This window comes from Colletes latitarsis, chromosome 7 (assembly GCF_051014445.1).
Source record: "Colletes latitarsis isolate SP2378_abdomen chromosome 7, iyColLati1, whole genome shotgun sequence".
Classification (NCBI taxonomy): Eukaryota; Metazoa; Arthropoda; class Insecta; order Hymenoptera; family Colletidae; genus Colletes; species Colletes latitarsis.
The window spans coordinates 20,994,274-22,147,706 of NC_135140.1; the positions used below are offsets into that span (position 1 = coordinate 20,994,274).

At 42.4% G+C, this 1,153,433-nt stretch overlaps 40 protein-coding genes, 1 long non-coding RNA gene and 6 other non-coding genes across 123 annotated transcripts; 26 read left to right on the plus strand and 21 right to left on the minus strand.

Annotated features, from left to right (window-relative positions):
* Positions 1-32,150: 32,150 nt before the first annotated feature.
* Positions 32,151-38,326, minus strand: Rab27 (RAS oncogene family member Rab27). The gene is made up of 5 exons (XM_076767929.1): positions 37,716-38,326; positions 36,828-36,898; positions 36,419-36,533; positions 35,639-35,751; positions 32,151-35,295 (listed from the first exon to the last, which is right to left on the minus strand). Exons 1-5 carry the CDS (start codon positions 37,857-37,859, stop codon positions 35,112-35,114), a joined length of 627 nt encoding a protein of 208 aa, XP_076624044.1. The 5' UTR covers positions 37,860-38,326; the 3' UTR covers positions 32,151-35,111.
* Positions 38,327-38,382: 56 nt separating this feature from the next.
* Mal (molybdenum cofactor sulfurase) lies at positions 38,383-42,302 on the minus strand. The gene is made up of 8 exons (XM_076767926.1): positions 41,989-42,302; positions 41,776-41,893; positions 41,464-41,620; positions 40,730-41,386; positions 39,685-40,658; positions 39,424-39,621; positions 39,145-39,359; positions 38,383-39,075 (listed from the first exon to the last, which is right to left on the minus strand). Exons 1-8 carry the CDS (start codon positions 42,046-42,048, stop codon positions 38,890-38,892), a joined length of 2,565 nt encoding a protein of 854 aa, XP_076624041.1. The 5' UTR covers positions 42,049-42,302; the 3' UTR covers positions 38,383-38,889.
* A 204-nt stretch (positions 42,303-42,506) lies between these two features.
* Trnas-gcu (transfer RNA serine (anticodon GCU)) lies at positions 42,507-42,588 on the plus strand. The gene has a single exon. It is a non-coding gene; the product is annotated as a tRNA-Ser (tRNA).
* Positions 42,546-44,578, plus strand: LOC143343247 (uncharacterized). Its single transcript, XM_076767928.1, has 2 exons — positions 42,546-43,121; positions 43,421-44,578. The coding sequence occupies exons 1-2, from the start codon at positions 42,989-42,991 to the stop codon at positions 44,071-44,073; spliced, it is 786 nt and encodes a 261-aa protein (XP_076624043.1). The 5' UTR covers positions 42,546-42,988; the 3' UTR covers positions 44,074-44,578.
* Positions 44,579-44,703: 125 nt separating this feature from the next.
* Positions 44,704-46,675, plus strand: LOC143343246 (uncharacterized). The gene is made up of 2 exons (XM_076767927.1): positions 44,704-45,228; positions 45,380-46,675. Exons 1-2 carry the CDS (start codon positions 45,217-45,219, stop codon positions 46,178-46,180), a joined length of 813 nt encoding a protein of 270 aa, XP_076624042.1. The 5' UTR covers positions 44,704-45,216; the 3' UTR covers positions 46,181-46,675.
* Positions 46,676-65,430: 18,755 nt separating this feature from the next.
* Ss (aryl hydrocarbon receptor spineless) lies at positions 65,431-196,908 on the plus strand. Its single transcript, XM_076769364.1, has 11 exons — positions 65,431-65,552; positions 115,552-115,742; positions 166,662-166,780; positions 178,267-178,356; positions 189,904-190,113; positions 193,436-193,730; positions 193,801-193,942; positions 194,045-194,512; positions 194,596-195,549; positions 196,039-196,316; positions 196,435-196,908. The coding sequence occupies exons 1-10, from the start codon at positions 65,431-65,433 to the stop codon at positions 196,250-196,252; spliced, it is 2,805 nt and encodes a 934-aa protein (XP_076625479.1). The 3' UTR covers positions 196,253-196,316; positions 196,435-196,908.
* Positions 84,051-84,122, minus strand: Trnad-guc (transfer RNA aspartic acid (anticodon GUC)). Its single transcript has one exon. It is a non-coding gene; the product is annotated as a tRNA-Asp (tRNA).
* On the minus strand, positions 188,254-188,325 carry Trnam-cau (transfer RNA methionine (anticodon CAU)). Its single transcript has one exon. It is a non-coding gene; the product is annotated as a tRNA-Met (tRNA).
* Trnam-cau (transfer RNA methionine (anticodon CAU)) lies at positions 188,901-188,972 on the plus strand. The gene has a single exon. It is a non-coding gene; the product is annotated as a tRNA-Met (tRNA).
* On the minus strand, positions 189,451-189,522 carry Trnam-cau (transfer RNA methionine (anticodon CAU)). The gene has a single exon. It is a non-coding gene; the product is annotated as a tRNA-Met (tRNA).
* A 4,835-nt stretch (positions 196,909-201,743) lies between the features above and the next one.
* Positions 201,744-209,229, minus strand: LOC143343939 (uncharacterized). Of its 2 annotated transcripts, none has more exons than XM_076769366.1 (11): positions 208,674-209,229; positions 208,379-208,567; positions 207,350-207,606; positions 206,967-207,138; positions 206,586-206,767; positions 206,157-206,393; positions 205,735-205,837; positions 204,707-204,769; positions 204,344-204,438; positions 204,098-204,254; positions 201,744-204,019 (listed from the first exon to the last, which is right to left on the minus strand). In XM_076769366.1, the coding sequence occupies exons 1-11, from the start codon at positions 208,765-208,767 to the stop codon at positions 203,235-203,237; spliced, it is 2,334 nt and encodes a 777-aa protein (XP_076625481.1). In that variant the 5' UTR covers positions 208,768-209,229; the 3' UTR covers positions 201,744-203,234. The 2 variants fall into 2 exon arrangements, with proteins under 2 accessions (XP_076625481.1, XP_076625480.1); XM_076769365.1 differs by having other exon boundaries at positions 204,707-204,778.
* Positions 209,230-209,297: 68 nt separating this feature from the next.
* Positions 209,298-304,887, plus strand: LOC143343937 (pleckstrin homology domain-containing family G member 5). Of its 11 annotated transcripts, none has more exons than XM_076769352.1 (21): positions 215,622-216,205; positions 219,419-219,828; positions 220,066-220,454; positions 222,205-222,292; positions 223,107-223,194; positions 226,848-226,953; positions 284,843-285,088; positions 291,488-291,591; positions 293,126-293,262; positions 297,462-297,541; positions 299,098-299,374; positions 300,160-300,305; positions 300,457-300,768; positions 300,841-300,990; positions 301,129-301,389; positions 301,456-301,707; positions 301,778-301,992; positions 302,077-302,265; positions 302,349-302,578; positions 303,025-303,848; positions 304,140-304,887. In XM_076769352.1, the coding sequence occupies exons 2-20, from the start codon at positions 219,693-219,695 to the stop codon at positions 303,267-303,269; spliced, it is 3,651 nt and encodes a 1,216-aa protein (XP_076625467.1). In that variant the 5' UTR covers positions 215,622-216,205; positions 219,419-219,692; the 3' UTR covers positions 303,270-303,848; positions 304,140-304,887. The 11 variants fall into 11 exon arrangements, with proteins under 11 accessions (XP_076625476.1, XP_076625477.1, XP_076625474.1 ...); XM_076769353.1 differs by having other exon boundaries at positions 219,480-219,828; XM_076769354.1 differs by having other exon boundaries at positions 215,622-215,945; positions 219,480-219,828.
* Lztr1 (Leucine zipper like transcription regulator 1) lies at positions 299,676-309,598 on the minus strand. 4 transcript variants are annotated; one of them, XM_076769368.1, is made up of 10 exons: positions 308,687-309,598; positions 307,935-308,243; positions 307,726-307,840; positions 307,495-307,661; positions 306,877-307,438; positions 306,371-306,821; positions 306,123-306,301; positions 305,758-306,042; positions 305,464-305,646; positions 299,676-300,065 (listed from the first exon to the last, which is right to left on the minus strand). In XM_076769368.1, exons 1-9 carry the CDS (start codon positions 308,791-308,793, stop codon positions 305,527-305,529), a joined length of 2,295 nt encoding a protein of 764 aa, XP_076625483.1. In that variant the 5' UTR covers positions 308,794-309,598; the 3' UTR covers positions 299,676-300,065; positions 305,464-305,526. The 4 variants fall into 4 exon arrangements, with proteins under 4 accessions (XP_076625483.1, XP_076625486.1, XP_076625485.1 ...); XM_076769370.1 differs by having other exon boundaries at positions 299,677-300,065; positions 307,935-308,574; positions 308,687-309,597; XM_076769371.1 differs by lacking the exon at positions 307,935-308,243 and having other exon boundaries at positions 308,687-309,597.
* A 3,067-nt stretch (positions 309,599-312,665) lies between these two features.
* LOC143343200 (uncharacterized) lies at positions 312,666-314,678 on the plus strand. Its single transcript, XM_076767839.1, has 4 exons — positions 312,666-313,306; positions 313,548-313,734; positions 313,809-313,990; positions 314,062-314,678. The coding sequence occupies exons 1-4, from the start codon at positions 313,169-313,171 to the stop codon at positions 314,260-314,262; spliced, it is 708 nt and encodes a 235-aa protein (XP_076623954.1). The 5' UTR covers positions 312,666-313,168; the 3' UTR covers positions 314,263-314,678.
* On the minus strand, positions 314,607-317,525 carry LOC143343201 (nucleolar protein 16). The gene is made up of 4 exons (XM_076767840.1): positions 317,352-317,525; positions 315,537-315,698; positions 315,117-315,441; positions 314,607-315,045 (listed from the first exon to the last, which is right to left on the minus strand). Exons 2-4 carry the CDS (start codon positions 315,635-315,637, stop codon positions 314,920-314,922), a joined length of 552 nt encoding a protein of 183 aa, XP_076623955.1. The 5' UTR covers positions 315,638-315,698; positions 317,352-317,525; the 3' UTR covers positions 314,607-314,919.
* Positions 317,526-317,700: 175 nt separating this feature from the next.
* On the plus strand, positions 317,701-321,856 carry LOC143343481 (transmembrane protein 164). 4 transcript variants are annotated; one of them, XR_013079970.1, is made up of 6 exons: positions 317,701-318,229; positions 318,304-318,420; positions 318,493-318,571; positions 318,840-318,940; positions 319,007-319,347; positions 319,451-321,856. XR_013079970.1 is itself a non-coding variant. In XM_076768426.1 (5 exons), the coding sequence occupies exons 1-5, from the start codon at positions 317,912-317,914 to the stop codon at positions 319,289-319,291; spliced, it is 900 nt and encodes a 299-aa protein (XP_076624541.1). In that variant the 5' UTR covers positions 317,701-317,911; the 3' UTR covers positions 319,292-321,853. The 4 variants fall into 4 exon arrangements, 1 of the variants encoding a protein (XP_076624541.1); XR_013079971.1 differs by having other exon boundaries at positions 319,464-321,856; XR_013079969.1 differs by having other exon boundaries at positions 319,007-319,571; positions 320,995-321,853.
* An 85-nt stretch (positions 321,857-321,941) lies between these two features.
* Positions 321,942-326,383, minus strand: Fsn (F-box synaptic protein). Of its 2 annotated transcripts, XM_076768427.1 has the most exons (4): positions 325,855-326,379; positions 325,382-325,655; positions 325,212-325,302; positions 321,942-324,962 (listed from the first exon to the last, which is right to left on the minus strand). In XM_076768427.1, exons 1-4 carry the CDS (start codon positions 326,247-326,249, stop codon positions 324,868-324,870), a joined length of 855 nt encoding a protein of 284 aa, XP_076624542.1. In that variant the 5' UTR covers positions 326,250-326,379; the 3' UTR covers positions 321,942-324,867. The 2 variants fall into 2 exon arrangements, with proteins under 2 accessions (XP_076624542.1, XP_076624543.1); XM_076768428.1 differs by lacking the exon at positions 325,212-325,302 and having other exon boundaries at positions 325,855-326,383.
* A 547-nt stretch (positions 326,384-326,930) lies between these two features.
* On the plus strand, positions 326,931-327,721 carry Rpi12 (RNA polymerase I subunit RpI12). The gene is made up of 3 exons (XM_076768424.1): positions 326,931-327,192; positions 327,278-327,494; positions 327,581-327,721. The coding sequence occupies exons 1-3, from the start codon at positions 327,060-327,062 to the stop codon at positions 327,603-327,605; spliced, it is 375 nt and encodes a 124-aa protein (XP_076624539.1). The 5' UTR covers positions 326,931-327,059; the 3' UTR covers positions 327,606-327,721.
* Positions 327,548-527,359, minus strand: LOC143343479 (venom dipeptidyl peptidase 4). Of its 5 annotated transcripts, XM_076768422.1 has the most exons (17): positions 526,725-527,359; positions 526,134-526,309; positions 524,153-524,352; positions 496,773-496,992; positions 472,931-473,025; positions 472,623-472,697; positions 421,878-421,930; positions 412,947-413,146; positions 387,699-387,868; positions 380,630-380,869; positions 378,914-379,149; positions 351,242-351,464; positions 345,013-345,200; positions 342,847-343,041; positions 333,363-333,523; positions 330,655-330,866; positions 327,548-329,673 (listed from the first exon to the last, which is right to left on the minus strand). In XM_076768422.1, exons 3-17 carry the CDS (start codon positions 524,177-524,179, stop codon positions 329,578-329,580), a joined length of 2,391 nt encoding a protein of 796 aa, XP_076624537.1. In that variant the 5' UTR covers positions 524,180-524,352; positions 526,134-526,309; positions 526,725-527,359; the 3' UTR covers positions 327,548-329,577. The 5 variants fall into 5 exon arrangements, with proteins under 5 accessions (XP_076624537.1, XP_076624536.1, XP_076624534.1 ...); XM_076768421.1 differs by lacking the exon at positions 526,134-526,309; XM_076768419.1 differs by lacking the exons at positions 524,153-524,352; positions 526,134-526,309; positions 526,725-527,359 and adding exons at positions 511,191-511,229; positions 511,528-511,709.
* Positions 527,360-534,225: 6,866 nt separating this feature from the next.
* On the minus strand, positions 534,226-547,482 carry LOC143343810 (serine/threonine-protein phosphatase 2A 56 kDa regulatory subunit gamma isoform). 3 transcript variants are annotated; one of them, XM_076769069.1, is made up of 9 exons: positions 547,145-547,482; positions 546,584-546,646; positions 543,155-543,329; positions 539,718-539,920; positions 538,800-539,194; positions 538,387-538,720; positions 538,084-538,302; positions 537,776-538,009; positions 534,226-537,186 (listed from the first exon to the last, which is right to left on the minus strand). In XM_076769069.1, the coding sequence occupies exons 1-9, from the start codon at positions 547,172-547,174 to the stop codon at positions 537,037-537,039; spliced, it is 1,803 nt and encodes a 600-aa protein (XP_076625184.1). In that variant the 5' UTR covers positions 547,175-547,482; the 3' UTR covers positions 534,226-537,036. The 3 variants fall into 3 exon arrangements, with proteins under 3 accessions (XP_076625184.1, XP_076625185.1, XP_076625186.1); XM_076769070.1 differs by lacking the exon at positions 547,145-547,482 and adding an exon at positions 546,800-547,053; XM_076769071.1 differs by lacking the exons at positions 543,155-543,329; positions 546,584-546,646; positions 547,145-547,482 and adding an exon at positions 540,894-541,962.
* Positions 547,483-547,856: 374 nt separating this feature from the next.
* Positions 547,857-551,513, minus strand: LOC143343559 (dynein axonemal light chain 1). Its single transcript, XM_076768545.1, has 4 exons — positions 551,484-551,513; positions 550,802-550,950; positions 550,274-550,663; positions 547,857-547,974 (listed from the first exon to the last, which is right to left on the minus strand). Exons 1-4 carry the CDS (start codon positions 551,511-551,513, stop codon positions 547,857-547,859), a joined length of 687 nt encoding a protein of 228 aa, XP_076624660.1.
* On the plus strand, positions 548,101-550,169 carry Zpr1 (zinc finger protein Zpr1). The gene is made up of 4 exons (XM_076769072.1): positions 548,101-548,398; positions 548,478-548,647; positions 548,714-549,386; positions 549,498-550,169. The coding sequence occupies exons 2-4, from the start codon at positions 548,522-548,524 to the stop codon at positions 550,031-550,033; spliced, it is 1,335 nt and encodes a 444-aa protein (XP_076625187.1). The 5' UTR covers positions 548,101-548,398; positions 548,478-548,521; the 3' UTR covers positions 550,034-550,169.
* Tfb4 (transcription factor B4) lies at positions 550,586-553,561 on the minus strand. 2 transcript variants are annotated; one of them, XM_076769076.1, is made up of 7 exons: positions 553,104-553,561; positions 552,490-552,986; positions 552,292-552,414; positions 552,077-552,212; positions 551,960-551,996; positions 551,765-551,867; positions 550,586-550,663 (listed from the first exon to the last, which is right to left on the minus strand). In XM_076769076.1, the coding sequence occupies exons 1-6, from the start codon at positions 553,111-553,113 to the stop codon at positions 551,792-551,794; spliced, it is 879 nt and encodes a 292-aa protein (XP_076625191.1). In that variant the 5' UTR covers positions 553,114-553,561; the 3' UTR covers positions 550,586-550,663; positions 551,765-551,791. The 2 variants fall into 2 exon arrangements, with proteins under 2 accessions (XP_076625191.1, XP_076625190.1); XM_076769075.1 differs by lacking the exon at positions 550,586-550,663 and having other exon boundaries at positions 551,731-551,867.
* A 117-nt stretch (positions 553,562-553,678) lies between these two features.
* On the plus strand, positions 553,679-555,878 carry Mdh2 (malate dehydrogenase 2). Its single transcript, XM_076769073.1, has 5 exons — positions 553,679-553,888; positions 554,334-554,549; positions 554,625-554,897; positions 554,973-555,302; positions 555,377-555,878. Exons 1-5 carry the CDS (start codon positions 553,814-553,816, stop codon positions 555,503-555,505), a joined length of 1,023 nt encoding a protein of 340 aa, XP_076625188.1. The 5' UTR covers positions 553,679-553,813; the 3' UTR covers positions 555,506-555,878.
* A 432-nt stretch (positions 555,879-556,310) lies between these two features.
* LOC143343809 (uncharacterized) lies at positions 556,311-559,727 on the plus strand. Its single transcript, XM_076769068.1, has 5 exons — positions 556,311-557,564; positions 557,638-557,793; positions 557,855-558,019; positions 558,163-558,582; positions 559,263-559,727. The coding sequence occupies exons 1-5, from the start codon at positions 556,311-556,313 to the stop codon at positions 559,614-559,616; spliced, it is 2,349 nt and encodes a 782-aa protein (XP_076625183.1). The 3' UTR covers positions 559,617-559,727.
* Positions 559,728-560,468: 741 nt separating this feature from the next.
* On the minus strand, positions 560,469-570,290 carry 14-3-3epsilon (tyrosine 3-monooxygenase/tryptophan 5-monooxygenase activation protein epsilon). Its single transcript, XM_076769077.1, has 5 exons — positions 570,046-570,290; positions 566,220-566,526; positions 564,278-564,621; positions 563,546-563,612; positions 560,469-563,459 (listed from the first exon to the last, which is right to left on the minus strand). The coding sequence occupies exons 1-4, from the start codon at positions 570,107-570,109 to the stop codon at positions 563,557-563,559; spliced, it is 771 nt and encodes a 256-aa protein (XP_076625192.1). The 5' UTR covers positions 570,110-570,290; the 3' UTR covers positions 560,469-563,459; positions 563,546-563,556.
* Positions 570,291-571,404: 1,114 nt separating this feature from the next.
* Osbp (oxysterol binding protein) lies at positions 571,405-586,329 on the minus strand. Of its 8 annotated transcripts, none has more exons than XM_076769382.1 (13): positions 586,077-586,329; positions 584,670-584,831; positions 582,805-582,870; positions 580,098-580,303; positions 578,256-578,509; positions 577,581-577,773; positions 575,481-575,758; positions 575,088-575,323; positions 574,723-574,999; positions 574,225-574,604; positions 573,900-574,120; positions 573,668-573,778; positions 571,405-573,583 (listed from the first exon to the last, which is right to left on the minus strand). In XM_076769382.1, exons 1-13 carry the CDS (start codon positions 586,118-586,120, stop codon positions 573,564-573,566), a joined length of 2,448 nt encoding a protein of 815 aa, XP_076625497.1. In that variant the 5' UTR covers positions 586,121-586,329; the 3' UTR covers positions 571,405-573,563. The 8 variants fall into 8 exon arrangements, with proteins under 8 accessions (XP_076625497.1, XP_076625502.1, XP_076625496.1 ...); XM_076769387.1 differs by adding an exon at positions 584,954-585,130 and having other exon boundaries at positions 571,405-573,778; positions 586,077-586,217; XM_076769381.1 differs by having other exon boundaries at positions 571,405-573,778; positions 578,256-578,506; positions 586,077-586,328.
* A 2,895-nt stretch (positions 586,330-589,224) lies between these two features.
* Positions 589,225-595,142, plus strand: Sppl (signal peptide peptidase-like protein). 7 transcript variants are annotated; one of them, XR_013080036.1, is made up of 8 exons: positions 589,225-589,656; positions 590,271-590,335; positions 590,405-590,548; positions 590,622-590,935; positions 591,041-591,384; positions 591,749-592,174; positions 592,253-592,426; positions 595,017-595,142. XR_013080036.1 is itself a non-coding variant. In XM_076769390.1 (7 exons), exons 3-7 carry the CDS (start codon positions 590,520-590,522, stop codon positions 592,319-592,321), a joined length of 1,182 nt encoding a protein of 393 aa, XP_076625505.1. In that variant the 5' UTR covers positions 589,225-589,656; positions 590,271-590,335; positions 590,405-590,519; the 3' UTR covers positions 592,322-594,912. The 7 variants fall into 7 exon arrangements, 6 of the variants coding, with proteins under 6 accessions (XP_076625505.1, XP_076625510.1, XP_076625507.1 ...); XM_076769390.1 differs by lacking the exon at positions 595,017-595,142 and having other exon boundaries at positions 592,253-594,912; XM_076769395.1 differs by lacking the exon at positions 595,017-595,142 and having other exon boundaries at positions 589,225-589,404; positions 592,253-594,912.
* LOC143343947 (calcium release-activated calcium channel protein 1) lies at positions 595,061-597,666 on the minus strand. The gene is made up of 2 exons (XM_076769397.1): positions 597,067-597,666; positions 595,061-596,169 (listed from the first exon to the last, which is right to left on the minus strand). Exons 1-2 carry the CDS (start codon positions 597,664-597,666, stop codon positions 595,678-595,680), a joined length of 1,092 nt encoding a protein of 363 aa, XP_076625512.1. The 3' UTR covers positions 595,061-595,677.
* A 4,169-nt stretch (positions 597,667-601,835) lies between these two features.
* Positions 601,836-609,464, plus strand: LOC143343904 (uncharacterized). 8 transcript variants are annotated; one of them, XM_076769273.1, is made up of 4 exons: positions 601,854-603,212; positions 603,302-603,583; positions 603,717-603,920; positions 609,337-609,464. In XM_076769273.1, the coding sequence occupies exons 1-3, from the start codon at positions 602,923-602,925 to the stop codon at positions 603,916-603,918; spliced, it is 774 nt and encodes a 257-aa protein (XP_076625388.1). In that variant the 5' UTR covers positions 601,854-602,922; the 3' UTR covers positions 603,919-603,920; positions 609,337-609,464. The 8 variants fall into 8 exon arrangements, with proteins under 8 accessions (XP_076625394.1, XP_076625388.1, XP_076625387.1 ...); XM_076769272.1 differs by lacking the exon at positions 609,337-609,464 and adding an exon at positions 606,544-606,689; XM_076769274.1 differs by lacking the exon at positions 609,337-609,464 and having other exon boundaries at positions 601,856-602,693; positions 602,866-603,212; positions 603,717-604,743.
* LOC143343905 (fatty acid synthase) lies at positions 604,904-615,602 on the minus strand. The gene is made up of 19 exons (XM_076769280.1): positions 615,204-615,602; positions 614,401-614,651; positions 614,094-614,325; positions 613,520-613,938; positions 613,137-613,430; positions 612,814-613,021; positions 612,572-612,732; positions 612,140-612,457; positions 611,573-612,078; positions 611,183-611,487; positions 610,709-611,104; positions 608,926-609,959; positions 608,290-608,531; positions 607,528-608,224; positions 606,568-607,399; positions 605,932-606,404; positions 605,567-605,821; positions 605,241-605,495; positions 604,904-605,171 (listed from the first exon to the last, which is right to left on the minus strand). The coding sequence occupies exons 1-19, from the start codon at positions 615,373-615,375 to the stop codon at positions 604,995-604,997; spliced, it is 7,227 nt and encodes a 2,408-aa protein (XP_076625395.1). The 5' UTR covers positions 615,376-615,602; the 3' UTR covers positions 604,904-604,994.
* A 2,642-nt stretch (positions 615,603-618,244) lies between these two features.
* Positions 618,245-626,264, minus strand: LOC143343900 (uncharacterized). 2 transcript variants are annotated; one of them, XM_076769266.1, is made up of 13 exons: positions 625,059-626,264; positions 624,632-624,985; positions 624,066-624,310; positions 623,450-623,896; positions 623,225-623,357; positions 622,638-623,155; positions 621,036-622,502; positions 620,365-620,808; positions 619,939-620,291; positions 619,703-619,863; positions 619,414-619,626; positions 619,098-619,353; positions 618,245-619,015 (listed from the first exon to the last, which is right to left on the minus strand). In XM_076769266.1, the coding sequence occupies exons 1-13, from the start codon at positions 625,255-625,257 to the stop codon at positions 618,907-618,909; spliced, it is 4,899 nt and encodes a 1,632-aa protein (XP_076625381.1). In that variant the 5' UTR covers positions 625,258-626,264; the 3' UTR covers positions 618,245-618,906. The 2 variants fall into 2 exon arrangements, with proteins under 2 accessions (XP_076625381.1, XP_076625380.1); XM_076769265.1 differs by having other exon boundaries at positions 619,098-619,626.
* Positions 626,265-626,341: 77 nt separating this feature from the next.
* Positions 626,342-631,972, plus strand: LOC143343901 (condensin-2 complex subunit G2). Of its 3 annotated transcripts, none has more exons than XM_076769268.1 (17): positions 626,342-627,158; positions 627,257-627,421; positions 627,616-627,750; positions 627,826-627,972; positions 628,050-628,166; positions 628,231-628,398; positions 628,471-628,773; positions 628,834-629,007; positions 629,108-629,434; positions 629,498-629,804; positions 629,869-630,053; positions 630,118-630,357; positions 630,425-630,756; positions 630,830-631,184; positions 631,258-631,551; positions 631,625-631,764; positions 631,832-631,972. In XM_076769268.1, exons 2-17 carry the CDS (start codon positions 627,329-627,331, stop codon positions 631,881-631,883), a joined length of 3,369 nt encoding a protein of 1,122 aa, XP_076625383.1. In that variant the 5' UTR covers positions 626,342-627,158; positions 627,257-627,328; the 3' UTR covers positions 631,884-631,972. The 3 variants fall into 3 exon arrangements, with proteins under 3 accessions (XP_076625383.1, XP_076625384.1, XP_076625382.1); XM_076769269.1 differs by having other exon boundaries at positions 626,342-626,985; positions 629,498-629,819; positions 629,887-630,053; XM_076769267.1 differs by having other exon boundaries at positions 626,343-626,985.
* On the minus strand, positions 630,282-636,375 carry Cog7 (conserved oligomeric Golgi complex subunit 7). The gene is made up of 11 exons (XM_076769270.1): positions 635,681-636,375; positions 635,400-635,489; positions 634,864-635,049; positions 634,654-634,785; positions 634,404-634,587; positions 634,131-634,324; positions 633,555-634,046; positions 633,357-633,477; positions 633,110-633,283; positions 632,581-633,039; positions 630,282-632,496 (listed from the first exon to the last, which is right to left on the minus strand). The coding sequence occupies exons 1-11, from the start codon at positions 635,681-635,683 to the stop codon at positions 632,324-632,326; spliced, it is 2,208 nt and encodes a 735-aa protein (XP_076625385.1). The 5' UTR covers positions 635,684-636,375; the 3' UTR covers positions 630,282-632,323.
* On the plus strand, positions 635,302-636,995 carry LOC143343906 (uncharacterized). Its single transcript, XR_013080031.1, has 2 exons — positions 635,302-635,508; positions 636,300-636,995. It is a non-coding gene; the product is annotated as an uncharacterized LOC143343906 (long non-coding RNA).
* A 6,992-nt stretch (positions 636,996-643,987) lies between these two features.
* On the plus strand, positions 643,988-743,488 carry LOC143344207 (uncharacterized). Of its 9 annotated transcripts, none has more exons than XM_076770049.1 (10): positions 643,988-645,142; positions 682,960-682,994; positions 710,732-710,913; positions 712,104-712,378; positions 735,412-735,561; positions 739,876-740,148; positions 740,815-740,898; positions 741,465-741,513; positions 741,601-741,859; positions 742,249-743,488. In XM_076770049.1, exons 4-10 carry the CDS (start codon positions 712,184-712,186, stop codon positions 742,847-742,849), a joined length of 1,611 nt encoding a protein of 536 aa, XP_076626164.1. In that variant the 5' UTR covers positions 643,988-645,142; positions 682,960-682,994; positions 710,732-710,913; positions 712,104-712,183; the 3' UTR covers positions 742,850-743,488. The 9 variants fall into 9 exon arrangements, with proteins under 9 accessions (XP_076626164.1, XP_076626163.1, XP_076626157.1 ...); XM_076770048.1 differs by having other exon boundaries at positions 643,989-645,142; positions 710,732-710,858; positions 740,815-740,901; XM_076770042.1 differs by having other exon boundaries at positions 643,990-645,146; positions 740,815-740,901.
* Positions 743,489-743,491: 3 nt separating this feature from the next.
* On the plus strand, positions 743,492-756,563 carry Nanos (RNA-binding protein nanos). Of its 2 annotated transcripts, XR_013080081.1 has the most exons (4): positions 743,492-750,272; positions 751,875-752,097; positions 752,388-755,508; positions 755,539-756,563. XR_013080081.1 is itself a non-coding variant. In XM_076770050.1 (3 exons), the coding sequence occupies exons 1-3, from the start codon at positions 750,131-750,133 to the stop codon at positions 752,536-752,538; spliced, it is 516 nt and encodes a 171-aa protein (XP_076626165.1). In that variant the 5' UTR covers positions 743,492-750,130; the 3' UTR covers positions 752,539-756,563. The 2 variants fall into 2 exon arrangements, 1 of the variants encoding a protein (XP_076626165.1); XM_076770050.1 differs by having other exon boundaries at positions 752,388-756,563.
* A 1,116-nt stretch (positions 756,564-757,679) lies between these two features.
* On the plus strand, positions 757,680-761,766 carry LOC143343238 (inactive CLIP domain-containing serine protease A28). Its single transcript, XM_076767918.1, has 7 exons — positions 757,680-757,948; positions 758,253-758,912; positions 759,896-760,059; positions 760,315-760,474; positions 760,548-760,825; positions 760,927-761,138; positions 761,411-761,766. Exons 1-7 carry the CDS (start codon positions 757,710-757,712, stop codon positions 761,525-761,527), a joined length of 1,830 nt encoding a protein of 609 aa, XP_076624033.1. The 5' UTR covers positions 757,680-757,709; the 3' UTR covers positions 761,528-761,766.
* A 399-nt stretch (positions 761,767-762,165) lies between these two features.
* Trnah-gug (transfer RNA histidin (anticodon GUG)) lies at positions 762,166-762,237 on the plus strand. Its single transcript has one exon. It is a non-coding gene; the product is annotated as a tRNA-His (tRNA).
* Positions 762,238-763,726: 1,489 nt separating this feature from the next.
* On the plus strand, positions 763,727-769,518 carry LOC143343239 (phenoloxidase-activating factor 2). 2 transcript variants are annotated; one of them, XM_076767920.1, is made up of 6 exons: positions 763,727-763,979; positions 766,635-767,051; positions 767,474-767,776; positions 767,887-768,155; positions 768,303-768,466; positions 769,184-769,518. In XM_076767920.1, the coding sequence occupies exons 2-6, from the start codon at positions 766,648-766,650 to the stop codon at positions 769,379-769,381; spliced, it is 1,338 nt and encodes a 445-aa protein (XP_076624035.1). In that variant the 5' UTR covers positions 763,727-763,979; positions 766,635-766,647; the 3' UTR covers positions 769,382-769,518. The 2 variants fall into 2 exon arrangements, with proteins under 2 accessions (XP_076624035.1, XP_076624034.1); XM_076767919.1 differs by having other exon boundaries at positions 763,838-763,979; positions 766,635-767,009.
* Positions 769,519-770,886: 1,368 nt separating this feature from the next.
* LOC143343955 (uncharacterized) lies at positions 770,887-780,900 on the plus strand. Of its 8 annotated transcripts, none has more exons than XM_076769416.1 (12): positions 770,887-771,206; positions 773,055-775,683; positions 775,723-776,040; positions 776,171-777,152; positions 777,315-777,849; positions 778,030-778,780; positions 778,882-779,115; positions 779,417-779,653; positions 779,789-779,971; positions 780,044-780,261; positions 780,427-780,582; positions 780,680-780,900. In XM_076769416.1, the coding sequence occupies exons 2-12, from the start codon at positions 775,500-775,502 to the stop codon at positions 780,893-780,895; spliced, it is 4,014 nt and encodes a 1,337-aa protein (XP_076625531.1). In that variant the 5' UTR covers positions 770,887-771,206; positions 773,055-775,499; the 3' UTR covers positions 780,896-780,900. The 8 variants fall into 8 exon arrangements, with proteins under 8 accessions (XP_076625531.1, XP_076625530.1, XP_076625526.1 ...); XM_076769415.1 differs by having other exon boundaries at positions 773,055-774,996; positions 775,496-776,040; XM_076769411.1 differs by having other exon boundaries at positions 773,055-774,168; positions 774,554-776,040.
* A 437-nt stretch (positions 780,901-781,337) lies between these two features.
* On the minus strand, positions 781,338-788,362 carry LOC143343958 (transmembrane protein 230). Of its 2 annotated transcripts, none has more exons than XM_076769425.1 (4): positions 788,138-788,362; positions 782,230-782,342; positions 781,998-782,120; positions 781,338-781,920 (listed from the first exon to the last, which is right to left on the minus strand). In XM_076769425.1, the coding sequence occupies exons 2-4, from the start codon at positions 782,320-782,322 to the stop codon at positions 781,783-781,785; spliced, it is 354 nt and encodes a 117-aa protein (XP_076625540.1). In that variant the 5' UTR covers positions 782,323-782,342; positions 788,138-788,362; the 3' UTR covers positions 781,338-781,782. The 2 variants fall into 2 exon arrangements, with proteins under 2 accessions (XP_076625540.1, XP_076625539.1); XM_076769424.1 differs by lacking the exon at positions 788,138-788,362 and adding an exon at positions 782,607-782,797.
* Positions 788,363-789,185: 823 nt separating this feature from the next.
* LOC143343957 (uncharacterized) lies at positions 789,186-807,004 on the plus strand. Of its 2 annotated transcripts, none has more exons than XM_076769422.1 (5): positions 789,186-789,411; positions 791,991-792,108; positions 798,935-799,051; positions 799,953-800,455; positions 800,666-807,004. In XM_076769422.1, the coding sequence occupies exons 2-5, from the start codon at positions 791,998-792,000 to the stop codon at positions 801,150-801,152; spliced, it is 1,218 nt and encodes a 405-aa protein (XP_076625537.1). In that variant the 5' UTR covers positions 789,186-789,411; positions 791,991-791,997; the 3' UTR covers positions 801,153-807,004. The 2 variants fall into 2 exon arrangements, with proteins under 2 accessions (XP_076625537.1, XP_076625538.1); XM_076769423.1 differs by lacking the exon at positions 789,186-789,411 and adding an exon at positions 789,604-789,808.
* A 915-nt stretch (positions 807,005-807,919) lies between these two features.
* Positions 807,920-990,456, plus strand: LOC143343956 (uncharacterized). 3 transcript variants are annotated; one of them, XM_076769421.1, is made up of 7 exons: positions 807,920-808,235; positions 855,545-855,814; positions 981,577-982,054; positions 984,095-984,340; positions 984,811-984,961; positions 985,040-985,247; positions 985,330-990,456. In XM_076769421.1, the coding sequence occupies exons 1-7, from the start codon at positions 808,221-808,223 to the stop codon at positions 987,499-987,501; spliced, it is 3,540 nt and encodes a 1,179-aa protein (XP_076625536.1). In that variant the 5' UTR covers positions 807,920-808,220; the 3' UTR covers positions 987,502-990,456. The 3 variants fall into 3 exon arrangements, with proteins under 3 accessions (XP_076625536.1, XP_076625533.1, XP_076625535.1); XM_076769418.1 differs by having other exon boundaries at positions 807,921-808,235; positions 984,095-984,382; XM_076769420.1 differs by having other exon boundaries at positions 807,922-808,235; positions 855,563-855,814; positions 984,095-984,382.
* A 10,474-nt stretch (positions 990,457-1,000,930) lies between these two features.
* Positions 1,000,931-1,124,701, plus strand: Chi (LIM domain-binding protein 2 Chi). 8 transcript variants are annotated; one of them, XM_076769671.1, is made up of 11 exons: positions 1,000,931-1,002,892; positions 1,003,194-1,003,312; positions 1,004,615-1,005,305; positions 1,101,300-1,101,393; positions 1,118,563-1,118,665; positions 1,119,260-1,119,432; positions 1,119,814-1,120,017; positions 1,121,786-1,121,918; positions 1,122,909-1,123,033; positions 1,123,512-1,123,754; positions 1,124,562-1,124,701. In XM_076769671.1, exons 2-11 carry the CDS (start codon positions 1,003,288-1,003,290, stop codon positions 1,124,661-1,124,663), a joined length of 1,893 nt encoding a protein of 630 aa, XP_076625786.1. In that variant the 5' UTR covers positions 1,000,931-1,002,892; positions 1,003,194-1,003,287; the 3' UTR covers positions 1,124,664-1,124,701. The 8 variants fall into 8 exon arrangements, 7 of the variants coding, with proteins under 7 accessions (XP_076625786.1, XP_076625785.1, XP_076625787.1 ...); XM_076769670.1 differs by having other exon boundaries at positions 1,000,931-1,003,312; XM_076769672.1 differs by having other exon boundaries at positions 1,000,931-1,003,312; positions 1,101,318-1,101,393.
* Positions 1,124,702-1,124,867: 166 nt separating this feature from the next.
* On the plus strand, positions 1,124,868-1,128,398 carry LOC143344074 (uncharacterized). The gene has a single exon (XM_076769696.1). The coding sequence runs from the start codon at positions 1,124,937-1,124,939 to the stop codon at positions 1,125,201-1,125,203; it is 267 nt and encodes an 88-aa protein (XP_076625811.1). The 5' UTR covers positions 1,124,868-1,124,936; the 3' UTR covers positions 1,125,204-1,128,398.
* A 7,535-nt stretch (positions 1,128,399-1,135,933) lies between these two features.
* On the minus strand, positions 1,135,934-1,149,846 carry LOC143343135 (uncharacterized). Its single transcript, XM_076767674.1, has 10 exons — positions 1,148,856-1,149,846; positions 1,148,357-1,148,785; positions 1,147,926-1,148,005; positions 1,146,671-1,146,905; positions 1,142,834-1,142,951; positions 1,142,120-1,142,267; positions 1,141,892-1,142,048; positions 1,140,950-1,141,492; positions 1,139,963-1,140,880; positions 1,135,934-1,139,542 (listed from the first exon to the last, which is right to left on the minus strand). The coding sequence occupies exons 2-9, from the start codon at positions 1,148,666-1,148,668 to the stop codon at positions 1,140,137-1,140,139; spliced, it is 2,337 nt and encodes a 778-aa protein (XP_076623789.1). The 5' UTR covers positions 1,148,669-1,148,785; positions 1,148,856-1,149,846; the 3' UTR covers positions 1,135,934-1,139,542; positions 1,139,963-1,140,136.
* Positions 1,149,847-1,153,433: the final 3,587 nt, after the last annotated feature.

Here is a 1,153,433-nt window from a genome sequence, read left to right on the forward strand (position 1 = left end):
ACTTCGAGACAGCCACGATAAAACTCGATGATACCGTAATGGCCGATATCGTAATTCTCGTCCCGCGCAAGTAACTCATTCCGTACTTCGTACAATCTGATACCAGCCCTTTGTACTTTCCCCTCTGACCCTCGTTTCTATTCCGTGCTTCTCCTTCTCTCGTTCGGCGTTAGATTTTTTTTAACAATTCTAAAATTCCTTATTATTATCATGAAAAGTCTTCGTTGAAGCAACCGCGAAGTAAATACGTGTATATACGAAGTGCTCGGCAACAGGTGTCAGGAACTTTAAGGGGTGATTCTACGTGCCAAAATAAGACAAAAGTTAAGACTGACGAAATTACGTTTGAGGCTTTGTCACCGAGTTACTAAAGGTTACAATCTACTTTGTAGCGTTGAAAAAATTGAATTTCGTTTGTGCAATTTAGGAGCCCCGAGCGTGTAGAATATTGCGTTAAAGTTGCGAAGCGTAATTCAGAAAATTGGTGCAGTTACAAGAGATTAAAGTTAACGACGTACAGGACAGTAACACTCGAGCTCCGAACTTTAAACAAGTTTTTCTCTAAACTTCGCTTTCTTGCCACTGCAGACACGATTGGAACAAATTGCAACGATATCGGATATTAATTTTATATAGAAAAATTCTTAAAACAGTTGTCCACTCTGATACTAGCACCACAGACGAAGTATACGAGTAGACCCTTCACCCAATGTATTTTTTCGGTCCATTTTTCTGGGGCTCTAGAGCCCCATTACCATTTTCATGTCACCCGCAACATTACCAACAAATTTATAAATGAAGTAAAGAATAGACCTATCGTTAGTGGGATAAACGCTATCGCTGTACCACGAGTGTCTTATAACATGAGATACACTCTTCCAAAGTGGAACAAAATGTTAAAAAGATCATGCATCAAATTGTAAGGTGATCCTCGTAAGAAGGCTTTAATCTTCCTAATGGTTTTAATGGGTCGATGATCAACAATGACTAACTTATGGTCACTGGTGGTCAACAGTGAGGTGGACATCAAGGTCAGCGGCCCAGTGAAGATTCAGAAATGGTCAAGAGGTGGGACCAATCGAAATAGCATTGTTCTCTAGACCAAGCGGTTCTTAACTCTTCACGTTGACACTGTCTCCCCACTCTTCGACTTCCCCACTCGAAGACTACCGCTGGACAAATTCTTCAGTACCCCTGGAGCATCCAGGGGGGTCGGGTCTCGCGGGCCGAAGTCAGGCCATTCGTGGAGCGGTGACCACTGGGGGGACCAGGAGTGACCAGGACTGACCAGGGCTGACCAGGACTGACCAGAACTGACCACTACTGACCAGTGCTGACCAGTGGAGATCCGACGACTGACCACTACTGACCACTACTGACCAGTGCCGGACCGTGATGACCATTGGTAAGAACTATTTAAAATTGCTCTCCCCACTTCTATTTTGTCATTTGATACCAATTGAACGTTATGGAACTGTTCATCGCTTTTGTTAAATTACGAATCGTTTCTTATGTTACAGCTGGACCTTTGGTGCTGCTTCCTTGGTAATGGTAACTAATGCTCAACAAGTAGTAAGCCCACTTTACTTATTTATATTATTGTCACAAAATTGACCGGTTTATTTTATTTGTTTGGTCATAATTCGGTGTTGTTTTACTGTCCGGTTTTATTTGGTTATTATGTTTTCCTCCTCTATTTCTACTTCTGACTTATTTTTTGAATTGACATAATTGTGTTGGATCATGTATCATTTTTGTTTCCATATTATTTTATGTATTTTGTTTGTATATTATTTCATGAATTTCGATGTCACTAATTAGAATAAGATTTGTATTCTTATTCTATTTCGCTAAGATATTTTGTTTGATTCTTGGGTATTTTCATTCTTTGATTTCATCGTTGGATTTTCAATTCTGCGTTGGATTTTCAATCTTTGTTTCTGTTCGTCTTTGAAGTTTGTATGGTTCTTCGGACAATTTTTGTAATCATTCGCTATTTTACTTCGACTTTATACTCTCGTTACGCAAGTAGAGGTAGAATACTTTGTTCCTAACATGTATAAATTTTGCACATTTCCTTAGGTAGGTCTAGCATCGAGAATCTTATAGATTCTCACTTTTAGGTACATCAGCACGACTAATTATTTCATCGCTTCGTCTAGTTTGCATGGTGTTTATTAAATTTCCTTTCGTATGTCACTAATATGGGTATCAATTTTAGTTTCAGATTATTCGCAGGGACATCGAGGGAGTACGCCACATCCGCCGAGGGACATTTAATTCTAAGTCGATTAGATTTAAGCTTCGTCGCGAATCTTAAAATTAACGTCGAAGATTTCTTTATTATATGTATCTTCGCGTCTGTACCAAGCAATTATTCAATAAGTAGCTTCTCTCGACTCGTTCCCTCGTTTCTAGCTTCGGTCACCGCTGTTTCATCGATTGAAACATGTGATCGGCCGTGTATCTGGTCCGAAAGATCTAATCGCCTTCCCTTGGTAAGCTTGATTGAGGGAAAACGGCACTTCGCTGGAAGGTGTGAAGTTTCCGTATTCTGCGGAAACGCATACCTTCCAGCGGAAGTCGACCCCGTTTCAGGTACTCTCTCTTTGTCAGACAGCCTAAGTCGGGTCCTTCGGGCTCCCGGCGGGTTGCGTTGGAGAAATGGAGACCTCGACTCGGGGTTGCAGTTCTCTGTTTTCTTGTTGAGATCGAGTTAGCAAGGGCAGTAGGTTCGATCCTCGGATCCGCTGCACGGTTCAGCATCGCGTCGCGTCGCGTATCCCACGATTTAGCTTCATCCCTCTTTTTAACTACATAATTGCTTGGTAAATCAGTATGTCCAAGGAACTTTGTTTCCTTCTATCGTCCGAATTTTAGATTCAACTTGACTAGACTTGAGCTTCGACGTTAATTTTAAGTCTCTAGTGTATCTGCGTATGCCAAGTAATTATTTAACAAGTAGCTTCTCTCGACTCGTTCTTTCGTTTCTTGCTTCGGTCACCACTGTTTCGTCGAACGAAACATGTGATCGACCGTCCAGTTTGTCCGAAAGATCTAGTCGCCTGCCAATGATAGATCGATTTCTAGAAATAGAAATCAATCTACCAAGGGTAGTGTCGATTCGATCCGAAGATCTGCTGCACGGTTCAGCATCGCGTCGCGTCGCGTCTCCAACAATTTAGCTTCATCCCTTTTTAAACAAAATAATTACTTGGTATTTAGACTTAAGCCCCTAGTGTAGCCGCGTGTCCTGCCAAGTAATTATGTAACAAGTAGCTTCCCTTTCACTCGTCTCCCGTCACCTCCGATCACCACTGCTTCCATGTAGAAAGCAAGTGATCGGCCGATTAGCTGGTCCGAAGGGTCAGTTGCCGTCCTCTAGTAAGACGATCCAAGGGAAAGGGTATTTCGGCCGTAGAGGGGATCAGGGACTGTTCCTGTCTACGGTAGCCCCGACTCAGGATCCCTCTCTCTGTCAGACATCCCGAGTTGGGTCCATTTGGCTCCCAACAGGCTGCTTGGGGGAAATGGGGAACCCGTGTCGGGTGCGTCGATTCCCTTCCCCTTCGATCGGACTTGCCAAGAGGCAACGAGCTGACCCTTTTGACCTCGCTATTCGGTTCGCGTCTCTCGTTCCTTGCACTATTGCATGGTGCATCGCGTCGTATCGAGTCGCGTCACCCACGATTTAGCTTCGTCCCTCTTTTAAACAAAATAATTACTTGGCACGACTAATCTAGTTTCTAAGGATGTAAAAGGGAGATCGATGGAACTTGGATTCCATCTATCTCCTTTCGGGTCTCCACTCGCAGCAACCTCCTCGTGGTGAGACCTGGTAATCGGTGTCACCCACGATAGAAAAGTTATTCTTCGTGGGTGACACCGAGCTAATGGCTGCGAATTTAAAATTGTTTCTTGATATAATAAACGAATTTAGATTTATAGTTAGGCAGGTGTTTGGTTAATCATTATGTTAGCACTTTTTATTTGAAGACAAATTCTTTTGAAAATTCTTTCAACTCTCTTCGTTGGTTGTGCATCTTCAATTAATGCGTAAAAGCCTTTGCACACCGACGTTATTCTGTTACGATCGACGCAGTGCTGTGGTGTTTTGAATAATTTCCCGATAATTTTGTACCGTTAACCATCAGATGTGCACATTGAACTAATAGGATATTGATAAATCCTCCGTTTACCGCTGATTGTAAATATTTATGTACCTTCTGGGCTTGCGCGGGTTGGTAGAGGCGAACTATTAATTTCAGCCTCTCGTTACAACCTATACATCGAACAAGAACGAGCGCAAAGCGTCAAAGTGTAACTCTCCCTGTATGGAGGAGGTGGGTCGCAGAACTTTCGACGACAAAACAGAAAGAGAAGAAGTTGCCAGGGACATTGCAGTCCGTTCGGGTTCGTTGCGTCTAAGAGGGTGCAATAAACGACAAGATTTTCAGTAGAACGACCGACGACTAACGAACCGAGGGGCAGTTTTCCACTAGCAAGCTATCAGCCTCGGTTTTTTCGTACGACGTGATAACTCGAGATACGATTGAGGAAAGAAACACTAGTCCACGGGACCGTAATTATTAACACGTTGTTTGTCTGCTATGTTGAACGTGATTTAATCTTAAATAAATACTCCCCTAATCAACTGTAATAAATAATCGCAAACTTCATTAAACCGCTGCAAACAATAACAACTAAACTGATTTTAAACAGTTCCATAGAATAAGTGAAATTACAACTTTCATACGAAACACAAGCCTGATCTCTGAAACATCACGAATCAACCACAACCCTCATGAGATATTCTTCTGATCAACCGTAACAAATAATCTTCTACAAACAGCTCTCAGCAGTGGCAAACAAAATCCTTTCAAGTGCCTCGTACTGCAAACATTTCTGTCGCGCAAGTTGCACGTTTAAACCACCTATTCACCGATGTACGTGTGTATGCCGCCCTCCAGCAGTTGGTTCGTTCCGTGCTATCCCCTTTAATCGATCATAATCCGCCCCCGTTTCATATAATCGGAAATCCGCCGCGTACCACGAAAGGATTCCGTGGAGAATGAATTTATGCAAACTCTTTCAACCGTCGTTCGTTTCTTTTCTGCCTCCACCCCTTCCCCACGGTCCCTCCACCCCTGGGGCGGGACTTTCTTCGATGTTCCTTGCAAATGACAGACGGCGATCGAGCGCAAAAAGGTTGGGGGGGAGGGAAGCAACGCCGTTCTTTCGGGACGACAATTAATCCTAACTCCGCTTGCCTTGGAAATTTAATTTCTCTTCCGCGCGTTTGGCTACGTTCGTTTCGCGAAAATTAATCGTTCCATTCGGAAATAATCGTTCGACGAGGCGGATCATAAATGTTTTACCATCCCTCCGACATCGAAGACGCGAAAATAGTGGCACGACGCGCCGGTATAATTTATCTTTGCAACTTGTATGTTATTAGAGAATATTTTCACCGTATACGGAATATTGCAAATTTTCAAACTCTTCAAAATTCGAGCGAACAAAAGAAAGATACATGGGGGCTAGGGGCGAGAGAAAAGGTTATTTATGTCTTACGCAAAAATGTTTGCTTAGAAGCAGAAATTTCTGAATATTTTTCCAATATAGATATCGGAGGAAGCATCTACTGGACATACTGGAATGTATCTAAACGTAAAAATTATTAAAATTTAACAAAATGTGTGTTGTCGTAACCATAAAATAACCTTGAAGTGACCTTGAAAAGCGGAGTGTCGTCAGATTCTACAGAACAATTCAGTGATTATTGACATCGCACTTATCTCGAGACACCTTGTGCTTACTCATCGAGGGTTCGATCGCGGGTCGAGGCCATTGCTGCCCCCCTCCCTCCCTCCCACGTCATTTTAGCCAGCCCATTTCACGTCCATGCATTGACCAGACACGCGCACACACGCGTTAACATAAGAATTCGAGGACACAAAACCTGACCCGATCGCACAATGGGATCGTCGTCTCGCCTCCCCTCGGGGCTACATCCACTCCTTTGGGGCGACACGTTGTACAGTGGCGAGGCTCTTATCTTGACCGGTTTAAATGACACCGGCATTGTCCGCGTAATCGAACTTTTTCTTTCGCGAGCGCCCATGAAACGGAGATAGCGAGCGAGTCACCACGATGAACTTTCGCTTCAGTCGTCGACGGGTCAATTTTCGGCGTGTATCAACCTGCATTTGTACACAGTTTCGTATTTAGTTCCCAAAAAGTGCTCTTACGATTATCATTTCGGTCGCGTTTCGAATAACCTATTAAAAGAACCATTACGGATAGAATTGCGCATATCAAACGCCCATAGTCAATGATTATGTTTATGTTACTCCAGTTCTTTGCCTCTATTATTGATGAAGTCAACGTCGTCAGGGATTGAAAGTTTCGCCCTTTGCATGAATTTTTCGACGATCTAGAGTGACGAACTCTATCGGCGATCAAGTTTGAACGACGCGAAGATACTTGGAAGCCCTTCTCGCGTAATTACGTCACGAGATTCGCGTGGAGCTCATAAGTTCGCTAAAGGATGGCTCGCGTTTCGCCGCTCCGCCTGGAAGTCAGAAATTCGAGTGGCCCTCGAAAGGGGGCACGCGGAACCAGTTTACGGTCCCGAAGAGGGTCAGGGGGGAAATGCGATAGAAAAGGGAGCCGCGTAAGAAAAAGAGGTCCAAGGAGACGGCACGAAGAGCCGGAACAAGCTCTCGCTAATTTTAATAACTGAGATTTCCAGCGAGTCATTAATGAATTCGTTGAGCACCTCTAGTTGGAGCTTTGGGGAAAGCGGAGGGGGGTCCCGTACTCTGTAAGGGGGATGAATAAAGTACGAAGAACGCGGAAAGTATACAGAATGATTCAGTTTGCCCCGCTGACGATGTTCGTTAATTAATTGTCAAAGGCTGTTACTGTATTTCAGATACAGAAATATTTGTTACGCTGAGAACAAAAATTTGTAATTGTTTAATTGTTTAAATATTTGTTGAACATTCTCCAACGTAAATATTGATACAACGATGAGCAAGTGTCAATGTACAATAAAAGAATGTAATTCTCAGCGCAACATTCTCAAGAGCGCATTCGACGGGATATTGCAAGTAGTAATGTCCACGATTAGTCAGACGGAGCACGAGTTCGACGAAAAACGTAGGTATAGGTGCCTTGTATTGCGGAGCGCCGCATTATGGGCACGTAGAATCCGATCGTTGCGCACCGCAATTAGGTGATACAGCTCATTGAACTCCGATACTGACAAACTCCCCAAAACTTCGAACCGTAACAACAGTACGTTTCCCAAAGTTGCACGCAGTAACCATTGTACGGCTGCGACGTCGACATCGACGCCATTAAGCGCCATATCGGAACCTTCTTGTCAGCGGCCAAATTCCAACAATTGAACGCGACTTTCCGTGCCCGTATCGATATTCTGGCGCGTTCGGCTCATCGGTTCGTCGGTTCTCGCAATGCGTCGCGGCCATTTTACGTCCCTACTACTGAAAACACCGGAACCTGATTGTTTTCCGTTCTAAACTTTGCATCGCGTCTATTTTTAGCACCAAAGCTGTACGAATCTATCATTTATTTTATTTCTGCTTTTAAAACACGCAATGGCGCAGGCGTTTGAAAAATGTTTGCTATATTAATACACAACACCGCTATTGAAATATTGTGCCGCGACATTTCCTGCTCTAAATTTTTCATTGCGTTCAGAGAATTCTAGTATTAAAGCCATCGGGTAGTTTCCTATTTTACGATATAGTCATATTTTTTTTAAAGCACGAACATGAGCAATTTTGACGAGTGTGGAGTATGGCACATAGTGATATTACTAAAATATCGAAACGTGACATTTTGTACTATAACTTTTTCATCCGTTTCGAAACATTCTCGTTGCACCGATATTATTTAAATTAAAACTTATCCTGGATCGGTCTCGTTGAATATTTGTTTCGTTTTCTTTAAGTCCATCAATTCCCAACACTGTTTAACCTAGGACACTTTATATTGGCATCCTAGTCTAGTAGGCTAAGTTGGTCCTAATCTCGTAGGATGTTCAATGATTCCCTAAACATTCCACTGTCAAATTCACTGATACAGATCTCGAAAGCGTCTAGCAGTGACGTGCAATCGTGTCGATTATTTTCAACGTTAAGCGGTTCCCGTTCAGCCAAACGTTTCCTATCAACACGAATGAATCGCACGGGCGCGTACCGTTTGTTCGCGAGATCATGCCGGCGGACGCGTAACCCGCGCCGTCGCCAGAAACGAGGGTCAGCGACGTTTTATTGCGTCGACGGGGGTTTTTCTCGCGAACGGGGCGAAGCCTCGATCGGCCCGTTTCTCCGAGTCAATAATTCACCGGCCACTTTATCAAAACCGCCCCCCTTTGTACCGAAATCGGTCGCGATAACCGCTGGGTCGGTTCTCAACGGGGGTCGTCGGTGAACTTTCAATCGCTACCAGCCCATTCGGTCGGTATCGATCTAATGTATTAACTACCTCGCGGGAGGCGGACTATGGGGGCGGGAAGTTGTGTGGATTCCTACCACGACAATTAGGAGACTGAGCCTTCTGACGTCGTTTGATCGTACGTCAGGAAGGCTACCTTACAAAGAACGAAGACGGGCTTATTTGGAACTTATTCTTGTACAAACTGGAGAACAATCGAGCACTTGTAAGAAAATCTTGAGAGGTTTTAGATTGAAGGAGCTACGGCAGCTACCTTCGAATCTCCCGAGTCAAACATGGTCCGTCTGCGTCCTGAACACACTGGTAGTTTCTCTGAGAGAAAACGGCAACCCAGTCTGATTCGTGGCTGCGAGTAAATCGCAGATGACGCGTCTGTGTATGAGATGTACATACGCGAACGGGGCGGCTGAGGGTGAGTCTGGCAATAACGGGACGGGGCGAATGTCCGCACAATAGACTGGTCGAACGTGGGGTCTCTCCTCGATATATCTGGGGAGCGCGGGAATGGGCGCTACGGGGGTGGATATATTTCGAATATATATTTGACCCACTGCTATCGACGCTCCGGTAACTGATAGCCAGCCGATTTTGGGGGTAGAGGGTGGGTAGATCCAGCCTTTGTCCCTGGTCTGAATTAAGCCGCCATTAAAATAATAATCGCGGCCGCGTTTTCACGTTGTCACGATTCCGCGACGTCTGCTCCACCCCTCGGCGATAGGAAACCCGATCCATGGGGATGATTTATCGGCAGCGGTGGACCGGGCGCGATTACAGACGCCGTGTCGGTGATGGTAAGGATGGAGAGAGGTATAGTAATGGGCCACATTATGACTCGACGAATGCGAAGTCGATGCGGACCCATAGGTATTTATGGATAGGTTTCGACTGGACTGGATTTAGAACGATGTTGCTTCTGATGGCCTTTATGCGGACGCCAACGCCGCCGCCGGCGGCCTCGTTCGACGAAAGCACCCTTTGTCGATGTTTCGAGAAGTCGATGCTGTTTATCCGCGTTCGAGGGGCCTTCAGTTGAAGCAGCGACGGGTGGAAGCGAAATGTTTGGATCGAGAAGGCTGGGCGGTGATTCAAAGAGCTCGGGTTTTTGATAAGCTGAGTGCCGTTGAAAGGTGACTGGGTGACCCTGACACGCAGGAAGGAGTTTATATATTCCGGTGGAACGGCGCGCAGTGCTGTCGGTATCTAGGACGAATTTTCACGACTCGTCCAGGTCGATTTATAATTCCAAGGAAGAACACTGAACTATCATAAAGTAAATAATCAAACTCAAACTGTAGCACAAAGTGTAGTGGCGTCTTCTATGAAACAAAACGGTGCACACCAATGGATGAGACTTGCTGTAGATCTCGCCTGGCACATTCCTGCCAGGACTAAACATCCGAGCTCCAGGGCTTAGAATAGTGACAAACTTTGACTCGAGTTTCCCAAATCTACTAGGACGCTTCTACTTTACACTTTGTGTGCTTCGGGGATCGGAGTATTGTTTGAAAGCACCGTTTCAACATTGTCCTGTTCTGCGTTGGAGACTTCACAAGTTGGGAGTGTAGAGATCGTTAGTGATTGAAGGATTAAAGTCCAGTGGATAGTTCCCAATAACTCTTCGTTTGTAGGGGAAGTTTGCTGATCGATACAGATGCTGGGTGTCAGTATTCCTTGGTTGAGTTTTTGCTTGATCGAGTGTACTGTTGAACAACTACATCTAGACAACTCCTGTGCCTAGTGAGTCTAGGCTAGGTCTGAATCGAGCACGCAGCCATATGTGGCCATACATGGATGGGTATTGTGCTTAAGAGGTTTAGGTTAGATCTGTGTTAAGTGATGAAGGCAGTGTTACCACGTATGGTTAGGAGATCTAGGTTAAGTTGTCATACATTGCTTCTAATTCCCTTCTGACCCGAATCTCTGCTTCAAGAAAAGAACATGAGTGCCAAAGCAGAAGCCCCAGACGACTGCCTATTCGTTCAACCGAGAAAACGCCGGGGAGATAATTTCTGGCGGAAATGAGCGAGCCTTTGCCTTTCCGAAATTCTGTATCCTTCGAAAATAGCGTGTATACGTTCAAACGATGATGTTCCGCGGAGATCCATGAATGAAGGGTTCAAAGCGCGAGCTGCGAGCATTTCTATCCCGCCGCCGTGTGTCTATGGCATCGACATAAATCCTCGCGTCGAATGGTAGCGGGAAATTTTCCTCTCTTGCGCGTTTCGAAATTGTACCGGCGAACGACCTCTTAGGCTTGGTTTACGCTGCCAGCCCAGTTACGGCACGGTGAACGTTCAAATGTTATTCAAAGCCCCGAAGCGTGACTGGAGCGCAAACGTTACGGAATGTGACGGCGCTGCGGCTAAATCGTTGCTGCAAATCAAGCTAAAATCAAGTCTGAGCTATGGTAAGATCGTGACCCGGTTAAATATTGTTCGATGCGATTCAGAAATCTATAATTCGCTGACCCCTGATACTGCCTCGACTTGGGCAGTAGTACGGATCAAGTATCAATGAAACTTACGGTATTGTAAACGTTCTGTCCGGCGAAATACCAATCGATACCCTCCAAAATACAAATAGACACGTTTCAGATTACTGGGCATGTTTGAACAGTATGCAATTGTTAAATAACCGACTAGACATGCAGTGAATTACGGCGTGTAATGGAAAAATTACTAAGTAGTATCGATCAAGCATAAACGAAACTTAAGGCAGTAGACATTCTTTTCTGCTGAAAATTAGCATTTTATGATACGAAAAATATTCTTTTATGCCGAGTGAATTAATACTGGGTCATACTGAAAAGTTCTACGGAATCGTACCACTGTAAATTCGTATAAACATTTCAGATCGATCAGAAATATTTTAAAGCACAGTGTGCATGCTGTAGTTAGGTTAGTAGTAGGGATCAAATATAAATCAGCCTGGTAGCAGGGGATGGTAAACTTACAGTCAGTTTAAATCCTATTTAATACGCCTTAAAAGGATTATAATTCACACTAGGGTTCGCGCTTAAGACGATTAAGTGGCATTAAAACGGACAGTATTGCTACACCAGTAGTATAAGTCAAGCTTTAATGAAAACAAAATCAATTTGAAGGTAGGATGGTATCTCGACCGGGTTGAATATTGTTCGGGGCATTTCAAATGAATTATAATGCACAGCAGTGTTCATTCCGCGTCGTTGAATAATCTTTGAATGGGCCGTAACCATAATTTCACTGAAACAGTGGAATAAATCACACATAAATGAACCCTAGAACACACTAGTTCCAAAAACTAGTTATTTATCGTTTCATTGCGTTTCAAATATATCCAGATGTGCACTTCCTGCCATTAAATGGTACCCGAACCACTTATCGTCGCTCTTCCGGTAGTATACATAAATTTTTAATCAATCCTATCGCATAATAGCGTGAAAAGCCATTTAATTATCATTCCCTGTGCCGCAAATAAATTATGGCAAGCAACAGAGACTTCGATTCGGCTTATAAAACGAGATTTAAAAGAACGGTGGCTGTGCCAGAATTGGACAAATATTTATTCTTGATTAACGAATAAAAATGTTAAATTTATTCGTAAATTAACTTAATCTGTATTTAATTTGGTAATTGGTGTCTTTAAACCGACATTCAAGCGAATCTAAAATTTGTACTCGTCGCTAATAGAATTCTTTGGACCGTGCTAGTAGTATGAGTCAAGCATAAGGCAGACGGTCGCGAAATAAACGTAGCACCGTACAGTTTCGGGTTACTAATTCCTTCGTTACACATCCGACACGACGTTTGGATTAAAAAACCAGTCTTGATGCATTCGTTCGTGCCTCGGAAGACCGGCAAGGCGGACGCTGAGTTATCCAACGGTTAAACCGCGAGGGTCCACCTTTAAATATTAATCCCCACGAGCCGCGCAAATATTTCCTCAAAACGTTGCAATGTAACGTTATATAATTCAGAAGGCAACAGGGAGTAGAATGTCGGGCCGTGGAAATTCGTTCGCGCGACGCGTCGCGCTGCAAAATATTTTCGGTAATTGACGGATGTTTTTCGAGAAAATTGACGTCGAGCGAGACGCCCGGAAATCTCAGCCCTTCCATTAAACAATTTCCCCGCGCACGAGCGAACCGTTACCCGAGGGTGTACCTCCGAGAACACTTTACGCATATTTTCCGCGCATAACTTTAGCATTTTCGCGCAACCCTTCTATCTTTCCAACCCTCTGGTTCGATCCGAGAATTCTTGAAATTCGCAGTATGCCTCTGTCAACGGCACACGCACATCCAGTCTACGTATTGATTTTCTATCGACTCTTAAAAATATCGTTTTTTTCCTCCCTCCACAAAAAAAAGAAGGGACGATTGCAGCCGAGAAAAGATGGTCCTTTTACTAGGAAACGAATTATCGGGCTCGCGAAGATTCAGCGGTTGCGGCGGGCTTGTTTAATTAAGGTTGAATTTACAAGAAAGGAATTGCCCCTTTTTCTGCCACCGCGCGCGCCTGCTAACGTTAACAATAGCAACGCTTGCGTTTGTAATGCATTCGACCCCGCTTTGCCGCGCAATTTATATCTGCCGCATTTCACGACTGCAATCTCCAGCGTGTTCATAAGTGTCGGGCAAAAGTTGCGAGCAATGAGTGTCGCGCATAATCCTCGCCTAACATTTTTAATGCGATGTTTTCGGCTACGACATGGAACTCGACCAAAATATGACTAAAACTTTGTTTCGATGAAACACAAAAAAGAAGCAATACCTTAAGTGCAGAGAAACAGATTGTACTAGTAAAATAGAGAAATTGTGTTTGGTGGGTTTAGAGACCGTGAATAATTTGACTATTCAACCACTCTTTCGTCGGAAGTAGTTCGTCGAGAATACTTGGCCCAGTATTTGAGAGAAAGAGTTCGAACGTCTCGACGGGATCCATCGCGACGACTCGCGGATAATCTCGACGATTCAGAAACACTCATTGAAACAGGGGAGCAGGTTTTCTAAAGACGGAAGAGCACTCCGGGGCTTGGGTATAACGAGGCGTTCAAAATCGATACTTTTGATCCTACGATACCGCTCGGTTCTCGTTCGCGGCCCGTAATTAATGCCTGCATATTTATGAATGGGCACGGTTAATGTTTCTCTTCCCCCGCCGCGGTTTGTCCTCGTCGAACAAATTTGCATATTGTTTACAAGCAAATATGAGTTTGATTGTTGGAATCATTAGCATCGTCGGATATTCCAGGCTGGACAAACCGACGTGTCATACGATCTGTAATGAAAACGGACACGAATGCGCCGCGCTATAGTCTGACGTTCGAAAAATCAATAAATCGAACAGAACGTAAAAATATACTATATTATTTAAAGTTTCTTCCAAGCGGACCGTCGTTTTTAAAATACTTTAATTTAAACTGTTAACATACCTCGTAACTCGATTGTATAAATGTGTACTCCAGAATATCCAACGAATAAAAATTTTCGAGTAACTCGTAAACTGATATCAAAATTCGATGTTGAAAATTAACGATAGTTAATTTTAGATGGTAAAGTTGAACGACTCGGCGTGTATAGAGCAAAAAATTACTGCCATCGAGTAAACTAATATAATATCGATCGACCACCTTCCGCCGCGATTGCATCAATAATGAAATTTTCCTGGCTTCCCGAGCCGCGCAAAAAAATCATCCCCTTCTTAATTGCGAGCTTAAATCACGACTCGAAACGCGAAACAGCTCCGGATCGCTCGAGATTCGTGGCGCGAATTGAAAAAAGAAAAACGACAGAGGAAGAGACGAGGGTTGGAGGGTTAATTGCACCCCCTTCGTCCGTCCCTCGATTCACCGCCATGGCGAGAAAGGATATTCCCTCCCCCACCCCAAACCGTTCCGTTCGCCGTCAGCACGAGAACTGCACATTTGTTCGAAAAGGATTTTCCTGCATCGGTGGGGGATCGAGGTACTTGCTCGCGTGAATCGTGGCTCACTGAAAACTCTTCGTCCCTGCTGGATAGCTCGAGATGGTCCGAAGAATTACGAGATCCGCGGAGCCAGGTCGGTAAGTAGTCGCGAATGATATATTCGAAGTTGAACACGTGGCCTCCGGGCGATATTTCACAGGTTTCTCCCACACCAGGCTGAGCCAGCCCTCCTCTGCCAAGAGCCTTTGACATTATCGGGATTCCAGAGGCACCTGGAAGCGTTGTAATTTCATTCTCCCAATCTGCCACCTTCGTCGTCGCTACACACCCCTTTTGTACACGCGCGTGGTTTCCTAGCGTGAATTATTTAGCAGAGTGACCTAAACACCTCCATCGGTCTCCTCGAAACTTGCAAAACTCTCATAAATTCTCTCGTGACTCTTTTACCTAGTTGTAAGATCGAAAATACGATGTATCGAATTGTAAACTAAGTTTCAGCGCTATTTTGAGCGTGTGACAAATTCGACTGCCTTTCTTCAGCGTTCGTTGAGTTCACAGAACTACGGTAGTCCTTTATACACGGTCAACGATACCTTTACCTTCGCCGCAACTCGAAGGTAACGTAAAACAGTCGTGTGGACTAAACAGTGTCTACAAATTTTGAACCCTATCCCTCTATCTTGAATACCCGTATACGAGTTCCTCCGGTTTGCCATCCCTCTTTCTATCTAACTATCTGACTACCCTTGTCCTTTGATCTGTTATCCTCCGTTTCGCGAGAGTTCGGGACGCCCCGATGAGGGAACAGGGAGTCGTTCCTGGTCTGGATAATTTAACAGTGGCCGGAGGAGATAAGGTATCGTGGTGGTCGCTGGGTCGGCGGTTTTGCGGTACGCCTTACAGCTCGGCCGTGGCGCCAGGCGTCCCGATTTCCTCGTGTAAACACGTTCTGCGATGCAACGTTTGCCTGCATTTGGTTCCCGAAGGAAATTTCTGGACGCTGGTCAGGGCTTCGACCGTGTAAAGGGGGATACCCTCTGACGACCAATACGAAGACGCATGGACGGCAACCGTTCCGCCAACGGGGACGTTTCATTTACGGTTATTTCACTCGTGGTCGATCCATTCGTGGTCATTCCGTTACTGGTAGCTCTAGCGCGAGGAAAGTTTTATGGCCCGATGCGCTTAATGACACGGAAATATTGCGAAAAAAACTCTCGCGGATCAAATTTCCAGAGTAGAAGAAATTCTCGGACGCGTCTAATGGAGCCAACCGGTGTGAAAACCAAGCTTTGTCAGAAACCTCTAATGGGGATGAAAAATTGCGATCCCGTAGCTTCGAAGCTATGAAAACTCGCTGTTTCAAAAGCTCTAGCGCCAAGAAACATTGAAATTGCTCTAATAAAGCTCTTATGAGAATAACAACAACTGTGGGTCTATATTTTTTAAGTAGAGAAAAGATATCCAAGATCCGATGCTCTACTAAGAATGAATAACTGTAATCCAAGAACTCTAAAGCAATGAAAACTGCCAAGAGACACAATATGAGAAAAGTTACGGAAGCTCTAACGTAATAGAAACTCTGTGCCCTTAATAAGCATCACTATACAATAGTTCTCCTAGCTGCAAATTAAACTAAATGTCCCCGGTTTGCATGTTTCCTTCTAACACGTTTACAACTTTGCCATTTTTCTTGGGCAATGTTTGATACAGTTTCTCCAGTATGTCGTAAACTTCCTTCGGTATGCAGCTGAAGTGCGAAATTACAAAACGGAGAATAAGACAGCCAACGATCGAATAATAAATCTTTTACACCCCCGGAGAATATGGAATTAGCGCTCATACATTTTCAGACTCCGTTGGCAACTTCGTTCGGGCTCCAAGTATGGCTTATCAAAGTTGATTTGGAAGTTTCCCAGCAAACACAGACTGTTGGCATTTTAACGAGTGCCTCCCAGGTCGTACGTCACAGCTCCCAACCGGCGCTGACCGGTTCAAACGTAGCCAAATAGCGCATTCGTCGTTATTCCGACGGGGACCCCAAGTGCTCCTTTGTACAAAATTTAAATACTGAACGAGAAATTTATGGTGCATCTCGATGACTAAATGGAAGTGAAATTAACCGAGTGAATAAAAGACAGAAAACGTAAAAGGTGCCGCGTTTCGTCAAGAATGCATGGATTCGCGAAAGCAAGAACGTCGCGAGGAATTCTGCCTGACATCTCCACTCGAGCTCGGCGTCTTTCGCGCGTTCGAGCGAAGAGACAGTAACAAATCGAAACGAAATTCACAATCGAAGAAGATACCATTGACAATTTCGAAATTCTTTCTTTACTACGACCGCATTGCAATGCAAATTGCCTTTTCCATTTTAATTTTCAGCCCCTGAAACCGTCGTTGCATCTAAAAGTGTTTCAATAATTTATTAGAAAATAAACGCGTTCCAAACATTTTTAACGATGCGACCATTATAAATATGATACCATGTACGTTGGACAAATTAAATGATTTTTGGTTGTGTGTTTGAAAAAAACATAAATATTATAGTACTTACAACACAGGTAAAAATAATAATAGTCAAACACGTTCGTCAAATTGCATTTAATCGTACGCGTGCCCCATGAAATTCTAAAATCAATTTCCTCGTAAACAAAGTACCGTTTGACAAAACTTCATTCCATATTTTCAATCCACTTTTTCACGTAGAATGGCAATATTGCCATTTTCACCATCGGTTATCGATCACTCTATACTTCCCTCACATTTTATTAATCGTAAAAATGTTGTTCTTTTAACTTAATTGCACATTATACAGGGTATTCGGCTACCCCTAGGAAAAATTTTAATGGGAGATTCTAGAGACCAAAATAAGACGAAAATCAGGAATATTAATTTATTGATTGAGGCCAAACACCCTGTATATGGATTCCGAAATAAAATGGTCGAAACGTTAAAAATGCTAGTAATAATTTTACCTTCTAATAACTTATACGCGGAAAGCAATAACTCGAATTTTTATTCAAGTAATGGTGTTTTGATGCAATGATGCAAAATGGTCTTGTCAACAAACACAAAATGATGGACGGTATTCGATAAAAAAAAAGAAAAAATAATTGAAAACACGTCTGTTTACACGGAATTTGTTTTTAAAGCCGGTCATGCTATGCCGCTAAAAAGCTGCGTGCAACCGCGTGAATCAACGTTGCGTGAAGCCACGCGAATGAGGCCGAACAAATTGCAAATTTACAGTCGTTGGACAGTCGAAAATGTTTACAAGTTTCGATTACCCGCCCACTCGACGTAATTGCTATCGACGCGAAACTGTCCATGCACGGCGAAACGTTAAACAAAAACGGCGCATTTCGCGAATTTCGCTCGAAAAACGCAACTCTTCGAAAAAGAAAATGGCACTCGATCGCTATCGTTCCCTTCCCGTTGCTGTCGAACAAAGGAAACTAATTAAAATCAGTTTTCACCAAGTCGACGAATTAAGGTTAACAAAATCGCGACGGTGGTTAACAAACTGTCCATTAAGAATTGTCATTCAATGCTCGATCGTTAGCTGTCTCGCTAAAGGGACGGAAACTAACGCGTACAATTAAGCTGGTCCAGATAAGTGAATTACGCCGGTGGCCAGGTAACGAAACGTGTTTCCAGCGGCGCGTATTCACCGAATGATGTTTCGGAATTGCATACAATCAAACGGAAAGTTATATCCCTGTAACAAAGTTAGCGGTGGAGTAACGAGCCGCTGGAATTCTGGGAAGTTCTCGCATTTCGACAAAATTTCCGACACCGTTGAGGATCCCAATAACGATCAAGTTCGTAGAACACCTAACCTTTACAATAGAGCTCTCCTTTAGAGCTCCTACAAACTCGGAAAAGTTACGAAAAAAGAGCTACCGTTTCTGAACTCCATTGATCACCCTAAAGTCACGGAAACTTAACACTAGACAGATGGCTCTTGGTAGCGAACAACTCGAAGATCCTAACCTCCACCACAGGATTCTACTTTAAACTTTCGTTAAATTAGTCTAAAGTTAAGGGAATTAGTCTCTGAACTTAATTATTCGGTGAAATGTAACATTACGGAAGACGAGACTCGAGTCCCTAGTTGGGAAGGATAGAAACGTTCAACTTACGAATCACGTAGAGTTCATTTTAAGAATCATTACTGAAAAGAGGAAATGAATTTTCGCCGTTGCATTGCTCGACCAAAGAAGAACATTAGTCGAAGAAAACTTACTCAACGTAAACAGAATTTGGCATTAATTCGCCGCTGAGCGTGCTCGATAGGTGGAGCATCGAGCGCTGGCCGAACGGCTCTGGCGTGAATCCCGCATATAATTTCCGCGTACCGAATTCAGGAGCGGCTTCAGGAAGAACGATGGTACGCGACTCGCGAAATAAGTTGTATCGGTGAAATATGGTCCCGGCGGAAGCGTTTTTACCGGTGCACTTTATGCGCTCCGGAGACTGCCAAAATTTCCCCGTTTCTCCACATGGCTGCGCATCAAGCGACGAGCTGAGGACCATGGAACCGCGGAGACCTCGTATACTTATCAACCAGACTTGGACCGGCGGTGCATGCCGACGTGCACGAAAAAAGAAAATCATTTCGGGACTAGTTCGCTCGTAAAGACGCTCGATTGACATAACCTTCCACTTTCTCTTGCAAGTTATGTTTCACCGGCAACGAAAGTCTTCGATAGTTAAGCTTGCAGACTGAGTTATGCCAAATACGAGACGCGATTCGTGACTAGGATATTGGCGCGATTGGGCTACTAGGACGAAATTTCCTGTACTCGCCACCAGAGGGCTATCCAACCGATTCGTTTCTCGCAAGTTCTCAATTCTCTACCGACGCCCTCATACACGGAGATTCTAATCGCCATATTGTTATACCTTAGTTAATCCCCAAGTGCCGTTCATAGTTAATAGTACAAATCCACCTCGTGTTTCCTAACCTAATTGATGCTTTGGTTCCAAGTACGAATATTGGAGCAAGATTCTCTGCACATCGGTTAACACAATGAGCTAAATTCACGAGATGAGGAACAATCGGAAACACTTAACATCGACGTGCTCCCTGGCTGAAACGGGGTAGACTCGGACCCGGCGTACAGACGACTCAATCATTATCAAAGCTCGCTTATTGTCCTTCCAGGAAACTTCAAATCTGAATGTAACGAGACTTGTAACTTGTTCGCCGCGGCTACAATCTGCTGCCACGAACGTGTACTCGAGATCCGTTCCGGAAACGAGCCATCCGTTTAATCGATGTTTAACGATTCTAGCCCAAGAGACTTGGAAGGCTTGCGAACTTGCCGCATGTTCGCCTCCTCGGGACATCGCTCTTGGACTTTTTCAGGTAGTTAAGATTTCAGACGCGCGCCAACGATTCGTTTCCGGAACTGTTCGCCCTTGCGACTATCGGGAATTCAGAGTTGGTGCGCGGCCACGCGATTGAATACGATTATGGAACCGCCCGGTGATTTATGACCGCACCTGGAAACGTTCTTTCTGTCTTTAAAACGTTCTGACTTACGTGCGCCGTGGATCGTCGAAGCAGTGGACATTTCACGAAGTTATCTTTGAGGTCTTCTTTGGTCTTTCAAATTCTAGTCACTAAATTGACCGAAGAGTGTGATTTAATATTAATAATTTATATATCCCCAATCTCAGTGTGATTAGTTCATCAAGATGGACTAAATTCGGTTCAACACAGCGATAGGCATTGCACAACAATCAAAGATGGTAGCTATATGTTGTGTAACCCCAAATATCACCCCACAAGACGGTCTTTGAGAATGTAATGTTACAAACTTTTTGCAGAATACTATCTACCCATACTGCACTTCTTCGTGACTAGATTATCCCAAAGTTTGACGTATTTTAGCATGCTGTATTACACGAGCAGAATAGCGCAATTTATTGTGAAACGGTTTCAAGTTCGTACTAAAAGGGAGTTTACCTTAATATGAATCCCAGTCGCAAAGGGTTGGGGGAATAGTTTCCCGGCTACAAAGGGAACACTTGTCGGTCGCGCCACTAATTCGAGATAAAGCATACACTCCACGGCGAATGGTTCGACAATACACACACGTACGAGTATCAGATCTGAAGCGAGCTAACACGGTCCGTGGGGTTATTTTCCGTTGGAGAATAGCCGGATAGACGGCCGAGAAAATTAGGTTCAGATCGCAAAGGGGAGGAAAGATAAGAAACCACGATTTTGGACGGAATGAATAGCGCTGTGCGCGCAAACAATCGATACGTAATCAATGCCCATCGCTGGCTCGCCGTTTGTTGCTCGTCCCATCCGGTTTTGTATTTTCTTCCTTTCTGTTCCGGTGCGGTTTTAAGGTGGAAAATGGCTAGAGGTTTGCGGTGTCGATAACTGCTTCCTCGCGAAGCAAATAGCCCACGTTTTTGCTGAAATCTCGTTGGAAATAAATTGACCGTACGCAAGAAACAGTGGAAGCAACGAAGCTATTATAGTAGCGCTGCAAACATATAATTTCGATGTCCGACAAATTAATTCACATCGGTTCTCGTATTTGTTAGTGACTAGGAAAAAGTCGAAGCTAATAGGTCCCTAATTGTCCAAGACATCATCATCCGCCACGTTGTATGGCGTTCAATGTTTGTCAAACGAAACGCGTCAATTGCATAATCGGGTTATAATTTCGCGCCTCTGTGAACGAGAACGCCAATATCTGGAAGGGACGTTTGCTTTTGCTTTGACTCGACAATGTCGACGTCGGAAGAATGAAAACAAAGTGGACCCAGAGACGGAAGCTTAATAAGGTATGTTAATTAATGTCACGGCGTTCGGTAACGTCGATTGGCGCACGTTTTGTAAAATAATAACCTCTGGAAACATCGCGGGTCATTAACAAAGCACGGAGTGTCAGTTCTCGCACGAGAGTAGGTGATGTTCCAGTCTGACGTTTCCGGATTGCGGTTGGCCCTCGACAACTCGAGCTTTTTGCGAGCTTCGCCGCTTTTAGTAGAGTTCTCATGCGAGATAGACGGGAACAGTTGAATTTGCACTTCGCCCTAGCGGACGCGAGACGTTTACTGTTTTAACAGCGACGGAAGTGGCGCGAACGGAAGCCCCGAGTTGAAATAAGGGCAACCGCAACGAGTCCACTTTGCGATGGATTATAATGACTGTCCAACGAACTGCTAGACCTGCTCCTTTCGGGATATTTTATTAGCGTAATCTCGGCCCCGTGCATACCGAAATTAGATTCAAACAAGAATTAATGAAACACGTTCCGATTTCAATCTAGCACCCGATTAAAATATTTGATGAAATTATCAAGGCATACGTCCAGTCTATAAATATCCTCGAGTGCGGTAGGACACTATTGCTTAAAAAGTTGAAGAAACACGACAAAACAACACTCGCGAGGGCGTGCAAGCAAAACGACGCGACGAGTTTACCCCGAGGAACTTCCAGTAAATCGAAGATTCCGCGAAACTCCGGAAGTTCTCAAGTTCCAAAGAATTTAGAAGTTCGCAAAAACTCCAAGACCTTAACAGCTCTACAAGCACCCGTACCTGACACGCAACACTGCAACCACTTACACGTGACGTCGAACATAAATCTATCGTCGTTTTGTCCCCGGATATTCTCACGTTTTACGAGTGAATTAAGCATGCTATTCGAACCAACGTTTAGTCTAGGAATCCCACCATCTAACCTCAAACTCAACCTCGGTTCAGGTAGCTTTCTATCAGTCCCAGCGATAAGGATGAAAGGGTCGTACAATAACTCCGTTGTAAGGCAGCGTTGGTGGGAAAATTGTGACAACGTGTGTGACTCTGTAACGAACGAGGTCGCGTTGTTAAGATCCGGGAAAGAATATGCGATCTGAAATCGAATTACCGTGCCAGGGGATCCAGACAGGCCGTGCTGGGAGATTTCCATATCCCGCAGCCATCTTCGGCCGAGAATAACCCCTCTTGTGACTTTAGGCGGTCGTGAAGTACCGGGACCGGGCGGTCCGGGGACGTTTTATTTCGACATTATAAGCTATTTCACTTTGAAATGGGACAAATGGAATTGCGGCACCCATCTAACGGCGGTCTGGCATGCCGCTTGCTGGTTCGCCCAGTGAAGCTGGGCTTGCCAGAACTAGTTCCGATCCAACTCGTGAATATGATTCTCGCGAAATTAAAATGTTCGCCTCATCGATCCTACCCCTCTGCTTCTTAAGGAGCTATTGGAATCCCGAATCGTTCGGGACTTCAGCCTCTGAATGACGTCTTGATCTGGTCGAGAGATACGACCGCGACCTCGTTAAGTCCCGATCGATCGCCAGCGACATTTAGTTTCCTCTTTTTGTTGCCTTCGCTTTGCAGACGTATCTTGAGGAATGGATTTATTGCTCGAGAAAGAAGATGTCAGCAGATCGCGTTTGAAACGTTCCTCGAGGAGGGCCGAAAGCTGTTTCGGGTTAGGATGCTTAGGATGCTTCGGGTTTGGATCCTTTATTCGTCGAATAGCCAGTGTCCCTTCTTGATATTCATGGAGAATGAAACCGTAAATTGAACGTCCCTCTTCTAAGCGGAAGTTTGAAAAAAATATAGATGTTTCAGTGGACGAATCGCGTAGGCCACCTCAGTGTTTTGTACTCTTCGCCTATTTTTCCTTTAATCTTCGTATCAACGAACACTCTTTCCCCAGCAATTCATCGTGTTCGAGACAATTGAGAAGAGGGATCGATACATACGTATATACATGGCAGAACAGACGTTGCCTTCGAAAAGAAAAATTTCCTCCTTCATAGGTTCCAGAGCTCGTACACTTCTGCTCGGTTGATGCTCATTCCCCTCTGTCTCCAGGGACAATGCTATGCACTCGATTGTTTCACCGGAGATTGTGAAACATGAGAAACTGGCTCAGAGTGAGAAGCTGAAGTCGCGACGAGGAAGGATTCCGCAGGCAAGTTGGACAAGAGGATGACGCTAAAAGAATTCCGTAAAATCCGTCTGACCAGAGATGACAACCCAATTCTTTCATTTTTGCTTTCTTGAACGGGAGTCAAACAGCATCTTGCAATCCTGGCTGTTCTAGTTGCTTTCTAATAGTATCGTATAAATATTTTCAGAATCGAAATCCCAGCTTATCTTATACGAACAATTAACTCGTTTAATCATCTAGTATTTTGTCCAATGGTTTCTAACATAGAAAGAAGGTGGTCTGACCACTTCCAATTCCAAGCTATATTTATTAGCCAACGGGTTCAGAATATACGCTTTGATCAATATCTGTTTATAGAGTAACTGTAAAGGCTTAATTGCTTGAAAACCTATTAACCGATCGATTTCTGAATCAAAGCTAAATTGTTGAAGTTTAATTGCTTCAAGAACTGTTGACTGATCGATTTCTACCCGAACGCGGACTGCTGAAGCCTAATTGCTTCGAGAGTTGTTGTCTGATCGATCTCTGACTACAGACTGACCACCAAAGCTGATTTGTTTCGAGAGCTGCTAATTGGCTGTCCTCTTAGTAGATTACTAAAGAGGCTAATTTTTCACTACAAAGCTAAGTCCACGCTTAGAAAACTGTCTTTAAAAAGTAGCAGTGTCTTCCATTCTTTAACATAGACGAGGACTTGTGAGGAAGCAATCGATTTGGTAGCCATCTGACGGCGAATACGAGAATCTGATTTTGAACGTACAGCTGTTCTCTTTGATACTGAATTTTCGCGTTCTACAACGTTCGCCAAATATCTCGACGTGAATGGATCAAGAACACTTTTGTACAGCAATGAATGATCACGCATTGAAGTATGTGATTGAACGCGGCAGCTTTCAAACAGGCCTCGCGCTTTCTGATCATTCACAGGCGAAACTCGGAAACGAAAAATGTCGTTTTTCGAACATTGCCAAACGGGAATAACATTTTCGCGCGTTAATTAAAATCTTGCTTTTAATACCCTTTCACGGCTCTTGAATCCGGCTGAAATTGATAATATGCAATTGACGAGCTGCGCCCCATGAAAGTGGATTAAAAAACATGAATCAGCCGGTGCTCGTGATTCATCGACAAATTCGCGGCCCGATTTATTTTGTCCGTCGCGAATCCGTTGTGTTCTACGGTCGCTCGTAGAAAGTTCCGCGCAGTTTTTCTCTAACAAAGCGGCAATTTAAACGCCTCTCGCGCGGAAAACGCTATCAAGGAAGATTAAATCAGAGGGCGAACGAAGTGGCCGTTTATTCTTCGCAGAATGAAACGCGAGAACGCGTTAAAATCATCGCACAGGGAGAATTAAATCCCGCCGCGGATTCTGATCGCGCGGCGTTGATTGAAACTTTAAGTAGTTATCGAAAAATCCGCGCGCCGTTCGCGAAATTTGATTTCGATTTATTTACTTACACCGACGGGTCTCCGAGGGATTTCCATTTATGGATTTTTGATGGTACAGTGCTTCGGAACACTTGTTCCTGGCGTGGTTCCGTCATTCCAATTGTCCCATCCATCGCTAATCGATAGATATTTATGAATTGAAATCACAGAAACCGCGAAACAATCGCAAACATTTTTTATTTCCAATGAACGTTTAATTAAGTTTCCGTTTATTTATTAAATATTGACGATCGGGAGTCTGAGACAAGTCGCGACGAACCAGATTTATCTGGAGATTAACGTAGCGGTTCCAAACCGTCGTCCAGCAAAAGTTCGAAGTTTACTGTTTGCTTATGAAATTGAGTTTATGTTCTCGTACCTACACGGAGTTTATTTAACACCGTTATGCGTTGGAAGTCGTGGAAACGACTTCTTCCAAAATTCAGTCCCTGCTGCCATTCGATGAAAAGTTCTTAGTTATTCGAAAAGGAAAAGATGGTCTCAAATTTCCTACGAGCATTCGAAGTCGATTTCCAAGGTGAAATCCGTCGTAGCGTTCGAATCGCCGTCGATTTCTATCGCTTTCGTTTTGTCGCGGTGAAAAAATATGTTTTCCCATCGAGATGCTAAACGATTTCCTATCCATGGCGATATGCAAATAGCAGGATTTTTATACGCGCACCGGTCATTTTTCATTCGTACGGACAAAAGCTCCGTGCACACTCACTTTTTTTTTTTGTCTGACCAAAACGACGAAACTTCCGGTAGCTGTCGAACACGGAGATTTAAATATCGAGTCGTCATCGGCCGATCGAACTATTCCTCGATCGGAAAATTTCGAGAGCACGTCGCCATTGTTCGGTAATGCAAATGAAATGTAAACCAGAGACGGAATTATTATTTTACCCGAATAGAACAGCACACCTTTGTTTTCGCGAAAAGGAATGTCGCAAATATTAATTGACGTATCGTCAATTTGTAACAGTGGCGTGTCGCGAAACTCGATTGTTACTCCACAGAGCTGAATAAATCAGTTTTGCGTTAAGATCAAATTCCTTCCAGGACTGATCTTTCGTTCTCCGAACAATACGTACGGTTCGAACTTGAAAAGAATAGTCCTGAGGTTACCACGAACCAAAGGAAGAGTTTCACGTTAACTGTTAAACGAACTTCCCGATTTCAGAAGGCACACCTAACCTCGGGTTCCCCTCGAAAGACCCTTCATCCCAGACTCGACAGACTGTTCACGACGATCGCAATCAGTATTAATCTTCAAGAATGCATCGGACCAAGGTACGGACGTAACGAGGAAAGCGAAAGGGGGGTGGAAATTATTCTTGTCTCGTAGAAACCAATTAAAGATTCCCCGTTTCGTTGGAACCAGGTGGCTGGGTCCAGGTTCAGAGAGGCCGAGAAGCGGCTACGGATCCATCTATAGAGGCGAGCCTCTTCCAATTAACGTCACGTTTCCGTCGGGATCGTTATCCTTATCGGTGGGTCTTTCAGAGCCGCGAAACGATCTAGAAAAAGTCTCACGATCCGCGAGCGAAGGACTGCGAGAAAACTTGGGAGCCCCGACGTGGGGCGCCATTCCGTGCGCCGGCGGCTACTTCTTATTCCACTTCCGCTTTGTTTTAGGGCAACCCGGGGAATCGTAAACGGCGGAACTCGAGGCTGCTACCGGATGCGGCTGGCCACCTCTCTCTTCCGGTGAATCCGTGCCAGGATCCCCGGGACAATGGGAGGATAGCAAAGTTCTCGAGGACTGCTCGCGCTTACAGCTGCGATCGCAGTCCCCCTTGCGAAAGGACGATAAAAAAGTGTAGTAAAGAGTGCTCTGCTCAGGGGGAATTCAAATTATGGCTACGCGTGGGCGTTCCTAAGAGTGCATCGTTGAGATTCATCTCGAAGGAACTCATCGTTAGACGTAAACAGACTGAATTGGCGCGACGTGACCAAACCCGTAACGAAGCAGGTGCAAAATAGTGCACGTGCAGGTTAGGGTGGTGCTGAAGTTATAGTTTCTTCGAGCAATATTCGCAAAAATACATAACAATGTTATCAAAATATAGGTTTAAAATTTCAAATCAATTCATCGATTATAGATATCGTGTACAACATTTAGAAAAACATCGTTCAAAGTTTTAAGGCTAGTTTTCTCAGTACAATCATTAAATTTACCTGACTCATCCTTAATTCCTGAATAAGTATCATGACAACAACGATGCGTCTATTTATTTCGTAGGTATTCTTAGTGAGTTGATTTATCATAGTCCACTCGTAGAGTATTCATCAATTTATCTTGACTCCAAATTAACTTCCTGTAAGGATCTTCCGCTTGTGTCTTCTTTAATTCTGGTCGAGTCTGACTGCAACAACCACTCACTCTTTCGCACCCTGCATCGAACAAGTCAATACAGGGTTCCAGGGGCCCCGCGTGGAGGTGAGGTGAGTGGATTTGACCAGAGTGAGCCCACCAACTTCGTCGAAATTCACCGCACCGTGATGGCTATTGGTGAACATCAACTAAATCGGGGTTTTCGACCTGTGTAAAGACAGGAAGACTCACCCCAGCCGCATGCCCCCTTCAGCGTAAAACGAAATTTAGAACAATTCTTACTATTTTTGTTCTTTTTAGTTAGGCATTTTTACGGTAAAAAAAGAAAAACTATACACCAACGCAACCAAACACCGTAGCCGGGAACAAAAGCGACTCTACTCCCCCCCCCCCCCCCGATTAAAAAAACTAAAAGAGCTGCGAGTCCCTGAAAAGAATTTACAATATGCAATAAACAACAACTCTGTCTCGCGTGTGCCTAAAATTTATAATGGAATCTACTCGGTGGTATTGTGAACCGTAACGAATAAAATACTTCTATGCAAAAAACATTGACTCTGTCCACCGCATTGCACGCGGTTACTAAATTGTCTGGAAAATAAAACGAAATACGGAAGATACACAATATTCAAGGAAGCACACACGTGTCTTTTTATTTTTTCTTTTTTCTGTTTTCACGTTGCAGTTTTTCTCCCAGAAATACCAATTTTCCCCGGAAACGTTGTCTCGTGTTATAGAAAACACGAGGTCAGTGTCACGAGGTAGGAAACGAATTGTTTATTTCGGATATTCTGACACGAGAGCATTACAATAAATTTCGCTTGTAAACAATTTATTGAATATTTTGTAGAAGTCTTGTAGGATAAGACGATCGACGAAGTTGCTCTTGTATTTGCGTCAGCAAGAATGGATAGTACCGAATGTACTGAATGTAAACATAAAAGTAATTTCAATTTTTCATGAACACCTATCGACGACATTTTTATTTTATCGAGTAGGTCGAAATAAATGAAAAATTTAATTTCATATGTCCTATTTTTATTTTGATGCTGTCCAGACAATTCAATAAAAAATGTCAATAAAAAAATATATGTGTGTCAGCTCTTTGATCTAATAAATTAAAAGGTGTTGCCAATATTCGATAAAATTCCGTTCGAATTGAACGTTTGGTATGGCGCTCCCAACCGTGACACTGACGCACCGATTTTAATCAGTGACCTGTGACGAAAACATTGAAAATACAAACGCAGATTTATTGAGATTAATATAGCCGTATTAATAATAACTGGACGTCAACCGATCTCGAAATATTTTGCAAAAAACTATAATTTAATTTAGAAAAGCTGAATCACCATACAGAGAATTGGAAAATACCTTTTTAACATATTGCTCCACTTTAGAAGAATGTATTTTATGTTATGAGAAACATATGATTTGGAAGTTTCTTTAGGCGAGTAACATATGCCTTTGAAGTCTATTGCTAAATGTTTTAACGATCCATCAGCTGCAGAACAGTGAAGTATGGAAACGCTTAATATCTAAAATTGATATCATTTCTCGATGTAATATTGGCTGTAAAAAACAGCGAGTGGTTCGTGAAGAGTAACTTCCGATGAGCAATTTCTAATTTTTCAAGCTTCCCGTGCACGCAGCAATTTCCGGGGCAGTCTGATACGCGGTACAGGCAATTTGTCAATGGGTTTATCTGACCCACTTCGAGCGGAGAATTTAGAGTCTTTTCCTTGAAAACCAAAATTTTGATACCGCAAAATTCATGATGTCTTCTAAGTTCTTTAAAGACAGAGTAAATAATGATCATCTTACGTAGAGATTAAATGTTTCGAAACACAATTCTGTAGCTTCCTAACAATATTTCCTAACAAATATTTATTTGCCAATACGATCGTTAAAATTTCATTTCACTCTCCCTATACAGGGTGTTCGGCCACCCCTGGGAAAAATTTTAATGGGGGATTCTAGAGGCCAAAATAAGACGAAAATCAAGACTACCAATTTGTTGATGAAGGCTTCGTTAAACAGTTATTAACGTTTAAAGTTCCGACCGTACTGAATTTTTTTCTCGAAACTACGCAAGATTTCGGGGGTATATCTATTGATCAAAAATGCTTGCAATTGACCCCTGCAACTAAAAATAATTTTTCCAGAACGATTTGAAATTTTTGAATTTAATTGTTAATAACTTTTTAACGAAGCCTCCATCAGCAAATTGGTATTCTTGATTTTCGTCTTATTTTGGCCTCTAGAATCCTCTATTAAAATTCTTCCCAGGCGTGGCCGAACACCCTGTATATCTCTTTCAAATAAATCAACGCAATGTACACAAAAACTGAAATCAAATTGCAATATACTAGAATCCCTCCTCACGATTGTAAACAATAACGTTGTTAAAATATCGACAATTGTCGGCAATATTTGAATTTCATGTTATTCGATTGCTATGTGAAATTACGAAATTTGTTTCACTCCGAAAAGTTATTGAAATAATAAAAATCTTGATCACATTCTGCGCTAACTTTAGCTTTAATTACTTTAATAGAGATTATGGCGCTTGATGAACGAAAAGGGCATAAACAAAGATAAAAAAACAGTAGCTAACTTCAATTATGTTTGCCTATTACATTTACTGCCGGCCATGTTCGCAGGAAGATCGAGTGAAGGGAATAAATAGGGGAATAGTCAGACTGATATCTATTTAGATTGAGAGTAAACCATTACAATCTGGAAGAGTCATTAGAAGAAAGGATATGATCCCGAATGGAACCTGCGACTGCGGGTTCCAGGAGAAAACAATAGACCACGTAATGTTTAAATGCACGTTGTACAATAGAGAAAGGGCAGAGCTTAAGAAGAGATTAGAAAAGGAAATAAAAGATAAGGGAGGATATCACATTCCTGATTGACTTGAATAAACTACGAATATTTAAAATAATAAAACCCCTTTGTAAATCGATTAATAAAGATAAATAGATAAAGCAAAGAAACTAGTAGTTGCGTGTCTATTTTAATTCTAATTTTTATTTTCACAAATTTTATTTTTAAAATGCTACATTTTTTATGCTTTGTTTTTTGTTTGTACGTACAAGATTTTGTCTGCTTTAAGTAGATTATCAGAGTTATGTAGGATTTTACTGTTTTTTATAGTTAATAAGGACTCTAGAAAGATGTAAACATATAGGGTAGCTATAAAGATGTAAAAATAAAATCTGAAAACTTGAACAGAAATACAAATGCAAAAACATACACATCTACATTCTTTGGGTATGCTAACTCATTCCTTGCATTCGGACGTTAATAGGAATACAGAATGATACTGGAGGCTTTAAACAAAGAACAGAAATCGAAGAACAGAGACACAGTTATGTACGTTTGGTTATGTTCCTGTGTTATTTTAGCTCTGGTGGTACCAGGAGCACAGAATAACCATGGAGGTCATGAACAAAAAATACAACACAACCGCAGAAATACCTCTGCTAGCGTTGCTTTGTATCTTTCCTTGTTACTTCGACTCTTCCATTACCAGGAGCCCAATATGGTAGTAGAGCTCTTCTTAGATAAAAATGGGAAGCATTGAAGAAGCAAGGCCGGCATACAAAGTGTTACTTTCCATTGAGTTACTTCACTGCACGCAGCTCACGTAACAGAATAGCAGAATATAACAAGAGATCATAGCACGTCCTACGAACCCGTCTTTGTAAGGAATTGCAACGACGACGGAAAGTTAATTAATCAAGTTTTATCTTTACTCCATAGCGGTTTCAAAGTCACATTTTAAAGTGCAATGTCGTGAGAATCTACCGCGACGATTTTTACAAAGATTGGGTTCGAAGACCGTATCCCTTCGTTTCTGTCCTCCCCGTACACGGTTCCCTTTGGCGGCGAAGTATCAACCGGAAGTGATAAATCAGCGGGTAGCACCACTGACCCAGAAAACCAAGCGATTTCGCTGTCCGGCGAGGTCGCCACGTAATTTCGTTTTATCTACCGGGCCAATATCTGACTGAAATTGTTCCCCTTTCCATGTCTGACAAGTCGAACGGAGAGACGCGAGACTCTACGTACGGACATCTAGATCTGCCGCGCGAGCAGGATTCCGTCTTTGGCCCACATAACCGGAAGTCTGATCCTGCGCGCCTATCAAGATCAAAGGAATAAAGGTAATACTTTAAAACGCTAAAAAATCTGCGAACGCTTCTTCATTGATAAAAAATTCCTGCCCCCTCCTCCCCCTGAACTCTTCTAGAGATTACATTTTCGTAACAATCGTGATTACTAATTTTACGAAACACAGTAAATTCCGTTCTCGCCGCCCAAGAGAAGTAGACCGAGGCCCCAAAGACCGTTTCGCCACGATAGCTCCAAGGAACTTCCGGTCAGAAGTTCTCGACGCAGCGACTTCGTGGAAACTTAGCCCCACCTTGGAGCGAAATTTCGAACGCGTCGGGAGGATGAGAGGAGGAAACAGGCGCGTGCTACGAAACCGGTGGAAAGAGGCGCCTCTGTCTGGCCGGTGAACCCTTCCACGGTTCGATAAATAGCATCCTTTTGATAGGTCCAGGATCGTACGCTTTGAACGTTTCAATCGCTTTGTCTAGCCGCTATCAAATGAACTTGAGGGGACCGCGTAATAATTACTCCGTACAGAGGCAGGACCTAACTGGTAGTCTCAAAGTGGTCGTTACTGGTATCAACGGCACGTTGCCGCCGAGACAAAGCTGGGAAAGCCTAATCGCTCGATTGTCGGCGAGCTTTCACGGAAGCCAAAGCGAGGCCTAAATATCGACTGTACGGCCCAGGATGCTCGTTGCGTAGCGCTCTCATTTCCACCTTGATCGTCTACAATGTAGGTACTAAGTAGCAAACGTGCACGATAGGAATATTTAGTCGGAAGCGTGTTCAAGCATATAATTAAGAGAAAAGAGAAGAAAATCTCGATTCTCCATCTTACTAGGCGTCGCAGGTTGGCAGAGACTTAAAATAAAATGGCAGACTTTGAAATCGGACATGCGTTTGCGATAGTCTAGATATCTCCGTCTCGTTTTTACAATTTTCTTCTTTATTTGTCGACAAATTCATCTTACGTAGATACATAGAAACGTTCACCGTACGTGTAGCACTTTATAAAAGCTCTTCGGTGATAAACGGAGGGTAATTCCGTCGTACAATGATCGTGGCACATACACGATTCGTAAAAGCGGCGATTCTCAAGAATCCAGGCGAACTTTCGCCGTAAAAATAAGTTTCGTTGCGGGAACGCGAAGCTGGCGAGCTTAAAAGCAGACGTGCTCGTAAACAATAACACCGGTGTGTATAAATAGCCTGGCTAATAACCGACGGGGGTTGGTCAAAAACTACAATCGAACTTCCATAAAGGAAATTTCTCGCTGAACTTAAGTGCAACCCGCTGCACCTTTCGCCGCCTTGCGTTACCGATGAAACCAACTTTCATCACCCCATGGCTCAAGATATTTTCTTGACCCCCGTCCCACTCGGTCGTTCAGTCAGTTTGCATTTGACTTCAACCCCACCGAGAAGTAATAATTGAAACTGCGAAAGGAACACCTGCCGTCTACAGTTCTAATCCCTGAGGGGGAGCCATTATTTCTTATGTTTCTGACGAAACGGTGGGGCAGAGTTCATAGCAATGCTGAAAAATCTGAGCTTTCTTAAACCTTGACCGATAGGAAGACGCCAAAATGGCTTACAACTATATCTAATTATCAACTTGAAACGTGTACTTTATCTTCAGTTCGATAAACCTTGGACGAATTACAAACGAATACTGTAAAATTTAATATTAAATTATCTATGCATGTAACAAGTATTGCACCCTATCAGTTGAGGTTTAACAAAGAAATAATGCACGTAACAAGAGCTCAGTTCAGCAAAACATGGAACATTTACTTGCTCGCAGGAATGTTCAAGTACAATTGTCGAGGTAAAATGTCACGCTTATGAGTTACAAAATAGATGAATAAATACGTGACCACATTTTGCAATGATGATTTCTGAAAAACACGATCACACATGGACACCAACACTGCCACGTTAGGTTACGTTTTCACGTACCTATCGTAGCTTAATCTACTAAGATCTATTTCATAAGGTTTTATATAAATTAAAACATATAAATATATCACTCACTCCAAGTAATCAGAAGACTTATGTTAGGAAATTCTCTGAATACGAATGATAAGTTAGTTAAAAAATCAATTACCCTGATTTATGATTGTACTGCTTTACGCCCCGAAATCTTTACATTTGCACCTCCATCTTAAATGCAACTATTTTCATCCTACGCCATCTTCTTTAATGCCAAACCACTAGCTGATTACTACCTCACTCTGTATACGCACGTTCAACAATTATAAATTTTTATATATATTCGGAACATATCTCGATAAACCGTTTACTCGCAGAAACTGTGTAAAAATTGGAAGAAATAACACATTGTCTTCGCGATACGAGGGGCTCGGATGGTGTAAGTCCACGAGACTTAATGGAGGATTCCATTTTTGTCAGACACGAGCGACTGTTACCCCTAAAACTATTTCTCTAACAGTCACGCAATTTATAATCCAAAAGGCTATTATTCTCAAAATTCAATAGGGTAGACCAATACCTTTCATCATTTGCACATCTCATACAAACGTCTTTTGGCTCTCCTTAACTTAAACACACGCGATATGTATAAAAGTCAGGAGAAATAACACGTACTCGTATAACTATACCGATCGTACTCGCAGTAAACGTATATATGTAACGTCTATCGCGTTAGAACTTGGCAAGAAGGTATGAACGATCATCGGTATTCGGTACGACGACAATAGAAACAGGTGTCGCACGAACGGGTAAAAGATGTCGCGCGCGACAAATAACGCTTTGATTGTATTTTCAGTACACGATACTTTTGACTAGGTGTACGAATTTTTGATTAGACACAATAACAGCATCAAAAATACATTAGATATAGTCGAAAATCACTGAACTCTAATACCCCAGTGTTTCCCTAAGTCATAGCCATTGTATCACAATCTTTGGCGAGTGAAGAGAGATTGATATACATGTGTGTACATATATACTGAACACCTTGTGCGTACAACATTAACAGATAAATCGCATTATCGCGGAAAGTGAAAGGCAACACGTATGCATCGAGAATAGTCTTGTACCAAGGGAAATGGTAATGGAAGACGACCGTATGTGCGTGGATGCGTGAAACATCGTAAATCGGTTTCGGTGTATAGTGATGCACGGATGTGTAATTTACGAGATAGGTCTCTGCACCGTTTGCGAACGATACCGATACCCACTTTTCTAGAAATACGGTAGAACATTGACTATCCGTAAAAATCAATCACAACCATTACAACCCTATTTAAATTCAATTAAATTTTGCACGATTTGCTTTCTGGCCAATAAATGTGGTTACTATTGAGATTTATCTAGATGCTAAGTTTGATCTAAAGACTTTATATACAGAAAACTGATACCAATTTGTAGACGCATGTAAAAAAGAATGTATTTGAGTAATCTTACCGAAGAGTCCACTAGTAGATCCAATACGAAACGCCGTAATTTTCTGTTCTTGTCCAATAGTTCCCTTTTCTGCTAAGTGCTCGTTTTACAAGATAATTGACTCGTACATGCGCCCAGAACCGTTTCTTTCGCACCGTATTTCTTGATGGACGTACAAAAGTACTTCTACAGGCGTCTTAACACCTTACAAGGTGTGTCTAAGAAGATAAAACTGTAACTAAAAATTGAAACAAATAATCGAATAAATATAATGATTCGTCAAGGTGTCCCTCAACTGTTCAGGATAATCAACGTTCCACGCGCATGTGTCAAAGTAACATTCGAACTGGTTCAAACGGTAAGAGATTCAAATACAACATTCGCTATTGCCCTGTTGTTAGCTGAATAAAATGCGAGTTATCCAATTTCGTTCGAATTCTGGACGAGGCAATTTATTCAGCTACGTGTAGGGACAATGTCAGCAATAGCAAGAAGTGCTCGGAGGTGGAGTGTCGCGCTCGTGACATCGCAAAACTCGCTGATGTGGCAGCAATGACTTGTCCACGGTGGTGTCCATTCTACTCATCACTCGATCTAGAAGTATATCCACGGCACGCATCACGTTTTGGCCCGTGGCTGCGCTCGTTTCCAGGTACACCAGCCTGAAGAATACAATTCATTAAGATCTTCGAGCCTCCCCACCATCTCGTTTTTGCAGCTTATACTACCCGAAGCTTCAGTGTCCTTATTGAGGAAGCATTCTCTCTTTTAAAAACATTCCCTGAACTGCACACTTTTCATTTTACAATAATTTTGGACCTCTGGATGAGATTATTTAATCTCGCTCTTATTTAATCGCCTGTCTTTTAAAGCGATAGTATACCGATATAGTAGCCATAGTTTGTAGTTCTGAACGATTAATTGATTCTGTTCAAACTGTAGCTAAAGTCGAAACACTTTCCCAAAAGGACAAACCTTAGGAATATTGTGTACCCTATTATTTACCCGTGCTTCTCTGCTAATTCTCGGGCCTTGTCTTCGCTAACAACCCGTTTGTCTTCGAGATCGGACTTGTTTCCACAGAGAATTATGTCCGGATCTTCGCAATATGCGTGAGTCTACACGTACACAGATACAAATCACAATCAAACTTGTGATAGTCGTTTTACACTTATTAGATCGAACGACAGTTTAAGTTCGCAAGTATAGGTATATTTTATAATATAGGTATTATAATATTTATTAAGTTCGTAAGCAAAAATAATGTGAAGAATCAGTAACACAGTAAATGTGTTTAAACAGAAAGATATCAAAACAATTCTATAATAAAATAATCAATAATAAATAATACATTTAAAAACACAATAATTAAAAACATAAATACATACATATCACAGTTATTTATGCAGTTTTCAAGAAATCACAAAAATGCAATACTACACACATTTAATATCAATAAAATGAATATCATTTGGTCATGGAAATTCACAGTTGTGGGCATTTTTTAAATCGGTAATTAGTTTATGAAATACAAGCAAAATAAAATATATATGATTATCACAAACCTGTTTAAAGCTCTGGTAGACCTAACCCCAAACTTTCTATGCTACAATTCCAATCTACATCATGCTACATGCATAAATATGAAAATCATAATATGTGAGTGTCATTACTATTCGAATGGGAATACAATTCTAATGAATGTGTTAACTCAAATTATCGTTCGATCAGGTTACTCTATAATCTTCCAAAACATTTATAATAATAATGTTAAATAATGAATACCCTAAGTTGTTCCAACCAATTTCTGACTTCAAGGAATGATATCTCATTGGTCAGATCAAAAATAAGAAGGAATCCCATAGAATCCCGGTAAAAGGCTGTTGTTAGACTTCTGAACCTGAATATCAATGGCATTAGAGTGCTTATGTGAAAAAGTCATGATTAGTTCTATTCTTATTTTTGTTAAGGGAAGTACTAGTGATAAAAAGCATTTAAGTATGCGCAATAATCTGCATATATTACTTCACTCACTACTATTAGTCCCACTACCACTATGCAATACCACCTATCAGTTTTTTATTTTTTACTAACTAAATATATCAAAAACTTATAGTCAACAGGAAAATTGTTATTAAAGGTCATTTACTTCTATAATATATGATTTCCAGAGGCTAATTATAAAGATTGTTACCGCTCTTGACCAGCTGTGTCCCACAGCTGCAAGTGCACCCGTTGAGTCCTACCATTAGCTGTCTGGTATATCTGCAATAATTAATGACTATAGTTTGTATGTAGTAACATATGTTTAAAGTCATTTGCATATATACAGGTTTTCCCATTTTAAAAACTATTTATGTAATTATCACCCCAATGATTCATTATTTCAAAACTGTTTAAATAGAACTTACTTTATTTCAAGAATAATGATTAAAAAGATCATTAAAAAATTTCAAGATGACTTTTGTTGTTTTAAACAACATGTATTTTTGTTTCACTAGGTATGTAGATCGATACATAGCTAAATATGTAGCTAGATATGTAGATACATTGTATTCATTAACATACAATAAATATCATTAAAAAAGTAAGGATCTACTAAATAGCCATCTTGAATGTCACACCAAACACTTAACAATCACTGATGCTGACATATTCTTGTGCTTTAAAACATAAATACCCATAATCTTGACAACCAACATATCGCAGGTTAATGAATTGGTCTACAAATGGCTTACAAGCCTAGTAAAATGAAAATATATAATTGCACTTAAGAAACAAGAATCACTTTCAAATATCTGCAATCCTTCTACCTAGATAAGACTTGTGCCTGTCCTAAAATACCCTCTCCATACAGACTAAGCTTTGTTTAAAACATTGTTTCGAATAATGATAAATTCGGAAGTTAGTTGTGTGTATAAATTTAAATGCGATATTCTGTATATGACGTACAGATATGCACATTACTGACTATTTATACATTCGCTAGAAACTTTGTATTCTTCAATGCGAATAGGATTATTCCACAATTAATGACGAATATTGGTCTAGAACTTAGAAATAATAAATAAATTATACTTACTACACGTTTTTCCTTAAAATCGATACCAACTGTGGACATGAAACGGGAATCGAATGTGCCATCGGTATACTGGTACAAAAAACTCGTCTTGCCGACCCCGGAGTTTCCAAGGGCCAAAAACTTGATAAGATAATCGTATTGCATTTTTGTAGATTGATAATTAAAACAGAACACAATTCCTATCGCGCTATTAGCAGAGAACTTTATCGAAAGAAATACTCGGTCTGAAAATTCCGGCGTTACTTCCAAGCATGATTCGAACACACGCCTCTGTTAGAAACGGTTAACGGTTCGTCTACTACGCAAGTCGCGTGAGTGTTTCAATTGTTTAACGACGAGACGAGAAACATGTGCTACATTAGACACCTGTTGCCTATGTGTACGATTTTCAAAAGATTCGTGGATATTAAAACGAAATACTTAATATATGGCTCTATTCGTCTTTTCTTTACACGACCGAAAATGCAACAAAATGACGCGTAAAAAGCAACACTCCCCACGAAATTCACAACGTACAATGAACTGAACCACGTTCACACTGACGAGCGAGGGGCGAGAGGTGTGCAAAGAAGAACGCCACGATCACCACGGAACGATGCCATTACACAATACTACCAATCTAACGAAGAAAACTCTAGCAAAATTTATTTGTAAGTAGAAACAAAACTAAGTTTAAATAATTATATTTTTCACATAGAAATCATATTATTTCCTTGTATTATCAAACAATTATACAATTTGGAAACATATTTCATATTATTTTTGCTACAAATTTATATTTACTTTCGTAATATTCATCAAACTTTATTATTATTATAAAATATTCTTTTTTTGCAAGACATTGGTTTTGTTTTAAATATAAAACACAAATTAGGATGATGTTGACGAAAATGTTAGTAACTTTGAGTTGTCACTTTCGCATTAATAAGAAACCATTAATTTTTAATGTAAATACTGAAAAATATTTAAATTTGTAATTTGTAATATTAATATTATAATTTAATAATTTGAATCTGTAATATTTTCAATATACCGAATGAATTACTTATCTTATAAGTATCCAGATAGACATTAATTCTTCAGTTCACCATTTTTAATGGTTGACATGAGTTGTTTGACAACACAGTTTACCTTGTGGATGATGTGTTATAATGATAGTAATTTTAACCTCAAATTATGAAATACAAACAGTATCCCCTATAGTAATGATTCCATCTTCTCTGGTTTCTTTGGTTAAATAAATACCAAATCTCAGTTTTCCATGAAATTGTTCAGCAAGTGTACGTAATGGTTCTATTGTTTTTAAACCAGTGGTTTGATCAATGCATATCATTTGACATCTGGTGCATGGTCCAGTTACCTAAAGAGGACAATTTTTCAGTAAAAAAAGAATTACATAATTATTTCTTTAATTTATTTAAATGCATACCATAAAGTTGTTGTTTCCAATTCTAACACATTTCCATTGTGTTTCTTCAAAAGCTTCACAGCCACTTAGTATAATATTTCCTCTAAATCTATGTATAATTGTGTCTTTTTGGACTTCTGTGTCAGATACTTTGTCACTAAGCCACAACACACTTGCTTTATTTATTAATAGATACTGAGCTTGACTAGAAAATGATAGCTCTGGTTTATTGCTTTCTATAAAAGAAAAATTCAATTAGGTAATGACAGAGAAGTTTTGTCTTTGGCTTAATGATTATACCTTTCTTTTTAATATCACAGTTGTTTTGTTGTATTAGTCTTAAATTTGGTAGGCCCAATGATAAACTTAACCATTCAGAGACATCTGCACCACAATCAGTACCTTCTACTTTGTGACCACAAATTCGACTTTGGCATAATGTTCCCTCTACAGTATTTACATTGTTATTATCTAAAGGAACACTGATTGTAGGCATCCCTAAAATATTTTACAATTATCAAAATATCATATGATAACATGTGTAATAAATAGGTTTTGTACCTGGATAATTTAATTGCATAATTCCTCTTTCCTTAAATATAACTGGTCTCAGCAAACAAAGATTAATATGTTGTTTTTGTGTTAAACAAGTACCAGAAGATGTAATAATCATCCATTCTCTGTCATATTGCAAACCCCTAGAATTTAAGCTCCAGGAATTTGTTATTTCATAAGCACCACATGATTTTATTGGATATATATATAATTTTTCTAGAATGCATTTCTTCCCAGTGTCATTAATGTTTGTTATTAGCTTTAAGAATTGGTTGTCACTGATTGAACAACTAATTAATTCTTTCATGCTTTGTAATTTATTTATAATCCCATTAGTATTGTTATTTGTTATTTTGGATGCATTTTGCATGATTATATTTTGTTGATAATATTTTCTGTGTAAGATTATTTTATAATCTGACCACCAGTCTGGAAGTTTATTTATTTGTAGTCCATCTACAAAACACTTATTGATCATGTGCAGTAAAGTCTGAACATCATTAACTGTAGACATGTATCCAAATGAAACTCTTATAGCTCCTGTTGGTTTATCATTTATTAAATCTGCATCACCTCCACAAACATATCCTGCATCATAGTTTTGAAGAACTTCTTTATTTGATAAAGCTAAATGCCTTTGACATGCACCAGGATTACAGAAACAACCAGTTCTAAGATGTATTTTAAATAGAGCTGCCATATTCAAGACTTCCATGTACCCTATATATTCACCATTAGAGCGCATGAGATTGAAAGAAACAATACCTCCTTGTAAATCAGGATTGTCATAAGCTGTATCAGAATATAGTTCTACAACAGGATTTCCATTACTGTGATGAAGCATTAGCAAAGAATTGTGTAAAAATTTGGCAAGTGAAAAAATATGTTTTGAAATTTGTTTCATTGTTATGGATGACAATATGTCAAAACCATATTTTAATGATATTATAGAAAGAAATGGTACAGTACCATCTTCAAACCTGTAAGAAGATAAAAACTAATAAAAAATCCAATTTCTTAATTTTTTTAATCAGATTATGAATTTGTGTACCTTTGATGCAGACTTTTGCGTTTTACATGAAACATTTCAGAGCTCAAAGAAACATCTACAGTACCACCACCATAATAAACTTTGTGTAATACATCTACACTAGAATTTTTTACTAATAGTGCACCAATTCCAGTGGGATATCCAAACATTTTATAAAATGATATACACACAAAATCTGGTTTGTAAATAGACAAGTCCAAGTCATTTGTTGATACAAAAGCAGAAGCATCCAATAAGACATACCATTTAGTGGATGCATTAGAAATGATATCAGAGAGAATTCCATTATGCACATCTTCAATCCATTTTAGGGGATATTTTAATCCCGAAAAATTACACTGTGCAGGATATACAAAAAGGGAATTGCTGTCTTGTTGTGAAGAAGTCAAGGGATGTAAAGGAGAATAAAACACTTTAAAAGCATTATTATGAGTCAAGCAAGTTATTTTTGCTCCATGTTGTGCTACAACTTCTCTCATACCAAGAACTGATGTATGATTATCTTGTGTATAAACAAAATGTCCTGATTGTAAAGTACTGTTTGTTCCCTCTTTGTTAAACAGAAAAGTATCAGCTATTAGCTTCAAAGATGCAGTTGCACTTGATGTGAATATAACAGTATATTCATCAGAAGATGTGTGAAAATGATCTAAAATTCTGAAAGAGTGAGAACATGTTAATACACATATATGTTAACAATGTCTACACACATATTCTTTTATTAGACTTCTTACATATATCTCATATGATCTATGATATCTTGAGTTACATTGCTTGCAGTTCCAATAGAGTGGGGATTAGCATAGAGTGTGCTACACAAATCAGTAGTCACACTCTTTATTTGTGAATCTGAATACAAAGTTGCCCCTGCATGATCTAGGTAACATTCCTCTGAAAAATGAAAAATAACTATGGTTTTGTCTTTTTCTTACATTCATTAAACAGGAGATACTTTCATCACTTTATCTTTTGCGACGTATATTTCAGTCGCCTTTATGAATTATAAGAATACAATGGAATTACAACATAAATCACTTATTACTTACCTTTAATTCTTGAAAAATCATTTTCCAACATTTTTTTAATCGCGTCATCGTATACCGGTGTATACGATACTTTTGTCTCTTTGGTATCTTCCATACTGATAAGCCTGAGTCGCGTAGACTTATTAATGCGGCTATGGTTTTATATCATCATAGTATATCAAATGAGTTCTCGAGAATTGACGGAATGACGTAGTATTATTACCTAATAGAAACGATTACAGTTATTGTCGTTTCCTTGGCTTCTAAGTAGTATGGTGAAGAATGTAATTTCATTCAATCACATCAACGGTATGGAGTATTTTTAGAAGTACAAGTAGCTTGTTACACCTTTGAAATATACATTGTTTAATGGACGTAATAAATAAATTGTATGATAAGATTTCCTGGAATTAAAAATCGGGAATAAAGAATAATCATGCTCAGTATGACACATTGTATTTTATTAAACATTAAATCGAAAAATAATATTTATCGGAAAAATATAAATTATCAATTGATAATAGAGTTGTTTGCAAACGTATGTTACTCGATTACATAATGCGCACACGTATGGAAAACATTAAAATACGCTCAACGTATGGAGCAAATGCACGAGTATACTTCAAGATCAATTTAAGTACGTAATAGCAAGTAAAAATGTTTATGAAGAAACAGAAAGTGAAAGGTGTTTTAATGTTAAAATTTAAAAACTTTTCGAGCATAATAAACATTTAAAAAGTACTTCCTCATGTGACGAGGTGGCCGAGTGGTTAAGGCGTTGGACTGCTAATCCAATGTGCTCTGCACGCGTGGGTTCGAATCCCATCCTCGTCGGTTTTCTATTTTGACTTTTTTTTTTTACTTTATATTCCATCCATTACGTTTATATAATTTGTTATAAAATGACTATAAAGTTACTATTAACAGCACACGATCTGCAGTTTATTTCATGGTGTTTAAAGATGGGTAACAGAAAATCTCTCGATTAGAAAAATTATTTATTTGCAATAAGCATTGTAACAACTTTGTAAGAATTTTCTTTCAATTGTCGCTATTGAAACCTTAAGAAAATTATCACTGAGAGGAAAGAAGAATGGTTATAAAGAAAATAAACAATGTACGTGACTGCATCGATAAAAGTATGCCCTTGACATTGCGCAAAGAATGCATGAAGGAAACTGCTAAAAATATAAAACGACTTGGTTAAGAAGAGACACAGATTTGTGGAATAACAATGCATAATAACTTTAAAACAGTCAGACCTCCGATACCACAGACGTGGGGAAGCGAAAATGCATCACCTACGCGATCTTATGAATTATTGAGCGAAGGACAGTCCATTATTTTTCAACCTGAACATTGTACAGGTAAACTAAAATGGAAAGTGAATCTAGAGTAACAATAAATTTTTCCAACCATTTATTTTTGCATCTGATATCAGTGACACGAATCATCTGCGATCTTCACATGATCTTGAAATTAAATTATACCTGAAACATTCTTTTGCGCCGCCAAAAATAAAGATGGCATGTAGCTGTCCTTGATTGGTCAGAACAACTTGTACACCAGATAAAATTCTACTTACAAAACGAACATTTCTTTAGTGCCATTTATGTATTTATCATCTTGTTTCATATCTAAATGATGTAACGCTAATAAATTGCAGCCTCTGATAGTACGGTAGGCCTGTCCCCAACAGAAGAGTACCTCCAGATGACGAAACGCCTCATCGAAATCAATGCATTGCCACCTCGCGTTATTACGATACTCAAACACCTTTACGATAGGTATAAGTCCATTCAAGGTTACGGTCCAGCGACTTGGGACACGGAAACGGACTCGTTATTGTTGATTTTTGCCGAGACACGGGAAGAAAAGCCATCAACATCTGACAAACCGGATCAAAGCAAGAAAGGCAGAGCCATTAGGATATCTGAATTAGAAGTTGAACAGCGTTATTTCGAGTTGCAGACAGTTCAGGATTTAAGTCTCGAGCATCATTGCGATTCGGAAGTCTTCGCGATCAATAATGTCTTCTCTAATTTCTCGTTGCGCGAAGCAGGTTACGAGAAAACGCTAAAGAAGCGTCTCACTCGTCGGATAACGAAGCAAACGGATGAGTTTTCTGGAAGCAACCCGAACGGGAGTGGACAAAATACCACGTCTGTCGATGTTAACCAAGAAACCGAGGCAACAGCAAACGGACGACTGCGAAAAGTGCGTTACAATCAGGGACTCCATCTGTTCATTAGGAAGCAGATCTGTGTTGGACGACGATTCATTTCCTCGTCTCTGGTTTTAGATACTGAAGAACATTAAGATGGACAAATGAATCAAAATGGCAAAACAATAAAAAATCTTTTAGTTTATTTTTTTTGTAATAGACAAGATGACACGTACACGCGATTCAAGTCGATACTAGATGTTACACCATTGCGTGTCGTTTCAGGGTCGTCAGGGTCATACATATTAGTTTCTGTGCCCGCTACCGACCGGTTACTTTATGTCTAATATTGTAATCAGATCACCAATACACCTTCAGATATTACGTGGAACCGGTATAAAACATATATGGCTTTATATGTCAGTGCCACAATTCGGAGAAAGTGCGTCCTTGACGAGTTTTACAATAGTACGACCCAGTATTGGTATATGTGTATCACACGTTGCAAAAATGAAGGGAAGGCCATGGTATAAGGAAAAAAAGATCGCTACATGTGACGTAGCAATATTCTCTTTTATAAATTGACAATTCGTTAATTTGATGCGTAGCTGGGTGGCATGCAATTATACTCCAGGCGGAAATTTATTTGATACAATATTTACAAATGATGGTCATTGAATAAATGTATAAAATATATTTATTTTCATCATGTACTTACATTAATTATTCGTTACTCAGACACGAATAATTTTAAAGTTAATTTGGTGCTTACATGACATACGGTCGTATAATGGGAGCCGCAATGATTTATAAAATGTTCACGAACAGCATTATCCCGCGGTAACTATATACTGGAAAGAAAGTATGAAGGCCAGATCATTTATACCCAAATGTATTGTAATAGCCATACCGTTATTATAAACGTACATGGTTCTATACGTAAATGATTAACTTGTTACATATTGAAGTCTTACCGAAATTGGAGTGACTATTTGTTACGTATACTTACGGAACTGGTGATCTTATTTGCGTCGGGACCACGCCTCGAATTCGTCCGTGTCCCCTTTTGCCCAGCTATCCTTCTCCACCTTCACACTTTCTATCTTCCTTTCTTAATAATTCCGCCGAAAAAAAGTGCCATGGTACAGTTTCCCCCACCTCCGTTTGACGTATCCAATAGCATCGGGAGCAGTGGCACCCAAAATTCGATTGATCCCCCTGCAATCTTAGCTGCATATAAATAGTGGCACGGTCTCCGATTTTGCCAGAGCCGAACAACTCTTCGAAGCAATAGCAAAATGGCACTAAAGGTAAGCATCCACCAGAATGCATACGTTGTCGGGATGAGTATATACCTCATGGATACGAACCTTGTATTTCCAACTTGGTTTCTCTGTTCATGTAATTATATATATCCTCCTTATTATGGTGAATAAATTAAATTACATATATTTTTTCTAGTTCGTAGCATTCGTAGCTTGTTTGGGATTAGTCCGCGCTAGCGGTCCAGCGGCATACGAAATCGCCACTGCGTCCGGAGACCTGGGCAGCATTGGTTACAGCCAGGAGTCCACGCAGAAGGGCTACGCGGGCCAGAACGTGATCACGGCTTACTCGAGAGGCGAGGACAGCGCACATTCCTCCGTTCGCGTGAGCAGTCACAGCATCAGCAACGATGGCCTGTTGAACTACAACATCGCTCATGCTCCCCTCATCGCCAAGAGCTACGCTGCCCCTTACAGCTACGCTGCATCGGCACCTTTACTGGCAAAGACCTACGCCGCCCCGCTCAGCTATGCCGCCCCAGCACCTCTTCTAGCCAAGAGCTACGCCGCGCCTTACAGCTATGCCGCTTCAGCGCCTCTTCTGACCAAGGGCTATGCCGCCCCGCTCAGCTACGCTGCTCCAGCATCCCTTCTGACCAAGACCTACGCTACTCCGGCTACTTCTTTCCTAGCTAAGTCCTACCTCCAACCATCTGCTCCTCTTCTGGCCAAGTCCTACCTCGCACCTTCTGCATCCCTTGCATATCCTGCCCAGTTGCCACTGATCGCTAAGAGCGGTTTGATCGCCCACGGTGACGCATATTCCGCGTCCATTGCTTCGGCTCCTCTTCTGACTAAGGCTTACACCCCATCGATCATCGCCAAATCCGCATCCCTCTACGACTACGCTCCCCAAGTCATCTCGAAGACTCTCTTACCCTCCGGCACCATCAGCCACACCGTCTTCAACGGCATTGGAGCCAACTATGCTTGGTAAAGACACTCGACACACTCGTTAGTCCTCTAAGTTTCTGGAACCCTGTACTCGTGAAATCGGGTACAAAGAGTTCGGCCAATTCGACTCGGACACTGCTTAAGTGTTACCTGAATGGGTGCATTTTTTAAATTGAGTCGAGTATGCTCTTTCGGCGTAGTTCGTATTTCGTAGCGAACTTCGACGATGACCTTGTTAAAAAGCTCAGCATCCGCTGCAAACACGGATCCGTCGAAACGAAAGATTAATGGAACAAACTGGATCTGTCTGTGTAGATGAAACTCTCAGTGATTTCACCGACACCATTCACCTCTCAATCAGAACAGTCAAATTTCATTGTACGTATATCAATTGCGCCTACATGTAGATATACATACATGGAAACTGTATAAATAACTATATATGATTGTATTTATGTTCGCTGTTCGTATTTCCCTTCGGAACATTTTCCCAAATAAAGCATTCCCCGTGGAGACATTGGCACGTGTACCCGAAACATTGGAAAATAAATTTTTATTTTGTACCTAACTACATCATAATTTTGTCTTTCCCTTTCTTCTACGTAAAGTGTGATTCATGTTCGTATTTCGAACTTCACGTTCGTATTTACGGCAAAAGGCCCAAGTTTGCGTGGCATAGTTCGTTATTTTCAATGATAGATGGCGCTCATTTTTCGACCTAAAACCCTCTGGTGTTAAAACGCCCAAGTTTGTCGTGGAATAGTTCGTTACCTTCAACGTTAGATGACGCTTATTTATGGACCTCAAACCCTCTGGTGCTAAAACGCCCAAGTTTGTCGTGGAATAATCCACTCTTTACAGACTAGATGGCGATTTGAACAGATTAATGAATTTTAATGTTTTAAAATACAAGCAACGCGTATTTTGGTAAAGATTATTTTGAAATTCTATGAACATTAGAAAAGTTTTTCCTTAACCCCGTAAAGTGGTTACTTACATTTTCTTTAGTTGGTAATTCCTGCAGTTCGGTTAGTTTGTGCTAGATGGCTGTAGCAATTCATTTCTTTATAAATGGATTATCAATCAAAGCATCATATTATTATTTGTCGACTAAGGTTATACATTGCTAGTGAAATGAGCATTATTTAATCGATTCGCACAATCGTTTCATTCTAAATATATTCAGAACGTTTTCATATTTCATTTTTTTTGGTTACCTTCAGTGGTATGATAATTATTTTAGAGAAAGAATAAGTGAATCAGTTTGAAAGAGATTGATTCTTAATAGAACAAATTATATTATTAACTGATGAATATTAAGAACACGTGGCCATACCGAGTCAGTATATTCCTTTATGTACATGCGACAATAACTCAGAGAATCACTACTAGAGGTTTGCAAATAGTAATTGTAGGACTACGGATTTAAGAAAAAAAGTAGTGTTTATGGAATGTTATACGTTTGATAAAGAAAAGCAGTACTATTTCTATTAATAAATACAAACATTTACATTTATAATCGGGCACGGATTAAAAGATAGGTTGAGGGGTGCTATACTCTCGAGTTGCAAAGTGGTGATTACTTACGTCGTATGCTCGCCTGTGCTTTTAGTAAAGAAGCCACTCGACGTTTTTAATGACTGGCAAATCACTTGGTTGATAAACACGTTAGCTCGTAGATGTCGTGTAGCTACCTGGAATGTTAGTGGAGTATCCTCGAGGGAGAAAGATCGCGCAACCGATAAAGCTTGCGCTTACAGTTACTATTAATTAGATTCATGAGTCAGTAGAAAACTATCCGACTAAGAATAAATCACTGATAATATCTGAAGAATTAATCGATAGGGTTCAGATATAACAATGCGCGGTAATGCTTAATTAAATTGAGATAATGATCCTGCTCTAGGAGTACTACACTTTTTAAAAGCTAACTTTTAAAAAGCAATTACGTTGAAAGAGGGGCAATACCATGAAATTGATCAATGTATAAGGGTTGACCAGATTTTCCAGCAAACCCTTGATCGCCGATCAAGCAAATGCACGCGCGTCGATGCAAAGGCGGAGCACGGAACGTCGATGTATTGAGGTATTCGCGTCACCAGTGGTCGAACGTGTCATGTGTGGGCGCCGTAAAGTGAGCAGCTTGGCACTTGCAGTTGCAGCCTTTAGGTTTGAATAAGGGGAGGAGCCTTGCTGCATTTCCAACGCAATTATCCCCATTCTCCCGCGGCTTCCATTCCTGTTTCGTGCTCCCGTCCCTGTCTATCTAGAGTGCACACAATGCGGCGCCATCTTGGTTGCGTGCATTCCTCCGTTTTCTCGATTTTTTCCCCCATGTTTCTGGCCTTTTTTTCCATTCAAACCAGTCCCGATCCGTCGGGAACCACCATTCACCAGCCGCAACCATCCACTAACTGCACCCGCTTCTCCGCGATTTTCTCCTTCCTGGAGGTGTTGTCCCAACCTGCTCGCATCGAAGCATGGGGTTCGTTGCCAATCAGGTTGCTTCTGGTTGTTTCGTCTTCGACGATCGACGATCGGTGGGATTTTACTGCAACCGCCGTATCGTGACTAAATTCGTTCTTAGCCGATTATTTCTCGCGGAGTTAACGAACGAATTGAATTAACGCTTTACGCAACCACTTATTTGTCGATGAGAACCGGGACAATGAGTGGTACCTTGGAAGCGTCGTCTCTTTGCCAATGGTGGCAAAGTTTGATATTAATTGGTCATCTAACCGCAAGATGGACGACAATATTAGCTGAACCTTCTTGTCAGATAATTATTTGTTCGAGGTTTCTAGGAGACCGAATCGGGATACTTGTTCGCTAATGCCTTCGTCGAACGCCTATAAATGTCGTACGGATTCTTCTCGAAGACGGAAGAGACGTCAGTGGTAGTTAGCGGAACCCGAGGCATTGGAAGGCTCGATCGTTAGACAGATTTCCCGTTACGAGGCTGTATTTCAGTACTATGGCGGGCAATAAACAGCAGCCGGTGTCTCGTTACCGCCGCGAACTACGTGCGTGCAATTTCCGTGCAACGGCGGACAGGCGAGGAGAGGACAGGACACGGACAGAACAGGACACGTGACGACCGAGTGTGATAAAATTCTTTTTTTGCAGCGTTTGTTCGTGTTCGTGGGAATACGCAGTTGTTACGTTATCGATACCTTCAAAGTGGCATTAACTGGGCTGACGGTTATCGATAGCGAGGGATCACAGCGAGGCCGCGTATATTATTAAGCGGTGTTAACTTTATACACTTGCGACATACGTGCCGGCCTCATTATCACGATTTAAGCACGTCCGCTATCGCGTTACGTTCCCGTTAAATTGCACCAGGTGAAATCGTTTCGCTAAAGCCGCGGTTTAGACAGTGGCTAATCTTGATCCGTGGAAATGGGTATAGATAGTTTGCTTGGATAACGCGAACAGAGGAAGAAAAGGGTAGGAAAACGCGGTTGCGTGAAAGCGGAACCCGATGGATCACGCGCTGGACAACGAGGAAGACTGCTCGTTTAGATGGCTCGCGCGTTTCACGGGGAAATATGAATAAATGGATTACCGGCTGGTTATAATTGTTGTTTCATGAAAGTTCTTGATGCCCCCATAGGCTCGAACGTAACATGGAAACTTTCGAAATCCACGAGAATTTCTATTTTCCTGACTATCGGTTTCAATCTTGCAACGACTGCTAGTCCCAGGAAGATCGTTTAGCGAACAAAATAAGTAAATGAATAAAGAAGCGAATACCATCGTTGTCCGATCGGTTATCAGGGGTTGCCCGGTGGTGAGCGATGATGGGGCTCGCGTGTAGAATAACTTTCGTTTCGAAACAAATCCCAAGAAAGTGGATAGGCTCGAGTAATTTTCGAATAATTGCCTGTCCAGGACGGGTCTAGGAGGCCCGATCCCCCAGCCGTCCGACGATGGGGAATAAACGTATTCCTTCTGGCTAGCGTGATGGCCTCCGCGGCTACCGGCATTCTTGAAGGAATAATTTTCGATGGCGGTCGATGATTTTCGACCGTCCAACCGAACCGCTTCGATCCACGATCTTTTATTCATTAGAGATCGGAGGGGAAAATTGCGTGGAAAAAAAATTCGGAAGCGGACGGTAAGTCCCGGGGCCTCTGGCCCGCGCCACTATGGCGTCGTTGGACGAAGATTAAACGGAACTCGTACGACGACTAAAATCTTTTAACATTACGTTTTATATTTATTCTTAAATCATTTCAAAGGTGTTTGTAAATAAGCCACTAACTATCATCGTAATTGCTAAACTTTATGTATGCATTGTAATGATTAATTCAATTATATTTACCGAGCGCCAAATAACTCGAAGCACGTGAAGAATATATTTTTGTTGCTCGAGGAAAGAAACTCGGGACCGAGGAGATTGACACGTCGTGAATGGCAAAGTCTTTTTTCTCGTTTTGATGCACCGAAGGAATACGAAATTGGAAGAATTATAAAAAGGAACCGGAACTGTCAATCAGGCAACCGTTCGGCGAAACATTTTTCAAAGGTGTCATTACAACGAGCTGCAATTGGATAGTGTGAATTGCTCTTCACCATCGCTCCGACCATTTTATTTTGTACCAAGGTTGATATTTTTCAGAAACCTCGTCAAACAAAGATCCCCAAGAGTATTAAAGTCATTGTCATTTTGCCAAGAATATCGTTTAATTCTTTTTTTCTTTGTACTCGATGAATTAGTTTAGATTTGTAGTCCGGCAGCTATGGTTAAAAGAAAGCTATATGTATAACAATTGCGGAGTTAGCGAATTGTTTGAGAACTAGGGCAGCGTGACATCCGTGACAGTAGTCATTAAACGTTGCAACGTTTTCCAGGCTATTAAAAGAACTCGCTGTTAATTAACGGATTAATCGTAATTATTAACGCGTGCACTTATGCGGAGAAACTTGTGTAATATTTTCGTCTTTTTTTCGCTTTATTTCGTTTCCTAGACAATGAATAACTTTCTCGTTGCGTCAAGACTGAAGAGCACGACAACAAGTCGTTTCCACGTTGATATTGTACTACGTATTCAGCATAACAATTTTTTTGTAAGGAATGTTGAATATAGAACATCCTTTGAACGGTATAAATTTCAAATTTTCAAATTGTGTGATAGTTTTATTCAAGATGGAAGATTACTTGTAACGCTGATGAAATATTGAATGACTTGAATATTCAATGCAAATTTCTATGGTACAGTATGCGGAGAGTTTTGTAAATTTATAGTAGATTTTAAGGAATATCCTAGTGAAAATTCACCAAGAATGTTAGGTTTGCTGCTGTCGGCGTCAATGAGGCGTAATATTTCGAGGGCGTAACTCGGTGGCCGTCGGGAACTTGTCTAACAACATCCGAAACGCAGCAAACACGAACGTCTATATTCTAGAACAGTGCTTCTAAACTCGTAAATATTTATTTTCGTTCCACGCAATATGTCTAAAACCATCAACTTTATCTTTTGTTAAAGATGAATTTGTAGTTTTATAATTCCTTATAACGATATTCTTCGTATCCTTTCATTTCAAATTGATACGTCTTTAAAAACAGTTGTTAGTTCACCGGTTAATCGCAAGTTAACGATAAAGCTATGCAAATATTTTAATATTCGGGCTATCTAAGTGTTAATAAACCAAATCATGGTTCGTTTTTTGCAAAAATTCCACCCAAGTTTGTTTGGTAAACGCCCACTTGGAAGTCGAGAAAACGTTCGAACCAGAGGAACCGCAGAGAGAACCTCTCGAATGGAGCGGCAATTAGACACGCCGCCATGATGGATTTCCACGTGCAATTTGAACTGATGATCTCTCACAGGAAGCGAGATAACGCGAATAAGCCGTGTTCCTATCTGGTCGGTTCCGAGAATACAGAAAATCGGCATAGAATCGTGCAAACGCTACCGAAGTGGCCTTGAGACCACTTTACTCTCAGATCCTTTCATCCCGGGCATAACTCGACGTACTCGAGAGCAATTTACTCATTATCGCACCTCCGCTCTGCAATTCCTCCGGTTCGCCGCCGCCTCGGTCCGTCCGGCTCGCGGCGGCCATTACTGTTCCCCGAGACCCGCTGGCGCGCGTATCCGCACATTCGCGCGGCATCGTCTACCAGTAGGAGCACACCGCGTCAAAGAAACCACTGGAACGATCATCCTCCATGTCCTCGACAGGGATGGACACATTCGAGTCATTTTCCAATTTAAATTCGAGGCTCGATAAATAATTCAAGTTTCCAGCAACGCCATTGTCGAGTAACGTGGGTCAGAGGTATGCAAGAACTCGATGGTCAGGATTCCAGAAAGAATTGTTTAGTTGCTAAATTGAAATCTTAAACATTGTCGAGAATCCTTACAACACTTTTTAAAGGGGTTGCTCTAAACCTTGCCGTCGCACATATTCTAGTAAAGCAATAGTGTTTTCATAAAGAATTCGATTCTCTGATTTATGACTATGGTCCATATGGACTGCATAAAGATGACGTACTATATTCCAAACACCGTAGGTTTGATATATTTTGAAGGATTCGGCAGAAATTGCCCAAGACTCCGCGCGGATGGACGGTGGATCCCGGCATAGCAAGCGTTGCCGCGATTATAGCATCCCGTACGAGAGAAATTTGTATCGGGCCCGATCGATGGTTGGTAAATTAGCCCGGACGTTGAAAGTGATTTCCTTGTCAGGGATGAAACGACGGGTCAGACGAAAATCCCGAGGCCCCTAATAAACGCCGTAGGCCGCGTGGAGCAAACCGAGCGGCGCTGGTCGCTTCGTTGGCCTCAGGAAGATCAGAAACCGACCAAGTTCCCTGGAAGGAAGCAAAGGCGGCATTACACCAGCGTCTCCGGCTTTATATCGTGAAATTGGCCTGTTAAAGCGTTACTACGAATCCATGGTCCCATGTACCATTCCGTGGAAGCTTGAGTTAATCGGCCAGGTCAGCTTCGTTTCTGGACCCGGCCGAAATTTAATTGAACCCGGCCATCGATCGGGTCTTCAGTTAACCTCTTTGCTCCCGACGACTGCAAGACGCTAGAATATACAATTTGAACCGGACAGGTTAAGAGGGACGAAGGATTCGGTCTAATTTCTGTGGAGTCGGCCTTTGTGTCACTATAAGTGTCTAACAAGACCGGGTAGAGCAAGAAACGTGGAAATTTTAGGCTCCTAACTCAAATTACAAGCGACTTGGAAGGAGTACAGAGTACAGAGTACATAGAAGGATTCGTGACTGGAAACACTGCCCCAAAGTGCACAGGTTACGAAAGAACGTGGCGCAACTGTTATACCCAATTGCTTCTGAGAAATACCAACTATTCGAGTCACCGATGAAAAATAAATTACGAACGTTCGTCGATCGGCATGTTGGGAAAAGGAAAAGAAACGAGGCGGACGAGAACTATTGCGTCAAGAGCGAATGCTTTAATTATTGCAACCAGCGAAGCGCGTTGCAGACCGCCGGCCATCTTGTCCGTGCCTCGACGCCATGGCAAAATCTGCTAATTTTTTGCACATCTTGTTTATGAATCTCTTAATCCTTGCTCCGAAGGTCTAATTCTGACATCTGCAATTGCGTTTCGCGATATGTTTCGAATGCAGTTCGACTTACATAAGTAACATGATACATAAGTAACTTATTTGCGCTATATCATATACGAAATATTGCTTAACGGAATTATAAATCGCAGAAACTAAATTATGAAATAGGAAATTCTCCATCTTATATAGAGAATTGACTCTTTATATAAAACCTGTTTCCTGCGTCCAGAGTGGAAATGGACGCTGGAAGGAATAATATGCAGCAAACACGAACCCAGTAGGAAAAGAAAATGACGAAATTAAGAGAGGCGTTCCAATGGAACCGCATCGGCTTGCATTTCGCGAATTAATGCAAACAGGCCGACACCAGAAGCATTGAAGTCCCTGTATCGCCGTGAAATCTCGTGCCAGAATAATAAACAACAATTAAAGGCACGATGTGTATGAAATAAAGTCCTGATTATCGAAATTATGCGCATCGCGTGCACGATCGTTGAGCTTCTTTTCGTTCGGTCTCTTCCGCGCTCGTGTAACACAGCAGCGGACTATGGAAAAAAATGATTGAGGGAATAGGGAGGAAAGAGTCGCCGCGTCGGCGTTTTCAGCGAATCGATTAGCCGCATTAAAATTTCTTTCGCACTTAATACCCGTGTCCATTCGTTGCAAACGTTGGATTCTTCGGCTGCAAGAATTCCTGGACCACTATTTTAGTTCCACTATTAAACGACACCGTCTTGATTTTAACTGCTGTTAGTCTCGATACCGAAAGACAACAACCATCGCCTCTCCACAATGCATTCCCATAATTTTAACGTTGGCAATACGCCAAAGAAGATAAAGAAGATTAGTAACGGTTTTTGGGGCTGTAATTCTGTGCACGATTACCAAGCCGCAATCGAATTTCCACGGCATTGGAACGAGCAGCTAGGAAAAAGGACGAAGTGGAGGATAAAATAAGAAATGCCGCTCCAAGTGAGGGGTGGGGGGGTTCGCGATCATAGAGGATGATCGGCACGTCTCGAGGGACAATCGGGAAAGATGTCTGCGTAGTACCGGTGCCATGAAAGGTAGAATACGAGGAAGAGGAGCAGGGTGAAACGGCAGGGGGGAGGGGTTGGAGAGTTGCCCGGCAGACCGGCTGTCAATCAACCGCGGGCTAGACTACCAATTTCTTCGCTCATAATTTCTGATAATTTCTTCGGGGCCGAGCGAACTGGCGCGGCTGCCGCCGCTGCCCCCGGTCCCCCTCCGCGCCCCTTCTCCGGTTCCACCGCCACGAAAATCATCATAAGAAGGTAATTGCACCGATCACGTGTACCGGCGGCTTGTATTTATCCTTGTTTCATTATAATAACAATGTAACGCGCGCTGCGGCCCTCTGGAAGCTGGGATAATCATCGGTTCGACACACCGCTCTCTTGCGCTGGGCTTGGATACAGTTTTGCGGCCGGGTATTTACTCCGGGCGCAATTAGATAAACGTAATACGGCCAGGTTGAAGGGTTCCACTATCGGTTACCAGCTTCCAAGACGAACGGACTCGAGAAACCACCACGTGGTGTTCTGATCCTTTGTGCAAAATGTCTGCGGCTAGGCTGCTTTCTCGTCTAATACCCCTTTTGGGGAGTCCAATTGCTCGCGAACGAAGTTAATTTCGACGACTTATTCTTGTCAAGAGTACGACTGGTATTTGTAGGCGATGTTTCTGACCATTGGTCTTCGGTAAATTCACGTTTCATTCGTTGATCTCAATACTCTTGTCCTCGATGATTCATTGTCCCTAATATTCCTGAGTAGACGGTGATTCCTTGAATCTAAAATTGTTCCTTGCGACCGTTTCGAGGTTCAACGTACCCCGACCGCGTAGTACTTGTCCCAATGATCGCATGTCCACAACGAGACCTACCGGCGAGCATTGCCGCTAATTTGAGGGGGGTCCGCGGTGGCATGGTTCAATGTTTCGTTTGACATGCCGCTTGCCTTTGACTTATGCGCGGCTCTAGCGACCAAGATCAAAACAATATCGTCCCGCTTCACCCGCCCGTCCCGTCCGGTTTGATAAGAATAACTACGTCGCGCTAATAACCGATCTTATCGGCGTAATTATTTTAATTAAAATGGAGAAATACAATTGTAGAATTTGAAGAACGACGGTAATTACTCGTTGCGCCACAGGAGAGGGAGTCTCAATGACGGTTGTTCTCATTGGTTAACGTTGTCTCGTGAAGTAGTTATGGTTTATTTTCGATTCCGAAGTTCAGTTTACAAAATGGGGAACCTGTCCATTTGCAATCGTGCAAAAGGCGATACGGAGTTTGTTGTTGACGTCGAGAAAACGCGGCGATGCCGCGAGCGAAACTTTGTTGCGCAGGTGCCTTTTTCCACGGAAAATGCTAAGACTTATAAAATACCGCACGTCCTCGATGCACGAATGCACGTTTATGGAAAATCGCTGAAACAACTAGTTTCACTTTCCAAGAACTTAATATCGACAAATGGAACCCGCAAAGAGAAAATTGACGTTGTTGCGAAGCTATTACCCGCAACTTCTTGAAGTTCTTAATCTACACGTACTATTCGTAGAATTGCACAGATGTATGCAGGTATACAGGGTGGTCCAAAATGCACAATACAACTTGGAATCGTGGTACAGACTATGATAACAACCCCCTTCAAAGTGTTTCATTCATTTTTCTGAGTGTGCACCTACATAAATGTGTAAAAGGGGGTTCAAAGATATATTTACAGATTTCATCTCTCTCCTTGCAGGCCTTAGAATCTCCATAAAGCAAAAACCTTGTGCATTCATTCCCTTCTAAGCCACCTATTAAGAAATCTATTAGGAGGAATTCGAATCGTGATACCTCCGCGAGGGAGAAAAAATCGCTGAAAAACGTTACTTCCATTTGACAGGAGAGCGAATCGTGTGCATCGCGATTCATTAACGCGCATGCGCGCCGGTCTCTGGAGAGGGCAAGATGATAATCTGTCTCGCGGGGCGCGGCCTCGTGATAAGCTTTCGCTCTCTTTGTATCAAATACGGCCTCACGACGGTGGTTGACTACCCCTGGTCGTCCGTTGCAGAAGTAATTATTCATAGCACGCAATTACGAACGGTGCGCGGCGTGTCGTTGGTATCGCGGCATCAATTGCGCTGCCGCTCGCGGCCCTGATTGCGGGTTTACGTCTCAAAACAATGATTTATCTAATTAAGCCTCGGTTTTGCATTGTTAGACCAGGCTTTTGTTGTACGCGGCGCCCATTATCCCGCCGTCCATTATTCCCGTGGCACGGAATAGCGACAGATCGGCTTTCGTGACGTGGAACTGTTCGAGACGCGAGATTCGCGGAGACTTGAGCGGTAAAGACGAAACGAGCGTCGTTCGCGAGAACATAATCTATGAAAATTTTCACCCACGGCACATTCGTTGGATTCGTTTTTTTCCCGCGCAGCGGTCGTTGTAATTCTTGTCGCCGGACACGATTATTTCCGCTGATAGCCCATATCGACGAATTATAAAAGTCTGCAGTTGCAACGGCGGTGTTTTGTCGGTATTACTGTAATTATCGAGAGAGAGATTGGTGACGCGAGTATACGAAAGGTGGCGCCAGAGCATACCTTCCGACATGCGGCTGGCGTTGCTGCGTAGATGTTCTTTTACGGATGCCGTTGGCCGTGCTAGGAGGCACGTGGACGTCGAGTCTAGAAATAGCTAAATAGAGGTATGTATACTATGATTTGAGATGATTAGAATTATGTTAAGTTAGCGTTAAGTAGCGTTAAGTAGCATTAAGTAAGTTTTGCGATGTATCGGGAAATGTCATTTGAAAATTAAGAATAGAAGTTTGGTTATCATTTCTCGTTTTGTAAAGAAATGGACGACACGTAATATCAATGAATAGATAGAAAGCAGAAAGTATCGCTTGAACGTTTGTGTCATTTCGAAAACACGTAGTGCAGAATATTTCAAATTATTAGTAACTTCGTGAATCAATTAAGGTTATATCGCACGTGGTTGACGCATATTTTAAAACAGAAGACAGTTCGGTTGTTTCCTTGCGACAATGAACTTGGCTGAATGTAAATTACGAATAAACGTTTTGTCTTGTCGTTAATCTAGCTTAGATTTTCGTAATTGCATAATTATGAATCACCAACGTGACGACTCTCTGATTTTGTCTTTTTTCATTAAAAATATCGTTACGTTTTCTTTATTCTCATTTAAATTTAATATCAAATTTCCAATTTCGCGATACGGGAGTTAATAGCAACGAAATTAATTCTTGATCAATATCGATTACGATCGTTCACTCGTCACGTAAATAGAGAATTATCGTAACGGCTACAAATAAGGTTAACGATCGATTCCATAAAATCCCGTGATCGAGAGTTAATGGTCGTTCTTGTGGTAATTTTAACGAGAAACAAAAGTAAAAGTTATTACAATTCGATTTTAAGAAACAAGATTCGCGTCCAAAATCGTGAGATTCAAAATTGTGAGAAGAAAAGATATCGATAACAGAAGAAAGGGGAGAACGAGTGTACGACTAGCGATGGATTCGAGAAGTTTTAAAAGTAAGATGAACTATTATACAGAATTATAATACTATAATATAATAATTCTTTATTAAGAAAATTTCATTTAAATCTCATTAATTCGGTGAATACAAAATAGTTATTTTTTAAAATTAATGTTTATCATCTCTCAAAGTCACATGTTCAAACATTTTTCCTAATGTTCTATAAATAAGAGCATTTTTAAAGATTTGAAACTGAATAGATTGAAAACTTGAATGCCATAAAAGTCTTAAATGCAGTTAAGGTTGTACAGGTCTTAAGTCTTTGATATTTTAATTATTTTGAAAGATTTTGGGGCATGAATTCATTGAAGGATTTAAGACTTTCCTTAAAAAATCTGCCAACAATCTTGAAAGGCTTGAATGTATTGAAACTTTGATGTATCTTAAAAGCCTTTAATTTCACTGTCTTGGATGCATTGATAGTCTTGAAGTTTTGAGGTCTTGAAGTCTTGAAGTCTTTCAAGATTGTATTCTAGATTGTATTGAAAGTTCTGAAGACTTTAAATGTTTTGAATATTATGAATACATACATTGGTAATCTTACAAGTCTTTAAATTCTCTTAATGTCTTGATTATATTGAAAATCTAGAATTGATAATTTTGTATGTATGCATTGACAGACTTGGAAGCTTTAGAAATATTTAATTTTAAATATATTGCAAGTATTAAATGCATTTTATGTCTTGAAGCTCCTGCCAGTTATTCAAGTCTTAAAATTTATTAAACTTCTAAAAGTTCTTTATGAAGAATATTTATTATATCTCAATAGTTATTTTTGTTAAGAACTTTCATATATCTCTAAAACCCTGAATGGTTTTAAACATCTGGAAGTTATAAATGTTTTAAATGCAAGTCTTAAAACTCCTGCTAGTTGTAAAGATCCTAAAATTGTTTAATCATTTGAAGATTTTGAACATTTTGAGAGCCCCCAATATTTTGAATGTCCTATAAGTCTTGAAAATCTTTAATGTCCTTAAAATTATAAAATTATGTCTTGAAACTTTTGATAGACTTCAAAGTTGTGTACAGGCCAGCGTTTTTCAAAATGGCTGGTCACCTTAGAAGGGAGGAGGGTGTCATAATCCAAGAAAGACATGAAAAAATATTTTAATGTAGAATAATGTGGACATTTTTCTACACTTACTTGTCTGTTTTATTAACAAATGATAGTTGGAATTTAACAACCGTAGGAGTATTTTTCTTGAATCTTTTTAAACCTGTCACTTATCTTGAGCGCAAAATTATTTTTTTTTTTTAAATCACTGGCACAGGCTGTCAAGTCCTTCAAGATATCCAAACAATTTTAAGTTCGAGTAACGTTCGAAACGGTTCGAGAGTTCACGAGTAAATTGGTTCGGGTGGTCGTAAGAGAAAGAGAATCGAATGGCCATGGCTAAGTACGAGAGAATTAAAGATAGTCAGCTGCGGGAGCCGGTGCTTTAGTTGCGTGTAAAGGAGCTCCTCCAACGGTAGCGTCCATGTCTGAAATGCATGCGTGAAATGAGTTCTTAACGCGAATGAGATTTTTCGTAAGAAGGTGTGTAACGTGTTATTAAAACAAGACCGAGACTGCCACACTTATCGTCCGCCAGTAAATAAATAAAAAGGCACATCGTTTCGCCCGTACAATTACCGCCGACGGAAAAACAAAATCCCATATCCCTTGAATTAACTTTTTTCTCGCATTTATAGTAACCAGATGTATCCCATTGCTTCGTGTCTTTTACGAAATAACGTTCTCGCGATCCTGTTTGCTGCATTTTGATACCGCTTGCGCGGAAAATCGCATTAAAGTCACTGTCAACCATTCCTATCATTTTGCGTTCGAACGTATCGACGATAGACGCAGGGACAAAAATATGAAAACGGCGATTATTACGAAAGAATAATTCATAAATTTGCAACAAAAAAAAAAGACATGTTAAAATAATTACGGGCGAAAAAAGCGATTACAAAAAAACCTTGGGAAGTTATAATTAGCTCTATACGCATTAGAGATAATTGCAGCCGTGCATTATAGAATTAGCGACGTTGTAAAAAGCCATTCGACATGGACATCGGAGAAGTTTAAAAAGCGACGTACGTTTTTTACGTAATGTCACTGACAACAATATTGATTATTTCATTCCGCTAACGTTCGATTTTATCCGCACAATAATAAAATATTATTTCCATCTCTGAGCGTTCTCCCGGATTTATTTTTACCTCGGGTTTCATTATCTAAAGGAAATTTGATATTACACTGCCGGTATAATGCAATTTGTAACATAAATAATTTCTGTTATTAACATTAAAGGGTTTGGTAATCAAATCTGACCAACGCAAATCGTTCATTCGTAAATTTTAGGTAATATATTTTGACCAACTCTCACAGGTAGTACTTAACCCTTAAATAGTATCGAGGGGTAGTTTGATACCCCAGCGACTATATTTAGTTTGTTCATAATTAATATTGTGATCCATTACCTTGTGCATCCAACTGTATAAAACACAGACGACGAGGAAGTCGCTGATTTTTATTTTCTAGTATTATATTTTGTGAATTTGAAATGCCCCACGGATACTACTTAGTTATGAATACCAATTAAGGGTTACAAGGGTTACTGTGGTTGATAATACTCGTTAGCTTGGTAACTGGAATTTATCAAATCCATATTTGTCAGTACTTAAATATTTGAGAAGTATGTTTTGGCGTCCAAGGTATCGATACATTCATTAACACAGCAATCAAAGTTGTTTCTTGTTACGAGTAGAATCATTTCTGTTTTTACTGAGCAGAGACATCGAGATACAAATAATAATTTTATTTATTATTAAGTATTTTAAGTATTTTACAGTTTTAATAGATAAAATTCATAACTTATGTGTATATAATATAATAATTCGTAGACCTTAGATGAATACTCCATTTGTAGGGAATAAAACAAAATGGTGGGCATTCGATGAGTTTTGCTCAAAGTCTGGTTGATTTTATGTGGAATAGAAGATTTCTGATTGTTTTGTTAACGGCAATGAAATGGGGCTATTAATGCTTTCGTGATTTTAGTACGTTTTATGATAATTTGCACGTGAGATGCAGCTGTGCGAAAGGTCCCTGGTTTATGGTAGCAATCCTCCAGGCGTGAGGGTTACTATTGACGGACCCAAGACGCGACGGTCACTGTAACCTTTTTTTACCTGCGTTTACGAGCGACTAGGGGTTAGATTAACATGTTTGTGATTTCTGGATCATAGTAGTATAAGCACAATAGAGTCTTGGAACACCAATACGTCGAAATGCGAAGCAACATTCACCGTTCATTCTATTAGGGATGCAACGAGACCAAAGTGTAGTGTAGTGACCATAGTATCTGTGAAATTGTGAAATGATTAAAATGTTAGTGATCAAGAATCATGCATATGAAGTTGAAAATCACAAGGTAAGCATTAGAATTTCTTAGTTATAAACGAATCAATACCTGTGTAACACATTTCAAGGGGTAAAACGCTACATATGTACATAGATTGTACAGCATCGAAAGAGAAATCATAACGTATAAGGGCTGTTTTAGAACCACGGTTCATAAATATTTCATTTGCTTCGAATGACACTTCAAAGATAACTAAGTAAGAGTTGTGACAAGGTGGTCATGCGACATTGTACATTTCCCACAACGATACTCGATCGTTTTAAAGTATTTATCAGTACTTGTACTTTCAGTTCCTACGACACGATTACAACCGAAACATGTAAACGCTTTTACTGTGGTCGGCATGAACGAAAAATAACGAATTGTACATTTTTTATCCATTGATATTTTACTCGACGACTCATTTCGATATCCGTTTGATGTCGTAACACGATGGTTGGAAATTAATACGTATTGAGTGTACGTCATTGAATCATGGTTACTAGGAACTAAAACTGATCGTTCAGTTATTCGCAAAGTTTACCGTTTCCCTCTCAAAACACAGTCACACAAGCACGTTAGACGTGCCTCAAAAGGGAGGATTCAGCCCCCCGACAGTCATCGGGACATTCCCGTATGTGTCTTTCGCGTGCAACCTCGGTTTCGCGCACGATGGAACGGTGCAAACGGTTCTGTAACGCTTTCCGCGTATATCTCCGATCGAACTTCGCTCTTCCTATAACGACAACCACGTGGAACAACAGAAACTACTTACTTTGTGACGGGGAGTATCGTAGCGATCTAAAACGGCGGAGATAAAACAACCGTCGAATTGCATGTCACCGAGACGTTTCGATCAGTCGCGATCCGTTTCCGGTGAATTCGAGGCGATATCAGCCTCGGTGATTTTCGAGGGAAAGAGTGTGCAACGTTAGACATCGCTCTCGATCGAGTTCGAGCTATATTGTCGCCTTTGATGTCCATGGCATGTCGTAGGTTGGCATTCTGCGCCCTGGAATGGGAGATGTCGGCCGTGTTTCGTGATCTGATACCGCTCGCCAAGAGAAGTCTCTTTAGATAAGAGAAACACGTATGATCGATTTCTGAACGCGTCGTTTCGGGCACGTTTGTGGCGTCAACCGATCGTCTGTGGAATACAATATGGATTTTGCATTCCGTCGGACGTTACTAATCGCCAAAATATTTCAACGATTCGGTTCTCTCTATAATTGTTATATGTAAATGTATATGATTGAATATTTACATATTATGTACCGAATCTCTGATCTACGACTACAAGAAGAGGACAAATGTTATTGAGAACTGAAGGAAGTCAAGTCCAAAGTATTTACAGAAAAGAATATTCCGTAAAATACTTGATAGAGATTACCGCAACCCCATTGGCTATCCAAAAATTGTTTGGTCGCCATAAGGTTCGACCACCACACCGACGTATCTACAATTTTTATCTCGTCGTTTAGAACGCACTTGAAGATCTCTAGTTCAAATCGACTTGAAAATCCATAGTGACCAAATATATATCGTTGATATACATTGGAAACTGTCCACCGATAAATCGACACCATTGTTGGAGCTAGCCAACAGTGTACAGCCATCGCAAACTCAACGGAGATCCGCGGATAAACCAGGACGATCATCGAACTTAACAAGCAGTTCTCGTCGGGACACTGCAAACGACATCGAATCTATTCAGAACCAACGAAAATTCCGGTCTCCGTCCGTGTGCGTCCCCGAGATAGAGGGACAAAGAGGATCCTGCCGGTGCGTAGGAGTGGTATGAGCGCTAGACGAGGACGGGAGGCCGCCGTTGGAATAGGTGTAATCGTTTAACGCGCACGATGGTATCTCCGCGAGCGTCGCGGGTTGGGCTTGTTAGCGCCATGCTGCCTCGGCGATTGGCCGGTTGGCTCTCGTCGTAGGCGTGGCCAACGAGGCGGAAGGGGATCGCGGGAGCCCCAAGGGTTAGAACAGCGTTGTCCACGGGTGGAGCCCCTTACGCGGTTTCGTTCCCCCTCTCAACGTGTTGTATTGTATTTGTATCGGGTCTACACGCACAACGCCGGGCATTGCGAACCCATCGTTGGTGTGTTGTGTCGTAACGGAGACAGAGTGGGAGAAGCTGCCTCGCTCCCAGGAGCAATTCCGGACAGGACTGGGGTAGAAGGTGGCGGCCGGCCCGACGATCGCGTCGAGGTTACTCCTCTGACGAGGAGGTAAGTCCACCACCACCACCTCCACCACCACCGGCCCATTCCAATCTATGCCACGGTCTCCTGACTTATGCTACGCCCGGCGGGGCCGCCAGTGCACGACACGCTTCTACCAGGCGAGCACCGGGTTCTCCGTGCTCGCTCTCACTTCCGCGTCTGTCTCTGCCTCTCGGGTTTCGGCTCGCGAATCCGCGTTTTTCTCGCGCGACGCGTCACCGCGGAGAAAAAAAAAGTGTCCGACAGGAGAGGGAAACTGAGCTCAGAGGAGGGGGGCGGCGCCGAGGACGAAGGGGGGGAGCGAGCGACGGTGGGCTCAGTTTCCGCGCGCACGTGACGCGATCCGATCGAGAAGCGCGTTCTGACGGTCTCGCGTACCCTCGCGGTTCTTTGACGTTAGAATTGCGCAGCCCGTGTCACGTGATATCGTGAATGTGAAACCCCCGGGATCGCAATACCAAGTGACCCGAAAGAAAGAGAAGGATACCAGTGTGAGAGTGTGTGTCAAAGTTGAGTGAGAAGATAATAGATCCCGGTGAACCTGTCGAACCTTTCGATGGAAGGTGACACTGCACAGGCTTCGGTTCCCGAAAACGATCGACGCAGGATCGCGATCGGTGGTGCAGTGACATTGGTCAGTGTCGACGAGTACGTCGAACAAGAGAAGTGATCGACTATTCGGTGACAGTGAACTCGAGTTATTTGTGGGTTGCAAGAGCGCACGGAGGAGCTTTCGTCAGGCTGGAAGATGAGTTTCTGTCACGGTGGGGTCTACCATGATCCTAAAATGTCGGTGTATCAGAAACGGTGGTACGATAGCCGGTGATCGGTTCCAATGAATTGCCCGTAACAACCCTGTCGAATCGTGACGCAAGTGAGTGAGATACGACCGGTAACTGTCATCGAGTGTGACCAATGGTGGAATGAAATCTCCATTCGACCCAGACGCGTTTGTTAGCAGTGATACGTCGCCGTCGTTGGACCGTAACTTGCGGCGAGTGTGATCGACGGTGAACCAATCGACACTATCGGTTTCCGTTTCGTCCAGCCTGTTTTCGAAACGAATTCTCCGGTTTCCCGCGATCCGGCGCGAAAGGAGGCGCAGAGGTGTACGTTTTCAAAGAACAGCTGTCGCAGCTGCATTGTCCCGACGCTCAGCACCGGAATCGGGAGTCGAGTACTCGACGCAGGCAGCTGGTCGACCCGTCAGCGACAGACGACGATGACGTAGCGTCGGCGGAAACGAAGGGCGTCACGGTCTGCACGGTGTACGCGCTGGACAGGACCGCCTCGGCGGGGCTGGGGGTGGTTGGGGGTGTCGTCGGTGTCGCTGGCGGTGGAGGAGGCGGAGGGGGAAGTGGCGGCGGTAGCGGGAACAGCGTCGGGGTTGGAGTGCCGGGGGTGGTCGCTGGGATTTGTGGACCAGCGAGCGCGTCCCTCGCGGCGGCGACGGATTACGTGACGGCGGCATGCTATCCCCCGGGATCTCAGCTCGCCCTGACCGCCTCTCACCCTCAGCCCCACGTCGTTGATCCTGCGATGACGCCCACCTCGGCGCCGGTGCCGACACCGACCACGGCGTCGGGACCCAACAACCCGGTCGCCATGAGCCAGCTGGGAACCGTTTACGCCACCAAGAGGCGACGTCGGAATGGGAAAAGGTTGGTAACGTTCTATTGGACTGATGCATGTAAACAGGGTCTTTCTCTGAATTTATGCGGCGTGCAGACACGAACCTATGTCGTGCAAATAGTGTTGCCAAAGTGAAGCTCTAAGGAGCTCGACTATTGCTTACTACTTTGTTTTGGAAGTCTTCGTAAGATATCGGAATAAGTACACGTTATTACACGTACTAGAAATTACTAAAAGCTGAGGTCAAGCATGATCCTCTTGCCAGAGGGTACTTCATCTAACTCTTTGAGGCAATGCAACGTCTGGTTGCTTGCCTCTCAATACATTCAGCCATACTTGAAACAATGAATGGGATGGCATTCGATACCTCCACCACTTTGAGACATCAGCCATAGCCGGGCGACCGCCCGCGAGGGTGCATGGCTTTCGTCAAAGACTCATTCAGTCCTCGACCCAGCCATAAATTTTACCTGTCTTCGAAACATTTCTAAAATACGTCAACGCTGACACACATGACTATGTCGCCAAGAGGCGACGTCGGAATAGGGAAAGGTTAGCAGCTGTCTAATTCCCTTTCTGAAAAAGATGGCGGTTATATCGAAAGAAATCGAGCAGAAGGCGCCCCCAGACGTCGTGACGCGAGCTTCTATCCCCCGATTACACGTTGTCTCCCGTTCAGTTGGAAAATTGACGAAGGAAAACAGGGGTTGTAGAGCGCTAATTTGTTGGCCATTGAGAAGAACGATAGCCACGAAGTATCGTGTCCCGGCGCATATACAATTCATGTGTCTACTAAAGCCGGCGCTAATGGGATCGGAGGAGGGTGTTCACGCGTGAAGCGCGTCCGATTGTGGACTTAACGCTGCTCGCCGTTTCAGAGACATACTATTTCATCCGATTCACCTTTCGAACAACCTATAGACGAACGATTCTTGCATGAATTCTATCGATTACGCGCTAACACGACACTGTGTCCGTCTATAGATCGTAAATTACAGTGCTTGTCTAAAGATTCGTCATTATTGCACTAAGGCGGAACACCACTAGGGGAAACTTTGATTTTAAATGTTCGACGACTTTGCAATTACGGCCGGACAATTGTTCCGTTTGAAATTTTCTTACTGCCTCGTTCTGCGTTGCAATGTTTATTTGAATTTTTGCTAACAGTCGCTACTAATAAGTGAGCATATGATTCTTCCGTTCAGTGGTTCGTCTAAAAAATGTAGACGCGAAACGTTGATTATTTCCGTCCGAAAATGAATCTTTAATCGTAGCACATTGTTCAGCGGGGAACAGAATAAAAGCATTAAAACACCCGGTACAATTAAAAACAATTTGCTACTCACAGTGACTTTGCAATCTGCACGTCAGTGGCTGAACGTTGAAGCAAAGTTTCGGGCTTAACTTTAGGCGAGGTAAGAAACCCATCAGATTACGAGCAATTAAAACTCTTGCTTCGGTGTTGAATGTTCGTTGCCAGGGATATCGTTCGCGGACACTTGAAAAATTAAGGCAATCTCTGCCGCTTGGTCCCTTCGTGACGATCTCGCACGCTCCGGGAACTTTGCTTTTTCTTTTGCTCCTCCGCGAGTAAATGCGCGCTTACACAAGGTTCCGTCCGTGCATTTTCAAGCTTATGTACGAGTCGGGAGAGTCGATATTGCACGCTCGTATCTCCGCGTTGTTAACAAAGGAGGATGGAATGTAAAAGCTTGGGGGTAAATTGTGTTTTAAATATTTATTTCGAACGGCTGAATTTGACGCGATATTCTTTCCCGGGTAAATTGTTATTTTTCCCCTTGGAAAGGCGTCCGAGAAAAAGGTCCATGGTAGCGTGCGCGCGTGCGCGAATCTACGGATTTTTAATTTGCCCGCCGCGGCCGTACACGGAAATGCACGGCGAATACACGCGCGCTTGAACGCGACGCTCAGACGCGCATAAATATGGGCGCTAGTGCGCGGGACATACGATACATATACACGTGTGTAATGTTCGATACATCAAGAGAAAGATAGACCGGGGATAACCGGTGCTAAGCTGACAGAGATGGAGTGCGGCACTGATTGCGAGGAGAGGGGGGAGGGCAGAACCTCTGGCGGAGGAATATCCGTCTGAACTTTACTTGAATTGTTTGCATACGATGCTCGTAATTAGCTGGGATATACTCCGAATCGGAGTCAACTTCTTTATTTTCCATTGCATTCCGTGGCTACTTTACCTCGTGAATACGAATTGCGAACAATGTGACTCGTTCAAGAATAAGCAGTTAAAGATAAATGCAAAACTGTTGGTTCGAAACGAGGATTAATGAAGCCGCTTTCTAGATAAATTGAGAAACAGATGCGAAGGAATACGTAGCTGTGTAATATAATTTCCATCTGATCAATTGTTTCGCGGAGCGACAAAGACGATGTCGAGCACGGGATTGTTAAGGGGGGTGAAGTTGTCGTACCGAGTTTTACAATTATAATTATGATTGTTTATCGATAAACGGGCATGCATATTCATGACGAGAGAATAAGTAAGGTGCATAAAAAAGACGCGTGACATAATCAACCGATAGGGTAATTTAAACCAACAGCGTTGCTTTATTATAACGACTCACGTTTCTCGAATATATTTTCCATTCGTCGATATTTGCGTTGCGCCTTATTATGTACATTTTTCTGCGGATAAGTCGTGCACTCGCGGCGCGTAGGGTGAAACACGGTTTTCCTTTCTTTCCTTCTGCAAAAAAAAAAACTCGTAGCGCGGTATAGTTTTTTTAAGTCCAAGAAACTTCCACCCGAGACTAGAAGCTATTACGTTACGTAGATTACTCAATAGAGCAGAATCGTGGAATTTCTGAAAAGAAAAAATGCCAAACGATCAAAGTCCAGTCGACTATGCGTCGTTAGAAGGAGGAAACAAAGGAACCCGCGTTGGGGGTTGATCTTCCTGAACGTTCCTCGATCGGCCGCGATCGTCCATGGATCTCAGGATCGTGTCACGTCCGACGATCGACGGGTCCGTTTGCTGTTCGAACGCGAAGCCTCCACGCAGACGTACGTACGCCGTGATCACGAGGATCACGAACGGGCGTAATGGAGTTTTAAACGGTGTTTCGAGGCGTACGGCCGACGATTCTCTTCTCATTCCTTCCCGGCAGCTTCCCTTTGATACGATAAAGAAGAGGGGAAAGAATGAGACGGACTGGCAGAGCGTGGCCTGGGGCGATCCGTCTGGTTCATTCTTCGCTTCTTCTTTAGCTCCTATGGATCCAAGGAGTCCTTCCCTCGGGCATTGCTGGTCCTAGGCGAATGTACGTTTAAGGACGCGGATCTTCTCCGCGTTTTCTTTTGCTCCACATTAAGTTTTGACTTCCATCACGGGGGCTCGAACCTAGAAACCCCTTTTGAAGCAGTTGTTCTTTGATAGTAGCTGGTACTGGTACCGTTTAATTCCTTGAGATTGATATTAGTAGGATTCTAGCTATGCCATCATCAAGTATCATCGAGTGCAATTGTGTTAATTGAATGGTTCTTTTATTAAAATCCTGGAGGAAATGTCGTTTTCTGACGGTCTGCGCGGCACTCGATCGCTAACGATTCGAGGAGTCGAGTTTCCCAAAAATTCTCGAGGGTTCGGGGAAGAAGGTGGCCCCGCGATACACGATGCCCGCCACGGCCTAATGACAGCAGCTTCTATAATTTGGAGTTTTTGAGCGAACGGCCAAATTACCGGCGAAGGAAGGGATTACTGTTATTACACACGGCCGCGGACTCAGTCGAAACCTGATTATACTTTAGTCAGTCTCTCTCTCGGTCTTGACTCGTTCGACTGTCAGCTTCGCTCTCGTTCGGCGGGCCCCGATCTCTTCGGGCCCCGCGATTCCCCAAACGACCCTTCAACTACGCTCTGTCGAATCCACCGACACTCGCGTTCCTCTTCGTTAGGCGACGCCTCGCTCTAGAATGCGAACGTTCTGGCGTAACAGGTTAGTTCTGGTTGCAGGGCATGATCAGATCAATAAACATTTCCAACGCTAATATTTCTAGTGTTGAATTTAAGGGATGAAATCACCCTCCAATCTCTTTCAATCTCCAGTCTCTTCTCCTAGCTTTCAGCGAGCATTAAGATTTTAAAAAGTGCCGGTGCTTTCGTGGGAAAGCGAGCGACGATTTCGATGCATTTAGAGCGTAGCCGCGATTCAAATTCAAAAGGTAGAGCAGGCTCCAAGTTTCGTGTTTGGTAACATGCGATCTTTTAATTACGCGGTCCAACCGGGAGAGTCCATGAACGGCCCGCGCCTTCTGAAATTGCTACGAGAGCAACTAAAGAACCATTCGCGAGGAGGTCGATGATTTCTTGATGGACAGCAGCCGTCGTGCCGGGTTTCGGCTGATTAGTTCTTAAGTAATTGCCGCGCGTCCTTATGGTCTTCTAACGTGCGTTTATAGCCTTGTAATGAACCTGCTTCTGAGACCTTTGCTCCATTCAGGCTGCCAGAGATCTTAGGACCGATCCCCAATGCCCTCTCCTCGGTTGTCCATTAAAGGGTCGAACTTTCTTTCTTCTAAGCGTGCAGTAAAAGATTTCAGCCGGTAGTATTTCCTGTATCACTCCTGTTCCTTAGGATTGGTATCCTTAGATTTTAGCAATGCTGAAATACCGGGGTTACACGTGTAACCTGTACATATAGGGATTAGGGAAAGTCTTCTGGCGTTGTAGCACTAACCCTAACCGATTGTCTGGTGGAATCTACTTAATTAAACTGGGACGGATCAACATACTCCTTTCGGTGTGAACATTCATCTTGGAAGAGGTATACAGAACGATTTCCTCCATCAAAGCTAACGAACTCGGACTTCGCCGGAGTCAACGGAGCGCCGGCGGAGAACGACGGTTAAATATCGTACGATCGAGGTAAGATTTAATTCCGTGGCCGAAGGAGGATATCGTTTACCTACTTTCTACGTCGCAGCGAGCACAAGCTGTAATTTAATAGACTCCCCTCGCGTTAGCCGGCGCCGTGATGCGTTTCGCTCGTGCGAGAGATATGTATAGCCCCAGCCGCGACAAGACCATTATTGCTGGAACACTCATAACTCCCGTAACCAGCCACACCCAACAGATTTAACACCTCGTATCCAATTATAACGATGCCCCGTGTCACGCGTATAATTGGTGCCCCATTACATATTGCCGTGTCGCTTCCGACCCCGGCCCCGGTCTCGTCTCCATCCGGAGATTTTGGACCTTTCTACACCGCGTCTATCCGGAGAATAACGTTCCTCTGATAAAGAGGACTCCGTTTTCCTACGATAGTAGGTGTTGGGGTATCGAAGATAACGTGATGGCAATCGTTCTTGAAATATTCAAGATTAAAATTTCTCCTATGGTCAGTTAAGCTGACCAACTTCAGAGTCTGAGGATTTTCGAAGTCGATTTCACGCACTTCCTTATCCATTGCACCGGTTCTCCGGGCGATCATGGATTCCGTCACGAATACCGTCCCGTTCACGAGAAACAAAGTTTCCACGAAAGGATCGATGGATGGGGGGGGGGGGGGCAGAGAGAACGAGCCGATTAAACAATCGGCAGGACGCGCAGTGCATCTTCCACCCGCGATCAGGGCTGTTGGCCCGTTCGGGGCCCCGGCCAATGGTGAATGGGCCGCACAGCAAGGAATATCCGTCCTCGCGGTTACGGCACTGTGAATAGAGCCATAACGAAGTGAAACGTGCAGGTGAATTTATGCCGCAGGAACGGACGAGCGCCGGTCTCGTTCCGAGCCTTGCCTTTCCTGGCAGCCTGAAAACCGACCAATGCGGACCGAGGGGGCGCAAAAAGAAGCGCGGAATTAATTGAAGGTCGAACACGGACCAGTCAAAGTTGGTCATTAAAACGTCGTTGATGAGACTGGACAAAGAACAGGAAAAGACAACTCGTGAAAACGAGTCGATTTTTTCAATAGCTAGTCGTGTCCTGATTTTTCGAATGGGAGTTGTTTTTCTATTCATCTTAATCGGAATCTAGCAAACGCTACGCGTGAAATCCGTGGAATACGAGCGGTTGACAGAGCACGAGATGGAATTTGAGATTCCGCGGTGAAACAAGCGGCCCTGGGCCCGAACGATGCGCCGATTCGGCTTTGGGTCCGGGCTCGAGGCGAGCTGGCCTGGTACGGCGCTGTGTGTTTAACTATTCAATAATTCATCCCGCCATTCATCACCAGCCAAGTGTAAAATTTATCTTATTTTTATGTATTGGCCCCCTCCAGCTCGCCACCATGTATCAACTTCTTATTAGCCACGATTTGTTTGGCGCGAGCGGCATCCTGCACCCTTCCCCTCACCCCACTACCGATTCTGGACCGCGTTCATGCAACCACGATGGCCACATCTTTGTCGTTAAATTCACCGGATCGATCATCGGTGGTCGATTCGAATTTTTCGCTTTCTAACATTCGAGTGAACAAATCACCGAACAAACTAGTCTTACGCAACTATTCATTAATCATCGAACCAAGTGCACGTAAACTGTGCTGTAATGTTTTTCGAACGACCATTCTTCGCTTAACCGCGTGTTGCAAGGCGCCGATTTATTAAGCCTTGCCAACGAAAGCGTGGAAAGCCATTTTTTAAGCGAATGCACGCCCCCTGTGCACAGGCTCTTAATTATTTCTTGTATCTACTTTTACTGACTGCTGCTTCATAAGTATCTTTGGCCGAAGAAACTTGAAGAATTTATGCGAGGAATATATGGTAGCCGTATTACTCAAATCAAATTGTTAGTTTCGCTTTCTTTGCCACTGTCCATCACGGTATCGTTTTGCAGATATCTAACGTCGAGACTCGGACCTAGACATTATCTTTCTTGCTCGAAATAACGTCTGGAATCAATAGCAACTTTGCTCCAAAGATACTTTGCACGATCGATAGCTCATAAATTTGAGAATATACCTCCACAAAGGGTTCTAGGTGCATCTCAAAATGGTAGAGTCACCCTAAGAGACAGTTTGTTCTAACCCTTGCCACACTTTTAGAGCTGCTGTTTATCAGAGTTGCTCTATCATTCTTAGACGAGAGCGTGCGCTATATTATCATGAAATACGTCAAGGCGGGTATTGCTAAGTCGACCTCGATGGACTGTCAAAGAACAGGGCTAACTGTTGAACAATTTGGTTCACGTATTCAGATCCTCGAGGCGAGCTGTACACGCACGCGCATCTCCGTTAAAACCGTCCTTCTTTGAAGCGGCCCCGGTGTAATTACGATCATCAAGCCCTCTATCCCCGCGGTGAGAAAAACGGATGCTTGAAAAACCAAATGACAGCCTCTGGTGACGTAATGACAATGAGGTGGACGCCTCCTGGCACCGGAAGTACCTGCTATGCGAGGACCGAGCACCACCGGTCGATGTCATGCGCCATCGTCTTCTCCTCTCTCTGCCCCCCTCTCTCCGTGACGAATAAATGACTAAATTGCCGTGGAAGGGGGCTAATTATCGACCTTCGGCAAAAAGAAGCATCTCCACGGTGTACGTTACGAGAGGATCGTTGAGGCCAACTTTAGAAGTTCGACTAGCGTGATTGCCGGTTTTCGAGATAGAATGTCTGACGATTTCCTCCGAGCTGTCAGGAGGAGACGTTTCGGCAGGGATACGGGTAGTCGTATTTAGGGGTACGGTGCCCCAGCTTTGCTCTTCGTCCTTTAAACTCCGTCCTGGACGAGAGGAGAACATTGTGAAAACAATCAAACCCCTTTAGTAATCTCGCATTAGCGCCAGGTTCGAAAGAGTTTGTAGTCATCTGGTGGTGTTTCTTGGAAGTTCCCAGGATTCCCATAGTCCTCTTTTAGTCTCCAAGATACCATAACTAGCGAAAAATTGTGCCTTATATGTTACACGAAAATTTACGTTATTGAGTCGAATAAAAAAGACCGTGCGTTGGTTCGCGGAAGCTCGAGGATGCAGTCCCGTGGAGCACGTCGAATAATTATCGAAACAGCGCGATACGAGAGCCGGCGTTCCGCTATTTCGTGTAATTAGTTTGTCGACGGTATCATTAGTTCGAGTATCGTTGTTGCTCTTCCTTCGTGGTCCTCCATTCGATTCCGCGCATTGTACTTCGTGTTCGCTGGTCGGTACATCCTGACCTCTTTCTCGCCGGGCAAGGTGTGGCTGGGTTTTTAGCGCGGTGAAACGCGGCCCGTTGTAATTGACACGGGGTTCAATTTCGTGAAGCGCCTTTTTCCTCTTCGAACAAAAAGACTGTCCCCCCTTTTGACAATCCACGAACGGGCGCTTTTTTTCTTCGCTTCGTTTCTCGTTCCTGCGGTTATCAGTCCTTTTTGATAGGTTTTAAGAAATAAACAAATTTATTTTATACTTAGCTAGTCAGAAAACCGCATATTCTGCGCATCTACCTTGCGCAGATGCGGTGCTTGAGCGACGATCGTTTCTCCGCTGGTGGCGCTAGTGTTTTGTGACTTGCAACGCGAACGTACGTGTAATGGATATTCAATTTAAAGTTGAATCTATTCAGTATGAATTCGTAAGAATGGAAAGAAGATTCTGGCAATATATTCACCTTCTAAAAGGGGGGTGAACGTTGCTGGACGTCCGCGACGGGAGGCAATTGGTTGGCTGGGCATGCACCGCTCGTTTCTCAAAGAAAGAGGGAGGAAAGTCAAAACGGCGCTCGCAATTTTGCAGTTTCTTGATCCTGCAATTCCCGTGGCCGTCGATCCGCCGTCCGAGAGTGAAAACTCGAACGCAGAAGCGTACACAGGCGAAGATAATGAAGCCAGAAAGGCATCATCGGCTACCCTGTGTTTACACGGTACGGTGGTCCGCCTCGCAAGCATTAGCTCTATCTTTGCACCGCCCAATTTCGCGTTCCCTCGAATGCAAATTCTACCGAAACGAGTGGATAGCAGAAATGACTGGGAGTTGCAAGGACGACGACGATGGATTGATCGACGCGCTGCTTTGGACACGTCCTAGGATGTTCAGAGACATATTTTACGACAAGGATGACTGATTTAACTTTGGAGAATTTTTATTTTTATACGATGACATCATCAGATAAATTTTTCACAGTAGAGAGATTGCAAGCGTTACGAAATTGAGATCCTGCCAGACTATGCATCGAAATCACCAAAACATTGCGTCATAAGAAATTGATATAGTGCGCCCTATAAATGGTGCATGATACAGTATCTACACGATAATTGTTTTATAATTTCCCGAGGCCGTGCATCGAGGTCGAAACGTCAAAAGTATCATTAAATATTTTCCTCGCTGCTGCATCATTATTGCTCTTAGTACCGAATTACAAACACGGATATTTATTATTTTATCGGGCTCAACAATTTTGCAAGACGGGGCTAAGTGAATAATAATCCTTTCACCGAATTTCTCGAAAATTACGAAGCTTCGACGACGACGCGCGCCTTCGCGTGACGCCGCCATGGCCGATATCCGACGAATTAAATGTTAAAATCGAAATGACAGTGTATTAAAGCGTTTTACGATAAACATTCGCCGTTGGGGAAGGCGGAATCTACGCACGCATGAATTAATTAATGAAAATCGACGCGTTACAGATTGGCGTGAAATTGCCGGTTCGCTGGGGCGAATTCGCGGTAAATACCAATATTCTGTTGCGTCTGGAATTTCCAATAAATATGGACGCGTCGATCAACGGTATCATTTCTATGCTAATGGCCGTCGATACGCGGCTACTTTGGCATTGCCTGCTTAAAGATTGATTTACACGTACTTGGGCGTACGTCGCTGCGCCATTCCGTAATTACGCGCTGCGTTATAAACACCAAACAATCCAAAAATGGAGATTCTGAACGAATCGCTGGAAGACGCAACGAGTATCATCTAACGAGCAAAAGTGTTACGGTATATTCGAGTTAACTCCATGTGTATTTCGTTCTTTACACTGGGTGTCTCATAATTCAGTGGAGGACCTACAGTAGAGAGCTCGAGGGATTTATGTATGGTCAAGAGGACAAAAACTCTTCCTCGAAAGTAATATAACACTTTTTTGGAAGTTCAAACATGCATCTATCGAAAGAAACCCGAAATGGGGTAGTTGGTGATGCATCAGCGATGGTGGGGGAGCGACCTTGAGCGGCCAGTGAATTTGGCGGCTGTAACGGGCGCGTGTAACACGGCGCGCCAATCAGTCATCAAAAATGAAGACTTCTCTCCCGCGCAGACTTGTCTCCTGGTGATATGCAAATCCGGAGCGCAATCGCCGTTACAAATTCGAAGCAGACTGGATCAGCTCGAGCCCCGACCGACCCGCAGACGTGTAATCTTCGGAGCTAGCCACTAGGCGGGGTAATAACACGCTCGCGATCGCCGCACCGGGGTATCAAGATGCTAGCCAGCGGAGCGGCCGTGCACGTAGCGCGAAATCGGTAGCAAGTACCTAACAGGTGAGGCCACGGTTCCGAGGAAGAGTGATTTTCTGGTATCGTGTAACCCCGTCCAGGGGTGTTAGCGGCGTTTATTTTAACCGGCCGTGGCGGAGGAGCCTCGCGATACCGATTATTACAGCATTACCGTAGGTGTGTCGCGAAGACTGGCGAATTGAATGTCGGCTCGATCGACGCGAAGCTTCGTGGGAGAGATTCGAGGTTGCCCCGAGACGCTATGTTAAGCAGGAGTGTCCTACGAGTAGCATCAAATTGGTGCTCGGTGGCGAAGTAACCGATGCATTAAGATTCAGTGATGGGGAATACCAAAATTATATGCCCTTTGTTTGTGTGGCCTGTTACTTCGATGGCAAAACAGGAATTAAACATTTCTAGAATCGATTCACCTCGAAATAAGTATAGAAATGGGTGTTCAGTAATGGACTAACAGAATATCAGAATCGTAGATCGTTTTTTCCTTTATTTGGCCTGTTGGTTTGATTAAATAAAGATGGCTGTGCTTGGTAGGAGCGCCCTCTGGGCATCAACAAAATGGCGATGTAGATTAACCCCCGCATGGACAATTTAACTCTCGAGGTTAGGTTTAAAAGCATTGGGAATGCCTCACTGTTGCGTTGTTCATGATTTTTGGGAAAATAACTATTATAATGATAATTTGCACGTTAGGTGCAGCTATGCGGACGGAGCCCAAAACGCGACCTTTTTTCTACCTACATTCTCAGCACTTAGCTTCGCGACATAATGCTTGTTTCGATCCATCTTACGCATCTTTCGTCTTGCGTGATCAAGACGTTATCGTTTAATTAATTAACCAACTTTAGCGTCGTTTAAGTCTGTTGATATTTTACAATAGCGTTGTTTAGTCGCAAGTAGAGTCACGAAACTACTCTCCAAACGCCCAAGACGATCATTATAGTTAAAAATGGACAGAGTTGTAATATATCTTAGGCTATAAATTTAGAATGTCCCTAACAATAATGAAAACAATATGGCAGCGAGGTCTTTTCGTCGAGGCCGTCGCTAACGTGGCTGGAATTATTTTTCGAGGGACGAAGGACACAGAGGGGAAGGGAAGTGGTGGGGCATCGCGAAATACAGTTTTCAACGATCCCATAATTTCGGAATTCTTCTAAGTGTAAACGCCCACTTGATGTTTCGTGAGTATCGTGTAATCGTAAAGAGCTGCCTACGGGACAATATTATGTGTCGCAGCGTTCATATAAATTCTCTGCAGGGTTAACTGGCGCGTTCCATCCTCTTTTTTTTTTTTTGTTTCTTTCCGTCGCTTTTCTTTTTTGTTGTTGTTGCTTCGATCCGTATTAATTAGCATAATTTCAGGCGCGCCGTCGGAAGGCAGGTGGGGCAGAAGAGCAAGCGCGTTTCCGGCAGCCGCGCCGTCACTGGCGACTTGTGATTTATTTAACAAAATTACAGACGGAAGAAGAAACCGGCCCGATACGCGAGATCAAGGATCGATATTTTTTTTTTAAAGCAAATAACGGTAATGAAAATAAATTGAATGACCGCGGCTAAACGGAGCCCGCGGTAATGAGAGTGTATTAAGCGCCGGCTAAACGGAAGCGATAATTGATTATGTGGCGCGTGGTATTGGTACATAATTGCCAGCACTATGGAAAAAAATTCATTATGCAACGGCGCAGCAACGCGATAATTGATTGGGAAAAAGGGAAATAATGCGATAATGAGTCGTGTGCGATTAGATCTGTTGATTCACCGTGGCTTTTCCATTTTTCCATGTCGAACGGTCCTTCGAGAGATTTGTTACTATTATAGAAAGAGCGACGGTGAAATTAGTCTCGAATTACCAATAAATACTGATCATTAAAATTGACTGTATTTACGGTAATTAATTTGGAAAAATCTGTTTAAAAAATGGGGGAAAGGGGAATCTGTGGTGGTGTGAATCGACAAGGAAAATCGCCGGTGTTTATTCCGATCCTTTTTGCCACCTGGTAGTCATCGACCACCTGAAAAATCGGTCGTTTTTAAGAATAATCGGTAGACGCGGTTGCAACATGATAGTCGCGCCGCGGCGTGCGCACTAGTTACGCGACCGATCTGGTGTCGCCATTTTAGTGATTTTTCCGTCAGGCGTCCTTCTTTTTCGTTTCGTTGCTATTCTTAACGAGGGACGAAACAATGTTTCAACAATCGTCGACTTTAACAAGTTGATTCTTGTCATAGACATAGAGCCTAAACTGACTTTGTGCCTGGAGACTTCAATGCCGTTGATTTTGACCATTGACCTCAGCTTGGAATTGCATGGACTGTTTCTTAAGAGTTCTTGTTAGTATTAAAATTAGAAAATAACAAAGTAACAAGATTCCAGGAATGTTATTACAAGTTAAATAGACAGTGATTGAAAAGGTAAACTCACGTATACGTGACAGCAGCCGCCAAAGTGTTGAGACAGTTGTAGCAATTTGATAAGATGTTGGACGTATATTACACACGTTGGATTTTACTAGACTTCTTTTATGTCGGTGTCTTAAGGTTAACTCGGTTACTGAAAAGTACAACGATAGAAACAAACGGAACACCTTATATGTCAGAGTTGAGCGTGCAACGATCTGGTCTAACGCAGAGTGCCAACGCGTTCAGGTTCAGCGAACGGACCGATCAGAGACTCGAGTCGAGTTCCAACGGGAAAGAGTCGCATTTCGCGAATCGGAGGAGTACCTTTACCTGGTCGGGGCTGTTGCAGGTACTGCAATGACTGCTATACGATCTACATACCAGCTAATAGGTGTAGCTAACCGGAAAAAGAGAGTCACTCGACCATTCGATGTCCGTTTGTTTACATAGACGTGAGTGGCGTGTGCATTTTTATAGGGAGGATCGGATGTCGGGGCGTCGAGTTAAGTTACCGTCGGCCTTTTCTCTCCTTTCTATCGACTCCCCCACCTCCGCCTGCTCCTTCCACTCTGTTTCCCTTTTCTATCGCATTCACACATTCGTTTTATCATTTTCGTGCCATTTCGTGGCGATCGATCGGCAATCTGCTTTTCCCCAACGATCGAAATTTTTCGAAAGTTCCAGATTAAATATCTACTGTCATGAATATTGATTTACATTTATCAATTTAGTGGAGTGTCCCATGGAGTTCAATGGACCAAAAACTAGTTGGCTACCACTAGCGCCGCCAGCGGGGCAGATCGTAGTTGTGACGTATAGCATCAGGGGAGACAACCGCTTTTAAACCCATCGTTCATAAATAAATTATGCTTTGAACTAATAATTGCACGCATTCAGGGCTGAATTAAGGTTTTATAGGTCAATAAAGGGGTTAAGAACCACTACAATACATGGTTAACTTGCCTTCTAAATAATTCAAAGCCCCATCAATGTCAGTTTTCCAACGAAAATCGAAATGGAGTCGTGTTGGGAACCGGGTTCTTTGATTCCATTGAATGCTCAATGAATTTCCAACGAGCGGCTCGAGAACATATGACTTACAAGCAAATTGTTCAGTCTGGACATAAGTAGTTTAAATTACATCCTCGATTACGAAGTCTAGGGACGCGTGGGACGGCGAAAGTCTGTCGCTCTAATCGTGCCTATAGTCGCGAACTTTCCAGCCTTTGAGATTTCTTTCCCTCACTGTCTCCTCCCCTCCATCCTCTATTCTCCACTTCCTCGTCCCTATCTTGACTCGAAATTGCAGTTGTTTCGCAAAGTGATCACGGGAATCGCCGTGTCAACTTGCCATCGATTATCATGCTACGGAAACTCTTGGTGGTAGCTCGAAGACGTCCACGAGGGGTGGCTATAGTCGGGAAAGTGTGAAAAATTAATGGTCGCGTTTCTGCGTCGCATTCTATCTTTTTTGTGTGGGAATGTGTCTGATCTTTATTGTCAGAAGAATATAGGGTTCTTAGTTTGGCTAGAGATCGTTGAATTTATAAGTTCACAGCCATTACACGGGATTGTCAAATTTGTTTACCTAAACTCAAAGAATTTAATGTGTTTAATAATGAAAATAATCGATTTGTTATTAATGTGAAAGTATTAAAATTGGTTTAGGTGAAGTACAGTTTATTTCTGGTAGTGCTATTTTATAAGTTTTGTTTGTTATACTGATTTATTACAATTTTTAAGAACAAATTTGTTTCCATTTATTATGAATTATGGTTTAATTCTTTGTAATGCATTATGTGAAACGACACTTATGCTTTATGCGTTCGATACACGGTGCTTTTCATTAAATCGATATGCTGCATTGCGCACGTTGTTACACGATTCTGTGCTCTTTATACTATACACAATTATTATACGCTGTTGTATCACTAAAACGCGCGGTTACGTATGTTTGCAGTTCTTATGGTGCATTGTCACGTAACATCCAGCGCGTTTATTACTTTGTTCTTTTTAACACAAAAATTCCAAATTTGGACCATTGTGTCCACAGTTTTAAAATGGAGTGCCCAAGATTTAGTAAGGCAAATGTGGACACAAGCCTTTTTATTACTCTCCATCTAGTTTTTTTCCATGTATAATACTGCTTTAAAACTTCCAAACGTTAATGTCCATACAAACAAAATAAGTTCACCCGTCATCGAATTAAAAAAAAGTTAAATATCACGTGCCACCAAGTCTTGTATTTGTCTACACTTTGCTAAACTTTCCCCGTTTAGATTCCAGTCCTACTCGACTTATTTCCCTGCGTTCTTTCGCTTGTCTCTCAATCTGTGTAATAACTTTAAGGCTCTAGTAAACGCGAATATAAATTCCCCAATCGCCTCTCGATGAAGATACGCGCGTCACGCGTACGTGATTTTGGCAGCGAACGTATTAAGCTGAAAACGACACGTAGTTCGAAAAATGGCCGCGTAAAGCGCCCTCTATCTGGCGCTACATACCTCGTTGTAATTGAACTTAATTTATCCGTAGTTAACGTCTCGGTCGGCAAGCCGCGAACGGTCCACTCACGTGCGCTCACGTACGAGCGCACTTGCCCCGCGGTTTGTCGCCTTACGGTTGGTGGAACAGTTTTGGAATTAACCCATTAGCGCTAATGAGGGAATCTGAAGTCAATTAAGCACGCTGTGATAATATGGGCCCGATAAGCGAGAAACCGATGAATATGCAAACTATCGCACAGCCACCTGCCACATGCCTTTGCCAGGAGACCGCCGCGGAACAGGCCTGCACACACGCATAGGCGTCGAATTTTCACTGAAATCGGCATAACGACTGGTTAAATATGACCGACAACCAGCACAGTGGACGTGTTACGCGGCCACGTTGTTTCGTACATCGCATTTCAGTGCTCTTGTGGGTTTGCGCGTTCTCCCTGATACGAGTGCAATTAACATGCTGATGATACCGATGACAAGGCGGGCAGATCTTTTAGCTCTTTTGCGATATGGATGATTTATAAGTGGTCCTGCTCGTTAGGAGCGGGGTCAGGAACATCGCCGGCTATATTAGTACCTGGCGAAATGTATTTCCGTCTCGTTTGAGCACTTTCGGAAACATTTGCTACATCTCGACTCCGGTACCAGTCCGGGTTAAGGTAAATTGCAGCTCGGTTCACACCGTTTGCGATACAGGTGATTAATAAGTCCTGTTAATTATTAACGGGCCCGAGAGTATAATCGTAGTTGGCGAAATATATTTCTGTCCGGTGGCAGCAGTTTTGAAAATATTCCCTACATCCGAAACAGGTCTAACATTTTGATCAAGATCGGTTCAGGTTTTTTTGCGATACGGGTGATTAATAAGCAGCCTTGTTTGTCATGGGTGGAATTGAGGGCACCTGATGAAACATATACATCTGTCTTGTGCTTTTCGCAATAATTGCAACGTCTGAATAAAGACTACGTCTTGATTAAGGGTATTTCCAGTTGGCGTAGGCCCCCTTGTTTTTGTGATTTTGGGAAAAACATCGTTTGGTCGAAATAATTATTGATAGTTATGGGGATAATTTGCACATAAAGTGCAGCTGTATGGAAAGTCACCCCGGGTTATGGTAGCGATTCGCGAGGCATGGGGGTAATTATTGACGGGCCCAAAACGCGACGGTCGTTGCGACCTTTTTTTACCTGCATCGGGCCACAATGAAAATAAAACGTACCACCTAGGTGGATATAAATTTACATAGAACTTGAACACATTATTATTCATAATATATCGCATATCGTTACATTGTTATTTACATTATTTTATTTTCCATTTCAGGTAAATGCAAGTTCTTACGATTTCGATTAGACTCACATCGAGGATCAGGTAAACTTAAAACATACTATATTTCCTAACACCGTTGTTTCACGCAAGCGTATAAGAAATTGGAGCGGATTCGAAGGGAACGATATAGCGTGTGAAAAAAGTTGATTTATGGTCGTCTAAGACGGCTTGTCAAAAAAGTCCTTAAACTAAATATCAATTTCTCTGGACTCGATCATTTATCTACGATGGGGTTGAAAGGTGTATTAATATTTATGCTCGGAGATAAGAGGATTACATTTCACGTAGAAATGGAATTGAAATATCAAATTAAGATTGAGATAATCGTAGAATTTACATTAACCTGTCTAACAGGGAGATACGGGCTCTTTCGGCGCCATACTTTACGAACTGTGCGCGGGAACTCCGTAGTAATTACTACTTATTATTACTTTACGTTTCTCAAGTCCGCTGTATTCGTAAGTAGTCATTTCTACCGAGTAGTGGAAACCTGCAAACTCGGGAAAAATATCATTTCTAACGACAAAATTCGACTTTACGATCTTCTGGTCGCAGACTCTCGGCAGCCATCTTGGATCATAAAACCTCAGTTCACTAACGATATAAAAATTAATCTAGAATAACATGAAAACACGTAGCCGAATATACTAAATTTGCCTTACAATGATAGCAATGATTCTAATCTAAAATGGAAAACTATGTGCATGAACGGGTTGCACGAAAATATGGAAGGAACACGGTACGATAATTGCAAAGAATTCTAATGATCCAGCATTTCTCGACGTTCGTTTAATGCCGGTTGGCGAAATTTTCATAAATACCGTCCGCTTGTTTTTTCGCCACGAAACAGAAACATTTCGCGGTGATATGGAAATCCAGCGCCGTCCCGTGAATTTATTTCCGGCCGTTTAGACGACCGCCATCGCGTTTTTACCGCCGAAATTCGCCCGCCTCTCGTGGAAAGCTTCGCTCGTTTTTCACGGCGTCGCCATTAGCGACACGTAAAACCGAGACGACTTTTTTTTTATTTCGAGGCCACGATTTTTCGTGACGATCGCCGCAGACGGTTGTGAGGAATCGTTTCGTGGCGTTCGCCGATTTGTCTGCGGACTATTAGCGCCGCGTCGGAATTTCTCTGATTGTTTGGGTAATTAGTGGAACACCAGGGGGCACGAGAACGATGCTGGCGTATCACGGTGTGTAACAGCATAAACGTGATTTGTTTATCTTTATCTTTTTATTTCATTAAGGCGGTGTATTGCAAAGTGGGGGGCGTCTCAAAAGGCTAGGCAACACAATTTATAACGTGGAAAAATGTGTGTTTTATTCGAATAAAGTGTTGGCTATCTGCATTCAGGGCAGAGCGATCGTTTACGTTCACGTTTGACTCGGTGCCTTGCGAGACGACAAAGAGAAAGTTTTTGGAAGCGCACGTGGTGTTTTGGACGCTTGACGATGCGACGCGACGCATCATTGTATCGTTTGGGTGTGGGAGAACAAAAGTGCAGAGCGTAGGGCACTTGAGACGTGGGTCAGTCAGTCAGTGAATCCCAAACCGTTTAGTCAAACTCAGAACTAAAGGAATAGAATTTACTCGCGAGTTGTGTGAATGCAGTAAAAGTTTTATATAGTTTAAAGTGAACTAAGAAAGTATAGTATAGTGATACTAACAAATTTAGCAGATGGTATATTCGGCTAGTTTTAAAGTTTTATAGATTATTGTTTTCACGGACGGTGGGCCTGAGTCTGGGCCTGGGTCTTAGCAGGTCAAAGAAGCGGGCATCCTTGCCTGATCAAACAATAATATTTCGTGAAAGCCCCAAGTAGTAATAAATAATTTATATATGAATAATGAAAATGCGAAGAAAAAAAATAGATATCTCCCCGACGGGGAATCGAACCCCGGTCTCCCGCGTGACAGGCGGGGATACTGACCACTATACTATCGAGGATTTCTTGCAAGAAACATCAAAATAAGTGCTGCACTAGTTTTTATAAATATTTATAAATTTACATGACTTCAAACAATCTTGTAAGGGCATCTGGTCATCCTATTTTTGCTTATGTGAAAGGACTTCATCTTAGGCGAAAGTCCTAACCACTATACTATCGAGGATTTCTTTTTTCAGCAGCATCCATACAAATGTTACACCAGTTATCATAAATATTTATAAATTTATATTTTTTCAAAAGTTCTTTTAAGGACATTTGGTAGTCCTATTTTTACTGGTGTAAAAGGATCTCATGGAATATTTTCAGGCAAAAATACTGACCACTATACTATCGAGGATTTCTTTTTTCAGCAACATCCATACAAATGTTACACCAGTTATCATAAATATTTATGAATTTATATTTTTTCAAAAGTACTTTTAAGGGCATCTGGTAGTCCTATTTTTACTGGTGTAAAAGGATCTCATGGAATATTTTCAGGCAAAAGTACTGACCACTATACTATCGAGGAATTTATAAGATATAATTTCGATTAGATCGACTATTAATTTAAACTATTCCTGCATCTCGAGTTCAAACTGTTTTCGTAGATAATATTATCGAATGAATAGGCCACGAAGAATAATATATCAGTTACAATATGGTTCATTTTATTGCGAAAAACAAATAGAAACGGTCGAGTTTTTCTCACGACGGATCGCAGAGAAAGCAAAAGAAGACACGCCTGGAGGAACGCAAATAGTGGAACGCGATTACTGTAGAGTCATTCACGGTCCCTCCACGAGACGTCTGTGAATCACTCGTCAAGGGTCATGTCGTAAATTACATCACCTCGTGGCCTGAGGTCGGGTGTGCGCTGCACGTGTCTCCGTTGGGACATTAAAGGACAAACCTTTCCTAGAGAGATGGTCACTGGGTTCTCAATATTTTTTTGGAGCTCGAGCCACGGTCCTAATTAGGACAAATTAGAGGTGAAGTTTTTACCGAAACGGTGTCGAAAAGAATAACGCGGCACCCATTACAAATTATTGCCAGAGTCTTGACAGAAGAGAAACGCACCTTGTCGTTATAAATTCTATTAGACAGATGCCGAAACGATTCGAATTTCAAACTAAGGTGGAGAAAAACGACCAGGTTTAATCTAATCGCGCGTGATGAGGAATAATTTAAAATTCTATTCAAAAAACTTCAACGTTAGCACTCGCTACGTAATCAAAAAATGTGTCTGTCAAACATTTTTACACAAACTCGGTCGTTTTTTAGGACGTTGACCCTCACAACAAGTCTCAAGGTCATAGAATATATACTTTTCTTCTTATAAATTAAAAAATTACTCAACCAAGGTAAACCTGAGATTCATGCAACAAAATATTCATCACCAGTCACCCCTGTTATAACCGTTTGTTTCAAACTGTCTAAGCATTAGCATAAAACGGTGCCTCGAAAATGACGCTTCGTTTACCGTTCCCTCGTCCCGTGGAGAAATTACGCGTGCGTTTTAACGAACGTGTCTACGTTCACACGTATTATAATAATACTTAACCAATGGGAAATTAATTTACGACGGCCGAGCGTCGCAATTAACGTCAGCTCCGCGGTTCTTCTCTTCCGTTTTGTGTCGCACCTTTAACCGCATTTTTGTCGTTTTCGGACGGAATCGGGGCTCGTACGACGCAGAAGGATCGCCGGTCAACAAAAAAACCGTATTCCTTATTAATCGTCGTGATGTTTATCGCTGTTTAACGAAGGGGTCCCCGAGTAATTAGGCCGCGCTGTTTCCAGGAGGGAACAGGAACCAACGCGGCACCTGCGTGTTTCCAGGTTCGCGTTAAAACGTCAACGGCGAAATAAATTGGCAGATTAATAGTAAACGATATTTCATTACTTTCGGGTGATTCTTCGACTCGAGGACCCGCTCGTACGCGTCAAGATGTCCCGAAGACGGGAGCCCAGTATCGCCGATCAACGTATGCTCGATGATAATGTGTCTTGTCTAGAGGACACTTCGAATCGCGTTAACGCTGTAATAGCGACAACAGACAAGACTGATTTAATCTTCTTGTTAAGTACAAAGATTGGACACAAATATCATGGAGATCCGTATCCGCAGATGTTCTCGTCAGGTGTGTACAAGATACATGGCGGGGCACAACAGTGCTTTCATGAGAGTGTTAATAATCTCAGTAGGCATCTATAAAGAATTTTCTTCAGACTCTTTCATTCTACGCCTATGCGTACGGTCAAATATTTTGTGTACCTGGTACCAGTTATACTACCGAGCATCAATCATAAAAGAAGAAGATAACACGGGCTTTTCTCGAAGAACCAAGCCCACAATTGCTCTCGTCAGGTGCGTGCAAATCAGGGTGCAACAGAGATTCCATGAAACTTGCTTGCATCAGCCGTACTCGAACGAATACACCTAGGATAAATTTGTAAGGGTGACACAGAGTTCAGTGGTTATGATTGAAAAGCAACACACCGATTAGGCGGGTACACTGTATCTCAATACAGTGAATACGCCTCAGCGCAACCGTGGACTTCTCAGATCGTAGATAATCTTAATAGGCGTCTGTCAGGAATGTTCCGCAGACCTATCCAAACTACGAACATCTACGATGAAGATGCATACATCATTGATAGGATCTCGGATCTATCGTAGTATCGCATCTTGCATCAACCATGTTCCAGCAGGTAATCGAACGAGACAAATTACTTTTGCAAGGAATCCCATCTTCAACTATGCATGAAATAACCAGCGTTGCCCTAGATGGTCCAAGAATGTTCTACACACCTTCTATAACTGTGTATAGGGAAGAATGTATACACCATCGATATGGATCTTATACAAACCATAGTGCCTTGCATGTTGCATCAACCATGATCGTGCTTGTTATGCCAATTAGGACAAGCGAAAGTATTATATTTACCAATACTTCATGTTCATGGAAAAACATCCTTACTTCGATTACAAGCGACCCACCGGAAAGACCAGACACTGTTATGGGCACGACGGCAACGATCGTTGACAAATGTTTCGCGGGTCTAGCTAGGCTACAGCAAACGCGATTGTTTGCAGACTTGTGTAAACGCGTTTGCGAAAATGCAAGTACCGCCCAATGGGCGGAGAAAAGAGCAAGTTCCGTGGGTAGACTGCACGAGAACTTGTTCAGTTTTGTTTCGAAAGATCACGCTAGGCCACGCCATATGCGCGCCTAACTGTTAGCTTTGCTTTTAACGGCGCGTCAAGTCGCGTCATCTGTTGAAGCTCGCGAAACGTTCAGCGACCCGTTTCCACGAAGAAACTGACGCCATTTTTCACGATAGGAATCGTTTAAAAAGGCAATCCCAGGAAACGAACAATGTTCCATGGATTTCGAATGTCCCAAATCCAAGCCAATTTTAAATCTCCAAGTTTTATCGTTTGTTGCTAGTTTGAAACTGTTTGTTCAGGTTCGAACCTACTTGAAATGTGTAATTATACTCCCATCTCCAATGGTCACACACTCTTCGCTTCCTTGAGTTTTTTTGCCCGACTTTTCCGCCAAGTTGAACGCGATGGTTTTAAGTTTCGATATTGCTGGGTCGACAGCGACATTTTCCTTGTTTTTTCTCTTTTTTTTTTAAATAAAAATTTATGCGACCGCGCTTTTCGTTCGACTGAACACACGCAAGGCAAGGGGGACTGCTTATTACTCGAGTTAAAATGTGCCGGCCGCTGATAAAGCGTTTTAAATGCGATCATTAATTTTGCGTCGCTGTTACCGCAATTAGAATTTGCATTTTATAAATATGTAGTCGGCCACCGTCTTTTTCCACGTTTACGAGCGGCTCGCCGTATCCTGTTCCAATTGGTGGGGAGTTCTTTCTTCGTTGATTACGCGAAAACTTGGGTAGATTTTGCGCCGTTGGGGTCTACCGAGGGTAGATGTGAGGGAGTGTTATACTCCCCCATTTCAAGCTCCGAGCTTTTACTAGTCGCCATCAGCGACAAATCGAAGAATTGCTGGAGCCGATAAAAGCAACAACAGTCATTGTTTTCAAGAAACATTGTCATGTTTCCTCTGGATCCTCCTTTGATATTCGTTTGATCTTTGAAACACATCACCATCTGTATGAAAATGAGACTCGGAAGCAGAGTGTTTACTTCTTACGTCTATACGTTTTAACATTTTTTAAAATAAACACCGAGCGACAGCATCGTTAGATTTATCCTTGCATACGTCTTTTATCGATGACGAGGCAATTTTACTAAATACTAAATAATAAAACACCTGATACGTATCTATAGTAATTATGCATATTGTAACTAATTGGCATCTTCGGTTAATACGACCTCGCGAATAACTTTAAAACAGTCTACAATGTAACAAAGGCAGGAACGCCGTTACAATTTTACAGTCACCTGCAGTGTGAAGAAGAAACATTTAGTTACAGTCTCGTAAATGAAGTTACTATGATTCGAGCAAACCAACCGAGCCAAGGCAAATTTTTGCCAGATAGCTCCAAGTCTAATCACTTGGAGGGGTTCACGGTCCAGCCACTAGCACAAGTCTCTGATTACACTTGTCGAGTTATATCAGCATAATGAAACAAAGAAATAGAAGAGGCTAGATGTCAAGGAACATCATTAACCCGTTGCCTGACGAAACTCCTTCTAATTTACGGTTACAGCCCGAACAGATTCCTCGACGAGGATCAGCGTTGGCCACTAAATCCTCCGATGGCAACGGCAGCCGAGACCAAAGCGGCCGGTACAACTGTGGGATTCGCGCTAAGGATCCTCGTTCGCTCGAAGGACCTGCCCTCTGCACCCTCTTGACTGCCGTTCTCTTCAATCTTCCCTTAATAATTGTTTTTTGCGCTCGTGTTTACGAAGACCGTCCAATGATACGCATTACGCGTGGCGCTGATTGCTCGGCCCAGCATCAGCTCCCTTTTGCTTTCGATCTTCCCCCCTTTACTTTTTTCTTTCTTCTCGAGCCGTTCTGCCGGTTATTCTTTTACGATGGAAAATTGAAAAATTTCATTAGTTTCGAACGAAATCTTATAACACGGCGGATGACATTTTGTCACGAATAGACGTAATCGACATTACATGGAGATCCAAGGTTTGGATACGTTGAATGCAAGAGGAAAGGAGGCGAGGGCAGGTGAAAAACAGCCAACAGAAAATCACTGGTTATTAACAGAACGCAGAACCAAATTAAAATCCCTTCGCCACCCTGGTGCAAACGAGGGTTCCACGACAGTGAAACGAACAGAGCGTGCGAAACCTTCGAGGAGTGCGGCTCTTAACACTCGTCAACCGTCCCGGTTCGCCTTGGCCGTCGAAAGAAAAACTGGGAATGAATTCCTCCTCGTCCGGAAATCAATTTAGCCAACGAAGATGCCGTTTCCTCGTGGGGTCAGAAAAACTCAGCTACAGCGTGGTTCGCGTAAAAGAAGCATCAATTATGCCGTTATAAGGAGCAGTAACCCGTTTCCACGAAGCCACGAAATCGGTCCAACGAGCTCGTAACCGTCGAATCCGAGTCGAATCGGGTCGTCGACAGCGGAAAGGTAAACACGGCAAAACCCCGCATAAGAAGCAAGCCTTTGCTCTCGTTGGGTCCCTTCATGTACCCCCTTCTCCACTCACCGTAAAACTAATTGTTGCTCGTTTACCGATTATCTCTTATTCCTTCAGTTTCGCGTAACTGCGAACTGACCCGGTCATTTCGACGGTAACTGCGACCGGGTGGCTGTCCGAACCTTCTATGAAGCTGTTAAGTTCACCGCAAATGACCGCGTTACTGGTGCGAACTGGACCGTAGTGTTTGCGCCATCTTCTTGCTGACCAATCCGCAGAATTGAACACGTTTCTGGCCGAAGAATGGCATGGCCCGCCGTTCAAATTGAGGTCTGAGAATCTTTTATGAACTGTTGGATCTTAGACCCTATTACGTTGCCTTTGGAAAGGGATGGTCCATCTTTCATGAACAGTTAGAACCTACTAGCCTAGCTCTAACATTAGCAATTGCCAGCAACAATTGTTACTAGTAATTCTGAGGAATCGAGAGAGATCTTTAAGACTAGTGCCATGCATTCATTTTGGATTCATCGATCATGCCCCCATACGGTGACGTCGCAAACTGTGCCCATGAGAATTGTCACCCAGATTAGTTTACGAAATGTATCTTCAAAGGAATAACGCGGCTGCTCTCCCGAGCTAATTACCCCATCAAATCACAAAGGAACGCGTGCGCAGCGCGTCGACAATTACTCGCTCTATATCACGCGTTCTATTTGCACGCGAGTAATTGATCGTACGCGAGGCTACGATCGAAAAAGAACGCAGCAACGGGCAGCTTCCTGTCGGCGTCGGCGGCACGCACGGAAATGTTTAACGCAAACGAGTATAATGGGATCTTTCGAGGAACAGAACGAAATAAAAAGTCACGGTAGCTTCTTGGAGCACCGCGAGCTTAATGGGGTTAACCCAGAGGCTAACCTACGTATAATTAAAAACAGAAAATGATCTGGGACGAATCGGAATTATTGATCCGGGCGAAGTTTACGTCGACGTTTAAGGCCCATGGTAAACGTCGATCTATCAATTCGCCCTGAACGCTTCGCTAGCACAGAATCCTCGTCTGGCAAGAATGGAACTCGATGGAGGCAAGTTTATCTATGGAATAGGCAGTCGTTTAGTTTATACAGCCTAGTCGATTTTAATAAATGCGCTGAGATAGTGTGTACTAAACGCTTAATACGACTATGTTTACACCTAATGATTGTATTGTCTGTACCGTGCAAAGTTTGCAGAATGTACGGATAGGGTATAGACAAAGTACGCTTTTATAGCCTACCGATCATTGAATTTGGTGAACTATATAAACATATCTACCGTCGTTACGAGGTACAAAGGAACAAAAGAAACCTAACCTCGATTTAGCTATTCTTAAAGTACACGAGTGTTTACAGCGCTGCAGAGGCGTTTAATACGCGTACTATTTTTATTCGACACGCCTTCTTTAGGCGTATCGTACCAACTTGACACGCCATCATTTATACTACAATTTTGTTACGAACCAAGTACTTGGTACGCATATGGAACGCTCGATGTAAACTAGCTCTTTATTCCGTTCACGCCTTGGCGATGATAATTTCCTTGGCACGTGACGTCAGAATCGGTTGCAGTAGAACCCCGATTATTGCAGGAAATCGGAACGGAAAATTTTGCAATAATCGAGGTCTACGTAATAATGAAGGAAAGGTGATTTAATGATCAACCCTATGAAAAGTTGCAGTACGCAGGGTACTTCCACTGCTTATGGCTCGTGTGTAGCTTCTCTAACCTTACTTGTACCTTATCGACCATTCTCTTTACTTGTCGACACCGCGCAATGAACGAGGCTGTCATGCAATAATTGAAATTCTATGTATTCCTTGCTTCAGCGAGTCCTAGTAAACTTGATAAGCTTGTTGGGTTGGTGGTATTTGCAATTTATCTGACATAAGTCTGTTGGATAACCATGTAAACTTAGTCAGCTGTGTTGTGTGGTACAACAGAACAAAGGAAACCTCCATTTGGTTGTATTCATTTCTTAGTTTCGGGTCAAATGGGAACATTTACAAGGGTTAAAGTACGTAGGCGCTTGTAGCGCTGCAAACGCGTTTAATACGCGTACTATTTTAATTCGATACGCCTTCTTCGGGCGTATCGTACTAATTTGACACGCCATCATTTACTCAACAATTTTGTTACGAGTTAAGTACTTGGTACGCATATCGAGCGCTCGGTGTAAAGTACCTTTTTATTCCGTTTACGCTTTAACGATGACAGTTTCCTTGACACGTGACGTCATTTAAGCAGGTCTCGATACGTTTGCCCAAGCTGTTTTGGTTGATGATAATTGCAATTACTTTATTCGATCAGACTGTCGATCCAATCGTTTCCAAGAGACAATTTTCTTGGCGAGTGGTGATACGTTTAGTTAAACATGCCCTAATAAATTTTCCAAGCTAACTGGGTCGATAATAGTCCTAACTGACATCCGATAGTCAGATAATCGCAACCCCCTGTTAGCCAAGCTCTGATCATAGCAGATTTTCAGAACGCTTATCGTAGCAAAATGACAGCAAGTCCAATGTGGAAGACTGTTATGTCAGATTAAGTTCGCGAATTGATAGCATATCAGCATGGCGTAATGACAACAGATCATGTGCTGATAGGTTGCAAAAATCTGTTATCATCTATCATGGCGTCGTGGTAACAGGTTTACCACTGACTTGCCAGCAAGTCAAGGTTTCAGTGACAGAACTAGAATCAAATGTACAGACAATTGCTGTTTAGTTAAGCAAGTCGAAATAAATTTGTCATGCTATTATTGTTGATGACTGTCACTGGCAGGTTTGTAACGCCACGGTGAGACTGTCATCCATATAGGTGTCTTTAAGTCGGCGTCTGGAAATTTGATATTCCCCGAACTCAGAAGCGTAGCGACTGTGGTCGAGAAAGGGAGCGTAAGAAGGAGAGAAACCGTTTCGGGCTCCCAAGGAATCGGAGGCAGGGTAGCCGGTATTCAGATAATATGCTAATTCCTTGACAGGTAAGTAAAGCACGTAGCAGATTAGCCCCATACTAACCTCACAATTCAGTCGAATCGGTAATGGTTATGGCCGTTAATGGCTACGTATTTCAAGTCGAACGACGATCGTTTTACTATACCACCGCTGGCCTCCTCTTTGTTTGTACTCAGTCCTCGATAGGTAATGCCCCCTTGGTAGATACTCCATCCTACTAATTCAGTATGCAGCTTCGTCTGCTATCTGCGCTTCACCGAAATCTCATTTTCAAAGGGAGGCGAGAGAGTCCTCGGCGAAGTTTCGAAGAAACCGAGCGTCGAGCCGCGCGGTTTACCTCAAAACGAACAAAGTTTATTCGTGCGAACGGTGCCAACAATAAATACAGTCATCTTCCAGCACGAGAAAAGTTGCTAATTCGGATCTCTACGCACTTAAATTCGATGGGAACGTTTTCTAAGATCGGACTCTTACTCTTTCGTTACGAGTTGAACTCATTTTTCCCACCGTGCACGGTCATCTAAAATGAATAATTGATAATCGCACAATTATCGTCTCCATCTAGCGAGGAGACGAAACGAATTTCCGGTAGAAGTAACGGAGTTGAAGATAGGTCGGACTCGCGACAATGACCCGCCGCGAAGCGTTCAGATATTAATTAAACGACGGCCAAACGAAAAAGCTCGTTCGGAAGAAGCATGAAACGAAGCGAGGAAATTAAACGGGGGCCCCGTTCTGCGCACTGGGCTCTCGTCCCGGCAACGGCTCGGTTTCCGACCAGTGGACGACGACTTTCTACCAATGAAGCCGCGAGATTTGTGGCTGCGGGGCGCGCAACAATTATTATTATATCATCCGAATGTCAAGAGGGTCAAGCGTGCCGCGACTACGTATAGGCATAATATCGGAGCCTATACAACGCCACGTTCTCCGCCCCCTACACGCCCCGATACGTAATTATCCGGCTGAGTGGCTCGGCCAGATATTTATGGGATCGAGAGCGAGAGATCGAAATCGATTCACGGTTGGGGTAGCACCATCTGCCCGTTGATCTGTCTCCCTGGGATCGGACTACCTTCAGAGAAAATCGTCCTAGTGCAATTTGATAACTATTACGAGTGAACTCATCAGACTCAACGTGTCTGATAAATGGGAAAAGTGAAGGTTGATGGCGTCGTGGAGGAGTAGAACCGGGATTCTCTGTTTTTATCGACTGTCCTACCGCACTGTGCCATCGATTCTTCTATAATCGCGAAAGGGACCTGGCCAAAGTTCCCCGTGCCAACAAACTCGGCAAAGTTTCGCGCAATTTCACCTGGCCTCTCTGTATACACAGATTGGCAACACGATACGGGTAAAGTAATCCCGTGGAGGAGTAATCGCTGCGTTCCTGACGGTATCGATCAACCACCGGATATCCACGGCACGTCCTGCAAGGTGCGCGCACATGCAACGACGACGCGAGAAAAAGGGATACAGGGCTCGTGACGAGAGCCGCGTTGCGTGCCTTCGACGCGATGGATTTACGGCGAGCTTCAATATTAGGTCGACACTTGGATATTAGTTCATTCGGTAGTTGCGTGCGAGCGGTAATCGCCCAGCCGCTGTCATTTTATCGAGCCGGATCGGCGATAATGCCGGTTGATCCGACCGATCGATTTTACGCCACTTGAAATCTTTATTCCCCTCAATGCAAAACTCGCTTCATTACCTACGTATCTCGACTGGGACGACAATTTGTTGATAGAGCTTTATAGACTGCGTTATTTAGTCCTCAGACATTGTCCTCGGGCCCTATCGCACAATGGGACTTACAACATGCTCCAACTCTATTGGGAATCCTGGAAACTGCTACTCAATTAGTTCCTTATTCGTGATCCTTACACGTGAAGCTATTCGTCGAACAGTCCTCAATTACTTGATAGTTTATTAGTACATAATTAGTTTAATAGGCCGTTCGGAGTAATATTAGCATCCATGGCATGATCTGCTAGATAAGATCTAGGGCGAAACGCATTAATATTCAATTTCTCGAACGATTAATAGCATGGCGACTATGGCAGGATCTGCTAGATAGAAACGCAATAATGTCGCTCTTTCTACCGAAAATATTTATCGTGTAAACAAAACAGAATTTCCTTCTACATGGTCTCTAAGAATATCTCTAGAATATCCCTAGAATGGAGTACTTCCTTCGATGTCTGAGGTCCTGAGATCCACGTTCTTCGAAGCTTAGAACCGGCAAGTACTGTTAGTAGTTTTTGTCGATACGCCAACGCATTGCGAGGTTCTTGTTATTGTAACACCTAGCGGCGTCGAGGAACACGGGGAGCGTCGTGCAGCTCGCGCAGAGGGAACTGTGCGCCAGCCATTTGTCCAGAGACAATCGCCGAGTCAGGAGTAACGCGCGAGCGTCTCACTTCCGAGGCAACGAGTACGACACGCAAAGACGCGCGTGCATCGGAGACCTTGAACCGATACACGAAAGAAGCGCGCACACCGCTGATAGGAAGGACAACGGACCGCTGGATCGCATGTCCTTTTGGCGGATGGATTTACGAGGGCCGCCGATATAGCGAGTTTATGCCCGGACATCGGGGCTCATTCAGTAGCGATGGACGCACGGATAATGGCGTGCCGGCAGTGATGTCGGTTAGGTCAGGTTTTTAACGGTCACGTGATCACGTCATCGTGCGTGCTCCGCCGGACAGAATGGACCACGCGAACCCACGGCCTGGAACGTCACGAACGGGAGAGATCATCTCCGTTGCGCGCGTTTTATTGCTGCTCGACGAACCCAGCGCTCGCTTAACGGTCACCAGCGCGAATTAACGAGCGAAAAACTCATGAACGCCGGTTAGCTTGGATATTGAGAATCCGTCCACGGGCTGGATAGTTTCGGTCGCGCTAGGTGACCTCCTCGAGAAACCACCCTCCACGAATCTTGGTTATTGTAGTCTTTTTTGCGTATGGTCTTTGTTATCCTCGTCCATCAGTCGGAACGGTGTTAGAAATTTGTCACCAGTGCCTCTTAGACCAGACTGTGGGAGAATGTTAGATGACTTGACGTTGGGTTGCTAAAGAATCTGGTCATGAAGTGGGGGAGGCAGGGATGCCTTTAACCCGAGGCATTCAAATCGAATCGTGCGTATCAACCCTCGTGGGGATGAGTGGTGCAAAGTGGACATGAGTCCCACTCGCATGCATGGAATTGGCTTCGCTATTTAATTTTCATGTTATCGTCACCTTTCGATGAGGATCGAAGCGCTTGGTTGACATTTTTCATTTCGAATCTCCTCTTAGGTTTCATTCGGATTTAATTTTTAAACCGTTTCTCGTTTTTGGCGAATCCTTAAAAGGATGTTTCGACGATCGCAAAGTTTTATTTGCATTGCAATAAACGTCGAGAACCAGGCGGCGAAGTCAGCCTGCCTCGTACTCGTGTCAACGCTACGGGTAAATAGACACCCCGCAGCGACGAGCTCTCTAAAATCTCGTGTGCCTCTAACTGTTCGCAAATTCATCAAGAAATTTGACGCAGTTGTCATCCGCACAGTTCGTAATATCTTTCTAGCGGATAAAAATTTTGAAAAACGGACTTAATCGTGTCCTAGTTACCGCGAGAAATCTATCAAACCGGACAAAGTTTCTCCTGGTACAAACGATGATCTAGACGCATTCAGACGGTAGCCACTCGGCAAATGAAAGCCTAAACCTTCGAATCTAAGTCTGTCGTATCGAATCGAACGTTTTGTCCGCTACATTTCTCCGATATAATTGAAATAAAGGGAATTGTACGTGGCTGTGCGCCCTATCATCCGATCGTTGCGACGCGTCAAACTCGACTGGTTTGCAACTGTGTTATTTGGCAAGTATGATCAGTATCGACTTGGCAAGCCAGTGAAATCCGTCATCCGATGCTATTTGAATCGTTAATCTTTATCTAATCTTCCCAGCAACGGTGTCATCTTATGAGGCTAATCCTGCCTCGAAAAACGAGCGGATTGTGGCCTACCGAGGGCAAAACCCACCCTAGAGTCAACTAATCAGATCATACGCCTCAGCTAACATCAGGGGTGTCCAACATTCTGCAAACATTCGTTCAAATATTCGCTCAAAGAAAAGCGTGGATTCAGGCGCGTCAAAAGGGTTGTAACCTGATGAAATGTGTTGTATGGTTCCATCGCGTTGAGTACCGTGATTTTTGGCGCAAATCGAGCCCAGAGAAGCGACGGGACCATCGTTTCGCCGCTGGCAGGGTCGTTCCAGGGGCAGCCTGTCGAGCCCATCTCGCGTGTTTCATCGAACTTGAAACGTAGAGTATGATCGCAGAACGAACACCGCTTTCGAACAATTTTGTTTGCGTTTTTGAAAAGGCCCCGCAGGCCAACGGTGCACAGCGATGATAGGGCGTGGTTTGCCCACCCCTGGTCACCGGGGATAGGCTGATCGGGGGGATGGCAAACGAGATTACTTTGATCCCGAATCCAACAAACTCAGTCTGATGCCTGCTAACCGCAACTCTTCCACTCGTACGCCTCGAATAATCCAATAGTTTACCGTGCCGCGACTGACACAGCTAGCTGCCTTACGAACCGATGCATCCTGAATTTTCCTCGCGGATACGCGGATCCGGCCGGGTTTAATGCGCATCGCCACGATGGAAGACCGAGAAATGTCGGCTTTCAGTCGGCGTGACCTTTCCCGGACGAACCTCCGCGTTGGATTATTCTGTTGTCAGATTTTAAGTCGCTTAATCGGCTGTCGTACAGGTTGCCCCGATTTTGGTTCTATCCTCGCCTGGTCTAGCTGGCTTCGAACTCGTCGAAGTGTTTCCCAATCCTTCGGCTTTGCTTGGAATCTGCTTGATGCGCTCTGCTTTCCACTTTGGTTCTGCTGTGCAAATTAGCTTTTGGTCAGGGGATGTTAATGTTGTTTTTTTTATGGACAATTATGTCTACAATCCGGGATATTCTCAAGTAATTAAATCTTTCTGGTATAAGAGGGTCATCTTTATTCATTAGTGATCAACTGTTGGTCATCAGGAAAACCTAAACTTTAATATTGAATTCATTCTTCTCAACATACACAAAAACCTTATTGACCAAGTGAGATTCCAGTGTTTAATCTCTACATCGACGCGTCCAATTACTATTATCTAGATAAACCACCCACCGAATGATCTTTTTCATTTAAAAAACTCACAGGAGTCGCTGCTAAAAGTAGTTAACATCGAAATCTCCATTCACGAGTCGCGTATGTACGTTTTCTAGATTCTGTCCAGAAATGTACGTTTTCAGCAGTGGCTCGAGAGTCGAAGTGCGTTAGCTGAGAACCCAGCCGTGCTAATGCGAAACATTGTCCTCTTTAGTCGATGGAAAACGACACCGAATCCTGCTGGAGGGATTACATGCACTGCAGAATGTCCCGTTAGTTTTCCTTGTCCCAAGATTAGGTTGCACCCTTAATTGGTTTGCATTTCAATCAATGCACCTACCCGAGTACAAAAGCACCTTTCTAACGCCACGCATCGACAGTTCGTTCGCGTCCTTGCCACGGGTCTGTCGTTGTCCGTCCACGAAGCAAAGCAACTCCTTTTTTCTCATATGGAATCCCTTTCTCATAGAAGTTCCAAGTTTATCTATTCGAAAATGAAAGTGTTGAAGTGGGTGGCTCTGCTAGAAGCGTTGTCTGTTGAAGTCCTCGATGTTCAGGTTAGTACGTGGTTGTTCATCGATAGATACGGTAAAAATTAGGATTCTGATCAGTGATGTTAACGATTAAAAGGGTGTCCTACTACACACTAGCCTTATCTCAAACATATCCAAATGATATAAGGATGAATGCTTGGTTCAAACATCTTCAAACATCTTCAAACCTTCTCTTCGCCAAGTCGTGCATATTCGGTTGCACGTGTTTTTCCAGACCCCATCGAGTATACAACTGTCCTGACAATGGAACAGAGAACATATCCGGTCTCCCGTGTCCAGCACGAGTAACTTGGCGCGAAAACTACAGAATCGATCATACGTGGCGGAGGAGCCTGAATAAACAGCGGGTCGCTCGAGATTTCAACGAATCGTGAGCAAGCAATCGCGCGGAGAACGATGCAGCCAAGAGGTGTACAGCAGGTAGAGGTCATGCCTCTCGGTATCTTCGTCACCCTGCGAACACCTTCTAAGAAGAGGAAAAGATAACCGTGGTCAGTGACAAGTGCGAAGCCATTTCAAGCGCTTTACCGAGCACGGGACGTGTTTCTTAACCCGTTCACGTCCGCTGCCCGTAATTAAGTAACACGCTGGAATCGCTGGGATTTTTCTCTGTCGTTGATACGGACTGAATTGGAAAAGATACGCTCCGCTAACGGGGTGCAGTCAACCCAATAAAGCTCGCCCGAAACTTCTGCTCGGGTTTGGCGAGACCAGGACTTCTCGATCGACGAAAATGTTCGTTGCATCGCGTGTTCAGGCGGATTTTCGAAATATGCAGTTTTTAATACGAAAACTACGACGTGGCATATTGCCCTAGATTTCGACGCAGATAGTGTCATACTTGTCATATCGCGACGATTCCTGGAATCCACTGCATATAATTCTAAGAATCTGCGACTCGATGCCCCGTAAACACGAATGTTGCAAAACTTAATCAGAAAGTAACACGAACATTCCATTGCCAACTAGAATTTGCCTTGCGTGGAATCTATTTGGTCTAACTAATAATGTGTCCTTTCGAGACTAAAGTACATCAAAGTACTTGTGCATATTGTTCAAGGTACCTTCCAACACGTGTACTACATTAAATTGTAGAGTGCGTGCAAAAATAGTGTACTGCAGTCGCATACGAAACGTGTTAATTGAGTGGGCGGTCCTTACAATGCGTGAGGTAGATGCGCACACGCGGTTGCGTGTGCCTGTAGCGATGCAACGACGTATTTGCATTCAGTGTGGCGAAAACAGTGTCGAGGAATACTCGATATCTTCTTAACCTAATCTCGAAACATAGTGTGCCTTTAGAATTGACCTTATACCGTTGGTACTCGAACATTCTAAAAGTAAGTGTCGATCAGGACCGAGAAGGAATCGTTCCCATTGAGAAAGCGATTGTCAACCCCCTCCCTCTGTCCAGTTTAGGGCCCATTGGTGCGCACAAGGGTGTCTAGCGAACACGGTCGCGGGACTCAAGTGTGAACGTGATTTTCAAGGCTGAGTGAATTCTACGGCGTGGCGGAAGGGGAAGGGAGAGAGATGCGTAGGGAGATAGGTGGGAGAAAAAGGGAAGAAAGGGAGGGCGGAGGATCGCTGGTGCTCCGTCGCTTCGGACAAGACTTGGAAGGATACAAGGTCCTGGTATGCGGTGATATCAACTCATTACCATGCCCGGTGCAGACAGCAGGGTGTGACTTTGCATCCATTAGGATAATTGCTCCTCTAAGGGTGCGTCCAGACTTGAACCGAGCCGCGAGCTGACCCACCTAAAGCCACGTTCTTGCTTTTTTGTTCATCGAAGGAGGACAATTTTTGAGGTTACCTAACTAATAGCAGATTTTGCTGGAGTAGACTAATAGGTACACATCTATGTTGTATCCTCAAAAAACAGGTTGAATTTTTTAAAATTCAATTTATACTTCCTTGCTTTGAGGTGTGATATCAGTAAACCCATATTGATATTTCATACGATGGCAATACCCCAGTCAATGAACTATAATTTTAATAGTTCAACTGGCCCGAAATAGTGCCCCCAATCGATTCAGTCTCGAAATGGTTGAGAACCCGTTTACACCGACGAAGATCCGCAGAGATGCTTGAAATGTGCATGTCCAGTGGTGGCTTTAGGTGGCTGGACGTTCGAGCCAAGTCTGGATCCACCCTAAGTCTCCCGGTGATTTCTTAGCTCGCGCTGATTGCTTTACGTGCGCGTTCAACGCTGCGCGCGATAATTCATCGATTGGCGCCACCTTTTAAGCGCTGCTGTCCTCCTTTATCGTTCCGGTTGAAACGGTGGCTTCTACCGGATTCCGGGATTCTGGTTTTGGGGGTCCTGGCGAATTTCGGGAGGGCCTTATATTGGCGTGCTTCGTTGAGGGGGGATTTAACGATTGGAGATTGATGGGGAGTCTCGGGATGAGGATGAAGAAGAGACGATTTCGAACGAGAATTTATTGCCGAATCGACGTACTGAATAATTAGTGCAGATAGAGATTAACCAGTTGGAGATAGATCCATTGTCTGCAAACACTTTGACACGGATATTCCCATATACCTCAAGTTAATTACAATCAGCAGCAACTTTGCTACGTCGTGTCTACTGTGAGATCTTAAATATCAGATTGCACGCACCCAGTGTCTTCCGTAACTCGATTACTCTGTAAATCTTAAACGGATACGCACAGCCCAATTGGTTAAAGTTATTACTCGTATCCAAGCATCGACTTGGTCTGCTTAGAAAGCCTACCAGAGCAGAAGCGCCCAGGCTAGGTAGAATCTGCTTAGACCACGACTCGGTTCGACTTTTCCGTGTCCCTCGGTCGCGAGTCTCCGTTCCAGCCTTAGACCCGTGGAACACGAGAAACGATTCCATTGGATAATTAATTTCATCCTTAATGAGCCTGCGGGGACGTATGTTAATGCGAAGAGCGTAGGATATTTACATTTACGGTAGCCAGCACGAGCGTGGCCGTCGCTTTCGGACACTCGTAACCTACACTCCTACCTACACGGGCCGAGAAACGGAACAGATAACTCGTCCGCGCAGCTCTCTCTTCTTCTCTCCTCTCCCGGCCGTAGGAAGAGAGGTCAGAGACGTGTCTTTCCACCGTGGGGATTTCCTGCGGAACGGAGGAGCCACGGGAATTAGGATCACTAATCTTTCCTGCTGGCCAGAGAGCGACGAGAACCGGGCCAACAGCCGACAAATGCGTCTGCCAGGCCGTTTCCACCTTCCTTCTTCCTCCTGTGGGCCTGGTCCTTTTGCTCGTCTCGATGGAGTTCCTTGTACCTTGTCACGGGAATTCGGTAGCACGGCCCGTCGACTCTGTTCGCGGCCCTTTTCTGGCCGGAGCCTTCACCGACCGAGCTGGATGGAGTGATTAAAGACGCCGTTAGGAACCGTTTAGAAGGACTGCGTAGACTCGCGGGCTGGGCTACGTTTGTCAGCCTGAACGCTTGATCTTTCTTGGCATTTCGAGGTCTGGGTCAAGCGCCCTCCACTAGACGTCCACCAAAGATCGAATTTGACCTAAGCATCTTTCGTACTAAACACCTGGACGCTCTTTGCTACGAGTCCAAGATTGTACTCCTAATTCTAATCCAGCCTTACTCTCGTTGTAAGATAGTAATGTCTTCATCGGGGAGATTACAGCACTAAAACACAATTAAGAACCCATCTGGAGGTAGCATATGCTTAAACATGCATCAATCATACTTTTAAATTTGTAAGCTGATCGGTGAGACGGATTCAGAAGACTGGAATTAAACGCATGCCGTACAGTATCAATGCATTCGCAGACTCAGAATGAAGCTGCAGCGCGGATGAAATGTTGATTTACAACCCGTAACCTCGAACGACGATAATTGTTCCGTTTCATTTATTTATTTCGATCCAATTAAAATCCAGTCAATCAGAATTACTAGGTTCAGGATAAACACGCGGCGCCGAATGGAACTCTTCTGGAAAGTTATTTCCGCGCGAGCACACTGTAAATCTATTACTTAATCGACGACTCATAAAATCGGTGTAATCTCCGAGCTTATGAGGAATCCGCGAAGCTGTGAGAAGCGAGCAATTGATCGCACGAACGTTCTGCACGGGCAAGGTGCTTCCCGTAGATTATTAATGTGCCCACTATCTAGCTTTAAAGTGATAATTACTGAGAGGAAATTGCTATCTGTATGAAACAAGACGAAAGCTTGAAGATCGCCTTGCCGAGGAAATCAGACCGGTTTATGGGGATTCGACTAATCTAGCGCCATCGACGAGACAATAAATTTTATTATCGATTACATCGGACGCAATTTACGCGTCACTTTAACGGCATTTTAATGCAAGCAACTTAATCCAGACAGTAATTCTTCGCAGACTAATTTCCTCGTTAACAAGAATTTATCTGAGCCATTGAAGTTTATCGATTAATCGAGAATTTTATTTCTACGGTCAAGTCCCGGTAGAATAGTGCGAGCAGTCGTTGGACTAAAATTGCTGATAGGCGGCAAATAATCCTAGTAAACATTTTACGACTTATTGGAACTTACTATCGCGAAAGAAATCTCATCGATCGCCATCTAGCGACGAATATTTAAAGCGCCTCCCAGTCACAGCCTACGCTTTACGTTAGTATATTTATTTCGACAAGGACTGTTAATTACGTCGATTGTTTAAAGTTCTCCGGCGTTATCTTTAGGCAATGATTTATTGCCAAACGATCGATCAACCGAGATAACCTCTCAACCTTAAATACTGGGAAACAGCTGCTTCGAGGAAGTAATAAAATTAAAAAGAAATTATAGTTATTACTACAATTCCTGGAATTATGCTATTAAAGTTTACATTAATCCACTAAATCTTTAGGATGTAATGGTGGAACGTTCGAACAGTTGCTGTAATAAAGTACGACTGCACGCCACACTCTGCGTCGTTGCACCCTGGAAGAAACATCATATTACGGGAAGATGGTCCTCATTATAAATATTTCTCGAGCCATTCAACATTCCCCTCTATCAATTTTCTTTATCGTCACCTGCAGGAGACCTATAGCTCGTCCCAGTTTCTAGAGTAGCCCGGCATACACAGAGAAACACCGACGCTCACCGTGCCCTACACACTGGCATCCTGTTGTACACGCTCGGGAGACACACGTCCGTGACACACGCGCGGCATGCGTGTCCCATGCGAGAGCGGCATGCCGCCGCTTCGCTCTCGCACCTGTTGACTTCTAACTCGGCCGCTTGATTAACGACTCTCCTTCCTAAATCACGCGGTCTCGCGATTTCTTACTCCGTCACGTGACCACCGACACCGCGACACGCTTTTTCGTCTCGCCATCGATGGACGAGACCAACCGAGCCGAGCGGCGATCGAACGCCAGAACAGGAAATCCTTGTCTGACCCAACAAAGATACAGACGGACAGATTCTGCTCCAAAGGCTCCCATACTCTGGAAGATCAAAAGCTAACATAGACAGGGAATGTTATCAACAGGAGGTCTTTGATAAATTGTACTAGGCTACGAAGTCTAGATGACATTAATCATTCCCAAAACCTGTAATCTACATCAACAAGGCTGTCTGCCAGCTCCTAGTAGACGGTAATGGAACCAACGATGAAGAGTCCTAATAGACGTGGAATATTTCCGATCGAAAAGGTCAATGATGACACTGGGGAGGAAGGTTTCTCAGGGAACGGGATGAGCAACTTCAGTTAAGGTCATACGTCTTGACGGAGAACCTTTGACTGACCTAGTGACGGAGCGAACACGTTCTAATCCTGAGGTCCGTACATGTTAGGGGCTCAGAAGCTAACATAGGCAGGGAATATAATCAACAGAGGCTTTGATAAATTACTCCGAGCTAGCGGAATCTGTGCCAGGTTAATTATTCCTAGTAACCAACCCACAGCTAAAGTATTTAGTCTAGTTAATTGCCTGCCGCCTCACGAGATGTGCTAGTGGGACTTTCAATGGAGGCACACCAAGAATTTTCGTTGTTAGAGTAATCTGTACGAAGAAGCCAGACGTGGAGCCTGAGACAGAGTGTTCAGATTATGGCAAAGTACTCTAACATCCCTCGACTGATCTGGTCAATAAGTTCTGGTCCGGAGATCTCTATCTTGGGACGTCAAGAGCTAACGCAGATTGGGAATACGATCAACAGTTGCTTTGATAAATTATTCTGTGCCAGAATCTAGTAGGATTACTTTGTATTTGATATTAGTGGTACAAAGTAATCTATTTGAAGAAGTCAGTGGTCAAACGTGGATTTTTATCGGTTGTGTGGTCTCTCGAACCTTATTTCGAAGCACACGGAAATCGTGTCACGGTTCGAACAATGATCGGAGGACATCGAATCGGTTTGTCCAAGTTTGATATCCCCGACACTGACGGATGCCCTGGTATCAGGAAACATCGGGCGGTATTTCAGACAAAGAAATATTTTCTCTGGACAAATTCCCCACGTCGGATGAGTCATTAGATAATGGACGATAATTAGCATTTTCGGAGGCATCGGACACGTATTTCGTTTTAGTCGGCTCGGAACCCCTTGCATCTCATTAAAATGGACGCCATTGTGTACGTCGATATGCATAAGTACAAGATATACATAGTAAGACGGGTAAGTGGATGCATTTGCATGCTCGCATACGCGGCCCACATCGCGCGCCGTCTAATAAGCCTTTGGCGCAATTAGGAGCACCGGAAGTTCCGGGCGAGGCTCCTGTCGAAGATCGTGCGTCTCGTTCTTCCGAGTCTGGAGCTCGCTTCGAAATTAATTACGATAGATTAAACCGCGAGCGAGCGATTTAGAAACTTACTTGTTATCTGAATTTATCTAACGAGTCGCTTTTATATTTTAAATTTAGAAAGCGCCCCGATCCTCGACGTTTCTTTCTCCGCTTCTCTGTGATTTACTTCCGTGACCAGATTTCTAAAGATGCACAGAAGAATATTTCCAAATTGGAGAATTTTCGCTGCACCTTTCCCATTTGGGTAGAAGTTTGCTGAATTCTAGAGGCAGATTCGCGTACGAGCGAATTCTGCGAACCGTCCGTCGCGAATTTATGTTGTCGGGGCCGAGCTAGGCAGCCGGTTATTGCAGAAAATCGAAGATATCACGGCGAGGGGATCGCCGCTCAATCCGCACAATTAACGAAGATCCGTGAGGCTTTCCGTTCGACGTCCCACGCCTTCAGGCTTTGTTTACGGTGGCTGCAGGCGACGTTATTCCCTCCTTCTGATCCCTATCGAGCATCTCGCCGCGCCGCGGCGCGCAGACCAACACGGATTCGCAGCGATAGCAACCCTACGCCCTTCGACCGCGTAACGCGTACACGGGGTGTTAATAAATGAGCAGTCGGATGGTACATGTCCGCGGAAACGAACGTCCAACACTCGAGATTTTTGCGAATCGCGAATTATCCCTGGAAATTGATGATGGGAGTCTAGCCACTGTTTATACGACTCGAAGCCAATTTTTCTGGAAACTCTGAAGGCGTAACCTTCGATCCATCTTTGTCTTAGGGGCACTACTGTTCCTGGTACGATTAAACTGTGACATCCACTTACTAGTCACTTGATTACTCAGCTAGAGATATTCTTGACCCAACTCTACACCTAATGGGAATAGGAGGATGTCTGACTGTTGTCGGTGTTTCCCGCGTTCCCGTCTGAATTCAAGAATCCCATAACAAGCTCCGAGCATGCCCGCGCAATTTTAATTCCAGAAAAGCCCGATCGACACGACGACTATAAACAATTTAATTAACCACGGAGCGTCGAAGGCGTTCGTAGCGTACGCGCGGCGGGCAGTGCATAAATCAAAGCTCCTTTATTTGTCTGGTTCGACTATTAATGAACCACGGGGCCACGACTCGGGTTCAACCGACGAAGACGACTAAATTAAATGAACATCTAAATCGTCGAATCCCGGGGACCACAAATCTCCCGGCTGCCGAAAACGCAACGGGTGCAAAACTCGAGGGCTCGGACAACTACCAGGGGCCTAACTCCGGCCCGTGCCGCCATAAATTCTCCAGTGAATTCGAAATTCGCTGCACCGGCCGGCGCGATCACGCGAGAGGAGGTAATGTCGATGTCCGACTGATCGCTCGAGGATCTCGCGTCTGCGTGGGACGCTCGGAGATTTCGATGCGTGGAGATTTCTAAACGGAATCGCGATCTGATCTGGCCACCTTCGAACCTGCAGGAACGCAACAGAGTCTCCGTGTGGAATCCCTTACGTCCTACGATCCTACACAGAAGCGGATTTTGGTTCTCCAGACTGATGTTCGCGACGTCTAGGTCTAGAAAATCCAATATCGGGTCCACCACGGACATAGATCAGACCTAAAGCCTCCCACGTGTACTACGCACGATATGCAACACGCTTCAAGTGCGTGTGAGAATGTGGCTTTAGGTGTGGCGCCTGTTTGACGGAGGTTTCAAGTAGACCCTACCCTACATTCTTTAGACCTAGTTTGAGAAAATAAATCCCACTCCTTAAAAAGACTGATTACTGATTTGAGGTAAGTTTGAGGAAGACCCAATAGCAAGTTGATGCAACACCCACTCGTAAAGTGAAATCAGTTGGATAAAACTTCGAGTCATAAATCAAGTAGCTGAAATTATGGTGGATTAACACGTAGGCACGCGTGGCCCAAGGCAGGTTCTGCTTCTATTCGTGTAAGAGCAGCTTCTCGAACATAGCACCCACAGACGAGGCGTCTAAAGAGCGTTCCCCTTCGCACGGAAATGTACTTTAGTAGAAATATTATGTTTAAGATTTTTCAGGCTTGTAATGTAAGCGATTGCGGCATTAGAACGATCCATCTTCTCCGTGACTTCTATGGTGTCCAATGTCTGTAAACAATTGATGCACCGGGAAATTCCGCGAAATCCAATTTCACGGGACCCAGTTCTCGCGATCAGAGACGGAATAATCCCTCGAGCTACTCGAAAAACTGTCTCAGTTCGTACACTCAATTAGTTCCGGCAGTCGTAGAGCATCCCGACGAGGTGTTCGTCCTCGCATAATAATTCCGTTTGTCACGCTAGTTACGCGCTCTACATAGCCACGCACGGAATTGGTAGCGCGTTGGAAACGCGTCTACGATGGCTAACCTAAAATGGTGATATAAACATATCGGAACTCGATTTCTTTTTGTTTTTCTAAACGAAGTTTGCACGGGGTCTTGAACTCCTTGGTCATGGTAATACTGTTGGAACGCTCGTGCAAAGCAAATTCAAGGCGTAATAGTCGGACAATCTTTAAAAGAAATATAAGCGAATAATGAAGCAGACTTTCTACGTATACTGAAGTATGCGAAAACTGCTCACGATGCTAATTGGCTTACTCATAAATAAATCACTAACGGGTTCCTTAAACAAAACCCCGAATAGATAAAGCCTGGAAGTGCATATAAGCCGATGGATTACTCCTTAGTAGGACAGTTCACAGATGCAAACAGATTCTCTCAGGTGTAGTCCAGGTCCCCAAGTGTTTTTATCCAAAATAAAATCATTACGGAAGTATCGGTTCCATTGCGTCCAACAAAAGGTGGACAGCTGCTAGGACGGATCGTCTTGCTAGACTGATCAGCCGGTGGCGGTGCTATTTAGACGGCAAATCGCGTGCGCGAGAAAAAGCTCATCCTCGCGCGTTTGCCCGATACATGGCCGTAATTAATCCGGGAACGATCGCGATAATTAATTCGCGACGGCGATGAAGGAAATGGCGTTCGCGACGCTCTGGTTGAACGCCGGCTCGCGCCCGTGTAATGTTAACCGACAGTGACTGGGCCGTTTGTTAATGCGCTTAATGCACGCGCGAGAACGATCCTTTCTGCTCCCGTTAGCATCGTAACGCCGATTCGGGACCGTTAGCGGCGCGAGCGAGCACCGATTTCGCGGTGAAAAATGCCGCGTGAAGCGAGCACACGCGATGAAATGCTGTGAATGCGTTCAGGATAGATGAGCTACCGCTTGGCCGATGAAAGAATCACGCAACCGATTTCAATGAGACAGATGGAATCGAGAATGAGGCTTCTACTGGAATCTACAGTCTAGATCAGTCCGGTCAAAGCTGGGAATATGATCCCTTATCATCCCAAGGAGATGAGGACAGTAGTCTAGATCCATATTCAGCTAAGACTCCAGCGCTAATCATCTATTGAGGCTTCAATAGTCGACCTACTCTGGTTCTAGAACCTCCACTCTAAGTGCCCTAGGCCCTCATGGTTCTAGGGACGATTAAAGTACCTTCTAGGCCTAGAACACATTTTGGTTGCTTGGCTACCTGTTTCCTCTTTTGTTTTCCAATCTGAGTACACCTCCATGAACAGTCTGAGGTGTTACCAAACCCCCAGAGGCGCAGTTCAGGAAGATTAGATTCCTGATTTAGCAGGACTACAAAACCCCCACTACTTTAGGTTGCCTTTCACGTGCATGATCCTGGGCAACTGATTGTTTGTAACAGTTCCGGAGAAATGTGTGCCAGGAAGAAAGGTAAATAGGGCTTGCAGACATCCTGGATTTCCAGCAAACGGCAGAGGAAGAAGCAAGAGGACTCAGCTTACCAGCTGCATTTTTGTTGTTGAGAAGCTCTTTGACGGAGACCACTAATTCTAGCATCGGCCGACATATGGTCGATTATTCGCCACAGGATGTCGAAAGTCGCTCCGGCCGCCATCAGTGCGCTCTTTCTGGTCGCCACTTACGAAATTCGACGTTGACAGGCGAATGCACTTCCGCTCGTTTCGAGCCGAGGCGAATTTGTTGCGTGCCGAGGCGCTCGAGCCGCGCGGAAATTTCTGTATATCGTTGAAAAGAATCTCCCGAAGAGCAAATAGAGGGAAAGCTGAACGAGCCCGGAGGATAAAGGGACGTCGTATCAACACGCTCTCTCTGCTACCCGAAATTAGATCAATAGAAAGAAATTGTGTACCGCGGGCCGAGATAATAGCTGAGAAGTGTGTATCAAACTTAGAAAGCGAACCAATGTAACAGAATTTATGAAAAACTTGTCTTCATCTTGGAGACCGTAACCTCATAATAACTTTAGATGGAGTATCCATAGTGTCAAGTGATCAGAACCTTAGATTTTGGATCTCTAAATGTGTATGTAAGCTTTGATGAAAATAGAATATCAAAGAATCGGGGAATCCCAATGAGAGAGGAAGTACACTTGAATGAAAAGGGAGGCCAAGTCGAGGGTACTGTTTGCCTTTCTTCGTTAGATCACGCAATCGAATAAGCCCGCTCGACGGACTTTTTTTTACGAAATTGTAGATCTCTACCCTTATAATTAACGAAAAAGGTCTGCATTCGAGTGGCAAGTTTCCGGCGGACGTGAAACGAAATTTTCACTTTTCCATTAAAATGCAATTATCAGGGACAGCTACCGCCCAGCTGAATCATTACCCACGGAGCGGCGAGTCGTAATTCCTTGGCCACGTGACCGATACCTATTTATCGCTCCGCGAGATCTGATCCGATAAAATCAGTCTTCGGTGTCTTTGCCGTCGACTGGACAGCGAATGGAAAACCGACAACGCGATACGTAATTAATAAACGACGTTGAAATGTTGCTTGCAACCGGCCGACGACAACACCCGATGAATTATTAGAGACAGGTAATTTTACATTTTCTGATTTATTGGACGTACAGGAGAAAGGCTGATGAATTTATATCCCTCTCTTTCAAAGAGGAATAATGATTCATATGAAATTAGTTGTTTACTGACGGATACTGTTTTAGTAATAATCACCATTATTAGTAAGGAGTAACAGGATCAAAAGTGTCACCTTATTATTATTATGTGTTTCTTGCCCGTCTTCTTCAAATGATTAACTGTTTCCGAAGTAGTCATTCAGGAGAATATTCAGGAAGTCTATAGAAGGCTTAGCAAAATAGTGGAATTATAATTTTATTGCTTTAGGGGAACTACGACTAGAGCATACTCCATCCACTAAGGATGCGTGAGTCTTCAATGATAGAAAATGACTGCTTTAGATACTTGGCGACCGGGGTACCAATCGTTAATCCCCTCTAGTAACGATTCCATGAGTTTCCATGAGTTTGGGTCGCAACCCTCGACGAATCGAGCCTCTTTCCGTGAATCAACTCCCATAAAAAGTCCAACCCCTTTGTCCTCTGCCAACCCCGAAAGGAAGCAACCATCCTCGGAGGCTTGGGCTACGGTTCAAGGTCGATCGTAGACATTCCGAGGCAGCGCTGCTCTCCCCCTCGCTGACTAGGTGTGTATATCACCCCCTGCCTACCCCCTCCCCCCCAGGAAGCGGTCTAGCATCCCTTCTGCGGTGGGAGCTTCCATTGCTACCCCATGCTGTCTGCCACCCCGGAACTCCACTGGTAGAGTGTATCTACCCTCGAAAATCCATAGTGGACCCACCCTTCGTGGCGCCTGCGCGTCTCTCTGTTCCGCTCCCAACCCTGCTCGCCCTTCTCCTCTCGCGCGGAAGGACGTCAACAGAGCTACGAGCTTGACGCGTTGAGCCATTAAAGGGCACTGGAAGGGACGAAACGGATACGCAGACGCTTCTGTTACGATGTACATGTCCTCTCCAGGGGTTGGAGGGACTCGGGGATGCCGGAGTCTCGTGGAAGCCTAAAGCAAAATGGCGAGCCAACGAGGAAAATGGTTCCTTACCTCTTTTTAATACTTGACTCGCTATAAACCCATGATGCTAGCATATTTATGGATTTCAAAGTTTCAAATCTTCGTGTTAGATTGGAATGGTCTTCTGTATCGATTTCGAAGGGACATCTTAGTCGTTTTGCTTTCGCCATGGAGGCATGGTAGGGGGTTAACGCGAACCCGAGCAACCTTGACTGGGATTTAGAGGGCTGATGGATTCGAGGATGGCGTGCTGAGAGAGCTTCCGACCGTGCGATCGCGCCACCTTTGACTCGTGTTATTTAATTCCAATCAGGTCTGAAGCTTGTGTTTGTTCCTCGTAAATTATTAATGTTCTCTATCCGGGAATTTGGAATCGATGGACTTCTGAGAAGTCAGTAGTCTCCGCTTTCAAGACCTAATTTTTACCCCGGATTAAAGCAACAGAACAATCTCCCTCTTTAAATGGTGGTACATTGGATCCTAACTAGAATTCATTCAAAATGTAAATAATACAAATAAATGCAGCGTAAGTGAGTAGTATTGCCCCGCGAAGCAATTGTTGGGCACCGTAAGTGACTCGTGTTTCGAAGGATATTGATCTTAACCCTTGAGCTCGAGCCTGAGAAGTCGTCTTCGCTAAATCGCTGCCTTTATCTAGGAAAATGAGATCGAAAACAGGATTTGCGTTGCCAGCCGGGGTCGGAAAATTGCCGCGGGAGCCTTGGGGTAACGATCGCGATAACGTGACCGACCATTAAACAGCGGCTGAAGTATGCGCGCACATTTCGAGTGCGTAACCGTGTTATGGTTCGCGGGACCGACACGCATCTACGCAACTGGTCTAATATTAGCAGGCTGATGTAGACCGTTCGGAGGGGTCGAACAACTTGACACGTTATCACCTGGCCGCTCAGGAATCGTGGGCTCCTGCGATTCATTTATACAATTAAAACCTACTCGAATCTACCCTTTCAAGCACAGACTTTTATTTCGATTCAGCTCTTTTCCGAGACGTCGCAATCTTGGGGCCTACGTTAGACGTAAGTTAGGCCTAAAGCCTTCTTATTTAGCGTACAGTATCTAGGCATAGGGCATGTTCGCAATGAATTTGAGCATGTGGCTTCGATTGGGGTCTACCACACGAACATATTACGTTCGTAAAATTAACTTCTGAACGCTCAGAAAATGCAATTATTCGAATAATCCTAGTTTCAAGCCGAACGATTGAAACGTATGGCTTAGGAAACTCCGTGTGCGGTGCAATGGAACAAAAACAATTGCATTACATGTAATTACGACGTTGTCGCATTGGTTTCATTCTCCAACGATTCCCGGGCGAACTTGCAGTTTCAGAGTGCATTGAAATGCTGTTTTCTGCCGCGCAAAGTGCACGGTGCGCGTTGCTTTCTTCCCACGATGGGAGAGAACAAAAGTCAGTTACGTAAACGCGTGTCTCATTCATTGGTTCTCTGGGACATTGTTCAGCGAAATCTATAATTTTTTTTATCCGTCCGTCATCGTGGTACAGTCATCGCGATACAGTCATCCAATAATTCGCGATAGCTGGCCCGTTGGAAATACAATGAAATAAAAAGCCAGCCAGAAAAATCGTAGGTGTTTCCTATTTCTGACGGTGTAAAGTTATGCACAGACCATTATCTAGGTGGGAACGATTCGAAAGAAGGATGGATCTTGAAGAAACCGGGGTTGTAGAAGTCAGAGGGTGACGTACCCTAACCGAGACTTGACGCTTGGCGAATTTAAAAACTAGAGCCATAACAGCGGCCTGGCACGGCCCACGTGGCACACCTTTCTCTCGTCCTCGTCCCAATAATTAACTGTGTTTTGCACGCTGCCATACGAGGAACGCGCGACGAGGTGGAAGAACAAAAGGTCGGACCGAGGTCCTAATGGTATCTGAATGAGACTATTCCTCGAGGACGTTCGTCGTTCCTCGTCCCCGGATAATGGATTTGGTGTCATCCAATAATTAATAGAGTTCTTCTCGGTGCTGCCGCGCAGTCGTACTGGCTGGACGTGCACGGCCAGCAATCTCATTCATCACGCTTTCTAACCCCTAAGCATTTTAATTAAGGCCAGGCGTCGTTTTTCTCTTTTTCCGTCTTTTTTCGCCGCGTATCCCTTTTTTCCAGGCCTTTCCAACGCGTTTTGTCAGGAATTCCGCGCCCGAGCTGCTGGCGTTGTTTCGTCGTAAGGATAAAGCGAAGCGAATTGCTTCCTGGATGGACTGCATTAATCCTGATCACCGTCCATTTCTGGATTCGTTGATTAATCTAATGAATTTAGTGGAAACTTATCGCTCCGGCGAGTCATACCTTAATCAACTAAATTTATTGCTTTTGACAGTGGGTAATGAAAATTACACCTAAAGAACCACCCAAGATCTCCAACTATAAAGGAAGTCTATCCATTAGTTAACAATCTAACCAGGTATAAATGATCGTACCTTGCATTCGTCAAATACCTCGACCACCTAACGACTCAAGTAAGAAGTAACAGATATATTGCGTGGCTCTACTAACCATCTAATGCGCTAATCACGAGCACTATAATTGTCTATCACTTGATGATTAGTCTAGACTTAGTCCAGATTTAGTTATATCTAACTACTGTCATTTAACCGCCTAATCACCTGGAACATCTATTGCGTTTATTAGAGTATCGTCTTGTTTACATTTTAAGTTAATAATCTAGTCGTTTTACAGACTGAACACCAAGCTAATCTATCCATTACCGAGTAATCTCACCAGATATAAATGACTATATCCTTTATTCATCAGACACTTAAACCACTTAATAAGCAGAACTAACTCAGATCTGATGCTTGACCAGCTAAACACATTGATCATCTATCATACCAATCACTAATCTATCACACAGCCAAACTAAATCCAATCAAACCAGCACAAACTTAACCAAACAACTCCTTTGACGACGATGGATGTCCCGATATTGTATTTTTGGTTCGGAGTCTCTTTCCCACTCTAGTTTGCACTCCATTCGTACAATTTACTACAGCGATTAGGCTAACTACTCTGTGTTTCGGAGTGGTATGCTTCGAACCACGATTAACAAACGCTTAGTCCCATTCGTTTGGTCCTACAACATTTCTCCGAGATAAGAACTGGTCCTGGGTCGTTCTGACGCGTCCATCTCCTTGCGGAAGATTGCCAGCGTAGCAGGCTACAGTTGTTAAATATATACGTATGTATACGCGTAAGAATAATAATTATTGCTAAGTATAGGGCTGCGAGTGGCCGCGGCGCGGTGTCTTTGACGGGGAGTTCCGTACTGGTCTGGTATGGGGTCCCATTCCCACGGCGAGCGCTTCAATTAAACAAACAGTTCGAGGCCGATCCGTAACGTTTGATTTTGCATATTTATTTTGCGAGCCATTGGCGTCGCGCCCTTAATTCTCCCTCCTAACTATTATGGTGTCTTGCAGAAAAAATGTTTACACCGGAGAAACGACATCAAATTTACAAAATGTAATGATACGCCATATCCCTGCTATTTATGACTCATCCGCAGAGTCCCTAACCGTACTTGTTGCTTAGCGACTATCCACTAATCGGCGCCATGCAATAATCGAGGGACTACTATAGTAATAATATAGAGAAACAAAAGTTAATCATACTTCTGGGAAATGGGTTTGCGAGTCAATATTTGGGCGTTTGTTTGCTTCTACCAGTTCCCGCTTTCAAGTGACAAAAGGAGCACCGAGTAGGTAACAAAACGTTAGGTAAACTTTATTGTTAGAAGCATTATCTTAAATGTTTCTGTAATTGCTGTGCCTACGCCAATGGCAGCTCGTCAGACCACCACATGGTACCCGCAGTTGTCAGTTCCTGCTTGTCATAATTGCCAAACAACTTGTACACTCTATGTCCTCTCGATAAAAAGCGACAACCTGGATAAAGTGGAAACGAAACAAAACGAGAAGTTAACAGTTAACGGAAGAACACTGAGGGAGAAATGAAAAAAGCGGAGGGAAGAAATACTTTGTAATAACTATACTTATCCCGAGGAATCCCGGCTGTTGAGTGGGCATATCGGTCCGTTGGGTTCCTCCGCGTGTCAATCAACCCCCCGACAGTGGTCACCTTTAATTATCGAGATCGTTCGATCGCAGGCCGCCTGTTGTTCGAGCCTCGAAGGTGGCCGACGATGCTCCGCCGAGGAATTCCTGAAACCAGTCGAACGCGAACACCGCAGGCTGAAACGATTACCTTGTTTCGGCTAATTAGGGCCCAGTGGCACGCATTGTTGCTTCAACACTGTACCCGGACCTTGAAATGCATTTCACCACGTCCAGTTGTGGTAAATTCGACAGTGTCACATTCGCGACGAACTCTAAGAAACTAACAGTGGCTGTTGTCTCTATTTCTAATCTTAAAAAAGAAAAATAACTGGGCCAGAACACCCTTTAAACTCTTCTGGTCGTCGGTTTTTGAAGCTCCTTCCACTTTGATGGTTCGTTTGTTTCTGTTGCAGTTTGAAACCACCCCAAAAGGATGGCGTGACGAAGTCGAACCCCAGCAAGCGACATCGAGAACGATTGAACGCCGAACTGGACACGCTGGCGTCGTTATTACCGTTCGAGCAGAACATCCTGAGCAAGCTGGACCGGCTCAGTATCCTCAGACTCAGTGTGAGCTACCTCCGAACAAAAAGCTACTTTCAAGGTAAGCGTGCGTGTCGATTAATGGGCTTCGAAGCACCAGTTAAATTCAAGGGATTGATTAACCCGTTAAGTACCAATTGGCTTTTTTCAATTTTTACTAGAGATCAAAACTTTACAGTCTCTTGGACAGGCATTAATTTAAAATTATCTTTCGTTCTTGGTCTTTTAAAGTTGAAAAGAATATTCTTCTAAATTTCTTCCGAATGGGAACTCGATGCTCGATGGGTTAATTCCGGGTTCGCAGGATTATTTTTTTATCCGACTAGCTGTAATAAAACGAAGCTGTGGAGCGCTAGAGCCATTCGCTTAGTTATCAATTGCGAAAGGAGCGTCCATCATCAACGCGGCGCGAAGATTCAGAAATTTCTTGCGTCACGTCTTTGTATCCAAACACCGTTGTACATCCAGAAGCATTAGCATCCGCAACATCTTCCTGGACACGCGAAGCTCTCGTTACTCTCACTATCTTTCTCTATCCAACGAAACAATAAGATTCAAAAACAATAGCCGGCCATCTTCCGCGATTCGTCTCCTCGACGTCGAACTTGCAGGTACTTTTGACGACTATTGTTGCACCATATCGTACAGGGCATTGCAGAAATAGTTTCAAAGAACATGTAGACTCGCCTGAGAGGGCGCAAATATTTTTGGATACCTCAGAACGTTCTAGGAGCAGGATTCTCGAATCCTCGAAATTTGGATTCTTCGTTTCATTTGCCACGGACGTAGTTTGACGTTGCAAAACAGAAATAAAATTGCAAGACTTTACAATCCCTTCGTGTCGCGTAATCGTAACACTGCTTTCAACCTATTTGCATTGCTTATTCATAATTAGTCAAGATATCTGAGCGGCTATGACATTTTTAAATTTTAGGTCAGCCCAGATATCAGCGGCCCGTCGTACTACGGCGAGATACGTTCTTCAGATCGAACTTGGATAATTTTGCTCGTACGCTGCTCAACATCGATACATGCACACGGTGTCAAACTTATCGCGTACACCTCGAAACCGTCCGGAACAATTTATTTCGTATATTGAATCCAGATATTGGCCCTCTTTGGCAATTAATTGTATATATTTATAGTCTACGGCGCGTAAAAGATACAATTACGAGCCATGGACGACGGTTATCGTGGCAAATATTGCACCCTGGCTCATCCTGAAAGCTCTCGTTTCGACCGTTTGCTCGCGAGAATTGGAATCGTACATAGTTTACTCGTGGAAACCACGATTGTCGGTAATTGCCAGACCACGGTTCCGATCAAACAGAAAACTTGGATCGAAGGGAGGACGCGAAAAAGAGACCAGGCCGGAATTATGCAACCGCGCCAGCAGCGCGGCTTCCTGCGCCGCGGGTGTGCAATCTCATCCGCAATCGCAATCAGGTGGGGCCAATCGAAGAATCGCCGCGGAATAATGGGCAGACGTTCTTCTTTCTCTCGTCCATTATCTTCCTCCCCGGGTCTGGAGTTGCCTTCTGCAACTCCAATCTCACGGCGAACGTGCGCGGCCTCTAAGTGTGCCCACACGAAACCCTCGTAATGCGGCTTCTACACTTTTATCGATTTAACGCCGCTAAGTACTGCGAACCTGGCCACGAACGATCGTCTTCCCCTACTACCGCGGAAACTCTGATAATACCCCTGTCCTGAATGCTTCTCTTCTGGTCGTTTGAGCATCCTGGTGATCTGAATCTGGTGATCCGTTCGTTGGATACCCTGATTTTTCGTGGGACTAGATTCCTTTTCTATCCTCGATGTTGCTCAGAGTCGGAGCACAGTCGCATTAGTAAGCCCACACTTAGTCGTCTTTCCTCTTACGGATGGAACTCTGACTTTAGGAGTGTCTCGATTCCTGTATCAGTGGTTCGAATACCAGTCGTGTCAGGTCCAGGCCTTGGGTGCAACATTCGTTGTGCTTCGATGAATCAATAACTTCGGGCTAGTATGCATCAGTTGGCGATGAATGGGTTAGCTAGCTTACATGAGCATAACCTCTGGGCAATGGACGAGATAAGTGTTATCCGAGTCACTGGGCAGGCTAGGCAGATAGAAGACCATCCAACAGAAAATTTATCGCGTATACACTAATAATTTAACACTTCTAGTAGTCTACGACCTAAGATGTAGCTTAAGACGGACTCGTACAGCCTAGTTTGGATCCTATGAGATGACCCAGTTATAGCAATAGAGTCTAGAACGAATAACTCTACTGATCAAATGCTTGCGAGCCAATCCAAAGGAGCACAACAACTCTAATTGATAGCAGCGATGCCAGGTAGCAATAAGGACCAGCAACAAGGTAGATAGTGGCTTTCAAGACGCAGCAGCTAGATACTTCCAGAAATAGCAGTCCCATCGGTTAACGTAACCTCGGTTCCATTTAAAGTCCTGAACCCTGTTTGGCAAAGATCGAATCCTGCTCCCGTACGAGCATCGGCCCCAAACGGCCGATGAACGACCAGCGGGTCGTGGCGTATGCAAGGTAATGGACACGAATCCGGATCGTAGTCTCGGGTGCGAACGGGAATGCGAATGCGAACGGGAACAGGAATGCGAACGCGAGAGACAGCGGAGGAGCACGGAGAGCGTTGTCCAGTTCTGGGGCCTGCGAGCCACGTCCCGATATCGCGGATCTCGCAGTATATCACCTGCGGGGCACAAGAGGTTGCCCGGGCCTCTACTTAGCGCTCTTGTTGCTACCGGCGCGATCCTGAGAGCGGACCACGGGCCAGCCCCAGGCATTGTTCACACCGTTTTAATAGGTATTCATTGTCGGACCTCAGATCTTTTCCGAAGACTCCCGGGAGAGTGTCGTCCGATGCCCCGATACCTGGGAGTTCTTGTGCATTACCAGCTTGTCGCCTTTGCTTCTTCCCTCTACGGTCTCGAGCACCTCTCCGTCGGTCCACGTTTATCCCTGCCTGCTGTGAACCTCGCTAATTGCGAAAAACGCCGCGTGGCTCTCGGGATGAAAATAGAGGAGACTCCTCTGTGTCTTGAGGGAGATTGATCGAGTGGGGACACCCTTTAGCGCCATGTATTTCTTCGAGGTAGACCTTCGTTCGTGTGTATGAGTTTGTTTTAATTGCAGAGGACTCGGATCGAGCAATTCATTCTCATTGGAGTGATGGTCAGAGCAAATTTGAGACTTTGGGCTAGCTAATATGGGATACCTTTAGACGTAGCAAGTGTTAGGACCTGGGTCTAGCTAGAAGTAGAAGGCCTTCTCAGTTGTAGGATATTTTAAACGGGCAGGCACACGAGGAAGCTTCGATTCCAGAATGGTGAAGAATGTGGCGAGACCTCAATGTAGCTGGGGCAAGAAGCCTTTTTGGTCATTGCCAGGGCTCGGTGCAGTTTTTTTTCGGAGACTTCCATAGCGGGCAAGGCGGAGCAATTTTGTCACGAACACGTGATTCCGTTAGTTTGAACAATGTGGAGGAAGCGATTACCTCGTGGCGAGAAAGTGGTTATATTTAGGAAGAGGGCAAAAGCTGTACAAAGAAGACAAACGTGCGACCTGTAGGGTAGAAACCCGGGCATCTCGATAATTGTTAAAAATATTTATCGTACACGTCATTGTGCAATATCCTGCCATTACTGAGCATGCTCCTTTCGTAGTCGTGTAACATTAGGAACAGTACTCGCAAAACACTTCACGCTAGACGCTGATTACAATTCTCGGGAGACCCCGCCATATCGTCTATTTCCCAGCAGGACGCCCTCGACTTTGCAAACTGCAGCAAGCAAAAGAGTAAAAAAAGTGCCCCGCGTCGCTCCGCTATGTAAATTAATTAGCCTCTCGGTAAACGCGCTGATTTTTCAAGCAGGCACGTGGTGCGTCCTCGCCTCCGGTTACCCAGCAGAAAGAAGACGAAGAATAGAAGGTAGAGAAGGAGGAAGCAGAGGCGAGGGAGGAGAAGGAAGGTGGCGAACGTTGCAGGAGATTCAGATAGCGGATCGTGGGGGTTGCACCTCTTTCGCTTTTTTATTGACGCTTACCGTTCCTCTCTCGCGCTTTGCCATTCCCCGTAGACCCCATAAAAGGTCCAAAGCGACGAGTCCCGGTAATTAACCTTCTCCGCGTCGATCTTATTGCCGGCAACCTCGTATTCGCTCGCTTTTTACCCGACGGTTTCGACGCAACTTTTTGATGGTCCAATCTTAACCTACAAAATTTCGCTAGATAACTAATTTTTAGTGACAACTTTTTCAAAATTAATCCTCTCTATTTGTGCAAGACGTTCTTCCAGCTGTGGCTGTTTGAAGAAGCTTGAAATTAGGTTGAGCTAGAGACTAGTGATTGAGGTTAAGAAAATCGAGGTTATGGTAAAAGAGTCTTCTTTCGATAGTTTCCTTCTTTGAACTCCAGAATAGGTCCTAATAGTTAACCTGCCCATTAATTACAAATAACTTCATTACTATAACAAAATGCGTGCTAATTTACCAAGCTGATCCACCTGATAAGTTCGCATTAAACATTCAAATTTTACGCGGGAAATAATTGTACCTCGAACCTGTCCGGGACAAACAAACGAAGAGGAAAGACGGAACCGTGTTAGAGCTGAATAAGGTCTCTGATGAAATTGTTAGTTCAAGACATTAATAATCCCCGCGGACTAATTGCTTGCCGCGCGAGGGCATCAAATCCTCATTACACAATTCGTCACCCTCCGACACCTTAATCAAAACCCGCTGCACGTAGAATAATGACGCAACGTCAGAAACTTTGCGAGAAAGTCGTGAATTCTTAATGCCGTTGAATGCGGCCCTTAACGATCCTTTTTAGAAATTTCGCTTGGGAATTTGTTCAGCGAGCTTTCTACTATGAATGCATTTTAAGATAACAGCATGGCTGTCGTCTGTGCGGCGCAAAAAAATAAGAAGAATGGGGTTCCATCCAAAATCTGACGCGTAGAAGATTCGTGAATAAAGTGTATTTACCAAACCTTTAAATAAGACATTTATAAGCGTCCAGGGGTTATTTTTCTAGAACCTAACCTCAAAATTAATCTACGGGCGAGAAAATAGGATGAGTTTGACCCGGAGGAAGTTAGGTTAGGTCGCCTTATGGACAAACTTGGCAGTGGCGTTCGAATTAGGCGATTAGATTACGGAATAGAATAAAATTGTGGTCTGTAACGATATCGAAAGAGGGGTTTGTGACGTCACTGGTAGTTGGGGAAGTGGCCTTGAGCGACTGTTGGTTCGGCGCCAAGAATAGCGAGCAGTACTCATCCGTGTTCCCTCGTGAAACACCTTGTACGTTTGTCTGGCCGCGTCAGCGTGCCTTGCGAACGCGTACCACGGACGTTGATGAAGAGATACACATCGATACAGTTACCTTCTCATCATTACGACTCATTTGCATTTTTCATTTCGATCTGACACCTGGCGGGGAGGGACACCAAGAGTACCATTGCGTGACGAGAGGAGGACGAGAGGGGATTCGGGGAAGAAAATGAGAGGCAGTGGAGAAGGGCGAGAGGCGAAGTCGAAGGCACATAGAAAGAAGACAACGAACGGAGCCAAAGGAGGGGGGATGTAAACTGGTATAACGAAGGGGTCAGAGCGAGAAAATAGGTTGGGGTGGTTGGGGAGAGGAACGAACAGACATTTCCGTAAAGGAGCGAGAGTCAGAAAGAGAGATGCGAGATTAAACTGATGCCAGCGAGAGAAAAAAAAAGAAACTATGAAGCGTTTAACGCAAGGAACGGTGGGATAACCAATACCAGGAATAAAGATTCCAACGATAACTACGCCATGAGGATTTTGAGGAGTCGAATATGTGGTAGTTAAGGTCTACCACTGACTTGGAAAGAAGATTGAAGGCAGAGTTTCCTTATCTGGAACTTAACATCAATCGCTATACTTAACCTAGACCTAACCTTTACATTATACTAACCCGCTATTGTTGGACATAGAGTCATTATTCATTCTTTAGTTATCATGTTAGTACAATGTGCTCTAATTCCTGTAGTCGGTTTTTCTTTATTGCTATGCCTACTAAAAGAATTTGGAGGCTATTGCTCCCAAACTTAACCTCAAAGTTAGGTTAGGTTTCAATAGTAACAACATGGCAACAAGTTCCTAATCTGTCGTCGAGGGGCACGCATTCCTCAGAACTTAGTTGCCATGGTAACGAAATGTGAACCAATTCCCCTAATAGGGCTTTCTGATCAGCTATCACCGCGAAGTAACGTTGGAATGAAGATGGCGTGCATAGCGCAGGAACGAAGGGAATTGGAGCAGGTAGTAAAGAAAGATTGACAGAACGGAACACAGGCTGCGACCAGGAGGGAGAAGGAAGGAGAAATCAACGAAACGGATCTCGAGGTGGTAGCGATGACCGGAAGCCAACAGTGGATTATGGAAGATCGTAAATCGATTAAATTCGTCGGCACGACTCGCGCTACCGACCAGTGCAATTATTTAATTTCGCCGATTATCTCCGGTCGAGTTCATTTTTCATGTCATTATCGCGATGCGGCTTGCCTTTATGATTTCCCTCCGCGCAGCGAGGCGGCGAGGCACCCGCGTCATTGCTATGAAGTCATCAGCCTCGGGGCGACGATTGAGCCGAGCTGCATGGCTTTGAAAAGTGATTTCCTTTCCGCTTGTCTCGTGACACGACAGACCGACGCGTTTGTCCGTTTTATTTTTATCGGCACGCGACAGAACTCCTTGGCGATGGCGCCTGGAACGTAGAGGGGGTTTTCCCCCATCATATTCCTTAGGACAATAAGATATTACGAGCCGGTGGATCTTGGCAAAGTTTGTTTTTCCACCCGATGTATAGCGAACGATCGAAAGGAATTGCTCCAAGCTTTTCAGACTTTTAAACTTCTCGTGAACGTTAAAGATACGGTTCGGATACGAGCAAGCTTGATGTACAGGTTACTTGTGAGATGGCCTTCGCGATAATCGAGCAGTACGTCTAATAAACATCGTGGTTAACGAAAAAGAATAAATGAAACTACCATTGTTAGAGCAGTTTAATCACCGTAATCAAGTGAAAATTATTGGTTCTATCTGTTTTATCAGTGATTCTTTTCGACCCTTTACAGGTCCTTATCAGGCGATCTGATACATATTTTATTCCCCCGCATAATTCTCTGAGAAAAAATACAAGAATAAATATATATTTATGCACAACACTGTATAAATATACATAACATGAAATAGTTCAGATCTCTACATAAAGTTAAAGAGTTTGTGATGTATGTGGTTTATTCATGACTATCAGAATAAATGAAAACTTAAGTTCTTCATAGACGGTGTCCAGTTTAAAACTACTTCGGTTAAACGCAGATAAATAGCGTGTATTTTAAGTCGAGTTTACATCTAGATTGAGCCAAGTATAAGTGACTTTCAAGTCGAGATTCATTCAAGCTCAATTCAAGTCCAAGTTCAAGTCAAGTTTAAACTACCACCGAACGCAACTTAAGTTAAACTTGATTCGAGTTTATACCGAGATCAATAAAATTTCATAAAACACACATAAAATTTGAATCAAGGAGCATAATTTGATTGCAAAGTACGCGTTCCTGACTTACTTGATCAGCCATCGAACCAGAATACTGCCTCGAACGGCCGAAAGTATAATTCCAGGGAAACTTTTTGCCCCAAAAACTACTCGAACGAGTCCGTGTCCCGCAGTAATCCCGAAGACCAGTAGCGACCATTTACCGTGAACGTCCGATCCTCCTTAAGCAGGCCTCTCTCGTCCAGTTACGAAGATCGTTCGCGATCAGTCGCGATCGGCGGCTGGAACGTCGATCGAGATACCGTAAAAGTTCGTTGGGACATCTGCCGCGAGCCATCAAGCCCTTCCGATGAAATGACGCGGCCGCTGCATTTTTCTGATAGGGCCGCTGGTTCACGGAAGGCAATGGCACGCGTGCGATCGGTATCGCCGGTGTACGAACCGTCAGTCGGTCCTCCTTTCGGACGGGCAACATCCGATTTGCCTTTAATCGGTTCGACACCGAACGGCCGACTGGAGACGGCGACCGGACACGCGATAACTATCGCTCATTAACGTCATTATTAAAAATGCGGCAATTAGACCGCGGCGAATATCGACTTATATGGCCGAGGGCCGCGGGAACCGTGCCTCGCTTTTTCGATCGGTCGAACACCTTTTTCGATTCTCGTTGCCACAGATCACCACTATCTGAATTAAAACCCACTAAGGAATATTTTATGCATTGCTCCCGATATTTGCTGCATTTGGACACTATTAACTTAAGAGTATATCGAACACTCGAATAATAAGAATCTCTTACAACCGACGAGTAATGGAACGAGTAATCGAACCTAATTCAAACGAGCATATGGAAATGGATAAGTAGCAAGTAGTTGCAAACAGAGACTGCCTATAATTGAACGATATTAAACGCCTCATGTCTCGGTGTATTAACAATTTTGCGTCTCGTGCAGTCTACCTTTTGCAGCGTTTAGTACGCAACTTGATAATTGCTTGTATAAAAGTGGTCGGCTCGCATCGTCTCGCTGTATCACATTCATGTTTTCCCGCTCGATGTTGTAACAACATTATCATCAATGATGGTCACGCGAAAGGAAACACACACGGTGTAACGTGTCCGTTCATTCGACAGGAGATACTTCACGCAACGGATACGCAACGATTAATCGTTCGGATAATCGAACGCAAGAATAATCACTGTTCTGGCTTCTGTCCCGCATCGTAAAGATCCGTATCTTCCATACAAAGTGTTTAGACGCGTTCACGCTAATGAAATATGATGCAAATCGCCGGGGCAGATAATTGCCACGGGACTATGAATAAATAACGTAGCCACAGAGTGACTATTGGATGTCGAAAGGTAATTAACGGGGGATCGAAAAAAGTATACGATTGTAGATCGAATTGAGATAGAAATTGTCTTCGTGCGTCAAGAACGTGGGGAAAAGATGATGAAGCGAGGTCGAGAGCGAAGACTTTTCGCAGATCGCCTTGAATAAAATAGTAGAGACAGATTTAATTGCTTCCGTAGTCGAGTCTAGGTCAAGATAGATTCTGAAACCCAAATCTGAGCTAATATTACACGATACTTGAGCTAGACTTGAGTCAAGTTCAGCTCGAACCCCGGCTTAAACACGAGTCAACCCCAAATTCCGCTCAAACTTAAGTCAAGTTCGAGTCAAGCTCGATCCGCGCTAAAATGAAATTGAAATTCATTATAAATGTGAAGACCAGGATTTCCTTATGTCAAATTAGATCGACAGAAAATGATTTTGACACGTACCTAAAGTCATGGAAATGGATTTAAATTGACATTCACCTGCCCGAGTCGCTCATACGTATTAAGTTCGTTCATACGTCGGTGTTTATGAAGCCGCAGATGGCTGGCCGTCCGAACGGGCGCGAATACAAGCGAAACGAAACGGTCTGTGGACAGGTTACGGGCTTAAAGGCTGTATACATCACTGCGGGCGGCTGAACGTCAGCGGCAATCGGACGGGATCATCAAACGTGGTAGGAAAATCGATTGCCATGTAAACCGGCGTAGCCACTTTTCGCGCACAGACTAGCACCTGTCCGCTTAACTACAATCACGTTGGACCGATCGATCGCGTTAAGAACGCCTTGATCGGCGGACTGATTAAAAATTAATAAGTAACTTCGCGTTAGCCGATGCCTCGAGTAGAAACGCCGGGAAAACAGGTCCGACCGTATGACGCAGATATCTGTAGTTGTCGCAAATAATCGTTACTTACTGAGAATTATTGGGTAATTAATAAGAAATTATGGTTACCGGTGGATCTCCTAGGACGTGTAAGTTTTCAATCGGTTCCGTTACTTGGGCTTTTTAACGAGGCTGTTTGTGTAGTGGCTTGTAACGTACAACAAATTTCAGTTATACGTTCGTTGCAAGTAATACTTGATTTTTGTTACTAATGGTAAGTGGCAACGCGAATCGCTTGAGTTCTTTGCTGACCTGTTACTCCGAGCCTTTTCCCATTTGCCAACACCATAATAGCCTCTTAGATCAACTCTTCTTCAAAGCCCATTAGATACTTAAAGACGTCAAGGTTGCCAACTTTCTAACCCGTGAGGAGCCTTGAGGCTCTCAACGATCTAACAACCAAAATAATTCGAAAGTCGTCAATCACGATGTAAAGTGTTCTAGAACAAACACTTTCAAACTTGTTCATACTTCAGGGGTACTGGATGCTCTAACTTCAAAAACAGTACCAACAACCCAATGCTTTAATTTGAGGAACAGTTCCAGCACTCGGAAGATCCTAGCCTCCAAACAGTTTCAAACCACACCGACTCCAAGTCATTCCCAACAAACTGGCGAAGTTACAACTGGCAAGAAGCCAATTTCCAGTAACAAACTTCCCCGAAAGCTGATCACGTGACACCACATTGCCGCCGAAACGGAGAACCCATGGAAATTAGCGTCCGATGCTGGTTGCACTGGCCTTGCCGTTGTGCACGATGATAAACCTCGATAAGACCGGCGTAAGGCTGTTATTAACTAAAAATACGTGGAACACCAGCAGGAATCGGGCAACACTTTTAGAAGAGAAAGGGAATCATAATTGCGAGAGTTTAGCCGTAATGTCGGCAATCATTTTAATTAAGAATAACTCCGCCACACCATCGTCAACGTCGCGCTTCCAGACCGTTCCTAATTGGTGTATTTTGTATTTTACCGCGTCGTCTTACGTAATTACTCTATCTTCGTGTTCTCGTCCGCCTATGGACCGTCAGGTGTTTCGAATCGTTCATCCTAAGGAGCTGAAATGCTCTGATGGATCAGTGGTTTTGCACTTTCTGTAGATCTAACAGTAGATTTGACTCAACCTAGGTGTTGCACAGGCGCCATTAAAAGTTCTGACGAATAGAGGCAAACATCTGCCTATATCGGGATTTACGTGGCCCAACGGTGATTCTCTGGAACTATTCTCTGGAACGTTTCGTTACCTTACCTGACAGCCCACGGCAGTGTCCTTTGGCCATACATCGATAACGTTATCGTCAGGCCTGAACGGCGCGTACGAACGTTGTAACTCGGACGAACTGACGTCGGGACTCGATATGCCGAGTAAATTACGCCATGTCAAACTTATCTCTACGGGATCCAAGCGTATCGACGAAAAGCCAGCGCGCACGCGCTAAAATGAAGGACTCACGTGGCTCCTCCGATTGCGGGTCGCGTAGTCGCGTTTTTGCCCGCGGATTTTTCAGTTTTCAAGCCGGAGGGTTCAACGGGGCCACGGTGTTCCGACTTTTTCTCGTGTTCCATCTTTCATCGCGATCATAACGCGCGCCTGACACACACAGATCGATAGGGATCGGTCAGCTCGGCTCAGCGGCGGCGTACATGAGTCTCCTTTAGCCGTGTCCCGTTCCCCGTCACGTGAACGCGTGCGTGTTCGGAAAAATTTCGTCGGTAGTCCGTTCTAACTAGCTTCGCGGCTGGATTTTCATATAAAAATATATTCAGAACTCTCATGGTCGGTGAACGCGTGCCCGAGAAGATCACTATCCTGCCCGACGCTGGTTCTTGGCGCATGCTAACGTCTAACGGGCAACGGGTTCGTTAAAAAAAAAATACGCCAGTCGATTTCTACCTCGCACCGAGACTGTTCCGGACAACGTTTTCGTTCCTCGGCGGACGCGTCAGGGACGCTTCACGGTCCGCGATCCCGAGATTCGCGCTTTGTTGTGCTACAGTTCCACTTCCGCCAGGTTGTTACCTCGTCTCCTCGATGGGGTTGGGATTCCAAGTGTCGCTGGTAGCGTTTGACGACTGTTTGACTTCGTTTGTTTCAGTTTCACGGCTGTTGTCGAGCGCAACAGGGAGAAAAATCATCCCACACTTTGAAATTCTGGATGTTTCGAGTCCAGAAATGCAAAAAATTTGAGCACAAACTCGTGTGTGTGCGTATGTATGAACGTTGGCTTCTGTTTGACGCAATACGCTTCACGGTTTGTTCGTCAGATGGAGCGTGTGCATGTTTGGAGGTATGTTGGCGTTTGTTTGGTCTTGTAATAAGAGAGCTCCGATTTCCTGGAACGATCGAGCTTCTCATTGAAGTCCTTTGCTCCCCAGGAATTACCAGTGTTCGCTGATCATCGCGGGCAACCACCCTGCCAGTGGTAATTAAACAATTAAACGTCAAAGTATCGCTTTTGTATCGTGTTGTTCGCATCTTTACTCGAACAGATTTGCTCGTAAGAATCTGAGCCGAGCGTAGCATGCGCGGAACACATTTTCATTAACATATGCAGGAAAAAGAGGCTAGTTGCACGTAATTATAGAGAGCAATGGGAGAAAAACGAGCAAGACTCGGCTGGGGAATCCCTTTAACAAGAAGAACCTGCCATCCGTAGCACCGTGAGCTCGCCTCTCTCTCTCTCTGTGTCTGAGTATGGAAACTATCTACAAAGAGGGAGACAGTAAGAGAGAGAGAGCGTCCTTAATGACGAGCGAAGGAAGTGGTCCAAATAAAGACCGGGGTTGTAATATGGACCATCGCAATGTTTCCGCTGTGCAGCGGTGTGCAATGATTATCGGTGTAACGAACTTACAACTCTATTGATACACAAAGTGATTAATAATGAAACATTCCCTCAATTTTACTGTCGTTGATTATATGGCACAACCTGGACACATACAACTATATAACATACATACATATCAAACATACAGCTATATACGCACAAAGTCTAGTTTATAGTGGCAATACTTGACACAATAGCCTCTAGATGGCGCAATATGTAACACATAAGTTCTAACAAATACTGCAGGTGTTTCAGAGATACATAGTATCATCTTTAATTGCAGCAAGGTTCGAAACCTGAAACTGTTTTAATTTGCATTATTATATTTATAGTTTCGTATCCAGCGGAGCAAAAAAATATTCACTTTTTCTTTTTCTTCCTTTATTTTTAACGAAAACTTGGATACTTTTTCTCCTTATCATCTTCATTACGGAAGTCTAGGAACACGGATTCATGAATATAAAGGAAATAACACGAGCAGCGCGTTAGTTTGCGAGCGGGGAGGTGCAGCTTGTTATTAAACCATAACCTCTAAAATTGTTTGCGATACGTGTTTACTTCTTCCGCCTGCAAAGTATCATTTTGAGGCAGCTTGTATTAATCAACTTTATGCTGCCACGGTTGAGATCGCCGCTACGTTCGAGGGTTTCCCCTTTCTCATTCGACAACTCTTTTAGTCCGGAAAAGTTTCGTTCATGCTTCAGGGGGCCGGCGCGTGGTTTGTTTCGTAAAAGTAGAAACAATTGCGTTCGTGTAACTAAACGACTGTTATCTGTTTTTACGATTTGCGATAGAACGCTTGCTCCAATTAACGTGTAATATATTTTAACTTCGTTTATTTAATATATTGCCCCTGCTTTTCAGCTCAAAGCGTACAACCGGTGCAACCGCGGCACGTTAATTCGCCATATTGGAAATGATTGATCGACGAAACGTAAGACTTTAATAAGTATTGCGTGTTTAATTCTCGTTAAAGTAACGGATGGATTGGTTATAAATTAAACGGGTCACTTGCCGATATGTTATGAAATTGACCTCCATGTTTTAATACGTATTTACACGTGCAAATCTCAATTCAATCGTGTTAATCACCGTGTGCCATCACTTTGATTGACTAATGGGTACTACTTTATGAATTCCAAGTTCGAATACTTCGTTGGTCTAATCTAACACAATTGGTTGCTCTTTATGAATTGGGAACCATCGTATACTCGATATATGAACATGAAAAATAGACCGATTGTAAATTTTCGTTCTCCTTTCCATTAATTTCTCATTTTAATATTCATTTCCACTTCTAGACCTCAATTCCGACATGTAGATTACCGCTAACGTCATTTTAATTAATTAATTATCTCTACATTATTAATCCTAACCTCGAATTCTCCATTGTTCTACCCTGAATCTCGTAATCCTAACCTATATGTACGATCAACAGTACGCGGCTTGTTTCGAAATTCGGTGGAGATATTTTTTATAATTTATGCCCCTCCTTTATGTTCGACGCGTCTATAATTGGTCGATCTGTATGAACCGAACCCCTGAAGTGTTGTACTTAACACGTCACCGAGAAAAATGGACTGGTTGTAAATTAAACGAGTCTCTTTATCCTGCCATTCCTTATGTTTTAGCTTCGAGATTCGTAAATTTTTATGGAATCAACGCAGTGAGACGAAACGATTCTGCCGTTGCTTTAACTAATTACTTCTAACTTACGAGTCCTAAGCTTCGTTGTCCTAATCTAAATCTTGTAATCCTAACCTATATGCAGTAGCAGCAACACGTGATTGCTCGAAATCAAATGCAAAGAAAACTCTATAAAGTGGATCGAACGACTGAAATTTCTACGAAATACGGAAGCATGTATTTGAAAACCGTATTCTTAATTTAATCCGGACCTCCGTCGGAGACGATACGTCTCAGCGTTTAGAAACCCGCGATAATTAAGCTTCTATGCATATGCAAAAACCGCAAATTGCCTCTAATAACAGACGTTCGAACTTTCATCGAGCTCTATTTATCCGAACAAAAATCTCGGCGTCCTGTTCGCCCGCGTTGAGGAATTATCATCATCAGCCCGATATAATGCGCGTTGCTGATAATAATTACTAGTTGTTATTACAGTCCAATTCGCTGTTGGGTTACGGATACGCGTCCATTCTAATTACCGGCGCAACGGCTGATTCATATTCATACGCCGGTGAAATTTTATGCGCATGACGCTGACGTTATAGTCTGCTATCTACTTTATTAGTTGGCGCACACTTCCCGTCGATGCTAATTCACCTATATCAATCCGAGAATTTTGCGGGGTTATGGTGCAAACCGAGGCATAACGACGAACCAACGCCGCCAGTCGGAGCCTTCTGCGAAATGAACATCATGCTGACAGCTAAATGCTTGAAACACGCGTTCGTTCAACTTTTTATGGTAAAAACCACGACCATAAATTGCGCAGAGTTTGTATAATTGCCGTGGAAGGGCTCGGAAAGTTCTATGGCGTACACAGTGCGATACGACTTGGTTTATTTGAGGTTACGGTGCACGGTCTACGTTATCGACGGTTTAAGGATTCGAATAGTTTGAGGTTAGGGTGCATCGAAGTCGCGCGGGAAGTTCAGTGGCGACCTCCGTCTCGCTGTTAGGTGTTCCATAAGTAACCAGCACCGTTGGCCAGACAAACGAAAGCGAACGAAGCTTAGCGAGAAGTTTGGTAGACGTGGCGCAGCAGCCTTAACTCCGCCCGTAACCCGAGACAGTATCATCGCGATATAAATATGGCCGAGATGCTATCGCCGTAACATAGTGTACGTGACGACCTTCTAATTCCTCGCGAAGTATGCGCGCACGTGCACACGCATCTACCTGGCCACAGATATCGAGTGTAACGGTGGTATATTAGCCGAGAATTAACGACCGCGGTAATCAGCACTCGCCTCATAGCGTTCGCCGCGTTACACGGCCAAGGTTATTAACACTTCGCTGTCGGCCACCCTGGATTTACGTTGTTCCCCGCGCCACGGCTCGACGATGGATCGCCAGGATCCTCGTTTCCAGCTGGTCGAGTCGATTACCCTGGAAAAACGCACCGCCGTTCGAGGCTCTTGATAACTCACCGAGGGAAAACGACCTGACTCTTGCGGCTGGAAGGGACGCGAGGATACTTTATCCTGGGAGGCGTCTTCTGGAGCCATTAATCAATTATCGAGTCTTTCCAATTGACCTTGAGATTCTCCCTCCGTTAAAGTCGCCGCCAAAAGCCAATGATCGATTCGAAAAGTGAGCTAGGACGACCGACTGCGATCCAAAAGCGTCGAGCGGGTCTCTTCACTCATTTACAGAGTCCCCGATACTTTCTCGATCTTGCTCGCCCGTTCATACGTGAACTTCTCACGCGAGCAAAGGGCGAGCGAATTGAACGCACGCACGGAACGGCACGGCATGGCACGGAGCTCGATCCAACGGGCGGAGGATCCATCGGGATCCACGATACCAGAGGCCACGGCCTCCAGAAGCTCCGCGTTCCGTGCGGGTACAGCACGCATCACGCCAACACGCCATGCCGCGATCAGCTGGATGCCCGGAAGGCTTCTTGCCACTCCTGACCTACTGAACGAGACACCTTTGCATGTGCTTGCTCGTTTAACTTCACCCTGCATTCGCAGGCGACGTCGCGCGTCGGGTTCACGCCTGGGACACGCGCTTTGTTGTCATTCACGCGGATTGATTCATCCTTTCGAGAGGATCGTACGTTTGGCGCCGACGCTTCGAGGACGTGGCTCACTTTCGGTTCTCAGTGCTAGTGACAAATGGTGATGGACCTGCAGCGGACCAAGATGGAGGAAACAGGATTTCTGAAGTTAGTACTGGGACTTGCAATCTCTGAATGTACTGCGCAGACCGTCAGAGTATCAAGTTTCAAGATTTGGTAGCCTAGACTGAAGGACATCTGGACTTTAGACTCATTACCTCTACCTAAGGACATGATATCTGGACTCTAGGCTCATTCTCTTGACCTAAGATCATGATATCTGAGCTTTAGACTCATTACTTAGCCCTAGAACCAGGGCATCTGGATTCTAGACTTACTGTTTGGGATCAGGAAGTCTGGACTCTAGGTTTTGTGTCCATAGTTGAGACTAGGGCCTGGTACCAGACCTATTGTTCAGGTGTAATAATCTGGAAGCTGCAGTCTACATCCAAAATCAGAGCATAGATACTGTAGAATTGTAGTCTAGACTATTGAGATTTCACATTTACTACCTAATCTTCAGGCCAAGATATCTACAGGACAGACTTCGTACCTGGGCAACTGGGCTCTAGACCTGCTATACAGGGTGTTCGGCCACCGCTGGGAAAAATTTTAATGAGGGATTCTATAGGCCAAAATAAGACGAAAATCAAGAATACCAATTTGTTGATGGAGGCCTCCTTAAAAAGTTATTAACGTTTAAAGTTCCGCATCTCCTGAATTGTTTTCTCGAAACTGAGTAGGATTTCGGGGGCATGTCTGTTGACCAAAAATGCTTGCAATTGACCCCTGCAACTAAAAATAATTTTTCCAAAACGATTTGAAATTTTTTTTTTTCGTCGAAAAATTTCACACCTTCTCGAATTTTTTTCTAGAAAGTGGGTAGGATTTCGGGGGTATGTGTATTCACCAAAAATGATTGTAAGTGACTCCTGTAGTCAGAAATATTTTTTTTAGAACGATTTGAAATTTTTGAATTTAATTTTTAATAACTTTTTAACGAAGCCTCCATCGTCAAATTGGTAGTCTTGATTTTCGTCTTATTTTGGCCTCTAGAATCCCCCATTAAAATTTTTCCCAGGGGTGGCCGAACACCCTGTATAATCCTGGAATTAGACTAGCTTCAAGGAGTAACTACATGCACATCTAAACTCTAGACCTAGGGCAAGATGTCCAAGCTCCAGAGTACATACTCAAGTGCCTCCAAACTATAGACCCAAGATATCAAATTCGCAACTTTCACTAAAGAGACTAGCGAATCGGTGTCCTATTGTGTAAGAAACGAAGGCGTAGTCCCAAAGGAAGATCGACAATTAGGGAACTCATTGAAATTACATCGTCGAGAAACTAGCTCCTCCGTAACAACGCGTAATCTACTATGTATGTCGAGCCTATCTCGGTGGTGATGGTTAGACCTGCAAAGCGGCTGTTTGCACGCGTGCTCGTCCGATAGCGATCAATTACAGTGCGTAACGCAACTGTTTTTACACGCTTCTCTGTTATTGTTCCACGTTGTAGAAACGCGGTTAAGAAAAACATCGAGCCTGCCGACAATCTTCTGCACCGAAGGTGCAACGTAATATAAAGTAGAATTAAAATTGTCGCTCGAGCGGTATATGACTTAGCTGAAACAGTGTAACGATCCCACGATTTGCTACTGTGAAGTTTTATTTCCGATACTCGTACTTCATCGAGAATCGATCCCACCCGTGGAATTTCCAACGCGAAGAAAAACGTTTCGGTACGGAACAATTCTTCGTTCTTACTTTAATTATGTTAGAAGTCACGATAGAAGATTCATCAAATTCTCAATTACTGGTACCGTTAGCGCCGTTTGCTGTAAAGTCTGAAAAAAAACGAAACTAATTAGAATGAACGACTAAATTATAATAATTTCTTTGAAATTATAATTTCTGTGAAATTACAATAATTTTCAAGCAGTGAACACGGGTAATCATTTCCTTTGATAAGCGAACGATATCGGTGCCTTGTGCGGCGCCGTAACGAGAAACGTTGATAAAACAAAGACGTTTTGCTTACACATCTGGATATCTAGATCGGGAAAATTACGCCATACCGACTGACCGCGATGATTCAGTTAATTACCGGTTTATGCAATTAATGTTTTTAATCGGTACGAACTGCGTGTGCCACTGCATTTCATAATGATAATAACCGGTGAAAGCGCGGCGTGCTTTATGCGCAACTTCCGAGATGTTGGGTTTCGACATGCTCGTATAGACCTGCCCAACGCGGTCAATTTTTCGGCGAGCGATACTTTAATTTAGAAAATTTCATTTAATTTGGAAACTGTCTAGTTTCAAAGTTTCTCGAGTCACCAAAAATGTTCAAGACTCCTAACTTCAAGAGTCCCCCAATTAGAAATTCTCTAACGTCCAAAGTGACCCGATCGAGTTTTATAATTAGGTATTTTCGCAAGTCACCTGTTCCAAGGCGCTCTCTGAACCTCGTCGCTTAAGATATACCGTTACCTAGGTAATTTTAATTCGATTATGAGCAACGCCGTGGACGTTCCCGTGGATAGGATCCATAAAAATCGTTACGAGAATTATTTATTACGGCAGTGCGCCAATGGAAAGCAGGGTCGTGCAGATATTTATGAGCAACGCCGTACGAAGGGTGAGGCATTTAAATGGGGTCACCCATACATCTCCGTTACCTTCGAAGACACGAGGATATACATCGTAACAGAAGTAATACCAGGAACCATCTTCGATTGCGAAGCTAGAGTTTCGTTCGGTATAATCGCGGAATAAATTTTCTCGTGGCACTCGAAACTCGCAAACGATCCTCCGGGTCGTTTGAGGCGAGTCCTTCCCAGCGGAGGACCCCGACGCGTCTTCCAGCAGGATGCAATATTTCTGATTCTTCTCGCAGCCCGTAGAGACGCGCATCAATCTCCGCTTGGCGGCAGCGGCGATGAGACAGAACCTTTAATCGCTCGTCAAGAGTCGCCCGATTATTTAAAGGCAGAGCCCTTTTGTAACGTCCGGCCGGTCCACTGACTAATAATCGTCATCGATCAACCGGTGACTTCACACGGCGCATTTAATGCGCCGTGATGCCGTCATGATACGCGTACTTTGGATTAGTTCCACTATCAAAGGTCACGGTCGTGCGGTGTTTCGTTCGCGCTCGTTCCTCGTAGACTCCGCAACGATGTTTCTGCGCTGTACAGTCCTGGCCACAAAACGCTGGACATCGATCGAAAAAGTAAATGCTCGCGAATCGTCTTCGGGAAGGTTTTATCGATCCCGTATGCCCGGAACTCGGTACCCAAACGCAGCCACGGACAGAGATGCCAGATTCAGCACCCGGTGCCCTACTACCACATGCCAGGCCACGCGTACGTGAGCTCGTGGAGTTTCGGAAAGTCGACAAAGGCAAACTGACACATGCCCTCTTTCTCGATTATTCCGAAACTGCTCGAAGTAATTTCGGACCTCCTCGTGGGAGTCGAGAGAGAAAGGCTCACATTTGCCTTCTCGCTCTTGAACAACTAAAATCCGACCTCACGTCAACTGCATACGATTCGGAATCTCGACTGCCCAGGTATTTTTACTTGCCTTTCCTACAGTTCATTACTGCACTCTGCAAATTACTCCTGGTTTCTATTTGCCTCTGATGACCTCTGATGACCAGTGCTGACAAAAGTACAAAACTCCCGACAACTTTTGACATCATACAGCGACTGTTACTGACTGCTCCTGAGTACTGCTTGCCTCTGCTGGACTCTGCTGACCATCGCTTATATTTCTAACAACCCATAACGACTACTACTGACTTCTGCTAACCACTGTTGGTCTTTGCTGATCTCTGTCAGCGTGTGCTTGCCTCTGCCGAACGCTACTGACCACTGCAGGTATTTCTGATAATGTATAACGATTAATACTTACTAGTGCATGCCCCTACAAGTCTCTGCTTGCCTTTGCAGGTTTCTGCTTGCCTGTGCATGCCTTTGCTGGCCTCTGCTGAACACTGCTGACCACCCCCGATGCTTCTGACATCGTATAACAATTACTACATGCTACTGTTCGCCCCTGCTGATCTCTGCTTGCCACTGCATGCCTCTGTTCGTCTCTGCTGACCGCTGCTGACCACCTCTGATGCTTCTAACAACATATTACGCTTACTACTTGCTACTATTCGCCCCTGGTGATCTCTGCTTGCCACTGCTGGCCTCTGCTGACCACCGCTTATATATCTGGCTACGTACAACGATTACTACGACTCCTGACTTCCTCTGTTAACCTCTGCTGACCGCTGCTGACCACTGCTGACCACCGTTTATATTTCTGGCAACGTACAACGATTACTACTGGCTACTGCCACTCTCTGCTGATCTCTGTCAACATCTGCCGACGTCAGCTGACCATCGCTGACCAACGCTGACCATCGCTGACCATCGCTGACCATCGCCGACCACTGCTCACCGTTGCTGACAAATTGTGACACGATGTAATATAATATAATATGTTTATATGTATTAAAGTGTTGTATAATGTAAATCTATGGCAATAAATGATATAATTTCAAAGAATTCTATCTGTTTTCATCATTTTTACCCTTCTTTTCCTATCGAAATCATTCCCTTAGTTATAAGACACTCCGAATCTTTTAAAATTTTCTGTTCCCCGGAAAGATTTCAAATTTCCCGCCGCCAGGAATTTTTGCGAATTCCTGAAACTTACCAGCGTCCCTGAAACTTCTCGGAATCCCTGAAATTTCCAAGAAGTTTCAGGCCACGGCAAAAATTCCGGCCTGAATTTTTCGGCAAAAATTTTAAAGAGCTATTACGTAATATTACGTAATTTTTGCCGAAAAATTCCGGCCGCGAGAAATTTTGAAGAGCTATTACGTAATACTACGTAATACCATATCATGTTACGTAGTACTACGTAACAGTACGTAATATCATATCATGTTACGTAGTACTACGTAATTTCTGTTTTGCCGAAAAATTCAGGCCGGAATTTTAGCCGCTGCCTGAAACTTCTTGGAAATTTCAGGGATCCCGAGAAGTTTCAGGGACGCCGGTAAGTTTCAGGGATCCGAGAATTTTCAGGAATTCTTAGAAATAACGTCATTTTTAATTTAGGAAATTTGGAGAGGGAAAGAGGGGTAAAAAATGATGAGAATACATAGAATTCTTTGAAATTATATCATTTATTGTCATAGATTTACATTATACAAAACTTTAATACATATAAACATATTATATTATATTACATCATGTGACAAGTTGTCAGCAACGGTCAGCAGTGGTCAGCGATGGTCAACTGACGTCGGGAGATGTTGGCAGAGGCCAGCTTGGGTCGGGAGATGCTGACAGGTCAGCAGAGGCTGGCAGTAGCCAGTAGTAATCGTTGTACGTTGCCAGAAATATAAGCGGTGGTCAGCAGTGGTCAGCAGCGGTCAGCAGCGGTCAGCAGAGGCCATCGGAGGCCAGCAGAGGCATGCAGAGGCAAGCAGAGTCCAGCAGGGGCAGGCAGTAGCAAGTTGTAATCGTTATACGTTGTCAGAAGTATCAGGAGTGGTCAGTAGCGGTCAGCAGAGTCCAGCGGAGGCAGGCAGAAGTCAGTAGTAATCGTTATACGTTGTCAGAAATATAAGCGGTGGTCAGCAGAGGCCAGCAGAGGCTGGGAGAGGCTAACAGTAGCCAGTCGTAATCGTTATACGTTGTCAGAAGTAACAGGAGTGGTCAGCAGCGGTCAGCAGAGGCCAGCGGAGGCTGGCAGACGTCAGTAGTAATCGTTATACGTTGTCAGAAATTCCAGGAGTGGTCAGCAGCGGTCAGCAGAGGCTGGGAGAGACTAACAGTAGCCAGTCGTAATCGTTATATGTTGTCAGAAATTCCAGGAGTGGTCAGCAGCGGTCAGCAGAGGCCAGTGGAGACCTGTTGACGGGAAGTCGGATATTAGTTGTTCAAGAGCGAGAAGGGAAGTGTGAGCCTTTCTCTCTCGACTCCCACGAGACGGTCCGAACTTACTTTGATGACTTACGTCATTTTGACTTTGTCGGGTTTCCGAAACTCCATGAGCTCACGTACGCGTGATCTGACATAGTGTGAGAGAGCACCTTCGGGTGCCTTTCTGGCATCTCTGGCCACGGATTAGTCGAGTCAACAAATGAAACGGCTCCGTTGCAGCGAAGTGATTAGCGTCTTTAATGGCGGGCATCGGGGCGCACGTACACCGGGTCAAACGATGAACGTATAGAAATATAAATACATCGTTTCCTGGAGCCAACCAAGAGGGGGGCGGCAAGGGGCTAGCAGGTAACCGCAGGGGTAGCTGAACGAAACCCGGACTGCAGTGCCAGCCCGTGTAACCGACACCAGTCATTCGCCTCCCCTATTTCACCACCATGTTGTGCCACTTGTGCCCCCCGCCACTTGGTCCTCAGACACAACCCCTGTCCGTGTTTCTGCTTGTTCCCTTCGAGCCCTGTCCTCCTCGTTCGCGAGCACTGAAAACGATACGCTTGCCGTTCCTCTTTCGCCCGTCGATGGACGTTTAATTGGCCCACGTGAGAGTCAATGGCCCGTGACTGCTCGGCTAATCCTTCGGTTTGTGGGATTCGATCTCACTGGTCACAGGTTCCGGCTACCTCTTTCGCGAGTCAGGTCTTCGCCATAATATTTTGGCTTCTGATAGCTTTACTCCACACTTAGGAAGGGTTCAGCTAGGACATCCAATTCGTTGAGTCACTTTTTGGATGTAACACTAGGATATCTAGGCTTCAAGCATGCTGTTTTCAACCTATCTAATGTGTTTACTTGTTATTTACCTGTTGCACCAGATGACTCAGGATTTAGGCATATTGTTCAGACCTAGGAACATGACATCCACTTAGTAGACAGGCTGTTTAGGCTTAATGACAGGACATCTACTTCGTTACATCGGAATATCTGGGCTCTGGACATAGTGCCTAGACCTAGGAACAAGACATCTAGATCTCTACACGATAGTTAGATCCACCTCTAGGACATTCATCTTAGTGCTCTGTTACCTAGACTTCAGACTTAAGACAAAAGCACATAAGCCTTCCTTTAGGTACAAGTATGCACAATCTACCAGTTTAAACTATACTCAGAACACTCTATACCCATACTCTATCTATAATTCCCATATTGTGAACGTGTGCACGATGACACGGAGGTTCATCTTGTCCCCCAATCAACTTTGAAATTACTAAGTAAACGGAGACAGTGACCGCAACAAGACGACACAGGAATCAATCAGCATGAAGGGAAACGATACCCCGAAGTCCAAACAGAAGGAAGACCAAGCCAATTCATTCGAACGACCAGCTAGCATGTTCTCCTCTTCACGGGTCATGAACGGAGAGTTGGAGGAGGGTTGACCAGCAACCCCTGTCGACTCGGTGGTAGTCTTTTTGTCTGACCGTTGGTTTGTCCATCCAGGCAACAACATTTCGGCCCCCCTTCGGACAGAAAAGCGAAAGCAGAGAGGCGAAAGGGAGGGCCAGGTGGCGATGCGATGATGCGATCGCGCCATATGCTGCGCCCTCTAGGGGACTCGCCATATACGCGCCTACTAATTAATTCCCAGGCCTTTGTTCTAACAGACAGCACCGACGAAATTACACCCGGAACCTTAGCTTTCAGACGACGCCGGGAACGCTACGAATTACTGGATACATTACTCGTTCTTTGCGATAACGCTTTTGTCCGACGCCCAAAGCGGGTTGGGAATTTTTAATTAAACCAGTGGAGCCGATTTTATCAACAATTTCGCGGATTAACGTTGCCATTTCTGTTGGAGATTTTTCGACGCTTCGGAGGTTTACGTTTCATGATTTGACCCTCGATTGGCGCCATTGCATATTTTTAACCCCATTTGTCCTCCATCTTGAAGGTCAATAATTTAGTAAAATTGAGTATAACATTCTGATAGGCGTACAGTGGCTATGAAAACAATTACTCTGCGTAACTGTTCGATATATTTCCACGGATGGAGGGGGAGTGCCCTGCTTGAGGACATTGTTGGCGTAGCATGAGAAAGATGAAATCTCGCGCGATATAAGTTTCTTGCCGCGGGTAAAGTGGCCGAGATCGAATCTCGTGGATCGTGTGGCGTGGATTGCTTACTTCGGATACTTTACTCGGCTTAATTCGGGTACTTTACGCGACGATAAGGTCGCCCGGGGCATTTTGCGTAATTTAAAGCGACCGCTTTGTTCGACCGAGGTACGTGTTCATTGAAAACGCGCAGCGCCAATCGAAATGAAATTCCTCGCGATTAGACGCGGCAATTAGAGGACCCTGTCCCCAAAAATTAACTGTTTTAATTAATTGAATCATACAACCTACAATTCGACTGGGCGCTTCAACGAGCTATATAAATAAAACTCGTTCGCGTTTATTATACTGGCATTCGTTAAAAAATTATTTGCTCGTTTTATATCGATTGGCCACGTCTGCGGTGATGTTATTGGGAAATTCAGCTGGTTCGGTGTAAAAATGGGGCGCTCGTATCGAGAACGATGACGGGTAGGTCCGCATAAATCGTCGGAGACCTCGATGCGTGGATGTCAGGTGCCAATTAGAATCCCGTGCAGCTGGGGACCGACGAACCACGTTAAATCGAAGATTTTTTTTCCCCCCTCGAGGCACGCATATTTCTGGAATATCTTTTGCACTTTCTTCGACGCGGACGGAACACAGCGGACCGAACCGCGGCCGTCGAGAAAACGCGTTGTATCGATTACCATCTCGCGGCATGGCGTCAAGGCAAATCACCGGATATCAAGCTAACATATGATGATCGTTGCTGATGATCGCCGCGAAACGCAACGAGCTCGCTAATACTCCATCAGTCGCGCGGCTACTGGCTCGAAAACGGGGAATAGAACGAGGCGAGGACGACGGTGGCCACGAGTCGAAACGATTCTCGACTAGGATCGACCATGGCAAAAAGCCCGGAGCAAATCGCGGGACGGATCAGCCGCGACCGCGAGGCCGATTTCGCGGGATTTGAAGCTCGAAGGGAGTCAGAGTTTGATTTACGACTGTCGCTCCGCTTCGATGGAAGAATCCTTGACGCGGAATTTCTTTGGATTGAAAACTACATACACGGTGTTCCCGTAGAAACGAATTTCTTACGAGCGAATGGTACCATCCACGCGTTTCAACTTCTCACCATTTATTCAGCATGCTTTTCAAGGGCAAAACATATTTCTTTTGTATCGATAAACTGAATAATAGTTGTGAAATGCGTGGAAAATCTCTGGAATAGTTGTGAAACGTGCGTGGAACGTGGAACAATTATAGATTCTATTTTAACGATGCTTCCGTTCAGATGGTAAATAGTAATAATAGTTGCCAAAGAAAGTGAAAAATCGAATCCGTGGGAAACGATGAATTATTGTAACGTATAGCCACGGGCACAGATGTCTGAAGTCGCGTGCAATCGACGCCAAACAGCTGAACGACACGATGCGTTCGATTACTGTGAATTTCACCGGCCATAATTAATCGGAAAGCCATTTGCGAGGTTCTTAAGAGAATGACATATGTTTATCTGCAGTTTCACAGGTCCTTTCAATTTCCATTAACGAGGACAAACCGTTTAAACGTTCGAGTGTTTGCTTACGACGACCTACATCTTGTCGTCAGCTGTACGCTTCAATTTTAAAAACGTACATAATCATTAAGATATACGATTCGAAAGGAAAGGGGAGCACACACGAACGGCGTGAAATAAAATTGTTGGCAAACTTTTTAAGGACTATACTGGTACTGCTCTACCGGCCAAGGAAATTACCCACTTTATTTGTTGATTATTTGCAACTTGTACGTAGAAAGAAATATTCAACACTTAATAACTGTCTATTTATAAATGGCTATAATTTGTTACGCCCGCGGTAACAAGGATTACCCACTTTCTGTGTTAATTACATGGCAAACTATATCGTTTGAGGTGTTCTGTGTGGAAACTTGTTAATAAATATTAAAAAAGTAATAACCCCCTATCGGTAATCGTTGGTTTCGCTGCCGGACACCGCACTTTCGTCAGAAACTTGGATCCTCGATTCCGGAACGGTCATTTTACGATCTCCTCTCTTTCTCCGCGTCACTAGAAACGTTCCTGGAAGGTGCAAACATCGGTTCCTTATTCACTTACCGGGTGCCCACCGGTCGGCTCCAAAAAGACCAGGGGAAAGCGGTTGGTCCAGCCACCGCCGCCGCCGCCGCCGCCGCCGCCGCGGTCGTTTTTCGAGGCTCGTGGTCGGCGCATGAAAGCTGAGCCGCCGAAACGCGGCTGCCGGGTTACGCTCAAAATCCCCTGTCTGCTCTTCAATACCCCGGCCAAAGATCCCCCGAAAACGTCCGCGCGCGTATGTATGCACACGTCGCGCCGCCACGTCGCGTCGCTTTTCGGTGGCCGGGTTCCACCTCCGAGCCGACACTCGAGACACGCGTTCCCCCCATTTTGTTTTGCTTTTTTATTTTACTCTCCTCGGTCCACACCGAACAGCCAGAATTTCTGGAATCCGTCCAGAAGCCCCCTCCTACCGCAATAGGCCCCTCGCCTCACCCTCTTTCTTCCACAACGTTCTCATCCGCCCCACCCTCCCACTGGGCCCGAAGATCTCGATCGACTTCGTGGGAAAGCGGCCCGTCGATCGGCCTCGACCCCGTAGATCGATCGCGGTGCTCGCGGCCCGCGATCACGCTCGATCGTCCGGAAGACTCGGCTGTCAAATCGTTCGAACGTCGCCTACGCTTCTGCCCCGGCAACAGGACGCTCGAAAGATCGATCTTGGAACAGACGCAATCAGAAATCGAACCCATCAAAATCGATCTTTCGAAAATCAAGAAGCTTCCAAGTGCCAAGTTCCGCAACTTTTAAGGCATGCACGGAGCTTAAAAGGTCCTTCTCTCAACTTTCGTTAACGTAGCATTAAGCTATGGAACCTGACCTTTAATTCTACTGCTCCTTAACGAAATTACGATTTTTCCTGGCCTGGTTATCGCGAGTTAAAGCGAAACCTGCATTTTGGCATTCGATATGAAATCTGATTTATGCCGCCTGCATTAGCGGTGCCCAAGGTGTACTACGAGATGATTATACACTCCAACTCACACCTTGCAGAGACTGTTGAATATGTGTCGAATGTAGGAATAGTCTGGAATAGTTGTGGAATGCGCGGAAAAGTCTAAGAATAGTTGTGGAATGCGCGGAAAATCTCTAGAATAGTTGTGGAATGCGTGGAAAATTTCTGTAATAGTTGTGGAATGCGTGGAAAATTTCTGTAATAGTTGTGGAATGAGTGGAAAATTGTGCAATTGGACGTCGCATTAACGTCATTTTACAATGTTTTCTACGTACGAAACGAGGACACGTGTTTGGCGATAGTAAGTCTGACAAGAAGGTTCCACAAATAGGAACTATAAAGGTTCCCCTTAGTCAACTTAAAAGGAAAGTAGTACTGTACTTAGCACTCAGCAGATCTTACCTTAGACGTGATTAATTGATCCCGCCACGAGGTAGCGATTAATAACATTTGCTTCGCGTTAGTAAATTTAACCGGAAAGTTCACAAATACGAATTACAGAAGTTTCTTAGTCAACTTGGAACGAAACTAGCATTACACTTTCCAGTAGATCTTACCTTGGACATGATTAATTGTTGCCACCACAATGTAACAATTGTTTCGCGATAGTATTCCACAAATAAGAATTATAAAACTGATGTAATCAATTCGCAAAGAACATCACCCAATTAACAGTTAACATTTTTAGTCGATCGTTTAAAAAGTTACAATGGGATCTAAGCTTAGTCTGTGGGGGCCAAAATAGTCATAATGTGATGCAGATGTGGGAGTTTCCTTCTTGTCTATGGCCTGTAGGGTACCGATGGGATTTTTATAACCTCTGTGATAAACGAATCCGTGGCCGCGGAATTCGCGACGAACCGCCATTGGTCCAGCGGGAGGAAAGCCTGAAAAACGAGTCGAGGCGACACGATATCGCGTTTCAGCGTCCCGTTTCCCCGGCGTCGTTTTTCGAGAGTTAACGTCGATAATATTTCTTCGCGCGCTGGATCCTGGCAATAGCCGTGTAAAATGATTCGCTGTAAATCTATCATCTACCCGGTCGCCGCCTCCATAAGAAGCACCTGGCGTGTCTCACAGTATCTGGCCCTAAGTAGCAGGAGGGCGGAATTATGTTCTTTTCACTATACTCGAAAGAGCACAGCTGTGAACGCGGCTCCACGTGTCCGCGTGCTCCGCTAGAAAACGTTCACGATTACTTATTATTCCCCTAGCCCCGCCCACTGGTTAATTGCGAGCAATTGAACGATCCAACAGACGATTAGCTTGGGATCTGTTTGACGATGATGCATGGATAACGATCCCTCTTCCACACGCTGGTTTATTTGTTTGTTACCTGCAAACTATGGACCGTTTCTTGTAACGACTTTCATATCTGCCTAGATCCCCTTTCCCTTCTAGATGTCATGTGTCCCGTTTCGAAAAATATTGTTTTACCCATTCATGTGGAGAATGGAGTTCAGAGTTCAGATATTTAGTTCTTGGAAGAAATGGGAGTTCTATTCGTCAGAACTTTTCAAAGTGTCATCTATTGGTTGGAATACCGTCTGACAGACACGCAACCAAGGCGTACAGAAACGTCATTAGAGACGCTGGCACCTCGTGGTACCCCTTCAGAACTATAATACACTTTCCCTTCTATTCGTTTTATATTTGTGTTTCTATGCCCTTCGATTTGCGTAACAAAACTGACGAATTCTATTTCTTTTAATTCTTAAACGTTTTAAAATTGTCGATTATCAACATTTTACAATCGATCGAAATTGCGGAACGTTTGTATCTCGAAACGGAGATAAATGATTTCGCGCCACTTTCATAATGAACGGCTCAATTAGCGTAAGTCCATGAGGAAACGCGTCCACTGCGAGTGGCGCCCAGGAAACGGAGCATCAACGTTTCTTCGGAGGAGAAGGGGAGGGCAGAGCCGCGAGAAAGAAAGGACGAGAAAGGAATCGACTGGTGTACTCTGCTCCTCCGCCACCTCCTTTCTCCGTTCTGCCGTAAGAACCCTTTCATTAAAGACTGCGCCTGAAGTGAAACGGCCGTGGAATCACGACGAAGGAGACGAGCGAACGAGACTGGCCCTCGATCTGCCAAATGAAAGAGGGCACCGACGGGATTACGTGATTCGTAGCGGCGATTCGCCATCAGTGTCAGTCTAATGAAGGCCTCTAGGTAACACGAGGGCCCGACACGGCGGGACGCCTGGCGACCGTGATCGTCTTTCAGGCCACGCACCCCTCGGACCGGGGACCGGAATCACCGTGAAACGACCTGTATAGCTGGCTCTCGCGGCGAGAAGAATCGCGGCGTCAAAGGGGGTCGCGATTAGAAATCTGGCGAAACGCGCGAATTCAACGGGTAACCGGTAAACAGCGCCACGATCGGCCATTTAACACTTAGAACCGTTAATTTTGGCGGCAAAAAGGCCCCCAAATTTCACAGAAATTTTATTTCAACCTTCATAAGAGACGGGATAGAGATACACCAAACACATTTTTTGCGAAGTTAAATTAATCGAACAACAAAACTAGGTTTAATTGGAAGTTTAAGAAAAGCGAGGTGTTTAAGAAAAGCGAGGTTAGGTACAGCGAGTCCGAACGAAAATATCGTGCGTTTTGAACCAACAAACTTCACGATCGTTTTTTTTACATCACCTGGTCAATTTCACTCTTGCCTGTGTCAATTCCAGTTCGATTAGTGCTCCGCAGGGTTGCCAACGCAGCTGCAGGAATAAAAGCGGCGCTAATCGCGCCTCGCCCTGTCGTGATAACCAGCTTACCGTGTCATTTTTCGTTCGTCACACCTTGTGTCCGACTTCGTTCGAGGCTTTCTTGCTGAATCATTTCAAAGTGTTTTGATTTCCCCCGCCTACACCGTACGGAACGTCTTATTCCCTGCATCTGCCGGCCCATGAATTCGTGATCAAAGGGGTTGCCGGAAAATACTTTGTAACCATGGAAAAACCATCATGGACTCGAAATAATCGTTGCTTCGGATGTTCGGGTATCTAAGTTGCTGTTGAAAAAGACATTGGTCGAAACGAATCCTGTGGAGGCAACGGACGTCGACTCGTTGAGCGGTTATAGCGTATCGACGGACCGCCATACGTAGAAACATTCGCGAGGAGCCTACACCTCCGAACGACTCAATTATTCAGCGAGCCGGCAGAAAGGATCTCGCAAGTATCGACCGAGGGAATGGATGGAAGAACCGGGCTCATAAATATGCATCGGCGCGCGGAATTGATTCGGGCGACGCCGCGAACGAGATCCCAGGAATCGCCGGAGAAGCGCTGAAAAACGAGGAACAGCCGGAGGCGACGAAATGCGTCACGCTATGAAAATGTTAATTGTTCTCTGGCGGCGGCACGAACCAACCTGGCGGACGCAACGAGGGAGAGGGACGATGGGATCGCCGAGCGTGCATGCCGCATCGTCGAGCTTTTTTCGAAGAGAAGTCGAAAATAGCGACGATAAAGCTGCCTCTGAAATTTTATCGCTCGTACCGGGAACGCGGCGACCCTTCCTGGTAACAGAGGGGGTCGAGGTACCTTCGAATCGAATGCAACTCTCCGATCGCCACTTTCGGACCTGATCGTTCGGTTTACTGGGATTCGAAGTTATCGCTGACAGGTTTCGGCTACTGGGTCTTCGTCGCAATCTATAGACCCTACAATAAACGTCTAGGCTGTAGATGTACTGGCTTGGCAGTAGGCCAGGACGTCTAGACTCTTGACTCATTACATAAGTGTAAGATCAAGATATCTAGGCTCTGGACATATTGTTATGACCTAAGACTCTGGATCCTGGCCTGGGGCCAGGACATCTAGTTTGTTGAGTTACTCCATAAACGCAAGATCAAGATATGTAGGCTCTGGGCATATTGTTTAGACCTAACATGAGGACGCCTACCTTGTTAACTCACTGTTAAGTCGTCTCATCGATATATCCAGGCTACGGACGTATTGTTTAGACCTCGCAGTAAGACATCGAAACTTCAAACGGGTCTTGGGAATACGGTAGCCCTTCCCAGGAGCGTGGGGTGGCCCCGTTTGGGCTTGAAATCGAATGCAACGTTCTAACCGCCACTTTGGGGCCAGATATCGAGCCGCGGAGTGCCGAAAATGCCGCAGAAGGACGCGCCCACTGGCTCGGCCGAGGATTTTTACGAAGGCCGACGAAAATACGAAGAAGGATCGCCGGCGGAATGAGAGGAACAAGGACGGAGAAGAGGGTGAACCGACGGTGGAACACGCGGTTCGCGTATATGCTAATAGCGGCGCCCTGATTGGGGACGATAAACAAAGCAATTATACGAAAAGGGCGGTATCCCGTAGGTACGGCAGCCGTGGGGGACGCTGTTACGATTCCAGAAAGGCACACGTGCCAGGTACGCGGAGACGGACAAGGACAAAGTGGCTGGAATAAAAGCATTTCGAATTAATCGGAACGGGTGACTCTTGGCTAATGACTCTGCTGGGATGACAGTCTTGATGATCGCCTTTATAGGTACAGAACGTTTCCCGACTCTCCGAAAGCCTATTACTACGTCTGTATTGCTAACGATAGAAGTCACGTACGTAGTGCTCTGTCATTCCTAAACAAACTTGGACGCTAACTGTAAAGGCTGCGAACACGTTTGACATTATGCTTGGAGTATCCCTTGGATCGGTCTCCATTATAAAGATGCTCCCATTGTCTTCAACCACTGGTCACAATATTATCCAGGTACCAACACCGCGTGGCCATTGCGAGGCCCAATGGCCCCTGCGTCTGACACCTCAAGTGACTTGGGGGGAGCCTAGTACCAAAATATTTTCGCGTTGCGCGGTTACCGTAATGGCCAGGCCTGTGGTCCGAGTGAACCGGCGCCGTCAAAGCGCATATATAATTAACAGATTAACAATATCCGGCCGGTGGCGTGCGCCGCGCTAGGAGAAAACGAAGGAAGAACGACTTGACATCGCGCGGCGCCATTAGAAATTCGCAACATGTGTTTCAATGTAGCGACAGCGAGGCGGCATGCATCACCTCGCGCTGCCCGCTCGGACCTCTCATGCAATATGAATGACTCCCGGCACACACTGTAATTACCAGCGCATTTCATTAGGGCCATTAAATGATTCGTGGCATGAATACATTTCTGTTAATGTTGATTGGCGTGCCGTCCCGTCCCGGTCAATCTTACGCCGGCCGAATTTCTGCTCGGTTTCGAAGGTCCATTTGGCCTCCAGCTGGGGCGAAGAAGTGCTTGGGGGCTGAAAAATGCGAAGATGAAAGCGCGGAGTGCGTTTCATCTTGGGTCTACCGAATAGTACAACTTGGTGTGGGTATCTGGCAAACCTGGCCTCGAACACTGGCCCATTTGGGGACCTTTTCTTATTTTATTCACCGCCAAAATTCCTGGCAGTGTCTTGGGAACACCCCTTATTACTTGCATGGAACGTTGATTAGGCTACGTAGCGATAGACGCTAATCCCGTTTAGCGTTGTTGACTTTATCAGAATCGAATCCTACGAGTCGAATATCAAGATTTATGTCGAGTCGTTCGTTCGTCGACTGTTTGATATTTGTTGGGAGCTCGGTAGCCAAGCAAGGGGTTAAAAGGTGTCATTAATATCAATCGAGGGCCGCGATTGATCCCTGGGCAAGGCAGCTCGCCTTGATCCCGCGGAAGGATTTATAGATCTCATCGTGCGGCGAGCCGGAACGGGAACCGCTGGTTAAAAATGGCGCTGACCCCTGTCGTTGGGTCTATATTTCTTGGGAATTCCCCTTTCCGTAGATGCCTGGCACGTGGCACTGCATGCTCAGCTGATTTCATCGTTCTGCTTTCCTGTAATTCACTGGTTACTAGAAACTTGGCCGTTCCTGTCGAGCTTGATCGCTTGGGAAAATATCGAAGGTTTTCCGTTGCCTGACGTCCGGTTCTCCCTCTGTAATTCTTATCGTTTCTTTGTCGGTGAAAACCAGTGGGGGCTGTGAAATTCGTAGAAATTCAAACACATTATTAAGCACACTAAAATGTATACGAGTTTTATGATCCCTACTACTCAAAAGTTAAGTGCTTTTTATCCGTTTCTCGAGTAGTCATTTGACCCAGAAATGCAATAGCAGGTAGAAACACCTCTCGAGATAGCCGATCTTCGCCATTGCAAGTAAAAATAACTTCCTCCGAATCGTGGGCTGTTTCAACGGTGCTTTCGAGCGAAGAAAAGTCCGATTGTGCCCGAAAAAATGATAACGTCGACTGTTTTACATCGGCAGGGCAAACAGGATCGATTTTTAGGAACGAAAGCCATTTCAGGAGTTTACGATTAGAGAGCAATTGACTGGCAGAGTTAACCTACGAGGAGGGTTGCGGTGAACCTTCTCGGTGGCAGACTTTATCGATCTTGTGTGGCCTGAAACGACCACCCTGGTGCCTTCTTCTTCCTTCTACGCTGACGATAAACTAACCCCGGACATGTTCATTGTATCTTTCTTCTTATTGTTACCTTCGATCCTCCCTGAATCTACGGTTCGAGGCCTCCGCGACCCCATCGTAATGCTCTCACCGGTCATTTTTAATGATTAATCGGTGCTGCTGATCGGGAATCATAGCCAAACACAGTTTCTGGCGATCATCGCGTGATCTTACGACACGAAATACGACGAAGCGAATTTGTCTCGTTGTTGGAAATTGTCATTCGAAGAGCATCGAGGAATACTTGTTGGAAAGAGTCGAGGCAGGAAACGCGATTGAGCTGCCCTCAAAAGACGAGCCGATTCGGGCCGAAAGAAAATGAAAAGTCTTGGAATGAATCAACAGTCCTCGCACACGCGTCTCGGTGTGCAATTACACCGCGCCGAAATTACACGATAGGATCGGTTCGCGAACAAGTGGATCGACTGAGATTTCACGAAATTTCTGATAAGCAAGTTCTGCATCCTCGATATCACGAACTTTTTTAAGCTGGCTCAACTCATCTTTCCAATTAGAACCATCATGGCCTCGGTTAAGTGTGATTTAGGTTCAGGTTGCGTCCCAATTAGACACTATTATAGGGTGGACCAGGTGAATTCCTTGGCCCTGACTTCATGTTTACACAAAGATAATCTGCTAGACATACCTTAGATCAAGTTAACACGTTCGTGACGACATGCAATAATATTGCTCTTCCTGCCAAACGCTTTAATAGTACCAAGTCATGAACTGATTATGAGTATTATATTTATTTTTGTAAATATCAGTAGCGATGCAGGCTATTGCTCTTTGATTCCGAGAGCATCAAAGTGGATTAATTATTTTTTTATGTGAACTTGAGGTTCCTTACAAGTTTGAGCCCCAAGTCTGATCCCTCAATAAAGCTTATTTAGCAAACTCTGCCTCAGAGGTAACGCTATTAAATATGGAGGTCTTCGAAAACTGGTCCTGTTTCTTGCGATCTCTGCTAGGTCTTGGTTACTCGAAAGCGTTACTCGCGGTTTCCAGGATCGTTCGAAATTTTACGACAAGGGAAGTCCGATCGACCATCGGGGTAGACCGGAGTTTCCGCGCAGACGTCGATTCTCCCGGCGGGAAATAAGCACGAGCGAAAGAGTCGAGATAAAGGAGAAGTCGGCCGAAGCAAGCCTCGCAGAAGCGTCCAGGAAAATCGATACATCGGGAGGAGGTACGATTACGCGAGTGACTCAGGCGGTTTCCGGTGGACGCCATGATGGATTTAAGTACTTCCGGCCGGAGGCGCGTGCGCCAGCCTGTCCTAGCTGGAATTATCGAAGCTGCTCTCTACAAGCGAAGATCGAGCCCGATGTTGATGTCGATGTGCAGGCCTGGGCCTAGATATTTTGGCTCCCGGTGTAACAACGACACACAGTGTCCTTTGTCCTTTCGCTCTGAACCAGATACACACATACAAGGCTGTGTCTAGGTGTTTTAACATCTAGGATAACGATAGGAACACGATACTCTTTACTGAAAAAAATGTTGGTCTCTAATATTTAGAGAAAGTCCTATCGATCGTACAGACTTCTCCGTGATATCTTTTTCCTTGTTGTATAGTATAGTTTAAGGGATAGTTTGACGAAGCAATTTATAAAAATACGACAATACGATTTTCATACTTTTTAATCCAACTTTGAAACGCCACATCTCTGGTCTTGTTTATTATAAAGACTTCAGTATGGTTTTAATGGGTAGATTTATTTCGACAACCGAAAAAATTCAGACGACCCAGCAGCGATCGATTTTCCGTCTATTCGCAAGCGGTTCGACGAAAATGGCCGGCGCGAATACGGTTCTCGGAAGACGCCCGGAAAGTCCGCAATCTGGCGCGTAATTAAAGAAACATCGCGTAACCCCAGCGCCTGGCGATCGATAACGATCGATATCGGATCGCGAAGGGATCAATCAGTCGACTCGTAAAATACTCCCGAACTGTTCCTCCAAATGCACGGGCATCGTTCGAAATAAATGGAGGCTCAGCGTTCTGTTGGGGCTGGTCATTATGCAGATGATCTCTCCTCTCTGACCGTACCCTGCGTTCCACCCCTGCGAACGCTCCAACTTTGTACATTCGTTTTCTAATGCCAGTGTTTTCAGGGGCTCCAGGAATCCGTACAATCGAACGCATCGCAATTTAGGGCAGAGTTTCTCAAACTCTGGGCCACGGACCCCTAAGAGTCTGCGTCCGGTATGGGACTAGATGGACTAATTTTTCGGCGAAAAAAAAATTTTCAAATCGTTCTAGAAAAAATATTCTTAGTTGCAGGGGTCAATTACGATCATTTTTGGTCAATAGACATACCCCCGAAATCCTACCCACTTTCGAGAAAAAAATTCATTACCGAAAATTTAATTTCTGGCCAGAAATCGTTCCTCGAAATTTCACGCGTATCTTTAAAACATCATAACTTTTGGACGAATTGGAGGATTTTAATGTTTCAAACGGCGAGCTACGCGTATTTTGGCGAAGAACATATATAAATTCTAAGAATATTCAGAGTTGTTCCTTAACCCCGTAATGTGTTGTTACTTTAAAATTATTTTGACGAAGTCGAGGGGTCCTCTATGTGACGCGTGCCCTTTAGCAGGACATCTGGGCACTGGCAACCCAATGAGTTCCTCAAAATATTCTCGGTTCGCGTTATCGCGCGGCGTCACCGCGGGCCTCGTGAATCCCAAGCGGATTCCAGCGGGCGGACCGCTCATTAGCATCATAATAACGAGCCCCTATGTCTTTGGGCCTGTATTTACGACGGCGACTCGCGCAGTTGATGCGTATTGGTGGCGCGTATATATCCGACGCGGCGTGGCGCGTCGCGCGGTCGAGGTGTAAGGTAACAACATCGCGTTCCTCGATTTCGGACCACCCCGACGCCTCCAGGTGACGCAGTCGTTGGATTCCCCACCCCTCGATCCGTAAGTACTTTCAAACGCGTTTCATTTATTTCATAAAGATGTTACCTGCCTTTTAATCCATTAACCACAGCCGGATCCCAGAAGCCTTGCTTCCATTGGAGGGTATGACGCGTGTGAAAGTATATTTCAAACGAAACTACATCATCAGTGATACCTTAAGTAGCCAAACTGACCCAGGAATGTATGATTTTCTTTGATAATTGAGGTATTCTAGACTCTCGGGACTTCCCAGACCTGGAAATCTTCTTTTGAACGTGTTTGCATCATCGGTGATACCCCAAGTAGCCAGGTTAACTTAGAGACACGATTTGTGACATTGGTACATCTATGAAACGACATCCATGTTGTTAACTTTGGCTTTTTAACCTCTAAAATCCTCTTTCTAACGAGATTGCATCATCAGTGCTACTCCAAGAAGTCAAGTTGAGCTGGAGATCTGCGAATATCTTTCACAGTTTTGAATGGCTATTTTCTCGGGGCGTTGGCAAGTTGGCGAAACGAAACCATGTTGCGAGTGATGGACACGACCTGTGTATGGTCGTCTAGTGGTAATCCGCGAACGAGCCCCTAAAAGTTCATCCTGCGACGCTGTGCGCCTCTATCGCGAGCAGCGGATCATGCCTTTCACATCGGATTTCGCGCTTTGAGAAGATTTGCGAATTAGCCGGCTCGTCTCGTTATTTACGGTGAAACCGAACACCGGACAGTGTATTCGACATCGGATACCATAAGTGGATTAGCTGTAGATCCGCGTCCGTGCTGCGATCCACCGCGAAAGGTTTCCAGTGTCTTAGAACCCTGAAACATGTTTCTTACCTGCGACCGCCACGATTCTTCAAAACGATCGGCTTTTTTCTTCCACCTCGGATCCGTCGAGTGCAATTGAAATCCGCGCCCGCGCCGCGAGGATGTATTCCTTCAAAATGGCTGCTAAGTATCAGTGCTCTACTGAGAAATGTTGAAGAAAATATGTTTTTCATCCCCTAGAAAGGTACTATTGCAGATAAAAAATAAGTGTTAAATATTCTTGTAAGAACTAAATAAACGTGTTACAAAAAAGTCCTGTAAAAGTTCATGGTTGACTGTAGCACGTACAGACGTCTCTATTAATATTATTAATTTCAGTTTCTGTATTGCGGAGCCGTATCTCGGTATACTGTTGGCAATAAAACTCCGCATGTTAATATTATTAGGAAGTAAATTAACGTGAAACGCACGAAATGCGAATAAAAGGAGTGACACACCGAACGACCCGTAATAAGAATATCGTAAACGTTGCAAAGAGGCGTGTTCCGCGTCCAAGGGGCATGCGTCGAGGGTGGACGACGGAGAACTCGAGCGAATAAAAAAATAGGGAGAAACATTATTCGTCCGGAGCACATTAATTAATGAAATTTTGAATTTGAGTGGTATCACGGTTTGCCTGCTTCCGGCTTCGCTCGCTAATTGCGGGCTGATTTAGCCCAGCGATAACTCTCAACTTCCGAGCTCGAACCACCCCCGACGAACTACGAATAACCACGGTCGACGGTCGCTGGAACAACGATATCTCGAACGACACGATACTTTTAGTCAAAGATGGACGAAATTTTAGTCTAGCAATTTATTCGATCGAATCTTTAAACAAAGCATTTTTGCTGTTGCAATTTTAATAAAAAGTGTAGAATATCAAATATTTAATTGTGTTAAGAAATTCTGTTTCCTATTTAAAGATGTTGCCGTTCGAACGGGTGATTTGAATGCCCGCATGCGTGAGGTTGTTTCTGTATCAGATTTTCTCCCATATACCTTTCGCAAGACCAAACGTAAAACTGTTTTGCACGTCCGGATAGAATCATTTTGGAATGTATACTTTTTAATTAAATTTCGTAGAATTCGGTAAGATCGCTGTCACATTTTAGAACACAACGTCTGCTTAGAACCGCGCCCACGTTTCCGTTCCATACGCAAGACATTAGCAAGCGTTCGTCCTGCTTCTCGCAGGCCAGTTCTCTCCGGTGCACTAACGAGCCCGCAGATATTATCGTAATCAGTCGCAAAAACGGTAATTTAGAAGTTCGTTAGAAACTGTGTCTCGCGGGACAAGTTCAGAGTAAATAAGCAGCTGCTCGATAGACCGGCCTTAAGCGTTTACGCGCGATCAAGGAGCCGTACATCTGCCTAGGTGTGAGTTTTAAAACCCCCCGATAGTAGCCATTACACTTAACTACGATTGTTTGCGCCATGGGAAACGGAATTCCGTTATATTTAAATTCACGCTTCAGCAGGTATTCTTTCGAGACTCGATATAGAATAAAATTTCTTGAAAGAAACGTCAAGTATCAATTTTTGGGGCTCCAAAATGGATCCTTTGGGAATGTGGGATCCGGAAGAAACGATCAATCTTCACGAAAGTTTCTTCCTCTTCAATTTCGGTGACCCCAGGGGTTGATACTCCCCTGTCGAGATCAACGTCGTCTGTGACACGCAAATTCTGTCGAATTTCAGCCGAAAAAGCCTAGGGTAAGGTCTTCGGGCGGCCTTTCATTACGATACGCAGGGGGAGCGGCCCGTTTCCTGATTAATACGGCTAATTCTGTTATCTCTTCATTCTCCTTTGGCCGCGGGCTGCTCGAGATCCCGCGCGCGTTCGAGCATAATGCACGGTTTATCAGGAATGACAGAGTGGGAAAAGAAAATTGCCGCTACGAGCTGGCCTGAGGGTTAATTTGAATTCGGCAGGCCGACGGCGGCTCACGTGTATGAACGAGCACGCGAGCTCCGAAAGAAGGCAAAAAGTCTCGCCTCGATGGTACTACGAAACTAATTAAATTACAAATTTCATTTGAACTGTGTAATCGAATCATGCTGCACGCGGTTCGCTCGCCCGTGAAGACTTTGCTCCCAGACGAAACCGTTTTCTTCCTCCCTTTTCTTTTGGTCCTCGAACGATGATCGACCCTCGTCCACCCGATGGATGTTTCTTCGAATCGATCGGTCGTAATGTGTTTACGGTTTTCTGAAATTGACGGTTTGTCGTCGTTTCATTTCGAACGATCACTATACTTGACTATCGAGAAGGACGGCTCCGAATAAAATTCAAATTCACCGATCAAAATTTTTTTTAAAAGGTCGATTAAGCATTCTACTGGGTGACAACAAAATAGGTGGTCTCGATCCGATAGTCTGCTCTTTGCGTGAATGGGAAATAGTCGTGAGAACGTAGGTTCAGGAACTCTTCGTTTACGAGATATGATCAATGATCGTGAAATCCAGTATCGATTTCGAATATTTGCGTTGTGAAAAAAATGGCGTTGTTTTGTAGGACACCCAGTATGACAGGATTGTCGCGCACGAATGGCATATACGTGTCAGACGCTAATAAACGAGCGAGCCGATCGGTTTAATTTTCTCAGTTCAAATAACGACGCTTCCGTTTATTATTGCGAGCCGCGCGGTGTATTATTTCCGAGCGAGAAAGCGCGCGGTAAGCAAAGGAAGATGCGCCGTCGATAAAATCTGTAATTGCGAGCCGCTATTAGCCGATGCTCCCGCTCCGCGCTGGATCGCGTATTAAAGTCTGCAAACCGTGATCGCGCGAGCGCAGCTTTTTGCCGTCGAGCCGCGTACGCGTGCTCGCGCACGATAAAGACACGACATTACATACTCTATCATTAGACGGCAGCGTCGAATTTTGCGTAATGCACGCGCTATGTTCGGGGACTAATTAATTGCGACCAATTACCTCTTCAGAATCCGGAATCTGACAGTTTTCGTCGAAACCTGACCAACGAGCGTTTCGACGCTGCTTGGACAAGGAATTACAGTAGTCCCTCGTTAACGTTCGCTACTTTTTCCCTCCATATTGTTCGCGAAGCCATCCCCACCGATTCCTGGAACTCCATCGACGAGGCGAACGTTGCGAGCCTGGTCATTAAATTAATCAAACTTCCTCGAGAGCGTGTAAATTGCCTTTACTATTTAGCTACCATGCAATTTGTAAAAAAAACTACATATATAGTTCTCTCTATTTCATTCATCAGGTACAAATTAATAGTATCGCGTCCAGGCCCGAGCCAACGAACGTTAACAAGGGATGACTGTATCGGTAACGTAAGATCAAGAACAGAAATAAATAATAATTTTCTAACACGCGAATGGTAAAGAAGAAAACAAAAGTCAACCTCTGATAGTAATTTAAACTCTTGAAATTGATCAAGTAGTTCGGAATGGAACATTCCCAAGGAGCCTGAGCGAATCGCTGAGAAAGTATACCGCGAAGCGTAATGCCCTGAGCCTTATCCTGCCTCGAAACTCGGTGGATCCTCTCCCGACGGGACAAAATAATTACACACGAGGGAAGAGCAAGACGGATTAATCGAAATTTAATGGCCGCCGGTCGGCCGTTCAAGTAAGCGAGTCATGGTCATTGGCTGGGCCCGGTTCGTTTGCTAATTAAATTCGATAAAATCAGAAGGATGACGCGTAGGTACTGTTCGATCGCGAAACGGTCCGGATGATCGGGGACAGACGGCTCGAAACGAGGGTTGAAGCCGGGAGACGAGCTCGCACAGGAAACAGCTTGCGTAGGTCGTCCAGCAATTATTATAATACGGCCAGTTAGCGGACTCTTCGCCAACGAAATGTCTCCCTTGAGGGACTCTTTGTTCCAGGAGGTTTGTTTATTCATTTAGGGAATCGATCAGGATTCTTGTGGAGCCAAAAGCTGAACCAAACCTTGAACCGAGGGATCTTTTAACTATCCTAGACCTAGAGTCTTAGATAAAGTCGATCCAACTATCTTACGCCTAATGATTCGACCGTATCCCCCTTGGATGCGCAACAAATGGAACAGTAACGAATGGTGACAGAAACTGACCAAGTGGTTCGGGGCCCATGAAGATTATTATGCTTGCGCATTTGTGATTCCCATGAGTTGCGTTTATAGTTAGCTGGCGCTTCGCCGAGTTCAGATTCCCGACGGCGGGGCAGTTTTTTCGTTTGTTTGCGGAACGACAAGCACAAACGCCGGACCATCAACGCGTTCATGAAGCCGCGGAGCACGGAACATGGAAACTCGGGGACCGGTACAAATGGCCGAGATAATGTATTCCCACCTTCCGTATTTTGTCAGGCTCGTTTGCGGACCGGGACGTTTCGGTTGGCTGAAAAATTATGGCGATCCATTCTAGTTAGACGCGGCGGTAAAACCGCGTGCAGGGGGACGCTGTTTCCTCGGATTCCCGCAGGCTCGCGGCCCATCAATGATCCATGACTCCCCTCGGTTGCACAGTCTAAATGATTTTACGCGGGAATAGTCGTTGTTGCTTCGTTACCGTACGACCCTCGACCGAATCGGACATTGGAAAATTGAACGCGCTGGAAAAAGCCCAGATACGGACTCCATTGAAATTTTATCAGTACCCTTTAGGAGAGAATACGTGGACAATAGATTGGAATTCCTCCGCGAGGCAGCAAACATATAATCTTCATCAAAAGTAGTATAACATTATAAAAGACGCGGTGAGAAGCTTTCGAAATCGTGTGGGTTGGATTTAGTACGAAGATTACGACCGTTGGCTACCTTAAGAGCACACTAAAAAGAACTGGAACTTTTTTATCGACCGAGTACATAACATAAATGGCGGCCTACTGAAAGGCACGAAGAAGAATAGCGGAAGACGATCGATTTCGCACGAAAGTTCGACAGCCGTGAGTGGAACCGCAAGCGAAACGGAATACGAGTGGTCCGAACAAGCAAAGTACATTACCCCTGGCTCAATTGAACCGCCACGGCCGACCAATCGGCGAGTGTTTGCTCAGTTTGTCGAGTGTTAGCGCGCTGCTTCCGAATGGACCACTCCGAATAATGTTATCGCCGCGCACGGCCGTCGCAAATTCATTTTCTCAGGCATCTCCCAGAGGTCATCCTCCACTTTCACCCGAGAACACGGCTCTGTCAAATTCAACAACCTTTAGGTTTAACAATACGCACTGGTTTCTGTAAGTCAAGACTTTCATCTGTCGCTTGTTACTTGTAATACTGGTCTCGATAATAGGAGGTAGTCTACCATGTTTATAGGGCCTGTGTTCCTCTCGGGACATCTCTTCAGTTCTCAATAGTAAAAGGACAGACTATGCTGAAGATGGTAGTCTGTGGTATGGGGTAATAAGGATCCCTGATTCCATTCTTCCTAGTCCTCAATCCTAAGCGTTACAAAGAGGGTCAAGATTCTAACCAGTAGGTCTCGTATCCATCTGAGAAGCTTACTCTTGATGGTGACTGTTGAGAGCAAAACTGTTTGGTGTTTTCGACGATATGTTACGAATCCGCGGATCTGTAAGGATCTGTAAAGCCGATGCATTGCAGGACAAGGACCGTGTCCAGGCTAATGGCGGCACAGATTAATCCTGGCAAGTTTAATGCCGTTGGCTCGCTAACGATGCCCAGCCCGTTTCACCCCGGGACGGGCCGAAAAATTTAATTCGGTTATGAAACTCATTAGGTAATGTAGCAAAACCTACGCGAGGAGCCGGCGCCCGGTGATAAATGACGATGTCGTGTCGCGGGGCAGTATAGTCGCCAGCCGACAGCTGGGCCCTCCGCTACAGGGACACCATACCGGCCGCTTAGATAGAGCCCTACAACGGAATGCATTAATACAATTCGCCCTCCTATCTACAGCTGTGCGCACTAATTATAATGTGATTTGCCTCTCGAGCGACCGCGTCGCCTTTGAGACCGAGCGCGACTCCGCCTCCCTACGAATTTCGTCTTCATCGCGGCGCGCTGTCTGTGCTCTTTGATCGCGATCTGGACTTTAATGCTAGGACAAAGAGAGAGGACGCCTTGGCTCGATTTATAGTTTAGCCGGAAGATAGCCATCGGTTTCGTTAATTTGCGTACCGAGTAGCTGGGAGTAACGCGGACGGAACGGCCATCGCCTTCCCTAATTTCAGAGTTGGTTCACTGAAGTATACAGGATGGAAGATGGGGAAAGACGCAAGGCAAATGATTGTATGTATAGTCTGCGTTTGGGATGCTTCTGACTGTTCATCTTCCTTGAACCTAGTCTCGATGTGAGCGCAAGAAGCGAGGTGGTACTGTATTTAGCCTGTTCAAGGGCTCGTGCTTCATTTCTTATGACAAAGTATTGGGGTGCTCGTGCAAAGGAAACTATTACATCAGTTTTTTTTGTAAAATCTAATGTCCTTGCAGCATGGAGTAGCGATTGCTGTTAATTCGTACGTCGGGGCAGTCGGTGTTCGAGTACACCTTTCATAACCGAACGATCCACTTAAGACACGATATCTCGGCGGTCCCATCGCACCCCTTTTCCCGCACAATCAGCCTTTTAGAAAGCAATTCGTGTCACGTCGCCTTATTACCATGAAGCCTGCCCACATGAATTTAGATCCGCGGCGTTCTAAAATATTTTTTAAAAAAACATCCCGACACACCGTGTTATTTATCGCGATTCTGTGACGCGTGAGTTGCGCGCCGGCCTACTTTGGCCGCACATTTATCACCGCAGCTTCTAAAACCTGACTGCTGCGCCTTCGGTGGAAAAAAAGTGTCTCGCTACCGAGCGATCCACGTTTAGCGCAGAAGCTTTTAAAGACAAGGAATCCCATCAGCGGGGCCCGCGCGACGCAACGCAACACGAAAGAAATGTGCATTGTAGGCCACGCGATAACCGATGATGACGACGATGATGATAGACGGTGCGTTTGTGTGCGGGACGTTTCCGGCCCGAGATTGCAGCCGAAGTCACCTTGACACGAGTCCGTCGGCATTAAGAATTACTTTCCTGGGATTCCGTGTTCGTGTGTCCTCCACCACGGGAGTCCTCTCAATGTAAAAACTTTCACCAAACGTACTTCGCGGTTAGTACACAAAGTAGCTGTAATTATGACATAAACGCAAGAGAAACTCTATTCTATTGCAAAAACTGGATCGAAATCGTGGGATGAATTTTTTTCGTACGACGCTTCATTTATAAGAAACTGGCTTCCAAAGTCAATTTGGCGCGCGCCTCGTTTCAGTCGAACGCGCGCCCCATTCAACTTCCAAAGTCGTTCCCTCGAAAACGGAGCCTCCGATCGAAAAAAGACATTCCACGTTTTCGACTCGTTTTGTTTCGAACGATCAGGCGATGTCAAAATTTGTTTGATTCTCGAAGATGCTGGGTGCCCAACGAAACGGGCCGTTTTGTCGAAACGTGCACGATAAAAGAGAAATAATGACTAAGGTAACGCAATTTACGCTCGGCGGATAATTCGCTGTTAGCGAGCTAATTAACAATAGATACAAATTGGCACGTTAGTCGCGTTTATGACACATGCGCATGCCGTGCCGCGCGCGCATTTCCTCTCGCGACGTGTAATCATTGGTAATTGCGGTTTGGTACATGGTTCTGTTGCCGGCTGTCCGCGGCATTACGACGACGAATATCAATCTAGTGTGTCATCGGAAGGAACTTTTGTCCATAAACGAGCGGTTTGGTGTTCAAACGTACGGAAAACTATACTATCCGGGAAACAATGGTCTCCTAGATCCAACGATTTTCGCACAGTCGAATCGTCGTGGAACGATTTATCGTTCGCGATGACTAGTTTCGCTGAAATATAGCAGGATTCTTTGACAGTGTTACTGTACATGGAAACAAGACATCGGGATCGTCACGCGGTCTAGATTAGATCTAGGTTATGTCACTCAAATGCGAACCCTTACGCTGCCAGTTACGACTCTGGTTCTAATCTAGCCTATAACGACGCATACTGCACAACGTTTCACATTTTAGCCGCTAGGTGTCCGTTGCTTCGATCTCTTTCTCGCGACTGGCCCTTCATAAATCGTTTTACAGAGTTTATTAACGTTTGGCACCCGCGTTAGCGATTTATTCATTGATAGATCTAGGAATGTATCCAGTACATTCTTCGCAACTCGGTTGTAAATTACATTAGTAATAAAAAACGTGGACCTGGGAGCCTATCTAGCGTCAAGGTAGCCAAGAGGGTGTGCCAACGTGAGCAATGGCTGATGTACTATATCAGAGCACTATACTGTCCAACAGCAAACGCCTTTCCATAAGGAAGCGTACGCTGTCAAGTCCTAAAGTCAGGAATAGCATCGCGTACTCGTTCAAAAATTGCACCCCTCTGCGAGGAGGAAGAAATGGGGTGAGAAGAATGGAAGGGCAGCGAGGTTCGATCGTAGCCGCGACACCGAGCTCCGAAACGAAATATAAATTTCCACATACGTATGCTTTATTAGAGTTCCTGTCTAAGGATAACAGTCTAGCGGGCAGAGGGTCCGTTTCGTTGCGTAATGAGAGATTTTATCGCAGTTACAGGGATAGGGCGGGGCAACCGCACTCATGCATTATCACCCCACTTCTGTCTGACGGATTACTTTATACGGTCACTGTACATGCATATACATACAGACCAGGGTCGCGCTTGTGTATCTTGGCGTCGAGCACTAAAGAGCGCTTGCGAAACTACTCTCTTCCTCGCTGCTCGTCGCCTCGATAAAAACTGTCGGCGTCTGGGCTCTGGCTGCGATATCAGATCGGCCGCGGGAATACGCGGCCACGATTTCTCCGAGTTGCTCGTCGATTTGTCGTTCACGGTTCAAGCTGCCCGGTTCAAGCTTACGGCGATGCCAGGTAACAGCAAATTGCTAAGAAAAAGAACCACATTATGAACAATGGAGGGTTATTTCAGACCGGGCGGCCCGAGTCTGATGTGGCTTCCACTCCACCTTTGATCAAAATAATTGGCTCCTCGGTATTAGGCGAAGGATTCTAAACTCAGAGGTGCCCTAAGATACAATTGCTAAAAGCTAGGGTAGCTGAGTGTTCGATGATAAAGATTCGTCTTCGTATTTGTTAGGTTATTGCATTTTGAGGTTATCGGGCGACAGCAGCGCCAACGTTTTGTATATCGTCGCTGAAAATCTCCCCGAGGCCTCGCAAAGCCTGCATTTTGGATGTTTAGCGTTAAAAAGTGTGGAACAAATAAGTGTCCATCAATTACGTTGAGTCTACGAACATTAAATTCACTGGGAAGCCCACGTGATCGATCACCCGGCCGCTTTTTTCGATGCTCGGCCGACTTCGCGTCGCTTCGCCGGCGACACAAGGGGCTAATCGCACGCCAACGAGGAGAACAGTCGGTTCACCCCGAGATTCCTGCCGAGTCAAACGAATATGAAAGATTAAGCACCAGGCACGCGCACTAATATACTTGTTCCTTGGCGAGCCGATTGTGTCGCGGAAACGAATGGCTTCCACGATAAGCGAGACGAAGTGCTTTTCGTCAGGTCAGTCTGCAGCATTTTTCGATCCCGGGCGCTTTCTGAAAAACCGACGATCCGCGCCCTGTGGAATCTCGTAATCCCTTATCCCAGCCAATTATCGCCGTACTCTTCCTCCCCACGCGAACCAATTACCTGCACCGGCGTTCTCTTGTGACGTGACCTCTTGCTGCCGTTCCTCCGCCATATTCACCGGGCATTATTTATCCTTGCCGCGGATCTGAGGGTCGAACCTTTTAATTGCTCGTTGGAAACCTCCTGATCCGTTCCACGAAGGCTAGCGTCTAGTCAGAGTCACTGGATCTGGACACTCTAGCCTCGGAACATCGCTTGACTTGGTTAATTTCTGATATCCGTTCACGAAATTGGCATACATCGTGTAGCCCAAGTGTTTAAAGTAAATTTGGCGGCTGATGGTCGAAATTAAAAATCGACTCACCGCGCCCACTGTCCAGGGCCACGTGGATCGAAACAATCAAGCGGCGGCACGCGTATCGTCCCGTTGATCGACGAGGACGGTTCCTAATTGGGACCGCAACCGACAACGCCGATCCCATTAATCATCGATCGATTATACGCTCAAGGAGATAATCATTTACTTAACCATTCACTTAGCCCGGCCCGGACCAGTCAGGATGCGTAAAACGCAAAGTCATCCCGAGGAGGGAACGCGGTGGAACAGGGTGTCCGACGGAGTCGTTATTTGGACTCTGGGGACGTCTAAATATGACGGGCCTGTTAGAAACGGGGTAATTGAGCGGAAGTTCTCGGTAGTTTCCATTCCTCTTGGCATCGATCTCTATCTCTTCGACTAATTAACAATGCATACAGCGTACGAAAGGCGGCATGGAAGAGTCAATGTGTTCGGAGAGCGTATTTCGCGAGGCTGCGAGATTTGAGCGTTTACGGAACCTCATTATTAACAGCGAGTGTACTCGAACACCGAAAGGATTAATGGTTCGAAAGGGTTAATTAGTTAGTCTAGATTCTATCTGGACTTCGGAACGTGCGTTGCATCTGAAAACAGCGAATCGTTAACTGAAGCACGAGTCCCGGACGCCAATTTATTCATTTTTACGCGCATAGATTTACACGTTTACGGTGCTCGGCGTTCGCCATTACTCTCGTTCACGCATTCCTATTGGCCCCCGCCCGCTTTTCATTCCGTCGCTTCCGGTCTGTCCCTACGGCTGACCTTGCGGGAGGAAACGCAATTATTATTGCCGATCTCACGGGTGCATCGCGATAGCTGAACTACGTGTTCACGGTGTTCCGGATAGGCGGTAAGGTCCGATCTCTATCACCGGCCACTTTGCTTCTCTTTGTTGTTATTTACGAGTTACTCTCCTCGGTGTAACTAAAGTTTGCGCAACTCTGGGAAGAATTGAAACAAAAACGGTCGTAAACGCGCCGCTACCCTCTTTTACCGATTAGTCAGGCCAACCCCCTTTGGCTCGCGATCGGTTCCACTCGTTCCGTTCACCTTGAATCGTAAGATCGTTCGTAAACGTTTTGGCCGGCCACTCGGTTGATCAGATAGACAACGATCCCCCGGAAGCAAGAAGTCATCGATTGGGGAAGCATTAGCCACGGTCGTTAGCCGCTGCCACGAGGGGGGAGGCCCGTCGAAGGGCATTGGAAATCGAATTGTCGTGACGGTAAATAAAGCACATGCAGCCCGGAGGTTCGCATCCTGCGGTACGCCGTTATCCCGACGGCCATCCTAATGGGATCCTGTCCCAGAGGGTCGCGTGGCAGAACGCGGCCGCTCCACGACATTGCGTGCGACTATTTACGAGTGAACAACCTCCGTCTTGCTCATCCTTCTTGCACGCGTCGTCGGGCCTCGTTCCTCCTTCGAAACGTTTCTCGCTGGGCTTTCGAATCGACCAGCGATCTTCTTCCCCGTTCGATGCAACCTGTTACTACGCCTGTGCAAAGCGGGAACGTTTCACACGGGGACGACAATCGGAGGCCGGCCACCTTCTGTTTACAGGTCTATTTAGAGACCCGGAGACTCCAGATTCGGAACGATACTCGGTCTCGCTCAACTATTCATGGAAATGCACCTTAGAACCGTGGTTGACATAAGGATTCCTTGATCAGGCTAGAATCTAGTTGGGCTCTAGAGGCACTGCTTGGTAGTTTCGCTTAACCACTCGTGGATGTGCAAGCTGGAAAGTTATCTATTTCACATGATACGTATCCAGGTGAACGTTCAAGAATAGCTTTTGTAATGGCTGGTTAGGTGTCTAGGATCTAGAGTACCGAGACTATCGGTACAAGTATCGACGCATCTTTTTCTGGAGCAGACGTAGGAAGATAGGTCATGGTGATTTCAGTGGTATCGAGACTTCTTTGGTGCACTGACCTTCGACAGACAAAAATACGTCTCACTGACTGAATGGCTAAGGTAAAAATGGTACCGGAGTGTCTTGGAATGTGCTTTAAAGCGACTTAATAGATCCTCTTAAGGACACGAAGGAGGATAACTGCGTTCCTCTGATGACTTTGCCGATGAAAACTGGCCCGGAGGGTCGCGTGGCGCACGCGTGCTTGACAGAGAGTATTGCGTGCAGCTTTTTATGACCGGCCGTCGGCGAAGTCGCACATCTTTCATGCACGCATCGATGCCCTTCGACGCTAAATGCTCCTCGAGAGGTTGTTCACTTTCGAAACGCATCGTCGGCTCCTTCCATCGTCTCTGCTCGAAACTCGCAGGTGGTCTTGTTCTTATTCGTACGGTCTGCCACTCGGTGATACCGTGCTTTCACTTCACCTCGGTCTGAAACTCCTGAAATATCGTATTTTATCCGGCCGCGATCGGTTTCTTCGTGTAAATGATACGAAAATCGTGTACCCCGATCCTGCATGCGCAAGCTGGGATGTCTTTCACTCGGATCCGTGTATCAACAACGATGCGTTATTTGTGCTTGATCTTGAGTCGAACGAGAACACTACAATCTAAATTTGACTAATTTCCAGCCGAGTATTTTGTTAAAATTTGTTACTCTGTTTCACGGGGCCCACCCTGTATACTCCTCCATCGCGTTCGACGTCATTGACGTTAAGCACAATCTTAAACAGCCTTCGAAGAATCGAGTTTGAATGAAATAAATACACCTGAACTCGGTACAGGGCCCAAACGCCTTCGCGCCCTTCTTTATCACCTCAAATCGAATTCTTCCACATGAGAGGAATGGAAGGTTTCCACCGTCAAAGCGTCGTCCTTATCGCGGCCCCTGTAATCCCATCGTCGTATCCCTGCCGGACGAAAAAAAGGCGTCATCCGAACGGCGAAAGTATCAAACGACGGAAAGAGATTAATGGAGAACGTTCGAGGAGATCCGGCAATACGTGACAGGATGTGAGCGACACTTCCTCTTAAGCCCTACAATAATCCGTCGATCTGGTGCCGTTACACCTGCCCTCCTTCTGCTTAATATGCCCGACATAATTGCAAAACGTACGGGACCAAATCGCGTCATTAAATAATAATACACTCGCGGAGAGTCAGATTCCATCTACTGAAACAAACTACGAAGAATGTCCCTCGGTTCGGATCGTAATAAGAATCATTTCGTCCATAAATCGTGTCTCCGTAATAGCAGTGCAATTAATCGTTAATCCTGATGACCCAAAACACTGACAAATAATATAACAGGGATTAGTGGTTTACAAAGGCTTTTAAAGGTGCCCTCTTAATATTTGGGCCTTACTTTGAGAACCACTGGTCCAAGCTCAACGTCAAAGTCCGTTTCCACGGCAATGATTTGCCACTCGGTGCAATTTATCTCGTAACTTTATGTTGCAGTGGTGATGCACAAAGACAAGGAAGAAAATTCACACCACGATTCGCACTATAGAGCGAGGGAGTTGGCTGCGTTCGCTGCGTACGACCATCATCATCTCGACGGCGAAATGTTCCTGCAGGTGAGTGACTAAAAGATTACCAATCGTCGGGGTTCTCGACGAAACGCGTAATCGAGCCCGCTGGGACCCACGGGGACCCTGTATTTAAAAACCGTGCCAGAAAATTCGTAAATTGCCGCGCGGCAGATAGGTTTTTAATGGGAGGCGCGAGCATATCATTACCTCGTTATCAACGTCTCATTCATCATGTAAGATCTGCAATACAGTTGTTCGAGCGATGGTCAGTTACACATCACACGCTCGTGGGGCAACGCAGAATTGGAGCACCTTTTTATCAACGTCTGTTCATTTACCGATGTACGCTTGCCCATGTTCCATGATGGATCGATGGTCGTACGAGTGGGTGGTTGGACAGATGGGAGATGAATGAACAGGGAAAAGGGAAACGGACGTTCTACCAAATGACAATTTACGATTGAACGGAATTGCAACCGGGAGTCGTTCAATCTACAATTACCTCCAACGATTCCCCTGCATTTGGGGTTCGATCCTAAAACAGGTGACATCCAGTTGGACTCCATGTCCAAAGGAATGCTTCAAAGCTACTCAGAGTCTTGTCAAATCTTGGTAAAATCTTGGGGAAACAAAAGTGACTCGGGTGGATGTCCAACGTTCACATAGACGCCAACAACCACCATCGTCTAGGAAGCCCAAGCAACAACCCCTAGACCCCTAACCCTGAAGCTATCCTCGTTCGTTTGGGGAATCGTGAGAGGCTGGAACCGAAAGGAGGCGAAAGCATCGAAGGGAACCAGGCGAAATTAAATCATCGCGAGTGAGAGGAAAAGACAGGAAGAGCCGAAGGAGAGCGAGCGGGGAGAGATATCCGGCTGATGAACCGGCTATGAAACCGAGGCGTACGAGGTGTCTATTCCTCCAAAGTATGGAAGGGTATATACACGGATTAATGGCGGTGTATCATGCGAGGCTATTACGTTCCCTTTCCTGCGTTTTAGCTGCACACACCGGAGAAACAGTGCGAGGGTGAGACCGACCCATGGAGGGGAGGGTTCGAAGGGTAGGGAGTGGGGGGGGAACCATGGAACAGAGTGGGGGCAAACGATACGCTCTCGCGTACGAAGCGGTGCCCGCGATTCCATGCGATCGAACGATTCCTGCCAGCATCTATAACCGCCGGTTATTAATTGCTGGCTCGTTAATTGTGTTACGTAGCTCGTGCCACGAGCTGATTCCCGGACGGGACGTTACGACGGCTTCGACGGCGACGTCGTTTTCGGGGCGTCCGGAGATCGATGGTGAATGTTGATGGCGGATGACAGCGAACTTGATGAACCTCCTTCGTCGGTGACTCTTCGAGTGCCTTTTCTTTGAGGATAATAAGAGGTGGACGTCACTGGGTTAGGTCTGGAACTCATACATCAGCCTCAGACGTCTTTCACGCGGTGATGGCTCCGGTCCAGTTAGGCCGACTCGTCAAACGTTTTTCTGTTGTGTAATGAGAATTTGTCTTTCCTGGGTCAGGTCTTCTCGCTGTTTGCGCATATGGGACTCTCCGGACTAGTTGCTAGTGTCGGATCGAGGGTTTTTTCCGAAGGATAATGAGATTTAGACTTCGCTTAGTTAGACTTGGGACTTGTAATTAGACTTAGGGATCAGCTAGACTGATTTCTAAGAATGTTCATCTTTATATCGCATCTGTCCAGATTCTCCAAGCTCCAACAAACCAAAGTCGATTCGCTTGCGAACGTATTACCAAGAACGCATTATGATTATGAAAACGAGTATCCGGAGTCGGGTTTTATTCCATCGGTAACTCGTTCTTCCAATTAACCGCGGGCCTTCCTCGCAGTTTGCTTAAATAATACCGGGAGTACAACGGAATAACGATAATGCATTCGATGAGACGTCCGGGGGGAAGATGTCGCGCGCGCCCCGCGCACGAAACAGAATCCGATAAAAGTTTCGCCGGGCACTTTCAATAACTCCGCGTGGCCAGAAGTCGCACAGGGGTAGCAGAAATTAACCGTTTAGCAGGGCCTCGTATTTTCTATAATTTGCGGAGTTCCTTGAACCTGTCCTTCCGAGGAGACTTCCCTCGGCCTCCTACGCCTGCCTTCCAACCACTCGCCTCACCCCCTCGACCGCCCCTTTCCACCGCGATGCCCACGTTATACGGCGTTTTGCCGATCCTCATAAAGTTTACGAAGCCCGACAGTAAATCCGGTTTATGACAAGCCGACCGCCACCACCAGGCACTCTCAAAATTACGGCTGAGCGATCGAATTTTTATACCCCCTCCTTTGACCACAATTATACCGAGATCGAAACGAAAATAGTACCGAGATCGGTTTCGAATCGTCGTTGAAACGCCAACGAACGTGTGTTCAATTAAATGTACAAAATCAATTATGTAAAGATGAAGAATTACACAAACATTTGTATTCTATTATAGCTTTTTGCTTGTAAATCTTTGCATAATTAATTTTGTAAATTTAATTATCACGTTTATAGGTGTACCGAAGACGACTCAAAGCCGAGGGTCGAAACGTCAATTGAAGTACTTGTTTGAGACTCTAGACGCGATACTGCGTGGTCGATGACGTAACCAACAAAGCCAATGAAGAGCACGTAAGTACGATAGCAATTCACTTCCATACCGATCGCTTCTCCGTACTTGCTTAACTGTATCTTTTTTTGCGTGCTCTATAGGCGCGAGTAATCCATTACAGCCAATCGTACGCGCGTTCTGTCTACTCGACTACTTTCGAGCCTTGCACAGTAGCGGCGTTTCCTCGTCCCATTGTTCGTTTAAATGGTTACCGACGAGGATTCCGTCGTTTACGCGTGTACGGATGTGACAATACGAAATATCGTTGCATAATTTACGGAAACGAAACCGAGTCCCCTCGGTCGTTTTCGCCGGAATATTTAAGGCAATTTCGCAGATAGCGATCGCGGTGCTCGCGAATAGGATAGCGTGCAAAGAGATACTTTCCCGCTTAATACTTACGATTTTCTCGACGGTGCCACGGATGCATTACTCCTGCAAAGGTTTCCTCGCGCGAGACAGTTACCGCGCGTTTTCCAACACTCCAGGGCGCGTTTCTGCGGCCAGAAAATTGCATTCGTTTCGCCGACGGTGAAACTGTAAATCTGTCGGCGGGCACCAGCGTACATTAGACTCGCTCTTCCTTTTCGTACCGCGTACTTCTTTCGATGAATCAGGCGACCCGTATCCGAAGGAGTAAATCTCGACGTACGATTGCTTATTAATACTTGTAATTAAAGGATCACGCCAAGATTTAATCTTTCGTCGCTTTTCGTTTGCAAGTGTTTTCTGCCCTCGTGAGCTTTTTCTTGCATCGAAGAGTCCCCCGTTGTTCAAAACGGGACACCCGGTGGACGAAAACGTAACACTTTGACCGTTTCAGCGAAGTTTAGGTGTTTGCCTATCGTCGGGCGGCGTCATATTTTCCAAAGGAACCGGGTACCCTGACGTTGATTTCGTCGGGCCCGCCATTCATCCTCGTTCGTTAACAATAATATTGGGCAGCGGGTTTCTCGGGTTTCTCGTTTTTATCGTCGCGAGCACGACCGTATCAGCATTAATCAGCCGGGGCCCCGTCCTGGAACAGGTTGAAATCGCTGAGTTAAACCAATAAAACACCGCCGTTCGGCCGGCCACGCGGCGGAAGGGAGATGGGAGGGGGAGGATAGAGGGATTTTTCAATCGGCGAGAAGAACATACTTCGCCAATCCATTTCTGCCATCTCTTGCAAATTATCACCCCGAGCAAACGCACGATACGCGCCCCCCGTCGCGAGAGCGCGCCTCTCAGCTTTCCTTTATGAAACTCGAACATACTTTTCTTGACACCGCGACCGGTGAATGATGCGCCACGGGGAAAAAAGAACACCGGTCCCCATTTTGTCCCTTTTCTTTTTTCATTAGCGGACCATCAGGCTCGTCTGATTAATGGAATCAATGAGTCTACGGACGATATCGGTTGTTCGTTGTTTACCATCCGCTCGATGAAGCAAATCCTTATTACCATTCGTTTTGGTAGCCCGGTACTCCCGGAGGAGCAGGAATTATTGCCTGATTAGAGCCATTTATTCTATTTCAAATAACATAACAAATAACTCGAGTCTACAATTTGAAAAGATTGTCACCCTTCAGTGGCTCAGGATAACGTTGGTTCTAGGAGTCTACCGGTTGCTCGATTTCACAGCTTAAGATTTCCTTGCCCGAAGGTTGATCTTAGAGGCGTTGCAAATGGATATCGAGAACCCTTCGGTGACTCGAAACTGACGGAAGGATTGGCGCTAAGAGTCTACCAGTTGCCCAGTTTCAGAGCACAGGGTTTCTTTGCCCCAAGGTTGATTTCATCGCTTAGCCTGAACACGGAGTAGCTCTTTAACCTCCCCATCCTCTTTCCTAAAGTTTTCCCTCCCCTGCCCGAGGAGTCGATCAGGTCCCGTTGGAACCTGATTCGACGAAACAGTTCACACGATCTTCTATCGTTAAACTCATCCCAGACAATGATCGACAACCCTACCTGTTCATTAGCCGCGATGTCGATAGGATACCGCGGGCTAAATTCATCGAGCGCCTCCCGGCGGTTTGCACCAGTGGTGGCGGAATCGAGAGATTTTTAGCCGCGGTTTGGTACAAATCACGCCTCTCGGTGACGTATCGCCGCGAAAGCAGCCATTTTGCTCTCATATTTTTTATTTAATAGCCAGCAGGCTATCGTGTATCGCATTAATACACCAGCCACACCGCAGTAGCGGTAAAAGAGGGTTGTGGTCAGGAACAACCCCCCGCCACCGGTAACCCGTAATCATAACCGAGCTATTTTTCTTCCTGCTGCCTCTTACTATACTCCACTATGCACTTATACGCCAACGGTTCCAGCGAACTTCCAATTGCCGCCTACATCTCCGGGATCCTTTGGACAAACGCGCTCGCTGATCGATCCCATTTTCTCTTGGTTTCCCTTATCTAAACTCACCAACAGCTTTACTCCTTTTTAGTCCCTCCCAAACAGTTGCAATATTTTTATCCAAAATGGCAATCATTTCAAATGCGTTTCACTGATTCTAAACTTATTCCAAATCGTTAATGCGTTGCATAAGACTTCCACAGCGATGTTTTACGTAACTCTTCAACTAAATAAATAAAATACACTTGTGCATCCACCGGCGTTACGTGATCGACTCCTACAAGGTTGAACTTGTGGTAAGGATTTGCAACATGGCGGGACAATCAGTGTTCAATTTAAAATAATCCCTTCCTGGATTGCCCCCGAGCTCGTGTCCATTCTGAAGACTTGACTCCGATCGTCGACTAACCGGAGAAGAATATTCCTCGAGCAGTCGAATAAGACGCGAACCGAAACTCGAGTGCAGGCTCGTCGAAGGCACCTAGAGTTTTAGGTTCGAATGCACCTCGTCGGTTCAACGACAGGAAACCCAGCCAGGACGAAGTGGAGCAATCAGCCAGGAGGCAAAAGGGGCAGACATGCAAGCATCAGCAACAAGTAAGAGCTTGAAGCGCGGTGATCTGCTGCACGAGTCGACGATGGACTGCTTGCGTGGAGCAAGCTTAAACGTTCCAAAGACGGAGAGTCTCGTCCATTTTTAGGCTACCTACCTGTTACGGGCATCGAATACAAGCCCCACTGGTGGACCAAAGAAAGGAAAAAACATAGATAATCAACAAAATTAATTTAATTGCGCATCTCAAAAATAAAACGAAAGAACAGACTTCGTGGATGATCGAGGAGATCTTCAAATATTTTAACACCCAAGGCACATGTGCAGGGAGAAATAATGACAAATAGCACCTTCGGTGGAGGAAAATTGTTCACGGTACAGAAGGGAGGATCATATAATTATAAGAATAATGTCACGTCTTTATTACGCTACAATTGTAAACGTTTTTTCGAATAAGGGGACTCGGGGACCTTTCCGTGTTCATCATCGGAAACAGTGGGATATCGGATCGAGATTAATCAAAGAAGATAACGGGCAATCTGTGTTCGCGATCGAAAACCGTCGCACGAGATGAAGCAAGTGATTCGAGCGGCAGGTGTCAAAGCTCGCTGAAGAAAGGAGGCAAGCGCCAAGTGGCAGCTTGTCGGTTAAACGGACTTCTATTTCGGTACCGAGAGTGTTCTTTGAACGGTCACGAAAGGATCCACGTAGCGGTGTCGATTACAAATTCAAATGCACCATTGATCATTTTGTACACGACGAACTGTGTAGCGCGTCGATGATAGTGCGCCAAAAATAATATAAACAACAAAAGGTGTTGTTCAAATATGGCGGGAAGCACCTGACGGTCGTATTCTAAAGCTCGAAACTAACCAGAAATGGAGTTTCAGATGGAAAATTGTAAGTTAGAGGCCTTACAAACGCTGAGCGAAACGTCTAAGCCATTAGAACTCGTAACTCCTTCGAGAACTAATCTTTCTTGCTCCCTACGCTACATTTGGTACGCGTTTTTAGATTCAAAGTTAATTAAACTTAAACGGATACGTACAGGTGTAATTTAAGACCACATATCTGGAGTATTCTCGATTTATTATTTGAATTATAGATGATAAAATTGCGGATTTATTTCCCCGCGTATTGATTGTGATTATCGAACGAGCGAATTCCTGTAAAAGCAACGCTCGTCCTGAACCGTGGTTTGAAATAACAGTTTCTGGCTGGTGATTGCGTTCCTTCATACCCGTAATGGCGGTTAAGACTGATAACCGGAAGTCGGGCGCAAGGGAAAACGAGGCGATCGGCAGAGTGTAGTGAGTCAGTGAGACACGGGCTGAGTCAAAGGTAACTGTAGGTTAGGTGGGTGCATGGGATGGGATGATATGAGGTTAGGTTGGCGGTCGACGGGGCTCGCCTTGGTCTGGCACCGCTAGTCCTTCCCGTATTGATCGCGTGCTCCTTTCCTCCCTTAGATACCACCCCCTTTTGCGCCTTACGTATCGCCAGCTTTCCTCTTACCTTGGCGTCGGCACTGCCGAGACACTTGCCATGGATCCTTGAATCAGTGACGTTCGTTCTTCCTTGAAATCATTCATCGAATTACGTTCACTTACTCTGATCTTTCATGTGCTCAGCTTTGACGTGTAACGAATAAACAGTTGCTCAAAATGAGACACCTCAGAAAAACAGATCCTTCGTGTTGGGCTTTCCTAACTCTGATAATAAAGATGTTAACGAAACTAGTCGTTAAAAACATGAATAATACTCGACAAAACTACAATTGTTATAATTTAAATTCCTAACGATATCCAATCTATGATTTGCAACGCACAAGTCTGAAGAGGTTAGAATGCGCAGTCGATACTGGCGCCGCCACGCGTCTCGCGCAGAATTGGGCAAATGACAATTTCGAATAATTCTCAATTCGCTCGTAAACTAGCCCCAAACTAGAATTTCTTGATAAATTTTTCTGAACCAACGTCCACGTTATTCGTAAATAAAATTCGTCCGACTCTGGTGTGGAGGAAGCAAAGTCCAGTTAGGACAGCTCAATCCTCGCGGTAAATTAAAATTGAATGGTTGGCGCAGGACGGGGCAAGAAACCAGCCCGAGTGTGTCGCCGTTGCGGAGAGATGCAGATGCGATTAATCATTCGCGGCTATAAAACACTTTCGAGCAACTTTTCCCGGCTCGACGTTTTCCGGAAGCGCGCCGTCCAGCCATCCGAACCGACTCAGACGTTAACAAAATGGCGCAGGGATTTTTTCGTACTAGCTTTACAACTATGCGCCCACCCCAGCCCCTAACAGTGTCCATAATTAATTATGCCCGAGCATGGAACCTTTCACGAAGGCCATTATCGTGGTTATTATTATTTTATCGTTCGAGTGTTTACGTTGGACGGTTATTTTATTTTTATTATTTCTTTCGGATCACGTTAGATGATTTAGGCCGATGGTAATGATTTATGGTACTTGGTAACCGTTCTAATAGACTAGAACTTTCGTAATTTCTAATTTATACACGTTGAATCTATACAGTTTATATGAACGATATAAAAATTCGAATAAAATTTTACCCGTTTTTGCTTGCAGCCAATAAGTCTTGTTCGAGTCGTTACGTTCGTACCTCGAGGCAAATTGCGCGAAAAAAGAATATGGAAACGCATGTAGTATCGCCTAGCTCTCATTAATGAGAGGACCATTTGCGACACGATAGTTACGGAGTTCTCATTAACATGTATGCACATGTAATTAAGAGGCCTGCTGAAAGACGTCGTTTGTCGTACCACCTTGTGGTACACGATGCTCAAGCGCTTAATTAGCAAATATTCCAAACGGCGATCCGTCGGAGGAATGGCCTCCGGGATACAACCAAAAGGCAGTAAATTTATAGAATGATTGCCCCGTCGTGTATGCACTGTGACTTAAAAAACCCTTATCAGCGGTGTACGCACGAACGACAAAGTTGCAGCTGGTGAAGCTGTCCGTTGTCGATGAGCCACTCACCCCTCTCAAACGCACGCAAATCGAGAGAAAACGAACAATCTTGTAGCCCTAATGAACGAGGACTTCGTTATGAATTTATTGCGTAACCAAATTTACCTTGTCCAATCGAATCTTCCCGAACGAAACGCTTTCAAAGTGTATGCAAAGGAATCGAGCGCTCACCGATCGGATACATTCGAGTTTATTTATTTATTCGAAATTGAATAACATTCGACTAAGAAGAAATCAACTGTACGGTACTCAATGCGGGATGATTCGATTTAACGGTACTCAATTCGAGTCTCGAAACTTTTTGCTCGGGTATTGTGCGTAGCCACCATGAATCAACGAATGCGGACAAATTGTAAAGTGAAAAACGTTTTCCTAGATTCATCTGTAAGTGCGTTGCGTGTGCTAGGCGTTATTTATAAAAAATGTGAGAAGTTTATGTACGTACTTATACGGTGATCTCTACATAGTAATGTCTAGAAGGACGTTAATTGCCGACGTGTAATGAATTATGTGTTGATTAAATTACTTCGTAATTGCATTTAGTGTCCATAAACGCGATCTCCGCGGAATAAAGGTCTCTTTCTATTTGTATTAATGAAATTCCAGACACACTGGAAAATCTACGTCGATTATCTGATTTATGTGCGAATCTGATGCACGGAACATAGAGTCAAGAAGTTCTAGAAGACCTAACAAGGATAACCGTAATTAATAGTAACTTTTATCTCGCCATCTAATTTATTACGGCTTGTCTTCCGATAGGCATCTGTAACACCTATGATATAGAGAAATTACAAAGAATACAAATTGGCGTTTAATATTAAATAGATGTTTAACGTCTCCTATATTATATTTCCATTATACTTTCTTTAAAAGATTTTCCTTGCGAAGGATTTTCATTGGAAATCGTTCCACGTTAGAGCGTTACTTGTAAGAAAATGATGGCAATTTTAAACGTTGTTTCTAAATTTTTTGGATCCACCTGCCCCTTGAAAAAAAGATCTTTCTATAGTTTATATTTAGATCCTGTTTATCGTGTCCTTTTAAATGGTACGAAAGATTGTAGCAGAGCTAACTAGGCCTGTGCGATTGGGATAAATAGGATCGTTTCCACGCGGGGAAACGTGCAAAGTGTTAACGATGCGCACGTTCGAGGAACGAATTAGAAAGAAAATTGCACGTAGGAAAGCCCAGCCAGCGGTATCGAGAGCTATAATTTCGATCCTAGTTATTTCTAAGATCTGCATACTGGCCCGTGTCCGTGCCCGTGACTTCTAGTTGCATGAGCGAAGAAAATGGAAAGATTTCGTGCGTGAAGTATTATTGGCGACCCGCTAATACACGAGAGTCAAGGTGAGGATGAAGGGGTATTAGAAGTTCACGCTTGGACGGAACACGCGAGTACTCGCAACCGGCACGCGACTGATTTGCTGGTCGCTCACGTGAGAAATAAAAATCCGTCGATTTTTCTTCTCGTTTCGTCTTCCAGTATTCTTTCCGGAACCCAGACACCGTCTGGACTCATTTTCCGATTAACCCCTTCCTCCGATCCACCAGCGACTCGAGCACACTTTCGTACGAAACGGATCTTTGGGTCCATTCGCGTCATTTTTATCCATCTTGCAAATTGAATTTTCCTCCTCCGCGTTGCGTGGCGACTGGATCGCCGCAGGAAAGCGATTTTCCAGCGATTCGAACCCGTTTCGAAGTCTAAACGCAATCGAGTCGATTACGGATGGTCCCGAGGGTATGGCGCGCTTTACAGAAATGGCCATGTCGGCCATTTCGAGGGGACGTAGCGGGGGCAGGCGGCGAGAAAATCCTATTACAGCTTATATTCGTGGTACAGGGGCTCGATTGAAGCTCGGGGGAAGCTCACCTTCCACGCGGATCCGTATTGACGTGACCACCGAGAGAAACCCACCCTCCGGATTAACCAATCAAATCGCAGCATCCGTCGCGCATGCGATCGCTTCGATATCCATCCCCCAGGTCAATCGGTTATGGTGTCTGGGAAGCAAGGGATGGCTTTCGAGGCGGTTCCTTTTTGCGGAGGGATGGTTTTCAGGAGCTTGCGCGAAATTAGAGGGGTTGGAGCTATGGAGTATCTTCGTGTTTTAATTTCATCGAATTGTGGAAGCAATCGATTTAAATCCTTTGCAATCGGTACTATTCAGCTAATAATATACTATAGCATCCAATGTTTTCAGATACATTTGAATTGACATTACTGTTAAATTGTGAAATAGTCAATTCTGAAGTATTGAATTCAAGCGCACTCAACTCGAAAGTATTCGACTTGAATTCAATTCAAGTACAGTCGATTCTGAAGCTTTGAATTCAAACGCACTCAACTCGAAAGTATTCGACTTGAATTCAATTCAGGTACATTCAATTCGAGAGTATTATTCGTATGTATCTAACTCGCGGTGAATTCGAAAACACCCAAGTATTCGAACGAGTATAATTGAAAAGCATTCGAGTGGACACCATACGTTTGATAACAGAGAATTCACATTTAATTCCGTAGACATTTCACGATCGACCAATTATCCCCCATGAAACATCTCGGTAAAAGGAAAATCGGTCGAAGGTCACGAGAACCGAAGGATATCGATGCAGAAGCGGATCTCTTCATATTTCAGAACAATAACGTCTGTCTGGCGTGCCAGGCACGGGCACCTACGGCAACGGGTCGAAATAAAACAAAACAATACACATTTACCTCGAAACAAAGCGAGTAGACTAGACTTAAACGACTCCCGTGTCGGAGATATAGCTCGACCGTTTAAACTAGGACGGATATTTCGGGCTTCGATACGAACGTTCGAGTTTCGAGCTCGTTTTGGTATTTGAAAGCCCCCGGTATATCGGGACGTCGATAAATGGGAAAACTTTCTTGGACGTTTTCAGTCAGTTTTCGAACTCTCGTTTTCAGAAAGGAAACGATCTTTCTACGATTCTTTTTCCCCACGATGCAGTCTGCTAAAAGCATGAACCCTAATTGATCATAAACTATCGTTTGTTACAGGCGCTGAACGGGTTCCTGCTCATACTCACTTGCGACGGGGAAGTGTTCTTCGCCACTCACAGCATAGAAAGTTACCTTGGCTTCCATCAGGTATAAATCTTTCACAGAATTGTCAACCTAAACCGACCACCTGCCAGTAAATACACCGTGCAGAAATACGCATATCGTTGGAAATCGTCAAGAAACGAACGATGTGCGTGTCTCGGCTCGTGTGCGCGTCACCTAACGAATACCCTCGATATTACAGTACTGCCTCGCTTCTTGCAATCAAATCGGATCCGCCGGACTTCACGTGGAGAGGTTTCAGTATACACAATTACCACTCGAGTCAACGCTTGATCGCGGCGACGGTTCCGTCGCATGTATCCCTAACGCAGATTGATGCAAGAAGCGAAGCAGCGCTCTAAATAAAACAATCATCGTCACCAGCGGAATACAGTGAATCCTTTCATTCTGTCGCAACTTTCACCTTCCACCTTGATGCGTACAAAAACAAAAACGAGCTTCGTGTCGAGGAGCAATTGAATTTCTCTACGTATCCTTTCATTTTGTCACCGTACGGTACCGAGCCAGCGACACTATGAAAGGATTTACCAATAGCCTGCGACCGTCTGGATGATCAGACATCGTCGGACGTTTGAGTATCGATCGCGTGTCTCCCTAACTCGAGAAAACAATGTATTTATTCGATACGAACGGTAATATTCCTCCCACCACGTGCTCTCATTACAGCGTAATTCTAGGCACAGTACCTGCACCCTCGGCGTTCGTTTATCTTCAGTCGACTTGTGTCCACACCCAGCACTCGCCGGTCACGCCAGGCCCGTCAGCTTCGTCGTACGTGTCACGTTTACGCAAGCATCCCCCATATGCTCGCGGCAACGCACCCTTTTCCCTCGACCGACCGACGGCCGTACATTTTTCAAAAGACGCGGCCTCCTCCGTGTCGCGGACCACTTTGTTGCCAACCCCTTCGACCCTCTGCGATCCACGTCCAATTTCGAGGCGACGTTTCGTGTGCTTTCGCGCTTTCCGTTGACAGCGAGTCGAGGGAAATTGGGCGACGCCTAGTCGACCGAGCAAGTGACACAAAAGGACCTTTGGAAGGGCAACGATAAACATTTGAGGTCGTAAGCTCGAGCTTATGCTCTTACAGGGTCGTTCGAAGGTCGTATTGCTACCGAATTCCGGAAAATTTGTGCAGATATCGAGGATCGTGCGATTATCGGGGTAACCAAGTCGATAAGTCGACGTTTAAAGATTCCTGCAGTCTTCGAGACTCGTGCAATTGTCGGGGTATTATCAATAAGTGGTTAGATTTCTGTTGGATCTATGTTAGATTTTAGTTAAGCTGTAATGGTTCCGGGGAAACGAGTTTGAAGATGCTTGCGAGTATCGAGATTCGTGTGACGATGGGGGTAAGCAATTGAATAATAAATTGAGGAAATTCTCAGCCTACTTACAGACGCAGGAACGAGTAATCGCGAGTGGGAACGATAAACAAAGTCCATGAAATCAGGGAAGAGGCGGATTAAACGAAGAAAAAGCCATTCGCCTTCCTACCCGGAACAGAACGATATCGTTCAACCCCCGGTGAACACACCGAAATGCGATCTGCACGCACGCAACCACGCACGCGACGGGCGACATACTGGGAGAAGAAATACGGAGAGAAAAATGGAAGAGAAGCGCAGAAAAAAATGACGGATGATGATTTCCCGACGCACGATGACTGTACACCAGAAACGCACGCGAGCGCTTTTGTGCGCAAAGTGTAATTGCAGGAAACGGCGAATGATGATTTTCCGATTCGATGATCCCGCGCACCGCGGACAAAGGAAAACGCGTTACAATCTCGCGTTTCTTGTAAACAAATTTCGCGGGGCGATCGCTCGGAACCACGTGCTCTCCCCCCACCTCTCCGTCGTGGTTTCCTCGGCGATGGTCGTTCAACTGTCCCACGAATTGAGGTTAGATTTAAGAGCAACCTTCGTCCGCATCTCACCTTCGCCAAAATTACGTAATTTCTCTGATACGGTTTACACATTTTATTCTAATTTGCATAATAGATACGTTATAATAATTAAGGTCAGGCTGGCGAAACATCGATACGTTGAACTTGGCCCTTTTACCTTCGCCGCGTCAACTTTTTGTACGCCTTAATTTGTATATATTTTTTTCGTACTATAAGCGACAGTCGTTAAACAACATTTAAAAAATAATAAAATTCGAAAGTCGCTCGCGATCAATTTATGGGGACTGTCGAGAAATCGGGGCTGGCTATCGGAGGCCGGGGAATTTATTTTATAAAAGAAAAAGTGGCGTTTGAGATACGTTAAGTGTCGTTAAATCTTATTCGAGATATCGCGGCTATCTTGATTTACCCTCCTTTTTTTCTTCGCGCTTCGCCTCTCGAACGCATTTAACGGGTAATTTGTTTATATAAGGTAAGGAAAAGCAGCCGGTCGACCGGCAGGAATAATTCTTTCGGTCGACTTTGCGCCAGCATTCATTGAGATGTAACCAGGCACGCAAACGGTTCGCACACACGTCACGATACCCAGGGAACGATGATTTTTCGTACCGATTAGGGGATATTTAAGAGGAACGAAGTGTGTATCGCCGCTAATAAGCGACGCAGCGATTTCTACGAGCGTGTATTTTCGTTTAACTTTAATCCCTCTTTCTACCCTCTTTATTGTAATATTACCGATCGAGGAAAGTATAGTCGAAACTAAATACACACAATCAGGGTTAGAAACGATAAAGGACTCTATCAAACACCGTCAAACGCTTGTAAAGTCCCTGGGTGTAGACCCGTATCTAAGGATTTTACTCGTCGCGTTGGCAGCGACCTCTTTTGGTTACTAGAACTAACCAGCAGGGGGCTACGAGTTGAAATCGGTGGTTCCCACGAGTTTTTGACGGTCAATTCGCATACGTTGGGAGACGCAAGGTCGAAGAAGTCTAACCGCGTAAAACAGAAACGTACGAAACAATTGCAGATGCTGACGCGAGGGATGTAAGCCGATCAAGCACGTAGTCGGATTTCAATGACAAGAAGCCAAGAGCAGAATGATTATTCGCAATAACCTAAGATTATCTTGTAATGATGGAACTTGGTCGTTAGAATTCAGTCGCCCCAAGACCAGACATTAACTTCCATCGAAGTGCTTGGACGCCTGGCGTCCGTTGGTCAAATAACCAACACCGAGCGAGAATCATCTCTGCTAACTCAACTTCTTTGAACTCAACCATGTCTTCAGGTTTCCGACATCCTGCGAATGACGAATGGCGAGTGCAGGGTGACACTTGACGAGTTCCTAGAACGAGAACAGGGCACGCAAATCGCAAACCGGTGGCGTACATTGTAAAGAAACGGTATGGCCGATGATTTCCCGACTCGATGACCGTGTATCCGAGCCGACGTAATCGCGGGGCGTTTCGGATGACGCGATTACACGGCCCTGTAACTCCGCAGAAAGCGTACCTCTGCCTCCCCGATCCTGGCCGCCACTCGATCCCCTACAACTCGGGGAAAAACCGCGTAATGACAGCGTCGGGCCGCAATGTTCCTCGCGGTAATTCACGAGCCGGGACTCCGTACTCTTTAGTTCCGTATCTCACGCGAGGAACACCGAGGCGAAGGCTGAGGGGAGGGAGGGAAGAAAAAACCAAGGGAAAGTGGGGTTAGAGACGGGGGTGGCTGGCTCGCGATTGTTCACGGAGTTGGCACGCGGCTTAATTGGCCTGATAGAGTCGATTCAATGCTCAACGAGCCTTTATGCGGCCCGTGACCCGCGTCGGATAAAAGTAATAACTTAACTGAAAGGTCAAAGGGTGCTTATCGTTCGCGGGACCGACCGTCGCGGACTCGGAAAAATCTGATTTGCGGAAAAAACGGACGAATGTTACGGGGAGGGAGGGATTCTTGAAGGGGTTGTGAGTCGAGACGGTTTCGAGAACGATAAGTCCAACTGGAGCACGTCTCTGGGCGAGTTGTTTCATTAAAAGTGAACTTTATTCGGAAAGATAGGCTGGAAAGAAAAATTTGAATATTTTAAAGCCCCTGATGTGAACTCTAAGCCCCGTAAGATAAAAGACCCAATACTTGGTCAGGCCCCAATACTTGGACACTAATGCGGCGTTGATTTATATACTCGAAACGTTTTATACTCGTTAGGATATACCCAGAGAAAATTTTTCGTCGGCATCACCAAAATGGGCCCATTTTTATCGCCCTCTTTCGCAGACCTAATAATTCGCGCGCGAATGCAACATGTTACGACAATAGACAGCCACCTTGGCGTCGCTGAGCCAGGCGAGCATAGGACTGGGCAAAGGGGCCCGACTCCGGGCCCCAGAGGCATCCATTAGAAATCAATTGGTCGCGTTAACTTTAAATACAGCCTAGCCGGGGCAACTAGCGATCGGGTTCGCACGCGCTGAATAATGTGGCACATTTTGACAATTAATAGCCGCTAATGAAGACGCGATCCTGCTTAGCCCGGAGCGGTCCCGCCATCCCCCACTACGAACCGGGCCCGTTGGGTGGATACAAAGAGATCGAAGGGGGTGGATGGGCGCGTCCATAACTCTCGAGCGTAATTGAGAGCTCAACTTTCGGTATCGCCAGCGTTCCGCCTCGCATTATCGCGCACGCCGGCCCTCGTATCGCGCAAAAAACGCGCGCGTGTTCGTGCTCAGGCCCCGTAAGGAGGTTTCATGCGCCGGCGTGCTTCGAGGGAACCCCGTCCAGGGGGCGGGTGGTCGTCTGGTCGGCTTTCGATAATTAATGCGGCCCGCGGATTAATTATTATTAGCCGGCTGATTTGTTTCAATTTGTAGTGGGTCCTTTGATCGCGCCGAATCGTGTTTCCGTCGATTTCACCCGGCGTCCCCGTTGATTTATCACCGTGGCTCGCGGACGCGCGTCGGGATTTACGTGAACGCGATCGAAGCGCAATAACGTTCGACCGTTTGTCGTTGCCCTTTTCGTTCCTCTGACGACGTAGGCGGCTGCATTACGAGTAACCACGTGTCCAATTTGTTTGTTTGTTCATTCATTATCAAACGATAATGCATATATTGAGGCTCGTGATAAGTCTGAGATTCTTTAGAATTTTTATACAAACGTGTTACACACTTATTAGACATTGTTGAGACACGTTTCTAGAGTAACGCACATCTAATTTTAAGAGAACCTCTCTGTCCCCTAAGATCTGAACAGCAGCTGACATCGTAAAAGAGGAATCGTTAAATTGGGATCCCCCGGTACCAGGACCTCTCGAGGTTCCCAAAATGGCCGGCCAGGTTCACCCACAGGTCCCTTAGGTCCCCAAGAAGTCGAATCATCGAGAGAAATCTCGCAGTTGGAAGCATCAGTCTTGGTCGTCATCGTTCCTCCGTATCGTGGAACAGAGTAAACGCGAGGGGGGGGGGCGGGAAGTTGGCGAGGTGAAGGAACAGGACGAGCAGACAGGACAGAGACGAAGGGGCGGACGGGTGGTTGGTGAAAAAAAAAGAAAATAGAGCAAAGGAAGGCGAGGCCTTTCGCATTCTTCGCAGGAATGTAAATCAAGTCTGCCAAGGGAGCGGGACCGCTTCGATGCCGGCGGGGGTGCGCTAGCGTCTCCACTAAATAATTACAAGCTCTTAATTAACGACGAGGGCCGATCGTAAAGCCATCCACGGACTCGGCCGCTCCGTCCCGCGGATGCATGTTTCGAGATTATTTAAACGAGCAATGGTAACAAACGTTACCGGACCTTACCGGCAAACCGCCCGTCGCTGGTAACTGGCCGCGGAGGTTCCCGGGGAAAAATAAACGCGAACAAACTACGGGGGGAAAATAAAAGAGACGGGGGGCAGGGGGGACGCGTAGGGTGGGGTCAACGAATTTTGTTGGGCGCTCGATCTTCCAGCGCAGCGGCCGACACCTTGCCCCAACGTTCGCTAATCGCCACGATAGACTAAAATATTGCTAGGCGATCGGGGAAACGTCCATAGTTGTGCCAAACATGCGCAAACGCACGGTGTTTGTTCAAACATGCGCAAACACGAATTCGGAAACGATCGATGCGTTATTATTTCATTCTTTTCGAGTACAAAATTTGGAAAATTAATGAAATTGTAGAGGTTTGAACGCGTTTGACATAGTTTTCGTATTGATATCTCGAGATCTAGTGGACCGATTGGCTCCAAATTTGGAGGGAATCTTCAGCAAACGTGTCTTTATCGCTTGAATTAGAAATGAGAGGGAAATATTGGTCTGTACTATTTTGTTTAATATGCTAAAGACGAAGGAAAAGTATCAGGGACGCAACCGATGGCTCGAGGAACTGAATCCAAGGTTCGAAACGTCACCAGGAGACGACGGTCCTTGCAAACGCCTGGTACGTCACCGGCGACGAGAGGAGGCGTCGATATAATTCCATAAATCACAGGAGGCCGGAATAAATCACGTATTAATGAAAATTACACGTACGCCAGTACGTGGCCGAGGCTTGATATACGCGGGACCGACCCGCGGGACGGGAATAAAATTGGCCGAGCCATGTTGGCGGGGCAGAATAAAGGGCGACGCGGAGCAATTACACGTCCACTGTGTCCCGATGAAGTATGGGGCCAGCCCCGCGCAGCTCGATTACCACGGAAATCGTGTGTATAACCCTTTAATTAAAATTAGAGCAAACGGAATGCGCAGCGGGGTTGCGACTAGACCGGCCGGGGAAACCCGGTGCCCGCTTGAATTCATCGGACCCCATGGAGCAAGAGGGCTTCAGCCAGGACACAGAGCCTTCCCCCGATACGCCAAGCGACTCGCTGCGTTCGTATATTTATTGAGAGATCGAGTTTTATGGCCGTCGAGTATTCCACACCCGGCGGGGCCAAGGAGGTACCTGTGTTCCTCGGTGTCGTTGTGTTCTCTCGTTCATTGGTCGCCTTTGCTCAACTCGGTTCCAGACGTCGCTGTTCTTAGCTAGGCTCCGTGGATCAGTCGCCTAATAAAGAACGAACTCTGCTCAGAAAGATAAACCCACGAGAAAAGGGCCTTAAATCAAGGTGAGAGCCACGAACAGTCAAGAAAAGATGAGAACCCCTGGCACGGTGGACGCTAGAGTACTCATCAAAGTACATCGAGTGTAGCCGAAGAAAAATGACTACAGTCTAACCTAAGAGAGTCTGGGTTAATTTGATTTCTCGAGGAAACTGAAAGAATATTGTTTGTCGAGTTGTGGTATATACTCATTATTAATTTTTGTATTATCTATACACTACGCAATAATTACCATAACGCGTTTCAAACATTACCGCCATACGAACGTCATATTTACACGTCAACGAAAATGGCTGCATAAAGACTTCCTCCCACTAACCACTTACGCTTCCGACATGCAGTAACCTGATATATCCTCGTGCTATGTTAATATATTTCATAAGTAAGCATACCATCAATCTTGTACGTATCCACTCCTGCATTCCATACTAATCTTGGCCTGTTTTAATTCGATGAGAATTTTTCTTCGTGCAATTTAAACGGTAATGTGAACAATCCATAACGACATGGATCCATCACGAGAAAATCAATATAGTTAACAATACAATTACCATGTTAACCTCAAAGTAATATCACAATACACTCTATAATCTGACGTCTTTCGAGCTTAACATTGCACCTAACCACTGGGACCTTTTCTTCCAAAGGAATAATTCGAAGGTTCTCTGGCAATTCCCTCAAAAATTCGAAGGTTTCAAAGGAAAATGGAAAAATGCCCGCAAACTCAGACACAGCGAGCATCCCATTATCGACAGCCGACAGTAATATCGTAACACAGGGATGGTGTGAGTAACATGGAAGTCGTGAGATCCGTGCTCCGCCGACACGAACGTTACTGTACGAGACACGGCTCGAGCTACGCTGTTCCGCCTATCGGAAATGCAACAGTACCTCGAAAGCTACCGTTCCCTTCTATCGCGTGATTTATTATATTATTCCCGGTTAACCGAGCCCCGGACAACTATGACCAGCTAATGGTCTATCGCGACAATTCGAGCTGTTCCTCCGCGAGCTCCTCGGGACGCGTGCATCGCGAGAATTATGCAATCGAGCCGAGCTGCTTTGAAGTATCCAACCGTGGGTTCTTTATGCCCTCGCGGGCGGATATTTTTACGTTTTAATCGCACACATTCAACCTCCCTTGTTGAATAGAAACTCGACTTCTTCGCTGAAGTTAAGCCATGTTAGAGGCCGGGACAAGCAGTATTTAAATGTACTATTGTAGATTGTATAATTATCGTAGATTGTTTAAATAAATATCACAAACTATCCTGAGGAAAAAGGAGTTCGACGTCCATGGAACCTTACCCTTCATGCAACTGATTTCACCAAACTATTTGTACACACTGTTTTGTAACAGATTTTTTCTATCGAGGGTTGTCAACTACCCCAACTATAAATAGTATATCTCACTAATACTTGCTCGTACATCAAAACCACTTACGACCCAATTTGTTGGAAACTAGATTTACCAACCCTTTTGTCCTACGCAAATTTTCGATACACAGACGCAACTAATTTTTATTTGCATATAGACCGACTTCGACATGGGCAAACTCGCGGGTAACGATTCGAGAAGCGCAGGAGTCTATCGTGAGGTATTTGTCTGTGTAAATTTTTCGTTGCACCCCCTTGGTGGATATCTGGTCTCACCACTGTGGCTCGGAACATCGTAAAGCCCCCAACGGTCTTCCTATTTCTACGGCCGTATAGTACGTACACGTTCGAAGGCGAGCGTCCGTATCATTTCCACCCGGCTGATTTATTGCATTATTCCGGGCGTAAGAAGACCGGACAACCGTGGCCACGGAGCAACCTGGCCTGTGTTAATTCGATCTATTTTCTAAGCCCGGCTCGTGAGAGTCGACGGGGTTGCGGGGTGCGTTGCGCGGACTCGATCATCCGATTGGGAGTCATACGCGTACCCGGGTATTCGCCAAACACAGAGAAAGAGAGGGAACAGCTGAGGATAGCTCCTCTGTTCCTTTTTCTTTAATCGTGGAACGAGGAAACTATGGGTTTCTCGTGCACACGGGGCTCATCGTCCGTCGCTGCTAGGGCCGGCGGATTAATTATGCGCGATAAAGTGCGTCGGACACGTGTAGCTACACGGTGCCGTATGCGCGCCTATGTCGCCGTCGCGACGTCACGACCGATCAGATATTTCCTGAAATAATGCCGCGCGCTGCCTCACGCCCCAGCCCCCCTTGGCCCCCTCTTTTTCCCTCTGCCCCTGCCAGTTCGACACCGTCCGACGCTCTGCATTTGGGGGTGCAGGTAACTCGGGGCTCGTTCCACGCAAAATCGATCACCTTTTTACCCGGTGTCAGGGATTTTGCTCGGTCTCCAGGTTAACTTAGCCACCCCAAATATTCTACTTGTTTCGATCACTCGAAATTATTTATAAATACTTGTCCATAATGTTGTGTCGTCGTTTCCACCTTAAGTACATGCTAACATCTTTCGAACGATCGAATTTTGTAGTCTAGAATAATATTTTTTGTACGTTGACAGCTTTTTTAAATACATTGCAAATCTAGGAATCTAGTTTTTTTTATCACCATTGCTAAAATTGTGTACCGCGTAAGTTTAACGGATCGATAGAAGCTCGAGACGAGCCCGATAAGCTATTACCATCGGAGGTGCAATAATATCGTGCAAATTTATACACAAATTAGAATTATTATTCAAGCATTTTTACTGTGCATTAAATAATAAATCAACAACAAAATTTTAATACGATATACCTGGATAAATAAATAGGATACAGGCAATTTCTACGTAATAAGTCTTAAAGTTCAGTTTTTATGTAAATCAAGAGATAAATAAATTTTAAAAAATCTATTTGTGGTCAGAATGTCTTGATAAACGTTATTGGTATGGAATTTTGAGAAAAAAAAGCCAAAAAAATGAACTTGAATTGTTCTTAGCAGAGCGTGGTTTCGATCCACGGACCTCTGGGTTATGGGCCCAGCACGCTTCCACTGCGCCACTCTGCTGTTGTGAAAGATACTTTTTTAAACTCTTTTATAGGAAGCCAGAGACAGACGCAGAGTAGATCAATAAGTCCTAGTTGTGAAAATTAATGTACATGGCACGCTCAGGAATGTTTTGCTGTACAACCACATTTATTAACATTTTTCAAAATATTTACTACTACATTTTATAATTTTACCAATAGTCAAAAGCAATCATCATAGTTTATGTACTATGTAAACACATAAACTTATAGAAATTATAGGTAGACATTTGCGTAACTATCTTTGTCCTATTATCGCACAACAAAACTTGTTTAGCGAGTTTAAAATAATTTATGAAGTTTAATAACATGATAGCGCATAGAAAAATAAAATAAAAATAACATCTAATCGCTTAATATATCCGTATACATTCCTCTGCAACTATTTGTACCTAATTTTTGCATTATATTTCATCATTAAACACTAGGCGCAAGAAATCTAATACCCTTTTATTAACATGTTTAATATATTTTTTTTATGAGTTACTCGTACTTTAAAATAAATTATACGAAATCTAATCAGCTGGAAAATAATTTACGTGTAGTTTTCATCGAAGCAGAGTGGCGCAGTGGAAGCGTGCTGGGCCCATAACCCAGAGGTCCGTGGATCGAAACCACGCTCTGCTAAAATGGTTTTCCATTAATTACTTTTTTGTCTTTCCTTCACCTTTTTACTCCAACCCTCTCTACGTAAATATCTGAACAATTTGTTCAATATTTCGACAATATTTAATTATTTTTAGAGGCCAAGACAGCTCTAGTACATTCTGTTCCTCTTCAGTAGAGTAAAAGGGGTAGTTTTATTTTGTTTTTGATGCAGTACAAATTTTCCTAATAACCAGCAACACACCGAGATAGTTACAAGCAACAAAGACATATTTTTATTATAATTCTAGGGTGTAATTTATTGTCACGTGCCATTAAGTGTCAGAAACCACCCCTTTCATTCCACCAGGAAGTAGCAGATCATTCTGAAGCTGCTTTGATCGTTAAAAATAGTTAAATATTGTCGAAATGTTGAACAAATCATTTCGATATTTATGTAGAAAGGGTTGCAGTAAAAAGGTGATGAAAAGACAAAAAAATATTTGATGGAAAACCATTTTAGCAGAGCGTGGTTTCGATCCACGGACCTCTGGGTTATGGGCCCAGCACGCTTCCACTGCGCCACTCTGCTTCTTGTTATCCGTTGCAAAAAAATACGTCACGTTTCGAAAAATTTAGTTCCATAAACAAACTACCTAATATCGATGTTATTTCGATAATTCGAAGCAGCGTTGCTTGCAAATATTATGGAGCTATACAGTCTGTTCGGCCATCTCTGGGCAAAATTTTATTGGGAGATTCTAGAGGCCAAAATAAGACGAAAATCAAGAATATAAATTTGTTGATTGAAGCTATAGCAGACATTCACGTATAGCAGACATTGTTTAATTCGGAACTATACGATCAATTATTGATTGACCGAAGAAAAAGGCGACTGGGGTGGTGGTTACTGACCTAAAAAATTGTTACAAATCACCACTTATTCAGAAAAATTCGTTCTTTTCTGTTGCAGTCCGACATCGTCCACCAAAGTGTTTACGAATTGGTACACAGCGAAGATCGAGAAGAATTACAAAGGCAGTTGATGTGGAATTCTTTTCTGCCAGCGGAAAGTGCGAGCCTCCCCCTTCACGACGCCCTCTCGCCCCAACACAGTCATCTTTTGGAACGTAGTTTCACCGTCCGTTTCCGGTGTCTTTTAGACAATACATCCGGCTTTCTGGTCAGTACAATCCTTCGTCAGAGAAAAACTCTTAAACGAAGATCAATCGTGGGTATCTGACACTTTTCTATTAAAAAATAATCATCGAGTCCACGATACGTAACATTATAAATGTTACTTAGCCACATCGTCAACAGGTGGCGGTACCCTACAAGTAACGCGTTTGTTTCCAGGAATAAAGATGGCGAGAATTACCCTAGGCCCCTCCTACTGCGACAATTTTTAGGTTATGTAGTTTTCAATTTTCTAGAAATACTATTTAGGCCTCGCAGAAGATTTTCGCAGACAATTAACCGTATAATGATGATAATAAACACGAGCTCGTAATCAAATTTGTAAATAAAAATATAAACACTGCTCCTACCATCGATAAGTTTCGCCAATCACATTCGTTTCCGATGTACACGAAGGTATAATACTTTCTCGTTCGAATGAACACCATCCTCCATGAAATAAGCAGTAATTTCGGTCCAATTCACCGTGTCGATGGTACAGGCTCGCCACTGTACGTCTCGATCCTTGCGATCAATTAAATTCCGAAACACGGCAGCAAACGAAGGTGTATGCAAATGCGTCTGACGGATACTCGAGTTAAATAATCGCGGTACAAGGTCTATCGGCTGTTTAGCAACGCACCGTGCGACAGAACGCGCTAAAAATGTAACTTACGTCGCTGAAGAAAATTAAAATCGTAAAATGAAATTATTAATTATTCGAGTAAAATGTTACCCATCTTGGGTATTCGGACATCAACAACATTACGGGAATTCTTTCCGTATCGTGCTGATGATTAGGGTACAAGATGGAACATGAAGGTAGCTTCTTCACGCTCGGCATACAAAACAGTAATTAATAATTTCACTGTCGTAAAGGGAAAGAGTGAGGTTAGGGACCGCCTCCGCTTCTGTTTCCTTTTCTCCCGAGTAATTGCTTTTTTCCAGTCGCGCCTTGAATCTTCCTCTTTTTCTTTTGTCCCTCCCGCGCGGACCTCTTCGACCTGTCCTAGCGCTCGCAAAAAGGAAGAAGTTATTTGCCAGCGTTCCGTGTAGAAGTCGCGAACTTACAGGGTGTTGCAAATAAAAGGGCTTCGATATATCTCGAGCTTTGGTAAAAAGAGTACTACTTTTTAAATAAAACACTGGCCTCGACAATTCTAGTACTGTAAAACCTACAATCTATTTAAAACAAATGGTCCACACTGTGGTAATCCACACTGTGCTTGGCCTCAACAATCCTAACGTTTTAAGAGGGGTTAATAATGATTTTCATGCCTTTGTGTGCCCCGTTTGTTTCCCGCCAAAAATGGAATCGATATGGAGTCTCGAGCAGCGCGTATCTCGCATGCCCCATCGCAATTCCGTGCACATTCTACGAGTACGCAACGTGGCTTTCCTTCATTCATTGAAACACACACGGTCACGCAACCGAGGATGATACTTTGACCCGCAAAAGAAATTTCGACTAGCTGTCTTCCGCAAGTTTCGCGTCTCGCGATACCAACCCCTAAGCTCGAGCCAAGAACAGAAGGAGCACCTGCGTGTCATGTTATAAATAAACTATACAAAATTATAATTAAACCAAAGACGAATATTCGAAGATTATTTTTTCGAGAAACAAAAATGGATATTTGTTAAAAGATCTCCGGAATTTTCGAGCGCTATCTCCGGTCGAGAATTATCGATCGGATTTTTACAACATCAAATTTTCATAATTGCCACTGAGAACCCCATTTAACCCCGCGACTCGCGATAATGGAACTTAATTGTATAGGAAAGGGGGTGGTTTCGCCCCGTCCGACTATAATTACCGCGTTTTTTCTCTCTGGCATCCTGGTAGATGGAATTACGAGACTTTTTCTCGACGGAAGTATACTTTTTTTTCCAGAAATTAATACCACTTTCTGTAGATTCTCTCGCTCGTAATTATCGTGCGCTACGAAATAGAGTTCTCGCCATTTTTACTTAAGAAGGAGCAAAGTACTGTACCTAATCGTGAAACGTTTCGAAAATGCTTTTGGTGTCTCGGAATTCGTAAATATCTGGTATTTTTCAATTAATTTGATAGGAAATCCTCGAATGAGGCGTGAAATAGGATCCAGAGAGTTAGGCGCGGAAGACGATCTCGCGTGGATTTTGGTAAAAACGAAGGACGTCGGCACGAGGGAAAGACAACCGTGGTCCGGTGTCGTTCTCGCCGCAAAGCTTTTACGATTACAGTTTCATTTTCATAAACGTCAGAGGAGCCATCTTTTTGCGCGTTGCCCGTGGGTTAGGTAGGATTGCGAGCCCCCCGTGCCCCTCCTGTGCCCCTTTATAGTCCCTCGGCCGTCTTTGTCCCGTGTACCTCTGTATTTGCTGGCTGTTTGCCGTAAGATAATTAGTGTTTTGCCGCGTCGCGGCTCGCTGCTCCAAAGGCTGGATCTGCTTTTGCTCAGGCTTTGATTTATGCCTGTTTTCGTGGACGTCGGAAGATGTCGCGACAACTACCGTCGTGGGACAGGTTCGGGGATTTCTGGAAATACATTCTGCCAAGCTTTCTCCTTCGTATCGCGTTTGCAATGACTGACATTAATATTCGGGCAGTATTTCGTACAAAATCTTAACACGAACTTAATAAATCTCTATCGAGACGGTTAACTCCGGATGACGGAAGCGTATAATTTATCCCATTTTTTGGGGCTATTCTTTTGATTACTAACCTGTTTCAGTCGTTCGGGTATTATTTTCTCTGTTCGTTTTTCCTTTGTTTTTATAACTATTTTAGGTGATCTTGACTCCAAGTTGCCTCTAAGGATTTCACTCTTGCGTCTTCTTTAATTCTTGGTCCGCTTGATCCATTTACCACTCGCTCTTTCGCACCCTGTACTAACATAAGTCAATACAGGGCCCCAGGGGTCCCACGTGGAGGTGAGGCGAGTGGATTTGACCGAAGTGGGCCCAACAACTTCGTCGAAATTCTCTGCACCAGACTGCTACCAAAGGCAGCAGCCCAGATATAGGAGAACATCAACTAAATCGCAGTTTTCGACCTGACTAAAGTCAGGAAGACCCACCCCAGCCTTGTACCCCCAATAACAAACTGAAAGTGACCCACGACAAACCGCAAATGAGCCACGATAAATTGCGAACCGTGCTCGTTGCACCGTTTCAATTTATTCAAAATTGTATACTGTTATTATCGAACGGACCTACGTCCATAAGTGCAATCATACTTATGAACGGTAGCGTGATCAAAATGATTTATGAGTCACAAATGGCCCAGGGGCCGCGCATTGCGTATGCTTAACGCAAGTATTCATCCGTCGAACCTTTCATTATTTTAGCGTTTGGACATCAGAGGACGGGTGAAGATACTTCATGGCCAAAACAGGAAAACGGAGGAGCCTCCGTTGGCTTTGTTCGCCCTGTGCACGCCGTTTGGACCACCGTCCCTCCTGGAAGTACCCCAAAAGGACGTGATGTTCAAAAGCAAACACAAACTGGATCTCGCGCTCGTGTCGATGGACCAACGAGGGAAGATGCTGCTTGGTTACTCGGACGCCGAGCTCGCGAACCTCGGCGGCTACGATCTAGTCCATTACGACGACTTGGCTTACGTAGCCAGTGCACACCAAGAATGTAAGAATATTAACCGACGTATCGCTACGAATACGCAAAGTTGTGGCATTACGTTTATACGTGATTTCAGTGCTGAAAACTGGGGCCTCTGGTATGATAGCGTACAGATTCCAGAAGAAGGATGGTGGGTGGCAGTGGTTGCAGACCAGTTCCAGATTAGTCTACAAAAACTCGAAGCCCGACTTCGTCATCAGCACACATAGACCTCTCATGTGAGTGCTCTGGGAGTCATTAATCATCGTGTCGATCGCCTAACTGTTCACAAGGGTTAAAGGAAGGTTCGCCACATTCCCTAAAATATTCTTACTTGATAGGGAGGAGGAGGGCAGGGATCTCTTAGGAAAGCGGACGATGGACTTCAAAGTGAGCTACCTGGACGCTGGACTGACCAACAGCTACTTCTCGGACAGCGACAGTCTCACGGGTTCCGTGATGACACCGACGCTGCCGACGCAACCGACGTCCCAGCGAGTGAACAGGCGGTACAAGACGCAGCTGAGGGACTTCCTGTCGACCTGTCGGAACAAACGTACCAAGCTTTCCGCCCAATCGTCGGTTTCTCCGCCCGTGACGCCCACAGTTGCATCCGTGGACTACCTCGCGGCAGACACAAGCGCCGCGGCCGCGGTTGCAGCGGCGTATAGCAATCTAAATACAATGTACCCGACACCCTATGCGCCTACAGCAGTCGCGGCGAGCACGGATCCTTCGTTGACCACCTACATTGGTCATACGGGCAACTACCACCAAACACTCTACCCGGCGACTGCGTTGGACAATAGGTGAGCCTCCATCTACTTCCTATCAAGTCTACGAAAAACAATCGATTGATTAATTATATCCAACCCATTCCTCGAACCCCCAGGTACCTTACCGCGGCAACGGAGAATCTGTTCCAGTATAGGCCTCTGGGTTCCTACTATCCAGAGTACCACACGAGTACCCCGTACAACGGCTTCATAGACGTCTCCTTACCGACCTACGAGACGCACCAGCTGACAAGCAAAGCCGAGGAGAAGCTGTATTGCCAGCAATTGGGCGAGTCTCCGAAGTACAGCTACGTGGAGACGAGACATCCCAGCAGCGTCAGTGGCTCCCCCTACGCGGCTAGTCCCGTCGCGAGTGCATCGACGATGCACACGGCGACCGCCGACATTAATATCGTCCGTGCTGGCAGCAGACATTCCCTGGAGGGTGGTGCGTCGTCCAGCAATTCGGCCGGTAGCTCTCCTGTAACCGGACCGACGAACGGCGTCCTCACTCCGAAAATAGAGGACGTGAAACCGGAGGTTTACGGAAATGAGGCGCCACGACAGACTGTTCTAATGTGGGGGGCTCCACCGTCGCGGACTCCCCCGAGAAACAACGGGAGTTACAGCCCGCCAACGCCGCACTCTACCCACTCGTCCACGCACTCCACCAACGCCACAACCGGGGATCCCCTGAAATCCCTGGCGGAGATGAACTCAATGAACGGGGAGTGCAAGTGGAGACAGACGTCCCCCGGCGAGCAACAAACGACCGCGCCCAGCTCGCCGAGAACCAAGCAGCAGTCGCAGCAACAGCATCAGCACCATCAACAGCAGCAACAGCAACAGCAACAGCAGTACCCAGTGACTACGTCACAGTATTCCGCGGCGGCGGCGGCCGCGGCCGCAGCTGCAGCCGCAGCGGCCAGCACTATCGGATACGCGCACTCTCATCCGGGCCATGGCCACGGGGAAGCGGGCTCCGAGGTATGGCAAGGAGTGCAACACCACCACTACCAGTACTATCCCTACCACCATCACCACCCCGCACCACCAAGGCACGCGCCCCAGTGAGTGTCACTGCCGCCTCACAGATTTTATGACATTTGGCGAATCGAACCGAGTATAGTTTGGGAAACGATTCGCGCAATAGAGACTTTTACGGGAACAATACGATCGAACCTCGTTTGTAGGTATTCCTCTATCGGGCATGCATGTTACGAATTACGCACTGAATATTTTTTGCAATCAAGTAACACGATCGTTCGATCATACATACATTTTGCATGTTCGCATTTTTTATTTTCCTACGTGACGATTTCGCCCATAGGAATACGAAATAGAAAATATCTAGAGCAATTGCCTCTGGCACGATGTGTTTTTAACCGCAGACAAAGCCTTTTGACGTCGACGGGTATATATCAATTATGCAAAATGAGTCGAGTAGTTTATCGAATCAAATACCTACAGAGGCGAAACAATGAAATATTGCAATGACAGGTTCGAACGACAAGTTGAAAGGGGTTGCAAATAACGGGTGAACGCACTGTCGGTTGCAGCACGCCCCCGTCAGCTGTGGGAACGGGGACGGGAGTCGGCATGGGCATCGGCCAGGACAGCAACACCAACAACAACAACGTCTTGTACCACCCACCGCACCACCACCCTCAGCACCAACACGTGGTGGGATCATCGGCGGGGGGAATGGGCCCAACTGTCCCACAGATTCCAAACCGGACGCCGGGAGTCCTTTGCTGTCCATCTCTGAGGTGACTAACACCCTGCTCAACCAATAGTCTCATCGTGACCTCAGCATCGCTCCGTTTTAGTGACCAAGGTGACTTTACTTATCATTCGGTCGTGTAACAATTACAAGTTGTAAAAGAGGTTCAGAGCGTAAAATTAACCCTTTTATAGAAATAGACGTTCACTAGTTTCTTTTGAAATGTTCGCAGATATCTCGCAGGAAATGGTTTCACCGAAACGGATCGCAAATCGCGCAACTGTACCATACAGATAATATTGGTTAAACTGTTAAGAGTATTCTCGTATAGTGCTGTAACATAACATACTCATTACAGTTAATGATATCCGACGTTGCTACGACGTACGTGTATGTATGCCTGATTACGTTAGCTCATCTGTATTGTTAAGTTCCACGCAAAAGTTCTCCGGGGGACGTGCAGTTCCAAGTTTCTAGCTCGTCGAACGTGAGCAGGTGTGAAAGGTGATGATTACTCTTTTCGACGGATCGCTTAACGAGCACGAGAAGATCGCGAGAAAAAACGTTTCAAGTTAACGTAACGCGATCTTCCGGGGCTCGTGATTAATTCCTGAATTGAAAGAAAACAGAACGCAATTCTTAATTCTATCGAGGAGCACAAACAAAATCGCCTCGATCGAGCTACGAGAAACCAGACCTGGGCAGAGGTTATTTCATATCGCGATCTTGTTGTAAAAATAATTTAAGTAACGTAACGTTGTTTTATTATATTTTTTTATTTAGTCTATATGGAAATTTTTATTTGTTCTATTTGGAAATTTAAATACATTACGCCAACAAATAGTTGCATTCTCTATTATGAACGCCGCCAACGGAGGAACGATGAAACAATTACTACACGCACGAAAAATAGTAGTAGTGTTTCATCGTTTTTCCACTGGCGGCGCTAATAGTAAGGGGGAACCCCTATTTTCTGGCTCAGTGTACCCAACTTAAAAAATGAACTGCTCGTACAATGCTAGGGAGAGCAAGATGAAAGTTCAGCAACTTAACTCTAAATAGAAACAATGCTCAGGTCTGCAAGAAACGCAACATACACACGGAATTCAGTTTTAATTAGGCCTACGTATATATTGTGTGATCGTGCTGTACGTACTATCTTTGCTTTGTTTCTTAATTGCTTAACCCCGTGCGGTTCGAATTATTGTTAACGGGAAACACTAAAGTTCCCAGCGTCTGCAATCTATCTCCCGATGTCGTGAATTATTTTTATCGCTCGGAGATAATTCCTTGGAAATTTGAATTTAAATTAAAGAAACGAGCACGAGTCGGTATCGATAGAGAAACGGCGAAGGGTTAATCGTGTCGTTGCGTTCGCGTGTGTAATAATTTTTTAAAGGTGTACACATGGATTCTGTGATATGCGTTAGGTAATTAAACGTGCGGTACTTTATTGCATTATCAACAATGAGTGTTAGTGTTTTATTTCGTTAAATGACAGGTATTTCGCACGCCCTCGACGAAAAACTATTTCGCGTAAGTTAGGGCTGGGACTGGTCGTCGAATTTTTCTGTATATTACAATTGATGAACTAAAAAATTGTTCTTTTTCTTGTTGAAATGCCACTAATCAAGTATTTCTACTGCTAGCGCAGACAGTGGAAAAACGATGAAACGTAACTGCAAGAAGAGGGGAAATACTGCATTTGTGGTATCTACATAATGTTGACTATAAATTAAGTGGTTCTACTTGATTAACGAGAATCTATACAACATTTCTGTTTTCATAAAACAAAAACTAATGTTTCTCTCCATATATTTTTAAAGAAAAGACTCCTTAGATGGAGGAAGGAGTAAAAATATGCAAATGGACACCCAGCCCTAGCGTAGATCACACATTTTACGTTTTCCTATTTAAAAAAAAAAATAAATAAATAAACGGGAAAGAGAAAAACATAAAACGAACGGGCCAAGACGGAAAACAAACGGGGAAAACAGTGAAAATCACGAAACTCTCGATTCGGCTGAACTCCTCAGTCTCGCCAATATGTGTTTTTTTGTTAATAAGTTTGTAATTTTTGTACTTAATTAATTTATACGCTATTTATGTACATGTGTAATCGACGTTTAGCAAAGCTAGACGGGCCTTCCATAATTTTAATAGACGTACTATCATTTCGCGAACATGCGTTGACGTCTGCCGCTCGGGGAAGTGAAAACCGCTGGAAAAGGAACCAGAAAATGGGGGAAGGAGAAGAAAATCTTAACGAGGAACGAACCGATCGACTTACTCGTTGTATTGCTCGCAGACAAGTGTGATTTTGACTCTTCGAATCTCCAGAGAGAAAGGTAAAGGAAAGGGGGGTGAAGAGAAACGTGATTTTACTTTGCGATACGTTGCAGTATACATATCAGAATGGAAAATTGGAAGGAAACGACGCGTTGTCGCCCTTCTTTCTATTGCGATCTTGATATATATAAAAAGATTATATATATTACATATAAAAATATATACAAGGCGAAGTACCCAAAGTTATCGTACCAAAAAATTTCAATTTCTTTTGACGACACGAAATAATTTAATTAGGAAGGGACAGAGTTATTTAGTCGTTTTTTTTCGTGTAGTCAAAAGAAACTGAGATTGTTTGAATGATAACGTTAGGTGTCTCGCAATGTGCATTGTATTATTTACTACTAGGAATGTTTACATCTTACGGATAGTATGGTAATGATTTCTAAGGCTACCAGCGACGTCTTTTTCCTTCGAATCCACGCGTCTTTTGACCTTTGAGCTACGATTATTCTGTACTTTACCTACTTCGTGTCGTTGTAGTGTTATACAATATACGAAACTATTTTGCTATGATTATTTGTAAACATCCAGTCCGCTGATCGGTTTTGCGATAGGTTTGTCGACACGTGTTACTGGCGTGGTTCTTTCCAGAGTGAGTTAGCTATTCTCGTACTTTATATGGAATTTTTGAAAGTATTCCTCTTGTAAAATATCGACAATTAAAAACGAACACTGAAAAATTGACACTGTAACAGTGACAATAAACGATTATTACAAATATTTCTTATGAAACTACTATACATATCAAACTCTATAATTAATTAAAGCTCTTGCTATTAAGTCTCTCATCCGTATCAATGCAGTGAACAAACCACAATCATTATAAAAATAGTAGAACAGGGATTTATTGGATACGAGACGAAGATAGTGTCAGTAACATGTGTTGACAATCTACATTGTAAATTCACATCTTCGATCGTAACAGCTTGAAACTACATTTCTTTGCAATATCGTATGAAGATCTACTATTATAAGTAATTGAGTCTAGTCCATACATAAAGCGAATTAACGATATCCACTATGCTTAAATTGTAACAATGTTCTCACTAGCAATTCACCCCTGCCGACAATCTTGCTTGGTAAACTGATTACCTCTCCATTGTACACATTTATCTATAAATATGTCCGCGCGAGTAATCGCGACCCTTGAATCGTTTGTCGACCCTTAAATCACATGAGCTTCCATTCAAGTTACTTTCCGAAATTCAAAGATGGGGCAATGGAATCATAAAAAAAAGTTTTCTTCGAAGGTTATTTTCATTTGATTTTCTTTTTATAATAGATTACAACAATATTTACAGAGAAACTGACGGTCGAAAAACCGAATCCTATGGTTTAAGGGTTGACATTAACTGTTCCCTGCTTGATCACATTGGTGAGAATATTTTGACAGTTTAAACATACATGTATATTTACTGTATATTTAAAGTAAGGTATCTCTTAACGAGCATAGATAAGATTAGTCGATATAGACTCCCCATAGCTACCCACATAGATCAAAATACGTACCTTATTTTATATTATCTGGTATCTGCAGACGATATGTAATTTAATCGTGACCCCGTCAGACTAGATCATTAAAACGAGACTTTTATCATTAACTATTTTCTGTCCTACATTGGAGACAATGAGCATTTATCAATAACAAACATCACCGAGTGCCTGCTTCGATACAAAGGACTATCAGACCCAAGACCAATCTTTATTGAGTTCTTACAAATGTAACTACAAACGTGAGGATACTATTGCACGTATCTAGCATAGGCGAAAATTGAAATAAACGTGAGACAAAAATATATCGAATAGTGATATTTTCTTTGCTTGATGGATTTTGAGAAAAATTGTATTCAAAGGCAAATTGAATCTTTTACAAAATTTGGTCCACAATTATTGGTTTTAAAAGATTCTTAATTCTTTCACTGACAAGTTATATAGTTCGTGGAAAATAGAACATCAAATTGATGACACAATTGTAATTTTTCTTAATGCATGTAACATATAAATTAACGTTATTCGGAACTGGTTATACTGTTGATAACTCGAACTATTAGCAATGATTCTGGAATAGATCCCTGCCACACCTTAAACTATATTTCGGGGATACCTTGCAGAGTCATTAACAAAAATTGCTGATAACTCAAGTAGCTGAAATTAAAAAAAGGGCACAATTCCATTACATTTAAAAATGTTTTATTAGAGGTTTATTTTTTTTACAAGCATATATTTAGGCACTAAGAAGTTGTTCTAACTTGTAAGTATTTTCGTAGAGAATTATTAGGTAGAAATAGAAATTTTTATTTATTTTAATTTATTAACTATTACAAAGTTAATACAAAACTAGTCAGATTTGCTTCTGAATAACTTATATTTATTTAAAAAAAAAAAGAAGAAGAAACAATCTTAACCAGAAATCAAAACAGCTTTGGTCAGTGAAAGAAGATTAAGAATAAACGTAATAAAAACATCAAAAAATAAAAAAAATAGGTATCTACTAAAAAGAAGAATGTTTATACAGAGAAAATATGTTGCTACAAAGTTAATATTATAAGAAAAATATTGCTAAAATGATATATCTACTGCTAGGGATTGACACACTCCTCAAGTAAAGTTTAAACAAATATTTCAACCCAACAAACGTTGCTCAAGTTAAGAAACAAAATCTACAACAATTTTGCAGATACCTGTACCCATTGTTTGTAAACTTAATTCAATATTCGCGTTATTTTTCTCGAAATCACGTCCTCTCACTCCGCACGAGAAGAATAAACGCGTTGCATTCCGTTCTGTAAATGTTCTTTTATATATCCAAATGTATGAAAGTGAACGTTAACGATATCATGCCAAACCAAACTTTGACTCTCGATCACTCCATCCACTTATCTCCGATATATTCTATAGAATCTAATTACTATTAACACTACTACTAAAGCTTAAGCTCTACAAAGAAAATTTTAAAACTGTATCAAATGTTTATATGAAATAAATTATGATAATGCAATAGAACGGACGTATTGTGTCGTCTAATTCCCAATATATATTACAAAAGAAAGACAAAATAATACGACTCGGAAAAACATGAAAATCCTGTTGTTTTCGTCACGTGCAACTTTCGAACAAATCAAAAGCTTACCTTCGCAAAATACGATCGTACAAGGTAGATATGTTTCGCTCTATTATGTTTAAATATGCTTCGTTTTTCATTCCTTTTATTTATTTCAATTAAAAATGACTCATTACACTTATCATAGCAGTATGTATGTAAGGTCCGTACTTACAACACATTGAAATTATCGGTTTTACGTATGCGAACGTACTTCAATCGTGTAACCGGAACCAATAAATCTCTGTGTGTATGTGCAACGGATGGTGTCGCGATTTTATGCATCTTGGTTGTAACAGTATCGTTTCTATTCATTTGATATGGCGAAAATCATAACGTAAGGGACGGACAAAAAATAATTTTAAATAATAAAACAAATTGTTGCGATCCCTATGCATTCGAGTCGGGCATCCTCGAATCTCTAATATAAAACTCATTTGTACCTAATCAGTTTCGTCTAATTAACACTTTAATTGTTACATCGTGCACCTTTCCTCACGCGCGGTACATCGATTAATCGATAATCGACATGTCTACGGAATTCGACCACCACGATAGCTCTACAAACACTAAAAATTAAAAAATTTCTTTGAAGGAATCATTCGTCGAACATCGTGAAAATGTTAAGTCGAATCCCGTTGGTACCTCGCCTAATTTTTAATGCTAAGAAAACTTATAAATAGGATACAAGGTATGAAACTTACAAGTCTGTCTCAAGCTAAATCAATAACTATTCAAGTATAGCTAAAGTGGAAGCGACACTGACTTCCAGCGACCTTCGTAAGTCTTCCCTCTAAACAATTTCTTGATTGTTTAAATCTGGCTCCCGTATAATTACCCAGCAGCAGCGACTTTTAATGCGTAGTAAAAAGTACGTCCGTGTACCTATGATCTTACTTGTATGAAAAAAGATACGCGATGCAACAACGATCAAGTTTTCGAAAGGTTAACGACTTAATGATAGTCAGTATTTATCGCCACAAGTAGATTGGTGTCCGACCCGAGTCACTATACCGCGAAATGTAGGAAAATAACCTTTCGTATAAAACGAATACATCGTTATAAAATAATGGCGTCGGAGAAGAAGATCAATCGGAATAAGTAGCCAACAGAGAGTTCGGCGATGCGCGTAAATACGTGTTCCTGATTGTTCTTAAAAAAAAAAAAGAAAGAAAAAAAGGAATAGAGGTTAGGTTTACACGAGTTAGCACTACAGAGGTAAAAATCTGATGTTCTCATGATATAATTACAAAACTGGCTGGACATTATTATTACAAGTTAACGAGCCTGATGAATCGGACAGAAGTGACCTAATCGATTCGACATCGTTAACGTGCGCGCGCGCGCACATGGAAAAATTTCAATGGACAATCACAATGAAAACCTTTGCTTCCGACGTCTATGTATACATATATATACATGTACGATTACGTATACATATATATATATACATATATCTATGGAGAACAAAAAGTATTTCTCGTTACTTCTCTCTCTCACTTTTTCTGTCTGTACGAATATTTCGAAAAAGTTATTAATATGAATATGTATATACAACCTTGGCTAGAAGTTGGTCAGGTTCAATTCCTGTACCGATGCGACGACGATTTCTTACCATCCCGATGATTCGGCTGCCTTGATCTCGATCGTGACTTTCTATGATCCCTAGATCTAGATCTACTCCTCCTCTTGCTCCTGGAAACGTAAGATTCGGAACGCTTGCGGTCCTTGGAGCGGGATCGGGTTCTGTCTCTGCCCCTGGATCGTGATCGTGTCCTTCGTTTGTCCCTGGCACGTGATTTACTGCGTCTGACAGAATAGGACCGGCTACGTCTTCTGCCTCTCGAATGAGAACGGGACTTCCTCTTTCCCCTGGAACGCGATCGCGACCATTTCCTCGCGGTCGAGACGGATCTAGATCTACGGCAGCTTCTCGAACGGGATCTGCGACGTTTTCGATTTCTTGATCGCGATCTGTGCTTCTTCCCCGACCTATAATTGCTCGAAGACCTTGAACGATACTCTTTACGTGAAGACTTTATCGATCTGGACCTGGACTTCCGCCTGCGACCACGCTCGGAGGAACGGGACCGGGACTTCCTGCCTCTAGATTTACTCCTACTCTTCGACTTCCTCTTTCGATAATCACGGTCACGAACTTTGCTCGATCTTTTCTTCTTCAACGAGTTACGACTCGAGTCAGAGCTCGTCGACTCGGAACTGCTAGATTCGGAATCGGCTGACCCCGACGGAGTATCGGTCTTTGCCGTATCAGGCGGCACGATTTGTTGCTGTGGACTTTGTCCGCCGCTCGATAAAGTTTCAGACGCTTCTCTTTGATTATTTACCGTTTCTTTTTCATCAACTAAAGTAGTGATGTTACGGAGTTACGCTTAATGATGCAATACAACGTCCTTAGGTATTATTTCATTTCGAAACATACCTGTATCCTTGCAGCTTGTATTACCAGTATGATTTTCCTGTTGCTTATTATAATGCTCCTCGTAACGTTGCTCATCCCTCTCATCCTCCTCCGCAAGACGCGCCTCGATTTCCTCCTCCGTCTTTTTGAACGCTTGTTGCCGCCGTCTCAAAGTTTCCTGCAACAACAAGTTGTTGCAAATTTTATTTTTATCATATGCATGAGAATTAAGTTGCCAAACGACGATTCTCGAGTTAAGAAACTCACAATCAGCTCCTCGTCGCTGTCGTTGTTTTGAGCCTGGACGTGTTCGCTCTGCTCCTCCTCAGACTCGCTGTTGCTGTCACCATAGATGCCCAGACCTATACGAAACGAGTAGTTTATTATGCACGTCCACGACACGACGTTCGTTTTGTCGTTCAAAGTAAAGACATACGCTCGAGCACTAAATATGCTGCTGCTATGATCGAAAAATGTCCTGAAAGACATCTTCGTTTCACGATAGACTTATAAGCGAGCATGGCTACAAAGAGCGGTAATGCACGGATGCATTTTACAAGTGACTGGCATGTACACGACCGGTTCCTAGGATGACCGTGCGTTGAAGATTGTAAAGACATAGGGACTTACCAAGCTTACGAGTGATCTGAGCAAGAGGGGCCATGTTGTTGAAGGATGCGACGGGGGTCTCTCCTGCAGGGACTTACAATACACACGCATTTAGTACCCAATGGCTAAGAGCTATCCTCAGGATACCCCCCAAAATTAAATGGTACTGATCATCATCATCATCATCATCATCGATACACACAAGGAGAGTCGAGATCCTGCATCATTCCTCATACACCTTAAGAAATCTTTAACGAATCACTTTAGAAATACAAAACTGAAACTGCTTTAGAGGTGACGTTAGTAATACATTTCAATGACAAGTTATGCACGACCATAAGGTAGCTCGACATCAGTGAAAATAAATACAGATACTTTGTGTAAAAAAAAGTTAGGGACATAACATTCTGACAACTACAACGCGTGCCGCGAAATATAAAGAAATTGGAAACTGAAAAAAAAACAGTTCTCTTTATATAATCCGAACGTGCGATATCTGTTTCCTCGAGATCGTTTCTTATCGAGCCAATCGATAGATATATTAGAGTAATTCGTAGAAAATGTTTTTCGCGTATTACTTATTTTATGCGACGTCTGCACAGTGTTCGAATTCTTTTATTACACTAGTTACATCGAGTACATATCACGTAATTCTTCACCACTCATTTTTTTCACCGAACTACAAATCTAATACAAAATTTTAATCTTTTAGACCGTATCGGGACGCGAGGTTCGTCTCTACTAAAAAAAGAAAGAAAACTTTCGATCGGAATTATTTCTGCAATATCTATTGAAAAAGAAAATACGAGTATCGCTTATAGTACGTGTATAAATCCTGGAAAATAAAGTAGGATATCCTGAAATTATCGAATAAGTAACTCTATGAATTGAAAAATCTCTGTTTAATATTTGAAGGCTTATATTACAGAAATGGGCAAATAAAATTCACCGCAACACTGCACGAGACTCGTGTGAATCAGATTCTGTGCACTGATGAGCGAAAGTATGAAATATCAATTTGTTAGTTGTATCGTGTGTATCTGGGGTACCTTTGGCACGTGCGCGGCTCCAAACCTCTCTGCATATAGAACCGATTTCTTCGTTGGTTACCTCCAGAAGAATTTCCGTTAGGGATCTCCGTACCTTCAACATCTGATGCACACAAATTGCATCCAATGTTATTACTGGCACTGATACACCCATTAATATTATTTCATTACCAAGAAAGTGTTGCGACACTTGTGTAACAACAGTATTGAAATTTGATCTTTATTGAATTCAGATTATTCCAATAATCCGACGAAAAAATCATTTCAACAAAAGTTGATCAATTTGTAGTCGACTACAGATTGTAACATAAAAATTTTTACTCGCACTTCTATGTTCGTGAAAAATTCCACGAAGAGATATTCAAAATCTTACAAGACTTTCTTTGTAAATAATACTATCGACGGATAGTTGTAAAACGTACCGCATCTTGCAGAATTTCTTCTCTAGTTCGCTTGGGTATACTTAGAGTCGTGTTGGAAGGAGTGGTCGGACTTCTATCGGTATGAATATGAGCATCAGGTGAATCTGCGTCTCGAAATCGCGATTTCCGCGGTCGGAGAAGAATATCTTGGCTACGTTCGAAATTTTTCTCAGCTACTTGCTGATTTCGTACCCCTTCGTCAGGTTCTTGTTCTGTTTCCTTCTCGGAATCAGAATCCTGCATTTTTTAAGACCAACCGTGTAAATGACGCTACCTCATTTACGCTCTAAGGGGTTACGCCACTATAGGGGGATGATAAAATCGAGTTTTTCATATTGCAAAAATTTTCAACAGTATTTTACGCTTAGTTCTATACAAGAACTTCGACCTCCATAGCGACGTAACCCCATAACTGTCCAAGATACCCACAAATTTGCTTTTAGAAGGGTTCAGAACTGCCCGGGCTTCGTCTTCCGCTTGTTTTCGAGCTTCCAACTCTTGTTTCCTCAGAATTTCCTGTCTTTCCCTTTCCACAGCTTTCTGTTTCTCTTTTTCCATCTTTTCTAAACCCTCCCTAATCCACGCTGGTAATTGCCTACGTTTTGCCGCGTCTGGAGGAAACATATTCTCACCATACGAACAATTATCGCGACAATTTTGTTATTTGGCGAATACCATAAAATTATCCCTACTATTTCTTAGAACTCGGAAATATGGCGAGTACCGATTTAATGAAGACAATGAATTTTGCTAGTATAATTGATATATTTCGCCTACACACCTGACGAAAGTAACGTTTCGTGAACGTACCTATTGTCGTGGTAGTGTCTTCTTCTGGTGTTTTTTCCCTGTCTTCCCGACACCGTACATTATCTATGGGCCTCATATGCGGCGCTCTATTCGCGTGTCTCACCCCTTTCATGAAAGGAGGTGGTTGAGGGGGTATTGTAGCCGGAGGTTCCCCAGACCAGAAACTACTGACCTAAATATGAGACACTCGTTATCTGTAAATTTCAAATCTCCTCCGCGTTTCATTTTCTAATCTCGATACTACGGAAATTAAACATTCTCGACTGCAATTACACACGCAACATTGTCACACGATATGTGGTTCATTCTTTCTTTACCGAGCCTAAGTGAATCGGGAATCGTGGGACTCTAGGTGTCTATTATATTAGAAATACAATTTTAACCTGACTGTAAGGTTGTGTCGGAGGTACTGAGTTATAAGAATATAATGACGGTGCTGCTGGAGGTGGAACACTAAATTCTGCGGTAGTCGATATAGTCGGAGCAGGTGGAATTACTGGTACTGTAGGAATTCCCATAGGTTTCCCATCAGAACCTATAGAAACACCAGGTGGAGGAACACCAGTCCACTCCCAAGTACCTGCTCCAGAACCTGAGCTGTTCCAATGACCCCATTGATTCCATTGGTTCCATGCTTCGGCTGGCATTAAAGAACACATTTTGTAAAGTAGTTCCATAAATATAAATCAAAAGTCGTTCGAAATTTATGAATTAGATATATCTGCGAATGTTAGGTTACAAACAAAACAGAAAATCAAACGAACAATTACAGGGTGTCCCTCTATTTGCGGTATAATCTAAGAGGGATATTTCCTTGTCCAAAAATTAAGTTTTAATATTTAATAATTGATATTACCCTTCTATTAAAACATTTATAGACTTTTATATTCTATTATCACAATTATGTCATTCTATAATTTTAATTTGCAAAAAAAAAATTTCTATTCCTTGCGAGATTTGAACCCGGAATTTTCTGGTACGAACCTACAACCATTCGCTTCAGCCATTGCAACTCTTAATACTTCAAGAAATAATACATACAAGAGATTAAAAAATTAAACGTTGAATATCTTCATAAATAATAATTATTGGCAAAAAGAAAAAAAAGAACACGAATATGCGCTTATTTTCGATGCAGAATCGCCAGAAAAAAAATTGGTATCCTCACAGGTGCTAGTACTAGCTTGGTCTAGGTTATGTCTGTGCTAATACTAATCTAGTTTATGGATTATTATTTACTTCTTCAAATTAAAAGAGCTATATATTACACTAGCTGCTGTGAATTGTTAACATTTACACAGGGGTAGACATAGTACAAAATTATTTTCATTATATGTGAATATTGTATACAAATATCTTTAATTATTTAGCATATTCCAATGAACTATAGAAATTCAATTTTTATTCATTACCTGATCCACTAATTGTAGGTGCAGGAGGTGCTGGTGGTATATCATCGTCTTTTGTGTCCATATCCATGGGAGCTTCTCCACTACCATCGTTCCCAGAACACACAGGATTAATATTAGGCGGAGGTGGTGCCGGTGGTACTACAGTCTCTTTCATTTTGATCCATTGCTGAGCTAATGCTGCCCAGTCAACTGAATAGCGATCAAGAGTTTTGCACATTGATTAGAAGTTGTACAATGGTGGAAGCAAATGAATCGCATACGCATCTCATACTGAAATACTTCTTACTCCATTTACCTTGATCGTTACTCATATTCTGATAAGCAGAAGGATTTAGGGCCCATTGGGTAGGGTAATCCTTTCCCTCAAACATATCCCCACTCATTTTCATTTATTAATGCCCTGGTCAGAAGCAATAACTGTGAATCAGAGCGCTTTAACCTTGTACGTGAATAACGCGAGAATTGATATGCGACACAAGTTTAAAGGCCTGTTGAGAAAGATTTGTCAACTACATGGTGAAAAAACACTTGATTTTCGTCGGTTTTTATCACTTTCACTTCATCGATCGATGTTTTAATACGGTTCCGAGCGCCCTATCGCGATGATGGTACTATATCTAATGTGCACAGCGATTAAGGACACGACTCACGAGAGTTTATCGCACTCGGGGCAGCGACGCGAGCCATAAATTAACGTAATCGATTCGCGTTGGAGGCAATACGATATTACATTTTTCCCATACTTTTTCCATGCACGACGTACCGAAAAACTGCCAAAACTACTTTACCGGAAAATATTGCATTTCTGTTAACGTTGGCCGCGAGGTGTCACATCTTATGTGAAAGGCAGATTTTCATTGCGACGTTGGTAAACGTAGCGCCACCATGCGACGGGATATATAGAGCGTATCGAGATATGTCGCACATCTTGAGGGGTGCATTCGATTTGAATGCTTACGCGAGCTAAGTGTTAACGGTTACAAGTATTTACAAGCAGCCGTTCCGTTTGACTTTCAATTTCCCATGCTTGCTGGCACCTGTCGTTTGGTTTGGACTTGTAAGCACTCACGAGCTCGTCAAAATGAAGACTAAACGATGAAAAATAAAACACGTCATGCTAAACGAGACACGGTATGTAAACAGCTTTACGATATTATTCAATATACGTTTCATTGCTCTGCCTTAGGGCAACAAACTTGTCTTCGACTAAGTGTATAAAGATATTTGAAACTTATGTGCGTTAATTTTTTAACCATATGTACACACATTGTTCATTATATAACGTTTGTACCTGAACAACTTTCATTTAATTTCATAAATGTCTCCAGTATGTTTACTGGTGTGAACAACTGTGCCAGGACAAATTCGATTGCTCAGAATATTATGATTCGTGTTTTTTGGCTCTCGAGGTCAGTTTTTTCCGAGTTTCGTACGTCATTGCCATTTCTTTGTGCATTAACATGTATTTTTTATAATGCAGCATTGTAGAGCATGTTGAAACGAACTCAACGACTCATAGTAATAACCTCGAATAAAAAAATTCGAAATTTTTTGTTTTCTGTAAGTAATAACTTTATAGTAAATGCTTCAATAGAATTTATAATATATTTGAATAAAAGAGAAGTGTCGTATGGACACTTGTATTGTTGTTTCTAAAAATTATTTAATTGTTAGGAAAATATATATGTACAGACACATATTTTGTTTATTTATAAAACAATTTTATTCATTGTAATGAAGTAAAACTACCGATACCGTTACTGGAGCTTCTATTATGATTAGCATTTTAATACAATAAAGTTACAACAATGTGACAGGCAGAAATCCGTTTAATACTACAAAGATTTCTAATTGTCATTTTGCATAGTTCGCATAAATGCATATGTGACGCGTATGAGATGAGATACGTGACGTAACAATACAAGCATAGACAGGGTATGTAAGTAGACTTTACACCTCATGAACTTTCATGGCCCAATCTGACTGCCATAACTTCTCGTACCTCTTTCGAGGTTATCCTTCGTAGATAAACATAATTTTATCACGCTATCTAGCGGCAAAAATAGAAACTATATCGTTACAAATATGGACACTTTGCCATCGATGGCGCTGCCTGTACTATAAACATGACTTTGAGAATACATAGTTTGATCCATTGTAAGTAGATTATCAACCCAAAGATTAAACTAGCATTTATTAAATATGTATCATTGCACGTCGAGAATGAATTTCCGTTCGCGTAATCTAGCCATGACTAATGCTTCGAAACAAGAAATGTCAACTCCACATACTTTCAAACTAAACAAAAATAGGCAATATTCTCTAACAAAATAGACAGGAATTTAGAAGAAAATTTACAGTATCTCACAAGCAATAGTTTTTCTATTTATATTTATAGGTTCTCACCACATTATTAGTAGAGGAACATAATTTGACAACTTGACATTCTTTTAAATCTGTTATCCATTTTTGGGCGTATTATATACTATGGTATCAACCCCTAATTATTTAGGTAGTAGTATAATAGGAAAGGGGGCGATTTTATATGACGAAACAAGTTGAATCGTTAAAAGAATTCTGTACTTTCTTTTATTTAGAATGACGTAAGATAACAACATCGTTTTTTTTTGCTCTTTGGTTCGGCTTTCTCCGCAAATACGCCGTCTAATTACATAGGCGAAACTTAACGAATTAAAATGGCGAAAGTCTAATTCGAGGTTGAATCGTGTTGCCGAGGGCGGTGAGGGTGGATCGGAGTATTCAGCTGGTGGGGATAAACGTACCACCCTGTGTCAGGTGTTGCGCCACGCGGTCGGCTACATTCTGCTCAAAAACACCGCGGGTTCACGGGCTTTCGGGGTACTTCGCTCGACAAGGTGCTCGCTCGAGGAGTATCGACAAAAAGTCGATTAATCGATTGGAAAATTGTGATTTAATGATCGTTATTGTAACAATCAGTGTCCTCTTTAACAACGACAAAAGAACGTTTCATTTTATAATTTCTCGATGAAAAATTGTCGAGGTTGAAAGTGTCTTCTTCTGTGGTACCAGTGAATCACGATCGTTCCTTGAATGAAAACTTTGACTTTGGTACGAGACATTTATCCCATTACCTCAGTCATGAATTTGAAATGTACTTCCGTGATCTACGCGATCTGTGACGAAAGTTTCCGTGTTTATTTCGAAGCACGAATCGTTCCTCGGGTTTATTCAAATCTTCCTATTTAAAGTTTCGAAACGAATCGCCATCGAATCGTCGAGAACGTCGATGGAACATCGGGGAATCCCACGGGGGCATCTTCTATCGTTCGACGACGCTGCTTGGCTCTCTGGTGTAACGATGCAATACTGAGCATCGCGAATAAAAAACTAGAAACCATTGTCCATCGGACGCGGTAAGTGCTCGTCGTGCATTGTTTATTCAATTGTCCCGTTAATTACCGAATACTTTCGGCGCAATGGCGATTCCGTGCCAATTAACGTTCCGCCGTCCTTGTTCCACGGCCATGCTGAATATTTCGCTCTGAATTTAATTCTGCCCCGCTGAAATGCGACGGATTTCTAAAAGCAGGTTGTTGACTTAATAAAGGCGTCGCTGAATTGCGTTACCCGTTCATGCTCCAGCATTCAGGCGACCGTTCACAATGCCGCCAATTTGTGCCCTTTACCCCTTAAATGGGACTTCGGGCGATGGGGTGGCGCAACATTTAAAAGTCGAACGGAAGGTCGCGATTTAATTCGATCGCTGATGTAGCGGCTAGCAGAGATCCGGGATGGGAGAAACATTTTTCAACAAATATTCTCCATTATCCGACCTAATTTGGTTCAAGGAAATTTAAAAAAACATTGATTTTCACATTTGTCGGTGTATTTGAATTATAAAGAGCCATGGTTCGCCTACTTCCATTTTATCCTACTTAGTAATTGAGTTATTAATTCGTTGCTTTAGTTCTTCGCGTGGAGCTCTCTATTGTGAACATTTCAATTTAGGGGTGCGAGATCTCGTAGTTTGGAAGACCAAAGAACTGGTCTCCAGCGACCAATTTACCTTTGCGCATAATTCTCGTTCAACCAGTTTCTAACTTGTTTTGCGTAGTGTTATGGACAACCATCGAACTGTGACTAGTTCGCACATTGTCTTGTGTAGTTATATTAATAATAGATAATAGTGTACCAGTACTTTTATATCTTAGTTATTTGTTAATATTTGTCGCTACCAATATTTTTAGTAAACCCCATTTATCCTTTTGAACGATGTTAGCATGTTTGAAGCACTGTATTTTTTATTTATGTGGAAAATCGATTTTTTGGAACCGTTACTATTAGAATCCCTCCCTTGGGCGTCTAGACGCGCCAGGGGGAATCCGTCGAGCAAAGACATTTGTATCAATTTAGGAGTCCTAGGTCTGGGAGGTGGTGTATACTCGGTGGGAAGAAGTATCACGAGGTCGTAAAGTCAGCAAGGGGTGAAGACAGATAGGACACTTAATGTTGGGAGTCAAAATCCCAGGGAGCAACATCTTATATTTTTTGGACACAATATAGCACGTTAAGAGCTTGGACACTGCGGTGAGGAAGGCATTTAGCGATGTGTACCCTTAAGGGTATCTCTATCCGTAGCACTTGAGCGTGCCTCGAGTACCCCACTATATTCCTTTCGCCAAGTATACCTACTTCCCAACTGAAAATCAATGCATGACGTAACTCTTGACCAATTCTAGACCCCTATCAATAAAAAGCTACTATAGAGTCCACGTTGCCTGCTAAGGACACTCTAAATGCCCAAATTATCCCTCTGTAATTCCATACGTCTATTATTTATTTACTCTATGGGGCCTGTCCTTTGATACAAAAGTTAGAAAGAAACGCATATTAACGTAGTCCATATACATTTGTTTAGTGAAAATTATTAGTATTAAATTATTATTTCATTTGAACTGAATTCCGAGAGATGCGTTGGAATTCGCGTTTCAAAGATCAGTCCCCCGAACGTTGAAAATTGTTATTCCACAGACGGACGAGGTTCACATGTCTGCAAACATCAGGTGTGTGAGCATCGTTAAACGCGAGTAAGCAAACGAAATAGATTTGGGTTAAACGTCTATCGATTCGCGAGAACGCTTCAGAGTATGGCAATTCATGCGCTTGGATTCTCTGGGGGGACACCTGAGCGAGTCCTTAACTGGCTATGGATGTCAAGGAAACGACAAAACTTGCCTATAGCAAACAACTCGACTCATTGGATCGTTGCAAACCGAAACAAACACTTTTTGATATTTTGGATTTGGTACTAGTCAAAACCTTAGGTGGCTAAGTCGGTTTCAAGCGTTAACCACAATAAAGAACATGGACACCGTCCAATAATTTAGTACGTGTCCAAATTTCAATCGTATTGAAACTATTAAGCCAGAAAGCGTTCGATTCGGTTATGGGATGGCCCTGTCGAGTGGGAAAGCGCCTCGAGGCAGAAATTCCCCCAGTTTCGGTGGGGTTGAACGCCGGAAATCGACGGTCCCGGAGGAGCCACGCGCGAATTTTTCGCTCGCGTGGACTTCCCGACAAAGGTCGTACGCGAGTTCACCAGTCTTCCTTACGCCGAGCACCGCTATCGATCCGCTTACTTTCGCGACCTAGAAATAGACAATTCGTATCGACATTTTCGCACGTTGTGCTCGGGGGATGCGTTCGGTGGGTTCGCGTAAACTTTGCCCCGTTTCGCGATTATGCGCGCGTGGCTGTACAGCCCCTTCCGGCGGTCGTAAACAGCCGGGATTTTTCCAACGAAAGGAAGCCACGAACACAGTCTTGAAACCGGTGATTTAGTTCGCGGTAAGTGGATCGTACGTCGGACGTCGTTATCGAACCCTTGATCCAAATTAATGATGTCGGACTTCTCTGTTCAATCAACGTTTCGACAGTTGTACCCGGAATAAGTTAAATTGGTATACTATTTCACTGTGCAGATGTGTTGTATCATAATATAATATAAATAGAAGCAGTTGGACATAATTATGACGACGTAAATTAAATAAATCGTATGTACGAGCACTTACCCGGATAACTGTTCTCGAATACACGAGTACAGGTTTGAACGTCCGTGAAACAGAGACGCTTACTTCGAGACACGGGTGGTTCGTCGCGGAGGCGATGATTAAAACTTCGTTAGCGTGGAAATAACTTTATCCCCCGTGTCGTTAGCTTTTTCACCATTTCGCGAGAGCGAAACGACGCTTCACTTTCGATTAACGTCTTTTACGCAACGCCACGTGTTCCTAAAACATTAATCCGCGTATCTGGTCGTAAAACAGCCGTTACAAAATTCGCCTCTTATTTCGCGGCTTCTGAATGTCGCACGTGTCGGCGAGTTTCTCGGTCGACATTAATAAAACGGTGCCGATTTACAGCCGTTTCGTGGCTACATTAGTGCTATAACTTTTTACACCGCGTTACAGACACCCGCGAACGTCCTTCGCGGGACGTTAAAGCGACGCGGGTCATTGATACTCTCGTAAACACTATAATACGTGCAGGGTATTTCACGATGCGAATTCCAGAAGGCGATTCTCCATAAAAAATCGAATAAAAAATGTCCAATAAATGGTTTTCGGACGAAGCTTTGTTCACGAGGAAATCGAGTTTGAAAATTTATGAAGCACGCGGTGCAGTCTGTCAACGCCAAACAACTTCGGAGTCGATTTTCTCGAAAACGAAGCCTCGTACAAAAAAATTCCACTGCTCGTTTTCGACTCAGTTTCTCTGAGAGAAACGACTTCGTTAAGCATGAGTGGGAAAGGACAAAATCCACATACCAGCGTTCGGTAGGTGGTAAAAAGGCTAGAATATAATTGAAGGGAAAGCGTGGAAGCGAAATCATTACCATACGCTTGATTATCTAAGTAGAAACGCTTACCAGATTATTAAACACCGAAAGAAAAGTTACGTTACGTACAGACAAATTATTTCGGAAACATCCTGTATATAAAAATGTTCGATACAGATCCGCGCGTATCGAATGGAAAATCACTCGAAATCGGGAATCCTTCGGCGAGCAGCTATTGAGAACCGCTGCAACACCACGTTTTTCCTCCGCCGATCGCGACGGTTTCTTTTCTCCGATCGAGCGTTTCGCTTCGTCGAACGATCGTCCGTCTCTTTCCATCCCGGTCTCCCCTCCAACGTCGCCCACAGCGAAACGCTTACCTCGTCTCACCTGTCTTCTTAATTTCCTGGCTAAGCGCGTCGGCGATTTTCGCGCTCGCGTTACGCGTCTAGGCGGCGCGGAATCGATAGAAGTCGCCGGCCCGTGGTCGAGAAGACGCCGCGATAAAACACGTTATCTCGATCGTCACGCTCGAATCTTCTCCTCTTATTCCCCTCCTGGTCCCTTCCTCTCTCCACCTCTTCACCATTTGTGTCGCGCGCGCGGAAATCGCGCTGAATTCGTACGGAATCGTCGCGACAATACACGTACGCGCTCCGCGGAGTTTCGTCGTGATTCGGGAGCGAATTCCGTGAGGCGAACGGAGGCCTTATCGCCGCTGATAAGCCTGCGTGCAAGTGTGTGCGGGTGTGTTGAATACAAGTGAACCCTGTCGGGACGATTTGTCCTTTTTTTTTGTTTTCCTTTCGTCGTTCGTCCGTTCACCGCGACCGATTCACCGGGGTTATCGACGATGACCGGTTAAATCCGCTCGTCCTGATGGTGGGTTCGTTCGAACGAAGAAAGGACGCAAGATCGGCTGCACGGCTCGGGTAGCACGAATCTCTGAAACGAGGACGATAGGTTGTTAAGCGTTTTAGCGCCGCACGCGCCGACGCTGACTCACAGTAGGTTTCCTCGCGCTGGTAAACGAGCCACCCGGTGGATCTCAAGGTTGACACCCGAGACGGGAAACGTTTTGTTCGAACAGTAGGCAACAAAAGCAACCGTTTAGCGATTTATTACTTGGGACGTTCGTTCGATCGAGATACTCGATTTTTATTGAATTTTTTGCAGTATTTATTTTTCTGTTCGTTTATCTCAGATATCGATGGGAGACGTTCAAAACAATTTTGTGGTAAACATTCATCGCCAATCGACGATGTGTTCTCCAAACATTCTTTGAAAACATTTGTGATTAGGTTGGACACGTGCTTGAGATAGTCTACTCTATTATTTATTCTACTGTATAATTTCGAAGAAAGCACGTGGAAAGTCCAACGTCCAGCGTTTATCGCGTTTTCCACAAAACTATATTTTTTTATATTATTGTAGTGTTCCAAACATCGATTACTTTATAGTAGGCTTGTTTCTATGAATTCGGGAACATGATTATTCTCGTAACATACCTACAGATAAACAGTAAATCGTATCGCGTGTAATGAGGCGCAAAGATCATTTCGAAATCGTATTATCGTCCAAGTAATTGCTGGAAATATCCAAGCGCTTCTCTCGAGACCTTGGGGATTCCCATTAAGAACATTAACAATATCGATGTTACTTCTGTCACATTTTTTAAAAGTGAATTGTACAAAATTATTTGACGAATTACCAAAATTATAGTGCTTTAAATTGCTCTTGAATATTAAATATGAATGCAACAAACTGATACAGTAAACCTTAAATTGCATCGATGACTGTGATATCGAAAGAATTCCACTTTTAGAGACAGTATTAGAAGATAAGAGAGGTTATTATATTTTTAGGTTAGAGTAGAGTTATAGGTGGGCCCAGGTACTAGAATCGCCCTGTATTTTCTATATTTAATTGGCGATAGTGTTCAAGATGTCTTCCCGCTCTGATCGAGCGAACTTCGCGCCACCTTTGGTAACCTTATCGGCGCATTCACGAACGTGGCAACGTGTTACGTGGTTCACGGTGCATCGATCTAACTAGCGCGAGTTTCGAGGCCAGAATCGGGAGCACCGGTCTACTGTTTTCATAGCTGGAAGCTACGCGAACCTTCCTTTTGATCGGCTTTTGCTAGTGCCAGTCGCAGATATGTAAATTTTTATTCAAACGATAGATAAACAATGAGACCAACTTACATCAATCTATTCGCGACATTTCGATAAAGCAGCTAAATTTATTCCTTCTAAAATATTCCATTCCACGATTGAAATTTTTATTTCATTACATTTTTAATCGGGGTATCAACGGGACAGTTTCGAACCTACTGTGCTTCGAGGAATTAAATCTGTTTGCTTGTCGAACTTTTAAAGCGCTATCAAGGTGCAAACACATTATGGCTCCTTGCGTTTCCCGTCAAACGACGATAATGCTACGATATGCTCTCACCTTTACGATAGCGTTAATTGCCGATGACGGAATGCTACTATAAATACGTTCGAGTGTCGCATTAGCTCGAATTTTCCACCGAAAACAACGCGAAATATTCAGTTTCACGGTAAAAATCGCATAACGCGAGCGTGGTCGCGCCATCGAGGGATCGATTCAGTTCCGTCGATCGCGAAGCGGAGGTCCGCGGTCGTAGAATAAGTGGCGCGAATTTTGTCGACTTCTCGGGAAAAGAAAACACGCGCGATTCCGTTTGATAACTCAGATACGGTTAATTTGTGTCGTAACGATAAGAAAGAAAACATGATAAGGAAAGAATTACACTGATTATGTGCGACTCTAGTTGCAACGCGTGATCGAAAGCGTTCCTTTGATTAAATGCAAAACAAGTGCAACGCAATATCAGATATGAAAATTTCAATGATTAATTGATACGTAATATTAGCTTCTCTGCCCGCTGTTCGTTCGCGAATTATATTTTGCATTCGAGAAAAATAAATATAGTGACTAGTTCGATGATGACAAAAGTAAACCTATTCTAGACCCTGATCCTTACTTCTGACTTTTGTCACGTACCAAAATTTTTATTCCAGAGTCTCGAGTAAAAGATAAACTTTTCGTTACGTGTTAAATAAAAATGTCGATCGTGGAATCAAATATTCCGCAACGGGAAAGATAAATATTTAACTGTTCGATCGAGTGAACGTCTGGAACAGATTGCTATACGTTGGTATTATTGGTTTTACACTATTCGAATAAGGGTTTACTCCCCACTGTAGGGTCTGTAAGTAAATTTATTAGCCCAATATTAACGTAAATAAAACACTCAGGATGCAAATTAGCACAGTCGCTTCAAACTTACATTCCGTTTAATTTCGAACAATTTATTTTAAAAACTGCTGATTGAAAAGGAAATACAAACTTGGTTTACATTTTCGTTCGCTGTTCTAGCTCTAGTTATGGTAGAATAATACTACTAGCCTGTGTTTAAACTGGAGGAATAAGCTATCTAACAGTGAAAGTTTTATCTAAATCGGTCCAGTGGTTCTCCAGTTTATCGCGTGCAAACATACACATCGTCTAAACGAACTAATTTATATAGTAGCACAGATGACACGCTTCGAATCTGTAAAATAGCAGAAAATTCATATCATTTTAAACATAATGTTTCCAAGATATTGACTCGTTCCTCGACTTCCTTTAAAATTTTACGTCGACGATACTGCTCGTATAAAATTTACAAAAATGTTCGTAAGATACTGAATACTCGTTAAGTTCTCGAAACTTGCCGAAACTCTCGAGGCTCCAAAGCCAATCAAGACTTCGGTAACTTGTAAAACAATCGAGACTTCCGAGAGTTTTAGGCTTGGAATCATGCTGGGATCGATTTGAATTTACACCTATTCGTACAGTACGGGCTCGAAGCGTTTCAGATCCGATCGGGGGGCGCAACCGATGCCCTATAAACGCATCTGGACTTCCAATCGAATTTACGTTTACATTTTCCCGCGCTTGTAGCAATCATAGGATTCCAGGGCAACTCATAATGCGATCCAAACCGATCGGTTCAGTTTGGCGCGACGGACAATCGCGGTGATTGGCGAAACGTTACGGTCCGCCGCGGCGAATACCGGGTCCAAAGATATTTACAATAACCGTGTATCGCGCGAAAACGGTTTAATTGTTCGCTCAGAACTCGTTATCCGCGTAACTCGGCCCCCCCGCGGCCTCGGCGCCGGTGTTTATTGACGGTTCATCTGCAGCGCTTTAAATGCTTCGCGTGATTGGAGTTACACGTGAATCGCTCGTTTATCTCCGCGATAGCTGACCTCGGCGAAATGTTGCGGCCAATTCCTACGGTTCTGCTAGGCGGAGTGCAGTGAATTTTTCGAGGACACCGAAAACGTGGCCAATTCGTCCGGGCCGGGAGATGCGGTGAATCCATTTTTTTCCTCTCTTCTCTGACTCGGGGAACAACGGAGATAGAAAAAAAAAACTTTGGACGTATGCATTTGCGCGAGCATCGAGCTTGGCACGATGACAACGCTGAAGAAGGACGAGAAGAGGGCTTCGAAAAAGTCGAAGAAGACGAGCCAGAAAGGCCCCGATCGCAACGCGAGGGAAGCGAAAACGCCGGTAGAACCCCGGAAGAACAAATCGAAGATCAAATCAGGTACTGCGCGTCACTGTTCGAGTCCCGTGGCCAAAGGACCGCGCGATATTTCGTAAACGATCGTAATTTGTCTCGTAATTGGGTGAACGTACGCGTAATCGACGTATTGAAACCCAGTGAAACCATCATTTTTAACTCATTTGTTACTTTGTTAGTGAACAAAATTAGAGTACCGTGTTTAGTTAGTGCTCGAATCATTAATATTTGAAAAAACCGCGGAGAATTTACTCCTTTCAGGGGATTCGAACAGTCGACCGGCAAACTCGAACGACGACGCAGAACTGACGGAGAACGCGGGTAAATCTGGCGGGGAATTCGAACGGAACCATTCGTTCCGTCGGAAGATCGGCTCGTTGATAAGAAGCGGCGCGGAGTTACCGGCGGCGATAAACCGCGGCCTGCTGCCGATTAGGCGCAGTTTAAGCTTCAGCAAGGACTTGAACCGCGTCCACGAATTCTCGAAGCCAACCAGAACCAGCAGCGCGCAATGGTATAACAGTCTGGTCTCTCTGGTGGAAGACGAATGCCTCGACGAACCGAACGTATCCCGTCCGAAGAACAGCGCGTCCGAGGAATTGCTTTCTCCCAAGGCTCAAGTCACCAGGACGCAGAGCTTCACTGAAACGGTAAACGGTAAACTTATGGCGACTTAGAATTAAGTCTAGTTGTTAGCAGATGTTTTCCAAATTACTTTGTAACGCGTGATGGCTAATATAGTAATTTCTCCCACATTGCCCCTGACAGTCCTCTATCCGCGTTGTCCCTGTGCTATTTCTACGCCAATGCACGCGTTATTCCTACGTCTCTGGTTCGTTCGGAGTAGTTACAGCATTTGGTAAAGGGATAGTAGTGACAGGAACCTTAAATTTTATTTTTCCTTGCACTCCATGGAGATATAAATGCGCCACTGGCTAGGGTGATACAATATGGCGGCAACAGGCCATCTGGAGGTTAACTTTTAGAATGCCTAGGGCTTTTTGCGATAGAATTCTATAGAGAAATTTTTAGAATGAAATGACCAAGACGTGGTTAATTCTGAAACTGATAGAATACTTGTTTGTATCATTAAAAATGGCGCAGATATTAATGTGGCCTGGTTCTAGCGGGACACCCCGGAGCGCACAGCGCTGGTAAATGGCTACGGTCTGCATTTTGATGAATTTCTTCCTCCCATGATGGACGAACGCCGTGCAGCGTTTAGTTATGTCACGGTGTTCGTTGATGTTACTTTAGTATAGTGGTTGGGATTTGCTTTATCGATTCGTAGAATCCGTCGATTCGACCGTACTAGTTACGCAACGTTCAACCCAGCAATTAAGACTTAATGAGCGTTCCCATCGAATTTGAATAGGATTTTAAATGAATTTGAAATGGAAATCGTGTCGATGGAGAGTACCGCCGACGAAGGCGGATCTGCATTTGTATTTTATATAAAATCCAACGAAGCAAACTAGCGAAACTATATAGCCAAGGGAATGCAATTACCAGCGGCCTGATTTTTTTAATAGGTTTGTTTGGACAACCCACGAAAATTCAATTCTTTTTTTGTTATGATCTTCATGCATTATTAATGCTTGAAAAAACCGCCTTGGAATTTGAGAGATAACCATGCGTTCAACGGTTGCAATTACATGTGGAATATAATCTCGTTTCATTATTTATCGTCGCCAACACATATTATTATGCACTTTTACTGTAGTCATCGTTACTGTCAACTATACAGGGTGTTCGGCCATCTCTCGAAAAAATTTTAATGGGAGATTCTAGAGGCCAAAATAAGACGAAAATTTCGGGGGTATGTGTATTCATAAAAAATGATTGTAATTGACACTTGCAACCAAAAATAATTTCTCTAAAACGATAGCGCTTAGTTGTCGACAAAACAACAAACGTTTCCTCTTGCTCGGTTCGAAAGCAAGTTTCTGAGTCTGAAAATTTTCATTCTACTTTTTATTTTTACTTACGAGCATTGAAAAGCTCAGAGATACATTTAAACAAAATCATGATATTCCTGCTTCGGTGCGGGTTTTTCCTTTTCGTAAACCGCGCTCGAACGTAGGAAGGATGCATTAAGGGGATAAGAATATCGAGCATCGGCGCAACGCGGCACGGACGGGAGAGATAACTGCTTCTGCCACGCTAGAAAAAGGTCGATTAGCCAGGTCGATTCTAAACAGAGGCGTTCCAGGAGACGGTAAATCCTCGTTGACTTCGTTCCAGCACGAAACAAGGATCCTTCGTCTTGTCTGGCGTGCATCTTTTATAGAGACCAAGATGAACTCGCGCCGAACCCATCCCGTACATCTCCCTAGCCTTAATTTTCATGTGCATTCGGGCGTCACTATCGATTGTAAAAGAAATTGCATTCTCCAACAGGCCAGGAGTCCAAGGCGACGGGTGAGCGCGCTGTTGAACAGAACCGCCCCTTTCGGACGACACAGCGACCATTATGATTCCACTATAGGTAATTGCAACGTGTAATTCGTTCTTCTATCACACCAGTATATGCAAAACGCTTAGCTTAATCTCAATCTGCCGTTACATTGAAATGTTCGGTCGAATGTATAGCAGGAAGCAAGAAAGATTAGACCTGGAGTCTTGAATCGCATATGGGTCAACGGACAGTCAACGCGTAGTCTATTTGTTATTTTATTCGAATAAATCGACTTTCACTTTGACCACAATAAATTAAACTTGGAATCCAGGAATTTTTAGCTGTTTGAGAAGTTTATAAAATGTATTTCCAGGTCTAATCTTTGTTTCTTTCTGCAATACATTCGATGACAATGATTCGTGCTATTTGAGGAGCACGTGGCATAGTTCACGCTACCCGTTTTCGTTCATGGTGCGATTCTGATTTATTGGATGATAAAATAAGTTTCAGGAAGAGTAAAGTTTCGAAGCGCGTACGAAAAATTTCAATTTTTGCGTCACGTCGAACGCGGGTTAATTTTGTTTGGAAGGTTGGGGTCGTTAGTCACGTGGTCGGTATTGTAATGTTTCGGCGCACAAGCGTCTGAAGGAGAGGGAGAAGCGTGAGCCAGTCGCTCGTTCGTACGATAATTCCTTGTCATTGTTTGTTATCCTCTACGGCAGGACGGCTAACATTATTCTCTGATTCGTTAAGGTTACTCTCGTTTACCTTCGCTAGCAACTGATTTTGGTTTGCAGAGTCAATGCTCTGGCATTAGTACAGAGTTATTAACATTGCAAACCACAGTGAACATTGCAAAATAGAATAGCTTTTTTGTGTACAATTTGTTTTACGTTGTTTCCAGATTTAAGTAATCCGCCCAGCGAGGCGAGCAGCCTTCCAGCTCTCACGTACACCACCACGGACAATTATGACAACGAACTCAAATCACTGTAAGTAACAGTCAAGTTTTTCCTACGAGTCCAGTCGGAATTATTGCTTTTTCTTTCGTCTAAAATGTATCCACTGTTTTGTATCAGGCACGATCAGTTAAAGTATGACTCTTGGTACAAATAGTTGAGAGAAAATAAAGGACCAGACTATAGTTATCTTCCTCGTTACGACGTAGTTCTCGACAGAAGTAGTTTTTGTTATCAACAAGTTCCAGTTAATTAAAGTCTCTTTCTTAACGCGGCTAGCACCGGTGTTCCTTTTGTTTAAAGGAAACCGAGCAAATTGCGCCTTCGAACGGGTTGATTTACGGGACTGCGAACTACGAGACCCGTAACTCGTGTTTCGACGTTGCACAGGGTTGCACATGCATCAGTGGTAAAATACGGAAGGGCACAGTCTTACCGAAACCATTAATTCCCGAGGAGACGCCTTTACTCGACGAAAAAGGGGACGGCTTTCCGTCGACCTCGCGTTGATCGATACTCGACTCGAAAAAGATACTTCAATTAACCACACTTTCGGCGACATTTTGATCTCTCGAGACTACGATTCGGGTGAAGAGCCTCTCGAAAGGGACGAAAATTGTAGGAGCCAATAAATGCAAACGAACTGTTGAATACTAGCCGCGTATGATCAGCCATTTCGATAAAAAATTATTCTTCCCTTTGGACACCTAATTAACTTTATTTTGGACACAATTCGAGCTCGCTTTTTGTCTTTTTCACGTGGCATTGTGACTTTAGAAAAGACGGAAACAATTGGTTACGGTCACTCAAGGTCATTTCGTCAATTACCATGCAGCATCTGAAGAAGTGCGCCTTTAGAATCACACCTAGTCCTCATATATTAACCCGATACAATTCTATTCTGTCTTCTGTAAAATATACACGTTTCGATTGCCACGACTAAGTATCGATTAATGAAATACCCTAAAAATGATGGGCAAGCAGGCGATCTAGAAACGGAGAGGGTATCTAATTAAAAAGATGTTGCTCTTCGATGAATAGGGAGCAATTGTTTCAGCGTAGGAATATTAAAAACATGGAAGTCTTAGTGAAACAACCCTAACAAGCATCTGATGCATCTTCCTGGATGCGTCCGTTGTACTCTTTGCGCCTTTTCTTTCGAGTTTAGTTCCAGGATGCATGGTCGCCCTTCGCCCCGCGGCCGCCAACGAAGAAGTCGTTCGTTACCACTTTGAATCACCTTGTACTACAAAAGCGTAAGTTTACGTGCCGCGTACGTAATTGGTTCGACCCAGTTGCTAACAATCCCGAGAAGTACCCCTAGCCCGCGCTAGCCCTGAGCAATTCCGGTTATTCTTTCTCGTGGATGGAAACGAAAGGAACGCTAGCCGCGCACGTTGAGATCCCTTTCTTCGTTTAAACCGGGCCTGGCGGTAAATATAAGCCTTGGACAGTGATACAACCGATTGGACTTCTTCGTAATGAACGTCGAAGGAGGCCAAAGAGCGAACAGGGACGACACCCGGGCCATTGTTCGTCGATATAAGTCACAGGAGAATTTCAATTACCAGCCGATTCGACGCGTGGGTCTCCGGCTAATTCTCACGTGGGAGAAGTCGGGGAATACTTCGATAAGACATTTCGAGTAACAGAATCTAGACGAAGCATTGGTCTTCGTCTGGTGATGTGCAGCCTAATCTTAATTTTGAAAGTACATCGAAAGCAGGAGTAGGGTCGGTATAAAGTTATTAATTCCTGTCCAAGTATTTTTAAAGAGGCGACACGGTTCTAGTCAGACGATTCTTATTAAAATCGAGGAGCAGCTTTCAATTCCCTTGCGTTCTATTTTAATAAACCCAGCAACGACACGAGTCCGACTGTAACTACAGCCGGCATACGTAAGATCAGTCTATAGTTAATTTTCCTTGAAAGGATTCAGAAGGATGAGCAAACGGAAGGAACCGTTTCCTCCCACCCAATCTCGGTAATGCCTACGCAGGCCAGCGCGCAGAGAAACACACGTACAGACACACACATTCACGCGGCTGAAGGTCTACGACGAATACAGAAAAGCTAGCAAAAGAGGTTTTAATCAGCGAGGGACCGTTACGTCGAAACGAGAGGAATACGTGCGCGATTCTTAACATGTTCCTTCCATACTCGCCTAACGCATCGACGAGCGAACAGAGAGGACAAAAGAAGCGAAAACCAATGGGGACGAACTGTTTTCTTAAAATCCTTTTCTCGCTGGCTCCTACGCTCGTCCCAGCGGTATTTATCTCGCGGCGAGATTAAAACTCTCAGGAAAGGTTAAATACGAGGTATCCTCAGATTATTTCCTCAGAGTTCCGAACAGGGTGTAGCAAAAGTCAGTTCACCGAATCGTAAACTTTACACGCAAACCTGGAGGAAATATTAAAATCGATAGCGTTGGATAAATACCATTTTTATGTCTGCGTATTAATTTTAATTGTGTAACGATATAAGAGAAATTGAATTTAAAAAATGGTAGAGTTTAATCGAACAAACAGAGGCGTCGGAAATACTGAATTCGCTTGCTCAAAATTCTGGTAATGGTATCAGGATTGATTTGGTTAGTTCCATTCCAAATTTCTTTCGGACCGTGTAATTTACTCGTCGGCAATTAATCATCTAGGAAGTTGATCAACGCCCGCGCGACGATATCGAAAAGCATTTCATTTTCAATTTATCCGCCATCATCCGTTATATTTATATCGCGGCGAACGATTCTCAAAATGATGAAGCTTTCCCGATCATCGCGATAATAAATTACCGGCGTTTCACGAATGATAAATCGTCGAAGAAATTTTTAACGCGGAATCAAAAAAATTCTTTCGCGCGCTTAATTAATACGTTCGAAGGAACATCGTTTCACGTAAATGATGGCCATTTGGGAAATTGGACTTTTTTGTTGCGTTTTATTTGATTTTTTCCCCACTTTCCGCGCGCAGCTTCGTGGAAAAAATTCGTACGTTCAGATTTAAAGTCTAAAATGGGAGCCTTTTCGTTCGTTAGACGAGAGATGGAAAAGCATATTTCGGATCCTCGGCGTAACGGTGAAATAATTCTGAAATGTTTTCCAGGTTTTAAATATCGAAGGTTCGTACACTAGGTGATCGAGAAGAGACAAAGAATTTTTATGCAAATATGCAATTATGATACAGTTTAATACTACTTAAGATAATAATTATTTAAAGCACTATTATTAATACAGATATAACATTGGTCCACGAATTCACTCTGTAGGAATAGTATGTAATTCTGTGCTCTAGTAACGTAAACGTAAAGTCAATTGGCTGCTCAAGGCCATCAGCCCCATCCCTCGCTGCGAACCACGTCACGAATCACTTTTACGCTACGTCAGCTTACCGTTCACAGATCTTTTCTCCAGGGAAATTAAACGATACAGAATTTTAATATTCTGTTTTTTCTTAGACTTGGATAGCTTAAAGTTCTATATTCGTAATCTCGATGAAAGAACAGATCAAATCGATCCAGATAATTTCAGTTATAAAAACTGTGCTTCCCAGAATGTTGGAACGGACGGTGGAAAAACGAATGTGAATTAATTGCCAGCAACAGAGTTCACGTTAACTTTTCTCCTGTATTTATCGGGCGGCTGTCGGGGAGTTTATATTTAACCGGACGACTTTTTTTTGTTTCAGCCGTGAAAGGGAGCAACAGGTCAGAAACGAATGGAGGAACCTGAAAGCCGCTGTCCGAAATTTGTCTCTTCTGCATGTCGGACAATCCTCCACGAAGCATCACTCGGTAAGTGTCTAACAAACAGTTTAATTAGTTCGTCGTTTTCGCCAGCGTTGCCTCATTTCAGTCAGTTATTTTCGACGTACATCCGAAAACGACGAACTATGTGGCTGCAAACTACAGCTTCCAACTATGCGCGAGCATAGTTGATACCTGTTTTTTGTTTCGAAAGTAAGAACAACTTGGAAACACGTTTATTTTATTTAATAGGATCTATCGCTTTGAAGACAATTAAATAAATATGAATTCGTTTCTACGCTGTACTGACTTCCAAAACAAACAAAGGGTAATTACTGTTACATTTTTATGTAACATCCATTTAGTTGAATTTGTTCCAACGATGTTTCGTTTCTCCAGAGAGATTTCATTTAGCCTGTTACAATATCTATTGCTTGAAGATCAGAAGTTGTCGACTGGATATCGGTAGTGTCCCTTCTTTTCTAGGCCAGGCGCTTAATGAACTCAGTGCAATTGAATGTTGTTCAAGATGCCAGTTCAAACTTTTACAATCGAAATAAATCACTGTTCGTATTTTATCCTGGTTTAAAGTATATACGGGCTTGCACGTAATGTCTGCATCCCCTGCAACGCAATGTTAAATCGCTACACTTTGCCCAGAATGATCAATTAAAGTCACGTAGCTGACAGTCAATGAAGCTTCCAGTAACGAAGCAAACAGGTGTACGAGCCTTGCGTCTTCATTAGGGCTCGTTTTCATAGGGTATGGATAGACATGATCGGTGAACCGAACCGGTTAAAGCCACACTTCCACGAATCGAACACGCACATTCGTTTCTACGAATTGTTAAAAATGTACCGTCAGACACGTGGAATTTGTCACGGTCGCGTGTTTATTCAGTTTCTCGCGCGAACGTGAAACAAATAACAAATATATTATAAACGAGGAATACCGTTTCGTACCGTCGATCCTGCCGCACGTATTATGTTTCTGCGCTTCTGTTTAATATTCAGAGGCTTCCTCTGTGATATTTTCCGCGTTGACGGACGACCTTCTGCGATGGTGTGGAGGTACGATGTTAAGAGGGCGGCTTATAACGTTTGTGGAAACGTGAAAAATCGGGGTGTTCTGAATTCTTTGACTGTCGGAGCACGCTCTCGCGGCGAACAATCCGCGTTTTTGTGCGAACTGGCTGCAAAAAAGAGCCCGCCACGGGCATCGACTACGTTCACCCTTTGAGCCCGAGCCAAAGACACGTCTTTTTCGTATGCCCACCCTTTATTAAGCGATCCCGAATCGTCGCTGGCTGTTTATTGTTCCCGGTAATTGTGTCCTGGCGTGGGAGTCTCCCCGCTCCCTGTAACCGAAAAAGAGAAAAAGCGGAACTTCGTAGAAAGAACGTCTTTTGCATCGGGGTCGCCTCGAATTCCCTTTGAGGTTCTCGCACATCGAATCACCGTAAAACATTTTTAAAGGCGCGAGACCGTCGAGTTTTTCCACCGACGTTCCTTTGCTTATTTATTTCTATAAAATTGAAAGGATTTCCTTGGCAACACTCTTCGTACGTTCGGTGTTGCAATAATTGTGAAAGCTTCGAGGGTAGGGGGGATGATACTGTTTTCTGAAAGGAATCATCTTTTGAGAATACGAGCGAACGTGTCACGAAACTAGATAGTAATTCGTCAAAAGTTTGAAAAAGTCTCAGATAGTTTCAGTGCAACCAAAGACTTCAAGGTGTTCAAGTTTCATAAAAAATCCGAAAACACGACTCTAAAACGTATCGAGTTTCGCGCGGAATGTCCCGGTCGCGGATTTCACCCGCAGGATTAATTCGCGAGTCTGTGTTAACCGGACGCGTTTCGTCTCGTTCTACCATTACACCCTCTCCCCCAAAATCTTTTTCCCCGTTCAAAACACACCATTTTTTTTCGAACGCCATCGTGTACACGAACAGGTTGGGAGTAACCCGCAAAGCTCTTAACGTGGAGCTCGGAGAAATACAGATTTATTGTTTCGAACTCGTTGCCCTTTCCCACCCCGCAGCCTCGTCGAGTCTACAAATCCGCTAGAAATCATGTCGATTTTTCTGCACGCCGAATGACACTTGACAGAGTAAATACACCCCGATGGCGGATCATTATCAATCCGTCGAACAGGAAACACGGTCGCGCGGAAAGAGCTTGCATTGCAAAGAGGTATTCGAGCGTCGATTTCCCTCCTTTTTTTCGGGAACGAGTCTGCTCGCTGGACAATGGAAACACGATGGATCGATGAAGAAATTAATGGGTGTTCTTCTTTAAGGGGGCATTCTCAGCTCGACGGGTCACTGAGATCGATTTTCCTTAACGACATTTCCTTCAAGATCCGCCGTTTGGAAATAGGTTAAAACGAAATTAAATAATATCATGTATTTTAGAGACGATTCTACGGATCAAAATAAGACTAAAATCAAGCTTCGTGTCGGAGTTCTTAATTATTGAAAGTAGAGTAAAAAGCGTTTGGAGCGAGTGATTTGTAGTACCGCTAACTTACGGTGGGGGCGGCGCAGTAGCCATCCACGAAACCAACATGGCGTCTCTTTGCCCCAAACGATATTTGAATTGCTCTCATGCAGAAATTACCCCTCGAATTTTCACGAAAAAATTAGGGTACATGCTTAAAACATTACGGAACGCTACCGCATAATGATAACGTACGAAATAAAACGGCAAATTAGTAGAAAAAAATAACCAAAGCGTTAAACTCCCCACAGACTCCCACGCCACTCAGAACATTACCGCCCACGTTGAAAAATACTGCGCCAGGACTGTACTTTTATTTGAAACATTAAAAAATGTCAAAGTGCAGGAAACATGCTCTGCAATTTCGTATTAAAATCAGAAATTATTCGCCCTTGTAATTTTCGTGGAAAAAATTCCACTTGCCGATGGGAACGAACCCTTAATGCGAAACTGTTTCGTCTCCGTTTCACTTGGCACCTCTTGCTCTTCAGTTTCTGACAACAGCTCTCCACGGTTGCATCGGGTCCCGGCTATATCGCCCTGGCGATTTCTCCCTTTTGTTCTCCGTCCTCCTCATCTTCCTCCTCGTTCCTCCGTGCTTCGTGTTTTTTTTTTTCGGCTCTCCTGGTCTGTTTCGTTCCGACGATTTTTATTTTCCGACGCGATTCAATCTGTGCACCGTACCGTGTTGCTTATCGCGCGCTCCCGTTCGACGGGATCGAACGCGACGCCGGGTATCGGCAAACGCCACCGGTCGATGTAGCGTTTTGTGAACGGCTAACTGTCCGCGAACGACGAAACACCGATTTCTACCACCGAGGCGAATCTGCACGGCACGGGAAATTTTCGATCCTCGCGCGAATACCTCCGCGAAAAGCCTATTCAAGAATGCAACATTCGATTCACGCTTGCTTCTCAACAAGACCGACGCATTGTGCCGAGTCCGCAAAAGAAAATTTTATCAAGTTACTTTTCTCTCTCGAAAACTTATTCTTACAAATTTTTTGTCGATTCGGAACATATTCACGACCGAAGAAGATTTACAAATTTTTATACAACGAAGGAATTAGTATTTGAAAAGCTACAAAGTGGAACGTAAGTTGAGTTGTGACACAGCACCCACGCTTTTAGTCTGAAATGAATAATAATTCAGAATTATTTTTAATTCGTATAGTTGTCCTTGTAGGCCCACAATGGTTAGAAGAAAATGAGACGACAAAATGGCGGTGTACAACGTGAGAAACATCGATTTTTCGAGAAGCTTTTCTACTTTAATCTATTATCGTAAAAAAACTATGACAGTTATTTTTATAATCATGGATAGGTCTATAAAGGGATGTTTACATAACGTGTGTATTAATTTTCAAGTCAATTGGCTGAGAAAAATGCGTTTGAAGTTCGTTTCTGTTCCACCTACGCTTCGAATTAGTTGGAAAATTATTAAAATCTTGAACTTTAAGAATATGTATGTGCAAAAATCGATGTTTCTGGTTAATCCAATTGGTTTTAGTTTTAAAAGTGCCCCGTTTTTCCCCTGACTTGCCACGATCCTGCATCGAGCAAGCGTTGGATCGTAAGATGGCTCTCCACCCTCTACAGGTTGTGCCACTTTGGAAAATACTGGCTTAGATCGATATCCGACACGTACACGCGTAAGTTTGATAAGATAGGGTAAATAACAACGCAGCACGATCGCTGAAGTCGCGCAGAACTTTCGGAGCGAACAACTTGGACGGAATCGCAATCGTGCATCATGCGAAAATATCGTCGGGCGACTTATCGTGTTTTCAGTCGCACATCCAATTCGAACTGGCGAGATATATCGCAGGTTTCGCAACAGTTCGGAAAAAAGTCGTTTATTTAAACTCCAGGCATATTATTCTCTTCAATGGCGCACGGATACTTTCGTTTCGGAACTTATTTCATTAAAGTATAAATAACAACATAGTTCAAGTTCGACTAGACATTGGATCGAGCTCGCGATAACCACAAAATTTTTAATTAAAAAGTTGCGTGGTTCGAAAAGGAAAGGAAACTGATCCTACGGCGATTAACCGTGCGTTCGGAACTTTTAAACGAAGGGCCAGTGAAATTGACGTTTCGTTCTCTTCTTTTATACCCTTTTCGAAAAATTTCCTTTCGATCCTCGTACATTCAGTGACTTGGTTAATTATAAATTTTTAAATAGGAAGGATTGCATAAAATGGCATGTTTTTTTTAAATTTTAAATCTAGTTAATCGAACAAATTTTAGAGGCTACCCATTTTTCGATCCAAGATGGGGGAATCCCCTGAAAACGAGCCGAGCTACGCGACGTCTTGCCCCATTCCTCTGTGTCTGGAAACCGCGTGGCTTGCCAGCAAGCACAGTTTAAGCGAGAAAGACGAGGGGGGAGGGTAGAAAAGTAGGATTCACAGTAAAAGGAAAGTACGATCGCTAGGGAGAGCCTGAGTGGTCGCTGGAATGAGATGTCACGCGAGAAGGGGGTAGAACGCGTTGTTTATTTCCTGCACAGTTCGGTGTTATTTCCACGGTTCATTTCTACCATTGCCCTGGGACGTGATGTCGAACACTGCTATGCACTTACATTTTCCTCCGTTTTTATTTCGCTACTTTTACATAAACCTTTCGAAATTGACGGTAACCTACGTACAATGTGATATTTCAAAGTTAATGCCTTTCTGTGTATGTTAAACAAAATATTCACAAATCAATAGCATGAACTCGAAATGAGGCGAATCTACGCGAGAAAATGACTGGCAAACATAGAGTGTCATTTTCTCCTGCGAATAAATCGATGTTACACTCGACTATGGCGGACTCTACTATTTTTTGTTGCGTTTTTATTCATAAATATTTCCAACATGTTGCATCGCAGGTTTCATTTTATTTTGCAAGTAGCACGTATTTTCGTTACAATTTATAGGATGCCTGCATAATTTCTCCTACTTTATTTCCTTTCAAAATTCATGGAACAGCACTTCCCATATTTCTCTAACCACGGAATGCTTTACATCCAACAGTACTTTCGCATTACGGTTTATTTTGTCAATATAAAATGAAAATCAAAATACACGCGTTGAAATAAACCTGTTCCCACCCTTTAACAATGTTGTACAAAGTTTTCCTTTTTCACGAAATTTAGTGGTTTCGTTACGTCCGCCCCGAATGTTTATAAATTTACTGCAACGATTGTCCGTAATACTATAAACGAATGTCGAAAATAAGTTTAAAGCTCGCGCGTGACGTTGATCGCAAATGGAATGTCATGAAATATTCGCCGTCCGCTCTATGTTTCGCGCGGGCAGTGTTTTCGTTGAAAATTTTTCACTATTCAATCCTTTGAAGAATGCGCAGTGGAAATATTATTCGTTCTATGCTGAAATGTTATACGTTTAAAGTATTTTGGTAGTCGAGGGAGAAATAGTTTCAGCGGCGCAATCCGATCGAGGAAGAAACTTTGGGAGGGGAAATTATTAGTTGCCTTCACTCGAGCACGGGGCAACGAGTTTTCCCCGACGAAGAACTTTCTTCGACCTTGACGTTTAATGAGTGAAATATGAAAACCCCTCAGATCGTTAATTTGCATTGTAGATTTAGATATCGATTTCGGGACCAGAGGGAGAGCTTCAATCTCGCCTCGCTCCGCAAGGTCGCGAGCTTAAAGGCTTACCGTCCAGGCGGCTGAATTTTTACCTAAATTTTGCAAAATCGCGCTAACCACAGGCTGTCGCCCCTGAAAGATTAATCCCACAGTACTCGAGCGGTCCAAGGTCAGGCTTTCAGACTTTGGGTTACGTACAGAATATTTTAAGAAATTTTTAAATAAAATACCTGGAGGCCTATTTGAAAATTATTCGAAAAAAGGTGGTGATTTTCGGTTCTCCATGTATAAAATTACTTCTAACATATACACACAGAATATTGTAACCTATTTCTTTTCTCTCAAGAACACAATGGCGACGATACTCCACGTATATTCTATAAGTTGCACCTAGAATACAAATGGAAACAAAGGACAGTATTCAAACGCGCGCGCACGGATCCATACAAATAAAATTCTGCAACCAATTTTCTTTTTCTCTGTAATTCTGCGCTCCGAGCTAAAAGGATTGTTCATATTTTTGCCGGTAACAATGCTCGCCACCCGACGCATTCGGCAACAGCCGGGAAAATAGAAAAACGTCCCCGTGACCGATAGGTTAAAAATTTTGCAACGGTGTCGGCGTGGCCGCTACCCTGCCGCACGGAGGGTGGAATAAAAGTGGGTGGAAAAGTGTAGAAAGGTAGTAGACGAGAAAGAAGAAGCCGCCAAGGCTCGAGATAGCGATGGTAGGGAGGAATAAGAGCGCGTGCTGCTGGAGAGGGATGGCGCGTTCGGTGTCCACGCAGTTTCAAGCCACCCCACGTCCGTGGGTGAATCGGCACCGGTAGAAGGGAGGGGGGAGGGGTTGAGTCGAGTTCGAAACGACAGAGGAAGGATATTACCTCCAGTAGGACGCGCGACCTCAGCCCGGTAAGATCGACGCCGCCCTCGCCCCCGAGAGAAAGACGAAAACGCGGCGAAACAGCCGACGGACGAGCACGACCACGATTCCGCAACGGGCTGAAACACCCTAACCAACAAGCACGGAGGTGTCGAAACGACCAAAGATATAAACAATCCGAAAGGAGGGAGCAGAGGTAGGGTAGAAACGCCTGAAAGACGTCGCATTGTTAACAGACGACGAGAAAAGAAGTTTCACGCTCGAGGAAGATTGTTTTCATTGTAAATACAAGGCAGACATTTTTCTGTTTATTGGAAATGAATTCGATCGTTTCTCGCGCGACGACCGACGGCGGTTGATTCTTGATCCAGCTAGATCCGAGACAGTCGATGTGTACCGAGATGAGAAGGAGACGAACGAAAGGGAGCGACGCGACGCGCTTCCAGGATGCTTAGGACCGAGGACTGCTGACGACACAGGACGAACCAAGGTGGGAAACAGTGCGGGAGTTTCGAGGAAAGGGCCGTACGCTCGGAAGTCTCGATTCTGAAACGGGCACACGGTCGAGTTTTATGTAGGAGGACCTAGAGCGATAGCAGCGTTCGCGATGGCGTCGTCGATGAAAGTCGAAGGTAACGTTTGACTTGATTTCGTTCGAGTAGGAACCCGCCACGGAAAATCGAGTCTCTTTCGAGCCGGACCCCCGGCCTTTGTCCGACCGTGATATTGTATCGCAGTGCATTACGCGATTCGATGCATCGATGCACTCTAAACGTAGCTTTTGAAGCTTACAGCGACTTCGAATCCCGATAACAATGGAACGGGCGTCCCAGAAAATATTACTTTTAGTTTTTCTTACACGCGTTTGAAATTTCTCGCGATACGTATCTTTTTCACCGCGTCGAAATTCGCGAATCCTCCGCAGATTTGTTTTCTTCAAGGGGTTCGTATTCAGTGACAATCGAATGTGTTGACGTTTTGTTTATATTTGTCGAAGTAATAGCAAAGTTGTTAAAAGTTCAGTAAAATTTCTAAGTGATCGACAGGATAGATCTCGAGAGCTTCCGTACGCTGTCCTGAGAAAAATCTTAATGTACAGTTTTATTGCTTGTCTACTATTCTACGTAAAAAAATAAGTCGTAAATGTAAAATACAATTTTTTCCTGGGAGGCTTTGTTTTCGAGAAAATGGATTTCGAAATTCTTGGTGTACGCGTGAAGTAGAGTGCTATTTGAAACGCAGCGCAAGTGAAATAGTGAATAATGGTCAGACGCGCAAGCCGAATTTTACTCGATCGTACGCGTGACTCACAGAAATTGAAATACAATTATCTTGAAACCGAGCCATTGTACAAACAAATTTCGTTCTATGTTTTCGACTTATTTTTCCACGTAGAATTAATAAAAAAATTAATGTAATAGTAATTTTCTGGGACACCCTAACAAAAATTAATTCTTCTTTGGTATTTATAGTACGATAAAAGAATTAAATTACTTATGAAATACTATCGAGGAAACAAAATTTGTTCGTTCCATTGGAGCAGGATATAAAATCAAAAAATTGACTTGCAGAATGGAACAATGTAGTAAAATGTTAAGCCATTCCCCAGCACAATCGGAACAAAACAATAAAATTCCTTTTTGCGTAGTGCAATGGAGAAAAAATTGTGTAATATCTCCTAAAGTGGAAAAGATCGTGTTGTAGGATAGTATAGGCTGTTCAAACATATAAAATTTTTCTCCAGGATTTTTTTTCTATCTGCGGTTAGAACAAAGCTTATAGCCTGGCCCAGTTACTAGAATTACTCTGTATACATACTACGGCACTCAGCAATCATATCGGTCTCGTTTTCAATTCTGCTCCGGAAGATATTGCAGTTCGTATCGCTCGACATCTATGAAAAAGTGCTGTTGGTAACGTTCGATTATTTACACTTTGGAAATGAGAACCCCAAAAACCAAGCAACTTAACACAATTGTCAATAAAATAAAACGTAATTACAGTGTATTGAAGTATCGTAAAAACAATGTTAGAAGTTTGAGTCGTGTATCATAATAATTTTTTCAAGGGACAATGATTCCATTTTCTAAGCCTCGATACGCGTTCTTGCTGGCGCAGCGATGTTCAATGGGTGGAATCGTATTTTCCGCGGCGCAATCGAATCTCATTTTTATCGTGCCGTTAAATATAGCTATCACACTTTCCGACTCATGGCGGAGTCGATCTTTTTTTCATCGCGGAGGCAAGCACGATCTACGAAGCAACAAAAATCTTTCCTCCTTTTTGCGCAGAAACTGCCTGCAGGTCGGAAATCAAAGTTTCATATCCGCTAGTCGACTATGGCGATAGAAATTCTCTCTTGTAACGCGAGAATATCGTTCGTGTGCGTGCATGAATACACACGAGAAATCCATCGATTCGAAAAATTTTCGACGCTTCGAAAGAGTACGTACTCGTACGATAACTTTTATGCTTCCTACTTAAAGATCCGAGAATCAATTTTTTTTTATTCGCGTTAGGTGAACTAATAGAAATAGTTTACCGTAGTTTGCATTCCCCTTCCCACGGGCTGAACGTATCAACGTCAAGTTTGCAGAAATCGGCACTGGTTCCATCTTATTATTTTTTTCTGATTGTTATATTTGCCCGTCAAGCATGAACAAATATCCTCGTACTTCTATTTATTTATTAGAGCTTCAGAGCACATAGGGATGAACAATAGAGCCTTATAAAATTGGATTGAACAGAAATAGTAGGAGTTTTGAATTTTATATCGGTAATAATATGGGGTAGTATTGTGATTGGTCAAAATTCGATTCATTCTCCCCAGTTTTTTTGCATTTTTCAAGAGTTTTGCAAAAATGTGTGCGTAGCATTAGAATTTAAAGCGAAGACTGTGACAATCGAAATTTTTGTAGAGATTTTGTCTGCTAAAACAGAGAGGAGGGCCGTGAAATCTACAAGTGAAAAACACTTTACGCGTCGATCCAACGTTTGGCTAGGATTACAGGATTCGGCGGGCAAATATTTGTCTTGCAAATCGGCTCGTTGCTGATTCAAATTCAATTCATAAGTTCCAGCTCGTCTCGTTTCGCCGACTCGCGAACTTGCATGTTTCAGAATACTTATACATGTTTGTACACGTTGTCAAAATCGCTCGAAAATCAACACGACTATCTATGAAGGATCAAAGGTCCTTCGTCTAGACAGCCAACCCCGTAGAATTCCGAAACGGGAGCAATACCCAGATTAGATTTTCTCAAATCTTTCCGTTACTAATTCAATATGTCCAAAGTCAGTGATTTGAATCATTGTAACTTTTCAGTTTCATAATTTCGTTTATCTAATAATACTAGTATAGTCTCTGAAGCATGGCAAATAGAGGTTTGCACTGAGGCATTGTCTTAGACAAATTAGAACTTTCAATCGAAATTACTTTGTCATAGATGAAATAAAGTTAAACTGTGCGTGGATTACTTAGATTCTAAATCTTAGATTAGAGTTTTAGTCTACGTAGGATTCACAGCACAGATGTTAATTAATGAAAGAACATCGTAGCCTGCTTTATAGCTAGTGTTTGTGCAAATTAAGTAGCCTACACTTTCCGTTGGAACAAAAGGATCAATTATAGAAAATTTCATTTGGCTTGTGAAGTTGATCAAAAATGTTCGCGTTGAGGGTAAATATAGGATTAATTTAAAGATTTTATATTTATGAAAATAAAAAAAGGTTGCTCCATATTTTTTCGCGGCAGTCTATGAATGGATAAAAGCGAACAAATGAGCATTGTTTTGGGCAAACAAAAAGAGCATATGTGCGTTCTCCGAGCAATTAACTCGACACGTACGAAACAACGGATACTTTATCGCGCGTATCGTTTCGTGTCACGGCGACGACGATGTTTTCACAGGAATCTGCATGACTCGTGCATAAATTAGTTGTTTTCGCGGCGAAAGACAGCCCTCGATCGAACTCTTCATCGATCCATTTCCGTGCGCGCGAAATGTCAACTATAATAATGGGATTTACAAGAAACATCCGCTAACTGTCCCCCATTTTGTAGATTTATAAGTCAGCCAAATCGTAAAATAATTGTATATCTGTTACATGGTAGAAAAAAAGTTTCACCCCTTAATGCTATTTTAAAATCTGTTGTAGACCAAGAAATAGTAATGTTGTCATTGTTGCTACTAAATTTTTATAGCGATTCGTTTTTACTATTATTGAAAAGTGCCTCGATAAGAAAGGGGACGTTCGAAATATATTCTCCTCGAATAATAAAATGTTCGAACAGCAGAACCATCGAATGGCTGAACATTCTGATAAGAAGTTCGTATAACGGAGGTTCTATTCTGCAGTTTTGAAGATAGTATCGGTATACCGTAACCGCATAGGGTTATTTCATCCCTTAAACTCGAGTTACCTCCGCTAAAAATAGATACACATCCCCTATTTTTGGCATGCATAATTTCATCAAAATTGAGGAGGGACACTTCACGGATGTTCCTGAAATGATATATTTTCATACTATCGGTATCTACATGTTACCTTTGGGGTTAGGTTTTACAACGTTTCTTTAATAAAATTACTTTTATACCCGCGCCCTAACAGTTATAAAATTTAAAGAAATACATATTTGTCATTTCACATTACGTACTGTAAATGTTCTTGAGTATGCACTTGTATAAATAAAAAAAGGGTTCAAAAAAATACTTTGATTTTCTCAAAATAATATAAATTGGTATTCATCTTTGTTGAAATAGAATTTGCCTAGCCTTGGATGGGTCCCGTCGCGGCCGGTTGGTCCTGGTTTGGCAAACGTTTCCATTCTTGTTCGAGGGTTTCACTATCAATTTCGCGGCGATTCGCTCGCGGCATTACATACCCCTTGTAAACCACCATTTTGGAGCGAATCGCGGCCCTGCGGCCTTCTGGGTAATCAATAACCGTGACGCTCGTGATATTCTCATTTTCCCTAATCTGCCCCCGCTTTTCCCCTCTTGTTTCTCCTTTTTTTCCTTTCTTCATATTTTTGGTCTTGCTCGTCGAAAGGAGAAACCGGTAGCAGCAGATGTTGCGCGTTTCTGGTCACGATGGAGCCCCGATGGTCAATTTGTTCGGCTTTCGTTCGTTGAACGTGCAACATTGATCAGTGGTGGAAATTGGTTTGATTAAATAGAATAAAAGTTAAAACGCGCACGTGGAATTATTGTACCGACGGGCTTTCGCGCATTGAATAGGAAGTTCGGTTAATCGATTTTCTCAGGTAATCCGACTTCGTTTTGAACCAGAGGAAAACTATTTATTATATGATACTCTACGAACGGAACAAGATATAGATTACAATAATAATTTAAAGGGTGCACTTCTTCCTCCTCCCATTCTACAATATTTTTCCAGCTTTTCCGTGTTTTCCGTGCACGGAGCTTGTTTTCACGCAGCGCATGCCTCAGAATGTCTGCAGATGTTATTTCTAGGAACACGTCCTTCTTCCTTGTCCTTTTCTTCGAAAAATTCATTTTCGTTGGACTACAGATGGATGAATTTAATAGTACGTGTGTCGTATGCTGTGTACATACTCCGAAATGTACTTTGAGTAAACCGATGTACGCGTGGAATGTTTACTCGTGTTTCATAGGGGCACAGTTTGGATAATCGAAGGTTCCATTAAACTGTGTTTGGACAGCGGAACACCTATCGTATCTAACTTTGTTTAGAGACGTAGACATTAAGGAAATGTTGTACAAATAAACTTGACCAATTATCGAGTAAACGGGATAGTAGACAAATTTTTCGACGAAACTAAAAAATTTCAAATCGTTCTAAAAAAATTATTTTCGGTTGCAGGGGTCGATTACGATCATTTTTGGTTATTAGACATACTCTCGAATTCCTACGCCCTTTCGAGAAGAAAATTCCTTACCGAAAATATAATTTCTAGCCAGAAATGTCTGCCCGACTTTTCATGCGAATCTTTAAAACGTCATAACTTCTGAACGGATTGGACGATTTTAATGTTTAAAAAAGCAAACTACGCGTATTTTGATGGAGCAAAAATACTCGAACGAAGTTGGTCCTTGACCTCGCAAAATGACAAAAACCCCATAAAAATGGTCCAATTTTCAAACAGCCATAACTCCGACAATTGTGAATATATTTCAATGAAACTTTTTTCTGAAGTAGAGCTCATGGGTACCTACAAAAAAGTATTAGACAACTTTCCTGTAGGGCGTCAAACAAAATTACTAAACATGAAAAAGGAATTTTTACGAAAAATCGACAGGGGGTAGGTGCTTAAATTTTTCGACGAAAAAAAAAATTTTTAATTAATTCTAAAAAAATTATTTTCTATAAAATTATAAAGTAGACTTTTCACCTTATGGACTTTCGCGGCCGAATCTGACTGCCATACCGACCTGAAAATTCGGAGCTGATTTTAGCTCATCTTCTCATGGATGGCGGTCAGTTGAAAAACTATTCACTGAATTAGCATTGATAGGTAGACAGCTGTAGTGTGTGCGCAAATATATGTGAATTGACTATGGAAGGGATTAAAATTTATTTTTAAATCTGAGGGTAACGTTGCGAATGACACAAAAATGAAAATGGGGTTTCGAGACCCTATAAAAATGGGCCGAAAAAATACATTGAATGAAAGATCTACTCGCATACCTCGTCTGTGACAATACTCTAGAATCTTTGATGAATGAATGAGAATCAAAACTAATCTAGTGAAGAAACTCTATATTTATGATGACTTATGCAAGGCGGAGCGCAGCCAATTTGCTAATATTATTTAGTTTTTAATTAATAATTCTATTACCCGGCTAAGAGTGATATGATTATTAATTAAACGCTAAATAATATTACCCAGGTCTCACCACGTGGAGGTTGCTGCGAATGGAGACCCAAAGGGAGATAGATGGAATCCAAGTTCCATCGATCTCCCTTTCGCAATTTTACAATCTGAATGACTAAACTAAGAAGATAGAAGGAACCCAAGTCCCTCCGATCTTCTGGTTTAGTCATGCCAAGTAATTATTTGGTTTAATATGGGGACGAAGCTAAATAGTGAGAGACGCGACGCGACGCGATGCTGAACCGTACAGCTGATCTTTGGACCGAATCTACTGCCCCTGCTAACTCGATCTCTATAGGAAGATGGATGCTGCAACCTTGAATCGAGGTCTCCATTTCTCCAACGCAACCCGCCGGGAGCCCGAAGGACCCGACTTAGGCTGTCTGACAAAGAGAGAGTACCTGAGACAAGATCGACTTCCGCTGGAAGGTATGCGCTTCCGCAGGATACGGAAGCTCCACACCTTCCAGCAAAGAACCATGTTCCCTCGACCGAGCTACCAAAGGAAGGCGATCAGATCTTTCGGACCAACTGGACGGCCGATCACATGTTTCCTTCAATGAAACAATGATGATCGAAGCAGGGAACGAGGGAGCGAAAGGAGAAGAAGCTACTTGTTTATTAATTACTTGGCATGTAACGAAGACGCGTACAATGAAGTCGGCGAAGCTTAAATCTAGATATTCATACCAAGTAATTATTTGGTTTAATATGGGGACGAAGCTAAATAGTGAGAGACGCGACGCGACGCGATGCTGAACCGTACAGCTGATCTTTGGACCGAATCTACTGCCCTTGCTAACTCGATCTCTATAGGAAGATGGATGCTGCAACCTTGAATCGAGGTCTCCATTTCTCCAACGCAACCCGCCGGGAGCCCGAAGGACCCGACTTAGGCTGTCTGACAAAGAGAGAGTACCTGAGACAAGATCGACTTCCGCTGGAAGGTATGCGCTTCCGCGGGATACGGAAGCTCCACACCTTCCAGCGAAGAACCATGTTCCCTCGACCGAGCTACCAAAGGAAGGCGATTAGATCTTTCGGACCAACTGGACGGCCGATCACATGTTTCCTTCAATGAAACAATGATGATCGAAGCAGGGAACGAGGGAGCGAAAGGAGAAGAAGCTACTTGTTTATTAATTACTTGGCATGTAACGAAGACGCGTACAATGAAGTCGGCGAAGCTTAAATCTAGATAATCATACCAAGTAATTATTTGGTTTAATATGGGGACGAAGCTAAATAGTGAGAGACGCGACGCGACGCGATGCTGAACCGTACAGCGGATCTTTGGACCGAATCTACTGCCCTTGCTAACTCGATCTCTATAGGAAGATGGATGCTGCAACCTTGAATCGAGGTCTCCATTTCTCCAACGCAACCCGCCGGGAGCCCGAAGGACCCGACTTAGGCTGTCTGACAAAGAGAGAGTACCTGAGACAAGATCGACTTCCGCTGGAAGGTATGCGCTTCCGCGGGATACGGAAGCTCCACACCTTCCAGCGAAGAACCATGTTCCCTCGACCGAGCTACCAAAGGAAGGCGATTAGATCTTTCGGACCAACTGGACGGCCGATCACATGTTTCCTTCAATGAAACAATGATGATCGAAGCAGGGAACGAGGGAGCGAAAGGAGAAGAAGCTACTTGTTTATTAATTACTTGGCATGTAACGAAGACGCGTACAATGAAGTCGGCGAAGCTTAAATCTAGATAATCATACCAAGTAATTATTTGGTTTAATATGGGGACGAAGCTAAATAGTGAGAGACGCGACGCGACGCGATGCTGAACCGTACAGCGGATCTTTGGACCGAATCTACTGCCCTTGCTAACTCGATCTCTATAGGAAGATGGATGCTGCAACCTTGAATCGAGGTCTCCATTTCTCCAACGCAACCCGCCGGGAGCCCGAAGGACCCGACTTAGGCTGTCTGACAAAGAGAGAGTACCTGAGACAAGATCGACTTCCGCTGGAAGGTATGCGTTTCCGCAGAATACGGAAACTCCACACCTTCCAGCGAAGAACCATGTTCCCTCGACCGAGCTACCAAAGGAAGGCGATTAGATCTTTCGGACCAACTGGACGGCCGATCACATGTTTCCTTCAATGAAACAATGATGATCGAAGCAGAGAACGAGGGAACGAAAGGAGAAGAAGCTACTTGTTAAATAATTACTTGGCATACGGAGACGCGTACAATGGTCGTCGAAGCTTAAGTCTAGTTTAATTGTACCAAGCAATTGTTTTGTTTAAAAAGAGGGGTGAAGCTAAATTCTGGGAGACGCGACGCGACGCGATGCTGAACCGTGCAGCAGATCTTCGGATCGAATCAACACTACCCTTGGTAGATTGATTTCTATTTCTAGAAATCAATCTGTCATTGGCAGGCGAATAGATCTTTCGGACAAACTGGACGGCCGATCACATGTTTCGTTCGACGAAACAGTGGTGACCGAAGCAAGAAACGAGATAACGAGTCGGGAGAAGCTAGTTGGTAAACAATTGCGTGGCACATACGCGGATACACTAGAGACTTAAAATTAACGTCGAAATTTGAGCTAGCAGATTCGGAACTAAAATTCTGAAGATAGGAGAAAACGAGACTCCTATTTTCTAAATTAGTGGTACCAAGCAATTATCTCTTTTAAGAAGGAATGAAGCTAAATCGTGGGATACGCGACGCGACGCGATGCTAAACCATGCAGCGGATCTTAGGATCGAATCTACTGCCCTTGATATCTCGAGCTACCAAGGGAAGGCGATTATATCCTTTGGACCAACTACACGGCCGATCACTTGCTTTCTACATTAAAGCAGTGGTAATCGAAACGGGAAACGAGAGGACGAGAGAAAGTGAAGCTACTTGGTCAATAATTACTTGGTAGGGCGCGGCAACACGGATAATAGAGAAATCTTCGACGTTAATTTTAATATTCGCGACGAAGCTTAAAACTAATGTACTTGGAATTAAAGGTCCCTCGGCGGATGAATCCCTTGGTAGTTGAATCCCTCGATGATTGAATCCTTTGATGGTTGAATCCCTCGGCGGATGAATCCCTCGGCGGATGAATCCCTCTGTGGTTGAATCCCTTGGTAGGTGAATCCCTTGATGGTTGAATCCCTCGGCGGATGAGTCCCTCTGTGGTTGAATCCCTTGGTAGGTGAATCCCTTGATGGTTGAATCCCTCTGTGGTTGAATCCCTTGGTAGTTGAATCCCTCGATGATTGAATTCCTTCATGGTTGAATCCCTTGATGGTTGAATCCGTCGGCGGATGAATCCCTCTGTGGTTGAATCCCTTGGTAGTTGAATCCCTCGATGATTGAATCCCTCGGCGGTTGAATCCCTCGGCGGTTGTAGCGTCCTCCCTCGATGTCCTTGGAATTGATCTACAATAGATCTGACCTGAAACAGAAACTGCTACTTGTGTTAGTATCATTAAAGAACACTTAATAAAGACCAATGTAGAGAAGTAATTTGTTGCGATGATGTATCGGTGAATTTAATGAAGCAGATGAAAATCTATAAGTTGGACAACCTACGAAATTTAGAGACACTCATACCTAAAGAATTAAATGATGTATGTTAGTATGGGTCTTATTCTATTAGTAGTGTACTTAGCAAAATGTCCTAAGAATATTACAAATAAAGACAAAATAAAAATTGTAATTAATTAATAAACGATGCTGATATACCTAGCTGGAGTTAATGAATTGTACGAATTGAGAATATTTTTATCGAGTCAGAATCGGAAGAAAATGAACGAAACGTCGAAACCCCATCACAAATAACATCAAAGTAAAAATTATAATTAATCAACTGACGATACTGATAATCGGAAGAAAATGAACGAAACGTCGAAACCCCATCACAAATAACATCAAAGTAAAAATTATAATTAATCAACTGACGATACTGATGTACGCAGGAAAGAGTCAAACGATTGTACGAAATAACAAGAAGTGAAAGCAGTATTTTATCATACATCGTCTTTCAACATCAGTTAGAGACAGACATGAATTCCAGAAACAATCGAAAGATAGAAACAGTAAATGACCACATATATTTAAGATACCACTAGGATTGTCAAAATTAATAATGGAAGAACAAAAATGACCAACAATTCAAGAGAATATCGATAAGGGGAAACATCCATAGAAACGAAACAGAAACCAGTAAATCAAACAAAATCAATATTTCCATCAAACGGTACTCAGAAACATACAAGTAAATTTGGCATCAATAAAATAAGAGAGGGGGAAAATTTGAACAGAGCTCACCACTGACCAGCAAGTAGTCGCCATTGGTCATCGCAAGCTCACCATTGGTCAAGTGGTCAGTATCGGTCAACTGGTCAGCACTGGTCAGTAGTGGTCAGCCCTGGTCAGCCCTGGTCAGCCCTGGTCAGCCCTGGTCCCCCTGGTCCCCCTGGTCAGCCCTGGTCCCCCTGGTCCCCCTGGTCCTCTAGGATGATCCCGGGATACCCACCGAGCCAGGAGTTCCGCCACCCTTGGACCCCCCCGCGAGAATGAGACACGTAAGTCTCCGCATGAGCCTTTAATATAGTGGCGGAGGAGTGGGGAGAGCACAGCGTGCGTCAGCCATCTTTACGCGTCCGATGGACAAATTATTTCGCGAAATATTATTATTTACGCATACTGATGGGCCCTTTCATTATTCATATACCACATATTGTTAAGAATTGTTTAAACTGTTGCGTTGGAATGTTAAACAATGCTAAGTTTTATTTATAATTGTTTAATTCACACCATCGTCGAGTACGCACTCTGTATGGAGTTTACATGCAGCGATTGGTATTCTTGTAAAAAATTATTTTAATATTTGTTAAGATTTAGTATCGCACGAATCAATGATTAATACCATTACCTCAAAATACATTTTCATTTCGAAACATTACTGCATTAGTACATTTAACAAATTATCGTGGAAATATGATCGTGAAATATGATTTTAATTTTATTTTATATCATTGTTCGTAAAATATTTTATATGTTCGTTCAGGATATTGTATTTTATATGCTTTCAGTGGCCTTCATCAAATTACTGCAGCAATAGATTTTAGAAACCTCTATACGAGAGATTTCAATTTTACTCTGTATTGTATTTGGTAAAATACTTTTAACTAAAACTCCTTATTTTTGTTAAAATATTTCATGTATAATTCCAAGATATTGGACTTTACTTGGTTGGGAAATATGCCCTGGTTCTCAAGAAAATTCTGTAATAACCAAGTTGGTAAAACATTGTATAAACGATATCGGGGTTTGCAATTTATAATATACAGGGTGTTCGACCACCCTTAGGAAAAATTTTAATGGGAGAAATTCCGTTCAAGAGTTATGTTTTGAACATACGCATGAAATTTCAGGGAAACATGTCAACGTATGGTCAGACATTACATTTTAGGTAAGGAATTTTTTTCTCGAAACTGCGTAGGATTTCGGGGGTATGTCTATTCATAAAAAATGACTGTAATTGACCTCTGAAATCAAAAATAATTTTTTCAGAATAATTTGAAATTTTTTAATTTAATTTTTTAATAAATTTTTAACGAAGCCTCAATCAATGATTTTCTTCTTATTTTGATCTTCAGAATCTTCCATTAAGATTTTCCCACGGGTGGCTGAACACCCTGTATACAATGTGTAATAATGTGTAAAACAACAGTTGGTAGGAATTCGTGTAACGTAAGTTTTCTTACGTTATTAAACTATCGGGAAATTTCAATGAAATGAGAATAAAAGTGTCGGCGCCGTGGTTAAATTATTATCCTGCGCATACTTCGGTTGCATTAATTTACATTAATCGGAAATATTTCCAAATTTTACGTATAAATACTGCGGTAATTGATTCGATGAATTATGGGAGAAGCATTGCGTAAAATTAATAATACCGTGCAGAGAATAATTAATTATTGACACGCAGTCCGATTACATGTTGACCTGGCACATAAACTTTCCGATATGTAAACTTCACTAATTACTAGAGTTGAGCAATTGTGAGAGCAAATTGATATTAAAAACTTCGATTACCGAGAATTACTACAAAATACCGCGTTCTCGTAGGATCTGCAACGAATAATCGAGCTTATGAAGTTTACTTCCATGAACGGATTTTTAAAAGCTGCATCCAAACCAGCGAAACTCTTTGACAAAAATTAATTCACGAATGCATCTAAAATTTTTAATTATTTTTTTATTTATTTTAATAATTTTTAAAATTTCAAAAATACTTTTGTTTTCATCAGCACATCATATGCGTCGTATTATACGATGGCAAACAAGTACGTCGAATATAATTTAATGTTTAATTCGATAATCATATTCGGGGCGTGGCAATTTCGTTAATTAGAGAAACAAAGATATCCATCATAATGAGAACCGTTGTAAGTGACTTCGTTAACCGACACAATAGCACAATACAGGCAATACTCTGCTCGTTAATAAAACGAAAGTGAGACGATCTTCTTCGTCAACGTGTTTCCGCCATCTTTGTTTCCCGATTGTATGTTAGATATCTCTTAAAACTATCGCGAATTGCATCTCGAATTCTACAAGCCATCAAAGTTGCGCGACTTTCGCGTATCAGGTCATTGCAACTTCCCCGTATTATGAAATTATGAAATTCTGGCATTTCCGAGGCCCTCGAGCGATTTAATAACGCTAGTCTCTCTGCATACAGAATAATGGTAATTTCAATCCGTCAAATTTCAGCCAAACGGCTGCGTTACATTATTGCCCCGTGGAACTTCCGGCCAGAAGTTGCTACTCCAAAGTTACTTCAGTATTTTACTATTTAAATAAAATCATAGAGGTTCGAGGTTCTCGCATCTCTCATTCATTTTTAAACAAAACAGTCAAATAAGTCAATATACTTTCCAACGCGGTATTTTCATATTATTTTAAATGAAAACAATGTTTTAAAAATTGATGAAAGTGTATCCTGTATACAGAGTAAGCTGAAAGGGTGGTTCAACTAGGGATAAGGTAATTCTACATGCAAAAACAAGTCAAAAATGTAAAATAAAATTCGTTTGTACGATGCTTCGTTTTCGAGATAATTGAATTTGAATATTTGTGAGGCACGCGCTGCGATTTGGCTGGCATGTCCGTCCATTACTTCTGTTGATGTTCAACTCTATCGCACGCGTGCTCCATAAATTTTCGAATTCAATTATCTCGCAAGCAAAACACTATTGGAAAAAATTTTATTCTACGTTTTTGACTCATTTTTGCACGTACAATCGCCCATATTTTCTATTTTTCACAATCTGACAAGGACCTAGTCGATATAGAGGTCGAAACAGAATTAAGTTTCAGATATATTTGACATATAAATATTAAAATGCTCTTCTAGAATTTTTATCTCGTTTTATTTCAAGCTGTATGGCAACTGGAGAAATATAAAAATGTGCAACTGGATGCAGTTGAAATACTGCTGTCAAAAACCTAGCTTCAATTGCTACAGCTGTCGCGATAGAACGTTTTATGGTCAGTATTTTATGGCTTCCGGTCGCAGTTAGAGGAATAATTTTCGCGGTACACATGGGCGTGGAGGAATTCTGTTTTTAAAAAGTTGCTTACGATTTCATCGCAATTTTGTGCTACCGCGACGTTTGTAGTAGGAGTCGGGGAAGATGAGCGTGGAAAAGTTTTATTAATACTAAGTTTATCCTCGAGGAGAAACTGATAGACTGAAATTTTTCTTGTCGGCAAGGGTGAAGCGAAGCTTTCGAGAAAATATTGCGAGCCAGCGTCTAGATGAGTAGAACGTATCTTAAAATTAATACGAAATTTATACAGTTATTTTGTTCATGTATCTATTTAAATAATATTTTTATTAAATCACTGCAATTTAAATTACTCGTGATGGTATATCGATATAAAAAGCACAGTTTTTTTAAAGAACAGGCAACGATAAATGTTTCTAAATGGACAATTCCAGAGGGGGAAGTAATCAAGACAATGGCAGGCGTTTTTGAAAACTTTTTGCGTCGTTTTCGTTCGCCCATTCAGAGAGTTCTCGATTTCATCGCAAAAACCGCAAACCTCGCGCTAATTAGAGTATTTTTTGTTACCAAAGCGGCAGTGGAACGTTGAAAATCGAGCAGAAAACGATGTCCATGTTTTTAGAGTCGTCGAAACGGGAAGCTGAATATTATTTTGCAGACTTTTATCTCCCTTGCGCCCCGATTATTTCCTATTTAATTTATGCGAGTATTATGAGCGCGGAGGCAAGAAATTGAGTGTTCTTGCCGGTATCTTGAACAATTAACCGGTAAACGTATTTCGTTGTAATGCCAAGTTATCTTATTCTTCTTTGAGAAATATTTTTCTCGAGCTTTCCTAAGACAATTTGCGTCTAAAGCTGCTTCCAAGAGACTCGATGGATTCAGGATAAAAGCTGTAGCACCGTTTAAGAAGATGCAAAAGTTGATGAAACAGTTCTCGTAATTGCACACAAACGTTACGAAATAACGAATTTATTTCTACACGAAGGAATTTAACGAGAGGGATCTGAAAAAATGCCGAGGCTGTTTCCGTTTAAGATAGAAGAAAACGCGATAGTGAGCCGGTAATGAGTTTCTCCTCGATTCGGGGTGGAAACAGCTTCTTTTTTTTTTATTGCTGGAACGAGTTACAGGACCGTGCAATTTTTTAATCAAAAATTTTCTCGTCTACCTTATATTTCTGACTTTTTAATCTATTTTTGGAGTTTAAAAATCCCGAACAGAATTGCAATGAAAATTTCGTGGGTTTGTTTTTAGCGGGACACTCTGTATGTGCGGACAACGAGTTCATTTAAAGCGCAATACACGTCGCCGCGGGTAGTTTAGATTTCGTCGGATAAATCAGGAAATTCCCTGCGCGAACGCGACGACGGGGTTTCCCCGTGTAACCGATTCGACGAAACGAACCGCTTCTCTGTCCTCGTGCATTATTCCGTCGTCCCGTGAAAACTCTCCGACATTGTAATCCCCCTTCGGTGCATTAAAGCAATCCTTTTCCCGATCCCCCAGTCAGAAACTCCGTTTCCATTCGACGCAACCCCGCGAAATCGCTCCAACATCTTCGCCCCTTCCGAGGGAAACTGAATTCCGGGCTCAACGAGCAGTTTACGAATTATTATTCGGAGCAACAAACTCATTATGTTGCAAAATGAAACAATTGTAGAACTTGGAAGACTCGACTGTAGAATTTCAACGAATAGAATTATTAACTAACCTCACTTTTCTCTGCACAGTAATTTGGGAACAAAGAAAAATCATATGGATACAGAAGAGGTTAGAAACTACCCTTAAAATTGTGTGTAAAACATCCATAGATGTGATTTCTCACGTATAATGTGATCTAAATATTTCACTAGATCGTAGATGGCACCATTGTAGCCAGTCTGGTCAAACTAAAACTTTCCTAGTGATATTTTATTGTTTCGCTATCATTCTCCCGCGACGAGGATTGATAATTTCGTAGAGGAGAGTAGGTAAAAAAAAAAAAAAAAACAGAAAATAAAAATGTATCACGCTCCGTGTTTGAAACAAGATAACTTTGCGGGCACCGAGCTTTTATATTAACGAAGCCGATGAAAATTACGGGAATCGTGTTTTACAAACAGATACGCAATTTTTTAAACGATATGCACACGGTTCGTTGAACAAGCGACGGGCGCGGAATTGAATCGTGAAATATTCGTGAATGATATTTCACAATTGATCGAGGTCAGCACTTAAATATGCACGCGATTCGAAATAAAACAGAAACGTGGAAACTTAAATAATTTTAATCGCCCTCGAAATATTCGTTTTTTTTTTTAAACGATCTCGCTTTGGCCGAAACTACTTAATTTTTTCATCCCTTTGAAGTTCATTTTTATCGCTCGATGTGGAATTTAAAACTCTTTTGGTGCGCTGCTTTTACCTTTTCATCGATACGGAACGTTTTGCTTTTTCATTGTGCCCGTCAATGTTCGAACCATCTGCCATCAAACACCACTCGAAATATTAATTATTTACAAACATCGTATTTTGCATATAAACGACGCGTTTCTGCGTGCTGGATATTTCGCCATTTCTCTTTTTGCGACCAGCCAGAGGTACTTTAAATATTCTGTTATACTTCCTTTTGGGTTTGTCACTGAAATTACCTCTTGTTGATGGAAAATATGAAAAAGGGGGACACAATCGGTTAAAGTTTATTCCTTGATGCAGCACTATATTTGTTTTTTATTATTGCGATGTTTAGTTCACTTTTTTTGACTCTGGGGATTAGTTTATTTTCGACACACGTGATCGTCGCGAGAAAAGGAGTGGATCTCGAGGAAACGAGTAAAATTTGGCTGGCAATAAAAAAGTTAATCGAGAAATCTTTCACCCTCGGAGGAAACTTCCGTCTGGGGTGGAATTAGATTTGGAAGGCGATGATCGTTGGGAATGACTCGCCCACGGGGCACAGAGGCGAGACACTTCGCGTTAATCGTCGCCGGAAGCACGTGGAATCGAAATGCTTTCGTGGAACGTGGAAATCGAAGCTTATCACGCCATTATTACGCAAATGAAAAAGTCGTGTATTAAATAGGGTAGTAGAATTTTCAAATTTTTATATCGAGCTTCATCCTTTAATTAATTCTCGAGAAAGTAAAAAATAATAAATAAACAATAACGATAACGAAGGCAATCCTCAGGGTCTTCCGATCGATAGGTTTCTCAGAGGGTAGTACTTCCGATGTTTATGGGAAGCCGCTTCTCCGGAATTTCAGCGATGAAAAACTTCCTCCGCGTGAACGAGCAACTTATGAAATTTGCTTACTGAAAATATCAAGGGATAAGGGCAAAGCGGGAGGAGGGAGAGACGAGTAATGAAAGTCGAGGGCGCGAATGTAGCGGGAGAGCCGGTTCGCAGGGGTTTTGTAAACTGAATTCTGGAGAAGTAACGCGACCCCGATGCGAGGAGCTGTTAGTCAAGATCTTTCGTGGGATGACTTAGAGTGCGGCATTATGCTGGATATGAAAGATTTTTCAGCATCGTATTTGGGGCGTGGCGAATAAAACTCAAAGATCTCCTTTCATACCGAATGTCGTAGCCACTTATTTCTATTAACGTCTATGCCCTATCATAAAAGAGTCGTCCCAAAATTCCTTAAAATTGACACTTAAAATTACTTCAGATAATACAAAAAGATGTGCTCCTTTTGGAATTTTCTAGTCTTCGAGATAATTTTAAATACTATTTGTGTTTACCACAAGTCGAATCGTTAATATTTCATCGAGAATTGAAATGCTTTTAAATTTTAACAATGTTAATATTGTAGTATTTTTATAACAGGCCTGATTGACCAAAAAGGTAGATAAAACGTAACACAATAGTCGAAGCCGCGAAAATCTACTCAGCAACCAACGGAAAGTTTGCACAAAAGTTAGTTAAACTTTTAACACACAGCGGACAGGTGCTGTCGCTGGACCGAGTGAATTAAGCAAACAGTATCCAGCAACGAGTTTTTTTTCATGGACACAAACATTTCTATAAAAAAAAAGACTGTTGCAAAAGTTTGAAAAGAGTTTTATTGAAAAATTGGATTTTATCGCCATCTATGGCCCACAGAAGTTTAACGACAGCTTTATAATATTGGCGAACTGCAATTTTATTAGCGCAACGTTCTCGGTTGGACTTCTGGTTTAAAGAAAATCAATATGCCCATCCATTCGTGTAGAGGCAACCGTTGAAAAAAAAACAGATGCATAAATCTGATTAAAATATTTTTTTTTACGCGAAGTTTCGCAAAAATTGCAGGCCTACAGACTGTCAAACACGACGCGATACCATTCCAATAATTAATTCACGTATCCACTGAAATTTCGCGTGTGTTAGGATTGTTTCATTACGTTGATTGCGTTACATTGCTCGTATCGTTTAGATCTAGAGCACTTTCATTTTGATCGCTCCGTGATTCAAACACGGATATGATAAACTCTTGACAATGGTATCTAAATCAACAATAAATTGACCACGGATTGCATCGTTCAAACAGTATCATACATGCGAGTACCAACAGATTCGCTCTCACGAAAACGCCCAGCTTTCGCGCGATTTTCGATCGACGCGAGAAGCCAGAAATTCCGCAGAGATTAGTTTTCTCCGCAAGGTTAAAAAGTGGATTAAGAAGAAGTGGTGGGTCCCTCGATTTAATGACTCCAACCCCGGAAAAGCAACTCCAATCAAGGCATCCAACGGACCGATTAGGTTTGCTTGCTTATTTGCCAACGGAGAGCCACGCTGCATCTTGAGGATGTATCCCACGATCTTCTCCCGTTTGGAGAAACGAAAAAAAGAAAAAAGAAACTGCCTTTCAACCTTCCGAGTGTTCAGACTTTTAATCGATCAACGTCGTGCCCTTAATGGTTTTCGAGAATGTGTTTGCGGCATGCATGCAATACATACTCATCGACTAGCCAATTTTTGCTAGAATCCAGACTCGGTGCGTTTTGCTCGATCGTGTTAATATTCATGGTATGCCTCCTCCCCCTCCCCATTCCCGTTCGTTTGTCCGAGAAAGCACGATTGGAAGTGCTGGTTAGGCCTCTGCCCGATTAATTACTTTAGTTTCTGCTCGCCTGGCACTGGATCACTGTCTTTCTAAAGAATAATTGATGCTCCTTTGAACGCGTAGTTCCTCCGGTGGAACACAGATTTTCCGCAGGATCAGCGGGTGAAGAATGATTCTTTAATGGCGGACGGGTGGAGACCCGGTCACTGTTGAGCCTTCTTCTGGAAAGCAAACCAGGCCAGATCTGGCATGAAAGAGACTTTTTACTTTGTCTTGATTCCGGAGAAACTGAAAGTAATACATTTTCTCGCTGTATTCCCAAGGCACGTTTTATATAAAAGTGTTAGAGACATGGAATATTAAGAAAATTTAAAAATTTTCCAGCAGTTAACAGTAGTCATTCACTTTTCTTTCTGTCAGACTTTGATTTCAATTCGATAAATAATAGTCCACAGTGGTCGTTTTCTATGAGTCGTTTAAATTCGCTGTCGTAGGATTCTTCGATCGACGAGGCTACGTGGACTGTTAATAGCACGAGAGAAAAAGAGAACCAATCGTTTAACGGGCTGACAGAAATGGGCCGTGTCAATCCGTTAAAAGGGCCTAAAAAGAAGGAATTACGTTCCACATGGCGGCCGATCATATTTTCGTTTAACGGGGATCCCCCCCTCCCTCTTTCCTTTCTCGCGATAAAACGATCCTGGGCGGTAGTGTCCCGACTCGGACAAAATTGACTTTAAAATTTCTCCCTCGGTCGCTTATTAACTCTGGCTAGATACACCCCATAAGCGGATTACGGTCTCGTTTCGAGGGATGCTTCGAGAGATCAGGAGGAATCGGTTTAAAGCTGCGGGCGTTCGCGAACGGATCATTCTGGACGTAAATTGGAAGTGTTACGGGCTCGAGGAATATTCTTCGTCCTCTGCATTCATTATAAACTGCTCCGAATTCTTCTTTGATTCCATCCAGGACCCATCTTTCGTGATTCTACCTATACATCTAATCGAATTGCTATCAGAATTTGCCCTAGTAATTCCATTCTTACTCGCCGTTCTTCCATATTTGAACGCGGCAAGGGCATTTTCACGGTCGCTAGGCTTCTTCTCGGGCTCGTAGTAATTATCGCCGCGGGAAATTAATTTCTTTCCCCCCCCTCGTTCTTGGTAATTAATTCTGCGTCTGCGTTTGGAGATGACACCGGCGCGATAACAATAACGTCTCGGAGACCCTTGAAGTTACATTCACTCCGAGATAGAACATCGCTCGATCTCCTTTCGAAAACGACACGCTGGAAGGCGCTCGGGGAGTCTAATTAATCGAGCAAATGATTCAATTCGGGTCAGGATTCGGACGCTGCGCGCCATTATAATCTGTCTTCGGTCGACAGTCCCCCCAATTAGGATTTCATTAGTAGACAAAAGCCGTGGATGAAGCGACGATCGGGATCCTGGAATCCTTCAGGATTTTTTTTTAGACGAAGAATCGTCCAAGGATGAGCTTGGATTCAACGACTCGGCGAAAACTGTTCGAAGAATCGTCCCTTGATTATCCCAGCGATTAGCAATTTGAATACCTCGTTCGTTTTTAATCCCTTGCGGGCATCGGTGTTTCCCTAATTGTGTCGACGAAAAAAAAAAGATTCAAGGAACAGTTTTAACAAACGCGGAAATGAAAATCGCTGTTGGCGGGGGCGGAATTAATTCAGAAAGGAAATTGGCATTGACTCGCGTCGCTTTGTTACTATGTTAACTGAAAATAAACGGTATCCTTCCTATCGAAAACAAATAAATTAACTGCAATTGTTTCGGTGACAATGATTAATGTACATCAGGTTTTGGTCTGGTTTTGGTCTGGTTTTGTGATAATGAAATACATATAGGGAAGTGCTTTTTGGCAGATAAATTGCGTGCAAGAAATTCTGACACATTTTGTGCCACGGCTGTCACGCACAAGGCAGACGCGTCGTTTCCTGGCCGTATTTTCCGACGAAGTCCATTAAAACTTCATTAAAATTCTGTTCCGCGACTGCTAATAAAACCATTCTTTCTTGAAAGTTCGCGTACTTCTTGGGTACATACGTCACTTCCAGTTGTAACTCGGTAGTTTTCAGGCCGCTCACGGAGCCTCTAACTTTCCAGTGGAACAAGACAAAATATGTCCGACATTCGTAACCGTTTTCTTTTACAAATGTTCAACAAATTTCTATTCTTTTTAAATTACCAGACTTTCGGTTGGGAACGTTCCTTGGGTTTCGATTAAAATAATAGTTACAATTGGTCTTCAAAATAAAAGGATATGAATATCAGCCACGGCCAAGTAGAATAGAACGCAACAAGCCAGACGCGACAAAATAATTTTATTGGGAATAGTTCGTGTACTGCTGGAAATTTTTCGGAATTTATAGACAATTCCTGGCAGTTACGCGAGCCATTGCACCCCGAAGTTTAGTGCCACTTGTAGGAAACGAAGAATTGACCAATCGCGAAGTAGAATAAGATGAAATATGAACGGCACGACCAAAGTACATCTTCGAATGCTTTTCTGGAATTAACAGTAAAACAGTTTTTATATCTCCGTGATGCAGTTTATGGCGGTTTTAGGGCCATGCGAGTTACAATATTCCGAGATTTTCCAGACTTTATAGGCAACGCAGAAGTTCATTGCGAAGTGGAACGGGTCGACGATAAATGCGACACTGCTGGCTGCCAGAGTCAACAGAAAGAAACAATTTTATTTCTTCCGCGACGTACGACATTATTTAAAAGCTCGACAATCCAATATTTGTTTGCTTTAATAAGAAGCTCCTGGGTTCCAAAGAAATTACATACACGCGCAATTCTCCTCTATACAAGATTCATTTATGGGATTCTGATTTAGAACTCTGAAAAGTGACCCTTCTTCATGAATTTTTTTCTCAAACACTGTTAACAGTAGCTTTTCCAAACTTTGCACATTGATTTATACATATTTCAAGATAGCATATATTATTTTTTTACAAAGAAATTTTAGCTTATCAAGAAACTATGCGGAGTAAAGTGAAAGCTGACTCTGACGTCCTGTTTCACATTCGATATCAGCAAAATAATGACTTAAACTCCCCCTGCAGCATATCGCAAAATCTCTAACATCGTGATGGAAAAGCGATCGATTTCCCAACACTTTTCAGTATGGAACCGGTCTCTGCCCATTCTCCAACTCGTTAGCCTGGACTTCCCAAGCGACCACGAGCCCAAATAAGTAAAAATACCGGGGCGGCAGGAATGGAAATTCTTTTTGAAGAGAAGCCCATTTCCACCGACAGGATCGTACGTATCGGGAATTCCCCGTGAAATTGATAAACGAGCCGTAACGGCTGCATCGAATTCGGAATTCGTGGTTTGCGTGGATCCGCGGCCGAGCTGTGTGTTTATGGACGGTACGCGTTCGGCCAGTTCTCTGGTCGACTTTTCCAAATATTGAAATTTCTCTGATATTGCTCCTAGCGTACACAACGAGGCTCACACTCAGCCCGTTCTCGCAGTAAGCCTGCACGATCAACAAGTTACAGCGATCGTTATACAGAGATCACTCGGGGCACCCGATTCCAGTTTACGCATCCGCTTCCGATCGAGAAACATCCTCTGTAGAACCACAGGAACACTGTTCACGCCATATTGTATCTTCTTCGAAGCCACGAAACTTATTTTGACAATATTTGCTTCTAATTACAAAGCGGTGAATATTCTGAGTCGGGGATTCTTCGAATATTTTTAATCGAGGAATGTCTTTTGTCTCGCAAAGAATTTAGACGGTAAATTCGGAGGAAAGTTAAATACAATTTTCCGCGAAGGAGAATGCTAGGCGTAGTATCGAAGTGGTTCTTGAGGATCCCGTATAGACTGCAGGAATTCTGGCTGCATAGAGCACGGAGCATCGGATAATGGAACGTTGATGAATGACTCTCCGCGAATAGCCGGGGAAGTCCGGAAAATTTCAACGAGAAAAAGCAGATTACGAGAGAGAGAGGGAATTTGGAAGGCAAACGGAAATGGAAAAAAAAGAATAGACTTGAAAAGCAAACGGTACGTGTCGATTGCAGGAAAAGGGGCAGCGTTCGTTTAACGTTAAACAAGGGAACAGTGAGCTGGGAGAAATTGACGAAAATTTCGCGCTGTTTCTTTTCACTTAAAATATTCTCGAACGCCAACGTTATCTGCACTTTTAAAGCGACGTAGTCCGAGCAGTGTCTATGATTGATCGATGATATACAGAATGCCCTACAGCGGAGTTTAAATAATAATGTATAGAATAATTTATTTTACGTGTAAAAATGAATCGAAAATTCAGAATGAATATTTCCATAGAATGCTCCGTTTTCGAAATACTTGGATTTAAAAATTTCTGGAGCATCGAATATTATTTGGCTGACGCGTCCGACCATTAGTCACTGTTTCTACTTGTGCTCTGTGGCATGCGTGCCCCATGAATTTTTAAAATCGATTCCCTCGGAAACGAAGCGTTACGCGAAGAAATTTCATTCTACACTTTCGATTTAGTTTTGCATATAGAATCACCATTATACACAAAAATTGTATTTTGTCTTCTAACGTAGGGGTTGCATCGATTCCCTTCATAAGATGCTGCACTTTTAGATATAAATAATTCATTCTCCTTTGTTGTGGATTAGAAAACTTTTTCATATAATGTTTATTTACTGACACAATTTATTTATAATATCTAGGCATTTTCGTTGTAGATTTCATTTAATTTTCAAATCGAATACCTTGGCGAAGTAGATACTTGGCGCCTTTTCAATACCACGGTCACATAAACTCGTACATTTAGCGTCGAAGTATGTATTTTATAAGCGCGCGTACGTAGCTTGAAATGTTGGGTAAAATTGTTTGCTCCATTCGTTCTTCCGCGCGGATTCGCTTCAATCGGTCCCACGAGCCACAGAAATTGCTGAATCGAACTCTTTTAACCAATACCAGGAAGAACCGAAGTTATCATCCGACGAAATTTATTCTCAGCGGTTACGGTTAAAAAATCACTCGTTCCTCGAGCCCGGGAAACCAACTGCATACAGAGTACTCAATAACGCAAGGAGTACTTGCGGAGGGTGCTTGAATTTTAATTCAAAGCCCGAAGTTCAAGAATATTTTGTTTGAATTTGTACCGGCGAACCAAATCCTTTAAAAGGTTCGGTCCAGTTCCGACTAGAAATGGGAAAAATTTTCTTCGAGTAAATAGATAACCAATAAAACGTACAACACTTGGTTCGTGACGTTTGATTCGATCGAGCAACTCTTATTTATTCATTATGAAGCATCTCATACTGTGAAAGAACTCACACCCTAAAATATTTACCAGCACCAGTAGGTAAATACCATTGTATAAATAGTTGTTTGCTCTTTCCTGAAGGGAAGCCCAAGAGTCCCGGAAAAATTAAAAGCATCGAAATAATTAAAAAGGCCCGAAAAGGTTATCCCGAGAGGAATTTTATTTTCGCGTACGGCTCGTCGATCATCTGAGACTCGATTTTCCCGGCGCGGGCTCGTAGATCGAGCCTCGTCGATCAGAGTACCCACGCACAGGTTTCACTCATTCAATTCGTTGATCACGCAGATGCCAGACAACGCAAACTGCCGCTCGTCGACCGTGGAAACTAAAAGGCGACGCATCCTCGACGGATTAGAGGCGCGCCGTAACATCGACTCGCTTCAGAGCAACCGAACGCTTTGAGCACAAAGAAAATCAAGGATCACTGTAAACGAGCAATATTGTACAAAACCACAGGACTCTCGGACCGTTCGTAGAAGCTAATTAGATATTTCCTCCGTGGCGTTCGAAGGGAAAGCAGAAACTCGTCGCTAATAGCTACCCGCAAGGACGACCATCGATGCTCGATTGAGAACTTAATTAACGACGTTTTATCCGAGTTGAACGGCTTCGTGGAAACAATCGACCTTCGATTTGCCGCAGCTTAAGGGCGCACGAGAGATCGCGAAGTTTTCAAGTCGTTTCGAATCCATTCACGGGAGAGGCTTTCGCTCGTTCTCAGTCATTTGGCTGCAGCTTTCCGGGAGACCCGTCATCGAGGCTGCCCAAACTTTCGGTCGTTCTTGGCCGAGAAACTTACCAAGCGTTCGTCGGGTTTCACGGGACATCACGGACGAGAACGAAAATCTCAACAAGTTCGATAGAAGCCTTAATCTCGCGTTCCGATGGGTTCCAGGTTCTGAAATCACGTTTCCATGCTTTCGTCCACCTGGAGCCGCGTTTTGACGACTTTGGCGCTTCGAAATCATTAGGAGAAATTTCGAAATTTCAAATGGTAGACATCGTCGATTCCAGTCTGCCGCAAACACTTCACGCAACGTGTTCCGCTGGTATCGAAACGTCTCGCGAAATCAACTTGCGAGCAAAGCTACGTGGCCGGAGTATCAACGGAGGCGGCTCGTAACTGTCGCGAGACGGATAAGTCTGAGGGAGAACCCTGGCAGACGGCAATAAAAGTCCGGATCCGGCGCGGAGAATTTACGGAGGTTCATTAGTGGACGCGGGGAAGAGTTTACGAGGGTCGCAGGCATCCCCCGCGACGTCGGTACGCGACGATTCAAAGTTCCCAAAGACAATAAGAGATCGGATTTCCAGAGCGAGAGTCGTAACCTAGAAAGGCATCGAATGTCGTAGGTCAAGGAGTCCGATAGGTTCCGACAGCTGCGCCGCTGGTCACGTGGCCGGATACATCGATCATTCCCCGGGCACCATAGAGACGCAAGGAACCGGCGATTCCGAAAGAGCCATTCTTCGAATACTCTCAGACGGTTGAAAGTTTCCAAGCTGATCGTCGAAACGGACCGACGTAAAGTAGCCTACCGAGGGTAACGAGGTACCTAAGGGCAAACATCGTTCATCCCTGGCTCATTCTTCCCCCCAAGGGAGGAATCGGCGCTACGGCAACTGCAAACAATTGCGTTTGCCAGATACACAGAGCTGGACTCCCTGATCCCTCAGATTGGTCAGCGTAGCTCCGTCACGCTTGGAGTCTGTTGCGTTATCGATCGTCCGGCTCGTGAATCTCGCCCGTCGGTCGTTAACATCCGTTGGAGGATCGAGGAACCGCGCCAGAGAAACCAGCACGCGAGAGCCTCGATAGACGAGGAGACGGAAGGGTCCAGGAAGCGGAGGGACGGTCCGCAAGGGTTGGCGCGCAGCTTGAGCATCGAAAGCGGAATCGGACGCTACGCGATTGGTTCGTTCGGTCACGGTGGGGCAACCGGGCCCAGCGGTGGCGGGCCTGCGGAGGGGTTCACCGGCGCTGAGGGCACGGACCCCGTCAACGGTTGCCTAGGTGGGCAGCAGCCGGTGGTGGGGGCTAGCCGCGGTGTCCTAAGTCGGCGACACAGTCGCGACTTAAGCCCCTCGAAGTCGTCGGAGGGCCAGGATGCGCCCACCCACGGGGGCGGGGGTGGTGGCGGTGTCGGTACCGCATCCGGTGCTGGCGCAACCGGTTCCGGACAGGATTGGCGAAGGCTAGTAGGCAGCATCAGGCGCAAGGTGCGCCGAAAAACTACCCACAGCAGCGCCAGCATCTCCGAGGCCGGTCTCCAAGAGACCAACCGCAATCAAGATGACTTTCTCAAGGCCACTATGAGAATCTTCCTGGTGGTGTCACCACCGATGGGCCGCGTTCAGGTATCGTATCCAATTTCGAGGAATGTTAATGACATTATCATCCCCGTTAACGATAAACGAGCGGAGAATTTCATTATATTTCGATATTTGTACACTCGTGAAAACAAAGTAGAAATATAACACGTTTTAAGCGATTAAAGATTCCGACAAGTCGCCTGACGTATGGTAACCGCTACACCATCGGTGCGTGCAACATTTATAACTTTAAAACGCAGCCTCTGCCGTAATTTACTCGCTCTTTATTTTCGCCTTGCTTTAGCCCGTAGAATTAGACTCTAAAGGGATGCCGATCTGTAATTAAACACCCCGTAAATAAAAACAAAAACACAGCAGAAAGTAATTACGACGGAACATAATACTTCTTTGAATAATATCAAAGATAATCTAGGAAAAAATAGGGAAAAAATTGTATGGAAGGGGCTTACCTGTCCTGGTAGTATATCCTTGCATGAGGAGATATTAAATATGAACGGGTACCAGTGGCGTAGCCAGCAAAACCTGGAATTTATAGTAGGTTGTACACAGATATTCAAGGTTCATTAATTTTTTATGAACGATGCAGTATATTTTTTCGTTTACTTTCTGGTAGAGGGTATGATACCGTACATTTCAAGATCATACGGAATCACTAAAGAGCAATTACGAAAGTAAATATTTTAGTTCGAGGGAATGAAATATATTATATGATATTGCCCGCTACGCCACTGGTGTCTATTCATATTTAATGTCTTCCCATGCAAGCTAATACTACGGGATAGGTAAACGTCAAAAAATCGATTCAGAATTCGGAGTTATCGCAGAAGCTCGTCATAGAAAAGAGTAGCTAAAGGACAACGAAATTGGCACGAGTCGTTGCCAAGAATTGCAGGTGTACGTTCGGATCCCTGCGGGTCGTATTACTCACGACACGAGGCGAGGCTGAAACGTGGAATTTAATAATTCCCGCGGGTATTAATTCGTTACGTTGCAAGCTATTGCTAGATAAAGTGTTACTGGCTGGCACACGTGTTTCGACCCGAAATAGGCGGCGTAAAGCCTAAGGATCCTCGAAACTTTCCGCGCAGTCATCCAATGCCGACCTAGTTCCTCCCAAACGGCACGAAAGTCTGGTACCCCGAGCTTGATCGGAGCTATGTATCGAGCCATTTGCTTATAACCGACGCGAAAGTCGATTTTCTACTTTTGTCGGTGACTGTGACGCGCCTAGGTGAGCTGCAAGGAAGTAGTCCTGCATATATCCATTTTCAACCGTTAAATATTTAAATTGCTACTCAGCCTTCCTTCTCTGTGGATATGGGGGATCCCCAATTTCAGATTAAAGATCCCATAGACCGAACACCAAGAAAATAGAAAGGTGCGATTTCTTTGCAGGAATCCGTAACGCAGATCGGTGCAACAAGCGAGGCAGTACTCTCTTACTAGCATTGCACGATCGTTATTCCCCGCGGGCAGGTTTAGTCTCTTTCCCGCGATTTAAAGAACCATTTTCTCCGACGTATCCTTGCGGTTGTAAGTCCATCGATCTTTATCGGCGCAATTTACGAGTACTCACCGCACGAAAACGATTATCTTTACGGGTGCAATTAAAAGGTTATCGAAGCGTTTCGTTGAAAAGCGTGCGCGCCAGTTAAGTAAACGGTCGGATCGAGCTAGGCAGGTGCAGTGCTGACTGACGACCTGAAAAGCGATCATCCATTAGTCGGATCGATCGACCCGTCAGCCTGGATAGCCGGGTACTCGGCAACAAAGATTATTGTCGTTGCTCATTATTCTTCGCGCATGCAGAAAAACATGCAGACTGGAATTCGTCTGAACGAGGGCAGATCTCGCGGATTATTTGTCCTTCGAAGCAGCACGCGCGTCCCTCGGGAATAGATTCACCGTTAATCTGGTTTCCTAATTCAATTTCAGAAATTATCGTCCCGACGTCACGGAGGATCGGTTCCATTAGCCCATCGGGACCTCGTCCTTTTGTCCTGCGGAGAAGTATCGGACTCTAAAAATCGAAATATTCTTTTTCGACCCTTAGATTGATCGCACATACGAATTCTGTGACTTTGAGTACAGTAAATGAGGTTAGGTTCGAACCTGTTTATTCGAGGGGAAAGCACTTCCCCTTTAACTACTTATGTTTGTGTTACTCTAGGTAATAACCTTGTTAATATATGTCGAGTGCTTTTTAAAGGATCAATTACGATAGTAGAAAATTTTTTATAAAATTTCCTTTAGTTTTTAATATCCACCAGGTTATAGACAGCCACGTATCTACTTTGAAAAGAGGGGAAAAAATCTTTTCCCTTCGATATTCCTGACGTTAGCATGAGCCTATTATTTATTCGCGTCAAACACTCTTTTATTTATTGACATTATACTATGGCCTGCATCGTATTATTCGGAGGGACTTTGCTGGAAACCCCAGAAAATATATTAAAAGTCTCGATATAGTCAAAAAGTCATACCTGTTCCATTTTAAGTTGAAAACGTGTGCACGTAGTATCGCTACAAATTGATTTTTCAGATGCCATTAACAGCAGCCTGGTTTTTCAAGGCGGGGCCATGGCGTACCAGGGACAATTTATGGCAACAATGCGTGCTGCAAATATTTAAACAGACCGCGGTGTGCGCGTGTACACACACGTCGCATTATGACTTATCGAAGCTTCGATTCGTGCATTCCTTATCGATTCGGTGAAAAATGAATTAGGCTGAGAAACGTCGCGTCCGCCTTTCACGAGACACGGTAATCGTTTATCGATTCTGCCGGTCAGGTTGACTGAAATCTTTTTTTTTCAACGGTAATATATTATTTTTTTGCGGAAGACCTATAAAAGGCTCGAGCACCGAACGATAAATCATTGCAAGCACATGATCTATACATACGTTATTCACGATACTATAGCGTTATTTCCATGCTTTGAATTTTTAATGCGAAACGTATCACGAATCAGACGATATCTCGATTATTTGCCTACATATAGTGTCCTGTTGCTATAAAAATACTAATCAGAGTAGAGTATCCAACGTTGGTACTACAGTAGTGTCTCGTTGTATGAGCAAATTTCACCCCGGAGAAATGAAAAAGTGTCTTATCCACCTCTGTTTATGTTTCTTTAGTGAAAAGAGTACTTTTTGGCTGTAGTTGAGGAGGGATTCCAATATAACAGATCAAAAAAATAGTATTTTTGAGAATTTTTATCTAGGAAACTAATCAATCTATTTTTAAATCTCTAATATGGTCTTATCGCTACAATAGATAATAAATTTGGACGTCTCCAGGTCGTGTATCATTTTGATGAACGAAGCAACCGAATGGGTTGAATTATGGTCGTCGTTTTTGCTGGCAACGTCACCGATGCGCGAATTAAATTCCGTATTGCATAACTAGAGGAGGTTGTCTTGAAAGCAGGAAGGAAATTTATGTCGCTGGCCGATTTGCGTCGCGGAAGAAACAACGTTTTACAGCCTCTCGCGGCAGCTGCGCCGAATGCACGCTGAAGTTGGCTAATTCCTATTATCTTTGGCTCTCCCGTTTTCCATGTTTCCAGAGGTTCGGCCATAATCCAACCTAGGCTTATATTATACACACACAAACCGTCCATTTTCCCTGAAATTTTACGAGCACGGCTTCCATCTTCCGCGTTTTCTCTGATTTACCTTCAATTAGTTGCAACTTTTCAAAAATTGCTTCGAAAAATATTCTATTTCCGAGGCTGTCATGGTACAATAATTTCTTTCAGTATTCTTCCAAGGATCGAAAGTAGCCCGGGCCACTTATCTCGCAGGAACTATTAATCATTTGAACGGTCTCAGATTAATCGGTGCTTTATTAGTAGATAATTAGATTTAGCAGATTTTTCATCTGATTAATAGCTTTGTAAGACAGGATTTCCAAGATAATAAGAAGGATCAAATGAATCCTAGAGCTTGCTTTTAAGATGTCACTGGACCTGGACTATTGCAACTTGAGAGACAGGTAAAGAGTGGAATAATACCTTCCATAATGTAACAATCGTATAGGCATAAATACAATTAGTAGCTTTGACATAAGGGATGGTTTCTTCCTGAAAGTTTGAAAATAGCTGCAATTAAATATAGCAAAGTCTGACAGTTCGTGATATTCCTTTGTTAGATGTGAACGATATTAATGATCCAGAGTACACGTCTACGAAATTATCGTTGAACTTCGCGGAAATAATGACTCGTGTAATCGGATCGTAGGAACTGTAACTTGATATATGTAGGTCTCGCGTTAGAAGACATAGGCGTAACCTCAAGTGATTTGTACGGCATACGAAGTTTAATTAATGAAAAAATATCGACGCTCGTGGGGCTTAAAATTCGATCGATTATAGTAGTGGAGGAAAGTCTTTAAAATTTCGACAGGGGTTATTCTGAAATATGGAACAGGAAGTGAGGATGATGTCGCTGCACTGGTGGGTTGAGTAATTTTCGGTTGAATACATCTGGGAACATGATACCACGAGGTGAATTATAGTGTGAGAGGCTGAATCTCTACTTGTATTCATGATACGCAATGCTGCTGGTTTAGATATTAAATTCAGCTAATTCCTCTGTAAATGAAGTTAATTTTATTAATGAATTATTTCACTTTGTTGTTGTAAACATAGATGTATTTCCATTTTATTCTGGAATTAGTATTCCAATAATTTTTCTACAATTGTCAGCAAATGGGTGGAACAGAAAAAACAGAGGACACCGAAAAATAATTTCTAATTCGTTATAACTCTCGCGTTTTCAACTTAAATGAAAACGAATTTAAGAGTTCGGTAACTTCTTTCGTCGGTATTCCGATTTTGTTCGTAATGGGAGATCAATAATATTTCGAGCTGCTTTTACCGAACTCATCGATCATATTATGCCCGAACAAGTTTCCGTAATTATCGTATTACGTCAATCCAATGGACATAACATTGTACTCGACCTTCTTCTCTGAGATTCGAGCACCGAATAGTGGCAATGAAATGATGCACTCGACCAAACTTCCGTTTAATTTATTTAGAAAATTTAATTATTACTGACCGAGATAGAGAATGGTGATATATACAGGATGTCTTCATTAAAACATCGGTCTCTGATCATTCTTATCGAATAATAACCTATCTATTTTTGGTAATTTAACAAAAATAGCGAATTTTAGAGTTAGGTTGAATTTTTCAATATATTCTGGGGCAGCCAATGCGGCAAAATTGTCACGAAAAATCACATCGAGGTTGGGTGTCAATAACAGAATTTTAGCTGCATTCGAGAGTTAGCTGATCAAATAATTTTATTATAGAATCTCCCAGAAAATACTGCGCAATTTCAGTCGCTTTGCTTCCAGTTATATATCATTTAAAAACTGTATGAAGTTATTTATAGATATCAGAAAACCATAAACCATCAAATTTAAATTATTTTTTATTTTTTAAACGGGAAATATTTTCTGGGACTCTGATGTTTGTATTTCTCTTCGTATGTTCATGATTCTAACTGCATAAGGATGTACAAAATGTGATATTGAATATGGTCTTCTTATGCTTTCGTGCTCTGGTGCAGTTTACACGGTTTGCAACTTAATCCTTGTAAATCCTCATTGTTGGTTGTCGGATCTTCCATCTCTTCTACGTAACATGTTTTCCTTCGCTATCACGAATGATTACAGTAACTAAATATTTTTATAACAACAAAGAAATTAAAAGAAACACTCTTGAATTTTTGTATTTTTCACGCGAATGTTCTTTCAATTTTAATTCCTGGGACACTCTAATATTTTATTTCTATTCTTTGTTGTCTTTTCGAATTTCTATTAAATCAAGAAATTATTTCAAAATAATATAGTGTTTAAAAGAGAATTCACTTAGGAAAAGTACTTTCAACCTTTTATATCCTACATTCTATTTGACTTCTGACAGAAATTATTTCATAAAATCATTGGTAAACAATGAAACAAATAAAATCCAGCATCATTTGATACATCCATTAAGAGTGCCAGTCTCACCAAAGGGTGGAAAATGCAGGAGAAAAGTTTGAAATAGGATAAAAATCCAGAGACTTTGCCGCTGCAATTAAACTCCAACTCGGTATATGTACAAGAGTTAATATAAACTCACTATCGGGGTGTTGCACGCAATTTAAATCTCCCAAATAAATCTTTTATTTTGAAATAATTAAAAAAGTTTTCGACAATCCAAATAGACACTATTGCAATTAATATTTTGTTCGAGTAACTCTTCCGTTCTACTTCATACGCCAGTAGCGACAATATTTTCTACCTTTAACGCGTATGTACGCAAATAATTCTTAGCGATGGTCGCGTCGATTCGTTCGATCGAACATTTTTCACCCCAGAGTGTAATATCGAACCATTTGTTTTTAGCAAAAACAATTTCCTACGCGATGGTCGTATCGTGCATGTGTTTTAATTACTTGTGATTCAACTATTATTCTTTCTTTATCGAAAAAATAGGTAAAATAGGGGGTAGTGGTGCTTTTCCTAAAATAAGAAATAAAAGAATCGCAGAAAGAACACAGCAGTTAACGTAAAAGAGTAGCAAAACAGTAATACACAGTAGAACCTCGATGATTGCAAGAAGCCGGGGCCGAGCGCATGCAATAATCGAGACACTACAGTTTGCAGAAGTTTCGTTACGAAATACTTGCTATTTATTTCATGTTTTTCTATCGTAACGCAAACTGAACGAGCAAACTAAGAGAATAAATCCATTATTGCGGGGAATAGACCGCTTTTATAAATATCTCCAGAACAAAGGTCCATTTTGACGATCGAAACGAGACTCTTATCGCGCCGTTGGTTGAAATTACACCCGGTCTTCTACTGAAAGGGATTTCCACATCCGTGGACTCTCCTTGTCAGCCCCGGCTGGTGACAACCAATTGCACATTTTTATTGGAGCGTGTGCACGTTCCCGCGGAAAGCGTTCTTATTCTCAAAAAATAAGGTCACGGCCCGAAAGTTATTCGCGCGAAGTCGCGGGGACGAGCAGTGACCGCAGAGGACAGATTGAAATTTCAACAGGGTGTGCGCATGCATCATTCATTTCGTTCGCCGCTGGAGCGAGTAGGCGTCGGTATTTATCCCGAGATCGATGAGATCGAGTAGATGGGGGGGGGGGGGGGGAGGCCGCGAGCAGAGAGGATCGAATGGGTTTCAATACCCGCCGCCGCGTACGCTCATTTCAGTTATGAAGTCTCGGAAGGGAACGATGCCTCGGATAATCTTTGGCTCGACGCCAGCCGTCTTGAGCGTCGGGGAAAAGCTCTGCCAGCTTCTCGTCGAACCTCTCCGCCGCCTTGCCTACCGCCCCCGCATACTCATTGTACCTTATCGGTCGTGCCAGCACACGTTTTTCGCCCCGGGGAGGAAATACTTTGCCGCTGTCGAATCGCTTCGGATAGATGTATCCATCAGCCACGAGTTTCGAGGGTTGAAAAAGAAAGTATCCACCGACTACTGTTTTTAACAGGCTGGTCTACCCTCTGGATCCTTGAAAACGCTGACATATTTAGGTGTAAGCCAAGATTAAAATCACGACGATTCCGTAATTATATTGCTTGCATTTTTACTCGTCGGGGTTGTGCCTTTGATTAAACTAGACTCGCTTGTCCTGCGACCCTCGTGCATTTCAAATGTGTTAGGGTCAACCTCGCGGCGTGTCCGCCAGAAAACTAACTTGTAACGGAAGTTACAATTAACCGACGCACGTGCTTGACTATAAAAGGAATGTCCGCATAAATACGCCGACACGTAAATATTTAATGTTCCCCGGGCAACCGCGGAGTCTGCCGCCGCTGCTTATTTTATAAGGTTGTTTTCGCGTTAGCAGGCAAATTGTTCCTGAACTTTTACGTGGGAATCGTATTCGCCTGCACAAAGCGGCAGTTTTGTAGGAAACTATCGTCGCGATTCGGGACAACAATTATCAATCGAGGGAGTCGTACCGCGCAACGTTTTAATACGATTTCACGCTGGTTACACAGCGCGGCGTAAACGAATCTGGATCGCCATTCGTCATTAATTAGCTCCCCTCGAAATAATTTGCCGCTAGCGGATTGCGTCGAATCGATTCCAGCGCGGTCAGCTCTGAAGAAGTCATTCGACCCTCCCATTGGCAGAATAATGAGCCGGGTAACAATAGAGAAACATGTTCACCAACAACGCCTGTGATCGATGAATTATCGATCTTGATAGAGTCGAAGGCCCGTTTTCATTTCACTTGAATTTCATTTCACGCGTTCGATTGATTAATTAGACGCGGAGCTTGCATAAATCTGGCCTTCGCGTTAGTCCTTAACGTATCTAACGGAACACAGTCAACGCTAAAGTCGCAAGAATCCCCGCAACAACCCAATAAATAACGCTGGCTTGGATGCCATTAAGCGATATCAACGCAGATACTCCTATGAATATTTACCGCGTTTATTATCCGCCCTTGTATCGCGATAGCGATTCAGCAATTCTCTAGACCAAGCTGTCCCTCCCTCTTCCTCCCGGGGGAAACGGTGCGCGGCAAAAGTTTTGGATTCTTTCTCGAATCGATAATCCTTAAGCGACCTGTAGGTTCACCGCTTACAAGGTGTTACGAGGCGTTCCCTGGCCGTGCTGTCGCGACGCAACGGAGGATCATTAATCAGGGATGTCAGCTACTTGGTTATTCCCTAGAACATGGTACAGATAAGGGTGCCAATGAAAGTTCAGCGACTGATAATCCATCAAGTTGCAAGTCCGAAAGAAACGTTGCCTGATCGCACGATCAATTATTACGCGATTCATACTGTGGAGCTGTTGAATCGGATAGCTAGACTGCTACCACGATCTCTTGGCAAGGGTAGCCCTTTAAAAAGCAGGGAATGCATCGAGCGTAAAGTCAAAAGAGTTCCGATCGAACCGCGATGAAAAGTGTCCGCCTTGCTGCGACGCACAACGCAGAGATCAATTTGTTATGATGACAGTGCAGGGAGAACTAGACGGGGAAGAATAAATTCGGTCAAGGGTGACTTTATTGCTGCGCCGCGGAGGAGAATAACCGTGAGGGGAAGCACCTTTGAAGAAACATCGATATGAATCGCTTTTGCGGAACGACCTGGCCACTCGAGAGGAGGACACGGAACCGAAGGACTTCCAATATTCAAGAATGCTAGACGTGGACAATAAAGAAATACAAAAGTGGACAATTGTGTGTCTCGTTGAGCGCAGGATTCCCCGACTATGCTATAGAATCGAAATACACTCTCGTGACTTCGAGGATTACGTTGTTGAATCAGAATCCGAAGCGAGAATCCCCAATTTCGCTGTGTCTCCCTCGCTGAGATCGGGGATTTCCCTGGCTCTCCCGGACTTTACGCTACTCGTCCTGCTGCTTAATATTTTTTCACATTGTTCCGTGGATTTGCTTATCTTTTCCTGTTACTTCCCGCCTCCGCAGCGTTCCTGGATCGCTCTATCTCTCGCTGGCTCTCTCTGATACTCCACAGTTCTCAATGCCTTCGAATCTCTTTACGTGTTCTTCCGTAGCGCAGCTTATCTTTTCTTATCACCCTCTGAGGCTCCTGACCCTCCGTCTCACCCAGGCTCTCCCTGGATCTCCCGGGCTCTCCCTGGCTCTCCCTCTTTCTCCGCGATTACTACTGTATATTAATCTGTTTTCCCGGCTGTTTATAGCTCTGCCTAACGTTTGTAACTGATTTTTGCTTTTTCCTACATCTTGTCTCTCCCTGGATCTCCGCGGCTCTCCCTGGCTCTCCCTGGCTCTTCCCCTTTTTCCGCGATTACTACCGTATATTAATCTGTTTTCCTGGGTGTTTATAGCTCTGTCTACTGTTTGCAACCGATTTTTGCTTTTTCCAAATTCTCGGCTCTCCCTGTTATTCCGTAGCTACACGAGCCTTTTACTCTCTTTTGATTACTCTCCGCAGTTCTACCTACAATCTGCTGTCGCTTCCTGCTCCTCCTAACTCTCCTAGTTTACTCCAACTTTCCCCACTGCACCAGTGATCTGCTTATCTTTTCAGTTGCAGCAGCATCACTGCTGAGGGCACTAAGTTTAGAAAACGGAATAGTATACCTTGAAGTCAACCAAGCTGATAAATAAATCATTAAGTTATTTTATTATTCTATTATTACCCCCCAATTTTGGAGCAGTAGCATAAATAACAATAGGACTTTTTTCTGCCGTGGCTAAATGTTTACTTTCTAACGACAATCGGTTTTCATGTTTGTAACTGGTCAATTTCCACAGTTCCGTGATATCGATTCTCATACGCCTTCTTTAAGCACCGATGCTTTCGTTGCTGAATCTCAGCTTCGAGTATCGATGAAAAGCATCTACCGTTCGCGGGGGAGAATCTGTTGACGCCCCTGATCAGAATATTCGTTCATAAACGAAGTATGTGCTCCTCGAGAAATTCTCGGGCAAACATCCGAGATACGGAACGGCGTTCGTTATCGGTCGAATTCAGGGCAACTTTACGTCGAGGGTGGAAAAAATTCTATATAATGAAGAATCTTCGAATGAATAATTAAACGATATTCCGAGCAAGACTTTTCCATTTCTTAAAAGAATGAATATCATAACGAAAAGTTCGTGGAAAAAGGAAAATTGCGAAGCCTCGGAAGGAATAGCCCGTAAATTTGAAACTTTTCCTTGCAACAACCTTTGCACTCAGTGCTTCCCTTATACTCTTGTTATTATCGCGATCCCTATTCTTGTACGTTCAACGTCCGTTCACAAGTATGTTTAGATCAGCCTGGTATCGACCAAGTAATGAATAAATTAATAGGTCACCTATTTTCCAACTTATTTTTTCATCGTATCGCTAGATTCATTCATATTTGTTAACCAAACAAGCAAATAATATCTTACTCTGACATTTATCTTACCGTCTTAGCATCTTCTTACTGTACAGTCCTTCTCGATAGAGGACTCAGGAAGAGAAAGTCAGGAATGCGGTCAGTGTTTACAGAAAAATAATACCAACTTCTGGTCAAGGAGGACGAATTCCTCAACGATGGCCACTTTACCTAACACCGCGCAGACACCATAAGATGTAATCGAATAAAGTATGCGCAAACATTGACTCGACAGACGGGATTCCTTTTTCCGGAGAGAGGAATGCGAGGAAGTTTCGATTTTTCCCGCCGAGAGAACAAGCCCTTGTCTCAGACGCAGGTCTCCTACCTATCCAGACGAGGCAGTGTTTGCGTAGACACAGTCAAGATTGATTCGTCATCTGGAAGGCTTCTCATACCTTCCAATCTTGGTCGTAGCCCCGCGTGAAGCTATATCGGGGACAAAATGGAAGGAGCGAGACGGGGAAAGTAAAAGGGACGAAGCCTTCGTCATTGTCATCCTCGTCATCCAGCCTGACGTATCCTTCGGTGCCAATCCCAGCTGATTGGAGTGCGCGGAAGATGAACGAGGGTCCGTTAGACGGGGAACGATGAAAAATATTTTCTTCCACCCTCCTACGGTCAGCAGGCGTTCGGCCTTGCGTTAACTAATCCCCTCTTGTACCGCCCGCCATTATCGAGCTGTAACATTGACAGGTTACCATACCATGTCCGGCGTTTTCTGGAATTCCGTGAATTAGAGATAATTCCGGCTTAAAAGATAATTCTGAGAAAAAAATTCCTTACCGAAAATGTAACGTCTGACCATACGTTGACATGTTTCCCTGAAATTCCCAGTGCTCATGGGTACCTACAAAAAAGTCTTAGACAACATTTCTGTAGAGCATCGAACAAAATGATTAAAAATCAAAAACGAATTCTTAAGAAAAATCGACAGGGGGTGCTGAAATTTTTCGGCAAAATTGAAAAGTTTCAAGTCGTACTGGAAAAATTATTTTCGGTTGCAGGGGTCAATTGCAATCATTTTTGGCGAATAAACATACCCTCGAAACCCTACGCATTTTCGAGAAAAAAATTCCTTTTCGATCGACTCTCCGTGCTGGATTGTTTATGAAGTCTTTCTTTAATTGGGAGTGGGAAGGTCCAGCCTGCCGTGACTTTATTTCCAGCAATTTCACGCAACGACGATAATCCTAGGGACGAGTACTTTGGGAAATATTTCCATTCGGAACGGCGACAGAAATAACTCTAACAAAGGACAAGGGAAACTGGCGCTGGGAACTCTAACCGAGATAAGGCGAAATTCTGCGACAAGTCGAGAAAAGTTTCGCGAGTGTCAAATTTCCTGAGAAGCTAATGAAAATTCTGGCCTTTTCCGCGTGGGAGGGGGAAAGGAGTAAGAACTGTATGGAACTCCAACGCAGCAGAGTTCGTCTTCCTGTGTCATCCCACTAGTGTCTCCTTCGCGCTGCCCCAATGAAAGCTTTCCACGGGTCAACGAGTGATAGCGACTGAGCAGAAGGCGGAAAAAGAGCGCTGGTACAAGAAACAGCAGAACTGCCACGGTCCACCGGCGAGTATTTAATACTAACCACTGTCGTCGTGACCTGCAAAACACTAATGGTTTGCCTCCCAATCTTGAGTTCTTAAACGCACAGCCACAATGACGGAAGAGTCGACGATGGAACGCAGGAAGCTGTACCAAACCGAGATAGGGCAAGCACAGAAGGTGGAAAGCGAAGTTTCCGACAGTGCAAGGTGAACGATATCTCCGATAACGTATCTTACGATTCTAGATCAAAGTTCAACGAAGTATAAAAAGCAGTAGTCCAACCAATCTGGTAGATAAGCACAAGAGGTGGAAAAAATCTAGGTCAGTCTGCGTCGTCTTTTTTATAAATATTTTAAAGTCAGTGTGGTATTTGTATCCACTAAAACCTCCATGGTTTTGAACTTCAAGTTCATTTCTGGAGATGTCAATTTATCTCAATGGAAAGTCTTAATGTTGGGAAGAAACAACTCCGGGAACTTTAATAAGCCATCCAACATGAGTGATGGTAACAATTGTGGAATGGTCACCATCGCTACGTTCCTATTCTTTCGCTTCCTTTGTGTATTTTGGACACAAGGGATCCCCCATCTCTCACTCGGCTCTCCTGAACCGAGACATTCACCCTTAAATGGCCGTCCAGCTTCTCGATGCTCCACTTCTCAACGTTTTTAGGCCGCCATTTTGAACCGACGAAGCTTGGACTTTTTCCCCGAAGTGTACGAACGATCGCCATCTATCGTTCGTCGTCGCCTTGTGTGGTCCTTGATCCCCTCCCTCTATCCTGCTTCCAACACCAAGGATACAAGATTCTAACCTACGATCTTCGATGTTGTTATCACCACGATTATGGCAGATTTATGAGTGACACCTAAGACGGATCTAGTAAAATCCAAAGCTTGAAATGCACATTTGGGCAGTTTGTTGCAATGAACGATCCCAGCCCAGGGATGTTGGGGAAAGTAACATAACCCGAAACTTTCACATGCGACCCGACGTGAGCGATGGTAACAATTATGGCAGATCTATGAACTGGTTGCACCGTTACTCACCACGTCGGTAGTTACCACGTTGCACCGACAGTAGTATAAATCAACGTGCGGTTACATAGTAAGGAGAGACTGTCAGGCGTTTCACCCCTTTGCAATGGGGTGGAAGCAGAACGCGCGTGTAGAGGGCTCTAAGCTACGGAGTACTCGACGTTCCCACAGACTTAACCGTAATTAAACGACGTGGTTCCACTACAGACATTCCTTTGCCCGTTTCAAACTGCCTCGTATACATCGGCTAATAATTCGGCACTTGTTCGATAATCAGTCGGGCGGCAATGTTATCAAGAAATCACGGAGTCATCGAACGGAAGAACATTCGTGAGATCGCTCGGTTGTATTTTCTACTGCAAATTGACTTTGGCCATTTATTTAACAATTTCAAAAATAAACAGAGGCAAGGTACACATCCATTTCAAACGCGAACCTAAAGAGGAATAACGGTTTTACGTAGCATCTATCGGGAAAGCAAATATGCTTCCAGGAATCTTCCACGAACTTCGGAAACGTAAATACGCTCATCTTCCTTTCGCTAACCATCTAACGAGGCGATATTCGAAGCTTTTCTTTCGACCCAGCTATGTAAACTAAAAATTAAACGATAAATCAACGAGAAATCCCTTGTTCCTAGAGAATAGTAGTTGAGAAGATGCTTACGCGCCGGTAAATAGCTTTCAATATTCGACGACAGGTGGCTTATTAATAGATACGATCTGTTTGACGCTGATAAGGCTCGACTCGAGATCTCTGGAGCGAGTAGCTAATCAATCTGTTAATCATGTATACAACAATCTCTTCTACCGATAAGTCCTACAGGATGGAACGATCTCAGGAAGCATAGTTAGGTATCCAATAAATGCTTCATTAAAAATGCTCGTTAGTTTTTTGGAGCAATTGAAACCGTTTTCCAGAAATTAGAAACGCCCCGTGATCGATGGTATCGGTAGAGGTTCGGGAGAAAAATTTTTCTATTCATGCAATGAGCAAAAAAAAAAATCACCCGCGAACACATCGTTATCGTTTGGCTCGTCGTTAGCTGTCAAATAAAGCGTATCGCGGAGCAAACTTCTCGCAACCGAATCGGCAAAAGCGTTAATGACCGCCGCGCGGCCCTGGCCACGGGAGAATTTACTTCATTGCAGATCATTAGCGCGAGAACCGTTTCGCTGGTCGCTCGCTTCGCCAAATTCTGTCGCGATAAAGTCTGCTTAAGCGTTCGTTTATCGGCTCGGCCTCCACTGCGATCCTATCGCGACGTTATATTGGAGACGTTATCGTAAATACGTTATACGCGGTAACACAGTGACGTCGTTCGCCATTATCTGGGGGCTTTTAATTTTCACTTTTCGCAGGAGGATCAACAACTCGCTCGTCGGGACAGCCTGACAACGCACGTGCTTATTCCACTGTTCTGTCACGCGCGTATCCAATACTGTGACCCACGTCACACTCTGGGGACTTAGCTCCCTAATCCACATCAGGCCTGTGACGGTTCGTCGACGATGACCCATATCATCCTCCGACGCACTTAGAACATGACCCATGGCCTCCTATAAGGCCTGAGTACTGCGAACTAGTTGATTACTATGACTGAATACCGTGAGTCATGTCGACGCAACAACTGAGTACAGCGAGTCATGCGAACGAAACAATCGAATACTGTGACTCCTACTGCACTACTGTCTTTCTGACATGTGAATACCGTGAGTCATGTCGAAACAAGAAATGAATACCGTGAATCATGTGAACACAACACCTGAGTACCGTGGTGCACATCTCCCGATACCACCCGAATACTATGACTCGCGTTGTCCAATAACAAGTGAATATTCAGTCCCTTGACGTCGAATACAAATTTATACCGCCCTGTCGCATAGCACTAGCCACCCGAGGAATTCATAGAAATAGAATACGAATGTTTAAATAAAGTTTTATTCCTCCCGTGTGGAGCATGACATGTTTACATTAGTAGCGAGTATAGCTCCGTGGATAGGATTATTCTCACGACAGTACGTGTTCAGCGTGGCAATTATTAAATTTCTGACGCGAAGCGTCCTTAATCATTTTTATTGTTTGTCGTTACAATATTTACGCACGGTATCCCCCGCGTTTTTGCACGTTCCGTGAAATAAACGTCGTTCGTTAACGGTGTGTCAGAAGTAATATAACCGTTCGTTCGGTCCATTGCCGTAACGACGTTCATTATAGCCACGAAAAGCAGCTTCCGGGGCGTAAATAACGTTAACACTGTTATATAGTTAAGGATAATTTCCACTGGGACGGACCTTTGTTCCGTAATCGTACGTAATTAACGCGGGATGCGCGTGTAATAAATTACCCGGAGTGTCGTACGCTATGCATTCCTGTGCAATGCGACAGATCTTAATCTCTCATTGTGACCAAGGTATTTTTGAAAAGAATTGCAATTCAACGTCATTGCGTAAATATATTAGCTTCTTTGCATTTCCAATACAATAGTAGTTGTGTAACGAGCCAAGGCATTTAAATTCGAATCACATTTCAAGCAGGATTCTAACGCGAACAAACGTTGCCAATTACCTACTCCATCGTGAAACAGATTTATTGTTGCAAATATATTTACTATGCAAGAATCGAGGTAGAAAAATGGTAACTGAAATTCTATCGTTAAAACCTATCCTCAGCTTAATAATTCTTCTTTTAAATTTTGTTTTAATAATTTGTATTGTTATCATTACGTGGTCGGAGACGATCGTCGTGAAACAATTAGTCGACAGAGCAAACGGGAGGAACGAGATTAAGTAAATTCGTGGCAGGGTCGTTGAAACGACGAATTCAAAATTTTATGGCATCGATGGAGCGCTAGTTTCGCTCAGTTTTCACAATCTAATTAGCGCTGATGACCTGGTTGAAGGTCTGAACTGACATGGAACGTTGGCGAATAGTATTACGACTGCAAACAATAGTTTTCATTGCTTGACACACACACAGAGGTTAATTTAGCACGCGTCCGTGCTGTTGTTACCACGCTATTTACCGTATAATTACCAATTCAGCTTTTCGTGTTTAGTGAAATAATTATCACTCGATCCCTCGATCGATGATAAATCAAAGTAGAACAAGTTTCATATTTAATAACCAGGGATCAATTTTCTCTAGAATATTTAGAATTATTCCTAGGATCGAGACGATTATTTAATACAACAGCACGGTTGCATTAACTTCTCATTCGTTTTCGAATCTTACTCGTTAAAAGCTTCGCTAGGCTGCACATATTTACCGAGAATTCCCACGCAGAAAGTATCTTTCTTGAAAACGCCACCAGCGTTGCCTTGCATCCAATCAAGGGCACAAAAAAGACTTTTAATAATTAACGCAACGCCCACGTCACCCAACTATAACCGGCGACGTTTCAGTGGCAACATTTCCAATTACAAAGTTCCTTGAAACAGAACCGTTTGGTCCTCGAGTCTCACGCAGAAAATTTTGTCTCGAAACCGATCTGAAATTGAGAAAACCTCGTTCTTTAAACTTAAAACAACGTTTAATTTTGGAAATCGTGTGCTTAAATTTTCGTAGTTACGCGATTCGATTCCTGTCTATTTTTATTTTCTCTGTCTCCGATAAGATCATCTTTTTAAGATTGTTAACGGGTCTAAAACTATTTAGACTTGGAATTTTCCTCGCCGTATAACAGCGAAGGTTGCTCGAAACACCTTCGGGAGAAGCTCATGAAACGCAAATCACCTCGTAAGACCTCGAATTTCTTGGCATCGATCAATGCAGAACCTCCACAACACAATGCCTGATAATTAATTTGCATACGCGAGATATTTAGCAAACATACTACTTTGGAAACGGTATCCTCGAGTTTAATTCAATTAGGGATTGTTGCTCTAATTATTTGGCCAAACAAAACCAAGGCTGAGCACAATTGACAATTTAATCTCGACTTCCTCAGCACTGGGTTTATTTCTATTCCGAGTCTGACTGATTATTTTATTTCTTGACGTTTCGACCTAGAACTTTCAACTCACACTTGATTTTAAACGATGGGTTCGGGGAACCTGATTAACCTGCCTTTTGAAACAGAATCTTGCGGTCGTCGAATCCGTCTTCCTTCAAACTCCGAACGTAACTCTTTCTCCAGCAAAAAGAGGAAACCTCGTTTCCATTCGGAATCACAAAAGCAGTTCAGCCCTCGGTTCTTGGAAAGGCTGAGTGGCCCGTAATATTTCGGTCCTGGGGCACTCGACCGTTTGCTGGGACCTTCATCCGACGTTGTAACAAGTTCCTCTTTGGCAACCCCTTCCGGTGAACCACGACACTGACTATATTTGCAGATTTATCAAGGCGTGCTCCAAAGAACGACCTCCGGGTTCTGGGAAATTTTATTTGCCCGTGGAAATCGAACCAGCGACACGAGTGTCGGGGTCTAAATGCAGCGCGTTGAATTTAACACTAGAAGGACTAGGCAGGTCGAAGCGACCCCATTTGCAACCTACTAAATGTACATTTTCGACACTACAGACCCTCCATTATCCACATTAATCCTGGCATTCTACAGGCTGACTCATGCAAAGCGTTACAAATCGTTTCCTCGGAAACTGATCAAGATATCCACCACATTTTCTTTTAATTAAATATTTCTAGAGACTCGAAGTGGCTTTCAGAGGGCTAGACTTTCTTAAGTGGAAGGTGGAACGAACTTTAACCATTTATTTTCTTTTATCGTACATAGTTAAAGAATTATATTACTTACGTTGTTAAAACTGACCATGGCTCTGTAGCTGACATTGACAGCTCAGGGGTAAATTTGCCTCCAGTGGGGATAAACGAGTTCTCGCTCAGCCCCGGGGATTGCGTCGCGACGGAAAGCATTGTCGAAGGACTCGGGATTCCTGACATTCGCGGCCAGCAATTTTCCAATTAGACCACCGCGATTGCAGACCGCATTAAGGATCGCGATTAAATCGAGATTAATTGTTGAGCTGCAATCCGACTGTCTCGAGATGCGCGGAGAAATTCGATGCGAAAGTGGATCGTCTGGACGAGTCCGATCGAGTCATGAAACGTTTTGACACCGTTCTTTACTAAAAATCGTGGTGCGTCGATGAAATTTTTACCAGAACGAGAAAAGTTGGACGTTTCTCTGTGAGAAGAATATCATTTCCGCCACTTTTCAATCTATTCGCTAGCGCAGTCGCGTTCAAAAATATTCCAGAAATCGGCCGACGTGTCCCGCGAAAAATCGAAAAATCACGCACCCTAATACATCATGCTTCGATCGAGCATATATTCGAGCTGTCCCCGTGTCACGTCGTGAATCGTCGTCGAAACTCGCGCTCCTGTTACGTGATAAATGGCCGGCGCCACCCCGTTCACGTCGAATAAAATAAATAAATAAAAAAAAAAGGCTGGCCAGATAGTCGTGGCTACTCCACAGAGGATCGACTATTCCGCTCGTATCTCACCCCCTCCATTCGCCCTAGAAATTACCCATTAATCGAGTTAAACGTCTCAATGTCACCCCCGGCACGATTCCACCCCTTCGTGCAACGTTTTTATTCGTCCAGTTTTATTTCGCGCTCTCGGAGTCACGCGAGTCTGCTGGCGTCTATCCGTCAGAGTATCAAAGACCAATCCCTCAAAGGGTGCACGCTTATTCAGTGGTGGATACAGTGGACTTAAGCATAGATATCGCACCCCTGATATCTACGAGTCGGGGTTCTCGTATTTTCGTGCGATACGGCGAATTTGTCGAGTGTACGTGGCCATTTTACTCGACTGACTTCCACCCTCGCGGGACTCCACGTTTTCGACGTTGTCCGGAGGCGAACGAATCCACCCCCCCGAGCAGAAGGTCTCGTAATGAAATTCCCCTGGCCTGTCATTTATTACTCGCTAATGACCGGCGCGTTTCATTCGTTACGCTCACAAAATGCCCACGTTAATTGTATCATGGTACTTGGAGCAGGTGGAAAATGGCACGCGATGAATGATGCGTACCGAACGTTTCGCAAGAGGATGTAATATTCCCTACGGAGGTTGCGTTCCTGATTAATGGTTCCAGTGTTTTGTAACGCTTACGTCCCCGAGGTTTCTCCTGCCTCTGATTCTGAATTCGAAGGAACGGAAGTGTGGTAATTCATGGTATGGGGGGGGGAAAGTATCAATTTATGGATGTCTGGCCAGTTATAGATTATTATCCCTTTGGAAATACTAGAGTACATGATAACTAGGTAGAAAATTGCCTCCTGCAACCGAATACCGTGAGTCATGTCGATGCAACAACTGAATACCGCGAGTCATGTCGGTACTACGACCCAGTACTACGAGTAATGTAAATGCAATTTTTTGGCGATCTTCAAAATTTAAAGTAGAAGAAAGTAGAAAATGTAGGCGTTTGAAATTTGGTGAACTCTAAATTTGCAGAAAATTGATTTTTTCGCCCGAAACATGAGAAACCCCCCTTAGCAACGAACGAGATATTCTATACCGAACCGCGCCGGAGGGGGACGCGTGAAAATAATGTTTTGCCATTCCTTTGATATATAGGACTCGTATATTTTCCCCCCTGTGTCGCCCAATATGCAGAAACCGGGTCGGCGCTCAATGTGCGGGTGCGTAAACCATGAAAAAAGCATAACTACATAAAGAACCAGCCCCGTGCAATAAGCTGGCTCTGCAGGTACGGTTTTCATTTTTCCTTTTTTAATGCCTACGCCAGCCCTCCAACAGCGTATAACACCAGGAGGGGGAGGGAAGTGGCGTCCGTGTGGTCCATGAAAGTGTCCCGAGGCTGTGATATTCTTTAAACAAATGTGAGCTTTTTAAAAGGATAATGGTAAAGAAGGGTTTTCGATGTGAAAAAATGAACCGAATTCACGCTCTTATTTATACTCACAGAAAAGCTGCCCTCAATTTATTTCGTTCTACATAAATATACGTGCTCGGTGCTTCGGGAAATGGTCTTATTTCTCACCAGGGACTGGCTCGCTACGGAATTACCGCGAATGTTATAAAACACTTTACGGAATATACTGGGTGATTCCAGGAAACCGGAGTCGGGCTATATTTTTCCTAGAGATACAAAAAATTATAGGGAACAATTTTATTCGTCTAATATATTTCTACCGATAGCAACCTGTCGTTCTTTCTCGCTGTTTTTACGAATTCAAATATTTAATGGTCTTGCTTAAAATACAGCGTAAGGCGCCTAACATGCTCGCCCCGAGTGTAAATTATGCATTATGTGAAGAATCGTTTTGTACAAATGACCCAGTTGCATGATTCCGAAGGCATTTTGAGGCTTACGTATTTCTTTTTGTCAGACACGGTATAGTGCTACCCACGAAGAAACTAATGCCATTAAATGGTCTTCCTTGGAACTGTATATCTTTTGTTGGAAACACGTCATCCTATTACTGCGAATAGCAAAGATATTAAGGCGTCTTGCCCGGCGTGGGGGACCTCGAATTGCCAGGCATCGATCAATGCAGTATTTCCGAACACAGTACTTGAAATTAATTTGCATACACAGGGGTATCTAGGAAATGTACTACTTTGAAAGTGGAATATTCCGATACTGATCAGACCTCGGCGGAAAATTTTGAACGATGTTTCGATGGAAAGCTTGATTAACCTACCCTTTGAAGCCACTCAACCTACTTCGGTATTACTTGTAAAGTGCAAAATGTCATTCTGATTAATTATCCAACCCTCGATGGTCAGAACGAATTAGAGGACTTTGCGGTTAGGAGATTTATAATTAAATTTACGATTTATACTAGAACTTCGTTTCAATTAAAATTTTCTTAAATATAATAAGCAATACACCGCTAAAAAAAAATATTTTCTCACTCTAAGTAATGCAAATAAACACGGTGTGACAGGAGAAGTCTAGACAGACACTCGACCCTTGGGAATTAGTTCTAAAAGCGGAGTTTATTTTGGAGGGATTCTTCTGAACGGTTATCCAAGTTCTCTAAGAATTTCTCGAATATACCCGGGATCATAAATCGGACGTCGTCGATGTCTTCGTATTTTTTGATACGGGGGATATTTTATACTCGGGGACACGTTTCGAAGAAGTACGGTTGTAACGCGAACACGACGGTGTGAAATATAGGGGTGGCTCAGCGAAAATTTCTCACCGTGAAAACGTTGCGTTGGTCGAACTGCATGATTTATCAGGAAGCGGCCAACTGCGGACAGTAACTAACGCGGTCCTGGTCCCGCGATCGTGGACGAATTTATTGCAAATCTGACGTCCTACCGCCCGGAGGGCATTTCTCTTGTTTGTGAAAAATCGTCGCGTCGTTTAACAACACTCTGCCCGACGAGTGCTGTGAATTACCAACGCTTTGTTTTGAATCAATAACCGTGAACAGCCACTTGAATTCCCCTCTGGGAAAAATATTTTTTTAATCCTTGCGCTCCCTATTCATTCGTGACTTAATTCTCATAACGAAGATAATCCGGTTTGCGGGAAACCCGGGGCAATTTCATTTCGAAACGAAAATAATAAATAACTGCTCGAAGCAATAATTACCTGAAATTTCGTCTCGTTATTTGAAATAATAGAGACTCTAAATACTATGGAGCTGCTTCGTTGTTTTCCCGTTTACCTCCGTTTCATTTTAATATCGTTCTCCCAGGACTCAGTATTTTATGATCTACTCCCTCGAACTCCTCACTTTGTATATTTGATCGTCGATACATTCCTTCTCTTTATAGATGGAAATATCTTTTATTGCTATTCATATTCGAGCCGTCTGACCACACACTGTCCCATCCTTCCTGCCCGATTGCGTACTTGCATATTCTGCTTTAGCTACGTCCGACCAGACACGTCATATTCCACTGGCAGTCGGTTCGCCGCTATATCATAGAATCGCATCCGCGATGAATTCGGAGTATTCCAATTTATAGCGCGTGCATTCAATTTCGATGATAAATAACGGAGAGGCAGGATAGTCGCGTCCATATTTCGCGAGAAAAAAATTTTGATCGTCGAGCAGGCGGTAAAATTAAAAATTCTAGTTAATTAACCTCTCAATTAATTCCGGAACTAATTCGCGATCCTCGTCCTAATTAAATAAGTTTTTCGAACAATTTTCACGTGGTACAGGTACGTCGTACGGAACTAAAAAAAATTAATTCTCAGGTTGAGGCGTCGAAGGAAATGAATTTTTCCGCGCGTTAAAAATTCCCCGAATCGCGGCGTTGGAAAAATTCCGACGCGTCGACGATATTTTCTATCGTTCCCCGGGATTCGAAACTATCCATTTCCGCCGCGTTGCACAATGGTCCGACGCAATACTCGTTCTCGAAGAGCAGAAGGAAGCGTTCTCAGAACCGCGAAACGCTGAGCGCTCCTTATCAGTTAAAGCATTTCCCAAGTATTGAATTCCACGATTCCTGAGCGAGCGTCGATAGCACTTAGCCGGCGTCGTTATAGCGCCCGTTTCCAAGTTGGAAACGATACGTGCGACGCCAAGTACCGGGAGCCTTCCGTTCCTAACGAAATCGATGTCGTTTCGTTACTGCGCGGAACCATTAGCATCTTCTCCCCGGTTTTTATCTCTCGTCGGCTACAGGTGGGGGACCGAAGAAATAGGTTATTATTTTTGCGCGACGCCCACGCCAATTGCCTGGCAACAGGCCGGCAAAAACGTGGGATTTTGCAACCGATTGCGTCGGGGAACTCGCGGGCCGGACAAACGTACCGAAGGTTTCGATGAAAAGCACATAGTCGAGGGAATATTTCAGCTGGATCGAGATAGCGAAAAAGGGTCTCGAGAGGGATGATCGATAGGGGTAAACTGGTCGATCGGCAGTGACCCAGTTACGTCCGACACAAAATTTCACGACGTCGAATATATTTTTCGCCGTGCACTCGGCCACGGTTACACGAAATTCCGTAGCACCCTCTAATTACAAAACAGTTTGCCAGCTGACCGAATGCACGCGCGTCTCCGTGTTAGTGGCCTGGTCCACGAGTTAGTGGCTTCACCCGATTTTCGTTGCCCGTAGTCCGAAATCTCTGTTTTGCGTTTTAATTTTCCAGAAAGGTATCGGTCCGATCGTCTAATATACGTTCTACTTATACGATCATACGAGATATCCTTTATTTGTCTGACCATGTGTTTGGATTTTCTACTTGCCAGGCCATACATTTGAAATTTCTACTTGTCTGACCATACGTACTCTCTTCTACTTACCTAAAACGGAGTCTGCAACGATTGTACTTCCTTCCAAATGTAGATACAGAGGCACGTTTTTAATTGTCTAATCATTTTCGTGTGTTGCTTCACGGAAATATATTTTTACGTGGTCGTTATGGAGATTTGTTGACCGATCTGACCGTCGTATGCAATAACGTATTGGTTCCAGGTGCGTTCGAGGTCGTTGACCCAGCTGGACGCTCTGGGCAACAGCATGCTGGACACGGGGGAACACCATCTGGGGGGTGGACCCTCGCAACAGCAACCCCATCATCTTCACCACCATTACCAACCTCAACAAATACAGCACCACCCCCAAAGCGTCGAGAGTAATCCTCGGTTTCTTGTACCTAGTGCAGCGTCTACCGAGGGTACACACCAGAACCGCACCAGACACAAGCTGTCTCGGTCTCAGGTTAGTAGAGGACCCGGTTAATTAACGGAATAAATAATCGAGAAATTTTTAATTCCACGGTTTTAGGGAATGGAAGGAGACGCGTTCCATGTTTGAGTTACGAAGTTTGACTCGAGGAATAATGTTTTCTGGTACAATAGCGTCGAAAGTAAGGAAAGAACGGTCGTTCTAATTCGCGGGTAACAATTAAAAGCTGCCCCAATTTTGGTGGTGCCGTCGGCTTATGTAACCTTTACGTTCCCGCCAGTGTTGTTCTCCCGTCGGATCAATAATAGCAAACAATCCCGTGCACGCCAGACAAGAAATTAATCTCAATGTCCGACGGTAAGAGTATTTGCACTACTGACAGTAAAAGTAGACCGTCTAAATGAAACAACGGCCGAAATCGATTCGCGCTAAGTGAACTAATTAACCCAAATTGTTTCGTCTCCTCTTGTCGAACGAAATCGATTCGGAACATTGAACTAACATGGCGTACAAACGTGCCGACTAAATTCCAGCGTAGCAAACCTTCCTTTTGTATCGATGGGACAGTGAAAGATCATACTCAGACACTTTAGTCAGTTAATATTAGGCCTCAAGACTTGTTCACAATTACTAGACACTATTCGACTTGGAATTCGTAGTACTACATGCTTCAGGGATTACCTCCCCATCCACAATTATGCATTGTATATATATTTTCCCATGTATTCCTAGCAGACTTCGAAATCTATAAGTTTAATGGAAAATTATTCGTCGCTGTTTACGTTTGTCTTTCTGATAGTACCACATTGTTCTTAGCTGGGGTCTAGTCTTTCCTCCCTTCCGCAATACATTGTACTGTATATATGTACACAATTTGATTTACTCTGGAAGCTCCCAGACCGCGTAATTCTAGAATCCCATGTAGTACGTCAAGTATAATAGAATGTACGTTTTATTTGTTCCATCGTACGTAGACGTTTATCCCTGGCTGACCATACGTAGATATATACTACTTTGAATTTCCTTGACCGATCGTACACGGATGTTTCTACTTGCGTGATCTTATACCGAGGCATTTCAAGACTGATCTTTCGTTCTCCGTGCAATACAAATTAGTTCACCGGTTTGTGAAATCCACTTATCGTCGAATTCTTCGACTTTCCGAGTTAGAAACTCGATACCAACCATGTTTGACGAAGTTTGAACTGACTTTTCAACGACAAAGCAGAGTTCAACGAAGGCCGGGGTGCTGGTTCCGTCCATAGCCGAACGAATTCTCGTCCCAGGAGTTACACCGTGCTGAACTGACCCGACAACTCACGGAGTGGCCAGGTGTTTGTAGACGATTGGCCGTTTAGCAATTCAAATCGCAGTTTCCAGGGATGCGTCCGCGGAACGGCGGACACGTTGCCCAGCCGTTTCCGGACGTGATGTAAATGAGACAATAAAATGTCCGTCAAGGCATTCGTCGTGGCGCACGTAATACCGGCGATTACGAGCCATTTACGTCCACGTCGGGTTTCGTTTTATTCCATCGGAATTAATTGTCCGGACTAACAGCCCCGCCCAGGAACACTGGCTCCTTAATTTTTTTTCGTGTTCCTCGGGGATGGGGGGTTGGGGCGTGACTTGAGTTCATTTATTGCCATGGAAACTACCCTCGTTGCTCTCAATTTTCGCCTCCCTTCTCGGTCGAGTTTCTGTCCTTGTTTTTACGAAACCTCGACTTTTGGAAGATTGTTTCCAAGTATTCCTCGAGTTCACTAATCTCTGTCGGGTTATACGAAGTGACCTGCTTAAAGGAGAACGCTCTCACACCTCTGTTATTTTGAATAATTCAAAGAAGCAAGACAACAGACTCCACTAAGAATTAATACAGTATATTAAAAAAATATTTCTCGTATTGGAACAGCTTGTTAAACAAATGGCAAAGAACTCGGGTATATCGATCGTGCTTGCTTTTCGAAGACGACGACCCCCTTGGAAGTGAATAAAAATTTGGTGTTTCTCTTTGAAGAAGTCATGGAAATTTCTTTTATCGTAACTTTCCGGCGCTTGGTGTCGCAGGAGAATGGAAAACTTCATTTCTACGAACTTTTGGTGCGCCCCCACGACGGCCCCGACGCCTCGACTTGATTCGAATAATACGAACACGCTGTCCTCGAATTGGCAACAATATGCCCGTCGCAAAACACGTTACCCGGGATAAAGAGATCTTTCATTTCGCCGTGCGCGGGAAAGAAATCCGGGCGAAATGTTTTTCCACGCCTCGATAAAGCCTTGGAGGGATCGGGGCGCGAGTCCTCACGGCTTTGCGCGACGCCGATGGCTTTCTTTCGTTTCTCGTTTTCCGTGCAGACAGGAAAATCCTTCTACCTTTCCATTTTCTCGTCTCTTGATCGTAACAAATCCTCAAACCGTTTCAAATTGTCACGGGTATCTTATTTTCGATTACCATTCTGCGCTTCGAACGAATCAGACGCTTGGCTCTGCACACTCAAGGTCACTCGAAGGTCACGAAGCTTTAATTCGTCTCAACGCCAAATAATATACTTGCTCCAGTTTATGCGAACGAAGAAACTTTAATTTTCAAAAAGTAACGATCTGGAAATCATAATATTTAAAGTAGAATTATTAAAAAAAAAAAAAAGGCAACGAGTCCCTTCGCGTTAAAGTAAAATTCCGGCTAATCGAATCAGTCCGTAGCAATTTTTTTCTTCTACCAAGGAAATCTGCCAGCTGCTAAATGCAGCAGATTCACTTCCTCCCCCCTCGCGCTCGAAATTGGAAATACAATTACAAGACGATGTTCTCTGCTTCTTAGATATTATGGTGCGCGACAGCCGAGAGCATGGTCCATCCACTTCCTCGTTATTAAGTATCGCGAAATCTCATCAAAGAAAGTGCCCGGAGTTGTCGCGCGAGCGAACACAAGGGTCGCAAGATATTATGCGAATGCTAATGCCGGTGCCCGTTTATGGATAGTCCTTTTCGAAAGTCGGTTAACTCTACGGGAATTGAAACGTTTAAGTCGCTCGTTCGACGTCGTTTCGCTTGATAGTTTCGAAAGACTTTGCTGCCGAAGAGATATCGACGTCGTAAAGATCTCCATTCTGATTCCTTTCTCTAAATTATGGATGTATTAAAGTCCTTAGCGTGTAAAAGATACAGTAAATCATTTCTAGATTTAAGATTCGTCCATTGGGAAAAGCTTAAATATATTTTAGTTGAAATTTTATTTTATCGTGGTGTTCGCGTTGAAACGTTTCGCCCGTTATACGAGCGTCGCGTACGTTTCGTAGATGGGAATAAAATGGAGTACAGAGCAACGAGACAGGCATTTCGACTCCATCGACTGACAATTTCCTATTATTGGCGCCATTATCGTTCACCCTTCAAGTGCCGATATCATCGCCTCGCATCGATCGCGCCATTAGCTGTAGAATTTCGACGGAAACTTTGATTGGGAATAACAGGCGCGTTTGTAGCTTCGTCACGGACGCGTATTTATTTTTATGGGCGAGGTCGAATCCGACGGGGGACCCCCCTTGGGAAACGACGAAACGTCCCTTAGTCCTGGACAAATCGATATCGCGCAAACGGTTCGCTTGTCAGCTCGCGATTATCGATTCGTTGAATTTAAGTTTCGAATGTGTCCTAGGACACGCCATTACTCGTGCCAGGTTTCATTAACGACGCGTCCACCGCGTCAAGTTGGCCGGACATCCACAAACAATTACAGAAATTACTCGCAAGAATTTTCTACGATTCGATTAGCAACAAACATGGACGTTATCGAATCGTGTATCATTTATTTCTTGCCATTAAACGTGATTATATGCTTTGTCCACCGCTAATAAATTTATGAGCTTGAACAACAAACAAGTTCGTTTTGTTCGTATACGGAAAGATCTAATAACAAATATAGAACAATTATTGCCGACGTTTTATCTCCGCGAGTCAGTTTGGCCAACTGGTCGAGCGTACTGAATGCAATCCCGTCTTAAGGTATATTGGAAAACGGTAGGGGGGTTAAAAAAGAAAAGGTTTTGGATTGAGTGTATGTTAGACCAACTTCCCGATCCGTTCCTGAAAGAGAAAAGATATTCGTACATATGGTAAAAGGATTCTTGATAAGGATCACCTGATAAGATGAAAACGAACCCGACAATCTCGAGCTGAAAACCTTCAAGGGATGAGGGTATGTAACCCTTTGGTCCTTCTTAGTCTGAAACTACTCCTCAGACTACGACCATTGCTATAGCACGGATAATGAAAGAATAGCCCCATGTTAAGGTGAATATGGTTCTGACTATAATATCCCACTACTAGTCTCATTTTTAATATTAAATTAAATCTGATATAGTCATCTATATTCTACTTATTCCCAGTACCACGTTTCCCTTCACCTGGAACTTTTCTTTATTGCACTCTGCAATACTAAATCAAGATATTTGTAAATACATACAAAAGGTAAACGAATATTATTTACGTAAATAAATAAATTTATTTTCAAGTTTTAATCAAGCATACATATATTAGATCTGGGTTAGGTACGTAGATCCATACAATATTCAACGAACAATTAAGAGAATTCCAGCTCGCGAAAAATTCTCTGCTCTGAATGGGATTATTAACTGCAGAAACAATTGCTGAAATCCTACCGGGGTGCAATTAAAGTGAATATTGAACGTTTCGTCGTGTACTCCATCGTTACTCGTTAGAAAACAGTTGCTGGAATGTTGGAAACGATGTATAAAAAAAAGAAGAAAAAACGGTTTATCGCCATTCCGCAAGTACTGTTCATTCGAGAAGTAGTGAAAGATATTGAAAATGAATATTTATATAACTGTGTCTGCCCCAGTAAATTTATTCGAATAAATTGCGTGAAATTCCATCACCCACCGTATATTCTATAGTAACGAGTTGACAGTGAATGGAACGACTTTATTAAATTAATTTGGTTACGCAAGCGGCGTCACATTTTATCCGATAAACCAGTTCATCGTTTCGTAAATATAGTAAATTTAAATTCCCATCACTAAATAAAATTAATTTCCATAGTAACGCTGATTTTTTTTATTCCAATATTTTCTTAATACTTTTCGTGGTTATATGGTTCCCGTTGAGAACCACTGCATTACAATAAAAGAATTATTTTTGTGTTCACTGGTCCATGCATTTCTAACCGTCACGATTGTTTGAAGTTGTGCGCGAATTAATTACGCGAGCAGAAATGGTGTCGTTCGCAAGCTGACTTTGTATGGCGCCGTTCTACTTGCTTGGCTACAGCCAGGTCTATTCTACTTGGCTGGACACTCGCACCCTTATTCTACTTGTCGTACCATCTACGGTAGATTTCACTGGTTAATAGGGAGAGATATTCGCCACGATTGTTCCCGTGAGCGCAATAATTGAATAATAAGTGTGTTTCGGTCGTTTTACTTTCTTCGAAAACTGGCTCCAATTTCCTATTATTTTTTTTATTAGCATATTTATAACTGTGCTTACTAAATTGCATCATAACCTCGATTGTACGAGTTTATCGTAGGTAAAAATATTCGTTTGTTTATTTTAGATGTAATTGAAAAATCAAAGCCACTGTTTTTCCAACGTAAGTATTCATTCTTATAGTAATATTCGTAATAGTTTCGCTTTGTGGCTGAGAGTTAAAAAAGGAAATACCATTTAAAGACGATGGAAAAATACGAGCGGTAATAAAAAGAGGGGACTGTAAAAATGAAGTGACAGTCAAAAGGTCGTTACGAACGAACGCGATCCATTCTTCTCGCGCTACGTGACCGGTCCGCAAATAAAAGTTCTTTCGTATTTTACTGCCTGCCACTGTCAGTGACTGTAGAAACCTCGTTTGACACTCGGTGTTCTCGCAAAATGTGGCATTTTCGTGGTAATTATGCGCCCGACCCTTTATCGAACGCGAACCACTCTTTATACTTGGCACCAACCGACATAAAAGAAGTCGGCGATAAGTTATTCTTCTCATCGGAAATGGAAATACGAGAGAACTTTTTATTTGTGTACTTATCATAATACATCCTTAGAAAATAGGGTATACTTCAAAAGGAGGCACTGTATATTGAATAAATTAAGGAAATCCCTTTGACTTAGGGCCCCAAACATTTGTGCAAACATGCAGTCCAGTACTACTATTATAATCACAAATTGGGCCCTATATCTCATACTACTGTAATCCAAAATTTGACATTACAATGCTCCCATAGAGGGCCTCAAATCTCAGACTGTCGTAGCTCCATATTGGGACCCACAAGCCACTCTGCTATATTCCAAATCCCCATTATTATGGACATGCGTGCGATCAGAATTTGGGCCTTAATTCTCCACTGTCCTGCGTGTAGCGGTTCCAGTGGTTCGAAGTTGAACTTTTGCTAATTGCTGCAAACTGTGTTGCAGGTTTCCAGTAGCGAGTATTTCAGCATCAGCTTCGACCTGACCGACGACGCCGGATCCTTGGACAGGGACGAATTTCTGCCAGCTGCAAAAGGGACTTGCCTGGCGTAAGTGTACCTAATTTCCTCGTAATTTCCCCGAACTTCTCGCGTTTATTTCCGACGAAACTCGGCTTCCTCCGCCGTTGTCCTTTCGGAACAGTTGTCACGGGGAGCCAAACTGTCGCACTCGACGCGTGTCACGGGTCGAAATGAAATTTCGAACGATTTACGCTCATGTAAATAGCAGCCGCGGGCGGCAATTTGGCGGAATTCCGCCGCAAGGGAGATTAAAGGCGCGAATTTACCATCGGCCTTGAGACGCGAACACGCTCGAGCGAACCCTTTGAGAACCAGTCCCACTGGCGTTGCCTAATAATTGCTGATAAATAACGAGCAATACACGCCGGGATCAAGCAGAGTTCCCAACGTAATCTTATCAAACTTACTCGCACTTTACGAGTCCCTGTAAAGAGACTGTACGTGTATAGTCGCGTCAGATGCAGACTCGTGTATTTTCGCGCCAGGGATTCGTAGTTTCTGCGCGTGGCTTGTACAAGATACTTCGCGCTAAATCTGTTCCCTTTATACCTCTCTAACCTTGTGGTACAAAATCAGGGGTGCATCTGAGTCGTCGCTTTTTTTGTTTTTACATAGGCAAAAGAAACACGAACCGTCCAAGTTAGCAATTCCTCTTAATTGTTTGTGCGCGGAGTTGCGTACGAAAGGCAACAACTCTTCGATCGTTAATGCCACAGGCAGTGACATAGAATTATAGAATATTATCTAGTCGCAACAGTAAGCTTTCACTGGATGGGAAACGCGTGCTTTATTCCCAGTAGTTTAGCTCAATAATTCACATGTGCAGGTAATCAATCTGTCGCGGTGCGTTATAAACTTGCACGAGGGATTACCGATACTATACAGGGTGTTTGGTCACCCCTGGGAAAAATTTTAATGAAAGATTCTGGAGGCCAAAATAAGACGCAAATCAAGGATACTGATTTGTTGATTGAGGCTTCGTTAAAAAGTTATAGAAACAATTCCAGCCACACAGTATATTTTTGGTAAAGAATTTTTTTCTCGAAGGTGCATAGGATTTCGGGGATATGTGTATGATTGTAATGATTGTAATTAGTCCTTCCAACCAAATATAATTTTTTTAAAACGATTTGAAATTTTTTAATTTAATTTTTTAATAACTTTTTAACGAAGCCTCAATCAATATTATTTTGGTCCCTAGAATCACCCATTAACGATTCTTTTGTTAAATGTAACTCCTACGTCGATGTCCATCGAATCGTTCCATTATTGATAGTAAACACAAACAACAAAAATAGTAACAATAGTGTTAAGACTCTGTCATAGTGCTTGGTTGGAACTTAAATCCTACCCTCTGGTAATCCTAAATTAAGTCCTCAGTTTCTCACTGTGACAATCCTATATTGGGCCCAAGATTCCATCCCTATCATAGCCACGTCACAAAGTTTTAGTCCCATGTTGGCTTCAAATATTCACTGCTGTAAGTCCCCATCTCGTAATGGCGTAAAGTGTACTATTGAAGATTCGTGTTCCAAATTTGTATAGAGATTGTTTGTTACAGGGAGGCACTGAACACAGCTTGTGAAAGACGCGGCATAGATCTGTCGCGCATCGAAGTGCACGATGGTTTGTCGACGCCATTACCGATTCTGACAACAGACACAGCGAGCCTTGGTGGAAAACATCTGAGAATAACAGGTACCCTCGTTAATAATTCAAATCACTTTATCTCTCCGCAAGACCTATCGAGCCGTATTCTTAAATAACTACTAACAGCAATTTAGGCCGGAAATTGGGTCGTTTTGGTGAACATCGGACAACTCCAAACAACTTGAAACAACCCCAAAAACGTGGGCACGCCGCGTGAGACTTATATCAGACTCGTTATCGTAAAAGTTCGCTCATTAACTCGCGAAACATTTGCATTCTCGCCTTCGGGAACTACGGATCTCGGCGAGTATGGAACCATCGAAACTCGGAGGCAACATTTAACCGGGGAACAGCACGAACTGGCCATAATTCATGCAAAACTGATAATAGATATGATCACGGCAGCCGTTTAGAGCAAAACTAGCGTAATCGACTGCCGTTGTGCACGCAATAATCATCCGAAACCGAAATTGATGAATTAAACGATCCGAACGAGGCACCGTTTAATCGTGCCACCCAGTACCGACGCTTGTACACGGCTCGTGTAATTATGTTAGCTTGTAAACGCTGGACTTCACGGTCCGGTTGGAGATTAACGGCCGCGAAAGGAAATTGAACTCGATACGACATCAACGGGGACGCGCGTCCGACGCCTTTTGATCGATCCTGTTGCCAGCCGTAAGTACACCGACCGCGTCTAACTGTGGACGAGTAATAAATGTACACACGGGTCGTTACGGCAATAAACGGATTGCTCGAGGGAGCGTGGCTTTGATCGAACCCGCTCTGTCGCGACGGCTGACTATAATCGACTCGTACTACTTTAAGTACATCTCGCCAAACGGGACCTACGTACGTCTATGCAGATTGCAAACGAGCCATTGATAGAAATCTCAAGCCCATGCTGATCAAACTCGATACCAACGCGCACCAAAGCAACCTCAAACCAGTCCAAACTTGACCCAATCCCTATCAGATCTAACTTCGTACGGAATTGAGCTCGTCTCGATCAAACTTAATCAAACCAAATCAAACGCACACCTAATAAACGCAAATCCATTTTAGACGAATGATTCTTACTAGAGAATAGAAATTAAGTCAAACCTGATCCGATCTAGTCGCTAAATCTAGTTGCTAAATGTACAAGCTACTTTGAATCTTGAACGTCGAACTCATGGCGTTGTTGCGGCTGACCACGCCAACGTCATACTACTTGAAATTCACTGCAAATTCATTAGAAGTCGTGTTTTCGGCTTCTATTGGCGAAATTCGGTTCAAACGGCGAGCTTACTCCTTGTTTATCTTCCCAAAGCTGTTGACGATTTCGGGGCTGATTTACGATAGCGAATATTGGTAGTATCGAACTGTTTGAATAGGGGCGATTTGTACTGTTTGAAATGTGCGACATTAACGCGGAGACAAATCAGACTTGTCGGATACCAGGCTAATATTTTATAGATGTACGTGATGGAGAAAACGGGGTCATGTAAATGCGATACTTACGATGTTACATAAAACACGTGACTTATCGAGGAAAGTAATGCTTCCTTAGTAAAAGCATAAAACACCGATACGAATCTTCAAGCGCGAACTCTCGCGTTATCACTACGTCCAACTTTATAACCTGCATAACTACTTAAAGGATCTACCTTGTTTGGAGTCTCGGAAATTATAAATAATCTCTCATCAATTTTTAAGAAAATTTAATTACGGTACGAGTCTTAGTCAATTTACATTTAGCTTGGAGCTTTATTAGTCTCGCGAAATTTGTTATATCGACCTTTTCGACGAATTCTCGAAGCTCCATAGATCTTTATCAACAACTATAAAAAGCTCTATATTTCATCCAGCGAAAGGATTACGGTCGAATAAAAAAGAATGGTCGACCGCGAGCTGCAGCGGCACGCGAAGAGTCGCAATCCTCTGTAGCAGTGTTTCTCGACTTTTCTTGGCATGTGTATCCCTTTCTCAATTTATTTATAACCTCTTACAGTTCGTCATTCTCATTAATCAGTAAAAGTAATAGCACACTATTCATTCGTAACGTGTAATATTGTGGATAAATATGCAAAAAAATGCATCGAGGGTCGACGTGGCTGTACGTTGAGAATCCCTGATCTATAAAATCGCGAAAAGCTGCGACTTGGGCCGTTCGTTAATTCGAATCGTGGCCTTGGAAAACAGGAATAAAAAGTAAAAACAAAGTGGTAGGATGTCACGGTGGCTCGCCTACGCGTACCCTTTTCGTTCCAACGTCACAGATACGATCTTATTAAATATCTAAAAGGTAAACAGATGCTTGTCATCGAGTAACAAGGTACAGTTAACCTGATTAATAAAAGGGCGCCTATACAAGAAAATTGGCCCTTCGAATAACGTAATTATCGATGGAAACTCGTCGCGAGTTTGCATACCTATACATGGCTGGATAATAATAGATGGATGCTCTTAGGTGGCATTAGAAAAATTATAACATTTAAGTTTAAATTCGCAGAAACTTGAAATTCAAAAAACAGCAACGTTGCTCGCCAGATAAGGCTAATTGAAAGTTAATTAAAAGTGTTTGTACGTTTTGGAAATACCAACCAACGACGGATCTTGTACAGTCTATGGACAAAGACTGCGAATTAAGGCCAACGGTGGATCAAAGAAGTATCAAAAGCATCCTCTGTTCCTCGCAATCAAGTCCCGCCACAATTCCGTCGTTTGTGCAATCCGTAATTGCGTTGGATGCTGGATATGATTGAAACTACCACGAAACAAAATTAACCCGTGGTCCACATGCAGCCCAGAAGATGTCCGTGTAACTGGAAACCCATGATTTTCCGTATCGTTTCCCGAATCGACCGTTTTCAATGGAGTTTCGTCGCAGTAAGGTTGCTACGTTGCAGAAACCACGAATGGAATAACACGTTCCAATCGAATTCTGAGTGCCCAACTACTATATCGAACCCTGCTCTCAATTTATCAGAATTCGAGGAAGGTTTCAGTAGTGCCTTGCGTACGTTTAAATAGGCCTCCTTATATTATTACTGAGAATCTCGTAGTCTGCACTTTTTATAAGAACATAAAGAGTAACTGCACAAAATTTTATCCGGATTAGACAAAAACTGTAAGATTTATAGGGCAATCACAAACACACAGATTTTGAATGCAATAGTAAGTTTGAAAAATGTTTCGGTTTTATTCGAGTCAGATAGTGATAATTAATGGCGTAGAGATACTATAGATCCTCCAGATAAATTTAGGTCGATAAACCTGGCGAAATTAGTCACTTCTATAATACTACAAGATCGTAGATAAAAATCTGTGATAAGTTCCACGCTAAAATTGACACTGTTCGTGGAATTCTAAATATAAAAACGTTTTGGACACCGTTGACCTTGAGCTATGGCGTCAAAGGTACGATGCGTGAACGAAAACTCACGCAACAATTTAGCGACAATATTTCAGATGGTTATCGTCCTTAATGGCTTTCATTCGTGTCTCGTAAAAACGGTCTCTGTTTCATCTCGCCGTCAAAACAAAGAGAACTCATCAAATACTGGGAAACCTAAGGGGTCATTCACATTCGATGGATCAAAAAAGTCCATTTCTCTATACGAAGATTTTTTACAGTCCATATAAGACACTGAAAATATTCTCTAAAAATTACTGAAATTGCATATAAAAATATTCTTCAAATTGGTAACTACGTATTGTCCGTACAATAATTTATCTTTAACGACTTGTTTTATACTTTCTACGTTATTAAATTTGAGCGAGAAACGAAGATTGCAAATGAGAACACACCCTTAAGTGCGCGAAGTGAAATATGCCCATTCGTGTTCAGACCTCCGCGCGAAACTGTCACGAACATCGATAACGCTGTCTGTTTCGACGGGAATAAACCCCGTCGCCGTCGTAAAATGTGATTCCTGAAACTCCGGGCTTGTTTATCAATCACAAATATCAATCGCAACGTTTAACCGCTCAGTTCGCTGCCGTCTGTCAGTTCTCGTTCGCTGAACTTTACGGGACATTTTGCGAGTGTAGCGAAATATGTCCAAAGTTTCTCCATTACATCGTGATGGGACGAAAATAAATACGAAAAGTAACAAAAATGGGGCGAGAAGTGATTATCGGTTCTCCATTTCGTAATAATTCACGATTCGTTTCTTCCGTCTCGCCAGTGGAAGTACTTCGAAATAGAGGAGACGTTTGAGTACGAAAAATTTCTTATACGGCGTGGTTTTTATGTGTTTCAGTCAAGGACAATGAGAAACCGAACTCCAGATCAACTAGTCAGAGGGTTGGTCAAATCATATCGTTGAGGAAAGCGAGTGGGGTAAGTTTTACAACGTTGCTTAGTCGCTTGTACTCTCCCCGACGCATCGGTTTGAAGTAAAAACACTCGCTTTGATTGAAATTTCAACATTAATCCACTCCAAAGGTGAATCCAACGTCACATTATACTGAAAACCATCTCCTGGAACATATGTGGTAGGAAAGGATCAATTTTTCCAAGTCCAGCAACGTATTATTTCCCAGCAGCATCGGTCTCCAAATAAAATTTGCTCGAATCGTAAATCATATTTTCTTGAAAATTAAGCGACATCGTTCAGTCGTATCGGTTCGGTGTAACTTACAGAGAAATTACGCGGGTCACTAGCGAGCCATTAACTTTGAATTATATTAATTTAACGCATCAATAAATCCTGTCTCGATTCTCAGGGAGATTCTACTCAAGAAAGGAAACAGAAAGCATTTCTTAAAGCAGTCGATCTTCATTTTCGACGCATTCCGATCTTTCATGTTTCCATCCTTCAGAGTCACGTTCCTTTTTATTCCTTTTCAATTTCCACGGATTTTTCTCTGGCACTTTAATTAGCGCAGATGCTCACAGATATGGCACGAGCAACTTAAACGAATCGTTCACCGCGTCTTCGACTGCAATCTCCATTGAAACCGATTTTCTGAGAGACTTGATATCAGCCACACATCCCCATCCCCTTCCCCTATCCGTGGCTCATTGTGCTCCGACAAGCTGACACACATCGTGACCGTCATCCTCCCCTAATCTTCGATCGAACTTCAATAATCGCGAACAATACGTCGCTGCCGGGCCTCGTCGAACCTTGACCCTTCCGCCATCGTCGAAGACAAATTGCGAAACGATCCGTCAGGTGCAAACAATGCCGCGGAGAAACTACGATCGATACTAATCCTCCTATTAGACTGGCATCCGGATTCTAATGAGTTGCCAGGGTACGCGACGGAAACGATAAACGCGATTCCGTCGCCAATTTTCCGACAAGTACCATTTCGCTGATCTGCTAATCTCCTCCTGTGCCAGATTCCTGGCTGAAGCACTCGTTCAAGACACCTTTTATCCCAGAAGTGGTGAAGTTCTGTGTTTGAGTATACATTGGATTCAGCCGATGATTCTTTTCAATTTCAGACGACTAAAGCTAGCTTTATGTAGGGACACTTTTCATTTTACAAGTGCCAGAGCTCGACGTCTGAGCGAAATCCTTTTAATTTCTGATAACTAAAGCCTGGGTCTACGTAGAAACACCTGGAAGCAGTCCAACAGACCTTGGACTTGGCTCGGATCCTCTTCTACTTTTCACAATTATTGCCGAGTGATTAATTAGGATTTCATTTTAAAGCTATAGGCAGGAGCATAATAATACAAAGAGGAACTTCGTTGCTTTAACGAAATCCGACTTCGCGGGTGTTCTTATCTCATTCGAACGTCCTTATTTCATTTTTGGTCTTATTATTCTGCGTTGGGTTCTTCCTGGCAAGAGCGCCTTATCAAAGGATCTTTTAAAGATCCCTTTGAAGCCAACTGCCCATTGCTCGCGGATCCAGGCAGTTTATTAAACTTTTAATCCGCAGAGTTATCGGGGTCGGAGCGGTCGCTTCTTCAGCGTCTCGACAGAAGACTCGAGCGTCGATTCGGAAGTCAGTGGCAGCACGACGCTCACTTCTGGTCGGAGTTCCGCTGGGGCTGCGGGACTCAAGACCAGCAAACAGCGCTGGAGCGGCTTCTTCATGAACACGAAGGGCAATAAGCTGGACCTCCTCACTGCACAACTCGACGACTACAATAAACACGGTGTACCGAAGCTCGCGGACATTCAACTGCCCTACGAACTCGCTGTCAACGAAGATGGTAGGCACTCGTTACATATCTTCCCTCTAGATCAAGGTTGGAGGATCCCTTTTCAGCCTGAAGGTCCACTAATCGGGTTGAGCCATCTACCACTGTCATAGGGCAATTTGCTAGATGACCAAACAAGTAGAAAACGCAACCTGTTCGATGAAACCTCGTAGCAATATCAAAAACTGATCACAGACTATCGCCGCAAAGCAAATATCGATCAATTTCCCAATTTGGAAATGAAATAAATACCACACTATGGCCTAACTTGAATCATGGGCAATCAAGGGGAAGCCCTTGGAATCACCAGTGTCTTGCATACAAAATCGCCCTCTGTGCTCAAATTGAGCTGGCCCCAGAGAGAACAGTGGCGATAGCCATAATAATAGACACACAAAGAGTCCAAAGACTTTTCCCCTCGATCTAGAGGAATTAAAGGAACCCATCGCTTAACAATTATAATAAAAACACCGGTAGCTTCTGTACAACAAATTTATATTAATATCCAATAAATTATTTTACTTTATAAAACTTTTAAATATACATATTTATAACATCGATAATCGCCGGTGCAAAGTTGCTTCTCTGCTATAAAAATAGTTTACGGTCTTTTGAGTAGAGTTCAAGAGCCGTTTGTGAACACATAGTTGCGGTTTTGTGTTAACCTGGCCGTCGTTGGTTCGTTGTCCTGGCTCGTTTCGAGCTGGAAATGAAAGCAGAAATTTTCATTAATAATCTAAATTGCCTCCATCGCTTCGCGGACGGATCACGCTATTGTAAACTTCATTTCGTTGCAGCCTTGTACAACTTAGAAGACGACTGGCGCGATATTGTCTACAACTCGGACCAACTTTCGGAGAGGCAGCAGCAGCAACAGACTGCTTTGTGGGAGTTAGCTCAAACAGAAGTAGCGTACATTAAGACACTGAAGGTCGTCACAGACGTAAGAACTTCCCCCAAATATTTGCCTGCAAACGCTGGGCATTCGTTTCATCAACTTTAATTGGACCTTTCTTCCTTAAAAAAAAAATAAAATAAAATAGTAACGTTCAGAAACTAGTACGGGTGTGTCACTGCTTTTTCATGGATTCTAGCTCTTCATGGCGTGCCTCTGCAGCCTGCAGGCCTCGAATATCCTGACCGAGGTCGACAGGACCAAGCTGTTCAGCAACATCCCTGAAATCTACGCCGCCAATCGCTACTTCTTGACCGAGCATGTCCTGGCGATGGTGAACACATCGAGGTCCACTGGACAGCCGCTCGATCCTGGTCACCTTCTGCAGGGTTTCGAGACGTTCGAGCAAACGTTCGCGCCCTACACCAGATACTGTGCCGAGCAAAGCAGGTGTCAGCAGTACTGCAGGGACCGGCTGAACGATAATCAATTGTTCACGGTCTATCTGGTGGTAAGTGGGTTAAAAAGTCACCAGGAAAGGAACGATCCAATTCAGAGTTTAACCAGAACACTTGTTCACCAGTGGTGCGAGACTCAAAAGGACTGCAATCGACTGAAACTGCTCGACATATTGGTGAAGCCTATGCAGAGACTGACTAAGTACTCCCTCCTCCTGAAAGCTGTTCACAAGAACACGGAGAACGAGGAACAACGGGCAGAGTTGACGCACATGGTGAGAATCTCTTCGTTGCAAGTATCCCTAACGCATATTGTCGCAAGAAGCGAGGCTATACAGTAGAACTTCGATCATTGACCAGCCCTATCCAATGTTCGCCAACGTTTAAAGCCTTGGTACACCTAAATGTTGCAGATCAAATCTGTAGACGACTTCGTGGCGTCCGTGAACGCCGCTTTAAGGAGGAGCGAGGAGACAGCGCGGTTGGCCAGTGCAGCGTGTCGCATAGAGAGCTACGACGTGGTCGAGTCCCGGGACGAAGAATTAGAGAAACTAATTAAGAATCACAGCACGTTCGACATTACTACGGTGCCGATGCCAGGTTGCCCGAAAGACACGCTCAGAGTGCTTCTCCGCGACGGAGACTTGAAACTGAGGGACGCAGCTAGCAGCAAGGTGATTCGCGAACTAGTAAAAAACAACTATGGAGCAACTGGGCTCGAGACTTGATTTATTTCTCAGATGGAGGTGCACGTGCTGCTGCTGACGGACATGCTATTGATCTGCAAACCATCTACCAAGAAAACCTCGTCCAGCGGGCTGACTGGAACCGTCGGGGGTGGTTTGAAGATTATTAGACAGCCGTACGTGATCGATCGCATCCGCATCCACGAGCTCAAGGAACCGACCAGCTTAGGATTGATCTATCTGAATGAGTACGGGGCGGCGTCGGCTGCTCTGGTTCTCAGCGCTGGGGAATCGAAATTGGCCAAGGTCTTAGTCTTAAATTTCGAGCCGATTCCGTGGCTAGTTCTCGAGGAAACGTTAACGTGTCCTTTTGTAGTCGTGGATGGAATCCATAAGAAAGGCTCAACAACAGTTCGCGCTGATGAAGGTACCGCCGCTCGGTAATCCCTTGCATCTGGCAACGGTCAGTCGACAGCCTAGCACTTTACTAGGGGATGTTGATTTCGAGGGCGAGGAATGCGAGACGATTCTAAAAACGCCGCGAGGAAGTAGCAGGGCGTCGCGTGTCAGCAGCCTCGCCCACAGTCACAGGTGTGTCGCGATCGCTTGTATCAGTTAGTCTAGTGTCTAGAGAGGCCAGTAGTGAAAGAACACTAGAACTATCTCTAATAAAAGTCGCGAAACAACTTCCAGCGGAAGTATCGAGATGGAGGGCATGTCACCGGGAAGCAGCAGCTTCCTGCCCAGTTACAATCAAAGCAGAAACGTTAGCGTAGAGACCAGCGAACTGCCGCGCGCCTCGAGCGTCTCGTCCGAGGAAGGCGGTGAGAGTTCTGGACACAATCACAGACCCCTACAAATAAGGTAACCGCGGCACGAACATCGAACATCGAACCGGAAACACGTTGTAAATATCAATCTGACCAAACGTTTGTACATTATTCTAGTTCTAACAAATTTGATAATAGACGATATCTGCTGAGTAAGTCGCCGACGCCCAACACACTGAGCGTCCAAGTGCCGGCATATTCTAGCTTGGGCCAATCGCTACCAAACTTGACTCTAGCTACTTCGCCACAAACGTCAACCGTATCACCGACACCGCCAAACTCACTTCTAATCGTACCCCAAATAACAAAGAGCAAGGACACTTTGCTTTCACCAGGGCACCGAGGTAGCAATTACCCACGCGGGACTATATCTTCTTCCACTGTTACCCTCTAGAGGCTTGTTATGACAATAAACCACCAGCAAAAACGGCACTGTGCATGCTTGACAGAGTTGCTAGATAGGTTGAGCGCCGCGGCCGCCAAACAGAAGCGTACCACTGGTACCGATAAACGTCGATCGCCAGCAAAAGCTTCCTCTTGTCGCTGCACTCAACCTGTTAATAAATGTAGCCCCACCAATCCCAATCCTCCAAAAAAAATATTCGATGGAAACTCTACCAAGACACCTAAGATCGATAGAGATACTTTCGATAACTTTTAGCTTAAGATACCATACCTTGATATAGTAAATGATATTTAAAATGCTGTTGTGAACAAAATTGCACGGCTTCATGTTAGCAAGATGCAATTACAGTAACACGTTGGTGTTTGCTGACCTAAAATATACCATTAGGTATCTCCTATCCGCCGCCGTCACCCCCGAGAGGGGCTCTAAGAAGAGCGTTCGCGATCCCGCAATCGCGAAATCCACCTCTCGTTAAAACAAGACACATAAGCACGTCTGTGACGCAGACAATGCAGCCCACGATGAACCTGGACGCAGATGCCATCGAGGAAAGAAGAAGGAGGCTGGAACCTTCGCACAGGATGCCATCGACGAGCAGCATCGCCGAAGAAAAGGTTAACGATTTCATCTGAGATTTCAATCTTCTATTTCCGACGTTAATCTGGTAACAGGCGAGAGCTACGCCCAAACATTGAGACGCTCCAGCGACAAACGCGATAGGACGATTCAGATGCGGAGTGTTTTGTGAGACATTCTAATAGTAACCTTCCAAGCAGACCTCTGGATAAAGTTTCCTTTGCCACTGGTTCTCCGTAAAACCAGTAAAGACGAGAAATCTTTCTAATCTCTCATGGAACACCCTGCATTGCTTTTTCCTACGAGTCAATTAACTTGGTGTTGTGTTACGTCGAACCAAGACGCCGGTTTTCTATCGTTTGGTACATTTTTTTAGAAATGACAAGAGTTGGCACACAAGAGTAACCTACCGAAAAGGTAAATTGCTACGGACCACTCGCATTTGATAAGGGTGTACGTGACACACGTTGGGTTTAGAAACAAGATATTGCTTTCTGTTGTCTATATGCAAGTGCTGCACACACTTTCATGCAGGATCAGAAACGGTTACAAACGATACGAAAGGATTCAACTTGAGTAGGTGAACGTCTCGTACTCCCTGTGCCTACAATATGAATCGAGCAATTTTACAATCGGTGAGCCAAGAACGTCCTATTCACCCTGCCAATAGCGGTGAATCCTAAGATTGGAAGGAAACTCTTTACAGAAGTACTTAAATAATCTCATAAGTTCGTCAATAAGTGACAATACAGAGCTATTAAATACTCTTTCGAGCAAACCTATACCAAAGAACAAGAAGACAAAGATTAATAGTTCAATAACCCTTTGGCATCAGAAATTGCGTTGACTAAAACGAATGAATTCTGTAAGGGCTTTCTTGCCAATTTTATAGATCGTACGCCATCTTACGCACGACTCTGTTTCAGATTGGGGCCATTCGAAATCAACGTGAAGTTTGTACCATGACCGTATCATTGTAACTTATTTACTTAGCCGTGTAACTTCTAGATCTCATTTTGTAATTAATTACGTGTCTGTTGGGACAGTCGCGTTCAATATTACCCTAGTTCATTTAGAATTGTAAGCGATGAACAAAAGAAAAAACAGGCCTACATAGTGTAATTACAATTATGACTATTTATCGTGATTTAAGTTTAGATGACTATAATAGTTGGAGTTAAGATGCCTCTAGTGAAAATTTTAAACTAAAAAGCGAGTTCGTGATTTAATGATAACGCCAGAGCGCGATCGTTTAGGCGGATGGACGCACGTTAGGGAGTCACAATTTTTCGTAGAAGAAACAGTTTCGCTAATCCCTCGTACAACAAGCTTCGATAAAATGAGATTCCAAGCGTGGGTGGATACGAGAAGCGTTTTAAGCGGGAGAGAAACGTTTACTTTAAGTACAAATTCGATTTCGCAATATTTTGTTCGAGAGACTGAACTGAAGAATCGGGCCGTCGATGAACGTCACCCAACTAGAGACAACAATACGTAGAAAGAAAACAAGAGCAATGATTTTATACGAGCTCCTCATGTAAGATTTCTTTCGACCCTAAAATTTGCGCAGCTTGCATTAAGCTTAAACGTGTTAACTATCATAAAAGATATCGATTGTACGTATATGTACGATCATTCGCGATCAAGGTCAAAATATAGTACATAATTTATTAACGATTTGTATTTCTCTCCTTAATCGTACTTCTCGTTTTGACTAAAGGTAAGTACTATCTTCTAAACAATAGTACACATTCGTATAGTAAAAGTTAACAATTCTTCTATACAACATTTTATTAATAATTTTATAACACGAATAATTTTTTTTTTTTATATTATACAGGATCTCTAGCATCGACAAGATAATATTATACGTAGAAAAATTTCAAACAAAAAAGAACTCATTCAATGCTTATTCTAACTAGTTTAACCTCTAAACACTGGTTCGCTAGTTCGTATCGTAATATCAAATTCACAGTTTAAATATATGCTTAATATCAAATGATAAACTATACAAATTTTCGACAGTTCACGAATACATTTACCTATTTAAATCTACTAGACCATTCAACAATGAAGACTTTAGGACAGCGTTACCAAACCCATCATAGAAGACGGACGTTACAAGTTCTTTTAACATATTTACATACGCGGCCGATGCTTCAAATTTTTCAGACATTCGTCTACCATGTACCCTTGCCCCGTGAGGTAGAAAATATTAAAAGTTGTTAGGATACTGTACTGCACACTTACTTGACAGCTGGAGGGCGATGGGGAATCCCATATAATGGGACAACGGTGCGAGGCAAAAATCCGTCAGCAATCGTTCGCCATGTCCTGACACGTTCGAGCTTCACTGCGTTCGTCGGCTAGGGCCTCGATGATGTCCAACAAAAGCTCTCGACTCAGTTGCTTTAACCTCGGAAGTCTCGCGACCTGTACGCAGATGAGGTTATGTTCGCGATAGAAGAAACGTCTTTGATTCGGTGATAAAGCATTCCTAACGCCTGAACCTGTTGCGACATAAAATGTTAGTGTAATATGTACCTCTGTAAAATGGTGCACGATGAGATCCAACGCATACTTCTTTATATCGGCAGCTTGCATTCTATCCGCAGCTTCCAAAATTTGTATAACGTTCTCAAAGGTTACGTTCATTTCGAGATTCTGTTTGCAAAAGGTTTGCAATCGATTGTTCGTGAAACCGTAAAAAACCGGGGCAGTAAATAAATACAAAGAGTCTTCGGGTGGCATGGAGACATCTGCGTGGTAAATGTACCTCAACAAGGAGTCGAATGATTCCGAAGACGGTATCATTTCGCCTATTTGTATCTGTCAGAAATAACAAGCGTTGCATTGCAGTGTGCTCGATTACCAGGAACGGATAATACCTTAATAAATAAATTGCTTACGTTCACTGTATTGTTTTCTGGCATAAAGGAACGGAACATTCCCTCGAAGTAGCTACATCGAGCCGCAAGTATCGCTTTATGGGCCGGAATCGGCACCCCATCTAACATCAACGTTATATCGCAGAATTCTCTGCCGACGCTTTTCAAAAACGCCTCCATATCTTGCTCGAGCGTCGTTCCTGAAGTCACCGAACGAAAAATTAACCAGATATTGATTGTTTATTCGACACAACGTTCAGGAAACGCACCTGTACCGAAGTCGTACTGCTTCGAAAAGTTTCTCGCCTGTGGCATCTGACGCCTCCTAATAATTTTTACCATCAGAGGTTGGTCCAGAGTTTCGAACTCTTGGCTCATTACAATTTGATTGTAGTTGCTCCCTTTCACGACGAAACTCAAACAGAACTCCTTTATGAAGTCCAGTTTCAACTGAGCGGCGTTGTGCAATGCCTCGAGAACATTTGCGTGGCTAATGGTTGCCTTCAGATAATGGACGCAGAGTTGCTCCAAGCGTTTCATATTGAATTGCACCGCCAAACGATACACGTCCATCATAAGAAGAACGATTCGATTGCTCAGAGGATCTTCGACGCGACTGCTCGATCCATCTTCGCTCCTCTTTGTTGGATCGATGCGATCGGTGTAGATATAGTTTAAAACCATTTCGAAAGCTTCTGGCACCGCGTCCGTCAGCCTCACCTTTAAAGGTGCAACTTGATAATTCGGGTCAAAAAGCTCTCGTTAATTTATTTACCTCTAACAACGGTTGATCTTTTATCGGTACGTCGACAGTCCCAAACGTGTCTTCCAAGTGTTTGTCTCGCTTCTCTCGTGCCTGTATAATTCGAGCTCTGAGAAATTGCGATCTAGCCGCTACCATAGCTATGTGAGCGGGTATTTTCGTTTCCATGTCCCCTACTATGAACTCTACGTCGCAGAAAAGACGACCCCTCAACAATCTCCCAAAATCATCGTGCAACGTACACTTTGGGTAAGATGAGAATTGAAACCGATACGTTTCGCCTGATCGTACGTTATTATCGACCGTTCCACCGAAAATAAACATCGCCTCACCAATAACCGCCGCCGCGTGGAACAAACGACCGGATGGAACCTGACTATTCGCCGACGGCAATATAATATTCCACGTTTGCGTATCAAGATCGTAACAATGGAGATCATTGGGTAACGTGGAATCGGCCGCGCCGCCAAAGACATAAAGATGCCTGTCGAAGCTGACCATTGTGTGACCGTATCGACGTGCAGGCGGTGGCGGAGCACCGTGAAGTATGTGCTCCGTTGAAATACGCGTCCATCTAACGAGATTTACTTTGTACAACTGCGATATAACGTTAATGGTTGAAGCACTAACCTTTTTTCTCGAAAATGAAATTGAAAAAGGCTATTGGTGATCTTCGCTCCGCTCTGACCGCTGAATACGAACATGGATTCGCGGGCTACCGCGACAGGAAAATTGCAACACGTCGGCGGGCAATCCCCGGACTGAACAACTTCCTCCCAGACCCTTGGCTCCCCAGGCTGGAAGCGATTAGAAAGAAATTTATAATCTGTACTTCGTTTCAACGACGATATATCGACTTACCAACAATGATATTGTCCACATATCGTTTAATCTTACATTTCCATCATAACCTGCGAATATCCATAACTTATTGTCATATACAGCGGCTCCATGCGCGGACCTAGCTACAGGTGTTCTGCAAAGAGATATAAAATATATATTGTGTACTTGGCAACCAAAAGAACAAATGGTTAAAGGCAAATTAAGGAAATCAAGTAAATCAAACATACTTCCCAATAAATTTCCACTCTGTCCATTGGCAAGTTTGGAACCGGTACTCGATCAAGTCATTCTTATTGGTGAGGTTCGAATTGGAATGTATATCACCGGTATAACCACCAAATACAAACATAGAAGAATCATGCACAACTGCAGAATGATGATAACGTGGAGCAGGAGGAGCTCCAGCTACCAATGCACGTCCCCAGGATTTCTCTTTCACATCAAATCTCAACAAATCATTCAACATTCTTCTACCATTATCACCGCCAAAAACATATATTGCATCTTCATATGCTACAACAGTGTGTTTGCTACGCCTGTGTATAATACAATGTATGGTAAAATTTGGAGTAATACACTTACAAAACACTTTCTAATATCACATTAAATGCAAGAGGAAACAAAAGGATAAAAAGAGGATAACTTTAATTACTCATGAATGTAACTACTGTTTATAACTTAATATACAAGAATAATATTGGTGACAATGAAAAATTCTACAGGTTACTTATTATCATTTATTTACAACTTTCAATTCACAATCACAAATCAACTGTCTTCAAAACACAAAGTTACAAAATAAATAAAGAAACTGGAATATGCTGGTCACAACCAAAACACTGATGCACGTTTATTGGAATTAAAATGCTGTAACAAAATTATCGTTTGCACAAATGACATTATGAAGAATCAGGGAAAAATTGAATCTATGAGAATAGATATTATATTCTACATTGCAGAATTAATCGATCCTTATTACCTTGCACCGACGAATTCATCGCATTCTGGCATACGTTGCCAACGATGAACGGTTTCAAAAGGGCCAAAATCAAGGGTCAAACATTCTGCAGTTGCAACGTTGTCCATTTTCAATTATTTTAATGGAAACTAGTTACTTTACGAAGATCATGATTAACCTACAAGCTCGTGACTCGATCACTCCTCGGCATTTACGAATTTGTAAAACTCGTTATGCGAAAGAAAGTATTCAAAGGTCTCAAATTGTCAATTTGATACCGAAATATCAAAAAATTGATTTTCACGGTAATCAAAAACCAGGTAAACCAGTCACCGACCACAGAACTGATCAAAAACATGTGTGGTCCCATCGATCGGGTGGGGTACGATGGACTATAAAAGTAACTTCATGGAATTAAATAAAATTGTTTATTTAATGGTTTGCACACAATTATCATAGTCAATTTGCACTGACATTGTTTCTTCAATTATAATTAATACTGTACACGTACACGCATACACCGGACATAATTTACTTCTGCCATTTCAGAGGAATATGTCACGCCAACGCAATTCTTTCTTAACAATTTTCAAGTTTCGTGCAAATGAAACACTAAATAACATTATTTAAACTTTTAAGCCGACGATATAACGAACAGATTGTTATTTATTAATTAGATATCGCCCATTAGGCCCACAATGGTTTAATTCTTAAATTGATCATTTAATTACAAAGGTTTCTTTTGATAAAGACTGATAAAGACTGGCTTAAAATTAATCTTGGGTAACGATATCACAGTTGTATTCATACATAGAGTTAAGAATTAAATCCTGAGATCATGTGTTCTAAGAAAATACATATTCGTTGAAAGTTTGGTTTAAATAAAGCGCTAAAAACTTGATACGCTCCCCACTATTTTCGAGTCACTCTTACCTTGCGAAGGTCTAAGCGAAATGGAGGAGAATCTAGTTAGAGGGACTAAAAATGAAAAACAGTACACTCTAGGGAGAAAAACATAGCCTCACTTATTTTAAGACAAGTGTATATGGAACTACTGTATTTCATTTATGTAAAAAAAAGTGTGTGACACCTCGATCCAGCTAAGAGGTCCTTCCTAAAATTCCTTCCCTAAAAATAGTGGATTTTTGCATATTCTTTTTGTTGTCAGATATATCAGAAGTGGACAGCAGTGATTTTGGTTTTGAAAAATCGTATTAATAATATACATATGTACGCTCATACATAGGAATAACAAAAAAGAGATATGATCAGGGAGTCTTAAAACGTGTATTTCCTTAAAAAAATTTTACAAAACTTGAGGTCAGATTTCAGGTGTTCAAGAGCGAGAAGGCAAATGTGAGCCTTCCTCTCTCGATTCCCACGAGATGGTCTGAAATTACTTCGGACAGCTTCGGAGAATCGAGAAAGAGGACACGTGTCAGTTTTCCTTTGTTGATTCTCCGAAACTCGACGAGCTCACGTACATACGTGTGATCTGGCATAATGTGAGAAAGTGGAATCAGGTGTCCCCGATGCACCCGGGGCATGCTATCCTTCGCATGCTAGACATCATTTGTTCTGTCCAGAAAATGCTTTTGCAAATTTGCAATCGTTACTTGAACGAACCAGGCCTCTTGTTCCGCGTACTTAGTCAAAACATTAAAGGCTGCCTTCAATTCTTTTCTTTGCGCGTCTTCCTGCAGATCTTCTCGTCCCTCCTCCATTGCGTTCACGCATTGTTCTACATAAAATTCTTCTTTAATGTCGATGTTTTCGCCCACTTTCGGTTCGTGGATCTCTTGTTCTTCTTCTTCTTCGTTAACTTCCTCCGACTCTTCTTCGGAAAAGTTGTTCTCTGCTTCCTCGCAGTTGGATAAGAATTCTCTAATCCTTTCATTGGAGAGTTCTTCGCCAAGTATAGTACCGATCACGTCTTCCAATTGTGGTTCCAATGGATCGGTAGTCTCTTCTGTGATTGGCTTAACCCATGGGATACACCGAACAATTCCTCTCCAGGCGTTAAATATGCTTATGGCGCTCGTGTCTGTCCACGCCTCGTAGAGGAATTTAATGCAATCCTCGATACTGTATTTTTGATAGAACTCCTGTATCCCGCCAGGATAAGAAAGAACTTGTTGCAGTAGTTTATGACGAAAAGACATTTTAGTCTTTGCAACAACTCCTTGATTTATAGGCTGCAAAATCGAAGTGGTGTTAGGAGGTAAGAACATGATTTTGAAATAGTCATCATCTAGTTGTTCGGACGGATCTATCTTATACCACCAACAACTGTCCAGCAAGAGAACAACTTTTCTACTTGTACCGCTCTCAGACTGTCGTTTTCTTACGACAGGCTTGAAGTGATTCTCGTACCAGTCTTTAAATATCGACTGGTTCATACAAATGCTTTTCCGCGTATTATATAACACTACCAACGGATTCTCCGCATTGTGCAGCGCACTTAGATCTTCGAATTTATGTATTAACAATGGTCTCAGCTTGTGTGTACCTGTTGCGTTTGCGCATAAACCTATAGTTACACGGTCTTTCTTCAATTTTTCGCCTTCGATGTTTATTTCATTGTCATGGACCAAAATTTCGGTGGGTATTGCCTTCCACATCAAACTAGTTTCGGCCATGTTGTATAGGTCGTCGCATTGTATATCCCCCTCTACTATTTTGCGAGTAAACGATGACGCAAAGTCATCAATAACCGTTGGTTTTTCGTCACGAATCTCGTCTACGTGGATGTAGTAGCGATTCTTGAATTTCGCCAGCCACTCAGTAGAGGCTTCAAATTCGTTTCCTTCTATAAATTGACCCGCCACGTGTCGCGCCTGTTCTTGCAGTAACAGGTCAGTGATCGGTTTTCCCGATGCATTTCGTTCCACGAGCCACGCGTGAAGATATATTTCTAATTCTTCGATCGATTCTCGCAGCTTCTTCTTTTGGATTTGATCGCTCTCGCCGCCGGGACCGTGAACAGTCAATCCGTTTCGCCGAATACGACGAACGGTGGTGGGGTGAAGGCAATATTCACCAGCTACTTTAACTACAGATTCACCACTGTTCAATTTACGCAAGATATCTAGTTTCTGCTGTATGGAAATCGCAGGTTTTTTAAGTATAAAGTTATCGTTCATTTTTTTTCGCTACCAAATACGATGTTTAAATCGTGAAAAAAACAAAATAGTTCGTCCCGATCACCGTCTGAATGCCGTAAAGTTCGGTAAACGTTCTTCCTCTGTCGTTCTTCGAAGAAAGCAACGTTATTGCAGACGCGATATTAATTAAGGCTGAGCTTTGAACGTAGAGACATGCTCCCGAGCGATCATGTTTCACTTCTTTGCAAGTGAAGGCGAGAACGAGTCGAAGCAACTGTTAGCCAAGTTACTAGAAATGGAGACGAAAGATTCGTACTTCGTCTCGCTCTAACTTTCGGACGTTAGATGTTCCCTCTTTTGTATGCGCGTCCAGCGTGCGCGATAAACAACGTAGTCGCTTAGCGTAGAGAGGTTACGTTGCCATTTTGGCCCACAATTATAGAATTCAGCGCCTTTTGCCTATTTCGTTTACGATAACAGAGATACTTTTGTTTATCTTTACTGGATAAAGTATCAATGCCTTGTAAATATCATTTCACGCTTATCTTCGGTTCCAACGGCGCATTTTCCGTCTCGTTCTTGCCTTAGGCATGTGAAACGCGAAAACGTCACATGTAAACCGCGGCTTCTCTATGCCAAGCGCTCGTATTCATTGCACACGCGAGGGTGTCCGAAAGACAGAGCGAGACAAAAAATCAATGAAAGAAACGAGATACACCGGTTGGAAATACGTATCACGTGTCTTCTTCGCATTAGGCCACGTTCAAATGTATGCAACGCGGCGTAAAACAGTGCCTAAGGCCCAACAAATAAGGAATACACCGAAATCGTAGTTCCTATAAACCAAAACAGAGCAAAATCCACAGTATTTAATGTGTTTAGTTAATAATACCATTCCACTAATAAAGATGAAGAGGCTGTCATTTTCATTCTGGCCTGTTTACGGTATGCTGCTAAAAAGCCCACAATAACGTACACAAAGTATAAAATATGTAGTAGACGTGTATTTTGTCGTCGTTCATGTTTCCAAAAAAGCAATATACCATAACTTATATTAAGTATCCTGCATATTAGATAAATTAAATGGGCGCTGTGGGAAATCGATTTTCTTACCAAATTTTATCTTATCAGTAGTACCAAATTAACACACAAAAGAAATGTTGGTGTTTTGAAAAGAGATTTTACTATAAACTGTTGCAATTTTCTGAGTATGCAAATATTTCCTTGATTGAACCCTACGAACCTTGTATTTACATATATACGTATCTCTATAATGATGTAAGGTGTATGTCACACGGTGAAGTGTTTACGCGTGCTATAACGTGCTACACGCGGAATCGAAGGCGAGAAAGCGGTCCACTTTCAGTGTTTTCTTAAGCAGGACGATTTATGAGTAGCAATGGTACGAAATGTATTTCGAAACAGTCCAAAGATCCTTTGGATCGGCAGTGCCTGTATCGGTACTTACATCGCGTATCGATATTGGAAAAAGCGAGAACTTCTGACAATAGACGAGGGTTTTGAAGAAGTATCCAAGGTTAGAATTTCAATCTTGTTCAAAACAATTTTAAGCGATTTCTCTCGTATAGCGGTTAGAAATTTCTCCGTACATTTTTATTCTATTAGTGATCAATTTTAAATAGTCAACAACTTCGATTCATTGATGTTCAGATTGATATGAAATTTCTCTTAATTATTCTTCAAAAATAAGAAAAGATTTTAATAACATGTAATAGAACACAAATTTTCTATGGGTCACTGTCACTGTACCTTTATAGGTTGATAACAGCCATGAAAAAAGAGTGCTTCTATTGGGTTTAGAAGGAGCTGGAAAAACTTCAATTATAAATCAGATATGTGTTGCAAATGGAGATGAAAAGTCTTACACTGTTCCTCCAAAGTCAACACAGGGTTCTTCTGTATATAGAATAAAACATGGGTCATATTCATATAATGTCTGGGATAGTATGTATATTCTTTGGTTATTGGTTCATCAAAAACTAACATGGATATAAAGATGAATACAATTTTTTTGCTAGTTGGGGGTGCAGATGCCAGTAGAAAATATTGGACTGCTTTTCTACAAGACACAGACCTTTTGTTGTTTGTAGTAGATGCATCAGATGCAGATAAATTATCTTTGGCTGCTTCTGTTCTTAAAGAGTTGGTAGGAGATGCAAGAATGGATAATGTACCAATTTTAGTAATTGCCAATAAACAGGTAAATGTCATTGAGTAGAGGGGTCACACAATCATCAATGTGATATTTAACTTTTTTGTATATGAAATTAGGATTGCCCTAATGCTCTGAGGCCAGAAGAAGTTAAGAAAGCTTTAGATTTGTTAAGTATCTCTCCTCATAAGCACAAAGTAGAACTAATTGGATGTCAAACAAGACCTCTGCCAGAGGAGCCAGCAGAAACAACTGAATGTACCTGGCACCATGCATCTGTAGATGCAGTTAGGAAAAAAATATTCTCTATGGCAACTTAAAGATAATTTCTTAATTGTTTATTTAATTTGTTGAAAAATACTTTATATGTAAAAAAAAGGAAATAGATGGGTAAGAGAATGAAGTATGAAAAACAGTATGTCTAATGCAACACACTGTTCTCAATTTTTCGATAAATTGAAATGATTATAAACAATTTGTCCAATATGAACTTTTTAAGAAAATAATTCAAGCATTAAAAAAAAAACTATAAATAAACATGTACAATTTTTTAAGTATTGCTCAGTATAGTATATTTGCAATCCTCTTTGTTGTACTTTTATACTGGTTTCTTTAACGTATATATTTATTTAATAAATTATTTATTTCACTTACAAGGCTATAGTAAATACTGTCATATTTTTTATTTTAATTATGCATAATATAAAATACATTATACTACACTGGTTTTTGTAATTGGTATACAAAATGGTAAATGTTCAGAAGTTATACATATGGAAGTATATATTTTGATGATTATCAATGTATAGTAATGTAAAAATGTCTTGTTTTACTTTAAAAAAAATAGTGTTTCAATCTTTTTTTTCTACTGTTCTTGTATTTACTTAAATAACAACACTTGTATATTCTATATTTTAATGTTTTATATACAATCAAATACTTGAAATATATCTTAATTAAATATGGGAAAATAATTATTATTGCATACTTTTGTTCTGAAGATACTCATTATATTGCTCAGGAATACCCTTAAATATTTTAATCTTAGCACGTATTTGTTTCCATGTTAATTGGTTATAATTCTTCTTGTCTCGTGCCATAGCCTACATAATTGATGTAGCAGTAAGAGATGTTGTCAATTATACAATAAATTAATTTAAAGTGAAAACACTACCTTATAATCTTCCTCATACTTGTCCATTAAATAGGTTAGAAATTGTACTTGACTATTTGGTAGCCTGAACATCCTTCTTCTTGGAGCTTTTGCCTCTGCTTCAAGTTCTTTAACTATATGATTTTTCACACATGTTATGTCCATGTTTTCCTCTTCATCATCTGACACATCTTCAAGGTCTGCTATTTTTTGTTTTGCCTCTTTAATGAGCTCCTTTTTAATATTTGGAATTTTCAATGCCTCATTTGGATCATATACCAAACCCATTTGTTTTAAATTTGTACGAGTGGACAATGATATCTCCCATGATTGTTCTATTTGAGGACTGCAGATAAATCAGTTTCATTTTCAGTTTTCCATTTATGGAAAGTATTAACAAAAATCAAAGCATGATAATTGCTTTCTGTTTATAATATTTACCATTGTACTGTTGGTAATTTTCTTAATTTATTTCGTAATCGCTTGCGATTTACGCTCATGCGAAACTTCTTCTTGCGTTTCACTTTTCTGACTTTCGTCATTTTGATAGTTCTAAATTACCACGTGTTTTTCGAATACAGTTGTCTTATTCCTACATTCAAACTGACAGAGGTAGGTATTAACATGAATATACTATGCAATGGACGGGTAAGATGGGGTTATAAATTAAGTACCAACTTAATAGTGTTTCCCTATATCGAAACAAATCCCTAGATTGATATAATCTCAGGCTACAAATGCAATATTATGGCAAATAAGATATACATAACGTTACATTTATTTGAACATTTATTTGAACTCTAATTTAATTCTTTTACATTAATTTACTTCAATTTGATTTTATAAACACTGTACTAACATGTATAATATATTTTTCATTCAAACCGAACTGATACTTAATAAATCACGTAAAATGTATCAGATGAAACCAGGTATTGAATTTATTTACGATTTCGTGTGTATCAATTTCAAATATTCATCGTCCATTGTCTCGTGGGAGTCGAGAGAGGAAGGCTCACATTTGCCTTCTCGCTCTTAACAACTGAAATCCGACCTCCCGTCTACGGCATACGATTTGGAATCTCGAGGGTGTCAAAATTTCCAACAGGCTATAACTTTGCTATTTTTACGAATTTTAATGAGGTGGACTTTACCGACGAAATTAAAAAATTTCAAATCATTCTGAAAAAAATATTTTTAGTTGTGGGGATCGATTACAATCATTTTTGGTGAATAAACATACCCTGAAATCCTACGCATTTTCGAGAAAAAAATTCTTTTTCCAAAACTACGATGTAAAAAAACCTGGTGGGAAAACGTCCAAGTTTGTCGTGAAATAGTTCGCTATCTTTGACGTTAGATGGCGCCTATTTCTCTACCTCGAACCCTCTGGTGGAAAAACGTCCAAGTTTGTCGGGAAATAGTACGTTTTCTCCAACGCAAGATGGCACCACAACTATTTCTCGAGATAGAGAAATAGGCGCCATCTAGCGTCGAAGAAAACGAACTATTTCACGACAAACTTGGGCGTTTTAGCACCAGGGGGCTTGAGGTCGATAAATAAGCGCCATCTAGCGTTGAAGGTAACAAACTATTCCACGACAAACTTGGGCGTTTTAGCACCAGGGGGTTTGAGGTCGAAAAATGAGCGCCATCTATCGTTGAAAATAACGAACTATTCCACGCAAACTTGAGCGTTATAATGGGTCATCAATGGGTCACACTTCTTTAACTTATGCTTAGGAAGTATCATGGATAAAATAAACGGACGTTTCAGTGGACAAGAATGCAGTTACTATGTAGACCCTACTGTAGTTATAATAATAAGCTTTAGACACTGTTTATTAATTAGACTGAAGTACATATAATTTTAAGTTAATGTGTATTATGCTTGACGCGATGTTAAACCATGTACTTGTCGAAGGAAACGTGCAAATTACAAATATGTCTTTCTTTGTAAGCCTAAGATCTCTATTCGTTTAATAAATACAATGCAATATATTGCCTCGATATCTAATTATTTGAATCAACAAAACAGCATCAAAATATTATAATCTAGCTGAGCCACTGGCCATTGTTAAAATCATATGGGATTCCTCGTGCAACGTGTAGAAGTCCTGTTCAATTCTCATAATCCCAAAGGGACTAGCTAACGTACGATTGTCTCGTGATTACTTTGTATTCTAAGGGATCTAATGACTCTTTCTAGCAACAAGACTGTCTTGTCTAGAAAGAAACTATTTCGATTGGACCCACCTCTTGACCATTTCTGGATCTTCACTGGACCGTTGACTTTGATGTCCACCTCACTGTTGGTCACCAGTGACCATAAGCTAGTCATTCTTGATCATCGACCCATTAAAACCATTATGAAGATTAAAGCCTTCTTACGAGGATCCCCTTACAATTTGATGCATGATCTTTTTAACATTTTGTTCCACTTTATCTATTCCTTACCTTGTTAAAAATAAATTTAGGTGAAACTAGGTTTACCAGCTAATAATCTTAAAACTAACTATCCTATAACTAGAAACTATACTTAACCTAAATACCCTAGAACGCATAGGGGGTTTTTCTTCGCAAGTGGCCTGGCGCCACACTCGGCTCACTTTCGTTGTAAATAGATTATCGGTCCAAACATTAAATTTTTATTTAATAAATATATATCATTACTGTTTGAGAATAAATTCAGAGGAGTCGTAGAAGTTTAAAAGTTCCAAATTAATCGTTATAAGTAGTGTGAATGTTAAACGGAGTCTAAACCAAAGATTATAATAGTTTTCTTCGTTGTAATTGTACAAGCATAACTGTCAACGATGTTCGAATGGGCATACGACGGTGTCAATGCCTCCATACCGCGTAACTCAGGGCCAGAATGTGCATACTACTTGAGCCCAAAACGAAGGATAATCGAAACATCGCTGGTATCTATATTCATAATAAGTCTTCTTGTTTGGGGTTACAAACGAATTAGACTACCACCTCGGGTATCGTACGTAGATCATGATCGTGTTGGCAGAAGAGTATTGTTGATTATTATGTCACTAGTATTGGGAATGGAATTAGGTTTTAAACTTACCAGCAGAACATTTGTATATATTTGTAATCCCTGTCACATAATAACAGCAGTGCAGGTACATTTGTTAGATACAAGTTCTCTAACAGACATACCCAATTATTTATCATTGCTGCTTTTTCTGTAACACAGCTGTACTTATTGGCTGCTGAACCCAGCCCAACAGTAACAGCAATCTTTAGGATACATTTAAATTTCATGAATGGACCAGTTTTAGCATACTTATTCCCAGAGATTCAGTCTAGAAATGTAAGTCAATGTCGTTTGTTGATAAGAAACTGTTTCAATGGTCTGCATTCACATTTGGATAAATTGTTCCAGATATTTGCTGACAAAGCTCTATACTACATTCAGCATGGCTTGATGGTAGTAATCCCATATTATTTACTGAGACTTGGAGGTAGTTATAATCATCTTTAAATGACATTTTGATTTCCTCTAAGTTATTTTAATTCAGCCCAATCCATTAGACTTTGCAGCCTGCATGACCTTTCCACAATTCATTCACTTTTTTGTTATATGTATTGGGTTAAAACATAACCTCTTCGTCATTAGCGTTACCCGATGTGCACCACGAGAAGTTCACCCCCTACCCCTTGTTCTGTTCGATCATTTTTTTCATATCGTTCGAATTTTTCGAAATATTTCTGTCGTGTTTGTACATATAGGTGTTTATAATATCGAGCCTCTATCGGACATGAGCTGGTGCATTTTCAGTTATGGACTGAATTTAGTGTATCATTTCTGGATTCTTCAAGCTATTGCTTGGGTATGTTGCATCTCATCGCCCCACCATCCGTTACATTTAATCGTAACACGATATTTTATCTTGTAGCCCATACAAGTGAATCTCAGTCACATGTTGTGCGCGGCTGTTTTGGATCCATTCGCAGGACAAAATTATCGACTGTGGACGATAGTCCATCAAGGACTACTCTGCCCGATATTATGCAAGTCACTGTGCTATGCGTCCGATTTCTTTCTAACAAGGTTCCTACCGACCAAAGTAAAACCCTCGCTCGAGTGTATACTTCCGAAAAAGAAAAGTAAATACGAATGTAACGAGAAATTACGCGAAGATACAAACGTCTCAGGGAATGGACATACGCGCGTGAACTAAGTCCAATGTACTTCGTAATACAATGCTAATCTCTATGAACACTTTGCTGCAATTAAGTAAGTACTTAACAGTTAAGGGAAAAAACAAACGTGTTTAGATGCTAATAACCGTACGAACGCAAGACGTTTTGCGTTTGTATTTGCATCTGTAATTGAACAGATGCCACCTCTAGGGCAAGGCTGTTGAACTAACTCCCCGCCATCGCAGTACTACTCCCACTACCGGTCTAACGGGCCACGAGTTTGGCAGCCCTGCTGTAAGAAATGCAGGTTTCTTTCAGGTGAATGATATTCGTCATTTATTTTTTACACTGTATCCTCGGGTATAGTGGACAAGAACCGTGTAGGGCAAATTGTCGTAATAAGTAGGGATTTATAAATTGCAAACGAATCGTAATAAGTACCTAACACGAGCATTAGCTCGATGGTACTTTCGCGGCGTAGCATATTTTTCCAATTACCCAGCAAGTCTCAATCGTTGCCTTGTTGGACGTTTTACACTACGAGACATTGGTAATCTCGTGAAACAAATTCCTAACGCGTTTATTACTAGATATACACGGGACAGTCTCTTACTTAAAAGCAACACTTTTTATCACTGTTTCTATCAAAGGTGTAAAAAAACCGCGGTAGAAATAGTGTTAACGGTACAGCACCAGAACAGATGAAATTATTTTTTGTTATTATCTTATTTTAATCGTTACTTCCTCAGTTCTTATTGAAACACTATATCTTCATTCCAATTCAGGTGTGTTTACTTAGCTAGTTTAGGTGGGCGGGAATACTTATTTCGTTTAAGTATAATTAAAAGTTGTGCTAATTTCCATTGCACGTGTGTAAGAATCTCCTACAAACGTGATCTTGTTCCTACAGATAATATTTTTTGTTTTTTAAGTAATACTCATTACGTATAAGTACGTCGTGTGTACATCTATGTAAATGCTTCTCACGCTTGGATGTGCATATACAATTATCGCGAAGCTTAGTTTGTCCGAATACAATAACAGTATATATTTTCGACAAATTTTTTAATTATTAGCAAGTAGCGTTGAATGTGATACGTAAAGATCAACTGTATTTGAATGTGATATAGATTAAACTACGAATAAGTTGATAAGGAGAAGGTCGAAGTCGCGAAATCACGTCACTTTATTCGTTTTGGAATTATGTAAGATTGTGTCAACAGTGTGCACATAACGAGATACTTATCCTCGCGGTTACGTAATAAATTCTACGTAGTTAATGGTTGAAAAACAATTAAAATAATTCATGAAATTACGCCGATGGGTTTTAACACTGACTGCCAGAAATTTAATTCGATGAAATATATATTTTTTTACATCGAGAAAATAATGAAAGTAAGACAAATTAATGTGCTGCTCGTCAAGCTAAAAAACGGGTTTCAAACGCGTGTTTCCTATTCTAAAAATTATACAAATATAGTGTTTCTATAGAATAATGCAAAACGTAAAGAGAAATCAAGAAATTTTTGCTTTACAATTTCTGGTTTAATCTCAACTCACTCGCATTTTAAGTAACGTGAATTTTACTTGTATTTGAAAGAAGATTTATATTTTTATAACTATTCTTGCATTCGAGGATGTTCCAGAAATATTTCATTCAAATTTTCGAGCTGTAATTGTGCGCACTTTTTACACAACAATGTTTCCTATCGATAAACTAACATTCAAGACCTTATTGCAGTACAATCGATGAGAGTAATCGATGAGAGTGCAAAAAGACGTAAAGAAGAGATCGACATTGTTCGCGTCGAGTACGGAATTGTAAAGGCCTCAAAAAAAGTTTTACTTAGAACCTCGATAGAACGCAATAGTAAATTCTTTTCTACCACTGATTGTTTTCCATAGCACATAGAATAACAGATATGCAAACAAAACTATGTAAGAGGATATTCTCGATTCATGTACTCGGATGATATTAAAAGTATACTCAAATTTGAACGAATTGTATAGCGGACGTTGTGCTATCATGTATTATAAGTGTTTCAGACCACTGTCTTATGGCAGACTTAGCAAATTAACACACATTATACGTACTGTGTACAAAAAGGATTGTGTGCGTTTGTGTATACATATACTTGACTTTTTAGAATTGTAGTAGCGTTATCTTGCCAGAGATATCCAAAGAGATTTGCAATAATGAAACCAAACTCCAGACTTATTTAATTTTATGAAAATCGAATTCAAAATCAAATTTATATGTTCCTATCTCTTTACTGATCGTTTACTATCATATAGGGAAAGTTATTTTCGTAGTGTCCAGTTGATATGTTCGATTTCGAATCTAAGATCTGATAATGAAATATTCGTCAGATCATCGTGATTTCGAATCGTTCCTGATTTAGAATTTGCATGATAATGGAGGGATTGTTGACGAGGCGTATAACAGATCGCGATTGTTATATTTTTCTAAGCTGCAAGGGGTACTGTTTCCATAGTGGTAGCGGTCGAGTACAACTTTGGAAGCATAAAATGTGAATTGTATGTCAAACGCGAATGCAAGACGGGAAAATATTTGTAACTTAATATTCACGTGTAAATAAACAGTCGATGAAAATCCCTTGTTATCTTGTCCCTTATCCAGATACAAACCAATGGAACAAACGCCAGTGGTATGCAACGATACAAACATTAAAGCATTAAAATAAAATAATTTATTTACAGAGCGATGTACACTTCTTTCTTTAAAACAGTCGTAGTTCTGATATACGTGCAAGTATACCGGTGTTCCATGCTTAATCGTATCCCGACTAACTCGACGTTCCCCTAAACGTTTTGTACAGAATGGTTTCGCAGGTGGTAGCATGATCACCTATATGCGCGTTCAAATAACGTGTATTTACAAAATGATGCGTTTACCCACCGATGGTTCGAATTGTTTTGCATGTACGTCTACGTTTCCATAGACGAGGGGTCGACGTTGATTACATTGTAATACTTAATTGCTATATCATCGTGTATCGTAGCTGCATATCGAGATTACATCGAAAGAATCGTAATAAAGCACCACTACACTCCACGAGCAATCATTGCTAGTTCGTAATAAGTCCACGGCACGAACGTTTGTTTATGAGCGTATCCGCGCCTAAGTTTTCCACAGAGACCTGGCTCGTTTTCGTGGTCAATCGAAAAAGGTAAAAATTCTAAATCAGTCCGCGACCCGTAATATTTTCTATTTATGCAGATGATTCGTCATTCGACACGCATGCAACAAGGTTTTATTTATTTTACTCATCGTGACGTTCTTGATCGCTATGTACACGATTCTGTACAAAAGTTTGTGGAAGGACGCCAACGCGCGAAGGCTACACTTAACGAACACAACGACGATGATGAATATGTACATTATAAACGATTGTATTTATCCGTATCCACTGTCCGTTCATCGGAGTCGATGCACCAGATATAAACAGGAAACAAAGGACGGCAATAAAGATCGAACAGAAACAATCGATGTCTGTCAGCCAATAGCAGCATTACTTCCGTTTACATCTGATGAACGGACAATGGATCTTTCATTGTTCACCTTACCGATAACATCGTTATCTATAGGTACAGACTTCGCGGGATATGATGTACAATTTTAAAGATTTCCTTACGATACGAAACGCGTTTAATGAATTAAAAAGTTGTTCGCGTTAAATATGATCGGTTGTGCAGGTACCACAATAGTGGCCGCCCATACTTTGCACCACGATATTAAATACTTAATTATTCTTGTAAACAAAATCTAACCCCTTACACTCGGAGACTCTGTTCGCCTACCAACATTTATTTGCCTAAATCGAGTAATACGTCGAGTAAAAATATCGTGTAATATGTGTTCCTATCTATAAAACCCTAGGTGATCTTCGTATCAATTTTTGTTGTAAACTTTATTTGTTAGATGGCTGTAAAGAGGTGAAAAATCGTGCAATAGTAATTTGTTCTTAAATTTGGGACAGCCGAGTGCAAAGGGTTGACAGAGAAAGCTATATTACACGATAATGCAACTAAAACAAGAAGAAACTCTTGACATCGTGTAGATGACGTTTCACAGGTACTAGTTTCACTCTACCATCATCTACTTGCTCTTTCGATACGCTTCGAAAAATAATGCGAGCAAAATCAATTCTATCTGAAAAGAAACACGAACAGTCGTAATAATCATTATACGAATTGATTCGAGTTTTCGTCGCAATTTACAATTGGAGAAGTTCCTTTATACAATTGGGAAAAACGAAACACAGCTATGAACACTTTAAGTGGAACACCCTGTATACTGTTTAATGAAATGTTACTCTTCATTCGTTCAACGATTTCGCTACTTAGAAATAGGATTTAATCTAGGACGTGTATAAATACCTATAATAAATTAAAGAAAAAAAAAGCGTAATTGGTTTTTGTAAAAATGGGGTTCAGTCCTCTTTTCTCAGAGATTCCTTCTTCAACAGATCTGACAAAGATAAAAATAAGCAAACACCTACACAGATATTGTACACAAAGTGAGCACACTAGTAAAATACGACGAATCACAGATACTCCCTTTATAATTACCACGAAATTATGCGAACTAAATGAGAATAAGAAAAATGAGTTTAATATTAATGGCAGACTCGTTGATGTTCGTCAAAGTAATCTATGTGCCACGTGTGACTATCTTGTAAACAAGTTGGAATCGCCACATCTTTGGCAGAAGATTTACACATAGAAAGCATGTATTTATACAAGGACTCGACTATCAATACTGTATGGAAGAGTAAAGAATCGGACAATCCTTATTTCTATGTACATGCACGTTAACTTAAAGTAAATCTACATGACTCGGAGAAGCGTCGAAATGAAAGTAATCTGACACGCGTTCGTACGGACGCGGAGGAACTTTATCGTAAAAATTATCTAACCGAAAACTTTTTACACGATTATCCTGAAATCAGTAATACGCCACTCAACTCTTTTGTACAAAGGTACTTTCGATCGTGAAATACAAATGGGAAAAATGGTAATTATGCACTTTACCGACGCTATTTTCGATTTCAACGGCCTTGCAGCGCGTCGGAAGGAAAAGAAAATAGTCGAATGCAATTTATTTTGAATCGTTCGATCGTCACCGTTCAAAATGGCGATAGATATTGTTTGTTTCATCGCATTCAACGACCATTCTCCTCCGAAATGCATCGAGGCTGCTGAAATCGATCGCGGCGTCGGTGAAGTTCGTAATAACCGAAAAAATTTAGTATCAAACATACAGTTCTTTCTCGATGCTAGCTATTAGAAGATGCACAATTTTAAGTGAAATTTATTCGTGTTCTGCTAGTTGAGTAACTTACAACTGTTCACACTGTATAAAGCCCTATTACGGATTTATCAGTTTAAATGGAATGCTAATACTATTTACAATGTATTGACTGAATGAACAGGCACACATCCTTTGTAAAGAGTATCATACAGTTCATTAGTGCGCGCTAGTTCTACTTCATAGTAGACATTCTGGTACAATGCAGAGAATCTGCATTGAGATTTCATTGTACATTCCTGAACAAGCCTTCAAAAACACGTCTCTACTGGAAGTAAAGTGTTAGCCATCTAGAGGAGGTCCTAAGTACACCATAGATACCTCTGTGTTTCCATATACAGCGGATACGGATGGATATAATCTTTTGTCTGGCAACCCTATGTGTTCAATTTTGTCATTAACATCGTCGAAATATTAACTTTACGTTTACAAAGAAAAAAATAAAGCTGAAGTTTTAAAGTCTGTTACTTTGTAGGTTTTGTACATTTAAACAAATACTTTAAATTATCATAACGTATACTGATGCTAAAATTTCAATTAAAAATTCATAGCTACCATTTAACTTAAAGCTTTACTATAGCTGAATTATTTAAAACTAAAATGTACCAAATATTGAAATACAATACCTCTAAATGCCACTCCCAAAAATTCGTAATTTTTTTCAAAAGATAATGTGTTATCATCACAATCTAATATTACCCTAATTCTTTCCCCAACCTGTTAATTATAAAATTTTTACACCTTAAGGTACATTTACCACAATATTCTGTGCATTCCTTTTGAGAATATAACATACCTGGTACTTGGGGGCATTATTAAGTAATGGATAATTCCCTTGCACATCCCCATTGTGTAATAGGTGATTGTCCACTAGATTCCATCCCCACGAATGCTCATTAGAACCCAGCAACGCTACATACCCATGGCATAACAATGGTGCTTCCTTGGTTGCTATTCCTATAACTGCTACTGTACCCAGAGGTCCTTCCCAAATGACTTCCCAGGCATGACGACCGTGTCGGAAACCAATTTTACCTCTACAAGCGTCTGTACTTTGTGCAACAGGATTTCTGTAACATAGTCACCAGATATGGAAGTATTAATTCATCAGTTATCAATATAGAGAAATTATTTCGTTCATCTCTCGCTATTCGATCATAATACCGTCGTAACTGAGTAATAATCACGCGCAGTATTAGATTTATTTACATCGCTTGACAAAAGTACGCAATAATCGACGCTCGTTAAAAATTGTATTTGGAAATCTACCTGTGCAGGGTGAATCCGTTCGGTTTAATGTAAATGTTTCGGGAACGATCACGAGGGTTCCATGCGTGATAAAACGCACGAAGCTTAGATTTGTAGGTGGGCACCGATGACAATAAATCGGAACTAAGGGCCTCCTGGGCCAACTTTCGTATGCAGTGCATCCTCCACGCCCCATTATTCTCGTAGTTCAAGAATTTGTTCCATCGTTTGCACACCATCGAGCAGTTTCTCAACGTGTTTAGATCTAAATAAGAAAAAATCACTTCTAAAACTAGATCAGATGCTCGGAGTGCTATATCGCCCATTTTGCCGGTTCTGACCCAGTAAACGAGCAAAACATACACACACACACACACAAAAACACACACACACTGCACGGTGTCAATGAGCGACATGAATTCGTTCCATTTGAGGGGAGTACGGCATTGTAAACGCTTCCCCTTCTGGTTGTACCAACAACTTCTAGTTACCGCGCGAAAGTGCTAGATAATGTTATTATTTAAGTTAATGTCGTCTATTATCCCTCATGTTTATTCAAATGACAGTGTAAACAATAGAAATATTCGACAATTCAATTAATTGTATAATTGTTTGACAAAATGTAAAGATAGGAAGTAAAGGGGAATACAAAATGGCTAACTGCTTAGTGAGTTTTATAGTGTAATACTTGTAACTCGGAATAGGAACTTTTTGTGCTTTGTCCAGAATTAAAATGGCGAGGCAGTATGACTCAAATAAGTCCAGATTCGATACACAAGTTATTATGTATAACAATTACAGTTCTGCAGTTAAAGAATCTATAATAAAAAATATACAATGATATTGAACAAAGAAATATACTGGAAATGTTACTAGCCTAACCCAGACCTAACCCTGACCAATGAACTTTCTGTCGTAAAATAGTTTTGTACAAGGATGATTCTAGTTAGATGTTAATTTCGTCATTATTAAGTTCGAATGTTGTTAATTTAAACATGTTATATACAAAACTTTGTTCTTATACTATTATTAATCAAAACTCATGCAGAAACTTAAACCATATCTCGTAGGGAGACGATTGCATGATGTTATACTAGGTGTCCAATTTTGTATCTCATTGTTTCATGGTCGTAGAGGGATTGTCTTATTTCAATCACACGTGGGTTTCAATTTTTGATCGCGTTATTCTGTCAGAAACGTTACGCTGCGTTTGTTCCGAATTCTGAATGGAGGGGAACAATGATACTTCATTTATAAGTACACCGGGCTTTTGTTCCGATTGTGGGTCAATTTTGCCGCTCTTGGGTAACTCAGGAGACGTTAAATGTTACGCTTGCAAACGAACTTGGGGTCCCGAAGGTATCCGTAATATTTTTACCATTGCAACACATGTTTACTATCCTTTTATGCTGGGTTTCGATGCTACGTATGATTTTAACTTTAGCTTTCGGGGACATGGCTATGTCATACACCATTAATTTTAACGACAAAAATGTTTATGGGCCTTCGAAACAACAGGACGATAACAAAGACGACGCAGACGGTCCGATAGTGGAACGAAAATGTCCACAGTGTCAAAATGATAAAATGTCATACGCTACCTTGCAGTTGAGATCTGCTGATGAAGGACAGACTGTGTTTTATACATGCACAAAGTGCAAGTATGTTCTTCCTAGTGAGATTAAAATACACGTACAGATTATGGCAATAGCAATAGATTATATATAAACATTTAATATTTTTTCAGATACAAAGAGACAGAGAACTCTTAACATAAATTTACATCATACATTCGAATATATAAGGGTACTAACAATGTTGTTAAATTGATCATTCCAGGACAATTATTGAAACATGAACACTCTCTGTTAATAAAACATAGAGCTTTATTCATGATACACTCAACAAATATCAATGAAGGGACAATTAATAATTTCATAATACCGCTGGATTATCATTATATTTTTGTTCTAGTTACTTGTTGGGTACTTTTAATTATGTATTCTTAATTGTATATACTCGATTAAATATTTTGTACAATATGTTGGAATGAAAGTTAACAATTAGATTAAGAAATGTCTGTTGATTCATTATTGAAACCATTACAGTGGTCCTTTCATTATAAAATCGTCGTATTTAAAGAGTTTGTTAGTACATCGCTTATGCTACAGATAGACTTAAATATTACTAGTAGTCGCGGTATCATATTTTTTTTTTATTAGTAAAGAGAAATAGATGCACTATATTACGTCCAGGAATTTTTAACGAACAGTCCATTAACTTAATTATATACACAACGAGAAAAGTCTTAAACTACGATAGTTGAAGGCTCCGTTATCCTAATGTTAATAAATCAACAAGAAGAAATTTATTTTTAGATTTAAACAATGCTCTTCAACGATTATATTAGTTTACACAATCTATCGTTATGCAATTATACTCATAACCTAAAAACAACATGGCTGGCGCTTGCAGCTTGTATTACGTGAACGATAATAAAATAATAAAAGCTCCGTTAACGACAGCATTAACTATTAATAAGAACTTACGAATTGTGCACCATCACCCTCAGTGTTTAAACTAAATAAAAAACATTAAATATCGTCAACGATATCGTTGCACATATTTCTTCAGCTTTCTTTCAGAAACGTTATCCGAGCTGTGTATTTCTTATAAACATCCCTCAGAGTTACTATTAACCATTTGCTTCGCATCCAAATCTCACTTGCCTCGCATAATTGTAAAACAACGCTTGAAACGTAAGAGGAACATGTTATATGATTCGTTATATAAAAAACCGATCTCCATTATCGTCACCACGTGTGGCACAACATTCAATAATGTTTCTCCTTTAACAACAAAGTATTTGACAACATTCATTTCTTTCGAAGTTGTAAAATCTCCATTGAATTCGTTCAACTTTGCGCGCCTTTAATTTCTGTGAAAGTTACTCGTACGGGGGTTTCCATAAGACGCAGTGTTTCTCCGTCATTGTTACTTTATTATATATAGAGATTTATGTTGGATCCGTTAGGCCTTCGATGAACAGGTGAACTGATCATCTCGAAAAAATATATTAAAAAAATTCTACAGACCAGTCCGGTACTTCTCAACAACTTCTAAGTATATTCGACTCAAACAAATCGCGAATGCTAAGCGTATCTTCTTCTATCTTCTCCTCATGAGTTAAGCGGCAGATATAGTGTTTTTCTAAGTTAATATTATGGTAGGGATGGTTGGTCAGTGATCTTGAGATAACAAAGTACGTAAAACAATTACCAGTAAAATTTTAGGTACCAACGTCTGCTAGGAACATGTGGAACGAATGAACACAATTTAAACGTTGGCAGTCTTATGCGACGTTGGTTTTTGATACTTTTTGTTGTACACTTGCCATTTCAAAGACCGGCTAAAATATTATAGTAATACAATTAGACCTACCAGTCATATCAGCAGAAAATAATTCCAATCAACTTTCGACCCTCGGATCCTGGGGAACTTTTTCTTCAAATAAGGTACTTTTCCACACCTATCAGGAAGCACAAAGACGTGAGGAGGTGGTGCTCAGCGCTCGAGATTGTTCGAGTCGAGCGTACCTATTTAATTTCTCTCTCGATTATATACACTAATGCTTCATATTACATATTGTACATCGAGTATGTACAAATGACAAGGTATTTACAGGTGGAATGTGAGGCAGGTGACGGAAAGGTTCTAGATTGTCGGTTCAAATCGACGCTGCGATCATGAGGCTTCGTAGCACTCGTCCAAAAAGTTCTCCAATGAGTGATAGAGATGAGCCCTCGATTGAGCAATTCCGTGATCCTCGTCCGTATACGTCTGCGCAGAAAATGACAATCTTCAACTACTAGTAACAATAAAGGTGTACACGCATGGGGGCCCGAAGCAAAATATAACTAGGGAAGCTAAATAAACAGTGTTTTTAAATACAGAGTATACTGTCGTTGATCATATTTAGGCTAATTATTCCTTCTTATGAACAGAAAATTCATAAAGGCAATTATTGGTCGGAGGACAGAGCTGCCCCCTTAAGTCAAATGTGTAACAGGGAGCTACATTACCAATAGGTCACCTGGCGGCAAATATTTGAAATAGGAAACACATTGAAACTCATGAACTCATCACTAATAAATTAATTCATCGATAAATAAGCACACAAGTTAGTTTATCGATCGATCGATTCACCAACTCGTTAATCCGCCAATGTCCCGAATCGTTGAGATTTATTTAACGACGACGCGTCCTTTATGTATGCTAAAAATTAGAGACATAGCGCGTGCAACGAAACAACGAAGTCTCGGAGAAAGAGGTAGACGCTTTGTTATTTTCGAAAAGAAAACAGAAAACCCGCGGCGAACGATTGCAGCGGAAATATGCCCGGTCTCGCCCGAGGCTGCGATTATTATTTAAATGAAAAGCCTCCGTGCGAAAGTTGAATGCGCGGCAGAATTTGTTTACGAGTATGCAGTTTCCTGCCGGCTCTGTAGATTTTAATCGTCAATGTAAAACATTTCGAAACGCCAAGGAAGCACGTAAGCGAACGCAAACGGGAATAATTTCGCGGCTTTTCCTGTACGACCTTTTAAATCGTTTACTCTTTCAAATTATTTTCTATTAAGTAAAAAATTGTTTCACTATTTTTATATTCGTAACGTCTTTAGAGGATGCTTCTTTTGCAACGTATTAGCTTGGTCAAGTTTCTATATTATTTATTATTTCAATAGAAATTTAGCTAACTCTGCACGTTCTAAAGGCCCCGCTGCGTGAAATAAATAAATGCTTGCAGGGTTAATAAAATACCTGTTGTCGGAACAGTATATCCTTCTGCTCGAGAACCTTGGCAAGTAACAGAGATTGTTGATAGTGCACGTTATCGTCCAGAGTTCCATGGATCAAGTAGTACATCTTCGTTTTAATATTGTCTACTTTGTTGAGGAGTTGGCTTTCCTCGTAACCGTGAAGATTGTCGTCGACCTTCGGCAAACCCATGAACCTCTCCGTGTAAATTGAATCTGCAATTTACGGTAATTGTAAGGTTATTCTACGCGGATAACTTTTTTCACTAGACCTCCATTTTTCGTTTTTACTGTTTTTTTTTCAAGTTCCTAACACTTTCAAATTTTTATTCTCTGGTTGTTCGCCATTTTACTCGTTTCTTTTTATTTTCTAATTTTTATTTTCTAATTTTATCCCCTCAAATCACCCTTTCTCAATTACACGGTCCCAACTTTTTGTTTTTTAATTTTTCAGTAACTCAAGCATACATTTCTCAATTCCACTCGCCACTATTTTTATGTGCCACTAAACAACAGAACTACTGTTTCATCAGAAATGTTACCACTACACTAACTCCATCCTCTATCGAAAAGTTTTCTTCTCAAAGTTGTTATTCCCCTCGTTAATTCGTTTTACTGCTAGCTGCAATTAGTTTGATCGTTATATCTTGTTACCTTACTCTCCAATTCCCTCAACTCGAAATTTTTCAGTACATCTAGTTAATTAATTTCTCAGTTTCTCCCACTACGATCGTATTCTCTTTATTTTCCAGTACCTCGAGTTTACTTCATTCTCCATTTTCTAATATCTCGAGTTAACTAATTCCCCGAATCTACACACCTCCATTCTAACACACCACTTGACAGCAGTACTAGAGTTAGTCTCACCAGAAATGCGTGCCTCGCTATAACTCCGCTCTCAACCGTATTCAAACGCTTACTGGCCTCCATCGTTATTTCTCCCGTTAATTCGTCTTACCGGGAACTGCAATTAATCCGATCGTTAAACGCTCGCAAACACGACAATCCCGACCGTTTAACGATGTCTTCGAAAGATTTAATTAAACACCCCCGACCAGACGGTCATCCGTTTCAGTCGTTCCCAGGCGATCGCCTCGCCAACGAAGGAAACGCAACGAATGAAAAACGCCACGCTTCGCGCGTAATTGTGCCCCGTGAATTACACCCAGCGTGCTACTTAATTAATCCGCGGAGGCCTGCGAGGAAATTGCTTCGCGCCTATAATACGTCCGCGTTCACAGCGAGTGCTGGGGATATTAAGCTTTTCCACCGTTCGTACGCAACAATGGGAACCGCGGCGGAGAAAAAGGCTGCGGCGGAAAGGCGATGAAATTTTGCCGCGTTCCATGGGGGCATCCCCGTAACCGGAAGCGCCGCGTCCGGGCCGAACACGACGTGAAAAATGGCCGAATCATTTCACATCACGTTGCAAACAAACATTTTTAACGAAATGTTTGCGCTCGATGATTCACAACCGACAGATTTAACGCATTTTTCGCGTTTCAGACGAAAATAAGCAGGGAAACAATAGCGCGTGCTGTTGGCCAGCTTGGTAGAATCATCGATTCTATCGTAGTTAAGCGCTCGAATAGTCAAGTATCTGGCAATTTTGCGCCTCGAGTCCACTCTGTTGCAATGCCGTGTTGCAAGGTAATTAATTATTAATTGCACTCGGTATAACCGAACTATGTATGTGGCGATTTGAGGGTAGGTTATGAAGCCACCTCGTTGAGCCGCTTGGTTTCATCGTGGTCGAACCAGTCTATATATTTTATTGTATTTGTATTCTGTTAACGGTGCGGTGAACTGGTTACAATAAATAAAGTAAGCTCACGAGCGAGTAAAGGAATTAAATTTTGTTGTATCGATATCGACGTAGAAGAAAGTTATAAATAATCTAACGGTGACTCGAGTTGACCCTGTTACAATGTTGCAAGGGGTGAAGTGGAAAAAAAATATCATCCACGATCAATATCTAGGGGATGGAGATGGGACTTGGAGGGTTCTCGACAGAGAAAAGGAAAAAGCTGTGGCGTTAAAAATGTGCATCGACGACGACGACGACGATAGAACGTCTGCATGCTCGACTCGATTCCGAGCGATGACTCCTTATCGGGCAAATAAATCTGATATCTCGATGCGCGAGCACAGTCGATTGCGACCAGCTTCCGGCGATGATTGAATCGGACGAAGTCGAATCGAACCGGCGACGCCTCGTACTCCTTATCGTTCTTCTTCTTCGTTCGATTTGCTTCGATATTTAAACCGCCTGCGTTGTAAGTCAATGGCTCTCAAACTTTTTAAATCTCCCGCCTCCCCCTTAAGAACTAGGGAAGTTACGAAGCATTCTGTGGTGATCTTAACGAAGTTACATAGTAATTTAGTGGCTAAATGACGATAAACCATAAACCATGGCAAACCCATAGACACATCGGCCAATTGTGCAATAATGTAGATAATAATGTGCTGTTATAATGACAAGTCTAGATGCTATCGACGCCGATTACGTAACAACGGAGGGTGCATAAACTTGGTATCCCTGATAAGGACCCGAACACAGTGATCGAACGTTCATTTGATTTAAACTATAATCTTTTAGTGGTTTGAGGAGTTTAATAAACGGGTATCGGCACCAGCAGTTCTCATGAATGAAAAGATATTTAACTGACACGGTTTCAGCATGAATGAAAATATTGTCCCTTGTATACGCACCGTAAAGAGCCCAATCTGTTACAGGTGCCACGGACATGCCGCACTTGAAGACACCGTGACAATCCTTAGCGAGCGTCATGCCTGTCGCGTAGCCGCCATAACTCCAGCCCCATATCGCTGTCTTGGTACGGTCGATGAACGGGAGTGTCTCTTGTAAATATCTGCAACCAGAGGGAGAATCGTTGACGCGCGAAATTGGTCGTTAATAAAACGGAACCTCGAGATACGTCGTGATTTCACAGGAGCCATCCTCTGCTCTCGGTCCGATCTTTTGCTTTAGTTACCTAATGGTAGGTTGTGTCGGGGGATCAACAGGCTGATGGATTCGAGAGGGGAACAAGTCGACGAAAAAGTGTAGAGATTCCAAGGGAAATGGGAATTCGATGAACGATAACAGTCGACGAGAGTCTAAATACTGGGTATTTAATCGTTAATAGCTGTAACAATCTTTCTTTAACGAGGAATAATAGTACTAAGTATGTCCTCGAGGATCTGACATTAAAGGCTGAAGTGGCACGAGGATCGAGGCTTATTTAACAGATCCTGCTTGAGATGCGAGGATTTTCGAGAATAAAAGAATTACCCTAGATATCGATAAGCCACTAATAATCGATTATAGATCGTAGCCCCCTGATGGCGATATTTTCAAACGCAAGTGGTGTGTCATTTGGCAAGGCTAGTAGTAAGACAGTTTGAGATTAGATGTAACAAATAATATGTTAAACACTTGGCAACCTCCACAGATTACATTCTGTTTTGCAAAGCAAAGTCTTTTGTCTTAAACAAAGGGCTTAAAAAGTCTTTAGTCACTTTGTATCTCGTTCTTTATCGAAGCATAAAGATTGACTGCTTGTTTTATGAGTTTCCCGGGCAGGAGGAGCATCAGATTCGCTGTCACTATATCTCACTGTTCACGTTGTTCCTTGTGAAATCTATCTTCATCGCACGAATGCAAAAAGCTCAGACTCGAATGCATTATGCATCCGGGCGGACGAGCACTTAGGACAGCGAATGACATTCATTTTAGTGGGCGATCCTTTAAGAACGATTTTTATGAGCTCCTCCGCGGTAGGATCACACTGGCAGCTTTCAAATTTAAGATCTCTCTGTTACCTTCTGGTAAACCGAACTCCGCGTTCATGGCACGTGGCTTAATGGCCATTTAGACATTTTTTTTCACCCCCACCACCCAAACCTCCATTTTCCGCTGTCGTGCTTTCTCGATGCCAGGAACATATAAATGTGGCTTTTTGTGGAAACAAGCTTCTAACCGGGACGTCGCGTGAATAGTCTTCTATGTATGTCTCTCAGAAGTTTTGAGATTATTCCAAGAATAATGAGCAATCAATATGGACAGTTTCTTGGAATAAATCGGATAGGATTCTAGTCTAGGGATTATATGATAAATGTTAAAGCCGTGTTTGTGATTCTAAGTTCTGGACAAGCTTGGTGGGCATACGTTTGGACTAAGTCGATTGTAGGTTAAACTAGGATTAGCCTCTTCCGTGCACAGGTTAAACAGAGGTTATACTAGGGTGAATCTGAGTTTTAGCATAAATCGATTGACTATAATTCCTATCCCTTTGTAAGAGACTAGTCTGAACCTCGCATATAAGACGGCAGCGATAATTATCTTTCCCCTGGGTCTTGTGGGGTCCTGGTTGCAAGCCTTCGGTGATTCCCAGATCCCCCTAGATGGCGCAGAAGTAGACTCATGTGGTTTTTAGTTGGTAACAGTTCGACACTAGGGGTAACACCCATCCTTTATAGAGAAAGTAGCCTTTCAATGATCAGATTTCACGGAGACTAATTGTGCTACTGTATCTGGTCCTTCCATCAGTTAGGCCAGGTAGATGTTAAATTATGATAGGTCCGAGTTTGACTATAGTTATCCAAATTTAATGCCGCAGCCTCAACCCTCATCCTTGCTAGGTCTGAGTTAGGTTAATAAATTCTGCTTAGCTTCGGGTTACGTCTATATTTCTGAGTCTCGTTTGGATAGGACATAGGTTACACCGTCATAGTACCTGGTTTTCTACAAACATCCAAATATCGATCGGAAGGCCAGGACCCCGTGCCAAGTCTTCCGAGAATGCGAAGTGCTGCATCGAAGTATTGTTGCGTGTTTTCATCGCAGTTATTCGAAAATAACAACGTTCTCGTGTTAATCAAAGCAACTATCGCGATAAAATTGAGGAAAACAATGGAACGGGAAAGACGGATACGCAGCGATGCTTGTCGAATTCAAAGAGCGGTCAATATAACGGTCAATTCCGCATCGAACGATCGACAATGGCCCGTCGCATCAGCAGGAAACTTTTCCAAACACTCTTCTATGGTGCATTCGATTTCCCCCACTCGAGACAATACGTGATTTCCGATCGGAAAGGGTAAAAGAGCTTACACTCCTTTCTTCCAATCTTTTCTAGCTATTGTCTCCCGTATCTCGCGTGTCCAATAATAATGGTTCCACGGGGAACCGTGGCGGCGACCACGCGGTTGCCCATAGAAATAGTAGCGGCTCTCTCAACTGTGTTCCTTTTTTACCTAAAATTTATTTAGCTCGTAAATCGACCAGCCCGCCCGTTGAATTCTATTCCTCCAACAACGACCCTGTTTCCGCACGAGCAACGATTTTCAGATAGAATTTCATTTTTCGATGGCCGAGATACGGCTGTTCGCGTTGCATTGTCTTCGATTGGATCCTTTAACGGATTACGGCTGGCAACTTGCGGCTTTTTAGATAAATTAGGTTGACTTTTGGATCAAACCAAATTATTTATATTATATTTTTATTATGTTATGTTGCATTATGTGTCGTGGGAAATGAAAGCAAACAATGGTTTGCCTTTGGCGCGCTTCCATAATCATGTACGATGTAGTTCCCTATTAAAAGTTGGTAGTACTATTGTTCGGAAATCCAATATATAAATCGATGTTGTTCGTTCATTTTTCTAGATAATACATCCATTATTATCGAGCACATCTTAAACCTTGTATTATTAAAATATTAATACCTGCACTTTACATAAATGTTTAAGTTGATATACAGATATTTTCCAAAGAAAATCAAAGGTCCTCTAAGCAAAATTATATCTCTGGTACATAAATTCAATCGCGTGCTGTTGAAATTAAACACCACGCCGTGAATGTTAACTGTAATTGTCTGTTTTTTACTTTTTTATTTTTAATTATGGCTCGCTACGGTTCAGAGTGTTCCCGCGATATGCGACACCACGTGGCGAACACGATAAATTGAAATCCGAGGCTCTCGAAAATAATCGAGTCGTTATTTTGTTTCGACGAACGCGTCCACTCTATCTCCCGCAGCATGGTCAGTTTTTTTTTACGATTTCATAACGCAAATTAATGAAAAACGTATCGTTTCATATCAGAGTAATTATATAATTGCATGGTGCAGCTCCAAACCTAATCTCTATGTAATTTGTTCACATTAAATTCGATGTTTCTCCTCCATCCTTAGAACTTTCAAACCTTATCCTAATAATTTTTATCTTTCGTCTTTCTAGAGATAACTAATTGTTTTATTAGAGACACCACAACGTTTGCTGAGTCGGTTGTTTTCGCCACCACTTGCTGGTTCTCTGTTTAATTAACTTCGACCTCACGTTGTTGGTGTCCAGGGTGGGTTTAGATCAAAGGAATGACAAGCACGATAATATAGATAACAGCAAAATTGCATCACGGTAACGCGTTTCAATTTAACAATAATAAATTTAATGTGTATTTAATAAATGTACCAATGCAATGCATTCGATCGATATGGACATATTATATATTTATTTTTGGAAAGAAAAATATGTTATTATTTTTATATTATTACTGCTGTTAACAGTACAATGTTTGTTTCACACACCGACCACTCATATATACAACTACGTTGGGTAAAAACGTTTTCTATAATTGAATTCATTTTTCTGTAAAGATACTAGTCTTGAACAGGACTCAAACACAATAGATGGAACCATTGAAATTTAAAAATGTTTAAAGTCTTTTCTCGTTACTAGCCGTAATTCTTTAACCTATTTCCGTTCTCGTCTATCGCTCATTTCTCGCTCTTCATCCTTCTTCATCGATTATCGTTTTGGTCCCGCTGTTCTCAATCTCTATTACCTCTTCAAGCACCCCTTTAACTCAGTATCCTCCAGTCCTTCCTGTAACGCGCGCCACTCGTTCTTCACCCTCCATTTTGTTTTCATGTTTCATATCTCGCTTTGTACTACTTTGTTCGTTGCTTTGAATTCTTCGACTTTCGTTTCTTTTCCACCCTCTGCTCATTAACCGGTATTCTTTTTATTCTCCACTTCGTTTCGATTTTTACCCTTCCACTCCTTTTACATAACACTTATTGTTCACTTTTTCCTCGCTCTTTACCCTTGTTGCGATGTTCTTTGTTTCACACTCCACTTGCGGTAGGCAATCCGTTCTGATGGCTTGCACTTACAACTGTTCGACTATTTATTGGGTTCAATCATAACTACAGGATGCAATACATTGCAAGTGACCCATGGTAAGTTTAAAATGACCCACGACAAGTTTGAAGCTACCCACTATAAGTTTGAAGTGGTCCACAGTGAGTTTAAAGTGGCCCACGATAAAGTTTCGAGCAATTCACGGTAAGTAAAGGCTACTAAATTAAATTCAACGTAAGTAAATACAAGTACAATAATGTTTTAGTCGTGTACTAGTTTTGTAAATGTTTTCCAAAGGCAATAGAGTCCACGCAAGAGGAAACAGGAATTATTTATTCCTCGGTTCAATGGATATTCGGCCCCGGATGCGTGTAACACTCGTTGGAAAAATAACAAAAATTATTTTCAGTTTTGTATGTGATGGGGAAACACTGTTTGTGTCCTGATGACGACGCTATATGCATCTCTGTAGGCTCATATCACCACTAAATGGATCATAGGTCCGCCCCACCATTCTGGGAAAAAGAATTTATCTTTCGGTCAGGGTGTCGGTTATTCACCGATGAAGCGATCGCAGGGGACGAGACAGCAACATTGCTGGCTCGATGACGGAAAAAAGTTCGGCAAAAAAGTGGCGAAAAAACCAGCGGTGAGTGTACAAACCCAAGGGATGAACAAGAGGGAGGTAGAGAGAGAGCACGTTAACGCGAGTGGGTCGAGATACCAACGTGGCTAATTCAATGAACGTTCGAAAATTTTTAATGGAAGCAAGCACTGGCGATTCTTCGACGAATAAACATTTACCAAACAATATTAATTTAGTTAAAAACCTTTTCACGAAGAATCAGGAAGAATAATCAGGTGGATCCCTAAATTGTGATCGCCAAAGGTTAGGGTTGGATTTGTCAAGGCTAGAATGAACGGTAAAGGTACCAAAATCTTTCGTAATTGTCTACTTCAGTGTTTCTCAAAGTGGGGGTATAGAAAAACTTGAAAGTGTATTTAAAGCTCATCGCAATTCCGAAACGTTCGGGAACCACTGATCTACGTCGATGGGAAAAGTATATTTCCAAAGCTGAGCTTTCGCCGCAAGCGCTATCAGAGCGTTCCACCAAGAATCGAACGATTTATCTTATTTGTGCTAGCATCAATCGGAAAACCGAGCTCTTTCCTCCGACGAATACGAAAACGATTCACTGGGCGGCATCGGTGCCGCTCGCGAGGACATCATTCCCATCGCTGGACCGAGAGATTGATAGCGATCGGGGGATGAGAGGAGCAAAAAGGTGGGGAAACGAGAGAAACAACGACGATGTGGGTGGAGGACGAAACTAGCGAGGCTGCAGGACGCGGGAACGGTAGGGGTAAAAAGTGAACGAGAAAAAGGGAGAATGGCAACACGGGGAGAGCAAAAGGACTGGGAAGAGACAGAGGAAAATCAGAGAGAAAGAGTGGCGAGCACGGAGAAACGAGGGAGAGAAGTGGGTGAGAAACGGTGACAGGGACGCAGGCCCGACAACACCCCGCGCAATAGGGCAAAGGTTAAAGAGAGTTGGCCGATTCCGCAATCGCTTGGCCGGCTTCCAATTTCACGACTCGGTTTTTACGGGCCGGACGCGGTGCGACGCGCCAGCAAAACATTGCAACGTGGATCCAGGGACGGGCAGCGCCACCGACGCCCGGACGGGATGCTGGGGCTCGCTGCGAGAGGAGGAAATGTCGGTTAAAATAGACCGCCTCCGTTCGCGTCGTTCCATCCGCCGCGCCGTTTCGCCTCCGATGCTGCGTGAAGATACCCGAACGGAATCGATTGCTCGCGGAAGATAAGCGCTCGTCAGAGTGTCGGCGCGATAAAGGACCGCTTTTCGTAATCCGAGTCACCCGTTCCCCTACCCCTCCCAGTTTCTTGGTCTTGCTATTCTTGTTCCTCTTTGCTCTTTGGTTATCGGAACCTTCCATTAAACGCGGAATGCCAAGGATCGACGCGTGCGTTTCCTTCGTGTACGTTCGGCAATCCTGTTTGAAATCGAAGCGTTTCGTGAAATTCGATGCTCAGGTTGCGTTGGCAAAGCGTAGTTAGCTTCATGTTTCGAGTTATTCCCGATAGCAGACTGTTCAAACTAGCAATAACAATCGTAGAAATTATCCGAGGACGATCGGATCTTGTTACGTGTTAGGCAATGCTTTTGGCGATTCCAAATCACTTGGACAACTTGACTTAAGGGTCCAATAGCTGAGCCTGCTAGTGAATTCATCGATAAAGCAACCTGTCTTAAACGCTAGGGCATTCTATGGTCGGTCGAGAACTTGCGAGAGAGGTGAAGGTTGGGTGTCCCTCTGTTGGCGAGTACCGCAGGCGTCGCTGCACGACTGTAGCGCGAGATAGCAAATAGGAAACAGATAATCTGACAATATATGGTGATCTTGGAACAATGGCTAAGATGGAAGTAGACACTCTATTTTAAGAGTACAATTTCCGTCACGTTACGGAAAGTTGATCCCAAATAAACTTGTCGTCGTTTCGATGCTCGCGTATAATCCCAAAGGACCAAGAATCTGACACGCTAAGCTTCGTGTCGATTACTTATCCCGTTTCAGACGTCCCGTCGACGGGACCAGGAGAAAATACGAGGCGACAAAGCGATGGCGACCCGTCCAGGGATCAGTCTATAAATTTAGACAGGGCAGAAGGTAATTCTAGCCCCGGTCCCCCAAGCCGATAACCGGGGAAAGAAGTTCATTTAAAAGGGGCGCGTATTCGTCCGGCGGGCGGAACAAGGGTTGGACGTTCCGAGTTTGTTAGCCGGATTAGTGGATTACCGCGTCGTCCGCCAGATAAGTCAGCCTCCGGTCTGGGGTGCCACGACGTCGGAAAGGCTCTCCCTATAATTAGATTTCCTGTAAAGTTGTTCGGGGAATTTCAAGAAACGCGGTCCGTGCCGCGACTCCGGGAGCCAAGTCGCGAATGTCCTCGAGTTTTACCTGCTAGCCAGAGAACAAGGGTTCTCGGTCGATGGGAACAAGCAGAGAAGAAAAAGGAAACAGGGACATTTGAATTTCGAGGCTCGACAATGTGGGAAACGGGACGAAAAATGGGGCTGTCGTTTCTGCGTCGTTAATTTTACACGCGTCGTGGTTCCGTTTCACGCGGAAAAGCTTCAAAAGGGTTTTGGCTCTTTTGTCCAGCGATTGTTATCCATTGGAGTTCTCGTACAGAGTACTACAAATGATGAGTTTAGGGTAGGAAAAAATCTATGGACACTTGGGAGATCTCATCTAGGGTTGGTCCAAGTCGTAGATGGGATTTAGGGATTCTGGATTACGAGGATAATACTACTTCAAGTTAGTGGTTTCGTTTGGAATTATTACTACCAGTTGTAACTGAGCTGGAAACAGATTTAGGAGTCTCCCTCAGGTCAAACTTAGAACACCGTTTGTCGAGGATGATAGTTTGCAGCATGCTTGATTTTGAACCTTGCACATAAGCGCTTAAACGGATTGAAGGCGAGTGCTGGGGTTAGGAAGCAATAGCTTGATAGATACGAGATCGGATAGGTTGGTCCTGAGGTCCAAATTTCCAACCAATATTTCAATAACGGCACTCGGACACTTCCATTTAGAGATTCAGCGATCCGCATACAAGTCATTTAACAGTTGCACACTACTTAATCGCTTCAACTCGAGCAGTCTAAACAATCTTCGTTTCGAAATACCCAAGTCCCGTTCCTTATCGTAGAGATCTCCCGTTACGAATCACCAAAGTTTCGTTGCTAACCCGCTCTCCCTATCGCGGACGATTTAACCTATTTTTCTCCCGCTGGAAGTCCCCCTATTCTGGAGAATTCGCCTATTTGTCTGCTCTCAGGGCTTCAGGTTCTCGTGTCCCGTCTAATTGGAAGCTATTTTCTGATCATTCTACGTGAATTTGTTCGAAAGCAGCGTCGCATTAGGTTGGCCAAACTCGTTGTGTCTGCCCGCAACAATCGAACGAGTCAAATAAAAAGTTTGAATAAAAAAAAAAGGGAGAAACGAGTTACTGGAACGTCATAAATTTGAGTTATCTCGACGTCAGCCGAAATGTCGGTTCGGTTTGTTGCGGATCGCGAAAGGCAGCAGCCATAAATATAAATCGGTCGCGATGTCGGATCTTTTGTTGACGTACGACATTAAAAATTCATAGAATAACAAGGGTCGTCGCGTCTTTTTGCATTTGAAACGGGGTTGGAGCGACATTCGACAAATTGCGCGGGGGCGGTTTTACATGTAAATAGGCAGAAGGAAGGAATTAGGACTGCCATCGTGAGACTATAAAATTCTGATCGATCTGCATTTTAATCGCTGAATCATCGGAATTGGGTCACCGTTCTCCACTGAAAAACAAAATGGCAGGACGAGCATTCGATTCGATAAATTATTGTAGCGTAGAACGAGGCGTACGAGATCAGTGTGATTGGACAAAATTTTATTTGAATAATAAATGACCAATCAGACCAACGTGTAGCAGTACCCGAACAGTTCAATTTTGATTTGTTCGTTCCGAAATTTGTGTTTTTATTTGATGATTAATCGTATCCATACTTCTAGTTAAGAAAGAAATTAATCTTTTTGAGATTGGTACTCCTTAAAACTCTAGAACTTCGTTTAATATCACCAATATTTTCGAGGTTATGGTCTCGCCGCGTTGTAAGCGCTTTGCCCCGATGTTTCTCGACTACGAATCGAAACTCGACTTACTTTCGTAGCTTGCGACGAAAATAATATAAATGGCAAACCTAGACCGGGTCTTACGAAGTTAGAACTTGTTTGCATCTTGTCGCCCGGCGAATAACAAAGTTACAACCCGTGCTCAACGATCAAAATACTCGGGGAGTGAACTTATAGCCCGAGGGACATACTAAATTGGGACAAAATTTGCATCTTGGGGTACACAGAACGATACAATTACAATTCTATTCGTACTTGAGACAAGCGAAAGAACGAAACAATTGCACTGACCGTAACGGAATATGCAAAACCAACGAAAGTTCCTTTCGTTTTGCTCGAGACCTCACCTGGTAACGTTAATCTGATCAGCGATTTCGACGGTTCCCAATTTACGATAGCCAGCGAATAGCATAGCGTTGTCCATTAAACCCGAACCTCTACCGTCGATGGTCGCATAGATGATGCTCTTGTTCGTCACCAAATACGTGCCCCAATCGACGCTGAACTTCTCCGTGACCTCGTAGGAGTCAGGACCACCGTATCTACAACAAGAAAGAAGGAATCCGTCAAAATTAAAGGACTCATGATACTTATAGATAGTTATTATTCTCTGCAAGCCAGAAACCTGAGTTTGCAGTTGCAATTAAAATTGTACTATAGTCGAACATAATAAGTAACTTTTTGAGATTAGAATCTGTCGACGAATAGTCGAGCTTACTGAATTTTTTAAATTTAAAGAGAGGAAATAGATAGTAATAATTTTACTGGAATAACAATTCGAATAATTTGATAATTAATTACTATGGTAGGCTTCCATCTGTATTATATAGATTAAAAAGACATGAACGCAAAGCATTAGGGAAAATTCGATTCGTTAATTTTCATTTTCAAAGCGAATTAATCTCGTACGCTTCCATAAAAATTCACGAGGCGCGTTTACATAGAGGCGAATGAATTTCGCGGCGATATTTCCGGCGTTTCGCGACACCCTTTAATAGAATAGAAGGTCGCAAAAAGTTTTTGATAAATGATATGCTGCGCCTGACGCGCGACGCCGCCGTTCTTCGTTTTTCTTTTTTTTTCCCAGAGAATAATTCGTATCCGTTCCCGAAGACATTAAAGCGTATTCATACGGCTGTGTCTGTGTTTGCATATGAAAAATAACGCCTAACGAAACAAAGGACGCCCGCGGAGAGATCGGGCTCAATTAAATCGCTCATCGTTCCTAAATAGTTCTTTATTCGTGGAACCGGCAAGAATTTCGTACAAATGCAATGGATATTATAAATTAGCAACCAGCAGCTAAGATTATATTGCAAAATTTTTTTATAAACTACAGTGTCTATACAAATTTTATATATTAAATTAACCTCTTTTTCCTTTAACATCGAAGTGTTATCAGATCCATAATAAAAATAATTCCCTGAGCGGTCGAGGAAAGGGTGTAAAAGAGAATTTGAAAGACGAATCAATCTTCGTACAGTGTGTCGACAGGAGCGCATAAATATTTATAATTTGTTATAAATAGAAGAACGTTTTACGATCCATTGTGTACATTGACGGAAGTAACGGGGGGCTGAAATGAGGAATCGTGCAAGTCATTAGACTCGAAGGCGGCGGTTCCGTTTTTGTTGTCGGTGTCTGACAAGTGACGATCGTTCATTTGCATTGCAATCGTTTAAATTATGATTCGTGACCGCTGGAATAAATTTCCATTAGTTCTATATTTTCCGCGATGACGAGAGATAAATTTTACACGATTATTGTAACGCGACTGTTGCGATAACGACTTATGCGATATTTACAATAATATCAGAGAGTAGGCGGAAATAATTTTGCACGGATAGCAGCAGTGCCGAGTGTATAGAATAATAATCGAAAAACTATGTTGCAAGATACGCCGGTATATGTAAATAAACTTCCATTTAATTATTCATTAATCACACGATACGACTATAATGCGAGATTAATTACAAACAATGAATAATTTATATACCGCGGAACGGTAGTTAATAACTCCGCTGTATTTGCGATTAATTATCCGATGTTATTAATCACCCGAAACGAGCGAGATTTCCAATTAAAAGTTCACGCTGACGCCGCTGTACAGTGTCTTCGTGGCCACTTAACGACAAAAATTAAACTTCCGCGTGTTAACTTTCGATATTGAACGAAAATCGTATGCAAACAATATTAATAAGCTTCCCTTGTACGCGATATAAATTTTGTAATAATTGTGGATTATCGTTTTCGTTGAACAATCGATACTGGCGAACAAGAAACTTGGGTAACATTATTATGCACTTCGGTATTAATTTACGATCAAAACTGGTAAAAACTTCTCACCAAACATTTTGAAACGTCAAGTCACATTTCAAAGTTAAAGACCCCACAATTGGTTTTCTCTTTGCAACTCAAAGCATCGAGAAAAGCAAAAATCCATTAGGGGAGGGGTCAAATTTAGAGTGACATTAATAACCACGCTTTCTTATGTTGAGTAAGAAGGTTCTTACACGAAAATCAGCATTGGATACTTCGTGGCGCCGGTCAAATCAGCGTTGGGTGGAATCAGTAGTCTAACTCGAGCTTTGAACCCACCAGGAATCGGTACATTGTAACGATGTACCACTGGCTGCGATTTCTCCGCGATAATCTCCGAGACTGCTTCGTTGCTTTCCCATGTGACCAACTTCGAAGATGTCTAGAACAAAACAAGAAAGTCTCATTATATATATCCATGAAATTTCGAGGAACGATTTCTGGCCAGAAATGAAATTTTCCGTAAGGAATTTTTTTCTCGAAAATGAGTAGTATTTCGAGGGTACGTCTATTGACTAACAATGATTATAATTTACCTCTGCTGATCGATGACCTTCTGATGTTTAATAAATTTGTTTAACGCTCTACGGATGTGTTGTTTAAGAACTTCTGCCTCTTAAATACTGAATACTTCAGTAAAAGCTCGGTACCGTAACGAATGTGGTTCAGAGATTTGTATCTAAACAGTGGAAAAAAGTCGCTCCAAACGTCCAATCGATACTCGAAAGCTTCTTTTCTCCCTCCCGTGGGATCTCTGCGACTTCCAACCCTTAATTTAGCCCCATTTCACTATTTCTCCCAATGAGTGTCTGACCAAACTATCCTCAAGGGAATAATCAAGCGGGTGATTAATCAATATTTTAGGATTTCTTTTTGCACAAACTCCATCGTTTCATTACCCCGGAGTATCTGTTTTGTTTAAAAATGGCAGATCAAAGGGCCAAGTCTTCTCAAAGCGCTGTACAACGCGAGTCACACAACTGGGATAAATCCTACTTAACCCCATAAAATTACACAGAAAACAGTCTTCAATTTGATCAGAATCCAGCTAGAATTGTGCAAGTATAAATAATACTTCACAAACTATAGTCTTCATCTATATGTATACATGTACATATCCCTGTCGCGTAAGCCCGTCCTATTCTCCCCCTTTTCTTTATCGTTTCAAGCCTCGAAGTTCTATCCTGACAAAGAGTAACAAGATTGAATCGAACCTTCGCGGGTTTTCTCACTGTCAATAAAATTTATCCGAGTGTCGATAGCTTTGAACGACAGAAATAGTCGAAAACGACTATACTCCGTATCGTACGGCATATAGTCGCGAGTCTGTTTCGCGACGTAGACTTTTCAAATCAGCGATACGCGTTTCCTCGCCCTCGATTTCTTCGCGAGCCGCGTGAAGGATGACACAACCTCCCCTTTTCTTTCTGACGCGCGATCGAAGGCTTTGCGCTCTGGTCGCGCGATCTTAGAAACAGATGGCCCAAGTTTTAAGCCACAATGCATCAACGTCGAACACCTAGCAGCGCGTTTTCTTACTGAATGGCGAGACACCATCGAGTTTAATGTATTATTCCGTGCGTTTAATCTTCCGCCCAGTCGACGGATTTAGTAAGTCCCCGCGGGATCCACGTGGCTGCTGGAATTTATAAATCGTCATAGCGAGCGTTAATCCCTCCGAGGATCGATTACTGGCTCCGTGGATCCTGATGGGACGCTTAAAATTCTTTCCTTGCGTGCCAGGAATCACCATATTAATAATATGATGGGCTCCATAACCTGATAAGGTGACGTTGCTAGGGTCACCAGGTACTCCTCCAATTGCTATTACCAGCTGCATCACTATTAGGAACCTTATGACTTGCTCCACCACTTCACCAGGTGTCTTACATGATCCCTCATGCTGTTGCAGAACTATGCAAGCGTTTTTTCAGGATCCTTACGTCCCTGTAGGAGTCGTAACCTACCTCCCAGGTGGTGTATAGAGATCTACCCCCTTGGTTAGGTACCTACGATCCACTATTAGCGTCGTATGAAGTCACGATACAGTAGTAGTTGTTTCAATCCACCAACAGATCTCTCCAGGTCTCAAAGTTTCGTGGAAATAATTAAAACATCCAGCATCTGCGCGGAAGAAGTCTGAACGCGAAGGAGAAGTCTAATTTCCTGAAGGATTCCATCTCTGCCAGACGTTCTTCGTACCCCATTAAAGATTCGACATCTAAAATCAGCGAGCAGAGTATTTCCACTTCGATATTACGGGTGGGCATCGTTGGGCGCAGCCTGGAGACAGAGGTTCGGTGATGCAAGAACAAGACACTTTCCATTCATCGTTTTCCTCTTAGGAGAAGGAAATTAGTTCTTCCGACGTCGGTCTGGATGGGGAAGGTGCTTGTCCGCGAGAAAAGCCGATTACCAGCTGTAATCGTCCAGCATTGAACGGTTGATAAAGAAGCTGAACAGTCGAATCTTTGCTTCCCACCTTTCTCTCTTCCCTTCGTTTTCGTAAATCGCGATAGGCGACGCTCTGTGACGCCTCGGTTCCTTTCAATTCCCGTTCATCGTGTTCCGCCTTTTTTCGGATAATCTAATTACGCGCTGGATAATCGAACGCCCTTTCCCCCCCATTCACCCTCTAACGAAACTGCCGACGTGCTATTGCTTTCCCGTTGACCGTGTCGTTCCCCTTTTTACTCTTTACACCGGCTGTTCTCAGCATCCTCTCGATGAATTTGAATCGAGCGCTAAGTTGATCCGAGGGGGGAACGAGTGGTCTTGTAAGGGGGCATAGCACTTCTGTTTATTGAAACTGCGACTTCGAGGATGGGGGAGAGGACAAAGGCGCGAAATTGAACGCCTTTGCTTGACTCCTCATTCGATGAAATTGATACTGTTAGGACTGGGATCAGTAGAAACCGATGACATGTCTCTGGATCCACTTAGAATGCTCTACAAAACGACGGTATTATTTTTATGAACGAGGCTCAAAGGACGCATGTGTGCCTGAATACCGTACTAGCATTTTGAGTAGCTTGTATTTAAGGTTCAAGTACTTTCGAGTACTTTGGAACAGTACTATCGATACTCAAATACTTGAGTCGTCTTATTTAAGCAGTAGTATTCTAGTACTTGAGTTCGAGATATTCAGGGACTTGAAATGTGCTATTATACAAGTTTTTCAGTACGTAATTCATGTTATCCAAGAACTAGGGCTAGTACTCAAGTTCTTGAGTCCTGCTACTCGAGTACCAGTACTCGAATACTTGAGTCGTGCCATTTAGATCAAGTTTTGTTGCTAGTACTCGAGTATTTGAGTTTTACTATCGAGTCATCAGTACTCGAGTACTGGTATTCGATCACGTAAGTCTGTATTAGCTCTTTGTTGCGTAGAATTGTTATATCGAGCCTGAATGGTTACGAACGATACGTTTGATTCCGATTCGAGAGAATCGCGATTACAAATGCACTTTATTTGTCGTTTAATCGTTGTCAGACATCGAAGCTCGTATACATTTTCGTGTAGGCCGCGTAAAATGGCCGACCCGGCCGGATCGTGTTTGTTTGTTAAGCGGTGGTAAAATTTATTTAATTCGACTCGCTGATAACAGTTTCATGTTGCGTGTACTCGTCTCTGATAAACGCGATTTTACCGCGACAAATTGTTGTCCGCGTGGCCCCGCAACGATTTGTTAAACGATTATAAAACGTGCCATTTCGCTGTATAAATAGCTTGTTTAATTATAATGGCGTCAGTGGTGTATGAAAAACGGGCAACCGACAATTCATGAAGTGGCGGATAGTTTTGCGTCTGATTAATATTCAAGAGCATCGCGAACAATGAAATCGTAATATTTTCAAAACAAATTTTCACGCTTCGGGTACACCGAAATGAAACGAACCGAGGGGGGAACAAAGATTTAATCCTTTGTAGAGATTCGAGACGGATAAGAAAATTACTTAATTAAATTAAAATTCAATTAGGAAGTTAGATGAAAGTTATGGGGACGGAGGATTCTTACAGCGCGTACCTTCAATTTTCATTTGAATATATTCAAATGGAAATATAATAAGAGATAGGAAATGGCGAAACAACCGAGGGGCTGCGTTTAAATTAAATGTTATAGAATATAAAACAAAATGTTTTGCAGAGCGAGTTCTTAAATTTGCATTTCAGAATACCGTTAAAGAAAGTTTCTACCCTTTTGGAGCACCACAGTCAAGTGAAACAGACTCGTGAAATACGACTACGGCACAAACGAGGGAAACACTCAGAAGAGTACGAAAAGGGAAGCAGATTGTGGTAAGTGAATTAAGAAATTAGATTAAAATTAAATCACGAAAGCGAAACATTGCATTATGCAGCCCTTCACTTTATGTTCCAAAATACTTTCGAATATATATGGGTGTAAATGAGAGTTTTATTAGTATAATGGATCACTCATTTTCAGCACAGTATTTATCAACACTGAGTTTCAATCATGTGCTGATTCTCTTCAGAAATTATGACTAAAATAACATTATCCAGATGCTGTTAGTGCTCGTATTTTACATACTTACATTACGTTTTCCCATTAAAGAAACAAAATTGTCATCGAATGTATAGCACGTAATTATGTATAGTTCGGCCAAGCGAAAGTAAGGTGTGGGAAACATGCTACACGAATGGACGTGCGAAATTTATGCAGTGAGAAGTTTTGTGCATGAATATTGCATGTCCTTTGACACGTAACGTACGTGCAGACAGAATAATAAAATCGGGAACATACAGTAAACAAAGAATATTCGTTACAACAGATTTATACGGTACACAAAGGACATACACGTAAATTAAACGAAAACCAGACATGCGATACGCGACATCAATTTATTCCACTCGAAGGAAAAAATTCAGGATCGAGTAGTGCAAGGGTTAACGTATGGAATAATTCCGAAGAGGGTCAAGCATATGGCCGAAACGTAAAATTACTTTTTCCAGGGTAAAAGGTGCCCTTTGTCGCGATGAAATTCACACCCTACATCAAAATTGTCGCCCATTTAGGAACTATGAAATCTCACGCGTTACATCTCGATAAACTTTTCACGTTTTCCGGGGCGGGGAGGCCGCGGCGAGATCGACCGACGGAATAAAACCCGCCGCAACGGGAATGGAGAAACTCTCGAGGGTGTAAGAAAACTGTTGAGGGGTGGGTGAGAGATCGACGGGCGGCGAAAGAAGTTCGAATATCGAGGACTCGAAGCTCCCTCCCGGCTCGTGATTCGCTAGCGTGCCTAAAACTGTCGCGACGATTTGTTACTTTTCCGCGGACGTTTCTAACAATAAGCGTGGGCATAAAACATAGATCCGAAACGTGAGGTCGGTGGAGTGCCGGCGCTTCCGGGACACTGACAAATAACTGTGGTACACGTACAAGAGATCGACGATTTATCGGACAGGGTTTGCTTATGTAGCGACTTCCCGCGATCAAGCTGGGTTTTTCCCGTCTATGGTCCACGAGTTCGTGCATGGGAATAAATCTTGACGATGTGCATTCGTCCGTGCACGCGCGAATTAAGCTTTAAACATTGCTGCGACTCGCGAACGTTATAAATAAAATTAAACCCTCGATGTTTTATTAACGTTCGAACTCCGTATTCCAGCCATATTTATTTTTGTTAAGTTCAAGAATATTGAATTGGCTCGTTGAAGACTGTTAAAATATTTATTGTTTGTACGAAACAAGCATTAAATATTATTCTGACTGATTAGAATATAGTAAGACCGAAGGAAACTAGGTACTATTGCTCTGTATTAACGTTGAGGATGAAGGACGTAATTTTAAGTAGAAATATCGAGTTATGGCCAGACAGGGTACGAAAATCGTGTTTCTAAAGGTTATCGTCCACTTGGCGACCTTCGATTCTTATGAAATTTGGCACGCAGGTAGAAGAATGAACAATATTACAAACGTATTTTTTTAATAGCCTGATACTTATATTTTAGGGGTGAAAACTACCCTAGAGGTTGTAAACGTATTTAGTCAAGATACCTCAAAAAATAATGGAGATAGAAATAAATGTCCAATATAAAAATACTTGAGCTTCTCACGAACAATCGAAAGGAATCGATAAAAATATGATTAAGTTATAGATGGCGCTACTGTTTCCCCCCAAACGAAGCCTCATATCGAAAAATTTTATTGCACATTTTCAGTCAAGCTTTTCGCAAAGAACTCTACCTGTTGCAACCCAGTCTATGGAATTTCAGGAGTAAGAGTAAATTAAAATTGGAACGACTGGTACAATACGACTCGTAATTCTTTCTAGAAATAATCCTTCTTTATCTCGTTCATAGTGTGTGTTTTCTGGACCGTGCATAATGCTTGGCACACTCTGTACCCTAGCGCGAACCGCGTTCAACACCAACGACCAACAACGGCCACTCACCCTGTTGTAAATGGCGATGTCAGGCACTCCAGGGCCGGCGCAAGTGAGCACGTAATGCGAATGATCGGTGGAAAACTTGGCCGTGTTGTACAGACACCGACTTCTGTCCGTTTCACGGACGATGCTGCAGCTCAAGCACTTCGGTTTGCGGTCCGCGCCACGCATGGATATTCTGTACAGATGCTGCACCGCGGACTCCTTCTCCGTCGTGGCCAGGTAGTATCTACAGAACAGGTAAAAAAAATGTTAAGCGTTCGTTTGCATAGCTCGTACTGCCTTTAATGGCTTTGTAATCGCCCAGCAGGGGCTGGAATTTGCATTTCAACGAGCTTGCTCTGCTTAAGGTATTAACTAACACGCCGCTGCTCACCACCGAAAAAAAGAACACCTTGATACACTCGTTTCCGCTTCCGAGCACCCTACGAGTCCCTTCGAATCGGAGACTGACGAATTCCAAAATCATTTTAGTTTATTTGGGTGCCTTCCCACTGTTTAAAAAGGTTCTTTGTATAGAAAAATACGTTCTGAGATCCCTGTAATTGTATTTCGATTATTAAGAAAAGAGCTTGCGTTGAATGTGAGTATGTATAGTTCGTCTCAGCGAAAATGAGATTTGGAACTTCTTTTTCGATTAGCCGAACAATACATGAGTCGAGATTGTACACGCAGAGATCACGATGAATGTTTTCAAGGTGAGGGTTAAGTTTGGCAAGTCTTACGTCAGAGGTGCCGTTTCGAACCTGTAAAGTCTGATTTATACGTTCCGCTACCACTGCGAGTAGTCGAGCCAGCGGCGCGATCGTACCGCCGGCTCCATTTGCATTAATGCGGATCGATTGCTCGCACTTAATCAACGCGTGATTAACCCGAATAACGGGGCTTCTTTCTCGCGCTAAATTCGGATCAGTTTCGAAGCGCTGATAAATTATCGACAACAGCGAAAACGTTTTTGAAGAGAACGATCGAAAGCAGGGGGTAGAGGGGGCACTTGGCGCGGGAGATTAATCGAACCGACGTTAAAAATTGATTCAATGCTCGGCTCTCTTAGACGTTGGGAGAGTAGGTTGAAAAATTTCGAAACGGTCAATCTTTTGGAGTACTCCGGTTATACGGCTCGATCTCGTCTGACTTCCACCGAAAATTCTACCCTCGTTCATTCTTCACGCGCACAGACACGCGTTTCCATAAAATTGAACAGATCCTCTTAAGGCCAACTATGGAGCCACTTTAGGCCGAAGGAAACTCTAAACTGAACTCATTTCACCGGAATGAGTCAGCACTTCGAATCCCCTTCTTTTTACGTCTACGTTCTCCGCCGCCTAGTCACGTACCACAAAATTTCACGACGCTACACAATTTTCCTTGATGCCGATATAATGCCTATATAATGCCACGATTCTATTTACACTCATTGAACCACGATCTCTCCAGGGAGGCTGTTTCCATTCCGTCTACCTAGTTTGCTTAAGCTGATACCACTTCAGGCTGCAGGCCATCTCAGAGTAAACTTTTTCCCTTAAAAGGGCACACAGTTTTTGTACCTCTGACAGCTAAACTGAATCCATTTTTTCAGCTTGGTTTCGAGTCTGATTCAACGTAAGACATCCAATTCTGACGTTATGGCGTTTAAGTAGCTTCCACCCTTTCGCACTCGATAGTCTTTCTACCCATCTTGACGCAGACAACTGGTCCAGTATGCCATGCTACCTAATTATTAGCAAAGTGGGGATTTGGAATGTCGGGTCAAACACTCGTCGAAGACATAAAGAGCACTTGGACCTTCATCGATTGTAGATAGCCTCCCTAGTCGTACCTATTGAAACCTACATCTGTGTGTATGTGTGTGGTTACTCCAGAACTAACCTCTCTACGTCCAATGGTGCTCACTGCAAAAGCTAAGATCTAATCCTGAATTTAAGTAGTACAGTGAACTCGAAATCGTTTGCCCAACTTTTCAACTTGAACAGACTTCGATGCTACCTTAAGTTCCATGAAGAATAACACTGTAGAATTTTGGCTATTTCAAAGTACTGAAATTATATTCACATTATTTGTTTGAAACTCAACATAAAAAAAAATATTCTCTGAATAGCCATAGCGTGACAAATAAATGGTGAAAATTTCAAATGAATCGATCGAACGGTTTGCTTGGAATAAATTCCTAAAGAGCCCTTAGTGCTCTTCCGAGGATACTACGTTCGCCTAAAAATTGACTCGCATCACTTCCCTTGCTTCCCTGTCATATATAATTGTTTCTTAACACTTTAGGTTCTATTACACGTTCTACCCTCTTGTAGAAACTTGATTTATTTAATTATATAAATAATTTTTGCCCAGATCTAAAGTGGAAGACGTCGTTCATCTTTGGAAGACTCATAGAATACAAGTTACTTTTTTTGTTACTTTGTCGACGTTGTTGGCAAGTCGGAGGAAGGGCAGGGGATGGTCGAACGACGTCTGAGCAATTTCCGTGGCGCGGTTCGACGTATCCGCAGCCGGATATCGGAGGGCCAAACTGGAACCTGGGTCCCAACAGCCAGTTTTGCCCCGACTAATCCGTGTCTAATCTAAATCTGCGTCTGTCGACTCACTCCGCCGCACAGGGCCGCTTACGTCGCAATTCCTATGCGCATAGATCAGACGTAGCCAGCCGGTTGGACAAACACGCTGCCATCCGGCTGGCTTCGAGCAGCGATTGTGCTCCAGAATCCAGTCTCGAGGATTCTAGACATTTTTTAATAAACGTCCATCCCTGTATCTCCGGATAACAATTTTCGAGCGTCTCGGAATATCGATTTCCTGACAATATCTTTCTCCAGAATTTTAAAAAATATTATAACAATTATTTATTTATTATCGTTTAAAAAACCTTGAAATTTTTCTTTCTATCATCGGGAAGAATAGAAACGTTTGACGTATTGGAGTTAAGTGGAACACTCTGCGAAGGAAAACCGAAGGGATCCTGCGTACAATGGGGAACGGTATAATGGACATTTTGTTGAAGAGTCTGACGTTCGAAAACAAATGCATTCTTGCTAAAAAACAGCAATGAATGTCAGGGTCTTAGTAGGAATCTCGCGACATGCCAGCGAAGGGCAATTAAGCGTCCTTATGTCAGACGTTCGGATCCGAGGCTGCTAGGTCTGATTTATAACGTTCCGCTACTACTGTACGCAGGCCGGTCTGTAACGCGATCAAACTACTGGGCTCCATTTGCATTAATTCGGATCGATCGCTGGCAGTTAACGCTCGATCAATCCGTATTATTTCAGGTTCTTTTAATGCCAAATTCGCGCGCCGTCTGTCGATATTTCAACCTGCCAATAGATGCGATTATCGCGCTCTTTAAAATATCGATTTCCCCCGCGACCATCGACTAATTTACTCATTCCTTCGCGAGACTTTTCCCAATGTCTCTGAAAACTTTTCCCTGACTTTCCAGCGAAAGATCTCGCTCGTTCTTTCGCTCGATCGGCGTATTAAAACGACGTTACGTATTGGCGAAATATAAGGCGATCTTAAATATTATACGACCCCTAAAATTGGGAATTATTATGGAAATATGTACTTTCAGCCTTTTTGCTTTCATCTATGCTGTTAAAGTTGTAATTATTAGAGATAGGACAAAATTTTATTTGGCTAATTTAATTAATATAATATGTTCTACATTTCTGTATCATTTTTAAGAATTGGTGAAATTTATTCTGCGCATGAGAGTATTAGAATTAAATTCTAGAATTTCGATGTATGCAATATAAATTTTTTGAATAAGAGAATTTTCTCGTTTGGTATCAATTACTTTCATCCGTATCTCTGTTGCTCGATGAAGTCTGATTCAACGGAATTTAAAATCAGCACCGGTCCACGGTAACGTGCAATATTTTTACGGCTCGAATATAACGCGAGTGCAGTTCTTTGAAATTTATTTTAGGTAAAAAATCCATTTCGTTATATTTGATCCAGCGGTGTAATTATTTTTGCCCTTAATTTATAAAATAATATAAAAATTCTTTGTCACGTTGTCAAAAGAAAACAATATTCGAGCTCCCAGAGATTGTAATTTCTTTAGGTTCTGTCGGGGTATATTCGTCAAAAGCCAAAACTACGTGTCATAAATTATATAAGCGACACAGAGAATAATTTTAATTTTAAAATTTATATACCCGCTAATAAGAAAATTTTTTATTAGTAGTTCCATAAATTATGAATTTAATATCGAGCGAACCTATAAAATTTGTTTATACAGCGAACATGATTTATTCAAAGCACTTTTGTGCGGTGATTATCGTTCGCGTCTCAATTATTTCGGTTGCTCGATCGCGTGCATTTTAATCCAAACTTTATACTTCGAAGTTTGATCGTTTTAGCGGCACTTTCAGTCTCGTGTTTTATGCTTCCGTAGTTTTACAACCTTGTTCGTGCGAGTTCTTCTAACGTGGAGGAAAGAAGTTCAGGATTTAATGTTGTCGACGTAATCACCGTCACCGATTGGTCGAATCACTTTGCGAAGTTATAAATTAATACGAATAAAAATGTTCGGTACTTGCAACGAAGTACAAAAATAATGGCTCAATTTTAAATTCTATCCAGAGCCTTCAGATTCTGAAATATGAAATATGCACAGAAATGCCTAACGAAGACTTTCTAGTTAACGGATTAAAAAATGTAGAAATATTAAAATAATGCGCGCTGAATGCAAATGGCGCGTTATTAGTAGCGCGTTTAAAAATGATTTTAAAAAAATTGGAAACAAATCCGTTGTGTTTTCTGGGAATGTAAATATTTTATGCGTGTCGATATCATGCAACATCTGGCACACATAAAAGGGTAAACATGTGGGCGCAGTGAAATCCGAGTCGTCCAAGGGATGACAGTATGTACGCTTCGTCGAATGGTCATCGTGCTCGAATGCAACAGCAAGCTGGGGGAGAAAAGAAACTCGATGTTGTTCGACACATAAATTCCTTTCCCGATATTTTTGCAAAAATGTCAGTCAGAAGCTATTTATATTTCTCCTCAGAACAGAGACAATACGTTCTTCGGCTCGAAGTTTGCGCGAAACTTGTTTATCGTGCCAGCGGCTAGAACTCGATACCGACTCGTCCTCGTTCAAAGCATTTTCCCGTTCGAATAGACTGAAACCAGGTCGTCTGAACTATGAAATGACGAAACTCGAGTGTTTGTACTTCACTTGTTGCGGACATTTATTCGTATTAACAATTAGAATCGTTCGTGGCTTAAAATATAAAGCGAATGTAAACAGGAAAATAATTCCATGCTTTGCTCGATTGCGGTAGACCAGAGACAAATTTTATTTTTATTCCGTCCATTCAAAATCTGTTTTTGCCAGGTTTAATGCATTTTTTAAAACAATTGTCGCTGCAACAATGTCACAATTGAAGTTAGTTTGTGACATCGAATGTTGTGTACAATCGAAATTGAATTTTCGTATCGTCCGCGTCCAAACTTCGGATTACAAATTGTCAAGCATCAAATTCTAAATTGCCAATCGAAAAAGGTTCGTAACGTCCCTTTCGAGTTTCACCACCCACTCGTACAATTCACTCCATATCGTAGTCGAAAACTATCGAACATACTCGTTTTGTCTGTAGCAAACACTTGTCGAATTGCAACAGTATTCGACAGAATACTGAAAAGAATTTTTAATATACAATTCAAAATCTGTGTGTTTGTAATGTCCATATGATCCAACAGAAACTGTAGTCTACTCGTTGGGGGGAAATAATAATTATTACGTTATATAATCTCAACATAGAAATATATTATGTGGCGGAAAGTCCACAAATTAAACTAGCCCCAATCAATTTTATCAAGATTCTCAAGATAAAGAGAGAATTTATTAGAAACTTTCACGACGAACAGGCCCGATATTGGCGATTAATAACGAACGAGGGGAGAATTTGGAACCCGTGTTTGCTTCGTTGTCCACGAGTCACGACTTTGTACCTCAACTCTAACAGGTAGAAGCGAGTAATTCAATATCTTACGGAGGAGGGAGGGAGGAGGTAATGTCCTAAGGGTTTGACACCCATAGCCCCAAGATCAGCGTAAACTCTCTGCTACCGAGGGTAAAATCGACGGTGGTGACGCGAAGGGGCGAAGAGTAGAGCTTGGGGGTTGGGGGTATAGTTTCGTTGGCAAGATGGATGAGCCTCGGGTCATTCAGAACGGATTAATTTCAATATCCTGTTAATTTGACCTCTCGCGTCGACCTTAAACGAGCCCAGCCCTTCGGTACGCCACGTCCCTTCGAGGTAAATTCGTCCAAGGGTGGATGACGTTGATGCTCACCCTACCCTCCCTGTTCACAAATCAGACACGATCCGGTTTTAATAGACGGAAAATGTTTCACGGGTGGGAGAATTTTCTCGCCGGAAGGGTAACCTTAAATCATCCTTGGGAAAGAAAATTGCACCGACCTTGAAATTGAATGTTCATTGAATAATCCGTTCGCTTGAACGATTCAAATTCATGTTTTCCAGAGGTTAAATTTATCTTGAATTAAAATTGAACACGCCTGGATACACAGACAAATGAAATAGAAATAAAATAATCATCGTTCTGTTCTAATTTTAAGACTGTTCGGCAGTTTTGCGTATTAAAAAGTAACGAAAAGGTTTTGCAACTGCATAGATCATGAAAATGTGGCGTATAATCTCAGCAGATTACTCATTTTCAGCACGCGAACGACGAAAACCTATAAATCGGCAACGTCGAATCCGTAAAGCTCGATGCCGTTCGATCATTAAATTATGACGGTTTTTATTGAATCCTATGCACCTGTGAAAACTCGACACCGTTGATTCAGCCGTGAGTTATTTTCCTGTTCATCATTCATGCCTTTGCTCTCGGATCGCGGCACCGAATAATTTCTGATACATTAAACGTTTAGCCGTTCAATCGATTTATAGTCTCCGTTTCGCGAGGCAGCGTCCGTTTTTTAATACCAATTCAAATCTTTCGAATTTCCATTCATTAAAAATTTCCACTCTACGAGATTTATTGAGAATTTTCCACCTCTGACAGCTCTACTTATTGGAAACTTCTGAGCATCGTTATTCTCGGCAAGTTAAAGTCCTCAGCGGTACGAATTTTCCACCTACAGAGACTTTCCACCCTCGCTTTTCTACCTTTCGATTTTTCTGTCTATTAAAGAGTATCTTCCATTGAATTTCTTAACTAAGCATTGCCTGTTCCCTCATTTTCCACCTAGAAACAATTTTCTTCTCGAATTTTTCACCTTTGTTGAGTTACCGTGCACTTTCCACCTACTAAATATTTTCCGCCTTCCAGGAATGTTTACGCTACGAATGTTTCGTCTATTAAAGTATACCTATGAAGTTTTCCACCTACAGAATATTTGGCCTACCAGAAATTTCCATCCTCCGAGTTTTCCCGACTTTTACGCTTACCGAACGTTGCCTCGCGCACAATTTCTCTCCAGTTAAAAGTTTCCAACCTCCGAATTTTCCGCCTACTAAAAATTCCCCCTTGTCAAATCTTCCGAAGTGCAATTACTCTTCTGCTACAACTCTCCCATCGTCGGCTTCCACCTTGGCTGAACAAACAGAAACCTACAAAATGGTTCTTGTATTAAGTGCGGCGTGATGGCACCGCGTTAGACGGTAATTTCAGCGAGATCATCGCCAGTGAGAGCACACATAAACCCCGGCCAAAGAGTACTTTCTAAGTTATGTATCTTATGAAAGCCGATGAAAGTTTAAGAGGAGCAATTTAAAGTTAGCCTACCATGTGAAGCTTAACCCGTCACGGCAGAAATCCGACCTTCCACGTTCGTCGAAAGGCAAGCTTTTGTTCCATCGTTCAATAGCTATTTTAAGATGATCCATTCTTTAGAACGGTGTAATACAAAAGTGAAACTGCATTGTGCCTGCGTATGATTCATCGATCGTCCGGCCAACTATTTTTCCCCCGTTTAATTGATCGCGTACATCCAATATTGACTCTTTCCTTTTTCACGTTACACACCGGGCGCGTGGTCAGTGACGGGGGATGAAAAATTGAATCCCGAAGTTTCGGAAAGCGGTGGAGGAGGGGTAAGGGTGGGGGGGGGGGGGAGGAGAGAACTGCAGCCGAGTTTCATTAATTTCGTTCCTGTTAATTCGAATTTCCCTTTAATTCCGCGAATTTATAGCCGAAAATCCTAGGGAAATTGAATCTGCAGAATCTAACTCGATTTCATTTTCGCAGCAGGTGGTTGTATACCGATGCTCTATACGAACGTCCGAGTATTTATACAAATTCTGACAATTAATTTCCAATTATACCGACTATGTAATTTACTAATAACTTTAGTTGTCTGAGTAGAAACTAATAATCGAGGTCAATTGTACTCTTTCAGAATTACGCGTTCGTGCCAACTGCACAATGTCGAATTAAATAATAACGTTGCAAATTATTTTAATATACAAATAATAACATCGCAAATGATAATAAATGAAACGTAATCAGTACCAAACGACGGCTATTAACGTCGACGAAACTTATGACAATTTATAAACTGGTCCTCGTGGAACAATTAATTCTTGCATTCGGTAAAATAAATTACTCGATAAGATAACGTAATATTAATCGTAATTACGCTTAAACTCCGTAAAAAGTAAATGATTTTTCTCAATTTTCTTTTTAGATTTCCAAAATACAGCAATTATTCCATACTATACATCGTTTGATCATCGGCATATGTTCGAACAGTGGATCTTTAGAATAGATCGATTCCATTTAGCGGCGTGAACACATCGCGAGTGTTTCGATCGAAACGTCCAGACCACTCTTCGGGAGAGAAAACAGCAATTCTCGGTATCTTGTCAGCCAGGCGAAGTCACGTGTTCTTTGACACCGCGCGAGCAAAACACAGACGCTCAAAGCATACAATTTTTGTCGCGCGAGACGTTCGACGCTATTATCTTGAAAGCTTGCGAGGGGATGCATTCTGCTCGCCTACTTCGCGGAACAATGGCGGCGAGCTTTAAAACCGCCTTTAGCAGGGGGTAGAGGGGCCTCGCGAGCGCGCGTTTTAGCCTGTTAAATGCGCGGGAATTGTCACGTAGTGCTCGTAATTCCTGAAAGACCCGGGTTTGTTTGCACGTGCGAGCCAGCACGCACGGCTTAAGGCTTTTTCTCCCCCGTGGGGATTATTTTCGCCGCGGCTCCGCGAAACAAATCGCCCTGATAACGACCAAGTTTTTGAAACTGGTCCGTGTAATCCACCGCGAAGGATTGTCCCGTTTGCTTGACGCTGAAACTTTTCTGTCCGCGGGCAAATTTCTATTCACTTACGACGAACGTACACGAAACGCCCCCCCCCACACTCGATTTTTTGTCAAATTTTCCACCTCTGCAGAATTCTTATGCTTTGATTTTTCCACCTACTAAACACTTTTCACTTGGTAGAATTTTCCACCTAACAGTACTTTCCTGCAGAATTTTCTACCCAGACTTTTCCTTCGAATTTCCCACCTACTAAATATTGTTTTCATCAAATTTTCCAGTAAGAAATCCGAAACAACTGTAGTATTAGATATTAAAATTCTGTTCAGGAAACGATCTCTCTAGACGGTTCTCTCTATCCAAGTCCCTAATTTGGGTTAATCTGAGAGCTCTGCAAAGTTTTCCAACTACCTTTCGCCACAGTTGGTCGATTGAGGGATCGAAATGGCTGCAAGATCAAACGGGAGACTGTGTTTGGAGGGTGGAACGGTGTTTGTCTTTACGACGTTGGAGAACTTCTGACTCTACGGCGTAAGCAACGTTCTTAGTACGCATAAACGAATGGTAGGGGTATGAAATAAATACGAAGATTCGTTGATTGAGTGCGTTCATTCCCGGAGATTACGATTTAGCGTATCGCGATTGCAGTCAGCATCTATTCGGCACGCAGTCGTGCAGGAAATGGCGATGTTTGAACCAAACTGCGGAAACGGCGAGAATAATCTCGAGGATAGAATTTATGAACGAGGACAGAGCTAACGTCGAATTTCATCGAAACTTGCTCGCGATTGAAACACGAAAGTTTCGTTGTATCAATCTGGCATAACTAGACGCTTTTCTATGAACCGTTGGAGGACTTGACGGCGAGAAATGTGTCGGATTCTATCTAATTAATTACGGAACTACGTCTGACTCGTATAAGTTTTGTTCAACCAGCTTCCGTACACCTAGTTGCGTCTTCTATGAACCTACAGACTTCCTATCAAAAGCACGAAGTAGCAAAATTTTATTTCGCAAGTTCAGTGGCTCTTTGCTCGACGGCACGTTGCAATTGTTCCTTGCATCTTTGTTTAAAGATCGCGCAAACGAACGCTATATAATTATTTCTCCCTGTTGGATAAAATTTCTCGCGATAGAATTTAATTAGCAATTAATATCGAAGCTCCGCGTAGCTCGATGAAAATTAAAATACAGATATTATATTAAATTTCATTTAGTCGTGTTCGATTCTTTAACAAATTCGATTCTGCAGCGCGGTTGATTAAAATTTTTCTGTAAATCCCAATTGCTCGACAGGCGCAAAGGGAGAGTTTATTAAGACCATAATACCGCTGAGTTAGTAGACCAGAGGATCATTAAATTTGATTTACGGGATTCCAGTTTGTAGTTCAAAACAGATTGTTCGATGCAAATATATAGTAAAGCGATACTCGGAAGAATCAATAGCACCCGCGACCGGCAGATATTGGACGTTCGCTGTATGTACCGGGTGTTTTTGGAAACACGGCGACCCGAAAAGCTAGCAAATACTTTACTATTTCGCTTTTCAAAATATAATATCTCAGAAATCTCCTGGCGAGAACAGCGCATAAAAATTCGCGAAAGATTAGAAAACACGTACGTTTGAAATATCAACGGAAATGAACGGAGTATTGACAACGTATTCGGTGACCAGAAAACGAAATTCCGAATAAAAAACGTTGACACGAGGTAGCTGTATTTCATTGTTTTATCGCTGGCGCGAAACAAAGCATTTCGTACAATAAAACGCTCGTGATCGCAAACACGGATAAACCAATTCGCCATTTGGTACCCAATACGATTCGAAAACTCCTCAAGCTTCCCCAAACCTTTTTTTATTCGCTCGTGCAGCCCGAGTCTACTTACTCTGTTTTTGATTGAATATACAGAATATGGATAGTCTGTCGTCAGACAAGCAAGGCATAGATAGTCCCGTGTCAGACAAGTAGACTGGGGACGGTCTCGTGTCAGACAAGTTAGCGCGGGGGCGGGCCTGTGTTAGACGGATAGGATGGGGCCGGTCCCTTGTCAGACAAGCACAAAATGGATGGCCCTGTGTCAGACAACCAGATCTGGGATAGCCTGTTGTTGGACAGCTATAGTTTTTGACCAGACAAGTAGAATATTCTCGATCAGACAAATATGAGATTCCTCGTCTATGATAGTTCTCATATTTATAAGTAGAATATTTGCACAGACAAGCGGAAATTGGGTACGTTAGGTCGTTTACATTTTATTTTTATGGACGACCAATGCTGCTTTAGTTAACCGACCATGAACGACAAATATTCAATTCACCGCGCTACTTGTCCGATCATCAACGGTTACATACTACTGGCCTGGGCCAGAATGATCGCGTTTCCCGTGGCTACGTATGCGTAGCCTCCACTCCAGTTGTCTGAGCGCCGACGGCCCTATTCCACTTGTACGATCTGTTCATAAAACAGCCAGTTTCGAGCAGAAAAATTGCTATCGGCGATGAACCGATCGCTCTGTATCCCCGCGCGTTTCAAACGTATATTTTTTTGTTAGTATTTTGCGTGGAAACTAAACACTCGAGGCTTACCGCCGGCTTCCTATTGCATCTCCGGGCCCCCAGCCGTGGCTCTCGAAACTTTTCGAGTTTCCCTATTATTTTCCGCGACCACGACGCACGTATCGACCTGACTTCGATGCATCGGGCGAGCGGCAACACATGGCCGGAACCGACGAGATATTCGAAAAGCATTTTCATGAATTTTTCCTACGGCATCATTTCGATAAACTGGTTTTCCTGGCCGATGCATTCAATGTTACCTGTTCACTGTTTCGTGGCGGAGGGAGGAAAAAATTGTAAAACACCGAAGCCGACGGATTATTTCGCTCTTTTATAGAGAGTCAGGCCGGCTGAATATTTATTTATCAGCGTCGAACGCATGTCATGCGTTATGAAACTCATTGTTTATTTATTCCGCGAATATTGAGTTACTAATTTATTCGCTGTAGTCACACGCTGCGTAGGGGAACGTACAAATTTTACCAATTGAGAAATCGTGATATTTGAAAAGCATTTTCGTGGATTCTTCCTGCGTCATCGTTTCGATAAATCGGATGGTAAAAATTCTTTGGAAAAATTCGCGAGCAGATTACTGTACCGGAGGTAAAAAGGATAACGTTGTGAAAAGTGCGTTGCGGGTTATTGATGCGTGGGAGGTTGTCGCTTTCTGAGAGAATCCACTGTTCTATGCCGCGGCTACGTGACCAGAGTGGAGACGAGTGCGATGAAATGCAGACTTCGCCGGCCCGTATAGTTCCTTTTTCGTGTCACACGGTGGACAAAGGTTGACAGGAGCTGGCCAGAATATTGCCAACTTTATACAGTTAGGCGGAGAAAAAGCCAAGCCCGGAATTCCGGGCGCGGAGTAAAACGATGTTCCAGATATGCCACTTAAACGAAATTGTCAGCTTCGCGCGACTCAAGGAAAGCTAGATGTTCCGAGCCATTGTAAACATCAGAAAAGTCAGGGAGATTTGGGGAAATAAATTTCACGTTCGCGAAGCTGCAGCGTTCATGATTCTATCTACCCGGAGTCGTTGAATTTTCACAGCAAGAACAGCAATAGAATGGATGAAATTCATTCCCAAATTAAGGGAAAGTATATTATTGGTATCAATCTATACCTAGATTGTATAGAAATTTAATTGTAAACATGAAAGCGTGGCGTATTGGAAGGACGTCTGACCAATTTTACGGATCTCTACTTATTGGATACTGATTACTCGACAGTATTCTAATTCTCTGCTTTATATTGTAACAATTGTGTACCGTTTACACATTTTTACACTCAAAAATGCAATGCAATACTGGAAACACTATTTTAATGCATGTATATGAGTTTGTCTGACTAATCGTGCGACTGTACTACTTGAATCCTATGTTATATTCTTATTGCAATGCATTCAATCGTATCAAGTGGATATTAAGATTCTTGTGCCTAGTTTGATACTGTTAGCACCTCCAGAAATAATCTTGCAAGTTCAATGGAATCACGTCTGACCATATAAAAAGAAAACTACTTAGCTATTTAATAGAATTCTAGTAATCCATTTAACTTGGTACGTTTATCTAATGTTATATATTTCCAAACATCTAAATATGTAATTTACCAGTTTCTAAGACACTGTAAGTACACATATATCTGTCTGACTAATCGTACGACTCACTACTTGCACCCTGAATCTTATATTCTTATTTCAGTCCATTCAATCGTATCGAGTGGATATTGAGATTCTTGTTCCCAGCTTGATACTGTTAACACCTCCAAAAAAATAATCTTGCAAGTTCGGTGGAAGCACGCCCGACCATTCGTAGAGAAAACTACTTGGTTTAGTAGTCCAGGGGGTCCTGTCGGTCGTAACCGCCGCGGTGTCCCCGGAAACGCACTCTTCGAGAATGTGTCAGGGTCGTCCGTGGATATCCACGTCACGTGCATCCGAGGTCTCCGAGCGTATATCCATCGCGGACATCCCGGTGAATGCCGCGAGCGCCGACGTGTCGGATGTATTCTCGTCACGTTCGCGCGGCGTCTTTGAATATACATTCATTGTGGATGGCCGGTCGTACGCCGAGGATTCTCATACTGTGTTGCAAGACATGTATTATCGCGTGTACGCTGCCCCACGAATTCGCTCCACGACGTCGCGATTGAGCCCCCCGTAATCCCACGGCCTGCAGCCGCTTCGCAGTTCGATCACGCGCAACTTTTGCAATTAAATCTTCGTTCGATCGGATTTTATGATAGATGTGTGAGAATTTCGTTTCTGGCGACCGACAAGCGTCGCCGTTCTCAACTATTTCCGGTGTCGTACGACATACAAATGTCCATGGGATATTTAATTGGATACATTAGAACCTTTATTTTAAATTGTAAAGATAGACTGCTCTGTGCGTATCAATTTTTCGAAATATTTATCGGACTTCGAGTTACAAGTAAATTCACATCGATCGACGTTGCATGTTGTTCAATTATGCGCTATAGTGCATCCTGCGACGACACGGCCACGCTATTACGAATTAATGTAATCGAGCCCCGCGTTCACATAGCTCGGTAAACGTCATTGATGAAAGAAGAGCGAACTGTGGTGGACTGATTTATTCCACACAGGCTATGGAGAAACGCGATTAACTGACGTGCAACGTAACTATGGGGAAACTAATCGCGAATATCCACGAAAGCGTCCAGGTGTCGATATCGATGAAAGCTTCGAGATTCGCGGAACTGACCAAAATATGGGTCGTGAATTATTCTTGTTGTTCGCCCGTGGTAATTTCACCTCGAAAGTTATCGCGCAACGTAAAAATCCTAGAATAAAAATTACAAAATTATTATTCAGCATATACTCTTGATACGATAAAGAGGAATTTGTGTTACTGTTATCGCAGTTGTTGTTGTTAAGTAGAACGAAAAAGCGGGGGAAAAATTACCCGCAGATTCCGAGCCCGAAAAAGTGCATGCAAATAAAAATTCCTTCAAGAGCAGCGATAAAATGACGTTGATTAAGTGGGCGGGGTGTAGTTTTTCCGCGAGTGTTAGTTTCAAAAGAGCTTTCGTGAGGACGTTTTTACAAGCGACATAGTTTTCTCTCATTAGCTTAACGAAGTTCCTTTGCGCAATTAAAATCTTAATTATTATTATCATTACGACGGCCGGCAACGTTTTCACGCTGCGGTTCGTTGTAATTAATCCTTGGAAGTGCGAATTGGCCACTCCTAGGATTGCTAAATACTCGACAAGCGTCGTTAAACAATTTACGGAAAAACGAAATTGCAAAACGGTCGCTGTGGCTGTTCGTTGAAAACTAATTTCGCATCCACTCTCGAACGATACGATAGAAGACTTTCTATGTAAATTCGCTTACGAAATTACCTTTTTCTTTTTTTTTCAACGTCCAATTGTTTGCTAAATTGCAGTATATGCACTGCTCCCCTTTTTATTCGAAATTTCGTACTTTTCCGGATACGGTGGACTATTAACAAAAATTACTTTTCATAATCAGACTTTTGCGTTCTAGCTGGAAAATAAACGGGGCTCGAAGGGACTAATAAATAACGAAAATAAAAACTTACTACGTTCAATCTGTTAAAAGGTAACCTTTTGCAGGAGTCCATTTAACAGACACAAATAACTGTTTAACGTTTACTCGTTCGAAAAATAATGTTCTCCCGTTCACGATTCAGAGAATGCTAAATCAATTAGAATGTTGGCAATTAAGTTCGAAAAACATTACGAACGGCTAACGTTCGCGTATTAACGGAAACAGTTAACGAAGTTTCGATTATATCGGCATAAACCGACCTCACGGTTAATAGGAAAATCAAATACAGCTTTCTTTACTTTCCGACGCAGCCAACAGAACGGAACAGGGATTCCTGCTCTTTGAGTGTGAAAGCACGAATTAAAGAAGTTGAAAATATGGCGTAGACTGATTCTACGTGTAAAAATAAGTTGAAAATGTAGAATAAATTTTTGTTATATAGTGCTTCATCTTCGAGATAATTGTACTTGAATATTTATAGGGCACGCGATCATTCAAATGGCGCGCCAAACCACGCGTGCCCCAAGAATTTCCAGAATTGATTTTCTCGAAAACGAAGCATCCTACGAACAAACTTTATTCCACATTTTCGACTCATTTTTGCGTGTAGAGTCGTTTTGAGTGCGCAGTAGAATCTTTTTTTTCAAATTTCAGATTCCTGAGCCTTGCTGGCAAACGTTAACGTCGCCAGCATATAAATCAGGCGTCTTCTTCCGTCGACAAACTTCTCGAGGCTGGGAATTTCAATTCCTGCTATTTCCATGTTCGCTTCAGAACGAAGCGTCGCTTTCACGGCACAAATGGCATTATTAAATATTGTTAAACGCTACCAGTCGCGAACTCGCGTTCCGATGAACTCGCTTATCTGCGGTATTTCCCGCGAATGGCATCGAAAAACGCTCGTCGCAACGTCTAGCAACGTCTGAGATGTTATTGCTGGGAGAGATGGTATTTCCCGAGCACTTCACCACCCCAGATGCTTCTTTTCGGTCGTTGCAACGGCGCGAATTCAGTTTTTAGTCAGTATTCCTGCTTCATAGAAGTGGGCTATCTCTCTTCAATGGCCCTGGTGATGAAAGTTCCACGGACTCTTTCCGAACCATTACTGGATGCTCGTGCTCGACAAGAACCGCGGTGAATTCGCGTTGATGCCAGCTGGTCCGACGACGCTGATCACCTACCATCGACGAGTAATCGAGTCTTCTCGTGTACACGGGCCAATCTTCGGTCGTTGTACGCTCAATTTGCACGGTAACAATCTCTATTCGTCGTGTTTACATTAAACGTTATGGCTGATGCAGCCATCGATAATAATAAGCCCTTCCTGCACCAGAATACATCCCGTCTCCATCTAATTTTATTACGTTAGGTAAATGTCAGGGTCCCACTGGGATATTATTGTTTTAAGTTAAGTTATTCAGTCATTAACCTAACCTCAAATGCGTAGCAAGATCAGTTGGTGAGATTCTTTCACTCTTAGTTAAAGAACTTCTTAATAAAACTTGTTCAGTTTCTTTAAATAGTTTTAATTCCTTGCTGTAATCTTTTATACGAAACGTATACGCCAGAGGACGCCACGATCGGTTGTCAATATTAGGTTATGTCTACCAGTAATTTCCACAGCTTTAACGCGGAGAGGAACTCTATGCTGCCAAAATGGCGTAACTATTTCTGTACTGATCGAATTTGACAGATCCACCTCTTCCAACTTTCCATAAAAGATCATGACTCGTGGTTCCGGAGTTGCAGAATCTACCACGATGATGGCAATTTCATGACGGCTGTGTCGTTAGCGAAGCTTTCGAAGTGTCAGCGACAGCGCATGCAGCTTATTTGCTAAGATCGCCGTCCGTTCAGCGAGAATTCCATTTAACTTGCGCAACTAGGACAATTGGATTCGAACGGGCGGAATGGTCGGCGAAAAGGTGAAAACGCGAGGTCTAAGACGATAGAACGAAAGAAACGAGCCACATGCTTTCCAATTGCCAGTCGTAATCAAAGAATAAAAGCCGGGAACATATTGCGAGTTATTGGTCCCCCGGGGCTGCGAGATAGCCAACCGATAAAAGAAATAATTAACCAGTTGTATTACTTTGAGAAAAGAGCCATTTGTAACGTTCAGCCGAATAAACAGCGCCGTTCGATTTCCTTTTCCCCCGAGCAATATTTTATAATAAAATTTTTAACGCGATCTACGATAAGTTTCCCGATGCTGTAGCACACATCTGGCTTACGAAGTCGTTCAAATTGCAAACTAAATAATTAAATTTGTCGAGCACGCGTGTATAGTCGAGCTCTTGGAACTCATGGAAATTTGTAATACCTGAAAATTCGACTGATTCGTCGAGCGCAAGCCGCCTACAACTTCACAACGTTCGCTGGCGCGACAAGCTTCTCGATTTTTTATCGAATTTTCAAAGTCCACCGGCAACGAAACTTCGCTAAGTGCATTAAACGCGCGTTGAAGTTCATCAAATGTGCCAAACCTATTAGGTTCGATAAGTTTTCCCGACTACCTATCGACGGAAGTTCACTTTTACCAAAATATCTCCCGACTCCTATCAAACGCGATACATGCATTAAATCCTCGAACTTTGACGCGTTCATCGATCATGCGCAAAAAACCTATCCGACCCGGCCGGGAAACGTATTTGAATTTTCCGAACGACCACACCCGCAAACGGAAGTTCCCTAGATTCGTCAAACTTACTTACACTCGTCGAGTGTGCCTAAAACGCGGCAACTTTGCCGGGATCCGGCCAAATTTCCAAATTACACAAACTCCCCAAGTTCCTCGAATTTACTCGAATCCGCCAAGTGTACCGAATTAACCGAGTCCATGAAATTCCTCAAACTTCTCGAATACGTTCACACTTCTTTCTAACCGCGAAACAGAATCCGCTAATTATCCTCAAAGGCTGCAGATTCACCACCGGAAGCTTTCCACTTTCGTTTACTCTCTCCCTTTTAGTCCCTCCTTGCCCGATCGTAGCCAATAACCGATGCAAATATGCTTATGAAATCGACGGATAAAATATCGGGGATTACGATCTCTTTTCATCGACTGTTCTTCGTTTCTTCCCATTCGCGCCTGGCAACTTCAATCACGATTTAATCCAGGTATCTGTGATCCAAAACTCACTGTGGCGAGGCCAATTACATTTAGCAAATAAGGTTACCGTGCTTAAAAAATTGTCAGCTAAATCCTGGGTAGAGCAGGTCTCAAAGTTTCGTGTCCCGTTATAATAGATTTCATCCCTCTATTGGCACTCCTCCAATTCTTTCTATTCTCTTTAGTTTCTTCCAACGACAGCCCCGTTAATCAAACTATCCGTGACCTAAAACTCTATCTAGCGAGTCCCTGCTAACTCTAAATCATAGTGTAGCTCTAATTGCGCTCAACAAATCTTCTTTCACACCCTAAATCTCGGATGCTCCAGGACTGAGATACCAAGATTCCGTCATTGGTTCTCCAATTACAGCTATGAAACTCAGTTAGACGAGTCTTCTCGATCTTCGAATCCTAGAAACACGAGGTTACAAAAGCCCATGCTACAGACTTCGACCTTCTATTTACTCTCTGCTCCCTTCCGCGCAGTTTTCCCCTATTCTCTCTTTCTTCCCTCAATCACAGCCAATTAACCGAAGCATCCGTTGGCCCCAAAAAGCTTCAGTTTCGCAGTCGTTTGCCGGAAACACGAGGTCTCAAAGGCCACCACTTCACCCGTGCAGACCCAACCCTTCAATTCCTAACGCTTCTCCGTTCCACTCATTGTTGCAACTTCTCCACTGGAAACCTCAGCTTTTGTTTGCTCTTCTCTCGCCGCCGGGTTCCCCACTTTCCCCCTCGCCATCAAAGTAACCGATGCATCGGTAATGCAACAATCCCCAACTTCGGACAACGTGTTCTTTTTACGAACGGTGTTTTAGTTGTCGCACGCTCTTCCTGTATAACATTCCAAACATGGTCTAACTCTTCGTAACAGCCACGACGTAACACGGTGCGTAGACGATAGGGATTTGCTGGAAATTCGGTATTCTATTGGTAATTGATACTCTTCGGGGACGCGTTTCGTGTACCTCCCACGAAGATCGCAGCGTCATCTAGGCAGGAAGTTGAGAATGCAAAGAGGAAATGTCCTGGGATTTTCACAAATCAACCCGCGACATTAAATGCTATCTGTTCTCAGGTGTGGTCTGAACCAACATATAACCTCTCTTGGGTATCAGAATTACGATATGCCTAATCAGCTCGTCTGAACATCGTAATTATGCATTGCCTCCATAATACTTGGACGTAAGTCGAATCTATCTGCGCTGGTTGGTACAAAGCTCTTGAAAACCTTTACTGTATCCACAGAACAAAGAGTTACATCCTTGGGGGAGTTGCCCATAGACTCTGTCAGTAAAAGGGATCCAAGCGCAAACTTCTCTCCGTCATTGCACGCTAAGGTCAAGTGGATCTCTCAAACCCTATCCCCTTTGACTCGGATAACGACGTAGGGGCTAGTTTAATTTTATGCCGAGTAGCGGTGCGCAAGGCGATAGGTCAAATTCACGATCCTTGACCACGAGATTATACAGCCATCAGAGTCTCCAATTTACCTGTTTAGTTTATTACATTCTAATCTGTCCTCGCAATTCGATAATGGCGTAATCATCAGGCGCTGTCTAGACCTCTAGAATCCTCTCACCACGCTATGAAAGTTCAAAGCTCATTTGCGTATGTGTCCCGACTACTGTACCTCGAAAGCAATAGACGTGGTAGGTAGCGATTTTTATCTCGGACTAAGGTTGCGTTGGACTGTTTGCAGTACTTGAACATGAAAACGAACCCCATAACTCGAATCGTGGATCAAAATTGTCACTTGAAAGCGGGATTTAGAGTGACTGGACTTCGATACGCTCCAGGGAGAGGAGACTACAGCTGTTCGATCCCAGTGTTGATGGAGTTGTTCGGGTTGGAGTAGTTTCTGGAGCGTCACGGTCTTCGCGGTCTTCGGCCGCGAACTTTGCGCGACAGAAATAGGAAATCGGCGGGGTCTTGAAGCGTCGCGCGAATTATTGACGGGCCATTAGCACTAGCTGAGAGGGATTTCCTTAATGGAGGAGCCCGGCAGGGCCAACATAGACGTTCAAGCAGCGTAAACACATCACTAACTAGCTACGTTTGAACCGGCTGTTCTGTTTACAACGTCCTAATGATTAATTCATGCGAGCGTCAGCGAGACGGCTGGCTCCTTCGTCTCAGCTTCTAGAATAACGCGTAACGAGGTTACTTCGTTAAGTTCATTAACTATGTGCGAATAACGACAGGAAGCGCGGCTGAGTCGAGCCGTTGTTCGAATCGTGCGCGCAGGGGAGACAAGGGCCTCGGTTCGCCGCGATGCGAATCAACAAGACGTCGTCTTGGAACCGGAAAACTCGAAACAGTCGACGAAACGTTTCGAGTTTCTACGGTCGTCGGAGAGTGGAGGGGGAGGGGATGGAGTTTTCTTTGATACAAGGGATGGAACGGGAACACCTGGCAAGGGACCTCGCGAATGCTAACGACGCGTGAGATTTTGGTCGGGGGATGAAATAGTTTCGGGGGCGCATACGTCGATATTTCCATGTCAACGTTCGACGCCCACCACCGCCTCAAGAGGAAATTATTTTCCCCGCTGCCTTCTGCCTGTTTTTCTTTCAACATTGAACGTTTTCTACAACTGGCGCACGGTTTCTTGACAGCCCGAAGAATAGCGCTTTCTCTTTGCTCTTCACCAAAAGTCGAGAATACTTTATCGTACGTGGCAGACCGAGATTGAATTTGTTGCAAAGTTATTATTACAACGGTAGGTGGTTTCCAGACGTTACGCGCAGTGGATGATCGTCTTCTGGGACGGTCAGTCTGCCTTTGACAAAATATTTTCAAACTTGCTCGCGGAACTCGGTTTTGTCTACTTCAAGTTACTTTCTGAGAAAATCTTTCGCGTCTATAGGATCTTGTACGAAAGGGAGTATGTACAGGCGTTTTGTTCAATCGAGTCTTAAATCCTCCGACGGTTCACGGACTCAAATTATGCAGGAACCTTTGACAGGGAACCATTCCAGACGCGATTTAATCAGTTTAATGAAGGTGTTCACCTGTACAGCTTACATCGGACGAGTAATATACTACGTGCACTCGAAACGCGCGTCGTTCTTGTGTTACGTCACTTGCTAGATTAACGATCCCATACAGAGGCATATACGGGTGACCATAAATGGCGCGCTTGTAAGTGGCTGAGGTGCTTCGTTACTTTGTCATACGAGCAGACAGACCCGGTTTACGGGCGCACCTATAACTCCGTGCCATTTTCTAACTAAAATGTTGCGAACCTTGTTCGACGGAACTACGGTAACTTCGCGAATTCGAATATAAACTCTGACCGCTTTCTCATTTCACACTATTGTAATAGTCTAACTAACCCGGGACAATTCTGCGATCTATTAATGACTATCGACTATAAACGATTCCGTACAGACGACGAACTCCTAACTACCGCCGCGCTGCATTCTGAAACCGCAAGACATGCACATTACCTAAACGTATTGGACAGAAAACCTCGCAGACCGCCCGGGCTCCGAATCTGGATCCTGGACAGTGATCAAATATTCGTACATTGATGAATAATTTATGTAAAAATGATTTACGAATGGATTTAAAGGAACGAAACGATGTCCTTTCCAAAATTGGAAAGAAATACATGTTCAAAAGTTTGCATACAAAAGGTGGAGGGTGTATCTAGCAACTGGGACAGGTTGTAATTCTATTGCAAGCGAAGTCAGAAAAAAAATACCGGACAATTTGGAGCAAGTTGGACGCGGAAGAGGATAAAAAGATAGCCGGAAACAAATCGCGGTAATCATCTAGTAGTTCTCAGCACGAAATTCACTTCCCGTTGCTTCACAACCGCCGCATTCACTCAATCTATCACCGACTGGCTTCTTCCTTTTTCCCCCGTTTCAAGTGGGCGTTGGCAGGGCGATTTTTCCCTACGCGAGAGATAACAATCGCGAAATTCAGGGTGAAACTATAGCTTTGATTCCAGTATCTGTTTGTGGCGATGATTTTTGAGACTAGAACGCAAGAAATAAGACGATAGGCCCACTATAAGTTTAAAGTGAACCACATTAAGATTCAAATGACCCACCGTAAGTTTTAAGTGACCCACAGCAGGTTTGAAGCGACCCATCGTAAGTTTGAAATGACCCACGCCAAGTTTCGAGTGCCCCATGTTAAGTTTCAAGTGACCCACGATAAGTTTCGAGCCACCCACGATAAATTTAGAATACCGCGTACTAGGAATAGAGTTTCGAAGTAGTTCGAAGGGATCTACACGAACGACTCGCCATATATAAAGTAAGTTTTAGGTGAAATCAAGCTAATGTTTGGTACGGTTTGTCTATCGAGGGACCAGAAGCGTCTGAGAAAATGGCGAATCTACCCGTGTAAAATGGCCACAAAGTGGAAGCTGGCCTCGGTCTCGGCGGTGCAATAGAACCAGCGCAGTTTGTGATGGAGTAGGCTCGAGTTGAAGTCCCAAAGCACTTCCCCGAGACCCTCTCCGTTCTCCAGGATTCTACGACTTAGCCATTCGCAGACCAAGACGATTAATCCTTAACTTTCTTTATCGAAGCTTTCCGCGTGATTTGAAACTGATCCGGAACGCCGATTACTTTTCCCCGCGTTGGTTATGAGCACATATTGGGTAATCGATTGTTAAAGTTCTCGTAGCCCAATTGTCTGGCACGTCGTGCAATCAATTTTTTTCCGGAAAAGACCTGCTTCTCAACCCAGTTTCATCGCCGTAAAAAGTGTACACCCGCCATACCGACGGAATGCTAAAATTCGCGCTTCAGTTCCCTCAGAAAACAAATTTCGAGCTCGAACTTGCTCCCTTCGTTCGGTCCGTAGCAAACAAGCGAGCCCAATTTTCAGTCTCGCGATATTCCCTGCTACGATCCTACCGAAACGCAAATACAAGCTTGTTTATTCCCGCTAATTTCTTTCTAAGAAACAAAGAAACTCAATCTTCGGTTTCGCGAGAGGCCAAGCTCTGGTTTTAATTAGTCCATGAGTTCTAGGAGTCATCAAAATGAGTCAACCTCGATTGAGTTGGGTTGAGTATGTTGTTTTAGGTATGGGGGAAGTATATGATCTAGAGCTGGGCTAGATATTGCTCTCAAGTAATAACTATACTTTTTGTGAGTGTCCAACTTTTGTTCCAGGATCCTTGCTTTAATGTCTCTCAATGATATCAGAATTTGGCTTCCATTAGACCAATTGGACCTTCAAAACAAGTTTCCATAAAACTCCAGCTTTTACAGGAGGTTGAGTTACCACCTTAGGGGATGGCGACGACGCGGAAGCGCCATAGCCGTGAAATCTCCGGTCAGAGTCGCGTCGTCGACGGTGCCGTAAGTCGTCGTTGCTGTGAGTATACGATAACTATGCGAAACGGCCGACAAAGACGTTGCTAGAATCGGCGGAATGCAAACGGTGGGTTATCCTCGCGATGTTCGGAAAGATAGTGGGCGCACGAAATGGCTCGGAAGTAATTTGCAAAGTAAAAGCCAAACTTGCACCACTTCGCCGCTGGGAAGTAGCTCGGGGCTGGTTCTCACTTGGCAAGAAGTCGCGTATTTAATTGCGCGTTTATAAATTAGATGAGAACCTTCGCAAAAGGAATGCCTCCTCGGGCAAACCGGTGATGGAGAAGCGATCAAGGGAACCTGATAATTGAACAGTGGACAGATTGCAAGGGAAAGTATTTAAACATTGAAGTTGGGAATTAGAAACCTCTTTTCCTGTTATAAATTAATTCTGTCAGGGTAAGACTTCGAGTTAAGTTAGTGGCAGTCACTGGAAAGTGATCAACCTATGCTGGAGGACGATATTTATGCAGTTGATCGGTTATAGGATTAAGTATCTGAAGATTGATGATGTTTGCTAGGGTTGGTTCAGTTGGGGTACGAGGATACAGTGATGTTTGAGTCAAAAGTTGGTTGAGGAGATTCCAATATCTATGGAAAATAGGTATGGTTGAGGTTTGAGAGTGTTTGATGATGATTGATTGCGTTTAATAATGGACTCAGACCTTAGAAATGTTTGATAGACTTCCAATGCACGTGACAAACAATGTATACTATGATTTGGTTTATGTTTGACAATGTTTGATAGTGTATTTCATGTCCAATTGTTGTCATGGATAGATCTAACGATCTTCCTTGCATCTCAAATAAAAGGATAGCGTAACACACGCATCAGTCCTAGATACACCGAATAATATCATCGGTTGGCGTTTTCATCATCGCGAAAAAGAGCACCGATCGTTATTTAGAGTAACGAGGTTCGCGTCACGGTTCCTACACGGCGTTGTGCGTTGCAGGAACCTCTGAATGCAGAGTCAATCGTAATTAAGGTAAGTGAACTTGGACGTGCGCTTTCATCGGTGTACAGACTTTCGGAAATGTCAATTCGTAGCCCGAGGGATTAAGCATCGATCGAATTAGACTCCCGGTAGAAATTTCCCTGATTCGCGGAGGCGACGATTGACCCTCGCTTAGAAACGTCACAAGGCGATCAATTTACCATCAGTAAATTTGATAGAAATTGTATTGTAAATTGTAGATTGCAATCGAGGTAAGCGACAATCATTAACATCGTCGGAAGAATTCATATTTCAAACGTTCGCAATACTTTTTGCGCGCGTCAACGACGAAGAAATCATTTCCCATGTAAAAAAATATAAAAAAAAATCTATTGAAACCGTCAATCCAACAGAATTCTCTCTGTACACTCGTCGGTTATTGAAAATTCGTTTCATTGTAAAGCGTATTTCGAGCGATCGCCAAAGGGGAAATTTTCCAACCCCTATCTCGACCTCGTATGAAAACGATCTGCGATCGATCGATTACGATTTTTATTTTAAACACGATTTCGAACCGTATTTTCGAAATTCCACGAGATTGGCTTCGGTTCAGCATAGATATAAGAGTTCTTGTCGAAAAGAATTGTTTTTGGAAATTCACCGCGTTACAATTTTTGCTCAACTAAAAACTGATTAACTTTTGTCTGTCAAACTATCGGAAGTGGTTAGAAACTCGTGGCTACTGTCGCCTGCCACACCCTGAATATTACATAACATGGATTTCCCCTTTCTTTCACCCCCACCCTTTCTTCCTTTTACACGTAAAATAAAACTTTGTAAGTTTGTTCTAAAAAAAAAGAAAATTTGAGCAAATGAGTTTAACGCGTCGGTATTTTAATTTTAATTATGTGTCACGGTACTATAAAATGGCTCGTAATTCCGTAATAAGAACGTTGTAATGGTAATAATAATTAACATGTTAATTAAAACGTCATTATAATATGCGGAAAAGTATCGCAAAGGGTGAACAGAAATGGTATTCGCACTTTTGTGAAACCAAGCCGCGTTAGTCGCAAACGGTCGACCCCGTTATTTGCATCGCTGCTTATTAACTTTTTCCTTTGAAAAGCCGAGGAACGATTTTCCCCCCGTATTTTTGTTGCAGCTTTGTCGAAGAGGATGGCGTAGGGGGGATAGAGGGGGTTAGGGAAGAATCCCTAAGGCGATTTCCAGTGTTTTCACGAACAGATATCAAGCACAAAGGCGGTAAGAGGAAAGGTCTTGCAGAAAATCAACTCTCGTTCGACTAGCCAGCGGAAATATTGGCTCGTTTAAGTACAACTTTCGATGGAATTACGGAGTGAGCTGCGGGCTTTGAGAAAAGAGAATTCCAATAATCATTCATCTTTCGTTGACAGAATCACCTTTGTCGGCCCGCCCTTTGACAATTAATCGCTGATTAATGATACCTCGAGGCAGCGTCAGGAAATATTCAAATATTGTTTATGAGCGTTAAACTACGAAGTCAAATGGATTTTACAGCGTAACAATGTTCTCATTACAAGGTAACGTTAAAGATGGTAGAAGGTTGACAGGGTAAACGGAAAGAAAAATTCGTCCCGAAAATAAAAATAAAAAGTAGATAGGGGATTGAATGGGGTAGGAAAATGAATTTTATCAGTAATTTCCGCATCAACCCCCAAAGATACAATGGTAGGGAGCGGGGATATTTCATCGAGCAATTTAATCGATATGATGAATGTCATTTTAACTTCTTTAACGGCGCAGAGATTGAATTAGGTGGGTCGAGCACAGTATCAATGCCTAACGGTGCGTTTACGTGATAAATGATAACGTTCTTTAGGCGGGCGTCGTTCCCTTAGCGACGGTTGCCCCGTGACTTTACGAGGATCTCCAATATCGTGTCCCCCTGGCGTAATATCGTTCCTTATGAGCCATATTTTATCGGGAAATAATGGAAAGTACGTAGGTAAGTCCGTGTACTTAATGTCGATATTTGAACGCCTCGGTTCCTCGATTGCCGCCAAGATTTAAGACTCGCCCTTCCTTGCGTGAGAAATTCCTTCCCCAGACTGTCGATACGAGTCTTTATTATGTACACGGTGCTCCAGAAACAAATGCCTAATTCTCCAACGTATAAGAAATTTTTTAATTATTTTTACAGACCACCGATTTATTTCTAGAAAGAGAGACAGTGACAATAGTCTTTGGACTTCCACCATTGTGGGCAACAGTCGCACGATTTAGGATGTTCTAAGGGCGCTAAGCCCGAAGTAGGGTTCGAATGTTCGAAATTCCCTCTGAAATGCTAATTTGGAGAGCCATAATTAATGGCAGATTCATAATGCTTCCAGGTACGTTGGCCACGGTTGGGCGCGGCCATTCGTTAAAGCATAAGAGATTGCATTATGCGGTGACTTATGATCTAACAACCATTTCTCATTCTTGTAAAACCTCAAAGTACTCTTAAATAATACATAACAAATTCAAGACTCTTCCTGAAAAAGGTCCCTAAGGTTAAACCTCTGTACCATTAAAAAATCTGATTTGTAATAGTTAAAAACAAGACGATAGAGTGAATTCTTGGCAAGTCAGTCAAGATACACCTGGAGCGTCTACCTATGAACATCAAACGCTAATCTCTGATTCAGATCCAAAGACCAGCTGTCCCCCAGCTACGTTGTCCGAAGGGATTTCGAGCGTACCGAAAGGGCGAACAGTAAAGTTTCTCGATCACAGACCGCGTTAACAGCTCCCCAGTTTGTCCGGGTCACCGTCCACGTACAGAATCCCCTCCCATCTTATCGTAATGTGACTTCCGAGCATCGCCCGGCAGCTTAGAGTGAACTTACAAGAGGCGTAACGGTCCGGCTGTTTGCAGCCGTCGAGGATTTTCGATTGTACTTACAGGTACGAATTCTCTTGATCCCAAGAAACTATCTCCGTTACGACGAAGTGGCCGGAAGTGAGCGCGGAGGTGGTCGCCCTGCCGGAGGATACATTCGTAATAGCGACAACATGCCTCCAGTGGCTGTCGTTCTCCTGCCTTTGCGGCAGAATCGTCAGGAACGAATTCCCGTCGTCGCTGAACAACGGCGGCTCGAACTGCTCGACCCATCCGTGTTCCTCGAAGTAAGGCGGTGCCTGGAAAAGATGAATATTTCATTTCCTACCCCCTCGGGAACGTAATCCTTCCTCAGCGAAAAATTGTACGCCGCGGCGCGAAACCGACTCTACGAATCCTCCGTCTATGAGGCATTACGTCCGCGTTTGATAAAGTACTTTCTATTTTTACTTCGATACCGCTCGCCCAATTCGACCAAAAACCACCCTCTTTCATTTCTGGGACTAATTCGGACAGCGGGAAAGCGAAATTTTTGATTATATTACGAGTATAGTAGCTTGGAACTGTAATCAGACTGATTGGTGGAAGATTACGGTAGATGATTCGTAAATTGAACGTTCCTATTCCTCCCAACTGAGGGGGGAGGGGTAACAAAAATGATTGTGATTCTCAGCCAAGAAATTGATACTCTTGATTTTCGTCTTATTTTAGCCTTTAGAATCTCCCATTAAAATTATTTTCTTCTGGCCGAACACCCTGTATATCGCATCTAGAATTTTTGTTTCATTTATTTCGATCGTTATAATCTTTTAAATGTCAGATTAATTTTAAATGTGCGAGTGTGAGATTAAAATATTTTCATTCGGGAATAATAATTGTCCTCCTCGTCGTGAAGAGAGCACTCGCGTAATCGGACTATCGCGCGTCGAGCTGAAGTATTTTGTGTTTGGGCATCATACTGTGGCAATCCACGCGACATAGAAACCGGAATCCGTCAAATTAAAAAATTTTTAACCTCGGTCCTTGAGTCCTCGAACTATTTACGCCCACTTCAGTATCAACTTGGGAACGCGAACGCTTTGATAGAGGCCTCCAGCTCGATTTAAAAACAAGTTTTTTTTAATCGGAATCCCCCGCTGAAAGTTTTCACCCCAAAATACTCGTGCCAATTAAAACTATTGAAAAAGCTCTATTAACTCTAGAAAAACCACAAGTCGTCGCGTTAAACACCGAGAATAACTTCTGCACGAGCTATCCAAATTAACACGCTGCACGAAATAATTAATATCGTTGCAGAGGCACGCCAAGTTTCAAATCTCTAGCTATCCCGCTGTCTTTTATATTACATTCGAAACTCTATTCGAGAAATAATATTAATAATCCCAAATTTAAAATTCCACTATCACTTCGCGGTATCCTTTGCGTGAAACTCTGAAAATTGCCGGAAAAGCGACGGTCTCAAATAAGTATTATCCCCATAATCCGCGTCACTCTGGCAGAAAATAACTCGTGAAAAGATATCCACGGTTGGAAGACACTAAACACCCCGCAAAATTCCCAGCGACTCGGCGTCTAATTAAAGAAGAATCCCGTGTTTTACGGGACGATAAAGGGGTTCTTAAATTTTAACGAAAACCGTTCTCGTTCGTCGTCGGGGCAAAAAATCTGCCAGGCTCGCCAAAATCTCCTTGGCTTGAGACTTATCGGGCCATCTTGTCAAAGCTAGGAATTAGTTGGTTCTTTGGAAAGAGTTCTCAGAGGTGGGGGTGGTATACGTACGGAGGTGCAATTCGGTACAGGACCGTCGACGTAACAGAAATGGAAGTACGCCTTGTTCTGCACACGGTTCATCCAGGTCGCGTAGACGAGATTGTCCGTCGGAAAAGCGACGGCAGATAAAATCCGCTCCGTGGAGGATAACTCGACTGGATGTTCGATTTCAGTTAAGCTCGTGTTACCTTGGACCACCTTGTTTAAGTCGACGTAGAACAGCTTCACCGTGGGATTGGTTGTCCCGCTCTGAAACAGAATACACGTACGGCCGCGTTAGTCGCGATCGATGTCGTTACCTTGATTAATAACGTCGATCCGTTCGTATTTCGCGCCTACGTTCGCGCGACGCCATTAGACGAATTCGCAAATGGCGCCCGGCGTGGCATTCAGCCGCTACTCTCTGCGGAAAACGTCTCACCGCTCGTCTATAACTCGGAACATTCGGTAAAGGCGCCCGGTTCTCCTTTGACAATATTTTTCGAGCGGGAAAAAGTTTCGTGGAAACGCAAATACGCGGAAGGATTCTCGACCGTGGATTTACGTCTCCGAGAAATTCGAAAAATTCGACGTTGCTCGCGTTTTCGTAAAGTTTCACCCATAAAAAAATGTTCACCGCGTCTCGTGGCGGACGATAAAATTCAAAAACGAATCGACGACTGATCGTCGATCGACCAGGAACGCGTTAAATTTCAACTCCACGCTCATTATCCCCAAGTAATTCGCAAATTCGAATTTAGTTTTCTATCCGCGAAGTTAGTCGAAATTTTCAGGTTGATCTTGTAGCTTCTCGCATTAATTCGGAGCTAGTTCCATGAAATGCTAATTAGTTGTTCCGTCAACGTTTTGCACATGTTTGAGATACTTCGATGAACTCTGGGTTCCAAGATTCTCAAAATAACTTCGTATCGCTCCGTGTGGAAAGACCGAAACAAATATCTCCTGCTCGATCGCGCGGAACTATTCGATAGAAAAATCGCTTAGTTTGTCGGGGGGAAGGCCCGCTTTGGTGCCCACTCCACCCCATCCTCTTTAAACTCGAGTCGCGGATAGATTTCCGGCGGAGACCGGAACTAATTACCATGGTAGTAATTAAATTTTGATATGACGTTCTGATTAAATTCTCGTCCGCGTTCGCTGAACGCAGTTGAATTGTGGAATGCAGAATTTATGTTCTTCGTCCTTTAATATCGCTACGACAGAACAAACGTTTCACTTACCAGTGACATAATCGCGATTTGTACTAGGTGTCCAGTTAGGAATCAACCGTTTACCTTTTCGAAAACCAAAAAACCACAAGAGGTAACCATCGGTATCCATGGAGCGATTCTGCTCAAAATTTAATTAGATCTCGAGACAAGAATGTGGAACTCATATTCAAAGTTTCATTGAAATTCATTCGGTTGTTCAGACGTATTAAGAGTCCAACGAATGTATAGTTCGGTCGAGCGAAAGTAAGACTCGGTGGTCCGTCGGTGGGTTAGGTCTATACACGACAGAAGTTGAGCTATATGGTATCGTTAATCTAAGAAAGTACAGTACTTTTGTAGTACTATCTAATCTAAAACCTGAAGTCTGTATTTATTTAAAGAAGACTGATTTGTATTGGTTACAAGATTTGAATTTCGTCATTTTTTTCGTGGATAACAAAGAAATTCGTTCCATTGAGATTTTAAGAGAGCAATATTTCCCCTCCAGAGGACCATATTGTGGTTTACCGCAAATCAACAGGACTACGCACTGGAGAGTTGAAAAATGTATAGGGAACGACGGCGGAATAAAAGCTGGAAGAAAAATGGTTCTGAAACTTTTCGCAAAAAGAGGATACTTTACATCGGATAGCGCGCAAAAAAAGAAATAAAAAAAAACGAAAAAATGCACATCGCTACTGGAAAAAAGCAGCGGCACGTAAAAAAATCGAACCTCGTGTAGAACGTTCGGGGTGGAACGACTCGATGCGTTCAGAATTTATTATGGGGGAAGATCTCGAACGAGACCGACGTTTTTGAAATATTTAAAGCGCGAAACCGTGGAATCGTGAACGCTTCAGACGGTGACTTTTGAGAACATAAAATGCTCAGACAGAATGGAGATTTAAAAATTTACGATCAAAACGTTGAATCCCGGAAATATAAAATTTCCCTAAATTATTACAATTCGTGGTTCACCCTGGCACGAAATTTTTACAACCACGATCTTCCGTAAGCGATTTAAATCGTGGTATTGTAATCTGTGAATGTTGAATGGCACTTTATAACGAACGAGACATTTGTAATTAATTTTCATACAATTTCGAAATTCAAAATGTACACAAGTTTGGTGATATTATTAATGTTACCATCGTTGTAAGGGCGGGTATATATAATTGAATAATTTGTAAATATAATATCAGATATACCTAACAATGATTTCACATATGTTTATAATTTGATCTCACAGTATAGAAATTCTAAAATAATTTCGACTACCGAAGATATAATTAATTTGTAATTATATATGTCGTTTCCATTAATTATCCTAAACGAAACTAGCAGATTGGAATATTATATTGAAAAATAATGTCAAGCATTTGCAAAGCAACAATGAACAAACGAGCAGAGAGAATAATATTTCCCGAATCATATTCGACCGTTCTAATGTGACGTAACGTTCGCCAATGCAGAGATGGCGGAAGTATTGACGAGAAACTGTGTCCTCGCTATTGTATTGGGAAAACCGGAAATTCTGTCGCCCCTGATACCGTCCAGGACCTCGGATCGTTCGTTGCGTGTTCGTCAGACCGGTCCTTCGCCACCTCGCCTCGATTCCCTTTTTCTCTCTGTCCCTTTCACGGTGATACCTCTGTGATCTTTAAATGGAACCTTTGCTCCATAGATCTCGAATTCGTGACGAGTATCAAAGCGAGCCACTTTGACCATAGGAAAATGAGTTTTCGCGAGCACGCGTTGATGAAGGACTAAAAAGATGAGTGAAGGATGTCCGGCGAACAAATCATCATTCTGCAACGTGACTATCACACGTTTTTAATTTATATGCTATCGTTAAAAAATATACAGTTAATGAAAATTTAAATTTCAATCTCTGTCGAATCGAAGCATCTTCTAAGGTCGACGTCAAATATTTTGGCTGCTCGAGATCACTTCAATAGTAATAATATTTAGTTCTTGCTTTAAATTACTAAATTTGTAAGGAAATCTCCACAGCAGAAGATTCTATTTAGATAGTTGAGGTAGATTGACAGAGTAACTGGATAGTATAGTGAGATCTCTTAGGTATTCCTCACACTTGAATCGCGGGTTCTGCGCACATTTTAGTTTCTTATCTGTTAGAGAATTCCTAACGTGAATTCTATTTAGATAATTAGGGTAGATAGGGCAGAGTAGCTCGATGTTATAGTGGAATCTGTGCTATCGTCTTGATCGCCGAAAATATTTGACAGGCAACGCAGTTTCTAATATTAAAATACACGATCCTGTTTAAATACATAAATCTAGCTGGAGAGAATAACAACGTCTACTACTGAATTATCTTGAGCGGCCAAAATAGTTTGCGCTCGCTTCACTTTCGATACTAAATATCTACTGGAAAACAGATACATTTCTTTCGTCCAAGAAATCGTCTTCCTTTCGCGACGCAATTTTCTATAAAAGCCAAAAGGTTCTCTATTCCGGGGGATACATCCATCAAACAATATTTTATTCAGAGTAGATGCAACTCGGAACATATTCCGAGATTGGCAGAATAAATAAGACTCGGTGCATTTCTTGAGAATGGAAATAATTTAGCATATTCGTGTAATATTTCTTCAAACCATATCGTTAATATCGTTCTTGTCATTCTTCTATCATCTATCCACTCTTTGAATACCAGTTATATTCTTCCCTAGTATAATCTGCTCTTCGATATCACAAACAATCCTCATCGTCACCACAATCATCGAACAACAGGGTTGAAATTCACACGTCGAACCAATTTTTATAAAAGAGGGATGAGAGCGCGTGCTGTCCTTTCCAATGGCAAAGAGTCCTCGACTTCAGCTCGCAGCTCTACTGAACGCGAAAGGAAAATATTAACCGCGATGTCCACGTCACCCCATTAAAGGGGAACAACCAAAAATGTACATGGTCGAGATCCACTTAATCAATTTCAATTCAGTTTTCGTCAAATAAATTCTGAGCCCCAGAACTCCGGGTTCATTTTGACCCGTGCAAACTATTTCTTTCAGAGTTCTGAAGTTTTGATTTTTAGTAAATAACTTTACCAACAAATTCGATCAGAATTAAATGAATGAATGGATCGTGTAGCAACACCGGAAAATTTGATATTGAAAAGATTATTCACTATTACGTTCTGGGTGTAAGCAATTAATAATTAATCTATCGATTCGATTAACGTTAGTTTATTAATACCATAATATCGATACCATTAATGCATAGTAACACTAATACCATGGTAATGCGAAATTAAACCATGCATATTCAGTTTCGTACACTAACTACCCGAAGATCAATATATTGACATTAACACGGGACTGCCAATGCGACGACAACTAATGAAGTGCTACTAATAACGTACAATCAATACTATTCGTGGCAATATTTAAATTATCGCTTTCCTTATTCCCAAACCGACCGTGGACGCCAATCAACTGCGGCAATATTATTTGCGGTCAAGCTGCGATAATTATCATAATTTTATGAAGTCCCTACCATCCAACGCACTCGCGATATCACCTAAAACGTCAAATATTCACCGTCATAGCAACGCTGAAGAGCGGTCAGGCTAATTTCAAACGTTTTAAAATTTTATATTGTAACATAAAAATAAAAAACCTTCGAATCTTTTTGCAAACTGTATTACAGAGTGAACCAGAAATTGAAATTCACGAGTCACGGTTTTGCAACGAAAAGCAATGAAGCATTTGACAATATTTCATCGTGTTTTTCGAAATCCGAATAATTTACTGCCCATTCAATCGCACGGTGAAATTTATATTTACTCGTCACGAAATATATATCATTTGATTAGCAAAATGTTTGCTATTGTATAACGAGCGACAAGTAAACAAATTTACTCTTTATTTCTATCCGGGGAGGAATTTTACTCATCCCCAGATGTTCGTCGACTCGGAAATTCCTCTCATTCGCGGACGAATTTCCTCGGTCGAAAGCGAAGAAATTGGACAAAGTACAAACTGTCCAGGACGTTGTCGTCGTCCTGGCCCTGCGGCCTCCGTGCTAGCAATTTGCGTTGATTCTTCTTTTTTTCGCGTGCCCACCGGCTCGCCCAGCCGGGATAAACGCCCGCGACACGCTAGATTTACTTAGCCCCATCGCATTAAATTCTTTCCGCAGCCATACTCGAACCTCCGATGCACTTTCCATTTACCCTCCTGTCAGCCACGTTAACTCCGAGAACCGGCCGCGTTCATTTTCCGCGTCGACTTTGGCTTCCTTTGACGCCGCTCGTCCAGCCTTTTTCCTAACTTCGTACCCCGCATTAGGAAACGCGAGTTTCGTCTACAAAGGAGGCCACCGAGAGAAGGTTTCGTGGACTTTCGGTTAACAATGGAACTTGAAAATGCTTCTACGTTACGTACCAAAACGGAATTCCTGTCAAATTCCGCCGCGTTATTAGTAGCGGACCATGGCGGGGGCGTTGGAGCGACGTGGGTGGGGATAACCACGCCCAACGACCTTCGGCAATTAATACAATCTACGGTGCATCCAGAGTAGAAGGCCTGAACAGGATTTAGGAGACGATTTTCACACGACAGGGGGTGATTAATTTATTTTGACAAGATTAGTGTGTAGTAATATTCAACGGATCATTAAAAGTGAATGTGACAGGCGTAACAACCATCCTCTATGCATAATACGAGTTTTCAAAATGTCGCCTAATGACCATAGTAGCCAGCTATAAAAAGCGTTGGTTCCAGCGACGGTGTACAGGTCAAAGAGTTTTAATAACGGAATGAGGCGCTTAACACACGACTGGACGATTGTGTAAGTTAAATTGTGTAAGTTAAACCGCGGGGTGGGGGAATTGTTGAAGTTGTAATGAAAAGTTCTCGCTGGCGGGATTAAATAACTTCTAAGTGGCGCCGGCGTAATTTTTGTTCGAGTACCCAAAGCTTGTCACGTATTTCGCCTACAGGCCCCTATTTAAATTACGCGTCCCGAAAACCGGCTCTCGAAACTTTGTTACGAAAAGCACGAAACGGCGGCGTTTCAAAGCGTCAAATGGACCGACTGTTTCCAGTTATCCCGACAGCTTCGCGTGCAGACCGCGGAGGAGATAGGGAAGCGTTTCTGGCCAGCGTGAAACATATGGGTAACACGAGTGGGCGATATTAATTTTTTTCTCTTCCCACGAAATAGCTTCGCGAAAGTGGCCGCGGGACGCTTGCCGAAGGCAAACGACTCCGCCAGCCAGACGTTTGCCAAATTTGAAGTTTTTACGTGCAATTTCGCACCGTGACACGTGTCGACGGAGAGAATATTAATCTCTTTTTGCGGTCATTGTTTCGCGAACACCAGTGTCCAGCGATTTGCCACATAGTTTCTTTTGGCAGGCGAAGGGGGATCGATTTTTTGTCGTAGCTGGCGATGGAACAAGTTGGATCTTGCGTCAAATAAATTACGACTATACGGCGACAGTATCGATAGAAATTTTTTTTATAGTATTGTTAAGTATTTATTACGTCAGTTTCAACTTACCACAGCAACGAAACGATGAATACCGCCCCAAGACGCGGTGAAGCGCGCAGCAACCGCGCGACTGGGACCCGCAGCGCACCGACTACGAAATTTAAAGCGAAAGAACGCCGCGCAGATCGTACGCGCCACTAACGCATGCGTAAACGTCACGCCCGCGATACACGACACTCTTGGCACGATTGCGTCTGAACGGTTGAATGGATTCCAACCAAACTTAATATTTAAGTTTCATATTCCCATCTGAAGACTTCTATAGAGTTTGAGAAAGATCGGTCCATGGATAACGATGGTTTCCTCTTGCAGTTTTCAGGTTTTTCTGATATATATTCTACTATTTCATCGATTTCAAGGAAGCTTACCTTGGGATAATGGATCGAGATCGCGGACGTGTATTGGAACGTCAGACTTCCAGGATAGCCATAAAACGGTATCGTTATGATCGGTGTGTGGGTGTCGTCGAAGTAACCGAAGGCCAGCTTAGTGCCGCTTGGCGAGAACCATAATGCCTTGTTCGAGCCGAACACCTCCTCTGAAACAGAAACAAAGGGCCGTTATCGTGGAACAGCTACAGGTACCTCGTTGTCAACGTTTCGCGTGTGCAGCGAATATAGGAAACTTTGATACTAGCCAGAAACCGTATGTCGATTTCTACGAAACTTCTCAGCTTCTCAGCAAGGTACAACCAACTCTTTCTAACGTAAAAACTTGAATGGATAAGTATTACAATATCGATAATAATGTTCGTTGAAAAGAAATTCCATGGAAGAGGAAATCTTCATCTGAAATTGAGCATCTGATCATTATTATAACAAATTCCGTAAAAAATTCGCACAATACCTTCGTAAGTATATTAATTAGCGCAACAATTTTCAGTTAAAAGTGTTGCATATTTTCCTCCAAAAGGAAAACCAAATATTGCCTATTCTTTCCCAGAGACTCGAGGAAATCTCCTTAAGTATGGTTGAAAATAATTCCGTCGCGGAATACTTTCATCGTTGAATGTCTCCGTCGGAATACTTAATTAGACGGCACTAAAGCAATTTAAATATGGAACCTGCCGCGTATTTCTTTCTCTTATTCCAAACTTCCCTTTTTATCCGCGAACTTCGAGGCGATCGATGGACAATATTTTCTCGCGCTTTCGCAGATTTAAAACGCGGCGATTTATTACAAATATACGACCCGTTACGTACACCTTTTCCACCTGCTATGCAAATGATTTCTTTTCACAAATTTTTCACGATTTATGCCATTCATATACACGTACTGCAACTTGTGAAATTTGGCGAGAAAACGGATAAATAAGAGCCTTAAATATTCGTCGATTTAGTTCCGAATTTAAATGCATATAATGGATTGCATGCTGAATAAATATATTACGAAAATCCTTATTAAAGATTAACTTTTGCTCTGGCATAGAAATTTTTCTTTCCATCGAGGAGTGACCGTCGTATTATTCACAGTTCTAATTATGGTCGTGGGATTTAATTATAAGAGGACATTTCAAATGGACGGATGCAAATAAACGACATATATAAATATTTGAGAATCAACATAAATACCGATAAAAGTAGTCCGTATTCGCACTTTTACGAGCCACTTTATTTCTTATAAACACTTTACGACAACGCGTTCATAAAATTCATACAGTACATTCGAGGGTCAATAAACGTGTCTAGAAAATTTCAAGCGCGTACTTCATACACTTTCCGAGAAAAAAAAAGTCAAAGTTAGCTAAACAATATACTTAATGGGGAATCCCCTTTTAGTTCTTCAAGCGGAAAAGGCGCGAAGGTTTTTAGAAGCCCGTCGCTTAAATTCCAGGGAATCGACATCCGCCAGCCTCCGGCGTGCGTTTCGGCTAAGTGCTTCGCGTCGAACTTTAAACACACTGTTTACGACGCCCAGGAGCGTCCACCGGGCTCTTCTTTCTCGGTTCTTTCCAAGTAAACACTACCCCTTTTGCGAGACAAACCGAGTTCGACGCAACTCCCGCTGGAAACGTGGAAAACGAGAGGTCTTAATCTGAATTACGAACGTCCGTCGCTGCCTCTCTAATTTCGTTACGCCGTTTAATTGAACTTGAACGTCGGAAGTAGCTACAGAAGAGCGAGATAAACTGCGTTTCAACGACGTTGTTACGACCACCATCTTTAGAGGATGATTTTCGAAAACGATACGTGTCTTTGGAATTAGTTTTCCACAGACTGGCTCAATGAACGTCTCTATTGCTGACGAAGATAAGGAGCAATTGCTAGCAGATGTCTGAAAACAAATATTGCTTCCAAAGTCGTTTTTTTAATCGAATAAATGACAATTTAGCTAATGTCTGAGTGTTTCTTCAGATAACTAATATAGCGATTGAATAGCGATCGGTTGAATGCCCTGATTAAACGAAAACAAAGCTGATGCTCGATAGCTTGAAATATTGATTAACCAATTCACTGGTTTAGAACTGATCGGTTTATCTCCGAGTCTCTCAGCTTTCAGTTGATTATCGATAATAAAATAGCCAGAGACTAAATTTTCCAGATCCTAATAAACTTCGATCTATCGAGTCACAAATCCTTCAGATGTTGATCCCGTTGAGCAAATAATTACCAACGCACCAGCTAAACCGGGATTCCTTTCATCGCATCTGGCTGGACAGAAACTGAATCGTCTGATGTATAAATTATTCAAATATAGATGTCGATGAATAAACAAAATTAGTAGCGATTAGATATATTCGAACCATATACGATGTGAAAATCAGCGAATCCTGATATCGCTACGCGATCCGATCTCTGACTAAATAAATTCAGCCAGAAGCGCCTTGTAGTCTTAGCTTTAAGAGGATCAGTACCGTGTTATAGGAACATGAGCCCTTAGGCAGGATGTATAGCTGCGAGCAGACACGCTTCGAACCACCTTTTAAATCACGTAACACGTGTCCTCTGTCTTTCCCATGCTTCGCAGAAATATATGGCTGTTTGCTTTGCATAGAACGTAAGTTTCTTTAAAACAGATTTTTCTTCGCGAAACGAAAATTCAGTAAACATTGTTTCTAAAATGATTTGAGGAAACGAACGAGTTATTAGTTATTCGATTTTCTCGTGTTTTTATTATTTCGCAAAAATTCGAACACTCGGACAACACCCACTTGGTTATAATAGTAAACTAAACACATAAAATGGGGAAATAAAGACGCGAATTTATATGTTTTCTTTGGGTACGTGCAAAGAGAAAATCCTGTAGACTTTTTTAGTGGACGTTCTCTCCCCCTTTCTTTCAAGATATTACACGGTTTATCTTCAGATCCCAATAAAGCTTGGAAAAACGGTGCTCATGGGGTAGTATTTTACAAACCTTTCGAGTTATGAAATTTTTTCAGATCCCAGCTCTTAAGATTCTACTCTTTATTTGCTTTAGATTCTTTCTTGGTTTTCTGATCGCCTAGATTCATTGCTTTCTAACTTTCTAATTTCTGAGCTTTCCATTTTCCTAATTTTCTAAATTACTAATTATCAAATTTCCCCAATTTTCCAGGTATCTAACTTTCTAATATTCTAATCTCTTAATCTTCCAGTCCCTTAACAATCGAATTTTCCAGTTTCCCAATTTTCTAGATGTCTCAGTTCTATAATTTTCTAATCGCTGGTTTCAAGAAGCCAAACGGAGTCTTCGCGATACGTTTTGGCGCGAAACAGGAAGACTCCAATTGCGGCTGCTCTTCTTCGAGACGTTTCATCGACAAGCATCCCGCGAGCAAGGTAATTCCCGCCACGAAAATCCAAAGCGCTCGCGACTTATTTACCCTCCGATAAATAGACTGCGAAAGGAGAGCAATTTCCTTTGCGACTACGTTATCGTTTTGTACTGCATTTTAACGTCAAAGAAACTCGCTTTCCTGCAGAGCTGCAGACGTGTGTAATAACCGTTGCTGACGCCGTGGGGAGGGGCTGAATCCAACCAGCGTTTCCTATTCTGCATCGCACTGTACTTGAAATTTTTATATCCCTACAAACTTTGTAGAATTTAAAATCTTATCTTATTTCCTTCGCTCTTTAGGGGATTATTTCCTATAAAATATTTTAATTTAAAGAGAATTTCAATTCCTCGCTCAACATCCACAGTGCCCCGTTTTAAACGATTTATTTATTTCGTTCGTTTATTAAAGCACACAAGTAAAACTGAGAATGCTCTGGAACAGTGTCTTTTGTAAAACACTGGTCAGCGTTATTTCCAAGCCTGTTTCAAATAATTCCCACCGGGATTCGTTACACGAAGAATGCACGAGAGGGAGACTTTCCTTTCATTCCAGCGTCCCTGGAAAAGAAGATGGCCCGCGGCGCAGCAGGACGTAAATACCGGGCGTTCGAAGAGGGCGCCACTAGAAGAAGGGTTGCACAGGAGGGTGGAGGGGGGAGGGGTGGCTTGGCATATTTCGCGAACGCCAGGCCCTGGGCGGACCATGCAGAGGGTAAATTTTCCTTCGACCTCGGGAACCTCGCGAGGAGAACCGGAAGAGGAAAAGTCGCCAACGAGAGACGGGGATGAAGAGGGTACGAGGAGAGGATGCAGGACGAGAACGAGTCCGGAGGTCTGCAAACACAAAAAAAAAAGGGACGAAAAAGAACGGGTGGACTGGTCGGGGAGGGGGGGATGAAATGGCGAGGTGCACAAAGACACGACACTGCGTTGCGCAGCTTGCTGGACGTGACGAGGGAGAGAAATATCCCGAGGGTGAAATTCACCGTGGGACAGGTCCGAGGGAGGGCGAAGGTGAGGGTGGCGTCGCCAAGGAGAAGAAAATCTCGAGAACGACGAATTCCCTTTACGTTCGGCTAATTATTTATCCGGGAGATCGTCGATGTCGCTCCGGAATTATTTATACCAGAAGTCGACCCGCCCCCCCGACCGGCGGGCTGCGGTTAAGGGGGTGGTTTCAGGAGGAATCGGAACATCGATGAGTACTCTGGCGCGTACAACCCTTCCGTCCCTTCCCCCAACGGGCTGAACGGATTTTTGGAGTGCGCGGAAGACAAAGGATCCCTGCCTTTGTAGGTGTACACAGACGCTCTGCTACGCCTGTTAGACACTTCGAGTCACGGAAACACACTTTTAACTCCCAAGCGTGTCTTCTTGCGCGCTCAAACACACCGTTTCGATGCGGAGACACGACTCGAACGTCTGAACATTTTCCTCTACCTAACCGGATACTACGGCTACTGTAAACCAACCTCGACAACGCTGCTGTTTCGGATGTTTCAACTCAAATCTGAGTTGCCAAATGGGGTCAGTAAAATGTTATGGCATTTTACGTGTTTTCTAACTCGATGATAAATTTTATTTTATTTTTTAATGGTACATAAATTGTTGCTAGTATAGAGATTTTCCGTTAATTCTTGGAAACACTTTTCGAGTAACGAATAGCTCTGGAGGTGGCTGCATTTGTAGATTAAAATGGGTCACCCTGTATATGCACTCAGACTTGACCTACTGCACAGAGCCATAAAGATTGCACCTGAGTGATGTTTACGATCTGGGAGAAATATATCTTGTCGCCTCCAAAATGCATTTTTCTGATAGTAACGTTACAAATCATTATTTTACGCGATATGAAATACCGTCTACCATCACCTTCCGAATATTCAAAGATATTCGGTTAAAATTCTAAACTCTAGAGGCACGTTTTGAAGTTCTAATGATCTAATGAAGTTTTGACGCCGTAGAATAATCTCTAACGATCTAACAATGTCGGCCTCGGAGATAGTTAGACTATTCCAAGCTGATACTTGCAGCGAAACTTGGTACATTCATCAGAGGCTGTGTCGATTAATTGCGGAAGATTGGAAATTACATGCTTGGGTCTCGCGATGTACTGTCAACATTCATCTATATATCTAGGCACTTCAAGACTTCCGTTTGGTACTTCAAGTTCCGAAGACACGTTTTCAACTCCAAGACATGCTTTCTTGGCACTCGAAGGTGTCTTTCTGATACTCCAACTGACGCAGAACCATTTTGAAAATTCCAAAGATATCGCTTCGAATCTCAAGAACTTTTCCCTTACTTGAAACGAGATTCTATTTAGTTTGTTCTTTTATCGGAATAAATAGGGACTCTCCAACATTTATTTCAAGAATATTTTCTAGAATTTTTTCGGATAACGAATAATCAAAAATCTATAATAGATCATCTATATACATGAACAGATTTTACTAAAAATCTTCGTATTCGCATTCAAAAAATTGTGTAAAAAGAGATCCAAGCGTATATAGTTTAAAATTACATTTTAAAGTAAACGTTGCTATATACCTGCGAATGGAGGGACTGGCGGAAGCATTAAACGTGCTCAAACTTCAAAGTACAGATCGCAATCTTGGCAAACGGGCGGTGTTCCGAGCGTCCTGTTCGATTTCCCGTGGACAATTGTAAATCTGTTTCGCAAAATTCCAGCCGCCGCGCGGAAATTATTCCCGTTGCAAATCGTTAGCCCAGAAATCGCATAATAATTCGCGCCGCGGTGCGACGTTCCCGCCGGAACCGCGCTTCCGGGGCTGCCGTATTTCCGGGTCACGATTCCGGGACGGCAGAGCATCGTCGATCGTCGACGAAAGTGTTCGAAATACTCGCCCTGTCGCTCGCAAGTTTCGCCTCGTTTGTTAATGAGATGCAAACTTCGAAATTCCATGGCCATAAAAGTAACGCTTCTTTTTTGCGCGATAACTTTTCGCAACGACGCGCAAACACGTCACTTTCAACCTGGTTCAAACGCGACGCGAATACACCAAAACGAATCGTTCGTTCCTTTTTACTCGAACCCAAACGCTTTCTACCGAAGTAAACGCCAAATTAATTGGCCGCTCAAGACAACTGGCGCGCTGTCCCCTCTCTAGCGCCACTCCCCACTCTTGTCTCTTCGCGCGAACCAATAGGCGTACGGGGGGAGGCGATCCGTCGAGTCTGTCGCGACTGACTCACCACTGAACCTCTGTACGATTAGAAAATCTAATGCTTTTATGATTTAGAGTGTTCATTCCACCCTTTATGGAAATACTTCCTCGTGTAGTCATTGTTATATTGACTTCGAACACACATAAGCTAGAACTTTTAGTCGAACATAATCTACAGAGTGGTGGGTTGGAGCGACCAGTTGATTCTGTGTCACTTGACAATTGAACGCAGATTGGCTGGAAAGTCTATTACTTTTTGGGTCGAGGCTCATTATAATTTAATAGTTTGAACGATCGTAAGAACTGTGACCGCGTAATCGGTGCAGAGCGTTTCGAATTAATGGTAATTGAACTTTGACACGCTGGAAAGTCTATTACTGTCAGGACCTTTATTAAAATTTAACATCTTCGGCGCTCATGATTGGATGCACCAACTTAACAAGTGAACTCTGATCGACTAAAAGTGTTATTGCTAATAAGACCAAGCCTTATGAGAAGTCTTGCTTTTAGATTCCTACCAATTAAATGACTCAGTACTCTTCCGTTATTAACGTTTCAGCTACTCCTGCACCACCACTCTCTCATCTCTTCGTGAATACCTTTCTGCACTCTAGCTTAACTCTGCGTGAGACTGACAGGGTGTTCTAGGTATATGAAAGCTTTGAGAATCCTCGCTAATAAACTAGTGACTCGTTGACTTTTAGCAGTGCAATAACCAAGATGATCAGAGAGACCCGGGTCAAAACGTTTTCGTCACAATTTACGAGATCATTCCTTACAACATTCCTTAACAAATTCGTTCCGTTGCAAGATCCTCGGCCGGGCGCGGGGGCGGGTGACTTCTTCCCGGGAGGAAGGAACGAATTCCCCTCTTTTAAGAGCCTAATGCTAGCAGCACGTGCCGGAATCCACGCCACGTTACTTTATCGAGCCGGATGCGCGCGACTGTTGCGAAAATCTACGGCGGATCGTGCAGGAATGCACGCGAATCCGTCAGGAACGCCTCCCTCGTGGCCTGGATTCCTCCGGATTTTAAAAGTTTGCTTAAACTGAATTACGGGAACGAAAAGGCAACGAGTTCTCCGTTCTTTTTCCCCTCCTTACCCCCGATCTCCTTGTCTCGCCGAGCTATCGCTTTTGTAGCGCGGGAAACCGTTTCGCCCTCTGACTCCGTTGCACTTCTCGATTGTTAACGTCACTATTCTTGTTTCCATACTCGCTGGCTCTATTCGATGGCCGGACTGGACTTCTTTTCTCCCGGAACAAAGGAACCCCGCCGGCGGAAAACCTTAAAGAGACTCGAGTGTAATTTTTTTAACGTCGAAGAATGGCAACGTTCCTAGAAACTCTGACCTGGTGCGTGACCCGTTTCGTCGGAAGTTCTCGCGAACCAAGCGTTTCTGGAAACAACGACGAACCCGATTGATTAACCGGAGCGCAACTTGAAACGATAACGTTTCCGCAAAGAGCTGACCAAAGAACGGGAATCAATCGACGAAGAATCAAAGGATCGATGTCTATTCTAATCTATTGAAAATTTATTCGTTCGGAGGGAACGCTATCGAGCCATCAAAGAGCGATTATTAAACAGGGACGTCTCGCGCGTCACAAAGGATGTTTAAATGAAATTCCCGCGGGTCGAGTAAAAGCTGTTTTACTCGAGCATTACGTCTCCATTACGGTTCGACCCAGTTCGCCCCGTGGGGCTAACGACGGAATTTCTCGAAAGGAAAAAGTTTTGTGGTCGGTGTCGAGGACACTGGGCTTCCGTGCCCTCCATCTCCAATCCCCCCTTGCTCCTTGTCTCTTTGCGTATTTTATGATGTCACAACGCGGAAAGTCTTCAGCACTTTCGGCCACCATTCTTAATTAAAAACTCCACGCTTGGACGCGACTCTCGCGCCGTCGTTATTAAACTTAAAGCGATTCAGCCGCCGCGACGTCGTTGTTCGCGTCGGTTTCACGGCTTCCACCTCGTGTTCCCGCCGAGTTTCGTGTAATTCCTGGTTTTCGCCGAGGAGCACGAAGCCACTTCGTTTTACATTTTAATGCCCCCCCTCCTCCGCCGCCTGTGTCCCTTGATTCGTCGGACCATGATGCTCCTTCGTCAGGCGAATCCTTTCCGAACGAATTTCCTGAGATATTAGCCTGCCGTTTCGCTGTTGGTCGACGTTCATTTGTCATCTCTCTCGGGGATCGTTTAGGGTTGATTTGCACGACCTAAAGCCGCGATCGCACTTGCTCGTATCGCTCTCACTGATCGAAAGGGGCAGACAGATACTGGGAATGTAAAATGTGATATTGTACGGACTTGAGTGCAGCGTAAAGCCACTTTCTCACTTATTCGATTCTTAGAAAGGATGGCCTTAAGCCGCATTCTCACTTCTGACTGCTATTCCAAGCGAACCAAAGAGTTATACCCTTACAATACAAGATACAATATCACTGGCGATGAATAATCACATAAAGCCCCATTCCCACTTATTTGTAGAATTTTAAGCGAACAATCGAGCCGAAAAGTCGTGCAACTTTGACAAGAATTGATATGCCAAAATGTAACAGTACCAACCACTTAGAGAGCGCTTAGACTTCAAATCCGCGCCACATAAAGCCGCATTTCCACTTATAAAACTATAAAACTATATGATATTTCTACCAATTTGCAAACGTGAAGTGGGTCAAGGCTGTAAAATAGTGCTTCGAAAGCAGGAATGTCTCGTCCATCCGGATTTTTATTTAATTCGGATCACTTCACTTTGGAATGCCACGTAAACGCAAAACGCCGTGTCACTCTTTTTGATGCGCTCACACGTAAATTAAAAAAAACTGCAGAGTCGCGATTTCCACGTAGAACGTGGAAATAAATTTCGATCGTCGCTCCGATTCACGGTGTAGTGAATATTCTCGCAATGGAAGCGTTAATAATCTAGGAAAATATTTTAAAAGCACCGGTTTCAAACTGCGACACATGGTTCTTCCGTTGGCAACAATATTTAAACATTGTTCCCCGTAAGTTGAAGCTTCAAAATTAATGTAATCGGCCGAAAATAAAACAATATCCTTACATTTATGCGTCACGGATTCATTTATTGGAAAATAATATCGAACAAAGGGGGACTATTAACATTGAAACAAAGCTTATTATTCGTTGGACAGATTTTCTTTGACCGAAAGACAGATTATTTTAGAACCGACGAGTACTCCCAATTAATAATAATCGCACTGATTCAACTAATGCCTCGCACGGTGCTTGAATGATTGATGATACATGAATGATTATCAATTGTCTCATAATTCGATCGTTAATACATCGCCAGGCCAATACGCGGCAGAAATCCAATTATCTGATTTCCGTTTTTGCGCTGCGATAATTAATGGTCATTCTGATTGACCGACAGTTCTGTTATCCGGCATCGTAATAATGCCTTCGTCGAATGATTTCGTTGACCATTCGCATGTAACGCGTCGATTCGTAATAAACTTTCCTCCCGCAAGATTAAATTTCACAATATGGTAAATTCCCTCGCGGTTCATAATTCTTCTTTTAACGAAATCATTCCACGTATTAAAATTTTTCTTTCAAAGTAATGTCAATTGTCACGATGAAATACAATTTTACCATTTTCTGCTCTTAACTGACGCGATTCCGTATTTAATCGGTTGAAACATTAATAATTTTTCCAATTATTATATTTTTTATGCATATTTCCTTAATCATTCCCCGATTCTCTCATTTTTTAAGGGATAACGCAATACAGATATATCGATTAATATATTTACAAAAAAATTCTGTAAAATATTGTCGCTCGCTCGACTCAGTTGAATATTAAAAAGTTTCCTTCGGCGCGAGAATAAATAATTCGACGATAAAACGTATGTTTCAAGTTTTCCCGCCAAATCCGACACGACCACGTATTTTACGAGTTGAAACGTTATTGATTTTTTAAATTATTCATTTCTCGCGACTCCCGTAATTCTTCGTGCTCCGCCGCACGTAATAATTTCATAACTTCAAAAGTGCCGCTATTTCTGGCTAAATGCGTTGGAAAATGGCGTAAAAGTCGAGGGGGGCTCCTCGTCGTCGGGAGTCGCGTCACAATGGAAGGACTTACGATCGCTGGCAGTCAAAATGGGTAACAGATACGCATCACGGAATATTCATGTTTCAAACTATCGCCGGAGCAAGGGTCGCCGCCGGGGTGAAACTATCACGCGTTGAAGTGAGCTTAGCTGCAACGTTACAACTGTATCGGTTGAATGAACTTGGTCGAACAATACAACATCGCACTGACGTTGACGCTGACTCGGGGTACAAGACATTCGAGCATCGAACGAGTCTGCGAGACACTATGGAAGTTTCGAACGCTTTAATGGTGGCGAAGACTGTAGATTCCGCGAAGTTTCTCGCGATTGCAATTAATTCCACCTGCCGAGATGCCTCGAATCTCTGTTCATCAAGAGTACACGTTGGGGGTACCTGTTACGATGATGGTCGCTAACCCTAGGACCGGATAAGTTATCGGAAAACAAATTTCGGATTTGCATCGAACTCCTATGATTAAATTTAAATGCGACCCAACTAGATGGCGATCAATTCTCTAGGATAGGGCTTGCTTCTGTTAGGCTACTCTATTTGATCGATAATCGATTAACGTTATAATATACTCTTTCTTTTGAGCAATCGCCCCTTCAACGTAGAAACAAGCAGTATTTACTAAAACAAGGCTCGTGTTTGTCCATCTACGGCAGTGAATCTCTGAACTATCGATTCGGCTCCATTATGTGATAACAATAAATATTTATTCTAGATTCTAGTTCGATTCATCGACAACCCATTTGCCAGAACACGAGTCGGATAACAACCTATTTGCTAAGATATGACTCCGGTGTTCGCCGGCGACCCTATTCGCTATGACACGATTTGTTTCCGCTGGATGACGTTCTATTTGCTACACTCCGACTTGTATCCGCTGCGTAACGATCTATTTGCTAAAATACGACTCGCCCCGGGTGCGTGACGACCCATTTCCTAACGTACGACTTACTTCCGTTCCATCACGAGCTGTTTATTAATAATCGATGCGCTTCCATGGTGCCTCTCTACCTGTTCCCTGAACCGAGCTGGATCAACCTCGTTTTAGAGCATACGGGAGATAAGGAAGATCCTGCAGCGCCGGAAATTAATCGAAACATAGTACATAGGTAAACAAATCCACAACAGTACATGTCTACACATCAGTCTCGGCACATCCATCTTCTCTAGAAGGCACATCTCCACTGAGCAAGTAATATATTTACATATTGAGACTGTCGTTTGATAGGTTCGCTGATGCAATGGATCAAGAAGATCACACATGTCCATAGAAACTTCAACAAAGAGGACTCCACATTTGGCCGAGTGGTTTAAATCCTCGCTTAAACAATTTCAATCGTAGCCTTTTAGCAAGGTTAATAGAGGCCTACGTTTGCTGCTTAGGAATGACATTTGTCCACCGAGTCTTCATCCTAGAATCCTCAATGATTTGAGGACATCTCTCAGGACATCCACTTGACAGAGTCAACTAGCAACTTCGAAACGAGAATGATTTTAATTCCAGGCTCCGAGTAGTATAAATAGACGTTTCTTGGGATCGCAAGGAGGTCAACCGACCAAACTCCAGCGTATTCAGTGAACCGGAAGCTCCACCTTCGGAACCGATACACACCCACGGCATTCGCAAATACCCGATCTGACAAATCCAACTCGGTGGTCGATCAGAAGCTATTGGCTAGATCTCCTGCATATATCGGCGAGGTTCGACACCGCGTCCATACGTCGCCGGACCAGATAACGTTTCCGGCGTACACTGCATGCAGGTTAAGTTTCGCGCACGAAAAGTGGCTATTGTGCGGCCGGCCATTCAGTATGCATGCAACGTTTGCGCTGGATATCCAGTGGACGCCGGCCGATAGCGACCCTAGGCATTGCATAAATGTCCGGAAGATGTTATTGACTGCGGGGATATTGCATACGAGGGGAGTGGCAGGCCGGAGTATGACGTCCCTCCGCGGAATCAATGGCGGCGTTCTTTCCTGAACCGATATTTCAACGGGCGAGTTGTATATTCAGTCATTGACCCGTTTGCATTTGTTATTCCTAATTAGTCTCTTCCGGTGCACCCTTTTTCGACTCCGTTCGGTGACTGGTCACCGAGTGGTTGGCCACCGAGCTGATTGCAATCGGTTGCTTTCTCTACATTGGATATTCCCTGAACGTTCCGAGAGTCTCATTATGTTTTGTTGAAAATACGCTGAATCCGGGTTACTGTATGCGCGAGCATTCTTGGTGGCTGGAAGATGGAGCACTGCCACGCTTCTTGCATCAATCTGCGGCGGGGACGAAATCACTGCTGTTTATGTTTCTTCGGTTCGAGCAACTGTCGGCTCCAGTGGGTAGCAGCTGTGCAATTAAAACCTCGTTTACACGGCACTGCTGAGGTCTACCAGTTAATATCCTTTATAAACAACTTTGGAAACGTAGAAGGTTTAGAGTCTTGAGGATTTGATAGAAACAATGCTTAGTTAACCCTGTCGTAGAGATCGAAGGGACCTACGATGAAAGAATCTCACTGACCCTTTAGTTACGAAAGTAGCAAGCGCTGCTGGAGACTCTCTGAGAATCCCAACATTTTTATAGGCTAACTTACAGAAGTAGTCTGGGAGGTGAAGGAACCTCGGTCAACGTTTCTGGTTTATATTAAGGCTTTTAGGAGTCGCTAAGTCAACAGCAATAAAGTTTTTGCTACAGTAATATTGACTTCAGTACAGTTGACCCTCCTTTCCGGACTTGTCGGCTCATCGGCAGAGAAATGGACCATCCTGTCGGGGTAATATTTACCTCCAGAAGTTGGTTTAGGCTTGCAAGATCTTTGTTGCGAAGATCAACAAATCTTTATCTTAGAAGATTGGCAAGCGCTTAGCGGGCTTACGATAGAAAAAAACAGAGTACAAGCTGATGAGTCTCGGAGCAAATGCAATTGAAACAAAGGAAAGAGGAGCAAGACAGTATATAAACAGCACTTTGAGGGGAAAGGAGAGCCCGGGAAGGTGTGAGGATGACAGGAGTAGCACGAGACGTATCGACAACGGACGATGAATACATTTCGTTTTAACGAAAGAGGAGAAACGACACGACGAATTTATAGGAAAAATATCCATAATGGTTTTCCACTCGAGGAAAATGTTTTTCCGTCATTTTCTTGCAATCAAATCGAGTTCAACAGATTCTATTTGACTCGAATGGCGTTTCAGTTACACAGCTGACGGCAACCGGAACCGAGTTGCACGTATCCGTAACGCGAATCGATGCAAATAACGAGGTAATAGTGTGTGCACTATAAGCATTTCACTCGGAGAGTAAGAAGACGTCTTCGATCGTCTCTTTTCTCTCGATTCTCTGTTCCCGGCGCACATTTATAGCAGAGAGGGACGCGTCATCGTTCAGAGGACTCTCGAGGCCGTAGAAGTGATTCGATGAATTGCTGCAAGTGCAGGAGGATCTCTCGAAACGTGAGTTATGTATTTCGAGCGTTGAATCGCGGCTGATAGATATCTTTCTGAACAGAGTGTACTCTCACGCGTGGGAGGAAGACGGGGAAGTGAGGGAACTCGATCAGAAATCGGAATCTCGTGGAAAGGAGGTTCCATTAGCGAGAACGGATTTGGAGAAAAGAATTTCTCTGAATCCTCGTCGTTCTATTAATGTCACATCCATCGCCGTCGGGGACGAGAAGGAAAAGAGAAAGGGAAAAGAGAACGCTGAAAGCTCGGATTTTCGTCTTACATAGCTTGTATCGATACCATGAAAACTCCCTCGCTCCGTCCCCTCAATTATACGCGCTCTGGCGACGTTTTGTGGAGATCAGAACGTTCTGTAATTACAAGAACACGATGATCGAGTGTACGGGAGATTGAACTACGCTCCCGAGCTCCTTTGCTTTTGACTCGTTCACGGCTGGATGATATAATTGGTATACTTTGGTGACTGATTTCCTGTTTGCCTGAACGCGACCGTCGTTTACGCGATGATGAACTATTTACCAACATACGACCAGAGTTGGAGGGTGGTTTGTTTGCCCGGTAAGACCAGCTTCTGTCGAGTAACTTAACAGAAGCATCGGTCGAGACACATTTGAAAATGTTTGAAAATGTTTGGAAATGTTTCATGTCTGCCTTGGATATCAGAAGCGATAGTTCAGTGTTTTGGCCGCAATTTAAAACCTAAAATGCCTTGGTGACCCCATTAAACGCACAGAAGAAGTTTACGAGGATGTAAATCTGGCTTGAGACACGTTGCGGTCCTTCTTTATCAGTCCAGCAACGTTTTTACCAAGGAACGTCGTGTGGAATCCATTTATCATCCCCAGTTATTAAAAACTTTACGAAAGGTTCGTTTCTATCAACGATTCGTGAATTATCGATGCCGGTATGTTTACAATTTTGGATATACCACGGAACCGATAAATTTCGTTTGCCTCGTATTACGTTACTAATTCTTGTCAGTATTATTAAACCGGATTATGAATTGCCCACGCCCAAGGTATCGCCCAAGATACCGCCAAACAAGATATTTCTCGTCCACTCCTCCCCCCCGTCGCGTTCGCCAAGCCGTTCGTCTGCGACGCTGCTTAAATTACCAGTATAATAAACGTATTAGCACTCATCTCCATATTATTATCATAATGTCCACGTATCGCGTAGCGCAGACCGTCGTAGCGACTTCTCTTCATCAGCGTTGCATCAGACCCCGGACTACCCAACCTCCCGAAACAACCACGGTTCCTTCGGGTTATCGCGAGTGAAAAAAACTTTTTTCCCAACCGGTGGCGTAATCCTGTCGTCGACCACCGACGGTAATTTCCCCCCGTTGGAGAATCGGGAAACCGGGGACATTAGCATTTTCCGTTAAATAACCGGCAACCGGTTGCTAGGTGTTAGCTGACAATCGATAAAGCGTCAGCTCGCATCTCCTATAATCGAATCAGTTTTATCGGTTTAAAGCGGCGTACCGCAATTGGCTGGAACCGATTGGCAGGATATTTGCTGTCCGCCGGAATTCCCGATAAGCAGTAAATGAAAAATAACGGGGGGACGAATATTTGTTTACCCCGAGCCAGGGAATCGTATTTCACGAATTACGTCCGGTACCGTTGCCTTTCTTCCCTCCGACGCAGTATATCTCTCCTTTGTTCTCCGTCGCGCCCGACGACACGATGCCACCCAACACATACACGTCACCAGCCGTATTTTGAATAATTTCTCGACCGTTTAGGACGACCGGGGTGCAAGCTGACGTGACAATTATTGCTGGCGCGCAACTACGCCAGCTTTCCGGGCACCTGCATGCGTGACAGAGTCATTTCGCTGGGATTTAGCGTCGGTTTCTTTCCAAATTCTACGATTATGCTCGTCAAGCGCCCGTTTTATCTGATTCAGGCTAAAAGGGCCGAGAACAAAACAAATTTTTTTTACGAGCTTTCGCACGATTGTACAGCTTGACAGACTGAAGCTAATGATACCCGGTTTCGGTTGCAGACGGTTATTAGTTTATGAGATATTTTATGTTAAAGTTACGGTCTCCCTTATCTTCGTGATTAATGATATGGTGTCTCTTTTGTCACGGGAAATGGAAAGATTATATCTGAAAAATGTCTCCAGCTGGATTCAAACCCGTGACAGGAGAAAACCATAAGTCTAACGCTTTAAGAGAGGTGGAAGGGAGGAAATCGTAAGTTTAACAGAAAATATTTTAGAAACTATTATTAATAGTCTCGTCGAAAAGTAAAAAGGTTCTAGCAAGTAGGACTGATTGTGGTAACTATCAAGGATTTAGGAGAAGCTAGAACTTAATTAACAAACTTAATAAACAAATAAAACGATTGGTTTCGGTGTGAACATTAGAGCTTTCCCCGACATGGTTCTGGTTCAGAATTATTACAATTTAGACTTGTGTCCACCGCCCCCAAACCTAGTTGGACTCTCTTTAGTATTATCGAACTGCTAGAGCTGAGAGTTTCTTACATATTCATATACGTTTGGTTGATGAATTCATACTGGTAAACTCGTTGACTCTCAATGAGGAAGCCTGGCTTAGCGCTAGAACTACTCAGGAGTTAGAAAGAGCTAAGTCTTAAAGGACTTTCGTGAACCCCAGAACTGATTGGAGCAGGTTTGAGCATGATTTACCTTTAGAGGAAATGCCAAGAGGAAGGTCTAAGAATTTCTAAATATTCTTCACTAAAATACGCGTTGTTTGCCTTTCGAAACATTAAAATCCTCCAATCCGTTCAGAAGTTATGATTTTCGGAACGTACGCATGAAATTTCAGGAGAAACATCAATGTACGGTCAGACATTGTATTTTCGGTAATGAATTTTTTTCTCGAAAGTGCGTAGAATTTCAGGGGTATGTCTATCGACCAAAAATGATTGTAATCGAACCTCGCAACTGAAAATAATTTTTTTAGAACGATCTGAAATTTTTTGTTTTCGCCGAAAAATTTAGGCATCCAATCTTCGAGTTTCCAAGTCTTGTCAGTAAATTTGAACATCATCCTACCCCATAGAATCCTCTTTAACCTCAGTCAAAAAGTGTCCAAACTTACTGACACTCGTCAGACGTAGGGACGAACCACGTCCAGCAAAAAATAATCGTAGAGAAATTGCGAATCGATGAAAGTCCGTTCCCGTTCCGGGTCGAATATACGATAAGAAGAAGGGAGGAAGCAACCAGGAACGGTTGACGACGTTACACGTTAGCAAACATCGTCTCCTGTCTCCGATATTCGAGACTCGAGGAACGAATTTCCGCGGGAGCGCGGATGGAAGGAGATATTCCGCGCGCATTATACGGCGGACCGGTCGAACGTTGTCAAGGAGGAAGATATATTGAGTCGTAGAGAGGATCGCGATACTTCTCCGTTTCCCTGAAGAAAAACAATGAGGGATCGAAGTTCCAACGAAGACGGCGAATTGCTATCGCGTTCCTACGTACTTCGACGGGGACAGAAATTGCGTTGACGTTTATAACGCTTCTACCGGATATCCTCGCGAAACCGTACGCGCCATCGCTCCACGCTTCCTTGCAATTTATTGCCAAAATTTGTGAGAATGTCGCTCCTTAACCAGCCGCCGCCGGAAGAACGCTATCCGTTCTCGAGCACGAATCGGATCGCTGCTCCGCGCGACGTGCACTTCGATTTAGCGAACGGTGTCGTATTTCGAACTTAATATCGGGTTGTCTGTTTTAACTAACGGATATGTTAAACACGAGGGCGGAAAATCCGGTCTTGTTGATCGCGAACGATATTTTCTGTATGCAAGAATAGAACGAGCCACGGGCTGCGGCTTTCGGGAGGGCTACTTAAATCATCGGACTCACTTCTGCATCTGCTACCTCTGATTAATTATAGCGCCGGTGGAAAACCAGGACAGCCTGAAATTTGCAAGCAACGAACGTGCAGGGAAGAATGTTTGCACTTTGAATTTCAAAACAGACGTCAGGGTATTTTACAACATTCGTTCCGGAGGGCCGGTCGACCTTTTTAAGCTATTCGATTAATTAAAGATAAACCGCGACCAAATATCCGCTGTCCTATCCACCGGTTCGAAGCAACTTTTGATAACAGTATATTCGAACAGGAAGGCACGGTTGCTTAATTTTTATTAGAGAAGTTACTCGACAAACGCTGGCAAAATCTCGCAAACCAGTCCCCGTAATATTTCCATTGAGCACGTAGATGAGAGTAAACCTCGAGAAATGACGAATCCTCGTAACTTCTCTCGTGTGTTTTGTTAAGTAACTTAATTTAACGGTCTCCCAGTACTCTGGTAATTAACTAAGTTTTATTTCCCTAGCTGTCGACCGGACGTTTTGATGTTCCGTGTCTTTTCCATTCCTTGTTTCATCGTCGTCGCGTCCGCTGCGTACGGGGACCCAATCTGCCGTCACATCGCTACAAAGATCACGAATAGCCTAATCAACGCTGCAGTATAATTCCTATTTCATACGTGCCTTGCATTTCGTTCGCGTGTGCCGTGTGCGAAGGAAGCATGGAAATGAAAATGATAGTCGCAACCAACAGTCCCTGTTCGCTATTTGACGATCAACCAGTACAATCGCAGCAACCAACAACCTGCATTCAACATTCAACAGACGACACCCTAGGTTTATTATTTAACAGTCAGTGTACAATATTTAACACTCAATTTTCCGGAAACCAGCACGGTACATTCAACATTCATCAACCAACGAGCAACGTCCAACACATCCTAATTTTCCGTCCTAGGTTAGTTACAGCTTCCAGAGCTTCTTGACATTATAATCGTAACAAAGGAACAGAAGGCACTTTACTTGCCACAATTTTGTCCGCGTTCCCCGACAGTCACGGTCATTTTCAAGCTTCTAATGCCGCTAATGAAATACTGTTAACCCTCGTCAAAACTCGTGGCACTCGCGCTCCTTGTACACGGCCGCGTTATATAAATCCGGTTCGTACAAATTTAATACCAGCTGGGATTAAAGGGATGCGTGGACGCAGCCGTGGGATCTCCAAGTTAATGCCTTGATGCATATGTTACTTTGGCGCGCAAACAAAGTGACAAATATTAGTACCGCTAGTGGGGAATGTTTAACCAGAATCCGCATTCTCGTAGTGCATTATGAAGATGACTAAACATTTCGAGCACAGGGTAACCTTCAGCTCTGCAAAGGAGCCTTTCTTTCCGTGATTTGAAAAATTGGAGCTCGAGGAAACGAGGAGGTTAGAGTTGAAAGAGGTTCAAAAGATACGACGGATTTTTCAAAACGAGGTCAAAAACCCTAAAAAAAAGTCGTACGGAAATCACGACGAAGACTGAAAGGAGCCTCAAAAGGATTCAAACGAAGACCTAAAAGGCGAGGACCAAACATAGACTTCAAGAGAGTTCTAAAGTAGATTCTAAACAGGCCTAAAAGAACCCCGAAAAGATCCAAGAAACGTCTGAAGGAATCCTCAAAGCAAGCCGGAAGTAGGCCTAGTATACTAGACGCCATTTTGTATCCTTGGACCCAACGTGGGCGTAAAAAATATTTCCCGAAGGCGTATCGTATGTTTTATTCATGGAAACAAAAGTTATCCGAATCGAACGCGTGGTAGAGTCAGAAAAAATTCGTCAACGCAACCCTCTTGGACGTCACCAGGGTGACCAGCCCTTAATTTGACCCTGGCATAATAAAAATTTGTGGATACGCGATCCTTTGGAAAAGCTTGATCCGATCCTGGCTCACAATTAATCCCTGACAAGCCTTTTTCACGATAGCAGCTTCTTTGCCGGGCAAAAAATAACCCGATATCCTTCGCCGGTAAACATTTGTCCCCGCGTAACGTCGATATTTACACTGTCGGTTCACACACGTGCGGCGAACGGACGACCATTTTTTAGCGTTCCCCGGATCGTACACGGCCCGAAAACAATATTTTACTGTCACTTTGCATATGCATTACTCGCGATGAATCCCATCCGGTCGTTGGCAGATTGAGTTTATAGAGGCGGCGCTCTAAAACAGATACATACGTTTCACGGAAGGTGGAAATCGATGGGCGCGGGACGGTCGGTCGGGGCACCAGGACGCCCGCGGCGTGTGTAAATCAGCCTTTATCCTAAATTCTTGCCGACGAAATCCTTGGAGCCGCGCTCCAGGGGAACTGGATAAAGTATGTCGTCAGCAAGAAAGTCCTCCGGCTGACGCGGAACAAAATACAGGCTGTTGAAAAGTTCCTGGCACGCCTCTCGTCGACGCTTTGACACTTTATCGACGTCCCCGTCGGAACGCGTCGCAATCCACCCCGTATAAAAATCATTCGAGCACAGAGGCGCGTGGAAACGTCCTAGAACGGCTGTTTGAGGGGAAATGTCTCGTGCAACGCGCGACCCGGACAATGCGTCTGACGGTGACAATCATGAAGCCACTTCCAACGACGGGATGACGATGAATGGGGAGATTCCGTCTCGCATATCCTCCGATCTACGCCTTGCTTTAGGAATTTTTAGGCAATCCGATAATTAAGTTACGTCAAAGACAATGCAAGTTCTCATCAAAGCCCGTCAAACTCCGTCAAATTGCTTGTACGTTACGTTGGTGTAGCGAACTGAGTAAGAACATGGATGCTCAGATGCTCTGTTCAAGCGTACATCTATTTGTCTAGGGTGACGTCCACGTTGTATTCACTGTGACTGTTTATCGAACACCACAGGACGTCTAGACTTCGTCGATAGTTGGCCAACCCTCCGTGTCCTGATGGGAACTGACTGCATCCTGATTTCTCCGATGCCTCATTGATTGCGTTAGCTACCGTGTTAATTGATGCACGAACGAATTGTAGATTACCGAAGCCTGAATATCGCAAGAGTTAGCAGCTGACATATCTCTGATCAAACGTTGCTCGCTGATGGCTGAACCCATCGCACTGAGTGACTAATGAATTGACTATCGACTTCTACAAACGCGAGTAGCATAGGATCTCAAATACCCTGATCAAACGTCTACCTATTTTTCTAGTATGAAGTCTAACGGAGGAGGAGGATTGAAAGTACCGTCGTACTTGTTTGGTTCTACTTTGATAGTTTAAGGGTCGATCCAATTGTGCAAAGTTCCATCAAAATTGGCATGTGTCGCTTAACGAACATTATAAGTTTAATTTACCGAAAGTTTCTATCGAACGGGATGCCTAGACTTTGTCGGTAGTTTCCAAACTGTCAGTATCCTAAAGGGATGCGATTGGGTCCTGATTTCTCTGACGCCTGGCTAATTGCGTTAGCAACTGTGTTAATTGACGAATGAACCGAGGATTACCGAAACTTGGTTACCTCGAGACTTAGTAACTGCCACACCTCTGATTAAACGGTCTGATACCCGGATGCATTACACCGATGGATCGATCAAACCCAGGTCCCACTTAAAAATCTAGCAAAGAACGTAGGATGACACCTAAACTAAACACGGTAGATCCATCTCCCTAAGTCCACAGGACGCTTATTTGGTTTCTAGTTTGTTGGCTGTCCTGGTACCAAGGTGTTTCTACCTTCCGTTAAAGCGATACATTCGTAAGTCTGGCAACGATACGTAAGGGCTAGGTTAGTTGGCGAGCAAACAAACGAGCAACTCCTCCCACTCCTGATTCAATCTTGGTGACAATCGAACAATCCTTGTCTAAGATCGATCGCAGTTCGTCTGAATAGGGGACAATCGGCGCGCAATTAATACAAAACGAGGTTTGCCCGGGTCCATCCAGCGTCTGATTGAATCGTAGGTAGGATGTCAGGTTGCGGAAACCGTCCGAAAGGAGTACCGGCAACCGGATTCGAGGCAACATTAATACCGTAGCGTGTTTAAATATTTACAGAGCCGAGGAGACTCCATTGAACGCGCGGCGACGAATCAGGCCAGCCCCAGAAAGGGGTGAAAAAGTCTCCTCTGGTTCCTTTCTCCGCGGCTGGCTGCTCTGATGAATTTTTATGCTTCATCCGCGTTAGCTCGTCGCCGGGCGGCCGCGCGATTTAGCGAAACACGAGGCGAAGAACGACACGGGGAAAGGGAGACGCGGCTGATGAAGGCTCAGGAATATGCAAACGCGTGCAACGTCCCCCCGAGCATCAGCTGTGTGAATTACGGCCGCGGCACATATTATTGTTCCCGGTTCCGGGGTGAAAACTCATCCGGCACACGTACAAAGCGCGCCGACGTGTCGCTAAAGGGCCGACGAAAAAATATTGCGGCGCGTTCTCGACTCGTCAGAGGGATCGTGTTAGCCCGCTCGCGATAACAGCGATTCGACCGGGGATTTCTTTGCCCCCTCGGAGCCCGTGGCCTGTTAATTGCTTCTGGGGTCGATGCGTCGAGTGGCGTTACCGCACAGAGGACGACTAGATTCGCGAGACCCGACAGTGTTCAGACTTGGACGAGATACCACTTTAAGAGATGCTCCAAGGACCGGCCGAAAAAATGCCGAATTCGAACGGTTTATCGAGCCACTTCGGCAACATTTACTCATCGATTGATTGGGAAGCACGACTGATTGCACCCTGATCCCTTTCATCCCTTCCCGATCGCATCTACGACTGCCAACCGATGTCTGATCGATCTGAAGCCTAATTGGTACGAGACGAAGCGACTGATATATGTCTGAGTAAACGTTGCTCGATCAGGCTTAAATGTATTACACCATTTGCCTAATACGCGATTGATTACAGCGATTCACTCGTTCCGATACGACGATGATAAACGATTCACTTGAGAATCTTTACACTCGAGCAGGACATACGCGACAAGAAACCACGGATGCTCAGTTTAAACGTCTACCGCCGAGTTAGGGAAGATGTCTAAAAGTCGAGCCGGCTAGATTGATCTAGTAAAGGCTGCAGGAGTTCCAGAAACTTTGTTAGTAGTTTCCTAGCTATCTTTGATCCGATATGAACTGGTGAGATCCTCTTCTCTTTGAACCCTCTGCTTCGACGACTGTTAACTGATGCTTGATTGATCTACAGCTTCCTGAAATTTAATTATCACGGAAGCTGACATGTATCTTAGTCAATTTGCGGCAATTACAAATACGATGACGATGAATCAAGTCTCCAGAAGTGAACATCAATTTAAGAATCTTTCATAGTCGAGGCTCTTATATCGAATTGAGCATCAGAGTTTACTAGCGTCTACAGGACGTCTAGACCATGTTGATAGTTTGCTATATCAATTCTGATCTGATCCTTCCTGCTGACGTCTAATTGTCGCAAAAGATCTTGGATGATATGCTTGTGACGAAGGGTAGCCTAGATACATCGTATTGACTGACCACTGAAGTGATCGTTGACTAGAATTCTGACCATTGCGTTTGTCTCTCTGCTGTTAAAGGATATCAGAATAAATCGTAGAGTCCCTGGACCCCAACTACCACTCGATGTTCGTAGGTCACACGTTACTGGTTAAACATTACCTGTCGAGGCTCGAACGCATCGCACTGATTGACTAATACTATTGACTGCAGCTGATTCAATCCTGATCTCCCTGATGCTCCCCCAGCCCTAATAGCGTTAGCAGGTGTTAACCGATGCCTGAATGAACAGTACAACGCTGAAACCTAATTACCACAGGAGTTGTCCGCCGACAGATCTGTGATGCAACGCTAATAGCTTCCTAACTGAAAACTGACTGCCCGACAAAACGAATTGCCGTCACCGGCAATTAATCCTAGCAATTTGGAGCCACATCGAGGAACGACCGGATAGGATACCTCCACTTTAGACGACGCTAGTCAAAAACCAACCGTTCGTAGTTATAATACTGCGGATGGGGATCCGGATCTGCTACTTTGATCTCGTCGATGTAGGAAAAAAAATGGAAACGCGAAATATGTTTACCGTAATACCTGTAATCGCGTTTGACGCGGGTTCGAAACCGAGGAGGGGAAAAAGCGACACGGCAGAACGGCCAATTAAAAATTTCGAGGAGCCGTGGCCCCGTTAAAAATAATTACGCGGCAAATTGAACGCTCGTTGCGCGCGAAACTGCTAGCTCGCGGTTCGGAAACCGCGCCCACGCCCTTTCATTCGACTCGTTCGAACAAACCCCCTCCCCCTTCCACCCCCTTTCGCCGACCGGTTGTTACAGGCGGTCCAGTTTATTTTGAAGTATGCGCTTCATGGCGAGCGTGCACAACTAGCTCGTCGCGATAACGCCGCTTCCGCTTCGAACTACGTGAATTCAACCGTGTGATGCTTGTTTATTCCAGAAGAACTGGTAGACAGCGGGACCGCTGTTATTACTGAAACCGCGCAGTTTAATGCGCTCGGTGGTATTCGCGGAACTGTGTCCCTCCCCGACGTCAGACACAAATCTAGCAAGGCTATCTAGCGACGCTACGAAAAATTAGGGAACGTGTTCGCGGGCCCAAACATCGTGATCCAACTTTCTGACGTACGGTAACGATCTTTTAAACTGCTGGATATCTTGTTACCGAAGGAAGAAGTCGTTTAACTGGCTTGATCCCCCTAACTTGGAGCGGAAGGAATCTTTCAGAGTCGGATTTACTTCACCGATTCCTTATAATATATTAATGGTACCGCTTTAGGGACTCGTCGATTGGCGGTATTTCAAATAAATTTACGCCTACCAGTTTTTATAAAAGACAAATAGGCGGTCTAGTTGGGTGGATCGTAACGAAATATGCAAGAAGACCATGGCGATTATATCGGGAGGCTACACGCGCGGTCATTAAGCCACAGGTTTCCCATCTCCACTGTAATCACTTCGAGGAACGTACTTATCGATAATTTAGGAGTGATAGTAGCGTTAGTTTCAAGTTAAGTTCAATCCCTGTTCAGCAAGACGTGCTTTGTCGCCTAAATAGGTAATAGATGCCCCTAAAGTTTCACGGTATATTTCGAAACATCGATTGCTTTCCTCCGTGCCTGCCGCGAACGATTGAATCTCGTCGCGAAAACCGAATTAAGTATAACTCGTTCGAGCTTTTTAACATAATTGACACGTCTCGCTAAACACGTTACACAAACTGTCAGCTAAGACGATTAGACGCTCATAGAATGGCTCATGAATAATAAAATGGATTCAGCGACGATTTCCAGGAAAGAAGCTTACCTTCGTACACCCAGTCTGGCACTCCATTATAAATGGTCCCGAACACACCGGTGTTCGTGATTTGAAAGTCGACGGGCTTTTCCGCTTCTGGTCTGTAATAAATGTTGTTCTGGTACACATAGACCAGTGCGTTGCCGCGGGGTGCCCAGGTCGCCAGTTGCAGGGAAATGGAGTCGTTCGCCGTCAATGATGTTTCGTCCCTGAAAAGAAAACGTTCAAAAATTTGTAGCGTCATTTTGGGAATCCACTTTGCATAGATATTGTACGGTGAACCAAACGGCGAGACCCCAAGTTTCAATATTTTCTTCCCGTCTCGAGAGAAGATTCGGGAGTTTTAGGTGGACGTTACTGGACGTTTAAGTTTTACTTTGTTTGGCTTGGTTTCTCTTAGATTGATTTCGTCGAGTTTAGATTTCACTTGGATCTAATTAAGCTTCGACTTGACTAGGTTATATCCTAGTTTAGACTAACGTTTGACATGGTTTGACGCAGCTTGACCAAGTCTAGATCGGCTTCAGACTCGTTACGATCGTTCGTATTTAGATTTGCTTTGGTTTGATTAGATTCTGCTTAGTTGGGAGCGAGTCGAGTCTAGGTTTGCCACGGGTTTGATCCAAGTACACGAATCCGTGGTTGTTTCCATGACGCACAACTGTAACGAAACTGGTTCCCGGCGCGATTGGTGGACTGGAGGAATGGCGGAAAGTGGATAGACCAAAGGAAGATGAGGGAAGAAGAAACGTTTGTCGGTATCGTTTGGAATTCTGTAACCTCTGTCGATAAAACGCCGCGATATAAATGGACGAGGATACCGGTTCGTGCAGTAACAAGCAGCTATTCGATCCATTCTATCAGAATTGCTCGAAGAAACTGCCGGTGCCGCGATACGAACAAAGCCAAAGGCGCGTAAACCCAAGCCACAAGCGTGCTCTCAATGCCACGATTACCACGAATGCATATATGCTTTCGCCAGGATCCTGAGGATCCTTATTTTAGGAGCAGTAAAAGCAGCTCGGACGTAAACCAAAGTACTATGTCCGTTGAGATTGCCGCGTTACAGGAAACGATCCCCACGGAAGGGACCGGGGGATTCCTTCTTTCCGATCTCCTGGCTCCGTGCTTGATTAATATTTATTTCGATCGAAGAAATCGATAACCGATTCAACTCCGTACGCCTCTATTCTGCTACTTCCTGTGGCTTTGCCCGTCTAATTGAACGATAGACGTCCGCGTGGCTTTTGTTGGGGAGTTATACACGTTTCGAGAAAAAATGTAGATGGATTCAATTCCGTTTTATGACGGAGGAGCGGTTTACGAGATGCTGTTAAAGGATTCGTTCGAGCTTTTCAAGGTTTTGCATCGTGCGGTCCTCGAACTGAAGTTTGAATATGGAAAGTTCAATCTACCGCTCTGGACTTGAAGCATAGTCGAAAGATTACTAACAAGGGAAGTTCGCTGGTTGAGGTTTCGCAGTAACAAAGTGCATGTGAATCTTAATCACGTTGCTATTTTTATATTTTCTTTTACGCGAAATAAAATTCCAAGTATGCGCGTTTCTGATTTCCGTTTAATTTCTAAATTTTTCTTTCTGTGCTATTCGGATGGGAAACTTTGTTGAGTTGCTTTTCATGTTTTGACGGAAAGCACGGGCTACTTAATTTGCAAAAATATTAGCTATAAAACTGGGGGATCGAACAAGAAAGGGTATAAACTTATATGTAACGAAGTTCCGATCCAATATAAAATTTTTAAAATATATTTTAGCGCGCGCTAGTTGGACGAAAATTCGCCCAGAGAAGAAGAATACGTTGAAACGAACGAACAAATTTTCAAGCCCGCTTGCTCGGCCTAGCAATTGAATTGATCGAAACCCTTTTATATTTATGAGGGTCGTAAAGGTATCGTCGGAATTTGCTAATGGCCTTTAAAAGTGACTATACATAGAAAGCGATAGCGAGTAGCACAGGCTGGCTGAAACCGTATCCAGTTGGCACGGTTGAAAAGATAAGTAATAAAGAACGGTGTGTGCGTTACATTATTTCCCTTTTAGAATTGAATCCGCATGCCAAGCAGATATACGCATGTAGCGCTGTTAAATTCCCTAGAAACTAAATGGCGGCTTAAGGAATTTACGAGAGAAGGTCGAGAACTTAAGGAGCCACGCTTGATTTTCCTCCTACGGTCTAGAGAAGATAACCTCAAAGTAATGCTCGCATATTTTTACCAGTAACTCTGTGTTGTACCAAAATAAATTACTGAAATGTACTGTCATAGATACTGTTCAAAATTACATTACATTTTCACTAAATCCTGAAATGCATACACGATGTAGATTAGGCACATTACGATTGTAGAGTACTATTTCGATGGATATTAAGTTATCGGGTTTGAATAGGTTTGTGTCAAGTTGTAGGTGTTAAAGATAATAAGGTGTCAAATTACTAGTGTTGAGATAGTAGGGGTATTCATATTAATTAGAGCATAGCTGTTATAGGTATTATTGTAGGGTTTAGATGTTAGGCTATTGCTATTATTGATGCTATAATGGACTGTCAGGTTATTAGTGTAACAGTTGTCAAGTCGTGTTTAGATTATTATTGTTATCGACGACGTGCCTAGGTTAGGGTAGCGGATTATTGATGTTATTAGTGCTAGGTCTGGGTTACTACATCTCGTCAGGGATAAGTACATGATGTAGATTAGGTATGTTGTGTTATTAGAGATTAGGGTATTATTACAATGGGTGTTACGGCATCAAGTTTGCGATAGATTTCGAATTAGTATTAATTGTTAGAGCGTCGAAGTTGAGTCGAGTTTGGGCAATTTACCCAATTGCCCGAACTATAGTTTGCCTCATGCGAGGTACTCGTGAAAACTGTACCTGAAGAGCTGTCGAAGCTAAATTAATGAAAATATCGACAGGTGATCAATACCCTGCAGACGTAGTAAGCCGGTAATCCTTTATACTTCGCAGACATTAACAAAGAAAGGGTAACGCCATCGTAGCAACATTTTCATAACGAAACACTATTCTCCGTTGCCCTGCGTTTAATGTCGAATAAAAATCCAAAAAGCAATCGCAAAAATAGCGTCGATTAATGCCGATCACTGGTCGAACAAGTTGTGCTGGTCACGTAGCCCTGGATGCGAAGGAAAAATAATTTTCTAACGATCTTGGTGTACCGTCTGCACCGGAATTCCTCGTAACGAGCCTTAACCTGTATCAACAGAAAAGGAAAAAGTCCCACTAAAAAGGAGGATCACGGGAAGAGGAAACGTGGGGGGATAAAAGGAGCGGCGAGTATCGCGCGACCGAGGGGATTTTATAGAATTTATAAAATGTACCATGCCAACCACGCCGAAGAAAAATCGATGGAAAGTTCCGCGGCTCCGGCTGTCGTGATGCCAGAGCTCCTCCGGCCAGCTCCTCCACTCAAAGGGAACTTCTTCGCGAAAACCCATAAATAAAGACGCGGGTATTCATGTAGCGTACAAACCGGGTTTATGGTCGGGACTCGTCCGTTTCACTACAAAGTGCACGGGCACACGTTCGACTGGCTGAATCGCCCGTATCGATCCTAGATTCCAGCTGCGAAGAGACTCTAAAGCGGTGCGATTTATACCCCCATAATTGATAAGACGACACGTGTCCTAAGCAAGACAATTTCGACCGTGGAATCCGAAGAAAGCTATTGAATCGAATCTTTAAGTTATCGTATCTAAATCTATAATGCAGCGTCCAATTGTACATCGAGGTGTCGATTTTTAAGTCCACGTATCGCATTTCGGGTGCAGGGATCACGTTACATCGTGTGGTGTCAAGTTACATGCTATAGAGTATCAAATTTCATAGCTATCATATTACTTCGTGTGGTGTCAAGTTACAATCTAGAGTATCAAATGGAATCAAATTTCACGCACTGGTATCAAATTACATGCCGCGATATCACATTTCATAGCGTGGTGTCAAATTTCATATGGTATTGAAATCCATAGTGGATTATTAAATTCCGCGTCGCGTCATTAAATGTTAACAACTTGTCCTCTTTAGTCGGCGAAATAGCACACGTTTTAGGCAGAAATTAATGCCTGGTGATTTCATGTAATGCTAAAGGGAATATCATGAAACAAATCAGTGTCACAGAATCTGCAACAGATGTCCCAAAACTAGGCCCTTAATACGTTTCATTCTATTGTGCGTTGAACACGAATGGACAAATATAAAATCTCTCGTGCGAATAAATCTGACACGCATTTTTAACCTTAATTGGACGATTCTGGGGCGTCCAATTCACTTTAGAATCTGTCGCCAGAATGTCTGGACCACGTACAAAGAAAGCGTTCCAATTTAAGAAAAGAACTATCGTTAGAGTTCGACTTGGGGTAAAGGTTGACCTACCATCATCTCGTCTAACAATTGAAATAAGTAATTGCTGAGAACCTCATCCGTACAGCGAACAAGACGATCATGTTTTCCGATAAGGAGGCTGCGAAAGACATCGCTCGTTCCAGAATCTCTGCGACGAGAGCGGTTCTCGCTTTTAAACCGGCGAAATTTCTCCAACAGATTCATTTTTTTTTTTCTTCTACGGAGATAACAGTATTAATGTCAGCGAAGATTTTAATCCCAAAGCGCCTCTTCCGGTGCAGAATCTCGTATATTTAACCGCCGCAGCGTTATTCCGCAGCGCAGGAGGACTTTTCAGTCTGAAATTCCCGACCGTCCAGAAACGGGAATTTGAAAAAAAAAGAACGACCAACTCGATCGTGCGGAATAAAAATTGATAGAATTCCATGCGTACGCGAAAAGTATCGGTCGTAATCAAATTCGTTTAAATAACTTGATCCGCACTCGGGACTGGGACCGTGATTGAACAAACAGGGTAGCCAGAAGCGGACGAATTCTTTTCAGTCACGGCAAATCTAATGGAATTTTTCGGTCGAGCTTGGAAAAGCTCGCGATGCGTTTGGATCCCGGTAGATCCTGACGAGCAACAAACGACTCGATCGGTTCCGTTAATCGCGAATGACAAATAATCGCTGCGGTTCGACGGCCAGCGAGCAACTACGTTCGACCCATTTCACGCCAAATCGATCACTTTTGTATCTCGATTCTGGAATTTTTATGATATTCGAATACGTTTGCAGTCCACGTGAAATTAGGGAAAAGTCATCATTCTTCTATCCTTGCAATTGATTACGTTTGAATTACCCTGTAAGTCGTCTATAATAATTCCGAAGTTAAAATTTGTTTGTGTAGTCAATTTCCAAAAAATTAGGATACGTTCCGTATTTGATTATTATTTGGGAATAACCGTGCTTTATGAAATTGCTGTCCCACTGTAAGCCAATTATATGAATAGTTAATATAGTTCAAGAAGTTAATCGTCGTGTCGACAAAGAAATTATGGCGGATAATGTTTAAATAATAATCGGTCGCATTGTTTCGGGTAAATTCAACTACATTAAATAAGGATTAGGTAAATCTGCTTCTATGCAGAATATTTTAATTGCATTTCACGGGTTTACTTGGTACATTGTTGCTCGTGGTTTATTTTGCATTTGTGTTTCATTTCCAGGTTCCCTGGATTAACTCAGATTGCCTTCCGCGAAACATTCGAAACATTTTGGTTTCTCCGAGGTAAATGCAATTGACTGGCTTCCCGAAAATTTGATAGGAATATCGCATTAACGCCGATAGAATACGTGCCTCGGGAAACCAGACTGATTTACTCCACGTAATCAAATATGGAAGAGACTAACTACGCCCAGTATTGTTTAGTGAAATTCAAGCGAAATGAATCAACTTTCGTAAAACTAGAGTCGATAAATTTTGCTTCAGGGAAAAGCCAATGCGCCATTATACCGTAAAATTAATTCCGATTCCATTGTGATGCCTTACAAAACAAAACGAATACTCGGAATTTTTCAAAGCTACCGCGACTTTGATACAAGATGTTACACGACTCTGGAAACATTATTCCTAATTACGAAATAATTAAAACACCATACATATTCCTTATCGCGCGAAATTAATTAAACCGTCTAGAAAATTGCCTCGATCTTATCGGCGAAGCCATTCCCGTCGTCTCCTAGTTTATTTTCTAATTTCCATCAAACATTCCCAACGCAAATTTCATTTTCGACGCCTTGTCGAAAATTTCCTTCGTTGTTAGCAGTCCGCGCGTCTCCGAGGGTCAAGAAAAATGTCACCAGCAGAAATGGTAACATTTCACCCCTTCCCCCTTCGGACCAACACGGTTCTTTGCACGCCACTTCATTCGCTGTGCCAGTCACGTTTTCGGAGTCATTCATGCGCGTTGCCCTGCCCACGAGTTTTTGTTCTTAACTTATCAGGTAATTTCACGACTCCGTTATTCGTCGCGAGTAACTCTCAGCGCCATTTTGTTTATTTTAACGTCACCCTACAAACAAAGTGATCTTTCGAACAATCAACGGACTCATAAATCACTCCAGAAAGGAAACATTCTTAAATGTACGATACTCGTACGTGAGCTATACCATTTGTGACATTTTTGAGTAATAGGTTTTTAATAGACGCAATTGTGATTATACTTCCAGATAGAATAGGTAAGATAAGTCTGGAATAACTCTGTGTATGTAAAGTATGAGGTAGGTCTTGATCAATTGGAGAAGTAAGTATGGGATATTTGTAATCTAGCTCTAGAATAGGCCTGGAACAACTATAACTCCAGCTCTAGAATAGATCTAGAGCTACTATGGCAGCAGGTGTGTATTAGATCTGCAACAGTTGTGATGTTAGGTACATATTAAGTCTCGATAGATCCAGAACAACTTAAAGAGTAGGTCCAGATAGACCTGGGACAACTGTAGCGTTACGTATACCTTAGGTCTGAGTTACTTTTAGGTCAGCAAGTGTAGGTTAAGTTGGGAACTACAGCTCCAGGTGCATATTACGCCTCGAACAGTGGCAGTGTTAGGAGTACGTTAAGTCTGGAATAATTCTAGGTACCGTGGGAGCAGTGGAGAGCACACAAAGAATTGTGAAATGACCTGATATGTTGAAAAAGGTCTGCCGCAAATGAGCTGACACCATTCTTTAACCAGCAACGCGTCGAGAGCTGGCCTCGCAATTACAACTCGATAATTCTGAAGCTTGACATTCTTTCTGCCCTGTAATTCTGGCCACTTTCGTGGCAGCAATTTCGCTGCAATTGCGCCAGACGTCAAAGCAACGAAGACGGTCCCTCTCTTCTTTGTTCCCGATCGCTAATTGGGATCGCTTGTTACGCCCGCAGGAGTATATGATAAAGAATCTCGCAGGGTAACGAATCGTTCTCAGTTTCTTCCCCCGGACGAAAATGTTCTCGCAAGTTTTTTTCAGACCGTGCACGGAGGAAGCTTTCACGGCTTTAAAGCTCCTCGGGTCGTCGAGGGGCAGAAAAGTTGCGAAAAAATGCTGGCCACGTAACATTTTTCTTAACGTCGACCGCGCCAGTTTAAGAAGGGGCCAGCAACTTTCGAGCACGCAAAGTAATATAAATAATACCGATTCGTATAAAGAGGCGTAGTTTCTTTGGCACTGAGAGCAAAGTTAACGGGGTTCGACCAGAATCTGATAGTGGACCGACTTTGAAAACATATTTTACGTATAAATATCTTTTAAAAAAGTACATTTCTCAGTGGGGTCTTTGAACGAACCGAGTATTTTTTTTGAATGCATCAGCGTAAATATTGCAGGACAACGATAAAGTAATAAATTAGAGGCTGGTTCTGGCTGTATCCGTGGCAGTCGTGGCCGTAATGATGTCTGCAGTTAGCCGGGAGTTATGGCCAAAAAGCGGGCGAGGACTATATTCAGAAACTATGTCTCTCCAAAGAACCCAAAGTTATGATTACGTAGTTAGCCAGGACTGTATTTAGAGACTCTGTGCGCTCAAATAATTGAAGTCTCTCGTGTTCACGGTGCCGTGACAAATTTAAATATTCCCCGGAAGTCATTAAAGAATAACTCAGGGAGCATCACGCGTTCCCGCGCCGGGCGGCGCTTCCCTGCGAGCGCGGTATTCTCTCCGAGTTTGAAAGACGGCTTTCATCCACCGTCATCGTATAACTTCAAGTTGAAGGGCTGAAGTTTAAAATACTCTCGTAAAGAGCGAACAAGTCCCCCCCTCTCCTGGAAACTATTTTCGAACTCTTCGAACAATATTGGTTGTTCCATTTTTTTTCCAAAAAAAGACACCGTTCCCCCTCCGCTTCGAAACTTTATATAAAGCTTCCGCAAATTCTCCTCGACTTCCGACCGGAAGAATTCACCACGCGCACCGGTATCCTCTTCCAAGGATAAGGTAATAATTCGCTGCTATATAGACTCTACCCTTCGTTGCTATTTACGATACGAAAGTAATTTTATTTATTTCACGGGTTTGGATGAAATAAAAAATTTTTGCCTCGCGTACACTTGGGAAAAGCTTTTTGTATCGTCGACAGTTTTGAAGATATTCGAGAGGGTGGATTTAAATTTGCCTCTCGCACGCGGTGTCCTGTTAAAAATGGAGTATCTTAGATTTAAATAATAGAAAGCGGAACTCTGGCAAAGTTTGCTCCTTCGGGGCGAGGGGAAAATTGGGAAAGGGGGTTAAACCAGTGGCAAAGAGGGTGGAAAGGAATCTTGGTCGAGCAGTGGGCCAGGCTAATCGTGATATAAGCACTCTTAAACGGCGAATTAACGTCCAGAATGCCGCGGGGGCGAAGTTCGCCGATGGCGGAGACCTCGGGACCCCCGTTCGCGTTTAAGAAGGCCTGAAATTCGCGGGCTGGCCGTAATTTGCAAGCCGCCAGCCGCCGGTAGCGCGAAGATTAAAATGCAAATCTAAACTCAGCCGCGGAATAAGTTTGAGATACGATTATCTTAAATGGCCCGAGGCCGTGCGCGGCTCGTTTACTTACAAGGTTGTCAGGTTCACGATCCTGTAGTGGGCCAGGTACGTGTGCCGATAGAGCTGCAACAGAAAGAAGAGGAACGGTGAATATTTATTAGCCGTGTTTGCGAAAGCAACTCAATGGGAAGTGGAAAGCTCGTCGCGTTTTTTAAAGGGTACGTCTTGTTCGAAGCCTCTTAAAAATTGGGGGATGTTCGAGAATTTTTTCCGATGAAACCGTTTGACGCACGAACTTCAAACTTCGTGCACCTGCATGTTTCCGTTTCGCCGAACGATAGGAATTTTTTCAAGTACGAATCATCGATTTTGTTCATGTAGGACAAGGTTGCACGCGGGGTGTACGAAAATACTAATGCCCACGTTTGGCACGATAACTTCCGTCCTGGTCACGTTAACTAGAAAAAGTAGGAAGATTCTGTATCAGAATAAATGTGACTATCGCGTGAATTAAGAGAAATTAACAAATTTCGAAAATTTAAGACATGACAGCATGTTAAAGTTGGAATTCGATTCTTTAATAAAGATTGTTTACTTCTTTGAGCTGTGGGGAAAAAACTTTTGCAGATATTTGGTTTCTTTTTATTCGAGCGGTAGAGGGACACCTATTTTATGTGTGTAGCAAATTTCAAGACGATCGGTCTATTAGTTCACAAGATACAGAGCTGTATGTCTATAGTTGCCCCAATTCGGATACTTGCAACTAAATCAACCACACCTCTCTTTATGTATTTTCAGCTCGAATAACCATCAAATAAATAATTAAAAACCTATTTATGTAAAACGATTACTATCGACAATAATTCCAGCAAACAAAATGATACCAATTATTCAAAATTTTTGAAAACTGTTATCGGTTATAAGGGGACATATTTATTACGAAAAGTATTGATTCAACGCTTGTATATTTTAACTAGTATAATTAATATCTGTATATATTTGCTAATGAGTGCATAAACTAATTAAAACTGCGCTTGTATTGTAATATGTATAATACGATGAATTTGAATTGGAAGCGTGATTTCCGTTTTATTATGATCAAAATAGTGTATCGTGTGTGTTATAACATACTGAACCGTACGGAGACATATATTTTATACATACACAAATGATAAAATCAAATTTATCGAAGGAATATCATACTGTTATTCGGTGTATCTGAAATCCAATAAAATTTATCGGCATATCAGGAAGGAACCGAAACGACAAATTTTATTTTCGAATGAAAAATAGAGCAATGCTTTTTCGCTCGTTACAATACACAGTAAAATAAAATCACGTTGACATTAAACATTTTTATCTCACCGTGAAATAATACATTATGCTCTTCACCAGGCTTCATAATATACATTTCTCATAATATCCTTCCACTCGAAAGATAAATCTACTGAGAATAAAACATGAAAACGTCAGAATTTTTATTCCAAGATCAAGATAAAAATGGGTATGGAATAGAGTTACGCCGAGATTATAATTCCCACGATGAGAAATCGTTGGCAAGATACTATGATCTTGTTCATCGCGATACATTTTAAACCGTACGCAAATTTCTTCTGAAATTATTCGGCAAGAGAAAATACATGACTGGTATAAAAATGGTCTTTTAAGGTGGTCTTCTCTATTCATAAATTAGAATAAAAATATTCACATATTAAAGTACTGACAAATGAGTGACCCAAAAATTATTATACATTTGAAAACCTAATGAAAAATAATTTTAAGCAGCATGATCTTCTTTAAAAAAAAAAGATCAGAGACTATGGAATATTTGAATAGTATTTTCTATATGCTACCCATACCAGTAGAAAATATATCCCAAGTGGAAATTTCCAAGCCAGGTCGCGAACAAGCGATCTACGGAACGATCATTCTTTTTGAGAAGCTGAGAAAACGAGCTCTCATACACTTTTTCTTCCTTCATCGTTTCGTCTATGTTTATTTAACGAAAGCACATTTTTAAATTCCTTTGCTTTACGTTTACTTATTCTTATTCTTACTGTATTTCCAGTCTTTTCACATTTATTTAATATGCATTAGTTTCTTGCGTTTTTTTAAAAGCGTTGTTTTCTTTAAAAGGGTCACGTTACTTTATTCTTCCACCTTGCTTTCCTTTTTCCTTTCTGTGCTTTTGTACATTTTGTTGAAAGTTTTTTAATTACCGCAATGAGTTCTAAAAAGTGGGATGGACTTTCGAGCACTTAGAGAGATTGTAAGAATGCATGTGCAGGGCAAATAAATTTAAAAAACAAAAATTACTCAACTAAGACAACCAAGGAATAATCGATGGAGTATTTAGCCATTGATTCGACCTCGTAGTTGACCTATTTGGTGAAATTGACGGTGAGAGTAACATTTGGACCTCCAAGTGCCAAAAAGTACCCCCGTCCCTCGTGTAATAAAAATAAATTCAAATGTACAAAGCTTGGATTTCAACGTTCAAGCGTTCTTTTCTCTTTAACAAGTACTGTCGTACTTTTGCAGTCAGAGGAAATGCTCTAGTATGTTCCGCGCCGTTTGAGAAAGAACATAAGTGCCACGTAGTCGCAACGAGTATTGAGATCACCCTAGCGGTCCTTATCCTTCGGAATGTAAGTGGTTATAGCACTTCAGAGTTCGTCCCTTATGCTCCATAGATCCAACCCGAAGCCTTTATCGAGGGCGTTGTAATTTTTCTTCCGCGGAAAATTCGAATGCTACTTTCCCATCGACCTCCACCGGCGAGGCAATAATGGCTCTCGCGTTTCCTTTCATATTTCGATATTGCGCGAAGTCCGATACTCGAAGAGTACATATATTTTTCATGACTGAATAGAACGCAAAATTTCTATTTCTGTCCCATAATATCTGACGACCTCTTTTCCATCAATTCCTGCATCCCAGCGACAAAAATATCATAACTTGTGCTCGAAAAGTATCGCAGATATAAAATGTTCCACGAAATTGGGCCGAGCTATAGCGTCGAAATAGTGGAGGCTAAAACGAACATTTTTAATCCTAGAATATTCTCGGGGCTGAGGAATCCCAAATACTCCAGCGAATTCCAAGTATTCTGAGAAATCCTAAATACTCCGAGGAATTCCAAATACTCTGGGGAAACCCCAATTATTCTGAGGAATTCCAAATACACTGGGGAATCTGAAATATTCTGGGAGCCACGGTTGTATCGTCCCGGTGATTGGTTATAGAATCAAAAAACCAGGCTCTTGCTATCTTTCGTGTAACACACAAAATTCTGCAGCGATCGATTAACGAAAAAACAGCCGGATTTCGGTAATAAATAACAAACTGGGATGGGGGATCATGGGTGGCGATAGCATCGAACACGCCATCGACACCGTGCTACGATACGAAAGGATTCACGACGCTCGCGTTCTCTCTCGCCCCACGCAGTTCTGCCACCATTAACTCTTTCAGGACGCAGTCCCGTACATCATGTCGGCCCGATAAGAGTGGTATAATGCCACTTTAACGTGTTGCACGAGCGCTGATTATCGACCACGAACTCATTTCTGTCGGACAATTCGCACTTTCTGCTCCCCTTAACTCCCATCGTGTCACGCGCCAGTTGATCAAACTGCTAACCACCGCCATTAGATTTGCGCGGGTGGTCGCCATTTGTCTTTACTTCGTTCCATCTGTGTTTGGATCCTGCCACACTTCAAGAATTGAGTAATAGGCCTCGCAAAGTGTACAGTACTAGGTAAATGCTTTCGAACAGTTTTAAAATTGACCACGTACATATGTATGCATATTTGTCTTTCCTTCTTTTATTTATTATTATGTGAAGTTACGTTTTTAATTATTACCGAAGAGAGAACCAAAACAAAATGAAATCGATACTTTAAAAATATACACATATTTGTGCCTCGATGGACGTATCGAAGATGAAACGTAATTGGAAACCGACGTTGGTAAATTATTTATTTATTCATCTATGCGGTACATATGCATAGAACTATGTACATAGAGTGCGATTGAAGTCTGACAAGAGTTCGATAGCTTTGATGGGAACGATGACAGCTCCAATAAATTCAATATTTATGTCCAGAACATTGGCTAAACTTCTCATCCTGGCGATGGACTCTATGCAATTTCACAAGGATCAAGTTTTAAAACCGAAATATCACCGGGATTTTTATTCGGAATATTTTAATCTAGGTCAGGCTGATTCTCCACAAAAAAATGAATCCAAAACTAGTATAACATTTTTTCCTACGTGGCTTTGTTACCAAGAAAATCGACTTCGAAGATCCAATATCTTTGGTGCACGCCAATACTATCTTAGCACGCCTCACGCACATTCAAAGTCAATTTTCTCGAGAACAAACCCCTGTACAACAAAATTGTATTCCACAAATTCGATAAACTTTTTCACGAAGTATCAGCTAATGTATTCGATTTCACTGTAGAAGCCATAGTAATTTCGTGACTAGAGAAAATAGACGCACAGAGCCGTCCTTCGTCGACTAACGTCCCTTCTAATATTCGCCTACGTCGAAGAAAATCGCGAGCTTAAAATAATTTCCATTAGCGTCAAATAACAAATCGCGTCGCTGCCGCACCGAAATTCTCCGACGCGGAAAAACTGTGCAGATGGGGAGGGGAGGGGGGAAAAAACGAACGATTTATCGAACAGCCGGACGAAAGTTAATTAATTACATTTCAGCGTCATGAATGGCGCAGTAACGATCAATCGAACGGGATTTTACGGCGGCAGGCTGGAAAGGGAGATACGATTCTCGCAAATATTTTCGCGGCGGATTTTTCGGTCGAGCGGGCGGCAACGAAAATTGATTTACAGGTCAAAGATAATGGCCGCGTGGAAGCGACAGCCAAGCTAAATCTTGATATCGCGGGGAATTTGTTTTTTAATTTCGCGGGCCCCCGAAGCGGATATCCCGGGCCGATTTCGGCGGGGCTTACAGCCGCGATTTTATGACGCGATTCGTGGATTCTTGCACGGTCGATTTTGCGGGATCGCGCGACTGGGATTTCGCGGTCGAATTTCGGGATTGCACCCGGCTTCGAATTTGCGGTTCGATTCCGAACTTGCTACGCTTCGTTTTGATATCGTACGCGAAACAGGACCACCACGATTTTGTAATTAAATTTCAAACTACGTAGACTTCAATACTATGGGACAACCTTGGGTCTTGCGGCTGCAACTTGCGCGACTCAATTTGGGACTCGAAACTACTCCGATCGCTCGCGCTATCGGACTGAGAGTTCTCTGTACCATTAATCCCGGGTCAAACTGTGATTTTATTGCGCCGGAGACTTGTCACCAAGTTTTGTGGCAAAGCATACGGCCCTGACTACGGATTTACTATTTTCTGTATTTTTGCTCCAATTTTGAAGTATACAGGGCAGCCAGGAACACCGAATCGACCAAAAGATCAGCTTCGCTACTTATTCGTTATTACAATTACACATAAAAAGAATTATTCTACTGTGGATCGACAAGAGAGGTGGTATTAAAGTGTCAAAAAAATTTATTTTTAATATTTCAAAACGTGTTTCACCAGGTCGATGATAATATATAACAGTCGATATTTCCGGAGAATCTCATTATTTAAATTTTAATATACGGTACGTTCAAGTAATAGAAGACCGTTTGATGGAATTACGTAACCTCTTGAAAAAAAATTTCCAAATACTACCTTATTTTTCATCTCATTACCCTCATCGTAACCCCTTGAACTCGGTATCCTGCAGCTTCCATCCGAGGTCAAATTATAATTTTACAGTATCACAAAGTTGCGACCCAGTTTCGCGCGACTTCTTCTCGCCTGATTTCGAATTAATTTAGGATTGTAATGTTCTCTATATTTGCGGTCTAATATTCCGCGGACATTATCTGGGATCAAATTACAATTTTACACCTGCGTAAACTGATGACCTAATTACCTTCTGATTCTGTTAATATAACGGGTCAAGCCGGAATTTTACAGTTTCTATATTCGTGGTCTTATTGTGGATTAAATTTGAAATCCTGGTGTTATGATCTGAGATCGGCTAATGGGATTTCACAGCTTCCTGGACTCGTTGCGTAATTCTAGGCTTCTCCACCGCAATTTTGTAATTAAATCTCCAGCTCGCCTAATACAATCTCGGCTCAATTTGAAATTTTATGGTTCTTTCGTTCAATACTGCGTCTCTTCGCCCGGATTCCGATCTCGCGAGCTCTAATCTGCTGCCAATTTAGATTTGTGGTTAAATTAATCGATTCTAAACTAATTTCCCATCTACAGGCCAAGTGAACTTGTCATTCATTTCCACCGAATCTAAAATTTTATTGTTCATCCGTAACACCGTTGACATTATTAAAAACAACATCTCGGACGACACAAATCTTTCAACGCCACGAGACAAGAATGAATTCAGACGTTTCTTGGTTTTACTCGACGCGTGCAATCTTTCAAATGATCGTGCAAGTCGCTGTATCCGTGCATGCGGAATTGTGGAACAGATTGGATACCAAGATAATCATCAATTCCACGAGAAGCATTTGTATCCTCGCTATTATCACGTTTAAGGTTCAGCCACAAAAGGCAAAGGAGAAGCAACCAAGAAACTGGCTCCTGTCGCTTCCATTTATTTACGTTACAGGGTAAATACGGTCATTTAAGTTGCGTTAAGATCCACGAATAATGGATCCGTCATTAAAATATGCACGCCGCTCGCGCCCGACCAATGGAATATACCCTTTATCCGTGGTAAGCATCAAACAAACAAACAACCCCGGAATATTTCATAAGGATGAAGCTTAAACCCGCCCAACTGTAAATTCTTCATAATCGCGCGCACAACACGAACGCAATTTGCAATGCAACGGCGCCTCACCGTGCCCTTGCTTGTAACGATGAAATTCGTGAAATTCAAAATGGGCGCACGTGACGAAGAAAATACCAGGCATCCCGAAACACTGTGTTCGTTATCAGAACCGAAATTCCAAGAGTGACTCGAGGACATTCGTCGTTTGTACATTTCGACGCAATCACGCGGAGTGGTGGGCATATTTGTTTCCTATTGTGTATAGATGTCACCGTTACTCGACGAATCCATTTGATGTCTGTTACAAAGAATCAGAGTGCGATAGGACGAGCAAAATCATGGCTTTTCCATCGTCACAGAGTCCCTTTGAAATGCAACGTGAATTTTGTTCGTACGACGCATTGTTTTTGAGAAAATCGACCTCAAAAATAGCAAGTGGACGCGCGATTCTTCACGCCATTTTTTTAGCAGATGGCGTTGTCAGATTCACGCATACAAAGGGTTTTAAATTAGTTATAAGTAGAAAAGAAAATCACTTTTGTTTAAGATTCGGGGTAAAGCCTTTGGTAAACTGATTTTTGTGGTAATTATTAAACAAAGTTTTGTTTACGCAACGAATCTACACGAGAAAATTCTACAAGACGGAATTTTTTTGCTGCTCACGTGCCGAGGAAAATGTTTCGTAAAAGTTCGAAACACCGTTTCAAGGAATTTCGATAATTGGATAGGAGGAATGCTTCGAATTAGAATGATACGATTAAACGCGCTATTCTCAGGTACGTAACAGTATTTCGTTGAACTTCAATCGATAGAATAATGGTTACGTAATGAAGGATATCCTACAAACCGGCGGAGCATAAGAACCTCGTTAAACGAAACATCGACAAAGTAAAGGGAGTGCCTTATATCCTGGAAACTAATTACGTTTGTGTAACACATTACTGCAGGTATAATAACGCCAAGGGAGATACGTGACACCAAGACACTTTTAACAATTTTATACGATTATCTGTTTCGTATGAACAATTTTATAAAATAATATCTGCGATGGCAAAACGTGACCACAACACGAACCATTAATTTACACTATCTTTGGAACTATCTCATAACAACAACAACCCTTGAAATTTGTTTAGATATAAACGTTCACAAACATCTGTGCGTTTGTGCCATTCTATGTACGTTCCACGTGACAAAATGTAAAATAGAATTAAAATTCCGTAAATTACAATATTTCACGATGCGATTTTTAATAATCTCAGCTTCGACATGGGATTTTAGGAAAATTGTTTCTATCGCCAGGCATTCGTAAACGAGCATTATCAATGAATAAACGACGCTGCGCGTTCGTTGTAGTCAAGTGATTTATGGCGTTAAAAACAATGCAGCGCACGATGCAATCTTTTCCCCGAAACGATCTCCTCTCCAATAATCCGTAAAAACGGGTCGTAAACAAAACGATAACAAAAATTATTCTCCTTGTCGATCATACGTCGAAACGAAATCGAGTAACACAATTTAATTTTCCGCCAAACATTCTCGTCACCAGCGACCCGTTAAAACGCAATCAGAAAGAAAAATCAGAGATTGAACGAAGAATGTTCCCCGTCATTTTACGCGCTAGTGTCGAGAAAATTAGTTGGTCGTCCCCTTCCTCCCCCTTACCCGCCACTTAAAAGGAATCTTGTCATTAAAAATCCATTAGAACAAAACAAACCAAAAGAAACAGAAACGAGGAAAGATCAATCGTCGTAATCGATTTCGCCCTCGAAACGAATTCACGTCGTCAACAACGAAGCTGGACGAGACGAAAGACTTTAAAACTTAAAAATTAAATTTCTTAAAAAAAAATTCATTTATTCGACACAATGTTCCATTGCTGGAATACGAAAACTCGCCAAACTTTGAAAACTCAAGTAGAAAATCTAGTTGAAATGTCCCTAATTCTCAACAGCTTGATGATCCACCCCTAATGATAATTCAAGTAAATTGCATCGTTGGCGGACAGTTGGTCGAGAAAATAGATCGAGAGAAGGGATCTAAGAATGAATAAATCGAGGTGGACGATATTTCGCTAAATTTTAATTGAAAATTTTCATAAATCGATCCCGTGGAATTCCTGTAGAGCTAATTAATCGTTGGCGACCGGCAAAGCGGGCTTTTGTATAAACAAAACGTCCACGGGAATGATAATACGTCGACGGTGTACGTAGAGGAACAGCGCGAGGGTGGAATGGAAGGGGGAGGGCGGGAAATACGCAGAAGATCAATACTGTCCTAGTGAACGCACAAGACGCAACCACCGCTGCGGTTATTTTCCCGTAATTACGTTTGCAGCTTCGATTACGCGTTCGAAACTTCGTTTCCGTCGTGTGTACGCATCGCGTGCCGCGCGTTCCATGCCGTTCGAACGTCACCCTAAACGCTCATGTCACCAACCCCCCTAAACCCTCCTCCTCATCGACCGTTTTTAACTTTAATACTTTCCGTATCCAATAATCGAAATATCAAATCCTTCCACAAAAAGAGATTCACCAAAAACTTAGTATGGTGACTTCTCTAATGCCTCTACATTTGGGAAGACAAAATTTAATTTTTAATATCATTAACGAGAATTATTATTATGGAAAATGAATTGCTGTGTATTAAAAAATGATCATTATGTTAATGGCGCGCTCTAGAACATTCTTAATCATTTTTGCCCATAATTTCGAGAAAAAAAATCTTTCCCGCGCTTCTTAATCGCGAATAATTATAGTAAAAATGTTGGAATGCGTAAAAAATAAAACCTCGAGAGATTATTAGATACGATGAAGTGCAGCCGGCTTCGAGACACTTAATGCACCGCGGTAGAGTGGTTTAATGATCGCTGGTTATGGTTTCAGAACTTAGAACTGAAAGATTTTCGTACGATATGGTACCAAACTAAAAGTTAAAAATTACGCTATTAAGTAACTCGCATTTTTATGTTCGCGATCGAACGAAAGGAACGATCTTAACTTCAAATGTGGAGTTAAAAATATTACATCGTTTCTCTCGCGCGAATAAATCTCGGCCATTGGAAAAATATGAATGCTATAAAATTGCGAATTTATGATAGTTGTAAAAAAAGAGCCAGCGCTATACTGTACACGGTGGTGCCATACGGAGGTAGAAATGTATGCTTTCTTTCATTGATTTATTATACTCGCGCTGCTTGATTAACATAGCTCGATTGTTTTCGTAACTCCTAAACGACTGTTCTTGAACTTGAGGTGAAATTAAAGTTTTAACATTTTTAATAATGACCTGTACATCGTAGAAAAATTTTCAAAGGCACCAAAATAGATATTTTTACAATGTTATGTACATATGTACCTTTATCCAAAACTATGCTATAATTTCAAAGAAATACGATCGAAAACGATAAACAGAAATAACAATTTGGTACGAGAGCATACGGTATCGCCAGTAATAATTTCGTATTTATTTCAATCTTCCATTTATATAATGTATAATTAACGAAATGTATTGTCGAGAAATTCGATTCAGAAATTGTGTTCGTAAATATTATGAAAACATCGAGTATATTGATATATATTTTCCTTTAATCTAGATTTTAAAGAGAAACAACAAATGGCTCCCACGTTATTAATTTGAACGCAAGCGTTGTGCGTCAAATTGTTTTGCAAAATATTAGAATAATAACGTACGAACGGAAGCACCGTGGCATAAACGTTTCGAAAATCGATAGAACGATGTACCAAAAGAGTAACAAAATTTTGTTGAAAAATAGAGCGGCACTTTTTTAAGGTCAATCTCCATTGGATGAATCCGCGTCTATTCTTTTATTTTTTTTTATCGAAATAATCTGCATAGCACGGGGGAAAAAATTGCGAAACAGGATCCTTTCTCTGGTTGTAGAGAAAATGCTGTGTCAACAGTACAACGGTGGAAATGCAAAAAAGATCTTCGTTCAACGTTCGCTGGTTCGCGACGCGTTGTTATTTACCAAAACCAACGACGACGCTTCGTGATTCGTGTTCCATTTCCTTGTTCTCGTTTTTACTCCGCCAAGCTTTTGTAATTCGCACGACGAGAAAAAAGTCAGAGTGCTATGTTATCAATGATTCAAATAACTAAATAAGGAAAAAAATATTAACGAATCGGGCCTACGATAATTATTTTAATACAAAAACGTTCCAAAGTTTTTAAGAAACCAGTTTCGCTTATTTTTTAAATTACACGTTACTCTCGGTCTTTATGTAAATAACAAGGTAGTCGATATTCTACCTAACAATCGTTTATACTACCTAACAAACTAAATACTCTGTTATGCGTGTACCTAATCTATAAGCGATACCATAACTTCGGAATAACATTTCCTCGCGGCTGTATCCATTACAATAATATTGTAAATCATACCATTTTGGAAATAGTTTCGCTGCAAATTTACTTTCCACTAGAGTAGATAGGCGAGTAAAGTTTCAAGCACACAAAAGTTAAAGAACAATACTCTGGCAGTTAAGGACGTAGCTAAGCGTGGATAACTAAAATACAGCAATAGTTATAATATTATACCACCTATTATAATTTTCTAAAGTATAAATCCTTTAGATACTTTTTTAGGGAATTTCTAAACATATCTGATGGAGACAGTAATAGATTAAAAGTGTTACTGAAAACTGAATAATGAAAAAGGTGTGTACAGACCAACTTTTACAATTCAAGAATATCCAAGCTGAGACTACGTTATTTTTAAAAACACTGTGAATAATAGAGAAGATACCAGCTGGATAAGAATAATAAATTCTGTTCTATAATGAACATTTTATTCGAAATAATTAAATTACCTATTTACGATTGAAGTCGCCTCGTCCCAAAGCTTCCGACGTTATAGCGAAACGTGTGTAGTTTGCTTTGCAAATATCACGCTCCTAACCACGATCGACGATCGACGACGTCCGCCCAAAGACTACAAATTTTCCGCGACGATCCTACCTGAGGTTCAGGCGTGTCGAACGTGATTGGCGCGTCGAAATTCTGGAAGAGACTGGTAAACATTTCCTCGAGGACAAAGCGAACGCGGAACATTTTCGCTAATTAAAAGGGTCGATTTTATCCGAGCCTACGTATCAAGGTGACGCTTTATGACTGTACTGTTCCACGAGCTAGAAAGGTACACTTGGTGGAACTATATGTATAGCGGCTCTCGTAAACACAGCGGGGAACTAATACGATATGGCCATAAATCATCGTTCCAGAACCCTGCGAAGCAAACCTTTCCCTGCCTGCGAAAATGTTGCTCAGACACTTGAAAATATGTCGTTCCAAAAAGACACGTCCTACAATATTCTCTGCAAATTAATTCTGGAAGAGAAGGTGGTCCAGATTTAATCAGTACAGTAAAACTTCCGTTATACGAACTAATTGGGGGACACAAGTGTACGTATGAATATTCGGAGTGGTGGGAATATTTGTTTCCTACTGTGCATAGATGTCACCGTTACTCGACGAATCCATTTGATGTTTGTTACCAAGAATTAGAGTGCTATAGGATGATCAAAATCACGGTTTTTTCATCGTCACACAGCGCCTTTGAAATGCAGGGTGAATTTTGTTCGTACGGCACATGGTTTTTGAGAAAATCGACCTCAAAAACAGCAAGTGGACGCGCGATACATTGACGCCATCTTCTTTAAAAGATTCTTTATGGACGGTACTCTTATTCTCGGTCAAATTCACGCATGTAAAGATAGATTTCGTCCTACAACGACGAATAATATGTCTATATACAGTACTGTAGTAGGAGTTCTGTTCATATAATGGAAGTTCTACTGTGTATTTTACAAATACAAACATGCGAGGAAATCTGTTATACAAATATGAACCGTTTAAGGTTGCATTAAAGTTTACGATAAGTAAGAATGAAACGTTATTATTTATTTGTTAAATAGAACCGTGTAGGGCCAGGGGAAAAGTTTCTCGACGTCAATACCGAACGTCACTCTATGAATTCATGAGAACGCTTCAGCCATTAACAAAAGAACTTCCATACCCTATTTGGCCAGGGTTCTCCAAACTCTGGAGGTCCTCTCGACTCCAACTCCGTGGAGAATATCGCAACAACAAGCGGGGCCAGGTACTGGCGGCTGAGACTTCGCGGCATAAAGGAACGAAAGGCAATAAATCTCACCGCGATATCGAGTAGACCGTTTCGATTCCGCGGTCATATTTATGCACTCACGGCGACAAAAACGACTACCTTAAACGCCGCCGCGATTCAATTGCCTAATGCACCAACGCCAGCGCGTGTTTTTCCGCGAATTTCGTTTCGATCCGACGCACGGTGAGCCGAAACCGAGAAAAACTGACCGAAATCTACCGCTTTACACGACACAGTACTTTACAAACAGTAAAACACAATTTATTTTCAATGTTTAAAGAGACTAATCAGAGTGTTGCTCATGGCTTGATAAATTATTTGGAAAAAAGAGCAAAGGATGCACATGGTTTGGAATTTTTTGGATTTCTTTGTTATGTTGTCAAACTGTGTAGCACATTAAACGATACGATGCTTTGGATAACGTTGGGAAAACTAGGTCCCGAGGAACGGACTGTGGAACTGATCGCAAGATACATCCGTATATTCAAACCTGATAGATTTAAGACCGCCGTTGACGTTTCTGCTGAAATATTGCCAGATCTTGATGCAAAATTAAACGTCAGACCTGTCCCTCGATTAAACGAATTCGGAAAAATCGACGGGCGAAAATTGCTTTTCGTCGTCCACCTTGAAACGACCTTCACTGTTTTCCATACTTCGGGTCATTCTATGGCCGTAATACATTTTTCCCCCAATTGAAAACTAAGATTAGACCTAGATGTAGTTATTCTGATACTTTTAAGCACACTGTAGACACAAGCAAGTATCTCGTCTGACGTTTATGAGCCAGACAGATAAAAAGGATGATCAAAAATAATATTTGGTGAATTTTCATTTTGTGGTCCCGGGCTTGGTCCGTTCCAGGTCATAGTGCAACGACGCAGAATAAAGTGATTGTACGCGCGAACGAAGGTACGCGATCGACGGACGAACGTTTAATGGTCGACTTCGTCAAGAACCACCGATACCACACATTGCCCGGAGAGATACATAGAGAAAGAGCACGGTGGAAAACTTCGAACGCGATTGACTATGAGATGGAAGATCGGACAGAGCACGGAAGGGCACGGGTAAAATCCCTCTGGGCAACTAGAATCGAGAGGTTGTTGGGAATGGATTGCTGGACGCGCATTGTTGGATGATTTTTAGATTGGTTCGAGTCTGTTCAACGATATTGCAAGACCCAGTGTCACCGATGTTTGGGGAAAATAACGTGTCTCTACTTTGAAGCCGAAGTCTCTTCGGAGTATAAAAGATTCGATTGCCCGGGGTACTAGTTCAGATATTGCTACACAGTCTTTAGGATCTATTGGATCGTAGGAGCGATGGATGGAGACAATAGGTTCCAAATAATCTATTTAGAATCAAAAGTTATGGTGCACCCAATTTGTAATGCTTGACTATGCCCACCTCAGACCAAACTCCATCAAATGTTTATAATACACATTGTTCGAACAAAGACTCAATAGACTATTGTATGACCTCTTCAGGATCTATTGAATCGTAGGAGCGATGGATAGAGACAATAGGATCCTAATAATGAATTTAGCATCGAAAGACAGAATTCCTTAAAGGTATAAAGAGACGTCTGCATTAAAATGTTTGCTGTGTTGCCACACATCGTACGCGAATTGGCGCACTTAATTAATTTGTGATTGTTGACTGTGCCAACTTTGGAGCAAACTCCATCAAATGTATATAATACACGTCTTTCAAACGAGGTCTCAATAGACTATTGTTCGATCTCCAACAAATTGAAAATCCCCTTCATACGGATCATTGAAAGGCGCCATAACGTTATTAAACAATCGCTCGGGCAGTTAGGAGCAACAATCGTCGCACGCTTCGATGTTCTATCAACAAAGTCAAACTAGGAATTGATTCGATGGTCCTGGAACAAGGTCTCGTCGAATCCCTGACCAGTTTCCACTACCTCCGATGTTATTGAAAAGTTTTCAAGCCCCGAACCGATCGCCTGGTCGTCTAAAAATAATTGTATCGGTGAACGGGACAAAGAGCTTACATCGAACAACTGCCACGATTGCCACGAGCACCACTCTGGTAAATCACCGTGTGTACGATTTCCAAGCCGTTTCGACGCTGTCGAGCACCATTATCGAAACACACTCGCACGCGTACACAGTCATGCATAATAACCTTCATGTGCAAAGATAATAATTACGTTACATGCTCCTGTCTAAACGGTTCGCGCGCGAGACACGAGAATTCTCGTGATTCCCTCGTCGTCCATTATGCACAGGTCACGAGAACGCTAGTGTACCCGAGTTTTAGATTTAATTGTCTCGACAAGGGAACGCGTGCCGTGCATAATTGTACGCGACAGAAGGGGGGAAAAAATATCGAGCATCGCTTGTTAAAGCGTGCGCCCTTTCCGTGCGCCATAATCCGCGATTGCGTGACTTGAACGGCTACACACCGTGCAGAGGGTAACTTCTTGCATTCGTTGCTCGAAACACAATAAATAAAAGTTCGTTACTCGGAATCGGGAAGGTAATTGCTGTTTCCCTCGTTGTTATCTACGAGCGATCAAATTTCTCGGGGAAGCATGTGAACGAGAGTTATATTCTTTACTGGCTGTTATCCGCCAGTTTCGCCACCGTTCGTGTCCTTTATACTCCGCTTACAGTTTGCAAACGTGTGCAGTGAGATTGAAATGAGCGCGTTGTGTACGTGAAACACGTGGAAATGTCCGGAGTAAGCGATATCGAAGAATTCCATGACTCGTCTTATGTTCTCGATTTTATATTTGTAACGCGAGGAAGCACGTTACTGGTTTCTGATAGTGCATTATTCATGAAATAATGAACTATCAGCGATCTATAGACTGCGTGATTCTAAGACGGTTATTCCCTCGGTTCCACCGAATCGTTATTCCATGCAGCGTTTCGCATAGATAACATTGAACTTAGATTTCAATGTGCAGAACTGCATTGTCGTGTACTGTAATAATCTTGAGAATGGGTTCTGATATAATACAGACAATATACAACCACTAAGAGAACAAAATTATCGATCTTGCATGCTCTATCTCAATATTCACACTGAGCACAATGAGGAAGATTGCTCTAACTCTTGGAATTCCCTCTAGGTCCTAACGTATAGAGCAGAGATACCTCGAGTAACACCTACACCATTATTTTCCCAGGATATATACATATAGCAAAGCTTTTTCAACGTCGATAGAGCATTGCAATAAATTTGACGGTTTGACGAGGAACTCTTGACATGTTAATTACTATTCAATTCGGTGGGACGCTCGCAGCGCTAGATTCGCTCGTACCCCATGAAGACCGTGAGGAAAGAGCCATTAAAGGTGATCGTTGGAGGTGCTCGAGTCGCTGGGAAATTCGGTCGGTTCATTTCGCGTGATCGTTTCAACAAACGCTCTCTATTCGATGGCAGCCTTGCGAGCCAATCTTCCTCCGGGTTATTCGCATGCCCGCATACCGCATAACCACAACTCACGTGTTCCGCGTACCAGCATTCTGCTCCATTCTATTGTAATACAGACGTCTGTGCGTTCCAACTTTCGTTGCTTCTAATTTCAGATTAGATGGACTGCTGAAGACTTGACGACTGATAACGTCTTCGAGAATTCAACGTAGACATTTCCAAGTAATTACTTATTGAAAGGAGATTTTCTTCAAACGTGTCGTCATGTGACATTTTCACTTGTTTATCGTAGAATATATTATAACACGAGTTATAATTTTTATCCGACAATCGATAAGAAGTTCTTTATCTTTTATTCGTTGTTCGAAATTTTCATCCAGATAAGAGCTTATCTCCGACTCCAAGGACACCTAAAAAGAGTCCTAATTGAAGAGGCACTTCGTAAAACGAAAAACCTCCAAAGAATTCTTAAGAGATCTAACGAATCCACGGAACATCCAGAGAACTCTAAGCGATCTGAAGAACACGGGAGGCTTCGGGGGAGATTTTCGAGGATCTCCGCGAGATTCAAGAACTCTTAGGCCTCTTAAGAGATCCAAGAAAGACCAAAATCTCCAAAAGATTCAAGCAGCCTCGAAAGATCGAAGGGAAACGATAGGACCCCGAGGAATTTCGCGTGATCCAAGGAATGTCAAGAGTTCCACAAAGCTCGAAGGATTCGTGATTCCTCAAAGAGTCTAAAGAATATCTAGGATATCTAGCAACCACATAGCCATTTTCGAAACGACGGAAGATTCGAAGACACGCGGGATCCTGTTCCTGAATCCTTGGAAATTGGCAAGAGAGCCCAGAAAAACCTGCAAGCCCATCCAAACGACGTTAAGAAATCGATGGATCTTTTACTAATCGCTTTCTAAAGTCTACTAAGACAGATTCACAGGCTTTTCGAATCCTTAAATGGACGAATAAGTGAGCCAATAATCCTCGACACCGTCTACTACTATCCTGCCAATTTAACTCCAGATCTTATATAGCCTAAATCCGAAAAAGAATGCACTGTAGTGCAATGGCCACGAAAGGGAACTATATTCCAGTTTCTCCGTTTTCAACAAAATACACTGTAATTTCAAACTTTCGGACACCTGATATTCGCTTTACTCGTAAAACTAAATAAACACATAAGCTAGTTGAAATTAACGAGTTTATTCGGTGCACCGGTTGGTTGCTCGTCGAGTTTCTCCCACGATATTTTTGTGAAACAAAATTCTTCACGAGAACTCGGAATGTCGAAAAGCTTCGACATTTTAGAACAATCGAGCGCCGACTGTTTAACGTCGCGGTTATCGTATCGCAAATGCGTTCCACTTTTCGGTTTCCGGTCTTGCGAAATCGATGGCAGCGCGTTAAAAACATCTCGAGAAGTTTCTGCTTCGATGGAAACCGCAGGAAACGTTGCCACCTCGTCTCCTGGTCTCCGACGTGCGTTCAAAATATTCCGGAAACTATTTTAAGCATTTCACCACATTATTTTGCCACGCCTGACAAAATACTGCAATTTCGAAAATTGGACGTAGACTATATTACAGTACAGTACAGTTTACTTTTTCAAAAAGCTTTTGTTTATTTGTTTAATATGTAACAATACGTAAATTCTGAAAAATTATTAGTCAGATAGGGACCTGCTTTCTGTACAGTTAATCTACACAACGAAATATTCCCGTTTGTGAACGAATAATAACACCATATTTAACACCGTATTTAATTTCTTTCAAATATCACACTTTGTGCCGCAAAAATTTAGTTTCCCGGCGAAGTTCAAAGACTACCGAAAAAGTAATTTAACGATGTTTGAGCTTCGAATAATTTGCGATTTTCCCGATTAAATTAAACGCGTACGAGAATTTGGCAATTAAATATTTTCTATCGCCCGCTTTGAGAAAGCGCCGACGCTAAACGGTTTCGCAATATTGAAAACCGAATTTGATTTGCGAGAGATTGTTCGGTAGGATGATGAAAAAAATTTACCGAGCGATTAAAAGTTCGCGATTAAATTTTGTCGTGAATTTAACAATAATGGAACGCTGCGGATAAAATTTTCTACGCGGGCATGCCGCCTGAAAAATTTCGAACGCGCCGCTTCGACACGACGCAGGAGGGGTGGGGGGGGGGAGTGGAAAAATCTGTCGAATATTAAAGTGACGAGACTCGGCAATAATCGTGGTTGGAAAATTCCAAACCTGGAAAAAGTTTCGACCCCCGCGAGAGGGATGTGCGTGTCCCATCCATCACAGGGGAAAGTTTAAATTCGAAAATTTCATTCGACAGCGCAGCTAGTGACAAATAATTATTTCGTACAAGGCAATCGATGCTCGTCCCGACCAGCAATTGCGACTAAACGATTAAATTTATTCAACGTTTCGCTCATTTTGAGCGGCTGTCGCGCGACGATTAAACGATAAAATTTGTTTACCGTCGTTTCGGGGTACCGCGGAACGACGCGAAAATCGCGGACGGAATTTTTGTTCGCGGAAAATGCAGATTTTTATCAGAACGACAAGCGAATCCCCGTGGCAATTCCCGAACGAATACACTGGGTGTCAGAGAAATGTATGACTATATTCCGGGTCGCGGGATTCAGACGGAAATGCCGGTGAAGAAACGTGAAACTTTTAGAAATATAATTCGTTGATATTTTGCGAAATGATGAAAATTCATATTCAACGAAATCGATGAAAATATTTGATAGAGTTGTTCCTGGGAGTAGAAAACGTCTACGAGTTCTGTCATGCTAATTTATAATCGCCCTGATTAATTCGGTAGTAGGTACGATGACAATTGGATTTGAAAAATTTCATAATTTTCCAAAAAGCAGAACACGCCCATAAATTTTGCTACGTTATCTCTTAATCCCTCTGTAGATTAATTTTCAATATTTTATATAATCCACTGTAAAATTACATGTAGAGTTTCGTTTGTAATTGAATCTCGAACTTAGCATTTCAGGGATTTGTGTTTCCACAGCTGCCCAGACATTAATTTATAAAATACCGTGTAATTTTCCATAAAATGACACGCATGGTTTCGATTAAAATCGAATTTAGAGCTTTGTTCCATTATTTCGTGGCCACAAATTTCGTCACATCACTTGTTTAATCGCCTTCTAAATTAAATTTGCTAGAAGCAATTTTCCACAAATTGACGCTGGTTTTGTGAATTTTATGAGGTACGACACGCCTATAAATTGAGCTACGTGGTATTTGAATCGCCCTGTAGCCGAGGAACACACCCATGTTTATTTGTAAGTAATTCTCCATTAATTGGCACACGTATCTTCAATGAGACTCGAATCTAGGATTCGTTTCGTGAATTTTATGGGATAGAACACGCCCATAAACTGCACTGCGCATTTTTTGAATCGTCCTGTAGCCCAGGAACTCTCTCGCGTTTAATTTGAAGCCGGGGCTTTCCCTGCTCGGCCCGGTGTCTTCGTTTCGCGCGTTTTCATTTCCAACTTGACGGGGCGAATTGCATTTTCACGTGCTGCCAGCTTCGTTTAATGAGTAATGTCGCGGGAATACCGATTTAGATCGAGTCCGCCGGCCCGTGTCGTTTAATAACGCCAATTGCTCCGGCAGCGAACGGATGCAAATTGCGCTCTGCATTGATAATAACAGTTGATCCGCGGGCGGAAAAAGGGAGAACAGAAGCGCCGCCGAATACCCGTGCTCTTCGGTCCGCGATGCGACGATAAACGAATCTGCGGAATGATCAAACTCCGCTTCCCTGTTTTGCATTCCACGCTTACCAAACTTTTTGCGAAACCCACCATCCACCTCTCTCCCTCTACGAATTATACTGCTTCCGAGGTTTCAGGTTCAAAGGCTACACGCTCGTTCGTTTCTCGAATAAAAAAATATTATTTTAGTATTAAATGTAATTGCAAGCAGCTTTTCGAATCGATCAAGGCATTTATATTTCTGTGACGTGGAGTCATTTGGTATTTAATATTTTTAATACCATGCCAAAAGCAGATATTTTCGAACGAAACAAAAGTGATATAGATAGAGGAGACAGTCCAAGCAAAGTGAGAGGACGAGATTAAATGAATAATGCTGTTTTACAACATAATCGAATTATACAGGGTGTTCGGTCACCCCTGGGAAAAATTTTAATGGGAGATTCTAGAGGCCAAAATAAGACGAAAATCAAGAATATCAATTTCTTGACTGACGCTTTATTAAAAAGTTATTAACGTTTAAAGTTCCGCCAATACTGAATTTTTTTCTCGAAAATGCGTAGGATTTCGGGGATATGTGTAATGACCAAAAATGATTGTAATCGACTCTTGCAACCGAAAATAATTTTTTTAGAACAATATGAAAAATTTTTTTTTCACCAAAAAATTTCAGCACATACTCGATTTTTTTTCTCGAAAGTGGGTAGGATTTCAGGGATATGTCCATTCACCAAAAATGCTTATAATTGATCCCTGCAACCAAAAATAATTTTTCCAGAACTATTTGAAATTTTTTAATTTAATTTCTTAATAACTTTTTAATAAAGCGTCAGTCAAGAAATTGATATTCTTGATTTTCGTCTTATTTTGGCCTCTAGAATCTCCCATTAAAATTTTTCCCAGGGGTGGCTGAACACGCTGTATAGTGTGGATTAGATGTACATTACATGGCACGGACGCTACGAAGACTATGTAAGTTCGTTAGAGTCGGTAGGTGTTTGTGTGCGTTTGTGGTAGATATGTTGAGTCTGGGTTAGACACGGTAACTATGTTAAGCCTGCATTAAGGATGTCAGACACGTATGATACTACAAAGAATATTTATTAAGTAATATTCTTTAGGCGTGTACAAATGTGTGACATGTGTTAAGACTGAGCTGGTCGTATTAGATACGTTTGGTTTGGATATGCCAATTACGTTAGGTTAGATAAGTTCTGGGTCATCGATACGATCGTTTTGACGTTTTAGGTCACTGAATTCGTCCAGATGTCAGCTAGAGCAACGTGCTCGTAGAGATAAATAGCTCCATTAAGCGAACGTCGATAGTCTTATGGCTCCGGCATTGTAAATGAAATGCTTCTTTCTTAGTAATATTTATATCATCGAACCATAAGCGATCGTCGTTCTGGGTCACTGAATTCATCTAGATGTCAACTATAGCACCCCATTTACGGAGATAAATAGTTCCATTAAAATGGACGTCGATAGTGTTCGACCTTCAGGTGAAATAATTCTTCCATCGCCATATTTCGTAACGTCGAACCATAAGTGACTGTATGCTTGGCGTCCAAACGCACAGCAACCTACTTTCGGTACAAAAAACCGGCACGGTGAAAAAGTTAATTACATCCTGGTTCCTTTCGTCAGAAAAACTTTCATAACAATTAACAAGTTTATGCAAAAAACACCTTTGACCTGAAACCAGTCTGTGGACCCATTAACGAGGTAATATAGTTGGATAAGGCGGCTACAAAACCCTTAAATTGGATCCAATTAGTTCGCTGCATGAAACGTTCGAAGTTTTCGAATTTGTTGACGTTTATGCACATAATTTTATTTGTTGGACTCCGATGTAATTTATACCGCGAATATTCGTTATTTTCATGACAACGAAGAAGAAAATAGAAATCGGAACAGAGGACGATATTAATATAAATATAGGAGCGACGAAATGTTCGAAGCGTTCGAACGTTGGGGGAACAGTGGCGGCTCTAGAAATTGGACAATTCGGGATCTATTAAATTGTTTCTAGAGGGATTCCAAGTGGACTGGTCGGTGGTGTAGGCGCGGCGTTTTTGGTTTCGCACGTTTTTCCGTGTACACACTTAATTTCCCAGAGGCGAGCCGCCACCTATTCAGTTCAGCTGGCAGCATTCCAACAGAAGTGGCTCATACAGTGCCGTAGTTCTTGAAATAAATCAGAGCGCCGATAAAAACCATAGAACTTTCAGCGTTCCTGTCGACGAGATCGATACACACACCGCCGATGATAAATAAAATGTTTAAAATCCGGCGAAACCAGTCCGACAGCGTTTCGCTGCTTCAATAAACGATTTATTTTTCTTTTTTTTGGGGGGAATAAATTAATGGACGGTCTCGTCGCGATTATATGCAACTTTCATACGTACCAATCTTCCTGCACAGGCGATAATATCGATGAAAATCGGTAGTTTAACAGCTGAACGGAAGCTGATACGGTATTGCATCGCTGTATCGAAACGAGCTGATTGCAGTGGCTATGGCGGGATAATAAAAACGCGATTTAAAACACAAAGTAATCCGTGCACTTTGGCTGCACTCCAAATGCGTGCTCTAAATGCGAGTGTACGCGCGAACCACGTACTTTTCCATACTTTTCCATCTAATTTACATTTCCCGAGCAAGTTTATCTCTGCTCTTAAAGGGGTAGTTGAAGGAGAGGGAGAGTGAGCTGAAAAGACCACCCACGCAGCGTCGTGCTCTTAAACCCGTCTCATCCCTTATCCCCCTCCCCCCCCCCCCAATCCCGCCATCCTCGATTTTCCTAAACAAAAATACGGCGTCTGGAAGTTTCAAGCGATGCGACTCGGTATGAAAATAAAAGTTGCACGATTGTTGCGCTTCCCAATTAGACGTATTATGCATGCATCTTGTTTTAATTAATGCGAGACCGGAAACACGTGCGCTAACATTCGCGACGGTTTTTGTCTTCAAAATTGTTCGCCCTTGCATGGCGACTTCTTTGACAACCGTTTCTGGTTTCGATTTTCTGCTCAGCGATGGGATCGAGCGCCACTCGAGCAAGTTCAAATTTTCGATCAAAAAATTCCACCCTTTCTTGTACACCGAGTAAACGAGGAAGTGGTTAAAATCATAATCATCGTTAATATTATTTTCCGTAATTATTTATAATAGAGTGCTCCCTAACGATTTCGATGATTTCCAAACACGTTATGGAACTTGACATTCCGAACAAGTATTTCTTGCAAGATACTTTTACTACTATTACACTGAATGTAATTTCGTTATTTCGACGCAAAAGCCCCCCTTAAAAGATTGTCCACCTGTGGATAGCGATTATAAACTCTGCAGAACAAGAAAATTGGAAAGGTCGTTAATGTTGGAAGGAGCCACGTAGAAATTAGAGAAGTTCCAGAGCAGCCGAAGGGCTGTAAAATTTTTCAAATTTCGCCAGAGGGAGGACGCAATTTCCTTAAAGGCCCGACGCCGCTCGTTTCTTACGTGGCTAATTTTCTTACGTTCCACCGTAAAGACAATGGAATCCTCTTAAAATTCCACGTGGCGCTGTTTTTCCTTCGCTTGTTCCGCAGCCGCCTCCACGACTACCTTCGACACGAGGCGTTAGCATTTTACTAAGGGCAGCCACTCGATTACCATCGCATCTGCCTGCGACTGTGAATGGCCTTAATCGACTCGATACGTTCGACTCGATACGACTGAAAGCCGTGCATCTAAATGGAAAACGAACCTCATCCCATTCAAGCCGGCTTCAAAACATATACCGCGCTGACTTCAATAAAATAAACTCGTAAAACGCAGTCTTTCGATTTCTGTTCTCTACGCCCGAAATTAACCAGAATTTCCCGAGGAGTGTAAACAATGCTCCATTAGCTAGCTTTATAATAAAATAAGCTCCCGATGAACTTTTTACGATGCACAGAACCGAAGATACAGCGCTTCAAAGTTGGACTAACAAAAGTGCAAAAATCACGTATGTACAAATTCCTAGTTCTTCTATGTTGCCTCGTCAAATTTTCCCCATGCTTCGGATCGAGGAAATACATAGGACATGCCTTAAAGTACACTGTATAGCGAGTAAAATGAGATCTCGGAGAGCTCTGTACGATCAATAGAACCGAAGATATGAACTCGCTACTCTATATACAAATAAATAAGGAATGGCTATAGCAGGGAGCATGAAAGAAAAGCCCTGGATGGAATTTCGAATCGTACAGAATTAAAACGTTCGAATCAGCCTTTGCGAGGCCTACGACTAACAAAAACGAAAGACGCTGAACATATTTCGCTCGTGTATGAAGCATATTCACTTTAGTTCAGGACTTTTCTTCCAGATTCTATCTATACTTTTACCCAAGGCTTACGATAAGCATAGCTGATATTGGTTAAACGTTTCGCACCATTGCAAATGTCGAGGATATTTTTGCGAAAAGGTTAGCTCTTCTATTCAGATCCTCTTGAACTAGAGAAGGTCTCCGAGCATTTTTGCATCAGATTGCGACCGAAGACAAACGGTGGACACTATGTTATAGAGTTAAGCATAAGCGACAATGACCGAGTTTGGGAGAATCTTCAACTGTACACTCCCGAAGAAGATCCCGCTACCTGTCCAATGCGATAGGCGAAGAACTATATACTCTAAGCCACTAGAATCTAACTGAACGATTGCTGCGCGAGGTTATTGTGAACAACTGGACCGATTGAAATCGGGATTGGAAAGAAAATAGCTATCTTCGCGAACCGGATGGAGATATTCTCCTGGCCAGTCTACGTAGGCTATATATTCATACGGTGTGCGACGAAAATACAACTTCTGATATTTTCTAGCATAATTATGGTTGAGTGATCTTTACGTTTCCACGAAAAGTATAAGAGGGTTGTTACTGCATTCGTTCCTAGAGATTCACCCCTCACATTATGCGTTAGGGGGTACCTAGTGCAGTCATTCTCGAGAGGACACCCGCCGCATTCGTTCCTAGAGCTTGGCCCAATCAGTTTGGTGTTAGCGGGGCACCTAGCGCAGCCATTCGTGAGGGGGCTGTCACTGCATTCGTTCCCAGAGATTCGTCGCCCGCAGTGCACCAACAAACTGTACCAGGATCCCGAAAGTCAATAGTATTAGGATTATTGAAGCGAGACGAACGTGGATCCATTTATCCGCTATAATTTTCTGGAGATCCGGGAAAGAGGATTGGCCCGGAACGGCGACGATCGGGACTGGGATTTTCAAGAATGGCGCATCGGGGAAGAAAGTTCGCGCCGTTGCATTCAATCGACGTTTCCCGCGCGATAGTTCGCGACAAAACAAGGCTTCGACCTTCTTCGGGAGCGGGGGGGAAAAAATGAAACGCGAGCAACGCGTGTCGTTACACGAACGGCGATGTTTTATTCAAGGCGACGCGTTAAATCGCGATAAATGCGGGCAATTCTGTTCGGCGAGTTTACAGATTCCCCAGGATACATAATGCATGGCGTATTCTGCGTGTGGAATTCATAGCTCGCGACGATGAAATTGGGGTTACGCGATAAATACGCCTCCCATCAACTAACGGGGGCTTATTGTGTGTTTTTCCCCATTTGCGTTTTGCCGCCTCCAATTTTCCCGCGCTTTCACAAAGCAAAACATACTGATTGCCAGAGACCAATTCATGCCACCGCTAATTGTTCCGCCGTCAGAGGAAACGGAATTATTGTGCAACTGCTGTTCGTGGGAATCGTTCAATTTTTGATGTGCGTGGGTGGATTTAACCTTGGAATACTATAGTCGGATACACTCCGTTCCTCGCTTATATTCTACCATTTAAATTCTATTTTTACTCATTTTTATACAGTATTGATACGTTGGATAGATAAAACATTGCATTGCGTTTTTGCATATAAATGATGTCCGCCAATTCGAGTGACATTTGCAAAATGTGTTTGCCAAGAAAACAAAATACTGATAAACGTCACTTACGATAAGCTTTGAAACTAACTCGTTAAACTAATTTATTCATGTAGGAACATGTTGATTCGAGTTACGCCAACAACGTGGTCGACAATATTGAACGATCAATTGTGCGCTGTTTGTCACTGTAGGGTTGAATAATTTCTAGGAATAAATGATTATATGATAATTACTACATAGCTCTTCTTTCCAAAAAAAATACCTTGCTCGTGCATTTAATCTTTCATTCTATATTTTAATTAAAAAATACTACGACCCTTTTATTATGTTTTTATTCTCTCTTTTTAATTCAAGACTACTAATTTTAAAATAAAGAAGAAAAGTAATTGTACGGTGTTCTGCAGGTGACTTCTAAACAGGGAACCGAGAACATTGGATAATTAATTATCAAAGCCTCGTGCAACGATAGAAATATTCTATAAATATATAAAAGCAATTACTTGAACAATTATGAACGACATTACGGGTCGTTGTCGACTGTTATTTTATAGAAATTCCTTTGAATACTCGCAGGATCGATAATGAATTTTATTCGTGTCACTGTTCGACGATAATTTATTTACCCAGCCGCTATACGTCGAGAACGAAGTTGGTATGCTGAATCGATCGAAAACGAAGATCAATGTGCCGTGGAACGTTCGTAATTTATTTATTTGTTGCTGCCGTGCGGCGAACACAATTTCTCTGTCGTATCAATGAAAGTTTGAAAATTAATGTATCGACGATCGCTAATTATTCGTTTACAATAACTTACCCCTCGACGATCGAATAAACTTCTTCGGTGGTGTCGTTTGCAACGCCCATTCGTTCCTTTTTTTCTATCATCGTCCAAGTTGAAAATTAATTACCAATAACAGTTCGTTTATTCGTATTTAATCGAGGAAGATTTATTAGCCCACCTCTAAAATTTATGTTCGACGGGAATCGGATTTACACACCGCAGAGACTAAATTTGGAGCTCAGCTGTTCATTATGTTAGGCGTCGATTTGTATTCCCAGATCAGCGGACATTATTTTGAATTTAATAAATAATGTGTTCCAGAAATTTTTTTTATCGAATTCCCGTTGCATTTTACGCGCATAAAAAGACTCGAAGGGAGCAGTTTCTGTACAACAAACTACAGTAATTAATGACTATTGTTATTAAAGTTATAATTGAAACGAATGACCAGTGTTTTAAACATATCCGTGACTGAATTCAGTATACTCGTGATCGTAACTTCCACTCAGACTGATATTCTCTGATTGAAAATTAACAGTGTATGGAACTTTTTTGTAAATTCTCAACTAAAACGACGTTGCAAATTAAATATTTATTAAAAATAACAAGGACCAAACTATCGACGATGTAAATTACTATAAAAAGGCTCTAGTGGCAGAGCTATAGAGAAAATTGAGGTCGGTAGAATTTCATCGATGACTCATAGAAACGAAAGTTCCGCGAAAAATTGAAGAGTCTAAAAAATATCCGAGTCGCGCAAAAAGACGTCGAAGCCGCTAAAAATTTTGCAAAGTGCTCCGCGAAAATTTTAAGGATCCGTAGAATTGAACAGTGATCGGGATCGGTTCGAATTCCGACAAGGGTTCTTCGAGATTGGATTCCCAACAAGAAGATTTAAGAATCCCACGGATTTTCTAAAAATCGATGACGGTCGAATGGAGGTCCGCGACGATTCGACGCGAAATGACCCAGGCATCTGTCGTTGGACCACATTCTATGGCTCCGTTTTCATAGACAAAGCGAGGATTCGAGCGGTACGCGATAACCGTGGCCGCTACGAAACGATCAATTCAGCAATTCGAACGAAACTGCAGCAATCGAGGTTAACGCTTTACACGTAAACCACCGACGATAGACCCGAGTCCAATCGTTCTGTCTTCTGCTCTCGTTTTATTCCTTTCCTTTGTCTTGGCTAGGTGTGTTGCAAATTGTTTCCCTTTGTCGGATGCTACTGTGCGATATCATCGTCGAGTTTGTCAACCGGTTGGCGGATACGGAGCAGAGAGCGTTACGCGGCGCTTCATCGGCTTTTCCAATTGGAAAAAGTGATTTCCGGCTGAACAATTCCAAGGACAAATGTAATCAATTCAATTTCGACAACATAGCAGCCTTAGACTCGGAAAAACAGGCCAACGGGACATTTATCTCGGAAACTATCGCTATCTAAAGTTCCACAAATTCTCTAAATCGATGGTTACCGAACTTTTTACAAGCTCCTTTACACGAGTCTTTGATTATGAGACACCTTTGAACGTTCAATCGAGTACGTTTCTCTGAGGCGTCTGACCAGTGGTCGATATTTCTACTTGCGTTGGGCAGATATCGACGCTGATAGAGCGTAATTTATTGTAACCGATATTAACTAATTGAGAGCCGATAAATTCAACGAAAAATAGATAATAAAATAGTACGATCTACGTTAAAACACCGAATCTAGTAGAAATAACGAAACATAGTCAGACGCGTTTGCCAGATATTCGGATTCAATTTTCTCGAAAATGGAGCGTCGAATAAAGAAATGTTATTCCACGTTTTCATTCCGCTTTTTTATATAGAATCACCATAAAAATCTAAATTGAGAAAGAAACGTCATCTAAATAAAAAAAAGAAAACATAGAGTTAAACAGATTGGTAGGAGATATAGGAAATTCCCAGCCCTTGACAGACTAATTATCTAGTTACAAGAAAGACGTAGTTCAAACAACTGTAGCACGAAGAGGGAGGCAGACGTCTGCTTGATTGATCATCAAAGTTGAGCCAGCATAGCCGACGCGGTTCGTGTTTAAGATTGCATCGCAGTTACGGACATCTTCAACCCTATCGACGTCTGGATAGACGCGATTCGTGGAACTCCGTGTAATAATTTCCATTGGGATATATTTTAAAGAAAAGCTCGAGGACATTACCGGGAGCCATTTTAAGTCGTTGCAAATCCTTTCTGTTCCTACAAAGAATAATACCCTTATTTGCGGAGGGAAAAAGGCAACGAATAACGCTAGAAACAACGCGAGTGCTCTAGTTGTAATGGAGGTCCGGTAGCAAAAAGAATATACGTTCCCTCAACTTTGAAATCCCTGCCTCTGGGTTTCGATGTGTACAGAACACAGTTGTTAGCAAAAAATGTACGCCCGAGACACAGGCAACTTTCAACCTTTGAAATCCTTGGGCTTTCAAGGTACACGGATACATCCTCTAGTTATAACGGGAAGAAAAAAAATAATCACTGGCAACGGTGCACCGCAAAGTTCGAGGTCCTTGACCTTTCTGGGACACTACAGGAGACTCGTTCCACGAATCTTCCGTCCGCAAACAGTCCATAGGGAACGCTACGAGCAAGCAAACGAGTAAATTTCAAACGGCTGGCCTGGCAGTATCGATTCCAATACGTTAAGAATTAATCCTAATGCAGTTGGAATTACCGCGGATTAGGGACGATACACGAGGGTCACGAGGGTCTCTGGCCCGAGCACTTATAGTTCGACATGATTTGGGGGCGGGCGGTCAGAAATTCAGTCGAAGCGGGCCAATGTAAATCAAAGAAGTGCCCGGCGCACGAACCCTTATCAGTTCCACGAAGGTACCGGGCGGCGTTTTTCAGCCAGAAATTCGACGTGCTTCTTGGAAATTTGCATCGCCGGCAATTATTTTAGAATTATTCGACGCAGAGTCCGGAGCAACTAGCCGCCAGCGAACGGAGCAACGGTAAATCGAGAAACTGAGGAGCTTCGAGCTATTCGAGTTTTCTTTCTTAGGCTATCTCGCGAGTTCTGGAGCATCGAAGGGAGGGCAAACGACGATCCGACAGAAAAATAACGAGAACACGAGCCGTAAAGTTATTTCTTCTCTTTTGTAACTTGGATCTGCCCTGATTCGTTCCCCTAACTTAGACTCGAATAAAACAATAATTTCTTAAATATATTAATTGCAACCTCTTAGTGTACTATAAAATGGAACGAGTGGAATATAACGTGGTCAAAGACGCCACTAGATTTTAATTGTATTTACTGAAAAACACGTTTTTAAATCCCGGAAACACAGGTTGAGTATTGAAAGAAACGCTGTATCTAATGTATAGTTCGACCAAGCGAGAATGGAGTTCCATTCGGAACCTCACACTCGCTTGGCCGAACAATATATACGGCTGACAAGATTTCTACGAAACTTTATATTTAAGTTCTCTGTTCCCATCTCGTGATCACCCTAAACTTTTAGCAAAATCGACCCACAGATAATGATGGCTACCCCTTACCCACATTCTTCGGATAGAAAATAACCTGAATTTCATATTTTATTTAAGTGAAACTGAGTCGGTGGAATAAATCAGGTCAGGTGCAAGTAGTAAAAGGGGGGGAAAAATATGAAAGATAGCAGGTTCGGGATTTTTAAATTTGACGATTTCAGCGGATCGTGCAACGGCCGGATGGAATGCGAATTTTATCAGGCCGTGCCGCGGCGAGCGCGATTATTTCAAAATTTAACGCGATCGATCGACTCTCGGTTTCAAACACGTGCCCCGAACGGCGCGGCGCATCGGAACGAGCGCATCGCTTTAATTGCAGACGTGCGGAATATCACGAAAGTTTCGGCGGTTTTCGTGGAATGTTAGAAGGGGGGAGCGAGTTATTGGGACACGGGAACTCTTGATCGAATAAAAAGGAACGTGAGAATAATTTAACTTGGTTGATCAAACGGGGACCTGACCGACTAAAGACTTAACACACATTTCATCCGACCATTCGGCGAATTAAAAAAATCTCCCTGGAGATTTCTTATCGGGAATTACGAGCAAGTTGAACGCGAGGAGACAATGAAATTAATCCACGACCATAAAATCCGAGTAAATAAGCAAGATAAATACCTTAGCTACCGTTATTTAGCGAGGCAATCAACGAGATTTGCGAGCCAATAACGCAGGAGTAAAAATCCATACCGTAGAAGTATATAGCCGCGACTTTTATGTCGCGATTCAGCGAGGACGATCTTAACTTCGCTGCGTTTATTTCACTTTTAGAGAAACGCGTTGACTTAGCTGATTCCTTTATTGTCCTCCAAGTTTCGTGGAACTTGTTCGATCAATTGTTTAATCAAACTACTTCAAATCGCAGTCAATTTTTGACCAAACTATTAATTGCGACTTGATTGACCGCGTTGTAAATTTGGACAAACTCAGTACGATGAAAATATTTGACCAAACTGCTTCGAACCGTGCTCGAATCTCGAATCTCGAGCGACAATACGAGTCCCCATCGTAACCATCGCCGTTCGATAGCTAACGAAGCATCTGTCTGGAGATCGAGATCGTGAACTGGAAATTGCCCGGAGCAATTCATTATCATAATCAACAGCGTACATGTTAATGGTCCCCAAGCCGCATCCGAGATTAATAGAAGCAGCATCGGTAGTGTTTGAAGGGAAACGGCTGACGTTACTTCTGTCACTCGGTACTAGCAACCCTCTACCCCTTATGATTGCAGTCGGAAGTCGTAAAGTTTGTACACTGGGTGCGCCCGGGATGGCAGACACAGAATTTGATGGGTCGCGGTGCTTCAAGGAAAATGAGTTTTGGTAAACATGGGAATCCAGAAACCCGGTTACCGCCGAACTTCCCCGACGAAACTTCCGACTGGATGCAGTTTACCGAGTTATATCTAATTGGCAAGTTTCGTTTTTCCACTTTTGCTCATATTTCAACTCGTCGGATTCGAAACTGACGTCTCCTTGTCACGCCGCGATCATCTCTCGCGCGTGTCCGGACTGCGAGATGATTTGGAAAGTCGACGTTTTGCGTCAGAAGGATTTTAAGCCCGGAATTAAAATTGTAACTCTGTGTTTGTATATTCCAGATTAGCTCACCAGGCCAGATGCAACTTCGAAAATAGATCCCAGTCTTCGAGCACGAGATCAGTGAAAGAAATTAACATTTTACAATGCTCTGCCCGTGTGGAAAGTTTTGTTAACATTGATGAGTTGGAATTGAACGACACTGTTTGTTAGTCAGAATGCACAGATATTCGAAACTAAAACAGAAGGTCTATTTCACCCTCTGCTGACTCCAAACACTCATCGTTCACACCTAATATACTGCACTGTTCGTTCATTAATTTCTCTGACTCTCACGGTTGAGAACAACAGAGATCCGAACAGAAAGGAATCGCATGAGGAAAGTAATTAGCTTCAAGCAAGCCGCTATTGGGCATATTTCAAAGAATGCTGTTGGAACTGTACAATAAAAGGTCGCATGACGGAGGTAATTGGCTTCGCGTGTACCGCGGCTCCTACTGAGAACTTTCGATTAGACTAATATTTCTTCGTTAGGCGGAAAGCATGCGGCTGAATAATTGAAATTTTAATAAGGTTCGCAATCGCGCCGCGATCAAATTTTCTGCGTTTCTGAGTGACAAATTGGAGCAATTTCATCCAGAAATCATTCGACCATCGGTCTTATTTCATTACCCCCTTATTAATTTTCATCGCGTTCCCGATCTGCCTTTATTTTTTAACGATTGCTCGGATACAACACTTGTAACAGAAACAGTTTTAAATTGTTAAAATGTTTCCTCTTACGAGATCTACGTTCTTCGCGATTTAACTACGTTCGAGCTGAAACGAGATCATCAACATATTGCATTCTACTGTAATAGTGTAAACTATCGTTCAGAAGTCTAGGATCAGTCGCCGGTATCGAGCAAATTGGAGAATTTCTCACTCGCGTTGGGACGGCAGCGCATCTAGGTCTCATACATTTTTGATAGATGTAGATACACGAAAATGTCGGGCTTTTATTTATTATTTACTACGCGCCATCGCTTTCCTCGAACCATCCTTTTTCTTTAACGCCAATGGTACAACGTGCAGACATCGTATCTACAACGTTTTTCACATCCTGTGTGTCGTTGGTTGTTGCACGTTGCGTGGAATATCGTCATGAAATTGGAAGGAGTCTGATGGATTGTTAGGTGTCTAAGTGTTCAGATGTCTGCATGTTTAGGTATGAAGATGTGTATAGTAACAGAATTATTTTAATTCTGATAACAGTTAGAACCAAGCATAAATGTCTGTATGTTTGAATATGTGTGAAGATGCCTAAGTGTCTTTAGTAAAACTCGAAGAAATATTGAAATCGTTTCACCGTCAGCAAATAGTCGGAAAGGAATCGTTTTCACGGTCGGAATTTTCGAAATGAAGTTTGAAATTAGAACGTCGATCGCTGCTCGAGGAAAATGGAGGGTGACCGAACAGTTGCCCAAACTGGAGACTTCCCAATCGAATTCGAAGATAGTCTATCAGGTTTCTGAAGTGCATCGGTAGCTGAAAGAACACGTACTCGACGGTAGCGATTTCAAATAGGACACGAAGTCGAACGGTTCGGTCAGAGTTTCGGGATCGAATTTCGAATTATTCCGAAGTCTCGCGTGATCGTGCGTCCCCAAAACTAATTTACTCTTGCGTTCGCGAATAATTCGTAAAATTGCTTGTAAAACCCCCTGGTCCGCGAATTATGATCGGGTCACCGTACCCATCGAACGAATCGTTTCGTACAACACACTATTGCACCAAAACCCTTTATTACGATCATCCTACTCGCGTTTCACGCCTCGTTCCGCGCACAACAAATTCACGAACATATTCCTCGTCGACAAAAGCGAGCACCATCGAAATTTGAAGCGCGTATCCGTGCTACATCGCGCGCTGAAATGAAGGATTTATTCCTGTTTTCACGGTATTCTCAATTTATTCATACTTTTTAATCGCAACTGAAACACGCCCGTCAAATGTGACGTTAAAAATAACGGAAACAGTGATCGGCTTTTTGGGTAATGCTCAGCCATTTTGAGAAATTTATTGGGTAATTGTCTGTGGTCTTCTAATACGAGAAGGAGAAATCGAGTTTATCAGAATATTAACTGCAGTTAAATCGGGGGTGGATTTTAGTTTTACATTGAGAATATTCTTTCTGGAATCACTTTAAAAAAAAAAAAATTAGATACTATTGGTAACTCCAAAGCCATTCTTGGCAAAGATCGACATTCCAACGATAGCCATTAGCCGTCTAGGTTAAGAACAATTCCAGGAAATGGGTACTACTATTATGATTTCTGGGACCAGCTTTTCCCAGCGCCGCCATTGCAAAGAAATACCTAATAGTTGCTTCGATTATCCAACAATCATCGGTGGTCGTTTCGATGAAATTTCAACGACGACACTAGAATTCGTCCCGAAAGAGGAAAAAGAAAGGAATTTCGGTGAGGAAATTTTTCCGAGTATTTTTCGTGAGCTCCACCGCAGTGTGGGTGCGTCGCGAAAAGCACCGTGCGATTAATTTAGCCAACCTTTTTGCGGGGACACTCGATTCCTCAATGTTTTTACGGCCGGTCTTCTGCAACAACGTTTCACGAGCACGGGGACGATGTTGATTATCGTGGAACATTTTTACGCTCTTCTGCCCTGGAATACCGTTCCTGTCGCGAAACGACTATGTTTTCCCCCGTTTGATCGGATACCGAACGATTCTCATTTGCCCCGAAACTGTAATTCCGGTCGATGAACCTTGAAATGATTTTCAGGAATTGAGATTGTCGTTCCGACAGTTTGTTACCGGCGAACTGATTGGTCCACGCGAAAATCTGTTTACCAACTATTGGCCGATGATGGGCTATTCCTTTCCTAACTTTTGTTCATTTCCCTGCGACATTTTTCTATCTACTCCTATTATTAATGGCTAACCATCTAAATTTTATCAATTACGCTAAGAGGTGTGAAAGATTATAAGTTTAGTAAACTAAAATTTTAACGAGAGATTGCAGTAGAGTCGTCACACCGTGTAATTCTTTCCTCTGAGCAGGAAATATTGGCCGCTCGAGGCCACCGAGCGTCTACCCCCCACCACAGCGTTTGGCGACCGTTCCCCCACTCTAACCAAAGCCTCTATGCCCCACCCACTACTGAGGGAGCGTAAACTTGCAACCACACAACCTTTACCCTTCAAAAAATGGTGTAAACTGTTACGGTACAAAGGTGGAAGCCTAATTCAAATGATCTTGAGTTTCATCAAGCTGTAGTTTATTAATATTACCAGTGTTGAAGCATCAAAAATGAATTGTCCTCTAGAATCGTGTCCATCATCTACGAAACACCCGGTGAATGTAAAACAAACAAAGTCTGGCTCACTGGCGCGAATAAACATTGGTACCAATCAACTTTCGGACTGTTGGCACAACTTAAAAGTATTTGTCGAAACAACTATTAACGACAACGCGTACACGCTAGCGCGAACTTGTTTCTTTAATTAAGACTCATGTTTCTCGCCGGTATACGCGTTCGTCGAGTATTTTTTGCAGAACCGTTTCCATACGCCGAAACAACCAACGGAATTTTACATGGGCTTTTATTGATACAACAAAACCCAGTGAACTGCGTTACTCTTCAAGCGTTTTATTTTTCGAAAATTCTAACCGTTCTTCTATCCCTGTCGTTGAGTTAATTATTACATTGTTTAAATTGACCTCGTCATTAGAATCGATGCCTAAGGCCTTCATGGAACAGAATGTTAACGAATCTTTGGATTCAAAAAGTGAACCAGCCGTTTTCCTGGTCAATTGTACAAACTACTCGAACAAATAAAAAGTAAAAATTTATTCAACACCGAGCAACGAAATCGCGGGCCTCGTATTTCTCGCTCGCGTTGCCCCCAATGGCCGAATTAACTAATTAACGCAATATTCCGAGTTCTGCGTGTCTGGCTTTTCACAAAACGCTCGCGAGTTCCGCAAAATGGCAGCAATTCGTGGCTCGGACGCCGCGGGATCTTAATCCCCCCGCAACCGAGAATTCCTGTTAACACCAGTTCCATTGTTAGTCGATAATAGGAAGAACAAAGAGAAAATTACTCGCACGGAAGGACTGGCGCCGACAGATCGAATAAGTCTTCCGATCAGGGGCATTTCCATGAACCGTCGCAGCCTATCGTCAAATCCGATCGAACTGCTTCCAGCGAGAGGGATTCGTTCAGCCTCCCCCACCCCGTGCTTGACGAGCTGATTATTTTAGCAACGCCTGCTGGCACAAATTCCACGACAATAGAACAATAGGATTCCGCGCGGGGAACTTGAGTTCCAGTGTTGAGAAGTTCCCAGCCTAATGCACAAGTTTCTACGCTCAACAAAGCCTGAGAATATCTCCAACCTGTTTAATTCAACTACAATAATTGGGTCTTCGTTGAGTCTATGTCAGATTCCTACTAGGTCCATGATAGGTTTACGTCGGGATCATTAGGGGATCCCATGTGAACCGGAACCTATGCTCCGACAGGGGTTAACCGGATGCTGTAATACCTAATGGCAGCTCCTTAAGATTATGACGAGGATTGGGAATACCTAAAAGTAGATTTTCCAAAGTGTAGGTGTCTAGGTTAAGCTTCGTTGCAGATAGTCTGCGTTCAATTTCAAGGAAATACCTTTTGTTAAATGTAAGAGGAGTACTAATCGCAACGTTGATACAAGAATTAGGTCGCAATTAATCTCGCCTAATGACATGACCGAGATCCAAATGAGCCAGTGTGATCTATCGCAGTTTCCTAGAATTTCATATCAACGATGCAGGTCTATCGAGCAGTTCCGTCAGTAATGGTCCTCGGGGATCATGATCAGAAGGATATAGGGTGCAACGGACGTTCAAGCTCGAGCCACGGACACCGGTGATCGCATAGAAAAGGACCCTCCGCGCCAATGCCCTCCCCCGTCGAAACCTTGTACACGGTGGTTGCAATTTGCACGTCGAGTGCCGCAATGCATCACGAAAATTGGCCATCCGGCGTGCATCGGGGCTCGTGACGCGTGCTCAAGTTCTGGATTAATTTCTTCGTGCCGACGCGACGCCCGGAATCATCGGTAATTTTTCAAACGCTCCTCGCACCTGTCGACGCCGACACGTGTGCGCCACCCACAAAATTATCAGCCGCATGCATATATTCTCCCCCATCCCCCGACGTTGTTCGACGATAAGTTCAAGGTTAACCAAGAAATCGGTCAAATTCCTCGTTTATATATTTCAAATCAAAATGGCGAATGCCCTGATTTTCTTTGTTCAACCTACGTGATTCTTTAATCGCAGCTTCAACCCTAACCTCGAACGCACGGTGGATTTTACGAGAGAATAAAAAATTCATAACGTGGAATTATTCTCGTCGCTTACGGTATACTTCTTATCGGGAACGTAACGTATTTATTATGCCCATTAAGGGAAAACGCTCGTGTGGGAGTAATTACTTAATGGCGTCGGGATAAGGCCTCGGAACCTAACCTCACGCGTACAGTGGCGTCGCCACAGTCGTGCGAACGAGCCCTCAATTAAGTAATAATAATACCGGTCTCCGGTCGAGTTTAATCACAGGATAAATAAATTTCACGCTCGATTCGACGGTCTGACGGTTATGATAAGGGATCTTTAAAGCGAGGGTTCGCGTGCCCGTTGACGAATCGTTCAACGACAGCGTGCGCGAAACGCCACCGAGCTCCTGGGTTGATTTAAACGTTTTAACGTTCGACTCGGCCGGCGATTCGGTTAATCGCGAATGAAAGCAAGAACTTTCGGATCGCGTTCCCAACGTTTCCCGCCTTCGAGTTTAATCCTTTCGGTTTTGGTACCGGGGGCCCGCCACTACCGAGCAACTTCTTTAATTCCATAAACTTTCCTTTCAGTGACTCCCGAATACATTAACGGACAAAGTAAGCCCGCTAAAACTACAATTTATCTTGTGACCAGCGCGCGATACGCCGCTCGACGTCGCGGCTGTTTCTTGCACGCCTACGAACTAAATGTTCTCCAGTGGCGCAACGTGTGCCCATAGTATCCTCTCTTTGTGCCAGTTTCGTTTAATTTATGTTGTAAATTAATTCTGGCCGTGATTCAGAAATTTCGGACGAAGCGGAACGCCGAGTTATAATTTTAATTTCGGTTCAGCTTCCAGCTTGATTAAAAATTTTTTAAAAGAGATAAGCACCAATCGTGATACTAGCCTGGACTGTAATTAATCATTGATTGAACGTAAAATTTAAAGGAAATAGTGTATAGTATGTGAATCTACTTGCAAAATGAATTCAATAAAAAATGAATATGCAAAGGTTTTTTTCCTCTTCCGATTGTCAATGGTTTGCTGTTCGATGCTAAAGAATAAGTCATTTCACAATATACAGTCGTCGATCACAGAGTTTCGATCGAACAATACAAGGAAAAAAGTACGAAAAATATTAGTCCGAAACTCGATTTCCTTGACTTTTATTCGATATCCACATCCCTTGCACGAGCACGAACGCGAGTAACTGCATTTCTATTTCGTCTCGATCAAAATCGACCAACACGCCGTCCCTTTTCAAACCTCCAGAAAAAAGCAAGCTCTAAGCAACGCGTCAACTATAAATCTCGTCCCGCGTCACAATAACTCGTTCTGCCCCAAATGTAAATGTCGCGGTCCACGGAAAGCAAACAAACAAACTTAGAAAAGACCGGGAGCATCGTTACGCCATTCACCGAACCGTCTGTGATTATTCAAAGGACCATACGTGGCGAGAAATGCAATATTTATTGCAAACCGTATTCAACGAATTACGCTATTCAACTCCCGCGACGTGCGTTCATATTTAACAAATATTGTTCGCGCCTTTCATACATCTGAATCGGTGGTATAATCGAAATAAAATTATTATTTGACTTTGTACGTATTCCCCTCGACAAAAGGATAAAAAATTTAAAAGGAACCACGTGCCACAGACGCACCGTTTTCTCGCAAAAGGGTGATGAAGTTTGGACCAATTATATCGCGTGCAGATCCCCCACTTTGTCTTCCACCGGTGTGCGCACCTATGCTGCCCTCTGGCGAGTATCTTACACAGCTTAAACGCACTGTGTGCACCAGTTGGTATGCACATAAAGTATATGACAGCGTAAAGTTAAATTCTACCGGAGTTAGATGAACTTTATTCTCGAATATCCACTTCATATATGGAATGTCACACCTTAACTTGACTACCGTAAATATTTCGAGTATTTTTCATGCAAAATAAAAGAAACATCGACCTGGTATACAAAATGACGCTAAAATCGACAAATAAGTGGAAAAATATTTTAAAAAACTTCAAAAATTGTAGTCCCAGCGAATTGGTATTCTAAAATCGCGTATTCCCAGCACGAATACTTACGGGAACGAACCACACAGCTTACAGGATAACCTGCCGCTATACATTCATAGCCACAGCTGGTAATCGCATTACAGAATCCCGGTTAAGTTACGTAATCTCAACATTTTGTAGAGCAGTGTGCTTTCTTGGACGCGTAGGGGAACTTGAAAGTTTGGAGTTCATGTTTCTTTCCTCGAGCACGAGCCGTATCCAATCCCCTTAGCGGTCTAAAGGGCTCCATGAGCCAAAAGCGTCGAACCATCGGTGTATTTTCAAAAACCAATTAGTTGTTTCGCGCGCTAATCGCCGAACTTCGGGCGCGACAGGTGAATTGTACGTATATAAGAGTCAGAGCGGGGGAAAGGGTTGAGGTGAACTCTAAGGATCGAAGTTCGGTATTGGTTAAAACTGGTTAGACTTGGGAAACTTCTCTGTGCTCGATTCGGTGAATCGGACTAGTCGTCGAGCTTGCTTTTCGCTGGTTCACTGTTTAATACAGAGAACGATGGCCCCTGAGAACTGCGAAAGACGAATTACGACGCTGGACAATACCTGCTTCGTTCGTAAGACACTAGTGTCTCGCTATATGCGTTAATCTGCGTTTCGATTGTTGCAACGGAGTCTCTAAACGGACTCTAAATCCCACTGGACGTTCTTATTTCATCTGGATCAAGATTATTATTATTATTCCTACCATCAAATAAACTTTAGATTAGAGTATTTATATATTATCAAGACTTTAGATTCGAATGATTAAGAGAATGCCCAGAATGATGAAATAGCAGCTACATAAATTATGTTAATTATTTGAAGTTTCACAACTATTTTCCAGATACACGTTTTACTAAAGCAAATGCCCTAATGCTCGAGACGTAGCTATTTAGAGTGAACATGAGCGTTCCAACTCCGAAGAAGTAGCTAGAAAGTTAAGACAGAAGATATTCGACCGTGGCAAATGTACCAAGCAACATAACCATTACCGAACTAATTAAAAAGTAATCTGGAAGTTTTGTTAAACGTGTCTACGTTTACCTAGTCTGATTTTAATTATAGCCTCGATCGATTGACTTTAACAGGATAATAATTGACTTCAAGTGGAGATCAACCGGCGTCTAGTAATCTACCATGCAAGGTTTCGGGTGCCCGATTGACTGGCGTGATTGGAATGCCTACGCGATGGTTCAGGTATGCTGACAAAGACGGAATGGAGCAGAACAGGGAGAGTAAACAAGAGCAGGAAGATTATTAGCGAGAACGCGTAAGACAGCATCAGCGAAATAGACCAAACGCAAATCAAGACTTTACGCCTCTGCCAGAGTTTCGAGTCTACAGACATTTTGGAACGTTAGGAATGCTATAATAAAAACTAAAGTTCTCGAAGTTAAGATAGATTTTCATGTCAGCGATGATTTAAGCTGGTTGGCTGATTTAAATCGTGAACAAACGCGGTTAAATTCTAACAGCTTTCATTTCTAAGAAGGACAGACGTTTACAGACTTATTATCAGTGATCATCGTAAGCTACGTGACCCAATGGACAGGACTTTAGTGTTTGCTTAAGGATTGGGCGAGATAAGCCTCTTAACTGCAAGGCATCATTGCCTTTCCACTCTATGGATTGGCCCTAGTTAGGTCTCCACCGCTCAAATTTAACTTTACCAACATTCCCTTCTGCCCACAAGAGCGTCTGTATACTTTGGATCTCACAAATTCACTTTGGAGCATTATTACTTTCCCCGCCACTATGTGGCCTGCTGGTCCGCGCAAATTAATGATCGTTGCCTTTCTACAGAAACTATATTCCGGAGATCTGATAGGAACGTAATAATTTCTACACAAAGCCTTCTTTGTACAGTACTGCTCCTTTTTTAGCAATCAAATCGAGATTAAATAGGTTTCCTATTACACAATAGTCGGCTATTCGAACTGGAGAAACGTAGACAGAAGCGGGAGCAATATAATTGCAAGAATCCGAGTCGCGGATTACGGCAATAAGCGAGGGAATACTGTAATTACTTTTTTCGCTCGTTTGAAAGAAGATGAAATGGACAAACTAGCAACTTTGGGAGGGTCTGTATTTCATAAACGATCTCGAAACCGGCAAAATGACTATTTTAAGTTTGCAAAGGTGGGAAATTCGAATTGCGAAAAATGGAATAATCTAAAGGTACGGTCTCGATTGATCTTGCAACGTATCGAAGTTACTAATTGCCAGCTCGCACCGTGCATGAAATTGTAGTAACGAACGAGCTGCTTCGCGTTCCTCAACGTAAATGCCGATCGAATCGAAACCCATCGACGCAGCTCGCGAATCAAAGCACGCCTGAAATTATAGGAAACCTCGATGGTTCCATGCATAATTCACCAGCAAGCGATTATTGAAAATCGGTTTCTGGAGAAAGCAGCGAATCATAAATAACCCAGGATCAAATAATTCCAATATCAGTAGTCGAGGGTGGAGGGGGAAAAAAATAAAAGAAAGGAGAAGCTGGGCATCTGCGTGGCTTCTATCGTTTATTGCTTGCAGTCGGTAGACGGACGGAGCGTTCGAGATCGTCAAGGAATCGATACAACCATAGACTCGATCGCGTTGGCATTTTAAAACGAGGGTTCTCCGCGGGGGAATTTTGTCGCAGGATACTTTGTCGGGAACTGAGTTCTACAAGCTCGCGCGCGTCCGTTGTTCTTTGTGACCATCGTCAAAGGCTTTCCATGGTAATTGATCGGTCATCCGTTTTCCATAGTTCATTGTTATCGGGCGCCTGCGCGCGTTTTCAATCTCTACGAACCATTCACCTGACGTCCCGGCGAGCATAATGATTAATTAATGAGCCTGCTCTTCGGCGAATTAATGCCACGGTTTTTCCCGCGCCCAGCTTCCGACGAAATCATCGCGTCGCTCGGACCCGAGTAAAAACCAGTTTGTTCGAACTGTTTGCTCTCCCGACTCGCGCCCTGTTTTTCCCATCTTGAGAATTTGCGATCTTCCAAAATCCCTTCTAATACAGGGTGTCGAAGAAAGTTGCAGCCAACTTCAGGGAGGCACGTAACCTCGACGGCCATGGGAACGAGAAGGTGGAAGAAATAGGGGAATCAAAGGATTAGAGAAGTTTGCTTTTTTGTCTATGCAGGGCGAGTTTAGGAACTGGGGCGCGTTGCAGCTCCTGTTTAAACGGGGCAGAAATTTCATACAGGAAAAAAGTCGAATCGTCAAAGAAAATAGACGTCCGTTTTAATTAAAAGGCATCGAAGTCGTCAAAATTAAATTGCTTGCTCCAATTGCACCCCCGTCCAGTCTCTATCGGGCCATCGTCCAAGAACAAATACCGCCGCGTAAACTTTCGGAATCGTAAAACGCAAATAAAGCTCCTTACGCGACCGCGGGGGATCGAAATGTTTATCTTTCGACCGCAATCGCTCCAATCCTTTTACTCCGCGACGCGAAAAACAACGCAGTGATTACCGGGCGTCATTTGCGACCGATTCTGAGTATTCAGGGTTACGACACGGGAGCATCGTATCGAATGGCGCCGGCAGTTTTATCGGCCGGCGAATGATGAATAAATAACGCCTCGACGCGCCATCGTGCCATTCGCGATGACCGCCGGTATTAAATCTTCATGGTTGTCGCTCGGAACCGAGGAACACGACTATTTTATGACCACTGTCCCTCGTTAACCGGTTCTTCCATTCCCGATGAAGATCTTTATAAACCACGGCAATGGAGATCCTCTTTAGAACCAGTTGATTAGTAAATAATACTACTTCAAATCCTGGACAGTGATTCAATAGTTAAAAAAAAATAGAAAAGTTGAGAAATATGATAGTTAAGCAACTCTAAACTCAGGAATAACATAGTAATACTTGACAGATAGTTGAACAGTTAAATATAGCAAGACCCAATGTAAAATAGACCTTTATAGCAACATTTGAACGACTGTACAGGATTTAAAGCACAACCCAAGTACAATCGTTAATAAAATTTGACGTTGCTTTATGAGGGAACAACGCGATTCAGTCTTCGCGTAGTACAATATACCTCTAGCTGTAAACACATCATCGTTGCTGTATTATCTGGCTCCACCCACTGTAAAATCCTACAAAGACCAATATCGTTCGATCACTCCCGTTTTATCTTTTACATTTACAGCAGCTTGATCGCCGCTGTGATTAATATTTTACGCGCCAACGTTTATTGGACGCGTAAAAAGCACGATGCATTGTATAAATATCGTATCGGGGAAGCGAGCGCAGATAACCACCAGACTGCATTATCGCGACATCCGACGTTTATCATCCCGTTTATTTAAACTAACGCGGAACACAACAATTGCATCGGACCATTATACAAACAAAAATGAAAAATAACTTTTGACGAACGCTTGACTGTTATCTGAAAGGGATTATAATGCACGCTGCTGTGGCAGTTTATTTTAGGCTCGAGGCAATGTTCTCCAAAATGGTGGAGAACTCCCAACGTTTATAGAGTTGCAATCATAGATATAAAAACTGAATTCCCAGACACTATCCGACCGATTATAAAAGACTTGGAACACTCGATGGGATCTAAAGACGACGTTTAGGACATCATCGTACCTATGATTTCCTGATGAACCTAGGTCACATCGTGGAATGTGGAATACCGTATGGTGAAATTATCACCGATAGGAATATTTCTCTGTGAGCGATAAGAATGAAAAGGAAGGTAAAATAGCAGAAAAGAGTCGTCGGTAGGTGAAAGTAGCGAGTGTGGCGTTAATGAGCGAAGTTCGCGGCGAGGCCGATTTTCCGCGTTGAATGTTTGAGCTGTGCCGCGTGACTTCATTGAACGTACGGGGTGCAGTGACGTTCGTCGAAAGATAAAACTCGACGCAGAAGGTACACATTATGCGGCGTGCAACGTGACATGGTGTATCGTACAAGCGCGGGACGTCCCCTAATGATGCAAAGACCGGATGGTGGCACAGCAATATTCTCTTTCGTTTCGCTCCTTTTTGGCCCCTCGTTGCCAACGTTCCTCTGACGCCAGATGGAAAATTCCAATAATCAGCAAACTCGCCTACGTGTGTACACTCGCGACCGGAAATTCGTTAGACGGCTATTGTGCATGTTGCTGGCGCCAATTAGTATTATTTCTCGTCCACGCTCGCTTCGACCACCGCGTTATATTTATTTTACAGAATCGAAACGACGCTTCCGTGTCGCGGTCCCTGATTGCTCCGTTCCTTCTGTGTTTTGTTAATTTCCGATCGCTTAAATATCTTGCGGTTTATTTAGCATTTACAGCGATAATTCGACGATTTTATTCGTTGAATCCCTCCGCCCTTCGTCGCGTTCTCTAATCACCGAGTCACCCGTCGCTCGGTTGTCGGCTTTGTTGCATCGCAATTGTATCTAAATGGATCTGATTTATTATCTTAATCATTGCTGTAACTCACTTCAACCCCCGTTTTACTTATTCCCGCCAAGTAACCCGCCGGTAATAATAACATTTGTCATTAATTACAAGCATTAATTACAGCACGAGACGACGTTAATCATTATGATTAATCGCGCGGTGGTAATGCCGCGCCGCGCGCGTTGCACGAGTTCCACGTTTTGTTTTAATACATACCTAAAAAATAGAGAGAACGATGTTCGTATTTTAAAAATAAAAAATTACGAACAACCCCCATCGACCGTGTAAATATTTTTACAGCAGACTATTTTCGTTTCATTTAAAATTAAACATTTTTCTCTGTTCCGTATTTACATTTTTACAACGGTGTATTTTCATTCCATTTAAAATCAAAAAACCTATATAATTTACGAAAATATTTTTGCAACTGTTATCGTAACGTTTAAAAAAAAAACAAAAATTTCTCTGTACAGTTTTTTAATCAGTGTAAATAATTTTACAGCTTTTATTCGCTCCATCTAAAATTTAAACATCCTTTTTTATATCGCGTTAAGTCCACGTCACTGACCGCGAAACAAATTTTTTTTAAAACTCCGTGATTCGCCTCAAGGTTGAAGAATTTTAAACGATTTGACGCGATCGGCTTTGAAGTGGTGCCGCTGCTTGGAAATGCATCGTCAGCGTCGCTCGAAAGTATTTGGAAGGTTTGCTTCAAAGTTCAAAGTGCTTTCTTTTATATCGTTGCACGGCCGGTTTTCACAAAATTAGAGAATCTCGAATGTTTGGTAGCCTTTAGGTGACCTTACTTTAATTTTATATATATCTGATAATTAAATATATTTAACTTTGTTAAAAAATGGGTATCGTTTCGTGTTCTGTGTCTAATAATTAATGAGTTTTCAGGGAACAATGATCGATGGTAACAAATTCTTGTGGCTACAGTAGTGCCCGGATATATGACAACGAATCTATCCGCTTATATGATCGCGATCAATCCCCACCAATTCCTGATGCCAGTAATTAAAGTTCCCTCGCTTCTTCTTACTTTGTGTCGATTTCTTTTTGGTACTAATCATAATAAACGAACTGCATAGGCGTGGAATTTGTTAATTGCTCTCACAATTATACGTTAAAGTACTTCTACGTGTAACTTTGTAAGATGTATTTGGTGTCTTGAATGAAACAGTTTAGTATGATGTTAACTGGATGACAGAAAATAGATAGTAGAGTGTTCCAATGGCGTAGCACGTAGGATAACGGGAGTACGGACAGATTCCATTGTATTTGTAATACAGACTATCCTCGGACAAGTGATCTCTGATATCATGAGTTCGATCGGTCGGATATTCGAAAAAAAGTCACTTTCCCGTTCGAGCTGGCTCATGCATAGAAAGTGACGTCGTTTGTTCGTCGAGGGCATTAGCATTCGCGCGTTTCAACGGCTGAGAACCGCTGTTTCGTCCCGTGCATATCAACGGCAGCTGCTTGGTATTGGAGCTCTACCCCCGACCAACAGCTTCCGACGATAGCTGCTTCTCACGATCATGCGCCAATATCGTAAATACAGCCCTTAAAATTCCTTTAACTAATATTGCCCTCCGCCGCAACTGCAACGCCGCTCGCCGACGCCCGGCGTCCTACCCGATGCACTCGTCGCGCTTCTTTTAATTTGGAAACTTCGCCGGCGCGGCCGATATCGTAAATACGAAAGTTGAAAATACCTGGAAATTATTCCCTCTACCGACAAATAAAACGCCACGGCGAAAGAAGAGAGAAGAAAGTGGCCAAGATATTCCGCTCGGAGGAGCATGAAGGGAAGATTCGTTCGCGTTGGGAAAGGTTGGGACTGTCGAGAATAACTGCTCTTGGTTGTATCGAGAACATGCCTAAGATATTGCGTCACAGATACAAAACCTCCTTGGGAACTCAACTATTACAAGGACGATATTGCAATCTTTTCATCGTCCATTGCACCTCTGATCGAAAGACACCTTTAAGGAGATCGAGACAAATACTGAACGTCAACAAAGACCGGACCGGTACTTCTAAGCGTTTAATTACCTATAATGTACGAAAAAATAAACGTATAAAGAGAAACGAGTAACTGGAATTGATTCGGTAGTGCTGGAAATGATTAAGGTAATCGAGTTACGTTAATTCGACCAGTGCAGCAGTAGCCTACACGGAACTATTCAGAATGGTACACGCATTTGAGCTCGTTAGAATTGTACACATATTTGAACTCGTTAGAATTGTACACACATTTGGATTTATTAGCACCGCACACACATTTCGGATTGTTAGAAATTATAGCATAGATAAGCTTCTGTTTACATACTTATCAGATAGAAAATCACGAACACACAAATGGGAATTTTCGATTTGTACATTCCAGGCTCTCTAGTTTTGCACGTTAACTCGAAAAACGAATAGAAAGAAATATTAATAAACATAGCGATAACGCAAAAGGTAATTCCAGATATAAAAATCCTGATTGCAACCAAAAACACATTCGCAAAATAAATAAATAAATAAATAAAAAAAAACAGAAACAAAACTCCAGTTTCCGATTACCCATAGCAGTGGATTTTACCAAAAAAAATCCGTTTTAATGAAAGGTAGATTTTTCTACGATTCGTACCGGTATTAAATTTCGAGTTTCGTGTCAAAAAATAGTTTCCCTCGGTAAAAATAAATCGAAGCTAGCAGATTTGACTACATTAATTAATATAATCCTTCCGTGGACGAGTTTTGAGTTCTCGGTTTATCACCTAGACGTGTCCCCATTGTTCGTGCAATTCCTAAGTCTAGAGAGCCGGGGGTCGAAGAAATCTGAAAGTCCACTCTGTGACAGGTAGTTAAGGATCGTGACAGTTGCTCTGGAAGTTGTCGGGGTTGGATCCTCCCTTTGGAAATCCAGCTGGCCAAGTTGGGCATACACAATTCAGGATTTTACGTGTAGCGGTAACAGGGTAGTCCGCGGTTCGTTGACGCTACACGCACCATGGGACGGCTAGCTGGGAAGAGGTGGGGGATGGATGGTGCATGTACAAATGTAGCAGACCAGAGGAGGAAGACTGGGGCGCCGGCGAAATGCGGGCAAATAGGGAAAGAAGAGCGCCAGCCTGGATGAAGGGTGGCTGACAGAGAACGGAGCCGGCGACAGAACGACGAGGAGAGGACAGGGTGGGATGAAAAGGGGCGTGGGTGGAACAAGGACACGTTGCAACGAGATTCTAAAATAAATCTATTGGATTTCGAATTTGAATACGGGATCCGACCGTGGTGAATGCTGTATTACAAATGGAACGGAATAGAGCTGGTCTAAGCACGCCAGTCGCGAGAATCTGGCTCGCTGGGACGTACAGGGTGTTTCTGAAGTAAGCGAAACACCGCCAGGTTTCTCCTAGGATCTCCCAAGACGCGATTAAAATCTACATTTTAGGAGTCCGACCAGATCGGGGTCTTAAAAGTTGGGTGACGTTTCAGAAAATCGTGTAGGTACCTCGTGATTGCTAGTATGTATACGTAAAATCTGTCAAATCTATCGTAATGCGACCAAATTAACCTACCATGGATTTAAAGTGACTCATTGTGGGTTTGAAACGGCCCACGATGGGTTGCACTGCTCGTAAGGAACAAGGCTTATGATAAGAATCTTACAACAGTATTTAATTGCACTTGGATTATTGTGGGACTGTAATAGAGGAGATACAGTGAACATTCCACGTATTGATTTAGCTTCTAAAGATGGAAATTTGCCATTTGTATTAAAACGTCAACAGTGCACCATTATTCCAGCTTTTGCTGTGACTATTAATAAATCTCAGAGACAGGTGTACAATCAGGTAGTAATTTTTCTTAACTAACCGGTATTTTCTCATGGTCAGCTCCCTGTGGCCTTATTCCGTGCAAGAAAATGAAACAATATTAGGGTTTCTATTACTCGGACAAAGTGGCAAAAGAATACCTTTTAAAAGGTGGTAGAATTTTCGCATAAAATACAGTTTATAAGGAAATTTTGCTCCAACATAAATTGACTAGTGGCTTTTATTGCAAGTAATACCGCCGGATTGAATTTCCCATCTTTTGCCAGGTCTGAGGATCTACTAAACCAAAGATCGAACCACTCACAGATCCAGAACAAAATGAAGTTCCGAGTGGTCTTAAAGTCAAATGGCCCGTAAATTCTGCGTCAAGAGCTACGAATTAATATTAAACTCTTCGATTTTGGGAAGGAAAAGGATTCGAGCGGCTGAACAGAGGCGGGAAATTTAAAAGGTAGCTACCGACCGATGAAAAAGTAGGAGGTACTGCGAGGAACAGATAAGAGGATAGGCCTATTGCGAGACGAGGGCGAAGGGTGGAAGAGATTCGGGATACAGTGGGCATAATATATGCAATTGGGGCGAGCAACGTGTAGGGTGGTGGCCTGCTGGTCGATTATGCGTGGTGGTGAATGGTGAGGAGTCGTGGAAGCCGTGCACAGAGGCCGGCAATACCGTCAACCTACGCAGATGCTATGCATGTCAGGTATTATATGGTATTTAGCGTGTGTCTGCTGCCACTACATACCCCGTTGCTTAACATTCTGCACCTGGAACTCCGTCGTAACGCGTGTCCCTGGGGATCTAGTCGACTCCTTCGCTAGTTTTCTTTTCGCAGACCGTCCGAGCACTCGAACGTTAAACCAAGCGAGCCAAAATGTTCGAACCTCGCAATTTCTGCCACTTTTTCTCGCGACCGGTGTCTCGAACTAGGCCACCCGGATACGGTTCGATACGCCCTCAAAATCTACTCCCACGGAAGTGCTTCTTCTGTGCGTATATTTGCCGCGATACGCCCAGCGTGACCAACTTTTCAGCTTGGATATACGGGGTGTCCAGCGACGCGGCCGATAACCTTTGATCACCGAGCCGTTCCGAACGGATCTACATCTATCTCTACATCTATGCGCCAGATGAGGATCAAATAATATTTTTTATAATCTATTCGACGCGAGAATAAAGTTCTACGGATACTTCGTCGGACTCCCTGTACGATTTCGAAACTTGTTAGTCCACGGTCGTGCAAAAACATGATTATAATTACTTTGCAATTAACCTTAAAATGGTCTCCTACAACCGGAACGTCGTATGAAATATTTTTTAATTATTAATAGAAAGCGTACGAGCAAATATTGGTCCCCATTAGAGTTGATAAAGGTTTGCTGCTGGAATAATTGGAACCAAATTGCTAGTGAAAATATAAAGTCACGAATGTAATAATTAATATGAGTTTCCTTTTTTTCATTATTACATTCGTTTCTATTCCGGGATTCAATTAAAACTTTGCAACGTATCGATATCGACAAAGAGATACCAACACTGGAGGAACAAAATATGAGGTTTCAAATCACATACCAGCAAGAACGACGATGTATCACATATTTCTCTTCTTTTCCTTTCATTTTTCTTTCTGCCTTTTCTTTCTTTGTTGAATCTTACGGATGAGTTTCAACAACGAAAGGAATTAAATTGCTTTCCTTTTACCGTGGTTTTATCGCGGCTACCTATACCATAGTTAGCTCGTAAAATCCATCTATCATAACCGAATCACGTTTACAATAGATGAGACATGTTATTAAAAAGGAAACTTTGTTTCTTACGTTCTTAAACCTAACCTTCGAGGGGTCTCGACGCAGCAAAGAAATCTTATCAATTAATAATTATTCTGTGTACTATAGCTGCTTTATAATAGTAGCGTTTTTGCGATTGATCGGGACGGGATGGCGCCTCGAAAAACTTTTAAACGCCGAAAGTACCGGTGATTTGACAATTTCCTACGAGCTTCCATTGCTCTTTAATCGTCAGCTAGTCACGCGTCACGGTATCGCGCAATTTGTATTCGTTTCGTTTATCGGCGTCATCAGCTTCCTTTTATGACCGAATGTAAATGGCCTGCAGGTGCGACTATTGATCGAAACTTATCGCCGCGCGGTAATTTCGTGGCCGGGGCCGGTCAAAATTTATTCGCAATTCTACGTGACAGCGAGATTTTCGTTTCCAGTCCGATTCTAGATTCCGGGGGACAGAGGCAATTCTATTCACGGCGTCTGAAGTTACGGCGGAGGATCGTAAACGAGCACCGCGACGTGTAAATGCTACGTTACCTTCTGGTAATCGATGGCCAGTAGAAGATACTTCCGGTCAGCCGAGAGTTGATGGTCGAAACTCGATAACAGCGCCTGGAACCGGGGAAAGGAAGAGCAACAATAGTTAATTGCTTTTCTTGTTGTTTATGCGGCTGAATCGATCGAGCAACATTTATTTCCACGCCGTTACGATGGGATCGCGAAATGTCTCGATCTTATCTCAATTTATTCGAGTCGTGCGCCCCGGCGGGGAAGACACTCGCAATAAAACGTTCCTTTGCAATCGCGTAATGTCAAGAAAAATATTCCTAACACGTTCCACTCACCGCGTTAGTGGAGTTCAGGATTATCTTTGGCTCCCTCGACGTGACTTTATAGATCACGAGATTTCCGGCTTCGTCGCGATAGAGTATCTCGTTTCCTGGAACAGAAAGATGACATAGATTTTTCTACGCGGAAAAATACACGATGCGAAAAAATCACTCGATAAATACGCCACTCGGGCGTAAATGACATTTATTACTACGCTTCCATAACGAAATCGCTCCTATAGACCTTGAATCGATGTTAGAATTTTACGGTCGTTCTCCGATTTTTCTACGGTATACCCTTGGCTATTCTCACCTTGTTTATTTCACGATTTTGTTTCAATTCAGACGGGACGACTAGTGGAGGGTTGTTGATTCTTTCATTGTTGCACTCAAAGTGTGGCTAATCACGAGCCTCTGTTGAAAATTAGAATCTAGTTTGGTCGAACGAATGCTAACTCGCGTCTGTTCTCACGTTCGCTCGGTACGATTGCTGTTGCCAACTGGTGGGCCCCACGATGGGTCCATCGACCGTGCAAGGCATACAGCCAATCAGAGAGCTTGAACGCGGTCCTCGATTGGAAGGAATTGTTGTCTCAGCGAGCACGTAGCGACCGTACTATGTCCTTTGTTGAGAATACTCAGGTCGAACTAACGACAACAATCAATAGGAGAACAGTATATATCTTTCTCTTTCTCATATTACAAGGATCTTACAGTTGTATAATGCTGATCAACAGCGTTTCAAAGACATCTGTCTCCAAGAAATCTACGCATCAAGCGATCTACGTATAAGAGACTATTACAGTAAAATTCCGATTATTTTTTTTCTTGAAAATGCGTTGGATTTCGAGGGTACGTCTATTCACCAAAAATGATTGCAATTGACCCCCGAAACCGAAAATAATTTTTCCAGAACGATTTGAAATTTTTTTTTTCGTCGAAAAATTTAAGCACCTACCCCCTGTCGATTTTTCTTAAAACTTTGTTTTTTATTTTGCTTGTACGTACTCTAGGTTAGGTTTTACCGAGGTAAGTCGATCTAAGTAAGTCTGGGTTAGGTCTTTTTATAATGGCACACCTCCACGGCTTCACCACTTGTTCGAAATTGCGCGAACCATTACGCGGGAGAAATAGTCGACACTAGACTGTAATTTCCACGCGGGTTTGTACTAGGTTTATATAGTAATTAACAAATGAAACAATATTGCGGCGTAAGACGAGGTAATTTTGAGGTATAGTTCGTGATTAACATGACGATTCTATGACGTTAGGAAGCATTATTGCAGGAAACAATGCTTATAACTCGTAATGACGCCAAGTTGCTTGCTTCGCCTTCGGGCAAATAGAAGCTTTCAGAGTTTGGTTAGCCGCGTTAGGAACACCCACAACTCCAAGATTTCATCTGTTATGACAAGCTTAATCACGAATGGAACTTATCAAGCGCACCTAATTGCACAGCAATAAAACATGATACCCTTGAATTTCCAATCTTTCCTTGTTGATCTATGTATATTTTACTAGCATGTTTAGATAATTTTCACGTATCCAAAGTAAACTATAAATTACTCTCAAGAAAAAGAATTCTTCCGTTATTATGAATACTATAAACACGTACGCAGAGTATTTCTATTTATACAATAATTTGAATAAACATCGAGGACATCTCCAGACGAGGAAAATCGGCATGACGCATGGATATAAAAATAGTATAGCCATGTCCCATAATTTTATCGCGGTAATGTATCCGTCCTTACTCTTCCACTCGGCCATCCATCCCGATCTATCCCAATTAATCCTTCTAATCCGAACGTCTAGCCTCAATTAAGCAGCATTGGCGAAGTTTTGCCGCAACGAAATCAAACCTCAATAATCCTCCTTTAACCATTAATTACTTCTATTACCAATTAGCCCGAATTAACAAGGTTTCACCGTCGCCCATAATCCCGCGGCAAAGTACACCTGTAACCGATATCCGGTTTCCATCCCCGACATCCAACGAATAAACATCGATCGACGGCGATCGCCCGCGGGCATTTTTCCGAAACGCTTCCTTGTCGCGTTATTGCTTCATGCGACGTGACATAAACTACGACCCGTCGCTCTGGCGAATCACGGCAGCTTTTAATATCCGGCTTGACCCCGGTATAGGCGGACCACTGCGGTAATTCACGCACAGGGTTGCACGGTGGCCACCGTTTCAAACTATAGGACCTACATATTTGTTCTGCACGAGAGTTGCACGATGCAACAACGCCATTTTCATTAAACCACCTTTGGATCGCTATGATCGGACATCGATCACTTTTTTAGGTGGATGTTCACGGATGTTCTTTAAAGAACCGTTCTGATCTCGTTGAAATTATCATTGTACAGTACCGATTCGTAAAATGAACCCCAGATGTGATTCGTAAGTTGAACATTCCTATCCCTCCCAACCCCTTAAACTGGAACATCAACCAATGAAAAGTACGCGTGTGATATTTCCCAAAGCTCCATACGATTGATAGAATCGAGTGAGAGGATATTCCGATTGAAGGAGTACGTCGATTTCGATGGTACTCGAGGATAAGAACTTTAATGAACCACCATATATATCAGGTTACAGGTGAACGAACCTGTTTCGCTCATTTACATAGTGATCCACTCGATCGCTTCATATTTCACAGGCCGGCGAGTCTATCGACGCGCCCACACACGCACCGTTACAAAGCATAATTTTGGAGCGTGTAGAGGATAGGGCACGTCGACGCACACGGCATCATGTTGCACCCCGTTTCGCGTGCACCGCTGCCTGTAAAACCCACGTCGACGCGGGATTCGCTTGGATAATGCGCCAGCCTTTACTCGTTCCAGCTGACATGCGGTTTTCGTGCAATTTCTTATGAGGTAATGAAACCGCCGCGGATGTACACGGTGCTTTTTGCGAAACGCACTCAAACATTTCATTCTGGATGTCTGACGAAGAGAGGTCGCGACCGAGGGAGCCTCTTTTTCAACCGGACCGCACGAGAAAACCCTTTCGAAGGTAAAATACCGCTCAATGTTTGAACCAACCATAAAGGATGGTTCTAGGAACAGATGATCGCTAAGTCGAGTAAATTTAAGCGCCCAAGGATGTTACGCGTGTTGTTTATGAGTCCATTTTTTAGATAGACGAGTTTAGATTGCTTGAAAGTGTTTGAGAGTGTTTAACAAATGGTAGGACTCTTCACCTTGGTTTGAATTTAGGATAGACGTGTGTATCGAGGGTGTTATGTTCGTTGCTGTTGAGTATGGTTTCGGGATAAACGAATTTAGATTGTTTGAAAGTGTTTGACAAACGGTAGAGCTCTTGACTAGAGTTTGGGTCTAGAGTTGAGATGTACCAAAGTACGGAACCTGAACTTAGATTAGGAATATACATGTCCAGGTTGATAAATCCAAGTGTCCAGTATTTAAACTTGAGATGAACATGTCTGGGTCGACCACGTCAAACATCCAAGTGCTTATATCGTATTTTACGTCACTGTCTGTGGGTCTAGGCTCGGAGAAGACCTGTCCAGGTCACCAAATTCGAATACCCAAGGGCTTAGCCAAGTTAAGGAAACTGTAGCCAGATTCAGGTTTGGGATATAGACATCTAGGCCGCCCAATTCAAGCATCCGGGTCTTTATGAAGTGTTGCAGTGCCTCCCGTGAATCTAGGCTTGCGACGGATTAGTCTAAGTCACGCGATTCAACTGTCCAGGCTACGCTATCCTAGTATTTCGTTCGGACTAGACCGTGCAAACACGTTTCGATCGGGGAATCGTCGAAGGATGAATGCCTAAATAATGATTCCCGAGGAGGGTAGCTACTTTTTAACATCCCCAAAAGTCATCCAGCGCGCTTATCTCGATTTTAACGAACCTCTACACCCGTGGTACGCATAATAGCGGAATAGTTCAAAAAACGCTGACATACCGATAGCCGTGTTAGCGTCTAATTTGCGTCATCGCGTCAGAGTGCTTGCACCTATACCACTTTCGACCCCAACGAATGCACGCTTCTCTCGCCCCCTGGCCTATCGTTCTGCCAGCGTCGCGTATTAATCGAGTTCGTTCGTACGGGAATAACGCTGGCACCGCACAGAGTGTTTTATAAGTGGCAAGCCACGTAGGCGCTCCGCACGTGAATAATTACACTCAACAGAGCCTTTTCCTCGCATAATTTCTCTGTAAATAAATCGACGTCTGTGTACGCGGTAGCCTGACTCGGCGATTGTTTCGTGGATCCTGGATGAAAGAGAGAAAAAAAATACGCCTATACAAATCGACCGTGCTCACCGAAGATTAATTAACGAGCCTCGTCGATGCCGCGGAAAATATACAAGCGTCGTGGAAACGGTCTGAAAATGGGCGCGATTTTTCAAGGGAAACGTTCGAACGGAATTATTTCGCGACCACCGATGCAAATCCGCGAGCCCTGAAAGCCTGAAAATCAGAAATTCCATTTCCATACCATTAACGGTACTTTCGCGGAACCGTATATTTTATTTTCATCTCTATCGCTTGGGGAATACTATGAATCGAAGCCTGCGGTTACGAAGGTTCCGTCGATTTTTATCTCTTTTTTTTTTATAACACCTTTAAAAAATTGTATTTATTATCGAGCACGAGAGCTGTCCGAATTTTTAAATTCGTCAAACGCTGGGGCAATCTTTTTTCGAGCGCGATTCGTTAGGGAAAAAATTGACAACCGATGTCCGTATGATGGTATGAAAAATTGCCTGTTCCAGTCTGCGACAGAATTGATAGCCCATAGCCGCGGAAAGAAAGACAAACGAGTTACGAAACAAAGGGAAATTAATAATGTTTCCCGCCGCAAGTGCTTCCGTGTCGTGTCAGGTTTAACAAATTCCCCCCCAAAAAAATCCACGACGAAACCAACAATAATCAGGGAAAATGTATAAATTACGTTTGGCGACGATTTACGAAGCGTCGATTAATTTGTATTCGACGGGGCGCGCGAATGCAATTCCAAACAAACGCTTAACTCGTCGGTTGATGTATTCCGCGACGCGTTGGCAACCATATAACGCGAAATGGAGCTTAGCAAGCAAGAAAAGTCGCGGGACGACCGAGTCCAGCTTATGGGCTGAGTGTTTAAAGTGAATGATGCCATTTAGAAAGAGGAACGATCTCTCACAGTCGTTGCTGCTTGCGCATGCTTTTATAAGAAACTCTCAACGACGTGTTGTAAACTGAAGAAAACGCTTAACGTACTGCTGCTGGCAGCTATCTTGGAAACGAGGAAACGTTTGACCTTCCGGAAGTACCCGGTAAAAGATAACTGAGCACAAATTCTCGAGGATCAGACAGCTTAAATTTCGCGTGATCTAGTTTTGAGGATTAGAACTTGTCATCTTGAAAATGCAGATACCTTGTCAGGGGACTCGAAACATTTGATAACGGGTTCACTGAGCTTTTAATTTTTAACGTTTCAACGCATTAATCTTGCAAACACGAAAGCTCTAGGCTCAGGAAATCGTGAAAGTTTTAATATATAATATTGAGCGTTGAATCATTCAATTTATAGAGCTCCAATTATTTAATAGCTATGTTTTTTAATTTCCATAAGCTTTAATATTGAGGCCTGAAAATATCTGAGAGCTTAATTGCTTAAATTTTGAAATCTTAAGGTAGTCAGAGCTCAAAAGCTCTAATCTTGACTGCTCTAAAGTAATACATCCCGACTTTAGAGATCAAATAATCCAATTTGGCGAGCTCAAAAGCTGCACCTCTATAAGTTAAGGGCTCTAATTTCTTGAAGGTTCGAAAGCTCCAATTTTAAAGCTCGAAAGAGCTAATTTCGAGACTCCAAGATCGAAGACTTAAGCGCTTTATGTTTAGTTTGAGCTTAAACTTTGAGCACTTGTTAATCCTTGGGACACAAAAATCCTCCGGATGTTCATAAACCAACCCCCGGTCGGAAATTCGTTCTTGGCCGCCATGAAACCCATGTGCCCGTAATTGTATTTACCTGTAAGTACCCGAGCAGCCCATCCCCGGGACGAAAGCTCGTTTTCTACAAATGGAAGTCTCTTGTATCCAGCCGGCCGTTACGCGTATATCATCATCCGCACCGGAACGGAGGTAACCAACAAACGAGGACTACCGAATACTTGACGCGATCCTCGGAGGTAGCACGACGGTCGCGACAAAAAGACGGACCGTGTCAGCTCGTAACGATGGAGTGGCAAACATCAGAGAATAAAAAGTATTACGGACACAACCAGACGACGAGCAGAGACGAGATCCGCCCTGTGGGACCTGTTACCGAAAGATAACGACGGATCCCTGTACAACGAGCGGTCGTTTCAAATGACGTGCTGTTCCTCGCCATTACGGGCATCTGGACGAATCGCGGCCCTCTATGGGAAACGTCGAAACGTCCCATGAGCGTGCTACAACCCCCCTCAGCGCGGCGTATTAGCCCCCTGAATACAGCCGGTAGCCTGGAAATAATGGTCGCGCTTTATGCCGACCGTAAAATCTATGCGTTCGATATTTATGTATTCATCTCTCGATCACGTTCCACCGGGGATCTGCGTGTCACGAATATACGTATTAATTCAGGAAAGATGAGGGGTGAATACATTTCGTCGGCGCCACCCCTTTCGGCGACCGGGGATCTATTTCAGATTTATTTCTTTGACGACGAATCTACCCTTCTGATTGATTTGTTTTCCACTCCTGCGCGGGGGGATCGCGAGATATTTGCAAGACTGATGGAATTTATGATGGGGCAAGGCGATTCAAATGCAGGCGTGCTGACGTCTCCCGCGCTCACCGTCAGAGGGGCATCCAGCCTTCGCCTCTCTCACAAGTACTCATCATCGAATGTTTAAGGCAAGGCCTGTCAGGGTTGCTTTACCGATGTGTCCCACTATCAGGCCCAGAAGACGTTTAAACTTAGTGAAATAAACAATTATATTGAAATTAGAGCTTAATTCGAGATAGATAAAAAGGTAGGTGAAGTTTGACCAGAAAGATAAGTGAAAGAATATGTGTAAGGGGAAACAATCGTCGGCAGAAATTTCAGCACGATCAAAGTATAACTATCAGCGGACGATGTTTCATCCTGTCCAGACGAGTATAATGAAATTACTATCGAAACGCGGTTCCGTGGCGTCCCTTGAAACTCGGCCGGCCAATTACGACGCTTATGGAGGGGCCACTTTATCATCGCGAAGATTATAAAGGATTTTAAGGCCTCCGTGGCTCAACGGGCGATAACAATTTTTATCGGCGTAACTGCCTGAACGCGAAATTCCCAGCCACGGCTAACCGCTAAATCATCTTAATCTTTAATATCTCAGATACCGCGGAAAGCATTTAAGGAATCCCGTTCTCGGCCAATAAAAAAGCCACTCCGGAGTCTAATCTCGTTCGTATACCTTTAACGAGCACCCTGGAATTCGGAATTTCGTTCCGTTGATCGATGCTAATTGCAATCTCGTCGCTGGCCGTTTGATCTTCGATATATCGCGCGGAATCGAAACGCGAACTTTCATTAATTTTCTCTTGTTTTTTTTTTACCGATTTCTTGTCCGCCTTTGAAGCCACAGAAGGCATTGAGGCTTCCGTCGCGAGTTATTAATTTACGAATATCGTATCAAATACGGTTTCCGAGGTATTTAAAGTATCCTCTCTCCGATATTCAATCACGCGTTATCTGCCAATTTTCCTTTATAAAAGCATCGAAAACGTTCGCATTCGAATAGAGATATGGGCTCGTAAAATATCTAAAAAATTTTGCAATTTAAATAATTCTTTCTCGTGGCAAAGAGCACCCGCCTCCACGCGGAATTCAATTTATTCGACCCCCGGTTTGCTTAATACTATGAATATGAAAATATTCATATTTCATGTACGAAATAAGAAACTCTGTATCCAATTGTCAATAAAATATAAGGAAACTACCTAGTGACGGAAAAACAAATGAAAAACTGTAAATAACTTGGTAATTAAGTTATATTACACGAAAAACATTCTTTTTAAACAAACAGAACTTGTAAAAGCTACCATAATATTTGACAGGATATTCGACGAGGGAACAGATTACTTTGTTTCTCCATGAAAAATATTTACTCTAGTGTAAACTACATATGTACGTGATATGAAAGAATGGACAAGGAGCATTGCAAACATTTATTCAAACTTCGAAAACGAAATTTGAAGAATTGTAATTAGTGTATGTTATGATTACAATTATTTCATAACTATACCGTATATGAAAATTAGGGAATATCATTTTCGATGGACCCTAAATGCGAACTGTAATATGGATTCTATGATTGGAAATGAACTAGAATCATATTCGCATGGTTTGTAAAGGATATTCCATTACAAGAACGATCAATTAACGGATGATCCGCAGTTGATCGCACACTCGTAATGACGCTATTGTTAATTTAACCTTCTATAGCTGGTTCGCGTGACAATTGGGATCAATATTTATTGGTGATTATTTTTCTCCAAAACTTAACAATTCATACTTGCAAAGGCAATCCGGAATGACGACTTTCGAGCTTATCCGAAGCTTAGCGAAATTAAAATAAATAGATTTCAAACAAATAACAATGATATTTCACCCCCAAAACTGGTTAACAAATTATTATTTTACTGTAGATTTTTACCAGCGAAAACCGATTCAAACAACAAAGTATATTTTCCTTTGAAAACGTCCTACATCAAATCCTTTGTGCTCCACGATAAAAAACCTAATAAAAGTCAGTCTTTTTCAAACTGCCGGTCGAAACAACTCTGAAAAAAAAACCACCTCTGTCATTTCGTTGCAAGTGGCTTGCTGTAAAATTCATCAAGCTCCGGCAGGTTTCTTCGATTCTCTAAAATTCATTTACGACTGGCAGAACACGATCGTGCCCCGTAAAAGTAACAGGGAATCGAATCGGTCCTTTGTCTCTCTCCTGATAGTCGTATCTCGTTATCGTCGTACCTTTGCGATATTAAACACTTCCCTTGATTATTCAAACTGCTCGACGACTGTAACCGGTATCATTTCGTCATTAATTGAGCTTATTTTCGATCGTTTGTTCCCTTTAAAACCGGCCACCGGCGAGCCCTTTCGATCCTAGCTGAATTAAATGAAGCCATTTTATTACGCATCCAATCCCATCGATAAAGGGACTTTCAATTAATAAGACTTCGTTACGTTTCTCATCGTAGCACCTACAGTCACCCTGCATGAGATCATTCGATACAATTGCTTGTCCACCGAACGAACCGTCGCTTTTTCCAGCCGGTAATAATGAGGCAGGCGAAGAACATTTCTCTCTGAAATTAAATACGCGTAACACTCGTACGATTTTAATTATTTTCTGAATATAATTTTTAGCAATTCCGTAGTAGAGACACGCAATTAATTAATCATGGAAAAATATATGTAATGGTAAGAAGAATACTCATTTGTTGTGGTCTGTTCAAATTGTGTAAATAATAAGGACTTCTTGTGTAAATTTATTATTGCAATTAAATTGCCAGAATGAAATTTCAAATATTATGTAAACTATTTGTTTTTAATGGGACTATTGTCTACCATTACTCGGCAAATTTTTGCAAGGAAAATATACAAATTTTTTTTGGAAAAATTTAATTAAATTCGGTCCAATATCAAAATTAACGAACGCGTTGGAAGCATGCCGAACACGGTTTCCGTGAAACATAATATCGTACACGCTGTAGAAAAATTACCAGTTCTCACGTACGCGAAAATAAACAACGAAGCTCGCAAGGGTCTGACCAACGACGGCTGGATTCCCTGGCGTCGGACTAATTCGAGTTCGTATCCCTGAACTCCCTCGCGTCGGAGAAAAATCAGATGTAACTACTAAATTCAAATTCCAACGTGTGCTCATACCTGTCCAAACAAATAAAAGTGTGTGCTCAACGAGTAAACAAAAGTATGTAACCCGATGTTACTGGGACACGAAATTCGTAAACTGTTGTTTCCAGCAGAGGTGATTTACAGACCAACGTTTGTCGGACACTTATCCGCCGAAATGACTTATTCCCCTCGGTCCCGGATAATTTCTGTAGGGTAAAATATATCCATTTATTCTTTTCTAATTTTTCTGTTCCTATTCAAACACGTAAAATAATTGTTTGTAATTAAGTGAAGTGAAACGAGCCAGTGACGCGTACGCCAAAATGACGAACTACCACAGAAATTCCTTTATTAGTACGTACGGTCTCTCCGACGGTAACTGAGAACAAACACGAGTCAGCCGGAACGTCAATCGAGTCAATAATCGTCGGGTGGCCATTTTGCCCGCGACAACCAAAGTAGTCTGGCCGCTATCGTAAACGCAAAATGGACAAAGTTTATCGTAAACCGTGTCCCCGGTGCGAATAGTTTGGATGTGCGCGCAATAATTGGTCGGGAACCGAGGCGCCTGGGACAACGGGCGCCCCGAACCGAACCAAAGTAGACCGGGTCAGCGGCGCGAGCGCCAAAGGGGCAAAGTTGCTCGCGCGGCAGGCAAAACATCGTCGGGCAATTCGCGTCCCGCGGAACGTTTCTGATTTGTTGGCCGTTCGGTGTGAACCTCGTTAAGTTCTTCAGCCCTTTCGTGGCTTGCCTCCAACCCTGGGAGGTAGTGGAGGGTCCAAGTTTGGTCGGCGAGTTCCGAATACGACGCTTTCTTGCCCGGGGACCGGTCATAATGGCGGCTGATAAGTGCGCGGGCGCGGGTAGCTGGAGAAAAAAGCAAAAGGCACGGAACGGAAAACAACCAGCGCGAGGAATTAGGGGTTTCGTTGGCCAAACGGGAAAGGCCAGACGCGGAAAAGCGAAACAGGAAGGTAGAATCGTGGGGGGAAGGAGTGGGGTGGAAAAGTTTCAGCGATCGGGCGGTGGGCAAGAGCCCCGGGACGAGGAGAAGAGATGGGGGCGAACCAGGGAAAAAGAAAAGCTTCACGCTATTTTAATCCGAGTGGGTGTCCCGGCAGACGCGGATTTAATCAACGGCCATTATGCGCGCTCTCGCTGGAATGATACAGTTTTGTTCGAGTTTCTTCGGGACTTTTCGCGCCGACGGCTCTGAAAGAAGAGCTATCTCTGCTCCAGGTTACCAATTACCACCTGGAAACTTCTTCCCCTCGTTCCGGGCCCCTTTTTTCGTCTCCTTCCCTCCTCCCGCGCCTCTTCTATCTTTCTATCGCGTCTTAATTAACGACACCGCCCGAAGAGGCTCGCCGCCCGGCCTAGGCGGCGATCATTTCACTTTCGTCGCCGTTCAGAGAACCTCCCTCTCTATGATTTTCCTGTCCCCCGGCCGTTCCGTCGACCCGGTGTTATTGAATTCCGCCCCGACTCTGTTTCGCCCGCCTCTGGAGCACAGAGCTCGCTGCTGAATAGGTTTTGTTACGTATCCAGACCAAGGAGAACACAGTTGCTGTATCTAGGAAAGTTGTTCAGGTGCACGCTTCGCTCGGCTAACGACTTGCTCTCACGGATTCAATCGGCATGATTAGGGCCGGGTTAGGATGCTTTTTCGCGATGTTTGCTACGTCAACAGGTTCGCAAACCGCGAATATTAGCTGCGGTTAGCGCAAACGCTTTCCCTTTCTGCTGGATTCCATGGCAATGCCTCTTCTCTTGCGCAGACAAATTGGAATCGTCAAATTTCAGATGGAAAATTTTGGGCAAAGCCTTTAGAACTGATTTGAGTCTCAGCCTTGGAGGAATAACTGTTATTTTTGGGATAAATGTCTACAAACCCCTCGTGCATTTGGATTCAGTGACCAATCTTTTCATTTATCTTTGTAGATTCCTGTCCAAGAGTACCAGCACTATACTCGAAAGCTTTCAGAACGATGCTTTCATTTTCGTGCTTGGTCCCAGCTAGTGCAAGCTTGAGAATAGCTAAGAAAGGAGCGTAATCTCGTTATCTACTTTAAGCTTTCAGAAAATATTTCACGCGACGAGGCTTAGGCCACTCTCCGCAGGAAATTGTTAAAGCCTACTTTGCGGCAGATTATGCTCGCGGATAGCCTTTGAACGTGCCTGAAGCACATAAGAGCTGTAGATGGAATCGAGAATTAGACACATATTCTTGACAAAGCTAAAGCAGGGATCGTTGTGAACCGCCTGAAAGGGAGAGACGTTATAATTTTGCCCAGAACTTAATTGGCTTTCCTCCTGAAAGCTCGCGATTGAATGTTAATGCAATAACCAATACTTTTAGCAGATAAATCCTGCACGAGGCTGGAGACAGGCTCGACGGTGTGTCAGCTGATGCTGAAAGATGAAGAGCAAAGCTCCTGGAGCCTAGAAGCCGGGGAGCGTGCTGCTCAAACTTAAATCCTTTTCTGAAGTCTACCCGTTTGGCCCGTCTCAACGGTTAATGACACTTCCCTCAAATACTAAACCAACGGCTTTCGGGAAAAATTAAAATGGATGACTTATCTTCTAAGTAAGGATTAAATAACAACAAGGATCAACTTTAACGAATGGTCCGTTTAATTTCTCGGGACCGGGTTTAGTAATCCTCCGGAGGCGTCGGGGGTTCTAGGGCATCGAGTTCCGACAATACGAACGGAATACACGCGATTGGAATTATTTTCCCGCGGAAATTAACCGCCGTCGACTGGCGCGTCCTGCAAAGCTCTCAGATTGACCAGAGGGAAGTATTTACCGCATTCGATCGATACAGACTAATTGTAGGATTATCCCTTAATCAGGCAGTAACGTCCGATTGGTCGGGAATAGGAATCGCGTGATGTTTACTTAATTAGGGACCGCACTATCATACAATTACATTGCAAATGGAGTAGCGCCGCGAATCAATATTTCACGACTTCGTTGCACGAAAGCTTCAGAGATCGTTTTTTACAAAAGGGAAACCTATTTTCCGGGGGGGAATTTCTGCCAAAGATTTAGACCACACGAACGATCAATGTCGAAGCTCTTGACAGTGAAAAATCGAGAAACATATGTTGCATCAGCTTCCACGAGCATTCGAACGAGGAAAATAAAGGGGATTTTGCGGTCGACTCAATGTCTAATACTGGCTCCAAGTATAAGGACGCTTGAAACACTAAGGGTTCTCATTAAGAAGGAATACGAGGTTGTAAAACGACTTGATAAAAATGTATAGCTATCGGAGCATCGTTTCACCTTTTCAATAGTGTTCTTCTTCGTTTAAAACGAGTATACCAGCACACGAGAGTGCTCGTAAATAAAGTGGCTGCTCTTCACGGGGTCGAAACAGCGAAAAAACGTTCCATCTTTCCGTTCTAATCGACTATTTTGTGACACTTCATCGGAACGAGGAAAAAAGCGGTAGCGAAATTTTTCGGCCCGTCGAAAACGGTTAAAAATATCACGCAATCTTCGAATGAAATAAAACTGGACACATATGCCGAGATACACTCGTATATACAATGTGTAGCGCATCGTGTCGTGAATTGGAAGCACACGGACATTGAAAAATAATTCGTACGCTCCATTAGGATACAATACGACTCGCAATTCCTCCCAGGGTTATTCTTTCACGATCCAAACGCTACATTGTCACGTGTTCTCTGGCAATTTTGAACGTTATGTGTGTAGAGAACGTTCTCGGTGGCCTTGAACGTCAAATTGATTTTCTCTCGACACGGTCCAGCGCTCGCGTAAACGACAAATTTTCAAAGTCAGTTCCCTCAAAGACCAAGCCCCGTACGAGAAGTTTGTGCCACGGTTTCGTGTTATTTTTGTACGACAAGTCGCCACATACGTGTCCAGACTTAACAGGCGTGTTCTATATTTGGAAACTACGGAAAAAGTCCTGGTAAATATGGTCCGTAAACCCGCCATTTCCGAGATACGAGAACGATAAGAGACAGAGGGGTAGGGGAAATGCTCTCGGTGGCCTTGAGCGGCCAATTGATTTTCTCTTAACGCAGTTGAGTGCTCGCGCAAGCGACGAAATTTCGAAGCCTGTTCCCTCGAAGACCGAACCTCGCACGACAAAAATTATTCCACAATTTTTACTTATTTCCACGCGTTTGGACTTTCTAATCATTCTGAGCATTTGAAATAAATGACTCGATCGTACGACCGCCTTTAATATCTATTAATACACGCAGTTGAAAGGAACAGAAGAGCAGGGAGCAACCGACATTCACGATTCCGCTAACAATGAAAAATGGTTGGATCCAATCGAGCTATCTTTCGCTTTATATATATATATATATATATATATATATATATCGTCGTACAAGGGCAGAAGGAACGCCGTCGGTAGATGCAATTACAGAGAGAACGGACGCAAAATTAATGCCAATCGATTTCGTGGAAACAGTGGATTCTTTGCGCGGCAGACCGGGCTGGCAACTCTCAAAAATTAACGACGACAAGTCCATTCGCGTTAGGTTTTCTTAAGACTTTCGAGATGCGGAGATACGCAGCGGAATAAAAAAATAATAAAAGGCGAGGTCTGGGTTATGTGGAAACGGGGTTGCAACGCGGGGGCGATTTGCGGGTGGAAGGGAGCGAGAAAGGTGTGCTCTATGGCGGTAATTATGGTGGTTGATGAGAGTTTCACGCTAGGCCGAACCGCAACCCACCATCGACCCACTGCGGAATCGAGGGACGCCCGTGTGTATTTAGTTCTGTCTGCGTTCGCCGATAAACCGTCAACGATGCATCGCCCGGCGGTTCCAAACGTCCAAAAAGTAATTAAAAATCGCAATTACGTCATGTAAGCTTGAAAACGTGTAAAATACTGTTTACGACGATGACAGAGTTGGGTTACTTTATTCTGGTTGGCGTTAAAATGCAATGGCGTAGAAATGAAACCTGTACGTTGTAAACTGAGGTCTTAGAGATCGTCGATACGTCGAAACTCGGATTTTGTTAATAATGGAAAAGTAATTTTTTATTAACTTTCGTACGTTCGAGGCGAGAGGGAGAGAGAATATTTTGGAAAAACCGCTCCGGACGTCGATCGAACGTCGACGCGCGAGTTCTGTTGCGGGCGGGGGCGTGAAAGCCATAAAACCAACGGATGTAGCGATTTATCTTTTTTGGAAATCTGTTTCTCGTTTGCAGATCCCGTTGTACCCGTTAAGAGGCTTTATTCGGTCGACAGGATTCAAACATTTGCTTGCGTTCCAGGGTCCACTGCCGGTAGCAGACGAAACTATTTGCACACCTACTTTTCTTTTAATAGCTTCGAGTTACGGAGCAACGTATTCTGCTCAAAGTGGCGGGAGTTTTTCGCAAATATTTGATGTATACAGAATAAACCGCATAACGTGATCATGTATATCATTTTTTCTTTCGATAAACGAATTGAAATTAATGTGAAATTAATGATTTTTATAAAACTCACTGAAAACATCGCACTTGATTCCTACATTATTTAATTAGTACTAAATATTTCTATATATTCTTAAAACACTTACTAATGTGCACAACTTTTGTAGAAACTAATTTTTAAAATAATACTCGTATCAAAAGTTACAAGTAATTAAAGACCTATCAGGGTGGATGTCTGACCATATATCGTCTAGTATCACTAGTGTGGAGATATATGTTCCCATAACTTTCCAAGTATGCGTTATTTCCAAAAATAGTTCAAACGAAAGTTACTCGGTTTAGCACGCCCTTAAAAACTACGAAAAGAAAAAATTGAAATTCCAAATAAAATTGTAAAATGGCGCCCGTATTAACCGTTTAAAGTGACTTTTTAATATGTCGCCGTTGTGTAAGTGCTCGAACCTTTTCTGGGTCAACTTTGTCCACTAAAACAATCGAAAATCTGATATTTATGGTCGAACGAGTCTATTATTTACTAATAATAAACCAGTACATCGCGATTACTGGTTCAAATACTGAAGGTATTATTATTGCTTCGTGCTTCCCATAACCCTGGCGTCATACTGGGCTGAATGGCACGCGATCCACTGTGCTTGTATCCGCATTTTTCCCCCGGTCCTCTAGATCGCCATCTAATATCGGCTATGACGTGGCCGGTGACGGCGTACGAGAACGCATTTCCGGCGGAGCTCATTTTTGCTCGATTATCGCGCTTCCCTCCGAGGACATCGAGCCTCCACGACCCGGTTTTTGTTGCCGCGAAAAGCCGCGGAGATGTACCCGTACATCGTTTTAACCCGTCGCTCCGCAGAATTTCTTCTCTAATTTTTCTCCGGCCGATGCTTTCCTTTTGTTTCGCGAGAATCGTTGAGCGCTCACTGGGAACGAATGTAAATACCGAGAACGAGAACGTTGCTCGGGTGGGAATGCTCTGACTGTGCGGTTTCCCTTTTTTTTCTCTTTCCCTCTCTCTCTCTCTTACACACACACACTCTGTCCCGCTGTTTTTATTTCGCGAGCATCGTTGATTCAGAAAGGATAGCGAAAAGAGGCAGAAATAATTACAGGCTTGTGTTCTCCCTTCTTCCGAAAAATTTACGTCCTTGGACCTTTTTTTCATACTTTCAACCAGTCCTTTTAACAAATTCCGCGAGACAGATATAATTGCTTGCATTATTTACGGTCGACGTGCGCTGTTGTGACTCCCGTGGCTGTGCTTCAGTTACGGAGTTCGTAGGGAAACCGCTGAAAGAGTACGAATGATACTAAATTCCTCTAAACGTTCGCGCATTTTTTGGATAAAACCACGAACAACAGAGAGCCTCCTCGTACAAAAATATGTTGGGCAATACATTTTTCTTGCTAGGAATCTGCGTCGAATATTGTTACACTGCTAATGGACGGTGTCACTATGTTTTCATTTACGTGTGTAGAGTTGCTTGCAAAAGCAGCGTCAAACATTTTTACACGATAATTTAATTTATCCCGTTCACAAAGTAAAATACACTGGACTACAAATTGTGAACAATGGTTTGTATACTTTACGATTAATTACACTGCGTTTGTGTACGTTTAAGTCTGTCTGGAATTGTTTGCGTTTAGTTTCTAACCATAATCTGCTAAAATTGCAGAGCAGATGAAAGACTGTCGGATGTAGAATGTAAAAACCAGCAAATATTAGCCCTTTTTGAGTTTTACAAAATTTCCACTTCTAATTTGCACTTTAGAAAAGCGAATATTGTAATTTACTTTTCATTTTCGTAGTTACAATGGTAGTATGGATCCAGAATTAATCGCTTAAACGAAGAATACATATTTGAGCGTAAAACCATTGGAGCTGCAGAACGTTTCGAACTATTTTCCGAAAGTCATTCTCGTGGAAAACTAGGACTAGAGTGGGAAAATTCCACTTCACGGTTTAGATACATTTCTTCACGAGAAATCTATTCTCTTTGTTGCGACCTTAAAGACGCGAACGCTTGGTCGCGTAAATTCTGCAGGCAACGAGAGTATACTTTCCGTGAGAAATCTTTCCGCGCGTCGTAAATTCCATATTTTACGGATTAAGGGGTTGCTATAGAGTGACGGGTTGAAAAATAGACCAGCATTTGAGAATTCTTCTCTGAAGCCGGCTATATACTATCAAATCCTCGTACATTGTTTAAGAGTGCACTGATCAAATTACGAATCCACGAATTTTCATGTAAATATTTTGTACGTAAATATAAATTATTCACGCATGAAATAAAGTTTCCTTTTACTAAAAGAGTACATACGAATGTATTTAACATCAATTCGCATCTATAACTACGAATAGATGACGAATGTAGAGTAGGGAGAACGAAAGATGAGACTTGCAGTAGTATGAGCCATATTGGGTCAGACGGATTGAAATTTTCAAACGTAATTATTCGGAGAATAAAGCCACGAACGAAAAAATATTATACTTTATTTTCGACGTGTTTTCACACATAGAATTATCCTTTGTTGCGCAACTTTTTATCGAACAAGCAAGATGACCTTTTGTTGCCTGATTTCACTCGCATTCTCCCTGTAAACGATAACCGTGGACCTCGGCGTCAAGGGATGATTGATTCGTCCATTAAATGGTTGGGGTGTGGGGTTGTAGGGTTCATCTTATTCGCGAGAAAGAAGCCAGGAATGCACACGCATGCAAGTAAGGTGCATCATAAGTTAAGAGAGACGGGACGGCCAAGTTTCCAAGACTGGTGCTGGCGACGGCTACGCAAAAACATAAAACAAGGAAGTTCGTAAACAGCTCGGAAGCAGTTCGCGAACTGTTCGTCATAGCGTGTGCATGCTACCCCGGCAGCCTCTTGGCCCGCACAAAGAAGACATTTGCGAGCAATTTCTTTGATCTTATCGCGGGGCTGAAGGGCTCGTAAAAACGTGCTGCCGGGCAGGGACGAAAGCCAAGTTAGTTTCAAGCTGCTCGCGAAACTTGTCGCGCTGAACGTCTCTGGCGATAAGTGTGTCACACGATCCCCGTTAAGCTTTCACGCGACGATTAAAAAACGACCAGCCGAGGGACACTGATAGCAGAATTTAGAGGCCGAAAAAGGGCAGTGCTTCCGACTATTTCGAACGGGAACTGAACCTTGGACAGAATCTCAATTTAATTAATAAAATATATGGAAATATTCTGCTTGGAAATACCTCAGATCGACAAATCATTTAAGTTTAATGAGGATTATTTACACTTTTCTAAATGTGGATCCTATTGGCAAATAAATTTGAAAATATAATACTCTGTGTATTGAGACAAAACGATGTATATCGAGGAAACGACAAATTATACGTGGATGCGAAATAGACATGTGTGCCAGTTAGCTGGATGGGTATACATATATGATACATAACCTCAACTGTAGATACTGGATGCGTATACATAACCTCAATTACTCTGCTCGCGTACGAAATATTTATCGTTCGAGTAAGCAACGAATCTTCTCCGTAACGAATGTACACGTTCAGCAATAAAATACACGATTTTGTAAACATCTTCCTTAATAATTGGAAGATGTTTAATGAATTTCAGCGAGATGCGGAAGGATCTTAGTTAGGAAGTACCTATAATACAAAAGATTTTAAGACATTAAGCTTCAAAGGCTCAGGTTCCTTAATTAACTGATAATCTGCTACACGAGGGAATATAACACAGAATTATTATGGGAGGAATTCTCTAACAACGCAATTATTCGCGAATGGATGAGCAAAATTAATCGATTATATTTTATGGGTTCAAATTTCGAATTGTAACAAAATTCTCCTGGCTAGTAGTTAATTTGGTAGTGGAAGCAGATGGAAGAAAATATATTTTCGCGAAATCCGCTCGAAATTTTGTAAAATCTTCGCCGACCTCTCGCGAAACCGTCTTCGAAAATCCCTCAACGTGGTACCGTTCAACAAAATGAAATATGGAAAATGCACCGCGACATATTGCATAAATCTTGCTGCAGGGGAAATGCGATCGAAATTACGTCGATCGTGCTCCACTTGTAAATTTATCCCACAGCAAACGCGTACGAAAACAACAACTCTCTGACAACGTTGACCCGACCACTGCCAAACCAAAACTGTACAATTTTCTACCAAAACAAAACTTGGATTTCACGTAAACTAATCAAACTAGAGATTGTAAATTTAATTCGAGGTGTTTCTACAGTACAGTATCCGTAATTTTTATAAGTTAACAGATCCCTTCACACACTGTCAAACACGTTAACGTCTTGGAATTCGTTTTTCAAGTTCCACGATGAAAAATTCTGTCTTTATATGAGTGACGTGGACAGTCGAAGAAAAGGAGAAAGATAAACAATTAAAGCATCGAATCTTGTCAAGTATGGCGTCAATTAACTGATCTAATCGAGTCACCCGAAGGTAGGAGGGCCTAGACAGTCTGAAGGTAATCCGATAAGGGAATTCTCAAGGAAAAAAGAAAGCTAGGAAATATCTTCGGCTGACACTTAACTTTCACGAAGAAGTCCCTGCTCTCTAAAATGATCAGTCCTCCCTTTGGCCAATAGCTGATGGCCTCAGTGCCTCGTCATGATTCCCTCTCGAGCCTCAGGCAACTTGCCAAGACCCGGTCCTCTGCGCTCGTCTCCTTTCGAGGCAGAAAATTCTGTCCAGAACGATTCGTATCACTTGTTACGTGGTGGCATGCGGACCACACCACGTGACAGTCGCAACTGCATCTCTCTGTGGGGTTGCACCAACCTTTGCAGACCGATTATGCAACGCCCAACACAACCAAACTCCTGCAAGCTTCGTGCAACTCCTGTGTAGATCGTTACGATCGCGGTTTGATTCGTTCTAGCGATTTAAAAATGATCTGCCTTTATTCTCCTGCCATGTTTGAAGACTATTGGATTATGTTTGTCATAATATGACCAATTTAATTGGACTGGAAAAGACTGAAACGAGTATCTAAGTTCCTAAATCAACGAAATTATTGGTAAATTAAGATTAATGGCTTGCTATGTTCGAAAATAAAACTATAGATCATACTGGGTATAGAATGTAATTCCAGAAAGTGAGACAAGCTATAGGTAGATTCTAAACGAAGATAGAAAAAATTCATAGAGGAAAACGTTGAATTCCCCGTGCGGGACCATCTTTTGATGACATAATTTTTTTTTCGTTTGGCGCAACGGTGCAATATGCGCTCGCATTTCTTTTTTAAATTGAACTATGCATTTTTTTACATAAATCGATGCCTCTCATTATTAAACCACGACCATTACAAGTAAAAAACTTTGCTAGATACTTCGTATTTCCTGTCAGGATATTACTCTATCCGTTTGAAGCCATCATTAACGTTAAAAACAGAGGCTTCGGAAGATTCTCTCGTGAAATAATAATTACGGGATTGCAACCGCACTGTCACTCTTCGACTACGACCAATGACACAAATTTCTAGACTTTTGCCACTCATCGACCAAATCGTACAAGCCTCTGAAAGAGGAATGACAGCCGCTTTTATTCCCCGGTTCGACGTTGCGTTTATATTTCGTTCGCTCGTACGACCACTTACGTAAATCCACGTTCCGCAAAGTGTGCTTCTCCGAGCTTCCATATTTTATATTTTCGGGTAAGTCTGCGGGTAAACAGTTTAGAAATTGATGCCACTCTCGTATCTCCGACTACAATCGTTCTTGAAATTCTAAGGGAAAAGCTAACAAAAATATTATGTACAAAGAAAGGTAACTAATTCCGTTTCGGTTGATACCTCCGAGATAACAAAACGCAGAAACACAAGCGTAGTAGATTTAATAATAAGACGTTCAGGTTAACCTCGCTTCTTATTCGTCTTATCTCGAAATATTGGAGCAGAATTTCGTTAGCGTAATCGTATTTCAAGCATAAAATACTCCTATAGCCGTTGCTTCCTTAATATTGATTTATCATTAAGGAGCACAACGTGGTTTCTGATGGCACATTATTCATTTGAATAATGAACTGTCAGTGACCTATATATTCCATCAATCGGAGGAATTTATGATCCCCTTCGAGCTTATGATATAAATCTGTCTACGGATAACCGTAAAATTGCAGAATAATAAATAAATGTTAAACTTTAATACTTTATTTACATATTTCTAAAACTAGATATTGATTTATATCTATTTTGCTCCTGGTTACGAATGAGAAGGGACTTGTTACCCTCGTCAGTGCGTATTATTTTTAATTTAGAAAAGACAATCAACGTTCAGTTAGTTATTGGAAAAGCTTCCAAGTCCGCAACGCTGCGCGAAATTAATTCAGCAAATGGCATCTTTGTTTTCACGAACAAACGCGGCCATAGAAACCGTAGAAAGTGAAGTTTCTGGAAATGTTCGAATAGTTCGGACAGTTTCTGTGAGTGTTCAAGGACTGAACTCCTTTCACGGATCTCCTGCTCGCGGTCGAAACGAATGGCGCGGCGATAAATCAAAATTACTAATCCCAAAGTAAATTGGAACGAAGGAATTGAAAAATTTATGATATGCCCCGTAAAACCTCGAGAAAAAACTGCTTTCCCTACGTAAATCGACTTTTAACCTCAAACGTTGTGGTCCACCAGAAACCATAACTTTTTCTAAATGAAAGAAGCGTCATTCAAACTTAATTCCAAATTAATTTTGCAAGTTGAATAATTTTAATCATGTTAGACAGTAATAATTCCATTTATAATTTTCTTTCGAGATTAAATTTCGATATAGAAGATTGAATATCGGTACGAATCGTCGGATACGAGATAATTACATAGAATATTGCTATACTCGAACGGCAAATAATACAGTTAATCGACATTCTTCCATTAGATACATTGAACAAAGGAGGAGTATTATTATTCCTGTTTACTTAGTATTCTACAGCCCGACAGAAAGTCTGATGAAATTATTTTCTCATCAGTAGATTAAATATCGATTTTTATCTGCTTGAATATTCAATGCAGCTCTTTGCGAATTGCATTTCGTAAATGCGATTCTCGAAGCTTGTCACGAGATTTCCGACATCTTCAGCGCTATTTCCTGCGTGCTATAAATATAATCATTGCAACCGTAAAAAATCACGCGTATATTTAATTGAAATTTCTAAAAAAAGCGTTTGAAATAGAGGATTCGAGTGTTGACCGATAGAAATATTTAATAAATAACGACCGGGAAATGAAAATGGTTAGAAACTAGGAGGCAAAAATCCCTGCAACTCGACAAGGTTTCCGCCGCGCTAAGCAGAGCCCTCGCGTTCCGGAAAATGTTCCAGGCGCGAGTGGAAAATCGTGCTGTGGTAGGCGCGCGAAAAAGAAAAATATGACGATAATTGAGCAATCTCTGTGGCCCATTTGGAAAGCGTGTTTCGACCCACAATTCGAACTCCCTGATCCAGAATATGACTGCTACCCATCAAAGGAAACTTAATTTCCGTTAAAAGCAACGAGTCCACCGCAACAAAACAGCTATTCTCAGTTTTCGCCGTTGAAAAATTGCGTTTCATTGTGCTGTCTATTTTTCATCAACGAACCGTCATCCTTTGTTCGCAACAAACAATACAACGGTAACAATGTTTCCCGCGCGACTTGAAAAATCTCGAAACTTGAACTCTCCTCCCTTTTCCATTTTTTCCCCTCCCCCGGTAGACGCATCGAGGCCGTTTAATTCGCGATCGCGACACGGCGTCGACTGAAAAACACGGAATTAATTCCGTGGCTGCGACCGCGGCGCTCATCAAGGCGTAATTCAATGATTGTTGAAAATGATGTTTGCCGTACGTAATGGCGCAAATCGATAGCTCGTATAAGCAGAGGGAAATTAACGTCGTGCCATCCGGTACACAGGACGTGTACCCGCTAGATACAGCCGGCATCGAAACCCTCAATTTGCGGGAATAGCCTGGACCTCTCGCAGCAAGGGACGATCCGCGCTGATCCATGATCCCTCGCTCGCTAATTACTGCCTACGTCAAATTCCCTCGATTGCAAACCGCTGCGTCGGACAACCGCAATAAAGATTTCGTCCCGATTAATCGGGATTTCAGGGTCGGGGAACCTTCGCTGGCCAGACCGCCTCTGTTCGAGATGGACGATGCAACTGTTAAGGCCTGCAACATGCACTGCTGGCCTCCGATACCGGACCTGGCATCCTCCATGTTTCACAGATTTCAAATTTCTGCACGCTGCTTCGCCTTAGAACTCGAGTGACATCGAGTACTTAACGGGTGATGCTATTTAAGGATTCTGAGTGCAGAGTCTATCCGAAGAATTGCTCCCAATTACTAGCAATTTACTATCAGATAAAAAGTAGATAATTCCACTCTTTTGAAAACGATTTCTACGTTAGCATATTGCGTTACAGTTTTTCTAATCTTGACGAGCACGAATTTTCATTGAGAACGTTAATCGGTCGAAGCAAATTCTCTGGTTTATCGATGAAGGAACGATCTATTTTCCAGCGTGGCCCGTTGAAGGCCAATTTTCTATCTCGGTGAGAAAAATATCAGATATTTACCGCTGATCCACGTGCCGTTGAAGCTCTTAGGGGATAACGAGCCTGCGAGCCATTCTTCGAGGGAAATACCAGGTGCGCTTGGCGCTCTCGAGCCGGAGGAATCCGGGCTTCCGGTTAAAAGAACCGCCGCTGCGACGACCAAGCCGAGCACGACGACGACGACCAAGCCACCGGCCAGCAAACGCCGCCAATTCCTCTGCTTGCTCTTCGTCATCAGGTCCTGCAACAATCGAATCAAATCGCGTTAAACACCGTCCGCTCTGGCCAAACGAAGCCACGGAATTAACACTTTAATGGCCACTTTCCTGCTGGAAGCCACCATTTTATAAATATTCAAGTTTCAGCTCCGCGTAGCTTCATTCTTAAGCAAACATGCGAATACCAATTTTATTAAACCACCCTACCTCAAAGACAGTATCTTCGTAAGTTCGAATCGAAGTTTTAATGTTTGTCGACACGCATGAATTTGTAATCGAAGGATTAAGTATTTGGAAATTTAAGAATTCGTTTTCCGCATTACAGGGGAGAATTTTGAACATGCTACGTTTCGAGATAACTCAGAACAACGAATGTTCCCTTTGGCTCGGAGATCACAAGCTTGTTCTACCCCCTGGCGTGCCGCTTCCAGAGGGTTTTTGGACTCGGAATAACTGGCCCTCTCTTCGTTATCCAAGTCATAAAGGAACGAGCACGGGAGACCCGCCAGATTCTACTTGGCGTAAGGAAGTTTTCCCTTGAAGCCCTTTTGCTGCCAGAGTCTAATACAACTCCCACAGGGGTCGGTCGCTACGACCTAATTTTCTCGAAACTTTAATTATTAATCTCTCGAAATAAATAATTCGTTGCTTAATAATTCCGATGAAAATAATTTCTACGAAGAACAACGCCAAATTAGAGAGGTATTCTTACTCGGATGTTAAACATATATTAACACTAAACCTACCGAGTCGATACCGTAGTTAGTTCTAGAGAAAACAACTATTTAAAAAAAAGTGCTGGCTAGTAATTACGCAAACATCCTGTATTTAAATTCATTTTCAATTAAATAAACAATTTATAATAAAGTTTTATCCCACATCAGTCGTATGATCAATAGGAATTTCTTAAACTTCTTTAAACATATAAAGTCAAAGTAAAAGTCAAAATAAACATGGAAGACAGCATAAATTATAGTTGTTAATACGGTCATCAGATAGAGGATGAAATGCCCTTTAAAATGAGCGTTTGTACGAGTCGATAGCTTTATTAGTTCCAGAGATATAGCGTTTTTAGTTTCAAGTCGATGCGGTGGCTAGTTACGGAGATACAAGGGTTCGAAGTTTGTTTACGTTTCGTTGCTGCGCTCGCGAGTTCATTGATAACAGTGCGTAGTAAATTCTTGGAAATACTACGCCCCGAACTAGGTCACGACAGTCACGTACGCGGGGTAGGTCAGCGCTACGCACGTGCGACAAGGAGGTCCGACTCCGATAGACGAAGACAGCGATAGTCGAATTAAAAAAATTACCATTTACATAAATTGCGATATCTCGAAAACGGAAAGTCGGATCGACAAAAACCAAAAACCATTTTAAAGGGGAGGCTTTGCCGCTTCTAACAATGCCTCAATAATTAATAAAATACTAATAGTTTCGGAACTGCACGCGTCTAAACTTTTAGTATCTTTAATACGCATTAATAGCGAGAGACAGCGGAATTAAAAAAATTACCTTTTACATAAATTACGATATCTCGAAAACGGAAAGTCGGATCGACAAAAACCAAAAACCATTTTAAAGGGGAGGCTTTGCCGCTTCTAACAATGCCTCGATAATTAATAAAACACTAATAGTTTCGGAACTGCATGCGCCTAAAGTTTAACTATTTTTAACACGCATTAATAGCGAGAGACAGCGGAATTTAAAAAATTACCTTTTACATAAATTACAATATCTCGACAACGGAAAGTCGGATCGACAAAAACCAAAAGCCATTTTAAAGGGGAGGCTTTGCCGCTTTTAACAATGCCTTAATAATTAATAAAACACTAATAGTTTTGGAACTGCATGCGCCTAAAGTTTAACTATTTTTAATACACATTGGTAGTCTGTTCTAAGACAGTGACTGAAACTGATACATCGGAAGTTAACCAGAATTTGGTACCAAATTTTGTACTGTTCAAATATAAATCGACCGGTCGTGGTAGGTTTAGTGTTAAAAATAAATCTAAGAAACGCTTACGACAGCACAACCTCCGATATTTTAATTTATTCTTTCCACGGTTCGAAGCCTAAAACGGGGAGACGAAGAAGATACAAACGCCCTTCGTTCGTCAATTAGGGGTGGATTCCTCCTTCGGTAGCAGATTTTGACTACGGCACACATTGTGCGAAGGGAAAGTTTGGACTTGGATTCATTCTACTCGGGAATTAATTCCCAACGGAGACTTTATCTTAAAGCAATTTGATTTTCCAGTAAAAACTTCGTAAGTCTTTCACCCCCTGTAAATCAAAACTTCAGCGGCGATCTTATCAACTACCATTCGCTGGCGGATATAGGAAACGGAAGAATCTACCCAACTTTATAACATAAAGATACTGAAACATCTGCTAGTTCATTACTTTATCGTTGATCTAATGGTGCCTTTTTTGTATTAAATATATCGACTAAATTATTCTTCGTCGCGTTTATCTTGAACAACGAAAAGCTTTAGGTAGAAGGTAAAAGAGGTCTTTATGGACGAAAACAGAGATAAGTAGAGGTAATGAGGTAAATTGAGATTTTCTCGCCGACTGTACAATTTGTCGACGTTACGTTGTTTATCATTTACGCGGGTGTGTCGATTTCTGCTTTGAAACCGACTTGGTCGACCGCTTCTATCAGAGACCCAACAATTCTCCCTCCTCCTCTTTCGTGTTTACTTTCGGAACCTTTTTAACGCGACGTTTAACTTCCCTGATGAGAACTTCATTCATGCATTTTCCAGGTTGTGGAAAGCGGTTGCCGGAATACAAAGGAGGCATTAAGCTCCGTTCATACGTACCAAACGACCGGTGACTTGCACGAGATTCAAAGGAAACCTGAACACTATCTGACTGCTAAGGTTAACCAATGGTGGACGCCATTACGGCTTTTGTACCCGTAAAAAACTACATCGTTGCGTCAATCCACCATTCACCCTACAGACGGGCATGTTTTTGTTCCGTCTTTCTTCTCTTCTTATATTTTCTGAACTCAATTATTACTGGTACGTGTTTGGTAACTGGTGAAGATAAAAATATTACCCTAGTTCTTCGTGAATTTATTCAAATACTAGCAATTTCTATGGACTTGGAACTGTCAATTTATGAATCTAGAATCTATCGAAGAATTTTAAACGGACCTGGGGTTGGTGCTTCGTCAAATTCCCTCAGTCGCAGCAACATGGAAAAGTCGCGAAAAAATTCGGGTGTTAGATCAACGATGCTCGATTTTCTTATACTAAGGGACGGGACGCGTAGTTTTTCAACGAGAAATGCTAATGCATTTAAAGAGTCAAGAGTCTCCGGCGGTGCACGTCGAAAGCAAAACTTCGTTTTAAAAACGGCACGGCGCGGAAGACAAAGGGGCTAGACACATTTCACTACAATGGATGGTTATCCCGCGAAAGAGCAATTCTGGAATTCCAACAGCGATCTAACCGTACGTCAATGCAAATGCACGGAGTCTACAGACAATGTTTCGCTGCTCGCGATTGCAAGTTCGCCCCGGTTGCGTCGCAAATCGTTAATCGGATCCCAGCATCTGTTAGAACTTAACTCTTCGCGATACTAGACTTATGTAAAACAGTTTCGAGACAAAACTTGGAGCGGAGAATTTGTTCGCTAAATTATTCGAAGAAGCACCGTAAAATCGCGTTTCCAAACGCGTATTACTTTATACAAAATCAGAAATCAAACGCGAACAGAAAATACGAGAACGAAATTGGAGTCAATTGTAGTAAATAAAAAAATTTACGTAAAATCAATCCTAAAACTCTTAAAAAATGCTATTTTATTTACTTTCCCGAGGTCGACTGCTGATGGTCCACGCACAGACGAATATATTTTCTTGCAAGTTTTTAATAATTTTCAAACGAGAAGATCGTGTATGAAATACGACTGCGTACCGGGCTTCGGATTGGACAGTTCCCTTATGGCATTCATCGGGTCACGGTATCGAAAAGTTAGGAGACTGCCTTCGAGCACCCTGAAAAGCTTGCCTTCCTTCGGATACTTTCATCCCTTCTCGTGATTTCTCACTTGCATTTTCCTTTCCTTTGCCTGGCTCGCGTGCACATCCAATTTTGATCCCATAAGCCTCTACTGCAGCTTCTCTGAATAACCAATCCCCCGACTGACCACGCCCCTTTCCCATTCCGCACCATTCGATCAACAGGGGAAAAAGGTAAACTTAGAATCCCGGAATTTCCTCCATTAAAAGGGAACAAATTTGATAGGTTTTGCAAGCTCGTTTTCGTTGGCGTCTCGCACCTTTCTTTAGAAAATAAACCGATATAAACTGCGCCTCGCGTGGCAGACTCATTATCCCGCTGGTCGTTATCCAGGATCGCGCGTTGTGTAGGCAGCTTTAAGGCCGCCACGCGCGATCAACTTTGAATGCGACGACGGCTCAAAGAGACTCGGCAGGCATAATCGCCCCGTTTAAAATCGTTCCGTTCGCGGAGCGTGGAAACTTAAACAAATATCGATTAGAACTCCGCGACGATGGTATCCGAAATGGTCGTCAAACAAAGAGGCAGCAGCCCGTGGAAAGTTTTCAATTATCAGAGGAAACCGTCGAGAACCGATAAAACCTTGGGGCGTGTCGTCAGTAGAGGACACGTATCTCCCCGACGATTACATTATATTCGAGCGGAATCGGGAAATTTTTCCGAGACGAACACATCCCGAATAACTGGGTAGAAAGAGCTACGCGGCCACGAGATTTCTGAAGATCGCGCCGTTTTATTGTACCTTTTATTACAACGTGGTTTCCGACCCGGCGAGCACACCTAAGCGTCCGGCACAATTTCATTTTCGTTCGGTACTCGTAAATTCTCCTATGATCTTGAGGCTTTCTTCTGACCGAACCGCGACCTAAAAACTACTATCGTCCAACCGTCCGTATGATTCGTCGTATCGGATGAATCGTACGTCGACGGCCATGCTCCAGAGGATGATTTCGAACACTATTCTTTAGTAGAGATAAATGTGCTCTTAGGTACTCGAAGGATTAGACGGATTTCAGACACTTGGATACTCTGATCCTCTCAGGTACCAAGACATCACGGTATTCAAATACCAAAATTATCCAAGGGGCAAGAATAGGACTTCGTGGGCTCGAGTACCAGGATTCTGCAGTATTTAAGTACTACAATTATCCTAGTACTCGTATACTAAGGTTCTCTAGTACTTAAGTAGCAGAACTGTCTCAGTACTCAAATACCAAGGTGCTCCAGTACCCGAATACCATGCTCCTTCAATATTTGAGTTACAGAATTCCCTAGTATTCAAGTATCAGGAATCTCCGGTACTCGAGTGCTAGGATACTGTGCTCCTTTAGAACTTTAAATTTAGTTTTTTAGAATGTTTTCGACAGTATTAAAGCTTGTTCAAGGTACTCTACGCGATATTAACTCTATGAAAATTGTTATTAGCCAGTAAAGGTTCCTTAAAAGGATTTTTAAGTGTTATGTTAAGGTCATTAGGAAAGTAACGGATAACGTGAGACGACTAAAAGGATTAAAAGATTCTGCGACGCCGACTGTCTTGAACAATAGTCGCTTCCGTTCGATTCAGGGCAGTTCGTGCGTGACAGTCGCGACTGGAGGTGCAGTTTCCTCGCAAGATAAAGTTGTTCAATCTCCCACTGACCTTAATAGTCTGCGGTGGAAGACGTAATAAACATAAAATGTCACGTTCGGCGACTGGGTACATACTTTTGAACGACTGTGAGCATTTCACAGGAGATTCAGGGATTGCGGTGAACGGAAACGCTGCATTAGGGAAACGCGATCTCAGGAATAATCCGTTGTTAAGAAAAGAGCTACCGACGACTATCTTTTTAAAGCCTGGCGAATGGATAACCACGCATGAACCTTGTGGACCTATCCTTACAGCCGCAATTGAGGATTCGCAAGGTACTCCGTGGAAGCGATAAGAAATATATGGGCGAGACGTGAGGTAATATCATGGCGAGTCTTATCGCGACCCTTGGATTCCATATTCTCGGCAAAGTAACAGCCCTGTGTGTCCTCAACGGGGCAAGTTAAACGGTCTCCCGGCCGTTCCGAGTCTCTTTTATCAAAATTAAATTTGCCTCCCTATAGACACATCCGTTCCACGGCGAAGGAGCAGGCTCGTCGCGGAATTTCATTTAACGAAATAATTATTTTCTGAAGGGAACTTCGTGCTCGACCGATATTCTCTGCTCGTTGGAAAACTCGATCGGCCAGTATTTTACCCGGTGTACAACTCGCAAATATTTGAGAAGAAGTTCGGAGCTATCGGCCCCGAAACATCTCCGATAGTTTCAATTTATTCCGACAAGTTGAATTAATGGATTTTGATCACATTATCGTATTCAATTTTTTAACACTCCCAACAACTTTTCCGTGCCCTTCGGTGGAAAACTGACGTGAGATCAAAGCGTATTATGATAATTTAATAAACTCAGTCTCACCTGTTGCTCGAATAAATTTTCATTTAGAAATATTCATCGAAATGGTTTGATTTATTTCTTTAAAAAAAAATGTTTCTACCTTCGGTTTGATAGTACTTGTACACTTTATTAAGTCCACAAAATGTCTGCTGCGATGGAACTAATAATTCAACGAGTTTCGTATAATTATCGCGTCGATCTCGAAACGAGATAAATAAAATTCTCTTTGGCTATATTGAATGTCGCGCCAATAAGACCAAGTGATCCTATTAGCGTTTCTTATAACGCTCTCGACCATTCCGGGTATTATAACTTCGCGACACTAATACGGCCTCTCTGTTTTAATACTCCGAAAGGTTCGTCGAGGACAAAACAGCCACAAGAAGCATAGGTGGGCGTAATTTCATTTATCTAAATTGGCGAAACTACAGTCTCTTCTACCCTTCGAGAAAATCGACCGTTAACCGGTCGATACGAGCGTCGACGGACGTCTTCTCCTTCGCGCCGCCTTTAAAGTGGTTCCAACCATTTTTTCTGATTTACGCGAATGCTCGACGTCGAGATTTATCGGCCCCGTCGCGTAAAACCGTAACGGGATTCGAATACGGCAGGAAGGAGGCATAACTTCTCGGGTCGAACAATTACTTTGTTACTCGAGCCGTTGGAAATAAAAGAAAAATATACGGTGCAAGTTTAGAGAATGCACAAACGTTCCCTGGGATAACAAATGCAACGACCAGCCATTTCTCTTTCTTTTTTTAATTACACAGAAAGGCTTGGCGACCCAGTAACTTCTGAACTTCAAAACTGTAACTGTGGGGCTTGATCTGAGAAAATTTGGGAAAATCCTTCGTAAACAACGTGTGAAAATAATTTTTGCAGACACAGTGGTGGTCCAAATAGTAACTGTGAGACTTAGAGATAAGAAAATTTGAAGGGAATCCTGTAAAAATAATTTTTGAAGACACCAGTGCTGGTTTAATTGGTGTTTTTTCCTAGGCAACACGACTGCTTCCCATAATTGGCTCTTATTAGTTATGTTTTCCTTGACGATAGTAGTCTTCAGCTCTTTCTACAAGTTCCCTATTGAATTAAACCGGGCGATTGCGACGTCCAAGGTAAAACAGAAACTCGATTTCTCTCGAATCACTCTGTCTCTAGACGAAGTAAACTTGGAACGAGTGTTTCGGGTCATCGCTGATTGGATCCTGATATGTCCACATTAATGGCGTATTTTCCTCGGCTTATGGGAGCCCAATTTTCTACAGAGGACCTGAATTTCCTTCGTCATGGTATTTTATATCCAAAAAGACAAAAAGCTGATCATATTCCATGGCACGAACAAACTATAATGCTTCCACCACGGTGCTTTATGGCCTTTTTTCGTGTAACGAAAATCGAATTCTCATCCTCGTGGGCGTCCAACGTACGACTACTCGCCATCGGAACTAAATAAGTTTATTTTAGCTCACCAGGGGACAAAATCTATCAATAAAGCAATCCATTCGATCGAACAATTGTTATCTGTTCCTTGCAAAGTATTTTATTTTGCAATTTTAATTTTTGTTTATCCTTTAACTTGAAATTTGGTCAGTGAAAAGTCTTATTATTAAACAGATTTGAGTGACTCCAAAACGTTTGACTTTAGGACCCGCATTACTGAAGCATTTTGTACCCCTCTAACTGAGTACCGCGTGTCTCTAGAGTTAAAAGCTCTATTTTTCAACGCCCTGTACGGTAATACTGGTAGAAATTCGAAATAAAATTCCGTCGAGGAGAAATCGGTGCGTAACAATTTGCAACTTTCGAAAACGTATCGAATTGTCCCCGGTACCAAGTTCCCTTTAAATACAAAGCGTAACGCGATCACCGAGCTATCAACTCGCATCGATTTGCAATTTTTCTTCTTATTTGCAAAGAGTATGGTCATTTTTCTCCGTTGCATGTACACGTACACGCCGCACGGACGGTATTCCATTCGAACAATTTATAACCCGAAGAATAACCCGATTCGAACAATGCCTCTGGGCGAGAAGTAAAAAATATTGGCATTAATGGTGTATATATATATATATATACTCCAGCGCAGCGTCGAAGAAATAAAAAAGAAAATCTCGAGTCCCCAGGAGCTTGAAAGAGAGAAAGTAAGTAGTAACCCGTGCGATACGCGGGCACATCATTATGAATGAACGCTGAGTTACCGTAATTACAGAATTTTAATTGGACCCTCGCAGCGGGCGAAGTTATGGCACGAGAGGCTGCAACTCCAGCTGCAAATCAATTTCATTAAAATATTCCCAATTACGTTCGAAACGTTAGTGGCATAACTCGGCGGTTTCGCGCGCGCGAACCAAGAATAATACACACCGTGACCCCCGACAGATTTAATAACTTAACGCTTAACAATTAACCGGGACAAAGGATGCGTGATAATTCCGGGAAAACTGTTTCTATCGACCGCGACAAAATTTAAATGCAACGACCTCCCGAACGGGCGCAAGTTCGCGCCGATGAACTTCCGCTCGAATTAACGGATTTTATGTCCCCGAGACTTAACTGCCACGGCGTATAATTACTCGGACGCTGTCTGATACTTTGACTGCTCGAATACCGTGCACGGATCACGATCTTAAAGTACTCTGGATTCTTTAACACTTGAGAGATCTGTGGTACTTGAATACCAGAATTCTTTGGATTCGAGTACCTCGATACCGTGCTTCTTCAATATTCAGATATCAGAATTAACTCGGTATTCAGGCACCAGGGTCCACCAGTACTCGAGTGTCAGGATTTTGTGGACTCAAGTACCAAGTATCCAGGACATTTAGTACCTGGATACCGTGTTCGTACGACGTTTGGCACTGCCAAAGACAGAATGCTTGAATTGTCTGTATCATCGGTATTCTAATAACGAATACCGTTCCGAAGTAGATTTTTTAATAGAATAAAATGTTTCCTAACGTTCCTCTAACTGTTCCATCGCGAATTCTGAGTAATCCCTGTGGCAGAATAGGCTACGGCGGAGTATCCGTGACTAGGACGTATTCGAAACCAATTACCAATCGTGCGGCGCGAACACTCGCGATGAAACTTGCACAATGCGGCAGTTGAGTGACCTGGTTCGCCACGGTATGAAAGGGGCATTAATCTCCGAAGGGTGAGCAGATCTCTCCGCATCTTCATTCGCTTCGCTGGCTTTCACTGGAAGATAGGCATAGGTACTTAATTGCATCCTTTCTCTTCCCGATGGTGAATACCGAAGCACCTACTTATCTGTTCTTAATACACCGGTTTCGAGACAGTACGTGCGTTCGAGTCGCTCGGCTGCAAACACTCCGGGCACAGTTGGACGAAATCCATTAAATTTTAAACATTCGAACGTCCGGAAAGCGAATGGCCCAGGAGAGTTATAATAAATGAAGCGTACAAAATTTTGTTTCAGTGTAAAATCAATGTTTACTATTGATTTTTGTTCCACCGTTGAAATTGCAAAGACTCATAACCGCGTTTTCTAGCCATTAAATTTTTAATTCTTGAAGGAATACCCCATGTTTGTGTATTCAAAGTATCGTATTGGAACGAGGTTTTAAAAAAAACTGGAAAAGAATCGGTAGAGCGGAATGAAAACGGTCGTTCGATCGTCATTTCAACGATTCGAACGCAGCCGGACGTATCGAGAAAGCAGGTACATATTTGGCTTCGCATGAACGACACGAGCACACATAATCACATCTATAGTAACTTTTAAACTATGATTACGTTGTTCCCGATTACCGTGGCTCGCCATAATATTAATTAATCATCGTTTGCAATTAGTAATTTCAAAGTTTATGGTAATTAGAACTCGAGGCGTCTCTGCCATTCATACAATAATTACCCGATTTGTCGTTATGAATGCCACATCGATTCCCATTTATTCGAAATGATAATTCTCACATCAACATTCGTCGTGAAAAATTGCTAACGATGCCTATCGAACGAGAGATTGTTAATTCAGGCGCGCACAAGTGTTTGCATGCGGTGGCAGCGAAATTTTCCATTGTTTTCCTGTAATGATAGTCCGGAGGAACAATAACCACGATATGCAACGAACTGATCGACGCAAGACGCCATTCGCGTCTAAACCTTGGCGACTTTCACGTACACGCATTGCCCAATCCGCGAATCCGACCCTGAGCAACGACCGGTTCATGAAACGAGCATTAAACTCGTTTCCCCAATGTCATTACGAACCGTATAATGAGCACAATCGAATCACGACACGACCTACGCAATGATACTTTACCAATTTGTTGGATCAAAATTATTGCAACAAAGAGATACTACGTTTTTTTAGGTTTTATGGGTGTTTTTAACAGTGGAAAATAATATTCTTCTTTGTAATTGCGTATATAATTCTGGATCGAAGGGATCAAAGATATGTGGAAGTATTCTGGAACCTGAACCTGGTATCTGATTACTATGCTATCTATGCTACATTTATTCAGTTTGTTTGCTTGTAAAATATTGTTACGCGTCAGGTTCGCATCTAAAATTCACTTTTATACCGATAGATCGCCGAGACATCACACCGTGCGATATTTTAATCTTGCAGGAGGAAAACAACGAGGAAAGACTGTGGATCAAAGGTCCTCCTGTTTAAAATAGCATCTTCGGTCGCTGCAGAAAAGTCTTCTCGTGAAAGTAGCGACGATCCACGACGCTACTTTCTCCAATCTAAGCGATCCGGGGTTAATATTCATGGGAAACATAAATGGATTCGGCGGCGTAGTCTTTGAGCAACGGCTACCAAGACCTTCGAGCCCGTTAATTCTTAAAGCTTCCGCAGTTGTAGCTCTATCGTTCTAGCGATACGATATCGTTTGTAAAAGTTTCATCTAAATTCGTAATTCGCCATTAGGGCTACCGACGCGGAACGAACCAATTTGGAATCAAACACGCCGTCGGAATATCGCGATTTTTCGCTGGCAGCCGGCTTTGTGTAAACGCGCGGTGGGATGTTTTTGCGCGATTGTAAATCGAAACGTCAATAACGCGAAAGCCCGTCTCCCAGACACGTTTCGAGCAACGTCATTATTAATTGAGTTTACGCGTGGGAGGATCGGGCTACGCCGGTCTCGCAGGAATGCGATGATTCCCGTGGCACGTATTTTCCCTATTCGCGTTTACCGGTTTGTTGCCATGTAATCGTTTTATCGGATTCGTGTCAAGGGTATGAAAAGCGCTCATCCGCCTGCGGTCATTTATTAACGAAACGTAAGCACCGCTAAAAAAAACGCGTTCGCGTTTCCGCCACTTGAGCCAATTAGTATTGTTTAATCAATCAGACGGACGAAATATGTTTATAGCGAACAAGAGGAGCCTCGTTTCGAGTTATCGTCGCCGTTTACGCATTTTCCATTGAAATATCGAATTTCCTGCAAATTACGTCCGTCAAACTTCGACAAATCCGCAAGTTTCGCTCGAAAAGCTCGATTGTTCGGCTACGTGCTGGTCAAGTTTTATTAACAAAGCTAACTTAACAATTTATTACTAATTTTGGGCTTCCAAAGATGACCCAAGCGACGATCGAAATTCATAAAGTAATAGAATAATTGTCAAATATTTATTTCGTAAAATGATTAATGAGTAACTTGGCTGAATAGCTATACAAATATAATTTAACATTCATCTATATAATTTTGGTATGAATGAAATTTAATATGTATAGATCCATCAGTATGTTTGCCATAACGTTTCTCGATACACCGATAGTTCATTTTGCGTCGTGCTATACGAATATCAATTCCAATAGTAAAATGAATATCTCGTTAACTAGTTCAATACCATCCTCAATAAACAATAAAAGTTAATTAACTAGTAATATTATATTCCGACGCAACCACTGTAATTAACGCGCCTCGAATATCAACTAAATTTTATGCATATAATACGTAACAATAAATGAATAAATATTAATTGCCATATTTCGAAACAGACATGCAAGGAAGATTCGCTTATTTAGAAGGGAACACGAAAGATGCTTTAACCTTTATCGACCAAGTCCATTAGAAGAACCCGCCTCATTATTTCGATAATAACTCATTACTTAATTGAATTTATACTTGAGACTTTAGATAATCCACCCTGTTAACCTTTTCGATCCGAGCTCGCACAGGTTAAATGTTTCTACGTAATCTTAAATTGCCTGAAATTAAACAATTAAGGGGTCGGTTAGAGATCCGCGGAAATTCAGATTCAAATCAGGCGATCGAGGAGGCCATTCTACTGGAAAGATTCGATTTAATGATTTAATGTTATGTTATAATGTAAAACATCGTTATGCTGAAACCACATATCTACTTTTTCCACACACGGTAATTATTCTAGACTTCGAATAAATCATTCGTTATGCTCGATAATAAAATTGGTCCTGGGAATCGATATCCTAGAATTCTCATCCATGGATTCAAAGAAAATATTTCACGATGTCCTGATTAAATAATTATCTGTGGATTTCCACCTGAAAGGACTATAATATAAATCTAGATCGAAGCTCGACTACAAAGTTACAATCCGAGCGATGATTGGAACATTTACTTCCCACGGGGAAAAAATGAAAAGTGTTCAACGAATAAAGGTCGTTGTAACCGCAACGAACTAAAAAAGTAATATCAGAAATATATATATACATATATATACTTTTTTTTTAACGCACAAAGGAAAACCAGAAACGTTGGTAATAAAGCTCGTGATAAAAACTTAAATTGCGATTCATTGCAAGGGATTTCAGGGAATGCTCGGCAATTTTGTTCCGAGATTTTCACCTTTCAAATAACTCGCGCAGATTAAACGGGATCCAAAGTGGGATGAAAAATTAAGCTTCCAAATTAGTCAAAAGAGGTTTAGTGCTCTCGCCGTTTCGGAGATAGACCGGAGACGGAGTCTTATGGTTTTTGATTTCAATTTAAATGCGGACGGTATGAGGGCAATTTAAGTTCGAGATGGCTGCTGCCGGTGAAATCCAAATGAATATGTCTCCGCGCGAAAAAACGAAAATAAACTATGTATTGCTTAATTCAAAAAGCTCGACCAGCAATTAGCCAGAAAGTATTGCCTGGTTTGTCCATAAATAATACTTTAAATAGCAGGTACATCGTCGAATCGTTAAATATTTCGACGCTATAACATAAACGAATGAAGCGGGGACGTCTCTTGTGAAACTGTCATGGCGGATGTCGTAATGGAAAATCGCGATTCATTGTTTCAACGGTGACCAGAACCGCGTGTAAAAAGAAAGAAAACGCAGTTCGAAAACACAATAACGATCTTTGGCGTTCGGAGAAGGCACGACGGAACTATGGCGGACACAATTCATGTGGAAATACGCGCTCGACCTCAAATAGTGCCCTTACGAGCCGAGATCAAAGCGTTTTTTGTCCCTGTCTGCGTTGAATGTCGCGAATGTCTTCGCGAACGAACAATTTCCTGCACGCCGAAATAAAACTCGACGAGCACGCGCACGACGCCGACCTATTTTCGATCGCGATTCAGCCAGCCAGAGGTTAACAATTCCGACGCAAATTAATTGTTTGCACGGCGATAAGAATAGTCTGTTCGTTTGCCGTCGTAATTTCGAATTCCTCACAATTATCGAGCACGATAATGCTTTAACAAACGACAGGGCAAAGGGAGGGGATCGGTCGCGCACGCGCGACGACCCTGGCGAGCAACACGTACGGAAACGAAATTCAAATTTTGTGCAAAATTAGAACCTACCTTCCGTGTTCTGATTAACCTGTCACTGCTCCACCGACCCTGTATCAAAGGAGAATTTCGTTTTCAGTGACTCGTGGTACGCGTTGCTCCGGATAACGCTCACTTGCCCCGAATACGCCGCGATGAAACTCGATCGAATCGATTAAAACGATTTGCGAATCCGAACAACGATCGAACATGGAGATAAAATGAGAGTCGAGCGAAGCTAAATAAATATGGCCTCGTACTTTTTAATAAAGAGAAAGAGAGTTCCAATAGCGCGATCCGAACGCGAAGGTAAACTCACAAGAGGCCAAGCGAGCCGCGTTTGTAGAAAGTAACAAAAGTGAACGCTCACGTGTCGGAAATATCTGGATGGGAACGGCATCCGCGGGGCTCGGTGTGTTCTCGCGGTTATCCAGCCACGCAGGCCACGTTTTTCGTCGCGAAAACCGGATCCTGAGGATGCTTCGATCGGGATTAATACTCCACAGCTGGGGACAAGTCCAACGATCGAGCACACGGGTACGATCGTTTCTACGTGCGTCGCGCGACTCCTTCCATCTCAGTCTTTCCCACACGATTTACTATTCGGGAATCTTCGGTCGTCGTCGACTCCAGTCGCTATACCGACGCGCCACGCTTGAATTCCGCAGAACGAGACATTTTCTCAACACGTTTCCAACCGGTTATTTGTTTAAATTAACTTGAAATTAAACTTTTTAGTTTTGATACAAGTAACGCTAACAGGATCGATAATATTCGTAAGCAAATCGGCTTACTAGTGCTTACTAGCGAACGAAATTAGTTTTGCAAATGTCCCAGAACACGTAAAATAACCAATTATTAATATTTCGCGTTGATAGAAATTTCGTAAATATCGGAGAATAGGTGGAAAAGCGGGAACGAAATTGAAATTTGTTTCATCGTTTAGGGAGCTTAAAAATATGTTTTTTATCGTCCATGTTCCATATAATGTACGTTTTTTATATAATTCGGTTAAACAGTGTGCGAAGGAATATAATATGAAAATAATTTCTTCGTTAGCCGAATTCTTACACTATCAAATAGCAAAACTAGCAGCTACGTGCTAGCATGCATCGTTTCATGGGGCATCGCGTAACAATAAAAACACTAGCGTGGAAATAAATGTCGGTTAAAGGAGTAATTAAAAATGTATAATGAAACATTAAATTCTGTGAAAATTGCGCTTTCTAAATGGGGCACACCGCGTTGGAAGTGGAATTTTCATTTTAAGCATCGGTCGAGGAAACGCGTGAACCCAGACAGCTTGAAAAAAGACAAGATTCTTTTTGAAGAAATCCTCTTAAGAAACCAAGTATAATAGCTTATGGTTACGCAACCGAAATTATGTATGTACATGTATTGGCACATCTGATACGTTACCACCTTCAATTTTACGATGTTATCGCGACACAAGTGTCAACGAAAACAAAGTATTTAACTTAATAACTATTCTTGAGACCTCGACAGTTGCATCACTCATCCTTGTCAAGTAAACATTTTTAAAACAATGGCGAACTCGTAACTAACTTTTAGTCGACAACGGAAGTTGGGTATATTTTTATTTAAACAACGAGTCTCTAAATTTTCCCCTCTCTATTCGGTTTCGTTTAAATCTTGTAATAATAAGTAATTTCTCGCACAGATAATCGTTTAAACAAAAGTTCATTGAGATAATGGGCAACTCTGGCTGCGAGGCCGTGACGTAAAAGTGCAATTTATGAAGCAACTTCATGCATCTTCCTTTGTTCCGCACTTCACGCTACGTATTTCATTTGCAAAGTTAAAATGTTCGTGCAAGTATTTTTCGCAATGTTTCGCCGTTGCGTCGTCCCTTTATTCGAATTACAGACGACCGTACGACAAAAAACTTTTCGAAAACTTCCCGAAATATTTCACCGGTATAAACAGTCGTATTGTTGCCGCCTTTCGGCCCTTTCAACGAGAATAAATGTTTGAACAGAGAATGGCGTAGTTTTCGATACCGTTCCAGTACCCCGACAATTCGAAATCATTGCATATTTACTGCCGCTGACAGATTCGAACGTTCCTCGAACGACGCTTTTCCTCTCGACGATAACTCTATCGACCGTTATCCGAAATATTTTTTTCATTCCGAGTCCCACCATATTTATTAAATCGTACGAAACGCGTCAACGTTTTTAATTCTCATATTCAAAAGGAAATTTCGATTATCAATAGGATATCAGTAACAAAGACATTTGCAAAAATTTAATAAAATTTTACGTGGAAAACCAACGATGATCGATAATTTAAAATTTTCAACGAATGGTTCGCTTCGATTGTCCCTCCGGCGTAATTTATTCAAACTGAAATAATTAATCCCAGCGTATTCAGCGAACTTTTTGCACCGCACGACTTTTTGCATCGTGTTTATTATACGCACGTGATAATTGTGTTATTTTTCGCGTGTTTACGTTCCTTTCATTTGCTTTCCCAATGGAAACCGACATACGGCGGATAGAATAATGAAAGAATATTGTACCGTTGCACGATAGTTACGGTAGCCTCGTTAGAGTTAACTACGTTACTTTTGTTTTTAAACAAACGTTAATTCTTAATTATTCATCGCGATTTTTCACGAATTTTTTGCCTTAATTTTGATTAATATTGACACGTATCAATTCTCAAAGCATAAAAATACATTTTGTATCGTACTAATTAATTTTCGAAGCATCAAATTGCAATCCCTATCTCGAATTTAAAAAATTCAACGCATGTAGATCGCTCATTATTCAGCGGAATCCATTATTTGCTCCATCATTATTTAATTATAAGCTTACTTGATATTTCGAGCCATGGAACTGATTCTCATCGAAAGATCAGTAATAAATAATATTAGTAATAATAATGGTAAAATAGGTACAAGCTTTATCAGAAATTTATTCTTTTCCTCGACGAATTTTCCATCCGAACATCAAGAGGTTATGGCGCCAAAAATTGAAAGCCTCCAGAGGGTAATGGCGATATAGTTTCTGCAGCTACCTGCCGCGCACTTTTATCGCTATTTAGTATTATTTTCTTGCGCGCCGAAGGAATCGAACGTTTCCGCCAGAGATCCTTGTTAACGGAATTCGAATCGAATGGAACCGAAGCCGAGGGGAAAATGATTTTTTTCCGTACACTTAAATAACGCGCGGACCGGGCGTGCAACGTTGGTAATGGAATCGAATTGAATCGAGGTGAAATGAACCGGGGCAAAAAGAATCGCGCTTGCCAGAATAAGTTTCTCGGCCAAATATTTTTACGAGTCGATCTTAAGGCCCATTTGCACTTAACGGAATCGCGTAAATCGAATCGAAACGACTTTTCGACTGCAAGGTTGAAACCTACTTCCATCACAATGGCCAATTAAATCGTTAAACGAAATAAAAATATATTTAAAATGTGCCTGCGTTTCAACAACGATGTAATCGAGCATATTAATAGTCGTCGCGTATTTCTCCGACTGAGATCACGCGGCTAAAATTAATCGACCAATTTTATTTTCGTACGAAAAGGGGAAGGAACGTGTTTCGTCGAGTTGCTGAATAAAATGATCGTCGTGATTTCATCGGTTATTTTCACGATATGCGAGGAACGTACTCCCGTAACAATATTCGAGCGTGAAAAAAATATTCGAGTCGCTTCACGTTTCATTTCATTTGAATGCATGAGAAGGAATAATTTTCTCTTCAATCAGATTCGACGTGATTTTCGCTCCGGGCCACGAATCTCTCGGCAAAAGATACTTCGCGGAAGCGATATCGATTAGAACGCAAACGTAGAAAAATGTAAATAAAATACTTAAAAAATTTAACTCTTACGAATTTTTATGTAAAAAAAAACTCTTCGTAGCGTACTGTTTACAGCCACAACAAGTTTGCACCGTGAGACATAATCTTCGCGGATAAGAGCACACGAATTTGCTTATGCCGAATTTGCTTTCCCTTCGTCGCGACGCTGGCTTCGAGGTTTGTCGCGTCGTTTCAATTTGATTCGTTTACACGCGAATCGTTCGATCGGAATCTGGTCGCTTCGATTCGAGCGGATTCAATGCAAACGAGTTTCTCCGTCGGAGTCGATCTATCCGACGGCGAAGAAAAAAGAGGCAACGGAAACGAAATATTGAATTGGAAATACTATCCAGCCTCTCGAGAATCTTGAATGGAATCGATAGTAAATTTTTATGATCTTTCTCAGAAGCCCTTGCATGCATAATTGTAGGTCACTCGTCACCTCGGAAAACGCGGCGAAGAAATATGGAAGAACGGAACGAAGAAAGTGTCAAACGTAACTACAAACCGACGCGACTGGAACAATATTTCATTATTTTCAGAATTCTTTCAAACAAAAGTCTTGCAAGAAGAACAATTTGATCTGATAAATATTGTATAAAAGACAACACTTGGAAGAAGAAGCATAAGAAGTAGTGTATCGCCTCTGATCAGACCCATTACCGAACCAACATAACCGGAGCAATGTTTCCCTGTAACTTTTAACGCGAGCATTTTCTGGAAAATTGTTTCGAAACTTCTTGAGATCGACGAAAGTTTCGAGAGCGTATAAGAATTTTCCTCGGACGATGCTTCGATGAGGCTAAGTGGCCAGTACCTTGACGATCGAAATACCCTTAAATCTTGCGTTTCTTAAAAGAACGCGACGCAATTAGCCGGTTCCGCGTTGCTGGTAATTTTGAAATATCTTGGTAAACGGCCGGATCGGCCGTGTAATAGTAATCTGTTCCGTTGGCCTTTCGCGGGGGTCGCTAATTACGTGCAAGATTAATTCCCCGAGCGACCACCGCGGATATTACAGGATTAAGTTGCTCTTTTACGTCATGTTACAGGCAGGAAGCCATTTTTCTTCGGGCGAGCTTTCGAGCGAACGCGAAAAGAAAGAAGCAGCAACAACTTCGCGGGAATTTATCGTGTTCTAGCGTTGCAAACGACAATACGATTTCACCGGCGTGGCTTCAAGTTAAATTGGCCTCAACATATTTTGCTCCTATGGCTGTTAGTTGCTCCGCGGCCGTTCCGTTCAACCCCCGACCCCCCTTTAGCCCGATTTCACCCTCGTCACGATCGCATTCAAGCCCACCCCATTCTGCCGTACTTTCTCACCGCGGTTCCCAGTTAGCACACCGTTTCGCTTTCAAGTTGGACGGAAAGTTGCCGCCTTTTTTATTACGTTCGAATTGCCCGATTGCTCTATGAGAAGTTAAACGAGGGCCCGCGGGCCAAGTGGCCCAGGGTTTTATGATCCAACGAGAGCTACCTCGAAAAATGCTGAAACCGACCGAATCTCCCACGGCGATGTATATCGCACCGTCTCGGACCGACTGCGTTATTTCGATTGAACTCGATGGTAGGAAAAAAGCTATCCGGGTGTGGAAGATGAGAAAATGTTGAAAAAATTCTGTTCTCTCTAGGCCGAACTTTCCACGAATTAAATTCATTCGCTGGCTTTGAACGATGAATCGAGCCACCGTACTTAACACGGAGTACGCGTTATTTAAATTTGAATATAGAGCACTATTATAAAAGTCAAACGCGTATCAGAATTCCATTTGGAGTCGATCTCGCGTCGCGTTCGCAAAGAAATTCACGCAACGAACGAACGATTGGAAAACAGCGGTCCTCACCCCGTTTCTTGCTGGAATCGAACGGAGTAATAACATTAAACACTACGGTGATTACGGCGGCGTTCTCGCAGCGCGAGCACAAAGAAAATTCGCGTCAAAGAACGGAATAAAGGATTCATTTCAAAAGGAAAAAGTCATCCGGAGTCGAGGCACAGGCGCCGCGCCAGTCAAGGGTGAACAAATAACAGGTATCGGCGATCGTGTGCAACTCTATTCCCCGTATCGCGAATTGGACGGGAGAATTAGGTCGGCCGGCACAAAGGAACGTGCAAATATATTTTTTCCATCGGTTTCCGATACACGCGAATCGGCTTAACGCTACGGCAACCGCCTTTTCACCATCCGTATGATTATCATTTTCCTTTATGGCTGGCTGGTACCTTTGTGCCGCGTTTTCTCCGATTGCACGGAAATGGAAAGTGCAGGACAATTTGGCGTCCTGGAGAGCTCCCGGTGTCGGGTGCATCGACGCTCGTTAATTGTTCTTCGATTAACTTTGCTCGCCTGGAAGCTGGTATTAGAGCCAGCGACTCGAGAAAAAACCGACGGCATTCTCGCCTGTTCCGCACCGATCGACGAGGACGCCCTGAATTTTATTCGATCGGACGACGAATAAAAACTCCGTGCAACGATCGTTCGGAGAAGCTTCGATGTAAAACGTAAATCGAAGAGGGAACGGCTGAAATTCTATTCTCACCCGACGAATACCGGTATTATTCGGTATTCCGTACAGTTAATAGTAACGAGAGTCATTCAAGATTAAAGTGACAAGCCTCCAGGCTCTAATATACAAAATCCAAGTAAAAATACCGGTAGAATACCGTATTTTCCGCTTCGATGTAAGTCCCTGCATCCAACTAGCCCATCTTACGAAACATTCCTGCTCGTCCAAAGCACGGATCCGATCAACTTCATCCGAGCAACATTGTCGGATTGCCCAAAGCCTAACGGTTTCCGCCCTTTAAACAAAGTTCCCTGGACGTCTTTGCCTACTGGATCTGTTCCTTTGAACCCTCGGCCATCCTTGCAGGATAATAGAAAGCAACTCTCGGACGTGCGTTCTGACTGATTCTGTACGACTTCGCGAGAATTGTTTCGGCCAATTGCCCCAAGCCTAATTGCTTGTCCGTTTCGAAGTGGTGATAACTTCGTCCGTCGGGCATCCCTGATTTTTTCGGCCCCTCCACGATTACTTGGCCGCGGTACAGCGGCAACAAAAGGTAGCCGGGCACGAGATTATTAGAAGAAAGCACAACAAAAGCGTAATTCGACGGAATACACCGAATAACTGGGGAACTACTTGGGCAGAGATCAACGCGGGTGGGCGGTGAGAATAAAATAGCATGGATCGTCATTCGTTCGGGGCGTTATGGTGGTCGGTGCAGCCACCGGGTGTAGGTACACGCGTTACAAACGTGTACGTGTACGCGCCGTAACCTACGAATTCCTTCCGGAGTCGTGGTCGTTCCACTAAATACGCGAGATCCAATTTGGACGAACCCCAAAATTCGAAGAAATAGTGCTTGCATATATGTGCACGTACACCTATGTACACTGTACCAGCCTTTATGTAAGACATCCAGGGGCGTAGCGTTCAATTTCAACCCGGAGCTTCGCCCAAGTATTATCGGTGCCGCTGACTTCGGCTTCTTCGCGGTTTCCCCCATCAACGACCACCCCCGCGCTCGTCTTCCGAAGACTATTTGTCTACCCACTGAATAGTTCTCAGTTCTCGGACCGAATAAACCCTGAAAACCGTGAGCTAAGGAACCGCGTTTGCGGCTGTTTTATTCTCCCGGTTTGGATACGTGGTCAAACCGGAAGCAAAACAAATACGTTTCGGTCGAATGGAAGGAAGGATCGAAGGAAAAGAGCTAGCAAAAATACAATTCCTCTGACAATTTCAACCTTTGATTTTTGAAGAATTTCCGCGATCACGCGCAGAACCGTGACAATTTTTAAGAGACGAAAACTACCCTCGGAAGTTGGTAAAATCATAGACTTCCTGTATTTGGTTAAACTTTTTCTTCTTATCTATAGGCGAGTTTATCGGGGCGATACTATTTTCATCTGAAAAGTTCTGCCTCGCGTGCATTTGCATTCTTTGAAGGAAGGTTTCGGGCATTCCACCGCCACCCCCGGCCACCACTTCGACTGAATTTCCACGGGGGAAACAAATTATCCCTCGCACGCTTCAATACGTTCCGCGTTTTCATGAGATTTCGCTAAACTCTAAATTCTGAAGGCAGTCGAACCGCGAACGAAACAACCTCGGAAATGGGACCACCGACTTTTAACGAATACGGACGAAAACGAAGCATTATTGATTCGATTAATCGCATTAGCCATTTTATAAACAAGGATTAAAAGCAATAATAATAATCGGACCGATAAGATGCATTTTAATTATATTCCAACAATTCGTTACGCCATTGTTTAATCGGATATTTTGTAAGGTGTCGAGTTTCGATAATGATACTCTTCAAATATTAATACTGATCGATACCAATTTCGTGCGATACCAAGGTGATGTTTCAAATCTATCAAACGCGAGGAAAAATATCGATTTGTAATTAAAAATGGACGATCGTTGCTTGCTAAATAAAAGTAAGAATTTCAATTATGGGACGGGAAATTCCAGATGAAGTTAACCGCGTAAATGGAGGTATTACTGTAATCGAAATTATCCAACAACGATTGTTTATCGCGCGTGTTTCGAACGTTGCACGATATCACGTTATGTGGTCGACTTTCGTGTTCGGAAATGCAACGTTGGATTTCCTACGCAACAACATCTAATTTTGAGAAGTTCGGTGTAATATTAAGACCATGTATCCGGTAGCTTTACAACGCTGAAGGTAATATAGTTTAACCTTCTATTGCATAATCTACCAGATTGGAAACCCAACGAAAGCACATCCTGTAATATTCACCGAGGAAAGTTTAAGGGACTTGAGCAAAATGTCTTCGCACGGGGACATCTAATAATTATGCAAATTCACGAAATTATTTAGTCGAGTATCGGTTCGTTCACGAATATTTAAATAACCAACAAGTATTTTTTTGTAAGATGAAATTAAAATTGAAATACGCTTGATTTTTGTTAATGATACAATTCGAGGTGTGAAATTTTTCAAATCGTTCTAAAAAAATTATTTTCTGTTGCGGGGGTCAATTACAATCATTTTTGGTGAATAGACATACCCCCGAAATCGTGCGCATTTTCGAGAAAAAAATTCAGTACGGGCGGAACTTTAAACGTTAATAACTTTTTAACGAAGCCTCGATCAACAAATTGGTATTCTTGATTTTCGTCTTATTCAGGAGTGGCCGAACACCCTATATAACATCGCGATACAAATGAAATTATTTCTCTAAAGTAAATAATCGATAAAAATAGTATCGATTTCTTTGGTGCAGACACTAGAATTTAATAAAATACTGATAGTGGTGGAATTTCGAGATGCTTGGCCTAAGTAGAGAATTCTTAATCGCACATCGTGGAGGGTATATTGGAAATTTAATAAAGATGTGTTGTAATTCACGCCCAATATTTCTAATAATCCTGTATCCAGAAATTCCCTTTCGAAGGCAAATATCCCAGATATTTCACTGATAGACAGTTCGGTAAATAGTCTCTCTCCTTCGCCTGGTGGTTCGCGACGGCGCAGCTATATCCAGACGCATATAGGTAAGCTTCGAGAGTCAGCCACGTAACTACACAAGATGTTAAACTCAAGGAAGATGAAAGTACAAAGTCTGCTCGTGACGCGAGTTAACTTCAAACAGCTCGAAACGCCAAGATTTCGAGTCAACCGGTTGTTGACAGCTTTGTTACCCAGCACGGTATTCCCGACGCGTACAAAAACACCGTTGCGCCGCACGAAATGTGCCATTTATTCCGCGCTCAATCCGTTAAATCGAAATTAAACGAAATATTTTACGTTATTTTCTATTACTCTTCCGGACGTTCGAGTCGCCAACGCGCTGCTTTTTTCGATTAAGGTTTACGCTTCGTTAAAATTCGTCCATGCAGTTTGAAGCACGGAAAATTGGACGATATTTCAGAATCTTTTACTCTTTAGTAGGAATAAGTAGGAATAAAACTAGGTAAAGACTGGAAACGTTAAGAACAATGGAGGCCTGCTTTGACGACTCTGTCTATTTAGTCTACCTATCGAATATTCGCGTGTTATCGAAACGTATTAGAATGATTTTTGTTTATGTTGAAACTAGGCATACACTTTAACTGTACGCGTAGCACGATGCAAAGCGCCAGCAGGAATAAACAAAATGTAAGATAATCTCGCGGGCGATGCTACGTCTGGGAGCGGAGCAAGTGCGAGAACTCGGAAGTTAAAGATAAACAGAATTTACAATGGAAATTCTGTTTCATAATCAGTCTAGTTTTACGAACTTGCTACATATTTTAATCTCGGATTCACGACCTCGGCTAATTCGTGACCCCGTTGCCTCAGCATCAACTCGCAAAGCACGATGAAATATTCGAATTCCTCGAATGCTACGATTACACTAGATGGAACTGAATGTTTCTGCTTACTTTTCCTGTTTAACTTTCGGACGCAAAATTCTCGTCGATAGATTAAGATACCCTGACTTAGGACTGTTCGTTACCTTTAAACGATGTCAGTAAAAATGGAAACAATTTTCTATTTTACTCCAAGTATTTTAAAATCACGTGATATCTGTACTCTGTAGAACATTTCAGAGTTCTTTGGCTATCGTGTTGCAAAGTGTTAGGTAACATCTAGAGACGATTTGGTCGGTTTTTGCGACGGCGACGAAGCGTCCGGGTCAACGGTCGAAACACGAGGCACCAACGATGTCACCTGTTTAACGGTAAACAGGCCGATTTAGCTTGACCTAACCTATCCTACAAATCCTTATTAGAGCGACACTTGGCTAATTGCGTACCAGTTCTATTGTGCAAGAGGCCATGCGGCGGTGCGAAGTGCACTCGAACTGGTACGAGGTTTAGATAAAGCGATAATGAATTGCTCCAGATAACTGTTTATCTCCAACGAAAACTACTCGTTACAAAACTACGCGCAATTACAATTACGCGACCTCACGCTGCTTCAACTTTCTATCGGCGATCGCGGTTAACCGGACGCTACTTTTTCGAACCCCTCCACTTTCGACATATTCTATACCAGAGACCCAATTACACTAAAATTCCGATTATCCAACATACTCGGGACTGGAGCAATGTCGGATAATTGGACCATACCTACATATGAAGTGATAAAAACGAGGAATTGAACTATTATTATGGGATTTTTCTCACTTTACGGGATTAAGGAACAACTTTTCGAATATTCTTGGAATTTCTACATATTCTTCAACAAAATACGCGTCGTTTGCATTTTGAAACATTAAAATCCTCCCATCCGTTCGGAAGTTATGATTTTTTAAACATACGCATGACATTTCAGGGGAATCGGAACGTCAGAGTCAGGCATTGTATTTTCGGTAAAGAATTTTTTTCTCGAAAATGCGTAGAATTTCGGGGGTATGTCTATTGACCAAAACTGATTGTAATTTACCCCCGCAACTGAAAATAATTTTTCCAAAGTGATTTGAAATTTTTTAATTTCGTCGAGAAATGACCATTAACGACGAGGGAAATTTAATTCCAACTGTTTATAAATTATGTATTTTTGGGAGGATTAATCGGGAAAAAAGTATCGAGTAAAATTCATTCTTTATCCATCGTGTTGTTCGATCCGTTCGAAGCGAAAAGTATCCATGCAGGTGTAGCGTGACATTTCATGACGGTTTCGCGTGACTATCGGTTATCAACTTTTTGAAATATTGCCATTCGAAGTTAGACGTACTCGTAACGAATCGGCGCCGAGATACAAACTTGTGATGCATAGTATAGCTTTCCCGCGAACTTCTCCCGGAGTTCATACGCGCCTGCATTAAAAATAGATTTAATTTCTGCGCTCGATGCTGCCAAAAACTGTTCTAATCCTAGATACGTACGTGTAACCACCGATTATAATAACGGTCGATCGAAGACTTGTCACCATTTTGTTTGTATCAAAGAATTAGTAAGATTAAATCCTTTTGACGCGAGTACTACCAACAATTATGGTGTATTTATCTGTTCCAAAGCAATTTAAACGATAAATGCTTGCAAAAATTTAGTCAAATTCAGGGTAAATTTTGTACAATTTTTATTAGAAATTACAAATTTCAACTTCGATAACTGTAGCGTTAATGAGATCACGTTAGTGTTTAATTCGTGCGATCGAGATCCGGATAAACGTGGCACGGAATTACTAAACTCGTTTCCGGAACTTAACAGGCCCGTAATTTCGAGACAAAAGAGTTGGTTAACGACCTGCGTAGTATCATTGATATTGTCGAGCCACACTTCGGGTTTCCGCGCGTAAAACCGTTAATCCCGGTTCGAGATTAAAGCCTGGCGTTCGTTCTTAAATGAAAATACGTCTCGGGTCTGGCAAACAATCGGTTGAGACATTATTTTTCCGTTCTACTTTCCAGCAGCATCGAGACGGAGGCTATGAATACACATTTCAATAATAAATCCGACGTAATTAAGATTGTTCTGCGTCGCTCGGCGAAATTCGTTGTCTTATTCAAGACTATAGCTCCGGCCTGTTAATTCCATGAGAAGGGAGCACAACGATGACATGAAAAAATGAACTTGCGCGTATCTCTCTAGCAGCTTCGTTTCTCAATTATTCAATCCCAATCTTTCCGCGAGATAAAAAAGGGGCTTAAGAGAGAAGACTGCGAGAAGAAAGCAGAGACACGGAGATATAAAACATCGAAATAGAGAGTTTAAAGATTAGAAGGAGGAAAAGAAACGGATTGAGCGTGAGAAACTGGTGAGAAACTATCGAGAAGAGGGACAACAGCTGAAAGAAACTGTCCTTCTATCTATTATTAACTAGTATGATCCCCTATCAAGCACAACGAACGCCTATTTATATTAATTCTATAGACTGATGCAAACTTAGAAGAAGAATAATCCAAATTCGAATTACTATACGTAATAAATGTGTTAAATGCAAATTGTTTCTTAAGTAGTACCTGAAAAGAAAGTTTTCGAAAATATTGGAATAAAATATCAGTATGTACAAAGTTCTGTTAATTGCCTGGAAAGTTTTATATTTTTACATCAGACTTTGATTAATTATTGCACGCTGGGAGTGTCTGTGTACTTCACATCTGTCCAGGGGAAATTAATTCTCACGGTACAGTGAGAAAACAACCCTATCTATCATAGTTAGATATCTAGAGAAATTGATCAATTACTTACACTTATGTTCGGTCCGCCTTCCGTCATCGTGGTCGAGTTTCTCCGGTGATGTTCTTATTAACAGGAATGCACACACCTTTTTTCTTGCACATTGCAGTTTGCACTTCCGTTTTTTTTTCACTTTCCTATCCCCTCGATTGCTTTAACTATCGGATCTCTTTGGTCAACGACTTCTTCGGGGATATTATTACCGTAAAACGCTGTTGGTGACAAAAAGTAAAGAATAGTAACGGTACAAAACTGTCAAGCAATCGATAATAAATAATATTTTCCTGAAGAACGATTCGCAAAATTGTACATTTTCGCGGGAACGAATTCTGTTTGCTTATTACATAATTTTAGGCAGATTCGGACTTTTTACAGCGACCCCACCCTCCCGCCTTCCATAATTCTCCTCTTCCTTAGAGATTATTTCAGTCGAAAGAACGCAAGTCGGGCGAAATGAAATACAACTTCTTACTTGGAACGAATTTCTTCATTAATCACGGAAGTTCTGAATTATCTTTTTTTTTTCTCCGTGGATCTCTGCGAGCCCTTTAAGTTTTATGATAATTAACGAGAATCGGTTCCCGAGGCACCCCGGTGGTATATGAGAGTTATCCTCCATTAGAGCAACGTGTTTCGCAAAAAATCGTAATTAATAATCGAAAGAAAGAAAGTAGAATGAAATTTCTATATCTGTAACACGCTGACTGACATAAACTAATAATCGAATAGCCACGGAAGTGAAAAATAAAACTATTTCGTGATTAAAAAAATGCTTCTTTTGCAACTCGATGCTAATTAAATTTTGTTTGATATCTTCAGCGAACATTTGTTAATCTTTTCTCATAATCGGGTAAAGATTGTTATCAAAGAGCTCCACCGACAATATTAATCCGTTTTAAATGATTTATTCGAACCCCCTCGCCCCTTGCCTGTAGCAATTATCGCATAATTATTTTTTAATCTCCATGACTCGCTTGTTGATTAAATTGTTAATCCTGTTTGTGACACGACAAAGCATCGCTAATAAAAAGAATTAAGAATTGTTTACGAACGTAGAAATATTAACCCTTTTGATACGCTTTAAAAAATCGATGACTTTGTATATAATTTTTGTACGAAATAGTTTTTAATAAAACTGCTTCGCGTATTCCTGGTGGAAAAGTGAAAGATAAATTACTCGTAAATATAATACGTAAGTTTTCTTGAACAATATCTTCTACGAAAGTTAATTCAGCAATTAAATCCAGTTGTAAATCGATTGTTTATCCGAAGATAACGATGCCGATCAAAACCAAGATTAACCATTTAATTGGACGCAAAAAACACGAGATAATTTTGTATTAATCTCGTTTAGCCTACGCGTGCGATATTTGTAACAAATCTCAAGATATCGGACGAGAAATTAAAAAATTATCTTCTGCTTCGAACGAAAACAAACATTTTTCCTCGTTAATTGGGTAAACAACATTTGTTAATGTTAAGAAGAAAGCTTAACATTCGGACGGAATATCCATGAAATAGGTATCATTCGTTGCTATACAGATTTTTCGTTAATAAGAAGAAAAGCACACGTAACGTTTATTGATTCTACGTTTCGACTGTGTAAATTCGGTCCTTTTCGGGAGTAGAATATTCTTAAAATTAAAATATAAAAACTTGTTTTTCATACGATAATATGAAACATTCATTCATATGCATATTGCGTGCAGATTGCACAATCTAAAGTTCGATTGTCGTGTATTTTACACTTTTAATCCTCACAATTTAGCATTTAATTCCAATAAAGACGTATAAATATAAAGTTTATATATTTACTCCCGCTATATCACTACGTAATTTTAACAATATCGTACGATAATGCGTGTAGAAAAATTGCCGCGTAAACCATAACCTCGAAACTAGGTTACTGACCGCGCGACGAGCCAATCGACCGGTTCGATTTTCACTCATTTATTTGTTCGTTGATCAAATATATAATGTAAATTTCTTATACCTTGTTTAACGACGAATGAACGACGAAGCGAGTAGAAATTGGACCGTTCGGCTTGCAAATGATTTTTCAAACTTTTCCAATTCGATTTCCTAATTACACAGGCAACGTTTCTAGCATTCTTCGCGAACATCTATCGGCGCGAGGGCGCATGCGCCGAGTTTACGCATAGATGCGCCCTGCAAGACCGATAAAGGAAAGAAGAGAACGAGTTAATAAGCGATTCCTCGGCTAGGGGGACGAGGGGGCGAACGTGGAAGCGCGGGAACGGAGAGAAAAGAAAAGAGAAAACGTGGCCGACGCGGTGGATTTGCGTTCAAGAAACGTCTAAAGACACACGACTGGTACGTGCGGGATATCGGTGCCTTCGACGATTGCGAAACATCGCTTGGCAAACTTCTACGAGGCTTCGTTAAATTTGTATACGCTCAACGTACGGCCTGTTACGACGCGATTTCTCTCCCGACGAAAAGAAATTCCGCTGGTCGCGCTTCCACCGTTCCTCGAATAAGTCGTCGTTTACCGATACACAGAGATCATTTCACGAGCAACGTCTAAACAATTTCAATTACACTTTTTATCGCCGTTACGTACCGTCGAGTCTCTTTTTCTCTATGCTCCCCGAATGCGGATCAACATTTTCATTGGTCCTCGTACACGGGAAACGAACAGACTTCAAACACCTCGAGTCAAAAGACAGCCTCTCCGATTTGCACTCATTTTCTTCGTAATTACATCGAGCCTCTCGCGAGACTCTCACTGTCGATCATCGGAACACGGTTTAACGAATCGTATCGACGATGGTCATCGAATATCACTGGATTTTTAAATCGAAACGCGTCGATCGGATTAACGGGCGTTTATCACTGTGTCGTAAATACATGCACGCGATACGAACGGCTCAAAGTCGATTTTTTCATAAAGAATCAAGGAGGACGTAAACAAAAATAACGCGAAGCACCGAGCGGACAGCGACGAAAGATCGTCCAGCTTCGACGGCCGACGGCGTACTAATAACGAACCGGGTGGCCATGGAACGCCAGAGAGTCTGCCTTACCGGCGCAAGCGTCTCTTGGAAGGAAGCGCAGATCACTGATACCAACACAACAGAACCCGAGAGGGATACCACGCCGCGAACACACATCGATTGTATAGATACCTGTTGAATGCACGAGCCGCTGCCACGTTGGCGGTCAACTGAATCGAAAAGGGGCGAACGAACCAATGGAAAGGGTACAACAACCTCCACCGATCGAGATCTACAGCGATTAACAAAGTTTGACGGATTTTAAGCCCTTCAGAAATTACGTCGCGCTAAATTCCAATGATTTTTACCTCCCCCCATCCCCTCACTCTCACTTGAAAGACGAACAGTTTTCGATTCTCAAACATTCGAACAAAATTTCTCCCATTTATACTAACATTTATCATTTATTTAAACCACACACAGTGAGTGTAATCCAAGTTTGGCTATCACAGTATAGTATGCAAAATAGAATCATCGCTAACCTGAACCACTCATCGCACGTTCTCTATGTCAAGTTTTGCATTGTAGGAAGAATTAAACAAAATTAAATAGTACACATTTGAGAAATCGTACAACAAGGGGTTAATTGCAACAAATATCAAATAAGAATTACGAAGGGCGTATCGTGCATTAAATATACTAACGTCGAGGGTGTGATGCCTGATACTCGAAAGGATAAGAGTCGGGTTCATTCGCCCCCGGTTCCATTTTAAGCCCTGGATTGATAAGGCGCTTTGTTCCCTGTCCTCGACTCAGCGACGAATTCAAAGTCTGAACTTCAGACTCGAGGGGATAGTGGTTAAAACCTCAGATCGCCGAATAGAGCCTCCGACGCGTTATAGCGAATCATACTGCTCGAGCAAGCGTATCTTGAAACGTCAACGAGTATTACAAAAGCTTCGAGACCAACATCAAACTGGCAGCTAGGATTGCAACGCCTAGACCGTGCTACGCTTAATCCTCAACCAACTACATACGTCGACTACATCTTTGAACTACTATATCTTCTTGAAATAAAATAACGAAACATATCATTCATATTCTAGCAAATACTAACGTTTTAAGATTGTATATTATAATAGTAATGGAGTCTTTCTAAAGTTAATAAATAGAGATTCTAAATTACATTTGTCCAAATTACAAGTGTTCTTTCGTTCCACCTGCCCGCCATTTTAAAAAATACTACCCTGAGCCGAGAAATAGCGGTCGCTAAATGAATACGACACATTTAATTGCCGAGATATGCCCGATGAAATATACTGCTGTGCTCGAGGCACACTCGAGTAATATGGAAAGCAATACGAGCACAAGAGTGTTATGTACTGTCCAAAAACTAGATAAAATTCATCTCCAGGATCTTGACCCCAACAACTCAAATACGCTACAGTTTCCAAGCTCTACTATTTTTACAGCCTCGCTATATTTCTTCCACCAATTTATACGAGAGGAAAGCATCGTGTGCATCGTAAGCCCAAAGAGGATCATCTTCTCCACGAACGTTTCGTGTACCTACGGTGGTGGAACTATTTTTCTGGAACGAGTATACCGTCGAGACTTATGTGGTCAGGGCAGAGATGGGCAGAATTCCTATCTAGATGCGAATTTTGAATAACAGATAAATAACTTCTTATTCGTGACTTGTAAATTAAAAATTAGATCATACATCTGTAGAGTACTCGTGAATTTCATTAAAATTTAAATAGCTATTGCAATGTAACAGCAGATTAAGAATTAATCTCAAATATTTATTCATCATTCGCAATGTTTTCCTATGCTAACCTAAGTTCGCAGCCATTAGCTCGGCCCTACCCGGGAGGAAAGTATTTGTACTTTAGTATTTAGACTTTCGTCGCGGGTAACACCGATTACCAGGTCCCACCACGAGGAGGTTGCTGCGACTGGAGACCCGAAAGGAGACAGATGGAATCCAAATTCCATCGATCTAGATTACTAAACTAAAGAGATAGAAGGAAGCAAAGTTCCTTCAATCTCCTTGTTTAGTTCTGCCAAGCAATTATTTTGTTTAAAGAGGATCAAGTTAAACTAAGAATCAGCTCGTTGCCTCTCAGCGAGTCCGATCGAAGGGGAAGTGAATCGACGCACCCGACACAGAGATTCCCCATTTCTCCCACGCATCCTGTGGGAGCCCGCAGGACCCAACTCGAGATGACTGGTAGAGAGAGGGATCGTGAATCGGGGCTACCGCAGACAAGAACGATCCCTGATCCCCTCTACGGCCGAAATACTCTTTCCCTAGGATCGTCGTCATCAGAGGACGGCAAGTGACCTTTTGGAGCAGCTAAATGACCGATCGCTTACTTTCTACATAAAAGAAGCGGTGATCGGAACAAGAATCGAGAGAACGAGACAAAAAGAAGCTACTTGTTTAATAATTATATGGCAGATCAAAAATAAATATTTCTGCAAAAACTATGTTTCCAACCATTGTTTACATAATAGGTGCAGTTAATTATTATTCCACCAACCGTTTGGTATACATTATTAATTGTTTTAAACAATAAGAATGAATAATATATGCAGAAATTCTAACAGTATGACGGTTCCGTCAAATTTTTACACCGAATTGTATTGAGAAACGCAAGATTTTCATTTTATTCCATGCTGTAATAAACGTATCAATATTCTTGCCACGAAGTGGCCATACGATATCAGTGTAAAACGACGTATTTGCTTGTACACATTGTTAACCGACTGTAGCAAGGACAAATACTGGAAATCGATGCAACATAATTTTCCCGTCGGAATAAAAATCCTTGAAAACTGAAACTCGGAATTGCGCCTGCCTTGTAGTCTGTAACTGTGCGGTTCCTCCGACGCGTACATACGAAAGAAAAACAAAACTACGAGAGGCCTTAGTGTAGTTCGGAATGCCAGCTAACCGCAGTTTATGATGCATCCACCTCAACCGCCAAAGTATACGTTCATGCGAATGTATGCATGTTCCTCCATGGAATGTGGTTTCGCATAGTCTCGTGTTATTTGCATCGATACGACCAGAGAAATATATTCGTCGATTACGAAAAGAAATAGTACTTTAACCAGGGCAACCGCGTATTCTGCCCTCGGTAAGACAGTCCTTTAGAAACGAGTTTATGTCCTACGTCCTACATCTTATAAAATATTCCGCTTCTGTCTCGAAAACAAGCCACGAATTGCAAAATGCTAAAAGGCGTATAGATTTCTCTTTACACGAAGAATTTGTATGCTTCAGTTTGTTCCATCTTTTAAAATATACAACACACACTATAGGCTTTTGACTTAGGAACACAATTGATCTACTTTAAACTTATTAAAAGTGCAAATAGTTCCATCAATTTACTTATTCAACATTAAATGACAGTCCTAGCGATAGTATATGTATAACCACAGACGAGGTATACCAGTAGACCTTTCAGTAGAATTTTCAAAAGAATTTGTCTTCAAATAAAAATAACCTGCCTAACATAATGGTTAACACCTGCCTAACTATAAATCTAAATTCATTTATTATATTAAGAAACAACTCTAAATTCGCAGCCATTAGCTCGGTGTCACCCACGAAGAATAACTTTTCTATCGTGGGTGACACCGATTACCAGGTCTCACCACGAGGAGGTTGCTGCGAGTGGAGACCCGAAGGGAGATAGATGGAATCAAAGTTCCATCGATCTTCCTTTTACATTCTTACAAGCTAGATTACTAAACTAGAGAGATAGAAGGAAGCAATGTTCCTTCGATCTTCTAGTTTAGTTCTACCAAGTAATTATTTCGTTTAAAAAGGGTTGAAGCTAAATAATGGGAGACGCGACGCGACGCGATGCTGAACCGTGCAGCAGATCTTCGGATCGAATCAACACTACCCTTGGTAGATTGATTTCTATTTCTAGAAATCGATCTATCATTGGCAGGCGACTAGATCTTTCGGACAAACTGGACGGCCGATCACATGTTTCGTTCGACGAAACAGTGGTGACCGAAGCAAGAAACGAGAGAACGAGTCGAGAGAAGCTACTTGTTAAATAATTACTTGGCATACGCAGATACACTAGGGACTTAAAATTAACGTCGAAGCTCAAATCTAGTCAAGTTGAAGCTAAAATTCGGAGGATAGAAGGAAACAAAGTTCCTTGTACCAAGCAATTATGTGGTTAAAAAGAGGGATGAAGCTAAATCGTGGGATACGCGACGCGACGCGACGCGACGCTGAACCGTGCAGCGGATCCGAGGATCGAATCTACTGCCCTTGCTAACTCGATCTCAACAAGAAAACAGAGAACTGCAACCCCGAGTCGAGGTCTCCATTTCTCCAACGCACCCCGCCGGGAGCCCGAAGGACCCGACTTAGGCTGTCTGACAAAGAGAGAGTACCTGAAACGGGGTCGACTTCCGCTGGAAGGTATGCGTTTCCGCAGAATACGGAAACTCCACACCTTCCAGCGAAGTGCCGTTTTCCCTCAATCAAGCTTACCAAGGGAAGGTGATTAGATCTTTCGGACCAGATACACGGCCGATCACATGTTTCAATCGATGAAACAGCGGTGACCGAAGCTAGAAACGAGGGAACGAGTCGAGAGAAGCTACTTATTGAATAATTGCTTGGTACAGACGCGAAGATACATATAATAAAGAAATCTTCGACGTTAATTTTAAGATTCGCGACGAAGCTTAAATCTAATCGACTTAGAATTAAATGTCCCTCGGCGGATGTGGCGTACTCCCTCGATGTCCCTGCGAATAATCTGAAACTAAAATTGATACCCATATTAGTGACATACGAAAGGAAATTTAATAAACACCATGCAAACTAGACGAAGCGATGGAATAATTAGTCGTGCTGATGTACCTAAAAGTGAGAATCTATAAGATTCTCGATGCTAGACCTACCTAAGGAAATGTACAAAATTTATACATGTTAGGAACAAAGTATTCTACCTATACTTGCGTAACGAGAGTATAAAGTCGAAGTAAAATAGCGAATGATTACAAAAATTGTCCGAAGAACCATACAAACTTCGAAGACGAACAGAAACAAAGATTGAAAATCCAACGCAGAATTGAAAATCCAACGATGAAATCAAAGATTGAAAATACCCAAGAATCAAACAAAATATCTTAGCGAAATAAAATAAGAATAAAAATCTTATTCTAATTAGTGACATCGAAATTCATGAAATAATATACAAACAAAATACATAAAATAATATGGAAACAAAAATGATACATGATCCAACACAATTATGTCAATTCAAAAAATAAATCAGAAGTAGAAATAGAGGAGGAAAACATAATAACCAAATAAAACCGGTCAGTAAAACAACACCGAATTATGACCAAACAAATAAAATAAACCGGTCAATTTTGTGATAATAATATAAATAAGTAAAGTGGGCTTACTACTTGTTGAGCATTAGTTACCATTACCAAGGAAGCGCCAAAGGTCCAGCTGTAACATAAGAAACGATTCGTAATTTAGCAAAAGCGATGAACAGTTTCATAACGTTCAATTGGTGTCAAACGACAAAATAGAAGTGGGGAGAGCAATTTTAAATAGTTCTTACCAGTGGTCATCACGGTCCGGCACTGGTCAGTAGTGGTCAGTAGTGGTCAGTCGTCGGATCTCCACTGGTCAGCACTGGTCAGTAGTGGTCAGTTCTGGTCAGTTCTGGTCAGTCCTGGTCAGCCCTGGTCAGTCCTGGTCACTCCTGGTCCCCCCAGTGGTCACCGCTCCACGAATGGCCTGACTTCGGCCCGCGAGACCCGATCCCCCTGGATGCTCCAGGGGTACTGAAGAATTTGTCCAGCGGTAGTCTTCGAGTGGGGAAGTCGAAGAGTGGGGAGACAGTGTCAACGTGAAGAGTTAAGAACCGCTTGGTCTAGAGAACAATACTATTTCATTTGGTCCCACCTCTTGACCATTTCTGGATCTTCACTGGACCGCTGACCTTGATGTCCACCTCACTGTTGACCACCAGTGACCAGTCATTGTTGATCATCGACCCATTAAAACCATTATGAAGATTAAAGCCTTCTTACGAGGATCATCTTACAATTTGATGCATGATCTTTTTAACATTTTGTTCCACTTTGGAAGAGTGTATCTCATGTTATAAGACACTCGTGGTACAGCGATACCGTTCATCCCACTAACGATAGGTCTATTCTTTACCTCGTTTATGTGTAATAGGTATACATGAGTGGGAAATATGTTATGAATCAATTTTTAGATTTATCAAGGCACATATGTATAACCTCCGTATCTGTTGTATTACTCATTTTCTATTCGTTAATTTTTGTTAATACGTGTCTTTTTGTACATCAGTCGAACAATTGCCATACCGAGTGAAAAATTCGGAGGTGATTTTAGCGTCCTCGTGAATTGAGAAACTATTCACTGAATTAGTATTAATGGGCAGCAGTTGTAACGTGTGCATAAATGTATGCGAGTTGACTATGGGGAAGGGATTGAAATTCATTTCTAAATCTGTTGGTAATATTGCAAGTGACACGAAAATGGTAATGGGGCTCTAGAGCCCCAGAAAAATGGGCCGAAAAAATACATTGGGTGAAAGACCTACTCGTATACCTCGTCTGTGGTGAAAGATCTACTCGTATACCTCATCTGTGGTATAACAGATTATCAATAAATGATCAACAATGGATCATTAATAATTTGTCATTAAGTGGCATGGTAACTTGTCAACGATCGGTTATGATCGACTGTAGATTACTGATCAATCAAGAAAACAAGAAAATTTAAATGTCGACATCTAACGTTAGATCTATGCAACGACCAAGTAAAAAGAATTATACATACCGTGACGTTGGAGGTTAGCAATGACTGGAGTTTTCGCGCCAATTTGTATAATCGAAGATAGAAGGTAATATGGGAAAAGTAGCAACAAGGATGCAGGATAGTAGCAATTGTGTCGAAAAAAATAATTCCTGTAATCAAAAAAAAATATTTCTTATTATAATATTGTTAGTATTTCGTAATAAAAATGAAAAAATAACCTCTAATATATGAGTAGGTCTCCATTTCGATTAAGGTAAGGGTTAAGACTTTCTCGGTTCGTTATAATTATTTATTTATTATAAAATTATGCTTCCAACAAATTGTAATGGAATATATGCATGCATGGAATCGAATCGATCTGACAGACGATCTTTAAACAAATTTCCTGCAATCGAACGTGGATACACAGCTCTGTATGTGTTCTTCGTAATTGATAATTCTAGGTTCGAAGCGAAATCACTGTACACGTGAACATTTCTTATTAACAGTTTTCTTCTTCTAACGAACTCTGATCTCGAACGATTCGTGAATTTTACGTAAGGAAGAACAGAAAGACACTTCTATGAATTTCAAGCTGCCTAGTAATTTTTGTTCTATTGCAATCCTTGCTCCCCCTTACATAAAACATTGTTCAATTGCTACTCGTTTAAATTTCACCTAAGAAGTATGGTATTCGATTGTTGATTGATTTTCTTCTGTCGTCATAAAAAACGTACAAAACATTGATTAAAACGAATGATCAAACTCATTCGAGATAACCTATATGGTGTTACAAGAAAATGACATGCATAGAAACGAAAGCAAATTTTCATTTCCTTACTTCGTTTTCGTTCTAAGCCTCTGGCGTGATGCAGAAACGGAAATCTAATGATAATACTTGTCCAACGTTAAGCCAGTAACTGTCTTCAGAAGTTTCAAGCGCGAAAAGTTTGATACAGTGTCCCCCCGACTACCGTGTTAATTTACAAACTCCAAAAATATATCTTACATGATACGTGTGAAAGAATAGATGTAGTAAGAGACGATACCTCGAAACATGCATTATTGGAGAGACGCTTCTCTCGAACATTATTATCTATGTATTTTTTTTCGATTGACTTCAACGATCGAAGGATGCAATGTAATCCCGATGACACACGATTAATCTAGTAAAATTACAGCGATGGACAAAACTTTTAAACGATAATGGTAACTTAGTCGAATAAAAAGTTTTACTCAAAATACTTTTATTATCGAATACTTCTTACTTAATATACAGTAATACTGTTTCGTACGAAAATCTTCTAATTACAGTTCCGATTAACGAGCATCATCGAGATTACACCATGCTTGATAATAAAAATTATTATCGACAAGAATGCTCATATCATTAATGGTTTTTCGTAACAAAAACAGCCATTCTCCTTCTGAAGGGACGATTAAATAGTAAATAATTTTTTTTTTATATTTATCTCATTTGGTTTTAATTTCCGTTATTTAATAATAAGTGCTAATCGTTTATCTATTCTCAACAAGTTCATCCCTTACACAATGTTTAACATAACAGCCTGCCAGCAGCGCAAAAGACTAAAGGTAGTTTTTACTTAGATTTGCGTTTTTTAAACTTCATTTGTATACTATTCTTCGTTTTTTTTTTTTGTTTTATCATTTTTTACTCTTCGTTTTTGTCAGCGACAAAACAGTATTATAACTTTTTTTTTCTTCGATTAATCGCAAAACTGACGAGGCAACGACGCAACGTACATGCAAGCGTTCCCAGAAAAATTCGTGATGTCGATTATACCGTTTGGTAACGTCACGTTTATAACTCGTTGCTTGCGGTGTGTGTGTGTATGTGTGTGTGTTTTTTTTTTGTTGTTTAATCTTGTTAACGATTCTTAATTATAGGCCTCTGGCAGAGGCGATTCTTGCGAATGCGTTCCACAGGCATCTAGGCACGACAGATATAAAAGTAGTACGTTCAGGAATATTCAGATTCATAACAATCGATATTCTAAAATAGTGCTATCACGTTCATCTAACTCTAAAAACGACGTTTCATTTCTGTCTTTTTTCCATTTTTCTGTATTTTTTCTTGCTCTTTTTGCCGCTAAATTATGAGCTGGTAGCGTTGAAGCAACTATATATCACTTGTTACTTAATGTCTGTCGTTTTTTTTTATTTTTGTTGCGCATTAGTGGAAACTCGCTCAGAAGAGTAGCGCCTCAAACTTGCATACTAAAATTCTTTTGTTTTTGTTTTTTATTATTATTATTACAACATCAAGCAAGCGTCCATTCTTTTCTGACCTCTTTCGCATTCGTATAAAATTTGTTTATTTAGAGTATATATATAGGGTGTTCGATAAAGCATAAATTTCTATAATATGAAGACAATCTCGCGCTAAAAGTAAGACAACCTAAACTAATCAACCGTTGGTAAATGAATTCCCAGAGAATCGTCTAGTTTCAACAGTGCCTATCGACCATGTACACCGAATCTCTCTTATACGAATTAATATGCTTGAAATGGTTAGCGTTGAATTCATAATCGAATTGAGGAAGGTGAAGGCGAGCTTATATACGTAAAACTGTCTTATTGTCAGCGATAGATCACCTCATACGCAAGAAATCTACAGTTTATAAAATACTCTGTATATGCATACATATTTAGGACCCTTATTCGCTAGGTTTTTTCACATTTCATGATTTTTAACAGCGAGTACTTAACATTTGCATAATTCTCGCTATACCTTATATAAATCAACTCGAAGAGTATATAGGGAGTTATCAGTTTTTTTACCTTTCTTGTTTGTCGTAAATTACTACGGACACGTCTTCCGAAAGTGCTGGGATGCGATGAGAGAAAGCTTTCCTTCCGTTTTTCTTATTTTTTTCGTTACCATAATGAAAAGAGACAATTACATACATCTCAACAGTTTTGATATAAGGGGGATTACGACATTGTTGGCCTCTATACGATAAAACACTGTTAGATCGATCGAATTCGATCGGATCGTCACAGTGTTTGTTTTCTCTCAAAAAAAGCTAACTCCCAATATCACTGCAGCAGAAGAGAGGATACATGGGAAGAGATTGCGGTAGAGACTAGCAATTATTGGAATCCGGTGGCGTAACGAGGTACTCGTCGGCGCGTTTGTGATCGGACAATGCCCGCATTGTGTGCGTGTCTTGGGGTAAGTCGCTTTTTCTTCGCAAAAGTGGCTTAGTTTTATTGATGATCGTCATCTTCTTTGCCTGTCGCGAAGAATGTCGCTTTATGAATAATAAAATAGTTAGCATTAAGAAAACCAGATGATCGCTCGAGACCTCTCTAGTATCTATCCCCGGTATAACGTTCCTAGCATAGCGTTAGAAATTCGGCTAACCTGGATCCAACTCGTACAGGGGCTTCAAATTTATACGAAAAAAATAGTTGCATAATTTTATGCTCTCGTAAAAGAGCAACGTAACTGCGTTTCATCTCTTATGTAGCAGATCCTGCTTTAAATGCGACGCTATTAGTCGTTCAAACGGCCTGTTTAAGCGGATTATGTAACTAATAAGCTCGAGTGACCGAAGAGAAATTGTTCGAACGATTAATAGCATCACGACTAAGATTTACTAGCCTACTCCAATTAGTAGATCTGAGATGAAACGCAATAATATTGCTAATTATACCAAAAATATTATTACACATGCTCTGAAAAGTAAATAACCCGAACCTTTCTCGATCTCTGGGGGTCCATGATCACACCAAGCACGATTCACCGTGGAGAGTATGTAGCCTCGAGCAGCCAACTGATTTTCTTCTTACTACAGAACTCGGATGCAGTCAATGTCGTACCTCGTTTGCCTTTGCCTCTATCTTTTCTAAAGTAAGTGGCGTTTGATCCGTTTCGCCATCTTCGTCGGGTGGAGGGCTATCTAATTGTTGCTGTGATATCGTGGTAGATATAATGATATTCGTTGAACATTCTTGTACGGTCATAGCATAACATGGATGTCTCATTGCTAAAGCTTCTACTCGCATCCACGCTTCGTCCCTATCTTTTATGAGCTTCCTCTCTCTTTGACGATCCTGAAAATATCCCAATAAGTATTATATAAATAATGTCTACTCGTTTTTCCGTCGTCCAATAGGGAATAACGTACCTGAAAATACTGTTGAGTGTAATCGTCAAATACTTTATGATTCATCTCCATGAATAGCTTTAACGCATTATAAATCAAACCATGAATAGTTTTGTTCCAATGATTTCGTGAATTCTTGTAGAATGCTGGATACACGATGGGTAGAATGACTAAATAGTTATCGGATACCAGAGACATTATGTATTCGTTGTTCCAATAATAGAGAGCCCGTTCAGCCACCTAAATACATAACACGATACGATAGAATCTCGAGTTGTACTTCTAAAACAGCTACGTTACCGTAACAGAATCGATCGACCATACCTGAAAATGCGGAGACGAAACGCATTTAGCTAATTGTCTAAACAGCGGATCCATAACTTTTTGAAACTCAGCGGGCTCGATTACGTCCAAAATTTCTTCGAGTTCGTTCAGGAACATCACTTCTTTCGGGGAATGTGTTTTTGGCCAAAATTTCAACAAACTCTTAATAACCGGTTCGGTAAGCGACGGATCTTTCTCCAAAAATTGCACGACACAGTACGCTAACTGCGGATGATAGACGGATAGCGATTTGGCTTTATGCAAAGGTGAAAGTACCTTTAGTAGAAAAATTTTATGTTCCTCCTTCAGTGGCAAAGCAAATCCGTTGATTATACTAGAAGAACAGTGAAATCGATGAATCCACGATCACTGGTAGTTTCTTTCGTTATTTACGATAAACAAGCAAAAGCTACCTTCCCAAAATCTCTAAAAGTTCAGCAATACCATTATGGTGCTCGGTCTCGTATATAAATCGATAAAAAACATTGTTTATTTGCTTCCTTATATACGCCCTAAGGCCCAAGAACTTTCCATAAATCCTATGAAGCGTTGTCTTTAGGAAATCCCTCTCGCGCGGATCCTCCGAATCGAACAATTCCAAAAGCTGCAACACGAACTTCTGGTCTATGTAACGTCTCGCAACAGTCGGTTGAAAGTCTTGGGACTCCAACAGTCGGAGAAAGAATTCATAAACCAATTGCAAGTGAGGCCAGGCTGCTTCCAAGGTTGGCTCATCCTCTTCCGGGTCGAACTCGGCACCGTTTGGATTCGATGACGGAGGAAGTGTACGAAAAAGATTCACTGCGAACTTGACAAGTTTCACATCGTTAAAAATCATTCCCCTTCATCCTTGTTACAACCGATTAAGGGCGTATTCTCATTCGAAACGTCGTTTTTCAACCCCTTTTCAACTGGTCCACATGGTTCTTGTTTTACATAATTTTAGTACATTTCTGTATAATTAAAGATGACCGGAAAAATGGAGGTCTACTAGAAACTATTAACGAAATTAAAATCTTTATTACTATTTTACGTACATATACAACATATCTTCGTGTATTAGCCGGAAAATTTTATAAACTTTTCCATCTGCGTTTGAATATTTTTGTTGGCCGTGAACCCTTAAGCGCCTGGATTCTTAGTCGCGTTTCTAGCGATGTGCACCGCTCTATTCAAATCACTGCAATTTCGTTATTTCTTTAAAATCCGATACAATACTTTGGGAACACATTTTCAAAAGATTAAACTTTACGAAAATGTTCTTCAAAAAAATATCGATTTTCGTTTACCGGTCAAATGAGAATACCCTCTTAAACCGCTTCTACGCTTACCATGTTCACAGCTTCAGGGTATATTGCCTCCGTAATAACGTTTTTGTTCTTGGTAACGTATTCGACCATCTCGTGAAGAGCGGTACGCTTCACTTCCTTCCATTTTAAGTCCGACAGTGGATCAGACTCAAAATCGAAAAGTACACAGCACTGCCGCAGCTTCTGTATAAAAAGTTCCTCCCTATCGTTCCCTTGTTGCGTTTCTGTAATAAGAATGGGAAAAACCGAGATACTTGTATGAACGGGAGGCACATCACGGTTGCAAGTCAAACACACAAAAGTACATCGTACGTGTAACTATACACAAACATACACGCACAAATTTCACTTTACAAATACACTTGACACAAACGTAACGTTTCACTTTGTACACAAACATCCCACATTACACGCAACACGCACTATTAACACACAAACAGAGAGATACACAAACATTCCACTTTATTCGCAAACACACATTATTCCACTTGCCACATAAACTCGCACAATTTTTTTTAACAAATGCATACGTACAACCACTTAACACAGTGCTGTACAACACAGAAAAATATACACACACCGAACCATTCGTCGTAATTGCACATAGATCATACTTAACACAAATGCACTTATACACATCATTCATATATGCGCGCGCGCCTCTCACTCTCTTTCATGAACTCCCACATGGACATGGATTCTCGTTCCCCCTCCCTCTTCTATCTCTCTTTCGCTAATATATTCTTACTCCCTTGGACTTTCTCTCGTAGATGCTCCCCCACCCCCTCCCCGTACACTCTATCATGGACTGTTTTGTTTCTTGTCTTTTCAACTCCCACCTTCTTTCACACTGTTGTCTCCCTCATGGACTCTTTCCCTTATTCTTTTAAACATTTTCATGAAATCTTTCATTCCTCCGCATTTTTCATCGTTTCGATTTTCCTTCTCTCCGGCTTTCGATTTTTTCGTAGATAGTTTATGTCCCTCTTGGACTCTTCCACGAACTCTTTCGATGTTGTACGATTGCATAGATTGTGTTCATCTCTCTCACACACCTCGCCTCGCGTTATTGCCGGCTCTCTCTCACACATTTTCCACAAACACACTCCCCCCCCCCCCATCTTTGGTATTCGCACATATTTACAAACCATTTCTATAGGATTCAAGACGGAAGACAAACTTCCAAAGTTTCTTTACCAATTAATAGGGGTCGTAACGGTTGATAATGCGAAGTGAAGTTGGTCAAGTAGGATTTATTCGATTCACGCGAAAGCACGGTGGCCAAAGCAAGCCCCTGATGGAAGCTCGGACTTTTCGGCAGACAACCAGACGTAAACGGATATCCATCCACGTGAACCATCGTGTATTCCAGCAGCTCGCCGCGTTTACGTATCTCGATATTGTCACCGAAAGTATGCTCCTTTTCCCGGACCGCATACGGTAAATTAAAGCGCGTGCGGCACCCCTATACGCACCGGCTTCCTTGCTCACATAACAATCTGTTGCTTCGACATAACTGACCGTTCTTTCGTACAAAAACTACGCATATCTTAATTCCTGCGGTAATACGAGCCGCGCGGCGATTTATGCGCGTATTCGTCGCTGAGCGCGCTACTCTGTATCACGCCGAGATACGAGAAATGTGCGTGCAATTCAAATTAGGAAAATGCCGCCGATATCAAAGACCGTTTGAACGAGGAAGAACTGTTTACGTTAGAAAACTAGGAATCGCGAACGACAAGAGCGCGCATGCGTGAACCACCACCGCGCCTTACAATCGATACGCTCTGACGTAGCTACTTTCGCAATCATGAGTGACCGGAATTGAAAAGGCAAAAGTAATTAATTATTTCGCCCCCCTTAAAATAATATCAATAAATTGACGTCCAAACGTGAACACAATACAGTAATTTTAAGTTTCCCCAATTTCAGTAGCATTTGACAATATTTAAAATAGCAGCGTATTAAGAATTTGCGATTTCAAGTACGTTAAAAAGAGTACCAGTATTGTAATTTCCATAACAATAAATTGACTTAAACATTGACCATTTCGAGTCGGCTAGGCATAAATGTGTTCAACAAACTGTCTTATTTTTATTAAACAAATATTTAACATGTTAATCAAGGGTGAAAATGTTCGTAGATTTCCAATCGATATGCGGATCGTTTACGTGCTGCCCCCCAGAGGTATTTTTCGCAAACTTGAATCTCTTGGATAAAAAGTTCTTAATTCAATCGATAATGTTCATAACGCAGTGAATTATTAGATTTTATACAAACGATGTAACCAAATTTATACACTGACCGTCACGTTTTAATAAACGATCTAAAATTTAATACATGATAGGAAAAACAGACGTAGTTCGTTAAGCGTCAAAATATAGGTCAGGCCCGTATATCGCTTCAAATATATCGATAAATCAAAACTGTCTCATGAAAAGCTTTTTTAAATCCTCTGAACTTTAGTTCCCTGGAGAGCATAGTATACATATCTATATAGTCCCAGGAAATTTGAAATCGAAATGGGAACATTAATATGAGCTTCGTGTGTATAATAAAAACATTTTAATGAAAACTAATTTGCATGGCGGGGTTTAATGACCCTTATATTTCTTGTCACGAGATCGGCAAGTTTATACAAGAATGTATTAAAAGCTTTCAGTGACACAGAAAGAACATTCTATTCTAATGAATTTAATCATTATTCGTTCGTCATAAAAGAAGAAATACCGTTTCCAAGTTTTCTGCGACGATGCATACGTAACAAAACCAAACGACTAAACAAAACGAATAATTATCGAAACAACAGAATGTGCTACACTCTCGCTTACATAAAACAACGGTAGGTAACTACTCGAATCTACCCTCCCTGCGCTCATTAAGTATATTGCGGTTTATTCTTGGCGAGGATAATGACGAGGTTTATTGCTCCTACTTTGGTAAACTGTTACACTAATCAATCATTATGTGACAATCATTGCAGAAGAAAGCAAAGTTTACTCTGTGGATGTTAAAGTTATTATAACTGCTGATGAATTTATTATACAAAGAAATACTTTGTACGAAATTATACAATTATTGGTCAGCATAGAAACGAACTTTTGCAATTGATTAAAATCATTGCCACGGCTTAATTAAATTATTAACACTACTAGTATACATTCTTCCATGATAATTTATTGGAAAAACTTTTTCCCTTAGGTATTTCAATATTTTTAACTATGGACAATACATATACTATATTTTTAGGTATAGCTTTAAAGCTTAACGGATACATACACTGTTGCCAACTTTTAAGTTCTATAATTATTACTAATTAAAAGATGGTAAATAAAAATAATGAAAAAATTACCGCATACTTCACACCCCTTTCCATACTTTTTTTTTTTATTCAATGAGATCGGTAAAATAAATTATTTATCGGTTTTCATGCGTAAGAAGTTATTTCAACAACTTACCAGACAAAAGCGGCAGTTTTTGAAGCTCCCGATTTTTCGAAATGTTGAATCTTGAGCTACTTTGCCGTTTATCCTTTTTTATCACAGGACCGCCAGGTTGATATTTGATCTTGTTGATCAACGTAGGCGGTGGTGGTGCATTGGTCGCAGGTGGTCCTCCTGCTACCTTGTTGGCCTATAAAATAATAAAAATAATTCTATAATACCATAAAGAGCCTAAAAACACAAAATATTTTATTGAAAACTTTTTAGAGTCAAAGATATACGATATCGATAAAATTTATCGTGTCCAGTGAAATCCCTAACACAATACATGCATGAAAACAGCATACACGAAACGGTAGAGAAGAAAATCCTGTTCGAACAACCTACATTATCAAACTCTGTCTCAACAATGAAATTATGTTGTACAACTTTATGGAAATGACTATCAAACCACTCTGCTGGAACTTTTACTTGCTTCGATAGTTCATATTCTTTACAATCATTGTACTAAAGTAAACATCATTAGTTTTCCCTTAAATACAGCAAAGTTTCTACATCTGTATTATATTCACACCACACAGAAAGATTACTAATTGGAAAGGTTTTGCTTTAAACGCATTTCCACTAAATCCACACAGAATTAAAAAATGTTTAAAAAAAAAAAGTTGTCTTTTAAAAGCAAATGTGTATGCCAATCTATATGTAATCTTTATTACATTCGACACAATTCTTCCAACGATGCATTAATGCCTGGTTTCCTCGAGAGAAGTTTTGTAGCTGATCTTGAAGCCATTTATGCACCGTTGATCTTGACCCTTCATCTGAGGTGATGTCCTTTTAGAGCATCTTCTAGTGGCCAAAAAAGATGATAGTTACTTGAAGATATTCTTTGCAAATGTACAGAAAAAGGTAACACTTTTACATTAGTCTTTTGGGTCTACTTCATTCTGGCACACTAAAAAATACCCACATTTTTGTCAAATGAAAACAGTGATACAGATGCGCAAGAATGACTTCAACACCAATCACAAAACTTCTTCTCGAGGAACCTAGCTGATAGTGTAGCCCTTGGGGAATTGTGTCGCGCAACAATAAGTTGTAAGTATTCTTTGTTGTTTGTAAAAGATGAATTTTGGTACGATGTATATGATTTCTATTTTAATCTTTTCTTGAATTATATCATCGCTTTGCACATATTTCTATAAGATATTTTTGTGATTGCTTGAATATTCTTGTAAATACATGCATATATACATTTTGTACTCACTACTTCATTATTTTCTTATAAATTTCTACTTTGTCTGCATAGCTATTAACAAGGGTAGAAATAACTTGAATGAATTGATTTGACTAAAATTTAATAATGTACACAAATTCGATAAAAATTCGTCAACATACAGTGGTACTACAGATATACATGTATGTATACTTTGCGTGCCTATGTATAGTAAGCGATTATGCAATTCGGCGTTAAAGTAATATTTACCGATTTCTACATCGTCTTTAAATAACTAATTAACAACCAAAATTTATTTCGATATGTACAGAATAACCATAAAATTAAAAAAAGAAAAACATAAATTTATCCATCGAATACTTGGATCAAATTTATCAACTTTAACATACGATAATTATTGTTTATATTTTTCTATAATCAATCGTAAATTGTTCATCAATCTCCTGCGTTATCAGCGATCGATAAATAAATGCAAACACGCTACAAATTTCCTATATAACGCACTATGTGGTGTTATACGTGCACGCTATATTTCAAGTCAATTTCGAATTGTAATTAAGCTTTGTCTCTCATTTTATACAATTAATCATCAACTTTATAGAACACCCGATTCCTTTAAACCGTTATAATTATACTATTAAACTTAAATCGTGTATCACTCGTTGCACATTAATTTAATAATGCGTTTTCTTCAATTACTTCAGATTATCAAGATATCATAATTTAAAACACTAAAATTTAAAAATGAATGTAATTACTAACGTTGCGCTAGCGCTTAAAGTATTCTTAAATAAATTATAGCATAAAGAACACAATTTAATTTAAAAAGTTTCTAAAAGAATTCATTGAATATATCAAATAATAAAAGTCACGCGAATCGAGATTAATTCGTCATACAACGGCTAACACATTAATCTTAACGATCTATTAATATCGTTAGCGCATATACAGGATGTCTCTAAATAAGTGCCGCGTAAAATAGTTTTTAAATGGTAGACCTCAAGGTCACTTTATCTTTAGTTTACAAATTCCACCGACGCTTAACAAAGAAAACCTAATTACAAATTAATTAATTGCTTAATTACAAATGCTAAAGTCCGTCCGTCTCTTATCGTCTTAGCGTCAATATAAACACATCAAAACAAATGACTACTTGTGTTATCGGTGAGTCGGTACAAAACAGAATACAAAAGTGCAAATTTCAAACTTTAAATTTTTCAAGGTGACTTTAAACAAGTCTATTGAATTCGTTACATATATATTTTGTACTTCCGTGTCGGTAGAACAAAAATATAGATCGTTCTAAAAAAGAAAACGCACAGTCACCTTCGAACGACCGTAGAAAACGGAGGAAAATATTTTGCTTTGATATTATCAGATTGTGCATTTGAAAAATAACGAAAGATATGCATTCTCGTAACCCTCTCAATGTTTCACAGCATTTATTTAAAGACACCGGGTATAATTGCGCGGCGATTCCATACTTAGAGTTCGTTCCATTCATATCGCGCACGAGACTCAATTCCGCATGGATTACGCATTAATTACAATCACGAACCGTGTTATAGGAAACAGAAGATTTCTATTAACGTTAAAAGCCGTTAATTACTTGAAACAAGAGCAACGTAAAGTGTCAAATACTTGTAAAAAAAAATGCAACGAGAAACAAAAGGCAGAAAATAATATTGGTTATACTTTGATTCCTCGTATCCTTTCGGTTTACATCGTTTTTCTATTTATCAACTAAGTTCCAACGCTCAAGCGCCACCTGTGTCGAGTAACATTTTTTTCAAAGAAAACTTTAAAATTGTTTCAAGGAAACATATACGTTAAACGGTCCCCGTCTAAAAAGCGCGCTAGAAAATTACATTACGGAAAATATATCTATATAAGCGATTTCAAACTACACGCGTATACATAGATAACTCCTCGAAGGAAAACATTTCAGGTGAGCACACAGTCGAAGATGGATACCGGATCGCTTCTCGAGAGAATAAATCATGAGCAAAAGTCCCGACGACAGTATGCAACGACCGACGAAAATGCTCGGTCGTCGATGATACGAAACAATTAGAATGCGTTAAGATAAAAACAGAAAGACGAGGCCACGATAGGAAATATCAACGATGACAGGAGTGTGTCGAGGATCGTAATCGAATCGAGTCACGTCGGTCGAAAGGAACGTAGAACGGGCGATATAACCTCACCTCGTCACCTGTCTCGCCATCCTTGCCGTTCTTTCCCTTGTCCTTGCCGATCTTCGTCGCATCCTGGAACAAAACGAGTAAATTGCACCGCTTGCACGAACGCACGATGCCACGACAGCACACGAGATTCACGTTCGAGACGCGGGGTCCGCTCGACAAAACTCGCCACTCGCGCGATGTCACGAACGGAAACGAGAATCAGTGGATTGGATGTACCATGGTGTCAGGTCCTTCGAAACGTTCGGCCGTGAAAACGTGCTAGCGAAACGGATATCGAGAAATCGGAAATCACGCTACACCCTTCGGTGTCTCCGCTACCGGGGTTGTTTCCCCGAACTCTCTTTACTCTCCCTTCTTCCCTTTCTCTCCTACTATCCCTGTCATCGTCTCCCTCTTTATCCCTCCCTCTCTCTTTCCTCCTCTGAAGCGCGCGCGTGCCCGCGATCTCTCCTCGTTGCAAAGGAACACCGTTTTCGCGTACGTGTGTACCGATCGCATAAGGAGAGACATGCGATCAGACCAGACACGGGATCGCGCGAACATGCAACACGATGAACGCACCTTTTCTTTTTTCGACTGCCGGCTCGACATATTGTTCTGTCGGTCGCGAGTAACAACTATGCGTGATCGAGTTGAACCAGCGAGTTAGCACACTTCGAAAACACGTAGTAACACATCGATCACAGCGGCCACCGAGGAGCCGACACGAGACACTCATTCGCGGCGGCCATTGGCTATGGCTCGGCGATTGAACCTTTTGGCCGGCGATTCGCGCCACTCGCCGTCACCGTTTGCGTTTACGCTTTTATCCCTAGTCTTCGAACGCGTCTGTAAAACTATTTTCGTCTGCCTAGTTTCCTTTCCGCGCAAAAATAATCGTTCGCCGTTAAGAATAACGTCTACAACACAACGCACAACCAGAATATTACGAACGTAACTTATTAACATTTCGAGATAAGACGACACATAATGCGCCTTCGCTATGTTCTGCGATAACACAGGTTATAGTATCATTGACAGTTATGCGATAGAGGAATCATCCAAACAATTGCATCTTAATACTTTATACGTTACTGAATCTCATTCAAAATGCTGTAAACCAAAAAACAAATTGTTCGAATTGTCGTACCTGATTAAATATACAATTGTTGCTTCGCGCGACGTTAAATTGTACCGTTTACGAACATTCAAAATGATATCTGCGAAGTTGGCGCTAAGGTTTATAAATATTGTTAAACTTGTGACAAAGTTTCACGATCTCGCCACTGGAGGGCTACAAAAAGTAACTAATTGTCTCAAGTTGTCCATCAGCGTAAAATTCCCGACATTTAAAATAAATTTTAGAGATTTTTAGCGATACAAAGTTTGCTACACGATTTTCTATAGTCTGCCTAGATAAAAGAAACGCAGGTCAACAAAGCTAAGAGACCACATAGAATCCGATTGGTCCATTTTGGAATTATTCTCATGACGATATTTGCTCATAGAAATAAAATTGTAGTCTATATACATCTAACCTAATTTTTATTACAATTAATATAATTGTAAAACTATAATTACTAGATACATAGCTTTCACAGTGGCCCTGCGTATCGATTCTATTTATTTACCTAAGTTCTTTTTGTTGGACGAAGTATAGTTACACGTTTGAAACGTTATAGAAATATGTATAACGCGAAGAAAGATTAATGGATTTGGTTACTTTTTCCACGGATGGTTGAAATCCGTGTCACTGGGAAAATACATAATATTTTGGTTATGTTTTCAAAAGAGAAAAGGGATGGTGGTTTTTGCATACAAATACATATTTAACAGGTACACATTTGTATAGTACAAAAACATGAAGTATGGATAAAAACGGATCAATATTTAAATTTGACCTTATTGAAAACAGATTTCCAGCACCAATTGAGAGTATAAAATCTATATGACCTAAAAATGGCAGAGAATCGAGAACATGGATCGGAAGAAACGGTGAAACCAATATTTCGTAATCTAACGGCAGACGATCCCGAACCGGAGGCAACGGAAATAGAAAGTCTTTGTGTGAATTGTGGAAAAAATGTAATGTACCAAAAATTCAAAGACATTTTGTTTCATGTTTCCTAACATATTATTTTGTAAATACAGGGTATCACTAGGTTACTACTAACAAAGATTCCACATTACAAAGATATTGTGGTAATGTCCTTTGATTGTGAGCATTGTGGCTATCAAAATAATGAAATACGAAATAGTGGGAAAATTGCTGACAAAGGAATTAGGATAACATTACAAATTACAATTCCCAGAGACTTAAATCGCCAAGTCATTAAATCTGATTACACCAGAGTACAAATACCATCTTTAGACTTTGAAATTCCTTCTAGATCACAGAAAGGAGAAATAACAACAATTGAAGGTATATTAGAAAGAACTATTAATGATTTGGAACAAGACCAACCAGAAAGAAGAGAAAAATACCCAAGTTCTGCTGCTCAAATTGATCAGTTCCTTGAGAAATTAAGAAAACTTAAATCTTTGAATGAATCTTTTACTATAATATTTGAGGACATATCAGGAGAAATTCATGTAGAAAATCCAAATGCTCCATTGAAAGATAAAGGATGTACTGTAACAAGATTTAAGAGAACCACTGAACAAGATCATATTTTAGGAATTTATTCTGAAGATTCAAATGTTTTATTGAAACCTATACAAGAAGGAGAATACCCATTAGAGGAAATTGAGGGTGAAGTTCTTTCTTTCCAAACAAATTGCCCAGAATGTAATTGTCCATGTGAAACTAACATGAAAATGACCAGTATCCTTTGCTATAGTAAAGCTTGCAATATTTTATTTGAAATATTTCTTTTATTTTGCCTTTGATAATTGAATGTTGGGAGATATTATTTGTCCTTAGTTTAATGTATAGATATTCCATACTTTAAAGAAGTAGTAATTATGGCAACAGTTTGCGAAATATGTGGTCACAAAACAAATGAAGTTAAAAGCGGCGGAGGCATCGAACCGGAAGGAGTAAAAATCGAAGTTACCATTGTTGGAAAAGAAGACTTCAGTCGCGATTTACTGAAATCTGAAACTTGTTATATGCAAGTACCTGAATTGGAATTAGAAATTGGTCCTGCTACTTTGGGTGGACGATTTACTACTATAGAAGGCATTTTAATGGCAATTAAAGATCAATTGTCAACGTCCACGGCCTTTACTGGCGACAGTACTTTTCCCGAAACTGTTAAGAGAATGGATACTTTAATATCTGAATTGAGCGAGGTATTAGAAGGAAAACGAAAAGTAACGTTGGTATTAGATGATCCAGCAGGTAACAGCTATATACAGAGTCTTTCTGATGATGGACTCGACGGTGGTTTAAAGATTACCAAATACGAAAGAACGTTTGAACAAAATGAGGAACTTGGATTGAATGATATGAAAGTTGAAAACTACTAATCATTCGTCTAGAAATGAACCTGTCAGTAATGTTAATATAATGTATTATATTTGAATGCAGAGAATGTATTATAAATGTACACTGTATTTTGTAAATACAAATTTTGCAATTTGATTGCAAAATTTTTTATCGAAATTTGAATTTTTATTACTCTTCCTTGTGTCCAAATAATTATTACTTGACTTTCGTATTTCTAAAATTAATTATATTATCATTGAATTTATAATAAAAATGTTCACACGATTGGTATAGAGTCGAGTTTTGTTAATTTAGGAAGTCGCCGGGTGACTTGACTACGCCAAGATTCCACATCCATATTTTCACATATAGGATTATTAACAAACAACAAGTCTTGAAGATTGGGTATTTCTTGCAAGCGATTAAATTCCGCCCAATCTTTTACCAAATTATTAGACATATAAAGCACTTTGAGCGCTTTTAAAACGTTGACGCCTTTAATCTTTTCTATTAGATTATAAGATATCCATAATTCTTCTAAATGCTCACCTACTGCTTCTAATCCAGAAAATGTTTTTATATTGTTACGTCCTAAAGATAAAATCCTCAAATTTTTCAAAGAATTAATGCCACTGATCTTCTCTATCATGTTCGTCGAAAGCGATAGTTTTCTAAAAATAGAAATAGTTTTAATAAATAACAAATATAAAAACGTTTTGTATGGTTCTTATAACCATATACAATATTTTTTTACTTGAAATTTTAATGGACTAAGTGCAAAAATAATTTATAATAGAAATATAACTGACTCTACAGCAGCCAGTGCTGCTAAAGTATTATCCATCTTTTCAATTGGAGGCCACTGAAAAGACAAAATAATTTCTTTCTGCTCACTGGCAGGTGAACCAGTTTTCTCTTCCCATCGTTGAATGGCTTCTTTACAGGTTGTTGGCTTAGCCTGCACATGTTCATTATAAACTATCCAAAAAGGTAAAGAATACTATACAGGATGTTCGGCCACCCCTAGGAAAAATTTTAATGGGGGATTCTAGAGGCCAAAATAAGACGAAAATCAAGAATACCAATTTGTTGATGAAGGCTTCGTTAAACAGTTATTAACGTTTAAAGTTCCGACCGTACTGAATTTTTTTCTCGAAAATGCGCAAGATTTCGGGGGTATGCCCTTTCACCAAAAATGATTGTAATTGACCCCTGCAACCGAAAATAATTTTTCCAAAACGATTTGAAAATTTTAAATTTAATTGTTAATAACTTTTTAACGAAGCCTCCATCAACAAATTGGTATTCTTGATTTTCGTCTTATTTTGGCCTCTAGAATCCTCTATTAAAATTTTTCCCAGGGGTGACCGAACACTCTGTATATTTAAAAAATAATATACCATAAGAGAGAAAACGATTCTTGGCGTTTAAGGTACGTGTTATGACAGACAGATCTTCGTAGATTTTGCATAGCAATAGTATAAACAATACATAATCGCGATAGGCAACAGTTAACTTCATTTCTCATAAAACAATGGAAACATTAACCTCGTGATATCTGTTTCAAATAAGATATAAATCGACGGAAATTTGCCAATATAACGCTGCAGAAAGTTCATCGGACGATGCAGTTGAATTTACTGAGAAATAGATCGCGAGAATTCGATTAATATCGATTACTTGCTGAAACCGATCGACCTATACGGATAAATTGAAACTCGTAATTTTTATTATAGTGAGAAAATATATGTATTTAGGTACAAAGTTCTTACTATTAAAGGATTGTATAATAAATACATTTAGTGAACTATATCTACATTTTTCTTCTTTTTCTTCATTTTCATAGGCATAGGTCCTGGCATTTTAAATACCGTGCTATAAGAAAATGACAAACGGAAAATACAAATCAATATACAGCCTTCTCATAATAAACAACTGTAATGAAATAATATTATTAATTTACTTACTGACAAGTAGTGCATATTGGACTAAATTTACAAAATACTGTAAAATAAAAATTATCATTATTATGTCACAGATATTTGCACAATAATATTTGAGACAATTTCATTTTCTTCCCTTACTTGATAAACATATGGAGCACACATAGCCAATATCAATAAGTTCTTGATGACAAAAACATGCTGCACGATAATCAACTTTCACAGGTGGTGGTAATACTAATTTTGATCTAATATTTGGATCTGGCAGAAATATCCACTAAACAGATAAATGTTTGTATGTGGATAAAATAAACCATGCATAAGAAAGATGTAACATTAGACTATGTTTTTCTTACTAATAAATACTGTAACAATCCACTTAATTGTGGAACTTTTAAATAATTTCCACCAGTTATATCACAGCCTTGTTGAAGCAAAGTCAGCTCTTGATCTAAACTGCATACATCCAGTATTATTCCCTAGATGTTTCAGAGAGGATCTTTTAGTGTTTCTTTCAAATTTGCAAAGTACATACATGCAAAATTACAACAAACCATTTTCTGAGCAGTGAAAAATATGTTCATGTAATTCATGTATTGCATTGCAGAATCATTACTTGCAGTGATCACAAGAATTCTTGAATGTAATTTTTCTACTGCTACTTTTTCTCTCTCTAATCTTGCAACATAACACAATGCCATGGTCAATGCTCCAGATATCAGGCTTTCACCATTTAATGGTTTATCCATAGAAATCTCATTAATAACTAATTGCAGTTGATGCCTAACAGTACGTTCTACCATGGTAAACTTTTCATATTGCCCATCAATTTGTCGTATTTCTGATGGCTTTTCACATGGATACAAAAATGTTGCTCCATGACTGTGGCATGCTATCACTGCCAATTGATTATTGGAGGATTGCATTAAATGAGAATTGGCAAACACAATAGTGGAATCTAAACATTGTGTCAATATCCTTGTTTCATGCTTTACAATTCTTTGCATTGGGTTTACATCCAATACAATTATAAGCAGGCTTGTTTCTATTTCTAAAAGTTGTAAGGTAATCTCATAAATCTATGTAAGTTACAAACTTCATAGACTATCTTATGAGTTTAATAAGTTGAGTGATTAGACTGATTAGGGGTTACATAACCTTCACTTACCGCTTGCCATTATGAATCAAGATAAATAAATGCAGTTGTTGTATCTAACATTTATAAACGTAGTCTTCTGTCGACATTTTTTAAGAATCCATCACACTTCTCTCATTTTATTCATAAATTTCACTAAACGAGTATAGTAAACCATAAACAAACTGTGCAGGCCCTTGAAGAGCCAAACTACCGACGTGCACAACGTGCATTATTTACTTCGAGTAAAAAAAAGTTTAATATTTTCAGTCTACTCGTTATAATGTTTAAATTTGCGTGTAAGGTTCATAAAAAAAGGTAAAAAGAACTAAATTATGGAAAAAGGTGGATAAAAATGTACGAAATTCCTTTGTTAACAAATAAATCAAAATTGTACATGCAGTAACTGATTAGATGTCCATAAATGGGCTATTTCTTCTGTCTTACGATGGAAGTAAATTATGCGTTTATCTTGGAAAAAAGGGGTAGATATTAATGATCAATGGTTTCTTTAAAAGTTCCCGCGTTAAATTTCACATTCAGTTACAGACGTGCGCAAATTATCCGTGCGAAAACGCGCATGGCTGCATACGTATTGCTGCACGTTACAGCCGATTGGACGAAAAGAAACAGAACAAGCGTGAAATATCATTGAGGTCACAAGGTTGTCTTTGAAAGGTTATCGAACGTCGTCTCCTCGAATTTGAAATCAGTCACATTCGTGCTCGAAGTACGCTGCAAACATGTTGCCCAGATTTCTAAAGCCCACGTTAACCGTCGCTCAACAAGGAGCGAAGCGATTATCAACGAGTGCTACGGTGAGTTTCTCAAACGTATAACGTACCTAGATCAGTAAATCGTGTTCTCTATTGATACATTACATCTTTAAAGATTAAATTTTATACAAAACGCAAGGTCGTTAGACATTTAGACGATTACAATGAATAATTTGAATCATGCTTCATGATACAGAATCGAAGTACCATTATGCAATCGTGAAAATCTTCGGCGTGAAACGTATACAAATTATGTATTATTTATTAAGTATATATTAAAGATTAAATGTATCGTACTACTATGAATGAAATTGAATTACCATTATACAACAGTATGGTTCATAAGATGATTGAGGTTTACTCGATGCTATCGTTGACGTTAACGTTACTAGCACCGATACGAAATGCACGACACAAAATTCTCGCGAATTGTAAATTATCGGGAGATATTTTAACGATAATATCTATTAATTGTTGTGCTTTTCAGCGCGATGCCAAGGTTGCTGTCATGGGCGCCAGCGGTGGAATTGGGCAACCGCTATCGCTGCTCTTGAAACAATCGCCTCTCGTAACCGAATTATCGTTGTACGATATTGTGAACACGCCAGGTGTCGCTGCCGATCTCTCGCACATAGACACGGCGGCAAAAGTAAAAGCCTTTACAGGCCCGAACGAATTGAAGGAATCGGTTAAAGGAGCACAAGTACGTTTTTCCTATATGTTCGTTAATTATATGTTTGCTTAAAAAATCATTTTTCAATTTATTGTATTTTTTAAGGTGGTCATCATACCCGCCGGTGTTCCACGTAAACCAGGAATGACTAGAGATGATCTCTTCAATACAAATGCTTCCATAGTAAGAGATCTTGCTCAAGCTGTGGCAGAAATGTCTCCAAAGGCACTCATTGCTATTATCTCCAATCCAGTTAACAGCACTGTGCCTATTGCCAGTGAAGTATTGCAAAAAGCTGGTGTTTATGATCCTAAAAGAGTGTTTGGTGTAACCACATTAGATATTGTTAGAGCAAATACATTCGTCTCCGAAGCAAAAGTTGGTGTAAAATGTGATCTATAGCATTTAAAAGGCGATTCAGGCGTAATTACCTAATTTAAATCTCTTCTTCAGGGTCTTGATCCGCAGAAGACATCGGTGCCGGTTATCGGAGGTCACAGTGGTATCACAATTATTCCCCTGATTTCACAGTGCAAACCATCAGTTTCTTTCCCAGAAAATCAACTAAAAGCTCTTACCGGGCGCATCCAGGAAGCTGGTACAGAGGTTGTTAAAGCAAAGGCTGGTACTGGCTCTGCCACGCTTTCGATGGCGTATGCGGGTGCTCGATTCGGTATTTCGTTGATCAGAGCGTTGAACGGAGAACAGGGTATCGTGGAATGTACCTTTGTCAGATCCGATGTCACATCAGCTAAGTACTTCTCGTCGCCTGTTCTGTTGGGCGTAAGTAAAATTTCTATACAACAAATCGTATATTTATATAGAAAACATTATATATGTTCTCATTATGATTTCAGAAACAAGGAGTTGAGAAGAATCTTGGTCTTGGAACACTTAGCGCATATGAGAAACAACTGATGGAGAATGCTCTCCCAGAACTCAAGAAGAATATTCAAAAGGGAGAAGATTTTGTGAATAAGAAGTGAATACTGCAAGATACGACACTAGATAGAGGCGTGATCAATCAAAATCGAGGAGTCGAAAATTGTCAGTATTCGTTATGAAAATACTCGCGTTGTACGCGAACAAAGAGATTATTCAGAAAAGGTGGATCCTTCATATCTATCAATCAATAGATAAACGTTTAACATGTACAGTATAAGTAAAAGTAAAACCCGTTTGTAAGCAACAATAAATTAACAAACGTATAAAATCTAAAAAGTAGATACAAACAATTTTATTACTTCAAAAATGATATCGATTCATAGGCCTCTTTAAAAGATAAAATAGATATCGAAACGTAAAATGTGATGTAGTTAAGTTAAAAATAAACGCTCTTTGTCCAGAAAAAAGTGAAAATTATTTTTGTTCTTTTCTTTCCTACTTCTCCTATAATTTTTATCGACGTTTTAATAGTTCATAAATCATTTAGTCATAAAAATAAGTACATACATCGAAGAATACAATATTACCAACAGTTAAACGCGCCTTTAATGCACTGTCTCCCATACTTGGTTCAAAACAAACAATTATTTGAATTAAACGATAGCCGATAACCTTCGATACAAAGTCATCTACGTATTCAACAGATACAACGGTTTTATTTTATTTGTGTTGTAACTAGTTCGAGTACGTAGCCGGTGATTTTCGTTGTGAGAAAATTTATTTGTTAAAAAGATCTTATAAATAATCTTTTTTTTTCAAAATGTTAACATCTTTATTCATAATTCACAAACTCAGTGCACATAAACATTAGATGTGAAATATAAAGTGTATGGAAAGAAGATTACCATGGCAAAGAGCAAATGTTATAAGAGATCTCGACGGAAGCAGGATCAGTATCAATCGCAGGAGACACTTTTGCAAAAATTAGATTCGCCCGAAATGAATCATATTGTAGGATATATAAACACTCTCTCAAGAAAAAATAAGAGAAAATCGATCGAACGACTTTTAGAGCAACGATCCCCAGAGTCAGTACTTTGTGAATCGCAACAGTTAGAATTGTCATGCTACGATGATGCGAGCCCAGAGATTGTACAAAGACTTCGTCGAAGAAAATTAGATTTGAATTGTTCGGACCAAAACGACGAAGAAGATGACACTAAGATTTATACAGAAATAGAATTAGCCAAGGTAAAGGAGATAGCCGAACAACCAGAACAGAAGATTAATTCACCTGCAGGTAACTGTTTCCCATTGGACAAGACCCTGTCTATGAATAATGAAATCAAATTGGATATGAACAATTGTGAGTCCACAGAGGATAGTAAATCTTTCACGAAGACGGGGCTTAGAGTTTGCACCTGTGATATTAATCTATATTCTGTAGAGTCAGCATACAACTTGCCTTGTAGATACCTATCAGGACCGATACAGTTCTCCAACTTTAATTCCGATGTAGAGTCCCAAAATCATGGATTCAACGAATTCTTGGGTGAGTTGCAACCAGCTGTTTCTGTTTGTAAGTGTGCTAGTCGAATCAAAGATAAGGGTGGGTGTACAAAATTTGAAATAATCAACGAGAACACTTTGCAAGACACAAGTGACAATTCTTTTTCATCTAACTGGAGCGACTACAAGAAGATTTTCTCGTATTTGCGGCAATTAAATGGTTTTAAGAAACGAGCTACCGGACAAGAACATGGCACAAATTTGCAAAAGTGTGTCAACAAGCGTCCTTTCGCGGAAACCGATAAAATGGACGATTCGCAAGAATGCAAAGAGATAAGGGATAATGGAACAAAAATAAGGGCTCGTTCTACTACACCTTGTAGTAGTTTACTGCCCCCTGCTAAAAGGTGCAGAATGACATTGAAATTTGACGACGAGGAGGAAACTGATCGATCTGACAAACCAGCTGTTTCTACCCCGGTTACCGATCTTTTGTTACCAGAAAAGGAAAACGTTAAAAATTTCTTTACTTCCAGTATAACGACCTCGAAAACGCGTTGGAGTACTTGTACACCCGAATCACCAACTATTTCTACACTAGACTTACCAGCTGTATCGGATTGCGGTGGTTGCAGTAGGAATTTGGAAGAAGTAATCTATTAAAAATATTCTTGACTAGTCTTCTGTTTTAAAAAGAAATTAATAAAATCATTTTTACTAACAGCCTGAACGAAGAATTGAATTCTGTAAGGAACGTACATGCCCCGATTTACAGCAAAATTATGAATTGCCTCGATCTCGATGGTTTAAAGAGCCAATACTTAAAATGATTTGGTTCTGTGTCTGGCTAATGAAGAGAGTAGTAAAGCTGTTTAAAAATGTGAGTAGACATCGTTTTGCTTCTAAAAGAATCTACACTACTAACTGACTAATTTTTTTAGAATTACAGAAAGTTCAAACAGGCTGTTTTAATATCTTCTTCAAAGAAACATGTGCAGAAATTCGAGGAACTTGATCAAGGCGTGACAATGTTACGTTCGGAAAACAGACAGATGATTAATATCTTCTTGGAAAAAATCAACCACCTGACTGAGGAGATTTCTCAGGTAGGCAAATACTACAGTCAGTATAAGCGATTAAATTCTTCAGGTAAAGTTTCTATAAATTGTAAAGATGTACAAAATATATACTGTACTGGAAACTCTTCGGCGTTGCATATTAAAGGTTCTTAAGGTGATTTTTATTGTAGGTGCGCGCCAGTAATGTCACTGCCCTGGCTGCTGTAACTGCAGAGATCGCTGGTCTACAGGAAATAACCAGGAAGATGGCTGAAAACAATGAAACATTGATGCGGGAATTAATGAAGTTACAAACAGGGTTGAAGAATACGCAAACAGGGTCTCCAAAACTTTCACCTCTTCCACTAATGCCATCGATTCGGAGGTCATCCTTGCCACCACCTCCCCCACCTCCTCCGCCTCCGCCTCCTCCGCCTCCTCCACCGTTGCTTCGATCTCCGGCACAGTCAATCACACCTACCACTTCAAAGAACAGTAGAAGCATCAGGACGCCCACGAGAAAATGCTCGACGCCGCTATTTAATAGGCCAGCTATAACTGTCGAGGATTTGTTGAAGGTGACCCTAAAAAAAGCACCGGAGAACGTTAAGGTAAATTACGAGAATTGTCGCACTCTCGCCTCTGCTAATTGGAATACGAGAAAGTGGTCCAGAGAAGAGTTTTTAAGTTTGATCTAAAAATTTGAGATGAGTTTGACGATTCTATAAAATAAAAAATTTATATTAATTTCTGTAACATTTAAACAAGTTAGCTGATATCTGTATATGTATTTAATACGGTATGATTATCGAGTTGAGGCGCGAAAATGTTAAGAAGAATGCTTTTAAATCCAAACGCTTGTTAAGAGTGACACAATTTTCAGTCGCGTTAATTGTTCTTCAGCCTTCGTTGCCATTCAGGCGGACACTTAGGGGGGTTATTTAAAAGTCTCAAGGTGATTTACGTACTTGGTTGGAAAATAACACGCGATAAAACGAATTCTTCTAAGATCGAATACAACGGGACGCTTTTAAGTTAAGAATATTGTCGCAACAATGTGTGTATTATTGGAAAGAAGCAAAATCTATCACGGTTGAAACGTTTAAAGTAATGTAAAAACATGCTTAGGTATTTTATGAATAACATATTGATTCTTGTTCCAGTTCTAGATTTAAATTCCTTCCTTTACAATGAATATAAATAAAACATTCTTTATACATAATGCTTAAACAAAGCATAACATCTGCGTAGGGTTAACATAGGTAATTAAAGGAGGAAATTTCATTTTCAGGAAAACAGAAGGAATACCGTACCAGGACCAAAGGGACCGGTGGTTTCCTTGGATATGCTACGTAGCGTAAAATTAAAGTCTGCCAGGCGCAGAACGACCGACCAAATGATGAGATCTCCGAGGAGTGCTCGCATGATCAAATCGCGAACTGCACCGAGTCTCAGCCTGTCTCCGATCATGACGGGACCGGATAACACGTTGGACCGAATCCTGAAACAGGTGGATCTCGGTAGGCGTAGGCCAAGACGTCTGTTATCGGGCGTGTCGAATTTTCGCGACACCATTATCGCGAAAGATAAATACCCACAGAATGTTGACACAAAAGATAGCAATTCGCAATCTATAATTGCGTAATCACGCTGTAAAATAATTTTAAGCAATTGACGGAACGACGATAAATGGTGCAATTTTAGCGAATAAGGATAGTATTTTTATAATTGATTGACATTACACGACATGTACAGACTGGATCACCTAATATAAACAACTTAAAATACACCGTTCAAAGTAATTAGAGGATTCTGGACATTTCGATAGAATGAACCGGGTTATTAAGAATGGATGATATACTGTGTATTTATTGTAGTAATATTTCTACTGAATTAACTTTTATAGCATGTGTATTACTGAACAATAAAAGCACGCGAGTAAATGAGCCTCTGATTATTCCGAGCAGTATATTTTTGCAAAGAATCACTACTTTCTGCATGATACAGTGACATTCGAAATTCTTGGTGTATCTTGAAAGAAATTTAACAGTACGCATGATGTGGCAATTCTAACGAACGTATTCCATGGAATTATAATTCGTGTGTAACAACAATAAAAAATGTATTTTGCAGACTGAATTCGATAGACTTATATTGTCTAGGCTGTAATAAGGCATGTATTGACTTGTTGTTGGCATTGTTTTTATTTCATTTACATTAAATTATGATTCTATTGGAAACACGCGTTAGAATTATTACTTGATACACACTGTTAAACTTATTCTGATGTATATCACAACACACAGTAAGAAGATATCATTTTGTTTGATGCAGTTCGTAGTATCGATGGATTTTTAAAATATAATGTTGGGTGACTCACTCTGTACACAACATTGCGATACAAAGAAAACGCCCTGTACGTTTAATTTTAATTTCTTGATTAATGTACCAGTATTTAATAAAATATTTAACAATAATAAAGATTCGAAGAAACGAATAGAGAGTTGTAATTACTTTATTTGTAGCTTTCACGTGTGTGGTTTTACAGAAAAAGGTCGTATCCGGTGTAATCGCATTGATTGTAATAGAACAGAGCGTGAAAACGCATGCGAATCCAAAAAAAGACAGATTTAGCCTCCTCCAAATGACGATAAATTTCGATATCCGTGTCTAATTATTCGCTCGTGAATTGGGTTAGCGACAAGATGGAATGATTCGAAGATAATTACAGATACAACTAATATTATAATACAGAGAGACAAGAGAGGCAAGTAGAACATCTAGTAAAAGATGGAATAATAGATGTGTCTTTATAAAAATCGGCTAAGCACGCACAACGATACTGGATAAAGGATAAAAGCGGTCTCAATCGATACACCGATCGTCTATTCTTCTTTAATAACTCCTACGGGCAACTCAGATGTCGATGACTACCTACGATTTTACTTTAGCCGGAAAACACTCTACGTTTTCTTCTTTTTCATTGTTTATGAGTCACGCTATATCATATACGACAATAATGGTATCGCGTTGAGCTACTTCATCTTGTTTTTAATCCATCGTGTAAGCAAGTAATTGGATGAGGTATCTCACAGTTTATCGTCGTTTGGAATTCACTACGCCATTTGTTGCCACTGACAAGTTTTATTGTACCTAAATTTTCCAAGACTTGTCGCTCGTACACGTGGCGTTTAATGCACGTTACACGTATCCGTAAACTCATATTAACTCTTAGCCGATGGTTCCCGGTTTTCCCTATGCTTTCCCACTGTTCTTTCATCCTTCTACACACAATTTCATTACCTTCGTATCTATCTTCCACGCGATTTTAATTGCCTCGAACTCTCTTCGACGATACAAACTGTACTTCCAACTGTTCTCTCCAATATCGCTTAAACGATTCTTGTCGATCGGTTTTCCACGATACCCTAATTTACGCTCTTATAATTATTCGCATATACTTACTTACGGTGCCGTTGATATTACTTTGAGTTATTCTTTGTAACGTACTTTATAACATGATTATCAATTTTTATCGTTATTAATACCTAAATACAGGGGCACAATGCACACCGATTTCTAGGCAGAGCTCGATTCTGCGCGTTCCCTTCGCCTTTTTACGTTAATACACCTCGCTTTTTTGCTGCACGCTTACACGGATCACGATTATCCTCATCGCCATTGCAAGTACACCGTGCTAGTCCAACTAGATTCGCAGTTTTATCGGTATACAGCGACGGTCAGAAACGCGATACCGTTTAAATGTGAAATGTAATTTTACAACTCTTTTTCTGCGCCAAACTCTTAGCAAGAACAGTAGTTTTCGCGCTTAGAAACATTCTACAAATCTTGGCCATTGCAGACACATTAATTTCATGGAACTACATCTATGGTTCGTGACGAAGTCGATGCCAGAAATTTCTGACCGCCACTATTTACTCCAACGAATAAATAAAATGGTCGATGCCGTATCGCTAAGCTTACCTCGTTAACATGCGCAAACGAATTTCGCGTGAGACTAACGAACGAATCGTCTAAAGTCGCTGGAATGTTTAGAAACGGAAGTCGACGGAACAGTTCATCGATAAAAAGGTGAACGGACGCCACGGGCAGATATCAACCAAGATACAGTGGAATCGAGGAGAGTGATAGCGAAAGTGAGCGCGGGTGAATAAAGTCGGGATACAATCGTTTATTCTGTAATTCGTTATACCACAGCGATCGTTTATAGTTTTACACAATGAGGGGCGTATGAAAAAGTACAACCACAATTACAGACTAGCTAGACAGCTACTTGTTTCCTTTTCATATTCCGTGAAACGTAATTTTTTTTTTTTCGTTAAAAAAAAGCTCATCTACCACAATATTTTTTCCTTTCCATGCTTCTCGTCGATCCAAAAAAAAAAAAAAATAAAACAACAAAACACCCACTCTCGTCACAGAGGAGTGTAGAGAGGTGAGTGTACAGAACGTTCGACGTGTCGAAGACGGTATTATTTTCTCGCTTGTTTCGAATATTCATTTTAACGCAAAATTTCATTCGCGAAAGCCATACTCTCTCTCTCTCTCTTTCTTTCTCGGGCCATACTGATGTTATTGCATTAAGTACGACGCTTTCGCGTAAGCGCATTTTCTTAATAAATTCTTTTAACGACACTACACGAAAACTCATGCTCGAACTATGTATGAAATTACTTGAACTGGACTTCGTTCGGAAGTACATCCGTAATATCTTATACAGAAAGCAGATACGAAGACGCGTGGTTGGCAGTCCTGGCTGTTAGCCGAGGCGGACAACCACGTCCCTTCGACCTGAGGAGACGCGTTTATCCTTGGACAAACAGATGATTTACACTCGATTTACACGCATACAATTAACATCGTTATTTATTATAGTATGCGAGAGCGATCATGCGCGCAGTAAAAAAGCGGGGAAGAGGACGAGGAGGAGATTGATTTAGGAGGGTAAACAAACGAACACAATAATGCACTTCGATCGACGTCGAGCATCAACATGTTTCGCTATTTGGTGAAACATATGGGACATCATTAATTCATTCTCACTCACTGAAACCGATAAAAGTGAGAGGATCGGTCCCGACGAACTGGCGCATACTTTTTTGTTTTTTTTTGTCTTTTTTATGTTTTTTTTTCTGTTTATAATGGGTCACATATACGCCGTCAGTCGGCGTCCATTCGCCACACGTTCTCGACATCGTAATTTTTCGATTGGGCATGCACAAGTGTAAAGACAGCATTTTCCTCTCGATACGCGAAGAAGGCAAAGAATAGTGCCTCTCTAAATGCTTTTTTTTGCAGTCTCTCTATTACCGCAGGGTGCGTGTCCTTTGCTTGTTACTTTCTGCGTGCTCCGTAACTCAATGCGTGTTATCGAATGATTCTTTTTTTGTTTGGAGTAACCGTACGTGCGTGCTTAGGGTCACGCAATCGCTAAAGATCTCCCCTTCCCACCCCGAACTGCCACCTGCTGAATTGTTTTCTTTTGCTTACAAGTTATTAAGAGTTTTTTTGTTTTCTTGTGTCTCAGTTTTATATGCGCAATGTAACACTCACTACAGTTAGAGTTACGATACGTCCTGATCTTCCACATCTTGCAACTGCTCCTTCTGTTCGCCCTCCCCTGTACAACAAAAAACATCATATTAACGAACACATTTTTATCGGCGTACGAACGATCGAAACCATACGAAATGGCAGGAAAGTGTTCAGTATAAATAATAATCATACAGATTTCATCTTCACTGCATATGGCGAATCATGGGCTTAGAAAAAGTAAACAGAGATATACGTTGCTTGATATTTCAAGGTATTGATAGTTTAAGGCGCAAGGAAGGATTGAGTTGCTCACCAGGTGACTGTATGGTGCAAGGACGTATTGAAAAGGATGTGCCTGTGTTCAAGCATTGGTGGAAACGGCCGCAGCCTCATTTTCACGATCAGCGTCGAACTCTAAATTACAAAGTAATGATTCTTCGTCCGGAAACACGTGACGTCGAAAGTACCATTTAAAATGAAACAGTAATAGTAATTGCACCGTGTCGACGCGGACTGTCGTTCGACGCAAACATAAAGCTTTTCAAACGATAATTTGCTGCAAGATCGTCGTACTCTACAGAACTGTGCGTCTGTGTAAAAAAATCTGATACAACGGGAAGATTTTATCGCGCTGCTGCGATACATATTATTGATCGTGACGATGGCGCTTCTACGACCTAGCGAAGAGGCGTTTCAAAAGCTTCTAAAACTTTTTTCGCGAACACGAAGCCTCCGTGACAGCATACTAACCATCTCCTTGCATATCCGACGTCCAGAGAGTAAGGTTGTCCCTGAGGAGCTGCATGATGAGGGTGGAATCCTTGTAACTCTCCTCGGATAAGGTGTCTAATTCCGCGATCGCGTCGTCAAAGGCTGCCTTCGCCAGGCGGCACGCTCTGTCGGGGCTATTGAGAATCTCATAATAGAACACAGAGAAGTTGAGCGCCAATCCTAAGCGGATGGGATGAGTCGGTGGCAGGTCTGTCATAGCAGTGTCGCTGGCTGCTTTGTAAGCAACGAGGGAATTCTCTGCCGCTTCCTTCCTGTCGTTACCAATGGCGAATTCGGCCAGGTAACGGTGATAATCACCCTTCCTACAATAATGCAACAATAACAAGGATTTAAAAACAATATCTGCGTAGTAAAGTAGCGTTAAATTACACTGCTCGTAATAATCGGAATGTCTTGCACGGAGACAGGCAAAATTCTTATCTAGATAACAGTTTTTGTTACAAACAAAGTTAGTTTTGTTCGTTATCTGTTAGAATAAAATTTTCCCCATCTCCGGTATCGTGTATGCAAATGGAGTAATCGTGTCGGTTCAGTAAAATATCTATAGATTATTCTTTGTTCCTGACACTCGATTCAACCTCTCGCCTCGAAGGTCTTCTACTTGTACAGTGTCCCAGAAAATATGGGTACCGCTTCAGAAGTGAACTCAATATACAAGCATGACAAAAAGTTCATATAAACACTTTTATGCTCCATTATGCCCTTTGATAAACTAGTCCAGTACAATTACGAATTTCAAAACAATTAAAAGATCTCGTCACTTTGTAAGCTATACAACATTTTTAACGAATCTCATACTACATAAACTACGTATTCGGTAAAGATATTACTGTACCAAATAATTACTGCTCTAATTACTTTCAGCATTAGTTTCGCTCATTTACAAATAATACTTAATGTATCATGTGTGACCTTGATGACTACTCTTTCATCGCTATTTCACAGTATACTAGAAATCATTTCAAGGTTCTGTACTGTTGCAGGAGAGCCACTTCCAACATCTCTAAAAATAGGCAAATACTCTCTATCCGACACAAAAGTGGATGAAACTCGGAAACAGATTCGAGCGAAACATGTACTATTGTGAACATTTTTTTGCCCAGAGTTCGCATTTATACCAATGAACATGTATTGCTTTGCCGAATTAATATAGATATTTCTTAGAATATTAAATCTAACGAGCTGCTGACACGCATAAAATGCTTACTTTATGTGTAATTCATTAAATTACTCGCTCGAATCACAGTATTACTGGAAGTTTTCTCACCGTAAAATTAAAGTTAAGAATTGAATAAAACGTATGACACCGGTATATAATGACCTGTACAATAAGAATTAATTCTCGGAATTGATTGCTATTTATAAATCACATCCGCAACGCAGTAATTATTCTTGCGGAAGTATCGAACCAGACGGCGGGAAGTTTTAAAAAACAATACCTCAAAAACCAGTGACCGAGACGGAACGTTCTTCCGCGTTGCTGGATACCTTTTAATCTAAGCTATCGCGCTACCGATGCAGAAATTTGCTTACTGCTTGGAAAAAGAAGTCAAACAGTCTTAATAATTTGGATTTTAATATACAACTTGTAGAGAATGTGAAAGCTTTCGGAGTAATGAATCCTAACAACATAATACCACAAACTGTCATTGTATAAACGTTCATTGGTCGAAAATAAGAACTATCTCTTATATCACAGCCATTTAATTTATACTCGTATAACTGGAGCCTGCAACTCGCAATGTTACCTAATTACTTTGAGCAGTGTATTGCACGTTATAAACGCGTGTGTAAATGTATCTTAAGATTAAAACGAGTCTTTGGACAAATTTGGGAGAACTATGTAGTTTCCAAGCTACAAGCAGATAATTCTTGAACACAGATCTGCAAAATTTCTTACATTTTATAATAGAAGACTCTAGATTCGCCGGTGGACGCGCACGGTATCAGATGTTTCTCCAAAACCCCGAGGATATCGGCGCAGATGTCTTTGAGTTCTTTTTCTACTTGAGATCGGTACTGACGGATCATCTCCAGTTTCCCTTCGGCGCCCTTGTTCTCCTCCTTTTGTTCGATGCTAGAGATTATTCTCCAGGAGGCTCTCCTCGCCCCGATTACGTTTTTGTATGCGACAGAAAGGAGATTCCTCTCCTCGACGGTCAACTCCAGGTCCAGCGAAGCGACCTTCTTCATCGCCTCGACCATTTCTGCAAATGATGCCGACGGACATTGCCGTCAATGACAGTGCCATTAAGTTGAAAATCATTCGAAATCAAAGACAATACAATACAGTAAATGTATAAACGAACGAATAGAAATAATTAAAACTAACTAAAGTAGCATTACATGGTAAAAATCGATTCAACATTATCATTCGTAGATCACTTTAATTATTCCTGGTTACAATTATCTGTACTTGACATTGATGTATTCAACGTCAGACTGACTTCATACATTCCATTAAAGTCGTATACGTCGAGTACATAAATGTATGCGAAATGCAAAAGAAATTAAAGTTTCTTTAAAAATTTTAACGCTTGCATTAAACTAACGAAGTTAATCGAATTCTGATTCATCAATTTTTACCATTTATGCATTTGAAGGATAAAATACTTATTAAATGTATGTGTACTTCTGATTTGGGTAAAAGTATCAAACTTGCCGAAGAATATTATGTGAAGTCATGGTAAAGTAATGAATTGGAAATGACCTATTGATTATTAATACGTAGCTACCCCTGTATGGATATATTATTAGTTTCATCTGGGATGGTGGAGAGCCTCTGTGCGAGAAAGACGAGCGCACGGCATATATTAACCCGCTGCCCCTTGAACTTTGCGAGGAAGTTGGTTACTATTATGTATTTATTATCTATAGGTGTGCAGCATTTGAGGATAATGATATCGATCAAGATACATGTGCTTCGGTCTGTGTCGCATTACGCGTATGAACTGCAAAAAATGCGATCAACAGTTTGTAAAAATATTTTTCACATTTAAAAATTGTTCCATTCAATTTGTATAAAACTTCTGAAATAAATCATACCATACACACCACAAATCAGTTCAAAATTTCGAGAGGAAAATTATTCTAGAATCATCGCAGAATCCATGAAAATGTTTGTGTTTTATTTGCGGACGGTGTCAAAATCCGGGGTCCCACGACAAGATCGATAACCGGGTGAAAAAGAGTTATTACGGAGGCATGAAGTAACGAGACAGATTAAATGGTCGTAGTATCGGCCTTTAGGTCCGGAAATCCCAGCCTTTTAGATTCATCTGCTCTTTAAAATCACTTTACATCCTTTCAAAGAATCTACCTTAACAATCAAGATTAATAAATTCGCTTAATCGCAAAAAGAAATTCAAATTTGAGATAAAAATAAATTGCTCCTCGATTAACGCGTTGTACAGGGAAGTTTTCGTGCCTTTCCATTCGCGTCGAACGCCCCTGGGGCGTTCTGGGTTATCCTCAACGTTTCTGCAAATAGATACATTCAATACTTAAATGGCGTACTAATTGTTTTACAGTATTCCTAATGACATTAACGTTATACATAAATTTACAAGTATTAGTGTTTATGTATGTCAAAATGTCGGTCACTGGTGACCGACTCGACCTGAATGGAAAGACTATTGGCCGATATCGGTGTCCTCCACGGCATTCGACGCCTTAGAACAAAAAAATACGTTATAAAATAATGAATTTACTCCATAGCTGAAGTAACGCGAGCTCGTTGAAGACCGGTAACATAATTCCTTGGGTATCCGGTGCATAAACACTTGGATCACGGGGGATTAATACTTATCCTCTTTTATATGATCGTTATGCTAAAGTAAACAGAAGCATCACGATGGTATTTACGAGATCAAACTCAAGTTCATGGTGGTTCCGGGCGAGAATTACGGCGAACGTGGTATACCCGTGACGGAGGTGTACAGAAACGTAGGATATAGCGAGCACAGATCAATACTTTCCTTCTGCTATAGCCCCTCTTCTGCCCCACCATCTTCCCTCTGTCTCTCACCCCTTACCATGCTCACCCTCCCGTTCGTGATCACTCTTTCTCTCTCGCAACCCTCAAATTTGCCCTCCGCCCTTCCTTGTCTCGTCATCCCGGGAGAGTCGCATCGCTTCCTCTCCCTTCCACCCTGTCATTCTTCACGCTCGGCGGTCGTTTTCACCAAGAGGATCGTGCATGCACGTTATTTCCACGCTTTAATACGCGTGCCTCTCGATTAACATGCCCACGCGGCGACGAAATTATGAAAAGCGGCTCCTTGGGATGAATGCTAGTCGTCGGTCTCTCTTTGCCCGCTTTATTCTGCTTCATTGGTTAGTCTTCCTCGATCCTCGGGAGCGTAAAACGCGATTTCTGGCCGCTCCTAGCATAATGTAGCATAAAACTGCTTTTTTTCCAGGTATCTTGAGGAGACATCGTTTGTCTATCTTTGCCAGCCGACAGGCAGGTTAATAAATCAAAACGAGAGCTCGTGAACTTGTCGAGAAGCGTTCAAAAAAATATTACGATCCGAGAACGGTGAATCTCGCTCGAACGTAGAGCGTATTCTACGGGCCAGACTACATTACGAGAGCGAGAGAGAAGGAGCGAAATCGAGAGAGAGAGAGAGAGAGAGAGAGAGAGAGAGAGAGAGAGAGAGAGAGAGAGAGAAGTACGAGGCATTAAACGTCGTTACAGGAAACTTACGCACGAGGTACATTTCGCTCTTGCAAATGTCAAGCGTTTACGTTTCATTCGCGAGCTAAATAAGAGTACGAAATACACGCTGCTGCGTAAAATATTTCTACCGAGAATCGCGAAGAGCGAGATGCGAGAAACGATGAGATTTAATGTTTCCCCTTCTACAGCGTCGAATCCCCACTACGAACTGCTTTCGCTAGGATCGAGTAAAAATTACTACAGCCGAAATTACATTGACACGTATTGCGTAATGAACGAAGAAAACGCCTGCGAAAGCACGAGACACCGGGCATAGGTGATCGGGGAAAATGCAAGACGATATAAACCGAAAGCGTTATTCGTCGACTGGATAGTTCGGTCGGTCGATCGGCCAAGTGATTTCTCTCTGCTTTCAAGGCCAAATGCCACGAGCAGAGCACGCGTTACTACGTGTCTAAGGAGTAACCCGGCAGCGATTGGTAAGTATCGTGCCGTGTCTATGCGTCACACGCGTCGGTGAAGGACCGACTTGTCCGATTATCTGCCGAGGTGCCCCCTAAAGTACCGAACAGCACGCCTAGCAACGGCGTTGCCCAGCTTTCGACGAAACAACGTAATGCACAAAAATGACCAAATCGTTTTCCATGGCTCCGCGACCAGTCTTTTCGTACGGGTCTCGAGAGCTCGCGAAACATGACAAGATCCGCCAAAGCGGTGACAGAAGCCCAGAACAAATAAACCACCCTTTCAATAAAGAAACACCGGTCACGAACCGGCGACCTGGCCACACCACTGTGCGGATTACACGTATTTGACGTTTCCTCGGCTTTTGACAGATCCAATGAGACCCGATCGCAGTTTTAAGGTTCTCGATTCTCAGAGGAGTTCGCGATTCTATCCAACGAAATCGTCAACTCGAGAGGATCGCGATCCACGAGGACGGTGCTACCTCCTTTCTCTTTGTGGCCGTGCTCCTCTGTCTGTTCGATTTCGTGGATTTCATTTTGGCGCAGGCCGGGTCCTTTCCCGGAAAATATCCACTCACCATCATAGCGCTCCGCTTGCTCCGCCAATTTCGCTTTGTAAACGTTGTCCTCCCGTTCCGACATCTTGGATGTTCGTGGATTTCACGGGTAGACGAAGGGTTTCAGGGAAATCGCACGAAATACTCGTTTCACTGAAATACGTACACCTCGTCGTACAGCCACTCGCAAGCTCACTGACCAAGATGGCGGCGCCCGCCAACAATCGAAAGCAGTTCCCAGCTCGCGCAGCCTCTGCAGACACTCCACTCGCCATGCGCTCCCGGTGTGTATTACTACGCGTGACGTCATTCGTCGTTACTGACGCCACGCGCATGTCGGTTAAATTTCCCGAATATCCGGTAACAGAGCTAAGCAAATCTTCATTTGAAATTGAAATAAGAGATAACGTTTCGATCTTTCGTTTCGCGATAAATGTTATTCGAAATCGAACGAAACGTTGGCTTATTTAAACACACCGATGGTTTCGAGCAAGGAACGCAAGTATCATTTTATTACTTTGAACGCCGATGAAAAATATTTGAAATTCATCTTAGTGTTGCAATTAATGATTGTAATTATTTTTTGTTACGATTAGTTTTTAACTTGTTACGGCCATAAAAAATGTATGATAGCAAAAACTTGTATAACGATTTAAGAAAGCAACGGTTGACATAAACATATTTCGACACATCGAACTTTAATTTGAGGACATCGTTATGTAAATAAAATATTTACGTTAAATTATTCATCGATTGCTTCGTTATATCAAACATACTTTCATTATTTTCAAAATTATCTCTTGAAACGAAATACGATAATTGTGCATCGGAAACAAATAACTGGAAAATAATATAACATGTTGTTTGAAATAATATTTCAACAATGTCGGGTTTGGACGTGTCTAGGAAAAGTGTGGCAACGAAAATAGCGTATCTATCGCCTTGTTGTGTCGTTGATTACGATAAATAACGAATGCTAGAATATATTTCGCTCGTACGTCATAAAATCGATGACGCGCGATATGTAGCTTGCCGGAACATGGAATTACGAGAAACGAGAAACATGGAGCCAAACACGGAGGAACGTTAAAAAAATAACTTGTTAGGATAAAATATTTCACCGATGGTCGGGTTTAAAGAACTTTTAACAATGAGAATTTTCATACGAATTGGACGTTTACTTTATTCGTCGAGGATTGTAGAAGGAATGAGAATCGTTTAGGTTTAGGGTCTTTGCGCGCGTAATATAAAAATCGAACTAAAGAAGCGTTTGAAGCTTATTGTTAGTTTAGTATTGCACGAAATATTAATTTAAGATTTTCAACGATAAGTGGATCGATCGGTAGGAAACAGTAAATATTTCACGATAAACGTTACCCGTTCAAGATCGATTTTTTAATTTGTTACAATAAATCAATACAATTTGTTCGATGGAACAAAAGGCTACGGTTATTTATCGTATAAATAATTGCACCATTTGTGCGACCAACGGGTGTTATATAGGAGATGCCGAAAGGCAATCATGTGAATGCTACAAAGATATTTTCGTTCTTTTTTTTTGTAGCGAAGCATTTGTATTTTATCGTTCCACACGAATAGCTAATGTACAAGCACTATATAATCCAAACGTCTGTTCTACCTGCCTTATCGTAGTTTCTTTCAATTATTTATTTTTATAATTAATTTGTATTTATATGTATACAGATATATCCGATTATCAACTATTAAAATTATAATACAGCCAAATACTTAATCGTAACAATTATTGTAAATATTAGTTGCAAGCTAGGTGTTCCGTTCGATATCGTCCAATACAGACTGGAATTATATAATTGTCAATATACAAACATTATGAACGGAACAACTGTACGATGTGCTCATAAGAGGGATATACAATGGGTTTTATTAATTATCATATGTACATATACGGACATACATACATGCATGCATGCATGCATACATACATACATACATACGTACGTACGCAAATAATTCGCGCTAAATTGCGCGCTTTGTACCTGTGTATGAATGTGTGCGTGTCTACATACTGCAGTTTGGAAAAGGATTTAATTTGTAATGACTGTTTGCTTCGAGTTCTTGAGAGTCCTTAAAAAAAGAACAACTTATTACAACTTATGAGCCCTCCGGTCTGACTTTATAATTCTCTTTACACTCTCTTGCATTAACATCGATTATACTTTGTAACATTAGCTCGACGGAGTGTATTAGTAATTAGGCTAGCATAGGCAACCAGCCTAAATTTGTGGAACATTCAGTGTCTACGTCTGCACGGAAAATCGCAGAAATTTGGAAGCGTACCCGTTACCATTTCATTTTTTTCTTTCTTATATTTGCACGCTACAGTACATACGACTTTCGTATGGATCATTGAGTACGTTGAAACGTAATGCCTCAACACACCGAACTCTCCTCGTTGTTACAAACGCTTTATTCGCAGGAACATTTCTTCATAGCGGTTACAGATTGTCGCATCAACGTAACGAATGCCGCCTCTTATCCAATTTTGTTCTCGCGTAAAGGCTAAGACGTGGCAGTCGAATGAACAGTCTGGCCGCAACACACGTGTAAAATGACCAATATGAAAAAACGCGTCGCCTACTGTATCTATTTTAAAATAATTCAGTAAGGCTTTTAGACACATACAACGCGATTATTCCTTATCTTTTTTTTGACTTACTCAGCAATACTATTAAAAAAATTTTCTACGTTTTGTTCAATTCATTTAAATATCCCCAACATCGCGTTAAGCATCGAAAATACATTTTTAATAGTCTATGTAAGTACTTTCCGCGATAGATACGTAATAACCATTGTATCGGATAGCTATGGCAATTTTTCAAAATTGGTGTTTACGATCGATCTCGTTAGGACTTACAGTCAGTACCGTTTCTATATAAAAAAAAAAAAAAAAAAAAAATATTTGGTTACATCTACATTCATTTAGAAACAAATTATGAATACTGCATTAGCATTAAGTGGATTCTCGCGATTGACTTGAACTTCCAGTTAATTGTGGCTTTGATCGCCACTGATGCTTTTGTCGTAAAAACCATTGATCTTATTGCTATCTCATTTTAAACCGAAGTAACAAAATCTTTTGCAACTTATTTGCTTATTAATAGTATCTGGATTTCTTTGTGAATATATTATTAAATATGTTTAGCCTGGCGGCAGAATCTAATGACATATACAGAAGATTTTTAAGTCTATAAAAAAATTGTATGCAAAAGCATTAGTTGGGCCATGTGGACTGAATACAGTAAATGTTCTGGTTGTTTAGAAAAAGTGAGGCGGATGAGAGGGATGCAGTGGTAATATAGACAGAAGGATGTGTAGAACAACGAGGGCAATGATATACTACAAAACACTCGTCTTATGTGTCAAAATGCCAACTTTGACCAGTTCATTGGAAGAAGTACTGACTAAACAATGTCCCTTAACAACCCCACTATCACGTCGGCATTTCTCAGAAGCAATGATCTCCACGAAAGTGATTTCTAATATCGACTATCTTCACTTTAAATGAATCCAAACATTTCTGCAATGTATATTGGCGGTCACATTATTAATCGATACGATTATATAATAAGCTAAAATATGCTTGGGCACCGCGACCAATCACCTTTACTTTTACACTCCCAATATTCGCCACCATATACGTAGCATACACTATCTGTGTATGGGTCCTGCTCTTTTTTGAACCATAACGGTTCGTAAGTTTCGTATGGTAAACCTAGTATTAATTGAAAATTTTAGTAATGATTTTTTTTTTCTTTTTTTGAGACATCAAAATATATCATGTAACTATGCTAAGCTATTTTTTTCTAACCATTATAAAAAGTATTTAATACTACCTTGAGAAGCTGCCTTCTCAGCTTCGTGTTCTCGTGCACGTCGAACAGCTCTCTGTTTCTCCTCTAATCGAAGCTTTTCTACATTTGCTTCATCCCAATGGCCGTTCTCCATTAATCTTTGATCAGGCCTAAATCGGGAATCTGTTGGAGCTACGCCCTCTTCGGGCTCGTTAAGTTGACACGCTAGTTCCGTGAAATTGTAATACTTATCAGAGTCTTCACTGTAAAAATGGACACGCGCAATTTCAACGTTAATACTACGATTTAATAAAATATACGAAAAAATTTATTTTCAATATAAACAGTTATTTTAATAAATGCTTACGGCGGCATACGACGCTTCCAAGCGAGTATATAAGGCCCTGTTTTATATACTTGATTGTCTTGTATACCGGACGTACTAATCACGGGGGCAATTTCTATCTTTGTGTCCCATGTACCTTGTACTACCCACTTTACTTCGTTATTCGAATTCATGACTACTCCTTTTACTTTACGTTGACTGTCCCTCGAGAAGTACGAATACGGCGTATACTTCAAATGGCACTTTATACCTTCTTTATGATTCACAATGTCTGTATCACCACTTTGATCAACCCATAATTTTCCTACTATAATATTGTGTACAGTGGTAGTGACTTTTCGCCACGTGTAATGTTGCATTCCACCCTCCATTTCAAGGTGAGCAGTTCCTAATGGTATTACCTACAGTGACATACAAATGGTCGTGTATGCCTTCCGCGTTGTTAATTTGCTACGTTACGGTAGTATCAAGGAATCATAGAATATTAAAAAATAAAATATTGCAACTTATGAAACATACTTGAAGATATTTTCCACGAAATTTGGATGCCATCGTAAATTCTTGCCAACAACGCCACTTTCGGCCCTCGCAATGCTGCGCCAACATTGGTGGATGATGAGATACTTGCTCTGAAATTGCTCGCCATCCTAAATCATCGCATCGATCGCATTCATACGTTTCGCCTAATAAAGGATTGAAAGGTTTGCCAGTTCTGGAAGCGGTTGTGGAATAGCTGGATATGGTAAATGCAGCCACATAAGCCATTTGCTCAAAGCTATCTGTACATTCTGCTGCCCTGTTTTAAATCGAACCAAATACAATTTTTTTCCCCCCCAATGAAATTACATACATAACAGTCCAATAACGTATAGAATTAAACGTACCTATCTAAAATATCTGCGTATTCATAATCTTCTGTAAGCCGTTGAAGCATACTAAGCGGCTCCGAAAAATTGACGGGCATAGGAATTTTTGATAAATCTTTACCAATACAATTTTTCATGATACTCCATAAATTTAACGGATAATTTGGTTTCTCAGGTACTCTAGTTCTCCGCTTCCTTTTAGAACCTGTCACCCCGGAGCAGCCACTGCTGCCATTGTTGGTTTGCCAAGTTGTCTGTTATAAAATAATGAGTGTGAATACATATTATCCGAGACAATATGTACATCTAGTATTAGTAAACTCAAGATAAATATGTAAAAGCAAGGTAGACAATTCATCCTATAGAAGTACCCTTTATTTGATAATTAAATAGTAAACAATATTTACTTACACTGTCCAGATTGTCGGTATTATCAACAGTGGTGGCAGTTTGTACTACTGTAGAATCGGTCACAATAAGAAAGTTGTTTGCACCGGCATTATCTGACAGAGGCAAAGGTGTCTGATCTCCTTCTGAACTAGAGCCATCATCGCTACCTTGAGAATCAGTTCGTTCTCTGGAATTGTTTGTTGCAGAAATACTTAATGTAAAAGTGTCTGATTCTTGAGCATCATAAAACTCTACATTGTCCTCTTCGTCTTCAGATGGAGAAGTTGTAACAGCTGTATCTGTAACAACAACAAAAACTTATTTACTTCAGCCTGTGCCTAATTAAATCAGAAACTGAACACACGCACACGCATTCACACATGTGTATGTGTGAAATAAACAAGATTAAGGCTGATCAATGGTACAGTTATACAATTACAACCTTGCAATAAACTTCAGATCTCAAAATGGAGAAAACCTTCGCGTACCGTGAGTCGCTGTGGTCGTTAAGATTAACGATAAAATACGAACACGCGACAAACAAACCGACGCGGCAACGTATCAATACCGTTACGCAATGAAAAGGTATATTTCGCGCCAATAAGGAAATTATAATAAAACGGGACGAGACGTAAGCCAAATGTTCCTATTCAACCACCAAACTGCTCGAATTTATTATTACACTTTGCTTCTCTATAAGTACACCGTTTGTTTCATCCCTCCCCTTCTTACGATACTTCGCATCGCTCCCCTTTCTAAACGATTAAATCGCGACAATGACAACTGCTGCCATTAAATCATACTCGTCATCGTAAATCATACACTTGCAAGTACCAGACAAAGTAACGAACGATGAATCGTTAAATTTGCTCGTACGCAAACGAAAATTCGTATACGCAACGAAAAGATACCGCGCATCGGATCATGTACCGTGTCCCGGGATCGGTACGACGGCTCTCGTGTATTTGGACCTTGTAAAAACTTGACCTAAGATACGGACCGTTATGATTTGATGACAAAATTCCTCCCTTTCGCCCCGTTTCGCTATCGGTTTAGCATCTCCTCCACTGATCCTCTCTCAAGAGCAATCATCGAAAACGTCGATGGCCAAATCGAAATTTATCACATCGAATTTAACGCGGTAAAGTCACAAAAGAGAATCGTGTTAGAAAAACTCGCACGAAACAGCGGTTTGCAAGGCCATCTGAGCCTGATTAAACGCCAAGCGTTGGGAGAACGGCAGCACATCCGTGAGCAGCTGTGTATGCATCTATCTATACAGTGACGTAACTAATGGTGTGCAACACGTTTCAAGTACTCGGGGCCCCCGAATTCGAAGGGTTTCGATTTTGCAACGAAAATCATAGATATTTCTTCCCGTAAACGATGTTCTGTAATAAATAGCGAATATCTAGAAACTCCTATAATCATTTGACTAGAAATATTCTATACGAAACGAGATTCAAAAAAGAGGATCAATTTCTCTCTAACGAGGCTTCCACCTCGGATCCCAGAATTGCTAGTTACGCCACTGTAGGCGTTGTGTATGCCTGTGTGTGTATATGTGTACATATATACAACCTCCGCGAACACTGTAATATGCTATACAATCAGCTTTGCATGCATAGATTGTGAGCTACTGTCAAGTCTGATACCTCAAATTAAGCAGAGCTCCGCAACTGCCATCTGGTTAGAGAGCGGCAAAGCACAGGAAGGAGCGAAAATTCAAACACGCGTATCGCGCGAAAGCGTTACAAAGCAGGCCATGTGAAATAGAGTATGCGACTGTGCACTATCGTGTAATAAATACAGCAACCCGTCACCCACGAATTTTGCGAACCAACTGGCAGCAGACATACGCGCGTGACGATGTATTTCACATACATTTTCTATTAGAAATGGGTCAGTATTACAGAGGTAACGTCTATAGGCACAAACAGCATCGTGTCATGGACAATGTACACAGTAAAAGCTTCACACACGGCGTGAACGATAAAAAAATATTCAGGTACGTGTTTCTTTAGCATTATCACACATAAGAGCATATAATGTTGCATCGAAAATATTAATTACGGTACTACTCGTATTAAGGGAAAAAAAGAATGTTTTAAATTAAATTACGCGAAGGTCTGTGCCCCCCTGCTGGAACTGCCGAGGGGATCGCATGCTGTGCAGCCTCTTCCAGGTGGGAGTGCTGCCTTGCCAGTTGTTCAACCATTTTCTCTATCCGCACCTTCTGATCGCGCTCATGCTGCAGCATCTTTTTCCATTTTGGCTCTTGCTGTTGCGCTAGCTGCAAATACTCATTGCTCGTCTGAAATCACAATTTGTCCTATTTTCTACGCGACTGTTATACCTTCATCGTCAATCTGCAATAGATTAGTAAGTAATTATTCATAATACGCGAAGGTGTGCAATAAATTATAAAAAAAAATTCGCAAAGAAAAGACGCATAAAATTCATTTGCATTGGACCTGTCTATGAATGGAACATGCCCCCATTCATGTAGAAATTTGAATACAATGTAGAGTATGCCAGTTACTCGGCTGCTTTGCTGTTTATAAGAGGATTAGTAACTTGCTCGAGTTTAACATTTAGATCGTGTTGGCACAGTTCGCTCATACAAATAACATTTGTTACAGTTACTGTACAAAATCACAAACCAATAGCATTAGAAATTTAATTTGTTAGGCCATAATTGTTCGGGATGTTGTATCAAGTAATTGTAATTGTCCGTATACAGCATATGTTCAATGGCAAATCATTATTGCTATTAACGAGAGTCATGCAACTTACATTAACCATAGCACCTGCCGCGATGCGAAAAAGCGTGGCTCGTTCGCTGACTGTCTTTATTTTTGCTGCTAATTCTGGCGATGGAGGTTCGAGCGATTCGAGGTCGTTTAAAGCACGTTGAAGCATAGCTCCCTTCTTGTTTATCAAATCATTGCAGGCCTGCAGATCTTCCAAGCGTTGGGACAGGTCCTTTATTACGGAAGCTTGTTCTGGCTTTTGACTGTCGTTATCTTGAAATTCCTCCTCCTCTTCTTCTGGAACAAATTTTACTTTACATAATGTAACTGTTTTAATGTTGCCAGTCATCCTTACATTAAAAATTTTTCGTAAAGTATACGATACATTATATGGTTATCAATTAGAATGAGGAAATTAAATTTACATTAACCATTGAATTAGAAACGTGTAAAACCTAAACAATGACCGACGGCATAACGACGATAGAATCTTATATGTATAAATGTATATGTGACAATAAAACGCACGATTAAGTAGATCAAGTTCATCTGTTTCGAGTCATGATTTATAGGTCGACGTAGATAACGCCAGTTCAATTAAACGATGATTTTGCATTAAATATTTTATACAATCAAGCCCATTTATGTAACCTTGCATGTGCGAAACAAAGATGTAAAAAAATTAATATGTCGTAAGAAGCGTCGTCAGGAAGAAAGATAAATGTAAATGCAACTCTATGTTAGATAAACCATGTTTTCTTTCTACATGTTTAATTTATCACAGCGACTTCCTTTTGTGTTATCTTTTATCGGACCATTTCATATGCACGATAATCGAAAGTATAAAGCACGACAAAATGGTATTGTCACACAGCAAGATAAATACACTGGAAGAATTTCTGCTCTAAAAATTAGAGAAACTTTAACTATCATGTTAATTATTTCTTGGTCTGCTCACGTGGTGCTATCGTGTCTTTTAATGAGCTTAATGCAGAAATATGTTTTTTATTATGTTTTAATTTTCAAAAAAATAATGAATTCTACGCGGTTTGATAACAGAAAGAAATTCTAATCTATGATCGAGGCTAATTTACTAAATTATTTAATCGTATTTCGTACCACATAAATCACTATTCATCGACCACTGCGTGAAAAAATGTACCGGCTCTCAATGACATACGCCTTATAAGAGCTGCTATGGACAATTGCCTTTAATGCTATACTATACGGTCTGCAAAGTGTTAATAGGTTCATTGCTGAAGTTAACAATTGATTCTTACTGAGGATTCGCACCCATTGCAATGTAAGGAGAGAAAGAATCGGTCATACGGTTCCCTGGACCAGAGTTAAGCATTGCTCGACGAAAGATTTGTTTAAACTATCGTGCATTCCTTTACTTGGGATATTTTTTAGCCAAGATTCGACCCATTTGTAAAATTTCTACCAACTTAAAATAGTTTTCTACCAACAACTAATTTATCCTGAAAGTACTCAATTGTTTCACGCGCCTCTGCCACGACCCAGGGCTCCGATTCGCATACAACCTTTCTTGTTTCATATTTATTGATCGAATTGGTTAGAATTGGTCTATCAATTGAGCATGACCAGGCTATACGTGAACTTCTCCTTGGAAAATTAAATTACTCGCAAGCAGACACAGTATTTGCTCGAGTATCTGCTAATTATTATATAAAGACGAATATGCTCAATTTTTGTCTGGTTCGGAACTCCAACTCGCAACGTTCCCTTTTCGCTGGTTCAATTGTGCCGAGTACATCGTATGCAGATTCCCCCCCCCCCCCTCTCTCTCTCTCTAATGCTAATATTCAAACGATTAGTGCCAATAAAGGCGAATAAAAGAATATCCCGATTTTGTTATACAGACCAGATTCCATGGCTTGAATGGCCTTGGCCTTCGCCAACTCGAGAGCTGTGACCCACTGTTGTCGTTCTACCTCCGTTGCCGCCTTGATATGGAAGGTTTGCGTACCACCGTTGCTTACAACAAATGTGCAAGCGTCCACGGTGTGTATTAAGGCCCCGTGCAAGGATATCGTGCCGCGGCACGTGTGAGACATCTCCGCAGGATTTCTAAACAGAGATAAGTAAACGCGACAGTTCCGCGGACAGATTCTTCAGCCGCTGGGAAACCGTATGACACAGAGAAAGACAGACGTGAGTTTGCAATAAGTCGCTTGCTACGTTTGCAAGCTGGAGGTTTATCCAAGCCAAAGAAACAGCTTCCGATTCGCCCAGAGAATAATGTACACACATGTTACCGTGAAAGAGAGAAACTGGTACTTCGATAAAATCGCCGGTGATTCCATGGTATCCTGAGCGCGAGTTTAAACAAGCCCATTTACCATTCACCGTTTCAAACGGGTATTTTGCCCGGTAGAAGTTCTGTGCTCGGTGGTCCATTATCATTGTTTTACTAAATCACAGACCATTGTACGAAAGGACATTCGAATTTGCCAACGATCACGCGAAATTGGCCGAGATTTCATAGAATCACCGAGCGTAAAATACTTTCACCGTAACACATATACGGGGTGTAAATAAACTATAAGTAGGAACTCTAGGGTTTGATCGCGATTCATTCTTGTATAAAGAAAATCTGAGATTAGATGAATCCTGAAAAAATGTATTTGGCCCCCCAAGGTCACCAAAGTTCCTTATATTGTAGGGACAAAAAAGCATAAGACACGTCCTCTGACTGTCGAACATCGGGGGGAAGCTTAGAAACGATAGATAGAGCGATGGAAAGGGTCAACCAGACGGTACAGTGGAGATGACCGTCAATGACCTTGAGCGGCCAATTGACTTTGATCCGACCTTAGTCACCGTACGTTTGTCGAGATTTTTTTCTTTCTTTCGATCCTATCGATCTTTGAATCTTGCATTTAGTTTCTTTACACCCTGTACGCCGTAACGACAAAATGAAAACGGTAGTCTGCGTTAATCTGTGACACCGTGTTGTATGTATATGCGTTAGAGCGCAGGAAACAGAATGTAAATATTAGCGGAATCGATTACTCTTTTTAAGCAGTCCCATTACCATTATTATTCGACACGCCACCGTTCCTACGCGATCTATTCTCGAAGGGAATCCGCATAATTTGATGCGAAGAAATTACAAAAAACAAAAACGGAAACAATGCTCGACGGTCTGCCCGATAATCGAGAAAAGGGGACAGATAGTTCGCGGATCGTAGTCATGCACTCGAGGGTCAGCGGAATTAATACTAACACGCAAGGGATTAGGCCAATCGAATTGCACTCAAAAGTACCTGATCCGTGCAAAAATCATTTCCTGTAAAAGAAAATATAGATAAATAAGAAACAAACCTAAAAGTACGCAAAATAAGTAATGTTTTTCTCTTTTACAAATTTGTGTATGTTCCTTGCAACTGTTCTTTTTATGGGACATTAATTTTTGCACGCTCAAAGTACAATTAAACTGGACTAAATCGAGAATTTCGTACTCTGCGAAAGGAACAATTCGTGATCATGCTAACGCGTTCAGAAATTATTATTGCATATTGTTCTCCAGCTACCGATAGTCTTGTTCCACGAAACTGTACGTTATTGTATGATTAGTTAAGTATTTCTCAATGCATTTCCATCGGTGAAATGTATGTATGTGTGTTTTTAAATCCCGACCGATTGCAGAAATTCACGAGAATCTCTTGGAAGGCAGATGTGAAACATAATAACAAACATAAACGGTGCAAGTAAACGAGACATCGACGAAGGATACGGAACGATTCATCGAGTTTGCAAATAACCGTGAACGGATGGAAAGCGTGAACATTATTTATTGTTGTTCGGTTAAACATCGATCTGTGCACGACAAGAACACGATCGGATGAAAATGACTTTGACAGAATATTGCAACATAAATTGTATCGGACAGAACCATGGTGCAGCGCATCTCAAAAGGTCTAAACGTTGAGCTTTTACTAACTTGCGGTTCAAAAGGTCTCGATTCGATAACAATTTCTTTTTTGTATTGAAATGTAAGACGACCTTGAAAAATCGAGAGAGAAAAAAGATCGAGGTTGAACAATAAACGGAATATTCATCGACTCTGGCTATCTATTACTGCAGTAATTATTTCTTGGAACGTTCCCAACCGACGCGACTAGTAAAAGCTTTTGAACCTCCAAGACCTTCAGGATATCTCTTGAACGCAACTGGAACTAATGACAAAATTAAGCAAAGTGCCCAATATTGCGCGTAACACAGATATATGTACGTTCATATAGGAAGACAACTGATATATGTATAAATTGTACGTTTTCCTCCTTCCTGATCAGCGCAATCGTTTATAAATATTAGAAACATAATACCGGTGGCGAGGTAAAAGTGGACAGGAAGCAAGTAAAATCATTAGGGACGATATTCGACGATATTGTATTAATAATGTAGCTCTAATATTTACGTATATATGAATAAGTATATGTAACATGGTAGGCAAGGACTGTATAAATGAAACGAGAATGAAACTCCATCGTCTTTGTCTGTTTAATTACAAGTTCGATTCAAAGTAGAGTCAGGATATTTCGGCTTTTTTCGAGAATTTTACTTACTCGGAGGCTCTGCCAGCCTTCCGCTTGCGTCGTGTTGATATCTTTGGCCCCCCTGTTGGTTCAGCCCTAAACAATCCATAAAACAAATAGTCCCCGTTCACATTGTGTAATACTGTAGCAAAGCGATAGTTTACTTTCGTCGAAAGAAAAAAAGTTCCTTTCTCACTCTCCTGTTCACCCTACACGGAAAATTCTTCCGAGGCCACGTTTGCCGTCAGATCGTATATCAATTTTCTTTTGCTATTCTTTCTTTTCTTTTTCATTTAACTGTTGCTCTACCACGCTATCTCTCTCTTCGAACAGCAACGGGTGCAACACCACCGCGTTCGTGCGTTACGTGTACATATTTTTGTGCGAGAAGCCTCCTCGACGTTCACGTTTCAGGCGTGAAAATCAAAATTCGCAAAACATTTTATAATTTTTATTTGATGTATTTTTTTGCGATTTGGAAAAGCATTGCAAACTCAAATCACACAACTGTGTGCCAAGCGGAAAATAAAAAAAATAGATTGAGGCAATTGCGTGTTGTCAGGGAACGCGGATGTTCTAAATATAAAGAAACGAAATAGTGGAATTTCCTCGCGATATAGTACACGTATTCGTCACATAGCGAATATCTCTCGTATCCACGATCGATAACTACAATCTTGATTTTTTTTTTCCCCCGAGAACGATGGAGAACTATATCGTACACGACGACAACCGATCACGAGCAACATTTTATAGCTCTTTCGTAGCAAAGTATAAACAAAGCTAATGATGTAAATAATCCAACAAAAAAGTCTCACACCATGTTTGAAAAGAATAGAAGGCAAATATGCAATAAATCTTCTCTGATGCGTGTCATAAATGTAAACGAGTTGTATGTACAAAAATATATGCCATCCTTGCAACCAGTCTGTGCTCTCAGATTCTTTATAATATCTTAGCATATATCTAAAAAAAATTCTGTATCTTTACGATTCGCGTTCTGCGACGTGTACATGCTCGGGATGTTGCTCAAACTAAAATGAAATAGTATGAAATATGTAAACATGAATCTCGGACGAAACTATGATTAAATTCCATTAAGAATACTTGGATAAACCATATTGATAACAGTATACACAACCGAGCCTGCACTGGCTGCTTATATACATGCATTTTCAAACTGTTAAATGTTTAGTACGGTACTTTATTTATTATGCATGTGGTACAAACTGTTTCAAGACACTCTCAGAATTGTAAGCACAATTTAACACTATAATTAATACACAATACAAAACTGTTCCCTTTGTTTCTTCGATATAGTAACATTTTTTACTATCACCTATAATGCACATTTAATATAATGTATATCATATTCTAATGCGAATACACATTTTATAAAAATTTATATGTAGAACGCTACAACACTGTATTGTGTAAAATATAGAAATAAAAGACATTTTCATAGCAAATATGCTTCACTGAATTTAATTACAAGTAAAAGAGTATATGCAAAACACGATTCTACTACATATTCATATACCAGATGGACAATAAAGGTTACATGTACAGAATTTTAGCATGGTTTCTTATCAAATTATATTTAAATACAAAACCAGGTATCGTTTCACAGAATAGTTAAATTTATTCAAAACACAAGAATTTAAATGACACTTTGGAAAAGGAACAACTTTATATCGTGTCCAGATAATTAATTCTCTTAGAATGATTGTTATTATTGTATTATTGTAAAAAACAGCAGAATTATGGGATAAAAACTGTCGCAAAGTGATACTCGGAAAATTACGATAACTAGTCGCATCAATTTCTAGCATGACTTTGCACGCGGCTAAAAGTGAAGTAATTAAAACGAAGCTTACTGACACGTAGGAAACTACCTGTAATACGACAGTAGGCCATTTGACAGGACGAACCATCTTCGTTGGTAACCTTTTAAATAATTAGTCCATTTAAATAGCCAGCCTTTCATCTCCTGTGTACCGTGCAGAGCCTTTGGGTCCCCCATTTTACAAAACGTTGCGTGCTCACACGCGTTTTTCCTGAAATTACAATGCACTCCAATATCTGCGTACACATCACCCGTGTCGTACGGCCACCATTTTGATATTCCTCTGGCCCACGGACTTGTTCGTTCTTAGATCGAAATTCTACTTATACACACTGTTCGTCAGTTCGTAATACACCAGCAGCGATACCAACAGACTCGAAAGCACGTCTTAAAAACACGATATTCAGAAACGGTATGGATCCTCCTTTCGCACGTCGTGATAACCCGCCACGTTCTTCTGTGACGGCGCCTAACCTTTATTACCGAGTCATCTATACAGGGTGTCTCAAACTATACAGTACAGACGGAAAGAAAGACAAAAATTAGATAAAATATGTAAAATCAAATTTTCTTTTATGAGATTTGATTTTTGAGTAAATCGATTGAAAAAATACCGGCATGCACACTCTCAATTAGAAAATTTACAGGTCTCGACTTTGCTTATCTGTAGTGCCTACATACAAAGTTGCAGGTTAATGTTTGAAAAACGTAACTTATCACTAAAATATTCTTTTGTAACTATAAATTAATACTTGTACCGTATTGTGTGCAAACATGATTCATTGAACCAATTTTGTTTACGTTCGAACACAAGCTATGTACTTTCCAAATTGTTTTTTGCACAATATATTGCGTTACACACATTTTTATTTAGTTTTTATACTTTTGATGAAAACGATCTGTCGGTTTGCATTTCGTGTTTTGGTACACCCTGTATATTATTTATAGTCACCTATGTACACTAACACGTATAAATTTGATTACGGGTAATCTGTGATTTTGCAGATTTCTCGACGCTTTTATTCTTTCGTCTCTGTGTCTATCCTTGCGCAAGAGTCGACTTCGATTAAAAATAAGGTAGAAGGGAACAATAATCGATAGCTTCGATAATGTCGGATCTTGTGCGGAAAATTTCAAGATTCAAATTCTAGCAAAATTTTTCGAAAACGTAACATATGCTGACTTCCGTGTTTTTGCAATGTTCAGATTACAAGGAATTAAGACGATACTTAACAAAAGATGCAGAATTTCGCGAAATTGAATGAAATCGCATAAGATTGATGTCATACTTGATGGTTTTCCATCGATTTAACACAAAAGAAAAATTATCTACACGTGTTACGATTCTACCAGGACAATATGAACGCAATACGTACGATAAATTAAATACCATCGTTTAATACCAATGTGAATGCATTTGTCACGCCGCCAGAGAATTAGCAAAATTATTACGTACTTCTTGAAACGGACACGCCAACGAAAATACGTTCGTTCTGTCATTTGACAAAATGTGTGTACGGTCTGCTCGGATGAATTGCTCCGCTTGTGAGAGATGTCATGAAGAAAAAGCACTCGCCACACTCTTCGATTAGATGCTTGATACTGACCATTATCTTCAAACCGAACCAAGCTCTTAATTTATCTGAGCAGATCGCACAACGTAGGAACTACTCGAGTGTCTCTTTATTCTACTGTACAAAGAATATGTTACGAATTTCGATGTATTAATAGTTATGTAGTCAGATCACGTGCTTATAATATACATGTACCAAGCCCAGAAACACAAATCTCAAGATCAGCTACGTGTATTAGTTGTTTGATTAAGATAATTTAATATCCCTTATTTCGATAAGATTTAGTAAAGGAAGCTATGAGAAAGGTGGAGTTCAACGTTGAACTACTTTATCGACTACTGGAGAAGTGAATTCCAACGTTATCGATGCAATTTTGCAACTCGAAACAATTTTTATAGGAATATATTATAATTATAAAAATTTAATGAACTATGAAGTTGAAATTACAAAAGTAATACCACATATTAGATACGTGTTACGCTCTTTGATATTTGTGATTTCGATAGAACAGATCAAGCAGCAATTAGAATTAGTTTTTGATTTTTTATATTCTACGCGAAACACATTCTACAATTATTAACTATTCCATCGAAATGAAAATATTCTGATCGGTTTTTTATTTGAATGGACTTTGACAATAATTTGATCTGTCTATAAGCACAGACGAGGTATATGAGTAGACTTTTCACCTTATGGACTTTCGCGGCCGAATCTGACTGCCATACCGACCTGAAAATTCGGAGGTGATTTTAGCGGCCTCTTCTCATGGATGGCGGTCAGTTGAGAAACTATTCACTGAATTAATATTAATAGGTAAACAGCTGTAGTGTGTGCGTAAATATATGCGAATTGACTATAGGGGGATTGCAAAGAATAATCGAATATTAATTATCAGATGGCAGACCAAGTGCAGAAATTTTTCACAAACGAGAAAGGTCCAAAAATTATTTTTGGTTGCAGGAGTCAATTACAATCATTTTTGGTCAAGAAACATACCCCCGAAATCCTACATCCTTTCGAGAAAAAAATTCGTGTAGGTGTGAAATTTTTCGAGAAAATTAAAAAATTTCAAATCGTTCTAAAAAAATTATTTTTAGTTACGGGGATCCATTACAATCGTTTTTGGTCAATAGACATACCCTCGAAATCTTGCGCATTTTCGAGAAAAAAATTCAGTACGGTCGGAACTTTAAACGTTAATAACTCATTTCGTTAAAAAATAGTAAAATTTCTGAAATTTCATTTTCTGTCTCACTTCCTTTTGTGTTGATTTCTAAATCTGTTGGTAACGTTGCGAGTGGCACGGAAATGGTAATGGGGCTCTAGAGCCCCAGAGAATCGGACCGAAAAAATACATTAGGTGATAGGTCTACTCGTATACCTCATCGGTGTTATAAGAAATAGTCTGCGGTATCGCGCAGTGGATAAAGCGTCACACCAACAAGCAAAAAACTCCCAAGATTTCGATCAGGGAGATTTGTTTCTTTTTTGTTTGGATCAAGGAGAGAGGTGTGTTTAATATAATTAATATTTTATAATGTTATAACCTGACACTGGCTAATCCTAGGATCACCGAGGATCATGTCCCTTCAGATCAAGAAGGTATAGTTGCACTCAATACTAAAGCTTGTTGCACTTAATTTTACCTAATTTTCGCAACATTTTTCGAGTTAATTAGTTGTAAAGTAATATAGTAGTATAGAAAAATTTTGTAATGTATAAGAAATGTAAACACATGACACTGACGAGGTATAGGATATACTATGCATCTTATGGATGTTGGTGTCACACGAACTTAGGGTAACTAAAACTTTGAAAATATTCTTAGTTCCACTTATATATGCTAATGGCTGGGACTTATTGTCAGAATATTTTCTAAACCGATATAAACACAGACGATGTATAAAACCTGTTGTTTATATTTACCGACTTCCTGTAACTGAGTTGAACATGGTTTCCAGCGTTACCACCTTTAAACATAGTCTGCGCCGCAAAAATCACTAATTCACGTGATCGGTACTTTAATTTCCATGGTACCAAATTTCATTAGATGCTAGATTTTATTTATTAATAAAGTTAATATCCAAAATTCGTAAAAATAATTAAGGTTGAAATTGAAATCGATGTCAAAAATCAAGGTTAAATCAAAACCATACTATGGAAGGAGTCGAGGGCGCGCTCTACAAATTTTTATCCTTGAGTATCACCTAATTTTATCTTTATACACTTTTCCTACATTTACTCGTATATTTATGTATACTTCGTTTTTATTTATACGTTTGTACTTATTCATTTCGTGAATTCGTACACTTTTTATCTTAGACAATGGTTATAAGTGAAAGAGCAAAAGACCAAGTCGGTAACGATTCACTTTCACATTATCGATAAAGTGACGTAATATTGTTCTGTGTTTTTTTAACCTCATTGTTTGAATTTTCTTATCAAACTAAGAAATACTGAAATATCTCAACCAATAATGTATGTAATCAATGTTATGAGTTGAGTTTCTCTGCTTTGTACATATGTTACGAATACACGAGCCAAGCAGGTGATATAATGATGTATAACCATCTGTTCACAATGTTTTGAAATTTGTGTATCGCAATTTAAAAAGATACGTTATCCTATGATCTAGTCAGATAAATGGAGAGATGAGTTTCTAAAGATCAAGGACAATATTGTGAAGCACTTAAGAAGTTACCGTGCGAAAGAAGCCTTTCCCTTACGATATTTTTCTCAAGCGAAACGATACATTCGAGCAGACGATACCTATCGAATATAAATTACTTTCATGAATCTAGTGAAAATAGCGAACGAAGCGTAACAAATGTCTACCTTAATTATCGAATGCAGAATAAGACATGTTACAATCGACACGATCGATGCAAATTAACACATTCCCGTCGATCCACTTGGAGTTTTCGTAATTCAACTAATATTTTCGTACGGTATCTTGTAAATAATATGTAGTAATGAAAATGTACACGTTTATTACATAACGAAACGCAGCTTAAAGAGTCGACTGACGCGTGACTTAAAACGAAATTCATCGTCGGGAATAGATTGCTATGTCTGAAATCAACGAACAACAGATTCGATCGAAACTTTAATTGGGCGAAACAATTAACGTCACTTACTTAAAAAAATCTTTCGAACTGCTGAAAACAAACGAAGCGAACGTACGTTTCAGTTGCAGTCGGGCACACGTAGGTATTAATTCGTTAAAGTTAATGCGTTTCGAACACCCAGTAGAGGAGCTTGACGCAGGTCTGCGCCTGTCAACCAGCAGTTGACCTGTGTATAGTTGACTGTGGTATTTGACCGATCGCGCGGTAATATATATTTCTCTCGCGTGTATTTTTCTCGTATACGCTCGCGAATTCCTCGATATTAGACGAGCCGTTTTCGTATATATGAGGTGATGAGAGAGCCTACGAAGGGCCCAGACTTCGGACCTCCCAGGTGAGACGCGTGAATCACCAAAATATCGCGTCGGGACATAATCTGGGGTAAGGGAGTAGCAACCTCTTGGGGCCAGCGCTGGTCACGTGACCCCTCTGTTTACCAAAATGGTGAACGTCTATGTTTTACAAATGATTCTCGATTCTTTTCAAGATTTGTTCGTTCACCTGCGATAGTCCTATTAAATGGAAACGGGGTTATGGTGGTCATACCGTTAACAGTAATATGTCGTAGGCAAACAGTACCAGCTACTATTGTTATAGTCGAATCGCGCTCGGTTCGGTCACGAACGATTGCAGCGAAAGTTTGAAAGTGGCCGTACGAAAGTGTCTTCCGCGTATAATTTCTCGGTAATTCTTAATCGTGCGCGTGAATCGTCGGGATTTACCGTGAACATTTCGAATGCGTTCGCTCACGATGCAATGACTGCCACGTTAATTACGCGATGCCTTAGAATCAATTGACTCCCTGGAACAGTGCTGTTTTTTTTTTACTTCGTTTCTAGACGTCAAAATTGCATTGTTCCATGTAATATCCTTAGTGGTAATCATCGTTGCCTTATCTTGTTATTGTTCAATAGCAGCAACATATCAATTCTATTTCTTTTGTCAAAGGGGGTGACCGAAGTTCCACAAGGCCTAATTTCGTTAGTGACAATGTTGAATGCACAGCATTACAGGTACAGTTTTTGTGCTGTGTCTTGTACAGAAATTGTTAACCATTTGATGTTAAAATATCAATTTTACAGCGATTACAGATGATCTCTGATGTAGGTTAGTGCAATCAGGAAGCACTTTCAAATAGGACATCTAAATGTCAAAAGGTGCCCTAGCGTAGCGTTTCATGCTTTGGCATTTTTAAAAATGGCCACGTATCAAGTTGACTACCAGTGGTTAGTCTTTGTTTACAAAGTAGATAAATACATAGATTATAAATACGTTCAATACGATGAAAACTGGTTTTAGGGCTTATACCATAATGGATTCATCTAGGATATCCACTTTCCTAATATCGATTTTATTGATAGTCTATGGCAGTTTCCGATCTCTAAATATGGAACAGGAAGCTAGAGAAAGGGAAAGGGAAAGAGAACGTAGTAATTTATTGACTGGAATATTGAGTAACTGTAGCACAGCGAATGCAGATGGTGCTAATGGAAGAGTTCAAACCCTAAATACAATGCACGCTCTTTGTCTACCTCTTGGTGCTTCCATTTCTCTGCTCATCATGTTTTTCTTTTTTGACAGCATGCAAATGCTTGTGGCGATCTGTACAGCTAGTAAGTTTTACATATGTACCTTAGATTTGAAGACAAATACAATTTGTTACATTTTAATAATTAAATAACATTATAGGTAATGTCAAACAAATTCTTTATTTGCAGTTGTAGCTACAGTTGCATTGGCATTTCTTCTACTGCCCATGTGTCAGTACATCATTAGACCATGCTCGGATGGTAATAAAATATCCTTTGGAGTTTGTGGAAGGTTTACAGGTGCAGAGTTGCTTTCATTTTCACTGAGTGTGAGTATAGTATGCATCTGGGTGTTAACCGGGCATTGGCTACTCATGGATGCAATGGGCATGGGACTTTGTGTAGCATTTATTGCATTCATTCGATTACCTAGTCTAAAGGTATCCACAATACTGTTAACCGGGCTATTGATTTACGATGTCTTCTGGGTTTTCTTTTCGTCCTATATATTCAGCACAAACGTAATGGTTAAGGTAAGCTTCACAACATTAGAATGTACAGTAGTGCCCACATAAATGACCACGCTCGGGACTGGCCGTGGTCATGTATGTGGTCATGGTTACTTCTCAGAATTGAACGAAGATAAGGAAAGAGGATAAGCGCGAGTAAGATACAATAGCTGGCAACCGAAACCATATATACAATGTATCGATAACGACCGGCGTCAAGTTACACTCGACACGCTCGATGTTCGAAGCCGCTTGGCTTCTAAGAATCTGTGGGGATAACCGCGGACATTTATGTGGGCAAAAATGCGGTCACTTATGTGGACACTACTGTATGTGTATATTCTACAATTTATTATAGCATCGATTTTCGAAATTTGTTTGCTGATAGGTAGCAACTAGACCAGCAGATAATCCAGTAAATCTTGTGGCTAGGAGGTTGCACTTAGGCGGAGTAGCGAGAGAAGCGCCGAAACTTCCTTTACCTGGAAAGTTAGTTTTTCCTTCCATGCGTCAAGCAGGACATTTTTCGATGCTAGGCCTCGGTGACGTCGTAATGCCTGGTCTCTTGCTTTGTTTTGTATTACGATACGACGCATACAAAAAAACGCAACTGTTACCTGGTGGTTGTGAAACAGGAGTTCCGCCGCCGCGCCACATCAATCGTATTAGTTACTTTCATTGTTCCCTGATTGGTTATTTTCTTGGTTTACTTACTGCTACTGTAAGCTCTGAGGTGTTCAAAGCTGCGCAGCCTGCCTTATTGTACCTTGTGCCCTTCACCTTACTGCCACTACTTACAATGGCGTACTTGAAGGTATTTTTCAAACGAGAGTTTTCGCTTTTATCGTATGTTTGTGTACACGCGCTAAGCTGTTTAAACACGTTGTTACAGGGAGATTTACGTCGGATGTGGAGTGAACCATTCATATCTCAACAACCTCCTTCACACATGGAAGTTTGACAAGAGTCATGAGTTTCTGTACATTACACATTATGGGAGGAAAACTTTGTATGAATCCTGTTGTCACTTATCATCATGCCCTTATTTTTATCAATGTCATTTACTGTAAGTAATTTTTTTCTATACTCGATACACATCTTTTAATGCCACAATGCAAGTTACAATTATGCATTTGGAAAACGGTGCAAGTGATTTGCAGTGTAACTAAAGGTGTAACATATTATGAAATTGATTTAATGTAATATTAGGGGATGCAACATTAGCAGTGTAAAAGTCTCTTTTCTAAATTGGAAGACAAGAGTTTTCTAAAATCGTATTTAGAATATTAATCGCTGCAAATACATTGTTGGTATTCTTTTTTGTGACTTGAATTTAATGTTGAGTAAACAAATGGACTATATATAGTAGGTAAAGTAAATGATATCGATTATTGTCTCACAATTTTGTAACTATACTAAAACGTGTTGTGAGTTACACTTAAAAACAAAAATGCGTTTTTTTTTTTTTTAGTTTTATGACGAGATTACCGTACAAATTTTCAATGATTTAAAATACATGTCTCTTTTTTTTTTCTACGTTAAAGTAATAATGTGTTTACGTATTAATAATTTCGCTCTAACTCCGTTATAAATGTGTGTGATACTCAGTGCAGAAAGTTTCTTTTTAATTTATTGTTCAGTGGATACCAGAATAATTGTATGTAACATGTAGTTATGAATAGAGTAATTTGATAATTATTCGAGGATTTCCACGAAGATCTAGTGAATGTATGTGTGTAGGTTGTGACTTTCTTTTATTTGGGGCTAGTATCGAACAAAGCATCATTTATGCAAACTTGTATATAAATTTTCGTTTTTATAAATTTAAGGGTTAAAATTTACAGTTTGTTATTAGGATTAACAGCAAGCACTTCAACTTGCCAAACATCTTGCTAACTTCGTAAAGCACGACCGAAAATTGAGAACAGTCTTAGGAAAGATAAAAGTGGAAGTTGTAAATCTTTCTTATTAAAAATGAATTGCATATTTACGTCTTGATTTTCAAGAACTATCTCGTGATAAGAAAGAGTTTATTATTGCGAAATAGAGTTTTTTAACTAAGCTCTTGCTATGGATAGGCACCAGAAAGACTTTATATGTTTATTTAAAAACAAGACTGAAAATAATATTGTACGAAAGCCAATTTATTATGAGGTCTCATAGAAACAATCGACCCCTTTTGTTTAACTTCTGTTGTATCACTTTACAGTACTATAGATTGATATAATATGATATATTATATAATGCAATGCGACACGATTGGAATAACGATTGCTTTCATAATATTTGTACAATTTATCGCAGATTATGTGCAAATTAGATGCAGAAATGGGTTAGGTGTTTATTTTTTGCTTTTGTAATACTTCATCCATCGCGGTTTAAAAAATTATATGTATATCTGAATCTTAGTCTGTGAATATATTTTATGGATAAGAATATTTTAAGACTATTAGTAACATTTTTTAATGTAATCTGTTTTGCACCTAGAAAGGTATAACGGTATTAGAAGCGACAAATTATTGGGTATAGTAAAACGGTATCGATTTAAAGTAATCTAACTTGTACACTTGTATATTGACTTAGAAAGTGAAATTTAATCCATAGTACGGGTGAAAAAAATATTATAGTTGCAACCTTGATCATTAGCAAAATTTTAACGACTTGTTTGTCTTAAGCATTTCAGCCTCATTTTGTAATAACAAACGATCGATGTTAAATAGTGTTATACAAAAACTAATGTCTTCGATCCACCTTCAAAATTCATTTGTATACAAATATTTTTTTACTTACGTTAATGCGACTTACGCGGTTTGAACAATTTATACGAAATATTAATATCTTATACATAAAAAAATACTCCTTTTGATACAGTCTAATTAGTTTTTGTATAAAACTGTAATTCTTCCTGTACTTTATTCATTTACCTGTCCATAGCACAAGCAGTTTATCCTTATTCGTTACACACCCTATGGAAGAAATTTTTTACGAGTAAAAGAAATATCTATTTCACTTATAAGATAAAGACACAGGTGATAAAAATATATTTTAATTACTTCCGTTATAAAAACAGAAACGAAGACTTTTTAATCGTCTTTAAGACGGGTGAATCTAATTACGTTTTATTAGATTTCAGAAAGCTTAGGACTCATTTTATGATTCATTGCAATCATTCTTATTTTTGAACAAACTAACGTACATTGCAATACAGGGTTCATTCTTCTGTAATGTACGTTTTAATTTGTTTCCCTTCCAATGTACATACTATTAACTCTATACATTAATTTTTCATATTGACGATTTCGCGCCAATCCTGTAATTGAATATTCAATTCATTGTATAAAACGACAAATCAATTTTGTAAATTTAAATTAAGCCGAAGGTTTTAATTGAAACAAGTACGTGATTAGAGGTGTTGTGCAATATAAGATACTTTTCGTTGTTTCGTATTATTACAGAAAAGCCTATGAAACACATTTGTAGGAAAACATTTATATTGTGTCTTTGCTTTAATTACAATTCTTCCTTTTGATTCATATCATTTTTTGTACAAACAGAATTTAAAGCATATTAATGTAGAAAATATCAATTATAAGATCATAACTTAGTTTATGGTGAAAATGAAAGGTGGATAAAATTATATATTTTCCCTTTTATAGCTTAAGTAACGAGCCGCACTTTGATTAATGAGAGTCTTCAAGTCTGAAAAAAATAATTTATTTGACTAGGATAACAAGTTCTGGAACGAAAGCATGTACATAAACTGAGTACTCGACTGTCCTTCAGTTTTCCCACAAACTAAGTGACAAAATAAAAATCTATATATTAGCGATATGACGTACGATAAAGGCGAAGCAAACAAGAAACACATTTAAAGAAGAATTGAGAATTAAGTCGTAAATAGAACCTAATTAAATGCTAAATAATATAGCTAATATACTAAGAGCACTTTGCTTGTACTGTTGCAATTCTTGACTTGCATGTGTACAGCTATGTACATTTTTATATATAATAAAACACGATCATATTCGCGTGATCGTGTTAAAAAAAAGTAAAGTTATCGAATAAACTTGTATGTGTTCTTTTTCTATCACTGTTATGTACATATTAATAGCGTCGTATATATTTTAGTTTAAGTACAATGTTTAATTTCTAACAATTACAATACTATATTACAGAATATGAGTAAACGATGTACAGTCTGGTACGTATTTTAGGAAACAACAATATATTCGGAGCGCAGCTGATATGTATAGACTCGTGTAATGTGAAGAATGGCAATTTTTTTACAGAATCTGAAGTTATTGTACAAGCCTGTAATTATACACTGCTTTGCCCCATTGTCACGTTATCTAAATTCCTTTTTATACTCTCTAATTCGTTCATATCAGTCACAGAGGATTCGCACTTATAAACTACCAACGAATGATAGAAGTGAACAGCAAAAGCTATGAATACTACGAGGACGGGGATCACTATGATGGTACTGGCAGTCGCGGCTGTAAAAGAGTAATCCCAAAACTTTACCCAACACAGTATAGCTACTTCCACTAAAAAGAGAAACAGTCCTAACACCGTGGAAAATGCCCAAGCTAATTCTATAAAACCACGCATTCTTTCGTGCGGTGATTCTGTTACGAGCCGTGATACCTGAAGTTTACTGATGGCTTCAATATTAGGCAATAAATACGTGCTTATCATTAAAGCAAAGATATGTACTGATACTAGAACGGTCGTGCAAACGGCGAACATCACAAACAGCCACTCTGGTACTGCAGTTGGCTCGTTTATTTGTAACTCTACCATAGCCACCTGAAAGTTAAGAATAACAAGAAAAAAAGGATAAAAAGGTGTAAAACACTAATGCCCAAGAAAAAGGCAAGTATTTCCTAGAACTTTTGTATTTTGCTTGTAGCCGTACGTATGCGCATAATTACAAACGCGATATCATTCTTTACGTGTTCTTGTAAAATGTACAAGTTGTTCGATGAAATTCTGCTTTGTAATTTAAACGCCATATCGGATATTCAAAAATGAATCGCGTTAACGTCACCGCAAGATATATCCTCAAAGAAAGTGATATTTGTCTTATGTAATCATAGATGAGGTTGAAGATTACACGGAATTGTCGTCCGCGTTCATTTAATGATTTTCAGGAAATGTTGTGTAATCCCTGCTGATTTTCTGATCGTACAACTACAGATTTTCTTGGAACATTAACTCGGTAAAGAATTTCCTACAGTACAATTTTTTAAAATTTATGCCATCATATGTACATTTTTCATTTTATAGACAATTTGATATATCGATGCATCTTATTATACTATTGGTATTTTTTAGTCACGCATCAGTGTTTCTCAAACTTTACTTTTTCGCGAAATCCTTTAAATGTACATTTTTTATAGACTTATATAAGGGCAAAGCTATTTTAAAAAATTCATAAATCCCTTTGACAAGAATAAAATATTTTCTTCGAAATGTAATACGTTTTTTTAGTGTGAAAACTCACGGACCCTAGGGGATCCATGGATCTCAGTTTGAGAAACACTGGATCGGCTCGTGGGACATACTACGAAGGAACACGTATTGATTTAATGTCTGTCATCAGTATGTAAATCACACAGTCACGGCAATATTTCATAGTATCTGATCGTTGTTATTGCAATTAATCCGCCAAATGTACGTTTACAAAAGGAAGTAAATACTTGCCATGGCAAATCCACTTAACAGTTCTGATGTTGTTGCAGTTGCTTTCAGTTTAGCTCTGCTCATGTGTAGTCTTCTCCACGAGAGGCCTTCGGGACCATCTTGATCCTCCGTATGATGAGAGGAAGGTGTTGCTGGTACCTGTGATCCAGCGCACGTACAGCAGCATGTGTACGGCACGTTGCTTCCCGGTATATGACTGTTCGAATAGGGACTCGAAAACGGAAGACTGCTCATTGATCTCATATCTAAGGCTACATAACGATTGTGCCTGTTTCTAGGCGATAAAGCTAATTCGCTGTGAGACGGTGATAGCGTGCTCTTTGAATTGTAGAAGGAGTAGCTAGAATCGCTTGTCTGCGCCTGTTTCGTCGCGTAAGCTATAGAAGTCGGCCTCGTCCTTTGAGTACCCAAACCGAATTGACTAACATCAATTTGGGTATACTTATTTAACTTTCCTGGTATCTCCTCGGTACTTTTGTGCGCGGAGAAGGTATTCCTTCTCCCATACTTCTCGTTCGTTGCTTTTTCATCATGATTATGACCACTGTTCCTGTTTGTAGTATCCTTATCGACGACCGATCCGTGATTATTGTTCGACATGGTGCCTTTTTACGTATCCTATTTTTTTCTAATTTCCGTGCCACCGGAACACCGACGCTTGTTGCCAAGTCTCACCCTACGTCATCGATGCACCTCCGGCTGCAAGAAGAGTCAAAGAATCGTGCCACGGTTTTCACCAACATTCAATGTTATCATTGTTCCCTTCCCAACGGATCCAGTCACTGCAGCCATACGTTTACACAATCACAGATGCGATTATCGTATACGCTCTTGTCACTGCGTTCCATGTTTTCCGTCTGTTAGTTTAATAAACGATACTGTGATTTTTATTAATAAAGAGAAATGAAATCAGGGAATATGCGAAACACACTTATCGGTTTTATACTCTGCAGGCAGAACAACGACACAGAGCGCATTTCTCAGGACGGTTCTTCGGAGCCACTAAACGGACGTGGAATGGTGCACAGTTTCGTACAAGAGTCCCGGGCGGAAACGGAGTATCTGCAAGTCTCGGTGGTAGAACACTGACCGAAGGCTGGCTTTGCATCGTCGCGAAACACACATGACGTACCCGTTTGAATCATAACAATAGTATTAATTGCCTTCAAGCCATATCGGCTACATAATAACCGACTATGTGGCCTTAACGTTCGTATGCGCTATCGATGCTCTGTGTGTGCACGTCTCTCCTCTCTCACGCGTTTACTGAAAGACGCGTCCGCGGCCAATGACGCTTCTTTTCTGGCCTTTACAGCAAGATAAGGTAATCACGGAGAACGATCTGGCCAGGTATCCAGACACCGCAAGAATGCAATCAATTTACGATTAAAGGGAAATCCCAACGAGCGGTTCTCACTTTTACCGTGCGTATTTTTCTAATTTTTTTTTCTTTTTCTTTTTCAACCACACTCGCATTTTTGCGTTTGTCAATTTGGATAATCAACGATCTAGTTGGAAGATTTGTTACGATGAATCATAATACGTGCTATGCGCTGATTCAGCGATGATTTTCTATTTTTTGCCTGTACGAACAATGTTTCGCATCAGAATATTCTGTTGGCATATTTAGTATGTAATTGAAAGCATTGAACAAAATTACTGTAAATATACTGGTAATTATTCAACGCGAAGCTTAATTGCAATATTCATTAGATGAGTCTTGGAAAGTTTTTCATCTTAAACACTCACCCAGACTCTACCATCTTTGGTTGTTGAAAAATGCATGATTTTGAGGTAACACGTGGAAACTGAAAATCCTAGAATGTTCAATCTGGCTTTGAAAGATAGAGAATAATTTCCTGAATATATTTATTGTGTGTGTCGTAACAAAATATTGTAAATGGCTAGTGGAATTAAAAAGAAAGATACAATACGCATAGTTTTTACGCGTTACTTTCACATTTTGTCGAAAAGTTTTTTGTCTAGCACGACTTTGCTGTACACTATCGGATTCTATAGTCATTTCTGTGGAGGAAACCACAGAGAAAGTGTCTAAATAGTCTGTAATTCGAACAGATCGAGGAAAGATCAATTTGGAACTTTGGAGCGAGTGGACGGTGTTTTGCCGCCATGCGGCCATCGCTCGTTTGTCTCGACTCAGTACCGTAGCTACGTTTAATCGACGCCAATAGTAGGTATCGTCCAATCGAGACTCACTTTTTATCTGTATAATTAAGAAGAACTAATTGCTTTCAAAGGACTTAGTATTCAGGAAACTCTGTTCTATCTTACAAGACAAAATTGAACTATTTAGCTTTATATTTTTCAGAAACTGAGAACGATAGAGTAATTCTGTTTCTTAATTTGTGTTTGATACGAGAAATTCCACTCCATGTGGATATCGTAGAATATGAAATGTGGTTTTATTTGCTGGACATTGGTAACACCGGTCGAAATGTATTTGAATTGGTCTACATTTTTTAGCCTTAATGGTCAATTTGGAACAATTGGAATTAGCATTGCGATATTTGTATTAGGAGTTTAACGTGTAAGACTGACGTATTTTTCTTTAATAAATATTGAACGTAGTGCTCATGCTTATGTTATCGTGAGCTCGTAAATTACAACTCTGGAATCACACTGAAGCCTGCGCTTTGCGTTTGCAAGTGACACAAGTATTTTCTTCGTGTGTCCGTATGCAGATAAATGGTTCGCGATGCGCGTGGGAGACATTGAAGTGCTCGGGAATCACCGACGGAAAAACCGTTTTCGTTCGTAACCGCATGGCAGAGTAGGAGCAACAACGTTATTTATGAAAGACCGGCCATTCTGACGGCCGCAAAGCGTTGCTTCGAGTCACGTTATCGCAGGGATGTCGAAACGTGCGTTAATTCTTGCGGCCGTGTGTTAAAACTTTATTTTTGAAACTCTAATTTTTTTGCTATGCGCAACAAAAAACATATCGGATCTGGTTACTCAGCAGCGCAAAGACATCGGGTAACAACGTCATTTGTCAAAACGACAAAGGCCTTTAAGACGTCATATCTTGGTCACGAACAAACATTTACAAGATATTACTAAGACGTCTCATAGACTTTCTCGTGTAGCGTACAAATTGTTACTAAGCGATTAACTTTGTCAATTTCTGAAAAATTTATTACCACTACAGATTTCTAAGTAGCGCAGAAATCGTTTGTACATATTGTATGTAATTGTAATTTGAGATAACTCTTTTGTATCTTCTTTCGTAAAATACTCTCGAATGAATTGGAAGCTATTGAAACGCAGTGTAAAAACAATTGCGTAGTGCAAAAGGTCAACTGATGGCACACAGTGTTATTACATTCGGTATTCTATGATCCGACTGAAGAGCGCTTAGTAGATCGGAATACATTATGCTACTCAACCATATTTATTTGAAAAAATGTTAATGTTTCTTAAATTTGAAACACGAAACGAATTTTCTTTCTAATTTGGTCTCGTGCTATCTTTGATACGCGTGCCGTACGTTCGCCACCCTGGGCGTTATCAGGTTTGACACGTGCGAGCAAACGGATAATGTTTGCCGTGTTATGCGCACCACAATTGTACTTGTTACACGTGCTCCATCCATGAAAAGTCTTTCATGTCTGACAGTCGGTTCGCGTGTTTAAACATGCACCGTCTCCGAACACATTTATCTATCTTTGTATGTATTGTGTGCAACAGGAGACCGACTAGGCAGAATGGGTTGCAAGGAGCCGTGCGAATGTGTGTCATCGAGGATTTACAGGAAAAGTTTTATCGCGCCGCGCCTCATTTGCATATGTAATTGTACAGACAATTTAGTAGGAATTGTGTATCCACGGTAACGTCGCAAAACAAGCAGAAGCATTTTCACCTGCTTCAGAAATTGATCTTTGTTAATATTACGTGAACTGTCGCGCGAAATTAGAGTATCTCGAGTTACCTTGATGCAGCTGCGTCGCAGAGAACTAGGAATTCGAAACTGAGATCTAAATAAAAGGAAGATAACGAGACAGAGAAAGTTTCTCTTTTCCTTTCACAGCTGAACTGGTTTTAAGTTAGAGTCGAAACTGTACGCGTAGGAAGTAGCGAAGAACGCTATTTTTCGATTGTCTACAACGAATCTAAAATACGTATATACAGTTATAAAGAAAAAAATAACGTTATGTAAACATAGGTCCTTTGAAGATTTATCAATAATTTATGACAAGCATGTGGAGAACAGTAACAGACTTGCAATCACTGCAATGCAATATAGGAATAGATTAACTGTGTTTACTTTCTGTGGTCGTCAAAAGTAGCATAATGTTTTTGGTACACGTAGAAGCAACTAATCCTCCATTTCAAAATGTTTACTGTTTTTGATAGTACAAGACTGATAGCAGTCAACGATAAAATCTATTACCCTATGAAATTCATTATAAATTAAATTTATTATCCATATCGCTGATCTATTCCTACATTGTATTTTAAGCGACTTATGTTTATCTAACATCTTTTCTTATTTATACTCGCGAAGTATACTGACAATATCCCCTAGTCTACCAGTTCTCAATATATTAAATAGATGAATGCTTTTCGCTCGAAAAAAATTATTTAATATTAAAGAATGATACAAATTTTTGTTTTTTAGCAAATAAACCAATTAACGGTACGTATAATGTAAAATTCACATAGTTTTCACAACGTTAACGGTGCTTACGCCTGTAGCAATGCAACGCGCGATTTGTTTGCATCTTCGCTTAACAGGTTGCATACTTTGTAGTTTAATCATACTTACGCTCTGATCGGATAAAATATTTCATAAACAGTTCTCATAGCATCGAACGCATATCGTATTAATTAGTGTGTCGTTCCTAAGAGCATAACATAGCCGTATTGATATTTGTCGGCTAGAGTTATTTGTGAGAACGTTCCAGATATTTGTTGAAACATCTTGTAGCAACTGAGTATGCGCAAGCGCAAACCTCTTGTAACGTGTAACTCCTGCATAGTTTAAAGGTCTGGAGTATACTTCGTGTTTGGTTAACCAGAGCTAGCGAAATGTCTGCCTGTTGTGCAGTTTCATAATTTGTGCGTTCGTCTGAGTCTTGTATGTATTCTAAGTGTGCAAAGAGAGAATTTAACAGACTGTTCGTCATATAATATTCGTTAAAATCGCACACGCGCAACGGTTTGCTCGCAGTGATAAAGCGGGGAAACAATAACAAACAATCGCGCAGGGCTCTGTACGATCTTTCTCGAAGTGTGTATCGGGTCAGACATTGTAAAGCGTATCGCGGATAAACGTATTACCGTGTAACAATCCAGATTTCCTTCGTGAACATTTACGTATCGTTTCGCCTAAGCGTGACGTTATTTTCCGATCGAGTTGTATCGAGCGGAGCAACGGAGGTTAGCGTCTGGCATACGGTTCAAGGATTCGAATCGTATGACGACCGACTGTTTCGAGACGCGTTTATCACGCGCCTGTTCTTTTTCTCCGAGGCTTGTGCCAAAAGTCGTACGTTGCGCAACATAAATACGTTTCTGACATTCTTTGGGAAGTATTGTTTGTCACAACGCTCATTCGGAGTCCAAGAGGCACGGTTCTCTTGAGTTCTTGGTAACTCTAAATGACAGTAGGCACCTCACTATTTACAAATTTCACGTATTGATTTAAGAAAAAAGATAAACAAGATACTCTGTGAAAGATACATTACTGTTGCTCAGAATTTTGGTCTAATTTTGCACACATTGTATTTACATAAGTAGTTGGAACTTGTAATTACATAAGTAAACTTATTGTCTTAGAACCATTGAGACCATATTATTGGAACTGATATTATTGGTCTAGCATTGTTTCTGACTATGGTAACATTGACCATGCAGCGTGAAATGTATTCTCTTTCGAATCAGAATGCAATGGGAGGAGTGAATCTTCATACACCTCCATCAATATTTCAACATATGATGGGACAGCAGAACGTTCCCCAACAGCCTGCAATGTGGATGCAAATGCCACAAGTACCTCCAATGACAATACCATGGAGCGTGCCCTCTTTAAACCAACAAGAATTAGTCAGATTTACTGGTGAGCAGAGTTTTAAACCGATCATCCATCAGAAAAGAAAACTAGAAGCTGTTGATTTATTAGATGCGTAAGTAATTTAATAGTATGTAATAAAATATTACAGAAAGAATCTTTACCTTTGTAAATAGCCTCTAATAAATTATTATTATATTACAGGCGACAGACAAAACAATTTATAACGGAAGACAAAATGACTGCTCATTTCAAAGAATTGCATATCAGTCCAAATTATCAGCCGCCGTCGCCGGTACCGTCAACGTCAACGGCTGATTCGCAGTCAGCTTCTGCCAGAGAACTAAATATGGAACTGGACATAGGTGCAACGAGTACGGTAGACGCGGATCGAATAAAATCTGGACATTGCAGATTGGTCCTTTCAGAGGAATTGAAGAAATTGCAACCAGAACCTCTTCTTCCATCTTCGTTGATGTCTAAATTGTAAGGAAAGAAGTCTATTTTCATAAACAAAATGCATATACAGTAAAATTCCGGTTATCCGAATTACCCTACATTACGATATCGCTGCTTGTAAAAATGAAGAAGATTAAGCTTTACAGTTTTTCCCTTTCAGGGAGAGGCCCTCCATGGCTCTAGTTCTTTGGGAACCGCCGTGCAAACATCTTCGTATTTTTCCAACGAGAGACCCGTCTACTACCACTCCCAATGCGTCCGACGACAATAATAATAATAACAATAATAATAACGATGCCATTCCCGACTTGAATCAACCGTTATCGAGTAATGCATCAGTTTACGAGCCGATGGAATTATGAAGGTAATTTGTCAGCAAGTTTCTTATTTCTGTATATTGCTGGACGACGGGGTAAATGATATTGTATTCTAAAATGTACGTAGATTTTGAGGAGTGTGGGAAGAAATGTCATGCCTTTTATTTTTTATCCAATATGCTTTGTGTAATATTTTGTGAAGTAACGAAGGTATAAAGCCTTTTTTTTATTGGGCGAATATACTCTATATCGGGTAGTTAATTATGCAGTGAGAATTTGTTACTATTATGTTTTAAGTTGGAATGTATTTGTTGCGTTTCGCAAAGTGTGTAACCACTTTAATACGTTCACGCCGGGATGAACGACTGGTACAAACGGATCTAATCGCTTTTATCTGATTTTTTGTTAATAAAATTAGGAAAAAATTCGTAAATTTGGAAATAACAATGTCCGTTTTTATTTCGAGTATCTTGTATTAACAAAAAAAAAAAATACACTGATTAGACAAACGACTTCGTTCTAGTGGAAGGAAGTACAAATAATAGAGCCGCCCATCGTGAGTGTATTAACTGAGTAAGTGTAAACTGGTTATTATAAATTATATATAATTATAATTTGTGCGTGTAAACTGGTTGAAAGGAAAAATGTGTCTTTAGCAAATGCGTTCAGAAGTTTAATATTGAATTCAGTATTATTGTAATTATCATCGTTAACGTGTTAAAAAGTGTCACATCGATACTGTCCGTGACATTACTGTTTGATCTGTACAAAGTTTGTTCCATCATTTATTTCGTTGCGATTGAAATTCTAGTGTAATATGAATGCTATGTAAAAATTGGAATGCACAAGAAAAGAAAAGAGTGATTTTTACCGAGGTAGTTTTTATTTCTACACTGTATGTGCACAATTTAATATTAAGTCCAATATATAAATTCGATTTGCTGTATGATCGAACGTTATAGCGATAGTTTGTCATGATCAATGCGGTCTGTATGTGTGACGATTTTGCATAAAACATGACAACGTTACATTAACAGAGAGTTTTTCATTTATTCATGATCGATGGAAAGTACAGAAAAATAATACGCTTTGCTAAGAAACGAAAAATATAATTTAGTCTCTCACGATATGCCCTTCCTGAGGATTGTGACTTCAGAGGGTCCGAGACGCAGATGTTCTTTAAACGATTCCTCGTCTTCTAGAGGATCACCGTTGATCGCTGCTGCAACTTTCGGGCTATCTAGCATCGTGATATGGTCACCTTCGACTTGGTGTACAATTACCTTTCCATAAGTTAACTAAAAAAACAGATGAGTGACTTTTCATAGCAAAAGAATCAAACACTAATATAATAACGCATGCATTACCTTGCTCAGTCCGTAAGTTGGATCACTCATCGGTAGAATCGGCGTTATTGGTGTCAGTAAGGTGATAGGAGTTCTAAGAGGTTGCAAAGAGTCACAGTCATAGATGTCTATAACGCATTGACGTTTATACAGGAACGTAGCAATTGCTTTTTGAGCCTCAGGAGGGTAAATTTCCTTAATTTCAGAGGGTGTATGGATTACAAATTTGTCTAACTTTTCTTCCCAAGTGCTGCATTTGGTCAATTCCATTTTTAACTGAAAAAATATATATATCAGTCACATGAAAGATCTTTGGGAAAATATTTCACTTAAAGAAAATAGATCACCTCTGCGACGGTAGTCGCCTTGGTGACGGTCAACATGCCAGTTAGAAGATTGTTTTCGAAGTCCGTGCTCGAAGTTGCAAAATGTTGCTTAGCCATTATTGCTTTCATGTAATCGGGCGATCCATCGATCAGTAGAAGTTTACCAACGAAAGCATGAGCTTCTAATCTCCTAACAAGCTCGATAGCTATCATCGATCCGAACGAGTAACCCACAATAACGAAGTCACTTCGGTGTTTACTCCTTTCTAAAACATACTGGAGGAAGGTGGAATTGTATTACTCGTTTAGAGAGACTTAAGACTACCTAAGTCGTCGGTAGTTTTAGTGTTAGTATCATGTGAAAAATTGTTGTTTTAGATATGCACAGGCAAAAGACGATCCGCCATTTCCTCCACAGTTAGTCCAATATCGTACGTTCCCATCTGTAAACAGGTGGCGGGGACCTTTAATTTCGGCACTAACGGATCGAAGACTACAGCGGCTCCTTCGATGCCTGGTATGAGGAATACTTCGTTCTTTTTTTCGCCAGGTTTGACGGGAAGCTCTATACAATAATTGGATTCCAGTATCGATACATTCACCGTTCGTATCAACAGCTCCATGCCAGACACGTTTTCCGCTTTGGCGACAGTTTTCGCGGCCTGTTTTTTTGGTTTCTTGGTGCCTTTCGCCGACATCTCCACAAGCTTGGCCACGTTTAGGGTTCGTATATCCTGCGGAGTTAGAAGCACCTCGAAGTCTCGCTCCAACATTTGTTTTATTTCCACAGCCATCATGGAGTCCATTCCAAGTTCGGCTAACGACGCATTCTGACTGACGCCCTTAAGATCCTTTATACCTGCGTTAGAAAAAAAGTTACAGACTAGACAAGATCGTATCGACTGTTTCTACTTTAGTTTACTCGACTAAAACATTTGTTATATATTAGATAAAAATTAACAAATGTATAGGGTCTCTTATCTTGTCTCTGATTGTAGGTAATAGTTAAGAACGATACTGACTCATAATGTTCAGTACTGCCTCAAGAACGTTGCTAGCTTCGCTGGCGCTAGGACGTTTCTCCGCCACGACCATACTAGAGACGATTGGTCGGCTTTGCGTCAGGAATTTCTCCAGCTCCTCCAGACACGACGATATCATCTGCTGTAGGGTTCCACCGACCACTAGTTGTTGCTTGTTCTCCAGCATTGCGGCAGCTAGACCAACCTCTCCCACGGCTCCCCATTGTATCGCCATGCCCGGTAAGCCTTCTTCCACCCTTCTCTCGCAAATCCTCTCCAGCACCGCGTTGCCCATGCCGTAATTCGTCTGTCCCGGGCTACCTCTTCCGCAAGAAAGCGAAGAGAACACCACAAAGTAACGGAGTTTCGGGCAAATCTTCCTCGAAACCTCGTCTAGCTTCTTGGTGATTCCTGCCTTGGGTTTCATGCTTTCCTCGAAGGTCTTCTCGGTTTGGTTCACGCAGAGGCAGTCCTTCAACAGCGCCGCGAGGTTGAAGATGCCGTCCACCGGGGCCTGCTTCTCCGCGGACTTTAAGATGAATTCGCAGTCGTTGGTCTGAGACGCGTCCACGCCGGAAATGATTAGCACCTTCACGCCGTACGATTTCCACGTTTCTACCCTCATCCGCTGATAGCCGTCCTTCACGCCGGTACGCGAGATTATCACCAAATTCTTGGCGCCGTGAAGCACCAACCAGTCTGAAAGCTCCAGTCCCAGTCCGCCCAAGCCGCCGACGATCACGTAGCTTTTGTTGGGTATGGCATAGAACCGCGGGTAGGCGGATATCGGTGTGATGAAGGGCTCATTTTCGTCGGCTATTTTGATTAGAACCTGCGGGCAATAGTTCAGCGTTCATCTAAATATAATATAATTATATAATAAAGGAAAGAAGACAACGTTTTTCTACTTGACTGTTATTAAATATTGACATTTATCGATGTTGCTTTGCAGGTACCCACCTTTCCTATATGCTTGCCGGCTGCCATATACCTGAACGCAGACTCTATCTCGTTCTTCTTAAAACATTTCCTGACCAATGGCTTCAAAATAATCTTTTTCATGCGCTCGTTGATGAAATTAAACATTTCTTCTTGAATGTCAAGGTCGATGCCGTTGATCATACAGTCCAACATGATCCCGTGGAAACTGACTTCCTTCAAAAACACTTCCATTCCTAGTTTATTGTTCTGGGACAGGTCGAATTTACCGATTTCCAGGAAACGACCCCGGTAGCTCAAGCAACGAATTGACGCTTGGAGTTTGTCCTCCGCCAATGAATTCAGGACTATGTTGACCCCCTCGCCATGGGTCTGTTTCATCACCATCTGCTCGAAGCTGGTGTCCCGAGAGTTGCCAATGTGGTCATCGTCGATGCTGGGGAACATCTCTCTGATGAATTGTCTTTTCTCCGGTGTTCCGACAGTGGTGAAGACCTCGCAGTCTTCGGATAGGGCTACGTTGATCGCGGCTTGGCCGACAGCTCCGCTGCCAGCGTGGATCAGGACTTTTTCGCCCCTCTTTAACTTTCCGAAAACGTAGAAGGCGTAAATGGCGGTAGAGTATGCGCAGGGAACCGTTGCTGCATCTTCCAAGGACCATTCGTCTGGTACTGGCCACAGGGTGTAATTGTTTGGGACTATGAAGTTTGACAAAGCCCTGGAGAACCAATCGACCAAATTAGATTCTCAAACATGTCTTCGTTACTTATAACCCAGACTTGCCTGCTTTTAGTGAATCCCATCACACGACGGCCGCTGGTGTCTATTCCACTGAACTCGTATCCGATTAAGCAGTCCTTCATCTCTCTGAGTTTTGATATAGACTCTGGCATCAGCTTACCAGTGGCCAACATCACGTCTCTGAAATTTATGGCGGAGTACACTACTTTAATAAGTTCCTTGTTATTCATGTCAGGCTGGATCGAGCCCTGCATCCATTCCAAGGAGCTCAAATCTCCCCTGACCTGTGGAAAAATTGAACATCAATTTTTAAGTGATAATTTAACATTAACTGATTATACAGGGTATTCGGCTACCCCTGGGAAAAATTTTAATGGGCGATTCTAGAGGCCAAAATAAGACGAAAATCAAGAATACCAATTTGTTGATTAAGGCTTTGTTAAAAAGTTATTAACGTTTAAAGTTCCACCTGTAGAACGGCAACTTGCGAACAGCTGCGTGCACGATAGTGGTTCTCATTCAGCATGAGAAATTCTACTTACTGACGTATCGACAGCCTCACAAATTGGTATTCTTGATTTTCACCTTATTTTGACCTCAAGAATCTCCCATTAAAATTTTTCCCAGGGGTAGCCAAACACCCTGTATATTAAAGCATAAGTATAAGTATATAACCACCTTCAAATTCGCATAGCCATGGGGAACTAGAATAGGTTTCAACGGTGGTAAAGGCAAATGTCTGTACGTGCCCCAAACTCTTCCAGGTCGTAGAATATTAATTCCAATATCGATGTCAAGCTGCTTAACGAAAAACGGATCGTTCAGCGAAAACTTTGGAGCATTCTCATCCTGAATGATCACGGTTTTTACAATGTCACCGTTAGGCTCCCTCATCAGACATTTGTACAGACCCAGAGCGCCATTTTCCAAGTCACCCTCGGCAACCAAGACCAATCTTACGCCCTTCTCGTTACTCTTCTTTTCTTCTTCTCTTTTCAATGTTTCCTTTACTTTGTTCAGCCAACTGAACTCGTTATTGTTCACGTATACGACTTCCGTTTTTGAAGGGGGAATTTCCTTCTTTTTCAGAAGCAATAGCGCATGGTCCTTGAGGCTCTTCTCCAACACAACATTCAGCCCGCACTTCTCCAAGTAGGTGTAAGTATCGTTGTCGACCGTTGCCTCTCGAGCCAAGATGAAACCGTGATCATTGGTCGCGAGCAGAAGTCGATTCAGAGAGTCCTGTTTCTTCTTCGTCAAAATGTTGTAGGCGGCTGCCATGAAGACAGTTCCATCTTCCGGTAATTTGTTCGGTTCTACCGTGCTGACGGACTCGGGAAAAGATAATTTCTTATAACGTTCGGATTCTGCGGCAAGAACCACGCTTGCACGAATCAGCGGTAAGTCTCCGAGCACGCTAAGGAACGTGGGAGTAAGAATCTCCTCGGTGGAGACGCTGTCCTCGTGATCGATCAGCTCGAGAATCTTTGGGTTTGTCAACGTATAGTTTTCTAGCGCCAGGTGAGTCGACAACACGATCATTTCATTCAGCGTAGTTTGAGCTTTATCGCGATTGGCCACGAACTTGTATTCCTCTAAAACTGGCGCCACCATTGTCTTTCGTCGTTGAATGGCATTCGCTTTCAGACCGCGAATTTCTATGCCTCCGGATATTATTGCGTCGTAATCTTTGTACATGAACACTGGTATATCTATAAAAGAAATTGATAAAATATTTAACAAATATACCAATTTTGAGTAACTGCAAAATAATAATTTAATATTACATAACATGTCACACGGAATATGTCCAAAAATAAATAATTAATCAAGCTTAAAATTGTTTCTTCCGAGACTAGGATTTCCAGAAAATCGGGTTTAAAAGTCCGCTGTTTACGTTTGCATTTACATAGTTGAGTATGTCTACTATGGTAGAGACATTGGCAGTCTTGATCAATTAATGCACGGCATTAATTACACATCCGTTGAAAGACATTAGCGAGTATACATAAATCGGTAATTTGTTGGGCATAGTTTTGCATACAGTAGCAAGAAGCACTGTTTCCATAATTTCAACAACGTAAAAGCCACGCAAACTCGATAGCTAACTTAAGCATAAAAGCCAAAAATTTTATTCCACGTCTTTTATTTATTTTCACCCCAATTATTTGAAAATTCTCTAAATTCCTAAAATTATACACATACTGGGTGTTCGGCCACCTTTGGGAAAAATTTGATTGAGGCTTCGTTAAAAAGTTATTAAAAAATTAAATTAAAAAATTTCAAATCATTTTGAAAAAATTATTTTTGGCCGCGGGGGTCAATTATAATAATTTTTGGTGAATACACATACCCCCGAAATCCTATGTACTTTGGAGAAAAAAATTCGTGTAGGTGCTAAAATTTTTCGACGAAATTAAAAAATTGATGGCCGAACACTCTGTATAGCAGGGTAACGTACTGATATCCTCGTTGAAGTTTCGAATCTTATCGTTGTGAATCCTAACGTCTATTGTCAACTTCTGTATCGCTGTCGGCACGTATAGAGATCTGGTATCCATTCCAATCAACTTGATTTGCAACATATTGTCCATAAAAGCAGCCCAGTTCTTCATCCACGCGATACAACCCCTGGAACCATTCAACGACGCACTCTTTATCGCACGGAATGGTCCGCTGTATTCGTAGCCACGCAGTTTAAACTCCTTGTAGATGTCTTTGGTGGTCAGAGGTTCCTCGTCGTCGATCTCTGGCAAAAACTTGGGAGAGATCATCTCTTGCGCACAATTATTCAGTCTGCGTATCACTCCTGTTACCACGGTCGAAGTTCCCTCGGATAATTCGAAATTTCCAGAACCTGAAAGAATTGTAAATATCAATGTTAATAACATAAAACCATTATTAGTTTCCAAGTTTTGAACACCGGTGAATTTACCTTTGTGAACCATCACTGTCAACGTAACGATACTGTTCTTGCTGATAGTAGTCGCGCGTTCGAACCTTACGTCCTCAAACACAACCGGTACCTCATCGCAGAGCTTCCCCTCTAACATACTGATAGTTTCCCACACCAAGATCAGGTACCCAGTAGCTGGAACTAAACATCTTCCATCGATTACGTGGTGGACCATGTATTCATAAACCTCGTCGTTAAGATCGATCTCTACGGTTCTCTCCGACGTGGTTATTTTCAGACGTTGCGAATAAATTGGCACGTACCAATCGTCGGAGTGTTCCCACCTGAAAAATTGTCCCTTTCGAGTCTCTTTGACACAAATTGTTGTTTACAACCTAGTAGAAGCTTAGACCATTATTCTGGGCTCACCTTATATTAGGAGAGATCATGGGAGTGCCACGACTGACAGGATATTGAACAGGCGGGTAGAGATTCGCAATCTGCGGTTGCAAACCAACGTTGTATAATTTTCCTAAAGCTTGGGTGAAGAACTCGACATTATTTTTGTGCCCCCGTTGAGTCAACGGTATGTTCGTCACGTCAGGGCCCAAAGACCTCTTCAAGATGGCCTGTAAGAGACCGTGAGGAGCGATCTCGATGGTTATCGCGTTCGCCGGAATCATGGTCGCCGTCTCCGCGAATAGCACAGAGTTCAACAAATTGTTCGTGTGGTATTCGGCGGATGAGTACTTCGCGGCCGGTGTCGACCATTGACTCTGGGGCACCGACGTGCTCAACCACTTGGAACTTCGCGGTTTCGGGTTCGGTATCACTTTCTTCAAGTACGCCAAGAGTTTCGGCCCTGCATCCGCGATGTAGCGACTGTGGTAGGCGATGTTGCTACAAGGAACTTCTTTCGCAAAGATCTTGTTGGCCTGGAACGTTTGATTTTTCGTTAGATGGATTCAATGGGGACCGTAGAAATTGGCAACGTACCTGCAACTTAGCTACAAACTCTTTCATGGACTCCGCGGGACCACTGATAGTGACACTGTCGGAACTATTGTGGCACGCCACTTCGATATCCGGTGGACACATGCCCTTAATTTCATCGTAACCAAGACCAATCGCCGCCATGGATCCGCGGATCATTTTCGTCTCGATCGACGCCAGGCCTCTGGAATACGCCGAGAGGACCATTTGTTCGGCGGTGAAGCATCCATCGGCATAGGCGCAGCCAAGTTCGCCCACTGAATGGCCAATGATATTGTCGGGCTCTATGCCCACGGATGTCAGCATATCAACCAGACCAATCTATACAATTATTATTATCTATTACGATCGCGTCAGGTTGCAATTGACTGATTTGATAATTTTTCATCCACAGAATGCGCTATCAGTGATGGATCCAAAATTGACGAGTGTCACCTGAATCGCAGCAATTCCAACGAAGGAGTTTAAAATATTGTCGAAAGTCTTCTTGTCTTTGTTTGTGATGATATCAACGATATCAACGCCGTACGGCTTCAAAACCGCGTCGCATTTCTGTATCGCCTTGGCGAAGACGGGGAACCTCAGCAGCGACTCGCCTAACGTGTTCAGAAATTCAATTAGAATCTCTAATTCCAAACTCTTGGAATAAAATAAAAATGTAGACATTTTATAGGTACCCATGCCAACCCATTGCGATCCCATTCCAGAGAATACGAACCAAATCGGCCTCTTGATGCCCGAGTACTCTTGAATCTCCTTTGGCGGCTTTTCGAATGTTTTAGAACCGACGATAACGTAACCCCTGAACAAGTGACCAGCTATACTTTCGGAATGAATATCTTGCAATAGTCGTATGTATTCTATATCCACCGGTATACTTTCCACCTGTACGATATGTAATCTTTTATCAAGAATTTTGCGTCGCGAAGCTGTACATTTTTTTTTATATAAGAAGAATGACCAGGAAATTTCTATAGACATTGTCAATAGCGTTACTTACAGAGTGTAAAAGGGTTTCGACAGCCTCTTCCGAACGACCAGACACAGTTACGAGCCTAGGCAAATCGTCGGAAGGTGCTCCGTTGTTCACTTTCTCTTTCGTGTATGATTTCAGTAAAACATGGGCGTTTGCACCACCGAAACCAAAGGAGTTTATTCCGATGTAGCCACCCTTCCATGGTGTTGGCTCCGTAACCACCCGAACCTTCCCCTCTTCGAAACATTTCATGCCCTTTATGGGACTTTTGAAATGCAGATTCGGCGGGATCAAACCGGTCTCCATTGCGATGATTATCTTGAAAAATGTTCAGAATTCGATATTTACTTGACAATATTTAAGGCAAAATTGAGGTGATTAAGCGTCCATGATTATTAAAAGCTCACCTTGGCGATCGAGCAGATACCACTGGCAGGTTCGGTGTGTCCCATATTCGATTTAATAGAACCAATCCAAAGGGGCGAGGTCCTATCTTTGCAGAAGACCTTGTCGATGGCGTTGAGTTCCTCGGGATCGCCGACGCTGGTTCCTGTTCCGTGGGCCTCCAAGAAGGACAGGCAGGTCGGGGAGAGTTTGCACTCTTGATAGAATTCCTCCAAAAGCTTCCTCTGTATCGCGCTGGCGGGGAACGTGATACCCTGCTCCTTGTAACCGTCGCAATTCGACTTCGTGTAGACCACCGTCGCGTAAATTCTTTTGGCGTCCTTCGCCTTTTGCAACAGGATCACGCTCACGGCTTCGCTGCGCACGTAACCGTTGGCTCGAGCATCGAAGGACTTGCAGCAACAGTCCACGGACAGCACGCCTGTAATTGGAGTAGTTTTACTGTTTTAGTAAACGGATAACTGACTTAGCATTAAGGAATTTTAATAATATCTTTTCTTTGCGTTGAGTTTTGATCTGTCTAACGTGTGCTTTATCTGTTCCCAAGTAGGTATAACTCAAGAAGGTATTTATTACCAAGTCGCGCGAATTGGAGCGACACGTAGGGGTGAAGACAGAGATTCGAGCCTCCGACGATGACTTTGTCGCATATCCCCGTTCGTATCATTCTGTAGGCCTGATCCATGGCCACCAAGCTGGAACTGCAAGCTGTGTCCATCGAGTACGACGGACCGTGCAAATTCAGGAAGTAAGAAATTCTGTTGGCCAACATGGCTCTGCTGCAGCCAGTGATACCAAAGCCGTTCGCCTTAAATACAAATACATTTTTAAAATAAAGGAAAATAAAAAGATTTTATTACGTTCTTTATTGCGTCTGTTCAACCTGTAATTTTTCGTAGAACCAGGTCTTCTCCGACTCGCTGATACAGGAGCCAATGATAACACCTGTGTTGCTCCCTCGTAAGTCTTTCGGATTTATTCCTGCGTCGATGATCGCTTCGTAAGTGTGCTCTAGCAGCATCCTGCACATGGGATCCAGTGTGTGGGCTTGCTTGTAATGGACACCAAAGAAGAGTGCGTCGAACTTGCTCAAATTCGTCACCTTCCCGCCGCCCCATGGAATTTCCGCGTGATCTGTCCAAATTATAAACTTTCATTCCCTATTTCCTATGGGTAGAAGTAGTTTTTGCAATATCAATAGACCATAGTAGGTTTTAATATAAGCACAAACATGTTTTTTTCAAACTTAGTCGTCAGTCGTACTCGATAGAGGAATATACAATTTAAATTCTGAGTCACTATCTCTTTATGTTTGTGTACGTGTTTAACAAAGGTCTGTGTGTCACTATCATAATTCACGATCGGCAGTTGTTATGCACAGTCAAAGCGGAGAAAGTCTATTAAAATTTACAAGAAATTTGAAAATCTATTACAATTTGCAATTAGTGACGTAAATCACAGCTCGAGTCCTTGAAATGCTTTTCATATATCTGTTAATGTTATGTTTTAGTTCTACAAAATATTAATTGTTGCTTCTATAAAATTTAAATTCTGTAAAATTTTTAAATAATCCTCTGCCTTGGAAAGATAATTGAAAATGTACTTTTAACAGGTGCAACTAATAATTTGACCGTTTACTGTAGTGTAAGAGATCTCTTAATCTACATCAAAATCCGAAAAAATCACCTAGCCTCCATCGCGAATAGTTATCAGTGACGAGGTCCACTTTGTTAAACAGATTTTCCCTCAGCTGTGCCACATTCTCGCTTTCTGGGAATCTGCCAGCAATTCCTGAGATTACCACTTCCTCCCCAGGTGGTGGTGAAGCGTAATTCACTTTCGTTGGCTCTATTTCCATGTTGTAAGATCTCTTCTTCCCCTCCTTCAGGAAATTCTTCTACCTTCTTATTTGTCTTCTTCTTCGATTGGCGTTAAATTTTCTCGACTGTCTTGTACTTAAGTACTCGACGAAGAACAATCACGAAACAACGAAACTTCTGGCTCAGTATTTTCGGGAGAATAATTGATCAGTAGTCACAACCCATTAGTATTGAAACCACTCACGCAACTGAAGAATGAAAGAAACGAACAAGGACTTCTTATAACAACGTTATCCCCCACTATCAAGGGTGGCAGTAATAGTAATGTCGGTTCCCTCTCTGAAGACCCCCTGAATATTCCCGAAGGTGATCTGCATAGTAATCCTCGTTTGAAACGACGTATGAAAATTCATCGGTTAAATTCGTTACTGAAATAGTTGGTATTAAGAACTATCGCTAAAATACTTTCAAATTGTTTACAGATTTTTCTTTTTGCTACCTAATTCTAAATAAAATGAAAAAATATGGCTGGTCTGGAAAAGCTATTTCCACGCAGTCTTGGATGACAAGTATTTTTTCCCCTTGCAATGAAGCATTCATTCGGTGTCTAAGCTATTGATACATAGATCACAACTTAAAAAATTTAAGTTGTAACAGTTATAATAGTAGGCAGAAATCAGATGAATTACGAATATGATTGCAGTACAATCAAACCATGTTAATGTATCATGGATCAAAGATCATTAAATAATTCATTAATCATTAATCGTAGAATGATTACATTTTTTTATTATGATTCAATTTATAAGTTGATAATGGGATGTCAACCCATGTGCATCTGTAAGCAGAATATTCCGCACAACTCAGTAGCATAGGTAGAATCATGATGCAAGTGGATTAATAATGATACTCAACATTATTTTAGAAAATATGTATTTATTGAATAAACGAAGATGATAATGAATTAATTATACATTGAAAATTAATCGATTATGAAACAGATACAGAAGTATATTATTAATGACTAATACGATTACCACAAAATGATAAATTACTGCCTTACTCTGGTATAAAGTTGAAAAGAATATTTTTATAGAAATTTGTTCACTTCGTTTAATATAATCTCTGACGTAACATCTGTTTACATCGACTAAAAATATTGAATAATCTGTTTACATCCCCCTGGATGGAACTGTTAATAAAAATTTTGTATAATCGTACCTACGTTTTCACAAGAAAATGAAATTGAATAGAATAGGAAAACACGCAACATGACATTTAAGAAATTCCAAAGCATTTCCGTTTCTCACGGAATTCTTTTCAGTGAATGACGGTTTACGGTCTTCGTAATATATCGTAACTTTCCATTTTGCTCGGTATCCTTCCTTTATGTACATTTTGCTTTTGTTTTTATTTTGCAAATAAAGCCGTTAAATAAATAAAAGTATAATAAAATAATCGCTCCGAAAATTATGTTGATTTTTGTAGCGCGAGTGAATCATGCAACGTTTAACGACGATTATTCTGAATAATTCATGCAGCTGAGAATTCATATTACAAAAGACAGGTTATTGAACCAGGACAAATTATTATCTCGTACACTGTATTATTTTTAAATTTCATCTATACTTATGCTACCTGTATTAAGGTATAATACTGCGCTACAAGTAGTTTTATCATTGGCAAAAATATATTTATATCGTTAAGTCGAAAAACATCAAAGATTTACATCTTTATCTTTCGTGTTTATTTTGTTCTTTTCTTTTAAGTAGTTGTTCATAGTCTCATCAAATAAGTTAGAAACTATTGTTGTTAACGTTTTCAATTAACGAATGAAACAATCGTTATACCGACGGAAACTTCCGCTCTTGAAAGTCTGAAAACAATTCGAATAATTAAATTCTAGTCGCTGCTTTATAATGAGTATATTTGAACTGTATCGACTGTTTCAATGAATATTCGTTGAAGAGTCGATATAAAAGTGTCAAGGGTTGCCGGATGTCGCATTACTCTACATAAATATGCGTTTCGTTAATACCCCTAATTGCAATAGCGCGCATAAAGTTTTAAATAAGATCTATATATAACGGTAACTCGACGAAATTTAGTCCCTCAATTTTTCGTTGATTTTTAATTTAATAATATAAATTATTATCGAAAAATAGTTTTAATAATTTGTAGAAATCTGTTAGAAATATATGACCATATCCTCTTTTCGGTGCTGCCATCTGTACAAGTTCTCCGTTCGTTTCATTCGAGCTTTACGATTGGAAGGAGACGCTAACGATGTATCGTGCACGGAGATGCCGAAATTCTTAATTACAGACAAATTTCAAGTAACGAATAAAAGGTATACAACTTTAAATCCCTTATTTCTTACACAAAACGTAGAATGTAAGATATATTTCACTTCGAACGAGACAAAAGTAATCTCAGTAACTGTACGTTCGAATGAAAGTTATTAAGAAAGAATTTATGTACGCTTACTTACGTATATTCTTACTCATCACTTACTATTCGAATAAAATGTTATCCATTTCTGAGTGCAAAGAATAAGCAATAATATGTAAAAACAAATCTTAGGAGAGTGGAACGCTTAACTACTTTGAATAGACGGCCAGGCAACGTTTTCTAAAATGGCCGATGGCGATCCATGAATTTGGTTCGTACCAAAATATAAATAATTTTTAATAATTTCTTTTTGAAGAGGAGCGGGTGGGAGGGGAATTACACCTTCTAAAACGTTTGATAACCACTGTGCTATGGTATTATTCCGGATGATCAAGGTTCGATACTCGTTAATCGCGGTTTTTTTTACATAATTCTTTTCTTTTTATGGTTTCCTGGCATTTTATAAAATATTCTCTTATCGATCAATGGATATTGTTGTCGTTAAATACAGACGTCTCAAAAATCTTTATTTAGTCAATGGAAATATTTTACTTTACAGTACAAAATTACAAAAATTTTGTTGACTTAAAGTCAAGAATATATTATTGTCATATTAATATTTCTTTAATAAAGTATTATCAATATACTTAATACAATATTTATGTCTAAATGCAGTCACCAGTAATAGGTACATATTTTAGATCAATTTCTAAAAATAGAAATTACTTAGTTAGGGTAGACAAACTCGTAGATCGTAAAAATAATTACTTCTACGATATGTGTAATAAATATATAATATTTGGTGAACTAATACTACATAGTACCGTATAAACTCTTCATCATAGCAAACATTTGAGATCTGACTTTATGATTCTTCAATTGACGAAAAAAAAACAGAAAAAAAAACGAAACCTATTTAAACTCAAAGTAAATACGTAAAAAACTCTTTCACGATCAAAAACTTTGAGTATATTCATCGATTATATACCGACAATAAGAGTTGTGCATTAATATGTATAAATTAAATTGAATGTATATAAGTCACGTGTTCGGTATGACTATCTTTTCAGAACGATTATTAAATATTTGCAGTCTTGATCTCAATTCTTTTGCAATTCCTACAATCATACGAAGGATAGACAAAATGTTTGCTACGATCAATAATAAGTATACATATCTTAATGTTTGGAAACATCAGCAAAGTGAACTTTCTTTCCATGGCCGTCTAAAGTCTCCATTAAGCTCGACGTGAAACTGAATTCTGAACTGCTTTCATCGTCTTGATCTCTGTAAAATGATAATTCATAAATTATTGTACATCCAACAGTACAATCGAGAAGTTCTAACTTATCAAAATACAATTACGTACAAAGTATCTAAACTCGTAAGACTGCCGTTTAGTTGTCGTATATTAGAAGGACCATCTATCTTCAACAATTCCAAAAAGGAATTTACAGTTGACAAATAAATTCCTTTCGATCCAGCTACTCCCAAATAACGAGGGTTAGACAACTCGATTAATATTCGTTCTGGGTTCTTCGTCGGCGAAGTGTACGATTCTTGATCGAGTTTCAAGATCTCCACGGATGAGAAGTAAATAATGAACAAATAGGGTTTACGGAAAGCTACGCAAAAATAAGAAACAAATGTAATCAATGTAAAAAATCGTTCGTAATTGTTCTTACCAAAAACAAAGGGTAAATTATTCCACATCGGTTCGATGCTACGAGTTCTTTGGCCATTTTCATTTACAAACATTCCAAACTCGTTGTAGCAGAGCAAGATCTCCATTTTGTCAGGTACTAGAGAGACGTTTAGAACGCATACAGGGAAAATATCAAGTTTAGCTACTCCCGATAGCGCAGCTTTTACCGAATTATCGTCTCCTTCTGGAAACTCTGCAACATTACACGAATTCATATATTAGTAAATAAATAAATAATTGCTCTCTAAACCATTAGTTTTGCTACTTACCATCGACACAGTAATTTTTAAGATCTATTTGGAAAAATTTATTACATCCCACGATAAGGACATTCTGAGTAAATATGGCACAGTTGCATGGCTCGGGTGTTTCGAGTTCTCGAACACCAATAAATTCTCCAGAATCCTCTTCGGTGTACCATTTGAGTAATCTATGTATAGTTGCATAAGAAAATCTCAATACCGCGCCTTATGTTTAAACGACATATCGTGTAAATGAAACTCACATTACGTGGGATGCTGTCGCTGCGCATAGCATGTCCCCTTGTAATTCGTATAGATGGCAGCTATCGGTACCAGTTAGAACTGGCTTTGTATTGATTGCTGGCCTGGAGCATTCAGCGGCCATTGCATTACTCTTCAATTGTCTTAAATTACAAGATACTAATTGCCTATTTTCTCCAGCTATCATTAAAGCTATACCCAAATGAGGGTGCACAGTTAACTGATGCACCCCCTTCACTCCTCGAATAGCAGTAAGCATCCGTGATTTTGCACCGCTATATGAGAACAGGCCTTCCTCAGCGCCCAATAAAAGCACATTTTCCTCGGGCAAATTTACAGCACACGTTAAATCCAACTGAAAAAAGACGATTAAACATTAGTAGGGTCATTAGGACGAATAAAAATACGGGTGATACAAATTTGCTTACTTGATTGCTTTCTAATCTTAATATAATTTGATATCTCTCACTTTTATGAATATTACTCAAACGATTTTGACTAGTAACAGACTTCAACGCTTTCAACCAATTTTTCTTATCGGTTTGGTTCAAAGCCATTATATCTAAACGTGACGTTGGCCAACAGGTAGTCGAAGAATTAGATTCCAATCTAAAGATAAACGGAAGGTCCGACTTCGCTGTTCTCATTACATCCGGTAGCTGTACACTATCCAATACTGTAAATCCATCCTTCTCGGTGAGATTCAATCGATTCACGGGTGACATTCCGACAGCAGGTTGATGTTCATAAATACATAAGCTTGTTCCTTCCAATCTAAGGTATTTTCTTTCCCAACAAGTTTTTGTGCGTATCGGGACTTCCGCCCAGCCTTCCATTATCACGTTGTCCTTACTTTGGACATCGCATGTATCCTAAATCGATGATACAAATTATTATATAATACAAGGTGTTGCACAGGTTTTTGTATACATTTTGCCAGCATGTTCCATAGACACTATATTTTATTAGGTGATGCTTCAAGAAAGCCCCTAATCAAGTTAAATGTAGAACACCGTTTGTGAATAAAGTTTGTACAAAAACGTGTAGAACATCTTGTATCGATTTCTTTTCGTCTAAAAAGACGTAACAGAATTCATACCTTCTCCGCTTTATCGGGTTGATCAATGGTTAACGTTTGAACGCTTCCGGATAACGTGGATAAGCTTTCGTCGCTATACCTCCAACTTTTGCCAAACTGTTTGGCGAAACCACCCGGTAAGCCGCAAGTAGCTGGAATGGTAACCGCGCACTTGAGATGTGCCATTACTTGACACTCGCTGCAAATGGCTGCACGTTTTCCAAATCGAATGGAATCCAAGCAGCCGGAGCATTTTCCTGCTCGCATTGGTAGACCGACTTCGAATCGGTGAGGAATGTTGTGCCCTATCCTTTGGGGCGATAACCGTTTCGTCAACGTATTAGCAGACTGTAATTCCGTCGTGTAATTCGAACTCTTCATTTCCGGAGCTGTAGGAGAAGTTGGTGCGGAAATCGAAGCGTGCATAGCTTTGAGCGTCAACAATTGGTCGGTTAACGTTTTAACTTTTGCTCGTTCTTTTGCTAGTTGGTTCTCCAGCTCCCGGTAACCGACAGGCATCCCAGTCCCGCTAGGTGGTATATTTTCTTTTTGTTTAGTGCCAAGTATCTTGTCACACACCGTTGTCTTCTTCTTTTTACTACACTCCTCCAATTTGAACTGCAAGTAATCAATTAATTTTGTCTGCTGTTGCCTGGTGCTTTCAGCCTTCACTTCCATTTCCTGATAGAACTGTCGCATTTCCTCTAAGATACTTTCCAATTCCGAAATTCTTATACGAAGCTGTTGGCCCTGATCCACGCTAGTCTGTAGATCGTTCATAAGCGCGAAGTTCGCTTCCTTCAATTCGTGGAACCTCGTCAAATGCTCGCTACTTTCTTCTTTAACCACTCTTGTCTCTGCCTTGGCTACCTCCAAGCTACGTTTCATTTCAGAGAAATCACATTCCAATTCACCGCACTTGGTTGTTAAATCCTCGACTTGAGTATTCAATTCTTGCACGAGCCTCTTGTATTGATCCCTCTGAGCCAATAAACCGTTTCTCTCGGTCTCTATATCACTGGTTTCAGATTCGAGTCTTTCTAGATTGCGTTCAGCGGCCAGTCGCAACGATCTCTCTTCATTTCGAACTGTTTGCGATTCGCGAAGTTTTGCTTCGACCGCTTCCAGGTCTTTTTGTAACTTCATCTTGTCTTGGATCAGTATATTCTCCCGCGTCTCGTGATCGCTAGTCAGCTTCTCGTAATCCATCAATTGCTCCTCGAGCACCGTGCATGTTTCTTTCAAAAGTTCGATATTCAACTCATTGCCCTTGATCTCTTGCTCTAGCCTTTCGATCTTGGACTCGAGTTCGCTCTTTTCTTCGGCATGTTTGGAAATTTTGTGCGATAAACGTCTATTCTCGGTATTCAGACTATCGACCCTATCTTGACTCGCTCGTACTTGCTTGCGTGCCGAATCTAATTCTCTGCGGAGCGAGGCGCTCGAAGATTGAAGCTCTTCTATTTGTTGATTAGCTTGAGTCAAAGCCTATATCGAAACAAAACAATATGACGAAAATATAAAGTAACGTAAAGGGGAAAAATAATAAAAATTAAATCAAGCAATAATCGAAAGAAATTCATAAACGGAAACTATAGATGTACAATATTTAAAAATATTTACTCTCTGAGCAGAATCTGCTTGCATTTTGTTTCTAGAGGAATCCTTGGTTATATCATTCAACGATGATTTTGCACTACTTAATTCTTTGAGCAATTTTCTAGATTTTTCTTCCTCTTCCTTTACTTTGTGATCTAACTTGTCTGACAATTTATGTTTTTCTTCTAGCAACATTTTCACTTTATCCTCCGCTTTTTTGCATTCTCTCAATGCAATCCTTTTATCTAAATTTGCGTCTGACAATTCCTTTTCTTTCTTCCATAAATTGATCTGCGCTTGTTTCGCGGTATGACGTTCAGCATTTAAACTTTCTCTCGTCGTTTGAAGTTCATGCTCTAATTTTTGTATTTGTTCTTCTATACGAATATCCGGTGCCACCGTTTCTCTTTTGGGCATCGTGCTAGTACTTGGTTGTTCAGTTTCCATTTTAAGAGTAGCGTTTTCCACTTCTAGCTTGGTAACGCTATGTTCTAATCGTCGTAATAATTCTTCTAAATTACCAACTTTACGCATGTGCTCTTCTAAAAATATTTATAAATTTTCATTAAACGATCTTCGAAAAAGTTAACGGCTGATTTTTAAAAGTATACCTTCTTTCTCAAGCGAATCCTGTAACCGTTTCTGTAGCGCAACTTTGTCTTGTGCAGCTTGTTCCAAATTCATGGCCAGAGCTTCACTCTGTTCCAAATTCATTACAGTTTCGCTTAAATCAGACTTTGTTACCTTCAAACAATATTTAATTGATAAGATCAAGAACTTGTATGGATATACAAGTAACTATTTGTTCAAAATTAAAATTAATATTAAATATATACTTGTAATTGTTGCTTCAACTGTTCGTTCTCGAGCTGCACTCTGTCCAATTCCTGTTGCATTGTGGTCACTGTCTGTTCTAATGCCATAGCATTCTCTAATTGATTTGATCTATCTTGCAATTGTTTTTTTAAAGCTTCTATTTCAGTATCCCTAGCTGGAATTGTTGCATGTATGGTACGCAATTGCTCTTGACAATCTTTCAATTCATTCTGTGCTAATTCTAAAGCAACATTCAATCTCGATTGACGACAGTGATTAGAATCTTGTTCATTTCTTAGTTTAGTCTCTAAATCCGTATTTTTTCCTATCTCTAAATCTAACTTTGCTCTTAGTTCAGCCAACTGATTATGCGCTCGAGCTGCTATTTCTTCTAATTTCGTCTCAACGCCTTGAACGCTTTGTCGACTAAGTTCTCTAGTTTTGGCTAGAGATTCTTTATATTGCATCTAATAAAATAATAATGTTATTGTATTCTTTAAAACTATAGATAAATTATCATGTAATATTTTATTTCCATTATATGGTGACAATAGAAACAAATCAAATTGCAATTAATACTTTTTAAATATGCTGCTAAATTTGATATTTTATCATGAACACCCAGGAATAACTAACCTGAAATACCCTAAGCTTATGCAATTCTGCATTTGCTGTTTGAAGTTCACATTCTGTTCTCTGTAATTTTGAACTCATTTCATTGTTACTTGTGCATAATTCTGTAATTCTTGCAGTTTGAGTCTCAATGTGCTTGTTTAATTGTGCAATTTTTTCCCTTTCTGTATTTTCCCATTTGCGTTTTGCATCTTTTATTAAACTAAGAGCCCTGGTTTCTAAATCTCTTCTTTCTTGGCGTTCTAACTCTGTCATTACAAGATATTTACTATATACATTCTATATATGCAATGTTAAAGGGGTTTTGTAAGCCATAGTTATTAGCATGTTTAAGTACATAACAATACTGATTACTTTACAAAATTAATAGAAACTAAATATTAAAAATTTTTAATTTGCAATATAACATCCAATAAAATATAATTGTAGTCTTAAGCTAGTTATAAAAATTCCATGACCTCTGTATTGATTAAGGTAGTAATATTCAAATTCATTAATAAATAAATAAAAAATCCAAGAATTCTTTGATTCTTTCATACACAAATTATAAATTACAAATTACAAATTACCTAATGTTCTTTTTATTCCAGCTAATTCTGACCTAGTGGCAACTAGTTCTCTTTCCAATAAATCTCTCTCCTTATTAAATGCTTCTAATCTCTTTGTTTTCTCTTCAAGTTTAGATTCTAGACATGCCATTTTGCCAACTTTCTCTTCAAGTTCAAATATTTTCTTTTGTTTTTCTTGGAGATCCTTCTTCTTGGAATCCAATTGTGCCTCCAATTCACTCTTTTCTTTGTACAATTTATCAGATTGCGCAGAACGATGTTTATGAAATTTAAACTCGAAGAAGGAAGAGTTATCTTTTTGTGCATCTTTGGTAGGACTGCTTGATTCTGGCTCAAGAACACTTTTATTACTGCCTATGAACACAAAGTATATTAAACTTCAAAGTAAACATATCACTATCATTAATATGCCTCTAATAAAAGTTACCTAAACTTTTTCTAATTATAGCCAGATCGCATCTTGCTGTTCTCAGTTCCTTTTCCAATTTTTCCTTCTCCTTGGTACATGCTCCAAGTGTTTCAGCTTCTTCTCCCTCTTGAGCCTCATACCTAGAGGATAATCTCCCCTTTTCACAATCCTTTTTATAACGTTCCTGAAACTCTTTTTCTCTACGTTCGAAATCCATTCTCCTTATTTTTCATTTGTGACTTACTTTTTAACAAAGAAATGCTTTTATTGTTTGGAGTTATGAAAACATTTGACCAAAAGATATCCTATTTTAAACGCGTTTATAATGTTTTTCAACGAGTCTGAGCGTGCATGCACTCCGTTGAAGTTTGAAGCCATACTTAGTTAGGAAAAATTTGGTAGGTGGCGCTTATGGGCATTACACTAATCTAAAAACTTGTCGGTGTGCACACACTTAAAATACTCCATCGTCGGTGAAGCGTCGTTAGAGGTTAGCGGCCAGAGTCAGTTGTGGTCGCCATCTTAAAATTGCTATTCTATTTCAAACTGTGTATGTAACTGATGGTTCGCATCATATAGAAATTAGATTGCACAAGTAGTAGAGTAATAATTTTATTCATATTCTGAAAGTTGTATTACAGTGCAATATAGTGTTACTTTATTTGTTTGTAGTATAAGTTAAAAATAATTTTACATATTCGTAATACCGATAGAATTATTTTGATGAAAGTAAGGTTATGATCTGTATTTTTTACAAACTGTATGACGCTAAAAAAATTGACTCATGTTGGGTGTTATCAAATGCGGATGTCCGTAGATAAAGCGCAGTTTGATAATTGAAGAGTGATAATTATATGACATAATCTTATATTAGGGATTTTTCAAAGATTTTTTAGTTTTATTTATAATAAATTTCCCTCCAAATTTGATCCACGTTACATTTCAGGTTCTTTTATTCTCGTAAACAATTATAAACAAATAAAGTTAAAAATTGTATTAATAGATCGTCTTGTATACAACAAATGATTTTAAATTTAAAATAAATTGTGATCACCTATCATTTCCCTGTAGGTTTGTTATGGTTTATCAAGGACATTTGGCTGAGTTTATGATGTGGTTAATAAGAAATGGTGCCATTTTTCCTAATTGGTATTTTGTTTTCTGTATACCTAACCTTCTATTACCATCTTGAAAGAATTATTTATACGTACTTTGCAAAAGGGAAATAACTTACTAAATATTTTGTATTGATTCCTTCTTTAATTAAGGGAATTTCTTATATCTATAAAGGATATTTATTCCTAAAACCAGTAATAATTGAAGTTTAGATCACTTTCAAATAAGTAACTCAGCATATTTAGTTTTAATTCTTACCGTGAACGGCGTTGATTTCTTATTCCATACTAAATCAATAACATTGTAATGCCTAGGAGGTTTTCTACAGTCCCCAGAGTCATGAATAAAAGGTTTCATCAAACATATCTAGTCTGTCCTATGCTCTGTTTGCAATTTTATTAATATTAATAATATTAATTCTTGCACAGAAATCTCTCATAATAGACATGAATGATCTATGGATCATTTTGTGGTCGGTAACATGGATCCATTGCTTTTGTCAAAAATTAGATGTTCTTGTCTAAATTACATTTATCGAACAATAAGTAATTATGTATACACAAAATGTACATAGTAGTGATTATTATTCATTAAAATGTAAATGTTAAAAGCCGGCCTGAACTACATGTCTCATGTTGCACTGAAAGATCAATATGGCGACTTCCATGAAGTAATTAAATAAAAGTGAACACTTTTGTTATGAAGATTGAGTTTCATAATAAATTCACACAAAAGTGCAAGCGTCAAATACTTTCATAATTATGCTCATTATTATGCGATGATAATCAATGACACTAAAATTACACAAAGTGAAATTCTCATCATTCCAGTACGTTTTTTTTAAAGCTTCTGTGTATACTTAATAAAGAACATGTGCACCTGCATTTCTATTAAAAATGAGCTGCAACTATTTGCACCTAGACTTTGCACATTACATGTTATGTGCAACTATGTGTCCAAAATAGAATTCGTTCATACCAATGCAAGAAAGTATATGTTAATGTAAAAATATTTTGATATTTTCTTGCTAGTGTACTGTCGTCTAGTTAAATAAAAATACTGAATATGATCAGAGTAAATTGTATTCGTCTTTCTTTCAGCTTTTAATAAAATGCATAAAGAATCGAAGTATAATTATAACAAGTAGAATCTGAATAATATAAACAAAAAACATGTTACAACAACATGGATTATCAAGGGATAAAGTACTATTCCGTATTTTTAAAAATAAAGGTCCAACTGCTAGCAGTATATGTGAAAAACTGGTATTTATTAACGTGCAAAAATTACATTTTTTGTGACATTATTAATTTATTTAAGGCTATAATTCATGTACACATATATTTTTATAAATCAGTCAGATATTGAGATAACATTTGTGTCAAACTCTTGACATTTTGATATTTTAGTGTTTCTATAATATAGTGATAAACTTATTAAGACTGAATTCTTGCATTAGAAAGACGATGTAAAAAACATTGTTATATTAACGGAGGATGAACTTTGTGAGTTATGGAAATATATGAAAACCATATTATTAGAAGCTCAAAAATTGTGTACACAATCATCCAATAAAAAGAATAAATATGTGAAAGTAAGGTCCTTTGTAAACATTTGTTTACTCCCAATTATAGCATTTACTTAATCTTTAATATATCTTAAATTTCAGGAATATAACCTTATGATTAAATTGATACGAACAGTAACTGCAATGGCACTTGAAACAATTGTACAACGAAAATTTATACCTAATATTCTATTACAAAATATTATGTTGTTACATTCCATTATATTGCCCAGTTTAAGTGACAAGCAGGTTGATGTTTTATTACATTGTATTATAGATTTTTAATATTTTTTCCTTAATGAATTAACAAATAAAAAATTTCTAAGGCTAAGAACGAAATATCCTACCTACTGGAAAACTGGTGGAAATTAGACATGACATGGAAGGAAAAAGTGATAGTGAATGCGGTGAAATATCTTGTCCAAAGTTGCAAATCTTCATTGGTAATTATATATTACATGGATATGATAGAAATATACAATACTGGAATATTGATTGTATTTTTAGTTACATATAAAACGCTTGTATGACATAAGATGTAGTATCAAGTTGCTAAAACGAACAGAGGATGTACAAGAATTGCTTAAACTTGTTCGCGAGAAATCTGTGATGTCGATTGAAGAAGGTCAAATGCTATTCTTACATTTGTTTACTCTTGGGGAGCAATATATACTGGTACAAGTCATAATTATATATACATGCTCATTTCTTTTATATGAAATAATATTGACATGAAAATTATTTTAGGGAATTCATAATAACATAAAAGTAATATTACAAGATGTAGGAAACAGTTATATTCGTGTCTATGCAAATTTGTATGCAACAGCATGGTCAAATGCATCTGCTAAAATGAAAAAATTCATTGCTGAGAATTGTTTGAAAAATTTAGTTTTCCATTGTTTTCGCGCGCACAGAGATTCGGCAGGAAGAGGGGAACTTGGTAAAAATTTGCTCATATTTCTTACTGCTATTCACGAGAATAAAAATCAAGCAGTAAGATTAATGATTCATAACCAGTGTAAAACTTTACTTTGGAAACACTTAGAGGTAATAATGCAATAACATATCTAGTTTATGATAAATAATGAATATAATTTTTTTTCACAGGCTCCTGGTTCCTACATTAGGTGTAATGCAGTAGAAATTCTTTTTGTGACAAGCTCTATACATTACACGTGTGCTACGAAAGATAGAAGTATAGTTTATCTTCAAAAATATTATAAAATAATAGCTCATCTTTTAAAAGATTCTGATCATCAAGTGCGCAATGTTACCATGAGCGTAAGTTAATTTTTATCCACGATCCGCCGAGCGTTTTCTAAACATATCTAAACAGATTTTTATTTGATAGCTAATATTTGATAATTTCGAATATTATTAGGGTCTTTTTGAAATATTGGAAAAACATTGGAACTGTGTTCCAAACAATATTATTCGCGACTGGTTGTATATATTACTACATTATACAAAATGCTCGAGTAATTCTGAAATGAGAGCAAATGTTTTTATTCGCTTAAAAAAAATTTTAATCAAGGAACGATCTCATAGAATACTTAGAGATTTTTTACCAAATTTCGCACAAAGTATTTATGATGAAGACAAAACCGTAGTAGAAGAACTAATCAAACTTCTATGGCATGTACAAAATCAACTTGGAATTCCGTTCTGGGATATTGTACCGTTAACATACATTCTCGATCGTTTAGAGGTGTGTATGAATTCGCCTAACATAAAAATATTTATAAATGTAAATAAAAATAAATACTTCCAGACTACTCAGGACACAATTTTATTAGCGGAATTTATAAAACTTCTATGGTTGCGTATATCTTTAGATTATACAGACAATCATAAAATAATAGAAGAAATGGTATACATAGGGAGAAATAATATAAAAGCAATTAGGAGATTTTGTCTTCATTCTAAATTTGTTATAAATTGGAATGTCTGTATAGAGCTTATTGAAACTATTTTACCTATGATAGAAGAGGAAATGGAGTGTTTACCTTCGACGGAAATATTACAGAAAAAATATAAGAAAGCCAAGCTGAGTAATAAGGAAAATAATTGTAAAAATGGTAATAACATATATAGTTAGATTAAATATAGCATTCAAATAAATGATTATCTTTATTTTGACAGGAAATGTCAATGAGCTAGATGAAGATCTTGACAGTTACAGAGATGTACAAATATATATTGATGTTATTGCTACGTTATTAGTAGCAAATGCAAAAAACATAGAAGAAGAAAACTTTACTCAAGCAGAGATAATGGTTTTACAATCAATTGCAAAAATCTTGCCACAATTTTCTAAATTTTTCAAGGTAATTTTTTCAAAGCTTGATCCTCAACGCGCAAAATTTTGTGATTTATATAATTTTTTCCTAGGAAACTTCAATAAATGAATCAGTGTTATTTTTATTTTCTTTAATACCGGCGAAGTTTTTTCTCGATAAAACTGACATCATAGAGATGTTAATGCAGCAATTGCGTGATCTTAGTACTTCTGAAGATACAATTCTTACAGTTATATATGTTCTTTTCAAATGGAATAAAGGACAAACGATTTTATTTGCACTGACAAACCTATTTACAGAGTCATTAAATATACATATACAAACTAACGAGGTACAAGTATTACGTGATAAATACGATCATAAGGATATAATATGACACTAATGAACAATTACTTTAGGGCACTTGTAACGACTCAGATGTCTTTAAAATTAACGAAAGAGGCTTAGAGTTAAGTCTCCGTATTTTAAAACATTTATTACATGTTGAGTACCGATCCGTCTTAATGAATAAGTATCATCAAGATGTACTTACATTTTGGGAAAGTTTACATAGGTGGAGAACATTTATACAAAAAGAACTAGATAACGAGTACAATATAAATAACGTAATATCCAAAGATTTAGTCGTCAAGTTTTTTTATGAATACATATCAATGGTCTTTTTGTTAGATAAAGCAGACGTGTTCAATGCTTCGGAACATTTATCGGAAATTCTGTTATGGATGACAAAGTACGTAAATAAATTGCTTATTTTCAAGAGTATTTTGGAAACTATTATAATTTATATTGCATTTTTAACTTAGGGCAATAGTACCTCATATACCGCAAGTAGACCTGGATACTGACAGCCATCAAATTTGTATCGATTTAATGAAATGTACTTTTGACATTTTAAATCTATTTATGAAAGAATACGATAGTACCCCAAAGTTATGTTGTGATATTGTACTTTTGTATAGTAATTGTTTAACTTCGTTAGGGGGTGTTGCTTTTTTGACTAATGCATTTGACGGATTATTCAATTTACTAGATTTTAGTAAAATGGCTTATGAAAATCAGGAACCAAATTTGTTAAAAGTTGTTGTACCAAATTTTGTTTCTATTGTAATGGTTACTTTAACCAGATATGATCAAAATGTCTTGGCCAAACAAACAAACGTAAGTATTACTTTGTTGTTTTAAGACAAAAGTAATATCCAAGTTGAAGTATTTTGTGTATTAATTGTTACAGAATTTAAAAATACTGCATGAATTGACGCAAAAGTATTTCTCCGTTATTAAGAGTACTTTTAATGACCAGAAAATGTGTCTCCCCTACATAACTGTCATGTTTAACACCGCAATCGGCAACATAAGCAAAGAAATGATTCGTGTACTCCAAAATACACCTATTAAGATGGAAAATATTTTAATAACAAATTTCCCTTACTTAGCAACAAAGATACTCAAAATAATTTTAATTACAAAAAAATACCAATCACTGAGTGTTCAGGTGTTAACAAAAACAATAACAAATTATACAAAAGTGTGTATGTTTAAACTGTCTAATATGTATCATTGTTCAAGTAAAACTTACCATACATGATGTAATATTTCAGATTGACACGCTTTCCGCTCTAGTAATAATTCACAAAATGGTTAAATCATCTGATAAGACACTTATCAACAAACTTAGAAACGTGACATTAACATTGAAAGAACACGATCGAGAATGGTCTTCTGACACTCCCTTTGACAGGTATAAGAAATATTCAATTTTATATTAATAAATATCTAGACAAGATGAATGACGTTCCCCATTTCAGATCTATCAACGATGCAATAAATATAGTTTTAGATACTATATTGCAAGAGTAACATATTTCAGATTCTATGATGTTTTATTTCATTAAGAAAAATTCTTCCAGTAAAGTAAGGTTTGTGCAATATTTCGAAATATTTCACGTAAATAGTTTCTTTAAGTGTTAAAGGAGCGAATAATTTAGTTATACATTTTTAAACAAAATGAAAGAATATTTTTCTATGAAAACAGAGTACAAAACTATTAGAGATAAAACCCGTAATTGGGTTATTTCATGTAGTTGGTAAAATAAACATCTTTCAGATGATTTTAAAAATATATATTTTGTTTATACCGGGATATTATAATTTTTTATATATGAAATATGTGAACTCCCGTTTATATAATAACCCTTTATACAAAAGATATTAATAAATTACTGAATTATAGTTACCACAATAGGTATTTGTTGTACATTTATACAATCTGCATCTTGATTTTTCGTCCACGTACACGATCAACCGGAAGATGTTATATGCCGCATCTGTCTGACAGCAGCTACAACCCTGGCATTACATCCAGAGCTGCCGTTTTGATAATCCTCTGGTGATAATCTCAGTAAGAGAGACATGTGTTGTAAGTTTTCTGACAGGGAGAGACCAAGTTCCTCCAATATATTGCCAAGGTAATCTATAATACATATTTGTAATGTTTAATTTAGATAATCTTATATATATCTTATTCTTTACTAATGCAATACTTTAGTCCACTCGCCTATGTCGGTGGCAAGTTGTTTACACGCTGCAGAGCTCAATTGACAAATTCCTAAAGTTTGATCTAGAAACATTTGACACGTCCCTTTAGCAATAATGTCTAACAAAATACCAGTGAACCCAGATTCGGTTAAACCTTGTGCATATTGCGGGTCTGCCGCTTTTAATGCTCGAGTTAGGTTTGGATTTTCTCTGAGCAGGAATGGTTCTAAATGCTGCGGCAATGTCATCAAATATTGTCCAACTTGAGTTATGTATTCCTGAGGTGCGAAACTATAATCAGGTAAATCTGCGCTTAGATGGGTCATTTTGTTTACTTCTGTGGACCATGCAGGTGCCTTTTGCACTTGTAGTAACTGAGTAAAAATCGGAGCAAAGATCACTTCGTACGTAGCATGATGCAAATCGGAACATAGTTTGTGTATAGATTTTATTATCGAGTCGAGAATAGTTTTTTCCTCTGTAAACAAAATAATCATGATGACGTTAAGCGGCAATTCTTCATAGTAACAAAAATCTGGCGGTATTACCTTTTTGGAAGGATGCAACAAGGTTCTCTAGGTCAGTTTGACTAGATGTGTTTAACAGTAATTTTTTGTATTGATTAAAAACACTGCCTGTTGCACTTTGTAGTTTGTTGTTAGCTTCAGTTATATCGATTACCAAAGATTTTTCAAATTGCTGAATTTGCCCCAAAAGATCGCCTAAATTAATTCCAGTATACATGGGAATTTTGTTATAAATTTGCAAAGAAGAGTCTAAAATTGTATGCATTACCTATAGTTTGCATTAAAGTGAGACACATTTGAAACAGATTCCAATCCTCGTGCTTTACTTTTTTGCGTTCTAATTTCCGTACGGTTGCTTGATATTTTTCAAGATATTTACTAAAATAACTCTATAAAAATCAGAAATATGTTTACCACGTATATTTGAACATCTTTTTACCGTAAGATTTTGTTTTGAACAACGTACATTTAACGATTTTAATAAACCGGGATACCCACAGCCATCGGTAAAAAGTTTGCATCTTTTATTGGCCTCGTTTGCATATTCCATTATTCTTGAAATAGTGAGGGAAATAACATTGATCGTTTCGCTTAAATCATCTTGCGCACGGTCCATCGACTGAAGACGATGTTCAAGTTGTGCAGTTTCGTAAACATTATATTTTACAATGTACGGTACATAAGGCGCGTATATTGCTTGTGCTAACAATAGCAATTTTTGATTTTGTAATTTTCCATGCGACGATGCTTCGATCGCACCATTGAGATTTACTGCAAAATGTCTTGTAATCTGTTTAAGTTCAAGCAGTAAAGACAATTGCATGGAAGTCGAATGTTGCTTTAAAATTGCTTCTATACATTCTGGAATACCTGGATCTAAACTTTTCAGAAGATCGGTATATACTTCGATCAAAACGTCGATCGAACTATTTGGGAATACTTGATGACACCATTTAACCTTAATCAAAATCACGCTGCTTTAGTAAAATATATATCGAACACTTTCCGATAGTAATCGAATGTTTCGAAATCTAAGAGCTACCTGATCATGCCAACTAGATAGTAGTTTATCATAGTAATTGTGTAACCAGTAAGTAACGTTTTCGTCTTGTGCTAATTCGATAGTTCGGCGCCATTCTTGTACCAACGACACTTTCAAACAATTGTGATAATATTTAACAAGTTGCGGTAAACGTTCCATTTTACTAAAAATATCCACATAAACTTTGGATTGTTCTAAATATTTTTTAAAACAAAGATTAGGCGTTATATTCTATGAAATAGTAAAATACGTTCTATTAGTAATCTAATTTACCCATATTTGCAGCAGTAAATGCTTGTACTAATCTTGGACTAGCCATTGCTTCTAATCGATTTTTCAAACCTTCTAATTGTAATTTTTTATCTTCGTAGTCAACGACATTTACAAGCATTGCCAGTGACTTTTGCATACTGAACAACTTATTCGCAATAGCTTCTACATCTCCTGACTCGAATACCTGAGATATTTAAAAAAACACAGAGACAATTTGTAAAACATTCCTTCCTTCTATTCTATTATTTACCTCCTCAACATCATTGGCTAGTACACTCCAATTGTCAGCCTCGTGCAAACCCTGTTTAGCAGTTTGCAGATCTGTCTTTATCCTATCTATTCTTTCTAAGGTTGCCATAGAGGATGCTGTGTCTTTTTCTACCTATTTAATAAATGTTATCATTATGGAAGATACGGTAGTCTGTTTTGTTACTTATTAAAAAGCGTTTAAAAACAAGACCTTTTCAATTTCTTCCTTGACAACAACCATTTTCTCTCTCAGAGCCAAAGCTTCTTGTTGCAAAAGCTGTGTATCCCTTAAAACTCTTGGCAAACTTGAAAGAACAGACTGACTAGTCTCCTCCAAAGCACCATTGACTTGTTGTACGTATAGTTGCAACTTCATCACCAGGGATGAAACAAATGCCTAATTGTAGTAACATTTTTAATGAATTATTTCAAAGAAAACTAGTTTCTTTAAATTTGAAACAATCCAAAAATCGTGTACTATTTCAGTGAAAATGCGATAACGAAAAAATTACTATTACAAATTCGAATCCAATGACAAAATTAAGAGACGTTGTCGTTCGCAATGCGCTAGAAAAAAAGTTGTCATCGTCGAAAATGACACGCGATGTCATTGACCGCGTTGCAATGGAAGCAAGAGGTCAGTTTAGTGACTGCATCAGTGTCGTTGAATTTAAAAAAATCTGCCGAGGAACGTAAGAAATCGGTGGGGTAGAATCAAGACAATCGTAACAACGGTACACGACTTACATCTTTGTTTTCTTCTGCCTCGGCGGACTTGAACGTTTTGTTGATCCAATCTTTAACGTCGAAAGATTCCTCGGAGAACGCGGACACGTCCTGAAAGCGTTGTTTTAAGGTTAGGTACGATTTAATCCTCTGTTCCGAGAATATTCTCGGTCTTCGTTGGAATCGCGGTGTGCTGGTATACAATTTTTGCAAAAATTTTCACGCATACGTAAATTTAGAAACAAGAACTGCTTAAGAAAAAGATTAACGGAGTTAATCGACCGATTATACGTGCTGCTTACCATGACAAAATTTTGTTGCGACAACTTTTCGGATATTGTTTCGTTCGAAAACGGAGAATTACGAACTGTTGTGCACGATCGGCAACGATTCGGTAACGATCAGTTGGAAATTTATTTTTCACTTTTCCTTGATCGCCGCATAGCGCAGAAGTGCTTCGCCGCGAGACCACTTTGCACTTTGCGTGTTGCTCGTGACTCGAGCCAGGATCCGGAAGGACAAGTTCTTGTCGCTCACTATTGCAACAGATTAAACCATTCAAACGTTCTCGGTACATTCGACCGTTAAGTATTTCCGTTACATCCGTCGAAGATAATCAGTGTTCGCGGCTACTTAAGGGCGGGATCAATCGTGCGAACGTCGTGCAACATTTGTCCCTTAGGCAGTTCGCGATACCTAGGTTAAACTTATTTCGTTCATTCGGCGAGAAAATACGAAAGAATCGAGAGGTTCGAAACGACAGAGTTCTCGTGGTGCCGGCGCGTTACGTGTGTGACTAGCAACGATTTGCGATAAGAACAAAGAACGAACGAAAAGTAAAAGAACCGTCGAAAGTAAGACAAGTGGTACGTTCTTAAAGCGATAGTCGTGATAAGCAGGCTTCTGTATCTCGGATTGCAGACGGATTCGACGATGGAACAGGGTTTTCTGGAAGACAGCCCTTTCACCCCCTCGCGATCATCGGCTCTGTTTTCTCGTGACACGATCCACGGCCCTGGATTCCGACGAACTGCCTACCAGGAGGTAGGCGGCAAATCGAAGGGGAAAAGGGAGAGAAAATGGAGAACAGCATGTTATCGGCCACTTCCGGGCCCTTCGTTGGTCGCCACGCCCCCGAAACTGCGTTTGCGCGTGACGATTTGCGCAACAGTTGGAACTTGGAATTTCGCCTCCTTGAAATCGTCTTGGTCGCGACGAAAATAAGGAGAGCTCTAGCCGAGCGGAACCGCGACACGACTGTATTCTGCCCTTTTTCTTGCGAACGTTCAACGCGTCGAGCACAAAGCTACTCTTTACCTCCCAGGTTGTGTTACACACGCGTACCGTATCGCTTCTTTTTTCTGTGTACGTGTTTACCGTGGACTCGCTACGTATCGTCGTATTTCTCCAAGGGCTTGAAAAGGTTCCGAAAATAATTGTTTCAAACCGTTATATAGAAGTTCTGGTCGAAACTGCTACAAAGAACCTGAAAGTCGAACCATATCTATGTTAAAGTTCTTGTATCGGTGTTAATACAGGTTCTACAACTGTTACTTTTTAATTTCGGAATCTGTATAGTGTAAATGTTTTGAAAAGATATTGAAACCGTTTCAAAAACGTTCATCGTAACTGTTTCAAGAACCTAAACTTGTATTATAACAGTTTTCGAGTCTTGCTCAAAGCGTTTGAGACCGCGAGTTCGATCGAGTTTCCTTTAGGGCTGAAACTATTCTGATATTTGACAAATATTCGGATGATACCTATACTTAAACTTCAAATTCAACTTAAGTGGAATCAAACGCTCAGCGTTTTATTTTAAGTTATTTTTGAAAAATTTTAGAGCAGTGATAAATTTCGAAATATTAGGTATGTTAAATCGATATGAAAGGTCAACCGTCAAATATGGGGGTGGCAACGCGATGGCATAAGCGTTCTCGTTTCGTGGCGTCCATTTGATAGAGATCGAGAGTACAATGAACAGTATCCAATACAAGAATACATTAGAGAGGACGATGCTACCATATGTCGAAACGAGCTATGCCTCCAAATTGATCTTTTAGCATGGCAATGATCCGAAACATGCATCGAGTCTCGCGAATGATTGGTTAACCGATCATAAAAATCTGTGTTTTTCTTTGGCTACTTCAGTCACGTGATTTTAATCCCATAGAGTAAGATTTAGTCTTTTCTTCGAACGATTCTAGTACCAAGGTTTAATCTAAATAATTAATTGTGTCGAGACGTTTGTAATTAAATGCTTTGCATAGTTAGGTATTCGAATAGTCAAGTTTTTGAATAGCCAAATATCGAACTCGAGGTTTAACGTTATAGGAAAGGAAACAACGTTGATTTAAACTCTTTTTTTCTAATCGTAGATTCAGGACGAGATCTCCAAGTTCCACTCGCGACGAGGAGATTATTCTTTCCTGTAAAGTCGAACTTTATTACGGACGGCAATCAGGCTCAATCAGTAGAGCGTATTAGAATCGTACGCATTTAACGTCGCGCATAAAGCGCGTCGATCGGTAGTCCAATTTTGTAATTTTGCCGTGCATACGAATGCGTGGCGGTCGATTAGTAGTCGCCCTTCAATTCGTCCATACCGGGACGTTTCGAAAATCACAATTTCATTCGATCAAACACCGTCGACGTTCGTTTTTAACAATGTTAACTCTTTCTATCTCTTCGTGTCGATGTTAAAGTTAAGTTTGTTTCGTATTCTGACGGGGATACGACCCCCATATTCGTTATCGTAACGCTTAGATAATTTTGCCAACGGGGTACGTTGGAATCCGAAAGATACGTCTATCGTTGCTTTCGAATAAATATTCCCAGTATAGCATAGTTTGTCCAGTATTGTAGAAGAAACAAGCTACGTTTCTGTAAAGTGGTAAAATTACAGAACCGTAGCCCTTGTACGGAAAGATCATTGTACTTGGTCCCAAGAGGACCATGCAATGCGTGGGCCCTTAGGCAGGAGGCGTCCTCGACCTTGAGACCCAAACAAGCCAATCCCAAGCCTTTTGCTCGATGGCACCGAGGGCACGGGATTGGCTAAATGTTCTCCACGATACCAACCACTTCCGAGTGTTTCCGGTTGGGGCTGCCAGACCAATTCCCCGGAAAGCAGAGACACCCGGTGAGTTGAGAGAGCAGGTAACTTGTCGTATTTTTGTTCTGCATTTTCATTCTTCACCCCACGCCAAAGCACTATTCTCCCAGCGTGCACTGTCGACCAAGCAACCAACGTGGAAAAAAAACGCAAGTGGTTATCAATGCGCGATAACGGGCCAACAACCTTAACAGTTCCACCTAATCTCCCTTCCTGTACGAAGGTGCAATTCGGCCCCGAAACGGTCCTGTATGGCTCCGATTACGCATTGTTGAACCCTGCGACGAAACAACGCGACACGCGACTGTGTTCGTTGGTGGCTGTGTAGCACAGGGAATCGACTCCTTTCGAACGTGTAGCAATTTATTCGTGACGTTTATACGATCGAACATTTAAATTTTTATCCGCTCGATCCGCGATATATATTTCATTTTATAATTGAAATTTTTATTTTTATTTAACGGGTTACGGATAAACCGGATGCAGCTTTTATTCGTCGCTGGAAAGTTTTGTTTAGATAAGAATTTTGCCCGCCTGGTCTGATCTGAAACCGTTCGTCCCCGTAACACACAGTCGAGCTTCGAAAAGCATATTTTTGGTACGGTATTTTTTTGATATATCATCTGGCTGAGATACATTACATTAGACCAGCCAATCGTTCGCTCTGGTTTTTAACGCACACCACGCTTTGGTTATCCAAGCTTCTATTCCCGTCGATGTGTCCGACAAAAACCCTCAGACAATACTCATAAGATTTAGGGCGAGTACTTGTGCTTAGGGTACACGACTCTCTAATGCACAAATTCCGTGATTAGCAATCCTCCTGCAAACGACACCTTCCCACATACCTCTGTGCTACTAGGGTGGTGCATAATCACGTCCAAAAATTTAATACTCTCTGAATTTTCTCCTTTTCTTCTTCTAATTGGAATAGTTTTTCTGCTGGTTTCTGCTTCCGGTAGTGGTGCAAAAGTACTCTAGCTTTCGATTTTTCTATGCTTCCTTTCGATACATTTCCTCGAGACAAGATACAAGGTATACCAAAATTATTTCTAGAGACGTAAGAGATTTTAGATAAAATGTTTTAAACAAATTTTCACAGCTGCGATAGTCTTTGCGTACAATTTTGGTGCAAGTGCGAACGAAACGAGTTTAGCCGGATGAGAAAATGTTGGGAAAATAATGGTAGAAAACACGAAAAAAAACTTATGGACCACCCTGGTGATAGTAACCACCCCCGCAGTCGTCGACGCGTGCATTTATACGGCGTCGTTGCATTCTAATCCCGACTGTAACGATTCGTCGAACAGCCCATTCTGGTTTTGTTTTCGTTCCGTCGACCTGCCTTCTCCCCCAAACGGATCAAAAACTATCTCTACGGAAGTTCCACGAACGATAATAATCCAGCGGTCGAGCATGTAACCCCATTTAATTCCGCGGCTTGTGGAAACTTTCCAAAGACAATCAATGGTTTCGTCTGGCACTTTGCAAAGTAAACGCTGCCGGATGAAATTAATGATCTTCCTTCAATCTCGTTTGATTGCAGGCCTTTCCCGTGGCGCCCGGCGCTCTTGCTGTACCTGTCTGTAACTCGCGTTTCGCGCCACTTTTCTTTCTTTCCTGCCCCGTCTCTTTGTCAGAATTTTCTACGCGAATTTCCGCGATAAGAATGGAACTAAGATTAGTTCAACGGGCCAAGAAGCGAAATATGTTCCGTTTGTCCGGGTATACGATCGGTTGCCGCGAGGTAACGGGTCCTTAACCCGCCCCAGAACCTCGGGAATCGTAAACGTTTCGTCGAGCCAAAAAATATTCTCGCTGAAAAGAGGCGTTAAACCATTTGCAAAAGCCTCCGGCGGTGGTACTCGCTGTTAAATGTTCCCTAACTGCACGCGATATTCGATGCAACGATGATAAAATGACTACGTTTTTCCACGGCTTCTAATTTCAATTTACTGTTACTAACGCCGATGTTGTAATTCCTGCTTTAGACTTTCTTAAATCCTGTATTTTTACTTAGCAACTTCAACCTCGAAAAAGAGCCGCTGGGATCTTATTTGATACATTTAGCGATATAAAACGATGAAAGATTAGATGCTTGGATATTTGGCTTGACCGCGAGATTAATTACGAATTCAGAAATTATTTCCATATTTGTCGCGGGCTGCTGTAACGATCAATTTTTTACAGTTGACAATATCGACGTCGTTACATCTCTTAACGTCGTTTTAATATTGATGTTAGCGATTAGATGCCACTTCTTCGAACGATTTCAAGTTACGATGCTATAACTTTGACGTGTTCGAAAATGGCCACTGTCGGTGCTCGAAAAGAAATATTGTTACACAGTGTGCATTTGCATATCGTACGAAATCAGTAAACAATAGTCAATGTAGAATGGTATGAATCACTTAATCAGTCAGTCGATTCGAAATAAAAAATATACGTGCAATTTTCGGTTTGCGAACATTCAGTTCAGTAACTTCACTAGCCAATAAAATAAACCTCGGCCTTAATGTTATCGATATAGGAGACCTTATCCTACTGGGGTGTGACTTTGAATCACATATCAAGTTTGAGTAAGTGGTCTATAAGTAAATTTATATAATTATTATAAATTAAATAAATTTACTTACGGACCTTACCGTCAATCAAACACGATATGCGACCCAAATCCACATCCTGCTAGAATTAGGGTCAATTTACATACTTTTAATTTTGAAGCAATGAAAGAAAATTACATTTCACGTCCTCCCAGAATATTTACCAGCCAAAAAATGGCTGCAGTTTTTAAATCAATTTCTGCAGACGAAGACGTAAATATGGAAAGTATTGCAAATGCGAAGAGATTCGTTTACGACTATTTAGCATGCTACAGTCAGACTTTTTGCGCAGTCTTCTATAAAAATATATTTTAAACGAGTGGTAAATCCAGTTGCTTCTTCCATTTGTCTTATCTGCATCTAGGGTTGCTCGTATGGAAAACATGAATTTCAAATCCATATATTTATAAATATGTTGCTATGTCGGTATTAGTTTTACTAATTTAATTAAGAGTAACAAATATATAAGATTCTCTTTTATTTTACTTGTTGGGACATTCTGTACATGGTTTTACTATTACTATTATTTTCTATAAATTAGTTCATGGAAATTATTTTGCTCGATAAATATAAAACTTTATCTAGTACGCTTAGGAAAGAAACCACTTTCTATTGATCGTGATAGTAAACTCTGAAGAAAAGTTTATTAATTCAAATCGACGTTTATAGTCTATGGTGAAGGTCGTCTTCAGGAATCGCTCAAAGTTTGACACAGTATTATGCATCGTACGTAGGAAAATTATGTACACGAAAATTAACAATTGCAAAAATGTTGTTCAAGTGATACTAATAACGCGTAACTACTTTTTGTTTCCGCAATGAAACGATTCTAGGGGCGAAAACAACCCCTCAAAGACATTATGACTGTTCATATTGTCGTGAATATAAAGAACGTTTCGCTGAAGCAAAAAATAATTACGTTATTAACGTCACTTGAACTACATTTCTGTAAAGTTCCAAATTTTTTGGAATTTTCATCACACGTCGATTAAATAACTAGTGTTTTTTTACTCTATCGGATGTACAGACGCACACATAGAACCACCGTTGTACAAATCTCCGTTATCCGAGTACTATTCGAATGTTGTATTATCCGAGCAGAATATCCCCATTTCTATTAAAACATTTTCTCATAACGGAGAAAATGAATTATTAAAAGAATTTGGTACGAGTAATAATGGAAAAAGTAATATAATAAGAATTGAATGGTGCAGGGAAAGCTACGATCACTGGCATTAAAAATACTTTATTAGGAATCTTTCAAGCGTTCGTGGTATTAGAGAAAGGGTTTAGACGGTTTCAGCCATAAAAGGAATTCCACGTAGGTATATTAAAAAAACTTGTGGGACCTAGGAACGAAAAAGATGTGGAATTCTTGAACTTTCAAGAATTAACTTGTGTAAGAAAAATTGTTCTTTTCCTATTTGTTGATATCTGAGCCAACGTCGTATTCCGTTAGCAGGATTAGGGTGAAAGATTTTTGTATTTGAAGAGGACACGTACAGTTACAATATATTTTCGTCTTTCGCATTTTGTTATGTATAGTGTGAAAATTGTTCTTTTCCAAATGGCCATTTTCGGACACAGGGAATCGGCGTGGCTTCAGCGTGAAAATATCGAGGCACAGCTGAAAATGAGTATTTATTTAAATGGTGCAAAGTCAGAATTACATCGCCGAGCGAGAGATGCACCGTGTCCCAGTGTCCGTGATACTGTACGCTCGATGATCGCGCGCGCGTCGGTGTGCGTAGGCTTATCTCTGGGCGTACGGCGAGGTTGAAATTATTCAGCCGGTAACGGCAGAGACTGTACCGAGTCCGCGCTATGCTTCTGAGAAAATAAACTCTCCCGCGCTTCTTCGCTGCCCGTAGCCCCGTAGCGCGCCAGCCACTTCCTTCGTGAATTCTCTTCCTCGAAGATCGAGTTGATTCGAGTAGCCGACGCTTCCCTCGCGGGGACCATAAGGGGACGAGAGCCCGTCGACTGCGCAATTCGCGTTGCAGACAAAAAAGAAAACTGCAGAGACGGTGAAAAAGGTAAAAAAGAAAGGAACAAAAAAAAATAGAGGAACGAGAGGCGAACGGGATATCGAATTTTTTTGCAACCCCTCCTGCTCCCGCTTTGCGCCTATATTGATTTTTAGAAATTCCTCGCGAGACGACCGAACGAACGAGCAAAACGGACCGGCGAAGGAAAGCGCACAGAAACACAAAGCTGCTGGGAAAGGAACGCGTGTGCCTTGAGTCGTCGCGGTCTCGTGTAGGGCGGTGCAGCACCGTTTTACGAAACCTTTTAACGGGCAACGTCCGATAGAAACCGGGGAGGGGGAGACGTAAATTAACTTGGGAGTTATCAAACCGGGAGAACACACTGCGTCGCGTCTTTGCGAAACGTCTTTGAGAACTCTCGGCCGAGTTGAACGGATCGTTTTTTGTGTCTTCTTCTGTAAGGTGACGCTGCGAAGACCTATTGCGTAATTCATTAGTAGATATTCTCCTACTGTTTTTCATAAGCTTCGTCTAACATTTCATCCCGTTTTGTTTATGTTATTACGCTTGGTACGCTTCTCGTCTTAAAAGACCGTCGAAAAACATCCGTTAACGAGATTCGCGTTTGACGGGTTCTGTGAAACATTGAAAAACGTTTGCACAATATTTATTCTTAGAAATTTCAACTTAGATCACGGTTTACAAGTGTGTTTTTTTTCTTTCTTTTTGCGTGTTAAATCTAGAAAATAAAAAAACGAAATTCGAATTAATCATAACATTTGTCCTCGTAACTCTCCGACCTGCAAGAAAGAAAATGAAAATACACGTTTATCGAGTAAAAGTTGGCCAAATCTTGTTTATTAAAATTTAAGCATATATGGTAATTATTGTAGGCGAAATTGAGAACCCCTGTTATAGATAATGCATCGTATTTAACATGTACGGAATTTCCGCGAGAGATCGAAAACATCGTGGAACAATGGGAGAGCAAATAATAGTAGACTGTGTAAATTGCAGTATTCGATCGAACGATATATTTTCACCAAGATAATAGTCTGGCATGTAATAATAATAGAATGCAAAAAACTTTCCGTTGGAACGGTCCGTGGAATAAAAAGTTGTAAAATAATCGTAAGAGGGTGGCTGTGCACGAGTTCGGAAGTATTCGGTAAGTATACGTTGATGGCATTTGTTTCTAGCAGCGGGAAAATTCCCACCCACGTTAGACATAATGCGAGACGGCCCTGCTCATAGTCGAAAGCAATCGAAGGTAGTCGAAGTCGTCCGAGGACAGTGGAAAATAGTGGGACGTTTCCCCTCGTTCGGTTGTGATTGCCCCTCTGTTCCCACCATCGCGCGCGCATCCCTTCCCTCGTGCTCGTTGGCTCTCTCTCTGTTCATCTCGTTCCCGTTGGCGGTTCTCTCGGTCGTTTCCTCCTCCCTCTCTGTCTCGCTCCGACTGCCTGTCTCCCTCTCTGTTCCCTTCCGTCTTTGTCGTTCTCTGTCTCTCCTTTTTGCTCGTTCGGCTCGTTCTTAACGTCAAACCACTTAGGGCCGCGGACCTCGGCAGTCAGTCGATCTTTCCTAGCAGCAGCATTCCGGCATTTTCCACCTGATCGCGCGCGAGCGGTCCGGCAAACGCCATTTTGTTCGATCACGTCTTCGTTTCACGTTAGAAGAGAGTATCCTCGTGCGTAAAAACGTTCGTATGTGCCGCGCACCCTTCCACGCCCCGTGGAACACCTGCGTTTACCGAAAACACAACAAACGAAGGCGACGCACTTTGTAACACGCGCGCGCGTTGTTGTCGACGTCGACGTCGTCGTGTGGTGCCGGTGGTTTTTACTTCGGGACGTTGGCCGTTGGTTCCGTCAAGCGAGAAGGGGCGAATTCTCGCGAACGCGGAAAAGGACGCCGCGACGTGTTGTTTTGTCCGTCGACGAGACCCGCACGGAACACGGAGTGCGTGACCCCGCGCGTGGTGTTCTCTTCCTCTACACGTTTTTTCTCCTCGTTCAGCGACGTTCTGGACGACGCCTGGGAAACAATACACGAGAAAACGTGAGTACGTACCCGAATTACATTCCATGTTCGCGGCTATCTCGAGTGTCTTTCCGTCTGTGTCGCGCGCGCGAACGTTAGATCTTGTTTTTTTTCTGCCTGCATGGCATCGTCTGCCATGTTAGACCGGCGTCTGTTTCTCTTTCTCCCTCTTTTTCTGTCTCCCTTCTCGCGTTTCCCCCTGCCGCTCCCTCCCTTTCTGTCGTACCGCTCGCGCTTGTAAACGCGTTCTACCCCCACCTCTCTGTCTCTCGACAGGAGCGTCGACACGAATTTTCCGATCGCGAATTTTAAATGATAACAACACACGACCGACGATGACAGCGCCCGGTAGAGGGATCTCGTCTGTCAATCGACCTCTCTTTTTTTCTCTCTCTCTCTCTCTCTCTCTCTCTCCCTCTCCCTCTCTCTCTCGTCGTCGTCGCGCCTTCTCTCGGTTATTCGGTTCCGCGTGTTCGTGCTCTTTTTCGTGCAACAATTCGTGCGTGTGTCCGCCGGCGCGATGCGACGCGACGCGAAACTCGGAGAGATTCGTCGCAATCCTGGCAGCGGGGAGACCATCACCACCACCACCAACGGGAGAAAAAGGGACGGAACGAGAAACACGCTGGTAGAACGGGACGCGAGTGAAAACGAAACGACATATCGTGTGCCCCCACGATTCTACGCGAATGGTACGGACGATTTCTTCTTCCGACGTTTTTGTCTCTTTTCGGAACGTTACTTTTCGAGGAAGGCTGTGCGCGCGCGTTCTACACACGGCGAACATAACCTCAAAAGCTAGGCAATTTCGAACGTCTCGACGACCGCTTTGGCCGTACGTTTCATAGACGTTAGGCGCGGCTCTTGACACTGGACGTTCGCATAGCACGTGTGCACGCGTTCGATGCTCGTCGAAAGCGCATCGCTCTGTGTAATTAGAGTTTTGTTTATTTCTCGTGGCTACTCGTGAAAGCGCGCCGCGAGAGGGGAGGGCAAACGGTCCGGCTGCGAGATTTCTAGACTCGTAACAGTGCGTTCCGTGGGAAACACGTGCTCGAAAAATGTTTCACTCGATCGCCGTGAATTGCGTCTTTCGGTCACGAAATCATTTTTTAACCGGAATTATTTCCAAGTGACTCACCGTTACAAATCAGATTAACGAACATGCTTTCCATGAATTTCTGCCGCGCAGTAACCGACAGAGAAACGACAGTTAACGCACGACGGCTTATCGTTTCGCGCGGAAATTTTTCGTCTCTAGGAAAACTAACGACCAGTTTCGACGTTTTTGCGAAACAATAATTTTCATAAATAATTCGATATCGCGTCGTTTTTCGTTTGACCGTTTTTTTGTCTTTTTTTTTGTTTTGTACCGCGCGTTGATTGTCACTGGCCTCGCGCGGGTTCTTGTGAAATGTAATAGAACGTAAAATGTTTTTCGCACGAGCGATCGCGTCACCACCAACTTATCTACGAATATCATGGCGTGCAATCGACTCGTCAAAAATTTTTATCAACTGTAAAACAAAATTTTTTACCATTTCGTCGTCTGTCTTTTGTTTACTCCGTTATCTAGTTCCGACGGAATTAATAACTCCACGCTTTCGACTTATTTTTCAAAGAGGAATCGTTTCCTTTCGTATTGCACCATGTATTTCGAAGCATACTGTACAACGTGTATGCGTTGGACCTTGCTCGAATAATTACGAAATCCTATTGTGATCGTGTTTTTTCAAGAGTTTCTTTTTTTTTCATTCGTAAAAATTGCGTTATCTTCCGTTAACGATACGTCGTAACAAATTCATATTAAACTCTTCGAAAAAGAGCGATTTTACTTGACGTCATCGCGGACCACCTGCCTTATACGCAATTTTCTTTAACGCATGGAGCTCGTGGCGTCGTTGGTCGTCATAATTTATGCACATCGATGTTCGCGCGACGACGGGTTTTTCCAAAAATAAAATACGGCTGATCGGTCGCGACACATTGGAAAATTACCGATTGACATCACGCGATCGAGTCGATGCCTTTTTAGATGCGTTTTCGAGGTTGACTGTAGGAAATCCGGTCGCTTTTCTTGTCTTCGTCAACTTTTATGGATATCTGATCCTTACGAAAACAGATACAAGACGATCGAGAGATGCCAGTGCTTCCTGAGAAGCTCGTGCGGTCGTTTCTAGAGCTTCGATTATGCAATCGACGTCACTGGTATCGAACTTGAAATTTTCCGAGTGAAAATACCAACTAGTGATTTTCGATTCCAAATCGATAAGAAAATCGATCTTTTCTATGCGTGGATTTCGTCTCTTCCCAAGTATAGGGAAGTTTTTTTTAAAGAAATCGACCGTTTCTAATACAGTTTTTTTCACGTTGAAAGCTCTCGACCAATGATCTCGTCGTATTCGAGCTTCGCTCGGCTGTGAGTTTAGTAAACTCTGGTTTCGACGGGCAGTAGTCGATACCTCGTTAGGTGTACTTGTCCGACAAGGGGACCCTATCACTGCCCCACCGGAGATTTTGATGATATTTAGAGGGGTGAATTTAGAGGTCGAACAACGATATTGCATGGAAAATTTCCTTTCGACGTGTATTTCGTTTATAAACAATTAACGCTTGAAATACAAACGTAAATACTATATTAAAATGTAGATATTTTTGTGTAGGAATGTCAGCCTTAGAAGTGGCATTTCAATCACCGATATAATAACAGTTGTAAGGTTCCTTCGTGAGATTAAGGTCCGATAAAAAGGACTCCGTCAACTGCTCGAGTATTCATAGTTATTTAACTTTTCTGTTTACGACTGCACCCATTCCTATTTTCGCTATCTACGGCAAAGTCGCTTAACGTCATTTATCTTCGAGGCAGTTTTTTAAGTCCTAACACTTTGGACTTCAGAATTTCTTATTCCCCGGTTTTTTTCTGACCTGTGCATGAATATTTCTTTGAATATTAATCAGCGGTAATGCGTAAAAAATTATGAAAAATAATATTGCTGTTAGAGTGACTCGTTGCACGAAACGCGTTTCAAAGAAAAAAAGAGACGACCGAGCGTCGTCGAGGATGGAATACTCGTTCGAATTGTACGAACGGAAGGAAGATCCGAAGGAGAATAAAAAATCGAAAAAATGCAGTAACCGGGTCTGAACGCGAAAATCGTTTCGTTGATTACGCGGTACACGGTAGTCGTAGATACACGGGAATCTTCGTACCGGATCGAAATTTATGTTAATAAATGTAATATGCTCTCTAAGATGAAACCTTTATACTAATAAAAAGCGGTGTCGGGCACTCACGCAACCGTGCGGTTCTGAAGCGTACTGCCTGGCGTATTATGGCCTGGCCGTCACGGTGCGAACGACCTCTGTGCGCCGAGCACAACACGCGTATGGAACAAACACGGTGTAACGACACCGATCCCGTCAATCATTCTACTGTTTCTCCTTCGATCGCCGAATTTAACTCCACCACGATTAGTTTCCCGCAACATACACGCGAAATTTTTCCTACGAAAGCCACCAGCGTTGCACAACTTTCCTCGATATTAATTTCATACGCATGGGAATTTTCCCGGTTCCAACCCTTCGTTAGTCGCGGTAACACAACAGTAATTTATACCGTCGCGTGGCAGACGGTTGTCATCTTTTTTCGAATCGTCTTTTTAACGTGGCGTTGACTTTCATACAATTTTCAAATTATATTAATAATTAAGTTTGACGAATAGGGGTTGCTAGCGAAGAATGTTTTTAGAAATCCATCACCGATTGACCCGTTTCTCGGTTATAGCCATTTTTGCACTCCGTTAATGCGCGGTTGCCTACTTTCACAGGAAATGCTCAAAATGACTATCTTTGGCTCAGTTAGAAGTCTGCAACTTCCTGTCATAGAATTTTTTAATCTTCGAGATATTCCAGATATTTGTATCCATTTCGTTAGCAGTGTTTCGTACGCGTCCAAATATTTCAACACTGGCAATAAACGATGAATAAAACAAATGTTTTTAAGCAGCATCGAAAATAAAAGTCCAGTGGATTTAGATCCGGCGAACGTAAGGCCAGTCAATAAGCCCCTGCGTGGCTTGCTTATCCATCTGTTAGAAAATCGTTCGCTGAACAATTGTCAGAATAGTCGACTGAAATTTGCCCCATCATGCATAATTCACATGGGACGTACATCTAATGGAACTCCTTCGAATAATTCATACAATTGATTATTCGCGAAATTTACTTGTTAATCTCTTATTAAGGAATACGAGTACTCGTCGAACATTGTGTACAGCTAGTTTATTAAAATCAGTTGGTAATTTCGACGACGATAAACACATTTTCGAATTTCACAACAGCGATGCTAATGCGATTTGCGTATGAAAATAGGGACAATTTAACAAGATGCGTATCAAAATTTTATTTGTATTATCCGATTCATACAAATGCGTGTAAGAACGCTTAACACTTTGGCGATCAATGGCGAGGCGAGTGTGCCTTTACCACGACACCACTTCGCTGCCCCAATCAACGTGAGAATAATTGGTACTGTGCAAAGCTGGAAAGATGATTAGCGGACGGCACAGGAACCAGTGGGATATCCAGCACACTCCGTAAAACTGTGATGTCCACTGTATCCTTATTCCGCTCTGTAAAGGGTCAATTCGACAATTTTTGCATGCTCTGGTGGCTTTCTTTGGATCATTCGCGTTCACCGTGTAAAATATTATTCGTTCGGAAAATTAGTAAATCTCAATGCGCGTTTGCGTGCAAATTTCAAGGACAAAAATTTAATTTTTTTTTAGTGGGTTGCTCGTGGGAAAAGTTTAGATGCCAGTCACACTTCTGGCCGAAAATTCTAGAGGGAGCTGTATCGAGGCGGGTGCGATCGGAATATGAAGTCGGTTTCCAGGGCTTTATTTCCCGCCGCGAACAACAAATTGCGTATTTATCGAGGACTTGTTCTCGAAAATACCAGCGAACCGCGTTGCTCGAGCGAGCATTCGACCACTACGGATGCAGTCAGCCACTGATGGGTCGCGCGCGCGCTCTCCCTCACTATGGTGGGGCAAGGAGTCAATATCGAAGATAACCGTGCGAACGTCTTGACTCGTCGGCCCCGTTCGATCTTTTTCCGTGCCTTGAAAAATGTGCGCGCTCTTGCCGTCTCTGTTTCGCCGAGACGGTGCCCGGTCTCTGCGCTTCTGTAACGCGGGATAGTGAACCCGCGCGTAAAACGCGCTCGAAACGTTGATATTATTTGCGTCGCCGTTACCGCTCGTCCCATTGTTCCGTACACCGCTCCGCGAGATAATTAGCTCTGTATCGTTTCTGTTATCGTTCTTATTCGTCGTCGGCGCACTCTGTTTCGCGGTATTGTTCGCGCGTTAATACACTGGGTGGCCGGTAAACGATCGCATTCACTTTTTCGTTGACCCGTTTCGCTCCTAACCGTAGGTCGACCTCGCGAAAAATAGATTCGAACCGGAACGAAACGGACTCCGAAGAAACCTCCTTACGATCGGACGCCATCTCGATTTCGAGTGTATTTCAGTTCCTCGATGATCCGTGATGCTTTGGAGATAATTCTGAACCTAAATCCCACAGAATTTCTACGTATCGGTCGCCAACGTATAGAAGGTTCTATCTAAAGATAAATTTTTTTGTTTTGTTTGGGAATGTGCTGCGAATAATATAGGTTTTTCTTTAAATTTGATATTGATATTCGCAGGGTCAGTTTGCAAGGTCGTTGCAAGGTCAAATGTAAATCCTCCTCCTCTTCCACATCTTTTCCGGGATATTTGGATGGGAACGAAAGAGTTTTTAATGTCAGTGACCTTAGCTTTTTCGACACAGTACATTCTTGCTAACGTTATGCAGTTTATGACTCATTTCGTGTTTTGTTTCTGCAGTTAGTCCTACGCGATTATGCTTCAATGCCATTATTAGGTACGAACGTACACACTGCTAGTTTCACGCTAAATCGTGACGATCAGAATCAGTTTTAACCGTTACGGAAGAACGTTTCAAAAGGAGGGAGGACATTCTACAAATGTACAATACGTTGTAGTTATTTTACTATTCATCCCCGCGTTTTTTTATATTTTATTTTTCGCCACGTAGCATAATATGTAATAATTAAAGTAATTTTTGTTTATGGTACGAAGGGATAGAAAAATAAAGATAACAATATTGCCCATTCCCTGTTACAATGACGTACTCGTTATGCCACGTTCCCACGTACGCGAAACTCTGTGCGCGTCAATGGCCGCTCGTTACGGGCGCTGACCTAGGGATTTTCGTTTCTTAATTCTCGTCGACACGTGCGAAAATGATGCTGCAAGTTTTTGCGCCGTTTTTTCGCCTCTTTCCAGGCTTTGGAGAGCGTTCTTCGGGTTGTGTACAGGATACTCGGTGATAATCCTTGCGTCACAATTTTTTCTAGACCTCTAATCCCGACGCACGAACGAAAGATTTATTGCATCATCGTCATCAGCATATCTCTTTCCTGGTAAACATGGATGGGCTCCGGCGAATGCCACTTTTTCATGTTGTTTCCAAAGTCAATGTACGAAGATTCGTTTCCTTGGTTTCCGTTACGAGGAATTCTCGATAAATTGAAAACAATAATTAATTAATAAATCCAACAAATATTTTATTTTCAATCCAGTCGAAATTCGTGGGAAGGGTTGCCGTTTAAAACGATCTCGATATCTGCTCCATTACAATGTTTAATGCGATGATAGAAGTCCTTTGTTATATTCGAATTAACATTCCAAGTGGCACAGTGGTTAAATTTCTATTAAATTTCTAACGAGTTGTTCGTTTAAACTTTTCCCAGCCCCTCCAGCCGGACGCGATAGGGTTTTCACCAATATTCCATATCAGTGGTTCTCAAGCTCCATCTCTTCTCTGGATTACATCCTCCGGAGCAGAATTAAATTATCACCGTGCAGTATAAACGTGCACATCAGTCTCGATGCACATCTAAAGTAGTTTGGATAATTAGGGGTTGTCACCCCGGGGAAATTGATTATATTTCCTAGGGAGAAAATGGACGAAAGTCGAAGACATCGGGAGGGGATCTTTTTTCGAGGTAAAAAACGGGGCCCGTAAATCGCGAAATGATGAAACCGAGCGAAGTGGATCGAATTTCAAAACACAGCCACCAACGACAGACTGAATCGTGGCTTTCTCTCCCTCCCGGTGCGCGTCCAGGCAAAAACTTCAAATTCCACGGCGGGATAACGCCGCGGGCGAAATCGCAGCTATGATTAATGCTGGCCGAGGCAAAAGTAACGCGCTGCCGCGGCCGCCTATGGAAAAGTCGATAAGTGACAAAAAATAGCCACGAGTGGAATTAAGAGAAATGCCGTGAGCCGCTCGTCAATTTATGTACGCGTGAAAGTCACTAGCGCGCCAGCTCTACAGGCTGATTCTAATAACTAGGCCCGTGCCATTATTTTAACCGTAGATCGACCAAAATCATTCTTTCTTTTAGTTATCCACCGATACCAATTGGCATAAATGTATTCTATGTTTTAGAAAAATCCATAAAATATCTCTTAAAGTGCAATGATAGAAAAATAGAGGTAATTAAACCGCGCAAAATTGACTTTTGCCATCTTTTTCGGTCCCCGTGATTAGAATTGCCCTGTACAGCTGGTTGGTTAGCTGACTTTTTCACCGTCTCTTGCGGATTTTCAATTTCTCTGTGTCGCGGTTGACGGCTAGGGCAGAGTGTCAATTATTATTTATTTATTCCTTATTAATATAAACGACGATTCTTCGATACAGCAGAGAATAATATCAAGTGAAGAGCGTGCAGCAGAAACGCGTACATGGATGAAAATTGTATTAAAAATAGATACAGTAAGACGGTGAAATTGGAGCAATTGGTATTAATAACGGATAGACTGAAAGAGTCTTAGGAAGGATTAAGCAGATCGACGTAGTTACAGTATTCGTTAGCGTTAGCATATTTTAATTTTCTTGGCGTATCTACCTAATTGAATACGATGACGTTCGATGTAAAATAATGGGGAATGTCTCAGGTTTCTAATCTTAATGTATTGTAAAATATCAGGACACGTAACATAGCAGTTAATTAATTTGTCTAAGAATAATTAGTTGGCTACCACTCAGCGTGTTCCATAGTTATTAATCGTGATTACGAGAGTAAAATATTAGATGTGACACGTTACCGATATAGCAACGCCCATTTTAAGAGATATATCTAACAAGTCTGAGCTGTACATGTTCAATTATACCTGCTATTACAGTAAGGACCATGATACATTTATTAATATTACTGGCCACTGGTTTAAAGTATTATATACATTCGAAATGCCGTTTCATGGGCCATTTTCAATCTGTAACCCGAAACAAGCTTCGAATAGAAAAATTAATTTTCGGTGTACAGGCGATAAAATATTTTCGGTGAAACGGAAACGTGCATCGTTAACTTCAATTAATTTTTATATCGTCGGCATTGTTGAAAATTCGTTTGTAAGGAGAATAAATAGAACTGTGCTATACCGCCGTATATTTTGAAATTTTTTAATTTGTCCATGATATAAAAATGGCCGCACTACAGCTGCCATAAAGCCGCCGCGTGGTTGGGACGGCGCGCTTCGTTGCAGCGTTAACGTCAATTAATTTTCATACGGCCAATTTCAAAGTGTCAGTATTTTTGAAAATTTTGTCAGCAAAGGGGACAAATAGGATTATATTTCCATTTTTGCAAATTTTTTTCACTCCATCCATATTATTAAAAAAGTCGCATTCGTCCAAAATGAATAATTTATTTAAAAAAAAGTCCAGATAGGTTCCAGTGTATGCAAAATTCGAAACTATGTTCCGAGAAAAGACAGATTTGTCTTGAAACGATTTCCAGTTAGCTTAATAGGTACTCTCGATAGCTTATAATTATCTTTGAGCCAATAACGTATCATTTCCATGCAATGGGAGCGTTTGGGCGTAACTCTAATTAATAGTGTGACTTTCAATTTTTATTTTTACTCTGACGACATATTCTGTCATTAACAATACTAAATGCATATACGCTCGATAGTAAAAAATAATAACGGACGAAGGAGGGTTAATGATAGTTGAGTATTTTTTTTAGTATCCTTTTTATTGCGTGTTTTCTCTGGTAAGGAGATGAAAGAACTTGAGGACATTTCTAAGAAGTTTCTCCTTCCTCGATAATAATTCAATATTTTTTAGTATCCTAGTTAACACTTCGACTGCCGTGTGTGATTTATTGACACACACTAAGCGATCTTTTTGCGCCGCGTGTTGCAATATGTCACATAACTAATACTAACGTTTACAGCTTCGTGTACGGGAACGATGTACATTTCTCGTGTATTATTTCTGCGCGAAACCTTGCGTCCTGATGCTGTAATATAACGTACTTTCGAGAAAAAAAATTCTTTTTAACGATGCCTCAATCAACAAATTAGTATCTTTGATTTTCGTCTTATTTTAGCCTCTAGAATCTCCCATTAGAATTTTTCTCAGGGGTGGCCGAACACCCTGTATATTTCCATTCGTCGAGATTAGAGATTTTTCCGCGAGTGGAAGATGAAAGGATGTGAAAACAGGTTTCTATCAAACGGATTGTAGATCTGGCGAGGAAACGCCGTAAGAATTAGACGTCTGAGAGGATAATTATTCGTTTTGATACGATTTCTAGATTTTCCATAAAATTGTTGGCGTCGAGCTTTCCCACGTGGTTGGCGGTATCGTACTTTCGCACGGCGCAATTTCGCGAAAATGACGGCCGCGTGCGCGCGCGCGCGTGTTGAACTGGAAGGATAATTAAACATCAATAAGAGAGGCAGCCGGTAGAACTAGCTGTCGAAGAGTCTCCCTGAAACGTGGCTAATCTCCGCCAAGAAAGAGAACTCGCTGGTTGTTGCAGTCGAGGATGCGCCGTCGGAGAAATCTCTTTGATTTTCACACGTTGCGTCCAAAACAGTATTCAAGCGACGTTCACACGTCGCGGCCGCAAAACCAAATTGATTTCCCCCTTTCCCCGGCGCCTGCTTTTTCCAATCTCCGTTCCATTCTGTCCCACTTCGTTCCTTGTTAATTCCTATCTTCTTTCCGATATATTCACGTCGTTGGATTTACACGTATCTCTCGGAAATCTCTGTCGCGTGTCTTCCAAGAAAAGTAGTTGTCAAAATCGGAGGCGTCCCCTCAATATTTTAATCACAGATAAAAGTGTTTCGTTATTTCCCCGCGTTTTTTTATATATTTTATTTTCGCCGCATAGTACTCGTATTAATCACATCGACCTCTCATTTTGCGTGAAATTCTATTCTGGTAACTGCGTACTCGAAGATGATCTCGTCGAAGGTTGGAAACGTTTATTTTAACATTGCCAAGAGAAGTCATTGTTTATTAATAATCTCGCAATCATCTACAAACTTTTTAACGAAGCATATCTGTAGGTAAAATTTTGAAAATTTATTCTGGCTCCTGTTGTTACTTTCTTCGTAGACACAGAGATTCCTTTATCGTTACGGATGTAAATAATTGAGATCGTATAGCATTGTTTCACCCTCGGTTTGTAGACGACGAGCATTTTCTCTATTCCTCGAGGAGCCCGAAAATTGCTTCTTCGAAGAAGAGCAATTCGTAGCTCTCGTGGAAGTTAATTTTTTACCAGGATGTTGGGGCCGCTTCTGCGGATCGCAATTCCGTGGCTCGCGTAGGAAAGAATAACTCAGAAAACGCGCGAAAGGTTTCAGGTTTGAGGTTTCGGTTGCGCGGTGCCAGCGAGCTTTTTCAGGAAACGCGTCGCCCAGGCGATGCTCGCCATAAAATGATGGGAAGATCGTGGATTATTTCACCTCGGCGCAGTTTCGCGAACGGAAGAAATGAAAAGTCAGCCGGGAACTTGGCGATTCTACGGCCGGGCGTCAAAGGGAGGAGGCCACTTTGGAATATAAAGCTCGCTTTCGCGAGAAGAATAATCGTTGTACGTTCCCCATGGCGCGCCATAAAGCGAACCCGTAGTCTCGTTGGTTGTTTTACACGCGCCTTTCCGCAGACTCGAGCCGGGGAGAATCCTTCTTCGACCCGAGACGAGAGGCACTTGCTCCGTTGGAAAATAAGCAAGAATCGCGAAAGTAAAAGGGGGGGAGGGGCGCAGGTAGGGGGGAAAAAACGTCGTTAGTTATTCCGTAGCATTGTTGCATTCGTCGAAGTACGAGGCAAAGAATCTTCTACTTGGAAGTCTGGAAATTTCAACGAAGAATAAGTTCTCGCGAAAAGTTTCGCTTCGAAACCTTTCCCGTTTCGCTTTCGGGGGAGATCGGTTTCCACGCTGACCGAGAATTAATATTTTCCGTACGGAAGTTCGCGTCTATCGATACAAAATTTTAAATGTTTTTGAGAACTTGCACAAAGTATAAAGGATTTGTACGGATCGTACCATTTCTTTTTTTTTCAATTTCCCTGGTCGAATTTTAATTAAAATAAGGGAGAAATTGTTAAAAAATCGGAACGATCGCATATTTTGAATAAACCCTAACCCAGAGCCACCCCCGGGCGAAAAAGGTGTTCTCCCGGAAAGTAACCGAGTCACTCCAGCCTGGCGGACCGTAAAAACAGAAAAACCCGCGAGTAGTATAGGTACGTGTCCTCGCGAGCGACGAAACTCTTGTATCGAAGGGAGAGGAGGCGCACGAAGCTTCTTTCATAAAAAGAGTAACGATTCTGGCCTCTCCGTTGGCTCGTAAAACGAAAGGAAGTGTTCCTACCACGGCGGCGGCCAACCCGAAGGGAAAAGAGGGAGGGATTATCGATCGAGCGAAGAGAAACCTTTTTCTAATTCGCCGGGGCTCTCCCGTAGACCTCGAGAATCGAGTCGAGTTCCGCGACCGTTGCTCGTTAGATCGTTTGACGACATAATTACGAACGATCGATAAATAAGAAACGCGACCGCCTCCTCTCCGCCTGTCGCCTTTGCATCCAGACGCTATGGGACATTACCCGAACGAACCTCCATCGCGCCATTAGCCCATTAAGTACCGGTGTCCTATTTAAAAACCACTCAGGGACGAACACTTTTTTCACCCCCTCCCATTCAAATTTATTCGAACATCGTCGGGGTTTTTTTAGCGAGGAAGTTTGAGACTCGAATTAAGTGGCAATTTCTTTTTCCTACCTCTATGCAACATTGTGATTCATAAGTACGATGGAGTCGGTGCAAGCTTTATTGGCAAAATTTTTTTTAAATCTCTGGGACCATTTTGACTTTGTTCGACTCTGTTCTAGAACTCGTGGCAGAGCAAAGACTTGAATAAAAAAATTTAAACGTTTCGTAACGTCGAGACGATTTGTTTCCGAAGCAGTTCGAAGAAGGCGGGTGGTAGGTTCGGTGTATGTTTCGTTGTTCGAACCACGCGACGAAACCAAATTGATTTCCCGGAAGGGAAAGCTCCCCGTGCGCCGAAAAACCGCGGCTTCTGAATATTTCAGCGGACGGCTCCGAGTAGCAGTCGATGGAAACGTCCATCTACCGTTTCGCCTTAATTAAACCGCTTCGACGGACGCGGTGTTTCGCGGTATCGTGTCGCTGTAAACGCGTGTATCGCGACTTTTATCGCGAGTCGAAATTGAAACGAGCACCGTATTATACGAGGTAAATTGAATCCCCGCGATCCCGGGTATTTTTCGAAAACAGACGCGAAATCGACAGGTGTTCGCCTCGCCACGTCGTATTGCAAATGAAATCCGCGCGATTTCGCGGAACGTTTTATTTATTTGTTTATTTAGACGGGCGGAAAAGCGGTCTGGACCGTGACAGAGGATACCGGGCCGGTTGTAACTTGATATCGAAAAGCGCTCGTTCGGCTCTCAACTACCTTTATATCAGCGAGATTACGGCGTTTTATGGTGATGGAAAGTTTGACGACGTCGAAATTTAAGGGGCCATTCTAGTTTGGCTCAGGCAAAACTGGGGCATCTTTCGGATTTTATGAAACCCTGTTTAAGACGAAACTTTGCTTCGTTGTTTATTATACGCAACGAATACAGCGACGTTCGGATAACTGCAAACCAACTATCTTCGATCGGATAAGTGAACGATAGTCGTCCCCGGTACTCGTCGTCGATCGCGTCATCGTGTAAAGTATTACTGAATCGGAAGCCCTAATCGTTGTAACCACGATTAAAAAGAAGAGTCGTAATAATTAGTTTCTCGGTTAAAATGGTTTTCAGTTAGGTTCAACTTGTTTTCGTTGCCGATAATCATTATCGATGAGGGATATTCATTTAGGTCGCCTCGTAACGGTTATCGACGAGAGAAATTTATTTCGATCGCTGATAACAGTTACACTAAAGCGATCCGTTTTACTCTAGTATGACTTATACTGCTTCCCCTGCTACGATTCGTCTCACGTCATTGATATTGGTTATCAGTCGCACGAACGAAACGTTGTATCATTTAACGATGTTAAAACATAATCCACGAAGCATTACATATTTTTATAATCGTGTTACGCGTTGAATACGGACAATTTCAGGTATCTCGATTTAATTTATACACCTTGGATGCTTTTGACAAAAATGGCGGACTAGAATGTCTCCTTAAGCGAGGCTAGAGCTCGCAAATTTTCGTCCTTAAGCGACATCGACAGTCGGGCGTAGCAATTTTCTCTTTTTTCCCCTGTTCGAGGCAGTAGCGAGCCGGCTCGCTAAAAGCAAAACTTTTCCCATTTAACTGGTACCACCTCTCGCCGGCTCAAGAGGAACGTAATGCCGTGAGATTTATAGAAAAGCGCTGCGAGGCTGATTTTTCGAGATAATAACTTCTTTCCGTCGAACGCTACGGAGACGCTTCCGCTCGAAAGCCTCGATCACGGGTTACGTTTTATTGGCATAGATCTCTCTACGTTTCGGAACTTTGATTAGAAAGTGGATCGTCGGAGACGGATCACCAACGATCGATAATTAACCCCTTGCTTTACGATTTCGTTCCTGACTCTGTGCGTGTGTGTGGGATTTCTCTACCTTTGCCAATCAATTTTAAAAAACAAATTATATTAAAGTAGCTTCCATCGAATATGCGAACGACGAAAACATAAATACCATTTAAAGAAGAATCTGAATTTTCAGACTGGATGAACGGTGGTTGGATCAATCCCTTTGATCTCTTCTCCGTTGGGAAAATTTTTCCCATTTAACATGTTTGCAGAAATTACGATCTGCAGGAGATAAGTCTGGTAATATGGTGGATGCTGTAGAACTTCTTGCTTTGAATTATTAAGTTTGAAAACTGTTGGTTGTAATATATTTTGCAATTTATCGTGGATTTGTTTATTGACGATGCCTGTTGCTGTCATGCTTTTACCGATAAAATAATCAATTATATCGTGTACACACCGCCAAATTATTAAAAGAATCGTCCGTGGATGAAGCGGAGGTTTCGGAGCGTGTCTTGAAGCTTCGTGTTTGTCTAGCCATTAATTGTCGCGAAGTATCCATTTTTCATCGCGTGTCGCTGTTCGGTACGAAAATGGCTCGCGATTGTTTTAAAGATTAACCTTTTCATTCGTAAGTTATTAAAAAGTCAGAAGAAATATTTTGTAATTAAATTCTAGCTGATGAATTTAAAGCTTGTTCCAGAGTCTGTCGAACATCGGTCGATTTAGAAGTAATAGGAAGCAAAGTGGCTGCAACCACGCGCAATATTTTCTGGAACACCCTAGCATGTCGTTATCAAATTGTCCACTTGTCGGTCATTCGTTTACGAGCGAATCGTTTTGTCAAAGACTCGCGACTCGTCTCGACGCCTCGTAAAACGCGTGTGTCGCGACGCCTGGAAGAATGCCTGGAGTCTGACGCCTAATGGTCTATTTCCACTAGCGTTCAAGGGATGAGAGCTCTCACTCGACAGACAAAATTACACAAGGAATCCATGAACTTCCCACCTATTTTTCTGATCGACACAGAAAATTGCATCGAATTTCTTCGTAATACGATACTGCGTTAACGATCGAAAATAGACAACTGTAATAAAAGTTGAATTTTACGTGCGGTAAATGAACGTAAAGCAAAAATAGAATGAATTGTACTTTGTTAGAAATAATTCTACCTTCGTACCTTAGTTGAAAGTCCTCTTCGAATAATGTTATTACCAAATAGAGGGAAATTTTGTATAATAACGAAAGGAAAAGGAAAATTATACAGGGTGTTCGGCCACTCCTGGGAAAAATTTTAATAGAGGATTCTAGAGGCCAAAATAACAATTAAATTCAAAAATTTCAAAACGTTCTGGAAAAATTATTTTCGGTTACGGGAGTCAATTATAATCATTTTTGGTGAATAGACCTACCCGCGAAATCTTGCGCATTTTCGAGAAAAAAATTCAGTATTGTCGGAACTTTAAACGTTAATAACTGTTTAACGAAGCCTTCATCAACAAATTGGTATTCTTGATTTTCGTCTTATTTTGACCTGTAGAATCCCCCATTAAAATTTTTCCCAGGGGTGGCCGAACACCCTGTATATTACTAAGCTTAACCTACTTTCTATCTGAAACCATTTCCGTCGCGCAGAAGAATGAAAAATATCTCCTTATCACCAATTAAAATTTTTTTTTTATTGCCTGTCTTTGCCAGGCATTCCACAAATTATATTAATCTAGAGTTACTCCTAACTTTCCGGTACCATTTGTCTGCTTAATCTCACAAAGGACTATGCCCGAGGTGTTTAATCCTCGATTGTAACAAAACTTGGCTTGAAAATCTGGTAATCCAATATCACAGAAATTAAAATTGCATATTTTTTAAATACGTAATGTAAATGTCTAAAATATAGAACCAAATGGTAACCGAAAGTCAGGGAAAGTCAGATTAATACAATTAGTTTTGTTTATTTCTTTTATTTTTTATTTTTAGAATGCATATTTGAACCGCGGTGGTAATGATTAGGAAAATTGCACGCATACATGCGCTAACGATGCAAACAGGTTAAAGGCCAAGAAACTTTACATTCATTTTTCGCACACTTCATTGAATAAATTGAGCAAAAAGTAAAAGCACTTTTATTCGATTTATCTAAAAATTCAAATTTTTTATTATAGAATAGTATTTGTGGTACATTGCCAGTTACGTGGAATAAGAAACAACCGATCGGTCCAACGTATTTGTCAAAATTTCCATTTGTCCAATGCGAAACGTTTCGTTCCACGATTGAAATTCTAATTTTTACTTAACGAGTATAAATTGTTTATCTTTTACTCGTTATTTGGAATTTCCGGTAAGAAGCTGAGCAAAAATTCTCAGTCTTTCCGGTGGTGGAGGCCGTTTTTGCTCCGTCGCGCGAGGGAAAAACGCCCTGCGAGCGTCGTCGAGCATTACTCGGCAAAGTAGCGCTTCCAATCAGAACGATAATTACTCGATTCAAAAATTTGGAAGCTCCTCGAATACTAAAATCAAAATTTGTCTTTTCTAACGCCCAAAGATTAATTTACCTTTAAAATAATGATTTTCAAAGATCGTTTTGCAAGCATAGATATGGAAAAGAAACATCCCCCTTCCTTAGTCTTGGTGTCTGGGTCTCTTCCCGGGGTTAAAACGTCAGCGGGAAGGAACTGTCGCGAAATAACTTTCATTACAGAATCAAGTATGGAGAAACTTAGTAATCCCGCGTAAACAGAGGGTTAAGAGTCGCGCTTCGCGTAGAGAAAAGAGGACAGAAGGGCGAGGGTGTGTACGAGAGAAACGAAGCACACGTAGGCCGGTGTTTGTGCGTGCGGGGGGTTGAGTGGGGTAGAAAGAGGCTCGGGGGGAGGGTGGCTGTCGCGAGAACAGCAGCACGAAACGGGTGGGAGGGGGGAGAGAGTTGGCGAGGGAAGACAGGGGGGTTGCATAGGCTTCGATGGCTAAGGGACGTATACAAAAGTATGATAAAGGGGCTGTGGCTGGGTGGGGTGGATCGCGGAAGGGGTGTTCGTCGGTGACTCGTCGGAGGAAGCAGTGGGGGTAACATAGCGGCGTTAGGGGGGGTGGCTGGCGGCGGTGGTAGGCGGTGGAAGCGGAGAAAAGGGATTGTTTGAGAGCATCGACGACCAGACGGGGCCACTTGCCTCCGTTCGACACCCTCTTACGCGCCTACCCGATCCCCCACTCCACTGACGTCACGGACCAGCACACTTTTAAACGAATAATGCAAATTGATTTTGCGATTGTCGTCGTCGTCGTCGTCGTCGTCGTCGTCGTCGTCTACGCGCCTAGATGGCGAACGACGGTGCCTCCGTTACGCTGAAAGACACGAGCTCCTCTATTCCAGCCACCTGGAGGAAACTGTTATCCAGCGAACGCCCGCGAGATACGATACATACAGTCACTTTTGACTTTTAACACGAAACTTACGATCGGTGGAATTTTGTCGCGTCGGGTGTAACCGTTGTCGCCCAATCGATGCATCGGAACCATATTTTCCGTGAAAATAAAACGCAGTTGCGTCTGCTGCGTCGTGAGAAAATGGCTGTGGGGCATGTATGCGCGATGAAATTTGACGCTTATGTATAGGGTGGCCCCGACTTAACCTCTCCAAACCTGGAATTTACACGCGATTTTTTATCGACTTTCTGATAACCGATCTTTCACCCCAATCCAGCAAATTGTACATGCACGATGTAAAATATATTGGAAAAGATTGTTGCATCGTTTCGGAAATATGCTATGTATTTGAGAATATAGATTGCACGTCGTAGGATTATGTATTTTAAAATATCATGTGCACGCGTGTTACCGTCAGGGTAAAAATCTGATATCGAAAAATTCTTTTGCCCGGGGGATGGGGGTCGTAAGAGATACGCTAAACATAAATCTATCGCGTGTACGATATTTCGTTTGTCGCTGCATCTATGGCAAAAACGCGCGTAACGAAAGCTGCTGCAAATTACATTTGGAAACTTTATTGTTCCGTGCATATGGTCGATAAAGTCAATAATAACCAAAATATCGACCCGACTCTTCTTGTTTTTAATACCTCGCGAGAGCGGGCAACGCCATGTTTATTTGTGCTCAAGAAAATAAAAGGAAACACGTTGTGTGTAAACGAAATGTAGTCTGCTGCGTTATGAGAAAGCAACACTAGGATGTGCAATAAAATTTGAAACCTATATACAGGGTAGCCCGATTTAAAGCCTGCGCAACCAGACATTGCAAACTATTTGCCTGCAAAGGAGGTCGTAAGAAGCGCCAACCATAAAATTTGTCTACGATATCTCGCTTATCGTTGCTTTTATACCAAAAGTGCACTTAACAAAGGTTATTGCAAATTAAATTTGGAAGCTTTATTGTTCTATAGAAACTTTCGATGGAACGAAAAATAGCCGAGATATCGAACCTCCTCTGTAAAATTCTACAATGCCCAAGAGCAAGTCGTATTTATTCCTGACTGAGAAATAAAATCGGACACGTTGTATGCAAATTACACTCAGTTCTGTCTGCTGTGTTATGAGAAAACGACACCATCAAATGTGATGAAATTCGACGCATATGTATAAAGTAGCCAGTCCTAAAATAAGACGTTGAAGCGAGTTGCTTTTACAATGAAAATACGTGTAATAAATTGCAGAGAAGTAAATTTGCAAGCTATATCGTCCCATGAAAATTTTCGATGGTCAATAATAAGCGAGATGCCGATCTTTATTGTCGTCGATAGAGACAAGAGGTCAGCAGAATTTATTTGCATCGTGGACAATAAATAAATAAAAAACGTATCGTAGGTGAAAATTCATCGAGTGTAGAAAATGCAAAAGTAAATCTCGTTATCGGTGGTGATTTAGCGGGTTCGGTTAGATTAGAAAATCCGCGTAATCGACGAATGTTCAGGGAACGAACAGCGAAAACGATTGAATCCTGGTATCGAATTATCAGAGAATCTGGCGTACCAATCCGATACGGTGACAAGTGGAAAACTGTTACGTTTCGAGACACGAGATCGCGTCTCCGCGGGTAAATAAAGTCCAATAATAGCGTGTTTTCGTGCTTGAAGTGCCGTGGCGTTTTCGAGTAACGAATTTACAGAGACGTCAGTAACTTTTCAACGAGCGTAACGAGGCTTTTTTATTCAACGCTCGACAACCTCATTGTTGAACTCGTCCCCGCGTACATTGTTGCGTTTCGCGATTCCGGGTATTTTCTGCACGCGACAATGGCAATCGACTTTGCTCTCGCGAATCGCTCGCGAGGTGGTGGTGGCAGCAAAGTCTCGAGTGCTCGCGACAGTCGTCAACAGACGTCGACGAAGTTTATTCGGCCGGTTTAAGGCACGGTGCTCGAAAAGGAGTGGTCTTTTTCATAATTTGGCCCCCCCCCCCCTCTCCCCTCCCTTGTCGTATTTCCCAATGGATCCGCTCCTTGGAATTAATCGAGGTTGCCGCCGACTCCGAAGAGGAAAAATACGTGGCACGGGTGAAGGAACTTGGCCGACGAAAATGTCGTCGGGAGACTCACTCGTCTGGTATCCGATCGCGATATATCTCGCCCAATTTCCTGTTTTTCAAGAATGTTTTACGCGCGACCTTCGCTCGGCCCTAATGCATTCGCGGATTGGATTCTTGGTTGCGTTTCAACACGTGCCGTGCGCCTCCCGTCTTTCCACACCACGTAAACACTGTATTTGGTCAAGCTAGTCACTCTGTTCGAGGCTGTTTCGAAACCAGCCGATTCCTCGTGCAAACAGAAGCCAAAAAATCCTTTACAACTTTACAATTCGACGCTTCGATTTCGAGATATAAATTTTCTATATTTATTCTTTGAGAGCCCAAAACAATAATAAACGTGCATCAGCGATGCTAAGATAAATACCAGAGCTCGAATGGCGTGGATAATTTAGTCGACTAGAAGAATTTTTGGCGATAAAATCCACTGTGAAAGCACAAAGGGCACGCATTTGCCGCGAGCCGGAAAATGAAACGCGAACGCGTGCCCTACATTCGCGTTACGTTTTTCTCCCCCGTCGGTTTCGCACTCTGGATTTATCCCTAGAAGCGTCGACACGCGGCGTAACAAATTCCCTGTTAATTCGATGAAATAAAAGTTCAGTGGCCAGGGCGCGTAAGCGCGGCCGGTCCTCGTACAGAAGTGAATTTAACGAAAGTTAGTTGCGCGCTCGGTTCCGCATTTTCGACGCGACGAAACATTTTCACGGACTGCAAATAATTTCCAGAGAGGTTTCCGTCGTGCTCCGGTGAAAATTGAAAACAGAACGAAACGCGTCGAGGACCGCCACCGGGTGGAAAAAGTCTTTGCGAAATGACTCGACGAGTGTCATCGAGCATCGTTCCGATCAACCAATCATCCATAATCTCTCCTTTCACTCGGTCAAATCGAATTCGTTTAACGCTAGATTTACAAAAAGTGTAACGACGTTTATTAAGATTTCTGTAAGTTTAATTCAGAACCTTTTGCACTGTGATATTTTTTTAAATCATCGAAAATATAGAATACAATTTTTCTATACTACGGTTCGTTCTGGACAAAATTAATTTTAAAAATTCGTGGGCCACTACTAAGTGTCCGACAAACGTGTCTGTCCATTACTTGCTTTTTCTACTTGCTCGGTGTTTGGGGATTCTTCGAGTCGACGGTTGATCTCCGAATAGAGCCAAGAGTATTATTTACCGCCTGTAATATTTTTTTTAAATTATCGATGTTAATTGTGCCTAAGCTAGTTTGCTTTTGCGATCGATCCAGCCACCGGTATCGGTTACTAAAGTCCACATTTTTACCGAAACGCGACGGTGCTCCATCTTGGAAAATGAAATTCTTCCGAGTTTCGCGCGTCTAATAATTCGAGGCAATTTATCGCGTAAGAAATGTAAATATGACACGGACGCGCGATTACCTTCGAAGAGAAATTGTCCCAACAATTTGTTTTCCTGAAACCGTGTTTCAGAAATCGTCGAGTTTGAAATTCGTTTGGACGAGCATATACTGTGGTTATTTTATAAAGCTGATATTTCTCCGTGAAATGACAACGCGTTGGCCGATTAATGATACATAAACCGCGCCTCTGTTAACACGACGTGAGAAGCGTTCGTTACCGCGCCGGTTAATTAATTGATCGCTCGAAGACAGCAGCGATCAACGTCCAGAAATAGTGGCGCGGCTCGAGCGATTCGATGAAACGGTGGGTTCGATCGACGAACGGCTGGTCGGGTTAATCGAGAGCGATGTAAAGCGACACCCTGTTGCGGGATTAAATGACACGTATCGCGCGAGTACAGCTTTACCGCGCTCGGGCAATTATTATTGTTACCTTTATTATGCCACGTTTCGACTATAGAAGTTCCAGTCATTTTCAAGCGATAAATATTTCCATAACAGAAATTATTTCTAACCTTTCGTTCCCCAGACGCAACTTTCGATCCTAAAATACGACGAAACTCGTTTAAATTTTAGCGATTTTTGAAGCGGTTGCGTCACGGAAAAGGGTGAAAAATCACGAACAACGAAATTACGATCGAGCCTTGGTTTCGTAATTGTAAACGTGTTTGAAATTCGCACGAGGGTCCCGGCGATCGAGCCTGCGCCGTCGATCCTCGATCGCGACACACACCGATGACGCAACCGACTGCCATAAGCTTGGAGTCGAAGCGTCACGCGAAACTGTCGCGCGCGCTCGCGTTCGGTGAAAATATATCCACTTGTAATCGTAACACCGCGGTGTCTCCCGTTTCTGGTCTCTCGTTAAACATCCATTTCGCAATTCCGCGAACGTTATCCTCCGCACTCCACGGCTCTATTCGGAATTTCAAGTACGCAATAATTTAATCCTTCGTCTTTCCTTTATTCCCCGGCGCGGCAGAGTAGAAAGGTTAAATAGATTAATTGCTTAGGTCGGATCGATCGAGTATGACAGGGTGGCTCTCTCTCTCTCTCTTTCTCTCTCTCTCCCCCCTTCATCGTTTTATTCCTTTTTTTCCTGCGCCTGGAAATTGCTATCGCTTTGAGAATTAAACCTGGACTCGGTTCACTCGCTGCGAACGAACAAAAGGGAGTGGGGCGGGGGCGGGGGTGTGGGAGATGGAGGAAAGGCGGGAAGGAACGTCGGGGGGAGGGGGAGCCATGTGGGAGGTCGAGGGGGTGTCGGTGGGTGGGGGGTGGGAGGGGACGAGCCATAACGATGATGCTCGTTATTCGAAAAAGAAAGAAGAAAATATATCGCTGCCGAGGACTGTGATGAACGAGAAAGCAGAAGGCCGCCTGATATCGTTTTTTCGCTTTAATAAATCCCTCTTCCTCTTCCCGTGCACTTTTTCCTTCTACGATTTTATTCTCGATGGCTCTCGAACGCGCGGGCGCCGCCGTCGTTTCTTCCTTCTCTTTCCTCGAGCCCGGCACCGACACACGGCCATGTTCACGCAGAGTCGCGTTACGGAGCCGTCCGTAAGAAAGGAGCTGCCTCCTAATCAAAATTCCTTCCCGTAACGCGATAAGATACGCCGGTGTCGTTCGGTAAACGCGCACCACCGTCGAAATGGAACGCGAACGACGGTCCTGGGCGTCGTCCCGTTTTACTCGAAGCTTCCGAAACGAGTGTGCCCTCTCAGGCAACCCCCTGCTCGTCAACTGCCCGCCGCTCACTTGCTGCAGGGGCAATCCTGCGTCTGGGCCCTTCGACGCTCCTTTTAGGGGTACTATCCCCTTTCAATGTTCTCAAGTATATTAACTTAATCCTAACAACTAAATATTTATAGATATTTTCCTTTTCTCCCTCGCGTTTTTTTATATTTTATTTTTCGCCACGTATCGTTTATTCTGCTTTCTCTTCGACGAAAATTGAAAACTTGAGCATCCATGAAAGCGATGACCTATCGTTAAAATCGTAAATGACCCGTACGATAATAATGGAATTTAAGTAGACCAGTAGTACTGTTTTCGATTACCGTTTCAAGTTTGAAAGCTTAAAGGATCCCAAGTGCTACGTCAGCAGTCGTAGTTGATAGCAAAGCAGCTTTTAAATCGATCGCGACCCCGATGGTTGCTTCGTCCACGCGTAGTTTCACTTTCCCTTCCCTGTAGGGCTTCCAGTTCACGCACGAAGTGCCGGGAGGCGGGTTGGAACGATCTACCGCGACGAAATATAATCCCAAAGAGGAGCTTCTTGCCTGTACTTCCGTCCCGGAAGTCGAACGCGCTCGGGGGAACAGGATACGGGCGACGCGTGGTTTTTTTTTTATCCCTGCTGGCTTCGAACGTAATTTCGTCAATCGCGTAGCTTTTATTATCGTCTGGAACGTCGTTGCCACTTTCTTCCCAATATTACCTGTTTCCTCGTCAATCAATATTTTTAAGAGAATAAACAAATTTTGTGACAAATTTATTGTTGGACCACCTATCCTAAATTAGATAAATTGTTCCATTTCGGAACTATGTGAAATAGTCCAATGAAAATTCTATATTGAAACTTTTATTTCAGGTCTTCAGGACTTGATTTAATTTACTGAAAATATTAAGGAAATTTCGTTCAGTTCGTGATGAAGATTTATATAAGTAAATGTCAATCAACGATATTGTTTATGACAATACGCTGAAATCCAAAGTTTCCTCATTTTTGTCTGCAAGCGTGTATACGGTAGAACGAGGTTAGCATTCTCGGATCTAATCCAAACTGCAACTACGAGTCTACGGAATACAGGCATATGGTAGAACGAAGTTGGCATTCTCAGATGCAACGCAAACTGCGCTTACAAGTCTGCGGAATAAGCAGTCTTAGACATCGTATCAAGAAGATTTTGCAATAAAATGCAAATAAAAAGATCGTACTTCTTCTTTTGTTTTTCTCATAAAACTGCTCGTACATAAATAATCTCACGACCTGTTTACTTGTAGACGTTCCTAAGATTACAGTTCTAATTAGACACATAACACAAATACCATATTCGATTACACTCGCACAATCATATATGTATACTCTGTTTCTTCTGACCAATTTAAATTTCAACGTGTTATTATTAACTTGTATACAAAGTTGGAATTCGACCCGTTAATTATCGGAGCATTTAAATAAAAACGTGCCAATGATGTATGTACAAGCAGACGAATTGCAAGCTTTATAATTTCTTGATAAAATTTTCTAATCGTTCGATGAATGTTAGTGGAAGAATCGAGTCCGTTAAACTAGTTGCTCTGGAATTAATTGGTACACAAGTTCGGGGTACGACTGTAGCAGAATCCAGCGCAAGTAATTTGCAAATACATAATGCTCGGCTAAACTAGAACGAGTATACGCGTTAAAAAGAAACAGGCTCGGTGCGTTACTCCGCGTCGAAGGAAAAAAATCGAGCCATAGTCCCGCGGGTGCGACGGTAACGTACGAAGTGTAACGTTACAGGCCTGCGTGCAAAGTTACACCCGGCCCGCGCGCAAACCTATACAGATCGCGCTCGCCCGCGTAACACGAAACTGCAAGAGTTTCTCCGCGAGTTCGCGGCGCGAATTAATCGTCGACGCGCACCACACCTACCTATCGATGATTAACGACCGGGCAATTAGTCGATCGTTCCCTTGTTTATGACCCGAAATTAGTTGCACGCGTCTTATCGTCGCGTTTGGTCCGCGATTCGGCAATTACCACGAGGAGGCCCATGGAATATCCCACACCCCACATCCTCCCCCCCCTCTCTCTCTCTCTCTCTCTCTATCACCATCCTTCCACTCCCTCCTACCGTTGCAGTCCTCTCGAAACGAAGAATCGATCCGGCGTGTTCGCCCGCGTCTCTCGGTTCGCTCCCCCTGAAAAAAGGAGAGGCAGAAGAATCGAAGAAAAAAAAAAGAAAACCGAAAGAGAAAGGGAGGAACGGGCGACGGTGGAGTAGGAGGACGAGTAACCGCGCGGCAGGGGACGGCGGGTGAAGGAGCGCGCGATGGTGGGAGCGAGAGCGGGGCAGAGCGAGCGAGAAGGCGGTACTCCTTCTCGAGCCAGCGCAAGATGGATTTCCGCGAACTTCGAGCGGGCCTTAACTCGCGAAAAATGTCAAAGCGAGTAGAAGAATAGGTGGCTGAAGCGGGAGAGCGAGTCAGGGTGGAGGAGAGGGGAGGGCAGGGACGAGGACGGCTGGGTGACTGAAAAAGGTGACCAGGGTAGGTGAGGCACAGGGGCGCAAGACGAAACATCGTCGTCGTCGTCGTCGTCGTCGTCGAATCTACGTGCGCCTGTTGTGTCCGTTCGCGTCGCGTCGCGCGTATACATGTATCCGCGTACTTAAGATCCAAAAGTGCGCTGAGGGGGGCCCCGGGGGGAGGGTTAGTCTCGCGTGGAAGGAGGCCGCGAAAAGAGGGGGCAAAGTCAGTTGGAGGGGATGATTGTCAAAACAGGGCTGCAAGACGCTACGAAAAATGTTCGTATTTATGGCACTATTTCCGCCGCTTCGAGCCCTCGACCCCCGCCTCTCGGACCACCCACCCCCGCGCCCTGCCTTGTCTCGCCGCGCCGCGCCTCGCCTCGCGAAACCCTCTTTTCCCCCCTTTCTTTTTTACTTCCTCCCTTCTGCCGTCGTTTTCCAGAGTGCGCGCGGCCGTTCTTACTTTTCTTGCTTTTCTCTTCTCCTCTCTCCTCGCGCTGGGACACCCCCCACCGCCGCGTCTTCCCGCGCCTCGTACCCACAGTCCCCTGCCCCCTGCTCGTATCGCGCGCTTTGCCCTACCTTTGCCCGCGACTCCCACTCCGTTCCGTTTCCCCCACCACGGGCGTCCAGCGACTCGCCGGCGAGAGTTCTCCCCGCCAAGCTCCGGCGGCGCCACTTTAATGTTACATTAATAAAAAGCAACAATCAATATCTTCCCCGTAAAAAATTTTAATCTATAACAGAGAGAATTCCGGGCCCCTCCCGCATCTCCTACCACCCGGCCTTCCCGCGGCGTTCTTCCTCGCGCGCGCTCTTTCTCTCTGTTCCCTGCCTCCCGCCCTCTTGAGGAAAGCGCTGCCACGAACCGCGCCGAGCCCTCAGTATCGTATCTAGGCTCTACGGGTACCCCGCTTACCTCTCCGAGTCAGCGACGCGCGAACTCTGCGTGTTGTCATTTCACTTTTCACGCCGCCGGGTACGCGGCCACGCGAGCCAGCGCACCCTTCGCCCGTCTTGTTACACGTGCCCTTTTCTCGCGCCCTTTCGACCGCGCGCCGCCAGTTCTCCGCTCTCTCCCTCCGTCGTCGCAGACGTCGACCGACTTTGTTTTTCTGTCCTTTCGACGTGCTATTTGTGCGTTCCGTTGCGTGCCCGTCCGCCCGCCTGTCCACTCGTCCTCGCGATACACCGGAAGCCGGAAGTGCGCGACCACCGGAATCGGTATATCGAAATTTCCGACGAGCTTCGATCGAGAGAGAGAGAGAGAGAGAGCCCGTTTCACCGAGCTCTCGAATCACTGGTCGAGATCGCACGAGGAGCGCTGACCTTTGTTATCGGCGTTCGTCGAATTGTTTTTCCGCGAAAGTTCAGCAGAATATTTACAGTCGGACCTCGATAACTCCTTCGAAGCTCTTCGAGTCGAAATCGACCTACGATCCACCGCGACTTGTAATTCAGTTTCGTTGCCTCTCGTTTCGATCGCATGTATGTTCAACCTCCGAACGGTAAAAAACTATTCAATATTTAATCGAACGATTTTACTTACGAAACGGAGCTTTTGTAACGCGAAGCGTTTTTTTTTTAGCGCGATTGGCCGATCGCGGTTGAAGCCAAAGAATCTGAAATACCACGCTAAACCGATTTTGCGTTAGCGTAGCACGGCAGAGGCCACGAGAGCTCTCGACCTGCGTGTTTCTTCCCGGACAAAAGGGTACGGGAGTAGCGCGGCGCGAGCAAAAGAAGAAGAAGGGCGAAGAGGGGACGCGGAGCACGAAAGAGCGGCAGCGCAAGGGGGGAGGGAGAAACGGCGGTCTCGCGCATCTCTGCGCGCGACGAAGGCAACCGAGCTTCATCGGGCCTCGAGAGAACTATAGTCGACTATTTTAACTTGTACATTATGGTTTATAGCGTATCTCGGCGCTGACTCGAGTCGAGGAGACCGTGCATCGTTATCTCTTGTTTTTCACGCGCTTTCTCGCCGCTGCTCGGAAACTCTGCTCATTTCGTGGTGTTCGCGGGAGTGTACGCGGCTCCCTTTGTGACGACGAATCCAACGGACGACAGTTTGAACGCGAGCGCGATCGAGAGCGGTCGAATGTCGCCGTTCGATCCGCGACGGCGATTCGCGAGTACCAGCGACTCGAACATCGACTTTTTTACGCGCGTGCTTTCGTAGAAAGTTCCGAAGCTGTGCCAAGTGTGTCGAAACAGAAACTGTAACTGTGGTGCGAATCGAATTTGTGCCGCGTGACATTGACGCGGGGTGGAGAGAGAGAGAGAGAGAGAGTGATTCACAAACCGAGGACTTCTGATTCATCTTCACGGGAAACGCTGTAACGCGTTTCACGAGCTACGTACGTAACCCTACTTTTATCCGATTCTCCGAGTATAACGGTACGCCGCGCGTCGATAACAATGTTTGAACGACCAAACCGTTTGACGATTCGTTCGACGATCGTCGACAGAATCGATTCAGAGATCTCGAGAGAAGAGCATCCGAACCGGATGACATTGTATCGGGATCCATCGCCCCTGGCCGTGCCACGTGTAGGTCAGGTTAGAAACCTGTGCGAACGTTTCCGCGACGCATGTTGCCGTTGGGTCTCGCGTGTGGCTGCGCGCGCGACAGAGAGGGAACTATAGTGAACGGCGCGCGACCAACGAGGACAGTCGGCGAACAACACATCGGACGAAAGAGAGAAAGAGAGAGACGGATGGAAACGCGGCCGGGAGAGGAAAGAGAGCACGCGGCATGGTCTCGGTAGCGTGGTAGCGTCGGAGTTCGTACGGGTGACTGAATGGAATGAGTCGACTTTGGGGGGCGCGGGGTGGAGGAAGGGTCGACCAATAGAGTCGGGAGTTTTGTCAGGGGCGCGAAGGGAGGGGGTCCAGTGGCGTTGGAAGGGACGCGTTGTGACGGACTTACACACGTGCGTTTGAACCTACGCTACGCGTACGCTCGTTGCGTTCACGCAGAACTGCGCGGCTCGAGTGGACGGATATACGGCATAGCGATGGGACTAATTCTCTTATCGATCATTTTTCTACGATCCAACAAATATCTAACAGCGTCCACTAGGATTACGGATAAAACACACTTTAAGATTCCACTTATAGTACAATACAGTTCCTTCGGTATTAAAATTGATGTGTCTCGGTACGAAAGTTATCTCGATCGTTACTATTTAATCTTGTCTGAATTTTAAGATTCTCTTGATATGTTTGTTTACCACGCGCCACGTACAGTGCTGGAAACATAAGTGTTGACACAGACTGATTCTCGGAATAAAACGAGTCGCATGATCGTGAACAGAATTTTTGTAAACGTTTAATACAAGTACAAATATATTTCAGTGCTCGCTGAATTCTCAAAATAAAACAACGGTTGTTGACCATACCGAGCAACTATATATTTATTCATTGACAGAAAAAACGAAAAGTATGTTTACAAACGTTTTCGACCTCTTCGCGGTCATCTTCAGATAAGAATTTTTTTTTAACGAGTTTCTTATCCGAAGTTGACCCAAAGGAGGTCGAAAACGTTTGCAAACATACTTTTCGCGATTAAGTAATTTAGTATGTTTCTTTTTCGGTTGCGAGAACAATACGAGAAATTTCATTATATGCAACATATGGTATCTTTTTAAAGAGCAAACTCGTTCATAACCATATTTCCACTAACTTCCATTTTAGTTTCACTGAAATATTCTAATCGTGTCACTCGCTTCATATCAGAATTATGTCATTGCTACAAACGTTATCTCTGGTAAAGGAAGTGTTCAAAGAGTACAAATGAAATTTGTCATCGTATTTATCTTCCACGAACTGATTCTTCTATCAAAATTTCCACTTTAACATTCCATTATCAATATCAGAATTTTGTTCGGAAGCCAACAATAATTTATATTATGAAATTTAGTAGTTTCCAAGTTAGGTTGAGTAACAGTTAATTGTTGGTAATAAATAGGTGAGCGACGCTGTGCGTTTGGTAAAACTCAAACTCATTCGTTGCTCGAGAGTGGGTCGTTCCTATCGCTACCGCGTGGTGTGTCACGCACACGCGTGGAGTTGTTTATTCTGTCTCTCTGTGCGTACGTGCCAGCCGTGGAAAACCAGCTGTGCGAATCGACCGGCCGAGGATTCGATTTTTCTCCTCTCCGTCGATGCTGCAGTCTGATAAGTACATCACGTGACGAGGTTTATTCGAGGGACTCGGTTAGGGTACATCCGTGGACGCTCAGTTTGACGAAACAGCTGCATACAGGGTGGGACATCTGAATATGAATTTTAAATAACCGATAAAAAACAAGCGTAACTCTTCATCCAACAGCCTTAAAAAATGAAATACAAATTATAATAACAACTATAGAGGCGTCTCGATTATTTAGCTTGGTATTTTTAATATAGTTAATATTATCGATTTGAATCGCGATTTCTCGGTGAATCTGCTCGCGAATCGGTGATCTAGGGTTGAGAGGAAATAGGTTAATAATACGTCAGGATTTAATAAGTTAAACGATGCACATCGATCGATCCCAATTACATGCAACAGTAATTTCTCGGTTGTATATTTTTACCTTTTTTGCAGAATACAATTATGTCTCGTAGATCGGTATGGACAAGGGATCAGAGGTGATCTTGGAAAAATGGTGACGAAACGTGGGCGTGTTGATCTAACGATCGCTGTTCTTTTTTTTACCGAACTTTATCCGTGCCAATCGACTTTCTCGCTTAAGAAAATCGCACAATGCCAGTTATTCCGATCGTTCGGACCGGTCTGCCTGCAGAAACGCTCGGTCATTGTATCGCGCCGCACCGTTGCCAGGATATTACGACACGTTAACGACGTTGGAACAACGTGGCGACAGATTGGAACGAGAATCAATTGCTGATCGCGTCGTGAACTTGGGAAAATGACTCTCGAGTTTCCACGCGGTTAAAAAATTATTCAAACGTCGATAGAAATGTTTGCTATTTAAATCGAAGCAGTGCTTTCTACGGAAACATTTTTAAAAGTCTAAAGGCAACGTATTTCCCGCTTTCAATATTCATAGCATTTAATGAGTATAACAATTATCCCAGAATATTCAAAGATAACGAAAGATAATTGAAAATCGATGGGTCAAGAAGATATATACATATATAATAGAAGAAATGTATTATTTCAATATCTTCACTCTTCATTTTGTATAATAACTTTTATTATACTCTTTATGCAATGCCTTCGACGGGTCATAATAATTTTATCTTACTGGATACTGGCTGGACAAAAGTTTTCTGTTCGAAATTATTTTTCCCGACACTGTATATCAGAGTAATAATGCTCGTATCGATTTCCTGCGTTTTTATTTCGCTGCAACGGGTAATATTTTCCGGGTTACGGCAATGCAATTTAATAGTGGCAATATCTTTTGCGGAAAGGACGAAAGACGTTGGGGGAGTGGGAATTTTTAGAACGTCGTCGGGAAAGACTGTGGAAGTGAACTGGAACGCTTCTATACTGGGTGGCGGTCGTTGTTATCCTTATTAAGCGCGGTGAACCGGAGGTAAAAGTGTAAAAGGCACAGGTCATCCGGAGGCCCGTGCGGGGAAAGGGCAAGGTTCTGATAATCGGAGGAACGTTCCACCAGATCGAGAACTCGAATCCGTCCGTCCCGTCTCCCGAAAACCTGTTGCATTTTAAACGGCGCGATTCTTTGGAAATCCGACTGGCTGCTCCCGACCAGAGACGAACTAAATTTTAGTCGAATAACAGAGATCAACGCGATTATTCGCGATGTTCGCTCGATCGAATAATTTTTATTCATTCGTTTCGCAGTGTTCTTTTTTTTTTCTTTTAGTACACCAATCTATTCGATCGAAATTCTAATCTTTGCTTGACGAGTAACGGATAAACAGTTGCTTATTCGTAGTTAACTAAAAATGTTGCCCATTTCCTAGCTCTTTTGCCAGGAAAAATTGTTTTGCACCGTTGACGTGTCGATTGACGTCAGGGATTGCTCGATCGCCCGATGTTTTTATCGATCGAAGCGATTATGTTTCTAGAAATAAATATGGAAACCAATTAGTCGGGATAAACGTACAGAAACTAGTATTACACATTAGAACAGGTGTCAGTAAACTCCGATTCTAAATATTTTGGACCTCGCAGGTCATAGGGGGAACCAGAGCAATTCGATTTGTCAAAAGTATGAATTTGTATTATCGAATAGTATGATGCATAGAATATTCTTGGAATGTTCAAGCATAATACATGACTTGCATATAATAATGCATCAGAACAACACACATTGTTTTTAACAAGCTATGTTGTAATTAGGCAACCTTTAAATAATTAGGTAACGTATAAAATTAACATTATAAACGAAGTTATAGAATATTGCTTTTGTACATTGATAGACGTACCTCTTCGAAGTCGAGCCAGTTGATTTTTAAAGCTACAACCACCGGGGTCGTTGGGTTCCCTTGATGGAGGGGAAGAAATTCAGTCAATAATCGAGAGAATACTGTAATTTGTCAACTCGTCACGTTCCGTACGGATTGTTGGGCGTTCGTAGCGACGTTTCACTCGGTAACTAGTCCCTTTTCGGATTATGGGCGTAAATATTGAACGATAAACGCGGAAAGGGGATCGTTTGACGGAGAAATGCATGTAAGACAGCCGTGGAATCGGGCAGAATCGATCGATCGCGGAGAGTTCATCCGTCGACTATAGCCAACGACGTTCGAGGACGGCGCACAACATCATGCTTGCACAGATGGTTGACACGAATAATGCGCCGAGGAGGCGAGCTAACGCTTGACGTACCATGATTCATAAAATATTAAGCGGAATTCGAGCAGGCGGGCTGCGTTTTTGCGCTCGGCGATCGCAGACACGCGTTTCCGCGTTTCGGTTCGCGGAATTTTTCTGGATCGATAGAGCCGAGTCGAAAGAGGTAGGATAGGGGCCCCCGGCACATAAACAAACGCTTATGCATGCTTATTAAATAATACTGGATGCGCACGCGACGTCGCGTAATTTACGGCGCAGCTCGAGGAGAACCCGTCGCAATTTTTGCTATTTTTAATTCTTGCATTATTACGAGGAAATTCTCCGATGCGATCTTTGTCGATTTAATATGCAATAAACATAACCATAATTTTAGTGGAAGATTTTTTATTCGATATAAAGCACTGTTTAAAAACGTTCTTCGAGCAAGTACAATTTTTATTAAATTCTGTTTCTTCGTCTCAAAGGTCGACGGACACACAATTCGAACTCCCAATAGATATCGATACGAGAAAGTTGATTTTTTGACAAAATGTTATTAAATTCTTCGACATGGACCGGTGTGCACCGGTCTCGGGCAATGCGAAAGCCGCATTCTACAGTTGCCTTCTTCTTATTTATAACGTGTCAATAGCGTATCGTGTTACTTCCGGTTGTTAACACCGATCAATAGTGTGTCTTACTTTCCCGAGGAGCGCGTGTCGCGTTCCCCGTAATATTTCCGATTGATTTCTCGACGTTTTCAGTTTCTCCAAGAATTACGATTCAAATTTTTTCTCGCGATCGAGAAGTAAATTTCGCGAAAAGTATTTTTCGTTGTTCGCGCGATTCGTAATTTTCGTGTTTCCTAAATAAGAAAATGAAGCGGCGCGAATAATCCGTGTCCCCGTCGAAATAATTCATTTCCATGAAGAAGGAGGCGCTCGAGCGAGCCCTCGAGGGACGCGCGAACATCGTCGGAGGCGGTCGTCGACCAGCTGTTTACGAAACAGCTTCAGCGGAGCAAACAACGATCTCGTTCGGCTCGATCGCGCTCGAGAACTCTAAAGCACACTTCCGCCGCTGAATTTGCCGCCATTAAGAGCGAGCCTCGGGCCCGGCGAGCCTCAAACTTCGCAGCCACGGAATGCCTGGCTCGTCGGATCGTTCCACCGGAAGTTCCCGCACTCTTTCCCGCTCTCGAGCTTTGAACTCGCGCCGCCACTGCGGCCCAGGAAGGAGCGGAGATGGGAGGGGACGCACGGAGCGTGTACGCGGCTCGCTCGGTACGCGATACTCGCGAGATTCTCAAAAGGACAACTCGGTGCAACGAGAGCCCACCTTCAACCTCCTAGAGCCCTCCATTTTTCTTCCCTTTGGCTTTTAACCCTTCGGTCGATGTCCAAACTAATCACGGTTCATCCATAACTGGGCCACCCACTCGGCCACCCAAAGCGTTTCACCCAAAGTAACACTCATAACACTACGAGAAGATGATTATAGCAATGGTCGAAAAATTGTGGAGGACTCCAATCTGTATCACTTCGATTTTAATCGTTTTTTTATTTAAAAAAAATTTGTTTACCTCGCAAACCCTGTTTCGGTTTATTAAAGCGGTTGCTGGGAAACCCCCTATGGTTAACTTCTGATTGAAATTTCGATTATATAGCGCGCTCTAATCTCAATAATTCCCTTCTGTGTTGCTAATAATGGTTCGCCAAGTTCACTTAAGACATTCCCAAATGGAACTCGCGTAAAAGGATCCCCTGTAGACTATTCTTAGTCCTGCGTTATATGAATTATTTCAAGCTTCATTAAAGTTATCAGTTTAGCTGAATTATGTATTGTAGATGCAGAATTCAACTTGGCACGAGTTATCGCTTTACAAGCACGCCGAAGAACAGTTTTATCGGCTCCCCAATTACCGTACGCTAATGACTTAATAATGGTGATTCTTTTTCTGTCGTTGTCAACAAGGTTGTTTACGCGATTCTTCCACGCGAGTTTCGTCTCAAACTTTAGACCAAGAATCTTCGTGCAACTCAGAACTTTGTGCAAATTGTTTCGTAATACGAAATGAAAACTATAATTTCCGATTGTACAGAAAATGGGTGGTACGAATAAAGATGGACCCGAGGGTGGCGGGTAACGGCGCCTAAAAATGACACGTGGTGCTCTAGGGTTAACCCGAGACGCCGAAAGCTCGTCGACGAAGGACGTGGCCTAGTCTCTGTCCCCAACACACGGAAAAGAACCAACCCCTGTTGGCCGAACGTATTTTTATAATACCAAGGGCCATTTATATTTGGCCCCGAGTCGAATCTCTCCGCTCCGTGCGCGTCATTGAAATCGTAATGAGAGTTCGCGTGGATAAATAAGGATCACTGTTTCCGTGCGAGCTGTCGCGTCCCTATCGCCTCGTATAAACTGTCCACGATCAAGGATATTTGCCCCGATGCCTCACGGGGCAAACTCGACTCCTCCGAGTCCAAGCCACCGCCTCGTAAGAGAAAGATAAACCTGCCCCGGATTCTAGGCCAGATAACTAGTCAGAATACTCTGCAAGAAACTGAAATGAAAGATGGCCGATGCTATTAGTCCGTGGGATACGAAATCTCGAAAGATCCGAATCGAATCCGGGGACATTCTCTCTACGGGTTGACCTACCTGGATGAATCATGCTACTTGCAACGGGAGTGCGTAGGTTATCAGCTAACGAGTCATATCCCGGAGACGTCGATCGAAAGAAAAATAAACCACCACATGGATTCTGGGTCGGAGACATTGGCCAGAGCGCTCGGAGCTACACAGGATGCCCCTGAGCGACGTTCGATAAGCCTTTTCGCCCATGAATTGCATTTTCATAATAGTAATGCTATTAACCGATGCTTTGTGCCGTTAGTTCGTTCTTCGCTAAAGATCCAGACCGACGACGGATCATTTATTTTTGGACGAAAATATCCGAGCATCTATCGATACCCTGAAATCTACGAAGACATCGAAGAATTGTAAGCTAGTTGCAAGTACAGAGCACAGTGGGAACGATTGAAACTGTAACTCGGAGGGTCAAGAGTATCTCGTGGAGAGGAAGAGACATCGTCGTCGAGCGGTGTGTCTATCGCTTCCCTCTTGGAGGCCTATGCGCTCGGTTTCTCGCCGGCGCATCGTCGCTGCACCTACGAGCGATGCACACACGTATCCTGTGCCTTGTATATCCCAGCAAAACACCATAGGAGAGCCAGGACAACGAAGAGTTAGAACGACGAGGAGGAGGCGGAGGAGGAGGAGAAGACCGAGAAGGACAGAGGCGAACGATGGCGGTGTGGCGGCGGCGGCGGCGGCTGGAACGGGTGGAGGATGGGAGATTTTACAAAAAGCAAGGCAGAGCGGCCCCTTTCGTCGCGCGGATGCAAGGGGGGCGGCCGAGTGGGGGAGCAACGCGGGGGCTTGGGGAGAGGGCGGACGACCTCGACGATGATACGACAAAAAATCAGATGCACGGCCATTGGCTGTTCTCAATTCGAATTATTGGCTTCCCCGGTCGCCGTTCGTCAGAGCCTCCCCGACCTTCTCGATACTCTCTTTCCCTCTCTCTCTCTGGCATTTTCTCTTTTCCTCCGGCCTCTCCTACCACTTTCCCGCCGCCACTGCCGCCGCCGCCGCCGACACCGCCACCGCCATCTCCTCCGTCGAGCCTCCACCACCGCCTCCCCCTCGTCCCTCGACTCTCCGACCCCGTCGCCCCCCTACGGGGAATGGGCGCCGGCGAGAAGGGCCGAAAAAACTTGGAAAAAAAAAATCCAATTTCGTTGCCATGGTGACCGGCGTGCGTTGACTTTGATAAAGATCCCCCGAACGAGCCACCTCCGCTTCTCTCTGTGCCTCCTCCGCCTCTTTCTCCGTCCGCTTCGTCCTCCTCCTCCTCCACCTCCTCCTCCTCCTCCTCCTCCTCCACCTCTTCCTCCTCCTCGTCCACCTCCGCCTCCTCTTCGGCCTCCTCCTGGCTGGTTGGTACCCTCTGCTACGACGCCGTCGCTTTCGCAGTTTCTCCGATTGTACGCACGCCCGTTCTCTCTGTGCAGCCGCGTCTACGTGCACGATAGCTTGATACGATGCCCACCGACGCTCGAGGGACGGAAAATAACATTGTTTCTAGCCGCCTGCCGACCATAACGGCCCAACACCCAACGCACCGTGCCCTCGCCATCTCGCCTTTCGCGATCTTACGCCAACGTACGACCACGTGTGTGCTTGCCTGCCTGCCTTCGGTTGCCTCCGTTCACTGCCAGACCAAAACTTTCATTTTACACTCATTATTCAACTTGACAATTAGTTGTTTTACTTCCATAGCAAAAAATCGTAGTTGTTAAAGCGTTAATAGGCCCGAGATATGCCCACCGAAGGGCTTTTAAGGCCCCTCTACCCGACGAACCTCTTTGAAATTGCATGAAATCAGCTGGAGCCTTCGCTTTGAATACAAAGTCGACCATGTTTTGCTCTCCAAATTAACCCTCTTGCAAATCAAGTTTTTCTACAAATCATTCCAAAGCCAGTGTAATTAAAATAGAGCCCGACGCAAAGTTGTTATTCCGAAGTAGGTTTTCCCCAAGACGAACGTTCGAATCGCAAAGTATTTTTCTACTTGACAAATAATTAGGAGTAACGAGGCGACTTCCTGGTGCGAAAGGGCTTTTACTCTCGATAGCGACTCTCGAGTGGACACCAGTCATTACGCGAGATGCATTCACACCCGAGGGGACGGTCTGCTTATGCTCGCCGAGTCTTGAATTTGGCGTCGGCGTCGCTCGAGCGTAAACGACCCTTAAGTGGTTTTCAGCCATTTCAGATTTGACGGTAATGTCTTGTTTGCCGCGAATTATAGAAAAGAAAGTCCTCGGTGAGTGGATGAAATCCAAGAACATTGGTAGTGCAGAGCAACCACCTTATAGTTACACGATATTCGAGACCAGGAGAAACAGTAAACCTGGGATTCTAGATTTCCCTCTTGGTTACTGGTTGGTACAGTATTTTACGGATAGTTTCTATAGCAGCAGGTCATTAATTCTCAAATATTAATTCCCGTTCGGATAAGTGAATCGTACAGGAGTTCAGTTAATCGGGTACCGAGGAATATCGGGGTTGTAAAATCGTCACCAGTGATTTTCTCCGTAGAAGAGCATCCCCTAATCTCTCGATGGAGAAAAATTCTGAAAATACAGTATTAGAGGGGCGAGCAAGGTTTCTAAAAATAAATATTTAATTGTTGGAGCTACGTAAGCAAATTTGTTTATGCGCAAAGGTAGGAAGGAGATGTTTCTTACAATTATAATATTTTCTGCGGAGTATCGGACGAATCGGACTGGTGGGAATCAAGCTTTATATGGGTGTGCTCGAACGTGAGCGCGCGAGCGCGAGGGAGCAGCGACGGATTCGTCGCGAACGGGGGGAGGGGGTCTGGCTGTCGAGGGGCTGAGGGTGAAGCGGTTTTGGTTGACCCATATCAAAGGGGGGAGGTGCCTCCGGACGTTCCGGCGGCCGGACTCGTTGAGTGGTTTGTTTGTTTCGAACATCGGCTATTGGGGAAAAAATTTTATTTACGCGCGCGCGAGAGAAATGTTACTGACGGAAAGACGGCGACCCTGGCTCTCGAAGGATAAACGACGGATTCGTTTCGAAGAAAAATATCGGTGGTCCAGCTCGCGTCGCGCCAACAGCGACGCCTATGTCCGGCCACCGGATAGTGATTGGTCGTTCTATTCTGATTCTCGCAACAGATTCACAATTTTCGAGACTGTATCGCTCCATCTTGAGCTCTTTTTGGCTTTACGAATTTTTAGTAGGTCTTAAACATTTCGCATATACGAATAAATACATTTGTAGAGTCGCAAGATTTTTTATTTCGCCTTCAAATATTCGCGGTGTGTTTGTGAAGTGTTAATACCATAATACAACCCTTCGTTAATTTCGACTAAAAGAGTTTTCTTTAATTTTTAGGGGAGCGCCTTCCCGAGAGTTTGGAAACCACTGATGTAAGTAAACCTTGTTGTTTAAAGATATTAACAAGGTATACACAGAATGTTGATACTTTTAAATTTCCATCTCGAGATTTTGCATTAAGTTTCTATTATTATTTCTAAGAGATGCTGTTAGACAGTGAAAATTTCGAGAGCCCTCCAGATGCTTAGTCACGATCGGCGACCAGTCGGTTGGTCGATCGCGTTTAATTCTAGCCTGGATCGCAATCTTATCGTTCCGGCGACGGTTACGTCTATGCTCAGCCTCGCAACATCGCATTCCGAGATAATATAAATCGTATCTACGATATGCATTATGGGAGCCAGAGGGTACTCAGACTTTCGAGAGTTAAAATGCGCTTCAGACGTCTGCTCGGCGTGTACAGAGCGTCCCAACATAGACGAAAAGGTTGAAGGGGATGGTCGTTTTTCCCCCGGTCGAAAAGCAAGCATTTTTCTGGATTTTATTCCGAGTCGCGATTTCTTGACGGTATCGTTCGAAAGGCGACGCCTATGGCCGGTTGGGTAGAAGGGGGGCCGTACGTAGAAATCAAAGTTGAACGGGTTTCTCGTCCGTTAGCCCTCTCGCGTATGAGAAACGATCGCGAACTATGAGCAGATGCGTCTACCTAATACGATTCCGTGCATGCGACCGCGAACTTGCACCGCGCCCCGAGCCGCCCGAGTGTATATTCTTGAGCGTGGGTGTGCGAGGGTTCCCTCCCTCTGCTCTCCGCGGGCGGGTCTGATTTTTATTTCGAAAAACTTTTTTAATAAAAAAGTTAGCCGCGCCACCCCACGCCACGCGAGCAGCCAGGCTTCGGTTATACGGCCAGGTGTATTCTATATAGCCGAAGGGGGTGAAGAAGGAGGGGGGAGGATGGGGGGCGGGGGCAACCGAGCCACCGGACCTCGCATTAAAAGTTTCACGGCGCTCACGATATTTCATAACTTTCTTGTATTTCGAAAAACGTGCAGTCGCGACCGGTCGGATCCAGACAAGCTGCGGAATTTGTGTGCGCGAAACACACAGATTAGCGTGTGGCCTCGCGATCGAACCTCCGCCATCCACAATGGCCGATTTTAACAATATAATACTTCATTATAAAAGCGAGTCAATAGTTCCCTTTTTTCACCCCCTAGTTTAACAAGTACAGTCAGCCGCCGTATAACACGCTAGTTACGTTTTCAAAACGTGGAACCATCATTTTAATTATTTATTTGTGCCCGACAAGTGCGTACTCAAAAAAGTTTACACGTGAGAATAATTCAGTAAACTTTTGATACATCAGGCTCCCGAGTTTTTCGTAGATATCAAATTGCATCGAACAGCACAGTAAAAATTACAGAGTTTCGTTTGAAAAAAATGGTGCGTCTGCATTTCCCACACGCACCGATGCGTACAATTCTATCCACATGGCGCACCATAATTTTGCCTCGCGACATTTTTATCTATCCATAGCCATTTCGAAGACGGTTTTTCTTCAGTCGCGCGGGATACATTGTATATCAATGGATAAGAGGAAAAAAGTTATGGCTTCCTTTACATTATCCAGAGCGGGAACACTAAATATAAACACCGCTTGATGTTTTATTAACGTTTGCTAACCAATTACAGGGAAAAGAAAACATTTCCTTATCTCGTTTTATACTAAGTTCGTTGTTAATTTCAAAGACTGTTTATCTTGATAATCGCAGGTAATTTTACCGGAATTAGTTACTTCGTAATGTCTATTCTGAGAAATTAAATGGATTATTCATAATTTCCAGAAATGTTATCTGGTCGAGTTAATCAAATTGGCCAGCGTGCGTCGGTGCTTATGCACGAACAGAGAGCCTGTTATGTTGGCATCTCTAGCTTCTCCTAGCTGCATTTCGCGTCCTCGTTGCGAGCATACTTCGCATCCCTGTCCCATCTTCCTTTCCCTCGGCGTCCCACCTCCTCGGTTTCTCTCTTCCTCCATGGCAGCCTGTCCTTTGTTTCTGCTTCTCGTTCTACTTCGGGTCTTCCCTTGCCGCGTTTCCTCCGCTTCGCGGGCCCCCTCGCTTCTTGCTCTTTCGTTGCGCTCGCCGAGGATACGAATTAAGGTTCGTTTTCATGCGATACCCAGTCACGATTTCTAATACAGTCGCGAAAACTTCACGCTGCCAACAAAGGTTGCCAGTTATAAATATCTAACCAACTCCGTTTCTCTAGATTCTAGCAAACAGAACCGATGAATTGTATCTTTCTTCTCCTCGATCTTTGCTCCGTGGTGTCGAGCGGTCATCTGGCTCGATGGTAGCGTCTCGTTGTCTCTCAATTTCTGTAGAAAACCCATTGGATTTCGAGTTAATATCATAGCAAACGCGTACGTGTGCGTCTGTAGAATGAAAAAAAAAAGGTAGAGTATAGCTGCATCGGAGCATCCAGCTCTCTGGTTGTTCCACAGCGGCGCTTCGATCGGGCCGTTGGTTCGGAAACGTGCTGGAATCTCGTTTACGATCGCGATAATAATCGTAAATGTGCGTGCGGCGGCGTCTCCGGGAGCGGAATATTCTTTGTGATTCGCTGTTCCCGCGAATTCTCATCCGCGCCCCCCTTTCGTCTGGTTGGCGTATAAATCACGCGACTCGTTGAGACGCGGCGCGATACTTTATAACCAATATTCGAGATGGCCCTACTGGCTGTTAAACGCGTCTCGCCGTGGTACAGTCCCTGACGCGAATTCGTGTCCATTTTGTCTTTGCCGGAACGAAACGATCCCGTCTGCAACTGCCACGACGATACGCTCTCCGACCAAGTGCCGTGACAGCTGCATGCAACTAACCTCGTATTCTCATCAGTCTGTGTTAAGATGCTCTTAACATTGATGCTGCTCGTGTTCGCAAGCTTTCTGCCCGGTCATTCGCATTCGCAGGAGGATAAATTGACCGGCGAATCTTGATACGCTACTCTATGGAGCCACTTCGAACGTCGCGCTCGTCTCGTGTGAAATTTCCGTTAATTGAAAGCACCCGGGGCACGGCCCGATAGAGGCCTTTTCATTACACGCTCTTCCACCATTTTCAAAATTTATTTTACTCCATGCTCCTGCCTTGTTTACGCTTTAAATATTCCACTATTAATTTTCTCCCAAAAAATAAAATAAAATACACACGATACGATTTGTGTGTAAACTTTTTCGAACACGACCGGACACGATCGCTGTTTGATATCGAGCGATTATCGGGGTACGTGTCTTTTTTATTCGTTTTTTTGGATACCTTGTATAACGTGTATGTACGCAATTTCTCGCCGGTATCCGATACTTTCTCGATATTTTCGCCACTTATAGGAAAACCGTTGAAGCCGCTCTTACGTTAAATATCGAATTTTTCAAAATAACTTTGCGTTCCCCGGGGGAGGCACGATTCCAATTTTAATCGCGAAGGAAATCGATTCGATTCGATTTATTTATTTATTTACGGGAAAGTTCCCAATATCAACAGGAAGAAACGGTACAAGGTACAGTATCGATCGGCGATAAATTATAATTACAAGGTGAAATCAAAGAATATAGCTAAAGGCATAGAAAGTTACAAACCGAAGAGCGAACGAGAAAGTGAAAAAGAAAGATGGAGACGGAGGATAGCGTTCTACGAAGCTTTACGATAAACGGGACGCAGAGATTACGGGAACAGAAATTACTTTTGGGAATAATCTTGTCCTCGGAAATCGTCCGAGGAAAACAGTTGCGATCGTGCTCTCGCAAATTGCAAGACGAGAGTATATGCGTTTCCTGATTGAAATTTTCCCGTTCTTCGAGAGAAAACGAAACAAACGAGAGGAAGGACGCGGTATTATTGGAACGTTGCGCGTTATCTAGCAAACGTTGCAGATCTCATTGGCGTAGAGTACTTTTTAACTCGATCTTCTTTTACTTTCTCAGCCATTATTAAATAATAATGACAGAGAGGACAATTTTACATCGTAGTTTTCTACGCTTCTCGCGTCTGTCTGCGTCCCGTGTATACGATTACTCCCATAGACGAGGTAACGATACCTTTAAATTTTTAAAATAGAAAAAAAATACGTATAAAAATTTCGAACAGTAGAAAATGGAGCCTGCATCGCATCCGTTGTCCCAAAACTTTTGTTTCCAATTGTTGGCCATTGAAAACGAACAAATTTGGTATATACGTTCGAAACTAGTATCGGTAGATATAGTTCCACACCAGGTTTACTAATTCGCTCATATTGTTCCTCCGGGTTAGTTGGAGCGGTCCTCGTTCTTCTTCGTTTTGTTCTCCGAGTCTGCCTTTTCGTTTCTCGGCTTCTTCCTTTCCAGGGACTTTGATTTCGACTCGCTCGGGCTTCTATCCGCGCACGGGGTTGGCGGCTGAGTCGTCGACTCGCAGTTTCAGCTTAACTCGACTCTCAGCGTGCGTTTCACGACCAGTCTCACCCCTCTCGATTTCGATGCGTCTACCTGTGGACTACGGCTCTCGTCTTTCCCTTTTTTTGCGATACCCCTGGCCGCCTGGAGTCACGGGAGTAAAATGCACCAGGCGCGCGCGACGCCCATCCTCCCGCCGCCTCCGCCGCCGCCACCGCCGCCGGCGCTCAGGAATTCCGCTGAACAAAAAACAGCCTGCTAGCCTTAGAGCTTGGGAAAATCGGCCGTCTCCCGTCGGCCAGAAACTGGATTTCGAGCTGTCGTCGTTCCCCCTTTTTCGTCACCGGGCTTAACCCTCTCGTGCCCACACTGCTTCTTTTAACACTAGATTTCTATCCAAGTCTTACTTTGGCTATCTTGGAAAATACGAATAAAAAGTTGACGCGCTAAAAATCGTACGTTCCATACTCTTGATCGGCGCCAGGGCTACTTAAATCGTCGTTCAGGTGGCGCGCATGGTCCGTTCTCAAAGATGGCAGCCTCCGCGAATCGCCACGGAAGGAGCTCTGGTACCAGATCAGAACTCTCTTCCTTTGGGCAGCCGTCCTGATTGGTATCGAAAGACTTTCCCTTCTTAGTGTGTAAAGTAGTAATTAAACTGCCGTTTGGATGGAGTATAGGGTTTATTCTGAAAGATAGCAGATCAGAGAGCCTCACGCCTGTTGACCACAGGAGAGTTTTGCTCTCGAGAGCCAACGGTTCTTTCGCACAAACACGCGGAGGAACTTTCGTGCCGGAAGTTGCCCCGTGGCACGTAACTGCAGCAAGGTCGGCTCTCGCGTGTTCCTGTGCAAAAACCCATAACTCTTGAGAGGAAAACTCTCCTGTAGGTATTAGACTTAGAAGCCCCGTTCCGCGTGCAGTCCGCAGAGATCGGTATCCTGCCACGTTCTGGCCAACCTTTTTCGCCTCCGCCATTTTATAAGGCTTAACACCGAGTCGTTCGCGTTTAAATAATCGCTTCTTTTAACTAGCAGTAGCATCGGTTATGTCACGGCGAATTGGGAATGTCGAGCAATAAATATTTTCCAACCTAACTCTGGTTTAACACGTACCATAATGACAATAATTCCTCGACGGAAAGCTTGAAAATTAATACCGTATCGGTATTAATGAGCATGTCATTAGATTGGACCCATCGTTAGTCATGGTGCGTTCAAATATTAACAGTAATTAGAACACGAACGTCGACGCGTATTAATTTCTTTTTACGACATTGAGCAATATTTCATTGAACAAGGATTGGACTGTGATCACATCTCGTAACTAGATTATCGGCTCATGATTATTCATAACGAACTCGTTACTGTTTAATTACTTAATGACATATAATACGAGGATTAATTGTCTTTGGACGGAGCTAAATCTCGCAATCCTTTCGTTAGAAATGTTAGCATAATGTTTTTTTTTTTTTTTTATGTTTTCGACCATTTCGATGTAAAGCATAGTGCTTGATTAACTCGAAGGTTACGTGAAAATATCACTACGCATGCTTTTATCGTTACAAAGATTAAAATTGAAATTGCTCTGGAGTCGAGAAACCGGTTCCCCAAGTCGCCCCTTCGTCGATTTTCAAAATGGTATCTCCCTTAAAAATAGTAAATGAACGTAATTAAAAATATTGTATCGATAATAGTATGTTTTCCATACGTGGTTAATTGTAAGGGAACCAAAATCCAGTCTTCTTTATTAAAAATACGCGTAAAAGAATATTGATATAATTAATGATACAAGAATAGAGGGGGAAGGAAACCCGAGGGAAATTAAAATTAATAACTCTAAACTATAATTAAAAACAGCAAGTTATTAAAGTTTGGTTACCTCGAGGTGTAAGAAATAATTAATTACTGGGGGAGATCCTGTTTTGGAACGTTAACGGTACAGTTTTTTTTTATTATTAAATTATATCTTCAATATTTTTTTATTCATTTGGACCGAAGAAAATTTAAGCGATCCTTGGATCTTCTAATGGAGGTTTCCGTTGATCGACATTGTTCCTCTAATTTATCCCGAATCCGAACAGAATGGCGGCGCGGTTTCGGTTCCCAGGGCCAAGACGGGGGCAAAATCTAGCAACGGTGCTTCTTGCTTTCGCACGATAGATTGCGAGACGATGAAAATGTAGAAAAAGAAACGTAAAAAAGTCCCGTATCGACCGCGGGAAAATGAGACCTAAAAAGTTGCACAGCTCTCTCTACGTTCCTTTTACTTGGCGCGTTAGGAAGCTAACGGAAGTTTTTCTGCCCGTTGCGTTGCGTATGAGTAACGGTGAAGCTGTAACACGTCCTCTTATCGTAACAGATTTATCGATTCAGCAACGTTTACGTGCTGCGCTCGGTTTTTGCTCTGCGCGGGAACATTAACTCGCCCGTTGAATTTACAATCGACCCAACCACGGCTGCTTGGCTTGAGCAAACTTCAATTTGTACTTTGGATTATAATCACCATTGGTAATTATAATCGACGGCATACGTGATCTGTAATTACGGTTGATGCCGTTAATTTACACGGTATATTTATGTCCTGGATCCTCCTATAGCGGCCAATTATGTCGAGCAACTTTGTTAACGACCGCGATCCTTATTTTGCTGCAGCACGAACGACGTCGTCGGGAATCTTATCGCGACGTATCTCCATTTTCTTCTCTTTTTCAATCCCAATCGAGCTTACCGCACTACGCGAACGACACCGAAAAATCTGGTTTATGAGACGAGTATATAACGATCGATCGGCTGGCGAAGATCGCGCGGAAGATGTTGCTACAATGTGATAAGTGGTTTCACTCATTATTCACACACGTTACTTCTTCGGCGACCTTGCCTGGCTATACCGGGAACCGTACTTTCGAAGTCACACTTCGTGCTAGGAATCTCTTCGGAATAACACCTCGTATTTCATTGAAATTCAGATACATTATAGCCCTTGTTATTCAAAGGATCAGGTTCGATAGAATTTTTAGCACACGTAGATTTTATTTACAGTAATTTTTACTCGCAAATTTGCTAATGTTAATAAATCTATAAAAATGCTGTTACCGAATTGATTTGTTCTCCGTAAAAGGAACAACGCGTAATAATAGGTGTTCCAGATATCCAGGTACAGTTTCCAATATTAATTTGCATACCGATTAGCACGAAATAGGAAGTGTGAAATAAAATACCTTAAGTGGTACAAGTTTAGATACACTTTATTCGAATCGGATGAGGCAATTTTTAGAATGTCGCTCTGACCCTGCGATCGTTCCGTCAAAAATAGAAAAACAGACACCATTATAGGAGAATCTAGCGGCAATCGATAGAACGACTAGCGTGAACCGTAAACCTGGATCTGTACATCGAGGTTATTTATGTCTGACCTACTGATGCCCGTAGTGTATTGAAAAATCTGCTAAACTTTTGCTACTTCGTCTCTACCATCTGTTGTACACCGAAAGAAATCAATTTCCAATTGCGTAGGTCTCGGCGATCGTACAGAACCGCCATACAACATACTTCCTTCCATTCTTGCAGTACCGAGTTTTTTTTACATCGACTACCAAGAGGGACGAAGCGTGTGTTATTTATCGAACAACATAGTCATTCGTATCACGGTATTCAAATACCATGAATATTCAGATAGTCGATACACCGAATGCGCAAATATTTGAATAAAATTGGAGTACTACTTTAGTAGGGTTCGAATGGTATTCGAATATTATTCGACTGTATTTAAGTACCTCGAATACCCAGATACGTTTGATCGGTGCACCAAATGTTCGAATAGTAAGTAGCGCGTTCGAACGGTATTTGAGGAGGTAAATATTCGAATGGCAAAGTATTCCAGCGGTATTCGAGTACAGGAGGATCGTAGAAAGGAAAGAGAGGAGGCGCGGAGCGTGATCGTGGAAGCAGAAAGTTACACCGGGCAACCGTGTACGTTTACGATCCGTCCAGTTAGGACAGGTCATGTCACGGCACGCTCGAGGATTCGTGGGGCTCCTTTGGTCCGGAGTTGCCGGCGCGGTTTTCGAGTGGATCTGGTTCGCGGGCGTCGCCACGAGTGGTTCGCGAGACTCGGCTTACCTCGAAAGTCGAAGAATCCCGCGGACAAAGAGACTCCCTCTCTCTCTCTCCTCCCGTGCCCTTCGTCTCTTTCTCGCCTGTTTTTTTGCCAGCCCTTTTTTTCGCTCGACGCGGGCCGAACAGGGCCCGCCCGACGACGGGAGGAGAGAAAGAGAAAGGAATTCGTAAAAAGAGGGGAATGCGACACGGGGTGGCCGTACGTCATTCTGTCCGTGGCGCAGCCGAGGACCGAACGGATGTATACGCGCCCTCTTCCTCCCTCCGCGAGTGGCCTTCGAGAATTTTGCCCGAAACACTTTCGATCCGACCAAACGACCGACGTTCGATTTTCGAAACGCTTCTAGCTCCAGCTTCGATCGCGATCCTATTTTGCTGAAATTCACGAGGGACGAGTTAGCTTTTTTCGACAAACGTTTCCACGTGTTGACCGAAAGGGTGAAAACCTGTTTCTTTTTTTTTGTAATTTTAATTCCTCCCCACTCGAATTTCCGTCCGCATTTCACGATGGTCGTTATCCGTGACCGACGACCGATCTCGCCGCGTCAAGGCACTCGATAATGAAATGAAAATTTTCAAATTACGACTCCGTCCGCGAGCGACGTATTATCCGACGGAAGATAAGAGAAGCCTAACACAGCGCGAACCGTGTTCCCTCCCGCAGCCAGCAATTAAGCGGCGCAAGAAATCGCAAAGAAAAGAGCACCGCGGGCTAGACAAAGCTCGCGGGGAGGCTGAACCGAGAAGAATCGGGTAAAAAAGGTGGACGGAGAAGTCCGTGTTCGTGTTCGTGTTCGTGTCCAGGGGGTGTGATGTTCGGATAACGCATTAAACACCGTTTCTCCTCGAAAGCAATACCTACCAAACGGGACAAGAATAGGAGGGTAATACCCTTCCTCCTCCGTGGGTCTCGGTATCGTTACCACGATGTAACGCGACGAGGAACGAGCGGTCGTTCACGTCGTCGGCGTGGTTGTTGTTGCGCGCACACCCACTCGACCGTTGTGTGGAGGTGCTCGGCAAATGACACAGGAGGGGTTAGGCGGTGAGGTTTCGAGGGGAGGGGGAGAGGCGCGGGTGTGTACCGTATGCAGGCGCGTGTACGTGTGGCAAGAGGGTAGACCAGGGGAAGGGGGGTGGGAGGGACGACGGAGGGGGAGACGAGAGAAGCCGTGGAGAAACGGGACGGGACGGGACGGGACGGGACGGGACACGACGGGTCGAGGGGAGACGTGGGAGGGTAGAAGGGTAAGGGTGAATGATGGTGGGGTGGTCTCTCTCGAAAGGGTGGAGTGGGCGCGCGGGGTGTCTCTTTTGAGCCCGCTGAACTTTGCCAAGTTCGAAACCGTCCGAGGCCGCGCGGCGACTCACCCTCTGACGTGCATTCGGCTTCCAACCCTCCTTCTTCCTCCCCTTCTTCCAGCCTATCTCCTGCCTGTCTGTCTCGCTTTCCACCCCTCTTTGGTAGGGTGGCCACGCGTCTCTCTTCTCTTTCCCTCCTACGTCGTTGCCGTATTTTCTCTCTCCCTCTCCCTCTCCGTCTCTGTCTCTGTCTCTGTCTCTGTCTCTGTCTCTTTCCGTCGGCGCTCCTCCTCGTCGTTCCCTACCCCCGACGCTTCGGCGTACCCTCTCAGCCGTCGTGGTATTATGGAAATTTTGAACCAATTCGAAAATCAATAGTCCCTGCCAGGAAGCCTCGAGGCGGCCTACGGTTGCAGCCGACGCTCTTCCCTAGAATGTATTCAGGACCGGCGGTGTGTTTCACGATCGAGCGTGTGCGAGCCTATCGCGTTCCGCTCTAGAGAGGAGAGTCGGCCGACATTTTGGTACCGCGCGGGGGACCTCGAGTGCCGGGGAAACGGAGAATTCGCGAAAGAAAAAACGAACGCGAGACGGTTTCGTGTTTCCCCTTTGAGAGAGAGAAACACGACCAGGAGGAGCACAGGAGGGGGAGGCGGCGGTGGAGGAGGCTGATGCCCGGAGAGAGAGAGAAAGAGGAACGGGTCAAAATCTTGGCAACGTTGGAGGCTTTTTCATTTGATGTGCATCGGATTCCGGGACGCTTGGAATCGCTTCGGTTCCCATGAGCCTTCGCGGCGGTTCGAGTAAAGGGATAGAGAAGGAGCGTGGAGAGGGGGCGTCCACGGGTCTGTTTAGTGGGGAGAGCTTTTTTCGTTTTACAAACTGGTTCAATTTTTTCTCAAAAAGCGGGTGAACACCGCGGAAACCGGTTGTGTCTACGCCGACTCGGGACACGACTCGCCGAGGAGGCGGAGGCGTCCGAGGAGGGGAAACGGTCTTCTCTTCTCTTCTCTACTCTTCGGGAGCTCCCAGGTTCGTGTAGAGTGTGCTATGTAGCCCCCGGTTCAACCGAGTATCCTTCTTCTTAATTGAACCAACCGATCCCATTGTGTCTGCCGCGAGGGCACGCTTCGCCCCGAAAATCCAATTCCCTCCGCTCCTTCGAAACTTTCTCGTAAATGTCTGCCGACGTCTTGTCCCGGAACAACCGTAATTACTCACATTTTTCCCAGATACTCCATGAACTTTGCTGTCTCTCGACTATCTGCTTACGCTGCACCGATCCTTCGCTATTTCTCGCGCGACATTTTATTTCATTAAATTCCACGCAGCCAACGATGGGATTTCAAGCGCTTGGAATCATTTGTACAGGGGAAAACGTCATACTGCAAACTCAAATAACTCCAAACGAACCATTCGATATTAGTTTTAGCCTCCTTTTTCTTCTATCACTGTCTCAGAAACAAGCGTCTTTTTAACGCAAGAGGCATTACTCATGGAATTACCTGATACAGAGACGATCAACAAGGCATACACCTGTAGCCGTAGCTCTTCCGATAACTGTACTTCTACGAATCAATTTCTAGGCGTTCGCTATAACGAACGTCAAAATTTATTAACCCCTTTTTTCAAACTGTTTAATTGGTCCCTGCACTGTGTGCACAATTATTATAAATAAAATTAATACGAGAAGAAAATTTAAGCCCCGATAGTAGGATTATTTTTGGACAAATACCGTACCTGGATATACTAGTCCAGCAAATAATTATTAATTTTCCTCTCCCTCGAAGAGGATCCAAAATGACTGGGCCGGTACGTCGAGAAAAACATTCAATTAACTTTAATTATGCTGTGGATAATCAAGTAAATTTCAATATTTATTCGACACATTATCAACGATACTCGAGGTAGCATCGTTGTTAAACTTTATACCCAAAATTCTACGGGGGTTGTTTTTGTCGAGTTCCCAACTGGGTGCGTTATTCGAAGGTTAACAATTTCCTTCCGTGCATTCGTAAACATCGTCTAGACTTTTTCGAATCGATCGAATCGATTTTTCCAAACGCGCACGAATTTTGTCGACGATGAAAAAATGGAGTAATCCGGTCGAAATAGTGGACGAATTTCGCGCGGCGTTTGACATGATTATGATAATAGCGGCGAAGCTTTAAGACGATTTGGAAAAGGCTCTTTTGTGCATGACACACTTTTCCCTTTCGCGAAACCTACTCTGGAGAAGCCAACGCGAAGTAGGTTTCCATTAGCAACGACGTATTATTATTTACCAGGCATGCTCCGAGAATCCAGAAGTCTCTTTTCAGTGGCGTAAGCCTCGAGTCGCGGACCCTCGACGTCAGGAGATTTATTTCATCGAGCCCCGAATCGCTTGCAACGACTTCATTTTCGGAATCGTTGAAAATCGAGTCCCGAAAGAGAGCAGCAACTTTTTTCCTTCGCTTCGAATCCCCCTTTTGTTTTTTACTCCCGTTTAGGAAGGTCTTTTCGAATACGTGTTTCGCGGTGAAAAATAAAAAAGGACAGAGACTCGGGGGCCCGAAAGTCACCCAGACGCAAAAACCCATCGCCTCCACCGAACGCCAGGCAACGTTGCATTCTGAGTCAGTGTTTCTCAAACGATTCCGATCGCGAGCCCCTCCCATAACCTCCTGCCTATAGGAAATATTTGATCGCTGGAAAGGAGGCTAGATAAATGGTCACTGTCAGCCCTGGACTAATTATAACAAAACATCGGTGAAAGATTCCAAGTACTCGAAGAACATCGACACAAGTGGAAATAGCCAGCAATGGACAGACACGTACGCCAGGCCGATTCGAACTCGTACCCCGCGAATTTCCCAAAATAGGTTTCCTCGAAAACGCCGCAAGGCTTTTTCCATCGGAACGCAAGGAACGAGAAGAGAAAATTTCGTCCCGTTGGAACCAAAACGGCCAGAGTTAGGGGCAAGTCGCAAACGCGCGTAGTTTTGTATAAATAATATCCGGCGACTCGGCGTCTTTTTCGAGCGTAGAGAGGCAAAAGGAAGAAAAATGTAGGCTGTCGCGTAAATTGAGCTTGATTGCCCCAGACACGTCGGTTCGGGGCAGAGACCTAGGAAGAAAATTGCCGCGGCGGGGGAGTTTGAGGAAGCTCGTTATAGATGGGCGCGGTATCGGTCGGCCTTCCTTGGCGCCCTTTGGACTTTCCACTCTAATTGATCAATACGGGAATCATTCAGTTTTAGCTTGGCCGTTATTTTCGCGCGGCACTGAACGAGGCTCGCTCTCTCGGCGCGAAATCGAGTGGCAGGGGCACACGTGCACCAGAAATATCCGTGCTCTTTTAGAAATCCGGGGCAAGGGACGACTTACTTGCTCGCTCCTGGAAAAAGAGGCAAATCGAAATCGAGTGGAATTAATTTTGCTCGGCCATCGATTTCGTAAAAAACGAATCCAAAGACCTCCTGAAATACCAGTGTCCACTCGATCGACACTGCCCCTGTCTGTCTGGAACGCCCACGCATCCACGTACTTGGATCGACAACGAGAAACTCAATTTTCTTTCATTTATTTCTAATCAAAACAAGATCATTTTATCGTGCACCATTCGACTACACCACCAAGATAAACTATCCCTAGTTAAAAAAATATCAATGACCTAGCAGTCTCAAAAATATGACCTTCAGAAAGTATATTTTGCATTTCTCCGAATCGAATTCTATTTTGTAGCAGAGCTAATTTTACCGTCACTTTAAAATATCGTTTTGCATATTCCTAATAGACAAAGGATCAAGAAGGTTAAGAACCACTGGTGGGATCGAAACGGTAGCATCTCGTGCAACTTATCTCCGACGTTGGACGATGTCCACGTTCCTTTTTTTCCAGCTGCTTTGTGTGTTTGCACAGACTCGCCGTGAAACGGGCGTGTAACTTACTCGTGGCAGGGATTTTCGACGCGCAAACTCTTGTTCTACGGTCGACTCGTAAACGAGCTCGCGTTCGGCACCGCGATAACGGAAGCTGCGCGCGTTTGATAATAAGCGGAAGCAATCTCGCCCTGAGAATTCCAGGAGGTATTTAATCGAGAACCGTCCACAGAAACACGATTACGCGGCCGAATTAAAAACGCAATCTTGGCGGTTCGCGAGTTTGCTCTGACCACCGGGTGAATGGGAATGCACACCGTGACCGTAAAGTGCTATTCCAAACAGGCTAAAGACGATGGTGAAAGATTAATAAATTCTCTTGGACGTTTCCGTCGAAAACAATGTTGAAATTAAGGGGTGTTTAGGTTCGAGTTCTCTCGTCGAAAGCACCGTTCGATCAGTCCTGCGGAACTCTGTGGTCACACTGTGTAAAACTCGTCCGCCGAGGGGTTTCTTTGTCAGAATTCGAAGCGCGCTTCGACCTGGTAAATTTGTAGATAATCAGTGGCCTGGTTAACTCGGAGCAAGCTTCGATTCATTCGATTAGCGACAGGCAGATGTGTGTCGAATTGGTCGAGTGCTTTGTACCTTTGTTGGCCTCTCGAATGGCCATTTTACTGAAAGTAATTACGTGACCGATTTTAAACGAGGTTAGGTGTCGAAAGGTGGCAACTATAATGACGCCAGAGGAACCACTTGTAGCTTCCACCAGTCTACTCGTGTCAAACCATTGATGCTCCGTGTGCCAAGAGTTTTAAAAACGACCATCGAACTGTGGCGAATCTAAATCAAAACGCAGAGGGAACAACGCGTGTTATAATTTTATATATTTCGCAATTACGAATATGCTAAACTTCATTTATCTAGTCACTTTTATTAATTAATGGTAAATCTGCCTTGGGGCAATAAATGTTAATGCGTGCATAGCGTTTATCCAGGCTGATTCTGGAAGCAATTAGTACGCAAGTCCGAGGTACAATTATACATTAAACAGAAAACGATTGCGGATCCACGCTTCAATTTTAACGACATCAAGATAAAAATAATGCTAAAAGGATCGGGCATCTTCAATTATAAAACAATTCACCTTTTGCTATGTTAATTTTATTTTATGAAGTTACAGTAGTAACGGTAAAGTCATTCCATTTAATTGCAAAAGGAGTTCTCTGGTGTTTTCAAGTGCTTGCAAAATACTCCGTACAAACCTTGTAGATAATGGACATGGACATGGGATCAAAAGACTCCATAGATGGCAGGTCGAAAAATTCAAATGACCTTATGTGACCTTGAAAGGCCAACGCATCATTGGTCAATGAATTCGTCTTAAAACGGGACCATACATCTAGGTAAACGGAAATACATAGTTCCGCTTGAAAAGACAAAGGTCGCCTTCAAAGGTTGGAAGCACGCCCATTTGAACAAGGTTTATGTGCATCAGACGTGGTCCTCGAAATAAAGTTTGACACATTTTCACTTTCCTCCCAATTATAGAATATGATAGATTGCTATTAGTCGAGGTGTGACGTCCTCTGTTATATTTCTTATAGTTCAGAAATAGATCAGATCGCTTCAGGTCAAAATTTTTAGAATACCGATTTTTATTTTATAAATTTGTAACCATGTCGCGGTTCGTATCTTGGAAAATTCATGAAAATTGCTAAAGTTGATCTCATCTTTATTTTCCATCGTAAAGAAAAAAGAAATCGGAATCGTTGAAAAATAATAATAGTTTGGTAGGCGATCGCTTGGGAAAGATTGAAACGGTACAACCTGCGTTTGTTGGGTCTTAAAGTTCCCGTAAAATAAATCCATATAATAAATATTAATCGTCGAGCGTTTTGCGTTATCGGGGAAGTGGATCGTGCGACTTGCACAGACTCTACGGTGGCCTAGAACAAGTCCCACTCGTGGAGTCGTGTTTCCCGAGCTTCTGGATTGTTCTTGACGAGCGTTTCGCGCGCGATAGTCCCTCCTTCCTCGCTTATTCTACACTCTGCTCGGCTTGTTGCTCCCCGGTAACGCGTCGTCGTCCTCTTATCGGCTGACAAATTCCTCCGCTTTATCGACGAACTTTCTTCCTGCTCCGCGACCAGCTCTCGTAGCCTCTTTTTCCGTTGTCACTTCCGCGGTCGAGAAATTCCCAAGGACGCGCGACGTTTTTCTGGAAAAACTGTGTCGCCTCGAGAACGGGCCGAACCTCTCCGCGCTAAAGGTTATCGACACTGTTACGTATATTTCTCCGATGGCGGGGAGCACCGCGACGATAAGGCCTACTTGTAAAATTCCGATCTTTTTCAAAATACCGACTCCCGTCTCGCAACTACCAGAACAGTTTGTCACTTTTTCTAAATCGTCAAGAGTGGAAGTAGCTCAGGGCCACGTAAATAGATCAAAATGATTTTTATCATTCCCCTATAACTCGTTGGAGCAGTTGGTTGGAGAAATTGAATTTTGGCCGGTTTTTCGGCGTGCAGTGGCGTAGTGGTTGGTCCGTCGAGGGGTGCTCGCGAGCGTTCGCATAGTCTGGCGTGGTATTCGCAAGAAACGTGGATGTAACGGCGGTGGTGGTGGTTGTCGAAGGCCAGGCGGAGGGGGAGGGAACGAGGGGAGGGGAATACCGTCGGCCTAAGAAGGGGCTGCGAAGGGGAGGAAAAAGCCAAAAGGAGGAGGGATACGCATCGAACGAACGGAGGAAAAGGAGGCAGTGGCGGCGGCGATGGCGGCCTGTTCGTCGAGCAGGGGGTGGGCGAGACGACGGGGGAGTCGGGAAGAGACACACGACGGTTCCGCGGCATTTGCAGCATTGTAGGTCGTTGCGTTTTACAACGTGACTCCTTAATTTCCGCGAGCGACTACGGGGCCGTTCGCGTTCCGCGAAAATCGTCTCCTTTGTGGGTCGTCTGGCCGCTCGGAGTCGTCGTCCCTCTATTGTTGTCGTGGTCGTCGTTGCGAACGGGAGCCTCCTTAAGCGGCGATGAAGCGTCTACGAGGACGCGGACGGTGCCCTTAATGGAACCACGAGGTCTTTTTGCTTCGGGGCTCGTTCGTTTTCCACGGTTTCCGACTCCGATCGCGGACAAAGCGCGGTCCGCGCGCGGAAACAGCACTCGGTACGCGGTAATTGCGTGTTCTGCGCGCTGTTTTTCTTTTTACTAAGGCCAACCTGTGGTGTACGTACGTGCGTGCGTGCGTGCGTGGGCGGGTATGCGTGAGTGTGTGCTCCGCGTGGCGTCGTTGGGGTTCGAACTTTCATGCTCGACCGTGTCACGTGGCGGTCGGTGGTCGTTGAAAACATCGCGACGCCTCTTCCGATTCGACCAGAGCAACGATCAGTTCCCCGGAATAAATGGTTTTCTTGCAAGGTGTAGCCGCCGAAACAGGTGGCAGGAAACGCTGTTCCCTGAGTGTCTACCTCCAATTTCGTACGGGAACATTGTTCTTTAAATGACACTCGACCACTGTGCATCGAAGAGTTTCTCTTGTGACAGTGTAAACAGAGAGATAACAGCGGTGTTCCTTTATCGTTGCAAGGTAAAGCCATTTCGAATACTTTTAAAATACTGTAAAAATGGCGCTTCTTTAGGTATTTGAGAACTTGTATTTTTTTGGTTTGCGTTTCCGAAAAACTAGAGCCAATATTTTAAAAATACATATTTCCCTTTGACCAGCGTAGAAGAATAACACAAAGAGGTTGCTTCGATTAAAAATTGTACGGGAAACGCTTCTTTCCCGTGATTATACGAGGACACGCGACGAGCCGGTGTCTCCGTATCCCCAAGAACTTCCGGTTGCGCGGCGCGTCCCGAACGTGACCAAAGAGGAGAGAGGTCTCCTCCCCGTTTCCTTTCGCTTTTAACCAGGTGTCGTTTTCTCGTCACCGCTGTTTTCGAAGCTAAAAGCCAGGAGGAAGTTGCGGGCCGCGGGTAACTCGACCATACCGCTCCTCGTTCGGATACGTGACTGGCAACTCCACTGTTGTTTTCAACTTCGTGCCCTTCTTCCGAGAAACACGGATTATACCTTTTCTTCTTCATACACTGGGTTAGGTTTTAAACCTCCGCGTTTGCATACATCGATCCTACTTGCATCGAAATCCGCCATATTGACGTGTATAGTAAAATACGATTCTTTTTAATTATAATATCGGATTAATTTAATTTATTCGGTACGTTTCTTACGTATCTCGTAATAATATTAAAATCACGAAAATGATTAATATTCGAGTACAGATAAGTACGTATTCCCAAACGCACGGATTAATGCTTCTAGCGCGTGGTATCTAATTTCACTAATTACCCGACGCGTCGGTATTTACCATCGAAGAAAAAGAACCGATCGATCGGGTATGCTTGTCGGGTATTTGACCCCGATGGCACGTTTGCCAGAAGACTTCTGTAACCGATGTGCAACTTTTCCGTGTTTTCACGACACAAATATCGCGCGTACGCGTTCGAATTCGATCGACGATGGAGGAGGGACGACCTTGAGTGACCAAAAACCCTCCGAGCCAAACTCTAATAAGTTTCTTTCTCGGTTTCCGGCACTGTTTTTTTACCAGTCGCGACGCGATCACGGGCTCGAGCGATTCTGGCGCGTCGAGACGCGCAATTGGCAAGCGTGGAACCGACAACGCGCGCGTAATTATACTCCTCTTTGATGTTCACGCTCGGCGCCCGAGACTACAATAGAGATCAAAAAAAAAAAAAAAAGAAAGAGAGAAAGAAAAAAAAGGGAAGGAGCGAAAAATAGAGAGAAACCTCGCTAAAGGGGTGGCTCGTTTGAGTTTACACCCATTTTTCGAAAAGACGAAATCGCATTTTTTTCTCCGGCAGCCCGGTGAAACTCGCGGAGCTTTGCGCTTTCGAGTCCCTGGCAGCCAGGCCGCGAGAAATATCGCGTAATAAAGCAAAAAGCTCCCTTTGCGAATTTATCTGGCGCGGTGTTTTTTTTTTTTATCCTCCTCGAAGGTTTACGACCACCGCGGCGGAAATTTCGTTTTTACGTAACAGGTAATTTCGAGAATTTACTTTCCCCGATGGACCGACCGTTGCGTGCGCGCTGGCGCGTGTTTTACGCGAAATTTTAAAGCCTCACGGTACCTCAAAAGAAGTTTGTGCGCAAAAAATAAAAACACGCGATGCCGAAAAACTGAATTCGACCAACGGTTTTATAAAATAATCGCGCCTTGGTTCTCTTTACAGGTTTTCGGCTCTTTCCGTACGGATACTTCCGCGAAAGTCCTTTTCGTTTACCCTTTTCGATAAATTAACCAGCCTCCGTCACTGCAACATTTTTGCCAATTTTCTGCTCGATGTTTCTAATTAACTTTTCACTCGAAAGTAACGTGGAATAATTAAGTTGCTATAGAGAGATATAATTATCACATATTTATTTATTCGTATAGGTAATAATTACGATTATTCCCAAAAGTGAGATTTTGTTTTCCAAATGTAGGGACACCCGTCTACAATTTTCCAATGTTCGAATCAAGCAGTTTCCCGGTCGAAAGTTGATTAAAATAATAAACAAAAATTCTTCGTGGGAATGAACATCTTTCGCGGCCGATGACAACGTACGCAATTTTTCAAGTTGCGCGACGGTGTTCAAATATTTGCGATTAACACTGCTCAAATATTCCTGGGCGACAAATATTTTTCGGCGCGACGCTTTCGAATCGATTCCGCGGATCGGCCAATGGAAATCGTCGTCGAGTTCCCCAAACATCGAGGCAAAAATTCCGCGCACGTAGATCTAGCTGTAAACAGTGTCCGGCAGCACTCGAACGGGTTCGACACCAGCGGCCAGCGCGACTGGAAATCGGTGATTTTCAATTTCCACGCCGTCGCGCGTTTGTTTTCCAGCGGCGAGTTCGACGTTCCGCCACTTGTTGTGCCTGGGTACGTTGTCGTTTCACGATCGATGGATTCCACCAAACGGGACGATCTCGTTTCTCTATCCGCGATTACAATACCGCCTCGTTTATTGCATCGATTTGCGATCTTCGCCCTCGAGAAACGTGTTATTGTCATACTTCCACTATCGATGATAATATAATTAAAGATATTCTACTTAACACTTATCGAAACATCTTCACGTTTTAAGTCAATGTAAATAAGTAAAACGAGTAATACCTAATCTGCTGGTATATATTTAAATTATCAATTTTAAAAAAAAGTTCATCGAAATTGCTGGAAATGTAAATTTGTACGTTTGATAGTTTATCGCGGGAAGGCTAATCGGACGGAATGCGCTGAAAATGGTACCGAACGTGATCGCGTTTCGCGTTAGAGGAGAGAACCGATATTGTATCTTTCTTTGTTCCTCTGCCGTCGTTTCCATGAAACGGGAGATGCCAGTGTGACGTAGCACGTGCGTGCACGAGGAAGAGCAAGTGGCAAATACGCCCCCTCGTATGCACGAGAGGGAAAGAGAGAACGGCCTCCAGCATGCAGCAAGGTTTATCTCTTGGAGCTCTCGCGATAAAGCGTCTATCGAGACTCTCGACGCGACGAGACCCTGTCGCTTTCGTTGAAAAAAGTCCCTAGGAGATTCTACCACAGACAAGGTATACGAATAGACCTTACACCTTATGGACTGAAAGTGGCCCAATCCGACTGTCATACCGATTTCAAAATTAGGAGATCATTTTAGCGTTCACTTCCCATGAATTAGTATTGATAGGCAGACAAGTGTAGTGTGAGCGTAAATACATGTGAGCTGACTGTGGGAGGGATTGAAACTGCCCTTCCACTTATACATGTTAATATACAGGGTGCTCGGCCACCACTGGGAAAAATTTTAATGGGAGATTCTAGAGGTCAAAATAAGACGAAAATCAAGAATATTAATTTGATGATGGAGGCTAGGTTAAAAAGTTATTAACGTTTAAAGTTCCGCTCGTATTGAATTTTTTTCTCGAAAGTGGGTAGGATTTCGAGGGTATGTCTAACGACCAAAAATGATTGTAACATTTTCGTACAGCCCCAAACAAATTTATTAAAAATTAAAAACGAATTTATAAGAAAAATCGATAGGGGGAAGGTGAAATTTTTTGGCGAAATTAAAAAATTTCAAATCGTTCTAAAAAAATTATTCTTAGTTGCAGGAGTCAATTACAATCATTTTTGGTGAATAGCCATATCTTCGAAATCCTACGCAGTTTCGAGAAAAAAATTCTTTACCGAAAATATAATATGTGACGTAGTGACAATATGATCGAAGAGTTTGCAAATGTTAAGGTGCAATCGTTTATAACAAAAATATACATTTTTCAACGTGTTCCACCGATTCTAGGGATTACCTGTTATACGATACTCGGCAACCCTTATATTTTCGGTCCTGTTCCATTCAGAATGAGTCCGTCCATGACCTTCCCTCATCCGGGGAATCCTATCGGGACGACCATGCTTCGAATTACATTCAAGACGCGTGTAACTGGAACGTAAACGAAGATCGTTTACGGTACAGCTGCCCATGGTGGAAGACCTCGAGCAACCCGTTTCTTCGTTTCGAGAAAATAAACGGACTCCTGTTTCGCGCGTGTCCCGTCTTCTGGTGCAGCAACTCTCGACCGCGGAACCGTTATGCCCGACTATCGTTGCACATGCACCGGAGGATCTTTCCTTCTAAAGGTCCGTTTTCACGTGACACCAACTCGCGACTTCTCTATGATAAAACACTCTCCATAAACAGACTGTTTTGTCTCGGACTATCTGTCCAAGAAGATCCAATTTGAAGTCTTAACTGTGGAAATAAAAGAAAATAATTCTCAAAATCTGATCTTCGATAATACAGAATAGCATCAAAATAAATAAACTAGGGTCTGTTATAGAGAAATTTGGCCCGTTTGAAGGGGATTAATCCGAAGCAGGATTCCTAGGGCGTCGTTTGCAGAGTAAGTGGCTCAACAGTCGCTTCTGAGTCGAACTCCGTCGAGTTATCGATAACCGAGAGCTCGGGGTTAATCTTCTCTGACCTTTAGTTCTTTCCCTTTAAAAAAAAAAGGGCCGTTTTTATCGGAAATCTCCCTCCGGGATATCTTTGCCCGCCGCATAGTTCAGCAGTTTAGTTTGGATAGCTTCTTCTCTTCTTCTTCTTTTTTGTTTTTTCTTACTTTCTTTTTTTTATCGAAAAACGTAATTCCTGCAAAGTTGGCCGAATTACTCGTAGTTGTTCCGCAGTTAATTGCAGTCTTGGAAGTTCCCATGGCTTCCCGTCTGCCAAAGTTTCAACTTGGAACGATTGTCGTTGGGCCCGGGGCTGTCCAAAAGTATCCCAAAGTTATTTTCAATTGTTGCTCGCGAAGTAGCGAGCCGTTTTCTTTTTCCCTTTGCCCCAAATTCAAATCCACCACACCTTTGTCCGGCGTTTAAGGTTAATTAAACCACCGCCTACTCGTTCCACCGCGTCGAGCCATTGTTTCAACTTTTCGAAGGTTCTTCCCCGCCCTTCGTTGCTTCGAGATCGAAAGTTTTTCCAACGGCGGTGAAAAAGAACGGAAAGTTGGACGGGATAGGGTTTGTAAATTTCCCATCGGCGTGTAACTTTCTTTTTCCATCGACGGGTAATTATGGAAATAATAGGCGGCGACTGCTTTTACAACTTTGTTCGACCGTACGAACAATCTTCTCGATTGTTTAAAATTCCTTCTTCCGAAACACGTATACGCAATTCCCATAACTCGTTAATTTTTTCCATCGATCTTGCTGCACGTTTCCTTGGTGCTTTGCCCCATTTTTTCCACAATTACGTCTCGAGTTATCTACGGTCGCTCGTTTACACATTTTCTAGCAGTCTCGTCAACGACGACACGCGCATAGCTCGAGTGTTTGTAATCTACGACAACTTCTTGGATTAGATATTGTAACGATCTTTCATCATAAAGAGTTCAAGGGTACGGTTGATTCTTTCCGAACCACCACGGTGTGTTTCGTATTATTGGAAACGTTCTGTCTCGGGAAAACTATATTTACCATTCGGATGGATTATTTCTCCGGAATCTTCGAGTTTCCAAAATAGAGGATACCGTAAGACGGATTCTAATAAATTCGTTGCTCGAATACTCGATATAATTCACTTTTATTTGTGCAGTACGGAAAATTGCTTTCTAGTTAATATAATGGAGCAAGATATCAACTAGAAAGGAACTGTTCCTACTTTTAATGCATTTACAATAATTTAACCTCTTAACGAGCACGCTCGAATTAACTCGAGCGGACGATCCTGGCAGAAATGTGCACACTCGAGTTAACTCGAGCACCGTCGCATTTTATGTTACCATAATGTACACGCTCGAATAAACGCGGACAATGAAAAATAATCTCAAGAAAGTTGCGATTGTACTAAAATATCGTCGCATTTATTATACAAGCATACATTAACATAAGTATCGGACGAAAATATATTTAAAAAATAGATTTCCAGGATCAAAACAGAAACTGATGTTTTTTTTTTTTTTTTAAATCGTAAGACTTAAGGCGGAAGAATCCACGTTTTGTTTTTTACAGTAACAGCTGCAGATCATTGTACGAGAAATGGTGGTTCTTGCTATAGCTTCTCGGTACTTCTCGAGTACGGTTACGTGAAATTCGCAAAAGGCCACGCGAGGGCGTTAACCAAGTGCATCCATGGTTCGCCTATTTTTACGATTTCACGCTGGCCGCGAGCAGCAAAAGCTTCGATTATGCGAATTATAACAGTATTCTGGCCTCGTCGACTTGGAGCACCTCGTTCAACGAGTCTCCGATCGATGGAAGTAATCGAAGGAAAGCAAAGTGCAACCTTTCTAAAGATTTTTTAAACGATCTATCAACGTCGGTATTTGTTGATTTTACAATTAACGTCCGTTTCGATCCTTCACAGGAATATATACAGCGTTTACAAAACGAATAATCTCAAGAAAGGCAGGCTCGTATATGAAAGCAAAATGTTAGAGTAGGTAAAATTAGAAAACAGTGGAAGAAGGGGTTAAAGTTTGGATGATCGATTCGAAGGGCTCGCGGGCCCGTGAACGAGATAACGGTGGCTGAAATTACAGGAAAAGTCATCGATGCTGGGAAACTCCAACGCCGTTTGCTTCCGTGTACCAGTTCCGAATCGGCTTAAAGAGAAGTTCGAAATTAATGCGCTGTTGACTTTAACTCGTTCCGGGAAGAGATTGAAAAGAGAAGCGACTTTGTCCCTTGTCCTTCGATCCTTTCTTTATTAATTCGCCGGACCCGGCCCTGGGTTTTAGAAAAAACTATAATTAAAAGTCGAGTTTCTCATTTTTTAATTCGTGGTTCCCCCAGATTAATCGTACCTGCGGGGGCGGTTTATCATCCTCCGTGCTGCTCGATTAATCGATACGTAGCGAAATTGCTCCCTCGCAATTAAGGCCGAAACTATTCGAATATTATTACTCGGAACATTATTATTCGAACATCACTAGTCCAATTTTATCGTACGAATTGCAATATTGAAATCCATTCCATTGATTCCAATATAAAATTATTTTCAAAGTTATTTCGCGAAACGGTGCTTGAAGCAAATGTATTCATTTTTCGCGGATAATATCAGCTTCGTTGAAACACTGAATCGTCTTTTTGAGCTTCCAAAATCGATCGTAGTCAGATAGTTAAGGAAATAAACATTGCAGAAAGGGTTGATTCGAAGAGGAAAAATTGTTGTTAGGAGCCCTGTTGGGGGCACAGGAGGTTACCAGTGGTCCAGAGTTAGAGAAGATCCCCTTAGCGTTTCCACGGTCGACCAGGTTGGATCTAGTTTTAATTAAGTCCATGTCGGGGATAATTAGAGCCGGGGACAATCACGCTCGTGGCAGTCGGCGTCGTATCTGGGGTCGGATCGAACACGGTTGTCCCATCGGGCGGCCGGGTTAACCCGATTTCCCAATTCGATCCGGATTTCCAAAAGGTCACGGCGCTCTTCTGCGTCCCGAGGAGCAGCACCGGGCATATTCGCCGAGGCGAAAGGTACTCTAATCCGATCCGTAAACACAATAGAAAGTATCTCGGGGAATCTAGGCTACCCGAACGGACGAGTCTCTCTGGCGCACGCGCGCTACGTGCGTGGTTCTCGCGTGCACCGAGACCTAAATACCGAGAGCTACCCTCCGGCTTCGACAAAAACGCTCGACATCCGGTTACTTCCTGGAGTACGACCTTTCGACGCGCCATCGACGTTTCTTCGCCCAGGAACCGACCACCCACGACTTAAGCAGACAATCTAACCGTGAATCCCCCGGCGAATCTTCCTTCTTTGTTCGTTTTAAATTAATAATCCATTCTGTTGCTTAATATATACGAAATGGACTGAGCGATCTATGCAAACGTACGAGACTTGTAGAAATATTCGATTTCGAGAGGAAATTACAAGTTGCGATTTTATTTGTACATAAAATCCCCAAAAGGTTGGGTAAAATTGGACGTAGATTAGGGGTGTGTTCGGCGGAGAAATTGAAGGAAGCGGCAAAAAGGAAAAAAGAAATATGGCGTCAGAGAAGAATTTGACGGAGCAAGGTGAAAGGGGTTGACAAGGATGAAAGCGACCCCGGAGGACGAAATTGGGAAGATGGCGGAAGGGTGGAGGATGGGATCGTAATTTCGCGTGAATTCGCGCCTTGTCGGTTATTCGCGTATTGTACCCTCAGCGTTTTCCGATACGCGGAATTTATTGATTCCCACGATCCACCGACGAGCTCCATGGAGGCTCCTCTAGCCCGAGGGGAATTTTAAAACCGCACTGGAGCGTGCGGCCTAAACTCTCTGCCTTAGATATTGCACCGCCATCCTCGTTCCGAGAGACGTTGCCCGGTTTAAACTCGAAAATCATGATCCCGAAGCGAGCACAGAATCTCGTCTAAAAAGGTAATCACGGATCGAGAGGTCGGTTTTTACCCTGCCCTCCAAAGCCCATCAAACTTTTACCAACACAAAAGATTAGCGAATTTCTGTGCCTTAACGATGGGTAGAAATATTCGGTAAAATACAATTCTGCTCCGGAAATAAACGAATTGGATAACCGACGAAGCACTCGTTTAATCGTATCGTTTTCGACCACAAATTTAGAGGATAAAGATAATCGAGTAATGAAAATAAATATTTGGCAAAACAATCCTCGTCTGCGAATAAAAGTTCATATTGGTCGAAGCTTCGTATAGTCGATCGAGTATTTATCGACGTTCGGTTCTCGTATGTAGGAATCTTTCGAAACGAGAAATTAATACTCCGCAAACGCAACAAATAAGAATAAAATTGCAACAAAATATCTGCACACTATTTACTATAAAGATTATAATTCGGTAATTTGTTACGCAGAAAAGAATTTTGTAAAGCAATTTCCCAGGCTTCTTTGGATCTTTGCAAAGACCCTTCCAATTTGTTCCAGATTTTGGATGTTGATGAAACGCATTCCCATCGCCTGTAACGAAGTCGAAACCCAGTAATATTGTTTCCACGACATATATAGTTTTCGTTGCACGGAAAAGAATTTTTTTTTTGCAACACACTGGAAGCTTTGAAAAGAGTTTGGAAACCCACGAGTGGCAATTTCGCGAGTCTCTTTGGATCTTTGTCAAGAGCGGAGCGGCTCTCCCAATTTGTTCCGGACTTTGGACGCTGATGAAACGCATTTCTGTCGCCTGTCTGCACGTACTGTAACAGAATTAAAAGTTAAGCAACCGATTTACGAGATAAACAAGGTTACGATAGCGCGTGTCGCCCTTCATTAAAAGGATAACGACGGCTAACCGGATGTCACTGGCTCGCGTCGAGAGATCCGCCAAATCAGCTTTCCGATTCGCCGGTAATGGGAACTTCATCAGCGTTGCAGCCGATGAAAGTTGAATGTCGATATTTGACTTTCACGATTTTACGAACCCAGTACCGATAATTATGCTAATAGATACAAGCGGTTCGCGTTAATCGTTCGCGGATAATGCGACCTGGAACTTCTTTTTCCCCCTCGGTGTTTGCCCAGAAACTTTCTTTTCTTCGAACTTTTGGGATACTTTTGCTACCGGACTCCGTCCATTGGCAGCCTCTGAAAAGCTTCTGGTTCGGAGTTTCCTATTCTCTTTCGAGCTTTCGAGTTCTGCATTCTATTTTAAGAAGCGCGTACTTTATGTAAGAGTGCACTCGTCGTTCATTCGATCGCTAAACATTTCGCTGAATGAAATATTTCAATATTCTTCTTCTCATTGACAAATTTAAAAAAAGAATGTAAATACATCACCCTCGAAGGGTCATAAAAGTTCCCAGAAATTGGCCCTCCATTCTTCGAGCGCAAAAATGTAACTTTTTCTCCTTTTATCGAATTCGAGATACAACCGGTCGGAATTGGTAGGAAAAAATGTATGCTTAAATTGGTAGAAACACATTTGTCTAGCGACCGAGCTTGAAAGACGAAAAACGATTGCTTCCTGTTCCTTTCCTGGCCTCGAGATTCAACTGTCCGTTAGACGTCTCGGTCGTTTTCTTTCCTTCCCCTTTTCCCGAGGCTTTTTCGCAAGAAAGGAGAAGCAGAATAGCGAACACCAGCCACGATCGATAACCAGCGTACGGACAGGGGGAGTCGTCGATTTAATAGTAATTACCAGCTTTCATCGTTGTTCCCGAGACAAACGATCGTTGACACGGTAGGGAGCAACCATTCGTTCGCGTCACACTTCTCCGCCGTTGGAATTTCTTATTTCCTTTCCGACGTCTATACTTAACCGTCCACCGTCGAGTCATAGGCGAGTAACCAGCGAATTGCCACGTAAAAATGCTCGGCTGGTTCCGTCGACTTGCAAATTAAATACGACGCCGCGTCGATGTTTCCGCTTGTCGATTTTTGCGGAAGAACGGTCATCCGCTTGTCTCGAACCGAATTTAATCGATCCGTACGATACCGATCGTTGAACAAATTCCCCTCGAAGACTGTGAGTTTGCGACTTTTCTGTAACTCGTATTATTTTTGTTCGGTACCGGTTCGAACGCTAGTTGGACGCAAGATTAGGCACTTTTTGGTCGCTGTACACGTTTACTGACGGATTCGGATTGTGTGTGTTTCAGGGAGAGCACGTGAGGCGTCCCAACGTCGAGGGAAGTCACGATCGACGAGCACGTCCGAACTGATGCGAGCGTAAATGCTTCGAGTACCTTCGGCGTGGAAATATTCGTCCGATTGATAGAGGCCCGGGTCGGTTTGACTTCGAGAACGAGCCTAACAATTGACCTCCCATCCACTGACACCTGTAAGATATCCCCCGGAATAATATTTGCAAACCAGAGTTTACACTTTTCGTGTAGAAATTATTTGCTCATCAGAATTCCACTCGTGCACAGTACGAAGTAACAATTTATTCGGATAATGGACAAGCAATTTTGATTTTTATACAACGTACAAATTTTTATCCAGTCGAGAATGTTGCCCATCCCCGAGCGAGTATAAAGTTGAAGGATAATATGGAAGAAAAAAATATAATGGACATACATTGTAAGTGTAGGGAATGCGTAATCAGCGTGGAATGAAATTCCACCGTAAAAAAAATTGGAAAGTCCTAATAATCCTCGGGAACGAGTCGCGCGTCGGAAGGATTAAAAGATTCGAAACGCCATCGTTCCCCATTACTCCCTTTAGGTTTCCCGGAAACCATTCGAACAAAGTAGCCTAGCAGGAAGCGTAAATTGCCGTGTCTCGAACCTGTTGCAATTTTTAAACGTAATTTCCGCGCGCGGTCTGGCCAACTTGAAGGATAATTGATTTGTCCGGACATCGTGAGAACGTGGAAAGTATCAGTCTTGCTTCTCGTGCTATTCCATATGGAAATGAAGTATCTTGATTCTAAAATTACAGTTTATCACCGATTAACCCTCCGCGTTCCAAGAATTCTCTTCAACATGGACGACCAGCATCTTGGAGGCAATTTTCTGGCACTTATTTTGAGAATCGAATACTTATCTTGGGGGTAGACTGGCTAAAAATTCCGCCCGAATCACAACGAGAATTTTTCTTCCATATTTCCTTCGATCCGGACGATCTACTCCGGAGGGCGAATTTATGCCACTGGTGAGAAATTGCTAGTGTCAGGGACGAATGTACCAAAGTCGTTAGCCTTCTGGTGTCTGACAAAGCGCGGGGGTGTCTTCGCGGTGGGTCCACGCAGAGAAGTTCCCTTTGCGATCGTAGAAAAGCAGACTCGGAGGCATTGTTGGAAGCACGATTCAGGATAGAAGGGACTGTGCAGGTTCTTGGAAGGCTAACGACGCCCCCGTCCAGTCGAACGAAAGACAAAAGTCCCCCAAAGCCCCCCTGGAAAGCGAATCTCCGTTGATCGGGGACAAACAAAGACCTCCAGTGTCCTGACTCAATCTTCTAATTGTTCCCCGTTTAAACCGCGATCCTCGATTCCTCGATCCTCCTGACGTTGATCCGATGTTCCAGTGGCGGTGGGATCACGGTGAGCCGCAACGACAACGGGGTCCAGGCTGTTCCAAACGTTGGCGACGCTACCAGATTCGCGCATGCTTCAGCAACGAGGCGGTTCGTCCACGACACCTCCCGCGACGTCATCGTCCAACATGTTCCCCCAACAGTATTGTCTACGATGGAAGTACCATCACAGCAATCTACAGACCATGTTCTCACAGCTGCTGGAGCGGCAAGCGTACTGCGACGTCACTCTGGCCTGCGAGGGCAAGACTCTGAGAGCGCACAAGGTAAACGAAAACCGGCCCCCGGTCGCTTCGAACCGATCAGTCGCCGTAAACCTCGCGATTCATAGTCCTATTAGTTGCATCGTGTCGTTTAGGCAGAGGACCGTGAAAGATAATGTCAATTATGATTTAAATCGACTAAACTAGTTTTTTTTTTAACGCGAGAATTAATCCAGAAACGCTCTTGGAGCGAAAAGGGTCGATGCGAGTGGCAATGTTCGATAAGAAGGTGCAACTATAGCGGTATTACGAATCGTCTGTGCCTGTGGCTGGTGTAATTGGCGCCATGACGCCTTTAAGGGCCGTTACTTTTACCAACGCGGATCGCTAATCGGTGAAACTTTAACGAAGCCTCCGTGGAGCGCAAGCAAATTAGATTACAGATTTCGCTCGGCGAAGGTTTACATCGATTGGCCCCTTCATTTTCTACGACGCATCTTCCAGACTATTTTCAGCGAATAACCAGCGAAGCTGACGACGCTTGTGCTACGAAAGGACCGAACAATCTCGATTCTTTTTTTTTTTCTTTTAATTAAAAAATTCCAGACTGTTCGTCATCGTCGACCGAAAAATATTTATGAAAATCAAATCTAAATTCGAAAAACCCCCGAAGTACAGATTTCCATAAATATTCCAATATGGTGATTTTCCACGAGCCTCGAAAAGTTAATTCCGTAAATTCCACCGCTTTGAATTTAATTTAATTCCATTTAGCTGCATACCATTTTCCAGCATTATCGTCGGAAAAGGGCCGAAAGGTCGCAAATAATAGTTGTAGTAACATCGAGGAAGCTATATTAATCTATTTAAATCGCTGTAGGTTGGTTTTGTTCGTCGTTTAATATACGAAAAAAATGTAGCCCGTCTCTGGCCAGCGTCCACGAGTTGAACAAATAGCGGGCCAGCGTCCGACAAAAAGCACACACGTGGTCGCGCGATGGTCCGTTGCTCCGCGCTGAAAACGCGTCACTTTCATTCGGATTTCCGTGGGTGTTTCGAGTCCGAAGAGTAATTGCAACGCGCCGACGTTGACCCTTTAACGGCGCTCTGCCCTACGCCGAGCTCGATAGTTTCCTATTCGCTTTAAAATCCCTTTCCCTCGCGTTCGCACGGTTTCAGCTCCCTTTCGCGCTTTGAAATTTTGTTTAGAGACCGCTTGCCTCGTTCACTCCGGGTCGCTTAACGCGTTACAGCCCGGATTGCGTTATCGACGAGACGCGTGTTATTTCGTTTTCACTTTCCGTGCACCTCTGGACACCCGTTTCTACGCTTTTGTCCGGCGAAATCGTTCCCTGTTCCCGTCCGTTTTTACGCGTTAACCGTTTATATTACCTTTACGCGTTCCACGCCCGTCGTCCTAAATTTCTATCGGCCCCGCGCCATTATTATTTCCCGCTTTTCAATTCGATTTCAATGCCCGATTCTTTTCAAAAACAACGCTGATTTTCTTTTCGACGTGCCCCGGGAAGTTTAAAGGGTTCGAATTGGCGAGTGCTACTTTTTTTTTATTAGCTCAGGCGACCGTTGTTTACGTCATCGTCCAAGTGGAAGAACGACTCAAGGATTAGAAATTAGCTTAAAGATTGAACGTATAGGTATCTGTGGAAGAAGGGCATTACTTTCTTCGTAACGTCCGATAAGTGGAACAAGAGCGTCAACGTCAGACATAATAAGATCCGTCACCGGTCCGGCTGGTAAATTTCATCAGTCTTCCTCGAAGATTTCCCGTTTCGCGAAAATCTCTCTAGCGCATTACTCGAAAGTAAAAACAGACAAGCGAGGGCAGACAACGGACGACGATCCTTCGGTTCCATTGACTTCGAACGCGATGCTTCAGACCCCCCACTTTGCTTCGTACACGTGTATCCCTGCATGGCCCCCTGGCCCCCTGGCCCCCTGGCCCCCTCGCCTCCCTATGTTGAACCACCCCTTTTTCCTTGGAAGGTTTTTCTGCGTGGGCCACCTTGTTGGTTGCTCGCCTGCCGGGCGGAGAATTTCCTCGATTCGTCTTATTGCGCGTCCGAAGAAAAGGACGGAACGACGAGAGGGAGGAGGGTGGCCCCAGGGGGGAGGGGGGCTGAGACCGGAAACGAAGGAGCGAGCGTGACGGGCGGATCGAGGGGCGGCGTGCGGAGAGGGGGGGGGGAGACAGACCACCCTCGCTTCGGGGAACATAAAACTTAACAAACGATCAATTTTCTGTTCTTTGTTTCTTAGCAGGCTGGAACTACGGTATTTCGCCACTCTCTCTCCTCCCTCCTATCCGAGTCTACCCTGGCATCCCCCGACAACCCCCGTCGGGTTGGTTCCACCCTTTCTTTTCCCTCTGGCTTCGGCGGGCAGCTTCGACCCTCGCCCTCTCACTTTCCCTGGCAATCGCTATCTTCTTCTTTTCTTCCCTCCCACTCTGTCCGCGAGGCTGTTTCCACCCCCTCCGTGAGACTGCCAGCGGCCACCGTCGCCCCCCTCCCTCCCTCCCTCCCTCCCTGACGCCCCCTTGGCCACAACCCCTCCATGTTTCCCTTTTTGTATCTTCGTCTCGGCCGTGCGTCGAAACGAGCCGCGCAGAGGAGAGAGGCACTCTATCAAAGTAGAGTACGTTTGGCTTGGTTTATTTTTTACTTTGGGAGGGGTCCAAATTGTAAAATCAATACTTCCTCCTAAATTTAGAATGCCGCCACCGGGCGACGCCGACGCCGCGCGGCCTTTTTCCACTCGGCTCTTCCTTTCGGCCTCTACGGGGAATCCGCTCGCTCGCTCGCTCGCTCGTTCGTTCGTTCGTTCGCGACGCCGCGCGGGAAAACCGATGAGCCGCCGCCGCCGCCGCCACCACCGCGAAGGGGGGTTGATCGCGAGACCTCGACGCCGCGTCGTCGCGCCGGGAAACAAAAGGCGAGTCGCGTCGCGACGCGCGTGGCTACCTGTGGCCGCACCAACCGAATTCCAAACTCCTCTCTGCTCGACTGTTTCCACTCGAAATCATCCCTCCAGAATAGATGTTATTCCGTAATTTAAATAGGACATCTTTTGTAGACAAACAAAACGTAGAGATTCGATATTAAAAAGTAGAGTTTGATTTTAGTATGCTACGCTGCACTGTGATTAATCGATTATTACACTTACACGAATTAAATTTATCCGCGTTATTTGGCTCTCTCGATGCATGTACCACTTAGCAGAGGCGAACCACAGGTGGTAGGCGAACCGTACTTTGGGAAATCCCGCAATAAAGGGTTAAACCATCGACGCTAACTATCTAGGTTTGGTTAAGGGCTGGTCGAGCCTCAAAATTTTAATTATCCGTCTCCCTCGAACCTCGCGTTCCCCAAAACAACCCTACCAATTTAAAATTTATCCAGTTCATTCCGACTGAACATTTTGCCAAAATTAAATATTGAACATAATTCTAGAGGCATTATTTCAAACTCTACCTCGTTAATAAATTTTTAATTTTATATTTGCACCGACGGGGATGGACACGGAGTAATTTATCTTGAAAAAAAATTGCGATCGATCGGAGGGTATATTTTATGGTCGAGAAGCGATTAAAACGAATCGATAGGTTGGCATGCGCGGATTATACCGAGGGTGAGTCGGCGTTTCCCCAAGCCGAAATCCTTAATTTTCTGTTGACTGGCTCTCGAAACGCGTGGACGATTGCAATCGTGGAATCGCTCGGTTTCTGTTTATCAGGGCCGAACAGTTTGTCAGCTAATGACTGCCGAGCACGGTCCAATTGTTGACAATAAACGTCTGACGTAATGGTTTAAATTGGGATCAAGAAACTCCAAATACAACGTGCCTTTCGTGCCCCGTCAGACGCGAAGCATAATCTTCGTTCGATGAACGCCAGATTCCTAAGTGGATCGAGGCGTTCGAACGGTTGGAAGCCATTATTGTCTTTTCCCTTTGACATTTAAGGAAAGGGCTTCGAAGCGAACGATCCGAATCGATGGGTTCTCGGCGTTGATCCGAATCTCTGTTAATTGATGTCGAGCTTGTAGCTTCTAATGAGAATAAGAGTAACCCTTGCAATTATCGTAACAAGCCCAGGTGGGGGCATCTTTCGGGACGCGTTAATTTTTCGACAGGAATCTTTTGTCGCACGATGGAAACGACGACGAAACGACTTGATCCCACTACTCGTTGAGCGAGGAATTACAGACAGCTGCTTCCTCGTTTCTCTGCCACCTGTATCCAGGTGTGCTCGATGATCGTAGATGCGATCGCACCACGAAACGAGGGGAAAATCGAAATAGTTTTTTTTCTGTCCGGCTGACCGTTGTCTGTAGATCGACAGTGGCCTGAATTAAGGGTGCACGATGCCCCCGTTTATTTATTTGCCTACCAGCTGAGAAGCAACCCTATATAACAACCATTATTACTTTTTTTACAACCCTTGTGTTCAGAATATATTTTTCATCGTCAGCATAGTCGATCGAAAATAGATTTGTAAAGAAATTGTTCTTTGATCTGCGAGTGCACTTTATAAAAATAATATTTGGAATTTCAGGGCACGGTATAAATTTATATTCCAGCCTCTGTTTATAGGTCCTCCTCGGTGACGTTTGATTCGAGGTTAAGCGATCACGTGCACAGTTTTATCAAATAAAATTGATGAATCGGTTCAGACATTTAGGCTACGAAATAATTCGTTGTTCGGTTACATGTTTTAACAGTTTAATGATAAATATTCGAATCTCCAGAGTATATATACCGTCTAAATGCGATAAAAAATTTTTTTTCTAGCTAGAAAACGTGGACGGGGTGGTAGGTAGGAGAACGACAGAGGGTGGACGGAAATATTCGTTCGGATTGAAATATAAACGACTGGGCGCAGGGGTGGTGCGATCAAAATGCAACGTCAGTCGTCGGGATACAATGTTGCGGCTTGTTTTATGACGCTATTGCGTTCGATTCCTTGTTCTTTGTTTTCGACACTGGTGGGGGGTTATATATCGATTGCTGTTCGGTGTGTAATGCTTTTGGGGTTGCTCCTGGCAGCTGAAGCGGCCTTTTTCGTTCAAATAAACCCAATTCGAGTACGGAGAACGCCGAGGCAGACAGTTTCTTCGGGCACTTCTGGCGCTGAAACGAATGAGAATTCGATAATATGCTGCTGGCTCGGTATAAATTCGATCGAGGGTAAAAAACAACTATTAGAATCTATAAATATATTTTAAACGACGTAATTCTTCATCGTCGAACGGGGTTCTACAGAATCGGTAAATATTTCAGAAAAAATAAAATTAATACACGATAAACAAATACTCATTTTATTTGCGCGTTTCTCTTTTTCCCTTGCAACCGTATTTTCATTCGAGGATGATCATTTTGAAAACATTTTGGTGGAAAACGTATTAAAAAAAATATTCGATATCGATGAATTTTAAAATGCTGGGAAACCGATACTTTTATTGTGTTTTTTACACCACTACGATTCTCTCTCGTATTTTTACCGTTGGTTTTTTTTCTTATTTATTGAAATGTATAAACACTTTGTTTAGAGGATTAAAACTTGACAGATTCGAGTACGCTAATCGTGGATCGAGGCGTGCGGGAAAATTGTTGGGAACAGGAAGTCCCCGGAAAGCGTGGATGGCGCGCAGTTTCCGAAAGCATTGGAAAGACGCATTAGTCGACGTCTACGGGGGTTGCAGGAAAATAGAAATACTGGTCCTCTGACGAATTTCTTGTCCGCGTTTTCTTTCGAGCTCGTCGCTGAGCGCAGCCATCTGCCATCCGTTGAAAAACCAACGATAAGAAGAATTTCTCAAACTGGCGACCGTGTATAGATAGTTCGAGACCCCGGGTTTCGAGGCTTCAAAAGATTCAACGAAACGGGAAATCAGCCACCTTATCGAGGTTAAATTGCACCAATGATCGAACGAGGAAATCTATTTCCTACTAGCTTTAAAAATAAACTTTTCTAAGGCAGAAATATTAAATTTATCGTGGACACATTTTGTAAAATAGTCGACTACTAAAATTGACGTATCGAAACATTAATTCGTCAATTTTTTTATTTGCTTAGGTCCGTAAATTCGAAAGAAAAAACCAAGAAATAATTCTTTCAAAACCCCAAGGCTCGTCCATCTTTTATTTACTGCTTTTCCGTGTGGCGTAAGACGGAAGTCGCGAAGATTCCGATCGAGCGATCGAAGCCCGCGACTGGTCGCTTTTCCCGGATGACTGACGGTCCCGTTAATCTCGACACCCCCGGAACGAGCGCGATAACGAGCCTCGGGAGTCTCTTTTCCGCTCGGAAAAAGTCGAGTTCGAGAAGCCTGGCTGTCACCCCCGCATCGTAAACCCTATCGACGTCGAGAGGCCAAACGAAGAGGGGGACGGGGGAGAGAAAAGCTCGCGACATTTCCATGAAACGGGCTCGGGGAAGTTCGCGTTTCTTCTTCTCGTGAAACTTTCATGCCCGGAATCGACGATGCGCTCAAGGGCGACCGCGTCGATTAACCGCTCCGCGACCTATTTTTTCGAATTCAGTTCGCGACTATAGACCGGCTCTATGTACGTTCCGTGCGCTAGATACTGGCCAGTTTCTAGGCTAAATTCATTTTTCATTTGCGTGTACGGTCGATGAATTGTTCCTCCGACGCTCTCTCCGTTTCCCGTGTCCCTCTATTTTCTACCAAACACGATATTGGAATCTTCGAAATAATATAAGCATAGTACAGGTGTTTGTTTATTACTTTTGGGATGCATTGCAGTTTTGCTATCTCGAATGGGAGGATTGGGTGGCTAGATTGTAGTTTGGTACCTTCTCTAAGTAGACCAGGTCTTCCAGGATCAAATGTATCTGTTTGATCTTAATACTCCTCAGTATGCCCCTCGTTTAGGAGATATTCTCTTCTAAATAAGTCTTTTAAACGACGAGTAGCGGTGGAGTGAGGATAAACAGGAGCAACGTGGTCGTGCAACGACACGTGTTCCTGGCGATTCCGTCGAGAAACTGGTCGTAAAGCGACGAAAGTTAGGTTCCCCGATCCTTGAAAACCCGATCGAACCCGTTTCCTGCGACTGGACTACGGCTTGGACCGTTCCCAATACGAAATGCTCCCGTCCAGGTCGCGACTTCTCCCTGTCGGAGACCAAGGCAGGTCAACGATCGAGCATCGCGGACCACTCTCACTGTCTGGGAATCCAGGCAACCGGCTGCGTCCCACGAGATGTTGTACTACCGGATGGGGGTGATTCCTCGTGAAAAAATACAGTGAAAACGTGAAATATTATTTAAAATAACAAACTGCTCGTCAAATCTTACCGCGCTCGAATTTTCTATCGAGCGACTTTCACTCGAATACTATTGGGTCGCAACAGAAATACCTTGGGTTATATTTAGTAGATTTGTTTATTTATTAATAATGTACAGAATTATAGTTCTTTGTTTGGTAGAATCTCTATTATTAACAGTGACAATTACCCATGCTGGAGTGGTTGACATTTGAAGTTATCTTTCATATTAATAAGAGCAAAATAGAAACTAACTTTCTAATGTTTTCTAGCAGCAATGTTCGAAGTTTGTTCGTAGCATTTCTGTAAAATTACTCGAATAGTCCTAGGCTAACTGGAGAACGTGAACCGAGGATCGGGGTCGGACTATCGATCAAGACAGTCGCAGAAACGCGAAGAAAACGAGAGTGGGGGGGGATTCCTCGCGTTCACCTAACTTGCATACTAATACGTTGCAAAAGGAAAATCAAAAGTTGTAAATCTACCGTTTTATTCCACTTGGATTCCACGCTGACTCCCTCCAGTTTGCAATAATCTTCAAACAGAGTCGTATATATTTTAATAATCTGTTGCGTTTATAATCTATATTTTCCAGAAAATCTAATATTTTCGAGTGGTAATCGAGTGTCTACAAAATATTCAAATACCGTTTTGCTCGAATAGTCCTAGCCTTATTTGAAGAGTACGAGCCTCGAATCTGGGTCAGTCTATCGATCAAAGACAGTCTCGCAAAGAAAACTACAATGGTGGATTCCTCGCGTCCGCTTATCTAGCATACTAATAAGAGTAAAAAGAACAGAAGAAAATCTAATTCTTTCAAACAGTAATATTCCAAGTGCTCACAGAATATCGGAACATTAAATTACTATAATAGTCCTAGTTCTGTGTGGAGAGAAGCTGAACCTAGAATCGGGGTCAGTCTATCGATCGTAGACAGCTCAGAGGTTCAAAAAAAAAAAAAATAATAACGATTGAAGATCCTTTGCGTTCGCGTATCTTGCAATATTAATAAACTGAAAAGAAAATGGAAACGTAATTTTTTTCGTAAAGTAGAATATTGAAATATCAAAACATTGGAAGTTTATTCGAAGTATTTAAGTGGCTATAAAATATTGAAACGACTGGTAATGGTCCTAGCCCTATACGGAGGACGTGAACCCAGAATCGGGGTCAGCCTATCGATCAAAGACGGTCGCGGAAACGCAAAGAAAACGACAGTGGGGGGATTCCTCGTGCTCTAGTGGCGTGACGAGCACGGAGATATCCACGCATGGTTCTCAGGTTCTCTCCCGGTGGCAGGAGATGCGCGTTATAGAGCCGTGTGTGCCCCACGGGTAATTATATGCCACGCCAGAAGGGTTGCCAGGTGCCCAGGGTCGTTAAACCCGGACATCCTGTCTTCTAAAAAAAAAAAAACAACACTGAACAACGCGTCGTTCCCTAACTGAATAAATAATAATGCGTCTCCTTCGTCCCGAACGAGGACTCCCGAGTGAGTTTCCCCTCGGAAAACCCATTTAGAACCAACCTTCGGGTTTTCCGTTGCTCGTCGTAGATTTTGGAAAACCATCCCTTGCTTCGGAACGTCTCGTTAAATCTGTGCCTCTCAAACTGGGTCATATAAATTTTCAAGACACGATTCTTTTAGAAGACTGATTTAAAATTTTAACGTGGTAATTTATTTTTACTTCAGAGGGTTGGGTGGAACATGTATCATTGAGTGAGTCAAGGTATAATAGAATTTTTTTAGCAGAGTTTTCAAATTCCATTAACGTAAGTAAATTAATTCTACTCAAGGGGGTTTGCTGTAGAATGAAGCATCCTTGAAAGGGATTGTTTAGGAGCCACTATAATAAGAGGGTTGAAAACTATGAACCCGTATAAAATTTCTCAAGACACGAACGCAATTTTCAAACTTTATTAACACGGTAACAATTTAATTCTATCGAGGGATGAGGGGGGATGAAAGGGTATAGAATCGTAGATGGCAGGGAAAGTTTGAGAAACACTGGGAGGAACGACGCGCCCCCGGAGTCGAAGGGGTGGCGAAGAGGAGAGTTCCGGAGCGCGAGAACCCAGTGACACTGCGTGAAAAAGTGAAAACGCAGGCACAGACACGACACTGCGGGGAAAATCGGCGCGCGTCGGTGATTCTTCAAAAGCCAGGGGGGTGGAAAACGCGCGCTCGAAAATTTCCCCCGGCGCGACGGGACGGACCGACGCGACCAAGAGAGAGACGCTTTCGTTGGAGGATTTCTCGCGAGGGGTGGACGGGGGGAGTTGAACCAGGAAAGAAAGAAAGAGAGGGGTGAGAGGGGGGGGAGGAGAGAGAGAGGACGAGTGCTCTCGCACGTGTTAATGGGATTTTACGAGCGACGCGTGGCGAAGGAAAAGCCGTTTCGCGAAATTAACACCCGCCGAAGCGAGTGAACTCGTAAAAAAGTATAATCGATATTTTCGTACGGGCGTAAGTACTTTTTTCCCCCCTCTGCCTTTCCCCTCATCACCCCCCCCCCCCCCCAGCCCTCTACCCCCTCCGTTGTCGGCGTTCACACTGAGTCACGCTTCTCCTCCCTCGAATCTCACACATACACACAGGCGCGCCCACATTGGGAGCCAACACCGACAGTGGCGTAGAAGATTAATTTGTTTTACTCGTATCTCGGGGCTTAATATTTTTCATTAGGTGCCGTCTCGTTCCCCCTCCTATTCTATTGGCGTGCATTTGCGTCGGTTCCAGGCGTGTCTCGTGACGCATCGATGAAAATTCAAGCTACTCGAGGAGAGGAGGGGGGGGGGCCAGACCCCTAATTTTTACGATTTTCCAGGGTTTTGTCAATTTTTTCCGAAATTTCTACGCTGTGATACCACGTATAGTAGTTGGGAACGTGCTTCCCTTTTTTGGGGGAATTGGTTAACGCTAGACTTACGGACATTGATTATTTACATCGTTACGTTAATCAAATTTAATATAAATTGAAATTAAAATGGCTGCTCCCATTAATAACCGAGAAATATTCGATCTAAGAGCGAAGTACAGAAACATAGTAGCTCGTGATCGATGCAAATAAGAGTTTAATCGGGTCGATACGGAGCGTAACTGGTAGCGGAGCAAGGTGGAAAATAGTTGATAAATCCAGTTCGTGGACCCGGGCAGAAAGTATTCGCCCGTTGCAGCGTGTTGGCACCGAATTACAGGAGTGTAACTCGATTTACAAACGAGCGTGACAAACCGATGAGCGGAGAGCGCGTTCAAGATTAATCTTTCAGATGAGGCGATAAGCGGCCTCCCGGCTCTCGAAGAACTGCTCGCTCGTGAGGGTATCCATTAAACCGAATAATTGGAGTCCAAGAAGTCAGTCACGCGTCCTATTAATCATCGAAACGCAACATTCTTCGTTCGAACCATGCGGGATTTATCTTCGTTACTTCCGAAAGAATCAACTACTAAACGCCTCGTTTCTTTCGTGTTTCCTAACCCATCAATTTAGAAACTGTAAAAACAGCTCACCGGCAATTATTTTATCAATATTTTACAACAAGCTCGCGTTGTTTCAATAACTGAACCGCTTATTTTAATTCTAGTTTCATTCGATTCTTTTCTTCGCAACGATTAAAGAATTTATTTTAATTTATCAGTAATATGTTCGCCATTTTGGAGAACTGGAGAAAAATAAAATACGTAGAATGTGGTAAAAAGACTATTATAACGTAATTACAGAGGTCTTAAGGAATATAAGAAGAGTAAGTTGTAAGGAAAAAACTCTTAGTTTACTTACATAACTGAATATAAAACTAGGTCGCACGGCAAAGAGAGAATTTCTTCGTGGTGTCTAATGAATCGCGAGACACGTATTCTTGTTCTCAAAAAATTACCACTTCAATACCTATTTTATTCAACGTAATTCCAATTATTATTCTCGTTTTGATCTTGACAAACAGATAAATAGTAGAGGCGCGTTGGTACTCGGAATTTTCCAAATCAAAAATCGAGTCAGACACTCGCAATAAACATAGAATAATGTTGAATTTAAGAATAAATAAATGGATATGGATTCGTTAGAGGTGTGGTTGAAATTGTCGTCGGGCGCGATCGAAGCACGTGGACCCAGGAATTTAATAGTATCGGAACGTTCAGCCTTGTCGAATTCGTCGAAAGTCGTTGTCTCTCTTCGAATCGAGAAGAGAGAGGCAGTGGTCGTCCTTCGCGTTGCTCGAATTTTCGAAAAAAGTTTCGAAATCGTTTGGCCGTTGTCCCGAACGGGCGGGACCAGCTATCGAACGAGCCACATTCGCGTTTTCTCGATCGTTGGATCGTCGGACCGTGACGACTGCGAATCAATGAAACCACCTTTCGGTTATTAGAAAATCGGCGCGTGATCACGTTCTGGTTTGCAGATCGGGCCCTTACGCCACTGCGATCGTGCCAACACGCATGCACACAGCCTCGCCTCGGACAATCGCGTTTGTCTTCTCCCTTTCTCCATTCCGGTTTCCTGTTTTTTCCTTCTACGTGTCTCCTTTTACGCAGGGTGTATCCTAACGTGCTTAAGACCCATTTCGCGATCAGAAATATTCGCGCAAACGTCGACTATTAACGATCGAACCTAGAAATATTTCAAGTATTCCTTAAATACGTGGCTCGTTTCGCAGCTAATTATAAAAATAATTAAATAAAAAAGTAAATGGAAGTAAAATCGTCATTGATACGAGTTTTCTTTTATTATAAATGGAGTCTTTATTTTGTAAATTCATCGACGGTCTCGGTAATATTATTCTCGAGGAATAGATGGGAAAAATAATGGTCACTCTTTGGTCCGATACGCATCGGCGATAATCTTGTTAGAAAGGAATTATTATGCTTTCTAGAGCTTCCCAAACGCGCGCGTCGTCGAGTAGATAAAAAATTACATAGAAAATTTAAATTTCAATCCGGCGTTCCGACCGAATTGGTTTCGCTCGTATCCGCTCGCGCAGGGGAAAGGTACTACTTTGTTTATTGTCATCGGGTCTTTTTTATCTCGAGCTAACACGCTTCTCCGTTTGTTCTTTGGCTCCGTTTACTATCTCGCTCGTCCTACTGCGACTCTGTCCCCCTTTTACTTCTCCCTTTTTCGCCCTTTCATCCCCACCCCTACCCTTTCACCAACATATATTACATTCTTCGGCGAGGCGAGTCGGGAACGAGGTGAAAATTCGAAAATTTCGGTCTGCTCGCTTTGTTGTAACCCTGGCCTTCACGGTCGACGAATTTCTCAGAATTCTTCGGTCGGTTATGGTCCCTCCTCCATCGAGTTACGCTATGCCGTTGCCTACGGCGTTTACAAGCCCCTGAAACCTGGCGAACTTCCCATCCAGGACTAAAACTAGCAATTTTTCTCCATTTTAATATTCAAACGTTCCCTTTGTTCGAATACTCCTCTTTCGATCACTGTACAAACGCTACGATTATTATATTCGAACAGTCGTGGTACAGTCAATTTTTTAACTCCGTTAAAATATTTTGTACATTTGTATCTTCAAGTTCTTTCTCTAAGGATGAGTAAATGGATAAATTTTGTACCTGAACTAGCAACTGGCAGCCATTTTGGAACAAAAATAAAAGTTTCTAATCCAAAATGGTAGGTTCAACCCTCTAAAAAGTACACTTTAAGGTGACCGTACTTTGGATAATCGAGAAAGACTGGCAACTTTGATCTAGAATTCTTTCAATCTTAGTTTACGATATTGAATAGTGGTAGTTGCGGGTCTGGAGACACGGTCGTTGGCGAATACTGTAATAATATAGCCTGTGAGATCTCGGGGCCTTCCCTCCTTTCTCCCGTCGAGCATTGAAATTGCTAATGCCTCGGAGGGCAACACAGCCAACCGGTCGAACGCTTTGCTTCGACTTCGACTTCGACTCAGACTCCGAGTCCGGCTTTGCCGAACCGTTGCATAATTTAATGCACCGCCGGAAGTTTTCGACGAACGTCTGGGCCTGAATTTTCATCTACCGTTCGACCAGAAAAACTCCCGTTAACGATCGACGGCCCTACGGATCCTCCGGAAAGGGCTACCGGTCGATCGAATCGACCGCGTTGTCGACGTTACGACCAAATAATTCGCTGTGCTCGGAATTCCGATCGAAAACGAAAAGGGAAAGGAAATGAAAGAGAGAGGGAATCGATCCGAGGAATTTATCCTGAGATCTGGGACCACGTTGTGCTCACACGGGAAGCACTCAACTTGCGTCCCACTTCGATTTCAATCTACTTTTGCAGGATGCTAGATCGCCGGGGCTCCCTGTTGCTACGCGTCTAATATTTATTTTGCAATTTTACCTTGCAGAAATACTTTAATAATTATGTAGAAGCCTGTTACTTTATTAATACAATCTTAAATCGATATATAAATTGAATCGAACATCGCCCCCCAGTCGTGGGAACAATGGAAACAAATTCTCCCAAGCACTCTATACTAAGTAATTAATAACTTGACGCACACGCGAGATATTTGTACCAAAATTTTTATACGCTTTCCTGAAACCCTTCTGCGCGTACGTACCAAATCTCAAACGTCTAGGTCTCGCACTTTCGATAATATTAAATCCTAACGATCGAACGCGTTCGCGTCTAATTTAAAAATTCCTGAAACTGAAATGGGTGCATCGTTTTCGACAAGTTTGCTTATCAAACTGTCCCTGGGATTTCCGAGATATCTCCGCGCGCGAATTAATCCCCGGCACTCTCCCTTATCTGCTGTCGACGGACGTTGCACCGTGGACGGGCCGAAAACGCCAAAAAACTGCTCGTCGATCGTGTCCGTTTTCATTAATATCGGTTGTCCCATTCATGGACGCGGTACGATGAACTCCGGCCAGACACCGTCGGCCACTCAAATGGAGATCGCGCGCGTATGCATTATTTATGGAATTACGTAAGACGATTTTTTCGAGGCCAGAATTATTTCCTTGGACGCCGGCAGCTTTTTTCTCCGGCGTAAATCGACGGCTCCGTCGGCCCGGAGTGTCGTCGACCCGTCTCGGCGATTGCTTTCAGCGTCTGACGAACCCGGATTGTGTCTGGAAATCTCTGGATAGTCATCTTTTTCAATTTTTCGAACGTTCTTTTGCTCTTCTCGAGACTCGTGCAGCCACGATTCCAGAAACTGGGGCAACTTCTCCTCCAAACCGAGACACAAAAAACTCGAGGCGGAAATAAGTCGAATCCCCCGATTGAAACTCCCCTTTTATAATCTACTTTTCGTACAAACGGCACTTTATTCTTTGGGGACTACGACCAGAGACATTAATTTATAATACCATTATCAGAGCAACCATCGACTCGTAAAGATTTCTATAAATATAAATATAAATTGAAAATTTTCGGGTCAAAGCGTTGCCTGTCTGGTACCTCGACGGCCTATCCACTAGCATGGGGTTATGGACCACATGCGGGCCACGGGCAGTGCTCATCTGGAACCCAGGATCAGTTATTTCGAAATCGTGATCGTTTCGCGAGTTTAAACCAACAATGCCCGCTTAAGATCGATTCTTCCAGGGCGGAGAACGTTCGGTTACAGGCTCGTTAACCTCTTTCATCCCGCGATGACTTTAACGGAGCGCGATATTAGCTTCCACGAGCAAAGGGAAAACAAAAAAAAAAGAAGAGAAAGGAAAAATGAAAGGAGAAAAAACGAACGAGAAGCAATCCTTGGCGAAATCGGATTTAATTTCGCCCGGTGGTCCCTTCCAGCAGGCTGGAATTTTTTTTCTTCGTCTCGGTGTGTTCCCGGCTGTTTGATATTGCGAAACGTTGAAGTCTAGCGCGTTCCCGAAGCCCTCGTAACGAAATAATCCAGCGGCGATTCAATTTTTCGCCGCGGGTCCCTTTTCAAGGCCGCTCCCTTCCGTGGAATTTCTTTTCTACCCTTCTGTTTCTTTTCCGAACCGCCCCCCGCCTACTCTCTGGGTCTCCTCGTCGGCCGCCAGAAACGGGAAACGCCTGAACTATCGATCGAATTACGTAACTGCAGCCAGAGGAGAGGTAATCTCGTTTTTCTAACGAACTTCCTAGCGAGCGAATGTCCCCCCGCGTTCTGCCGAGCTGCGTGCCCGATCAAGGTCGACTCTGGCCCTCCGGAAGGGCTTAAAAAAGGGAACTACGATTACTGAATTTCAGTAGAAACGTCCGATAGGAGACCCCTGAATCCCCAGACAAGAGAATCTTAGGATCGTCAAGAGTCGGATCAGTTTTTACACGATCCTCGTAAATCACTGGTTCGAGGAGGAGCGTCAGTTTCCCACGTGCTAGCAGCCGTGCATCAAAAGTAGAAAACGTTGTGCCGGTTACGCTTTCTCAGACGTTAAACGGGAATAATATGGATTACACGGCTAGCTAGCGGTCGCTTCGTATTTATTATATTTCCTGCATCGGTAATGACAATGAACGGGAGTGGATCCTTCGCTTTCTCGCTGCCTTAAGACCGATCCACGCCGATCGAAACGCGCCTAGTAGCCGGACAGTCGACCCTCGAGAAGTTTCGAAACGTTTGCCCTTGCTTCGAGGATGCTTGGAACTTTAGTCTGTTTCGCACCAACCGAGTGGCGAAACCACCCTTGAAAGATTTAACTGTAAACGATTCCGAGTGTGCAGAGAGTAAGAAAAATAGAAATAATCGTATTCTAACTCCCCTAGACTTAGAAACGGGGTTACTTCCGGCTTTCGAGAGGCTCCCCTTTTCATCGAGGTTTAATTTTCACCCTTATCGCGCGAGGCTAGAACCTAGCAACCCGGAAGACCAGATCCGACGACCGACGCGAGATTTCAAAAGTAGAATTCGAGCGGTCTCAAGGAGGAGGGGGCTATAGTAGGCCGTAAAAAATAGCGGAGGACCGTGCGAGGAAGGGGGTCGTGCTCGATCGAGGGGGTGGCGTGTTATTGCGAAGCGATCCGGCGAGGCCGGCCGCGCGCATATCAATAAATAACCGTAAGGCAACGTTAACAACAACAACGATACGTCGCCTATCATTCCGTGCTTCTTTACCACCTCCCCCCGACGGCCACGCCACCCCAGCCCCACAGGGGGTGGTGCACACGTAGGTACAATCGATTGCGTCTGCCAAGCTTTTACGCCGGGGAGAGAAAACCGGCGAATCGACAAATTCGACGGCGGCGCGCCCCCGTCTCCGAGGAGGGGTCGCTCACCACCGGCCCCGTCCATTTATATCTTCGTCCTCCACCTCCGCCCCCGCCGCCTCCGACTCCGTCTCCACCTCCCGTCGTGTCCTCTCCCTCCCCCTCCCCCCTCTTGTTCTCTTCTATTTTTTATTGCCATTTTTTTCTTTTCTCTCTCTCACTCGGTTTTTTTTTTATTCCTGGACGAAAGACGAAGCACCCCGTTATGCACGATAAAAAGTTTAATGTCAGAGAAGACGTCGCGGGCGATGGGGTGATGGCGGTGTCCGTGGTGGGGGTTTTAGGGGTGGGTAGGCGCGGGTTCGACGGCGGCGGAGGCGGCGGAGGTGGAGGAGCTGGAGGACGAGGAGGAGGCGTAGGAGAGAAAGGGGGGAGGGCGGGAACCGAGGGGGTGAAAGTGCCCGGGGATCGTAATGACTCGATATGAAACCCGGGCAGTGCAATTTCTTTCTTCTTCTGCCCTTTCCTCCCTCCCCCGCGTGTCTCGACCGTCTTCCTCTTTTTTCATCGCAGTATTTCCCCATAAAAGCGGCCCGGCATAATAAAAAGCGTTATATAGCTGGCACTGAAAAGTAACGCGCGTCTCTCCTTCTTTTTCGCTCTTGTGTCCGCGCGAGAACGCGCCCGCGCACACGCACACACACACACACACACACGCACGCACGCACGCACACAACCTAGCAGAGATAGAGTGAGAGAGAGAGAGGAGAGACGACGTCGACGTCGACGACGACGACGACGGCGTAAGGTCTTTTACGGCCTTATTTGCGGAGACGTAAAAATCGCGAAAATCAATACGGAACTTCTAACATTAAATATTCAGGCTATTGACTGGGCGGGGCTGGGTGAGCCAGACACTCTTTCGTACCTGAGAGCTTTCTTCCGTCGCGGGAAAACCGTCTCTTCCGCGATCGCGATACGTCCTGCGAGCCCTAGAACGTCGAGCGTCACTTTCATCCTTCCACCCTTCGAGGCTTTTGACCTTCCTGTCCCTTGGAGGGCCAAGGTTGAGGGCACGGAGACCGGAACCACGAGCCATCGACTCGACGATACGTTTTCGGTCTTCGTGCTCCAGCCAGCAATCTCCAAACATTTTGCAAGGAGAAAAAACGTTTCTTACTACGAGATAAGTGGCAGGTTTTACCCTCCGTGATCGACGATAAGCTGCACTCCTCGGGTCACGAATAGTACTTTGTGTAATTGGAAAGGACGGACGACGGTGGTTGGGAATAGTCTAAACTTCTACCAGAGAAAAAGGACATAGTTTTTTCAATCATTTTTGGGCCTGCTTCGCTCAGGAACTATCGATACTACCCTCGTTTTGATTAGTAACTGCCAGTTCTAAGCTAATTTCACTTAGAGACTGTCTATTCTAAACTAGATTCGGTTAGAAACCTTCAGTTTTATCAATTTATCAATTTCACGATGATGCCGCCAGGGAACCACTAGTTCCAGACTGCTTTCAATTAGAAACTACCAACAATAAACAATGGTTACTTGCAATCTACCAGTTTCAAACATAATTTAGTTCGAAGCGATTAAAGTTATAAGTCCTAAAACTGTAAAATTGAAAACCGGATTGGCGCACCTTCTACAGTAAAATTAAATTATTGTTTCGTTAATATATTTCATAATTGCTTTTTAAAACAATGCATTTTTGTTTTCTACAATTTAATTTAATTCGAATGGTTTGATATTTTTTAATTTAAATTTTGTACGCTTTATTTACCAAAGCAATGTACAAAAATAAATTGAAAGTAAAAAATTATTTCGTTTTAAACGAAAAATTCAATCAAATTTGCTATCGTTTGTTATTTTTGGCAGAAACGGAATGGAAAACAATGAGGAAAATTTCAAAGAAACATTTTTCTCCAAAAAAGCACGCGACGAGAATCTTAGATCGCGATTCAAAAAACTTTTAGCAAATTTTAGTGATTAAATTAAATTTTCCACAAAAAGCAACGCGTTTTCTCTTTCCAAATATCGGTAAACAAGAACACTAGCCCTCGAAAATGAGCAAAACTTATTCGAACAGCAGATAACCAATAAGAACACAGGAATTCGGCAAAGTATTACAATTACTCATTGCTCATTGCAAAATATATCATATTTCGTACTTAAAACTTAAAGTTTTAATTAACGGGTAACGGATAAACGGTTGTTTATCTTTTATTCGTTATTCGAAACTTTTATCCGGCTGAAAGGCTTGCCGGTTTTTGCGTCGAATCCACAATTATTATATCTTGGTGAAAATCGTACCGTAACCAGGAACGATTACAATTAAAAGCGTCGCGATTATTGCTTTGAGAGGGCGCGGGAATTTCGAAAATCCTTTTAATTCGTCAACGCTACAAATATATAGAAAACGATTAATATCTTTTGAGGAAAATAGAATATTTGATGCGGATTCCGATTAAAAACGATTCGCCGTGTGTGGGGCGATCGATCTCGCGGCGAGAATTTTCCGAGAGGGAAACCGTGGATATTCGAGGTTCCTTTTGACGGAAACGCTGTTTGATATATGAAACGATTAACGGTTTAACTGAGCAATTATTTCCGGGGAAAAGCGCAATAACCGTCGTCCTTTCTGTAACCAGCAATCAAATTCGACGTTCGCAGTTGGTCGAATTGTTTCGAGTACGTTGCGAAAAATCGCGGACGATTCGACGCGCGAATTCGTCAATAACGTTTTCGACGATGCATTCTGCTAACGTTAATGCCATCCCCGTGTGCTTCTGGAGAATATTCGTCAGGAGGAAAAAAATGCTCCAAGGCTATACTTTGCGAATTATTACCTGACACGTCGTTTCGATGCTCTTCCCAGCCGAATAAAATTATTCCACCAAGATAATCGACTTGGGGGTTACAGACATTAATTGGATCATTTTCTCGACTCGTGTAACAAATATTCGAACTCCATTTTACCGTGGAACTGTAATCAGTTTTATTTCATAAAATTTTCTGTCTAGAAATTTATTTCTTAAAAGTGAGTTGAGGCGGAAAAATGTAAAATATAAAATATTCTTTTGAACGCAGGGGTCAAGACGGAACGAAGAAATCTTGGGACGTTTTCTTAAAAATTTTCTTGGCTGTAAAATCCTTTTCTCGCGCATCGTAAAGCGGAAGCAAAAAAACATAACATGGGCAGAACACGTCTCGGTCGGTTAAAGGGTTAAGGAATAAATGATTCGCAACGAAAACGAAGCGGGCTTTTTGCGGCCGTAACAATGCCGCGGCACGAATTAATGTGCATTCGGTTGCTTCATTTTACTTGCATGCAAAATTCCATTGTTGTTCCGTAGAATAATTTTCAAGGAATTACGCGAACGCCGGGCCCGCCGGTGTACGCGAGTCGATAGAAACCAGGGGAACGAGTAACAAAAAAAAAAAAAAAAAAAAAAAAAGGCAAAAAGGAAAAACGTAGAGAAAGGACGGAAAAAGAACTCGAAAAAAAAGCTAGCACGAAGTAGAGAAAGACTCGATTTATATTTCGCGAAATAAAATGTAAATTTGAAGGGAGAATCGCGCGGACGTGTTTCGTGCGGATTACAATTAAAGCTCGCGCTCGAAAAAGGAAAGCTTTTTTTTCGGTGTCAATTTGAAATCATTTTTACCGATCCAAGGATAAAGTTTTAACTCTTTCGCGGTTCCCTCGTTTACGATTCTTTTATTACTGCTTGGAAATCCCCCTCCATCCTCTTTGATTTTTATGTACTTTACGGGCTTGATGACCGATAAAGAATTGGGAATATTTGTGATTTTTTGGCTGCTGTAATTCGAGTTCAAGGGATCAAAGTTTCCCCCAGATTTTGAAAATTTAAAGTTGGGCGAGGATGTTCCATTAAACTCTAAATATAAAAAATACCTTGCACAGGATAAGAACAAAGAATATCACAATTATTATCCATATTTTGCAAATATTCTGGGGCAAGTACTTTGTTTTTGCAATTAGCAACACTTTCCTCTATGCTCGATTGAAACAAGGCACGGTTTATTTTTGGAAACTGTGAAATGTAAACTGTATCGGTGAAGACCTACGGATCCAGGTTGAAAATATTTTAATTAAAACATTTGTTGTTCACGTTGCTCGTTACGACCACCATAATCTACTATTTAATTCATTCTAACAAAATGAACCGTTCGCGTCGTTACTTTTATTTATATACCGTGATACCATTTACTTATCTGGATCATAAAAATGAAAACAAGGGTTAATAAGACTCTGATAGATCATTGTAGCCGGCGTGGCGTCGAATTTCGCCTTTTTGCTGGCGAAGAAAGTCAAGAGAGATCGGCATTGAAGTCTCCCGGTGACGTCCAAAGGAAATTACAAGGATAATGGAGGAGAATGCATTCTTTTGACGCTCGAATTATTGCGTCAGGCGTGCGTTTTCGACTCGGGGAACGGTGAAAATTCACGCGTGGCTCCTTCGCGACGAGGAAAGTCGATTTTCGCGATACACGGCACGTTTTCTGGCGGCGTACGCGATATTTGTCGATAATCGCGACGACAAAAGCCCCGACTGAGCCGCGCTGATTTACGAGACTGAAGCGCAGAAACGGCACGACGCTCTGTGTTTGAACGCCGATAACAAACAAACTAATAAACGGAACGAAGCGGCAAATTCGCGCGGAAGATTTGGCCAGATTTATACACTGTTTAATAGCGACATCGGTATTTTTCCAAGTAAGCACTCTGCATCGATATGTTTATTGCTGCTAAAACCGTGGCCGTCCTGCAGGACAACGAAGTATAATCTAATAAATCCGGGATTTGCACGCGAGATTGTACAAGCTGGCCTACTGGAAACGCGTTGATATTAGTGTTAAGGTTGATAGTATTGTAAGAATTAAAATTTGAAATTCCATCTTTCGATTCATTCTATCTAAGGCAAACGAGTTCGAAGTAGAAACGAATGACGTAAGTTTTCAACGGCTCGAAGGATTCATTGACTCGCATACTTATTTATATCCGAAGTGACGATACAGAATGCGTTAAAAAATAAAAATGGCGTTTAGACGATGCATCGAACGAACCAGAAATGCATTCGCATCGACGGTGTAGAGCGTTAATTCGCTAGATGACACGTCTCTATCGACCTTCAAGTTCTTCCGCTCGTCTCTGTTTCACAGTAACCAGATTAACGTAAAATGAACAGGTGGGACACAGCTCGAGAGCAAAATTACGATCAAACCGGTCGACAGGATACTGACGGAGGATGTGTCGTTTTATAAATGGCGTGTCGATAAATAAAATCACGATTGACAGAAATACCAGTCGTTCGACGGTGCTTTAAATACGTAGGCGTGAGAAGCGGTTCTTGAATCGCTGCTAAAGCTTGCTTCACACTTGAAATTAATCTCTCCTAAGAACCACGTCGATCGAAATCTACGGAACTTTGTAGAAATTTCGGGGAAAATGTTGGCAGTCGAGTCGGACAAAATTTTTTATTCGTTTGCGTTGCACTCGTGAATTAGAATCCATCGACAGATTTTTCAAACCGAATCAAGTCCAAAGCAAACACTAGTTAACGAATTTAAAATTTTTATTCGCTGGTCATGAATAAAATGATTAGTTTAATCATCGAACGAACTAAAATTTTAAAACAAAACTTTGGGCGAGGATAGTCGTGTTCCAAACATGTCGAGCGTAACTTTAGTCGTTTTCTCTGGCTGAAATATTTCAGCAGAAATTATGAAAGTAAAATGGCGGGCATAAAATGATTCCTTCTTTGGTATTTGGAGGGTTAAACATTCGTATAGCGGAGATTCTGCTGTATTTGGATAAAAGTCTGGCTATCTCTGGTGTGTGACTAGCTTTAACGGGCGGCAAAAAAATCCCAGCGGCCAGAGAACGAGAGAGTAGCTTGTTCGTCGAGTGCTTCATTGACTTTCATGACAGATCTGCGCGTGGTAGCTGGCTCGAGCGTCGGAGCGGAAATACATATTTTATCGGCGCTATTCGGAAGCGCCGCTTAAGAATTCGATCGTCCAGTAAAGCTGGATTCACACTATGTGGAAACGTGCCTCACGGTGGCATCGTGTAAGAAAAGAAACAAACGGAGCTTAATTTTTTCGGTTATAAAAAGGGCAAAATTAAATTTATATTTCAATTAAAGAAAAATCTAAGAAAGACCTCCATAGAGCTGGCTACCAATCTTTATCAAATGCTTGGAGTGCAAAGGATTAATAAGCAATTATCTAAAATCTTGTAGAAAATTTCGCCAATAAACGCGTTAATAATAACTCAGCTAAACGATGGGACGATCAGTGTGAATGGAGCTTAATCCGATGATCTATATTCGGTGCCGTAACTCGGTGTGCACAGGTGTAGCATGGGCTAATTTTGGGGTATAATGAACGATGATCGACGTGCCTTCGCGTGCCCTTATCACGACCCGTGAATTAACGCTATCGGGTCCTTAATTACGGACGTCCTTGATTTCCCCGTGTCCCTTGAACTCGGAACGTTTGTCAAGGTTGATCGTGCCCCGCACGCGCAACCGGTTTCGTTCATTTTAATGGTCGATTTGCGAGCTTCGGAAGTTTCGAATCCGATCGTTCGTTCGACCCTCTCATTAACGGCGACCTCTTGTTTCTGCTTTCCAGGTGGTTCTGTCAGCGTGCAGCACGTACTTCGACACGATTCTGTCCCAGTACGAGGAGAAGGACCCGATCGTCATAATGCGTGACGTGAAATTCTCGGATATCAAGGTCCTGGTCGAGTTCATGTACAAGGGAGAGATCAACATCGATCACGTGAGTGCCTTTTTACCCTGCAACGTTGCGTGTTCCGTGTCGTGCCGAGCAAAAACTACGGATATGTTGCTTAGGAAACGAGCGAGTTACTGGCTCGATTCGCTCGGGGACCATCAATTATACGCTGAGATCCAATCGGTAGCTACCAATTTGAAACTTGTCTCACGCGTGAACCATCGGGTTTAGACTTGGACAAGTTAGACGTCAAGTTATACTCGTCTCAAACTTGGGCTTGACTCGGCTGAAACCGATTAGTATCACTCTTGTTCCACCATCCTGCCTTTCGACTTTATTTTCCTGAAAAATCCACCAGTCTAAGCACCCATTGGAACCCAAGAGCCGATGCTTGCGTTCCGAAATCACCTAAATTTCCGGGCGTACAAAGTCCTCGTGTTCCTAAAAACATCAAGAGCGGCGTATACGTCGAACAGTCGCGTTCACAAAGTTGCTTTCCAGCGTGTTGGTTGGTCGCGTACAAAGAGACGTTCGACGCTGTCTGAGAAACGTTGTTTCCCCGGGCCGGGCTCGAGTGGTGAAATTAAAACTGATTAAAGAAATAAAGCCACGGGGAACGCGCTCTTCTCCGGTCCCTTTTCAGACTCGATAGACGACTTATTTACATCGTGGACATTATGAGGGCACTTGTGCCTTCCCGCCGCGGGATGGAAAAAGTGTCGCGGGGAACGGGCGCGGGAACGTGGCTGGCCTCAATTTATTAATAATTGAAGACTCGTGCCTCTTCGAGCTTCGAACCTTGCCTTCAAAGCGACCCGGACTCCCGGAGTTCCCATTAATCCCTCGGCAAAAATCGTCGCGAAGATGCAATTTGTTTCGCGGCGCGCGGCACCAAACGGTTTCTTTCCTCCCGCTTGGCTGTTACGAGAGGACCGCTTTGTCGGCGATGGAAACGATCCACGGTGAAAATCGAACCGGCTGATAAACCAATGGACGCTCGCTAATTAACGATCGAACCAAGTTGCAAGTATTCCAAGACTTCCAAAGATGCCCGATACCCAGAAACAAGATAACAGAGCAAATATGCTTTTAACCCCCTTGCAGAATCTGCATGGGAATCGGTTTTATCCTCGATTTTTGATTAAATGGCGAGTCTCGAGCTTGGCTCGCTATTTCTCATCTAGCAATCGTCAGTTTTAGATTGGATTCCGTTGGAATCCTCCAGTTTTGGTTTGTCAGCTCTCTATACACGAGGTGCTATTAACTTGATCGCATTGCAGGCGAAAGTGAGAAACATCGAGCGTGAATGAAATAGAGAGAACTGTTCACGAGTAGCGAACGTAAGCAAGGAACAGTTGTATTTGCTTCGATATTGCATCTGCATAACTTGTAAATCGAACGTAAATTAAACGCAGACGCAAAGATTATTATGTCCGGGTAGTCTTCAGGCTCGATTTAACAAGAAATCGCTTTTGCCCCTCCCTCTCCCCCTGGATTATCATTTTTCGTTAATTACGGAGCTATGCATCGCGCACAGGTGTGGTTCTAGCGCGGACCAACGCCGACGGGGAAAGAAAAAGCCCCCAACAATCCGTATCGCTCATTCTTGCGTCGCGGAAAAAAGATAAATTACGCTCGGCCAATGAGCACCGGTTAATTAACTAATAACGACCACATTCGATCGATAGCAACCGTTCGTGGGCGCGCAAAAACGATACGAAGCAGGTAATACGCGGGGAAAAACAGACTGTGTAAACTTAGGAACGAGTGCTCTCCCGTCGGAGAATTTCATCGGAGAATCCTGGTGCATTTTTGATGCTGGGAATTCCGTGTACGCTCGCAATAGCGAACCCGTATGTTAACGCTAACATATTTATCGTGGTATGCCGGGCTTCTCTTTGCTTTCGCGATTTTCTGCTTTGACATCCTCTTGCTTTCCTTTCTGCTTCGGCGGAAACATTTTTTATCGCGAGAAGAATTACAAGCACATTCGATTAACCATCGCCGGTTGTAGGCTAATTCCGGATCGAGAACTAATCGATGGTTCGTATGGAAATCGTTTATTTCGAGTGTCTTTCGCTTAAAACCAACGATATTGCATTCGTTTGGTTTGGTAACTATATTTTAGACTATGTCGAGCTAGCAACCATCGATATCAGACTTGTTTCGCTCCGGAATCCTCGGGTCTCGGCTCGCGTTTGTTTAGGACTCGCGAAGTTTGATAAAAGATTCGTTTTTCGGAAAAAGTTAGTCGATTAATGGGTTGCAAGAGTGTGGGGAACCGAGTATCCAGGTTGGAAAGAGGATCCCCCATAGAAGAGCTCTTCCGGGATTTCTATTCGTGATCAGGCAGCTTGGATTCTCGCGGAGCTTTCTCCTTGGCCACGTTTCGTCCGCGAAAAATGCAACAAACGGTCGTCGTGCATCACGAGCGAGCGCGCGGATCCGCTCGATCGCCGGAGCTTTGCGGCTCGATCGGATTTGCGTGACGCGGGGGACCACCGTCGCTTTTTCCGCCGTCTCGGCGAGAAACGAAAGCGGCTGGTTTCTGAAATACACATTATTCCCGGTCGCGCTGCCGGAGACGCTGACCCACATAAGCATTTTTCCAATTCCAGCCGCAGCCGATAGAAAGCCGCCTCGCCGTTCGTAGAAAGTTCCCATATTATTTAGCATTCTCTCGGTCGCGCCGGCATTATTGCGGTGAAAATTGGCAAATAATAATTGGACCTATTCCGCCAATCCAGCTGCCTCCTCCACCATCCCTCCCACCGCCCCTCTACCCTTACTTCTACTCAATATCGACTTTTGCCTCATTATTCGCCGCCTACAGCGACGCACCGTGCTCTGAAATCGCGGAAAAGTTGGCCGGAATCGGGAAATTTTCACTCCCGAATCGGCGCCATTTTGTCGTAGTCTTACAGCTAATTCTATAAACTAATTATGTTCAAAATTGCTCCACCCTTCTCTTTTGTTTTCCATAACAAATTTCTGTGACCTCGAGCGTGGGTCCCACGACTCCTAAGGCCAGCCCTGTAACGTGTTCAACTCAAAAGATAGAGAGAGTACGAAAAGTAAAAGTGAAAAGTCGAAAAGAGACGCGACCAATATTTTTCGATACTGTGTCCGGCTGAAAAATTTTATAAAAATCGAACGCGTTGCAGTCGTAGGGGGGGTTGATGTTCCTGGTCGGTTCTATCGCTAGCTCGAAACAGGCCAACCCCGGAGACCAGAGTCCCGACTCGGCGAGTTTTGCGCGCGCAAATTGAAGCCACCAGGATTAATGGAATCACTAATTTTTACTATTCCCGCGTAATCGCTTTTTCCTCCAGCTTTTCCGTTCCTTCCACCGGACGGGAGGGGCGGGGATGGCGAGAAATAATTAGATTTACCTGGCTTCGCCCCGACAGTCCGTGGAAATTTCTTACGATCTTTCTCCGTGGCTCCGTCGAAGAAACGGTCGGTACGCTCGCCGGTTAAAATGGCGGGGGCTCGTGCCAGAAACGCTGAAACGACGCGTCCGTATATTATTCCATTTATGCTCGAACCACCGACGGGGTGGGGGGCGGATATTGAAAGCAGCACGGTTAAATGTATTGCTGACTGGCTTGGTAACTCTTGCCAGAAGCAGTTAAACCACTCGGGCCAATGTCGGGCGAAAAAGAAGGAACTCTCGGTACTTACCTTGATTAGTCGGGAGGATGTGTCTACATCGTACGGCGGGTCACGGAAGTTTAGGATCCGACGTGGGCAACGTCGAAAAGAACGTACGGGACTTTAACCTTAATAACGTTTATTACACCGCCGAGGTACAAAAAGATAAAACACCCTATTAATTTCACAACTTTTATACGACGCTACACTTAAACTGTATTTATCGTATACGCGTCTCTGTTCAACTATTTTATATTCCGTTGAATTATCGCGGTAGCACTTGACATATATTCAGGCAAAACGATGGGACAAGTATTTCAACATTTTTAAATAGAATTTATTACTTTCGCGCATCCATAGTTGGGAAGCAACTTATAATGGAAGTTTCTGTACTATTTACAAAGTACATGAAGCTTTCATCGAATTGAAACTCGTAAAAATGAACGCCCGTAGACACGACAGTTTTCTCGTGAAACACGAGACCACCAATTTCTCTGACGTTTACCAATCTGGGTGTACGTTCGTTTTTCCAATTAATTGCATTTTCCATCTACCTGTTGCCCAAAGAACAAGCAAATTCTGGCAATTCTGGTCTCAGAAGCAAGACCTCCGTTTGTCTGGGTCTAGCCTCTGGGAGGGAAGCTCGATCTTTTTGAAGAGTTTCGGTTCCTTCTCGTGATTAAAGACGTCCGTTGATCCTTGCAGACGAGATTGTCGTCCCTGTTGAAAACCGCGGAGGATTTGCACATCAAGGGTCTGGCCGAAGTGAGCTGGCGCAGCGACTCCTCGCAGAACGACCTGAGCAACAGCGGGCACAGTCCCGGCGCGGCGCCTCCGGGCGTCGAGACGGTCCTCAGGGAAGGGGACGCCGACGAACCGCCGCCTCCGAAGCAGAGACGCAGAGGGCGTCCGCCCCTGGACGATCCACCCTCGGCCCACGACGTCTTCACACCGAAAATCACCTGCATCACCGGAAATGTACGTCGACTGTCACCTTCAGACCTCTTCGTACCCGTTTAATTCATCCGCCTACGAGCCCTGAAACAATGGACGCGTCTCTAGAAATTAAATCCCCAACAACGAAGACTTATTTAATTCGAAACAAAGTTTAACGCTATCTCTATACGAAATGAAATTTAATTTTTTACTCCCACGAACCGTTTCGAAATGTATTTATATTTAAACTGACGATTGTTTCGACCTAAATCTTGTCTTCGCTAAAGAATTCTTGTCGCTATAAATATTCAGGGAAAGAAACTGTGCCAGATATTTTTGGGATCCCAAATAAGATCAAACCCAGAAAAACTTGCTCGGAAAGTTTTCTCATAGAATCTCACAGTCGCTTTTCATTCGGATCAAATATTAGTTAATTTATGGCTGAATAAATAAACATGGAATAATTTCTTTTCTGAGAGATTAAAGTAAACTGCACACGACAGAGAGACTTAAGGCTTAATATATCGCAAGGGGATGAAAGATCGGTCCTGAAAGGACTTTGTGGACAATTTTCGATGCGAAACCTAGCAAAAATTACTCGACACTGTTCGCGGAATCGATCTTTTTTTTACCTTTGCGACTGTATATCGATCGCGATCGAACGTTTGCTGCTCTAACGCGTCTGTTCTAACCTTTTCGATTTCCCAGGAGGAAATGATGAGCGAGGGTGGCGACCACGAGAGCTGGGACGACGAAATGATGATCAACGAGAGTAACGAAACGCCACTGCCGGTTGTAAGAGACGCTTATATCAGTTCCAAATTAATTTATCGGCTCGTTCCGTAAGTCTTTGTACTTTTTTTTAAATAAACAACCATCGTAACTCACGATACAAACTAGTCTCAAGGAAAGAACCCTGCAATTTGTTCGTATATTAGTAATATAAAATGGGGGGCTAATTTATGGAAGAATTTTGCGAGCAAAGACTTGGGAAACGACTCGATATAAACAGGGTGTTTCCTTTAGAGTTCAAGTTCCTTTAATCGTTGTACGCTACACTAAATTATAAACGTACTGCTAAGACCGAGGAACAACGAGGTCGCAACGTTCATTAATAAACATGAACTAGATGCTCGGGACGATATAATTGTTCAGTGATTTTTCTATCGAGTAATAATTGCAACAATTATTGTTTATTTTTAGAATCGTAGATTACGAGGTTTCATAATCGTCTCGTTTTTAAAATAGAATACTGTAGCTTCATGATTACTCTGATCTTTTTTATACCATCGTAATTATTAAAGGAAACACCACCCTTAACACGCAGTGATTTTAACGCCCGTTGTCGCGTGTTGCAGCTATCGTACATGTCCAAGGATGACAGCATATGCGATCAGGAAAAGAAAGGTACGTTAGTACTAATTAAGTTCAACGAACGTTTTGGAGAAGATCGAGGGATACAAATTGAATATGAATTGTCGTTTGTTGTTGCAGTGTTTTCCACGCCCTCGAATTCCAACGCCACGAATCCATCGATCCCCGAGCAATTCCGAGACGTCGTGAAGATGAACGATTACCTGACGACGGGACGCCGCCAAGAGTTCTGGGAGGAGCCGTTTACGCGGCGCGTTATGGACGCCATTAAAAGCAAAGAACTGGAAATGAAGACTGCCGCCGAGATACTCGGCGTGTCCTACGGAACCCTCTATGGCAGATATCGCGACAGTTATGGCTGCCTGAAACATCCGTATAGGTAAATGGAAGAACACTTTCGATCCGCCTTTGTCGCGACCGGTTGCTGCCTTCTCTCGTGCTTTACGAGCGTATCTCTCGTCCGCGAGACCAGCTCGTAACTTCCACTTTGAGGAATCCTTCGAAACGCTTCAGCGCCAGGCATATTTATTTATTTCATTTATAAACGTCTGCGAAACGATACGGCTCTGGATGTCGATAGTTTTGTCAAAATCAGAGATCGGGTGATGTCCCTAGCCAAGCTAGACTTTAGATTCTGTTAGAGAGGTTGCTCCGAGCAGCAGGTCCAACTAGTCTTAGAAATGCAATCTATAAAGAGCGTGGACCGTTTAGCTGGTTGTTCCGATAGAAAGGAGAGGTTAAAATCGACGCGTATGGTTCTGTTGATAGAGTAAGGGACTTCTGGTCGGAGCCAGGTCCGGCAGACGTGCTGGCGAAGCTCCGGAGGAAGGAGATCACGTTGTTCCGCGCGGCAGAGTTCCTGAACGTGACCGTCCATACGTTGGCGACCTATCTGTCGACGCTGCAGGGTCCGGACAGGATTTCCCTGGCCGGTGACCTGAGCGTTGCGTCCGGTCAGGTCGACGGGAACAACGAAACGCCGGAGAACAACGACTCGATGAACGACATCTTGCAAAAGATAAACGCGAACGCGGCCACCACGGGGACGCTGTCTTCGTCCACGTCCATAAAACGAGAGGGCGGCGGTTACATCGACGTGCCGACGGCGGTGCCGAAGGCGGCCACGTCCGTGCTGGAGAACAACCCGGACATCACGATCGTGAAAACGGAGAACACGCCGCGCAAGCGGGAGTACGCGAAAGTATCGAACACGGAGAACAACAATGCGAAGCTGATGAGCGGAGGCGCGGTGAGCGAGGTGACGCAGCAACAATCGACGCAACAGCAACAGCCGTTGCAGCAACCGTTGCAGCAACAACAAAAGATCACCGACCAGCTGTCGTTAAACAACGACAACAGCAAACCCTAACTATTCAGGCCTTATCTGCAGCCGGCGAATCCCCGTGCACCGAGCGTTAGCTACAACAGGTCCGAGCTGTGCCCGCGCAGTTTCTACTCGAACGTGTTTACCCGCTTCCTCACGAATTTTCATTTGAAGTAGACGACAAAGGGGGGAACCGCGCGTCGTCCCGTTTGCGAAGAAAGACCGTTTTTTCCATTCGTCGCTGCCTTCTCCTCCCAATCGTTGAACACTCCGCGCACGCCAGCAGAGAGTAGCTTTTAGACAATCTCGCGTGTACTGATCGTCCTCGTGGCACCTGGCCGGAGTTGCATCGAGGACGGGAGAGGTCTATCTCGAACGCTAGAAAAGATATCCCGGAGGAGGATACGCGTCGTCGACGACCTTCGGCTTCTGCGCGATGCAACGCCGGCCGGTCGTAATATACATATATTTTCCGCGTATAGAGAAACAGAAGAGAGTGTGTCCGAACCGGAGAGCGATTCCTTCGTAAAGTTAGTACCTAGCGAAATATATACAATCTGTATGGTTATTCGTTACTTCAGAATTGGTTCGCTTCAAATCCAAGTCGTCTGGTAGCCCCGACCGAGCGTATCGGGACACGTTTTTTGGCCTTCGGGAACAAGGAAATAGATGGAGGGTGGGGGGGGGGGGCAGGGGTCAGGGGTCAGGGGTCAGAAACGAAAATAAAGGGAAACGAAACGTGTGTAACAAAGTTCAATCGAAGTTCCTTTTGAATAACGATGCGCGTGAAGGGTGTATCGCGAAAAGAATGCCTAGACTATTTTCTGCCGCATGTGTCTGTATGGTAGCACCTAAAGAGCGACAATATTATTCACCCGCAGCCCCCGTAGGTCCGTCGGAGTGTAGAGAGTCCCAGCCACCACGGAGATCCTTCGAACGAATAGAATCGTTTCTCGTGCAGCGATCGTCGCCGATTCTCAGCGAACGTAGTACGCTTCTGCGAACTCGAGGAAGCCTTAACTAACCGTTAGAGTTCCGTAAGGGTACGCGTTCGCCGGCGTAATTTCTTTCCGACCGTATCACGATCGCGAGGATCGAGAAATCCTCGGCGATCGCTTCCGACACACCGTCTGCAACCTCGAATAACGGTACGAGTTCTATTTTCTTTTTTCCTCGCACAGTCTCTAGAGAGCGTTGGGCGATTACTCGAATCGAAATTCGATTTCGAGTTATTTTTGTCGATCAATCGTCGAGGTGATCTAAAGTCTTTAGTCAGCCGACCAAACCGTTTATTTGATCAATCAAAAACGAGCTGATTTATTATTTAACTGGAATAATAACATTTATTTGCCATTAACAGGGAAAACGGTTCGATAGAAGTCGACGGAACAAATTTAGAATTATGATTATTTAATGCGATATCAGAGAAACTGTTTAACGCGTCGACTGCCACGTCAGTTTTATTTTATAGCGTTCCTAATGACAATAATATTATCGAAAACTTTACAGATATCAGGGTTTATTTTGAGCATTTTACATTTTGTTTCTTTTGACCGAAATTCATAATTTTATTCCACTAAGAAAGGATTTAAGAATCGCAAGAATGCAATTTCGATAGCAGTCAGAGTGTTAATCGAGTTCCAATTCGACTAATGTTCGATTAATCTATTATTGTCCAACGTTGGTCCCTATCTATCGCTTCGTCCCTATTTGTTTTTTTGTTAGAATGGTATATGGAGTAGAATTTATCGCACATATAGGAGAGGTACATTTTAGTAGAGGTGACGTTTAAGTATCACGCGCGCGAGCTTTTTCTTTAATTTTATATATATAAATATATATATATATATGTGTGTGTGTTATATACTGTAGAGATTTTTAAGTAGCTTTTATTTAAGCGACGATTGCCGGATCGACGACGAAAATTGATTTATCTCGAAGAAACATAAGATACACACGCGTATTAAACGTCCATTGTAAATATCGGTGCAGTAGCGAGTCCTAAAAATTAATCTTTATATTATTTTGTCGCGTAGTGCGCGAGCGCGCGCTCTTTTTAAAACGGAGGAACGACAGGTGAAGGAGAGGGTAGAGGGAGGGAGGGAGGGAATAGGTACGTCTGGATTTTTATAGTGACCGTGCAATAACGTTTCGGATCTTTCGCTCGTTAAAGGCGAAAAGAAAGTAGAACGAGAAAAACGAGACGAGGAGACGTCGAGAATAGATAAATCGATCGACGATATGCCTTTCGGTTGGTGCGCGCGCCATCTCGCGATTTCCCTTTTCTAAGTTTACTTCCGTATGTGTCGAGGGGCGGGGCGGGGCGAGGCGTTGTTTTCGTGGTCCGCGCGAACGGCTGGACGCGAAAACGCGAAAAAACCCGAGACCGTTGTTTAAAACCGTACTTCTCCGCGCGGGAGACAAATTTATTTGACTGGAAAACGAAACGAGTATTCCTGATCGCTGATGGTGGTAACGAAGCCGAGCAAAGCAAAAGGGAGAGAAGAAAAAAAAAAATGAAAACACTATGTAAGAACTAAATAGTATAGTAGATGTATTCTCGATATATGATATTTTTCGACGATAATAAGACTTTAGTTGCGTTTTGGGAGGACTCACGCGACGTGGAGGGTACTTGTAAAGTAATCCGAGGAGAATCCGTGTGTAATAACTGTAAGAGCCGTGGAAAACGAAGGAGAAGAAACACGGGCAGTGTGTTCCGTTGGATAATTACTTGGACATAACGAGGAGAGATGGAAACGAAAACAAAAAAAAAAAAACCAACAAACAAAACAAAAACAAAGCGGTACTGTGAAGTGTGTACATACAGAAAGTGTAGGTTTATATAGAACGGGTGGAATGCATGGGGAACGTGAGAACATTATACATATATAGATATATATATAGATATATATATCCCTTTTTCTCTAGAGAAAAATTCTAAAAATCGACTGACTACTAATTGATAAAGATGATGTTTAAATGATAGATCGCTCCGCGAGCCAGGAGGAATAGTGCGACGAGGAACAGAGTAGTATTTTCCGGAACGCGAGAAAGCTATTTTACGTTATTTTTTTCGTTCGTTTTATATTATACATATATATATATATATATTTTTTTTTTCTCCGGTTTTTAGTGAACGTATCATTTATTTTTACCGTCGGACTCGAGTCGATGCGTAAAACGATCGAGGGCTTTTGATTACTTTACGAGTGCTCTGGACCCCGACCATTTTACCGCGTACAAGTATCATTTTATACGGTAGAACTTTTTTGCACCGGTTCGATGTTTTAATTCGTGAACTGTTGAAGTACCATCGAGGATAGATCTGTTCATTTTGTTTCGCTCATTAATTTAACTATCGTCGAATTTCATTGTGTCTCTCATTTCGAACCCTTGTACATTAAATGACTAGTAGTTTCTTTCTCTCTCTCGTTCATTATCATTATTATTATTATTATTATTATTATTATTATTAATTATTATTATTATTATTATTCACCTTTTTTATGTAAAATAAGACTAAGACATACCAAATGAGAAATGTAAGGACAAGTTTTGTTAGGTTATAGTACTATATCGCATATCAAGAACGCAAGAATACATGCGCTGCAAGCACTCTGTATTGCCTATGCACGTCTCGGTGAAACTCAGTAATCGGGACGCCACAAGACCACTTTTACTCTAGCAAGAGTATACGACTAGAAGTATTAATATTTAATATTAATAATCAACGCGGATTATCCAGAATGGATGGTCATGTTTTTGAGGATCAACGTCGAGCCACCGAACAAAGAAAGGAAAGAACTCGATTTTTAATTTCTCTAGACCATTTATACACATACGTATATACATGTATCGTTTTCGTTTTTTCGTTTTTCTGTTTTTTTTTACTTATATATATATGTATATATATATAATTTTTATATCGGCCATTGATCCTTGGAATGATTCCTACTTTGCCGCCGTCCACACGGACACCAAGCGAACCAAACGGTAGTCTTTTTCCTTCCCTTTTACGATGCCTCTCTCTCTCTTTTATCCAGAGACCACGGGATCATTTTTAAACGCGACCGTTCCTCGCGAGAGTACAAATTACACGGCCGCTCGTCGACCCTCTCCCGCCGAAATCGCGTGCAGGCGAAATATGTTGGCCGTTCAAGGCCACCCCCAAACCCCCCACCGTTTAGTCCCCAAGACGAGCAGAATTCTCGCACGAATAAAAACATTTCAAATAACGAAACGAAAACGAAACGAGTTTTTTTCATTTTTATTCGACGCTCGATAAAAATTCTGCCCGTCCTCGAACTGGAGATGGCTTCGAACTACCAAGGGCTAATCATCCAGACCGTTCAAGGTTTCCTGTCTCGTGTAACGGGCAAAATTTTTGAGTAACAAGATTTCATATTTGTTGTTCGAGTTCTTCGCGAGTTCTAATTAGAAAATTCTGCCCATCCGCGAAGAGGGGGGTGACCTTGAGCGGCCAAGAGAGTCGACGATTGCCCGTGGACGATTTAAACGAGACGTTTTTATCGTTTTCTTTCTTGCTTTTTCTTTATTTTCCTTTTTTTTAAGATAAACGGAAAGACGACGCGCGCGCGCGTGCACGCGAGACCCGTACTACTCAAAGACTGATGGCCATTCATTATGGGAGGTTCTTGTAATAATCGTAATCTCACGCTGCGCGATCTTGCAGCCGAGGCAAGATCGCCGGAAGTACATCGACGTTGTACGAGAAGACAGGACAAGACTATATAGCCTATTATTGGCGAACGATGCCCGGGCCGCCGTGCGCATCGTACCATGAGACTAAATGAAAAAAAAAATCGATATCATAATTATGTGTCGTTTGATATAAACGAATAATTAATTATTAGTATGTATCATCGTTTTATACACAACCTAATTATATCTACGTACACTATGTACATTCCTAGTATACACTGTGGCACACGTACACGAGAAACACATATACATACAGACGCGTACACATACACGTACACACACACACGCGTGCATACATACGTTGCATTACACGCGCTCGTACGAAAGAAACAAAATGAAAATAATAAAAAAACAACACGCATGGACCTATTGTATACGTGTACGCGCGTGTGCGTGCACGTACGCGCACGCAGAGACACATTATACACGTATAAATATATTTATAATAATTATATATAGCTATTCCAAAACGGACCACCGCGACATCGACATATACGAAAATCATATTAAATTAATGCAGAAGAAAAAAAATGAAACGGGAGATGAAAAGCATGAGAAATAATTCTCATCGACGATACGTGCGTAATTTAAAAAAGAAAAAAAAAAAAAAATAATAATCGTGGGTTGAATTAACGAGCGTTAAAAGAAAATTTCGTTGTCGAGGGGAGCAGCAGCAGCAGCAGCAGCAAACAGCGCCGTTGCCCAGTGTCTCATGTATAACAAAAACGCAATCGAGTCCTCTGTCAATTTTCCAATACACGGGAACTATCCTCTGTGTGTATGTATACGTATACAAAAGAAGACGAAGAGAAGTGGGGAATAAAAAAATAAAAAAAAAAACAATTGTAATAAAAATTAAAAAAAAAAAAAAGTAATAATAACGCGCATGTATAGCAAAGAAGTTGTTACACTTGAGCACAATAGAGAGAGAACAAAGTATATGGAGTATAGTTTTACACGAAGGCTTTATCGCCCGTTTAGTTTTATACCTGAGACACGAAGAAAAGGCTGAAACGGTTAGACGATACAAGAGAAAAAAATAATAAAAAAAGAGAAACAGTTCGAACCCACCCCTTCATTCCTGTCACCTCTAATCTGTGTTCTCGTCCTTTCTGTCTTTCCGTCGTAAAGGGAATCGGATTTTTCGTCTATTCGCCACTACGCAAAACGCCACGATAAAAAAAAAAAAAAATACTTACGCGCGTTCACGTTGTATCCTTTTCGTACACGAGACTTCCTCTCTTTCTCTCTCTATCAATCTCTCTATCTCTCACGGCCCATCGTTCGTCTCTGTCGTGCAAGACTTCTTTTGTACCGGTTTCGTTTCGTTTCGTTTCGTTTCGGCCATTACGGTACGTCAATCTGCACTTTCGAAAAATCGTCGGAGAACGCGACGGTGTCTGTCTCCGATCGTTCGAAACAACGTCGCGTTCTCGACACGTCGCGGAACAATATTGTTTCTAATTAGCCAAAGTTTAGAATTTGTGTTTATTATCTAGTTCTTCCTTTTCTTCGCGATCCCCGCCCACCCTTCCCCGATCCTCCCCTCCACAAACACACATACACACACGTACACACACGCGCACACGCTCCTCCACCCCAACGAGAGCCCCATTTTTCTTTTTCATTCTGTCATCTCTTTCACACTCATACTACACATGGACACAGGACATATATGTTTGACATATTATTATATTTACAATTATTTTAATTATAATTTTCCAGAAGTATATATTATCTTTAATAATCGTGGTAATTTTTAGACTAGAAGAACAATATATTAGCGGATAGAGATTAAAGTATACATACAACAAAATGAGCGAATATATATATATAAATATATATATATATATTATATATATATATTGATAAAATATTGAGATCGTAATTAGAAATTGAGTCGAGTGCATACAATGCTGAAAGACGATAACGGTATTTACGTGTAAGAACGTTAACGAAAAAAAAAAAAAAAAACAAATGGTTCGAGCAGATGGAATAAAAGCGGACTTGACCAACGTCGTCAAGCTGCTCGCAGAGAATTCAATGATTGAACAAAAAGGAGATCAGTAAATGTAAATGTTTGTAAACAAATTATGAAACATTATTTGTTCAGTGCCTACATATTTACACAGTAACAATAAAGATGAAGATTAGTGAATATCATTGTGGCTCCTTTCATTCATCGTAGGGATGTTAAAATAAATTGTTGGACCTGTAAAATGATCCCAGAAAGATCTCTGTACGATTTACGAACGATTTAGTTAAGCATCCTGATACTTAATTTTATTAATTTGGGAAAAGTTAATTCAAATTAGCCGCTCTTTGTCGTATTCGCGCGTTTACGGTTCCGGGACCCAAGGAGAAGCTTCATCCCCACTACTGGCCCCTTGACGCGATGACGTCGATCTCGGCCGGCAGTCGAATTCAGTTGGATTTCGAAGCTTGTACAATTCGGATCGGAACGTCCCCTTAAGTCCTTTTTCGTTGTATGTCTGTCGTTTACATCGGCGTCTTTTCACTTTGACTCGTGCGTGCCATTGTGATCGACGTCTCTTTTCACAAACACATTACGAAAATCATAGTTATTGACACAGTCGCGCTATGTATGTCTGGATCGTGCAACAACTCCCGATGCCACAGGTGTCGAACGTCTTTTACCCGTTCAACACCAGCTTAGAGGAAGAAATGAAAAGATTGTTCACCGATCTATCGATCGAAACTACGACTGAACCTCAACAAAATGGTAAGTTGTTACGATCGTATCTTTTATCGTTTCAAATACGAAATAGAATTTCCGTTGGGATAATTTTCCTTCGTGGACGTACCAGGAATTTAAGATTCTTTTATTCACTACGTTTCCGCGCCCAGTGTCATGCTAGGTAACGTAACATAATCGTTGTGCGTCGTAATTACGCGGACGTCTTTGTATGGTCAATTACAAAATTAAGTTTGCCATATAATATAATATAATAATTGTAAGAAATCATGGACTGTTACGTTTTACACATTTTTGGTTTATGACTTGACAAATTCTTTGCGTTACATTGCATTTTATTTTGTTGGATAACGGAATACGTTACTTGCTTCGACCTGTCATCGACGATCATTTGTTTCCGTAGAAATACATTATGACACATAGATTTTCCTTTGTTTTTTGTTCGTTCAAACGTGCGGCACGACATCTATTATTTCATAACTTTCTATTATCGGATATTACGTATCGTAAATCGAGGATGTAATTACCGAAACACGTAGGACAAAATTGACTACGATAAATTAATTTACATCGATATTGATAGACGGCTGCTTCGATTTCAAACCTTGTGTTCCGGTCGTAATTCATTGTGCGTCATCGCGTTGCGATCCTATTGGCGGTACCTTCTACAGTTAGTAAACAATCGAATCGATAAGAAGAATTCTGTATTCTAAAACGTGTCGGTGGCACAAGCCACTGTCGACAATTCCTAGAACCGCTTTCAATCGAAGTATGTCAACTATGTTCAATAAATATACTTTCCGGTATTTATCAATTCATTGTGTTTAATAATCTACGAAAGTCCGTTAACCCTTAATATCGGAATCACGAAAATCCACCAAAGTTAGCCAAATTATATTTCGTTTATGTTTCACATGTAAATTCATTAACTGCGCGAATAAAATTTGTTTACGAATAAATCTAGAGATTTTAGACAACGCCAAAATGTGTATTGAAATTAACGAAAAAGAATATGTTTCGATATTGTGGTCGTGAAAATTCGCGTAACAAAATATTGTCGATCTGTGTCGATGAATTCGCGGAAGAGCTCGACTAAGTGAATTCCGAGAATATCGTGTCACTTACAGGTGTACTTGGCTGAAAGCAAAACAAAGATTAACTTTACCGAATGTTATTAATCTTTTTGCACTGTATGGACAAATTTTAAACGATAGCCTGTTTACGATATTCGATATTTACTTTTTGGTTAAGCGCGAACCCCTCTATATGGTAGTTTTTGCGTCATCCTAAAAATAGGATGATACTGTTTACAAACTGTAACTCGATACAGCCGGCCGTTGTTTTCTCGGTTTATACTTCAGCGAAACCCTAGTCGACAAAACGGCTAAACGAAAATAAACGATACGATGCGATAATTAGGCGACGCGTATTCATTTTCCCTTTCATTTTTTCGTTTGAACATTCTTCCGACACCTACGATGAAAAATATCAATATCGTAAGCGTCGATGTTTCGTATCTTTGATAAAAATTCTTTCTCACAAATTCATTGGATGTTTTTTAAGGACTGCCGCAACATTCAAAGGTTAATTAGTTGGTAAATCGTTAACATTACTCGATGGTTGTTGTAGTTGAGGATGTAATGGAAGAGTTCCGTCACAATGGCCGCGATTTCGAATACTGCCCAGATCTGGACAGCAATAAACTACCAGAAACGACACCACGACGCAAAAAGAATAAGAAACCGTTGCCCACAGAATGTGTTTTCTGTAAAAACAATGGCGAGGAGGAGAATTATTACCGGCAGCACTTATTGAAAGACACAGATGGCCGTATCATATGTCCAGTCTTAAGGTAGGCAACATTGTAAATACATTTTAATTTTACCCCTCTAAAATTAAAAGATTTTACGTTCAAATGCAAAGCGGTAGAAAATAGTATTAATATCGAATAGACAAGTAGACAAATTTTAAATGTAGTATTCGATCGCCCAAGAAACGAGGCGTCGATTTTCTAGAAAATGTCAGGAATTTGGCTTGGCGTTACTGGAACTTGTGCCTCACTTGAAACGCGTTAAGAACCGTGAAGACTGTTGGAAGATAGTCCCTTGTAATTCACACCGTTTTTTCTTCGTTTGTCCTTAGAGCGTACACGTGTCCAATTTGTGGCGCGTGTGGCGATGTGGCCCACACCGTCAAATACTGCCCCAAGAGCCTGAAGAATGGAACCTCCTTAACGACGGTGAATGCCTTCAAGCTTTTGAGAAACTCGATGGGCAAACGACGCACCAAGTAAAATGCACGGTGCAACGCCTGTTGCACGTGTCCCCTGCGACGTTATTGTTGTGCCATAAGCGACGTAAGGTTTTTGTCGAGGGTTTTGACGTTCGGGGGGCCTCGAAATTCAACATCTTCGAACCGATATCATCTGCTGGCAGGTAATCGCGCCGTCGCACTCGTCAAAGTAAGCAACGAACGAAAGTATAACGCGATTATAAACAATATATATAATATATTTCCAAGAACGATTCGTTCGACAAAAGTTACCGTTCGTTGATCGATCGATCGATCGGTCAGATACGTATCGCGCAACGGATGAAATTATCTTTTGAACTTGCCGCGAACGACGGAGAAGCGTCTTGCGTTACGCATCTTTGGAACACATTGTATAGATCACCGAGCTTGTAACGCGAATTGGCAAGATACAAAGAGGGCTAACCAAAGATCTTTACATAGTTTGTAGAAACTATTTATACTCTTCCGTGCCATACTATTTTCGGTGAAATTGTTTCGTTTGTTTCTTAACGAATAATAAGACCGCATATTTCGTCGATACGAAGGAAATTAATTTCGTAAGCTGATAACATTGATAGCATATGATATTAAATTCTTTTTTTTTGTTTTGTTTTTTTAATCGCGTGTGTTTACATTTACACGCATTGACACCGACGGAATTCGACCGCATTAGCGTATACGAATTTGCGACATCTTTACTCGATCGTATTTTTCTAAACAATTTTAGATGTTAATGCGCGAACAGGGATTCGACGAAAAGCAACGGAGCACTGTGATAACGCAAAACCAAGACAATCCTTTTCACCCAAAAACCGTGCATCGGAACGTTGATTAAATCATGAATAACAAAACAACAGTATATATTTTCGATCTTAACTTTTTTCCAAATTAATTGTGCCGTTTGGAAAGAGACATATCGACAATTTATCTTCTACAAGAGTGACATCTTCACGCTTTTCGATGATTCGTGGCGCAAAAGCAATTCAGAGTTGCGTTGCAATTCGCCTAATTAAGTGCAAATATATTCTCTTTCGCGAGACAATAAGACGATTAGAATTAGAATGACTTTTCTACGCATCGTTATTTATAATCAAGTTTATCACATAGATACAAAGACTGCGTTTGTAGTTTACTAAACACGGGAGAGCTCTGTAAGATACTTAATTCCAAAATGAGAGCTCGAAGTTCCTTTTACGCGTTTTAAGACTAACGCGACGTGGACGCATTTCTTATTCAGATACAATCCTAGAATAAAGGACAAGCAGTTCTTGATCCGTTATTTAATAAAAATAACAATTCAACTGATAAAACGGATTTAAACTTTATTCGATAATTGTTGTTAGAGTACAATTTTGCCCACCTTTGATACGCTAGTTTGCTTCGCTCGTTCGTTACATTTTTTAACCGACTCGACTTTAAAATGTATTTGTAAGCGAGCAAATAGTTATTAAATAAATTCCTATGCCTCTTTGTACGAAGATACGAGAACCAGCTCTCTATCTCTAGATTCTTCGACACGTCGTTTTCGTGGAACTGCGAGCATGCAAAGCCTTCTGTTCCTGTGTGTCTGACCATGAGGTTCATCGAAGGTCCCCGACAGGGATACGAAAACCGTTGTGTGTTTACCTTCTTTTGTTTGCGATGCTTGGATGAACCTGATGGCCAGATCATCGCTGTTTCAGGCAGTGGCTTTTTTTGCTCGACGGTTCAGAGGACCCAACACGTGCGTAAACTGAATCTAGATCAGTGGTTCTTAACATTTTTAAGCACACGGTTAATATCTTTTAACCTTTTCGAAAGATTTCTCTCTCAAAAAAATAAATAAGTGATATTTATCAAACACACCTAGAATCGATCCTTCGGTATAAATATATTTTATACATTTCGATGCTGCACAATTTGTAACTTTTCCCCGTAAAGAATTTAATAATCGCTGAACGAGCGTGAGCAAACCAAAGCGTGGTTTCTCTTGAAACGCGTTCCTGTACGCTGCTTTCGAAATCTCGGGTTTGTTAGTAATATCTTAAAATTACTTATAATTTCGATACTCAGTTATATTTATCGTATTGTATATTACTTAGCGCGTAAGGTTACGAATAGGATAGTTTTAAGATGTTCGATTAAGTTAGAATGGAGAAGGGATCTCAAATAAGAGTACTTTAACGGTAGTTGATTAAATTTTCAACTCTTGAAAAGAACACTTTTTCGACTGTCCGACTTGATGAACCGAGGGAATTTTACTACGAATAACTTTCCACTCGCTCTGGCACCACCTCCATCTAAAAACCATTGTACAATCGGTGACTGAGAAGTTGCGCAATTGTTTGCAAAGCTACAGAGATTTATCACTGATCGGACAGTATTAAAAGTGTAAAATTTTAACCCTTGCCGCGAGGTCTGCCTGTGCACGCAGATCATCACCTGCTCACACTCTGCGCAGTGTGCGTCCCTCGAGTAAGAATTCTTCCGCGACCTAACCAGAATTTGTATTGTAACTTTTAATTGGAATTTATAAAGATTTCTATTGAATTAGTGATTCAAGCTCCATATATTACTGCGTTTTATAACCAAAGTTCCTATTGAAATGATTGGTAGTTAAGTGTTAGGGTATGCGTAGCAAATAAGAATGACAGTTGCATATCGTATGGTAGATTGTTTGACCGTATGGAAGAAGCAAAATGTTCAGACAACGAAACCAATTAATGGTTCATACTTTTTGTTTGTTCAGCCCTTTGCTATACCAACGACTTGTTTTGTGCAAACTAGAGTAATACTTTTATCGTATACGCGAGACTATTTTAGTATTTCCACATTCGCAAAGGGTTACAAGTCAGTCTCAGTCGTCTGACACGTTTCTATATCTTAACGATAGACATTATTTATAGCGACAATAAGTATTATTATTTCTGGGAAGTAAGAAAGAACCAAATTTTAGCGTAGGTCTGTTAACTGCGGTATTTCAAAGTATTGTGTACACGATAGAGCACAATGCAACATTTAGGTTAACTGTTTTGTAAGCTACGAGTACAATGGAAGATAGAAACGAGACGTTTGCGTGTAATTTTTCATTTACACGCATTGCGTCGAGAGAAAGTACAGTCTATCCTCTTATAACGCGGTTAATTTTAAATTACTAACACGTTAACAGGACTTTTCACCAAAAATCTACAAATACTAATTTTCAATTTAAATCAAACAGTTTCCAGTCATCTAAGAATAAAGTTAAACTGTTAACCTCGTATAAAATTTCGTGAAACATGTTAAATCGAAGTCGTATTTTCGGAACACCGTTGTTATAAGAGGGTATCGAGCTGAGAAAAGAGAACTCTTGTGGCTGCTGTGGGCAGTTGACGCGAAGAATGAAATGATTCGTAATAAAAGGCGAGATGACGTTATGGTAATCCGATGCCCAGCGTGGTTTACGATTAAGAGCAGGAAGTGATAACATAGTAATGGCGGAACGAGAATCCCCGACATTATAGAGGTAGCTAATTCTTGGACGGTTATTACGCTGTGCATTCCATACTTTCATTCCATATTCATTTGCAATACTGTTAATATATCCTAACACTTTGTCGAGCTTGTTCCACGAGAATTGTACAAATGTTAATTTCCCACTACATTACATCGAAATGCTATGTAATCGCGTAATAGTTAAACGAGATTTTTTAATTTGATATGTTGATGATAAGAATGATTGTTTATTTTGAATTTATGCGAATCGAACGCTCGCCCAGCGGTGTATATTTTTATTTCGTTTTCATTACTCGATTCGCCTGATAATCTTTTATAATAACAATACTTCTGCGCACGCTCGGAACTTTTGTATTGTTACTTTAAGTACAATTTTGCGTACTATCGTCACAATATATATATATATATGTATACATATTTGTACCTCGTTAATTTTTCTTACTATTAATGTTATATTATTATTATGTTATTATTATTGATGTGTTATTATTTAAGCGTACATAGTCCGATGATTGGTATCATGAATATTGATGTTTGAAAAAATATATTGCAATTTAACCTACTTATACCACCTATAACTCTCCCCCGATATTAGGCCAATCCATTGATGTCTCGAATAATCAGGACAACGGTTAAAAATAAAACGAACTCGTTCATCTCGACGCGATGCGAGAACAATCCAGGTGTTTAATCGTCGCGAATTAATAGCACACGTAGTTTGCGAGTAAAATAGAAAAAAAAACAAAGCAGATACGTTTTATAAGTAAGTCATTAAACATTGCGTGACTGGACGGTTTCATGGAAACTGTCCGCGTTTTGTACTTTGCACGCGTCGACGAGCACAAATAGTTACTTCGTACCTTTGCAACCAGTAGTGGCAATTTTCCTTGTATTTTGTGACGGTAACTGCTTCCAATAGAAGCTTCTTGCGATGCATACTGCACTCTACGCGACCAATTTCGAATTCGTTGCGAAAAGAAAATCCTATTTAAATTTTTCCGAGATCGGTTCTATCAAAAGGAATTTTACGAAAATATTTTTTGGACGTGGTCTGTGGATTCTATTGGGTCATGCGCGTATGAATCGAATCGTCGCTTGTTCCGAGGTATTTTTATAGTAATACCTAAACCCTTTCCTGCCGTTTACTGGGTAACTAGGTCGTTCATTGTATTCTCTTGCACGCTCGGTTAGCGACAAAATTTTTAATACACAAGTTTCGACGATTTTTACGCGAACAAACATACTGAAATTTTAATTAGACCAAACGTGGGGACGACTTTAGACACGGGAATACTTGTTGTTCGCATATCAATCAACCACTTAATAATATTAATTCGATAATTGTGAAGTTTCTGACGATCAGATTAGCATCTAATTTAGGTGATTAGAGTGCAAGATCATCATCGAAGATTGTAAGGTCATTAACTTAATCGTTGCGCATCTCGGGGGCCGTGGACGAACCGTGACGCGAGGCTATTGTCCGTAAAATTGAAAAACGGTCCATACAACAAAGACAACCATTAGCCTCGTATCTGAATCTGGTAATTCCCGGTGTGTTAGGAAATACGCAAGGCATCCAGTGTATGCATAAAACGTCGAGCGGCGTTAAAAAGTCGTTCAATAGGGGACGAGCCAGTGAACGGAAAACAAGTCATGTCGCGAGTTCTCGCGTCGGCGTGTGTTATCTCGATCGTCCTAATGATTTCGGAAACTGTGTCGCTGGATCGATCCAGAGGAACGACGAACAACAGGCTGGAGGGCACGTTTCAATCGGCTCCCCTGTTCCTGTTTCACCTGCTCAAGTTGAAGCACAAGATTCAGAGAATAGAGAACGTTCCGACCAACCCACCGACCGCGGATTGCGTTTGCATACCTCACTACCTGTGTGACATTAACGGTACCGTCACCCCGGATAAAGTTGGAACGATCGATATTCGGTGAGTGCTACCGATGCGGACAAGTTTGGTCATGATTTATCGGACAAACTAGGAATTTAACTCTGGCGTACGAAATAGTTCATTTGGAGGGGAGGATCGATTCTAATTGCACACTTGACAATTACAGTCCCCAAGTATTGTCGATATTTATTTTAGATGCTTTGTAGGTTTGTAGAGCATCCAACAATTAGGGTTACGGTTTTTTTTTAAAGGCGGTCACTCGAGTTTGACGGATAGAACTAACCCTTTGTTATTACAGAAGTTTGCAACAAGTTTAAATAACCTTCGCTAAACTTTGTCCCAGATACCGAAGATGTACAGGTGACTTAGAGGTCTGCTGTCGTTTGGTGAACGCCACTACAACTACAACTACGACTACAAAGGCGCCTACGACCACAACGAAGGCACCTACGACGACGACAACGAAAGCCCCCACCACGACCACAACGAAAGCCCCTACCACGACCACAACTACAACCACCCTTGGTCCAGTGGTGTTCCCGAACACAGAGTCCCCAAATTCTCAAGTCTGTGTCTGCGTGCTGCAATCTCAATGCAATCCTTCGGGAATAATCGGTTCCTCGGGGGAAGGGGTAATAAATCCCCGTATACAATTCGTCCAGTGTCCCAGCAGCAATCAGGTCTGCTGTCTGCCGTCCAGCGTGATCCAGTCTCCGACCATCACCAACCCCCCACCAGTCGTACCCCCGCGAATCTGTTATCTCTGCGGGGGTGTGATCCAGTGCAATAACGGAATCGTGGTCCCCGTGAATCCTGTGGTGACCTACAGCCAGCCGTCGTGCCCTGTGCCCACCGCCTGCTGTCAGGGGATAAACCCTATATACGGAAACGGGATTCCGGTGGTGTTGCCCAACACCCCCCAGGCCTGTTATTGCGTGAAGAGCTGGCTGTGCCCAACGGGGAACTCGATCAGCTGGGGCCAAACCGGCGCCATTGACCCCAGGTCAGTGTGCTGGGCCCCAATACGTTTAACTCTTTATCGACAGGCCCACCGGAAACGTTTTTGGCATTTATATTATCCAGTCTACGTTTTCCTTTTCCTAATAATCGAAGGAAAAGGAAAGTGAGAGCTACGAGAATTCGAACCCACGATCTTCAGATTGCTGACCAGCTGCCCTATCAACCCCACCACCGCAGTTTTACTGCAGTTTATGTGTTAGAGATCTCATATATATTTATTTTTTATATTCTTTGTGCATTTCTAACGGTGTGCAGAAGAGTTTCTCGTGACAATAGGAACGGCAGAACTGAGAATCATAGAAAAGACGTTACTATAAGGACGCGTTTATTGGGCGGGTGTACCGTTGGACGAAAACCGTGCATTTTTTGGGCATTGTTTCGCCAGATGCGAGGCTCTCGACATCGAGTGTGTGGGAGTTCACGTTCTTCCGCATCTGGCAAACTTTCGCTTTAATCGTAAATCAATGTAGCGGCTTTGTCGAATGGGCGCGCTTCTTCTTTTGGTCGGGCATCGAAAGGGCCCATACTGCCCCGCTGTTTTAGAATATCCTTCTGCAGGAGAATATAAAAATATATGATTCCATTTAAGACTCTCGAGTGGGTCACCCCTGTACACATTGTTTAGGCAATGCAACGCCAGACTGCTCGCCTTTAAACATTCAAAGGCTCTCGATACCTACTCGACCTCGAGACATCAGCGACCGCCCATAAGGGTGCATGGCTTTCGTCCAAGTCCCATTCAGTCCTCGAGCCAGCCATAAATTCTAAAAAGCTAAATATCTGCCTTCAGAACGTTTCTAAGGCACGTTGACATCCACAATGCGTGGTTGGTTTGAAAACTGAAAGAACTCTTTTCGAGACCTCTGATTATTGGACATTGCCCAGAGATATCCCAGCGTTAATTATTGCTAACAGTGCGATGCTTCTAAAGGATTCGAATGTTTTAAATGTTGAACTTTGTCCCAGGCTTTCATTGTGCTCCTCCGCGGACGAGGTTTGTTGTCTGACCACCGCCATTGGCGCGCAAAGGGGTCGCGAATTGCAGGATGGAGCGAGGGAGAACATAATAAACGGGGAAGCTTCGTTTTCGCAAGTCGGATGTGGCCTTCAGGACGACTCGTACGCACCAGGTTGGTAGTGAACTTTAAAGAAAACAAATATTGCGATGCACGGGTGAATTTCCACGATCTATCCTCACCACTCAAGATGGTCGCGACACGCGTGAAGTTCGACGACCGACCAATGCAACCTGATCTAGACTCGAATATCGGTGAGACAACACTAACGCAACGCAGAAACTTTTTTCCTTATCGCGTTTGGTCCTATTTTAATCGGAAAAATCAACATCAAAACTGAACTTGCAACGTTTCATTTAATTTCCACAGCACAACCATACTCTACGAACAGTGGGAGGACCTATTTTGCAGAGTTCCCGTGGATGGTTGCTCTCTTGACGCTGCAGTCGGATGGAAAGTACATGTTCCAGTGCGGTGGATCATTGATCACCGATAAAGCTGTCCTTACAGCGGCGCATTGTGTCGCTAAGTATGTTCTATCGTGGGTTTGCTTAAAATCTAATCTCAAGATTATCGAAATTATGCAGACAATCTTTTGCCAGGCTCGAAAACAGTAGACTGGTGGCACGTATCGGTCAGTTTGATTTGGAAAAACAACCCAGTGGTCAGCCAGTGCCCTATCAAGAGGCCAACGTGAAGACTGCGGTGACTCATCCGTCGTTTTATAGCGCTGGTCTGTTCCACGACATTGCTGTGCTTATTCTGGACAAACCAGTCAATCGAAGCATAAATGCCAGGTCCATTTGTATTCCTCGACAAGGATCCATTTTCCCTGCTGGGACTGATTGTATCGGCACAGGATGGGGCAAGAACTCGTTTGGTGAGTTCACCGTGAGAAGAATTACTTTCATATAAATATATTATTTTACAAATAATGGATGCCCTTCGTTCGACTATGAAATTTTTGTATCCAATATGCAGGTGGTACGTACCAAACCGAATTAAGAAAGGTGGAGGTCCCTATAGTCGACAAGACGGATTGCCAAAGTCGACTTAGGGCCACGAAATTGGGCCCATATTTCCAGTTGCACAGCTCGTTTATGTGTGCAGGCGGCGAAATAAACCGGGACACGTGCCGCGGGGATGGTGGAGGTCCTTTGATTTGTCCAACGGCCACGGGACAATATTTTCAGGTAATTTGGATGGCTGTAAACTAATTTAAGCATCCGTATTTACTATTCTAGGGAACAGAAATCGTTGTAGTTCTTGCAAGGTAAATTTAACCCAGTCCTAAAGATTACTTTATTCGATAGAACGAAAGGAAGGAAGTTTATTTACAAAAATAATTCTTCGAATTTATCTATTGCACTTATGGACCAGTATAAAACGATTGCAGTAACTTCTGACGTTCTTCCATGGAAGTAAACTAATTTTTCACGCATTATCATGGATTGTTTTCTTTTAGGCTGGCATAGTATCTTGGGGGATCGGTTGCGGTGCTTCAAACGTGCCCGCTGTTTATACAAACGTCGCCCAATATACACAGTGGATCAGTCAGCAACTAGCAACTTACGGAGCGTAAAAATACGTTCTCTATTTTCCAGTCAGATCTCTGGTTAGTTAAATACAATAAATTATTTTCCCTAGATTTGTCGTGTAACGAATTATAAGAATGTACATTCTATTCGCAAGCGTGAAAAAATGTGTTCATTTGTAGAATTTTTTCCTAGAAAACTATGAGCGCGAATAGTTTGAAATTTGTTAATAATATTGTAAACTATGTTTCCTACACCTTGGCATTTTTTAATGTTCACGACACGAATACAGTTTGTTTACCAAACTGTGAAAAGATACATCAACAATAATTTCTAGTTGATACCAGAACAAACATGGTTAGAAATGCTAGTAAATAAACGGATAGATTTTTATTAATACAAAAAATGTCTTGTTTTTCCATGTACCTGCAATCATTTTCAAGAATTAGTTGTTGCAATTTTAAAGAATAGTATCTAAAGATATTTGTTTTTTTCTCTTTGAAACTCGGTAACGCACACATTTCGTGTTTAGTTTTTTATTCCGTGCATGCTAAGGTTTTAAAAATAGTTTGTCTTGCGTCATTGCATACGCAATTGATTAGATAAATAAATTGCGTGTAACAAGTATCGATCCTGACACGACTAGTGAATGAACACTTGGACTCTTGGTTCAATTCTTCCAGTAGCCGTGATCGTCTAGTGGTAAGGACCCTACGTTGTGGCCGTAGTAACCCAGGTTCGAATCCTGGTCACGGCAATGTGCACAAAGATCACATTGTCACGGTGGAAGTTTATTTTTTTCCCCATAATAATACATATTCCATTTATATTTATTGTTATGCGCGATCATATGAAATATTTTTTTTGCTATATGCATGGTATTCACTGATAACCAACGTAACAAGTTTTATTAAAAAGTAAGTTAAATGGTAAAAGTATTATATGATTCTGTTTCATTGCTAGCAATTAAATATAATTTTTTATTAAATAATACATTTCAAAAATCACAGAAATTATAGTTTATAAGCATAGAGAATACTTGAAAAATAATTCTAAAAAGAATAGCTTTTATTCATACTTAAAACAATAATTTAAGTTTGCTCTAAAGGTCAGCCAAAAGTTTCCCTGGTTAGGGAAAGGGACAGGGGGGATGTAACAAGGTAAAGTTTGTGAAATATCACTCTATAGTATTTTTATCGACAATAAATACATCACAGACAGCCTTGCTTCATTCCGCCGGAAATATGGACGGGACAAAAAGTTTTATTGCGCAAGGAAATTAGAATCCCTTCCGTTTTAAGGGGGATTCCCGTCCGGAAGTCGATTAAGTAGGTCAATACCACAATTCTTTTTTTTTTTAAGAAGAGTTTAAGGATTGCAAACTTGATACACATTTAAATGCATTGTATCTGAATTTTTTTAACAAGTTAGAACATAACACATATTTCTGTCAAAGCTATTGGCACTGTTCCACGGTTAAAAATCTTTATTATTTCTCATACGTGGAAAAGCAATATTAAATTTTAAAAAATGACCCGTCTCGAGATAAACAATGTTATCTAAAATATTCAAGCCAAAGTTAGATTGCTGGAATAATTATTTACCTAGTCCTACTGACAGCCATGTTAGAAAATGTGATTCAAGTTTCATTTTTAGTTTCAATTTAGTACAAATAAATTGATTATGTACGTCTGATAGTTTATACGAAAGTCCAAAAATTGTTTGCCTCTGTCAACAGAGGTCAAAGATTGAACTAATCCACTTATCGTCAAATTTCACTCTAACCAGATAATCGCAGAGCATTATGTGCGGTCTAAACAGGGCCGTGCCTAGGTATTTTGACGCTCGTAATGTTCTTTCAAAACTTGGTTCATTCTATCGATAGTCAGGTATGTTTCACAACTTCTTCGATTGACGACATTGGTAAAAATGGAATTTGGTAGCTTCCACGCATGCTTCCAGGAAATCTGTAACGAAGCCACGGCCGAGGCGTGTACGGGGAATAACCACCTTTCTTGCGTCAGTAAGATCGAATGCGTTCATTTAACACTTCGATAATGGCTGACAAGTGATAGAAATTGAAGTATGAGATCGTCAAAGATAGAAACGACTAAACTATTCCATAGAAAAATATGTTTCTAAATTTCTAACATTGTTTTGGACCTTTCAACAAACTTTCTCGTCCAATTTTTAGTCACGCGTTCAGTATAAGCACCCAATTTCCTGAAAAACTTTGAAAACTTTGGAATTCTGCGGAAACCCCAGACTCTATACGAGACACAAAGAGACTGTCAGAGGTGGATTAAGGGACTTCGTGCGTGTATACGTTTACGGCGATGAGGAGGAATCAAGAAACCGCAAAGATCTGGTGGGGGCCATTCTCATAATCGCTCCTGTGTGTGTGAGAGAACATAATCGCGGATCCAGTGACCAGCGCGTCGCAATCGCGAGTTGTTCCTTGGCGAGAGAACTCGTTTTGATATTTGGGATCAGTTCACGGTGAGTGGAATAAGTTTTTTCATATTTTTGTGGATTCGATTAAACGATCGTGCGCGTTAATAGAATCAAGCAGACCTGCATAGTTGGTGGAACGAGAAAAATATAAAATATTCGTTGGATTTTTCATCTTTCAAAAGATGTCATTGTGACTTCTAAATGCAAAGTTTCGTTTCGTATCGTTGCCCAATTGTATCTTGAAACGTAATTGATTACTTCTGACAATTTTCTCTTCATATTTATCGCGGTATTTCTACCAGTGACGGACAAACCTTTATTACTGCTTCTTTTAAGACGTTAACCCGCGCTATAAATTAAAAATAAACAAAACTTACCAATTTTACGATAATTACTGTCAAGCTATAGTCTTTCAATAACTGTGCTTGTTAATAATTTCGCCCAACTTTAGTTCATTACCTTGCGATCTCGTTTCCTTTGTTAATTTCGGAAATCATTCCCTCGTTAAAGCACCTCGAGGCGGTGCATTGTTTGCTTCCATGTAAATCGACGGTGCTGTTTGCGTTACAGTGTTTCGCGTGTTCGGAAATTATAGTTTCGTAAACAGTTTTCCGGAGATTATCCAACTCGAATCTGGCGTTCGTGCATTGAACCAAGGTTTGAATCATCTTCGAATTGGTTTACGAGAATCCAGTGTAACGGAATCTGGCGATATTCCAGGCACGTGTTCCGTAACTTCCAGCCAGTTCGTTTAAACGTGTTGACGCGTCGATCAGTTCTCAACAAAGGTCAGTGTCGAGTATTTTCGACTTGCCACGGACACTGGAACGATGTGATTCGCTTATGTAATTTGCGATCGATTAGAAGGAAAGTAAACTAAGTGACACGATTCCCTGAATATCATAAACGTTAGACGTATTTGGTCGATAAACCAGTTTTAATAACGTTATCGGCGCCTCTATTTTTCAACCGAGTCTGATAACTCTTGGTTGAAATTAGAGATCCACTTCCAGCCGGAAAATTGTTCGTTAACGATACAAGTAAACGCTCGATCGAAATAAATCTGATCACACTGACCGAGGATAGCACTTGTTAGATAGCATAAAGAGGGCAAAAACTAGTTTAACATTTTTATTTGTTATTGAAACTCAAGTTTTAAGTCATGAAAGTCGAATCGATAGATAGTTTCATATTTTGTTTTTAATTCTGAGGTCGTGCCCCCTCCCCCTACTATCGTGATGCAGTCAGGATTTTTCAAATCGACTGTATTATGACTTAAGTCTTGGAATCAGTGTCTCGATGCGTCATAGTAATCGGTACCTCCAATTAAATGCGATGGAAATACCAAGTAGGAAAACGCTCAGCTATTTCGGATATTCGATAAAACACTAGAACACTCTGTATAGCAAAGTACACGAAACCCGTTTTCCGATACTCGTTGCATTCTGTCGCGTGTATTTTCCAGCTTTTACGATTACAGTATTTTTTCCAACGAATAAACTATGACGTCTTATGCTATCGAACGGCTCCGGAACGTACATTTATTTTTTTAACAGAGCTGATCACCTTGAGAAGCACTTCACAGGCTTCTCCGTGCGATTTTCTTTCGAGGGACACGACGGCCTTGGTACTTCGGGACTCGGTATACGAAATTTGTCACGCGAATTTATTAGAAACACCATGAAAGTAACTTTCTTCTTGAGCCCTTCTGCCTCCATAAAAATAACTATTTTAAAAAGATATATTTTACCCACAAATTCATCTCGTAATTACATACAATGATTGCGAATAATCCTTCGCCGAAAGATAGTCATTTATCAACTACATCAAGAAACTCGATTGCAGTATTTATTCACACAATTATCGTCTTCCTTGTCAGTCTCTAATTAAGACAAACTTCCTTGTTTATCTGTTCGCTTGTTCCGAGGAGTAGTTAACATACCGAGACCTTGAAAGTGCATACAGAATTATCATAAAATTAGAAGGGTAATCGTGGCACGTATCGTTAGATTAAACCAAGTCTAAACGGTTCGAAGCTGCCCGAGGATAAATGGTTATAAATCATAGGCTTCACGCCTATGTATGGTCGTGACAGGACTAATATCGAACCGATAATTCTATGCTCGAACAAAAACTACAATAAAGGAAGACTAGGTATTCAATAAGACTTTGATATAAAACGTGGATAAGACCCGTCGTTAACCGCTGGTCTTATCCACGAGATCGTGAAGTCATCGTTATTAATATATGAAAATAAAATTATGAGTAGTTGATGGATTCTCACGATGCAGTTGCCTACAAATCGCGCATGGAAATCTCGTTTCGATCGTCTTGCTGTGACAGTGAAAAATCCCAATTGGTCGTACCGTCGGCCATCTTGGCTTCCCGCGAACGTGTTTGACAGGAATATTTAATTAGGCAGTAATTTACATTAGACTTTATCCTACTATGCGTTTAAAACAGTAAATTGTATTAAAAGTTTCGTTAAGGAAAAACAAAGGTGAGCTTCATCTTCGCGACGAGTCGAGGGGAGTTCCCACCCATCTGTGGGAATATATGTATACGTGACTTTAAAGTAAAATGATATATTAGGCACCAATCCTTTACCTGGACTTGTTCTCGTATACGCATGGTACCTTGGTCACTTATCCGAAATATATTCGAATAATCGAAATCCTTGATCTCTGGCTTTTGTTTCAGAGTCCCAATCGCAATGTGGAGAGCACTGTTAACGCTGGCTCTAGCCAGTCACACCCTGGCCGTGCCGGCTCTGCAGGACCAGGGCTTGGACAGCCTCATATCGAACGTTTTTGGGCAGCCTCCAACCCAAACCGCGGCGCCCGTCACAGAGGCGAATCAAGACAGCAATTTGGATGCTTTGATCGGAAACGTGTTCGGTACTCCGTCTAGCGTGAACCCTACCAACAATATAGGGACATCGGATTCGGGATCAAACACCATTTTGGGGACGCAGAACACGCCGAAACCGTTGCCCAACGACTGCGAATGCGTTCCGTACTTCCAGTGCAACAACGGGACCATTTTGGATAACGGGGTCGGGCTGATTGATCTCAGGTCCAATTTTGATGACAATACTCCCGGGGATCGCGCTCTGGAGTGAGTTTTCCAAAGACCAGGTCTCTAGCGCCGGGACCCGCCATGCTATCACCACGAAATTGCTGCACGATCTGCAAAATGGCGGTATCAGTGGACTAATAACCCACTCGCGAAAGATAAATCTTGCATGAATTGAACTCAAAATTGGGTTGTTATCCAAAAGCTACTGTTTTTTGTGTTCTATTCGTTATCTGGGGTTTCTTTCGATTCGCCTTTTGTGTTGCGAATGTGCACGCCGCATGAGCCTGTCTTTGGAACTTCCTCTTTCGTACGCATAGTTATTTTCACCGTTGGGTTATTCACATTTTCGGTGAACTTGCACGTTACCAAAGTTGTCTCCAAGTACCGTACGAATTGGATCGAGCGAGCCAAACTTTCCAACGTCAGAATAATCTCGATTATTTGTTTCTTCGACGATACAGAGCCTTCGGTCCATGCGAGAACTACTTGGACGTCTGCTGCAAGCCTCCGGACAGGAAAAACGAAACGACTCCCACGACTCCGGTAGAGAGGAAGGGTTGCGGACAACGAAACCCGCAAGGTGTCGGTTTCAGGATCACGGGAGACAACAACAACGAGGCCCAATTCGGCGAGTTCCCATGGATGGTAGCGATCCTGAAAGAGGAAATGATCGGTGCAAACAATCAGAAACTGAACGTCTATCAGTGCGGAGGTTCCTTGATCCATAGACAGGCCGTTCTGACAGCTGCTCACTGCGTGCAAGGGTAAAACATTTTTCGAAATTTAACATTGTCGTGAACGCATCACAGCCAGACGGACGTTGTGCTTCGTAAACTTGTTGAATCTGTACGAAACACGATCGTTTTACAAACAGGAAAAACCCGTCCGAGTTGAGGATCCGTGCAGGTGAGTGGGACACGCAAACCGTGCACGAAATATTCCCGCATCAGGACCGAACTGTGAAGCAAGTCATCGTCCACGATAAGTACTATCCCGGAGCTCTGTACAACGACGTTGCCATCTTGATTTTGAGCGAGCCGGTCACTTACGCGGAGAACGTCGACGTCGTATGTCTGCCCGAACGAAACGATGTCCTCGATGGATCTCGATGCATCGCCAGCGGCTGGGGCAAAGACATATTCGGTAAAACTGTTAACTCATCACGCGTTGGCTGACGTTGGTTTATTAGGATCGTCGTTTATTTCTAGTACTAATGACCCTCGATTAGCCAAGGGTCAATTATATATTATGGTTTTGCAAGTACCTGACCGGTAACACTCATCGTTTCAGGTAAAGAGGGTCATTATCAGGTAATTTTGAAAAAAGTGGAACTACCAATTGTGCCACGTGACAGATGTCAAGAGAGTTTGCGAAAGACGAGATTAGGGAAATACTTCAAGCTTCATGAAAGCTTCATCTGCGCTGGCGGGGAGGCTGGCAAGGATACCTGCAAGGTAACTAACAAGATTCAGGAAAGCATAATTTAAAAATGCTATCGATAACTAGTTTAGGATTTACTTACTTAACTTGATATATATCTCACTCTATATTTATATCTCCAGCCATGCAAAATCACATACTCCCCTCGCCCTACCTTACTTGCGACGCAATAGCTTATCTTACTCTTTTTAAATATTTATCTCTGGTTTTATTTGAACTTGTACTTATCTATTCCTTTTCCTTCTTATCCTCTCTGCTTTCCTCAGCCACTATGATATTTCCTCGTTCTTACATACATCCACTATTTATACCAACGTTATCTTATTATTGTCTTATTACTCTCTCAACAAATACTACTACATTTATTCGTATTCTTTTAAATTCTCATACCTTCCATCGAACACAAATCAATGTTCTCCATTTTTTAACTCATTTTTCAGATAATCCATTAAGATATTACTGTGCTATAAAATTTACAAATCCTACTCTATCTCGCTCTATAAATTTTCTATTGCATTTTTACTATATTTCCTGATCTCTTCCACCCCAGACCTTTTCCAAAACAGAACTGATAATTCTCTTTTATTTTCCTCTAACGTTATATGTATATTCTGGTATACATATGTATACAGACAGACTTTGAGCAGAGCTGTGAAAAGTGGCGTACTCTAATTTTCAGTATTTCATATATCAGTGTAAATTGAACATACTGTATGACTTTCTTTTTGCAGGGTGATGGAGGAAGCCCCTTAGTGTGCCCTAGTAAAACCAATCCCAATAAATACGTGCAGGCGGGTATTGTGGCATGGGGAATCGGCTGCGGCGAAGACGGTACCCCAGGCGTCTACGCTAATATCCCATATGCACGCGACTGGATCGACGAGCAGATGGCCTTCAACAATTTGGACAATACCGTTTACAACGTTTAACATCGAAAACAGACTGACTTGTTTTATAAATTCCCTTCATAAATACAGATCGCCACCCTCTATCACCTTCTGTCCAACAGCGTTTTTTAATATTGTAATCGGCACAAGATAATAAATGAACTACGAGTATACAGTAAGTAAGGTTTATTAAATGCAACCTAGACGTTTAATGTAGATTCATACTAAAGTGATAAGAAAATATAGAGTAATTGTACTGTAAGAAACTATAAATCCGTCCAGAAGTTATGATTGTTTAAACATACGCATGAAATTTCAGGGAAACAGTTCTGGCCACACATTATATTTTCGGTAAGGAATTTTTTTCTCGAAACTGAGTAGAATTTCGGGGGTATGTCTGTTGACCAAAAATGATTATAATTGATCCTTGCAATCAAAAATAATTTTTTTAGAACGATTTGAAATTTTTTAATTTTGTCGAAAAATTTCACACCTCGAATTTTTTTCTCGAAAATGCATAGGATTTTGCGGGTATGTTTGTTCACCAAAAATGATTGTAATTAGCAGAAGACCTAACCCAGACCCATGCAGTTCTCTTGATGAAGGCCTTTCAAGGGCCTTCGGGAGTGGTTTATGACCGGGCCTGGCGCTCGTCGCTGCAGTCCGCTCGTCTACGACGCCTTACCTCTTGTCGTGCCCTATATTTAGAGGAAGGGTGTCGGAATTTCCAACAGACTATAACTTTGCTATTTTTACGAATTTTAATGAGTCTAGAGCCCCAGAGAAACGGGCCGAAAAAATACATTAGGTGAAAGGTCTATTCGTATACCTTGTCTGTAGTAGCATGTACTTTTGAATTTTTCTACAGGCCTCTGTTGACCACTGCTGACCACTTCTGATATATTTGGCAACGTATAACGATTATTACTTCTCCTTCTTACTTCAGCCTTCTCAGGCTGATGACCCCATCCCCGCATCCTTGCGGTGGACTTTACCGACGAAATTAAAAAATTTCAAATCATTCTGAAAAAATTATTTTTAGTTGCGGGGATCGATTACAATCATTTTTGGTTAATAAACATACCCTGAAATCCTACGCATTTTTGAGAAAAAAATTCTTTTTCCAAAACTACGATGTAAAAAAACCTGGTGGGAAAACGTCCAAGTTTGTCGTGAAATAGTTCGCTATCTTCGGCGCTAGATGGCGCCTATTTTTCTATCTCGAACCCTCTGGTGGAAAAACGTCCAAGTTTGTCGTGAAATAGTTCGTTTTCTTCGACGCTAGATGGCGCCTATTTTTCAATCTCGAACCCTCTGGTGGAAAAACGTCCAAGTTTGTCGGGAAATAGTACGTTTTCTCCAACGCGAGATGGCACCACAACTATTTCTCGAGATAGAGAAATAGGCGTCATCTAGTGTTGAAGAAAACGATCTATTTCACGACAAACTTGGACGTTTTTCCACCAGAGGGTTCGAGGTAGAAAAATAAGCGCCATCTAGCGTCGGAGATAACGAACTATTTCACGTCAAACATGGACGTTTGAAGGCTCATATTTACCTTCTCTCTCTAATTCCAGAAGCTGTCCGAACTTAAGAGTCGCGTACAAATTGTTATTAGTGCGCGTAAGTGGAGGGACAGCTATCTCCGAACACCGGTTTGCCGTCTGATACTCTTGAAGGAGAGCAGTCAGTTTACCTTTGTCGACTTTCCGAAACACTACAAGCTCACGTACATACGCGTGATCTGTCATCTCTGGTATAAACCAGAGATACCAGACGAAGCGCCGAGTGCACCGTGGACACGTCTCATGGGAGTTAAGAGAGTACTCACGTCAACGGCATACGATTTGGAATCTCGACTGCCCAGGTATTTTTACTTGCCTTTCAGAGTTCATTACTGAACTCTGCAAATTACTCCTGGTTTCTATTTGCCTCTGATAACCTCTGATGACCAGTGCTGACAAAAGTACAGAACTCCCAACAACTTTTGACACCATACAGCGACTGTTACTGACTGCTCCTGATTACTGCTTGCCTCTGCTGAACTCTGCTGACCATTGCTTATATTTCTGACAACCTATAACGATTACTACTGACTTCTGCTAACCTCTGTTGGTCTTTGCTGATCTCTGTCAGTGTGTGCTTGTCTCTGTTGAACTTTCCTGGCCTCTGCCAAACGCTACTGACCACTGCAGGTATTTCTGATAATGGATAACGATTAATACTTACTACTGCATGCCCCTACAAGTCTCTGCTTGCCTTTGCAGGTTTCTGCTTGCCTGTGCATGCCTTTGCTGGTCTCTGCTGAACACTGCTGACCATCCCAGATGCTTCTGACATCATATAACAATTACTACATGTTACTATTCGTCCCTGGTGATCTCTGCTTGCCACTGCTGGCCTCTGCTGACCACCCCTTATATTTCTGACAACGTATAACGCATGCTGGTCTCTGCTTGCCTCTGCACACCTCTGCTGGCCCCTGTTGACCACTGCTGACCTTTGTTGACAACTCCTGACATGATGTATATGTATTAAAGCTTTGTATAATGTAAATCTATGGCAATAAATAATATAATTGCAAAGAATTCTATGTGTTCTGGTCACTTTTACCTTTCTTTTCCTCTTCCCATTATTCCCTTAGTTATAAGAAACCGTTTCTCTACTTAAAACTGGAATTCCAAAGTGCCCGGAGCGTTTTCTGAAATGCCGGTGACCTTGACCCATTTTCGAAACTGGGTCAAGGCCAAATCCTGATTCCCAAAGCGCCCGGAATTTTTCTAAGATTCGATGGCCTTGACCTACTTTCGAAATTGGGTCAAGGCCATCCGGATTTCCAAGTTGGCCCGAAGATTTCTAAAATTTCGAATGGCCTTGACCTACTTTCGAAATTGGGTCAAGGCCATCCGGATTTCCAAGTTGGCCCGAAGATTTCTAAAATTTCGAATGGCCTTGACCTACTTTCGAAATTGGGTCAAGGCCATCCGGATTTCCAAGTTGGCCCGAAGATTTCTAAAATTTCGAATGGCCTTGACCTACTTTCGAAATTGGGTCAAGGCCATCCGGATTTCCAAAGCGCCCGAAATTTTTCTAAGATTCGAATGGCCTTGACCCACTTTCGAAATTGGGTCAAGGCCATCCGGATTTCCAAAGCGCCCGGAATTTTTCTAAGATTCGAATGGCCTTGACCCACTTTCGAAACTGGGCCAAGGTCAAGGTCAAATTCGGATTTCCAAAGTTCCCGGAACATTTCTAAAATGCTGGTGAACTTGCGAAGAAGGTGGTACGCATCTTATAGGTAAAAGAATGATTTGTAGAGGAAGAGGACGGTAAAAAATGATGAGAACACATAGAATACATTAAAATTATATCATTTATTGTCATAGATTTACATTATACAAAACTTTAATACATATAAACATATTATATTATATTACATCATGTGACAAGTTGTCAGCAACGGTCAGCAGTGGTCAGCGATGGTCAGCTGACGTCGGGAGATGTTGGCAGAGGTCAGCTTAGGTCGGGAGATGCTGGCAGAGGTCAGCAGAGGGTGGCAGTAGCCAGTAGTAATCGTTGTACGTTGCCAGAAATATAAGCGGTGGTCAGCAGCGGTCAGCAGAGGCCAACGGAGGCCAGCAGAGGCATGCAGAGGCAAGTAGAGTCCAGCAGGGGCAAGCAGTAACAAGTAGTAATCGTTATACGTTGTCGGAAGCATCAGGGGTGGTCTGCTCTGGTCAGCAGAGGCTAACAGTGGCAAGCAGTAGCAAGCAGAGTCCAGCAGGGGCAGGCAGTAGCAAGTTGTAATCGTTATACGTTGTCAGAAGTATCAGGAGTGGTCAGTAGCGGTCAGCAGAGTCCAGCGGAGGCAGGCAGAAGTCAGTAGTAATCGTTATACGTTGTCAGAAGTATCAGGAATGGTCAGTAGCGGTCAGCAGAGGCCAGCGGAGGCAGACAGAAGTCAGTAGTAATCGTTATACGTTGTCAGAAATATAAGCGGTGGTCAGCAGAGGCCAGCAGAGGCTGGGAAAGGCTAACAGTAGCCAGTCGTAATCGTTATACGTTGTCAGAAATATAAGCGGTGGTCAGCAGAGGCCAGCAGAGGCTGGGAAAGGCTAACAGTAGCCAGTCGTAATCGTTATACGTTGTCAGAAATTCCAGGAGTGGTCAGCAGCGGTCAGCAGAGGCCAGTGGAGACCTGTTGACGGGAGGTCGGATATTAGTTGTTCAAGAGTGAGAAGGGAAGTGTGAGCCTTTCTCTCTCGACTCCCACGAGACGGTCCGAACTTACTTAGGGCAACTACGGAGAATCGAGAAAGAGGGCATGCGTCATTTTGCCTTTATCGGGTTTCCGAATCTCCATGAGCTCACGTACGCGTGATAAGACATAGTGTGAGAGAGCACCTTCGGTGCCTTTCTTGCTTAACCTTTATTCACTGATTTTCCAATTTGGTTAATTAAAATTTTCGGGTGTTTCGGAAACTATGAAAACCAGACTTTGTTTCTGGAGAGAAATTCTACGTCTTCGTTAGTTCGTCCGTATATGAATATCCATTTGATATTAGAATAAGCTGTCTTGTTACATTGTCTTAATACGTTCAGTCACAATATGATTTACTACGATATACGCGTTAATGTCAGTATAGCATGCACTGCTACATTATTTACTTTGAACAGAAAAAAAATATCGACAGTTGCTATGTGTGGCGGCTATTCATGAAAAATTTCGATATAAACAAAACGTGTTATACTGTCTCAGTAAATTTCCGAAGCTATGTTTACGCGATCTCTTTACTTTCCGACCTACAAGGAAGAAAAGAAACATGTATGTATGTATATGTGCATACGCGATCGAAAAATATTATTATCAATGTCCTGTCTAAAAATTATTAATGTGTATGTATATACGATAGATATTAGACGTTTGAAAAAACAATCGGTTGATGTAATGCGCCAAACTTTATTTATATGTTTCATGTGCGTTCTTTCCCAAGCAGTTTTACCTACGTAGTAATGTTCCCTCCTTTTTTTAACGCTCACGATTACCCTATGCTTTTTCCTTGTCTGACGAATAAAAGTCAAGGCTAGTCGTCAATTGTTCTCATTGTTCTCAATCGGACTGTAACATAATTAATTGCAAACGTAATTATGTTTCTATCTAGTAAATCTATTACACTGTATTTTTTATTACTAATTTTATGAATCTTTGTCAAGTTTTAACAGATTCTCAAGAGGCATTGAGATCGAGGCAGAGAACCTCTGTCATTGATAGAGTCATCACTAAGCTATGTGGTGAGCTTCAATTCATTATGGTCCTCGACTTCATAGCGTGAACAGTCCAACGCATACGTGATCAATATAAATAACAATATTATTTGTATCCAAATTTTGTATATCTTGTCAAAATCATTCGAAAAAACGCTTGAAACTGTTTACAAAAAAGACCATAAAATTTCCAACGCTGCTAGTATCGATATATCGATATGAATGCTTGTGATTCTCGTTGTTATTTAGTAACACTTGAATTTTTCGCGGCAATCGTACAAAGTGTCTTTTAACGAAGATCAAATATTGTATAGTGTTGAATGTTTCCTTTTCCTTCGATTAACGGAACAGATTAAGGAACATCGACTGTTGGCGAGAAGAAACAAAAACTGGTAAGAATAATAGAACCATTTATGTATACATACATTCATCGTTTTATCAGCACGTGCTACAGTAAGTAAAACCGTTTAAAAATTAAGTGTTGATTTATTGAAGACAGAACAAGTTTTCAATTGTGTGAAAATAGTTTAAGTTTCGTTATGTAAGTAATTTGTAGTTGTACCGATTTAATCTATAACAAAACGAACAAACAAGTAAATAAATTTAATTTCCAGGAATGTAATTGCATTGTTAACAATTGAAATCGATTTAATGTGTGATATCAATCGATAAATGGTTTTTTTTTTCACAGTTTTCTATAAAAATTAATAGCGTGGAAGCGATATCAGAAATCTAATTCGTCATTTTATTTATGAACGTTTTTTACTTTTTATAATCACATTTTGATGTTTATTTTCATTCGTGATAGCAGACAATTACAATTATTGTAATACAGAATTTTATAAGTTGTACAATCTTGTCATAGTATTATCTAATTTGTAATATTCTAAGAAAAATGGGAGAATCAAGACAGAGTTATTCTTCCGAAGAGGAATATTGGTTAAATAGAAAGAAACTGCGACCAAAAATTTGGCAAAGTACCTGCAGTATTGAAAATGCAACACAAGACAAATATAAAAATATTTTGGGTTCCAGACCCATTGTTCTTTTGCAAAGATTACCAAAAAATGTTTTGGCCGGTTGTTCTATACAAACAATTTCAAAAAATGTTATAAAAGATAGCAATGGTCAAACTAGCAAATATTGTGAACAAAAAATTGACACAAAGAATCTTGCAAAAGATTCTTTATCAGATGGGCAGTGGAACAAACCTGATTTATTATTATATAATGCAAAAGTTGTATTAACAAGGTTGTCAAAAAATGAAATTAGATTGGCTATAATAGGTAGAAGCACTGAAGAATTAAATAAAGTTGAAATTGCACCTAAATGTAATTATAGTTTAAAAAAAGGTATAAATGATTGTACCTTACCCAAAAAAGAGAGTTCTGTGTTGTGTGTGAATAAAAGTGATTATGAATCTACCTTTGGCAAAAGTAAGTAAAGTATTACCTTCTTTTCATTATAACTATCTTTAGTATAGTATATATTATATGATACTTGGTAGTGGTATATCTATTGTATAAAAATTGATCAATGTATTTAATATTTCAATTACTTCTGCAGAGGCAATTGTACAGTACAATAAAAATTCAAACATATATAATGTTCCTAACGAGTTTGAAGCATCTACAACAAAGATTCTGAAGAGGAAAGGAGAAAATAATAGACATAATTTTAACAAAAAGCAGAAGCTTAATAAAGATGAGAATATTATTGCAAACAAAAGCAAAGGGAAAATCAAATGTACAGATATTACAATGATTTCCCAGCAGTCCCAAATCTTTGAAGAAATTGATACAACTGAGATCGATAAGAAAGAAAGAGATTTAAACCAAAACTGTATTCACAGTATGGTACTTCGTAGTGGCAATCTTGTAAATGAAGAAAATATACCATTTAATTATTTTAATTTTGAAAAGCAAGAACAAGAGTATACTTTGTCAGATACACAGAAATTAATAAGAGAAGAGAAAAAGACAGATGCACATAATATGACGCATGATATAATGCAACAATCGCTAGAAACTGCAACTTTATTGAAACAAACACACACAGAAAATAATGAGATCGTTAGTAACGAGGCTGTAGAAAGAGTAAATAGCTGGCTTGACAATTGTAGAATTAAGCCTAGCATTAGCGCAATTGAGATCTGTAGCAATAATAATAATGTTATAGAGACAAATGCTGATAGAACAATATCTCAATTGACGAACGCAGCCGTTAATAAGATTACACAGACCGAAAATAATGAAAATATACCACCCGACATTGCAGAAAAAAAGTTAAATAACGAACAAGGTATTTCAAATTCAATAGAACAGAAGAAAATGGAAACACTTAGAAGCGTTGCTAAACCAGAATGCGATTCACTGCAGAAAAAGACATGGAACTTAACGGAAGCAACATCTGTAACATATAAGTCACCTATACAAAATGAACATTTATTTTCAGACGAAGTAAATTCTAGTAGTACGCGCACCGAAGATGACAAGGATGAAGACATCGACTGTATTTCTTTGTTTGCTGATTCGGCACTTATGGAAGAGTGAATATTTGATTTATTTATACTATTGATAAGTTTTCTAGCTACAATGATGTCCGGATATATGATCAACGATCGAGACCGTACTTGATCATATATCCGGACACCATTGTACTTGGTTGACTACAATACTAGAGAAGTTATATTTTTTATAAATATTTATAGATATAACGATCCAATTGTATCCGTTAAAAATGAGAAGGTGTATAATTATTTACATAGTGATAAAGCTTATATCATGAGTAATAATGTAATAGATAATTATTATGAAAGGACTACATATGAATTTAATAAGTTATACAACTCTCACAGTTCGGAGAACAGTCAAAATATTACGAAACAAAATAAAGAATCGTTAAAGTTACCACAAAATACAACACAAAATATCATTAAAGACAACACAAATTACGAAATACAAAATGGAAACTACAAGAGAAAATATGATCACTCAACTCCATCGATAAAATTCAATCAAAATTCGCAGCTAAATAAAACAACAAATAGGCAAACTCCTGATATAACAAACAATATCATTAACGCTAAATCTCTTCTATTGACGAAATTCTTACAAAAGTCGCAGATAGATAAAACAGAAACGAGACATCGTTTTGATATAATTTCAACAATTTTTCGCGGCTATTGCTATAAAATAATTAATTTTGGCGTATGCAAGAATGAAAACTGTTGCTTTAGTCATGCGGTATGTATACAATAATACAATTTTGTAAATAATTATTATAAATTGAACTAGAATGTTTGTTTTTATTCTTGGCATTCTATTATTGTTTTCTAAGACCTTTAAAATAAATGCTTTTTTAAAATCTATTAATTTTATGCAATTATTGTGTAATATATTAATATGATTTTATTTATTATATAGTTCTTGCCGTTTATGTTATATCTGTATAAGAAAGATGAACAATTTTTGTTCACAATTATAGATGAATTGGGATCGTATAAGTATGTAACATTTTTATCTAAATTCTATACATATTTATTGTCTGAGAAGAATGATATTATTTACGTTTTGAAAATGTGTAAAAAGTTATATCAGCACAATATTTTGACTCACAAAATGGGCTCAGATACCATTACAATGTTGCTAAACAACAACTTTCCTATAATAACAATTATAAGTCAATTAGAAACAATTGTCAGCAATAGTGATTCCGAATTTGTGAACTGGATTTTGAAAATAATAGACAAACTCGTTATATATTATATTCGTAACGGAAAATATTGGAATATAATAAAATCTTCATTGATAACTATAGAAGATATAAATCCAAAAATTATAGACAATATTTTAGAAGGATATATAGCTACAGAAAAGTATATTGAAGATGTACATGAAAATATTAGAAATAAACTTAATGATTATACTAAGCTCAATCAGCAATTACTATTAGTTATTGATAATAAATTGCGGACACTCCAAGATACACGAAAAGTCCAAAACGACCAAGTGTCAAAAGAAACTGCATTAACGCAGTCTCATGCATCAACTGTAAACGATATGCCTATAACGAGTTCGCCAAAAGTATGTCTGGATACTTTTTTGAAAACAAACAGCTCAGACAATAATAATAATGTAAAAAGTGAAAATTCCCCTTATAGATTACATTCAATTGGTAAGAATCTTATCAAGGGAACGCCGAAAATCGTCCTTTGCTCGATCGACTATATTTTTTACATTAATTTCTTTACGTAAAAAATTTTAAACACTTTTTAGATGATTTACCAAAACCGTATTCCAGACATAGCAGGGAAAAGTTTTGGAAGTTTTATATAAAACTCCGTAGCCTTCAGGAGGGACTTATGCATAACGATTACGATCATGTTATGGAAATCCTTAACTCTGTGAAAGAAAAGGAGAAGACTGTCTTCACTCGCGCGTGTTATCGGATTCTGTGCAACGAAATACAGTATTCACAATACCAATTGAACAATCTGCTTTTAAATGCAGGTAATGCATAATTTACTGAAACATAATAATTATTCAGAATCTTTTGCTTTATTTATAAGTTTCATTTCGTATTTTAGATTTAAACGAAACATTTTACAGCGAACTTTCATGAGAAAAGTGCCTTAAGCCAAATACATTTTCATTTATGTAACTTTATACTGTTTTTTAATAATTTACGCAAATGCAATCAGTTATTACTTTGTATTCAAATTTAAGCGAATAAAATAATGATATTATAATGGAACATCGATGTTTATTTGAAATTACACTGAACATAAATTTTTTTTTTTAAACATTACAGTTCAAAATGGAGCAACAGCCATATTTTATGAAATATTATTTAAAGTTTCGATACATATTTTGAACGATTTAGCTAGAAATGAATGTTGGGTACTAGCATTTAAATTACTCAAAAATATTGATATTATGTTACAATCGCATATTTATTTTTTTAAACTTGATGCCGCAACAATTTTACTATTTGCCGAAATTTATTTAGCAAACCGACAACCTATACAGGCTTTCACCTTAATTAAGCGTGAGTTAATATTTTACTTTTGCTGATACATGTTCTAGTAGTTTGAGTATACTTTCAACAGTAATCTTTAGTGTTAATACTGTTTTAAGCAGTACGATCATATTGCGGTTGTTTTCAAATAATTTATTTTTCTAGAAAATAAGATTATTTGCACTAATCGTCATGAATGGGAGGTGCAAAGTACTGCGAGGGACGATTATGTGAGAACACAGATAATGGCTCTTTTATTAGATACATTGTGCGATACATCTTCTTCATATGCTTTTTATATTTTTGAATTTTTACTTCTAGATCAAAGTAGCAATTATTATCCAGTAGGTAAGAAACTATATTCTATGGGGCCAGCGCAATAACAAATTTGAGCACATAAATATATTTTACTTCCTTTAGACCTTACGCGTGCCGCGAATAAATTAGTATCAACATTTTCGTTAAAAAAAGATTATGAGATGATCATAGATATCGGAAAACTAATTAACAAATATGATTTTGTACTTAGTACAATAACCTATCGAGCACTGATTGCTACATTAGTTCACGTCGATATAACTCTGGCTAAACAATTGTATCAACGTGCAATCGGTTTAGGCATATACTCTAAATTACAGGTACGTTAACCAACGTGTGATCGTTTCTTTTTATAGTAGAATAAGGGAAAATCTATTAGTGTTTAGTAATAAGAAGGATGTGCATTAATACGCACACTGTTGCTCGTAAATATGAGGTCACTTGGTCGAAACTTTATTAATAAGCATTTTATTTTTTACAAATAGTTTCATCCGGTACCATACATTATTGTAAAATCTGATTGGACAAGCGAAGAAATGTACCTCGCGATTATTAATTTAATGTACCACCTTTCAACGAATATTGGGCATGCGATCGATCGTATTAAGCCGAGCCAGATTTCAGTGTATCTTTATTTTGAGGTATGTTACTTTTACTGTATGATTGGGATTTTCGTAAAACGAATGTTTGTATAAGGTAATTGTGAATTTGTCTATTTAACTAATAATTCTTTTGCAGATCATGCCTTCGGAAAAGCAACTTGTTTCCGATGAAATGTACGAAGAACGCGATAATGAGATCAATGAATGTATAAAACGAATGAGCACTTTATTAGGCAAAGAATTTGATCCACCTGTTTGGTTGATAACGAAAAATAGAAGTAAATTACAGAAGTTTAACAGCAGAAGTATTCTTAGGCATTTACAGAGTAAACATACAGAGTATTTTATTTAATTTCAATCGAGAATACTGAAATTAGGATAATCGTATAGTATCTAAACATATTTTTTCAATTTAACGCTTTTTATATACTTTTTTTTATAAAACATATCAACTTTTTCTTTTCTTTTCGATTTTAAGATATTTAATTCATATACCAAAGATAATCATTGGAATAACATAGTGTAGATCTTATTTTGTGTTATTTTAATTTTAATGACAAATACAATTTTGTATTTTATGTACAATTTATTTGAAACTGTACAATGTTATTTGGAGTGTTTGAGTTAAATATTTTGCAATCTATTAAAAATTTGTTGTATAACAGAACTATGTAGACTATTAAACTATACAATTCTGAACAATGATACAAATTGCATACGCGAACGTATACGAATCTATATTTATTTCCGAACATTTTTGAACTTCTTATTTCAAATTAAATTACATTTCTATTTTCTTTATATGCTGTAGATACAAAAATCACATGATTTTTATATATATTGCGAAATAGTTTATTAAACTTTATATGCTTTAAATAGAATGTATAAAAAACAATTTGTATGCTGTATTAACCGTAAGAATAAAATGTTTATCGAAAACAAATTTATAAAATAAAATAAAATATACTTTGCACTCTATTCTAACAAATTCAGTATCGAGCGAAAAATTCATTTAATAATAATAGTTTTAAGTACTTACAGCTTCAATTATATACAGAAATAATATACAGAGCTCCTATAAGACAAACATCTTTTAAAGATTATAATTTTTAAAATTTTCAGGAAATTGTACGTTACCGTAAAAATAGACATGGACAATTTAGCGTATGTTAAATAGTTACGATTCTAGTAAAAAGTTCGAATTTCTGGCTAGTTTTAGTAAAAAAAAGTAATGCGCGATTAATCGAACTCCGGTATATCGTCGAAAGAATACCCTGGCACTTTTTGGTATGCTAAAATAGCTACCCTCATATGGTAAGCTCCTGGTATGAACATTAAAATTCCTAAACTAATAACTGGCCACATACGGTCAGAATACTGTAAAAGAATAAATGATTATTAGCTGCACATTATATCAAAGTGATATAATATATAATTAGAGCTTTTAATCTTACTTTGGAATCGATGTGTCCACTCACAATTAGGCTACCCATAATGAGCATAATGGTACCTCCAACAAACAGGAGAGCTGCTAATGTAATGGCCTTCCATGGTATTTTTACAGGTGGATTCACAAACTGTTAATAGAAATTATTTGTAATTACTGGTAACTGGTTTAGCTTAACTATTGGTATCTTCTTTCTGATAAAAAGAAAATATTCAGAAAATAAATTAACATTGTTTTACCTGGGAATCAACAAAACCATTATCGGTTTCCGTAAGCTGTGTATAATCCACGTTGTCAAATTGTCTGTTGCCGCCAAGTTTCCTCCTGAACATACTCACTTTGTGGATATAATCTACAAAAATCGACGGAACACTTACGTTGGAGCTGTTATGTTACGTTAAGGATCGCAAAATTATCTTATAATTAAAAAATCGAAACAATTTCAGCAATGTCTAACTCTACTCTCTATATCGTTCATAAATGTTGCTTAAAGCAACATTTTGATTAGGTTAAATGATTCTAGAAATTATTTCAGTTTACTACAGTATATATAATACACGCTGCACTTTTTTGAACGTCGAAATATTCCGATCTAACAATGACTTCGGCAACTCACCTTTTTCGAGTAGTTTCTATAATAACGTCAATTCATTCCAACTAATCGATAACAATTTAACAAGATATATTAGTTATCCTTCGTTACTTTCGTCGAAACTAACATACACGTTCGAGGTTATGTATCTGTTGACAAAGATGTCAGATGGAGCTTCGGGTACACCAGGAACAACACCTCATTCCACTTTCTTACACTATGCCACATCACGCGTACGTGAGCTCGTAGAGTTTCGGAGAGTCGACAAAGACAAACTGACACATGCCCTCTTTCTCGATTCTACGAAGCTGCTCGAAGTAATTTCGGATCGTCTCGTGGGAGTCGAGAGAGAAAGGCTTACATTTGCCTTTTCGCACTTGAACAACTGAATCCGACCTCATGTAAACGGCATACGATTTGGAATCTCGACTGCCCAGGAATGCATGTTTACTATCCGACCTATCTAAGCTTACATAAGCAAAGTACCATAATGAAAACAAAATTTTGCGAAATTTTTTTTACGGAAATACACGTTTTAAGACCCCCTGATCATATTTTAACTATTCAGTTAGAAACTCACTGAATTAGTGTGATAGGCAAACAGACTAGTTGTGTGTAAATGCATATGAGTTGACTATGGAAGGGATTAAAATTCATTTCTGAATCTGTTGGTAACGTTGCGAATGACGCGAAAATGGTAATGGGGTTTCGAGACCCCATAAAAATGAGCCGAAAAAATACATTGGGTGAAAGATCTACTCGTATACCTCGTCTTTGACAATACTCTAGAATCTTTGATGAATCAATGAGAATAAAAAATAATCGAGCGAAGAAGCTCTATATTTATGATGACCTATGCAAAGCGGATCGCAGCTAATTTGCTAATATTATTTAGTTTTTAATTAATAATTGCATTACCCAACTAAGAGTATTACGATTATTAATTAAGCGTTAAATAATATTACCCAGGTCTCACCACGTGGAGGTTACTGCGAATCGAGACCCGCCCTAACCGATTCCCAATCACCCTCCATTACTAAAGATCTTCTGTGACCAACGATCGTTGGTCGAAGGAGAAACAAACGAAAGTGCAACCAATGTAAAATGCACAACCAACGAAGAGAGTTGAAAGAATTTTCAAAAGAATCTGTCTTTAAATAAAAATAACCTGCCTAACTATAAATCTAAATTCGTTTATTATATCAAGAAACAATTTTAAATTCGCAGCCATTAGCTCGGTGTCATCCACGAAGAATAACTTTTCTATCGTGGGTGACACCGATTACCAGGTCTCACCACGAGGAGGTTGCTGCGAATGGAGACCCGAAAGGAGATAGATGGAATCCAAGTTCCATCGATCTCCCTTTTACATCCTTAGAAACTAGGTTACTAAACTAAGGAGATAGAAGGAAGCAATGTTCCTTCGATCTTCTAGTTTAGTTGTACCAAGTAATTATTTCGTTTAAAAAGGGTTGAAGCTAAATAATGGGAGACGCGACGCGACGCGATGCTGAACCGTACAGCAGATCTTCGGATCGAACCGACACTACCCTTGGTAGATTGATTTCTATTTCTAGAAATCGATCTATCATTGGCAGGCGACTAGATCTTTCGGACAAACTGGACGGCCGATCACATGTTTCGTTCGACGAAACAGCGGTGACCGAAGCAAGAAACGAGAGAACGAGTCGAGAGAAGCTACTTGTTAAATAATTACTTGGCATACGCAGATACACTAGGGACTTAAAATTAACGTCGAAGCTCAAATCTAGTCAAGTTGAAGCTAAAATTCGGAGAATAGAAGGAAACAAAGTTCCTTGTACCAAGCAATTATGTGGTTAAAAAGAGGGATGAAGTTAAATCGTGGGATACGCGACGCGACGCGACGCGACGCTGAACCGTGCAGCGGATCCGAGGATCGAACCTACTGCCCTTGCTAACTCGATCTCAACAAGAAAACAGAGAACTGCAACCCCGAGTCGAGGTCTCCATTTCTCCAACGCACCCCGCCGGGAGCCCGAAGGACCCGACTTAGGCTGTCTGACAAAGAGAGAGTACCTGAAACGGGGTCGACTTCCGCTGGAAGGTATGCGTTTCCGCAGAATACGGAAACTCCACACCTTCCAGCGAAGTGCCGTTTTCCCTCAATCAAGCTTACCAAGGGAAGGCGATTAGATCTTTCGGACCAGATACACGGCCGATCACATGTTTCAATCGATGAAACAGCGGTGACCGAAGCTAGAAACGAGGGAACGAGTCGAGAGAAGCTACTTATTGAATAATTGCTTGGTACAGACGCGAAGATACATATAATAAAGAAATCTTCGACGTTAATTTTAAGATTCGCGACGAAGCTTAAATCTAATCGACTTAGAATTAAATGTCCCTCGGCGGATGTGGCGTACTCCCTCGATGTCCCTGCGAATAATCTGAAACTAAAATTGATACCCATATTAGTGACATACGAAAGGAAATTTAATAAACACCATGCAAACTAGACGAAGCGATGGAATAATTAGTCGTGCTGATGTACCTAAAAGTGAGAATCTATAAGATTCTCGATGCTAGACCTACCTAAGGAAATGTAGAAAATTTATACATGTTAGGAACAAAGTATTCTACCTATACTTGCGTAACGAGAGTATAAAGTCGAAGTAAAATAGCGAATGATTACAAAAATTGTCCGAAGAACCATACAAACTTCGAAGACGAACAGAAACAAAGATTGAAAATCCAACGCAGAATTGAAAATCCAACGATGAAATCAAAGAATGAAAATACCCAAGAATCAAACAAAATATCTTAGCGAAATAAAATAAGAATAAAAATCTTATTCTAATTAGTGACATCGAAATTCATGAAATAATATACAAACAAAATACATAAAATAATATGGAAACAAAAATGATACATGATCCAACACAATTATGTCAATTCAAAAAATAAATCAGAAGTAGAAATAGAGGAGGAAAACATAATAACCAAATAAAATCGGTCAGTAAAACAACACCGAATTATGACCAAACAAATAAAATAAACCGGTCAATTTTGTGATAATAATATAAATAAGTAAAGTGGGCTTACTACTTGTTGAGCATTAGTTACCATTACCAAGGAAGCGCCAAAGGTCCAGCTGTAACATAAGAAACGATTCGTAATTTAGCAAAAGCGATGAACAGTTCCATAACGTTGAATTGGTGTCAAACGACAAAATAGAAGTGGGGAGAGCAATTTTAAATAGTTCTTACCAGTGGTCATCACGGTCCGGCACTGGTCAGAAGTGGTCAGTAGTGGTCAGTCGTCGGATCTCCACTGGTCAGCACTGGTCAGTAGTGGTCAGTCGTCGGATCTCCACTGGTCAGCACTGGTCAGTAGTGGTCAGTCCTGGTCAGTCCTGGTCAGTCCTGGTCAGTCCTGGTCCCCCCAGTGGTCACCGCTCCACGAATGGCCTGACTTCGGCCCGCGAGACCCGATTCCCCTGGATGCTCCAGGGGTACTGAAGAATTTGTCCAGCGGTAGTCTTCGAGTGGGGAAGTCGAAGAGTGGGGAGACAGTGTCAACGTGAAGAGTTAAGAACCGCTTGGTCTAGAGAACAACGCTATTTCGGTTGGTCCCAACTCTTGACCATTTCTAGATCTTCACTGGACCTTCGCTGACCTTGATGTCAACCTCACTGTTGACCACCAGTGACCATAAGCTAGTTATTGTTGATCATCGACTCATTAAAACCATTACGAAGATTACGAGGATCCCCTTACAATTTGATGCATGATCTTTTTAACATTTTGTTCCATTTTGGAAGAGTGTATCTCATATTATAAGACACTCGTGTTATAAGACACTATCCACTGAATTACTATTGATGGGCAGACAGTTATAACGTGTGCGTAAATACATGCTAGTTGACTATGGGGAAGGGATTGAAATTTATTTCTAAATCTATTGGTAATGTTGCAAGTGACACGAAAATGGTAATAGGGCTCTAGAGCCCCATAAAAATGGGCCGAAAAAATACATTGGATGAAAGGTCTACTCATATACCTGGTCTGTGGTTTTAGGTCCATTTTAGACTTTGTTATCAGAAGGACATGATATGGGAGGAGGTGGCACGTATTTTATAACTAAGGAAATGATTTGGAGAGGAAAAGAAAGGTAAAAATGATGAGAACACATAAAATTTTTTTAAATTATATCATGTATTGCCATAGATTTACATTATATAAAGCTTTAATACATATATATCATGTCAGAAGTTGTCAACAAAAGTCAACAGCGGTCAGCAGGGGCCAGCAGAGGTTGGCAGAAGCAAGAAGAAGCTAGTAGTAATCATTATACGCTGCCAGTAGTATCAGGAGTGGTCAGCGGAGGCCAGCAGGGGCAAGCAGATACGAGAAAAGGCCTGAAAGAAAATATTGTTTTCATTATGGTACTTTGTTATTTGCGCCTACATAGGTCGGAAAGTAAAAATGCATTCCTGGCCAGTCAAGATTTCAAATCGTATGCCGTTGACGTGAGGTTGGATTTCAGTTATTCAAGAGCGAGAAGGCAAATGTGAGCCTTTCTCTCTCGACTCCCACGAGACGGTCCGAAATTATTTCGGGCAGCTTCGTAGAATCGAGAAAGAGGGCATGTATAGTGTGAGAAAGTGGAAGAGGTGTCCCCGTTGCACCCGGGGCTCCGTCTACCATTTCTGGCGCATACGCACTTACTGAACGAGGGAACGAACCAGACAGCGCGGGATGACTCAAGCGTCCGGAACGTTTAATTTAGAATAAAATCAGTTTACAATTTAATACAGAATAGGGGATACTTGTGCCAAACCAGCTTGTTCACATATCAAGCAACGACGACATACTTATGCTCGTGCCCAAAGTGTAATTCGATTCTTTTTCCCTCCTCTGGTTCGCTAACAATAAAGGAAAGATTGTACGATCTTGGATGAAAAGATAAGTCTCTTTCACGGCATCATTTTCCGAGCGAACAAGAACCGTTACTTTCCCGGCACGATGCAAAACCCAGGAAGCTCTCATCAATCCGATAGCATTCTCGCTCGAACTCTCCGAGCGTTAACGGTTGGGTCACGCACGGCATTCGATGGAATCGTTTGCGTGCATTTTTGCCTGACCTTCCATATCGTTGGACATTGTGTGTTGCGAGCACAAGAGGGATAGCAATATGCAAAGCGATAGCCCTGTAGATGCTAGTCGCCGAATGTATTCCTTGTCACTCATTAGTATATCTAGAACCTTAAAACGCTAGTGGGCCAAACATTATGCAAAATTCGTTCTTGGGGTTTGCACAAACACTCTTTGTGTCTTAGAGTTTTCGCGAGTTTGCTATATTCCTACTACCCGCAATACTCATTAGGCACGTTGGTTTACCGACGATGATACGCAGTGGGATATCGTTTCTCGATCCTTTGGATACAATGGATGGTAGCGATATAGCGAACTCTTTCGGGATAAATTCGAGTGGCATTAAATTTAAAACCGTTGTATCGCATATCGAACACAGTGATCGATGACGGGCGATAGAAAGAAAGAAGGAAAAGGTACCCTCGGTTTCGTCGATCGTTCTTCTTTCCCTTTTTGGCCTATTTTGTCCACTTATGTGCACTCTTACACCGCGGTTCACTCGATCTACGACTTCACTATATCTTTGCCCACATATTATACGTGCTCGTGTCTCGCACACACCGTTGGCATAGGCAACTTTAACATCGAGACTATCGGTCACGCTTCTCGTCGGCGGTCGGGCGCGGATCGATCTGCGAAAATGAAGAGGCGGCGGTGGAAGCTGTGCTCTGCGTCGCGACGCTAGGCGCAGTGCAGTACTACGGCCAAGGGCCACGGGGGCGCAATGGTATCGATACCACGGACATTACTATTTTTCGCAACAGTCTATGAAATTGGGTTCGAATGCAACCTTTACGATGTGAGACCATTTATGTAAACCGTGTCTAGTGATCGTTCGAAGAGGAATAAGAAAAAGCATACAAGGTACCTCGGCAGACCTACTTTTACGATTAACTTTTGGCGGATTAGGTGCTTAGGGGGTTTGGGGATCGAAGGAGCAACGGGAAGGAGGCGATACAGTCATCCTCGATGGAAATTGCGTGTCGGGCGCAGTAAAGCGAAACGGGTTGATAAATGTGGCCATGTTTCGGCGGTATCGCGGCAAAAATATCGATTCCTCGCGCGTGGGGTAAAGTTAACCCTGTACGGGTTGACTATATTAGGTCACCGGCGTACTGTCGTGGCCGTTTTCGCGTGCAACTTTGCCACCTTGAACGATGGACCCGCACGTATATTAATCAATAACGTATCGAGTGTTTAATTGTCAGGTCTGCGAGGTTGCTTGTCCGTTCGAGGGACAGAGAATGCGGTTGCAGTTTCGCGCGGCTAGGCAAAGGGGGGTGGGGTGGCTGCCGGATAGGTTGGTGGGGGTGGCCGGTTGATTCTGATTCGAGGGTAGCCAAGATGCTCGGTATTTGGCGAATTCGAGGGTAACAGGAGGCGCAGGACGGGGTGTCTGGAAGCAGCGGTACGACACTGGACCGGTAGAACGCCTGCGCAACTGGCACCACGTCGGCGTTCGGTGCATGGAGGGTAACGGTGGCCCAGGGGCGGCAGTGCGGGTTCAGGGGGCGGCGAGGGCGGGTGCCTCCGTTGGAACTACCCCTTGACGACAGCCCGCAGCCATTCGCACCCTCGACCGATCTCGCGCCGCGTAATTCTCGTTCCCTTCGATAATCGAGCGTCTGCGGATCCGCGACAACCATTTCTCGTCTTGCTGGATCGAGGGACGCGCGAGCCGTTCGTCCAGTCAGGTAAATCGACATAGTCTAACGGGTCCGCTCTTCGGGAAACTAAGTTGGCGAACTACCACGGTGCCTCCTCCACGGACCTAACGATTCTTCCGCGATAATACGCGTTCGGGGGGCTTGTTTATAGCGCGTCGTTCGCTTGGACCACGTAGTGCTTCCTGTTATGACGTTACTGTGACACCAGTGTGATTCCCCGCAGTAGTCGGCGAGAGTTCGCTGGCTGCTCGTCGATAAACGATACGGTTGTTTCCCTTAGTCGGGGGGATGCTGTGATCGTGCCACGTCCAAGCATACGTCAAACCCGCGAACGGTTTACAAAGTAGATCGAACGTCGAGTTTGCGAACCCGAGTTGTTCCGGGCAAATCGTCTCCACTAGTTTCGGTTAACAGTTCCCCGAAGGTAACACGGAACGGGGATTATACATATTTGGGAAACAACCCGTGTGTGATAGAACGTTGATTAAGCCGGGTACAAGTTGGTTCGTTAGAAGGTTCGGATGGAATTGGGACTTTAAATCTTAATAGACGTAGATTATGCGCGAATACTGTACTTTCCAAGTGGACCAATGCCCCGGGAAACGCGTTCGAACCCATTAATCATAATAATACCGTTGCAGCGGGACGATCGAAAGCATCGTTTCCAGCGGCATCGAAGATTTACATTATCGGCCAATATCGTGTCGATGCCACTGACAATAACCGTACGATTAAACGCGTTGCACTCACGATACATTTCAATCTCGTTCGATCACGGTTACGTATAAATAATCGGAAACCTTAGACGTTGTTGGCTCAACGAGCAGATCCATATCTTCTCATTTATAATTACAAGGGTTTCTTTGTTTCATCGCTTGTCTCGGATTCTAAATTTCAAAGTCGATCAATTTCCTAGCCTCTAAACCCGTGGTACGACCCTTAAGCTTGGAAGTCTTAAAATTTCTAATGTTTCGTGTTTCGATCCCTACATTTTAAAGCCATAAGTCGTTAAGTTCCGCATTATATCTATAGTATAGCTCGAACCAAATATCGTCATCCCTCTTAAATATATACTCTTTAATACTAGATTTACTTAATTTTTCCTTTCCTTTTAATTAGAAAAGTATTAACAATTCTATGAAATTGGTAAAATATATTTTAATGCAGTCTCCGTGGATAGAAAACATTTCCAACTGCTCTTGCAGCCCTCTATTTAAAAACTTTCAATTCTATACGCCCTAAAATTTCATTCATCCTTCACGATTATTAAAAGGGAAACCCTTTATATAAAAAGCACTACGGGTTCTATTAATTGCTGGTTGGTGAAACTTTAATGCAAATCATAGTCGTGACGATATTAAGGACTTGTCAAACAAAAAGTAGGAAAGAGGGCAAAGATAAAAGTTTCTATAGGCATTAGAGGATCTATTGATCTTGTGGGTGGGAATCTTTTCGTCGTTAGCAGTTCTGTAACCTTCGGTTTATACTTGGCGCCGTCTTAGACAACCGTTTATACAGTGATATCGTCAACAGTCGCGATTGTCTTTTCCATGCACACGTTTTTCACATGGCACCGTCGTTCCTTTTTTTAATCAAATCTATCGAATGATACCTATTTCTAGAATTCGTTCTTTTACACGAAACAGCATAATCTATTTTTAGAAGTATAGCGGCAATCTTTGTCCTCTGCAATCGAATATCTTGATCCAGTTGCACGACGAGCACTGTTCTTAAAATATTTATTAGGAAATAGTACGCGACACACGGTGAAAAGGTAAGACAATTTTTACGCTTTCGTCTATAATTACATGGTAGGCACATAGGCCAGTTGGATGATCGATATGTAAAGTTTCGAAGACCACAGTTCCAGTCGCTAAAACAATTCACAAATCTTTTGCCCCTCGATAGATTTAATTAGAAAGAGTTAATACTTTGATCGATACATATGTACAACAATGATTTTAGAGTTTCGTTGAGTTACAGAGGATTAAGTAATGTTAGTATCGTGTGTTAGATACTTGGGTATTCGAAATGACTACCACTTAACTCGAAGCGATTTGTTTTCCACAATTTCGTGTGCTCGAGCCGCTCGGTAGACGATCAGAGAAACGTCTCCGAGCATGGAGGATTAATATTCATTCGTTGCGTTCTAACGAGCGGTTCCCAGCGTCGAAGGTCGAAGCGATTAGCGCGAACGATGATGGATACAAGTCTGACCGGGCGCTGGTACACTCTACTTCACGCGATAAGTCAAAGTCAGACCTTGAGGGCGCGCAAACCGGCGGCCGGTTCTCCAGCGACGATAGGAACGTTTTAAAGTTCAAAAGTGGCTGCAATTACGCAATCGGCCATCGCGAGGGAACACCGATACTCATCTACCTCCAACGACGGAAACGCGACTCGAATCCATCCGTTAATGACTGCTAATAACGAGCCAATTTGCTTTTACTTTCTTACCGGCGTTCTTTCATCCCGCGGGTCGAATCGATTCTTTCGCCTCCGTTCGCGAGAAGCTAGCCAATTTCTAACAATTCGCAATTATTTTCGAACGTATTGCTGTTTCAAATATTTCTGACTATCTCACGCAATGATCTGTCGGTAATTAGTTTCAGCATGGAGGACCGTAACGTGATGGACCGAGGCGACAACTTTTACCTGCTCGCCGAGGAAGAATTGTCCCAACTTTTGGACTTCCTTGCTGGCTATTTACCAGAATCCCTAAAGGTGCGTGCAATTATGTTCAAAATTTGTCGATTTTCGTATCGAGTCGCGACGAAATCGGTTCCGAGAATCCTTTGAGTCCCAGTGTCCACGAAATCCAAGCTTCTCCAATTCTTAAACAAAGGGGGAAAAAGAGATTGATTCGATCTATAATACGATCTAATCGAACTACCCTAAACCGAGTAATACGTAGGAGTCGAGCAACCGGCCTGTAATTAACGGTACTCCATTTGCATAAAACGTAACGAGTCATGAATGATGTGCCCCTCGGAAAAGCCTAATCTGTCTCGTTTCATGCGCAAATTAGTTTCCCCGTAGTTCACCAACACGCCCCAACCCCCTGTCTCTCGGCTAATAATAATTCCGACGATCGATATCGAGAACGCTCACCTTCGAAAAAAAGGAATCGCGTTTCGACGTCTTCCGTTGCCTGAAAATAGATCACCCACACCAGCTTGGTACCAACAACCAAACGCGTTCGTTGGTGCTCGTTTGGACATACCTTCGCCCCGAACATTCTATTACTCCGGAAAACAAGACTCTCGACCTTCGCTCAAGATTCTTAAATTCATATTTTCTGGGCAATTACCTCCGCGATGAGCAAGTTGAGCTCGGAACGTTCGAATCTATCCTACGGAGGAGAAATTGAATTTTCCAGGGGGAGGGTGGGGTGTGTATGTTGCACGATTCCCCAGAGAAGAGGCGTCGCATCGACGGGATAAGATTACCACCGAAAGGAAGGCGATCCTGGCGCGCCATAACCCGGGTCTAAGTGTCGGCCGTTGCGCTAGGTTAGTGTCAAGGTCGCGGCTGGGTTGCACGCCGTTTTGCGCGGTGGCCTTCCACCAGGCGACATTTACACGCCGCGGGAAACGCGATCGCTTTTTATAAAACGCAAGCACAGATGGCTGGACGCTGGGAAATCCCTTTGGCGATATCGGTTGAATCGGTTGTGCACCGGTTACGCGATCGTCGCGTTTGTTACGACACGCTCGGCCGCGTGCAACGATGCGAGTAACAGCAGATATTTTTTATCGCTTTCACCGTCGTTCCGCGCGGGCGTTCGTTTTAACGGGGCTTCAAGGAGCCTCGTAACACGTAACCGGCGCAGTATCTCGCGTTTATATTAATTCCGAGTGTTTTACAATTGTCAGCCCGGCAATAAAGATTCTATCCTCCGCGCGCGTACGTACGGAATTAACCCTTTCGCTCAGATAAACGCGTACAGGGCGGATCGCGAGAAACAGGACCCGGAAAAAATTTGTATTTGCCAACTTCGACGTTCTAGGAAATATTGTTTACTATTATCGACCTATTTTCACACGTAGAATCGCCAGGTTGCACCGTTGGTCCCGCCCCCACCCTGTGCATCGTGACAGCACGATAGAAGATCTCTGAACTTTTAGTGCTTCTCAAAGCCAATGCAATATTTGTATGTCGAATCAATGTTCTACGCCGGGCGACAAGTGGGACGAGTCATAATACGGCCGGAAATTGGATGTAAAAGGATTACAAATATTAAGTTCATAGATCAAACGTTAAACAGTGCTCGGAGTATAGAATTAACGGGGAAAGGAACTGTTGAGCGAGCAGAATAAAGAATCGAAATAAAAGAGTTATTTTTGCAACAAGATAAAGTTGCCAAACAGAGCATTTTCATATTGTTTCTTAGATTGCAGTGAAGATAATCTCGCAACTGCTATGTATATACGACTCTCGACCTAACGATGGCCAAATTGCGGCTCTACTAAACCCTAACTGCGCCTCTAGTCTGCGTATTCAGTTTATTAAATCTAACTATCGCTCATAATTAACTAATCAACGCCTAAAGACCCCAATTACAAACCCAAAACAGTCTACCAGTAAGCAATGCAAGCAAACTAATGGTACTTTTATATTATTAACAGTGATATCTGCTGTACTATTTCAACTAGGATTTAATTTTTAATACGGTAGTTGAAGTGGACTATCTATAACTGGACGTTCACAATATCGTAGCACTATATTTGACCGTACGTCGCGTCAGTCTTGTCACTGATTACATTGATAGTATCTAACGGAGCCATCCACGCACTCTGAAGTTCGGTGAATGAATTTCCGAGTTTCCACGCAACCCGAAACTCGACAGGCCCCCGATATACGCGATAGACACCTGTTAACGCAAGTGATATTCACGCATCAGAGTGCGATAATCGGTCAGCGAGCATGTTTACGAGAGAAAGTTGTAATAAATCTTACGCCAGGGTCTCTCCATCGAAGAAAAGATTTACGCCATCTTCATTCCCAAAAATTATCTCGTAAATATTAATTTCTTAACACGTTGATTGCCAAGAATCTTCTCAACTTTTACTCAAATTACATTATGAAAAATAGAAATATTAAGTTCAACCCGGCGCGCGCCCCAAAAATGTTCAAAGTTATTATTCTCGAAAACGAAGCTTGGAATCTAAAATTCATACTCTATATTTTTGATCCAATTTTTCACGTAGAATCAGCACACTGTCCCTTCGTAACCACCGATCACCGGACATCCTGTGAATCAGGGATCGATAAAAATGGAGAGGCGGATAATTGAAAGGTCCCTTACAAAACGACGTTGCTGAAATTTCACGCATCGCGGATCACCAGTTACGCAAGAGCAATAACTGTGGTTGGCATCGACGACTATTATGTCTTCGGAATCGTTTTCGACGTCCAGAACGCCGGAGAAATAATATTCTCGGATTTCTCCCTCGATCGTTCTGAGACCATCTTCCCCGAGCCTTTGCGTCGATCCGCGAATGTAGGTCGCGTCTACTTCCCTCCTCCGTTGTTCCCCAAACGCCTTGATCCCTTGAAAAAGTCACTGGACGTAGAAAAGTATCGTGCGTTCCTTTGCCTAAATAGAAAGTGGCGCGAAACTGATTTCAGTCGGATGCTCTGCCGGCATCGATTTATCTTTCTCCCTCTCGCCTTTCACTCTCGACCCAGCGAGTTATCGATCTAAAAGAGCTTTGTTTCCTGCTCGTCGACTGCTGGTGGGACAGCCGGTGTTACGACTGCCGACCACGCCACCTTGATTCCGGTACCGATGTACAAGGTGTACCGGAGTCAAGGCCAGGGTCGCGTTCCCGCGATCACGATCTCGATCTCGTAATTTCTGCTCGCGCTATCGGCGAGAAAATTCGTTCCCCGCGACAGGTTCGACCGGAATTCGATTAAATTATCTCCAACGCTAAGAATCATCGCGCCATTACTAAATTTACAGTCACCGATTTACTTTTAGCAGTTACATCGATCAAATTCACCATAAATTGTTAGTTTGGAAATGACCGCGCAGATCGTAGGAATAATCGAACAATAGAGTCGGGCAAATTTGACAAATCGTACGAATGAATTAAACATTTCTATCGGTGAATAGAATGTGCCTAGCTCCGTCGAACAATATTCCCTACCATTTGTTCAGGGGAGCTATGTCTGACGGGGTTTAGCGATTCCCGGATCGCGTGGGTGACAGGGGACACGCTGACGTTGATAAATCTGTTAGCATCAACGCGGAATACTTCGCGATCGTTCCTTGGCCCAGTTTGGGCCGATACACTATCGTTAATAGTTGACGAGATCAGTGAGTCGTCGATCCGTTCAGGTTTCAGAGGACTAGACTCATCATCCCTCCTCTCTTTATCCTTGGTTCCACTTTGTATTGCACGGTTGCGCGATTCGGAAGACTTAACGATGCCCAGTGGTACTTGTGCAGCGAGCTATAATGCCTGGCCAGCACGAAATGATTGCGCATAAAGCCCGCATCATTTATCCCGGAATAAAGCTGGTGTATCCGGCGAGGAGGCAGGGTCAAGGTCGTGTCCGGGCATGCACGCGTGATGCCGTGTCGCTTTTTCGAATCCGCATTTGAATCGATGCTTCTTGCACGCCTACCAGTCGCCGCTGCGACGCTTAACGAGCACCGACTGAAAGAACCTCGATAATGATTCGGGGAGCTTTGACGGGGCACTTTCGGGATTGTGTGTATCTTCTTTTATGCCTTTTTTTTCCCGCGTCGAGGGAACCTACCGTGTTTCGACGCCTTTTTCTTCCGCTCTTTCGACGTCCTTGCGCCCCTGGCCATTGTTTGCCGTCCATGCAAGCAAACGAGTATATCGCCGCTCAGGACGAAATTCATAATCTATAAACTTATTCCTATATTTTCTATCCTAACGATCGAAATGTATACCAATTTGCAGACAAAATCGAAAATGTTTCCCTCGTAATTGTTCCAAAAAGAATTTCCAAGCCCAACTTTTTTAAAAATAAAAAGTAATCGGATTTACGTCGTGTTTGGACTCATTTTAATCGGTACCACTTTCATACAAAATTGTGGAAAGTAACGTCAACTAAATTAGATGAAACTCAACCGTGCGCCACTGTAACAAGAATCACCTTACGGTCTCGCTATAAATGTATATGATTTGCAGTGTTTCCCATCGAGCCTGGACGCTCGATTTAAAGATACATTAATCTAGGTCTTGTTCTTCAATTTTCTTCGTCGCAGGTTCGAACTTAATTAAGGCAAATCACGTTTACACGTTGAAAATAATAAAGTTGCTTCGCTTGATCCACGTCGCGTTTACGAGCCGTTCTATTATTAACTTTAAACCGAGTAAATTAGGTTACACATGACTTTCAACTCGTCAACTCCTGGTTTGACCGATTTCTGAAGACTCGTTATACTTGCTCGCGACAAGCTGCTAAACTTCTCCTCGTTTCGCTTTTAAAAGTGAGGAAAAATCGAGAGAAGCGTTCAACCGAACGTTGTTCCGCCTAGACTCGGTAAACAAGTCCGACGGGGAACTTAATATTAATTTAACTTTCTCTTTAGAAGCAATTTGACGCGCGAAATAGAACGCAAAGGGCACCTTGAACGATTCGAAGTTCCGCCGCTCGATATTGAGATTTAACCCTCTATATTTCAAGCTGTATTTGCCTTTCGAAAAGAATTATTAAACTAATAACGCGATGTAAAGGTAAATTGTAATCGATGCTCGTAAATCTGGCGTTGAATTAGAATTAAAAAAGGAACGCGGATAACGGGCATACGACTTTGAAGTCACGCGGGGTTACGGAGGGTTAACTTTCCCTTTAAAATGGATTTCACGGGACGTGAAAGGGCCTCTTTCGTAGCCGCGTTTCTGCGTCAAAGACACCAAATAAATTGAGACAATTCGTGCAGCTTTCTCGTTTGCATCGTCGTTCTTGCCGCTTTTCAAGATCGAACCGCTGATATGTAAATTCATGCCGGTTACACATCACATGCCGCATGCGAAACATTTTATTACGCTACGCCCGTGCCCTCTGAGAATATTTCAAACACAGGAAATCATGCTCGCGCTCATTCCTCTAGAAGGACACCGTTTTTAGTCGATCTTCTGTTAGAAAATTTTCTAAAAAACAGTTACAAAACAGAGACTTTCGGTATCAAGTATCACATCCTGAGGCGAACACGCCGTTTGGCTGTCTACAGTTTACGTAAAAAAACCGAGTATCAGAGACAACACGTGACTAATAAAATACACACATCTGCGCGCCTTTCCCAGGCCGTATTAAAGTTCCAAATTGAATCAACGCGTGTGAAATCGCTAGAGTGTTTGTCGAGTATCTGGTGTACGATCCGCCATTCCGGCTGGTGCAACTGTTACATAAAATCTAGGACAAGCCACGCGTTCCGCAATAGCTTCCACTGTCGATTATTTACTTACTTTCAACCGGCAGGTTGTTACCTAGTTAGTAGCTCATATAGTTCACCACGTAAATTACATTTGGCGCGTTTCTTCTGCGATTGATGCTGATTTCTCTCGGATACATTACCACCCGATCTTCCTCATCGAACCTTTGCGGTAGACTCTGAAATCCCGACTCGATTAACATTTTACTCCAGTGCTACTACTCGTGACATTTGACCGATGCGTTGTTGCAACACTGAAAACAAGGCGTAAAAATTCAGTTAAATAAATATTACTGGAAGAACACTTCTCGATTTTCGGACCGCAAAGTGTTAAAGTTGAAATCGACGCGTTTCCAAGCTTGGGTACTTTGATTCAATTATACAGTAGCGTCCTGTTTTCAAGCCTGACCCGACAAGCCGCAGAGAAGGGGCAACAGAGTTGTAGAACTGGTCAAATCCTGCATCCTGGGTCGCCAGGTCCATGAACCTGGGATCCTCGAGCACTTCAAAGACCTGGAAGCATCGTCTGCGATGGAAACTGTCCACATCCTGATACACAAGTGCCTGAAGAACTTTCCCTGCAGATGTTTGGAATCTATTTCGTCGCGTAACAATCTTTGATTTTGCTGTCTCATCCGATGCAAACACATTCGGGTGCACGGAGAACCTTGTTCTCGTTTGATAAAAATATGGAGATTTTCGGTGAACGAGTAGAAGTCACTTTATATACGAGGGTATCAGAGGTAGCACGTGGTAGTTATTTTAAGACCCGGCGTCTGGAGCGTCGCCCTCGGCTAGATTCCTCTTTATCCTGCCGCTTCCTCGTAAATATCTACCCTTTCATTTCAGACACTGCCTTTAGTCAGCCCACTCCGTGAAAGAAACCATCCCTTTAACTACCAAGACCTCGTGTGCTCCTCCATTTCTTCCGCGAGATGAAAAGATTCTCGGACCGTTTCATTCGCGGATACGTCGCTTTGTAAATGCGCCGTTGCAAGATGATTTGCTTGTCATTTTTTTGCCATCGCCTAACTCTGTTATCGAGTCGCCGCAACGTGTCTCGAAATGAGCATAAACTCTCTCCACTTTGTTGCACGGCTTTTTAACCTAACCGTTGTTTCTGCTTCACAGTTTCATCAAACTTTGTTGACCTACATGCGTGACAAAGTGTGGGACTTTCATTTCTACGTGGCCGACGGTTGGCCCGAAGCTGCAATCTGTTTACATTTTCCAGGCATGACGTTAGCCGTGAGTATAAAATAAGTTTCTATTCGCTGTAAATTACGGTTCGACCGCGATCGATAGACGTTCGCCGTGTCCGGAACAGAATCCTCTTTCCCTCGGGTACATTAAAGAAAAACGTTAGGTTTCTGGTTACAAATCGGTTCGTTAACATTTTTATGGACGTAGATATAATGTAATCGCAGTTCCCGTTTAGCAACGATCCGTGCAAACGTCGGGCAAACTGATTTACCGTCGAATTTCGAGGCGAGAATAAGTGAAAAATGTCGCCGGGCGATCCTGAATGGCTCAACGAGAGTTTCAAATTCGTGAATAGAGATTGTAAAGTTGAAGAGAAGACATACGCTCGCGTGCATTCTGCGAATTCATCTTGCTAGAAATCGTATCAGCAAGGGGTGCGGAAAAGTTGGCCCACATCTTCGGCTGGCTTTCGGCCAATCTTTTGTTTCACAGCCTTGCCAGTCCATTTCCTGACTTTGCTGGTGACTCCTTTAATCTGCCACCCCCTTCTCCCCCGACGATCGCATGCTCTTTAGTTAATTACCGTGCCAGCAATTTGTTGATTCGACGAGTTCCCGTGTCCTTTCAGGAATTTGCTATTTCATAAATCAGTTGTCGCGGACCTTGATACTTCCTAACGAATTTACCATCCCGTGATACTGGAATTATGACACGTAGCATTTGGCACTTGGAACTAGTTCACCGCTACTTTTCCACTTACTACATTCACGATATAATAAATATCCAGTTGGTAAACCTTCTTATTCGAAAACCTAACTACACTTTCGTTGAATAAATTGTCCGATTTCAGGGGAATTGCTCTTAACTATTAATTCGTATAGGTGAAAACCGAAGACGTTAACCGATAAATAATTTTCACTAACCTGGTTGCTCGTCCGGCTTTCAGCCTCACGGTTTGCTCTACGAGAGCGTGGGTGTCTTTTGTCCCAACGATCGGCTAGAGCTGCTCAAGTTGCTGAGGGACGAAGACAAGCTGATCGACTGGTCCAAGCCTCTGTACATCAATTTCGTTCACTACGACATCGCGGAGGAGCTGACGCGCCTCTACGAGGGCACAGGAACGATCGAGAGAGTGGTGGGCGACGTTTTCGTCTGCGAGGACCCGGAGAACGTCGATTGCGTCGAAGATTCTGACGAGAACGCTGATCCTGAGGTGCAAGTCCTGTCGCTACAGGACGAACACGCCGAAGGGATCCACGAACTCTATCCCGCGAACGATATGGAGTGCCACGAGCTCTTCCTGCGGCTGATCATGTCACTTCCGGCGGCTGGCGTCTTCGTCAAGGGCAGTCTGGCTGCCTGGATGATCCAGTCCTATTACGGGGCCATGTTCTCCATGCAGACCAAGCCGGAGTACCGGAGGAAGGGTTACGGAACGAAACTAGCAAGGTAGAAACACATTTTTTTAATTGCTGCTTAACGGGGTATTCCGGTCTGGATAAGTTCTAGACCCTGTTCGTTATTGTTTTTAAACGAAAACCAAGGGCTGCTTTGTATTGGGATTCCGCACATATGTTCACCGATGCTTTTCACGAATATTTCTTGCTATTCTGATAAAAATTGAACGATGCTAGTCGTCTGACGGTAACGAAATCGTAGGTACCTGACGAAACGGGTGGCCGAAAGAGGCTACCGACCTTTCGTGGTGATACGTCCAGAGAACGAGGCCAGCCAGAGTCTGTACAAGAAGCTGGGCTTCAGGAATCTCTACCAAACGGTCCGGATGACGTTCGTGCCCTCGTCGTGGCAAGACACGGAGAACAAAACGGACAGCGTCCTGAGGGACAACTTGGAGACCGCCTTTAGGCACCTGGCGATCGAACAAAAGGTGGTGAACGCTTTCAGAATCGAGGAGATCTCGGTCGACGATGAACTCGCGATGGACGAAGAAGAGTTGGAAATGGTGGTCGAGGAACCGAGCGAGAAAACCGTCGAGGAATCCGAGGGGAGAATAGAGGTGGACGAAATAAATGACGACGGTAAGCAACTGGCAGAGGAGGAGGAACCGTCGGGAAACGCCGAAGAAGCCCCGAACGACGGTGGCGATCAAGACGATGGAGGAACGGACGCTGGGGACGCGGAATAATTAACTATACATTCGATTATTCGATAGAAGGTCCACGATTTGCGTCGCGTAGCTCGCTCGAGGATGTGCTCTTCCCTTCGAGGGCTCACGGATCGTTTCTACAGACGATGAATCCGTTGATTCCCGGTAGAACGATCCACAGCGCGAGAAAATTCATCGATCAAAGTCGTAGGTAGGATCTAGCGGTTCCGACGATCGAGTCACAACAAAAATGTGTCGAGTATCATTTTATAACTGTGGACAAATTGATTACAAATCCTCGTTTTAGACTATTACCGGTAGCTTTTTATAAGCGAATCGAATCGATGTGACAAATTGAAAGTAATCGGTCGCGATAGGCGAAATTTTTTACGTTTGATCGATGATGCATGTCCTTCGGAGACGCTGTCTCGTCGGGGCAGATCCTCGAGCGAGATCCACGACGGAAGAGAGAGAAAAGAAATTATTTTAAGAAACTTAACAACATTACGGCACCGCGTTCGTGCGAGGCTTCAATTCGCGTACGAAGATGGCACGATTCTGCGTACGGTTCCTCATATCAGACTGTTTGGTAAGTGTCGCGAAAGTCTCAGGAATCAGCTAGACGTATCCTTTTTGGGTTGCCAAGGTTAGATGGTTTCAAAGTCTATCCATACCGTGTCAGGTATCTTCCTGTTGTATTCGATGGGTTCATCGTTTCAAATGTTTAGCGTTGTACGATGTCCTCGGCTTGTATGCAACCATAATCGCGTACGCACGGAATGAGCCTAACTGTACAAGCTTTACACTCCAAATTAACCCCTTTGCAGATCAAGTTTTGGAATCTGGGTGACTCAAAACGCGACCAATTGGTACCTTCGACGTTAAATAAGTATAATATTTCATTTTTTGTTCAAGTATTATACATACAATACAATTTTCGAGTAAGAACTTTACATTAGATTTTTATTTTTACTAAAAAAATCAATTTGTAAAAAGACTGTACCTGCAAACGGGGTAATTTGGGGATCAAAACCTGTAATTAAAATTTGTATATCTGTCGTTATATCTTCACGATAATATTGTCAAAGGGTTGATGAAGTTCTTATGACAAAAAAGAGTCCAAACACGATCCCGTTCCAGTTAATATACATTTAATTATATTAAATTTGAAAAAATTAATCTTTATTTAAATTGCGGTTAAAGAATAATTAAAAGTTCAAACGAGATGATACCCTCATGAAGATATAACGATAACTATGAGGAGAAATGTTTATTTTCAAAAAAGATTAAATAGAAGTTGCGAGAACGAGTCTTGTTGCTTCTAAGCGGGGATGAATTGGTGGCATAGAAGCAAGGATCACCGTATCTATCACGATCGTATATATTCGTTGCATAGTTGGAGTTAATCCGAAATCGATCGCGTAAAAACGAAAGGAAGCGGTCGCTTTCGCGTTAACCGATGTGATCGGTACTATACGCTTGTATCCTCGAGAAGGGGTAGACGTTTTTACCAATTTACGAAAGTCCGCGAGCGTCGTTGTTCATTAAACTGAACGTAATTAACAAGTAAAAGTTCCAGTGTATTCGGTTTCTTATTGCACAAAGAACGTTGAAAGGTACGAGCATATATCGTCCCGGTTGCTCGATCGTTAGTTTCTCAGCGACCAAAATCCAACGTACGATAGACTTTGAATAATGAATCATTCGTGTCGAAACGACGAATCCTAATTCGCGAGAGAAAGAGCGAACACCGTGATCGCTCGGAAGTGTTGCTCGGTGAATCGATCTGTGATTGTAATTTTCCCTGTATAAAGTAGCGTTTCAAACAAAAATTCCGAAGCCTCGTGCGACCTCGACACGCTTTCCTTAATATAAGTAGAAGTAAAATTGCTGTGCCCGTGCGCTCGACCGTAATGAATATTTCAAGCATACTGAATTACGGGGATAAAACAGCTTCGATGCTCGAAAATTTAAAACACGAACGGTATTTTCGATTACGCTGGGCCGTTGAAGAAAGTTGCGTTTCAAGCACCGCGTGTCCGAACAAAATTTGCTTGCAACTTTTCTCAACGCCCTACAGAACAAAAAAAAAAAAAAACAAAAATACAAAAAAAAGAAAAATTACATTAAAGCGACAAACGTAGAAAATTTCAGGCTCCAGCTTCTCTTATTCGGAGCAAAACAATTCCTTATCGGTACAAAAAACCTGCGTACCCACGGACAGAATTCGCTAAACGAAATTCACGACGGTGGCGACGAAGAAAATAATTCGTTTCTAGTCGTAGCGATCGGTCCAGCGTGCGAGCCAATGATAATAATATTAATAGAGACGATCATACGATTAATATTATTATTAGTTACAGAATACACGTGTACGATATGAACATACCGCGCGCAAATAGGAAGCCCGGTCGGCCTGGCTTGGTCGTCTAAAGAACCATTTCTAGGGACTATAAGACGTAGATATTATTTGTAGCATTTTTTCTACGTTTCGTAGATGCGACTCGTCGGCAACGTGCGAAGAGAAAAACAGGTTTGAAAGGTCGTAGCCGGGTCGACCGTGAGGTTCCTCGAAGGCCCTCGACGCCCCTCCTTTATTTTCGATTTTCGACATTTCCGGGGGCCAGCTGTGATATTTTCCCCACTCCGTGTACGTTCTGATTGTAAATACGAAACTCGAAAGGGGTACACCCGGACGAACACTTTTTTAACGGAATCAAGTTCAAATAACCTTTGTTCTGTAAAAATCGACAGTCAGAAATGGTCGATGTTCTAGAATTTCTCGGTCCTTAAATTTCTTCTACGTTTTGCGAAAAGAATAAATTAACTTTCTTTCCGTCTTGCGTGATAAAAAAGAAATGAAACCTCTTTTTTCAGCAATTAGTAACTCGGAAACAAACCTTTCGTCTTATTTTGGCACGTAGAATCACTTTTTAAAAGTTTACTCACCTACAAATGATTCCGTATCCGTCGTCCGTCAGTAGGCGCCATCTTTCGGAAGTCAAAGGGTTAAGGAAGTAGGTACGACCTGAACCAGAACGTTTAATGACGGACACCAGTGTCCGTCGCGACACTCGATAGGTTAGGTTCGAACCCGTTCGAAAAATGCTCGTCCGGATCGTAATCCCTTCTTGTTATGTCTAGGCGAAACTAGGTTGTTGTTAATGGGACACGCCGAAACTCCCTGAATTCCATTGATGTTTTGCCACTTACGCGTTTAGAGGAGCGAATAAATTTGCTTCGAACCGTTCAATTTGATTGCAGACATAGTGGCAAGAATAACGTAATAGCACCGTTAATTGTTTGTCATTGAATCTGTGAGGGATAAATTTTACTACCGTTAGTATGTTACAGTTTATTAATTTTAAACGTTCTGATCGAGATCCTTCCGGTTTTCAGCACAAACTGTTAGACCGACACGAATATGTTGTCAATCTAACCTATAAGTCAATTTTTAATTTTACGACTCTCGACAAATTTTACGTCCGTTAACCGTCTACGAAAACAATCATTTCTTTTTACTAGCAACAACGTTCTCGTCAATGTGCATCGCGAACGTAACGTACATCAATTTTTAATTAGTCTATACGAAACTACTCACCTCGAAATTCACTTGTTTGCTCGGGATTCCAAAATATTCGAGAGACGTAATAATAACGTCGAACATGTACGAAGAATTTTCGTGAAATAATGTACGACAAATTACTGTCCCTTGAATGGGAAGCATCGTGTTTTGTAACACAGTATGTCGAGCATGATTACCTTGCCTCATGGTAACAAAATGACACGATGCGACGAGATTTGTTCCACAATTCATATTCTTAATTCCACTTTACATCGTTAACCTGCGACAAATCCGACCAAATGAAACAATCGATAGTTTAAACGTGCGAGACAATTACGTTACGCATTACGTACCGATGGAAACAAACAAAAACAATTAACTTAATTTCTACAAAATCGTTCTAACCAGTCGAATCTTTGTTTCGCCATCTTTAGCTGTAACAGTAATTGTAATCTTACCCGAGCCAGGTTCCGTCGTTATTTCGTACACTTTCTTACGCCGTGTGTAAGCTCGAATGGAATTCGCGAGTACAATCCAAGGAGAAGTGGCTGTTACGAGGGACAAATTTTTCTGATCGTACGATTCGAAATGATAATGGGCACTGAATTTAATAGAACAGAATGCATATTATTGATACGATGTGTATCGCGTCCTGTTGCTTGGAACAATAGGAATCGGTCGACAAAAATTCATTGTAGTTCCTGTGTTTTAAACTAGATAGCGGAGGTGGTTAGTGGCGCTGCATCGATCGAAGCGTTTTCCCTCCATTTTCCCCGCAGCTTCCCTCCATTAAAAATTGTAACGCGAGCAGTGCACTCGTCGCTTCGATTTCTCGATCACATTAAGTCAATTATAATTACAGGTATGATAAAAACTATAACTTATCGTGTCACATCGTTAACTTTGCTAGATAATCGATGAAATTTTGTCCATTCTATTATCAAATGCAGAAGTAATGCGATGAATTTACAAGATTCGAGTCCGTGACCGTTGACCACGTTTTCATTTCGTGCAAAATTTCAGATACGAATCAGGCATTTTTTGATCTGTCTATAGAACATCGCATGAAAATACAGGTAAAAAATAAAAGAACATAATTATAATCAGGTTAATAACGCGTCAATAGGCACCGATTGTTCTAGTACAACGAGATTTTTAACGATTCGTGATACGTGCATAATTCGCACAATAACCTCTCGTAACGGCCATTATACATCTATCTTCGTTGCACAGGTTTAAGTAGATCGATTTGGAATTATGCGAGCTTTGCTTTGCTCTCGATTTCCAGTCTTTGTCTCTTTCAAGTTAATTCGATGCAGAAATAATAAAATAACGACGATAGAAAACGAAAATTGATAAATTAACAAAAAAAAAAGAAAAAGAAAATCAAGTTGATTGAATATTTCCTTATCGATCAATATGTGTATTACCTTGATAAAATATGTACCGATAATCGTATAAAAAAAAGTACGTTTTTCCGTAATTGCCACTTATTTCGTTAACTTCTTATTTTTGTTATTTTTGCATCGATCCTACGAATCTAATTTATTCGCACAATGCGCTGCAAATGAGTTCGCTATTTTGAACATCTTTAGGCACTTAATTTCTCGCGAGTAAAAGCCTTTTTATCGATTCTAACCTAAAAACGCTAATTGACAGCCATTGGCTTCTTTTATTCAATACGCTTCCTCGAACGTTTTCTCCTTCCTATTAAACTATTGTAACGGAAAGTCAAGAATAGTGTCCGAACGGAAAAAAGTAATGAAAAGGAAAGAAACAACAACGAAGTAATTACTACAATTAAATTCATACCAGCCTGCATCTAGTTTGCTAATCCTAGCGTTGTGCGAATCAGTGTCTCGCGAAATAGGCCTAAAATCCGTCTGTCAACACCTAAACAACACACTTCTTCTAACGCTTATTGTAAATATATATGATATACATATATAAATATATCCTTCCTATTTCCTCGTGCACGTTGCCTTCCGCTGCAACACAATCTTTGTCTGGAACAACACATAAACCTCAGTCCTACGACGTATGAAAGTCATAAAAGACAAAAAAAATGATTAATAAATGAAAGAAGGAATTACGTCGCGAATGCAAAAGCATCGTAAATCTGTTGATTGTACGAAGCGATAAGAAAGAATGTTAACATGCGAAACAGTCTCTGGGAATACGTAATTTGTCTACTCTGACAGTAGACGCTCGATTTGTGTAATTTGTATGTTCGAAGAGAAGTGAATAGATATTGGGTAACGTTAGTTTTGTGAAAACTGGAAGCTGGAAATGAGTTTTGGGTAATAAATGGAAAAAACAAATACGATTTTTCAACAATGGTGTCATTTATTGCACATTCTCTTATCTACATAGTTTATAGTTAGAACGCGGGAGTATCGATTGATTTCCTTAATCAAGACGAAACAACGATTAGAAATTATTTAGGAACATGGTCAGTCCTTCGAGTCAGGTTGTCCGCGAATTTCAGTTCATTTTTACATAGATTTTATCATTCTGTTTCTTCCCTTCTTCTACGCAGAAGTTATAATTTTCATATTTTTTTTCAGATTTATAAATTAACGAAAATAGACGCACTCGCATGGAACATAGAGATCGAAGTAATTTGCAAAAGAGGACGGAAACTTTGCAACACGCGTGACATACAGAGGCAGCGGATAAAGTAAGTACAAAAAATACCGTATTTATCGAACGATATCCTCGTACTCTTGGCAACAAGATATTCCGAATTGTCGGTACTCACGAATGGCCTGTTTTCTTTCTTTTCCATTGAAATTTGCATCCTACGCACGTCGTACGTTTACCGTACGTATCAAATGAATTTACAGTCCTGCGATCGAACGATCGTCGAACGTTAGTCCTCGATAGAGGTGCACGAACACCAAACTGTCAATCTTATAGATAATCGTCGAACGCGACGACGTTAACAAACCACCAACAGCACAAATGTTGCACGTCGAGTTAAGGTTAGAGCACAAAAATCGGTCGTACGAACGTTGACCGTCGTTCGAATCCGACGGAATCCCGGGTCGTCGTAGAGCGTAAAGATCTTGATCGTTGGATATCGTGTACACGGATCGCGGGTACGAAAGATCGGTAAAATGTCCGCGCGATGTGGAAAATCGTAACCGTTTTGACGATGTTACTCCATCGAGTGTTGTACGAGAACGAGGAGAGACGACAGGTGACTGGATAGTCGCGCCATGCGCGTTACTCGCCTCGGCTCGGCGCCGCTCGAGCACGCTCGTGAACGCTCGGCTGGCTCCGTCGGCCAGTGGTGGGGCGAGCAGTGTATCCGTGACGTCACATAATTAGAGTAAATACAAAGTAGTCTTGATGGGACAGCGGCGTGCGCCGCACCGTGAGTCGCTGGTCCGCGCGCGTCAAACCTATATCGTTTCGATACACGCACACCGCGCTCGTGTGTAGCTCGTGTCATACCGCGCTATGTGCCGTCAGTGTGTGTGTGCCAAAGGATCCTAGATGACTGTGGGAATAGTGAGTGACAGCCGTGCAGCAAAGAAATGGAAAAGATAGAGGTGAGCGATATTTTGTTAAATCGTCGGGAAAAAATATAAATTAAGAAAGTTGTACCGAGTGCCGGTGAACGGAGTACGAAGTTACGCGCGGCTTTTTCATACCCCTCGGATATAAGTTCATCGTCGAATTTACTTCGACTCGTGTTCTCGCTACTCCGTAATGCAGAAGTGACAGCGTGGTGACGAGTGGGGGAAGGGGTAGTCGGCGGAGGGCTGGGGGAGGGGGGGACGATCGTGTAGTTAGACATCTGGCAACGAATGCAATTGTGTGTATCTTCGGTGTGCCCACACTATTAGACGGACTGATTACTACTCCTACCCCCACTATCCCTCCACCGTTATCATTCCGTCGTCTTTCTCTGTTTCATTTTCATTTTTCTCTGTCAACTTTGTGACTTTGCTTTTATCCGTCTTTCTCTCGCACGTTTCTTGTCTCTCCCCTCCACTTTTCAATCTCCCTATCCCTCTCTGGCTCTATTCGCCTACTCGCTCGCTCTTTCTCCGTTTACATGTCTCACTCGTTCCCCCTTGTTCCCACTTCATCTCCGCGTATTTGTCCTTTCTCTCCTTCTCGTGCTTTGGCCAGCACACTTTGTGCCTCTCTCTCTCTCCCCCTCCCTCTCGTATTCTCTCATTCTCAGTTAGTGAGGTATTTATAGATGTGCCTTAACCCGATTTAACACAGCCACCTCGACTCGCATTGTACTAACGACGATTTAATGAGAAATTACATTTTTCCCCCACCCTTCCCGAATTCATTCGGCACTCGCGTTCCTCGACGTTACGTTTTCTATTTTTACGAAATTTCATATTTACTTTTTCGAAAGCGTATTATCGTAGTGAAAACGTAGTAACGAAGGAGAGTCGAAGGGAATAACACAACAGCACTGTTTCGTGCACGCGTCTGCAAGACTCGAATCGATAAGTGCTTCCGTTATTATTAGGATGAAATATTATGGTACACCGGTGAATAAATAAAGCGTCGTCCGTTTAAAGGAAAATTTTAAGAGCGTACGTGTCGGTTTTTCCTTCCCGTAAAAAAGAAAATATATATATTTTGAAGTGTTTCGTAAAAATGGATTATGTACGATTGGTCAAGGGTTTTCACGACGACTTTTATTATCATCAGTTCCTACTTTGTTTTTGTTCATTTTGGTGCCTCGTTTGTTTACGTCTCACGCTAACGATTAAGCGTTATTTATTTACCGCTCGAAAGGCAGCAATGATTGGTCCGTACTTTCGAACGATTCAATTACCGATTCGTTTGGTGAAATTCTTCTCCTTCGTTATTTCGTTCCCTCCCCTCTTTACATATTGAAAATATACATTTGAGAATTAAATCGATAACGCGGGGTCGCGAGTCACGGCTGGTAATTATTGTATCAGAATCGAAGCGGTGAGCGTCATTTTTGTTATCTTAACTCGACAGTGTACATAATACGCGAACGATGCGCTCTCTATTGTCTTTTCGTTGTAACGAGGAAACAAACTCGTGTAGTTTTTCGACGCGTTTCTCTCCCCACCACCTCTTCTCCGTGGTTCCCCCACCCTTGCAAATGGCGACTTGAAATATTCTCTCTGGATTTTTCCGAATAAAGTATGCGGTTCCAACGAGCTGTTTAACGCCCTTGGAAATTTCTCTTTTCATTTTTCTTTCGTCGTAGACGTTGGAAACGGGAAATAGAAACTGTAAGATATGCTTACTGGCAGATGCAATAATAATCAGTGCGCCAACGAAAATTCCCATCCCTCTGCGACCTGTACTCGCAAGCGTCTATGACGTAATAAAATTATATATTTATACGAGGCGAAGCTATTTACAGTATGATAAGTGAGACACGGTGAAAATGATGTTATTCGTGAAACATTTAATATGTACTTCTAAACTAAGCTGTCGTTTTCGCGATAACTTTGATAATCGCTGAGATCCAGTAACTTGCACGACCAATTAAACATTGATTTAACATCAACGTTAATGGGTTCTTTAATTTCGAACGAGGTGGAAATTTCGATCAGTTTAAATAATTTACCTTCGATTAAATATTCAAGCATAATAAATGCGCGGACTATGTTGTACGTTTAATAATTTAATTAAATTTAAATTAACAATGAACGTTCGAATTTAATCGTTCGTAGAGCAAAGGCAATCTTTGCGAGGCAACGTCGTATTTTTGGTTCTATTTATTAATTCTGTTCATAGGATTAAATAATACGTGAATCGCGATTAAAATAATGCTTTGTCCTTGTGAACGCACACGTACGCGACGTTCTTGCTTTTTCCCGCGCGCTCGATTCAAGAGACTCGTAAAAAATGACAAAACATTTATTTTACCTTGGCTGTAATTTCCGCGAGACTCGTTGCTCCGCGTCGAACGATTCTTACCGATTTCATGCATCAAATATACATATACAGGGTGTTCGTCTATTATCAGTAATTTACATATATTTTTATACTTTTCCAGCAATTAATTCATCATTCATAGTCTGTTTATTCCTCCATTTCGAGTACAACTACTTAGTTCACATTTATATAATTTACAACGATTTTAATAATTTACTCCATCGTGAAATGACTCTATTCGCTCCATTCGAAACGGCCCTGTAAAATTTCTTAGGTCGATAGTTTAATATTCTGCGCATAAAAATGTTATCGTTGCACCATTTTCCATTTTGAAAACGGGACAACTACATTCGAAATGCGTGCTTCAATAAAAGATCTATTTTCGAGTGGGGAAAATTACGTCATGTTTCCCGAAAGCCACAACCGGCGTCGCAATATTTACGTTTAAGGATTTCAATGTTACACAAACTGGCGCGTTATACGACATCTCTAAAGAGATTAAACGCGGAATTTAGTCGCGCGAGCCCGTAATTCACGTCGTCGATAACTCGCGCAGCCTTCGTGCGCTGTGTAAGTACGTACGACAAAAACAAAAACGCTTCTCACGGCAATCATTTTCGTCCCGGGATTTATGTAATATAATATTTCGTTCGTCGTTCTTGATTCCCAACCGTGAACACCAGAAACAGGATTTCAAATTGCTGAATGCTAATTTAAATAACAGACACATTTTATTTTTTCGTCAAAAAATATTTTTATTCAATTAATTATTATATCTTAAAAAGATTTTAAAATCATCTGCTCGTCGTTGCCTTGGACTTTCTTGATTTCTCGTCTGATAATAAATAGAACGCCTTTATGCGAGTCGACAAAAATATTTTACGATTTCATTAATTTTAAAAAGTCAATTCGAACGACCGATGCAGCTATAAACAAAAATATCGTATTTTATTTATAGTTGCATAGATATAAATAACCGTAGAATGAAATAACGTTTCATTTTGAACGAATGAATGCTTAAGTAATGATTTAATCGACTAAACGCCGCGAACAAATGACTGTGCACTGTTTGTGCTCGTGATCTGTTATTCGAATGAAATTTTGCTCGGTTCTGAAAAGAGCTCGTACGATAATTATCTCGCCATTCAGCCGAGTATTGCTTCTTCTCTCGTTAGCGATCTTTAATAAATTTTGTGGTTAGCCGTGGACGTGTTTTCCTCGGCGTATCAAAGCGATATACAAATTCATGATAATGTAATTTTACCTCGTCGGGAAAACCGTGACTTCCTCCCTGCTTTACATTTGTAATTATAATCCGTTTCGAGGCTCGCTCGCACAGACACTCGCACTCGAAGGAAAACTGTTAGTCCGAGTGTATAGAATCCTTCTTTTTTATCTCGTTATTTCCGTGTATACAAGGTGTCTTGTAATTCGCGAGACAAGTGAAATTCATGGTACGAGCAGAATTCATAGCAAGTTTAGAAGGGACCGAGATATTCGTCGGGTTATATGCCTTTCTCTTTTAAATCCTCTATCTTACCGTTAGCAACCCTCAGCACTTTAGGTTATTACTTTTATAGGGGAGGAGATCGGTGTTGCTGACCTGGTCATCGTCGTAAATAAATGTATCATGGACACCTGAATTTTATGACCTTATTCATGTTCATAAATACGGAACGAACAAAAACCGACGTTTCATACTGGCATTTGCTTAGTAGGAAACTCTGGTAGGAGCACGTGTATACATATACACGGCTTGTATTATCCATTAGGCAAGAACAGGCTAGAACAGAGGGAATTTCTGCGTCCGAAATTTACGATTAAACAGTTTCATTAAAGTTCATTTCAATTAATTCTAAATTAACTTGATCGATTAATCTTCACGAGTACTATTTACAGAAATAAATTATATTTTTCACCTTCTATGATGCAGACGATACGGAGCAGAGAGTCACAAAAATTCGAGCCACCTTATGTTTGCATAATTTTTTTCGACTAAAGTTTAGGGATCGAGGGTCTTATTCTTTCGTGTTTCCCTAGCATTCTAAAGCCCCCCTAGAGGTTGTCCCCCCTTTGGGAATCTCTGGTCCAGGGGTCTGCGAAGCTTTTGGAGGCTCGCCAGTACTCAAATTTAAATATAATATTTGTTTTTTCGAATATATTTTAATTTGCTTCGTTACAGAAGCGTGTTTTTCTTTTTTAAAATTAAGGACGCAGGGAGTAACGAAAATAGTTATCGTTTGGTGGTTCGAACGGGAGAAACTAGCTTCGAAATGAAATTTCCGATTGTCGGGTTACCAGGCTGGCCGAGAAATCTCCTCTTACGCGATCGTAGCATGAATTACAGGACGCACACTGCATTTGTTTGTTCCCTCGTTAATTCACTCGGTAATCGGCCGTGCATAGGATATTTCGTTACATGTGGTCGCATACTCGCCGTGTTTACACGTCCGTTCTCTCTTTTTCTCTCGAGCTCGGTTGTGTATCTTCGCGCGGAGATCCGTGCGCGTGACACACACGATGCGCGCGCACACAGGTGTACAGTTCGAGTCAAATTCAACGAACCGAGCGGGACAGGTGCTTCACCGGACAATAGGCGATAGTGGCGCGAGCGCGCGCGCGGGCCTTTGAAAATGCACTTGAATCGGAATAATGATCGCGACGTTAAGCACACTTTCAGTTACCCGCGTAAAACAACCCCCGGGAGCGCGCGCGCGCGCCAATGCTGCACAAAAACCAGATAAATTTTACGATCTTTCAACGGCAAAGGAAATTAGCCGATAATTCATACGCGCGCGCGCGCGCGCGAGGGCTGCTCCTGTTCGTTCGAAATTCAATCGGCGATTCATAATTAAAATTTGTGCACACGTGACGGAGCATGTTTATTCGTCGATCCCTCGTTGCTTCGCAATCAGCGAGAAGCGAATTTAGGTTCTATCAAGCACAAATTAATTCTTGAATTTTCTGAAGCAACCTTTACCGAGTTATCGCGATCGAGAATAATTCTGAACACTTTTAGTCTGTAGATAAAGTGGATAATAGTTACAGTCGTTTGTTTCGATAGAAAGTATGAAGAAACAATTCAGTATTTAGACTGCAACGATAGAATAACGAAATAAGGTATAAAATATGCATAGTTTCGTATGCAGAACGACGAGAGAGATCGATTTATGTATAGAAAACAAGTGGGAATGCATACTGCGCTTGCATCGTTGCATCGAAAAAAAAGATTGTATCGTCAAAAGGTAGTCCCCATCGCGGGATTCACCATTTTCTTGTATCAAGTGTTTGATCTTCGTTTAGAAAAGAGGTACATACAGCTTGTCCTAGTTTCTAGAACCACCCTGTATATTTGTGGGAAATAGGTTTCTAGGTTAGAGCGTAATCAGGGCTGAAATATAACCGAAATGTCGTTAATACTTTTGCTACCACCGTTCGGTTGGAAAACTGTCCGCCACAGTTATAATTATTTTACTTAACGCAGCCTCGTGAGCTTAACAATGTACTAATAATATGTATTAAATAGGCCAGCTGAATATTCTCAATAACACGACACAATGTGACATAATGTGTCGCTGGTCCGTTTGTACTTGATTCGTTTGTACGAACAGAAAATAGAAAATCATCGCTGTCACGCAAACGTGACGTTGGCCTCTCGCGAGAATTGGCGCGTCACGCGTACGTGACGTATGCCAGCCAACGTGTTAATCAAGTTTCATTGTGTTACTTTATTCAAATTAATTATTGAAAACGAACTGTTGGCAATTTATCGATTCCCTAGCAATAATTTTAGTCATCGAACCTTAGCAACGATCGGTTACAGAATCTTTCTTCCTTTCAAAGGGTTGCCTTTCAAAAAATTTGGAAAATCCCCTTTTAATTAGTAATCGCCACATCCGATCCTGGTTATTACTTTTTATAGATGAAAATGAATACTTGCTGTTTTATTTTGGCGCCAGTACGAAGGTAGATACCCGTCCAAATCGTTGATTCGGCGTGGTTCGTTTCTTACCCCCACTGTCAGCCCCCTGAAGCTTGGTCCCCTCCCCTCGACTGGCTCGTTCCCGCTCTTTCCAGCTAACGACATTAAAGGAAAGTACCCCGTTGCTGCCTTAATGGAATTTACTTTTGTAGCTTCGCAGAGCTCACCATACTTTACAGAGTAAATTGCACCGCGAGGGCGGACCTCGAGAAACAAGTGTCTCGATTTGACGCGAACAATGGGACGCTTCTTGCGATATTATTTCGCGAACGGCGAATCAAAGGGACGCGTCCCTCGAACCTTGGGAAACTTGGACGCGAAATTTTTTAATGGAACACGATACGCTGGAACCTCGATAGTTGACGAAGGAGTCGCCAGCGGGGGTGGATCCGTCTCGAAGCTAAAGAACCTTCGGCTTTTGGGGGCCCTCCAAACCTTATTTATTGATTTTTTTAATTTAATTACTATTCAGAAGCGCGGAAGAAACTTTTCCATAATAATCGCGTGGTCCATATAAATAATTATGTTGTTATTGACCTATCCGTATTAGATGATTTCTAAGTGATTATGCATACATTATATTTGGTTATTTCTGAAGCAAATGAGGGTACATTGAATATTGATGCAATCGATACGTCAAATATTCAATCTGATCAAACGTTTCCAGACGAAAACATTGACCGAAATGTTGCCAGTAATCGAATTCGATAGATTTCTGGTATTTATAATATACAAATATTGTTATTCGGAGATAAAGTTTATAAATATTATTACAAATAATAATATTTCGTTTTTAATCTGGTTAAATAATAAATCTGGTTTTAATATCTTCGGTATAAATAAAGATAAAGCCCGAAATTTATTCGAAAAGCGGAAACAGTAATAAATAGATTCAGAAACGGCCGCACCAGAACTCACATATTCGTACTTAATTTCCATAACAAATCCTCCAATTAGCAATGAATACAATACTCCAACTACAATGAAACATTATCCTTGACCGCAGAAAATGCTCGGAGACTCGAAACAAAAGTCGTTAATTAATATTATTTTCGAAACACGTAGTGCTTTCAAATAAAAAATAAGTAATTTAATTACAAGTTGCAGATTTTGTTTTTAGACGAGGAACGATAAAAAAATTGGAGCAATCTAATCGAAGGGACTGATAATTATAATAACTCGTGAAAAGTTTGCATCGAAATATATAAATTCGTCCGCGGTCGTTGTTTGCGCGGCTGGTTTTATGGTCGGTCGTGGAAACTTTATATATTCCGGGAGAGAGAGAAAGTCGTTTTCGACTCACGGATTTGCATGTCTCAGCCGCGGCTTGAACTTGGTTCGTAATAATTACAAAATAAAATACAACGGCGATTGTGTCCCGGGCGAAAAGACCGCGAGCGAGTGAAAAGCAACCGGCGGTTTTTATCGTCGACTGTACCGTCATGCTAAAATTCTAATCGGCAAAATTAGTCGGGAGGGGGTACAGTCGCGGCGAAAAGTCTGGCTGACCGCGTTTTCAAGTATGAAAGTTATGAAATCAATTCAACGTGGAATCGGGCCTCTCTGTGTGCAGGCGCGTTGTGTGCTGGCACTGTTATTTCTTTTCCTAGCCGGCCAAAGCCGCTGCAAACAGTCGTTGCACGCGAGCAAATGTCTTTCGATGAAGACGCACTGTTTTCTCTTCCTGCTTCCGCCTTTAATCAGCTTCCTTATTAAATTCCGACGATTAATTCCGAGCGTTTCGCGCGCCCAGAGAAAGAGAGATCGATAATTAATATCGCAAGGAAGTTCAAACGTATCCTAAATAAGGGGAATCGAATTAAATTGAACCGATCCCCCTTCGATTTCGACTCGGGACTTTGATAATCGAAAGTTGGGTTATTTGTTTGTCCAACAAAATTCTGATTATTAACCCCTGGGATGTTTTAAGGAGAGGAGGAAATAGCACTGTCTTTATCATAAAATTTGAATTTAACTAAAAATGTTCCATAGTCCGTCGTTAATAGAAAAATTGTACAAACCGCGTGATTAACAATCTACCTGCAATGTTTAAGAATATTTAAAAAAGCGGTGAAAGAAAAAAAACGAGTCTCGAATATTAGAATAATTGTGATAACGGCGACCGAAGCCCGTTATCGATACAACACTAATGGACTACTATCTCGCATAAGTAATGGAAGAAATATTTTCTGCGAACACGAATGGGGGGAGGAGGGGGAAGGAAAGAATACAAAATGTGGTCGGAGGGAAATTTACGACAAATATTCGTTGGCGCTCGAATTTCGTACAATTATGCCGGGAAAATTTATTCCATCGGAACGAGAAAGAATTCGCGATCGTCGGTTGGAATAATCGATCGAAAGAAATCATTGGTAGCAATTGACCTCGTTTAAAGTATTATAAAGCTGGTTTATGTTGGAGCAAAACTGGCGTGTTCGATCGCGTCGCGTTATTGATTTCGAAGGATACGTAAAAGTAAATAGAAGAGGAAACATAGTGATACAATGTGTACATTGTAATGTACAGCGATGGAATGTAAAAAAGATGCTTAAGATACATTTATTCAACGCGTCTCCCGTTTTTCACGCTAATGAATACCGAACGAGGAATCACGCATGTAGCGAGAAATAAGATCGAAAAAACGAGTACTCCGACAGATGGACGCTTCGAGAGACGAATAAAAATTTATGTTACTATTTTTTCCAAGGTCTAGCATGAAAGAAAATATTTCTTTGGACGCAGTTTCAATATCTGATGAGTTTTTTTCCTCGCTTCGACCGAGCAGGGTTGCATTAAGGTTTTTCGAAGCTCCGGGAACGATTAGATAAGGGAAATAAAGTACGACCGGGATTTCTAAGTGCTTTTAAAAGGGAATTTTTACAATTTTATTCCAAATAAAATCGCACGATTTCGAACGAACTTATGAACTAAAAAATTATATAAAACTTCACATGCTAGGTCACAAGAATTAAAGTAACGTGAGTATATAACATCAATCAGACCACGGTTAGTGCTGTTAGCACTATGTATAGCTAAACGGTGTCAACGTTTCCTGTTGCACACACGATCAATAAATTGACTTCTTAATATTAATAGCAAGAAATATTTATCTGCACGTGTGACTCTAAAATCGCAAACATATTTTTTTTACAGAACTATCCGCGTTACAGTTTTGAAACGGCAAACTTTCCAATAGCTTAAAAAATATTTCTGCGATGGAAAGTCTGTTCCATTTTTTTCCCCACCAGAATTTACGCATTCAATTTATTTTTAAATATTCGAACGATCGAGTGACCAAATATCCGAATTCGAAGCTTTTTCGACGAGCAATGGAACCGCGTTGAGGGTTCAGAAATTCGACAAACAAACGATCGAACGAGAAATCGTTTCGTCCCTACTTTATTTCCCTCTATGAGTTTTAATGGGCTTTCGGGCGTGCATTTAGCATCGAGGATGTAGCGCGTAACGCCAACATTTGCCGGTGCAGTTATCGCGATTATGGTCAAGAGCATAACAGCCGAGCGCTACTGAATTTCGCTGTAATAGTGTTACAACTACGGAAGGAAGGACGACGACGACGAGAGAGTATCGCGCCTCGCTAATAGATAACTTGGTTCGTGCTTCTCAAACGTTTCGCCGGTTGAATTTTCTTTTCGCTTGCGTTGACATTCCCGGAGATGCATCGCGTTCTTATCGATTGCATTCTTAGCCCATCGTCGCAATCAGCATCGCCCTAGCACGGTCGACTAAATGCTATTCCTATTTATTACAGATAAATAATTCGTATTCTTATTCTGTCTTCAAATTTTTTTAAATAAAAATATATACTCGATCGAGCAACAGTGGTTAGCAAGAATGATCAAACTCGCGAAGCAAATTCTTTGGAACAAATTGTAATGCTCCATGGATTGTTTTGAATTACTCAGAACCCTTCAAGGCCTCGTAGCTTTCTTTACAAGTAACATTTCCATAAATTAAATAGTCCGTACCTTTCATCGGAACGTAAAGAGCATCCAAACAAAATTTCGCCCGAATTGGATAAAAATAGTAGAAGTTGTAGGGAAAGCACAAACACACGGACCGTGAATTTAAATTGAAAGACTCGATTAGGGAGAGTTACCGGATCCAGACGCTCGCAAAAGAATCGAGATCATTTGCTAATGCTCTGCCGTGAAAATTGGCGTCGAAGGGGGAAAAATTGATCGAAAGTTCAAAGGGTACCTTGAGCGAAATAAATTCATCCGACAGGATCGATCTGTCGGAGTGGATCATAAAGTCGTTGGTGTTTTCTCAGTATTTTTCTAATCGCGACGCTCTTTAGACAGTGCTTCTCTCGTTAAATCCCTTTGCGTTCCACTTTTTATTACTTAACGTGTTCCGCTTCTTCCTCTTGCCCCTCCCTGATTCGTTTGCCACATACTTTCGTTAACGCGCGCACTCGTTAATTTCGTTGCAACGAGAGAGTTCTCGGCCGTCCACGCGTCGAATGAATAATTTATTCGCGCACGGAACGGGCATTAATATTAATCCGGACGTAAATACACCGACCGGAGGAAGATAATAGTAACGGATAACCGGGACTCGCCTCGACAGCAATAGGTACGAAATTCTCGAATTAAAGCAAAGTGTAAATAATATGATGCAAGAACGCGTCACGATTGTTCCTCGTTAAAACGCTCCGGGGTCAGCTGGACGCGTTTTAACGAGGGATGCCAGCGAATTCGTTCCTGGGATCGATCTCCCTTTGGCCTCTGTTCGACTCCTAGTGTCGCGCGTATACGAGGGAAATAAACGACAGAAATGGGTCAAAATTTTATTCGAATAATAGATAACCAATAAAACGTGCAGCACTTTATTCGATCGAACATGTTTATCGGTTCGAAATACAGTGAAACACTTTCATTGTGTCACGAATCCCCACGATGCTCGGTCGTCGAATAAAACATGTTTACATATCGAAAGTTTATTATCGTGGCGATTACTAAGTACGCGTGTACGTTTTCGAAGTCAAATAGAGAGAAGTATATGGACAAACAAGATACAAATTGCGAGGTGTTTCGAGGTCTGAAATTTCGTCGGGCGATTCCTGGTCAATTGTTTTCCGTTTTTGACGTTTGTCATGTAACCGACACGTCGGGATACGTCTCGCTGTTGGTTGCAACGAATGCTTATTAAATCAATTCCAACTTAATTGAATTCCTCCGATAGCGGCGTATGTAATTTGAATGCAAGCCGCGTGGCAGCTGCGTGCGCTCGCTTTCCGAGCGGACTGTACGCGCGCGAGTACACAGACGCGTTTGCGCGATTAAGTACATATTGCTTCTTTCGGCTGGCTGAAAACGAAAAAGTTGAAAAACGAAAGTCTCGTAATGGAGAGACAGATGGGTTAGCTATGCTAGAAGGAGAGAAAACGAGCGAGCAAGAGAGAATAAATGATGCACGATACGTGTATGCGTACTAGGTCTGGGCCTATTATTTATTTACGGGTACAAAACCTGCTAACATGCATAAATATAACGATCGTAATTGAATTAAAATTAAATTAAAATCGATCGTGAGAATTTTAGAAGATGGTTAGAAAATGCACAACACGGATTGTAATAGTTTGTCGCTTATCAGCGTTGGTTAAATGCATTATCGAGTAAACAGGGAATAATGTTACAAACTCTGACGTGGCTGCCCGAGTGTCGTGGACTTGATTGCGTTTCGTGCCAGGAAAGAGAGAGAGCAAAACGAGTTTTTCTACGATTTATATTATTATCGGAGAAACGTACAGAAACGCCAACTTTTCCACGTTATCGAATACCAAGTATCTAAATATTTAAAAAGGCAGATATTTGTACGCGTCAAACAGCTTCGGAAGTTGTACAAACAAAATATCATGACTAGGCGTTCTCTTACGGAATTTTATTACCGGATAACTAATAACTGTAATAGTTAATAACGTTCGTCGATTCCTCGTTTCGTTAACGAACAATCTTTCATTTTATGGTTTCGATAGCGCACGATCGCACTACGTATGCGAATATATTAAATTGTATTATCTCGCATTGTATTATGCGCTTTTTATTTGAACAACGATTGATAAATAATGCATGGAATAACTGATTAGTTGGAATAAGCTGTTATTTATCGTGTCAAATAATAATTCATCCGGAATAATATTGCATTTTAGCGGCTCGAATAATGATTCGTCTAAAGTAATTAATTATTCATGAAACAAATAATTGGGGAATTAAATCATATCTGCGTTATTATCGGGAAAAAATTAAAAATACAGTATTACTTAACGTATTTCCCGACAATCGTTTTAGAATTGTAATTTAACTCAACGAATTTCAAATAATTCGTCCAACAGTAATATTTTAGAAATACTTTATTTCTGGGAAATCATCCAACATGTTAAATTCTCTTCTTGGGTTGCTATAGTTTAATATTTGAGTTCCAGAATAGAAATATTTTTCTTCATTTCGCATGATTCACGATCACACTATCATGATTATACGTGTATACGTAACGTTCTGTTTATCTAAAGCTCTTCTGTGCTCTCGTTCCACTTAAAAATACAGTCGAAAATAGTAATCGAGTATCACTCTTTTCTTTTGTTCTTGGACGAATAGGAATGCGAGTTTATTTTCAATGTCTAAACAGCGGGAGCTGTTCTTAAACACGTGCCGCGAATAAAGAAAAGTTTTCTCATACGTATATACTTTTTATAGTCGTCCTACATAACTTGTTTTATTAAACCGATATTACGGTACAAGTACCGTGTATATACATATATTTATAACGCCCGAGTGTACTTTATTTCATTTCTTTCTTTTCTTCGCTTTATATTTTCGCATTATTTTAAGCTCATTTTCTTTATACATTTTATTTCATTTCAGCACATACGATTATTTTTAGTTACACCATCGAAGAGGGCCAGACGATATATTTTCGAGTCTAGAATTACGTTTTATTTTTTTGATTTTGTTTCGAGCCTAAGAACAAAGACCAATCGTTCCGTAATTTTATCGTACACGTTACGACGAGAACACGCCGTGATTTTAATTTTAAAAATACTCTCCATCCGATTAACAATATAATATAACATTCGTACATTAAAAGAGTAATACGTTTTAATGATGATAAATTTATAATAACAGTCGCAGCGTTATCGTATTAATCACTCGCTAAAAACAACACGCGAACACGCTCTCTCGCCCATAAATTTACTTTGCGCATAATCGTGTAGTTTAAACAACTTCGTTGGCAACTTATCAAGCTGTATGAAACACACCATTCGAAACTTCAAAGTCACGGATTTCAGAAACATGGTTGCTTAGTGCTTCGCCTAGACATTTACAAACTTAAAGACGCAGAGATACGTTAAAGGCTTCTCGGTCTGAGTTTACAAGAATCGTATTGTTACGTTCAAGAATTCCAACATGCCCTGAGAATTCTCGAATAATTAACAAATAAAGTGAGTAATCTGTCTGGTCGGCAGAGCGATACATAAATATGAATTGCCGGAAGGATTACCGACTAATATGTATTTATGTATTGCTCTCCACCAACCAAGAGGATTACCGACTTTATTCGTTAATTATCATTAATACGATTCTTCGCACATTCTTTCTTCCAGTTTTCACTTTACGTATTAAAATGATTTTAGGATGCCAGATAAAATACAATCGCGATGTAAAATATACAAAAGTATTATTCTAAAGAAATTAATAATACAGACGTTGTTGTGATCGACAGAAATTAATTAAGACCATTAGCGACGAGGAATTAAAAAGGAGAAAAAAGTATTTTTTCTCCGTACAAAGCTAGGTCAATTTGATTAATATTTTTTTTTTAAGCGAACCTCTGAACGTAATATTATTGAATCTGCATGTCATTAAGACTAACAACCAATTAAATTACATGAAAAGGAAATTTCCCTCCGGGTCGGTGCTCGAATAAATATCAAGTCGAAACGTACGAAGTACATAAATCTGCTTGAATTTATCCAGATAAACATTTCGTGTAAATATAAAGAACGTTTGACCCGTTATCTTTTCCAATAAAAATTACAACCGGAATTATCTTGATAACTATTGATAAAATTTTGTCTCTGCGCCCATATTAACAGGGAACCGAATTAAACGGTTAATGTTCGCTCAGAATTTATATATTCTATTTAAAACAGCGCACCGTGCCAGTGGTATTTTTATGGAGAAAAATAGTAACGGTTGGGAACTTTTTTTACGAAACTATTCTTGCCTCGACGGACGTTAAAAAATTTGTGTAATAAAAGTTACAGGGGAGAAATTATTTCGGAACTTTTATTAGGAAAAGCTCTAGGAAATAAAATCACGTTTAAATCGATTCAAGTGGAAGCTATTAAAAAAGTTTTGTAACCATTGTTTCGTGTTTTCCTTTTTCCAGCCCTAATTTTAACGCGCCCACGTCCACTTACAATTATAAATTCCTTCGTTAATCGATGGATCTTCGGCGTAAGCGTACTCGCGAATAAACTTTACGCATCCTTGACACGAATTATCCAGTCGTAATGAAACAAAGCGTCCCGAACCCGCGCCTCCGATATTTGCTTTAGAAGCATAGTTAACCCGCCCATTTCGTATAAATATTCCGCTCGCGGTTCGTGCATTATTTTCACGTGATTCGTCCACGGAGCGACGAGTGCACTCGCGACAAAAGTTTATCCATCCTTGACACGAATCGTCGAACTGTGCTCCAACGTGTGCTTCGAAAACTTGACCACGAAAATTTCATACTCCGTTCGCGTGAACTTGTTCTGGCCGATCTGTTGGAAATTATCTTTTGGAATTTTGGGTTGCTTTGTTTCGTTTTATTCTCTTCCCAATCTATCTAGCTTCGATTACTTTTTCGATATCGACGTCTATTTTTAAAAATTTCTATTCGGATGCGCGCTTCGTCGAACTTTCGAAAAGAAAATATGTTTCCTTCGAAATTACGACGTGTCCTATAAATACGACACTGGCACCTGCGAGTGTCTAATAATATCGAGACACTCGTACAGCACGCTGTGTAAAATGACAAACCACAGTATTGTGAATTTCTATAAATATTATTGTAGTGAAATGTCATAATAATGTAAGATAGAATTTTATTTAAAGTTTCGGAGTATTCCAGGACAGATGGAATTGGAGTAAATATTGTCGAGTACGGTATTTTTTTATTCGTAAAAAAATTAGACGAAACGAAATTACGTGGCGGAGAACAAAATATATGTCACGACTGAGTTAGGCGTGTTACTTGCGCGTGTTCTTTACATGCAGGAAAGTGGAACTTGAGGAATGTTAATGGGCATACAATTTCTGGAATGTGTTTTTTCTAATGAAAGTTTTACAGTGTTTTGTGCCTTTACGGTGTAAACGACTTTTTATTCCGACGGAAAATACAGACCAAAAGGTTAGTCCTACTCGATGTAAACAACGAAAAAATAACTTCGTCCGATCGATTGATTTTATAGGTAAAAGGTCAAAAAAATAATTTGTTGAAGAAGATCAAAATTTAAAATCGAATTAATTCTAATTCATCGTTCGAAATGTTTATCTAGATAAGAATTTTGCTCGTCCGTGGTTACGTAAAAGCAGAGTTCTAACGCTTTGACACGCACAAACGCATACATATCCGTATCGTGGATCTTGACACGAAGATAAATCCATCAGGGTCGATTACGATTCGTCGATATAACGCGATATGTTAATACGCGGAGATTCTACGTTTCCCATTGGTAATGTGCCAACACACTGAACACGTTCTCCGACGCCTTGAATGCTCGGAGCTGTGAATTGTGAAAGTAGTCGGAATGTTTTTACGATTAAAATCAATGAAAGAGCCTAAAAGGATCTACTTTTTCTTTGCTCTTCTTCCGATCTGCAATAATAAAAATAAAACCAAGTCCAAAATGTAGATTAAAATTCAGAGATAATCGAAAATGAATGGAAATATTCGGTCCTCTTTCTCTTGTGCATTTTTCTTCCGAGATATTTTCTCGTATTGTTAATAACGACAAGTTCTTAGCCTTAGGTGACTCACCCTGTATACATTAGGGTAATAAGTATGCCGTGTCGTGCAAGGAGTTCGCGTCGTAGAAAAAAATTAGGTCGTTCGCGTGTAATAGAAAAAAAAAGTCTAATAAAGTCTCGGACGTATCGTTTACGGATAAGTTAAAAAGGTATTAGAAAAAAGCGTTATTAAATCTAATAATTATCCGCGGGCTGCTGGATAAGCGTGAGTCAGTGTAGGATAACAAATCGCGAGTAATACGAAGGCCGCGCGATTCGATGATTGATGTATCGCGATTAACCGAGTCAAAGGCCTCTTTAAAGTCGGGGAAGATTACGTCAATCTGCATTGAATTTTCGAGAGAATAAGACAGATATATAGTGTTGGTAAATAAGCCTAGATTGCTCGTGGCAGATCGGTCAGGCACAAAGCCAGGTTGCTCGTCGATAATCGAACGGTCTTTGTAGGAAACGATGCCAGTGCCAAGAATCTAAATTTTCGGAAAGAAAAAGACTTGGAATTATTTACAAAATTTCATCTATATTACCTTTTCGTTACCTTTACTTTGACGCTGTGCTGGGAAGACTAGAATTGTTGAAATTTAATATACAAATTGTTTCTGGACGTATCTATAGTTACTCTACGATCGTAATATAATAAACAATGGAGTTGTACCTTCCACCGATCGCTGTTTCTCGATTCTTCGGACCTCATTACGGGACACGTACAATTACCCTCGGACCGAGCGGCCATGTTTATCGGTGTCCGCATCTAAAATGGTAGACAATAGTTCGCATCGTTAGCTCCAAACGCATTTTTAGCCCGGGATAGAACTATCCTGAACCCGATACGCGTTATCAGATCTCTCCTGATCTTGATACTGTAGTTACAATATTTCTTTGATAACTCTGACACACATATTCCGCTTCTTAATATTCTCTTTCGTAACTGTAGATCTTACAAGACTCTGTGAAAGAGTTTGTTAACACGTTCGCTGCCGGATGAAAACAGTACAATTTTCTGCAAGACTAAAATTTGTTCGAGTACTTATTTTTGTAACCCTGCTGTTGCGCTTGAAAAATAGTTTCCACATCGAATATTATCCTCGGTATTTAAAAATCAGATTTTTCCGCCGAGTGCACGGAGCAAAAATAGAATTACCACAGGTAATACGCGATGATTTCTTTGCTGCACAATTCCGATCCGCAAATATCCAGCGCGAAAAATATATTTTATAAATAATGAACGGCGACCCCACGTGGCTAGCGAAGGATCGAAGGGACAAGGTGGTATATTTAGCATCTTGACTTCAGGATTTTCTTCTGGCACCCTGGGGACCTCTCAAACGCCACTTTCGTGATTCAAATCAGGTCCTAATCGATTCTCATCGTCCCAGGGGAGACAATATATTCGGTTAATATTTTAATTTGTGGTTTTATTCACCGCTGAGAGACTCTTGGAACCGTAATGGCGAGGCGTGTAATTTTCCCACGTACGGGTCGCTCAAAATCACAATTTGTACTTCGTTACCCGGCTGAAATCACGCCCGTGGCTAACGAAACGATAATTATTCGCTTCTTCGCGGACAGGAATAAACATCCGATTATATTAGTCGGTCGTGCACAATTTATATCTCTCGTAGATAGCTCGTCCGCGGATTTAAACTTTTCGACTCGCTGGTGGTCGTTGCTCGTCGAATCTAAGAGATACGAATAATAAAATTCCAACTCCGTGGATTAATTATATTTGAAAGGAAACAGCCAAAAATTATATTATTTCGTGAGAAATGATTGACGGACTCGACGAAGAAACAGTAATTATCTAAATACGTAAACCAGAATTATGTAAAGCGATAAATATAGTGTAATTTTTATTTTTATATCTATCGATCGAGTTTCTCTACAGATACTTTCTTTTGGATTAATTTTGTCATCCGTGAAACGCGCCAATAATTATGGCAGCAACGTAATTAAATATTTTTAAACACTTCTTTTATTATAGATCACTTTCATAATTTTGAAAACTGTGCTTGGTAATATAATGAATAATCGTTAAAAAATTGTTTTAATTTAGGCATATACATCTTGGGTTAAAATTTGTAGTTGTTAATCGTAAGAGAATCGTAAGAGTAGCTTGATTTCAATATTTTTTAAAAAAGAATTTATCGAAAGAGGAGCAGAAACGTTATATAATGTATTACGACATTGCTCGTTTTTTGTCGCGATTGGTTTTCGAAATAGAAGCAAATCCACGGCTCATGGCATTCGAGAAACACTACTTTATAAAGTGAAAGTAACCGGACTCCCTTGCTAGCGTGTGTTCCGATCGATCGAACCATGGATTTCAGGCTTCTTTTGATATCCGGTTATCCTTAACACCGGATTAACAACCTGTCGATAACATATGGGTATTTTCACCTTTCTCCATCTACTGTTTTAATGTATTTGACCCGATTGTTCTGATTAAACGGTTGAGAACCACTGGTTTGAAAGGTTAGTTCCATAACCGAAAGTTAGGAAACCGATTATGGGAAGTAACATGAATAACTAAAAGAATATATGAAGATAATAAAAAGGCGACTCCAGAATAAGCTATTTTGAGAAATGAAAAACGTGACACGATAGTATATCAGCATTTCGTGTATCTATATCACAAGCACGACTGTGTATATTTTTGTTTAAATGTTGTTTAAAGTCGTACCGACTAACATAGGCCATTCGACAAATTACAGTATTTAACATCGTTTTCAAACACAATTAACCATTCCATTTGTTCTCTCAAATTAACGTTCGTTTTAGAAAAATAAACGACTGTTCCATTAAATGTGCGTTACGAACGTGCCTATTAAATGGAACAAAATCTACACAAAGTATGTTCGTTGCTTATTTCATTACCTTGAGCAACTGTTCGTTCGATAACACTCATTGTAACAGCTGATATGGTGGTTATAAATATTGAAACTAGACTCCTTTGTAGTCGCATTGTATCGATGTATCTTGCTATTATTTCGCTCGCGTTGCGATTAACGACAATATTAATTCCACCTTGCGGCACTGAGATCGGCAAAATTCGCAACTACCCCGTGACATGTTGACTGTCAGATCAAAACTTTGATTTTGGACAATTGTAAACTACGTAACTTACAATTTGTCTTAGTATTTATTTTCGTATCCCATTCAAATTTATTTCCTTTAACATTCAACTTGAAAATTAATTGTTTCAAGTGTTAAGGGTGGCACTGAAATCGTGCAGGGAAATTGAAAAGTATCGTGCCATTAGCCAAAGCTTCGAATAATAATAAAAAGGGAGAAAATGGAACGAGACTCGGCCACCTAAATCTTCAGACCTCCTGACCTTATTACCCCGTTCCGTAGAACAGAGACAACTACCCCCGGATACGGAATCCTTCAGTGGCACGAGTGGCCAATAATCTTGCCACGTTTTCATCCCTCCCTGCAATTTATCCGAAAAAACGCGGTCAGCTTGCGTATTAAAAATAAAAATAAAAAAAAAAAATACACACACAAACTTGCACGGTTTTGCTCTTCCGGGCGACACCCTACAACCGGATTATGAATATTCAACGAAGCCTGCGGGCTCGAATGGTTCGAATACGTGCGCGGGAATCACCGTAGAAGCACCGGTAAAGGTTTTCCCAGGCAGCTTCGAAAGCATCGAGAGGCAAGCTGCCCCAGGAACACGAAGACAGCAGGATGAAAAAGGGAGAAAAACGCGTGTGTCGGTGAGACCGGAGACCGGAGACCGGCAAAGGGGGTGGAAAAGAGGCGTGCGCTCGGAGACAAAAAGGGGATGCGTTGTACGTGTGGCAACCGCACACACTCGGCCTGTTAAATAAGCTGACAGTCAAAAAGTGGGCGGCTGACAGTTCGAAGGGAGTCGCGCGCGAAATCACGAATCCCTCTGGGCGCTTTTGTAATAACTTTACACACAGACCGCGGTTTCGAAGAAATTAATCGCCACCGTCGCCGGAGGAATCGAACGCTTTTCCACGCTCGATGGAAACGCCTGTACACTGTCGCCATTTCCCTCTAAAACTGTCGCACAGTCGATCAGCTTCCTGAAATCCTTGAAAATTATTTAAATAACTATTAGCTTGCATAATACTAACCCTTACAACCAAACATTGTGAAAAACTTGGATCAACAAGTGCTGTTTATAGAATATTATAATTATAAAAAAGAGGACACGTTATTTAGTATCGCGACAATTAAAACAGACGATTACGTGACAGTCTCTGGTTCTTGCAGCATAATCGATGGACGCTGTACAAACGAGCGCCAGCAGAGCTGCTTTTCCCCTTTCTGTGTTTTCTTTTTTGTCGTTTACAACCGGTCAATATAAATTTCGATAATTCTCCGGTGGAAAAAGGTAATTACTTTTGATACGCGTCAGCGTGGAAGGCGATCGCATCTGTCACAAGCATACGGGGAAGATAAGTTATCGCTGGTAACTCGATTCACTTCGCGCACACAAGCGAATTCCATCTTCAACGATCGTTATCAACGGAAATTATGATTCCCTTTAAATACCAATCTTCTTACTGTGCTCTTGAAAACTTTACTCTTCGCAGCAATAAACTGAAATGTATTTCAGTAATGCAGTTTTCGAGAAATATAATTTCAAGTCCCGTCTTACGAATGATCGTAAATAATCTTACAAATTTTTAATCGATTCTTTGCTTACAAAAAGAGATTGGGCTTCGAGAAAAATCAAAATAGAAATCGTCGTCCGATATAAATGAATTTTTATTTATCGTTACGATTTCCTTTATTCGTTTCTGTTTTCCGTTTTTTTTTTTTTTTGTGAAACCTAACCTCGAATGGCAATATCCCATAACCGATACGAACGGCAAAGGATTTCAGCCCCGAAATCATATTTGCGAAACTCTAGAGTTTCTCGAATTGGGGAAGAGTTTTTAGTCTATGGCGAGTTACTTGGCGTTTTATCGATCCGATGTAAAATTATATTTACAAGACTCGCGGAGAAGCTTCGGGAACTAGAACAGTTTGCGAACGAAGATAAATTACAAGCGATCCGCCAAATGCAATTAAAAGTTCAAAGTATCTAACGCGTGCGTGGGCGTGCTTTTATTTTACACAAACTCTCAAGAATACAAGCTCGACGAAACTTCTGGTTCGAGCTAAAAGAATAGCCAGATGATACCTCGTTTTATTTAAATCTTTCCTCAGAAAACTCTGTTTAACGTTATTGTTATTGTTATTGTCTTGACTTATCGCAGAAAAATTCGACGTGTAGTCTCGGTTTGTTGACTCGAGTTTACGGAGGATCTTCGAGTTTGAACGCGTGTCGCCCAGACTGATTGGTTTCAAGTGAAATGCGGCGATGCAATTTTTCTGTTTCGTCGTTACAGACGAGGGAGGCTGATTGGTAAACCGTGGCGTTAAATTGTTAATTTTCGGCGTTCGGCGATTCTCGCGAAAACAAACCTGGAAATTAATTCGCTGGCACGGCAGTTTCAGGGGGCGCTCGTTAAAAGTAATATTCGTTTTTCGAATGGAGAAGTCACGATTCTCGTTTCGGTTTAAGCCGCATAACGTTACATTCGAGTATTTTGCATCCGCGTTTTTCGTTTCATTCTGCTTAAAATTCGAAACAAAGTCACGCTGTTATTCAAGAGTCTAGCTATTATTCAAGTCTCTCGGTTTCATCGTAAATTCTATTTTTACGAGCCGTTCCGAGGTGGGGGGCGTTCGTTTTGCTAAAATTTTCAACAGCAACGCGATACAATCTACCACCTTTCAATTTATCGATCGCTAATTTCCTTTTTCCAGTCTAATAAATGACAAATAAAGTTAAAAATGTCGTGCATTGTACTCGGTTAAATTATAAAATGTTACAGTAGAATTTTACTGTACTAAATCTAAAATTTGAGTACTTCTTTTTAATAACACAGGCTTTTAAAAATACTGCAAGATTACAAAAATGATTTTTCCAGAAAAACACGTGCCTTGAACTGTTTAACAAGTAATAATTCCTTCAGTAAAATCAATTTTAAGCACTTGGGGCCGATTGGCGAGACTTTTGAGGGACAGTAGTTTGTTAATAATAAACGTGGGTCCTTAAATAGTGTAGCGGCAGGATGTTTAACGAGGGGAGGGACCGGGCGAGTTTTCTCGAGCGTTGGATCGTCGATTGTTGCGCGATCGATCACGGAACGATCCACCTGCTCATGGCCTGGCTATACGCCGTGCAATCGCGATCCCTCGGTCGTGGAAGAGTATTATTTAAAGAGCCCGTGTATCTGGATAGAGCGTGTGTCTCGACCTCTAGCATAATCGCGAGACACCTGGGGGATCGTTGGCGTGTACGTGTGGCGGCTGCTGGGAGAAACCGGTTTCCACCGAGCTCGACCATCGAAAAGAAAATTTCAATGATGGTTATTACGCGTCTATTCCGACGTTTTCTAGGGAACTAATGTTTGTTCGATTAATTAGAAATTCCCTTGGGCCTTTGCGCGATAAACGAATCTCTAGCGACCGATAACGCGCCTCCAGCCTTTTAGATCGTTAATACTGCCTGTTCAGAATTCAGAGATTTACTTAATAATCATTAACAATTTCGGAATTGATTCGTCAAAACGAATATATGAGTAAGATTCTTTTTAGCTACGTTTAGAACGACGTTATATTGCACAGTTTATTTTGTAAAGAGTTTAGAATATATAACATTTCCCCTGGGAAAAATTTTAATGGGAGATTTTAGTGGCCAAAATAAGACAAAAATCAAGAATACCAATTTGTAGATGGAGGTTTCGTTAAAAAGTTATTAACAATTAAATTCAAAAATTTCAAATCGTTCTAAAAAAATTGGTATTCTTGATTTTCGTCTTATTTTGGCCTTTAGAATCTTCCATTAAAAATTTTCCCAGGGTTGGCCGAACACCCTGTATACATGTATCTTGCAACGTCTCGTCGGTTTAATGTTAAATCATTTCCGGGGCATTGAATTTCCTGACACATATCACTGTTTTGGACATCGGTTGACGAAATCGGAATATCAATTTAATCGTATGGAAATGGGGGACGTGTTCGATTATCTCGATAAATAGTTTGGCGTAATTAGAAAAGGTTCGGCAACCGATACACAGGTCGAAAAGGACGGTAACGAAATATTAACGCGAGAGATCACAATTATAGAATGCGGGTTAATTAAAACTTTCCCGTCGCCCAGAGATTCCTGCTCCGAGCTGGAAACCAAGGGCGTCTGCCAACGCGGAGATAAAAATAAAAAAAAACAGAAGAAAATCGAATACGGTGGAGAAAAAAATGGACCCCGGGAGTCGACGGGCAACAATGATCATTAACGGCTCATTAATATTAATTCTGCGCACGACTTTTCGCGAATTTCGCCGAACAAGAACGTTCGTTCAATTTACTAATGATTCACCCTATAAATCCCTGAACGAACGACTAAACGACTTCCATCCAACTTTTAACGAAACGTTCTCCCTGGACGATTCTCTCTGAAACTGTACTTTCATGCACCGACTAAATAACTCTTTCAAACTTTCAAATAGAATTTTTGATTTAGATTTATTTTACGATACACGGTTTAACTAATGCCCCCCGAAAGCCGAATTTTGCATATTTTGAACTAGATCATTACCAAATGATCATATACGCATTGAATTTGGATGCTTCTAAAGCAAACGAGAGAACGTTGATTATTGACATAATCACTATATCAAATATTCGATACGTTTAAATGCTTCCAAACACCAACATTCGATTAGGCGATAGAACAGAAAGTTACCAATAATTGAATTAGATGAATTTGGACTCGGATCGAACAATTATAAATTGTAAGAAAATTTACGACTCCTATCGATGGTGGTCGACGTTTGTTGGTGAGTGGGAAAGTGTGGGTTTGCGGTGTAGAAAAAATTGTGTGCACCAACATGATCGAACACACGCGTGTCTACTAGGCAACTGTTCCCCTTTTGCAGGAAGTTGCCACAATAATAGAATGCATTTTCCATTTGTCCAATTCCCAGCAGTAATTACGTGGGGACCTCTCTATTGGGTTTCAAACTCCCCACCATCGTGGCCAACTCCTCCCCACCCCTTGGGATTGCTAGTCGAGCCCCAACATCCACGACAAAAATTACTTCTGCACGCGTTTTCGTCGAATTTACCCACTTGGCCCACTGTTTAAGTATTCTTTTTATCAAATATTTATGAAAATCCTTTTCGCTCAAAGATCTCGGGTCTGGTAATTTTTAACGCTCGTGTTGGTACCATTAGTGGAGGTATTCTAATTTAATACAAAAGAATTACGACCGTTTTATATTTTATTCGAATAACGGATAACGGATAAAACAAGCAATAGATCGGTGTAGAAACTTATTCGCGACGTTTATTCGATAGAACAGTGAAATTTTTATTTTTATCCAACGAGTAAAGAATTTTTATCTGGATGAGAATTTCGTCCGACTCCGAAGCTTGTAAAAAATTCCAGGTGCGCAACCGTGCCTCCAATATACAGGGTGAGTCGAGAATCAGTCGCCATTGTATTCGATTTAAAATTGACTGTATCACGTATCGTTTCGATTATCTGATTTAAAACAATTCAATTAATATCGTATCTGCTTTAACGTTATTAGAAAAACGATTCATTGTTAGTCATACTTTAATACACGCGAGTTGAAACGTCGATAAATAAAAACTTGTGTAAGACTGGTCGATGAGTCATTCACAATTAGTATTATCTACAAACATTCTTATTAAGAATGATATGTTGTTATTGTCATCCAGTCTGTTATCTGTTTGCTTAATTACGTATGTTATTTACTTCCTACAGTGAACAATATTTTTCTCTGCCTAATGTCTGTGAACCAGAAACCAGACTGACAAATTTAATTCGAATCATGAATTGTTACAATTTTCATCTAATTAACGACGTATTGTTTTGTTGCGATTTTTACGCGATATCCAAAATGAACGCTCTCGAGGAACCATCGGTCGGCGTTCGTGCGACGAATTCATAATATAAAACATTTATGATGCTTTACTTCGCGCACGGAATTATATTATTGCTCGAAAACGCAGCTGTCGCTGCCACGGAATTACAATACAAATTGGTTTTTCAATCGCGATTCGAGTTACGTCCAGCCGGCGGGATTATTGTGCGCGAACGCCTCGGTTTAAAGTTATTCTGTTCTTTTTATTGACGGAAAATAATATAAAAGAAACATCGGGTGCGTATTACACGCGTCGTCTAAATAAAGCACAGGGAAAACATGCTTTTATGAAAGTTCAAGCGGCTCGTGTGATTCGCGAGCGGTTCGAAACGCGATAGAAAAGAGCGAAAAAAAAAAATAAAAGAAACGAGGTCGAATTAACTTTCAGATATCTCGGACACGACGAGGCATCGAATTCAAATCGTAAAGCAAATATTTGATCGACGAATGGGGATACCGTGTGCTCCGGGTTGAATATTCTCCAAATTTAATTTTATAGAGACTGGTGATAGCTTGGACACTTTTTAAACTACCGCCATATTGGATCGGTTGTCTATTTCGCTTTTGAACATTGAAACGTTAAATATTTAATTCGGTAATACATTACCTTATTAAATGTTTGCGAACGTGTTTTAATATTTTAACCTTATTTTTCTATATCGATTTTGTATCGGAAAAATTTGAGTTCCCGGAACCCTGAAAATTTTTTTTGAGCCCTCTGGAGTTTGTGGTCCCTTGAAAGTGGTTAGAACGACGGGAATAATGGCAGAGATTAGAAGTCTCGAAAGAGAAACGAACCGAACGCGATACGCGTGGGTGTCGAGAGAGATGGCGACGGGCAATCGGGGGGACGGGATTAATCTGTGCATCGGAGAAAGAGAGAGGAACGAAAAATAACGAACGATTATATAAATTAAGCTCGACAACAACGGACGAAGGGACTGAAATGGACGAATGAAATCATCGTCGATTGTGCAATAATAGGCGAGCGTTGCCCGCAGGAAGCTGAATTCATGCGATTCGAACAATCTCGCGGGACAATTCCCGGTGTAATTCGAGCACAAAGTAATGCCGCGCGGCATGAATAACACGATGTAATAGGTAAAATCCGTGACACGATCGTTTCGAGGTACTTAACGAAATGGCCGGTGTCGACAACGGGAAAATTAATCCGTGCAAACACGAACTTTCTAACATGCCAGAAACGTGTCCTTTTTTATCGATCTAATTAGTCGTTTACGGGCCCAATCAAACGTTCCGATTATTTGCCACTCGTTGGAAGCCATTTTAGGAATCGTCTAATTTATATTGACTGCAGGTATAATTTTAATGGCCGCTTTTACATCCCCAAATGGCCAGAATTATTAATCGCTGAAAATACTGACAATGAGAATTTAATTTACTTCGAGATTTCTTTGGAACATTTTTTTAAATATTTGTAAATAACGAGTGTATGTCGAATCAATAAATTAATAAAATCCTTGTCAGAAATTTTGTTAAAATTAAATGTAAATTTTAGAAATTATATACAGGTCAAAATAATAAACTAAATTGTTACTTGTTTTTCCAGATATTTTACAATATAAAATAAAAAATGTACACATTTCGTTCGATAAAATCCTTCTCTTGATTTCATTTCTATATATTTGATTTTGTTCGCTATCTATGAAAAATCCACAAGAGGAATACTGTGTAAAAACGTGGATAAATAATCGTAATTGGAAAACAGAATATCTATAAATTTCGCTGTATCGTCATTTTATTACTTCATAATATAATATTACCTTGAATTTTCGAAAATACAAAAAACGAATTCTAGATAATTTTAAAAATGTTAAAAAATCACCCAAACATCGTTTCGTAATTTTATTTTAAAAAATTTGAGGAATACATTCAATTTCAAACAACAACGCAGTAATTGAATTCGTGATTTAATGTGGGAAACATTATCCAAGTTTATTGTGTGAAGTATTGAGTCACAATGTTTTCCAAGCACACGATTGCACGTTATACTACATTCTATTGATTTTCAATAACGTTTCATGAAATATTGAATTGTTATAAACAACGTATGATTTTGCAGCGAGCGCCAATCGATGCTACCGTAAATATTTTCGAAATAAAGAAACAAAGTCTAAGTTTTGTATTGAAAATGGTCGATGGTTTTGCTTTGTAAATAGTTCGAGCATTCAGTTTCCAGGAAATTGATTAACGAATAACGTTATTGCGTAATTCAAGAGACGAACGACAATTATATAATACTAGGATTTCAGCGTAACGAGCTGTGTCGATGTAAAATTGAATCGAGTCGATAAACAATCTGATGTTCGGTTGTGTTTCACCAGTTGGTATCTGTGTTTATTAATAAATACGCGGCAAAGATATACGAATTTATTTCTTTGAATTATTCATAGTCCTTTTTTTCGACGCTAATTTATTGAAGAATTAACATAAAAACAGCGAGGCCATTAAATACCTCGTAAAAGAATTTATTTAGTTCCATACAGAATTTTTGTACGTACCGTTCTGATTTTATAATCATTTTTTTCAGGTTCCTTGTGTCTGCGTTTCACTGTTTAATATTGCTATTGCATCCGATTTTTTTTGCTTCAATTTTATTCATAAAACGAGTATACGTTGAAATTATTTTAAAATATTTGAAACAATTTCTTTAGACTTTTCAGAGTCGAATAAATATAAATTTAGAGTGTATTAATCGAATCATGACCAATGCACAATATAAATCTACACTAATACAGTCTAGTAATTTATGTTAATTGGGTTCTAGAGATTCCGAATAAATAGTTCCCACGATCCCGTCGAGGATACTTTAGTGTAGAGCAGAAAATAATTGTCGAAAATTATTTGTCACCTCTTTTCGAGCGTGAATGAAACAGAAGCGAGAACACAATCAGCTGACATTCAACTGTACGTTTGAAAATAAAAAAAAAATAACTACAAAGGATGCTCTGGGCAATGTGCAACGCCGAAAATGCCTATAAATATACGGAACGAATGCATTAAAGTTGCGCGTCACGGAATAACCTAGATTCTCTGGAACGGTTGGTTCACCGGTTTGTGCGAGCGTGTGTTTCTTTCGTTCGTGATTTAATAACAACTAAATAGTGGGATATAGAAAGAATGAACGATAGAAGGGAAGGAGAATTTCAATTGAACTGTTTGGAAATTAGCCATTCGGAGTCCATTAAGAGTTGATAACAATTATGATTGCAATGTTGCAACCGAGGGGAAACTCGAGGTGCACGCGATGTCGCGGAACAAAGTTTCTTGCTAAATGTTGATCAGTGTTTTTTCGCTCATTTGTTTCTTGCTGTTTTGCGCGGCCTCGTTCAATTCAACCGTTGCTCGGTGCAATGTTTTTTTTATCGAACGAACGGAGACGAGAGAATTATTTGATTCGATAACAAAATACAGTATAAAGCTTTTAAAATGGCATGAAATTAAATTTTGGTTGAAATACTTGTTACATTTTTCTCGACGAAGTTATTTGCGTTTTAAAAATCCAGAGAGCTGCTATTATTCATGCTATTTTACACGAACCATGCAAATTTGTTTTATGTAAAATGGAGTACTAAATATCCACATGGATGAATTGTAAAATCAATAAATTATTCACGATATTAACGCTGGTAGCACGTAGTTTACCCAGGTTTTATTTGTCATGATATTGATTAGAAAGTAAAGAAAATAATGGATCTCAATAAACAGGATACTTAAAATTAAATGAACCGTAAATAGATAATACGATAATGTATGCTAGTATATTTTTCCCCCTTCGATCCGGTTTTCATTTCTTTTCTTTTTCCTTTTAATTTTCAAAGTCATTCTGTTTTTATTGTCAACGTATGTTTTATAACTCGACTATTATTAGATGTAACTTAGATTTTACTGCTGAATATAATTCTTCGTCTGTTGTCAATTTTAATTGAAAAATTGTAACTATTTGAAGCTTGGTCGGAGTCCTCGAGTCACGGGAGCTTAATTTCGATTCGATCGTCGTTCGCGTGTTCCCAAAGGATAATCGTCCGATCGATAGGATCGAACGAACGAAACAGGTGCTTCGAAATACCCGCGCGAAAATTCGATTTATTTCTTCCATGGTTCGCGATAGGAGGTGGGGGAGGAAAAAATAAGAGGAGTCCATCCCGCGAGACGATTAACAAAAAGTGTATAAAAATGGATAAAAGGAGAGTAATCTTGGTTCTCGTATGGGCATTATTTAAGAGAATGGGTCGGGATAAGAGGAAAAATGGAGGAATATTGCCGATAAGCGAAGTGAATAAATTAAAATGATACGTTGCGAAATAACCTGGATTCTTTCGAGCGTTCAGCAATATATTTCTTGCGCCAGGATTTAATAATAATACGATATCGGATCTATAAACGCGAATGCACCGTTCGTCGATGTGTTGGTGCGCATGCGTTGTTGCTCCCATTCCCCTCCTCGTTCCTGGTCGACCACCGATTGCGCGCGATTGAGAAACTGAAACTCGCGTTGCGTTATCTACGCGAAACTGCGTGTAAGTACGGAAACAAATTTCACGGTGCCTCGAATTAGAATTACAATCGTGCAGTGGCGCGTTATACGGGGGCCCCGCAACAAAATGGAACTTTCAGGCAACGTCCAGGAAAAACTTTTTTCAATTCTAAATTTAATATTAGATTTCCAGTACAGTAAACGTTGAATTTTTTATATTACCCACCGTTTAAAATTTTTTAATTTTAGAATTATTAACTTTGAATTGGATTTGGAAGGACTGTAAATTAAATATTAGATGCTCAGTGCTTATCGATCACTTAGCGGTAGATTGGTATTCTTATTGAATAATCGCGGAGTGTCTATTATTACCATATAAACAATAGTAAAGGCGATGATTGTTCCACGTGCGTTACGTTGCAGCATCACTGTTTCCATAGCGCATTATTGCTCATACAATTGCATCATTAAGATACTATTTAACCGGCCTCGCGATTCTCCTGCCTTGTACGACTCCGTACGTCGTTTAAAATTAATTACCTGGAAAGTTTCTTTTAGTGGAAGAAAAAAGTGGAACTCGTTCTCGCATACTTCTGCATCGACTTCGCGATTCGACCGTATTGTGGCACGCTCGTCCTCCTGAATAATTCATTTTCGGTGCCGTGCAATAATACCGATCGTGATTAATTGCAAAACCGTCTCATAAAACAGTGTTTCTAATCTAACCGATACGATCTCGTTCGGCTGATAATCGTTTATCGGCTAGTGGCGGTGGAATGTTATCGTCGTTTCAAAAATAAAACAAATTGTTTTTCTTTTTCGTTTGGTAGAAGCTTAAAATAAATTTTTATTTCGAGAACGCAATGTCAAAGATTTACTTTGGTAGAATATTTGCCAGATAAATAGCTAAAAATTCGTCGCAGGAAACGATTAAATTAGCCTTTGGACGAGCGTTGAACGAGGACGGACGATTTTATTAGCGCCGAAATCGAAACTCATCGTACGATTCGTTGGAAATCCACGCTCGTCGAATATCGTTGCATCTGTTTTTACAACGCAGCCGCGCATTTTCCAAATTTCCTCCAATTTTCCAAGCTTTTGTTTACCGTGCCCCTTCCGTCGTTACTCCGATTCGTCCATTATTTTTCAATTGCTTTTTGCTTTCGTTCTGGGTTTATCGTTTCCATTACCAGCAGATCGACCGAACGTACAGCAAATGGTAAATAAATTCAGCACTGTGGACACTTTTTTTCGAACCTTTGTTTCAAAGTAATTGCATTAATACTCGACAGTGTGTCAAATTTCGAGGAGAGAACAATTTTGAACAGTCGATATTGACGACGTCCAAATTGAGTAGAGAAAAGTCATTGTTCATTTGTTATTTCTAAAACAAAGTTGTATAAGAGCTAAAGGTACTATCATCGCACAAACAACGTTTTCTGTGTAATAAACATAACGCACGTAACTTGAATATTCATCTCCCGTTCCTTGGGACTTACAAACGATACAGAGAAAAGAAAAAGGCGTCGAGGATGAAATTTTAATATTAAAATGCACGAAACATCCGCGAAACTTTAAATGGCCGGGGGTGGGGGGAAAAAGAAACATCTCTAATTAAAACATAGAACTCTGCGTTTCTTGCAGTTTATAACATTAATAGAAATTACGACGGACAGTTGCTGCGAACGAGACATCAAAAAGACTTATTAAAGAGGCGTTTCAATCCGACTGGTAATTTCACGTTTCACAGGTTCCGAGTGAAACGGGAAAAACAGGAACGACGCTCGCTTTTATTCGATAGAAATAATTCGACCAGGGGGGACTTTGGTCCGCGCTAGTAATTAACTGGACCAACAAATAAAAATGATGGGGGGAAAATGGGAGAGAATCGCTTCAGCCTTTTAACGAGACGCGCGCAAATTATTTGAAATTAGTTCGAAACGCGATCAATCGTGATTCGCTAGACTAAACATTTATTCTTTAAATAAATTAATTTTTAAAAATAATTTAAAAAAATCTGAATGTTTATTCTTGTATTTTATAAGCACCTTACGTGTCACCCTCAGTTTCGAGGACGAAATCGGTGGACAGGGAAATGTTTTTCTCCCTTTGGAGGGATTTCTACGGCGTTTCTTTGGCAATTGTGCTTAAAGGAAGGCTCCTCCGTTCCCTGGGAATGGATTTCGGTCTGTGGATTAGAGAAGAGGGTTGATCGATTCGAGTCTTCCGTCGAAAGACAGAGTTTTCTCTATTAAAAGGGTCCCTGCGAACGGTTTTTTCGCATTAAGCGTTGATTTCGTTTGGTATTCCGAGCGGGGCCGGAAAATAGCGAAGAATTCGAAACGGGATATTGGATTGAAAGTTCCAGGTTCCGCGAGTATTCGGAAAATTTTTTATTCGAGCCTTCGGAACGCGCAGGAGAAGCAGTACATGATTTGAAAAATACTTGGCTCGTGCTCACGGTTATTCCAATATTTATCTATCGGTATCGTTGAATAAAATAAGGAACACGCGAGCGAGTATAACATGAAAATAAAAATATCCTTTTACTGGATATTTGATGGGGACGTTGTATCATCGTAAGAGCCTTCTCCCTTTGAATAGAGTCTCTGGCGCGTTCCTCGTATATCTTGATTACCATTCATTCTGAAGCTCGCAGAATTTCCTCCGCGATAAAAGAATTCGTTGTTCCGAAACCGAGGATTTCAGTCGACCCTTATCGCGTTCGCATTTTTGCATTAAACGATGAATTATGTTGACGAGCCCAGCGAACAATATCTTCCGCCATTTTAATCCTCCGCGTCGTCGTTGCTTCGATCGATAATCGAAATAATTTTTTCCCCTTCGAAAGCGGCAATATCATATTTTCAAAGTCACAATGCTGCTCACTGGCGTTTAATTTATGTCGATCTGTGCGCACAGTATGCAATTTGTGTCCTTTCGAGCAAATACTATATAATTTATATCAGTTCGTGTAAATGGTATGTAATTTATGTTACTTCGGCCAAAGTAGCAAACAATCGTCGCTAATAAGCACCCAGGTGCAGTTTCTGCGACTTTATCCTACGCGAGGCAAAGAACATTGATATTAAAATTATATTTCGTACGCAAACGTTTCCGGTCGAACGCAAAACGAAGTCTATAATCGCATAAATACAAAAATAAAAATTCTTTTTAGGGACTTGAAAAGAAGCAAAGAAATCGTTTTCTGTTTTATTAAATTCTCGATGGTCCTTTCGGAGATAATAAGACTAAAAATGATAATAATACAAGAAAAGTTGCGGAACAAGGAAATAGCTAATATTAAAGTTGAAACAGGTTAATTAAAGTATTAATGTTGAATTAAAACTTACCGATAGGAATTATCATATTATGTGCGCGGCCAACGAGTATAACGATCCCGATGTTAGATTAAACGTTCTTCAACACAATTGCACAAGAAAATAATGAGAAAAGTTCTTTCATATTCTCCGTATTGTATTTAAGAATGTTTAATCTAACGTCAGCATCGTTCCACCCGTTGGTCGCGCACATAAAATAACTTCCATCGGCGAGGGTTATTTTAATATTAATATTTTAGAAACTTATTTGCTTTTCACGCCTTATTATTTTAATTATTTGACAAATCGCGTTACCAAAAACTGTAGAGTTTTCTCGATGCACCAAGAATTAATTTTTAAATAATTCAATTAGCAATTTGTTATCACAAGTGTCTAAAAATAAGTCTTAGCCAATAATATTTATTTTCTTAGTTTCGTTCCAATTTGTTCACTCTATTTTAAAGAGACGTTGGGTACATTAATAGCTGACGAGGGTCCCCCAGCGAAAGAGGGCTGAAACGTTTGCAAAAAGATAATGTTTTCAACAATTTCGCGGTTCCCGGAATATTTTGTTACTCGTAAATATAGAAAAGGAACGACCGGGGAGATCTTTCGCAAGAACCAACGATTCGTATCGTTCGATTTTCTAGCAGAAATTATAAATACGATTAAAAAATGTCGGAAATTTCTTAATAACGTTCGCGGCAAGTTTTATGCAACCGGAAACGGTTTAGCAATTTTCTCTCGAAAGGATCATTAAGTAAATGATCGACGAGTGGGTCCCGTGACACCCTGTTCGCGCTAAACGGCGAAATAAACGTTGATTATTCGAAAAGAAGGCCAGGTTGGGCCGCGGGACCCAATTATACTGATGCTCGGGGAACCGGTTCCATTTTCGGACCCATCTCCAAGGTGACTTCTGATCCGGCGTTAGGGCCCTATTCTATCGTCGACAGCTCGCGGTGGAATCACGGAGCCCAGTCGCTCCGGAATATCCTTTATTACCTATAAAACTTCCGTTGTCTCGTAACGAAGAGGAGCCTTTGAGGACGATAATAATGACCACGGTGGGCTCTAACCTGGGTAATAATAATTTGCCGTGAGGGGGGAGGGCCAGGATTTCGCGAGAGAAAAGAAGCGGAACAGTGGGAGGACGCAGCGAAGGGGGATGATGCGCGAGAATGCAAGTAAAAAAGAAGGGGGATGTCACTTTTACCTTGGTGTGCGGTCGACCCTACGGGGGGAACTTGAAACGTCGTTCGAAACGATGTCTTTGACCGTGGAGACTCCTCCGTGCCTGCGCCATTGCATTTTTCGGTGAAAATGAAATAGACTCCGACCTTTGGGCCACTTTCGAACACGAACACGATTTTTTAGCTAGAGTATATCCAAAATGCCGAACGCCATTATAGTTGACTTGATTCTTCGTTAATTTGTACAGGATACGCTCGGCCCCAGGAACCATCGGGGTCGAGGCATTATTAAAAGTAACGCACACTCGTCTCGAACGGCGTAATTGCTTTCTCCGCTCGGCAGAAATGTCCGTCGCGCGTTATACACGACGTCTGGCTCGTACGAATTACTTTCACCGCTCGAATTACTTTTTACCGCTCGTTCTAATCGAAACGAATGACCCGCGTGGAAATTTCAGCCGACGCCTATGGGACGAAAAAGCGCGGCAAATAATGCGCGCGATTAACGGGCCGATTCGTTCCGCGCGCGCTCATCAATTCCTCCCACTATGCTTCCGTTTGCAAACTAGAAGCCTACCGGTACGTAATCGATCACTATCGCGAAGATCCTTCGTGATAATAAGAAACAGTGGTTCTCCCAACTTTTTAAAAGGCGCCGTCTTAAAACGATATTATTCCTACACCCATGGTTTTCTTGAATTTTAAATTCTTCGCTGTACAAATAAAATATTTTGCCTTTGTTTCGAGTTCACGAGAGAAAGAATAGTTTGTTGCTATAGAAATGGAGTACAAATCGGCGAAGGGGCTCTGTGGAACCTTTGTGTTTATGGCTCGGGAGCTCTTAACCTGCTCGCAACACGGAGGAAGGTTATTTGGCGGCAAATATTTCTTGGACGATCAATAGGTTCGATTGTGAATAGAAGAAAAAAAGAAAAAAATATATACTTTGGAGCGCAAAGGGTTAAATGGCTGCGCAAGTGTTGCGTGAGGCGATGCGCTGACGAGTCAAGTGTGCCTGTTCCGCTGATTCGTGTTACAGAGGTTAGGTTATGTGTGCGTGCAACGTGCCTCAGTCAAATTCCCCGTATATCGTGTATCGAGTATATGCGTACACGTGTCTATCGGCCCGTGTGTGGGTTCCCCTGTGTTGATTCACTCGGGTTCACACACACCGCTCGCTTAGACGCCGCATACGTGAGACTGTGTTAGCGATGGCTTCGAGTCGCTCGAAATTACTTGAAACTCGCTTCAAACTAAAAATGGTCAACATTCCGATCCTTATAAACAGTTTATACTCCGCGAACAAAAATACAAATTTCAATTATAAACTGAAATATTTCGCGACGAATAAATCTCTGGGAAAATTCGATCGAACAAATTAGCGTACTTGTCGATTACCTATTAGTCGAATAAAATTCCACGAAGCAAATAAGCTGTAGTGGGAACGAGAGGGTTAATGAATCACGTGGCGTGAAATCCGTGACAACCGTTCGAGCGAAAGAAACGATGCAATTACTCGTGGAAACTTGTCGAAGAAATCGGTTAACCGTGGATTTGCTATCTCGTTAGCGTGGTTAAGGAAATTGTCGAGCCGTTTAGCGGTGCATTTGCTAGACGCGAGTAATTTGTAAATAAAAATGTCGGAACCGTGACATAAGACCTGGAAAGTGTGACGTATTTCTCTTTTTTTCTCGAGTATTTCGAAGTTGATGTAATATTTAGAATCATCCCGAAACCTTTATAGGAACGAATCTGTTGGAAAGTCAGAACAGAGAGGATTGTGAGCCCCATCACTATTCATAGGACCCTCCGCGTCGACGTGTGTGCACGTGTAGCCTAAAGGCTGTCTTCACAAACAGCGCTCGACGTGAAATGGGGATCTAAATCCAAGTGAAAATAGGAACACGTGTGTGAACGTTGTATATCGATTTCAGCGTAATATGCAACGACTGTGTGAATAAATTTTCAGCTTCTATAACGAACATAGCAGATACTGGCTATTAACGCAAATATTTACATTCTACCCTCTCTCTATTTTCTAGCTTTTCCAACTTTTCAATCTCCGCCCAATAACACTATCCATGCAGTTCCGTTTTACACAACCGTGTTTTAATTCACTCTCTCTAAATTAAATATACTAGACGGAGACTGTTTCACGAATATTTGCATTCTATTTTCTAATATTTTTACACAGAACAGTGCATTTTAATGTTTTTTTTTTATTTATTCTGTTTAATATAGTAGATACAGAAGTCTGCGTCCAAGAGTATTTCCATCCTATGACCTATTTCTCTAGCCTCCGGTTTTTTCTCCATTTAAAAGTGTTGGTTTTCGAAACAATTAACAGAAATCAATTTGAGAGGTAAACTTTCTAATCTCCGTTGCAAGTTTTAGACCATATGATTTCACGGTTTTAGAAATTCCTGCTAAAATAAAACGTTTTCTCTATCTTCTCTAACGAACAATTCGTCGCATATCTAACTAAATTAATTTATGGAAACACTGTTCCGTTTCTGCGGTCATTATCTTCGATAAAAGTGGCGTCAGTGCGAAAGTACCGCGACGTATTTGCATCTGTTAATCTCGTAGTGCGTTTTAATCACTCGTACCGGCTTGGAATCGCAACAGCGGAATGTTTGAAACGGTTAAACAGTTTTCGTGGAGTGTTTGGCTAGCAACAATTGGCAGCCGGCGAAAACTCATTCTGGATGCACTTTAACCGGAGATATATCGATTGGTGAAACGGAATAAATCATTCGAGTAACGGAATATTTACTCGGGAAAACCGTGACTGGCTGTGTAATAAACCCATCAAGAACTTCCTCCAACAGACTGGCTGCGTATTACCCTAAGAACCTGCATTCGCCGTTCGGCAAACCCAATATTTAAATTTCAACGCGAACACGAAGTACACACCGACTGCGAACAGTCGGTAATCACAGAACCAACCGAGCTCCATTTAGAACTCTAATCAAATTATCTCGATAATGTTTAGAAAACAGGAAACCTGCTGTCGAAGACTTGTTTCTTAATTCTCTGTCGTACAAACCTAACTTCCACCATCTGGCAAATATTGAAAATTCAGTCGTGGCTGAACTCCATTTCCATTATTTTTTATTTTGTGGAGGTTAGACAAATTCGAGTTGTAGGGGTTACATATTAATAACGTTATTGACACAATGTATAAGAAGTCTATTTTATGGATATGGGCCAGCCACGTTTCTAATCGAAATTTTAAAAAACCAACAGTGGTTTGTTGGTTCGCTAATTGTGTATTCTCCAAAAGCTGTATCAATATTACGAACAGTCGCCCAGTGCGCTGCAACTCAATTTATATTCACACAATGAAACGTATATACTCGAATTTGATCCATTGTTCGCTTTGCTTCGCAATCTGCCATTTTGTACTAAAACAATTGACGGAAATATCTGTGTCGTGTCGTATTCAGATAGCTTCGAGCTTTACTCTGTTCAGACTTGCTCTACGTCGTCGTGTACATGGATATTAACATTATTTTCCAGCATCGAATAATATTATTTAAATTGTTATTGGACCTGTATATCTACCATTTTGCCTTCGTTAATCAACTACATTCAAAAATTTAATTTTTTCTTGGAATTTTTTCACGCGTTGGTAAAATCATTTCATACGCAACGATCTATCAAAGTTTCGTAACATCGATCCAGTTTCCTCAATTCTCTCTACAAAAACACGTGGATAAATAACGCTCGAAAAAAGAAGAACTAATACACATATTCCAGAAACGAATAGAAAGTTCTCCCATGCAGCGTTCGTATTATTTTTTTTATTCCACGTATTATTTGCTCATGCATCGGCCCCTTAATGTCCCGGAGGTGAGTCACTCGGTGTGACGGTGGCTTTAAAGTGCTTAGTAAAACTCATTCCGGAGGGAGACAGATGGCGCTTGGGTCGCTCGGTGGCGAAAGGGAGAGGGAAGATTGAGTCTCTCGGTAGAGTATCATCGCGCGAGAGGGACAGAATGAGAGGGACACGGTCACAGTAACAAGAAAGAGGGCGAACGGAGGGAAAGAGAGATCCAGAGAGGGACGGGAGCACGGTAGGGCTTGGACAGCTTGGTATATATGCGATTACACGCGGCGAGGGTATACAATGAGACACGGGGCGAGGGGGGATGGGGGGCATTGCCCCATATCCCATCTTTTTTTCGATCCCTCGGGTGTGCACGACTCGTTTTTCTTTCCCGAGCACTAGACCGGGAGACTCGGATCGGGCCGTTTCGGAAATTGTTCGATTGTAGTTACTTTCGAACGACTTTCTTCGGGTTGTTTGAAACGTGACTCCTTTTCCTTTTCCGGGAAGCAATATTGACGTTAGCCCTCCCTCACCAAGAAGATTAGGACCTGTTTGCGATATTTTGTCCAATAAAACGTACGCGGAATTTAAATAACGGGATATGCTGATGGGGAAATATTTGGAAGTTCTTTTCGTCCCTTCTGCCTCCAATGGCGCCGCCTCTAATAAATCTTTCCTCTTTTCAGGCAAATTTTATTCGTAAAATTAAAATTTTTATTTTTATTATTATCTTTATTATTATCTCTCAAGCAAGAAAATTTGATTTTCCAAATGGCAGTTGAATATTCCCCTATGTAAAAAATGTGAAACTAAAATATGAAAGTTTACCCCAGCAAAAAATTTCTGAAAATTTCCTATCAACGTGTATCGTAAAAATATTTCGTTGAATTTTTAGCGATAAAAAAAAAATGTTTTTCGTGTAAACACGTATTTCCCATATGCAATGGTCAATATCTCGAATTTCGAACACGAACATATTTAGAAATAGGATAGTTTCTTCGATTATTTTTTATTCGGATAAAATTTGCCCATCTCCGACACGCAGCGACGATGGTTGTTCGAGTTTCCCTGGAACATAATTGATCGATAAGCAATGTAAACAATCTATTTTTGCCTATATTTTTATCAGTCTCCGGCTCGAGTCAAGGATAAGAGACGGCATACATTTTGTCTCATGACTATTAAACGGTTCTCGTTCACTTTTCAATTCACCTCGCTAATTTGCAAGTTATTTTTTATGTATAATCGTCGTCGCGATTAATCATGAAATAAAGCTCGAATTACGAGTATGCTGGGAGCCAAGGCGAATCGATATTTTCGTTTTGACGTTGGAGAACGTCTGAATGATAATGAGCCGAGTTAGACACGAGGAGTAAAGTTGTGCTTATTACAAAAAGTCCAGAGTGCTTCGACACGATAATTTCCACGAGACGAAAGTCGAAAAATTGGAGGTCCTGGTGTTACGAGAGCGTCGGTATCGTGTTCCTCTGCGTGGCCTTAAAATGTTACGCGCGGCCATCCCTTTTCTTTCCCTTTTTTTTTCTCGTTTTCGTCTCTCTGTCCGACGCTGCCTCGGGTTGCCGGAGGAAAAACAGGCGCGCAGGCTATTACATAAAATCCGAAGAGGCACAACGGGCTGAATGTTACGGTACTCTGAAAGAATAAAACCGAAGACGGATGGAAAAGGGAATCGAAACGATGGCATGCTGTTTATGAGGGATAATTATCGCTCGTGTGTGCTTGTTGGATGATAATCGGTTGGATTAATTCAGGCTTCGTCCTTTGACGAGGTGAAACCAGTTGGGAGGACAGGGAACGATCGTCCAGGACCCTTGCGTTTCCCTAAAAAATACCTGTAGTGACGCGCCATTGTTGCGGCTCGATTTAAACAAAATACATCCACGACGGAGGAGTAGGGCATATTTTAAAGTTTGTGCAAACTTCGTTAAAAAGAAAAGATCCTGAAATCCGATTAAAATATCGACTATGAATAACGGAGATAATATGAAGGCGATACTATTTGCGTGATCCACCCTGTATAAGGGGAGGGACGGTCGCTGATTGTATCAATGTCGCATGACGGACACTTATTACCCATTGAACGGCCGTAATGTTTGAAGAAGTAATCGCGCGAACCGCGGTAATAAAAAAAGATAAATGAGAACATTCTGAGAAAATGTTTCTTTAGAAACCTTTTGCTGTAACTGTTAATTAATTCGAGTGGTTTTTGGAGTCGATGTTAATTGGGCCCCTGGTACAAACTGACGTTGTAAACCGACGCTGATGAATTATTAATCGATACACTTCAACATCGTCGACTGCAAATTTACTTCCGTGCTTCAAATAGCCGTCGACCCGTTGCGGATTAAATCCGACCACTGACCAACGAAATTTTACTCCAAAGAAATTGAATAATTTTTATTTCGTAGTATTCCTAATGTCAATGAAATTATTCAAAAATTTACATAGATTTCATTCGTCGTAAGCGTTTTGAAGGGAGTGAACGAGTTAGTAACTCCGACGCGAAAGTTTCGGAACAGAATTTCGCGACATTTTCGTTTTTGTCCGGTGAAATATTTACCGCCAGCGGGTAAACACGTATGTCGGTGTTGTCGCGAAGGAACATTTGGCGGGGTCGGTACGCGCGCGCGAATGGGTAATTGGAGTGTGTGCGCGGGTAAATAATGAAGGCAGAAACGCGCCACGAAAATCCATGCACAACAGCCAAAGTGACTACGCGTGGGACACGTGGTGTTCTGTTGCGACGCCTGTGGTGGGGGACGCGTCGGAGGGGAGTGTGTGTGCCCCTGTGGAGGGGCGTGTGTGGGGTGACGAGAAAAAAGTGGGGAAAGAAGGAAGGAAGGAAGGAAGGAAAGAAAAAATGAGGAGGGCCGGTAGATGCAATTGCGATATCAATGGCGCTTGGGGTTTCGCAGGCGAATGCAGCTGTGGCGGAGAAACGAGATTAACGCTATAAATACCATTGGTGGTCGAGCCAGAGGCCGTCTCTCGACCGCTCGGAGAAACTCTTTGCGGCGACTGTACCCTTAAAACATTGGAAATAGTTATGCCAGCGACTCTCATCCAACGGCTAACCTTCCCTCGGTTATCGATTCAATTATGTAACTACTTTCTGTATGTACAAGTAACTATACAATCAAGCAAATATTACGAACGAATTGGAGTACGTTTGATCATATTCATGGTCCACGATTATTGCGAAATAGAATGCTTCCTGAAACGGTTTAACTTCTGGCTGAAACATTCTTTAATATCATCGATATTTACAAAAACAAAAAGTCGACTGAGTGGTACTCCATGTATATAAACGTTATTTAAATTATAATAGAGTAAATATTTAGTCAAATATTACAAACGTATATCTTCGATTTTAACCGTGGTCTACGCGGTGAAAGAAAATGGCCCTTGGATATTTGCGAAAAGAAAAATTCGACTAGGTAGACTTAAATAGGAAATAAATATTACGACGGAACTGGGCTACGTTAGATCTTACTCAAGGACTATTAGTATCGTGAAACGTCGACCAACTCAGCTGGAAGTTGTCCTTTTCGGAATTTGTATGTCGCGCATGTTGACAGTGTTAACGATCGTAGCTGTAGTCAATGTCGTTATTGTATTCGCCCGAGGCAAAAAGTATAGGAGGGGGTATTGGTTGGTCTCAGTCGACAGTAGTCTGCCTCAAGAATAGATTATTACCGGGTTGACTTAGCGGGCAATTAAACTCGAAGCAATCGCAGGAAGAAACAGCACCGCCATTCAAGTATCCGAGTCAACGAAGTAATTGTGCGTTCTTGTTACGACCGAGTAATATCCAAGTATGTGCTTCACAATAATATCAAGTTCAATCCTGTGAAAATCTGCGTCTCGCTGTGACTAATCGTTTTAGGATATAACAAACACTGAATCATTATTTAAGTAGTTATTATTTCAGACCACCTCAACTATGCCTATTCTAAATTTTCAATTCTTTACCAATATGAGAATTATGTCTTACAAAATTTGTATTTTTTATTGTTTTATTTGAACGTTCTAAGCATTATAATAATATATAGCTTTTAAGCATTCCTATAGCTTCACCAGTGCCCAGTACCCAAAACCTTCAGTCTCATGTTTCTACCCTATCTCGTATTACTATCATCTCCCCTAGATTATATTACAATAAGAGTTAATGATTAAAATAAATTCATAAATCGTTGGTTCGTCCACGCAATTTATTACGGTATTTAATTTATAAACGTATATAATTTAGAGAAGAATCTTCCCCCTTTTATTTATGTCTTTGAGAAAGATAACCGACAGCACACACTCGTCCGGCAAATTTATTATTGCGCAGCATTTACGCTCTTTCTTTTAAATTTAATATAAAATAATCTAGAGTCCTAATAAAAGCAGATTATTTTAATTAAATGTACAGGACTTGGGAATTTTGTATCAAAATAATCTTATATTAGAGGATATTAATGAAAGCAAAATATTTTATTTAATTTTATGGGATGAATGAATCTCGTATCGAGGGATTTATTTAAACGAAAGCAAATGATTTTATTTAATTTAGTGGGATCGAGGGAGGTTTTCGAGGTTCCTGGCTCCGCTATTGATCGTATTATATTTGCTCGCTGAGAGGCCTCAAAATGGACGGTCGAAAAAGCGAGGCTTGAAATTAAATAGCCGGAATAGAGTAAAAGAAATACGAGTCTAATTTCGGGTTATTCGAGTCCTGTATTTAGACGTCAATTTCTTTCGGTGTTTCCCAGGGACACTAGCGGATGGCGTGTCGCAATTATGAGAATACACGGTATCGCGACGCTAGATCGGCGGAACGAGGAGGAGGAGGAAGGTCTTGGTCATAAATTGTCGATCCTCTTGCGTCGCTTTTGCCCCGAAATCCGTTCAATTTCAAATCGAGCGTGTAAATAAAGCAAAGGAAGCGCAATGGACAAGCTCTTCGGAGCTGCAAAGTAGACTGCCTCGCCTCTGCGGAGTCCGAGTTAAGCAAAGAGAGACGACGATGGCAGAGCGCTTTTTTCGGTTTTTTTTCTTCTCTTTTTATCTCCCCCCATCGCTATTGGATATTCTGAATTACGATGGCAATCTTTTTCATTGCCGTGAAAGCTCGGGCCACGTCGCATTTGCAATTCGATACGCTGCCGATGCTTGCGCGAGTATTAACCGACGCTCTTCTATGAATTCGACGGGAGCTTTTGAGTTTAGAAAAATTGAAACTCAAAGGAACGATCCCCTTGTTAACTAAATAGCCCTCTGCGTTCACTAATTCTACGTATTTTTTAAATAATCATCCAAAAGCAATTTGTATTTTTATCTCTTCCTATTCCACGCAAACTATGATTCCACGAGAACCCTAGACAACGTTTTTAGATAAAGGTCAAAACGTTATCGCGTTTTTTTATCTGTATTATATTTTACTCTGCTCGTATTTATTTTCATTCTAATACAAATAGAACGATAAAGTAACAGAAATTCTTGGGTAAATCGATAATTTAGTTGAAAAATATCGAATAAAAATTTTCCAGTTACTCGTGACAAAAATATAGAGATAAACATTTTATTATCGTTGCAACGAAATTAATATTTCACTGCAAAATACCGATATCTGGAGCGCAATTTATTAAATTTTCTTTATCTTTCCCGAATAACAAGTTCACGAATTCAATTGCAATTCTTCAGAATTTATTTTCTTTGGTTGCAATTTGTGAGAGTTGCATTATTTTGATACACATGTTTATTCGGTTATCGAGTTTCTGCAATTTCTTCGAGATAAATTCTCCTCGGGCATTCTCGTGAAAGATACTTGGACGATAAGAAATGTAATCCATCCTCTCTGATTCGCTTTTCACTCTCAAAAATGGAAGCGTTTACCGAAATGGTATTTTCAAAACCAACGAGACTGTGAAATATATTACCTAAGCGGCGAGGGACCAGTATTTTTTTCTAAATTCGCTTTTTCATTTGGTTAAGTACTAGTTTCCCGTTTCGATTATCAGGTATCGTTTAATTAAATTGCACGGAAAAATTCTGTGTTCGTTACGATAAAATAAAAACAAGAAAGAGACCCGTTGAAAACGTTGAACTTTATAATATCTTCGTAAAAATAATTTTCGAAGAAAATTAAATTGCGTCCTATAATGCGCCATACAAGATTAGATAGTATTATCTAATAACCATGTATGTGACATAAGCGATAAAAATAACGTACATAAATATGTATATTTATATAATACCTTCGTGGTTCCTCCGTGCTCGTGAAATTTGCATGCAATCTCTTTGATAAGAACAAAATTTGTATTTTACGACGCGGTTTGAAAAGTGTTTCCGAAAATAAGCATTTGCAAATTCTTCTTTACACTCTCTGTATAATGTACAAAATATTTATTTAGATTTTTAGAGAGCACGTTTCCATTTTCATAAAAATTCCCAGATAGCAGGGTTAGAAATGTAATTTAAAATTTAAAATAACAAAGGTATTTAAAAAAATTTTAAACGAGAATTTGGGATAAAAAAAATGGTTGCAAGTGGTACAGTAACGCGAAAAAATTGCATTTCGGTGGAGCGAGCGTGATTGATGTCCGAGTGCATCTTGCGATGCGCTTCTGCATTCGGCGGTGCAGAGACCCGCGTCGGTGCCCTCGCGTGCTTCGTTAATCACGCACGGTGACGGCTGAATCTTGGCAAAAAAAAGAAGAAAAAGAAAAAAAAAATGCTGGGAAGAAAAGAAACGAAACGAGAGAGGAGGGTATAAAAGACACGAATGCGATTCGTTGGTCGGTTCGGCGTTAGCGCGGGAAGCTCGTCGAGAATTAACTGGGGGGACTGTACGCTTCTACGTTTATCGAATTCGTTTCTATCTCGCTTTCTGTACGATAGCAAACGCTTCTTTTAATCAAATAATGCGAGTGACTCCGAGTATGATTAAAAATTGCGCGCCGTACAATCCTGCGCGAAAGTTTCTCGAAAATAAATTTTATCCGATGAGTGTTTCGAACTTACAGACGCGGAAGTAATTAATTAACGTACCTGGAAGTTCCGAGTGGTAAATTAAAGTGAATTTACAGGTGGAAAATTGAAGAATTATTATTTAGAACAGTAAAAAATATTTTTTAACCCATTGACGGTCGCTGTCTACAAATAGTTTCTAACGAATGTGTCTGAGATTGAAGCAATATGCGAAGATAAAATTGAATAAGTATACTTGGATAATAGTGTGATTTATTTTAAGCGCGCGAAGAAATCAGAATGTGCGATCGATTCGCGTAGATAAGAAAGAAGTATGTTCTTATCTAAGCGCGATTCAGTTTGGAAAGTCATTTCGAAATGTCACCCCGTATAAAAATAATCCAAGCTCCACGGATGATCTATGCTGCTCCAAAAGCGGCATAAAATTTATACGAAGCGTGTATCGAATACCCATTCAAGCTAAGGTTCAAGAAAGATCAAGGTCGAGCGTGAATTATTATCAATTTTATTTCAAACAGAAACTTTCATTCCTGAACGATGGGAATTCGTATCGCACGCTGAGCGATCATTTCGAAAGCCTAGAAAATTTATCATATCGCGTTCGTTGGGCTCTACGTTGCCTGAATCTAAACAGGTTGTGTTATCGTTTTCCATTTAGTCTACCAAATGAGCTCAAGGTTCGTGAAACTTTCGGAATAAACGTAAAAAGTTTAGTTATCGGTGTATTTTTAACGTTTCTTTATTTTCTTTTGTAATTCTTCTCGAATTTATATTTTTTCTTTAAAACATTTGTTGGTCTTTTGGTTTCTATATGGAAGAAAACTTTTATCTCAAGAAGTTCTTTGAAAACTTTTCTTTTGGTACAGATATTTTAGTACTCTTGTGTTAAAAGTTTCTAGAAGACCTGTATTTCAAAACTTTTATTAGAAAAGGTTTCATGTAATAAATAAAACAACACATTTTAATTTATAAAAATTTTAAAGTTACTCCTAGAGCTGATAAACGTGGCAACTGAGGCGTTAATAAATATTAAATTAGTAGAAACAATTTTCCTATTGTTACTGTCCGTGTGTATTTACCAGGAAGCAAAGGTGTTGCTGGTAAATGCTGTTTAAAGGAGCACAGTGTTACAAATGAGTCTGGCTGGCATAGGATATGAGTCACCTAACGACTTGTTTCACTTGACGAACGTCCATAAAACCGAACCGACGGCTCGCAAATAAGCATGCTCTCGACACCAGCCTTAAGAGTGCTTCAACTCTTTCGCTGACGACGGACGTTGCCTTATTTTTGTTCGCCCGCTTTCATGTTAAAATAACGGCCGATAACTGTTCGCCACAGGACCACTGCTAGTAAATAGTTTTTTGGCAATAGAGATGGGTGAAATGTTTTTCAAAAACTATTCCTCTACTAAAATACGGGGGTGGGAGGATGTGCAGTTCGTCTCGAATATCGGTCAGTGGACTCCAATTAAGTAAGCCCCCCTTCAGGCCCCCCGTACAGTCGCGTTTAGACCTGAAAAACGACCCCTAAAGAAGCTAGTTTCTAAGAAATAATACAGAGACGTCGTTCGCGAGCCATGTTTGAAATTTATTTTAATTAAACGACGCTCAAAGGATTCGCGGAACAAATGAAAATGTTGATTGCATGTTTCTAGTAATTGGATCGATGCGATCGCGGCGTTTGATATTCTGGGTTGGAAGCAGAGATGGGCAAAATTTTATTCGAGTAATAGATATTGAATAGGAACGCAGCGCAGCCGTTTATTTACTACAGCAAACGATTACTCAAATAAACTTTCGTTCGTTCGACGTGAAACGTTATTTCATTCTATAACTCAGATTGTTGGCTGTTGTCGAACAAATGAAGGATCGAAAACTGCTTATTTTTCATTCGCCCTTCGAAATTTTCCTTCATCCGTGGTTCAAAATCTGCGCGTATTCGAATTTTTTCAAGGGAAAAGGTACAACAAACATATCTATTACAAGTAACAAGTCCCCGTGATAGCATAAATGCGATATAAAACGCTATCAAACAGCGTCAAACATTGTCAAACGTTATAAAATGCGTGTAATATGAAATTGTGCCCTAAGTTAAGCCGTTTTTCAGCTAATCGAACGAAGATGTTGGTTTCGTTTCAGTTATTGGGCGGTGCTTGCTTCAGCCACGGCCCGTACACGTTTTACAAAGCAGTGAGGGTAGGAAGTGGTCGGGTGTTGCGTCTGGGTAGCTTCTTCCTGACGAAACTCTGGAGCGATGCGGACCTCGTCAGCATCGGGGAGCTTCAGCTGCTGTGGATGGATAGTCGGGGCCCGAATCAACCCTTGGCATCCTTACGGCTATACTTCCTGCCGGAGAATACCCCGGATGGTCGAAGGGACATGCACGGAGAGGTGACTCCTTTTAACTTTTATCTTCCTCATTACATCCTCTTCTTCGTCTAAGGATTATTAGGTTGCTGTTTCAATCAGGACTTCAAAGACACCAAACTTTTCTTAAAAGTTCGTGCCTTTGATTGAAATACTTTCCAATATGATTTTTTTCCATGCTTCGACTGTAAAGTATCGATCGTCGAGTTCATTTAACGACTCTTAGGACGATCTCTGAGATTCTTTTTTTTTTTTGGAAACTGTTGTACGCAGCAATTTCAAATTATGTACGTATATTCACTTATGTTTTGTGAAACCACAGGAATTGTTTCGAATACAAACGTTCGTTTTCGTTAAAGTTATAGATTTTTTAATTCCACGAAGATGAAAGAACCCGTATTTTGTGTGGTTTCGTTTTCGAGTAATTATTTCCGAGCAGAAATCTAAAACTTACGCTCGTTTCGAACGAGCACGGTCGTGCCGGACGCGCAATATAGAAGGCAACGTTTTCGAGCAATGAATCAAAGGGATTGCTTCATTGTTCTTATTGTGAAAATAATGCAGGAGAAGTAATCTCGGTTTATGGCGAGACCGGGACATAAATAGTTGCGCTAGAAAATAGAGAGTAATATTTAAAGTAATAAATCAGTCGTAGGATTGCTTCATTGTTTTTATTGTGAAAGTAATGTTGTCTCGACTGGACGTGGGGCATGATTTGTTTGGACTGCGGAACCGGTGCCGGAGCAACGTTTCGAATAATGAAAATCAGGTAAATTGCTTAAGCGATCTTATTTTCTGCCCGTAGTCGAGTTTCGTTGTTTTCGTCGTCCAAGTACGACGTTTCGTACGGAATAAATTGACGAAAAGGAATCGAGCAAACGCTCTGTGCGTAACTTCACATTAAAATTAATTGGTCCAGATAAGATAACGCGTAATCATTTTCCTCTTACGTTATAATTATACACCGCGATATCGATTGAACGCGTGTAAAAGCACGGCAAACCGAAGAAACGATATGAAAAGATTCGTCGGGCAGAGAATAGAAATTTCGAAATCGCTTAGATAAAAGTAACGAGCAAACAATGACAGATGTTTAATACCGATTCCGTGCGTTTTAGGGCAACTTGTACTATGATTCAGCAAGATACTCTTCGTTTATCGGAGACCGAGACACAGAGAATGGCCTGAATTTTATTCGTACCGCCGATGACGCATAAAAACACGTGATAGCGATTTATTCTCCGCGTTTATTCCCTTGAACGGTTATTAAGATAAGCTTTTATTCAGCATATGTTGTGAATTGCTCGGTAATCTCGAGTAACGACACTTTAGTATTAATCATTGTTTATTGTACAAACCGTTTTAACACATTAGTATCAATCGTTTATTATATAAATAGCAATAAATTATGCCCTATTGACGGGGCTTTTTATACGTTCAAAACGTGAAATATTATATTCGTGATAGTGTTACAAACTTTCAGTAGTTATCGTTGTTCGTTATGTTAACATTGTTGTTAATTGAAATGGGAATATTTCACTGAGGAAATAACATGACGAAATAAAATTAGAATCCATTTTAATATCGCGTTATTAAAATGCAAGTATATTGAATCGTTTCTAATTAAATAAATGAATTGAAGCGGTCGTCAACAATGGATGCTGGTCGAAATGTTAATTAACAACCGCATGCTTGGACCGACTTCGGTTGCTTAATAGTTCGGCATAATTGTTACTGTTACAAACGGTGCAACCTTTGATATAAAGTGTAGAACAAAAATAACTGATAATAGTGAGTGGATAATGAATCATCAGATAATGAATACTCGAGCGGCAGTGGAGTCGTATCAGGGGCAAATTACAGAGAAGAAAAACAAGAAATCTGCGTACAAGATACGCTGCGAGCGTAAAAAAGTTTACGATCTCGTTCAAGAACCATAATAGAATTATTCTAATTAAATTTTTAGCTGGACCAGATAATTTTTACATTTTTCGAGCTGGCATAATATTTTCTACCGATTAATTTTGTTTATTAATATTTGTGAACGTTAGGTATCGATTCGTATTGAACTGGATGGCATCATCAGCAAAAGCACAGTCGAATTAGAATTAATCCTGTCTTATAATAACACGATTACCGCGGCCACGATACTGTTCGAGGCACATTCGTGTACTCGGGAATCAAATTCACCTTGTATTATGCTAACGACATGCTAATGGATCCTTCTTTAACGACCGTTTCCTTTTGTGAGTTCGCTTTTGATTCTTTGAGTCTCCACGCCGTCGTGGCTTCTCCATCTGACGATATTAATTATGGAATATTGTATCGAAAGTCGAAAATTGAAAATCGCGAACGGCAGAAACCTAAAGAACAAATTTCATTATATTATTTGTGAAAAGAAAGTACCAATTAATTTTTTTCTCAGTCATTAAGTCGATCTACCAATCCATACATATTGTACCTCGAGTACCAAATGGTGCTCAATTATTGATTTAATCATTTAGCTTTAATTTAAATAGTCACGTTAAAAAAAAAAACTTTTTTTAATCCTCCCTGATTGTAATTTGAAAAAATAATAATAACGAGCAGCGCGAGCATCTTGTCCGAGGAGCGTTATGAATAACCATAAACGTTGAAACGGAAAATATATATGGAACTATATATATATGGAAATTGAAAATCAAAGGTCGCTCGATTAGAAGGCTTTGCATATTAATGGGATTTATGCAAACGGAGCATTCGAATTGAAAGGACTTCTAGTTTTCTTCCTCGACGGTAATAATGTGTGGGCGAAATTATCGATTTCAATTAAACGATCACCGGAGACGCGGACACACGTGGCGCGTTTTTCCAAGAGTCGAGAGAAGGGGAAAGGGAAAAAATTCGATAACGCCCACAATATACCTCGTTTCTCGCGTCCTTCTATTAGTGTGGTCGATAGAAGAAGAGGGGAGGGGAAGGAATAAATCTATATTTTGTTTTATGAGCACGCCTCGAAATTCCATGAATTTTTCAACTCTGCTATTTCCGTTGGTTGTTTCTCATTTGTTCGGCTTGTCCCAATTGATTCGCTGTTCTCTCGTCGATTTAATGCGGTTGCATTTTTCGTTGACAGCGCGGCATTTTGTTTATGGACGGGCATAAATTTGTAATTATCGACTGGTTTACGTTGCTTCATTGCGATGTTTATGGCGCTCACTGCCCACGAGTGTTTGTACGCTTTGTGTGCTGTAATATAACATAAGTTGTCAGTTTCTCTAATCCGATAATCATTATTGGAAACAAATAACGTTCCTTTTTTATAAATAACTGGTAACTAGAACAAAAAACTAGGTCTATTCTCGTAATCATTGATCGAAATAAAATATGTATAAACATTTTTAAGAAGGAGCCAAGTTTCGGGATTGCGTAGCGAAACGAAAAACAGGAAAGTTCTAACGCGGTATTTGTTAAGATTTAGGAAATGGCGCGCTCACAGCGGTCGTAAGGTACGCTTAATGCAATTTATTACAGAGGAGGAAGACAAGAAAACGCTGCAGAAGCAGATCTGTATGTTGTTCCCGCAGTTTTCATAGTTGCTGGCTTTTATTCAAAAACCGTATTTGCATTCTCATTATTTTCTGTATTCTCTTCTTTTTTATTTTTTGCTCCCTTTCGTCGGAGTTCTTCTGAAACTTCGCCGGAACGGCATTCTTGTAACTCGTTTTCTGTCTTCTGCAAATATTAATTTCGTTTCTTTTCCTCGTCGCTCGGTATACTAAATAGAACGAACCGTGAAACGCGCAGCGATGTTCGTACCGAAACGTTCAATGACGTCGCTTAATGACTCTAACTGTTAGCCAACTAATTAGCAAACCCCCACGGAATCATTTGTTCATTATTTTCGTAGTGAATTACGCCGAATGAAATTCGACGATTGTGAAAGCTTTGGTGGGTTTGACGCCACTTGTCTCGCTAATTGCCAGAGATCTCCCTCCCCCGCGATTTTAACGATTTCGATACGAAGTTGATCGATGTTTGGGCTGGAAATGCTTATAACTTTTCATATTTTTCTTAGAAACAACTATTGGTTGAAATATTTGAACGAAACTTCGAAAAGACTCTAGCAGCTTTTCAGAAAATTTCAGGAGTAGAAAGTTAACGAGAGACTGGCGTATGCAAACCAGGAGCACGTTTAAGATAAAAAGGGGGGAGAGGGGTTAATAAAGGCGAGGCTGTAAAGTACAGGGTGGCAGATGTAAAAATGCTCGTCGAGGGGTCGAAAGGACACAGGGCAATCCCTCGCTGGATTGTTAGGGTGGATTTTGGGGTCGGTCTGTTCCTACTATCGGGACATTGTCAATTAAGCACACCCCTTCGCTCGTCATTTTCACTGTTTACAGGCCGGTTAGCTCGAAAGGGGCGCGCGTTGCACGCCAGAAATGGATTCTGTTTCTCGCCTAATGTCCTGGAATTTGATTTTCCACCGCCTATCTCTTCGGTTATTCGTCTAATAAGGTGCGTGCAATTGAGACACCTCCAGGGCGTCGAAAGTACACTCGGTTTCCTATTATCCGTTTCGATTTATCGGCACAGATACAGTCAGCTACACAAAGCACCGTTTGATAGATTTTCCAACTAATTTTTTTATTTACATAACACTCACATAGTCCATGTATTATATTTTAACATTTTCGAACAAATTTATGAGAGAAATAAATTTAATTATTTATTTTCTGTGTTTAATTTGTCAAAATTAAATAAATTATGTTAGTACCTTTTACCCTGAATTTTACGTTGTATTACAGTGTATTGGAAATTTTGTCGCGTACTGTACTTGCTTGATTCGGTATGCAGATATTATTGACCTGTTTCCACGGTCCTATTAAATTTAGGCAATCAGGCAACAACTAGAAAATCCGATTGGAACGTGTCCATTTTCTGGAATATTAATTTCCAATTTACAAACTATCAATTAACTTTTCCCAATTTGTCTATAATATTCTACCTGTGACAGACAACAAAGTAAAACTTTACTTTAAGGAATAATCAAATTTTACTAATTTATGTATATCGAAAATTTCGATTCTGGTTTATCAGAAAACCCTTTAATGCTATTTGCCATTGGTCGACAAAAATGTTTCATTCGTATTTATTAATTGGGAGACTCGCGTGCAATTGGCGTTGCATTTAGTTACTCGAATTGTTCACCCAATTAAATTAATTACGTACCATGACCGGAAAATTGAATGTTCAGCGATGAGATTTCCTTCCAACGAAACACATAATTATTGTGTATCGAATTTACAATGACGATTCCAAAAAGTTATTGTTAACAATTTTAATAACGTTCAACGATATTAGCCGGGGTCCAAATAATTTATTTTATTCATATAGAAATGGTAACAATAGATACACGAATAGAGGAGATTAAAAATCAATTTAATTATCAGTGATTGCATATTAAAAATGTATTAACGACGATATAGTTGTGGTTTTGAAATAAATCGGTTCGAAATGGGTTTAATACGACGATCGTTGCCCTGCGCCAGCACTTTGTAAATTATTCGCGGTCACGCGGGGTTCAAAAGTCGCTTAAAATAATATTTTCAAGGCTGGCGTCGATGTGTTGTTCTTGCTCGATGCCGCGCGCAATAATACACGCTCTCGTGATTGCGAGAGCACAGTGATTCGATTTAACAGTGGTACCTCGCGTGCACCGACGTTTATCGATTTAAAATAATAACAAACCGTACGTGTTTTTCCATTTACCAAAGTAGTCATTATATCGATCGTAAAAGAAAAAGAACCGGTCGAACAATTCGAAAAAATCGATGTCGAACTCGCGTTTCCACCCACATAGAATATTATTGCATCGAATTGCATTTTTTTTTGTTAAATTCTCGTTTTTGCATGCTAAAAACAGTTCGTGGCTCTATCTTCGCATAAATATCATTCATTTGTGCGCTGGATGAATTTGTTATAACGAACGGCTTTATTTACTATGCGTTTCCCGATTCATTATTCTGATCACTTAAATTTATTTTATAATTTATAAATCCATTGGTATTTGTTAACTATGTCTTCAGTTTCGCGATGATTGCAATCGTTCCGAGTGGTTTCGTTTCCCGTTTTCTAATTTGTTTTTTATTTTTATTAGAATCGCGACGCGTGTAAACGATTTTATTCGCGAAAATTGAAACACGGAAAAATAAAACCTGGCGAAAAACGGTTAAAATTGCTCTTTTGTCTCTCTTGGCGAGGAAAGAGCGATTGTATCGGAGAAAAATGGCGCTCCGTTTCGAGAAAAGCTATTCGAGGAACGAAACGGACGAGAAAGAAGTTTCTGGGGGAAAAAGACGCCTGTCGAATGAACGTCCAGTAAACAGATCCAGTGTGTTGGCGAGAGTTTACTTGGTTTGCTATTTTAATCGGTTAAATATTGACTAAATATGTTTATCGTTGCCGAAGAAAAAGTTGTTTATGTCTTTCCAAGGGTTAAACAGAAATGTTTACAATTTTTCTTGTGATTCTGAAAAGAAAAAGTAGCCTATCGATCTATGATATGATGAATTAAAAAACAAAAATGAAAATTGAATTTATATTTTTTGTGTTCTCGTCAAGTTTTCGACGCAACATTCTATTATGCGGTGAGTGTATGTAGAAATAAGTGTCTATGAGCTGGGCAAGGTTACGTTCTAATACTGTCCGCAGAAATGACGTAATGAATAATGCATTCTTGGGTTTAAATGTTAGTTTTATAAAACGGCACACACGAACACGCGCGTGCCGCGCGGGCGAGCATCATCGATCCATTCTGGTCGCTGTTTGATGCACGTTTCGCGTCAACGTGGATTCAATTAATTAAGGAAACCCGTTTGTCGCATTTAAAGGTTATACAAATACCATAAATATTCATGCAACTTTTGTAGCCGAGTAGGTTTTCCACGTCGCGTCCATGTTGCTCCCAAGCTAGTTCGTGAAAGGGGGGGAGAAAAAAGAAATCGATAAATAGTTTCTGGCAAATTTTGCCGAGTTTGTTTGCTCTCGAGAAACATTAAACTAATTGCTCGCGAGCCATTAATACACTTCGCGTAATTGCTTCTAACACGATTAAACGTCTCGAGTAGAAGTTGCTGCTTCTTATTATTTGCTGAAACTTATCCGATAAATGCAAATTTCTCTCTCGATCTTTCTTCTCTCTTCATCCCCCTCTCTGGAGTCCACCGAATTACCGAAATTTAATAACAACCGTTGCAACGAAATTTATTTAACAATTACGGCGATTAAAATTTTCAATGACAGCCTCCACGTTTGTTTAACCCTCGAAGAAGAATTTTTACGAGGGTAGTTTTTGAGTTTATAAATATTTCCAGTCTCGATAATAGAGGAATAAGATGTTTATATGCAAGAATTACTCGCGTATAATTATTTACGGCACCAAAGAGGAGGGATGACGAGTTCGATGGACGATGACGCGTAAATACGAGCAGGGCCAGAAAACACGTCGTCGAAGTCGAGATTTGTCGAAAGACAAAAGGATCGACCGGTGAGAACATGCAATTACCAGCTCTCTTTTGCACCCTTTCAGCTCTCCGCACACTTATCCCTCTCTGGCACCCTTCTGGGAGGGGGGAAGCTGGGGGTTGCTTTCCATCCATCCAGCTCTGATTTCATTTTATTTCCTTCGCAGCGAGTTGTAAAAGAAAGCGGCAATTACGGACTATTTCTTGACTCGCTCGCGTATAAACGGCGTTGCAAAATAGAAACGCGAAAAGGGACCGAGGCGATAAGCGTCTCGACGCCCCCCACCGCTGCAAAGACGGCCCCTTTCTCTGTGTTTGTGTATGTGCGATGGATATCTGTGTGCGCGTGTCGCTGATTTCCTCGTTTTCAGCATTTTCCAGCGACGGGTCCACTGTAAATCCGGCGTAATGAAGAAATTCTTATTCATGCAACGCCGTAACAAACTCCTCCTCCCCCCTTTCTCTCTTGCAACGAATAGAAGTATGCTGATTCCGAAGAATAAACAACGCTGATAACTTTGTAATCTCAACGGGCTGATTATTTCGTTCAAAGTATCGGTAAACTTTCGTTCAATTCTCAGCTGTAGGTTTTCTTAAGATTCTTTCTCTTTTATTTGTTTATACGAACGGTATCGTAGAATAGGTTCTCGCGTACTATTTGTTGCTACCGGTGATAGAAATTTTTAATTTTTTCTAATTTTAAAAATTATTCGAGTACCACTGGTGGTCGCAGGATGAGAAACGCTGGCCTAAACTACTAGGGATTCCCAACGGGGGTCATGTGGCCCCCCTTTAGTGGACCACATTGTATCTCTTGGGGGCCACGAGTGAAAGATGTAGAAAGAAAAAAATGGAGAGCCATAATTTCCGAGTGGACCACGACAAATATTACTAAAATATTAAAAATCATTTGGAATAAACGCAGTCGACGTGTACTCCTTTTCCTGCCCTTTTTGATCCGTCAGATTTAATGGGTAGATCTAAAATTTTCATTCGCTGTTTATGAATGTTAGGGGAACGCACGATGTATTTTTCGAATATTCGATCTCAATGGAACTCACGCGAAACAACACTTCGTTCGCCTCTTGTTATTTCCTTTGTCGTCTCTGTTTATACTGCTCAACAATACCCGCGATGTTGCTCTTCTTTTTCCCCTAGGTTTGTTATTTTTTCGCAATTTTTCCATTTTTTGTTTTGCTTTTGTTGCTTGGCGGACCATCCCCGCTCGCCGGTGGTCCGATTCATGAACGTCGCGCGTCAATCGGCGCGGTTCGATACGTCGACAATGAAATTGAAAATAAAACGCGGGGCCACGTTTCGTGAATTAAACGGCGAATCGCGCTCTGTCGTTTCCATGTTCACCGAACAGAAATTTAATTTGGACCCGGGCCCCGCTAATCCTCGAACTTGTTGCTTTGGCTTGACAATTTTGCGGTTAATAATCGAATGGAAAACGCAGTAAGTTTGCATAGAGGAGTGCAGCGGATCGATGCTAGAATTTATGCATAAAGATTATGGATGTAGGTCGTGGCAGCATTTTCAAAGGTCGCCGAGCGATGAGACAGTTCTAATGTCCGCGGGCGGTGAAACATGATGGTATGCAACAGAGTGTGTGAATGGTCCACAAAATTCCAACGAATGGCAACGGGGAACAGCCGTGTCAAAGACATCCTGGCGGTTGAGTGATTAGAACGTAATAAACTGGACGCAATAATCGGCCGAAAATTATTTCCGACTCGTCCGTTGGGTTAATCAACGTTCTACTTTATTCAGGTTCTCGTACGATTTCGCCGTGGCGACTCCCATTGTTATTATCGAATTCATCAGGAAATTACGAACAGGAGAACGATTGTACGCTCGTTCTGCGCCATTGTTGTTATTTGTTAATCAGCGAATTGCTGACGAACGACGTCTCTCTTCGTTTTACGTTGCTTTCACTATCGTTATTTAACTATTGGATCGGCTTTCTCTTTATTACCACCAGCCCCCCAGAATTTTCTCATTCTATTTTCTTTTTATTTTGAAGGCAAAGGGACGAGGTACAGACGAACGCTAATTTTCTAGCGATAGAAATTATTATTTTATTGCTGACCGATCGAATTATAATGTTCGAACATGGCTGGAAAATTCAAGGGAATCAATTTTCCTTTATCTTGGAACTAGACGGCCCCCTTAAGGGAGCAAAGTACCATCTTCGGGAAATATTTCGGGAATAAATCGCATCGAGCAACTCCGTGCACGGTGACAAATCGTTTGCTATATACTTGGAGTGCCTCCCTTCGGGACTGTTATCGAATTTCGACCAGCCTGTCGGTCGCATCGGCGACCCGAAAGCTATGATGAGCTGGGAATCGAGAACTTTAAGAAAAATTTCGCGATCCCGGATTCGAAGTTACAGAACGAAGAGTAAAGGGTATTATAAAAATCGGAAAGAATCTTAACCTCCACTAATGCCGGTCTTTTACCTTTTTCGTAGAGTTAAGTAACTTTAATTTTATCTTTCGGAAAAATGGATTATTATTTTTGTGTTTCATCCCTTAAATATATTTAGTTAAATACTACCTCAAAATAAAATTTGATTTTTTAGAGAATTTAAAATTGTCGGAGTTTTCTTTAGATTTTTCATTAAAAAAAAGGAGAATTGATTAAAGCTTGCACGAGGCGATCGGCGAAACAGGGTCTGGGGAATTTTAATGGAAACGCGGACAAGTTGGTATTGCGTGTCCGGTAATTCCGTTACATTCTAAATAAAAATATTACTTTCGCGGAAAATGCTTGAGATGGAAATGTATGCAATTAACGTTCACCGCGCGGACAAAAGTGGGAAAAGCGCGGGAGGGAGGGGGGGGGGGGGAATTTCATTTAAATATGACTGACCCTGCCCCCCTGTAAAAAAATTTCGTCGTTGCAGATCCTTAGTTTAATATTTTTCGACGCACAATGTCGCGTAATAAGACGTTGAGAGCGGATGAAAAAAAAGAAACGAACGAGGTTCTTTCCTAGAAATAAAATATTTTATATACATTTATGAAAACGCGGCTGGTCGTATGAAAAGTTATGCCGTTATAACGTTGATAATAAACCGAATCTTGCATATTAATACAAAGCTTCGTCGTGTGTCAATTAATTATGAAAATTGAATTATTCGAGAAATTATCAACGTTCCGTTTTAAATACGAACTTCAAACTACTTGAATTATCAATGAAATGTATATTTGCTTTTAGTGTTGTAGGAACAATTATTACATGTATATTGTATTCTTCCTGACAAATTAATAATTCAAAATGTGAGATATTAAATAATGAACAGAAATTAGTTATTTGTATAAACACGAAACTGCATTGATTAATATTAAAAATAGAGTGATTATATTAAGCAAGTAGCTTAATTTATTAAATCGTCTAATTTCTGAATGTATTTATTTTTATTTTTATTCTGTTATTCATTTAATTTATTGCGTTCCATATTTAATTTAGACATTCTTGAAAGAGTTTTGGAAATATTTTAACTGTAATTAGAGTTTAATTTGTTTTAAATTTACTGTTTAATTATGCTTTTGCTCCGGTGATTACAAATAGGCGCACAAAAATCGATGGAACGTTTCTAAAGGCTCCTATTCAGAAGTCGTGACTTACATAACCATGTTCGTGCAATGGCAATGCTTCGTACAGATATGACTCATAAAACTCGCACCAACTGACAGAATCGATTTGTTTACGTCGATTCGTTCCTTTCAATGAAATCGGAGCACCGTTTTTACTGATTTTTTTTGCGAACTAGTAATTTTTACAGCCTGCATGCTCGTAAAAGAAACTAACAAATATTTGTTTTGTCCAAAGCATTATGACCAGAAACTTGAGTGTTTATTTTATTTTATCGGGCCAAAACAACTCTTTAGGAAATTAAAACAAATTTTTTACTTTCACTCCTGTACTCGGTCAATTGAAATAAATAGAAATCGATTAGTTCTTTTGGTCACGTGTGTCGCGACGGCCAATGAGCATCCAGCGGGCCACAGATAGGTTAATTAATTAGGTGGATGCATGTACTAACCAGGTACGCGGAAAGACGTCAAGTAAATTCATCGCGTTGTTCATACAAAACGTAAATTCCGGCACAGAGCCGCGCATTACGTGTTCCAATTGATTTATGCGAATTCGCCGCGACATGTGCTCGTCGTGGATATATTAGAACACTGTCACGTAGAGATGGAATCGAACCGAGGACTGTTTGCGAATTGGAGTCGATTTGAACGGTTGATTCGGTGGCTAGAATTGTGGACAGAAGTAGAACAGGTGTGATTTGTTGGCTCCAAGTTTTGATTAATTTCGAAATCGGTTAAAACGGAAAGTACGAGTTCAAAGCGACGTAGGCTGTATTTTCCTGGGGGCATCACACCTTTGGCAATTTTATTTTTATTTATTAAATTTGATTATTTGTTCGCACGAACAAAGTAGAAACCAGTATAGTATGGAACGAACGAAGTAACAATATAAAAGCGTTGCTTTTGCAATGTAAAAATATTGACAGGGTATATTCGTTTAAATTTAATGAATAGGGAAGCGTAACGAGCTTAATGAAGATTGATTACAGTAACCTATATTTGAACGTGGAAAGTAACATAATGTAGCAGTCTGTTAATTATATTATATTACAGTTTCCTCCTCGTGTGTGGGTAATTTTTCAGTTACAAATTCGCCGAACATCCTGGAAAGCTCGTTTTGCTTGCGATTTACTTTGATGATAAAATTTATGCAAATTAATTACGCGATAGTATTTTCTTGGTAATTATCTTTCATCTCGTTCCGATTCTGTTGCGATCAAAGAACCTCTTTAGAGCTCTCGTTGCGTTCCGAATGCACTCGACCAAGGTACACAATAAATGTGTAAATCTGGTTCCTTCTACCCTTTTAATTACTGTATATTGATTAGATTACGTGCTCCTTGATTACCAGTAAATGCTTGAAAACGACTGTAGTATTAACATAGAAATAATCATTGATTAAACCTGAATCGATCGACTAAAAATATACAGCAATTTTTTTTAACTTTCCAGTAGCCTGAACTACAAGTTATTGACTTTTATTTAGTATTGTCCGCCCCAGAGCATGGAAGGTATTAGATATAAATTCTTGTGAATTTTTGTAGAACCGTCGAATTAATCACGAGGCGCAACCATCGATTTTTTCGACCGTCAGACTAGTTTGCCGAAAGAAAAACTAATCAATTAATGCCCAACAGTGGGGCCATTAAATCGCCAACTCCTGTCATAATCTATCTCACCTCTGGCCGGTTAAACTTGGCTAATAATTCGCCAGATTGGCGCCGGCAGTAGGCATGCGCAACAAAAACCAATAACACTGGCTCTCTCCACTTACCCATACAGAGTGGCTCTACACCCTGCGCTATAGCTTCCATTCGGCACCCCCGTGGTCCACCCCCGTCGACGTCCCTGATTCCTCCCTAACCCCGACATCCCCGGCAACCATGCGAACCACGTTGCAGCAACAACGTACCAACACCGTACCACAGGAGATGGCAATAAACCTGACTCGTACGGCATTCTACAGACTCTCCTACCATTCCCAACTTCGTTAAGAGGGTAGTTTTTATTTTTTTAATCTCAGAAAACTAAATTTTTAATCTCCAATAGCTGAAAAAATATTTCAAGTCCTCTGCAAACCTGCTATCTTTAAGCTTACCATTCTTAGAGAGTTAATATTTTGAAAAATCTATCAAACTAGCCACTTTTGACTGATCGAAAGAATTAGAATTCTGCAGGTTTTCCTTGACGGACTGTTTTATTAAATTTTTCTGTAGGACGTTGCTCTAATTTTCACCCCCTTTCGACGGTCTCTCGGGACAGGGGACGGGAGAAAAATTGACCAATAAGTAGTCGATCGAATTCGTGATGACCGTCAGTTCTCTCGTCTTACATACCGTTTTATTGCTTTCCTTCGGGCTCCCGAGGAACCCGCTCGATGGCACAAAATGGATTCTGATGGGTAATCAAAGAGACCGATTTGAGGGCTGACTGGAACGAACGAGAGTTATGAACAGCAGTAAAGATGGTATCTGAAATCTTACAACGTGTGTCCCTTTTCTCATGTTTAATTTCTAGCCACTGATCCTTTTATTGGACGAACCAATAATAGTCACCTAGTTATGAGACAAATATATTATAACTTTAATTAATAGTGGTATTCCCATTGTTTGTTCCAGGTACGATGCTTTTAGATTTATTTGGGAAGTGGAAGCATGTAAGTGATGTTGATAGGACTGGGTAAATCGTTTACATATCGTGCTGATCGAGGTAACATAAACACAATATAACAGAAACATTTTTAGTGCTGCAGGTGCTTTGATATGCAGCGTTTATCATACTTTAGAGCGAGTATCGAGTATACAAAAAATATGTATGCGGCACATTACGACCGAACACGCTCCAAAATTGCATACTATTATATTCGCAACTCCAAAAAGGAAACGTTTCTCCCTACGAGCCTCTTTACAATCAGTTAACATAGCAATGCCGTCTCAAGCATAATACGCCACTTCCTCAGGATCGCTCCGGTTGCTTATCAACCTCCGCGTTTGATCTTCCTTCGCACTCTTCGCAATGCCCATAACCGAGACCCTAAGAGTCAATTCCATTGATAAAGCGAGCAGCTGTGCCATCTGCGATTCTATAATACTTAACCCTGGAACAGAGCATCCCAAATTACGGGTCGCAACCCTCAGAGGGAAACCGTGTTAAAACTTTTTTAGGGTAACAGAGAATATTAAGAATTTTACTCCGAAAATATCAAATTTTATTCGTCACATTTCTGTAGAGCGTCACACAGATTTATTAAAAATCAAAAACGAATTTTCAAGAAAAATCGACAGGGGGTAGGTGCCTAAATTTTTCGGCGAAAAAAAAAAATTTCAAATCGTTCTAAAAAAATTATTTTCGGTTGCGGGGGTCAATTACAATCATTTTTGGTGAAGAGACATACCCCCGAAATCCTACGCACTTTCGAGAAAAAAATTCTTTACTGAAAACACAATGTGTGGCCACTTGGCCAGAAATGCTTCCTGTCATAACTCCCGAACGAATTGGAGGATTTTGATCTTTCAAAATGTAAACAACGCGTATTTTGCGACGTTCGAAAAAGTACATCGAATGTAAAGCCGACTCGTATACCTCGCCTGTGGTGAAAGTTAGGGTTCGCATAACGCCTTGCACCGTTGGTAAAAGCGAAGGAAACGATTCAACGGGGCCCGGTAAGTTGGCAGGGAGCGCCAATAATATCGATGACGCTCGACGATAATGACGAGGAAAAGGTATCGGTCCCTGGAGCGACATTAACCTTTAAATCGCTACAGGTAGTAGGCCGGGGACGACGCAGGGTCTCGAACCCTCGACAGGTTCGTATCCGTTTCTGTTCGTGCATTTTCGTAGCCAACGGTATGTGTACCTCTCGATAGCTACGACCAGATACTTAAGGCCTCTTCACACCACGATCGTATCAACCTTTTAAGGCCCAAAACATTTTTTTTATAACCATGTTGACAAGTCAAATTAAACGTACGCTATCCGATGTTCTAAATTATAAACATTTAATAAATGTAATTAATGACACTTTTGTAACTGTCACCCTTTCACAAATTATCACAATTATTATATAAATATATGAAATTAGTATCGCCTGAATTTTCGTAATATATTCGTACGCAATTATGAATTTCGTATGCAATGAACTGATAATTGCTATTAAATAATTCGCGTAGAGTTCGATGTCGCGTACAGTAAAATTTAAAATACTTTAACGATATGTTTGATACGTTCTTCGCGCGGAAGCGAATAGTAAAAATTTATTTTATTATTTGAAAAAACGAAGCCCCCGAAGGATTGGACCCAGGGCCCGTGAGTCCCGCTGGCCTCCCCCTTAACCCGTGCCTGGTTCGCACGGGGATCGGTCGTGTGCGTGTTTACCTGCTCACCCACACACGCGGCGTCCAGCGAATCGTTCGTGTGGGATTTGTTGGCCGGACAGTTGGCGGCGACGCTTTCGTTCTCGGTTTACTTAGACGAATACAGAGTGCTCTCGTGAATGCTACAATGCCAGTCGAGCGAAGAAGAAAAGGAAAAGAGTGTTACTTTCGTCGAGTTCCTTTTTATTTCCTCTTCGCGTCTACCCGCCGCGAATCGCTTTTCCACGCTTCCTTTTCCTCACGATTCGTGCGACCCTAGTGCCCTCTTCCTACTTAATTATCGCCAATTAACGATTTCTAAATTGTTTATATTATCGACGTTGAGTTGACAATTCAGACCTGTTCTTTATTCTAGATGTTTTTGTGGGCCTTAGTTATTATATAGCAAATGATAAATAAGGAAATAAATAATGGAACATCGAACTTTGAGGCGAAACCAATAATTGTCTTTTAATGTCTTTTAAAAAACATTTTCCGGTGTTACATGTGCGCACGTAATAACAATAAACGTACAGACACACGTAAACGTGATTATTGTCATTTACAATCGCTTGCAAACACGAGCAATCGCAATTATTGCCTCTTGTATCTACATACACATATACCAAAGCTATTATGGACACTGTCAATCGCACATGCGTAAACGCGATTGTTGCCATCTATAATCGCGTTCAAACATGCGCAGACGCGGTACAAAATATAGTAATTCGAACAGCCATTCGTAAACACAGCAGAAGCAAGATAGAGGAAAATAATTTCGATTATAATTGTTAAACCTACGAAATTAGAGCAAACTCTGTTTCTTAAGTTTCGTTTCGTTTCGTGAGGGTTTATTAGTTAATCGTAGGAGAAATTTTTATACGTTAGGTACGCGAAAATGTCGTCGGAAAGTAATAGGAGAAATTGCTTCGCGAAGGAACTTTGATTAAACGGATAAAGGGGATGGGGCGAGTCGATTCTCCCTGCCAGGGAATACAAAGATAATTCTTCTTGAAATATTTCCCTTTGGTAAAACGATTTTATATTATGTCAAGTCGCCTATTCAGCCCGTTGGCCGACGCAGAGCAGAGTTACAGCCATCTTTCTTCGAGGCCCTCCTCCTTTATGGCCTCGTCCACGTTCATTCGCGTTGCTTTTACGTCGCTGCTGCACGGTAATTGAATATTTGACGAGCACGAAAATGTATCTGACACGTTGAAATCGTTGCGTTAAACAGCGTGTCTCGTACGTGGTCCAAAAATTGCTGCAACCCCCTAATAATTGTCACACTGATCTCGTTTACACCCCTCGTATTGTTTTAATTTCAAACTCACGCTCATTTTACGCTCTACTAGGCTTTAAAGATGTGGTTACAGACTTGACAAAATATTATCTAACTAAATTCTTCGATTCCCTCAAAATTAGTACGTAATTGCAAGTCTTTCGTTGTCAAAAAATTGTTAAATCTGCTTTAACGAAGGATCCAAAATGGACGGAGTAAAAAAATACAGTCACGTATAAAAATTAAAGAAAGAAAAAATGGAGTCGTTAAAAGTTGCGTGGCATCAAATTTCCCGTGTTCTTTGGAACTTCCGTAGGGCCTGAAATTCGACCGAATCGCCGTGGTTGTCGTCGTGACGTTTTTCGACGAGGAAAGAATTTTTGTTCTCCGCACGAATTTTAATCAGTTCCGTGGACTAGTAAAACGCACGATGCAGCGAGGCCACGAGTTCCAACGAGGGAAAGTAATTTTGTACGCTACTGTACATTACGTGTTTAGCCTGTATAGCCTGGGTGGGATTGGATAATTCTAATACACAGTCGCACGCGTTGCCTGTATAGTAACCTTTGACCAACTCCACAACTGTGTATATATGGACTCTCCCTAACCGGGAATGGGAAGGGATTCTCTATCCTCTAGTCCTCTTATCTGTCCCTCTTCGACTCTCTACAAACCTCTCTCGCTTTCCTAATATTCCCCCCTCTGGCCCCACGCTCCATACTTCCCGTCTCGTTCCCTTGCCCCTCTTTCCCTCTTTGTTCCTTTATTACACTATTTAAGTCCCTCTTCGTCGTTCAACTTCTGTTTCGCTGTTTTCCTCTCGCTTTCCGTGTTTGTTCGTCTCTGTAGCTACGACCTCTTTCTTCCTCCGTCGCGTTCCAGATCGCCCCCTCTTTGTCCATCCCACCCCATTGATCGTCTTTCTCGATTTCTCTCGCTTCGTCCCTCGTCGAGGATCGGTCTTCTTGTTCTTTCTCCCCCTCCGATAGCAACGGGCATATTCAGTTCTCGCTCCAACTTCTCGAGCAATTTAATCGCCCAGTCGTTTCGAATGTTCATTTAACCCTTCGCTGCATGACGTTGCAAAAATACAACGTTGCACAAATTTCCACCCAACTATCGGCCGATCGATTACTTCGCCTCTATAACGGAATTTCGTAAATGTTCTACTTACTAATTCACCACGATATTATTATTATTACTATCGAACCCTTGATTTTCATCAGCTAGTCCTCCCCTACCCTTCGCCCCTTGACATTCAATGAATAATGAACTTTCGAACGTTCCTAATATTTTTATACATTTCTATTTCATAGATTAATTGAGTATACAATATTATAGACCCTTAATTTTCATTAATTAACGCCCTTAACAGTGAATGGGAAATTAATTTTATATTACTATTATCCCCATGTTTTTGACGATAGTAATAAATGTATTTTCATTCTTTTGAAGACGTTCCAGACCCCAGACAATTATCTATTTTGTCTCTGGTATATGATTCACCAGTTTAAACTGTGGGCCCTGACGGGGCCTGACTCAGAGGGCCATTGGCGACGGTTGAGCACCGTCGTTGGTTCTTTGGAACGAAAAGGGGAGAAATATTCGCGTATATATTTCTGGGAACAGCGGGAGGAAGCCGATGAATGGGGAATCCTTAAATTAAATCGTCAATCTTCGCGCCGGGGCCGTGCCTTTTCGTCGCTCTAACGAGACCAGGAAAAAATGAACTCTCGGACCACTCTCGAGGTTTCCCGGGTCTCGTTTGAGCACCACTGGGCTCGTCGAGTCTTTAGAAATTGTTTCACTGACACTCGTCTCGGGAAACGTATTCAGTTCTCGTCGTGGGAGTAGCGGAGTCTCTTCTTCAACGTTTATATCTCTACCGACACTGCTGGATTCGGTTATCGTGAAATAATCAATTTAACGGTATTATTAACCCCGTAGCCGCCATTAATACTGATTCTCGTTTTACAAATTGATTTTTTCTAGCATTTTTTAAATTCATTAATGATTTATTATATTTGCGAACAAAACATTTTTCTTTTTTGACTAACAGATTTTTGAACGAAATTCTACTGGAATCCATTATTTGGTAATTATTGAAAATTTCACGTAGTGTGCACGGTTCGAAATTATTTTCGTAACATTTGAATAATGAAAATAAATATAGCGTCGAAAAGGTAATAAAACACGCCCGACAAATATTTTACCGAGCGAAAACAGGAATTGACGTACAATTTGTTCGCCGGCGCGCATTTTGTTCATGTTCATTTTGCAGAGCAAATGGAATTTCTCGCGCGAGAGGATTAAATTTTCTAGACGAAATTCTGAATGCATTTATTTATTTAGTTTATCCCATTCGAAACAGCTTTCAGTTTATTTCACTTACGAACGGATATCAATCGATTCCGTTTGAAATAGATTTTAAGCTGCACGGAGAGCCCCGATTTTATTTACATTTTTATTTTGCCTCCGCGAGGCGAGATTTCAATTTCCCGAAAAACGTCATTTATGACTAGCGACAGCATTCTTGCCGGTGGATATTTATAAAACAGCTACAAATCACTTGCATATGCATGGGTTTCTCGTTTTAATTAAAATTACCTTCAACGTCAAAGCACTCTGGTAAAGGTTTGTTTCATAAAGTTTCAGTTTTTTAATACAAAGTAGACAAAATAATACGAAAAAATTATAAATACTATAAATATCTAATGATCCTATATTACGGCTAAAACAAATCGGATAATTACTTTCCGTTTCTGTGCAAAACCTTTCCAAGTCCCATATCCTTATCGAGTGATTCCACCTTTATTGTCAATAAATTTACAATCCTACGAAAATGATTTTTGAAATCGTACGAATCTGGAGCGAACGAATCCTCGGTTCGCGATAGAAATCCCCGAATCGAGTACTGCAACATGCCTAGCAGCGTAATTCGCTCGGAGGCATGTTCTTGTTTCATTTTATTTAAAGCTCCCGCGCGTAGAGGAGCCGGTTATTTTGGGCGGGTATTTTTAAAAACGATACGCTCCTTCGCGGTGAAATGATTACTTGCACCGACGCGTGGGCAGAGTGATAACAAATTCCATTGCTTTGCACCGACGCGAATGTCGACCTCCCTTCTCCCGCTTTTCTTCGACATCAAGGCAGTTTACTTAGCGCATTATCGGTTGCCTTACGTGTTTGTGGACTTTACCCATTCAGCTACGAAAGATGTGTACACATGTTTCGTCGCTGTTGCTTATTCCTGCTCAATAGCGTTGCTCTGTACCTCCCGCGGAATTATACAAGGAAATGCACGTGGCTCGTGACCTTAAATAAGCAGATTCCTAGAACTTGCAACCGTAGGTGGTCAGATTCGCGGGACTTGCACTTCTATTTGGACAGATTCATGGAATCGTTATCGTAAATATAAAGATTTGTAGGACTTGCACTTTTATATGGTCAGGTTCGTGGAATTGCTATAGTAAATGTGAAGATTCGTAGGATTTGCATCCCTCAGTGAGGAGATTGGCAAGACTTGCAATCGAATTCGTGGGTCTTGTAACCGCAAATATAATAGATCGTATAATTTACGACCGTAGATGTTTGAATTCGTCGAACTTGCAACCTTAAACGAGGACATTTCTGGGACTTGCACGTCTGAAATGGGAAAAATCGAAAGCTCGGAGCTCTCGAAAGGAAAATATTCATGACTCGGATACTCGTATGAAAAAATTGATAAGACTTGCTACAGAAAAAAGCTTGAATAAATCTTGCACGGCAATGTTTACCAAGTATACGTTGAAAAGAAAATTAACGAGGCATTGAAGCTTGAAAATGAATCGCCGTAAAAGCGGTGTATGCGTGTTTCGTTTCTACGCCCGCTAAATTAATTTTCGACATTAATTCGAAAGAGATATTTTATAGTCGAATGATCCTACAAAACGAGGCTGGATACAATTACAGGAAATACGACGTAGATGGAAAATAAAGCAATTGAATCGATATTAATTTATTTCCCTTGTTCCAATCTGGTCTGGTCACATTTACTTATCGAACCGTTCGAATGTGTTCACGGCAAACGTGTTTGAAACCGTGCATTCGATAATCGCCGAACGAATGAAAAGCACGTTCGATGTGTAGCTATCCGTCATTCATTTATATCGTATTGTTCGTTAATGAGAAGCCCGGCGAACGTAGCGAAATTGCTAATGTAAATCGATTGTTTAAACGTATCGAGCGAGTCGCGGTTCGAAGGATCGTTTCTTCGAATTGGATTTTATATCGTCGGTTTTGTCATTAATGGCGAGCAGCGTCGAAAAACGAAGCCTCGATATCTCTGTCTGAAATGCCGGTCGGTGGAGCGGAACAACATGAATGACAAACGAAGTAACATGAACGGCGACGGGAAAAGCGGACTATTACAGAATAACATTCACGTCAAACGTTAAAGCGCAGCAGAGAGAATGTATCGATTAATAAACCGCTAAATGTCAGTAACAGCACGCCTCTCCGCCCTCCCCATTCCCACCCCCGTGCCGTCAGCACTTACCCCCACTACGGGGCTAATAATATTGCAGTACGTACGGCACAACACTGTTTTGAAATGCGAAGCAATACAGGAAATACGGTAACGGAGAGTTCATGTAATAATGCCGTGTTGCATTATTCAATTACACGAGAAAGTTCGGGCCGGGAAGATCGATAGCGAACTGAAAGTAACAAACGCCGCCTCCTCGGGCTCATATTTTTATCGTTTACACGAGACGGAACGATATTCTGGACGGAGCTAGAATCGCTGGTGTATCACACTTCACGCAGAGAGAATATTACGTTACAAGAATGAGGCTGATCGAACATCAGTCGGAAATGAAAGATCGACGAGCGTTGTTGAGTCGAACAAAATGGGAAAGAAGTCGTGGCGCCATTATTACAATATTAATCCGTCTAGCGTCGTTTTCCTTGCTCATAAATTTAAACGATCGCAACAATTTTACACATCTTTTTCATCTATTTAATATTGTCATTTGATGGTAGCTTATTGTATACAGAATATACAATATTAATCTAGTTTTCGACGTGGACATTTTAGGACAATTTTGTTAGCATTAGGAATCTGATTTCGAAATAAAAGCTTTTCATCTTGCATATCAATACCATTTTTCTTTCCATGCAGAAATATTATTTCACCTATAATAGTAACGTTTCATGTCAAAGAAATTCAGGAGGGTGAAGAAAATGGGGGAAGAAAACCGAGACCTCGGTCTCCGCTGAAAGCAGCGAACGCTTTTTCTTATCGTATTTCCATCGTCGCACAGTGGGCAATTTTATTAATTTACTCGAACGAGAAATCGAATATCGAATTTCTGGACATTACAAAAATCCATTTCATTCTCACGGTAGACGTTTGCTTGACTCAACCACCCCTTTTATTATTTTTTTTTTTCAGAAGACGGATTACAATTTTTTCGATAGAGTCTCCGTGACAAAATAACATTAGATTGTTTGCGCGTCTGTTTATTCTGATATTGCAGTCACCTTCAAATTTTTTTGAAAGAAGCCCGATTTAATTAATTAATTATACTTTGGACGATATAATGACAAAATATCATTTCTATTTTGTATAAATCATAGATATAAAGTTGTAATAAAATAAAAAATTGTAGTCTCGTCCTCCTAATTTTGGTGAGAAATCTAGTCGTCGAATTACCATTTCCTTCGTTTCGATCAGCCCCCATAAATGTACAGAGGAACCCATAAATATAATTTTGATAATTTTTGCGGGCCCGGATCGTTAAATTTGGCCACTGTGCGTCGTTAAGTAGATATTAGAGGCTGGAGCGGGAATACAGTCGCGGTTTACGCCTATGGGGCTCGCCCTGTCGTCCATTAAAAGTCGTCGGCCCTTGTCTCCCTCCGTGAGGAGCACAAAAACCAGAAAACGTAAAAGGCACGGCACTCGTTCGAAACCAGTTCACGCTCCGGGGGAAGCTCCGCATGCCAAGAAAAATAGATCGTTAACGAATGAAATGGGGGGGAAAAAAAGAGGAACGCCTCTCGATGGGGTGGTGGGGGGGTCCTAATAAAATTAACCTGTCGCGTAATAATGAACGCGATAATGAAGCGTCCGGGCACGTGTCACGCACGGGAATTATCGGGTACGATAATCGGCGCGCGGCCGTGATTGGTCGAGGATCGAAGCAGCCCGGAAATCCGAATGGGAACATTTTAATTTCAAATCGTAATGAAAATCTCAAGATACGTCCATGGCCCTGCATTCGGGATCCTAACCTCTATTCGACGAGTTTTCAATAGAGCATTCTTCGGTTATATTGCTTGTTTTCTTCCTCGTCGAGCCCGCGGGATCGATATATAGTATAGAACGTGCATTCAGCGGATTCGAATATTATCGAAACCTTTACGATGCGTCAGCGTGACGGTGGCGGCGCTAGGGGTGCGGGGGAAAAAGGGAAGGGGACAAATATTTGAGGTTAAGTATCGAGTTATATTCAGTTTGCGTTATCGTTTCTGGATATTACTAGTAGGAACAATTACTAATTCTCGTTTCGGAAATTCGACGGGCACTCGGCTCTCTTATTTGTTGTTCCGAGGGTGGGGGATCATCGATCGAGATAAAAATATTCTCGATTCTTAATTTCACTGCGCTCGAAGCTAGGTCTGAAACTGTTTGGGAATTTAATAAATATTCGAACGCTGTGAATAAAATTTGAATATCGAATATTACTATCCCAACATCGCTGTTCGAAGTATCTTATACATAGGGTGTAAATATAGGAACATTTTCTAATTTGAATAATAACATTCGATCGGTAATATTGACGGAACGATTTTGTTCGAATTAATTCTCGACACGAGATGGAAAAGGAAAGGAAAGAATGAAACCAAATGTATAGAATTAAAAATAAGTATACGTTAGCTACAAAGACGGAGTATAGCTGTATATTACTAACCTAACCTTGGGAACGGTGGAAAGGAAAGTAATAAATTATAGAATGGAAAAGAAGAATGAGAAAAAATAAAATGAGCGGTACGAAATAAAATTCAGAGATCCGGATGGAACTTGTGAATGAAGTTAAAAAACAAAATATGGTCCTCGTAGGTTTCACGCGTGAAATTTTGCCTGCCTCTGTTATAAGGGACAGCTTGACGTGTTTTCGTTATAAATATAAACGGCGTGTTCGCGATAAAAGTAGTAAAAAGGCGCGTTTTGCTTCGCACGGTCGCGTACGACTCCTTGGAGCTTCCGGCGATTAATTTTCGCCGAGTGCTCGAGGCGCGGATAATGTACACAAACATCGTGTATTTGTTGTTACTCATTCCACCTTTGTTTAAAGATAATCACTCTCCAAATAAAATTTGCGAAAGAACGGGTAATTTTTAAGATTTTATTTTTAGAAATAAAAGAGCTTGCATATTTTATCGAACGATGCTATTCACGCGATTACAAAATATATTTGATGTATCGAGAATAAAAAAAGAAATGTTTAATCGTAAGAATTGCACGGTTTTCGCGAATTTTGAAGGGTGGATAGCCTTCAATTTCGTTGGGTGTAAATATCGGTAGGGATAGCAATGGAAATTTGCGTTTTGAATTTACAGTAAGAAGCGTAATTAACAGGGGGGATAAAACGGTTTCGTAATCTGGTCGAATTACGTAACACGATTATTATTCAAATCCATGCAAATATGTGTTTCGTTGCGAGGCGGGAGCGAGCTTTTCACGTGATCACTTGAAAACCTGCTTTATTGGAATTCTATTTCTGTTGGCAGCGCGCTCTACGCCAATGCGCCCTCCCGGACTCCAACTCGGTTGGAGTGAGGGGGAACACAGTATTTCTAAAGTATCTCTAAGGCCTCATTGACCCATGAATCGTTCATCTTTGCATACCTTGTTCCTGATTTTCGCCTTTGACAGTGTAAATAGGGAGTCAATCGGATTGATCTAAATTTATGCGAGCCGTTCCAACGCGATGAATTATTTTTATTTATTTTTCTGCATACGTTCGCCCTAGCCCAGAGATGGCTAAACTTTTTCTCGACTCACAACCGAAGAAACCAATGTATTTGCGTTAAAAATATGATTTATTTCATTCTACAATTGGAATTTGTATTTTTATTTAACAAACAATAAGATAAGAATTTTGTCGATCTACGCCACCCACTCTCGTCGCGACTGTTATATCTCTGGCAACAAATTGCTTTGAAAATGTAATGCTTAATTCCTCTATTCGTTCGTCGGATATGAAATTAAAACTGAAATTGTGAATTTCGCATGCAAAGGGATCGCGCAGTTAACTGTTCCTCTACGTACATTTCATGTTTAAAGGGACTTAATTTCGAAAATGAATATTCGTTAAATATATATACATATATATATATTTTCAGGGCATCGTGTCGCGTTACAATTTCGGAAAAATTATCTTTTTTTCGTTCAGAAATTATTCTCGCGTAATTTTCGCTACATTATACTTTCCCCGCATTCCCTGTGAATTTGACCTTCGAAGCGTAGTCGAAATTGAAATTAATTAAACGCGGGAATATCTCTTTGCGTTTTACAGCGGCGTACAAATTGATGGCTTACGCCACACACATACACACACACGTTGCATCTCCGCCTTTAGTTGAGGAAAACAGGTTTAAAGATTCGATGATACTTTAAAATTGAATAAATAATTTTGCCGTTTAACGAAACACGTAGCTTCGACAGGCTGGTTCAAATAAATATTTATTTAATCTGTTTCTCGAAAAATACTACAAGAAACTCGCAAAGAATAATCGTGGCACTATTACTCAAACTCAATATATATTTATTATTATATTAAGATATATTTACAATTTTTTAAACAAATGCAATACTAGGAGCCATAGGCGTACTGCATTTACATGGTAAAAAGTTTCACGTACGAATATTGTATGTGCTTTGGCAGGGGCGTTCGACGTTCATGCAGACAGAATATTGAATTCAGAGAAACACGGTAAACAAAAATATTCGTTACAACAAACGTATACGGTACGCGAAGGTATAATATTTATACAGCATAAAGTAACAGCCAAGAGCTGTTTTTGGCATATAAATGTGGCATATAATATGTGCGACTGCGAGCCATCGGTCCGACTGTTGAAATTCATCGAAAGCGGTCGTTCGAGGGAACCCATATCAATTTTAGCCGAAACCGTGAAAAGAAAGTGGAGACACGTTCGAATCGAACATTAATATCTAACGTTGTACTAATTCAACTTTGAAGATGCACTGCACTGCGACGTGTAGTGTTAGAACGACAGAGAGAAAAGAGGAAATCGACTTACAAATTACGGCTCTTCTCGTACGAGTATCTTGTACATGTGCCGTATAATACTATAATGTATGTATCTAATGTAGGTATGTAAACACATATATACCTATATATCCTATCTGAGTTGGTCGGGAGTACGACGCGTTTCCATGGTAACCCATCCCTCCTATCAAATCTTCCCCCACCCCATAGCGCGCCACTCTGTTCCCCCTCGTTCTCCTCCGCGTTCCCTTTCTAGCGCGGCCACTCTCCTTCTCGTCTTTTCTAGCCCTCTCTCTCCCTCTCCCACGCTCTCCCTCGCTCTGCCTCCCCCACCCTACATCTGCCATTCTGTCTCTCCATGTGTCTTTATCTCTCTATATTTCTGTTTTCCCTCTCCACAGCGACGTTTCTGTCCTGCTCGCAGCTATTCGTTCCAGCCACGTTGGTTCTCCTTCTCCCACTCTCGACCACTCGCCTTCTCGCTTCCCCTACGTTTTCCCCTCTCTTTTCCTCTCTTTGGGCTCACCGTGTGTCTGTACGTCTCCCCCCTCCGGCCCCGCGCAACCGGCCTTTTGCCACGGGAAGAAAACTATTCATTGTCAATACTCGAGACCCCGACTCCCGACCATGAAACCAACTTTTTTTCACAGGGGTGAATTCCCATTGCCGACGCGCCTGTATGCGTGTCTGTGTGCCTACGCGTGTAGTATGCGTATATAGACGCGTGTACGTATCCTTTTTGCTTTTTTCAAGGAACGATAATGACTTCAGGGATGATCTTTTGGGGCTGCTGGGGTGTATTAATAAGACGATTTGATCTACGCCCGCGATTACATCCGAGCGCCTAACTTCCAAGCGATCGTTCGGGGATAAACATAAATGGGATCTGGTGAAACGTTCTCGTGGCTCCGATTTTTTATTCAATAATTGGAGCAAACATTTCCAGTCGGTGGATTTAGACGCAAAATTTTTCAAATTAATTTGTCGTCGTTCGCTTGCTCTCCAATTGAAAATCTGGATAAAAGAAATTTGTCTTTTTTTTGGCAATAAGAACAGTAGAATATTTGTTTTAGCAGACTCGTATGTACATAAAATATCCTCTTGGGATAAAATTATACAGAGATATTACATTACAAAGCTGATGTTTAAATTAACACGGAAAACAAGAAGAGGAAAAATTCGTATATCATATAAAATTGTTGAGGAAGAAAATTATGCAAAAAATTTAATTTCGCTCCAAAGGAAAATTAATGATGCAAATATTGACTATGATTAAACGAGGGAATAGAAACGTTGTATAATTTTACATAAATTTAATTTAATTTAATTAAATCTAGTCCAAAAATATTGTAATAATGTACGCAAAAAGAAATGTTTCACATTCTGTGTTGTAAATAATTCAGAAACGAAACGATTAATCCGCTGGTTATTTCCTATGATGAATCATTGATCGTCGAATGATTTTCCAAGTTCGCCGCGCTTCGTCACTTTTAGATTCGATACAAGGTTCGATCAAGGTGCTCAAATAAATCGTAGAAGGTGTGAAATGTTGATAGAAAATATATATGAGTACGCAGAACGATTCAACGAATATTTCTTTTTCTCCTCGTGGTTCGTTATTCTTTCTTGGTTTATTTTTTTTTAGACAACGTTTGTGGAGAATATTTTCGAATCTAGCGTTATCAAATATTGGAAAATATTGCTTTGCCTGGATATCGAAACGGTCGGAGTAATTAATTTTTTGGAAAAAGTTCGGAAAGGTGAATAGTTCCCTTTTTTTCACATTTTTATTTTTATCTTTATCGGAGAAACTGTGAAAACCAGATTTCGAAAGAGAAGATTGTTTCACAGCGTCGGTACCGGGAATGTTGAAATTGTGTTTTAATACCGAACGATGTAACTAAAGTTTAATTGAATTAATGTTGTAATTTGTGCTTGGAGTTTCTCTTTCCGCGAGGAAGACAGACAAACAGAATAACTTTGCATGAAATCGATGAACGAAGGAGAACAGTTCTGACTCTCTGCTACGTATTAAAAATTTCAACGAACTCTCGGAGATGAAATTTAAGAGGGAATAAGTTTGCGCTCTTAAAAAATACTGGAATTGCCTCGAAAGGACACTTCCGTAGCTTTATCTCAATTTCTCCGAAACTTTAAATTCTTATGACTCCTTCCGACGACGCAGTTCGAAAGAGTTATCGACATTTCAATTATTATTACGACAAACTCTAGAAAAAGAAAATTGCTGGGATTAACGACACATAAATCCTGGAAATCAATTACGATCGACGTTCCAACCCTGGGGAATCTAAATTATATACAAACATTACATGAAATAGAAGTTTATCCGATCCGTAGAAAAATATTTCAACCGTCGATAATAAGTTGAAATTGAAGCTCGTAGAAAAATTGAAATTGCTCCCGTTTGTGGTTGCCGATACGTTGCTAGTTTATTATTCGTCGACTTCTGTATCCTTTCCCCTGAATTCAGTAATATACTATTAGGTTCTATAAACTTAAATTGTCTCGATTCATCGTTGCAAATCGCGGCGATTATACCACTACTATTTTCCATTCGCGTATACTTGATTTTATCGCCGCTGTCAAGTGCTCCGTCATTGCAATGGATTGTGCTGAGACGGAAGAAGGAAGAAAAAGAAGCGGACAGAGCGAGGATATTTATTAACCTTCCAGGTAATTGTAGGAAAGCCGTTCCAAACGATATAGGATCGGTGGAATGTGCAGGTGTTAACGCAAGAAAAGTCTACAGCTACGGGACACGAACAGAATTTCGAAATTTACACAAAACGAGCCAGAGCTACCAGCAACTAAACGCTTTTTGATTCGTCAGTCGTCAGAAAATATTACTAAACCCCCAAGGAAAATAGTAGCAGGTCGAAGTTTCATTGAAAAAACTGTAATTGAAGACGTTTAATCTGTTGTATTAAATCGCAGAGGATTAAATCGCTTAAACAAGACTAGGAATCGCATTAAAAAGAGGAAGAAGGCTGAGATGTGTACGCGTCCTCGCCGCATCTGGACCACCACAAATTAATTACGAGTCGCGCAAGAGAGTATCAAGAGAGGAGCGACAAGGACAGAGGAAATGGAAAAGAAAGAGACAAGCGAAGGGTGGCGGAGAGACGGAGACAAAGTACGGTCTCGAATTCCATGTACCCACGTAATTCACGTTAATTGGTATTCAGAGGGGTTACCCGTAGCGAGTGTGTCTTTTGAAAACAAGCTGGATCCGACCTGTCCAAAGGCAACAGCTCTTAAACTCGACTCCTTTCCCTTCGGTTGCTCGCTACACTTTTCCCTACTTTTCTTCTGCTAGAATCAGAAATCCTTTGCTACGTCTGTTTGCCTCAATTCACTTCCAAAAACATTGTCCGTTCAATTGCCACAGAAACTTGGCACAGCAAAGAAGTTACTGTCGCCAGCAGTCATCCGAAGAAGAGAATAACAGCCTGAATTAGGAAGATTCGCGAAAACTGAAGTTCTAAATAGCAATATTCGAAGAACTTGCAGCCTTTAACAGCAAAATTTATGGGACTTGCAGCTTTCAAAGGCAAGATTTGAGGGACTTGCAGCTCTAAATGGCAATATTTAAGGATTCGAAGCCTCGACTAACAAGATTTACCGGATTTGCAACCGTAAATGGCAATATTCGAAGGACTTGCAGCCTTTAACAGCATAATTTGTAGGTCTTGCAACTTTGAATGGCAAGCTTTGAGGGACTTGCATCCATAAATGGCAAAATTTATAGGTCTTGCAGCCTCGTGTATCAAAATTTCAAGGATTTGTAGCACAAATAGAAGCATTAGTGGAATAATTTATTGGGCTTGCAGCATTGTATAAGTATATTTACGAGATTCAAGTTAGTTTGTAATAAAATTGTCGGTGGTTTGAACAGCGCGTAGAAAAATGCATGGGGCTTTATAAATCGTACAAAAAGATGGAGCGACTTGCTGATTCGGAATCGAAGAGCCAATTAAATTTCAATATCCGCATTGAATTACGACCGATAGAGACCAATACCGTTTTATCGATCTCAATTACATTTCCATCGTGCAATGGTACAATTAATCGTCATTGTAAATCGCGTTACGCGAAACGTGCATTTGATCAGCGGCGTCGTGTCGGTAATTCGTTGCAACTACGACAAAGTGCAGAGCGTGCAGCTCAGACTTTGGAGAGTGCACTAATTCCAGACCCGCCACGATTTAATATGACACTTTAAGTCCGTACGATAAATGCCGGACGTTATCTTTATATTATCCTTATCAGAGCGTGCCGCGGTCGCAGAGCTTCCATTAGCAACTACAAAATTCATCGTCGTAATTTAATACACTCCGTTAAATAATAAGTCCCAAGCACAGAAAGAGGCGGAACAAAAGAAACGAAGGTTAACAGGACGACGGAATTCATCGTTGTATTATGCAACGGTTAACAAACGAAAGGTTTTTTAGTTGTTTCATTTTTTTTTTTTTTTCTGCTCGAGAGAAGCTCGCGGATGATGACGTCAGATTCTTATTCATAGTACGATTAGTCATAATGCTCTTCGTAGATTCGACTGATATTTCTTTCATTGCCTCAACAATCTTGATTATCCTTATTTGCCAACCAGCTTGCACTTTTTCCTTGGTTCGAGTGGCGAATCTCGTCTTATCGTTCGTCGATGCGTTTTTATTTCGTTTTCTGTCGCGATCGATGCCGTAAACTTTTCCTCGTCGAGTGTCTCCGATTCGTGGACATACGGGACGTTTTTTAAACGGTCCTTAAACGACCCGCGATACGGTTAATTATCTATGTACCTCGAAACACTGCTAAGTGCATTGACTTAACGGTACAACGGATTCGCGAACGAAAGTTTACGCTCTTTTAAAATTACGAAAAAACACGAACGGGAAACTTTGCCAGCTGGCAGTCGGCGTGATTAAAAAACAGCGGAAACGCAAGAGGGGTTAAATTGCATTTCTCTTCCGTCTGCTGTGGCATAATCAAACGGAGACCGAGAATTGTTTGCTCGATACGTGTGTACATGGATTTTAAAGCGGTTAAACGTTCAACAACCATAATTAGGAAAATACTAAGAAGCTAAATCGTCTTTAAAAAATACTCTATTTTTTGGAAATTTATTTGTGAAGTATAAATAATTGTTGAATATTTATTAGTACAATGCTGGAAAATTATAATTATATTTATCGACGATATAGCAGGATAATTGCAACGTGCTCGACTCGAAAATTAATAACACTGAATTGGCAGTGTTTCGAGACTAATAATAATAATTCCCATAATGTATTCCACATTCTATATATAATCTGTTCGCATTTTCTCGACACAGGATTTCACGATGAAGTTAAAATTAGCCTAACGGTAAACAAATTATTATTTAGAAGCACTCCTTCCTCCGTAATAATAGCACCTCGATGAAAAGCAAGGTGCAACAAGGTCAATTGTTTACGAACAAAATATAACTGTACAATCGATAATCAGAGTTGCTTTTTTTTTCTGGATAATTCCTTCTGGTTGACATATATTTATAGTTTTTCTAAAATATAATTACCAGCACTGCTCGACCCACATTTCACGTTTCTGCAGTTTGGAATATGAAAAAAAAATTGTCAAATTGTTGGAGTTGGGCAATCGTGGCCAAAAATAAAAGAGGAAAAATTTCAATATCAGCAAAATGAAAGGTTTATTCGAACAGAGGGTCGAAAGAAAGAATAAATGTTTCATTTCGTTAGTATCGTTATAGAGTTAGAATTTTTTTTTTTATAGTTTTTGAATCGTCGAACTTGCAAGGGAAGTTTTTCCTTTGCTAGACGGAAAAGTCAATGGAGGGACGGGGGTGGGTGGAAAGTCGAGTGAATACTGGGCCCTCGACGACGAGGGGAAACAAAAGCTGCGTTATTTGGGAATTCAGCTGCTGGGGGCCTCGATCGATAATAATCTCGCGCAACCGTGCATCCAGCAGAAGTGTAACGCAAAGCTCCCTTTCGTGTCTGCGAGCACCTCTCGAAAGGAAACGCGGTTGTCTTCTTGATAATTCGATTTTGTAGCCGGCTTAATCCACGCTCAATCGTGCTCGAATTATATCGCGGAATTAAGGGGCCAACTTTGGAAGTCGAGTCGCTGCCAACTTTGGGAATCGTAGTTTGAATCGATTTACCGGGGCCACCGATGGAATAAATTATTTATCTTGCGACTCGAGCAGAATAATCCTCTGGACTGAACCTAAATTACCCCCCCCCCCCCCCCCCCCCAACGTATTCGATAGCCTTTCACTTTTCCCAAATTCTCTGAATCCATATGAAATAATTGGAGGATAGTTTCTAGTATTTATATAGTATTTATGCTTATCACTGAAGTATAGCGTTATCTAGACGTCTGTTGGCAATATATTATACTTCATCGAGGCTTAAATATATCTGTTACAGTTATATTATTAACGTTTTACATATTCGTCAAAATATATGCTATTTGGCGTTTACACAAAATCAGGAAGAACAAATAATATATTCCCAGATTTATGTATTTAATTTAGAGGAATATCTTTTAGTACAGACACAATAACAAGTATTATTTGTAATATTTAGGATCATTTTCACCACGCAAGCTGTTGGTTAAATATCGTGGAGGTAAAAATAGAAAGACGGTAGAAAACGGTCGATTTTGAACGTAAAAATGGCGCGCAATTAACAGTAGGAAAACTGGTTTCGTTAGTTCGAAAAACTGGGACATCGTTCACGCTAGGAATTTCGAAGAGCTGAAAAGCGTTGTTTAATTCGTGGCCGAAGAACCGGCGCCAAGATGAAGATACCGATCTTCCCTCCGGCGTGGACTTCATTTTATAAATCTTACATCCTAATCACGCGGGCTCGTTAACGCGCCGATTCGGATGCACGAAGCGTTGTTTGTCGGTTATCCGTGCGAGAATTGGCTCTGCCTAATTACAGCTCTCCCTCTTAAGTTGTCACAGTCCCGAGACTCCACACTGGGAGAAGATAGCTATTTATTATATTCGAGAATATCTGGAAGATCCGTTGGTTGAAACAATATTAAAATTAACGTTATAAATTTGAACGAATAGAAACTTGATCTATAGTGTTTTATATTATAATTTGGAGGTAAACGTGTTAATAATACTGCTATAAAGAAGAATTCGAAATAACGGACAATCGTAAAAGAATTAAACGAGAACAAACGCGGTTTAAACGAACGCGGTTTCCCGTCGCGTTTTCCGCGCGGTTGCGGAACTCGTGCGCTTTTCCCAGCGAAAGAAATTGAATTCTAACTCCAGAATGATCGAAAGATTGGAGAGGAATTTCCAGTAACGGATAAAAGTACGTTGATAAACGCTCATCGAGGCGCATTAAAACGAAAAAAGAAAATGACGATTATCGTGGAACACATTAAGATGAAAAAAAAGAATAAATAACCAAAGTCTGCTTTCAAATAAATTTCTCTTTAGGAGCTCTCGCTTTTTTTTTCATTATAGAGAAGATTGAGTTTCATCGCGAGCGAGCGTTTTACGAATAACAAAGGTCGTTGAAAATAATGTATAAAAGTAATAACCAGCCAGCGAATATAATAACAAGCACCGGCTGTAGTTGCTATTTAAGGGAAAATTTTTAATTAATCCGTTCGTTTATCTTGAGGAATAAAATCCGTCCGTTCGGCTCTGTTTATTCGTTCGAAGAATGTTTTATAATGAAATACTCGCGCGGGGAGTCCCCTTGCTTGCTCGCTCGCGCGCACACTTTTCGCTCGCGCAAATGTTTATACGTTTTTCGTTACAACTTCGCTAAGTAACTTTATCGTCCACGCGTTGAATTAAAACAGGCAACCTCGAGTACACAAGGCTTTGGTATTCGCTTAATATACACAACACATATACCCGTGCATTTCTCTTTATGAGTTCTGCATAGTCGTGAACGTTAACGATTTTCCCGCGCGAAATAGATTTCAGTTGGAAATTACGTAGACTCGAGCAACGCTAGCTTTCCTTCGAATTACTTTGACCTCTCCGTTCAGTATTTATTAACAATTACCCAGATTATATTTGAAATCATTTTATTACACCTCTTTGAAAAGAAAAATGTTATTTAATTCTGTTAAAAACAATCTTCTTCGCAATAATATTTATTATATAACGAAAATAATTATTTTAAAAGTCCCATCTCTTAAACTCTCTACAGATAATAAATGATAATACTTCGATAATACTCTTATTTATATATTTTGATAATACTATTGATAATTTTCCACTGATAATACTTTGCTGATTTTGATTTATCATATATTTATTTTTCTAGCCTAACTTGCAAATGTTTCATTCAAAAATAACTGGTTTAACATCACTGTACAAAATAATGTTTATTCGATGCAATTTTTTACATACACGTATATAATTTTCCGTTTCAAATCCGCCATTTTTAGATCATTCTTTTTACATGTGAAACTTGAGGTCAGCGATTACGAATTATGGGAAATAATAATGTGATATAACCTCCATTAAAAGTAGAAGCGATAGCGATTACGAAACCATCGTCGAGGCACGAGTTTTTGCAAAATCGTGAATGCGTTAATAAAAATACCGAGGATTGAATAATCGCGATAGGGACGGTCTTTAATTACGTTGTTAACTCATTTCCTTCGAAAATCATTCGATCAGCCAGATAACGTATTACGTTGACAAACACAGCGGCGATTAGTGGGACGTTATACGCCAATGGTGATACAGGCAAGCCTGCAGTCTGTTTAAACCCATTGGCGTAACGGCGCGTCGCGTTTCACAGCGTTGTATACGCGTAGATCGTAAAATCGTGGCCATACGATTTATGATTTACGGGTTGACAAATCGCTTCTGGCAACCGGCCTACGCGAAATGCCTTCCTTCTTTTCTCGATGCCTGTCGATATTATTTTGGTTGCGCAAACGCTCCGCTTTGGTCACGTGTTTTTACACCAGTTACTTTCACGATCTTGTTAATTGTTTTAAATCTCACTGGAGCACGGACGTCTTAATAAAAACGGGAGTGGCAAAAAGTTCTGCGCGTGTAACGATTAATGTACAATGTATCTCACTCGATTATCCTTGACATTATAACCTTAAAAGAGCCCCAAAGAATACCAAAAGCCTGTTTACATACATTTTACTTTTTTATCTTTGACATTTTTACTCCAAAATGATCGAAGCTTTTATTATATTTTTACCAATTTCTCGATTCAAATCTTATTTCTATTTAACGAACAACGAGAGTTAAATTTATCGTTTCTAAATTGGTTATTGAATATCGTTATGTGGATAAGAGTAATATGCATTTTTATTTGTCTCTCGGTGAAAGTAGAACGCGTTACGAAATTTTTTATTATACAATTTATAAAATGAAAAAGCAAAAAATTGTTCGATCGAATCCATTTGCATTTGATTGGTTTCGGCCGCGTTGCGAGGGGACGGCCGAACAAAAATTTTCCCACGATGAGTTCCGTAAATTTTCCATCCAACAAAAATTTGAATACAATCGAAAACAAATGTTTGGTATTAAAATTAAAAACCGAATTGGTCGAAGAATCTAGGGATACTAAGCAATATTTGGAACTAGGTTACGTTCGCCTTGCAGTAATTTTCATAAAATTGCACGTTTCTGTTGTTTTTGATATTTATTTTCTCATAAAATTTGTACACAATGTCCGAGATTCTCGTAATTTGCGAATCGATTTTCCAAGTTTTGGAAAATGGAGAAAGGAACGGATAGTAGTGTAGCCACTGATGCAGGCGCCTATGGACCGTCCTTGGCAGTTTGCTGCGCGGGAAAATAATTGTCAACGAACGCTTGAACCCACGCTTCCCTCCACGGACAACATTTGCCCCGTTAGCTCAGAGAGGGTTTCGCAATAATAGGAAAAAAGGTGACCCTCGCTATTCAGGCCCAAAGCGGTTATTTCTCACTATAATTTAATAACGGCTTGTATTTTGATAACGTTATTATTTCGTGCAATTCCAAAAGCGAAGGACTGCTTTTCGACGATTTGCACGCATCGAATTAATTCGAAGGAAACGACTGCTCGGGCGACGCTAGCGGAGAATAATGCATTTATACATTTGAACTTAGAGCTGCCACAATGAATTTATTTATACAATTAGTATTAACAACGATGTCTACGGTATTTTAGCTGGAAAATTTTCCTGGACAATTTAAATAAAAATGTAAATTATCACAGTTTCGGTTATCTTGTTTCGATTCTCTTACGATCTAAAATATTATCAGGCAATATATTTACACGATAAGGTATATGAATTTTTCATATTGTAATAAGACTGAAATAATATTATTAATTTATTCGTACGTTCTACTGGCTCGTGCATTTCGAAATAATATTTCGAACATGTTAGTTTATTTCACGGTTGCTCTGTCCTCGCTATTCAATTATCGTATTTGGTTTGAAATAATAATTTCGTAGATGATAATTGCGTAGCGTAGATAATGAGACGATGAATCATTCCCTGCATAATTGCGTATAACATAGTAACATGGTGGTTCGCAGTCGCGTAAGGAGCGACTATATGCATAGGGGAAAAATTTCCAGCGTGTCGATTTACAAGCAAGAAAGAGAAAGAAAGACCTTAGAAAAAAAAAGAACCGTCGAATGTTCCGTGTCTAAAGTAGGGCCTAGTAGATGGCCTTACCGGCGAGTTCACTATGTGGCAGGTCCTGGATGAAACACACCACTCCGATCCTTTCTTCCATCCCGTCGTTTCACCTCTTTCTCTATATTATCACGTTACAGCCGCCAAAGACCAATCAAAAAAACGTTCGAACGGCTTTCAACCTTCCAACGGTCTCGACACATGGGTGGTCGCGCGCGCGCGCCACTTCTTGTAACGCGCGATCGTGTTTACTCGAATGTTATAAATTCAAACTCCGGCCTCGTCGTAAATATTTATGAACGCACGATAATAGGATGTACAGCGAAACATGATCGAAATACAATAAACATTTTTAATTGAAGGCTGAACGGATGAAACGATCGGAAAACAGCTTTATCGGGAAAAACCAATCTTTACTCTCGTCCGCCATTACGGAAACAATAAACTCCCCACTCTATTAGGCAACGTACTCCCAAAGGTTTAAGGGTTTGTTTTTTAAATGAAAAAAGGCCTCTTCAATTTTTTCTACGTCGCTAAAAATGGACCTTGTTTTTCCTCCATCGATCGTAGTCGTTCTGGAGAAAATTGCGTTCTTCCAATTGGGTCGCCTGACTCTTTAGGTTAGGAGGAACGAACGTGACAGTTGTGTTTGAAATCTTTTCTATTGGTTTTTTGTTAAAGCGAAGAAATGCCGTAGACGACGCTTCTTGTTCGATATTGACTTCGAAGATGTTATCGCGGAAAATTTCAAGAAGCTTTAAGATTCAAAGCGTATCTTTCTGAAAAATATTTTTCGAATATAAACCAGACCTGGTCGCCTTTGAAATTAACATTATTTGAAATATTATTTATCGCGTTTATTTCCTCATTGGAACACGGTCGCGTTATTTTATTCCGCCGATGTAACGTTGAAAATAATATTCCTATATTTGAGATAATTAAACAGCGAAATACTGTTGGAAATAACCGGCGTTGAAATCATGCTGCGTCGTTAAAATGATAATGCGATAATAATTCGAAAAGCGAAGAAAAAATTAGTAAGACAAATACATTTTACTGATATTTTGCATATTCATCTATATTTATAATTTCGAATATACGATGCGGTAATGATTTATATAAATTAAGCTTTTCACTAAAATTAATTATAAATACATTTCGAATAAAATTTGCCCAGGTCTGATGTATAAACCAGGTGTTTTTATTTTCTTATCGGAGTACCCGCGATCGATAAATTTTCACTATTTGCATGATAATGTTTGTTCGAAAATGGTTGGAATAGAGACGGTAGAGGGAGATAGACACGTTTTAGAGACAGATACTCCGGTTTATAACTGACAGCTGTGAAGTGTTCACGCGTTGTTTGCAGATGTAACTGACGTTTGCGAACATTTGTTTCTCTGTAGTTTTTTGTTTTGTTTCCACGTTGCGATAAAATAACAGCATATGGTTTTGCAACGTAGCAGTAATTTTTTCTTATGTATCCGCGGTATTTATTACGGGTCGTTTTTAGCTCCAAGTCTCTCCGTGCGGATTTATTTCGTCATTAAAACTGGGTGAAACGAATATACGCAACGGAAAGGACGAAAAAAAAGGGAATTCGAAATAACGGTTTGTTTAAATTACAACGACGCGCGGGAAGAAAAATGGCCGCGGCCTCGAGGCCCTTTTAACAGTTTCAAATCTTTGACAGATTTTTATTCGGACGTTCGCGAGCGCGGAATATTTCATTGTATATTTTATATTGCTCCGCAGTCGACTTATTCCCATCACTGAGTCGTAACGCGCTTGGCTGTAAAAAAATTCAATATTCCGCGGAAAGGTGTAGTCGCCAGAGAGAGAGAGAAGACGAAGGAAGAAAATAAGATTCAAGTTCTAAAATACACTCTGCGTGGGAACGAGGAGTAGTGGTTATACGCTGGTTCAGCGATAATAAATAATTTCGCAACTACGGTACAGTTTTATTACGACCGGGTACATTTAAAAATTCTTTTGTGTTGTTGATATTGCACGCGCGTTGCATAAGTATTATTAGCATCGTTACTGCCAGGATCCTTTTCTTCTTATAGTTTATCGACGAATTCTACAATTTTAATTTTACTCTTGTTTTCCCGTGTTACAATATTTGCTCCGTTTCCATTTATTTTGATTAAATTAAGGAAACGGAAAGACTGTTACGAAATACACCACCTACGAAAATTTAAATTTAAATTTAAAATCATGTAGACTGAAGAAAGTCGAGTTAGTTTTTGTTTGGCGCCTCTTTGAGAGCCCCAGGAATTTCCAAGTTTAATTTGTTCGAAAACGAAGGCCTCGACGAGAAAATTTCACTCCATGTTTAGGATGTGTTTCTTAAAAAGATAGCATTTTGTATTCGCGAATCGTGGCACACGTTTTGGGAGAGGCTGTATCGATCTCGCGCTATCGCTTAGCCTCCCACGGTTCCACCTAATTCATGGTACGCGCTTGAACCGCCTCGAGTCTTTTTATATCCATTACTATTATTCAGCGATGTATACAGGTGTCGCAGCCTTCCTTATCCACTCGGCCGCGCGCACCGACACGCGCGTAATTACACGCGACAATGACAAAACGAACAGTGTGACGCATTCTCGTGCGCGCTAGTGTATCGCGTTTTATCCTCGCGGGCCCGAGACGAAGAAACGGACAAGCGATACGAATGCACCAGGGAAAGCTGCAACAAGTTTTAAACAGCGGAACGATTTATAAATACAACCGAATAAATTCCTGTCCGACGAGTCCGATTCTCGGAGTCCGAGGAAAATTAACGCCTCGGGGAGACATGATTTTGCACGGGACTTGAACTTCTAAGGTTTAAGATTTAATTGTATCCTTGCAGTTGTTTCTTTTTCCTCGTCTGGTACTTATGTTAACCGAGCAATCAACCGATCGGTCGTTTGTAAATTAATGATAAGATTAAGGACGGTTCGGATGAGCTTAAAACAGTAATGTATCATGATTTCGGGAAGGAACGCTTAATTTACAAAGAAACAGCTCGGTAGCTCCTTATTATCCGCAGGAAAATAATTAATTAACGATGCTCTCTCGTGTCGGCTGTACAGCGGGTGCAATCATTCTTCGGCTGACTCAGCTGCTACGTGGCTGAAAGCGTCGCGGAGAAAAACATCGGCCACATTAAAGATAGAAAGGAAAAAAGACACCAGGCGAATGGTTATTGTTCGTGGCATCAATCTGAAAGTATTTCTCTCTCTCGTTCCTTTCTCCCTTTCGATGATTGACGGGCCACTCTCGTCCAAGCCTTCCACAAAATTATCCTCGACGATCCGAAAAATTCTTCGACGCAAATATGGTCGAAGCAAGTACAACGTCGTACGCAATGTTTCTTTCGACAGCCTCGTAGAAATACAATCGCGACTGGAGACTTATTTGGGACTTATCGTGCCGGCAGAATCGGAATAAATAAATAAAAATTTCTAGGACCTACAGCGACTTGCCAGAGACTTGCAATGGCAAACGAATAAATGGAACTAGTAATTGTGAAAAAATTGCTGGGACCTAGTATCTGTCGCGACAAATGACTCATTCCGTTTCCTTTATGATGTAAAATTTCTTTGTAACTGGATTACAAGGGGTCCGTACACAAAATTTGCTCGTTAATCGGATGAATTTCAGCCGATAAACGGTACAAAAGCGTTTCAAAGCCATTCAAAGTCGTTTAAAACCTGGACTTCATCGGTGTGGCTCGCGGCGCACGTTTACTCGAAATTCAAACCAGTGAATTCGGAATAATATCTCGTTGTTTCGTAGCACACGGTTATAATTAATTACGGCTGGCAGGGCGTTCGCGCGCGATGAAATATCACGCGTGCAGCGTCGTAAAATCGAAAACGCGGCAAAAAGGTTGATCCGTAGAAACAACAACAACAACACCGAGACACTTGGAACGGAAGTGGCGCGTGCATATCCTTTTATCGTTACGATCCTTGTTTCCCCTTTTCCTCCCCTCCAAGCGAATCACAGCAGCGATATTTCGCCCTCTGAAGTGCACGGACATAATATGCATAAAACATGATACGGTCACGCATACATCACACCAGGATTCCTCGAACGTTGCCAATGAGAGAGAGAGCCTCGTCGTCAACTTTTCGACGGCACTGTACCACCGGTGCGAAGCTTCTTCGAGGCCTGAGTGTGCGCGCGTACACAACAGACACACACACCACACGTACACACAGATGCACGACGCACAAGTCGGTATATCCTTAAAGCGGAAAAGATTAACAAGCAAGAACGACCGGGCGCGAGCGTATTGAATTCTACACATCCAGCGAGCAAAAATCCACAAACACGCATTAATAAACTCTCCGAGTCGGGCAAACAGGAACAAACGGAGCCACCGCGGATCGAAGAATTTCATTATCTTCGCGGGGTTATCTCGGGTCACCGAATAGCCCTATCGTCGTTCATTCAGAGACCCATTTAATTACCAGAATTCCATTCAGCTTACGCCGCGTCACTTGGTTCGCCGATTTACCATCGTTATTATTCCGCTTATACATACGCCCGGTGTATTCCTCCTGTCTTCTTGCGTGTCCCTACACGTAAACATGGCTGGAGAGGACAGACAGATGGAAGAAGGGCGACCGAGGGGAGGTTAGGGGAAGTTAAGGGGAAGGAGAGAGAGAGAGAGAGAGAGAGAAATGCCGTGGGATCGGAATTTCTCGAGAACATTATTATCATTTGGAATTACGCGAGCGATTCGATTCGCCGGTAATGCAGTCGCATAATTTCCTCGGGTGTACAGCTGCGCGTTATGTACTCGCCCGTGACGCGTACTCCGTATCCACCGACATAAATAAAGACATAGAAATTTATTAAACGAAACGTTCTACTCGTCGTCAGGGCCGAAGATGATTGGTGCGGATGCGCTCGGATCTCCAGCTATGTTCTTATCGGTGTTTATGTTCCGGGGACGATAACGAGTCTCAGATTGATTGGCCAGATAACCGGCAGCCATTTAAATTCGGCTCGATCACGAGTGATCGGACGTAACCGAGTTCGGACTATTTGGGCGAATTTCTGAAGGTCGAGTGACCTAACTTGCTTTAACCTATTCGGAAATACTGACACGTGCATACGTGTTTAGTTTTTGGGTTATTTTTAGTATCGGAGCGTGCAAATACGAATAAACGTACATAAATAAACAACAAGGTTGTCTAAGACAAGGAATGAATTCTCATAGTTTATGTTTATTTTAAAGAATTTTCTTTAAACAATTAAAGTTATTATTCATGAATAAAATTACCATTTCTGAATCGTACGAGGACGTGGATAGAGAAGGGGCAGAGGAAGGAGATGTAATTTTTTTACGCGTCTAATAAAATATAGTAGGTATTCCATAAAATAAACAGATATCTGGAACGTTATTTTTATCGACGTAAATATAAAATTTTAAGTAAATAACCAGATCTTTCGATTGGTATCGAGATCAAATTAAATCACAAATTAACGTTAGTACGTTTGGAATAAATCTATTAGGTTAAATAAAAATTATTTTTTGATAATAGAATCATTTGTATTTAGGTTGTGCATTGTACGCCATTTAAATTATACATGTTATAAACTGTGCTATTATTATTTGTACGTGTCTACGTAAACGAAAGGAATGCACACGTACGTCGAATAACAAAATTGCGTAAAGGTTAGGCACGACCATAGGCTACTTTCGAACATAACCTCGAAGACGTTGCAGAAACAATTAAAACGCGAGAGAAAAGGAAAGAAGCATACGGAGCTAAAAAAAGTACGCGAGGCTATATCTAGAGAAAATGTTATTTCTATTTTAGTATTTGTTTTAACGAGGTTATTAACGATCTCTAAATAGGGAATTCATAATGTCTTGGAGTGTACACGAAGAATGGCGTTGTGTGTGCAGCTTTTTAAGTGGATACACATCACGATACTGAAAGTTATTTATAATGCGCCGTTGGTCGTGGTCGAGGCTCAGACGCGAATTGTATATGATGGAATCGTGTGTATGATAGCTACCACTCGGGTACAGTATCGTGCAAAAGTTGCCCGATTAGTTTGCTTCGCGATCTTCTCTTTCCTTGTTGGCCTCGTTACTCCGCCATTGTTATTATTGACGTTACCAATCTCCCCTCTCTTCCATCTTTATCTTTTCTTCTCACTCTTCGTACCTCTCTTTTGCTCTTTCCCAGCTTCTCTGTCGTTAACCTCCTCGTATTCGTCGTTTTATTACCGTGCTTCAGCGTTATTATTTCACGTCCGCTAATTGTACTAACGAGACGTAACTCTCGCTAGTTTTATTTCGAATTTTCGATCGATCCTGCGTCTCATGAGGCTCATAGAAAACAGGAATAAACTTAGACCGAATTAAAAGCTATTTTTTCGTGGCCACAATCTAGTACTGTACTTCTATATACATTAAATCTATAAGAAACCATCAAGGAAAACTACAACATACAAATTAAGTAGCCTATACTTTCCTTTGGAGCATAAAGAACAACTGAACAAAGTTTCGTTTCGATCGGATAAGAACAGTAGGATTTATAGGGTAGTCACAAACACACAACAGTTCGAAAGTATCTACGAATTAAGTAGCCTATATTTTCCGTTGGAACGTACAGAACAACTTGGCAAAATTTCATCTAGATTGCATAAATATAGTAAAAGTTATGGGGAAATAACAAACACATAAGTTTCTAATTTTATTTCAGTGACGAAACAAACTGATTCAATCTTAATCGCGATATTTATTCCATCGAATTCTATGTTTGTTCGTTGCGAAGTATTTTATTCTGTAATTCAAATTCCAATTTTTATTCCACGGAAAAGCAGTTGTCTATCCTTTGTTTGTTATTTGAAACTTTTATCTAGAACTTTTTCCATCTCTGTTGGTAAACCTGTCGAGGTATCACGAGAAAGTTTTTGATCGTGGTGTACACAGTCGGAACGAGTAGTATGAGGAGAGCTCGGCGATGTAATGTTTTCGAAATCGAGAGGCATCTTAACTGGACAATAAAAAGACGACATTTTCAGATACTTGTTATTCCTTTTAACTTAAAAATACCCGAAATTAGGATTCAAAGCAACTATACCATTAAGTGATCGAAACTTTAACCGATTAAAAGAATCAAATACTACTCTACTAGGTTTTTAACATGATTTCATTGGAAATGGATTTTCAGTATACGATAGATTTTCGAATAGGATGATTTTCGGCGGTTTCCAGCGAGGTTATGTTTCGTCCCTCCTATTTTTGCTGTGAAATTTAAAAACATACGTTACTCAATTTACCGTTACGGTTCGTTACGGTTCGAAAAAAATGTTCGTTGTACTAAATTTCAATTGGCGGGCGTGCATTTACAAAATTGTACGAGACTGGACGCGAACGCAACGAAAACATTTCGCCGCCATCGTTCACGAACGGCCTCGTAATATTTCATTATTATTCCGTGACGGCCCGAAATAATTTATCGATAATATGCGATGTAAAACTCTTCAGTTTAAAACGCAAATGCATATTTAACCGACAAATGAATTTTGCGGGTCCAGTATGCACGATAATGCTTCGTTATTCAATATTATTGTAGAAGAGCTCTCTTATCATTCGATGCAGTGGTTTTCAACCTCCTCGTTGAGGCGACCATTATTAATATATCATTCAAAACCTGTGTATTTTCAGTGATCCCTACAACTCTTATTTTATTTAACTATTCTTTATGTCCTAATGGAAAGTATAGACTTCTTAATTTGTAGATACCTTTCAAATTCAACGATTGTGTGTTTGTGATTACCTTATAACTCCCACTGGTCTTATTCAATCCAAATGAAAATTTATTTACTTATTCTTTATGTTCCCACAGACAGTATAGGCTACCTAATTTGTGTAAATAATATCTACAAATACAACTATAATGTAACATGTTTCGAGCATTTATATTCCATTTTAGGAGGGGAAAAAGATCAATATGTGTTGGCGAAGTGAGTCGAATATTGTAAATCCAAAGTATGATATTTCCAGTGCATAAATAACGCGATATACGATATCTTGTTTAATCTCTGCAAATTAAATATTTCGTTTCGTTTCGGCGCATGGGGTGTTTTGTATTTTCCGAAATATTTCCCGGCTACAAAATGTTGCGATCTTCTTCGTTTACCGTTGTAACTGGAAACGTGGTATCTCGATTGGCGAGAATAGAGACGGCGTATCATTGTGTCTCGTTTCGGAGCCACTCGGTTTATCGTCACATTGATTGCACGCTGCTGAGTGCAATGCCGACGAGCCAAATGTCGAATCGATGGTCAATTTCTATTACGAAGCTCGAATATATGTATGAACGACCCCCGTTGCACCTTGCAACGAGGTTAGAGGACCGTCAGGTCAAATCGATAATTCGTTTAATCCTCCCTCTCTCACCCACGAAAACAACATGAAAAATACGTATAGATACGCGTCTCTTTCTCCCATAAATCGTACTTAAAATTCCATGGTAGTTTCATTTTTACATATAAATTTCTAGTGGATGCAGTCAATTCACCGGTTCGATAACATTTATCTTATTTACGAATGACAATGATGATATTGAATATCCACTTGATCTGATTAGCTGTACGATTTGATATAGAGCTGCACAGATTGCGAGATAATATGACAATTTTTCTATCGACAATATATTCCGTTGACAGAATTATAATTAATAGCAAAACGAGTAAAATACAATTTTCTTTTAATGGTTCGTTGAACATTATCTTTTAAGTCTTCGAGATATTGTATAATGTAACGAAATATGTTAGCCCGAGCTGTGGAATATATACAAAATTTATGCTTAAAGCGCAGACTATCGTAAGGCAGGGAGGGAAAAATAAAGATCGATATAAGTAGACAGTTTGATGTTCATACTATTATCTTTAATCCTATATAATGGAACATTATAGCATCGCGAAACATCGAAGTTGCGTTGCACACAGGTTTCGAAAAACACCGGTGAGTAAGCGAACGTTCTGTCGTTTATTTATAATAAAAACATTTACGATGTTTCCTTGACATACAACGCGCGGTGGAACAAAGCTACGACTTTAAAGATTTCCAGATTAAAAGTATATTAAATTGTCGGACGTGACTCGTCGAGAAAAATTCTCCTTCGAATCGATAAAGTATTTTGTTGCGAATAAGATCAAAGGTTAATCCGATTGCAGTCTGAGATTAGATTTTACAAAGAAGATTTACGTCAGTACACCTTTATTTCTCCGTCTACTGGCTCGCTTTATTAAATCGTTGCATTTTCTCTATCTTGCTATCTCTCGCGAACAGGGCTGGTCGATGCAAGTATTAGAGTACGCCAGCTAAGTCTTCGCTAAGTTTCCCAACTAAGCCTGCCCTTATCAAATATTGTAATTCCGTTATACAGTAGCTGGCACTCCGTAAAAGCTTCCATCGAAATAGTCCGACGGACGTTTACAGAAAGTGTAATCTCTGTAATTTGAAAACTCATTAAAAATAGATAGAATACTCGACAGAAAACAGAATAATACAAAGCGTTGCGTCTCGGAGCAACGAAAACTTCCACGATATTGTAAAAATTCAGTTTGCATTCCGAGAAGTAAAGGAATTTGCAATGGTAAAAGAATCCCTCAGGTTCGAGCTTTTGAATAACGAAAGAATTACTGAGACTTGTATCGTTTTGCCAGGGACTTGCAACGGTAAACGGATTGGTGGAAAACGTACCTGGTGTCATAAAGTTTACAATGGTTAAAGAAATTTTAGGACTTGCATCGATTTACCAGGGACTTGCAACGGTCAAAGAATTAGTGGGACGTATATTTCTTTGCTCGAAGCTTGTAATTATAAAAGGAGCGTTGAGACTTGTTGCAATTTATTCGAGACTTGCACAGCTACGACCTTTCGCAACGTCAGCTCTCGTTAAATCGAATTTCCCACCCCCTTGGAGTTCTAAATTTATTCAGTTTCAATTTATGCTCTCTCGGTTGTTCCACGACACATGTTTCGCTGTCTTGCATATTACAATCTCTTGTTGCGCTAAAAATAAAACGCTAGGGAAGAGTTATTAAACCCTTCGGCCAATCGATCGATCGTCCGGGGTGTTCGTGTTGAGCAAACGAAAGAAAATAACAGGGACTGCTTAATATTGAAACTCGGGACGAGGTGATATTCTGAAAATTAAATCCAGACCTTGTAATGAGCCATCTTGAGCAGCAGCTCCGCAGATCGATATCCTCGGAGCGTTTTTGCCGTGGTACCCACTCCCCCGCAATAAAATATATTCGCTCACTCTTTTAATGTAACCAAACAAGACTCGAAGCGAAGGAGAAAAAGAAACACCATTACAAAGAACGCTGAATCCTTTTACCGATGGAGACACGTTCTTTCTGGCGTCGTTTGGGACCTGGCGTCCCTCAAGAGACATTGAACGTTCCGTGCAGTGGATCTCAACCGGTGTTTCGCCGAATTAAACTTGAACCATTCTAAATCTATCCTAATTTTATTTGTTAAAAACGCCACTCGCATTATTCTAATCGCGTCTCGTTGTTTTCTGTTTCAGGTACGATGGAATTCACTATGTAAAGCTGTTCCAATCGAAGGTTTCGTGATCGCGAACGTCGATGGGTGAGACTTCTACGAAACAGTCGCATTCGAAAGGATGCAAATTGAATTTTACGAGCTTCTCGAGAAAGCAGAAAAACAAATTAGATCGTGTTTCTGCTCGAGTGTATCGCGACGTAACGAAAGCTCCCCCTTTTCGTTGTTTTTCTAAAAAAAAGAAAAAAGGAAAAATTGTCTGGTCTTCGATTAAAAAGTTTCATAGCATAAATTCGTTACGGGCATTGCAACAAGATGCAATTAAATTCTCGCGAACTAGCATTCGAAGTATTAAAAGGAAAAGAAAAATATCTCTCGAGTATCTCCCTCTGTTCCTGAAATGGGTCAGGCAACTTTGCATAAACTCGATAAGTCGAGAAACCTAACTCCTTGCCGCGTTAAAAATTTCAGTGGACTCGGGGAACAGATAGAATTCATCTTGGAAATAAGGTCGTGTTCTCGAATAATAATAAATCTGCCTTAATAAAATACTTCCGCGAGTCGGTTCACCCAACTTCACTGAAAAGGAGCAAAAACGGAAGTGGAGCCAGACGACTTAAAATCCTCTTTCTTCTCTGTTCACGTGAAATCTCTCGCTTCGAAGAACCCGAACTAAAACGCGAGGCGACACACCTTGTTAATTAATCACTACATCCTATTAAAAATGGTGTAAGGACGAGGATCGACTACACGTTGAAGCTTTCTCGCAACGTCACTCAGAGTTAACCCTCTGTAGCCCCGCGTTACTCTCAACTGACGTACTCGTGTACTTGTATTTTTAAATTAATAAATTCATAGCTCCTTCTGGCCCTTGCAGGCAGTACAGACGGGATTATGCAAGTAGTTTCAAAATTAATGATATAAGAAATATTATTAACCAAGGTTGAAGTATTTTAAGAGGCACATTATTGGGTTTAATTCAATTTTGTCTACGCGAAGATGTTAAGGCTATAGTAATTCAAGATCAAAGATAATATCATTTGCATTTTTAACTACGTCTTTGATTTACCTCAAGTGACCTTGAACTGTCCTTGACACCTTCGTGTGGAAAGGAAGGAAATTGAGCCAAAAAGCGTGCCCATTTAAAAGAACTTCAACCTTGTCCGATAACGATTTTTTATTTTTTCGTTGATTTTGGAAGAACAATAAATTCCTTTATCGTGTCGCTAACTCGGGACCGGACAATGACACGATGAAAGGGCAAGTGGAGGCATTTTATCGCTGTTAATCTCCCCTCGGCGGTCGCTTGCGTTTGTGTACATTGGGAACAAGATAGAAAGTAGTAAGAGCGACAGAGAAACAGTGAAAACGAGCCAGATGCAGTTAATACTTTATCATCGGTAACTCATTAGTAACCTGAGACACCCCCGGTTGTGTGTTGGAGATAACGCCGAGGTTAGCTCGAGGCCCGTATTGCACGAACTCGTGGGGATAACTTTGCGACAGAATGGGAGGTGAAAATTGTGACACGATCGGAGGTGAACGTTTTGACACAGTGAGAAGTATTTACTGTACTCGCACTGGTACACAAGTCTGTCGTAACTTAATATAAAAATTCGAAAAATATGAATATCGTTTGTTATGTAAAGGGTGTTCGGCCACCCCTGGGAAAAAATTTTAATGGGAGATTCTAGGGGCCAAAATAAGACGAAAATCAAGAATATCAATTTCTTGATTGAGGCTTCGTTAAAAAGTTATTAAAAAATTAAATTAAAAAATTTCAAATCATTCTAAAAAAATTATTTTCGGTTGCAGAATTCGATAACAATCATTTTTGGTTATTATATATACTTCCGAAATCCTACGCATTTTCGAGAAAAAAATTCAGTACGGTCGGAACGTTAATAACTTTTTAACGAAGCCTCCATCAACAAATTGGTATTCTTGATTTTCGTCTTATTTTGGCCTCTAGAATCTCCCATTAAAATTTTTCCCAGGGGTGGCCGAACACCCTGTATGTTGAACATTATGGACTTAATTGTTCGTTAAGTTTGTGTTTGCACATTTTCTGTTCCCTAGTTAAACGTAGTTGTATATTAACAGTATAAAGGAGGACCTTGGCTTACATACTAAGGTTAAAGATTACGTTATGTAGATCGCGCGAGGAAGAAATATTGATCAAATACACACGGTGTATCTCTTAATTTTAACACCTAAAATATCTCGCTTGTTTTTGACGATATCGAAAAGTCATTATTAAAAATTCACCATTCGATTCTCGTCCCGTTATATTTATGTCTCGTTATAAATATAATTTTGTTCAAAGGCCAGAATTAATTTGTCGCATGAGGGATCACAGATGCAGCTTGGAACGTTTTGTTTGAACTTTTAATTACCTTTGAACGCTTGTTGCTTTAGAATCGGCCAACGCATCAAGCGATTCGCTCGTGTTTATTACTTAACGTACCACGGAATAACACAATTGAACGGAGCGATGAGTCATAAAATTCTGATTCGATTACGCTTGGTGACTTTCTCTCGGTGGCTGGTCGGCCGACTCGAAACGCCGCATAAAGAATTTATTAAATTGTCATCGAGCTGGATACACCGGCGATGGAAAACGGAGGTGATTTTATCGCCGGCTCCGAAGTTTAACCTTCGCGGAGTATCAAAATCGGATCAGCGCTGACAATATCCATTGTTCCCCGCTTCTAAGGCTGTCACAGTGTTCACCCCGAGAAACTTTCCCTTCGTAAATCCTCCCTTTTTCGCCGGATTGTCCTTGCAAATTCCGCCAATGTTCATCCACTAGAAATACCCTGTTATTCCGTCCTTTGCTTTCTTTGCACGGTAAAACCGAAAAATTCAACGTTCGTTCGCCTCCAAAACAATTTTGACGCGGTATATTCAAAAAGGGAAAGCAACAAATATTACTGTAAAATTCCGAAATTAAAAGAACAACCGAAAGTAAAGAAAATTATTTATAAATACATCTAATTCTGTAGAAAATGTTGCATATAGAAGAAAAATGGAACGATAGTAAACGCTCGTATAATGTAACGAAGCCGTTGCATCATAGTTACGCAATGTCGCATAGAACCGTATCGTAGATTTATTTCCTAGTCAGTGTTATCGTATAATATCATTCTCTGATAGTTCAAAGAGTAATCTCGTTTCGCGAAAATATTCGGGTCTCGGCGGAGTGGACTTGTTATTCGCTGCACGTTCAATGGGACACTTAACCCTTTTATATTCAAATTACTTTGCTTGCACGGGCTCGGGGGAAACGGTTTTTCTTGTTACACGTCGACGTGGCACGCAGAGGAAGAGGTACGAACCTTTTTCTCTTCTTAGATGTCACGAGAGTTCGTTAAAAAAAATTGTATACCTGTCCCTCCTCTTATTCGACTTTAATTTTCCCCACTTTTGAAATCAGAAACTCCGCTGATGAAAATACCGTCGAACATCGTAACGTCGATATGTTCGAGCCAGCTTTTGTCGCTCTTTTGAACTCCCCGCGGGTGTATTTACTTTTTAACGACTCGAAACAACCCTCTTAAATTTCGCTTCTCAGTTTTATTATTAAACAAAGGATTAACGAATGCACGGTAATAAAATGGCTCGAATTTTGCGAAAACAGCAGGAGCTTGCATCGGATAAAAGTGTTGACCGTTGTTGGCTGAAATTTAATTACCGATCGATACAGCAATAAAACAGGAAATAAACTGTCACGAACAAGGAGGGATAGTTGTGTGCGACATAATTTATAGCCGATTGGATCGCGATTTTTAGGATCCAAGCAGTTATGAATAATTATAGAAATAATTAACGTGTCTATCTGACCGTGCATCGTTTCGCGAGTCATTTGACGGGTAACTTTTCTTTCCGTTCAATCTAGCTTTGTCATTTTAGGAGCGGAGAAACGTTCTATCGAACCAAAAACAATCATTGCAACAAGTACAACACTTAGTTGTACTTCCGTGAATATTTATAACCTCGTTCTCGAACGAACAATTCATTTTCTAATGGATTTTAAACAGTTTTATTAGCATTTTCGATTCACCGATTCTTACACCGCCGTCAAACAACGAGGCACACGCGCATCTAATTATTTCAACCCTACAAGTCACTGGTAATTGGCTGTAAGTCTCGAAAGTATCTTCTTTGTTTTCTTGTTTCTATCAAATAGGGACGAGATTCGTTAACCTTTTACTACTGCAAGTTCCAGTAAGTTTTCTAGCAGTGTGAGCTTGAAGGAAAAAGGCAAAAGTCACGTTTGAAATAGGATTCGTTCGTCTTTATAATAAGAACTGGTTATAGTCGTCGTCGCTATTATCAGCTGTGTACATTGGTGTTACAGCAAGTACAGAATAAATTTTTCACGTCCAAACGGCCGGTAACAATCGCGTATTTGCCGCGCTACGCGAAACTGTTCTAGCGTTGCAAACAGAAATACGAGCTCAGCGAGTGTACAATGGCGTTGATTAGATAATCAAGTATTTATTACTACGATCAAAATAACACACGGTCGGTCAGCAACTGGCATAATGCACCTGGAAACGCCGGGATTCGTAAAAATCTTGGACGCCGGTGGGACAGTGATTTATCGTGTCTCCGTTTACGCGATTATCGTTGTACGGTGAACGGGCGCGACATTAATACACGCGTGCACGGGCTCGTCATCGGCACATAAAGCGTGTCCATTTGTACAGACGGGTTGAAACGAGGCGTAAAGGTAACCGTAGACGAGATATCTGTTTCCACGGTCGTAAACATGCTAATTATGCTAGAGAATTATGGTTGGTAGTAGATTCGAATCGACGGTAATTGCGCCATCGCGAAATACAGAAGCCTGGGATACAGAAAATAATGGGGCGACTTGGTTTCCTTTGCTCTTTGATCTCCGCTCGCGTTCCGTTCGATTTCTGGAGCAACGCACAAATCCAACGGGTCTCCCGTAATCGCGACGTAATTTATTTCGAACGTTTTAACGTTTACTCCCAAAGACCATTGTTTTGGCTACCGGCTGGCAGCGCAGAGGAACCCGCTAATTAATAGTACCATGCGACGGGACTCTAACAACCGAGCCCGTTTGAAAAACCGCGACAGGATGTAATCGAGAAGAAGCGACAAGCTCCCTCTCTTCCCCGCCTTTCATTGTTCGCGCTACTTACTTATTTACCATGTGAAATTACAAAAGAGCCCAGGGAAGAGTGCTCGAGAAACCTTAGGAACCTAACGGACAAGAGGAAAATGAAACAGAGGCGGAAGCGAGAAAACCCGATGAAAGGGACTGCAAGGTGCAAAGAGACTGCCAAGGGCACAGCCGTAGAAACGCCGGCCCGGCAGAAGACGGAGGAAAAGACGGAAACAAGGGCGGGGAATCGAGGGGGCGAGAAAAAAAAAAGACTGCATGAAAGGCGTGCGGGCACAATGGGGACTCCCGATATCGGAGTTTTCGTCATTTGTGATTCATTATCGTTTCTCGTTTCGTTCCTGGCCGATTCTCCTTTTCCATCCGATTAGCGTTTCGTTTGCTTCCTCTCCGTCGCCTAGTCAAACGAGATGTCGGGAATCCATTTTTTTCGTCATCCCTGGTCGCCTTGTTGTTCGGGGGCTGCGATGGCGAAACAATCGCTAGGACTTGCAACGATTTGCGGAAGATCAAGCGAATCTCGCGCATAGTCGCTCGAGGCTCGTAACGGGAAAAGATTCGTTGGAATTTGCAGCAATTTACGTGGGACTTTCAGGGCCCATCCTGTTTCATATGTAGTCGTGGATTTATTGCAACGTTGGAAATTAATCTGTTAAGGAAGTAGCTTTGCTCCGTCCACCGCGTAAAGAAATAGGATACACGGCGCAAAGTGCAATTGCCGATCGAGGGTTTTTCTATTCGGTTCTCGATAAAATAACGAATTTACGACCGATGGTAATTCACTTTTCGCGGCGAATGATTTATTTGCAATTAGCAGGTTGCTTTGTACGACGAGAATCCTGAGAGAAGATCTTATCGTGTCAAGGGCATAAACAACGACCGATGCATTTATTAATACCAGTAGTCCCACCGCTTCGGTGTGTTGCTAATAGATTTAAATTGGATACTCTTACGTTGCTCCCAACTCGGATAGATTGTTTCGCTCAAATATTACGGTGGATATAACATGACATTAAAATAAATTTTAATACCAGCGAAGAAACGTTTCGAATAGCTTCTAAAAGCCTATTGGGTAGACTCCCCCCTCTCCTCCTGGGAAGTCGGCGTTATACCTGGCACCCTAAACTTTACTACCTGACCGAGCTATATCTGTTAATCACCTTTACCTTTTCTCAATATCTTTGTAAACATCGATTCCCAACAGTTGTCATTCCTAGATCCGCTTTACCACCAATTAACCTTCGGGTTAATAAAATTAATATAACCTTTCAGGTTTAGCGTCCATGTTTTTAGTGCGTCTATAGCCGTGTGATTTCGTAAACGATAAATGCGAAATCAGTCGTGACCGAGCATCCGAAGTATACACGTTCCAAAGCCACGTCTCCGGTTCGGTATTCGGTGTTCGCAAACTTAGGCTAACATATAATTCAGACTCAGTGTATACACCACACCAAATACACTTAATCAAATCATCGTGCCGGAGTCGACAATCGAGGCGACAGGCACGACGCAACAGCGCACAACATTCAATTCCGCTGTGCGAGGAACGTCGAGGAATACTCGGTAAACACGATGCATATTGCCGTGTTCCAAGGATGCATATTGGGGAATTAAAGGTATTTTTCGCAATTTCATTTACTAAAAACGTCGTTTCAAATAGCAAGACTCGGCAATTTGTCGCAAACATTCGTTAGAACAAAGTTTACAATGTACAATTATACAAATTCACTAGCTGTTCCACGATATCAAGTCTCTATTAAGTCGCTGAAAGTCCTAGAAATGCTTTTACAGTCGTAAACCTCGAATAAAGAGGTGCAAGTCCCCGTAGATGTTACATTTTTTTAACGTTAGAAAATCAATTGGTATCACGCATACGTTCCCGTAGCAAGTATATTTCTTCACCTTTTAGAAACAAATAGGAGAATGCGAGTAATTATAGGGATATATTATAAATTTCTTTAGAATTGCAAGGTTCTCTAATTGGTTTCAAACACCCAGAATTACTAAATCTGTGCTTTACGGTCGTAGATTAATTTAGACAAAGGGTCGTTGAATACAAGCGATCGTTACTCGTATTCAGATGCAAAGTGATTGCTGTTGCACGCAACGAAGCTTGAGCTCGTGGAGAGATCTTCGGGTTGACACCTCGGCATTAGTGTGTCAACCGAGACCCGATGAGGCAAATTACAATTGCGACACACCGCGACGAGAATTACTACATTCTTCGAAGCCAATTCATCTGTAAGTTGGAACCGGTAACAATGGAAAATGGCTAGGCGATTGTGCTTGAAAATTCTTGGGATTTTTAAATATTTTCATTCGGCTCGATTCGTCAAAGTTTATCGTCAAGTAAAAACCAGTCATTTGTGGAAAATTCTGTCAGGTTTTCTATCGTTTTATTCAATTGTTACATACATAGAATTGTTGGGAAGTTCTAAAATTACCTCGACAGAGATGCTTTTCTTATCGCTGATTAATTCCGATCAAACAAAGAGAATTAAACAAATGCTTGTGCCAAACTGTAATTTGCTTTCAAATTGGATTCACGAGCAATCATCTACGGAATTCTCGAGATTCCTGAGAATCTTCAAACTGGATTCCCGAATCCTGGGAAACAATTAACAGAGACGAATACGTCGCAACTTTCTGATATATCGCTGTAATACTATTTTAGTCGAAGTTAATAACGATTCAAACAGAACTATATTTCCATAAATATATTACAACGTTCATGGTACTGATTTTGAAAAGTGAACGGAGCAAAGATACATAAGATATGGAACGAATAAAATATGTTGTTTCCTTGTAGATCGTAAAGCGAAAAGGGCAATTGTAGAATTTCGGAGAAAGAAAAAAATCCGGGAAAAGTACAATAGTTACGTGGAACGCAATCGTATAAACGGGAAAATGTATTTGCGCCGCGGATATAGAAAATGGAGTAGTAAATCCAACTGATTTGTTTCGAATTCCCCGCGAGGATTGATAGCGTCAATATTGCGATGCATCGGGAAAATAATCGCGAAAAGACAGAATTATCGAGGCGCGGGGTAACGTTTAATTATCAGAACGAAACGTTGAATCCGTCGCGCGGTGAAAGCAAATCGAATCTCGATGTCACGATTCACGATCAATTTAATGATGCGGGACTGCGTTTCAGAGATAAAATTCGCGCGTCGCGATAAGAGCACCGGCCGGTATACTCGTCGGATTTCATTGTTCCCTAGTGGACGTCGGTAAGGGGCGGGGAAGGGGTGGAATAAATCCTTTTGCTGGCGGCGGGCCGATTGAAAAAAAAAAGAGAGAGAGTGAAGCAATTAACCGGGACAGCAAAATTCCGCGTTGCGTTAATCCTCGATGGCGGTGTGTCGCTCTTATTGTGTTAAAAAAAAAGCATTACTCTTTTCGTTTGTAAGGGACACGACGAACAAAAGGCGCGAATGTTTCCAGGATTGTTTTTTACGGAGGGAAAGTGTTCGAGTAAAATTTCGATGGATATAAAATATCGATTTGCCGATAGTTCTCTCGTTTAATTTCATCCGGAAGCCAAATATAGTTTGGTTTGTAGAGGGTCAAGTAGTCGATGATTCAGATCATACCGATTCTTAGTCAATTAGCGGCAATTAAGAGCATCGATTCTCCGGTCCACTCTGGTGCTCTCGGGATGACGTCGTTCCTCTTCCCATTTGTCGTTTGTTATTCGCGCACGGCTATTTGGTGAACGCGATTCGAGCGTTACTTTATCGCGTGCGACATTGTGAATTACGCGAGGCAAGTACGCTCGAATGATAACGCCCGGGGAGATCTGACGTTTGAGAAATGATTGCAGGTGGAAAAAAGCGTAATGTTCTTAAATCTGTTACCTTATCTTACAACTGAAAACACTTAGGTTTCCACGGCTAAAAAGAACCTGATAAATACCGAATGAATATTGCATGGGGATACGGAACGTTTTGCTGTTTCATTCTTACTATTTTCGAAATGAATTCTTTATGAGAGCTTCTTCCAGTGGCCAAAGTTGCATCGTAAATCCACCGTTGTACATTCCCTAGTCCTTCTACCGTAGCAAGTCCGTAGTAAATAGCTCCAAGTCGTAGAAATTCTTTCGGCATTGCATTCATCGAACAATAGAGTACATGCACCGCTAATTTTTTTGCCATTGCAAGTTCTTGGGAAACGATTGCAAGTCTCAGAAGTTTTTTCTTTACTACTAACCTCGAGCAAAGAGATACAAAGTTCATCGATCTTTATACCATTGTAAACCCCATTGTATCGAATTAGACGAATGATTGAGTTTTTCTGTCGATATAACGACAGCTTAATGCTACCTTCGATGCAGAACTGACGAACAAATAACCCGTTGTAGGGGCGTCTTTGGAACGTGTCTGCGATATTCACAATTATGCATGAGCACGCGTAGAACGCGGAGACGAATGGTGACTACGTATAAATACGTCCGGTCAATAAAGTTACTCGATAACTATAATCTGGCTATTCGGAATAACCGAGCATCCAGACCGAACTATTCCCGCTATTCTGCATTGGCCAGCGTTCGTGTAATTGAAGAAAGAACATTCACGGGGGCAAATAATATCGCGTATTTGCTCGTTTCCCGGACGATCCGTGGCACCATGGAAATGCAGACGGTCGAAACGACGTCTGGCATATTGGAATTTACGTAACGTCGCGCGTCCAAAGATGCGACGAGACGAAAGAATTAACTCGTTTGCGATATTCCGAGTGTCGTGAGAATACCAATGGCATAAACAAGGTCTTTCGTTCCTCCCTCAAACTCATTGAGAGAAAATAAAAGAACCATAATTTAACGACTGCGTTGAAACTCTATCGAGTGACAAAAAAATAATGAAATTATCAAGCATCTGTTTACACTCGGTAATATCGTGCGAGTATTCCCTCGGCGGCAGGAAATCAAGCAGCGGAGGGACACGCGTGCGCAAAACTGTTACTCGAAAATTACAGTGAATTACAGTTAATCGGGTGGCGTGCATCTCGCGCGTTAACGATGAGAGGAGAAAAAAGTAATGTTATTCATGGACACGGCCCATTAACGGATACCAAAACGTGTTAATCGATCGACGTCTGTTTCGCGCGGTCCGTGTGCTCGTTCGTAAGTCGTAAGTGTCGGTAATACGCGCGTACGAGTAATCAGAATTAATGCACCATCGCCAATAACAATGACGACGACACGCGAAACGCATCCAGGCGAAATTACACCGCGACGGCGACGTTTTAACGCGAATTTCACGAATTTCACGCGGAACGACGCCGTCTTTATTTGGAATCCGTGCGTCAATAACGACTGGAGTTAACCCTTTTCTTGTACGTCCACCAAATGTGCTGTACGAAAGCAAGTCCGAACAATTATTAGCTTATTAACTGGAACTAATATTAGCTTACGATAATTAAAATATTTAAGCAAATTGCATCGTGCAAATCAAGGTTAAAAAGAATGTATACTAAATATTTTTGTTGTTTTTTCGACATTGTACGAAACATTAGCGTTATTACTTTGGTACGAACCGTATATTTAGTGGGATCGCGAAAAAATGTACCTCCTATTTATGAGATCGTCATTGTATCTTGCTTTTAACAGTAACGAGCAGCACAATTAGCACGAAAGCGTATATTTTTCAATTACCCTCCTTTTCGTAATGGGTTAATTCCTCTGGCTGTTCGAGTCTTGCTAATCTCTGCAGGTTACGCCTTTTTCCCTCCTTTTTTATCGGCCACGTTTTTTCTATTTTTTCCCCCCGTTTTAGTCGCGTGTGCTCCTATACATTCTCGGGCATTTCGTTCCTTCTACTTCTTTCCCCCTCCCTTCGTCCATCGTTTTTTCGACACGGATATATTTCATTGCCGGCAACAGGCGGTGTCCTTGTCCCTCCATTATCCGTCTCTCTCGCGCAGTTGTTTCCTTTTTTCTTCTTTTCCGCGAGCCTACGATACGTGCGTGCATGCACAGGGTGTCCCGACAATCGTGGTACAACAAAAAGGGAAAGGGATGATTTTACGTGAAACAATACATCGTGTATTCGACTGATTTTAAAACTCAATTATTTTGGGAACAAGTTTAATTCCACATTTTCCAGCTATTTTGTTGCCACCTCGGTTGTGTCACGATTGCTGGGACACCCTGTATGCACGCATGCACTCGGTCTCGTCCTTTTGCATCCGAGCGCTAATCTTTGCGTGCCGCGGACAACCTGTAAAAAACACCGTTGGGGAACCGTAGTCAATGGAGAATGGAGGGAGGAAGAGTTCGCCACGAATAAAAAGCAACGAAGGTAGTTACGGTAGCGAGAGTTATTAGTACGCGGTTCACTTACCGTCTTGGAAGGTATTTTTCGAACGACGATGTACGGATTAAATCATAGAACAATAGGTGATAAAATAAATTTGAAAATATTGCTCTCTGCTATTTTGGAATAAATAAATTAATTTAATTCTGCTTTAATAAATATATTTGCGTATGGGTTTCGTTTAGCTAGATGGTCGTTAAAAAATTTGGGAGCCCATTGGTTCAGGGGATCATCCTGTTAAAAGGGGATAGAGAAATAGTCGCCATGACTCGTTCACCGAGTCGATCGTTCTCCCCGGTAGCTGGGAATCGGATCATCAATCACACGTTATATAATTTCACGAGTCGTTACAATTATTCGACGTTAATTAAAAGATCTCATCGCCGGCGTGTCGTCCATAAATCCAGTCGTCGGTCGATTTCGCTTTTCAGCCGTGGATCGAGGCGATTTTAATAACCCTTCCTCCCAGTGACGGATTCAGACCGATCGAGGCCCGCGGCCAATTGATTCGCGAGGCCGTTTCTTTTTTCAAACAATTTCATTAAAAACAAATTTCTAATTTCTTCTCAAAGTCGTCCTTCTGGCTAGCCGAACAATACACGTACTCATCGAGGCTTGAAACTAGTTAATTCAATAATTATACGTCGTGTCCGGCCTTCCCCTGTTGAAATCTCTGTTACAATCGCAGTCAAAGTTGCAATATTATTCATACGGGTGATGTTATTTCCATAAAGTGGCCGGATCGGACCGTAACGATAAATTGCACGCTGTTTAATCACTCGTCGTTGAAAAAATGTAATAATAAACGGGTCTCGGTCGGTAATAACACGGACATCTTCTCTCCCTCTTCCTCCCTGGTTACCCCCACCGGGACGCGTCTATATTTTTGTCAAGCTGACACTGCTGAACCGGCTTAATTTCAGTTCACCGCGACACTGTATGCATATATTCATGCGCGCGCTTGTATTCGCACCACATTCCACATTGACCGTTCCGTGTGGTCGACAGTTTCCCAGTCGACCGGCCACCGTCACCTGCCCTCTCCGAATAGGGTCCCGTGTCCCCAAACTGGCAAACTTTTGTCTCCGAAGCTGGCACAATATTTGTATCCACGCGTGCAACAACACGTTTCGAGCCCCTTCAATTTGTCACGACTTGTCAAATTTTTTCGTTTACATCGTCGCCGGAGATCCGATTTGAGAGACCGCGAATACAGCGATCGCTAAATCGCGGAGGATCATTGCGGGGGGTGCAGAGGACGGAAGATCCCTCTAATTGTTCGCTTGTAATTTTACTATCATTCGGCAGAATGTTTTCTTTTTTGATGTTTCGAATCAGTAATCCCAAAAAATGTGAAATTGAAAGAGTATACAGGAAGAAAAGCAATTAGAAAAGTTAGTGGAAGAGATTCGAAGGAAGAAAAAGTCTTCCGGAATTGGATCGACGTCGTTAAACGCGGAGCAAGTGAAAAGTATTTGAGTCGCGGAAAGTAGCTTATTAATCCCTCGGAATGGCCATTGGGCTCGTTCGCAGAACGCGTAACAAACTGCCAAGCTATTCCTGAAACCGAAACTCTATTCAATCGTCGTAAAACATATGGAGAACCGCGTGGCAGCGCATCAACGAAATTAGTTTTTACGATTCGTTAGGGGGTTGAAAGTCTCGCGAGCGCGCTCTATTGATTGGCTATCGGAATAATGGCTGGACAGTGTGGGTAATTCGAGCAGCCAGTGTTGGTAATTGGTGGTCGTAGTGTTAGTAATTCGGCAGTACCAACGTATCGTCGCTTTCAGTGGCGAATCGCGCACCAATAGGATCTCGCGAAGGGTCCGCGTTAATTCTTTGGGACACTTTTAAACAACTGAAACTTGCATTTTTATGGACGCTGTGAGTCCAGTATGGCGACTGAAATACTTGCAACTGTTCTGAAAATTCGAAAATCCCACCCCCTATAAATTAGGGATAGAAATATTAAAGTCTTGATGGTTGACACAGTAGCGTAGCTATAGATTCGCCAACTTTCGAAAGTGTCCCGTGAAACTCTCAGGGAATATTCTGTACGCAAGGAGTGTGTGAACACAGGTTGGAAGGGTTTTGTTTCCCCAAAGAAGCAAAGGGGTCTCGTTTCGTGGTGGATGCCTCGGACGAATCGGCCCGGACCGAACTATCCGATCTCCGATCGGTTATCGTTTCATCGCGTGCGTTTCCAGTAAATGACACATTCATCAAGCAACGGAGAACAAAGGGCGGCGCGATCGTAAAAGCGATTCCTGTCCCTGTGTTTGACGTGCATACCGCGGAGAACAGTATACAACGGCGCATTCGTCGACGGGACTCGCTAGAAAACAAAATTCTCCCTCATATCCAACGGTAAAACAAATAATAATACCCGTGCTGAATCGGGGCAAATTTTATTTACGAACGACGAGTCAAAATTCCAAGCTCGTTCGTAAACAGGCTTTCGTACTCCTATGGATGTTGGTTTAAGAAATCTCAAGACTAGTTTTGTTCAGCCTCTGCTCCTGTAAATATTTTCTACCCTCCGGCGTCGAGGGGCAGGAAAAAGTTAATTCCGAGTCGCGAAAGGAAAGGGTTGGGCCAGAGACCGAACACGAGAAACTTAAAATTTGAGTGAAATTTCTGCGGGGGTTGCGAAACGAATGAAAGGAGAAGAAAAATTGCTAGTTACGCCAATGGAAATGTAGCGAAAATATAGGAGAACGTGAAATAATCTGTTGTTACGCCGATGGGCCCTCGAGCATTCTTAAAAAAAACTTGCTACTCGCGAGCTAGCCTTTTTTATGCGTGAGAAGTTTGTTCCCACGTTTTTCTACGTTGACTGTTTCTTGTCACTTTTTTTGTCACTCTCGTACTCTACTCCGCTTCTTTTTTCCGCCTTTTTTTTTTGCTATTACGCGTACGCATTTCCGGAAATTTCTGTGTATCCATCTTCATTCACGTCACCCGATCAATCGGTAAACTCCGAATGGTAGTTCGGCGCACAATCGTCGGATTCGCCGGAAACAAATTGAAAAAAATAAATCAAACGGAACGCCGTAGTGTCTTCGACAATCCGGCTCTAATAAATGTTTAAACAAATCGAAATAAAACGTGACTCCCGCGGCCTCGAAACGATCGTTTCCATTATCATAGAAAATAATTGAAATCGTAGCTTCCTTAAGCTAGAAATAAATGATAATCCCCGTCGTTAATAATAAGAATTCAGCGTGGCGGATGGTCGGAGAAGGTAGCAAAATGAATTTTGTCAACGAAGACGTGCTGACAGGATTATCCGATACATTACCGAGGAGTAATAAAATTTGATCGAGTCTCGAGAAACTTTACGTCGAGTAGTCGGCATTAGAGAATGTAAAATATTCTCGGCGCGGAATGTTTAAAGTAAAGTTACCGCGTATTAGAAGATGTAAAAAATATTAAGTGCACCGTGAATTGACTTCTGCAAATTCGAATCAGCATACAAACTACAGGTTTAATGGGGATGGGGCATAAAAGGCAGGAAGATCTTTAATGACAGCTGGAAATCTCGTCCCCCGATGTCCGCGGGAACGACCAGATAGCATCGTCGATATTCCCAATGCCTACGGTTAACTCAATAAACAGGTTTGCGCACGACGATGCAGATCGTTAAGGCACCATTGAAATCTATATCTCATTGTTACTCACCGCGTATATGTATCCTTCCTCTGATCTACGTGATCCGAATTCGATCGCCGATGTTATTCAATCAGATGTATTAACGACTCGTTGCAACAACTTTTTCATCGCATTCTTCCCACTCCACTGTCTCAAATAAACCACGCAAACATTTTTTCGAGTCGCAAATAATACTGGATGTCTCTAAATATATTTTTATTTTTATCAAAAATCTTTGGAATCATAAATAATACTGGGAACCTGAGAATATACTGTTTATTTTGATCGCAATTCTTCGGAGTCACAGATAATATTAGACACCTTAAAATATATGTATTATTTCGATCGGAATATTTTACTTCTATATAATAAATATAAATGCATAATGTATCGTGTAAATCGGGAATTTCTTAACGTAGTGATCGCCTAAAAATTTGTTGCAGCCGCAGAAAATATTAAAAGCATATACGGTAGTTTCCACAAAATTTTTCTCGCCCAAGTTTACCAAAGTTCGATATAAACGTCGAAAATGCAAATACCGGGCGGTTGATTCGCGTTTACGATAATTATTTTGCATTGTATGCATAATAACGACGCGCTCTGTGCATGCGTGCACTCGAAAAGTTGGCTGAGTGGAACGTATACCGAGTGACACGCTACAACCGAATGCATGATTCATGTGCCAATTATCGTTCACACAGTTAAACAGGTTTAGTACCTTATAGGTGCGCGCGCACACAGCTTCGCTCGAGTGTTGCTCTCTGTTTCTCCGTCTTTTTCGTCCCCCTTGGTCCTCTCTTTGTCCTGGGATTTGCGTCTATTTGTCTTCTTTACTCTTTTGATCTCTCGTTGTCCCTTTCACTGTCTCGCCCGCTCGTCTCTCTTCGTCTCTCTTCGTCTCTCTTCCTCCCACGCGTGCACCTCCATCCGTCTCTTCATCCTCTTCCACCTGTTTATTTTCCTATCTCGTCTTCTCTATTTGCCCTCGCTAGCTTTTCTCCGTATGCCTCTCTATTTGTCTCTCTCTCTCTCTCTCTCTCTCTCTCTGCCTTCCGATACACTCTCTGTCCTCGTTCAACCAACTTTCTCCTGTTTGTGTTCTATCCGTCTTCGTCTTTTCCTCGTAGCTTTGATCCGTCTCTCTCCATCTCTGATTCTCTCTTTCTCTTCCACGAGTGCCATTAGAGTCTCCGTCTTTCTCTTTCTCTGGCACCGTTCATCCATCCCTCTCGCTCTCTAATTTACCAGGTCGTAGTATCGTTCTCTGCCGTTCGTTCTGGCGTCCTTGTCACTCCGGTGTGGAGCACGTGATCTCTGGCTCTCCACAGAGGCCGTGCGTGTGTGGTGTGTGGTGTGTGGTGTGGCGCGCAACACACACACGACGGTGGCGCACCCGGTGAACGACTTGAACAAAAAGCTCTGTAAACGGTGTTGCGTGCGCTGGAATATTGGAATCTTTCGCTGTCGATGGTATCTCCTTTAAGGTGGGCAGCCCCGGCGGGAGGAATTCGACAGAGAAAATTACTTTGGGATTTCTGCCGATAGTCTCTGCCTCGAATTACAGAGATATGGATTTTATAGGGGGACTGTACTATTACGGAGGATCGTTGCTTTATTGTTTATTCGATAATGGATTCATCTCCCCCTCTTTGCCTCTTGCTGTCGAGGCAAACGTCGGCTTATCGATCACGTTGTATCGTTAATTTATTATAATTAATACTGCATTAAAACCGATCGACTTCTCCGATTCTTTCACACAGATAACGAGCAATTTTTTCTCCGATATGTTTTGACCGATCAATCGTTCAACGAGTAAGTTATTCGGACGATATGAATATTTAACTACTTAGTGTCTGTACAAGATTTATAATACGCCTACTGGAAATACTGTGAAATAATGTTTATGTAAACTGTGTTCATCTCGTGAAATAAAACGGTGTTTGCCCAAGCCGAAGCTCGATATTTTGTAGATATTATCGCGACCGTAAAATTGAAAAGGTTTCCTTGAAAGCTGAAAAAAATTGCCAGGTGCATTTGAAACGCCGTTGGACGGTAGCGGATGGAATTTGAATATCGAGGACCGAAGGTGCGCCGTTCGATAAATTACGGGCCACCGTGCTACAAGCTCGATTGATGTCCGTTGATTTATCGCAACGATAACTTTCGTGACACACTCTCGCGTTAGGAGAAAGGGACGGTGGATCGCTTTATTATGTATTCGAAGAATATACCGAGTCCGTGTCCGTGCGTCCAAGATCAAAGTCAAACAAACCTCCGGAGAGGCGGGGTGTTTTTAGAAATCAGATGCTGCAATTAAATAATCCGCCATCGAATCGATCTCTCGAAAACTATCGATCGTAGCTCGAAATACAAATGGCGTCGATTGTAACCTCGAATTCGCAGAGTTATTTTCCAGGATGTTTCTTTACGAGACCGTTAAACGAACAAAGAAGCTTAATATAATGTATTTTTCGCGCGAATCTCTGGGAATAAAGTTGTCGATTTATTTTCGCGCGAGGCTCGGGAAGCCCCCCGGTTGCAGCGTTGAAAAATACGAGCCCGTAAGCGATTGTTTGCACTTCTATTTACCAGCCTTCTGTCCACTCGATGCTCTATCGGTAACCGATGCATCTGGTTCGCTCTCGTACCGACGGTAGATATAATCTATGTAGGCTCTTTCGGCGTTGGAAATGCGACAACCGTAACTAGAGAATGCAATTTTCCCTCCCATTGATCGGGACAATATACTCATCCATCGTTTCTCCAATCTCCGTTGCTTTTCAGCCTTAATAATACACCGAATTCGAAAGCATTTCGACGAGTGTTTCCGCGCGCGTGCCGTCGCCATTAACGTGTAACGAATTTTCGAACGTTCGTGGAAGTTTGCGCGGGATCTCGATCTATTCTCTTGTAAGTGACACACGGTATTTTTCGGTTGAGATTCACTGTGCACATACACAGTCGTACGACTGTCCGTCCACGCGTAAGTACGTCCCGTAAATTTACGGAGGAAGCCACACGATCTTAACACACGGTCTTAAGCTTCTAATTAAAAGCCACGATGCCTGGCTTTAATTTGGCGCGCCTCCATTCACGGTTTCTTGCGAGAACCAGTCTGAAGTATCACTCGTCTGCTCGCGGTATTATTTTATCGGACTGTTTCTCGATTATCTAGAATATCGCGCGTGTTCCACTTATTCCACGACACTCGTCCACCTTATCGAATTCGAATTTGCGGTGAAAGCGATTTTAAACGACGCGCCAATCCAATAAATTATTACGCGTTTCTAATTCGCGTTTCTTCGTTATTTCTTTTTTTTTCCACCGTTCGGTTATTAACGGGATTTCGGTCGATCCAGCGGCGTACGTTGTTCAATACAAAAATGATTAAAAGCACGCGCGTTAAATATTGAAATTCCATCGGCTGTGTGTTTTAGTCGAAATAACATTGTGAGTGACATTAAACGCTGGCCAGATCAATATCTGCATTACGGTCTCTACGGGCTGGGGTCGTAAAATAAATCTCCGGCTGAAATGTTATTATTACTCGCTCGAAGATAGAAATTACACAGTTAATACTGGCAATCCTTGTGTTAACTTTAATCCCCGGGCATCGTAATTATAAATAACCATTCTACGTTCAAATGCACGTTAATTAAATCGCCGGGATACTAGGGATTTTACGACGAGCCGTGCTTATTTTTAAAAATCTCGAATTTAAATTAAATAGAAGAATCGTTTTCAGCACGGTTCTGTGTTTTTAAACGTCGAAGCACGATTTGACAGTAATTTGAATTAATATAAAACCTATCGTTGATTCGATACTTACTAAAATATCAAAATGAATTTTTAATAATTTTAATTTCGCATGAATAAATGCAAGCGAGGTAATTAATATTTGTTTCCAATATCGTGGATATTAATTTTTTTCATCGTAAAAGCAACTCTATATTAAATTTTAACTTGCTTCTACGCGGATGCAAACATTCGGCATTAATTTGTAACAAAAGCAATATTATCGTGTTTTCCAATTGGAACGAACGCACGAAGCGATTCAAACTTTTACATGATTAGATTGCTCGAAAACTTGCAACGGAGAATGAATGCTCTTCGGTATGACTATATACTGCATAATGCATTCGAGTTTCCTCCCCTCCCTCCCTACCTCCCACCGTTTCACTCATCGACCAACGGTGGGGAGGTCCACCTGGTAGGGGAAACGACGACACACGGGGCATCTGTTTTGTATGTGCAGCGTGAATTTGAACACGTGTTTCATTTAAATATTTGTACCTGAAACTCGAACGTCGCCAATTTACACAAAACGACCTCCGCGAGGTGGCCATAGCGTTTATAAATTTCATTTCATACCACGCATTCCGAGCGGGGATTCCTCGAAGATTTGGTACCGGTTCAAGAATTGGGTTAATGGCTTTTTTTCTAATAATAATTATCATTCACGATCTAAGTGAGTTTTATTGAATATCATTGGGATCGAAAGGGGAAAGTATATACGTGTGTAAAGGAAAGTACATACAAATAAAAATAAATTGATTTTATACTTTTCTACTGAAATAAATATTCTCGTGTGAAACGAATTGAATAGCAGCTTAATTTTTTCGCGAAAGTTTGTTTCTATTTCGCAATAACGAATCAATTGTTTGCGTGGGCTGGCGCGTTTAACGTAAACAATGTCGGCGAAAAATAGCAGCGGGGTTGAACGGTCGTTCCGTTTAATTAAAGTTCACAAAAATACTCGGGCCGGATCGCGATCTGTTTAATTAGAGACTTAATTAAGAATATTTAAAAAATATCGTGCCGGTGGATAATGAAAATCGCGCGAGAATTGTTTCCGCGAGCCACGAAATATTTAATGAACTGCTGCGGGGGTTGGAAAAATAATTTACTTAATGATAATAACGGGAAAAATTGACGTGTTTCGATTATTATTCGGAAACGACGCGCACGGAACGATTTTTCGCCGAAAGAACGTTAATGGGAAATTCGTTTATTCGACGGGAATATTCTCCTCGTGCAATAATGCATCCTCGATGCGCTGCAACTTCATTATGCAACTCGACTCTCGATTATACAGCTTTATTACGAATTTACAGTCGCCGCAGGACGAAGGGTTGAATTTTAATTGTGCATTAAAATCCATTGGCCCTTTCGAAAAATAAAATTGTCCTCGGTGCTAATTGAACTTCGTTAGTCGATGCGACCAGCCATTGTTTATTCAATCAAATATGTCGTGGTTGAAGCGGCTCTAAATTGCACGCTGTCCTCAATTAAACCAGAAATGCATTACATTAAAGCGTAATTTAGATTCAAGACGATCGTTCCCGTTGGATTGCTAACCTAACTCAGGTATCGGCTATTTGGTCGGAGTTAGGTTCCAGATTTGGATTACGTGGCTTCCCTTATCCATACGCCAAAAAAAAGGGGAACCAAATTAATTTCAAAAACTCGTTACTCCATTTAATATAGTACTTTGTTCGAAAGAAATTTTTTTTGTTCAAAATTCATATTAAAATTTTTTTAGATTATTTTTAAATTATCATTCTGGGTCAGGTATTTCTCTTATGTAATTTGTTTCGGCGTCACGGTAAAATTAGATCGAATTTTAGAACGCTGTGATTTGATGTTGTTTTGGGTTTCCATGGTTTTTGGGTTAGGTGAAAATTGCCAGCGGATCATTTGTCCGAAGACACGGTGTTACGAGAAAGAAGGGGAAATTATCGTAGCTAATTATAACTGCGGCGGCTTTTGAAAAGCTCTGGCGGTCGTTAAAGTGTCTAATGCCGGTAGTTGGAACATTGTTGCGGGGCGTGGCATTTATTTTTACCGGAAATTAATTCCGCGTCCACGATGCTTCACGATATTATTCTGCGACTGATAGATAAGAGCGAATTGGATTCGCGCCAGCTGCCCGTTTCTATGTATGCTCGTTCCATCGAATAAAACGGGAACGAATGAGTGATGAATTTAAAGAGCGGATCGACCGTCATGAAAAATGACAAACTGATAAAAAGAAAGGGAAAAAAGTGGAAATAATCCGCCTATGGTATCTTTGGAAACAATTTCGAACGGTGATTCGCCGTGTCTCGAATTGAAAAATGGTTGATCACACCTAACAGCGTGACAATGTTCCCGTTTCAAAAATACTGGTAGTTTGGTGAAATTAAATAATTCAATTTGTAAGGTTTGATTTGCTCCAAACCTGTCGACTGGATTTTTGAATCATATTTTATGTATTTCTTCCTCCTGTTCGAGAAGTAGGCCAAGCAAATAACTTTGCATACAATCGATGAGCAGCGAAACAACCAAACTCCAGCTCGGAGTGGGGGGGAAAAATTTCACGTGCTTGGTCGTTGCAATGGGAAGTCACAATGGGGGAAGTAGGTGGAGTGCTTCTAAATAATGGTGGATATTCCTTTTCGCATACAAAAACGTCCGCGTTTGCAACGGTATCGAATATCTGGGCAAACTTTCCGAACAATACCTCCTCCGCGTAATTTTCGAAACGGTGTATCGGTCCATAAATTGAATACCGAAAGTGTCTCAAACTGGCGAACAAATTTATTCGCATGATTTATAAATGAACGCGCGGAATCAATTATTATCGTTATTGGATTCGTCCGAGTTGCCGTTATAAACCATGTAGCGGGCGAAATTCGCAGAGGAGGCAGACAAATGTTCCAATAAAAGTGGAACGAGTTCATTAGAAACATGCGATACCGTGAAAAAGTGCATCCATAGAACGGCGATGCGTATCAAATAGATATAAACACGGATATACAGTCGGTGCAATAAAAACGATTAAACGAATTGTATCCCATGTACAGTTACTCGCAAAATTTAGATGATAGTAAGAAATTAATTTACGAATTGTAGCAAAAATTTTCGAGGCAACGTCGTATTTAGCAACGGAGCTAAAATTAATTTATTTAGACGGAAAGAAATTGTCTGAGGGCAGCGAAATATTGACCGCCATATTGAAAACACAGTTCCAAGTCAAACACGGGGTTGTATAGGTGCTAATGGAACTGAAAATATCGAATATATTGACTGACAAAATATAATAATAAAATATCTTGAAAAGAAACTTAAAATTCCACGGGTTTCAAGATAATGACCTCAAGCATGCGTCATACTAGTGTCCAAAAATTGTTAAAAACACGTCTTCGAATAACCAGACTTAAAAGGATGAAACAATATTTAAAATTAACGTGTCTTTCGCTCCTAAATACACGTGTAAAAATTAATTTTCTATTCCCAAACGTAGGCGTAGGGCGAATTTTCCGAGCAACTGTATGTTTGTGTCGCGCAGGGGAGAATGGTGGGAGAAGAAATCGTGTGTACACATATTCTGTTGGAGTATTTTATCAACTCACGCGTAACACGTAACTACCTGACCGAGCTGGCCAGAGTCTACAAATCCCTCCCCTCCTCTGGCTCGTTATTTTTGTCAATTTATTGTCTCCGTCAATGACAACTGGCCCTAAATAATAACTGCCTCGGGTTTTTCGTGCTCTCTGCCCCTTCACCCCCCCCCCCCCTCCTCTGCTGGTCGGTGCATACCTAAGACCGTAAGCGTGTGTGAGCGCTAGGGGTAGGGGTAAGGGGAGAATTGGGAGAAGGAGAAGACGCGAGAAAGAGGCGGAGCGATGCGCGGGAGCGGTTGCGCGAGCGAGTCAGTCAAAAGGAAGAGCGCAGAGGACGGGGAACGGTCGAGCGAGTGTATCCGGTCGTTGCCACGTCTAAAGCTCGTTCACTTGTTTTGTCTCTCCCCACTCGTACTCCCCCCCCCCCTTCCCCTCCCTTCACGTGTTAGGATGCATTCACACGGAAAGCCACTAGAAGGTAAAACCTGCTTTTTCAGTTCTGTTCGCATTTGTTACGGGGTTAATTGATGGTAAGAGTTACTGGTCGCACGCGTTTTGCAAAATTTGACATTTCCGTCGATCCTACGCCGGAATCGGGGAATCGCTTTTTATCGAACCGACCACGCTATAGACCGTGGAAACTAATTTCGAAAGTTCAACGCGTCTGTCGGATGATCGATTAACGTCGTCTTTCATCTACATATACATGGGTAAACGAATTAATAATTAATTGGTTATCGATTACATTATCAACGTTATTGCCATTATGCATTCATGGCCGATATTTTATTTAAACGTTAATTATTCATCGGGCTCTATGAATATCTGTTGCAGAATCAAAGGCAATGTTAAAATAGGTTGGATTTATTCGGTCAGAAACTCTTGTCGTTGATATCATAATCATGGGAAAGGGAAATCATCGCGAAATATTCTTTTTTTAAATGGACGTTGCTAATCTTTAATGGCGCCATCGCCTTTAATTTTTCATCGGTCGGTAAGTAGCGGGAATATGCGCCCTGTACATCGAGATAACTTCTTTTACCAGAAGAGAAACTGAAAATACACATTTCACGCGACCTGTGTCTCTTAAAATCAAGATCGTTGCAAATAGGAAGAAAAAGATTTGTCGCCGTACGTGACTGGAATTCCTTTCCACTTTGTCCGAACGAAGAATTTTTGTCGCATCGGTTCCCGAACGTCTGTCTGTGTGTGTGTAGCAAAATGGCCGCTTAAGTTTATGAGAGAACGAACAGATATTAAATTTACGAAAAAAGATAGTGTTACACGAAGCGCGTCGTCTTTCGATTTAGCGATTTTCATTCATAAAAAATTCATCTCCCTGTATAAGAATTTTAGTCCTGTCCGCTGAATATACCGTAGATACTCTCGATTTATTGCTCGACGCTGTTTCTACTATTTTTTGGCCCGCACGTGCCTGCATTGGGTATCGATCTCTACGTGCCGGATGCTCGAAAAAATGTTATTTAATATTTGAACCGTTCTTTGTTTAAAAAAATAAAAGCCCACTATGGCGTAATTTCTTTTCGTAGCGACTCGTTGAACCAGACTTGCCAAACCGAGGCTTCATAACCCGTAATTATCCGAAAATCGATTTATTTTGATAAAGCGAAACGGGCGTGCGGTTTTCATTAAGTCGAAGATTTACTTGTCGCTTTGGAGGTGGGTTCCTGATAAACATACAAAACGGTCCGACATAAAATAACTTGGCAAGTCTAATGCCCTTGTAGGGCTTAATTTCCGGTTTTCAGGATGCCTCGTGTAACGTTGCCTCGCGAGTAATTTCACTATTTTCCCTGTGACTCGGGCTTTCCACTTAAATACCTTAGTTCAACGAAACGGTTTAACTATTGTCCGTCGTAGAACGTGCGCATTCCGAGGAAGAAATGAATTCACGAAATATTATTGGACTACATTGTTATACCTCGAGCTCCAGTGGATATTAAATTTTCATCAACGGAAGCTTATGTAAATGTTTACACAGTGTATCAACTTTGATACCTTTGATGCATTCTATATACCGACACGCCAGTTACCATCAAGATATTTTATAATAATTTAACCGTGTTTCAAGGCATAGCGAACGATTCCTTTAATCTCTTCCGAGCTCGCTGCACATTTCATCCGTAACGGAATATTTAATTTTTTTCATTTTGTCTACATAATCGATTTCCGTTTAAGCTTCTCGCTAATATTAAAAGCAGTTTAACAGCTTTTAAAATAATAATTTTATTCTGAATCGTATCATATAAATTTAATTATTGTACAATGAATATTCAAAATGGCGTCCACAAGCAAGCTGACTGCAGCAGTATAAAAATTAATAGATCGGAGGAAGAAAAACATTACGTGTATTTAGACGAGTTGTATTTCGTGACTGCATAAATACTTCGCGTAACTTCTTCCTTCTTTCTATGAAACTCTCTTGGCCTCCCTCGGTGTTTCTTTTTTCTCGCCTCCACCGCTATTTTGTCTTTTTGTATCTCCTCTTTTGCTCTCCTCCCCCTCTTCTCTTCTTTCCACTCTGTTTCTCTGTTTTGCTTCTGCCTTCCTTCCTTTGGCTTTCCCCATCTCCTTCGTCCCACTACCCGGACAATATTTTAGCGGCTTCCGCGTTGCTATAGTAACCACTCGCGACTTCCAAGTTCTCGAAAGCCCCCGGTGTACTTACTTCTCTTTTCATCTACAAACCTATATCCCTTCACGATTTCTTTTGACCATTATGCAACGATTTGTCCCCGTGTTCCCCGTTCCCCACACCTCTCTAGCTTTTTGCGACAAAATTTCTGTATAACGGAAGCAACGAAAATCGCTGGAATTTTTATACCCGGTTTCCGCTTTCCTCTCTTCTCCACCCACCAACGAATATATTCGATGGAACAACGGGGTCACGTTCCGGGATTTTCCTCCAAAAATTTAGTAAGCTTGCTCGTCCAATATAATTACATCATTATAAAAGCCCCTGTACAGCCTTCTTCTTCTCGTTTTAATAAATGATTGCAACGTCGATGTCGAACGAATAAATAAATTTTAATCGTGGAAGTTAAATACTCAAGTCCGTTCGACGTTAAAGTACGAATATAAAATAATTTTTGTTATTTCTTTTCGTTTTGCCCGTTGGTGTCTCGTGTGCCACCCTTTGAGGACGTCGATCGAATTGGATCCTCCGGTTTGGCGGCGCTGTTGTCGTGAAAAATATTGTCGCGCCGGGGGACCTAATCTTTTTTGCGAAAGGCAAAACTGTGTTGCCTTTTGCGTCTTATTGCTTCCTCGAGGTGAATCTGAAATGAAGTTTGAATTGAAATATCGTTCTCTAGAAGTTATTCAATATTGAACAAAGGACGATGCGTCGACGATATAGCTTGTTTGGAAGTCGGCTAGAGCCGGGCTTTATTAAAGTTCGCGTATCGTTGAAATAAACTACAGTTTCCAAGGGGATCGTTTTAATTGGGTCTGCAAATTTAAATTATTAAAATTAATTTATATGAAAATGAATTTTCCGAGAGTACGTTTCGTGTACGCGTAAAACACGGAAGAAAATTCTTTTGTGTAACATACGAAATTACACGCTCTTCTCGGAAGGAACGTAAGTGGAAAATAGTGGACGTAAAAATGAACTTTTACGAGAAAAGTAATTAATGCAAATTGCTATCGTTGTCGCATAAAGTGTCGTTTAATTCGGTCGGATTTATTTTCGTTTCGCCGTCGAGTTTGATGCTTTTCAATTTGCAAACTAGAGTTAGTTAATTCATTCTCTTTCAGAGACAAAATAATTTCGAAAATACGCTTTTGCGACAGAGAATGCAAAAGCTCTGACACACGCCAGCCCCAAGGAAAAACAGTTTTCATAACGAGAGAGAACCGAGGCGAAACATTCTACATCGCGCGGTGACGCAGCTTTTTCGAATATTTTTCATCGAGATTGTGATATTTAAATTTTTAATTATCCAACCGTGGCCGGAATATTTGCTAATCACTTAATTAAATACACTTCATCGGACGAATAATTTCATTTTCAGTTTACAACGCAAACAAAAGGCCGCGAGGACAGGGATTAATTATCTTAATTAAAATTGCGACAAGCGACATTTAATGTTCATTCGTTGTTTTAAATGTTATTAATAAAGCCAATTAATACGTACGGTGATTATTCGCGAAAAATTTTAGGGGCGTCTCCCGTTTCGCTGTAACACAGTTAATTATTCCTTCAATGTGATTATTAAACATTTCTGTACTTCTGTTTATTAAATGAAAAGCAAACAGCAAGTAAACAAATTTTCATCCGAATTGGATAAAAATAGTAGGAGCTACAGGAAAGTCACAAACACACAGATACGACATTTTTAAGGAATATTATCGGTGTTACATACATTAATATTGTTTCTGTGATCTTTTAAGTAACATTATATGTAATTTATACTTCGTAAGTTGTTATTCAACGATTATCTTATCTTTGTAAATGTTAATTACTATTTTTAATCGTTTGAAGAGTCGGAGTACCGCAGACATAATCTCGCGATAAATTCAACGAGTAAATAATTAATATTCCTTCTCTCGGAGAAGCTAATCGGTTATTAAAATATTGTAAATGGACAGAAAGTATAACGAATTGATTATTGTACCAATTGTCAGATATCATCGTGTTTACCCGAGGAAAGAAAACAATCATAAAATCCGTGCGTTACGATCGCGTGTCCAGTGGAATTACTGTGTCGGTTATCGCACTGAAAATTTTATATCGGCCGAAGCACGTGCCCCATTGCACTTTCTCGGCACCAGCGGCTTAATATAAAACTCTTTGCGATAAATATAGTGTTACTCGAGTCCAACTCGTGGACATTTAAAATGCTATTACGCGCAAGCAGTATTTATATATATTTCTTGAAATATTTCCAGTTTATCGAACAGAATAGCGTCCGATCGCGTCAGACGTAGAATGTGAGAGCTAACACGAAACCGGAAACTGGTTGTACGTGAAAAAAAAAGGCACCGACTCTTATCGTTAAATACGGCACATCTATTTACATATTTCACCGTTTATAATTAAATTGCATAGCAAGAAAAATATTTAATGCTGCGAAAATGTATGCACAAACCGTACCAATTACGATTATTTATTAATAGCGTATACCAGTCACGTGTAACCTAGTTCTACCTTTCTTTATATACAATTTTCTTAAGTCCACGTTACCGAATCGATGCAATTTCTTCGAATGACGTTCTCGAGGTTCGAATCCATTCATAAATTGACGTTTGTTCGGTGATTATTTGGAAACGTTTAACGTATCAAATGGATGACTGTGCTTTGGATTGCGCGGGGGAGTAAATTGGCTGTGTGTCGTAACGGTTCGTTACGTTAACGCGTTTTGGAATATTTCTCTCAAGATAGGAAACAGACAGATTGACAGATACACACTCGATTACCCTTCCATTGTTTATCATAGAGATTGGCACAGAAAGGAACACAGGTTACCTTCGCTCGACAATCGAGCGCTGCCCCCCCCCCTCCCCCCTCCTCTATTCTTGCACATGCGTGCTCCCGCCAATCCTGTTCCATCCCTGATAAATCGGGCCGCACACGTTTGTGTAATAAACGTGCTCTCTCTCGTTCTACGAACACGCACGCACACACAGACTCCGCACTGGTCTGTTTCGGTTGCGGGATTCTACTTATCGTTTTATGATGCACGTAAAAGTGAAAAGGGTCGCCGTTTGTTGAACACCGATTTCCACTTATCGGCAAACGTTAACAAGCAAATTAATAAACGTACGATCACGATAATCAACCTCCACAACGAACGACTCGCGAACTTGGGCAAATCATATTAAAAATTACAATTTTTAAGATACGGTAAAAGTAATAGTGTAATTTTAACCGAGGGTGTTCCCCTTAGGGAAGTTTGAGAGACACTGGTCGAGAGGTCTAGTAATTTTTAATTCGCCCAACTTGGTTCGATATTCGACTCCAAAGAAATTAATATAGCTCTGTTAAAAGTGACTGGGGCGCCGGGGGAAAAGAGAAACAACGTTTGAATCGATCGATCGAAGCGTCGAGAAGTGGTTAAAATACGTTTACTCGTCCAGCCATTCAGCTGACGGAGTGCATTTCGGTATCTTATACAGGGTGTCCCGTAAATAGTGTAAGAGCCGGAAATGTGGGGTAGCTGAGACGATTCTGAACAACAATTTCCTTTGCAAAAATGTCGGATGGAGCTTCGTTTTTGAATTATTAACGAAAAACACTGACGAATCACGGCGCGCGCCTGCCGCGCGCTCAGGGCCGTCTGAACTAAGAGAGCCACCGTGTCGGGTAGGTAGCAAGATGTGCATCGGAGATACGTCGAGGAACGAATACAAATAATTAAAAATACTACCACCGCAACTGTTACCTCTGCGGATTGGATAAATCAGCCAGCTAAATCGAATTTATTAATTATTTGTATTCGCTGTTTCCAAGGAAGAAGGAATAAAATGTGGGAAGATGCTCTCGGAATTTTTAGGAAATTAATTCTTCGCACCTGAATGACGCTTCTCGCCAGAGTGTGTTAAAATTAAAATAAGAATTATTTTCAGAAAATTAAAATAAATACGGTAAGAACCATTTGTAATCGTTTGTTATTAAAAACTGTACTGGAAAAGCAGGCTGGATTTGTGCGTACCGAAACATTCTTCGCATGCAAGGGATTAATAGAGAATTAATTGAAATTCGCCTTACCCATTTACTTGCAAGTTGCAATAGGGCCGGTTAGTGCACCCCTGTCAATCATGGAAAGGTCGAAGACCCCAATAAAAATCAGCTGATGGGATGGCCCGGTCACTGCACTCGCTTCTTACCCCGAAAACACTTCACAGCACGGTCACTAGCACTTTTCACTTTTACATTTTCGGGGTAAGAAGCGGGTGCAGTGACCGGGCCGTCCCATCAGCTGATTTTTATTGGGGTCTTCGACCTTTCCGTGATCGACAGGAGTGCACTAACCGGGCCTTATTGTCAGCGCAGCAGAGCAACTTGCTAGTAAATGGGTAAGTCGAATTTCAATTATTTCTCTATTAAAGCCTTTGCATTCGAGGAATGTTTCGGTATGCACAAATCCAGTCTGCTTTTCCAGTACAGTTTTTAATAACAAACGATTACAAATGGTTCTTACCGTATTTATTTTAATTTTCTGAAAATAATTCTTATTTTAATTTTAACACACTGGCGAGAAGCGTTACTCAGGTGCGAAGAATTAATTTCCTAAAAATTCCGAGAGCATCTTCCCACATTTTATTCCTTCTTCCTTGGAAACAGCGAATACAAATAATTAATAAATTCGATTTAGCTGGCTGATTTATCCAATCCGCAGAGGTAACAGTTGCGGTGGTAGTATTTTTAATTATTTGTATTCGTTCCTCGACGTATCTCCGATGCACATCTTGCTACCTACCCGACACGGTGGCTCTCTTAGTTCGGACGGCCCTGAGCGCGCGGCAGGCGCGCGCCGTGATTCGTCAGTGTTTTTCGTTAATAATTCAAAAACGAAGCTCCATCCGACATTTTTGCAAAGGAAATTGTTGTTCAGAATCGTCTCAGCTACCCCACATTTCCGGCTCTTACACTATTTACGGGACACCCTGTAGAACACTGAACAGACGCATTGGGCGAGACCGCAATGCCCTCTGGTCCTGTTCGACGTTACTTTGTACAGGTTTGATTAAATTAAATCGGAGTGTGCGGCATCGTAACGAGGGACGTTCCGCTAATCCGCTCGCAATCAGATTTTCTATTGTACGACTGACAAGAAAGAGCTTCTCCCTTTTCTTCGGCGGTGGTGCTCAGTAATAAATTCAATTTTCCACTAGACGCTTACCGGTCGATTAATGGTGGCGACATCTTATGTCACGTTCCCGCCATTTTTTCCCCCCACGTTTCACTACGTCAGCCACGCTTTCGATACGTGTTTCCATTCAAGTGTTCTTGTATTCTCTGACTTGTGTTCGCGGTAGAAATATTAATTAGAGTACGCGAGCACGATAAATATCGAGTTTAATACATGTAGGTTGAAATTATGATATAATAACAAATATGAGAGTAATGCGCTGGTTCTGCTGTAGCGAGCCTGAATTAGAGTCGAACAGTTTCGAGTGCATTATGCAAATTGTAATTAACTGATATTTGCTCTCGTAGACTGTAGTACCGTCCAACTATGTCGGCGAACATTTACTATCGGAATTTATGAAATTGAATTTGATTGTAATTCGTTGGTAATCAATTTAACATGAACGAAGTCGAAAGATAAAATAAAATAAGTCGCCTGTTCAACTTAGAATGGAAAAGAATACGTGAAAACGAGACTTAAAGGGTATAGTGACATCGTAACGTGCTACTTGGGGCGTAGATAAATTTGTAAAGGCACTCCCTTAAAATTCCCCCTCCAAAACGAAGCAACATTTTAACGCGAGTGCCCTTTTGAACCCACCTTAAGTTCTCCCGTATTTACGAGGTTTCAGCATAGACGTCTCTCGGAATGAAAGATTAAGGGCGCGAACAAAGTTAAAGAGAAATACACTGGAGGGGTTAATAGAGTGGGGAGGAAACAGACACGGAACGAGTAGGCGGCGAGGGAGAGATAGAGTGGAAACTCGCTCAAACTTCTGGTCTACCGATCGAAGGGTCTCGAATCGAATTAATAAAGGGCGCAAATGTTACTTTGTCTTGACGCACGATACGTCTGGAAACTCGTGGTTTCTTATGAAATACATTTCTTCGATCAAAAATCCACGAGCCATTGTAATTTTGTTGTAATTGTAAATAATTGTAGTCAGTTGAAACTACATATATTTCCCTCGTATTTCCCTTTTTTCCGTTATTAGGTTAATAAAAAGTTTGCCTGGGTTATTATTTGAAATTGTGAAACGTGGGGCTGGCAAGAGAGGTTATAAACGTACAGTTCGAGACAAAAGTTCGAAAGGACTCGATGGGAGCGGCAAAACACGAAAGTATTCGATTGAAATTTATATTGCGATCAATGTTCCGGCGCGGAGGGATTTTTAGAGCAGTTGAAAAGTTTGGGGCAAAATATAGAAAGTATTCGACGGGGTTGGAGGTTTAATAAATTACTTTGGCGATAAAGCGCTGGATTTTATTTTCCTCGTAGGGGAATAACGCGCTTATGTATTATTTTGCTTGGCGTAGTAACGAAGTTTGCGATTTAAATAGTAAAAGCAAGGGGGTTGCTAAGTTATTTAAAGCAGTCATAAAATGGAGAATTGGTTGTTTTTTTGAAAGGAAGTAGGTTAATCGAATGAAACGGTCTTTTCTATTTATAACACCGAGGCTCGGCAAACTTTATCGATTTTGAAAATAGATGAATGTAGTCTGTAAAAAGAAAGATTAAACGATTTGAACTTTTATAGATTTCTGATAAAAGAATGACGCGTAAAGAATTTGTCTGAAACGTTGAAATATTTATTTTCAATTTCGAATATAATTCGCGAAAGTAACGGAATCGTATTTATTTCCTGCCCGGAGATTCTCGACCGTTTCATGTATTTTCTTAACAAATTTATTCTTCTCATATTTGCTACAGAGAGGAGCATTTCCTCTGTTACAGAAGTTTCCGTGAAAGATAAATATTTCCTTGCAACTTTTGCTAAGAAGGAACGTCTCGTTGCATTCAGCTATTCAATACGGAATTGCGTGGGAGAAAGAGCCTGCAGAAAATTCAAGAAGGTCAATGTTTGTAATCCTGAATTTATATGCATAACTTAATATCGCAGTCTTTAATATGTTCGAGAAATCCTCTTGAAAGAATTTCAAAGTGCTTACTTATTGAAATGAATGGAGACATTTACTTGGGAACGTACGTCGTTCTATTTGTACGAACCATTTTCAAACTTAAACGAGTACGATTTTGAGTAAACATCTTTTCCAAGTCTGGCGCAGGCTTATCCGGCCACCATGATCAACGTGGCGTCGCGAACTTACCGCCAGAGGGCAATTCTTGCACGTGCTCCATCAAGGTTAGATTCTATTAAGTCTCATTTTGATCAAACGAAATATTTCGGTGCAGTTGTAGAGGTAATTTCCATTCATTCATTGACTCGTCTGAGATTTACAAAGATTAAAGCCTGGACTTAAAGAGGTCCGACCATAGTAGAGTCCTTCGTCAGACCACTTGTATCGTTCGATCGAGCCGAGCAAGGATCAAAATAGCAGGCTTTCTTCGACGTGTAAACGGGACTTCATACGTCGGTTATTCATGCCGGTTATTTGCATGAAGGTACTAGCATTCCCACATTCGCGCATCTCATTCATACAGGGGAAAGAGATATAAATACGCGTGCGCGTTTGCAAACACGTGCGCAAATATACAAACACACACACATACGCAAAATGCGTAACGACCGTGTAAATTCTCCCTCTTCGTTCGGCTCGTACCTCGCCTTGTATCACCCTACCCTTTCATCCATTGCCATCTCCTCGTCAACCTCGTTGCCACTCGAGAGCCTTTTATTTATTTATGGAATACATTCCGAGATTCAATTTTGCCCGCGTGCACGCCTGCTGCGCTTTCTTCTCCGTTTGTTCTTGCGTTTTGTCTTGCGTTTTTCAACTTACAGCGTACCTTTCTTACTTTTCTTCGTGTCCCCTTAATTTTCGTAGCAGCTTATTTGATCGAACCGTTGAATTACAAGTAGTAATCATTTGACAAATGACTTTTATTCGTTATTCGAAATTTTTATTCGTGCCTGAGCATGGCCCGCTTCTGGTTCCGACCGCGGGACATTTACCATCGATCGGTAACCGTACTTTTAACGAGGTATAACGCGAGCGCATACAGACTCGGTGCAAGGGTAACCGTATGAAAATATTTTGCTGTCGACGTCCTGTCATTGGGTCGCAAAGTGTTTTCGCATCCACGGGGCCAGCACCCGCGGCGCACGCCCGTTTATTTGCATCCGCCGTTCTGTTAAGAGACGAAACTTTGATTAACTTTCTTGGAAACACGCCACAAAATCGATCATCGGAGTGTTGCGCGTCACTTAAAACGTTACCCGAGTTCTGGCACCCTCTCCCCCGAAGACGCGATCATTCGCCAACACGCTGGGGGATATTAAAAGACAAACTGCCAACTTCAAACATCTCGAGACACAGCGGTTACTTTCAGTCGCGGAGTTCGAGAACCTAAACACACGATGGATAGAGTGGAGTCTCGAAAGTTGCGTGACGAAGCGCACTGAGAGGCCCTCCTACCGATTATTCGATATGCATATAAAAGACTTGTACTCCGATCGAAATCTCTTAACTACTGTCGAGTAAAGAATTTATAGATTTTGAAAAATTTGTTACTCTCTCGATGTCGGATTTTTGCAACCGACTGTACGCGGGAGGGAAATAAAAAGAAAAGGAACTATTATTAGTGGAAATTGTTGGCGGCTATAATTAATGATGACGCATATAACAATATTTTCGGTGCACGCTGGAAGCTGAAGGTCTGAAATACGGTGGTCGCATACTAAGCGCGAGAGCAGCACGATTAAACTTTAAAATGTAATTATCTCAAAATAACCGTGCACCGCAGTTGGCAAGCCTGAGCTTACTAGGGCAGTGCAACCCTTACAGTTACATTGGATTAATACATCAAACAGGTATATTATCTACTATAGAGCGCGCTATATTATACAATAAATGTATATGTAATTCTGTATTCTGTTTAGGAACTTTGAGAACATAGTTTGCGAGTGTGCTCGTCTACAGGGTGTCCGGAAAGACTCGACACAGTGAATAGTTTTGGTTCGTGTCCCGTAATTGTATTAATATATCGTTTGATGAAAGGATTTCGACTAGAAAATTACATACTGAATTCGGAAATAGATGCGTGCTATCATTATCGTATATAAGGTGTTCGGAAAGTCTAGTGCTATAAATGGCAAAAGCAGTTTCGATTTTTTTTATTCGTACCAGTATTATAAACACATTAAAGACGAAGAACGTTGAAATTAAGGAAAATGCAACGAATTAAAAAGGACAATTTTTCTTCCGAACAAAGGAGAACCCCAGGCTTTCGTTTCCGTCATTTTTTAGAGGAGAATTTCATCTTGCTGGCTACGATGAAATCTGACAAAAAAGATGTTCGCCGGTGAATGGCGTCGGGAGTTCTCTCTCGAACAATTCGAAGAATCCTAAGTGCTCGTCAGACACGAATAATACAGCCGAGGTCGGGCGAAAATTTCCAATGAAGAATCGGATTGCAAGATCCCATCGGTCTTAGCCGAATTTCCGTTTTCAAGTCCTTCTCGTCCGCACTTCTGTGTTTCTCTTTTCCTTCCCCGTAGGCGAGAGCCGTCTATTTCGAGAATTTCGCGTCTTGACACGGTCGTCGAGAAGGCGGAACGGGGCAATAGCGAAATGGAAGTCGCTCATCTCGATTTTCACGACGCGACGTTTCATGAAAATTAACAATCCTCGATCCGGACGGTCCATTTTCCCCGATTTTATCGCCAGTGACGCGCAAAAGAGTGTTTGGACACCGAAATTTGACCAACATTATTCCATTAAAACAATAGTTACGATCATTCTTCGGAAATCGAAACTGTAAATCTCCTTTTCACGAAAATATCATTGATATATTTCGAAGCTAGCTTCGTGAATAGTTTCGTCGCGAATTTTTCGCATTCTGCGAGTTTCCGGGGAACTCCGCGGGCTCCGGAGCTTCCACTTCGCTTCAATTTCGAACTTTAATAATTAACTCGACTTCGGTTTTTCTTCCGATACGACCGGGCAAATAAAATGAATCTGTAATCGCATTAAAAGTTGCTGCTTCTGGCTGCTTTCCTTTACGACGAGCACAACTTTCGGAGCACATTTTTTCGTGGAAACGAGCTCTAACAAATTGCAGATAGTTGCGAATTTAAACATAGAATCGGATCGTCGATACCAGTATCGAATGCTATCAATTACTGTTTACTCCTAAATTAAATTATTCCCCTGCGAATGAACAACTTGCATTTTTCAAAAGGAGGAAGTGGAAACGTTGACGTTGAAGTCTTTTTATGTATTTTAATCGTATTAATTAAATTTGAAGATTCATGAAATAGGGAGGACTTGGGAATTGGGGAGTAAAAGGAGCAAAGAAACGCTGATTCGGGTATCGTCTAAGGACTTCGATGCGCAATGCGAACCGGCAATGTAATTAAAGTCCCCCTCTCGTTCGTCGAATGTCCTTTAATATGTAAAACGAGTCAATTAGAATATCAAACGTGACCTCAAACGAGAGCACGCGGCGCTATACTAAAATAGCGCGGACACACCACTTCACCAACTCCTCCCTTTCGAGGAGAATCGTTCCACTCTTATCGTAGCTTCTTTCGCGATCATTTTTCCCACCCTCGTAGGGATCCAGTTAATCCACTCAAGAACAATCATTCTAATAAAAGCATCGACCGAGGTCGTTAGTTTTCACAGCGAAACGGGGAGATTCGAATTAAACGATAATCCGGACCCGAAAAATATTGAGAACTGCTATAAACGGGAAATTTAATAATCTTGTGATCGAATGCCGATGGAATTACTCTTCTGATTGAATATTCAGGTTCGTTTTTTGTGATTCTGGGGGTGGTAGGCCTGGCTGAGGTCCTCTTTGGTATTACAAGTCCTTTAAAATTTTTTTTATACAAGAAATTCCTTTCGAGGATGCTTTGTTCTTTAATTAATATTAGGATTTCCCATTTTTGTTCCAGGTACGATGCGTTTACGCTTGCTTGGAGGATGCATGTGAGTTAAATCGTTGTAATACCACAATGTTCGTGGTAATGCGAAGCGGTCAAACAAGATTGCCAGAATCGCGAACAAAACTCGGACTTATTCCGAACAACCGCGGTGCAAACTCTGCCAAATTGGCGAATCTTTGCTCGAATTGTTGTGACAAACCACGTTGTCGAGCCAACGAGTACCGGATGTAGATCCAACAGGGACATCGAGCGCCGGTTTAATCGCAGTTTATGCGTTTCGTCGGCGAGCTTACAAACTGGAAACCGCGACGCTCTTATTCGTTGACCAAACATTGCGATAGTGGCAACAGTTTGTAAAAGAAAGGTTAATGATTATCGATCGGTGCTCCTCGTTGCAAGTTTCAGCCATGTAATTAGGAACTTTGGTGCTCGGAAAGTTCCGGTCAAATTCACTAGCTTTTGGAGTCGTTAGAAAGTCACTAGTCCTTTTCGTATCGAAATTGTTAAAAAATTCGATATCGACGATCGATCGATTCCTAACCGTAATGTAATATTTGGATTGGTTCGAGGGTTTCGTTATTGTCCGTTTAAAAATATTCAGATTGGCGTGGAGGGCGTAGCGAACGAGTGGAGTTGATCAGGCAGGAATGAAGTTGGTTAAACGGGAAAATAAAGTGTTCCCGGCGAGGTGCGCGGCAAGCACGTGCACGCGAGCCGTAATTTGCATGCTTTTATGCGGTGCGAAGTTTACAACAAGCCCCGTACACGTGCCACCGCCGGAAAAGTTGCTGTTTTTCTTACGAACGCTCGTTCGAGGGGATCCAGATGGATAAATTATGTCGTTGCCGAGATGTATTCGTCTCGTGCCACATGCCGCGTCTAGGGGGAGGAAAAAATGTCACCAGATCGAGGACTGAAAGACGATCGTCTACGTGCTTCCCCTCGACAGTCTTATTTGTCCTCTCTTGGCTGCCATGATAAATTTACCGCGCGATTTTTCACCCTATTCCAACCTACGATTTCGCAATTGAGACTGTCTTTTATTCTTATTTTATTTTGTTTCATTCGATTGTCAGTATTTCAAATCGAGGGATTGCTTCATCAATCAATTTTAGCTTTAAACTATAATGGAAGGGACGAAACAAACGTCGATCGAAGCGGGCGTAGAATTTCGGACGTCGTTTTGAAAAATTTACGAACCGTAAACGGGGATTCTTTTTTTTATCGATTTGGGATGAAACGGATGATCGAAGTGTTAATGCGCACAGTCGATGGCGATCAAAAGTAAAAGTGATACCGGACGTAGTCGCGCGAACTGACCAAAAGTGTCGTTGAATTTTTAAATCGAAAACCAGCGAGTTTTGTTTGCCTGGCGCGCTCTGCGAACTGGCCTGCGCCGTTCGAATGAAATTCCTGAACGTTTCTATTTATTCACCGAATTCCTTACACGCCGACAATTTCGCATGCAGATGTTTGAGAATTTATTTGGGAACAAAAGTGCCCGAACGAACGTTCTCTACATGCGAACCGAATTATTTAAATACTAATAGAGACGATTATATTATAGGAGGACTGTTTCCAAAACAATTCTGCTTGCGTTTCGACACGCTCGGTTATTTTTAGAACCCAGGAATATGATAGTGAAATTTATTAAATGCACGAACCAGTGTTAAGAAAGACATTATACGGTAAAAAATGTGAATAATTGTCACTGAAACGTAGACGAAACTTGTCGAAGGAATGTGTTGTTAAACACGTTGCACGCGGAATGATAACCGATCTAAAACCGTCGCTAACTCGGCCTGGACAAACCAGATTTCATGCGACCATAAACGTCGCAGACAGTGTGTGCAATGCTGTAGCGTAATTTTACGTAATTACTCCCCCGCCGACGGGACGCTAGTTCCGCAAAGTTTATTCCGAGCATTAGTTTCGGGAATTCCTTCCTTAGTCCATTGAGTAATGCTGCTAGGGATCTCCGATTCGGGGCATTAGGATATTTCACGAAATTCTGTCACGTATTTTCATCGTTTCGAAAGATTATGCACCCACAAATTAATTTCCAAGTTTAGACGTTAAGGGAAATGAATCTAGAAGCGTCGCAACTTTTGTGATTAGTAAACAGTGGTTCAGACGTTGACGACATTAAATGTTTTCGTGCGTCCAAAAAAGTACGGCATAGCGTTGCAAAAGAATGCAATTACTTTCAAGACCACGACGGAAAGCCATCGATCATCGCTTGGAAATTCTATTTTGTTCTAGATGTCGGTTAATAAATGGAGCTTTTGGAATGCGCAATATTTTCTGGGACGTCCTAATAATTCATGGACACCGAAAGACTCGGTTCTTTCCGCGGCTAGATTTTTATCCAGATTAAAATTCGGAACGACGAAAAATAAACAAGTGTTAAATTTCGCGAGTAGATAAAAATTTAATTAATCGCTGCACGTTGTTCTTAACGATTATCTATTGTTTTTCTTATTCCCCGATTTTGAAAGATTTAAAATATAATACGGAGACGGGAACACAGAGAAGGAGAGGCGTGTCCCGAGTCGATCGAGGGGGCAGAGTAAGGGAGCGAAGGGGGGGGAAGGGTGCAAGGTGGATAGAAGTTGCAGTAAAATAAATTATGCAAAATACTTTCCTTCGTTGGAATATGAAATCGTGTCCGTGGAGGTCTCGTCACACGAGGCGGAAGAATTCACTATCCCGCGGCGGATCAAGAATTGTATAAAAAATATATATGTTTATATAAATTCGATTCCTTTTGTCGAAAAATACACGCGGGAAAAGTCGTTTTTAAACACTGATCTAGAAGCTTCTACGGTTAACTAAAAAATGTTGACCACAACTTGAAAGCGACGAGTGGCGCGCGCGTTTGAAATGTTCGAATATTAAATGGACCGTCGAATAAAATTTTAACGAGCAAATGGTACTCGTTAATTGAACTCGAGAGGGGTTAACTTCCGGGGGAACATGGCCTCTCCGTTGTAACTTCCTCTCGTGGATTCGTGTTATCCTTTGTCCTGCCAAAACTTCTGAATATCGTGTCGCGAGACAACTTTTATTTACCTTGGAAGTTCTGGATTCCACCGCGCCCTCCCCCGATATACGCCCGGGGAAATAAAACCTATTCGTCATCATACGTGTCATGATTTTCGTAGAGGGTTTCGAAGGAGGTCGGCACGGACGCGTGGAAATATTTTTATAGCGCCACGATTCAATTCAAACTTTCGAACTTCTTAAAAATTTAAATCGATCAAGTAGCCGAGCGACGACAAATTTCGTAATGGCGTTTCCACGAGTTCGGGATAGTTTCCGCTTTTCACTGAGAATTTAGGGGCTGTCGTACTTCAAACTCTTAAGAAATTATAATAAGAGTTATAGTAAAATTTTTCATACGTAATTTCAACTTAACACGAAGTAGAATTTAATCTGTTTACTTCTTTACCAACGCAATACATGTACAATAGTCATCCGGTGTAGAAAACGAATTTTAGTAATTAATATTTTTCCTGTCGCTTGTTGGGGTTTTTGTAATCTCCCGCTCATATTTCATCTCACTACGCATACGTATTTCTATCTGGCGGCGAAATAGTAAAACAAGAAGTTACCTCTCTTATTATTGCTCCTTGTTTCATGGCGTGCTACAATAAATCATTCCACGTAACTTAAATATTGAAATAGAGATTAAATTTATAATGCACGAATTAACTATACGCGTTTATCGAGTCAATTCCATAGTGCTTTATTCCGTATCATACGCGGGGATGAAATTAAGACCATGTTTTCCGATTGAAAAGTACTGTAAAGGAATTTGGAATGTTCGAGCGGCCGTGTGTCCTATGCATTTGCATTTTGCTCGGGGAATAATCCCTTGGCAATACGTTTCCGTCGAAGTGGCACGGTTTTGTGTACGAGCACTCTATCTTTCCATCGAACAGAGACATCGGTCGTGGAGCATTTTCAACGCGCAGTCAAGCCGCGTTCCCACGTGGGACCGTGGCTTAACCCGTTGTCGTGTAACAGGGATCGACCGGGGAACAACCAGTCACGGGGAATATAAACGGATTACATGCCTCGAATACGTTTCTTTCATCCCCCCCCCCTTCCCCATCCCCCGCTCATCAACGTTGTCCTCTTCACCTGAAACAGAAATAGTCCGATCCTTCTTTACGAATACCTGGCCACAGATTTCTCGGACGATAATTAATGCGGAACGAGTAAGCGTTCCACCCGGCTTTCTGAATGAGTCACGTTCCTGACAGGCCACTAAACGAACTCCCCCCTCCTCCCGGATAACTATACCCACGATGCTCGAACCATGTCTTTTCGGCTTAATTGATTCCTTGCCAGAGACGCGTCACCGCGGCGCTCGCGAATTAATTTCCTTTCCTTCTGTTTGTCACCAGAACTTGGCGGCCATATTTTCGGTAACGCGTGGATTGCGTGTTATAATTATTTTATTTTCCTCGTTGTCAGGGTTCTATCGGAACAATTTATTTCGTCTAAAGTAATGAGAAATGTTTGGGTATTTTAGAGCACGGAGGCTTGGAAGCAGGTGGCGCTGGCGTATCGTTCTTTTTTATCTAGTTCTATTTCCCGATCCAAAGATCTTTTTCGGATTTTCAACGTTTCCAAACGAACGAACAGAATACCCCGACCAAGATAAATTGTTCCGCGCGTTTATTAGCGCAATTACACGGAAACAAGCACGCTCTTCAATCTTCCATTCCATTATTTCTCATTACGTTATTTCTGCGCTTTACAGACGACGGGCAAACGCTCGTAACAGTGCTGCTGTTATCGTCAACAAATTGTATCGCTCGTACGAGCATTGTGTACAGTTATTAGCATCGTAATAACTATCATCACGGTTCGTGTAATTCCATAATCGATCGAACGTAATTAATTCGGCACGGAAATGTGCTTGAATATTGCAATACTTACCGCGCTTGTCGACAGATGGCTGCCGGTATCAGCCTATTTCGCCCTTTTGAGACTCGCGCGGAGATCAAACATGCTGGAAATCCTCTTAAAGACCAACTTCATATTCGTATGAATTAATAACGCAAGACGCATTAAGATACCGCAACCTAGAACTGTCTACGGGGTGTTTTGAATGTATTAACCCTTGCACTTCAAGAATTTTCGACCATTTACAAAGATTGGAAGTGTCCTTGCTTTCCACAAAAATTTATACATGCTTATAATTTTGCTATAGAATTGAATGGTGGTATTTTTATTTTAACGGAATCGATTCCTCGAGAGTGAAAAGTATCGGGGTCAGCTAACGTACCCTCTTAAATCAAAGTTTCAGAGCAGTGACAAAGCGTTTTAATTATATAATTATCGGGACACCGATGAAAATAGAAGGGAGGTCGGATTTATTTCCAAGTTCTCTCGTACTAAATAATTAATGGCACTTTGTGTGTGGGTGATGCGAGCCTCGGTACTTTCGTTCGAAGGAAGAAATTGTCTCGAGGAGAAAAATACGCTTGACAGGCCGCGGAGAAAATATTGCGGTGTATGAAACGGAGACACTTTATCGCTACGATATATATCATTCTATTCACTTACTCGCGTGTTGCCTTTCGGAATGATGGCAAGGAGAATATCGTACTAGGGATGAAGAATCCACGCTATGAGATTTTTCGTACGAAGTAAAAACCAGCCGGTTTTATAAATGGCCGAACGAGTGAGCATTCTTGCGCTGCGAGACCGTGAAATTTTAACGTCTTGATAAAATGTAATAATTTTGCAATTTGCGATGATGGAAATGCAGCGATAAAACAAAATACTCCGGGGAGCCTTGTGGCGGGTCCAAAAATTAAACTTTCCTCGGTATCAAAATTTAATATTTAATCCTTGGGTAAAAATTGCCAAATAAAATGAAAACAAAAATAAATCAACACGAATTTTATCACCTTTCGGTCTTGCGTTTAATTAATTCTAGTATTGGATTTAAATATCTCTTAATCTTAAATTTATTCATTAGTTGTTAAAAATTCCCGTTGCAGATTGAATAAATCTCGTTTGGAATCGATAGTACGTTCCTATTTTCATTCGGACGACAAAAGTTTATCTCTCCGAGAAAGCGTGATTATACAGGATGTTCGGCCACCCCTGGGAAAAATTTTAATGGGGAATTCTAGAGCCCAAAATAAGACGAAAATCAAGAATACCGATTTGTTGATGAAGGCTTCGTTAAACAGGTATTAACGTTTAAAGTTCCGACCGTACTGAATTTTTTTCTCGAAAGTGGGTAGGATTTCGGGGGTATGTCTATCGACCAAAAATGATTGTAATTGACCCCCGCAACCGAAAATAATTTTTTCAAAACGATTTGATATTTTTTAATTTAATTGTTACTAACTTTTTGACGAAGCCTCCATCAACAAATTGGTATTCTTGATTTTCGTCTTATTTTGGCCTCTAGAATCCTCTATTAAAATTTTTCCCAGGGGTGGCCGAACACCCTGTATAAAAGAAGACAAATACAGCATTGCGACGCGACATTTATCCTCCTTTATGTGTTCGTAAGTTTATCAAAAATATTGCCACGTCCCCCGCTGATATTGGCTCAAAGGTTAATATTGCAACTCATAATTTCACTCTTATCGGTTTCCGATACGACGTTGCAGTAATGTTGAAAAGTACATTGTAGCAAAATTACAGAGTGCAATAAGGTTCGTGTATGGCAAAGGCGTAATAGAAATACACAGAACCGCACACAGAGGCAAAGTGAAATAATATATGGAACGCAAGCCGGATTACATTTGCATCTGTCATCCGAATCTCTCCGTCCTCTCCATATATGTATGTAGATGATGTTGTCACGATTCATCGGAAATTCGCCGTCAATCTGATTACAAATTTCAAACCAGTATTGAATTCCGTTCGATCCCGGTGTCATATTTGTGCGACAGTGCAGCAAGCTTTGACCATTGCGCCTCTGTGTGCAGCTGTATCTACGTGTACACGACCCGTCTGTGTCCCAGCATCGATGTACAAGGTGATTCTAGAAAGTCCATCGAGTTATACCACTTTTCTAATTAAAGATAAACCTCCACTAATATATAAATCCATTTCAATTTTACCTCTCTGTATTCATTTTTAATTTATTAAAAGTTTAACCAAATAAGTTTCGTGCGGCACAGGTTATTTATTTGATAAACGTTTGTAAAAAGGATTTTTTTAGAAGAATTATACATTTCTTTTTTGTAGATTGATTTAGACTCTTCGACAAAGCCATGAAAGTTTGCCTTAAGGGAATTTTGAAAACAGAGGGATGCTCCTACACATGGAGGAATATTGACTGACAGTTAGCGAGAATCGATAGCCGATCGGAGCCCTCTGGCGGTGTACCTTGCCTGGGAGATATCACAATAGATTTTGCTTAGATTATAGTCGGTGCATTTGCCATATTAAACGGGAAATTGAATTTACTTCTTATATCTTTCGTAAAAAGAATAATACGAAAGTAAATATATGTTATAAGTAGTTTAAAGTTCCAATTAGTTTTGATCCGTCATTGTCGACTACGGTCGCTTTTTGGCGGGAAACAATCTGCCGAATTCCAGTTGTACGATGTTGTTTTAAGTACACGAATCTGGCACGTTTCGAACGTATTCACTTTTCGGGTGAAGTTCCAGTGTACATAGTTGTTGGTGTGCACGCACGAAACTGAATTCTCGGCACGCGCACTTGCGAACAATGCGTCGTATAAATGGCCGCGCGTGTGTGGGGGGGCGACCGTTTGCGCGCGAAACGTACATAAATACAGTGAGAATAGACCCTCATTGTGCATGTGAATGTAGCCACATACGGCGCACATTACGAGCAGTATGCATGGAGTGTGGAGATCGTTCTCCTCGCGTTGCCATTCCCCACCCTTCGGCGTAACCTCTTCCACTGGTTGCCCCTGCCTTATTTATCACAGTAATTCTCAATAAACTACTCGCTTCCCTTGTCTCCTGCTTACTCATGAAGTAATAAACTGAATTTACTTCAATCGACTAGCGTTCGATGCCTTTTTTCTTCTATTCGGTCTCCGTTTCGTCGAACACCATTCTTTCGCGAACGTTACTCATTTTGCGGCGTATTCGTTTTAACGAATTTACGTATAAAATTCATTTCTGGCCCTCGTTTAATAATTTAAACTATAGTCAATATTTTACAAAATATATAATTAACAATTGGATAAAGTCGTTGACCTTTTCCCGCGCGTTTTCTTTCCCACAGTGGATTATGCACAGCGATACGATGGGTCCAGCACGCGTTAAAAGCGGCGAAACGTACCGACAACAGGGAGGGGTCGGAATCTGTATCTGTTTAACCTTCTCATAGTGTTCGAGACCTATCTGACCTCGTTTTCACCGACTACCTTCTTGTACATGACCATGGACAAGCGAGATCTCTGTTTTCTGAGACTCGAGACAGGGCGTATCTGCGTTCATTTTGTTTTTGGGACGTCCTCCCGCGCACGCATTCCATCACGGGTGTTTATGCGACAGCGGGACAATACACAAGGTTAATTTCATAGACTTGTTAACAACTACAGACTAATTAGGCAATAAAGTCAACGGTAGTAGTAATATCCGTAGTAATAGCTTGGCGAAACAATTATCCAACGTCATAAATGCCAATGATTTTGGTACTAGATACATTTTCCTTTCGTTTGTTAAATCTCTCTGCTTCTAATAGTACCCTGAATCGATATAAACAGAAAAAAACAATTGTTTGCAGCTTCTTTTATGGTCAATCAACGCTTAATCGAGCAGAAATTGGAACATTACGCGTTAATTTTCCAGCTAACAATTATATCGTTTATAATTTTCCATATCCGTTGCAAAACAAACATATTATTATTGCAAATACGCGAATTAATATATGTCTGCCTATTGGAAATCAATAAAATGAATTTTATTTACCATATTATTAATATTATTAACATCATTGTATTTGCAAACGTTCGTTTCTGTTAGATCTCGGATACGCGATTATTGTTATTAAATTAACGGAGGATTATTCAACAGTTTACCATATTATTCGATCGACCGTTATTATTGAATTCAAAATTACACGAAGGACGATATAATGGTGCGCTAATGTCGTGATTCAATTACGATGGAACTACCTTGTAAAATGCTTAGAATATTTCCTGCGAAACGGTCGTAAACGAAATTACGCGTAGAATGAACGAGAAGGATGTGCAGAAAAGAACTAGACATCGAATTGATGCTATAATTAGAAAGGAAACTCGATGAATGTATTCGTGTCGTCTTCGCTGAGGAAATAATGAATCATTCTCTGCGACTGATTTATATTTTATTCTCTTTCTCGGCATTCTTTCGACGTTATTTGAACTACGCGGCGACTTTCGCAAAAACGAGAAAAAAAACGAATCGTTGAATATTATTCTCAGCGATGGTTTCTAAGTGCGTCGAACCATAAATGTCGATCACTCGCATTCGCGCTGCTTTTCGCGGCGTGACGTTTCGTACTTATCGATTGCCATTGAACACACACACACACACACACACACAATACCACAGATTTTATTCACGAACGAAGAAACGATCTCTGTTACTGAATCGCGTCTACAGGACGTTAAAAATAAGATACCGAGCGAGAATCAACAAGCAAGACTGTTTTATAGCCCAAATCTCGCTCGAAATGTTACGTGAAAGAGAAAGACGAAAATGTAATATTATGGGACTTGGGAAAGCAAGAAATTCTTGGTTTTATGCAAAATGCGGACACGGGTGTCTCCTAATTGCATAAACGGGCAAACTGGTGAAACTTGACCGTTGTTCGTACGGTTTAACGAGTACCGTGTGCCTATTAGGACTTAAGCTCTTTCTCTTTTTCATCCTGTACGTCCGCGAGGTTATAAAGTCCATTATATGCAGAAACGATAAACAGAGACGGACGAACGAAATCGTAATTAGAAGCAAGATGCGCGTACACAATATGCCAGTAGTACAAGTGGAACGAGCCGAGTGGAACAAGCTGGGACAGAGGGGATAATGGGATATTCGATGGAACATACAATGAGACATGTAAATAGTTATTTTCAGCGGTAACTCGACTACGTAGTTCGAGCGGATAATGCGATTGTACTAGTTTGAAATCCGATTTCTGGATTCCTGGCAGTGATTTTCTTACTGCCTTTTGTTTCGTAGAATAATCGGAAACTTTCGTTTAACACTTTCATTCTCGCGTGGTGCTACGTGACGCACACACTAAACGATCTTCTTTTCTAAACAAGTTGTAAAATTAAAAATCTGTGTGTTTGCGATGTACCTATAACTGCTACCATTTTTGTCCAATCTGAATAAAATTTTGTTCGCTTGCTTTCAATATCCTAACAGAAAGTATAGGCTAGGTAATTTCTAGAAATATTAACCACAAGGTAGATTAGAAACTATTTTTGCCTCGGGCGAGAAGCGAAAGATTTTCACTCTGATATTAAAGAGTTAACTTCTGGAATTCTTATTCTGGCGAATAAAAATTTTTACAAGATAAAATTTCATTGAAATTCTTGGGTTATAAGTTCCGTTTTTATTCGGGATCTGCGAATCAAGGGACACAGAAGGTTAACAATAATCCTCACTTCGCAAAGCTTCTCGGATTATCACAAAGCGACGCAATGGGAGGAAAATGAAAGCTTCGAAGGCCCTTTAAATTTTCATTATCGATATCCGATAACGGAACGTAGTGTGACACGTGACGACCGGGAGAGTTCCTTCCGTTTGAAATTTTGTCTTCGAACGAGCGTGTAATTATATTGTCGGTTCGTGTAATTTGAATATTTTTCTTGCAGAGCTTTGCATCTTCGTTAATGTCGTTCGAACTGTCGAGTCGGTTCTTTCTGCAGACGTCCGGCATTTGTGACGCGTTGACCTTCGTCATATACGGTAGGTTAGGTCAATAACTTCAATATATCTGTTTGTCTTTGCATCGCAAATTTATACTTTATCTTCACTTGTTTTATTTACTACTGCAGTTCGTCCTCACGAATATATTTCCTCTCTTATTAAAAATAAAGTATGGTATACAATTTTGACGTAATATAGGCGTACCATTATTATTATAAAATTATTGGCTGGTAAAAACTGTGAATATCGCGAGCACGAGGACCCTGTGTTACAGTATATCCTGTACGTTGCAAGTTTTCGCCTGAAAATTTCAGAAGGTTTCCATATGTTCGAAATATATAATGCTATTCCGAACTTCGAGACTTTTAAAGACACTTCCCTGTACCGGGACTCCCCAAGCATCGAAACTTGTAACTGTAAAATATTTTCGACGTGTGACAAGCTAAATGGGCGTCGCTGCTTTCCCTCTGCGCATTTCAATCTGAATATCTTGGCCGCTGTTTATTCCAAACTGAATTCCAGTCGTATAAAATAGATTTTTAATTTTATAAAGCAAGTTTATCACTTTATCGACTAACTTACGCTAAGGGAATTCCATTATATCATCTTAAATAATGAAATTCAATTATGTTAAAACGATTCTTTTCTTGGGTTCCAAGATGGCCGATGGTCAAAATCGTTTTCGAAGGAGTAGATGACTTTTGTGATTTTATAAACTTCCCAAAACATCGTTCGTTAAACTTTATGTATATTTTTGTCTATAAAAATCAGTAAAACTAATAGATCTATCGTGTACAATAAAACGAATGGAAAATTTCCAGGGATCGCGGATAAGAAATATGTAAATAGTACCGGCGGTAACCGTAGAAATATTCTGTGGCGCTCGCGGCGTGTTTACTTTATTATCTAAATGATGTGGAATCCAGCAAAGCGTTCTCCGTTAATTACAATTGCATAAGTAAGCAGGAAGAGCGGAGCGCGAATTACGCCAACCAATTGGACAATATTGCATTTTCGATGGGTTACTCGGGTAAGATACGATTCATCATTCTAGAACGGAATGCAATCGTGCTGCGGTATCGTCATTATAGTCGTGGATGAATACATGCGTTAACGTGGTTTTACGTGAAATGAGTCACGGAGGATACTGATATGTCGGCGCGAACTATGATTACATTACGCGTGACGTTTATATTCGAATAGAAGCGTAGGAGGCTCCATAACGCGGACCATCCTCGCGTATTGTGAACCAACTCCCTTGATAAGAGGGGGACGCGCGTCGACGGTCGATAAAGAAGACCTTGAATACGTGCTAGTGATTTCTGCATTCTTACTGACCTGCTTTTTAACCCCAGATCTCCCTATCTAGGAATTATCTCGTACATCTGTCCAAATTCTATTAAGTATTTCGCAGTATTCCTAATGACAATGACATTAAAAAATGTCTTAGTATAATAATTTGATTATTTTACAAGATTATATTAAAATAAAATTCTCCTATTATAATTATGCTGCAAACAATTCGACTTCATTCTCTTCAACTCTTTTTAAGAAATTAAATGTAATTATTACAGTTGTCAGAGATAACTGAAATTTAAATATTTTGATTTTTAAAGCCTTTCTATCAATAAATTATTAAACGGTAATATTAAATGGAAAGATAAATCGCTGCTTCGGCTGTTACCTTGACTACGCTTTGTCGCATTAGGGAAATTATTACTCCCGGAATTCCCCGGGGCATTAAATGGAAGATTTAATAACCGAGCTAGTATAATGGCGTAATTCAAATCGTACAATAAGTTTAAACAAATTGGAATTTAGTATTACCGTCGCCGATACGAACAGGGATATTGAATTTATTTTTAAATAAATTGCTTTAATAGGTGCAGTGACGTAATTACAACGATTTAAATAAAAATTATCGCTGGGCATGGCGTTGTGCACAAAGGGAAATGATTCAACGATCGCCCAGACGTATTCAGCAGTTCGTTGCTGAAATGTAGCAATAACCGAGAGTGGTGGATTTTCATTTACTCGGCACCGTTACTTCCATTCCTGCATGCAGCAGGAATCATTTTGAATAGAAAATGAGCAAAGCGAGCCTCGTGCACGCGTTTATCGTGTTTTATATGCCTTTTAGATTGTTGCCTGAACGTATTCGCGGAATGAATAACATTTTCAAAGTGAACGTTATTTGGGATATTGCTATTGCGAGAATATTTCGATATTAAATTTCCGTTAAATCACACACCCGTTTAATAAATCGAGGAGCCGCCGTCCGACACAGAACCGAGTAAATTTTATTTCCAAATAACAACTAGAAATTTTTGATTCGCTCCTAGGCTAGCTTTAAATCGGATTAATAAAACTAGTACATTTTCATCATGGCAGAATTAATCAGGTAATAGTGAGTCGTTAATAATAATATCCAACACTTTTTTGTACGAAATACATATTCATCGAACAAGCGAATGGCTGAACGAATTAATAGTGGAATTGAAACTAATAAATTATGAAACGGATACAGAAGCATAATTTGCTTTTAGCACGACTCTCCTTTCGAATATCTCATCTGTTAAATATACACAGAATATAATTGATATAAATATTAATATACGTAATTTTTTATCAGTCTATATAATTTAATTTTTACTAGGTTTATTTAAATACGAATACAAAATTAATTACTTTTGAAACATTTAATATTTCACATTTATTTCTAAAATTTGTACGAATTATTTGATATATCTGTACGTTTGTAATAATTTTTCATTTCCTTTATTATAATATGTACATTTTAATAACGCAAAGAGATTCGTAATTTCACGTATCGAAAGCTTTCGAAACGTCAGGATTTTCAAAATTAATGCCTGGAATAAAACTCCGAGAGCCAAATTAATTTTTCATCGAACGACTGGAAATCACCGATTAATGATTACAAATTACAAACGTAATTCTACGATTGTTGATTAATGAACGCAGGCTGCAAAACGTAGTGTACGATACCTGATTAATCCCGACGACGATTCTTTGATTAATGATTACTTTTTCCAATCAATTATCGAACAAAGTCGCTCCAGTTAAATATATTTTACAGGTTGGAGGTTTTTCTTACCGTCGATGTTTCTACAAAAGTAACTACGAAATCGCGAGAATCTATTAATAATGGCAACGTTGCCGTTACTCAGCGTGTTTTATTAACGCCTTCTTTTCTAAGTAGACGTTTTTAATTAATCACCTAGCGATAACGTTGACATCGGTGTTTCGCAACTCAAGGCTGATTCAATTTAATTCATTATCGTTTTCGATTGCCTCGTTGGGGAAAAATATTCGCGCGCAGCGCGTTGCAAAGTTTCGATTTACGCGCGGCGTGTGTATGGTTAATTAATGGCACGTTAACGTCGTTACTTTGCATCGTTGAGCTTTATTTTATAATTCGTCGCGTTGTCGAGAGCCACGAAGATGATGTTAATACCGTGCTCGATCATCGACTCCGTTCCCGTTGGCTCACTTTCACCTCTCGATTACCACACGTTCTTGTTGTATCGAAAATTTACATTCATTAACGTTGTTTCGCCTTGTTGTTTAACGAGAGAATATATTCCTCGCGAGTACACAGTTCGCACGTCGTCCTGAAACGGGTTTGTTATAACAATTAGTCACGATAATAATAGGAACGATGGTATCTTCCCTGGAAACAAGATGGCACCGTTTACTCGTCGTTTATCCCCATTAATTCGATTTTACGACCGGCTATTGTATTCCTCGCGATAATAATTATATCCATAGTTAATAAGAGCACTAAAGCAGAGTTCATTTTATAATTAAATTTCCAGTATTCTTTGTGACCCTTCTCGTCACGAGATAAAAACAATTCAGCTAACGTTTTATAACTTTAAAAAAATGTAATATATTTGGTAATCTTGGAAAGTTTGTTGAAATAAAATTTTGTATTATCAAATCTTCCTCGGATTAAATAAGAATTTATTCGAATAACTATCAACTCCAGAGTGCGAAAGCCCAGATTCAGAGATAAGCCGCTACTAAATTTGCCCCTATAAAGTCCGAAGTAATTCAAAGTAAAACTAATATTAAAATTAAACTAAATTAAGGAAACTATATTAAAAGGAGGTAGAAGTGGGTTACGAGGAAAAAGAGGTATATCTGTGTATCAGAATAGAAGTTTAGTAATAATCTGATTATGGTTATTCAACCTTATTACGAAGAAATAGGGTTATCGTTGTTAATCTAATGGAATATCGTATATTATTTGCATAAATCTCGTCGGAGGTTGTATATTGAGTTTCCCAAACATTGAGTTATGGTTGTCGTGATGTTGTTATTTTTGGAGAAAATTATAATTCGACGAAGCCAGTGAAATTATAGAGCAAAATGAAATCTCTCTGAAATCGAAACCATTTTCCAAATTAATATGGATTTACAATGAAATGTAATTTCTCCCTGTGCTCCATTATTAATAATATTTATCTATAGAGTTAGTAATCTCTTAACACACTTTTGATTTTCTTGCAGTGGATCGGTACTATTATATGTAGATATAAAAGAATAAATAAATACTTAAAACGTGTACGCAAAATAAACGAAAGGAGTCGCTCACGCTATTCATTGCAAAGACTTTAACGTATATTGTACATTCTAGTGCCTTTTTAATATGCATTCGAATAAAACTTCAGTGGAGAAATATTCGATGGAAGTTGTAACGTAATGAAGATAATTAAAATACAATGTAAAACCGGGTCTCTCGTATCGAATTATGCAAACGCGGCCGGAGTACGCTTATTCAGAAACAAAACACGCCAGCTCGTACAATGCATTATTATTTGGAATTTACGACGGTACTCATGAGAACGATGGAAAAGGATGGAGTCGTATTCCTCTGCAGTTGTTATCTTATCGCGATCTCTGAAGGGTTCGAGCTCGGGTGGTGATCAAATATTAGATCACACGGAACAGAAACGTCCCTTAAGATTTAGTTGAAATTTAATCGCGAACAATATCGATCAACCGTGTTCCCCCCGCGTGTAAAATGTTTAAAAAATACTTTGACGATTCGAGTAGCAAGGTTATGTAATGGAAAAGACAATCGAACTGTAATCTGCATTCTAGTGGAATGAGAACCACTGTTACGAGCAGGTTGACTGCCCCTCCCCCTCCTTCTTCCCCTCCCACCCGTTTCCTCCCTACCTCACGCTGGTGGGGAGTTCATGTTACACGATGCGGACTATCTTCCGGCCAATCGATACCTACTTAATTAATTAACCTCCTTGTACGTCTCGTATTATTGCTAATTGTAAATCCGATCAAATGTATTTGTTTCTCTTCTCGTTAACGAACCACGTCAGCAAATGTTTCGATGGGAACGAACAGAACAACAATAGAAACATTTAAAGAATTCTGGTCGTTTGCATGATCTGAAATTATTTTAATATTTTATTAAAGAATACTTTAAAATAAAGATCGTTACACGTTGTTCTATTTACCGTCAATGAAAGGAATTTAATTTTGTTTGGTTACACGCCCAGCAACACACGATAGGGCCTCAGGTGGACAAATATTTTGGTAAAATATTTTCTGGCTGGTTGACAGGCTTGTTTTCGGTTTCCATATTTCAAGAAACAAACGGACAAGCGTGCCAGGGATTATTAAATGGAATGGAATTCAACTCGGTGTGTTCGGCGGGCGGGCGTACCATTTTTCAAAAGTTCCAATTCGCTTTGTTCGAACAGAGCTCCGACGCTGAATTCACGTAAGATTACATTCTTAAAGTAATTTAAAGTTCCCGCCAACTTTCCGAGGTTCTCGTTGTTAAACAGCATTAACTTGGTATTGGAGTTGATTTTACGTAAAAAAGAGGGAAAAAAGAAGAAAAGAACATAGAAGTGGTGTATCTATAGAATTAAAGAGCCGTGGTTCACCGGTAAATCTTGCTCGTTTCTTTTGTTCTTTCGCTCAACGGCCAAGAGAACCCCGGCTGGCTGTTTGTTCTCTCCGTTGGAAACCGACCATTTACGAGTCACTTTCTTAATTAACCCTTATCGTTACAAACGATACAACATATATTATGTTCTAGAAAGCCTATTCCTACATATAAATATGTACGTTCGTATATATTTTCCAGCGACGCAATTACGGTAAAATCATGTATCATGTTTCTTCGCAAAATTTCCTCTGGTGCGAGTTAAATTCATTTTTCGAGTTATCGAGGCTTCGCGAAGAGAAATGAATAAAACGTCGACAGTTGGAGGCTTTCGGCTTAAGAAATTTCGAGTTATCGAAGTTCAACTATAATTAGGACGAACGTTTTCGTGCTAATACCGTGCCGTGAGAGTCGGGAACGCTTTCGTAAACACCTAGTGTATTATTACCAATGCTGGACGCATGATGTCGCTCAGTGTAACGCGGAGTCGTTAGATATCTTATGAGTAACAGTGGTTGTCAATCGGACGACGAGACTAGGGAACAATCGGGATTCTATTTCATATTAGAGATGAACGGAATTTATGTATCGTGAATTACCGTTACATAATTAATGCGTGAAAACGCGGTGCACGTTTACATTGATTAAGTGACAACGCCAATTTCCCTAGAGCTGCGTTAGACGCGTCAAAAACAAAGAGCATCTCTTCTCTCTCGACATAAAAGAAATTTATCGACGCGCAACAATCGGTGAATCCGGGACGACGTTATTTACTCGACAAGAAACTCATCGGTAACATGTAGCATGGATTCTTGCGGGAGAAAAAAAAAATGTCTGACGAAAATGCCCGTTCCCCTCGATGCGCTGTCGAAAGAGCAAAACTTCCAGCATACTGGGGGATTGTAATATTTATAGTCGGACATTAGGCAGGTATGGGAATCGTCCGTGTACAGTGGCTTGTAAAAGTTCGAACGAGGTCGTGGCTAGTACTAACGTCCCGGAGAACCTTATTCGGGTCACTTCGTGACGCTTTGTAACCCTTCGTGTGTCACTTGCTGCATTTTATAGTTATGTACCTGGCGAGCCGGATTTTCGATCAAATTATTTCGAATAACAGTTACATATTTATTTATCATTTAGTTAGAAATTGGTACTACAGTGAAACACTGGTATAGAATTAAAAATAAATTTCGAGAAAACGTAGGAAATATTCGTTTCTATATAACGTACATAATAATTATAGATAGAACAAACGAGAATATTTCTAGAATTCATAAGCAGTCTCTGTGCTTTTATCATTACGTTCGATGAAATCTGCCATCGTTCGGACAGAAAGAAGATTGGAAATCACTATTCGTGTCGATGCTGCACTAATCTATTACGTCAGTCTGTAATATTTCATCGTGGCAACGATTCGACGACGTATTTTCGCGGGAACGAAATAAATTTCGATAGAGACTGGGATGGGGTATTATTAGATTCGAAAGCAATTAACGAAGCAGTGGATATTAATTTGCCGTATAAAGAACAGGTCTATATTTATTCGATGTTTTCGCGACGTGCTCTAATTATTTATTCTGGTGGAAACAAAACGAGGACGAGCGTGGGTCGTTTTTCGATGGCTTTCACGATTCAATTAACGTCCCCACAATGGTTCGTTATGTTCGATTAATTCACCAAAAAATATTTTTATACATTTATGGAAGTTTCACGAGGAAAAATATGCTAAATTACTTTCTAACGTTTCGAAGTAGCATAACAGATGGCGCTGGCACCCGGTGAACTTTTCTTGCGGGTTCTGAATTAAAGACCCCATTTCGTTCCGTTGAATTTGAATAAGCTTTGAATAAGTTTTGCGATTATTTAAATGAAATTTCAATGAAGCCGGCGGAAATATTGGATTCAAAGATAATTACAAAGAGGAGAACGGGGAACCGAGTTATTGATCCGAGGAGTGGGAGGCGGTGCATTTATGAAATTGCATTTACGAAATGGATAATATTTTATAATTAAAAACGAAGTACGGTACGATATTTCTGGGGCCACGCCCACGCCCATCGGCTTTCTACCAAAGACCAGAATTGTTTCGTTACAGTTTTTTAACGAACTCGTTGTAAATGTTAAGCAAATAGTCGCCAAAGTCGATTCGACGCTATAGAAATAATTCAGAAGGCCCAATTATTCAGGTAACTGTTTAAAGGACTTAAAAAATATACAATATATTTATATAATTCGAAATTATAGGATCCAACGAGTTGCAGAATGTTTGCGTTGCGTGTGGTACGGGAATTAAAGAGGGAGTGGGTGTTTGAGGAGGGTGTAGAGGGGGCTAATAATGAGTTTTAATAAATTCGACTGGCAGAGCGCAAATGGAAATTTGTACTTTTTGCCGGTCGCCGCAAATGAAACGATAATAATTGTTTCAGCTAATTGAATCCAAATAAGGGAGCCAGTGGCTGAAAAATGATTTAACAGCGGGCAGAATTTGAATTTATCATTCGACCGGCGCATCCATATTTATCGGGCACTTTTATCGAGAAACTTTCTCGTTCGAGAACGCCGTGGGTCTTGGGTGGGGGGAATTAATTCAATTTAGTTGGCGTACAAAAGAATAATGGACTACGATTTAAATGGTATTGCAAATCCACTTTTTGCTCCAGAGAAATATTACGGACAAACTTCGGCCACAGTCATTATGCTAAGAACAACAAATAAGTTCGTTAAAAAAATGTGTATACCTACTAAAAGATTTAATATCATCGAGTTGTTACTTATGGAGTTAATTTGGCTAATGGCTTATGGAAACGTTAAACGACTCGTAGAGACTAATCTACGAGTACAAACTTTTTATTAAGTTCCAAGTAATAACGCTCGAATTACTTTCTCAATAACTGTAATAATAACAGGAACGGTAAAAAAGAAAATGACGAAACGTCGTGTACTTAAAGATTTTAGTACGTCTACGAGCATTGCCTTATCAACGGTACAACACACGAACAATAGCCGTAATAACTATAATAATATAGTGAATATGACGGTAATAAAGTAACGTAATTTTTTTTCATAATTGTACGATCCAACGGCTGACCATGATTATTTTACTGGCATAATCAAAGACAATATTGCTCGCGAGCAAAGCTGCGTGCTAGTTATTAAAACTTTAATCATTTCTATTTCAAAGTACAGACTGTGCGACAAGTTGGCAAGCATGAACTCGAGTACAGTCGATGGGGAAAAGTTTCACGTTGCTTCCAGCGGATCGATGCAGTTTCGCTCGAGCTTCGAGTAATAATAAAACCAAAATTGGACGCTTTTTAGACGCATGACTATCGATAAACAATTATTTTCAACAAGTTGTTATTTTTCCCTATCAAATAACAATTCATTTAACCAATCGATTAAAGAAAGGAAATAAATCGTGATTCGTTATTGAAGTTAGTTAATTTGCGCGTTACTTTCGTTTTGCATTGTCGACTTTACTTTGCTATAACAATGACGTCGAAGTGCCCACCAATTATTCTAATAGATAGTGCAAATGGTTTGAAATGAGCACGAATTTCAACGCGGGAAAAGGGGGGGGGCTTTATATAGTATTGACGATGCAAACAAGTAAAAATCGTGCTTCAAAGGGCGTTTCGTTTGAAAGGCGCGGCATTTACATGTTGCAAAACGGAGGGAAAAAGAGGGAAAAAGCGAATCGTCCAGCGCGGGAAAGAGACGAAAGGTAATCAAAATGCGAAAAGAGTACAATTTGACTCGGGATAGTCGCGAAAAAAGGAAGCATTTCCACTTTTATAATCTCGTTTCCGGCGACTGAATTAACATTTGCGACATTAAAGGCACTGTTTATACGGCAACTTTTTACATTTAACGCTCGTTATTTGCTAATACGGTTTACCGTACGATAATTATCCGTACACCGATGCGTTAACTCACGTTTGACGAACGATTTGTTTGCGTATAAAATATTAATTAAAAAGCCGAATGCTAGACGCGAGTTTTTTCTCGCGTTAAAGAGAAATACTTGCGGCGCGCGCAAAGGAAAAGTCAAGAGCACGCAGTGTTTACAGCGCGAGAGGATATTTTAATGAAAACACGACAGAATGAAAATTCGTCGAGCTAAAGGCGGTCTTTAAAAGGCCTTATTCTTTCGTATGTACGTCGTAATCTAGATATGCACGGAGAACTCTTTTTTTTTTTTTTTTTAATGACGTTCCTTTCAGCGGTCAAAAGAGAAGACAACTTATCCAATTAAAATTATAAATTAGACGTTCAATTCTGCTCTCAAATGTCGTTTGATCGTTTTGTCCAAAAATTGCAGGAGTTATAGGAAAATCACAAACCCACGGATTCTGAATATAAACAGGTATAAGCTACCTGGTGTCGAGGATGGAAACTGAGTGTGTTGCCATAGAATTAAGGTTATCGGTTTTATATTGATACAGTAAGGAATATAGCTAATATTTGAGCTTGTATTTTCCGAAATGACAGGAGATGGATCAAGACCTGGCAACCTTTGCTATCGATAGTAACGACGCTGTGTGTTTCTTGTTCCACGATGGCCATAAATCATAACCTATCTCCCCGCGACACAGTTCACCCCGCGGCACGGTTATGTTAATGAGTATCGATGAGAAAGCACATAAGTAACTGGACCTCTGGATTCGAGCAAACGTTTATGTAACCTCTAATTACGCGGAGGAAAAAGACGGTTCGGAAACGCAAATCCATTCGGCCGACATTAACATCGTTAATTAGCTTTGACTAGATGGTCAACCGTGTGACTGGATCGAGCTAGCAGGTTGTATCGATTACCGAATTTCCGTTCGCTTTCCTTCTCTGTCTACGCGAGCGGGACAACTATCGCGAAGAAAAGAGAGATTATTTATTAATTGCATCGCGCGAGCATCGAATCGAGAACATCCGTAACAGCAAAATCCTGCTCTAAAAGACTCGAACGAGTGTGTAAAATCGGTCCACACGAATTACAGCAGAGCCACCCCAGAGACTACTTCATACCCAGCGTGCATACAGAAGCGTTACCTATTCCCCGTGGAGTATTAGATCCTACAATCCCTTGCCAATGCCTTTAACTATCACGGAAACTCCATAATCCCCAAACGTAGCCAACTATTAAATAGAAACGCCACCACTTCAATTTTAAATTAAACTGCTAATCTTAGAACAACGCGCACCCTTTATTAAACGCATTAGTTCTAGATTAGCAAACGTAGAAAAGTATTTCTTCGCTTACACGATGCACAGTTATTAATAATTTAACGTCTAACGCAATAAAATGGAATAGGTTGCAGTGGAGTTCGATGTGTGGCATTGTAGGATCTGCCAACCAAACGACTACGTAACGAACGCACTAGAGACATTTTAACAGAAAAAAGAGGGGAGGGGAATTGCGTCATCAAATCGGACAGCTCGAATTTCGCGTCGACCGATATTAACGTCTCCCACCGCGTATCTATCCATACGTCAACGTGTGCCAGCCACAGTGAGGAGAACAATACTCGTTAACAGTCCATCATGATGGACGATGTCACATCTCGGCTGTGCGCAAAAAATACACAGAAGGCCGGTCGAAATGTTCACGCGGATTCCAATTCTTTTCGTCGTTAATGGTTTTTCAAATTCGTCGGATCTGCTCGATTCCGATCGCCAACAATTAGAACATCCTGGGTATTTTATCGAAAACTATCGAATATCACGTTTACATTTTTATACTCTCTTAATCGTGTTACACGAAGAAATAAAAATAATATCAGATAGAGCCGCCATGTTTACAAATAATCATTAATGAGTATAATGTCTCGTAGCAACTTTGTTTCGGCATCCCCAGCTTGACTCCCAATTTCCTACACTGTGGGAGTTAAACGAGTCGCACATTCATCATAACTGAATATGGCAGTTAATTAAATTCAGCTTGAAAGATAAATAAGGGGCGTTTCTCGTGGCACAATATCATTAAATAACTAGGACATACGTGCACAGAGCATTTAACTTATTATTTATTCACGTGTGCCGTTTGTTCGGCAAAAGTGTATTTTCAACTCTCGTTCGAGCGGCATTTCGGAAGGAATAGATCAGGGAAACTTAATTAATTAAACGTTATCGTCGCGCTTGAACTCGGGCATCCTCCTTGGGAGACTCAAAGTCATTCAGCGCGATTCAGCATATTCCCTTGAATAAGCTTTACGACGATCTACCAAGTTACGTTTCGCCTCAGCATTAAGTAACCGCGGGAGAGAGTGTGCTCTCCATGGAAATCGTTAAATTCGAGGGGAATAATTAAATAAAGAACAGGTCGGATGATAAAGCTTGTTTCAACGATGTTAACCAGCGAATCAAACAAGTTTTACGGAAGCGAGGCAAAGGAGGTACCGGTCTCTGAAATCACGTACCGCCTCGTAATGGACGTGTATATACTTTTCTCTTTACGTGTACCCGTTCTACGTAGCTACATACATATCGTACAATGTATACATTTTGTTCGTGATTTCCATGGAGAGTTAGCGTACATAGTATGTTCTTCGGGTAGTTCGAGTATTATTGAAGTTTCTATGCACTCGCGTAACGACGGAACAATGTTGAGGAACTTATTGCGATATCGACGAACCAGCAACTCCCCTTCAAAAAGAAAAACCATCATCTTTACCGTTCGTTTCTTTATAGTATCTAGTTTAAATTTATTTCTACTACAGCTATTTTTAGTGTATTTTTATTCATGTTAAATATTAGCAGAGAACAATGGGGTTCGATTTAATATAGTTTCCATCAAAGTAGTTCAAAATGGCGAGGCTCGCGCGCTCCCTCCGACGGAGACGCGGGAACTATTTCTAGTAACTTAAATAATTAAGTTCCATTGCAACATTGCCAAAATTAGGAGAGGTTTTTTCCAAGCGATAAAAAGCAGTTTCAATCAACGCTAAGTAAAATATTTTGATAGCAAGGTGCATCAGGGTAATATTATATGTATAGATAGAGATCCGTGGATTTTACGAGCGAAATTCGCTCGTTGAACGCAATTAGTGACCTAATACATCCCGTAACATAGTCAGGAGGAAGTGTTAGCAGCGGTAATTGCTCGATGAGGTCTATTAAATTCTGGGTACAAGACTCTAGTAAAAATTACACCCGTTTGACACTAACCTCGAGCGGCACGGAGGTGTTTCGTCTCATAAACGCTACTGTTGTGCGCGTTGAATTTATGAGACGTTTAACCCCGTTGGCTCTTGTTCACATTTTATTCGACGTTCCATTAGGTCCGACGGTACTCATTTTTATTAAAACGTACCAGCCAAGTCGAGTATATCCTCTAACTACGTCGATCGTTAATCAATTGTCGGGAGAGTCGTAGCGAGACACGTTCGCACGCAACAATCTCAAATATTTCTATGCGGTTTATCCGTGTGCAATTAGCGTGGCCGAACAATCGCTGTATAGTAACGAGCCTCGCAATCACCGGGCGAATATCTACGATTCGAAGAAAGCATCGAACAGGGCTGTATCAAGGCTTTTCAGGCTCGGGAATGTTTGTAAAATTGAATGCAGAATATTTTTCGTAAATTTACACCTTGTTGTTTTCCATATTAGAGGTTTTTTTTATGAGAAAATAACGCGACGATTTCACAAAATTTCTACAAAGTGGAAGACAGCTGGTTCCTATTGGGTAGCACGGAAACAGCAGCTCCATCTATGACCTTTTATAAGTCCAGAGAGCCCTCGAGTGCCTCGTCGATCCGAGCCTGGGCTAGGACGCGATCTCGTTTATTTGCACCGAGTATATCTTCTGTGGAATGTACGGAGGAGAAAGTAATACGAGAGAAGAGCCGTATTTTTACGCCGTTATTATGGAGGGCAGAATTATTCCACTCGAAGTTTAACGAGTAGAACACGGTACGGAAATAATTTAGTTTCATTGTGTCCTGTGGGAACGCGAGCCTTGATACAGTCCGTGGCAACCGTCCGATGAATAGCGATTCTCAAGTAGTCGTCGACTTCCGAAAATTATGACGCGATCTTTGACCCGACTTCTTTTCCCCCCGGTCCGTTCGTTCCTTTTTCAATCTGTTCGTGGCCCGTGTTTATGGCAATAAAACATTAGCAATTTATGGCTCGTCGAAGAGTCTTTAAACCTTCCTTTTCATTATTGGAAGCTGGGAGAATCTTTTATGCGGCCGTGTTTTCGTCATCAATCAACGTCGGGAAAGAATAACCTGAATGCGCTTGAAAAATGACGGCAGATACCAAACATCTGCCTTACCGACAGATCCTTTCACCAAGGAACATGGCTCGTTGAGCGATAATAGGGTAGACCCCAACAGTCAGATGTGTTTTGCATAATACAATGCGATACATTCGTAATCCGACCTAATCGGTATACGTCAAGGATGTCAAAGTTGTTACATTTCCGAGCGTTTCCTCTTTACTCGGCGCAAATTGCAAACTGTCGTGTAAGCCCGAAAGCCGAAGTTATCGAATCGATTAAGGCCATAACTTACCAAGTTACAAACTCCGACTTTACGGCGAAGCCACCGAAGAATCGAGTTTATTGTTCGCCGTGTTTGCGTCATTTATACGTTCAGTTTTTCGCCTGTACGCTTCGTAGACTCGGAATTCTATAAAAGGGACTCGGAGTTTTCCGAAACGGTGAACGAATATGCCCGCCATTCCTGAAAACAGCGTCGTCGCTCGTCGTAAAAACTGAAATCGTAGCGGCTCGTTAAAAATAAAATGTTGTTTTTATGATCTATCGTTTTATATCGGCCCTGTCCTGTTTTACAATGCATTCCGTGGCTCGCGAGAGTTGGTAAAAGTTTTGTATTAACCTCGAAACACCGGCGAAGAACGCTGGCTTTCGGCTCGCGTATTATTAATATACCGTAAATTTCGTTGCAAGTATTCCTAATGGAGTACGTACTGGGAAGTTAGCTCTCGAGCGAAATCGATATTCAATTTTTAGCATGAAGAATTTAGATCGTAAAAGCAACTCGTGCAACGAGTGCGAGCGGGAGCATAGAGTGCGCCACTCTCAAGATTTCTCAGGGGTTGTCCGAACTGGAATTGAAAAAATGATGGATCGGGGCGGGAACTCGTTTTCTTGTTCCAATTTACGATTCGAACGCACCGGCGAGATTTCACTTTCCGTTCACAATATTCCGCGCACTCTCGGTGACGCGACTGGTAGATTATTAACAAAGGGATATTGGCGCCGTGCGGGGATTCACCTCGCTTTCCGATCCCTGTTAAGCTCTAATGTGGCGTGTATCGTGGCTTTATCGGGTTAAATCGTGTTAACCGCCGTTCGAAACGCGAGAAGGTGTTTCCTTTTTGATTTTGATATCGCCGCCGCGCGTGCCGTAGATTTGTAATTTTATCAAATAATTCGAAACACTGGAATTTCTTCTTCGATCGTCGATCACCAACGTTCCAAAGATCGTAACCGATGATATAACCAAACAATTCCAGCAAATTTCTGTTCTCTTCCAGCCGGTGAAATCGCATCGATTGAGAACCACTGACGAAGCAAGTCATACCGCAGGAATAGCTTCCACGCTAAAGTTGCATGACTCTGTTATGTATGTGGTCTATTATGCTTGCGACTTATAGAATAGCTTTCAACTTGAGGCACATAAAGGTTCCGTCACAACTGCAGTTTACTTTGTCCCGAAACACCTCGCTAATCAGGTCGAAACCACTCTTTTTAAAACTATTCTCGAAAAAAGTAATACGTTTGTTATCGAGCATATATTTAAAGAAGTAAACGTTTCTATGTTAGTTCTCTTTTACTAGTGAGTTTGAACAGTGACTCTTCTTGTAAGAGCACGTTTCCAATGTGGACTTAAAGGATAATACCTTATTTAGGGGGAACGAATGTCAAGATAAAATGGGAAAACCTTACACAACTCTCAGGCACTCTATGAAAAGATTCGTTTTGAAACTGGAAACGCGAAGCAAAATAAGTCTCTAGCTGATTATTTCCAAGTATGTAAGCTCTTTTAAAATTTGCCGTGGTAAAACATAGATGACAGCACCAGCTTATCATAGAAAGATGGACGAAATATTCTTCCCCTGCTCCTCTTTCGGTGCTTCGCATGCATATCTATGTACCTAGCTTATCCACGATTCTTTAGGTTCATGGTTACAAACTTTGGAGCAATAGGAAACACGGAGACATTGCGAGGTAGGACTAGTTCGTTAATAAATGTGTATTTGGCCAACAGCGAAACCGAATCCCAAATTGAACTAAACCTGTGGTCGACGTTCGACTAACTGATTGAAACTGAGTCCGACACGGGACTAAGATGGCTCCGAAGTTAACACTGAACTTGAACCGTGACGTTCGGTCCTGAGGGTCCTGGAACAGGATCGAGGGTGATAGCTCGGGACAGGAACTAGGAAAACGTTTTGGATATGGAAGTACGGTCTAGAATCGAGGACTAAGAAGAAAAAAATATAACAGAATAACGCATAGTACAAGATACTTCAATTATAAGTTGTGAATTCGAGAAAATTTTTACGATACTAGTAATTACTAGGGAATATCGTCGAAAGAGTTTTTCGATCAAAACGAAACGTGTCCTCCCGCGAATCAATTAAAATCTATTTGCCGATATCCTTACGCTGGCCGCTGGAAATTTACGACAGTATTTGCCGACGTAATAGTCGCGGGCAGAATTACACGTATAAATTCAAATTCGTTTCAACGGCTCGCGATTTTCGCGACCGACGGTATTTCGACCCGTGGATAAACATTTTATCACTGTCATCGTTTATCTCGCCGCCGCTGACGGAGTTCCATCATTCCTCGGGCGTTTCTTTCTTATATCGTGTATTGGCCTCTCCCATAGAATTTCAACCTCGTGTGCCTTGCCTATACAAGACAGAAAGTTATTGGAAAACTATTCGGGTCGGAGTACTGAATATTTACGGGACCATGAGGGAGTTCTGGAGCGAGCTAACACCCGATAGTTCGAGAACCAGGGGAGTGGGGCGAAATTCGAAGATTGAAACGTTGTATTATCGGTTGCTGAGCAGAATACTTCCGTTTATAGTACCAGAATCGATCAGAATAGACTTCTGAGTCGTTCGTTACAGTTACGAACAACCGAAATTTTTCGACAAAATTAAAAAATTTCAAATCAATCTAAAAAAATTATTTTTGGCTGCGGGAGTCAATTATAATCATTTTTGGTAAATACACATACCCCCGAAATCCTACGCAGTTTCGAGAAAAAAATTCTTTACCGAAAATACAATGTCTGACCGTGACATTCCGATTCCCCTGAAACTTCATGCGTATGTTTAAAAAAATATTCCCATTGCTTCTACCGACCAGGTCGGAACTCGACTCGGCACTTTCGTCTGAAATGGGTGATATACTTTCGATACTTAAAGAAAATGGATTTTTTTCGAAATTGTAGACTTCGATAGCCCCGTTAATGGAACGTTTAACGATTGGTCCACGGTTTCGGCCCAGTCCGGCTTAGCTTTGAGCGACGCTTTAGGCCGCGCGGCGTCTATTAAAATGCACTCTCGGTTTCCCGGTAAAAAATGCAAACAGCCACGGCGGGGTCCCGATGAAAACCAGTTCCCGATGGCCTCACACAATGTAGGGGATCGTAGAGCGAGATGAATTCCACGGTCGGCGAAACTCCGTGGACTTTTCTCCCGTGTACGTGTATGATTATTCGCGGGCAACTGCGTGTATGTAATACCGGTTTTAGCGTGTACGCGTTAGAAGGTTTATCGCGTCGCGGTTTTCGTTGGGAATACCTCTTCCCCCGACGCGGACTGGAATGTTTCTTTTGGTCGGTCGTTTCTGCCTCTTTACCGACAGAACGATATTGGAGTAATGGCGAGCCGGCCGCTGTGGGGCATCCTAGGTCAATGATCGTGCCACTGTTTCTGACGGAATCCTTTTCACCGAGACCGACATTCGGAGTTTATAAGTAACTTTGCTTTCATGAACTTGCTCTTTACGCGGCTTATGCACCTTTTTCTCCCTTATTTACGGTCGCCCGTGCTACAAGCACATTCGTGTTTCTATTGTTGGCTAACCGAGCCTTCCGTTATCCCTGAGTCACTAAAGGCCCCGGCTGATAACTTCGTTCCGGGCGGTTATTTTCCCCGCAGCATTATTCATCCGGTGTTCTTACTTTCTGCTTCAAAGTCCCCGTTCATACAAGGCTATGTTGCTTGTCGAGTAACTAATGGCTGAGGTCATCCTCTCCCCATTAAATACTCTAATATGCATACGTCTAACTGAAACCTGCGCCCGAGCTCGGTACAGCTCAGACATAACTCAGCCGTACTCGTACTCCAAATCTTACTCGCTAGGAAGCTTGTGTTCGGTTATTTGATACCCCAGCGCTTCGCATCAATTGCTGTCAGCCTTCGAACCGTGTCCCAATTGCGTGTTGTTGGAAGAACTGTTACCGAACTGCATTACATTGTTACGATATACGACTGCATCTAGGGATTCTCATGCCCGGAATCATTTTTAACGAGAAAACCGTAGATTGCTTTGCATCGAGATTCAGGATGTATATTCACCAGTAAAATATGCTCCAGTTCCACGACTCCAGCGAACGAGTTAAATAAAACGTTATTATTATTATATCAATTTTCTATCAAAGCTCGAAGGACTTGCGATCGATCGATTTACAGGATTACCGAACTTCCCGAATGATTGAATCCCACTTATCTAAACGCGGGCTCCGGTTATTTCAACGAAAAATCAATAGCAAGGGGGGAAGAGGGGAATTAGCGAACTCCTATTATACGAACGATCCAATTAGATGAAGTGTTTGTCCCCGGGACAGGCTCGGATCAATGGAGTTCCACAGTATTTCGCCTAACGCCGAAGGTGGTCGAAAACACCGGGCGTTTTCGAGGTCGTTGACGAGCTTGACGATGGCCTTTTTAGCTCGAACGCGTTGTGTACAAGAACCCTGCACTTATCAATCCGCTCACGGGAATCGAGACGATAATCTTACGCGACAATTGAGCAATGATCGAGCGGTCATTAACAGGCCCCGTGTAACGCGCTCGGATACTTGTTAAAATGCAGAGGGGCCAGCGAATGTCTCGGTGGTTGGGCTCCAAGACCGGTTTCAGTCAACTTGGAAAATGCAACGCACTCCCGATGACAAATATTACAGAGTATATACTAGTTCAAACAACCATACTTTATTCCTTTAATAAACGCTCGACCTTTCCTTTAAATACCCCTCGGCTCCACAATATTCTTCGAGATATTTCTTGGCCAGGAAAAGCTGATATTTCGATTTCTTACGGTTTTAACTACCGTAATTCATACGTTACTATCAGATTTTAGCTATATTATTATTTTTATAAATTTTCAATAATTAATATTGTTGTGTATATGTGTATTTCGACCTGCCTATGTTCGGTATGTGTATTTACGAGGGCGAATATTAAGTTAAAATCGAGAGTTCAAAAACAGCGGAGAGAAATAAAGGAAACATGCGAATTGTTACTACATTTGAAACGCGCTTGTGTTTTTTTTCCTCGGCTATTTCTGTGCGCAGCCTGTTATTTGCATTCATAACGTAGCCATTTTATTGGTGATCACGACGTAACGCGATTCAACGTTCAATTTTCTCGTATAATTTATTTTTCATATCCTGCTTTAATAATAATAATACGGCTTTTACAAAGTGCACTCCGCCGTATTAATTTCGCTTTGACGTTATCGTTCGCGGAATAGTTCGCTTTCATGATTTCGCGTTCGTCGATTATTGTAATACATTACCGATCGCGACACGAAACGAATTTTCCAGCGGACATCTCCATTTCTTCTCGATTCGATTTAAATACGCGAGCCTTGCTGGTCTCGCGTCTGAAATAATACCGAATAATTTAATCGTACGTTGCAACGTTTCGCGAATGAGTAATAAAAATCACTCGCAATCATCGAAAGTATTAAACAAGTGTCAGAATATTATTATATCTTCTTTGCTTTCCAATTACAATTTTCTGTAAGCCTCGACGTGTTTCGGGGCATTATTTCGTGCCTTTCAAGGATTCTCGTTATCAAAAGGCATTGTCGGCGAGCAGGATAAACTTTGTTATCCCCGCTCGGCGCGTTGCAAATAATAGATCCGAAGTTCCGCGAAGTTTTTGCTGTTTTTTCCCCTCTCCCTACGCTCCCGTCCCCCTCCGCGAAAGCTCTTCGCAACGAGTAGCAACTTTACTCCTCCGCTTTGTACTTTTTTCCCCCCCTCGAGCCACCGTTCTGCGAAATGTAAAAACGTCACTTTATTGTTATCATCGTTATTATTATTATGCCGCGCTTCGAGAATGTATGCTTTTACAGGGGCCAGGCGAAAACTTTTTAGCGCAAGTGCAGATTTCGTTGAAATCGCTCGAGTTTCGCCGGATCATCGAATTAATAAATTTATATTCGTCGAAACGCTTCGATTAGAATATTAGAAATGGCCGAGTGCGTGCGTGTGCGCGCGGGGTGATCAAGGAATTAGGTAAATTAGATTATCAAGAAGTTCAATGAAAATTACTGGGTCTTCGGTGTGGCGTGTGGGTCTCGCCCCCTCCCGTAATTTAATATAACGCGTGGATGTATTTCACCTTGTTGCACCGTTACAACAGACTAAGTTTCGTGGGAAACTTTTAGGGTGAAAGATTGAGTATCGTAAGGGTGGATGTTGTTTGTTTATTTATGTAAGAGTATATTCCCCCGTCGAGCATGATGGACGGCCAACGTCTGCAAAAACTTATTTATATTAGGATTCTTGTAGAATTGCAAACTACGTTCCTTCCTTACTGTCCTCCTAAGTTAGAGAAACTGGGAAAACTTTTACGTGCAAGTTAAGTAGCCTATACTTTCTGTTGGAACGTACAGAGCAGCTGAACAAAATTTCATTTGGATCGGTTAACAATTATACATGTTATAGGAAAATCACAAACATTCTATTTGGTTTTACAAATGTCGCGTCGGTTCGATCGTTCTCGATAGCTGCCCTCTATGGATGACTAGAAAAAGGTGCGTTTCGTCTAAAATTTAGCAGAGGGCGACCGCTGGAAGGCTTTGAAGTTTCGCGCGGCTTATCGCGTCGCCCCACGGTCGTGTATTTAATTAAATTATTTAGAACTCTTGAACAATTACTAAACTTCAAATAAGTCTAGCTCGATAAGCTTTGCATTTTAAATTGCAAATAAGTTGAAAAGTCGCTTAATTCGACCGAGGCGAACTTGGGGTTACGTAAATGAAACGGACACTTCCGCGGCCAGATAATTTCGAAACAGCGGCCAGTGGATTATCGATCGCAAAAAATAATTTTGTTCGCGTCGACAGCGGAAAATCCCCTTGTCGGGATTTCCCGAAGCTTTTAGCCAGTCGACAGAGACATTTCGCGAAAATTAACTCTCCCCGGTGTTTAGCGATTTATTTACGGAACAGGAGTATTTTGTTTATCCAATAAATTTATCGTTGTACGCGAATTTCGTAGTTCGAAACACAAAAAGGGGAGGGGGGAGGGGAATTTGGTGAAAATGTATTTGATCGATAAACTCTGCTCCCGTACTCTTTCAAACAGAGACAGAAGGCAAACAGAGCGGTCGTTCTTGCCCTGGAAGAGCAAACATTCTTTTTCCATTTCTTCATCTTTTTTCGTACGCTTATCATTTCGAAGGCGCGCGTTATAATGACGGAGACTATTGGAATTTTACATTTTTAATGGCACGGGATCGTGGGAACCGGGCTCCAGGCGAGCAGAGAGTTAAAATTAATCGACGAGATCTTGTTCTGGCGGTGGGTCGAGAACGCCACCGGCAGTCCAGCGTTTAAGCAATGTTTAATCGACGAGCACTTTCCTCGGACTTAACGAAATACGTTGCTAACTACTTCGTTAACGCAAATCCTCTATCGCAAGGACTGCTTAGAAGCTGCGCGCCGAAACTCCCGGACGCGTTAAAAGATAAAATTTGCATCGGCGCGTTGAAGGGGCATCGGAATAATGAATAGAAATGAAACATAAAACGCGAGCCATGAAACTTTGCTCTGAAAACTTTTTCTTTGCATGGAATTATAAGTTTCAAGCGCGATGTTTAAGTTTCATAAAACTGTTCGAAGATTTTCCAGCTATTGCGAGAACTGAAATATTGGAGCACGCCGGACTTAACCGTGATTCAAAGTTTCGTGGTAATTTGGAACGGGGACTTCTTCTTTTCCGCCATCTTGCTTTATCTTTACCGAGGTAACTTCAGGCTGCGCGTACACAACATTTCAACCAATGAGAAAAATAACCACTTGTCTAATTACGGATTTTAAAAGTCTTCTCAGCTTCGCGAGGGAGCTAAATGAGCCACTTTTCTTGGTAACGGACTTGGATACAGACGAAGAAATTCTTAAGGAAGAGGCGATTTTAAAAAAAGGATCAAATACTATTATGGGACAGTTTTCTTGCGCATCGAAATCAACAAATTAGTATAGTGCCCTGATTTCGATGAAGAGATCAGTCGACTACCGATTCCTCGGTCCTCCGATCATTACGGCGAAAGTGTGCGAGGAATAACAGACCCTCCGACCGAAATTTAATTGAAAAGGGATCCTCTGTTACCGGTAAAGTTATTAGTCATTATTATAAAGTCATCCTGTCGCGCGCGCGGATTCTATGCCAGGGATTACCACATAATTTTCGAGAGACGAAAAAGCAGGGGCCATTATGGCAAGTAGGGCGAGACGGTAGAACGAACGGTTTAAAACGATTAAAAAGAATTCTTAATTGCTTTGCATTGACGTAGGTCCAGAGGGTTGCTGATTATTTCTTTACCCTTCCTCGATGCAGCCAGTAATGATGTACCGTTTTAGTCGCGCTTTCACGCGGTTTTTTCGCTCGACCGAACCAAAAGATCTCGACGGACGGAGAAAGATGGCTCCCGCCGTGCGTGGCTCGAGTTCAGAGTCAAAACGCGCGACTAAATTTAAACATTGAACGTTAGAAAGCAGCGAAGGTTGGAAGGGCCAACGAGGGAAAGGGTGTTGGGATCAAAATTTCATCGGTTTATCGCGAGATATAAACACCCCGCTCTAAAAACGAGAATATTCTTAGAGAGTATATTTCCTCTTCGCGTAACGTTCACTGGTGCCGATATTCCCGACCCTTTGTCCTTTTGCTCGCTTTATTAATGCCAATATCTTGGACGTCCTTTCGTCGCGAAGTTGGGACCGTTCTCCACCGAACGGAATAAGAAGCGAGAGAAATGTGGAACAATTTGCCATCTGGCGTCAGGCGAGCGCAATCAAATCAAGAACAATTTGTTCGCAGAAGTGCTGGCTCATCGCGGTTCCTTTCGATCGTGAATCCAATGTTATATGTACTAGTCAGACCGCGTGCAAGAAGAAAAGCTGCTAGTGTAAATTTCCAAAAATATTAAGAGAAACTAGCCTGGTGAAATCTTGAACCACTTGTCGATTAAGATGAAAAAATGCCAACAGCTAAGGAACACTTAATTTGATCCGTATCTGTCTGGGTATAAGATTACAAATCCTCCAGTTCCATTGCTCGGAGAATGTAGGGGAGTCTGGTAATGCGAAAAGGTGACAGCCCTAGTCGTTCCGCTTTATTCCTTCGTCAAAAGTAATTCCTATTCCTCACACACGACCCCCGGCTGACGGAACCAGTACGAAGACACGGAAACACGGTCGGAGAGCGAGTGTAGTAGCCAGATAAAGAGCGAAAGGAGACAGGAATAAGAGAGGAGGAAGCCAGCAGAGGGTAGAACGAACGAGAGGGAGGAAAGGAGAGACAGCGGGTGGCTCGATCGATCCAGAAACACCGTGTGTAAACTACCGAGCATAATCAAATTCCTTTTAGCTTCAATCCCCTCGCGTATCAGTTGCAAAGTGCCACTGTTTTCATTCAGACCGACCGAATCTGGTAAAAACGCGTTTTCCTAGGTCAGAGGGGGCGGAGGGTGACTTTCGCCACGGCCTTCGTATTGCGCGCGCTAATTGCCGGCTTCGTTAATTGCGGCTGTTTACTAGTTTTCGGCTGGCGGAACACGTACGAGCTTCAAAAGCCCCCCTACTTTGGTTGTTTTAAACATTATCCGAAAATCTTTGAGTCGGAGGTGCGAAGGTTATTGTTCCCCCAACAGGGAACATTGTACATCGATGCATTAATTGCATCGTGTATTACTTTATCGACTGGTACATATTTATGTTCAAGGGGTGGGGATTAGTCCCAAAGTTGCGGATGAAACAGAGTACTGCCCCTCTTTTTGCAATTAAATTGGGATCCCCAGATTTTATGTAGAGAGGTTTTGTTCTCGGAAGTTGTCGGACTTAAATGAACCTTTCAAATGGGTTTTTAATTGCACAGCTGTCGCAGGAGCTGTGAAGATATATGCGGGAGCGATTCCGTTGCAAGTATCCCTAACACATCGATGCAAGAAACGAGGGAGTACTCTGTATCTATTTAATGTAACTTCTGGAAAACTAACGGAGAAGGTGAAATATGTTGGGCACGAGAATAATTTGATTTATGACGAGAAATAACACGCAGCGAAATATGTACAATACTTTACAAATAAAAAATGTAAAATATACATTTTTTTTAGCGCGAATGCAGGGTTTCGTGTAGTTATGTATGAAGTTTTACGAATTAATTTAGAAACAGTGATGTAGTTTGCGCTGTAAATTAAGTTCTCATGACCCAGTTGAAACTTTTTAGTTAAAAGTTTAAATTACCGTTTTCCTTTTCCCTGGTTCATTAGTTTTTGAGAAATTTAACCAAGTAGATATTTTATCCGTAACCTTAATAGTTTCTAATCTTGGACATAAATATCAGCCGATGCGAAGAAAAAATGTAATATTTTTCAGTGCTCCTCCGTCTAAAAAAATTTAATTAAAATCGGTGAGTCGAGATTGGGTGATCTTCCTAAAGAAAGGAATATTATAAAAATAGGTTATGGGGTTGCACATAAAAGCACAATAGCTCGTCAATTAGGTTCCGGTTCGAGCAACCGTTGTCCACGTCGATCGCTACACGATCCGAGTGAAATATAGATCGGAACTTTTAGGTCACCCTATATTTCCTGAAAGCGCGCCATTGGCCCATCTACTACCGCGTGCTCGAGGGTTTAATCTAACAATGATTTATGCTTCGCAGTGGCTCTCATACCTATTGATTTAAGCCTGTCATGGCTGCTGAAATTAATCCTGCCAATGCTTTTCCTGCTCGACAAGTACTACAAGTCAGTTCTTTCGTTTCTTTATTTATCGCGATGCTTTTTCCGAGCCGGTATTCATGCCAATTATAATAATAATATTCATTTACTTATTTTACATTTTTATCGTACAAGTTTTAATTACAGAATATGAAACGTTGCAAGGAAAAAACGAAATAAATGCTAAATTAAAAATTAAATATTGTATCAAGATTGTATACATAAAGAAATTCACTGACCGGAGGTAGAAGAGCAGAAAACCGGATAAAAAGGAAAATTAATTTCAAGAATTCCCGGTATCTTCCTGATGGAGATCTTTTCTATACCAATAAAACTCGAACGACGTCTCTTTACTACCCCTTAATAGCTTGGAGTGAAAGAAAATGAAACGAGCTTAAAGAAGGCCTCGAAGAATTTGATTTCGCGAGCAACGACTGAAATAGGAACTTGAAAAGTCACTTGAAAGTAATTATTTTTACCACAAACTTTTTCTTTTTAATTTTTAGACCATACAACTTTTAAATTATGAACAAATTTGATTCTTTTTCACCTTGTACCTTTCGTCAGCTTTTTTCCACCTAATTAAAAGTTAGTTTTATCTAAAAAACCATGGCCTAGACGTTATGGTAAATTAATTGTTAAATTTTTTATGACTATTATTACACTATCGTTTTGAAATAAGAATTTGTTACGAGATTCGTGGCAGAATAACGACCAAATTAACGAACCACCCGGTACGGTTTGCCAGCGAAGATTGAGCGTCACTAAAACCAACACGCTACATATTCCACTCTACGATTGTACCTTCCCCCCTCCATTTCGTCCTTTTCCCCTACTCTGACGCTCGACTCCCTCCCCCTCACTCCCCGACGGCCATGAATGTATTATGTACGCTCGGCGAATATGTCAACTGCAGCATTGCGGATTTATACGGTGTCTCTGGGATTTTGTTTCTTCTCGTTTACCCGTGGCTTTTCATCCTTGACTCCATCCTCGCGATCATCGGTTTCTAATAAGACCGTCGTCGCCCAACGATCTATTTAACCCATTAGCAAATTGCTACGTTAATTATTCATTTTTTTCGCAGCTGCGACACTCAAATAAACCGCCCTTTCTCCCTGGCTGTATTTTATTAGGAGTAAGGTCTAAAATAATGATAATTTTTACATTCTTTTTCGACTACTATTTCTCTGAATTACTAAAGTTACTGAATTTTATTTACTGAATTGTTCCGACAGTTACTTATTTTAATTTTGTTGCAAATTTAACGTTTTAAACTAAGTTGCATCGTAAAAGTTTCGAGTTAATCAAACGTTCTGTATATCCCAGACCTAACCTACAAACAAGCCGCCATATTAGATTCTCTCTCGAAGCTAGAAAGCAACGGTGCTTTCTACTATTTAAAATGGCGGTTCTAGGGTGTCCAGTTTGTAAAGAGACACCCTATATTTCTCCGGTGACTATGAGATTTCTTTCGTCTATCTGGTTCGTGGGCTGCATGTCGTCCGAGGAATACTTCCTGACGTCTATTTTAATTTAAGTTACAAAAGACTACTTAAGAAGTTGAGTGAAAGACGAAGAGATAAAGGAGGTGGCGGGCACAAGATGAGATTACCCAGATAGATAGAAAGTTTCCCGGCTACGATAATAATATCACGCTGGCATGCTTGGGAGTATACAAGTCGTTTATTACGTTTAATGTAATAAATTTTGCTCGGTAAATGGACGGGGCGAGTCGCGTTACACGGAAAAGCATTAAGGTCCGTCGTGTCGCGCGCGATATCGTTATTAAAACGATGCTCACTTTCGAAACAAACAGATCGAACGACTGTATTCGTAACATCGATCGTTCGCCGGGGCAAATTAATACGCGCGGTATAAACAATTTCGCGTGTTATTTATTATTTTTCGTCCGGGAAATTAATCAAAACGGTCGCGGCGGCCCAATTGGACAGGGGAGGGGGCGGTATTTGCTGTAAAATTTAATTGAATTCCCAGTCACGAAGGTAATTTATGAACGGTAATGCGAAATTTATATCGAACGTCGATGCAATAATCGTATGACGGAACAATGTAACAACAATTTACTAGCCGTCAAACGGGAAAATGGATTCTGATAAAAAATACATATTTTTCTGATTTCAATTTTGCGGACCAACGGCTCTTCCCTGGCACGAATGGGAATGATTGGCTCTAAACTTGAACGTTATTCCCAGCTTTAAAGAGGGAGGAAGAAAGAGGAAGGAGGAAATTACGCAAACTCCAAATTACTTTTCCTGATACACCCACCCAGAGAGGTTCATTAACAATTCTTAGTATTCTCTCTCGAGCCGCAAACATCATTTGGACCTCTGCCATAAAACATTCCCCGAGTCGTCTTACCCTATCTTTTCGCTGGTTTAGCAGTTAACTGTGAACCCTTTTCATCCCATCCCCTGATATTGGTTGTTAACCCCATCCTGGGACAGGACTTAATCCATCCACGCCACTCTTTAATGGCCGTTCGGAGACGGGGAATCGCGCAACCAGGGCAATTCCGTTCGGCTAACAAACCTTGGACAAATGTTCTCATCATTTTTTCACTCGCTAATAACAGGTAAACTTCCACGGTAATGCTAATAAACTGGGGAGTGCAAACTTTGGCTCTTGAACTTCGTACATACGTATATTTGCAACCTACCAACCTAAATAATTTTACTTCAAAAATATAATTCGGCGTATCTTATATTATTCCTAAAATTCACGTCATTTTTATACAAATAGTTTACTTCGTTAAACCAATATTTTCGGTACAAAGGTCGCCCTAAATCGCTTCCTCCGGATGGTACCTCGCAGAAAGTGCCATTCCTCGTCCGAACTAGCGTTAAGCGGATCCGAGGGTCGATGCTTAAACGGACTCTGGTGACAAAACGGTGGTTCGTGGCCGAACCCGAAACCGTTGGTTCTCGGCTAATGATCAATATTGGCCGACGTCGGTTAAGAACACAAACGAGTTGCTTTAAAACCATTGGCACCAGTTGCGAGGGCGTCGTTCCCATCGCTAACTTGACCAGGGATGTCTCTCTCTCTTGGTCACGTAGCAGCTCGTTTCCTCTCATTGTCTCTCGCTTCCTTCGAATTTTCCGTCTCCGTCGAGCTTCCGGTACGACTCGTCGCGTTCTCCATCCCCGAATCACGATTCCGAAAACAAACCTTCGGTCTTAATCGCGGGGACAAGGCGGAAAACAACAGAGCCGGAACCTGGTAACCGAGAACATCTGAGGAAAAGAAAAATCTCACCGACACGTGTGCCTCTCTTTCCTCCCCCTTTCGCGTATTTATCGTCCTGATTTCCTAGGAGGGTTCTCTCCAGTTCTATTGACTTTGTCGGACTCTTCGTTCTTGTTGCTACACACTTGCCCCCCTTCCATTATTGATTTCGCGAGATATTAATGAAATCCTCCGAACCGGGTTTTTCCGTCTTCCGGTTTTTCTCGGTTGTCTTATCGGGCACACGTGTTCGATATTTAATATTTCGTCTAACCGAAACTATTTGGAATTGATTTAAAAAGTGTTTCAGGTCATGTTTGATGCGTTTGTTTCCATTCTGATAAATCCTGAAGAATACAGAGTATTCTTTAGACTCGGAACGAGACTTACCTTTCTTTTCTCCCTTTTGCTCCGTATGCTCCGACGCCGGTAAAACCGAGCTCAGGGTACGCTTGGCGGGGGTGGGAGCAAGAATCCCAAACAACGAACGTCTACCGGGATGACCCAGATCCTTTCCCAGGACCCAACACCCCCTACGGGGATACCATTGCTATACACACTCTTTCCGTCCAGCCAATTACGAGTGCTCGACGACGAACAGCACTCGAATCAAGGCGGTCAGTTATGTTTGCGAACGTCGAAAGCCAGCGGCGATTTACAACCGCGCTGAGTCGCTTCGTGCGTACGCATAAGTAAATTTTCGCTCGACCATTTAAATTTTTAATGAAACCGAACGCGGAAAGGGAGCCGAAATTAACGTTTTATTAATGGTTCGATGGGTATTTCATAAATTCCGTATAAATCTCGCGGAACGTTGGAACGTGTTTTGAACAAACCTCCCGCCACGGTATGCACTTGGAAAATTCAATTCAACGAAGGCCCAATTACGTTTCGACCGCGAACTTTCGACCCAGAGAACCCAAACCGACGAAATTGCATCCTCGAGGGGTTTACAATTCCTCGAAACGATACAATGTATCTCGCGATGCTTCATCGATTTTTTCACGCTAAATCGTTACAATTCCCAGTGATTTGAAAACCTTTGGTGTGCTATTTAACAAAGTAGCGGCGAGTAAGGATACGACAACGGTGGCCCATTTAACAAAACAGCTGTTTTATGCCTCGAAAATTTGGGCCAACCTTCGTCGTCTGCACATTGAGAAGATGAGACAAACTCTATGCAACCGAGATTCCCCTTGACTGCACATATCCGAGATGTGTATCTGAAGGAGGGAGAGCCGTGAAGGGGAGAGGACGATAGAGGGATTAAAGGGGCCGCGTGGGAAGGGAGAGAAAGAGTAGAACAGAGGAAAGCCAGGGGTGCACGTGTGTAAGGGCAGCAATGTGCCAGAAGGTAGAAGGAATGTTGGCACGGACACACGCGCAGATCTAACCCCAAACTCACGAGGTGGACAGTATGCACGGAATCATGTGGAAATGTATTCCGACGTTGCTATGGGGACTCGCTGCCACCCTAAACACACCGATAACCTATCAATTCACCAACACCGAACGACCCGACAAAGTATAACACGCGATAATGTCCCCGCGCTAAATAGGGCGTTATTCCACTCGATTTTTCCTTGTAATTTCAACGCCATACAAGATTTATAAAAACCTTAACCCGATCGACAATGACTCCCAAACAGAACGTGCATAGTTGCACGCGGGCTTCGTGTTATTCGGGGTAACAAATCGATGAAACGATTGCTTTTCATCAGAACAACCTACCGTTTGGTTTAAACAACTGACACAACTAATTGATGGACCGGTTACACCGACGGTGTACTGCTTTCCGGCTGAAAACATTTGTTAACCCGATCGATCGATTTGTCCGTTCATCGCTTTGAGCATGATTGCCGGCGCGTGCAAATAACGAAAGACTATGCCAGATATTCGTCCAACTTCTTGCGGCTGACTCAGCTGGCGCGGAAGATCGGAACCCGACCGTTTTGCTTGGCTCGGGGCTCTTTTAAAACGGATTCAAGTGCATCCGACGATCGCTGGTCGAATCCAGATTCTTCAACGTCGTTTTTCTGGGCCCAAATACTCGTTTAAACCTTTTCTAGCGATCTAGTGTCAGGAAAATGAAAAAACAACAACTTGCGTTGAACGTAAATATTATAGATAGTACTTCGGTATATTGTACGTATAATGGCGATCTGATTTTGGCCGGGCCCAGTCCCGAGGACCGACGAAAAGAAGGGGACAAGCACTTGGTTACCGTTTCCTTTGCTCGGATGACTTACGGCGGCACCTGAGCCCGCGCAAGACTTGTCCCGACGAAGTTCGTGCCCGATTTTTAATTTATGGGCCCTTACAAATGTTGTTCGACCGGCAAATTGCAACGATACACGCGAATGCGAGTAATTGGTGCCCGGCGCGTACTCACTCTGGACTGGTCCCTGTCGCGTGCACGTCCAGTTACTTATCGACTCGTTTTTAATCGCTACACGTGTTCGAGGAGCTTAGGCTGTTATTATTTGTAGGTGTTCTGAGCACAGGACTAGGATTTGTCGGTTCAATTCGTTAAACAAACGTTTTTTGGTAGATTTAGTCTTTCGTCGCTTCGTCCACGCACGTAGAATTAAATCCCACAAATCAGCAGGTCCCAAGAGTTAGGTCAAACTTGGCGAAAATGACGTCGCCGCTGGCATCAGCGGACAATTAAATTATCGTCGAGGCAGAGTAGATAACGATGCACTCGAGGTACAACATAAACCACGAGTTACGTTGGCTGGATTATGTGTATACATAACGAGCACATAGGTGTTTTAGCTCCACTCGCGATAAGTAAGTATAGTATACCTATGTGGAGGTGGGGGTACGGGGTCAGATCACCAGAAGTCTCGCAACGCACCACTTGTGCCTCCACCTGTCGATGGGAGCCTGATACGCTAGTGCATGGAATTTAGTCGATAAAGCAGACTTTTCCCCATGGATAAAATAGGAACCCATTATTGACCGACCAACGATAAAGAGAATATACTGTTTGGTGAAAAAAACTATTTGTCTGATTACAGGACGAGGTGCTGACGATATCAGAAAAGGTGGTGGTCCGCGTCAACGATCTCGTCACGTGGTTGTCGCCGGCGTTGGAATGGTCGTGGGGTCGGGAGGTATCTTACCCACCAACTCCTACCTCGTCTCCGGAGAGCAGCCCGCTGAGGTTCGAAATACCTCAGCCGCAGGTGCTCACCGACCCTGGCATCGATTTTTCCGATGTCGACAAGCAACAAAAGGAGTACGAAGTCAATCATAATACGAGGAGGACAGAGTGTGGCGCTCAGACGAAAGTGGTGGTGCTCTCGTACCCCAGGTACTGTCGATATCGGGCGCTTCTGCGTAGGCTCGAGGGTGCCGAACCGTCCTGGCTTTGCTCCTCCATAGCAGCCGCGCTGGGTGGATTCACAGCCACACCGGGCACCAGGGTACTCTTCTGCAGGGACACCTTCGACTACCCAGACCTTGAAACTCACGAACTCCTCTGCAACCACCTAGGTAGGTTCGATCATCGACCACAACTCTATCGCCTTACGTAAATTAATAGTCGTATGTACTGTTATTATTTTTGTCCACGCAATTTCATCGACATAAGTTAAACAAAATCTGAAAAATCATTACATGAAAATAACGTGAAAATAAAAATGACGTATCTCTTTTTTCCGACCGCTTGTCAGAATCAGGCCGCGTGAATTTAAAGCTAGTGAATCGTATGCAGTGCATCCACCTTCGAGCATAACTGGAACGCGTTTCAACGAACATTAGCATTATAATGCAGTTGTTTGCAAAACGTGTCAAGCTGTCGCTCAAAAGCTTGTCGTGTTTCATTTAATAATTAAACAACGTTACTGTGCGCGGCGATTATTTTGAATTAAATGAACCGAATAAATATCCAAACAGGGAAGCCCCGTGTTGGAAACGTCGCTGCGCGAAAAGAACAGCGCGGCTAGGAACTAATCGCGACGATTTAGAGAACCGTTTACCGACGGCGGATTTCCGCGCGCGCGATCACCACAGCAGACGATCGTTAAAGAAACAGAATCATAACGAGAAACGTCCACGCGAGAGAACATCACGATTTTCTGTCGGCCGCGTTGCTTTGTCGTCAACGCGCTGTTTCGTCGTAGAAGAGACGATCGTAATCCGGATCAAGATGCTGGGAAGAATCTGTTGTCGGATTAGAAGTGCGGATTAAACCGTGTTTTAGACATTGTCGAGTTTTTCTAAAGAACGTCGCGATAGGAAGGCGTTTGTAACTGCGTTCTTAAACGGTTCAACACCTGACTTTTATTCGCGATAAACGACATGACGATCGTGATGAAAATCAAGAAGAACGAAGTCGTGTATTATAAAGTAATCGGTGAGTATCGTGAATCATTTTGTTGTGCGAATTTGACACCCTTTGTGTGCCAAGTTATTGCGTAGCTGAACACGTGCGTGCGGTGCAGACACCAAGCAACAGTGACTAACATTAATACACTATTGTTTCGTAGAAGATATACACGTGTAATATTTCGACAGTGATTGATATAAAAATGATCGAATGAATTATTATACATTGGTTTTATTCGTTATCGATTCGAATAGAAAATTTTGTACGTCTCTAGTCGACAGAAGCGTGTTTTTTTCGGCTATATTAAATGCATTGACTATATTGTATTACAGTTGCTCGGTGGGCGAACTGCGAATGGTCGTTAATATAAATTAGTAGTTGCAAACTGTCGTTACGTTTTCTGATTAAACGATGAGCCTCGGTAATTGTTGAAATGTTATTTACCGTGCCATTCTGGTTCAAACAATTATAATTCGTGCAACGAAACTACGTAGTCGTATACATTAATTTTCTGTTTTACGAATCTTGAATATTTACCCTGAAAAACGTGGCGTATAGCGCGGTACGGTTTAGTTTACAATGTTTCACATTACAATGTTTCCTATAATGCATTTACGATCAATTTTTCCCCGGTGATAATATTCTGGAATACGTAAAATTATAGACGCGGTCGTTAACGAATCGAAACACGTCGTTTTGTATTCATATTTTACATGTAATTTCGGTTCATTAGATAAATTAAGAAAAGTCACGCAACCGTGAATATTAATAGTCTTTCCAACCGAAGCGGAAACCGCGCGAAATTATTTTGTCATCCAATACCGGCGTGACTGTCAGTCCTTTCCTTGGCGTAAAAACAAACACTCTTGTAACCGTTCGTATCGAGGAAAAAATACTGTGCACGGACTACATGGAATCTCGTTGCAATTCCACGCGTTTTTGATTTTTCGTTCATTATCGTAAATTCGATTTTTATTTTCACGATATTTACTTGGTATTTCCACAATTGAAATTAATAGTATATGTATATTGATACGTTTGTTAATATAATAATTTCTATATATTACGTCGTTGGAAAGGGGGGTTTTTTTACCATATTTAGTTAAACATTTTTAAAAATAACAGGGTCGTGTTTGGACTCGTTTCACAGAGGAAAAGCTAGTCAGTTAATTAGTATTAAGTAGACATGCTCGTTCTGTTTCCAGCACCAAAATTGAAGGGGCGGCCGAGGAGGAAGCGTAAAAAGCGCAGCGCGTCGCCCGGGGAGTCCAGCAATGAAAGCGAGGCGTCCGTGGCGTCGACGTCGAAAAGTGTACCACCTAATACGACGACCTTGGTGGTGTCCAACGTCGGCCGACCACCGTCGTCCGTGGTTCGACGAAGCGAGCGGAAGACCAGTGCAGAGGAAAAGAAGTTCCTCACGGACGTGCAGAGTTTCATGAATTCGCGGGGTACGCCTGTCGGAAAGATGCCACTGCTGGGCTACAGGCAGAGTCAGTATCTGTGCTTTTTTTTTCAACGATTGGCGCCAATGTTTAGATGCTTTTTAGGCAGCACATACCGCCGACGAGAAGAAGTCGCTGCGGCAGAGTCGTCGATCGCAATCAGTTTCTTTCTCGTCGAATCTAGAAAGACAACGATCAAGCCCAGAGACATTGCACCGTAGCCACGCTTGTGGAACCCTTCTATTTACGCTCTAGATATACCAGAAAGAAGGTTGATTGTAATTGACGATCCTACCGATACAACTCCTTCTTGTCAGTTTTAGAAACGTTTGTTCATTGTCGATTAAATTGAAACAGTGATTGGTACTGTTCGAAGCTGATATACAGCAGTGTTTCCTTTTGACAAGTAACGTGTAGATAGAACCTCGTCGGTGGGATACGACGTATTGGAATAACGATGATCATTTTATTTGCAGTTGATCTCTTCCTGTTTTATACAAAAGTGCAGATGCTCGGTGGTTACGATTCCGTCAGCGCCGGTCGTCTTTGGAAGACCATCTACGACGACATTGGCGGCAATACGGGAAACACGAGCGCCGCGACCATTACTCGTCGACATTACGAAAGGTGACGTATCTTAGACGAGGTCCATAGTGTCGTTCGTGGCCAGTTTTATCGAACAGCATTCTCGACGTTGTTAAATAGGTTACTGTTACCCTACGAGAAGTACCAAAGGGGCGAGGAAGCAAAAGTGAGGCTTACTCTTGGAAGACGTACTAAAACGAGTAGCGGATCCGAAGAGTCCGAAGACGTTAAGCAAGAACCCAACGACCTCTACCCATCGGAAACACCCCCACCCGCGGAAACAAATCTTCCCGCTACGACTCCTCCCCTCCAACAAATCGTAACAACCGTGAGTATAGTCAAAAGACAGTTCGATTTAATATTCGTTTATTTTAAACCAGAAATAATTTACATATTTTCATTCTTTACAGCCGTTCCTTTCGGGCGAGAAACCGAAGACGGAAACCGGCAAGACGTCGTCTCTGCGCAGCGTACGAGTGAAGCCAGAACGCCTGAAGTCGTTGAACACTATGATCGCCAATAGTACGCCATCGCCCAGCCAGCAAACTAGCCAACTGCCAAGTCCGCCACCTTCTTCTAACACGTCAATTTCAACGCCGAGCAGTACACCCTCCACGACGCCCACGAACGGTACCGGAAGCCAAAGCGTCCTCGAGAGGCAGCTAAACAGTCCTCTGATATCGCAGCAAGTGCCACCGTCGTGTTCGCCGCCGGGTCTACCGGTGACCACAGTAGCAACGAACGCTTCTACGGTGGTAACGTTAACCCCGCCGCCGGAGAAGGACATGAAGGAGATAAAACTGGATCAGAAGCAGACCACCTTGCTGGCGCAGGGCAAGGAGAACATCCCGTTGTTCGGGGAGAAGTCGATTTTCGCGGAGAAGGCGATAGTGCCTCCCAGGTCGCCCGAGGTGATCGACTTGGAGTCGGAGAGCGACACGAGTAGGGACAAAATAATCATTCCCAGCTTTAAGAAACGTAAACTCGAGATTCTGCGTGAGGGTGGTCTCGAGGTCACTGCCGTCGACCTGGACACGCGACCGAGCGTGATCCAAAGCAATCCCCCGGCGCCGGCGACGATGAGGTCCGAGGAGAAATCGCCGATATCGTACCCGCTTCCAGTCACACCCAATTCCATTCCGAAACTGATTTCCGTTACCGTGACGCCGGACATTGGACACATGTTGTCGTCGCCACAGGAACACCAGTATCCCCATCATCAAGCACGGTTGCAAGTACCGAACAAACAACCGGGCAGCCATCATAATAACAACAACAACAACACCATGGTGAACAACAACAACATGGCGAACAGCCGCGTGATAAATCTCGGTACCTCGAACAACGCGGCGTTGTTGCAACTGTACGCGAACGCGAACGTCCCGCCGCCGGCGTCCTCGGCGATGCACCAAGCGAACCATCGTTTCGTACCACCGACCGTCCCGAACGGCAGGATATTCCCGCCCAAGGTGACGCAATCGAGGTCGATATTCGCGCACAACGAAAAGATGGTGTACGGAGACCCGAAGGATATTCTCAGCCCTCCAAAGTATCGTCCCTCGTTGCACCGTTTGCCGCACCAGCCGCCGATCAACAACAATAACGAACCGATTGCGCACGGCGGGGTTCTCGATTTGACGCAAAAGTACGGCGATAAACCGGTGTTCCCGAGGCCGAGCCTAGAAATAGTGAAAGTACCTGTAGTGCCGAGGCCTAATCCATTGAATTTGGAGATGAGGAACTCGTCCGCGGCTAAAGATAAACCGACCGACTGTTCGAAACGGAACGCGTTCCCGGGCTACCAGAACGTTCTGGACAGTCGGACCATGGCTTCGAACAACCTGGAGATCACGATCGTGAACCCCAAGCAGAAGAACAATCACGCGAGTGCGCCGCCGACGGTGCGCGTCCCGAGTCCACCTAATAGGAATAATGCGATGCCGACGCAAAGAAGGCAACAGGTGAACGGCAGGTACTCGACGTCGAGGAGCGAGCCAGTTTCCCCGTACACGCCCAGAAAACCGATCAGTCATCCTGTCATACCGAACGTACCTAACCTCAATCATTTGAATAGCGGGAACTCCTATCCAAGAATGCAGACGACCATGCATCAACAGATCAGTATAGACAGAAGAAAAAACGTAGAAACGAGCGGCAAGGAGCAACACCATCAGCATCGTCGGATCAGCGAGGGCGACAAGTCGTTGATCAGTCAGCACCACCAGCACCAGCAGCAACACCAGCACCAACAGCAACAGGAATCGAGGCAAAACGAGGCTGGAAGACGACACAGTGTTCCTAGCATACCGTCTGGCTATGTGCCAACGGTGCCGCAAAGTAATCCAGCCTATCTACCGCAACTGCCAACGAACACGCCAGGCAAGTTCCTACCGATTTTGGACCCGATGTACTATTCCGCGTTCTACAACGGTTTATTCCCGCCGCCGCCGATGCCGCCCACGGCTACCACCTCGTTTCTACCGCCGGAGTTCAGCGCGTACTACAAGGAGTTACTTGCTTCCTCGCAACCAAGACTGGGGATGGCGGGGCAGAACCAGCCGACTGCCCCAACGTCTAAGTAGACAATGGGATCTCATATTGTAGCTTCTCCCGACGTAGTAGCGAATAACGTCGGTCTCCTTTCTAAAGACAAAGATCCGTCGGGTTTCCTCGCCTCGAATATCTATTTTCAATTCAAGAATCTATTCAACGAGGGAGCTTCCTCGTGCGTGTCGATAAAGACAGTTTCTGGAGTGAAATCGCGATCGGATGCTGGTGAGCGTGTATCGCGTTATGGTTTAACGAGCTTCTCGGCCATCGTTCCAACGTCGTCTTTCGGACACTCTTCTCCGTGGTTCCGGTCGTTCGCGATTTGATCCTTCGACCCGAAAATAAGTGGAAAGTGAGCTTTTTTTTGCTTTTTGACGAATGGTAACTCGTTGACTGCCCCGTCAATCGTTTCTTAATTTACCCGATCGAGAGTGAATTTTAACCCTTTCGTTGCTCCAGCGCGAGTGCCCCATTTTAAAGATTCCTTGTGAACGTCTTAAGGTGGAGATTTAAAATAGATGGTATTTGTTTTTGGAACTGTGCAACTTTTCCCTTATATATTTTTGTGTATTATCAGAAAGCAAAAACACCCTGTGTGTTCTCTTTTTATTTTTATACTAAATTTTATACCAAAAAAACAGAAGCCATTGTTTTATACGTCGACTGTGGTGGGTGCTGGTATAGAAAGGGTTAAAAGGATAAAATATCTGTTATTAGAATCAGTCTAAACAAAGATAAGGTTGCACGGAACAATAAGTTGCAGCCTTCTTAATGTTTTTCTTTTTTTCGATCAACCCTTTGCACTCCAGAGAACTATTTTTTAATGCAAGGACTTGAAAACAATTTTGTGGTGTCAGTTCTGAATATAATTTACATTTTATTCGTTTATTTTGTTAACTCGGTTTGCGTTGTCGTAAATAAAACGTGAATCGAGTGTGGTGTGTATTATACGCCTTCGTAAGGGAGCCATTGGAGTGCAAATGGTTAAAAATTGCAGATTCATATAAGTTAATCATATAGTCTGTTCCGACAAAGAAGGAACGTATAATCTCTATACGTTACGTATGCTTTTATAAATATTTTTGGGTACGAGTCATCAGCTTAAATTAGAAAAGATAAGGATTAGATTATCAGGTATCAAGTACACAGGAGATAGCTCGAACTACACGTCGTGGCAGTCGACGCATTGAAGGTATTCTGATATATCGTTGAAATCGTTTTTTATTGGTTATAAAACTGTACATGTAACAGAATAGTACTATTAACAAAATCGTTTGCATTTTCCAGTGCGAGAAATTTTCTTTTTTTTCAACGAACAAATTTTCAACTTATTTTTAAACGAAGGGCCATATTCCACGAATTGCCGGACACCCCTGTATGAGAGTGAGAGAGAACAGTTTAAACCATAGGATGCAAGTAAGCGGAGACTGCGGAAATTCGAATGGGCGAACGAATAATTTACAGTGGAATAGGTGTGTACATGCATATATTATGCAATAAATTAGGTAGTAATTTTTTATATGTAACAATAATACGAGACATAAAACTTCGTTGTAAATCGGAGAGAAACAATGTTTCGGTCTTGTTTTAATTCTTCTCTTTTTTTTTTTATATATATATGTATATTTCGATAGAGTATTCGATATTTAAGGGGGGAAAAGAGCGTACTAAAGCACTGTGATAACGATCAAAAAAAGGAGAAAAAAAATGCTGTACTCGTTGGATGGGCGACGAATGCAGTTCTCGACTCTTTCCATACGAAAATAAGACGACTTTTTTACGTTCAATTCTATCGCGATCTTTGCAAGGGGCGATCGACTAGGTTGGACAACGTTTCTCTTTTTATTTTGTTTTCGTATTTGTATTTCATTTTTTGTATACACAGATTCTCCGAGAGATTAAATTCGATTCTCTTTCGCATAGTAGGGTCAGAATTCCTTAATTTCGAACGTGCGATGTGATAACTAAATAAATAAATACATATATGTATATACATATAAATGAATGAATATATGTATATGTGTATATTGCGAGATGTTTAGCCGACGGATCGTCAAAACGTATAATTGTTTATTGTATAACGATAAATCTTACCGTAGTGTATAACGATCGCGAGAACCCTATTCTACCGTGTAAGTTTAGACAAATTTTCATTGTATCTCTTGACACAGACATACACACGCGCGCGCTCGCGATCACCATACTCGCGCGCGCGCACACACAACACACACACACACACCGATCCGTAGTCAGCTCTAAACAATAATAAGTGCACGCAACGCGGTGTTATTAGCAACGAGACGAATGTATATAATGTATATAATTACGTATCCGTTAAGCTAGATAAAAAGTCCTTCCTCCGTCCCTTCCTTTCCTCCTCCTCTCCCATGCATTGTATCTTTCAACATTTTACGTAAGAAAAAAAAAACGTGTTAAGGTTTAGCAAGTGTGTACAGGCTGTCTGACTTTTGTGTGGCCAACGATAGTCGTATCGCTGTATAAATATATTCTTCGCTAGGGTGCAACGCAATATTTTTTGCAGAATACTTTTTTAGAGGAAGTCTTTTGTACATTTAGACAAGAAAAAAAAAAAGAAGAAGGAAAAAGCTGACAAGCACGTTTTCGTTTTCGTCGACATACATGTGTATAGATATATACATAACAATATCACCGATCAACGGCGAGAAAAAAAAAATGAGTGTGAGAGAGAAAATACGAATCTTTCTTTTTATAATACTTGCGGTTAACGAGAGCACCATCCATGATCGACTGATTTCTAGAGATGCGCGCGACCGAACATCGCGGGCCACCGACATTTCGAAATGGAGAAGGAAAATGAGAAAAAAAAAACACCGACGACGGTATATCCATGTTAAACGTAGACGTATCGATAGAATTTGTTCGTTTTAGGATACTTCTCTGATAAAGAAAGCTAAAGAAAAAAAAAAACAAGAAAATAACAAAAATAAATATCAGATAACGTTAAAGCATTCGTAACCCTAAGACGTGTACGTACAAGAGTGTATAAAGGTCTTCGCCTGACCGTTCTAGCAAAATCAAGATTTCTATATCGATGTCTTTCAACGATAAGTTTGTTCGCGCAAGCGAAGCGAACGAAGCGGTTTTATTTTTCTTCGGTGAAGTCTTCCGGTGACGCCCGACGCGTTACAGAATCAGAAATCGTATTTTTTCTTTTTTTTATTATTTCGTGTCGACAGGACGCGAAACGAGCGCGTGTATTGTTATTGTGTATTTCTTTTTTTTTTTTTACGACAACGAATTTTCGTCTAAGTATTTGTTTTTTTTTTTTTATATCGCGGTGTGATCCTCTCTTGGTCGAACGGTGCTGTGTTGCAAAAAGTATTTCCAACGAAACGCGTTTCGTGTATTTTTGTTCGAAATTCTCCGCGGATACGATCGGGAATCAACGGAGACGGTCGACAGCGCGAAAAACCCGGGATCTATCGATCTTCGCGTCCGAGTCTGGTGAACCGTAGGCAAAAAGAGACTTCAAATTTCGACGAGTACATGTATATAAAAGACAGATAGAACGTTTAATGTTGCGATTCGATGATAATTCCCGCGTGATTCGAGATCGACGAAGATAAAAGAAACTGCACGAAGAGGAGTTTTTTTTTTCATTTGTTACGGATCGAACAGAGAAATAGGAAGGGCTTGTACGAGAATACGTGCCATAAAAACTGCTTAGATAGTGACTTTGAAAATCGAACGATAACGACGGTCGTTTATATGTGCTTTTAACGAGCCCTTTATCAATTAGCGAGAGACGGAGAGAGAAAGAGAGTAAGAAAGATAGTAGAATGACAGTTTAACCGATTAAACGAAGAAAAAGGAAAACACGGAAGTGCAAAAATTCCATACCTGGAAGATTTTTATGTAATATTTCTCTTTTGTTTTGTTACCGTGATTGTTTTATATCTCGAATTGTAGCGAGAGAGAGTGAAAGATGTGCGATGGAAATATGTATGAATGAGAGCGCAGCAAGGAAGACGGAGAAAATTAGAGAAACGATTAATATTCAAAGAAAATCTGAAAAAAAAGTCCATGTTCGTTTTTTTTTTCTTTTGTGAATTTTCTCTTCATTTTTTTTTGTATACTTGGCAAGTGACTTTTTAGCGTAACACCTCGTTTCCCAATTTAATAATAATTATTATTATTATTATACGATACAAAATATTTTTTATTATATGGGCATTTCAGTTCCTAAATTGGAAATAAAATATCTACCACGAACGATTTTTTTATTGCTCGAGCATTTTCAGCGAGCGAAAGTTGTACAATTTACGTTGATTCAAAGTTTCGTGTACGAGAATTTCTTTTTTTTTAGATTTCATTTAACGCGGAAATAGTTTGCCTTTCTGTTTGTCAAGTAATGGACAAAATTGAATTGCCCGCGCAGAGGTGTACAGTAATGCTTCGTTTATTGACGAGAACTCGGGTCCTTCCAGATGCCGATTAGGAAGCGTTGGAACTGAATAGAATACAACGAGAGCGAGCAAACGAATTTGTTACATTTTTCATTGTATTCTTTCGAGAGTATTATCGATGGATTGATGAGATTTCCCCGATGAAAATGAGTCTAAATACGACCGTATATAAAAGTATGCGTTCTCCAAGGATTCTGAAGTATTAACAAGTAATGATAAACAATTAAAATAGGGTCTGGATTTATTTTCATTAAAGAAACTTCAGTAATCCATTGGTAAGACTGTCTGGAAGATGCGATAAAAAACATAATGAATCGATAGCTCGAGAAAAGAAATGCCGATATCTCTACGTCTTGTAGGCGGAGTCAACTTCAGTCGACTAGCGAGGGAATACTGTACTCTGATAGCCGAGTGGTCCTGGGTAAGTATCGTTGAAACCATCTCAGACAAGAACAAACTTCTTAATCTAATATTTCAACCTATCAATTTAATTTATCTATAGAAACTTCGTCGCCAACAACAAAATACATAAAGCTTATTTTTATAATGAGTGCATTGCTCTACGAAAGATTGCACCGCCATCTACTGAAAAATGTCCAAGTTTGTAGAGAAATAGTTCTCTGTTTTCGACGCTACAAACACTGTTTAGTACCAGTATCAAACGAGTGCAATGCTGAAGTAGAAATTGTTCGATTCTTCGTATCTTGCATGAAGCTACCAAAGAGTATTATTGTATAGATTGGAGTTATGGCAAGCTGAGTTTCTTCACTCCACCGCAAGCGGTGCTAAGGTAGGAATTCTTTAAATCTACCATCACTGCATTCGACGCAGAGATGCCAGAAAGGCACCGAAGGTGCTCTCTCACACTATGTCAGATCACGCGTACGTGAGCTCGTGGAGTTTCGGAAAGTCGATAAAGGCAAACTGACACATGCCCTCTTTCTCGATTCACCGAAGCTGCCCAAAGTAAGTTCGGACCGTCTCGTGGGAGTCGAGAGAGAAAGGCTCACATTTGCCTTCTCGCTCATGAACAACTAATATCCGACCTTCCGTCAACAGGTCTCCACTGGCCTCTGCTGACCGCTGCTGACCACTCCTGGAATTTCTGACAACGTATAACGATTACAACTTGCTACTGCATGCCCCTGCTGGACTCTGCTGACCACAGCTGACCACCCCTGATGCTTCCGACAACGTATAACGATTACTACTTGTTACTGCTTGCCCCTGCTGGACTCTACTTGCCTCTGCATGCCTCTGCATGCCTCTGCTGACCGCTGCTGACCACTGCTGACCACCGCTTATATTTCTGGCAACGTACAACGATTACTACCGGCTACTGCCACCCTCTGCTGACCTCTGCCAACATCTCCCGACGTCAGCTGACCATCGCTGACCACTGCTGACCGTTGCTGTCAACTTGTGACATGATGTAATATAATATAATATGTTTATATGTATTAAAGTTTTGTATAATGTAAATCTATGGCAATAAATGATATAATTTCAAAGAATTCTATGTGTTCTCATCATTTTTACCCTTCTTTTCCTATCGAAATCATTCCCTTAGTTATAAGACACTCCGAATCTTTTAAAATTTTCCAAGTTCCCCGGAAAGATTTCAAATTTCCCGCCGCCAGGAATTTTTGCGAATTCCTGGAACTTACCGGCGTCCCTGAAACTTCTCGGAATCCCTGAAATTTCCAAGAAGCTTCAGGCAATGGCAAAAATTCCGGCCTGAATTTTTCGGCAAAAATTTTAAAGAGCTATTACGTAATATTACGTAATATTACATAATGTTACGTAATATTACGTAATTTGTGCCGAAAAATTCCGGCGGCGAGAAATTTTGAAGAGCTATTACGTAATATTACATAATGTTACGTAATATTACGTAATTTTTGTCGAAAAATTCCGGCCGCGAGAAATTTTGATGAGCTATTACGTAATGTTACGTAATATTACATAATGTTACGTAATGTTACGTAATATTACATAATGTTACGTAATATTACGTAATTTTTGCCGAAAAATTCCGGCCACGAGAAATTTTGAAGAGCTATTACGTAATATTACGTAATAGCTCTTTAAAATTTTACCGAAAAATTCAGGCCGGAATTTTACTTTGCGGCCTGAAACTTCTTGGAAATTTCAGGGATTCCGAGAAGTTTCAGGGACGCCGGTAAGTTTCAGGGATCCGAGAATTTTGAGGAATTCTTAGAAATGACGTCATTTCCAGGAATTCGAAATTTGGAGCGGCAAAAAGGGGTAAAAAATGATGAGAATACATAGAATTCTTTGAAATTGTATCATTTATTGCCATAGATTTACATTATACAAAACTTTAATACATATAAACATATTATATTATATTACAACATGTCACAAGTTGACAGTAACGGTCAGCAGTGGTCAGCGATGGTCAGCTGACGTCGGGAGATGTTGGCAGAGGCCAGCTTAGGTCGGGAGATGCTGGCAGAGGTCAGCAGAGGGTGGCAGTTGCCAGTAGTAATCGTTGTACGTTGCCAGAAATATAAATGGTGGTCAGCAGTGGTCAGCAGCGGTCAGCAGAGACAAGCAGAGGCATGCAGTGGCAAGCAGAGATCAGCAGGGGCGAACAGTAGCATGTAGTAATTGTTATACGATGTCAGAAGCATCAGGGGTGGTCAGCAGTGTTCAGCAGAGGCCAGCAAAGGCATGCACAGGCAAGCAGAAACGTGCAAAGGCAAGCAGAGACTTGTAGAGGCATGCAGTAGTAAGTATTAATCGTTATACATTATCAGAAATACTTGCAGTGGTCAGTAGCGTTCGGCAGAGGCCAGGAAAGTTCAACAGAGAGAAGCACACGCTGACAGAGATCAGCAAAGACCAACAGAGGTTAGAAGAAGTCAGTAGTAATCGTTATAGGTTGTCAGAAATATAAGCGATGGTCAGCAGAGTCCAGCAGAGGCATGCAGTAATCAGGAGCAGTCAGTAACAGTCGCTGTATGGTGTGAAAAGTTGTCGGGAGTTCTGCACTTTTGTCAGCACTGGTCATCAGAGGTTATCAGAGGCAAATAGAAACCAGGAGTAATTTGCAGAGTTCAGTAATGAACTCTAGGAAAGGCAAGTAAAAATACCTGGGCAGTCGAGATTCCGAATCGTATGCCATTGACGTGAGGTCGGATTTCAGTTGTTCAAAAGCGAGAAGGCAAATGTGAGCCTGCCTCTCTTAATTCCCATGAGACGTGTCCACGGTGCACTCGGCGCTTCGTCTTGCATTTCTTGTTTATACCAGAGATGACAGATCACGCGTATGTACGTGAGCTTGTAGTATTTCGGAAAGTCGACAAAGGTAAACTGACTGCTCTCCTTCAAGAATCTCACAGTTTGGCGTGCCATACTCCCCTCAAACGGCAAGAATTAATGAATCCCTGTGTATGCACGAGTGCTATGAACTCGACGCGAAACGACCGAAAAGCGAGAAAAAAGACGATGGCGCGGAATGCACGAGTATCTGCCGCGAAATTTAAAATCTCTTTACGGTGGCTATAAACTGATAACCTGTTTAACCAGTTCGGTAATGGTTGACGCGAGATCGTTCCGCCTTGCAAAATCATTTCTACTCCGTTTTTCCAGCCGATTATTTTTCCCATCGCGTAATTTTTTGCGATTCACGATAAATTTCGCAATAACTTCTGCTCTTTTGAATTACGCGAAACGATCATTTTTGAACGCTGGGAACTGCCTGGTTGCTCCGAAAGCACGGTTAATCTTGTCTAAAAAAATAAGAACTGAAGTCGTAACGTGTGTTTCTTCGAAAATATCGCGGTAATAAGTACTTTTTCTCCCATAGAACGTTAATTCATTAGTCGGACCTGACTCGTCCAATCTGAACGGTAATTATCGTTGGTCGGCATAAAGGTTAGTTTCATGATCGAAACGCGAAACTCGTGGCAACGTTGCTAGCAACGTTGCTATGGAACATAGACGAAGACAGACACGGAATATATACGCAACGAACAGAACAAGGTGGTAGGGTGGAATTGTGTTTACCTCTCCATCCCTCAACGACAATCGGGGTAAACATACTCCCCCGTAGGATAGTCGTACACCGCCACACGCCAAACCGCGTTTGTGTATGTTGCGGACTGGTGTGGATCTGCATTCAAAGACCAAATTCTCGAAAACTTGCGGAAATTCTACGTTACGTGTTCTAATCCTCCTATTCGGCTAGTTGATTTCCTACAAAATTTCCCTCGTTTCTTTCTTTCGACCTAAGTCTTTCGTCAATACTCCCGCCAAATAGCTGTTGCAGAGGGCGTCACTGGAATGCTCGTTCAGATCCCACAAATTCGTTTTAATTCGTTGCTTTCTCGTAAACGATATCATGGATAAAAAATTGTTCAATTAATTCAGACATAATTAAAATTTTCATAGAAAATGTGCTGTAAACTATAGATCCTTTCGAAATATTCTCGCGCAAATCTAGAAGTAACGTTTAAGAAAATAGTCGGAAACTAGTTAGTTTGATAAGAAAGGAGACACAAGCATGAATCCGAACAAAGTGTTTACATTTGTTTCGACGTGCCCGGTCGGTAACGATACGACGACCGATACGCCGGTATCGATCGAGGGTGGAGGCGCGAAAGGTTACGTGGACGCGGATAGAGGCGCGGTGCTTGTTGGATGCGGTTGAACATCGTTGCGGTGACGAGCACGTCATATCTTTGCGTTTCGTGCGAACCAGAGAATGCACGTAACCGACGCGAGGCCGTCTTCCGCCCAGTTCTCGTGAACACTTCACCCACCAGACAATAGTTTACCGTATCGACCTATTCTCCCCCCTCCCTCTTTCCGCCCGTGGCTCGTTCCCATCTACCTTCTCGTGCCACCCCGCTTCAGCCAACCACGAACTTGCTCTTCTGGCCTTCCCTTCGTGCCTTTCCGCAGATCCAACTTGTTTCTGTGCGTCGTGAACTCCGAAGCTTCCGACTTCACTTAGGAACAGCTGCGAACTGTTCACGAGGCGCTTTCCAAACTTTTTCCGGATACCTCCATACGCTTAAGAGTCGAGTTCCTGGCGCGTAGACACGTCCTTTTGTGTTCGGGAACATTCAAAGTTGGATGGTGTAATTCCGCAGCTCGATATTACGGCGTATAGTAGAACAGTAAAGTTCACGGTGTTCCATAGCATCCGGCAACAAAGAATTTTATTTTCTACCATCGAATTGACAAACATCTGGTCGACGTTGGTCCCAAGTTTTATTGCGCTACCTTTGGTAATATCTCTGTATCTTCCCTTGTATTTTAGAGTTATGTGACGACACTTGCCACATTCGCCAGCAGAGGGATACGTTCAACCTGTACCTCTCTCCCAAGTACTCGATCAACCATTGAAACATCCCTTACATATATTCCATACGCGTTTCGTTCTTTCGATCGCCGAAGGCCAGTTACCTCGATAGGAATCGCGTTAGACGCGACAGTTATTTGCGAATCGGAGTATGGCCGTAAGTTCGCGGGGGCAGACGAGAGCTACATATAGCCCGCGGGACAATCCTATCGGAGGGCTAGCTTTACCAGCGGTTTTGAGCGATCCATTGATTTTGTCTCGACCATAGTAGCAGCGTTTAACTTTACCAACGAGAATAAGAAAGTTCGTGGCGCCTGGGAACTATCAGAAAGCTGATTCGCGGGCGCAGTGGTAGGTAAACTCGATTTGCTCGAGTTCAAGCGCCGCTCGTAGACTTTGTCCGGCCGGCGGTTTCCGAAGGTCGAGATTTGTTCCGAAGTTTGTATGAATGAAACTTATCCTAATATCTCTGACGGAATGGCGGGCTTTCTTCGGACAGTTTCTGGTCCCGAGAATACCGTCTGCCGAATGTGCGGAAAGTCCGTCCGGGGGAAGGTTTCGGCTCGTCCGGATCGTTGCAGCCAGGGTCACTGGAACGTGCTTGTGTACGAACTGTCCGCAACTGTCATTCACCTCACGGCGGATATTTCCGCATGGTTTCGGCGGAAAAAGTTGTCGCGGGACTGGGCAAAAATCGGGTTATGCGTTCCGGACAAGTGTCTTTCCTTTTGAGAGAACTTGTCGCGCGATCAATTTTTCGAGGGATGTTTGCACTCCGGTGTGGTATCATCTTGAGCAAACAAGCGTTCGCGGAGAGACTCGCGCAACAGGATTCAGTTTCTGCCATCAAAGACTCGTTACGAAATTTAGCCAAGACTCGTTCGAAGTTTATTCAAAATCCGGGAACGCGGTAAAAGAAGCTTATCCCCCGCTCGGTCTGCGAACTTGGTCGGTGCATCGTTCGCGATTTGCATTGAGAAAGTTTCGCGCATTTTGTCCCACGGTTCCCGGGTTACCGCACATAATAACGAACCCAGAAACTTGACAGCGCTTTTACGCCGTTTCGTCGCGTAACGACGCGGCCGCCATTCAGCGGCAAAGGCGTTGCATTTGACGCGGAGAAACGAGAAAAGGGACACTTCTGGCCAACGTGTGTCTCGTTCTCTTCGCGGCCATTCAAGCCACTAATTACACGCGTATCGCTCATTGAGCTTTCGCGTGAAAAGCCTGGCCTCGTTAGCGGTCCACGTCGAACCGTTCCTCGTCCGACGACGCGTCAGCTGTCACTGAAGGCAACTTTTCACCGTCTCCGGGGGATATAAAAGGCGGCCATACTGACCCCGAATCGCGGGTTATCGAATCGTGCCTTCACCGACAGATAGGCATCGAGATGCCGTGCGTACCGACGCACAGTGCGCCGGCGACGCTCGCGTGACAGCGAGTCGAGCGTCCTCTTATGCTCGTGCTTCTCCCGTCACAGCCGCGACCTTCAAGTGTTTACCGTTCGAAAACTTACGTCGCGATCTTGCGTTCGGACGAACCGGAACAGAACTCGGGGACCAATGGATGACGATGGCCCATGGAGAACATGGAACTGCGCAACATTCTTCTTTCAGGTATATTTTTAATTTGGAATCGGTGGATCCGGAACTCTTACAGAGGCTACATAGCTTCGACCCCCCTTCCTCCTTTTTAAGCAACTCCTTACACTTTGTACAATTACACGTGTACATAGAAAACGAAAGAACGTAGAGTTTATTTTTGAATTAGGATGTAGCTGTCGCAAACACGACCGAAAGAAACAGGCATAATTTTCTACAGTTTCGTTTCGCTTAATTAAATCACTCATTAGCCGCTTTCATCGTTGATTAAACTATTGGTTATCTCCAACAATGCGACACCAATACCAACAACAGTCGACAATCGCAAACGGCGGAACGATTAATTTAATTAACCAAAAATTAGAATTATTCGATGAGAATATTATACCAAAGAAATTCATAATAATTATAATCGTCGATTATCGCGAACGATTAATCTCGGAGAACAATTGGCCGATCAGTGTCTAATTTTGCACTGTTCCGTATAGTAGGGACCGAATGGTTCTCACAGCGGCTTTAAGCCACCGTCTCGGTTCGCTTGACGATTTTATGACGGTACATGTCTGGGGCCAAAGTAGCATGAACTTTCCGAGAAGCGTTATTTAAGATCTATCGCGTACTCCGGTTAACAATTAATTATTACCAGGCAAACTTTATGCTTTCCTCAAAGTTGTACGCGTTTTCAGGGTGTCACAGGATCCTGCGATCCACTTTGCGTAGAGTCTATACCGCGGGCAACTAGTAGCTTGCCACGGCAATAAATTGCTCGAGCAACAATGTAGCGTCGTAAAATTCTAGAAAGTACTTCGGGTCCGCGTGACTTCCGGCCCCCGTGTACTAATCTTCTCCGTTTTCTGGTACTTGGCCGCGGCGGTGAGGTAGGTCGGCACAGTTTCCCGTCGATGCCGCCTTTCTATTCGAACGACTCGCCGGGGAACAAGGAAGCAGAACGCGGTAGCTGCCTCGACGCTAGGCGTAACCGCATTAACGAGAAAGATGGAAGAATGAACCGGCGTTGCTTGGAGACGTAAATGCATTTCAGTTATGGCTGGACGCTCCCAACAGCACTCAATATTCACGATGGAAAGCGTCAAACTACGCCGAGATCGTTACAAATTTTTCAATTCCCGTTTAATCCTCCAATAACGAACTATCTTCGTTGCCCCTGAAGTATTTTTCGATCGCTCGAATATTATTTATTCGCAACAACTGCTTCTCAGCACTTTTGGCGCTAATAAGTGGTTTAAAATGCACTATCGCTAACGAAGATTACAACTTGCGCAGGCATTCAGCTTTAACTACCACTGGAAAAACCATGTTTTTAGTATTAAAAGCGTAGTCGCGTATTATTTAATGATATATTTGAATAATTCATTATTCGAGTCCAAGTGGGAGTTGAGCAGTATGGTTAGAAAAATGTCGGAAAGAGAAGCGTCTCGAATCGTTAGACGCGGTGCGCGCGAATGCGACGTTTGAAGGTTAGCAGGCCTCCTGGCGACGCGTCGCCGCCTAATAGAATGACTGGTCGTCTGACCACCATAACCTCACCGACCCATCGACCCCCGCTATACGTTCCTGGGATAAACGCAGAGTAAGAGGCGGTGGAGGCGGAGTAAGAGGAAGAGGAGGTGATGGTGGAGGAGGTGGTGAGGCGGGAGGAGGGGTGGAGAAAGGTGCAGGAGGAAGAGGGTGGGCAGGGTCGAGGGTGAACCCCTTATTGATTTTTAGGGTGACACTGTCAACCGGCGAGTGTTGAGTCCCCCGCGACGGCAGAGACTTTGAAACCGACGAGGAGCGAGAAAAAATGTGGCGGACGTCGCGCGATTGGACGCGCGAAAAGCATCCCCTCTGGCGGGGCTGTTGATCTAGGATGATCGCGGGAACGGCCGGGATCTGGTGTACGGTGATTTGGATCGGTTACGGGCGATCCTGTCGGGCCAGCACGGACCACGAGCCGTTTTTTCGGTCGGGTAAAAGTGGCGAGCTTGGCCGCAGCGGCAGCGACGGCGGTGACAGAAAAGAGTAACTGTGGCGAGGCGCAGTCCCGTTGCGGTCGGGGGTGCAGCTCTCGGCGCAGGGCCGTACGCATCCGTGGGCGACGCTCCACGTGGAACAGCTGCTCGGTCGCGTCCTCTCTTATGTTTTGCCAGCCGTCTCGGCCACGGTGCGCGGCTTAGTTCTCGCGACACGACAACGGCCGACCAATCGGCCGTTCTTTCTTTCGGTTCTCACCGAATCGTTATTTTTTCTGGTGTTCGTTTCGTGCGGGAGCCCACGCCACCGCCACCGCGTCGTGTCGCGGCGAGTCGTCCATGAATGAGCAGCGAGTGACGCGTGTGTTTTCCGTAATTGCCTTTCGTGCTCGATCGCTCCTCGACATCCCCGCTTGGTGACGTGTGTCCATTGTGCGCCACGCTTTCTGCCTCCGGCACGCAGAGAGTCGCGACTTTCCACAGTGCTCACGGGACCGTGCGTTGCTCGGGGTAAGGCTCGAGGAAACGTCGGTTTTTACGGTTCCCGCAGCGGGGGAGGCGCATAGCCGAGGGTTCGATCGAAAATCGAAAGGGAGGGAAGTGTGAGAAATAGTCGAGAGTGTTGGGGACTGTCCGTGCAGTTGTGCGCGATTAGTTGTCCAGGTTTGGTACGCGTAACCTTTCGGTACGCCGGGCGGCCAGGCGTCTCGTGTGTTGTTTACAAATCAACGGTATTACGTTGCTGCACGTCGTGTCGGCCGACCTACACGGCGTAGACTCGCATGCAACAGGCGACACCGCGTTGCCAAAGTTTCCTCTTGATTAATCGATCGGAAATTAGAGAGTCGGTCCGGTGCGATAAATCACGCGGATTCGAATATAATCGCGCGGCCTGCCTGCCGGTCGGTGCCCACCGAGGAAACGCGTAGACGACCGCGACGCATTGGCGTAGGCGTCGGGGAGACGTCTAGGGAAAAAGTCGCTCGAAAAGTTTCGGGTGCACGGCGCAAGAAATATCAGCCGCGTAATTACGCGAAGGTAGCGCGCGGCTGTGGAATCAATACGAACGGATTACTTCGCCAGGAGTTCGACGGGGATCGAGGGACACCGAGAGCGCGTCGAGTCGGTGAATTTTTCGAACGACGCAGGAAAGGCGAGTGCCGTCGCGGTGCTGCGTGTACCATTGATGGGGCGGTGTGGTTTCGTTGTGTTTGGGCGGGGTGACAGGCACTCGTTGCAGCCGCGTCGGCTGATGCAGCCAGTTTGCTAAAAATGGCAGCGTCGTTCGGGATCCACGCGTGGAATAACAATTACTGGCTAAGACCGAGGAAGAAATCTAGTTGACACTCGGGCGCGGGCAGCTTGGAGGGACAGAGAGTACCGAACACGTGGTCCGTCAGGGAGCCAGTTAGTGCTAGCGGTTTGCCACCCGAGGTGCGTGTGTCGGCTAGCTACGCCCCTGGCGCACGTGCGTACGTGTATTTCTGCGAGCGTCGCGAAGCGGTGCACGTGTGAGTGACAAATCGCGAGTGAAAGTGTCGTCCAGAGAGACTAGTGACTTTTTATCCTCTAAACAGGCTTCTTACGTTTTTACTCCCGCGAAAGCTGTCCCCTGACAGCTCAAACTTGACGTTTCCCGACGTCCGGCGTTCACGGCTTCGCCACCTCCAAATGATTACGCAAAGGTTCATCGTTATCCTCGAGGAAATATCGCAAACGTACAAGCGGCAGACCAAGAATCGATCGGCAGTCGAATCCGTGAAATAAACGCGCTCCATTTTTCGACAGTTAACATTCGAGGAAATACGAGCGTCGAACGGTGTGGCGCCACCTGCGCGCTACGTCCCTGGCGAGGCTGGTCTGTTGACTCTGGTGGTGTTTATTCGCGCTTGTCTCTTACTCTCTCTCTCTTGCACCGGGCCATTTGTGTTTGGAGGATCGCGAATTTGTTGCAATGTGACGGCAAGATGAATGAAGATTAGCGTGATGTCGGACCTGTGCACGCGCGTTGCAGCGGGTGCGCGCCCGGATCTCGACCGGAAAGCCCGTGAAACGTCTTGAAACAGGTTAAAAATCACCGTGAAAATGCCGGCAACGCGACCGCACAGGTGCCCATTGTTGTCGCTAGATTTCAGACTTTTCGACGAAACCGCGAATTCGGACTCACCTAGAGCTCCGCGTGCCGTTTTCCGTGCATTCTGAGTGCCCTCGCGTTGCTGGGACTCGCGTATCGCGTTCCAACTACGTTCTAGGTTAGGTTACCGGCACATAACCTTAAAGGGACCCTAGTGCGCGAAACAGCTTATCGTTTGCGGAGGTATAATCGACGCGCGACGTATCTGTGACCTCCTACGGTTGTGTGCGAAGTGAGAAGACGAGAGGACCGACGTTCCTGGTGAGTGCTGATTCCTACCACAGTGGGTGATCGGTGCAATGGAATGATCTGGGTGACCGCAGGACAATGAAGGCCAATGGGACAAATAATGGTGATTTCTGTTTGTTTCTTGGTCCATATAGAGCTTCTAGGGAACATTATTTTGCGTGTTGTTTTATGTTGTAACCAAATAAGTTGTTACCAAACACATAGGTATTCTTGTGCATAGTGTTTATGTTCGATAGGTATTACTTTTGCGATCATGGTAAAGGTTGTAAACATTGTGTGAGAATAGTAGTTAATATTGTATGTAATTGTCGATGCATGATATGTTTTCATCTCCATTATTCCATTATTCTCCATTTATTGTATATCTATTGTCTGAATTTTTACATATTCTATAGGAATTAAGACACGGTAGGATATCAACGGTGTAAAAATTTGTGGCCAAGCAAGTAAAGCTCAGCCGTTGTATGTGTAATTAATTAGAATTCTGGTAATACTGTTATAGCATAATGTTTGTTGTGTTTTGAAGCACGCTATTAATTATAATTATGCAGTGCATTCTACTCAAAACAAACCATCCAATTACTTGTTTTAGCTGCAAAGATACAAGGAAATGTTTTGTGTATAATTGGAATGGAGTATACATAGACAATTAGGTGGTATGTTTCGTAACCCATATATTTGTTAACATTGATTATAATGGTAATTATAAGCTTTGCTTTTCCTAATGTGTACATAGATGGAAACCTAAGCACAGTGAAATTTATTACCACCTAGCTCAGGAATGGTGAACCTTTCCGTAAATGCATTTTTGTGTTTCTTTAGATTTTTCAACCAAGTAATCAATATTTTCCTTTTGTGAAATTCTTTCAATTTGGTTTGGAGCAATTGCAAGGGTTAATTAGCAATACATAATGTTTCTAAATTCAGCATACTGTTAGTACTCAACCAGATACGTAATTCTTATATTTTTTAAATTTCATTATTGATTCCCCACTCCTGACCCAGGCTGAAAATAGTGTACACTTCTGTAGAAAAATACGTGTCTCTGTAACATATAAATAGCATAGTTTTCTATAGTTTTCATATATGACGGTTCATCAGAAACGAAACATCTTGATACTTTCGTTGAGAACGATATTTATATAAAGTGTCCGGTAGCCACTACAACCGAAAATAGGGTGATTTTACACGAAGAAATAAATAAAATTTGTCGAGTATCGGACACGAATACTAGAGATAATAATCAACATTATATACACCAGTGTCGAAGTACTGGGCCTTTCACCTCGCTGTTGAGATTTCAGGAACTTTCTCATTAAAGGATCGAGGTGTCTCGTTTCTGTAGGGCCACCCTGTATCCTTACTTTTGTATCGTTATTAGACGATTGGCGTTGATTACCCAAAGGTACCAATCGTAACGGAAGCGCGACCGTGCGAATTCCAGGCTGTAGCCGCCTGAACACGCCATTGGCAGCCACCACCACACTGGAGGATCCGGGAACACCAGCCTCTTGGAAGGGCCCGCCGCCCGGCTCGGAGGCATCACCCTTTACGCCGAACTCCGTTGGCCAGGGTGGAGGCCCTGGGTCCGGTCCCTACAACAGTACAGGTGGTCCACCTAGCAATGCAGCCTTTCAAGGTCCGAGTCCCTTTCCCGGCGGCGCTGGGAGTCCAGCGGGCGCGCCTCCTTATCAAGGACCTCCTCCAGGCTCCGCGACGCCTCAATACACCGCGTCGCCGGCGCCCAGCGGTTCCTCGACGCCCGGTCCGGGACCGCCACCGAATTCCGCGGGCTTCCCGCCGCCGCCGAATAATTCCGGTCCTCCTTACAATGGGCCCGGCCCGAGTCCGTTCGGTTCGCCATCTGGTGGGCCGCCGCAGTTCGTTGGCCGACCCGGTTCCTCGGGACCACCGTTCGTACCTCCAGGAGCAGGAAATCCTCACTTCCCTTCTCACGGGCAGCCGTTCGGCGCACCCCAATACGGTATGCCGCCCGGTAGCCCGTTCGGACCCGGCCATCCGATGACAGGACCCATCGGACCCGGTCATCCAGCGATGATGGGACCAGGAGGACCCGTAGAGAGGATAGACCAAGGGTGAGTCCCAAACTTACTCTTTCCTTCATCGTCAACCGCAAGGTTCCTGCAACACGCGATCGTCCCAATCGATATACACCAATGATTCTTAAAATGAACCCTCAGACGCGATTCATAACTTGAACTATTTAAATTTAAAAAACGCGTGTGCCTTTGCGTCTATCGTGCTTGCCGGAGCCTCTCGATCGACGAGCGTTCGCTGCAAGTTCGATTTACCGAACCGGTATATCCATCGTGAACCTTCTTTCGGGCCGTTTAGTTTGTCAGCGTCTGTTTCGGCGATTCTAGTCTCCGTTTACGAGGACGGTGGTCCCTGTTTGGTAAATCGATCTCGGCAGTTTCCTCGCGACCGAGCATGTCAATCGATCATTCCCGCGATAAGTCCTAAACGGAATTCGAGTTCCGTATGATAATCCGCCGAGGCCTCGGAATTTTAAGTTCTGAAACGGCGTTTCGCGATCGGTGGTTTCGTCGCGCGGAGTTGGAAACGCGTCCACCGTCGGCGCGTAAAATATAAGAACGCCGCGCGTTAGACGTTGTTGACCGCTAGCATTCCTAGATAACACGGTCCCACAGGTAGCCGGTGTTATTTATCGTTCGTCTCCCGGTTAGTCCGCATTCTTGCCGATAATCCAGCCACGACAGGGCTGCGTTCGTGCCCTTTGGAAACGGTCCCGATCGTTTGCATCGATGCTTCTCCCGTGATCGGACAACTCGTTCTCGAAATCACTTACACGTGCAACCCGGTTGTTCGAACGTCTTCGATGCGATAAAAGCTACAGATGTTTCGGAGCATTCGGATAGTAGACAGTCAACGAGACTAATAATCATCCGTCGATTTTCTATTCTTATAACGAAATCGATACTTGTTCTCTATTTTTAAAGATGACGAATGTAATTGGCACGAAACTCAATTTTCACGCGCCAGGAACAACTTGGGGATGTTCCCCTAGCCACGGACAGTATCGATATCTTTCAAACAAAAAGTCCGATGAGATCGTTAATCTCTGTGGGCATAGAGGTGGTGCATCGCTTGAGTAGACCACTGTTATATTTTAAAAACGTCGAACAGAATGTTTCATATTTAACTTAACATTATCTGAGAATAATATACCAAAGAATAATCTTGTTTTCAGTCTGAAATTATAATAATGTTGACTGTTTTGTGTTTATATTTCGCTATGTTCCCTGGATAAAGCCAGGAGTCATGAAAAACGACTCTATCGAATCCAGATCGGAGATAGGGTACATTTTTTCTCGATCGTTGCCAAACTTTATCCTAACCCGTGCCAAGCATTGTGAAAACATATTGTTATTAAGTACTTTTTTGCGAACGGGACAAGTTGGCAGTCGCGTCAGCGATCTAGTCGATCGATACCAAAAAATCTCTCGCTGGCGATCGCCGCGTCGCGAATTAGGCATTGGAGGGTCTCTCGAAGGACTCGAACTTCGTATATTACCGTTAGCCACGCAAACCGAGATTCTTGGACTGCTGCGTGCCACAGGAACACATAGGCCTCGTTATCGGTCCTTTTCATCGTTATTTGGCTAGTTTCTGGAGCCTAGGCAGGGTTCCTGGCTTTTACAAAGCAATTTTTTCAAAGAATAACTATGCAGACTTTTCTCTGCTGTCCTCGACTATGAAAAATGAAATTTCCAACCGATGGAGGCGTAAACCCTCCGAGTTTCGAACGACGTCTCGTACAACACGGAGTTAATATAATTTATGCAGACTGGACGCGTAGAACCGCGAACCAGTTTCGTTGGAACAGTTTTGTAACAGGCGCCTCTGAAGGCGTGACTGGTTCGGTCGCAGAATCGCGCGAGGGCGCTCGGAACGCCATTATTCGAATTTCCTTGCGCCGACAGCTCCGGGAGACCGGTGTCTCGCGAATTAGGAAGTCGAGAAAAAATCTGTTGTAACGCGTGTAATAACTTCTCCGCGCGAGAGAGATCCGTAGAGATACCAAAGGTGCTCCGGATAATTTTTCGAGGCGCGTTACACACGCCAAACGCCAGACTTATGCGCGTGGGTAGCTATGAATTTAGCGTGCCATGCGTTTACACGCGCTCGCGTTTACTTGTCGTTTTAACTCTTTGCAAACTGGCGAACCGATCGGAGAAAGCCGATCGAGTACACGCAGCTCTCGGTATTTTACAAATTCTACGCAACTACGGTCGAACTTTCCGATCAAAAAAGGTCACTGTATTAGGCTGGGAGACTCAGATGATTAATCGTGTACCGTATCTGACCCTTCCGATACCGAGACCAACTTTAGTCACCGCAAACCAAGCATTGCATATAGTTTCGATGTCGGCGGTGTATACAGTTGGTCGCAGAAGTCTATATACACCCTATAAATTCCAATATTGTGGACGTACGTGAGTTCCCATAATCCTGTGGGTGGTAAATCGGTCGCGTGGAACATAGCATTTCCGGTGGTGTTTACTATTTTTGCTACAGAAATTTAATCCTTCGAAGATCCGTCACTCGACTCTCGGAGATCTTTGGTCCGCCATTGTAGTAACGTCTTGACATATTTGTATCGAAGCCCATTATGTTCTAATTAGGATACATAATCATTACATCGATCAAATAATATTTATAAGTATGGAATTCCTGTTAAACCGAGGGGTTTATAAATCTAGTGTTAAAACCGGACGAGCGGTTTTCGGGGTCAGAGAGAGCCTGCGGCCGCAGGGTTAATGCTCGAAATCAATTGATGATAGCCCGGGTTTCGAATCGCGCGATATATTTTCGTATCGCGTGCATGATTGACAGGAAAATAAGCAGCAAGTGTCCGGGAACCAGTTCGTAATTGATACGGTATGAAATTTATCGTCGGTCGTAATCGCGAGAGACGCAGTGTCTCTCGTTCGTAACACGCGTGAACCGCATAAACAACCGGCCCTCCGACTTAACGAGGATTTATAAAACGGCAGTGATAAGATCGCGGCGGACGCTCGCGGGTCTCCTAATATGAATTTTAATTTCTGTCAGGCTTTAATTAACCCCCGCTAGCCCTATAATTTTCACGACGTTGAATAATTGTCTACCTGTCGCAACTTAGTTCGCGCCCTCTCCTCTTCTCTCCCGCGGGAAGCGAGAGAGCCACCGCGGCGAAGAAATTGCACCAAGATAAATTAGCGAGAACGAAGTGGACTCTAGCAGTCTGTTACTTCTTTGTCCGTTTCTTTGTTTCTATCGCGTTGCAACTACGCGCATTGTTCGAGACAGGTTCTTCGAGAGACGATGTAACGGGTGTCACGTTCTTGGCAGGGATTGTACCGCCGAGAGGTGACGCCATACTTTTGCCGTAGGTAGTACGCGACCCACCTCTCCTTTCTCCCTAAACCCTCCTAGCCACCCCGTGTTATGGAGGGCGGGCGAACCAACGAGTGGCAGAGAGGGTGGGTGGGTGGTAGGGGGCTTCGAGGGTGGCGCGAAGGTTCTCATATTTCCTGTATTTTAATTTTTCACGATACATCCAGTACGTATCATTTTCTGCGAATTGTTTTTCAATTTTTTCTCGAACGAGACACCGGGTCTGAGAATCGAAAACTCGAATGATAGTCAGAACCGTTCAAAAATTCTCAACTCCAGAAAATCGGCTTTCAAAATGCGCGGGCAAAGTGTTTCTTTGATGGGGTAAAACATACCCCCCATCGTTGGAAGCTATTCCCCCCTCGAAGAAGAAAGGGGCACTTGTGATTCGAGGTCGAAGTTAACTAACGGTCGTCAATTTTTTTTTTTTTTCCCTCGGCGCGCAAAAGAGTTCGTTGAGAACCACTCGAGCCCCGGTGCCCCCTCCGGCTCTTGGTTGCTCCTCGGGTTTGGGTTGAGAGCAAGAGGGGTTGGGGGCGTAGGGTGCTGTAGGTGTAGGTAGAAAAGGTTGGAGGATGGGGTCCAGGCGGCTCGCTCGCGCGTCCACCACCACCGTTTACACTTTCGCGTGTAAAGGGATCTCGGAACGAACGTCGGGGGATCACCGGGCGTGCGTTTCGTTGGCCGTTTGTCTCAGGTCGTGGTCGAGCCGCGGTTCCACGCTGTTACTCCCGGAACGTTTGAGAAAACGAGCAGGAGAAATTTCGTATCGCTTTATAGCGGTCCGGCCGGCCGCAACGAGGGTTTGTTTATACCGCGTTTCCGGGACGGGGCACGTAATTGATCGGTGCCCCGTGAGCGTTCGAGTTTCCGACCTTGTGCACTTCCGAATCCTCGATGCCCGTACGCCAACGCGTCTTCTCGCGGAGCGTGCGGCACCCCCACCACTGCCATCTCTTGTCAGCACCGGACAACTATACTCTTTTTCGCGTGCGCGCAGCGCCAACGCTAATGAGACACTTTAGCCGCCCCCCATCGGCCGGCGGCGTCTTGAAGGAACAATGATTGCACTTACCAGAGGATCGCGTTGCATTCCGGTCACCGATTTGACTCCAATTTTTCCCATACTTTCCGCTCACCGTATACAGTAGTCGCGGATTAATATTTATTTTTTTTTCGAAAGGTAGATATTACTTTTTTACGGAGGTGCCTCGATGGACAGCTGTGGATGGGGTAGTTATTTACGGGCAAACAAATCGAAAATGTGGAATACATTTTTTGATACTGAAAAACAATTTAAGAGGTTTAACCCCTCGATTTTTTCCACGGGGTTGTTTCAACCTCTTACACATTTTTTTAAAGCCATAGAAAAATCGTTTGGCTTTACCGTCGAGTATTGTAAATTCCAACATTTTTGGGATATCCCAACCCTACCCTTGTAAAAAAGTGAAGGTGAATTTCTCTATTTTTAGTTACGAACACATCGAAAAGTAACTGTCTCGTCTCTGCATAAGGAACATTTACTTTAATAAGTAGTCACTGTTGACTCTGACTTCGTTGAAAGAACTTTTCTTGGTTTCGTATGAACAAACATAAGCAGCAGTATTCTACTTCTTCTTTATGCATTTACGTAAAGTAAGACGACAAAGATTACAGTCTCTCGCTGTTATACGTAAACTGGTCCTCTTTTCTGAGACTTTTCTTGCTTCTAGTTTGTATAGTTTAAAACCACTTGCTCGTCCTCCTTTTATAATTTTTCATCCGAAAAAAAATAAAAATAAAATTACACTCCCACTTGTCCGACTTCTTTTCATCGTTTCACATTCTAAACAAACAAAAACAAAATTACATTCCGAGTTGCTCGATCTAAAACGGGGCTAACAATGTTTACGCTTGCCCCTTCGCATTATTATATTAATTAAATTCATATCTTTCTCGTAAATATAGTCTTAATACTCGCCAAAGGTAACTTATTTTTTTGGGGGGGGGGGGGGATGATGCGAATCTGGCTTTTCATTGAAAGTACTTTAAAAATTTTTCGTTTGAAAAGCAGCGCGATCAAAGGGGCGTTTCCAAGTTCGTCCGGTGCCTTGAACGCGTGGAAACGCGACTTTATATAGAATTTGCTTGCTTAGAATTTTCCTCCAAAGGGCTGCTCGTGGCCGACATTTCCACGCGTGTAATGTGGGCCACACAACGCACTCGAAGCACATAAAAAGCGTTGTTTTTCAAAGGCTGCAAAAGGCGTTTCGAGTGCGTTCTGCACCGCCATTCGCACGCGTGGAAACGCAGCTTAAGCCCACTGTTATGAACAACCGATAACGCAATGAATAGCCTATTCGAACAAAGTTTGATTTTTCAAAGTACATATCTTCGTAGGCTGAGATCTATAAAAAGTATAATATTAGAAATTCATAACATTTACGAAAGTATTTGGATCGTATTGTACGGATTTATTTGACCCACTGTGTATCTTTGCATAATATTTAACCTTTGTCAGTAACTCGTTCAATTATAGTTGATTATTAATACGCATTAAAAGCACGAGTGTGGTAATGCAATGCGAAACAAAAGAGCAACTTCTATATGAGTTACGTAATATTTACAACTCGCATGTTGCGCTCATCAGAGTCGAGTGCACCGTCCTGAAAATATTATTAATTATTAATTAATTAATTTGCTGGATAGAGTTTCCGTAGTATTTTATATTGTTTCCTGGAGATACGAGGAGGATTGAAGAACAGTTGCGAAACAGCTCGGCGTTGTAAAATGCACCTCTGGTAAAATTCGTAAAATTTTCATGGGAAACAATTATTAACGTGCTCTGCATTTAGAAATAAAAAAAAAATTTGTGTATCGCACGAAAATCGTGGCTCGTTCGTCCGCGTTTTAACGATCGCGTCGCGCGGCTAGAAATTTCATCTTCGGACCAAGGAACCGTGGATGAATAATTACGACGTAAAAGAAACACTCGAAAAAAAAAAGAGAAAACGATACGTCACTTTTCCCGAGAGTCCATATTCTCCTCTTGCATTATTAGCCGCGATGGCGGTGCACCGAGGAAAGAGATAGTATTGATTTTTACCGATATTTAGCCGTGGAATTATCCCCTCTCTCTTTTTCGCTCCGCGACTCTTTTTCGTTCTCTCATTTGCCAGCTCTTTCACTCCTTACAGCCGTCTGCTTCCTTTGCTGCCTCGATCTTCCCCCTCCCCGTTCCTGCCTCCCTCCCCAAAGAGCTACCCCTCCTTTCATCTAGCTGCTTGAACCTCGCTGAGAAGGGGGGAGGGCACCCTCCTCAGCCAGTGGCACCCTTCGCGAATCCTGAAGAAAACTAGGTGCCGGGAAGAGAGAATCTGAATACCTATGACCCGGAAGGACGTTTCCATGCTAAGTACACGGTGAGCAACGATGAAAAAACTCGGTTCCCCTGCAACCAGCGCTCCAACCCTTCGTCTAAATAGTCGCGCGCCAGCTGACAACTTGGACGAAGGGTGGAACGAGAGATCGGTGCTCCTAATTAGAATGGATGTCGAGGGTGCGCGCTGATTACGTATCGGTATGTTTTATAATCGAGCTACGATGGCCCTGGCAAGATGGCGTTGCGGTTACACGCCTCCCCGATCTACGGTTATTTAATTAAGTACCCGGCGTCGAGTGCTGGTTGACTTTATCGAAACTTTGCTACACCGAACGCAAGTGTTTTAGCTTTTACTTCCCCGACAACTATACCGGGATCTTCGCCAGCGGAACTTATTTGAAACTTCGGTTCGAACATCGTCCCCAATTACACGCTCTATTAGGAGGCACATCCTCTTACAATATTGATAACAATTTGCTTCGTACGATTGTTTGTTATATCGAGTGCAGATAGGTATATTAGGAGTAACGGAGTAGAATTTCTTTAGATGCCCGATGGGGCTTCAAAGAGCAATCCTAGGGCATCGTCGGTGGATCGGAAGGTAGATCCGACAAGAACCTGGCAAAGTTTGGCCGAGTAGCCAGCGCATTATCGACTGGCTGCATTCTTTCCGTGCGATTACTAGTCAGGAAGCAAACCTCGTCCTTTTTTTCGCTGCTCCTGGCGACCTCTGTCCGTCCTGGCGCGGAATCGCCGCCCACGACCGGATCTTCGGGTAGGGTAGCGCGTGTCGAGGATTTTCTAATCGACGTTTCAGACTCTGGGGAGTCGCAGTCACGAAATGGGAACCTCTAATTTATAAGGCCAGGATGAGCAAGTCTTGGAAAGAAGGGGGAAAACGAAGAGATAGAGAAAGAGCACCTCTTACTAAAATTCAAAAGTTCCTCGACGAAGTTTACGATGCCGTCTAGCCGGCGCGTCGCTGAGATTCTCTGTCTCCCCCGTCGTTTTCCCACTCCCCCTCTCGTACTTTACCTCGTATCCTTCCTAGACGTTCTATCCTGTCCATATAAACGCGCAAATGCGCGAATTCCCTATTTTGGGAAGGGTGGTTTCCGTCTCTGGCGTTCTTTTTCGGCTTTGCTGGCCAAGACAGGTATTTTCTCGAGGATTTACGTCGTCGATCAATACCGAACACGGATAAGATTCCGTATTTTCTGAAATTAGCTTAGGACATACCCAAATCTATCAGAAAACTTAAGAATCGGTACCTTCGACCGAGTTAACAGTCCAATTATACACTTTTCATCGCTCTAGAACGTATTTCGATTCCCGATGTACTGGACTTTCAGTTTCGACGGTTATCGCGGCTCTGCCTATTATTTATTAAGCACGATCCCGTCGATTTTATTTGAACGGAATTCCACGATTCGACGTCGAGATCCGCGTGGCGGCGAACGACGTCGATAAATTTAATCGACGTACAAGACGGGGAAAAGCATCGTTTAGGTTCGTCGTGGGCGTCCGAGAAAATAAATGTTCACGCTAAATATTCATACAGCGACGCTGCTTTAGAATTACAGCTTAATACAACGGGACGCGAATCTCAATATATTATTCACGCATGACCAGCCAACCGATTTCCATGGGCCCTCGATGGAAGGGCTGGTTGCTGACTACCCTGAATCGAGCTGGCGAAACTGATAATCGCGTTACAGCTCGTTCGGTGGAAATCGTAAATACCGCGATAAATGTTTCGTTAAAAATCGAACGGTTTACTCGACTAACGTACGCCAAAGGGAAATTAAAATCCTGCTTCATGGAGGACCTCGTATGCAAAACACAAGTGTCTTCGAGTCAATGTATTCGTTAGAATGAAATTGCAAATTCTGTCTTCCAAAGATTTTGTCAACCAAATAGAAGCATCGTCGTTTGTATTTGTAATTAATTTTAAAGTTTCGTTACTTCGGTTCGCTGATAATCTCGCAGAGGGTTACGTAGCATAAAAGAAAAATCTGCACACTCGATTCGTGTAAACTCTGGCGAAGATATTCGGTCTTGGGGAGCTTATGTTTCCTACCTGGGATTAACTCCGAACTTGCAAACTGCAAATTTTGCAAGAAATTTCCGGATTAACTCGGCAACGATCTTTCAAAGCTCGAAAATTCTGCGAAGAAAGCACGACGAAAGTCGAAAATAAGCTCGTCCTTTTCACGCGAGCAGAACAAACCGATCGGAGGACGAAGAACGAGGTTCGCGCGATCGAAAATATTTTCCTCCCAGGTATATTCGAAAGTTCCACGTCGAAACGAAGGAACGCATCGTCGTTGCACTACACGGTCGATGAATAAAGAATCGCAGGCCGAGCGCATTCTAATATAACGATCAGCAACACCGGGTAGATAGCTACGTGGCTCGCTGACCATATCCAACGTTTAACGCCAGGGTACTGTTATCCGGGGGTCTGTGGGTTGCCAATCGTTTCTTATCCGGATTGAAACTCGTTAAGGCATCCTGCACATCGTCGACAGTTTATGACACCCAGTGTGTTCAGGTAACATCCAAAAGTTGCCAGTTTGCTGGACGATCGGTTTTAAACCCGAAGAATAACAGTCATTATTTAGCCATTAACGTCCTAAAAAGGGTAAACGACTCCCTGCGCGCCATTATCTAATTCAACTAATCCAACTAATATATTTATTTATTGTACGGATCTCCAAAATAAGTCGCGCGTTTTCGGTGACCAGAATTTTTGTTTCGCAAGTTCGGGTCGAAGACAGACCACCTAGAAACAATTAGCCGCGATGCACCGCGTTTATAATAGTGCATCTGCAGGGGCCCTTTGACGTCTGCATCCCTTATGTGCCCCACCAGGAAATGAGTCACTCTCGATTCTTGGCACAATCGCACATCTGGTGGTGGATGGATTGTCCTCGATTCTGGGGCTCTGCGGATGCTGCGGCCAGAGTCCCGTTTCCGCCTGGAATAAACGCGTTCAAATTATACAAAAAAAAGAAAAAAAATCAAAACGCAGGGGACGATGGTCGCAGAGATCGTCGTCGACGTTGCTTCGGTCGCGTTGAACAATCTGCGGATATTTGCGTCGAACAAACGTTAAATACTGTTTTCGTTAAACAGCATAATATTTGCAATGCAACGTTTATCAAGTAGCAAATTTACTTGACGCACATACGATGGGCAATTAATTCGGCGTATTAGAATGAACAATACGGACCGTAGGCGATGGATGGTCACAGGACAGGGAGACAAATCTCTGTAACGTCGGGAATAAAAAGGGAGGATTAGTGGAGACGTGGTTCGAATGACGATTGCGAGGCGGAAAATGATAAAAGATACGCAACGGACATCTTGCATGCATTGTCTCTGCCCTGAGCGTTGCTCTCGTTAAGGAAATTCTCGGACGCGTCGAAACACCTCGGGCGAGGTCGCATTCGTGCTAATTGCACGGAAAGGGTGGCCGACGGGGATGACCCTTGGGGAGTAACAGCCCCAGGTGGGGTGGATGGCCAGGGCGAACGCGTCAACTTCGTAACGAGTGTGCAGGGAGAAAGGTCCCCGGAATCAAGTTAAAAATTATGATAATGTCGGGGCCGCAGGGGCGGGGGTGGGGGCAGACTTTTTCCTCGAATCACGTCGCAAATCACTCGTCGCGTATCTCTGGGGGAAATTGAACCGCGTGTTAGACCGTTTAGGGTGTTCGCGGTGTTTCAAACGAGATCGGCAAACAGTCGCGAGATTCGCCCGACAGTTATCGATCACTGGTTGTCCGAAGATGGCATTGTAGGTCGCGTTAGTGGAAGAAGTAAGTAAAGTACCACCGTAATTGCTTCATTGGCTGGAATAGGCGTTATTGGAGATGCAGAACTAGATCGCGATCCCGGCTCTGTCCAGAACTCCGGGAAACAAGAAGCCACTTAAGAAGATCTATGATCTTCCACGTATAATTAGAACATTCTTAGACAGATCGAATTCAAAAGCTTCGATTCGTTCCTGAGCGCTGGCAATCTTTGGATCCAACTCGTATTTTCTTATTTGTGGAAAATAATTAATTTGAAGTAGTAAAATATTTGTAAAGATCAACCTACAAGAACAAGAATCTAAAGAAATCCCTTGAGTGGAGGAATTTCACTCTCGAGGCGAGTTAGGGAACTTGGGCGGCCCGTAGAAAGGGAAAAGAAAGCAAGAATTTCTCTGACCGTTCATTCGTCCTGTATTTTAATTTATGTCCCTCGAAACAGCACGGAACGAATCAAACTCGCGCAAAGCGAGCCGCTGAACAATTAATGGGAGTCTGGAAGGGGGGAACAAAAGGACTCCCGGTCCTTCCGCAACCGGGGGATCGAATTCCGCGGGAAATCATTATTTCGTCCGGCTTTACGCGGTTTCCCCGGCGTTTTCCATTTCTTCGGCAATTTCCGGCCCTTTCTCTTTCCGCGCCCGCGAGCTACTCGATCCTTCTCATCGAAAGCGGCTTCCCTCCCCCGCCCCCGCCGACGAACGCGACGTGAGCCATTAGCGCAGGTCACGGCGTTATTAAAGACAATGAAGCAAACTTTATACGAGCGGGGGTACGGGGCCAATTACTTGGCAATTAGTCGAGCGAGCAACAAGTGAGCATCGCCACGGACCTCGTTCCCTCTCTCTTTCTCTATTCCTTCGTCTTGCTGTTCGGACCACCTTCCACTTTCCACCTTCCCGTTCGCGTCTACCCACTATCGTGGACCTTCGTCACGTCGTTCCCGAGACACTGTTAGCGATTCTTCGATTTTCTGACTCGCGAGTTCCCGAACAATCGAGAAATACTCTTTCGTGCAAAAATCAAACGTGGTATTAAACTCCGATACAAAAAACAAATCTGAAGCATTTTTTCGGAATAGCGAGACTTGGGATAGAGTATTCGACAATTTTAAAGAATATTGTAAAGTTTTAGAATGTTGACTCGGACTCGAAGCGATTTCAAGGCGTCTCGAGCCCATCGCTGGCCAGCTTTCGAAGAAAAGAGCCTCCTTCCGATTGTCGATCGCGGAAACAGATTCTGTCCGTCCTACTGTCGCTGATTTCACTCGGGACTCGTTAACACGTCGGTAATTGGATGTACCGTTGTAATCGCGAGTCATGTGAACGTTACCTGGAACCTGATGTTCTGCCAGGCTATTGAGAACGTTTTGCAACCCCCTATTACCCCTCGATCCGTCCGTGTTCGGATCATTTCTGGGTTAGGCACGCTCGTAGAAACGAACCAGTGAAATTCTTTAATTATTAACATTAAGAAATTAGAATCCCAACTCTGAAGTTGCCCCAGCGCGGTCCCAAGTTTGCGACAACTTGAGAGGGTGTGTCGTAATGATATTTTGTGCGTCGGATACCTTTTAATGGGAACCGTAGATCGTTGGATTGATATCGGTCGACATCGAAACAAGCTACGCGGCGTAAAAATATTAATAATGCATTATTTATTAACACGGCGATCCGTGGGCAGATAAATTCTCGCCGGTTCGAAATTTACCGCGTTGCGTCACAGGCAACATCCATTTTTACGCGTTATCCTGGAACGACCGAATAATCCCGACGAATGCAATTTTAAACAAACAGCCAACCCTCATTATTTATGACCACTAGACGGCTGCATTAAAAATAATGATGTTGCGCCACACTCGCCGGGCACGAGAATCAATGAAGCAATTAAATTGATAAGTTTGCCTCGTTATACTTTCGTTCTTTTGTCGTAGCAATCAAACAGGGCGGAATTACGCTCGAGTCGTGTACCGTCGCGAGTAGACGGACAATAATTTAACCCTTTTGCGCGTTTTCGAGCGCGAAAACTTAGAATTTTAATTAGAATCGTCCGACGACCCTCTTCTGCTCGACCCTCGATTTTCACGGACGTCCTAGAAACTCGCAACGCACAATTATAATCTATTTAATCTCGACTTTTCGCGTCCCCCGGCGAATGCTTCGCGCGTTCATAACTTTTTACACCTTCGGTCGCCTCGAGCAGTTAGGGTTGGCGCGGACGGGCTATGCGAAGGGTTGCAACGCCATCGAAATCTTCAAATTTTATTGAAAATTGATAAAAATTCCCCCCCCATGTCGAGTTTTGTACGCTAAGAAAAATAAGGCCCTAGTATATTTATTGTCCCTTGTTACGACTATTAGAAATTTCTGCGCTGTTATAAGAAAGGAGTAAAAAAGTGGTCGCATACTAAACGATCTAAGGAATGTCTGGACAGATTCTTCCCGTTGGAGATGGCAACATCGAAGGCCTACTCACGCGCGGTTTAATTGATCCGTACCGATAAGTGTTTCCGGAAGACGGTTCATACGTTATTGGCGAGCGGCAATCTTGTGGCACGCGTTACGAATTCATTAACTCGGCCCGAGGAATATACGGGGGCCCCCTGTACATTATTATCTCGCACCTACCAGTTTTATCGTACGACGATGCCTGATGTCTACGAACCGCGACCGCCACTTAAAACCGTGTTCGACGCGGCGGCCATTTCTCTCCCGGCTTCGTTCCTTTAATTGCCGGCATTTTAATCGCGGTACGTCACTCCGTTATTGCGGAGCAAATTGCCGCGTGATTGGCTGCCATTCCCTCTCCCCTGATCCTGGAGAAATCTAATGTCGAACGTTCCGGGAACTCCGGAGCCGAGTATCTCGAAAAATACTGGCACTTTGCATTCCTAAAAGCTGGCCTCGTTCGAAGTCGCGCGCGCGACGAGACCGTAAAAGTTTCACGGCTTCTTGTCGAGAAAGGAAAAAATAAAAGGAAAACGTGCCGGAGCATAGGGGAATCGAGATTTTCGCGAAAACCTTGGACGAATCGAGCAAAAAAGTTTGAGTGGACCCAATTTACCCGGCGAACGAACGACGATGGCTCTGTATCGACGATCCGATTCGATGGAGAAACAATGCGTTATCGTTCGCGGATGGTATCTATCGTTCGACGTAATCGCGTACTCTTTGTTCGTCCCGCGAGTTTTCCCTCGGGAAATGCCCGACTTAAAATACCCTGCTCCTTTCCAGACACATGAATATTAACCCCTCGAGGCACGACTTTTTCCCCCACTTTACTATGGTCAAGAATGATCAATTTCTTTCCTTCGCTATGATAGTCAGCGTTTCTCTCCATATTCGAATAAAATATCGCTTCTGTCTAAAATCGAGGATCACAGAAGCAAAGATAAAAATTAGGAAATTTGTTACCAAGTGTCAAGCTTTTAACCGAATGCGCATTAAGCTCGGTACAAATACAAACTGGGAGAACGTGGAATTTATAAACTCGAAGAAATATTGAAATGTAAAAAGCTTTTAGAATGCATTAAATGTGTTTTTGAAAACAGAAATCAATGACGCGCTTTCACATGAAAATGAAATTTACTATTTCTTTCTCGCATGATAACGTCGAAAACATTCACTCCTGCTTGAATCAGTGGTTTCCAATTGTTTTTAGGAGTGAACCTCTTTTAAAAAAAAAAATACTTAGGCGATGAAACATTTTCGTTACATTTTAATTAATTTACAATTACAAAGTCTTCCTCGACTACTCGTTAAATATAAAAAATTATGTCAAGAATGGCCAAATTGAGTAATTGCAAAATTTTGGCAGTAGCAGAGATGGATAAAATTAATAACTAATAAAAGATGCAATTTTAGAACGAAATATCCCAGAATAAAAGAACGCTAATTTAATCGGGGGCACGAAGAACGATCGTCAGGAAAATTTAGTAATATATCTTGCGGGTGCTCCGTTTTAAGTTCGATCTTGATCAAAGAGCGAGGTATAATCGTAATCGTTGGATCGACGTTCGATTGCCTTGGATGCAAAAGACTGCGGCTACTTTTGCATCGCCCTGTACCAGCAACCCCCCGGGGGGAGGGGAGGTGGGGGATGGGGCTGCAGCGGGCGTTTTTCAAATAATTACATCGGGCTGCGGCGGTGGTGGGTTGCCATGGCAACCGCAGTGCCTTCAGCATCCTACGACTGAAAGCAACCGGGCAACCGTGCGGTGCAAACCGGGTTCTCTCACTTGGTTCAGACTTCGTGCCCGGTTCGAAGCGTTTCCCCGGACCGTTTGCGCTACACCGGAACGTTCAATGGCAAATTGGAGAAACGGAACGCGGATTAGCGGTCCCATGAACATAATAATTCGATGTGTTTCCCTTGTCCTTTGAAAATATCCGCGTTTCGAGCGTCCGGGGCTGTCTTGCAGATTGAGAAATTATTTCTCGATTCCTTTGCAAAACCCTTGTCTCTCTGAGCAAAGATGGACCGTTGTAACGCCGAGGGAAACGGGCGGAGGTTGTATTATGCAGACATTAGGGGAGGTGCGCTCGGAGGGGAGATCGTAGAATCTTGTGTAAGCTTGCTTAATCCCGAGACGGTGTGCTTTAAATTCTACCTCGTTCTGGTAAGCCGAAAGAATATCAAATAGATTTTGTATAACAGTTATCGGAGGCGTTTGCGGTCGATTCTCATAACATTGCTGGGAATCGTCGGAAGAAACGAGAAACACCAGCGTCCGTTATCGTTTCTTGTAATTTTGCCAAATTTAACTCGTTACGGGGTTGCAACGGGGGGTTCAGGTTCCGTTACGCGATTAAACGAGAAGGTTGCTTCTAAAGAATCGTTGCATTTAGTTAGCAGATGTTAAGATCCGGGACCGTTCTGGTATCGGATATTAAATGGCTCTCAGAGGTCGTTTCTTTTCCACCCGGGACGAACGATCGGCGATTCCTTCCTCGCGAAAGATTAGAAACGAGGCTTCCACCTCGTAAAGTTCCACCCACCGCGACCTTGACTTCCTGCTAAAGTTTACTAGACCTCGCTTAGCAGTTACGCAACGCAGCCACTCAGGGAATCTTACGGCTACGTCGAGATCGTAAATTCTACCTAGACGAGGCGTGCAAACGTTACGATGACATTAGGCGATACGAGGGCGAGGTAAATCTTCTCTGGCGGATGACCAGAAACAGCGGACGCGTGACCTCAAAATTCTTCCCGTACGCATCGAAGAACCTAGGAATTAAACGTCTCTGGCTACTGGACGGAATCTCTAAAGCATCTCGAGCTATGAAAGTTCAAACATTATCCTACTAGGTCATACCAGACGTGGAAAGACAAATATAAGTTTGTTGAGATTTTCCCACCGTGTTGAAGTCGTACAGTAGTCAAAGAGTAATATACGTTTAACAAATACATATTATTCGTTAAATTGTCGTTATCGTTAGCGATACTAAGATGGGATTTAAAAAAGAAGATTACGTTTGAATAACAGCAATTTCCTCGAAACAGTTGTCTATTTCAGCCGGGTATTTTTCGAAGCGCCAAGTATCCTCTATCCGAACGGTGTTGTTTCGTTTCTAATCGCGCCTAAAATCGCGCGAGCGTGCGGAATTTCGCGTCCCATTACGCGCAAAAATAAACGCGAAGCCAACCGAGGCTTTTCTCGGATCGCTTTCCCGTCCCATCTAGATAGTAGGGGAAACTAAGATCAGCGTCTTGGACGAGGGGGGTCGTGGGAGGGGGTCCGCCACCCCGACGGCGCCAGGAAGCGGCTGAAACGTCGGGGTTTACGGCATGCCTGCGTTACGGATCGACGTGGCCACTCGCGAACCCGCCTTCTCCTCCTTCCTTCCACGGCTCCACTCGACCTACTAGCGACCTACACACCTAACCTGACGTGCCACGGGTCAAGCAGGACTCAGGAGAGCCGTGAGAGAGAGGAAAGGAAGTTGCCGTGCGAGCGAGAGAGGGGAACTAAGGGGGTTGGAGTGGGGTCAGTTCGTGACCCGACCACCTGTGGAAGCAGCCGGTAGCTATGTGCTTCTTGTTTGCTGTTTGCGCATACCTACCTACCACTTATACGTACTACTACGTATTACGTAGGCGAACCGCCAGCCGATGACCGTGGTCACGGTTAGAACCGAAATTACGCTGCCTCCTGCTTCTCCGCGGACCGCTGAACCGCCTTGATACGCTCCTTTTCGCTGCCCGAAACTGCGGCTCGAAAACATACCAAACCCGTCACCCATTAGACCAACTAGAAGCGCCACAGTGTGTCAACACTTGTTTCGGGGTCACGGGGATGGAAAGAAGCGCCCAAAACGCCTCGAAACCGCTCGGTTCCTTCAAATTTCGCGCTCGAATTGCCTAGCTTTTCCCTACGAGGCTTTTATGGTCCATAATCTGGGGAAATGTTCTTTAGAACAGCGTATTTTAAAAAAGTATTAACAAACGCGGGACCGGCGTTGTTGTTTAAACGGTTCCCGGACATCGCGCGTCACCAGTCGCGAATTGCATAGCCGTGAATTATTTTGACAAACATTTGCCACGTGCGGCGAATCGTCCAATAAAACGGGATAATTTGCCGTGGCGTTTAGATATAATTATAAATTAATGCGCGGCCCGTCTGTTCGCGATTGTAATTGCAGCGGTAACAACATTTAGGTCCATTTCCATTGTTTTACAATGATTTAAACGACTACCGTCGATCGAATTTATGGCCCGCGCCAAACTAATCGGCGAAAAACAATTAATTACGCGACGTTACGTGCGCGTCGCTCGACGAACGTGATCCGGAGACATTCGGTAAATGTCGAAACCGAATCCCGACCACCGAAATAACGGTCCTCGCGAGCTTAGACGGATAAGATACTATTGCGGCCAAAAATATGAGTCATCTTCTTGGTGACACAATTTCTGTCGAAATAATTATTTTGCTCCGCCTTTGAGTCACCGCCGCTACGAGTTCGCGCGATAATTCTACATAAAACGAACGTCACGCGTCCGTACGAGATTAGAAAAAGATTAAACCCCTCAGAAAAGGTGGAATATCGAGGGTATTTGGTGTTAACGACCGTTTCTCATCGGCTGGGATCAGCTCCGGCGTCCCGGATTCAAGCTGACACGCACGCCAAGTCGGCCCCGTTGATGTAATAACACCAAACTACACCATATCGCTATAGGTATGATATACGCGACGCTTAATAGTACTACGGCCATTCATGCCGCGAGTCACCGGCAGCTTAGCGCTCTATTAATCACAGATTATTATTCATGCGCCTACCGGCGGTCCGTGGCGCTTTTAGCGCCGCTGACTTTTGTCGCCCCATTGCCTCCGAGCTCTCTTTCCAGCCCGATTCGGTTTCTCTCTCGGTCCCTCTGCTCGGAACACACGCGCCTGCTTCCCTCTTCCGTGCCTCGAGCCTCTCCACCTGAATTCTTTCCGGTTCCTTTCGGTCCCGCTTCATTAACCAGCGCGTGGTGGAAATTGGAATCGGGACGCCGCCGCCGCGGCTAAAAAGAGATCGCCGAACAGACGGCCGGAACTCGTATCGTGGCTACGGTTAATTGATTTCCGTGGCAATCTTTGTCCCGGGATGTTTTCTTTGGATAAAAGGCCTGCTCGACCCGGTTACCTGATAGTTCCGGTTCGTGTCGGTAACCCGTTTGCCGTCCCGCGATGTTTACCATCTTGGTTCGTGGTTGGGAAATTTCTCCGAGCATTTACAAACGCTTTTGCATTCTTCTGAAAGCAACAGTACGCGTTAAACGTGTTATCACGATTATATTTAACCTACTCCTAGTTCCATATGGAACCCTAACATTAACAATTATATGTAGAACCCATACTTTATAGTTGGACTTTTCAGTTCTTCGAGACAGCTATTCAGAAGTTGTTCGCTACAGAATTGTCATACAACAGTTTCAAACAATTATTTTCGAAACCTTTCAGCACGAGTACTTGGAAAATCGATCGTCGAGCGATCCTCGCGTCTCAATCTACGGGTGACGCGAGTGATTGCTCCTCGCGCGTGAAGTTATTCCATCGCGAGTCCTTGCCTCGACCATACGCAGCGTACGACTTCCTTTCAGGAGGACGCGCGCGTTTTATTGACGCCAGACGACAAGAGCGGAAAGAGCGTTCGTCGTCTCGGTCTTCTCTGTCTCGCTCGACGGGAGGAAAAAATGTTCCGTGGTGGGGAAAAACGCGGTTTCTCGTTTTTTTTTTTCTTTTTTATTTCTTGTACACGATCCATCGGCCACCGATGAGAAAAAAGTGTTCACCGCGACTCGAACCTGAGTCGTCCTTTTCTTGGCGCGTACACGACCGCGATCGTGGTCCTTTTTCAACGCGCGTATCGGGAGCGCATGCGAGCGTTCTTCGGCACAACGCTTACCGCCGCGTGTCAATGTTTTCGTAGTCGGTATTCGTACCCGGTCCGCGCCATTGGATGTCCGTTTTTTGCCGCCGGTTCGGGGACGAATGATTAATTATCGCGCCGACCTCTCATCTCGTGAGTGTCGGTGATCTCTCAGCGGGTCGATACAAAAAGGCACCGAGGAACGCGATCTCCATCCGGACGACTTTATTTCCTGGAGCCTCCACTTACCAGAATACCGCTCGCAATTAGCTGATAATATTTTTTCAACCCGTACTATCTCCAGATAATATTAGAAATCGTTCTAGGGGATCCCTGGATCCTCTCGGGATTAATTATATAAATATTGAACAATATACGTGGCTGAAAATATTTCGTCGGTTTTACCAAGTGCACGGTTTCCGTAAAATCTGATGGAAATTCATTTTTTCGGTAATTTCGCGTCCCTGCGTGGCGGAGAAATATTGCTAAAATGCAATTTGAAGCGCGGTCCAGTCTGTCCGAGGAGATTTTATTAAAATCGGATCTCCTCGAATCGCAATGTTTTTAAATTAATTTGTCCGGGAAAACGCCTCGCGTTTCTGGTCTGGAGTCGAGGATAGGGACGCATCCCTGCGTCATTAATTTGACAGACGGCCGCGCGGCATAGTAGATGTCCACCGTTCTACGTACGCCGTACGAGAAGCGTGTGCCACTCGGTTAATTGACGCTTAATTGGCCGTAATTAAGTTAACTTCGCGAGCACGTGGCCCCGGCTCCACGGAGATTGGCCACGCGCAAACAACGCAGTTCAAGCAATCGCTTTACGAGGATCGAAACATGCTCGCGACGATAGACGATACATCGTTTTTGGTTGTTGGATCATGCTACGTTAGTCTACCTTCAAAAATTAGTGTTGGAATCCGAGGACAGGTTAAGTAAGTCGAATTATAACGTATTTTGGTAAAAAGTTTATATTCCTTGATAAAATTCTTAAACCTCGAGCCATTTGGTTAAACATCAGGTTGGCAAACCATACTTGGAGTTATTAGTGAGATTCAACGGTATAGTCTTCACGGTAGTCTTCAGCGTAGGAACATAGTTGCTGATTGAAATGCAAAGGTTGAAGCGAAGTACAATAGTCTCTCAGTCGATTTTTTTGCATTCTATACGTAGCCTCTATTGACATTCCCCGACATTGTTGCAGTTTCCATCCTCTTGTCGAGAGACGGAACAGGATCTGTCATGAATGTAAAGAGCCGAGTATTAGTTACCGTAAAACCTTATTTCAGAAATAGAAACGCCCGTCTGTGGTAGCTGCGAGTCCTTTTATGCTTTAGGAGGTGCAAGAAAGATACGAAAGTGTTGAAATTCGATTACAGTATTATTTAAATCTGAAATTCAAAATGTCCACTAGTCATCTTCGACCGGGAGTTACTTTTTGAAAGCTTTGTTCACAATTATATCAAAGTATTTAGTAACCAGTTATGGGTCGCAGAAAATAAATTTAATTGTTGTTTGTTTGATCTTGCAGAAGTAAAATGATTCGCAGGTGAAAAGTGACGATAGGTTGTCGATCCCTGTAGGTGGTGACCTACCGTGCTGCAAAGAGCGAAGAGCGGATCTTGTTGAAGGCAGCGAACCCTCGAGATTCTCGCGTAGGCTCGTCGGTTGGACGTTCATCAATCACCGTGCGTCCGAAAAGTCGGTTAATCGTCGGGGCCTATCGGACAGATTCGGCCGGCACGCGAAATTCGCGCGAGCCAGAGCACGCGTCTCGTTTAATACGCGCGCCATCGATCAAGGATACCGAACGAAGAAGGATACGCGCGGGGACCTCGAGTCAGGGTCACTCGAGAATGTGGCGACCTAACCTCAAATCCCTGGCTAGGTAATTCACCTCCACCTTGAATTCCGGCGTCCCGTGCGTATATGTAATCACCTGTCGCTGATGGAGACTGACCTTCTGCACACTTTCGCCCGTTTCACTTCGCCGTGAAGCGAATACATTTGCATCTCGTCTCCTTCCAATATATTTTTCTCCTCCTTTTTCTTCCGACTCCGCTCGCCGCGTCTTTTTTTCTCTCTCTCTTTCTTCGCCTCTTCGACAAAAGACGGGATGTTCGACGTCCTTGGAAGCCCGCCGGCTCTCTCACGGCGCATAGCGGCACGGAATAATCCCTTGTCCTTGCGCGCGTGCTGTGTCCGTTTTTAGATCGACTCGATCGTGCCTTTTCAATTTTTGCGGGTCACCTGCCCCCTTCCGTACCCCCTTTGGTCGTTCGCGCCGCTGGATACGAGCCTCCGCGACTCGCATTTGGGTTAATGATTTCTGCTCGCTGCAGAATCCATCGCCGTCCATGTTCGATAAAATTGCAAATTCAACCGGCTTCGGTTGTAACTGACAATCGACGCGTAGATAAGTTAAACGCGAGCCTAGATACTCGGAGCGTTCTGTCGCTTGGTCGAGACGGACCCGGAACTTTTCGGTCGTTGTAAATAAAAATCGAAATCCCGCGGGAAAACGTAGCCCGTCGGCCTGTCGTCCAGTTAGTCTCCGTCGGGCTCCCCGTAATTGGCAGAAAGGACGTCGTTTTGTTTTCGGGCCCGCGCCGTCTAGAAGTATAAAAATTCGGCCGGTTTCTCGAGATGTAGATGCGTTCTCGGAAGCGGGTTGGGCCTTGCCCGTACAGCCAGGTGAACGGGGGGCAACGGGACGGAGAGGAGGACACGAATGGAGGGAGGGAGGGAGTGAGGAGAGACCGCGGAGGACGAGCCCGATCCTGATGTAAAACCCGGCGAAGTTTAGTCCGGCGTCGCTGGCGGCAATAGCATTGTCCCGTGGCGCAAAAGTTCACGTCGCACCCGCCCGAACAACAATTGTCCTTTGTTGCGCCGTTGCTTCTCTCCCTTTCTCCTTCTTTTCCCTCCTTCGTTGCTGCCGTTGCTGTCGCGACTGCCTCTACCTCGAACCTCCCCCCCTGTCCTGTTCTGCCGTCCTCCTGCGGCGTCTGCTCGCGCTTGTTTGTTTCCACGTGCTTTAACGAATTCCGACCTTCGAGCGGAGACGTAACAGCGTTACGTCGTCCGATTCTGCCCATTTCTCGATTGATCCGTTGCCCGAACGTTAGCTCCATGGGCCCCCGTTGCTCCGAGATCTCCAAGATCACGATTTTCGAATCGTCTCGATCGATCCTTGGACTAATGCCAACCGACGCCCTAAGCCCACAATACACCCTTTAATTCCGTAACCGATCGAACATTAACAAGCGTTGCAGTATCCCTGAAAACTACCAGGAGGGAACGTTAATTCTAAAATTAACTTCATTTCCGGTTACTTGTCGCGATTTCCCTGTTCTCCTTAACGTTTGGGAACGTATCGAAGGATCAGTTTCCGCAAATCATGTTTGATAGCACGATCGCGATGCCAAGACAGCCGGGAGTCCTTGATTCTGAACTGCTTTGCCATTCTAATGCCAGCCAGGAGGAATATTTCGCGTCAAGTTGGCATCGGGTTACCAAAGGCACGACTTACGGGCGAATTTTTAGAACGTGACTGGCAAAGTCGGCGTAGATACGCGTTCTATGAATTCGTTGTATTTTTAGGCGGCGGTCGATGGCTCGATATCGAACACCGACATCGATTTCTCCGTACGCGCGCGACTATCCTTATCGACGATTGAATCTTGCTTCGCTGAAATCAACAGAGACGCCAATTTCGTTAACAATCCCCTCGTTAGAAACGCACTAGACAACGCGTTTGATTTAAAAAATATGAAAAAGTTGTGAATTTTGGAGCATACGGTGCGAGGGATAGAAATCGTTTAACGTGGGACATAGCATCGGGAGCTACCTAAGAACGAAATAGAAACCGGTAAAGATGTCGGGGGAATTATCAGGCCTGCAATTATCCGAGCGATCGTAGGCGAGATAACCGGTGATTTTAATTTGTAGCTCGTCCCATTAAGTCCGTTGCATTTACATAAACCCGTGATTAATGCACCGTGTGCGATTACGAAAAGTCAGCCACTCGGCGTTGTTTCGAGTATCGTTTTTGCGACTACCTGTTTACAACGATCAGTCGTTCGATAGGCGGCGTCGACGCGGGAGAAAAATTTCGTTGCTACCAGTGGCACGGAATCGGAGACAGTTCCAGCAGGTTCGGTGTCGTCGAGGAAAATATGGAAAATCGTTAGAAGAGATACGGAACGCCGAAGTTCCCGGAGAGACAGCGATGAATTTGTCCGCATCCCCGGGAACCTCGACCCGATCTGCCCGGGATAACTATTGTCCTTTCCGGTTTTTCAGTCTCGTTGCAGTATTTTACCCTCTACGGAGGGTTGCTAGATGCTAGATCGCGCGACAGCCTCGCTATCGGTCGAGCAAAAATACCTAAAAGTGCTCATTAACATCCGCACAGAAGTACCCTCGACGTTCTTGATCCGAGAACCAAGTGGAATTATTAGGAATTTCGAAAAAGTGAAAAATGTAGGTTTGTTTGCGAGAAAATCACCATCGAAAATTAAATGGTTGGAGTACGAACACCGGCATAAGTAGAAAAAGTAAGTGACAGTATTTTGCGCTAGAAAAGGGAATCGACCACTCAGCAATCATCGTTTCATCCTCCCGCCCTTGACATTGCACCGTCGCGCTCGTAATTAACGATTACGGGCCGAGCCGGGAAGGGTTAATATTTCACTTTTGAGAATTAATTGTTGTAGGTCTGTGGCGCGAAGTCGGCCGCGTTATGTGGGTGACCTGGCAACCAACGCGTTAATCCGGAACAAACGTTTTGCTCGGTTCGTATGTCGGGTAGAAAGACAGAGATTCGGATGATCCGAGCAGCGTCGAAAGACACCCGTATCGGGCCTTATCGGCGTTCGAGTTCTGGCATAGTGCTCGGTGAACCGTGTGCACGGCTCGCGTGCGCGTTTTTTCCTCGCGGCGGCCGAGGACCCAGTATTTTTTTGTCCCGTTTTTTCCCGACGCTCGGACCGATTCCGCGTCAATAGGATCGCTGCTCGTTAATACATTGTCGGACAATAGTTTCGCCGCGGCTTTTCGCCGTGCACTACCTCCGTCCTCCGCTCGTCCCCTCCTCGTTTCCCACCTCCTCCTCCACTACCACCTCCCTCCTCCCCCTCGTCGGCCTCCACCTTCTTCGTTTCCCACCTCCTGGCCCCTCGGCCCCCCGCTGCCCTTTCTCTTGCCTCTCACCTACACGCGCGCGCTCCCGCCCCGGTACGTGTGTTATATCACATTATGTACGGACCGCGTGTTGGTCCACGTATCTATGGCCTATGTATACATGCGTTATTCCTGGTACATGCACAGGGTGAGTCACCTAACAGCGGAACCTGAAATATTTTCTAAACCGTCGATCCTCGGTCTCCGTCTCGATCGTCGATCCCCGCCGTCTAGGGACATTTTATCTTACCAAAATTCTTCGTACGCCGCGGTCTGACACGAGTATCAACTCCCACGGGGGTGTGTATTTTCTAGAATTTTGGTTTCTGCGCCATTTGCAGTTTTTCGATGAAATTCAACCGCTCGGGGGACGCGACTCGCACGGTTTCGGGGGAGAAAAGGAGTATTTACACGCAACGTACGCGCGCTGCGTCTTTTTTCCCCCCGCTGCGGGTTGGTCGCGTCGTGGGGTGCGTTTTACCGCGGCATACATTAATGTTTTACAGGGGGGAACAAGGAGGGAGGCCAGCGCGGCGAAGGCATACTTCATTAGCGGAAATACACGTTATTTGCGCAAAATGGAGTTGTTGATGCACGTTCGGAGAATTTATCGATCGCGCAATTATATTCTCTCTTCCGAAGGTAACTCTCGGCCGGCGCGTAGGCGTCGCTTCGAAGAGCAAGCGAGTGAGGGTGGCCAGGGAGGGACGGAGAACCTACGACGAATCTTCCTTTTTTTCTGTCGTTCTTCTCTTTTTAGAGCACCCCGTTTGTGCCCGCCCCTCCCTCTTCGACTTTCCATGTAATATGTTTATATGTGCCGTGTGTGAGATACTTTCATACACGACGAGCTAGCTGTACAGGGAGTTTCCAAACTTGTCGCCCCGTCGACCGGTAGAAATTCTTATCCAATCGCTAACGAGTTCACGGAAACGTTGCACGACCTTTCTTTTGAGGGCACTGTGTTCTATCGGTAACTTGATCGAAACATCCTCCAAATGTATCTCCGTCCATATTTCCTATTTTAAAGTTTACCTTTGCACGAAGTCTCTCTTATTCGTTTGATCACTGAGGGTCTTCTTCCACTTGGAGTCCCGCCGTAACGAGTCAAAATTATCGCGGCAATATACAAAATTTCCCAATAACAGTACAATTCATTTTCCGTACGACCTACCACTATCGAGAAAAATAAGTTTGCAAGTCCGGGGGGCGTGAAAGTAGTCGACAAATTGTAAGTCCTTGTTCACCAGGGATTTCGTTAAAGGCTTCTCGAAGAAAGTCCAAAGAGTCTAATCCGCATTCTGTCAGTGCAATCAGCGTAGCAATCTCCATAAACGTTCAAGCAACAATGTAGAAACCAGTCGGACATTCCTTGTGAGCAAAAGGTATCTAAGCCGCATTTCTAGGGATTTTTTTGCATACCGTGTTGATCAACCCGATCGATCATCGTGGTTGTTATCGGGAAATCTTCCCGAATGGAAATCAGGAATGGAAGGCAATGTCTTAAAAATATTTCGAAGCATAAGACTATCGGTGATAGGGTGAAACGATGATGAATTGGTCCACTTGTTTTTGAGTCACCCTGTATAGGATGGAAGGACGAGCAGGAGTGTCGGTGACTCTACGTTCACATTGACACGATGCACATTCACAGGCGCCGCCGCGTTCCGTGCACGTACACGGAACATCGTGGTGCGTCCGTGTGTGTGTAAATGTGGCACTCACACGTACCCGGCGATGCACTTGTCGTGCAGCGGGGCCGCCAGTGGTTCGCAACGCCGGTCCTGGTTTTATCGGCCATGGTGGATCCAGTGAAATTTTGCTGGGATTACCAGCGATTGGCCGATTAACATATTAATTGCCACGTCACCTATATACGAAAGAAAGAATTTTTTAACGAAATTAATTCCCAAGACGAGATCTTAAGAAAAATAAATCCGAATAGAATTCGCGAGTTTCGACAGTGTTACAAACGTAAGACATTGTCGATTATGCGTTGCAAAATGCTTCTAATTCATTGTTCTGTAGATTATTTATTAACAATCAGTTCACAAACCGAAACTTTATTCGTACAAGCCATTGAATATTCCTTTATTCTATTTTGGCATGATCTTCGCCACGTGTGGGGCTAGTTTCCGGGGAGAAAAAGGCTCGAAGATGTCCACCCGGTGGTGATTTTGCCTTAATCGTTATTTCGCATGCACGGGAACAGTTAATTACCGTTTGGAAGCTGTCTGAAACGCGACGTTCGGTGCGTGGTTGTTGCAAAATCGAATCTTTACATCGGATTCGTTCGAGCATATTACGATTAGTCACGCGGGTAGGAGGGCGTCGTACGTTGAAATCGTGGAACTTTCATCAAGCTTAATCCCTCGCGTTACTTCTTCATTTCTTGCGATAATAACGAGCGTCTCCTCTCCTTCGCGGAGGCTGTCGTAAACACGAATCAAGATTTAAGCGATGTATGCTAATACGAGCCTTAGTATGCGCCGCGGTGGCCCCGCATTATGAAGATTTTCAATTTTACGCGGCACCGGCGCGAATAAATATTTACACCAGCAACGAGCAGGGCCCCGTTGCCAGCCTCTATCTTGCCGCTGACAGTTTTGCCGATGTCATTAGCGCCTCCAGCCACTATCATCGTTAGGCGTTCTCCAGGTGCGTTAAGCTCTGGATCAACGATGGCCCGCGGGCCACTTTGGGTCCACCAGGAATACTCAAAAATCTCGAATAAAGGACTTGTAATTTTTGGGTCCAAAGATTGTCAACTATGTTGTAATTTTGTGAGGAAAGAAAAAATCGTAGACCAACGTGTCTGGGCTCACTTCAAAGGATAAAGCTTCTAGTTTAGTAGAAAAATTAAAGAATCGCTAAAAAAAATCGTACAGAATTTGGGTCCATTTCAAAAGGCAGAGTCTCTGTTTTAGTAGCAAAATTGGAGAATCACGGACAGGATTTGTGTTTCACCATTTTTAGTTATTATAATTTTAAAATTTTTAAATTGTAGACCAAGGTTTACTAGTACCTTTTGTTCACTTTGATGAGTACTATATGCATTCGTGAGCGTGTGCGAATCTAAACGAGAAAACGCGTCGAGGCGTGTATCGAGCTGGACGGAAGACACTTCGAACACCTGCTGCGATGAAATCGAATTTTTTTTTTTTTATATAACTAGAGAGCCGAGGGCTTCTAGACTCGCCTTTGCCAACATATTTTTGCTTATTTCGATGAGTACTATACGTACTCAATGTTTAGATCAGCGGTGCACAACCTTCTCTTCTAGAGAGTCGAATAAAATACAGTAGAGATTTGGATTGTCCAAATAAGTTCGATGGGAATTCGACAAACGTGCTCGTGCCGAATGCGTGATGGAAAATCTGAAAAATTCGCGACGCGAAGAAGAGAAATCGTTCGATGGTGCGTCTGAAAGGTTCGAAGGATTAATCATGGCCCGAGCCGTAAAGCTGTCAATGGTCATATTTTTAACAGTACCGGGCGGTGTGTTAAAAAGAAAAAGGAGGGCAGCTGCGGGTTCTCTCGTCACCGACGAAAATTTCCTGTTCCCGTTCGTGCAACGTAGCCGCTGACGCGCGCTGCTGACACAGTGGATGGTCACGTCAGCAATTGGCAGCGAGCCCGAAAAAATATTTCGCCCCTCGGAGATATCCGCGCTTTGATGGCGCTGGGTCGTTCGCTCGGGTCAGTATCGCGGTGTAAAATATCTCAGGTTGACGAATCAGGTCCTGTTTCGAATCTGCCGGACCGTGAATGACGGAAAGAGGCTGGCGATCATCGGGTTGCAGGAGGGAGGCTGCATAAACGTAACGGGGTTGCAAGTGGAGGGCGCGAGCGTGATCGAACTAGAGAACAAATTAACCCTTCCAGATTCGATTGTATATTTTGAAGTCGCTCGTCAAGAAAAAAGGGATACATTTAACATTTGGATACGATAGGCTGGAAAAACTACCCTTAAAATTGAGACTCAGCGAGAGAAAAGAAGGAAAACGAATGGTATTTATATTCTCCGAAAATATTCTCAGTCTCAGCGACAACAGTTACGAATGGCGGAGAAGGATTCTCTCTCATTCAGGCTCGAACAATCTCGATGGGAGCGTTTCTCTCGGAAATAATACACGCGTCTCCGTTTCATCTTCCGTGGCCGGGGCCCCCTTTTCTTCTTCTGTCGTTCGTTTTCCCGAGGGACACTCGAATTCTCCGCGCGCGGCAACCATTCATCGGAAAAGTCTATTGACTAAGAAGTGGGTGTAACCCAACAAGTTATAAAACCGCAAAAATACACGCGGGTTCACAAAGCCCCGTGTACTCTGGGTTGCCCAGGACGCGTCGACACATCGAATACACGCTCGTCCTCTTTCTTTCTCCTGACTGTTCACAGCGATCGAATGCCACGCCCACGCGGTTTGCATAATTCCGCTGTAAATTACTCCGGAGCTATGACGGTTTCGATAAATTATCGCGATCCTCTGTTCGGGACCTTTCGAGATTGTCTTTCTGGTCTGGGAGTAAGAGTTTCTATCCTCTGTCTTTAAACGAATTATTGAAAATCACATTTGGACACTGTTCGAAACCGGTTTATCTAGAGTAAAAGTTCACAAATTTCCAATCAATAATGGCGATCAAATTTCACATACCTCCCTCACATTTTGTCATTCCAAGGTAGGTAGTTTGAGAGAATCGACGTGTATTGGACGGGGCGCGAAGAAAATGGACGTTGACATTAGGAAGCTCCCTTTTCAAAGCGGTTTTCTCGAAAGCGACGCGTCACAGATAGGAGCAATCGGCTCTCAATTAGAGGTTGTGACGTTCACATTATCGTAACCGCGGAGCCGCTAACTTCGTTAGTCGTCGCAATTACGTGTAACGCGGACGAAAAGGACACTTCCCCGTTCGACGTCGGGCCTCTTTCCCTCTGCTGGATGCATCTGACGTTATTGGGTTAAGTCCTTCTTTGCGAAGTACCGTGGAAATTAATGTCCGACAATTATAATAAACTGTGCACGGCTCTTTCGACCCTCCCGGTGTTGTTCAGTGGCGGGGGAATTAAATCCGTTGAAGATTTAATTACAGGACGTAATCGAGGAATATTAAACGCACGACTCTCGCAGGGTCCGATCGTTTCCTAAGAGACTGTCATTTTTTTCTTAGCTGGATCATCGTTCTTTCGCGATCCAATGTTCGATCGATTCATTTTTTCGTTCGAATCTGTAGTAGATCCCTTCGAAATACCGTCTGGTAACAATTGGTGAACCTTACAAACTTTGGATGCTAGTATTTTTTAAACATTGATGACCATAGAAAAATAACAAACTTCTTCCAATTTTTCTCATACGACATATTCAATTACCGCGGAAATTCGTAACCCCCGGGGGCAGAATAGCGAATGGCCCGGGAGGTAGACGAGAATGGCAGTAAATAGGAAGCTAATTGCATCGGAGGACATCGACGTTTCCCTAAGAACGTGTCCCTTCCCTCCAGCGTGGCACAGCCCGAGCCGAAGAGTTTCTCACTTGTCGTTACACTTTGTACCTAAGACCGGTTTTAATTAAGAAACGAGGCACGATAATTGGCTTCCGCGATGCTCGGCCCGATGAATGGAACGTTTTTATCCTACGACGTTAAAGGACTGTTTAAGGAGAGGGCATAAATACCGTCGTAAGTGCTTTGATCCGAACAGTCTTTTCTGCCACGGGGCTTCTCCTCTTTCTACGAAGCTAGCTGGCCTGTTGCATGCCACCGTTCGCTGTCCCTCGGGCTATGCACCAGGCGTGTTTCTTAGGCCGCTCCTGACTCACTCTGATCGATTTAAGCCGCGTCCGCACGTTCCTTCCGCGCTAAACATTCGCGGGACAGCTTCGAAGGTGTCGCCGCTATCCCCAGGCTTCGTAATATCTTCCGATCCCCTAAGAATGGCTAATCCCGAGTCTCTCGCGATCTTCATTCGTTCGACCGACGATCTGCTACGTTTCTTGTTTTGGAAACTGTGTCCAGGAAGCCTTCACGGTAGTCACCCTCGCCAAATCCTCAAGACTTTATTATAACAGATACCTTTGGAAAAATATTTAGACACGCGGACCGTCTATTAACTACAGTGATCCCTCGTTAATGGTCGCTGGCTCGGGTCCACGACGCGAACGTTATCGAGGGAGGTGTACTATTTTTGATCGCATTGCAGGCAAAGTTCCTTTATTCTACAGATTCTAAAATCGTTCAGAAATCAAAGTAAGTAGAGGATCGTCGGGAACGTCTTTCGTGGACGCGTGTTCGACGTTACAGCATCGTTATGCGTCCGTGCATGTACAGCTTATTATCGTTAAATTTAGATAGGACGTGTTCATGGACCACGGGCCATAATTCATGAGCATCCGTCTGCCTGTCACGGTTTTCTGTCCACGTTCGGACGACCTTAAAGGCTGAGAAGCTCTCGCGATATTTGCGCGGGATCATGAATTATGCACGGGGACGTTTAAATGCGAAAGTTTAATATCGTTGCGCGGCGAAGTCGACCGACGGATTGTTATCGCCGACGCGAGTGGGAATCGGCCAAATCGGTGTTAATCGTTCGTCGTATTCTTTTCTAACGTTTTATCCAGGGACAAGAGACTCTTCCTCCTATCATAGTCGAAGTAACCAGTAACCATTTTGCAAAATAGGGATGAGTTTTAAAACAGGTCCCTGCAAGGCTTATAATCTCAAAAAAAACATGAGAAAGGAATTAAACCCATGAGTTTTGTATTCTAACACTTTCCCGACGTTCCCGGGATCGTGGTCGTGGAACCATGGTTCCCAGAATCCGTCAATCTCAATTAATCGCGATCCGAAAAGTTCATCCTCTCCGTTTATCCTCCGGCAGCAACATCTCGTAGGAATCCTTGCACCGAACGTTCCAGTTTCGTTAACAACCGAACGCGATAGTTTCACAACGTCGTCTCTTTCTTTTGGCTTTCACCCCCCTCCCTTTTGCGCCCCCGAGTCGCGTCTGCGGACGAGGTGGAATCATGGGGTGGTTCAGACCTCATGGATAGAGAGAGGGAGCGGCTCCAGGGGAGGCTGAGGACAATACTATCCCCGCTGACTCAGTTTATGGCTGATCATTCGACCCTGGCTCTCGCTCTCGTTTTGTCCAAGTGTTTCTCTCCCTCTCCTGCGTCTTCCCCCCCCCCCCCCCCTCTCCATCGCCCTCGGTTCTCTGTCTCTGCGTACATAGATATGTGCAGTACATACCCGCGCACACTGTCGGGACGAGGTTCGTGCAGCGGTCGCGTGTGTGCAGAAATATGTAGACACCCCCTGCGCACATAGCGCGCATGTAAGATCGTCTACAGGGTGAGGCGTTTCGAAGGGACCCGGATTACGCTGTTTTTGTATTCCGTGTGTCGAAACACACTATCAATCTACGCTAATTTTGAAAATTTTACTCTTTTATCTTCTAGACTTATGTATAGATTCTCCGATATACTCTATCTACTAAAAGGTAGCTTCCGAAATAAGGGATGTAGCTGTCCAGTTTTAAATTGTGATTGATTTAGGAATCGTTGGAATGGATGGGGGCAGGTCTGAAACACGGGGCCCCATAGTTTGCCGATCCTCGATCCACCCAACGCACGCTAGTTTTCTGGGCGTTCCGCGTCGAATCGACGACGCATCTCCCTTTTGTCGCGATCAGTTAGTTCCTCTTGTAATCCGCTCGTTAAGCTCTTTACACGAAATGGATACGCCAGATTCCCACAGCCGGTGACTTGCTTCTGTATAATCATTTGCGGGTAAACCAAGGGGCTCCGTCGCGGACCCCGTGCGTTAATCGGTTTCCCAGATGAGCCCGTAGCGTGTCATCTCGCTGTTAACCCTTTCGCCGTGAAAAGACGCGGCAAATTCAGCTTTACTGTGTCAACCAATTTCTGAGAATATTTTTCGAAAGTTTCAAAACTTGTTATTCCCGTCGAGTCCAGTTAGAACAGTTGGTAATCATTGATCAGATTAGTCGCATTCCCTCCAGGGTTTTTCATCTTTTGCACTTTGATCATTTTCACGAAAGAAGATAGCAAGAATGTTTACTTCAATGGTTGCATCTCTAAAACTATCGAATAGAATTCCTAATACTTAACACTTGGGAACTGGGGCGTTTAATCCACCGTCCCGTTAAAATCGAAGTCGGAGAAGTTGGACCGCGAGTTAGGACACTAGTCCAAGGTTCCGGAGGATTCCGGTGGAAGATTTCAGACAACTCGAAGTCCCCCGTTTCAGTTTCTCGTAATCGTAAGATCACAGGGACGCCAAATACACCGCCGGCGGTGGTCTCTCACGATGGGAGTGGATCTTCCCGGTTAATTAATTTCTTTCTCCCGGCTGCTAATTGAGCATCTATCACGGGCCCGCTCGGCGAAGAGAGAATCGACGCATCGCCGCGATTCCGTGGCTTCCTTTCATCTTTCGAGCCCTCGGGGCCGCCTCGTATCAAAATATTCCATTGGATTAGCCGGCTGCCGATCGAATTATACACGCCGGATACACGAATCTCGTCTTTCGCGGCTCCCGTTCGCTACTCCCCCGCTTTTTTCTGGCTACCGTGGCGCTTCGCGAAGCTCTTCGTTACGGCCGGACGCACACGATTCGCCGCTAATCCGCTTGGTCGTTCAGGCGACACGGGAATCTGTCAAAGCGGACGCGTCCGCTACCTTTTCAAGATCACCCTTTTATCCCCGGCCCCTTTTCTAGCTTTTTGTTTCTTCGTCGGTCCTCTCACTCCCGGAGGAATCCCAGTTTCCCGATTAAATTTCAGAATTTCTACGATGCCTACTTATAAATAAATTGTTATTTATCTCATCGACAGAGAGAGAGAGAGAGAGAGAGAATTAAAGTTTTGATTATTTTCACTTATCCGTTAGTGTAAGTAACGTAAGGAGAACAAGTCTCCGCGTTATTATACGCACAGACGCTATCGCGAGTCTGGAAGGCACAAGTTCGATTCGGTAGGAACGAAAGGCACCCTTTGCCCCGCGTCTACCCTCGGCGTTTCGCATCAGCCCGAAATATTCGTGCTTTGAAGACGGCACTAAAAAAACATTGGCCAAAGTAGGGCCGATTCTTAATCGCAACCCCCACAGGACTCTTTCTTCTCTCGTAGAGCCCGGAGGATTAAACGCGGCCACCCCCGGCGTCGAAGATACGCGAAATTCCCAACGAACCCACCCCATCCGGCGTTACTTTGCGCCCAGCCCCGCCGCGCCTCCTTCGCCGTCTCTCTATTTTTTTCACTCGTCTGTCCCCGCGCCGCCCTTCTTGCTCTTGCATTTTTTGCCTCCTACAACCACGCAGAACCCAGCGGGAGACAATTTCATCGCGCTCGTCTCGTCAGCTCGTCTCCGGCGCGCTGAAGAGTTGCCACGGGCAACCCTCCGCGACCACTGGAGAATTATTGTCCGCGAGAAGGGGATGGGCCTCCCCCTGGTTCTCTCTCTCGCTTGCGCCCCGCCACCCCGTTTTCTCTTTCTCTGTCAGCTACGGGGGGATGAGTGGGCGAGTTGGGGTGGGTTCAGGCCGGCGGAGTCGTGCGCACCCTGTGCCAGGAGCTCCGCGTCGGGGAAAAATTCAATCCCCCCGGTTAAAGGGGATGACGCGCTCTTCAGGTCCGTATAGTCGGCCCGGTAATTTTCACGAGAGCCGCTTTGCCTCCTCCTTTGCTTTCTTCTGCTTTTTCGCCACCCCCGCGTCTGCGTTTCCCTCGTCCTCGCGGTGCACGTGTCTCCTAACGCGGCCAAGGAAACCCCCTGCTACAACTTTCAGCCGAATCCCACGCTTTGGTCCACCGATCCGTCGGATCAAAGGTCATACACTCCCAAGTCTGATCGCTGGAATCGATCCTCCATCGACGCTATTTTCTATATCGCCGTTGTCTAATTCGGCGATCTTGCCGAAAACGACTATCCCGGCTAATTTTCCAGCGCATCGTCTGCGCCGAGATTCGCAGAGTCGCCGGTTCCAGGCGAGTTTGGCCAGCCTTTGCTGATCCTCTCTTTTGCACCTGCGATCGTTTTCACGCTTGTTTCGCTCAAAGTCGATTTCTCAGCCACCGATGGGGTGGTTATTCGATTTCCTACTATTTTAATCGTTATGCGGTTTAACTACTCGTTGAAGAGTATATTTTAAAGCATCGAAAACTTATTTTAACTTATTCATTCCCCTCTTTTTTATAATAGAATCTTGTAATTCTATTTCTGGTACTGTTCGTTGCAATTTATAGATACTTGATATTCGCAATTAGTATTTATACGTAGTCTTGTAAATTATTAAAAATACATCCCTTTTGCACCCGTTTTACAGCGTTCGATGCAAGCTCTCTGAATCTGATACGCCTTCTTCGAGACGACATAAAGAGAAGAGCCAGCCTTTTAAAGATCTAATATCGCGTCGAATTGCTTTTTTCACAGTGTGGAAAATAAAAAATGGTCGTACAGAGTAAAATCTGGTTATTACCAAGGTTGGTCGCGACACCTTTTGAAGCCGAAAAGTAGCGCGCACCGATGGCTTAGCTTTGTGCCCCGTCGCAATTTCTCGACGAACGTCAAAAAGATTGTCACGAGTGACACCATGCGTTAAAAAAAAAATAACTTTATCTATTCACTAGTTCGTACAAAGTTTGAGTACTCTTTGGACAAGGTACGTAAATTATTTATACCTTAAAAACTATTCGCATTCCTAATATTTTGCATACATTGAAAGAGTCTGCGTTCGGACAATTAGTGTCCCTCCCTTGTTAGTCGATGGCGGTCCCAGAACGCGAAGAATCAGAAACACAGAAGATGCCCGGCCAAGGAATCCCGAGAAGCCCGGGGGCCTGTTAATGTTTAATCACGATTCTTGCTGTTCGAATGCCGCCCGGGATTCCGAGGGCCGGTCCTCTTACGACAGTAAAACGAACGAGCGAGCGAGTTTACGACGCTCACGGTTTCAGGGTCGGACACTGACGAGCACCTGGGGTAAATCCAGAGGGTGGCTTAAGGGGGTTAATTTCCAACGTCGCTTAATTCACGTGCTTGCCCCGTTGACATCGTTTCGCCGTTGTTTCGGCGGTCTTCTCAGTCCCCTCTTCTCTCTCAAAAATTCTTCTCTTATCCGCCGTTCATTTTGCTTATTGCAATTACAGTTGCAGATAGGTTTAGTCGACAAAAAGCAAATAAAATTAGCAACCTAGTCGTAAATAGATAGGTAAGAATTCGTCGACGATGAATTTACGAATCTTTTGGCTTCGTCGAGATCTTGCAATTTTTCGGCGTCTGTCGAGAGCGACGGCGTGCATCGACAGACCGGGGGTATCTTATCGTCGATAAATAAGTACACATTCACGAGTGCCCTCTTGCCTCCGCCTACACAGTGCCTTTTTTCTCTCCTTGCCCCTAGCCAAGGTTACTTTGATAACACCTCCGGTTCGATCGAGCGCGCTGAATCCGCGCGGCGTTTATTACGACGCTGGGAATTCCGCTCGAACAGAATTCTAATAATAGTAATAACATTTATTTGAAACTAACAAGGAGAATCCTTTGATACGAGTAAGATTGTTTAGCAAAGGAAAAATGGAATTGCAACCCTTTTGCTGTAAAGCCTTCCGAAAGGAAAGCGACAAAAATAACATAACGTTAAAAGTTAGAGATAGATTGGACGCTAGATTTATTTAGAGCATTTCCGAGAAAATGGCCGGTGTTTTGTATGAAGCGAGGCGGTTAGAAGTCTCGATTATCGGGCCTCTAAAAATACCTCTGGTTGGTTATTAGTTTTCCATAATAGCGCGTTTTCCATTGATCCTCGCCCCCGTAGGCCTTCGGGGTTCTCCCCTCGACGCGTTCTTTCACTTTTCGAGGAAAGTAGCATTCCCCTGACTGGAACGCCGCCGACGAGTTTCCAATTCCTCCGATGTCTGCGGCCGTGGTTCGCGAAGGGAATTCGGCGCAGAAAGCGATCTCTGTTCGCCGCTGCGGCTAAACTTACGCCCGCGCGCGTGTTTACGCACGCGTCAGCATCGATCTATCGATCTATTTGCGTTCGCAAGACACGCGGACCCGGGCGCACTTTACAACGACGGAAATTAATAGAACCCCGAGCGGACCAGAGTTTTGTTCCGCCAGAAACTTTCCGGAGAATAGGACTATCGAACGGCTCGTTCTTTTTTCGCGATATTTCTCTTTCGTTAATATTTACGAGTCTTCGAAACTGGGGTTGCAACAAAGTGCAACGCTGAGTTTATTTCGATAGCTGCGTGATTTAGCAAATGCTAAACCTCGGTGAAATTTATTAAACGTTCTAAATTTATCGTAATACATGATTTAACTTAGCAAACATGTAAACCTAGATGGAATTTAGTAAACGACGTAACTCTCAACCAAGAATATACGCACTTAAATGTAATCTTATACCAAAGTGGGGGGAAACTTGAAGTATCGGAAGGTTGCATATCGTTTCAAATATCATCACTTATAGAAAATTGTATAATTTATTAAGACTGTTTATTATTTTTATACAACATTTTATTGTAAATCATCTCCGATAAGAAGTCCCCAATTGTCGAAATTGAGGAAAGGGTTGTAGCAAAATTCCAAAAGGTCGTAGGTTCTTCGTCCCTTGTATGGACAATCAATCTTCCGCGAAAATTTGCATATTAATCGCGTCGTTACACCGCAACTGACTCGATTAACGGGCGCGGTGGTCCAAGTGACGCAACGTCCTTCCGGTTGCAACGCGAAGAAGAGGCCGAATAGGTGACGACGAAGATCTGTAAGAAAAAAAATGCCGGACGGTAGTGGCAAAAGAAGAAAATAAAAAACCCACCAAAGGGGGTAAAAGGCAGTAGATGAAAAAATAACGAGAACTGCAGTATCTGAAATGTAGGCCTGCCACTTTTCTTACCCTTCTTTCTGCGCGCCTGTTCTTCTGCCTCCCGTGTTCACGTTCACGTCCTCGTCCACCTCCTGGTCTTTGTTTTTCCTCCACTTGTTTATCCGTTCCTCTGTTCCTCGTTCGGAGCCAAGACTCACCCTGCGGCTCTCTAGCGCGTTCGACTCTCCCCTCTCCCGCGAACAGTTTGCCCCCCCCCCCCCCCCGTTCTCTCATTCTCCTCCGTCGTCCCACCGACTGCGTTTCTCCGCGCCCATTGGCGCCCAACAAGCGCACCCGCTTAAAAGATACGCGACAAGCTTATCGACACGGTAAACAAGAACACTTTACTACGACAATATTGGCCGAATGTAAAACCTGTTTGAAAGGCGAGAAAAAAAACCAGTGTCCGAGTGTCTCCGGGATCGTCTGCGTTTCTTCCCTCCTTTCGCTCCTCCCGTTTCTACTCTTCTTTTTTGTCGTCTCGCAAAAAGGTCTTGTCTTAGAAAAGAAGAGGCGTTTCTACCGGGAGGGGGCAAGGGGGGAAACTGGTTTAGAAGTCGTACGACTTGAGAAATCATCGCCCCCCCCCCCCCCCCCCCCCCCTCGAACGAGGAAGCGGGCATTCGTTGTGCCGGTGAGTTGCGTATTCGGCATTGTGCTCCCTCTGCCCCCTCGGGAAATGGTTCGGGGGTTCCAGCGATCCTCGGAACCCGGGCGTCGATTACGTCGTCGCTGATCTTTCGACCGACTCCCGACAGTGGCGTCAAACGCAGCGATTCGAGGGGAATGCCAAGTATAGTTGCCGGTGAAGATCCAGGGATGTCGTAAGTTAAGTGAGCCGTGAACGAGGGTGCGTATAAGTGGACAGGACAACCCCTACAAAAAGTAGGAACGATCAAACAAACAGGCGTACACCGTTTTTCATCCTTTCTTTGTGTCACCTGGCGACACTACCGCGTTCAACAGTCGGGGCAAGGGTATCAACTTTCATACTACTACGCCAAACGTTACAAGTTCTTTGGTTTGCATTTCTGGTCGGTCTGATCGCACGTGTTCCGGCCAGAACATCGCTACCGCCCCTCTAGTTTTCTTATCAATTTTTTTTTGGCATCCCTGTTAATCGATAAGAAAAACCAGATAAGGAATTCAGAAGTCTATAGACTAACGCTCTATTCGCTTCGTCGTGTATTAGTCGTTGAAACTACAATAAAAAAATTTGCTAAAAATTTGAGAGACAAGTACCGAGGCAGTCGGGTTAAGTTAAGAGTTTCGAATCTCCCGCCAAAAGTGTGTTGCGCGGGAAGACGGTCCTCGTAGAGATCATCGTCCTGGTAACGTCTACTCTCGCGTCTCCTGCGGTGTTAGGGAGTTCCAGCGGGTAGGTAAACGGGGGAGAAGGTGGCTAGCAGCGTCGGGGTGGGGGGGGGGGGGGAGAGAAGAGACACGTTCGTTCGGGAGAAAAAGCGCAGCCCCGCGGAAAGAAAGGTCGAGGTAAGTAGCTCTTGCTCTCCGGCAGGATCATCGGCCCAGTTACGTCCTTCTTCCAGCAACCTTGCATCCTCTGCGTCGGCTTTTCCACCTCCTCCCGGGTGTCGTTCCACCTTCTCCGGACCCCTTTCGTCGCGATTTACACCGAGAGCCCGCTGCTCGCTGCCCCGGTAGGCAAAAATCGTAGCAACCTGAAAAAAAAGACCTGCAGCGGAGCCGCGAGAGCCGGCCGGAGCCAGGAGGCAGAGGGAACAAGAGTGAACGGATGAAAAAAAGACCAGAGGATCACGCCGGGGGGAGGGGTAGGGCAGCGAGGACCAGAAAAAGCAGGATAGATCGAGCGAAGAGACGCGTCGAAGAGGCACGAAGAGGAGAGATAGATATACGCCGCGTCGGAGAGAGGGAAAATGCTAGAGAGACACACGCTGCAAACAATGGCAGCGCGTGCACGGAGTTTCTTTCTCCTATGCTCGCTCCTAGCATCTCCACCCTCTTCCTCTCTTACGCACGCACGTGCACCAGGAACTCGGCGTCCCTCTCTTTGCGCACGGCTTCTCTCGCTCTCTCGCTCTCTCGCTCTCTCGCTGTGCCTCTCTCTGTTCCGCGCCTTTCCTTTCTCTGTCATACTCCCGCTCCCCGTCCCTCTACCCTTCATCCCACACGCAACAGTAATATCTACGGTTGTAGACGCGCAGCAGCCCGACGCTGGAGCGCGGAGCGCGCGCGCGATCGCCGAGCGCAGAGGAGGACGTGCAGCCAGAGAAAGGAGGACAGCGCAAGACAACGAACAAGAGAGGGGTAGGGCGGAACAGGTTCCTGGCGCGATGGGTTGGGTTGCCGGAGGGTGCGGGGATCCGAGCTGGAACGAACGAGAGCCGCGCGAGGGGGAGGGGGAGAACTGGAATCCTGAGTAGCAACGGCGTAGCCGCGAACCAACGAACCTGGGCTCAACCTTAAAGCGATGGATCGCTTCTGGTCGCCCGCCGCGAACCAACGACCCGACCAGCCTCTCCCGGTACCAAATGCTACCCGGAGAACGCGTCGCCACACGCTGCTTCTGCTCCACGATTCCTGGAAACTCGATGCTCCCTGTTCTTTCCGATGGAATTTCTCGAGATTACCCGATGTGCTCTTTACGAATGTTTGGGACCGATTGCCGGTGTAATGGACCCGATCGAACAGTTTGTACCCCCGGTACCCTCCAGACGAATTCTTGTTCGGATCAAAAGATCAACTCTGTGATTAGCGGTGAGACGCTAACAATCGTCGGACGTTCAGTTTTATAGAGTTTGAGTAAACGTTTGTTGATCCAGCGTGAGTATTGTGTCGGATTCTGTGATTCTGGAGGAGGATTAGTAGGAAATGAAGAAGATTACACGATGCTAGATGCTGTTTGCGAATGTTTGGAAGCGTTTGTAGGTACAATGAATCCGACCAAACAGTTTGTATTGCCTTGGCTACGAGTTCAATTCTTGTTCAGATTTACTAAGAACCATCAAACATTAAGTTTGATGGGGTCTGTGCTTGATTGTTTGTTGGTCCAATGCAAGAACTATGATTTTTCCGAGAACTTTGGGCAGGAGTGTTGGAAAATAAATGGACCTTTCTTTTCCTCGAGGAATGCGTTGAGATTACCAAACGATCGATGCGAATGTTTAGGTGCGTTTGGAGGAGCAGTGGACAGAGAATCGTCCAGAGACTGTTCCGTGGCGCGAGTTCCCGCGCAAACGACGCCAAGTTTCGGTTGGTCGATGAAAGGATGCAAACGAGTGAACGCGGAGAAGCCTGTACGGTAATATTTTCATGGCGTCGACGCCGCTCGAACCCGGCACGCGATGACGTGGCTGTTTATACAAATGACCGCTTCCTGGACGCGGCAGTCGAAGTAATCCGCGCGAAACTTGGTGATTGCGTCCGCGGAGACAGATAAAGACAGAGGGGATAGCCCCGGAGGAAGAGATTCCGCCTCGCGTCTTGGACTAATCGATCGAAACGTTTGCAAGTTCGATTGAATCGAGTAATTCCTTTCTTGCGCGCCGGTACTCGCCGTACAAACAGAGGTACTGATCCGAGCGAGCCGGAGGATGGTCCGCGAGGGAGAAACCTGTTTGCTAATCGGCAACTAACAACAAACGGCCGCTTTTGAAGTTTCACAGGTTCTTGAGTTCCGTAATCAACCGCTCCCCTCCGCCCTCTCACTCACTAGGATCGATTTTCCGATAGTTTCGCAGAACTATACACGGGTTAAACATTTATCCAGTCGCGCGTTATTCGTTCGACCGTCCCTCTTAGGTCGCGAATACTTGCGCGAGTAAGTACGTACCAAGTATTTCAATAACAGTGCACGAACCGGCCTGTGGGAGACGGTTAGACGTCCGAACGATCGCCGCTGGAAACCGACATTGCCTGAATCGCGACACGCCGGAGAACCGGTCGGCCGGTGCTCGCGCGTCAACCAACTTTCGGACATTTTATTTGCGAATTACGGATACAGATTTCCTCGACAAGTGTTCCGAATCGTTTAATTAGAAAATTAAATGACGCAAGAAAGAGATTCGTGCAATTATCGAGGTTCTACCGCAGCTCGATTTCCAGCCAGTAAATGGCAAACTATACAAATTCTTCGATCTTGAAGCAGGACGTCCCATGAAAGTAACTAACGCGCGTTCCTATTTGCATCCAGCCTCGTACCAAAATCCCTAGGGGTATTTGCCAGCGGTCGTGCCACTCTACGGAACCGTCGATGACCCTCGCCTCTGTCAAGGAAAAGTTTCACGCGCGATAAAGTCCGCTGATCCGATTAGCACGTAATTGGTTAAGTTTCGACACCGTGAGTTCCTATCAGAAATTAGCGTCAACTCCCGGACCAGATCAGAATTTCCCGCGCGACGCGTCCTGCCACCCGTTCGAACCGAAATCCCTGGACCAGACAACGGGGGCCACGGTACCTGTTTTCATTTGCATTTCTTTTCCACCTTTTCGGTGATTACGTTCGGTTTTTATTGTCTGTTTGCGCGCGATTATCGGACAAGGACGTCGTAAAGACACGTGACAGGAGGGCGCCATCGTCGCGAAACGTTCTCTAATGGCGCGCGATATTCGACTCGCGCAGATTAGTCGATTAACGACGGTGCATTAGTTACGACGATAATAATAAACGCCGTTATCACTTAACGCACGGCCGTGTAGATAACGGAGAGGCCCTCGTATTACGTGTTGACATTGATGTCGTACACGATTAGATCGTTTCTGGCGAAACCGGACTCTCTTTTAAGTTAATATTACAAAATTCTGGACGATCCAATAAAAGTTAAAATTTTTTATTTAGAAAAATCCTCGTGTATTGACCGTATCGAAGTTCGATTTCGCGTGACTCGACAGCGTAACTGCGTTCTAGTAAAAAATGTATCGTCGTCCGGTAACTAATGTTACCGCGGCTCGTGCCGGCTCATTGTAATGCTAATACTTAGCGTGCATTGTTTATTCTTGATTTATACGCAATCATCGGCGCGCGTGCGTCCTGACACATGCAGTGTCACGCGTTACATCACTAGGCAGCTACAGGTTTTCGAATCGTTCTTCGACTAAAATCGAAAACGTGCTTATGACGCTTTGGAAGCTCGGTAAACAAATCGTCCGAACTCGCGTGTCCTTCGGGGAAAGTAAAATATTGAATTCTGTTACGTGTCGGGACACACCTAATATCTATTGGCATATCTTGTTAACTCGGAGGCTCGTCAACAACGGAGACGTCAGAGATCGAGTTTCGAGATATTCTTTGCAACGGTTGGACCGTTTCAAACCCTTTTAATACGTTCCTCGAAGAAACTGGAGTAGCTCCTCCGTCAGGATGAACATCGTCCCCGAGGATCCCTTTCACTCCTGACAACCCTACAACTAAATTAGCGCCTAATAGCAAACCACCGAGCCCTCCGTGCACGGGAGCCTCCATTATTCTCCGATGCGGACAATTATTTTTAACCGCCGCGAATTCGAGGGCGTTGAACGACCCCCTTCCTATCGTCGCTTCGGTTCTTACCTTTTATTTGGAAAGTCTACGAGCGAGGATTCTTTCTAATCCTTGAAAAATTAATTATACGTAAAACAGACTGTCGTATACATTGGGTTAATTAAATAAATAGATACGAGACACGGTTGGGTCTTTTCACGTGGAGTGGCACGGGACACTCGATTATTGCACGTATCTCTATGCTCGTTTGATGGTGTTTTCGGGCACCAGAGGACTCGGACGTTTGGTCTCCAGCGGGTTCCGTCGGCGGAGGAGTGGCCGAAGACGATCCGTTGGGGTTTTTTCCGGTACAGGGGGTTGGTGGTGTCGCAAAACGGTCCCCGGAGGGACGTTGTCCTTGTAGCGTAGGTTTGCACGCCGGCGATGTCCCCGTGGGAAAACGCGAGAGATCGGAATGCGGAGGAAAAGGGGTTTCCGTGGCGCGCGCACACACACTTACGCACACCCGGCCACCCGGCCACCCGTCCACCCACCACACCCTGGTTCTCCGCGTCGCTCCACGGCCACCCCTTTCGGCTCGGTGGTGCGGCAAATCAGTCGTTCTTACGGGAACACGATGGTCGACGACGTTGAAAGCGGTGGTAGCTGTTAAAGAGGAGGGTCGCAGGGCCGCAGGGGGGATTGGAGGAAGAGGAGGAGGAGGCGGTGGTAGGTGGCGGTGAGCGGTGAAGGCGGTGGGCGCGTGGGGGTAGGTTTGGTTGAGGGTGGTTTGATCGTATGGTACCACGATGTATTTAATCTGCAGGCCGCTATATGGTCTTGGTTATTCATGGTGGTCGGGTGATGGGGTTCTGGTGGGGGCATGGTGTACCGTCACGAAGGGTGGTGGTGTGGGGTGGGGGCGAGATATTGATCAAAACCTACCCTGGCACCAACCTCTGCCCCCCTCTTACTCCATCCAACCCTCCTCTGTATTTCTCGCTGTCTCTCTTCTCCCCCTTTCTCTTGCACTCTTGGTCTACCCTCTCCTACCCACACCTTCCTTCCTTCCTCACCCCCTCGCTAGACTCGACCGAACATACCCAGCGGTTCTCAATGTCGGTTTAGACACCGAAGGAGCTCCTCCGACGCGAGACAAATCATTAGGGATGTTCTCGCGAGGCTCCTTCTCCGCATCGTCATTCGATTAGTCAATTTCACTCGAGAAAATCTCTCGACGAATTGCCACCGGGTTTAACAATATACGCCGACCACTCGTCGACCGGAGGAAAGAATGTGCCTCATTTTCGGGACGTCCGTTATCCTTGGGGTCGCGTGATTGATTCGTTCCTGACGCGGAACATCCGACGAGGAAGATGTTCCACATAGGTGGACCGTTGCTCCTCCGTAAACCAAATTGTTATTAGCTTCTGAAAAAATTATTTCTCTATCGCAACTGTAAAGACATCCCATAGCATATTTATTATTCTGGGTTAGGTGACACCTAATTGTTTAGTCTGTCCAAGAATGACTTTGCCAACCCCCATTTTCACAGTCATACGTTGGCGAAAATAAGTGAAATTTTAAAAGTTAAATGGATATTTTGATGTCAAAAAACTTACCAAAAGACCATAGTTCTCAGGGATATGTTCACGAGCGTCTAAAGAAACGTTTCCTAAAAGAGAAACAGTAAAAATGTGCGTTTAGACGTAAAGGTTGGCTTCAAATCCAGGCTGCTAATAACCTCGTCGGCAAAGCGGCGCAAAGCGATCAAACGAAGACATAGAATTTTAACCAATTCCCTCGATCCGTTCCCGCTCGATGCTTTTCGAACGAATCTCACCCCCGAATACCACTAACAACGTGAATATCACGGAAACGATCCTGTGTATCCTCGACTTTTGCTCGGAAATTCGAACGAATTTGTTAGTTTATTGCTTTTTCTCGTCGGTTGAGGGATTTTTTAGGTCAGGCGATAAATAAATACGTAACGCGGATAAATCTAGACTCTAAATATTAATTTGGTTAACGTGTGTCGTGTGCGGGGAACGCCTATAGGCGTTGAGTTACCATTCGTAAGGTCCATTAGGTCCCAATGCTCCGCACACGGCGCGCGACCAACATCGAAAATTTCTGTAGGCTATATAAAGCGAAAATAGAATAGATCTAATACTATATTAACCTTGTATGTTTTATACCACTGGCCCAAAGTCTCGTTTTTATCGCCCCCGAATGGCTCTCGAGTTTATATTTAAATTATTGGCACTTAGAAGGTGCCGTTTTACTTTTCTCCACCCTTCAGATCAAAGAGTAACGCGACGCCAAAAAGGTACTCGTTCGAGCGAGTGAATTACGGGCTCGCTCTTTGGTCCACGCGCCGTAAATAAGATTCATAATGCGACTCGTATCTATTAGTTTTACGATTCTCCGGTAACGGCCGACCAGGACGAAAAAAAACCGTCGGAAAACACGCGGGATCGAAGATTGCTCCGCGGAAAGTTTCTCCTTTGCTTTTCGCTCCACTTTTGGCCCCCGAGATCATTCCCCGACCGAGTTCGAGAGTGGCTGGAACTTTTTACGAGCCACCGCGACGTCCACTCGACGACGTCTCTCCTTTGATAGCCCGACCGCGATGTTTTCTAATTATTCCGCTTCTAATTACGTTCGGCCAGCTGGGCGTCGATCGACCGACGAAACAGAGATGCGAGCGACTGAAAATGTTTTTAAACCTTTCTAACGAAGTAGTAGACGACTTGGAGTGTTTATTAGCGTCCAATTGGATCGACGAATAGAAACTTTCCGCGACTACATGTCGAATTAAATTTTATTCGAACAACATTAGGTCTCTGTTTCCCTTTCTTCAAATATACTTTTTTTTTTGGAGACTGTCAAACATAGTCTGGCGTTGTTTATAAAAATGTTTTTCTTTATTGGATATTTTCATCCAGGTAAGAACGTTTGAGGGACTCGTGACGAAGAAAAGATCACGTTTTAATAATATCGCTCAGGCTTATGCACGAAAGTCGAGCAACAATGTAAACGACAGTTTCTCTCGTGCCGCGGAATAATTCAAGATACCATCTACGAAATTTATTTTTCATTCTCCGGGACGCGAAGGGACGCCAGAGAGTATCGTCGACGCGGTTCGAGGCAAGAAAAGGAAAACCGGGGGTGGAAAATAAACGGGCACGATACGAACGAGACGCGATTAATTTCGAATTTCGCATTTTCTATGCTAGGCGTTTGCAACCCCGTTATCACGAAACGACCGCTAAATGACCGGTTGCGGGTTCGCCTTTCGTGATGTCCAGATATATAAACGGGGAGCGGTTTCCAATTTCACGGCGCGAATTTTTGAATTTCTCGCGCGTGATCGAAATTGCGCGTTCTATAAAATTACAAACATTCCTAACCATTTAATCCTTTGAGCGATTTTTCGGATCCCTGTAAATACAATTGTTAAAGAATTTAGATCCAACAATCCAACTTTTATCAAATAATACTAGTTAGATATTTAAATACCCTTATCTGTGGGGTAGAATAAAAATTTACATTCGTAGAATTTTAAATGTAGATGAAGAGTTCACTGCTTACAATTCTCTGGGTTTTTACTAAACCTCTCCTGGGCGGTGATCAATTACCCCAAAACTAATTTATTATCATCATAATATTTATCGTGAATTTTCGAAGAAAGTGTACGCGAAGTAAGATAGTTATTTAATTGTGAGGAGCGAAATAGAGGCGGAAGATGCTTGGAAAGGTAACCTCAATTTCTTGGGGAATCTACGAGCGAAACGGCGGAACAGATTTCTGGTATATTTGTGATAAAAAAATTCCTCGCCCGTGGCCCGGTTGAGTGGTCTTGGTCGACCCCATCCTTTTAATGATCCCCGAGGAGAGAGTGCTTCGGAGTATCGTCTCGAGGGCCGTCGGAACCACGCGGTGTAACGTCATCGCGGCGTTTAATTATTTCGATTTTTACGTTCGACGCGGTCTGCCGTGCTTTGTCGCGCGGTTTTTCAGCGATCCGCGGGTCACGTCGATTATTTCGACGGGCGTCGAGGCGGAAGAAACAACGAGCTCCGGGAATGTGTTTGATAAAAAAAAAAGTTTTACGGCCCCTACCACAGTCATTCTCCCTTTCGCGACTGTCGTGGCCAATCGGGGCTGAAATAAAGGAATACGAATTCGTGTCATGTTTTGTCGCTATAGAAGTTGCCATGACTTTAATTGCTCTCGTCGCTTCGAGAGGCAAGGGTTGCGCTCAGAACCGTAGTCATTAGCTCATCGATTAACTTGTTTCGATGATTTCTCGTTTAATCGACGATACTCGAAACATCTTGCCTAATGAATTTACGCGTGCCCTTAGAGAAGCTAAAATAGATCTGTACTGGAAATTATTGGATTAATCGAGACACTCCGGAGACGGAGAACGCTCATGGGCGTTCAGAGAGCGTTACAAACTCCCATAAGGACCCAGTTCTCCGCACACAGTGCACCGTTAGTAACGCAGAGCAAGAAGTCGAGCTATAAATTTTACGTTCGTTTATATTCGTATTTACGCTAATGGTAATAATGCGACGACAAACCGCGAACGTTGGCCCATTGGAATACTGAAATAAAGAAACATTCTCGTCATGTTTTGTCGTCGGATTTACCGCGGAATTGCCGCGTAACGACTTTCACACCGATGACTTTTAAATTGCTCTTATCCCTTCGAACGGCAAGGGCGGGGCTCAGAACTGTAGTCATTAATTTATCGATTCTGTAAGATTCAATTGCTGCTCGCGCGCGAATGAAACAGGGGACGTCGAGTGCGCGGATTTTAATCAGTTCGGTTTATCGAACTTTCGATTGCACTTCTGATTATGCAAATATTGCAAAGTAATTGGCGAATCGGTGCTCGATCGTTACAAGCGTACGAAACGCGTCGGAGGGCGCGATATTTATTTATCTTTCGATAGATCGTAGAATTTGTTTAGGCGTGCGTTCGCGATAGAACGTCTAAAGTTCGACGCGTTTATTTTAGGAGCACCCCTGTGCTTGATTTTCAATTTCCTCCTCGAAACTGTCCCGAAGTGTCGGGGCAATCGCTCTCGCGCAACAAGCGAGGCAACACAGAAGCGAAACTGTCCGCGAAAAAGGAACACTCGACGAAAAGTGTCGAGTGCCACTCGTCGGATCCGAATCTTTCGATCATCCAGCGTACCCTTTGATCCGTCCCCACTCGATCATCCCCCGCGCTATCCAGCCTCTTTTAATTACTCTGATTTTTCACGCGCTCGGTTTCGCGTTCCGTACCGCGAGAGCGGAGGAGAAAAAAAAAGTCCGCTACTTGTCGCAGGGTAGCGCCTGCTAAACCGATATCTTTCAGCGTCACGGATTCTTTGAAGTGTATCGACTCGGGGGACTACCCCAACCGCCGGGTGTATCGTTGCGGCTTTTAATTACGCGCCAATTAATTAACACACCGCGCCCGCTGTTTCTTTTTTCATCTTCCTCACTCTTTCACTGCCTTTCTCTCCCTTTCGTCGGCGTGGGTTTTTTTTTATTTAGTCGGACGTAGCCACGCGGAGCCATTAGAGGCTCTAACGCGACCGCGCCACCCTTTGCCGTGCCAGCGAGTTGTCTCGTTAAGAAATTAACCGCGAATTAACGCTGTTTTACCGCATAATTAGATGACCTGCAAAGATTGCCCCTTAATCCGTCGCGACGAATCCTTTTCCCCTCGATATCTCGTTGTTAACAATACTCCACGATGTCTCTTGTTCTTCCCTTTCGCGCTATGGCTGACCATATACTTCCGGTCGAAGGTTTCTCGTTTCATTGCCCGGGGATCTTCTTAATGAAACTCTACGAGCCCGTAGGGTGGCGAAAATACACATATTATTCGATTGTCCAGACGCCGTGTGCGGAGAACGCCCATGAGCGTTAAAATAACGTTTGAAACCTTGTAAGCACCCAACTCTCCGCACACTGAGTACGTTCGGGACAGTCGATGGTCGAGGTTCTAAAATCGAACGCGAAAGAAGCGATTTCGAGTCCGTAATTAGATTCGTCGGTGAGCGAGAACCGAAACCCCGCCAAATTCAACGAAGCATCCCTGTGCAGCGATGTCGCCAAGGAGTTGGTAGATAGTTGCGGGTTAGATTGGGGCTGATTGGGTAACCACTAAGTATATCGAGCTCAGAGTACTTCAGGAACCTTCGTACAAGGGCACGATGCTTGTTTGCTCAATGACGGTGGGCTATCGAGGCGTTTGCGGATCTACAGGTGACTGGTTTCGTTGTTCTGCCTGGTTCTGTTCTCTCTTCGACAGATTAATTACGTTCTTCGGTCATTTCGAAGCACCCGGGGGGGGGGTCGAATTTAAAGACGAATTTAGAGTGGGAATCGAAATCTCGTAGAGCTTACGATCGGCAAGGTACACCAGAATCTTCTGTTAAACCCTGTAAAATGAGGGATATAAGACTATAGTAGCTATTTCTAACGCTTTTTGTTCAACATTATCGCGATTTCCTGCTGAGATCCTTTCCGAACGATGCCCACCAAGACGTCTACAAATAGCTGCCGAAGCGTAACGTTATAATCGTTCTCGTAAGAGCTTTCACTTCGATCAGACATCGTTTTGCGTTGCGTCTCGTCGTTCGCCAAAGTCGCCCGGGCCAGGAACAAGCTCTTCCCGATCGGGGGATCCCCGCTCCATTGTGAAAGCGGCTTTAGGCGACGCGTGACAAATCCCGCGCGGAGCACGCGTAATACGCATGTCGAATACACATGAACCGCTCTTAAAGGGCTCGTATCCACGCCTCCAGTGTTCCGGTACAAGATTACTTATCGGCCGCGACAGGATACTCTACTTTAAAGAAGCCACTCTGCTCACCCCGCCCCGCGGCGCTGTTTTCGATACGTCGAGCAACCCGGCCGGACGATTATCTGCGTAATGACGAGTCTTTTCGTCGATGTTCTCTGATCGTTTCCACGCTCCCCGGCTCGACTCTGTGGTTGCCTTTCGATATCAAACACCTAGACTAATCTAGGTACCAAGCGTTGTACATGGGCGGAAGAAAAATTGCAGAACCTGGTGTAGGGGGTCAGATAAGTTTTCATTGTTCCATCGTGTAGGTTGTATATTAAATAATCACGACAAAGTTTGCGTAAAATAAACACGGTGCTCGTTGGGAGTACGTTTCGTATAATACGTAAAGCAAGTCCCAGGTTGGTCGCGACCCCGGGTCGCAGAGCGTGGCCCCGAGGGTCGAAAATCTGGCCACCTGAGAGCGAGAGGGGGTCAGTTCTCAGCGGACCCCCAGCATCATTGAACGGTGAGCACGATTAACTCGCGGTTCAACCTGTGTACGTCGGTTGCTCGGGTCTCTCGAAGTGAGTTCTCAGCCTCCTGAACGTTTCTCCGGTCACCTCTCTCTTGTCCGTCCGGCCGTTTCTTTCCATTGCACGGTACCCCATCCCTCCCTCTCCGTCTCTATCGTCCCCCTCCGAGCGTTCTGGCTTCTCTCCGTGGTGGCAACGAGCGAGTTCGAACCGCGAGGCGAGTCGAGGAACCCTCTCCGACCGAAGGAAGAAAGAACGAACGAACGGTGAGCAAATGCTCTCCTCGTTCTCTCCCCCCTCTCCGGTTCCCACTGCTTCTTCTCTCCTGACCCCTCCCGCCCCCTCGGCTCGCTCCACCGTACGTCGATCTCTCGGCGTCTTTTTCCCTCCCTTTTTCAGCTGCTTGCCCCCGGTGTTTCTTCGTTTTTTCCGTTCTCTCCTCTCCTTTCCCCTCTTTCTCCGGGGGTCAACGTACAGGCGCTCGCGCGGCGTGACCGAAATCACACACACGCTCGTTGCGAACCCGCTCGACTGTGACTCGCTTCTTCGTCTTTATTTGGCCTCTAATTGTTCCTTCTTGCGCGACGCCCATCGGTCTGCTCGCCTGCCTGCCTGCCTGCCTGCCTGCCTGCTTGCCTGCTTGCCTGCTTGCCCGCTTGCGAGCCTCAGCCCCCCGCTGACGAACTTTCGAACGGTCACCTGAGAGGATTTCTGGACCTGGACCCAGCGTGTACCTGCCGCGTGGAAACTCACGTGGGTCGCAACGCTCGCGGGACTATGAATGAGGAATTTTTCTAGGCTACCGGGTGACTAAACTTTAGACGCGCCATTTCAAACGACTCTCCGGCTTCTCGAGGACTCCTCCACGATGGAAATACCACCAACAGGCGGGTTGGGCCTCTTTTCTTGTCGGCTGCTGAAAGTTCTGGTCAAACGGCTTACTCCAAAAGTTTTCCAGATTACGCTTTATCAAAATGTTGATACTGAAACGTAGTAGTTTGTCCGCCAGGAGATTAACGTGTGTCCGGTTCTAAATTGTAACTTTAAGCTAATCTTGGAAGCGTTTGAACTATAAACGAGCTTATTAATTTCCATTTACCTCCAGTCAATTTAAATGTTAGAGATACCGTTCCGTGACGGCAATGCGTCGACTAAGACAGCCAACGATTAATCGCTATGCTCTTTCAATTGTTCTGGGTGTGACAGCTCTACAAGCTCTAATTATTCTATCCACCGTGTCTTCTGGAGTGGTAGATCCTTGATAGTATACATTTTCCTTTAGCTTTCCCTCTTGCTTTGAGCAACGCGTCGTCAAGCAGTTATCGATACGGTTACCTTTGTAATCTGGTGTGTGTCAACCAGACCTCGTACATACTTGCAGCCTGTTGATAAACGTGATTGCGTTCATTCACAAATCGCCTTTCGTCGTCATCGAAGCCCAGAGAGAACGGAGAATTGATTTAAAAATTGCTTGTTCAAGGTCGTATTCGTTTGTTCATAAAAATAGGTTCCTCGTAGAATAATTTGGAGGTTAGATTTGTATTTTTTTTAAGTTATCGCGATTCAGGATAGTATGATCATAAATCAACATCGTCTCTTTTAATAAAGAAGACTGGTTTCGCTTCTCCTGCAAGCGAAGCATGCATAGAAAACAAGATCCAGTGCATAAAATGTACATTATAGGTTCATAAAACCTGTGGAGGTGTATAAAAAGAAATATCGAATATAGTGTCCCAACTGTGACACGTAAAATAAATATAAATACGTAAATTGATAATTATACGATAATAATTCTGTTTATTTTATGCACGTTAACTCCCCTTTACAATATTTATTATTTTTATTCGCAATTATATCACTGTTAAAGGGAATTCGATTTGGGAAACCGGTTACTTAAATCATATCTTGTAGATTATAGTATAAAAAGACTTATAATAAATTGGCATGATCTTGGTAAAAGATTGAACATGTAATGATAGGTGTCTCAAAGATCAAACTTCAATTTACAATATTAATTTGCGCCCAAAAGTGGAGGCCAGTGTCCGTAGACATTGAATAGGATCTTGAAACTTGTGTTTTACCGTGATTTTCAATAGTTGTAGCAAAATTTCTGACATTAGCAGAGCTTCGGAGAATCCACCGATTGGTAACAAAATTTTAGCCCTTTGGCCAACGAAGGACCGTTTCAAGCGTTCTCCATTTGTCGAGCAAACAGCCCCAAAATCAATTACCCCTCTTTCGATCTCGTTTCAGCCATTTAAAGTCGAAAACCGGGTTCTCGTTGGCTCTTGCCTCCGGATTCGCCTTCGTCGATAACCCGTTCCCAGTCTCCCTCGCGACAGTCGGCGCCCTCCCCCTTCCCCCTGGCTGCAATTAGCCCCCCCCCCCCCTGCCCCACTCAAGAGCCGAAGATCGCGGACGCTTCCGGTCGCGATAGTGGTTTCTGATCGGTGCCAACAACCTGGCCCGTTTCATCAACTTGGCTCGGACAATGCCTCGAATCGGGCCCCGGGTGCCCAGCCACGCTTACCTGACCCAAACGAGGGGTGGCTGACGAAAAAAGGGGGAGGGAAAAGGGACCCCGGGTGTCGCAGAGAGCAGATTAATGGTCCCAGAGAATTCTTGGTAGTCTATCCGAGGCCCGAGCCCCCGCCTCCCCATCTCTTTGCGCTTCTGCTCGATGGCAGAAGGTCGTGGAGCCCAGAAACGCACCACCCACGTACAGAAAATTTCGTTGGCAGCCACCGAAGGACGTCGTAGGACCCCAAGCGTCGTTTACGTTCGGTTAGCTAGCGAACTGTCCCCAGAAAAAAAATTGTTATATTTTTAAAATTAAATGTTCATCAAAATCACGATTTCGCTCAATAGATTTTTCATTTTTCTTTAATTTGGAACCAAAGACTCGGCGTTTCGATGTCTTGAAACATTAATAGATTCACAGTGAAATTTTCCACTTTTAAACAAGAATGGAGTTCTTCTTCTTCCGTGAAAATTTGTCACCTGAAGTAGAATGTGGGTCAACATTTCCAGGTGAAACTAGAAGGGAAAGAGACGAGCATCTCCACCGAAAAGTGTATTATTTGTCGGGGAAAACAAGGCGACGGGACGCGATCCTCGATGTCGAAGACTCGGGGATACGAAAACTTTGTTATTTTCCGTTAAACGTTGGAGGGTACCTGGAATTTCCAGGGCTTTGTAAACGGTCGCCTTGCGGCCTCCCAGCACTCGGACAATGATACCTCTTGTCTCAAAGTCTACCTGCGCGGCGAGTACCGAGTTACCTGAGTCTCTGTCCTGCTCCTTAGGTCGCGGTTAGGGCCTCGTTATTAGCTTTGTACCGTTTCGAACCTGTTCCACGTGCCCTCGACAATCTGGAGTAGCCTCTTCTGGCCGAGGAAAAGAATTTTGGATATGCTCGAAACGTGGGTACGCCTCGAGAGTTACATGTGATCCGTCCACAGGTGAAAATCCTATACCTTTCTTAGAATCAAATTGTTCTCCGCAATGCAGTAAATACGTAACCATTACAACTTTGGTTTCATTTTTCAAAAATGTCGATAGATCTATCTTCAGACATGCGGAAAGGTTATTAAATAATGCAAGCAATAATGTAAAATTAATACGGTCTTGCATTTATTTTTGTTCCGGTACAGGTACAATTCCATAGAAAAATATTCAATAGAAAAAAATGAGGTTTATTTTATTATAATTTGTTGACCGTATTGTGTAACTTGAGAATTAATTATCAATATTGCCGCTTGGAAAAGGAATATCGATTGCAATTTTAACAAACGAACGCGTCGAGACGAGTTTTTTTTCTTCCTTTGAGACGCTCGAATTTTCCGTGGCAGATCCCCCTGCATTTTGTCCCGTCGTTCCCATTTCTCTTCATCCGGTTAATCTGGTATCCGCAGCAGGGCGACTCGCGGGAGCGTAGGATATTTCCTTACGGGAACGGAACGATACCGAGTCGATTACTTTTTAATCCTAAATTACTCTTGTGGTAATCCAGTTATTAAGTTGCAGCGGCCTTTTTGAAACTAGATTCACGAAAAAATGGCCTTTGGCGGAGAGCCCGCAAATCCCCCCGGTCGTCTCTTCTAATTCTCGAATTTACTGGCAGACAATTCCTAAATAATCGCGTTTAGCACAAAATTCGACAATCGCCAAATCTGGCCATTCAGTCCTTTTGTCTCGCACCGAATAGCATCGTGGAATTTTAAATTAATTTTTTTTTTTTTTTTTTTTTTTGTATTAAGCGTAATAAATTAAAACGACAAAGGAGGTGTTTTCGGAAAGTTTAATTTGGAGCACGTTGGAAATTAGTTGGAGAACGGGAGGGGAAAAATGGCAGCCGCTGCCGTTCGGAGGTCGATCGTTTTCGCACGCGCCACGCGTCAAGGTGGAAGACCATTCTTCTTCATCGCGGCGTACAAATGCGCTCAACTTGACCCCGAACACGATAAATCGGATTTCTGGGCTTCTGCGATCTTAGCAGAATCAATCCTGTGTCGAGTTCTTCGGGACCCACCGACGATTCGAATCGCGCGGAAAGTGAAACTGCCTTTCAGTGGACTTTGACGAAGATACGGCTTCTTGTTCGTTGTCCGATCGTGTGCCAAATAGAATCCGCGAACACCGATGCCTTCCGATTCCTTTAGACTTTCTCTTACCAAAACATTCAGCGATCGTTGTTCTCTCGAGGTTGGATTCCTCCAGCACGCGTTAACACGTTTCTGTACACGATTATTGAAATTGACTCGAATTCGTATGTAAATATAGAATGCGATCGCACGTTTCGAAAGAAGAGATTCCGAAGAAAATGAATCTGTTTTGCGATAGGCAGGGCACTCGGCGAGAGCATAATTTTCCAATTAAAAAAAGCGTGGCGTGCGAGCATCTCGCCGGGCGTAAAATCGGTCGGGCAAAGTAAAATCGAAAAGGAACGAAAAGGTGAAGGGGGTGTCCGGGCAACAGGGGTGGCACGCAAAGTCCCGCGTCGCATCGGGTTGCGTGGACACCGGGCATCGGGCGCTCACGTGGCTCCCCACCTTTCCGGTGTGCGTGAGCCTGCTCCCTTCCGACGCTCCTTTCGCCGTGGCTTCGGTTCAGCTTCCCCCACTCCGTGTCTTCGCGTGGCTGTTCCCCTCCAGCTAGACGGCGGCCGCCTGTCCTCGAAAGCTCGAGTGCGACGGCAGCGCCGCCACGCCTGCCGCTCCGCAGTAACGCGATTGCCCTCGTCGAGTGTATAGGCGTCTGCGGACCGTGCCGCTCGTTGCTTCGTGACACGCAGCGCGCGTTGTCCCGCGTCACCGTGTTCTCTATCGTTCTTGGTGTTTTATCGCGTGTATGTGCTCTCAGTGCTCGTATCTCGCGGTAGTTTAGTGATAACAAAAATATTTAAATAAAAAAGCCAGCCAGTCGAGAGATCCGAGTCACCGAGCCGCAGGTAGACGCGGACGGGTTTCGGAGCCGAGTCCAGCGATCGAGTCACGTTCGTCGCGAGCCGAAATCCTCGGGTACCGAAGGAGTCGCAACTCGGACTATGCCGAGACACGGTCAGCCGGTCGCGCGAACGCAGCGTGCTCGCGTGGACCTGGTGTTTGGGTCGCCGAGCGGCGACTGAAGCCGCGATACGGGATGCGAAGGATCCCGCGGGTGTCGCCGGCGAACGTTGCCAGAAGGAGAAGAAGGGTGCCAGGATGGGCGGGAGACGAGGACCGCTGGTCCGCGACGTAGGTGTGCACCGCGACGCCGACGACGTGACGGCCACGTGCCCCCGCGGATACGTCGATGGCCGCTGGCATTAACTGCGTTTGGTACTCGTCCTTAGGTAGATTAGTCGAGCGAATCGGTGACCGCATAAACAGGCTCAAGCCGAGTGTGTGATCAGTGTCCCTGGTGATCGATTGCTAAAGTGCACCGTGACTTCGGGGATCTTTGGTGTTCTTGGTTCTTCGATAGTTTCAACAGGGTAGTTTTTTAGCTTGGGACTTCCCGACTTGGCGCGGGAACTCTGGTGGTGGTTCGATAGATGCGAACAGGTGGCACACAGAGTGTATTCCGGCAGGTTCGAAAAGGGTATCTCGCCAGCGGAGAACACTGCTGGCTGTTTAACGGCGGATGAAACGAACACGCTGGTATCGAGAAACTTGAAACGGTCGAGGCACGAGGTGTGCCGTCCCTTCCGTCCGTGCGCATACCGAGGGCACGTGGTTGCTCGAGTCGAGGCCGGTGAAGTATACCGCAAAGTGCAGTGATCCCCCTCGTGATTACTCAGCGTGATCGATGAGGTTCTGAGTGGGGTCCGAATTGTACGGTCGAACCAGTGAAGGAGAATCGAGAGAGTCCGGTGATCGTGAAAATTTTTTGGCGATCGTCGCGCGGAGATCTTTGAAGAAGGAAATTGCCGCGCTCCGTGGCCTAATCATCAGACCGGCGGGAGTTCGAGGAGAGGGTGAAGGGCGTCGTGGAGGGGGGAGTGATGCCGGTGAGGGTGGCACAGCGCCCCCCAGGTGGAATAACACTCCACGCCGGCGTGCCGGTAGCGGCCAGCAGCGTAACCGCCCCCGGTCCGTCGGGCCGGTGCCTCGGGGGCCCGGCAGCGCCCCCCGCCGGCTCGCCACCGCTGCCGCCGTCCTTGCAATCCCTCGGCGGCGGCGTGAGCAACGCCACCAGCAGCGCCCCTGGCGCCGCCAGCAACGGCAACAGCAACGGTAACGGCCTGAACAACAACATAGTCGGTGCGAACAACAGCCAGGGCATCGGAAGCACCGGCGGTCTGGGTGTCAACACGACCAGCGGCGCCACGAATCCCTTGCAGGCGATGGCGTCGGCAGCGGCCTCGCTCACACAGCTGAACAACATGGCGAATGGACCGCTGCCGCCGCTAGGGGCCACAGGACCGACCGGACCACCTAGTTTACCTCCGCCCCAGCCGGCCACCACGCCGACTCATGGGGGTCCACCGACGCCGCACGCCGGCGTCACCGGTGGACCCCATCTCAACGGAGCTTCTCCGAGTCCTCACCCTATGCCGCCCCACGGAATGATGACCGGTTCTCCTCATGCCCCGCACCCCCATATGGGCGGCGGAGGACCCTCGCCTCATCCTCATCACCCTGGCCCCCACATGGTTGGCTCGCCACACCATCCTGGACCGCATCCCATGGGCCCAGCCGCTGGCATGATGGGCCCTGCTGGCATGCAGCCCCAAGCGGCACCCGGGATGTGCGGTCCGGGGCCCACCGGCCCCATGGGCCCTCACGCTCATCCTCAAGGACCTGGAGTGCCCGGGCAACCGCACATGCACAACGACCCCTTTTACTGCTCGCCTTTTGGATCCCACTACTTCAGGTAAATTCACCGATTTTTCAACTACCCTCCGTTAACCGTTACGTCCCCTGTCGTCGCAAACTTCTATACCGTTGATAGCCTGTTGGGTGGGATCATTCACATTTGATTTCTCGTTGAAAAATTCACAATTATTTACACTTATATCGATTCAACACGATACAACGACACACTCGATCTTATCTTCTCTTCCTTTAACAACTTAAATACGGTTCCCCCCTCGATTGTTTTCTTACCACCCTCCGGTACTTGTGTCTACATCGAAAAATCACTATGTATTACGCAATAGGTCGATACGAATCAACTGATTACGCGTATCACTATCAAAGAGTAATGTCAATATACGCAGAGATTCTTTGAATATTTTCAATTTCCTACAGGCACGATTAGTGTTTTCACGTGCCTGATCGGCGATTTTCGCGGAAATCCTTTGGTGCGAGATCGACCGGGAATAATCGTTCGCGACGAGTCCGACATAATGCAGAAATCTGCATGCTGTCGCGCGCGGCAACAAAGAACGCTTGACATCGGCCGACTTATTTCCCGTCCGCGCGCAGATTTGAACTTTGATTGCCTGTTTATGCAAAATCTCTCGAGAATCTCGGCGCGTAGTCTGTTATTTTTGTAGTTCGCGCAAAGTTCCTCTCCGTCGCGAGCTCGCCGATTCGTCCTTGACGGATTTTTTCTGCCTCCGTCTTTTTCATCGCGTAAGGTCCGACGAAAGAGAAAGACGCTTCCGATGATGAATATACTCCGCGCCTGACCTCGACGCCCCCCTCGGGTCCGAAGATATTAGCAACGCGCCGGAAAGAAATCAATCTCCCCGCGATTAAGGGACCCGCGATAGAAATAAATAATCCGTCGTTCCATCAATCGTAACAATTTTTTGTCACGCGAAAGCTTCGAACAGGTGCTTTCGTTCGGCAGAGGGTCACGCGAGCTTTCGGAAAAAGGTGTATGTATCGCGTGGGCGTAGAAAATTCCGTGCGGAACGCGACGTTTCTTCGTCTCTGGCGATCCGTGGCTTGGAAAGGCGGGAGACGCGTTTAGCGAATCCTTTCCGGACGATAACGATTCGAAAATCCCTCTCGATCCTCGGAAGATGGCTACGGACGTTGAAAAATATGCAATGGCCGAAGAATCGATACGAAAGAAAGAGATTGCAACGACTTGGTTTTTATTCCAGAAAGATTTTCTATTATCGAACGGCGTTTAGGAAATCTCTTTCGATTCTTAGAAGATGGTTGGAAAATACGCAAAAAACGTTGTAACGATTTGATTTTTATTTTACAAATAGCATCGATACGTATGATTCGAGTGGCTCGAACGTGGGCAGTTTGCATAGTTAATTCGAAATCGTTTAAATTCTTCGTTGCGAACATTTTCAGACGGTTCTTTTACGGCCCGATACTCCGTTCCGTGCCAATCGTTCGGCAGTCTCTCGCTAGCACGCTCTCTCGGGCGTAGTAACAGTATACTCGGAGAATCCGTTATCATAGCTCGACCAGGATCTTCCTGGTGACCGTTGCGCGGTCGAACGTGTCTCGAAACGTGGTTGCGAGCAAACGTGGTCGCCTAGGACGCCTGAAATGCCTGCTAATCCGATTTCTACGATAACCGTTCTCCTTCTACCTTACTAGAATCGTCTTCCAGAACTCTATCGATGTTTCTCTACCATCTTTTAAAAAATCTAAATACGAGTAATGTACCCCTTGTACGCGCCAACCCCTGACCGACCTTCATCTTAAGAGTCATTGCTGTATTTTTGTTCCCAAAGACCCTTAGATGCGTTTAACAAATGCGGAGTAGGCCCGTAACCGAATTTCTCGATCGTTCTCGAGGCAGACACTCGGACGCGGACGGGAATAACAAAGTAGCCCCGTTCGAGATCGATCGACGGCCAATTATCGTGGACAAGCGAGCATGTTCGCGAGTCAGGTGGCCAGGAAAGTCTCCTTGGCGCTGTTCTATCAGCGAGTTCAGGTGGCCCGCAGGTGGGAGGCGCCCCTCGTGCAGGTGTACGTCGCAGAACTTCCTTCCTCGTCCGGAGAAGGTCTGTCCGGTGCTCGAGGGCCAGCGAAACCGATAGGGCGGACCCAGTGCGTAGCACAGTGACGATTATCCGGTTCTTCTCCTTCGACCTTCCTTGTATCCGGTCTGGACGTCTCTATCGGCTCGACATCATCTCCCTGCTCGCTGGCCCCGTCTGGTAATCGCGAGGGCGCATTAACATAAGCGTTCCACGCTGCTACGTTCGCGCGAATCACCGAGCCAGTTCGTTCAACAGACCACTTTCGTCTTACCGAACTCCCTGGACCTGGAGTTACGCTTGCTCCGTAATTCATTTTTATCGATTTATGTTGGTCACCTCGGTAAAATTCACGAATCCTACACTCAGATTTATTTCTTTCAACGCCTTCACTGGAAAACTAATTTTTTAATCTCATAGCGAATAATCCTGACATCCATACATGGGTGGCAGTCAAAGTATTAAGGATAGCGGATAATTTGCTCTGGGTTAGGTTGGGCGACCTGTTTATCCCCTTCGCGTACGATTTAATTACGAATTCTTTTTCAGACGTATACTACGCGTTTGTTCGTTAGTTTTTTTCGCCCCTTCCATACGAGCGGAGAAAAACGTTTGGAAACTTGCACGCGCCACGAGTCCCTCGCCAAGGTGCCGATTCAGTTTGTCGCGAGGCGATCAAGGTCCTTCTTATCCTACCGAGAGGCCGCGATAAGATAAGCCCAACGACGGCGTTCGACTTCCGATCGCGCTCGAAACTCTCCGTTCGTGCGTCCCTCTCTTTTTAGCCTCTTCCTTCTGTCGCCATTTTATGCCGCAACGACAGAAAACTAACGTAACGCGAATTTCCACTTTCCGAGAACTTCGAGTGCTCGGTTCCTGATTCTCAGGAATTCCCAGATAATCTCGAGTGTCTTAAAAATGCCTATCTACTGTCAATAAAAGACCACTTTGCTGTTCTCGCAGTACGCTGCTCGAAAACGTGCAATCATACCGATACGGACGACTCTAACTAGGTTGACTAGTGTAGAAACTAGAAAACCATCTATGCATTATCTATATACTATAGAGCTTGCAACGTATTTGGTCCACCCGAGTGTTTCCTCAGGATTTCCACCCAGAAGAAGCGATCTAACGCGTTGTGTGGTAGCTAGACAGCTGGTGGAAGATCGGAAGAACGAGTGTCGAGGATTCCGCGGTTCGCGGGCAGCGTCGCGGTTCAAGTAGATCGCTGGACGACGAAGGGGAAGAGCGTATGGAAAGAGGAAAGGCTCGTTTCGCCGTGGAGGCACGCGAGGAGATACCGGGCCGAGTGCATAAAGCCGTGTGCAGCCAGCGTATCAAGCCGTATCGTCGGTCGGTTCCAGTTTCACGTGAAACTGTTCGCGCAACCGGGCAGGTTCAAGGCGAGCCTGAAAAGTGGAATGCACGTTGGTGCACGCGGGAACAACCTGCGACTCGCAACCGCTTAACATCCATTCTTAATGCTGAATACTTCTAATTAGTTAGCATCCAAGTTCTCTCGATCTTCGCGAGTCTACTTATTCTCCGACTGTCTTGTTCCAAGGAACATTGTCTGGCTCGCCTTTCCCAACAAGGATTCGGCGCCATCGATAATGGACGTTTGCCTCGAGTTAACGCAATACGAATAAGATCACGTGCCACGATTGTCCACGGAACGGAACAAGTCTCGGATCCGATCTAATCCGGCGTCCATTACCAGCTATCAAACGCTCATCAAGCTTTTCCACGCACTCGATTAACCCCGCCGCACTCGATCATTCACGCCGTAGCGTCTTCCGTCCCTTCCAATTACTTTCAAAGCGGAGAGAAGCCGCTCCGGGAAGCAGATAAACCTAATCCCGGTTCAGGTATACCGTGTCCAAGCGATCAGCATCAATCGCTACCGGGAATCAAAGAGAACGGAAACGGAGACGGAGGCGGGGATCTAAGGAGCCGACAGGGTGACAATGAGGACGGGAACGACCTCCCCGAGTCATGGTTTACCCTGGAACGACAGTGCAGGTGTCTGAACGGACAGGTGCGATTCGACAAATGCCCGACTAGAAACCTGTCCTAAGTTTTCTAATCCGAGTGTTTCCGCTAAAGGGATATTCTCGCCCTGATCGCAATTTTTATCAAAGGAAGATATCCTTTCACCCATTCGGTTTGAATCCATACTTTTAGCTCTATGCTTCGAGAGTATGCACAATCTTTTTCGTTGAAAAATATTAAAAATTATAGGAGTTGCAACAAATCGAATTTCGAGTCCCCCGTAGAGGTCTGGTCCCGTAATGGAAGGTGTGTTCCCAGCGTTTAGCAGTCACTTGAAAAGTTGCAGACACTGCGGCGTGTTGGAAGCGTTAACGACTGGTTTCGACGATAAGGATCTTGGCGATCCGACGAGCGCCACGGTGTTTGATATCCGACAGAATCGGACACCGGGTGACGTTGAATGGAGATTCCAAACAATCGATCGTCCACACGTTGAAAACAACTCTCCGTTTCAAAGCTTGGCTACGAAAACCGTAGAAACGCGAGTCAAACGTTTAACTCCCGAACCATCAACTGTTTATCTTGGAGACAATCGTAGGAAGTCGCGGGTTACTCACCCTGTGACTAATTCGGAGCGTGTTTAGGCGTTCCTCCACAGTTACGATCTACCTACAACTAAGAATCACGAGTAGATTCCAACTATTACTTTATTTTGATAATTGTAGCGGAATGAAGTTTCCTTGAACTAAAGCTTCCTTAACATTGTTATTCCTCCACTTGTCTCACCAGACACTCGATAGCCACGTGACTTCTCCATTTACCCACGAGGATGCATGGTTTATGCGAAGGATCCATTTGGCCCTTGACCCAGCCATAAATCCTCGAAAAGTTGTTGACGCTAAGGGGCAAGTTCAGATAGATTCTCGTGGTGTCTCTATCGATCTTACCCTGTCAGATTTCGTCGCGACAGACATTGTTCTTCCGGTGCATACGCGGCTGGGCATCGTCTAGTCGACGAAATCGAAAGTTTACGATTATATTTCCAACGCGAGCCGTTGCTTCCTCGTGGATTCGGGCATTGTATTTTTATCGCGGCCCGTCTATTTCGGCCGATGCGCGTTGAATCCGGCCGCGGAGATCGAAAACGATCTCTCTGTTTGCTAGGGCAGGTTCCGCGTCCGGCTACCGGTGTCGTTGCACGGGGAATATAATGGCCGATCGTGGCGAATCGAAAGCTTCGGCTATAAATAATGAAATTAGCGCTGCCTGTCCAAATGCAGCACGTGACCTCGCGAATCTCGCCAAGTGTCTGTATATTCCGTAGAGAGCCGCGAGTTCAACCGACCTATCTGCGTCGCGCACACTATCTCACGCCCCAGTGGTGCTCAATCTCACCTGTCCACAGCTTTTTATGGGTGGGAAAGACTGGACACCGATAGGGCAAGTCCTCTCGTCGCGTTTAATCGCAACATTTTCAGAAATATATTGCTCAAGTATGAATGAGCTATACGAGAAAAGTATATTTAGAATTGGATGAACCTTCGGAGGAGACAAATTTCGATTCCTTTCTTCTCGGTTGAATAGCGTACTTTCCTTTTAGCTCGATCACCATAACAGAGGCCGTGTCCCAAATATAGACGTCGCCTTTGTTTTAGACCGATCCCCTTCTGAGTCGTAGCGTTGAACTCGGTCCGATCTAAATATGTGGTTTCATTCAAATGCCTCGACTACGAAACCGAATCGCTAGATTATCCCACAGCATCGACGGGAAACTCGACTTTCGTTGTCCCAAGGAATACGAGGAATCTTTGGATGAAATAGTATCTACCCTCGACCGCGTTCCGAATAAAAGTTCCTTCCCCGTTTCCTGTCGAATCACTCGGGAGCACTCAAGAGGCATCACTCTAACTGCTGGAAAGAATACTGGAACGATCATCGCGTTAAAAGTTGGACGAAAACTGCTCGAACCCGGGCACTTGTTCCTTCTCTGATTCGATTCTTGCTGGATCATCCTGCAGGACTCGGAGAATCTTCGTTAGGTCGGTTCTGGATACCCAGTTTTGCGGCGCGATTCTTACATCATCGCGGTTGCATAATCTCTCACGTCTGTCGGCGCGCGCACCGCCAAATGATCCGATCTAGACCCGCGGATCGAACGAGACTCGGAATTCTTCGTGCCTTGTTCGATTCCCGGATCCGCGATCAGTGGACGAAGGCCCGATTTCAGCAAATAAATGGAATAACTGGGAAAATATTAAAGCTCGATCTATACATATATTAAAATTTTGCAGTTATGTGCACATGTTATTATAATTGTATTATGTACGCCCTCGCTCGGACCTAATATACAATTACCATGTCAGGTGTAGGCAGATGCCACGATAGATCGAGACAGCGGCTCGGTTCTGTTTACATTGTTGATGTAACCTGATCCATGGATGGCGCCGAGTACCACCCCCTTTCCCTTCGTGATTCCCCGCGAGTTTCTTCTCCTCGAGGCGTAATACTATCTACGGAGATCGTTTTTTGGCGTTGCGAGCATGTTCATTAACAGAACGTAGATTAGCGACCCCCTGTTCTAATTATATCGTTAAGTGGAGTTACTGTCTTCCTAATGATACAATCGACACTGACACTTTACGTTTCCTTAAATCTCGATGATCGATTCGAGTCCAGCTCGAGCATAACTTGAATCGGTTTTGCCAAAGGTTTCCGACAGCTCGGTTTGGAAGTTGGCGTGTCGCGCGTATAACCGCGCCTCCGGTGAAGTCGGCGCTCCTACGAGTTCTCGGTTCATTAATTCACGGATGAAGAATCGAAGCCGGGGATGAGAACCGCGAGTGATTTGCCAGTGAGGCAGGCAGTTCGTTGGCGTTGGAGTTGGCTCGGCTGATCTCTTCTCTTCTTCGCCATCGTCCTCTTCTTCTTCTGCTTTGCCTCGCGCTCTGCTCTCTCCGCGTTCTCAAGGCCGCCTCCTCGAATCCCTCACCCCCTCTCCGCTCGCCTCTCTGCCCCTCCACCGCCTCCGACATCAGCAACCCGTCCCTCCCGCGGTTCCCCCGACCTACCGAGTCGAGCGTCTTACCTCAAACCGACTGCTGGCGACTCCGTTCCTCCCTCCCCCTCGCCCCCCCCCTTTCCTTCCGTCCCTCCAGCGCGCATCGTCCTCGTCCGTGAGGGAACTTGGCGCGCGCGCTCCCAGTCTAGGTTAGGTTAGACTAGGCTAGGTTAGGCTAGGCTCTACTACGGCGTCCAACTTTCGAGCGTGGAAGTCGATCGAAGTTCAGCGAAGCCGCGGCGTCTCTCGGCACCTCGCGAGACGCGGGAAATGTCGTCCGACCAGTTCCACGACGCCTAGCGCCTAGGTCCGGTTGCCCGGCGAACGGAGCCGGACTTCCAGCGACGCCGAGATCCATTTTTTGCCCGGCGAATTCAGACTGCCGGTCTGCACGCTCCGCGGCGACGTTCCTCGCGCCGATGAGGAAGGTTATGGTCGCTCGGTTATCGTTTTCTTTTCGGAAACCGACGCCCGATTCCGACGAACGTCCCACTCCGTTGGTGCGCGGGTCTTGATGGATTTCGTTAGGGTCCTCTGTTGGGGTTCTAACCAAGCGTCATGGGTCGGTTAAGCTTCTTTAGCTTCCAGGGGTTTGTTTGATCTCAAGAATTAAAGATTCTTTGGGGAAAAGTTGCGCTATTTTAATCTACATCCACCTGTACAGGATCATCTCTATATTGGAACTTTTTAGAGCACGAATTGTTACAAAATTTCAAGCACAAATATGCAAAGTAACGTCGAATTGTTTTGTTAGGATTTTCGGAAGCTACATCAGGCAGAAGATGATGCGAAAGGCAAAACTCTGTTGCGCTCGGTATTAAACCTAACCTATAAATTAAGATCTCTGTTTGTTTTGACGAGACGTGCACGTGGTCCAAGTTCGGCCCCACTTTTCTTGGCGGTTCCGCACAGTGTTAGAACGACGATGGAAAGTCGTCGTAAAATAGAACCGTGTTTATCGGAGTTGCCCTAACTGGAATCACGGGTTTCCAGTTTCGTTCGGATTTTCCCGCGTCGCGGAACGAAACGTGCGTGCGCGTCGACCGTTCTCAGGACACGCAGGGGAGGGGAGAGGACGGGAGGGCGAAGAGCACCTCCACTTTATTCGTCGACGTTTTATTTTTTTTCGAAAGATGAATCCCGCTCACCTTGAAAGGTACGTCGCGTGGCTCGTCGTCAAGCAGTCGTCGAACGAGCCCTTCGAGTCGCAGGAAACTTCGAAAACCCATCTCTGCGTTCTGCGGATTCTTCTTCGCCAAGTTTTTTGCCTCGGGTTTCGAGCACACCTAAAACTCCCCGCAGGAATTTTACTTCTTCGAAATCTCTCCAAAACAACCTTTGATCTTTTTTATAGCACGGTGTCTCTGGCAACCAAATTTTTTTAAAAACAATTCTGTACGTTATATTTTCTGATAAAGCTATAGATAACTTTAGCTCCCAATTTTTAACCTTCAACTATAATAGCTTTTATCGTGCAGCTAATATTTCACTTTTATGAAACCTCCATAGTTTCAAATTTAAAGCAGAATAAAAAATAGGACCGTAACAAAATAAGGAAAGTTTACGATGAGCTGATTTTCGATCTCAACTGTTCACGAAATAAAAGCTGCACGATTTTATCGAACAACCCAATATATAGATGATAGCATATGTTGAGCATCCGAGCTTCCCTGGTCTGGGAATTTTAATTTCGATTGACGTAAGTTCGACATCCGACGTTGCGTCACCGCGAAGGCCGACACCAGGAGCGTCTGGCGAACATAATCGAGAGTCGGAACGAGCAGCGTTCGAATCCCAACTATTATCGTGCGTGATAGTAATCCCTTTGTTTAGCGCAGTACGACCAAGACCTTCGTTCGACGGTTTCCCGTTTAAGGAAAAATTGTCCCATAAAATTTACGGTACTTTGCTCTTTTATAATCCTGTACACGTCGCAGCGTTGACCGAGAAAGGAAGTTAACGGGTGCAACCAAGGTTAACGTTCGCGAAACGTATTACAATAATCCCCGGATCGGTCCCGGAAAATCGGTTATCGAAAGTCCTACGAAGTCTTCTCGATTTCCGAATCGTAACTCGTACCGAGTGACTTTTTTGAGTGGCAAAATCGATAAACAGAGGGTGCGTAGAAAAAAGGAGGATCGTAAACTGGATCTCGATCAAAGGGACACCCTTGTAACCACTCGAAAAGAACGGAACAACTTCGTTACGTTATTCCACGTGCCAGGTCCCCCAAATGGTCCCCCGAACACGAGGGCACGTCGTTCGCGGCTTAATCCGGATTTATTCGGGCTCTTTTATCCGCGAAATGATCGCGAGCAACGTAGGAAGCGCTACCGTAAGTCGGTCACGTGGTTCTCACTCGTAGAGGGGGGATTCTCCTCCCCCGCCGTTGATCTCCTGCTTCCACTGATCAATTTTATTTATTTATTTGCTTAGACGTAATTCTTATTCATTAGGAACACGATTCCTTTCGTTTCTAATCTAGTTTCAAAGTCAAAAGTTACATGAACATGTTAAGATACGATAGTATTTACCGTCCACTGCAATTTGCCACTTGAAGTAATTACAATTTGCAACCAGATTTTCAGTGAAAATTATGTTTCCTGAAACTCGTTTACCTGGAAATCTATAATATCGTAACACGTATCCATTTACCACCATGTAATTCAATTAGCAACACGAAATTGATCACGATACCGATTTTTCTGAGGAAATCACTTTTCCTAGAACTAGTTTTAGGCACGTGGTTGTAACGTCAGATTTAAAAACGGTAGTAACGACAGTCCAGTTTTGCCCCGGACTGTACGGGCTCGCGCGTGGAACGCTTCTGGGCCATTTTAGGAACCAGTTTGGAGCGGTCCATGCGGCCCAGACCGCTTCGTCGCGTCTCGCTGTGATCACCTACCGGGGCACTAATCCTGCTAACGCGCTCGAGGTCACGACAGACCGACTCGGGGAGCCCCCGCGTCTTCATTTCGCGATGATCTCGTTTTTCGTTGGCGACAACGGAGGATTTCCGGGGGGTCCACGGACCGAGGATCAAACTTGTTTCGATCGGAAAGCCCCTAGGTGTCCGGTTGTTTACCGGATCAAAGAAGTCGTCTTCCGCAGAAATTCATCCCCGAATCGCGCGACGTTTCCGTGGACGCCATATGTCGGGTAGCGAGGATTTGTTTGATTCTTGGTAGAATCAGGAACAGGAGTCTGGGGTGGAAAAACACGGAAGGGATTCGTAGGGCAGCAGGCGGGAGGTTTGCCTTTGTGTCGCACTTGGTGTGGCCGGGTATGGATTCCCACGGGACGTTGCGCATGCAACGTCGTCTCACGGCTGGCCAGGGATAGCGATGGCTTCGAGACGCTTTCGATCCTGTGCAACTAACCTTTACAGTTCCTAGCAGTTTCTACTTTTATAGAAATTGCGAATGCAACAATGTCTGTGTTTCACTGCATTGAAAGAAGTCTCGCGTTTGAAGTTTTGGAGGAATTGTTAATACATATTAGTTTCTTCGTTGATCGGATGGCATATTGGCTGACAGTATTTATTAGGAAAAATATTACTGACGCTTGAAAGTGAAAATGTGTGAGCGTGTTAGAATGAAAATTGTTTGTCGGATCGATCGGAGCACCCATCGCTGGCTCTGTTCCTCGGTCTTACACTAGGAAGCCCACGAACACGCCAATACAGTCGAAGGGAAGAGCCTCCTCTCCCGCAGGTTCCCACGTGTTTCCGACCGCAAGCCGCAGTTATAACGGCGCAGTCGCGACTCCTCGACGAAGGACGAAGGCGGCAGCAACGCTGTGTTTCCATCGTCAGCGCGAACACGAGTTCGTCGTCCTGCAATACAGTCAACCCCCGTATAACACGGTAGTTACCTTTCTAAACAATGCCGCGTCATACGGGATTCACGATTACTAAGAATCTTCTCTAACGAAAGAAGCGTCGGAGTCATGCAACTCTAAAGGTTGAGTAGAATCGAATCTCTGTGTCGATTAAATGCTCTAGCAAACAACTCAATAAATACACTGTCGGATATGTATATCCATTTAGAATGTTATTAAAAATGATCAGGAATCTTATATCGATCAAGAATCTACGTGGAATGCCTAGAACTCTAAAGGTGGAGGAGAAACGATCGATTTTCCATCTTTTTCGGCCTATCTCGTTTCTCTCTGTATTCTCCAACAGCTTCCGTTCGTTCCTAGTGTTTTTGCGCCGACTTATCGGTTTCTCGTTCCGCCGAGAGCGCCTCCTTTTTTCCCTAATCTTCCCGTAGCAATTTTTTGCTCGCCCGTGACGGATTTTTTGTCCATGCGCGCGTTCCTCTCCCTTCTACATTGTCGCTGGCTCGCGTTTTTTACGCGTATTTGCCCCTCCAGCGGTCTCTGAAGCTGTCTCTCTCCCGCCCAGGCTGTTCTAGCGCCTTGGAATGAATCAGCCGGCTCGGATGGGTGAGTTCGCATGTACCGCGTGCCAGGCAAGGCCGCGTTTTTACGCCACTCCTTCGAGAAAGAGAAGGAACGCTGGCTCGTGCTACGACGCTTTTGCTCGAATCCGCTGTTCAGGGCGCAAACCCGCTCGTGGTAGCGAGATGACGACGTCTAATTCAAAATTTCTAAAAAATCGATTCGCTAGCTTTAAAATTGTCAAAAAGCTTCGATTGTTTTGGGGAAAGTCGTCTGTTCTCTGCTTTTGCGAGACAGTAGTGCAGAAAATTGGGGTACAAGATCCAAGAACCGATCCAACGAGTCGTGTGTGAGTTTTATGCGAGTTAATCGACCATTTTACTTTATTATACACATACTCGGATGTATTACCATAGATGCAGCATTTGATCGTATAAAAATTTAAATTGCCAAACAGCGTGGTGTTCTTCAATTTCGGTGTTGATATTTTCAGCGAACTTTTGTTGCATTCGGTCCTCGAAGTTGTTCACCGGTGAAAAATTTGTTCATTTTTGCGTTCGTCGCGTCAAGCGGCGCTGAGTGGTACTCGTATTTTATGTATTTGTCGTTGTTCGTTTCCCCGGTGAACTTTTTCGCGATTCGACGAATCAACTTCAATTCTGGTAAATGAATTTATCTCGTTTCCGAATCCAGGGCATGGAATTACGTAAGAAAACTTTTCAAGCAATTTAATTTTCGTAGTATCGTAATGTTTCTTTAAAAATTCTGTTTCTAACCGAAACGGAGTCGTTTTCCCAGCGCGGTGGTGTCAGTTTCGAGCTCCGTTCGCATCGGTCCGCGCTCTCTGGAAGCGATTTCTCCTCGAATCGCGGCCATCCGCGAGGATGCTCGATTCTCGAACGGAGAAAAGTAGAGCGAATCGTCGCGCCTCTCGTGCTATCAACGCCCACGGGCCGCTCTATATCAGATTTTATTGTATCTCGTATTCGACCTACGAAAGAGGTAACAGGAGTAATTGGAGAGAGGAGCGGCTGGAGGCTTCGGGACCCCAGGGGAACCAAGAATGGCGAGACACTCGGCTAACCCAGTTCCGTATTTGGTTTCGCGGGCAGGCCACAATTTTCTGCGCGTTTTCTAGCGAAAAACAACCGGTCGCGTGTGTTCCACACCGCAGAAATAGAGTCTTCAATCGCCCACGAAAGTCAACGAACAAAGACTGTAAATTACAAATTTAAAAGTACATAAACTTGTACGATTTCAAATGTATAATAAAACAAATGGCGATAGGAAATTTTCCGGGGAAAAGAATCCCATTCTCCCGGGTCGGTCGACTTTTACTTCTGGAAAGCGTCTCGTCCAGCGTCGAACGCGATCGAAAGTCAAGATACTTTCAACGACGGCCATCGTTCCTTTCTTTTTTCGCCGCTCGGTCGAATAATCGCGGCCGGGGTATCGTCGTTAAAAATCGTTTACGAAACATTCGCTTATCGGGGCTCGCGGTCGTTCCCTCGGACCTGTTGCACTTTTTCTGGCCGGAAAAGCTTCGCCGATTTATCGTGCAGATATCGAAAATGGAACGTCGCGTGGCCCGTTCGGCGAAACTTGCAGCGTCCTCCGCGCCCTTAATTCGAGACGCTCGCCCCCCCCAACGGAACAGGAGAAGTTCTACAAAAGTTGCGCGTAGTTTCGCAGCGTGTTGCATCGCCCGTCGTGGATTAAACCGCGAAAGGAGCCTGTCCGCGCAGCGCCAACTTTCCACCGAATTCCCCACAATCATTTCCCTCGACGAACTGTTCGAATTCTCATCATTACAACTCCCGTAAATCATGGCATCTCTTAACGCTAGATTTACAGGTTGATTCTTCCGATATAATTCTCCAGTTTCCGATTTAATTTCAAAATTGATAGATCCAGATGATCCCTAGAAACAGCATCCCCCTAGAACCCTCTTAGATCGATTTCTTAGCAATCACGACATCCTAATAGGTTGCCACGTTAATATCATGCTCCAATCCTCGAAACTTATCTGAAATTGTACGACCGGGTCCGTGGAGAGGATCGAGTGAAAAAATCGGTATTCGCGTGTGCAGTTGATGGCGCGAAAGCGGGGAAGCCGCTTATGTGCGTGCGTGCGTGCGTGCATGCAGACAACACGAAGTGACATAACCTTTTGTCAGCCGATTAACCGGGGTCACCGCCATACGACAGCGCTGTCGTGTCTCAGAAAACACCTGGCCACCCAGCCAACGACAGAAGGGAAAGGTCTTTTCTCCACGTTTACTAATTCGAGTACAATGAGCAAAGGCCCACGCAGTTCTCCGTTGCTGGCAATTAGGGGATTGGTTGAATAGACTATTCTGTCGGTAGAAGGAAATACCAGGGATGGAAGAAGTTTCGTCGGGTTGCAAGCCAGTGGAAATTCTAGTTTGTTTCTTAATCTTCTGACGACGTATTGTCTTCGGTTTCCGACTTTCTACGACTATTTCGATGCTGTGTTTTTTCGCGGATCAACGGTGAAAGCGTGGTTTCGTAACTTGAGATATTTTCGAACCAACCCCTTGCGATTTAGAGATCGCGCGTGCCGCGGGTAATATATTTCTCGCGCGTCGGAATAAGCGTACAATCTGCCTTTGTCAATCGGTTAGGAGACAGCCGGGATCGTGACTAGAAAGTTTCAAAAATTAGCTCCTTTAAGGAATATCAAATATCGAGCCATGGTATGCAAAACTAGTTTCACTGCGAGTATGAAATATTACTTTGTTAGACAAACGCGTTATTATTCTTTAATATACTTTAAAAGAGGTAATTAAATTTGTCATCGGAAAGTGAAATTATTTTTATCTGAACCGAGTAGTCGTCGAGCTAACGAGGGTTATTTTCAAAGTTCTTGAAAATTCAACGAGGTAGAAATGTGTTTAAATTAATAAGGCGACGGTTTTACGGAAACGGTAGCGGTCATTTGAAATTCGTGGGTCGCTTGAAAAGGGTGGGGGGTTTGAAAATCGCAGGACAGGTTGTCGTCAATCATCGGCGGAAGTGGAGGACGCGTCGATCAATTTTTATCGGCGACACTCGTGTCAATATCGTCGCGAACAGGTGAAAAATAAAATGCTCGCGGACAAACGAAAAACAGAAACTGAGGGTAGAGGAACGAAACGCAAAGAAGGGTGGAGAAAAATTGCAGTTTCGGTGGCCGGGCGGTGCCACGCGGCCACGCGACGCTCGAATTACACGTCCACCCTTTATGGAGGCTCTTCTGCGGTCGCGGGACACCACCCTATGGCGGCGCGATTACACAGCGCGGACCGTTTACGGCTGGGCTCTGTCTCGTTTCCAAAAATCGCGACCACGGGATCGAAGCGCGAACAACAAGAACGAGACCCACCGGTGGATTTGAGGGTTGGTAATGTCCTGCGAACGACACAACCCCCGTCAGGGTCCTGGTCTCTTGAGTCTCTGTCGCTGAATATTTGAATTTCTATCTACTCAAATATCCGAGTACCAAATTATTATAAATATTAAATAACAACCTACTAAAATATTGAAGTCAGGCTACGGTTAGAGACCTTTGACACGTGTTTATTCCGGAAGGAAAGTTTCGAAATTCGTTCGGATGACAATACTTATCTTGCGGGTAAGAAAAAAGGGGTGAAGCCTGGAGGCGTTTAGGGAAATCCACTCAAACGCCTAGATGGCGTGAAAGAGCGCGAAGGCAGAGATTCGTGACAGGCGGCCGCGCGTGTCCCTCGATTAAAAATTAATCAAGCCCCGGGGCCGTCGGTCCTTTTTTTCGCGGAAGCTCTTTTGCGGTCGCGGGACACCCCGGGGTACGCGGTTAACGAGTAGTTACGGGTCGACCCTCTGCCCTGTGGCTCCTCCGCGCCGCTATGGCGTTTCGTATAGGAGGTTTACCTATATTTAGCCCGATAAAAATACCATCGCGCCTCCCGCATGACGGCCTCCTGGCCCGCCATTCCCGATTTAAACTTCTACCGACTACGACCGAATCGTCCGACTTCGCCGCGTAGCCTGGTCGTCGTCGCAAATCCGCGATGCGATCCGACTTGTCAGCCTCGAGGAGGGATGACGAGACGCCTCGAACGTCAGTGTTCTAGACTCGGAGAATCCGCGAACGGATTCACAGAAATTAACTTCTGCTTACAACGTCCGTAACATTCGGAATTCGATAGGAATATTATATTTGACGTTACGTAAAGGTGTCTACGGACGTGCCACCCTTCGAAAAATGTTACGTATCGAAAGCGATATTTGAGCAAATATTAATATCGGATAATCAATCGAGATTATCGAGCCTCGATGGTCTGTCGAGGGTTAAGCGGCCCGGTGATCCAAATTGGACGTAATTCAGATTCTCGGTATTGGAATTGTCTTGGGTTCTTGTCCGATGTTTCGTAGCCTCTTGGATGCAATGTGATTTGGGTATTGGGAATAGTTGCTGGTCGGTGTTCTTGTTCGATACTTTGCAGTCTCGGGCGAATGCAACGGCGAACAGGGTATTCGGGATAGTCCGGGTTACAGACGGGAGGGATACTTGGGATTTCTGTAACACGGATGAGACGTGGTATGCGCTCTCGGCACCCCGACAGCCCTTTTCTCGATTCGGATTCGTAGCAACGAGCGGCCAAACGGTCCGGAGTCGTCTTGGCTCGGGCTTCGCGAGTCGTAAATCCGGGATACAAATCGGTGTCCCCGCGACAAAAGACGCCAAATGCCTGCCACGGTTCACCGAGACCATTTCGAAGATCGATTTCCTATAAATTGAATCCACGACGACGGAATATAGCTTCCCCTTGCCGTCTTGGTCGTATGAAATTATTTACGGACAGTTGTTAAATCACTGTCGCTCGATCGCGCGCCGAGGATCGAGTGGAATCTTATCAGAAATCACATAACGCGTTTTTCCACGTTGCCGGACGTTATTGATTCGTCGTTGTCGCGATACGTACCGTGTGTAACGTTCGCAGGGACGGCCGTCCATTTTTCTACGATTCTGCGTTCAAACAATCACCGTCTTTATCCCCGTTTCCGCGCGCCATTGCCAATTACCTCTGACGCAACAGTCAAATATCGACGAGTTCAAACAATCGTCCACAAATCGTTCGACTCCGATTTTTATAACTTTTTATGTTACACGAGTCGAAATACAGTACACGTGACGTGTAAAATAAAATACACGTGTGGCTGTAATAGATCTTATTAATATAAAAACACCGTAACGCTTAGTATAGTAACAAATAATTCACGATACACTGGAAAGGTAAAAATTGACGGACTCTGCGTCCAGTAGTTATTTTACAAGTTTGCGTGAAAGTTGTTTATCTTCGATTCGTTCGAAATTTCCTCGCAGATAAGAATTCGGCCCCTCCCATACACACACACCGGTCGTTGGCAACGAAATGGCGAACGCATCTGTTGGTATCGTTACGACGCGAGGCGTCGAGTACACCGAGAACGATAAACGGTTCGTTAAGCGAAGACATCGTCGCGTCGACGTCGAAATCGCTGTCAAAACTGTTAGCGTCGGGTCGACGTCGCCTCGTCAACGTCGCCCGGCCACCCGGGTTCCATCTTTTTTTCCTCCTTCCGACGGTTTCCGAGTTTGAAGTTGTCGCGAGTTTCCCGCGCTCGACGGAGGAGAAGAGACGCTCGGTCGACTGGACGGTCTCCAACGTTGCGCGATTAGGCGCGCGGCTCGTCCTCGGTGGTCTTCGTTGCGCAATGATAACGATGACAAAGACTCTAGCGACAACAACAGCGCGATAATGACGTCGCGAACGAGCTATGCCTTTCCACCGAAACGGCCGGTCGCCTTCGGTCGACGCGTCCGCCATTATGGATTCGAAACTCACGAATCTCTCCATGGTTGAAAACTAGAAAACAGATTCCATATTTAAGGTTACAGAATCAATTGGTTTTGATTATAATAGTCACTGTATAAAACGAACGACGTTTCAAGATACGAAAACTTGGAATCACGATGGAGGAACTTCTCGACCCTCGCGAAAAGATATAAAATCGGTTTGTCCAATGGCCGTAAGATCGACTCGAAAACCGTAGAATCGCACGTTGCGTGGGAACGCTATAAATCAAGCAGCGAAAAGGCTACGCCGCGGTACAAATCGTTGCAGTCTTCAGGTGGGAGAGGGAGGAGACAGGCTGTTATTTATTCCGAGCGTCGAACTATTTCAAAATCGGTGTTCGTAGGGAAGAGTCGAAGAACAACGACTAATCTCGCCGTCGGAGTGAGATTACGGTGAAAACGCGGCTGTGTGCGTTCGTCCGTGCGAAAAGCGTAACTCGTTAGATGCCTCTCCCACCAGTGACCGACACCTAACTCAACCTCGACTAATTACGCAACCTGTTCACCTGCGCTACCTGTCGCGACCGATTCTCTGTGGCTTTTTTGCCAACACCGACGCCGCGAGACCTGCAACGAGCGTCTTATACGCCTCGAAAGATCACCGTGATATTTAATAACAGAGCTTTTGACTGACAGGCCATGGAGCCTGCGATCGCTACGACCCCTTTTCACCGTCCACTTCGCTCGGAATTGCTAAATACGAGTCTAATTCGGGACGATGCACCGTTTTCTTCTCTCCGTCGACCCGAGCTGAACACTTTTTTAATCGTTTTCATCCATTTGGACCGGGCGTCAAGCCAGAAAACCCACCGCTGGACAAATAGGTAGACGACGATCGTCTTTGTCATAGGTCTCGAGACACAGAATTATTTACAGCTTTGTACGTTCTTGGATAAATTACCAAACTGTTCCGAGGTAAACCGATGCTCCAGCGTTCGATACTACGGTAGAACGTCGATTATTTTTTGGTTCTAGACCTCCTTGTTACTTAAAAATATTGGCTCTAGTTTTTGTAAAACCTAACGTAAATCTATCTATAATAATTTGTACGATCGTCGAGGATTAACCAAAACGATAAAAAGGAAGGAAGAGGCGCGAAAAGTTTTCTGAACATCTAACGCGTTAAAAGGATGGAAAATGCAATTGGAAGTCTTCGATGGCTGCATCTAGAACCGCATTATGCATCCTGTAATAAATTTCCGTGGTCGCGATAAATATTCAGGCGTCGCGGCGATTTTAATTGATATAACGAAGGAATATTCATGAGCGAATTAGAGGGACGGCCAATTTATGCGTCTCGCACTGCCTCGAATTCGGCGAGCTGCACGGAGATGCGTTAGATGCGTTCTCGTTCGACGCATAAATTCGCCAGCGCGTATCAGCGAGCGCTCCGAAGCTCTCTGGATCGCGGGAATGATAGCTGACGGCGTCCGTGATGATGTTGCGCGATATTTTGCAAACTGCATATCCGCCTTGCAACGTTGCATCCAGGAAAATGGACGTTCTCCGAACCGATTGCATCCTTTGAATTTTTTCAACGATTTCTCCTTCGCTACAGTTCCCAAATATTAGACATAAAATCAAATTTTTATTCGTCAAGAGTCACTAGACTGTACAGAAGTTTTTACAGGAAATATTAAACGGTCCGAAGGTTGGAATGCCCTCAGAACGAGACGTGTTAAATTTGTTGCATTTGCGTAAAAAATGTTTAATCGAAGATTTAACGATGAGTTTCTATCCCATCCGTCGATTTCTGGCGGAGAAAATCGTTGGCGCGTTCGGAATTTACTTTCGGAGCTTGTAAATGTACTTCCGGGATCGACTTCCTGGGCTGGAACTATTTTTGGAGATCGTACGTGACTCCGTATTAGTTTCTACGTTGGTTTTATCACCGGTTCTCTGCGCTCGGAGGAGCCAGTATTCCTCCTGCGATATTAAAATGTACTTGCAAAAGAAACTACGCGTGAAAAACTTAAAATAAAATTCAAACAAAATAGAGGGGATGCCTATTTAGAAAGGAATTAAATTTTTTTGAAAGTTCAGACATACCGATGGAAAATCGCGATTCCAGGCTCAGGAAGCGGTTACGCCGGTTTCCATGCGAGGAATCCTTTGTGAAATGAACTGTGAACCGCGCGCGGACTCAGGTGCGCAATTGCGCGACGTGACACGCGATTTCTGACCGCCGATTGCGCAAACGGTTGACTGACGCACTTGCGAATGTCATTCTCCATCGAATCGCGTGCCGTACGGACATCTATTCGCAGCATCGCCTGACGAACTTATCGCCATTTTTGCCTTGGAAGTTCCCTCAACGTTAGTCTGACCGCTTCTTGGAGCTGATGGTTTCCTGTTCAGGCTCTGACAAACCGAAACCACCTAACAGGGAACTAGGTGGACCTCGCTTAAAGAATTTTTTAATCGTGCAACCTATTGCACATAATAGAGAGAATTATACATCGTCAGAGTATTTTGAGATGCCCCACGCGGGATTAGTTGCGTTATAACGTAGGAAAATTGTTGGAAATGATAGAAAATCGAGACAAAGGGTTAATCGAGCGTGTCTGGATCGTAGGATAGATTTTCTGGCGGGATCGTGAAAGTGGAGCGGCGAACGAGGGCCGCAGCAGACGGCGGTCGTAAAATTTCTAGGCATTCGTCACAGTCAGCCTGGGCCGGCGTACAAAGCCGCGAGGAAGCATAGGACGAGACCTATCTTGGCATCGCGCTCGCACCGCCCCGAGTAGATCAAAACGCGTACGAATTATTTTTAGATCCGCTCGACCGGCAGAGCGATTATTCCTCGCTAAATCATAACTCCGCCAACCCCTACGCGCGGCGGAAATAAATTAATCGAAGGCCACTGCCCTTTGCGGCAGCGAAATTAGTCGGGGGACGGGTTTCTGGAATCGCGATCCGTGCTATGTTGCCGGACTAATGAGACGTCCAAACGAACAGACATTACCGGATTTGTTTCTCCCAGGGATAAACTCTTCGTCGAGATCGATCAATTAACGCCTTGGTTCGTCAGTCTTGGTTAACGCGAAACCATCAGGATCAGAACGAGGATCTAGAATTAGGGGTGTTTATAGATTCTCTTTGTTCTATAATTGGACAGCACCACAATCAGGTCTGCGAAGTCATTTTAGAGTGATCGATGTTCCTCTATCGATTGCACCAGTTTCGTCCACATGTGCTCCAAGGTTCGAACAGATGTTCGCCGGACGAGCGAGTCCATGTGTCGAGCAACCGATTTTACGAGCGGGCCGGAAAAACCGACGGATCGTAAGGGAAGCGTCGGGGTGCACGTGACTCCGGGGACAGCAGGCCACGTGCCACGCGATACTGTGACGGCAGCGGGACGAGTTCGTCTCGGTTTCCTGGCCGAGACGACACCACCTCGTCTCACCTTAACGGATCGCGCTTCTTCACGCTTGTCATGCCTCGCTACGGCACGCTTACCCGCGGATAATGTAAAGCAGCCCTCCCACGTTTTTCAAAGACGCGGCCGGGATTCCCCCGCGCGCTACATCGCCATCGATTCGATTCGAGGTGAACGATATCCCCCCTCCCCTTCGAGAGGAAAGTGGAATTCCTCGGATAGTTTTGTAGACTGCGGCGTGCCTGGCGCCTATGGAGTGCTTCGCCGTTTTTAGCGCGGGATTGTTGCGTTCGAACCGATCCTATCAAAGTAAACGCGTGTTTCGATGCCACTATTTTTTAACGGATTCCTATTCGCCAAATCACGATCGTGATTGAGTTTTAGTTCCTGTCGGTACGCCACAAAAATTGCTAACGATTCTTCTAATCTCCGTTACAAAGCAGTTTAGCGTCAGTCTGGTCTGTTTATATACCGCGCGTTGACGCCTAAATGGATTAATGAAAAGTTACTCTATCGGGTTGGTAGTTTTTTACACGAGACAAGTGAATTCAACAAGGTATGTCATCGACTCCAACTCTCCAAGCTGATTACACAATTATCCAAGGTTAGGAAAGGCAAGGTACGCGTTTGGTTTGCTATGTTAGCGCCGCCGCAGGTCTCAGCCTAATGCATTCGCTCGCACCGAGGGACAGTCCGGCGAGATTTATTAGGTTGCGTCGCGAAAAGGCGAGCAGAGCGGGCTCCCCGCGAGCCCACGCACGGCTGAAATAATTAAGATACATTTCGCAATTAATTCAAGCGTGATCCGGTAAAGATAAGAGCAGCCGGGGTCGAGTCTCGGAACATGAGACGCCGCGACGACGCAGTGAGAGGCACGTGCCTTGCGCGGACACGTGTAGCAGGTGCGCGTCGACGCCTTGCCGTCCTTCTACCGATCCTCTCGTATTGTCGTATCGAGGCGGAATCAAGTTCGCAAATAGACACCAGGTTCCTTCCTCCGTTTCATCTAAAGCGGCTCGTCCCGAAAGCTTCGATGTTCTTTAACTTAGCCAAATCTGTCTGTCTTGTCTGATCATCTACTCCCATCTTGTAGCGTTTGGGCGTTCAAAAATCAACGTGATAGTTTCATTCTTCAAGAAGTGTCCTAGGTATCTAACATGTCTGAAATATCAGTCTGTAAACTTGACTCTCTAGGAGTGTCATCCGAGGAGGAAACTTTATGCATCGTATTCTCTGCAATCTAACGGTCCCATCTTTCTACTCTCAACGTTTCCAGCACCCAATTTACCTAGAATCTTCTCATGTCCAATTACCAAATCAACTTAAAACACCAGAACGTGTCGTCCCATCCCTTGGAAAAGAAATTCCCTGAGATTTTCTTGAACCTTCAACCCCTATACTCCCCCATCGCTAATTGATACATCGAAAGTGTCCTCTTCTAAAGAGAAAAATGTTGTATTCCTGATTGTGGTTGGGTGTAACGGTGGGGTGTCGGTGTCAGCGTCGAAATTTCCGGGGGCAGGCGATTGATAGAGACGTCGTGCGACGGCGTGTGGCTTTCTAAAATTGGCCGAGGCGGCGCGCCATGTTTACAGACTCGTGTTCAGGTCGCGACAGGAGGCGGCAAAGGATGAACGGGTCTGGAAGATCGGTAAGGAAGCCTCGGTCAGGGGGACAACGGACGAGTCTCTGTCTCTGTCGGGGGACAACGAGGTCTTGGCTAATTCCGTCGTCGCACGTGCGTGCAAACGCCAGCGGCGGTGTTCTCCCCGTGCTTACGCAACGCGAACGCGCGCGAGCGCCTGCGTTCCAAAAATTTACGCCTTGTACCTTCAACACGCACACAACGATTTTGAAATATCGGATTCGATATTCGACGCTTTCGCTGTCAGACAAATTTTGAATCTTGATCCTTTATGAAATTATATTTTTAATTTACTTTTTACAAGCCAGCCTGTTCAAACATTCGAATAGCGACTTTCCTAGTTTGACCAAACGTTCGAGCTATTTGGATACTTGACTCGGTACGAAAGAACGAATTTTCTCTCTGTTTGAGTTTCGAGTACTCGAATAGTTGAATCCGATGTGTGTTGAAGGAGGATGGGACGAAACGTTCCAGGTATAATGCATATTTGGCATTTCGGTGGAATATTGGGGATCTTGGGGGAGGTGTATCTATTCGGATAGTAGGGTTATTCTGTTGTTTGCATTGGACGTAGGCTTTGGACAAATTTCGAGCAGCAGCAGGTTCCCAATTTCTAGGTTATCGTCCCGAGGATTATAGAGGATCGATCTCGGTATCCGGTTCCCGAGCTCTCTGACACTGGCTACTACTTAGTCGGATCGGTCCAGGAAAATTGAAGACCGAACTTTGGTATTGTTTCTTTCTGGCAAGGGGAAACTTGGCACGAGCCGAATGAATGTTCACTCTTCGGTTGTATGTCGACTTGGACGTTGTATTTTATAGCGTTCTGGGTTTATTTAAGGACTGGCCACGCCGCAGAGCCTTCCGAATGGTATTTCGAAGTGGCAGGAATCTGTTACGACATTAACCCATTGAAGGCTAGAATTGGACAGTTTTTAAAATATTATATTCGCGTCCATGAACCTTCGAGTAGATTTTGCGATCATTAATTACATCTACTTTATTCATTTTTAACCGGAAACAGAGCTCGTGGGGGTCACAGATTTGTCAAAACACTGGATTAAAAACGTATAAACCTTCTAGCGGGTACAAAAGATGTTATGTTTTAAAAATTTATCCTGTTGAAGCTATGTAGAATATTATGCATAAATTTAGAGTGACGTATCTATAAAACTATGGTTTAGCTCGAAGCAAACGCTTGTATAGGAGACGCTGTATTGTGTCGTAATACTTGTTCTTTTCAAAAACGAGTCATTTTGACCCCCCATGGTGAAAGTATAATAGATTGATGTCAGTCGCTTTGGCATTAAAGAATTGTTGCAAAGCGATAATGCATCGTTTAAGGAACGCGTAATAGTATTTTTTTCGAGCGGAGAATACCGTGAAACGTTGTCTGAAACCGAACGCCAAGAACCGGACCCCCTAAAAAGCGATTCACGAGTTTCATTGAACGCTCCGAGGGGGCAAACTTCCGAGGCAGCCCATAAAAACGGGCACACGGTGCCAAAAAGGGGACGAAGGGGAGAAACAGGCTGCCGAGAAGGGGTGAAAGCAACAGGAAGAAACGCTGGAGCCTAACCAGCATTCGAAAAGCTTCGTCCGCACGCGTCGACCGTCAAACAGATTTTTAATCTTCCGAAATGAATATTTTATGTATTCAGAAATTTTTTTCAAACGTCTCTGCCCATCCGCAACCTTTGAAAAATAATATTCTGCGTTCGCTCGATCGAAAAGTATTCGAGCATGTTTCATTTTAATAGAATTCGAACGCAATTTTATGGAATTAAAATCGTTCCCTCGGCGATCCTACAATTTATTAAGTAAACGAAGGTTGCCTATTTATTTGTAAAAGTAATTCGAAACTGAGCACAGAAGGGTGTTCTGCTGCTTCCAGGTTCACGGTTTTCCTCAGCCAATTAACAGCTCTTCCATCGGTAGTTAACAAATAATCGTCGAAACTTGTATCTATAGATGTGCTCCAAGTTTTGATCACTATCGTCGGCGTGGGCGAAGAAAGACAACGGGGCGAAGAAGGGAAAAGTGGGAAACCGGCGCGGCGGGAGGAAATATACCGAGTTAGAAGGAAGGTGTGGGGAGAGGTGAGATGGGAGCAAGAACGAAGTTATGGAAGCGCCTGGGGGCTGCGCTGCCCTGAGAATAGGGGATAGAGTAGACGAAGGAGGGGGGGGGGGTAGAGCATTGTCGGCGCGCATAAGGACATTCTTCGTCCTGGAATCGTCGCTGCTGATGCGAAAGAGTCGAGAGTGTTCGATGCACCGTATCTCCCGAGCCTCCGAGTCTGATCTTCGGAGCCAAGAACGACACTCGAGCCTCGAGGATTTTCACACGCTAACAGAAGGTTCGACAAGATGTTAAGTAACCTAAAAGGCCGTCTGCAAAATGACCTCGATTTCTATATCGCCCCACGCTATAGCGAAACTTTTGATAAAAGGTGCAGTGACCCCCTTTGATCTAGCATTATCGACGACTTATGCTAATAACAGCTCGAGTTCTCCAAAGTCTTTGGCCGGTTCCCTTTGCTCCCGCGGATCCATTTGGCTTCTTAGACTCTGGTAGATTGGAAACCTCGTTCCACGATTATTGGTGCTCGGGAATTCGAAAGTTCTGGCGATTCGTAATGATCTTGGGGGAAACGCCTAATCTCCGAAGACGGCGCTTCGTTCTTGGAAAAACGCTGCAACTTCGAACCAGACCAAATTCAAAATCCATTCGTCGCTTGCAATTCAAAAATTCGTCGAGATCAAAGTTAACAGGGCTAATTAGACGGTTGGCTTTCCACGCGAGCAGAAGCACGATAATCGTAAAGATGAACATTCGTTGCATGTATTCCTAACGGCGGGAGTCTATGCCTCGATTGGAGAAAAAATGGTATTTCGAGTCGGATGACGTTCGCGTCGGTGACATTAAATGCCAAGAGGTTGCAGTAAGGCGGGTGGGGGAGGGTCGTTGGAGCATCTCGAGAGGCGTCGCGTAAAAATGGAACGACAGAAGTGGCGGGAAATGCATCCACCGTCGTAATGCAGGACCCAGCCCAAGAAGTAGGGCCATCAGCGTTGCATACGCGACCGTTTTCGCAAACGACATTCCTTGTCTCGGTGTTATTGCTCGTCTCGCAGGTAAAGTGCCTTCCTCGGGCATCGAAGTCGACGCCGAAGCGTATTTCGGACGATGTTTCGGGAGATTAGATTCAATTAGCCGGGTATAATTGCTCGACGAGGTGTTCGACGGATCCGAGAAGTTCGAAAGTGTTAACCCGACGCTTTGGTAAATTAATTGCAGATTCGCGATAAGGCCGAAAAGGCTCGCGGACGAGAGAAGATTATTAGAGAGACGCGCGCGATAAGTTTAATCTTCCGGGAATATCGATGCAAAATTAACGTTCGCGGATGGAAGATTCGTCCGAGAAACGAAATCGCCGCGGCCGAGCGGAGTCGCAGCTTTGCATTTCAACGACGTAGACAAGGCCTTGCCCTCTTTAAGGCAATTAATGACTCAATCGGGATCAGGCTGATTGAGCCTTTATAAGGGCCTGGGGTACGCGTGGCCGGACTTCGCAATGCGCAGAATGCGCTCGCCTGGCCGCATTTATTAACGCGGTGGCATGAACCCAATTAAGGACGAACGACCGAGGAAGCCGAGGATTCCTCGTCGCGTGTTGCACGCCGCGCCGGTACGCGCGATTCCCGGCTTTGCTCGGCCCGCGCGACCAGTCACCAACCGGGACCAAAATATACCACCGGACCTTCCGGCTCTTCCTCTTGGATCGGTCGATTCATCGATCAGGATTCTCACTCGTCCCCCTCGATCGGTACAAATTACTCTTTGCTAGATAATTTCAACAATATTCGGAAGTACGTTGCTCTAAATACGTACGTAGATACTAATAATGGCTCTGAAACTTTTATCGAGGTCGAAATCCAGCCTTATAACGAGAACTCACTGTTAATCGCGTCAAGTCGCGTTTATATTTATCGAGAAAACGTCAGAAGCGTGTAATGAACGAAAGTACCCTGAAAAGCGTGTTTCTAAAAGTTTTTGGTATAGGTTCAAGGTTGTACTTGATCGATACAGTGTGCAATTGTGGTGTCTTCCGAGGCGAGACAGAAAGTGACACGATGCGACAACACGCGTTGGATAGCCACGAGCTGTCTTGTGCGTGGTCAGAGACAAGTGACGTTAATGCGCAATAAATTAGCGGCCCTCCCACGCGGCTCGCGAGCAACGCGCTTCACGGCTCTCGTTGTTGTCCCGCGGCGTCTTGGTTTCGTGGAAAAAGTCACAGAGTCGCGCTAGTCTCCCGATCGATGCATCTTTTATCGTCCTACCGCGGTCAGGAACCTTTTGGGCTATCCCCCACGGACTTTTCCCATCGATAACATTGGGTTTTAGTAGCGATCGAGCGAACGAAAGCTGAGAATCTATAGGTGTTACTGTTGTTTCGGTTTAGAGGTATCGAGAACTTTTATTCAAGTTTTACTACCGATCGAGTGAATGGGTAAATCCATGGGTTTCACTATCGTTTCGAATTAGAATTCCGTGTCTTCCTTTTGACGACGAGCATCGCCTAGAATTAATCTAGACACGGTGAAAATTTTGAAATTTTCTTGGCTGGTTTTGCGAACCCATTTATCATCGTCAGAAAAATTAACGAGACTAACGTCTCAATTCCTGCAACTCTAAATATGTAGTCTGTCAAGTTGCACCAAGGATCCGGAGAAAAATAAAAACAGAGCGCGCAGCATCGAGCATAATTTTCGGGAATCGATCGAATCTCTCTAAATCATCAAGACACGTCGTATAAACCCGTTCGAGGAGGCGGGAGCTGGACCTCGTAAACCGGTATGAGCGTTCCAGCCTCATGGACAACGATGACCCGTGACAGTACGGATTTATCGTGCCGTCATTTCCGTGTAAACAGTCCCACCACCGTGAGATAATAATGGCGTTTCGTTTCTATTCATCGATTTTCCGATCTTCGGCACAGGTGCCTCAATATCCCAGTTTGTCTTGGAAAATTTCCTTGTATCCATCTTCTGTGGAATCAGAGACTAGTCCGTCGACTTGGAAAAGATTTTCTTTCATCGATTAAATGTTTCGTTTCGACAGCGAATTCCGACGATCTATCTTTTCAGAGTTCGTGGTCGATTCGGAGGATCGATCGGTTGGAGTTGAATTTTCTAGTGGGGGTTTTTCGAGCTGCAAAAGCTAATGACACTTTGTGTAACACTTTCCGGAACGGGTGTAACTATTAACGTTTGGCTTCATTCCAGTCACAAAAGATGTTTCGAGCGACGAGATGAGTCATGTTCCTCGGCTCGACGGTCAGGTTTCTAGCAAGGAATTCGGCGCATCGAGCTTGGTAGACTTTCGCGTTAGGAGCGAGTAGAGTGGTTTCGACGGAGCGAAACGAAGAGGACGGAAAGACCGATAGATAGAAGAAAAACGTTAAAGAATCACGAATACGTAGAGCGGATGACACGAAAGGGGGTAAATGATCGACGTTGGACCCGCGAGTTTTCTTTTTCTCGTCTTCGGTACATGGCCAAACCGGTTCCCCGAGTTCGTGTAACGTCTTCGGGTCCAGTAATCCCACGGCAATTTGGCTGGAACAGATGTGTCATCGTTTTGTGATGTTCCGTTGTTGCGGCCCGGAAGATCGTTGCGTGCATCATGCTGAAAAGTATGCAAAATCCCTTTTCGTGGACCGCTAGACGGTGCAGAAAAAACAAATCAGCCTCTGATAACTTGGAGACATTAGGAAACCAATCTGAAGGCGTTAAAACTTGGATGATACTCGTCCATTTAATACGTTGACAGATCAAACCAAAGATTTATTTTCCATAACATCTAATCTTGAGAATTAATTTTTTTAGCTCCTAAAATTCTCATCGTAGATAAAGTTAGAGCCTCTGCAAACTTAAGTTTTGCACTTTTCGTGGGCAGAAATAATTTAGTAACCTTTGGACGTTAAAATGGAAAAAGTAGATCTTCGATAATGCGAAAAATTCGCGTCTTAATTACGGTTAGAGTATTTGGAGAGTATTTGCAAGAAGAAAAATGTTGGCGTCTCTTCCCGAACTTCTATTCACGTTCATCTGTTTCGTTATCGTCCGGCGTTAACTATCGGTCTCTCTGCTCGCCTTTTGGACTCTCGTTACCAGAAGGCATGCACCGCTAATTGATACCCGTAATCATCGAGGTCGGAGGTCAAACGGAACAAACCGATGTCCGAACTGCGAAGTTTGGCAGAGTTTTTCCTCCTTTCTTTTTGCCAACGGAGATTACTCCTATCTCGGGGCCGTGAAAACGATTAAAACCTGCAGACTTCCTTGTCGTTCTTACGGAGGTCTTCGCAAAACACCGAGCGCCGTTTCGTCGGTTGGGACGGCATTCCTTGACCCATTGAGTGTCATCGTTCGAGACGATAACGAAACGTCTTTTCCAAGACAATGAAGAAACTTCATTCTAATCGCTGGAACAGTATTTATTAACGCTCTGGCTACGTTAGTCTAAATTTCAACTATTATTTTTATCATTAGGGTGAATAGAAATTTTTTGGAAGGGGTCCAGGGTGTATTGAAAATTATTTTTCAATCAAAACAGCTTTTCTTCGATTACCCTCTTGCTATAATACTCTCCAAATACATTTTCGACCCATAGAATCACCCCCTAAAATATTCACCAACGAAAGGGAAACACGTTGCATAGTAAAACGAACCAAATGCCAGAAATCGACAGCTTTTCTCCGAGAATAGTCTTCGTGTTGAGGTTCCTCCTCGTGAGGCGCGTGTCGTCGAATCACGGCCAACGATAAATAGCTTCGGATTCGACGCAGCATCTCCCGCCGCTCGAAACGTCGTCCTTGCGTCACACTGACGAAACGACTAATAATAAATCGCTCGCGGAGCGAAGAAAAAAAAAACAAAAGTCGACGGACAAGCGCCCTTTATTCCGCTCCGACCGTATTTCCGAGTCCGAGGCGCGTATCGCTCGGTGAAAGCAGCGTTCCTGATACAAAACGGACCCGCGAACCGCTCGCGTTCGTTCCATATCGATGGCGAAATGGGAATCTTTTCTTTCTCTATTCTCGACGCCGCGTTTCGCCTGGCCTGCCGGTTTCGTCATAGAGAACGGCGAAACGCCACATGCTAGGCTCGCCGATAGCACGATCCTGCGCGCCAAACAATCCGCGTTTCGCGCGAACAAATAAATGAACGTGGACCTTCTGCCGCGCATTCCGAACCGACCAGTCTCCGCAATCGCGCGTCGAACTTTTTAGTAATGTGTCAATTGTATCAAAATATCTTTGTATCGCTTGGCTTTTGAGTCACCCAATGATTGGGTGAATTTGATTCGCAAGAAGACGTAGAAGGGTTAATTGACGGTGCAAAACCTTCAAACAGCCTTGTAGCGTTTTCGAGCTAAGGGGCTCTCCGCTAGCTGTGGACGCGTTCGAGCGCCGGCGACCGATCAAATTTCGCATACCTTTTGTTTGGTCGCGTTGTTGGCGTTGTCCTGGTTGGAGAAAAAATTGCTCGTCTAGTTCCCCGACCACTCCTAACGAAGAGTCGTAACGGCTGCTCGGGCAGTTCGCAACTTTTGCCCCCGAGAGGTCGTCGCGTCGCATTCCTGGCAGTGAACTTTCGCTCAGGAGGACATAGTTCAAAACTCATCGACCAAAGTGATTTGTTTCGATTCGAGCGGCGAGGTTCGCTCGCACAATGGCTGACGGAGGACGGGGGAGCAACAGGACTCTTTCCCGGACGGTGCTCCCGCGATTTCGTCACAGAGAGGCGCACTCCGTTCACTTTTCCAGCAATGGCCAGTGGCCGAGTTCGACGCGAACCGGCGTGGCACGCTGGTTATTGCTCTTTTATGGCTGGCACACATCGCGCGGCCAACGCTGTTTTCTCCGGTTCGCTTAACAAACCGGATCGCTTTCTGTTCCCACGACCGTGGCTCGACCGACGTCACCAGAGTCCTTTTAACCAGGACAACGACGACCGAATCGCGACATCATCCTAGCGGTTCACCGCCGACGCTCGCAACACGGTTACTTTGTCCTTATCCAGTTATTTATCGTCCTACTTTAAGAGATTCGACCGTAAGATCCTTGGTAGGGGATGGTCTGGGAATATACCCCATGACTTCTTCCGATTCGAACATTTCAGGAATGGTTATCTAATTCTGGAATGCCCTACTATGGCTGGAGTCACCTAGACGACAGACGATCGTAGAGAACTATTCCAAGTATTTGGAAATTTGTACGTTAAGCAACTTTGTCAGCCATTACTCAATAATTAACGTCTTACTGCGATAGAGCGAACGAAAGAATCGACTAGTCTGATGCGAGTTCCAGGAATACCCCCGCCCTCCCACCGTGTTTCTTACTTCACCGTCTGGGAGACTCGTAGCGATTCATTCGAAGCATTTTACGATTTCGTAGTTGTCGAACAACGTTGTTAAAGTTTGTCTAATTGCATATTTAACGTCTCACAATAGATAGAGTCATCGGAAGGATCGTCTTATCTGATGGGAGGAGTTCCAGGAACGAAACTCCCACTCTCTATGTTACTCCTACCGTTTTAGACATTTCTAGCGAAGTATTCGAAGCATTTCTATAGTTGTTACAGTAGTCATCTAATTATTTTTACAGTGGATAGAGTCATCGAATGTATTAACTTATCCGATGGGAGCAGTTTCGGGAGCCTTGTTAAGACGACGAACGTTATTTAGATTTTGGTAGAGGATTGAAAGTGAAGTGCGCATCGCGAATGAATTCGTAGAAAGTACGTGGACTTTTGGACGTAACACGGCACGTGGCACGAGTGTGCGGTGTGTACGTGACAGACGAGTGCAGTGAATAAAAATTATTCGAGAAGTTAGTCGAGATCCGAGAGCCCAAGAGGTCGAGAGTTTCACAACTAACACATGTACGGTCAATGTGGATCACTGAGCTCTTCGATATAAAGCTCTTGCTTCTAATTTTAATTTTCCAAAGAAGACTTTATTTTTAAAGAATTTCACTACTTTCAATCTTCTTGAAAAAATTGAATAGAAACATGTAGAAATTCTAAGAATATTCGAAATGTTGTTCCTTAACCCCGTAAAGTGAGAAAACTCCCATAAAAATGGTCAAAGTTTCAAACGACAAATGTAAAAATCCTTTGCATTTACTGCTGGTAACATTAGTAATCCTCGATCGAAGTTGGAGAAAAAAATCAGGTGTAGTGGTAAAGATCGGGCAACAGGACGACGATATCGACGATAAAGTATCGCGGTCGCAGGCGGCGATAAATCGTCAGGGCGACGGTGCGATTACTGCTGCGCCAGCGACGAAAGTATAAGGGAATGGTAGTCGCTGACTCGGCTGTTACTTCATTCTGGAAACGAGTTTCTGCGTGTAATCGAGCCGAGTATGAGCAGGGTCCGACTTTGTTTCAGTTGGGATTCACTTCAACGAGGATGACAAACTTCATTCAGGAATCCTAAAGTCTTCCTTCGAACGTGGAACTTGATTGCTCAAGAGATGGGAACACTTTAGCCCAAATAAAAAATAAAGAACGATTACATGAAAGATTTAATCAGGAATTAATATAGTGTTCAATCGAATACTCGAAACCATGGAGTACGTTAACAGTTTAGAAGTTTCTTTGTATCTTTGTCAATAGATTAAAGTTAATGGTCAAAGAGCACACCCACCAATGCGATAAAATGTTGCCTTCTAATTATCGCATTTTTTGTTTGCCGTTTCTTGGGCACCATTTCGGCAAAATGAAAGAGGAACGGTGTTCGAAAACAGGCCAGATAAGTATCTGGTCAGAAGAAGACCGGGAAAGTCAATTATCGACGAAAGTATCGCCACACCTATCCTTTTGTTGGAGTCGTTCAATGAAATTGTAGTTTCAATTATCGGCACGATTACTCGGCTCGCGTCAGGGATCGATAAATGCCTCTATCTACGTCCTTATCAGGCTTAGACGTTACGTAAACGACGTATTCCACTGATAAGAGCAACAGTGTACGTGTGTGCACGCGTGTGTATGTTTTCTCCGTCATAACTTCGGGAAGAGAACACCGGATATATATACCAGGCGATGATTGGACCGATTTTTTGTCGTTTGCGGGATCTACGGCCAGAAATGTTCTTAGAACGATCAAAATCTCACGAAGATCCAAGGTAGGCGCGTCGAAATCATTTCGGCTCGAAGTTGAAATTCCATTTTATGGCAATCGATAACAATTAAAGGCAATTATTACCTCGTTGTATCGTAGCATTAAGAATAGCCTCGTGAAAAGGTACATTTACAATACCAGAATATAATTGAGTATAGTTGTGGAGTTTTCTACAAACTACCTTAGATTCATTTATTTTTCCCGCGTTGTTGTGCAGTTTATACAAATTATCGCGGCATAAAGACGCTTTCAGCACGCATAAGAGTCGCTCGGGATAAATAGCCGTTCAATTTGCGATTGTGTTGGAGCGTTTAAAGCGCTTTTCCCTGGGTGCGTGCGCTCTGCCTTGTTCCCAATAAAAAGTACGAGCCAATAAATCGCCAAGTAACGATCCTTCTTCCGTTTTTATAGAGGCATTCTTTACTCCTCAAAACAAAAGCCTGTAAAAGTCGTGTTTCAGACACGCGATCGTGCACCATCCGGTTTCCACCGCATTGTACCATAAATAAATTATGGTTTTACAAAACTTCTGGCTGGTTCAGCCACTCTTTGGCCTTTGCAAACTTTAAACAAATTATTCTAAACGTATCTAGACACGTACTGTAGAGAGTACGATCAAATACAAAATCGAATAAATTTCACGTATCTTAAGAAACACCGGTGCTTGGAACGTTGGCGATAGATAGATCGCCTGGAAGGAACGAGGACTCGAAAAATCCGGATCTAGGCCGTGAAGCTTACACGTGCACGTCGCGCGTTTCGTTTACCCCTTCCTTCGTTCCTCCCCCACAAGACCAGCTCTTACTCCCCGAGTACACGTATTCGCACCGACACGTCCGTTCCTAGCAATGGGTTCGAGTCGTTTCGGGTTTCTTCAATACGAACGATATGATCAAACCACTCGAAACATTAGATACACTTACCTTTAGAAACGATTTGAAATAAACGAAATGGGAATTATTTTTGTATAAATTTCAAGCAGTTTAGAAACCAGGTCTCTCTAGAGGCACTTTTTCGGCATTTTCCCAGCCTGAATTCGAGTTGTGGATAATATTGCAGGCGATTGGAGGCCGTCTAGGTCGAAATCGGTCGGAAGCTCGCGAGACAGAGAGCCGAATGCCCATCGCTGCTCAGTCGGCGTGCGTGTGTGCGCCATTCTTCTATATATAGACTTCGAAAGGGGGGTTAGCATGACTCCCCAGCATTGATCGTAGTGCCACCCCATGAGCAAACCCCTAATAACACCCTCTTCCTCCCTCCGCAACCAGACTCACCCTCGGCCGCCACCCTCCAGTCTGAACTGCGCCCTTTGCTAACCCAATCTGAGACCCCTGCAGGCGAGGGCTCTCAACCGGCGGTTCCTCGGCGTGGTTGTTCGGCCAGCTGGCTGGTCAGCTGATTTCTGCCGGCGTGCAGGGTCGACCATTAGCCGCGCGAACTAAACCCATTAACTCCCACGGCTTGATAACAGCTGTAACCGCCTCGAAAGTCTCGCGGCAAAGGTGTCGATGGACACCTTGGCACTCTTCTCGGGTTGATGGACCGATGGATAGTTCCTGCGGGTCCCAGGATGCTCGACCAAAGAGGAATCAGCGATTGGGAACGGTGACTCGGTTGGTACGAGACGATTGGGATATTTTGGGGGTCTGGATACTTCAGAAGTCTCGTCTGAGACGGACGGGTTGAGTCGAACATGGTATCATCGTTGCATGGAACTTCCGACGAGCTGAAAATAGATCGTGGAGCAAGATCTTCGTGGGGTCTCGAAACAGGTTGATAGAAACACCGTCACTCGATGATAGACGAGTAGTTCTCAGGCTTTAGAAAGATAGGTTTTGAGTGTTCGGGTGTGAGTGTTTTAAGATCGCGAGAAGTCGGGGCATATCGAAGTTGATCGAGAGCATCGACTCGGGGATGGACCTGCCAGGCAGGCTGAAAATGTGGCGCCAGTTCGCGCGGGTAAAAGTTTTTCATTCAACGGATTAGTTCCGTATCGGGGGAACGATCTGTCACGATTCTTCGCGGGAAAGAGGGAGTAGGTAGGGGTAAAAAAATTCCGAGCCGCCGGTGCGCGGCGTGCGACGAATTAATTAGTTCGATCGCGGCGGGCAGCACGTCTTGAATGAGAGAGAACGCGCCGCGAGCCGGTTTCGGATTATTGCGCGCCGCTACACGCGCGGCGTACGTGCCTCACGTGAAATTACGTTCCCCGCTGAATTACCGCGTTTCGTTTCTGTTTTCTTCTCCACCCGACGACGCAACGTTCCTAACTCCCTCCAAACGAGATTCGACCCCCCCTCTCGATCCTACCTTCTGCTCCTTCGCGACACAGGTAGCATTTTTCGCTAAGAGAAACTTAACGTCATTAGCCTCTGTTTTTCTTTATATTCAAAGTATTTGACAGATATTTTTACGACATTTAAATACGAGGGGGTAGAAAAATATCAGCAAGCCTTGATCGAGCCTCGCCCGTTGCTAACAATACGTCGTTTATTATTAATCCCTCGCTTGTTTATTTATAAATATCATATATCCGCGTTGTATCATTTTTTAATACACGATCGATACTCGTTCATACGCTTTAAACTAAAATAAACTTGTTAATCATAGACGAGCGTGTGTTAACCTTGTCTATAAGGTACAAAAAAAATTCCAAAGACAAATAGGGTTCATGATTTATTGTTATATTATTCAAACGTGTGTATCGACGCAACTTTGTCCGGTTCAACTCCAACGCTCGAGCAACGCGACTGCAGAGAGTTTACGCGATCTCTCGCGATCCAGATGAATCAGAGCACGAATGGGGCGAGAAATTTGTCGAGCGCGTCCCTGGTGAACCGTGCACGACAGTAGGTTACCCTTGCAACCCTTGAGCCTCGACCCTTCCCTGGTAAAATCACCCCGCTGCGTGTACCCAGGCACACGCAAACACACACGTACAAAGGGTAGTGACGTGTCGTCAGGTCCCACGGCGGCGATCCTCCGGAGACTGGAAAGGCCAAGTTCTTTCTAACACGATCGATCTTTCCAATGACATTCAGCGTTTCTCGCGTAACGTGGCTCTTATGGCAGCGAAATCTCGCTGATAATATCTCCGATTAGAACGTTTTGGATGATTGACGTAAAAAATTGTTCGATTTCCGAAGGTTTCTGTCTTTTGCTTCGTTTGAACCACCTCTCTTTCGTTAATTTACGAATGGAATTAGTTTGCGAACGTATTTAAAATTTGTATACGTCATTCGCGAATGAAATTTGGCCAATTGTACGTAGGCGAACATCGACCTAATAGAGCAACGTCGATAATAAAATCGATAACGATTCCGGTGAACGGCGGCGACGTTGTCAGCGGACCGCAGCCAGTCAGTCGAACGCTAATATTTTGATGCCACCGATCGATTGTCCGCGTTACGAGCATGCATTACAGAGCCAATCCAATTTCCAAGAATTAACCTGTCGTTCAACTGGCCGGGGAAACAACATCGTTTTGTTAGTTTCGATCGTGTGCGTCGGACTCGATTTCGGGATTCGAGCGCTTTCTTTGCCGCGTCGATGGATTAAACCGCACTACCAATCGTGCATGATACCGTTAATCCCACGGGTTCCATAGAAATCATGGGATCTAGAAAGTTACGAGTTTCCTAGATCGTTTCCTAGATCGAATTTTTACCAAGTTGGAACTCCGTAGAAAATATAAAACCAGATAAATCAAAGGCTAGGCCAAACAGTATATTTCTGCATCGCTCCATTGAATTATAGCGACAAAAGAATTTTTTTATTAAGTATTTGGAGTAGAGAAACTTTTATACTTGGTGCATATTAAAAAGTTTCGCTAGTAAAGTTCTCGTGAAAGAACTCTACCGCTACTCTCAGAGGAAGAAAAAGTCTCCACCAGATTTTAGTTGGAGCAAAGATCCAGAGATCGAAAGAAAATCGTTAGTGCTCCTGTACTTTGATTTCTGAAAGCAATTGGTTATTCTCGAAAACAGTTACACTTTTAGGCGAATTGTAACGATGATCTATGAGTTATAATCAGCCCTGTAGTTCCGACAAGTCGTAGACGCTCACGAGCAACAAGGCGCGACGAGAAAACGTTCGCGAAGACGAGGGTGATCGATATATCAGTGCAGCCAAGTCGATTCGTGACCCTCGAAACCGTTATCGCTGGCTGCAGTGCAACGATCTCTCTACAATCAACTCCCATATTCAATTAGAACTTTGCGGCCGATACTTGGACGCGTGCATTAATACGCCATGCGCAAATATACATTCGCGAACAAGCACGTCGATCTTTTAACAGATCTTTTAACGTTTGCCGACAAATTTTGGGTTGCAGGGCCCTCCGATTTTTTAGAAATGAAATTTCGGTTCCGTGGAAAACGCCGTGGATACTGACGTGACAGTTACCACGTTGATAATAATAGAGTGAATTTTGGAAGCTAAACAAAACAAAGTGATATCTATATGAGCGAAATATGTAGCATATAAATAAACGCTGCTTGCGTATTCCTAGATTTCACTATACAGGATAATAAATGTAAACTTTGCGAGGAAACATATTTTCTGCTTATCTCCCATGTACAAATGTTTCGTAATCCGTGCAATATTAGTTGGAAATCTACTTTGCTGATATCATCCTTGTCAGACCTATTGCTCGACCTTCCTCGGTTGGGAATCGTCTAACGGAAGAAAGTAAATGTCTTTTTTCGTGCATCATCCACTTAACGAGGATAATTACGCGTACGTAGCAATTTATTCTCGCGGTTGGAAGCGTTATTGCTTCTCTCTACATCGCGTAATTTGTGTACGGTTCCTCGGTTAGATCGGAGGATGAGTCGAACGCGATGGCGGCACCCAGGTATCTCCTATCGTCGTCGTTGGGGATCGTATCATGCAAATTGCACGACCGAACATGCTGGATAAACTTCGAAGCTTCTTGGGGTGCACGGAAACAACGCGTTCCGTTTGCTCTGTTCTCTGAAGAATTCGTTGTCGCGGAATTCTGTATCATTGTTTGTCGTCCTATTAGTTTAATAATTAATATTACGATCGAAAGTACCGTCGATAGATCGATTATTGATTACGTATCGAAACAATTCCTCCGATCGTCGTTCTTCTCGAAGTAATTGGACCTTCTTCGACAGACTCCGCGTTTGGAGATTTCAGTCGTGCCTGTCGTTGAAGCGGTTGCAACCCTAACAGGTGTTCAACACGCGTGCAGATGCAAACAACCGAAAGACATGCACGAACTTATTAAACTTGATTTACGCTGGTAGCTCGGTCACGATACCGCGGCACGATCCCAGATCGTTGCATTGTTATTGAATAACAAAGTTCACGTTTTAGAACAACGGTGAACATTCAATGCCCGATTTTTATCGCGGCGGTCCGGTCACGGTTTGGTGGCAATCGGTCGAGCTTGACTCGCCGACTCGCGTATTTAAATAGATCCTCTAAACGGCGTGAAACACCTACCATTCAAACGATTCCAAAACATGCGACAGATCTTTTATTTATTTATTTACCGAACGAAAGAAAAGAAAGTATTTTGAAAAGTTTAATTTATTACTTTCAGTGTTGATTTTATAGGTAGACTTTGTTCTTGCTGTATTTCTAACTTATATATTTGTCTAGTCGATAATTAGATTAGGGGTTGAAACGTTCGGTAAACAAATAAATTATTCTTGTCCGAGTAATATTAGTATACCGCAAACAAAATATGTTATCGATCCGAAAGACTCTGGTACCGAAATTTTAAATAATAGTACCGAGTCTGAGTTATTAATATAAACAAAATTCATCCAACTGTCGGATCATGACCGAACAAAGTCTACATAATCGTAGGAAAAATATTTTAACGAGCGTCGATAGATAATAATGAAATCAACGTAAGAATCGACTCGGGAGACCACCCGCCAAAGTAGAAACGAACTCGAGCGTCTCGCGAGTAGAATTGTTTTAAGCAACGAGTAAATCGTTTTTAAGCAATATCGTTGGTATCGAGTATCCGAGGTTTCTGGATGAGCGTGGACCTCTGGAGTCGATTCTCGCGTTCCTGTAGGAAGCTCCGTCCGAATCCAAAGTTGAAAGTTTCGATCGAACGGTTGATTTCACCGGAACGAAACCGGAAAATAGACAGTCGTTGTTGGCTGGTGAAAGTCGTAAGTTTCGTGTCGGGTTCTCGCGGATCTGTGCCACGCTCGGCGTGTTTCGTCGTGAATTGCACCGCTCCGGGGCGGCTTACGAAAGCCCGTGGTGCATGCCGAACCCCGGGTCTACATGCATGCGACACGCGCGACCCACACCAGAGAACACACTGTACACAGCACACCTAACATGACCGATCGGTCTGATCTGACAGATCGTTGCCTGTCCCCAGGAGGCATACTCCGTACTTTGGCCAGCCGGACTACAGGCTCTACGAGTTGAACAAGAGGTTACAGCAGCGCACCGAGGTGAGTACATTCTTGATTCCACTCATTTTCTTCTCTTCTCTCCCTGCCAAATTGTCGCCATACCTGGCGCGACCACCGTACAAACGCTCGGAACTAAATTCGTTGCTTCTAAGACTCCTTATTTGTTTATTATAAAACTCCATTAATCGACGAAAGAAAGTATAATGTAGAAATACACTATACTTCTAGAAATTCTAGAGGCCAAAATAAGACGAAAATCAAGAATACCAATTTGTTGATGGTGGCTTCGTTAAGAAGTTATTAACGTTTAAAGTTCCGCCAGTACTGAATTTTTTTTCTCGAAAGTGGGTAGGATTTCGGGAGTATGACTATTCACCAAAAACGATTATAATTGACCCCCGCAACCGAAAATAATTTTTACAGAACGATTTGAAATTTTTGAATTTAATTGTTAATAACTTTTTAACAAAGCCTCCATCAAGATATTGGTATTCTTGATTTTCGTCTTATTTTGGCCTCTAGAAACCCCCATTAAAATTTTTCTCAGGGGTGGCCGAACACCCTGTATACTTTCTCAATTTAGAGGAACTTTTGCATATGGCAGCGCAGAGAAAACCATTCGCGTTGATTTTTCAGTAACGCCCCGTAATGTATTGCCGCGTCTGGCGGTAACGAGCAAATAGACTTTTCAAACTTTTCATTTATACTTCGCGCTGGACGTTCACGGTCGGCAATACCGGAAAAATAGGTCCATAGATCGTCCTGCACCGTCCCGATTACATGGCTGACCGATGCCGATTTTATGGTTTCCGTTACAATTCCGGTTTCGGGGCCAAATTTTATTTCCTTTTGCTCGCGTTGACATCAATAATCCACTTTTAGTTTGGTCCGTGTGTCGAAACGTTTCATTCGGTTTCGAATTTTTTTTTTTGCTATCGTTTTATCGAACAGATTCTGGATTGACTTGGGTTTACTCGGAATTATTTTTCTAGAAACATATTAACTATCAATGGTATTTTTTTCAGGCGAATCCAGTCGTGAATTTTAATCTGCAAACGTTGTAGACATCGAAGAACAAAACGCTCTAATAATTAATTTTCGTTATTCGAGGCAGCGTATCGACGTTAAATCCGGGAGAACGGAAGTCATCCGGGTTGGAAGCGTCGTTCGATTCCGCGCATTATAAAATTATCTGGCCAATATACCGCGACCAGATAAACTCGCTGTCCTTTCAGAGATTCCTGATAACGGCGAGATAAGATATAATCCTCGGGAACGGATTATCGTTCGCGCACATGTCCCGTTCTCGGACTATCGAATTTTCCGTCGATTTCAGACCACCCGGGATTAATAGATTCTTTCCGCGGGGGAGTAGCTCGATTGCCATGCAACTTTCGAGCAATCGCGTGCAGAACGTCCAAGTCGAGGCGCGTCGTCTCTTTTATGGTCGACAGGCTGGGAAAAAAAATTTCATCGTCGATTAAAGCACCGATTCGTCGGGCCTCGTTTTGTAAGCCGAGGCCACGACTTGGAAGTACCTTCCATTGCGGTTCTATACGGACAGTTATTTAGATGAAGTACGAGCAAATCACCCCTGATAATCGTTACTTGTTATTCGCGGGGCATGGATAAAATTTGATCTCGATAAAAATTTGTCCTTTGCGTGGAAGGGGCTACTCGCGAGTACGCTATAAAACGTTATTCGTTTTCGAGATAAAAATGTGTCGAACCGTCGTGTCAGAGTGTTGTTTCGACCATCGAAGTTTCCTCGAATCGATTAGCGGGGGCGATAGAATCGATCACGGAGCATTTGTCCCGCTAAGAGCCACGCGCGAACATTTTCTTTTTTCTCGCGTCGGATCTCGAGGAGTCGGTTTTTCTTGGGCAACGGTGATCAATGCGCCATTAGGACAAGGCGAAAAATAGAGAACGAAACGAGGCTGGGGTTAATGTGTCTTAATGAGCCTCTGATACCTAAGCACCGCGTTCATTAATCTCCGAAGACGGACAACCGGTCTTCACTTTCGAGATCTCGATAATATCGGCCAGCCGCGAAGTTTACATTTGTCACGTGGCGCCGATTGCCGCAAAAAGTTGACAGCAATTAACCCTTTGCTAGATTTCGACTCTTTTTTTTATTTCGATAAGAACGAAACCCCTCGAGTGATCGATAGAACCGTCTCTGATCGATAGTCGATCGGTTAATAAATTTCGTTTTTAGCCCAAAGAGGGCTCAATGGTTCTCGCTGGAATAATTACGTAATAGTAATTTTATTTTTATTTGGATAATTGATACGTGATATCGCGCGTCAGGTAATTCTACTGTCAGGAGTACATCGTATGGTTTAATGTATTCGCAAGATCGCAAGATATTAACATTTCGATTAATTGGATCACAAGACCGATAATTGTTTCTACGAGTTAGACATTGGAGAATTGGATTTTTTTTCGAACGGCACGTGGAAGTTGACGAACTTTAATAAGCGTGAACATCTGATCTTGAATAGATTAAATCTATTCCTATTCCGCGATTCGTTAGGTGTGTTTATTATTAAAGTACAGTCATGGTTTTAACAGGATCGTTATTTACTCTTTTTTAACTTGGAATAAACGATCAGTACAGAACCAATTCAATATTTGGACTCGCGTAGAAGAATCGAGGGGCAAAAAGAGGAAATTTGCTATAAATTCTCGGAAGGAAGCTAATGAATATCCGCTAAATATCTGGCGACACGGTTGGGTCGCGTGGCAGCGATGCACTGACCTGCATTTCCGAATGCAACGAGTTCGCGAGCCGAGTGCACGCGTTCGAACGCATCGACGCGAAGTCGAGCCGCTAACGAGCCGTGGAAATAGACGCCGGCCGTCGAAATTTCGCACGCCCAGCGCCCCGACGAACCTGTGGCAGCTCATTCTGGCTTCGTTTCCATCTTCCTTTGTCTCCCGTTGCTCCTGGCTCCGGTTTCTCTTATTATTTACCCGCGTCTCGATCGTTTTTTGCCCCGTAGATCCTTTCTTTCGAAACCATTGTCGAACTTGGTCCGCTCGGTTGATTCGCAAATAATTGTAATATCAATTTTTCGACATCCCCGATCGTTATTCGTCCATTCGCCGAAAATTGATCCAGGTGAACTTGAAATCTTTACGTTAGATCTCCAATCAAAGTTGCTTAAAAGTCGTACATGTAGAGTTACTGTTTTATTTATGTAGATATTCTTAACAAAAAAGTCTCGAAACAGGGATTTACAATAGCTTGGTAGAGAGATATAATCGTCTAGCACCGGGAAGATTACTACCGAAGGAGCTGTAAAATAAGTAGATACGGTTTTATCGATCAGACAGCAGCCACGAGAAATCCTCCGCTTCGCGTTTAACCCAGACGAGTTCTCGAACTTGTGCAATACTAGAAACGAAGATATTTTGAATATGGATACGTTGAACGCAAGAAATAGGACCAGATACAATACGCAACATCGCAATATCCCTTTCGATCCCTTTTCCTATTTTCCCTTCGGCGCCATTCGAGTCGATTCCCTCGCTCCTAGTATTAATAAAAAATTGTTCTATGAGAATTACATCCTTTGAAAATAAATCCAATATAATAATCGCGGTGACATGTGACTTGATAATCCCCAAAAATTCATCCAGTACTTTATATCCCAGGATCGATGCTAGCTATTTTACTAGCGAAAGAAATTGTACTATAGATTAATAATATAGTAATTGCTAGAAGAGTGAGGCCGCCTCCTGGCTGTTCGGTTCGACGAGTTGTTCACTCCCGGTCACTCGTTCGCGAACTCGAGCGAACGACGTGGCGTGTCCCTGGCTCATAAATCATCTTTTCTCGCGCTATCGTCGGATCTCCCGAGCGTTGTCAGCGTGCGTGTGCACGGTTCACCGCTGTTTCTTCTTCAACTTCCGTCAGGCCTGTGCGTTCACGAGGCCGGTGCCCTACGGTTGTAAGCTTGTTGTTTCTCTGATGATACCTCGAGGCATTCGTCACCCGGACACGAGCCCCCTGGGACCACCGATCGCCCGTAGAACGCCTACGTGGCTGCAGCAAACTTTCAAGAATCCACTCAAACGATGGCAAACAATAATTTACTGTTGTCTTTTCGAATCGAACGGTTGCTTCATTTTTCCCTTCAATAAATGACCAGATTTTTGTTTGCCCTGCAAACTGAATAGAAACGGCGGATCGTTTTTTTCTGATTCCCTTTGGAATTTTTCGAAATTGAAAGCGCGGGAAAATCGTTTGATCCGTGTAGACGCGGAGAATGGAATATCGCAGGAGGATGAAAGGATTATTAACGATCGAGGGAACAGCAAGCATTCGATGGCGGATCTTTACGCTGCGGTCGCGGGAGACGCTGGAGAGCAGCTAAGTGTACGCCACTGCGAAGTTTCCCGTAGTTCTGCCTACGTTTGGGGTTGCCTTCGGTGTCGAGGGAGTGCGCAGGGGGTAGGTTTGCACGACGCGAGGAGGAAGAAGCCTAGGTGGAAGAGGGACGAACGGAGACTAGAGGGAGAGTTGGAAGGGACGCGACGCGAATTAAAATCAGAGGCACTGGCTACGGTGTGTTGTCCCTTTTTGTTTTAATTCTAGTTTCTTAAGGGTGGTTAGGACTTTGCGGGAACTTTCGATGCGCTGTGCCTGGAATTTTTGTAAATTTCCAGCCGAGGTTAAAGTCTCTTTAGTCGCACAGAGTGGTTCGAACTGTTATTATTGGGATAAAGTGGATGGAGTTTGGTGAAATTGTATTTCTTTTTTATCGGTTATTCGAAATTTGTATCCGGATAAGAATTTCGCTCATCCCTGGAACATTCCGTATCGTTTCCTTCGCGCGTTTCTGTGCATTAATTCTAATTCGAACGCTCTCTCCACGGGCTACATTTCGCCGTGCGCTATCCGATCGCGCTATAAGCTTCTTTGAAGCTTATGGTTCCGTCGATCCGAGACAATGCATTTGGAAATTGATTTACTCCGGCGGCTTTCATCGACCAAGTGAATCAACGTCTGCCTCTGTCGTAATTGTTCAGTCTTTAGAATCGAAACGAGCTTCAAAAATTAGTTATGAAATTTTTCAACTGCAGCTTGCACCCGTTACTCTCATCCCCCCTCTTTCCTGGGCCTTCCATTCGTAAATTAGGCACGGAAATTTTTCAGTAGCCCACTTACACCGTTTCGGGGTGTCCAAGCTACGAAGTAAATAAATAAATTCCGCGTCGATCTCGGTACACGCGATATCATTTATTTACGATCGCGCGCCGTACATAATAGAACAGCGCCGTTCCCCCGAAAAGCAATAAATTTCATCGAGCGCCGCTGCATCGAATTCCTAATTAGCGGGGCCGGTCGAAATTCCGCGGAACGATCGAAGAACGCCAGGGCTATTAGGATTGCGAAACTCCCGCAAGCTCGCGGAGGTTTAGTTTATCCGCGCCTTTATGCAACGCGTTGCTGTTTCTTTTTCTTTTTCCTAGCGTCACGAGAGCCCACCGGGTCTCTCTAATCTCAACATATAAAGAAATATTGCACGCGTTCCGCTTCGACGAACTGAAACTGCACGGGCGTTTCTTTCGACCGAGCTTCGTCACGTTCCGACGAAGAAAATGCAACCGAAACCTTTTCTCTTCGTTAGCCGCTTCGAACCTTTCCTGGCGGATTTTCTTGCCCGCCTGGAACTCATATTTCCCTCGATTTCGAACCACCCGAAAATTCGAGTCTAGACTCTCTTTGACGAATAATTTCGCCCGGGGAACTTCTTTTTATTCGAGATGGGGATACATTTTATCACCATTTTATAGTTTATATCGAATAAAAATATATTACATTCGTCAGAGTATATGCCAATTGTTCAAATTCGTCTGAAACCAGATACAACTTTTTTTTAATGAAAGTTAAAATAATTATACCGAACCATCAGGGGGGTAGATCGGTTTTGGTTAATATTTTGTCTCTCTTCGGTTGCGTGTACAAAATTAATTAATGACGAGGAAATATATTTACCCCCCTTATCACAATACATATACGTTGTTAATTAATTTTGCAGATGCACCGAACACGGACAAAAAATTAGCCGAAAACGTCCTCCTGCTCGTCGAATATAATAATTTCAGATAAGTTGTATAGTATTCGCGTAGTCCGCGATACACTTTTATTCGACGCGTTTTCGTTTTCCAAGCAGTTGGTTCGTCGTAGAGCAGCATTTATTTTATGTTAGGTGCAAATCACTCGCAAGAAACGACGACCTGGCAAAATTGGTTTATTGCCGGTGGAGTTGTAAACCGGCGGTTCGAAAGACATTTGGCCTGCAGATTTAGTCGGACTATTGGGGTCATTTAGCGAAGCAATCAACTTATTCAGAACCGTTACTCGTTTACCTGATCTTCCGGAAGCGTCGACTTATCTTCGAAAACGCAAGAATTGTCGTCCTTCTAGAAACATTGCATCTACGTTTCTATATTTTGTTCATTTTCAAAACAGACTACTGTACGCAGAAAAAATATATTAGATCTAGGCGTGGCTACGAGTCTTTCCCCTTTTGTACGAGGTTTCGAATTCTAGAGGATCGATCTCAAAAGTTCACCGAGTGCCATTGTAATTTTTATTACGATACGAAGGAGACCGGTGCCCGTTCTGAAACGCGTAATAGTAAAACTGATTGAGAGAGTAATGAACGTGAAACGAAGCGATTGCATCGACCGAAAAAGATTCCTAGAGTTCTTTGGTCGTCCGTAGCGAGCGGACGTTCCGCGTGCTTTCTCTTCTCCATACTTTCTCGACCGCGTTATCTTTTTCATTGAACCCAGTTCGAGTAGCCGGCTACGACGATTCCATAATTATTTCAATTAAACGCTGTTCTATATTTCTTGTCCTCGTCGATAACATTTTTCTCTGGAAACCGTACGCGGCAGTTATCTTGTCATCGCTGATTGGAATCGACGCTACGGAGCTATTCGAAGTACGAAAAGGTGCTTTGAATTCTTATTTCTCTTGCGTTTGATCGCTAAATTCCGAGCAGAATTAAATTCATTCTCGCCCGATGTATTGCAGCATTAACATAAAACAAACGATTTTAAATATACAGGGAGTTTAGAGCGAAATAGTGCTACAGAAATGTTTTTCAAATTGTAGTCGTCCATCATGGCCGATGGGACAATAGTTCGATGATAGCTCGGAAAAGTAAAATCGAAAAGGGTAGTACGTGCGCGCGTGGGAATTGGTTAACCTTAAATTTTTCCAATTCCAACTGGCGTCCAAGGAAATACAATTGAATTCGATAAACACCAGAGTCGCAATTCGAGCGAACGGCAAATTGAAACTGTAATTAAATAGAATCGTCGCAGGCTCTAAATTTTTTTGGAAATCCATACGCGAGTCGTTGCGCTTCGATTAATTGTTTAACTGTTTGCACGGGCAAAATTTAGTCGCTCGTTTCCCCGGCGAAGCTAATAAACATTTGTTTCAATTTTAATCACGCATATTTTTACCGCCGAACATTCAAAACCAAATCGTTGGATCGAAACGAAATTTCCAAATAAAGGAAAGAACTTCGGTAAAAGGCAATTTTTAGTTTAAAGGCATACATAGAACTTGAACCTTTCTGTCTATAGATTGGAAGTTTCGTCGTACAATATAAAGTATAGAATGAATGTTTCGATTTATGTTCACGTAGGTACTTGTGTATTTATATTCGTGGTAATAGGAACGTTAAAAGACTAAAGAATTGTTAACATTTCGAAGCATCGAACTGGTTTGGACGAGAGTGCGAGCCCACTTTTACAGTTTTGTGACGTATCGTCCGGCCATGGAACATTCATTTTCATCGTTGCACTTTGACGGATGCGAGACACGCTATCCGACGTAGAACACGACGGTTTTTCATCGTGACAGACGACATCTCATTTACCTTCGCGTGTTTCATACGCAGGGAAGTCGTTCCACTTCCCCATATTTTTTATCTCCGTCGAAATAACCGCGTTTCGTCGGGCCGACGCGATCGCTCAGAACGCGTCCCGCCAGAGGGAGACATTTTTTTCCGCCATTGCGAAACACCAAATCTGATAACAATATTTTTACCCCCTCCCCCTTCCTCTAATTCGTAGAAGATAGAAAAATAAATGCGATTATAGAAACTGTCGAAATTTTCCAGCGTTTCCCCGTTCATACATTGCGGGATTGAAACAGAATTAGAAGTTTGTATTTTCAAAGGCACGAATTTCCAGTGAAATTCCCTGTAGTTTCGCGTACAGGCCGCTTGAAAGCTTCGGTCAGCGTTCGATCTCTACAGAGACGCAGAATGTGTATAAACATTTTAGCGTTATATATTAAAATGACTATTTATAATACGGGTGAACCACTCGTCTTGAAATTATTTATAGTGGAGAGGGTTTTCAACGCGTGGAAACTTAGGTATTTACTAAATATATTTTTTATATTTCTTTTTAGAGTAAGAGCGAAACGTTAAATAAAACGTTTGCGCGCGGGAGGAAAGGGTCGATTTGTCTAAAAAATGGAGGAGTGCTCGAAAGTTTTGAGCGTCAGTGTATACGAAACGCGAAAATATCTAGTCGGTACGGGCGTTGATGTTTCGCTATGCATCTTGCTCATCTTGGTGATTTTTTTTTTTTTTTTTTGCTCATATATAAAAACACATGTTGTAATATCGAGAAAAGCGGGGGCGAAATTTTTAGTAACGTCCAAGTCGCGCTTCGGAACTTCTAATTTGAAAACAAGCTCGGTCTCGCGGAGCTGTTCGCATGGCGACTGAATATCACGGACCGGCGGCATTCATCGCGAAAATCTATATTGCACAGCCCCGCAATTTTTCTACCTTTGCAGCGCGCCGGCTCTCTCTTTCTCCATGTTACTTCGAAACGAGTCCAAATCACATAAATCCCCGATAATAAAGCCTCGACGAAAAATTCCCTGTTTCGCGTGAGTGTACGATAATTACAGTTATCGCAAATAAATAATAGATCTTGCAAATAGAATCGTCATACGCTTCTAATGTGAATCAACCAACGTTTAACACAAACTTCAAAATTGTATTACTCGATTTCGTTATAAAATATAAAAATAAAGAATTGCGGTTCGTTATTTTTCAAAGTCCATCTACGTTTAGAAGATCCGTTTTGTATCTGCATTTATTTATACATATCCAGTGAAGGTGGTCTACCTGAATAAATGAATAATTTTTTGGTTAAGACCATTGTGTAAAATAAAATCAACTTTGTATTTATAGTTGAATTGGAGGATCGATACGTAACGAAAGGTCGAGTAGGAGCATCGAATTTGTCTTCGTTTATCGAGAAATGTAATTATTTCCCCGAAAGACCATTTGCAAATTTGCAGACTCGACTGGACGTTTCGGAATTTGGATTTGGAAGCACTAATCGCGGCAGTAGATTTAATGCTGGCGATTCGCGAAATAAAATTGCGACGCAAATGTAAAATATAACTCTTGTCGAGCCAATTTTCGACTAAAAACTCCGATCACGCGCGAACTGTTCATTATTTATTCTCGAAACGATTAATTGGCGTTGAAAATATTTCGACTAACTGCGTGCTTTTTCGCAATTTACAGCACGAAATCGATCAAAAATGCTGTATAGTAATTTATTTTTTACCGAGAGGATAATTTCGAAAATTTAAGCTTCTCGGAAACAAATATATTCATCGCTCCGGGGACAAATGATTTTGTACAAAACAAACGAAAATTCGAACTGATATTGGCTAATAACATCTATCAATCTCGCGACGATGTTGCCACGTTATATCGCTGAAAAATTTAATTACGAATATTTATTCGTAATTTTAGTCGTAATTTTCACGGTACGATATTTAAAGCAAATTAAAAACCTAAAGGACACTTAAAAGTTACGTTTTGGCCAAAGTCTAGGATAGAAATGGCAAATCTTATCGATTTTTAGTTGTTGGTTGGTCTATGGAGTACGTTGACATTGCGTTTTACTTCCACAGACATTTCAAAAGAATAATTGATACAAATTGATGATAGGATTGCACCAGACTTGGAAGTCGAGCGATCGATCCTCGCAAAGAACAAGTTCCCAAGGATTTCTCAGTTCGGGAATAAAATTCTAACTTGTTCCCCTAATCGGCGATTCAATTGCGTGTCCTTACGGCCAAAAGAGGCACGTGAATACGTAAGGGAGACAAACATTATCCTAGTTGTTCCTCTTGCACATATCCTTCGAACGACGTCGTTTTTCCTTCTCTCGAGATCGTCAGGTACACGTAAGTAAAGGGCGGACCCGATGTTTACGTAAAACTTTTCTCAGTATGCCGCGAACAGGGGGAGGGGGGAGAGAGAACGCGAACAACGTGGAAGAACCGGGGAAAAGAAGAGGAACAAGAAGACGGGAAAGAAGGGCTCGCCCCGAGTGTTGAATGCTTGGCGAATTTTTCCTAGTCGAAGTTAGCCTAAAAATTGCTCCGTGACGTTGTTCAGGAATCGAGGAACGGTATTCTGGACAAATTAAAACCTCGTCGGAATAACAAGCCAGTCATTAATGTAATTGTAAATACAGTTATATAAATTTGCTCGAAGGGACGAGTCGTCGATGGTGTCGTTTCAATGAAATTGATCATTCTAGGCTTTCTACTTACAGGAATAGAAACATTCATAGATGGAATTAAGTACACGTAACTCTTGCTGAGCATTTTATAAATATACAGGAGCGCATAGTAACATTTTGAAGCCAGTACAACGCATGACTGAAGGAATTGTCAAAAATCGATAAAATAGACCTCGATGTCAAAATTGAATGTTAATACTCGCTTGTTTTATATTTATTAACTCTTTATTTTAACGTTACGTGCTGCGTGTATATACGTTCGATAATAGAACGTAGTTTTGTAAACCATAGGATATTTTTTGCACGGTTTAAATCCTTTGGAACGGCTACTAACGTATACGTTACGAATGTATTTTACAAGCTCTGGAATGCGACATACAGAACGCGTTGCTCGTTCGCAAATCGAGGAGAGACATTTGTTTCGTAAATATTGGGATTTAAAAAATAATCTATATTAGATAGAGCGATTAAAACGATTAATTTTATTGAAACACCATCGTGGATGTGTTTTCGTGGAAATTAGTGCATACGACGAACATTTTCCTGTTTTAATAATCAATACGCGATCCAGGAAACGTTAAGAACACTGTAAAATCCTCCCTTAAAATCGAAAAATAAAAAGTTTCGAACGCAATTTCGGTCGTTTCGATTTTAGTCTTGTTTTTGCTCGCGGAATCATCCCCTAAAATATTCACCACCGGAGCTAAACATCCTGTACAATAATTCACGATTATAAACTGCGCCATGTTTTTTCCCCGTGAAACTGTGCCGCGAGCTTAAAAAGGTTAAGCACCGGCAGTACTGTTCGAAGAAAATTTAGCCCGTCTCCGATTTGCAGCCAGCAACCCCATATACTTCGGTGTCCGCGAGGACGAGGAATCGCGGTAACTCGTCCAATTATTCAACGAAGAGTCCGCGAGTTGGTCGGGCAAAAAGTGAAAAATCATTTGGTCCTGTTGGCGAAAGGGGTGAGCGTAAAAAAGAGCGTAGGAAAAGTCGAAGAACTCTAGACACGGCGAGGAGGCGAACTCGAGGGAAGGTTGAGAACCTCCATGGGAGCCTGGGTAATAAAATGAGGGCCCCTGCTCTCCCCCGGGGGTGGGGCCCCCTCGATAACCCATATTGTACCCCCCATCCCCTGGCTCTCCCTCCCTGGTTCGCCCCTCTCGCCGCCGCCCCTGGCCGTATATACTCCGATCGGCCGGAAGAGTTTTGTCCCGGACCGACCGACCAGAGAGAAATCTTTCGCCGTCTATCCGAGGGCCTCGAGCGATCGCGAAATTTCTCAAAAATGGTGGCCATACGAACCGGAATTTTGCCGAATTTTCGATATACTCGCCGACCGAATCCGATCGCGACTTCTCGATCGAACGGATTTTCGTAAGAAAATCGAGAGGTGGAGCGCGCCGACAATACTTTCCCGCCGGCGTATATACACGATCATATACCACCCCTAGTCTCCCCACACCCCCCTAACAACAGTAGGGTGGTACAGTCCGGGTGAGAAGCCGCCGGCTACCCCGGGTCTGGTACAGGCCGCACAAAGACCGACGCCCTGCCGCCAGGGCGAAAAATAGAAGGGAAAAAAAGTGCAGCCTGCAACCGAGAGGAACAGAGAGAGGACGGAGAGGGAGAGAAATTATTGGCGGTGAATCGTTTCTGGGACGAGGACCCCGGGAACGATTCGGATAATACGAAAGTGTGCGCCCGGGTAGTTCACTCTACGTGTTTTCTTTTTTTTTTTTTTTTCTTCCCTCTGCTTCAGTTTTTCTTCTTCTTTTTTTCTCCGTTGAATATTCTTTCCGAAGATCGATGCTCGGGGGCGGCGAAAAATTAAGGGAAAAGAGCGAGGCCGCCCCCGGACGAGCATCGACGCGAAATATTTGGTGTCGCGTTAAGAATTCGTGGATTTTTTCGGGCTTGCGAACTGCGTTGGAAATATCTTGTCGTTTGTCACCCGAATGTTGCCCGCAGAGCGCAAAGACCAGCCGAGAATACGCTGCTCGGAATAATTGGAGAGCCTCGTGTTTGGACAATGAACCGTATATCGGGAATGAGAGAAATTCTGTATATTTAATACAGCTCAAGATTTTCGTCCAACGTATTCGAGTTACGAATAATATTTTTGTAATGGTCTATCGATGTTTCATTCAAATATTCGCTGAATAAAATTCGAATACCATTCGATCGTTCGAACGCTTCCGCCTTGTTGGGTCGAAAAAATGTTTTTCTTTTTTTACAGTTTTTTAAAGTTCGAGGGATCAACGCGTTCGATAAATCGACGTTGCAACTTTGAAGCTGTTTTGAAATTATTTTCTAAAGTTTAATCGTTTCCATAGATATTTGCAGTCGATAGTTACGTAATTTCCAGTATTGAAAAACAAAAGTTGGGGCTTGCAGGTAATTTTACGAGTCGGTTCTGGAAGTGGACGTGCCGTTAATAAATTGGACAGTTTTTTTTTTTTATTGCAAAGGCACCCGTAGGAAGACGGGAAATAGTCGGCACCGATGTCGTACTTATAGTTTAATTCCGAACGCATGCAAGGATATTCGTAAAAATTCAGTTCCAGTTTTACTGTTCGCCGGCGGACAGAACTTTCGCAGGAAGCTAGTATTTATTCGTCTCGCGAATGGCAGGTTCGGAATAGAGCGTTTTTGGTACCTGCTAACGGGCTGGAATTATGCCGGATTCTTTCTCGTTTTACTCCGCTGGAATCGAACCGGAATCGGGGAGACTCGAGGAGAGTCGACGCTGACGCGATCCTCCTGCCAGCTTGTTTCTTTCTATCTTTTTGTATTTAGTTTCCTTTCGGTGTCCTCGTCTCTCCTGCTTCGGCTAAAAATACTTGGAAAATTTTTATTCTTTCGAAAAACGAACAGTCCAAGCGTAAATTTCGTAGTTTCTGGCTCGGTTCGATACTCGAAGGGCGGATCCTGTCGAGAAAAATTGTCCAAAATGGCGGTCGATGCTCTGTCAATAATTGTATACGATATATAATTTCTCTTTCGTTTAAACGCCGTGAAACAAATGTTAAACACGACGATATATTTCTCGTAAAAAAATTAAACGCGAACAGCGACTCCTGGGCTTTCTTTGGTTCTCTAGTTTTGTTTAAATTCAGGAGAAGCAAGTTTCGGACACTGATGTTTCAGTTTTGAGAAGTGCTTGCCGAGTTTCTCTCGCGAAGAACATTACGAAAGAACACTTCCGGGAGTCGGAAGACGCTGTTTTCCCGACTCGGTACCAATTTTCTCGACGTTTCCCTAACGCGAAACGATGTACAATTTACAAAAATTGTCGTTTCGAGCCCGGGCTGTCCGCTGGAACTCTCCGGAAAGCTTTACCCCCGTTTCGTTTTAAAGGACGCGGCAAAAAGCTGTCGATAAATTTACTGGATTAATTTTAGCGGCACGTAACGAAGAGGTTCGTTTAGTAATGTTAATAATAATGGTATTGGTGGCTTTTTATTCGGGTGTAAATGTTGGGTTAGCCAGGGTCAGGCGACGAAACGTCTATTCGTTCCTCTGTCGGCTCGGTTATTACGATGCAACGACCCGGCCCGGATTTTCGCGTTTTTTTCTCTCTCTCTGGCGGGAGACTACTTCGGCCTGGACAAATTGAATTTAACTCCGGCTAATACGCCGGCCGAAAGAGCGCGTATTTCGTCGCTTTGTCCGTGCACACATCCTGGAAATCAGCGATGATTTGTGTGTCTCCGGGGCCGGCGACGGATTTTCCCTCCTTTTTTACCCACGCCGCCCGAGGATCGAGATTGAATTTCTTGCGCGTTGTCGCGCTTTTCCCCGGCTATCGCGCCGATTTTTTGCCCCTTGACGCGCGACTATCGAGGGCTGGGACACTTTCGCAACCGGAAGACCGTCCTTCCTGCCACGCGCTGCCTTTCCAAACCCAATTTCAATTCGGCCAGTCGCCTTTCGAACCAAAAAAATATCTTTTAAACGAATCGGTTCATCGAGGCAATTGCAATCATTTTTTAAAATGCTCGAGATGTTTAATCATCGATATCGGGAAAATTTACCTGGTGTTATTAGAAAATTCCCAAGTTTCGCGATGCTCGACGTCTTTGCATACTGTTTTTCATGATTTGTGCGCACACGAGTTCGCGTTACGTATCGATCTAGCTTCTATGTGGAGCGTATCTTGGATACTACGTCGGTTTGCACAAAAGTTTCTCGAAAGTTAGGCTCCGAAGTTGTGCATCTTTTTATAGCAAAATGACAGGAAAGAGGCGCGAGAACGACACGGAATCCCAAGAACGTTCGAAAATCTGCCCGAATTTTGGGAAACGGTGCATTAACGAGATGCGTGATGCTCTTTTGGACTGCCGGTGTCGATTTTCGGTACATGTAAATTAATTACCATTTGTTTTTCCGTATCACTGCAATGTTATCGTAACATTCTGAATGATACCGATACATGCAGTATCCACGCATGCAATTCCACTTGGATGTAATACTACTTGAGGCTATTATTTATTTATTTTCTTTGCGGGGCTCCTCGTTAGAATAGTTATCTTGGTAATTGCAGAATCTTTGAGTCCCAATTTCTGCAGTTTTAATGTAACTCTTTGCAATAGAAAATATCCAACAAACGACGCGAGCACAGAGGGGTTAAATTATGCAGATTTTCCTACATTAAGAATTTTCTTTCGCGTCCTTTTTCTCTTTAGGAGCATAAGACGATCTCCCCAAGGGTGGTTGCCGAATTTCCACGCGATATTACTCAACGTTTCGTCTTCCACCCTCGGTACGGTCCTCTCCGTTCGATCGCGGCGATTTTAGCTGGCTATGGAGTGGAACGTTGGTCAGAAATATAAATTCGCGCGAGAGTGGCGATAATTTGCTTGATTTGGCACGGTCAGGCTTACGCGGTCCGAAATAAATCTTCACCGACCGCTCCGGAGGTCTCTGAAAATCGATTGTTTGGTCGAATTCGACGCGAGTAACCGTCTTCTACCCCTTGTTCGATTAAAAATAACAAGAAACAATGTATTAATAGCGACTGGCGTCGATCATTCTTCCTAACTGCCAGCAAATTCCCCTCGTTTCCTGTCTGTCCAGCGACATCCAAAGGAATCTATGCCTGATTACCTACGGCCGTGCCTACGATACCGACCGAGGTTGTCCTGATTTACCCTCCACCCGAAACAGGTTATATTCGAAGAGAAGTTGGCCGAGGATATGGAAGAAACGTTGGTCCGTAGTTTTTGTTTCGCGCCTTGATTATCCTCGCACGAATTTGTAGGGCCCCTCCAGCCCCTGGGAGCATTTAGCGTCCGTTCGAAAGTCGGTGTTCCCGACAGAATCGAATCCAGATAATTTCCGGCCAAAGACGCGCTAGGTTTCGGGGGTCAGAATGAAAAGGCGGAGAATGCGGAGGACGAGAGCAGGGTTCGAGCAAAGGACGAGGCGAAGACATAGGAGGCCTACACTAGCCGCTGAATAACGCATGACTGTCTGGCTTGAAATTATAGCATTTCACCCCCTCTTGCTCGCGGGAACCTACCCCTCGGCTCCCGTCCGCGCTTGTTCGCTGCGCTTTCATTCAATTATGCATCCAGCTTCGCCCACGCCTCCTCTACCTCCTCCCGCGGCTCTTATTATTATTTTCCCGCGCGCGCGGCTTCGGTTCGCCGTCTTTTCTCGGCCTCGCCGCGCCCTCGGAGGCGGCGCTCTCGTCGCAAGCCGGATCCGGGAAGGTCGATCGTTAATCTCGATGTTAATCTTTCTCCGCGCGTAATCAGGTGTGTTCGATCGAGGAAGCGCCGGTCGCTTCCGTGTGAACGAATCGAGACCGAGGCGAACAATTACTCGGCTCGCGGGAAAGCAGACCTTGAACCGCGGGCCAAACAGGTTCACTCGGCCGATCGAGCCCCGAGAAAACCACGCGCACCGAGCTTCTACAAAGCTACTCTTGATCTCTGTCCTGGCAAATGCTTCACTAGGGAATTCTACTTTCTGTGAACAGATTTGTCGCAACTTTTAGGGCGAATCCACGGTTCTCGATCGACCGTGACGCGTTAAGGGGATCTAATTTTTCTTGGCAAGCGTCGGTCGATCGGTGGTGCGCGATGGACCAAGATGGCGGCCCCGGATGGTGCTACTAATGCGTAATAATAGAAAACAAAATGGGGGAGATTCTCACGAGCAATCCTTTTATCTTACGATTCGTTTGCAAGAATTGGTTCGTATGTTTAACAAATTTCAACCAATCTGGATGCGTTGATTAGCCCACGAAAGCCGTGTAACCATATTTTTATAGTCATAAACGAGAGCGTTAATTAGAGTCGTTTTTTGAAAAAACATGCAACCAAGTTGATGCGAAATTGTACGAAGCGCATTCTACGCAACAAAATGATGAGAAAAAATCGCAAGTCCCCGTGGCCGGAAATGCTTCGTTTCCGAGTTACAGGCACTCTTTTCTCGTTACGATGCACGCACGGCGCGATGCGTTCCCGAGCATGTTTCGAAAACCGTCCACACGATTGACCAAGAATACGCTTATAGTCTATGAATTTATTTCTTCGAATCAAACTCATTGAAACTTGTTAGGAATCTACAGGGTTTCGTTGCGTTTTGTTTCAGGAAAGTGACAACCTCTGGTGGGACGCATTCGCGACCGAATTCTTCGAAGACGACGCGACCTTAACCCTCACGTTCTGCTTGGAGGATGGTCCCAAGAGATATAGTAAGTGTTCCGATAACTATTCCAGCTATGATAGTAATCGAGATATCAACCATCTGTTATCGTTTTCCAAAGAATACAAACTGGAGAACGCGTATCGGGCATCAGCACTTTTTGCATTCAAACAATATTTCCTATACCGGACAATGGCTACGTGTAACGTAGCCAGTTCCGAAATAATTACGTGCCAGCGCAGAGCAATTTTGCAGTCGGTGGATTTTAATGCCCCCCTCTCTGTGCGTTGTTCCTGAATACACGGTAACAACGTGATTACATGTCACATCGCGTCGTCGCCAAGCACAAACGACAGTTCCGCGATGCGCATTACCGATGCAATAAGATGCACCGGAGCGCGCGCGGCCGTCCTTGAATATAGAATTTTCCGAGCCCAGAAATGAACCGTTGCTCGCTATCATTGTAACCGCGCGTTATATTATTTTATCTTTTCTTTATCCCTTTATCGCTATCGACTTTTTTTTTTGCCCTCAACTTCCGGCAAATAGCAAACGACGTCACGATCGGAGCGTTTCTAGTTATGTATTTCGCGGTCCAAACGCGGTTCCCACCCCTTGACGATCGTTTTGTTTGTACTTTCAGCGATAGGCAGGACGTTAATACCTAGGTACTTCCGCTCAATATTCGAGGGCGGAGTGACGGAACTTTACTACAATTTGAAGCACCCGAAGGAGTCATTTCACAATACCAGCATAACCCTCGACTGTGATCACTGCGTAATGGTCACGCACCACGGAAAGCCGATGTTCACTAAGGTAAGGGGAACCAAAATGTCGCCGTGTTGTCGAGGCTGTCGAGCGTTCGTTGACTTGTATGTATAACCCTCGAGCCGTTCGCTTACTCGGACGCATTAGAAATCATTATTCAGTATTTAACAATCCAAAAGGCGCGGATTCATGCTTCGAATCACACCGAACACCTGATTTAATGTGCAGTTCTTGGACCATATCCTCAACTTCCTTTTCTTTCCCGTTACGTTCCTCCTTTCTGTTCTCTTCGAGAACCGCTCCAGAGTAATATTTCCTCGATGCTTCGTGGAAAATGGTTTCTATTCTAGTCTAGTTATTTGTCAAAACTCGTCGGAATCTTTTTTACGAGTTTATCCAGCCACTTGAACGCGTCTGTTCGCTCGGCAGGTATGCACGGAGGGTAGATTAATATTGGACTTCACCTTCGACGACCTTATGAGGATAAAGTCGTGGCACATGTCGGTGAGGACGCACAAGGAGCTGGTGCCTAGGTCCGTGGTCGGTATGCAACAAGACCCCACGATGCTCGAGCAACTCAGCAAGAACATCACCAGGCAGGGCATCACCAATTCCACCTTGAACTACCTTAGGGTAAGTACAACTTAACCCTTCGCGATTGGAAGCGATAACTGTGGTTCGCTTTACGAGCCGGACGCCATCCGGTCGAATCTAGATCACTCCATTTTCTTGCATCGACATTTTTAACCTTTTACACTCTGCTAAATGGAGGTTTCTCTTCAAACTTTAATGCCACCATTGTTAAACGAACGCGTTCACTTTATATTAGCGATTCTTCTTATGTCTATTTATACAAGGCGTTTCTAAAATAAGCGACCAAAAGGATTTTTCTGTGCTTAAGACTAAACGGTTTGGTTCCGTGGGGACACCTTGTGTATTGGCAATATACACGGTGAACGTAAAGGGCTAAACAGGCCAGGAATCGTGAAGAGATCGGCTTCGCGAAAGTACAACCGAGTATCCGGGTTACGATCCACCTTCTTTTGCACGCTCGGAAGCGCTTTCACTCGCGCGTATCGTTGCTCTCTGCTCGCTGAAACGATTGTTGTGTCGTTAATCGAAAGCTGTCGAGAAAACCTGTCGAACTCGGTCTGTTGATTGCGAAGAAACGTCGAGAAACGTTCTAACCGTTCGCATACATATTTACAGTTCGACTTTACGATAATTTTTCTCGACTAAAACATTGAAATCGGGCCATTTATTGGACGAGATTAATGCAATAGTTACAATCACGCTAGAAAAGTATTCCGACGATCAGTTTTTATTTTTAAATTAAATTGAATTTGTGGTTTGCTATCGAGCATACTTTGCAACCTGATATTATTAATTTCTTTTTTTAAATTCGCGAACGTTTCGAAATTTGTCCCCGGAATTAATTGCAAATTAAATCGCGCAACAAAATCTCCTACGGCGATATTAACGGGAACATTAATTAAAATCTAGTCGAAATTCGTAAAATTTCGGCGGTCCGCGTTTCTATCCAATCATGCGCCATCGATTATTTTAATTGTCATCATTATAGCATAAAGGCCTGTCGGGATATTACGCGCTTACAACGACGACGACAATGATGATGATGACGACGATAATAATAATAATAATAATAATAATAATAATAATAATAATAATAATAATAATAATAATAATAATGTAAAATGGATTTGAGTTTTATCACAGGCAAACGTAAACCAAATTTAATTTGCTACGAGCACGCCGCGTTGCGCGCTACGCGAATATATTTTAGGAAGTTTATTTTCAACCGGTACACGGCCGTATACGATAATTTTCATATTAATAGCGCGCGTAAGTTCCCTGTCGAAGTCGCGTCGGATTAAATAACAGTCGCGTTCGTTTCGTTTCCGATTAGTTTCGTTTGGATTTGCATGGAAAATCATTCCCGAAACAAAAATACGTGTACGTTTCTGCTCGATTCTCGGGGGAACTCTACAGGCCTCGCAAAAGCAGGAATTCCCGTTCAGAAATAACAATTGCAATTAAATATACTGCTGATTGTCCATAATACGCCCATAAATGTTCAACAAACACAACTCTTTTGCAACTCGACGTTTCAGTTTCTTTTATAAAATCGAAGCGATTGTATTATCCCGTATATTTATAGTTTTTTTTTTTTTTTTTATTTTGTCAATACCATTGCTTTCACATTTATACCGAAAATTATTTGGTCACTTGTGCTTCGAGACCTGATTATTACAGTGTTCGACTAATGGCAAGCGTGTTTGCAACGGGCATCCTCGATGATTTCCGAGCAGAAACAAAGCAATCAAGGCCAAGTTCGAGCTGCCCCAGTTAATGATAACCATTCTCCGGCTGTTTTTTCCAGTTATGCGTGATCTTGGAGCCGATGCAGGAGCTAATGTCGAGGCACAAGGCGTACGCGTTGTCACCGCGGGACTGCTTGAAGACGACCTTGTTCCAGAAATGGCAGAGGATGGTTGCCCCGCCGGGTAAGAGAGGTAGACGAACAGTTGCTTTACATGAGAAGCACCAGCCAGTGGAGCCAAACGGCCGACCAGTCTACCGCAGGATTTGGTTTTTGATCGGGCAAACGACGGAAACTCGTCGTCGACTTGTTTTCGCGCCACGAATCTCGGTTCCGATCGGTTTCCACGGCCAGAAATTCCTCTGTTTTCTTCTCTGACCAACCACCTTAATCCCTTCCCTAATTGCATGCAACGAAAAGGAGGAATCCTTTGCCTCTGTGTTTAGATTACCGTAGACAAATACGGGGCAGGAAAATATTGGACCAACGTTCGAGTTTCGATGTTAATTCTGCTGACTTGGTACCCAATTGAACAAACGTTATCGATACAAAGATAATCGCAGTCACGATACAAATTTAATTCGTTAATTAATTGTTCGGAAGTTGAAAGTAATTAGTAATTAATTTAATATTGAAGTTAGCTTCTTTCTGGCTGGAGGGCCCGAGCTTACAAGCGATGGTCGGTGGCAGATAACAGCCGCTCCTTGATTCTTTCCGATCGGGCTGGCATTGCGTGTGCCGCGAACGGCCGAAGCTCTTCTTCTCGCAGGCTTATCTCTCGTTTTTATCATGCGTATGCGTGCATCGCGTTTCCTGTTTCACCCGCGACCCTTCTCCGGTTATCCTTTGATTCAAGGTCGACGAAATCATGGAACCGAGCGCGTTAGAACTAATCGGATAACTTCGATGCAATGCGTGTTTCTCTGTAAAGATCCTACGTGAGTGCAGACTTTTCCTAAGTAGCTTTAATGGAGAAAGAGACGTAATCTTAGTAAACGTACATTATATCTATTCTGTTCTGTCCACCGATGCATGCATGCTTGTGTGTGTCAGAGACCTTTGATGCGAAGAAAGGTCCAATGCTGGGTAGCGGTCTGAAGTTTCTTAGCGCGCTGCTACATGGCTAGCGTCGTACGCGAACGCGATCGAACACCGACGGTTCATCGCGAATTTGTTCTTCCAGAGTCCCAGAGGCCGGCCAGCAAAAGAAGAAAGCGAAAGGCCAGCGCGTCGGGCCCGGGGAACAACGCGCCGCCCGCGCCGAGCAAAAAGAGATCGCCGGGGCCTAATTTTTCTCTGGCGTCACAGGTGAGCCCTCGTTGAAAAGCCATTCGTCCCTGGAACATGGAACTTTCAGTCTCTAAAGGCTACCTACCGTCTTTAACCCTTTCAATACGCCGGGCTTGGTCCTGAATACGTTGCTACTGTCGTTTCGTTTTATTTAATTTACCCTTTCGCAACAGCTATTTAGAAACCCTCTAGGGACGGTAGAACTCGTCTATTAAGAGCCAGTGTAGTAGTTTCGAGGTTTATTTTAAAAGATGGCTGCCTTCGCGTCGTCGTTAGAGCCACTATGCAGTCCCATTAGGTTATTAGGTTCGTAGCTTGGCAACGTGTTTTTGCGATAAAGTCCGTCCACCAAAGGTGCTCTAGAGACATTTTTTAAAGACATGTTGTAACAGAACACCGTTCGCAATTACCATTTAACCGGTAAGATAATCGAATCGACGGGCAAGGTAGTGGCGAACGGATCGTTTAACGATTCCTCGATTTCCCGTCGGTGCAGGACGTAATGGTCGTGGGTGAACCGTCGCTGATGGGAGGCGACTTTGGCGACGAGGACGAACGGCTAATCACAAGGTTGGAAAACACGCAATACGACGCCGCGAATAGTTTGGACCCGCACAGTCACGATACGTCCGGCGGACCACCCCCGCATCCTCACCAATTCCACTCGGAACCGACACCGGGAAACTCTTGGCCGCCAGATCGCGGTCCTGGCCCGCCACAGGGAGGACCCGGTAGCCAGGTAATTATTATTTCGATTCGCTCGAAAACGACGATACGGATACACACGGTGGCGGCTTCTTGTTTCTTCATTGTTTCCACTGTTGACTCCTTTATTCAGATGGATATATGTCCCCACTGCGCATGGGGTCGGAAAGTTCTGGCCGTTCAAGGCCACTGAGCAGCTATCCCCGCCATAGCGTTCGGCTACCCTGTCCCTCCATCTTTCACACGCTCTCTGTCGCTCAAATAGATAGGTGGCACGGCGTGAAAGTAGGAGTCGGGCCTGGCGTGAATCACGGTTGGGGAAGTGGCCTTGAGCGGCCAATTGATTTCGTCCCGAATGCAGGGTGATTCACTAGAAACAGGCGATCTTAACGTCTTCGCCGTTTAAAATAATCGAAAGGATCGTTGCTTACAAAAGTTGCAGGGCTTCGAAGGATACATAATACGATAGCGGGGTAGTTGAGTCGGGAGAATGGACGGGCAGAAGAAATTCGTGGAGGTTGAGAATATCTTGGAAATGATTAGTTTCAGAACGGACGTAGCCGATCGCGTAATCTGGAAATCCATTACTCCGTCCAAGACGAGCGTAGAAAAAATTGAACGTTTCGTTTACAGAAAGGAAGTTTACCCTCGAAACTGTTGGACGCCTCCGTCGTCGCCACCGTATTATGCCCCCCGTCCCGAAACCATACAACTTTTGTAAGCAACGCTTCTGCCTATTATTTAAAATGGCCAAGAAATTTGGGTGGGCTGTTTCCAGTGTAACAGCCTGTATGATAGAGGAAGCTCACCAATAATCGTTGGTCCGTGTGCGGTGTTTCAGGGTGTGCAAGGCGGTCAAGGGGGCGCGCAAGGAGGTGTACAGGGATCGCAGGACGCCAGTCAGCAACAACAAGATAAGAAGAGCCCCGCGGTGAGCCAGTGAGGCCAGGAGTCCCCGCGCCTCCCCACCAGGGGGCGACGGGGGCGCAGGCCCAAGAACGTGGCTCCCTAGCGGGGCGAGAACCCTAACCTCCCTGGCGCGTACCTGGCCTCGGCTGGCCCCGCAGCCGGCCGGTTGTCGCATGTAGGCGTCGGCGTTGGCATTGGCGTCCACCCGCTTGCCTGCCATCATCAGGCCGCCGGGCTGCCGAGCCATCATACGGAACAGCAGTTGCAATTGGGTCATGCCGCGGCTGCAGCCGCCGCCGCGGCCTCCATGGGGATGGAATCCTCGGAGCTGGTGGCGGTGGCACACTACCAGGCGCAACAGCTTCAGCGACAATTGTTGGCCGAGCAGTCGGGCCCAGCAGGCACGATGCTGCCGCCGGCTGCTCAGCCTACTGGTGGAGGCTTGACGCAGCCGCTCCAGCAAGGCCAGCAAGCTCCTCAATCTCAGGGCCAAGATCCGCTGCAGAGCCTGATGCAGCAGCTGATCTGTCTGCAACAGATCGAGTACTTTCTCGCTCAGCGCGGTCACAAGTGATGGGAATGGTCCGTGAACGCCGGGGAGTGGACTAGACGCGACGGGGACTCGACGCGAGATAGATTGGTGCGTGTCCGAACGGAGTGTACCATGTTCCGTTGCGCAGGTACGCGACCTTTCCGGTGTGCTGTGACCCGTTTTTACGCTATCGAGGCCGAGGGATGGACGCACGTTCCCGTTCGAGGTGTCTAGCCGTCTACGTTTCGATCCTCGGACGGTGGGGGGAGGGGCCCGCGCGCGCGGTGTCTACAAGTTGTTCGTCGCGCTGGGAGGAACGCCGGAAGAGGGCAGCCTCTTTCGATCGACGGGACCGGCCGAGCGTTTAGCTCGTGTGATAAAACATATTACGTCGAAAGAAAGAATTCGAGAGACAAAATATTATTAAAATAAAGAAAGGGAGATTGACTGAGCGGTGAAACGCTTCTCGGGGGAAACGAATCGAGGTTGAAACGAATACAGTTTAAACGCCACGCGCTGCGGCAGAGACGATCACTCGCTCTGGTGCCGAGCTGTGAATGAATCTCTATCCGTCAACAGTATTGATATAATTAATAGAATAAATGAATATAAAAAAAAAATTATTGTAAGAGGTATATGGTAAGTACGACTTATTGTGCAAGCGTATGCGAGATAGGAGAGTGTGGTATGATGTCGAATAGGGGGGTTGAGGGGGGATGGGGGGATGGGGGGGATAGGGAATGAGAGGATGTGGGTGTGTTAGAAGACCGGATCGTCTCTTAGACTCGAAGATTTTCAAGCGCGGAGCCCGATCGAACGCCAACGCACAGGCCCTGATTGCCCCGGGAAAAAAAGAAACGAGAAAAATACACGAACGTGGACGTCTTTGTAACGTTTTATCCCTTTGTTGTTACTAATATTAAGAACGGAACCGAGACCACGGAGAGGAAGGGGGAGGGAGTGAAAGTATTTTGCACGTCCAGACGCAAAAGTCCCAGACGTCAGTCAGGCGTTTTCAAGCATTTCGCGATCAACCATCGGTACCAGGAATCACGGAACTTACCCTCGTAGCTGTTAAGCGTATTTCTCGCATCTTTGTCGCACAGCACAGCGCGTACCCACGTCCGACGATCGTTGTGTGACCGTTTTTCTTTTCTCCACGGAGTACACACAGTACCATTTTTCGTCGGTGTGCACGCGGTCGCGAGAACTCTGTTACTTAATCGCGCGCGATGATCTAATTTCGTTCGACGCGACGCGACACACCAAACACCAATACACACATACACGCGTATATTGAGAGGAAAACATCCACGCGGCACCGATTATGTACACTATGAATCATTCTAGTATAAAGTTCCTTGCGCGTTACGTTTGTACATGATATATGTATATGTTCCTCATTGTATGCTTATACGTTTGTTCCTATTTTTGTATTAATCCGCGTGATTCGTTGTGTTCTCTTCCTTCGCTGTTGAGCTTTCGAGCCAATCAGAACGGGGCATTATATATACACCGACGATTCAAAAGCGTACGCTCGGTTCCTCGTCGCGTCGAGCCATTCCATGCGCGGGGGACGTCGTTTCAATGGCGTCTTCCGGCGTGCTCCGCGCCTCGCCTCGGGACTTTCTCGAATCATCGTCGTCGAACGCGAACTTGGAATCCGATCCTCGCGCGTCCAGTTATTCTTTACGGAGGCAAATTTCGAAGAAGGCTAGACGGAAGATCGTAGATTCGAAGCTGTCGCTCGTAGTACGCTAAACTTAATTGTAAGAAAGGAACATCGCTCTAGTTGTATATCGTGAATCACATCACACGTACACGTATGTATTTATTAGTTTTTGTCACCTCGACTGGTGTCACCGCGAAGACACGACGTTGGTACGAGCTCTGCTTTGATTGTAATTCGATTAAAAAAGAAAAAATCACAATCTGAAACCGCTTGAAATACTCTGCGTCTTTTATTTGTCGACGTTCTTTGTCTCTCTGCGAGCCGCGCTTCGACTTTGGCCCCGATTCCTCTCGATTACGCGCAGTTCGATCGTGCCTGGTTCGAGTGCCTTCGAGGATTGTTCGAGGATCGAACCAGCCGCGATCGATCGCATTCCGTCGACTTGGAGGAAGTCGAACGACTCGGTCCCCGATGGATCGATTAAAGTGGACTCGACTCGAGCTTCGATCCAACCAGACGACACACAGTACCATACGTTTCGAAGCCAAAATTAAGCCCAAGTCCCGAAGAAAAGCTAACTTAGATATCGATGATACGTTTACCGCTATTGCACTTTCCGAGGCGTACTGTAAAAGTCTGATACCCGGCAAGATCATCGAAATTATTATCCGGGCGTGTCACCGTGGCGTCCTCGAACGTGCACAAGAGCTGGATAGATTAATATTGGATCGAAGGGAACTTTAACTCTTCCCAAGGTCGGCTAAAACACATCCGAATTCTGTCGAGAACTGATCGTTCGAGCTCCCGACTTCACCGTGGCACGTCGGGCGAACACTTTGAGGAAAGAGAAGATACGCTCTGTGGAGGATCGATTGATCCGCCATATTGAACTGAATGACACGAGGGTGTGGGGAGGGGGCACGAACGTCGGCGTTTCATCACGTCCATTGAACTCTGCGCTTTCGGGTGGTTCCACTTCGGACGCGCGTCTCTGGTGAAGGATATAGAACTTTTCGAATATGTACAAAGTCATCGTATACACACGCGTCATGCACCATACATACAGATACGCGTCGTTCGCCCGGTGATGTTTGGTCCGTCTTTGGATCTCTGTCCACCCGGAAGGACGAGAACAAGCGGGAAACGCGGATCGGGACGGAGCGACGGTACGCACACGCGGACACACATCTACACTACACTACACACACAGTTGCAACTACAAATCATTGAATTAGATAGATAAGCTACGCGTGAAGCCAGTACAGTCCCACGGCGTGAGAGTGTGCGAAGAAAAATGCTGGAAGCGAGGGGTGGGGGGTATTTCGTATATAACGAAGAAAAGTATGCCTGACACGCGAGAAAGTAGCGGCAAGAAAATGTGAGTGAGCGTAATTTTGAGTGAGAGAAAATGAGAGCAAGAATGGGATAATAGAGAGAAAGAGAGAGAGTGAGCTGGACTAAATGATTATTTCGACACGAGCATGCAGTGGGTTTTAGGATAAATGATCTATTGACAAATGTTGTATATTATTACGAATTATAATGACACTATTATAATTAATTAATTAATTAATTAATTATTATACCCTAATAATGTGAATTGAATTTAAACGACACAAAACGAGGGCTGGAGATACACGCAAACGATAAGCAAATAGGGAAAAAAATTTTTAATTGTTAGCGAGAAGAGCACGCATGGAGCCCGTGGATAACAGCTCAGGTTCAAGCTCCGTATGCAGACCGAGACGACCGGAGTCTCGCGAGTTTTTGGACGCGACAAGATCGACAAAGAACCTCGAGTTTAATGCATTCTTGTGATACAGTGTCTATCTTGAATCGAAATCCAGCGAGATCGCGGACTGTCCAAACTGTTCGGAGGACTAGAAATATTCTTACCGCGTCGTGGCGGTTCTCGTTCGGCAAAAATACAGATTAGTTTTCAAAGTTGTGTAAAATGCATAGACGTTAAAAAAATAACTTGTTCGAAAGGGGTCTCGCACTAATCCGCAAAGGAATCTCGGTGTTCCTCGTCGATTCTTCGATGGCTATTCGGAGTTCGCGTCTTCTCTGGTTCCTGCCTTGGTACTCCGCCGAGAGAAGAGAATTGGAAACACCTGAAATGGAGAAAATCTATTCACCGTCGAGTCACTGCTTCCTTTGTCCTTTTTACCGATCTTGCAGATTTCACTCGAAATGTATCAAATATGGACTGTTGTTCGAGAGTCTTAGAGCAGTTACTGCACTAGCAGTACAGTAGTGTCTCGTTATTTGCAAAAATATTGGGTCTGAATATTTATATAAGAAGTTCCACGTACGTCCGTATATCTCCAATGTTCCTTCCACTTCTAATTTTATTTATCATTAAATATCGTCTCCTTCTCTTGTCAGTACGATGTAACCATCGAGGCTCGTAGTAGTTGCATTAATCGAGGTTCTATTATAATAATGGCTTTATCGTGTCTTTGTACATTTTAAAATAGTTACCTTATTTTATTTTCATCGGTATACCTGTCAGGTTTTTTGATTATCAGTTTATACTAATTTTGGTGTACATAACTTCCGTTGCACGGGATTTACTTTGCATTGACGATTAATACAACTTATTAAATTAAAAATTTTAGTTTCAATTAACCTCGATAAACTGTACTATTTTCGTATTATATATTTACAAATATATATACATATAAAAGCTCTACTAGTATGCATGGAAACATGATATTTCTAAGATCAGCTTAGAAACTAACTCTGCAAACTATGCCTACGATTTTCGCACAGGAGAAGCGATTTCTCTGGAAAAACAGAGAACAAAATTGCAGAAAAGATCGTTCCTTTCCGTCCACAGCGACTGTAGATCCACACAGAAGCAATTTTTTCCAAGAAATTTTGGTCTTGTGTCGGAAAGGTAGATTTTGACTCACGGACAAGCAAGAATTTGCGCTCGGAAGTATTATTCGCGACCTTTGGACCGAGTAGTCGAGTCGTGCATTAAACGAAAGAAACCCTCTTCCTTTTGTCCTTGGCCTGAGAAATTCCAGAAGATCAACGACCAAAGCAAGCAGAAGTAAAAAGAGATTCGACAAAGTAAAACCGCGATCCTGGCCGATTAGTGTCCAACCCCTAACAAAGGAACCTTAACGGAGCGTGTCAGTCCTCCGTGTACGAAATTATATTAAAATTGAAGTCAAACGGTGTTCTTCCTCGCAAGTATCCGATCGTCGGTCTGCATGAGAACAGAGTTGGGCAAAATTTTATTATTTATGAATAATAGATGGTTGTTGCAATCATCGCATAGCGAATTATTCGATCGTTACACTTTGGTTCAATTTTATTGTTCAAACTCTACGACTCTACGAGTCTGTCTTGTACTCGTTATTCAAAAATTTCTATTTGAATTAGAATTTTGTCCATTTCTGGCTGAGAAAATGTTCCGAGCAATTGTCTACAAAACGGTCAGTCCCGTGTACGATGCTGAGAACAGAAACGTGCCGCTCGTTGTCGATACGACGAGCTAAAGTTATCGTTGTTCCAAGTTCAGAGGATCGAATCCTCGCGTGCTCTCGTCCTGGAGCTCTTCGAAACGGAGCCGAGTTTCTCTGTCCCTGTTCCTTCTCAAGCGCAACGCGTTCGTTTCGATCGCCATTTTTTCAAATCCTTCGACGGACGCGTCGCGCAATGATCCCTGATCATCGTCCAAGTTGAAATCGTTTCATCCGGAGACGGGCGATAATTTATTCGAACGAATAAAACGAGACGTTTACATTTTTCGTCCATCATTGTGAAACATTTTGCTCCACGATCAAACTTGTAATTTTTATTTAACGAGTAACCGGATAATTCGAAATCCATATCTAGATAAGAATTTTGCCCATCTCTGGTGTCAACCCCTCGTCTTTAGGCAAACGTTTAACCCCTTCTTCTCCTAAATAAAAGGATTAATGGGCAATTTAAGTAAAGAAAAATACAAATAGTCAACGTTTTGAAAATTCCAAGCAACGAGGTTTATTTGTAAGAGTATCGTTCGTCTTGTAAGTATAACTTTCGGTAAAAGTTTGGAGACTACCAAGATGGCGGCTAAAAGTTTCTGGACGGTTCGACTCTGCTTCGAAGTAGCCGAGTTAGGAAGAACTTTTGGTAACGAGGGATTAGAGTATGACGAACTTCTGCTAACCTAACCTTACTTTTTCGCCTTCGAAGCAAAGCGGAAGATCGTTGCACGCCATTGTATCTTGCAAGGAATTTAACGTCGTATCAACCGACGATATTCTGTGTTGCTAAAACCATCAGAATTCCTGGTTAAACGGGACGTACTTTTATTAGAAAAATATTTTCGACGACCTAATCAAAATTAGCTAAGACTCGAGGGGTTGAACGATGCAGAAATGAGACGAAAGAGAAGAACGATAGTCGGACGAGACAGTTTTCGTTCATCTGTAAATATCCTATCCTCTGAATTTGGCACTAAATCCGTGCCTGTGTGGTCGGTGTGAAAGATACTCGAGATTTTCGATCAGCACGTCGGTCGATCGCTAATACAGGACCAGTCTTGAGCGACGAATGTGCACCGATATAGTGTATAAAAAAAATGGGGAAGAGAAATGAAAATATTAGCGAATTAGGGACGATTACAAAAAAAAAATAAAACGCGATCAAGGGATTAATTACACATTACCCCCTCAGTGGACATGGGCCAGCTCGGTATATTATATTAATATACATTCAAAGTTGGCCCATCGCCATGACCAATGAAGTAATAAGGGAGAGACAAGATGAAGCGAACAGACAAACAAAAAAAAAATTGTCATCTAATTACATTTTTACGCACTCCAAATTTTTATCCTCGTCATTTGTATCATAGCGACATGTGTTTAAAGAAGAATCCACATTATATGTATGTAATCAAAATTGTAACTGACAAAACGTTAATAAAAAAATGATATTCGAACTTGTCATTTACTTCGATCCGAACGAGAAGAATAGGAATTGGAGTTTTAAAGTTTCATCTAGCATTAACTATTTGCATTCGTCATATTTTTACTCATATAATTTACTCGAGAGGTTCCACCTTTTTCAAACAAACTATATAGAACAGAAAAAGAATTTATTCAGGGCTTGACATATTTCGATCATTTCTAAAGATGATTCTTATTTTAGCATTCCTTTTATATTTAAAGTAGCTTTGTTAAACATTAAGTGAAATACAAATACTACTATACTCGTCAGCTGATGGTATATTTTAAGAATAAAATTTGCTTCCTAATTCGACATTGGCCATTTCTTGAATCGTGACTGCAGAATGGTGGCTCTACCACAGACATGGTATAGGAGTAGACCTTTCACCTTATGGACTGAAAGTGGCCCAATCTGACTGCTATACCAACCTGAAAATTCGGTGGTGATTTTAGCGTTCTCTTCTCATGGATGGCGGTCAGTTGAGAAACTATTCGCTGAATTAGTATTGATGGCCAGACAGCTGTAGTGTGTGCGTAAATACATGTGAGTTGACTATGGGAGGAATTGATCGTTTTTCTACCTTTTAGCCCTTATGCTTACTATAAGTACAATTCAGGTATACGAGTAGACCTTTCACCCAATGTATTTTTTTAGCCAATTTTTCTGGCGCTCTAGAGTCCCATTACCATTTCCGTGTCACTCGCAATATTGCCAACAGATTTAGAAATGAATTTCAATCCCTTCCCCATAGTTAACTCGCATGTATTTACGCACACGTTACAACTGTCTGTCCATCAATACTAATTCAGTGAATAGTTTCTCAGCTGACCGCCATCCATGAGAAGAGGACGCTAAAATCACCTCCGAATTTTCAGGTCACTTGCAACATAAGGTGCAAGGTCTACTCCTACATAGAGATGCCAGAAAGGCACCGAAGGTGCTCTCTCACACTATGTCAGATCACGCGTACGTGAACTCGTGGAGTTTCGGAAACCCGACAAAGGCAAAATGACATATGCCCTCTTTCTCGATTCACCGAAGCTGCCCAAAGTAAGTTCGGACCGTCTCGTGGGAGTCGAGAGAGAAAGGATCACACTTCCCTTCTCGCTCTTGAACAACTAATATCCGACCTCCCGTCAACAGGTCTCCACTGGCTTCTGCTGACCGCTGCTGACCACTCCTGGAATTTCTGACAACGTATAACGATTACGACTGGCTTGTTAGTCTCTCCCAGCCTCTGCTGGCCTCTGCTGACCACCGCTTATATTTCTGACAACCTATAACGATTACTACTGACTTCTGCCTGCCTTCGCTGGACTCTGCTGACCGCTATTGACCACCCCTGATGCTTCCGACAACGTATAACGATTACTACTTGTTACTGCTTGCCCCTGCTGGACTCTACTTGCCTCTGCATGCCTCTGCTGGCCTCCGTTGGCCTCTGCTGACCGCTGCTGACCACCGCTTATATTTCTGGCAACGTACAACGATTACTACTGGCTACTGCCAGCCTCTGCAGACCTCTGCCAACATCTCCTGACGTCAGCTGACCATCGCTGACCACTGCTGACCGTTGCTGTCAACTTGTAACATGATGTAATATAATATAATGTGTTTATATGTATTAAAGTTTTGTATAATGTAAATCTATGGCAATAAATGATATAATTTCAAAGAATTCTATGTATTCTCATCATTTTTTACCCCTCTTTCCCTCTCCAAATTTCAAATTCCTGGAAATGACGTCATTTCTAAGAATTCGTGAAAATTCTCGGATCCCTGAAACTTACCGGCGTCCCTGAAACTTCTCGGAATCCCTGAAATTTCCAAGAAGTTTCAGGCAGCGACTAAAATTCCGGCCTGAATTTTTCGGCAAAATTTTAAACAACTATTACGTAATATTACGTAACATTACGTAATAGCTCTTCAAAATTTCTCGCAGCCGGAATTTTTCGGCAAAAATTACGTAATATTACGTAACATTATGTAATATTACGTAATATTACGTAATAGCTCTTCAAAATTTCTCGCAGCCGAAATTTTTCGGCAAAAATTACGTAATATTACGTAACATGATGTAATATTACGTAATATTACGTAATAGCTCTTCAAAATTTCTCGCAGCCGGAATTTTTCGGCAAAAATTACGTAATATTACGTAACATTATGTAATATTACGTAATATTACGTAATAGCTCTTCAAAATTTCTCGCGGCCGGAATTTTTCGACAAAAATTACGTAATATTACGTAACATTATGTAACATTACGTAATATGACGTAATAGCTCTTTAAAATTTTTGCCGAAAAATTCAGGCCGGAATTTTTGCCGTTGCCTGAAGCTTCTTGGAAATTTCAGGGACGCCGGTAAGTTTCAGGGACGCCGGTAAGTTCCAGGGTTCCGAGAATTTTCAGGAATTCTTAGAAATGACGTCATTTCCAGGAATTCGCAAAAATTCCTGGCAGCGGAAAATTTGAAATCTTTTAAAAGATTCGGAGAGTCTTATAACGAAGGGAATGATTTCTATAGGAAAAGAAGGGTAAAAATGACGAGAACACATAGAATTCTTTGAAATTATATCATTTATTGCCATAGATTTACATTATACAACACTTTAATACATATAAACATATTATATTATATTACATCGTGTCACAATTTGTCAGCAACGGTCAGCAGTCGTCAGCGATGGTCAGCGATGGTCAGCGATGGTCAGCGATTGTCAGCTGACGTCGGGAGATGTTGGCAGAGGTCAGCAGAGGTCAGCAGAGGGTGGCGGTAGCCAGTAGTAATCGTTGTACGTTGTCAGAAACATAATCGGTGGTCAGCAGTGGTCAGCAGCGGTCAGCAGAGGAAGGCAAGAGTCGTAGTAATCGTTGTACATTGCCAGAAATATAAGCAGTGGTCAGCAGAGACCAGCAGTGGCAAGCAGTAATTAGGAGCAGTCAGTAACAGTCGCTGTATGGTGTAAAAAGTTGTCGGGAGTTCTGTACTTTTGTCAGCACTGGTCATCAGAGGTTATCAGAGGCAAATAGAAACCAGGAGTGATTTGCAGAGTTCAGTAATGAACTCTAGGAAAGGCAAGTAAAAATATCTAGGCAGTCGATATTCCGAATCATATGCCGTTGACGTGAGGTCGGATCTCAGTTGTTCAAGAGCGAGAAGGCAAATGTGAGCCTGCCTTTCTTAACTCCCATGAGACGTGTCCACGGTGCACTCGGCGCTTCGTCTGGCATTTCTTGTTTATACCAGAGATGATAGATCACGCGTATGTACGTGAGCTTGTAGTGTTTCGGAAAGTCGACAAAGATAAACTGACGGCTCTCCTTCAAGAGTATCAGACGGCAAACCGGTGTTCGGAGATAACTGCCCCTCCACTTACGCGTGCTAATAACAATTTGTACGCGACTCTCAAGTTCGGACAGCTTCTGGAATTCGAGAAAGAAGGTAAATATGAGCCTTCAAACGTCCATGTTTGTCGTGAAATAGTTCGTATTCTCCGATGCTAGATGGCGCTTATTTTTCTACCTCGAACCCTCTGGTGGAAAAACGTCCAAGTTTGTCGTGAAATAGTTCGTTATCTTCGACGTTAGATGGCGCATATTTCTCTACCTCCAACCCTCTGGTGGGAAATCGTCCAAGTTTGTCGTGAAATAGTTCGTCTTCTTCGACACTAGATGGCGCCTATTTCTCTATCTCGAGAAATAGTTGTGGTGTCATCTCGCGTTGGAGAAAACGTACTATTTCCCGACAAACTTGGACGTTTTTCCACCAGAGGGTTCGAGGTAGAAAAATCAGTGCTATCTAGCGTCGAAGGTAGCGAACTATTTCACGACAAACTTGGACGTTTTTCCACCAGGTTTTTTTACATCGTAGTTTTGGAAAAAGAATTTTTTTCTCGAAAATGCGTAAGATTTCAAGGTATGTTTATTCACCAAAATTGATTGTAATCGATCCCCGTAACTAAAAATAATTTTTTCAGAATGATTTGAAATTTTTTAATTTTGTCGGTAAAGTCCACCGCAAGGATGCGGGAATGGGGTCAGTTAAAAATTCTTAAAAATTCGTTTTTAATTTTTAATAAATTTGTTTGACGATCTACGAAAATGTCCGAAAGTCCATAAAGCTTAAGGTGTACTCATATACCTCGTCTGTGGTAATGCTTTAATATCACTTTATTCACTACAGATATACTTAAACCGAAATACTGTGTACCGATCAATCCACATCCTTCGTAAAAGTTTCTGACATTCTCTAGTCTGCTCAGAACACACACGCCGGAATTCATAACTAGAAAACAAATTAAAACGTTCGCAGCACCATATAATTCGCGGCACAAAGTCGAAAAGGCGTAATGATTACAAAGAACAAGGCTCGAATAATATCGAGATACGGCAAAGAACCTAGGAATATTTTTCCCTCCTTCGAAAGTGGGCAAAGATTCTTAGTTGAGCATGTTCTTTCTCTCGCGCGCTCTCTCTCATTTACACGCATACACACACACACATTCGTACGCAAATATCAATGTAGCTAATAATTAACGATACATACAAATTGCAATTGTTTAGTTTTCTTTGACGAGTTTCGAGCCGTTACCAATAAAAAGCTGCGAATGCTGTATCCGACGCGCTAATAACCAATTACGAGTGTCAAATTTATCAAGCTAAACATTATACATTTATCGTCAATTACCTATTACGCTATGTACGATGTACCGTCGTAGTGTTTCGAAAAAATACGCTCGTCGGTACCAGCTGCATTTTACAAGCGGTGACAGCCGCGAACATCGCATAGATCGTGCACAGTTAAATCAACAATTATACGATATAACAGAGTTATAACTTAGAAAGTAATACTACTTTACACGTACAAAGTTTCTCGATGGCGGCCGTGGGATGGGAGGGCCACTCGCGCGATTTCTTCTTCCTCTGGACACCGTTTTGGGCTTATACATATGTACAAAGGTATCCCAATATAAGTGCTGCAACGAGCAATGGATTCGTAAATGAAATCAAATACAAATTACGTTAGGCCAGCCTGTGTAAGCGTCTCGAGGCAGGGAACGTTGGTTTTTGAAAAACTAAGAGCGACCAACGTTCTTACGTTTCCGTATATCGTAGCAGAGACAAAGGGGAAGAAATTGCTTTGCTCCCAGAAGCAGCGCTCGACAGGGCCGGCCCAGGATTTATAATGACAATTAGAGCATAGCACGATAAACTATATGCACGAATTCGTTAACATCCGTAATTAAACTCTTTTCATAGTCGTAGCGCTTGTGCGTAAATAGTTTGCACGGTTCACCGCGCGCGATAAAAAAAAAAGACGCGGCATTTTGAAAACAATAGTTAACATGCACTGCGGACGAGAACCAGCGTGCAAGATGTATAACACGCACTGGATACCTCGAACGAGGCTTCGTGTACGTACGGTTCAACGATCTCCGGCTTCAATACCGATTAGTTCTAAATTCTTTCTTCATCGAACGAACGGTTGAACACTGAAACGAACTAAGTCGTCAGAGAATCGAGGCGAAACTATTTTCGGGACAATTTCTCTGCGATAAGCTCTAGACTCTTTAGTTCGTCTCGTTGGCGTAAATTAATATAATTCAACTACACGTATTTTTGTCGAGATCTAAGAAAACTCAGACTTTAGGGGAAGTGCAGATTAAACTATCTTTAGAGTACAAAACACGGGACTTTCTGGTCTACATCCTTACGACTTCGTTTCATTTCAGTTTCGAACCCCCTGAGACGAAAGCGCCCAACTGCCATGGCACAATCGCTGGCCAAATTGTTAGATTCTTACATATTAAAGTAGTAAATATACGATTATAGTCTTAGGTAAAGTAGGTTTTGCAATTGAAGAGGAAGCGTCGTGTACGAAAAAACAAACTATTAGATAAAACGGAAAGCAAATATTTTTAGACGAACGCTAGTATTTACAAGAAAAGTATTTGGCGCGAATCACAGCTAGAATAGTTCTTGGCATACTCGAAATGTTTTATTGCTTCTATGAGGTTTCTTTGTTTTTTGCATTTTAGAAGCTTCCAAGCATTCTCGATGGGGTTCGAAGTCTTAAGCCTCTTCAACCCTATCGAGGATGCCTGTTTTATCAATTTTAAGATATACTTTTAACCTAACTAACAATTTGGCCACCCACTGTGGGTCATGCTCTTTTACTCTTTTGTATTAGATCTAGAAATTAATTTCCGACCTTATTTGGAAATAATGCCCCCGCAACCGAAAATAATTTTTCCAGAACGATTTAAAATTTGTGAACGTAATTGTTAATAACTTTTTAACGAAGCCTCAATCAACAAATTGGTATTCTTGATTTTCGTCTTATTTTGGCCTCTAGAATCCTCTATTAAAATTTTTCCCAGGGGTGGCCGAACACCCTGTATATGTTCCTGTCGAACCTCAGGCAGACTCGTTTCTAAAGAAAGATGGTGGTTTTACATCAATTACTGTTTTTTGAAGTTACGTTGGTGTAAACTCGAGTATTACGGTTTTTACGTTGATATTCCTTGACCACATATGACACCAATACGGCAAGAAAGAAAGTTCAATTTGAATAAATGCAAGGGGCTGAGAATTAATTCGTAGACCTGATACTAGAGGAAGCGTGACTTCAGTTCTCGTCTTGGAATCGTAGACGAATCGTTGGTCATCGACGGGACCCTACAATTATCTACGGTTTTTACAAACATACGCGACACATCGACCTCAAAACTCCATGAAAAAGGATGAGCCAGTCATTCGCGGATTTATCACCGCGTGTCTCCAAACAATGGCTAACTATAGTCGCATAAAGAAACGATAGAAAGTCAAGTGGCACTATACAAGAGATGCCTGAGTACATCTTGCTTTGTTGACTAGAATTCATTTCTGTCTTTTTAATACAATCGTCCTCGCGTCTTCGTAAGAACGTTTCTCCTCCCTTATAGCGATTCGATCGTTTTACAAAATATCAGAGCTATAGTTTATAAAAGCTTAGGAAATGAAATTCCATGCGATCCGCTCGATCTTAAGCAACATTGATCGCGAGTGCGGTAAGCATCTTTCTCTGCTACCGTTCAATGTTTCGTGTATAAAAAAAACTTTTGACTGAAACGACGGTATGCATCGAGGCTCGGGGTACGCAATCAAAGGCATAATACAAGTCTAAAAAATCTATTGGGTGACCGTGAGCAACGGTGTTATTACGACCAGCCACGATCGACCAATTGCTTCAGTTTTCTTTTGCTATTTTCGTGGAAACTGATCGATTTAAGCTAAAGGACCTCGAGTCTTCTCCTTTCCTCGCTCGAGGAGTAATTTTCACGCGACGTGTTTTGCGTGTATATACGTCTCTAACATGGGAGTTAATTACTCGGAGAAATTTTTACAATTTATATCCAAACGAATCAACGAAGCTTGGAGAGGACTTTCTATTTAGAAGATCTTCGTCGAGTATTACGAAACAAAGATGTTTCGGTTTTACCCGACTTATTCGGACGCCTCAACGTAAACGGTCAGAATTTCCTTCGTGCGGGAACTATTTACAAACGAATCGTGTAACGCTAGTGCTAGGACACAACTTCGTTATGCATTACGCGTTTCGTGATTTCAGTAACTGCTGATGCTGAATTAATCGTATCCGTCGTTAAACGGTAGGAGACTTATTCCTTGATGCGATCAGCAGCTGTCCCTAAATTTCATGCCACCTTCTTCTTACTGACCTTCTTGCTGCGGGGGAGGGTGGCAAAACTTGTTATCTGGAACCAGAAACGGATCGTGCGTTATCGGGTTATTATCGAGCACCGATCATCGTTTCGTTGCTTCAATTTTCGTGTCTTTAAATTATTTTCAAAGCGGTCAACGTGTCGTTTCAAACAAAATGGGGGAAACACCCTTGCTAGAAACCGATTCGTTTTTAATAACCGGTCAGCAAACACACCACACGATTATGGAACAAAGTTGCCTCGATAATTGGGCAAAGTTTAACGGGGAGTCATTCTGGATTAATACGCTCCTTTTTTGAAGCAAGGGTTAATGATTACGCGGCTGTATTGCAATTCTCGCGTTAACAAAACCAACATGCGCGTTTAGAAGCACAGTAAAATGCAACACTTGCTAAATTATTAGTGACTAAGGAGTTACGGAATCAGAAAACACTCTAGAAACCATTTCCATACGATCTGAACGAGTTAATCCGATTCTTCTCTCCAGATTTCCAATATGGTAGAGTATTTAAACAGTGAGGAGGATGGGAAAGGATGGATGACACAAGGGTTGTTTAATTTGCCTTTAAAAACCAGTCAATTAGACCCGTCTAATTCTCGCTGTCCTATATTATGTTTCTGGTAAAATTAGTAAATGTCCGACTCCAATTTTTTCCCAGCTTTCGGCGACTGAGACATTTCTCTTATTTGCGTTCCATCGTTCTTCTCTTCCTCGACTTTGTTCGCATTTTCAGCATCGTTGTAAATATCCGAGCTGTTTGAAGTATTGTCGCTCTTATCGTTTATTTCTTGACTCGAGTTGGACGATTTTGGAGCAAGTTCTATGATCGTTTCTTGTGGCTCGATGCTGTTTGATCTCGACTGAGAAGCGCTAACGTCTGGACTAGAGTCGTCAGCCTTGGAGGAGCCTTTCTGGTCCCTGGAAAAGGCGCCGTGGAAGATATTTTTGGGAATCGTCAACAGTTTAGAGAACCCTTCCTTGGTCCTCTGTCTCTTGGACTTCTTTCCTTTGGACTTGTCCGCAACGTGGGCAATGAAGACGTCCTTCGGAGCGCCGGTGTTCGAGAACGTTTTCAGGGTCCCGGTTTTAATCACCAGCGTGGCTTTCACCGCGTTCTGGGAATCGGTGTCGGTCGCCAAATCTTCCTCGCTTCTCGTAAGAGGTATTTTCGGTGCTGGCTTCTTGTGATACTTTCCCGAGCGATTTATGCTATCGGAATTGCTTCTCGATACATTTGGAGTCGCCCATAAATCCAAGGTTGAGGCAATGTCATTTTCCGTAATTATTTTTATCGGCTCATTAGACGCCACAGTTTTAGATTCTTCGTCAACTTTCGAGGGCACCTTCTTCTGATCTTCGCAATCGTCTTTCTTTAAGGTGTCGTCGTCTATTTTTTTAATATTTTCTTCTTGTAGGGGTTTCTGGGATGTCTCGGAGACATCAGTGTCGGTGAGTTTCAGTTGCTCTTGAGTATGGACAATGTTATTAACAGCTTTATGGGCTTCGCTCAGAAGCTGCTTTAGTTCGTCGAACTTGTTCTGGCATAGTTCGTCGGTCACCGAGCGGTCCACGTCTACGACAGATTTTTCGGAAACTACCAAAGGAACTTGGTCAATGACGGAAGTCTCCAAACTTCCCTCGGTTTTTGTCTCTTGGACGCTTGTGGATTGTTCAGGGACAGTTTTCGTCACTATACTCTGAATGATCTGAACCTCTGCGGTCAGAGCAGAGTCTGATCTCGATTCTGACTCGAGTTTCAGCGGTTTGGGGCCTGATTGACTGGTGTTTTCGACTAAATCATCGTTACCTGCGACAAAGGATCCACGATCGAATTTTATATAATCTGCAACATTACTGTTTTTCGATAGCAGAAGCAAGATCTCGAGAGCTTGTTCGGGGGTGACGAGACTTAGAGGTGTCGGAAGTGAGATGTTTTTGGGGGAAGGGAGATCGTTGCTGTCGGAATCCTCTCCTCCTGCGTCCTTCAAATAACACAAAAATCGATTTTATTATGGTCGAACGAAGGCTAAAAGGACAACGATAATAATTCGTTGGACGATTACGTAAAGCCACAGAGAAGGGTATAGAATAGAATAGACGTTGCTTGCAATGCTTCTTTCTGCCACACGGATCGAATCTATAGTTCCTAAGATCACAGTTCTTTAAACGAAGAGGTCGATCGGTTCGGTATTTCTGTTTCTGTGACACCTAGATGCATAGTCTAGGATTTATACCTCGTCTGTGGTAAAGGTGACGATCGATCGATGCTCAATTTCAGCGCGAAAACTTTGAATACGACGAATGAAATTGGGACTCAAACTCTCGCGCGATTAAACCTTGATTTATGGTGTCTTAGGGGTTTGGACGGTCGGATTTAGTACCTCTGGCGTTTTCTTCGCGGTAGAGCGGGGTTTTGCACGTGTTCTTGCGCCGACGCTCGATGTTCTAACTAACGAATCACCCTGAGACGAACGAGTAGATTGCAACGCTTCTCCGCTGCTGTATCCGCTGGATATATCGTCCGAAGATCTAATATTACTGAAATATAAAATTATCATCGTCACAAACAAAATTGTTTGTTTATTGCAGCCTATTTTTACAATACACACATTAAGCTAGCTGTCGGTTCCCTAGGCCTGGGTTGTCTAACATCGACGTCCACTTCGGAGAAGTACATTTCTACCCGATTGCTACTCGACTGTGTTCGGCGAGGACTATAGCCTCTTCGTCCCACGTGCTCCCTTCGACGAGGTTCCACTGCAAACGATACCAAGCTTTTATTTCCGTCAACTTTACGCGGCGACGAAGCCTGCATCATCGTTTATCGATCTACTAGCTTCAAGGAAACAAAACTCTAGCCCTGACTTAGCTACGTTTAAACTCAAGAATCGACCGATCAAAGAACAAGGACCAGTCCTAGAAACTTTTAGACTCGGCAATCGATTTTCCTCGACTGTTGGGGTGCACTGGTGCACCGTGTGCGGAAGGGATGTTTAATTTTTGAAAAATATTGTAATCATACTTTTGAAAAATTTTTGTTTCGAGCAATAGCAAGATAAATTTCAACATGTTCTAGCTGTAAAACTGAATTTTTCTCGGGTATAGAAGCATAGTTGGGACAATTAGCGTAAGAAGGGGAGTAAAGGTCTGGCAATTCCACGCACAACGCCCAGCATCGAAAGGGACGAAGGTTCGAACTTTGTTCGTTTCAAGATTTCCGCGAAATCATTAAAGGATCGGCCAGATGGAGCAAAGGAACGGACTAAAGGATATGCTCGAGCGAGAATTAGCAGGAATTAGCGGCGCTAAGATCGTCGAGCAACCTTCCATGTCCGTCTCGTCGTGCATGTGCGACGTGTTTCTATTCTCGTCCTCCTTCTCGCCGGTCAGGTCGCTCAGGCTGTAGCTCTTCTTCAGATGCTGCACCAGTCCGCCGCCACCCTGAAAAGATCAACATTGTCCGTTTTCTCAGCGTGCTCCGATAAATCCGCAGTGTCGCTTTGTCTACCAGGCATTTTTTCGGGTGCAAAAAAAATTTTAATCGCAGCTCAGCAGCACAGAGAGAGAGAGAGAGAGAGAGAAAGAGAGAGAGACAGAGGGGGGGTGTATCGAAAAAGAAAAAAAAACGAAAGTCATACCAACCCGGAAAATAAGGTGTTAATGTGTTATCTGCGGTGACCAGAGACTACGAAACCGTGGCGCGTCTCTAGCGTTCGATCTAGGCGGTCTCTCGTCTATCCGGGATTCGTTTCTTTCTGACACGGGTTAACGGCAAGCGTGCTCGCGTGTTCCAGCGATAGAAGAAGCCGGGCTCTCTTGATTAACTGGACCAACTAGTTAGACGGGATTCGCTCGCTACCAACCGGAGGAACCAATCCACAAGGATGATCGCGAAACGCGAACGTTTCAGTGCTCGTGAGTCTATTCTGCCGCTCATAAGTATCATTTATGCGCTCAAACTTTACTTTCTAGGTCCAAACGACGTATTCTTTCAACGAGTCAGAGTCCATCGACGCGTATTCTTCGCGATTAGAGCTCACTTACCTTCCGAAGACCTCCGCGTCCGTTTACAAGACTAGAATATTCAAAGTTAAACTCTTTCTTCCGCAACAATATTTCTCGATGCAATTTGTTTCAACGCATCCTGTCCTGAACGCGACTTTTATAATTCGGATAAATTGTTGATGTAAATTTAAGAAGATGTAGATAGTTGAACTCTGGTTTCGTGCCAAATTGAATTTCCTATGCCTATCGACTTGCATTAATTGCTAGTTAAAATGGACGTCCGAATACTTATGAGCAGTAGGATAGTCGACGAAGTAAAGGGGGAGCAACGTACATCCTCGTCGGTAGAATGCGTTTATTCGAAAAAAAAGAGAAAAAAAGAAACAATACCATATCATTGTTGCGCAAAATCTTTGGGATCGGGTATAAAAAGTCTTACTCTCTAAGCGTTCCTTGATTAAATGAGCTTATCGGTACAATTTCTGTAGATTCGTAGGGAACAATCGACGACACAAAAATCTTTCGAAGAAACTCGTGGTTGGTATCGCGTATAGTGAGATTCTGAGTTCTTTATAAAGTGTCAAAATGTTTAAAATACACTCGTAATCGAATCTAAAGACTTGCTTCATCATTTTGCGTTACTTTCGCGTCAACCTGACGTGCGAATTAACAACACTGTGTCGATCGTTGATTCTTACGAACAATTCATCGAACTTAATTATCTTTTGTTCGGAAAAATTCGTAAGTCATATTGGAAGCAAAAGTATAATCCAGAGTTTGGATTACCTTGGAACAATCATGACATCGAACGTAGATATGCGTAGCTCTTTGCATCCAAAAAACCAGCATATACATATTTTCCTAATATTTCTCGCATAGATGTCCCTTTCAAATTTTACTTTATTTAATATATTATCTAAATATCTGTACAATTCAGTTCTTGTCAAGACTGGAAACATTTAAGAGCAATAAAATGTTCGTAAGGAACAACGAGAGATTTACAGTAATGATTCTGAAGCGAAAAAGTGCTTCTCTTATTACCTCGATCACATGGCAGTCTTGAACTCTTTCTTCCAGCTCTAGTTGCATCCACGGTTCAACGCGTAGATGTTTCAAATCTATGGTTACTTAGACTCTGTTTCAGTGGCTTTTTTAACCCCCTAGCTACGACAGAACGAACCACTCTTTTTAAAACACTGGACGATCGTTTATTCGCTGTTTACGTAGTTGGAGGATTAAACGCTAGGAAAGACGATGAATCGATAATTACTAGAACACGATACAAATTTAACAATATGATAATTCGTACAAATAAACTTACACAGTAAATTGGATTAACATTATATTTCATCGCTTGGTAACTTGCAAACGTATCTTTGTGCAGAAACGAATTCAACGAGTTCGAAAATGAAATTATCCTCACGCGTCAAAAGTTTGCATACGACAAACTAAAATTCTCGTCAGGATGTTGTACGTTATTTAATCTCGTTCCAAGCGAGATTCCGCCATCTATAAAAATTCTATTCCTGTGAAGTGTACGTCGAGGTAGCTCGAAGGGATTGATTTTGCGAATCACTACGATAAGAAATTCGTCGAATATAATCCTACTCGGTACATTAAAGTACAGAAACTGTAGACTCTGCGGAAAGATAGACAGTATTGGCATCAAAAGGCTCGCCTACAACGCTACTCGAAGGCTTCGCGAATAAAGTGCACCGCGCTCGAGGATGTTTCAAACGTTTGGTTCACCGTGAATGGGTAATTTTCACTGTTTTATTATCAGGTCTATAAACTAATTTGTGGCTCTATTAAGGGAATTTTAAGCCCTAATCGATGACAGCAACGCGGCGGAAAAACAGGTTCAATTCGAATAAATTTAACACAACGGCCGGATAATTAATTTGTAGACCTAAAATATATTTTCAAACCGTTTTATAGTTTCCGCTTTGCCGATGACGCTGACAGTTAGGAGATTATCACGAGCACACGGGAACACGCACACTATGATGTTCGGTAAACTCGCACGCGCACACCTGGTTCGATAGCTCGCCAGTAAAAATGGTAAAAAAAAGTTTAACTCTATGGTAACCCTAATATCGGTAACTTGGACTCTCCGTTCGACTGGTTAGGTGTGATTGGAGGTCTTCGACTCGTAGTCGTCGTCGCTGAATTTCAAATAGTCCAAGTCCTCGCGAGGATTGGATTTGGGCTGCTTCGCGATCTTTCCCTTTTTGACCCTTCGGGTTTTGACGGTCTTCTTGGGTTGCGGTGCCTTGAAAATCTCCGATTGGGCGTCCTCGAACGCGACAAGCTCGCTGCCCATGTCGTCCCTGTCCTCGGAGACGCTGGACACCGCTTCCATCGCGACCAACTCCTCGGAATTAACGCTCGAGTACGACAGCGCTCGTCTGATCGTCCCGGCGTCGTTTGCCCTCTCCCTCTCCGTCCGAAGACTCGTCGTTGCTGGCTTGGCTAAGCTAGAAATCGCCGAGTCCGATTGGCTGGCAGAGAGTTCACGCAACACGATCGAATCTGATTTCAGCAAATGCTGACCCCGGAATATGTTTATTGGCACACGAACGTGTAACACCGTCGCCGCGTGTTTGGTGTTAAAGACGGACACATGGTGACACACACACACACATGTACGTGTACGACGACATGGTTTGTTTGTTTTTTTTATTCGATTTCGATAGTAATTTGTTAAAGGGACGGCGATGATTGCCAGTGGTTAGATGATGTGTGATGACACGGTGACCGACGTTGGTGGTAGTTTTTGATTAGAAGCCATGAACGGCGTGCAGGATAGGCGTGCAGGACAACGAAAACATAAAATCAAGAAAAAATCATCCAACGATTAGCGGAAGGCTTGTTCAAGCTGTGGGCGAGTTAGGATTCTGAGTGAAACGTATTTAATGGTACCCCGGTCGTATTGCGCGGCAAAAGACTAATGGCATTTTATGGAAGGAACCCCCGTATAACACGGTAGATATACGGGACTGACGATTACTAAACGTTTCTCTAAGAAGCAAAAGAATAAAATCGTGTTTTATGGGGGTTCGGTGTATTTTATGCCACGATTCGTGCCGCGGACGACCGGTTTCATCGTTACAGCGTTGCTAACTAGACTTTTACAGTCGAAAGTCCGAACTTACCTTTATGGCGGTCTGCATGAGGACCGTGGTGGCATAGTTGACACCCTTCGAGCCAAGGTGCAAGACAGCCGTGTAACCCTGCTCCGTCGCGCGTGCGAGAGCTTCGTCGATCTCGGCCTCGCGGCGGATCAAAGCCGGATGGACGAAGCGACGATAAAGGATGCTCGAGCCCTTGGTGGCTGGGCTCAACAGCCACACCACCAGAATAGTTTTAATTTCATAGTAAAAGGGGAACCTGGACCGGAAAGAGTAAAAACCAGGCGCGTTAAGAGCAACTTGGATCGATCGATTGCGTCGACGAGCGGAAAAAGGACGGTCGTTTGACATTTTAAAAGATACGGTGAAATTTGATCTCCCCTTGGTACAGCGCTCGCTCGAACTGTGTTTACGTTACAGCAGGGGTTATAGAATTGATCAAAATGACGACGAGTTATTGTTCTGAAATCCCACGAAGTCGCAGAAAAAATGGGTCGAGCGATCTCCTTTGAAACGGATCGCGTCACCGGTATCGAAAGAAACCTATCAGGGCGGAGGAAAAAACCGGGAACAAAGTTCTCGGTCGGAGTGTGACGCACCCGTGAACCACGAAGCCCGCAGCGACGAGCAGAGAAAAAGGGAAAAATCGGCGCGCGTTAGGGAGAGTGTGTGCGAAAGGAAAACGGGAGGAGGAAAGTGCGAGGGTATTCCGAGCCAGAAATACACGGGGCTCTCCTTTTTGGTTGTAATCCGAGTATGAAGGGAGAGGATGGATCTGGCACAGCAGGGAGGAACACCAGAAACAGAGACGGAAGACGAGGCACGGCTGGTGGAACCCTCAGAAGTGCATGTAAGCCAATATCCATCTCGGCCGAAATTAGACTTTCGGAATTCCCGGTGGCGAGCCACGGACCACGCGGTTCACGTCGGTTTATTGGCCTCGGCTCGCACGAATTTTTACCGCTTCCGGCGAAAATGGGGCCGTGACCGAGCTGAAAAACATTCGCGAGCTTTAACCCCTCGTACCCTTTTTCTTTCCAGCGACTTCGCGAATGGCTCGCGAAGGGACACTTTGCTCTCGAGCTACAGACCGATCGTCTGTCATCTTCTTTGTTTAATCGACTACCCGGTAGTCGGCCGATACGCGCCATTCCTGGCCACTGGTACTTGTTACGTCACGACTCTAGTACTTTAGACTCGATTACTTAAATATCGAATAACTGGTTGGCGTTGATTTCAACGCGACTAACAAAAGGCATACAGGCTACGATTGTCTCACCAGAAGCTAAAGAAGAAGTCGGTGAAGGTTTCCGCGCACGTGAACAGTGCAAACACGATCCAGTACATCATCCATTTGACCTGGAAACGAAAGAACGCTTATCATGACTAGCAACGCGGTGCGAAGTGTTATATACCAATAAGGGCAATAATGGGATCAGGACGCTTGGATCGAGTCGAATAGACCTCTCGTCGCCGTAAATACCGTTCTTCGAGTCGTTATGCAAGTTTTGTCGAAATTGTTATATCTTTTAACGGGTTTAACGAGAAAGCACAGCACGAGAGCATCGCGAAACAATGTTTTACGGTGTTATCGATAGGTCTAGCGCGACGCTCCAGCCAATTCCATTAATTAAGATCATAAAACGTAATCGTTTCTAATGGAATTGGTCAAGAGTAGAGGTTCCAAGCGCGCGTACGTCAAATACTCACGTATTCTTTGACATTCTTGGTCCGCACCGCCTTGTACGAAGCATAGGCCGGATACAAATTGCCGAACACTAATCTGAAAATCGGATACAGCAAAAGGTAAGTGATCGATCGGGGTACAACGATCACCAGCAGCGCGGCCAGGACTCGCAAGAAACCCAGGCTTATTCTCTTTGGAATCAGGTTCGCGCAAAACCGCCCGAAAGCTACGAAACTTTCGACCAATATTCCAGGGAATCCCGCTTTACAGAGCATCCAGACAAACTGTTTTTCGACGGAACTGCCCGGTCGATGCTCGATCCCTTCGGCTTCCATATTCCGGAGCTTCTCTCTCCCTTGTCTGGTTGGTCTAGCAACACGATCTATCGTTGCTCTATCGAGCCCCGTCCGTCACGATTTTCGATGCACGTCGGCCCGATCCGACGCATCCAACTGCAACATCGAAGCAGTCGCTTAGAAAGCAGACCCCGATTAGTCGCGGATCATCTAAAAGAACGCTTACAGAATCGCGAAAGAACCGATCTAACCAAACGATCCTCGATCGAGGAGTCGAGTTCGAAATACTTTCATCGTGCACCTTCAACGACTCGATCTATTTCGAGACGGTTGACCAGATCTAACCCAGGTCACTTGTACCATCTTAAGATCGCGCCTCGCACTTGTTGCACCCTTCCAGGAACGCTCGCATCGTCGTTCCGCGACGACCGAGCCACCAGTTCCGAAAAGACACCCGGTGGTTGAGTGTTGTTAGATCGCGGAAAACTTCGAGGCAAGCGCTACTGCGTCTCGTTCCGCTCGCGGATGCTTCCAGTTAAAGACTAAATGCGTAGCAGAGTTCTGGCTGCACCGACGGCTCTACAGACTCTATTTTCGCGCCTTAAGCCGCTGTCGCGCGGACCGGAATACCGATCCACCAGTCGGACTGGAAGCAACAATGATCTCACTGGTCGACGAACTGGCCAGTTTCGGTTCTATAGGTTGGACGTTCCTACTCCGAAATTTGAATTCTTCAACAACCACCGATTTAAATGACTTTTACTCGCTGTGATTGCCGGTCTGGACGATCCCGATTTCGTTCGACGATCGAGGGACGACTAACCAGCAAAGAATTCGTCTCGCGGTGGGGAATCGCGCGAAACTATAGTCGATCGAGCTTCGCAGGTAATTCGATGATTGTCACCAATGTCGCTGCTAGATTGCGTAACAAGGCGTCCTTTGTGCGCACTGCGTGGAAGTTATTCGCGCGCTAACGAGCACCGCGCGCTCTCCATGTTTCCGTTTCGCGAGGAATCCTATGGCCGATGGAGCGCGCTGATTCACGACCGCCTTCATATCGAGGCCAGATCGGAAAACGATTTGTCGTTAACCCTCTATAACCCTATCAAGCCGCCTGCCCATATAGAGGAAAATCTCGGATGACAATAGCCGCCTAAATAGAACCTCGAGTTATTTATTATTACAGACTTTGCAGATCAAATTCATTCTGAAATAACTACATATATGTATACTTTACGTAGACGTTAGAATTATTCTAAAGGTTACATCTTACGTAAAACTAGTACGATTCATGAACAAGTTCGCTGCCACGCATTCAGCTTATCGCATAGGTTATGTGACACGCATAAAGCTTATCTATGTATATTTACGTAACGATTCGATCCTCGGTTGAACCACCACTAAAGCGTGACAAAAATTTAACGTTTAAATTATTAGTAGGAAATTAGCCAGAAAATAAAATAAAGTTCCAACATTATGTAATAAAGTTCGTTACACGGATACCCGCGTTAAAAATTCAAACTGTTAGAGATATGTACTTACAATTAGCAAGTTCGTTATGGGTAATAAAAAGTTCTTTTATACTCGGACGAAGCACGATACGTAATCAGGAAGTCTATTAACTTTTCTAAATGAAATCGCTGGGATTCTCAGCACGTGGTCCGTGCAAGTATCTTGCCCGACACTTTTTCCTCCGTTCGCGCGAAATTCCTCGCAACACGCGCGTGTAAATAGCTTCGGAATTTAGATCGAACACCGACACAATATTAATTAAACATTTCGGAACGATACACAGAACGCGACGTCTAATTACGCGTCGCGGTGCTCCGAGAACTGCCGCCAATTTGGAACGAAAGTAGAACACGCACTGGGTCAACCGTCCTCGGACGAATCTATAGTGTGTTTGTAAATATTAAATCAACGGACGCTTGTGCTAATTTAAAAGGATCGATCCACTAGACAATAATACCTCGATCTACGAAGAATCTTCTCGATTTTGACCAAGTTTTGCAGATTAAAAACGTTAGAATTTGATATCTAAATAATTTGATAAAAGAATGACCAAAAACAGAACATAGATATTTTGTTTCAAGTTTATGGGATAGTGTCCGAACAATGCACTCGTAGCACCTCGACGAACAAGGAAGTTCAAGACTAAACTGTTCCATTCCTTGCATACGTACATTAGAGTTGAGGGGAAAGTGACCTTAGACCCTTAAGGTCTTTCGAATAAAACAGACTTTGAGACAGAAAAAACAAACGCTTTTAGAAGATAGCTGTTTGGACGTTATTATCGGTTGGATAAACACGATGATTATGACCTAAATGGTTGATTTATTCGAATGGTAGATAACGAACGAACGTTCAGAAATTCTATAATTAAAATTCTAAATTTCATTCGATCAACGGATAAACTTGTCTGTAATTCGTTGAACAGAATTTGTTTCCGGATGAGATAGTAGTCGTTTTTAGCGGAGAAAAAGGGTTAAAAAATAGCGGCAGTGTGCGCATTAGTGACGGTCGATAAAATCGCTGTAAATTCGGACGATCGTAACGCGATGCTCGTCGAGCGATAAAACCGCAAACGCGATTCGAGCCAATTGTTAGCGGAGCTGTCGCTTTCATGTTTATTAATGCAGCCGCGTAACCGAACGCGTGCGCGCGCTTACGCGGAAACGTGGAGGCGACCTCGGTCTACGACGACGTGTTTATTCGTACGAGGTCAAGATCATTGTCGTTCGTTCGCGCGCAGAGTCTGGATTCTGTCACGTTCCGTCGCGAATCCTCCGCTCCTTCTCAGAGAACCGCGGACTCGGACCTTGCGAGAGCTTTTTCCGTCCGCGACGTAGGTTATCGACCTCCTCGAAATCGCGGAACACGACCGACTCGGTGAAATGTCTCCGCTTCGAAACATTACGCGAGATTAGTAAATTTCATCGCGTAAACGTTACCAATTTTTATTTTGGCCGACCGATAAAAAGGAACCAACTATACATATACAGAGTGTTCGGCCACCGCTGGGAAAAATTGTAATGAGAGATCCTAGAGGCCAAAATAGGACGAAAATCAAGAATGTCAATTTGTTGATGGAGGCTTCGTTAAAAAGTTATTAACGCTCAAAGTTCCGTCCGTATTGAATTTTGGCTATTTTTTATTTTATTCTGGGTACTCTGACGTGGACGCGGTTAAAAAATTAGGGAAATATTACAGAGGGAAGAATAACGCTAATTTTTTTTAAATATTTTGAAGGTATCGTACCAACGCACGCAATATTCCAGAGAAAGCACGCGTGGAAAATGAAAATTCTGTAATTCAACGGAGGGAGGAGCATCGTCGTCGATGGACTGTAAAAAGGCTCGTAGCGAGGTCCGAAGGAGAATAGTTATTGTTTTATATTGTCGAAAGAAAATTTACTTCGCCATTGTGCTCTCGTAACAGGTTTCGACGCCAGGCTCGTGGCTATTGTCCGCCGGGTAAATTCAAAAAGGAGTAAACACAATGCAGGTAGTATTTTCATTCTGAAAATTGTAGCAGTGAATTTTCAGGACGCTCTTCTAACGGTCGATGAACTACTTTTCCAGAGTAAATGGAAAATAGTCTCGGACCAAAGGGGAATCGGTTATAAATCGTTGGTTTGGAATTTGTAGGAAATTTTTAACGTTTCCCAGGTTTGGTGGAAAGTATGGTTCAGCGACTAATATTCGGAATACGCCGGCACACGCAACGGAATGACTCGTTGAGCTTCAGGGTCGACCCAGTTTTCTATTTTAATCGCGGCCCTTCTCGAGCCACAATTTCCCTCGAGTCCCTCTTTATTATCTCTTGGCGATTAATCGAAGCACCGACGGATACGAAAAATCACGATTGTCCGTTCCAAGTCCCCGGCATCGAAGGCTCGCAATTCGAGCGTACGGTATCGTTATTAAACGGACCATTAACTTTCCTCGGCCGAGCCAGAGCGATTCATTTAGAGCGCTAATGAGCAAGAGACCGACGAAAACGTCGCAACGAGGGCGTGTCCGGTTATTTCAAGACGGGGACAAGGAGCATCAACCCGATTCACCGCTACATCTCGCAACAACTTCGATATAGAATAAGCTACGTATCAACAACTATAGTCTTAGAAACTAGACGAAGCCAAATGGAGCCAGACAGAGCACCAAACGAAGTTTTAGACTTTTGCGCCTGAAACCGCTCCTACCTGGAGAGTTTGAGCCAGAGACGAGCAAAGCGTTCGTCCGGAATCAAACTTTTGATTCGTTATTTGTTCGATGAAAATTGCAATCAAATTACCTCTCGCGTTGAACGAATAAGTTTGAAACTTGGGGTATGATTTTCTTGGTAAGTTTTAAAATTGATAATTCTCGTTGAAATTTAAATTACCTTGCCCAGACTCGTATTAAGAGTGTCTGGGGAACTACAGAGGCAAAGTAGACGAAAACAAATTACAAAGAAAACAAATCTTACGTAAACAATGACTAAGATTTGGCAACACGATGAATAATTGAAATCTTATACTACATGTATTCGGATTCATAATCCGAGTGTTTGTAATTTCTCTACAACATGGAACGAATAATAGCTCGTTTGAGTAATCGCTGGATAAAATTCTGGCAAACTTTGGTTCGAGACATCGCAAGTTAGAAACAAAGAATCGAGAATCCCTCGAGTTTCTTTTTCTCTCGTTTTCCTTCGGGCTTTGTCATCGCCTCCAAGGACGATGAGCTGGCAGCTCGGAGGAACACCACGTTGCAGCGTTTCGTGGCAATTTCGAAATTGTTCGGTCGAATGACACTTTGCGAAT

Bases quoted from the DNA above. Each gene is read 5' to 3' on its own strand.
- LOC143343904 (XM_076769273.1), top strand. From the start codon at position 602,923: ATGGTAACATTGACCATGCAGCGTGAAATGTATTCTCTTTCGAATCAG. The intron at 603,213-603,301 runs GTAAGTAATTTA...ATTATATTACAG, and splicing joins GCTGTTGATTTATTAGATGC to GCGACAGACAAAACAATTTA. The intron at 603,584-603,716 runs GTAAGGAAAGAA...TTTCCCTTTCAG, and splicing joins TCTTCGTTGATGTCTAAATT to GGAGAGGCCCTCCATGGCTC.
- LOC143343239 (XM_076767920.1), top strand. From the start codon at position 766,648: ATGTGGAGAGCACTGTTAACGCTGGCTCTAGCCAGTCACACCCTGGCC. The intron at 767,052-767,473 runs GTGAGTTTTCCA...TCGACGATACAG, and splicing joins CCCGGGGATCGCGCTCTGGA to AGCCTTCGGTCCATGCGAGA. The intron at 768,467-769,183 runs GTAACTAACAAG...TTCTTTTTGCAG, and splicing joins CTGGCAAGGATACCTGCAAG to GGTGATGGAGGAAGCCCCTT.
- LOC143343238 (XM_076767918.1), top strand. From the start codon at position 757,710: ATGATTTCGGAAACTGTGTCGCTGGATCGATCCAGAGGAACGACGAAC. The intron at 760,826-760,926 runs GTGAGTTCACCG...TCCAATATGCAG, and splicing joins ATGGGGCAAGAACTCGTTTG to GTGGTACGTACCAAACCGAA. The intron at 761,139-761,410 runs GTAATTTGGATG...GTTTTCTTTTAG, and splicing joins CCACGGGACAATATTTTCAG to GCTGGCATAGTATCTTGGGG.
- LOC143343559 (XM_076768545.1), bottom strand. From the start codon at position 551,513: ATGAAGTTAACTGTTGCCTATCGCGATTAT. The intron at 550,951-551,483 runs GTATTGTTTATA...GAACATGTGCAG, and splicing joins CTGTTGCCTATCGCGATTAT to GCTAAGCCAACAACCTGTAA. The intron at 547,975-550,273 runs GTGAACATTTTT...TCTTTTATCTAG, and splicing joins CTCGACTCTATACCAATCGT to GCAGACTATAGAAAATCGTG.
- LOC143343947 (XM_076769397.1), bottom strand. From the start codon at position 597,666: ATGTCGAACAATAATCACGGATCGGTCGTCGATAAGGATACTACAAAC. The intron at 596,170-597,066 runs GCAAGTATTTAC...CTTAACTTTCAG, and splicing joins TGTTAAGTGGATTTGCCATG to GTGGCTATGGTAGAGTTACA.
- Sppl (XM_076769390.1), top strand. From the start codon at position 590,520: ATGGCCACGTATCAAGTTGACTACCAGTG. The intron at 590,936-591,040 runs GTAAGTTTTACA...CTTTATTTGCAG, and splicing joins TGTGGCGATCTGTACAGCTA to TTGTAGCTACAGTTGCATTG. The intron at 592,175-592,252 runs GTATTTTTCAAA...ACGTTGTTACAG, and splicing joins TTACAATGGCGTACTTGAAG to GGAGATTTACGTCGGATGTG.
- LOC143343135 (XM_076767674.1), bottom strand. From the start codon at position 1,148,668: ATGGAAGCCGAAGGGATCGAGCATCGACCGGGCAGTTCCGTCGAAAAA. The intron at 1,148,006-1,148,356 runs GTGAGTATTTGA...TTTCGTTTCCAG, and splicing joins CCAAGAATGTCAAAGAATAC to GTCAAATGGATGATGTACTG. The intron at 1,146,906-1,147,925 runs GTGAGACAATCG...TTTCCGGTCCAG, and splicing joins GACTTCTTCTTTAGCTTCTG to GTTCCCCTTTTACTATGAAA.
- LOC143343479 (XM_076768419.1), bottom strand. From the start codon at position 511,557: ATGCCGTTCCCATCCAGATATTTCCGACAC. The intron at 351,465-378,913 runs GTAAGTACAATC...CCTGTTCTGTAG, and splicing joins GATCAAGAGAATTCGTACCT to ATACTACCTGGCCACGACGG. The intron at 345,201-351,241 runs GTGAGTGGCCGT...GTTTTGTTCTAG, and splicing joins ACATCGCCATTTACAACAGG to ACATCTTCGAAGTTGGTCAC.
- Cog7 (XM_076769270.1), bottom strand. The intron at 635,050-635,399 runs GTAAGTCGTGTA...TACTACAATTAG, and splicing joins AGGCAGAAGAAAACAAAGAT to GCATTTGTTTCATCCCTGGT. The intron at 634,588-634,653 runs GTAAATAATAGA...TAAATATCTCAG, and splicing joins TAGCCAATGATGTTGAGGAG to GTATTCGAGTCAGGAGATGT.
- LOC143343809 (XM_076769068.1), top strand. From the start codon at position 556,311: ATGGCAAAGAGCAAATGTTATAAGAGATCTCGACGGAAGCAGGATCAG. The intron at 557,565-557,637 runs GTAATCTATTAA...TTTTACTAACAG, and splicing joins GCAGTAGGAATTTGGAAGAA to CCTGAACGAAGAATTGAATT. The intron at 557,794-557,854 runs GTGAGTAGACAT...TAATTTTTTTAG, and splicing joins TAGTAAAGCTGTTTAAAAAT to AATTACAGAAAGTTCAAACA.
- Zpr1 (XM_076769072.1), top strand. From the start codon at position 548,522: ATGGCAGAGAATCGAGAACATGGATCGGAAGAAACGGTGAAACCAATA. The intron at 548,648-548,713 runs GTAATGTACCAA...TTGTAAATACAG, and splicing joins GTGTGAATTGTGGAAAAAAT to GGTATCACTAGGTTACTACT. The intron at 549,387-549,497 runs GTATCCTTTGCT...TTTAATGTATAG, and splicing joins AACTAACATGAAAATGACCA to ATATTCCATACTTTAAAGAA.
- LOC143343481 (XM_076768426.1), top strand. From the start codon at position 317,912: ATGTTCGAATGGGCATACGACGGTGTCAATGCCTCCATACCGCGTAAC. The intron at 318,421-318,492 runs GTAAGTCAATGT...AAATTGTTCCAG, and splicing joins CAGAGATTCAGTCTAGAAAT to ATATTTGCTGACAAAGCTCT. The intron at 318,941-319,006 runs GTATGTTGCATC...TTTATCTTGTAG, and splicing joins TTCTTCAAGCTATTGCTTGG to CCCATACAAGTGAATCTCAG.
- Chi (XM_076769667.1), top strand. From the start codon at position 1,061,485: ATGCCGGTGAGGGTGGCACAGCGCCCCCCAGGTGGAATAACACTCCAC. The intron at 1,119,433-1,119,813 runs GTAAGGGGAACC...TTCGCTCGGCAG, and splicing joins GAAAGCCGATGTTCACTAAG to GTATGCACGGAGGGTAGATT. The intron at 1,123,034-1,123,511 runs GTGAGCCCTCGT...CCGTCGGTGCAG, and splicing joins ATTTTTCTCTGGCGTCACAG to GACGTAATGGTCGTGGGTGA.
- 14-3-3epsilon (XM_076769077.1), bottom strand. From the start codon at position 570,109: ATGTCGGAACGGGAGGACAACGTTTACAAAGCGAAATTGGCGGAGCAA. The intron at 566,527-570,045 runs GTGAGTGGATAT...CATCATTTGCAG, and splicing joins GCAAGCGGAGCGCTATGATG to AAATGGTCGAGGCGATGAAG. The intron at 563,613-564,277 runs GTTAGTATGCTG...TTTGTTGTACAG, and splicing joins GTCGGATATGCAAGGAGATG to GGGAGGGCGAACAGAAGGAG.
- LOC143343810 (XM_076769069.1), bottom strand. From the start codon at position 547,174: ATGTCGAGCCGGCAGTCGAAAAAAGAAAAG. The intron at 539,195-539,717 runs GTAAGCGTAGAA...AAACTTGTCAAG, and splicing joins ACCCTGAAGCTGTGAACATG to TTCGCAGTGAATCTTTTTCG. The intron at 538,721-538,799 runs GTAGCTTTTGCT...CTGTTCTTCTAG, and splicing joins CTTTTAGAGATTTTGGGAAG to TATAATCAACGGATTTGCTT.
- LOC143343905 (XM_076769280.1), bottom strand. From the start codon at position 615,375: ATGGAAATAGAGCCAACGAAAGTGAATTACGCTTCACCACCACCTGGG. The intron at 614,652-615,203 runs GTGATTTTTTCG...TAATTTGGACAG, and splicing joins CTATTCGCGATGGAGGCTAG to ATCACGCGGAAATTCCATGG. The intron at 608,225-608,289 runs GCAAGTCTGGGT...TTGGTTCTCCAG, and splicing joins ATGGGATTCACTAAAAGCAG to GGCTTTGTCAAACTTCATAG.
- LOC143343900 (XM_076769265.1), bottom strand. From the start codon at position 625,257: ATGGATTTCGAACGTAGAGAAAAAGAGTTTCAGGAACGTTATAAAAAG. The intron at 624,986-625,058 runs GTAACTTTTATT...TTGTGTTCATAG, and splicing joins TATAATTAGAAAAAGTTTAG to GCAGTAATAAAAGTGTTCTT. The intron at 619,627-619,702 runs GTAAGTAGCAAA...GTAATGTTGCAG, and splicing joins TAAAAATTACTGTGTCGATG to AGTTTCCAGAAGGAGACGAT.
- LOC143343957 (XM_076769422.1), top strand. From the start codon at position 791,998: ATGGAGGACCGTAACGTGATGGACCGAGGCGACAACTTTTACCTGCTC. The intron at 799,052-799,952 runs GTGAGTATAAAA...TCCGGCTTTCAG, and splicing joins TTCCAGGCATGACGTTAGCC to CCTCACGGTTTGCTCTACGA. The intron at 800,456-800,665 runs GTAGAAACACAT...ACGAAATCGTAG, and splicing joins TACGGAACGAAACTAGCAAG to GTACCTGACGAAACGGGTGG.
- LOC143343901 (XM_076769268.1), top strand. From the start codon at position 627,329: ATGTTACAACAACATGGATTATCAAGGGATAAAGTACTATTCCGTATT. The intron at 629,008-629,107 runs GTAAGTTAATTT...GAATATTATTAG, and splicing joins TGCGCAATGTTACCATGAGC to GGTCTTTTTGAAATATTGGA. The intron at 631,185-631,257 runs GTAAGTATTACT...TAATTGTTACAG, and splicing joins TCTTGGCCAAACAAACAAAC to AATTTAAAAATACTGCATGA.
- LOC143343939 (XM_076769365.1), bottom strand. From the start codon at position 208,767: ATGAAAATGAGTGGGGATATGTTTGAGGGAAAGGATTACCCTACCCAA. The intron at 208,568-208,673 runs GTAAATGGAGTA...ATCGCTATTCAG, and splicing joins GAATATGAGTAACGATCAAG to TTGACTGGGCAGCATTAGCT. The intron at 206,768-206,966 runs GTACGTTCACGA...TGTTTCCTCCAG, and splicing joins AGACACTACCACGACAATAG to ACGCGGCAAAACGTAGGCAA.
- LOC143343958 (XM_076769425.1), bottom strand. From the start codon at position 782,322: ATGTTCAGGAGGAAACTTGGCGGCAACAGACAATTTGACAACGTGGAT. The intron at 782,121-782,229 runs GTAAAACAATGT...TTCTATTAACAG, and splicing joins ATGGTTTTGTTGATTCCCAG to TTTGTGAATCCACCTGTAAA. The intron at 781,921-781,997 runs GTAAGATTAAAA...ATTCTTTTACAG, and splicing joins GTGGACACATCGATTCCAAA to TATTCTGACCGTATGTGGCC.
- Mdh2 (XM_076769073.1), top strand. From the start codon at position 553,814: ATGTTGCCCAGATTTCTAAAGCCCACGTTAACCGTCGCTCAACAAGGA. The intron at 554,898-554,972 runs GTTGGTGTAAAA...TCTCTTCTTCAG, and splicing joins CATTCGTCTCCGAAGCAAAA to GGTCTTGATCCGCAGAAGAC. The intron at 555,303-555,376 runs GTAAGTAAAATT...TTATGATTTCAG, and splicing joins CGTCGCCTGTTCTGTTGGGC to AAACAAGGAGTTGAGAAGAA.
- LOC143343956 (XM_076769418.1), top strand. The intron at 855,815-981,576 runs GTGACTCCTTTT...GTCTGATTACAG, and splicing joins GAAGGGACATGCACGGAGAG to GACGAGGTGCTGACGATATC. The intron at 984,962-985,039 runs GTGACGTATCTT...GTTGTTAAATAG, and splicing joins ACTCGTCGACATTACGAAAG to GTTACTGTTACCCTACGAGA.
- Nanos (XM_076770050.1), top strand. From the start codon at position 750,131: ATGTATGTCTGGATCGTGCAACAACTCCCGATGCCACAGGTGTCGAAC. The intron at 750,273-751,874 runs GTAAGTTGTTAC...TGGTTGTTGTAG, and splicing joins GACTGAACCTCAACAAAATG to TTGAGGATGTAATGGAAGAG. The intron at 752,098-752,387 runs GTAGGCAACATT...GTTTGTCCTTAG, and splicing joins ATCATATGTCCAGTCTTAAG to AGCGTACACGTGTCCAATTT.
- Lztr1 (XM_076769368.1), bottom strand. From the start codon at position 308,793: ATGGACAACGTTGCAACTGCAGAATGTTTGACCCTTGATTTTGGCCCT. The intron at 307,841-307,934 runs GTATGTTTGATT...ATCTCTTTGCAG, and splicing joins GAGTGGAAATTTATTGGGAA to AACACCTGTAGCTAGGTCCG. The intron at 306,302-306,370 runs GTGCGTTTCCTG...CGGTGACTTCAG, and splicing joins GCAGTACGACTTCGGTACAG to GAACGACGCTCGAGCAAGAT.
- Tfb4 (XM_076769076.1), bottom strand. The intron at 552,213-552,291 runs GTAAGAAAAACA...TTATCTGTTTAG, and splicing joins GATTGTTACAGTATTTATTA to TGGATATTTCTGCCAGATCC. The intron at 551,868-551,959 runs GTAAGTAAATTA...ATTTTCTTATAG, and splicing joins CCAATATGCACTACTTGTCA to CACGGTATTTAAAATGCCAG.
- LOC143344074 (XM_076769696.1), top strand. From the start codon at position 1,124,937: ATGGGGATGGAATCCTCGGAGCTGGTGGCGGTGGCACACTACCAGGCG.
- LOC143343200 (XM_076767839.1), top strand. From the start codon at position 313,169: ATGGTACGAAATGTATTTCGAAACAGTCCAAAGATCCTTTGGATCGGC. The intron at 313,307-313,547 runs GTTAGAATTTCA...GTACCTTTATAG, and splicing joins GTTTTGAAGAAGTATCCAAG to GTTGATAACAGCCATGAAAA. The intron at 313,991-314,061 runs GTAAATGTCATT...ATATGAAATTAG, and splicing joins TAGTAATTGCCAATAAACAG to GATTGCCCTAATGCTCTGAG.
- LOC143343937 (XM_076769352.1), top strand. From the start codon at position 219,693: ATGACAACGCTGAAGAAGGACGAGAAGAGGGCTTCGAAAAAGTCGAAG. The intron at 226,954-284,842 runs GTAAGTGTCTAA...TATTGGTTCCAG, and splicing joins CCTCCACGAAGCATCACTCG to GTGCGTTCGAGGTCGTTGAC. The intron at 300,769-300,840 runs GTAAGTGGGTTA...CTTGTTCACCAG, and splicing joins TGTTCACGGTCTATCTGGTG to TGGTGCGAGACTCAAAAGGA.
- LOC143343201 (XM_076767840.1), bottom strand. From the start codon at position 315,637: ATGACGAAAGTCAGAAAAGTGAAACGCAAGAAGAAGTTTCGCATGAGC. The intron at 315,442-315,536 runs GTAAATATTATA...ATTTATCTGCAG, and splicing joins AAATTACCAACAGTACAATG to TCCTCAAATAGAACAATCAT. The intron at 315,046-315,116 runs GTAGTGTTTTCA...TCAATTATGTAG, and splicing joins AGTATGAGGAAGATTATAAG to GCTATGGCACGAGACAAGAA.
- Fsn (XM_076768427.1), bottom strand. From the start codon at position 326,249: ATGTCGCTCATTGACACCGTGCAGTGTGTGTGTGTTTTTGTGTGTGTG. The intron at 325,656-325,854 runs GTAGATTTCCAA...ACTATGTTACAG, and splicing joins AACGGATTCACCCTGCACAG to AAATCCTGTTGCACAAAGTA. The intron at 325,303-325,381 runs GTATGTTATATT...TATAATTAACAG, and splicing joins ATAATGCCCCCAAGTACCAG to GTTGGGGAAAGAATTAGGGT.
- LOC143344207 (XM_076770048.1), top strand. From the start codon at position 712,184: ATGCTTCAGCAACGAGGCGGTTCGTCCACGACACCTCCCGCGACGTCA. The intron at 740,902-741,464 runs GTAAGAGACGCT...CGCGTGTTGCAG, and splicing joins ACGAAACGCCACTGCCGGTT to CTATCGTACATGTCCAAGGA. The intron at 741,514-741,600 runs GTACGTTAGTAC...TTGTTGTTGCAG, and splicing joins ATGCGATCAGGAAAAGAAAG to TGTTTTCCACGCCCTCGAAT.
- Rab27 (XM_076767929.1), bottom strand. From the start codon at position 37,859: ATGCAATACGATTATCTTATCAAGTTTTTGGCCCTTGGAAACTCCGGG. The intron at 35,752-36,418 runs GTATTCATTATT...GTGTACGTGTAG, and splicing joins ATTGGTTGGAACAACTTAGG to ACTCACGCATATTGCGAAGA. The intron at 35,296-35,638 runs GTAAATAATAGG...TGTATTCTTCAG, and splicing joins GAATTAGCAGAGAAGCACGG to GCTGGTGTACCTGGAAACGA.
- Rpi12 (XM_076768424.1), top strand. From the start codon at position 327,060: ATGGAGGGGAACAATGATACTTCATTTATAAGTACACCGGGCTTTTGT. The intron at 327,193-327,277 runs GTATCCGTAATA...TTTTAACTTTAG, and splicing joins ACGAACTTGGGGTCCCGAAG to CTTTCGGGGACATGGCTATG. The intron at 327,495-327,580 runs GTATGTTCTTCC...ATATTTTTTCAG, and splicing joins TATACATGCACAAAGTGCAA to ATACAAAGAGACAGAGAACT.
- Ss (XM_076769364.1), top strand. From the start codon at position 65,431: ATGACGCCCACCTCGGCGCCGGTGCCGACACCGACCACGGCGTCGGGA. The intron at 115,743-166,661 runs GTAAGCGTGCGT...TTTATGTTGCAG, and splicing joins AACAAAAAGCTACTTTCAAG to TGGTGATGCACAAAGACAAG. The intron at 193,943-194,044 runs GTGAGTGCTCTG...CTTACTTGATAG, and splicing joins AGCACACATAGACCTCTCAT to GGAGGAGGAGGGCAGGGATC.
- Mal (XM_076767926.1), bottom strand. From the start codon at position 42,048: ATGAAATTACATTCTTCACCATACTACTTAGAAGCCAAGGAAACGACA. The intron at 41,387-41,463 runs GTAAGAAGTCTA...TCACTCTTTCAG, and splicing joins ATAGATCATATGAGATATAT to AATTTTAGATCATTTTCACA. The intron at 39,076-39,144 runs GTATGCATTTAA...TGTCCTCTTTAG, and splicing joins TTGGAAACAACAACTTTATG to GTAACTGGACCATGCACCAG.
- Osbp (XM_076769380.1), bottom strand. From the start codon at position 586,120: ATGACAGAACGAACGTATTTTCGTTGGCGTGTCCGTTTCAAGAA. The intron at 584,832-586,076 runs GTACGTAATAAT...TTGTAATTTCAG, and splicing joins TGGCGTGTCCGTTTCAAGAA to GAAAAACGCGTGTGAGCACG. The intron at 582,871-584,669 runs GTAGTTTCCTAC...TGGATTGTTTAG, and splicing joins GGCCTACTGTCGTATTACAG to GGCTGAACCAACAGGGGGGC.
- LOC143343955 (XM_076769415.1), top strand. From the start codon at position 775,500: ATGGGAGAATCAAGACAGAGTTATTCTTCCGAAGAGGAATATTGGTTA. The intron at 778,781-778,881 runs GTAAGAATCTTA...AACACTTTTTAG, and splicing joins TTATAGATTACATTCAATTG to ATGATTTACCAAAACCGTAT. The intron at 779,654-779,788 runs GTGAGTTAATAT...TTATTTTTCTAG, and splicing joins GGCTTTCACCTTAATTAAGC to AAAATAAGATTATTTGCACT.
- LOC143343247 (XM_076767928.1), top strand. From the start codon at position 42,989: ATGCATAATAACTTTAAAACAGTCAGACCTCCGATACCACAGACGTGG. The intron at 43,122-43,420 runs GTAAACTAAAAT...AATAAATTGCAG, and splicing joins TCAACCTGAACATTGTACAG to CCTCTGATAGTACGGTAGGC.